The 1,153,433-nt window shown below is 45.3% G+C and overlaps 1 protein-coding gene across 30 annotated transcripts; it reads left to right on the top strand.

Annotated features, from left to right (window-relative positions):
- Positions 1-522,010: 522,010 nt before the first annotated feature.
- Positions 522,011-1,114,011, top strand: GPHN (gephyrin). 30 transcript variants are annotated; one of them, XM_073637408.1, is made up of 30 exons: positions 522,011-522,202; positions 711,184-711,262; positions 754,335-754,392; positions 759,730-759,822; positions 804,661-804,755; positions 848,105-848,171; positions 854,732-855,004; positions 874,847-874,942; positions 891,315-891,404; positions 905,738-905,836; positions 915,213-915,347; positions 1,001,731-1,001,787; positions 1,022,132-1,022,203; positions 1,036,999-1,037,040; positions 1,056,510-1,056,542; positions 1,074,723-1,074,785; positions 1,077,555-1,077,597; positions 1,078,801-1,078,938; positions 1,080,503-1,080,595; positions 1,080,771-1,080,826; positions 1,085,348-1,085,467; positions 1,086,553-1,086,611; positions 1,086,790-1,086,943; positions 1,087,727-1,087,848; positions 1,090,014-1,090,101; positions 1,090,387-1,090,460; positions 1,101,015-1,101,079; positions 1,111,146-1,111,249; positions 1,111,893-1,111,989; positions 1,112,924-1,114,011. In XM_073637408.1, the coding sequence occupies exons 1-30, from the start codon at positions 522,037-522,039 to the stop codon at positions 1,113,055-1,113,057; spliced, it is 2,865 nt and encodes a 954-aa protein (XP_073493509.1). In that variant the 5' UTR covers positions 522,011-522,036; the 3' UTR covers positions 1,113,058-1,114,011. The 30 variants fall into 30 exon arrangements, with proteins under 30 accessions (XP_073493509.1, XP_073493508.1, XP_073493516.1 ...); XM_073637407.1 differs by having other exon boundaries at positions 1,101,015-1,101,088; XM_073637415.1 differs by lacking the exon at positions 905,738-905,836 and having other exon boundaries at positions 1,101,015-1,101,088.
- The last annotated feature ends 39,422 nt before the right edge of the window (positions 1,114,012-1,153,433 follow it).

The following is a 1,153,433-nucleotide window of genomic DNA, read 5'->3' as shown; positions in this document are numbered from 1 at the left end:
AATACAGGGGGTGTACTCACTTATACTGAGCGCTGTATATATAATGTACTGATAATACAGGGGTGTACTCACTTATACTGAGCACTGTATATAAAATGTACTGATAATACAGGGGGTGTACTCACTTATACTGAGCCCTGTATATATAATGTACTGATAATACAGGGGTGTACTCACTTATACTGAGCACTGTATATATAATGTACTGATAATACAGGGGTGTACTCACTTATACTGAGCACTGTATATATAATGTACTGATAATACAGGGGTGTACTCACTTATACTGAGCACTGTATATATAATGTACTGATAATACAGGGGTGTACTCACTTATACTGAGCACTGTATATATAATGTACTGATAATACAGGGGTGTACTCACTTATACTGAGCGCTGTATATATAACGTACTGAGAATACAGGGGTGTACTCACTTATACTGAGCACTGTATATATAATGTACTGATAATACAGGGGTGTACTCACTTATGATGAGCACTGTATATATAATGTACTGATAATACAGGGGTGTACTCACTTATACTGAGCACTGTATATATAATGTACTGATAATACAGGGGTGTACTCACTTATACTGAGCGCTGTATATATAACATACTGAGAATACAGGGGTGTACTCACTTATACTGAGCCCTGTAAATATAATGTACTGATAATACAGGGGTGTACTCACTTATACTGAGCCCTGTAAATATAATGTACTGATAATACAGGGGGGTGTACTCACTTATACTGAGCCCTGTATATATAATGTACTGATAATACAGGGGGTGTACTCACTTATACTGAGCACTGTATATATAATGTACTGATAATACAGGGGGTGTACTCACTTATACTGAGCCCTGTATATATAATGTACTGATAATACAGGGGGTGTACTCACTTATACTGAGCGCTGTATATATAATGTACTGATAATACAGGGGTGTACTCACTTATACTGAGCACTGTATATATAATGTACTGATAATACAGGGGTGTACTCACTTATACTGAGCACTGTATATATAATGTACTGATAATATAGGGGTGTACTCACTTATACTGAGCACTGTATATATAATGTACTGATAATACAGGGGTGTACTCACTTATACTGAGCGCTGTATATATAATGTACTGATAATACAGGGGTGTACTCACTTATACTGAGCGCTGTATATATAATGTACTGATAATACAGGGGTGTACTCACTTATACTGAGCGCTGTATATATAATGTACTGATAATACAGGGGTGTACTCACTTATACTGAGCGCTGTATATATAATGTACTGATAATACAGGGGTGTACTCACTTATACTGAGCGCTGTATATATAATGTACTGATAATACAGGGGTGTACTCACTTATACTGAGCGCTGTATATATAATGTACTGATAATACAGGGGTGTACTCACTTATACTGAGCACTGTATATATAATGTACTGATAATACAGGGGTGTACTCACTTATACTGAGCACTGTATATATAATGTACTGATAATACAGGGGTGTACTCACTTATACTGAGCCCTGTATATATAATGTACTGATAATACAGGGGTGTACTCACTCATGCTGAACGCTGTATATATAACGTACTGATAATACAGGGGTGTACTCACTTATACTGAGCGCTGTATATATAATGTACTGATAATACAGGGGGTGTACTCACTTATACTGAGCCCTGTATATATAATGTACTGATAATACAGGGGGGTGTACTCACTTATACTGAGCCCTGTATATATAATGTACTGATAATACAGGGGGTGTACTCACTTATACTGAGCACTGTATATATAATGTACTGATAATACAGGGGGTGTACTCACTTATACTGAGCCCTGTATATATAATGTACTGATAATACAGGGGGTGTACTCACTTATACTGAGCGCTGTATATATAATGTACTGATAATGCAGGGGTGTACTCACTTATACTGAGCTCTGTATATATAATGTACTGATAATACAGGGGTGTACTCACTTATACTGAGCCCTGTATATATAATGTACTGATAATACAGGGGTGTACTCACTTATACTGAGCGCTGTATATATAATGTACTGATAATACAGGGGTGTACTCACTTATACTGAGCACTGTATATATAATGTACTGATAATACAGGGGTTGTACTCACTTATACTGAGCCCTGTATATATAATGTACTGATAATACAGGGGTGTACTCACTTATACTGAGCACTGTATATATAATGTACTGAGAATACAGGGGTGTATTCACTTATACTGAGCGCTGTATATATAATGTACTGATAATACAGGGGGTGTACTCACTTATACTGAACGCTGTATATATAATGTACTGAGAATACAGGGGTGTACTCACACTGAACGCTGTATATATAATGTACTGATAATATAGGGGTGTAATCACTTACACTGAGCTCTGTATATATAATGTACTGATAATACAGGGGTGTACTCGCTTATACTGAGCCCTGTATATATAATGTACTGATAATACAGGAGTGTACTCACTTATACTGAGCGCTGTATATATAATGTACTGATAATACAGGGGTGTACTCACTTATACTGAGCCCTGTATATATAATGTACTGATAATACAGGAGTGTACTCACTTATACTGAGCGCTGTATATATAATGTACTGATAATACAGGGGTGTACTCACTTATACTGAGCTCTATATATATAATGTACTGATAATACAGGGGTGTACTCACTTATACTGAGCGCTGTATATATAATGTACTGATAATACAGGGGTGTACTCACTTATACTGAGCCCTGTATGTATAATGTACTGATAATACAGGGATGTACTCACTTATACTGAGCCCTATATATATAATGTACTGATAATACAGGGGTGTGCTCACTTAAACTGAACGCTGTATATATAATGTACTGATAATACAGGGGTGTACTCACTTATGCTGAACGCTGTATATATAATGTACTGAGAATAGAGGGGATGTACTCACTTACACTGAGTGCTGTTTGTATAATGTACTGAGAATACAGGGGGTGTACTCACTTACACTGAGTGCTGTTTGTATAATGTACTGAGAATACAGGGGGTGTACTCACTTACGCAGAGCGCTGTATATATAATGTACTGATAATACAGGAGGGTTCACTCACTTACGCCGAGCGCTGTATGTATAATGTACTGATAATACAGGGGGTGTACTCACTTATACTGAGCGCTGTATATATAATGTACTGATAATACAGGAAGTGTACTCACTTACGCAGAGCGCTGTATATATAATGTACTGATAATACAGGGGTGTACTCACTTATACTGAGCCCTGTATATATAATGTACTGATAATACAGGGGTGTACTCACTTATACTGAGCGCTGTATATATAATGTACTGATACTACAGGGGTGTACTCACTTATACTGAGCACTGTATATATAATGTACTGATAATACAGGGGTTGTACTCACTTATACTGAGCCCTGTATATATAATGTACTGATAATACAGGGGGTGTACTCACTTATACTGAGCACTGTATATATAATGTACTGATAATACAGGGGGTGTACTCACTTATACTGAGCCCTGTATATATAATGTACTGATAATACAGGGGGTGTACTCACTTATACTGAGCGCTGTATATATAATGTACTGATAATGCAGGGGTGTACTCACTTATACTGAGCTCTGTATATATAATGTACTGATAATACAGGGGTGTACTCACTTATACTGAGCCCTGTATATATAATGTACTGATAATACAGGGGTGTACTCACTTATACTGAGCGCTGTATATATAATGTACTGATAATACAGGGGTGTACTCACTTATACTGAGCACTGTATATATAATGTACTGATAATACAGGGGTTGTACTCACTTATACTGAGCCCTGTATATATAATGTACTGATAATACAGGGGTGTACTCACTTATACTGAGCACTGTATATATAATGTGCTGAGAATACAGGGGTGTACTCACTTATACTGAGCGCTGTATATATAATGTACTGATAATACAGGGGGTGTACTCACTTATACTGAGCACTGTATATATAATGTACTGATAATACAGGAGGTGTACTCACTTATACTGAGCGCTGTATATATAATGTACTGATAATACAGGGGATGTACTCACTTATACTGAGCCCTGTATATATAATGTACTGATAATACAGGGGTGTACTCACTTATACTGAGCCCTGTATATATAATGTACTGATAATACAGGGGATGTACTCACTTATACTGAGCCCTGTATATATAATGTACTGATAATACAGGGGTGTACTCACTTATATTGAACGCTGTATATATAATGTACTGAGAATACAGGGGATGTACTCACTTATACTGAGCCCTGTATATATAATGTACTGATAATACAGGGGTGTAGTCACTTATACAGAGCCCTGTATATATAATGTACTGATAATACAGGGGTGTACTCACTTATACTGAGCGCTGTATATATAATGTACTGATAATACAGGGGTGTACTCACTTATACTGAGCGCTGTATATATAATGTACTGATAATACAGGGGGTGTACTCACTTATACTGAGCCCTGTATATATAATGTACTTATAATACAACGGTGTACTCACTTACACTGAGCTCTGTATATATAATGTACTGATAATACAGGGGTGTACTCACTTATACTGAGCACTGTGTATATAATGAACTGATAATACAGGGGTGTACTCGCTTATACTGAGCCCTGTATATATAATGTACTGATAATACAGGAGTGTACTCACTTATACTGAGCGCTGTATATATAATGTACTGATAATACAGGGGTGTACTCACTTATACTGAGCCCTGTATATATAATGTACTGATAATACAGGAGTGTACTCACTTATACTGAGCGCTGTATATATAATGTACTGATAATACAGGGGTGTACTCACTTATACTGAGCTCTATATATATAATGTACTGATAATACAGGGGTGTACTCACTTATACTGAGCGCTGTATATATAATGTACTGATAATACAGGGGTGTACTCACTTATACTGAGCCCTGTATGTATAATGTACTGATAATACAGGGATGTACTCACTTATACTGAGCCCTATATATATAATGTACTGATAATACAGGGGTGTGCTCACTTAAACTGAACGCTGTATATATAATGTACTGATAATACAGGGGTGTACTCACTTATGCTGAACGCTGTATATATAATGTACTGAGAATAGAGGGGGTGTACGCACTTACACTGAGTGCTGTTTGTATAATGTACTGAGAATACAGGGGGTGTACTCACTTACACTGAGTGCTGTTTGTATAATGTATTGAGAATACAGGGGGTGTACTCACTTACGCAGAGCGCTGTATATATAATGTACTGATAATACAGGAGGGTTCACTCACTTACGCCGAGCGCTGTATGTATAATGTACTGATAATACAGGGGGTGTACTCACTTATACTGAGCCCTGTATATATACTGTACTGATAATACAGGGGGTGTACTCACTTATACTGAGCGCTGTATATATAATGTACTGATAATACAGGGGTGTACTCACTTATACTGAGCCCTGTATATATAATGTACTGATAATACAGGAGTGTACTCACTTACGCAGAGCCCTGTATATATAACGTACTGAGAATACAGGGGTGTACTCACTTATGCTGAGTGCTGTATGTATAACGTACTGAGAATACAGGGGGTGTACTCACTTATGCTGAGCGATGTATGTATAACGTACTGAGAATACAGGGGTGTACTCACTTATACTGAGCACTGTATATATAATGTACTGATAATACAGGGGTGTACTCACTTATACTGAGCCCTGTATATAGAATGTACTGATAATACAGGGGTGTACTCACTTACGCAGAGCCCTGTATATATAACGTACTGATAATACAGGGGGTGTACTCACTTACGCAGAGCGCTGTATATATAATGTACTGATAATACAGGGGTGTACTCACTTATACTGAGCACTGTATATATAATGTACTGATAATACAGTGGTGTACTCACTTATACTGAGACCTGTATATATAATGTACTGATAATACAGGGGTGTACTCACTTATACTGAGCCCTGTATATATAATGTACTGATAATACAGGGGTGTACTCACTTATACTGAGCACTGTATATATAATGTACAGATAATACAGGGGTGTACTCACTTATACTGAGCGCTGTATATATAATGTACTGATAATACAGGGGGTGTACTCACTTATACTGAGCGCTGTATATATAATGTACTGATAATACAGGGGTGTACTCACTTATACAGAGCGCTGTATATATAATGTACTGATAATACAGGGGTGTACTCACTTATACTGAGCCCTGTATATATAATGTACTGATAATACAGGGGTGTACTCACTTATACTGAGCGCTGTATATATAATGTACTGATAATACAGGGGTGTACTCACTTATACTGAGCCCTGTATATATAATGTACTGATAATACAGGGGGTGTACTCACTTACACTGAGCGCTGTATATATAATGTACTGATAATACAGGGGTGTACTCACTTATACTGAGCCCTGTATATATAATGTACTGATAATACAGGGGAGTACTCACTTATACTGAGCGCTGTATATATAATGTACTGATAATACAGGGGGGTGTACTCACTTATACTGAGCCCTGTATATATAATGTACTGATAATACAGGGGTGTACTCACTTATACTGAGCCTTGTATATATAATGTACTGATAATACAGGGGTGTACTCACTTACACTGAGCGCTGTATGTATAAAGTACTGAGAATACAGGGGGTGTACTCACTTATACTGAGCTCTGTATATATAATGTACTGATAATACAGGGGTGTACTCACTTATACTGAGCACTGTATATATAATGTACTGAAAATACAGGGGTGTACTCACTTATACTGAGCGCTATATATATAATGTACTGATAATACAGGGGGTGTACTCACTTATACTGAGCCCTGTATACATAATGTACTGATAATACAGGGGTGTACTCACTTATACTGAGCGCTGTATATATAATGTACTGATAATACAGGGATGTACTCACTTATACTGAGCACTGTATATATAATGTACTGATAATACAGGGGTGTACTCACTTATACTGAGCGCTGTATACATAATGTACTGATAATACAGGGGTGTACTCACTTATACTGAGCGCTGTATATATAATGTACTGATAATACAGGGATGTACTCACTTATACTGAGCACTGTATATATAATGTACTGATAATACAGGGGTGTACTCACTTATACTGAGCGCTGTATATATAATGTACTGATAATACAGGGGTGTACTCACTTATACTGAGCGCTGTATATATAATGTACTGATAATACAGGGATGTACTCACTTATACTGAGCACTGTATATATAATGTACTGATAATACAGGGGTGTACTCACCTATACTGAGCCCTGTATACATAATGTACTGATAATACAGGGGTGTACTCACTTATACTGAGCGCTGTATATATAATGTACTGATAATACAGGGATGTACTCACTTATACTGAGCACTGTATATATAATGTACTGATAATACAGGGGTGTACTCACTTATACTGAGCGCTGTATATATAATGTACTGATAATACAGGAGTGTACTCACTTATACTGAGCGCTATATATATAATGTACTGATAATACAGGGGGTGTACTCACTTATACTGAGCCCTGTATACATAATGTACTGATAATACAGGGATGTACTCACTTATACTGAGCACTGTATATATAATGTACTGATAATACAGGGGTGTACTCACTTATACTGAGCGCTGTATATATAATGTACTGATAATACAGGGATGTACTCACTTATACTGAGCACTGTATATATAATGTACTGATAATACAGGGGTGTACTCACTTATACTGAGCGCTGTATATATAATGTACTGATAATACAGGGGTGTACTCACTTATACTGAGCGCTGTATATAAAATGTACTGATAATACAGGGGTGTACTCACTTATACTGAGCGCTGTATATATAATGTACTGATAATACAGGAGTGTACTCACTTATACTGAGCGCTGTATATATAATGTACTGATAATACAGGGGTGTACTCACTTATACTGAGCACTGTATATAAAATGTACTGATAATACAGGGGTGTACTCACTTATACTGAGCGCTGTATATATAATGTACTGATAATACAGGGGTGTACTCACTTATACTGAGCGCTGTATATATAATGTACTGATAATACAGGGGTGTACTCACTTATACTGAGCACTGTATATATAATGTACTGATAATACAGGGGTGTATTCACTTATGCTGAGCACTGTATATATAATGTACTGATAATACAGGGGTGTACTCACTTATACTGAGCCCTGTATATATAATGTACTGATAATACAGGAGTGTACTCACTTATACTGAGCGCTGTATATATAATGTACTGATAATACAGGGGTGTACTCACTTATACTGAGCCCTGTATATATAATGTACTGATAATACAGGGGTGTATTCACTTATGCTGAGCCCTGTATATATAATGTACTGATAATACAGGGGTGTACTCACTTATACTGAGCCCTGTATATATAATGTACTGATAATACAGGGGTGTACTCACTTATACTGAGCCCTGTATATATAACGTACTGAAAATACAGGGGGGTGTACTCACTTATGCTGAGCGCTGTATATATAACGTACTGAGAATACAGGGGGGTGTACTCACTTATACATATATACAGCTCAGCGCTGTATATATAACGTACTGAGAATACAGGGGGGTGTACTCACCTACGCTGAGCGCTGTATGTATAACGTACTGAGAATACAGGGTGTACTCACTTATACTGAGCACTGTATATATAATGTACTGATAATACAGGGGTGTACTCACTTATACTGAGCGCTGTATATATAATGTACTGATAATACAGGGGTGTACTCACTTATACTGAGCACTGTATATATAATGTACTGATAATACAGGGGTGTACTCACTTATACTGAGCCCTGTATATATAATGTACTGATAATACAGGGGTGTACTCACTTATACTGAGCGCTGTATATATAATGTACTGATAATACAGGGGTGTACTCACTTATTCTGAGCCCTGTATATATAATGTACTGATAATACAGGGGTGTACTCACTTATACTGAGCACTGTATATATAATGTACTGATAATACAGGGGTGTACTCACTTACACTGAGCACTGTATATATAATGTACTGATAATACAGGAGTGTACTCACTTATACTGAGCCCTGTATGTATAATGCACTGATAATACAGGGGTGTACTCACTTATACTGAGCGCTGTATATATAATTTACTGATAATACAGGAGTGTACTCACTTATACTGAGCCCTGTATGTATAATGCACTGATAATACAGGGGTGTACTCACTTATACTGAGCACTGTATATATAATGTACTGATAATACAGGGGTGTACTCACTTATACTGAGCTCTGTATATATAATGTACTGATAATACAGGGGTGTACTCACTTATACTGAGCACTGTATATATAATGTACTGATAATACAGGGGTGTACTCACTTATACTGAGCTCTGTATATATAATGTACTGATAATACAGCGGTGTACTCACTTATACCGAGCACTGTATATATAATGTACTGATAATACAGGGGTGTACTCACTTACACTGAGCGCTGTATATATAATGTACTGATAATACAGCAGTGTACTCACTTATACTGAGCCCTGTATATATAATGTGCTGATAATACAGGGGTGTACTCACTTATACTGAGCGCTGTATATATAATGTACTGATAATACAGTGGTGTACTCACTTATGCTGAGCCCTGTATATATAATGTACTGATAATACAGGGGTGTACTCACTTATACTGAGCGCTGTATGTATAATGTACTGATAATACAGGGGTGTACTCACTTATACCGAACCCTGTATATATAATGTACTGATAATACAGGGGTGTACTCACTTATACTGAGCTCTGTATATATAATGTACTGATAATACAGGGGTGTACTCACTTATACTGAGCGCTGTATATATAATGTATTGATAATAGGGGGGTGTACTCACTTATACTGAGCCCTGTATATATACTGTACTGATAATACAGGGGTGTGTACTCACTTATACTGAGCCCTGTATATATAATGTACTGATAATACAGGAGGGTGTACTCACTTACTCCGATCGCTGTATGTATAATGTACTGAGAATACAGGGGGATGTACTCACTTACGCAGAGCACTGTATATATAATGTACTGAGAATACAGGGGGGTGTACTCACTTATACTGATTGCTGTATGTATAACGTACTGAGAATACAGGGGGTGTACTCACTTACGCAGAGCGCTGTATTTATAATGTACTGATAAGACAGGGGGGTGTACTCACTTACGCTGAGCCCTGTATATATAACGTACTGAGAATACAGGGGTGTACTCACTTATACTGAGCGCTGTATATATAATGTACTGATAATACAGGGATGTACTCACTTATACTGAGCCCTGTATATATAATGTACTGATAATACAGGGGTGTACTCACTTATACTGAGCACTGTATATATAATGTACTGATAATACAGGGGTGTACTCACTTATACTGAGCCCTGTATATATAATGTACGGATAATACAGGGGATGTACTCACTTATACTGAGCGCTGTATATATAATGTACTGATAATACAGGGGTGTACTCACTTATACTGAGCGCTGTATATATAATGTACTGATAATACAGGGGTGTACTCACTTATACTGAGCCCTGTATATATAATGTACTGAGAATACAGGGGGTGTACTCACTTATACTGAGCCCTGTATATATAATGTACTGATAATACAGGGGTGTACTTACTTATACTGAGCGCTGTATATATAATGTACTGAGAATACAGGGGATGTACTCACTTACGCAGAGCGCTGTATATATAATGTACTGATAATACAGGAGGGTGTACTCACTTACGCCGAGCGCTGTATGTATAATGTACTGATAATACAGGGGTGTACTCACTTACGCTGAGCGCTGTATATATAATTTACTGATAATACAGGAGGGTGTACTCACTTACACTGAGCACTGTATGTATAACGTACTGAGAATACAGGGGTGTACTCACTTACACTGAATGCTGTATATATAATGTACTGATAATACAGGGGTGTACTCACTTATACTGAGCACTGTATATATAATGTACTGATAATACAGGGGTGTACTCACTTATACTGAGTGCTGTATATATAATGTACTGATAATACAGGGGGTGTACTCACTTACACTGATTACTGTATATATAATGTACTGATAATACAGGGGGTGTACTCACTTATACTGAGCCCTGTATATATAGTGTACTCATAATACAGGGGTGTACTCACTTATACTGAGCTCTGTATATATAATGTACTGATAATACAGGGGTGTACTCACTTATACTGAGCCCTGTATATATAATGTACTGATAATACAGGGGGTGTACTCACTTATACTGAGCGCTGTATCTATAATGTACTGATAATACAGGGGGTGTACTCACTTATACTGAGCCCTGTATATATAATGTACTGAGAATACAGGGGGTGTACTCACTTATACTGAGCCCTGTATATATAATGTACTGATAATACAGGGGGTGTACTCACTTATACTGAGCACTGTATATATAATGTACTGATAATACAGGGGTTGTACTCACTTATACTGAGCCCTGTATATATAATGTACTGATAATACAGGGGGTGTACTCACTTATACTGAGCGCTGTATATATAATGTACTGATAATACAGGGGTGTACTCACTTATACTGAGCACTGTATATATAATGTACTGATAATACAGGGGGTGTACTCACTTATACTGAGCCCTGTGTATATAATGTACTGATAATACAGGGGTGTACTCACTTATACTGAGCACTGTATATATAATGTACTGATAATACAGAGGTGTACTCACTTATACTGAGCTCTGTATATATAATGTACTGATAATACAGGGGTGCACACACTTACATTGAGCGCTGTATATATAATGTACTGATAATACAGGGGTGTACTCACTTATACTGAGCGCTGTATATATAATGTACTGATAATACAGGGGTGTACTCACTTATACTGAGCCCTGTATGTATAATGTACTGATAATACAGGGGTGTACTCACTCATGCTGAACGCTGTATATATAACGTACTGAGAATACAGGGGGTGTACTCACTTATACTGAGCTCTGTATATATAATGTACTGATAATACAGGGGTGTACTCACTTATACTGAGCACTGTATATATAATGTACTGATAATACAGGGGGTGTACTCACTTATACTGAGCGCTGTATATATAATGTACTGATAATACAGGGGTGTACTCACTTATACTGAGCACTGTATATATAATGTACTGATAATACAGGGGGTGTACTCACTTATACTGAGCGCTGTATATATAATGTACTGATAATACAGGGGTGTACTCACTTATACTGAGCACTGTATATATAATGTACTGATAATACAGGGGGTGTACTCACTTATACTGAGCCCTGTATATATAATGTACTGATAATACAGGGGTGTACTCACTTATACTGAGCACTGTATATATAATGTACTGGTAATACAGGGGGTGTACTCACTTATACTGAGCGCTGTATATATAATGTACTGATAATACAGGGGTGTACTCACTTATACTGAGCACTGTATATATAATGTACTGATAATACAGGGGGTGTACTCACTTATACTGAGCCCTGTATATATAATGTACTGATAATACAGGGGTGTAGTCACTTATACTGAGCACTGTATATATAATGTACTGATAATACAGGAGTGTACTCACTTATACTGAGCGCTGTATATATAATGTGCTGATAATACAGGGGTGTACTCACTTATACTGAGCGCTGTATATATAATGTACTGATAATACAGGGGTGTACTCACTTATACTGAGCCCTGTATATATAATGTACTGATAATACAGGGGTGTACTCACTTATACTGAGCGCTGTATGTATAATGTACTGATAATACAGGGGTTTACTCACTTATACTGAGCCCTGTATATATAATGTACTGATAATACAGGGGTGTACTCACTTATACTGAGCCCTGTATATATAATGTACTGATAATACAGGGGTGTACTCACTTATACTGAGCGCTGTATGTATAATGTACTGATAATACAGGGGTGTAGTCACTTACACTGAGCGCTGTATATATAATATACTGATAATACAGGGGTGTACTCACTTATACCGAACCCTGTATATATAATGTACTGATAATACAGCGGTGTACTCACTTATACTGAGCGCTGTATATATAATGTACTGATAATACAGGGGTGTACTCACTTATACAGAGCGCTGTATATATAATGTACTGATAATACTGGGGGTGTACTCACTTATACTGAGCCCTGTATATATAATGTACTGATAAGACAGGGGTGTACTCACTTATACTGAGCCCTGTATATATAATGTACTGATAATACAGGAGGGTGTACTCACTTATACTGAGCGCTGTATATATAATGTGCTGATAATACAGGGGTGTACTCACTTATACTGAGCTCTGTATATATAATGTACTGATAATACAGGGGTGTACTCACTTATACTGAGCCCTGTATATATAATGTACTGATAATACAGGGGGTGTACTCACTTATACTGAGCGCTGTATCTATAATGTACTGATAATACAGGGGGTGTACTCACTTATACTGAGCCCTGTATATATAATGTACTGAGAATACAGGGGGTGTACTCACTTATACTGAGCCCTGTATATATAATGTACTGATAATACAGGGGGTGTACTCACTTATACTGAGCACTGTATATATAATGTACTGATAATACAGGGGTTGTACTCACTTATACTGGGCCCTGTATATATAATGTACTGATAATACAGGGGGTGTACTCACTTATACTGAGCGCTGTATATATAATGTACTGATAATACAGGGGTGTACTCACTTATACTGAGCACTGTATATATAATGTACTGATAATACAGGTGGTGTACTCACTTATACTGAGCCCTGTGTGTATAATGTACTGATAATACAGGGGTGTACTCACTTATACTGAGCACTGTATATATAATGTACTGATAATACAGAGGTGTACTCACTTATACTGAGCTCTGTATATATAATGTACTGATAATACAGGGGTGCACACACTTACATTGAGCGCTGTATATATAATGTACTGATAATACAGGGGTGTACTCACTTATACTGAGCGCTGTATATATAATGTACTGATAATACAGGGGTGTACTCACTTATACTGAGCCCTGTATGTATAATGTACTGATAATACAGGGGTGTACTCACTCATGCTGAACGCTGTATATATAACGTACTGAGAATACAGGGGGTGTACTCACTTATACTGAGCTCTGTATATATAATGTACTGATAATACAGGGGTGTACTCACTTATACTGAGCACTGTATATATAATGTACTGATAATACAGGGGGTGTACTCACTTATACTGAGCGCTGTATATATAATGTACTGATAATACAGGGGTGTACTCACTTATACTGAGCACTGTATATATAATGTACTGATAATACAGGGGGTGTACTCACTTATACTGAGCGCTGTATATATAATGTACTGATAATACAGGGGTGTACTCACTTATACTGAGCACTGTATATATAATGTACTGATAATACAGGGGGTGTACTCACTTATACTGAGCCCTGTATATATAATGTACTGATAATACAGGGGTGTACTCACTTATACTGAGCACTGTATATATAATGTACTGGTAATACAGGGGGTGTACTCACTTATACTGAGCGCTGTATATATAATGTACTGATAATACAGGGGTGTACTCACTTATACTGAGCACTGTATATATAATGTACTGATAATACAGGGGGTGTACTCACTTATACTGAGCCCTGTATATATAATGTACTGATAATACAGGGGTGTACTCACTTATACTGAGCACTGTATATATAATGTACTGATAATACAGGAGTGTACTCACTTATACTGAGCGCTGTAGATATAATGTGCTGATAATACAGGGGTGTACTCACTTATACTGAGCGCTGTATATATAATGTACTGATAATACAGGGGTGTACTCACTTATACTGAGCCCTGTATATATAATGTACTGATAATACAGGGGTGTACTCACTTATACTGAGCGCTGTATGTATAATGTACTGATAATACAGGGGTTTACTCACTTATACTGAGCCCTGTATATATAATGTACTGATAATACAGGGGTGTACTCACTTATACTGAGCCCTGTATATATAATGTACTGATAATACAGGGGTGTACTCACTTATACTGAGCGCTGTATGTATAATGTACTGATAATACAGGGGTGTAGTCACTTACACTGAGCGCTGTATATATAATATACTGATAATACAGGGGTGTACTCACTTATACCGAACCCTGTATATATAATGTACTGATAATACAGCGGTGTACTCACTTATACTGAGCGCTGTATATATAATGTACTGATAATACAGGGGTGTACTCACTTATACAGAGCGCTGTATATATAATGTACTGATAATACTGGGGGAGTACTCACTTATACTGAGCCCTGTATATATAATGTACTGATAATACAGGGGTGTACTCACTTATACTGAGCCCTGTATATATAATGTACTGATAATACAGGAGGGTGTACTCACTTATACTGAGCGCTGTATATATAATGTGCTGATAATACAGGGGTGTACTCACTTATACTGAGCGCTGTATATATAATGTACTGATAATACAGGGGTGTACTCACTTATACTGAGCGCTGTATATATAATGTACTGATAATACAGGGGTGTACTCACTTATACTGAGCGCTGTATATATAATGTACTGATAATACAGCAGTGTACTCACTTATACTGAGCCCTGTATATATAATGTGCTGATAATACAGGGGTGTACTCACTTATACTGAGCGCTGTATATATAATGTACTGATAATACAGTGGTGTACTCACTTATACTGAGCCCTGTATATATAATGTACTGATAATACAGGGGTGTACTCACTTATACTGAGCGCTGTATGTATAATGTACTGATAATACAGGGGTGTACTCACTTATACCGAACCCTGTATATATAATGTACTGATAATACAGGGGTGTACTCACTTATACTGAGCTCTGTATATATAATGTACTGATAATACAGGGGTGTACTCACTTATACTGAGCGCTGTATATATAATGTATTGATAATAGGGGGGTGTACTCACTTATACTGAGCCCTGTATATATACTGTACTGATAATACAGGGGTGTGTACTCACTTATACTGAGCCCTGTATATATAATGTACTGATAATACAGGAGGGTGTACTCACTTACTCCGATCGCTGTATGTATAATGTACTGAGAATACAGGGGGATGTACTCACTTACGCAGAGCACTGTATATATAATGTACTGAGAATACAGGGGGGTGTACTCACTTATACTGATTGCTGTATGTATAACGTACTGAGAATACAGGGGGTGTACTCACTTACGCAGAGCGCTGTATTTATAATGTACTGATAAGACAGGGGGGTGTACTCACTTACGCTGAGCCCTGTATATATAACGTACTGAGAATACAGGGGTGTACTCACTTATACTGAGCGCTGTATATATAATGTACTGATAATACAGGGATGTACTCACTTATACTGAGCCCTGTATATATAATGTACTGATAATACAGGGGTGTACTCACTTATACTGAGCACTGTATATATAATGTACTGATAATACAGGGGTGTACTCACTTATACTGAGCCCTGTATATATAATGTACGGATAATACAGGGGATGTACTCACTTATACTGAGCGCTGTATATATAATGTACTGATAATACAGGGGTGTACTCACTTATACTGAGCGCTGTATATATAATGTACTGATAATACAGGGGTGTACTCACTTATACTGAGCCCTGTATATATAATGTACTGAGAATACAGGGGGTGTACTCACTTATACTGAGCCCTGTATATATAATGTACTGATAATACAGGGGTGTACTTACTTATACTGAGCGCTGTATATATAATGTACTGAGAATACAGGGGATGTACTCACTTACGCAGAGCGCTGTATATATAATGTACTGATAATACAAGAGGGTGTACTCACTTACGCCGAGCACTGTATGTATAATGTACTGATAATACAGGGGTGTACTCACTTACGCTGAGCGCTGTATATATAATTTACTGATAATACAGGAGGGTGTACTCACTTACACTGAGCACTGTATGTATAACGTACTGAGAATACAGGGGTGTACTCACTTACACTGAATGCTGTATATATAATGTACTGATAATACAGGGGTGTACACACTTATACTGAGCACTGTATATATAATGTACTGATAATACAGGGGTGTACTCACTTATACTGAGTGCTGTATATATAATGTACTGATAATACAGGGGGTGTACTCACTTACACTGATTACTGTATATATAATGTACTGATAATACAGGGGGTGTACTCACTTATACTGAGCCCTGTATATATAGTGTACTCATAATACAGGGGTGTACTCACTTATACTGAGCTCTGTATATATAATGTACTGATAATACAGGGGTGTACTCACTTATACTGAGCCCTGTATATATAATGTACTGATAATACAGGGGGTGTACTCACTTATACTGAGCGCTGTATCTATAATGTACTGATAATACAGGGGGTGTACTCACTTATACTGAGCCCTGTATATATAATGTACTGAGAATACAGGGGGTGTACTCACTTATACTGAGCCCTGTATATATAATGTACTGATAATACAGGGGGTGTACTCACTTATACTGAGCACTGTATATATAATGTACTGATAATACAGGGGTTGTACTCACTTATACTGAGCCCTGTATATATATTGTACTGATAATACAGGGGGTGTACTCACTTATACTGAGCGCTGTATATATAATGTACTGATAATACAGGGGTGTACTCACTTATACTGAGCACTGTATATATAATGTACTGATAATACAGGGGGTGTACTCACTTATACTGAGCCCTGTGTATATAATGTACTGATAATACAGGGGTGTACTCACTTATACTGAGCACTGTATATATAATGTACTGATAATACAGAGGTGTACTCACTTATACTGAGCACTGTATATATAATGTACTGATAATACAGGGGTGTACTCACTTATACTGAGCCCTGTATATATAATGTACGGATAATACAGGGGATGTACTCACTTATACTGAGCGCTGTATATATAATGTACTGATAATACAGGGGTGTACTCACTTATACTGAGCGCTGTATATATAATGTACTGATAATACAGGGGTGTACTCACTTATACTGAGCCCTGTATATATAATGTACTGAGAATACAGGGGGTGTACTCACTTATACTGAGCCCTGTATATATAATGTACTGATAATACAGGGGTGTACTTACTTATACTGAGCGCTGTATATATAATGTACTGAGAATACAGGGGATGTACTCACTTACGCAGAGCGCTGTATATATAATGTACTGATAATACAAGAGGGTGTACTCACTTACGCCGAGCACTGTATGTATAATGTACTGATAATACAGGGGTGTACTCACTTACGCTGAGCGCTGTATATATAATTTACTGATAATACAGGAGGGTGTACTCACTTACACTGAGCACTGTATGTATAACGTACTGAGAATACAGGGGTGTACTCACTTACACTGAATGCTGTATATATAATGTACTGATAATACAGGGGTGTACTCACTTATACTGAGCACTGTATATATAATGTACTGATAATACAGGGGTGTACTCACTTATACTGAGCGCTGTATATATAATGTACTGATAATACAGGGGGTGTACTCACTTACACTGATTACTGTATATATAATGTACTGATAATACAGGGGGTGTACTCACTTATACTGAGCCCTGTATATATAGTGTACTCATAATACAGGGGTGTACTCACTTATACTGAGCTCTGTATATATAATGTACTGATAATACAGGGGTGTACTCACTTATACTGAGCCCTGTATATATAATGTACTGATAATACAGGGGGTGTACTCACTTATACTGAGCGCTGTATCTATAATGTACTGATAATACAGGGGGTGTACTCACTTATACTGAGCCCTGTATATATAATGTACTGAGAATACAGGGGGTGTACTCACTTATACTGAGCCCTGTATATATAATGTACTGATAATACAGGGGGTGTACTCACTTATACTGAGCACTGTATATATAATGTACTGATAATACAGGGGTTGTACTCACTTATACTGAGCCCTGTATATATAATGTACTGATAATACAGGGGGTGTACTCACTTATACTGAGCGCTGTATATATAATGTACTGATAATACAGGGGTGTACTCACTTATACTGAGCACTGTATATATAATGTACTGATAATACAGGGGGTGTACTCACTTATACTGAGCCCTGTGTATATAATGTACTGATAATACAGGGGTGTACTCACTTATACTGAGCACTGTATATATAATGTACTGATAATACAGAGGTGTACTCACTTATACTGAGCTCTGTATATATAATGTACTGATAATACAGGGGTGCACACACTTACATTGAGCGCTGTATATATAATGTACTGATAATACAGGGGTGTACTCACTTATACTGAGCGCTGTATATATAATGTACTGATAATACAGGGGTGTACTCACTTATACTGAGCCCTGTATGTATAATGTACTGATAATACAGGGGTGTACTCACTCATGCTGAACGCTGTATATATAACGTACTGAGAATACAGGGGGTGTACTCACTTATACTGAGCTCTGTATATATAATGTACTGATAATACAGGGGTGTACTCACTTATACTGAGCGCTGTATATATAATGTACTGATAATACAGGGGTGTACTCACTTATACTGAGCCCTGTATGTATAATGTACTGATAATACAGGGGTGTACTCACTCATGCTGAACGCTGTATATATAACGTACTGAGAATAGAGGGGGTGTACTCACTTATACTGAGCTCTGTATATATAATGTACTGATAATACAGGGGTGTACTCACTTATACTGAGCATAGTATATATAATGTACTGATAATACAGGGGTGTACTCACTTATACTGAGCACTGTATATATAATTTACTGATAATACGGGGTGTACTCACTTATACTGAGCGCTGTATATATAATGTACTGATAATACAGGGGGTGTACTCACTTATACTGAGCCCTGTATATATAATGTACTGATAATACAGGGGTGTACTCACTTATACTGAGCTCTGTATATATAATGTACTGATAATACAGGGGTGTACTCACTTATACTGAGCACTGTATATATAATGTACTGATAATACAGGGGTGTACTCACTTATACTGAGCGCTGTATATATAATGTACTGAAAATACAGGGGTGTACTCACTTATACTGAGCACTGTATATATAATGTACTGATAATACAGGGGGTGTACTCACTTATACTGAGCCCTGTATATATAATGTACTGATAATACAGGGGTGTACTCACTTATACTGAGCACTGTATATATAATGTACTGATAATACAGGGGTGTACTCACTTATACTGAGCACTGTATATATAATGTACTGATAATACAGGGGGGTGTACTCACTTATACTGAGCCCTGTATATATAATGTACTGATAATAAAGGGGGTGTACTCACTTATACTGAGCACTGTATATATAATGTACTGATAATACAGGGGGTGTACTCACTTATACTGAGCCCTGTATGTATAATGTACTGATAATACAGGGGGTGTACTCACTTATACTGAGCGCTGTATATATAATGTACTGATAATACAGGGGTGTACTCACTTATACTGAGCACTGTATATATAATGTACTGATAATACAGGGGTGTACTTACTTATACTGAGCACTGTATATATAATGTACTGATAATACAGGGGTGTACTCACTTATACTGAGCACTGTATATATAATGTACTGATAATACAGGGGTGTACTCACTTATACTGAGCACTGTATATATAATGTACTGATAATACAGGGGTGTACTCACTTATACTGAGCCCTGTATATATAATGTACTGATAATACAGGGGGGTGTACTCACTTATACTGAGCCCTGTATATATAATGTACTGATAATACAGGGGGTGTACTCACTTATACTGAGCCCTGTATATATAATGTACTGATAATACAGGGGGTGTACTCACTTATACTGAGCGCTGTATATATAATGTACTGATAATACAGGGTGTACTCACTTATACTGAGCACTGTATATATAATGTACTGATAATACAGGGGGTGTACTCACTTATACTGAGCCCTCTATATATAATGTACTGATAATACAGGGGTGTACTCACTTATACTGAGCACTGTATATATAATGTACTGATAATACAGGGGGTGTACTCACTTATACTGAGCGCTGTATATATAATGTACTGATAATACAGGGGTGTACTCACTTATACTGAGCACTGTATATAAAATGTACTGATAATACAGGGGGTGTACTCACTTATACTGAGCCCTGTATATATAATGTACTGATAATACAGGGGTGTACTCACTTATACTGAGCACTGTATATATAATGTACTGATAATACAGGGGTGTACTCACTTATAATGAGCACTGTATATATAATGTACTGATAATACAGGGGTGTACTCACTTATACTGAGCACTGTATATATAATGTACTGATAATACAGGGGTGTACTCACTTATACTGAGCACTGTATATATAATGTACTGATAATACAGGGGTGTACTCACTTATACTGAGCGCTGTATATATAACGTACTGAGAATACAGGGGTGTACTCACTTATACTGAGCACTGTATATATAATGTACTGATAATACAGGGGTGTACTCACTTATGATGAGCACTGTATATATAATGTACTGATAATACAGGGGTGTACTCACTTATACTGAGCACTGTATATATAATGTACTGATAATACAGGGGTGTACTCACTTATACTGAGCGCTGTATATATAACATACTGAGAATACAGGGGTGTACTCACTTATACTGAGCCCTGTAAATATAATGTACTGATAATACAGGGGGGTGTACTCACTTATACTGAGCCCTGTATATATAATGTACTGATAATACAGGGGGTGTACTCACTTATACTGAGCACTGTATATATAATGTACTGATAATACAGGGGGTGTACTCACTTATACTGAGCCCTGTATATATAATGTACTGATAATACAGGGGGTGTACTCACTTATACTGAGCGCTGTATATATAATGTACTGATAATACAGGGGTGTACTCACTTATACTGAGCACTGTATATATAATGTACTGATAATACAGGGGTGTACTCACTTATACTGAGCACTGTATATATAATGTACTGATAATACAGGGGTGTACTCACTTATACTGAGCACTGTATATATAATGTACTGATAATACAGGGGTGTACTCACTTATACTGAGCGCTGTATATATAATGTACTGATAATACAGGGGTGTACTCACTTATACTGAGCGCTGTATATATAATGTACTGATAATACAGGGGTGTACTCACTTATACTGAGCGCTGTATATATAATGTACTGATAATACAGGGGTGTACTCACTTATACTGAGCGCTGTATATATAATGTACTGATAATACAGGGGTGTACTCACTTATACTGAGCGCTGTATATATAATGTACTGATAATACAGGGGTGTACTCACTTATACTGAGCGCTGTATATATAATGTACTGATAATACAGGGGTGTACTCACTTATACTGAGCACTGTATATATAATGTACTGATAATACAGGGGTGTACTCACTTATACTGAGCACTGTATATATAATGTACTGATAATACAGGGGTGTACTCACTTATACTGAGCCCTGTATATATAATGTACTGATAATACAGGGGTGTACTCACTCATGCTGAACGCTGTATATATAACGTACTGATAATACAGGGGTGTACTCACTTATACTGAGCGCTGTATATATAATGTACTGATAATACAGGGGGTGTACTCACTTATACTGAGCCCTGTATATATAATGTACTGATAATACAGGGGGGTGTACTCACTTATACTGAGCCCTGTATATATAATGTACTGATAATACAGGGGGTGTACTCACTTATACTGAGCACTGTATATATAATGTACTGATAATACAAGGGGTGTACTCACTTATACTGAGCCCTGTATATATAATGTACTGATAATACAGGGGGTGTACTCACTTATACTGAGCGCTGTATATATAATGTACTGATAATGCAGGGGTGTACTCACTTATACTGAGCTCTGTATATATAATGTACTGATAATACAGGGGTGTACTCACTTATACTGAGCCCTGTATATATAATGTACTGATAATACAGGGGTGTACTCACTTATACTGAGCGCTGTATATATAATGTACTGATAGTACAGGGGTGTACTCACTTATACTGAGCACTGTATATATAATGTACTGATAATACAGGGGTTGTACTCACTTATACTGAGCCCTGTATATATAATGTACTGATAATACAGGGGTGTACTCACTTATACTGAGCACTGTATATATAATGTACTGAGAATACAGGGGTGTACTCACTTATACTGAGCGCTGTATATATAATGTACTGATAATACAGGGGGTGTACTCACTTATACTGAACGCTGTATATATAATGTACTGAGAATACAGGGGTGTACTCACACTGAACGCTGTATATATAATGTACTGATAATATAGGGGTGTACTCACTTATACTGAGCTCTGTATATATAATGTACTTATAATACAACGGTGTACTCACTTACACTGAGCTCTGTATATATAATGTACTGATAATACAGGGGTGTACTCGCTTATACTGAGCCCTGTATATATAATGTACTGATAATACAGGAGTGTACTCACTTATACTGAGCGCTGTATATATAATGTACTGATAATACAGGGGTGTACTCACTTATACTGAGCCCTGTATATATAATGTACTGATAATACAGGAGTGTACTCACTTATACTGAGCGCTGTATATATAATGTACTGATAATACAGGGGTGTACTCACTTATACTGAGCTCTATATATATAATGTACTGATAATACAGGGGTGTACTCACTTATACTGAGCGCTGTATATATAATGTACTGATAATACAGGGGTGTACTCACTTATACTGAGCCCTGTATGTATAATGTACTGATAATACAGGGATGTACTCACTTATACTGAGCCCTATATATATAATGTACTGATAATACAGGGGTGTGCTCACTTAAACTGAACGCTGTATATATAATGTACTGATAATACAGGGGTGTACTCACTTATGCTGAACGCTGTATATATAATGTACTGAGAATAGAGGGGATGTACTCACTTACACTGAGTGCTGTTTGTATAATGTACTGAGAATACAGGGGGTGTACTCACTTACACTGAGTGCTGTTTGTATAATGTACTGAGAATACAGGGGGTGTACTCACTTACGCAGAGCGCTGTATATATAATGTACTGATAATACAGGAGGGTTCACTCACTTACGCCGAGCGCTGTATGTATAATGTACTGATAATACAGGGGGTGTACTCACTTATACTGAGCGCTGTATATATAATGTACTGATAATACAGGAAGTGTACTCACTTACGCAGAGCGCTGTATATATAATGTACTGATAATACAGGGGTGTACTCACTTATACTGAGCCCTGTATATATAATGTACTGATAATACAGGGGTGTACTCACTTATAATGAGCGCTGTATATATAATGTACTGATAATACAGGGGTGTACTCACTTATACTGAGCACTGTATATATAATGTACTGATAATACAGGGGTTGTACTCACTTATACTGAGCCCTGTATATATAATGTACTGATAATACAGGGGGTGTACTCACTTATACTGAGCACTGTATATATAATGTACTGATAATACAGGGGGTGTACTCACTTATACTGAGCCCTGTATATATAATGTACTGATAATACAGGGGGTGTACTCACTTATACTGAGCGCTGTATATATAATGTACTGATAATGCAGGGGTGTACTCACTTATACTGAGCTCTGTATATATAATGTACTGGTAATACAGGGGTGTACTCACTTATACTGAGCCCTGTATATATAATGTACTGATAATACAGGGGTGTACTCACTTATACTGAGCGCTGTATATATAATGTACTGATAATACAGGGGTGTACTCACTTATACTGAGCACTGTATATATAATGTACTGATAATACAGGGGTTGTACTCACTTATACTGAGCCCTGTATATATAATGTACTGATAATACAGGGGTGTACTCACTTATACTGAGCACTGTATATATAATGTACTGAGAATACAGGGGTGTACTCACTTATACTGAGCGCTGTATATATAATGTACTGATAATACAGGGGGTGTACTCACTTATACTGAGCACTGTATATATAATGTACTGATAATACAGGAGGTGTACTCACTTATACTGAGCGCTGTATATATAATGTACTGATAATACAGGGGATGTACTCACTTATACTGAGCCCTGTATATATAATGTACTGATAATAGAGGGGTGTACTCACTTATACTGAGCCCTGTATATATAATGTACTGATAATACAGGGGATGTACTCACTTATACTGAGCCCTGTATATATAATGTACTGATAATACAGGGGTGTACTCACTTATACTGAACGCTGTATATATAATGTACTGAGAATACAGGGGATGTACTCACTTATACTGAGCCCTGTATATATAATGTACTGATAATACAGGGGTGTAGTCACTTATACTGAGCCCTGTATATATAATGTACTGATAATACAGGGGTGTACTCACTTATACTGAGCGCTGTATATATAATGTACTGATAATACAGGGGTGTACTCACTTATACTGAGCGCTGTATATATAATGTACTGATAATACAGGGGGTGTACTCACTTATACTGAGCCCTGTATATATAATGTACTTATAATACAACGGTGTACTCACTTACACTGAGCTCTGTATATATAATGTACTGATAATACAGGGGTGTACTCACTTATACTGAGCACTGTATATATAATGTACTGATAATACAGGGGTGTACTCGCTTATACTGAGCCCTGTATATATAATGTACTGATAATACAGGAGTGTACTCACTTATACTGAGCGCTGTATATATAATGTACTGATAATACAGGGGTGTACTCACTTATACTGAGCCCTGTATATATAATGTACTGATAATACAGGAGTGTACTCACTTATACTGAGCGCTGTATATATAATGTACTGATAATACAGGGGTGTACTCACTTATACTGAGCTCTATATATATAATGTACTGATAAAACAGGGGTGTACTCACTTATACTGAGCGCTGTATATATAATGTACTGATAATACAGGGGTGTACTCGCTTATACTGAGCCCTGTATGTATAATGTACTGATAATACAGGGATGTACTCACTTATACTGAGCCCTATATATATAATGTACTGATAATACAGGGGTGTGCTCACTTAAACTGAACGCTGTATATATAATGTACTGATAATACAGGGGTGTACTCACTTATGCTGAACGCTGTATATATAATGTACTGAGAATAGAGGGGGTGTACTCACTTACACTGAGTGCTGTTTGTATAATGTACTGAGAATACAGGGGGTGTACTCACTTACACTGAGTGCTGTTTGTATAATGTATTGAGAATACAGGGGGTGTACTCACTTACGCAGAGCGCTGTATATATAATGTACTGATAATACAGGAGGGTTCACTCACTTACGCCGAGCGCTGTATGTATAATGTACTGATAATACAGGGGGTGTACTCACTTATACTGAGCCCTGTATATATACTGTACTGATAATACAGGGGGTGTACTCACTTATACTGAGCGCTGTATATATAATGTACTGATAATACAGGGGTGTACTCACTTATACTGAGCCCTGTATATATAATGTACTGATAATACAGGGGTGTACTCACTTACGCAGAGCCCTGTATATATAACGTACTGAGAATACAGGGGTGTACTCACTTACACTGAGCGCTGTATGTATAACGTACTGAGAATACAGGGGGTGTACTCACTTATGCTGAGCGATGTATGTATAACGTACTGAGAATACAGGGGTGTACTCACTTATACTGAGCACTGTATATATAATGTACTGATAATACAGGGGTGTACTCACTTATACTGAGCCCTGTATATAGAATGTACTGATAATACAGGGGTGTACTCACTTACGCAGAGCCCTGTATATATAACGTACTGATAATACAGGGGGTGTACTCACTTACGCAGAGCGCTGTATATATAATGTACTGATAATACAGGGGTGTACTCACTTATACTGAGCACTGTATATATAATGTACTGATAATACAGGGGTGTACTCACTTATACTGAGACCTGTATATATAATGTACTGATAATACAGGGGTGTACTCACTTATACTGAGCCCTGTATATATAATGTACTGATAATACAGGGGTGTACTCACTTATACTGAGCGCTGTATATATAATGTACTGATAATACAGGGGGTGTACTCACTTATACTGAGCCCTGTATATATAATGTACTTATAATACAACGGTGTACTCACTTACACTGAGCTCTGTATATATAATGTACTGATAATACAGGGGTGTACTCACTTATACTGAGCACTGTATATATAATGTACTGATAATACAGGGGTGTACTCGCTTATACTGAGCCCTGTATATATAATGTACTGATAATACAGGAGTGTACTCACTTATACTGAGCGCTGTATATATAATGTACTGATAATACAGGGGTGTACTCACTTATACTGAGCCCTGTATATATAATGTACTGATAATACAGGAGTGTACTCACTTATACTGAGCGCTGTATATATAATGTACTGATAATACAGGGGTGTACTCACTTATACTGAGCTCTATATATATAATGTACTGATAAAACAGGGGTGTACTCACTTATACTGAGCGCTGTATATATAATGTACTGATAATACAGGGGTGTACTCGCTTATACTGAGCCCTGTATGTATAATGTACTGATAATACAGGGATGTACTCACTTATACTGAGCCCTATATATATAATGTACTGATAATACAGGGGTGTGCTCACTTAAACTGAACGCTGTATATATAATGTACTGATAATACAGGGGTGTACTCACTTATGCTGAACGCTGTATATATAATGTACTGAGAATAGAGGGGGTGTACTCACTTACACTGAGTGCTGTTTGTATAATGTACTGAGAATACAGGGGGTGTACTCACTTACACTGAGTGCTGTTTGTATAATGTATTGAGAATACAGGGGGTGTACTCACTTACGCAGAGCGCTGTATATATAATGTACTGATAATACAGGAGGGTTCACTCACTTACGCCGAGCGCTGTATGTATAATGTACTGATAATACAGGGGGTGTACTCACTTATACTGAGCCCTGTATATATACTGTACTGATAATACAGGGGGTGTACTCACTTATACTGAGCGCTGTATATATAATGTACTGATAATACAGGGGTGTACTCACTTATACTGAGCCCTGTATATATAATGTACTGATAATACAGGGGTGTACTCACTTACGCAGAGCCCTGTATATATAACGTACTGAGAATACAGGGGTGTACTCACTTACACTGAGCGCTGTATGTATAACGTACTGAGAATACAGGGGGTGTACTCACTTATGCTGAGCGATGTATGTATAACGTACTGAGAATACAGGGGTGTACTCACTTATACTGAGCACTGTATATATAATGTACTGATAATACAGGGGTGTACTCACTTATACTGAGCCCTGTATATAGAATGTACTGATAATACAGGGGTGTACTCACTTACGCAGAGCCCTGTATATATAACGTACTGATAATACAGGGGGTGTACTCACTTACGCAGAGCGCTGTATATATAATGTACTGATAATACAGGGGTGTACTCACTTATACTGAGCACTGTATATATAATGTACTGATAATACAGGGGTGTACTCACTTATACTGAGACCTGTATATATAATGTACTGATAATACAGGGGTGTACTCACTTATACTGAGCCCTGTATATATAATGTACTGATAATACAGGGGTGTACTCACTTATACTGAGCACTGTATATATAATGTACAGATAATACAGGGGTGTACTCACTTATACTGAGCGCTGTATATATAATGTACTGATAATACAGGGGGTGTACTCACTTATACTGAGCGCTGTATATATAATGTACTGATAATACAGGGGTGTACTCACTTATACAGAGCGCTGTATATATAATGTACTGATAATACAGGGGTGTACTCACTTATACTGAGCCCTGTATATATAATGTACTGATAATACAGGGGTGTACTCACTTATACTGAGCGCTGTATATATAATGTACTGATAATACAGGGGTGTACTCACTTATACTGAGCCCTGTATATATAATGTACTGATAATACAGGGGGTGTACTCACTTACACTGAGCGCTGTATATATAATGTACTGATAATACAGGGGTGTACTCACTTATACTGAGCACTGTATATATAATGTACTGAAAATACAGGGGTGTACTCACTTATACTGAGCGCTATATATATAATGTACTGATAATACAGGGGGTGTACTCACTTATACTGAGCCCTGTATACATAATGTACTGATAATACAGGGGTGTACTCACTTATACTGAGCGCTGTATATATAATGTACTGATAATACAGGGATGTACTCACTTATACTGAGCACTGTATATATAATGTACTGATAATACAGGGGTGTACTCACTTATACTGAGCCCTGTATATATAATGTACTGATAATACAGGGGAGTACTCACTTATACTGAGTGCTGTATATATAATGTACTGATAATACAGGGGGGTGTACTCACTTATACTGAGCCCTGTATATATAATGTACTGATAATACAGGGGTGTACTCACTTATACTGAGCCTTGTATATATAATGTACTGATAATACAGGGGTGTACTCACTTACACTGAGCGCTGTATGTATAAAGTACTGAGAATACAGGGGGTGTACTCACTTATACTGAGCTCTGTATATATAATGTACTGATAATACAGGGGTGTACTCACTTATACTGAGCACTGTATATATAATGTACTGAAAATACAGGGGTGTACTCACTTATACTGAGCGCTATATATATAATGTACTGATAATACAGGGGGTGTACTCACTTATACTGAGCCCTGTATACATAATGTACTGATAATACAGGGGTGTACTCACTTATACTGAGCGCTGTATATATAATGTACTGATAATACAGGGATGTACTCACTTATACTGAGCACTGTATATATAATGTACTGATAATACAGGGGTGTACTCACTTATACTGAGCGCTGTATACATAATGTACTGATAATACAGGGGTGTACTCACTTATACTGAGCGCTGTATATATAATGTACTGATAATACAGGGATGTACTCACTTATACTGAGCACTGTATATATAATGTACTGATAATACAGGGGTGTACTCACTTATACTGAGCGCTGTATATATAATGTACTGATAATACAGGGGTGTACTCACTTATACTGAGCGCTGTATATATAATGTACTGATAATACAGGGATGTACTCACTTATACTGAGCACTGTATATATAATGTACTGATAATACAGGGGTGTACTCACCTATACTGAGCCCTGTATACATAATGTACTGATAATACAGGGGTGTACTCACTTATACTGAGCGCTGTATATATAATGTACTGATAATACAGGGATGTACTCACTTATACTGAGCACTGTATATATAATGTACTGATAATACAGGGGTGTACTCACTTATACTGAGCGCTGTATATATAATGTACTGATAATACAGGAGTGTACTCACTTATACTGAGCGCTATATATATAATGTACTGATAATACAGGGGGTGTACTCACTTATACTGAGCCCTGTATACATAATGTACTGATAATACAGGGATGTACTCACTTATACTGAGCACTGTATATATAATGTACTGATAATACAGGGGTGTACTCACTTATACTGAGCGCTGTATATATAATGTACTGATAATACAGGGATGTACTCACTTATACTGAGCACTGTATATATAATGTACTGATAATACAGGGGTGTACTCACTTATACTGAGCGCTGTATATATAATGTACTGATAATACAGGGGTGTACTCACTTATACTGAGCACTGTATATAAAATGTACTGATAATACAGGGGTGTACTCACTTATACTGAGCGCTGTATATATAATGTACTGATAATACAGGAGTGTACTCACTTATACTGAGCGCTGTATATATAATGTACTGATAATACAGGGGTGTACTCACTTATACTGAGCACTGTATATAAAATGTACTGATAATACAGGGGTGTACTCACTTATACTGAGCGCTGTATATATAATGTACTGATAATACAGGGGTGTACTCACTTATACTGAGCGCTGTATATATAATGTACTGATAATACAGGGGTGTACTCACTTATACTGAGCACTGTATATATAATGTACTGATAATACAGGGGTGTATTCACTTATGCTGAGCACTGTATATATAATGTACTGATAATACAGGGGTGTACTCACTTATACTGAGCCCTGTATATATAATGTACTGATAATACAGGAGTGTACTCACTTATACTGAGCGCTGTAAATATAATGTACTGATAATACAGGGGTGTACTCACTTATACTGAGCCCTGTATATATAATGTACTGATAATACAGGGGTGTATTCACTTATGCTGAGCCCTGTATATATAATGTACTGATAATACAGGGGTGTACTCACTTATACTGAGCCCTGTATATATAATGTACTGATAATACAGGGATGTACTCACTTATACTGAGCCCTGTATATATAACGTACTGAAAATACAGGGGGGTGTACTCACTTATGCTGAGCGCTGTATATATAACGTACTGAGAATACAGGGGGGTGTACTCACTTATACATATATACATCTCAGCGCTGTATATATAACGTACTGAGAATACAGGGGGGTGTACTCACCTACGCTGAGCGCTGTATATATAATGTACTGATAATACAGGGGTGTACTCACTTATACTGAGCCCTGTATATATAATGTACTGATAATACAGGGGTGTACTCACTTATACTGAGCGCTGTATATATAATGTACTGATAATACAGGGGTGTACTCACTTATTCTGAGCCCTGTATATATAATGTACTGATAATACAGGGGTGTACTCACTTATACTGAGCACTGTATATATAATGTACTGATAATACAGGGGTGTACTCACACTGAGCACTGTATATATAATGTACTGATAATACAGGAGTGTACTCACTTATACTGAGCCCTGTATGTATAATGCACTGATAATACAGGGGTGTACTCACTTATACTGAGCGCTGTATATATAATTTACTGATAATACAGGAGTGTACTCACTTATACTGAGCCCTGTATGTATAATGCACTGATAATACAGGGGTGTACTCACTTATACTGAGCACTGTATATAAAATGTACTGATAATACAGGGGTGTACTCACTTATACTGAGCTCTGAATATATAATGTACTGATAATACAGGGGTGTACTCACTTATACTGAGCACTGTATATATAATGTACTGATAATACAGGCGTGTACTCACTTATACTGAGCTCTGTATATATAATGTACTGATAATACAGCGGTGTACTCACTTATACCGAGCACTGTATATATAATGTACTGATAATACAGGGGTGTACTCACTTACACTGAGCGCTGTATATATAATGTACTGATAATACAGGAGTGTACTCACTTATACTGAGCCCTGTATATATAATGTACTGATAATACAGGGGTGTACTCACTTATACTGAGCACTGTATATATAATGTACTGATAATACAGGGGTGTACTCACTTATACTGAGCACTGTATATATAATGTACTGATAATACAGGGGTGTACTCACTTATTCTGAGCCCTGTATATATAATGTACTGATAATACAGGGGTGTACTCACTTACACTGAGCACTGTATATATAATGTACTGATAATACAGGAGTGTACTCACTTATACTGAGCCCTGTATGTATAATGCACTGATAATACAGGGGTGTACTCACTTATACTGAGCGCTGTATATATAATTTACTGATAATACAGGAGTGTACTCACTTATACTGAGCCCTGTATGTATAATGCACTGATAATACAGGGGTGTACTCACTTATACTGAGCACTGTATATATAATGTACTGATAATACAGGGGTGTACTCACTTATACTGAGCTCTGAATATATAATGTACTGATAATACAGGGGTGTACTCACTTATACTGAGCACTGTATATATAATGTACTGATAATACAGGGGTGTACTCACTTATACTGAGCTCTGTATATATAATGTACTGATAATACAGCGGTGTACTCACTTATACCGAGCACTGTATATATAATGTACTGATAATACAGGGGTGTACTCACTTACACTGAGCGCTGTATATATAATGTACTGATAATACAGGAGTGTACTCACTTATACTGAGCCCTGTATATATAATGTACTGATAATACAGGGGTGTACTCACTTATACTGAGCACTGTATATATAATGTACTGATAATACAGGGGTGTACTCACTTATACTGAGCTCTGTATATATAATGTACTGATAATACAGCGGTGTACTCACTTATACTGAGCACTGTATATATAATGTACTGATAATACAGGGGTGTACTCACTTACACTGAGCGAAGTATATATAATGTGCTGATAATACAGGGGGTGTACTCTCTTATACTGAGCACTGTATATATAATGTACTGATAATACAGGGGTGTACTCACTTACACTGAGCGCTGTATATATAATGTACTGATAATACAGGGGTGTACTCACTTACACTGAGCGCTGTATATATCACGTACTGAGAATACAGGGGTGTACTCACTTATTCTGAGCCCTGTATGTATAATGTACTGATAATACAGGGGTGTACTGACTTACACTGAGCGCTGTATATTTAATGTACTGATAATACAGGGGTGTACTCACTTATACTGAGCGCTGTATGTATAACTTACTGAGAATACAGGGGTGTACTCACTTATACTGAGCGCTGTATATATACTGTACTGATAATTACAGGGGGTGTACTCACTTATGCTGAGCACTGTATATATAATGTACTGATAATACAGGGGGTGTACTCACTTACACTGAGCGCTGTATGTATAACGTACTGATAATACAGGGGTGTACTCACTTACACTGAGCGCTGTATGTATAACGTACTGATAATACAGGGGTGTACTCACTTATACTGAGCCCTGTATATATAATGTACTGATAATACAGGGGTGTACTCACTTATACTGAGCACTGTGTATATATAATGTACTGATAATACAGGGGTGTACTGACTTACACTGAGCGCTGTATATTTAATGTACTGATAATACAGGGGTGTACTCACTTATACTGAGCGCTGTATGCATAACGCACTGATAATACAGGGGTGTACTCACTTATGCTGAGCACTGTATATATAATGTACTGATAATACAGGGGTGTACTCACTTATACTGAGCGCTGTATATATAATGTACTGATAATACAGGGGTGTACTCACTTATACTGAGCACTGTATATATAATGTACTGATAATACAGGAGTGTACTCACTTATACTGAGCCCTGTATATATAATGTACTGATAATACAGTGGGTGTACTCACTTATGATGAGCGCTGTATATATGATGTAATGATAATACAGGGGTGTACTCACTTATACTGAGCGCTGTATATATAATGTACTGATAATACAGGGGTGTACTCACTTATACTGAGCCCTATATATATAATGTACTGATAATACAGGGGTGTACTCACTTATACTGAGCTCTGTGTATATAATGTACTGATAATACAGGGGTGTACTCACTTATACTGAGCGCTGTATATATAATGTGCTGATAATACAGGGGTGTACTCACTTATACTGAGCGCTGTATATATAATGTACTGATAATACAGGGGGGTACTCACTTACACTGAGCGCTGTATATATAATGTACTGATAATACAGGGGTGTACTCACTTATACTGAGCCCTGTATATATAATGTACTGATAATACAGGAGTGTACTCACTTATACTGAGCGCTGTATATATAATGTGCTGATAATACAGGGGTGTACTCACTTATACTGAGCCCTGTATATATAATGTACTGATAATACAAGGGTGTACTCACTTATACTAAGCGCTGTATATATAATGTACTGATAATACAGGGGTGTACTCACTTATACTGAGCGCTGTATATATAATGTACTGATAATACAGGGGTGTACTCACTTATGCTGAGCACTGTATATATAATGTACTGATAATACAGGGGTGTACTCACTTATACTGAGCCCTGTATATATAATGTACTGATAATACAGGGGTGTACTCACTTATACTGAGCGCTGTATATATAATGTACTGATAATACAGGGGTGTACTCACTTATACTGAGCGCTGTATATATAATGTACTGATAATACAGGGGTGTACTCACTTATGCTGAGCACTGTATATATAATGTACTGATAATACAGGGGTGTACTCACTTATACTGAGCCCTGTATATATAATGTACTGATAATACAGGGGTGTACTCACTTACACTGAGCGCTGTATATATAATGTACTGATAATAGAGGGGTGTACTCACTTATACTGAGCGCTGTATATATAATGTACTGATAATACAGGGGGTGTACTCACTTATACTGAGCACTGTATATATAATGTACTGATAATACAGGGGGTGTACTCACTTACACTGAGCGCTGTATGTATAATGTACTGATAATACAGGGGTGTACTCACTTATACTGAGCGCAGTATATATAATGTACTGATAAAACAGGGGGGTACTCACTTATACTGAGCCCTGTATATATAATGTACTGATAATACAGGGGTGTACTCACTTATACTGAGCGCTGTATATATAATATACTGATAATACAGGGGTGTACTCACTTATACTGAGCGCTGTATATATAATGTACTGATAATACAAGGGTGTACTCACTTATACTGAGCCCTGTATATATAATGTACTGATAATACAGGGGTGTACTCACTTATACTGAGCGCTGTATATATAATGTACTGATAATACAGGGGTGTACTCACTTATACTGAGGGCTGTATATATACTGTACTGATAATACAGGGGTGTACTCACTTATACTGAGCCCTGTATATATAATGTACTGAGAATACAGGGGTGTACTCACTTATACTGAGCGCTGTATATATAATATACTGATAATACAGGGGTGTACTCACTTATACTGAGCGCTGTATATATAATGTACTGATAATACAGGGGTGTACTCACTTATACTGAGCGCTGTATATATAATGTACTGATAATACAGGGGTGTACTCACTTATACTGAGCCGTGTATATATAAAGTACTGATAATACAGGGGTGTACTCACTGATACTGAGCGCTGTATATATAATGTACTGATAATACAGGGGTGTACTCACTTATACTGAGCACTGTATATATAATGTACTGATAATACAGGAGTGAACTCACTTATACTGACTGCTGTATATATAATGTACTGATAATACAGGGGTGTACTCACTTATACTGAGCTCTGTATATATAATGTACTGAGAATACAGGAGTGTACTCACTTATACTGAGCACTGTATATATAATGTACTGATAATACAGGGGGTGTACTCACTTATACTGAGCACTGTATATATAATGTACTGATAATACAGGGGTGTATTCACTTATACTGAGCGCTGTATATATAATGTACTGATAATACAGGGGTGTACTCACTTATACTGAGCGCAGTATATATAATGTACTGAGAATACAGGGGGTGTACTCACTTATATTGAGCGCTGTATATATAATGTACTGATAATACAGGGGTGTACTCACTTATACTGAGCCCTGTATATATAATGTACTGATAATACAGGGGTGTACTCACTTATACTGAGCGCTGTATATATAATATACTGATAATACAGGGGTGTACTCACTTATACTGAGCCCTGTATATATAATGTACTGATAATACAGGGGTGTACTCACTTATACTGAGCCCTGTATATATAATGTACTGATAATACAGGGGTGTACTCACTTATACTTAGCCCTGTATATATAATGTACTGATAATACAGGGGATGTACTCACTTATACTGAGCCCTGTATATATAATGTACTGATAATACAGGGGTGTACTCACTTATGCTGAGCGCTGTATATATAATGTACTGATAATACAGGGGTGTACTCACTTATACTGAGCGCTGTATATATAATATACTGATAATACAGGGGTGTACTCACTTATACTGAGCGCTGTATATATAATATACTGATAATACAGGGGTGTACTCACTTATACTGAGCCCTGTATATATAATGTACTGATAATACAGGGGTGTACTCACTTATACTGAGCCCTGTATATATAATGTACTGATAATACAGGGGATGTACTCACTTATACTGAGCCCTGTATATATAATGTACTGATAATACAGGGGTGTACTCACTTATGCTGAGCGCTGTATATATAATGTACTGATAATACAGGGGTGTACTCACTTATACTGAGCGCTGTATATATAATATACTGATAATACAGGGGTGTACTCACTTATACTGAGCGCTGTATATATAATATACTGATAATACAGGGGTGTACTCACTTATACTGAGCCCTGTATATGTAATGTACTGATAATACAGGGGGGTACTCACTTATACTGAGCCCTGTATATATAATGTACTGAGAATACAGGGGTGTACTCACTTATACTGAGCCCTGTATATATAATGTACTGATAATACAGGGGTGTACTCACTTATACCGAGCCCTGTATATATAATGTACTGATTATACAGGGGTGTACTCACTTATACTGAGCCCTGTATATATAATGTACTGATAATACAGGGGTGTACTCACTTATACTGAGCTCTGTATATATAATGTACTGATAATACAGGGGTGTACTCACTTATACTGAGCGCTGTATATATAATGTACTGATAATACAGGGGGGTGTACTCACTTATACTGAGCACTGTATATATAATGTACTGATAATACAGGGGTGTACTCACTTATACTGAGCCCTGTATATATAATGTACTGATAATACAGGGGGTGTACTCACTTACACTGAGCGCTGTATATATAATGTACTGATAATACAGGGGTGTACTCACTTATACTGAGCCCTGTATATATAATGTACTGATAATACAGGGCGTGTACTCACTTATACTGAGCCCTGTATATATGATGTACTTATAATACAGGGGTGTACTCACTTATACTGAGCCCTGTATATATAATGTACTGATAATACAGGAGGGTGTACTCACTTATACTGAGCCCTGTATATATAATGTACTGATAATACAGGGGTGTACTCACTTATACTGAGCTCTGTATATATAATGTACTGATAATACAGGGGGGTGTACTTGTAGCACCCTGAGGATTCGGCTGCTACAGGGGTATTACACCTCAAGCCAGTGGTGTGGTATTCCACTCCCGGGTAAGGATGGAGTGTGGAACTGAGCTTAGTAGGCTGCATGCACTACATACATCCCATTTCCGGGGGACAGAACAACGGTACTCCCACCAGTATATGTGCAGGTACGACAGCGTCTGTCCCTGGCTGGAGTGGGAGGGGGGTGGAACATCCCAGTAGTGTAGGGGCAGATAGGGGGAGCAGTCTGGGTAAAGCTAGGAGCTCATTGGGTGCTGGTCACCTGGGCTCACACATAGAGGGAGTATAAAAGGTGGGCACCATCTTAGATCAGGGTGAGTTCAGCCTGAGGAGAAGCAGAGCAGAGGAGCTCAGCCAGGAGGGCTGACAGGGAGCTGTGGCTCCGGCTGGGCCCAGCTCCAGGGCTGAGCCTGCAGTGAAGCAGAAGAGAGAGAGAGGAGTCAGAAGGACCCAGAGAGAACGAGTCAGAAAGAACCCCAAGATCCCAGAATAAGGACAGAAGGGTGAAGGGTTGGCGGACAAGGGTACCGGATCCCAAGCTGGCAGAGGCAGAAGTAAACCTTAGCCAGGAACCGGAGGTCGTGGTCAGGATCTGCCGCGACCCTCACCAAATCCACTAGAAAGGCACACCAAGTATAGGGTCAGGGAGCCCAGAGGAGGCTTGACCACCAAGAGACCCGAGGGAGCCGGCCAAAAGTGGATCCCTGGTGGGAACGGTCAGAGGAAGGGAGAGTCAGAAAGGAGCTCAGGACCACGCTCCGGAATTGCCTGGGGGTTGGCCAAGTCCAGGACCTGGTGGACGCAGCACGGCTCGGGTGGTCACTCAAAGCCAGAGTGACTAAAAGGACACCAGTAAGTAAAAACCCTGAACTGCATCTCCCGACTCTGAGTCTTCTTCTGCACCATCACAACCCCCATCATCCACACCTGCTGCCCTGAGGCCATACCCCTCCCGTTGGGGGTTATACCACCACGCTGCACATCCTTATACACCTGGCCTCAGTGGACTGCTCTGCAGCGGCGGCTTCAAAGCCGCACTCAACGGGTGGCGTAGTCGATCAAATTAACATCTACTGCCATAGACTGCCACTTAGTTTGACACCCTGGGCACGGACCGGGTCACCGCCACAAGGACTACTACCCCCATACAGATCCGGCTCCGGGTATCCCCTTGAACATGGCCCAGGGGGTGCGTCAACTTTGGCATAGTCGGCAGGATAACGTGCCCGCAACCACCGGGTACTGCGTGCCTGAAGAAAAGTTCATATTTACCGTAAAAAGAAGTCTCCCGCCGGTTCCGGAGGGTCCCCGCCATCGGACGCCATCTCGGATCGGTTCCCGCCATTTGCCCGCCATCTGCAGTCTTTTCCCGCCATCCACAGAGTTTCCCGCCACTGGGAAGCGGTTCCCGCCATCTGAGAAGATTTCCCGCCTTGGCAGAGCGGACGCCATTATGGGCGTGCCAGAGGGTGGCAAGAGGCCACCTCCCATCGTGGGCCAGGACCAAGAATGGCGCCAAAAGCGGAAACCGCCCCCACCAGCAGAGACTGTGATGCTTGAGATGTCCATCAGCGTGAGGGGTCTGCCCCTGGAACTGACAATCACCAAGTTGCCCCAGGACCGCCCTCAATGTGGGCGGAGAGAGAACAAACGAGAGAAGATGGGTGCAGCCTGGAGGAGTCTGGAGGAGTCGTACCCGGAGATGGAGGGGGAGGCAGGCAGCACCGACCCAGTGGTTAGGAGCCTGTTGCAAGCGACAACCCCAGAAGGCCTGGTGGAGATCCTGGCGCAGCTCCCCAGAGATCGGGAGCATGCACGGACCGCACTGGAGGGCTTGGCTCAGAGGATGGCCCGAGTGCAGCGAGACGTACTGGCCGCATGGAGCAGAGAGATGGCCCAGCAGGCTGGAGCCCGCCAGCGGAGCAAGCCACCCGAGACGAGGAGTCAGACCGCCTCTGAGGATGGCGCAGGAGGAATCAAGGCCGGAGACGACGCTGAGGAAGGAGCTAAAGAAACGGAGGCAGGTAAAGGGGACGTCACTACCTCGAGCCGAGAAGCCGTGAGCCTGCCCCAGCTCCCCGTCGCAGAGCCCGAAATTTCCCCTGCCGTGCCCGTCGTTGCACCGTCACCGCTCCCGACTAGGCCTCAAACAGAAGCCGCGGCCGCGCTCCTCGTGACGTCACGCGCCTCAAATCGGAGTGCGACCAAACAGGAGACGCCACCGGCCTGGTCGCAGGGCCGAGTACCCCCGGGCGCCGCAGTACCAACAGCGCCCTCTACCTCTGCTGTTCCACCGGCCTGGTCGCTGGGCCAAGTAACCCCGGGCGCCGCCGTCTTCACGGTGCCCTTCACCTTCAGGGTGCCCCAGGCCTGGTCGCAAGGCCTGGTGAACCCGGGCGCCGCTACCACCACCGCGCCCTCAACGTCCACAGCGCCACACCTGGGTGAAGACCTATTTGCCCAGCACACTTGCCCGGATGGGCAGCCCCCTGTGTGGCCACCGGAGTACCACCATCCCCGACTCCGGAAAGAAAGACCCCTGGATGAGCCCCTGATCCCGGCTCCGGCGCCCGCCAAGATCACCCCACTCTCGTTGGAGGAAGCGCAGTTTGCGTGGGACCCCACAGGAGAAGACCTCATCGGGTTCCCCCAAGAGACCCGGGCGGCCGCAGCTGAGCGTGCGGAGTGCTGCCGCCAGCAGCTAGAGGTCTTTGACAGAGAAAGGAGGGAGAGGCGGGTCCGTGAGCAGCGGCTACAAATCCGGAGTGCAGAGCAGAAAAGCCGGACCCGACGGAACCCCCGTGCAGCCCACGGTCCCCGTGCCACCGGGACTGTAATTAAATTCCAGTTGCAGCACGGTTGGGGCTTCATCAGAGACCATCACACCCCCGGCGACGTCTTCGTGACCAGAAGAGATGTCGAGTCCCACCTACCGGAGGGACACAGAGGTCGTGACCTTTACCTGGGTGATGAGATCACCTTTACCCGGCACCAGTGTGCCAAAGGACCCTATGCACTTCATGTACATCGCCTGACGGAAGAGGAGTTGCGGTGTGAGGAAGGTCAAGAGGACCCGGACGGGTCTGAAGCCTACCCTCAGGAAGGAGCAGGAGGGCATCGTCACCATTAAGAGGTGAACTGAAACTGTAAAATAGTTACCCGTAAGGGTATATGCCATGCTGCTTAATTAAAATGAGTTCCCCGTTGGGACAAGTGTGAACTGTTCCAGTGTGTCCCATCTCCCCACAGGCTGAGGACTGTGAACAGCCATTCCTGTTCCCCACTGGCCGAGGACTGAGAGCGGCCACCTCCCCTTGTATATAGTTGCGCTTTCTAAAGCGCCCCCTACCGGTTTTATAGGAAACTGTGTTTTTTTCAGAAGAGACTGTTGCACTTTACCCGGTCACAAGTTGCACCGTGGCCGGAGGAACAAGAATGTTTATAATGAAAAGTTTTATGCTGATGATATATATAATGTTTTATATGTTTATGATGTTTTTGAAAAAATTTGTATGTTTGTGGATGTTTTTATTCTTTTACAGCCCGAGGACGTGCTGTGATTTACCAGGGGGGAATGTAGCACCCTGAGGATTCGGCTGCTACAGGGGTATTACACCTCAAGCCAGAGGTGTGGTATTCCACTCCCGGGTAAGGATGGAGTGTGGAACTGAGCTAGTAGGCTGCATGCACTACATACATCCCATTTCCGGGGGACAGAACAACGGTACTCCCACCAGTATATGTGCAGGTACGACAGCGTCTGTCCCTGGCTGGAGTGGGAGGGGGGTGGAACATCCCAGTAGTGTAGGGGCAGATAGGGGGAGCAGTCTGGGTAAAGCTAGGAGCTCATTGGGTGCTGGTCACCTGGGCTCACACATAGAGGGAGTATAAAAGGTGGGCACCATCTTAGATCAGGGTGAGTTCAGCCTGAGGAGAAGCAGAGCAGAGGAGCTCAGCCAGGAGGGCTGACAGGGAGCTGTGGCTCCGGCTGGGCCCAGCTCCAGGGCTGAGCCTGCAGTGAAGCAGAAGAGAGAGAGAGGAGTCAGAAGGACCCAGAGAGAACGAGTCAGAAAGAACCCCAAGATCCCAGAATAAGGACAGAAGGGTGAAGGGTTGGCGGACAAGGGTACCGGATCCCAAGCTGGCAGAGGCAGAAGTAAACCTTAGCCAGGAACCGGAGGTCGTGGTCAGGATCTGCCGCGACCCTCACCAAATCCACTAGAAAGGCACACCAAGTATAGGGTCAGGGAGCCCAGATGAGGCTTGACCACCAAGAGACCCGAGGGAGCCGGCCAAAAGTGGATCCCTGGTGGGAACGGTCAGAGGAAGGGAGAGTCAGAAAGGAGCTCAGGACCACGCTCCGGAATTGCCTGGGGGTTGGCCGAGTCCAGGACCTGGTGGACGCAGCACGGCTCGGGTGGTCACTCAAGGCCAGAGTGACTAAAAGGACACCAGTAAGTAAAAACCCTGAACTGCATCTCCCGACTCTGAGTCTTCTTCTGCACCATCACAACCCCCATCATCCACACCTGCTGCCCTGAGGCCATACCCCTCCCGTTGGGGGTTATACCACCACGCTGCACATCCTTATACACCTGGCCTCAGTGGACTGCTCTGCAGCGGCAGCTTCAAAGCCGCACTCAACGGGTGGCGTAGTCGATCAAATTAACATCTACTGCCATAGACTGCCACTTAGTTTGACACCCTGGGCACGGACCGGGTCACCGCCACAAGGACTACTACCCCCATACAGATCCGGCTCCGGGTATCCCTTGAACATGGCCCAGGGGGTGCGTCATACTCACTTATACTGAGCTCTGTATATATAATGTACTGATAATACAGGGGGGTGTACTCACTTATACTGAGCCCTGTATATATAATGTACTGATAATACAGGGGTGTACTCACTTATACTGAGCCCTGTATATATAATGTACTGATAATACAGGGGATGTACTCACTTATACTGAGCACTGTATATATAATGTACTGATAATACAGGGGGGTGTACTCACTTATACTGAGCACTGTATATATAACGTACTGAGAATACAGGGGTGTACTCACTTATACTGAGCGCTGTATATATAATGTACTGATAATACAGGGGTGTACTCACTTATACTGAGAGCTGTATATATAATGTACTGATAATACAGGGGTGTATTCACTTATACTGAGCTCTGTATATATAATATACTGATAATACAGGGGTGTACTCACTTATACTTAGCTCTGTATATATAATGTACTGAGAATACAGGAGTGTACTCACTTATACTGAGCACTGTATATATAATGTACTGATAATACAGGGGGTGTACTCACTTATACTGAGCACTGTATATATAATGTACTGATAATACAGGGGTGTACTCACTTATACTGAGCCCTGTATATATAATGTACTGATAATACAGGGGTGTACTCACTTATACTGAGCGCTGTATATATAATGTACTGAGAATACAGGGGGTGTACTCACTTATATTGAGCGCTGTATATATAATGTACTGATAATACAGGGGTGTACTCACTTATACTGAGCCCTGTATATATAATGTACTGATAATACAGGGGTGTACTCACTTATACTGAGCGCTGTATATATAATATACTGATAATACAGGGGTGTACTCACTTATACTGAGCCCTGTATATATAATGTACTGATAATACAGGGGGGTGTACTCACTTATACTGAGCACTGTATATATAATGTACTGATAATACAGGGGTGTACTCACTTATACTGAGCTCTGTATATATAATGTACTGATAATACAGGGGTGTACTCACTTATACTGAGCTCTGTATATATAATATACTGATAATACAGGGGTGTACTCACTTATACTGAGCTCTGTATATATAATGTACTGAGAATACAGGGGTGTACTCACTTATACTGAGCACTGTATATATAATGTACTGATAATACAGGGGGTGTACTCACTTATACTGAGCACTGTATATATAATGTACTAATAATACAGGGGTGTACTCACTTATACTGAGCGCTGTATATATAATGTACTGATAATACAGGGGTGTACTCACTTATACTGAGCACTGTATATATAATGTACTGATAATACAGGGGTGTACTCACTTATACTGAGCCCTGTATATATAATGTACTGATAATACAGCGGTGTACTCACTTATACTGAGCGCTGTATATATAATGTACTGATAATACAGGGGTGTACTCACTTATACTGAGCCCTGTATATATAATGTACTGATAATACAGGGGTGTACTCACTTATACTGAGCGCTGTATATATAATGTACTGATAATACAGGGGGGTGTACTCACTTATACTGAGCACTGTATATATAATGTACTGATAATACAGGGGTGTACTCACACTGAGCTCTGTATATATAATGTACTGATAATACAGGGGTGTACTCACTTATACTGAGCGCTGTATGCATAACGTACTGAGAATACAAGGAGTGTACTCACTTATACTGAGCACTGTATATATAATGTACTGATAATACAGGGGGTGTACTCACTTATACTGAGCGCTGTATATATAATGTACTGATAATACAGGGGTGTACTCACTTATACTGAGCCCTGTATATATAATGTACTGATAATACAGCGGTGTACTCACTTATACTGAGCGCTGTATATATAATGTACTGATAATACAGGGGTGTACTCACTTATACTGAGCACTGTATATATAATGTACTGATAATACAGGGGTGTACTCACTTATACTGAGCGCTGTATATATAATGTACTGATAATACAGGGGTGTACTCACTTATACTGAGCCCTGTATATATAATGTACTGATAATACAGGGGTGTACTCACTTATACTGAGCTCTGTATATATAATGTACTGATAATACAGGGGGGTGTACTCACTTATACTGAGCTCTGTATATATAATGTACTGATAATACAGGGGGGTGTACTCACTTATACTGAGCACTGTATATATAATGTACTGATAATACAGGGGGGTATACTCACTTATACTGAGCACTGTATATATAATGTACTGATAATCCAGGGGTGTACTCACTTATACTGAGCGCTGTATATATAATGTACTGATAATACAGGGGTGTACTCACTTATACTGAGCACTGTATATATAATGTACTGATAATACAGGGGGTGTACTCACTTACACTGAGTCCTGTATATATAATGTACTGATAATACAGGGGTGTACTCACTTATACTGAGCACTGTATATATAATGTACTGATAATACAGGGGTGTACTCACTTATACTGAGCACTGTATATATAATGTACTGATAATACAGGGGTGTACTCACTTATACTGAGCCCTGTATATATAATGTACTGATAATACAGGGGTGTACTCACTTACACTGAGCCCTGTATATATAATGTACAGATAATACAGGGGTGTACTCACTTATACTGAGCGCTGTATATATAATGTACAGATGATACAGGGGTGTACTCACTTATACTGAGCCCTGTATATATAATGTACTGATAATACAGGGGTGTACTCACTTATGCTGAGCACTGTATATATAATGTACTGATAATACAGGGGTGTACTCACTTATACTGAGCCCTGTATATATAATGTACTGATAATACAGGGGTGTACTCACTTACACTGAGCCCTGTATATATAATGTACTGATAATACAGGGGTGTACTCACTTATACTGAGCCCTGTATATATAATGTACTGATAATACAGGGGTGTACTCACTTATACTGAGCACTGTATATATAATGTACTGATAATACAGGGGTGTACTCACTTATACTGAGCCCTGTATATATAATGTACTGATAATACAGGGGTGTACTCACTTATACTGAGCGCTGTATATATAATGTACTGATAATACAGGGGTGTACTCACTTATACTGAGCCCTGTATATATAATGTACTGATAATACAGGGGTGTACTCACTTACACTGAGCCCTGTATATATAATGTACTGATAATACAGGGGTGTACTCACTTATACTGAGCGCTGTATATATAATGTACTGATAATACAGGGGTGTACTCACTTATACTGAGCGCTGTATATATAATGTACAGATAATACAGGGGTGTACTCACTTATACTGAGCCCTGTATATATAATGTACTGATAATACAGGGGTGTACTCACTTATACTGAGCACTGTATATATAATGTACTGATAATACAGGGGTGTACTCACTTATACTGAGCCCTGTATATATAATGTACTGATAATACAGGGGTGTACTCACTTACACTGAGCCCTGTATATATAATGTACTGATAATACAGGGGTGTACTCACTTACACTGAGTGCTGTTTGTATGACGTACTGAGAATACAGGGGTGTACTCACTTACACTGAGCGCTGTATGTATAACGTACTGAGAATACAGGGGTGTACTCACTTACACTGAGTGCTGTTTGTATAATGTACTGAGAATACAGGGGGTATACTCACTTACACTGAGCCCTGTATATATAATGTACTGATAATACAGGGGTGTACTCACTTATACTGAGCCATGTATATATAATGTACTGATAATACAGGGGTGTACTCACTTATACTGAGCACTGTATATATAATGTACTGATAATACAGGGGTGTACTCACTTATACTGAGCGCTGTATATATAATGTACTGATAATACAGGGGTGTACTCACTTATACTGAGCCCTGTATATATAATGTACTGATAATACAGGGGTGTACTCACTTATACTGAGCGCTGTATATATAATGTACTGATAATACAGGGGTGTACTCACTTATACTGAGCCCTGTATATATAATGTACTGATAATGCAGGGGTGTACTCACTTACACTGAGCCCTGTATATATAATGCACTGATAATTCAGGGGTGTACTCACTTATACTGAGCGCTGTATATATAATGTACTGATAATACAGGGGTGTACTCACTTATACTGAGCGCTGTACATATAATGAACTGATAATACAGGGGTGTACTCACTTATACTGAGCCCTGTATATATAATGTACTGATAATACAGGGGTGTACTCACTTACACTGAGCGCTGTATATATCACGTACTGAGAATACAGGGGGGTGTACTCACTTACGCAGAGCGCTGTATGTATAACGTACTGATAATACAGGGGTGTACTCACTTATACTGAGCGCTGTATGTATAACGTACTGAGAATACAGGGGGTGTACTCACTTACACTGAGTGCTGTATGTATACCGTACTGAGAATACAGGGGGTGTACTCACTTACGCAGAGCGCTGTATGTATAACGTACTGATAATACAGGGGTGTACTCACTTATACTGAGCGCTGTATATATAATGTACTGATAATACAGGGGTGTACTCACTTACACTGAGCGCTGTATGTATAACGTACTGAGAATACAGGGGGTGTACTCACTTATGCTGAGCGCTGTATGTATAATGACGCGCCCCCTGGGCCATGTTCAAGGGATACCCGGAGCCGGATCTGGATAGGGGTAGTAGTCCTTGTGGCGGTGACCCGGTCCGTGCCCAGGGTGACAAACTAAGTGGCAGTCTATGGCAGTAGATGTTAATTTGATCGACTACGCCACCCGTTGAGTGCGGCTTTGAAGCCGCCGCTGCAGAGCAGTCCGCTGAGGCCGGTGGTATATGTGCAGCAGTGATGGTATAACCCCCAACGGGAGGGGTATGGCCTCAGGGCAGCAGGTGTGGATGATGGGTGTAGTTATGTTGTAGAAAGGAGAGTCAGAGACTTGAGGTGCAGTTTCAGGGTTTTTACTCACGGGTGTTCTCTCAGTCACTCTGGCCTTGAGTGACCACCCGAGCCGTGCTGCGTCCACCAGGTCCTGGACTCGGCCAACCCCCAGGCAGTCCGGAGCGTGGTCCTGAGCTTCCCTGTCTCTCTCTCTTCCTCCTGGCCGTTCCCACCAGGGATCCACCTTTGGCCGGCTCCCTCGGGTCTCTTGGTGGTCAAACCTCCTCTGGGTTCCCTGACCCTATGCTTGGTGTGCCTTTCTGGTGGATTTGGTGAGGGTCGTGGCAAATCTTGACCACGACCTCCGGTTTCTGGCTGAGGATTAGTGGCCTCCACCAGTTCGGGTTCCGGTACCCGTGTCCGCCAACCCTTCACCCTTTCTGGTCTGTTTCTGGGTTCTTGGGGTTCCCTCTGTCTTTCTCTCTGGGTCCTTCTTACTCCTCTCTCTCTCTCTCTGCAGGCCTTGCTCTGGAGCTGGGCCCAGCCGGAGCCACAGCTCCCTGTCAGCCCTCCTGGCTGAGCTCCTCTGCTCTGCTTCTCCTCAGGCTCTCTGACCCTGTTCCTCAGATGGTGCCCACCATATATACTCCCTCTATGTGTGAGCCCAGGTGACTAGCACCCAATGAGCTCCTAGCTTTACCCAGACTACTCCCCCTATCTGCCCCTACACTACTGGGATGTTCCACCCCCCCCCCACTCCAGCCAGGGACAGACGCTGTCGTACCTGCACATTTACTTAGTGGGAGTACCGTTGTTCTGTCCCCCGGAAATGGGATGTGTGTAGTGCATGCAGCCTACTAAGCTCAGTTCCACACTCCATCCTTACCCGGGAGTGGAATACCACACCTCTGGCTTGAGGTGTAATACCCCTGTAGCAGCCGAATCCTCAGGGTGCTACAATAACGTACTGAGAATACAGGGGGTGTACTCACTTATGCTGAGCGCTGTATGTATAACGTACTGAGAATACAGGGGGTGTACTCACTTATGCTGAGCGCTGTATGTATAACGTACTGAGAATACAAGGGGGTGTACTCTCTTACGATGAGCGCTGTATGTATAACGTACTGAGAATACAGGGGGTGTACTCACTTATGCTGAGCGCTGTATGTATAATGTACTGAGAATACAGGAGGGTGTACTCACTTACACTGAGCTCTGTATGTATAATGTACTGAGAATACAGGGGGGTGTAGTCACTTACGCTGAGCGCTGTATATATATATAATGTACTGAGAATACAGGGGGGTGTACTCACTTACGCTGAGCGCTGTATATATATAATGTACTGAGAATACTGGGGGGTGTACTCACTTACAATGAGCGCTGTATGCATAACGTACTGAGAATACAGGGGGTGTACTCACTTACTCTGAGCGCTGTATGTATAACGTACTGAGAATACAGGGGGGTGTACTCACTTATGCTGAGTGCTGTATGTATAATGTACTGAGAATACAGAGGGGTGTACTCACTTACGATGAGCGCTGTATGTATAACGCACTGAGAATGCAGGGGGTGTACTCACTTTCACTGAGCGCTGTATGTATAATGTACTGATAATACAGGGGGTGTACTCACTTTCACTGAGCGCTGTATATATCACGTACTGAGAATACAGGGGGGTGTACTCACTTACGCTGAGCGCTGTATGTATAACGCACTGAGAATACAGGGGGTGTACTCACTTACGCTGAGCGCTGTATGTATAATGTACTGAGAATACAGAGGGGTGTACTCACTTACGATGAGCGCTGTATGTATAACACACTGAGAATGCAGGGGGTGTACTCACTTTCACTGAGCGCTGTATGTATAATGTACTGATAATACAGGGGTGTACTCACTTTCACAGAGTGCTGTATATATCACGTACTGAGAATACAGGGGGGTGTACTCACGCTGAGCCCTGTGTGTATACCGTACTGAAAATACAGGGGGGTGTACTCACTTATGCTGAGCGCTGTATGTATAACATACTGAGGATACAGGGGGGTGTACTCACTTACGCTGAGCCCTGTGTGTATAATGTACTGAGAATACAGGGGGTGTACTCACTTATGCTGAGCCCTGTATGTATAATATACTGAGAATACAGCGGGTGTACTTACTTACACTGAGCGCTGTATATATCACGTACTGAGAATACAGGGGGGTGTACTCACTTATGCTGAGCGCTGTATATATCACGTACTGAGAATACTGGGGGTGTACTCACTTATACTGAGCCCTGTATATATAATGTACTGATAATACAGGGGTGTACTCACTTATACTGAGCCCTGTATATATAATGTACTGATAATACAGGGGGTGTACTCACTTACGCTGAGCACTGTATGTATAACGTACTGAGAATACAGGGGGTGTACTCACTTATACTGAGCACTGTATATATAATGTACTGATAATACAGGGGTGTACTCACTTACGCTGAGCCCTGTGTGTATAACGTACTGAGAATACAGGGGGTGTACTCACTTACGCTGAGCCCTGTGTGTATAACGTACTGATAATACAGGGGTGTACTCACTTACGCTGAGCCCTGTGTGTATAACGTACTGATAATACAGGGGGGTGTACTCACTTACGCTGAGCCCTGTGTGTATAACGTACTGAGAATACAGGGGGTGTACTCACTTACGCTGAGCCCTGTGTGTATAACGTACTGATAATACAGGGGGGTGTACTCACTTACGCTGAGCCCTGTGTGTATAACGTACTGAGAATACAGGGGATGTACTCACTTACGCAGAGCGCTGTATATATAATGTACTGATAATACAGCGGTGTACTCACTTATACTGAGCGCTGTATATATAATGTACTGATAATACAGCGGTGTACTCACTTATACTGAGCACTGTATATATAATGTACTGATAATACAGCGGTGTACTCACTTATACTGAGCGCTGTATATATAATGTACTGATAATACAGCGGTGTACTCACTTATACTGAGCACTGTATATATAATGTACTGATAATACAGCGGTGTACTCACTTATACTGAGCCCTGTATATATAATGTACTGATAATACAGGGGTGTACTCACTTATACTGAGCCCTGTATATATAATGTACTGATAATACAGGGGATGTACTCACTTATACTGAGCCCTGTATATATAATGTACTGATAATACAGGGGTGTACTCACTTATGCTGAGCGCTGTATATATAATGTACTGATAATACAGGGGTGTACTCACTTATACTGAGCGCTGTATATATAATATACTGATAATACAGGGGTGTACTCACTTATACTGAGCGCTGTATATATAATATACTGATAATACAGGGGTGTACTCACTTATACTGAGCCCTGTATATATAATGTACTGATAATACAGGGGGGTACTCACTTATACTGAGCCCTGTATATATAATGTACTGAGAATACAGGGGTGTACTCACTTATACTGAGCCCTGTATATATAATGTACTGATAATACAGGGGTGTACTCACTTATACCGAGCCCTGTATATATAATGTACTGATTATACAGGGGTGTACTCACTTATACTGAGCCCTGTATATATAATGTACTGATAATACAGGGGTGTACTCACTTATACTGAGCTCTGTATATATAATGTACTGATAATACAGGGGTGTACTCACTTATACTGAGCGCTGTATATATAATGTACTGATAATACAGGGGGGTGTACTCACTTATACTGAGCACTGTATATATAATGTACTGATAATACAGGGGTGTACTCACTTATACTGAGCCCTGTATATATAATGTACTGATAATACAGGGGGTGTACTCACTTACACTGAGCGCTGTATATATAATGTACTGATAATACAGGGGTGTACTCACTTATACTGAGCCCTGTATATATAATGTACTGATAATACAGGGCGTGTACTCACTTATACTGAGCCCTGTATATATGATGTACTTATAATACAGGGGTGTACTCACTTATACTGAGCCCTGTATATATAATGTACTGATAATACAGGAGGGTGTACTCACTTATACTGAGCCCTGTATATATAATGTACTGATAATACAGGGGTGTACTCACTTATACTGAGCTCTGTATATATAATGTACTGATAATACAGGGGGGTGTACTTGTAGCACCCTGAGGATTCGGCTGCTACAGGGGTATTACACCTCAAGCCAGAGGTGTGGTATTCCACTCCCGGGTAAGGATGGAGTGTGGAACTGAGCTTAGTAGGCTGCATGCACTACATACATCCCATTTCCGGGGGACAGAACAACGGTACTCCCACCAGTATATGTGCAGGTACGACAGCGTCTGTCCCTGGCTGGAGTGGGAGGGGGGTGGAACATCCCAGTAGTGTAGGGGCAGATAGGGGGAGCAGTCTGGGTAAAGCTAGGAGCTCATTGGGTGCTGGTCACCTGGGCTCACACATAGAGGGAGTATAAAAGGTGGGCACCATCTTAGATCAGGGTGAGTTCAGCCTGAGGAGAAGCAGAGCAGAGGAGCTCAGCCAGGAGGGCTGACAGGGAGCTGTGGCTCCGGCTGGGCCCAGCTCCAGGGCTGAGCCTGCAGTGAAGCAGAAGAGAGAGAGAGGAGTCAGAAGGACCCAGAGAGAACGAGTCAGAAAGAACCCCAAGATCCCAGAATAAGGACAGAAGGGTGAAGGGTTGGCGGACAAGGGTACCGGATCCCAAGCTGGCAGAGGCAGAAGTAAACCTTAGCCAGGAACCGGAGGTCGTGGTCAGGATCTGCCGCGACCCTCACCAAATCCACTAGAAAGGCACACCAAGTATAGGGTCAGGGAGCCCAGAGGAGGCTTGACCACCAAGAGACCCGAGGGAGCCGGCCAAAAGTGGATCCCTGGTGGGAACGGTCAGAGGAAGGGAGAGTCAGAAAGGAGCTCAGGACCACGCTCCGGAATTGCCTGGGGGTTGGCCAAGTCCAGGACCTGGTGGACGCAGCACGGCTCGGGTGGTCACTCAAAGCCAGAGTGACTAAAAGGACACCAGTAAGTAAAAACCCTGAACTGCATCTCCCGACTCTGAGTCTTCTTCTGCACCATCACAACCCCCATCATCCACACCTGCTGCCCTGAGGCCATACCCCTCCCGTTGGGGGTTATACCACCACGCTGCACATCCTTATACACCTGGCCTCAGTGGACTGCTCTGCAGCGGCGGCTTCAAAGCCGCACTCAACGGGTGGCGTAGTCGATCAAATTAACATCTACTGCCATAGACTGCCACTTAGTTTGACACCCTGGGCACGGACCGGGTCACCGCCACAAGGACTACTACCCCCATACAGATCCGGCTCCGGGTATCCCCTTGAACATGGCCCAGGGGGTGCGTCAACTTTGGCATAGTCGGCAGGATAACGTGCCCGCAACCACCGGGTACTGCGTGCCTGAAGAAAAGTTCATATTTACCGTAAAAAGAAGTCTCCCGCCGGTTCCGGAGGGTCCCCGCCATCGGACGCCATCTCGGATCGGTTCCCGCCATTTGCCCGCCATCTGCAGTCTTTTCCCGCCATCCACAGAGTTTCCCGCCACTGGGAAGCGGTTCCCGCCATCTGAGAAGATTTCCCGCCTTGGCAGAGCGGACGCCATTATGGGCGTGCCAGAGGGTGGCAAGAGGCCACCTCCCATCGTGGGCCAGGACCAAGAGGCGCCAAAAGCGGAAACCGCCCCCACCAGCAGAGACTGTGATGCTTGAGATGTCCATCAGCGTGAGGGGTCTGCCCCTGGAACTGACAATCACCAAGTTGCCCCAGGACCGCCCTCAATGTGGGCGGAGAGAGAACAAACGAGAGAAGATGGGTGCAGCCTGGAGGAGTCTGGAGGAGTCGTACCCGGAGATGGAGGGGGAGGCAGGCAGCACCGACCCAGTGGTTAGGAGCCTGTTGCAAGCGACAACCCCAGAAGGCCTGGTGGAGATCCTGGCGCAGCTCCCCAGAGATCGGGAGCATGCACGGACCGCACTGGAGGGCTTGGCTCAGAGGATGGCCCGAGTGCAGCGAGACGTACTGGCCGCATGGAGCAGAGAGATGGCCCAGCAGGCTGGAGCCCGCCAGCGGAGCAAGCCACCCGAGACGAGGAGTCAGACCGCCTCTGAGGATGGCGCAGGAGGAATCAAGGCCGGAGACGACGCCGAGGAAGGAGCTAAAGAAACGGAGGCAGGTAAAGGGGACGTCACTACCCCGAGCCGAGAAGCCGTGAGCCTGCCCCAGCTCCCCGTCGCAGAGCCCGAAATTTCCCCTGCCGTGCCCGTCGTTGCACCGTCACCGCTCCCGACTAGGCCTCAAACAGAAGCCGCGGCCGCGCTCCTCGTGACGTCACGCGCCTCAAATCGGAGTGCGACCAAACAGGAGACGCCACCGGCCTGGTCGCAGGGCCGAGTACCCCCGGGCGCCGCAGTACCAACAGCGCCCTCTACCTCTGCTGAGCCACCGGCCTGGTCGCTGGGCCAAGTAACCCCGGGCGCCGCCGTCTTCACGGTGCCCTTCACCTTCAGGGTGCCCCAGGCCTGGTCGCAAGGCCTGGTGAACCCGGGCGCCGCTACCACCACCGCGCCCTCAACGTCCACAGCGCCACACCTGGGTGAAGACCTATTTGCCCAGCACACTTGCCCGGATGGGCAGCCCCCTGTGTGGCCACCGGAGTACCACCATCCCCGACTCCGGAAAGAAAGACCCCTGGATGAGCCCCTGATCCCGGCTCCGGCGCCCGCCAAGATCACCCCACTCTCGTTGGAGGAAGCGCAGTTTGCGTGGGACCCCACAGGAGAAGACCTCATCGGGTTCCCCCAAGAGACCCGGGCGGCCGCAGCTGAGCGTGCGGAGTGCTGCCGCCAGCAGCTAGAGGTCTTTGACAGAGAAAGGAGGGAGAGGCGGGTCCGTGAGCAGCGGCTACAAATCCGGAGTGCAGAGCAGAAAAGCCGGACCCGACGGAACCCACGTGCAGCCCACGGTCCCCGTGCCACCGGGACTGTAATTAAATTCCAGTTGCAGCACGGTTGGGGCTTCATCAGAGACCATCACACCCCCGGCGACGTCTTCGTGACCAGAAGAGATGTCGAGTCCCACCTACCGGAGGGACACAGAGGTCGTGACCTTTACCTGGGTGATGAGATCACCTTTACCCGGCACCAGTGTGCCAAAGGACCCTATGCACTTCATGTACATCGCCTGACGGAAGAGGAGTTGCGGTGTGAGGAAGGTCAAGAGGACCCGGACGGGTCTGAAGCCTACCCTCAGGAAGGAGCAGGAGGGCATCGTCACCATTAAGAGGTGAACTGAAACTGTAAAATAGTTACCCGTAAGGGTATATGCCATGCTGCTTAATTAAAATGAGTTCCCCGTTGGGACAAGTGTGAACTGTTCCAGTGTGTCCCATCTCCCCACAGGCTGAGGACTGTGAACAGCCATTCCTGTTCCCCACTGGCCGAGGACTGAGAGCGGCCACCTCCCCTTGTATATAGTTGCGCTTTCTAAAGCGCCCCCTACCGGTTTTATAGGAAACTGTGTTTTTTTCAGAAGAGACTGTTGCACTTTACCCGGTCACAAGTTGCACTGTGGCCGGAGGAACAAGAATGTTTATAATGAAAAGTTTTATGCTGATGATATATATAATGTTTTATATGTTTATGATGTTTTTGAAAAAATTTGTATGTTTGTGGATGTTTTTATTCTTTTACAGCCCGAGGACGTGCTGTGATTTACCAGGGGGGAATGTAGCACCCTGAGGATTCGGCTGCTACAGGGGTATTACACCTCAAGCCAGAGGTGTGGTATTCCACTCCCGGGTAAGGATGGAGTGTGGAACTGAGCTAGTAGGCTGCATGCACTACATACATCCCATTTCCGGGGGACAGAACAACGGTACTCCCACCAGTATATGTGCAGGTACGACAGCGTCTGTCCCTGGCTGGAGTGGGAGGGGGGTGGAACATCCCAGTAGTGTAGGGGCAGATAGGGGGAGCAGTCTGGGTAAAGCTAGGAGCTCATTGGGTGCTGGTCACCTGGGCTCACACATAGAGGGAGTATAAAAGGTGGGCACCATCTTAGATCAGGGTGAGTTCAGCCTGAGGAGAAGCAGAGCAGAGGAGCTCAGCCAGGAGGGCTGACAGGGAGCTGTGGCTCCGGCTGGGCCCAGCTCCAGGGCTGAGCCTGCAGTGAAGCAGAAGAGAGAGAGAGGAGTCAGAAGGACCCAGAGAGAACGAGTCAGAAAGAACCCCAAGATCCCAGAATAAGGACAGAAGGGTGAAGGGTTGGCGGACAAGGGTACCGGATCCCAAGCTGGCAGAGGCAGAAGTAAACCTTAGCCAGGAACCGGAGGTCGTGGTCAGGATCTGCCGCGACCCTCACCAAATCCACTAGAAAGGCACACCAAGTATAGGGTCAGGGAGCCCAGATGAGGCTTGACCACCAAGAGACCCGAGGGAGCCGGCCAAAAGTGGATCCCTGGTGGGAACGGTCAGAGGAAGGGAGAGTCAGAAAGGAGCTCAGGACCACGCTCCGGAATTGCCTGGGGGTTGGCCGAGTCCAGGACCTGGTGGACGCAGCACGGCTCGGGTGGTCACTCAAGGCCAGAGTGACTAAAAGGACACCAGTAAGTAAAAACCCTGAACTGCATCTCCCGACTCTGAGTCTTCTTCTGCACCATCACAACCCCCATCATCCACACCTGCTGCCCTGAGGCCATACCCCTCCCGTTGGGGGTTATACCACCACGCTGCACATCCTTATACACCTGGCCTCAGTGGACTGCTCTGCAGCGGCGGCTTCAAAGCCGCACTCAACGGGTGGCGTAGTCGATCAAATTAACATCTACTGCCATAGACTGCCACTTAGTTTGACACCCTGGGCACGGACCGGGTCACCGCCACAAGGACTACTACCCCCATACAGATCCGGCTCCGGGTATCCCTTGAACATGGCCCAGGGGGTGCGTCATACTCACTTATACTGAGCTCTGTATATATAATGTACTGATAATACAGGGGGGTGTACTCACTTATACTGAGCCCTGTATATATAATGTACTGATAATACAGGGGTGTACTCACTTATACTGAGCCCTGTATATATAATGTACTGATAATACAGGGGATGTACTCACTTATACTGAGCACTGTATATATAATGTACTGATAATACAGGGGGGTGTACTCACTTATACTGAGCACTGTATATATAACGTACTGAGAATACAGGGGTGTACTCACTTATACTGAGCGCTGTATATATAATGTACTGATAATACAGGGGTGTACTCACTTATACTGAGAGCTGTATATATAATGTACTGATAATACAGGGGTGTATTCACTTATACTGAGCTCTGTATATATAATATACTGATAATACAGGGGTGTACTCACTTATACTTAGCTCTGTATATATAATGTACTGAGAATACAGGAGTGTACTCACTTATACTGAGCACTGTATATATAATGTACTGATAATACAGGGGGTGTACTCACTTATACTGAGCACTGTATATATAATGTACTGATAATACAGGGGTGTACTCACTTATACTGAGCCCTGTATATATAATGTACTGATAATACAGGGGTGTACTCACTTATACTGAGCGCTGTATATATAATGTACTGAGAATACAGGGGGTGTACTCACTTATATTGAGCGCTGTATATATAATGTACTGATAATACAGGGGTGTACTCACTTATACTGAGCCCTGTATATATAATGTACTGATAATACAGGGGTGTACTCACTTATACTGAGCGCTGTATATATAATATACTGATAATACAGGGGTGTACTCACTTATACTGAGCCCTGTATATATAATGTACTGATAATACAGGGGGGTGTACTCACTTATACTGAGCACTGTATATATAATGTACTGATAATACAGGGGTGTACTCACTTATACTGAGCTCTGTATATATAATGTACTGATAATACAGGGGTGTACTCACTTATACTGAGCTCTGTATATATAATATACTGATAATACAGGGGTGTACTCACTTATACTGAGCTCTGTATATATAATGTACTGAGAATACAGGGGTGTACTCACTTATACTGAGCACTGTATATATAATGTACTGATAATACAGGGGGTGTACTCACTTATACTGAGCACTGTATATATAATGTACTAATAATACAGGGGTGTACTCACTTATACTGAGCGCTGTATATATAATGTACTGATAATACAGGGGTGTACTCACTTATACTGAGCACTGTATATATAATGTACTGATAATACAGGGGTGTACTCACTTATACTGAGCCCTGTATATATAATGTACTGATAATACAGCGGTGTACTCACTTATACTGAGCGCTGTATATATAATGTACTGATAATACAGGGGTGTACTCACTTATACTGAGCCCTGTATATATAATGTACTGATAATACAGGGGTGTACTCACTTATACTGAGCGCTGTATATATAATGTACTGATAATACAGGGGGGTGTACTCACTTATACTGAGCACTGTATATATAATGTACTGATAATACAGGGGTGTACTCACTTACACTGAGCTCTGTATATATAATGTACTGATAATACAGGGGTGTACTCACTTATACTGAGCGCTGTATGCATAACGTACTGAGAATACAAGGAGTGTACTCACTTATACTGAGCACTGTATATATAATGTACTGATAATACAGGGGGTGTACTCACTTATACTGAGCGCTGTATATATAATGTACTGATAATACAGGGGTGTACTCACTTATACTGAGCCCTGTATATATAATGTACTGATAATACAGCGGTGTACTCACTTATACTGAGCGCTGTATATATAATGTACTGATAATACAGGGGTGTACTCACTTATACTGAGCACTGTATATATAATGTACTGATAATACAGGGGTGTACTCACTTATACTGAGCGCTGTATATATAATGTACTGATAATACAGGGGTGTACTCACTTATACTGAGCCCTGTATATATAATGTACTGATAATACAGGGGTGTACTCACTTATACTGAGCTCTGTATATATAATGTACTGATAATACAGGGGGGTGTACTCACTTATACTGAGCTCTGTATATATAATGTACTGATAATACAGGGGGGTGTACTCACTTATACTGAGCACTGTATATATAATGTACTGATAATACAGGGGGGTATACTCACTTATACTGAGCACTGTATATATAATGTACTGATAATCCAGGGGTGTACTCACTTATACTGAGCGCTGTATATATAATGTACTGATAATACAGGGGTGTACTCACTTATACTGAGCACTGTATATATAATGTACTGATAATACAGGGGGTGTACTCACTTACACTGAGTCCTGTATATATAATGTACTGATAATACAGGGGTGTACTCACTTATACTGAGCGCTGTATATATAATGTACTGATAATACAGGGGGTGTACTCACTTATACTGAGCGCTGTATATATAATGTACTGAGAATACAGGGGTGTACTCACTTATACTGAGCCCTGTATATATAATGTACTGATAATACAGGGGTGTACTCACTTATACTGAGCACTGTATATATAATGTACTGATAATACAGGGGTGTACTCACTTATACTGAGCCCTGTATATGTAATGTACTGATAATACAGGGGTGTACTCACTTATACTGAGCACTGTATATATAATGTACTGATAATACAGGGGTGTACTCACTTATACTGAGCCCTGTATATATAATGTACTGATAATACAGGGGTGTACTCACTTACACTGAGCCCTGTATATATAATGTACAGATAATACAGGGGTGTACTCACTTATACTGAGCCCTGTATATATAATGTACTGATAATACAGGGGTGTACTCACTTATGCTGAGCACTGTATATATAATGTACTGATAATACAGGGGTGTACTCACTTATACTGAGCCCTGTATATATAATGTACTGATAATACAGGGGTGTACTCACTTACACTGAGCCCTGTATATATAATGTACTGATAATACAGGGGTGTACTCACTTACACTGAGTGCTGTTTGTATGACGTACTGAGAATACAGGGGTGTACTCACTTACGCAGAGCGCTGTATGTATAACGTACTGAGAATACAGGGGTGTACTCACTTACACTGAGTGCTGTTTGTATAATGTACTGAGAATACAGGGGGTGTACTCACTTACACTGAGCCCTGTATATATAATGTACTGATAATACAGGGGTGTACTCACTTATACTGAGCCCTGTATATATAATGTACTGATAATACAGGGGTGTACTCACTTATACTGAGCACTGTATATATAATGTACTGATAATACAGGGGTGTACTCACTTATACTGAGCCCTGTATATATAATGTACTGATAATACAGGGGTGTACTCACTTACACTGAGCCCTGTATATATAATGTACTGATAATACAGGGGTGTACTCACTTATACTGAGCACTGTATATATAATGTACTGATAATACAGGGGTGTACTCACTTATACTGAGCCCTGTATATGTAATGTACTGATAATACAGGGGTGTACTCACTTATACTGAGCACTGTATATATAATGTACTGATAATACAGGGGTGTACTCACTTATACTGAGCCCTGTATATATAATGTACTGATAATACAGGGGTGTACTCACTTACACTGAGCCCTGTATATATAATGTACAGATAATACAGGGGTGTACTCACTTATACTGAGCCCTGTATATATAATGTACTGATAATACAGGGGTGTACTCACTTATGCTGAGCACTGTATATATAATGTACTGATAATACAGGGGTGTACTCACTTATACTGAGCCCTGTATATATAATGTACTGATAATACAGGGGTGTACTCACTTACACTGAGCCCTGTATATATAATGTACTGATAATACAGGGGTGTACTCACTTACACTGAGTGCTGTTTGTATGACGTACTGAGAATACAGGGGTGTACTCACTTACGCAGAGCGCTGTATGTATAACGTACTGAGAATACAGGGGTGTACTCACTTACACTGAGTGCTGTTTGTATAATGTACTGAGAATACAGGGGGTGTACTCACTTACACTGAGCCCTGTATATATAATGTACTGATAATACAGGGGTGTACTCACTTATACTGAGCCCTGTATATATAATGTACTGATAATACAGGGGTGTACTCACTTATACTGAGCACTGTATATATAATGTACTGATAATACAGGGGTGTACTCACTTATACTGAGCCCTGTATATATAATGTACTGATAATACAGGGGTGTACTCACTTATACTGAGCGCTGTATATATAATGTACTGATAATACAGGGGTGTACTCACTTATACTGAGCCCTGTATATATAATGTACTGATAATACAGGGGTGTACTCACTTACACTGAGCCCTGTATATATAATGTACTGATAATACAGGGGTGTACTCACTTATACTGAGCGCTGTATATATAATGTACTGATAATACAGGGGTGTACTCACTTATACTGAGCGCTGTATATATAATGTACAGATAATACAGGGGTGTACTCACTTATACTGAGCCCTGTATATATAATGTACTGATAATACAGGGGTGTACTCACTTATACTGAGCCCTGTATATATAATGTACTGATAATACAGGGGTGTACTCACTTACACTGAGCCCTGTATATATAATGTACTGATAATACAGGGGTGTACTCACTTACACTGAGTGCTGTTTGTATGACGTACTGAGAATACAGGGGTGTACTCACTTACACTGAGCGCTGTATGTATAACGTACTGATAATACAGGGGTGTACTCACTTATACTGAGCGCTGTATGTATAACGTACTGAGAATACAGGAGGTGTACTCACTTACACTGAGTGCTGTATGTATACCGTACTGAGAATACAGGGGGTGTACTCACTTACGCAGAGCGCTGTATGTATAACGTACTGATAATACAGGGGTGTACTCACTTATACTGAGCGCTGTATATATAATGTACTGATAATACAGGGGTGTACTCACTTACACTGAGCGCTGTATGTATAACGTACTGAGAATACAGGGGGTGTACTCACTTATGCTGAGCGCTGTATGTATAATGACGCGCCCCCTGGGCCATGTTCAAGGGATACCCGGAGCCGGATCTGGATAGGGGTAGTAGTCCTTGTGGCGGTGACCCGGTCCGTGCCCAGGGTGACAAACTAAGTGGCAGTCTATGGCAGTAGATGTTAATTTGATCGACTACGCCACCCGTTGAGTGCGGCTTTGAAGCCGCCGCTGCAGAGCAGTCCGCTGAGGCCGGTGGTATATGTGCAGCAGTGATGGTATAACCCCCAACGGGAGGGGTATGGCCTCAGGGCAGCAGGTGTGGATGATGGGTGTAGTTATGTTGTAGAAAGGAGAGTCAGAGACTTGAGGTGCAGTTTCAGGGTTTTTACTCACGGGTGTTCTCTCAGTCACTCTGGCCTTGAGTGACCACCCGAGCCGTGCTGCGTCCACCAGGTCCTGGACTCGGCCAACCCCCAGGCAGTCCGGAGCGTGGTCCTGAGCTTCCCTGTCTCTCTCTCTTCCTCCTGGCCGTTCCCACCAGGGATCCACCTTTGGCCGGCTCCCTCGGGTCTCTTGGTGGTCAAACCTCCTCTGGGTTCCCTGACCCTATGCTTGGTGTGCCTTTCTGGTGGATTTGGTGAGGGTCGTGGCAAATCTTGACCACGACCTCCGGTTTCTGGCTGAGGATTAGTGGCCTCCACCAGTTCGGGTTCCGGTACCCGTGTCCGCCAACCCTTCACCCTTTCTGGTCTGTTTCTGGGTTCTTGGGGTTCCCTCTGTCTTTCTCTCTGGGTCCTTCTTACTCCTCTCTCTCTCTCTCTGCAGGCCATGCTCTGGAGCTGGGCCCAGCCGGAGCCACAGCTCCCTGTCAGCCCTCCTGGCTGAGCTCCTCTGCTCTGCTTCTCCTCAGGCTCTCTGACCCTGCTCCTCAGATGGTGCCCACCATATATACTCCCTCTATGTGTGAGCCCAGGTGACTAGCACCCAATGAGCTCCTAGCTTTACCCAGACTACTCCCCCTATCTGCCCCTACACTACTGGGATGTTCCACCCCCCCCCCACTCCAGCCAGGGACAGACGCTGTCGTACCTGCACATTTACTTAGTGGGAGTACCGTTGTTCTGTCCCCCGGAAATGGGATGTGTGTAGTGCATGCAGCCTACTAAGCTCAGTTCCACACTCCATCCTTACCCGGGAGTGGAATACCACACCTCTGGCTTGAGGTGTAATACCCCTGTAGCAGCCGAATCCTCAGGGTGCTACAATAACGTACTGAGAATACAGGGGGTGTACTCACTTATGCTGAGCGCTGTATGTATAACGTACTGAGAATACAGGGGGTGTACTCACTTATGCTGAGCGCTGTATGTATAACGTACTGAGAATACAAGGGGGTGTACTCTCTTACGATGAGCGCTGTATGTATAACGTACTGAGAATACAGGGGGTGTACTCACTTATGCTGAGCGCTGTATGTATAATGTACTGAGAATACAGGGGGGTGTACTCACTTACACTGAGCTCTGTATGTATAATGTACTGAGAATACAGGGGGGTGTAGTCACTTACGCTGAGCGCTGTATATATATATAATGTACTGAGAATACAGGGGGGTGTACTCACTTACGCTGAGCGCTGTATATATATAATGTACTGAGAATACTGGGGGGTGTACTCACTTACAATGAGCGCTGTATGCATAACGTACTGAGAATACAGGGGGTGTACTCACTTACTCTGAGCGCTGTATGTATAACGTATGAGAATACAGGGGGGTGTACTCACTTATGCTGAGTGCTGTATGTATAATGTACTGAGAATACAGAGGGGTGTACTCACTTACGATGAGCGCTGTATGTATAACGCACTGAGAATGCAGGGGGTGTACTCACTTTCACTGAGCGCTGTATGTATAATGTACTGATAATACAGGGGGTGTACTCACTTTCACTGAGCGCTGTATATATCACGTACTGAGAATACAGGGGGGTGTACTCACTTACGCTGAGCGCTGTATGTATAACGCACTGAGAATACAGGGGGTGTACTCACTTACGCTGAGCGCTGTATGTATAATGTACTGAGAATACAGAGGGGTGTACTCACTTACGATGAGCGCTGTATGTATAACACACTGAGAATGCAGGGGGTGTACTCACTTTCACTGAGCGCTGTATGTATAATGTACTGATAATACAGGGGTTTACTCACTTTCACTGAGTGCTGTATATATCACGTACTGAGAATACAGGGGGGTGTACTCACTTACGCTGAGCCCTGTGTGTATACCGTACTGAAAATACAGGGGGGTGTACTCACTTATGCTGAGCGCTGTATGTATAACATACTGAGGATACAGGGGGGTGTACTCACTTACGCTGAGCCCTGTGTGTATAATGTACTGAGAATACAGGGGGTGTACTCACTTATGCTGAGCCCTGTATGTATAATATACTGAGAATACAGCGGGTGTACTTACTTACACTGAGCGCTGTATATATCACGTACTGAGAATACAGGGGGGTGTACTCACTTATGCTGAGCGCTGTATATATCACGTACTGAGAATACTGGGGGTGTACTCACTTATACTGAGCCCTGTATATATAATGTACTGATAATACAGGGGTGTACTCACTTATACTGAGCCCTGTATATATAATGTACTGATAATACAGGGGGTGTACTCACTTACGCTGAGCACTGTATGTATAACGTACTGAGAATACAGGGGGTGTACTCACTTATACTGAGCACTGTATATATAATGTACTGATAATACAGGGGTGTACTCACTTACGCTGAGCCCTGTGTGTATAACGTACTGAGAATACAGGGGGTGTACTCACTTACGCTGAGCCCTGTGTGTATAACGTACTGATAATACAGGGGTGTACTCACTTACGCTGAGCCCTGTGTGTATAACGTACTGATAATACAGGGGGGTGTACTCACTTACGCTGAGCCCTGTGTGTATAACGTACTGAGAATACAGGGGGTGTACTCACTTACGCTGAGCCCTGTGTGTATAACGTACTGATAATACAGGGGGGTGTACTCACTTACGCTGAGCCCTGTGTGTATAACGTACTGAGAATACAGGGGATGTACTCACTTATACTGAGCGCTGTATATATAATGTACTGATAATACAGGGGTGTACTCACTTATACTGAGCGCTGTATATATAATGTACTGATAATACAGCGGTGTACTCACTTATACTGAGCACTGTATATATAATGTACTGATAATACAGCGGTGTACTCACTTATACTGAGCGCTGTATATATAATGTACTGATAATACAGCGGTGTACTCACTTATACTGAGCACTGTATATATAATGTACTGATAATACAGCGGTGTACTCACTTATACTGAGCCCTGTATATATAATGTACTGATAATACAGGGGTGTACTCACTTATACTGAGCCCTGTATATATAATGTACTGATAATACAGCGGTGTACTCACTTATACTGAGCCCTGTATATATAATGCACTGATAATACAGGGGGGTGTACTCACTTATACTGAGCGCTGTATGTATAACGTACTGAGAATACAGGGGATGTACTCACTTACGCAGAGCGCTGTATATATAATGTACTGATAATACAGGGGTGTACTCACTTACGCAGAGCGCTGTATATATAATGTACTGATAATACAGGAGGGTGTACTCACTTACACTGAGTGCTGTATGTATAACGTACTGAGAATACAGGGGGTGTACTCACTTACACTGAGTGCTTTATGTATAACGTACTGAGAATACAGGGGGTGTACTCACTTACGCAGAGCGCTGTATGTATAACACACTGAGAATACAAGGAGTGTACTCACTTACACTGAGCGCTGTATATATAATATACTGATAATACAGGGGTGTACTCGCTTATGCTGAGCGCTGTATGTATACCGTACTGAGAATACAGGGGGGTGTACTCACTTACGATGAGCGCTGTATGTATAATGTACTGAGAATACAGGGGTGTGTACTCACTTACGCTGAGCCCTGTGTGTATAATGTACTGAGAATACAGGGGGTGTACTCACTTATGCTGAGCCCTGTGTGTATAACGTACTGAGAATACAGGGGGGTGTACTCACTTACGCTGAGCCCTGTGTGTATAACGTACTGAGAATACAGGGGGGTGTACTCACTTACGATGAGCGCTGTATGTATAATGTACTGAGAATACAGGGGTGTGTACTCACTTACACTGAGCTCTGTATGTATAACGTACTGAGAATACAGGGGGTGTACTCACTTATGCTGAGCGCTGTATGTATAACGTACTGAGAATACAGGGGATGTACTCACTTATACTGAGCGCTGTATATATAATGTACTGATAATACAGGGGTGTACTCACTTACGATGAGCGCTGTATGTATAACGTACTGAGAATACAGGGGGTGTACTCACTTTCACTGAGCGCTGTATATATCACGTACTGAGTATACAGGGGGGTGTACTCACTTACACTGAGCCCTGTGTGTATACCGTACTGAAAATAAAGGGGGGTGTACTCACTGACGCTGAGCACTGTATGTATAACGTACTGAGAATACAGGGGGGTGTACTCACTTACGCTGAGCCCTGTGTGTATAACGTACTGAGAATACAGGGGGTGTACTCACTTATACTGAGCCCTGTATATATAACGTACTGATAATACAGGGGTGTACTCACTTATACTGAGCCCTGTATATATAACGTACTGATAATACAGGGGTGTACTCACTTATGCTGAGCCCTGTATGTATAATATACTGAGAATACAGGGGGTGTACTCACTTACACTGAGCTCTGTATATATCACGTACTGAGAATACTGGGGGTGTACTCACTTACGCAGAGCGCTGTATGTATAACACACTGAGAATACAAGGAGTGTACTCACTTACACTGAGCGCTGTATGTATAACGTACTGAGAATACAGGGGGTGTACTCACTTATACTGAGCCCTGTATATATAATGTACTGATAATCCAGGGGTGTACTCACTTATACTGAGCCCTGTATATATAATGCACTGATAATACAGGGGTGTACTCACTTATACTGAGCGCTGTATATATAATGTACTGAGAATACAGGGGTGTGTACTCACTTACACTGAGCTCTGTATGTATAACGTACTGAGAATACAGGGGGTGTACTCACTTTCACTGAGCGCTGTATATATCACGTACTGAGAATACAGGGGGGTGTACTCACTTACGCTGAGCCCTGTGTGTATACCGTACTGAAAATACAGGGGGGGTGTACTCACTGACGCTGAGCACTGTATGTATAACGTAGTGAGAATACAGGGGGGTGTACTCACTTACGCTGAGCGCTGTATATATCACGTACTGATAATACAGGGGTGTACTCACTGACGCTGAGCACTGTATGTATAACGTACTGAGAATACAGGGGGTGTACTCACTTACGCAGAGCGCTGTATGTATAACACACTGAGAATACAAGGAGTGTACTCACTTACACTGAGCGCTGTCTATATAATGTACTGATAATACAGGGGTGTACTCACTTATACTGAGCACTGTATATATGATGTACTGATAATACAGGGGGTGTACTCACTTATACTGAGCCCTGTATATATAATGTACTGATAATACAGGGGTGTACTCACTTATACTGAGCGCTGTATATAAAATGTACTGATAATACAGGGGTGTACTCACTTATACTGAGCCCTGTATATAACGTTCTGATAATACAGGAGGGTGTACTCACTTATGCTGAGCGCTGTATGTATAACGTACTGATAATACAGGGGGTGTACTCACTTATACTGAGCCCTGTATATATAATGTACTGATAATACAGGGGTGTACTCACTTATACTGAGCGCTGTATATAAAATGTACTGATAATACAGCGGTGTACTCACTTATGCTGAGCGCTGTATGTATAACGTACTGATAATACAGGGGGGTGTACTCGCTTATGCTGAGCGCTGTATGTATAACGTACTGAGAATACAGGGGTGTACTCACTTACGATGAGCGCTGTATGTATAACGTACTGAGAATACAGGGGTGTGTACTCACTTACACTGAGCTCTGTATGTATAACGTACTGAGAATACAGGGGTCTACTCACTTATGCTGAGCGCTGTATGTATAACGTACTGAGAATACAGGGGTGTACTCACTTACGATGAGCGCTGTATGTATAACGTACTGAGAATACAGGGGGTGTACTCACTTTCACTGAGCGCTGTATATATCACGTACTGAGAATACAGGGGGGTGTACTCACTTACGCTGAGCCCTGTGTGTATAACGTACTGAGAATACAGGGGGTGTACTCACTTACACTGAGCGCTGTATATATCACGTACTGAGAATACAGGGGGGTGTACTCACTTACGCTGAGCGTTGTATATATCACGTACTGAGAATACTGGGGGTGTACTCACTTATACTGAGTGCTGTATGTATAACGTACTGAGAATACAGGGGTGTACTCACTTATACTGAGCTCTGTATATATAATGTACTGATAATACAGGGGGTGTACTCACTTATACTGAGCGCTGTATATATAATGTACTGATAATACAGGGGGGTGTACTCACTGACGCTGAGCCCTGTGTGTATAACATACTGAGTATACAGGGGGGTGTACTCACTTACGCTGAGCGCTGTGTGTATAACGTACTGAGAATACAGGGGGGTGTACTCACTTACGATGAGCGCTGTATGTATAACGTACTGAGAATACAGGGGTGTACTCACTTATACTGAGTGCTGTATGTATAACGTACTGAGAATACAGGGGTGTACTCACTTATACTGAGCCCTGTATATATAATGTACTGATAATACAGGGGTGTACTCACTTATACTGAGCCCTGTATATATAATGTACTGATAATACAGGGGTGTACTCACTTATACTGAGCTCTGTATATATAACGTACTGATAATACAGGGGTGTACTCACTTATGCTGAGCCCTGTGTTTATAACGTACTGAGAATACGGGGGGTGTACTCACTTATACTGAGTGCTGTATGTATAACGTACTGAGAATACAGGGGTGTACTCACTTATACTGAGCCCTGTATATATAATGTACTGATAATACAGGGGGTGTACTCACTTATACTGAGCGCTGTATATATAATGTACTGATAATACAGGGGGGTGTACTCACTTACGCTGAGCGCTGTGTGTATAACGTACTGAGAATACAGGGGGGTGTACTCACTTACGCAGAGCGCTGTATGTATAACGTACTGAGAATACAGGGGTGTACTCACTTACGATGAGCGCTGTATATATAATGTACTGATAATACAGGAGGGTGTACTCACTTACGCAGAGCGCTGTATGTATAACGTACTTTGAATACAGGGGGTGTACTCACTTACACTGAGTGCTGTATGTATAACATACTGAGAATACAGGGGGTGTACTCACTTACACTGAGTGCTGTATGTATAACGTACTGAGAATACAGGGGGTGTACTCACTTACACTGAGTGCTGTATGTATAACGTACTGAGAATACAGCGGTGTACTCATTTACACTGAGTGCTGTATGTATAACGTACTGAGAATACTGGGGGTGTACTCACTTATGCTGAGTGCTGTATGTATAATGTACTGAGAATACAGGGGGGTGTACTCACTTATACTGAGCCCTGCATATATAATGTACTGATAATATAGGGGTGTATTCACTTACACTGAGCCCTGTATATATAATGTACTGATAATACAGGGGTGTACTCACTTATACTGAGCCCTGTATATATAATGTACTGATAATATAGGGGTGTACTCACTTACACTGAGCCCTGTATATATAATGTACTGATAATACAGGGGGTGTACTCACTTACACTGAGCTCTGTATATATAATGTACTGATAATACAGGGGTGTACTCACTTACACTGAGCCCTGTATATATAATGTACTGATAATATAGGGGGTGTACTCACTTACACTGAGCTCTGTATATATAATGTACTGATAATACAGGGGTGTACTCACTTATACTGAGCCCTGTATATATAATGTACTGATAATACAGGGGTGTGCTCACTTATACTGAGCGCTGTATATATAATGTACTGATAATACAGGGGTGTACTCACTTATACTGAGCACAGTATATATAATGTGCTGATAATACAGGGGTGTACTCACTTATACTGAGTGCTGTATATATAATGTAAGGATAATACAGGGGTGTACTCACTTATACTGAGCACTGTATATATAATGTACTGATAATACAGGGGTGTACTCACTTACACTGAGCTCTGTATATATAATGTACTGATAATACAGGGGTGTACTCACTTATACTGAGCCCAGTATATATAATGTACTGATAATACAGGGGTGTACTCACTTATACTGAGCCCTGTATATATAATGCACTGATAATACAGGGGTGTACTCACTTATACTAAGCGCTATATATATAATATACTGATAATACAGGGGTGTACTCACTTATACTGAGCGCTGTATATATAATGTACTGATAATACAGGGGGTGTACTCACTTACACTGAGCCCTGTATATATAATGTACTGATAATATAGGGGTGTACTCACTTATACTGAGCACTGTATATATAATGTACTGATAATACAGGGGTGTACTCACTTATACTGAGCACTGTATATATAATGTACTGATAATACAGGGGTGTACTCACTTACACTGAGCTCTGTATATATAATGTACTGATAATACAGGGGTGTACTCACTTATACTGAGCGCTTTATATATAATGTACTGATAATACAGGGGGTGCACTCACTTATACTGAGAGCTGTATATATAATGTACTGATAATATAGGGGGTGCACTCACTTATACTGAGAGCTGTATATATAATGTACTGATAATACAGGGGTGTACTCACTTATACTGAGCCCTGTTTATATAATGTACTGATAATACAGGGGGTGCACTCACTTATACTGAGAGCTGTATATATAATGTACTGATAATATAGGGGGTGCACTCACTTATACTGAGAGCTGTATATATAATGTACTGATAATACAGGGGTGTACTCACTTACACTGAGCTCTGTATATATAATGTACTGATAATACAGGGGTGTACTCACTTATACTGAGAGCTGTATATATAATGTACTGATAATATAGGGGGTGTACTCACTTACACTGAGCTCTGTATATATAATGTACTGATAATACAGGGGTGTACTTGACGCGCCCCCTGGGCCAGTGCTGTTAGGGATACCCGGAGCCGGATCAGATGGGGGTTGTAGTCTCCGAGTGGCTGTGACCCGGTCCGTGCCCAGGGTGTCAAGCTCAGTGTGTGGCAGTCCTTACTGATGTTACTAAAGTTCTTTATGTCGACTACGCCACCCGTTGAATTGCGGTCACTACGGCCGCCGCTGCAGCAGGGTCCGCTGAGGCTGATGGTGTTTGTGCAGCTTAGGTGGTATAACCCCCAACGGGAAGGGTATAGCCTCAGGGGGTCAGGTGCAGAGGATGGTGGTTGTGGAAGTGCAGGGAAGATGGTAATGAGAGTCAGAGTCGGGTTGTGCAGTTCAGGGTTCTTTACTTACTGCTGTTCTTGTACTGGTCACTCCGGCCTTGAGTGACCACCCGAGCCGTGCTGCGTCCACCAGGTCCTGGACTCGGCCAACCCCCAAGTAGTTCTGGAGCGTGGTTCTGAGCTCCCTTTCTGTCCTGTCCTCGTCTCTGGCCTTCCCCACCAGGGATCCACCTATGTCCGGCTCCCTCGGGCCTCCTGTTGGCGAACCCTTGCCTCTGGGCTCCCTGACCCTATGCGTGGTCTGCCTTCCGGGTGGATTTGGTGGGTGGCCGTGGCAGATGCTGCCCACGGCTTCCGGTCTCTGGCTGAGGTATGCTGTAGCCCCCACCAGTTTGGGATCCGGTACCCTGTTGCCAACTCTTCACCCTGTGATTGTATTTGGGCTCTCAGAGTTCCTTCTTTCTCCCCCTCTGGGTCTTTCTTTCTCTCCTCTCTCACTCTGGGCCTGGGGCTGCTCTGCTCCTCTGCTTTCTTCCACTGCTCTGCAAAGACTTACTGACTGACTTCTCACAGACTGACTGACTGTGGCTGACTGACCCTGATCTTAGATGGTTCCCACCTTTTATACTCCCTCTATGTGTGAGCTCAGGTGACCAGCACCCAATGAGCTCCTAGCACTACCCAGACTGCTCCCCCTATCTGCCCCTACACTACTGGGATGGTCCACCCCCCTCCCACTCCAGCCAAGGACAGACTCGATCGTACCTGCACATTTCTAAGTGGGAGTACCGTTGGTCTGCCCTCCGGAAATGGGATGTGTGTAGTGCATGCAGCCTTCTGAGCTCAGCTCCACACTCCATCCTTACCCGGGAGTGGAATATCACACCTCTGGGTTGAGGTGCAATACCCCTGTAGCAGCCGAATCCTCAGGGTGCTACATTCCCCCCTGGTAAATCACAGCACGTCCTCGGGCTGTAAGATATAAACAACACCAAAACATACAATTTTTGCATAAACAACATAAACATATAAAACATATAAAACATCATATATATATATCAGCAATAAACTTTTCATATAAATAACATTCTCGTAGACTTTTCTTGCTTCTGGCTCCTCCGGTCACGGTGCATCTTGTGACCGGGTAAAGTGCGACAGTCTCTTTTGGAATAAAACAGTTTCCTATAAAACCGGTAGGGGGCGCTTTAGGAAGCGCAACTATATACAAGGGAATATGGCCGCTCTCAGTCCTCGGCCAGGTATTAGGAACTAGGGACACACAGGGTTAACAGTTCAGTTCTCTGGTCCCAACGGGGACTATATTAGCAGCAACGGTTCACTGTGCCCCGACGGGCAACTATATACAGTCTCTATACTACCGTACTCAACGACGGCGTCCTCCTGCTCTTTCTTTGTGATTGGTTCCAGGTTCTGGTTCAGACCCGTCCGGGTCCTCTTGCTCCTCCTCACACCGCAGCTCCTCCTCCGTCAGGCGATGCACATGGAGGGCGTAGGGTCCTTTGGCACACTTGTGCCGGGTGAAGGTGACCTCGTCCCCTACATACAGGTCACGACCTCTGTGTCCCTCCGGTAGGTGGGACTCAACGTCTCTTCTTGTCACGAAGACGTCGCCTGGGGTGCGGTGATCCCTGATGAAACCCCACCCATGCTGCAGATTAAATTTTATTACAGTCCCGATGGTACGGGGACCATGCGCTGCACGGGGGGTCTCTCCTGGTCCGGCTCTTCTGCTCCGCGCTCCTGACTTGGGCTTGCTGTTCCCGGACCCGCCTCTCTCTCCGCTCCCTCTCAAAGACCTCGAGCTGCTGGCGGCAGCACTCTGCACGCTCCGCTGCGGCTGCCCGAGTCTCCTGAGTGAACCCCATGAGGTCTTCTCCGGTGGGGTCCCACTCAAACTGGGTCTCTTCTAGCGGGGGCGAGATCCTCTTTATGGGCTTTGGAGCCGGGATCAGGGGTTCGTCTAGGGGTCTCTCTTTCCGGAATCGAGGATGGTGAAACTCCGGTGGCCATATGAAGGGCTGCCCATCCGGGCACGTATGTTGGGCGAACAGGTCTTCACCCAGGTGCGGCACTCTTGATGTTACGGGCGCTGTGGTGGTAGCGGCGCCCGGGTTGACCAGGCCTTGCGACCAGGCCTGGGGCACCTTGAAAGTAAAGGGCACCGTCAGAATGGCGGCGCCCTGTGTTACTTGGCCCTGCGACCAGGCCGGTGGCTCCGCGGAGGTAGGGGGCGCTGTTGGTATTGCGGCGCCCGGGGGTACTAGGCCTTGCGACCAGGCCGATGGTACTTCCTGCTTGGCCACGCTCGGGGTCGAGGCGTGTGACGTCACAGGGGTCGCGGCTTCCGTTTGAGGCCTAGTCTGCGGCGGTGACGTTGCAGCGACGGGCACGGCAGGGGGAATTTCGGGCTCTGCGACGGGGAGCTGGGGCAGGTACGCGGTTTCCCGGTTTGGGGTAGAGACGTCCCCTTTACCTGCCTCCTTTCGTTCGGCTCCCTTCTCGGCGCCGTCTCCGGCCTTCAGTCCTCCTGCGCCATCCTCAGAGGCGGTCTGTCTCCTCGTCTCGGGTGGCGTGCTCCGCTGACGGGTTCTTGTCTGCTGGGCCATCTCACGGCTCCATTCTGCTAACGTCTCTCGCTGCACCCGGGCCATCCTCCGTGCGAGGCCCTCCAGCGCAGTCTGTGCACACTCCCGATCTCGGGGGAGCTGTGCCAAGACCTCCACTAAGCCTAGTGGGGTCGTTGCTTCTAGCAGGCTCCTGACCAACGGGTCGGTGCTGCTCTGCTCTCCTCCCGCTGTCTCCAGCCGGCCTTCTGGAATGGCGACCGGCAACAGGCTCCTGACCACTGGGTCGGTGCTGCCTGGAGTGGCGGCCCGCATCAGGCTCCTGACCGCTGGGTCGGTGCTGCCTGGCTCTCCCTCCATCTCCGGGTAGGCTCTCTCTGGACTCTCTTCCAGACGTCTTGTCTCCGGGTGCGCTCTCTCCAGACTGCTCCAGGCGACACCCATCTTTGTTCTCTTGTTCTGTCTCCGCCCACATTGAGGGTGGTCCCGGGGCAACTTTGTGATTGTCAGTTCCAGGGGCAGTTCTCTTACGCTGATGGACACTTCCCGCATCACAGTCTCTGTTGGTGGGCGCGGTTTCCGCTTTTGGCGCCATTCTTCGACCTGGCCCACGATGGGAGGTGGCCTCTTGCCACCCTCTGGCACGCCCATAATGGCGTCCGCTCTTCCAAGGCGGGAAATCTTTGGAAATGGCGGGAATCGTCTCCCAGTGGCGGGAAACTCCATGGATGGCGGGAAAAAGCTGCAAATGGCGGACAACCGGCGGGAAACGACCTGCGATGGGGCCCGATGGCGGGGACCCTCCGGAACCGGCAGGAGACTTCTTTTTAAGGTAACGGTGTACTTTTCTTCAGGCACGCAGTACCCGGTTGTTGCGGGCACGTTATCCTGCCGACTACGCCAAAGTTGACGCGCCCCCTGGGCCAGTGCTGTTAGGGATACCCGGAGCCGGATCAGATGGGGGTTGTAGTCTCCGAGTGGCTGTGACCCGGTCCGTGCCCAGGGTGTCAAGCTCAGTGTGTGGCAGTCCTTACTGATGTTACTAAAGTTCTTTATGTCGACTACGCCACCCGTTGAATTGCGGTCACTACGGCCGCCGCTGCAGCAGGGTCCGCTGAGGCTGATGGTATTTGTGCAGCTTAGGTGGTATAACCCCCAACGGGAAGGGTATAGCCTCAGGGGGTCAGGTGCAGAGGATGGTGGTTGTGGAAGTGCAGGGAAGATGGTAATGAGAGTCAGAGTCGGGTTGTGCAGTTCAGGGTTCTTTACTTACTGCTGTTCTTGTACTGGTCACTCCGGCCTTGAGTGACCACCCGAGCCGTGCTGCGTCCACCAGGTCCTGGACTCGGCCAACCCCCAAGTAGTTCTGGAGCGTGGTTCTGAGCTCCCTTTCTGTCCTGTCCTCGTCTCTGGCCTTCCCCACCAGGGATCCACCTATGTCCGGCTCCCTCGGGCCTCCTGTTGGCGAACCCTTGCCTCTGGGCTCCCTGACCCTATGCGTGGTCTGCCTTCCGGGTGGATTTGGTGGGTGGCCGTGGCAGATGCTGCCCACGGCCTCCGGTCTCTGGCTGAGGTATGCTGTAGCCCCCACCAGTTTGGGATCCGGTACCCTGTTGCCAACTCTTCACCCTGTGATTGTATTTGGGCTCTCAGAGTTCCTTCTTTCTCCCCCTCTGGGTCTTTCTTTCTCTCCTCTCTCACTCTGGGCCTGGGGCTGCTCTGCTCCTCTGCTTTCTTCCACTGCTCTGCAAAGACTTACTGACTGACTTCTCACAGACTGACTGACTGTGGCTGACTGACCCTGATCTTAGATGGTTCCCACCTTTTATACTCCCTCTATGTGTGAGCTCAGGTGACCAGCACCCAATGAGCTCCTAGCACTACCCAGACTGCTCCCCCTATCTGCCCCTACACTACTGGGATGGTCCACCCCCCTCCCACTCCAGCCAAGGACAGACTCGATCGTACCTGCACATTTCTAAGTGGGAGTACCGTTGGTCTGCCCTCCGGAAATGGGATGTGTGTAGTGCATGCAGCCTTCTGAGCTCAGCTCCACACTCCATCCTTACCCGGGAGTGGAATATCACACCTCTGGGTTGAGGTGCAATACCCCTGTAGCAGCCGAATCCTCAGGGTGCTACATACTTACTTATACTGAGCCCTGTTTATATAATGTACTGATAATACAGGGGTGTACTCACTTATACTGAGCGCTGTATATATAATATACTGATAATACAGGGGTGTACTCACTTATACTGAGCGCTGTATATATAATGTACTGATAATACAGGGGGTGTACTCACTTACACTGAGCCCTGTATATATAATGTACTGATAATATAGGGGTGTACTCACTTATACTGAGCACTGTATATATAATGTACTGATAATACAGGGGTGTACTCACTTACACTGAGCCCTGTATATATAATGTACTGATAATATAGGGGTGTACTCACTTATACTGAGCACTGTATATATAATGTACTGATAATACAGGGGTGTACTCACTTATACTGAGCGCTGTATATATAATATGCTGATAATACAGGGGTGTACTCACTTATACTGAGCGCTGTATATATAATGTACTGATAATACAGGGGGTGTACTCACTTACACTGAGCCCTGTATATATAATGTACTGATAATATAGGGGTGTACTCACTTATACTGAGCGCTGTATATATAATGTACTGATAATACAGGGGGTGTACTCACTTACACTGAGCCCTGTATATATAATGTACTGTTAATATAGGGGTGTACTCACTTATACTGAGCGCTGTATATATAATGTACTGATAATACAGGGGTGTACTCACTTATACTGAGCACTGTATATATAATGTACTGATAATACAGGGTTGTACTCACACTGAGCTCTGTATATATAATGTACTGATAATACAGGGGTGTACTCACTTATACTGAGCACTGTATATATAATGTACTGATAATACAGGGATGTACTCACTTATACTGAGGCCTGTATATATAATGTACTGATAATACAGGGGTGTACTCACTTATACTGAGAGCTGTATATATAATGTACTGATAATATAGGGGGTGTACTCACTTACACTGAGCTCTGTATATATAATGTACTGATAATATAGGGGTGTACTCACTTAAACTGAGCACTGTATATATAATGTACTGATAATACAGGGGTGTACTCACTTACACTGAGCCCTGTATATATAATGTACTGATAATATAGGGGTGTACTCACTTATACTGAGCACTGTATATATAATGTACTGATAATACAGGGGTGTACTCACTTATACTGAGCGCTGTATATATAATATACTGATAATACAGGGGTGTACTCACTTATACTGAGCTCTGTATATATAATGTACTGATAATACAGGGGGTGTACTCACTTACACTGAGCCCTGTATATATAATGTACTGATAATATAGGGGTGTACTCACTTATACTGAGCGCTGTATATATAATGTACTGATAATACAGGGGGTGTACTCACTTACACTGAGCCCTGTATATATAATGTACTGATAATATAGGGGTGTACTCACTTATACTGAGCGCTGTATATATAATGTACTGAAAATACAGGGGTGTACTCACTTATACTGAGCACTGTATATATAATGTACTGATAATACAGGGTTGTACTCACACTGAGCTCTGTATATATAATGTACTGATAATACAGGGGTGTACTCACTTATACTGAGCACTGTATATATAATGTACTGATAATACAGGGATGTACTCACTTATACTGAGGCCTGTATATATAATGTACTGATAATACAGGGGTGTACTCACTTACACTGAGAGCTGTATATATAATGTACTGATAATATAGGGGGTGTACTCACTTACACTGAGCTCTGTATATATAATGTACTGATAATACAGGGGTGTACTCACTTATACTGAGCACTGTATATATAATGTACTGATAATACAGGGGTGTACTCACTTACACTGAGCTCTGTATATATAATGTACTGATAATACAGGGGTGTACTCACTTATACTGAGCTCTGTATATATAATGTACTGATAATACAGGGGTGTACTCACTTATACTGAGCACTGTATATATAATGTACTGATAATACAGGGGTGTACTCACTTATACTGAGCTCTGTATATATAATGTACTGATAATACAGGGGTGTACTCACTTATACTGAGCCCTGTATATATAATGTACTGATAATACAGGGGTGTACTCACTTATACTGAGCTCTGTATATATAATGTACTGATAATACAGGGGTGTACTCACTTATACTGAGCACTGTATATATAATGTACTGATAATACAGGGGTGTACTCACTTATACTGAGCGCTGTATATATAATGTACTGATAATACAGGGGGTGTACTCACTTACACTGAGCCCTGCATATATAATGTACTGATAATATAGGGGTGTACTCACTTATACTGAGCACTGTATATATAATGTACTGATAATACAGGGGTGTACTCACTTACACTGAGCCCTGTATATATAATGTACTGATAATATAGGGGTGTACTCACTTATACTGAGCACTGTATATATAATGTACTGATAATACAGGGGTGTACTCACTTATACTGAGCGCTGTATATATAATATACTGATAATACAGGGGTGTACTCACTTATACTGAGCGCTGTATATATAATGTACTGATAATACAGGGGGTGTACTCACTTACACTGAGCCCTGTATATATAATGTACTGATAATATAGGGGTGTACTCACTTATACTGAGCGCTGTATATATAATGTACTGATAATACAGGGGGTGTACTCACTTACACTGAGCCCTGTATATATAATGTACTGATAATATAGGGGTGTACTCACTTATACTGAGCGCTGTATATATAATGTACTGATAATACAGGGGTGTACTCACTTATACTGAGCACTGTATATATAATGTACTGATAATACAGGGTTGTACTCACACTGAGCTCTGTATATATAATGTACTGATAATACAGGGGTGTACTCACTTATACTGAGCACTGTATATATAATGTACTGATAATACAGGGATGTACTCACTTATACTGAGGCCTGTATATATAATGTACTGATAATACAGGGGTGTACTCACTTATACTGAGAGCTGTATATATAATGTACTGATAATATAGGGGGTGTACTCACTTACACTGAGCTCTGTATATATAATGTACTGATAATACAGGGGTGTACTCACTTATACTGAGCACTGTATACATAATGTACTGATAATACAGGGGTGTACTCACTTACACTGAGCTCTGTATATATAATGTACTGATAATACAGGGGTGTACTCACTTATACTGAGCTCTGTATATATAATGTACTGATAATACAGGGGTGTACTCACTTATACTGAGCACTGTATATATAATGTACTGATAATACAGGGGTGTACTCACTTACACTGAGCTCTGTATATATAATGTACTGATAATACAGGGGTGTACTCACTTATACTGAGCACTGTATATATAATGTACTGATAATACAGGGGTGTACTCACTTACACTGAGCTCTGTATATATAATGTACTGATAATACAGGGGTGTACTCACTTATACTGAGCCCTGTATATATAATGTACTGATAATACAGGGGTGTACTCACTTACACTGAGCTCTGTATATATAATGTACTGATAATACAGGGGTGTACTCACTTATACTGAGCACTGTATATATAATGTACTGATAATACAGGGGTGTACTCACTTATACTGAGCCCTGTATGTATAATGTACTGATAATACAGGGGTGTACTCACTTCTACTGAGCCCTGTATATATAATGTACTGATAATACAGGGGTGTACTCACTTATACTGAGCACTGTATATATAATGTACTGATAATACAGGGCTGTACTCACTTACACTGAGCTCTGTATATATAATGTACTGATAATACAGGGGGTGTACTCACTTATACTGAGCACTGTATATATAATGTACTGATAATACAGGGGTGTACTCACTTATACTGAGCCCTGTATGTATAATGTACTGATAATACAGGGGTGTACTCACTTATACTGAGCCCTGTATATATAATGTACTGATAATACAGGGGTGTACTCACTTATACTGAGCACTGTATATATAATGTACTGATAATATAGGGGTGTACTCACTGACACTGAGCTCTGTATATATAATGTACTGATAATACAGGGGTGTACTCACTTACACTGAGCTCTGTATATATAATGTACTGATAATACAGGGGTGTACTCACTTACACTGAGCACTGCATATATAATGTACTGATAATACAGGGGTGTACTCACTTACACTGAGCCCTGTGTGTATAACGTACTGAGAATACAGGGGTGTACTCACTTATACTGAGCGCTGTATATATAATGTACTGATAATACAGGGGTGTACTCACTTATACTGAGCGCTGTATATATAATGTACTGATAATACAGGGGTGTACTCACTTATACTGAGCACTGTATATATAATGTACTGATAATACAGGGGTGTATTCACTTATACTGAGCCCTGTATATATAATGTACTGATAATACAGGGGTGTACTCACTTATACTGAGCGCTGTATATATAATGTACTGATAATACAGGGATGTACTCACTTATACTGAGCGCTGTATATATAATGTACTGATAATACAGGGATGTACTCACTTATACTGAGCGCTGTATATATAATGTACTGATAATACAGGGGTGTACTCACTTATACTGAGCCCTGTATATATAATGTACTGATAATACAGGGGGGTGTTCTCACTTATACTGAGCCCTGTATATATAATGTACTGATAATACAGGGGTGTACTCACTTATACTGAGCGCTGTATATATAATGTACTGATAATACAGGGGGGTGTTCTCACTTATACTGAGCCCTGTATATATAATGTACTGATAATACAGGGGTGTACTCACTTATACTGAGCGCTGTATATATAATGTACTGATAATACAGGGGTGTACTCACTTATACTGAGCGCTGTATATATAATATACTGATAATACAGGGGTGTACTCACTTATACTGAGCGCTGTATATATAATGTAATGATAATACAGGGGGTGTACTCTTTTACACTGAGCCCTGTATATATAATGTACTGATAATATAGGGGTGTACTCACTTATACTGAGCGCTGTATATATAATGTACTGATAATACAGGGGGTGTACTCACTTACACTGAGCCCTGTATATATAATGTACTGATAATATAGGGGTGTACTCACTTATACTGAGCGCTGTATATATAATGTACTGATAATACAGGGGTGTATTCACTTATACTGAGCACTGTATATATAATGTACTGATAATACAGGGTTGTACTCACACTGAGCTCTGTATATATAATGTACTGATAATACAGGGGTGTGCTCACTTATACTGAGCACTGTATATATAATGTACTGATAATACAGGGATGTACTCACTTATACTGAGGCCTGTATATATAATGTACTGATAATACAGGGGTGTACTCACTTATACTGAGAGCTGTATATATAATGTACTGATAATATAGGGGGTGTACTCACTTACACTGAGCTCTGTATATATAATGTACTGATAATACAGGGGTGTACTCACTTATACTGAGCACTGTATATATAATGTACTGATAATACAGGGGTGTACTCACTTACACTGAGCTCTGTATATATAATGTACTGATAATACAGGGGAGTACTCACTTATACTGAGCTCTGTATATATAATGTACTGATAATACAGGGGTGTACTCACTTATACTGAGCACTGTATATATAATGTACTGATAATACAGGGGTGTACTCACTTACACTGAGCTCTGTATATATAATGTACTGATAATACAGGGGTGTACTCACTTATACTGAGAGCTGTATATATAATGTACTGATAATATAGGGGGTGTACTCACTTACACTGAGCTCTGTATATATAATGTACTGATAATACAGGGGTGTACTCACTTATACTGAGCCCTGTATATATAATGTACTGATAATACAGGGGTGTACTCACTTACACTGAGCTCTGTATATATAATGTACTGATAATACAGGGGTGTACTCACTTATACTGAGCACTGTATATATAATGTACTGATAATACAGGGGTGTACTCACTTATACTGAGCCCTGTATGTATAATGTACTGATAATACAGGGGTGTACTCACTTCTACTGAGCCCTGTATATATAATGTACTGATAATACAGGGGTGTACTCACTTATACTGAGCACTGTATATATAATGTACTGATAATACAGGGGTGTACTCACTTACACTGAGCTCTGTATATATAATGTACTGATAATACAGGGGGTGTACTCACTTATACTGAGCACTGTATATATAATGTACTGATAATACAGGGGTGTACTCACTTATACTGAGCCCTGTATGTATAATGTACTGATAATACAGGGGTGTACTCACTTATACTGAGCCCTGTATATATAATGTACTGATAATACAGGGGTGTACTCACTTATACTGAGCACTGTATATATAATGTACTGATAATACAGGGGTGTACTCACTTATACTGAGCTCTGTATATATAATGTACTGATAATACAGGGGTGTACTCACTTACACTGAGCTCTGTATATATAATGTACTGATAATACAGGGGTGTACTCACTTACACTGAGCACTGCATATATAATGTACTGATAATACAGGGGTGTACTCACTTACACTGAGCCCTGTGTGTATAACGTACTGAGAATACAGGGGTGTACTCACTTATACTGAGCGCTGTATATATAATGTACTGATAATACAGGGGTGTACTCACTTATACTGAGCGCTGTATATATAATGTACTGATAATACAGGGGTGTACTCACTTATACTGAGCACTGTATATATAATGTACTGATAATACAGGGGTGTATTCACTTATACTGAGCCCTGTATATATAATGTACTGATAATACAGGGGTGTACTCACTTATACTGAGCGCTGTATATATAATGTACTGATAATACAGGGATGTACTCACTTATACTGAGCGCTGTATATATAATGTACTGATAATACAGGGGTGTACTCACTTACACTGAGCTCTGTATATATAATGTACTGATAATACAGGGGTGTACTCACTTACACTGAGCACTGCATATATAATGTACTGATAATACAGGGGTGTACTCACTTACACTGAGCCCTGTGTGTATAACGTACTGAGAATACAGGGGTGTACTCACTTATACTGAGCGCTGTATATATAATGTACTGATAATACAGGGGTGTACTCACTTATACTGAGCGCTGTATATATAATGTACTGATAATACAGGGGTGTACTCACTTATACTGAGCCCTGTATATATAATGTACTGATAATACAGGGGGGTGTTCTCACTTATACTGAGCCCTGTATATATAATGTACTGATAATACAGGGGTGTACTCACTTATACTGAGCGCTGTATATATAATGTACTGATAATACAGGGGGGTGTTCTCACTTATACTGAGCCCTGTATATATAATGTACTGATAATACAGGGGTGTACTCACTTATACTGAGCGCTGTATATATAATGTACTGATAATACAGGGGTGTACTCACTTATACTGAGCCCTGTATATATAATGTACTGATAATACAGGGGTGTACTCACTTATACTGAGCGCTGTATATATAATGTACTGATAATACAGGGGTGTACTCACTTATACTGAGCCCTGTATATATAATGTACTGATAATACAGGGGTGTACTCACTTATACTGAGCGCTGTATATATAATGTACTGATAATACAGGGGTGTACTCACTTATACTGAGCGCTGTATATATAATGTACTGATAATACAGGGGTGTACTCACTTATACTGTGCTCTGTATATATAATGTACTGATAATACAGGGGTGTACTCACTTATACTGAGCGCTGTATATATAATGTACTGATAATACAGGGGTGTAATCACTTATACTGAGCGCTGTATATATAATGTACTGATAATACAGGGGTGTACTCACTTATACTGAGCACTGTATATATAATGTACTGATAATACAGGGGGTGTACTCACTTACACTGAGCCCTGTATATATAATGTACTGATAATATAGGGGTGTACTCACTTATACTGAGCGCTGTATATATAATGTACTGATAATACAGGGGTGTATTCACTTATACTGAGCACTGTATATATAATGTACTGATAATACAGGGTTGTACTCACACTGAGCTCTGTATATATAATGTACTGATAATACAGGGGTGTGCTCACTTATACTGAGCACTGTATATATAATGTACTGATAATACAGGGATGTACTCACTTATACTGAGGCCTGTATATATAATGTACTGATAATACAGGGGTGTACTCACTTATACTGAGAGCTGTATATATAATGTACTGATAATATAGGGGGTGTACTCACTTACACTGAGCTCTGTATATATAATGTACTGATAATACAGGGGTGTACTCACTTATACTGAGCACTGTATATATAATGTACTGATAATACAGGGGTGTACTCACTTACACTGAGCTCTGTATATATAATGTACTGATAATACAGGGGAGTACTCACTTATACTGAGCTCTGTATATATAATGTACTGATAATACAGGGGTGTACTCACTTATACTGAGCACTGTATATATAATGTACTGATAATACAGGGGTGTACTCACTTACACTGAGCTCTGTATATATAATGTACTGATAATACAGGGGTGTACTCACTTATACTGAGAGCTGTATATATAATGTACTGATAATATAGGGGGTGTACTCACTTACACTGAGCTCTGTATATATAATGTACTGATAATACAGGGGTGTACTCACTTATACTGAGCCCTGTATATATAATGTACTGATAATACAGGGGTGTACACACTTACACTGAGCTCTGTATATATAATGTACTGATAATACAGGGGTGTACTCACTTATACTGAGCACTGTATATATAATGTACTGATAATACAGGGGTGTACTCACTTATACTGAGCCCTGTATGTATAATGTACTGATAATACAGGGGTGTACTCACTTCTACTGAGCCCTGTATATATAATGTACTGATAATACAGGGGTGTACTCACTTATACTGAGCACTGTATATATAATGTACTGATAATACAGGGGTGTACTCACTTACACTGAGCTCTGTATATATAATGTACTGATAATACAGGGGGTGTACTCACTTATACTGAGCACTGTATATATAATGTACTGATAATACAGGGGTGTACTCACTTATACTGAGCCCTGTATGTATAATGTACTGTTAATACAGGGGTGTACTCACTTATACTGAGCCCTGTATATATAATGTACTGATAATACAGGGGTGTACTCACTTATACTGAGCACTGTATATATAATGTACTGATAATACAGGGGTGTACTCACTTATACTGAGCTCTGTATATATAATGTACTGATAATACAGGGGTGTACTCACTTACACTGAGCTCTGTATATATAATGTACTGATAATACAGGGGTGTACTCACTTACACTGAGCACTGCATATATAATGTACTGATAATACAGGGGTGTACTCACTTACACTGAGCCCTGTGTGTATAACGTACTGAGAATACAGGGGTGTACTCACTTATACTGAGCGCTGTATATATAATGTACTGATAATACAGGGGTGTACTCACTTATACTGAGCGCTGTATATATAATGTACTGATAATACAGGGGTGTACTCACTTATACTGAGCACTGTATATATAATGTACTGATAATACAGGGGTGTATTCACTTATACTGAGCCCTGTATATATAATGTACTGATAATACAGGGGTGTACTCACTTATACTGAGCGCTGTATATATAATGTACTGATAATACAGGGATGTACTCACTTATACTGAGCGCTGTATATATAATGTACTGATAATACAGGGATGTACTCACTTATACTGAGCGCTGTATATATAATGTACTGATAATACAGGGGTGTACTCACTTATACTGAGCCCTGTATATATAATGTACTGATAATACAGGGGGGTGTTCTCACTTATACTGAGCCCTGTATATATAATGTACTGATAATACAGGGGTGTACTCACTTATACTGAGCGCTGTATATATAATGTACTGATAATACAGGGGGGTGTTCTCACTTATACTGAGCCCTGTATATATAATGTACTGATAATACAGGGGTGTACTCACTTATACTGAGCGCTGTATATATAATGTACTGATAATACAGGGGTGTACTCACTTATACTGAGCCCTGTATATATAATGTACTGATAATACAGGGGTGTACTCACTTATACTGAGCGCTGTATATATAATGTACTGATAATACAGGGGTGTACTCACTTATACTGAGCCCTGTATATATAATGTACTGATAATACAGGGGTGTACTCACTTATACTGAGCGCTGTATATATAATGTACTGATAATACAGGGGTGTACTCACTTATACTGAGCGCTGTATATATAATGTACTGATAATACAGGGGTGTACTCACTTATACTGTGCTCTGTATATATAATGTACTGATAATACAGGGGTGTACTCACTTATACTGAGCGCTGTATATATAATGTACTGATAATACAGGGGTGTAATCACTTATACTGAGCGCTGTATATATAATGTACTGATAATACAGGGGTGTACTCACTTATACTGAGCACTGTATATATAATGTACTGATAATACAGGGGTGTACTCACTTATACTGAGCACTGTATATATAATGTATTGATAATACAGGGGGTGTACTCACTTATACTGAGCCCTGTATATATAATGTACTGATAATACAGGGGTGTACTCACTTATACTGAGCGCTGTATATATAATGTACTGATAATACAGGGATGTACTCACTTATACTGAGCGCTGTATATATAATGTACTGATAATACAGGGGTGTACTCACTTATACCGAGCCCTGTATATATAATGTACTGATAATACAGGGGTGTACTCACTTATACTGAGCCCTGTATATATAATGTACTGATAATACAGGGGTGTACTCACTTATACTGAGCGCTGTATATATAATGTACTGATAATACAGGGGTGTACTCACTTATACTGAGCGCTGTATATATAATGTACTGATAATACAGGGGTGTACTCACTTATACTGTGCTCTGTATATATAATGTACTGATAATACAGGGGTGTACTCACTTATACTGAGCGCTGTATATATAATGTACTGATAATACAGGGGTGTAATCACTTATACTGAGCGCTGTATATATAATGTACTGATAATACAGGGGTGTACTCACTTATACTGAGCACTGTATATATAATGTACTGATAATACAGGGGTGTACTCACTTATACTGAGCGCTGTATATATAATGTACTGATAATACAGGGGTGTACTCACTTATACTGAGCACTGTATATATAATGTACTGATAATACAGGGGTGTACTCACTTATACTGAGCCCTGTATATATAATGTACTGATAATACAGGGGTGTACTCACTTATACTGAGCGCTGTATATATAATGTACTGATAATACAGGGGTGTACTCACTTATACTGAGCGCTGTATATATAATGTACTGATAATACAGGGGTGTACTCACTTATACTGAGCCCTGTATATATAATGTACTGATAATACAGGGGTGTACTCACTTATACTGAGCGCTGTATATATAATGTACTGATAATACAGGGGTGTACTCACTTATACTGAGCACTGTATATATAATGTACTGATAATACAGGGGTGTACTCACTTATACTGAGCCCTGTATATATAATGTACTGATAATACAGGGGGTGTACTCACTTATACTGAGTGCTGTATGTATAACGTACTGAGAATACAGGGGGTGTACTCACTTTTGCTGACTGCTCTATGTATAATGTACTGATAATATGGGGGTGTACTCACTTTTGCTGACTGCTGTATGTATAATGTACTGATAATATGGGGGTGTACTCACTTTTGCTGACTGCTCTATGTATAATGTACTGATAATATGGGGGTGTACTCACTTTTGCTGACTGCTCTATGTATAATGTACTGATAATATGGGGGTGTACTCTTGAATTTGTCTCTCTCTTTCTCTCTGTCTTGTCCTGGACATATAGTCGTCATGGCACCACACTGAGCATGCTCAGTCTATAGAGGCTTCAGACATAAGGACACATCCCTGGTTATATTATAGATCATGTGAGCCCCTGGATGGAGCAGAATATCAGCATTAAAGAATGTAAAGCTAAAATACAGCATGGTTTCTGTAGCACGGTAGTAACAGAAAAAATTAAGGTTTTATAATGTGAACCCCTGCATGGAGCAGAATATCAGCACCAAAGAATTAAAAGCTCAAATATGGTGTAGTTTCTGTAGCACAGTAGTAGCAGCAAAAATTGAGATATTCTATTGTGAACTTATGGATGGAGCAGAAGAGCGGTATGTATAACATACTGAGAATACAGGGGGGTGTACTCACTTACGCTGAGTGCTGTAGATGTAACTTACTGAGAATACAGGGGGGTGTACTCACTTACGCTGAGTGCTGTAGATGTAACTTACTGAGAATACAGGGGGGTGTACTCACTTACGCTGAGTGCTGTAGATGTAACTTACTGAGAATACAGGGGGTGTACTCACTTATGCTGAACGCTGTATATATAATGTACTGAGAATACAGGAGGGTGTACTCACTTATTCTGAGCTCTGTGTGTATAACGTACTGAAAATACAGGGGGTGTACTCACTTACGCTGAGTGCTGTAGATGTAACTTACTGAGAATACAGGAGGGTGTACTCACGCTGAGTGCTGTAGATGTAACATACTGAGAATACAGGGGGGTGTACTCACTTACGCTGAGTGCTGTAAATGTAACTTACTGAGAATACAGGGGGTGTACTCACTTATGCTGAACGCTGTATATATAATGTACTGAGAATACAGGGGGGTGTACTCACTTACGCTGAGTGCTGTAGATGTAACTTACTAAGAATACAGGGGGGTGTACTCACTTACGCTGAGTGCTGTAGATGTAACTTACTGAGAATACAGGGGGTGTACTCACTTATGCTGAACGCTGTATATATAACGTACTGAGAATACAGGGGGGTGTACTCATGCTGAACGCTGTATATATAACGTACTGAGAATACAGGGGGGTGTACTCACTTATTCTGAGCTCTGTGTGTATAACGTACTGAGAATACAGGGGGGTGTACTCACTTACCCTGAGTGCTGTAGATGTAACTTACTGAGAATATAGGGGGGTGTACTTACTTACGCTGAGTGCTGTAGATGTAACTTACTGAGAATACAGGGGGGTGTACTCACTTACGCTGAGTGCTGTAGATGTAACTTACTGAGAATACAGGGGGTGTACTCATGCTGAACGCTGTATATATGACGTACTGAGAATACAGGGGGTGTACTCACTTATACTGAGCCCTGTATATAAAATATACTGATAATACAGGGGTGTACTCACTTACGCTGAGCGCTGTATGTATAACGTACTGAGAATACAGGGGGGTGTACTCACTTATTCTGAGCTCTGTGTGTATAACGTACTGAAAATACAGGGGGGTGTACTCACTTACGCTGAGTGCTGTAGATGTAACTTACTGAGAATACAGGGGGGTGTACTCACTTACGCTGAGTGCTGTAGATGTAACTTACTGAGAATACAGGGGGGTGTACTCACTTACGCTGAGTGCTGTAGATGTAACTTACTGAGAATACAGGGGGTGTACTCACTTACGCTGAGTGCTGTAGATGTAACTTACTGAGAATACAGGGGGTGTACTCACTTATGCTGAACGCTGTATATATAACGTACTGAGAATACAGGGGGTGTACTCACTTACGCTGAGTGCTGTAGATGTAACTTATTGAGAATACAGGGGGTGTACTCAGTTATTCTGAGCTCTGTGTGTATAACGTACTGAGAATACAGGGGGTTGTACTCACTTACGCTGAGCGCTGTAGATGTAACTTACTGAGAATACAGGGGGGTGTACTCACTTACGCTGAGTGCTGTAGATGTAACTTACTGAGAATACAGGGGGGTGTACTCACTTACGCTGAGTGATGTAGATGTAACTTACTGAGAATATAGGGGGTGTACTCACTTATGCTGAACGCTGTATATATAATGTACTGAGAATACAGGGGGGTACTCACTTATACTGAGCCCTGTATATATAATGTACTGATAATACAGGGGGTGTACTCACTTATACTGAGCGCTGTATATATAATGTACTGATAATACAGCGGTGTACTCACTTATACTGAGCGCTGTATATATAATGTACTGATAATACAGGGGTGTACTCACTTATACTGAGCGCTGTATATATAATGTACTGATAATACAGGGGTGTACTCACTCATGCTGAACGCTGTATATATAATGTACTGAGAATACAGGGGGTGTACTCACTTATACTGAGCGCTGTATGTATAATGTACTGAGAATACAGGGGTGTACTCACTTTTACTGAGCCCTGTATATATAATGTACTGATAATACAGGGGTGTACTCACTTATACTGAGCACTGTATATATAATGTACTGATAATACAGGGGTGTACTCACTTATACTGAGCCCTGTATATATAATGTACTGATAATACAGGGGTGTACTCACTTATACTGAGCGCTGTATATATAATGTACTGATAATACAGGGGTGTACTCACTTATACTGAGCGCTGTATATATAATGTACTGATAATACAGGGGTGTACTCACTTATACTGAGCCCTGTATATATAAGGTACTGATAATACAGGGGTGTACTCACTTATACTGAGCGCTGTATATATAATGTACTGATAATACAGGGGTGTACTCACTTATACTGAGCACTGTATATATAATGTACTGATAATACAGGGGTGTACTCACTTATACTGAGCCCTGTATATATAATGTACTGATAATACAGGGGGTGTACTCACTTATACTGAGTGCTGTATGTATAACGTACTGAGAATACAGGGGGTGTACTCACTTTTGCTGACTGCTCTATGTATAATGTACTGATAATGTGGGGGTGTACTCACTTTTGCTGACTGCTGTATGTATAATGTACTGATAATATGGGGGTGTACTCACTTTTGCTGACTGCTCTATGTATAATGTACTGATAATATGGGGGTGTACTCACTTTTGCTGACTGCTCTATGTATAATGTACTGATAATATGGGGGTGTACTCTTGAATTTGTCTCTCTCTTTCTCTCTGTCTTGTCCTGGACATATAGTCGTCATGGCACCACACTGAGCATGCTCAGTCTATAGAGGCTTCAGACATAAGGACACATCCCTGGTTATATTATAGATCATGTGAGCCCCTGGATGGAGCAGAATATCAGCATTAAAGAATGTAAAGCTAAAATACAGCATGGTTTCTGTAGCACGGTAGTAACAGAAAAAATTAAGGTTTTATAATGTGAACCCCTGCATGGAGCAGAATATCAGCACCAAAGAATTAAAAGCTCAAATATGGTGTAGTTTCTGTAGCACAGTAGTAGCAGCAAAAATTGAGATATTCTATTGTGAACTTATGGATGGAGCAGAAGAGCGGTATGTATAACATACTGAGAATACAGGGGGGTGTACTCACTTACGCTGAGTGCTGTAGATGTAACTTACTGAGAATACAGGGGGGTGTACTCACTTACGCTGAGTGCTGTAGATGTAACTTACTGAGAATACAGGGGGGTGTACTCACTTACGCTGAGTGCTGTAGATGTAACTTACTGAGAATACAGGGGGTGTACTCACTTATGCTGAACGCTGTATATATAATGTACTGAGAATACAGGAGGGTGTACTCACTTATTCTGAGCTCTGTGTGTATAACGTACTGAAAATACAGGGGGTGTACTCACTTACGCTGAGTGCTGTAGATGTAACTTACTGAGAATACAGGGGGGTGTACTCACGCTGAGTGCTGTAGATGTAACATACTGAGAATACAGGGGGGTGTACTCACTTACGCTGAGTGCTGTAAATGTAACTTACTGAGAATACAGGGGGTGTACTCACTTATGCTGAACGCTGTATATATAATGTACTGAGAATACAGGGGGGTGTACTCACTTACGCTGAGTGCTGTAGATGTAACTTACTGAGAATACAGGGGGTGTACTCACTTATGCTGAACGCTGTATATATAACGTACTGAGAATACAGGGGGGTGTACTCATGCTGAACGCTGTATATATAACGTACTGAGAATACAGGGGGGTGTACTCACTTATTCTGAGCTCTGTGTGTATAACGTACTGAGAATACAGGGGGGTGTACTCACTTACGCTGAGTGCTGTAGATGTAACTTACTGAGAATATAGGGGGGTGTACTTACTTACGCTGAGTGCTGTAGATGTAACTTACTGAGAATACAGGGGGGTGTACTCACTTACGCTGAGTGCTGTAGATGTAACTTACTGAGAATACAGGGGGTGTACTCATGCTGAACGCTGTATATATGACGTACTGAGAATACAGGGGGTGTACTCACTTATACTGAGCCCTGTATATAAAATATACTGATAATACAGGGGTGTACTCACTTACGCTGAGCGCTGTATGTATAACGTACTGAGAATACAGGGGGGTGTACTCACTTATTCTGAGCTCTGTGTGTATAACGTACTGAAAATACAGGGAGGTGTACTCACTTACGCTGAGTGCTGTAGATGTAACTTACTGAGAATACAGGGGGGTGTACTCACTTACGCTGAGTGCTGTAGATGTAACTTACTGAGAATACAGGGGGGTGTACTCACTTACGCTGAGTGCTGTAGATGTAACTTACTGAGAATACAGGGGGTGTACTCACTTACGCTGAGTGCTGTAGATGTAACTTACTGAGAATACAGGGGGTGTACTCACTTATGCTGAACGCTGTATATATAACGTACTGAGAATACAGGGGGTGTACTCACTTACGCTGAGTGCTGTAGATGTAACTTATTGAGAATACAGGGGGTGTACTCAGTTATTCTGAGCTCTGTGTGTATAACGTACTGAGAATACAGGGGGTTGTACTCACTTACGCTGAGCGCTGTAGATGTAACTTACTGAGAATACAGGGGGGTGTACTCACTTACGCTGAGTGCTGTAGATGTAACTTACTGAGAATACAGGGGGGTGTACTCACTTACGCTGAGTGATGTAGATGTAACTTACTGAGAATATAGGGGGTGTACTCACTTATGCTGAACGCTGTATATATAATGTACTGAGAATACAGGGGGGTACTCACTTATACTGAGCCCTGTATATATAATGTACTGATAATACAGGGGGTGTACTCACTCATGCTGAACGCTGTATATATAATGTACTGAGAATACAGGGGGTGTACTCACTTATACTGAGCGCTGTATGTATAATGTACTGAGAATACAGGGGTGTACTCACTTTTACTGAGCCCTGTATATATAATGTACTGATAATACAGGGGTGTACTCACTTATACTGAGCCCTGTATATATAATGTACTGATAATACAGGGGTGTACTCACTTATACTGAGCCCTGTATATATAATGTACTTGTAGCACCCTGAGGACTCGGCTGCTACAGGGGTATTGCACCTCGACCCAGAGGTGTGGTATTCCACTCCCGGGTAAGGATGGAGTGTGGAACTGAGCTTAGTAGGCTGCATGCACTACATACATCCCATTTCCGGGGGACAGAACAACGGTACTCCCACCAGTATATGTGCAGGTACGACAGCGTCTGTCCCTGGCTGGAGTGGGAGGGGGGTGGAACATCCCAGTAGTGTAGGGGCAGATAGGGGGAGTAGTCTGGGTAAAGCTAGGAGCCCATTGGGTGCTGGTCACCTGGGCTCACACATAGAGGGAGTATATAAGGTGGGCACCATCTTAGAATAGGGTCTTTGGTCAGAGAGCCTCAGGAGAAGCAGAGCAGAGGAGTTCAGCCAGGAGGGCTGACAGGGAGCTGTGGCTCCGGCTGGGCCCAGCTCCAGAGCCAAGCCTGCAGTGGAGAGAGGAGAGGAAGAAGGAAGGCCCAGAGACGCAGAAAAGAGGGAACCCTAAGATCCCAGAAGCAGACCAAAAAGGGTGAAGGGTTGGCAGAAAAGGGTACCGGATCCCAAGCTGGCAGAGGCAGAAGTAACCCTTAACCAGGAACCGGAGGTCGTGGTCAAGTTTTGCCACGACCCTCACCATATCCACCAGGAAGGCACACCACGAGTAGGGCCAGGGAAGCCAGAGAAGGTTCAACCACTAAGAGGCCCGAGGGAGCCGGACAAAGGTGGATCCCTGGTGGGGACGGCCAGGAGAAAGAGAGTGAGAGGGAAGCTCAGGACCACGCTCCAGAACTGCCTGGGGGTTAGCCGAGTCCCGCACCTGGTGGACGCAGCACGGCTTGGGTGGTCACTCAAGGCCAGAGTGACTAAAGCAACATCAGTGAGTAAAAACCCTGAAACTGCATCTCCTGACTCTGCCTCTCCTTCCTGCATCATCACAACCCCATCATCTACACCTGCTGCCCTGAGGCCATACCCCTCCCGTTGGGGGTTATACCACCACGCTGCACATCCTTATACACCTGGCCTCAGTGGACTGTTCTGCAGCGGCGGCTTCAAAGCCGCACTCAACGGGTGGCGTAGTCGATCAAATTAACATCTACTGCCATAGACTGCCACTTAGTTTGACACCCTGGGCACGGACCGGGTCACCGCCACAAGGACTGCTACCCCCATACAGATCCGGCTCCGGGTATCCCTTGAACATGGCCCAGGGGGCGCGTCAACTTTTGGCGTAGTCGGCAGGATAACGTGCCCGCAACCACCGGGTACTGCGTGCCTGAAGAAAAGTTCATATTTACCGTAAAAAGAAGTCTCCCGCCAATTCCGGAGGGTCCCCGCCATCGGACGCCATCTCGGATCGGTTCCCGCCGTTTGCCCGCCATCTGCAGTCTTTTCCCGCCATCCACAGAGTTTCCCGCCATTGGGAAGCGGTTCCCGCCATCTGAGAAGATTTCCTGCCTTGGCAGAGCGGACGCCATTATGGGCGTGCCAGAGGGTGGCAAGAGGCCACCTCCCATCGTGGGCCAGGACCAAGAATGGCGCCAAAAACGAAGACCGCCCCCACCAGCAGAGGCTGCAATGATTGAGATGTCCATCAGCCTGGGGGGTCTGCCCCTGGATCTGACAATCACCAAGTTGCCCCAGGACCGCCCTCAATGGGGGCGGAGAGAGAACAAAAGAGAGAAGATGGGAGCAGCTTGGAGGAGTCTAGAGAGAACACACCCGGAGATGGAGGGAGAGTCAGGCAGCACCGACCCTGTGGTCAGGAGCCTGTTGCAGGCCGCCACTCCAGAAGGCCTGCTGGAGATCCTGGCGCAGCTCCCCGGAGATCGGGAGCGTGCACAGACCGCGCTGGAGGGCCTCGCACGGAAGATGGCCCGGGTACAGCAGGAAGCGCTGGCGGAGTGGAGCAAGGAGATGGCCCAGCAGGCTGGAACCCGCCAGCGAAGCACGCCACCCACGACAAGGAGCATGTCCGCCTCTGAGGAAGGTGCAGGAGGGACGACGGCCGGAGACGACGCCGCGGAGGGAGTTGAAGAAAAGGGAGCAGGTAATGGGGACGACAACACCCCGTGCCCGATGGTCGCAAGCCTGCCCCAGCTCCCCGTCGCAGAGCCCGAGACCCCACTCACCACTCACGTTGCTGCATCGTCACCGCTCCGAGCTAGGCCTCAAGCGGCAGGAGCCGCGGCCACGCCCCCTGCTACGTCATGCGCCTCGACTCAGAGCGCAGCCCAGCAAGAAGCGCCCCTGGCCTGGTCGCAAGGCCAAGTACCCCCGGGCGCCGCCGTCTTCACAGCGCCCTCTACCTCCATCATGCCACCGGTCTGGTCGCAAGGCCTGGTAGACCCGGGCGCCGCAGCCTTTAAAGCGCCCTTTGTATTCAGACTACCTTCGGCCTGGACGCAAGGCCAGGAGCCCCTGGGCGCCGCAAACACCACAGCGCCCTCTGCCTCCACAGCACCCCGTCTGGGTGAAGACTGCTCCGCACAAAACACCACCCAGGACGGGCTGCTCTTCGTGTGGCCACCTGAATATATTCACCCTCGATTCCGGAGGGAACGGCCTCTGGATGAGCCTCTAATTCCGGCTCCTGCGCCCGCCAAACTCGATCCGCTTCCGTTGGAGGACGCCCAATTTGAGTGGGACCCTACCGGTGAGGACCTGATGGGATTCACCGAGGAGACCCGGGCAGCCGCAGCCCAGCGTATGGAGTGCTGCCGGCAACAATTGGAGGTTTTTGCTAAGGAGCGACGAGAGAGGCGGGTCCGCGAGGAGCGGCTCCAAGTCCAGAGCGCCGAGCAAAAGCGCCGGGCCCGCAGAAACCCCCGTACTGCCCACGGTCCCCGTGCCAGCGGGACTGTAATAAAATTCCAAATGGAGCACGGGTGGGGTTTTATACGGGACCACAGAACCCCCGGCGACGTCTTTGTCACCCGCAGAGACGTAGAAAGCCATCTGCCGGAGGGACACAGAGGTCGTGACCTTTACCTGGGAGATGAGGTCACCTTCACCCGGCACCAGTGTGCCAAAGGACCCTATGCCCTTCATGTACATCGCCTGACTGAGGAGGAGCTGCGGTGTGAGGAGGAACAAGAGGACCCGGACGGGTCTGAAGATTACCCTCAGGCAGGAGCAGGAGGACGTCGCCACTGATGTACAGTAGGAGCACTGTAAATAGTTACCCGTGAAGGTACAATAACTGTTGCCAGTAAGATATAGTCCCCGTTGGGACCAGTGAACTGTTCCAGTGTGTCCCATCTCCCCACAGGCTGAGGACTGTGAGCAGCCATCCCTTTTCCCCACTGGCCGAGGACTGAGAGCGGCCATATCCCTTGTAAATAGTTGCGCTTCTTAAAGCGCCCCCTACTGGTTTTATAGGAAACTGTTTTTTCTACCAGAGACTGTGGCACTTACCTGGTCACAATTTGCACAAGTGGCCAGAGGTCAAAAATGTTTTATATGAAAAGTTTTATTATGATGAAAGAGTTAATATTATTTTATGATGTGTCCGTAACATTTTAAAAGAGAAGGGATGATTGAAGGTTACTGTTTATATATTTTATATGTAGTGCACTTTAAAAAGCTTGTATGTTTTATGTTTTTGCTCTTTTACAGCCCGAGGACGTGCTGTGATTTACCAGGGGGGAATGTAGCACCCTGAGGACTCGGCTGCTACAGGGGTATTGCACCTCGACCCAGAGGTGTGGTATTCCACTCCCGGGTAAGGATGGAGTGTGGAACTGAGCTTAGTAGGCTGCATGCACTACATACATCCCATTTCCGGGGGACAGAACAACGGTACTCCCACCAGTATATGTGCAGGTACGACAGCGTCTGTCCCTGGCTGGAGTGGGAGGGGGGTGGAACATCCCAGTAGTGTAGGGGCAGATAGGGGGAGTAGTCTGGGTAAAGCTAGGAGCCCATTGGGTGCTGGTCACCTGGGCTCACACATAGAGGGAGTATATAAGGTGGGCACCATCTTAGAATAGGGTCTTTGGTCAGAGAGCCTGAGGAGAAGCAGAGCAGAGGAGTTCAGCCAGGAGGGCTGACAGGGAGCTGTGGCTCCGGCTGGGCCCAGCTCCAGAGCCAAGCCTGCAGTGGAGAGAGGAGAGGAAGAAGGAAGGCCCAGAGACGCAGAAAAGAGGGAACCCTAAGATCCCAGAAGCAGACCAAAAAGGGTGAAGGGTTGGCAGAAAAGGGTACCGGATCCCAAGCTGGCAGAGGCAGAAGTAACCCTTAACCAGGAACCGGAGGTCGTGGTCAAGTTTTGCCACGACCCTCACCATATCCACCAGGAAGGCACACCACGATTAGGGCCAGGGAAGCCAGAGAAGGTTCAACCACTAAGAGGCCCGAGGGAGCCGGACAAAGGTGGATCCCTGGTGGGGACGGCCAGGAGAAAGAGAGTGAGAGGGAAGCTCAGGACCACGCTCCGGAACTGCCTGGGGGTTAGCCGAGTCCCGCACCTGGTGGACGCAGCACGGCTCGGGTGGTCACTCAAGGCCAGAGTGACTAAAGCAACATCAGTGAGTAAAAACCCTGAAACTGCATCTCCTGACTCTGCCTCTCCTTCCTGCATCATCACAACCCCATCATCTACACCTGCTGCCCTGAGGCCATACCCCTCCCGTTGGGGGTTATACCACCACGCTGCACATCCTTATACACCTGGCCTCAGTGGACTGTTCTGCAGCGGCGGCTTCAAAGCCGCACTCAACGGGTGGCGTAGTCGATCAAATTAACATCTACTGCCATAGACTGCCACTTAGTTTGACACCCTGGGCACGAACCGGGTCACCGCCACAAGGACTGCTACCCCCATACAGATCCGGCTCCGGGTATCCCTTGAACATGGCCCAGGGGGCGCGTCATACTGATAATACAGGGGTGTACTCACTTACACTGAGCGCTGTATATATAATGTACTGAGAATACAGGGGGTGTACTCACTTATACTGAGCGCTGTACATATAATGTACTAATAATAATGGGGTGTACTCACTTACACTGAGCGCTGTATATATAATGTACTGAGAATACAGGAGTGTACTCACTTATACTGAGCGCTGTATATATAATGTACTGATAATACAGGGGTGTACTCACTTATACTGAGCCCTGTGTATATAATGTACTGATAATACAGGGGTGTACTCACTTATACTGAGCCCTGTATATATAATGTACTGATAATACTGGGGGTGTACTCACTTATACTGAGCCCTGTATATATAACGTACTGATAATACAGGGGTGTACTCACTTATACTGAGCCCTGTATATATAACGTACTGAGAATACAGGGGTGTACTCACTTACACTGAGCCCTGTATATATAATGTACTGATAATACAGGGGTGTACTCACTTATACTGAGCGCTGTATATATAATGTACTGATAATACAGGGGTGTACTCACTTATACTGAGCCCTGTATATATAATGTACTGATAATACAGGGGTGTACTCACTTATACTGAGCCCTGCATATATAATGTACTGATAATACAGGGGTGTACTCACTTATACTGAGCGCTGTATATATAATGTACTGATAATACAGGAGGATGTACTCACTTATACTGAGCGCTGTATGTATAACGTACTGAAAATACAGGGGGGTGTACTCACTTACGCTGAGTGCTGTAGATGTAACTTACTGAGAATACAGGGGGGTGTACTCACTTACGCTGAGTGCTGTAGATGTAACATACTGAGAATACAGGGGGGTGTACTCACTTACGCTGAGTGCTGTAGATGTAACTTACTGAGAATACAGGGGGTGTACTCACTTATGCTGAACGCTGTATATATAATGTACTGAGAATACAGGGGGGTACTCACTTATACTGAGCGCTGTATATATAATGTACTGATAATACAGGAGTGTACTCACTTATACTGAGCGCTGTATATATAATGTACTGATAATACAGGGGTGTACTCACTTATACTGAGCGTTGTATATATAATGTACTGATAATACAGGGGTGTACTCACTTATACTGAGCGCTGTATATATAATGTGCTGATAATACAGGGGTGTACTCACTTATACTGAGCCCTGTATATATAATGTACTGATAATACAGGGGGTGTACTCACTTATACTGAGCACTGTATGTATAATGTACTGATAATACAGGGGTGTACTCACTTATACTGAGCGCTGTATATATAATGTACTGATAATACAGGGGTGTACTCACTTATACTGAGCCCTGTATATATAATGTACTGATAATACAGGGGGTGTACTCACTTAAAATGAGCCCTGTATATATAATGTACTGAGAATACAGGGGGTGTACTCACTTACACTGAGCGCTGTATATATAATGTACTGATAATACAGGGGTGTACTTGACGCGCCCCTGGGCCTACTTGGTGTAGCGTTGCGCACGCGGGGACTACCCGGAGCCGGGCCTGTTGGCGGTAGTAGTCTCGTGGCGGTGACCCGGTCCGTGCCCAGGGAGTCAAACTGTGTGGCTGAGTATTAGCAGTAGATGTTGGACGACTACGCCACCCGTTGAATGCAGCTATGGAGCTGCCGCTGCAGGGCAGACCGCTGAGGCCGGTGGTACGATTGTGCAGCGTAGATGGTATAACCCCCAACGGGAGGGGTATGGCCTCAGGGCAGCCGACGTTGATGATGGGGGTAGCAGGAACCACTCAGAGACGATGCGGTGTAGTTCAGGGTCTTTACTGGTGATAAAGATAGACCCTCCCGGAGTACTGGCTAGCGATCGGGGCCTGGTCAGTCTTTGAGCAGATGGGATTTCCCCTGGCCAGGCGGAGTTGTAGGCCTCCCCAACTAATTGTACTCTTCTGGCTACCTTGCTAGAGGCGGGTAAAAGTAGCCCACGTCCCTGAGTGTACCGTGTGGTGCTCACCCGTATGGCCGGTGACTCGGGGCCTTCTAGTGGCTTCCGCTCCACGACGGCGGTGCTGGTCCCACGCGTGTGACCATCCCTTCGGGTTTCTTGGCCAGAGGACCTGAAATCCCCTGCCGGTCGGTTTCTGCTGCTGGGTAAGGATTAGTCCCCACAGCCTCGGACTCCGGGTCCGGTGGTAACTCTTCAATCAGGGCGAGCTCTACAGCTGCCAGCCCCTGACTCCTTTTAGCACGACTTCCCCAGAGCTCCTGATCTCTCTTTCCTATAGCTGCTTCTCCTCTTCTCAACTCTACTCTTTCTCTCACTAACCCTGCCTCAGCCCCAGTTTTATATAGGGGAAGTTCTTCCCCTCCCAGGACTGGGCAGGAGGTGTGGCATGCATAGGATTCCTGACCAAGAGACCTCCCACCTGCTCTCAGACGTAATATCTCTATTACTGTGGCAACCAGACCCCTGGGGTGTCACATTCCCCCCCTAGTGAAATTTAGTACTCCGGGACTAAACATATTTTTGTAACATAACAAATTACAAACAGAAACAACGTAATAAAGAAAAACATTAGGATGGTCACGGCGTGTCCGCAACCGGGTGCAGTTTTTCAAGAAAACAAGGGTGTCCATTTCACCAAAAACAGGGAGACGTAACCAGGTAGGGGTCTGTCCTGCCCCGAGTCCTTAACAGTCTTTAGTCCGTCCTGGGTTACGCTCCAACTATATGCACAAAGGATTCCCGGTAAATCCACCAAAGACTCCTACAAATAACTAGAAACACATAATTATACACAAGCAACAATAAACAGGTAAACATTAATAAAATAGCTTGAATATTTAGATCCTCCACCGTATGGGCAACTGGCCTCTAGTGACCCTAGTGGACCTACGGAGCTGGCTGACTGGTCCTGAGCTACAGGGTATAGGAGCTGTCAAGGGTAAACTGGGCAGCCGTCTACGGACTCTTTGGCTCACTAGGGGTATGGCAGGCTCACTATAAGCAGAGGGTTGATTCTCCTGGTCTGCTTGTGTGGGGTCTTCTGCCTCCTGGACCGGCTGTTCTTCCAGCTCTACCTGTGTCTCCGTAGGCACTTGGGATGCTGGTTGGAGGAACGTGAGGACGGGTACCACAACAGCACCATTGACTTGAGTCCAAGACCGAGGGAAGTCTCCGAGCACAGTACTAACCATATCTTCCCTTTCCTCTATGGGTCGAGGGTCTTCTTGTTCCTCTTCAGGGTTCCGTAGCTGTTCAGGACACTTCTTCAGGTGATCCCGGGATACAATGGCTGTGGTTTCCCCTCCGTCTTTACTGATTGTACAGATCTTTGGGTTGTCGTGGCTTGAGGGCAGTACGGTGTACGGGTCCTTCTCCCACTGGTCGTCCAACTTGTGGAGCCGTCTTTTCCTCTTCAAGACCTGCTCTCCGGGCACCAGGGGAACAGCAGGAGCATACTGGTTGTAAGTTTTCTCTTGTCTTTCCCTAGCTTGACAGAGACTTCGCTCCACGCTCTCCTGTACTTTCCGGTACTGCTGCTGCCTCTCTGTGTCCCAGTCTGCTTCTGGTGAAGTGTCCTCGGGTGTCAGGACTCCCATCTCCAGATCAACAGGAAGCTTACCAGGTCTTGCCCTCATTAGGTAAGCCGGGGTACAGTTGGTGGAACCTACAGGGATGTGGTTGTATAGGTCCACCAGGTCGGGCAGCTTTTCAGGCCACAGACTACGTTCTTCCAGGGGCAATGTTTTCAGAAGATCTATCACCACCTGGTTCATTTTCTCACAAAGTCCATTAGTTTGCGGGTGATAGGGTGTTGTTCTAATCTTCCGGCAGCCATACAGGGTGCAGAACTCCTGGAAGACTTCCGCTTCAAAGGCAGGCCCCTGGTCCGTCAGCACTTGCTCCGGGTATCCGTGCGGACGGCAGAAGTGCTGCTGGAAGGCTCTAGCTGCTGTTTGAGCCGTTAAGTCCTTGACGGGGACGACAACCAAGAACCGGGAGTAGTGATCCACGATGGTTAACGCGTAGACGTAGCCACTTCTGCTTGGGGTCAGTTTTACATGATCCAAGGCTACCAGTTCCAACGGCTGTCTGGTGATGATGGACTGCAGGGGAGTCTTCTGGCTGGCACGGTCCCTCCTTCTTAGGTTGCATGGGCCACAGTCTCTGCACCACCTCTCGATGGTTCCTCTCATGCCTACCCAATGGAACCGCCCGCGCAGCAGGAACTCCAGCTTCTTCCATCCGAAGTGCCCAGCTCCGTCGTGGTATGCCTCCATCACCATAGCTGCGTCTCTTCTTGGCACCACTACTTGCCAGATTAGTTCATGCGTCCGGGAGTTAACCATTCTGCGGCACAACTTCCCCTTGTAAAGGAACAGTCGACTCTTCTCAGCCCACAGTTGCTTGGCTTCCTCCGGAGCGTCTGGGTCAAGGCGTGCATCTGGCCGAATCAGCATCTCCTTTACCAGTCGGACGGCAGGGTCACTGTCTTGCGTCTCCGCCCAGTTGTAATGAGGTAATGGGTTGAACGTAGCGGATTGCTTACTCCTTACACGGTGGGAATACTGGATAGTCCCATGATGGTGGAACGCGGGGAGTTCAACTTCTTCCAGTTCCTCTGAATCTTCCCCTACGTCCGGTAGGTTCGGCATCCTGGACAGGGCGTCCGCGTTGGTATTGGAGCGTCCTGCCCGGTATTTGATTGTAAACTCATAGTTGGACAAGCGGGCCATCCATCTCTGCTCTAGGGCACCGAGTCTTGCAGTGTCCAGGTGTGTCAACGGGTTGTTATCCGTGTACACGGTGAACCGGGAAGCAGCGAGGTAGTGCTTAAAGCGTTCGGTGACTGCCCACACCACTGCCAGGAACTCTAGCTTAAATGAGCTGTAATTCTCAGGGTTTCTTTCGGTGGGTCGCAGTTTTCGGCTGGCGTAAGCAATTACCCGTTCCTTCCCCTGCTGGATCTGGGACAGTACGGCTCCTAGCCCGATGTTACTGGCGTCGGTGTAGAGGATAAAGGGCTGGCTATAATCAGGGTACGCCAGGATTTCATCCCCCGTGAGGGCCATCTTCAGCTGGCGGAAGGACTCTTCTTCCAGCTTCTCCCATCTGAAGGGTGGCTTCTGGTTCTTGGCCTTCCTGGACTGGCCTATCAGGAGGTCCTGCATAGGAGCTGCCTTTTTGGTGAAACCGGGAATGAACTTTCGGTAGTAGCCTACCAACCCGAGGAACTGCCTCACTTCCTTTACGCTGGAGGGGCTTGGCCATTCCTTAATTGCGGTGATCTTATCAGGGTCGAGAGCCACTCCGTCAGCACTCACCACGTGTCCCAGGTACTGCACCTTTGGCTTCAGGAGGTGACACTTGGAGGGTTTCACCTTTAGGCCGTAACTTGCCAGAGCTTCGAACACTTCCGCCAGGTGTTTCAGGTGGTCCTCGTAGGTCTTGGAATAGACGATGACATCGTCCAGGTATAACAGGACCGTCTCAAAGTTTCGGTGTCCCAGACAGCATTCCATCAATCGCTGGAAGGTTCCTGGTGCGTTGCAGAGTCCGAACGGCATGCAGGTAAACTCGCTAAGTCCCATCGGGGTGGTGAATGCGGTCTTCTCCCGGTCCGCCTCTGCTACAGGAACCTGCCAGTACCCGCTAGTGAGATCCAAGGTGGAGAAGAAGTTAGCAGATTTTAAAGCAGCCAAAGACTCCTCTATTCTTGGTAAGGGGTACGCATCTTTGTGTGTGATACGGTTAATTTTCCGGTAATCTACACACATTCTCATGGTGTTGTCTTTCTTTTTGACCAAGACTAGTGGAGCTGCCCAGGGGCTACAGCTATCCCTGATTACCCCAGCCTCCTTCATGTCTCTAAGCATCCCCTTGGCGTGTTGGTAGTGTGCAGGGGGTACGGGTCGATACCTCTCTTTTATGGGAGGATGGTCTCCCGTGGGGATGTGGTGTTCTACCCCCTTGACTCGCCCGAAGTCTAACGGGTGTTTACTAAACACTCTCTCGTACTCTCGAACCACCCGGTAGACTCCCTGTTTCTGGTGGGAGGGAGTGGAGTCAGTACCCAAATGTAGTTGCTGACACCAATCCTCCATTATTTTCGTAGAGCCGTTACCTTCCTCCGGGTGAGATGGAGGCAAGGGTTCCACAGACTGTATAGAATTTTGGTTGATAGTATATAATTTGGCTAGCGTAGTATACCGGGGCAGGTATACTTCCCTTTTCCCGATATTTAGTATACGAACGGGCACCCTCCCATGGCGTACATCAACTACCCCCCGTGCTGTCAAAATGGTGGGCCTACTGTCTGAGTAGACTGGTTCTACCATGGCCTGGTAATCTCTACCTCTCAGACCAATAGCTGCCCGGCACCAAATAATCATTTCACTTTTCGGGGGCATGGCAATAGGGAAAGGGTCACACATTCTTACGCTACCAATCTCACCACCGGAGAGTTCCACCTGTTGCCGTCGCATCAGTGCCCGGATCTCTTTCTGGAGCACTCGCTGCTGGCCGGAGCTGGCGTTCTTGGCAACCTGCTGTAAAATGAAAATCACCTCTGCAAGACAATTTTCAATCACATTAGTTCCTAGAGTTATCTTTGGGTGACTCTCGCGCTTGTCAATGTCTACAATGATCAGTCCCTGTGCTGCCAGTTCGACTCTACCGATTTTAATGGTCATTTCCTTAAATCCGATCTGTGGCACGGGCTGACCATTACTGGCGATGATACTCAAGTCGTCGTCTGGATAGCGGGTTATATCCGAGTCATTCCAGTACTGCTTGAAGAGCACGTACGGGATGGTGGTGACCTGTGACCCGGTGTCCAGTAGGGCACTCATAGGGATGCCATCCAGTACCACAGGCAAGACTGGACGTCCTCCCACATATTTGTCGCGCCAGTTCGATGGGCCTGGTGATCTTTTTCCTGGGGGTTGGCCCTCTACCCCAGGTTGTGCCAGTTTAAAGGACAGTACCTTGCCATATGTCCGGGTTGATTGCAGCGGCGGCAGATGGGTTGTCCGTCCTCGTTGTATCGGTCGCTGGGTCTTCCTCTGGCCGGTGGGGTCCTCCTTGGTCGACGCCACGGGATGTCCTCCGGTCCGGATGCCAGCTGGATCTTCCCTGGAGTGGAAACCTGTAAAGACTGCACAGTTCGGGTTAGCGCAGCAACGCTTTTAGCTAGCTCTTGGACCTGATGATGCAGGTCCGGAGCCGGGTCATTGTTCAAAGCCTGCGCATCAGCCCCCACAGGCCCTGCCGACAAGGGCGCCGCCTCCTGGTGGTAAGCGGTAGTAGGGCGCCTGTGGGTCACAACGCCACCCGGTGCCGGTTCTCGGAGAACCCGGATGGCTCTGTCCTTGAGCTGTGCAAAGTCCAGGTCAGGGTCCTGTAAGGCCATTGCCCGCAACTGGGATCGGTGGGCATTGCAATATAGTCCCTCTATAAATTGTTCAGTCAACAGCCTGTCCTCGTTTCCCACGCCGTCAGGGTCGGTCTGCTTAATGGCTCTCAGGGCCTCTTGTAGGTTTAGTGCATAGTCCCTTATACTCTCATGTGCTCGCTGCTTGCACCCATAGAATCTAAGCTTAATCTCGGCTGAGGTGCGGGTATCAAAGGTGTCCCTCAGCCGGGTTAGTATCCCTGCGACAGTCCTCCTCCCAGGTGGCCAGGACTTTACCTCCCTTTGGGCTGCCCCGGTTAGTTGGGCCACCAGGATGCTCACTTTTTGCTCTTCTGTGAGGGGGTACACCTGGAAGAGGCTATCCAGCTTTTCTTTAAAGTCATTCAGGGTATGTGACTCCCCTGAGTACTGGGGTAGCCAGGCTGCTCCCGGGATATAGGGCATGGTGAAAGGCATGACTGCAGCAGCGGTGGCGCTGGCGGAGGTTGAGGCAGTGAAGCTCTCCTTCGTATCCGACATCTTTCTCCCCCCCTAGTGGACCGTGGCCTACCTTGCGATGATCCTCTTCCGTAGGCCGCGGCTCCGCAGTGGATCGTCAGGGTTGAGGACCTTCCGTCGCGCTCCTGTGACGTCGGCGTCTGCTGGGCTCCTTCCAGGACCTTTCGCAACGTCCTGACGTGAGGCGGGGCTTCAGTTCTCGCGCGCTTTCAGAGTCCACGCCCCTCTTCTTCCCGCGCGGCGTCTTCAAGATGGCGTCCAACGGCGGGAAAACTCCACGGATGGCGGGAAGAAGGCAGAAGATGGCGCCGGATGGCGGGAAAACTTTGCGGATGGCGGGAAGAAGGTAGAAGATGGCGCCGGATGGCGGGAATCTTCACCACTGGTAAGTTTGAACAGACTTTTTCAGGCACGCAGTACCCGGTGGTTGCGGGCACGAAATCCTGCCGACTACGCCAAAAGATGACGCGCCCCTGGGCCTACTTGGTGTAGCGTTGCGCGCGCGGGGACTACCCGGAGCCGGGCCTGTTGGGGGTAGTAGTCTCGTGGCGGTGACCCGGTCCGTGCCCAGGGAGTCAAACTGTGTGGCTGAGTATTAGCAGTAGATGTTGGACGACTACGCCACCCGTTGAATGCAGCTATGGAGCTGCCGCTGCAGGGCAGACCGCTGAGGCCGGTGGTACGATTGTGCAGCGTAGATGGTATAACCCCCAACGGGAGGGGTATGGCCTCAGGGCAGCCGACGTGGATGATGGGGGTAGCAGGAACCACTCAGAGACGATGCGGTGTAGTTCAGGGTCTTTACTGGTGATAAAGATAGACCCTCCCGGAGTACTGGCTAGCGATCGGGGCCTCGTCAGTCTTTGAGCAGATGGGATTTCCCCTGGCCAGGCGGAGTTGTAGGCCTCCCCAACTAATTGTACTCTTCTGGCTACCTTGCTAGAGGCGGGTAAAAGTAGCCCACGTCCCTGAGTGTACCGTGTGGTGCTCACCCGTATGGCCGGTGACTCGGGGCCTTCTAGTGGCTTCCGCTCCACGACGGCGGCGCTGGTCCCACGCGTGTGACCATCCCTTCGGGTTTCTTGGCCAGAGGACCTGAAATCCCCTGCCGGTCGGTTTCTGCTGCTGGGTAAGGATTAGTCCCCACAGCCTCGGACTCCGGGTCCGGTGGTAACTCTTCAATCAGGGCGAGCTCTACAGCTGCCAGCCCCTGACTCCTTTTAGCACGACTTCCCCAGAGCTCCTGATCTCTCTTTCCTATAGCTGCTTCTCCTCTTCTCAACTCTACTCTTTCTCTCACTAACCCTGCCTCAGCCCCAGTTTTATATAAGGGAAGTTCTTCCCCTCCCAGGACTGGGCAGGAGGTGTGGCATGCATAGGATTCCTGACCAAGAGACCTCCCACCTGCTCTCAGACGTAATATCTCTATTACTGTGGCAACCAGACCCCTGGGGTGTCACATACTCACTTATACTGAGCGCTGTATATATAATGTACTGATAATACAGGGGTGTACTCACTTATACTGAGCCCTGTATATATAATGTACTGATAATACAGGGGTGTACTCACTTACACTGAGCGCTGTATATATAATGTACTGAGAATACAGGGGTGTACTCACTTATACTGAGCACTGTATATATAATGTACTGATAATACAGGGGGTGTACTCACTTACACTGAGCGCTGTATATATAATGTGCTGATAATACAGGGGTGTACTCACTTATACTGAGCCCTGTATATATAATGTACTGATAATACAGGGGTGTACTCACTCATGCTGAACGCTGTATATATAATGTACTGATAATACAGAGGTGTACTCACTTATACTGAGCCCTGTATATATAATGTACTGAGAATACAGGGGGTGTACTCACTTACACTGAGCGCTGTATATAAATTGTACTGAGAATACAGGGGGTGTACTCACTTATATTGAGCGCTGTATATATAATGTACTGATAATACAGGGGTGTACTCACTTATACTGAGCCCTGTATATATAATGTAGTGATAATACAGGGGTGTACTCACTTATACTGAGCCCTGTGTATATAATGTACTGATAATACAGGGGTGTACTCACTTATACTGAACCCTATATATATATTGTACTGATAATACAGGGGTGTACTCACTTATACTGAGCCCTGTATATATAACGTACTGATAATACAGGGGTGTACTCACTTATACTGAGCCCTGTATATATAACGTACTGAGAATACAGGGGTGTACTCACTTACACTGAGCCCTGTATATATAATGTACTGATAATACAGGGGTGTACTCACTTATACTGAGCGCTGTATATATAATGTACTGATAATACAGGGGTGTACTCACTTATACTGAGCGCTGTATATATAATGTACTGATAATACAGGGGTGTACTCACTTATACTGAGCCCTGTATATATAATGTACTGATAATACAGTAGGGTGTACTCACTTATACTGAGCGCTGTATGTATAACGTACTGAGAATACAGGGGGTGTGCTCACTTATACTGAGCACTGTATGTATAACGTACTGATAATACAGGAGGGTGTACTCACTTATACTGAGCCCTGTATATATAACGTACTGATAATACAGGGGTGTACTCACTTATACTGAGCCCTGTATATATAACGTACTGAGAATACAGGGGTGTACTCACTTACACTGAGCCCTGTATATATAATGTACTGATAATACAGGGGTGTACTCACTTATAATGAGCGCTGTATATATAATGTACTGATAATACAGTAGGGTGTACTCACTTATACTGAGCGCTGTATGTATAACGTACTGAGAATACAGGGGGTGTACTCACTTATACTGAGCACTGTATGTATAACGTACTGATAATACAGGAGGGTGTACTCACTTATACTGAGCCCTGTATATATAACGTACTGATAATACAGGGGTGTACTCACTTATACTGAGCCCTGTATATATAATGTACTGATAATACAGGGGTGTACTCACTTATACTGAGCACTGTATGTATAACGTACTGATAATACAGGAGGGTGTACTCACTTATACTGAGCCCTGTATATATAACGTACTGATAATACAGGGGTGTACTCACTTATACTGAGCCCTGTATATATAACGTACTGAGAATACAGGGGTGTACTCACTTACACTGAGCCCTGTATATATAATGTACTGATAATACAGGGGTGTACTCACTTATACTGAGCGCTGTATATATAATGTACTGATAATACAGGGGTGTACTCACTTATACTGAGCGCTGTATATATAATGTACTGATAATACAGGGGTGTACTCACTTATACTGAGCCCTGTATATATAATGTACTGATAATACAGGGGTGTACTCACTTATACTGAGCGCTGTATATATAATGTACTGATAATACAGTAGGGTGTACTCACTTATACTGAGCGCTGTATGTATAACGTACTGAGAATACAGGGGGTGTACTCACTTATACTGAGCACTGTATGTATAACGTACTGATAATACAGGAGGATGTACTCACTTATACTGAGCCCTGTATATATAATATACTGAGAATGCAGGGGGTGTACTCACTTATACTGAGCGCTGTGTATATAATGTACTGATAATGCAGGGGTGTACTCACTTATACTGAGCACTGTATATATAATGTACTGATAATACATGGGTGTACTCACTTATACTGAGCGCTATATATATAATGTACTGATAATACAGAGGTGAACTCACTTATACTGAGCGCTGTATATATAATGTACTGATAATACAGGGGTGTACTCACTTATACTGAGCCCTGTATATATAATGTACTGATAATACAGGGGTGTACTCACTTATACTGAGCGCTGTATATATAATGTACTGATAATACAGTAGGGTGTACTCACTTATACTGAGCGCTGTATGTATAACGTACTGAGAATACAGGGGGTGTACTCACTTATACTGAGCACTGTATGTATAACGTACTGATAATACAGGAAGGTGTACTCACTTATACTGAGCCCTGTATATATAACGTACTGATAATACAGTGGTGTACTCACTTATACTGAGCCCTGTATATATAACGTACTGAGAATACAGGGGTGTACTCACTTACACTGAGCCCTGTATATATAATGTACTGATAATACAGGGGTGTACTCACTTATACTGAGCGCTGTATATATAATGTACTGATAATACAGTAGGGTGTACTCACTTATACTGAGCGCTGTATGTATAACGTACTGAGAATACAGGGGGTGTACTCACTTATACTGAGCACTGTATGTATAACGTACTGATAATACAGGAGGGTGTACTCACTTATACTGAGCCCTGTATGTATAACGTACTGATAATACAGGGGTGTACTCACTTATACTGAGCCCTGTATATATAATGTACTGATAATACAGGGGTGTACTCACTTATACTGAGCACTGTATGTATAACGTACTGATAATACAGGAGTGTACTCACTTATACTGAGCCCTGTATATATAACGTACTGATAATACAGGGGTGTACTCACTTATACTGAGCCCTGTATATATAACGTACTGAGAATACAGGGGTGTACTCACTTACACTGAGCCCTGTATATATAATGTACTGATAATACAGGGGTGTACTCACTTATACTGAGCGCTGTATATATAATGTACTGATAATACAGGGGTGTACTCACTTATACTGAGCGCTGTATATATAATGTACTGATAATACAGGAGTGTACTCACTTATACTGAGCCCTGTATATATAACGTACTGATAATACAGGGGTGTACTCACTTATACTGAGCCCTGTATATATAACGAACTGAGAATACAGGGGTGTACTCACTTACACTGAGCCCTGTATATATAATGTACTGATAATACAGGGGTGTACTCACTTATACTGAGCGCTGTATATATAATGTACTGATAATACAGGGGTGTACTCACTTATACTGAGCGCTGTATATATAATGTACTGATAATACAGGGGTGTACTCACTTATACTGAGCCCTGTATATATAATGTACTGATAATACAGGGGTGTACTCACTTATACTGAGCGCTGTATATATAATGTACTGATAATACAGTAGGGTGTACTCACTTATACTGAGCGCTGTATGTATAACGTACTGAGAATACAGGGGGTGTACTCACTTATACTGAGCACTGTATGTATAACGTACTGATAATACAGGAGGGTGTACTCACTTATACTGAGCCCTGTATATATAATGTACTGAGAATGCAGGAGGTGTACTCACTTATACTGAGCGCTGTGTATATAATGTACTGATAATGCAGGGGTGTACTCACTTATACTGAGCCCTGTATATATAATGTACTGATAATACAGGGGTGTACTCACTTATACTGAGCACTGTATATATAATGTTCGGATAATACAGGGGTGCACTCACTTATACTGAGCGCTGTATATATAATGTACTGATAATACAGGGGTGTACTCACTTATACTGAGCCCTGTATATATAATGTACTGATAGTACAGGGGTGTACTCACTTATACTGAGCGCTGTATATATAATGTACTGATAATACAGGGGTGTACTCACTTACACTGAGCCCTGTATATATAATGTACTGATAATACAGGGGATGTACTCACTTATACTGAGCCCTGTATATATAATGTACTGATAATACAGGGATGTACTCAATTATACTGAGCTCTGTATATATAATGTACTGATAATACAGGGGGTGTACTCAATTATACTGAGCCCAGTATATATAATGCACTGATAATACAGGGGTGTACTCACTTATACTGAGCGCTGTATGTATAACGCACTGAGTATACAGGGGGTGTACTCACTTATACTGAGCGCTGTATATATAATGTACTGATAATACAGGGGTGTACTCACTTATACTGAGCACTGTATGTACAATGTACTGATAATACAGGGGTGTACTCACTTATACTGAGCGCTGTATATATAATGTACTGATAATACAGGGGTGTACTCACTTATACTGAGCACTGTATATATAATGTCCTGATAATACAGGGGTGTACTCACTTATACTGAGCACTGTATATATAATGTACTGATAATACAGGGGTGTACTCACTTATACTGAGCGCTGTATATATACTGTACTGATAATACAGGGGTGTACTCACTTATACTGAGCGCTGTATATATAATATCCTGATAATACAGGGGTGTACTCACTTATACTGAGCGCTGTATATATACTGTACTGATAATACAGGGGTGTACTCACTTATACTGAGCACTGTATATATAATGTCCTGATAATACAGGGGTGTACTCACTTATACTGAGCGCTGTATATATAATGTACTGATAATACAGGGGTGTACTCACTTATACTGAGCGCTGTATATATACTGTACTGATAATACAGGGGTGTACTCACTTATACTGAGCCCTGTATATATAATGTACTGATAATACAGGAGGTGTACTCACTTATACTGAGCCCTGTATATATAATGTACTGATAATACAGGGGTGTACTCACTTATACTGAGCCCTGTATATATAATGTACTGATAATACATGGGTGTACTCACTTATACTGAGCACTGTATATATAATGTACTGATAATACAGGGGTGTACTCACTTATACTGAGCGCTGTATATATAATGTACTGAAAATACAGGGGGGTGTACTCACTTATACTGAGCCCTGTATATATAATGTACTGATAATACAGGGGTGTACTCACTTATACTGAGCGCTGTATATATAATGTACTGATAATACAGGGGTGTACTCACTCATGCTGAACGCTGTATATGTAATGTACTGAGAATACAGGGGGTGTACTCACTTATACTGAGCGCTGTGTATATAATGTACTGATAATACAGGGGTGTACTCACTTACACTGAGCGCTGTATATATAATGTACTGAGAATACAATAGGTGTACTCACTTACACTGAGCGCTGTATATATAATGTACTGAGAATACAGGGGGTGTACTCACTTATATTGAGCGCTGTATATATAATGTACTGATAATACAGGGGTGTACTCACTTATACTGAGCGCTGTATATATAATGTACTGATAATACAGGGGTGTAGTCACTTATACTGAGCACTGTATATATAATGTACTGATAATACAGGGGTGTACTCACTTATACTGAGCTCTGTATATATAATGTAATGATAATACAGGGGTGTACTCACTTATACTGAGCGCTGTATATATAATGTACTGATAATACAGGGGTGTACTCACTTATACTGAGCGCTGTATATATAATGTACTGATAATACAGGAGGGTGTACTCACTTATACTGAGCGCTGTATGTCTAACGTACTGAAAATACAGGGGGGTGTACTCACTTACGCTGAGTGCTGTAGATGTAACTTACTGAGAATACAGGGGGTTGTACTCACTTACGCTGAGTGCTGTAGATGTAACATACTGAGAATACAGGGGGGTGTACTCACTTACGCTGAGTGCTGTAGATGTAACTTACTGAGAATACAGGGGGTGTACTCACTTATGCTGAACGCTGTATATATAATGTACTGAGAATACAGGGGGTGTACTCACTTATACTGAGCCCTGTATATATAATGTACTGATTTTAGAGGGGTGTACTCACTTATACTGAGCGCTGTATATATAATGTCCTGATAATACAGGGGTGTACTCACTTATACTGAGCACTGTATATATAATGTACTGATAATACAGGGGGGTGTACTCACTTATACTGAGCCCTGTATATATAATGTACTGATAATACAGGGGTGTACTCACTTATACTGAGCGCTGTATATATAATGTACTGATAATACAGGGGTGTACTCACTCATGTTGAACGCTGTATATATAATGTACTGAGAATACAGGGGGTGTACTCACTTATACTGAGCGCTGTGTATATAATGTACTGATAATACAGGGGTGTACTCACTTACACTGAGCGCTGTATATATAATGTACTGAGAATACAGGAGGTGTACTCACTTACACTGAGCGCTGTATATATAATGTACTGAGAATACAGGGGGTGTACTCACTTATATTGAGCGCTGTATATATAATGTACTGATAATACAGGGGTGTACTCACTTATACTGAGCCTTGTATATATAATGTAGTGATAATACAGGGGTGTACTCACTTATACTGAGCCCTGTGTATATAATGTACTGATAATACAGGGGTGTACTCACTTATACTGAGCCCTGTATATATAATGTACTGATAATACTGGGGGTGTACTCACTTATACTGAGCCCTGTATATATAACGTACTGATAGTACAGGGGTGTACTAACTTATACTGAGCCCTGTATATATAACGTACTGAGAATACAGGGGTGTACTCACTTACACTGAGCCCTGTATATATAATGTACTGATAATACAGGGGTGTACTCACTTATACTGAGCGCTGTATATATAATGTACTGATAATACAGGGATGTACTCACTTATACTGAGCCCTGTATATATAATGTACTGATAATACAGGGGTGTACTCACTTATACTGAGCCCCGTATATATAATGTGCTGATAATACAGGGGTGTACTCACTTATACTGAGCGCTGTATATATAATGTACTGATAATACAGGAGGGTGTACTCACTTATACTGAGCGCTGTATGTATAACGTACTGAGAATACAGGGGGTGTACTCACTTATACTGAGCACTGTATGTAAAACGTACTGATAATACAGGAGGGTGTACTCACTTATACTGAGCGCTGTATGTATAACGTACTGAGAATACAGGGGTGTACTCACTTATACTGAGCCCTGTATATATAATGTACTGAGAATGCAGGGGTGTACTCACTTATACTGAGCGCTGTGTATATAATTTACTGATAATACAGGGGTGTACTCACTTATACTGAGCACTGTATATATAATGTACTGATAATACAGGGGTGTACTCACTTATACTGAGCTCTGTATATATAATGTACTGATAATACAGGGGGTGTACTCACTTATACTGAGCCCTGTATATATAATGCACTGATAATACAGGGTTGTACTCACTTATACTGAGCGCTGTATGTATAACGCACTGAGTATACAGGGGGTGTACTCACTTATACTGAGCGCTGTATATATAATGTACTGATAATACAGGGGGGTGTACTCACTTATACTGAGCGCTGTATATATAATGTACTGATAATACAGGGGGTGTACTCACTTATACTGAGCGCTGTATATATAATGTACTGATAATACAGGGGTGTACTCACTTATACTGAGCGCTGTATATATAATGTACTGATAATACAGGGGGTGTACTCACTTATACTGAGCCCTGTATATATAATGTACTGATAATACAGGGGTGTACTCACTTATACTGAGCCCTGTATATATAATGTACTGATAATACATGGGTGTACTCACTTATACTGAGCGCTGTATATATAATGTACTGATAATACAGGGATGTACTCACTTACACTGAGCCCTGTATATATAATGTACTGATAATACAGGGGTGTACTCACCTATACTGAGCGCTGTATATATAATGTACTGATAATACAGGGGTGTACTCACTTATACTGAGCCCTGTATATATAATGTACTGATAATACAGGGGTGTACTCACTTATACTGAGCACTGTATATATAATGTACTGATAATACAGGGGTGTACTCACTTATACTGAGCCCTGTATATATAATGTACTGATAATACAGGGGTGTACTCACTTATACTGAGCGCTGTATATATAATGTACTGAGAATACAGGGGGTGTACTCACTTACACTGAGCGCTGTATATATAATGTACTGAGAATACAGGGGGTGTACTCACTTACACTGAGCGCTGTATATATATTGTACTGATAATACAGGGGTGTACTCACTTATACTGAGCCCTGTATATATAATGTACTGATAATACAGGGGTGTACTCACTCATGCTGAACGCTGTATATATAATGTACTGAGAATACAGGGGGTGTACTCACTTACACTGAGCGCTGTATATATAATGTACTGAGAATACAGGGGGTGTACTCACTTACACTGAGCGCTGTATATATAATGTACTGAGAATACAGGGGGTGTACTCACTTATATTGAGCGCTGTATATATAACGTGCTGAGAATACAGGGGTGTACTCACTTATACTGAGCCCTGTGTATATAATGTACTGATAATACAGGAGTGTACTCACTTATACTGAGCGCTGTATATATAATGTACTGATAATACAGGGGTGTACTCACTTATACTGAGCCGTGTGTATATAATGTACTGATAATACAGGGGTGTACTCAATTATACTGAGCCCTGTATATATAATGTACTGATAATACTGGGGGTGTACTCACTTATACTGAGCCCTGTATATATAATGTACTGATAATACAGGGGGGTGTACTCACTTATACTGAGCGCTGTATATATAATGTACTGATAATACAGGGGGTGTACTCACTTATACTGAGCCCTGTATATATAATGTACTGATAATACAGGGGTGTACTCACTTATACTGAGCCCTGTATATATAATGTACTGATAATACAGGGGTGTACTCACTTATACTGAGCGCTGTATATATAATGTACTGATAATACAGGGGTGTACTCACTTACACTGAGAAGTGTATATATAATGTACTGATAATACAGGGGTGTACTCACCTATACTGAGCGCTGTATATATAATGTACTGATAATACAGGGGTGTACTCACTTATACTGAGCCCTGTATATATAATGTACTGATAATACAGGGGTGTACTCACCTATACTGAGCGCTGTATATATAATGTACTGATAATACAGGGGTGTACTCACTTATACTGAGCCCTGTATATATAATGTACTGATAACACAGGGGTGTACTCACTTATACTGAGCCCTGTATATATAATGTACTGATAATACAGGGGTGTACTCACTTACACTGAGCTCTGTATATATAATGTACTGATAATACAGGGGTGTACTCACTTATACTGAGCCCTGTATATATAATGTACTGATAATACATGGGTGTACTCACTTATACTGAACGCTGTATATATAATGTACTGATAATACAGGGGGTGTACTCACTTATACTGAGCGCTGTATATATAATGTACTGAGAATACAGGGGGTGTACTCACTTACACTGAGCGCTGTATATATAATGTACTGAGAATACAGGGGGTGTACTCACTTATACTGAACGCTGTATATATAATGTACTGATAATACAGGGGGTGTACTCACTTATACTGAGCCCTGTATATATAATGTACTGATAATACAGGGGTGTACTCACTTATACTGAGCCCTGTATATATAATGTACTGATAATACATGGGTGTACTCACTTACACTGAGCCCTGTATATATAATGTACTGATAATACAGGGGTGTACTCACCTATACTGAGCGCTGTATATATAATGTACTGATAATACAGGGGTGTACTCACTTATACTGAGCCCTGTATATATAATGTACTGATAATACAGGGGGGTGTACTCACTTATACTGAGCCCTGTATATATAATGTACTGATAATACAGGGGTGTACTCACTTATACTGAGCCCTGTATATATAACGTACTGATAATACAGGGGGGTGTACTCACTTATACTGAGCGCTGTATATATAATGTACTGAAAATACAGGGGGTGTACTCACTTATACTGAGCCCTGTATATATAATGTACTGATAATACAGGGGTGTACTCACTTATACTGAGCCCTGTATATATAATGTACTGATAATACAGGGGTGTACTCACTTATACTGAGCGCTGTATATATAATGTACTGATAATACAGGGGTGTACTCACTTACACTGAGAAGTGTATATATAATGTACTGATAATACAGGGGTGTACTCACTTATACTGAGCCCTGTATATATAATGTACTGATAATACAGGGGTGTACTCACTGATACTGAGCCCTGTATATATAATGTACTGATAATACAGGGGTGTACTCACTTACACTGAGCCCTGTATATATAATGTACTGATAATACAGGGGTGTACTCACTTATACTGAGCCCTGTATATGTAATGTACTGATAATACATGGGTGTACTCACTTATACTGAACGCTGTATATATAATGTACTGATAATACAGGGGGTGTACTCACTCATGCTGAACGCTGTATATATAATGTACTGATAATACAGGGGGTGTACTCACTTACACTGAGCGCTGTATATATAATGTTCTGAGAATACAGGGGGTGTACTCACTTATACTGAACGCTGTATATATAATGTACTGATAATACAGGGGGTGTACTCACTTATACTGAGCCCTGTATATATAATGTACTGATAATACAGGGGTGTACTCACTTATACTGAGCCCTGTATATATAATGTACTGATAATACATGGGTGTACTCACTTACACTGAGCCCTGTATATATAATGTACTGATAATACAGGGGTGTACTCACCTATACTGAGCGCTGTATATATAATGTACTGATAATACAGGGGTGTACTCACTTATACTGAGCCCTGTATATATAATGTACTGATAATACAGGGGTGTACTCACTTATACTGAGCACTGTATATATAATGTACTGATAATACAGGGGTGTACTCACTTACACTGAGCGCTGTATATATAATGTACTGATAATACAGGGGTGTACTCACTTATACTGAGCCCTGTATATATAATGTACTGATAATACAGTGGTGTACTCACTTATACTGAGCGCTGTATATATAATGTACTGATAATACAGGGGTGTACTCACTTACACTGAGCGCTGTATATATAATGTACTGAGAATACAGGGGGTGTACTCACTTACACTGAGCGCTGTATATATATTGTACTGATAATACAGGGGTGTACTGACTTATACTGAGCCCTGTATATATAATGTACTGATAATACAGGGGTGTACTCACTCATGCTGAACGCTGTATATATAATGTACTGAGAATACAGGGGGTGTACTCACTTACACTGAGCGCTGTATATATAATGTATTGAGAATACAGGGGGTGTACTCACTTACACTGAGCGCTGTATATATAATGTACTGAGAATACAGGGGGTGTACTCACTTATATTGAGCGCTGTATATATAACGTGCTGAGAATACAGGGGTGTACTCACTTATACTGAGCCCTGTGTATATAATGTACTGATAATACAGGGGTGTACTCACTTATACTGAGCGCTGTATATATAATGTACTGATAATACAGGGGTGTACTCACTTATACTGAGCGCTGTATATATAATGTACTGATAATACAGGAGTGTACTCACTTATACTGAGCGCTGTATATATAATGTACTGATAATACAGGGGTGTACTCACTTATACTGAGCCGTGTGTATATAATGTACTGATAATACAGGGGTGTACTCAATTATACTGAGCCCTGTATATATAATGTACTGATAATACTGGGGGTGTACTCACTTATACTGAGCGCTGTATATATAACGTACTGATAATACAGGGGTGTACTCACTTATACTGAGCCCTGTATATATAACGAACTGAGAATACAGGGGTGTACTCACTTACACTGAGTCCTGTATATATAATGTACTGATAATACAGGGGTGTACTCACTTATACTGGGCGCTGTATATATAATGTACTGATAATACAGGGATGTACTCACTTATACTGAGCCCTGTATATATAATGTACTGATAATACAGGGGTGTACTCACTTATACTGAGCACTGTATATATAATGTACTGATAATACAGGGGTGTACTCACTTATACTGAGCCCTGTATATATAATGTTCTGATAATACAGGGGTGTACTCACTTATACTGAGCGCTGTATATATAATGTACTGATAATACAGGAGGGTGTACTCACTTATACTGAGCGCTGTATGTATAACGTACTGAGAATACAGGGGGTGTACTCACTTATACTGAGCACTGTATGTATAACGTACTGATAATACAGGAGGGTGTACTCACTTATACTGAGCACTGTATATATAATGTACTGATAATACAGGGGGTGTACTCACTTATACTGAGCCCTGTATATATAATGTACTGATAATACAGGGGTGTACTCACTTATACTGAGCCCTGTATTTATAATGTACTGAGAATGCAGGGGGTGTACTCACTTATACTGAGCGCTGTGTATATAATGTACTGATAATACAGGGGTGTACTCACTTATACTGAGCCCTGTATATATAATGTACTGAGAATGCAGGGGGTGTACTCACTTATACTGAGCGCTGTGTATATAATGTACTGATAATACAGGGGTGTACTCACTTATACTGAGCGCTGTATATATAATGTACTGATAATACAGGGGATGTACTCACTTATACTGAGCCCTGTATATATAATGTACTGATAATACAGGGGTGTACTCACTTATACTGAGCGCTGTATATATAATGTACTGATAATATAGGGGTGTACTCACTTATACTGAGCACTGTATATATAATGTACTGATAATACAGGGGTGTACTCACTTATGCTGAGTGCTGTATGTATAATGTACTGATAATACAGGGGTGTACTCACTTATACTGAGCGCTGTGTATATAATGTACTGATAATACAGGGGTGTACTCACTTATACTGAGCACTGTATATATAATGTACTGATAATACAGGGGTGTACTCACTTATACTGAGCGCTATATATATAATGTACTGATAATACAGGGGTGTACTCACTTATACTGAGCCCTGTATATATAATGTACTGATAATACAGGGGTGTACTCACTCATACTGAGCACTGTATATATAATGTACTGAGAATACAGGGGGTGTACTCACTTATACTGAGCGCTGTATATATAATGTACTGATAATACAGGGGTGTACTCACTTATTCTGAGCGCTATATGTATAATGTACTGATAATACAGGGGGTGTTCTCACTTATACTGAGCGCTGTATGTATAACGTACTGATAATATAGGGGGTGTACTCACTTACACTGAGCTCTGTATATATAATGTACTGATAATACAGGGATGTACTCACTTATACTGAGCGCTGTATATATAATGTACTGATAATACAGGGGTGTACTCACTTATACTGAGCACTGTATATATAATGTCCTGATAATACAGGGGTGTACTCACTTATACTGAGCCCTGTATATATAATGTACTGATAATACAGGGGTGTACTCACTTATACTGAGCACTGTATATATAATGTACTGATAATACAGGGGGGTGTACTCACTTATACTGAGCCCTGTATATATAATGTACTGATAATACAGGAGTGTACTCACTTATACTGAGCCCTGTATATATAATGTACTGATAATACAGGGGTGTACTCACTTATACTGAGCCCTGTATATATAATGTACTGATAATACAGGAGTGTACTCACTTATACTGAGCCCTGTATATATAATGTACTGATAATACAGGGGTGTACTCACTTATACTGAGCCCTGTATATATAATGTACTGATAATACAGGGATGTACTCACTTATACTGAGCGCTGTATATATAATGTACTGATAATACAGGGGGTGTACTCACTTATACTGAGCCCTGTATATATAATGTACTGATAATACAGGGGTGTACTCACTTATACTGAGCTCTGTATATATAATGTACTGATAATACAGGGGTGTACTCACTTATACTGAGCGCTGTATATATAATGTACTGATAATACAGGGGGTGTACTCACTTATACTGAGCCCTGTATATATAATGTACTGATAATACAGGGGTGTACTCACTTATACTGAGCTCTGTATATATAATGTACTGATAATACAGGGGTGTACTCACTTATACTGAGCCCTGTATATATAATGTACTGATAATACAGGGGTGTACTCACTTATACTGAGCCCTGTATATATAATGTACTGATAATACAGGGGTGTACTCACTTATACTGAGCACTGTATATATAATGTCCTGATAATACAGGGGTGTACTCACTTATACTGAGCCCTGTATATATAATGTACTGATAATACAGGGGTGTACTCACTTATACTGAGCACTGTATATATAATGTACTGATAATACAGGGGGGTGTACTCACTTATACTGAGCCCTGTATATATAATGTACTGATAATACAGGAGTGTAATCACTTATACTGAGCCCTGTATATATAATGTACTGATAATACAGGGGTGTACTCACTTATACTGAGCCCTGTATATATAATGTACTGATAATACAGGGGTGTACTCACTTATACTGAGCTCTGTATATATAATGTACTGATAATACAGGGGTGTACTCACTTATACTGAGCACTGTATATATAATGTCCTGATAATACAGGGGTGTACTCACTTATACTGAGCCCTGTATATATAATGTACTGATAATACAGGGGTGTACTCACTTATACTGAGCCCTGTATATATAATGTACTGATAATACAGGGGTGTACTCACTTATACTGAGCACTGTATATATAATGTACTGATAATACAGGGGAGTACTCACTTATACTGAGCCCTTAATATATAATGTACTGATAATACAGGTGGTGTACTCACTTATACTGAGCCCTGTATATATAATGTACTGATAATACAGGGGATGTACTCACTTATACTGAGCGCTGTATATATAATGTACTGATAATACAGGGGTGTACTCACTTATACTGAGCACTGTATATATAATGTCCTGATAATACAGGGGTGTACTCACTTATACTGAGCCCTGTATATATAATGTACTGATAATACAGGGGGGTGTACTCACTTATACTGAGCCCTGTATATATAATGTACTGATAATACAGGGGTGTACTCACTTACACTGAGCGCTGTATATATAATGTACTGATAATACAGGGGTGTACTCACTTATACTGAGCCCTGTATATATAATGTACTGATAATACAGGGGGTGTACTCACTTATACTGAGCCCTGTATATATAATGCACTGATAATACAGGGGGTGTACTCACTTATACTGAGCCCTGTATATATAATGCACTGATAATACAGGGGTGTACTTACTTATACTGAGCCCTGTATATATAATGCACTGATAATACAGGGGTGTACTCACTTATACTGAGCCCTGTATATATAACGTACTGATAATACAGGGGGTGTACTCACTTATACTGAGCCCTGTATATATAATGTACTGATAATACAGGGGGTGTTCTCACTTATATTGAGCCCTGTATATATAATGCACTGATAATACAGGGGTGTACTCACTTATACTGAGCGCTGTATATATAATGTACTGATAATACAGGGGTGTACTCACTTATACTGAGCGCTGTATATATAATGCACTGATAATACAGGGGTGTACTCACTTATACTGAGCCCTGTATATATAATGTACTGATAATACAGGGGGTGTACTCACTTATACTGAGCCCTGTATATATAATGTACTGATAATACAGGGGGTGTACTCACTTATACTGAGCCCTGTATATATAATGCACTGATAATACAGGGGTGTACTCACTTATACTGAGCCCTGTATATATAATGTACTGATAATACAGGGGGTGTTCTCACTTATATTGAGCCCTGTATATATAATGCACTGATAATACAGGGGTGTACTCACTTATACTGAGCGCTGTATATATAATGTACTGATAATACAGGGGTGTACTCACTTATACTGAGCGCTGTATATATAATGCACTGATAATACAGGGGTGTACTCACTTATACTGAGCCCTGTATATATAATGTACTGATAATACAGGGGGTGTACTCACTTATACTGAGCCCTGTATATATAATGCACTGATAATACAGGGGTGTACTCACTTATACTGAGCCCTGTATATATAATGCACTGATAACACAGGAGTGTACTCACTTATACTGAGCCCTGTATATATACTGTACTGATAATACAGGGGGTGTACTCACTTATACTGAGCCCTGTATATATAATGCACTGATAATACAGGGGTGTACTCACTTATACTGAGCCCTGTATATATAATGCACTGATAATACAGGGGTGTACTCACTTATACTGAGCCCTGTATATATACTGTACTGATAATACAGGGGTGTACTCACTTACACTGAGCGCTGTATATATAATGTACTGATAATACAGGGGTGTACTCACTTATACTGAGCTCTGTATATATAATGTACTGATAATACAGGGGGTGTACTCACTTATACTGAGCCCTGTATATATAATGCAATGATAATACAGGGGGTGTACTCACTTATACTGAGCCCTGTATATATAATGCACTGATAATACAGGGGTTGTACTCACTTATACTGAGCCCTGTATATATAATGCACTGATAATACAGGGGTGTACTCACTTATACTGAGCCCTGTATATATAACGTACTGATAATACAGGGGGTGTACTCACTTATACTGAGCCCTGTATATATAATGCACTGATAATACAGGGGTGTACTCACTTATACTGAACGCTGTATATATAATGTACTGATAATACAGGGGTGTACTCACTTATACTGAGCCCTGTATATATAATGCACTGATAATACAGGGGTGTACTCACTTATACTGAGCCCTGTATATATAATGCACTGATAATACAGGGGTGTACTCACTTATACTGAGCCCTGTATATATAATGTACTGATAATACAGGGGTGTACTCACTTATGCTGAGCCCTGTTTATATAATGCACTGATAATACAGGGGTGTACTCACTTATACTGAGCGCTGTATATATAATGTACTGATTATACAGGGGTGTACTCACTTACACTGAGCGCTGTATATATAATGTACTGATAATACAGGGGTGTACTCACTTATACTGAGCCCTGTATATATAATGTACTGATAATACAGGGGGTGTACTCACTTATACTGAGCCCTGTATATATAATGCACTGATAATACAGGGGGTGTACTCACTTATACTGAGCCCTGTATATATAATGCACTGATAATACAGGGGTGTACTCACTTATACTGAGCCCTGTATATATAATGCACTGATAATACAGGGGTGTACTCACTTATACTGAGCCCTGTATATATAACGTACTGATAATACAGGGGGTGTACTCACTTATACTGAGCCCTGTATATATAATGTACTGATAATACAGGGGGTGTTCTCACTTATATTGAGCCCTGTATATATAATGCACTGATAATACAGGGGTGTACTCACTTATACTGAGCGCTGTATATATAATGTACTGATAATACAGGGGTGTACTCACTTATACTGAGCGCTGTATATATAATGCACTGATAATACAGGGGTGTACTCACTTATACTGAGCCCTGTATATATAATGCACTGATAATACAGGGGTGTACTCACTTATACTGAGCCCTGTATATATACTGTACTGATAATACAGGGGTGTACTCACTTACACTGAGCGCTGTATATATAATGTACTGATAATACAGGGGTATACTCACTTATACTGAGCCCTGTATATATAATGTACTGATAATACAGGGGGTGTACTCACTTATACTGAGCCCTGTATATATAATGCAATGATAATACAGGGGGTGTACTCACTTATACTGAGCCCTGTATATATAATGCACTGATAATACAGGGGTGTACTCACTTATACTGAGCCCTGTATATATAATGCACTGATAATACAGGGGTGTACTCACTTATACTGAGCCCTGTATATATAACGTACTGATAATACAGGGGGTGTACTCACTTATACTGAGCCCTGTATATATAATGCACTGATAATACAGGGGTGTACTCACTTATACTGAGCGCTGTATATATAATGTACTGATAATACAGGGGTGTACTCACTTATACTGAGCCCTGTATATATAATGCACTGATAATACAAGGGTGTACTCACTTATACTGAGCCCTGTATATATAATGCACTGATAATACAGGGGTGTACTCACTTATACTGAGCCCTGTATATATAATGTACTGATAATACAGGGGTGTACTCACTTATACTGAGCCCTGTATATATAATGCACTGATAATACAGGGGTGTACTCACTTATACTGAGCGCTGTATATATAATGTACTGATTATACAGGGGTGTACTCACTTACACTGAGCCCTGTATATATAATGTACTGATAATACAGGGGTGAACTCACTTACACTGAGCCCTGTATATATAATGCACTGATAATACAGGGGTGTACTCACTTATACTGAGCCCTGTATATATAATGCACTGATAATACAGGGGTGTACTCACTTATACTGAGCCCTGTATAAATAATGTACTGATAATACAGGGGTGTACTCACTTATACTGAGCGCTGTATATATAATGTACTGATAATACAGGGGTGTACTCACTTATACTGAGCCCTGTATATATAATGTACTGATAATACAGGGGGTGTTCTCACTTATATTGAGCCCTGTATATATAATGCACTGATAATACAGGGGTGTACTCACTTATACTGAGCGCTGTATATATAATGTACTGATAATACAGGGGTGTACTCACTTATACTGAGCGCTGTATATATAATGCACTGATAATACAGGGGTGTACTCACTTATACTGAGCCCTGTATATATAATGCACTGATAATACAGGGGGTGTACTCACTTATACTGAGCCCTGTATATATAATGTACTGATAATACAGGGGGTGTACTCACTTATACTGAGCCCTGTATATATAATGCACTGATAATACAGGGGTGTACTCACTTATACTGAGCCCTGTATATATAATGCACTGATAATACAGGAGTGTACTCACTTATACTGAGCCCTGTATATATACTGTACTGATAATACAGGGGGTGTACTCACTTATACTGAGCCCTGTATATATAATGCACTGATAATACAGGGGTGTACTCACTTATACTGAGCCCTGTATATATAATGCACTGATAATACAGGGGTGTACTCACTTATACTGAGCCCTGTATATATACTGTACTGATAATACAGGGGTGTACTCACTTACACTGAGCGCTGTATATATAATGTACTGATAATACAGGGGTGTACTCACTTATACTGAGCCCTGTATATATAATGTACTGATAATACAGGGGGTGTACTCACTTATACTGAGCCCTGTATATATAATGCAATGATAATACAGGGGGTGTACTCACTTATACTGAGCCCTGTATATATAATGCACTGATAATACAGGGGTGTACTCACTTATACTGAGCCCTGTATATATAATGCACTGATAATACAGGGGTGTACTCACTTATACTGAGCCCTGTATATATAACGTACTGATAATACAGGGGGTGTACTCACTTATACTGAGCCCTGTATATATAATGCACTGATAATACAGGGGTGTACTCACTTATACTGAGCGCTGTATATATAATGTACTGATAATACAGGGGTGTACTCACTTATACTGAGCCCTGTATATATAATGCACTGATAATACAGGGGTGTACTCACTTATACTGAGCCCTGTATATATAATGCACTGATAATACAGGGGTGTACTCACTTATACTGAGCCCTGTATATATAATGTACTGATAATACAGGGGTGTACTCACTTATACTGAGCCCTGTATATATAATGCACTGATAATACAGGGGTGTACTCACTTATACTGAGCGCTGTATATATAATGTACTGATTATACAGGGGTGTACTCACTTACACTGAGCCCTGTATATATAATGTACTGATAATACAGGGGTGTACTCACTTACACTGAGCCCTGTATATATAATGCACTGATAATACAGGGGAGTACTCACTTATACTGAGCCCTGTATATATAATGCACTGATAATACAGGGGTGTACTCACTTATACTGAGCCCTGTATATATAATGTACTGATAATACAGGGGTGTACTCACTTATACTGAGCGCTGTATATATAATGTACTGATAATACAGGGGTGTACTCACTTATACTGAGCCCTGTATATATAATGTACTGATAATACAGGAGTGTACTCACTTATACTGAGCCCTGTATATATAATGTACTGATAATACAGGGATGTACTCACTTATACTGAGCTCTGTATATATAATGTACTGATAATACAGGGGGTGTACTCAATTATACAGAGCCCAGTATATATAATGCACTGATAATACAGGGGTGTACTCACTTATACTGAGCGCTGTATGTATAACGCACTGAGTATACAGGGGGTGTACTCACTTATACTGAGCGCTGTATATATAATGTACTGATAATACAGGGGTGTACTCACTTATACTGAGCACTGTATGTACAATGTACTGATAATACAGGGGTGTACTCACTTATACTGAGCGCTGTATATATAATGTACTGATAATACAGGGGTGTACTCACTTATACTGAGCACTGTATATATAATGTCCTGATAATACAGGGGTGTAGTCACTTATACTGAGCCCTGTATATATAATGTACTGATAATACAGGGGTGTACTCACTTATACTGAGCACTGTATATATAATGTACTGATAATACAGGGGTGTACTCACTTATACTGAGCGCTGTATATATACTGTACTGATAATACAGGGGTGTACTCACTTATACTGAGCGCTGTATATATAATGTCCTGATAATACAGGGGTGTACTCACTTATACTGAGCGCTGTATATATACTGTACTGATAATACAGGGGTGTACTCACTTATACTGAGCACTGTATATATAATGTCCTGATAATACAGGGGTGTACTCACTGATACTGAGCGCTGTATATATAATGTACTGATAATACAGGGGTGTACTCACTTATACTGAGCGCTGTATATATACTTTACTGATAATACAGGGGTGTACTCACTTATACTGAGCCCTGTATATATAATGTGCTGATAATACAGGAGGTGTACTCACTTATACTGAGCCCTGTATATATAATGTACTGATAATACAGGGGTGTACTCACTTATACTGAGCCCTGTATATATAATGTACTGATAATACATGGGTGTACTCACTTATACTGAGCACTGTATATATAATGTACTGATAATACAGGGGTGTAGTCACTTATACTGAGCACTGTATATATAATGTACTGATAATACAGGGGTGTACTCACTTATACTGAGCTCTGTATATATAATGTAATGATAATACAGGGGTGTACTCACTTATACTGAGCGCTGTATATATAATGTACTGATAATACAGGGGTGTACTCACTTATACTGAGCACTGTATATATAATGTACTGATAATACAGGGGTGTAGTCACTTATACTGAGCACTGTATATATAATGTACTGATAATACAGGGGTGTACTCACTTATGCTGAATGCTGTATATATAATGTACTGAGAATACAGGGGGTGTACTCACTTATACTGAGCCCTGTATATATAATGTACTGATTTTACAGGGGTGTACTCACTTATACTGAGCGCTGTATATATAATGTCCTGATAATACAGGAGTGTACTCACTTATACTGAGCACTGTATATATAATGTACTGATAATACAGGGGTGTACTCACTTATACTGAGCCCTGTATATATAATGTACTGATAATACAGGGATGTACTCACTTATACTGGGCACTGTATATATAATGTACTGATAATATAGGGGTGTACTCACTTATACTGAGCCCTGTATATATAATGTACTGATAATACAGGGGTGTACTCACTTATACTGAGCCCTGTATATATAATGTACTGATAATACTGGGGGTGTACTCACTTATACTGAGCCCTGTATATATAACGTACTGATAATACAGGGGTGTACTAACTTATACTGAGCCCTGTATATATAACGTACTGAGAATACAGGGGTGTACTCACTTACACTGAGCACTGTATATATAATGTACTGATAATACAGGGGTGTACTCACTTATACTGAGCGCTGTATATATAATGTACTGATAATACAGGGATGTACTCACTTATACTGAGCGCGGTATATATAATGTACTGATAATACAGGGGTGTACTCACTTATACTGAGCCCTGTATTTATAATGTACTGATAATACAGGGGTGTACTCACTTATACTGAGCCCTGTATATATAATGTACTGATAATACAGGGGTGTACTCACTTATACTGAGCCCTGTATATATAATGTGCTGATAATACAGGGGTGTACTCACTTATACTGAGCGCTGTATATATAATGTACTGATAATACAGGAGGGTGTACTCACTTATACTGAGCGCTGTATGTATAACGTACTGAGAATACAGGGGGTGTACTCACTTATACTGAGCACTGTATGTATAACGTACTGATAATACAGGGGTGTACTCACTTATACTGAGCACTGTATGTATAACGTACTGAGAATACAGGGGTGTACTCACTTATACTGAGCCCTGTATATATAATGTACTGAGGATGCAGGGGGTGTACTCACTTATACTGAGCGCTGTGTATATAATGTACTGATATTACAGGGGTGTACTCACTTATACTGAGCACTGTATATATAATGTACTGATAATACAGGGGTGTACTCACTTATACTGAGCTCTGTATATATAATGTACTGATAATACAGGGGGTGTACTCAATTATACTGAACCCTGTATATATAATGCACTGATAATAGAGGGGTGTACTCACTTAGACTGAGCGCTGTATGTATAACGCACTGAGTATACAGGGGGTGTACTCACTTATACTGAGCGCTGTATATATAATGTGCTGATAATACAGAGGGGTGTACTCACTTATACTGAGCGCTGTATATATAATGTACTGATAATACAGGGGGTGTACTCACTTATACTGAGCGCTGTATATATAATGTACTGATAATACAGGGGTGTACTCACTTATACTGAGCGCTGTATATATAATGTACTGATAATACAGGGGGTGTACTCACTTATACTGAGCCCTGTATATATAATGTACTGATAATACAGGGGTGTACTCACTTATACTGAGCCCTGTATATATAATGTACTGATAATACAGGGGTGTACTCACTTATACTGAGCGCTGTATATATAATGTACTGATAATACAGGGGTGTACTCACTTACACTGAGAAGTGTATATATAATGTACTGATAATACAGGGGTGTACTCACTTATACTGAGCCCTGTATATATAATGTACTGATAATACAGGGGTGTACTCACTTATACTGAGCGCTGTATATATAATGTACTGATAATACAGGAGGGTGTGCTCACTTATACTGAGCCCTGTATATATAATGTACTGATAATACATGGGTGTACTCACTTATACTGAACGCTGTATATATAATGTACTGATAATACAGGGGTGTACTCACTCATGCTGAACGCTGTATATATAATGTACTGATAATACAGGGGGTGTACTCACTTATACTGAGCGCTGTATATATAATGTACTGAGAATACAGGGGGTGTACTCACTTACACTGAGCGCTGTATATATAATGTACTGAGAATACAGGGGGTGTACTCACTTATACTGAACGCTGTATATATAATGTACTGATAATACAGGGGGTGTACTCACTTATACTGAGCGCTGTTTATATAATGTACTGATAATACAGGGATGTACTCACTTATACTGAGCGCTGTTTATATAATGTACTGATAATACAGGGGTGTACTCACTTATACTGAGCGCTGTATATATAATGTACTGATAATACAGGGGTGTACTCACTTATACTGAGCCCTGTATATATAATGTACTGATAATACAGGGGTGTACTCACTTATACTGAGCCCTGTATATATAATGTACTGATAATACAGGGGTGTACTCACTCATGCTGAACGCTGTATATATAATGTACTGAGAATACAGGGGGTGTACTCACTTACACTGAGCGCTGTATATATAATGTACTGATAATACAGGGGGTGTACTCAATTACACTGAGCGCTGTATATATAACGTGCTGAGAATACAGGGGTGTACTCACTTATACTGAGCCCTGTGTATATAATGTACTGATAATACAGGAGTGTACTCACTTATACTGAGCGCTGTATATATAATGTACTGATAATACAGGGGTGTACTCACTTATACTGAGCCGTGTGTATATAATGTACTGATAATACAGGGGTGTACTCAATTATACTGAGCCCTGTATATATAATGTACTGATAATACTGGGGGTGTACTCACTTATACTGAGCCCTGTATATATAACGTACTGATAATACAGGGGTGTACTCACTTATACTGAGCCCTGTATATATAACGAACTGAGAATACAGGGGTGTACTCACTTACACTGAGTCCTGTATATATAATGTACTGATAATACAGGGGTGTACTCACTTATACTGAGCGCTGTATATATAATGTACTGATAATACAGGGATGTACTCACTTATACTGAGCCCTGTATATATAATGTACTGATAATACAGGGGTGTACTCACTTATACTGAGCGCTGTATATATAATGTACTGATAATACAGGGGTGTACTCACTTATACTGAGCCCTGTATATATAATGTTCTGATAATACAGGGGTGTACTCACTTATACTGAGCGCTGTATATATAATGTACTGATAATACAGGAGGGTGTACTCACTTATACTGAGCGCTGTATGTATAACGTACTGAGAATACAGGGGGTGTACTCACTTATACTGAGCACTGTATGTATAACGTACTGATAATACAGGAGGGTGTACTCACTTATACTGAGCGCTGTATGTATAACGTACTGAGAATAAAGGGGGTGTACTCACTTATACTGAGCACTGTATGTATAACGTACTGATAATACAGGAGGGTGTACTCACTTAAACTGAGCACTGTATATATAATGTACTGATAATATAGGGGTGTACTCACTTATACTGAGCACTGTATATATAATGTTCTGATAATACAGGGGTGTACTCACTTATACTGAGCGCTGTATATATAATGTACTGATAATACAGGAGGGTGTACTCACTTATACTGAGCGCTGTATGTATAACGTACTGAGAATACAGGGGGTGTACTCACTTATACTGAGCACTGTATGTATAACGTACTGATAATACAGGAGGGTGTACTCACTTATACTGAGCGCTGTATGTATAACGTACTGAGAATAAAGGGGGTGTACTCACTTATACTGAGCACTGTATGTATAACGTACTGATAATACAGGAGGGTGTACTCACTTATACTGAGCACTGTATATATAATGTACTGATAATACAGGGGGTGTACTCACTTATACTGAGCCCTGTATATATAATGTACTGATAATACAGGGGTGTACTCACTTATACTGAGCCCTGTATATATAATGTACTGATAATACAGAGGTGTACTCACTTATACTGAGCCCTGTATATATAATGTACTGAGAAGGCAGGGGGTGTACTCACTTATACTGAGCGCTGTGTATATCATGTACTGATAATACAGGGGTGTACTCACTTATACTGAGCGCTGTATATATAATGTACTGATAATACAGGGGATGTACTCACTTATACTGAGCCCTGTATATATAATGTACTGATAATACAGGGGTGTACTCACTTATACTGAGCGCTGTATATATAATGTACTGATAATATAGGGGTGTACTCACTTATACTGAGCACTGTATATATAATGTACTGATAATACAGGGGTGTACTCACTTATGCTGAGTGCTGTATGTATAATGTACTGATAATACAGGGGTGTACTCACTTATACTGAGCGCTGTGTATATAATGTACTGATAATACAGGGGTGTACTCACTTATACTGAGCACTGTATATATTATGTACTGATAATACAGGGGTGTACTCACTTATACTGAGCGCTATATATATAATGTACTGATAATACAGGGGTGTACTCACTTATACTGAGCCCTGTATATATAATGTACTGATAATACAGGGGTGTACTCACTTATACTGAGCGCTGTATATATAATGTACTGATAATACAGGGGTGTACTCACTTATACTGAGCGCTGTATATATAATGTACTGATAATACAGGGGTGTACTCACTTATACTGAGCCCTGTATATATAATGTACTGATAATACAGGGGTGTACTCACTTACACTGAGCCCTGTATATATAATGTACTGATAATACAGGGGTGTACTCACTTATACTGAGCTTTGTATATATAATGTAATGATAATACAGGGGTGTACTCACTTATACTGAGCGCTGTATATATAATGTACTGATAATACAGGGGTGTACTCACTTATACTGAGCTCTGTATATATAATGTAATGATAATACAGGGGTGTACTCACTTATACTGGGCCCTGTATTTATAATGTACTGATAATACAGGGGTGTACTCACTTATACTGAGCCCTGTATATATAATGTACTGATAATACAGGGGATGTACTCACTTACACTGAGCGCTGTATATATAATGTACTGATAATACAGGGGTGTACTCACTTATACTGAGCTCTGTATATATAATGTAATGATAATACAGGGGTGTACTCACTTATACTGAGCCCTGTATATATAATGTACTGAGAATACAGGGGGTGTACTCACTTACACTGAGCGCTGTATATATAATGTACTGATAATACAGGGGTGTACTCACTTATACTGAGCTCTGTATATATAATGTAATGATAATACAGGGGTGTACTCACTTATACTGAGCTCTGTATATATAATGTACTGATAATACAGGGGTGTACTCACTTATACTGAGCCCTGTATATATAATGTACTGAGAATACAGGGGGTGTACTCACTTACACTGAGCGCTGTATATATAATGTACTGATAATACAGGGGTGTACTCACTTATACTGAGCGCTGTATATATAATGTACTGATAATACAGGGGGTGTACTCACTTATACTGAGCCCTGTATATATAATGTACTGATAATACAGGGGTGTACTCACTTATACTGAGCTCTGTATATATAATGTAATGATAATACAGGGGTGTACTCACTTATACTGAGCGCTGTATATATAATGTACTGATAATACAGGGGTGTACTCACTTATACTGAGCGCTGTATGTATAATGTACTGATAATACAGGGGTGTACTCACTTATACTGAGCCCTGTATATATAATGTACTGATAATACAGGGGGGTGTACTCACTTATACTGAGCCCTGCATATATAATGTACTGAGAATACAGGGGTGTACTCACTTATACTGAGCGCTGTATATATAATATACTGATAATACAGGGGTGTACTCACTTATACTGAGCCATGTGTATATAAAGTACTGATAATACAGGGGGGTGTACTCACTTATACTGAGCGCTGTATATATAATGTACTGATAATACAGGGGTGTACTCACTTACGCAGAGCGCTGTATGTATAATGTACTGATAATACAGGGGGGTGTACTCACTTATACTGAGCGCTGTATATATAATATACTGATAATACAGGGGTGTACTCACTTATACTGAGCCATGTATATATAAAGTACTGATAATACAGGGGGATGTACTCACTTATACTGAGCTCTGTATATATAATGTATTGAGAATACAGGGGGTGTTCTCACTTATACTGAGCACTGTATATATAATGTACTGATAATACAGTGGTGTACTCACTTATACTGAGCCCTGTATATATAATGTACTGAGAATACAGGGGTGTACTCACTTATACTGAGCGCTGTATATATACTATACTGATAATACAGGGGTGTAGTCACTTATACTAAGCCCTGTATATATAATGTACTGATAATACAGGGGGGTGTACTCACTTATACTGAGCGCTGTACATATAATGTACTGATAATACAGTGGTGTACTCACTTACGCAGAGCGCTGTATATATAATGTACTGATAATACAGGGGATGTACTCACTTATACTGAGCCCTGTATATATAATGTATTGAGAATACAGGGGTGTACTCACTTATACTGAGCGCTGTATATATAATATACTGATAATACAGGGGTGTACTCACTTATACTGAGCCCTGTATATATAATGTACTGATAATACAGGGGGGTGTACTCACTTATACTGAGCGCTGTATGTATAATGTACTGATAATACAGGAGTGTACTCACTTATACTGAGCGCTGTATATATAATGTACTGATAATACAGGGGTGTACTCACTTATTCTGAGCGCTATATATATAATGTACTGATAATACAGGGGGTGTTCTCACTTATACTGAGCGCTGTATGTATAACGTACTGATAATATAGGGGGTGTACTCACTTACACTGAGCTCTGTATATATAATGTACTGATAATATAGGGATGTACTCACTTATACTGAGCGCTGTATATATAATGTACTGATAATACAGGGGTGTACTCACTTATACTGAGCACTGTATATATAATGTCCTGATAATACAGGGGTGTACTCACTTATACTGAGCCCTGTATATATAATGTACTGAAAATACAGGGGTGTACTCACTTATACTGAGCACTGTATATATAATGTACTGATAATACAGGGGGGTGTACTCACTTATACTGAGCCCTGTATATATAATTTACTGATAATACAGGAGTGTACTCACTTATACTCAGCCCTGTATATATAATGTACTGATAATACAGGGGTGTACTCACTTATACTGAGCCCTGTATATATAATGTACTGATAATACAGGGATGTACTCACTTATACTGAGCCCTGTATATATAATGTACTGATAATACAGGGGGTGTACTCACTTATACTGAGCCCTGTATATATAATGTACTGATAATACAGGGGTGTACTCACTTATACTGAGCTCTGTATATATCATGTACTGATAATACAGGGGTGTACACACTTATACTGAGCGCTGTATATATAATGTACTGATAATACAGGGGTGTACTCACTTATACTGAGCCCTGTATATATAATGTACTGATAATACAGGGGTGTACTTACTTATACTGAGCTCTGTATATATAATGTACTGATAATACAGGGGTGTACTCACTTATACTGAGCCCTGTATATATAATGTACTGATAATACAGGGATGTATTCACTTATACTGAGCGCTGTATATATAATGTACTGATAATACAGGGGGTGTACTCACTTATACTGAGCCCTGTATATATAATGTACTGATAATACAGGGGTGTACTCACTTATACTGAGCTCTGTATATATAATGTACTGATAATACAGGGGTGTACTCACTTATACTGAGCCCTGTATATATAATGTACTGATAATACAGGGGTGTACTCACTTATACTGAGCACTGTATATATAATGTACTGATAATACAGGGGTGTACTCACTTATACTGAGCCCTGTATATATAATGTACTGATAATACAGGGGTGTACTCACTTATACTGAGCTCTGTATATATAATGTACTGATAATACAGGGGTGTACTCACTTATACTGAGCCCTGTATATATAATGTACTGATAATACAGGGGTGTACTCACTTATACTGAGCCCTGTATATATAATGTACTGATAATACAGGGGTGTACTCACTTATACTGAGCACTGTATATATAATGTCCTGATAATACAGGGGTGTACTCACTTATACTGAGCCCTGTATATATAATGTACTGATAATACAGGGGTGTACTCACTTATACTGAGCACTGTATATATAATGTACTGATAATACAGGGGGGTGTACTCACTTATACTGAGCCCTGTATATATAATGTACTGATAATACAGGAGTGTACTCACTTATACTGAGCCCTGTATATATAATGTACTCATAATACAGGGGTGTACTCACTTATACTGAGCCCTGTATATATAATGTACTGATAATACAGGGATGTACTCACTTATACTGAGCTCTGTATATATAATGTACTGATAATACAGGGGTGTACTCACTTATACTGAGCGCTGTATATATAATGTACTGATAATACAGGGGGTGCACTCACTTATACTGAGCCCTGTATATATAATGTACTGATAATACAGGGGTGTACTCACTTATACTGAGCGCTGTATATATAATGTACTGATAATACAGGGGTGTACTCACTTATACTGAGCTCTGTATATATAATGTACTGATAATACAGGGGTGTACTCTCTTATACTGAGCACTGTATATATAATGTCCTGATAATACAGGGGTGTACTCACTTATACTGAGCGCTGTATATATAATGTACTGATAATACAGGGGTGTACTCACTTATACTGAGCTCTGTATATATAATGTACTGATAATACAGGGGTGTACTCTCTTATACTGAGCACTGTATATATAATGTCCTGATAATACAGGGGTGTACTCACTTATACTGAGCGATATATATATAATGTACTGATAATACAGGGGTGTACTCACTTATACTGAGCACTGTATATATAATGTCCTGATAATACAGGGGTGTACTCACTTATACTGAGCCCTGTATATATAATGTACTGATAATACAGGGGTGTACTCACTTATACTGAGCACTGTATATATAATGTACTGATAATACAGGGGGTGTACTCACTTATACTGAGCCCTGTATATATAATGTACTGATAATACAGGAGTGTACTCACTTATACTGAGCCCTGTATATATAATGTACTCATAATACAGGGGTGTACTCACTTATACTGAGCCCTGTATATATAATGTACTGATAATACAGGGATGTACTCACTTATACTGAGCTCTGTATATATAATGTACTGATAATACAGGGGTGTACTCACTTATACTGAGCGCTGTATATATAATGTACTGATAATACAGGGGGTGTACTCACTTATACTGAGCCCTGTATATATAATGTACTGATAATACAGGGGTGTACTCACTTATACTGAGCCCTGTATATATAATGTACTGATAATACAGGGGTGTACTCACTTATACTGATCACTGTATATATAATGTACTGATAATACAGGGGGGTGTACTCACTTATACTGAGCCCTGTATATATAATGTACTGATAATACAGGGGTGTACTCACTTATACTGAGCCCTGTATATATAATGTACTGATAATACAGGGATGTACTCACTTATACTGAGCTCTGTATATATAATGTACTGATAATACAGGGGTGTACTCACTTATACTGAGCGCTGTATATATAATGTACTGATAATACAGGGGGTGTACTCACTTATTCTGAGCCCTGTATATATAATGTACTGATAATACAGGGGTGTACTCACTTATACTGAGCTCTGTATATATAATGTACTGATAATACAGGGGTGTACTCACTTATACTGAGCCCTGTATATATAATGTACTGATAATACAGGGGTGTACTCACTTATACTGAGCGCTGTATATATAATGTACTGATAATACAGGGGTGTACTCACTTATACTGAGCTCTGTATATATAATGTACTGATAATACAGGGGTGTACTCTCTTATACTGAGCACTGTATATATAATGTACTGATAATACAGGGGTGTACTCACTTATACTGAGCGCTGTATATATAATGCACTGATAATACAGGGGTGTACTCACTTATACTGAGCCCTGTATATATAATGTACTGATAATACAGGGGTGTACTCACTTATACTGAGCGCTGTATATATAATGTACTGATAATACAGGGGTGTACTCTCTTATACTGAGCGCTGTATATATAATGTACTGATAATACAGGGGTGTACTCACTTATACTAAGCCCTGCATATATAATGTACTGATAATACAGGGGGTGTACTCACTTATACTGAGCCCTGTGTATATAATGTACTGATAATACAGGGGTGTACTCACTTATACTGAGCCCTGTATATATAATGCACTGATAATACAGGGGTGTACTCACTTATACTGAGCCCTGTATATATAATGCACTGATAATACAGGGGTGTACTCACTTATACTGAGCCCTGTATATATAATGTACTGATAATACAGGGGGTGTACTCACTTATACTGAGCCCTGTATATATAATGTACTGATAATACAGGGGGTGTACTCACTTATACTGAGCCCTGTATATATAATGCACTGATAATACAGGGGTGTACTCACTTATACTGAGCCCTGTATATATAATGCACTGATAATACAGGGGTGTACTCACTTATACTGAGCCCTGTATATATACTGTACTGATAATACAGGGGGTGTACTCACTTATACTGAGCCCTGTATATATAATGCACTGATAATACAGGGGTGTACTCACTTATACTGAGCCCTGTGTATATAATGCACTGATAATACAGGGGTGTACTCACTTATACTGAGCCCTGTATATATACTGTACTGATAATACAGGGGTGTACTCACTTATACTGAGCGCTGTATATATAATGTACTGATAATACAGGGGTGTACTCACTTACACTAAGCGCTGTATGTATAATGTACTGATAATACAGGGGTGTACTCACTTATACTGAGCCCTGTATATATAATGTACTGATAATACAGGGGGTGTACTCACTTATACTGAGCCCTGTATATATAATGCACTGATAATACAGGGGGTGTACTCACTTATACTGAGCCCTGTATATATAATGCACTGATAATACAGGGGTGTACTCACTTATACTGAGCACTGTATATATAATGCACTGATAATACAGGGGTTTACTCACTTATACTGAGCCCTGTATATATAACGTACTGATAATACAGGGGGTGTACTCACTTATACTGAGCCCTGTATATATAATGTACTGATAATACAGGGGTGTACTCACTTATACTGAGCTCTGTATATATAATGTAATGATAATACAGGGGTGTACTCACTTATACTGAGCGCTGTATATATAATGTACTGATAATACAGGGGTGTACTCACTTATACTGAGCGCTGTATGTATAATGTACTGATAATACAGGGGTGTACTCACTTATACTGAGCCCTGTATATATAATGTACTGATAATACAGGGGGGTGTACTCACTTATACTGAGCCCTGCATATATAATGTACTGAGAATACAGGGGTGTACTCACTTATACTGAGCGCTGTATATATAATATACTGATAATACAGGGGTGTACTCACTTATACTGAGCCATGTATATATAAAGTACTGATAATACAGGGGGGTGTACTCACTTATACTGAGCGCTGTATATATAATGTACTGATAATACAGGGGTGTACTCACTTACGCAGAGCGCTGTATGTATAATGTACTTATAATACAGGGGATGTACTCACTTATACTGAGCCCTGTATATATAATGTACTGAGAATACAGGGGTGTACTCACTTATACTGAGCTCTGTATATATAATGTACTGAGAATACAGGGGGTGTTCTCACTTATACTGAGCACTGTATATATAATGTACTGATAATACAGGGGTGTACTCACTTATACTGAGCCCTGTATATATAATGTACTGAGAATACAGGGGTGTACTCACTTATACTGAGCGCTGTATATATAATATACTGATAATACAGGGGTGTAGTCACTTATACTGAGCCCTGTATATATAATGTACTGATAATACAGGGGGGTGTACTCACTTATACTGAGCGCTGTATATATAATGTACTGATAATACAGGGGTGTACTCACTTACGCAGAGCGCTGTATATATAATGTACTGATAATACAGGGGTGTACTCACTTATACTGAGCCCTGTATATATAATGTACTGAGAATACAGGGGTGTACTCACTTATACTGAGCGCTGTATATATAATATACTGATAATACAGGGGTGTACTCACTTATACTGAGCCCTGTATATATAATGTACTGATAATACAGGGGGGTGTACTCACTTATACTGAGCGCTGTATGTATAATGTACTGATAATACAGGAGTGTACTCACTTATACTGAGCGCTGTATATATAATGTACTGATAATACAGGGGTGTACTCACTTATTCTGAGCGCTATATATATAATGTACTGATAATACAGGGGGTGTTCTCACTTATACTGAGCGCTGTATGTATAACGTACTGATAATATAGGGGGTGTACTCACTTACACTGAGCTCTGTATATATAATGTACTGATAATATAGGGATGTACTCACTTATACTGAGCGCTGTATATATAATGTACTGATAATACAGGGGTGTACTCACTTATACTGAGCACTGTATATATAATGTCCTGATAATACAGGGGTGTACTCACTTATACTGAGCCCTGTATATATAATGTACTGAAAATACAGGGGTGTACTCACTTATACTGAGCACTGTATATATAATGTACTGATAATACAGGGGGGTGTACTCACTTATACTGAGCCCTGTATATATAATTTACTGATAATACAGGAGTGTACTCACTTATACTCAGCCCTGTATATATAATGTACTGATAATACAGGGGTGTACTCACTTATACTGAGCCCTGTATATATAATGTACTGATAATACAGGGATGTACTCACTTATACTGAGCCCTGTATATATAATGTACTGATAATACAGGGGGTGTACTCACTTATACTGAGCCCTGTATATATAATGTACTGATAATACAGGGGTGTACTCACTTATACTGAGCTCTGTATATATAATGTACTGATAATACAGGGGTGTACTCACTTATACTGAGCGCTGTATATATAATGTACTGATAATACAGGGGGTGTACTCACTTATACTGAGCCCTGTATATATAATGTACTGATAATACAGGGGTGTACTTACTTATACTGAGCTCTGTATATATAATGTACTGATAATACAGGGGTGTACTCACTTATACTGAGCCCTGTATATATAATGTACTGATAATACAGGGATGTACTCACTCATACTGAGCGCTGTATATATAATGTACTGATAATACAGGGGGTGTACTCACTTATACTGAGCTCTGTATATATAATGTACTGATAATACAGGGGTGTACTCACTTATACTGAGCACTGTATATATAATGTACTGATAATACAGGGGGTGTACTCACTTATACTGAGCCCTGTATATATAATGTACTGATAATACAGGGGTGTACTCACTTATACTGAGCTCTGTATATATAATGTACTGATAATACAGGGGTGTACTCACTTATCCTGAGCCCTGTATATATAATGTACTGATAATACAGGGGTGTACTCACTTATACTGAGCACTGTATATATAATGTACTGATAATACAGGGGTGTACTCACTTATACTGAGCCCTGTATATATAATGTACTGATAATACAGGGGTGTACTCACTTATACTGAGCTCTGTATATATAATGTACTGATAATACAGGGGTGTACTCACTTATACTGAGCCCTGTATATATAATGTACTGATAATACAGGGGTGTACTCACTTATACTGAGCCCTGTATATATAATGTACTGATAATACAGGGGTGTACTCACTTATACTGAGCACTGTATATATAATGTCCTGATAATACTTGGGTGTACTCACTTATACTGAGCCCTGTATATATAATGTACTGATAATACAGGGGTGTACTCACTTATACTGAGCACTGTATATATAATGTACTCATAATACAGGGGGGTGTACTCACTTATACTGAGCCCTGTATATATAATGTACTGATAATACAGGAGTGTACTCACTTATACTGAGCCCTGTATATATAATGTACTCATAATACAGGGGTGTACTCACTTATACTGAGCCCTGTATATATAATGTACTGATAATACAGGGATGTACTCACTTATACTGAGCTCTGTATATATAATGTACTGATAATACAGGGGTGTACTCACTTATACTGAGCGCTGTATATATAATGTACTGATAATACAGGGGGTGCACTCACTTATACTGAGCCCTGTATATATAATGTACTGATAATACAGGGGTGTACTCACTTATACTGAGCTCTCTATATATAATGTACTGATAATACAGGGGTGTACTCACTTATACTGAGCCCTGTATATATAATGTACTGATAATACAGGGGTGTACTCACTTATACTGAGCGCTGTATATATAATGTACTGATAATACAGGGGTGTACTCACTTATACTGAGCTCTGTATATATAATGTACTGATAATACAGGGGTGTACTCTCTTATACTGAGCACTGTATATATAATGTCCTGATAATACAGGGGTGTACTCACTTATACTGAGCGCTGTATATATAATGTACTGATAATACAGGGGTGTACTCACTTGTACTGAGCTCTGTATATATAATGTACTGATAATACAGGGGTGTACTCTCTTATACTGAGCACTGTATATATAATGTCCTGATAATACAGGGGTGTACTCAATTATACTGAGCGATGTATATATAATGTACTGATAATACAGGGGTGTACTCACTTATACTGAGCACTGTATACATAATGTCCTGATAATACAGGGGTGTACTCACTTATACTGAGCCCTGTATATATAATGTACTGATAATACAGGGGTGTACTCACTTATACTGAGCACTGTATATATAATGTACTGATAATACAGGGGGGTGTACTCACTTATACTGAGCCCTGTATATATAATGTACTGATAATACAGGAGTGTACTCACTTATACTGAGCCCTGTATATATAATGTACTCATAATACAGGGGTGTACTCACTTATACTGAGCCCTGTATATATAATGTACTGATAATACAGGGATGTACTCACTTATACTGAGCTCTGTATATATAATGTACTGATAATACAGGGGTGTACTCACTTATACTGAGCGCTGTATATATAATGTACTGATAATACAGGGGGTGTACTCACTTATACTGAGCCCTGTATATATAATGTACTGATAATACAGGGGTGTACTCACTTATACTGAGCCCTGTATATATAATGTACTGATAATACAGGGGTGTACTCACTTATACTGAGCACTGTATATATAATGTACTGATAATACAGGGGTGTACTCACTTACACTGAGCTCTGTATATATAATGTACTGATAATACAGGGATGTACTCACTTATACTGAGCCCTGTATATATAATGTACTGATAATACAGGGGTGTACTCACTTATACTGAGCCCTGTATATATAATGTACTGATAATACAGGGGTGTACTCACTTATACTGAGCCCTGTATATATAATGTACTGATAATACAGGGGGGTGTACTCACTTATACTGAGCCCTGTATATATAATGTACTGATAATACAGGAGTGTACTCACTTATACTGAGCTCTGTATATATAATGTACTGATAATACAGGGGTGTACTCTCTTATACTGAGCACTGTATATATAATGTCCTGATAATACAGGGGTGTACTCACTTATACTGAGCGCTGTATATATAATGTACTGATAATACAGGGGTGTACTCACTTATACTGAGCCCTGTATATATAATGTACTGATAATACAGGGGTGTACTCACTTATACTGAGCGCTGTATATATAATGTACTGATAATACAGGGGTGTACTCTCTTATTCTGAGCGCTGTATATATAATGTACTGATAATACAGGGGTGTACTCACTTATACTAAGCCCTGCATATATAATGTACTGATAATACAGGGGGTGTACTCACTTATACTGAGCCCTGTGTATATAATGTACTGATAATACAGGGGTGTACTCACTTATACTGAGCCCTGTATATATAATGCACTGATAATACAGGGGTGTACTCACTTATACTGAGCCCTGTATATATAATGCACTGATAATACAGGGGTGTACTCACTTATACTGAGCCCTGTATATATAATGTACTGATAATACAGGGGGTGTACTCACTTATACTGAGCCCTGTATATATAATGTACTGATAATACAGGGGGTGTACTCACTTATACTGAGCCCTGTATATATAATGCACTGATAATACAGGGGTGTACTCACTTATACTGAGCCCTGTATATATAATGCACTGATAATACAGGGGTGTACTCACTTATACTGAGCCCTGTATATATACTGTACTGATAATACAGGGGGTGTACTCACTTATACTGAGCCCTGTATATATAATGCACTGATAATACAGGGGTGTACTCACTTATACTGAGCCCTGTATATATAATGCACTGATAATACAGGGGTGTACTCACTTATACTGAGCCCTGTATATATACTGTACTGATAATACAGGGGTGTACTCACTTATACTGAGCGCTGTATATATAATGTACTGATAATACAGGGGTGTACTCACTTACACTGAGCGCTGTATGTATAATGTACTGATAATACAGGGGTGTACTCACTTATACTGAGCCCTGTATATATAATGTACTGATAATACAGGGGGTGTACTCACTTATACTGAGCCCTGTATATATAATGCACTGATAATACAGGGGGTGTACTCACTTATACTGAGCCCTGTATATATAATGCACTGATAATTCAGGGGTGTACTCACTTATACTGAGCACAGTATATATAATGCACTGATAATACAGGGGTGTACTCACCTATACTGAGCCCTGTATATATAACGTACTGATAATACAGGGGGTGTACTCACTTATACTGAGCCCTGTATATATAATGTACTGATAATACAGGGGGTGTTCTCACTTATACTGAGCCCTGTATATATAATGCACTGATAATACAGGGGTGTACTCACTTATACTGAGCGCTGTATATATAATGTACTGATAATACAGGGGTGTACTCACTTATACTGAGCCCTGTATATATAATGCACTGATAATACAGGGGTGTACTCACTTATACTGAGCCCTGTATATATAATGTACTGATAATACAGGGGGTGTACTCACTTATACTGAGCCCTGTATATATAATGTACTGATAATACAGGGGGTGTACTCACTTATACTGAGCCCTGTATATATAATGCACTGATAATACAGGGGTGTACTCACTTATACTGAGCCCTGTATATATAATGCACTGATAATACAGGGGTGTACTCACTTATACTGAGCCCTGTATATATACTGTACTGATAATACAGGGGGTGTACTCACTTATACTGAGCCCTGTATATATAATGTACTGATAATACAGGGGTGTACTCACTTACACTGAGCGCTGTATATATCATGTACTGATAATACAGGGGTGTACTCACTTATACTGAGCGCTGTATATATAATGTACTGATAATACAGGGGTCTACTCACTTATACTGAACCCTGTATATATAATGTACTGATAATAAAGGGATGTACTCACTTATACTGAGCGCTGTATATATAATGTACTGATAATACAGGGGGTGTACTCACTTATACTGAGCCCTGTATATATAATGTACTGATAATACAGGGGTGTACTCACTTATACTGAGCTCTGTATATATAATGTACTGATAATACAGGGGTGTACTCACTTATACTGAGCGCTGTATATATAATGTACTGATAATACAGGGGGTGTACTCACTTATACTGAGCCCTGTATATATAATGTACTGATAATACAGGGGTGTACTCACTTATACTGAGCTCTGTATATATAATGTACTGATAATACAGGGGTGTACTGACTTATACTGAGCGCTGTATATATAATGTACTGATAATACAGGGGGTGTACTCACTTATACTGAGCCCTGTATATATAATGTACTGATAATACAGGGGTGTACTCACTTATACTGAGCGCTGTATATATAATGTACTGATAATACAGGTCTGTACTCCCTTATACTGAGCTCTGTATATATAATGTACTGATAATACAGGGGTGTACTCTCTTATACTGAGCACTGTATATATAATGTACTGATAATACAGGGGTGTACTCACTTATACTGAGCGCTGTATATATAATGTACTGATAATACAGGGGTGTACTCACTTATACTGAGCCCTGTATATATAATGTACTGATAATACAGGGGTGTACTCACTTATACTGAGCTCTGTATATATAATGTACTGATAATACAGGGGTGTACTCTCTTATACTGAGCGCTGTATATATAATGCACTGATAATACAGGGGTGTACTCACTTATACTGAGCCCTGTATATATAATGCACTGATAATACAGGGGTGTACTCACTTATACTGAGCCCTGTATATATACTGTACTAATAATACAGGGGGTGTACTCACTTATACTGAGCCCTGTATATATAATGCACTGATAATACAGGGGTGTACTCACTTATACTGAGCCCTGTATATATAATGCACTGATAATACAGGGGTGTACTCACTTATACTGAGCCCTGTATATATATTGTACTGATAATACAGGGGTGTACTCACTTACACTGAGCGCTGTATATATAATGTACTGATAATACAGGGGTGTACTCACTTATACTGAGCCCTGTATATATAATGTACTGATATTACAGGGGGTGTACTCACTTATGCTGAGCCCTGTATATATAATGCACTGATAATACAGGGGGTGTACTCACTTATACTGAGCCCTGTATATATAATGCACTGATAATACAGGGGTGTATTCACTGATACTGAGCCCTGTATATATAACGTACTGATAATACAGGGGTGTACTCACTTATACTGAGCCCTGTATATATAATGCACTGATAATACAGGGGTGTACTCACTTATACTGAGCCCTGTATATATAATGTACTGATAATACAGGGGGTGTACTCACTTATACTGAGCCCTGTATATATAATGCACTGATAATACAGGGGTGTACTCACTTATACTGAGCCCTGTATATATAATGCACTGATAATACAGGGGTGTACTCACTTATACTGAGCCCTGTATATATAACGTACTGATAATACAGGGGGTGTACTCACTTATACTGAGCCCTGTATATATAATGTACTGATAATACAGGGGGTGTTCTCACTTATACTGAGCCCTGTATATATAATGCACTGATAATACAAGGGTGTACTCACTTATACTGAGCGCTGTATATATAATGTACTGATGATACAGGGGTGTACTCACTTATACTGAGCCCTGTATATATAATGCACTGATAATACAGGGGTGTACTCACTTATACTGAGCCCTGTATATATAATGTACTGATAATACAGGGGGTGTACTCACTTATACTGAGCCCTGTATATATAATGTACTGATAATACAGGGGGTGTACTCACTTATACTGAGCCCTGTATATATAATGCACTGATAATACAGGGGTGTACTCACTTATACTGAGCCCTGTATATATAATGCACTGATAATACAGGGGTGTACTCACTTATACTGAGCCCTGTATATATACTGTACTGATAATACAGGGGGTGTACTCACTTATACTGAGCCCTGTATATATAATGTACTGATAATACAGGGGTGTACTCACTTATACTGAGCCCTGTATATATAATGTACTGATAATACAGGGGTGTACTCACTTATACTGAGCACTGTATATATAATGTCCTGATAATACAGGGGTGTACTCACTTATACTGAGCCCTGTATATATAATGTACTGATAATACAGGGGTGTACTCACTTATACTGAGCTCTGTATATATAATGTACTGATAATACAGGGGGTGTACTCACTTATACTGAGCCCTGTATATATAATGTACTGATAATACAGGGGTGTACTCACTTATACTGAGCTCTGTATATATAATGTACTGATAATACAGGGGTGTACTCACTTATACTGAGCGCTGTATAAATAATGTACTGATAATACAGGGGGTGTACTCACTTATACTGAGCCCTGTATATATAATGTACTGATAATACAGGGGTGTACTCACTTATACTGAGCTCTGTATATATAATGTACTGATAATACAGGGGTGTACTCACTTATACTGAGCGCTGTATATATAATGTACTGATAATACAGGGGGTGTACTCACTTATACTGAGCCCTGTATATATAATGTACTGATAATACAGGGGTGTACTCACTTATACTGAGCGCTGTATATATAATGTACTGATAATACAGGGGTGTACTCACTTATACTGAGCTCTGTATATATAATGTACTGATAATACAGGGGTGTACTCTCTTATACTGAGCACTGTATATATAATGTCCTGATAATACAGGGGTGTACTCACTTATACTGAGCGCTGCATATATAATGTACTGATAATACAGGGGTGTACTCACTTATACTGAGCCCTGTATATATAATGTACTGATAATACAGGGGTGTACTCACTTATACTGAGCGCTGTATATATAATGTACTGATAATACAGGGGTGTACTCTCTTATACTGAGCGCTGTATATATAATGTACTGATAATACAGGGGTGTACTCACTTATACTAAGCCCTGCATATATAATGTACTGATAATACAGGGGGTGTACTCACTTACACTGAGCGCTGTATATATAATGTACTGATAATACAGGGGTGTACTCACTTATACTGAGCCCTGTATATATAATGTACTGATAATACAGGGGGTGTACTCACTTATACTGAGCCCTGTATATATAATGCACTGATAATACAGGGGGTGTACTCACTTATACTGAGCCCTGTATATATAATGCACTGATAATACAGGGGTGTACTCACTTATACTGAGCCCTGTATATATAATGCACTGATAATACAGGGGTGTACTCACTTATACTGAGCCCTGTATATATAACATACTGATAATACAGGGGGTGTACTCACTTATACTGAGCCCTGTATATATAATGTACTGATAATACAGGGGGTGTTCTCACTTATACTGAGCCCTGTATATATAATGCACTGATAATACAGGGGTGTACTCACTTATACTGAGCGCTGTATATATAATGTACTGATAATACAGGGGTGTACTCACTTATACTGAGCCCTGTATATATAATGCACTGATAATACAGGGGTGTACTCACTTATACTGAGCCCTGTATATATAATGTACTGATAATACAGGCGGTGTACTCACTTATATTCAGCCCTGTATATATAATGTACTGATAATACAGGGGGTGTACTCACTTATACTGAGCCCTGTATATATAATGCACTGATAATACAGGGGTGTACTCACTTATACTGAGCCCTGTATATATAATGCACTGATAATACAGGGGTGTACTCACTTATACTGAGCCCTGTATATATACTGTACTGATAATACAGGGGGTGTACTCACTTATACTGAGCCCTGTATATATAATGCACTGATAATACAGGGGTGTACTCACTTACACTGAGCGCTGTATATATAAAGTACTGATAATACAGGGGTGTACTCACTTATACTGAGCGCTGTACATATAATGTACTGATAATACAGGGGTGTACTCACTTATACTGAGCCCTGTATATATAATGTACTGATAATACAGGGATGTACTCACTTATACTGAGCGCTGTATATATAATGTACTGATAATACAGGGGGTGTACTCACTTATACTGAGCCCTATATATATAATGTACTGATAATACAGGGGTGTACTCACTTATACTGAGCTCTGTATATATAATGTACTGATAATACAGGGGTGTACTCACTTATACTGAGCGCTGTATATATAATGTACTGATAATACAAGGGGTGTACTCACTTATACTGAGCCCTGTATATATAATGTACTGATAATACAGGGGTGTACTCACTTATACTGAGCTCTGTATATATAATGTACTGATAATACAGGGGTGTACTCACTTATACTGAGCGCTGTATATATAATGTACTGTTAATACAGGGGGTGTACTCACTTATACTGAGCCCTGTATATATAATGTACTGATAATACAGGGGTTGTACTCACTTATACTGAGCCCTGTATATATAATGTACTGATAATACAGGGGTGTACTCACTTATACTGAGCGCTGTATATATAATGTACTGATAATACAGGGGTGTACTCACTTATACTGAGCTCTGTATATATAATGTACTGATAATAAAGGGGTGTACTCTCTTATACTGAGCGCTGTATATATAATGTCCTGATAATACAGGGGTGTACTCACTTATACTGAGCGCTGTATATATAATGTACTGATAATACAGGGGTGTACTCACTTATACTGAGCCCTGTATATATAATGTACTGATAATACAGGGGTGTACTCACATATACTGAGCGCTGTATATATAATGTACTGATAATACAGGGGTGTACTCTCTTATACTGAGCGCTGTATATATAATGTACTGATAATACAGGGGTGTACTCACTTATACTAAGCCCTGCATATATAATGTACTGATAATACAGGGGGTGTACTCACTTATACTGAGCTCTGTATATATAATGTACTAATAATACAGGGGTGTACTCACTTATACTGAGCCCTGTATATATAATGCACTGATAATACAGGGGTGTACTCACTTATACTGAGCCCTGTATATATAATGCACTGATAATACAGGGGTGTACTCACTTATACTGAGCCCTGTATATATAATGTACTGATAATACAGGGGGTGTACTCACTTATACTGAGCCCTGTATATATAATGTACTGATAATACAGGGGGTGTACTCACTTATACTGAGCCCTGTATATATAATGCACTGATAATACAGGGGTGTACTCACTTATACTGAGCCCTGTATATATAATGCACTGATAATACAGGGGTGTACTCACTTATACTGAGCCCTGTATATATACTGTACTGATAATACAGGGGGTGTACTCACTTATACTGAGCCCTGTATATATAATGCACTGATAATACAGGGGTGTACTCACTTATACTGAGCCCTGTATATATAATGCACTGATAATACAGGGGTGTACTCACTTATACTGAGCCCTGTATATATACTGTACTGATAATACAGGGGTGTACTCACTTATACTGAGCGCTGTATATATAATGTACTGATATTACAGGGGTGTACTCACTTACACTGAGCGCTGTATATCTAATGTACTGATAATACATTGGTGTACTCACTTATACTGAGCCCTGTATATATAATGTACTGATAATACAGGGGGTGTACTCACTTATACTGAGCCCTGTATATATAATGCAGTGATAATACAGGGGGTGTACTCACTTATACTGAGCCCTGTATATATAATGCACTGATAATACAGGGGTGTACTCACTTATACTGAGCCCTGTATATATAATGCACTGATAATACAGGGGTGTACTCACTTATACTGAGCCCTGTATATATAACGTACTGATAATACAGGGGGTGTTCTCACTTATACTGAGCCCTGTTTATATAATGCACTGATAATACAGGGGTGTACTCACTTATACTGAGCGCTGTATATATAATGTACTGATAATACAGGGGTGTACTCACTTATACTGAGCCCTGTATATATAATGCACTGATAATACAGGGGTGTACTCACTTATACTGAGCCCTGTATATATAATGTACTGATAATACAGGGGTTTACTCACTTATACTGAGCCCTGTATATATAATGTACTGATAATACAGGGGGTGTACTCACTTATACTGAGCCCTGTATATATAATGCACTGATAATACAGGGGTGTACTCACTTATACTGAGCCCTGTATATATAATGCACTGATAATACAGGGGTGTACTCACTTATACTGAGCCCTGTATATATACTGTACTGATAATACAGGGGGTGTACTCACTTATACTGAGCCCTGTATATATAATGCACTGATAATACAGGGGTGTACTCACTTATACTGAGCCCTGTATATATAATGCACTGATAATACAGGGGTGTACTCACTTATACTGAGCCCTGTATATATACTGTACTGATAATACAGGGGGTGTACTCACTTATACTGAGCCCTGTATATATAATGTACTGATAATACAGGGGTGTACTCACTTATACTGAGCCCTATATATATAATGTACTGATAATACAGGGGTGTACTCACTTACACTGAGCGCTGTATATACAATGTACTGATAATACAAGGGTGTACTCACTTATACTGAGCCCTGTATATATAATGTACTGATAATACAGGGGGTGTACTCACTTATACTGAGCCCTGTATATATAATGTACTGATAATACAAGGGTGTACTCACTTATACTGAGCCCTGCATATATAATGCACTGATAATACAGGGGGTGTTCTCACTTATACTGAGCCCTGTATATATAATGCACTGATAATACAGGGGTGTACTCACTTATACTGAGCCCTGTATATATAATGCACTGATAATACAGGGGGTGTACTCACTTATACTGAGCCCTGTATATATAATGCACTGATAATACAGGGGTGTACTCACTTATACTGAGCGCTGTATATATAATGTACTGATAATACAGGGGTGTACTCACTTATACTGAGGCCTGTATATATAATGCACTGATAATACAGGGGTGTACTCACTTATACTGAGCCCTGTATATATAATGCACTGATAATACAGGGGTGTACTCACTTATACTGAGCCCTGTATATATAATGTACTGATAATACAGGGGTGTACTCACTTATACTGAGCCCTGTATATATAATGCACTGATAATACAGGGGTGTACTCACTTATACTGAGCGCTGTATATATAATGTACTGATAATACAGGGGTGTACTCACTTACACTGAGCCCTGTATATATAATGTACTGATAATACAGGGGTGTACTCACTTACACTGAGCCCTGTATATATAATGCACTGATAATACAGGTGTGTACTCACTTATACTGAGCCCTGTATAAATAATGCACTGATAATACAGGGGTGTACTCACTTATACTGAGCCCTGTATATATAATGTACTGATAATACAGGGGTGTACTCACTTATACTGAGCGCTGTATATATAATGTACTGATAATACAGGGGTGTACTCACTTATACTGAGCCCTGTATATATAATGTACTGATAATACAGGAGTGTACTCACTTATACTGAGCCCTGTATATATAATGTACTGATAATACAGAAGTGTACTCACTTATACTGAGCGCTGTATATATAATGTACTGATAATAGAGGGGTGTACTCACTTATACTGAGCGCTGTATATATAATGTACTGATAATACAGCGGTGTACTCACTTATACTGAGCGCTGTATATATAATGTACTGATAATACAGGGGTGTACTCACTTATACTGAGCCCTGTATATATAATGTACTGATAATACAGGAGTGTACTCACTTATACTGATCGCTGTATATATAATGTACTGATAATACAGGGGTGTACTCACTTATACTGAGCCCTGTATATATAATGTACTGATAATACAGGAGTGTACTCACTTATACTGAGCGCTGTATATATAATGTACTGATAATAGAGGGGTGTACTCACTTATACTGAGCGCTGTATATATAATGTACTGATAATACAGCGGTGTACTCACTTATACTGATCGCTGTATATATAATGTACTGATAATACAGGGGTGTACTCACTTATACTGAGCCCTGTATATATAATGTACTGATAATACAGGGGTGTACTCACTTATACTGAGCGCTGTATATATAATGTACTGATAATACAGGGGTGTACTCACTTATACTGAGCCCTGTATATATAATGTACTGATAATACAGGGGTGTACTCACTTATACTGAGCGCTGTATATATAATGTACTGATAATACAGGGGTGTACTCACTTATACTGAGCACTGTATATATAATGTACTGATAATACAGGAGTGTACTCACTTATACTGAGCCCTGTATATATAATGTACTGATAATTCAGGAGTGTACTCACTTATACTGAGCGCTGTATATATAATGAACTGATAATAAAGGGGTGTACTCACTTATACTGAGCGCTGTATATATAATGTGCTGATAATACAGCGGTGTACTCACTTATACTGAGCCCTGTATATATAATGTACTGATAATACAGGGGTGTACTCACTTATACTGAGCCCTGTATATATAATATACTGATAATACAGTGGTGTACTCACTTATACTGAGCGCTGTATATATAATGTACTGATAATAGAGGGGTGTACTCACTTATACTGAGTGCTGTATATATAATGTACTGATAATACAGGGGTGTACTCACTTATACTGAGCCCTGTATATATAATGTACTGATAATACAGGGGTGTACTCACTTATACTGAGCCCTGTATATATAATATACTGATAATACAGCGGTGTACTCACTTATACTGAGCGCTGTATATATAATGTACTGATAATACAGCTGTGTACTCACTTATACTGAGCGCTGTATATATAATGTACTGATAATACAGGGGTGTACTCACTTTTACTGAGCCCTGTATATATAATATACTGATAATACAGCGGTGTACTCACTTATACTGAGCGCTGTATATATAATGTACTGATAATACAGGGGTGTACTCACTTATACTGAGCGCTGTATATATAATGTACTGATAATACAGGGGTGTACTCACTTATACTGAGCCCTGTATATATAATGTACTGATAATACAGGGGTGTACTCACTTATACTGAGCTCTGTATATATAATGTACTGATAATACAGGGGTGTACTCACTTATACTGAGCGCTGTATATATAATGTACTGATAATACAGGGGTGTACTCACTTATACTGAGCGCTGTATATATAATGTACTGATAATACAGGGGTGTACTCACTTATACTGAGCCCTGTATATATAATGTACTGATAATACAGGGGTGTACTCACTTATACTGAGCTCTGTATATATAATGTACTGATAATACAGGGGTGTACTCACTTATACTGAGCGCTGTATATATAATGTACTGATAATACAGGGGTGTACTCCCTTATACTGAGCCCTGTATATATAATGCACTGATAATACAGGGGTGTACTCACTTATACTGAGCCCTGTATATATAATGCACTGATAATACAGGGGTGTACTCACTTATACTGAGCACTGTATATATAATGTACTGATAATACAGGGGTGTACTCACTTATACTGAGCGCTGTATATATAATGTACTGATAATACAGGGGTGTACTCACTTATACTGAGCCCTGTATAGATAATGTACTGATAATACAGGGGTGTACTCACTTACACTGAGCGCTGTATATATAATGTACTGATAATACAGGGGGTGTACTCACTTATACTGAGCCCTGTATATATAATGCACTGATAATACAGGGGTGTACTCACTTATACTGAGCTATGTATATATAATGCACTGATAATACAGGGGTGTACTCACTTATACTGAGCCCTGTATATATACTGTACTGATAATACAGGGGTGTACTCACTTATACTGAGCGCTGTATATATAATGTACTGATAATACAGGGGTGTACTCACTTACACTGAGCGCTGTATATATAATGTACTGATAATACAGGGGTGTACTCACTTATACTGAGCCCTGTATATATAATGTACTGATAATACAGGGGGTGTACTCACTTATACTAAGCCCTGTATATATAATGCACTGATAATACAGGGGGTGTACTCACTTATACTGAGCCCTGTATATATAATGCACTGATAATACAGGGGTGTACTCACTTATACTGAGCCCTGTATATATAATGCACTGATAATACAGGGGTGTACTCACTTATACTGAGCCCTGTATATATAACGTACTGATAATACAGGGGGTGTACTCACTTATACTGAGCCCTGTATATATAATGTACTGATAATACAGGGGGTGTTCTCACTTATACTGAGCCCTGTATATATAATGCACTGATAATACAGGGGTGTACTCACTTATACTGAGCGCTGTATATATAATGTACTGATAATACAGGGGTGTACTCACTTATACTGAGCCCTGTATATATAATGCACTGATAATACAGGGGTGTACTCACTTATACTGAGCCCTGTATATATAATGTACTGATAATACAGGGGGTGTACTCACTTATACTGAGCCCTGTACATATAATGTACTGATAATACAGGGGGTGTACTCACTTATACTGAGCCCTGTATATATAATGCACTGATAATACAGGGGTGTACTCACTTATACTAAGCCCTGTATATATAATGCACTGATAATACAGGGGTGTACTCACTTATACTGAGCCCTGTATATATACTGTACTGATAATACAGGGGGTGTACTCACTTATACTGAGCCCTCTATATATAATGCACTGATAATACAGGGGTGTACTCACTTATACTGAGCCCTGTATATATAATGCACTGATAATACAGGGGTGTACTCACTTATACTGAGCCCTGTATATATACTGTACTGATAATACAGGGGTGTACTCACTTACACTGAGCGCTGTATATATAATGTACTGATAATACAGTGGTGTACTCACTTATACTGAGCCCTGTATATATAATGTACTGATAATACAGGGGGTGTACTCACTTATACTGAGCCCTGTATATATAATGCACTGATAATACAGGGGGTGTACTCACTTATACTGAGCCCTGTATATATAATGCACTGATAATACAGGGGTGTACTCACTTATACTGAGCCCTGTATATATAATGCACTGATAATACAGGGGTGTACTCACTTATACTGAGCGCTGTATATATAATGTACTGATAATACAGGAGTGTACTCACTTATACTGAGCCCTCTATATATAATGCACTGATAATACAGGGGTGTACTCACTTATACTGAGCCCTGTATATATAATACACTGATAATACAGGGGTGTACTCACTTATACTGAGCCCTGTATATATAATGTACTGATAATACAGGGGTGTACTCACTTATACTGAGCCCTGTATATATAATGTACTGATAATACAGGGGTGTACTCACTTATACTGAGCTCTGTATATATAATGCACTGATAATACAGGGGTGTACTCACTTATACTGAGCTCTGTATATATAATGCACTGATAATACAGGGGTGTACTCACTTATACTGAGCGCTGTATATATAATGTACTGATAATACAGGGGTGTACTCACTTACACTGAGCCCTGTATATATAATGTACTGATAATAGAGGGGTGTACTCACTTATACTGAGCGCTGTATATATAATGTACTGATAATACAGGAGGGTGTACTCACTTATACTGAGCGCTGTATATATAATGTACTGATAATACAGGGGTGTACTCACTTATACTGATCGCTGTATATATAATGTACTGATAATACAGGGGTGTACTCACTTATACTGAGCCCTGTATATATAATGTACTGATAATACAGGAGTGTACTCACTTAAACTGAGCGCTGTATATATAATGTACTGATAATAGAGGGGTGTACTCACTTACACTGAGCGCTGTATAAATAATGTACTGATAATACAGCGGTGTACTCACTTATACTGATCGCTGTATATATAATGTACTGATAATACAGGGGTGTACTCACTTATACTGAGCCCTGTATATATAATGTACTGATAATACAGGGGTGTACTCACTTATACTGAGCGCTGTATATATAATGTACTGATAATACAGGGGTGTACTCACTTATACTGAGCCCTGTATATATAATGTACTGATAATACAGGGGTGTACTCACTTATACTGAGCGCTGTATATATAATGTACTGATAATACAGGGGTGTACTCACTTATACTGAGCCCTGTATATATAATGTACTGATAATACAGGAGTGTACTCACTTATACTGAGCCCTGTATATATAATGTACTGATAATACAGGGGTGTACTCACTTATACTGAGCCCTGTATATATAATGTACTGATAATACAGGAGTGTACTCACTTATACTGAGCGCTGTATATATAATGTACTGATAATACAGGGGTGTAGTCACTTATACTGAGCCCTGTATATATAATGTACTGATAATACAGGGGTGTACTCACTTATACTGAGCCCTGTATATATAATATACTGATAATACAGGGGTGTACTCACTTATACTGAGCGCTGTATATATAATGTACTGATAATAGAGGGGTGTACTCACTTATACTGAGTGCTGTATATATAATGTACTGATAATACAGGGGTTTACTCACTTATACTGAGCCCTGTATATATAATGTACTGATAATACAGGGGTGTACTCACTTATACTGAGCCCTGTATATATAATATACTGATAATACAGGGGTGTACTCACTTATACTGAGCGCTGTATATATAATGTACTGATAATACAGGGGTGTACTCACTTATACTGAGCGCTGTATATATAATGTACTGATAATACAGGGGTGTACTCACTTATACTGAGCCCTGTATATATAATGTACTGATAATACAGGGGTGTACTCACTTATACTGAGCCCTGTATATATAATGTACTGATAATACAGGGGTGTACTCACTTATACTGAGCTCTGTATATATAATGTACTGATAATACAGGGGTGTACTCACTTATACTGAGCGCTGTATATATAATGTACTGATAATACAGGGGTGTACTCACTTATACTGAGCGCTGTATATATAATGTACTGATAATACAGGGGTGTACTCACTTATACTGAGCCCTGTATATATAATGTACTGATAATACAGGGGTGTACTCACTTATACTGAGCCCTGTATATATAATGTACTGATAATACAGGGGTGTACTCACTTATACTGAGCCCTGTATATATAATGTACTGATAATACAGGGGTGTACTCACTTATACTGAGCCCTGTATATATAATGTACTGATAATACAGGGGTGTACTCACTTATACTGAGCCCTGTATATATAATGCACTGATAATACAGGGGGGTGTACTCACTTATACTGAGCCCTGTATATATAATGCACTGATAATACAGGGGTGTACTCACTTATACTGAGCCCTGTATATATAATGCACTGATAATACAGGGGTGTACTCACTTATACTGAGCACTGTATATATAATGTACTGATAATACAGAGGTGTACTCACTTATACTGAGCGCTGTATATATAATGTACTGATAATACAGGGGTGTACTCACTTATACTGAGCACTGTATATATAATGTACTGATAATACAGGGGTGTACTCACTTATACAGAGCGCTGTATATATAATGTACTGATAATACAGCGGTGTACTCACTTATACTGAGCGCTGCATATATAATGTACTGATAATACAGGGGTGTACTCACTTATACTGAGCCCTGTATATATAATGTACTGATAATACAGGGGTGTACTCACTTATACTGAGCGCTGTATATATAATGTACTGATAATACAGGGGTGTACTCACTTATACTGAGCCCTGTATATATAATGTACTGATAATACAGGGGTGTACTCACTTATACTGAGCCCTGTATATATAATGCACTGATAATACAGGGGGGTGTACTCACTTATACTGAGCCCTGTATATATAATGCACTGATAATACAGGGGTGTACTCACTTATACTGAGCCCTGTATATATAATGCACTGATAATACAGGGGTGTACTCACTTATACTGAGCACTGTATATATAATGTACTGATAATACAGGGGTGTACTCACTTATACTGAGTGCTGTATATATAATGTACTGATAATACAGGGGTGTACTCACTTATACTGAGCACTGTATATATAATGTACTGATAATACAGGGGGTGTACTCACTTATACTGAGCCCTGTATATATAATGTACTGATAATACAGGGGGGTGTACTCACTTATACTGAGCCCTGTATACATAATGCACTGATAATACAGGGGTGTACTCACTTATACTGAGCCCTGTATATATAATGCACTAATAATACAGGGGTGTACTCACTTATAGTGAGCCCTGTATATATAATGCACTGATAATACAGGGGTGTACTCACTTATACTGAGCCCTGTATACATAATGCACTGATAATACAGGGGTGTACTCACTTATACTGAGCCCTGTATATATAATGCACTGATAATAAAGGGGGGTGTACTCACTTATACTGAGCCCTGTATATATAATGTACTGATAATACAGGGGTGTACTCACTTATACTGAGCGCTGTATATATAATGTACTGATAATACAGGGGTGTACTCACTTATACTGAGTGCTGTATATATAATGTACTGATAATACAGGGTTGTACTCACTTATACTGAGCGCTGTATATATAATGTATTGATAATTCAGGGGTGTACTCACTTATACTAAGCCCTGTATATATAATGTACTGATAATACAGGGGTGTACTCACTTATACTAAGCCCTGTATATATAATGCACTGATAATACAGGGGTGTACTCACTTATACTAAGCCCTGTATATATAATGCACTGATAATACAGCGGTGTACTCACTTATACTAAGCCCTGTATATATAATGTACTGATAATACAGGGGTGTACTCACTTATACTAAGCCCTGTATATATAATGCACTGATAATACAGCGGTGTACTCACTTATACTAAGCCCTGTATATATAATGCACTGATAATACAGGGGTGTACTCACTTATACTAAGCCCTGTATATATAATGCACTGATAATACAGGGGTGTACTCACTTATACTAAGCCCTGTATATATAATGCACTGATAATACAGGGGGGTGTACTCACTTATACTGAGCCCTGTATATATAATGTACTGATAATACAGCGGTGTACTCACTTATACTGAGCCCTGTATATATAATGCACTGATAATACAGGGGTGTACTCACTTATACTGAGCCCTGTATATATAATGTACTGATAATAGAGGGGGTGTACTCACTTATACTAAGCCCTGTATATATAATGTACTGATAATACAGGGGTGTACTCACTTATACTAACCCTGTATATATAATGCACTGATAATACAGGGGGGTGTACTCACTTATACTGAGCCCTGTATATATAATGCACTGATAATACAGGGGTGTACTCACTTATACTGAGCACTGTATATATAATGTACTGATAATACAGGGGGTGTACTCACTTATACTGAGCCCTGTATATATAATGCACTGATAATACAGGGGTGTACTCAGTTATACTGAGCCCTGTATATATAATGTACTGATAATACAGGGGTGTACTCACTTATACTGAGCCCTGTATATATAATGCACTGATAATACAGGGGTGTACTCACTTATACTGAGCGCTGTATATATAATGTACTGAGAATACAGGGGTGTACTCACTTATACTGAGCACTGTATATATAATGTACTGATAATACAGGGGTGTACTCACTTATACTGAACACTGTATATATAATGTACTGATAATACAGTGGTGTACTCACTTATACTGAGCGCTGTACATATAATGTACTGAGAATACAGGGGGTGTACTCACTTATACTGAGCCGTGTATATATAATGTACTGATAATATAGGGGTGTACTCACTTATACTGAGCCCTGTATATATAATGCACTGATAATACAGGGGTGTACTCACTTATACTGAGCCCTGTATATATAATGTACTGATAATACAGGGGTGTAGTCACTTATACTGAGCCCTGTATATATAATGTACTGATAATACAGTGGTGTACTCACTTATACTGAGCACTGTATATATAATGTACTGATAATACAGGGGTGTACTCACTTATACTGAGCTCTGTATATATAATGTACTGATAATATAGGGGTGTACTCACTTATACTGAGCACTGTATATATAATGTACTGATAATACAGGGGTGTACTCACTTATACTGAGCGCTGTATATATAATGTACTGATAATACAGTGGTGTACTCACTTATACTGAGCACTGTATATATAAAGTACTGATAATACAGTGGTGTACTCACTTATACTGAGCCCTGTATATATAATGCACTGATAATACAGGGGTGTACTCACTTATACTGAGCGCTGTATATATAATGTACTGAGAATATAGGGGTGTACTCACTTATACTGAGCCCTGTATATATAATGTACTGATAATACAGTGGTGTACTCACTTATACTGAGCCCTGTATATATAATACACTGATAATACAGGGGTGTACTCACTTATACTGAGCTCTGTATATATAATGTACTGATAATATAGGGGTGTACTCACTTATACTGAGCACTGTATATATAATGTACTGATAATACAGGGGTGTACTCACTTATACTGAGCACTGTATATATAATGTACTGATAATATAGGGGTGTACTCACTTATACTGAGCACTGTATATATAATGTACTGATAATACAGGGGGTGTACTCACTTATACTGAGCCCTGTATATATAATGCACTGATAATACAGGGGGTGTACTCACTTATACTGAGCCCTGTATATATAATGCACTGATAATACAGGGGTGTACTCACTTATACTGAGCCCTGTATATATAATGCACTGATAATACAGGGGTGTACTCACTTATACTGAGCCCTGTATATATAACGTACTGATAATACAGGGGGTGTACTCACTTATACTGAGCCCTGTATATATAAGGTACTGATAATACAGGGGGTGTTCTCACTTACACTGAGCCCTGTATATATAATGCACTGATAATACAGGGGTGTACTCACTTATACTGAGCGCTGTATATATAATGTACTGATAATACAGGGGTGTACTCACTTATACTGAGCCCTGTATATATAATGCACTGATAATACAGGGGTGTACTCACTTAAACTGAGCCCTGTATATATAATGTACTGATAATACAGGGGGTGTACTCACTTATACTGAGCCCTGTATATATAATGTACTGATAATACAGGGGGTGTACTCACTTATACTGAGCCCTGTATATATAATGCACTGATAATACAGGGGTGTACTCACTTATACTGAGCCCTGTATATATAATGCACTGATAATACAGGGGTGTACTCACTTATACTGAGCCCTGTATATATACTGTACTGATAATACAGGGGGTGTACTCACTTATACTGAGCCCTCTATATATAATGCACTGATAATACAGGGGTGTACTCACTTATACTGAGCCCTCTATATATAATGCACTGATAATACAGGGGTGTACTCACTTATACTGAGCCCTGTATATATAATGCACTGATAATACAGGGGTGTACTCACTTATACTGAGCCCTGTATATATAATGCACTGATAATACAGGGGGTGTACTCACTTATACTGAGCCCTGTATATATAATGCACTGATAATACAGGGGTTTACGCACTTATACTGAGACCTGTATATATAATGCACTGATAATACAGGGGTGTACTCACTTATACTGAGCCCTGTATATATAATATACTGATAATACAGCGGTGTACTCACTTATACTGAGCGCTGTATATATAATGTACTGATAATACAGGGGTGTACTCACTTATACTGAGCGCTGTATATATAATGTACTGATAATACAGGGGTGTACTCACTTATACTGAGCGCTGTATATATAATGTACTGATAATACAGGGGTGTACTCACTTATACTGAGCGCTGTATATATAATGTACTGATAATACAGGGGTGTACTCACTTATACTGAGCCCTGTATATATAATGTACTGATAATACAGGGGTGTACTCACTTATACTGATCGCTGTATATATAATGTACTGATAATACAGGGGTGTACTCACTTATACTGAGCCCTGTATATATAATGTACTGATAATACAGGAGTGTACTCACTTAAACTGAGCGCTGTATATATAATGTACTGATAATAGAGGGGTGTACTCACTTACACTGAGCGCTGTATAAATAATGTACTGATAATACAGCGGTGTACTCACTTATACTGATCGCTGTATATATAATGTACTGATAATACAGGGGTGTACTCACTTATACTGAGCCCTGTATATATAATGTACTGATAATACAGGGGTGTACTCACTTATACTGAGCGCTGTATATATAATGTACTGATAATACAGGGGTGTACTCACTTATACTGAGCCCTGTATATATAATGTACTGATAATACAGGGGTGTACTCACTTATACTGAGCGCTGTATATATAATGTACTGATAATACAGGGGTGTACTCACTTATACTGAGCCCTGTATATATAATGTACTGATAATACAGGAGTGTACTCACTTATACTGAGCCCTGTATATATAATGTACTGATAATACAGGGGTGTACTCACTTATACTGAGCCCTGTATATATAATGTACTGATAATACAGGAGTGTACTCACTTATACTGAGCGCTGTATATATAATGTACTGATAATACAGGGGTGTAGTCACTTATACTGAGCCCTGTATATATAATGTACTGATAATACAGGGGTGTACTCACTTATACTGAGCCCTGTATATATAATATACTGATAATACAGGGGTGTACTCACTTATACTGAGCGCTGTATATATAATGTACTGATAATAGAGGGGTGTACTCACTTATACTGAGTGCTGTATATATAATGTACTGATAATACAGGGGTTTACTCACTTATACTGAGCCCTGTATATATAATGTACTGATAATACAGGGGTGTACTCACTTATACTGAGCCCTGTATATATAATATACTGATAATACAGGGGTGTACTCACTTATACTGAGCGCTGTATATATAATGTACTGATAATACAGGGGTGTACTCACTTATACTGAGCGCTGTATATATAATGTACTGATAATACAGGGGTGTACTCACTTATACTGAGCCCTGTATATATAATGTACTGATAATACAGGGGTGTACTCACTTATACTGAGCCCTGTATATATAATGTACTGATAATACAGGGGTGTACTCACTTATACTGAGCTCTGTATATATAATGTACTGATAATACAGGGGTGTACTCACTTATACTGAGCGCTGTATATATAATGTACTGATAATACAGGGGTGTACTCACTTATACTGAGCGCTGTATATATAATGTACTGATAATACAGGGGTGTACTCACTTATACTGAGCCCTGTATATATAATGTACTGATAATACAGGGGTGTACTCACTTATACTGAGCCCTGTATATATAATGTACTGATAATACAGGGGTGTACTCACTTATACTGAGCCCTGTATATATAATGTACTGATAATACAGGGGTGTACTCACTTATACTGAGCCCTGTATATATAATGTACTGATAATACAGGGGTGTACTCACTTATACTGAGCCCTGTATATATAATGCACTGATAATACAGGGGGGTGTACTCACTTATACTGAGCCCTGTATATATAATGCACTGATAATACAGGGGTGTACTCACTTATACTGAGCCCTGTATATATAATGCACTGATAATACAGGGGTGTACTCACTTATACTGAGCACTGTATATATAATGTACTGATAATACAGAGGTGTACTCACTTATACTGAGCGCTGTATATATAATGTACTGATAATACAGGGGTGTACTCACTTATACTGAGCACTGTATATATAATGTACTGATAATACAGGGGTGTACTCACTTATACAGAGCGCTGTATATATAATGTACTGATAATACAGCGGTGTACTCACTTATACTGAGCGCTGCATATATAATGTACTGATAATACAGGGGTGTACTCACTTATACTGAGCCCTGTATATATAATGTACTGATAATACAGGGGTGTACTCACTTATACTGAGCGCTGTATATATAATGTACTGATAATACAGGGGTGTACTCACTTATACTGAGCCCTGTATATATAATGTACTGATAATACAGGGGTGTACTCACTTATACTGAGCCCTGTATATATAATGCACTGATAATACAGGGGGGTGTACTCACTTATACTGAGCCCTGTATATATAATGCACTGATAATACAGGGGTGTACTCACTTATACTGAGCCCTGTATATATAATGCACTGATAATACAGGGGTGTACTCACTTATACTGAGCACTGTATATATAATGTACTGATAATACAGGGGTGTACTCACTTATACTGAGTGCTGTATATATAATGTACTGATAATACAGGGGTGTACTCACTTATACTGAGCACTGTATATATAATGTACTGATAATACAGGGGGTGTACTCACTTATACTGAGCCCTGTATATATAATGTACTGATAATACAGGGGGGTGTACTCACTTATACTGAGCCCTGTATACATAATGCACTGATAATACAGGGGTGTACTCACTTATACTGAGCCCTGTATATATAATGCACTAATAATACAGGGGTGTACTCACTTATAGTGAGCCCTGTATATATAATGCACTGATAATACAGGGGTGTACTCACTTATACTGAGCCCTGTATACATAATGCACTGATAATACAGGGGTGTACTCACTTATACTGAGCCCTGTATATATAATGCACTGATAATAAAGGGGGGTGTACTCACTTATACTGAGCCCTGTATATATAATGTACTGATAATACAGGGGTGTACTCACTTATACTGAGCGCTGTATATATAATGTACTGATAATACAGGGGTGTACTCACTTATACTGAGTGCTGTATATATAATGTACTGATAATACAGGGTTGTACTCACTTATACTGAGCGCTGTATATATAATGTATTGATAATTCAGGGGTGTACTCACTTATACTAAGCCCTGTATATATAATGTACTGATAATACAGGGGTGTACTCACTTATACTAAGCCCTGTATATATAATGCACTGATAATACAGGGGTGTACTCACTTATACTAAGCCCTGTATATATAATGCACTGATAATACAGCGGTGTACTCACTTATACTAAGCCCTGTATATATAATGTACTGATAATACAGGGGTGTACTCACTTATACTAAGCCCTGTATATATAATGCACTGATAATACAGCGGTGTACTCACTTATACTAAGCCCTGTATATATAATGCACTGATAATACAGGGGTGTACTCACTTATACTAAGCCCTGTATATATAATGCACTGATAATACAGGGGTGTACTCACTTATACTAAGCCCTGTATATATAATGCACTGATAATACAGGGGGGTGTACTCACTTATACTGAGCCCTGTATATATAATGTACTGATAATACAGCGGTGTACTCACTTATACTGAGCCCTGTATATATAATGCACTGATAATACAGGGGTGTACTCACTTATACTGAGCCCTGTATATATAATGTACTGATAATAGAGGGGGTGTACTCACTTATACTAAGCCCTGTATATATAATGTACTGATAATACAGGGGTGTACTCACTTATACTAACCCTGTATATATAATGCACTGATAATACAGGGGGGTGTACTCACTTATACTGAGCCCTGTATATATAATGCACTGATAATACAGGGGTGTACTCACTTATACTGAGCACTGTATATATAATGTACTGATAATACAGGGGGTGTACTCACTTATACTGAGCCCTGTATATATAATGCACTGATAATACAGGGGTGTACTCAGTTATACTGAGCCCTGTATATATAATGTACTGATAATACAGGGGTGTACTCACTTATACTGAGCCCTGTATATATAATGCACTGATAATACAGGGGTGTACTCACTTATACTGAGCGCTGTATATATAATGTACTGAGAATACAGGGGTGTACTCACTTATACTGAGCACTGTATATATAATGTACTGATAATACAGGGGTGTACTCACTTATACTGAACACTGTATATATAATGTACTGATAATACAGTGGTGTACTCACTTATACTGAGCGCTGTACATATAATGTACTGAGAATACAGGGGGTGTACTCACTTATACTGAGCCGTGTATATATAATGTACTGATAATATAGGGGTGTACTCACTTATACTGAGCCCTGTATATATAATGCACTGATAATACAGGGGTGTACTCACTTATACTGAGCCCTGTATATATAATGTACTGATAATACAGGGGTGTAGTCACTTATACTGAGCCCTGTATATATAATGTACTGATAATACAGTGGTGTACTCACTTATACTGAGCACTGTATATATAATGTACTGATAATACAGGGGTGTACTCACTTATACTGAGCTCTGTATATATAATGTACTGATAATATAGGGGTGTACTCACTTATACTGAGCACTGTATATATAATGTACTGATAATACAGGGGTGTACTCACTTATACTGAGCGCTGTATATATAATGTACTGATAATACAGTGGTGTACTCACTTATACTGAGCACTGTATATATAAAGTACTGATAATACAGTGGTGTACTCACTTATACTGAGCCCTGTATATATAATGCACTGATAATACAGGGGTGTACTCACTTATACTGAGCGCTGTATATATAATGTACTGAGAATATAGGGGTGTACTCACTTATACTGAGCCCTGTATATATAATGTACTGATAATACAGTGGTGTACTCACTTATACTGAGCCCTGTATATATAATACACTGATAATACAGGGGTGTACTCACTTATACTGAGCTCTGTATATATAATGTACTGATAATATAGGGGTGTACTCACTTATACTGAGCACTGTATATATAATGTACTGATAATACAGGGGTGTACTCACTTATACTGAGCACTGTATATATAATGTACTGATAATATAGGGGTGTACTCACTTATACTGAGCACTGTATATATAATGTACTGATAATACAGGGGGTGTACTCACTTATACTGAGCCCTGTATATATAATGCACTGATAATACAGGGGGTGTACTCACTTATACTGAGCCCTGTATATATAATGCACTGATAATACAGGGGTGTACTCACTTATACTGAGCCCTGTATATATAATGCACTGATAATACAGGGGTGTACTCACTTATACTGAGCCCTGTATATATAACGTACTGATAATACAGGGGGTGTACTCACTTATACTGAGCCCTGTATATATAAGGTACTGATAATACAGGGGGTGTTCTCACTTACACTGAGCCCTGTATATATAATGCACTGATAATACAGGGGTGTACTCACTTATACTGAGCGCTGTATATATAATGTACTGATAATACAGGGGTGTACTCACTTATACTGAGCCCTGTATATATAATGCACTGATAATACAGGGGTGTACTCACTTAAACTGAGCCCTGTATATATAATGTACTGATAATACAGGGGGTGTACTCACTTATACTGAGCCCTGTATATATAATGTACTGATAATACAGGGGGTGTACTCACTTATACTGAGCCCTGTATATATAATGCACTGATAATACAGGGGTGTACTCACTTATACTGAGCCCTGTATATATAATGCACTGATAATACAGGGGTGTACTCACTTATACTGAGCCCTGTATATATACTGTACTGATAATACAGGGGGTGTACTCACTTATACTGAGCCCTCTATATATAATGCACTGATAATACAGGGGTGTACTCACTTATACTGAGCCCTCTATATATAATGCACTGATAATACAGGGGTGTACTCACTTATACTGAGCCCTGTATATATAATGCACTGATAATACAGGGGTGTACTCACTTATACTGAGCCCTGTATATATAATGCACTGATAATACAGGGGGTGTACTCACTTATACTGAGCCCTGTATATATAATGCACTGATAATACAGGGGTTTACGCACTTATACTGAGACCTGTATATATAATGCACTGATAATACAGGGGTGTACTCACTTATACTGAGCCCTGTATATATAATATACTGATAATACAGCGGTGTACTCACTTATACTGAGCGCTGTATATATAATGTACTGATAATACAGGGGTGTACTCACTTATACTGAGCGCTGTATATATAATGTACTGATAATACAGGGGTGTACTCACTTATACTGAGCGCTGTATATATAATGTACTGATAATACAGGGGTGTACTCACTTATACTGAGCGCTGTATATATAATGTACTGATAATACAGGGGTGTACTCACTTATACTGAGCCCTGTATATATAATGTACTGATAATACAGGGGTGTACTCACTTATACTGAGCCCTGTATATATAATGTACTGATAATACAGGGGTGTACTCACTTATACTGAGCTCTGTATATATAATGTACTGATAATACAGGGGTGTACTCACTTATACTGAGCGCTGTATATATAATGTACTGATAATACAGGGGTGTACTCACTTATACTGAGCGCTGTATATATAATGTACTGATAATACAGGGGTGTACTCACTTATACTGAGCCCTGTATATATAATGTACTGATAATACAGGGGTGTACTCACTTATACTGAGCCCTGTATATATAATGTACTGATAATACAGGGGTGTACTCACTTATACTGAGCCCTGTATATATAATGTACTGATAATACAGGGGTGTACTCACTTATACTGAGCCCTGTATATATAATGTACTGATAATACAGGGGTGTACTCACTTATACTGAGCTCTGTATATATAATGTACTGATAATACAGGGGTGTACTCACTTATACTGAGCGCTGTATATATAATGTACTGATAATACAGGGGTGTACTCACTTATACTTAGCCCTGTATATATAATGTACTGATAATACAGGGGTGTACTCAATAATACTGAGCTCTGTATATATAATGTACTGATAATACAGGGGTGTACTCACTTATACTGAGCGCTGTATATATAATGTACTGATAATACAGGGGTGTACTCACTTATACTGAGCGCTGTATATATAATGTACTGATAATACAGGGGTGTACTCACTTATACTGAGCCCTGTATATATAATGTACTGATAATACAGGGGTGTACTCACTTATACTGAGCCCTGTATATATAATGCACTGATAATACAGGGGGGTGTACTCACTTATACTGAGCCCTGTATATATAATGCACTGATAATACAGGGGTGTACTCACTTATACTGAGCCCTGTATATATAATGCACTGATAATACAGGGGTGTACTCACTTATACTGAGCACTGTATATATAATGTACTGATAATACAGGGGTGTACTCACTTATACTGAGCGCTGTATATATAATGTACTGATAATACAGGCGTGTACTCACTTATACTGAGCACTGTATATATAATGTACTGATAATACAGGGGTGTACTCACTTATACAGAGCGCTGTATTTATAATGTACTGATAATACAGCGGTGTACTCACTTATACTGAGCGCTGTATATATAATGTACTGATAATACAGGGGTGTACTCACTTATACTGAGCCCTGTATATATAATGTACTGATAATACAGGGGTGTACTCACTTATACTGAGCGCTGTATATATAATGTACTGATAATACAGGGGTGTACTCACTTATACTGAGCCCTGTATATATAATGTACTGATAATACAGGGGTGTACTCACTTATACTGAGCGCTGTATATATAATGTACTGATAATACAGGGGTGTACTCACTTATACTGAGCCCTGTATATATAATGTACTGATAATACAGGGGTGTACTCACTTATACTGAGCGCTGTATATATAATGTACTGATAATACAGGGGTGTACTCACTTATACTGAGCCCTGTATATATAATGCACTGATAATACAGGGGTGTACTCACTTAAACTGAGCCCTGTATATATAATGTACTGATAATACAGGGGGTGTACTCACTTATACTGAGCCCTGTATATATAATGTACTGATAATACAGGGGGTGTACTCACTTATACTGAGCCCTGTATATATAATGCACTGATAATACAGGGGTGTACTCACTTATACTGAGCCCTGTATATATAATGCACTGATAATACAGGGGTGTACTCACTTATACTGAGCCCTGTATATATACTGTACTGATAATACAGGGGGTGTACTCACTTATACTGAGCCCTCTATATATAATGCACTGATAATACAGGGGTGTACTCACTTATACTGAGCCCTCTATATATAATGCACTGATAATACAGGGGTGTACTCACTTATACTGAGCCCTGTATATATAATGCACTGATAATACAGGGGTGTACTCACTTATACTGAGCCCTGTATATATAATGCACTGATAATACAGGGGGTGTACTCACTTATACTGAGCCCTGTATATATAATGCACTGATAATACAGGGGTTTACGCACTTATACTGAGCCCTGTATATATAATGCACTGATAATACAGGGGTGTACTCACTTATACTGAGCCCTGTATATATAATATACTGATAATACAGCGGTGTACTCACTTATACTGAGCGCTGTATATATAATGTACTGATAATACAGGGGTGTACTCACTTATACTGAGCGCTGTATATATAATGTACTGATAATACAGGGGTGTACTCACTTATACTGAGCGCTGTATATATAATGTACTGATAATACAGGGGTGTACTCACTTATACTGAGCGCTGTATATATAATGTACTGATAATACAGGGGTGTACTCACTTATACTGAGCCCTGTATATATAATGTACTGATAATACAGGGGTGTACTCACTTATACTGAGCCCTGTATATATAATGTACTGATAATACAGGGGTGTACTCACTTATACTGAGCTCTGTATATATAATGTACTGATAATACAGGGGTGTACTCACTTATACTGAGCGCTGTATATATAATGTACTGATAATACAGGGGTGTACTCACTTATACTGAGCGCTGTATATATAATGTACTGATAATACAGGGGTGTACTCACTTATACTGAGCCCTGTATATATAATGTACTGATAATACAGGGGTGTACTCACTTATACTGAGCCCTGTATATATAATGTACTGATAATACAGGGGTGTACTCACTTATACTGAGCCCTGTATATATAATGTACTGATAATACAGGGGTGTACTCACTTATACTGAGCCCTGTATATATAATGTACTGATAATACAGGGGTGTACTCACTTATACTGAGCTCTGTATATATAATGTACTGATAATACAGGGGTGTACTCACTTATACTGAGCGCTGTATATATAATGTACTGATAATACAGGGGTGTACTCACTTATACTTAGCCCTGTATATATAATGTACTGATAATACAGGGGTGTACTCAATAATACTGAGCTCTGTATATATAATGTACTGATAATACAGGGGTGTACTCACTTATACTGAGCGCTGTATATATAATGTACTGATAATACAGGGGTGTACTCACTTATACTGAGCGCTGTATATATAATGTACTGATAATACAGGGGTGTACTCACTTATACTGAGCCCTGTATATATAATGTACTGATAATACAGGGGTGTACTCACTTATACTGAGCCCTGTATATATAATGCACTGATAATACAGGGGGGTGTACTCACTTATACTGAGCCCTGTATATATAATGCACTGATAATACAGGGGTGTACTCACTTATACTGAGCCCTGTATATATAATGCACTGATAATACAGGGGTGTACTCACTTATACTGAGCACTGTATATATAATGTACTGATAATACAGGGGTGTACTCACTTATACTGAGCGCTGTATATATAATGTACTGATAATACAGGCGTGTACTCACTTATACTGAGCACTGTATATATAATGTACTGATAATACAGGGGTGTACTCACTTATACAGAGCGCTGTATTTATAATGTACTGATAATACAGCGGTGTACTCACTTATACTGAGCGCTGTATATATAATGTACTGATAATACAGGGGTGTACTCACTTATACTGAGCCCTGTATATATAATGTACTGATAATACAGGGGTGTACTCACTTATACTGAGCGCTGTATATATAATGTACTGATAATACAGGGGTGTACTCACTTATACTGAGCCCTGTATATATAATGTACTGATAATACAGGGGTGTACTCACTTATACTGAGCGCTGTATATATAATGTACTGATAATACAGGGGTGTACTCACTTATACTGAGCCCTGTATATATAATGTACTGATAATACAGGGGTGTACTCACTTATACTGAGCGCTGTATATATAATGTACTGATAATACAGGGGTGTACTCACTTATACTGAGCCCTGTATATATAATGTACTGATAATACAGGGGTGTACTCACTTATACTGAGCCCTGTATATATAATGCACTGATAATACAGGGGTGTACTCACTTATACTGAGCGCTGTATATATAATGTACTTATAATACAGGGGTGTACTCACTTATACTGAGCCCTGTATATATAATGTACTGATAATACAGGGGTGTACTCACTTATACTGAGCGCTGTATATATAATGTACTGATAATACAGGGGTGTACTCACTTATACTGAGCCCTGTATATATAATGTACTGATAATACAGGGGTGTACTCACTTATACTGAGCGCTGTATATATAATGTACTGATAATACAGGGGTGTACTCACTTATACTGAGCCCTGTATATATAATGTACTGATAATACAGGGGTGTACTCACTTATACTGAGCCCTGTATATATAATGCACTGATAATACAGGGGTGTACTCACTTATACTGAGCACTGTATATATAATGTACTGATAATACAGGGGTGTACTCACTTATACTGAGCGCTGTATATATAATGTACTGATAATACAGGGGTGTACTCACTTATACTGAGCACTGTATATATAATGTACTGATAATACAGGGGGTGTACTCACTTATACTGAGCCCTGTATATATAATGTACTGATAATACAGGGGGGTGTACTCACTTATACTGAGCCCTGTATATATAATGCACTGATAATACAGGGGTGTACTCACTTATACTGAGCCCTGTATATATAATGCACTGATAATACAGGGGTGTACTCACTTATAGTGAGCCCTGTATATATAATGCACTGATAATACAGGGGTGTACTCACTTATACTGAGCCCTGTATATATAATGCACTGATAATACAGGGGTGTACTCACTTATACTGAGCCCTGTATATATAATGTACTGATAATACAGGGTTGTACTCACTTATACTGAGCGCTGTATATATAATGTACTGATAATACAGGGGTGTACTCACTTATACTAAGCCCTGTATATATAATGTACTGATAATACAGGGGTGTACTCACTTATACTAAGCCCTGTATATATAATGCACTGATAATACAGGGGTGTACTCACTTATACTAAGCCCTGTATATATAATGCACTGATAATACAGCGGTGTACTCACTTATACTAAGCCCTGTATATATAATGTACTGATAATACAGGGGTGTACTCACTTATACTAAGCCCTGTATATATAATGTACTGATAATACAGGGGTGTACTCACTTATACTAAGCCCTGTATATATAATGCACTGATAATACAGCGGTGTACTCACTTATACTAAGCCCTGTATATATAATGTACTGATAATACAGGGGTGTACTCACTTATACTAAGCCCTGTATATATAATGCACTGATAATACAGCGGTGTACTCACTTATACTAAGCCCTGTATATATAATGCACTGATAATACAGGGGTGTACTCACTTATACTAAGCCCTGTATATATAATGCACTGATAATACAGGGGTGTACTCACTTATACTAAGCCCTGTATATATAATGCACTGATAATACAGGGGGGTGTACTCACTTATACTGAGCCCTGTTTATATAATGTACTGATAATACAGCGGTGTACTCACTTATACTGAGCCCTGTATATATAATGCACTGATAATACAGCGGTGTACTCACTTATACTGAGCCTTGTATATATAATGTACTGATAATAGAGGGGGTGTACTCACTTATACTAAGCCCTGTATATATAATGTACTGATAATACAGGGGTGTACTCACTTATACTAAGCCCTGTATATATAATGCACTGATAATACAGGGGTGTACTCACTTATACTGAGCGCTGTATATATAATGCACTGATAATACAGGGGGGTGTACTCACTTATACTGAGCCCTGTATATATAATGCACTGATAATACAGGGGTGTACTCACTTATACTGAGCACTGTATATATAATGTACTGATAATACAGGGGGTGTACTCACTTATACTGAGCCCTGTATATATAATGTACTGATAATAGAGGGGGTGTACTCACTTATACTAAGCCCTGTATATATAATGTACTGATAATACAGGGGTGTACTCACTTATACTAAGCCCTGTATATATAATGCACTGATAATACAGGGGTGTACTCACTTATACTGAGCGCTGTATATATAATGCACTGATAATACAGGGGGGTGTACTCACTTATACTGAGCCCTGTATATATAATGCACTGATAATACAGGGGTGTACTCACTTATACTGAGCACTGTATATATAATGTACTGATAATACAGGGGGTGTACTCACTTATACTGAGCCCTGTATATATAATGCACTGATAATACAGGGGTGTACTCAGTTATACTGAGCCCTGTATATATAATGTACTGATAATACAGGGGTGTACTCACTTATACTGAGCCCTGTATATATAATGCACTGATAATACAGGGGTGTACTCACTTATACTGAGCGCTGTATATATAATGTACTGAGAATACAGGGGTGTACTCACTTATACTGAGCACTGTATATATAATGTACTGATAATACAGGGGTGTACTCACTTATACTGAGCACTGTATATATAATGTACTGATAATACAGTGGTGTACTCACTTATACTGAGCGCTGTATATATAATGTACTGAGAATACAGGGGGTGTACTCACTTATACTGAGCCCTGTATATATACTGTACTGATAATACAGGGGTGTACTCACTTATACTGAGCCCTGTATATATAATGCACTGATAATACAGGGGTGTACTCACTTACGCTGAGCGCTGTATATATAATGTACAGATAATACAGGAGTGTACTCACTTACACTGAGCGCTGTATATATAATGTACTGATAATACAGGGGTGTACTCACTTATACTGAGCCCTGTATATATAATGTACTGATAATACAGGAGTGTACTCACTTACACTGAGCGCTGTATATATAATGTACTGATAATACAGGGGTGTACTCACTTATACTGAGCCCTGTATATATAATGTACTGATAATACAGGGGGTGTACTCACTTATACTGAGCCCTGTATATATAATGCACTGATAATACAGGGGGTGTACTCACTTATACTGAGCCCTGTATATATAATGCACTTATAATACAGGGGTGTACTCACTTATACTGAGCCCTGTATATATAATGCACTGATAATACAGGGGTGTACTCACTTATACTGAGCCCTGTATATATAACGTACTGATAATACAGGGGGTGTACTCACTTATACTGAGCCCTGTATATACAATGCACTGATAATACAGGGGTGTACTCACTTATACTGAGCGCTGTATATATAATGTACTGATAATACAGGGGTGTACTCACTTATACTGAGCCCTGTATATATAATGCACTGATAATACAGGGGTGTACTCACTTATACTGAGCCCTGTATATATAATGCACTGATAATACAGGGGTGTACTCACTTATACTGAGCCCTGTATATATAATGTACTGAGAATACAAGGAGTGTACTCACTTATACTGAGCGCTGTATATATAATGTACTGATAATACAGGGGGGTGTACTCACTTATACTGAGCGCTGTATATATAATGTACTGATAATACAGGGGGGTGTACTCACTTACGCTGAGCCCTGTGTGTATAACGTACTGAAAATACAGGGGGTGTACTCACTTACGCTGAGCCCTGTGTGTGTAATGTACTGAAAATACAGGGGGGTGTACTCACTTATACTGAGCCCTGTATATATAATGTACTGATAATACAGGGGTGTACTCACTTATACTGAGCGCTGTATATATAATGTACTGATAATACAGGGGTGTACTCACTTATACTGAGCCCTGTATATATAATGTACTGCTAATACAGGGGTGTACTCACTTATACTGAGCGCTGTATATATAATGTACTGATAATACAGGGGTGTACTCACTTATACTGAGCGCTGTATATATAATGTACTGATAATACAGGGGTGTACTCACTTATACTGAGCCCTGTATATTTAATGTACTGATAATACAGGGGTGTACTCACTTATACTGAGCGCTGTATATATAATGTACTGATAATAGAGGGAGTGTACTCACTTATACTGAGCACTGTATATATAATGTACTGATAATACAGGGGTGTACTCACTTATACTGAGCGCTGTATATATAATGTACTGATAATACAGGGGTGTACTCACTTATACTGAGCACTGTATATATAATGTACTGATAATACAGGGGTGTACTCACTTATACTGAGCACTGTATAAATAATGTACTGATAATACAGGGGTGTACTCACTTATACTGAGCACTGTATATATAATGTACTGATAATACAGGGGTGTACTCACTTATACTGAGCACTGTATATATAATGTACTGATAATATAGGGGTGTACTCACTTATACTGAGCACTGTATATATAATGTACTGATAATACAGGGGGTGTACTCACTTATACTGAGCCCTGTATATATAATGCACTGATAATACAGGGGGTGTACTCACTTATACTGAGCCCTGTATATATAATGCACTGATAATACAGGGGTGTACTCACTTATACTGAGCCCTGTATATATAATGCACTGATAATACAGGGGTGTACTCACTTATACTGAGCCCTGTATATATAACGTACTGATAATACAGGGGGTGTACTCACTTATACTGAGCCCTGTATATATAATGTACTGATAATACAGGGGGTGTTCTCACTTATACTGAGCCCTGTATATATAATGCACTGAAAATACAGGGGTGTACTCACTTATACTGAGCGCTGTATATATAATGTACTGATAATACAGGGGTGTACTCACTTATACTGAGCCCTGTATATATAATGCACTGATAATACAGGGGTGTACTCACTTATACTGAGCCCTGTATATATAATGTACTGATAATACAGGGGGTGTACTCACTTATACTGAGCCCTGTATATATAATGCACTGATAATACAGGGGTGTACTCACTTATACTGAGCCCTGTATATATAATGCACTGATAATACAGGGGTGTACTCACTTATACTGAGCCCTGTATATATACTGTACTGATAATACAGGGGGTGTACTCACTTATACTGAGCCCTCTATATATAATGCACTGATAATACAGGGGTGTACTCACTTATACTGAGCCCTGTATATATAATGCACTGATAATACAGTGGTGTACTCACTTATACTGAGCCCTGTATATATACTGTACTGATAATACAGGGGTGTACTCACTTATACTGAGCCCTGTATATATAATGCACTGATAATACAGGGGTGTACTCACTTACGCTGAGCGCTGTATATATAATGTACAGATAATACAGGAGTGTACTCACTTACACTGAGCGCTGTATATATAATGTACTGATAATACAGGGGTGTACTCACTTATACTGAGCGCTGTATATATAATGTACTGATAATACAGGAGTGTACTCACTTACACTGAGCGCTGTATATATAATGTATGATAATACAGGGGTGTACTCACTTATACTGAGCCCTGTATATATAATGTACTGATAATACAGGGGGTGTACTCACTTATACTGAGCCCTGTATATATAATGCACTGATAATACAGGGGGTGTACTCACTTATACTGAGCCCTGTATATATAATGCACTTATAATACAGGGGTGTACTCACTTATACTGAGCCCTGTATATATAATGCACTGATAATGCAGGGGTGTACTCACTTATACTGAGCCCTGTATATATAACGTACTGATAATACAGGGGGTGTACTCACTTATACTGAGCCCTGTATATACAATGCACTGATAATACAGGGGTGTACTCACTTATACTGAGCGCTGTATATATAATGTACTGATAATACAGGGGTGTACTCACTTATACTGAGCCCTGTATATATAATGCACTGATAATACAGGGGTGTACTCACTTATACTGAGCCCTGTATATATAATGCACTGATAATACAGGGGTGTACTCACTTATACTGAGCCCTGTATATATAATGTACTGAGAATACAAGGAGTGTACTCACTTATACTGAGCGCTGTATATATAATGTACTGATAATACAGGGGGGTGTACTCACTTATACTGAGCGCTGTATATATAATGTACTGATAATACAGGGGGGTGTACTCACTTACGCTGAGCCCTGTGTGTATAACGTACTGAAAATACAGGGGGTGTACTCACTTACGCTGAGCCCTGTGTGTATAATGTACTGAAAATACAGGGGGGTGTACTCACTTATACTGAGCCCTGTATATATAATGTACTGATAATACAGGGGTGTACTCTCTTATACTGAGCGCTGTATATATAATGTACTGATAATACAGGGGTGTACTCACTTATACTGAGCCCTGTATATATAATGTACTGATAATACAGGGGTGTACTCACTTATACTGAGCGCTGTATATATAATGTACTGATAATACAGGGGTGTACTCACTTATACTGAGCGCTGTATATATAATGTACTGATAATACAGGGGTGTACTCACTTATACTGAGCCCTGTATATTTAATGTACTGATAATACAGGGGTGTACTCACTTATACTGAGCGCTGTATATATAATGTACTGATAATAGAGGGAGTGTACTCACTTATACTGAGCACTGTATATATAATGTACTGATAATACAGGGGTGTACTCACTTATACTGAGCGCTGTATATATAATGTACTGATAATACAGGGGTGTACTCACTTATACTGAGCACTGTATATATAATGTACTGATAATACAGGGGTGTACTCACTTATACTGAGCACTGTATAAATAATGTACTGATAATACAGGGGTGTACTCACTTATACTGAGCACTGTATATATAATGTACTGATAATACAGGGGTGTACTCACTTATACTGAGCACTGTATATATAATGTACTGATAATACAGGGGTGTACTCACTTATACTGAGCACTGTATAAATAATGTACTGATAATACAGGGGTGTACTCACTTATACTGAGCACTGTATATATAATGTACTGATAATACAGGGGTGTACTCACTTATACTGAGCACTGTATATATAATGTACTGATAATACAGGGGTGTACTCACTTATACTGAGCTCTGTATATATAATGTACTGATAATACAGCGGTGTACTCACTTATACTGAGCCCTGTATATATAATGTACTGATAATACAGGGGGTGTACTCACTTATACTGAGCCCTGTATATATAATGTACTGATAATACAGGGGGTGTACTCACTTATACTGAGCCCTGTATATATAATGCACTGATAATACAGGGGTGTACTCACTTATACTGAGCGCTGTATATATAATGTACAGATAATACAGGGGTCTACTCACTTATACTGAGCGCTGTATATATACTGTACTGATAATACAGGGGTGTACTCACTTATAGAGAGCGCTGTATATATAATGTACTGATAATACAGGGGTGTACTCACTTATACTAAGCCCTGTATATATAATGTACTGATAATACAGGGGTCTACTCACTTATACTGAGCGCTGTATATATACTGTACTGATAATACAGGGGTGTACTCACTTATACAGAGCGCTGTATATATAATGTACTGATAATACAGGGGTGTACTCACTTATACTAAGCCCTGTATATATAATGTACTGATAATACAGCGGTGTACTCACTTATACTGAGCCCTGTATATATAATGTACTGATAATACAGGGGTGTACTCACTTATACTGAGTCCTGTATATATAATGTACTGATAATACAGGGGTGTACTCAATGACGCTGAGCACTGTATGTATAACGTACTGATAATACAGGGGGGTGTACTCACTTATACTGAGCCCTGTATATATAATGTACTGATAATACAGGGGTGTACTCACTTATACAGAGCGCTGTATATATAATGTACTGATAATACAGGGGTGTACTCACTTATACAGAGCGCTGTATATATAATGTACTGATAATACAGGGGGTGTACTCACTTATACTGAGCCCTGTATATATAATGTACTGATAATACAGGGGTGTACTCACTTATACTGAGCCCTGTATATATAATGCACTGATAATACAGGGGTGTACTCACTTATACTGAGCCCTGTATATATAATGCACTGATAATACAGGGGTGTACTCACTTATACTGAGCGCTGTATATATAATGTACTGATAATACAGGGGTGTACTCACTTATACTGAGCCCTGTATATATAATGTACTGATAATACAGGGGGTGTACTCACTTATACTGAGCCCTGTATATATAATGTACTGATAATACAGGGGGTGTACTCACTTATACTGAGCCCTGTATATATAATGCACTGATAATACAGGGGTGTACTCACTTATACTGAGCGCTGTATATATAATGTACAGATAATACAGGGGTCTACTCACTTATACTGAGAACTGTATATATACTGTACTGATAATACAGGGGTGTACTCACTTATACAGAGCGCTGTATATATAATGTACTGATAATACAGGGGTGTACTCACTTATACTAAGCCCTGTATATATAATGTACTGATAATATAGGGGTCTACTCACTTATACTGAGCGCTGTATATATACTGTACTGATAATACAGGGGTGTACTCACTTATACAGAGCGCTGTATATATAATGTACTGATAATACAGGGGTGTACTCACTTATACTAAGCCCTGTATATATAATGTACTGATAATACAGCGGTGTACTCACTTATACTGAGCCCTGTATATATAATGTACTGATAATACAGGGGTGTACTCACTTATACTGAGTCCTGTATATATAATGTACTGATAATACAGGGGTGTACTCAATGACGCTGAGCACTGTAAGTATAACGTACTGATAATACAGGGGGGTGTACTCACTTACGCTGAGCACTGTGTGTATAACGTACTGATAATACAGGGGGGTGTACTCACTTACGCTGAGCCCTGTGTGTATAACGTGCTGAGAATACAGGGAGGTGTACTCACTTTTGCTGACTGCTCTATGTATAATGTACTGATAATACAGGGGTGTACTCACTTATACTGAGCGCTGTATATATAATGTATTGATAATACAGGAGGGTGTACTCACTTATACTGAGCGCTGTATATATAATGTACTGATAATACAGGGGTGTACTCACTGACGCTGAGCGCTGTATATATAATGTACTGATAATACAGGGGTGTACTCACTTATACTGAGCGCTGTATATATAATGTACTGATAATACAGGGGTGTACTCACTTATGCTGAGCGCTGTATATATAATGTACTGATAATACAGGGGTGTACTCACTTATACTGAGCACTGTGTATATAATGTACTGATAATAAAGGGGTGTACTAACTTATACTGAGCGCTGTATATATAATATACTGATAATACAGGGGTGTACTCACTTATACTGAGCACTGCATATATAATGTACTGATAATACAGGGGTGTACTCACTTATACTGAGCCCTGTATATATAATGTACTGAAAATACAGGGGTGTACTCACCTATACAGAGCGCTGTATATATAATGTACTGATAATACAGGGGTGTACTCACTTATACAGAGCGCTGTATATATAATGTACTGATAATACAGGGGTGTACTCACTTAAACTGAGCCCTGTATATATAATGTACTGATAATACAGGGGTGTACTCACTTATACAGAGCGCTGTATATATAATGTACTGATAATACAGGGGTGTACTCACTTATACTAAGCCCTGTATATATAATGTACTGATAATACAGCGGTGTACTCACTTATACTGAGCCCTGTATATATAATGTACTGATAATACAGGGGTGTACTCACTTATACTGAGTCCTGTATATATAATGTACTGATAATACAGGGGTGTACTCAATGACGCTGAGCACTGTATGTATAACGTACTGATAATACAGGGGGGTGTACTCACTTACGCTGAGCACTGTGTGTATAACGTACTGAAAATACAGGGGGGTGTACTCACTTACGCTGAGCCCTGTGTGTATAACGTGCTGAGAATACAGGGAGGTGTACTCACTTTTGCTGACTGCTCTATGTATAATGTACTGATAATACAGGGGTGTACTCACTTATACTGAGCGCTGTATATATAATGTATTGATAATACAGGAGGGTGTACTCACTTATACTGAGCGCTGTATATATAATGTACTGATTATACAGGGGTGTACTCACTGACGCTGAGCGCTGTATATATAATGTACTGGTAATACAGGGGTGTACTCACTTATACTGAGCGCTGTATATTTAATGTACTGATAATACAGGTGTGTACTCACTTATACTGAGCGCTATATATATAAAGTACTGATAATACAGGGGTGTACTCACTTATACTTAGCCCTGTATATATAATGTACTGATAATACAGCGGTGTACTCACTTATACTGAGCGCTGTATATTTAATGTACTGATAATACAGGTGTGTACTCACTTATACTGAGCGCTATATATATAAAGTACTGATAATACAGGGGTGTACTCACTTATACTTAGCCCTGTATATATAATGTACTGATAATACAGGGGTGTACTCACTTATACTGAGTCCTGTATATATAATGTACTGATAATACAGGGGGGTGTACTCACTTATACTGAGCCCTGTATATATAATGTACTGATAATACAGGGATGTACTCACTTATACTGAGCCCTGTATATATAATGTACTGATAATACAGGGGTGTACTCACTTATACTGAGCCCTGTATATATAATGTACTGATAATACAGGAGGGTGTACACACTTATACTGAGCGCTTTTTATATAATGTACTGATAATACAGGTGTGTACTCACTTATACTGAGCCCTGTATATATAATGTACTGATAATACAGGGGGGTGTACTCACTTATACTGAGCCCTGTATATATAATGTACTGATAATACAGGGGTGTACTCACTTATACTGAGCCCTGTATATATAATGTACTGATAATACAGGAGGGTGTACTCACTTATACTGAGCACTGTATATATAATGTACTGATAATACAGGGGTGTACTCACTTATACTGAGCGCTGTATATATAATGTACTGATACTACAGGGGTGTACTCACTTATACTGAGCCCTGTATATATAATGTACTGATAATACAGGGGTGTACTCACTTATACTGAGCCCTGTATATATAATATACTGATAATACAGGGATGTACTCACTTATACTGAGCCCTGTATATATAATGTACTGATAATAGAGGTATGTACTCACTTATACTGAGCCCTGTATATATAATGTACTGATAATACAGGGGTGTACTCACTTATACTGAGCCCTGTATATATAATGTACTGATAATACAGGGGTGTACTCACTTATACTGAGCCCTGTATATATAATGTACTGATAATACAGGGGTGTACTCACTTATACTGAGCCCTGTATATATAATGTACTGATAATACGGGGGTGTACTCACTTATACTGAGCCCTGTATATATAATGTACTGATAATACAGGGGTGTACTCACTGACGCTGAGCCCTATATATATAATGTACTGATAATACAGGGGTGTACTCACTTATACTGAGCCCTGTATATATAATGTACTGATAATACAGGGGTGTACTCACTGACGCTGAGCCCTATATATATAATATACTGATAATACAGGGGTGTACTCACTTATACTGAGCGCTGTATATATAATGTACTGATAATACAGGGGTGTACTCACTTATACTGAGCCCTGTATATATAATGCACTGATAATACAGCGGTGTACTCACTGACGCTGAGCACTGTATATATAATGTACTGATAATACAGGGGTGTACTCACTTATACTGAGCGCTGTATATATAATGTACTGATAATACAGGGGTGTACTCACTGACGCTGAGCGCTGTATATATAATGTACTGATAATACAGGGGTGTACTCACTTGTACTGAGCGCTGTATATATAATGTACTGATAATACAGGGGTGTACTCACTTATACTGAGTCCTGTATATATAATGTACTGATAATACAGGGGTGTACTCACTGACGCTGAGCACTGTATGTATAACGTACTGATAATACAGTTGGGTGTACTCACTTACGCTGAGCACTGTGTGTATAACGTACTGGGAATACAGGGGGGTGTACTCACTTTTGCTGACTGCTCTATGTATAATGTACTGATAATATGGGGGTGTACTCACTTATACTGAGCGCTGTATATATAATGTACTGATAATACAGGGGTGTACTCACTTATACTGAGCACTGCATATATAATGTACTGATAATACAGGGGTGTACTCACTTATACTGAGCGCTGTATATATAATGTACTGATAATACAGTGGTGTACTCACTTATACTGAGCGCTGTATATATAATGTACTGATAATGCAGGGGTGTACTCACTTATACTGAGCGCTGTATATATAATGTACTGATAATACAGGGGTGTACTCACTTATGCTGAGCGCTGTATATATAATGTACTGATAATACAGGGGTGTACTCACTTATACTGAGCACTGTGTATATAATGTACTGATAATAAAGGGGTGTACTCACTTATACTGAGCGATGTATATATAATATACTGACAATACAGGGGTGTACTCACTTATACTGAGCACTGCATATATAATGTACTGATAATACAGGGGTGTACTCACTTATACTGAGCCCTGTATATATAATGTACTGATAATACAGGGGTGTACTCACTTATACAGAGCGCTGTATATATAATGTACTGATAATACAGGGGTGTACTCACTTATACAGAGCGCTGTATATATAATGTACTGATAATACAGGGGTGTACTCACTTAAACTGAGCCCTGTATATATAATGTACAGATAATACAGGGGTCTACTCACTTATACTGAGCGCTGTATATATACTGTACTGATAATACAGGGGTGTACTCACTTATACAGAGCGCTGTATATATAATGTACTGATAATACAGGGGTGTACTCACTTATACTAAGCCCTGTATATATTATGTACTGATAATACAGGGGTGTACTCACTTATACTGAGCACTGTATATATAATGTACTGATAATACAGGGGTGTACTCACTTATACTGAGCACTGTATATATAATGTACTGATAATACAGGGGTGTACTCACTTATACTGAGCCCTGTATATATAATGTACTGATAATACAGGGGTGTAGTCACTTATACTGAGCGCTGTATATATAATGTACTGATAATACTGGGGTGTACTCACTTATACTGAGCCCTGTATATATAATGCACTGATAATACAGGGGTGTACTCACTTATACTGAGCGCTGTATATATAATGTACTGATAATACAGGGGTGTGCTCACTTATACTGAGCACTGTATATATAATGTACTGATAATACAGGGGTGTACTCACTTATCCTGAGCCCTGTATATATAATGTACTGATAATACAGGGGTGTACTCACTTATACTGAGCACTGTATATATAATGTACTGATAATACAGGGGTGTGCTCACTTATACTGAGCGTTGTATATATACTGTACTGATAATACAGGGGTGTAGTCACTTATACTGAGCCCTGTATATATAATGTACTGATAATACAGGGGTGTACTCACTTATACTGAGCGCTGTATATATAATGTACTGATAATACAGGGGTGTACTCACTTATACTGAGCGCTGTATATATAATGTACTGATAATACAGCGGTGTACTCACTTTTACTGAGCGCTGTATATATAATGTACTGATAATACAGGGGTGTACTCACTTATACTGAGCACTGTATATATAATGTACTGATAATACATGGGTGTACTCACTTATACTGAGCACTGTATATATAATGTCCTGATAATACAGGGGTGTACTCACTTATACTGAGCGCTGTACATATAATGTACTGATAATACAGGGGTGTACTCACTTATACTGAGCACTGTATATATAATGTCCTGATAATACAGGGGTGTACTCACTTATACTGAGCCCTGTATATATAATGTACTGATAATACAGGGGTGTACTCACTTATACTGAGCACTGTATATATAATGTACTGATAATACAGGGGTGTACTCACTTATACTGAGCGCTGTATATATAATGTACTGATAATACAGGGGTGTACTCACTTATACTGAGCTCTGTATATATAATGTACTGATAATACAGGGGTGTACTCACTTATACTGAGCACTGTATATATAATGTACTGATAATACAGGGGTGTACTCACTTATACTGAGCGCTGTATATATAATGCACTGATAATACAGGGGTGTACTCACTTATACTGAGCACTGTATATATAATGTCCTGATAATACAGGGGTGTACTCACTTATACTGAGCCCTGTATATATAATGTACTGATAATGCAGGGGTGTACTCACTTATACTGAGCGCTGTATATATAATGTACTGATAATACAGGGGGTGTACTCACTTATACTGAGCCCTGTATATATAATGTACTGATAATACAGAGGTGTACTCACTTATACTGAGCGCTGTATATATAATGTACTGATAATACAGGGGTGTACTCACTTATCCTGAGCGCTGTATATATTGTACTGATAATACAGGGGTGTACTCACTTATACTGAGCCCTGTATATATAATGTACTGATAATAGAGGGGTGTGCTCACTTATACTGAGCCCTGTATATATAATGTACTGATAATACAGGGGTGTACTCACTTATACTGAGCGCTGTATATATAATATACTGATAATACAGGGGTATACTCACTTATACTGAGCACTGCATATATAATGTACTGATAATACAGGGGTGTACTCACTTATACTGAGCCCTGTATATATAATGTACTGATAATACAGGGGTGTACTCACTTATACAGAGCGCTGTATATATAATGTACTGATAATACAGGGGTGTACTCACTTATACAGAGCGCTGTATATATAATGTACTGATAATACAGGGGGTGTACTCACTTATACTGAGCCCTGTATATATAATGTACTGATAATACAGGGGTGTACTCACTTATACTGAGCCCTGTATATATAATGCACTGATAATACAGGGGTGTACTCACTTATACTGAGCCCTGTATATATAATGCACTGATAATACAGGGGTGTACTCACTTATACTGAGCGCTGTATATATAATGTACTGATAATACAGGGGTGTACTCACTTATACTGAGCCCTGTATATATAATGTACTGATAATACAGGGGGTGTACTCACTTATACTGAGCCCTGTATATATAATGTACTGATAATACAGGGGGTGTACTCACTTATACTGAGCCCTGTATATATAATGCACTGATAATACAGGGGTGTACTCACTTATACTGAGCGCTGTATATATAATGTACAGATAATACAGGGGTCTACTCACTTATACTGAGCGCTGTATATATACTGTACTGATAATACAGGGGTGTACTCACTTATACAGAGCGCTGTATATATAATGTACTGATAATACAGGGTTGTACTCACTTATACTAAGCCCTGTATATATAATGTACTGATAATACAGGGGTCTACTCACTTATTCTGAGCGCTGTATATATACTGTACTGATAATACAGGGGTGTACTCACTTATACAGAGCGCTGTATATATAATGTACTGATAATACAGGGGTGTACTCACTTATACTAAGCCCTGTATATATAATGTACTGATAATACAGCGGTGTACTCACTTATACTGAGCCCTGTATATATAATGTACTGATAATACAGGGGTGTACTCACTTATACTGAGTCCTGTATATATAATGTACTGATAATACAGGGGTGTACTCAATGACGCTGAGCACTGTATGTATAACGTACTGATAATACAGGGGGGTGTACTCACTTATACTGAGCCCTGTATATATAATGTACTGATAATACAGGGGTGTACTCACTTATACTGAGCTCTGTATATATAATGTACTGATAATACAGGGGTGTACTCACTTATACTGAGCACTGTATATATAATGTACTGATAATACAGGGGTGTACTCACTTATACTGAGCGCTGTATATATAATGCACTGATAATACAGGGGTGTACTCACTTATACTGAGCACTGTATATATAATGTCCTGATAATACAGGGGTGTACTCACTTATACTGAGCCCTGTATATATAATGTACTGATAATGCAGGGGTGTACTCACTTATACTGAGCGCTGTATATATAATGTACTGATAATACAGGGGGTGTACTCACTTATACTGAGCCCTGTATATATAATGTACTGATAATACAGAGGTGTACTCACTTATACTGAGCGCTGTATATATAATGTACTGATAATACAGGGGTGTACTCACTTATCCTGAGCGCTGTATATATTGTACTGATAATACAGGGGTGTACTCACTTATACTGAGCACTGTATATATAATGTACTGATAATACAGGGGTGTACTCACTTATACTGAGCACTGTATATATAATGTACTGATAATACAGGGGTGTACTCACTTATACAGAGCGCTGTATATATAATGTACTGATAATACAGGGGTGTACTCACTTATACTGAGCACTGTATATATAATGTACTGATAATACAGGGGTGTACTCACTTATACTGAGCACTGTATATATAATGTACTGATAATACAGGGGTGTACTCACTTATACTGAGCCCTGTATATATAATGTCCTGAGAATACAGGGGTGTACTCACTTATACAGAGCGCTGTATATATAATGTACTGATAATACAGGGGTGTACTCACTTATACTGAGCCCTGTATATATAATGTACTGATAATAGAGGGGTGTGCTCACTTATACTGAGCCCTGTATATATAATGTACTGATAATACAGGGGTGTACTCACTTATACTGAGCGCTGTATATATAATATACTGATAATACAGGGGTATACTCACTTATACTGAGCACTGCATATATAATGTACTGATAATACAGGGGTGTACTCACTTATACTGAGCCCTGTATATATAATGTACTGATAATACAGGGGTGTACTCACTTATACAGAGCGCTGTATATATAATGTACTGATAATACAGGGGTGTACTCACTTATACAGAGCGCTGTATATATAATGTACTGATAATACAGGGGGTGTACTCACTTATACTGAGCCCTGTATATATAATGTACTGATAATACAGGGGTGTACTCACTTATACTGAGCCCTGTATATATAATGCACTGATAATACAGGGGGTGTACTCACTTATACTGAGCCCTGTATATATAATGCACTGATAATACAGGGGTGTACTCACTTATACTGAGCCCTGTATATATAATGCACTGATAATACAGGGGTGTACTCACTTATACTGAGCCCTGTATATATAACGTACTGATAATACAGGGGGTGTACTCACTTATACTGAGCCCTGTATATATAAGGTACTGATAATACAGGGGGTGTTCTCACTTACACTGAGCCCTGTATATATAATGCACTGATAATACAGGGGTGTACTCACTTATACTGAGCGCTGTATATATAATGTACTGATAATACAGGGGTGTACTCACTTATACTGAGCCCTGTATATATAATGCACTGATAATACAGGGGTGTACTCACTTAAACTGAGCCCTGTATATATAATGTACTGATAATACAGGGGGTGTACTCACTTATACTGAGCCCTGTATATATAATGTACTGATAATACAGGGGGTGTACTCACTTATACTGAGCCCTGTATATATAATGCACTGATAATACAGGGGTGTACTCACTTATACTGAGCCCTGTATATATAATGCACTGATAATACAGGGGTGTACTCACTTATACTGAGCCCTGTATATATACTGTACTGATAATACAGGGGGTGTACTCACTTATACTGAGCCCTCTATATATAATGCACTGATAATACAGGGGTGTACTCACTTATACTGAGCCCTCTATATATAATGCACTGATAATACAGGGGTGTACTCACTTATACTGAGCCCTGTATATATAATGCACTGATAATACAGGGGTGTACTCACTTATACTGAGCCCTGTATATATAATGCACTGATAATACAGGGGGTGTACTCACTTATACTGAGCCCTGTATATATAATGCACTGATAATACAGGGGTTTACGCACTTATACTGAGACCTGTATATATAATGCACTGATAATACAGGGGTTTACTCACTTATACTGAGCCCTGTATATATAATATACTGATAATACAGCGGTGTACTCACTTATACTGAGCGCTGTATATATAATGTACTGATAATACAGGGGTGTACTCACTTATACTGAGCGCTGTATATATAATGTACTGATAATACAGGGGTGTACTCACTTATACTGAGCGCTGTATATATAATGTACTGATAATACAGGGGTGTACTCACTTATACTGAGCGCTGTATATATAATGTACTGATAATACAGGGGTGTACTCACTTATACTGAGCCCTGTATATATAATGTACTGATAATACAGGGGTGTACTCACTTATACTGAGCCCTGTATATATAATGTACTGATAATACAGGGGTGTACTCACTTATACTGAGCTCTGTATATATAATGTACTGATAATACAGGGGTGTACTCACTTATACTGAGCGCTGTATATATAATGTACTGATAATACAGGGGTGTACTCACTTATACTGAGCGCTGTATATATAATGTACTGATAATACAGGGGTGTACTCACTTATACTGAGCCCTGTATATATAATGTACTGATAATACAGGGGTGTACTCACTTATACTGAGCCCTGTATATATAATGTACTGATAATACAGGGGTGTACTCACTTATACTGAGCCCTGTATATATAATGTACTGATAATACAGGGGTGTACTCACTTATACTGAGCCCTGTATATATAATGTACTGATAATACAGGGGTGTACTCACTTATACTGAGCTCTGTATATATAATGTACTGATAATACAGGGGTGTACTCACTTATACTGAGCGCTGTATATATAATGTACTGATAATACAGGGGTGTACTCACTTATACTTAGCCCTGTATATATAATGTACTGATAATACAGGGGTGTACTCAATAATACTGAGCTCTGTATATATAATGTACTGATAATACAGGGGTGTACTCACTTATACTGAGCGCTGTATATATAATGTACTGATAATACAGGGGTGTACTCACTTATACTGAGCGCTGTATATATAATGTACTGATAATACAGGGGTGTACTCACTTATACTGAGCCCTGTATATATAATGTACTGATAATACAGGGGTGTACTCACTTATACTGAGCCCTGTATATATAATGCACTGATAATACAGGGGGGTGTACTCACTTATACTGAGCCCTGTATATATAATGCACTGATAATACAGGGGTGTACTCACTTATACTGAGCCCTGTATATATAATGCACTGATAATACAGGGGTGTACTCACTTATACTGAGCACTGTATATATAATGTACTGATAATACAGGGGTGTACTCACTTATACTGAGCGCTGTATATATAATGTACTGATAATACAGGCGTGTACTCACTTATACTGAGCACTGTATATATAATGTACTGATAATACAGGGGTGTACTCACTTATACAGAGCGCTGTATTTATAATGTACTGATAATACAGCGGTGTACTCACTTATACTGAGCGCTGTATATATAATGTACTGATAATACAGGGGTGTACTCACTTATACTGAGCCCTGTATATATAATGTACTGATAATACAGGGGTGTACTCACTTATACTGAGCGCTGTATATATAATGTACTGATAATACAGGGGTGTACTCACTTATACTGAGCCCTGTATATATAATGTACTGATAATACAGGGGTGTACTCACTTATACTGAGCGCTGTATATATAATGTACTGATAATACAGGGGTGTACTCACTTATACTGAGCCCTGTATATATAATGTACTGATAATACAGGGGTGTACTCACTTATACTGAGCGCTGTATATATAATGTACTGATAATACAGGGGTGTACTCACTTATACTGAGCCCTGTATATATAATGCACTGATAATACAGGGGTGTACTCACTTAAACTGAGCCCTGTATATATAATGTACTGATAATACAGGGGGTGTACTCACTTATACTGAGCCCTGTATATATAATGTACTGATAATACAGGGGGTGTACTCACTTATACTGAGCCCTGTATATATAATGCACTGATAATACAGGGGTGTACTCACTTATACTGAGCCCTGTATATATAATGCACTGATAATACAGGGGTGTACTCACTTATACTGAGCCCTGTATATATACTGTACTGATAATACAGGGGGTGTACTCACTTATACTGAGCCCTCTATATATAATGCACTGATAATACAGGGGTGTACTCACTTATACTGAGCCCTCTATATATAATGCACTGATAATACAGGGGTGTACTCACTTATACTGAGCCCTGTATATATAATGCACTGATAATACAGGGGTGTACTCACTTATACTGAGCCCTGTATATATAATGCACTGATAATACAGGGGGTGTACTCACTTATACTGAGCCCTGTATATATAATGCACTGATAATACAGGGGTTTACGCACTTATACTGAGCCCTGTATATATAATGCACTGATAATACAGGGGTGTACTCACTTATACTGAGCCCTGTATATATAATATACTGATAATACAGCGGTGTACTCACTTATACTGAGCGCTGTATATATAATGTACTGATAATACAGGGGTGTACTCACTTATACTGAGCGCTGTATATATAATGTACTGATAATACAGGGGTGTACTCACTTATACTGAGCGCTGTATATATAATGTACTGATAATACAGGGGTGTACTCACTTATACTGAGCGCTGTATATATAATGTACTGATAATACAGGGGTGTACTCACTTATACTGAGCCCTGTATATATAATGTACTGATAATACAGGGGTGTACTCACTTATACTGAGCCCTGTATATATAATGTACTGATAATACAGGGGTGTACTCACTTATACTGAGCTCTGTATATATAATGTACTGATAATACAGGGGTGTACTCACTTATACTGAGCGCTGTATATATAATGTACTGATAATACAGGGGTGTACTCACTTATACTGAGCGCTGTATATATAATGTACTGATAATACAGGGGTGTACTCACTTATACTGAGCCCTGTATATATAATGTACTGATAATACAGGGGTGTACTCACTTATACTGAGCCCTGTATATATAATGTACTGATAATACAGGGGTGTACTCACTTATACTGAGCCCTGTATATATAATGTACTGATAATACAGGGGTGTACTCACTTATACTGAGCCCTGTATATATAATGTACTGATAATACAGGGGTGTACTCACTTATACTGAGCTCTGTATATATAATGTACTGATAATACAGGGGTGTACTCACTTATACTGAGCGCTGTATATATAATGTACTGATAATACAGGGGTGTACTCACTTATACTTAGCCCTGTATATATAATGTACTGATAATACAGGGGTGTACTCAATAATACTGAGCTCTGTATATATAATGTACTGATAATACAGGGGTGTACTCACTTATACTGAGCGCTGTATATATAATGTACTGATAATACAGGGGTGTACTCACTTATACTGAGCGCTGTATATATAATGTACTGATAATACAGGGGTGTACTCACTTATACTGAGCCCTGTATATATAATGTACTGATAATACAGGGGTGTACTCACTTATACTGAGCCCTGTATATATAATGCACTGATAATACAGGGGGGTGTACTCACTTATACTGAGCCCTGTATATATAATGCACTGATAATACAGGGGTGTACTCACTTATACTGAGCCCTGTATATATAATGCACTGATAATACAGGGGTGTACTCACTTATACTGAGCACTGTATATATAATGTACTGATAATACAGGGGTGTACTCACTTATACTGAGCGCTGTATATATAATGTACTGATAATACAGGCGTGTACTCACTTATACTGAGCACTGTATATATAATGTACTGATAATACAGGGGTGTACTCACTTATACAGAGCGCTGTATTTATAATGTACTGATAATACAGCGGTGTACTCACTTATACTGAGCGCTGTATATATAATGTACTGATAATACAGGGGTGTACTCACTTATACTGAGCCCTGTATATATAATGTACTGATAATACAGGGGTGTACTCACTTATACTGAGCGCTGTATATATAATGTACTGATAATACAGGGGTGTACTCACTTATACTGAGCCCTGTATATATAATGTACTGATAATACAGGGGTGTACTCACTTATACTGAGCGCTGTATATATAATGTACTGATAATACAGGGGTGTACTCACTTATACTGAGCCCTGTATATATAATGTACTGATAATACAGGGGTGTACTCACTTATACTGAGCGCTGTATATATAATGTACTGATAATACAGGGGTGTACTCACTTATACTGAGCCCTGTATATATAATGTACTGATAATACAGGGGTGTACTCACTTATACTGAGCCCTGTATATATAATGCACTGATAATACAGGGGTGTACTCACTTATACTGAGCGCTGTATATATAATGTACTGATAATACAGGGGTGTACTCACTTATACTGAGCCCTGTATATATAATGTACTGATAATACAGGGGTGTACTCACTTATACTGAGCGCTGTATATATAATGTACTGATAATACAGGGGTGTACTCACTTATACTGAGCCCTGTATATATAATGTACTGATAATACAGGGGTGTACTCACTTATACTGAGCGCTGTATATATAATGTACTGATAATACAGGGGTGTACTCACTTATACTGAGCCCTGTATATATAATGTACTGATAATACAGGGGTGTACTCACTTATACTGAGCCCTGTATATATAATGCACTGATAATACAGGGGTGTACTCACTTATACTGAGCACTGTATATATAATGTACTGATAATACAGGGGTGTACTCACTTATACTGAGCGCTGTATATATAATGTACTGATAATACAGGGGTGTACTCACTTATACTGAGCACTGTATATATAATGTACTGATAATACAGGGGGTGTACTCACTTATACTGAGCCCTGTATATATAATGTACTGATAATACAGGGGGGTGTACTCACTTATACTGAGCCCTGTATATATAATGCACTGATAATACAGGGGTGTACTCACTTATACTGAGCCCTGTATATATAATGCACTGATAATACAGGGGTGTACTCACTTATAGTGAGCCCTGTATATATAATGCACTGATAATACAGGGGTGTACTCACTTATACTGAGCCCTGTATATATAATGCACTGATAATACAGGGGTGTACTCACTTATACTGAGCCCTGTATATATAATGTACTGATAATACAGGGTTGTACTCACTTATACTGAGCGCTGTATATATAATGTACTGATAATACAGGGGTGTACTCACTTATACTAAGCCCTGTATATATAATGTACTGATAATACAGGGGTGTACTCACTTATACTAAGCCCTGTATATATAATGCACTGATAATACAGGGGTGTACTCACTTATACTAAGCCCTGTATATATAATGCACTGATAATACAGCGGTGTACTCACTTATACTAAGCCCTGTATATATAATGTACTGATAATACAGGGGTGTACTCACTTATACTAAGCCCTGTATATATAATGCACTGATAATACAGCGGTGTACTCACTTATACTAAGCCCTGTATATATAATGCACTGATAATACAGGGGTGTACTCACTTATACTAAGCCCTGTATATATAATGCACTGATAATACAGGGGTGTACTCACTTATACTAAGCCCTGTATATATAATGCACTGATAATACAGGGGGGTGTACTCACTTATACTGAGCCCTGTTTATATAATGTACTGATAATACAGCGGTGTACTCACTTATACTGAGCCCTGTATATATAATGCACTGATAATACAGCGGTGTACTCACTTATACTGAGCCTTGTATATATAATGTACTGATAATAGAGGGGGTGTACTCACTTATACTAAGCCCTGTATATATAATGTACTGATAATACAGGGGTGTACTCACTTATACTAAGCCCTGTATATATAATGCACTGATAATACAGGGGTGTACTCACTTATACTGAGCGCTGTATATATAATGCACTGATAATACAGGGGGGTGTACTCACTTATACTGAGCCCTGTATATATAATGCACTGATAATACAGGGGTGTACTCACTTATACTGAGCACTGTATATATAATGTACTGATAATACAGGGGGTGTACTCACTTATACTGAGCCCTGTATATATAATGTACTGATAATAGAGGGGGTGTACTCACTTATACTAAGCCCTGTATATATAATGTACTGATAATACAGGGGTGTACTCACTTATACTAAGCCCTGTATATATAATGCACTGATAATACAGGGGTGTACTCACTTATACTGAGCGCTGTATATATAATGCACTGATAATACAGGGGGGTGTACTCACTTATACTGAGCCCTGTATATATAATGCACTGATAATACAGGGGTGTACTCACTTATACTGAGCACTGTATATATAATGTACTGATAATACAGGGGGTGTACTCACTTATACTGAGCCCTGTATATATAATGCACTGATAATACAGGGGTGTACTCAGTTATACTGAGCCCTGTATATATAATGTACTGATAATACAGGGGTGTACTCACTTATACTGAGCCCTGTATATATAATGCACTGATAATACAGGGGTGTACTCACTTATACTGAGCGCTGTATATATAATGTACTGAGAATACAGGGGTGTACTCACTTATACTGAGCACTGTATATATAATGTACTGATAATACAGGGGTGTACTCACTTATACTGAGCACTGTATATATAATGTACTGATAATACAGTGGTGTACTCACTTATACTGAGCGCTGTATATATAATGTACTGAGAATACAGGGGGTGTACTCACTTATACTGAGCCCTGTATATATACTGTACTGATAATACAGGGGTGTACTCACTTATACTGAGCCCTGTATATATAATGCACTGATAATACAGGGGTGTACTCACTTACGCTGAGCGCTGTATATATAATGTACAGATAATACAGGAGTGTACTCACTTACACTGAGCGCTGTATATATAATGTACTGATAATACAGGGGTGTACTCACTTATACTGAGCCCTGTATATATAATGTACTGATAATACAGGAGTGTACTCACTTACACTGAGCGCTGTATATATAATGTACTGATAATACAGGGGTGTACTCACTTATACTGAGCCCTGTATATATAATGTACTGATAATACAGGGGGTGTACTCACTTATACTGAGCCCTGTATATATAATGCACTGATAATACAGGGGGTGTACTCACTTATACTGAGCCCTGTATATATAATGCACTTATAATACAGGGGTGTACTCACTTATACTGAGCCCTGTATATATAATGCACTGATAATACAGGGGTGTACTCACTTATACTGAGCCCTGTATATATAACGTACTGATAATACAGGGGGTGTACTCACTTATACTGAGCCCTGTATATACAATGCACTGATAATACAGGGGTGTACTCACTTATACTGAGCGCTGTATATATAATGTACTGATAATACAGGGGTGTACTCACTTATACTGAGCCCTGTATATATAATGCACTGATAATACAGGGGTGTACTCACTTATACTGAGCCCTGTATATATAATGCACTGATAATACAGGGGTGTACTCACTTATACTGAGCCCTGTATATATAATGTACTGAGAATACAAGGAGTGTACTCACTTATACTGAGCGCTGTATATATAATGTACTGATAATACAGGGGGGTGTACTCACTTATACTGAGCGCTGTATATATAATGTACTGATAATACAGGGGGGTGTACTCACTTACGCTGAGCCCTGTGTGTATAACGTACTGAAAATACAGGGGGTGTACTCACTTACGCTGAGCCCTGTGTGTGTAATGTACTGAAAATACAGGGGGGTGTACTCACTTATACTGAGCCCTGTATATATAATGTACTGATAATACAGGGGTGTACTCACTTATACTGAGCGCTGTATATATAATGTACTGATAATACAGGGGTGTACTCACTTATACTGAGCCCTGTATATATAATGTACTGCTAATACAGGGGTGTACTCACTTATACTGAGCGCTGTATATATAATGTACTGATAATACAGGGGTGTACTCACTTATACTGAGCGCTGTATATATAATGTACTGATAATACAGGGGTGTACTCACTTATACTGAGCCCTGTATATTTAATGTACTGATAATACAGGGGTGTACTCACTTATACTGAGCGCTGTATATATAATGTACTGATAATAGAGGGAGTGTACTCACTTATACTGAGCACTGTATATATAATGTACTGATAATACAGGGGTGTACTCACTTATACTGAGCGCTGTATATATAATGTACTGATAATACAGGGGTGTACTCACTTATACTGAGCACTGTATATATAATGTACTGATAATACAGGGGTGTACTCACTTATACTGAGCACTGTATAAATAATGTACTGATAATACAGGGGTGTACTCACTTATACTGAGCACTGTATATATAATTTACTGATAATACAGGGGTGTACTCACTTATACTGAGCACTGTATATATAATGTACTGATAATATAGGGGTGTACTCACTTATACTGAGCACTGTATATATAATGTACTGATAATACAGGGGGTGTACTCACTTATACTGAGCCCTGTATATATAATGCACTGATAATACAGGGGGTGTACTCACTTATACTGAGCCCTGTATATATAATGCACTGATAATACAGGGGTGTACTCACTTATACTGAGCCCTGTATATATAATGCACTGATAATACAGGGGTGTACTCACTTATACTGAGCCCTGTATATATAACGTACTGATAATACAGGGGGTGTACTCACTTATACTGAGCCCTGTATATATAATGTACTGATAATACAGGGGGTGTTCTCACTTATACTGAGCCCTGTATATATAATGCACTGAAAATACAGGGGTGTACTCACTTATACTGAGCGCTGTATATATAATGTACTGATAATACAGGGGTGTACTCACTTATACTGAGCCCTGTATATATAATGCACTGATAATACAGGGGTGTACTCACTTATACTGAGCCCTGTATATATAATGTACTGATAATACAGGGGGTGTACTCACTTATACTGAGCCCTGTATATATAATGCACTGATAATACAGGGGTGTACTCACTTATACTGAGCCCTGTATATATAATGCACTGATAATACAGGGGTGTACTCACTTATACTGAGCCCTGTATATATACTGTACTGATAATACAGGGGGTGTACTCACTTATACTGAGCCCTCTATATATAATGCACTGATAATACAGGGGTGTACTCACTTATACTGAGCCCTGTATATATAATGCACTGATAATACAGTGGTGTACTCACTTATACTGAGCCCTGTATATATACTGTACTGATAATACAGGGGTGTACTCACTTATACTGAGCCCTGTATATATAATGCACTGATAATACAGGGGTGTACTCACTTACGCTGAGCGCTGTATATATAATGTACAGATAATACAGGAGTGTACTCACTTACACTGAGCGCTGTATATATAATGTACTGATAATACAGGGGTGTACTCACTTATACTGAGCGCTGTATATATAATGTACTGATAATACAGGAGTGTACTCACTTACACTGAGCGCTGTATATATAATGTATGATAATACAGGGGTGTACTCACTTATACTGAGCCCTGTATATATAATGTACTGATAATACAGGGGGTGTACTCACTTATACTGAGCCCTGTATATATAATGCACTGATAATACAGGGGGTGTACTCACTTATACTGAGCCCTGTATATATAATGCACTTATAATACAGGGGTGTACTCACTTATACTGAGCCCTGTATATATAATGCACTGATAATGCAGGGGTGTACTCACTTATACTGAGCCCTGTATATATAACGTACTGATAATACAGGGGGTGTACTCACTTATACTGAGCCCTGTATATACAATGCACTGATAATACAGGGGTGTACTCACTTATACTGAGCGCTGTATATATAATGTACTGATAATACAGGGGTGTACTCACTTATACTGAGCCCTGTATATATAATGCACTGATAATACAGGGGTGTACTCACTTATACTGAGCCCTGTATATATAATGCACTGATAATACAGGGGTGTACTCACTTATACTGAGCCCTGTATATATAATGTACTGAGAATACAAGGAGTGTACTCACTTATACTGAGCGCTGTATATATAATGTACTGATAATACAGGGGGGTGTACTCACTTATACTGAGCGCTGTATATATAATGTACTGATAATACAGGGGGGTGTACTCACTTACGCTGAGCCCTGTGTGTATAACGTACTGAAAATACAGGGGGTGTACTCACTTACGCTGAGCCCTGTGTGTATAATGTACTGAAAATACAGGGGGGTGTACTCACTTATACTGAGCCCTGTATATATAATGTACTGATAATACAGGGGTGTACTCTCTTATACTGAGCGCTGTATATATAATGTACTGATAATACAGGGGTGTACTCACTTATACTGAGCCCTGTATATATAATGTACTGATAATACAGGGGTGTACTCACTTATACTGAGCGCTGTATATATAATGTACTGATAATACAGGGGTGTACTCACTTATACTGAGCGCTGTATATATAATGTACTGATAATACAGGGGTGTACTCACTTATACTGAGCCCTGTATATTTAATGTACTGATAATACAGGGGTGTACTCACTTATACTGAGCGCTGTATATATAATGTACTGATAATAGAGGGAGTGTACTCACTTATACTGAGCACTGTATATATAATGTACTGATAATACAGGGGTGTACTCACTTATACTGAGCGCTGTATATATAATGTACTGATAATACAGGGGTGTACTCACTTATACTGAGCACTGTATATATAATGTACTGATAATACAGGGGTGTACTCACTTATACTGAGCACTGTATAAATAATGTACTGATAATACAGGGGTGTACTCACTTATACTGAGCACTGTATATATAATGTACTGATAATACAGGGGTGTACTCACTTATACTGAGCACTGTATATATAATGTACTGATAATACAGGGGTGTACTCACTTATACTGAGCACTGTATAAATAATGTACTGATAATACAGGGGTGTACTCACTTATACTGAGCACTGTATATATAATGTACTGATAATACAGGGGTGTACTCACTTATACTGAGCACTGTATATATAATGTACTGATAATACAGGGGTGTACTCACTTATACTGAGCTCTGTATATATAATGTACTGATAATACAGCGGTGTACTCACTTATACTGAGCCCTGTATATATAATGTACTGATAATACAGGGGGTGTACTCACTTATACTGAGCCCTGTATATATAATGTACTGATAATACAGGGGGTGTACTCACTTATACTGAGCCCTGTATATATAATGCACTGATAATACAGGGGTGTACTCACTTATACTGAGCGCTGTATATATAATGTACAGATAATACAGGGGTCTACTCACTTATACTGAGCGCTGTATATATACTGTACTGATAATACAGGGGTGTACTCACTTATAGAGAGCGCTGTATATATAATGTACTGATAATACAGGGGTGTACTCACTTATACTAAGCCCTGTATATATAATGTACTGATAATACAGGGGTCTACTCACTTATACTGAGCGCTGTATATATACTGTACTGATAATACAGGGGTGTACTCACTTATACAGAGCGCTGTATATATAATGTACTGATAATACAGGGGTGTACTCACTTATACTAAGCCCTGTATATATAATGTACTGATAATACAGCGGTGTACTCACTTATACTGAGCCCTGTATATATAATGTACTGATAATACAGGGGTGTACTCACTTATACTGAGTCCTGTATATATAATGTACTGATAATACAGGGGTGTACTCAATGACGCTGAGCACTGTATGTATAACGTACTGATAATACAGGGGGGTGTACTCACTTATACTGAGCCCTGTATATATAATGTACTGATAATACAGGGGTGTACTCACTTATACAGAGCGCTGTATATATAATGTACTGATAATACAGGGGTGTACTCACTTATACAGAGCGCTGTATATATAATGTACTGATAATACAGGGGGTGTACTCACTTATACTGAGCCCTGTATATATAATGTACTGATAATACAGGGGTGTACTCACTTATACTGAGCCCTGTATATATAATGCACTGATAATACAGGGGTGTACTCACTTATACTGAGCCCTGTATATATAATGCACTGATAATACAGGGGTGTACTCACTTATACTGAGCGCTGTATATATAATGTACTGATAATACAGGGGTGTACTCACTTATACTGAGCCCTGTATATATAATGTACTGATAATACAGGGGGTGTACTCACTTATACTGAGCCCTGTATATATAATGTACTGATAATACAGGGGGTGTACTCACTTATACTGAGCCCTGTATATATAATGCACTGATAATACAGGGGTGTACTCACTTATACTGAGCGCTGTATATATAATGTACAGATAATACAGGGGTCTACTCACTTATACTGAGAACTGTATATATACTGTACTGATAATACAGGGGTGTACTCACTTATACAGAGCGCTGTATATATAATGTACTGATAATACAGGGGTGTACTCACTTATACTAAGCCCTGTATATATAATGTACTGATAATATAGGGGTCTACTCACTTATACTGAGCGCTGTATATATACTGTACTGATAATACAGGGGTGTACTCACTTATACAGAGCGCTGTATATATAATGTACTGATAATACAGGGGTGTACTCACTTATACTAAGCCCTGTATATATAATGTACTGATAATACAGCGGTGTACTCACTTATACTGAGCCCTGTATATATAATGTACTGATAATACAGGGGTGTACTCACTTATACTGAGTCCTGTATATATAATGTACTGATAATACAGGGGTGTACTCAATGACGCTGAGCACTGTAAGTATAACGTACTGATAATACAGGGGGGTGTACTCACTTACGCTGAGCACTGTGTGTATAACGTACTGATAATACAGGGGGGTGTACTCACTTACGCTGAGCCCTGTGTGTATAACGTGCTGAGAATACAGGGAGGTGTACTCACTTTTGCTGACTGCTCTATGTATAATGTACTGATAATACAGGGGTGTACTCACTTATACTGAGCGCTGTATATATAATGTATTGATAATACAGGAGGGTGTACTCACTTATACTGAGCGCTGTATATATAATGTACTGATAATACAGGGGTGTACTCACTTATACTGAGCGCTGTATATATAATGTACTGATAATACAGGGGTGTACTCACTGACGCTGAGCGCTGTATATATAATGTACTGATAATACAGGGGTGTACTCACTTATACTGAGCGCTGTATATATAATGTACTGATAATACAGGGGTGTACTCACTTATGCTGAGCGCTGTATATATAATGTACTGATAATACAGGGGTGTACTCACTTATACTGAGCACTGTGTATATAATGTACTGATAATAAAGGGGTGTACTAACTTATACTGAGCGCTGTATATATAATATACTGATAATACAGGGGTGTACTCACTTATACTGAGCACTGCATATATAATGTACTGATAATACAGGGGTGTACTCACTTATACTGAGCCCTGTATATATAATGTACTGAAAATACAGGGGTGTACTCACCTATACAGAGCGCTGTATATATAATGTACTGATAATACAGGGGTGTACTCACTTATACAGAGCGCTGTATATATAATGTACTGATAATACAGGGGTGTACTCACTTAAACTGAGCCCTGTATATATAATGTACTGATAATACAGGGGTGTACTCACTTATACAGAGCGCTGTATATATAATGTACTGATAATACAGGGGTGTACTCACTTATACTAAGCCCTGTATATATAATGTACTGATAATACAGCGGTGTACTCACTTATACTGAGCCCTGTATATATAATGTACTGATAATACAGGGGTGTACTCACTTATACTGAGTCCTGTATATATAATGTACTGATAATACAGGGGTGTACTCAATGACGCTGAGCACTGTATGTATAACGTACTGATAATACAGGGGGGTGTACTCACTTACGCTGAGCACTGTGTGTATAACGTACTGAAAATACAGGGGGGTGTACTCACTTACGCTGAGCCCTGTGTGTATAACGTGCTGAGAATACAGGGAGGTGTACTCACTTTTGCTGACTGCTCTATGTATAATGTACTGATAATACAGGGGTGTACTCACTTATACTGAGCGCTGTATATATAATGTATTGATAATACAGGAGGGTGTACTCACTTATACTGAGCGCTGTATATATAATGTACTGATTATACAGGGGTGTACTCACTGACGCTGAGCGCTGTATATATAATGTACTGGTAATACAGGGGTGTACTCACTTATACTGAGCGCTGTATATTTAATGTACTGATAATACAGGTGTGTACTCACTTATACTGAGCGCTATATATATAAAGTACTGATAATACAGGGGTGTACTCACTTATACTTAGCCCTGTATATATAATGTACTGATAATACAGCGGTGTACTCACTTATACTGAGCGCTGTATATTTAATGTACTGATAATACAGGTGTGTACTCACTTTTACTGAGCGCTATATATATAAAGTACTGATAATACAGGGGTGTACTCACTTATACTTAGCCCTGTATATATAATGTACTGATAATACAGGGGTGTACTCACTTATACTGAGTCCTGTATATATAATGTACTGATAATACAGGGGGGTGTACTCACTTATACTGAGCCCTGTATATATAATGTACTGATAATACAGGGATGTACTCACTTATACTGAGCCCTGTATATATAATGTACTGATAATACAGGGGTGTACTCACTTATACTGAGCCCTGTATATATAATGTACTGATAATACAGGAGGGTGTACACACTTATACTGAGCGCTTTTTATATAATGTACTGATAATACAGGTGTGTACTCACTTATACTGAGCCCTGTATATATAATGTACTGATAATACAGGGGGGTGTACTCACTTATACTGAGCCCTGTATATATAATGTACTGATAATACAGGGGTGTACTCACTTATACTGAGCCCTGTATATATAATGTACTGATAATACAGGAGGGTGTACTCACTTATACTGAGCACTGTATATATAATGTACTGATAATACAGGGGTGTACTCACTTATACTGAGCGCTGTATATATAATGTACTGATACTACAGGGGTGTACTCACTTATACTGAGCCCTGTATATATAATGTACTGATAATACAGGGGTGTACTCACTTATACTGAGCCCTGTATATATAATATACTGATAATACAGGGATGTACTCACTTATACTGAGCCCTGTATATATAATGTACTGATAATAGAGGTATGTACTCACTTATACTGAGCCCTGTATATATAATGTACTGATAATACAGGGGTGTACTCACTTATACTGAGCCCTGTATATATAATGTACTGATAATACAGGGGTGTACTCACTTATACTGAGCCCTGTATATATAATGTACTGATAATACAGGGGTGTACTCACTTATACTGAGCCCTGTATATATAATGTACTGATAATACGGGGGTGTACTCACTTATACTGAGCCCTGTATATATAATGTACTGATAATACAGGGGTGTACTCACTGACGCTGAGCCCTATATATATAATGTACTGATAATACAGGGGTGTACTCACTTATACTGAGCCCTGTATATATAATGTACTGATAATACAGGGGTGTACTCACTGACGCTGAGCCCTATATATATAATATACTGATAATACAGGGGTGTACTCACTTATACTGAGCGCTGTATATATAATGTACTGATAATACAGGGGTGTACTCACTTATACTGAGCCCTGTATATATAATGCACTGATAATACAGCGGTGTACTCACTGACGCTGAGCACTGTATATATAATGTACTGATAATACAGGGGTGTACTCACTTATACTGAGCGCTGTATATATAATGTACTGATAATACAGGGGTGTACTCACTGACGCTGAGCGCTGTATATATAATGTACTGATAATACAGGGGTGTACTCACTTGTACTGAGCGCTGTATATATAATGTACTGATAATACAGGGGTGTACTCACTTATACTGAGTCCTGTATATATAATGTACTGATAATACAGGGGTGTACTCACTGACGCTGAGCACTGTATGTATAACGTACTGATAATACAGTTGGGTGTACTCACTTACGCTGAGCACTGTGTGTATAACGTACTGGGAATACAGGGGGGTGTACTCACTTTTGCTGACTGCTCTATGTATAATGTACTGATAATATGGGGGTGTACTCACTTATACTGAGCGCTGTATATATAATGTACTGATAATACAGGGGTGTACTCACTTATACTGAGCACTGCATATATAATGTACTGATAATACAGGGGTGTACTCACTTATACTGAGCGCTGTATATATAATGTACTGATAATACAGTGGTGTACTCACTTATACTGAGCGCTGTATATATAATGTACTGATAATGCAGGGGTGTACTCACTTATACTGAGCGCTGTATATATAATGTACTGATAATACAGGGGTGTACTCACTTATGCTGAGCGCTGTATATATAATGTACTGATAATACAGGGGTGTACTCACTTATACTGAGCACTGTGTATATAATGTACTGATAATAAAGGGGTGTACTCACTTATACTGAGCGATGTATATATAATATACTGACAATACAGGGGTGTACTCACTTATACTGAGCACTGCATATATAATGTACTGATAATACAGGGGTGTACTCACTTATACTGAGCCCTGTATATATAATGTACTGATAATACAGGGGTGTACTCACTTATACAGAGCGCTGTATATATAATGTACTGATAATACAGGGGTGTACTCACTTATACAGAGCGCTGTATATATAATGTACTGATAATACAGGGGTGTACTCACTTAAACTGAGCCCTGTATATATAATGTACAGATAATACAGGGGTCTACTCACTTATACTGAGCGCTGTATATATACTGTACTGATAATACAGGGGTGTACTCACTTATACAGAGCGCTGTATATATAATGTACTGATAATACAGGGGTGTACTCACTTATACTAAGCCCTGTATATATTATGTACTGATAATACAGGGGTGTACTCACTTATACTGAGCACTGTATATATAATGTACTGATAATACAGGGGTGTACTCACTTATACTGAGCACTGTATATATAATGTACTGATAATACAGGGGTGTACTCACTTATACTGAGCCCTGTATATATAATGTACTGATAATACAGGGGTGTAGTCACTTATACTGAGCGCTGTATATATAATGTACTGATAATACTGGGGTGTACTCACTTATACTGAGCCCTGTATATATAATGCACTGATAATACAGGGGTGTACTCACTTATACTGAGCGCTGTATATATAATGTACTGATAATACAGGGGTGTGCTCACTTATACTGAGCACTGTATATATAATGTACTGATAATACAGGGGTGTACTCACTTATCCTGAGCCCTGTATATATAATGTACTGATAATACAGGGGTGTACTCACTTATACTGAGCACTGTATATATAATGTACTGATAATACAGGGGTGTGCTCACTTATACTGAGCGTTGTATATATACTGTACTGATAATACAGGGGTGTAGTCACTTATACTGAGCCCTGTATATATAATGTACTGATAATACAGGGGTGTACTCACTTATACTGAGCGCTGTATATATAATGTACTGATAATACAGGGGTGTACTCACTTATACTGAGCGCTGTATATATAATGTACTGATAATACAGCGGTGTACTCACTTTTACTGAGCGCTGTATATATAATGTACTGATAATACAGGGGTGTACTCACTTATACTGAGCACTGTATATATAATGTACTGATAATACATGGGTGTACTCACTTATACTGAGCACTGTATATATAATGTCCTGATAATACAGGGGTGTACTCACTTATACTGAGCGCTGTACATATAATGTACTGATAATACAGGGGTGTACTCACTTATACTGAGCACTGTATATATAATGTCCTGATAATACAGGGGTGTACTCACTTATACTGAGCCCTGTATATATAATGTACTGATAATACAGGGGTGTACTCACTTATACTGAGCACTGTATATATAATGTACTGATAATACAGGGGTGTACTCACTTATACTGAGCGCTGTATATATAATGTACTGATAATACAGGGGTGTACTCACTTATACTGAGCTCTGTATATATAATGTACTGATAATACAGGGGTGTACTCACTTATACTGAGCACTGTATATATAATGTACTGATAATACAGGGGTGTACTCACTTATACTGAGCGCTGTATATATAATGCACTGATAATACAGGGGTGTACTCACTTATACTGAGCACTGTATATATAATGTCCTGATAATACAGGGGTGTACTCACTTATACTGAGCCCTGTATATATAATGTACTGATAATGCAGGGGTGTACTCACTTATACTGAGCGCTGTATATATAATGTACTGATAATACAGGGGGTGTACTCACTTATACTGAGCCCTGTATATATAATGTACTGATAATACAGAGGTGTACTCACTTATACTGAGCGCTGTATATATAATGTACTGATAATACAGGGGTGTACTCACTTATCCTGAGCGCTGTATATATTGTACTGATAATACAGGGGTGTACTCACTTATACTGAGCCCTGTATATATAATGTACTGATAATAGAGGGGTGTGCTCACTTATACTGAGCCCTGTATATATAATGTACTGATAATACAGGGGTGTACTCACTTATACTGAGCGCTGTATATATAATATACTGATAATACAGGGGTATACTCACTTATACTGAGCACTGCATATATAATGTACTGATAATACAGGGGTGTACTCACTTATACTGAGCCCTGTATATATAATGTACTGATAATACAGGGGTGTACTCACTTATACAGAGCGCTGTATATATAATGTACTGATAATACAGGGGTGTACTCACTTATACAGAGCGCTGTATATATAATGTACTGATAATACAGGGGGTGTACTCACTTATACTGAGCCCTGTATATATAATGTACTGATAATACAGGGGTGTACTCACTTATACTGAGCCCTGTATATATAATGCACTGATAATACAGGGGTGTACTCACTTATACTGAGCCCTGTATATATAATGCACTGATAATACAGGGGTGTACTCACTTATACTGAGCGCTGTATATATAATGTACTGATAATACAGGGGTGTACTCACTTATACTGAGCCCTGTATATATAATGTACTGATAATACAGGGGGTGTACTCACTTATACTGAGCCCTGTATATATAATGTACTGATAATACAGGGGGTGTACTCACTTATACTGAGCCCTGTATATATAATGCACTGATAATACAGGGGTGTACTCACTTATACTGAGCGCTGTATATATAATGTACAGATAATACAGGGGTCTACTCACTTATACTGAGCGCTGTATATATACTGTACTGATAATACAGGGGTGTACTCACTTATACAGAGCGCTGTATATATAATGTACTGATAATACAGGGTTGTACTCACTTATACTAAGCCCTGTATATATAATGTACTGATAATACAGGGGTCTACTCACTTATTCTGAGCGCTGTATATATACTGTACTGATAATACAGGGGTGTACTCACTTATACAGAGCGCTGTATATATAATGTACTGATAATACAGGGGTGTACTCACTTATACTAAGCCCTGTATATATAATGTACTGATAATACAGCGGTGTACTCACTTATACTGAGCCCTGTATATATAATGTACTGATAATACAGGGGTGTACTCACTTATACTGAGTCCTGTATATATAATGTACTGATAATACAGGGGTGTACTCAATGACGCTGAGCACTGTATGTATAACGTACTGATAATACAGGGGGGTGTACTCACTTATACTGAGCCCTGTATATATAATGTACTGATAATACAGGGGTGTACTCACTTATACTGAGCTCTGTATATATAATGTACTGATAATACAGGGGTGTACTCACTTATACTGAGCACTGTATATATAATGTACTGATAATACAGGGGTGTACTCACTTATACTGAGCGCTGTATATATAATGCACTGATAATACAGGGGTGTACTCACTTATACTGAGCACTGTATATATAATGTCCTGATAATACAGGGGTGTACTCACTTATACTGAGCCCTGTATATATAATGTACTGATAATGCAGGGGTGTACTCACTTATACTGAGCGCTGTATATATAATGTACTGATAATACAGGGGGTGTACTCACTTATACTGAGCCCTGTATATATAATGTACTGATAATACAGAGGTGTACTCACTTATACTGAGCGCTGTATATATAATGTACTGATAATACAGGGGTGTACTCACTTATCCTGAGCGCTGTATATATTGTACTGATAATACAGGGGTGTACTCACTTATACTGAGCACTGTATATATAATGTACTGATAATACAGGGGTGTACTCACTTATACTGAGCACTGTATATATAATGTACTGATAATACAGGGGTGTACTCACTTATACAGAGCGCTGTATATATAATGTACTGATAATACAGGGGTGTACTCACTTATACTGAGCACTGTATATATAATGTACTGATAATACAGGGGTGTACTCACTTATACTGAGCACTGTATATATAATGTACTGATAATACAGGGGTGTACTCACTTATACTGAGCCCTGTATATATAATGTCCTGAGAATACAGGGGTGTACTCACTTATACAGAGCGCTGTATATATAATGTACTGATAATACAGGGGTGTACTCACTTATACTGAGCCCTGTATATATAATGTACTGATAATAGAGGGGTGTGCTCACTTATACTGAGCCCTGTATATATAATGTACTGATAATACAGGGGTGTACTCACTTATACTGAGCGCTGTATATATAATATACTGATAATACAGGGGTATACTCACTTATACTGAGCACTGCATATATAATGTACTGATAATACAGGGGTGTACTCACTTATACTGAGCCCTGTATATATAATGTACTGATAATACAGGGGTGTACTCACTTATACAGAGCGCTGTATATATAATGTACTGATAATACAGGGGTGTACTCACTTATACAGAGCGCTGTATATATAATGTACTGATAATACAGGGGGTGTACTCACTTATACTGAGCCCTGTATATATAATGTACTGATAATACAGGGGTGTACTCACTTATACTGAGCCCTGTATATATAATGCACTGATAATACAGGGGTGTACTCACTTATACTGAGCCCTGTATATATAATGCACTGATAATACAGGGGTGTACTCACTTATACTGAGCGCTGTATATATAATGTACTGATAATACAGGGGTGTACTCACTTATACTGAGCCCTGTATATATAATGTACTGATAATACAGGGGGTGTACTCACTTATACTGAGCCCTGTATATATAATGTACTGATAATACAGGGGTGTACTCACTTATACTGAGCCCTGTATATATAATGCACTGATAATACAGGGGTGTACTCACTTATACTGAGCGCTGTATATATAATGTACAGATAATACAGGGGTCTACTCACTTATATTGAGCGCTGTATATATACTGTACTGATAATACAGGGGTGTACTCACTTATACAGAGCGCTGTATATATAATGTACTGATAATACAGGGTTGTACTCACTTATACTAAGCCCTGTATATATAATGTACTGATAATACAGGGGTCTACTCACTTATTCTGAGCGCTGTATATATACTGTACTGATAATACAGGGGTGTACTCACTTATACAGAGCGCTGTATATATAATGTACTGATAATACAGGGGTGTACTCACTTATACTAAGCCCTGTATATATAATGTACTGATAATACAGCGGTGTACTCACTTATACTGAGCCCTGTATATATAATGTACTGATAATACAGGGGTGTACTCACTTATACTGAGTCCTGTATATATAATGTACTGATAATACAGGGGTGTACTCAATGACGCTGAGCACTGTATGTATAACGTACTGATAATACAGGGGGGTGTACTCACTTATACTGAGCCCTGTATATATAATGTACTGATAATACAGGGGTGTACTCACTTATACAGAGCGCTGTATATATAATGTACTGATAATACAGGGGTGTACTCACTTATACAGAGCGCTGTATATATAATGTACTGATAATACAGGGGGTGTACTCACTTATACTGAGCCCTGTATATATAATGTACTGATAATACAGGGGTGTACTCACTTATACTGAGCCCTGTATATATAATGCACTGATAATACAGGGGTGTACTCACTTATACTGAGCCCTGTATATATAATGCACTGATAATACAGGGGTGTACTCACTTATACTGAGCGCTGTATATATAATGTACTGATAATACAGGGGTGTACTCACTTATACTGAGCCCTGTATATATAATGTACTGATAATACAGGGGGTGTACTCACTTATACTGAGCCCTGTATATATAATGTACTGATAATACAGGGGGTGTACTCACTTATACTGAGCCCTGTATATATAATGCACTGATAATACAGGGGTGTACTCACTTATACTGAGCGCTGTATATATACTGTACTGATAATACAGGGGTGTACTCACTTATACAGAGCGCTGTATATATAATGTACTGATAATACAGGGGTGTACTCACTTATACTAAGCCCTGTATATATAATGTACTGATAATACAGGGGTCTACTCACTTATACTGAGCGCTGTATATATACTGTACTGATAATACAGGGGTGTACTCACTTATACAGAGCGCTGTATATATAATGTACTGATAATACAGGGGTGTACTCACTTATACTAAGCCCTGTATATATAATGTACTGATAATACAGGGGTCTACTCACTTATACTGAGCGCTGTATATATACTGTACTGATAATACAGGGGTGTACTCACTTATACAGAGCGCTGTATATATAATGTACTGATAATACAGGGGTGTACTCACTTATACTAAGCCCTGTATATATAATGTACTGATAATACAGCGGTGTACTCACTTATACTGAGCCCTGTATATATAATGTACTGATAATACAGGGGTGTACTCACTTATACTGAGTCCTGTATATATAATGTACTGATAATACAGGGGTGTACTCAATGACGCTGAGCACTGTATGTATAACGTACTGATAATACAGGGGGGTGTACTCACTTACGCTGAGCACTGTGTGTATAACGTACTGATAATACAGGGGGGTGTACTCACTTACGCTGAGCCCTGTGTGTATAACGTGCTGAGAATACAGGGAGGTGTACTCACTTTTGCTGACTGCTCTATGTATAATGTACTGATAATACAGGGGTGTACTCACTTATACTGAGCGCTGTATATATAATGTATTGATAATACAGGAGGGTGTACTCACTTATACTGAGCGCTGTATATATAATGTACTGATAATACAGGGGTGTACTCACTGACGCTGAGCGCTGTATATATAATGTACTGATAATACAGGGGTGTACTCACTTATACTGAGCGCTGTATATATAATGTACTGAAAATACAGGGGTGTACTCACTTATGCTGAGCGCTGTATATATAATGTACTGATAATACAGGGGTGTACTCACTTATACTGAGCACTGTGTATATAATGTACTGATAATAAAGGGGTGTACTCACTTATACTGAGCGCTGTATATATAATATACTGATAATACAGGGGTGTACTCACTTATACTGAGCACTGCATATATAATGTACTGATAATACAGGGGTGTACTCACTTATACTGAGCCCTGTATTTATAATGTACTGATAATACAGGGGTGTACTCACTTATACAGAGCGCTGTATATATAATGTACTGATAATACAGGGGTGTACTCACTTATACAGAGCGCTGCATATATAATGTACTGATAATACAGGGGTGTACTCACTTAAACTGAGCCCTGTATATATAATGTACAGATAATACAGGGGTCTACTCACTTATACTGAGCGCTGTATATATACTGTACTGATAATACAGGGGTGTACTCACTTATACAGAGCGCTGTATATATAATGTACTGATAATACAGGGGTGTACTCACTTATACTAAGCCCTGTATATATAATGTACTGATAATACAGCGGTGTACTCACTTATACTGAGCCCTGTATATATAATGTACTGATAATACAGGGGTGTACTCACTTATACTGAGCGCTGTATATATAATGTACTGATAATACAGGGGTGTACTCACTTATGCTGAGCGCTGTATATATAATGTACTGATAATACAGGGGTGTACTCACTTATACTGAGCACTGTGTATATAATGTACTGATAATAAAGGGGTGTACTCACTTATACTGAGCGCTGTATATATAATATACTGATAATACAGGGGTGTACTCACTTATACTGAGCACTGCATATATAATGTACTGATAATACAGGGGTGTACTCACTTATACTGAGCCCTGTATATATAATGTACTGATAATACAGGGGTGTACTCACTTATACAGAGCGCTGTATATATAATGTACTGATAATACAGGGGTGTACTCACTTATACAGAGCGCTGCATATATAATGTACTGATAATACAGGGGTGTACTCACTTAAACTGAGCCCTGTATATATAATGTACAGATAATACAGGGGTCTACTCACTTATACTGAGCGCTGTATGTATACTGTACTGATAATACAGGGGTGTACTCACTTATACAGAGCGCTGTATATATAATGTACTGATAATACAGGGGTGTACTCACTTATACTAAGCCCTGTATATATAATGTACTGATAATACAGCGGTGTACTCACTTATACTGAGCCCTGTATATATAATGTACTGATAATACAGGGGTGTACTCACTTATACTGAGTCCTGTATATATAATGTACTGATAATACAGGGGTGTACTCAATGACGCTGAGCACTGTATGTATAACGTACTGATAATACAGGGGGGTGTACTCACTTACGCTGAGCACTGTGTGTATAACGTACTGATAATACAGGGGGGTGTACTCACTTACGCTGAGCCCTGTGTGTATAACGTGCTGAGAATACAGGGAGGTGTACTCACTTTTGCTGACTGCTCTATGTATAATGTACTGATAATACAGGGGTGTACTCACTTATACTGAGCGCTGTATATATAATGTATTGATAATACAGGAGGGTGTACTCACTTATACTGAGCGCTGTATATATAATGTACTGATTATACAGGGGTGTACTCACTGACGCTGAGCGCTGTATATCTAATGTACTGATAATACAGGGGTGTACTCACTTATACTGAGTCCTGTATATATAATGTACTGATAATACAGGGGGGTGTACTCACTTATACTGAGCCCTGTATATATAATGTACTGATAATACAGGGATGTACTCACTTATACTGAGCCCTGTATATATAATGTACTGATAATACAGGGGTGTACTCACTTATACTGAGCCCTGTATATATAATGTACTGATAATACAGGAGGGTGTTCTCACTTATACTGAGCGCTTTTTATATAATGTACTGATAATACAGGTGTGTACTCACTTATACTGAGCCCTGTATATATAATGTACTGATAATACAGGGGGGTGTACTCACTTATACTGAGCCCTGTATATATAATGTACTGATAATACAGGGGTGTACTCACTTATACTGAGCCCTGTATATATAATGTACTGATAATACAGGAGGGTGTACTCACTTATACTGAGCGCTGTATATATAATGTACTGATAATACAGGGGTGTACTCACTTATACTGAGCACTGTATATATAATGTACTGATAATACAGGGGTGTACTCACTTATACTGAGCACTGTATATATAATGTACTGATACTACAGGGGTGTACTCACTTATACTGAGCCCTGTATATATAATGTACTGATAATACAGGGGTGTACTCACTTATACTGAGCCCTGTATATATAATATACTGATAATACAGGGATGTACTCACTTATACTGAGCCCTGTATATATAATGTACTGATAATAGAGGTATGTACTCACTTATACTGAGCCCTGTATATATAATGTACTGATAATACAGGGGTGTACTCACTTATACTGAGCCCTGTATATATAATGTACTGATAATACAGGGGTGCACTCACTTATACTGAGCCCTGTATATATAATGTACTGATAATACAGGGGTGTACTCACTTATACTGAGCCCTGTATATATAATGTACTGATAATACAGGGGTGTACTCACTGACGCTGAGCCCTATATATATAATGTACTGATAATACAGGGGTGTACTCACTTATACTGAGCCCTGTATATATAATGTACTGATAATACAGGGGTGTACTCACTGACGCTGAGCCCTATATATATAATGTACTGATAATACAGAGGTGTACTCACTTATACTGAGCCCTGTATATATAATGCACTGATAATACAGCGGTGTACTCACTGACGCTGAGCACTGTATATATAATGTACTGATAATACAGGGGTGTACTCACTTATACTGAGCGCTGTATATATAATGTACTGATAATACAGGGGTGTACTCACTGACGCTGAGCGCTGTATATATAATGTACTGATAATACAGGGGTGTACTCACTTGTACTGAGCGCTGTATATATAATGTACTGATAATACAGGGGTGTACTCACTTATACTGAATCCTGTATATATAATGTACTGATAATACAGGGGTGTACTCACTGACGCTGAGCACTGTATATATAATGTACTGATAATACAGTTGGGTGTACTCACTTACGCTGAGCGCTGTATATATAATGTACTGATAATACAGGGGTGTACTCACTTGTACTGAGCGCTGTATATATAATGTACTGATAATACAGGGGTGTACTCACTTGTACTGAGCGCTGTATATATAATGTACTGATAATACAGGGGTGTACTCACTGACGCTGAGCGCTGTATATATAATGTACTGATAATACAGGGGTGTACTCACTTGTACTGAGCGCTGTATATATAATGTACTGATAATACAGGGGTGTACTCACTTATACTGAGTCCTGTATATATAATGTACTGATAATACAGGGGTGTACTCACTGACGCTGAGCACTGTATATATAACGTACTGATAATACAGTTGGGTGTACTCACTTACGCTGAGCACTGTGTGTATAACGTACTGAGAATACAGGGGGGTGTACTCACTTTTGCTGACTGCTCTATGTATAATGTACTGATAATATGGGGGTGTACTCACTTATACTGAGCGCTGTATATATAATGTACTGATAATACAGGGGTGTACTCACTTATGCTGAGCGCTGTATATATAATGTACTGATAATACAGGGGTGTACTCACTTATACTGAGCACTGTGTATATAATGTACTGATAATAAAGGGGTGTACTCACTTATACTGAGCGATGTATATATAATATACTGATAATACAGGGGTGTACTCACTTAAACTGAGCCCTGTATATATAATGTACAGATAATACAGGGGTCTACTCACTTATACTGAGCGCTGTATATATACTGTACTGATAATACAGGGGTGTACTCACTTATACAGAGCGCTGTATATATAATGTACTGATAATACAGGGGTGTACTCACTTATACTAAGCCCTGTATATATAATGTACTGATAATACAGCGGTGTACTCACTTATACTGAGCCCTGTATATATAATGTACTGATAATACAGGGGTGTACTCACTTATACTGAGTCCTGTATATATAATGTACTGATAATACAGGGGTGTACTCAATGACGCTGAGCACTGTATGTATAACGTACTGATAATACAGGGGGGTGTACTCACTTACGCTGAGCACTGTGTGTATAACGTACTGATAATACAGGGGGGTGTACTCACTTACGCTGAGCCCTGTGTGTATAACGTGCTGAGAATACAGGGAGGTGTACTCACTTTTGCTGACTGCTCTATGTATAATGTACTGATAATACAGGGGTGTACTCACTTATACTGAGCGCTGTATATATAATGTATTGATAATACAGGAGGGTGTACTCACTTATACTGAGCGCTGTATATATAATGTACTGATTATACAGGGGTGTACTCACTGACGCTGAGCGCTGTATATATAATGTACTGATAATACAGGGGTGTACTCACTTATACTGAGTCCTGTATATATAATGTACTGATAATACAGGGGGGTGTACTCACTTATACTGAGCCCTGTATATATAATGTACTGATAATGCAGGGATGTACTCACTTATACTGAGCCCTGTATATATAATGTACTGATAATACAGGGGTGTACTCACTTATACTGAGCCCTGTATATATAATGTACTGATAATACAGGAGGGTGTTCTCACTTATACTGAGCGCTTTTTATATAATGTACTGATAATACAGGTGTGTACTCACTTATACTGAGCCCTGTATATATAATGTACTGATAATACAGGGGGGTGTACTCACTTATACTGAGCCCTGTATATATAATGTACTGATAATACAGGGGTGTACTCACTTATACTGAGCCCTGTATATATAATGTACTGATAATACAGGAGGGTGTACTCACTTATACTGAGCGCTGTATATATAATGTACTGATAATACAGGGGTGTACTCACTTATACTGAGCACTGTATATATAATGTACTGATAATACAGGGGTGTACTCACTTATACTGAGCACTGTATATATAATGTACTGATACTACAGGGGTGTACTCACTTATACTGAGCCCTGTATATATAATGTACTGATAATACAGGGGTGTACTCACTTATACTGAGCCCTGTATATATAATATACTGATAATACAGGGATGTACTCACTTATACTGAGCCCTGTATATATAATGTACTGATAATAGAGGTATGTACTCACTTATACTGAGCCCTGTATATATAATGTACTGATAATACAGGGGTGTACTCACTTATACTGAGCCCTGTATATATAATGTACTGATAATACAGGGGTGCACTCACTTATACTGAGCCCTGTATATATAATGTACTGATAATACAGGGGTGTACTCACTTATACTGAGCCCTGTATATATAATGTACTGATAATACAGGGGTGTACTCACTGACGCTGAGCCCTATATATATAATGTACTGATAATACAGGGGTGTACTCACTTATACTGAGCCCTGTATATATAATGTACTGATAATACAGGGGTGTACTCACTGACGCTGAGCCCTATATATATAATGTACTGATAATACAGAGGTGTACTCACTTATACTGAGCCCTGTATATATAATGCACTGATAATACAGCGGTGTACTCACTGACGCTGAGCACTGTATATATAATGTACTGATAATACAGGGGTGTACTCACTTGTACTGAGCGCTGTATATATAATGTACTGATAATACAGGGGTGTACTCACTTATACTGAATCCTGTATATATAATGTACTGATAATACAGGGGTGTACTCACTTATACTGAGCGCTGTATATATAATGTACTGATAATACAGGGGTGTACTCACTGACGCTGAGCGCTGTATATATAATGTACTGATAATACAGGGGTGTACTCACTTGTACTGAGCGCTGTATATATAATGTACTGATAATACAGGGGTGTACTCACTTATACTGAATCCTGTATATATAATGTACTGATAATACAGGGGTGTACTCACTGACGCTGAGCACTGTATATATAATGTACTGATAATACAGTTGGGTGTACTCACTTACGCTGAGCGCTGTATATATAATGTACTGATAATACAGGGGTGTACTCACTTGTACTGAGCGCTGTATATATAATGTACTGATAATACAGGGGTGTACTCACTTGTACTGAGCGCTGTATATATAATGTACTGATAATACAGGGGTGTACTCACTGACGCTGAGCGCTGTATATATAATGTACTGATAATACAGGGGTGTACTCACTTGTACTGAGCGCTGTATATATAATGTACTGATAATACAGGGGTGTACTCACTTATACTGAGTCCTGTATATATAATGTACTGATAATACAGGGGTGTACTCACTGACGCTGAGCACTGTATATATAACGTACTGATAATACAGTTGGGTGTACTCACTTACGCTGAGCACTGTGTGTATAACGTACTGAGAATACAGGGGGGTGTACTCACTTTTGCTGACTGCTCTATGTATAATGTACTGATAATATGGGGGTGTACTCACTTATACTGAGCGCTGTATATATAATGTACTGATAATACAGGGGTGTACTCACTTATGCTGAGCGCTGTATATATAATGTACTGATAATACAGGGGTGTACTCACTTATACTGAGCACTGTGTATATAATGTACTGATAATAAAGGGGTGTACTCACTTATACTGAGCGATGTATATATAATATACTGATAATACAGGGGTGTACTCACTTATACTGAGCACTGCATATATAATGTACTGATAATACAGGGGTGTACTCACTTATACTGAGCCCTGTATATATAATGTACTGATAATACAGGGGTGTACTCACTTATACAGAGCGCTGTATATATAATGTACTGATAATACAGGGGTGTACTCACTTATACAGAGCGCTGTATATATAATGTACTGATAATACAGGGGTGTACTCACTTAAACTGAGCCCTGTATATATAATGTACAGATAATACAGGGGTCTACTCACTTATACTGAGCGCTGTATATATACTGTACTGATAATACAGGGGTGTACTCACTTATACAGAGCGCTGTATATATAATGTACTGATAATACAGGGGTGTACTCACTTATACTAAGCCCTGTATATATAATGTACTGATAATACAGGGGTGTACTCACTTATACTGAGCACTGTATATATAATGTACTGATAATACAGGGGTGTACTCACTTATACTGAGCACTGTATATATAATGTACTGATAATACAGGGGTGTGCTCACTTATACTGAGCCCTGTATATATAATGTACTGATAATACAGGGGTGTAGTCACTTATACTGAGCCCTGTATATATAATGTACTGATAATACAGGGGTGTACTCACTTATACTGAGCGCTGTATATATAATGTACTAATAATACTGGGGTGTACTCACTTATACTGAGCCCTGTATATATAATGCACTGATAATACAGGGGTGTACTCACTTATACTGAGCACTGTATATATAATGTACTGATAATACAGGGGTGTGCTCACTTATACTGAGCGTTGTATATATACTGTACTGATAATACAGGGGTGTAGTCACTTATACTGAGCCCTGTATATATAATGTACTGATAATACAGGGGTGTACTCACTTATACTGAGCGCTGTATATATAATGTACTGATAATACAGGGGTGTACTCACTTATACTGAGCGCTGTATATATAATGTACTGATAATACAGCGGTGTACTCACTTTTACTGAGCGCTGTATATATAATGTACTGATAATACAGGGGTGTACTCACTTATACTGAGCACTGTATATATAATGTACTGATAATACAGGGGTGTACTCACTTATACTGAGCACTGTATATATAATGTCCTGAAAATACAGGGGTGTACTCACTTATACTGAGCGCTGTATATATAATGTACTGATAATACAGGGGTGTACTCACTTATACTGAGCACTGTATATATAATGTCCTGATAATACAGGGGTGTACTCACTTATACTGAGCCCTGTATATATAATGTACTGATAATACAGGGGTGTACTCACTTATACTGAGCACTGTATATATAATGTACTGATAATACAGGGGTGTACTCACTTATACTGAGCGCTGTATATATAATGTACTGATAATACAGGGGTGTACTCACTTATACTGAGCTTTGTATATATAATGTACTGATAATACAGGGGGTGTACTCACTTATACTGAGCACTGTATGTATAATGTCCTGATAATACAGGGGTGTACTCACTTATACTGAGCCCTGTATATATAATGTACTGATAATACAGGGGTGTACTCACTTATACTGAGCGCTGTATATATAATGTACTGATAATACAGGGGTGTACTCACTTATACTGAGCACTGTATATATAATGTCCTGATAATACAGGGGTGTACTCACTTATACTGAGCCCTGTATATATAATGTACTGATAATACAGGGGTGTACTCACTTATACTGAGCGCTGTATATATAATGTACTGATAATACAGGGGTGTACTCACTTATACTGAGCGCTGTATATATAATGTACTGATAATACAGGGGTGTACTCACTTATACTGAGCGCTGTATATATAATGTTCTGATAATACAGCGGTGTACTCACTTATACTGAGCCCTGTATATATAATGTACTGATAATACAGGGGTGTACTCACTTATACTGAGCCCTGTATATATAATGTACTGATAATGCAGGGGTGTACTCACTTATACTGAGCGCTGTATATATAATGTACTGATAATACAGGGGGTGTACTCACTTATACTGAGCCCTGTATATATAATGTACTGATAATACAGAGGTGTACTCACTTATACTGAGCGCTGTATATATAATGTACTGATAATACAGGGGTGTACTCACTTATGCTGAGCGCTGTATATATTGTACTGCTAATACAGGGGTGTACTCACTTATACTGAGCAATGTATATATAATGTACTGATAATACAGGGGTGTACTCACTTATACTGAGCACTGTATATATAATGTACTGATAATACAGGGGTGTACTCACTTATACAGAGCGCTGTATATATAATGTACTGATAATACAGGGGTGTACTCACTTATACTCAGCACTGTATATATAATGTACTGATAATACAGGGGTGTACTCACATATACTGAGCACTGTATATATAATGTACTGATAATACAGGGGTGTACTCACTTATACAGAGCGCTGTATATATAATGTACTGATAATACAGGGGTGTACTCACTTATACTGAGCCCTGTATATATAATGTACTGATAATAGAGGGGTGTGCTTACTTATACTGAGCCCTGTATATATAATGTACTGATAATACAGGGGTGTTCTCACTTATACTGAGCCCTGTATATATAATGTACTGATAATACAGGAGTGTACTCACTTATACTGAGCCCTGTATATATAATGTACTGATAATACAGGGGTGTACTCACTTATACTGAGCACTGTATATATAATGTACTGATAATACAGGGGTGTACTCACTTATACAGAGCGCTGTATATATAATGTACTGATAATACAGGGGTGTACTCACTTATACTGAGTCCTGTATATATAATGTACTGATAATACAGGGGTGTACTCAATGACGCTGAGCACTGTATGTATAACGTACTGATAATACAGGGGGGTGTACTCACTTACGCTGAGCACTGTATATATAATGTACTGATAATACAGGGGTGTACTCACTTATACAGAGCGCTGTATATATAATGTACTGATAATACAGAGGTGTACTCACTTATACTGAGCCCTGTATATATAATGTACTGATAATAGAGGGGTGTGCTCACTTATACTGAGCGCTGTATATATAATGTACTGATAATACAGGGGTGTACTCACTTATACTGAGCGCTGTATATATAATGTACTGATAATACAGGGGTGTTCTCACTTATACTGAGCCCTGTATATATAATGTACTGATAATACAGGGGTGTACTCACTTATACTGAGCACTGTATATATAATGTACTGATAATACAGGGGTGTACTCACTTATACTGAGCGCTGTATATATAATGTACTGATAATACAGGAGTGTACTCACTTATACTGAGCCCTGTATATATAATGTACTGATAATACAGGGGTGTACTCACTTATACTGAGCACTGTATATATAATGTACTGATAATACAGGGGTGTACTCACTTATACAGAGCGCTGTATATATAATGTACTGATAATACAGGGGTGTACTCACTTATACTGAGTCCTGTATATATAATGTACTGATAATACAGGGGTGTACTCAATGACGCTGAGCACTGTATGTATAACGTACTGATAATACAGGGGGGTGTACTCACTTACGCTGAGCACTGTATATATAATGTACTGATAATACAGGGGTGCACTCACTTATACAGAGCGCTGTATATATAATGTACTGATAATACAGAGGTGTACTCACTTATACTGAGCCCTGTATATATAATGTACTGATAATAGAGGGGTGTGCTCACTTATACTGAGCGCTGTATATATAATGTACTGATAATACAGGGGTGTACTCACTTATACTGAGCGCTGTATATATAATGTACTGATAATACAGGGGTGTTCTCACTTATACTGAGCCCTGTATATATAATGTACTGATAATACAGGAGTGTACTCACTTATACTGAGCCCTGTATATATAATGTACTGATAATACAGGGGTGTACTCACTTATACTGAGCACTGTATATATAATGTACTGATAATACAGGGGTGTACTCACTTATACAGAGCCCTGTATATATAATGTACTGATAATACCGGGGTGTACTCACTTATACTGAGTCCTGTATATATAATGTACTGATAATACAGGGGTGTACTCAATGACGCTGAGCACTGTATGTATAACGTACTGATAATACAGGGGGGTGTACTCACTTACGCTGAGCACTGTGTGTATAACGTACTGATAATACAGGGGGGTGTACTCACTTACGCTGAGCCCTGTGTGTATAACGTGCTGATAATACAGGGGGGTGTACTCACTTTTGCTGACTGCTCTATGTATAATGTACTGATAATACAGGGGTGTACTCACTTATACTGAGCGCTGTATATATAATGTATTGATAATACAGGGGTGTACTCACTTATACTGAGCGCTGTATATATAATGTACTGATAATACAGGGGTGTACTCACTGACGCTGAGCGCTGTATATATAATGTACTGATAATACAGGGGTGTACTCACTTATACTGAGCGCTGTATATATAATGTACTGATAATACAGGGGTGTACTCACTTATGCTGAGCGCTGTATATATAATGTACTGATAATACAGGGGTGTACTCACTTATACTGAGCACTGTGTATATAATGTACTGATAATAAAGGGGTGTACTCACTTATACTGAGCGCTGTATATATAATGTACTGATAATACAGGGGTGTACTCACTGACGCTGAGCGCTGTATATATAATGTACTGATAATACAGGGGTGTACTCACTTATACTGAGCGCTGCATATATAATGTACTGATAATACAGGGGTGTACTCACTTATACTGAGCCCTGTATATATAATGTACTGATAATACAGGGGTGTACTCACTTATACAGAGCGCTGTATATATAATGTACTGATAATACAGGGGTGTACTCACTTATACAGAGCGCTGTATATATAATGTACTGATAATACAGGGGGTGTACTCACTTATACTGAGCCCTGTATATATAATGTACTGATAATACAGGGGTGTACTCACTTATACTGAGCCCTGTATATATAATGCACTGATAATACAGGGGTGTACTCACTTATACTGAGCCCTGTATATATAATGCACTGATAATACAGGGGTGTACTCACTTATACTGAGCGCTGTATATATAATGTACTGATAATACAGGGGTGTACTCACTTATACTGAGCCCTGTATATATAATGTACTGATAATACAGGGGGTGTACTCACTTATACTGAGCCCTGTATATATAATGCACTGATAATACAGGGGTGTACTCACTTATACTGAGCGCTGTATATATAATGTACAGATAATACAGGGGTCTACTCACTTATACTGAGCGCTGTATATATAATGTACTGATAATGCAGGGGTGTACTCACTTATACAGAGCGCTGTATATATAATGTACTGATAATACAGGGGTGTACTCACTTATACTAAGCCCTGTATATATAATGTACTGATAATACAGGGGTGTACTCACTTATACAGAGCGCTGTATATATAATGTACTGATAATACAGGGGTGTACTCACTTATACTAAGCCCTGTATATATAATGTACTGATAATACAGCGGTGTACTCACTTATACTGAGCCCTGTATATATAATGTACTGATAATACAGGGGTGTACTCACTTATACTGAGCTCTGTATATATAATGTACTGATAATACAGGGGTGTACTCACTTATACTGAGCGCTGTATATATAATGTACTGATAATACAGCGGTGTACTCACTTATACTGAGCCCTGTATATATAATGTACTGATAATACAGGGGTGTACTCACTTATACTGAGCGCTGTATATATACTGTACTGATAATACAGGGGTGTACTCACTTATACAGAGCGCTGTATATATAATGTACTGATAATACAGGGGTGTACTCACTTATACTAAGCCCTGTATATATAATGTACTGATAATACAGCGGTGTACTCACTTATACTGAGCCCTGTATATATAATGTACTGATAATACAGGGGTGTACTCACTTATACTGAGCGCTGTATATATACTGTACTGATAATACAGGGGTGTACTCACTTATGCAGAGCGCTGTATATATAATGTACTGATAATACAGGGGTGTACTCACTTATACTAAGCCCTGTATATATAATGTACTGATAATACAGCGGTGTACTCACTTATACTGAGCACTGTATATATAATGTACTGATAATACAGGGGTGTACTCACTTATACTGAGCCCTGTATATATAATGTACTGATAATACAGGGGTGTACTCACTTATACTGAGCCCTGTATATATAATGTACTGATAATACAGGGGTGTACTCACTTATACAGAGCGCTGTATATATAATGTACTAATAATACAGGGGTGTACTCACTTATACTAAGCCCTGTATATATAATGTACTGATAATACAGCGGTGTACTCACTTATACTGAGCCCTGTATATATAATGTACTGATAATACAGGGGTGTACTCACTTATACTGAGCCCTGTATATATAATGTACTGATAATACAGGGGTGTACTCACTTATACTGAGTCCTGTTTATATAATGTACTGATAATACAGGGGTGTACTCAATGACGCTGAGCACTGTATGTATAACGTACTGATAATACAGGGGGGTGTACTCACTTATACTGAGCCCTGTATATATAATGTACTGATAATACAGGGGTGTACTCACTTATACAGAGCGCTGTATATATAATGTACTGATAATACAGGGGTGTACTCACTTATACAGAGCGCTGTATATATAATGTACTGATAATACAGGGGGTGTACTCACTTATACTGAGCCCTGTATATATAATGTACTGATAATACAGGGGTGTACTCACTTATACTGAGCCCTGTATATATAATGCACTGATAATACAGGGGTGTACTCACTTATACTGAGCCCTGTATATATAATGCACTGATAATACAGGGGTGTACTCACTTATACTGAGCGCTGTATATATAATGTACTGATAATACAGGGGTGTACTCACTTATACTGAGCCCTGTATATATAATGTACTGATAATACAGGGGGTGTACTCACTTATACTGAGCCCTGTATATATAATGTACTGATAATACAGGGGGTGTACTCACTTATACTGAGCCCTGTATATATAATGCACTGATAATACAGGGGTGTACTCACTTATACTGAGCGCTGTATATATAATGTACACATAATACAGGGGTCTACTCACTTATACTGAGCGCTGTATATATACTGTACTGATAATACAGGGGTGTACTCACTTATACAGAGCGCTGTATATATAATGTACTGATAATACAGGGGTGTACTCACTTATACTAAGCCCTGTATATATAATGTACTGATAATACAGGGGTCTACTCACTTATACTGAGCGCTGTATATATACTGTACTGATAATACAGGGGTGTACTCACTTATACAGAGCGCTGTATATATAATGTACTGATAATACAGGGGTGTACTCACTTATACTAAGCCCTGTATATATAATGTACTGATAATACAGCGGTGTACTCACTTATACTGAGCCCTGTATATATAATGTACTGATAATACAGGGGTGTACTCACTTATACTGAGTCCTGTATATATAATGTACTGATAATACAGGGGTGTACTCAATGACGCTGAGCACTGTATGTATAACGTACTGATAATACAGGGGGGTGTACTCACTTACGCTGAGCCCTGTGTGTATAACGTGCTGAGAATACAGGGAGGTGTACTCACTTTTGCGGACTGCTCTATGTATAATGTACTGATAATACAGGGGTGTACTCACTTATACTGAGCGCTGTATATATAATGTATTGATAATACAGGAGGGTGTACTCACTTATACTGAGCGCTGTATGTATAACGTACTGATAATACAGGGGGGTGTACTCACTTACGCTGAGCACTGTATATATAATGTACTGATAATACAGGGGTGTACTCACTTATACAAAGCGCTGTATATATAATGTACTGATAATACAGAGGTGTACTCACTTATACTGAGCCCTGTATATATAATGCACTGATAATACAGGGGTGTACTCACTTATACTGAGCCCTGTATATATAATGCACTGATAATACAGGGGTGTACTCACTTATACTGAGCGCTGTACATATAATGTACTGATAATACAGGGGTGTACTCACTTATACTGAGCCCTGTATATATAATGTACTGATAATACAGGGGGTGTACTCACTTATACTGAGCCCTGTATATATAATGTACTGATAATACAGGGGGTGTACTCACTTATACTGAGCCCTGTATATATAATGCACTGATAATACAGGGGTGTACTCACTTATACTGAGCGCTGTATATATAATGTACAGATAATACAGGGGTCTACTCACTTATACTGAGCGCTGTATATATACTGTACTGATAATACAGGGGTGTACTCACTTATACAGAGCGCTGTATATATAATGTACTGATAATACAGGGGTGTACTCACTTATACTAAGCCCTGTATATATAATGTACTGATAATACAGGGGTGTACTCACTTATACAGAGCGCTGTATATATAATGTACTGATAATACAGGGGTGTACTCACTTATACTAAGCCCTGTATATATAATGTACTGATAATACAGCGGTGTACTCACTTATACTGAGCCCTGTATATATAATGTACTGATAATACAGGGGTGTACTCACTTATACTGAGCCCTGTATATATAATGTACTGATAATACAGCGGTGTACTCACTTATACTGAGCCCTGTATATATAATGTACTGATAATACAGGGGTATACTCACTTATACTGAGCGCTGTATATATACTGTACTGATAATACAGGGGTGTACTCACTTATACAGAGCGCTGTATATATAATGTACTGATAATACAGGGGTGTACTCACTTATACTAAGCCCTGTATATATAATGTACTGATAATACAGCGGTGTACTCACTTATACTGAGCCCTGTATATATAATGTACTGATAATACAGGGGTGTACTCACTTATACTGAGCGCTGTATATATACTGTACTGATAATACAGGGGTGTACTCACTTATACAGAGCGCTGTATATATAATGTACTGATAATACAGGGGTGTACTCACTTATACTAAGCCCTGTATATATAATGTACTGATAATACAGCGGTGTACTCACTTATACTGAGCACTGTATATATAATGTACTGATAATACAGGGGTGTACTCACTTATACTGAGCCCTGTATATATAATGTACTGATAATACAGGGGTGTACTCACTTATACTGAGCCCTGTATATATAATGTACTGATAATACAGGGGTGTACTCACTTATACAGAGCGCTGTATATATAATGTACTGATAATACAGGGGTGTACTCACTTATACTAAGCCCTGTATATATAATGTACTGATAATACAGCGGTGTACTCACTTATACTGAGCCCTGTATATATAATGTACTGATAATACAGGGGTGTACTCACTTATACTGAGCCCTGTATATATAATGTACTGATAATACAGGGGTGTACTCACTTATACTGAGTCCTGTATATATAATGTACTGATAATACAGGGGTGTACTCAATGACGCTGAGCACTGTATGTATAACGTACTGATAATACAGGGGGGTGTACTCACTTATACTGAGCCCTGTATATATAATGTACTGATAATACAGGGGTGTACTCACTTATACAGAGCGCTGTATATATAATGTACTGATAATACAGGGGTGTACTCACTTATACAGAGCGCTGTATATATAATGTACTGATAATACAGGGGGTGTACTCACTTATACTGAGCCCTGTATATATAATGTACTGATAATACAGGGGTGTACTCACTTATACTGAGCCCTGTATATATAATGCACTGATAATACAGGGGTGTACTCACTTATACTGAGCCCTGTATATATAATGCACTGATAATACAGGGGTGTACTCACTTATACTGAGCGCTGTATATATAATGTACTGATAATACAGGGGTGTACTCACTTATACTGAGCCCTGTATATATAATGTACTGATAATACAGGGGGTGTACTCACTTATACTGAGCCCTGTATATATAATGTACTGATAATACAGGGGGTGTACTCACTTATACTGAGCCCTGTATATATAATGCACTGATAATACAGGGGTGTACTCACTTATACTGAGCGCTGTATATATAATGTACAGATAATACAGGGGTCTACTCACTTATACTGAGCGCTGTATATATACTGTACTGATAATACAGGGGTGTACTCACTTATACAGAGCGCTGTATATATAATGTACTGATAATACAGGGGTGTACTCACTTATACTAAGCCCTGTATATATAATGTACTGATAATTCAGGGGTCTACTCACTTATACTGAGCGCTGTATATATACTGTACTGATAATACAGGGGTGTACTCACTTATACAGAGCGCTGTATATATAATGTACTGATAATACAGGGGTGTACTCACTTATACTAAGCCCTGTATATATAATGTACTGATAATACAGCGGTGTACTCACTTATACTGAGCCCTGTATATATAATGTACTGATAATACAGGGGTGTACTCACTTATACTGAGTCCTGTATATATAATGTACTGATAATACAGGGGTGTACTCAATGACGCTGAGCACTGTATGTATAACGTACTGATAATACAGGGGGGTGTACTCACTTACGCTGAGCACTGTGTGTATAACGTACTGATAATACAGGGGGGTGTACTCACTTACGCTGAGCCCTGTGTGTATAACGTGCTGATAATACAGGGGGGTGTACTCACTTTTGCTGACTGCTCTATGTATAATGTACTGATAATACAGGGGTGTACTCACTTATACTGAGCGCTGTATATATAATGTATTGATAATACAGGGGTGTACTCACTTATACTGAGCGCTGTATATATAATGTACTGATAATACAGGGGTGTACTCACTAACGCTGAGCGCTGTATATATAATGTACTGATAATACAGGGGTGTACTCACTTATACTGAGCGCTGTATATATAATGTACTGATAATACAGGGGTGTACTCACTTATGCTGAGCGCTGTATATATAATGTACTGATAATACAGGGGTGTACTCACTTATACTGAGCACTGTGTATATAATGTACTGATAATAAAGGGGTGTACTCACTTATACTGAGCGCTGTATATATAATGTACTGATAATACAGGGGTGTACTCACTGACGCTGAGCGCTGTATATATAATGTACTGATAATACAGGGGTGTACTCACTTATACTGAGCGCTGCATATATAATGTACTGATAATACAGGGGTGTACTCACTTATACTGAGCCCTGTATATATAATGTACTGATAATACAGGGGTGTACTCACTTATACAGAGCGCTGTATATATAATGTACTGATAATACAGGGGTGTACTCACTTATACAGAGCGCTGTTTATATAATGTACTGATAATACAGGGGGTGTACTCACTTATACTGAGCCCTGTATATATAATGTACTGATAATACAGGGGTGTACTCACTTATACTGAGCCCTGTATATATAATGCACTGATAATACAGGGGTGTACTCACTTATACTGAGCCCTGTATATATAATGCACTGATAATACAGGGGTGTACTCACTTATACTGAGCGCTGTATATATAATGTACTGATAATACAGGGGTGTACTCACTTATACTGAGCCCTGTATATATAATGTACTGATAATACAGGGGGTGTACTCACTTATACTGAGCCCTGTATATATAATGTACTGATAATACAGGGGGTGTACTCACTTATACTGAGTCCTGTATACATAATGCACTGATAATACAGGGGTGTACTCACTTATACTGAGCGCTGTATATATAATGTACAGATAATACAGGGGTCTACTCACTTATACTGAGCGCTGTATATATACTGTACTGATAATACAGGGGTGTACTCACTTATACAGAGCGCTGTATATATAATGTACTGATAATACAGGGGTGTACTCACTTATACTAAGCCCTGTATATATAATGTACTGATAATACAGGGGTGTACTCACTTATACAGAGCGCTGTATATATAATGTACTGATAATACAGGGGTGTACTCACTTATACTAAGCCCTGTATATATAATGTACTGATAATACAGCGGTGTACTCACTTATCCTGAGCCCTGTATATATAATGTACTGATAATACAGGGGTGTACTCACTTATACTGAGCCCTGTATATATAATGTACTGATAATACAGGGGTGTACTCACTTATACTGAGCCCTGTATATATAATGTACTGATAATACAGCGGTGTACTCACTTATACTGAGCCCTGTATATATAATGTACTGATAATACAGGGGTGTAATCACTTATACTGAGCGCTGTATATATACTGTACTGATAATACAGGGGTGTACTCACTTATACAGAGCGCTGTATATATAATGTACTGATAATACAGGGGTGTACTCACTTATACTAAGCCCTGTATATATAATGTACTGATAATACAGCGGTGTACTCACTTATACTGAGCCCTGTATATATAATGTACTGATAATACAGGGGTGTACTCACTTATACTGAGCGCTGTATATATACTGTACTGTTAATACAGGGGTGTACTCACTTATACAGAGCGCTGTATATATAATGTACTGATAATACAGGGGTGTACTCACTTATACTAAGCCCTGTATATATAATGTACTGATAATACAGCGGTGTACTCACTTATACTGAGCACTGTATATATAATGTACTGATAATACAGGGGTGTACTCACTTATACTGAGCCCTGTATATATAATGTACTGATAATACAGGGGTGTACTCACTTATACTGAGCCCTGTATATATAATGTACTGATAATACAGGGGTGTACTCACTTATACAGAGCGCTGTATATATAATGTACTGATAATACAGGGGTGTACTCACTTATACTAATCTCTGTATATATAATGTACTGATAATACAGCGGTGTACTCACTTATACTGAGCCCTGTATATATAATGTACTGATAATACAGGGGTGTACTCACTTATACTGAGCCCTGTATATATAATGTACTGATAATACAGGGGTGTACTCACTTATACTGAGTCCTGTATATATAATGTACTGATAATACAGGGGTGTACTCAATGACGCTGAGCACTGTATGTATAACGTACTGATAATACAGGGGGGTGTACTCACTTATACTGAGCCCTGTATATATAATGTACTGATAATACAGGGGTGTACTCACTTATACAGAGCGCTGTATATATAATGTACTGATAATACAGGGGTGTACTCACTTATACAGAGCGCTGTATATATAATGTACTGATAATACAGGGGGTGTACTCACTTATACTGAGCCCTGTATATATAATGTACTGATAATACAGGGGTGTACTCACTTATACTGAGCCCTGTATATATAATGCACTGATAATACAGGGGTGTACTCACTTATACTGAGCCCTGTATATATAATGCACTGATAATACAGGGGTGTACTCACTTATACTGAGCGCTGTATATATAATGTACTGATAATACAGGGGTGTACTCACTTATACTGAGCCCTGTATATATAATGTACTGATAATACAGGGGGTGTACTCACTTATACTGAGCCCTGTATATATAATGTACTGATAATACAGGGGGTGTACTCACTTATACTGAGCCCTGTATATATAATGCACTGATAATACAGGGGTGTACTCACTTATACTGAGCGCTGTATATATAATGTACAGATAATACAGGGGTCTACTCACTTATACTGAGCGCTGTATATATACTGTACTGATAATACAGGGGTGTACTCACTTATACAGAGCGCTGTATATATAATGTACTGATAATACAGGGGTGTACTCACTTATACTAAGCCCTGTATATATAATGTACTGATAATTCAGGGGTCTACTCACTTATACTGAGCGCTGTATATATACTGTACTGATAATACAGGGGTGTACTCACTTATACAGAGCGCTGTATATATAATGTACTGATAATACAGGGGTGTACTCACTTATACTAAGCCCTGTATATATAATGTACTGATAATACAGCGGTGTACTCACTTATACTGAGCCCTGTATATATAATGTACTGATAATACAGGGGTGTACTCACTTATACTGAGTCCTGTATATATAATGTACTGATAATACAGGGGTGTACTCAATGACGCTGAGCACTGTATGTATAACGTACTGATAATACAGGGGGGTGTACTCACTTACGCTGAGCACTGTGTGTATAACGTACTGATAATACAGGGGGGTGTACTCACTTACGCTGAACCCTGTGTGTATAACGTGCTGAGAATACAGGGAGGTGTACTCACTTTTGCGGACTGCTCTATGTATAATGTACTGATAATACAGGGGTGTACTCACTTATACTGAGCGCTGTATATATAATGTATTGATAATACAGGAGGGTGTACTCACTTATACTGAGCGCTGTATATATAATGTACTGATAATACAGGGGTGTACTCACTGACGCTGAGCGCTGTATATATAATGTACTGATAATACAGGGGTGTACTCACTTATACTGAGCGCTGTATATATAATGTACTGATAATACAGGGGTGTACTCACTTATGCTGAGCGCTGTATATATAATGTACTGATAATACAGGGGTGTACTCACTTATACTGAGCACTGTGTATATAATGTACTGATAATAAAGGGGTGTACTCACTTATACTGAGCGCTGTATATATAATATACTGATAATACAGGGGTGTACTCACTTATACTGAGCACTGCATATATAATGTACTGATAATACAGGGGTGTACTCACTTATACTGAGCCCTGTATATATAATGTACTGATAATACAGGGGTGTACTCACTTATACAGAGCGCTGTATATATAATGTACTGATAATACAGGGGTGTACTTACTTATACAGAGCGCTGTATATATAATGTACTGATAATACAGGGGTGTGCTCACTTAAACTGAGCCCTGTATATATAATGTACAGATAATACAGGGGTCTACTCACTTATACTGAGCGCTGTATATATACTGTACTGATAATACAGGGGTGTACTCACTTATACAGAGCGCTGTATATATAATGTACTGATAATACAGGGGTGTACTCACTTATACTAAGCCCTGTATATATAATGTACTGATAATACAGCGGTGTACTCACTTATACTGAGCCCTGTATATATAATGTACTGATAATACAGGGGTGTACTCACTTATACTGAGTCCTGTATATATAATGTACTGATAATACAGCGGTGTACTCAATGACGCTGAGCACTGTATGTATAACGTACTGATAATACAGGGGGGTGTACTCACTTACGCTGAGCACTGTGTGTATAACGTACTGATAATACAGGGGGGTGTACTCACTTACGCTGAGCCCTGTGTGTATAACGTGCTGAGAATACAGGGAGGTGTACTCACTTTTGCTGACTGCTCTATGTATAATGTACTGATAATACAGGGGTGTACTCACTTATACTGAGCGCTGTATATATAATGTATTGATAATACAGGAGGGTGTACTCACTTATACTGAGCGCTGTATATATAATGTACTGATTATACAGGGGTGTACTCACTGACGCTGAGCGCTGTATATATAATGTACTGGTAATACAGGGGTGTACTCACTTATACTGAGCGCTGTATATTTAATGTACTGATAATACAGGTGTGTACTCACTTATACTGAGCGCTATATATATAAAGTACTGATAATACAGGGGTGTACTCACTTATACTTAGCCCTGTATATATAATGTACTGATAATACAGGGGTGTACTCACTTATACTGAGTCCTGTATATATAATGTACTGATAATACAGGGGGGTGTACTCACTTATACTGAGCCCTGTATATATAATGTACTGATAATACAGGGATGTACTCACTTATACTGAGCCCTGTATATATAATGTACTGATAATACAGAGGTGTACTCACTTATACTGAGCCCTGTATATATAATGTACTGATAATACAGGAGGGTGTACTCACTTATACTGAGCGCTTTATATATAATGTACTGATAATACAGGTGTGTACTCACTTATACTGAGCCCTGTATATATAATGTACTGATAATAGAGGGGGGTGTACTCACTTATACTGAGCCCTGTATATATAATGTACTGATAATACAGGGGTGTACTCACTTATACTGAGCCCTGTATATATAATGTACTGATAATACAGGAGGGTGTACTCACTTATACTGAGCGCTGTATATATAATGTACTGATAATACAGGGGTGTACTCACTTATACTGAGCACTGTATATATAATGTACTGATAATACAGGGGTGTACTCACTTATACTGAGCGCTGTATATATAATGTACTGATACTACAGGGGTGTACTCACTTATACTGAGCCCTGTATATATAATGTACTGATAATACAGGGGTGTACTCACTTATACTGAGCCCTGTATATATAATATACTGATAATACAGGGATGTACTCACTTATACTGAGCCCTGTATATATAATGTACTGATAATAGAGGTATTTACTCACTTATACTGAGCCCTGTATATATAATGTACTGATAATACAGGGGTGTACTCACTTATACTGAGCCCTGTATATATAATGTACTGATAATACAGGGGTGTACTCACTTATACTGAGCCCTGTATATATAATGTACTGATAATACAGGGGTGTACTCACTTATACTGAGCCCTGTATATACAATGTACTGATAATACGGGGGTGTACTCACTTATACTGAGCCCTGTATATATAATGTACTGATAATACAGGGGTGTACTCACTTACGCTGAGCCCTATATATATAATGTACTGATAATACAGGGGTGTACTCACTTATACTGAGCCCTGTATATATAATGTACTGATAATACAGGGGTGTACTCACTGACGCTGAGCCCTATATATATAATGTACTGATAATACAGGGGTGTACTCACTTATACTGAGCCCTGTATATATAATGCACTGATAATACAGCGGTGTACTCACTGACGCTGAGCACTGTATATATAATGTACTGATAATACAGGAGTGTACTCACTTATACTGAGCGCTGTATATATAATGTACTGATAATACAGGGGTGTACTCACTGACGCTGAGCGCTGTATATATAATGTACTGATAATACAGGGGTGTACTCACTTGTACTGAGCGCTGTATTTATAATGTACTGATAATACAGGGGTGTACTCACTTATACTGAGTCCTGTATATATAATGTACTGATAATACAGGGGTGTACTCACTGTCGCTGAGCACTGTATGTATAACGTACAGATAATACAGTTGGGTGTACTCACTTACGCTGAGCACTGTGTGTATAACGTACTGAGAATACAGGGGGGTGTACTCACTTTTGCTGACTGCTCTATGTATAATGTACTGATAATATGGGGGTGTACTCACTTATACTGAGCGCTGTATATATAATGTACTGATAATACAGGGGTGTACTCACTTATACTGAGCACTGTATATATAATGTACTGATAATACAGGGGTGTACTCACTTATACTGAGCGCTGTATATATAATGTACTGATAATACAGGAGGGTGTACTCACTTATACTGAGCGCTGTATATATAATGTACTGGTAATACAGGGGTGTACTCACTTATACTGAGCGCTGTATATTTAATGTACTGATAATACAGGGGTGTACTCACTTATACTGAGCACTGTATATATAATGTACTGATAATACAGGGGTGTACTCACTTATACTGAGCGCTGTATATATAATGTACTGATAATACAGGGATGTACTCACTTATACTGAGCGCTGTATATATAATGTACTGATAATACAGGGGGTGTACTCACTTATACTGAGCCCTGTATATATAATGTACTGATAATACAGGGGTGTACTCACTTATACTGAGCTCTGTATATATAATGTACTGATAATACAGGGGTGTACTAACTTATACTGAGCGCTGTATATATAATGTACTGATAATACAGGGGGTGTACTCACTTATACTGAGCCCTGTATATATAATGTACTGATAATACAGGGGTGTACTCACTTATACTGAGCTCTGTATATATAATGTACTGATAATACAGGGGTGTACTCACTTATACTGAGCGCTGTATATATAATGTACTGATAATACAGGGGTGTACTCACTTATACTGAGCTATGTATATATAATGTACTGATAATACAGGGGTGTAATCTCTTATACTGAGCACTGTATATATAATGTACTGATAATACAGGGGTGTACTCACTTATACTGAGCGCTGTATATATAATGTACTGATAATACAGGGGTGTACTCACTTATACTGAGCCCTGTATATATAATGTACTGATAATACAGGGGTGTACTCACTTATACTGAGCGCTGTATATATAATGTACTGATAATACAGGGGTGTACTCTCTTATACTGAGCGCTGTATATATAATGTACTGATAATACAGGGGTGTACTCACTTATACTGAGCCCTGCATATATAATGTACTGATAATACAGGGGGTGTACTCACTTATACTGAACCCTGTGTATATAATGTACTGATAATACAGGGGGTGCACTCACTTATACTGAGCCCTGTATATATAATGTACTGATAATACAGGGGGTGTACTCACTTATACTGAGCCCTGTATATATAATGTACTGATAATACAGGGGTGTACTCACTTATACTGAGCTCTGTATATATAATGTACTGATAATACAGGGGGTGTACTCACTTATACTGAGCCCTGTATATATAATGTACTGATAATACAGGGGTGTACTCACTTATACTGAGCTCTGTATATATAATGTACTGATAATACAGGGGTGTACTCACTTATACTGAGCGCTGTATATATAATGTACTGATAATACAGGGGGTGTACTCACTTATACTGAGCCCTGTATATATAATGTACTGATAATACAGGGGGTGTACTCACTTATACTGAGCCCTGTATATATAATGCACTGATAATACAGGGGTGTACTCACTTATACTGAGCGCTGTATATATAATGTACAGATAATACAGGGGTCTACTCACTTATACTGAGCGCTGTATATATACTGTACTGATAATACAGGGGTGTACTCACTTATACAGAGCGCTGTATATATAATGTACTGATAATACAGGGGTGTACTCACTTATACTAAGCCCTGTATATATAATGTACTGATAATTCAGGGGTCTACTCACTTATACTGAGCGCTGTATATATACTGTACTGATAATACAGGGGTGTACTCACTTATACAGAGCGCTGTATATATAATGTACTGATAATACAGGGGTGTACTCACTTATACTAAGCCCTGTATATATAATGTACTGATAATACAGCGGTGTACTCACTTATACTGAGCCCTGTATATATAATGTACTGATAATACAGGGGTGTACTCACTTATACTGAGTCCTGTATATATAATGTACTGATAATACAGGGGTGTACTCAATGACGCTGAGCACTGTATGTATAACGTACTGATAATACAGGGGGGTGTACTCACTTACGCTGAGCACTGTGTGTATAACGTACTGATAATACAGGGGGGTGTACTCACTTACGCTGAACCCTGTGTGTATAACGTGCTGAGAATACAGGGAGGTGTACTCACTTTTGCGGACTGCTCTATGTATAATGTACTGATAATACAGGGGTGTACTCACTTATACTGAGCGCTGTATATATAATGTATTGATAATACAGGAGGGTGTACTCACTTATACTGAGCGCTGTATATATAATGTACTGATAATACAGGGGTGTACTCACTGACGCTGAGCGCTGTATATATAATGTACTGATAATACAGGGGTGTACTCACTTATACTGAGCGCTGTATATATAATGTACTGATAATACAGGGGTGTACTCACTTATGCTGAGCGCTGTATATATAATGTACTGATAATACAGGGGTGTACTCACTTATACTGAGCACTGTGTATATAATGTACTGATAATAAAGGGGTGTACTCACTTATACTGAGCGCTGTATATATAATATACTGATAATACAGGGGTGTACTCACTTATACTGAGCACTGCATATATAATGTACTGATAATACAGGGGTGTACTCACTTATACTGAGCCCTGTATATATAATGTACTGATAATACAGGGGTGTACTCACTTATACAGAGCGCTGTATATATAATGTACTGATAATACAGGGGTGTACTTACTTATACAGAGCGCTGTATATATAATGTACTGATAATACAGGGGTGTACTCACTTAAACTGAGCCCTGTATATATAATGTACAGATAATACAGGGGTCTACTCACTTATACTGAGCGCTGTATATATACAGTACTGATAATACAGGGGTGTACTCACTTATACAGAGCGCTGTATATATAATGTACTGATAATACAGGGGTGTACTCACTTATACTAAGCCCTGTATATATAATGTACTGATAATACAGCGGTGTACTCACTTATACTGAGCCCTGTATATATAATGTACTGATAATACAGGGGTGTACTCACTTATACTGAGTCCTGTATATATAATGTACTGATAATACAGGGGTGTACTCAATGACGCTGAGCACTGTATGTATAACGTACTGATAATACAGGGGGGTGTACTCACTTACGCTGAGCACTGTGTGTATAACGTACTGATAATACAGGGGGGTGTACTCACTTACGCTGAGCCCTGTGTGTATAACGTGCTGAGAATACAGGGAGGTGTACTCACTTTTGCTGACTGCTCTATGTATAATGTACTGATAATACAGGGGTGTACTCACTTATACTGAGCGCTGTATATATAATGTATTGATAATACAGGAGGGTGTACTCACTTATACTGAGCGCTGTATATATAATGTACTGATTATACAGGGGTGTACTCACTGACGCTGAGCGCTGTATATATAATGTACTGGTAATACAGGGGTGTACTCACTTATACTGAGCGCTGTATATTTAATGTACTGATAATACAGGTGTGTACTCACTTATACTGAGCGCTATATATATAAAGTACTGATAATACAGGGGTGTACTCACTTATACTTAGCCCTGTATATATAATGTACTGATAATACAGGGGTGTACTCACTTATACTGAGTCCTGTATATATAATGTACTGATAATACAGGGGGGTGTACTCACTTATACTGAGCCCTGTATATATAATGTACTGATAATACAGGGATGTACTCACTTATACTGAGCCCTGTATATATAATGTACTGATAATACAGAGGTGTACTCACTTATACTGAGCCCTGTATATATAATGTACTGATAATACAGGAGGGTGTACTCACTTATACTGAGCGCTTTATATATAATGTACTGATAATACAGGTGTGTACTCACTTATACTGAGCCCTGTATATATAATGTACTGATAATAGAGGGGGGTGTACTCACTTATACTGAGCCCTGTATATATAATGTACTGATAATACAGGGGTGTACTCACTTATACTGAGCCCTGTATATATAATGTACTGATAATACAGGAGGGTGTACTCACTTATACTGAGCGCTGTATATATAATGTACTGATAATACAGGGGTGTACTCACTTATACTGAGCACTGTATATATAATGTACTGATAATACAGGGGTGTACTCACTTATACTGAGCGCTGTATATATAATGTACTGATACTACAGGGGTGTACTCACTTATACTGAGCCCTGTATATATAATGTACTGATAATACAGGGGTGTACTCACTTATACTGAGCCCTGTATATATAATATACTGATAATACAGGGATGTACTCACTTATACTGAGCCCTGTATATATAATGTACTGATAATAGAGGTATGTACTCACTTATACTGAGCCCTGTATATATAATGTACTGATAATACAGGGGTGTACTCACTTATACTGAGCCCTGTATATATAATGTACTGATAATACAGGGGTGTACTCACTTATACTGAGCCCTGTATATATAATGTACTGATAATACAGGGGTGTACTCACTTATACTGAGCCCTGTATATACAATGTACTGATAATACGGGGGTGTACTCACTTATACTGAGCCCTGTATATATAATGTACTGATAATACAGGGGTGTACTCACTTACGCTGAGCCCTATATATATAATGTACTGATAATACAGGGGTGTACTCACTTATACTGAGCCCTGTATATATAATGTATTGATAATACAGGGGTGTACTCACTGACGCTGAGCCCTATATATATAATGTACTGATAATACAGGGGTGTACTCACTTATACTGAGCCCTGTATATATAATGCACTGATAATACAGCGGTGTACTCACTGACGCTGAGCACTGTATATATAATGTACTGATAATACAGGGGTGTACTCACTTATACTGAGCGCTGTATATATAATGTACTGATAATACAGGGGTGTACTCACTGACGCTGAGCGCTGTATATATAATGTACTGATAATACAGGGGTGTACTCACTTGTACTGAGCGCTGTATTTATAATGTACTGATAATACAGGGGTGTACTCACTTATACTGAGTCCTGTATATATAATGTACTGATAATACAGGGGTGTACTCACTGTCGCTGAGCACTGTATGTATAACGTACAGATAATACAGTTGGGTGTACTCACTTACGCTGAGCACTGTGTGTATAACGTACTGAGAATACAGGGGGGTGTACTCACTTTTGCTGACTGCTCTATGTATAATGTACTGATAATATGGGGGTGTACTCACTTATACTGAGCGCTGTATATATAATGTACTGATAATACAGGGGTGTACTCACTTATACTGAGCACTGTATATATAATGTACTGATAATACAGGGGTGTACTCACTTATACTGAGCGCTGTATATATAATGTACTGATAATACAGGAGGGTGTACTCACTTATACTGAGCGCTGTATATATAATGTACTGGTAATACAGGGGTGTACTCACTTATACTGAGCGCTGTATATTTAATGTACTGATAATACAGGGGTGTACTCACTTATACTGAGCACTGTATATATAATGTACTGATCATACAGGGGTGTACTCACTTATACTGAGCGCTGTATATATAATGTACTGATAATACAGGAGGGTGTACTCACTTATACTGAGCGCTGTATATATAATGTACTGGTAATACAGGGGTGTACTCACTTATACTGAGCGCTGTATATTTAATGTACTGATAATACAGGGGTGTACTCACTTATACTGAGCACTGTATATATAATGTACTGATAATACAGGGGTGTACTCACTTATACTGAGCGCTGTATATATAATGTACTGATAATACAGGGATGTACTCACTTATACTGAGCGCTGTATATATAATGTACTGATAATACAGGGGGTGTACTCACTTATACTGAGCCCTGTATATATAATGTACTGATAATACAGGGGTGTACTCACTTATACTGAGCTCTGTATATATAATGTACTGATAATACAGGGGTGTACTAACTTATACTGAGCGCTGTATATATAATGTACTGATAATACAGGGGGTGTACTCACTTATACTGAGCCCTGTATATATAATGTACTGATAATACAGGGGTGTACTCACTTATACTGAGCTCTGTATATATAATGTACTGATAATACAGGGGTGTACTCACTTATACTGAGCGCTGTATATATAATGTACTGATAATACAGGGGTGTACTCACTTATACTGAGCTATGTATATATAATGTACTGATAATACAGGGGTGTAATCTCTTATACTGAGCACTGTATATATAATGTACTGATAATACAGGGGTGTACTCACTTATACTGAGCGCTGTATATATAATGTACTGATAATACAGGGGTGTACTCACTTATACTGAGCCCTGTATATATAATGTACTGATAATACAGGGGTGTACTCACTTATACTGAGCGCTGTATATATAATGTACTGATAATACAGGGGTGTACTCTCTTATACTGAGCGCTGTATATATAATGTACTGATAATACAGGGGTGTACTCACTTATACTGAGCCCTGCATATATAATGTACTGATAATACAGGGGGTGTACTCACTTATACTGAACCCTGTGTATATAATGTACTGATAATACAGGGGGTGCACTCACTTATACTGAGCCCTGTATATATAATGTACTGATAATACAGGGGGTGTACTCACTTATACTGAGCCCTGTATATATAATGTACTGATAATACAGGGGTGTACTCACTTATACTGAGCTCTGTATATATAATGTACTGATAATACAGGGGGTGTACTCACTTATACTGAGCCCTGTATATATAATGTACTGATAATACAGGGGTGTACTCACTTATACTGAGCTCTGTATATATAATGTACTGATAATACAGGGGTGTACTCACTTATACTGAGCGCTGTATATATAATGTACTGATAATACAGGGGGTGTACTCACTTATACTGAGCCCTGTATATATAATGTACTGATAATACAGGGGTGTACTCACTTATACTGAGCTCTGTATATATAATGTACTGATAATACAGGGGTGTACTCACTTATACTGAGCGCTGTATATATAATGTACTGATAATACAGGGGGTGTACTCACTTATACTGAGCCCTGTATATATAATGTACTGATAATACAGGGGTGTACTCACTTATACTGAGCGCTGTATATATAATGTACTGATAATACAGGGGTGTACTCACTTATACTGAGCTCTGTATATATAATGTACTGATAATACAGGGGTGTACTCTCTTATACTGAGCACTGTATATGTAATGTCCTGATAATACAGGGGTGTACTCACTTATACTGAGCGCTGTATATATAATGTACTGATAATACAGGGGTGTACTCACTTATACTGAGCCCTGTATATATAATGTACTGATAATACAGGGGTGTACTCACTTATACTGAGCGCTGTATATATAATGTACTGATAATACAGGGGTGTACTCTCTTATACTGAGCGCTGTATATATAATGTACTGATAATACAGGGGTGTACTCACTTATACTAAGCCCTGCATATATAATGTACTGATAATACAGGGGGTGTACTCACTTATACTGAGCCCTGTATATATAATGTACTGATAATACAGGGGGTGTACTCACTTATACTGAGCCCTGTATATATAATGTACTGATAATACAGGGGGTGTACTCACTTATACTGAGCCCTGTATATATAATGCACTGATAATACAGGGGTGTACTCACTTATACTGAGCCCTGTATATATAATGCACTGATAATACAGGGGTGTACTCACTTATACTGAGCCCTGTATATATACTGTACTGATAATACAGGGGGTGTACTCACTTATACTGAGCCCTGTATATATAATGCACTGATAATACAGGGGTGTACTCACTTATACTGAGCCCTGTATATATAATGCACTGATAATACAGGGGTGTACTCACTTATACTGAGCCCTGTATATATACTGTACTGATAATACAGGGGTGTACTCACTTATACTGAGCGCTGTATATATAATGTACTGATACTACAGGGGTGTACTCACTTACACTGAGCGCTGTATATATAATGTACTGATAATACAGGGGTGTACTCACTTATACTGAGCCCTGTATATATAATGTACTGATAATACAGGGGGTGTACTCACTTATACTGAGCCCTGTATATATAATGCACTGATAATACAGGGGGTGTACTCACTTATACTGAGCCCTGTATATATAATGCACTGATAATACAGGGGTGTACTCACTTATACTGAGCCCTGTATATATAATGCACTGATAATACAGGGGTGTACTCACTTATACTGAGCCCTGTATATATAACGTACTGATAATACAGGGGGTGTACTCACTTATACTGAGCCCTGTATATATAATGTACTGATAATACAGGGGGTGTTCTCACTTATACTGAGCCCTGTATATATAATGCACTGATAATACAGGGGTGTACTCACTTATACTGAGCGCTGTATATATAATGTACTGATAATACAGGGGTGTACTCACTTATACTGATCCCTGTATATATAATGCACTGATAATACAGGGGTGTACTCACTTACACTGAGCGCTGTATATATAAAGTACTGATAATACAGGGGTGTACTCACTTATACTGAGCGCTGTACATATAATGTACTGATAATACAGGGGTGTACTCACTTATACTGAGCCCTGTATATATAATGTACTGATAATACAGGGATGTACTCACTTATACTGAGCGCTGTATATATAATGTACTGATAATACAGGGGGTGTACTCACTTATACTGAGCCCTGTATATATAATGTACTGATAATACAGGGGTGTACTCACTTATACTGAGCTCTGTATATATAATGTACTGATAATACAGGGGTGTACTCACTTATACTGAGCGCTGTATATATAATGTACTGATAATACAGAGGGTGTACTCACTTATACTGAGCCCTGCATATATAATGTACTGATAATACAGGGGTGTACTCACTTATACTGAGCTCTGTATATATAATGTACTGATAATACAGGGGTGTACTCACTTATACTGAGCGCTGTATATATAATGTACTGATAATACAGGGGGTGTACTCACTTATACTGAGCCCTTTATATATAATGTACTGATAATACAGGGGTGTACTCACTTATACTGAGCTCTGTATATATAATGTACTGATAATACAGGGGTGTACTCACTTATACTGAGCGCTGTATATATAATGTACTGATAATACAGGGGGTGTACTCACTTATACTGAGCCCTGTATATATAATGTACTGATAATACAGGGGTGTACTCACTTATACTGAGCGCTGTATATATAATGTACTGATAATACAGGGGTGTACTCACTTATACTGAGCTCTGTATATATAATGTACTGATAATACAGGGGTGTACTCTCTTATACTGAGCACTGTATATGTAATGTCCTGATAATACAGGGGTGTACTCACTTATACTGAGCGCTGTATATATAATGTACTGATAATACAGGGGTGTACTCACTTATACTGAGCCCTGTATATATAATGTACTGATAATACAGGGGTGTACTCACTTATACTGAGCGCTGTATATATAATGTACTGATAATACAGGGGTGTACTCTCTTATACTGAGCGCTGTATATATAATGTACTGATAATACAGGGGTGTACTCACTTATACTAAGCCCTGCATATATAATGTACTGATAATACAGGGGGTGTACTCACTTATACTGAGCCCTGTATATATAATGTACTGATAATACAGGGGGTGTACTCACTTATACTGAGCCCTGTATATATAATGTACTGATAATACAGGGGGTGTACTCACTTATACTGAGCCCTGTATATATAATGCACTGATAATACAGGGGTGTACTCACTTATACTGAGCCCTGTATATATAATGCACTGATAATACAGGGGTGTACTCACTTATACTGAGCCCTGTATATATACTGTACTGATAATACAGGGGGTGTACTCACTTATACTGAGCCCTGTATATATAATGCACTGATAATACAGGGGTGTACTCACTTATACTGAGCCCTGTATATATAATGCACTGATAATACAGGGGTGTACTCACTTATACTGAGCCCTGTATATATACTGTACTGATAATACAGGGGTGTACTCACTTATACTGAGCGCTGTATATATAATGTACTGATACTACAGGGGTGTACTCACTTACACTGAGCGCTGTATATATAATGTACTGATAATACAGGGGTGTACTCACTTATACTGAGCCCTGTATATATAATGTACTGATAATACAGGGGGTGTACTCACTTATACTGAGCCCTGTATATATAATGCACTGATAATACAGGGGGTGTACTCACTTATACTGAGCCCTGTATATATAATGCACTGATAATACAGGGGTGTACTCACTTATACTGAGCCCTGTATATATAATGCACTGATAATACAGGAGTGTACTCACTTATACTGAGCCCTGTATATATAACGTACTGATAATACAGGGGGTGTACTCACTTATACTGAGCCCTGTATATATAATGTACTGATAATACAGGGGGTGTTCTCACTTATACTGAGCCCTGTATATATAATGCACTGATAATACAGGGGTGTACTCACTTATACTGAGCGCTGTATATATAATGTACTGATAATACAGGGGTGTACTCACTTATACTGATCCCTGTATATATAATGCACTGATAATACAGGGGTGTACTCACTTACACTGAGCGCTGTATATATAAAGTACTGATAATACAGGGGTGTACTCACTTATACTGAGCGCTGTACATATAATGTACTGATAATACAGGGGTGTACTCACTTATACTGAGCCCTGTATATATAATGTACTGATAATACAGGGATGTACTCACTTATACTGAGCGCTGTATATATAATGTACTGATAATACAGGGGGTGTACTCACTTATACTGAGCCCTGTATATATAATGTACTGATAATACAGGGGTGTACTCACTTATACTGAGCTCTGTATATATAATGTACTGATAATACAGGGGTGTACTCACTTATACTGAGCGCTGTATATATAATGTACTGATAATACAGAGGGTGTACTCACTTATACTGAGCCCTGCATATATAATGTACTGATAATACAGGGGTGTACTCACTTATACTGAGCTCTGTATATATAATGTACTGATAATACAGGGGTGTACTCACTTATACTGAGCGCTGTATATATAATGTACTGATAATACAGGGGGTGTACTCACTTATACTGAGCCCTTTATATATAATGTACTGATAATACAGGGGTGTACTCACTTATACTGAGCGCTGTATATATAATGTACTGATAATACAGGGGATGTACTCACTTATACTGAGCCCTGTATATATAATGTACTGATAATACAGGGGTGTACTCACTTATACTGAGCGCTGTATATATAATGTACTGATAATACAGGGGTTGTACTCACTTATACTGAGCCCTGTATATATAATGTACTGATAATACAGGGGTGTACTCACTTATACTGAGCGCTGTATATATAATGTACTGATAATACAGGGGTGTACTCACTTATACTGAGCTCTGTATATATAATGTACTGATAATAAAGGGGTGTACTCTCTTATACTGAGCGCTGTATATATAATGTCCTGATAATACAGGGGTGTACTCACTTATACTGAGCGTTGTATATATAATGTACTGATAATACAGGGGTGTACTCACTTATACTGAGCCCTGTATATATAATGTACTGATAATACAGGGGTGTACTCACTTATACTGTGCGCTGTATATATAATGTACTGATAATACAGGGGTGTACTCTCTTATACTGAGCGCTGTATATATAATGTACTGATAATACAGGGGTGTACTCACTTATACTAAGCCCTGCATATATAATGTACTGATAATACAGGGGGTGTACTCACTTATACTGAGCCCTGTATATATAATGTACTAATAATACAGGGGTGTACTCACTTATACTGAGCCCTGTATATATAATGCACTGATAATACAGGGGTGTACTCACTTATACTGAGCCCTGTATATATAATGCACTGATAATACAGGGGTGTACTCACTTATACTGAGCCCTGTATATATAATGTACTGATAATACAGGGGGTGTACTCACTTATACTGAGCCCTGTATATATAATGTACTGATAATACAGGGGGTGTACTCACTTATACTGAGCCCTGTATATATAATGCACTGATAATACAGGGGTGTACTCACTTATACTGAGCCCTGTATATATAATGCACTGATAATACAGGGGTGTACTCACTTATACTGAGCCCTGTATATATACTGTACTGATAATACAGGGGGTGTACTCACTTATACTGAGCCCTGTATATATAATGCACTGATAATACAGGGGTGTACTCACTTATACTGAGCCCTGTATATATAATGCACTGATAATACAGGGGTGTACTCACTTATACTGAGCCCTGTATATATACTGTACTGATAATACAGGGGTGTACTCACTTATACTGAGCGCTGTATATATAATGTACTGATATTACAGGGGTGTACTCACTTATACTGAGCCCTGTATATATAATGCAGTGATAATACAGGGGGTGTACTCACTTATACTGAGCCCTGTATATATAATGCACTGATAATACAGGGGTGTACTCACTTATACTGAGCCCTGTATATATAATGCACTGATAATACAGGGGTGTACTCACTTATACTGAGCCCTGTATATATAACGTACTGATAATACAGGGGGTGTTCTCACTTATACTGAGCCCTGTATATATAATGCACTGATAATACAGGGGTGTACTCACTTATACTGAGCGCTGTATATATAATGTACTGATAATACAGGGGTGTACTCACTTATACTGAGGCCTGTATATATAATGCACTGATAATACAGGGGTGTACTCACTTATACTGAGCCCTGTATATATAATGCACTGATAATACAGGGGGTGTACTCACTTATACTGAGCCCTGTATATATAATGCACTGATAATACAGGGGTGTACTCACTTATACTGAGCGCTGTATATATAATGTACTGATAATACAGGGGTGTACTCACTTATACTGAGGCCTGTATATATAATGCACTGATAATACAGGGGGTGTACTCACTTATACTGAGCCCTGTATATATAATGCACTGATAATACAATGGTGTACTCACTTATACTGAGCGCTGTATATATAATGTACTGATAATACAGGGGTGTACTCACTTATACTGAGGCCTGTATATATAATGCACTGATAATACAGGGGTGTACTCACTTATACTGAGCCCTGTATATATAATGCACTGATAATACAGGGGTGTACTCACTTATACTGAGCCCTGTATATATAATGTACTGATAATACAGGGGTGTACTCACTTATACTGAGCCCTGTATATATAATGCACTGATAATACAGGGGTGTACTCACTTATACTGAGCGCTGTATATATAATGTACTGATAATACAGGGGTGTACTCACTTACACTGAGCCCTGTATATATAATGTACTGATAATACAGGGGTGTACTCACTTACACTGAGCCCTGTATATATAATGCACTGATAATACAGGGGTGTACTCACTTATACTGAGCCCTGTATAAATAATGCACTGATAATACAGGGGTGTACTCACTTATACTGAGCCCTGTATATATAATGTACTGATAATACAGGGGTGTACTCACTTATACTGAGCGCTGTATATATAATGTACTGATAATACAGGGGTGTACTCACTTATACTGAGCCCTGTATATATAATGTACTGATAATACAGCAGTGTACTCACTTATACTGAGCCCTGTATATATAATGTACTGATAATACAGAAGTGTACTCACTTATACTGAGCGCTGTATATATAATGTACTGATAATAGAGGGCTGTACTCACTTATACTGAGCGCTGTATATATAATGTACTGATAATACAGGGGTGTACTCACTTATACTGAGCCCTGTATATATAAGGTACTGATAATACAGGGGTGTACTCACTTATACTGAGCGCTGTATATATAATGTACTGATAATACAGGGGTGTACTCACTTATACTGAGCGCTGTATATATAATGTACTGATAATAGAGGGCTGTACTCACTTATACTGAGCGCTGTATATATAATGTACTGATAATACAGGGGTGTACTCACTTATACTGAGCCCTGTATATATAAGGTACTGATAATACAGGGGTGTACTCACTTATACTGAGCGCTGTATATATAATGTACTGATAATACAGGGGTGTACTCACTTATACTGAGCGCTGTATATATAATGTACTGATAATACAGGGGTGTACTCTCTTATACTGAGCGCTGTATATATAATGTACTGATAATACAGGGGTGTACTCACTTATACTAAGCCCTGCATATATAATGTACTGATAATACAGGGGGTGTACTCACTTATACTGAACCCTGTATATATAATGTACTAATAATACAGGGGTGTACTCACTTATACTGAGCCCTGTATATATAATGCACTGATAATACAGGGGTGTACTCACTTATACTGAGCCCTGTATATATAATGCACTGATAATACAGGGGTGTACTCACTTATACTGAGCCCTGTATATATAATGTACTGATAATACAGAAGTGTACTCACTTATACTGAGCCCTGTATATATAATGTACTGATAATACAGAAGTGTACTCACTTATACTGAGCGCTGTATATATAATGTACTGATAATACAGGGGTGTACTCACTTATACTGAGCCCTGTATATATAATGTACTGATAATACAGGAGTGTACTCACTTATACTGAGCCCTGTATATATAATGTACTGATAATACAGAAGTGTACTCACTTATACTGAGCGCTGTATATATAATGTACTGATAATAGAGGGGTGTACTCACTTATACTGAGCGCTGTATATATAATGTACTGATAATACAGCGGTGTACTCACTTATACTGATCGCTGTATATATAATGTACTGATAATATAGGGGTGTACTCACTTATACTGAGCCCTGTATATATAATGTACTGATAATACAGAAGTGTACTCACTTATACTGAGCGCTGTATATATAATGTACTGATAATAGAGGGGTGTACTCACTTATACTGAGCGCTGTATATATAATGTACTGATAATACAGCGGTGTACTCACTTATACTGATCGCTGTATATATAATGTACTGATAATATAGGGGTGTACTCACTTATACTGAGCCCTGTATATATAATGTACTGATAATACAGGAGTGTACTCACTTATACTGAGCGCTGTATATATAATGTACTGATAATAGAGGGGTGTACTCACTTATACTGAGCGCTGTATATATAATGTACTGATAATACAGCGGTGTACTCACTTATACTGAGCGCTGTATATATAATGTACTGATAATACAGGGGTGTACTCACTTATACTGAGCGCTGTATATATAATGTACTGATAATACAGTGGTGTACTCACTTATACTGAGCCCTGTATATATAATGTACTGATAATACAGGGGTGTACTCACTTATACTGAGCGCTGTATATATAATGTACTGATAATACAGGGGTGTACTCACTTATACTGAGCACTGTATATATAATGTACTGATAATACAGGAGTGTACTCACTTATACTGAGCCCTGTATATATAATGTACTGATAATACAGGAGTGTACTCACTTATACTGAGCGCTGTATATATAATGAACTGATAATAAAGGGGTGTACTCACTTATACTGAGCGCTGTATATATAATGTACTGATAATACAGCGGTGTACTCACCTATACTGAGCCCTGTATATATAATGTACTGATAATACAGGGGTGTACTCACTTATACTGAGCCCTGTATATATAATATACTGATAATACAGCGGTGTACTCACTTATACTGAGCGCTGTATATATAATGTACTGATAATAGAGAGGTGTACTCACTTATACTGAGTGCTGTATATATAATGTACTGATAATACAGGGGTGTACTCACTTATACTGAGCCCTGTATATATAATGTACTGATAATACAGGGGTGTACTCACTTATACTGAGCCCTGTATATATAATATACTGATAATACAGCGGTGTACTCACTTATACTGAGCGCTGTATATATAATGTACTGATAATACAGGGGTGTACTCACTTATACTGAGTGCTGTATATATAATGTACTGATAATACAGGGGTGTACTCACTTTTACTGAGCCCTGTATATATAATATACTGATAATACAGCGGTGTACTCACTTATACTGAGCGCTGTATATATAATGTACTGATAATACAGGGGTGTACTCACTTATACTGAGCGCTGTATATATAATGTACTGATAATACAGGGGTGTACTCACTTATACTGAGCCCTGTATATATAATGTACTGATAATACAGGGGTGTACTCACTTATACTTAGCTCTGTATATATAATGTACTGATAATACAGGGGTGTACTCACTTATACTGAGCGCTGTATATATAATGTACTGATAATACAGGGGTGTACTCACTTATACTGAGCGCTGTATATATAATGTACTGATAATACAGGGGTGTACTCACTTATACTGAGCCCTGTATATATAATGTACTGATAATACAGGGGTGTACTCACTTATACTGAGCTCTGTATATATAACGTACTGATAATACAGGGGTGTACTCACTTATACTGAGCGCTGTATATATAACGTACTGATAATACAGGGGTGTACTCACTTATACTGAGCTCTGTATATATAATGTACTGATAATACAGGGGTGTACTCACTTATACTGAGCTCTGTATATATAATGTACTGATAATACAGGGGTTTACTCACTTATACTGAGCGCTGTATATATAATGTACTGATAATACAGGGGTGTACTCACTTATACTGAGCCCTGTATATATAATGCACTGATAATACAGGGGTGTACTCACTTATACTGAGCCCTGTATATATAATGCACTGATAATACAGGGGTGTACTCACTTATACTGAGCACTGTATATATAATGTACAGATAATACAGGGGTGTACTCACTTATACTGAGCGCTGTATATATAATGTACTGATAATACAGGGGTGTACTCACTTATACTGAGCCCTGTATAGATAATGTACTGATAATACAGGGGTGTACTCACTTACACTGAGCGCTGTATATATAATGTACTGATAATACAGGGGGTGTACTCACTTATACTGAGCCCTGTATATATAATGCACTGATAATACAGGGGTGTACTCACTTATACTGAGCTCTGTATATAAAATGCACTGATAATACAGGGGTGTACTCACTTAAACTGAGCCCTGTATATATACTGTACTGATAATACAGGGGTGTACTCACTTATACTGAGCGCTGTATATATAATGTACTGATAATACAGGGGTGTACTCACTTACGCTGAGCGCTGTATATATAATGTACTGATAATACAGGGGTGTACTCACTTATACTGAGCCCTGTATATATAATGTACTGATAATACAGGGGGTGTACTCACTTATACTAAGCCCTGTATATATAATGCACTGATAATACAGGGGGTGTACTCACTTATACTGAGCCCTGTATATATAATGCACTGATAATACAGGGGTGTACTCACTTATACTGAGCCCTGTATATATAATGCACTGATAATACAGGGGTGTACTCACTTATACTGAGCCCTGTATATATAACGTACTGATAATACAGGGGGTGTACTCACTTACACTGAGCCCTGTATATATAATGTACTGATAATACAGGGGGTGTTCTCACTTATACTGAGCCCTGTATATATAATGCACTGATAATACAGGGGTGTACTCACTTATACTGAGCGCTGTATATATAATGTACTGATAATACAGGGGTGTACTCACTTATACTGAGCCCTGTATATATAATGCACTGATAATACAGGGGTGTACTCACTTATACTGAGCCCTGTATATATAATGTACTGATAATACAGGGGGTGTACTCACTTATACTGAGCCCTGTATATATAATGTACTGATAATACAGGGGGTGTACTCACTTATACTGAGCCCTGTATATATAATGCACTGATAATACAGGGGTGTACTCACTTATACTAAGCCCTGTATATATAATGCACTGATAATACAGGGGTGTACTCACTTATACTGAGCCCTGTATATATACTGTACTGATAATACAGGGGGTGTACTCACTTATACTGAGCCCTCTATATATAATGCACTGATAATACAGGGGTGTACTCACTTATACTGAGCCCTGTATATATAATGCACTGATAATACAGGGGTGTACTCACTTATACTGAGCCCTGTATATATACTGTACTGATAATACAGGGGTGTACTCACTTACACTGAGCGCTGTATATATAATGTACTGATAATACAGTGGTGTACTCACTTACACTGAGCCCTGTATATATAATGCACTGATAATACAGGGGGTGTACTCACTTATACTGAGCCCTGTATATATAATGCACTGATAATACAGGGGTGTACTCACTTATACTGAGCCCTGTATATATAATGCACTGATAATACAGGGGTGTACTCACTTATAATGAGCGCTGTATATATAATGTACTGATAATACAGGAGTGTACTCACTTATACTGAGCCCTGTATATATAATGCACTGATAATACAGGGGTGTACTCACTTATACTGAGCCCTGTATATATAATGTACTGATAATACAGGGGTGTACTCACTTATAATGAGCCCTGTATATATAATGTACTGATAATACAGGGGTGTACTCACTTATACTGAGCTCTGTATATATAATGCACTGATAATACAGGGGTGTACTCACTTATACTGAGCGCTGTATATATAATGTACTGATAATACAGGGGTGTACTCACTTACACTGAGCCCTGTATATATAATGTACTGATAATAGAGGGGTGTACTCACTTATTCTGATCGCTGTATATATAATGTACTGATAATACAGGGGTGTACTCACTTATACTGAGCCCTGTATATATAATGTACTGATAATACAGGAGTGTACTCACTTATACTGAGCGCTGTATATATAATGTACTGATAATACAGGAGGGTGTACTCACTTATACTGAGCGCTGTATATATAATGTACTGATAATACAGGGGTGTACTCACTTATTCTGATCGCTGTATATATAATGTACTGATAATACAGGGGTGTACTCACTTATACTGAGCCCTGTATATATAATGTACTGATAATACAGGAGTGTACTCACTTATACTGAGCGCTGTATATATAATGTACTGATAATAGAGGGGTGTACTCACTTACACTGAGCGCTGTATAAATAATGTACTGATAATACAGCGGTGTACTCACTTATACTGATCGCTGTATATATAATGTACTGATAATACAGGGGTGTACTCACTTATACTGAGCCCTGTATATATAATGTACTGATAATACAGGGGTGTACTCACTTATACTGAGCGCTGTATATATAATGTACTGATAATACAGGGGTGTACTCACTTATACTGAGCCCTGTATATATAATGTACTGATAATACAGGGGTGTACTCACTTATACTGAGCGCTGTATATATAATGTACTGATAATACAGGGGTGTACTCACTTATACTGAGCCCTGTATATATAATGTACTGATAATACAGGAGTGTACTCACTTATACTGAGCCCTGTATATATAATGTACTGATAATACAGGGGTGTACTCACTTATACTGAGCCCTGTATATATAATGTACTGATAATACAGGAGTGTACTCACTTATACTGAGCGCTGTATATATAATGTACTGATAATACAGGGGTGTAGTCACTTATACTGAGCCCTGTATATATAATGTACTGATAATACAGGGGTGTACTCACTTATACTGAGCCCTGTATATATAATATACTGATAATACAGGGGTGTACTCACTTATACTGAGCGCTGTATATATAATGTACTGATAATAGAGGGGTGTACTCACTTATACTGAGTGCTGTATATATAATGTACTGATAATACAGGGGTGTACTCACTTATACTGAGCCCTGTATATATAATGTACTGATAATACAGGGGTGTACTCACTTATACTGAGCCCTGTATATATAATATACTGATAATACAGGGGTGTACTCACTTATACTGAGCGCTGTATATATAATGTACTGATAATACAGGGGTGTACTCACTTATACTGAGCCCTGTATATATAATGTACTGATAATACAGGGGTGTACTCACTTATACTGAGCCCTGTATATATAATGTACTGATAATACAGGGGTGTACTCACTTATACTGAGCCCTGTATATATAATGTACTGATAATACAGGGGTGTACTCACTTATACTGAGCCCTGTATATATAATGTACTGATAATACAGGGGTGTACTCACTTATACTGAGCCCTGTATATATAATGTACTGATAATACAGGGGTGTACTCACTTATACTGAGCCCTGTATATATAATGTACTGATAATACAGGGGTGTACTCACTTATACTGAGCTCTGTATATATAATGTACTGATAATACAGGGGTGTACTCACTTATACTGAGCGCTGTATATATAATGTACTGATAATACAGGGGTGTACTCACTTATACTGAGCCCTGTATATATATAATGCACTGATAATACAGGGGTGTATTCACTTATACTGAGCTCTGTATATATAATGTACTGATAATACAGGGGTGTACTCACTTATACTGAGCGCTGTATATATAATGTACTGATAATACAGGGGTGTACTCACTTATACTGAGCTCTGTATATATAATGTACTGATAATACAGGGGTGTACTCACTTATACTGAGCGCTGTATATATAATGTACTGATAATACAGGGGTGTACTCACTTATACTGAGCCCTGTATATATAATGTACTGATAATACAGGGGTGTACTCACTTATACTGAGCTCTGTATATATAATGTACTGATAATACAGGGGTGTACTCACTTATACTGAGCGCTGTATATATAATGTACTGATAATACAGGGGTGTACTCACTTATACTGAGCCCTGTATATATAATGTACTGATAATACAGGGGTGTACTCACTTATACTGAGCCCTGTATATATAATGCACTGATAATACAGGGGGGTGTACTCACTTATACTGAGCCCTGTATATATAATGCACTGATAATACAGGGGTGTACTCACTTATACTGAGCCCTGTATATATAATGCACTGATAATACAGGGGTGTACTCACTTATACTGAGCACTGTATATATAATGTACTGATAATACAGAGGTGTACTCACTTATACTGAGCGCTGTATATATAATGTACTGATAATTCAGGGGTGTACTCACTTATACTGAGCACTGTATATATAATGTACTGATAATACAGGAGTGTACTCACTTATACTGAGCCCTGTATATATAATGCACTGATAATACAGGGGTGTACTCACTTATACTGAGCCCTGTATATATAATACACTGATAATACAGGGGTGTACTCACTTATACTGAGCCCTGTATATATAATGTACTGATAATACAGGGGTGTACTCACTTATACTGAGCCCTGTATATATAATGTACTGATAATACAGGGGTGTACTCACTTATACTGAGCTCTGTATATATAATGCACTGATAATACAGGGGTGTACTCACTTATACTGAGCGCTGTATATATAATGTACTGATAATACAGGGGTGTACTCACTTACACTGAGCCCTGTATATATAATGTACTGATAATAGAGGGGTGTACTCACTTATACTGAGCGCTGTATATATAATGTACTGATAATACAGTAGGGTGTACTCACTTATACTGAGCGCTGTATATATAATGTACTGATAATACAGGGGTGTACTCACTTATTCTGATCGCTGTATATATAATGTACTGATAATACAGGGGTGTACTCACTTATACTGAGCCCTGTATATATAATGTACTGATAATACAGGAGTGTACTCACTTATACTGAGCGCTGTATATATAATGTACTGATAATAGAGGGGTGTACTCACTTACACTGAGCGCTGTATAAATAATGTACTGATAATACAGCGGTGTACTCACTTATACTGATCGCTGTATATATAATGTACTGATAATACAGGGGTGTACTCACTTATACTGAGCCCTGTATATATAATGTACTGATAATACAGGGGTGTACTCACTTATACTGAGCGCTGTATATATAATGTACTGATAATACAGGGGTGTACTCACTTATACTGAGCCCTGTATATATAATGTACTGATAATACAGGGGTGTACTCACTTATACTGAGCGCTGTATATATAATGTACTGATAATACAGGGGTGTACTCACTTATACTGAGCCCTGTATATATAATGTACTGATAATACAGGAGTGTACTCACTTATACTGAGCCCTGTATATATAATGTACTGATAATACAGGGGTGTACTCACTTATACTGAGCCCTGTATATATAATGTACTGATAATACAGGAGTGTACTCACTTATACTGAGCGCTGTATATATAATGTACTGATAATACAGGGGTGTAGTCACTTATACTGAGCCCTGTATATATAATGTACTGATAATACAGGGGTGTACTCACTTATACTGAGCCCTGTATATATAATATACTGATAATACAGGGGTGTACTCACTTATACTGAGCGCTGTATATATAATGTACTGATAATAGAGGGGTGTACTCACTTATACTGAGTGCTGTATATATAATGTACTGATAATACAGGGGTGTACTCACTTATACTGAGCCCTGTATATATAATGTACTGATAATACAGGGGTGTACTCACTTATACTGAGCCCTGTATATATAATATACTGATAATACAGGGGTGTACTCACTTATACTGAGCGCTGTATATATAATGTACTGATAATACAGGGGTGTACTCACTTATACTGAGCGCTGTATATATAATGTACTGATAATACAGGGGTGTACTCACTTATACTGAGCCCTGTATATATAATGTACTGATAATACAGGGGTGTACTCACTTATACTGAGCCCTGTATATATAATGTACTGATAATACAGGGGTGTACTCACTTATACTGAGCTCTGTATATATAATGTACTGATAATACATTGGTGTACTCACTTATACTGAGCGCTGTATATATAATGTACTGATAATACAGGGGTGTACTCACTTATACTGAGCGCTGTATATATAATGTACTGATAATACAGGGGTGTACTCACTTATACTGAGCCCTGTATATATAATGTACTGATAATACAGGGGTGTACTCACTTATACTGAGCCCTGTATATATAATGTACTGATAATACAGGGGTGTACTCACTTATACTGAGCCCTGTATATATAATGTACTGATAATACAGGGGTGTACTCACTTATACTGAGCCCTGTATATATAATGTACTGATAATACAGGGGTGTACTCACTTATACTGAGCTCTGTATATATAATGTACTGATAATACAGGGGTGTACTCACTTATACTGAGCGCTGTATATATAATGTACTGATAATACAGGGGTGTACTCACTTATACTGAGCCCTGTATATATAATGCACTGATAATACAGGGGTGTATTCACTTATACTGAGCTCTGTATATATAATGTACTGATAATACAGGGGTGTACTCACTTATACTGAGCGCTGTATATATAATGTACTGATAATACAGGGGTGTACTCACTTATACTGAGCTCTGTATATATAATGTACTGATAATACAGGGGTGTACTCACTTATACTGAGCGCTGTATATATAATGTACTGATAATACAGGGGTGTACTCACTTATACTGAGCCCTGTATATATAATGTACTGATAATACAGGGGTGTACTCACTTATACTGAGCTCTGTATATATAATGTACTGATAATACAGGGGTGTACTCACTTATACTGAGCGCTGTATATATAATGTACTGATAATACAGGGGTGTACTCACTTATACTGAGCCCTGTATATATAATGTACTGATAATACAGGGGTGTACTCACTTATACTGAGCCCTGTATATATAATGCACTGATAATACAGGGGGGTGTACTCACTTATACTGAGCCCTGTATATATAATGCACTGATAATACAGGGGTGTACTCACTTATACTGAGCCCTGTATATATAATGCACTGATAATACAGGGGTGTACTCACTTATACTGAGCACTGTATATATAATGTACTGATAATACAGAGGTGTACTCACTTATACTGAGCGCTGTATATATAATGTACTGATAATACAGGGGTGTACTCACTTATTGTGAGCACTGTATATATAATGTACTGATAATACAGGGGTGTACTCACTTATACAGAGCGCTGTATATATAATGTACTGATAATACAGCGGTGTACTCACTTATACTGAGCGCTGCATATATAATGTACTGATAATACAGGGGTGTACTCACTTATACTGAGCCCTGTATATATAATGTACTGATAATACAGGGGTGTACTCACTTATACTGAGCGCTGTATGTATAATGTACTGATAATACAGGGGTGTACTCACTTATACTGAGCCCTGTATATATAATGTACTGATAATACAGGGGTGTACTCACTTATACTGAGCCCTGTATATATAATGCACTGATAATACAGGGGGGTGTACTCACTTATACTGAGCCCTGTATATATAATGCACTGATAATACAGGGGTGTACTCACTTATACTGAGCCCTGTATATATAATGCACTGATAATACAGGGGTGTACTCACTTATACTGAGCACTGTATATATAATGTACTGATAATACAGGGGTGTACTCACTTATACTGAGTGCTGTATATATAATGTACTGATAATACAGGGGTGTACTCACTTATACTGAGCACTGTATATATAATGTACTGATAATACAGGGGGTGTACTCACTTATACTGAGCCCTGTATATATAATGTACTGATAATACAGGGGGGTGTACTCACTTATACTGAGCCCTGTATATATAATGCACTGATAATACAGGGGTGTACTCACTTATACTGAGCCCTGTATATATAATGCACTAATAATACAGGGGTGTACTCACTTATAGTGAGCCCTGTATATATAATGCACTGATAATACAGGGGTGTACTCACTTATACTGAGCCCTGTATATATAATGCACTGATAATACAGGGGTGTACTCACTTATACTGAGCCCTGTATATATAATGCACTGATAATACAGGGGGGTGTACTCACTTATACTGAGCGCTGTATATATAATGTACTGATAATACAGGGGTGTACTCACTTATACTGAGCGCTGTATATATAATGTACTGATAATACAGGGGTGTACTCACTTATACTGAGTGCTGTATATATAATGTACTGATAATACAGGGTTGTACTCACTTATACTGAGCGCTGTATATATAATGTATTGATAATTCAGGGGTGTACTCACTTATACTAAGCCCTGTATATATAATGTACTGATAATACAGGGGTGTACTCACTTATACTAAGCCCTGTATATATAATGCACTGATAATACAGGGGTGTACTCACTTATACTAAGCCCTGTATATATAATGCACTGATAATACAGCGGTGTACTCACTTATACTAAGCCCTGTATATATAATGTACTGATAATACAGGGGTGTACTCACTTATACTAAGCCCTGTATATATAATGCACTGATAATACAGCGGTGTACTCACTTATACTAAGCCCTGTATATATAATGCACTGATAATACAGGGGTGTACTCACTTATACTAAGCCCTGTATATATAATGCACTGATAATACAGGGGTGTACTCACTTATACTAAGCCCTGTATATATAATGCACTGATAATACAGGGGGGTGTACTCACTTATACTGAGCCCTGTATATATAATGTACTGATAATACAGCGGTGTACTCACTTATACTGAGCCCTGTATATATAATGCACTGATAATACAGGGGTGTACTCACTTATACTGAGCCCTGTATATATAATGTACTGATAATAGAGGGGGTGTACTCACTTATACTAAGCCCTGTATATATAATGTACTGATAATACAGGGGTGTACTCACTTATACTAAGCCCTGTATATATAATGCACTGATAATACAGGGGGGTGTACTCACTTATACTGAGCCCTGTATATATAATGCACTGATAATACAGGGGTGTACTCACTTATACTGAGCACTGTATATATAATGTACTGATAATACAGGGGGTGTACTCACTTATACTGAGCCCTGTATATATAATGCACTGATAATACAGGGGTGTACTCAGTTATACTGAGCCCTGTATATATAATGTACTGATAATACAGGGGTGTACTCACTTATACTGAGCCCTGTATATATAATGCACTGATAATACAGGGGTGTACTCACTTATACTGAGCGCTGTATATATAATGTACTGAGAATACAGGGGTGTACTCACTTATACTGAGCACTGTATATATAATGTACTGATAATACAGGGGTGTACTCACTTATACTGAACACTGTATATATAATGTACTGATAATACCGTGGTGTACTCACTTATACTGAGCGCTGTACATATAATGTACTGAGAATACAGGGGGTGTACTCACTTATACTGAGCCGTGTATATATAATGTACTGATAATATAGGGGTGTACTCACTTATACTGAGCCCTGTATATATAATGCACTGATAATACAGGGGTGTACTCACTTATACTGAGCCCTGTATATATAATGTACTGATAATACAGGGGTGTAGTCACTTATACTGAGCCCTGTATATATAATGTACTGATAATACAGTGGTGTACTCACTTATACTGAGCACTGTATATATAATGTACTGATAATACAGGGGTGTACTCACTTATACTGAGCTCTGTATATATAATGTACTGATAATATAGGGGTGTACTCACTTATACTGAGCACTGTATATATAATGTACTGATAATACAGGGGTGTACTCACTTATACTGAGCGCTGTATATATAATGTACTGATAATACAGTGGTGTACTCACTTATACTGAGCACTGTATATATAATGTACTGATAATACAGTGGTGTACTCACTTATACTGAGCCCTGTATATATAATGCACTGATAATACAGGGGTGTACTCACTTATACTGAGCGCTGTATATATAATGTACTGAGAATATAGGGGTGTACTCACTTATACTGAGCCCTGTATATATAATGTACTGATAATACAGTGGTGTACTCACTTATACTGAGCCCTGTATATATAATACACTGATAATACAGGGGTGTACTCACTTATACTGAGCTCTGTATATATAATGTACTGATAATATAGGGGTGTACTCACTTATACTGAGCACTGTATATATAATGTACTGATAATACAGGGGTGTACTCACTTATACTGAGCACTGTATATATAATGTACTGATAATATAGGGGTGTACTCACTTATACTGAGCACTGTATATATCATGTACTGATAATACAGGGGGTGTACTCACTTATACTGAGCCCTGTATATATAATGCACTGATAATACAGGGGGTGTACTCACTTATACTGAGCCCTGTATATATAATGCACTGATAATACAGGGGTGTACTCACTTATACTGAGCCCTGTATATATAATGCACTGATAATACAGGGGTGTACTCACTTATACTGAGCCCTGTATATATAACGTACTGATAATACAGGGGGTGTACTCACTTATACTGAGCCCTGTATATATAATGTACTGATAATACAGGGGGTGTTCTCACTTACACTGAGCCCTGTATATATAATGCACTGATAATACAGGGGTGTACTCACTTATACTGAGCGCTGTATATATAATGTACTGATAATACAGGGGTGTACTCACTTATACTGAGCCCTGTATATATAATGCACTGATAATACAGGGGTGTACTCACTTAAACTGAGCCCTGTATATATAATGTACTGATAATACAGGGGGTGTACTCACTTATACTGAGCCCTGTATATATAATGTACTGATAATACAGGGGGTGTACTCACTTATACTGAGCCCTGTATATATAATGCACTGATAATACAGGGGTGTACTCACTTATACTGAGCCCTGTATATATAATGCACTGATAATACAGGGGTGTACTCACTTATACTGAGCCCTGTATATATACTGTACTAATAATACAGGGGGTGTACTCACTTATACTGAGCTCTCTATATATAATGCACTGATAATACAGGGGTGTACTCACTTATACTGAGCCCTCTATATATAATGCACTGATAATACAGGGGTGTACTCACTTATACTGAGCCCTGTATATATAATGCACTGATAATACAGGGGTGTACTCACTTATACTGAGCCCTGTATATATAATGCACTGATAATACAGGGGGTGTACTCACTTATACTGAGCCCTGTATATATAATGCACTGATAATACAGGGGTTTACGCACTTATACTGAGCCCTGTATATATAATGCACTGATAATACAGGGGTGTACTCACTTATACTGAGCCCTGTATATATAATATACTGATAATACAGCGGTGTACTCACTTATACTGAGCGCTGTATATATAATGTACTGATAATACAGGGGTGTACTCACTTATACTGAGCGCTGTATATATAATGTACTGATAATACAGGGGTGTACTCACTTATACTGAGCGCTGTATATATAATGTACTGATAATACAGGGGTGTACTCACTTATACTGAGCGCTGTATATATAATGTACTGATAATACAGGGGTGTACTCACTTATACTGAGCCCTGTATATATAATGTACTGATAATACAGGGGTGTACTCACTTATACTGAGCCCTGTATATATAATGTACTGATAATACAGGGGTGTACTCACTTATACTGAGCTCTGTATATATAATGTACTGATAATACAGGGGTGTACTCACTTATACTGAGCGCTGTATATATAATGTACTGATAATACAGGGGTGTACTCACTTATACTGAGCGCTGTATATATAATGTACTGATAATACAGGGGTGTACTCACTTATACTGAGCCCTGTATATATAATGTACTGATAATACAGGGGTGTACTCACTTATACTGAGCCCTGTATATATAATGTACTGATAATACAGGGGTGTACTCACTTATACTGAGCCCTGTATATATAATGTACTGATAATACAGGGGTGTACTCACTTATACTGAGCCCTGTATATATAATGTACTGATAATACAGGGGTGTACTCACTTATACTGAGCTCTGTATATATAATGTACTGATAATACAGGGGTGTACTCACTTATACTGAGCGCTGTATATATAATGTACTGATAATACAGGGGTGTACTCACTTATACTTAGCCCTGTATATATAATGTACTGATAATACAGGGGTGTACTCAATAATACTGAGCTCTGTATATATAATGTACTGATAATACAGGGGTGTACTCACTTATACTGAGCGCTGTATATATAATGTACTGATAATACAGGGGTGTACTCACTTATACTGAGCGCTGTATATATAATGTACTGATAATACAGGGGTGTACTCACTTATACTGAGCCCTGTATATATAATGTACTGATAATACAGGGGTGTACTCACTTATACTGAGCCCTGTATATATAATGCACTGATAATACAGGGGGGTGTACTCACTTATACTGAGCCCTGTATATATAATGCACTGATAATACAGGGGTGTACTCACTTATACTGAGCCCTGTATATATAATGCACTGATAATACAGGGGTGTACTCACTTATACTGAGCACTGTATATATAATGTACTGATAATACAGGGGTGTACTCACTTATACTGAGCGCTGTATATATAATGTACTGATAATACAGGGGTGTACTCACTTATACTGAGCACTGTATATATAATGTACTGATAATACAGGGGTGTACTCACTTATACAGAGCGCTGTATTTATAATGTACTGATAATACAGCGGTGTACTCACTTATACTGAGCGCTGTATATATAATGTACTGATAATACAGGGGTGTACTCACTTATACTGAGCCCTGTATATTTAATGTACTGATAATACAGGGGTGTACTCACTTATACTGAGCGCTGTATATATAATGTACTGATAATACAGGGGTGTACTCACTTATACTGAGCCCTGTATATATAATGTACTGATAATACAGGGGTGTACTCACTTATACTGAGCGCTGTATATATAATGTACTGATAATACAGGGGTGTACTCACTTATACTGAGCTCTGTATATATAATGTACTGATAATACAGGGGTGTACTCACTTATACTGAGCGCTGTATATATAATGTACTGATAATACAGGGGTGTACTCACTTATACTGAGCGCTGTATATATAATGTACTGATAATACAGGGGTGTACTCACTTATACTGAGCCCTGTATATATAATGTACTGATAATACAGGGGTGTACTCACTTATACTGAGCCCTGTATATATAATGCACTGATAATACAGGGGGGTGTACTCACTTATACTGAGCCCTGTATATATAATGCACTGATAATACAGGGGTGTACTCACTTATACTGAGCCCTGTATATATAATGCACTGATAATACAGGGGTGTACTCACTTATACTGAGCACTGTATATATAATGTACTGATAATACAGGGGTGTACTCACTTATACTGAGCGCTGTATATATAATGTACTGATAATACAGGGGTGTACTCACTTAAACTGAGCACTGTATATATAATGTACTGATAATACAGGGGTGTACTCACTTATACAGAGCGCTGTATTTATAATGTACTGATAATACAGCGGTGTACTCACTTATACTGAGCGCTGTATATATAATGTACTGATAATACAGGGGTGTACTCACTTATACTGAGCCCTGTATATATAATGTACTGATAATACAGGGGTGTACTCACTTATACTGAGCGCTGTATATATAATGTACTGATAATACAGGGGTGTACTCACTTATACTGAGCCCTGTATATATAATGTACTGATAATACAGGGGTGTACTCACTTATACTGAGCGCTGTATATATAATGTACTGATAATACAGGGGTGTACTCACTTATACTGAGCCCTGTATATATAATGTACTGATAATACAGGGGTGTACTCACTTATACTGAGCGCTGTATATATAATGTACTGATAATACAGGGGTGTACTCACTTATACTGAGCCCTGTATATATAATGTACTGATAATACAGGGGTGTACTCACTTATACTGAGCCCTGTATATATAATGCACTGATAATACAGGGGTGTACTCACTTATACTGAGCGCTGTATATATAATGTACTGATAATACAGGGGTGTACTCACTTATACTGAGCACTGTATATATAATGTACTGATAATACAGGGGGTGTACTCACTTATACTGAGCCCTGTATATATAATGTACTGATAATACAGGGGGGTGTACTCACTTATACTGAGCCCTGTATATATAATGTACTGATAATACAGGGGTGTACTCACTTATACTGAGCTCTGTATATATAATGTACTGATAATACAGGGGTGTACTCACTTATACTGAGCGCTGTATATATAATGTACTGATAATACAGGGGTGTACTCACTTATACTTAGCCCTGTATATATAATGTACTGATAATACAGGGGTGTACTCAATAATACTGAGCTCTGTATATATAATGTACTGATAATACAGGGGTGTACTCACTTATACTGAGCGCTGTATATATAATGTACTGATAATACAGGGGTGTACTCACTTATACTGAGCGCTGTATATATAATGTACTGATAATACAGGGGTGTACTCACTTATACTGAGCCCTGTATATATAATGTACTGATAATACAGGGGTGTACTCACTTATACTGAGCCCTGTATATATAATGCACTGATAATACAGGGGGGTGTACTCACTTATACTGAGCCCTGTATATATAATGCACTGATAATACAGGGGTGTACTCACTTATACTGAGCCCTGTATATATAATGCACTGATAATACAGGGGTGTACTCACTTATACTGAGCACTGTATATATAATGTACTGATAATACAGGGGTGTACTCACTTATACTGAGCGCTGTATATATAATGTACTGATAATACAGGGGTGTACTCACTTATACTGAGCACTGTATATATAATGTACTGATAATACAGGGGTGTACTCACTTATACAGAGCGCTGTATTTATAATGTACTGATAATACAGCGGTGTACTCACTTATACTGAGCGCTGTATATATAATGTACTGATAATACAGGGGTGTACTCACTTATACTGAGCCCTGTATATATAATGTACTGATAATACAGGGGTGTACTCACTTATACTGAGCGCTGTATATATAATGTACTGATAATACAGGGGTGTACTCACTTATACTGAGCCCTGTATATATAATGTAGTGATAATACAGGGGTGTACTCACTTATACTGAGCGCTGTATATATAATGTACTGATAATACAGGGGTGTACTCACTTATACTGAGCCCTGTATATATAATGTACTGATAATACAGGGGTGTACTCACTTATACTGAGCGCTGTATATATAATGTACTGATAATACAGGGGTGTACTCACTTATACTGAGCCCTGTATATATAATGTACTGATAATACAGGGGTGTACTCACTTATACTGAGCCCTGTATATATAATGCACTGATAATACAGGGGTGTACTCACTTATACTGAGCACTGTATATATAATGTACTGATAATACAGGGGTGTACTCACTTATACTGAGCGCTGTATATATAATGTACTGATAATACAGGGGTGTACTCACTTATACTGAGCACTGTATATATAATGTACTGATAATACAGGGGGTGTACTCACTTATACTGAGCCCTGTATATATAATGTACTGATAATACAGGGGGGTGTACTCACTTATACTGAGCCCTGTATATATAATGCACTGATAATACAGGGGTGTACTCACTTATACTGAGCCCTGTATATATAATGCACTGATAATACAGGGGTGTACTCACTTATAGTGAGCCCTGTATATATAATGCACTGATAATACAGGGGTGTACTCACTTATACTGAGCCCTGTATATATAATGCACTGATAATACAGGGGTGTACTCACTTATACTGAGCCCTGTATATATAATGTACTGATAATACAGGGTTGTACTCACTTATACTGAGCGCTGTATATATAATGTACTGATAATACAGGGGTGTACTCACTTATACTAAGCCCTGTATATATAATGTACTGATAATACAGGGGTGTACTCACTTATACTAAGCCCTGTATATATAATGCACTGATAATACAGGGGTGTACTCACTTATACTAAGCCCTGTATATATAATGCACTGATAATACAGCGGTGTACTCACTTATACTAAGCCCTGTATATATAATGTACTGATAATACAGGGGTGTACTCACTTATACTAAGCCCTGTATATATAATGCACTGATAATACAGCGGTGTACTCACTTATACTAAGCCCTGTATATATAATGCACTGATAATACAGGGGTGTACTCACTTATACTAAGCCCTGTATATATAATGCACTGATAATACAGGGGTGTACTCACTTATACTAAGCCCTGTATATATAATGCACTGATAATACAGGGGGGTGTACTCACTTATACTGAGCCCTGTTTATATAATGTACTGATAATACAGCGGTGTACTCACTTATACTGATCCCTGTATATATAATGCACTGATAATACAGGGGTGTACTCACTTATACTGAGCCCTGTATATATAATGTACTGATAATAGAGGGGGTGTACTCACTTATACTAAGCCCTGTATATATAATGTACTGATAATACAGGGGTGTACTCACTTATACTAAGCCCTGTATATATAATGCACTGATAATACAGGGGTGTACTCACTTATACTGAGCGCTGTATATATAATGCACTGATAATACGGGGGGGTGTACTCACTTATACTGAGCCCTGTATATATAATGCACTGATAATACAGGGGTGTACTCACTTATACTGAGCACTGTATATATAATGTACTGATAATACAGGGGGTGTACTCACTTATACTGAGCCCTGTATATATAATGCACTGATAATACAGGGGTGTACTCAGTTATACTGAGCCCTGTATATATAATGTACTGATAATACAGGGGTGTACTCACTTATACTGAGCCCTGTATATATAATGCACTGATAATACAGGGGTGTACTCACTTATACTGAGCGCTGTATATATAATGTACTGAGAATACAGGGGTGTACTCACTTATACTGAGCACTGTATATATAATGTACTGATAATACAGGGGTGTACTCACTTATACTGAGCACTGTATATATAATGTACTGATAATACAGTGGTGTACTCACTTATACTGAGCGCTGTATATATAATGTACTGAGAATACAGGGGGTGTACTCACTTATACTGAGCCCTGTATATATAATGTACTGATAATACAGCGGTGTACTCACTTATACTGAGCCCTGTATATATAATGTACTGATAATACAGGGAAGTACTCACTTATACTGAGCGCTGTATATATAATGTACTGAGAATACAGGGGGTGTACTCACTTATACTGAGCGCTGTATATATAATGTACTGATAATACAGGGGTGTACTCACTTATACTGAGCCCTGTATATATAATGCACTGATAATACAGGGGTGTACTCACTTATACTGAGCCCTGTATATATAATGTACTGATAATACAGGGGTGTAGTCACTTATACTGAGCCCTGTATATATAATGTACTGATAATACAGTGGTGTACTCACTTATACTGAGCACTGTATATATAATGTACTGATAATACAGGGGTGTACTCACTTATACTGAGCTCTGTATATATAATGTACTGATAATATAGGGGTGTACTCACTTATACTGAGCACTGTATATATAATGTACTGATAATACAGGGGTGTACTCACTTATACTGAGCGCTGTATATATAATGTACTGATAATACAGTGGTGTACTCACTTATACTGAGCCCTGTATATATAATGCACTGATAATACAGGGGTGTACTCACTTATACTGAGCGCTGTATATATAATGTACTGAGAATATAGGGGTGTACTCACTTATACTGAGCACTGTATATATAATGTACTGATAATACAGGGGTGTACTCACTTATACTAAGCCCTGTATATATAATGTACTGATAATACAGGGGTGTACTCACTTATACTGAGCACTGTATATATAATGTACTGATAATACAGTGGTGTACTCACTTATACTGAGCCCTGTATATATAATGCACTGATAATACAGGGGTGTACTCACTTATACTGAGCGCTGTATATATAATGTACTGAGAATATAGGGGTGTACTCACTTATACTGAGCACTGTATATATAATGTACTGATAATACAGGGGTGTACTCACTTATACTAAGCCCTGTATATATAATGTACTGATAATACAGGGGTGTACTCACTTATACTAAGCCCTGTATATATAATGCACTGATAATACAGGGGTGTACTCACTTATACTAAGCCCTGTATATATAATGCACTGATAATACAGGGGTGTACTCACTTATACTAAGCCCTGTATATATAATGCACTGATAATACAGGGGGGTGTACTCACTTATACTGAGCCCTGTTTATATAATGTACTGATAATACAGCGGTGTACTCACTTATACTGAGCCCTGTATATATAATGCACTGATAATACAGGGGTGTACTCACTTATACTGAGCCCTGTTAATATAATGTACTGATAATAGAGGGGGTGTACTCACTTATACTAAGCCCTGTATATATAATGTACTGATAACACAGGGGTGTACTCACTTATACTAAGCCCTGTATATATAATGCACTGATAATACAGGGGTGTACTCACTTATACTGAGCGCTGTATATATAATGCACTGATAATACAGGGGGGTGTACTCACTTATACTGAGCCCTGTATATATAATGCACTGATAATACAGGGGTGTACTCACTTATACTGAGCACTGTATATATAATGTACTGATAATACAGGGGGTGTACTCACTTATACTGAGCCCTGTATATATAATGCACTGATAATACAGGGGTGTACTCAGTTATACTGAGCCCTGTATATATAATGTACTGATAATGCAGGGGTGTACTCACTTATACTGAGCCCTGTATATATAATGCACTGATAATACAGGGGTGTACTCACTTATACTGAGCGCTGTATATATAATGTACTGAGAATACAGGGGTGTACTCACTTATACTGAGCACTGTATATATAATGTACTGATAATACAGGGGTGTACTCACTTATACTGAGCACTGTATATATAATGTACTGATAATACAGTGGTGTACTCACTTATACTGAGCACTGTATATATAATGTACTGATAATACAGTGGTGTACTCACTTATACTGAGCCCTGTATATATAATGCACTGATAATACAGGGGTGTACTCACTTATACTGAGCGCTGTATATATAATGTACTGAGAATATAGGGGTGTACTCACTTATACTGAGCACTGTATATATAATGTACTGATAATACAGTGGTGTACTCACTTATACTGAGCCCTGTATATATAATGCACTGATAATACAGGGGTGTACTCACTTATACTGAGCTCTGTATATATTATGTACTGATAATATAGGGGTGTACTCACTTATACTGAGCACTGTATATATAATGTACTGATAATACAGGGGTGTACTCACTTATACTGAGCACTGTATATATAATGTACTGATAATATAGGGGTGTACTCACTTATACTGAGCACTGTATATATAATGTACTGATAATACAGGGGGTGTACTCACTTATACTGAGCCCTGTATATATAATGCACTGATAATACAGGGGGTGTACTCACTTATACTGAGCCCTGTATATATAATGCACTGATAATACAGGGGTGTACTCACTTATACTGAGCCCTGTATATATAATGCACTGATAATACAGGGGTGTACTCACTTATACTGAGCCCTGTATATATAACGTACTGATAATACAGGGGGTGTACTCACTTATACTGAGCCCTGTATATATAATGTACTGATAATACAGGGGGTGTTCTCACTTATACTGAGCCCTGTATATATAATGCACTGAAAATACAGGGGTGTACTCACTTATACTGAGCGCTGTATATATAATGTACTGATAATACAGGGGTGTACTCACTTATACTGAGCCCTGTATATATAATGCACTGATAATACAGGGGTGTACTCACTTATACTGAGCCCTGTATATATAATGTACTGATAATACAGGGGGTGTACTCACTTATACTGAGCCCTGTATATATAATGCACTGATAATACAGGGGTGTACTCACTTATACTGAGCCCTGTATATATAATGCACTGATAATACAGGGGTGTACTCACTTATACTGAGCCCTGTATATATACTGTACTGATAATACAGGGGGTGTACTCACTTATACTGAGCCCTCTATATATAATGCACTGATAATACAGGGGTGTACTCACTTATACTGAGCCCTGTATATATAATGCACTGATAATACAGGGGAGTACTCACTTATACTGAGCCCTGTATATATACTGTACTGATAATACAGGGGTGTACTCACTTATACTGAGCCCTGTATATATAATGCACTGATAATACAGGGGTGTACTCACTTACGCTGAGCGCTGTATATATAATGTACAGATAATACAGGAGTGTACTCACTTACACTGAGCGCTGTATATATAATGTACTGATAATACAGGGGTGTACTCACTTATACTGAGCCCTGTATATATAATGTACTGATAATACAGGAGTGTACTCACTTACACTGAGCGCTGTATATATAATGTACTGATAATACAGGGGTGTACTCACTTATACTGAGCCCTGTATATATAATGTACTGATAATACAGGGAGTGTACTCACTTATACTGAGCCCTGTATATATAATGCACTGATAATACAGGGGGTGTACTCACTTATACTGAGCCCTGTATATATAATGCACTTATAATACAGGGGTGTACTCACTTATACTGAGCCCTGTATATATAATGCACTGATAATACAGGGGTGTACTCACTTATACTGAGCCCTGTATATATAACGTACTGATAATACAGGGGGTGTACTCACTTATACTGAGCCCTGTATATACAATGCACTGATAATACAGGGGTGTACTCACTTATACTGAGCGCTGTATATATAATGTACTGATAATACAGGGGTGTACTCATTTATACTGAGCCCTGTATATATAATGCACTGATAATACAGGGGTGTACTCACTTATACTGAGCCCTGTATATATAATGCACTGATAATACAGGGGTGTACTCACTTATACTGAGCCCTGTATATATAATGTACTGAGAATACAAGGAGTGTACTCACTTATACTGAGCGCTGTATATATAATGTACTGATAATACAGGGGGGTGTACTCACTTATACTGAGCGCTGTATATATAATGTACTGATAATACAGGGGGGTGTACTCACTTACGCTGAGCCCTGTGTGTATAACGTACTGAAAATACAGGGGGTGTACTCACTTACGCTGAGCCCTGTGTGTATAATGTACTGAAAATACAGGGGGGTGTACTCACTTATACTGAGCCCTGTATATATAATGTACTGATAATACAGGGGTGTACTCACTTATACTGAGCGCTGTATATATAATGTACTGATAATACAGGGGTGTACTCACTTATACTGAGCCCTGTATATATAATGTACTGATAATACAGGGGTGTACTCACTTATACTGAGCGCTGTATATATAATGTACTGATAATACAGGGGTGTACTCACTTATACTGAGCGCTGTATATATAATGTACTGATAATACAGGGGTGTACTCACTTATACTGAGCCCTGTATATTTAATGTACTGATAATACAGGGGTGTATTCACTTATACTGAGCGCTGTATATATAATGTACTGATAATAGAGGGAGTGTACTCACTTATACTGAGCACTGTATATATAATGTACTGATAATACAGGGGTGTACTCACTTATACTGAGCGCTGTATATATAATGTACTGATAATACAGGGGTGTACTCACTTATACTGAGCACTGTATATATAATGTACTGATAATACAGGGGTGTACTCACTTATACTGAGCACTGTATAAATAATGTACTGATAATACAGGGGTGTACTCACTTATACTGAGCACTGTATATATAATGTACTGATAATACAGGGGTGTACTCACTTATACTGAGCACTGTATATATAATGTACTGATAATACAGGGGTGTACTCACTTATACTGAGCACTGTATAAATAATGTACTGATAATACAGGGGTGTACTCACTTATACTGAGCACTGTATATATAATGTACTGATAATACAGGGGTGTACTCACTTATACTGAGCACTGTATATATAATGTACTGATAATACAGGGGTGTACTCACTTATACTGAGCTCTGTATATATAATGTACTGATAATACAGCGGTGTACTCACTTATACTGAGCGTTGTATATATAATGTACTGATAATACAGGGGTGTACTAACTTATACTGAGCGCTGTATATATAATTTACTGATAATACAGGGGTGTACTCACTTATACTGAGCCCTGTATATATAATGTACTGATAATACAGGGGTGTACTCACTTATACTGAGCGTTGTATATATAATGTACTGATAATACAGCGGTGTACTCACTTATACTGAGCGTTGTATATATAATGTACTGATAATACAGGGGTGTACTCACTTATACTGAGCACTGTATATATAATGTACTGATAATACAGGGGTGTAGTCACTTATACTGAGCGCTGTATATATAATGTACTGATAATACAGGGGTGTACTCACTTATACTGAGCGCTGTATATATAATGTACTGATAATACAGCAGTGTACTCACTTATACTGAGCGCTGTATATATAATGTACTGATAATACAGGGGTGTACTCACTTATACTGAGCCCTGTATATATAATGTACTGATAATACAGGGGTGTACTCACTTATACTGAGCACTGTATATATAATGTACTGATAATACAGGGGTGTACTCACTTATACTGAGCGCTGTATATATAATGTGCTGATAATACAGGGGTGTACTCACTTATACTGAGCACTGTATATATAATGTGCTGATAATACAGGGGTGTACTCACTTATACTGAGCCCTGTATATATAATGTGCTGATAATACAGGGGTGTACTCACTTATACTGAGCTCTGTATATATAATGTACTGATAATACAGGGGATGTACTCACTTATACTGAGCACTGTATATATAATGTACTGATAATACAGGGGTGTACTCACTTATACTGAGCACTGTATATATAATGTACTGATAATACAGGGGTGTACTCACTTATACTGAGCACTGTATATTTAATGTACTGATAATACAGGGGTGAACTCACTTATACTGAGCACTGTATATATAATGTACTGATAATACAGGGGTGTACTCACTTATACAGAGCGCTGTATATATAATGTACTGGTAATACAGGGGTGTACTCACTTATACTGAGCCCTGTATATATAATGTACTGATAATATAGGGGTGTGCTCACTTATACTGAGCCCTGTATATATAATGTACTGATAATACAGGGGTGTACTCACTTATACTGAGCGCTGTATATATAATGTTCTGATAATAGAGGGGGTGTACTCACTTATAATGACCGCTGTATATATAATGTACTGATAATACAGGGGTGTTCTCACTTATACTGAGCCCTGTATATATAATGTTCTGATAATAGAGGGGGTGTACTCACTTATAATCACCGCTGTATATATAATGTACTGATAATACAGGGATGTACTCACTTATACTGAGCGCTGTATATATAATGTACTGATAATACAGGGGTGTACTCACTTATACTGAGCCCTGTATATATAATGTACTGATAATACAGGGGTGTACTCACTTATACTGAGCGCTGTATATATAATGTACTGATAATACAGGGGTGTACTCACTTATACGGAGCGCTGTATATATAATGTACTGATAATACAGGGGTGTACTCACTTATACTGAGCACTGTATATATACTGTACTGATAATACAGGGGTGTACTCACTTATACTGAGCCCTGTATATATAATGTACTGATAATACAGGGGTGTAATCACTTATACTGAGCCCTGTATATTTAATGTACTGATAATACAGGGGTGTACTCACTTATACTGAGCGCTGTATATATAATGTACTGATAATACAGGGGTGTACTCACTTATGCTGAGTGCTGTATATATAATGTACTGATAATAAAGGGGTGTACTCACTTATACTGAGCGCTGTATATATAATATACTGATAATACAGGGGTGTACTCACTTATACTGAGCACTGCATATATAATGTACTGATAATACAGGGGTGTACTCACTTATACAGAGCGCTGTATATATAATGTACTGATAATACAGGGGTGTACTCACTTAAACTGAGCCCTGTATATATAATGTACAGATAATAAAGGGGTCTACTCACTTATACTGAGCGCTGTATATATACTGTACTGATAATACAGGGGTGTACTCACTTATACAGAGCGCTGTATATATAATGTACTGATAATACAGGGGTGTAATCACTTATACAGAGCGCTGTATATATACTGTACTGATAATACAGGGGTGTACTCACTTATACTGAGCCCTGTATATATAATGTACTGATAATACAGCGGTGTACTCACTTATACTGAGCCCTGTATATATAATGTACTGATAATACAGGGGTGTACTCACTTATACTGAGCACTGTATATATAATGTACTGATAATACAGGGGTGTACTCACTTATACTGAGCACTGTATATATAATGTACTGATAATACAGGGGTGTGCTCACTTATACTGAGCGTTGTATATATACTGTACTGATAATACAGGGGTGTACTCACTTATACTGAGCACTGTATATATAATGTACTGATAATACAGGGGTGTACTCACTTATACTGAGCCCTGTATATATAATGTACCGATAATACAGGGGTGTAGTCACTTATACTGAGCTCTGTATATATAATGTCCTGATAATACAGGGGTGTACTCACTTATACTGAGCGTTGTATATATACTGTACTGATAATACAGGGGTGTAGTCACTTATACTGAGCCCTGTATATATAATGTACTGATAATACAGGGGTGTACTCACTTATACTGAGCGCTGTATATATAATGTAGTGATAATACAGGGTGTACTCACTTATACTGAGCGCTGTATATATAATGTACTGATAATACAGCGGTGTACTCACTTTTACTGAGCGCTGTATATATAATGTACTGATAATATAGGGGTGTGCTCACTTATACTGAGCCCTGTATATATAATGTACTGATAATACAGGGGTGTACTCACTTATACTGAGCGCTGTATATATAATGTTCTGATAATAGAGGGGGTGTACTCACTTATAATGACCGCTGTATATATAATGTACTGATAATACAGGGGTGTTCTCACTTATACTGAGCCCTGTATATATAATGTTCTGATAATAGAGGGGGTGTACTCACTTATAATCACCGCTGTATATATAATGTACTGATAATACAGGGATGTACTCACTTATACTGAGCGCTGTATATATAATGTACTGATAATACAGGGGTGTACTCACTTATACTGAGCCCTGTATATATAATGTACTGATAATACAGGGGTGTACTCACTTATACTGAGCGCTGTATATATAATGTACTGATAATACAGGGGTGTACTCACTTATACTGAGCGCTGTATATATAATGTACTGATAATACAGCGGTGTACTCACTTTTACTGAGCGCTGTATATATAATGTACTGATAATACAGCGGTGTACTCACTTATACTGAGCACTGTATATATAATGTACTGATAATACAGGGGTGTACTCACTTATACTGAGCGCTGTATATATAATGCACTGATAATACAGGGGTGTACTCACTTATACTGAGCACTGTATATATAATGTCCTGATAATACAGGGGTGTACTCACTTATACTGAGCCCTGTATATATAATGTACTGATAATACAGGGGTGTAATTACTTATACTGAGCACTGTATATATAATGTACTGATAATAGAGGGGTGTACTCACTTATACTGAGCACTGTATATATAATGTACTGATAATACAGGGGTGTACTCACTTATACTGAGCGCTGTATATATAATGTACTGATAATACAGTGGTGTACTCACTTATACTGAGCACTGTATATATAATGTCCTGATAATACAGGGGTGTACTCACTTATACTGAGCGCTGTATATATAATGTACTGATAATACAGGGGTGTACTCACTTATACTGAGCCCTGTATATATAATGTACTGATAATACAGGGGTGTACTCACTTATACTGAGCGCTGTATATATAATGTACTGATAATACAGTGGTGTACTCACTTATACTGAGCGCTGTATATATAATGTACTGATAATACAGGGGTGTACTCACTTATACTGAGCGCTGTATATATAATGTACTGATAATACAGGGGTGTACTCACTTATACTAAGCCCTGTATATATAATGTACTGATAATACAGCGTTGTACTCACTTATACTGAGCGCTGTATATATAGTGTACTGATAATACAGGGGTGTACTCACTTATACTGAGCACTGTGTATATAATGTACTGATAATAAAGGGGTGTACTCACTTATACTGAGCGATGTATATATAATATACTGATAATACAGGGGTGTACTCACTTATACTGAGCACTGCATATATAATGTACTGATAATACAGGGGTGTACTCACTTATACTGAGCGCTGTATATATAATGTACTGATAATACAGTGGTGTACTCACTTATACTGAGCCCTGTATATATAATGTACTGATAATGCAGGGGTGTACTCACTTATACTGAGCGCTGTATATATAATGTACTGATAATACAGGGGTGTACTCACTTATGCTGAGCGCTGTATATATAATGTACTGATAATACAGGGGTGTACTCACTTATACTGAGCACTGTGTATATAATGTACTGATAATAAAGGGGTGTACTCACTTATACTGAGCGATGTATATATAATATACTGATAATACAGGGGTGTACTCACTTATACTGAGCACTGCATATATAATGTACTGATAATACAGGGGTGTACTCACTTATACTGAGCACTGTATATATAATGTACTGATAATACAGGGGTGTACTCACTTATACTGAGCCCTGTATATATAATGTACCGATAATACAGGGGTGTAGTCACTTATACTGAGCTCTGTATATATAATGTCCTGATAATACAGGGGTGTACTCACTTATACTGAGCGTTGTATATATACTGTACTGATAATACAGGGGTGTAGTCACTTATACTGAGCCCTGTATATATAATGTACTGATAATACAGGGGTGTACTCACTTATACTGAGCGCTGTATATATAATGTAGTGATAATACAGGGTGTACTCACTTATACTGAGCGCTGTATATATAATGTACTGATAATACAGCGGTGTACTCACTTTTACTGAGCGCTGTATATATAATGTACTGATAATACAGCGGTGTACTCACTTATACTGAGCACTGTATATATAATGTACTGATAATACAGGGGTGTACTCACTTATACTGAGCGCTGTATATATAATGTACTGATAATACAGTGGTGTACTCACTTATACTGAGCACTGTATATATAATGTCCTGATAATACAGGGGTGTACTCACTTATACTGAGCGCTGTATATATAATGTACTGATAATACAGGGGTGTACTCACTTATACTGAGCCCTGTATATATAATGTACTGATAATACAGGGGTGTACTCACTTATACTGAGCGCTGTATATATAATGTACTGATAATACAGTGGTGTACTCACTTATACTGAGCGCTGTATATATAATGTACTGATAATACAGGGGTGTACTCACTTATACTGAGCGCTGTATATATAATGTACTGATAATACAGGGGTGTACTCACTTATACTAAGCCCTGTATATATAATGTACTGATAATACAGCGTTGTACTCACTTATACTGAGCGCTGTATATATAATGTACTGATAATACAGGGGTGTACTCACTTATACTGAGCACTGTGTATATAATGTACTGATAATAAAGGGGTGTACTCACTTATACTGAGCGATGTATATATAATATACTGATAATACAGGGGTGTACTCACTTATACTGAGCACTGCATATATAATGTACTGATAATACAGGGGTGTACTCACTTATACTGAGCGCTGTATATATAATGTACTGATAATACAGTGGTGTACTCACTTATACTGAGCCCTGTATATATAATGTACTGATAATGCAGGGGTGTACTCACTTATACTGAGCGCTGTATATATAATGTACTGATAATACAGGGGTGTACTCACTTATGCTGAGCGCTGTATATATAATGTACTGATAATACAGGGGTGTACTCACTTATACTGAGCACTGTGTATATAATGTACTGATAATAAAGGGGTGTACTCACTTATACTGAGCGATGTATATATAATATACTGATAATACAGGGGTGTACTCACTTATACTGAGCACTGCATATATAATGTACTGATAATACAGGGGTGTACTCACTTATACTGAGCCCTGTATATATAATGTACTGATAATACAGGGGTGTACTCACTTAAACTGAGCCCTGTATATATAATGTACAGATAATACAGGGGTCTACTCACTTATACTGAGCGCTGTATATATACTGTACTGATAATACAGGGGTGTACTCACTTATACAGAGCGCTGTATATATAATGTACTGATAATACAGGGGTGTACTCACTTATACTAAGCCCTGTATATATAATGTACTGATAATACAGGGGTGTACTCACTTATACTGAGCACTGTATATATAATGTACTGATAATACAGGGGTGTACTCACTTATACTGAGCACTGTATATATAATGCACTGATAATAGAGGGGTGTACTCACTTATACTGAGCCCTGTATATATAATGTACTGATAATACAGGGGTGTAGTCACTTATACTGAGCGCTGTATATATAATGTACTGATAATTCTGGGGTGTACTCACTTATACTGAGCCCTGTATATATAATGCACTGATAATACAGGGGTGTACTCACTTATACTGAGCGCTGAATATATAATGTACTGATAATACAGGGGTGTGCTCACTTATACTGAGCACTGTATATATAATGTACTGATAATACAGGGGTGTACTCACTTATCCTGAGCCCTGTATATATAATGTACTGATAATACAGGGGTGTACTCACTTATACTGAGCACTGTATATATAATGTACTGATAATACAGGGGTGTGCTCACTTATACTGAGCGTTGTATATATACTGTACTGATAATACAGGGGTGTAGTCACTTATACTGAGCCCTGTATATATAATGTACTGATAATACAGGGGTGTACTCACTTATACTGAGCGCTGTATATATAATGTACTGATAATACAGGGGTGTACTCACTTATACTGAGCGCTGTATATATAATGTACTGATAATACAGCGGTGTACTCACTTTTACTGAGCGCTGTATATATAATGTACTGATAATACAGGGGTGTACTCACTTATACTGAGCACTGTATATATAATGTACTGATAATACAGGGGTGTACTCACTTATACTGAGCACTGTATATATAATGTCCTGATAATACAGGGGTGTACTCACTTATACTGAGCGCTGTATATATAATGTACTGATAATACAGGGGTGTACTCACTTATACTGAGCACTGTATATATAATGTCCTGATAATACAGGGGTGTACTCACTTATACTGAGCCCTGTATATATAATGTACTGATAATACAGGGGTGTACTCACTTATACTGAGCACTGTATATATAATGTACTGATAATACAGGGGTGTACTCACTTATACTGAGCGCTGTATATATAATGTACTGATAATACAGGGGTGTACTCACTTATACTGAGCTCTGTATATATAATGTACTGATAATACAGGGGTGTACTCACTTATACTGAGCACTGTATATATAATGTACTGATAATACAGGGGTGTACTCACTTATACTGAGCGCTGTATATATAATGCACTGATAATACAGGGGTGTACTCACTTATACTGAGCACTGTATATATAATGTCCTGATAATACAGGGGTGTACTCACTTATACTGAGCCCTGTATATATAATGTACTGATAATACAGGGGTGTAATTACTTATACTGAGCGCTGTATATATAATGTACTGATAATACAGGGGTGTACTCACTTATACTGAGCGCTGTATATATAATGTACTGATAATACAGGGGTGTACTCACTTATACTGAGCGCTGTATATATAATGTACTGATAATACAGGGGTGTACTCACTTATACTAAGCCCTGTATATATAATGTACTGATAATACAGCGGTGTACTCACTTATACTGAGCGCTGTATATATAATGTACTGATAATACAGGGGTGTACTCACTTATACTGAGCGCTGTATATATAATGTACTGATAATACAGCGGTGTACTCACTTATACTGAGCCCTGTATATATAATGTACTGATAATACAGGGGTGTACTCACTTATACTGAGCCCTGTATATATAATGTACTGATAATGCAGGGGTGTACTCACTTATACTGAGCGCTGTATATATAATGTACTGATAATACAGGGGGTGTACTCACTTATACTGAGCCCTGTATATATAATGTACTGATAATACAGAGGTGTACTCACTTATACTGAGCGCTGTATATATAATGTACTGATAATACAGGGGTGTACTCACTTATGCTGAGCGCTGTATATATTGTACTGATAATACAGGGTTGTACTCACTTATACTGAGCACTGTATATATAATGTACTGATAATACAGGGGTGTACTCACTTATACTGAGCACTGTATATATAATGTACTGATAATACAGGGGTGTACTCACTTATACAGAGCGCTGTATATATAATGTACTGATAATACAGGGGTGTACTCACTTATACTGAGCACTGTATATATAATGTACTGATAATACAGGGGTGTACTCACTTATACTGAGCACTGTATATATAATGTACTGATAATACAGGGGTGTACTCACTTATACTGAGCACTGTATATATAATGTACTGATAATACAGGGGTGTACTCACTTATACAGAGCGCTGTATATATAATGTACTGATAATACAGGGGTGTACTCACTTATACTGAGCACTGTATATATAATGTACTGATAATACAGGGGTGTACTCACTTATACTGAGCACTGTATATATAATGTACTGATAATACAGGGGTGTACTCACTTATACAGAGCGCTGTATATATAATGTACTGATAATACAGGGGTGTACTCACTTATACTGAGTCCTGTATATATAATGTACTGATAATACAGGGGTGTACTCAATGACGCTGAGCACTGTATGTATAACGTACTGATAATACAGGGGGGTGTACTCACTTACGCTGAGCACTGTATATATAATGTACTGATAATACAGGGGTGTACTCACTTATACTGAGCCCTGTATATATAATGTGCTGATAATACAGGGGTGTACTCACTTATACAGAGCGCTATATATATAATGTACTGATAATACAGAGGTGTACTCACTTATACTGAGCCCTGTATATATAATGTACTGATAATAGAGGGGTGTGCTCACTTATACTGAGCGCTGTATATATAATGTACTGATAATACAGGGGTATACTCACTTATACTGAGCGCTGTATATATAATGTACTGATAATACAGTGGTGTACTCACTTATACAGAGCGCTGTATATATAATGTACTGATAATACAGAGGTGTACTCACTTATACTGAGCCCTGTATATATAATGTACTGATAATAGAGGGGTGTGCTCACTTATACTGAGCGCTGTATATATAATGTACTGATAATACAGGGGTATACTCACTTATACTGAGCGCTGTATATATAATGTACTGATAATACAGGGGTGTTCTCACTTATACTGAGCCCTGTATATATAATGTACTGATAATACAGGAGTGTACTCACTTATACTGAGCCCTGTATATATAATGTACTGATAATACAGGGGTGTACTCACTTATACTGAGCACTGTATATATAATGTACTGATAATACAGGGGTGTACTCACTTATACAGAGCGCTGTATATATAATGTACTGATAATACAGGGGTCTACTCACTTATACTGAGTCCTGTATATATAATTTACTGATAATACAGGGGTGTACTCAATGACGCTGAGCACTGTGTGTATAACGTACTGATAATACAGGGGGGTGTACTCACTTACGCTGAGCACTGTGTGTATAACGTACTGATAATACAGGGGGGTGTACTCACTTACGCTGAGCCCTGTGTGTATAACGTGCTGATAATACAGGGGGGTGTACTCACTTTTGCTGACTGCTCTATGTATAATGTACTGATAATACAGGGGTGTACTCACTTATACTGAGCGCTGTATATATAATGTATTGATAATACAGGGGTGTACTCACTTATACTGAGCGCTGTATATATAATGTACTGATAATACAGGGGTGTACTCACTGACGCTGAGCGCTGTATATATAATGTACTGATAATACAGGGGTGTACTCACTTATACTGAGCGCTGTATATATAATGTACTGATAATACAGGGGTGTACTCACTTATGCTGAGCGCTGTATATATAATGTACTGATAATACAGGGGTGTACTCACTTATACTGAGCACTGTGTATATAATGTACTGATAATAAAGGGGTGTACTCACTTATACTGAGCGCTGTATATATAATATACTGATAATACAGGGGTATACTCACTTATACTGAGCACTGCATATATAATGTACTGATAATACAGGGGTGTACTCACTTATACTGAGCCCTGTATATATAATGTACTGATAATACAGGGGTGTACTCACTTATACAGAGCGCTGTATATATAATGTACTGATAATACAGGGGTGTACTCACTTATACAGAGCGCTGTATATATAATGTACTGATAATACAGGGGGTGTACTCACTTATACTGAGCCCTGTATATATAATGTACTGATAATACAGGGGTGTACTCACTTATACTGAGCCCTGTATATATAATGCACTGATAATACAGGGGTGTACTCACTTATACTGAGCCCTGTATATATAATGCACTGATAATACAGGGGTGTACTCACTTATACTGAGCGCTGTATATATAATGTACTGATAATACAGGCGTGTACTCACTTATACTGAGCCCTGTATATATAATGTACTGATAATACAGGGGGTGTACTCACTTATACTGAGCCCTGTATATATAATGTACTGATAATACAGGGGGTGTACTCACTTATACTGAGCCCTGTATATATAATGCACTGATAATACAGGGGTGTACTCACTTATACTGAGCGCTGTATATATAATGTACAGATAATACAGGGGTCTACTCACTTATACTGAGCGCTGTATATATACTGTACTGATAATACAGGGGTGTACTCACTTATACAGAGCGCTGTATATATAATGTACTGATAATACAGGGGTGTACTCACTTATACTAAGCCCTGTATATATAATGTACTGATAATACAGGGGTGTACTCACTTATACTGAGCCCTGTATATATAATGTACTGATAATGCAGGGGTGTACTCACTTATACTGAGCGCTGTATATATAATGTACTGATAATACAGGGGGTGTACTCACTTATACTGAGCCCTGTATATATAATGTACTGATAATACAGAGGTGTACTCACTTATACTGAGCGCTGTATATATAATGTACTGATAATACAGGGGTGTACTCACTTATGCTGAGCGCTGTATATATTGTACTGATAATACAGGGTTGTACTCACTTATACTGAGCACTGTATATATAATGTACTGATAATACAGGGGTGTACTCACTTATACTGAGCACTGTATATATAATGTACTGATAATACAGGGGTGTACTCACTTATACAGAGCGCTGTATATATAATGTACTGATAATACAGGGGTGTACTCACTTATACTGAGCACTGTATATATAATGTACTGATAATACAGGGGTGTACTCACTTATACTGAGCACTGTATATATAATGTACTGATAATACAGGGGTGTACTCACTTATACTGAGCACTGTATATATAATGTACTGATAATACAGGGGTGTACTCACTTATACAGAGCGCTGTATATATAATGTACTGATAATACAGGGGTGTACTCACTTATACTGAGCACTGTATATATAATGTACTGATAATACAGGGGTGTACTCACTTATACTGAGCACTGTATATATAATGTACTGATAATACAGGGGTGTACTCACTTATACAGAGCGCTGTATATATAATGTACTGATAATACAGGGGTGTACTCACTTATACTGAGTCCTGTATATATAATGTACTGATAATACAGGGGTGTACTCAATGACGCTGAGCACTGTATGTATAACGTACTGATAATACAGGGGGGTGTACTCACTTACGCTGAGCACTGTATATATAATGTACTGATAATACAGGGGTGTACTCACTTATACTGAGCCCTGTATATATAATGTGCTGATAATACAGGGGTGTACTCACTTATACAGAGCGCTATATATATAATGTACTGATAATACAGAGGTGTACTCACTTATACTGAGCCCTGTATATATAATGTACTGATAATAGAGGGGTGTGCTCACTTATACTGAGCGCTGTATATATAATGTACTGATAATACAGGGGTATACTCACTTATACTGAGCGCTGTATATATAATGTACTGATAATACAGTGGTGTACTCACTTATACAGAGCGCTGTATATATAATGTACTGATAATACAGAGGTGTACTCACTTATACTGAGCCCTGTATATATAATGTACTGATAATAGAGGGGTGTGCTCACTTATACTGAGCGCTGTATATATAATGTACTGATAATACAGGGGTATACTCACTTATACTGAGCGCTGTATATATAATGTACTGATAATACAGGGGTGTTCTCACTTATACTGAGCCCTGTATATATAATGTACTGATAATACAGGAGTGTACTCACTTATACTGAGCCCTGTATATATAATGTACTGATAATACAGGGGTGTACTCACTTATACTGAGCACTGTATATATAATGTACTGATAATACAGGGGTGTACTCACTTATACAGAGCGCTGTATATATAATGTACTGATAATACAGGGGTCTACTCACTTATACTGAGTCCTGTATATATAATTTACTGATAATACAGGGGTGTACTCAATGACGCTGAGCACTGTGTGTATAACGTACTGATAATACAGGGGGGTGTACTCACTTACGCTGAGCACTGTGTGTATAACGTACTGATAATACAGGGGGGTGTACTCACTTACGCTGAGCCCTGTGTGTATAACGTGCTGATAATACAGGGGGGTGTACTCACTTTTGCTGACTGCTCTATGTATAATGTACTGATAATACAGGGGTGTACTCACTTATACTGAGCGCTGTATATATAATGTATTGATAATACAGGGGTGTACTCACTTATACTGAGCGCTGTATATATAATGTACTGATAATACAGGGGTGTACTCACTGACGCTGAGCGCTGTATATATAATGTACTGATAATACAGGGGTGTACTCACTTATACTGAGCGCTGTATATATAATGTACTGATAATACAGGGGTGTACTCACTTATGCTGAGCGCTGTATATATAATGTACTGATAATACAGGGGTGTACTCACTTATACTGAGCACTGTGTATATAATGTACTGATAATAAAGGGGTGTACTCACTTATACTGAGCGCTGTATATATAATATACTGATAATACAGGGGTATACTCACTTATACTGAGCACTGCATATATAATGTACTGATAATACAGGGGTGTACTCACTTATACTGAGCCCTGTATATATAATGTACTGATAATACAGGGGTGTACTCACTTATACAGAGCGCTGTATATATAATGTACTGATAATACAGGGGTGTACTCACTTATACAGAGCGCTGTATATATAATGTACTGATAATACAGGGGGTGTACTCACTTATACTGAGCCCTGTATATATAATGTACTGATAATACAGGGGTGTACTCACTTATACTGAGCCCTGTATATATAATGCACTGATAATACAGGGGTGTACTCACTTATACTGAGCCCTGTATATATAATGCACTGATAATACAGGGGTGTACTCACTTATACTGAGCGCTGTATATATAATGTACTGATAATACAGGCGTGTACTCACTTATACTGAGCCCTGTATATATAATGTACTGATAATACAGGGGGTGTACTCACTTATACTGAGCCCTGTATATATAATGTACTGATAATACAGGGGGTGTACTCACTTATACTGAGCCCTGTATATATAATGCACTGATAATACAGGGGTGTACTCACTTATACTGAGCGCTGTATATATAATGTACAGATAATACAGGGGTCTACTCACTTATACTGAGCGCTGTATATATACTGTACTGATAATACAGGGGTGTACTCACTTATACAGAGCGCTGTATATATAATGTACTGATAATACAGGGGTGTACTCACCTATACTAAGCCCTGTATATATAATGTACTGATAATACAGGGGTCTACTCACTTATACTGAGCGCTGTATATATACTGTACTGATAATACAGGGGTGTACTCACTTATACAGAGCGCTGTATATATAATGTACTGATAATACAGGGGTGTACTCACTTATACTAAGCCCTGTATATATAATGTACTGATAATACAGCGGTGTACTCACTTATACTGAGCCCTGTATATATAATGTACTGATAATACAGGGGTGTACTCACTTATACTGAGTCCTGTATATATAATGTACTGATAATACAGGGGTGTACTCAATGACGCTGAGCACTGTATGTATAACGTACTGATAATACAGGGGGGTGTACTCACTTATACTGAGCCCTGTATATATAATGTACTGATAATACAGGGGTGTACTCACTTATACAGAGCGCTGTATATATAATGTACTGATAATACAGGGGTGTACTCACTTATACAGAGCGCTGTATATATAATGTACTGATAATACAGGGGGTGTACTCACTTATACTGAGCCCTGTATATATAATGTACTGATAATACAGGGGTGTACTCACTTATACTGAGCCCTGTATATATAATGCACTGATAATACAGGGGTGTACTAACTTATACTGAGCCCTGTATATATAATGCACTGATAATACAGGGGTGTACTCACTTATACTGAGCGCTGTATATATAATGTACTGATAATACAGGGGTGTACTCACTTATACTGAGCCCTGTATATATAATGTACTGATAATACAGGGGGTGTACTCACTTATACTGAGCCCTGTATATATAATGTACTGATAATACAGGGGGTGTACTCACTTATACTGAGCCCTGTATATATAATGCACTGATAATACAGGGGTGTACTCACTTATACTGAGCGCTGTATATATAATGTACAGATAATACAGGGGTCTACTCACTTATACTGAGCGCTGTATATATACTGTACTGATAATACAGGGGTGTACTCACTTATACAGAGCGCTGTATATATAATGTACTGATAATACAGGGGTGTACTCACTTATACTAAGCCCTGTATATATAATGTACTGATAATACAGCGGTGTACTCACTTATACTGAGCCCTGTATATATAATGTACTGATAATACAGGGGTGTACTCACTTATACTGAGTCCTGTATATATAATGTACTGATAATACAGGGGTGTACTCAATGACGCTGAGCACTGTATGTATAACGTACTGATAATACAGGGGGGTGTACTCACTTACGCTGAGCACTGTGTGTATAACGTACTGATAATACAGGGGGGTGTACTCACTTACGCTGAGCCCTGTGTGTATAACGTGCTGAGAATACAGGGAGGTGTACTCACTTTTGCTGACTGCTCTATGTATAATGTACTGATAATACAGGGGTGTACTCACTTATACTGAGCGCTGTATATATAATGTATTGATAATACAGGAGGGTGTACTCACTTATACTGAGCGCTGTATATATAATGTACTGATAATACAGGGGTGTACTCACTGACGCTGAGCGCTGTATATATAATGTACTGATAATACAGGGGTGTACTCACTTATACTGAGCGCTGTATATATAATGTACTGATAATACAGGGGTGTACTCACTTATGCTGAGCGCTGTATATATAATGTACTGATAATACAGGGGTGTACTCACTTATACTGAGCACTGTGTATATAATGTACTGATAATAAAGGGGTGTACTCACTTATACTGAGCGCTGTATATATAATATACTGATAATACAGGGGTGTACTCACTTATACTGAGCACTGCATATATAATGTACTGATAATACAGGGGTGTACTCACTTATACTGAGCCCTGTATATATAATGTACTGATAATACAGGGGTGTACTCACTTATACAGAGCGCTGTATATATAATGTACTGATAATACAGGGGTGTACTCACTTATACAGAGCGCTGTATATATAATGTACTGATAATACAGGGGTGTACTCACTTAAACTGAGCCCTGTATATATAATGTACTGATAATACAGGGGTGTACTCACTTATACAGAGCGCTGTATATATAATGTACTGATAATACAGGGGTGTACTCACTTATACTAAGCCCTGTATATATAATGTACTGATAATACAGCGGTGTACTCACTTATACTGAGCCCTGTATATATAATGTACTGATAATACAGGGGTGTACTCACTTATACTGAGTCCTGTATATATAATGTACTGATAATACAGGGGTGTACTCAATGACGCTAAGCACTGTATGTATAACGTACTGATAATACAGGGGGGTGTACTCACTTACGCTGAGCACTGTGTGTATAACGTACTGATAATACAGGGGGGTGTACTCACTTACGCTGAGCCCTGTGTGTATAACGTGCTGAGAATACAGGGAGGTGTACTCACTTTTGCTGACTGCTCTATGTATAATGTACTGATAATACAGGGGTGTACTCACTTATACTGAGCGCTGTATATATAATGTATTGATAATACAGGAGGGTGTACTCACTTATACTGAGCGCTGTATATATAATGTACTGATTATACAGGGGTGTACTCACTGACGCTGAGCGCTGTATATATAATGTACTGGTAATACAGGGGTGTACTCACTTATACTGAGCGCTGTATATTTAATGTACTGATAATACAGGTGTGTACTCACTTATACTGAGCGCTATATATATAAAGTACTGATAATACAGGGGTGTACTCACTTATACTTAGCCCTGTATATATAATGTACTGATAATACAGGGGTGTACTCACTTATACTGAGTCCTGTATATATAATGTACTGATAATACAGGGGGGTGTACTCACTTATACTGAGCCCTGTATATATAATGTACTGATAATACAGGGATGTACTCACTTATACTGAGCCCTGTATATATAATGTACTGATAATACAGGGGTGTACTCACTTATACTGAGCCCTGTATATATAATGTACTGATAATACAGGAGGGTGTACTCACTTATACTGAGCGCTTTTTATATAATGTACTGATAATACAGGTGTGTACTCACTTATACTGAGCCCTGTATATATAATGTACTGATAATACAGGGGGGTGTACTCACTTATACTGAGCCCTGTATATATAATGTACTGATAATACAGGGGTGTACTCACTTATACTGAGCCCTGTATATATAATGTACTGATAATACAGGAGGGTGTACTCACTTATACTGAGCGCTGTATATATAATGTACTGATAATACAGGGGTGTACTCACTTATACTGAGCACTGTATATATAATGTACTGATAATACAGGGGTGTACTCACTTATACTGAGCGCTGTATATATAATGTACTGATACTACAGGGGTGTACTCACTTATACTGAGCCCTGTATATATAATGTACTGATAATACAGGGGTGTACTCACTTATACTGAGCCCTGTATATATAATATACTGATAATACAGGGATGTACTCACTTATACTGAGCCCTGTATATATAATGTACTGATAATAGAGGTATGTACTCACTTATACTGAGCCCTGTATATATAATGTACTGATAATACAGGGGTGTACTCACTTATACTGAGCCCTGTATAAATAATGTACTGATAATACAGGGGTGTACTCACTTATACTGAGCCCTGTATATATAATGTACTGATAATACAGGGGTGTACTCACTTATACTGAGCCCTGTATATATAATGTACTGATAATACGGGGGTGTACTCACTTATACTGAGCCCTGTATATATAATGTACTGATAATACAGGGGTGTACTCACTGACGCTGAGCCCTATATATATAATGTACTGATAATACAGGGGTGTACTCACTTATACTGAGCCCTGTATATATAATGTACTGATAATACAGGGGTGTACTCACTGACGCTGAGCCCTATATATATAATGTACTGATAATACAGGGGTGTACTCACTTATACTGAGCCCTGTATATATAATGCACTGATAATACAGCGGTGTACTCACTGACGCTGAGCACTGTATATATAATGTACTGATAATACAGGGGTGTACTCACTTATACTGAGCGCTGTATATATAATGTACTGATAATACAGGGGTGTACTCACTGACGCTGAGCGCTGTATATATAATGTACTGATAATACAGGGGTTTACTCACTTGTACTGAGCGCTGTATATATAATGTACTGATAATACAGGGGTGTACTCACTTATACTGAGTCCTGTATATATAATGTACTGATAATACAGGGGTGTACTCACTTATACTGAGCACTGTGTATATAATGTACTGAGAATACAGGGGGGTGTACTCACTTACGCTGAGCACTGTGTGTATAACGTACTGAGAATACAGGGGGGTGTACTCACTTTTGCTGACTGCTCTATGTATAATGTACTGATAATATGGGGGTGTACTCACTTATACTGAGCGCTGTATATATAATGTACTGATAATACAGGGGTGTACTCACTTATACTGAGCACTGCATATATAATGTACTGATAATACAGGGGTGTACTCACTTATACTGAGCGCTGTATATATAATGTACTGATAATACAGTGGTGTACTCACTTATACAGAGCGCTGTATATATAATGTACTGATAATGCAGGGGTGTACTCACTTATACTGAGCGCTGTATATATAATGTACTGATAATACAGGGGTGTACTCACTTATGCTGAGCGCTGTATATATAATGTACTGATAATAAAGGGGTGTACTCACTTATACTGAGCGATGTATATATAATATACTGATAATACAGGGGTGTACTCACTTATACTGAGCGCTGTATATATAATGTACTGATAATACAGGGGTGTACTCACTTATGCTGAGCGCTGTATATATAATGTACTGATAATACAGGGGTGTACTCACTTATACTGAGCACTGTGTATATAATGTACTGATAATAAAGGGGTGTACTCACTTATACTGAGCGATGTATATATAATATACTGATAATACAGGGGTGTACTCACTTATACTGAGCACTGCATATATAATGTACTGATAATACAGGGGTGTACTCACTTATACTGAGCCCTGTATATATAATGTACTGATAATACAAGGGTGTACTCACTTATACAGAGCGCTGTATATATAATGTACTGATAATACAGGGGTGTACTCACTTATACAGAGCGCTGTATATATAATGTACTGATAATACAGGGGTGTACTCACTTAAACTGAGCCCTGTATATATAATGTACAGATAATACAGGGGTCTACTCACTTATACTGAGCGCTGTATATATACTGTACTGATAATACAGGGGTGTACTCACTTATACAGAGCGCTGTATATATAATGTACTGATAATACAGGGGTGTACTCACTTATACTAAGCCCTGTATATATAATGTACTGATAATACAGGGGTGTACTCACTTATACTGAGCACTGTATATATAATGTACTGATAATACAGGGGTGTACTCACTTATACTGAGCACTGTATATATAATGTACTGATAATACAGGGGTGTACTCACTTATACTGAGCCCTGTATATATAATGTACTGATAATACAGGGGTGTAGTCACTTATACTGAGCGCTGTATATATAATGTACTGATAATACTGGGGTGTACTCACTTATACTGAGCCCTGTATATATAATGCACTGATAATACAGGGGTGTACTCACTTATACTGAGCGCTGTATATATAATGTACTGATAATACAGGGGTGTGCTCACTTATACTGAGCACTGTATATATAATGTACTGATAATACAGGGGTGTACTCACTTATCCTGAGCCCTGTATATATAATGTACTGATAATACAGGGGTGTACTCACTTATACTGAGCACTGTATATATAATGTACTGATAATACAGGGGTGTGCTCACTTATACTGAGCGTTGTATATATACTGTACTGATAATACAGGGGTGTAGTCACTTATACTGAGCCCTGTATATATAATGTACTGATAATACAGGGGTGTACTCACTTATACTGAGCGCTGTATATATAATGTACTGATAATACAGGGGTGTACTCACTTATACTGAGCGCTGTATATATAATGTACTGATAATACAGCGGTGTACTCACTTTTACTGAGCGCTGTATATATAATGTACTGATAATACAGGGGTGTACTCACTTATACTGAGCACTGTATATATAATGTACTGATAATACAGGGGTGTACTCACTTATACTGAGCACTGTATATATAATGTCCTGATAATACAGGGGTGTACTCACTTATACTGAGCGCTGTATATATAATGTACTGATAATACAGGGGTGTACTCACTTATACTGAGCACTGTATATATAATGTCCTGATAATACAGGGGTGTACTCACTTATACTGAGCCCTGTATATATAATGTACTGATAATACAGGGGTGTACTCACTTATACTGAGCACTGTGTATATAATGTACTGATAATACAGGGGTGTACTCACTTATACTGAGCGCTGTATATATAATGTACTGATAATACAGGGGTGTACTCACTTATACTGAGCTCTGTATATATAATGTACTGATAATACAGGGGTGTACTCACTTATACTGAGCACTGTATATATAATGTACTGATAATACAGGGGTGTACTCACTTATACTGAGCGCTGTATATATAATGCACTGATAATACAGGGGTGTACTCACTTATACTGAGCACTGTATATATAATGTCCTGATAATACAGGGGTGTACTCACTTATACTGAGCCCTGTATATATAATGTACTGATAATGCAGGGGTGTACTCACTTATACTGAGCCCTGTATATATAATGCACTGATAATACAGGGGGGTGTACTCACTTATACTGAGCGCTGTATATATAATGTACTGATAATACAGGGGTGTACTCACTTATACTGAGCCCTGTATATATAATGTACTGATAATACAGGGGGTGTACTCACTTATACTGAGCCCTGTATATATAATGTACTGATAATACAGGGGGTGTACTCACTTATACTGAGCCCTGTATATATAATGCACTGATAATACAGGGGTGTACTCACTTATACTGAGCGCTGTATATATAATGTACAGATAATACAGGGGTCTACTCACTTATACTGAGCGCTGTATATATACTGTACTGATAATACAGGGGTGTACTCACTTATACAGAGCGCTGTATATATAATGTACTGATAATACAGGGGTGTACTCACTTATACTAAGCCCTGTATATATAATGTACTGATAATACAGGGGTCTACTCACTTATACTGAGCGCTGTATATATACTGTACTGATAATACAGGGGTGTACTCACTTATACAGAGCGCTGTATATATAATGTACTGATAATACAGGGGTGTACTCACTTATACTAAGCCCTGTATATATAATGTACTGATAATACAGCGGTGTACTCACTAATACTGAGCCCTGTATATATAATGTACTGATAATACAGGGGTGTACTCACTTATACTGAGTCCTGTATATATAATGTACTGATAATACAGGGGTGTACTCAATGACGCTGAGCACTGTATGTATAACGTACTGATAATACAGGGGGGTGTACTCACTTATACTGAGCCCTGTATGTATAATGTACTGATAATACAGGGGTGTACTCACTTATACAGAGCGCTGTATATATAATGTACTGATAATACAGGGGTGTACTCACTTATACAGAGCGCTGTATATATAATGTACTGATAATACAGGGGGTGTACTCACTTATACTGAGCCCTGTATATATAATGTACTGATAATACAGGGGTGTACTCACTTATACTGAGCCCTGTATATATAATGCACTGATAATACAGGGGTGTACTCACTTATACTGAGCCCTGTATATATAATGCACTGATAATACAGGGGTGTACTCACTTATACTGAGCGCTGTATATATAATGTACTGATAATACAGGGGTGTACTCACTTATACTGAGCCCTGTATATATAATGTACTGATAATACAGGGGGTGTACTCACTTATACTGAGCCCTGTATATATAATGTACTGATAATACAGGGGGTGTACTCACTTATACTGAGCCCTGTATATATAATGCACTGATAATACAGGGGTGTACTCACTTATACTGAGCGCTGTATATATAATGTACAGATAATACAGGGGTCTACTCACTTATACTGAGCGCTGTATATATACTGTACTGATAATACAGGGGTGTACTCACTTATACAGAGCGCTGTATATATAATGTACTGATAATACAGGGGTGTACTCACTTATACTAAGCCCTGTATATATAATGTACTGATAATACAGGGGTCTACTCACTTATACTGAGCGCTGTATATATACTGTACTGATAATACAGGGGTGTACTCACTTATACAGAGCGCTGTATATATAATGTACTGATAATACAGGGGTGTACTCACTTATACTAAGCCCTGTATATATAATGTACTGATAATACAGCGGTGTACTCACTTATACTGAGCCCTGTATATATAATGTACTGATAATACAGGGGTGTACTCACTTATACTGAGTCCTGTATATATAATGTACTGATAATACAGGGGTGTACTCAATGACGCTGAGCACTGTATGTATAACGTACTGATAATACAGGGGGGTGTACTCACTTACGCTGAGCACTGTGTGTATAACGTACTGATAATACAGGGGGGTGTACTCACTTACGCTGAGCCCTGTGTGTATAACGTGCTGAGAATACAGGGAGGTGTACTCACTTTTGCTGACTGCTCTATGTATAATGTACTGATAATACAGGGGTGTACTCACTTATACTGAGCGCTGTATATATAATGTATTGATAATACAGGGGTGTACTCACTGACGCTGAGCGCAGTATATATAATGTACTGATAATACAAGGGTGTACTCACTTATACTGAGCGCTGTATATATAATGTACTGATAATACAGGGGTGTACTCACTTATGCTGAGCGCTGTATATATAATGTACTGATAATACAGGGGTGTACTCACTTATACTGAGCACTGTGTATATAATGTACTGATAATAAAGGGGTGTACTCACTTATACTGAGCGCTGTATATATAATATACTGATAATACAGGGGTGTACTCACTTATACTGAGCACTGCATATATAATGTACTGATAATACAGGGGTGTACTCACTTATACTGAGCCCTGTATATATAATGTACTGATAATACAGGGGTGTACTCACTTATACAGAGCGCTGTATATATAATGTACTGATAATACAGGGGTGTACTCACTTATACAGAGCGCTGTATATATAATGTACTGATAATACAGGGGTGTACTCACTTATACTGAGCCCTGTATATATAATGTACTGATAATACAGGGGTGTACTCACTTATACAGAGCGCTGTATATATAATGTACTGATAATACAGGGGTGTACTCACTTATACTGAGCCCTGTATATATAATGTACTGATAATACAGGGGTGTACTCACTTATACAGAGCGCTGTATATATAATGTACTGATAATACAGGGGTGTACTCACTTATACAGAGCGCTGTATATATAATGTACTGATAATACAGGGGTGTACTCACTTATACTGAGCGCTGTATATATAATGTACTGATAATACAGCGGTGTACTCACTTAAACTGAGCCCTGTATATATAATGTACAGATAATACAGGGGTCTACTCACTTATACTGAGCGCTGTATATATACTGTACTGATAATACAGGGGTGTACTCACTTATACAGAGCGCTGTATATATAATGTACTGATAATACAGGGGTGTACTCACTTATACTAAGCCCTGTATATATAATGTACTGATAATACAGCGGTGTACTCACTTATACTGAGCCCTGTACATATAATGTACTGATAATACAGGGGTGTACTCACTTATACTGAGTCCTGTATATATAATGTACTGATAATACAGGGGTGTACTCAATGACGCTGAGCACTGTATGTATAACGTACTGATAATACAGGGGGGTGTACTCACTTACGCTGAGCACTGTGTGTATAACGTACTGATAATACAGGGGGGTGTACTCACTTACGCTGAGCCCTGTGTGTATAACGTGCTGATAATACAGGGGGGTGTACTCACTTTTGCTGACTGCTCTATGTATAATGTACTGATAATACAGGGGTGTACTCACTTATACTGAGCGCTGTATATATAATGTATTGATAATACAGGAGGGTGTACTCACTTATACTGAGCGCTGTATATATAATGTACTGATTATACAGGGGTGTACTCACTGACGCTGAGCGCTGTATATATAATGTACTGATAATACAGGGGTGTACTCACTTATACTGAGTCCTGTATATATAATGTACTGATAATACAGGGGGGTGTACTCACTTATACTGAGCCCTGTATATATAATGTACTGATAATACAGGGATGTACTCACTTATACTGAGCCCTGTATATATAATGTACTGATAATACAGGGGTGTACTCACTTATACTGAGCCCTGTATATATAATGTACTGATAATACAGGAGGGTGTACTCACTTATACTGAGCGCTTTTTATATAATGTACTGATAATACAGGTGTGTACTCACTTATACTGAGCCCTGTATATATAATGTACTGATAATACAGGGGGGTGTACTCACTTATACTGAGCCCTGTATATATAATGTACTGATAATACAGGGGTGTACTCACTTATACTGAGCCCTGTATATATAATGTACTGATAATACAGGAGGGTGTACTCACTTATACTGAGCGCTGTGTATATAATGTACTGATAATACAGGGGTGTACTCACTTATACTGAGCACTGTATATATAATGTACTGATAATACAGGGGTGTACTCACTTATACTGAGCGCTGTATATATAATGTACTGATACTACAGGGGTGTACTCACTTATACTGAGCCCTGTATATATAATGTACTGATAATACAGGGGTGTACTCACTTATACTGAGCCCTGTATATATAATATACTGATAATACAGGGATGTACTCACTTATACTGAGCCCTGTATATATAATGTACTGATAATAGAGGTATGTACTCACTTATACTGAGCCCTGTATATATAATGTACTGATAATACAGGGGTGTACTCACTTATACTGAGCCCTGTATATATAATGTACTGATAATACAGGGGTGTACTCACTTATACTGAGCCCTGTATATATAATGTACTGATAATACAGGGGTGTACTCACTTATACTGAGCCCTGTATATATAATGTACTGATAATACAGGGGTGTACTCACTGACGCTGAGCCCTATATATATAATGTACTGATAATACAGGGGTGTACTCACTTATACTGAGCCCTGTATATATAATGTACTGATAATACAGGGGTGTACTCACTGACGATGAGCCCTATATATATAATGTACTGATAATACAGGGGTGTACTCACTTATACTGAGCCCTGTATATATAATGCACTGATAATACAGCGGTGTACTCACTGACGCTGAGCACTGTATATATAATGTACTGATAATACAGGGGTGTACTCACTTATACTGAGCGCTGTATATATAATGTACTGATAATACAGGGGTGTACTCACTGACGCTGAGCGCTGTATATATAATGTACTGATAATACAGGGGTGTACTCACTTGTACTGAGCGCTGTATATATAATGTACTGATAATACAGGGGTGTACTCACTTATACTGAGTCCTGTATATATAATGTACTGATAATACAGGGGTGTACTCACTGACGCTGAGCACTGTATGTATAACGTACTGATAATACAGTTGGGTGTACTCACTTACGCTGAGCACTGTGTGTATAACGTACTGAGAATACAGGGGGGTGTACTCACTTTTGCTGACTGCTCTATGTATAATGTACTGATAATACAGGGGTGTACTCACTTATGCTGAGCGCTATATATATAATGTACTGATAATACAGGGGTGTACTCACTTATACTGAGCACTGTGTATATAATGTACTGATAATAAAGGGGTGTACTCACTTATACTGAGCGATGTATATATAATATACTGATAATACAGGGGTGTACTCACTTATACTGAGCACTGCATATATAATGTACTGATAATACAGGGGTGTACTCACTTATACTGAGCCCTGTATATATAATGTACTGATAATACAGGGGTGTACTCACTTATACAGAGCGCTGTATATATAATGTACTGATAATACAGGGGTGTACTCACTTATACAGAGCGCTGTATATATAATGTACTGATAATACAGGGGTGTACTCACTTAAACTGAGCCCTGTATATATAATGTACAGATAATACAGGGGTCTACTCACTTATACTGAGCGCTGTATATATACTGTACTGATAATACAGGGGTGTACTCACTTATACAGAGCGCTGTATATATAATGTACTGATAATACAGGGGTGTACTCACTTATACTAAGCCCTGTATATATAATGTACTGATAATACAGGGGTGTACTCACTTATACTGAGCACTGTATATATAATGTACTGATAATACAGGGGTGTACTCACTTATACTGAGCACTGTATATATAATGTACTGATAATACAGGGGTGTGCTCACTTATACTGAGCCCTGTATATATAATGTACTGATAATACAGGGGTGTAGTCACTTATACTGAGCGCTGTATATATAATGTACTGATAATACTGGGGTGTACTCACTTATACTGAGCCCTGTATATATAATGCACTGATAATACAGGGGTGTACTCACTTATACTGAGCGCTGTATATATAATGTACTGATAATACAGGGGTGTGCTCACTTATACTGAGCACTGTATATATAATGTACTGATAATACAGGGGTGTACTCACTTATCCTGAGCCCTGTATATATAATGTACTGATAATACAGGGGTGTACTCACTTATACTGAGCACTGTATATATAATGTACTGATAATACAGGGGTGTGCTCACTTATACTGAGCGTTGTATATATACTGTACTGATAATACAGGGGTGTAGTCACTTATACTGAGCCCTGTATATATAATGTACTGATAATACAGGGGTGTACTCACTTATACTGAGCGCTGTATATATAATGTACTGATAATACAGGGGTGTACTCACTTATACTGAGCGCTGTATATATAATGTACTGATAATACAGCGGTGTACTCACTTTTACTGAGCGCTGTATATATAATGTACTGATAATACAGGGGTGTACTCACTTATACTGAGCACTGTATATATAATGTACTGATAATACAGGGGTGTACTCACTTATACTGAGCACTGTATATATAATGTCCTGATAATACAGGGGTGTACTCACTTATACTGAGCGCTGTATATATAATGTACTGATAATACAGGGGTGTACTCACTTATACTGAGCACTGTATATATAATGTCCTGATAATACAGGGGTGTACTCACTTATACTGAGCCCTGTATATATAATGTACTGATAATACAGGGGTGTACTCACTTATACTGAGCACTGTATATATAATGTACTGATAATACAGGGGTGTACTCACTTATACTGAGCGCTGTATATATAATGTACTGATAATACAGGGGTGTACTCACTTATACTGAGCTCTGTATATATAATGTACTGATAATACAGGGGGTGTACTCACTTATACTGAGCACTGTATGTATAATGTCCTGATAATACAGGGGTGTACTCACTTATACTGAGCCCTGTATATATAATGTACTGATAATACAGGGGTGTACTCACTTATACTGAGCGCTGTATATATAATGTACTGATAATACAGGGGTGTACTCACTTATACTGAGCACTGTATATATAATGTCCTGATAATACAGGGGTGTACTCACTTATACTGAGCCCTGTATATATAATGTACTGATAATACAGGGGTGTACTCACTTATACTGAGCGCTGTATATATAATGTACTGATAATACAGGGGTGTACTCACTTATACTGAGCGCTGTATATATAATGTACTGATAATACAGGGGTGGACTCACTTATACTAAGCCCTGTATATATAATGTACTGATAATACAGCGGTGTACTCACTTATACTGAGCGCTGTATATATAATATACTGATAATACAGGGGTGTACTCACTTATACTGAGCGCTGTATATATAATGTACTGATAATACAGCGGTGTACTCACTTATACTGAGCCCTGTATATATAATGTACTGATAATACAGGGGTGTACTCACTTATACTGAGCCCTGTATATATAATGTACTGATAATGCAGGGGTGTACTCACTTATACTGAGCGCTGTATATATAATGTACTGATAATACAGGGGGTGTACTCACTTATACTGAGCCCTGTATATATAATGTACTGATAATACAGAGGTGTACTCACTTATACTGAGCGCTGTATATATAATGTACTGATAATACAGGGGTGTACTCACTTATGCTGAGCGCTGTATATATTGTACTGATAATACAGGGGTGTACTCACTTATACTGAGCACTGTATATATAATGTACTGATAATACAGGGGTGTACTCACTTATACTGAGCACTGTATATATAATGTACTGATAATACAGGGGTGTACTCACTTATACAGAGTGCTGTATATATAATGTACTGATAATACAGGGGTGTACTCACTGATACTGAGCACTGTATATATAATGTACTGATAATACAGGGGTGTACTCACTTATACTGAGCCCTGTATATATAATGTACTGATAATACAGGGGTGTACTCACTTATACTGAGCACTGTATATATAATGTACTGATAATACAGGGGTGTACTCACTTATACAGAGCGCTGTATATATAATGTACTGATAATACAGGGGTGTACTCACTTATACTGAGCCCTGTATATATAATGTACTGATAATAGAGGGGTGTGCTCACTTATACTGAGCCCTGTATATATAATGTACTGATAATACAGGGGTGTTCTCACTTATACTGAGCCCTGTATATATAATGTACTGATAATACAGGAGTGTACTCACTTATACTGAGCCCTGTATATATAATGTACTGATAATACAGGGGTGTACTCACTTATACTGAGCACTGTATATATAATGTACTGATAATACAGGGGTGTACTCACTTATACAGAGCGCTGTATATATAATGTACTGATAATACAGGGGTGTACTCACTTATACTGAGTCCTGTATATATAATGTACTGATAATACAGGGGTGTACTCAATGACGCTGAGCACTGTATGTATAACGTACTGATAATACAGGGGGGTGTACTCACTTACGCTGAGCACTGTATATATAATGTACTGATAATACAGGGGTGTACTCACTTATACAGAGCGCTGTATATATAATGTACTGATAATACAGAGGTGTACTCACTTATACTGAGCCCTGTATATATAATGTACTGATAATAGAGGGGTGTGCTCACTTATACTGAGCGCTGTATATATAATGTACTGATAATACAGGGGTGTACTCACTTATACTGAGCGCTGTATATATAATGTACTGATAATACAGGGGTGTTCTCACTTATACTGAGCCCTGTATATATAATGTACTGATAATACAGGAGTGTACTCACTTATACTGAGCCCTGTATATATAATGTACTGATAATACAGGGGTGTACTCACTTATACTGAGCACTGTATATATAATGTACTGATAATACAGGGGTGTACTCACTTATACAGAGCGCTGTATATATAATGTACTGATAATACAGGGGTGTACTCACTTATACTGAGTCCTGTATATATAATGTACTGATAATACAGGGGTGTACTCAATGACGCTGAGCACTGTATGTATAACGTACTGATAATACAGGGGGGTGTACTCACTTACGCTGAGCACTGTGTGTATAACGTACTGATAATACAGGGGGGTGTACTCACTTACGCTGAGCCCTGTGTGTATAACGTGCTGATAATACAGGGGGGTGTACTCACTTTTGCTGACTGCTCTATGTATAATGTACTGATAATACAGGGGTGTACTCACTTATACTGAGCGCTGTATATATAATGTATTGATAATACAGGGGTGTACTCACTTATACTGAGCGCTGTATATATAATGTACTGATAATACAGGGGTGTACTCACTGACGCTGAGCGCTGTATATATAATGTACTGATAATACAGGGGTGTACTCACTTATACTGAGCGCTGTATATATAATGTACTGATAATACAGAGGTGTACTCACTTATGCTGAGCGCTGTATATATAATGTACTGATAATACAGGGGTGTACTCACTTATACTGAGCACTGTGTATATAATGTACTGATAATAAAGGGGTGTACTCACTTATACTGAGCGCTGTATATATAATATACTGATAATACAGGGGTATACTCACTTATACTGAGCACTGCATATATAATGTACTGATAATACAGGGGTGTACTCACTTATACTGAGCCCTGTATATATAATGTACTGATAATACAGGGGTGTACTCACTTATACAGAGCGCTGTATATATAATGTACTGATAATACAGGGGTGTACTCACTTATACAGAGCGCTGTATATATAATGTACTCATAATACAGGGGGTGTACTCACTTATACTGAGCCCTGTATATATAATGTACTGATAATACAGGGGTGTACTCACTTATACTGAGCCCTGTATATATAATGCACTGATAATACAGGGGTGTACTCACTTATACTGAGCCCTGTATATATAATGCACTGATAATACAGGGGTGTACTCACTTATACTGAGCGCTGTATATATAATGTACTGATAATACAGGGGTGTACTCACTTATACTGAGCCCTGTATATATAATGTACTGATAATACAGGGGGTGTACTCACTTATACTGAGCCCTGTATATATAATGTACTGATAATACAGGGGGTGTACTCACTTATACTGAGCCCTGTATATATAATGCACTGATAATACAGGGGTGTACTCACTTATACTGAGCGCTGTATATATAATGTATAGATAATACAGGGGTCTACTCACTTATACTGAGCGCTGTATATATACTGTACTGATAATACAGGGGTGTACTCACTTATACAGAGCGCTGTATATATAATGTACTGATAATACAGGGGTGTACTCACTTATACTAAGCCCTGTATATATAATGTACTGATAATACAGGGGTGTACTCACTTATACAGAGCGCTGTATATATAATGTACTGATAATACAGGGGTGTACTCACTTATACTAAGCCCTGTATATATAATGTACTGATAATACAGCGGTGTACTCACTTATACTGAGCCCTGTATATATAATGTACTGATAATACAGGGGTGTACTCACTTATACTGAGCCCTGTATATATAATGTACTGATAATACAGCGGTGTACTCACTTATACTGAGCCCTGTATATATAATGTACTGATAATACAGGGGTGTAATCACTTATACTGAGCGCTGTATATATACTGTACTGATAATACAGGGGTGTACTCACTTATACAGAGCGCTGTATATATAATGTACTGATAATACAGGGGTGTACTCACTTATACTAAGCCCTGTATATATAATGTACTGATAATACAGCGGTGTACTCACTTATACTGAGCCCTGTATATATAATGTACTGATAATACAGGGGTGTACTCACTTATACTGAGCGCTGTATATATACTGTACTGATAATACAGGGGTGTACTCACTTATACAGAGCGCTGTATATATAATGTACTGATAATACAGGGGTGTACTCACTTATACTAAGCCCTGTATATATAATGTACTGATAATACAGCGGTGTACTCACTTATACTGAGCCCTGTATATATAATGTACTGATAATACAGGGGTGTACTCACTTATACTGAGCCCTGTATATATAATGTACTGATAATACAGGGGTGTACTCACTTATACAGAGCGCTGTATATATAATGTACTGATAATACAGGGGTGTACTCACTTACACTGAGCGCTGTATATATAATGTACTGATAATACAGGGGTGTACTCACTTATACTAAGCCCTGTATATATAATGTACTGATAATACAGCGGTGTACTCACTTATACTGAGCCCTGTATATATAATGTACTGATAATACAGGGGTGTACTCACTTATACTGAGCCCTGTATATATAATGTACTGATAATACAGGGGTGTACTCACTTATACTAAGCCCTGTATATATAATGTACTGATAATACAGCGGTGTACTCACTTATACTGAGCCCTGTATATATAATGTACTGATAATACAGGGGTGTACTCACTTATACTAAGCCCTGTATATATAATGTACTGATAATACAGCGGTGTACTCACTTATACTGAGCCCTGTATATATAATGTACTGATAATACAGGGGTGTACTCACTTATACTGAGCCCTGTATATATAATGTACTGATAATACAGGGGTGTACTCACTTATACAGAGCGCTGTATATATAATGTACTGATAATACAGGGGTGTACTCACTTACACTGAGCGCTGTATATATAATGTACTGATAATACAGGGGTGTACTCACTTATACTAAGCCCTGTATATATAATGTACTGATAATACAGCGGTGTACTCACTTATACTGAGCCCTGTATATATAATGTACTGATAATACAGGGGTGTACTCACTTATACTGAGCCCTGTATATATAATGTACTGATAATACAGGGGTGTACTCACTTATACAGAGCGCTGTATATATAATGTACTGATAATACAGGGGTGTACTCACTTACACTGAGCGCTGTATATATAATGTACTGATAATACAGGGGTGTACTCACTTATACAGAGCGCTGTATATATAATGTACTGATAATACAGGGGTGTACTCACTTATACAGAGCGCTGTATATATAATGTACTGATAATACAGGGGTGTACTCACTTATACTGAGCGCTGTATATATAATGTACTGATAATACAGGGGTGTACTCACTTACACTGAGCGCTGTATATATAATGTTCTGATTATACAGGGGTGTACTCACTTATACTAAGCCCTGTATATATAATGTACTGATAATACAGCGGTGTACTCACTTATACTGAGCCCTGTATATATAATGTACTGATAATACAGGGGTGTACTCACTTATACTGAGCCCTGTATATATAATGTACTGATAATACAGGGGTGTACTCACTTATACTGAGTCCTGTATATATAATGTACTGATAATACAGGGGTGTACTCAATGACGCTGAGCACTGTATGTATAACGTACTGATAATACAGGGGGGTGTACTCACTTATACTGAGCCCTGTATATATAATGTACTGATAATACAGGGGTGTACTCACTTATACAGAGCGCTGTATATATAATGTACTGATAATACAGGGGTGTACTCACTTATACAGAGCGCTGTATATATAATGTACTGATAATACAGGGGGTGTACTCACTTATACTGAGCCCTGTATATATAATGTACTGATAATACAGGGGTGTACTCACTTATACTGAGCCCTGTATATATAATGCACTGATAATACAGGGGTGTACTCACTTATACTGAGCCCTGTATATATAATGCACTGATAATACAGGGGTGTACTCACTTATACTGAGCGCTGTATATATAATGTACTGATAATACAGGGGTGTACTCACTTATACTGAGCCCTGTATATATAATGTACTGATAATACAGGGGGTGTACTCACTTATACTGAGCCCTGTATATATAATGTACTGATAATACAGGGGGTGTACTCACTTATACTGAGCCCTGTATATATAATGCACTGATAATACAGGGGTGTACTCACTTATACTGAGCGCTGTATATATAATGTACAGATAATACAGGGGTCTACTCACTTATACTGAGCGCTGTATATATAATGTACTGATAATACAGTGGTGTACTCACTTATACAGAGCGCTGTATATATAATGTACTGATAATACAGGGGTGTACTCACTTATACTAAGCCCTGTATATATAATGTACTGATAATACAGGGGTCTACTCACTTATACTGAGCGCTGTATATATACTGTACTGATAATACAGGGGTGTACTCACTTATACAGAGCGCTGTATATATAATGTACTGATAATACAGGGGTGTACTCACTTATACTAAGCCCTGTATATATAATGTACTGATAATACAGCGGTGTACTCACTTATACTGAGCCCTGTATATATAATGTACTGATAATACAGGGGTGTACTCACTTATACTGAGCGCTGTATATATACTGTACTGATAATACAGGGGTGTACTCACTTATACAGAGCGCTGTATATATAATGTACTGATAATACAGGGGTGTACTCACTTATACTAAGCCCTGTATATATAATGTACTGATAATACAGCGGTGTACTCACTTATACTGAGCCCTGTATATATAATGTACTGATAATACAGGGGTGTACTCACTTATACTGAGCCCTGTATATATAATGTACTGATAATACAGGGGTGTACTCACTTATACAGAGCGCTGTATATATAATGTACTGATAATACAGGGGTGTACTCACTTACACTGAGCGCTGTATATATAATGTACTGATAATACAGGGGTGTACTCACTTATACTAAGCCCTGTATATATAATGTACTGATAATACAGCGGTGTACTCACTTATACTGAGCCCTGTATATATAATGTACTGATAATACAGGGGTGTACTCACTTATACTGAGTCCTGTATATATAATGTACTGATAATACAGGGGTGTACTCACTTATACTAAGCCCTGTATATATAATGTACTGATAATACAGCGGTGTACTCACTTATACTGAGCCCTGTATATATAATGTACTGATAATACAGGGGTGTACTCACTTATACTAAGCCCTGTATATATAATGTACTGATAATACAGCGGTGTACTCACTTATACTGAGCCCTGTATATATAATGTACTGATAATACAGGGGTGTACTCACTTATACTGAGCCCTGTATATATAATGTACTGATAATACAGGGGTGTACTCACTTATACAGAGCGCTGTATATATAATGTACTGATAATACAGGGGTGTACTCACTTACACTGAGCGCTGTATATATAATGTACTGATAATACAGGGGTGTACTCACTTATACTAAGCCCTGTATATATAATGTACTGATAATACAGCGGTGTACTCACTTATACTGAGCCCTGTATATATAATGTACTGATAATACAGGGGTGTACTCACTTATACTGAGCCCTGTATATATAATGTACTGATAATACAGGGGTGTACTCACTTATACAGAGCGCTGTATATATAATGTACTGATAATACAGGGGTGTACTCACTTACACTGAGCGCTGTATATATAATGTACTGATAATACAGGGGTGTACTCACTTATACAGAGCGCTGTATATATAATGTACTGATAATACAGGGGTGTACTCACTTATACAGAGCGCTGTATATATAATGTACTGATAATACAGGGGTGTACTCACTTATACTGAGCGCTGTATATATAATGTACTGATAATACAGGGGTGTACTCACTTACACTGAGCGCTGTATATATAATGTTCTGATTATACAGGGGTGTACTCACTTATACTAAGCCCTGTATATATAATGTACTGATAATACAGCGGTGTACTCACTTATACTGAGCCCTGTATATATAATGTACTGATAATACAGGGGTGTACTCACTTATACTGAGCCCTGTATATATAATGTACTGATAATACAGGGGTGTACTCACTTATACTGAGTCCTGTATATATAATGTACTGATAATACAGGGGTGTACTCAATGACGCTGAGCACTGTATGTATAACGTACTGATAATACAGGGGGGTGTACTCACTTATACTGAGCCCTGTATATATAATGTACTGATAATACAGGGGTGTACTCACTTATACAGAGCGCTGTATATATAATGTACTGATAATACAGGGGTGTACTCACTTATACAGAGCGCTGTATATATAATGTACTGATAATACAGGGGGTGTACTCACTTATACTGAGCACTGTATGTATAATGTCCTGATAATACAGGGGTGTACTCACTTATACTGAGCCCTGTATATATAATGTACTGATAATACAGGGGTGTACTCACTTATACTGAGCGCTGTATATATAATGTACTGATAATACAGGGGTGTACTCACTTATACTGAGCACTGTATATATAATGTCCTGATAATACAGGGGTGTACTCACTTATACTGAGCCCTGTATATATAATGTACTGATAATACAGGGGTGTACTCACTTATACTGAGCGCTGTATATATAATGTACTGATAATACAGGGGTGTACTCACTTATACTGAGCGCTGTATATATAATGTACTGATAATACAGGGGTGGACTCACTTATACTAAGCCCTGTATATATAATGTACTGATAATACAGCGGTGTACTCACTTATACTGAGCGCTGTATATATAATATACTGATAATACAGGGGTGTACTCACTTATACTGAGCGCTGTATATATAATGTACTGATAATACAGCGGTGTACTCACTTATACTGAGCCCTGTATATATAATGTACTGATAATACAGGGGTGTACTCACTTATACTGAGCCCTGTATATATAATGTACTGATAATGCAGGGGTGTACTCACTTATACTGAGCGCTGTATATATAATGTACTGATAATACAGGGGGTGTACTCACTTATACTGAGCCCTGTATATATAATGTACTGATAATACAGAGGTGTACTCACTTATACTGAGCGCTGTATATATAATGTACTGATAATACAGGGGTGTACTCACTTATGCTGAGCGCTGTATATATTGTACTGATAATACAGGGGTGTACTCACTTATACTGAGCACTGTATATATAATGTACTGATAATACAGGGGTGTACTCACTTATACTGAGCACTGTATATATAATGTACTGATAATACAGGGGTGTACTCACTTATACAGAGTGCTGTATATATAATGTACTGATAATACAGGGGTGTACTCACTGATACTGAGCACTGTATATATAATGTACTGATAATACAGGGGTGTACTCACTTATACTGAGCCCTGTATATATAATGTACTGATAATACAGGGGTGTACTCACTTATACTGAGCACTGTATATATAATGTACTGATAATACAGGGGTGTACTCACTTATACAGAGCGCTGTATATATAATGTACTGATAATACAGGGGTGTACTCACTTATACTGAGCCCTGTATATATAATGTACTGATAATAGAGGGGTGTGCTCACTTATACTGAGCCCTGTATATATAATGTACTGATAATACAGGGGTGTTCTCACTTATACTGAGCCCTGTATATATAATGTACTGATAATACAGGAGTGTACTCACTTATACTGAGCCCTGTATATATAATGTACTGATAATACAGGGGTGTACTCACTTATACTGAGCACTGTATATATAATGTACTGATAATACAGGGGTGTACTCACTTATACAGAGCGCTGTATATATAATGTACTGATAATACAGGGGTGTACTCACTTATACTGAGTCCTGTATATATAATGTACTGATAATACAGGGGTGTACTCAATGACGCTGAGCACTGTATGTATAACGTACTGATAATACAGGGGGGTGTACTCACTTACGCTGAGCACTGTATATATAATGTACTGATAATACAGGGGTGTACTCACTTATACAGAGCGCTGTATATATAATGTACTGATAATACAGAGGTGTACTCACTTATACTGAGCCCTGTATATATAATGTACTGATAATAGAGGGGTGTGCTCACTTATACTGAGCGCTGTATATATAATGTACTGATAATACAGGGGTGTACTCACTTATACTGAGCGCTGTATATATAATGTACTGATAATACAGGGGTGTTCTCACTTATACTGAGCCCTGTATATATAATGTACTGATAATACAGGAGTGTACTCACTTATACTGAGCCCTGTATATATAATGTACTGATAATACAGGGGTGTACTCACTTATACTGAGCACTGTATATATAATGTACTGATAATACAGGGGTGTACTCACTTATACAGAGCGCTGTATATATAATGTACTGATAATACAGGGGTGTACTCACTTATACTGAGTCCTGTATATATAATGTACTGATAATACAGGGGTGTACTCAATGACGCTGAGCACTGTATGTATAACGTACTGATAATACAGGGGGGTGTACTCACTTACGCTGAGCACTGTGTGTATAACGTACTGATAATACAGGGGGGTGTACTCACTTACGCTGAGCCCTGTGTGTATAACGTGCTGATAATACAGGGGGGTGTACTCACTTTTGCTGACTGCTCTATGTATAATGTACTGATAATACAGGGGTGTACTCACTTATACTGAGCGCTGTATATATAATGTATTGATAATACAGGGGTGTACTCACTTATACTGAGCGCTGTATATATAATGTACTGATAATACAGGGGTGTACTCACTGACGCTGAGCGCTGTATATATAATGTACTGATAATACAGGGGTGTACTCACTTATACTGAGCGCTGTATATATAATGTACTGATAATACAGAGGTGTACTCACTTATGCTGAGCGCTGTATATATAATGTACTGATAATACAGGGGTGTACTCACTTATACTGAGCACTGTGTATATAATGTACTGATAATAAAGGGGTGTACTCACTTATACTGAGCGCTGTATATATAATATACTGATAATACAGGGGTATACTCACTTATACTGAGCACTGCATATATAATGTACTGATAATACAGGGGTGTACTCACTTATACTGAGCCCTGTATATATAATGTACTGATAATACAGGGGTGTACTCACTTATACAGAGCGCTGTATATATAATGTACTGATAATACAGGGGTGTACTCACTTATACAGAGCGCTGTATATATAATGTACTCATAATACAGGGGGTGTACTCACTTATACTGAGCCCTGTATATATAATGTACTGATAATACAGGGGTGTACTCACTTATACTGAGCCCTGTATATATAATGCACTGATAATACAGGGGTGTACTCACTTATACTGAGCCCTGTATATATAATGCACTGAAAATACAGGGGTGTACTCACTTATACTGAGCGCTGTATATATAATGTACTGATAATACAGGGGTGTACTCACTTATACTGAGCCCTGTATATATAATGTACTGATAATACAGGGGGTGTACTCACTTATACTGAGCCCTGTATATATAATGTACTGATAATACAGGGGGTGTACTCACTTATACTGAGCCCTGTATATATAATGCACTGATAATACAGGGGTGTACTCACTTATACTGAGCGCTGTATATATAATGTATAGATAATACAGGGGTCTACTCACTTATACTGAGCGCTGTATATATACTGTACTGATAATACAGGGGTGTACTCACTTATACAGAGCGCTGTATATATAATGTACTGATAATACAGGGGTGTACTCACTTATACTAAGCCCTGTATATATAATGTACTGATAATACAGGGGTGTACTCACTTATACAGAGCGCTGTATATATAATGTACTGATAATACAGGGGTGTACTCACTTATACTAAGCCCTGTATATATAATGTACTGATAATACAGCGGTGTACTCACTTATACTGAGCCCTGTATATATAATGTACTGATAATACAGGGGTGTACTCACTTATACTGAGCCCTGTATATATAATGTACTGATAATACAGCGGTGTACTCACTTATACTGAGCCCTGTATATATAATGTACTGATAATACAGGGGTGTAATCACTTATACTGAGCGCTGTATATATACTGTACTGATAATACAGGGGTGTACTCACTTATACAGAGCGCTGTATATATAATGTACTGATAATACAGGGGTGTACTCACTTATACTAAGCCCTGTATATATAATGTACTGATAATACAGCGGTGTACTCACTTATACTGAGCCCTGTATATATAATGTACTGATAATACAGGGGTGTACTCACTTATACTGAGCGCTGTATATATACTGTACTGATAATACAGGGGTGTACTCACTTATACAGAGCGCTGTATATATAATGTACTGATAATACAGGGGTGTACTCACTTATACTAAGCCCTGTATATATAATGTACTGATAATACAGCGGTGTACTCACTTATACTGAGCCCTGTATATATAATGTACTGATAATACAGGGGTGTACTCACTTATACTGAGCCCTGTATATATAATGTACTGATAATACAGGGGTGTACTCACTTATACAGAGCGCTGTATATATAATGTACTGATAATACAGGGGTGTACTCACTTACACTGAGCGCTGTATATATAATGTACTGATAATACAGGGGTGTACTCACTTATACTAAGCCCTGTATATATAATGTACTGATAATACAGCGGTGTACTCACTTATACTGAGCCCTGTATATATAATGTACTGATAATACAGGGGTGTACTCACTTATACTGAGCCCTGTATATATAATGTACTGATAATACAGGGGTGTACTCACTTATACTAAGCCCTGTATATATAATGTACTGATAATACAGCGGTGTACTCACTTATACTGAGCCCTGTATATATAATGTACTGATAATACAGGGGTGTACTCACTTATACTAAGCCCTGTATATATAATGTACTGATAATACAGCGGTGTACTCACTTATACTGAGCCCTGTATATATAATGTACTGATAATACAGGGGTGTACTCACTTATACTGAGCCCTGTATATATAATGTACTGATAATACAGGGGTGTACTCACTTATACAGAGCGCTGTATATATAATGTACTGATAATACAGGGGTGTACTCACTTACACTGAGCGCTGTATATATAATGTACTGATAATACAGGGGTGTACTCACTTATACTAAGCCCTGTATATATAATGTACTGATAATACAGCGGTGTACTCACTTATACTGAGCCCTGTATATATAATGTACTGATAATACAGGGGTGTACTCACTTATACTGAGCCCTGTATATATAATGTACTGATAATACAGGGGTGTACTCACTTATACAGAGCGCTGTATATATAATGTACTGATAATACAGGGGTGTACTCACTTACACTGAGCGCTGTATATATAATGTACTGATAATACAGGGGTGTACTCACTTATACAGAGCGCTGTATATATAATGTACTGATAATACAGGGGTGTACTCACTTATACAGAGCGCTGTATATATAATGTACTGATAATACAGGGGTGTACTCACTTATACTGAGCGCTGTATATATAATGTACTGATAATACAGGGGTGTACTCACTTACACTGAGCGCTGTATATATAATGTTCTGATTATACAGGGGTGTACTCACTTATACTAAGCCCTGTATATATAATGTACTGATAATACAGCGGTGTACTCACTTATACTGAGCCCTGTATATATAATGTACTGATAATACAGAGGTGTACTCACTTATACTGAGCCCTGTATATATAATGTACTGATAATACAAGGGTGTACTCACTTATACTGAGTCCTGTATATATAATGTACTGATAATACAGGGGTGTACTCAATGACGCTGAGCACTGTATGTATAACGTACTGATAATACAGGGGGGTGTACTCACTTATACTGAGCCCTGTATATATAATGTACTGATAATACAGGGGTGTACTCACTTATACAGAGCGCTGTATATATAATGTACTGATAATACAGGGGTGTACTCACTTATACAGAGCGCTGTATATATAATGTACTGATAATACAGGGGGTGTACTCACTTATACTGAGCCCTGTATATATAATGTACTGATAATACAGGGGTGTACTCACTTATACTGAGCCCTGTATATATAATGCACTGATAATACAGGGGTGTACTCACTTATACTGAGCCCTGTATATATAATGCACTGATAATACAGGGGTGTACTCACTTATACTGAGCGCTGTATATATAATGTACTGATAATACAGGGGTGTACTCACTTATACTGAGCCCTGTATATATAATGTACTGATAATACAGGGGGTGTACTCACTTATACTGAGCCCTGTATATATAATGTACTGATAATACAGGGGGTGTACTCACTTATACTGAGCCCTGTATATATAATGCACTGATAATACAGGGGTGTACTCACTTATACTGAGCGCTGTATATATAATGTACAGATAATACAGGGGTCTACTCACTTATACTGAGCGCTGTATATATAATGTACTGATAATACAGTGGTGTACTCACTTATACAGAGCGCTGTATATATAATGTACTGATAATACAGGGGTGTACTCACTTATACTAAGCCCTGTATATATAATGTACTGATAATACAGGGGTCTACTCACTTATACTGAGCGCTGTATATATACTGTACTGATAATACAGGGGTGTACTCACTTATACAGAGCGCTGTATATATAATGTACTGATAATACAGGGGTGTACTCACTTATACTAAGCCCTGTATATATAATGTACTGATAATACAGCGGTGTACTCACTTATACTGAGCCCTGTATATATAATGTACTGATAATACAGGGGTGTACTCACTTATACTGAGCGCTGTATATATACTGTACTGATAATACAGGGGTGTACTCACTTATACAGAGCGCTGTATATATAATGTACTGATAATACAGGGGTGTACTCACTTATACTAAGCCCTGTATATATAATGTACTGATAATACAGCGGTGTACTCACTTATACTGAGCCCTGTATATATAATGTACTGATAATACAGGGGTGTACTCACTTATACTGAGCCCTGTATATATAATGTACTGATAATACAGGGGTGTACTCACTTATACAGAGCGCTGTATATATAATGTACTGATAATACAGGGGTGTACTCACTTACACTGAGCGCTGTATATATAATGTACTGATAATACAGGGGTGTACTCACTTATACTAAGCCCTGTATATATAATGTACTGATAATACAGCGGTGTACTCACTTATACTGAGCCCTGTATATATAATGTACTGATAATACAGGGGTGTACTCACTTATACTGAGCCCTGTATATATAATGTACTGATAATACAGGGGTGTACTCACTTATACTAAGCCCTGTATATATAATGTACTGATAATACAGCGGTGTACTCACTTATACTGAGCCCTGTATATATAATGTACTGATAATACAGGGGTGTACTCACTTATACTAAGCCCTGTATATATAATGTACTGATAATACAGCGGTGTACTCACTTATACTGAGCCCTGTATATATAATGTACTGATAATACAGGGGTGTACTCACTTATACTGAGCCCTGTATATATAATGTACTGATAATACAGGGGTGTACTCACTTATACAGAGCGCTGTATATATAATGTACTGATAATACAGGGGTGTACTCACTTACACTGAGCGCTGTATATATAATGTACTGATAATACAGGGGTGTACTCACTTATACTAAGCCCTGTATATATAATGTACTGATAATACAGCGGTGTACTCACTTATACTGAGCCCTGTATATATAATGTACTGATAATACAGGGGTGTACTCACTTATACTGAGCCCTGTATATATAATGTACTGATAATACAGGGGTGTACTCACTTATACAGAGCGCTGTATATATAATGTACTGATAATACAGGGGTGTACTCACTTACACTGAGCGCTGTATATATAATGTACTGATAATACAGGGGTGTACTCACTTATACAGAGCGCTGTATATATAATGTACTGATAATACAGGGGTGTACTCACTTATACAGAGCGCTGTATATATAATGTACTGATAATACAGGGGTGTACTCACTTATACTGAGCGCTGTATATATAATGTACTGATAATACAGGGGTGTACTCACTTACACTGAGCGCTGTATATATAATGTTCTGATTATACAGGGGTGTACTCACTTATACTAAGCCCTGTATATATAATGTACTGATAATACAGCGGTGTACTCACTTATACTGAGCCCTGTATATATAATGTACTGATAATACAGGGGTGTACTCACTTATACTGAGCCCTGTATATATAATGTACTGATAATACAGGGGTGTACTCACTTATACTGAGTCCTGTATATATAATGTACTGATAATACAGGGGTGTACTCAATGACGCTGAGCACTGTATGTATAACGTACTGATAATACAGGGGGGTGTACTCACTTATACTGAGCCCTGTATATATAATGTACTGATAATACAGGGGTGTACTCACTTATACAGAGCGCTGTATATATAATGTACTGATAATACAGGGGTGTACTCACTTATACAGAGCGCTGTATATATAATGTACTGATAATACAGGGGGTGTACTCACTTATACTGAGCCCTGTATATATAATGTACTGATAATACAGGGGTGTACTCACTTATACTGAGCCCTGTATATATAATGCACTGATAATACAGGGGTGTACTCACTTATACTGAGCCCTGTATATATAATGCACTGATAATACAGGGGTGTACTCACTTATACTGAGCGCTGTATATATAATGTACTGATAATACAGGGGTGTACTCACTTATACTGAGCCCTGTATATATAATGTACTGATAATACAGGGGGTGTACTCACTTATACTGAGCCCTGTATATATAATGTACTGATAATACAGGGGGTGTACTCACTTATACTGAGCCCTGTATATATAATGCACTGATAATACAGGGGTGTACTCACTTATACTGAGCGCTGTATATATAATGTACAGATAATACAGGGGTCTACTCACTTATACTGAGCGCTGTATATATAATGTACTGATAATACAGTGGTGTACTCACTTATACAGAGCGCTGTATATATAATGTACTGATAATACAGGGGTGTACTCACTTATACTAAGCCCTGTATATATAATGTACTGATAATACAGGGGTCTACTCACTTATACTGAGCGCTGTATATATACTGTACTGATAATACAGGGGTGTACTCACTTATACAGAGCGCTGTATATATAATGTACTGATAATACAGGGGTGTACTCACTTATACTAAGCCCTGTATATATAATGTACTGATAATACAGCGGTGTACTCACTTATACTGAGCCCTGTATATATAATGTACTGATAATACAGGGGTGTACTCACTTATACTGAGTCCTGTATATATAATGTACTGATAATACAGGGGTGTACTCAATGACGCTGAGCACTGTATGTATAACGTACTGATAATACAGGGGGGTGTACTCACTTAAGCTGAGCACTGTGTGTATAACGTACTGATAATACAGGGGGGTGTACTCACTTACGCTGAGCCCTGTGTGTATAACGTGCTGAGAATACAGGGAGGTGTACTCACTTTTGCGGACTGCTCTATGTATAATGTACTGATAATACAGGGGTGTACTCACTTATACTGAGCGCTGTATATATAATGTATTGATAATACAGGAGGGTGTACTCACTTATACTGAGCGCTGTATATATAATGTACTGATAATACAGGGGTGTACTCACTGACGCTGAGCGCTGTATATATAATGTACTGATAATACAGGGGTGTACTCACTTATACTGAGCGCTGTATATATAATGTACTGATAATACAGGGGTGTACTCACTTATGCTGAGCGCTGTATATATAATGTACTGATAATACAGGGGTGTACTCACTTATACTGAGCACTGTGTATATAATGTACTGATAATAAAGGGGTGTACTCACTTATACTGAGCGCTGTATATATAATATACTGATAATACAGGGGTGTACTCACTTATACTGAGCACTGCATATATAATGTACTGATAATACAGGGGTGTACTCACTTATACTGAGCCCTGTATATATAATGTACTGATAATACAGGGGTGTACTCACTTATACAGAGCGCTGTATATATAATGTACTGATAATACAGGGGTGTACTCACTTATACAGAGCGCTGTATATATAATGTACTGATAATACAGGGGTGTACTCACTTAAACTGAGCCCTGTATATATAATGTACAGATAATACAGGGGTCTACTCACTTATACTGAGCGCTGTATATATACTGTACTGATAATACAGGGGTGTACTCACTTATACAGAGCGCTGTATATATAATGTACTGATAATACAGGGGTGTACTCACTTATACTAAGCCCTGTATATATAATGTACTGATAATACAGCGGTGTACTCACTTATACTGAGCCCTGTATATATAATGTACTGATAATACAGGGGTGTACTCACTTATACTGAGTCCTGTATATATAATGTACTGATAATACAGGGGTGTACTCAATGACGCTGAGCACTGTATGTATAACGTACTGATAATACAGGGGGGTGTACTCACTTACGCTGAGCACTGTGTGTATAACGTACTGATAATACAGGGGGGTGTACTCACTTACGCTGAGCCCTGTGTGTATAACGTGCTGAGAATACAGGGAGGTGTACTCACTTTTGCTGACTGCTCTATGTATAATGTACTGATAATACAGGGGTGTACTCACTTATACTGAGCGCTGTATATATAATGTATTGATAATACAGGAGGGTGTACTCACTTATACTGAGCGCTGTATATATAATGTACTGATTATACAGGGGTGTACTCACTGACGCTGAGCGCTGTATATATAATGTACTGGTAATACAGGGGTGTACTCACTTATACTGAGCGCTGTATATTTAATGTACTGATAATACAGGTGTGTACTCACTTATACTGAGCGCTATATATATAAAGTACTGATAATACAGGGGTGTACTCACTTATACTTAGCCCTGTATATATAATGTACTGATAATACAGGGGTGTACTCACTTATACTGAGTCCTGTATATATAATGTACTGATAATACAGGGGGGTGTACTCACTTATACTGAGCCCTGTATATATAATGTACTGATAATACAGGGATGTACTCACTTATACTGAGCCCTGTATATATAATGTACTGATAATACAGGGGTGTACTCACTTATACTGAGCCCTGTATATATAATGTACTGATAATACAGGAGGGTGTACTCACTTATACTGAGCGCTTTATATATAATGTACTGATAATACAGGTGTGTACTCACTTATACTGAGCCCTGTATATATAATGTACTGATAATACAGGGGGGTGTACTCACTTATACTGAGCCCTGTATATATAATGTACTGATAATACAGGGGTGTACTCACTTATACTGAGCCCTGTATATATAATGTACTGATAATACAGGAGGGTGTACTCACTTATACTGAGCGCTGTATATATAATGTACTGATAATACAGGGGTGTACTCACTTATACTGAGCACTGTATATATAATGTACTGATAATACAGGGGTGTACTCACTTATACTGAGCACTGTATATATAATGTACTGATACTACAGGGGTGTACTCACTTATACTGAGCCCTGTATATATAATGTACTGATAATACAGGGGTGTACTCACTTATACTGAGCCCTGTATATATAATATACTGATAATACAGGGATGTACTCACTTATACTGAGCCCTGTATATATAATGTACTGATAATAGAGGTATGTACTCACTTATACTGAGCCCTGTATATATAATGTACTGATAATACAGGGGTGTACTCACTTTTACTGAGCCCTGTATATATAATGTACTGATAATACAGGGGTGTACTCACTTATACTGAGCCCTGTATATATAATGTACTGATAATACAGGGGTGTACTCACTTATACTGAGCCCTGTATATATAATGTACTGATAATACGGGGGTGTACTCACTTATACTGAGCCCTGTATATATAATGTACTGATAATACAGGGGTGTACTCACTGACGCTGAGCCCTATATATATAATGTACTGATAATACAGGGGTGTACTCACTTATACTGAGCCCTGTATATATAATGTACTGATAATACAGGGGTGTACTCACTGACGCTGAGCCCTATATATATAATGTACTGATAATACAGGGGTGTACTCACTTATACTGAGCCCTGTATATATAATGCACTGATAATACAGCGGTGTACTCACTGACGCTGAGCGCTGTATATATAATGTACTGATAATACAGGGGTGTACTCACTGACGCTGAGCGCTGTATATATAATGTACTGATAATACAGGGGTGTACTCACTTGTACTGAGCGCTGTATATATAATGTACTGATAATACAGGGGTGTACTCACTTATACTGAGTCCTGTATATATAATGTACTGATAATACAGGGGTGTACTCACTGTCGCTGAGCACTGTATGTATAACGTACTGATAATACAGTTGGGTGTACTCACTTACGCTGAGCACTGTGTGTATAACGTACTGAGAATACAGGGGGGTGTACTCACTTTTGCTGACTGCTCTATGTATAATGTACTGATAATATGGGGGTCTACTCACTTATACTGAGCGCTGTATATATAATGTACTGATAATACAGGGGTGTACTCACTTATACTGAGCACTGTATATATAATGTACTGATAATACAGGGGTGTACTCACTTATACTGAGCGCTGTATATATAATGTACTGATAATACAGGAGGGTGTACTCACTTATACTGAGCGCTGTATATATAATGTACTGGTAATACAGGGGTGTACTCACTTATACTGAGCGCTGTATATTTAATGTACTGATAATACAGGGGTGTACTCACTTATACTGAGCACTGTATATATAATGTACTGATCATACAGGGGTGTACTCACTTATACTGAGCGCTGTATATATAATGTACTGATAATACAGGAGGGTGTACTCACTTATACTGAGCGCTGTATATATAATGTACTGGTAATACAGGGGTGTACTCACTTATACTGAGCGCTGTATATTTAATGTACTGATAATACAGGGGTGTACTCACTTATACTGAGCACTGTATATATAATGTACTGATAATACAGGGGTGTACTCACTTATACTGAGCGCTGTATATATAATGTACTGATAATACAGGAGGGTGTACTCACTTATACTGAGCGCTGTATATATAATGTACTGGTAATACAGGGGTGTACTCACTTATGCTGAGTGCTGTATATATAATGTACTGATAATACAGGGGTGTACTCACTTATACTGAGCACTGTATATATAATGTACTGATAATACAGGGGTGTACTCACTTATACTGAGCGCTGTATATATAATGTACTGATAATACAGGAGGGTGTACTCACTTATACTGAGCGCTGTATATATAATGTACTGGTAATACAGGGGTGTACTCACTTATACTGAGCGCTGTATATTTAATGTACTGATAATACAGGGGTGTACTCACTTAAGCTGAGCACTGTGTGTATAACGTACTGATAATACAGGGGGGTGTACTCACTTACGCTGAGCCCTGTGTGTATAACGTGCTGAGAATACAGGGAGGTGTACTCACTTTTGCGGACTGCTCTATGTATAATGTACTGATAATACAGGGGTGTACTCACTTATACTGAGCGCTGTATATATAATGTATTGATAATACAGGAGGGTGTACTCACTTATACTGAGCGCTGTATATATAATGTACTGATAATACAGGGGTGTACTCACTGACGCTGAGCGCTGTATATATAATGTACTGATAATACAGGGGTGTACTCACTTATACTGAGCGCTGTATATATAATGTACTGATAATACAGGGGTGTACTCACTTATGCTGAGCGCTGTATATATAATGTACTGATAATACAGGGGTGTACTCACTTATACTGAGCACTGTGTATATAATGTACTGATAATAAAGGGGTGTACTCACTTATACTGAGCGCTGTATATATAATATACTGATAATACAGGGGTGTACTCACTTATACTGAGCACTGCATATATAATGTACTGATAATACAGGGGTGTACTCACTTATACTGAGCCCTGTATATATAATGTACTGATAATACAGGGGTGTACTCACTTATACAGAGCGCTGTATATATAATGTACTGATAATACAGGGGTGTACTCACTTATACAGAGCGCTGTATATATAATGTACTGATAATACAGGGGTGTACTCACTTAAACTGAGCCCTGTATATATAATGTACAGATAATACAGGGGTCTACTCACTTATACTGAGCGCTGTATATATACTGTACTGATAATACAGGGGTGTACTCACTTATACAGAGCGCTGTATATATAATGTACTGATAATACAGGGTTGTACTCACTTATACTAAGCCCTGTATATATAATGTACTGATAATACAGCGGTGTACTCACTTATACTGAGCCCTGTATATATAATGTACTGATAATACAGGGGTGTACTCACTTATACTGAGTCCTGTATATATAATGTACTGATAATACAGGGGTGTACTCAATGACGCTGAGCACTGTATGTATAACGTACTGATAATACAGGGGGGTGTACTCACTTACGCTGAGCACTGTGTGTATAACGTACTGATAATACAGGGGGGTGTACTCACTTACGCTGAGCCCTGTGTGTATAACGTGCTGAGAATACAGGGAGGTGTACTCACTTTTGCTGACTGCTCTATGTATAATGTACTGATAATACAGGGGTGTACTCACTTATACTGAGCGCTGTATATATAATGTATTGATAATACAGGAGGGTGTACTCACTTATACTGAGCGCTGTATATATAATGTACTGATTATACAGGGGTGTACTCACTGACGCTGAGCGCTGTATATATAATGTACTGGTAATACAGGGGTGTACTCACTTATACTGAGCGCTGTATATTTAATGTACTGATAATACAGGTGTGTACTCACTTATACTGAGCGCTATATATATAAAGTACTGATAATACAGGGGTGTACTCACTTATACTTAGCCCTGTATATATAATGTACTGATAATACAGGGGTGTACTCACTTATACTGAGTCCTGTATATATAATGTACTGATAATACAGGGGGGTGTACTCACTTATACTGAGCCCTGTATATATAATGTACTGATAATACAGGGATGTACTCACTTATACTGAGCCCTGTATATATAATGTACTGATAATACAGGGGTGTACTCACTTATACTGAGCCCTGTATATATAATGTACTGATAATACAGGAGGGTGTACTCACTTATACTGAGCGCTTTATATATAATGTACTGATAATACAGGTGTGTACTCACTTATACTGAGCCCTGTATATATAATGTACTGATAATACAGGGGGGTGTACTCACTTATACTGAGCCCTGTATATATAATGTACTGATAATACAGGGGTGTACTCACTTATACTGAGCCCTGTATATATAATGTACTGATAATACAGGAGGGTGTACTCACTTATACTGAGCGCTGTATATATAATGTACTGATAATACAGGGGTGTACTCACTTATACTGAGCACTGTATATATAATGTACTGATAATACAGGGGTGTACTCACTTATACTGAGCACTGTATATATAATGTACTGATACTACAGGGGTGTACTCACTTATACTGAGCCCTGTATATATAATGTACTGATAATACAGGGGTGTACTCACTTATACTGAGCCCTGTATATATAATATACTGATAATACAGGGATGTACTCACTTATACTGAGCCCTGTATATATAATGTACTGATAATAGAGGTATGTACTCACTTATACTGAGCCCTGTATATATAATGTACTGATAATACAGGGGTGTACTCACTTTTACTGAGCCCTGTATATATAATGTACTGATAATACAGGGGTGTACTCACTTATACTGAGCCCTGTATATATAATGTACTGATAATACAGGGGTGTACTCACTTATACTGAGCCCTGTATATATAATGTACTGATAATACGGGGGTGTACTCACTTATACTGAGCCCTGTATATATAATGTACTGATAATACAGGGGTGTACTCACTGACGCTGAGCCCTATATATATAATGTACTGATAATACAGGGGTGTACTCACTTATACTGAGCCCTGTATATATAATGTACTGATAATACAGGGGTGTACTCACTGACGCTGAGCCCTATATATATAATGTACTGATAATACAGGGGTGTACTCACTTATACTGAGCCCTGTATATATAATGCACTGATAATACAGCGGTGTACTCACTGACGCTGAGCGCTGTATATATAATGTACTGATAATACAGGGGTGTACTCACTGACGCTGAGCGCTGTATATATAATGTACTGATAATACAGGGGTGTACTCACTTGTACTGAGCGCTGTATATATAATGTACTGATAATACAAGGGTGTACTCACTTATACTGAGTCCTGTATATATAATGTACTGATAATACAGGGGTGTACTCACTGTCGCTGAGCACTGTATGTATAACGTACTGATAATACAGTTGGGTGTACTCACTTACGCTGAGCACTGTGTGTATAACGTACTGAGAATACAGGGGGGTGTACTCACTTTTGCTGACTGCTCTATGTATAATGTACTGATAATATGGGGGTGTACTCACTTATACTGAGCGCTGTATATATAATGTACTGATAATACAGGGGTGTACTCACTTATACTGAGCACTGTATATATAATGTACTGATAATACAGGGGTGTACTCACTTATACTGAGCGCTGTATATATAATGTACTGATAATACAGGAGGGTGTACTCACTTATACTGAGCGCTGTATATATAATGTACTGGTAATACAGGGGTGTACTCACTTATACTGAGCGCTGTATATTTAATGTACTGATAATACAGGGGTGTACTCACTTATACTGAGCACTGTATATATAATGTACTGATCATACAGGGGTGTACTCACTTATACTGAGCGCTGTATATATAATGTACTGATAATACAGGAGGGTGTACTCACTTATACTGAGCGCTGTATATATAATGTACTGGTAATACAGGGGTGTACTCACTTATACTGAGCGCTGTATATTTAATGTACTGATAATACAGGGGTGTACTCACTTATACTGAGCACTGTATATATAATGTACTGATAATACAGGGGTGTACTCACTTATACTGAGCGCTGTATATATAATGTACTGATAATACAGGAGGGTGTACTCACTTATACTGAGCGCTGTATATATAATGTACTGGTAATACAGGGGTGTACTCACTTATGCTGAGTGCTGTATATATAATGTACTGATAATACAGGGGTGTACTCACTTATACTGAGCACTGTATATATAATGTACTGATAATACAGGGGTGTACTCACTTATACTGAGCGCTGTATATATAATGTACTGATAATACAGGAGGGTGTACTCACTTATACTGAGCGCTGTATATATAATGTACTGGTAATACAGGGGTGTACTCACTTATACTGAGCGCTGTATATTTAATGTACTGATAATACAGGGGTGTACTCACTTATACTGAGCGCTATATATATAATGTACTGATAATACAGGGGTGTACTCACTTATACTGAGCCCTGTATATATAATGTACTGATAATACAGGGGTGTACTCACTGATACTGAGCGCTGTATATATAATGTACTGATAATACAGGGATGTACTCACTTATACTGAGCCCTGTATATATAATGTACTGATAATACAGGGGTGTACTCACTTATACTGAGCCCTGTATATATAATGTACTGATAATACAGGAGGGTGTACTCACTTATACTGAGCGCTATATATATAATGTACTGATAATACAGGGGTGTACTCACTTATACTGAGCCATGTATATATAATGTACTGATAACACAGGGGTGTACTCACTTATACTGAGCGCTGTATATATAATGTACTGATAATACAGGGGTGTACTCACTTATACTGAGTCCTGTATATATAATGTACTGATAATACAGGGGTGTACTCACTTATACTGAGCCCTGTATATATAATGTACTGATAATACAGGGGTGTACTCACTTATACTGAGCGCTGTATATATAATGTACTGATAATACAGGGGTGTACTCACTGACGCTGAGCACTGTATGTATAACGTACTGATAATACAGGGGGGTGTACTCACTTACGCTGAGCCCTGTGTGTATAACGTGCTGAGAATACAGGGAGGTGTACTCACTTTTGCTGACTGCTCTATGTATAATGTACTGATAATATGGGGGTGTACTCACTTATACTGAGCGCTGTATATATAATGTACTGATAATACAGGGGTGTACTCACTTATACTGAGCACTGTATATATAATGTACTGATAATACAGGGGTGTACTCACTTATACTGAGCGCTGTATATATAATGTACTGATAATACAGGAGGGTGTACTCACTTATACTGAGCGCTGTATATATAATGTACTGGTAATACAGGGGTGTACTCACTTATACTGAGCGCTGTATATTTAATGTACTGATAATACAGGGGTGTACTCACTTATACTGAGCACTGTATATATAATGTACTGATCATACAGGGGTGTACTCACTTATACTGAGCGCTGTATATATAATGTACTGATAATACAGGAGGGTGTACTCACTTATACTGAGCGCTGTATATATAATGTACTGGTAATACAGGGGTGTACTCACTTATACTGAGCGCTGTATATTTAATGTACTGATAATACAGGGGTGTACTCACTTATACTGAGCACTGTATATATAATGTACTGATAATACAGGGGTGTACTCACTTATACTGAGCCCTGTATATATAATGTACTGATAATACAGGGGTGTACTCACTTATACTGAGCGCTGTATATATAATGTACTGATAATACAGGAGGGTGTACTCACTTATACTGAGCGCTGTATATATAATGTACTGGTAATACAGGGGTGTACTCACTTATGCTGAGTGCTGTATATATAATGTACTGATAATACAGGGGTGTACTCACTTATACTGAGCACTGTATATATAATGTACTGATAATACAGGGGTGTACTCACTTATACTGAGCGCTGTATATATAATGTACTGATAATACAGGAGGGTGTACTCACTTATACTGAGCGCTGTATATATAATGTACTGGTAATACAGGGGTGTACTCACTTATACTGAGCGCTGTATATTTAATGTACTGATAATACAGGGGTGTACTCACTTATACTGAGCGCTATATATATAATGTACTGATAATACAGGGGTGTACTCACTTATACTGAGCCCTGTATATATAATGTACTGATAATACAGGGGTGTACTCACTGATACTGAGCGCTGTATATATAATGTACTGATAATACAGGGATGTACTCACTTATACTGAGCCCTGTATATATAATGTACTGATAATACAGGGGTGTACTCACTTATACTGAGCCCTGTATATATAATGTACTGATAATACAGGAGGGTGTACTCACTTATACTGAGCGCTATATATATAATGTACTGATAATACAGGGGTGTACTCACTTATACTGAGCCATGTATATATAATGTACTGATAACACAGGGGTGTACTCACTTATACTGAGCGCTGTATATATAATGTACTGATAATACAGGGGTGTACTCACTTATACTGAGTCCTGTATATATAATGTACTGATAATACAGGGGTGTACTCACTTATACTGAGCCCTGTATATATAATATACTGATAATACAGGGGTGTACTCACTTATACTGAGCGCTGTATATATAATGTACTGATAATACAGGGGTGTACTCACTGACGCTGAGCACTGTATGTATAACGTACTGATAATACAGGGGGGTGTACTCACTTACGCTGAGCCCTGTGTGTATAACGTGCTGAGAATACAGGGAGGTGTACTCACTTTTGCTGACTGCTCTATGTATAATGTACTGATAATACAGGGGTGTACTCACTTATACTGAGCGCTGTATATATAATGTATTGATAATACAGGAGGGTGTACTCACTTATACTGAGCGCTGTATATATAATGTACTGATTATACAGGGGTGTACTCACTGACGCTGAGCGCTGTATATATAATGTACTGATAATACAGGGATGTACTCACTTATACTGAGCCATGTATATATAATGTACTGATAACACAGGGGTGTACTCACTTATACTGAGCGCTGTATATATAATGTACTGATAATACAGGGGTGTACTCACTTATACTGAGTCCTGTATATATAATGTACTGATAATACAGGGGTGTACTCACTTATACTGAGCCCTGTATATATAATGTACTGGTAATACAGGGGTGTACTCACTTATACTGAGCGCTGTATATTTAATGTACTGATAATACAGGGGTGTACTCACTTATACTGAGCGCTATATATATAATGTACTGAGAATATAGGGGTGTACTCACTTATACTGAGCGCTGTATATATAATGTACTGAGAATATAGGGGTGTACTCACTTATACTGAGCGCTGTATATATAATGTACTGATAATACAGGGGTGTTCTCACTTATACTGAGCACTGTATATATAATGTACTGAGAATATAGGGGTGTACTTACTTATACTGAGCGCTGTATATATAATGTACTGATAATACAGTGGTGTACTCACTTATACTGAGCGCTGTATATATAATGTACTGAGAATATAGGGGTGTACTCACTTATACTGAGCCCTGTATATATAATGTACTGATAATACAGCGGTGTACTCACTTATACTGAGCACTGCATATATAATGTACTGATAATACAGGGGTGTACTCACTTATACTGAGCGCTGTATATATAATGTACTGATAATACAGGGGTGTACTCACTTATACTGAGCCCTGTATATATAATGTACTGATAATACAGGGGTGTACTCACTTATACTGAGCGCTGTATCTATAATGTACTGATAATACAGGGGTGTACTCACTTATACTGAGCGCTGTATATATAATGTACTGATAATACAGGGGTGTACTCACTTATACTGAGCCCTGTATATATAATGTACTGATAATACAGGGGTGTACTCACTTATACTGAGCCCTGTATATATAATGTACTGATAATACAGGGGTGTACTCACTTATACTGAGCCCTGTAAATATAATGTACTGATAATACAGGGGTGTACTCACTTTTACTGAGTCCTGTATATATAATGTACTGATAATACAGGGGGGTGTACTCACTTATACTGAGCCCTGTATATATAATGTACTGATAATACAGGGATGTACTCACTTATACTGAGCCCTGTATATATAATGTACTGATAATACAGGGGTGTACTCACTTATACTGAGCCCTGCATATATAATGTACTGATAATACAGGAGGGTGTACTCACTTATACTGAGCGCTATATATATATAATGTACTGATAATGCAGGGGTGTACTCACTTATACTGAGCCCTGTATATATAATGCACTGATAATACAGGGGTGTACTCACTTATACTGAGCGCTGTATATATAATGCACTGATAATACAGGAGGGTGTACTCACTTATACTGAGCGCTGTATATATAATGTACTGGTAATACAGGGGTGTACTCACTTATACTGAGCGCTGTATATTTAATGTACTGATAATACAGGTGTGTACTCACTTATACTGAGCGCTATATATATAATGTACTGATAATACAGGAGGGTGTACTCACTTATACTGAGCACTGTATATATAATGTACTGATAATACAGGAGGGTGTACTCACTTATACTGAGCGCTGTATATATAATGTACTGATAATACAGGGGTGTACTCACTTATACTGAGCCCTGTATATATAATGTACTGATAAGACAGGAGGGTGTACTCACTTATACTGAGCGCTGTATATATAATGTACTGATAATACAGGGGTGTACTCACTTATACTGAGCATTGTATATATAATGTACTGATAATACAGGGGTGTACTCACTTATACTGAGCGCTGTATATATAATGTACTGATAATACAGGGGTGTACTCACTTATACTGAGCCCTGTATATATAATGTACTGATAATACAGGGATGTACTCACTTATACTGAGCCCTGTATATATAATGTACTGATAATACAGGGGTGTACTCACTTATACTGAGCCCTGTATATATAATGTACTGATAATACAGGGGTGTACTCACTGACGCTGAGCGCTGTATATATAATGTACTGATAATACAGGGGTGTACTCACTTATACTGAGCCCTGTATGTATAATGTACTGATAATACAGGGGTGTACTCACTTATACTGAGCGCTGTATATATAATGTACTGATAATACAGGGGTGTACTCACTTATACTGAGCCCTGTATATATAATGTACTGATAATACAGGAGGGTGTACTCACTAATACTGAGCGCTATATATATAATGTACTGATAATACAGGGGTGTACTCACTTATACTGAGCCCTGTATATATAATGTACTGATAATACAGGGGTATACTCACTTATACTGAGTCCTGTATATATAATGTACTGATAATACAGGGGGGTGTACTCACTTATACTGAGCCCTGTATATATAATGTACTGATAATACAGGGGTGTACTCACTTATACTGAGCCCTGTATATATAATGTACTGAGAATACAGGAGGGTGTACTCACTTATACTGAGCGCTGTATATATAATGTACTGATAATACAGGGGTGTACTCACTTATACTGAGCACTGTAAATATAATGTACTGATACTACAGGGGTGTACTCACTTATACTGAGCCCTGTATATATAATGTACTGAGAATACAGGAGGGTGTACTCACTTATACTGAGTGCTGTATATATAATGTACTGATAATACAGGGGTGTACTCACTTATACTGAGCACTGTATATATAATGTACTGATAATACAGGGGTGTACTCACTTACACTGAGCGCTGTATATATAATGTACTGATAATACAGGGGTGTACTCACTTATACTGAGCACTGTATATATAATGTACTGATAATACAGGGGTGTAATCACTTATACTGAGCGCTGTATATATAATGTACTGATAATACAGGGGTGTACTCACTTATACTGAGCCCTGTATATATAATATACTGATAATATAGGGGTGTACTCACTTATACTGAGCGCTGTATATATAATGTACTGATAATACAGGGGTGTACTCACTTATATTGAGCGCTGTATATATAATGTACTGATAATACAGGGGTGTACTCACTGACGCTGAGCGCTGTATATATAATGTACTGATAATACAGGGGTGTACTCACTTATACTGAGCCCTGTATATATAATGTACTGATAATACAGGGATGTACTCACTTATACTGAGCCCTGTATATATAATGTACTGATAATATAGGGGTGTACTCACTTATACTGAGCCCTGTATATATAATGTACTGATAATACAGGGGTGTACTCACTTATACTGAGCGCTGTATATATAATGTACTGATAATACAGGGGTGTACTCACTTATACTGAGCGCTGTATATATAATGTACTGATAATACAGGGATGTACTCACTTATACTGAGCCCTGTATGTATAATGTACTGATAATACAGGGGTGTACTCACTTATACTGAGCGCTGTATATATAATGTACTGATAATACAGGGATGTACTCACTTATACTGAGCCCTGTATATATAATGTACTGATAATACAGGGGTGTACTCACTTATACTGAGCACTGTATATATAATGTACTGATAATACAGGGGTGTACTCACTTATACTGAGCGCTGTATATATAATGTACTGATAATACAGGGGTGTACTCACTTATACTGAGCGCTGTATATATAATGTACTGATAATACAGGGATGTACTCACTTATACTGAGCCCTGTATATATAATGTACTGATAATACAGGGGTGTACTCACTTATACTGAGCACTGTATATATAATGTACTGATAATACAGGGGTGTACTCACTTATACTGAGCTCTGTATATATAATGTACTGATAATACAGGGGTGTACTCACTTATACTGAGCACTGTATATATAATGTACTGATAATACAGGGGTGTACTCACTTATACTGAGCACTGTATATATAATGTACTGATAATACAGGGGTGTACTCACTTATACTGAGCCCTGTATGTATAATGTACTGATAATACAGGGGTGTACTCACTTATACTGAGCGCTGTATATATAATGTACTGATAATACAGGGGTGTACTCACTTATACTGAGCCCTGTATATATAATGTACTGATAATACAGGGATGTACTCACTTATACTGAGCCCTGTATATATAATGTACTGATAATACAGGGGTGTACTCACTTATACTGAGCACTGTATATATAATATACTGGTAATACAGGGGTGTACTCACTTATACTGAGCGCTGTATATATAATGTACTGATAATACAGGGGTGTACTCACTTATACTGAGCGCTGTATATATAATGTACTGATAATACAGGGATGTACTCACTTATACTGAGCCCTGTATATATAATGTACTGATAATACAGGGGTGTACTCACTTATACTGAGCACTGTATATATAATGTACTGATAATACAGGGGTGTACTCACTTATACTGAGCACTGTATATAAAATGTACTGATAATACAGGGGTGTACTCACTTATACTGAGCACTGTATATATAATGTACTGATAATACAGGGGTGTACTCACTTATACTGAGCACTGTATATATAATGTACTGATAATACAGTGGTGTACTCACTTATACTGAGCGCTGTATATATAATGTACTGATAATACAGGGGTGTACTCACTTATACTGAGCGCTGTATATATAATGTACTGATAATACAGGGATGTACTCACTTATACTGAGCCCTGTATATATAATGTACTGATAATACAGGGGTGTACTCACTTATACTGAGCACTGTATATATAATGTACTGATAATACAGGGGTGTACTCACTTACACTGAGCTCTGTATATATAATGTACTGATAATACAGGGGTGTACTCACTTATACTGAGCCCTGTATATATAATGTACTGATAATACAGGGGTGTACTCACTTATACTGAGCTCTGTATATATAATGTACTGATAATACAGGGGTGTACTCACTTTTGCTGACTGCTCTATGTATGATGTACTGATAATACAGGGGTGTACTCACTTATACTGAGCGCTGTATGTATAATGTACTGATAATACAGGGGTGTACTCACTTATACTGAGCCCTGTATATATAATGTACTGATAATACAGGGGTGTACTCACTTATACTGAGCGCTGTATATATAATGTACTGATAATACAGGGGTGTAATCACTTATACTGAGCGCTGTATATATAATGTACTGATAATACAGGGGTTGTACTCACTTATACTGAGCCCTGTATATATAATGTACTGATAATACAGGGGTGTACTCACTTTTGCTGACTGCTCTATGTATGATGTACTGATAATACAGGGGTGTACTCACTTATACTGAGCGCTGTATGTATAATGTACTGATAATACAGGGATGTACTCACTTATACTGAGCGCTGTATATATAATGTACTGATAATACAGGGGTGTACTCACTTATACTGAGCGCTGTATATATAATGTACTGATGATACAGGGGTGTACTCACTTATACTGAGCCCTGTATATATAATGTACTGATAATACAGGGGTGTACTCACTTATACTGAGCGCTGTATATATAATGTACTGATAATACAGGGGTGTACTCACTTATACTGAGCCCTGTATATATAATGTACTGATAATACAGGGGTGTACTCACTTATACTGAGCGCTGTATATATAATGTACTGATAATACAGGAGGGTGTACTCACTTATACTGAGCGCTGTATATATAATGTACTGATAATACAGGGGTGTACTCACTTATACTGAGCGCTGTATATATAATGTACTGATAATATGGGGGTGTACTCACTTTTGCTGACTGCTCTATGTATAATGTACTGATAATATGGGGGTGTACTCACTTTTGCTGACTGCTCTATGTATAATGTACTGATAATATGGGGGTGTACTCACTTTTGCTGACTGCTCTATGTATAATGTACTGATAATATGGGGGTGTACTCACTTATACTGAGCCCTGTATATATAATGTACTGATAATACAGGGGTGTACTCACTTATACTGAGCTCTGTATGTATAATGTACTGATAATACAGGGGTGTACTCACTGACGCTGAGCGCTGTATATATAATGTACTGATAATACAGGGGTGTACTCACTTATACTGTGCCCTGTATGTATAATGTACTGATAATACAGGGGTGTACTCACTTATACTGAGCCCTGTATATATAATGCACTGATAATACAGGAGGGTGTACTCACTTATACTGAGCGCTATATATATAATGTACTGATAATACAGGGGTGTACTCACTTATACTGAGCCCTGTATATATAATGTACTGATAATACAGGGGTGTACTCACTTATACTGAGCCCTGTATGTATAATGTACTGATAATACAGGGGTGTACTCACTTATACTGAGCCCTGTATATATAATGCACTGATAATACAGGAGGGTGTACTCACTTATACTGAGCGCTATATATATAATGTACTGATAATACAGGGGTGTACTCACTTATACTGAGCCCTGTATATATAATGTACTGATAATACAGGGGTGTACTCACTGACGCTGAGCGCTGTATATATAATGTACTGATAATACAGGGGTGTACTCACTTATACTGAGCCCTGTATATATAATGTACTGATAATATAGGGGTGTACTCACTTATACTGAGCCCTGTATATATAATGTACTGATAATACAGGGGTGTACTCACTGACGCTGAGCGCTGTATATATAATGTACTGATAATACAGGGGTGTACTCACTTATACTGAGCCCTGTATATATAATGTACTGATAATACAGGGATGTACTCACTTATACTGAGCCCTGTATATATAATGTACTGATAATATAGGGGTGTACTCACTTATACTGAGCCCTGTATATATAATGTACTGATAATACAGGGGTGTACTCAATGACGCTGAGCGCTGTATATATAATGTACTGATAATATAGGGGTGTACTCACTTATACTGAGCCCTGTATATATAATGTACTGATAATACAGGGGTGTACTCACTTATACTGAGCGCTGTATATATAATGTACTGATAATACAGGGGTGTACTCACTTATACTGAGCGCTGTATATATAATGTACTGATAATACAGGGGTGTACTCACTTATACTGAGCCCTGTATATATAATGTACTGATAATACAGGGGTGTACTCACTTATACTGAGCCCTGTATATATAATGTACTGATAATACAGGGGTGTACTCACTTATACTGAGCGCTGTATATATAATGTACTGATAATACAGGGATGTACTCACTTATACTGAGCCCTGTATATATAATGTACTGATAATACAGGGGTGTACTCACTTATACTGAGCCCTGTATATATAATGTACTGATAATACAGGGGTGTACTCACTTATACTGAGCCCTGTATATATAATGTACTGATAATACAGGGGTGTACTCACTTATACTGAGCGCTGTATATATAATGTACTGATAATACAGGGATGTACTCACTTATACTGAGCCCTGTATATATAATGTACTGATAATACAGGGGTGTACTCACTTATACTGAGCCCTGTATATATAATGTACTGATAATACAGGGGTGTACTCACTTATACTGAGCTCTGTATATATAATGTACTGATAATACAGGGGTGTACTCACTTTTGCTGACTGTTCTATGTATGATGTACTGATAATACAGGGGTGTACTCACTTATACTGAGCCCTGTATATATAATGTACTGATAATACAGGGGTGTACTCACTTATACTGAGCCCTGTATATATAATGTACTGATAATACAGGGGTGTACTCACTTATACTGAGCGCTGTATATATAATGTACTGATAATACAGGGGTGTAATCACTTATACTGAGCGCTGTATATATAATGTACTGATAATACAGGGGTTGTACTCACTTATACTGAGCCCTGTATATATAATGTACTGATAATACAGGGGTGTACTCACTTTTGCTGACTGCTCTATGTATGATGTACTGATAATACAGGGGTGTACTCACTTATACTGAGCGCTGTATGTATAATGTACTGATAATACAGGGATGTACTCACTTATACTGAGCGCTGTATATATAATGTACTGATAATACAGGGGTGTACTCACTTATACTGAGCGCTGTATATATAATGTACTGATAATACAGGGGTGTACTCACTTATACTGAGCGCTGTATATATAATGTACTGATGATACAGGGGTGTACTCACTTATACTGAGCCCTGTATATATAATGTACTGATAATACAGGGGTGTACTCACTTATACTGAGCGCTGTATATATAATGTACTGATAATACAGGGGTGTACTCACTTATACTGAGCACTGTATATATAATGTGCTGATAATACAGGGGTGTACTCACTTATACTGAGCGCTGTATATATAATGTACTGATGATACAGGGGTGTACTCACTTATACTGAGCCCTGTATATATAATGTACTGATAATACAGGGGTGTACTCACTTATACTGAGCCCTGTATATATAATGTACTGATAATACAGGGGTGTACTCACTTATGCTGAGCCCTGTATATATAATGTACTGATAATACAGGGGTGTACTCACTTACACTGAGCACTGTATATATAATGTACTGATAATACAGGGGTGTACTCACTTATACTGAGCGCTGTATATATAATGTACTGATAATACAGGGGTGTACTCACTTATACTGAGCCCTGTATATATAATGTACTGATAATACAGGGGTGTACTCACTTATACTGAGCGCTGTATATATAATGTACTGATAATACAGGGGTGTACTCACTTATACTGAGCGCTGTATATATAATGTACTGATAATACAGGAGGGTGTACTCACTTATACTGAGCGCTGTATATATAATGTACTGATAATACAGGGGTGTACTCACTTATACTGACCGCTGTATATATAATGTACTGATAATATGGGGGTGTACTCACTTTTGCTGACTGCTCTATGTATAATGTACTGATAATATGGGGGTGTACTCACTTTTGCTGACTGCTCTATGTATAATGTACTGATAATATGGGGGTGTACTCACTTTTGCTGACTGCTCTATGTATAATGTACTGATAATATGGGGGTGTACTCACTTATACTGAGCCCTGTATATATAATGTACTGATAATACAGGGGTGTACTCACTTATACTGAGCTCTGTATATATAATGTACTGATAATACAGGGGTGTACTCACTTTTGCTGACTGCTCTATGTATGATGTACTGATAATACAGGGGTGTACTCACTTATACTGAGCGCTGTATGTATAATGTACTGATAATACAGGGATGTACTCACTTATACTGAGCCCTGTATATATAATGTACTGATAATACAGGGGTGTACTCACTTATACTGAGCGCTGTATATATAATGTACTGATAATACAGGGGTGTAATCACTTATACTGAGCGCTGTATATATAATGTACTGATAATACAGGGGGTGTACTCACTTATACTGAGCCCTGTATATATAATGTACTGATAATACAGGGGTGTACTCACTTTTGCTGACTGCTCTATGTATGATGTACTGATAATACAGGGGTGTAGTCACTTATACTGAGCGCTGTATGTATAATGTACTGATAATACAGGGGTGTACTCACTTATACTGAGCGCTGTATATATAATGTACTGATAATACAGGGGTGTACTCACTTATACTGAGCGCTGTATATATAATGTACTGATGATACAGGGGTGTACTCACTTATACTGAGCCCTGTATATATAATGTACTGATAATACAGGGGTGTACTCACTTATACTGAGCGCTGTATATATAATGTACTGATAATACAGGGGTGTACTCACTTATACTGAGCCCTGTATATATAATGTACTGATAATACAGGGGTGTACTCACTTATACTGAGCACTGTATATATAATGTGCTGATAATACAGGGGTGTACTCACTTATACTGAGCGCTGTATATATAATGTACTGATGATACAGGGGTGTACTCACTTATACTGAGCCCTGTATATATAATGTACTGATAATACAGGGGTGTACTCACTTATACTGAGCCCTGTATATATAATGTACTGATAATACAGGGGTGTACTCACTTATGCTGAGCCCTGTATATATAATGTACTGATAATACAGGGGTGTACTCACTTACACTGAGCACTGTATATATAATGTACTGATAATACAGGGGTGTACTCACTTATACTGAGCGCTGTATATATAATGTACTGATAATACAGGGGTGTACTCACTTATACTGAGCCCTGTATATATAATGTACTGATAATACAGGGGTGTACTCACTTATACTGAGCGCTGTATATATAATGTACTGATAATACAGGAGGGTGTACTCACTTATACTGAGCGCTGTATATATAATGTACTGATAATACAGGGGTGTACTCACTTATACTGAGCACTGTATATATAATGTACTGATAATACAGGGGTGTACTCACTTATACTGAGCACTGTATATATAATGTACTGATAATACAGGAGGGTGTACTCACTTATACTGAGCTCTGTATATATAATGTACTGATAATACAGGGGTGTACTCACTTATACTGAGCCCTGTATATATAATGTACTGATAATACAGGAGTGTACTCACTTATACTGAGCACTGTATATATAATGTACTGATAATACAGGGGTGTACTCACTTATACTGAGCCCTGTATATATAATGTACTGATAATACAGGGGTGTACTCACTTATACTGAGCCCTGTATATATAATGTACTGATAATACACTGTTGTACTCACTTATACTGAGCACTGTATATATAATGTACTGATAATACAGGGGGTGTACTCACTTATACTGAGCGCTGTATATATAATGTACTGATAATACAGGGGTGTACTCACTTATACTGAGCGCTGTATATATAATGTACTGATAATATGGGGGTGTACTCACTTTTGCTGACTGCTCTATGTATAATGTACTGATAATATGGGGGTGTACTCACTTTTGCTGACTGCTCTATGTATAATGTACTGATAATATGGGGGTGTACTCACTTTTGCTGACTGCTCTATGTATAATGTACTGATAATATGGGGGTGTACTCACTTTTGCTGACTGCTCTATGTATAATGTACTGATAATATGGGGGTGTACTCACTTTTGCTGACTGCTCTATGTATAATGTACTGATAATATGGGGGTGTACTCTTGAATTTGTCTCTCTCTTTCTCTCTGTCTTGTCCTGGACATATAGTCATCATGGCACCACACTGAGCATGCTCAGTCTATAGAGGCTTCAGACATAAGGACACATCCCTGGTTATATTATAGATCATGTGAGCCCCTGGATGGAGCAGAATATCAGCATTAAAGAAATGTAAAGCTAAAATACAGCATGGTTTCTGTAGCACGGTAGTAACAGAAAAAATTAAGTCTAATAACGCTTTACTGGCCACTTTAGCATCTGCTAGGCCCCGTCTCATCTGTACCTCTGGCCCTTGTGGGGGTCACCAGATTTTCCCGCTAAGCCACAAGTCTCTTTCTGACATAGTCTATGAAAGCACGTTGAGCCTCCCACGCACCAACTGGCCCCCTCCCAACCTTTTGTCCTAATCCCAGCTGACCCCGGTACTGTAGGTTATAGATGGAAGTGACAGCCCTGCTCACTCGCATTGTCTCTCTGCAATCGCAGGCGTGCCTCTCCTGGCACACATTCCTCCCGAGTCTTCTCGGCTTGAACGTAGGCGAAAGTCTACATGGCATTGGGGCGGAAAGGACTGGGCCTCGTCTCCTGATAGGTGACGTCTGGTCTCTGAGGCTTGACCGGTGTAGGGTGCAGGTCCTGATCTTGACTGGCGTAGTCTGAACTCTGAGTCTCACCAGACATCGTCTGGACCTTGTCTGCAAGCAGCCAGCACCCTGCTGGCACACACTTCTTGCTGCAGCATCTTCTCCGGTGCACATTCGCACCTTTCGCTCCCTGGGTGCCAAAAGCCACTTGCGATCTCGCTCACAGGGCTTTTATATCCAGGAAATCCTCTGGGTCACCTGATCAGGTCCAACACACAAAGTCGCCCCCCCTGCAAATCTCCTAGCACCATTTGGTTCCTGCTAACACACTTCTTTGTTTTACTTTCACTTTCAGTTTGTTGTAGCAGTGGGTGGTGTTAGCTGCAGTACCTTATTTTCTCTTGTCCATCTCTCTACATCTGGGTGCGAGAAACCTTTACTGACTATTTCATGAGTCCAGAAGGTGCCGTATACTGGCAATTCTCCCGTGTTGGTGAAGTGCAGCCTGACCAGCTGAGAAGAACAGAACACAATTGAAAAAAAGAAGATAACGAAGGAATGCTTTTTTTTTAAAGAGTTTGCTGTAAATATGTTTTGTCAAGTTAATAAACCCTTAATAACTGAATGTTTGTTTCCTTTCTAAAAAAAAAATATTTCTTTTAATTCTGTCAGTCTCCTGCAGTTTGTGAACTGTCAGCGCCTCATGTTTGCTGGTCAATCTAGAAGTCATAATTCAATGTAAGTCTGTGACAGCCAGAACAAGACTAGAACCGAACTATCATACACTTACATTGTGACCGTTATCACTTATTCCGCTCAGTCAGAAGTAGTGGTCACAATCAGAAGATGGTGCAGGAACAAATTAAGATGGTGGCTGTTAAGTAGGTCAGGGTACTTAGATTTGCAGCACCACCCCAGCACTGTTAAAATAACAATATCTGGAGCTGTGCCAAAAAGTAACTCTTTTATTGAACACTAGATGGCTTGTATGTACCCTTTCTTTAATGTTGATTAGTGATGAGCGAGCCATAGCTACTCTGGCTGTCATTTCTCCCAGGAAATTCCTCTAATGCAGCTTGTTCCATAAGCAATGACAGCCTGTCCAACATCAGCTCACACTTCTCGGTGGTGCTTCAACACACAAAGATCTTTCTTTGCGCCTTGAATTTCATGACTACAGAGTGGAACAATGGCCTGATCTGCAATGCGTTTTGAGAAATAACATGCATAAGCAAAGCCACGGTTTAGGCCACTCAAGGTCATCATTAACCGAAACTCTCACAGCTTTACCACAGACTGAAAGAGGGGTATCAAGACTTCAAAGACAGCCAAGACTTCTCTGTCCTCACCAAGAGGATGACTGTCCATGTTCTCCTCTTCCTCATTATTACCCAATCCGTGTTGAGATGAGATGAGGCTGGGTGTGTAGTATCACCCTGTATAGTTCCTTACTCCGCCTGCAATGCCTCCTCATAAACTGAGAGCACCGAGCATTTCAGTAGACAGAGAAGCGGGATGGTGACGCTAATTATGGCGTCATTGCCGCTCACCATCTTGGTGGAGTCCTCAAAGTTATGGAGGACGGCACAGATGTCAGACATCCATGCCCACTCATCAGCTCTTATGTGTGGAGGCTGACCTGAATTCCGAAGGGCGTGTTGAAGCTGGCACTCAACAATTGCCCTCTGCTGCTCACAAATCCTTCCCAACATCTGCAATGTTGATTTCAAACGTGTGGAGACATCGCACAACAGTCGGTGAACTGGAAGTTGCAAATGCTGCTAAAGCACTGCCAGGGTGGTGGAAGCTGTAGCTGACGCCAATGCCCTTTGGAAGAGACGTAGAGGGCCTCATGAAAAAATGTTCCCATTATTAGGATGGGTCTCCCATAGTGTTGGCCTATGCAGTGAATGCAAGGGCTGCCAAAAATTGGGAGGCACTCCAATTCCCCTTGGAAGAGACTTAGAGGGCCTCATAAAAAAATGTTCACTTTAGAAAGGAGCGGGTCTCCTATACTTGTAATGCCCATGCACTAAGTGTATGGGCCGAGAAACATTTACCCCTGGGGGGTATACATGAACATACTGTATAAAAAAAATGTTACGGGCATCATAAACACCCTTTAAAAAAATTATGTGGGTGTTGCATCACGGACCATGGTCACCCTGGTGTTATGGTGGTGGAGGATGAGGAGAAGGAGAAGGAGGAGGACAAGAGCAAATAGCCAAAATCAGGAAGCGTATACCCATTATGTGGGTGTGAAAAGGTGTATGGGACTACACCTCCCAAAAAAGACACTGGATTTGAGTTTATGTTACACTGCTATCATTCGGTGGTGTTGAGAAGTCTGACCTAATCCAGCCCTTGTTCATTTTTATAAGAGTCAACCTGTCAGCATTTTCAGTTGACAGGCGGATGAGCATATCAGTTATAATTCCAGCTAGCGGCAGGGCAGGCCAGGACCTCCAAGGCATAGAGAGCCAGTTCATTCCACGTATTCACCTTGGATACCCAATAATTATAAGGCACAGAGGAATCACAGAGGACATTGGTACGGTCGGAAAGGTACTCCCTCAGCATCTTCCCAAAACTTCGCACTCCTTGTTAGAGTACCCTGCGCCTCAGGGCTTGTGCGATGAGAGGGGCTGAAAAAATTCTCCCAGAACTTTGACAGAGTTCCCCTGCCTCTCCTGTATTGGAGTTGTGTCTCTCTCACCTGTAGTCCTTGGTTGTTCAATGAACTATGACCTCTGCCGCCAGCGTTTTCAGATGGGAATTTTTTTAATAGTTCCACAACAAGGGCCTTCTGGTACTGCCCCATTTTTGTAGACCTGTCCGCCTCAGGAATAAGAGATATAAAGTTCTCCTTGTAGCGTGGGTCTAGAAGTGTCACCAACCAGTAATGACTGTCACCCAAAATTTTGACAACGCGAGGGTCATGGGAAAGGCAGCGTATCATAAACTCAGCCATGCGTGCCAGACTGCTAACAGGCAAGACTTCTGTGTCCTCACCAAGAGGACAAAGAAAATATTGGCACTTCCACTACAAGAAATAGGTGTGAACAGGTGCTTACTAGTGATGAGAGAGCATGCTCGCCACTGCTCGGTACTCACCCGAGCATCTCAGTACTCGAGAGGCTCGGAGCTCGCTGAGTACTTTCGAGATGCTCGGGCGGGAGCTCGGGTCCCCGTCCTGCATGTTTGGCGCTCTTTAGAGCACCAATCATGCAGGGATTGTCTGCCCCACACTGTAATGTCACAGCCATGGTGGTTGTGGCATTACAGTGATTGCCCAAATCGATGGGAACAGTGCTCACAGTGAGACATGAAAAGCCGGCAATTCAGCAGCGGCATACACCAGTACCCGACAATTTAGAACAGAAAGAATAGAGCATCACACATAGATTAGATAGATAGAAACATGTCAGTCACATATATAATAAGTACAGTGACAGTGTTGGTTACTGTACTTGTCATTCAATGTTAAAGGATCTATAAAAAAAAAAATTGGCGTAGGGTTCCCCGTAATTTTAGTCTCTAGCGGCGGTTAAGCAGGCGGCTGGGGCAGATGTTTGAAGCCTGGGAAGGGGGTAATACCCACGGAGCTTCCCAGGCTACTAATATCATCCTCCAGCTGAATACCTAGCCTTTACCAGCTATTAAAATGGGGGACCCCCCAAAAAAATGACGGTCCCCCCTATTTTAATAGCTAGCAAAGCCTAGGCAGACAGCTGGGGGCTGATATTAATAGCCCAGGAAGGGTGCCATGAATATTGGCCCCCTCCCAGGCTAGAAACAGCAGCCGCCAGCTGCCCCAGAAATGGCGCATCCACAGGATGCGCCAATTCTGGCACTTAGCCTCGCTCCTGTGCATGCGGTGAGCGTGAGAGAATTCTCCTGCGCTCACTGCAAGCTCAGGAGAATTTTCCCACGCTGTCAGTGACGTGCATGAGGTGAGCTGAGTTCATTGGACATGGACTCTGCTCATCTGGATGCCGTCACAGCCTGACACTGAGGAGCGGAAGCATGCCTGCGCTTCTCAGTGTCTGCGACATGGCAAGCTGGATGGCTGCTTTCGGCTGCAATCCAGCCTGTCATGTGAATGTAGCAGAGCTGGAGCCGTCCTAGGAACCATGGAAAGGTAAGGATGAGGTTGCTTTATTATTTTAATTTTATTGCAGGAGATCATTGGCTTCAGCTGGAATGGGCGTGATGGTAAGTATGGTTTAATTTAGAACATTAAAGAATTGTGTGTTTATTTCAATTAAAGGACTTTATTCCGGGTGTTTGTGTTTTTTTTAACTTTGACTATGGGGTTAGTAATGGGGGTGTATTATAGACGCCTCTCCATTACTAACCTGGGCTTGATGTCAGCTGGCATTATAAGCTGACATCAACCCCAGCCCTTATTACCCCACTACCACCCTACAGGGCAGTGGGAAGAGTGAGGCTAAGTGCCAGAATTGGCGCATCCTATGGATGACGGCTGGTGTTTCTAGCCTGGGAGGGGGCCAATATTCATGGCACCCTTCCTGGGCTATTAATATCAGCCCCCAGCTGTCTGCCTAGCCTTTGCTAGCTATTAAAATAGGGGGAACCCCAAGTCATTCATTTTTTTGGGGGGTCCCCCATTTTAATAGCTAGTAAAGGCTAGGTATTCAGCTGGGGGCTGATATCAGTAGCCTGGGATGCTCCGTGGGTATTACCCCACTATCACTGTACTTATTATATATGTGACAGACATGTTTCTATCTATCTAATCTATGTGTGATGCTCCATTCTTTCTGTTCTAAATTGTCGGGTACCGGTGAATGCCGCTGATGAATTGCCGGCCGGCTTTTTTAAAGAGACAGGTGCATGAAAATCGGAGGGCACTAGTGTGTTCCAATTGCCCTGCTATTTTTTCATGCACCCTTCTATATACCCTGCCTGCCTGTCTGCCTATATATTCTGCCTGCCTGATGTTTAATTGAGCACCATTCCCATCGATTTGGGCAATTTTTGACCATCTGCAGACCACCGGGGGGGACCACCAGAAAAATGCTCGAGTTACCCATAGACTTACATTGGGCTCGTTGCTCGGGTCGAGCACCCGAGTATTCCAATGTGCTCGACCCGAGCTTCGAGCACCCGAGCATTTTAGTGCTCGCTCATCACTAGTGCTTACTAAGAGGAGCTACCTCCATGTACAATAAACAAACAAAGTAGCACTCTGTAACGCTGAGTATGTACTGTAAATATGAAGTATGAAATATGAATAGCATTACTGCTGTAGAAAATAGAAATAAATGAGAAATTTTAGCGCATGTATCCATCTGCTTGTGTGTGGGAAATTAAGATCCTGATGCAATTAAAACCACCTGCGGCATGGGGGTGGAGTTCATTGTACATGGAGGTAGCTCCTCTTAGTAAGCACCTGTTCACACCTATTTCTTGTAGTGGAAGTGCCGTCATTTTCTTTGTTACTAGATTTCAGCTTTGACTGAGCACTCCACCCCCATGCCGCAGGTGATTTTAATTGCATCAGGATCTTACTTTCCCACACACAAGCAGACGGATGTCCCTTAGAGAGGTATTTACATTTTTAGGTCCTGACATCGAGAAACGCCTTATCGCGGCTGTCAGGTACACATGAAATGGCCAATTTATGCACTAAGATTTCTCATTTATTTCTATATTCTACAGCAGTAATACTATTCATATTTCATACTTCATATTTACATACTCAGCATTACAGAGTGCTACTTTGTTTACTCACCAAGAGGACAACTGACCATACTCTCCTCCTCCTCCTCTCTGTCCTCAGGCCATCCACGCTGAACAAACGGTATGATAGTTATGCAGGTAGCACTGTCTATAGCGCATGAAACTAGCTCTTGTTCTTCCTCCTCCTTTTCCTCATTGTCACCTAATCCACGATGAGATGAGATTGGGCTGTGTGTAATCACCCTGTATGGTTCCTTGCTCCATCTCATCGTGCTCCGCCTGCAGTGCATCTTCTTTGATTGTGAGCAGAGAGCATTTCAGAAGACAGAGAAGTGGGATGGAGAAGCTAATTATGGTGTCATCGCCGCTCACCATCTTGGTGGAGTCCTCAAAGTTTTGGAGGATGGTACATATGTCTGACATCCATGTCCACTCCCGAGGTCTTATGTGTGGAGTCTGAACTGAATACCGACAGCCTGGTTGATGCTGGTAGTTAACAACTGCCCTCTTCTGCTCACAAATCCTTCCCAACATCTGCAATGTAGAGTTCCAACATATGGGGACATCACACACCAGTCTGTGAGCTGGAAGCTGCAAACGCTGCTGAAACACGGCAAGGGCGGCGGAAGCTGTAGGTGACTTTCTAAAATGGGCACACAGGCAGCGTACTTTAACAAGCAGATGCGGCAACTCCGGGTAGGATTTGAGAAATCGCTGAACCACGAGGTTAAGCACATGGGCCAGACATGGTACGTGTGTGAACTCGCCTCGCCTCAGAGCCGCCACCAGGTTACGGCCATTGTCACACACGACCATGCCTGGCTGTAAGTTCAGCGTTGTGGGCCACAGATCTGCCTGCTCTTTCAGAGCTGTCTACAACTCTTCAGCATTGTGCAGTTTGTCACCTAAGCATATTAGCTTCAACACAGCCTGTTGCTGCTTGGCCGAGGCAGAGGAGCTGCAGTGCTTCCAGCTTGTGACTGATGTGGTCATTTCAGAGATGGAGGCTGAGGAGGATGAGGTGCAGGAGCTGTAGACTGTGGGGGCAACCCTGATTGACCTAGGGCCTGCGATCCTTGGCATCGGGAGGACGTGTTCCGTCCCAAGGTCCAACTGGGTCCTGGCTTCCACTATGTTAACCCAGTGTCCCATCAGCGAGATGTACCCACAAGCACTTGTCCTCATGTCTGTGGTTAGGTGGACTTTCCCGGTAACTGCGTTAAGTGCATGGCTAATGTTTTGACACGTGCTTGTGTAATGCAAGGAAGGCACACCGGGAGAAATAGTGGCGGCTGGGGACCAAGTTCTGAGGAATAGCCGCCATCAAGTTGCGGAATGCTTCCGTCTCCACGAGCCTAAAAGGCAACATTTCTAGCACAAGCAGTAGTGAAATGTGGGAATTTAGTAGTGTGGCCTGTGGGGCGTTGGCTGCGTATTTGGGCTTGCGTTCCAATGACTGAGGTATGGACAACTGAACGCTGCACTGGGACAAGGACGTGGACATGCTTCCTGATGATGCTACTTGAGAGTGTGCAATGACAGGTGCAGGACAGGAGGCATCTTTGCATGCACCATGGACAGGGGATTGGCTTGCATGCACAACATCGGAAGAAGCAGTGGTGCCACCCGCAGACACTGTTCGGCCCACAAAGTCCGGTCCTTTGCTGTCATGTGCCTGATCATGCTGGTGGTGGTCAGGCTGGTCGTTTTGCCACTCCTGCTGATGCTGGCCTGGCAGGTGGTACAAATGGCCTATTTGGGGCTATCAGCAAAGTCTTTAAAAAACAACCAGAATCGGGAAGACCTAATGTGTCACCCCAGGCCTGGATGCCACAAATATTAAAGGCTGTGTCTGAGAGCAGGAAGGAGGTTCCCTGGTCAGGGACCATTAGCATGCAGCACCTCCTGTCCCAGGCCAGTAGGGGGAGCAGGCTGTCCCTATAAAAGCTGGAACTGGGGTAGGGTTAGAGAGACCAGAACCCACTTCTGAAGTGTCCAGAAGGGTTCTCAGAGAAGAGGGACAGGTCAGCAGCAGCTGAGGAGTCCGTGAGGCAGAGGAGAGACTGCGAGTCAGGGACAGAGGCGACGAGAGCCGGTCCTGGCTGAGAGAAGCCCAAAACCGGACATTGGGGTCCGAGGCTGTCAGGGTTGCAAGCCCAGCAGCAGAGAACCAACCCGCAAGGGATTTCAGGTCCCTTGGCCTAAGAAGCCTGGAGGCTCCGCCACACAGAGGGACCAGTACAGCAAGGAGAAGCAAAAGGTACCGAAGGGCCCGAGTCGCAAGCCATACAGGCGAAGTACATGGCCAGCTCAGGGACGTGGGCTATTACACCACGAAAAGGGGGATAGTCAGCAAGAGCATAGAGAGAGAACGGTAGGCCTACACACTCACCCTGACCAGTGGGGCTTGCCCGAATGCTCTCAGATACCCAGGCCCATTCCTAACCGGTACTCCTGTTGGGTCAGTAATAACATCTGCAATAAAGACCCTGGACTGTTTGAAGCGGACTCTGAACTCTTACTATTGCGGTCTGCACTATCACCTCCAGCATTCACCTACACTGCCCTGAGGCAACACTCTTCCCGTGGGGAGTTATCCTACCCCTGTGCTGCTCACCAACACCAGCCTCAGCGGTCTGCCTTGCAGCAGCGGTCATCCCTGACCGCAATCCACGGGTGGCGTAGTCGGACATTCCAAAACACTGATAAATAGACTGCCACAGCATTTGGTCTGACCACCCTGAGCCACGGGATCGGGTTGCCACTACTACCCCCAGCATCGCACAGAAGCCCGGTTCCGGGTGCCCCACGGCCTAGGGGGCGAGTCACTAACAGTTGTACTGGCAACTTCCTTTGTGTTGGTGTTACGGGGAACAGTTGCCTGCCTTCTTTCTGCGACCATCACACTGCTTCTTCCTGCCTGTTGGGGTGCTCTGCCTCCCTCCCCCTGTGTGCTGCTGTCCTCACTCTGCATGTCCTCCTGCCAGGTTGAGTCAATTACTATATCATCCACCACCTCATCTTCCACTTCTACACTCTGGTCCTCCTCCTGACTTTCTGGCAATTGTGTCTCATAATTGTCCACCTCTTGGGACACTTTCCCACCATCGCCTTTGTGTGACCATGGCTGATAAAATATTTGGGCATCGCTACACGCAATCTCTTCTTGCCCCGCTTCAAGTGGTCCGGGCGAGAGGCCGGAATATATAAATGGAAAAGTGAACAGCTCTTCGGAGTGTCCAAGTGTGGGATCAGTTGTCTCTGTGCACTCGTTATGGTGGGAGGAAGGAGGTTCAGGGTGAGGAATATGCGGTCCAGACTCACAGCTACTGAGACTTGACCGTGTGGTAGACAAGGTGGTGGTGGTGGTGGCTAAGTGACTGGAAACCTTATCTACTATCCAACCAACAACCTTTTCACACTGTTCTGTGTTCATTAGTGGTTTTCTGCGGTCCCCTATTAATTAGGACAGGAAAGTCGAGTGATAAGATTTGGGTGTTTGTTGTGGCACAATTTCAGCTTGCCCACGGCCTTGGCTTCTGCATGCACCATCACGTCCTGTTCCCCGTCCCTTGCCTCGTGCCTTGCCCATTTTAAATGGAGAACAATATCTTCCATGCTCACTACAAATGACTGAATTTGGAGAGAACATATACGTGATCCATGTGACGGACAAACCACAGTTTTAAATACCTGGCCTGTAGGTAACTATTTTGAACAGAAAACTGGTGTCAATTGCTTCACTGGCACGCTGAAACTAATTTTTAATGGAGGCCAGAAATGGCAGTATTCTTTGAAAATGTATATGTGATCCGTGTGACGGAGAAAACACAGTTTTAAATACCTGGCCTGCAGGTAACTGTTTTGAACAGCAAACTGGTGTCAATTGCTTCACTGACACACTGAAACAAATTTTTAATGGAGGCCAGAAATGGCAGTATTTTCTGAAAACATATATGTGATCCGTGTGACGGACAAAACACAGTTTAAAATACCTGGCCTGTAGGTAACTATTTTGAACAGCAAACTGGTGTCAATTGCTTCACTGACACACTGAAACAAATTTTTAATGGAGGCCAGAAATGGCAGTATTTTCAGCACAATTTTATGTGATCTGTGTAACGGACAAACCACAGTTTTAAATAGCTGGATTTTTAGTGCTGTAATATGGAAAGGACCTGTCTGTATTTTGCAGTGCAGTGCCAACAAGCAAATGGCGCAGAAAAACGGTGATCTACTTTTTGAGCAAATAATGAGGATTAAGATCCAAAAAAAAATTGTTCCTGGCCCCCTGAGACCTGGGCCTATTTCTAGATATATCTAACAGCAACAGTAGACAAAACTGGAATTCTTGTGCTATATGCACTGCAGTCTGCTATGTACCCTGCCTGCCTGCCTATATACACTGCCTGCCTGATATCTCTGCAGATGGATTTGTCCTCAGAAGGACTGTTTGTTGAGATGGTTATGTGCCTCTAATATAGTTTGGTACACCTACACTAACTAGAAACAAGCAAATCTATCTCTAGCTCAACAGCACCTCTCCCTACACTGTCTAATTCCGGAGTGACTGTGACAACCATGGCGGCGCCAGGTCTGATATAGCCCTGATGACGCTGTGCGGCCAGCCAAATACTTTAATGCCACAACCAACATGGCTGCAGCATTACAGTGAGTGGCAGGCAATCCCAGCATGTTCATTGGCTCTGTAAAGAGCGCCAAACTTGCAGGGAGGAGACCCGAGCTCCCGCCGAGCAACCCCGGAAATACAGTAGCAAGCATGCTCACTCATCACTAATGTGTACCCCTGTATGGAGAACAATATCAGCACTAAAGAATTAAAAGATGAAATATAGCCTGCTTTATATACCATGGTACTAAGAAAACCGATTTTGATTATATCTTGTGTACCCCTGTGACAACAATATCTGCACCAAAGAATTAATTTCACTAGAGTAGAACTAGTATAATGGCGACTGACAACTCTTCCACTACAGCCAACCCAGGAGATGGAGACCTAACCAAGAGTGTTCACGTTTCAAAAAAATAGGGCCTGACACCACTATTTCTGTGGCCAAGTAATTGGAGATGATGGAGTTCAATCACTTAGCTTTGTCATGTGTAGGTGGAAGCAATCTTTTACATGACCACAACTATGGGACCGATGGCTGGCTGGATTGCTGAGAAAGGACAGAATATGGTGAACCGGATAAACTGCTGGACCATGAGTGAGGTGCAGGCAGAGATGTTACCGTGCATTGAGAAACATGTGGTGTCCTCAGTGAAACAAACACAGCAGGGATGTCTGCTTCCATTACAGCTGACGGGCTCCCACTCAGCCTGATTGGAGTGGGTAAAGAACCGGAGGTTCTGCGGTCAGAGAACTGCACGGCAATACTTGGCACAGTAACAGAGGAGGTCAAAGAAGCCACAGTGATTGATGGGGCAGCTGATGGTTGTTGAGGTCCACTGGTCTGAAAAAAGGCCCAGTCTAGCCAACTCTTGCCATCCCTGTGAGCTGCAGACCCGCGACCGCTGCTGGCCACAGCCACTGTTGTGGCTAAGGATGCAGTGCTAATTGCAGTTGCATTACTCCGTGTGTGTGTGTGCGCTGTAGGACGCAACGTAACCTCATCTTCCTCCTCCTCAGATGAGCAACTCATCTGCGTGCATTTGGGTTCACACCAAGTGGGACACACAACCTCAACATCATCCAATGTGCTATCCCATTCTTCGCCCTGACAGTCACCCTCCTCCTCTTCTTGCCCTGACAGTACAGTACAATCCGTGTGACCCTCAGGTACCTAAGTCTCTTCAGGATCACCTCCCCCAACTGGGGGTTAATGTATGGGGACGAGGATCAGGATGCTGCTCGACTCAATTTTTTTCCCTGTATGGAGAACAATATTTTCCCCAAAGAATTTTAATCTCAGATGTAGTTTGCTTTCTATATCAATTTTGAGTTTATCATGTCTGTGTACCCCTGTGTGGAGAACAATATCTGCACCAAAGAATTAAAAGATGAAATATAGCCTGTTTTATATTCCATGGTAGAAAGAAAACCAATTTCTATTTTACCATGTGTACCCCTGTGAAAACAATATCTACACCAAAGAATTAATTTCAATAGAGTATAACTATTATAATGGGGACGGACAACTATTCCACTACAGCCAACCCAATAGATGGAGACTCAATCAGGAGTGTTCACATTTCCCTAAATTAGGGCCTAACACCACCAAAGTGGCATCAATTTCACCAGAGTAGAAGTAGTTTAATGTGGACCGACACCTCTTCCACTACAGCCAACCCAGCAGATGGAGACACAATCAGGACTGTTCACATTTAAAAAAATTAGTGCCTAAGACCACCATTTCTGTGGCCAATAGATGGTAGATGGCGGAGTTCAATCTCCTTATATCCTCCTACATATGACAAAGTTATTTTATTACATTACCAAAACTGCGGGACCGAGGGCTGGCTGCAGTGCTGCGAGAGGGCGTAGTACGGTGAATCGGACAAACTGCTGGACTGTGAGTGAGGTGCAGGCGAAGAAGTTACGGTGGATTGAGAAACATGTGGTGTGTGTAGCGCTGGCGTCCCTGCCCTCTGCTAGGCAGGGACGCTGCTCCCCTCACCGCTCTGCTCCGTGCCCGGCGTCCTCTTCCCGCTCTGCTGTCAGCGCGCGCTCCGTCCCGGCGTCCTCCTCCTGCTCTGCTGTCAGCGCGCGCTCCTTCCCGGCGTCCTCCTCCCGCTCTGCTCTCAGCGCGCGCTCCTTCCCGGCCCCTGTGCTTAGGGCGCGCACGCGCGCGCTCCCCTCCTCTTAAAGGGACCGCGCGCGCCGTCCTAAGGAGTCCCCGGCCAATGGCCGGAGGACTTCATCATATATAAGGCACCTCCTCCAAGATGGAGGTGCCCGAGCAATGTTGTTTGCACCTGTGTCTCACCTGTGCTTCAGCCCTCAGGTCCCGTTGCCAGTTACCTGCCAGTTACCTGCCAGTTTCCTGCCAGTTTCCTGCTAGTTACCTGCCTGATTCCTGCCTGAATACTTGTTACCTGTCTGCCAGTCTGAGGTCCGACGGTCTGCCTTACTACTCCTGTCAGTCTGTCTAAAGGACCAGCCTGCCCGCTCACCTGGGAGCGCATATCAGCTACCTGCCTGCTTGCCTGAGGTCCGACGGTCTGCCTTACTACTCCGGTCAGTCTGTCTATGGACCAGCTTGCCCGCTCACCTGGGAGCGCTTCTCCGTTATCTGCCTGCTTGCCAGCCCGGAGGCTCCGTTGTCACGTGCTGTGACCACCAGCTATCTCAGAGACTCTTGCCCGCTCACCTGGGAGCGCATCTCCGTTACCTGCCTACTTGCCAGCCCGGAGGTCCCGTTGTCACGTGCGGTGACCACCAGCTATTCCAGAGACTCTTGCCCGCTCACCTGGGAGCGCTTCTCCGTTACCTACCTGCCTGCCAGCCCGGAGGTTCCGCCGTCACGTGCCGTGACCACCTGCTATTCCAGAGACTCTCGCTTGCTCACCTGGGAGCACACATCTACCATCTGCCTGCTAGCCTACCCGGAGGCTCTGCCATCACAGGTCGTACCTACCCCTTACCCAGAGACTGCCCTGATCACTTGCCGTAACTCCCTGTCCGTTCACCCAGAGACTGCCACCCGCTCCCTTACAAGGGCCGCCCCCTTGTATAATAGCTCAGAGGTTCCGCCTCCCGGACCCGTTACAGTTTGCTCGGGCCATGGAACCCGGTGGCACCCAAGCTCCCTCGCTCTCGGACCTCTGTCTTGAACTGTCCCGTCAGAAGTCCCAACAGGAGGCCATCCTGGGTCATCTGCGGAATGTTAATACTCGCCTGAACACCCTGTCTGATCCACCAACAACCTCCGCCAGTGCCATATCTTGCAATCCGGCAGCTCCGCTGCCCACTAATACTATGGTATCCTACCCCGGACCCCGGCTTTCTGCACCTCCTCGCTTCGGAGGCGACCCCGTCCAGGCTCGGGGCTTCATAAATCAGTGCACCCTGCACTTTGAACTTTTGTCCCATCAGTTTAATTCCGACCGGGCCAAAATTGCCTTTATCATGTCCCATCTCACCGGGGAGGCCCTGGCCTGGCTAAATCCTCTATGGGAGAGAGGAGACCCCCTGGTGTCCAACTTGCCTGCTTTTCTCTCGGCTTTCCGGAAAGTCTTCGACGAACCCGGACGGAAGACCTCATCCGCATCCTCTCTGCTACGCCTCCGTCAGGAGGGTCTCACCGTGGGCCAATATGCCATACGGTTCCGCACCCTTGCCTCGGAGCTGGCCTGGGATAACGACGCTCTGGTATCCGTCTTCTGGGAGGGTCTGTCCGGTCGTATTAAAGATGAACTTGCTGGTCGGGACATTCCTACCTCTCTCGATGATCTAATAACCCTTGCCACCCGGATTGACCTACGGTTCCAGGAGCGTGCCAAAGAGGTCACCCGTGAGAGAAGGATTCCACGTTTAGCTCCTACTTTCCAGAAACCCGTCATTCCCTCCATCTCTCCCCAGGTACACTCTCCTGAGCCTATGCAGGTCGACCAGACCAAGATGGTCAAAACCCGTCAGGACTCACGCCGTGCCGAGGGGAGCTGCTTCTACTGTGGCAGTAAGGAGCACCGGATCCGTGCCTGCCCGGAGAGGTCGGAAAACGCCTGTGTCTAGGTTCGCTCAGAGAGGTCCACCTAGACAAGAATAAATCCTCTCCATCCCTGCTGTTGTCAGTTTCGATCATCTACGGGGAGAACCGTTATTTCGAACTAGCCCAACTTGACTCTGGAGCAGCCGGGAACCTTATTTCACAGTCCCTGGTTGAGAAATACCGCATCCCTACCAAACCTCTGGCTGTACCCTTGTCTGTCGCTGCCGTGGATGGGGGCCTCTTACCTCGCCCCATTCAACTCATCACCGAATCCATTACTCTGCAGGTGGGAATGCTGCATTCTGAAAGTATCTCCTTTCATGTTCTGCCTGGACTCTCTCACGCCCTCTTGCTAGGTCTGCCCTGGCTCCAGAGACATGCACCCGTGCTAGACTGGCAAACCGGAGAGGTCCTTCGCTGGGGACAAGACTGTCATAAAACCTGCCTGGTTCCCGTCCATCCCGTCCGTCCCTCTCCTACCCCAGCTAATCTACCTGGACTTCCGATTCCTTATTGGTCTTATGCAGATGTCTTTAATAAAAAGGAGGCAGAGACATTACCACCACATAGACCATACGACTGTCCCATCGATCTGCTACCCGGTACTACTCCTCCCCGTGGGCGTATCTATCCTTTATCCGCTGCTGAGACCCGGTCAATGTCCGAATATATTGAGGAGAATCTGGCCAGAGGATTCATCCGGAAATCTACCTCCCCGGCGGGAGCAGGCTTCTTTTTCGTCAAAAAGAAGGACGGCTCTCTCCGTCCCTGTATAGACTATAGAGGCCTAAACCTGATCACGGTGAAGAATAAGTACCCCCTTCCGCTCATTCCAGAATTATTTGATCGCCTGAGGGGGGCTAGGATCTTCACCAAACTGGACCTTCGTGGGGCGTACAACCTGGTTCGTATTCGTCAGGGGGATGAATGGAAGACGGCATTCAACACCCGGGACGGCCACTATGAATACCTGGTAATGCCCTTTGGTCTCTGTAACGCTCCTGCCGTCTTTCAAGAGTTGGTCAATGACATCTTCCGGGACCTTCTCTACTCCTGCGTAGTGGTGTACCTGGACGACATCTTGGTCTTCTCTCCGGATCTCCAGACTCACCGGAGGGACGTTCGTCAGGTCCTGCTCAGGCTAAGGCAGAACCATCTCTACGCTAAATTTGAGAAGTGCCTCTTTGAGCAGACCTCGCTTCCGTTTCTGGGCTACATTATCTCTCAGACCGGCCTACAAATGGATCCTGAGAAACTGTCTGCCATCGAGAAATGGCCCCGACCGGAGGGGTTGAAGGCCATTCAGCGATTCCTGGGCTTCGCCAACTACTACCGCCTCTTCATACCACACTTCTCTTCCCGGACGGCCCCAATTTCTGCGCTCACCCGTAAAGGTACTAATCCCAAAGAGTGGCCACCCGAAGCAGAGGAGGCCTTTCTTTCCCTTAAACAGGCCTCTTCCGCCCCGGTGCTGCATCGCCCAGATGGCAACAAACAGTTCTTCCTGGAAGTTGACGCCTCCTCCTCTGGAGCCGGAGCGGTACTTACTCAAAAATCATCTTCCGGGAGGATGGTAACTTGTGGCTTCTTCTCTAAACTCTTCTCCTCCTCTGAGCGCAACTATTCCATAGGAGACCGAGAGTTATTGGCCATCAAACTGGCATTGGAGGAGTGGCGTTACCTGCTCGAGGGGGCTCTTCACCCGGTAATAATTTACACTGACCACAAGAACTTGGCTTACCTCCAGCATGCCCAGAGACTTAACCCGCGCCAAGCCCGGTGGTCCTTGTTTTTTGCTCGTTTTGATTTTGTCCTTCATTTTCGCCCGGCTGACAAAAACGTCAAGGCGGACGCCTTGTCTCGGTCCTTTCTGGTGTCTGATCTCGAGGAGGATCCGAAACATATCATCGATCCCGCCAGAGTAATGCAGGTGGCTCCCGTGAGTCTAAATCGTCTTCCTCCTGGTAAGACGTTCGTACCAGTACCTGATCGGGAGAAGATCCTACACTGGGGTCATTCGTCTAAACTAGCTGGCCACGCCGGTCAGAAAAAGACCCTCCAGCTTATTACCCGGCACTACTGGTGGCCTAACCTGCACAAGGATGTAATAGACTTTGTTTCTGCCTGTGTGTCCTGCGCCCGCAACAAAGTTCCGAGACACCTGCCGGCCGGCCGCCTCCTACCTCTGCCAGTACCTGCTGCCCCCTGGCAGCATATAGCGATGGACTTCATTACTGATCTACCCGTCTCTGCCGGTTGTACGGTCATTTGGGTGGTCGCTGACCGCTTCTCCAAGATGGCTCACTTCATTCCACTGCCAGGTCTTCCGTCTGCACCCGAGCTGGCTAAAGACTTTATCCACCACATCTTCCGTCTTCATGGCCTGCCCCGTCACATCGTGTCGGATCGTGGGGTACAGTTCACTTCCCGTTTCTGGAGAGCCACTTGTAAATTGCTGGACGTCACCCTGGACTTCTCCTCCGCTTACCACCCACAGTCTAATGGTCAAGTGGAGCGGATCAATCAGAACCTGACCAGTTACCTTCGGCACTTCGTTAATGCCCACCATTCTGACTGGGTGGATCTCCTGCCATGGGCCGAATTCTCGTACAACAATCACGAGAGCGAGTCTTCCTCCAAATCCCCGTTTTTTATAGTCTACGGTCAGCATCCTCGGATCCCGTTTCCCGTCTCCACCTCGGCGGACAATCCGGCTGCGGAATCTCTTGTTAACAAATTTTCCTCCATATGGGAGAGTACCCGGTCCGCACTCCTTCTGTCATCCGAGCGTATGAAAAGACACGCTGACAAAAAACGTCTGGACCCTCCTCAATTCCGCCCTGGGGATAAAGTCTGGCTCTCGTCCAAATATGTCCGGCTCAAGATCCCTTCCTATAAGTTAGGGCCTCGGTTCATCGGCCCACTGGAGGTCATCAGTCAGATCAACCCGGTGGCCTATAAATTGAAACTCCCGGCCAACTTACGGATCCCTAACTCCTTCCATGTGTCTCTCCTCAAACCTGTAGTGCTTAACTCTTTTTCCAAGTCTACAGGTACGCCTCCTGCTCCGGTTTCTGCTGAGGACGAGTTTGAGGTAGAGAACATTCTTGCCACCAAAAGGGTAAGAGGAAAGACCTTTTTTCTGGTAGATTGGAAGGGGTTTGGTCCTGAGGAGAGAACGTGGGAGCCCCGGGAGAACATCCATGCCCCTCTCATCCTAGCTAAATTTCTGTCTGGCCTAAAAAAGAGGGGGCCTAAAGGGGGGGGTACTGTAGCGCTGGCGTCCCTGCCCTCTGCTAGGCAGGGACGCTGCTCCCCTCACCGCTCTGCTCCGTGCCCGGCGTCCTCTTCCCGCTCTGCTGTCAGCGCGCGCTCCGTCCCGGCGTCCTCCTCCTGCTCTGCTGTCAGCGCGCGCTCCTTCCCGGCGTCCTCCTCCCGCTCTGCTCTCAGCGCGCGCTCCTTCCCGGCCCCTGTGCTTAGGGCGCGCGCGCGCGCGCTCCCCTCCTCTTAAAGGGACCGCGCGCGCCGTCCTAAGGAGTCCCCGGCCAATGGCCGGAGGACTTCATCATATATAAGGCACCTCCTCCAAGATGGAGGTGCCCGAGCAATGTTGTTTGCACCTGTGTCTCACCTGTGCTTCAGCCCTCAGGTCCCGTTGCCAGTTACCTGCCAGTTACCTGCCAGTTTCCTGCCAGTTTCCTGCTAGTTACCTGCCTGATTCCTGCCTGAATACTTGTTACCTGTCTGCCAGTCTGAGGTCCGACGGTCTGCCTTACTACTCCTGTCAGTCTGTCTAAAGGACCAGCCTGCCCGCTCACCTGGGAGCGCATATCAGCTACCTGCCTGCTTGCCTGAGGTCCGACGGTCTGCCTTACTACTCCGGTCAGTCTGTCTATGGACCAGCTTGCCCGCTCACCTGGGAGCGCTTCTCCGTTATCTGCCTGCTTGCCAGCCCGGAGGCTCCGTTGTCACGTGCTGTGACCACCAGCTATCTCAGAGACTCTTGCCCGCTCACCTGGGAGCACATCTCCGTTACCTGCCTACTTGCCAGCCCGGAGGTCCCGTTGTCACGTGCGGTGACCACCAGCTATTCCAGAGACTCTTGCCCGCTCACCTGGGAGCGCTTCTCCGTTACCTACCTGCCTGCCAGCCCGGAGGTTCCGCCGTCACGTGCCGTGACCACCTGCTATTCCAGAGACTCTCGCTTGCTCACCTGGGAGCACACATCTACCATCTGCCTGCTAGCCTACCCGGAGGCTCTGCCATCACAGGTCGTACCTACCCCTTACCCAGAGACTGCCCTGATCACTTGCCGTAACTCCCTGTCCGTTCACCCAGAGACTGCCACCCGCTCCCTTACAAGGGCCGCCCCCTTGTATAATAGCTCAGAGGTTCCGCCTCCCGGACCCGTTACAGTGTGCTGAGTGAAACAAACACAGCAGGAATGTCCGCTTCCGTTAGAGCTGATGGGCTCTCACTCAGTCTGACTGGAGTAGGTATACAACCGGAGGTTCTGCGGTCGGAGACCTGTGTGACAAAACTTGGCACGATAACAGAGGAGGAGGAAGCAGCAGATGCGTTTAATGGGGCGGCTGATGGTTGTTTATTGAAAACCAATTTTGAGTTAATCACGTTTGTGTGGAGAACAATATCTGCACCAAAAATTAATTTCACTAGAGTATAACTATTATAATGGAGACCAAAACCTCTTCCACTACAGCCAACCCTGCAAATGGAGACCCAACTAGGAGTGTTCACATTAAAAAAATTAGGGCCTAACACCACCGAAGTGGCATAAATTTCAGTAGATTAGAAATAGTATAATGGGGACAGACACCTCTTCCACTACAGACAACCCAGTAGATGGAGACAAAATCAGGATTCTCAACATTTACAAAAATTAGTGGCAGACACCAGCAAAGTGGCATCAATTTCACTACAGTAGAAATAGTAGAATTAGGAACGACACCTCTTCCACTACAGCTAACCCAGCAGATGGAGACTCAATCGGGAGTGCACCATCCTCTCCAGTCCTTCACATGTCAGACTTGTAGTCTGTTGTGCTGGTGCACAAGCTGATCTAAAGAATGTGTGAAATTGCTTCTGCCACTGTCCACAACTCTTCAGCATTGTGCGGTTTGTCACCTAAGCATATTAGCTTCAGCACAGCCTGTTGCTGCTTGGCCGAGGCAGTGCTGCAGTGCTTCCAACTGATGTGGTCAATCCTCGGCGTTGGGAGGACATGTTCCGTCCCAAGGTCTGACTGGGTCCTGGCTTCCACTATATTAAACCAGTGTGCCGTCAGCGAGATATACCGTCCCTGCCCACAAGCACTTGTCCATGTGTCCGTGGTTAGGTGGACTTTCCCAGTAACTGCAATGTTGAGGGCACAGCTAATGTTGTGGGACACGTGCTCGTGTAATGCAGGGACGGAACACCGGGAGAAATAGTGCCGGCTGGGGACCGAGTACCGAGGGAAGGCCGCCGCCATCAGGTTGTGGAAAGTTTCTGTCTCCACAAGCCTAAAAGGCAAGCAGTTGCGAAATGTGTGCATTTTGAAGTGTGGCCTGTGCGACGTTGGCTGCGTATTTGCACTTGCGTTCCAAGGACTGGGATAGGGACAACTGAACGCTGCGCTGGGAAAAGGACGTGGACGTGACTGCTGATGGTGCTAGTTGAGAGTGTGCAACGACATGTGCAGGACGGGAGGCATCTTGGCATGCACCATGGACAGGGGATTAGCATGCACACACAACAGCGGAAGAAGCAGTGGTGTCACCCTCAGACACTGTTTCTGGACCCTACGGTTCAGCCCACTTAGTCAGGTGCTTTGTTGCCATATGCCTGATCATGCTGGTGGTGGTCAGGCTGCTAGTTTTTCTACCTCTGCTGATGCTGGCCTGGCAGGTGGTGCAAATGACCTTTTTGGGGTTATCTGCACAGTCTTTAAAAAACAACTCGGAAAGACCTAACATTTGTACTGACTGTCGCAGAGTGCATCTTCTTATAGTCACCACTGTACTTACGAGAGCTTCAATCAGCAAGATATCTTGAGTAAACAGTATTTACTTCATACTGGTTAAACATGAGATGCAATTCAGTGTCACACAGTCCGTGTGCTGCTTACATAACACATTCAGGAAAGAAAGAAAATACAGGAAGTAAAAACAACCAACAATTGAGAGCTTTTCTCCCCTCATTACAGCAAGCATATAACTTTATACACTATCGCCATCTGCTGTCTGGTTAGTATAAAGTCCTCCTTTCACTTATAATAAGTCCTAATCTGTTGCATATGCCAACGCCCTTTCTCAACAGTAAGGACTTATTCAATCAAACCCAACTTTTTTATTAGTCTCTGGTGTTTATCAGCATTCAACGCCTTCGTGAAGATGTCTGCTGTCATTTCTTCAGTAGGACAATACTACAACTTCAAGACTCCTTGTTCCTGATGATCTCTCAAGAAATGATATTTCACATCAATATGCTTGGTTCTTGGATTGACTCTTTCCATCTGAGCAAGAACAAGACATCCTTGATTGTCCTCTTTCAGTTTTGTTGGTTCCTGTAGCACCCCGAGGACTCGGCTGCTACAGGGGTATTGCACCTCAAACCAGAGGTGTGGTATTCCACTCCCGGGTAAGGATGGAGTGTGGGACTGAGCTCAGATAGCTGCATGCACTACACTCACCCCATTTCCGGGGGACAGAACAACGGTACTCCCACCAAATAGTTGTGCAGGTACGACAGCGTCTGTCCCTGGCTGGAGTGGGGGGGGGGAGGAACATCCCAGTAGTGTAGGGGCAGATAGGGGAGGGGCTCTGGGCATAGAGGTAGGAGCCCATTGGGTGCTAGTCACCTGGGCTCACACATAGAGGGAGTATATATGGTGGGCACCATCTAGAGACAGGGTCAGTGAGTTCTGAGGGAGAGTTCAGCCAGGAGGGCTGACAGGGAGCTGTGGCTCCGTCTGGGCCCAGCTCCAGGGCCAGGCCTGTAGTGGAGAGAAGGAGGAAGAGAGGCCCAGAGACACAAGACAAGAGGGAACCCTGAGATCCCAGAAGTAAACCAGAAGGGTGAAGGGTTGGCAGAAAAGGGTACCGGAGCCCAAACTGGCAGAGGCAAAATATCCTTAGCCAGTAACCGGAGGTCGTGGTCAAGCTTTGGCACGACCCTCACCACATCCACCAGGAAGGCATACCACGAATAGGGTCAGGAAAGCCAGGAAAGGTTTTGGCACCAAGAGGCCCGAGGGAGCCGGACAAAGGTGGGTCCCTGGTGGGGACGGCCAGTAGGAAGAAAGAGAGAGGGGAGCTCAGGACCACGCTCTGGAACTGCCCGGGAGTTGACCGAGTCCCGCACCTGGTGGACGCAGCACGGCCCGGGTGGTCACCCTTGGCCGAAGTGACCGGAGCAACACCTGTGAGTAAAAACCCTGAAACTACATCACACGTCTCTGAGCTTCCTTGCCGCACCATCACTACCACTATCATCCTCATCTGCTGCCCTGAGGCCATACCCCTCCCGTTGGGGGTTATACCATCTACGCTGCATAACCATATCACCGGCCTCAGCGGTCTGCCCTGCAGCGGCGGCCTCATAGCCGCAATCAACGGGTGGCGTAGTCGAACATTTCTAACATCTACTGCTAAACGCTGCCACTCAGTTTGACTCCCTGGGCACGGATCGGGTCACCGCCACGAGACTACTACCCCCATCTGATCCGGATCCGGGTAAGCTTCCCCGTGCGCGCGATGCCGCGCGACGCAGCAGGCCCAGGGGCGCGTCATTCCAACTGTGGTTGTCCTAATTCTGTCAACAATTGTCTTAACCACAGTACTTCTTGCTGCGGCAACATATTCTGCTTCTGTTGAAGACAGTGTCACAATTGACTGTTTCTTACTTGTCCAACTTATTGGTTCACCTGAGAGAAAAAAAATATGTCCACTGGTAGATCTTCTGTCAGTTGGATCTCCAGCCCAATCTGCATCAACATATCCTGTTAAAATGCAATTATCACTTGTGGGTAATTTCAGCTTAACATTGCTAGTTCCTTTCAAATAACGCATTACTCTCTTCACGGCATTCCAATCAGCTTTATTTGGTTTTGATACCTTTCTACTCAGGATTCCTACTGCTGCTGCGATGTCTGGTCTTGTAACGGTCGCTAGATACAGTAGTTTTCCTATTGCTGTTCTGTATTCTTCATTATTTGGTAGCATATTTTTTTCACTGTTCATCTCTTTGAGATAATTAGTTTCCATTGGAGACTTTACTGTTTTTGCATCCTTTAATCCAAATTTTTCTGTTATGTCTTGAATCGTGATTTTGATTCAGTAGGAAACTTCCGTCTTCTTCTCTTTCTACCTGTATTCCAAGGTACTGTTTTACATTTCCCAAGTCTTTGATTTCGAAATGTTGCTTCAGGATTTTTAGAATGTTTTCTTTATCCCTTTCTTGTTTAAAACAAATCAAAATGTCGTTTACATATATGAGTACATAAATCCATCTATTAATCAGCCTTTTTGTGTACAAGCATGGATCAGCTTTGCTTCTTTGAAATTTTTGATTTGTAAGTACTTCCGTGATTTTGTCATTCCACGCTTTAGCTGCTTGCTTTAAACCATATATGCTTTTCTGTAGTTTGCAAACTTTGTTTGGATTTCTTTCATCTTTGAATCCTGGAGGTTGTTCCATGTAAATGTCTTCTGTTAAATCTCCATTCAAAAAAGCTGTCTTTACATCCAGATGTCTCAGTTCCATCTGTTTCATTGCTGCAACTGTAAGTAAAGTTCTTATTGTAGTGTGTTTGACAACTGGAGCAAATGTCTCATCATAGTCTTCTCCATATTTTTGAGAATACCCTTTAGCTACGAGTCTTGCTCGGTATCTTTCAGCTGTGCCATCTGTTTGGTATTTTACTTTAAAAATCCATTTACATCCTATGGCTTTTCTTCCTTCTGGTAAATCTGTTAGTGTCCATGTATTTGAATCATGCATGGATTTAATTTCTGTTTCTGTTGCTTCTGTCCATTTATTAGCTTCTACTTCAGGAAGTTTAGATATGTCTTCCCAAGAGGTAGGCTCATAGATTTTTCTTATGCTTGTCTTGTATGAGAGACGTTTTGGTGGTTTTCCTTTGTTCTCTCTCATTGAACGTCTTGGTTCTGTGTCTGTTTGTAGCTGTGATTGTTCACTTTCAGTATTTTGTTCTTCATTAATTTCTACTTCTTTCTCATCAGATATTTCTTCAGTTATGTCACTAATGTTTTTCTCATTTTTTGTTTCAACTGAAATCATAATGTCTTCATTTAAATCTTCAATGAATGTCACACTGTTACTCATCGTAACTCTGTCTGTTTTGGGATCTAGGATTCTATATCCTTTGCAATTTTCACTATATCCAATGAATATTCCTTCCATGGATCTGTTTTGAAGCTTGGAACGTTTATCTGTTGGAATGAATATAAAAACTTAACATCCAAAAACTTTTAAATGATTGACACTTGGTTTCATACCTTGCCACAGTTCATATGGAGTTTTCGTCAGTTTTCTGGAAAAAAGTCGGTTCTGTAGATATGTAGCTGTCATTGCTGCCTCACCCCAATATTTCTCTGGTAGCTTGGAATCCGTCAGCATACATCTTATCACTTCTGTTAGAGTTTTGTTTTCCTTTCTGCTACTCCATTTTGTTCAGGTGTGTATGGAACAGTTTTCTGGTGTTCTATTCCATTTTGTCTTAAGTATTCTTCTATTCTGTGACATGTAAATTCACCTCCATTATTACTTCTGATGACAATTGGCTTCCTTTGAAATTTGTTACTTGATCTTGTTACATAGTCTACAAGTTTATCAAAAAAATCACTTTTGTTCTTAATTAAGTATGTGACTGTGTATCTTGAGTAGTCATCTATAAAAGTCAACATGTATCTATTGCCTCCTGATGTAGTCACTTTCATGGGTCCATATACGTCAGTATGCACCAAATCAAGTGGTCTTTCGCTTTTCATCTCACGTTCTTTTGGAATAGATATCCTTGTGGCTTTGGATTTTATACAACATTCACATCTTATGGTAATTGAGCAATCTGATATCTTTAAATCTTTTGTCAATTCTTTTCTCTGTAGTTCCCTTATACTGTCAGGGTGTCTATGCCCTAGACATCTATGCCACATGTGAATACAGTTTTTGTGATCATGTGTACATACCTTCATCTGTTCCTTTGGTGTGTCAAAATTATATAATTGTTCATCTGCCTTGACTTTGGTGATCACCTTGCTTCCTGCAATAATTGCACACTCATTGTCTTTGAATTTTACTGTAAGTCCTTTTGTTGTTAAACGTTTCACAGATAATAATACGCCTTCCAATTTTGGAACATACAACACATCCTGTACAAGTATCTTTGAATCTTGTCCGAACTTGTTTGAACAATTTAGCATACCTTGTCCGATACCTTCTGCGGTTATTTTGCTTCCATCTGTAAGATAAATGGCTTCTTTCTTATCTAAATCAAGATAAGTAAAGAAAACCTTGTCAGTTGTCATATGACTCGTTGCTCCTGAATCAATAAACCAACCAAGTGATGATTTCTTGTCTGTCACTTTAAATGTGCCATTCCAATTATTCTCACATGAATCGGAAATTGTGTTTTTTAACTTCTGTGTATGCTTTTTATGTTGTAATTTTTGTTGTTCTGCTTTCCGTATGGTACAGTCTTTCTTTAAATGACCTTTTTTCTTACATCTGAAGCATTCTCTTGTCTCTTTGTTATAGGGTTTTTTAAATTCTGTAGCTTTAAGAGCGTTTTCACTGTCCTTTTCAGTAGAAGAATCATTTCTTTGTTCTTTTCTTCTCTGATATTCATCTATTAATCTTGTTTTCACAAAATCTAATGTAATGTCAGTTTCTGGTCTTGTCTCAAGGGCATTTATCAAGGCTGTATACCAATCTGGTAAACTGCACAATAATATAGCTGCTACATGACTATCTTTAATGTCTTCACCAATAGATCTTAGCTGTGATATTGTAACGGGTCTGGGAGGCGGAACCTCTGAGCTACTATACAAGGGGGCGGTCCTTGTAAGGGAGCGGGTGGCGACCAGGCAGGCAGTCACAGCAGGTGACCGGGACAGTCTCTGGAAGAAAGGGCAGGAGGTCACGGCAAGTGACCGGGGCAGTCTCTGGATGAACGGGCAGATGGTCACGGCAAGTGACCGGGGCAGTCTCTGGATGAACGGGCAGATGGTCACGGCAAGTGACCGGGGCAGTCTCTGGATGAACGGGCAGATGGTCACGGCAAGTGACCGGGGCAGTCTCTGGGTAAAGGGTTGGTACGACCTGTGGCGGCTGATGGTAGACGTGAGCTCCCAGGTGAGCAGGCGAGATGGTCACAGCATGTGACGGCGGAGCCTCCAGGAAGACCAACAGACAGGCGGCAGATAAGCGCTCCCAGGTGAGCGGGCAGAAGTCTCTGGACAGGCGGGTGGTCACAGCATGTGACGGCAGAGCCTCCAGGTAGGCTAGTGGACAGGCAGCAGATGAGCTCCCAGGTGAGCGGGCAGGAGTCACTGGACAGGCAGGTGGTCACAGCACGTGACGGCGGAGCCTCCAGGTAGGCTAGCAGGCAGGTAGCAGATGTGCGCTCCCAGGTGAGCGGGCAAGCTGGTCCATAGACAGACTGACAGGAGTTGGAAGGCAGACCGTCGGACCTCAGGCAAGCAAGCAGGTAGCTGATGTGTGCTCCCAGGTGAGCGGGCAAGCTGGTCCTTAGACAGACTGACAGGAGTTGTAAGGCAGACCGTCGGACCTCAGGCTAGCAGGCAGGTAGCAGAATATCAGGCAGGAATAAGACAGCGAGCTGGCAGGAATCTGGCAGGTAACTGGCAACGGGACCTGAGGGCTGAAGCAGAGTAGAGAACAGTGCAACAACATTGCTCGGGCACCTCCATTTTGGAGGAGGTGCCTTATATATGGTGAAGTCCTCCGGCCATTGGCCGGGGACTCCTTAGGACGGCGCGCGCGGCCCCTTTAAGAGGGAGGGAGAGCGCGCGCGCCCTAAGCACAGTGGCCAGGAAGGAGCGCGCGCTGCCAGCAGAGCGGGAGGAGGACGCCGGGCACGGAGCAGAGAGGTGAGGGGAACAGCGTCCCGGCCTAGCAGAGGGCAGGGACGCCGGCGCTACAGATATCACTTTCATCATTGAGAATATGTGCTTCTGCATAGTTACATAGTTTATAAGGCCGAAAAAAGACAAGCGTCCATCGAGTTCAGCCTATTTCTTGTGCACTGCAGCTATTCCGCAGCGTTGATCCAGGGGAAGGCAAAAAAAAAACATGCGGTATAGGCCAATTTACATCATTGAGGAAAAATTCACTTCCCGACTCCAATCTGGCAGTCAGATTAAATCCCTGGATTAATTAACTATCACTAAGCATAAGATGTAATTTTATTGTTCTCAAGAAAGGCGTCCAGGCCTCTCTTGAACTCATTAAGTGAGTTAGACATCACCACTTCCTCTCCCAGAGAGTTCCAGAGTCTCACGGCTCTGACCGTAAAGAATCCCCTTCTATGCTGGTGCAGGAACCTCCTTTCCTCCAGACGCATAGTGTGCCCCCTCGTCTTTGTCACCATCCTTGGTATAAACAGGTCATGGCAGAGATCTCTGTACTGCCCCCTGATGTATTTATACATGTTTATGAGGTCTCCCCTAAGCCTTCTCTTTTCCAACGTAAATAGGCCTAATTTTGACAACCTCTCTGGGTATTCTAGTCCCTCCATTCCCTTTATTACCTTAGTCGCCCTCCTTTGTACCCTCTCTAGCTCCAATATGTCTTTCCTGAGCACCGGAGCCCAGAACTGTGCACAATATTCTAAGTGCGGCCTTACCAGCGCTTTATACAGAGGAAGAACAATGTTCTCATCATATGCCCCTATTCCTCTTCTGATGCATGCCATGACTCTATTTGCCTTCGCAGCTGCTGCCTGACACTGGGCACTCCAATTTAATTTGCTATTAATCAAGACGCCCAGGTCCTTCTCCATGTCAGATTTCCCCAACGGTTTCCCATTTAATATGTATGGGTGACTGCTGTTTTTCTTTCCCATGTGCATGACCTTACATTTATCGGCATTGAACCCCATTTGCCATTTTTTGGCCCAACTCCCCAATTTATCTAAATCCTCCTGTAGCTGTGCCCTATCCTCATCTGTATTAACTACTTTACAAAGTTTAGTATCATCTGCAAATATTGCTATTTTACTATGCAACCCTTCCACTAGATCATTAATAAATATATTAAATAATATAGGGCCCAAGACAGACCTTTGAGGCACCCCACTAGTAACCCTGACACACCCTGAGCTTACTCCATTGATAACCACCCACTGCTTTCTATCACTCAGCCAGCTATTTACCCACTTGCACACATTATCCCCCAGACCAAGCATTCTTATTTTATATACCAACCTTTTGTGTGGCACGGTATCAAACGCTTTGGAGAAGTCAAGGTATACAACATCCACTGACTCTCCCCGGACCATTTGCACTCAATCTCATACTGTAAAGCTTTCTTAATAAAAATAACTTGTCATTCAAACTAGGTCTTTCATACAGTTTTCTTAATTCTTCCCACATTCCTTTAGCTGTTTCTTCATTTCTTATATGCATTAATTGAGCATCATCCACTAATAATCTAATGGTGGCTCTCGCTTGTCTATTCTTCTTATCCCATGTCTGATTATCTTGATTTGGTCTTTCTGTAACAATTACTTCCCATAAATCATCCTTAGATAACAACATCTCTACTTTGAATTTCCATAACTGCTAATTTTCACTATTCAGTTTAGCTACTGAGAATTTCAGTTCTGTGTTACTCATCATCTTTATATAGTCTTACTTGTTTAGAGAGTTGTACTGAAGATATTCTCCTGTTTTTTCTTCTTGATAGTTCCTGTATGTCCTGCCTGTGCTGAATTCTCTGTAATTATATCCAGCTCCTGGGATCATGAATTCCTCTGTCACTCTGTATCTGGATTTATTTCCTTCTGTTTACAGAGCTTATCTGTGTGCTCCGTTATCTGGGGTTATAAACCAGGATCCTCTTGTAGTGCGGGCCTGTAGTGTCTGGGCTTTAGTGTCTGGGTTCCGACCTGGGCCCATAACCTGTCGCAGAGTGCATCTTCTTATAGTCACCACTGTACTTACGAGAGCTTCAATCAGCAAGATATCTTGAGTAAACAGTATTTACTTCATACTGGTTAAACATGAGATACAATTCAGTGTCACACAGTCAGTGTGCTGCTTACATAACTCATTCAGGAAACAAAGAAAACACAGGAAGTAAAAACAACCAACAATTGAGAGCTTTTCTCCCCTCATTACAGCAAGCATATAACTTTATACACTATCGCCATCTGCTGTCTGGTTAGTATAAAGTTCTCCTTTCACTTATAATAAGTCCTAATCTGTTGCATATGCCAACACTGAAAACTTCCGTCGTGTTGGTGTTACGAGGAACGCTTTCCTGTCTTGTGTCTGCGGCCACCACTCTGCTTCTTCCTGCCTGTTGTGGTGCTAGGCGTCCCTCCCCCTGTGTGCTGCTGTCCTCGCTCTGTATGTTCCCATGCCAGGTTGGGCCAGTTACTATATCATTCACCACCTCGTCGCATACTTCAGCAACCTGATCCTCCTCCTGACTTCCTGGCAATTGTGTCTCATCATCATCATCCACCTCTTGCGACAGTATTTGCACTTTTCCACCATTGCATTCGTGTGACCTTGGCTGTTACAATATTTGGGCATCGCTACACGCGTTCTCTTCTTGACTCGCTTGAAGCTGGCTTGGCAAGAGGCCCAAATCTACAAATGGAAAAGTGAACAGCTCTTCTGAGTGTCCATGTTTGGGATCAGTTGTCTCCGGGCACTCGGCATGGTAGGAGGAAAGAGGATCAGGGTGAGGAATATGCGCCCAGACTCAAGGCTACTGAGACTAGACCGTGTGGAAGACCGGAGGGTGGCAAAATGACTGGAAGCATTATCTGCTATCCAACCAACAACCTTTTGACACTGCTCTGGGTTTAATAGTTGTGTACCACGGTCCCCTAGTAATTGGGACAGGAAGGTCAAGCGACAGGATGTGGGTGTCAATTTTAGCTTGCCCACAGCCATGTCCTTGGCCTCAGGCTCTGCATGCACCATCACGCCCACTTCCCCGTCCCTTGCCACGCACCTTGCCCATTTTGAATGGAGGAAATATTTTCCACGTTCCCGAGAAATTGCAGATTTTTGAACGCAGTTATAGGTGCTATGTCTTACAGAGAACCACAGTTTTAAATAGCAGGCCTTTAATTTACTAATATTATTCTACAGAAACCTAGTGTAAATAGCTTGACCAACACAGTGCAACAAAATAGAAGGCAAAAATGGCTGATTTTGAAACACTGTTATAGGTGATATGTCTGACAGAGAGCCACAGTTTTAAATAGCATGCCTGTAATTTACTAATATTATTCTACACAGAGACCTAGTGTGAATAGCTTGACCGAAACACTGCAACAAAATGATAATGGAAGAAATGAATGATTTTGGAACAATGTTATACGTGATATGTCTGACAGAGAACCACGGTTTTAAATAGCAGGTCTGTAATTTACTGATATTATTCTACACAGAGACCTCGTGTGAATAGCTTGACCGACACACTGCAACAAAATGAAAATGGAAGAAATGACTGATTTAGGTACACTGTTATAGGTGCTATGACTGACAGAGAAACACGGGTTTAAATAGCAAGCCTGTAATTTACTAATATTATTCTACAGAAACCTAGTGTGAATAGCTTGACCAACACAGTGCAACGAAAAAGAAGGCAGAAATGGCTAATTTTGAAACACTGTTATAGGTGATATGTCAGACAGAGAACCATGGTTTTAAATAGCAGGCCTGTAATTTAATATTATTATTCCACAGAGAGACCTAGTGTGAATAGCTTGACTGACACACTGCGACAAAATCATAATGGAAGAAATGGCTGATTTTGGAACACTGTTATAGGTGATATGTCTGACAGAGAACCACGGTTTTAAAAAGCAGGCCTGTAATTTACTAATATTATTCTACACAGAGATCTAGTGTGAATAGCTTGACCGACACACTGCAACGAAATGAAAATGGAAGAAATGGCTGATTTTGGAACACTTCTATAGGTGATATGTCTGATAGAGAACCACGGGTTTAAATAGCAGGCCTGTAAGTTACTAATATTGTTCTACAGAAACCTAGTGTGAATAGCTTGGCCAACACACTGCAGCGAAAAACAAAGCAAAAATAGCTGATTTTGGAACACTGCTATAGGTGATATCTCTGACACGGTTTTAAATAGCATGCCTGTTATTTACTAATATTACTCTACACAGAGACCTAGTGTGAATAGCTTGACCGACACACTGCAATGAAATGGAAATGGAAGAAATGGCTGATTTTGGATGACTGTTATAGGTAATATTTGTGAAAGAGAACTAAGGGTTTAAATAGCAAGCCTGTAATTTACTAATATTATTCTATAGAAACCAAGTGTGAATAGCTTAACCAACACAGTGCAAGGAAAAAGAAGGCAGAAATGGCTAATTTTGAAACACTGTTATAGGTGATATGTCTGATAGACAACCACGGTTTTAAATAGCATGCCTGTAATTTACTATTATTATTCTACACAGAGACTTAGTGTGAATGGATTAACCGACACACTGCGACAAAATCATAATGGAAGAAATGGCTGATTTTGGAACACTGTTGTAGGTGATATGTCTGACAGAGAACCACGGTTTTAAATAGCAGACCTGTAATTTACTAATATTATTCTACACAGTGACCTAGGAGGAATAGCTTGACCGAGACACTGCAACTAAATGATAGTGGAAGAAATGGCTGATTTTGGAACACTGTTATAGGTTATATGTCTCACAGAGAACCACGGTTTTAAATAGCAGGCCTGCAATTTACTAATATTATTCTACACAGAGATCTAGTGTAAATAGCTTGATCGACACACTGCAACAAAATGATAATGAAAGGAATGGCTGATTTTGGGACACTGTTATAGGTGATATGTCTGACAGAGAACCACGGTTTTAAAAAGCAAGCCTGTAATTTACTAATATTATTCTACACAGAGATCTAGTGTGAATAGCTTGACTGACACAACGCAAAGAAATGAAAATGGAAGAAATGGCTGATTTTGGAACACTGTTATAGGTGATATGTCTGACAGAGAACCATGGGTTTAAATAGCGAGCATGTAATTTACTAATATTGTTCTACAGAAACCTAGTGTGAAAAGCTTGACCAACACACTGCAGCGAAAAACAAGGAAAAAATAGCTGATTTTGGAACACTGTTATAGGTGATATGTCTGACAGACAACCACGGTTTTAAATAGCAGGCCTGTAATTTACTAATATTATTCTACACAGAGACCTCGTGTGAATAGCTTGACCGACAAACTGCAACAAAATGAAAATGGAATAAATGGCTGATTTTGGAACACTGTTATAGGTGATATGTCTGACAGATGACCACGGTTTTAAATAGCAGGCCTTTAATTTACTAATATTATTCTACACAGAGTCCTAGTGTGAATAGCTTGACTGACACACTGCAAAAAATGACAATGGAAGAAATGGCTGATTTTGGAACACTGTTATGAGTGATATTTGTGACAGAGAACCACAGTTTTAAATAGCAGGCCTATAATTTACTAATATTATTCTACACAGAGACCTAGTGTGAATAGCTTGACCCACACACTGTGACAAAATGATAATGGAAGAAATGGCTGATTTTGGAACACTGTTATAGGTGATATGTCTGACAGAGAACCACGGGATTAAATAGCAGGCCTGTAATTTACAAATATTATTCTGCAGAAACCTAGTGTGAATAGCTTGACCAGCACACTGCAATGAAATAGAATTCAAAAATGGCTGATTTTGGAACACAGTTATAGGTGATATGTCTGAAAGACAACCACGGTTTTAAATAGCATACCTGTAATTTACTAATGTTATTCTACACAGAGACCTAGTGTGAATAGCTTGACCGATACACTGCTATAAAATGAAAATGGATGAAATGGCTGATTTAGGTACACTGTTATAGGTGATATGTCTGACAGAGAACCAAGGGTTTAAATAGCATGCCTGTAATTAACTAATATTATTCTACAGAAACCTATTGTGAATAGCTTTACCAACACAGTGCAACAAAAAAGAAGGAATAAATTGCTAATTTTGAAACACTGTTATAGGTGATATGTATGATAGACAACCACGGTTTTAAATAGCATGCCTGTAATTTACTAATATTATTCCACACAGAGACCTAGTGTGAATAGCTTGACCGACACACTGCAACGAAATGAAAATGGAAGAAATGGCTGATTTTGGAACACTTTTATAGGTGATATGTCTGACAGAGAACCACGGGTTTAAATAGCAGGCCTGTAATTTACTAATATTGTTCTAGAGAAACCTAGTGTGAATAGCTCGACCAACACACTGCAGCGAAAAACAAGGCAAAAATAGCTGATTTTGGAACACTGTCATAGGTGATATGTCTGACAGAGAACCACGGTTTTTAATGACAGGCCTGTAATTTACTAATATTATTCTACACAGAGACCTAGTTTGAATAGCTTCACTGACATACTGCAACAAAATGATAATGGAAGAAATATCTGATTTTGGGACACTGTTATAGGTGGTCTGTCTGATAGAGAACCACGGTTTTAAATAGGATGCCTGTAATTTACTAATATTATTTAACACAGAGATATAGTGTGAATAGCTTGACCGACAAACTGCAACAAAATGAAAATGGAAGAAATGGCTGATTTTGGAACACAGTTATAGGTGATATGTCTGACAGAGAACCACGGTTTTAAATAGCAGACCTGTAATTCACTAATATTATTTTACACAGAGATGTAGTGTGAATAGCTTGACTGACAAACTGCAACAAAATGAAAATGGAAGAAATGGCTGATTTTGGAAGACTGTTATACGTGATATGTCTGACACAGAACAACGGTTTTAAGTAGGAGGCCTGTAATTTACTAATATTATTCTACACAGAGACCTAGTGTGAATAGCTTGACCGACACACTGAAACAAAATGAAAATGGAAGAAATGGCTGATTTTGTAACACTGGAACACTGTTATAGGTGATATGTCTGACAGAGAACCACGGTTTTAACTACCAGGCCTGTAATTTACTAATATTATTCTACACAGAGACCTAGTATGAATAGCTTGACCGACAAACTGCAACAAAATGAAAAGGGAAGAAATGGCTGATTTTAGAATACTGTTATAGGTGATATGTCTGACAGAGAACCACAGTTTTAAATGGCAGGCCTGTAATTTACTAATATTATTCTACACAGAGACCTAGTGTGAATAGCTTGACAGACACACTGCAGCGAAATGAAAATGGAAGAAATGGCTGATTTTGGAACACTGTTATAGGTGATATGTCTGACAGATGACCACGGTTTTAAATAGCAGGCCTTTAATTTACTAATATTATTCTACACAGAGTTCTAGTGTGAATAGCTTCACTGACACACTGCAACAAAATGATAATGGAAGAAATGGCTGATTTTGGAACACTGTTATGAGTGGTATTTGTGACAGAGAACCATGGTTTTAAATAGCAGGCCTATAATTTACTAATATTATTCTACACAGAGACCTAGTGTGAATAGCTTGACCCACACACTGTGACAAAATGATAATGGAAGAAATGGCTGATTTTGGAACACTGTTATAGGTGATATGTCTGACAGAGAACCACGGGATTAAGTAGCAGGCCTGTAATTTACTAATATTATTCTACAGAAACCTAGTGTGAATAGTTTGACCAACACACTGCAATGAAATAGAAGACAAAAATGACTGATTTTGGAACACAGTTATAGGTGATATGTCTGATAGACAACCACGGTTTTAAATAGCATGCCTGTAATTTACTAATATTATTCTACACAGAGACCTAGTGTGAATAGCTTGACCGACACACTGCAATGAAATGAAAATAGAAGAAATGGCTGATTTTGAAACACTGTTATAGGTGATATGTCTGATAGACAACCACGGTTTTAAATAGCATGCCTGTAATTTAATAATATTATTCTATACAGAGACCTAGTGTGAATAGATTGACCGACACACTGCAACAAAATGAAAATGGAAGAAATGGCTTATTGTGGAACACTTTTATAGATGATATGTCTGACAGAGAACCACGGTTTTAAATAGCAGGCCTGTAATTTACTAATATTCTTCTAGAGAAACCTAGTGTGAATAGCTTGACCAACACACTGCAGCGAAAAACAAGGCAAAAATAGCTGATTTTGGAACACTGTTATAGGTGATATGTCTGACAGACAACCACGGTTTTAAATAGCAGGCCTTTAATTTACTAATATTATTCTACACAGAGACCTAGTGTGAATAGCTTGACTGACACATTGCAATAAAATGAAAATGGAAGAAATGGCTGACTTTGGAACATTGTTATAGGTGATATGTCTCACAGAGAACCACGGTTTTAAACAGCAGGCCTATAATTTACTAACATTATTCTACACAGAGACTTAGTGTGAATAGCTTGACCAACACACACTGCAACAAAATGATAATGGAAGAAATGGCTGATTTTGGAACACTGTTATAGGTGATTTGTCTGATAGAGAACCACGGTTTTAAATAGCAGACCTGTAATTCACTAATATTATTCTACACAGAGACCTACTGTGAAAAGCTTGACCGACACACTGCAACGAAATGAAATTTAAAGAAGTAGCTGATGTTGGAACACTGTTGTAGGTGATATGTCTGACAGAGAGCCACAGGATTCAATAGCAGGCCTGTAATTTACTATTATTATTCTACAGAAACCTAGTGTGAATAGCTTGGCCAACACACTAAAATGAAATAAAAGGCAGAAATGGCTGATTTTGGAACACAGTTATAGGTGATATGTCTGACAGACAACCACGGATTTAAATAGCATGCCTGTAATTTACTAATGTTATTCTACACAGAGACCTAGTGTGAATACCTTGACTGACACACTGCAACAAAATGATAATGGAAGAAATAGCTGATTTTGGGACACTGTTATAGGTGATCTGTGTGACAGAGAACCACGGTTTTAAATAGGATGCCTGTAATTTACTAATATTATTTAACACAGAGATATAGTGTGAATAGCTTTACCGACAAACTGCAACAAAATGAAAATGGAAGAAATGGTTGATTTTGGAACACAGTTATAGGTGATATTTCTGATAGAGAACCACAGTTTTAAATAGCAGGCCTGTAATTTACTAATATTATTCTACACAGAGACCTAGTGTGAATAGCTTGACAGACACACTGCAACCAAAAGAAAATGAAAAACATTGCTGATTTAGAACACAGTTATAGATGATATGTCTGACAGAGAACCACGGTTTTAAATAGCAGATCTCTAATTCACTAACATTATTTTACACAGAGATGTAGTGTGAATAGCTTGACTGACAAACTGCAACAAAATGAAAATGGAAGAAATGGCTGATTTTTGAAGACTGTTATAGGTGATATGTCTGACACAGAACAGCGGTTTTAAGTAGGAGGCCTGTAATTTACTAATATTAATCTACACAGAGACCTAGTGTGAATAGCTTGACCGACACACTGAAACAAAATGAAAATGGAAGAAATGGCTGATTTTGTAACACTGGAACACTGTTATAGGTGATATGTCTGACAGAGAACCACGGTTTTAACTACCAGGCCTGTAATTTACTAATATTATTCTACAAAGAGACCTAGTGTGAATAGCTTGACCGACAAACTGCAACAAAATGAAAAGGGAAGAAATGGCTGATTTTGGAATACTGTTATAGGTGATATGTCTGACAGAGAACCGCAGTTTTAAATGACAGGCCTGTAATTTACTAATATTATTCTACACAGAGACCAAGTGTGAATAGCTTGACCGACACACTGCAACGAAATGAAAATGGAAGAAATGGCTGATTTTGGAACACTTCTATAGGTGATATGTCTGATAAAGAACCACGGGTTTAAATAGCAGGCCTGTAAGTTACTAATATTGTTCTACAGAAACCTAGTGTGAATAGCTTGGCCAACACACTGCAGCGAAAATAGCTGATTTTGGAACACTGCTATAGGTGATATGTCTGACAGACAACCACGGTTTTAAATAGCATGCCTGTAATTTCTAATATTATTTTACACAGAGACCTAGTGTGAATAGCTTGACCGACACACTGCAACAAAATGATAATGGAAGAAATGAATGATTTTGGAACACTGTTATAGGTGATATGTCTGACAGAGAACCATGGTTTTAAATAGCAGGTCTGTAATTTACTGATATTATTCTACACAGAGACCTCGTGTGAATAGCTGGACCGACAAACTGCAACAAAATGAAAATGGAAGAAATGACTGATTTAGGTACACTGTTATAGGTGCTATGACTGACAGAGAAACACGGGTTTAAATAGCAAGCCTGTAATTTACTAATATTATTCTACAGAAACCTAGTGTGAATAGCTTGACCAACACAGTGCAACGAAAAAGAAGTCAGAAATGGCTAATTTTGAATCACTGTTATAGGTGATATGTCAGACAGATAACCATGGTTTTAAATAGCAGGCCTGTAATTTAATATTATTATTCCACAGAGAGACCTAGTGTGAATAGCTTGACCGACACACTGCGACAAAATCATAATGGAAGAAATGGCTGATTTTGGAACACTGTTGTAGGTGATATGCCTGACAGAGAACCGGTTTTAAAAAGCAGGCCTGTAATTTACTAATATTATTCTACACCGAGACTCAGTGTGAATAGCTTGACCGACACACTGCAACGAAATGAAAATGGAAGAAATGGCTGATTTTGGAACACTTCTATAGGTGATATGTCTGATAGAGAACCACGGGTTTAAATAGCAGGCCTGTAAGTTACTAATATTGTTCTACAGAAATCTAGTGTGAATAGCTTGGCCAACACACTGCAGCGAAAAACAAAGCAAAAATAGCTGATTTTGGAACACTGCTATAGGTGATATGTCTGACAGACAACCACGGTTTTAAATAGCATGCCTGTAATTTCTAATATTATTCTACACAGAGACCTAGTGTGAATAGCTTGACTGACACACTGCAACAAAATGATAATGGAAGAAATGAATGATTTTGGAACACTGTTATAGGTGATATGTCTGACAGAGAACCACGGTTTTAAATAGCAGGTCTGTAATTTACTGATATTATTCTACACAGAGACCTCGTGTGAATAGCTTGACCGACAAACTGCAACAAAATGAAAATGGAAGAAATGACTGATTTAGGTACACTGTTATAGGTGCTATGACTGACAGAGCAACACGGGTTTAAATAGCAAGCCTGTAATTTACTAATATTATTCTACAGAAACCTAGTGTGAATAGCTTGACCAACACAGTGCAACGAAAAAGAAGGCAGAAATGGCTAATTTTGAAACACTGTTATAGGTGATATGTCTGATAGACAACCACGGTTTTAAACAGCAGGCCTGTAATTTAATATTATTATTCCACAGAGAGACCTAGTGTGAATAGCTTGACTGACACACTGCAACAAAATCATAATGGAAGAAATGGCTGATTTTGGAACACTGTTGTAGGTGATATGTCTGACAGAGAACCACGGTTTTAAAAAGCAGGCCTGTAATTTACTAATATTATTCTACACAAAGACTTAGTGTGAATAGCTTGACCGACACACTGCAACGAAATGAAAATGGAAGAAATGGCTGATTTTGGAACACTTCTATAGGTGATATGTCTGATAGAGAACCACGGGTTTAAATAGCAGGCCTGTAAGTTACTAATACTGTTCTACAGAAACCTAGTGTGAATAGCTTGGCCAACACACTGCAGCGAAAAACAAAACAAAAATAGCTGATTTTGGAACACTGCTATAGGTGATATGTCTGACAGGCAACCACGGTTTTAAATAGCATGCCTGTAATTTAATAATAATATTCTACACAGAGACCTAGTGTGAATAGCTTGACCGACACACTGCAACAAAATGAAAATGGAATAAATGGCTGATTTTAGAACACTGTTATAGGTGATATGTCTGACAGAGAACCACGGTTTTAAATAGCAGGTCTGTAATTTACTGATATTATTCTACACAGAGACCTCGTGTGAATAGCTTGACCGACAAACTGCAACAAAATGAAAATGGAAGAAATGGCTGATTTTGGAACACTGTTATAGGTGATATGTCTGACAGACGACCACGGTTTTAAATAGCAGGCCTTTAATTTACTAATATTATTCTACACAGAGTCCTAGTGTGAATAGCTTCACTGACACACTGCAACAAAATGATAATGGAAGAAATGGCTGATTTTGGAACACTGTTATGAGTGATATTTCTGACAGAGAACCACGGTTTTAAATAGCAGGCCTATAATTTACTAATATTATTCTACACAGAGACCTAGTGTGAATAGCTTGACCCACACACTGTGACAAAATGATAATGGAAGAAATGGCTGATTTTGGAACACTGTCATAGGTGATATGTCTGACAGAGAACCACGGGATTTAATAGCAGGCCTGTAATTTACTAATATTATTCTACAGAAACCTAGTGTGAATAGCTTGACCAACTGTCACTGTCTCCACACTTTCCTTGTCTGCTAGGTTACTATTGTGTGGAGGCTGTCAGTCTGTTTTGGGTTTGCTGGGTTGTTTCTGCAATCATCTGTGTTCACTTCCCTTGATTAGTCTTCTACTTAAGCATGCTAGCTCCTTCACCCAGTGTGAATTGTACACTTGGTATTACCTGTGTAGGACTGATCTCTCTGTGCTCTGTGCCTGAACCAGCCTGACTATTTTCCCTTACCTGGATTTTGACCATTTGCTTGTTATCTGACTACTCTTTTGTCTGCTCCGTGTACTGCCTTGTCTTTCTGGTTTTCCTGACCTCGGCTTGTGTAGTGGATTACGTCTCTGACTTCTCCTTGTTGTACTGCGCCATCTTCCTGGACTTGACTTTGTATCGTTTGACCTCCCTCTATTTATCCAGTAAGTAGCACTTACATAATATTTCTTTCAGTAATATTAGTCTTTTCTCTCCTCTTCTGAGACTGTTATTTCTGTAGTGACTCGCGTCACATTACAATTGACCGTTCACTTTTTTTTTTTTTTCCCTTTTTCCCACCTATGGATCCGTTACGTACTTCGTGTGATCAGGTGGCGAATCTGACTCAGTTAGTTCAGGATCTGGCCTTGGAACAACACAAACTGGCGTCCTCACAGGCTCAGTTACAAGACCAGATTTCTGGTACGTTTACAGTCCCTCAGAATCTTTCCTCTCCGACCACTGTCATGACTTCTGAACCATCTGACGTATCTTTGAGCCCCCCTGAACCGGCTATAGCACTCCCTGACAAATTTTCGGGGGAGAAAGATCAGTTCAGAACTTTCAAAGAAAGTTGTAAATTATTGTTTACCTTGCGTCCTCGGTCATCAGGGAATGAGTCACAGCGGGTGGTAATTATAATGTCACTTCTGCGTGGGGGTCCCCAGACTTGGGCATTTTCTCTACCCCCTTTTTCTCCTGAACGTCCTTCTGTGGATGCTTTCTTTGATGCTTTAGGACATATCTATGACGAACTTGACAGGGTCAAGGTGGCAGAGACAAGGATCATGAACCTGACACAGGGTAATCATACAGCAGAAGACTACTGTTCTGAATTTCGTCAGTGGTCTACTGATGTTCTCTGGAATGACGCGGCTCTCAGGTGCCAATTCCTCAGGGGTCTTTCGGAGCCTCTAAAGGACGCTCTGGCTCTGCATGCTCCACCTGGTTGTTTGGGGGAGGCCATGACTCAGGCTATCCGCATGGATCGGAGGATGTGGGAGAGACGCAAGGTTCAACACGAGGTTCCATTTTGTCCACCGGGCCCGGGTCGTTTACCAGATGTAGAACCTATGGAGGTTGGAGCTGCCAGCTCAAGGGTTAAGGAGAGGAGACGCTGCCTGGAACTTGGACTTTGTCTGTATTGTGGCCAATCTGGACATCTCTTAAAGGATTGCCCAGCACGACCTGCAACGAATAAGCCGTCGGGAAACGCCTAGGTCTGGGTGATTGTCGAGGAGGTCACCCAAACTTACAGGTACCCTTTTACTCCTCTGATAAAGTGTTGTTGAATGCTGAACTTCTGTTTCAAAAACAGTGTCTATCAACATTTGCCTTTATTGACTGTGGAGCAGCGGCTAATTTCATTGATTCGGGACTTGTTCAGAAATTAGGATTAGGGACAGTTAAGTTAGAAGACCCTATTCAAATTGTGGCTATTGATAGAACACCGTTGCTAAAAAATCTGGTTCAGTTAGTTACGGTGGAGTTCACACTCAAGGTGGGGTCACTGCATACAGAATTAATCTCCTGTTATGTCCTGGACAATTTACCTGCTGGGATTGTGTTGGGTCTTCCTTGGCTGCGCATACATAATCCGATCATTGACTGGTATCAGAAAGATATTGTCAAATGGGACCCTCATTGTATTGAAAAATGTCTTAAATCTGTGCATGCTTGCTCCGTTAGTCTGGAGGGTCTTCCGGAATACCTGAAGGACTTCGGAGATGTTTTTTCGGAAGTAGAGTCTGAGATCTTACCTCCTCACCGTCCCTATGACTGTGCTATTAATCTCATTCCTAATGCCAAATTACCCAAAGCTCACTTGTATAACTTGTCTGGCCCTGAGCGGGCATCCATGAAAGCTTATATTAACGAAAGTTTACGGAAAGGTCATATTCGTCCTTCCTCATCGCCGGTTGCAGCTGGATTCTTTTTTGTTAAAAAAAAAAATGGAGGTCTCCGTCCCTGCCTCGATTTCCGAGAATTAAACAAGATAACTGTTAAAAATACTTATCCGCTTCCACTTATCCCCGATCTATATAATCAACTTTCGGGGGCCAAATGGTTTTCCAAACTGGATCTTAGAGGGGCATATAACCTGATACGTATTTGAGAGGGTGATGAGTGGAAGACAGCGTTTTTAACTTCTGAAGGTCTTTTTGAAAGTCTCGTCATGCCTTTTGGGCTAACAAATGCACCCGCAGTCTTTCAGAATTTTATGAATGATATTCTCTCTGATTATATTGGGAGATTCATTGTGGATTATTTAGATGATATTCTAATTTTTTCACCTGATCTGGATATTCATTATAAACATGTCCGTTTGGTTCTGCAAAGGTTAAGAGATAATTGTTTGTTTGCCAAGATTGAAAAATGTACCTTTTCTGTTCAAGAAATATCATTCTTGGGCTTCATTGTGTCAGCCTCCGGGTTTAAGATGGATCCTGGGAACGTTCAGGCCATCATTGATTGGGTTCAACCCAGCGACCTTAAGGCTCTGCAGCGCTTTTTAGGGTTCGCAAATTATTACAGAAAATTTATTAAAGGTTTTTCTCAGATCGTCAAGCCTCTTACGGACCTCACTCGCAAAGGGGCGGAGCTAAAGGTTTGGTCGTCAGAAGCAGTCGGCGCTTTTGAAAACTTGAAGAAATGTTTTATGTCTGCTCCTGCACTTGTTCAACCAGATCTCCAGAGGCCGTTCATTGTGGAGGTGGATGCTTCTGAGGTTGGGGTGGGGGCTGTATTGTCTCAAGGTCCTAAAACTTTAACTAATCTGCGACCATGTGCCTTTTTCTCTAAGAAATTTTCTCCTGCTGAAAGAAACTATGATGTGGGTAATCGAGAGTTACTTGCTGTCAAATTGGCTTTTGAAGAATGGAGGCATTTTTTGGAGGGAGCCATTCATCTGGTCACCGTGGTGACAGATCACAAGAATCTAGCGTATATCGAATCTGCTAAGCGGTTGACACCTAGACAGGCCAGATGGTCTTTATTTTTTTCAAGATTTAATTTTTCTATTACGTTCAGGCCTGGGTCTAAGAACGTGAGGGCGGATGCCCTGTCTCGTAGCCTTGATTCTGTGTCCCCTCCGGAGCCTCCTTCCTCCATTCTTCCTCAGGGTATAGTTGTGGCAATGGTTTCCTCTGAGCTGGAAGCAGAAATTCGTACTGCTCAGTCCTTGGCTCCTTCCAATATTCCTGAATGCAAGTTGTTTGTCCCTGTGTATCTCAGATTACGCCTTTTGCAAGAATTCCATGATTCTGTGTTGAGTGGTCATCCTGGAGTTACTGCCACCCAGAAGGCAGTTGCAAGACTCTTTTGGTGGTCTGCTATGCGTAGGGACATTAAAGATTTTGTGTCTGCTTGTGAAACTTGTGCACGCGCTAAAGTGCAATATTGCCGGCCGGCTGGGGAATTGGCTCCTTTGCCCATTCCAGAAAGACCATGGACTCATTTTTCCATGGATTTCATTTCCGATTTACTTCTGTCTGGGGGGGATGACGGCTATTTGGGTGGTAGTCGATCGATTCAGCAAACAGGCTCACTTCGTTCCATTATCCGGGTTACCCAATTCAGAGACGCTCTCCAAACTGTTTATTACTCATGTGGTACGATTGCATGGGATTCCTCTTAATATTGTATCTGATATGGGAGTACAATTCGTCTCTAGATTTTGGAGGGCTTTCTGCAGAAGGTTGGGGATTGATTTGTCCTTTTCCTCTGCTTATCATCCTGAAACTAACGGTCAGACCGAAAGGACAAATCAGTCTTTGGAACAAATTTTAAGATGTTTTGTCGCTGATCAGCAGGAGAATTGGTCATCCTTTCTTCCTCTGGCTGAGTTTGCCTTTAACGGTCGGGTTAATCAGTCCACAGGAACCTCTCCGTTTTTCTGTAATTATGGGTTTCATCCTCATTTTGGTGAGTTCTCCATGATAAGTTCTGGGTGTCCTGGGGTAGATTTAACCATTCAAGAGTTGGGGGATGTCTGGAGGGAGGTTAAAAAGAATATTCGGGTGGCTCAGCATCGGCAGAAACAAAAGGCCGATAGGAAACGCTCGTCAGGTGCCGCCTTCAAGGTGGGGGATAAGGTATGGCTATCCTCTAAGAATATTAGATTGAAGATACCCTCGCTGAAGTTGGGTCCTAGATTCATTGGTCCATATGAGATTCTGGAGGTGGTCAATCCGGTTTCCTTCCGATTACGACTCCCTCAGTCTTTCCGTATTCCTAATGTGTTCCACAAGTCTTTGTTGAAGGAATTTATTCCCCCTGTTCTGTCTCCCTCGCCCCCGCCTCCTCCGGTGTCTATTGAGGGAAGCTTAGAATATGAGGTACAAAAGATCATTGATTCCCGTATGGTCCGGAATTCCCTTCAATATCTTGTACATTGGAAGGGGTATGGACCTGAGGAACGGTCAAGGGTTCCGGCTCATTCTGTGAGGGCTGATCGGTTGGTCCGGGCCTTTCATCGGCGGTTTCATGGGAGACCTGGGGGTCCGGTGGCCCCCCCTTGAAGAGAGGGTACTGTCACTGTCTCCACACTTTCCTTGTCTGCTAGGTTACTATTGTGTGGAGGCTGTCAGTCTGTTTTGGGTTTGCTGGGTTGTTTCTGCAATCATCTGTGTTCACTTCCCTTGATTAGTCTTCTACTTAAGCATGCTAGCTCCTTCACCCAGTGTCAATTGTACACTTGGTATTACCTGTGTAGGACTGATCTCTCTGTGCTCTGTGCCTGACTATTTTCCCTTACCTGGATTTTGACCATTTGCTTGTTATCTGACTACTCTTTTGTCTGCTCCCTTTGTACTGCGCCATCTTCCTGGACTTGACTTTGGATTGTTTGACCTCCCTATTTTTATCTAGTAAGTAGCTCTAATATTATATTTCTTTCAGTAATATTAGTCTTTTTTCTCTCCTTTTCTGAGACTGTTATTTCTGTAGTGACTCGCGTCACACCAACACACTGCAATGAAATAGAAGACAAAAATGGCTGATTTTGGAACACAGTTATAGGTGATAAGTCTGAAAGACAACCACGGTTTTAAATAGCATGCCTGTAATTTACTAATGTTATTCTACACAGAGACCTAGTGTGAATAGCTTGACCGACACACTGCTATAAAATGAAAATGGATGAAATGGCTGATTTAGGTACACTGTTATAGGTGATATGTCTGACAGAGAACCAAGGGTTTAAATAGCATGCCTGTAATTAACTAATATTATTCTACAGAAACCTATTGTGAATAGCTTTACCAACACAGTGCAACGAAAAAGAAGGAAGAAATTGCTAATTTTGAAACACTGTTATAGGTGATATGTATGATAGACAACCACGGTTTTAAATAGCAGGCCTGTAATTTACTAATATTATTCTACACAGAGACCTAGTGTGAATAGATTGACCGACACACTGCAATGAAATGAAAATTAAAGAAGTGGCTAATTTTGGAACACTGTTATAAGTGATATGTCTGGCAGAGAACTACGAGATTAAATAGCAGGCCTGTAATTTACTATTATTATTCTACAGAAACCTAGTGGGAATAGCTTGACCAACACACTGCATTGAAATAGACAGCAGAAATGGCTGATTTTATAACACAGTTATAGGTGATATGTCTGACAGAGAACCATGGTTTTAAATAGCAGGCCTGTAATTTGCTAATGTTATTCTACACAGAGACCTAGTGTGAATAGCTTGACCGACACACTGCAACAAAATGATAGTGGAAGAAATGGTTGAATTAGGTACACTGTTATAGGTGATATGTCTGACAGAGAACCACGGTTTTAAGTAGCAGGCCTATGATTTACTAATATTATTCTTCAAAGAGACCTAGTGTGAATAGCTTGACCGACACACTGCAATGAAATGAAAATAGAAGAAATGGCTGATTTTGAAACACTGTTATAGGTGATATGTCTGATAGACAACCACGGTTTTAAATGGCATGCCTGTAATTTACTAATATTATTCTACACAGAGACCTAGACCTAGACCTAGACACAGATTGACCGACACACTGCAACGAAATGAAAATGGAAGAAATAGCTGATTGTGGAACACTTTTATAGGTGATATGTCTGACAGAGAACCACGGTTTTAAACAGCAGGCCTGTAATTTACTAATATTATTCTATACAGAGACTTAGTGTGAATAGCTTGACCAACACACACTGCGACAAAATGATAATGGAAGAAATGGCTGATTTTGGAACACTGTTATAGGTGATATGTCTGACACCGAACAACGGTTTTAAGTAGGAGGCCTGTAATTTACTAATATTATTCTACACAGAGACCTAGTGTGAATAGATTGACCAACACACTGCAATGAAATGTAAATGAAAGAAATGGCTGCTTTTGGAACACTGTTATAGGTGATATGTCTGACAGAGAACCACAGGTTTAATTAGCAGGCCTGTAGTTTACTAATATTATTTTACACAAAGACCTAGTGTGAATAGCTTGACCAACACACAGCATCAAAATGAAAATGGAAGAAATGGCTGATTTTGGAACACTGTTATAGGTGATATGTCTGACAGAGAACCATGGTTTTAAATAGCAGGCCTTTTTTTTACTGATATTATTCTACACAGAGGTCTAGTGTGAATAGCTTGACCGACACACTGCATCAAAATGAATTCGGAAGAAATGGCTGATATTGGAACACTGTTATAGGTAGTGTTGAGCGAATTTGTTTGAAGAATGTTTGAAAGTTTCAAATTCGGCACGAATATGGCACTAATAAAAATGTAGAGTCCCTATGGGTGGAGATAAGGGGAGGGGTGAAAAATAATAAATTACTGATAGGGGTTTGTTATGAGTCTCCAAAAATAATTGAAGCAGTGGAGAATATCCTCATAAAGCAAATAGATGAAGCAGCGACTCAAGGAGAAGTCATTATTATGGGGGACTTTAACTACCCTGAAATACATTGGGGAACAGAAACTTGTAGTTCAAGCAAAGGTAATAGGTTTTTGACAACTATGAGAGATAATTACCTTTCACAACTGGTTCAGGACCCAACAAGAAGGGGGGCACTGCTAGACCTAATATTAACCAACAGGCCAGACCGCACATCAAATATACGAGTTGGGGGTCACTTTGTTAATAGTGATCACAAAATAATACGTTTTCATGTATCCTTTAATAAGATGTGTAGTAGAGGGGTTACAAGGACACTAAACTTCAGGAAGGCAAATTTCCAACGGTTGAGAGATGATCTTAGTGCAATAAACTGGGACGATATCCTGACACATAAAACTACACAAAGAAAATCGGAGACATTTATTAGCATCCTGAATAGGATCTGTGCACAATATATACCCTATGGGAATAAACATGCTAGAAATAGAAGGAAACCACTATGGCTAAATAGGGCTGTAAGGGGCGCAATAAGTGACAAAAGAAAGCATTTAGAGAACTAAAGCAAGTAGGTATTGATGAGGCATTAAATAAATACAGAAAATTAAATAAATTCTGTAAAAACCAAATCAAGGCAGCAAAGATTGAAACAGAGAGACTCATTGCCAGAGAAAGTTAAAAATAATCCCAAAATATTCTTTAACTACATAAATAGTAAGAAACTAAAAAATGATAGTGTTGGCCCCCTTAAAAATAGTCTGGGTGAAATGGTGGATGAGGAAAAAGCCAATATGCTAAATTATTTTCTTTAACAGTATTTACACAAGAAAATCGCATGACAGAAAACATGATCAGTGATAACAAAAATTCTCCATTAAATGTCACTTGCTTAACCCAGCAGGAAGTACGGCGGCGTCTAAAAATCAGTGAAGTTGAGAAAACCCGCAAGTACTGCAGGAATTAAGTAACGTCATAGATAGACCATTATTTTTAATCTTTAAAGATTCCATAATAACAGGGTCTGTACCATAGGACTGGCGTATAGCAAATGTGGTACCAATATTCAAAAAGGGGACAAAAACCGAACTTGGAAATTATAGGCCAGTAAGCTTAACCTCTACTGTGGGTAAAATCCTGGAGGGTTTCCTAAGAGATGCTATACTAGAGTATCTGAAGAAGAATAACCTCATGACCCAATATCAACATGGGTTTACGAAGGACCGTTCTTGCCAAACTAATCTGATCAGCTTTTATGAAGAGGTAAGTTCTGGACTGGACCAAGGAAATGCAGTGGATGTTGTGTATATGGACTTTTCAAAAGCTTTTGATACGGTTCCACACAAAAGGTTGATACATAAAATGAGAACAATGGGGATAGGGGAAAATATATGTATGTGGGTTAAGAATTGGCTCAGTGATAAGAAACAAAGTGTGGTTATTAATGGAACACACTCAGACTGGGTCTCAGTTAACAGTGGGGTACCACAGGGGTCAGTATTGGGCCTGCTTCTTTATAACATATTTATTAATGACCTTGTAGGGGGCATACAGAGTAGTATTTCAATATTTGCAGATGACACTAAACTCTGCAGGGTAATCAATACAGAGGAGGACAATTTTATATTACAGGAGGATCTATGTAACCTAGAAGCTTGGGCTGATAAAAGGCAAATGAGCTTTAATGGGGATAAATGTAAGGTAATGCACTTGGGCAGAGGAAATAAAATGTATAATTATATGCTTAATTGTAAAACACTGGGCAAAACTGTAACTGAAAAAGACCTGGGTGTATTGGTGGACGACAAGCTCACGTTTAGTGGCCAGTGTCAGGCAGCTGCTGCAAAGGCAAATAAAATAATGGGATGCATTAAAAGAGGCATAGATGCTCATGAGGAGAAGATAATTTTACCTCTATACAAGTCACTAGTGCGACCACACTTAGAATACTGTGTACAGTTCTGGTCTCCAGTGTATAAGAAAGACATAGCTGAACTAGAGCAGGTGCAGAGAAGAGCGACCAAGGTTATTAGAGGACTGGGGGGTCTGCAATACCAAGACAGGTTATTAGAGGACTGGGGGGTCTGCAATACCAAGACAGGTTATTACACTTGGGGTTATTTACTGTGGAAAAACGAAGGCTTAGGGGTGATCTTATTACTATGTACAAGTATATGAGGGGACAGTACAAAGACCTTTCTACTGATCTTTTTACTCTGAGGCCAGAGACGGGGACAAGGGGGCATCTTCTACGTCTGGAGGAAAGAAGGTTTAATCATAATCACAGACGGGGATTCTTTACTATAAGAGCAGTGAGACTATGGAGCTCTCTGCCGCATGATGTTGTAATGAGTGATTCACTACTAACATTTAAGAAGGGCCTGGATGCCTTTCTGGTAAAGTATAATATTACAGGTTATAAATACTAGATTCCTTGATAGGGCGTTGATCCAGGGAACTAGTCTGATTGTCGTATGGAGTCGGGAAGGAATTTTTTTTCCCCAGTGTGGAGCTTAGTGTTTGCCACATGGTTTTTATTTGCCTTCCTCTGGATCAACATGTTAGGCTACGGGTTGAACTAGATGGACTTAGTCTTCCTTCAACCTTAAAAACTATTTTACTATGTTACTGCAACCCCTGGCAAAAATTATGGAATCACCGGGCTCGGAGGATGTTCATTCAGTTGTTTAATGTTGTTGGAAAAAAAAAGCAGATCACAGACATGGCACAAAACTAAAGTCATTTCAAATGGCAACTTTAGGGCTTTAAGAAACACTAAAAGAAATCAAGATTAAAAATGTGGTACTCAGTAAGGGTAATTTTTTTCAGACCAAGCAGAGGGAAAAAATTATGGAATCACTCAATTCTGAGGAAAAAATTATGGAATCACCCTGTAAATTTTCATTTCCAAAACTAACACCTGCATTAAATTAGATCTGCTCGTTAGTCTGCATCTAAAAAGGAGTGATCACACCTTGAAGAGCTGTTGCACCAAGTGAACTGACATGAATCATGGCTCCAACACGAGAGATGTCAATTGAAACAAGTGTATGTCACATTCGGATTCTTGATTGCAAAGGCGAGCAAATTTTCTTAAAATCTGAAAAGTTCGTCGAATTTGCAGGGTGACGCGAATACAGGGCAACCACGGCGCATTGAACAGTTTTGTTAGCATAGTGCAAGTGTATGATGAGTGGAGACACGTGCCAGGTGAGTGTGGGGGCTGTGGAGAGCTTAGAACAGGTCAGATCAGCGGCGCACTTTTTTTTTTCCTGTGGGCGGTAACTTAAACTGAGGAAAGCGCGGCCAGTCAAACAGAACGCAGGAAGCATCTACATTGTCCAGACATAAGGGCTTCTGCAATTGGCTGCAGAAATCACATGTCCTCTCAATATAAAAAGCGGCCATGTTCCCTCAGCGCTATTATATCCATGTCACTGCTGGAGATAGACGCAGCTCAGTGTTCTCCTGTGTAATGACAGATATTCGCTAGATAGATGGGCGCTTGTGTGGTGGTCAGATAGTGTAGATAATTCCTGGCCTGTATACCTCTGCAACCTCTAGTACAGCATATTTTTGATGTTCTTGTGCAAGTACTGAGATTGTGACAGAAACAGAGGGCCCGTGCCATACAATAGTGCTGTGCACCGCTGGTATAGAGCTCCATGTCTCAGTATACCTTGAATCTTTTTTTGCACTTGCTAATGTGATCAAGCGCAGTGCACCTTTTCATTTAGTGGGGTTGAAATTGTGCTCTGCACAGTCTGCAGAGCTTCTTATTGCAGAGCACAAAATCTGTTGTTTTTTTTTCTTGTTGCTATTGTGATATTGAAAGCTGTGTGCACTAAAGTTTTTTTTAGTGTCAGATACAATTTCAGTGGAGTTGAACTTCAGGTGGTTTCAGAGTAAAAAAATATATTTTTTCTCTTGCTGCGCCCAGTCCAAAAAATATTTGTTCCTGTGCCAAAAGTCATACAGTGCTATGAGCCAGCTACTATGTCAGTGGCGGTCAAATTCAGCTTGTGCGCACAGTCAAACCTATATATATTTTTGGTTGGCAGGCAGAGTCCACCAAAGGTTTTTTACTGTGGCAATGTTGATCCAGTTTGCTAAAAGGCAGATCCTATTTTAGTGGCGTTGAACTTGTCCTGGTTTCACAGTAAAATAAGAATAACTTCTCTTACTACGCCCAGTCCAAAAAATATTTTTTTCCTGTGCCAAATGTCATACAGTGCTATAAGCCAGCTACTCTCAGTGGCGGCCAAAGTCAGCTGGACGCAGAGCTTATGCAGAGTAACCTGCAGAGTAACCCAAAAATATTTTTTGCTCTGAGTAAAGTGATACAGCTGGCTAGATCTGAGTTTGGAATATTTTGGAGCATATATTCTATGTCATACTGGCCTCATCCACATTAAAAAAAAAATGTCTTCTGTTCCTAAAGTAATACAGCAGGCAGCATCTCAGTTTGAATTTGTTTGGAGAATATCTCGTAGGTTTTATCGGCCTCATGCACACTGACAAATTTATTTTGTCTGTTAGTAACGTTATACGGCAGGCCATATCTTACCTTGTCATTTAGTGTCGCTGAAATTCAGGTGTGTTCTGAGCTATTGCACAGGAAAAAAACATATTTTTCTTTAGTTAATAGTGTGCTCCTACCACTGTATCTGACCAACATGAGTGGGGAAAAGAGAGGACGTGGTGGAAGAGGGAATAGACTTGGTGCTCAAGGTGTACGTGGGGTACGTGGTAATGTTAGTGAAAGCACTAGTGAACCAACACAAACAGGTCCTATCCAAAGACAACTGACAACTTATGTTAGTGGACGGCCTACCGCACTCCCTTACTTTGGCAGCCGCACAGCGATACGCCTTGTTGATAAGGCCCAGAAAGAGCAGGTGCTCCAGTGGATGACAAGCCCTGCTTCCAGTGTCCTCTCTGTAGAACTCATCACCCATTCTACACCATGGGCTTCACAAGTGTACTCCAAACAGTCACATAGTCAAGGGGAGGAAAGCATCTGCACCGATGCCCAACATTTTTTTAGCTTGGATTCGGGGCAGAACGAAGTAGGGTCCGAGCAGGTTACTGACTCTCGTCACCAGACGTTAACCGCAGGGGAAAGAGGTAATCCCGATGAGACTCAGATACCTGAGGCTCATGCGGACTGTACTGTGCAAGCACAAGGAGCACTGCATCTTTAGCCACAATTGTGACTGTGGCCAGCAGTGGTCACGGGTCTGCAGCTCGCAGGTGCAGCAAGGGTTGTCTAGCATGGGCCTTTTTTGTGACTGCAAAGGATGACCAAACTCACGTTATCTGCAAACTTTACGATAAAAAACTCAGTAGACGGAAAAACTGCAATAATTTGACTACTACATGCATGAAGGTTCACGTGCTCAAACAACATTCTTTGCGCTGGGAATCTTACCGCGCTGAAATGCAGACCAGCGCAACTTAACAACCATCAGCTGCTTCTTCCTCCTCCTCTGTTACCATGCCAAGTCTTGTTACACAGGTCTCCCATCGCAGAAACTCTGGTTCTTTACCCGCTCCAGTCAGGCTGAGTGACAGTCCGTCAGCTGTAACTGAAGTGGACATGCCTGCTGTGTTTGTTTCACCGAGCACACCGCATGTTTCTCAATCCACCGTAACATCTGCACCTCACTCACACTCCACCAGTTTTTCCGGTTCACCGTGCTCTGCCCTCTCTCAGCACTGCAGCCAGCCCTCGGTCCCGCAGTTGTGGTCACGTAAAATATTGTTTCATCCTACGCATGACAAAGCTAAGCGGTTGAACTCCACCATCTCCAATCTGTTGGCCACGGAAATGCTGCCTTTCCGCCTGGTAGACACAGACGGTTTCCGAAAACCGATGGCTGTCGCAGTCCCCCAGTACCAGTTGCCCAGTCGCCATTACTTCTCTAAGAAAGCTGTGCCTGCGCTACACCAGCATGTTGCCGACAACATCACCCGTTCCTTGTCTAAATCTATGTGTGCCAGGGTGCATTTCACCACAGACACCTGGACGAGTAAGCATGGCCAAGGATGTTACATCTCGCTGACTGGGCACTGGGTGACTCTGGTGGATGTGGGGGCAGGCGGGGAAGGGGCTGCTCCACAAATCTTGGAATCCCCAAGGCTTGCAGAACAAACCTCTGTATTTCCCACTTCCTCCGTCAGCTGTAAGTGAAGCAGACATGCCTGCTGTTTGTTTTTCTGAGCACATCACACGTTTCTCAATCCACCGTAACATCTCCGCCTGCACCTCACTCACGGTCTATCGGTTTGTCCGTTTCACCATACTCCACCCTCTCTCAGCACTGCAGCCCTCAATCCCGCTGTTGTGGTCACGTAAAAGATTGTTTCATCCTACACATGACAAAGCTAAGAGGTTGAACTCCACCATCTCCAACCTGTTGGCCACAGAAATGGTGGTCTTAGACCCTATTTTTTTAAATTTAAACACTTCCGATTAAGTCTGCATCTCCTGGGTTGGCTGTAGTGGGACAGGTTTGGGTCTGCGTTAAACTACTTGTAGTCTGATGACATTGATGCCACTTTGCTGGTGTTAGGCCCTCATTTCGGGCAATGTGAACACTCCTGGTTAGGTCTCCATCTCCTGGGTTGGCTGTACTGGAAGAGGTGTGGGTCTTATTTACACTCTTTCTACTGTAGTGAAATTGATTAGACATTGCTACTGTCTACCACTAATTTTTTTAAATGTGGGGAATCCTGATTGGGTCTCCATCTATTGGGTTGGCTGTAGTGGAACCTTCCTGTTCTGCAGTCTAAGTTGTGTAAGGTTGTGTACCAGTCCTTGCTGCACTCCTGATACAGACTCTGCCTGCTGCACTCTGATACAGACTCTGCCTGCTGCACTCTGATACAGACTCTGCCTGCTGCACTCCTGATACAGACTCTGCCTGCTGCACTCCTGATACAGACTCTACCTGCTGCACTCCTGATACATACTCTGCCTGCTGCACTCCTGGTACAGACTCTGCCTGCTGCACTCCTAATACTGACTCTGCCTGCTACACTCCTGATGCAGACTCTGTCTGCTGCACTCCTGATACAGACTCTGCCTGCTGCACTACTTATACAGACTCTGCCTGCTGCACTCCTGATACAGACTCTGCCTGCTGCACTCCTGATACAGACTCTGCCTGCTGCACTCCTGATACAGACTCTGCCTGCTGCACTCCTGATACATACTCTGCCTGCTGCACTCCTGGTACAGACTCTGCCTGCTGCACTCTGATACAGACTCTGCCTGCTGCACTCCTGATACAGACTCTGCCTGCTGCACTCCTGATACAGACTCTGCCTGCTGCACTCCTGATACAGACTCTGCCTGCTGCACTCCTGATACAGACTCTGCCTGCTGCACTCCTGATACAGACTCTGCCTGCTGCACTCCTGATACAGACTCTGCCTGCTGCACTCCTGATATAGACTCTGCCTGCTGCACTCTGATACAGACTCTGCCTGCTGCACTCCTGATACAGACTCTGCCTGCTGCACTCCTGATACAGACTCTGCCTGCTGCACTCCTGATACAGACTCTGCCTGCTGCACTCCTGATACAGACTCTGCCTGCTGCACTACTGATACAGACTCTGCCTGCTGCACTCCTGATACAGACTCTGCCTGCTGCACTCCTGATACAGACTCTGCCTGCTGCACTCCTGATACAGACTCTGCCTGCTGCACTCTGATACAGACTATGCCTGCTGCACTCCTGATACAGACTCTGCCTGCTGCACTCCTGATACAGACTCTGCCTGCTGCACTCCTGATACAGACTCTGCCTGCTGCACTCCTGATACAGACTCTGCCTGCTGCACTCTGATACAGACTCTGCCTGCTGCACTCTGATACAGACTATGCCTGCTGCACTCCTGATACAGACTCTGCCTGCTGCACTCCTGATACAGACTCTGCCTGCTGCACTCCTGATACAGACTCTGCCTGCTGCACTCCTGATACAGACTCTGCCTGCTGCACTCTGATACAGATTCTGCCTACTGCATTCCTGATACAGACTCTGCCTGCTGCACTCCTGATACAGACTCTGCCTGCTGCACTCCTGATACAGACTCTGCCTGCTGCACTCCTGATACAGACTCTGCCTGCTGCACTCCTGATACAGACTCTGCCTGCTGCACTCCTGATACAGACTCTGCCTGCTGCACTCCTGATACAGACTCTGCCTGCTGTACTCCTGATACATACTCTGCCTGTTGCACTCTGGTACAGACTCTGCCTGCTGCACTCTGATACAGACTCTGCCTGCTGCACTCCTGATACAGACTCTGCCTGCTGCACTCCTGATACAGACTCTGCCTGCTGCACTCCTGATACAGACTCTGCCTGCTGCACTCCTGATACAGACTCTGCCTGCTGCACTCCTGATACAGACTCTGCCTGCTGCACTCCTGATATAGACTCTGCCTGCTGCACTCTGATACAGACTCTGCCTGCTGCACTCTGATACAGACTCTGCCTGCTGCACTCCTGATACAGACTCTGCCTGCTGCACTCCTGATACAGACTCTGCCTGCTGCACTCCTGGTATAGACTCTGCCTGCTGCACTCCTGGTATAGACTCTGCCTGCTGCACTCCTGATACAGACTCTGCCTGCTGCACTCCTGATACAGACTCTGCCTGCTGCACTCCTGATACAGACTCTGCCTGCTGCACTCCTGATACAGACTCTGCCTGCTGCACTCCTGATACAGACTCTCCCTGCTGCACTCCTGATACAGACTCTGCCTGCTGCACTCTGATACAGACTCTGCCTGCTGCACTCCTGATACAGACTCTGCCTGCTGCACTCCTGATACAGACTCTGCCTGCTGCACTCCTGATACAGACTCTGCCTGCTGCACTGTGATACAGACTCTGCCTGCTGCACTGTGATACAGACTCTGAATGCTGCACTCCTGATATAGACTCTGCCTGCTGCACTCCTGATACAGACTCTGCCTGCTGCACTCTGATACAGACTCTGCCTGCTGCACTCTGATACAGACTCTGCCTGCTGCACTGTGATACAGACTCTGCCTGCTGCACTCCTGATATAGACTCTGCCTGCTGCACTCCTGATACAGACTCTGCCTGCTGCACTCCTGATACAGACTCTGCCTGCTGCACTCCTGATACAGACTCTGCCTGCTGCACTCCTGATACAGACTCTGCCTGCTGCACTCCTGATACAGACTCTGCCTGCTGCACTCCTGATATAGACTCTGCCTGCTGCACTCTGATACAGACTCTGCCTGCTGCACTCCTGATACAGACTCTGCCTGCTGCACTCCTGATACAGACTCTGCCTGCTGCACTCCTGATACAGACTCTGCCTGCTGCACTCCTGATACAGACTCTGCCTGCTGCACTACTGATACAGACTCTGCCTGCTGCACTCCTGATACAGACTCTGCCTGCTGCACTCCTGATACAGACTCTGCCTGCTGCACTCCTGATACAGACTCTGCCTGCTGCACTCTGATACAGACTATGCCTGCTGCACTCCTGATACAGACTCTGCCTGCTGCACTCCTGATACAGACTCTGCCTGCTGCACTCCTGATACAGACTCTGCCTGCTGCACTCCTGATACAGACTCTGCCTGCTGCACTCTGATACAGACTCTGCCTGCTGCACTCTGATACAGACTATGCCTGCTGCACTCCTGATACAGACTCTGCCTGCTGCACTCCTGATACAGACTCTGCCTGCTGCACTCCTGATACAGACTCTGCCTGCTGCACTCCTGATACAGACTCTGCCTGCTGCACTCTGATACAGATTCTGCCTACTGCATTCCTGATACAGACTCTGCCTGCTGCACTCCTGATACAGACTCTGCCTGCTGCACTCCTGATACAGACTCTGCCTGCTGCACTCCTGATACAGACTCTGCCTGCTGCACTCCTGATACAGACTCTGCCTGCTGCACTCCTGATACAGACTCTGCCTGCTGTACTCCTGATACATACTCTGCCTGTTGCACTCTGGTACAGACTCTGCCTGCTGCACTCTGATACAGACTCTGCCTGCTGCACTCCTGATACAGACTCTGCCTGCTGCACTCCTGATACAGACTCTGCCTGCTGCACTCCTGATACAGACTCTGCCTGCTGCACTCCTGATACAGACTCTGCCTGCTGCACTCCTGATACAGACTCTGCCTGCTGCACTCCTGATATAGACTCTGCCTGCTGCACTCTGATACAGACTCTGCCTGCTGCACTCTGATACAGACTCTGCCTGCTGCACTCCTGATACAGACTCTGCCTGCTGCACTCCTGATACAGACTCTGCCTGCTGCACTCCTGGTATAGACTCTGCCTGCTGCACTCCTGGTATAGACTCTGCCTGCTGCACTCCTGATGCAGACTCTGCCTGCTGCACTCCTGATACAGACTCTGCCTGCTGCACTCCTGATACAGACTCTGCCTGCTGCACTCCTGATACAGACTCTGCCTGCTGCACTCCTGATACAGACTCTGCCTGCTGCACTCCTGATACAGACTCTCCCTGCTGCACTCCTGATACAGACTCTGCCTGCTGCACTCTGATACAGACTCTGCCTGCTGCACTCCTGATACAGACTCTGCCTGCTGCACTCCTGATACAGACTCTGCCTGCTGCACTCCTGATACAGACTCTGCCTGCTGCACTGTGATACAGACTCTGCCTGCTGCACTGTGATACAGACTCTGCCTGCTGCACTCCTGATATAGACTCTGCCTGCTGCACTCCTGATACAGACTCTGCCTGCTGCACTCTGATACAGACTCTGCCTGCTGCACTCTGATACAGACTCTGCCTGCTGCACTGTGATACAGACTCTGCCTGCTGCACTCCTGATATAGACTCTGCCTGCTGCACTCCTGATACAGACTCTGCCTGCTGCACTCCTGATACAGACTCTGCCTGCTGCACTCCTGATACAGACTCTGCCTGCTGCACTCCTGATACAGACTCTGCCTGCTGCACTCCTGATACAGACTCTGCCTGCAGCACTCCTGATACAGACTCTGCCTGCTGCACTCCTGATACAGACTCTGCCTGCTGCACTCCTGATACAGACTCTGCCTGCTGCACTCCTGATACAGACTCTGCCTGCTGCACTCCTGATACAGACTCTGCCTGCTGCACTGTGATACAGGCTCTGCCTGCTGAACTCTGATACAGACTCTGCCTGCTGCACTCCTGATACAGACTCTGCCTGCTGCACTCCTGATACAGACTCTGCCTGCTGCACTCCTGATACAGACTCTGCCTGCTGCACTCCTGATACAGACTCTGCCTGCTCCACTCCTGATACAGACTCTGCCTGCTGCACTCCTGATACAGACTCTGCCTGCAGCACTCCTGATACAGACTCTGCCTGCTGCACTCCTGATACAGACTCTGCCTGCTGCACTCCTGATACAGACTCTGCCTGCTGCACTCCTGATACAGACTCTGCCTGCTGCACTCCTGATACAGACTCTGCATGCTGCACTCCTGATACAGACTCTGCCTGCTGCACTCCTGATACAGACTCTGCCTGCTGCACTCCTGATACAGACTCTACCTGCTGCACTCCTGATACAGACTCTGCCTGCTGCACTCCTGATACAGACTCTGTCTGCTGCACTCCTGATACAGACTCTGCCTGCTACACTCCTGATACAGACTCTGCCTGCTGCACTCCTGATACAGACTCTGCCTGCTGCACTCCTGATACAGACTCTACCTGCTGCACTCTGATACAGACTCTGCCTGCTGCACTCCTGATACAGACTCTGCCTGCTGCACTCCTGATACAGACTCTGCCTGCTGCACTCTGATACAGACTCTACCTGCTGCACTCCTGATACAGACTCTGTCTGCTGCACTCCTGATACAGACTCTGCCTGCTGCACTCCTGATACAGACTCTGCCTGCTGCACTCCTGATACAGACTCTGCCTGCTGCACTCCTGATACAGACTCTGCCTGCTACACTCCTGATACAGACTCTGCCTGCTGCACTCCTGATACAGACTCTACCTGCTGCACTCCTGATACAGATTCTGCCTGCTGCACTCCTGATACAGATTCTGCCTGCTGCACTCCTGATACAGACTCTGCCTGCTGCACTCCTGATACAGACTCTACCTGCTGCACTCCTGATACAGACTCTGCCTGCTGCACTCCTGATACAGACTCTACCTGCTGCACTCCTGATACAGACTCTGCCTGCTGCACTCCTGATACAGACTCTGCCTGCTGCACTCCTGATACAGACTCTGCCTGCTGCACTCCTGATACAGATTCTGCCTACTCCTGATACAGACTCTGCCTGCTGCACTCCTGATCAGAGGCTCTAGTGAACAGTCCGGTGCTCGCTTAGTCATGCCCCTCCAGGCTCTCCGGGGTCCGTGTCACAGTGGTTCCACAAACCACGTCCGTGACATTGCGCCCTCGCAGGCAGGGTCCTCTCTCTCTTGTACCAGTCGGTGACCCCTTTTGACATGTAAAGCGCAACTGAATAAATGTCGCTGTCACAGTAATAATAATTATAGTACTTGTCCTCTGGGTCAATTGATGGCACTTCCCTGGTGTCTACACCTAATTTGATGTGTTTTGGCAGCTTTTGGTCCCATTTCTAGGTGTTGTCTATGCATTTTTTTGGTCCCACCATTGACTCCTATGGGATTTGGAAATGTTCGACAAACATTCGGCGAATATCAATTTTTTCGGCGAACTTTACCGAACCGGCCATTGAAATGTTCGCTCATGCCTAGTTATAGGTGATATGTCTGACAGCTGACAAAAAGAAACCCTTTAAAATAAAAGATAATCTTTAATAATCACAAATATCAATATGACACATACAACATGAATAAAGTGCACATAAAAAAGCGGCTTAGTACAGATAGGTATACAGATATCGGCCCTGTGTGGCCCCCCACACACCAGAGGCGGTAAAAATTGCGTGTTGGTATGGGATTAGTCAAAAACCCACCTTACAAGCACCAAGTTACTTATTATTAGAAACAGCAGGAAAACGTAGTTAGAGGGTACATGTTCATATCCGATATTAATGGATTAAGCAGATCCAGCCCCCCATACTACATTCAACAAATAATTGACACATGAATAGCAAGGGTACAACCCACAAGGTAAGTTAAAGAGATGCCAACACTTTTTTCCTATATATGCAGCACTACTGTGGTATTTAATCCCGACCAATGTCCTTAGAATGATACACCCACAGGTATTTCTTTGGAGTAGCGGACAGATAGTCCTGCCACACCTCCCGTCACATAATAGTGACATAACATGCAGATGTGTCACCCCAGGTCTGGATGCCACAAACTTGTAAGGCTGTGTCTGAGAGCAGGAGGGAGGTTCTCTGGTCATGGACCATTTGCATGCAGCACCTCCTGTCCCAGGCCAGTAGGGGGAGCAGGCTGCCCCTATAAAAACTGGTACTGAGGGCAGGGTTAGAGAGACCAGGACCCACTTCTGAAGTATCCAGAAGGGTTCCCAGAAGAGAGGGACAGGTCAGCCGCAGCTGAGGAGTCCAGGAGGCAAAGGAGGAACAGAAAGCCAGGGACAGAGGCGACGAGAGCCGGTTCTGGCAGAGAGAGACTACACAACCGGACACTGGGGTCCTAGGCTGTCAGGGTTGCAAGCCCGGCAGCAGATAACCAACCCGCAAGGGATTTCAGGTCCCTTTGGCCAAGAAGCCTGGAGGTTCCGCCACACAGAGGGACCGGTACAGCACGGAGAAGCTACAGGTACCTAAGGACCGAGTCGCAAGCCATACAGGTGTAGTACACGGCAAGCTCAGGGACGTGGGCTATCATACCACTAAAGGGGGAGATAGTCAGCAAGGGCAGAGAGAGGACGGTAGGCCTACCTACTCACCCTGACCAGCGGAGCTCACCTGAATGCCCTCAGACACCCAGGTCCATTCCTACCCTGTACTCCTGTTGGGTCTATGATAAGATCAGTAAAAGACCCTGGACTGCATTATTGGACTCTGTGTGGTTACTGCTGCACCTGCACCATCACCCCCAGCATCCTATCACACTGCCCTGAGACTACACTCCTCCCGTGGGGAGTTATCCTATCCCTGTGCTGCACACCAACACCAGCCTCAGCGGTCTGCCTTGCAGCGGCGGTCCTCCCTGACCGCAATCCACGGGTGGCGTAGTCGGACATTACCTAAAACACATCATAGACTACCACTGGTCTGACCACCCTGAGCCACGGGACCGGGTCGCCACTACTACTCCCAGCATTGCCCTGAAGTCCGGTCTCGAGTGCCCCACGGCCCAGGGGGCGAGTCACAGAGAAAAAACAATAGAAGTTATCTTACAAAGATGCTAGGGTGCCCCAAATGCTCCTCGACGCGTTTCCCCGTTGATATTTGGTTCATCAGGAGAAGATCCAGTCATCCTGCAGAGTGCTACCCAGTTTTTCTTTTTTAATAAATTTGCAAAATTTCTACATTTCTGATTTTTTTTCAGTCAAGATGGGGTGCAGAGTGGACTTTAATGAGAAAAAAAGTGAACTTTTTAGAATTTACCAAATGGCTGCAATGAAACAAAGAGTGAAAAATTTAAAGGGGTCTGAATACTTTCCGTACCCACTGTATATATGGTGTGGAATACCTATGCTAACAGGACGTTCAATGGACCCTCTTGCACTATATGCACTACAGTCTGCCACATACACTGCCTGCCTGCATAACTCCTGCTATCACCTTCATCACTGAAAATATTCACCTGGATTAGTCCTATTAGTTCAGATGGATATACAGTTATATGAAAAAGTTTGGGCACCCCTATTAATCTTAAGCTTAATGTTTTCTTAAAATTCGTGTTTTTGCACCAGCTATTTCAGTTTGATCTATGTAATAATTGTTGGACACAGTAATGTTTCTGCCTTGAAATGAGGTTTATTGTACTAACAGAAAATGTGCAATCTGAATTCAAACAAAATTTGACAGGTGCATAAGTATGGGCACCTCACCAGAAAAGTGACATTAATATTTAGTAGATCCTCCTTTTGCAAAAATAACAGCCTCTAGTCGCTTCCTGTAGCTTTTAATGAGTTCCTGGATCCTGGATGAAGGTATTTTTGACCATTCCTCTTTACAAAACAATTCCAGTTCAGTTAAGTTTGATGGTCGCCGAGCATGGACAGCCCTCTTCAAATGATCCCACAGATGTTCAATGATATTCAGGTCTGGGGACTGGGATGGCCATTCCAGAACATTGTAATTGTTCCTCTGCATGAATGCCTGAGTAGATTTGGAGCGGTGTTTTGGATCATTGTCTTGCTGAAAGATCCATCCCCTGCGTAACTTCAACTTTATCACTGATTCTTGAACATTATTGTCAATAATCTGCTGATACTGAGTGGAATCCATGCGTCCCTCAACTTTAACAAGATTCCCAGTGCCGGCATTGGCCACACAGCCCCAAAGCATGATGGAACCTCCACTAAATTTTACTGTGGGTAGCAAGTGTTTTTCTTGGAATGCTGTGTTTTTTTGCCGCCATGCATAACGGATTTTTGTATGACCAAACAACTCAATCTTGGTTTCATCAGTCCACAGGACGTTCTTCCAAAAAAAAATTGGCTTCTCCAAATGTGCTTTTGCATACCTCAGCCGACTCTGTTTGTGGCGTGCTTGCAGAAACGGCTTCTTTCACATCACTCTCCCATACAGCTTCTCCTTGTGCAAAGTGTGTTGTATAGTTGACCGATGCACAGTGACACCATCTGCAGCAAGTTGATGCTGCAGCTCTCTGGAGGTGGTCTGAGGATTGTCCTTGACTGATCTCACCATTCTTCTTCTCTGCCTTTCTGATGTTTTTCTTGGCCTGCCACTTCTGGCCTTAACAAGAACTGTCCCTGTGTTATTCCATTTCCTTACTATGTTCCTCACAGTGGAAACTGACAGGTTAAATCTCTGAGACAGCTTTTTGTATCCTTCCCCTGAACAACTATGTTGAATAATCTTTGTTTTCAGATCATTTGACAGTTGTTTTGAGGAGCCCATGATGCCACTCTTCAGAGGAGATTCAAACAGGAGAATAACTTGCAAGTGGCCACTTTAAGTAGCTTTTCTCATGATTGCATACACCTGGCTATGAAGTTCAAAGCTCAATGAGGTTACAAAACCAAAAAAAGTGCTTTAGTAAGTCAATAAAAAGTATGTAGGAGTATTTAAAACAAGAAAATGATAAGGGTGCCCATACTTATGCACCTGTCAAATTTTGTTTGAATGCAAATTGCACATTTTCTGTTAGTACAATAAACCTCATTTCAAGGCAGAAACATTACTGTGTCCAACAGTTATTGCATATATCAAACTGAAAGAGCTGCTGCAAAAACACCAATTTTAAGAAAACATTAAGCTTAAGATTAATAGGGGTGCCCAAACTTTTTCATATAACTGTATATGTTGTGGAATATCTATACTAACTATAAACAAGCAAATCTCTCCCTAGCTCAGCAGCAGCTCTCCCTACACTGTCTGATTCCAGAGTGACTGTGACGAGCATAGCGGCGCTGTGCGGCCAGCCAGTCAATGTAATTCCACAACAAACATGCTAGGGCATTACAGTGCGTGGCAGGCAATCCCTGGTTGTTCATTGGCTCTCGAAAGAGTGCCAAACATGCAGGGAGGGGACCCGAGTTCCCGCCCGAGCAACCTGGAAATACTCGCCAAGCGCCGAGTTTGTCGAACACCGTGATGCTTGGGCGAGTACCAAGCAGTGGCGATCAGGTTCGCTCATCACCATTCATAATGCAAATCTTGAAGGTTGTGATGATGATAGAGGTCACCATCTCCTTAGCTTGCTGCTGGTACTTCTCTGTGTGAATGAGCTTGTCTCCAACCAGCCTGGAATATTTCTACTGAATTATGGCACGCCATGGTATTAGCAGTGCACCCAGTACCAGAAGCATAGCCATCCACAATTTCCTTCTCAGGAATTTTATTTGGTAGTCTGAGTGGCTGCCCAAATATTAGTTTCTCATAAAGGAGCTGAAGACACTGAGTGGCAGTAGGTGAAAATTTCTCCAGCATGACCTGTTTTTTTTAGATATCAGAGGGAAAAAAGAATTTGCTTTTGCCAAGATGCCAGATTGCATCTTTTAAAGCCTTATAGATTGCTGGAACCAGTCCGCAGTAAAAAAAAATGCAGCCATAGAGTGTCCAGGAACCTTCACACAGACTTTTCTTAGCCAGAGCTGCTTCTCGGTGAGAGTTGTATTTCACCACAGCCATATTCTTTAGGTCGGATGGAAGGACTGGCATAGAGGGAAACCGTATCTACTCCGGCTGTCATTTCTCTGCCACCAGGTTCCAGCGATTGTCACACACGACCATGTCTGGCTGTATGTTCAGCGCTGAGAGCCACAGATCTGCCTGCTCTGTTACAGCTTTCAACAACTCTGCAACAGTGTGCGGTTTGTCACCTAAGCATAAACATAATATCTTCAGCACAGCCTGTTGCCGCTTGGCCGAGGCAGTGCTGCAGTGCTTCCAGCTTGCGACTGATATGGTCATATCAGAGATGGAGGACAAAGAAGAATAGGAGGTGCAGGAGCGGTAGAATGTTATTACATTGAGGTTACATTGACGAGTCTGGTTTTTATACTAAAGATTCTGCTGTGTTTTTATATTTTTTTTTATTTATTTTTTTACATCTCTTCAAATGTGTATTGGAGTACGTCCTAATTTTTGCCAGCCCTTGAAATTGCTGCATATATGCAATAACAGTATAGGAGACCCACTCTTTAATAATGGGAAGGACAATTCAAATATATTCTATATTCTAGAATATTACCTGTCTTATTTGAAATTTGTTTACGGGTGAGGTATCGCAGTATGGATAGCGTATTTAATATTGACACGTTCCCAAATATTTCAGGATCATTACTGCAGTAATATGGGATCACTAGTGATGGGCGAGCACTAAAATGCTCGGGTGCTCGAAGCTCGGGTGGAACACATTGAAATACTCGGGTGCTCGACCCGAGCAACGAGCCCAATGTAAGTCTATGGGAAACTCGAGCATTTTTCAGGCGGCTCCCCCCTGCGGTCTGCAGAGGGCCTAAAAATTGCCCAAATCGATGGGAACAGTGCTCAAATGACATGGGAACAGCATGGGGAAGACCCCTGGAAGCATTTCTGTCTCCCAAGTCACTGCTGTCAACAACATTGTCAGAGTATTACGCCACTTTTACGGACTCACAATAAAACATACAAAAACGAAACCAAAATGGATTTTCCTGGGTAATATGTCAAGGAACTTCCTTTCCAGGGTAATGACTTGTGCATAAAGCAAAATAACCAAAAACCAAAATACTCCTCCACACCTTGGGCTATGTTCACACTTAGCGTTTTTGATGCGTTTTTGCACTTTTGAATTGCTTTCAACCGTGACAAATGCAGTCATCAGGAAATGTCATTTTAACATTTTACAACCTTATCTGGCCATGTGGTGTGTAAGATATCATCAGACACATCGTGTTTCATTTATGAAGGAGGGACTCTGAAAGTCACAAAGCCTATTTTTATAGGGCCATCAGGCGGCCTTTACTATTCTTAGAGAGCTATCAGCCGGCTATGTTTTATTATTCCCATTACTAAAGAGTGGGTCTCCTATACTGTTATTGCGCATGCAGTGAGTGGCAGGGCTGCCCAAAATTTGGACGCACCCCAATACCCCTTTGAAAAGACTTAGAGGAGGGCCTCCTGTAAACAATGTTCCCATTATTAGGAAGTGGGTCTCCCATTGTGTTTGCCTATGCAGTGAATGCAAGGGCTGCCAAAAATTGGGAGGCACTCCAATGCCCCTTGGAAGAGACATGGAGGAGGGCCTCATAAAAAATGTTCCCATTAGAAAGGAGCGAGTCTCCTATACTTGTAATGCCCATGCACTAAATGTATGGGCTAACAAACATTTACCCCTGGGGGGTATAAATGAACATACTGTCTAAAAAAATTTTTTACGGGCATCATAAACACTCTTTAAAAAAATTATTTGGGTGTTGCATCGTGGATCACGGTCACCCTGGTGATATAGCGGTGGAGGATGAGGAGGAGGAGAAGGAGCAGAAGGAGGAGGACAAGAGCAAATAGCCAAAATCAGGAAGCGTATACCCATGTAACATAGTAACATAGTTTTTAAGGTTGAAGGAAGACTAAGTCCATCTAGTTCAACCCATAGCCTAACTTGTTGATCCAGAGGAAGGCAAAAAAAACCATGTGGCAAACACTAAGCTCCACATTGGGGAAAAAAATTCCTTCCCGACTCCATACGACAATCAGACTAGTTCCCTGGATCAACACCTTATCAAGGAATCTAGTATTTATAACCTGTAATATTATACTTTTCAAGAAAGGCATCCAGGCCCTTCTTAAATTTTAACAGTGAATCACTCATTACAACATCATGCGGCAGAGAGTCCCATAGTCTCACTGCTCTTACAGTAAAGAATCCACGTCTGTGATTATGATTAAACCTTCTTTGTCCTCCAGACGTAGAAGATGCCCCCTTGTCCCCGTCTCAGGCCTCAGAGTAAAAAGATCAGTAGAAAGGACTTTGTACTGTCCCCTCATACTTGTACATAGTAATAAGATCACCCCTAAGCCTTCTTTTTTCCACAGTAAATAACCTCAAGTGTAATAACCTGTCTTGGTATTGCAGACCCCCCAGTCCTCTAATAACCTGTCTTGGTATTGCAGACCCCCCAGTCCTCTAATAATCTGTCTTGGTATTGCAGACCCCCCAGTCCTCTAATAACCTGTCTTGGTATTGCAGACCCCCCAGTCCTCTAATAACCTGTCTTGGTATTGCAGACCCCCCAGTCCTCTAATAACCTTGGTCGCTCTTCTCTGCACCCGCTATAGTTCAGCTATGTCTTTCTTATACACCGGAGACCAGAACTGTACACAGTATTCTAAGTGTGGTCGCACTAATGACTTGTATAGAGGTAAAACTAGAAAAAAACTAACAGGAGAGTTCTAACATGTATAGAGGTAAAATTATCTTCTCCTCATGAGCATCTATGCCTCTTTTAATGCATCCCATTATTTTATTTGCCTTTGCAGCAGCTGCCTGACACTGGCCAAAAAACGTGAGCTTGTCGTCCACCAATACACCCAGGTCTTTTTCAGTTACAGTTTTGCCCAGTGTTTTACAATTAAGCATATAATTATACATTTTATTTCCTCTGTCCAAGTGCATTACCTTACATTTATCCTCATTAAAGCTCATTTGCCATTTATCAGCCCAAGCTTCTAGTTTACGTAGATCCTCCTGTAATATAAAATTGTCCTCCTCTGTATTGATTACCCTGCAGAGTTTAGTGTTATCTGCAAATATTGAAATGCTACTCTGTATGCCCCCTACAACGTCATTAATAAATATGTTAAAAAGAAGGGGGCCCAATACTGACCCCTGTGGTACCCCACTGTTAACTGAGACCCAGTCTGAGTGTTTTCCATTAATAACCACCCTTTGTTTCATATCACTGAGCCAGTTCTTAACCCACATACATATATTTTCCCCTATCCCCATTGTTCTCATTTTATGTATCAACCTTTTGTGTGGAACGGTATCAAAAGCTTTTGAAAAGTCCATATACACAACATCCACTGCATTTCCTTCGTCCAGTCCAGAACTTGCCTCCTCATAAAAGCTGATCAGATTCGTTTGACAGGAACGGTCCCTCGTAAACCCATGTTGATATTGGGTCATGAGGTTATTCTTCTTCAGATACTCTAGTATAGCATCTCTTAGGAAACCCTCCAGGATTTTACCCACAGTAGAGGTTAAGCTTACCGGCCTATAATTTCCAAGTTCAGTTTTGTCCCCTTTTTGAATATTGGCACCACGTTTGCTATACGCCAATCCTGTGGTACAGACCCTGTTATTATGGAATCTTTAAAGATTAAAAATAATGGTCTATCTATGACATTACTTAATACCTGCAGTACTCGCGGGTGTATCCCATACGGGCCCGGGGATTTGTTAACTTTAGTGATTTTTAGACGCCGCCGTACTTCCTGCTGGGTTAAGCAAGTGACATTTAATGGAGAATTTTTGTTATCACTGATCATGTTTTCTGTCATGTGATTTTCTTGTGTAAATACGGTTGAAAAAAAATCATTTAGCATATTGGCTTTTTCCTCATCCTCATCCACCATTTCACCCAGACTATTTTTAAGGGGGCCAACATTATCATTTTTTAGTTTTTTACTATTTATGTAGTTAAAGAATATTTTGGGGTTATTTTTACTTTCTCTGGCAATGATTCTCTCTGCCTCAATCTTTGCTGCCTTGATTTGTTTTTTACAGAATTTATTTAATTTTCTATATTTATTTAATGCCTCATCACTACCTACTTGCTTTAGTTCTCTAAATTCTTTCTTTTTGTCACTTATTGCGCCCCTTACAGCTCTATTTAGCCATAGTGGTTTCCTCCTATTTCTAGCATGTTTATTCCCAAGGGTATATATTGTGCACAGGTCCTATTCAGGATGTTAATAAATGTCTCCCATTTATGTCTCAGGATATCGTCCCAGTTTATTGCACTAAGATCATCTCTTAACCGTTGGAAATTTGCCTTCCTGAAGTTTAGTGTCCTTGTAACCCCTCTACTACACATCTTATTAAAGGTTACATGAAAACGTATTATTTTATTTGATATGCGGTCTGGCCTATTGGTTAATATTAGGTCTAGCAGTGCCCCCCTTCTTGTTGGGTCCTGAACCAGTTGTGAAAGGTAATTGTCTCTCATAGTTGTCAAAAACCCATTTCCTTTGCTTGAACTACATGTTTCTGTCCCCCAATGTATTTCAGGGTAGTTGAAGTCCCCCATAATAATGACTTCTCCTTGAGTCGCTGATTCATCTATTTGCTTTACGAGGATATTCTCCGCTACTTCCACTATTTTTGGAGACTTATGACAAACCCCTATCAGTAATTTATTATTTTTTCCCCCTCCCCTTATCTCCACCCACAGGGACTCTACATTTTCATTAGATTCACATATATCCTCCCGCAAGACAGGTTTTAAGGATGATTTTACATATAAACACACACCCCCCCCTCGCTTGTTTATACGGTCATTTCTGAACAGACTATAGCCCTGTAAATGAACTGCCCAGTCATGGCTCTCGTCCAGCCATGTCTCAGATATCCCCACCATGTCATAATTATTTTCAAACAAAATTAATTCTAATTCCTCCATTTTGTTGGTGAGGCTTCTGGCATTAGTGTACATGCATTTTATGTATCTCTCTGTACCTCTGTTCCTTCTTACTTTATTGACTGTTCTAACCCCACCCCCAATTTCTTTATTTGTGCCCAGGTCACTATCTGCACTATCTTCCCCACCTATAAAATGAATACCCTCCCCCCCAATCCCTAGTTTAAACACTCCTCCAACCTTCTAGCCATTTTCTCCCCCAGCACAGCTGCATCCTCCCCATTAAGGTGCAGCCGGTCCCCGGTCCAGTATCTGGGCTTCCAAACGCACAATGTGCACACATCTCGCACAGCAGTAAGCAACCTCGACCGGCTGTTCAAGGAATACATACATGTGGCAAGATGTACACTGGATAGCATTGTCAATAATGGAGCTCATTTCCTAATGGGGATTGCAATATACAGAATGTTAAGTAGAAAGAAAAGTAAAGAATTAATGAAATACAGTCAGCAATTCAGTCCAAAGTCTTCCCTTCCAAACTCCCTGAATACAAAGTCACTGAAAAACAAGTCACACACTTACTTTCGTTCACACTTACGCTCCAGACACATGCAGCTCGTTCACACTCGCAAACTAAGAGATTTAAAGAGTTTTTTTTTTTTTTTCCCTTTTCCAGCAATGAACCCTTCACCTCAATGCACTTCCAAAGGGTGGGTGTGGGTGTGAAGAGGTCAATGAGAATACATCTCCCAAAGAAAGACACTGAATTTGAGTTCATGTTACGCTGCTATCATTCGGTGGTGTTGAGAAGTCTGGCCCAATTCAGCCCTTGTTCATTTTTATAAGAGTCAGCCTATAAGCATTTTCAGTTGACAGGCGGATGCGCTTATCAGTTATAATTTCACCAGTGGCACTAAAAACCCGCTCTGATAAAACGCTGGCGACAGGGCAGGCCAGGACCTCCAAGGCATAGAGAGACAGTTCATTCCATGTATCCAGCTTGGATACCCAATAATTATAAGGCACAGAGGACGTTGGTATGGTCGGCAAGGTACTCCCTCAGCGTCTTCCCAAACTTTGCACTCCTTGTGAGAGTGCCCCGCGCCTCAGGGCCTGTGCGATGGGAAGAGCTGAGAAAATTCTCACAGAACTTTGACAGTGTTCCCCTGCCTCTGCTGGATTGAAGTTGTATCTCTCGTCTGTACTCCTTGGTTGTCCAACGAACTGTGACCTCTGCCACCTGCGTTTTCAGATGGGATTTTTTTAATAGTTCCGCAATAAGGGCCTTCTGGTAGCCCCGTTTTTGTAGACCTGTCCGCCTCAGGAATAAGAGATATAAAGTTCTCCTTGTAGCGTGGGTCTAAAAGTGTCACCAACCAGTAATGACTGTCACCCAAAATTTTGAGAATGCGAGGGTCATGGGAAAGGCAGCGTAACATAAACTCAGCCATACGTGCCAGACTGCTAACAGGCAAGACTTCCGTGTCCTCACCAAGAGGATTACTGACCATGCTCTACTCCTCCTCTCCGTCCTCTGGCCATCTACGCTGAACAGAGTATGATAGTTGTGCAGGTAGTACCGTCTATAGCGCATGAAACTAGCTCCTGTTCTTCCTCCTCCTCTTCCTCTTCCTCATTGTTACCCAATCCACGTTGGGATGAGATGAGGCTGGGCTGTGTGTAATCACCCTGTATGGTTCCTTGCTCCATTTCATCATGCTGCGCCTGCAATGCATCCTCTTTGATTGTGAGCAGAGAGCGTTTCAGAAGACAGAAGCGGGATGGTGATGCTAATTATGGCTTCATCGCCGCTCACCATCTTGGTGGAGTCCTCAAAGTTTTGGAGCATGGTACATATGTCTGACATCCATGTCCACTCCTGAGGTCTTATGTGTGGAGTCTGAACTGAATACCGAAGGCCTTGTTGATGCTGGTAGTCAACAACTGCCCTCTTCTGCTCACAAATCCTTCCCAACATCTGCAGTGTAGAGTTCTAACGTGTGGGGACATCACACACCAGTCTGTGAGCCGGAAGCTGCAAACGCTGCTGAAACATGGCAAGGGCGGTGGAAGCTGTAGGTGACTTGGGCACACAGGCGGCATACTTTAACAAGCAGATCTGGCAGCTCCGGGTAGGATTTGAGAAACCGCTTGTTACGCACACGCCCGGACTGACTGGCGCGAGCGTGGTTAGTGATCCCACTGGACCATGAACCGAGGAGTGCCTGGAGGGGAGTGACTAAGTATCAACTCGGTCTGACCAAGGTCACACGGCGGCTCAGTCGACTCAGTGAACCAGGGAGGAACCGAGCAGAGGGACCAGGTGCTACTCCAGGTCAGACCCTGGTCACAGCTGTTGACCCACACCGGGGAATGCAGGAACAGGCAGGTTAGGCTGGCATACAGACAGGTGGGTACTGGCAGGCACTGCTGGTATGCAGACAGGTGGGTATTGGCAGGCACGGCTGGTATGCAGACAGGTGGGTACTGGCAGGCACGGCTGGTGTGCAGACAGGTGGGTACTGGCAGGTAGGAACGCAGGCAGGACTGGGACCAGTACAGACTGGGATACAGGAACAGAGCCGCAGGTGCGGTAGACAAGCAGAGCAGAGCAAAACCCGCAGGTGCGGTAGACAAGCAGAGCAGAGCAAAACCCGCAGGTGCGGTAGACAAGCAGAGCAGAGCAAAACCCGCAGGTGCGGTAGACAAGCAGGGCAGAGAAAAACCCGCAGGTGCGGTAGACTATCAGAGCAGAGCAAAACCCGCAGGTGCGGTAGACAAGCAGAGTAGAGCAAAACCCGCAGGTGCGGTAGACAAGCAGAGCAGAGCAAAACCCGCAGGTGCGGTAGACAAGCAGGGCAGAGAAAAACCCGCAGGTGCGGTAGACTATCAGAGCAGAGCAAAACCCGCAGGTGCGGTAGACAAGCAGAGCAGAGCAAAACCCGCAGGTGCGGTAGACAAGCAGAGCAAAACCCGCAGGTGCGGTAGACAAGCAGAGCAGAGCAAAACCCGCAGGTGCAGTAGACAAGCAGAGCAGAGCAAAACCCGCAGGTGCAATAGACAAGCAGACCAGAGCAAAACCCGCAGGTGCGATAGACAAGCAGAGCAGAGCAAAACCCGCAGGCGCAGTAGACAAGCAGAGCAGAGCAAAACCCGCAGGTGCGGTAGACTAGCAGATCAGAGAAAAACCCGCAGGTGCGGTAAACAAGCAGAGCAGAGCAAATACACACAAGGTACTTACAATGAAGTAGCGAGTGGACACTAAACTCACAAACAGAAGTACAGAGACAACGAGTTGGAGTTAGGTGCAGGTTCAGACACTGCAGGAAAAGGGAAGATACGGACAGAGAGACAAACAAGTAATGGGCTAGGACACTGTTCAGACAGGAGCTGAACCAGGAACAAGATACAGGAACGAGCCTGGGAACTGAGCCCCCAGGGTGGCAGAAATAGACTAGAAGTCACCGATACAGGTAACGGGCCTGGGTATACAGCCCCCAGGGTGGCGGAACAGACTAGAAGTCACAGATACCGGTAACAGGCCTGGGTATACAGCCCCCAGGGTGGCAGAAACAGACAAGATACAGGACAGGACCTCGCAACTCAGTTGCACAGAACACACTGAAAGAAAGTGATGCTCAGGCACCTCCTACTAGGTGGAGGGATTTTAAGTATCCAGTGACTCACAGCAATAGGCTGGGGACGCATTAGGACTGTGCACACAGTAACTATAAGAAACAGGCAGTAACCGCGCCGCCGCCCTAAGCAATCAGACAAGAGACATGCACACAGCAGGTACTGGAGCAAAGTGTGCAGCCTAGACTGATAGGTAAGATGGCGGTCTTGCATGGTGGAAGGTGGTAAGCCATGCCAGCACTGCGCCAGGGATGTTACACCGCTGAACCACGAGTTTAAGCAGCTGGGCCAGGCATGGTACGTGTGTGAGCTCACCTTGCCTCAGAGCCGCCACCAGGTTCTGACCATTGTCACACACGACCATGCCTGGCTGTAGGTTCAGCGGTGTGAGCCACAGATCTGCCTGCTCTTTCAGAGCAGTCCACAACTCTTCAGCATTGTGCGGTTTCTCACCTAAGCATATTAGCTTCAGCACAGCCTGTTGCCGCTTGGCCGAGGCAGTGCTGCAGTGCTTCCAGCTTGTGACTGATGTGGTCATTTCGGAGATGGAGGCTGAAGAGAAGGAGGAGGCTGAGGAGGATGAGGTGCAGAAGCTGTAGACTGTGAGGGCAACCCTGATTGACCTAGGGCCCGCAATCCTTGGCGTTGGGAGGATGTGTACCGTCCCAAGGTTCGACTGGGTTCCGGGTTCCACTATGTTAACCCAGTGTGCCGTCAGCGAGATACACCGTCCTTGCCCACAAGCACTTGTCCACGTGTCCGTGGTTAGGTGGACTTTCCCGGTAACTGCCTTGTTGAGGGCACGGCTAATGTTTTGGGACACGTGCTTGTATAGTGCGGGGACGGCACACTGGGAGAAATAGTGGCGGCTGGGGACCGAGTACCGAGGGACGGCCGCCGCCATCAGGTTGCGGAATGCTTCTATCTCCACGAGCCTAAAAGGCAACATTTTGAGCGCAAGCAGTCGTGAAATGTGGGAATTTAGTAGTGTGGCTTTTGGGGAATTGGCAGCGTATTTGCGCTTGCGTTCCAAGGACTGGGGTATGAACAACTGAACGCTGCACTGGGACAAGGACGTGGACCTGCTTCCTGATGCTGCTACTTGAGAGTGTGCCACGACAGGTCCAGAGCAGGAGATATCTTTGCATGCACTATGGACAAGAGATTGCCTAGCATGCACAACAGCAGAAGAAGCAATGGTGCCACCCGCAGACACTGTTGCAGGACCTCGGGGTTCAGCCCACAAAGTCAATTGCTTTGCTGCCATGTGCCTGATCATGCTGGTGGTGGTCAGGATGCTAGTTTTGCCACCCCTGCTGATGCTGGCCTGGCAGGTGGTGCAAATGGCCTTTTTGGGGTGATCATGCTGGTGTTGGTCAGGCTGCTAGTTTTGCCACCCCTGCTGATGCTGGCCTGGCAGGTGGTGCAAATGGCCTTTTTGGGGTTATCGGCAGAGTCTATAATAAACAACCAGACTCGGGAAGACCTAACAGTTGTACTGGAAACTTCCTTTGTGTTGGTGTTACGGGGAACTGTTGCCTGCCTTCTGTCTGCAGCCACCACACTGCTTCTTCCTGCCTGTTGGGGTGCTCTGCCTCCCTCCCCCTGTGTGCTGCTGTCCTCGCTCTGCATGTTCTCCTGCCAGGTTGGGTCAGTTACTATATCATCCACCACCTCGTCTTCCACTTCCGCACTCTGGTCTTCCTCCTGACTTTCTGGTAATTGTGTCTCATCATCGTCCACCTCTTGTGACACTTTCCCACCGTCACCTTCATGTGACCGTGGCTGCTCAAATATTTGGGCATCGCTACATGCGATCTCCTCTTGCCCCGCTTCAAGTGGACTGGGCGAGAGGCCCGAATCTATAAATGGAAAAGTGAACAGCTCTTCTGAGTGTCCAAGTGTGGGATCAGTTGCCTCCGGGCACTCGGCATGGTGGGAGGAAGGAGGATCAGGGTGAGGAATATGCAGTCCAGAATCACAGCTACTGAGACTTGACCGTGTGGAAGACACGGTGGTGGTGGTGGCAAAGTGACTGGAAGCATTATCCACTATCCAACCAACAACCTTTTGACACTGCTCTGGTTTCAATAGTGGTGTGCCCAGCCAGAGCCCTGACCTAAACCCAATTGAGCATCTCTTGAGAGACCTGAAAATGGCAGTCCACCAACGTTCACCATCCAACCTGACGGAACTAGAGAGGATCTGCAAGGAAGAATGGCAGAGGATCCCCAAATCCAGGTGTGAAAAACTTGTTGCATCATTCCCAAGAAGACTCATGGCTGTACTAGCTCAAAAGGGTGCTTCTACTCAATAGTGAGCAAAGGATCTGAATATTTATGACCATGTGATATTTCAGTTTTTCTTTTTTAATAAATTTGCAAGAATTTCTACATTTCTGTTTTTTTTCAGTCAAGATGGGGTGCAGAGAGTACTTTAATGAGAAAAAAAGGAACTTTTTAGAAATTACCAAATGGCTGCAATTAAACAAAGAGTGAAAAATTTAAAGGGGTCTGAATACTTTCCATACCCACTGTATATGGCCCTATTGGGGGTCACCAGTTCTTCCAGCTAGGCCGCAAGTCTCTTCCAGATATAGTTAATCAGGTCCCGTTTAGCATCCCCCACACCAACCGGCCCCCTACCAACCTGAAATCCTAGTCCCAATTATCCCCGGTACCGTAGGTGAAATTTGGAAGTGACGGCCCTGCTCATTCGCACTGTTCCTCTGCTACTGCTGGCGCACCTCTCCTGTCGCAGTCTTCTCTCAGTTCTTCTCGGCTTGACCTTCGACGGTAGTCTCTAAGGCTTGGGGCAAGGGGGTCCAGACCTCGGCTCTTGTCAGGCTACATTACATCCTGGGAACTTAATCAGTGCAGAGCGTGGGTCCTCGCTCAGGCTAACATGCAGAAAACTCAGGGCACTTCTGGTAGGGGTCTTCCTGACCTTATCAAGCTGCGCCTGGCACTTAGGTGACACATGCCTCTGGCTGAGGCCTGTCACGCTGGGCTCTGCGGCCCTTCTAGAGCACATCTGCTCTGCTCTGCAGCTTGGAGCCAAATCTGCCTGTGGGCCACCAGATCAGGTACGGCATCTGAATTTACTCCCCCCTTCAAATCTTCTAGCACAACTTGGTTATGCTTAACTTTGCCTGGCCAGCAGTTGGCAGTCTTTCCTCTCCAATGGCACATCCAGTTCTCCTAATGTTTTTCTGCATTTTACTACACCAGAATACCCCACCTTTCACAAACTATTTGTGATTGTGGTGCATGTTTGCAATAAGGAACACTATTTTGCTTCATGGGGTCCCTATTTGCATCAGCGGGTCATTAGGATCAGTGATTTACTACGGCATTTAAGGTGTATAACTAGAGATGAGCAGATCTTTTAAAATTCAAATTTGGAGAAATTTCCCATAAAATTTGATTAGCTGCGAATAAATTTCCCCTGATTTCAATACTGGAAAGCTTGTAATTGCTTGTGAAATATACATGGGGAGAGGAGAGACAGGGATCCTTGTGGACCATAAGAGCTTACACTTTACATGCAAGAAAGAGAAGACCCCACTGACCATAAGTGCTAACACTCTACAAGAGAGAAGACCTCGTTGGCCATGAAAGTTTACACTCTACAGGAGAGAGAGAGAAGACCCCACTTACCATAAGAGCTTACACTTTACAGGGGAGAGATAGAGAGAAGAGTCCACTGACCATAAGAGCTTACACTCTACAGGAGAGAGAAGACCTTGCTGACCATAAGAGCTTACAGTCTACAGGAGAGAGAGAAGACCTTGCTGACCATAAGAGCTTACACTCTACAGGAGAGAGAAGACACCGCTGACCATAAGCGCTTACACTCTACAGGAGAAAGAGGGAGGAGCCCACTGACCATAAGAGCTTATACTCTACAGGAGAGAGAAAGGACCATGCTGACCATAAGAGCTTACACTCTACAGGAAAGAGAGAGGACCCAGCTGAACATAAAAGCTTACACTCTACAGGAGAGAGAGGACACCACTGACCATAAGAGCTTACACTCTACAGGAGAAAGAGAGAAAACCCCACTAACCATAAGAGCTTATGACGCGCCCCTGGGCCTGTGTCGCGCTGCGTTGCGCACGCGGGAGCTTACCCGGAGACGGATCTGTTGAGGGTTGTAGTCTCGTGGCGGTGACCCGGTCCGTGCCCAGGGAGTCAAACTGAGCGGCGATGTATCAGCGGTAGATGTTGGACGACTACGCCACCCGTTGAGTACAGCTAAGGAGCTGCTGCTGCAGGGCAGACCGCTGAGGCCGGTGGTAGGATTGTGCAGCGTGATAGTATAACCCCCAACGGGAGGGGTATGGCCTCAGGGCAGCCGACGTGGATGATGGGGGTAGCAGGAAACACTCGGAGACGGTACGGTGTAGTTCAGGGTCTTTACTGGTGACAAAGATAGACCCTCCCGGAGTACTGGCTAGCGATTGGGGCCTGGTCAGTCCTTGAGCAGATGGGATCTCCCCTGGCCAGGCGGAGTTGTAGGCCTCCCAAACTAACTGTACTCTTCTGGCTACCTTGCTAGAGGCGGGTATAAGTAGCCCACGTCCCTGAGTGTACCGTGTGGTGCTCACCCGTATGGCCGGTGACTCGGGGCCTTCTAGTAGCTTCCGCTCCACGACGGCGGTGCTGGTCCCATGCGTGTGACCGTGCCTTCAGGTTTCTTGGCCAGAGGACCTGGAATCCCCTGCCTGACGGATTCTGCTGCTGGGTAGGAGTTAGTCCCCATAGCCTCGGACTCCGGGTCCGGTAAGAAATCTTCTCAGTCAGGGCGAGCTCTGCAGCTGCCAGCCCCTGACTCCTTGTAACACTGCTCCCACAGAGCTCCTGATGTTCTGTTCCTATGCTGCTTCTCTTCTCTGTCTCTACTTCTTCTCTACTCACTAACCCTGCCTCAGCCCTAGGTTTATATAGGGGAAGTTCTTCCCCTCCCAGGACTGGGCAGGAGGTGTGGCATGCATAGGATTCCTGACCAAGAGACCTCCCACCTGCTCTCAGACGTAATATCTCTATCACTGTGGCAACCAGACCCCTGGGGTGTCACATTCCCCCCTAGTGAAATTTAGTACTCCGGGACTAAACATATTTTTAGAAAAAACATAACAAGGTATAAACAATAATAATACAATAAGAAAAACACATAAAGATGGTTACGGCGTGTCCGCAACCGGGTGCAGTTTTGAAGAAAACAAAGGTGTCCATTTCACCAAAACAGGGAGACGTAACCAGGTAGGGGTCTGTCCTGCCCCGAGTCCTTATCAGTCTTTTAGTCCATCCTGGGTTACGCTCCAACTAATTGTACAAGGATTCCCAGTAAATCCACCAAGGACTCCTAAAAATAACTAGAAACACATAATTATTTACAAGCAACAAGAAAAACAGATAACCATAAATAAAACAACTTATACACTTCAAATCCTCCATCGTGCGGGTAACTGGCCTCTAGTGGCCCTAGTGGACCTACGGAGCTGACTGTCTAGCCCCGAACTACAGGGTGTAGGAACTGTCAAGGGTAAACTGGGCAGCTGTCCACGGGCCCTTTGGCTCACTAGGGATATGGCAGGTTCACTATAAGCAGAGGGTTGATCCTCCTGGTCTGCTGGTGTGGGGTCTTCTGCCTCCTGGACCGGCTGTTCTTCCAGCTCTAGCTGTTGCTCCGTAGGTGCTTGGGATGCTGGTTGGAGGAAGGTGAGTACGGGTACCACAACTGCGCCATTGACTTGAGTCCAAGACCGAGGGAAGTCTCCGAGCACAGTACTAACCATATCTTCCCTTTCCTCTACAGGTCGAGGGTCTTCTTGTTCCTCTTCAGGGTTCCGTAGCTGTTCGGGACACTTCTTCAGGTGATCCCGGGATACAATGGTTGTGGTTTCCCCTCCGTCTTTACTGATGGTACAGACCTTCGGGTTCTCGTGGCTTGAGGGCAGTACGGTGTACGGGTCCTTCTCCCACTGGTCGTCCAACTTGTGGAGCCGTCTTTTCCTCTTCAAGACCTGCTCTCCGGGCACCAGGGGAACAGCGGGAGCATACTGGTTGTAAGTTTTCTCTTGTCTCTCCCTAGCCTGACAGAGACTTCGCTCCACGCTCTCCTGTACTTTCCGGTACTGCTGCTGCCTCTCTGTGTCCCAGTCTGCTTCTGGTGAAGTGTCCTCGGGTGTCAGGACTCCCATTTCCAGGTCAACAGGTAACTTACCAGGTCTCGCCCTCATTAGGTAAGCCGGGGTACAGTTGGTGGAACCTACCGGGATGTGGTTGTATAGGTCCACCAGATCGGGCAGCTTCTCAGGCCACAGACTGCGTTCTTCCAGGGGCAACGTTTTCAGAAGATCCATTACCACCTGGTTCATTTTCTCACAAAGTCCATTAGTTTGCGGATGATAGGGTGTCGTCCTTATCTTCCGGCAGCCATACAGATTGCAGAATTCCTGGAAGACCTCCGCTTCAAAGGCAGGTCCCTGGTCCGTCAGCACTTGGTCCGGGTACCCGTGTGGACGGCAGAAGTGCTGCTGGAAGGCTCTAGCTGCTGTTTGAGCCGTTAAGTCCTTGACGGGGACGACAACCAAGAACCGGGAGTAATGATCCACGATGGTTAACGCGTAGACGTAGCCACTTCTGCTTGGGGTCAGTTTTACATGATCCAAGGCTACCAGTTCCAACGGCTGCCGGGTGACGATGGACTGCAGGGGAGTCTTCTGGCTGGCACGGTCCTTCCTTCTTAGGTTGCACGGGCCACAGTCTCTGCACCACCTCTCGATGGTTCCCCTCATGCCTACCCAGTGGAACCGCCCGCGCAGCAGGAACTCCAACTTCTTCCATCCGAAGTGTCCAGCCCCGTCGTGGTATGCCTCCATCACCATGGCTGCGTCTCTTCGTGGCACCACTACTTGCCAGATTAGTTCATGCGTCCGGGAGTTAACCATTCTGCGGCACAACTTCCCCTTGTAAAGGAACAGTCGACTCTTCTCAGCCCACAGTTGTTTGGCTTCCTCCGGAGCGTCTGGGTCAAGGCGAGCCTCTGGCCGAGTCAGCATCTCCTTCACCAGTCGGACGGCAGGGTCACTGTCTTGCGTTTCCTCCCAGTTGTAGTGAGGCAAGGGGTTAAACGTAGCGGCTTGCTTACTCTTTACCCGATGGGAATACTGGATAGTCCCATGACGGTGGAACGCGGGGAGTTCGACTTCTTCCAGTCCCTCTGGATCTTCTCCTACGTCCGGTAGGTTTGGCATCCTGGACAGGGCGTCCGCGTTGGTATTGGAGCGTCCTGCCCGGTATTTGATTGTGAACTCGTAGTTGGACAGACGGGCCATCCATCTCTGCTCTAGGGCACCGAGTCTTGCCGTGTCCAGGTGTGTCAACGGGTTGTTATCCGTGTACACGACGAACCGGGAAGAAGCGAGGTAGTGCTTAAAGCGTTCGGTGACTGCCCACACCACTGCCAGGAACTCTAGCTTAAATGAGCTGTAATTCTCAGGGTTTCTTTCGGTGGGTCGCAGTTTTCGGCTGGCGTAAGCGATTACTCGCTCTTTCCCCTGCTGGATCTGGGACAGCACGGCTCCTAGCCCGATGTTACTTGCGTCGGTGTAGAGGATAAAGGGCTGGCTGTAATCCGGGTACGCCAGGATTTCATCCCCCGTGAGGGCCATCTTCAGCTGGCGGAAGGACTCTTCTTCCAACTTCTCCCATCTGAAGGGCGGCTTCTGGTTCTTGGCCTTCCGGGACTGGCCTATCAGGAGGTCCTGCATAGGAGCTGCCTTTTTGGTGAAACCGGGGATGAACCTGCGGTAGTAGCCTACCAACCCGAGGAACTGCCGCACTTCCTTTACACTGGAGGGACTTGGCCATTCCTTAATTGCGGTGATCTTATCAGGGTCGGGAGCCACTCCGTCAGCGCTCACCACGTGTCCCAGGTACTGCACCTTTGGTTTCAGGAGGTGACACTTGGAGGGTTTCACCTTTAGGCCGTAGCTTGCCAGAGCTTCGAACACTTCCGCCAGGTGTTTCAGGTGGTCCTCATAAGTCTTCGAATATACGATGACATCATCCAGGTACAACAGGACCGTCTCGAAGTTTCTGTGGCCCAGACAGCACTCCATTAATCGTTGGAAGGTTCCTGGTGCGTTGCAGAGTCCGAACGGCATACAGGTAAACTCGCTAAGTCCCATCGGGGTGGTGAATGCGGTCTTCTCCCGGTCCGCCTCTGCTACAGGAACCTGCCAGTACCCACTAGTGAGATCCAAGGTAGAGAAGAAGTTAGCAGATCTTAAAGCAGCCAAAGACTCCTCTATCCTTGGTAAGGGGTACGCATCCTTGTGTGTGATACGGTTGATTTTCCGGTAATCTACACACATCCTCATGGTGTTGTCTTTCTTTTTGACTAAGACTAGTGGAGCTGCCCAGGGGCTACAGCTATCCCTGATCACCCCAGCCTCCTTCATGTCTCTAAGCATCCCCTTGGCGTGTTGGTAGTGTGCAGGGGGTACGGGTCGATACCTCTCTTTTATGGGAGGATGGTCTCCCGTGGGGATGTGGTGTTCTACCCCCTTGACTCGCCCGAAGTCTAACGGGTGTTTACTAAACACTCTCTCGTACTCTTGAACCACCCGATAGACTCCCTGTTTCTGGTGTGAGGGAGTGGAGTCAGTACCCAAATGTAGTTGCTGACACCAGTCCTCCATTGTTTTCTTAGAGCCGTTACCTTCCTCCGGGTGAGATGGAGGCAAGGGTTCCACAGATTGTATAGCATTTTGGTTAATGGTATATAATTTGGCTAGCGTGGCATACCGGGGCAGGTACACTTCACTCTTCCCGATATTGATTATGCGAACGGGCACCCTCCCATGGCGTACATTAACCACCCCCCGTGCTGTCAAGATGGTGGGCCTACTGTCTGAGTAAACTGGTTCTACCATTGCCTGGTAATCTCTACCTCTCAGACCAATAGCTGCCCGGCACCAAATCATCATTTCACTTTTTGGGGGCATGGCAATAGGGAAAGGGTCACACATTCTCACGCTACCAATCTCACCGCCGGAGAGTTCCACCTGTTGCCGTCGCATCAGTGCCCGGATCTCTTTTTGGAGCACTCGCTGCTCGCCGGAGCTGGCGTTCTTGGCAACCTGCTGTAAAAGGAAAATCACCTCTGCAAGACAATTTTCAATTACATTAGTTCCTAGAGTTATCTTTGGGTGACTCTCGTGTTTGTCAATGTCTACAATGATCAGTCCCTGTGCTGCCAGTTCGACTCTACCGATTTTAATGGTCACCTCTTTAAATCCAATCAGTGGCACGGGCTGACCATTGCTGGCGATGATACTCAAGTCGTCGTCAGGGTAGCGGGTGATATCCGAGTCATTCCAGTACTGCTTGTAGAGCACGTACGGGATGGTGGTGACCTGTGACCCGGTGTCCAGTAGGGCACTCATAGGAATGCCATCCAGTACCACGGGTAAGACTGGACGTCCTCCCACATATTTGTCGCGCCAGTTCGATGGGCCTGGTGATCTTTTTCCTGGGGGTTGGCCCTCTACCCCAGGTTGTGCCAGTTTAAAGGACAGTACCTTGCCATATGTCCGGGTTGATTGCAGCGGCGGCAGATGGGTCGTCCGTCCTCGTTGTATCGGTCGCTGGGTCTCCCTCTGGCCGGTGGGGTCCTCCTTGGTCGACGCCACGGGATGTCCTCCGGTCCGGATGCCAGCTGGATCTTCCCTGGAGTGGAAACCTGTAAAGACTGCACAGTTCGGGTTAGCGCAGCAACGCTTTTAGCTAGCTCTTGGACCTGATGGTGCAGGTCTGGAGCCGGGTCATTGTTCAAAGCCTGCGCATCAGCTCCCACAGGCCCTGCCGACAAGGGTGCCGCCTCCTGGTGGTAAGTGGTAGTGGGGCGTCTGTGGGTCACAACGCCACCTGGTGCCGGTTCTCGGAGCACCCGGATGGCTCTGTCCTTGAACTGTGCAAATCCCAGATGAGGGTCCTGTAAGGCCATTGCCCGCAACTGGGTTCGGTGGGCATTGCAATATAAACCCTCTATAAATTGTTCAGTCAACAGCCTGTCCTCGTCTCCCACGCCGTCAGGGTCGGTCTGCTTAATGGCTCTCAGGGCCTCTTGTAGGTTCAGGGCATAGTCCCTTATACTCTCGTATGCTCGCTGCTTGCACCCGTAGAATCTAAGCTTGATCTCGGCTGAGGTGCGGGTATCAAAGGTGTCCCTCAGCCGGGTTAGTATCCCTGGGACAGTCCTCCCCCCAGGTGGCCAGGACTTTACCTCCCTTCGGGCTGCCCCAGTTAATTGGGCCACCAGGATGCTCACTTTTTGCTCTTCTGTGAGGGGGTACACCTGGAAGAGGCTATCCAGCTTTTCTCTAAAGTCATGCAGGGTATGTGACTCCCCTGAGTACTGGGGTAGCCAGGCCGCTCCCGGGATATAGGGCATGGTGAAAGGCATGACTGCAGCAGCGGTGGCGCTGGCGGGGGTTGAGGCAGTGAAGCTCTCCTCCGTATCCGACATCCTCCTCCCCCCTAGTGGACCGTGGCCTACCTTGCGATGATCCTCTTCCGTAGGCCGCGGCTCCGCAGTAGATCGTCAGGGTTGAGGACCTTCCGTCGCGCTCCTGTGACGTCGGCGTCTGCTGGGCTCCTTCCAGGACCTTACGCGACGTCCGGACGTGAGGCGGGGCTTCAGTTCTCGCGCGCTTTCGGAGTCCACGCCCCTCTTCTTCCAGCGCGACGTCTTCAAGATGGCGTCCAACGGCGGGAAAACTCCACGGAAGGCGGGAAGAAGGCTGAAAATGGCGCCGGATGGCGGGAATCTTCACCACAGGTAAGTTTGAACAGTCTTTTTCAGGCACGCAGTACCCGGTGGTTGCGGGCACGAAATCCTGACGACTACGCCAAAAGTTGACGCGCCCCTGGGCCTGTGTTGCGCTGCATTGCGCACGCGGGAGCTTACCCGGAGCCGGATCTGTTGAGGGTTGTAGTCTCGTGGCGGTGACCCGGTCCGTGCCCAGGGAGTCAAACTGAGCGGCGATGTATCAGCGGTAGATGTTGGACGACTACGCCACCCGTTGAGTACAGCTAAGGAGCTGCTGCTGCAGGGCAGACCGCTGAGGCCGGTGGTAGGATTGTGCAGCGTGATAGTATAACCCCCAACGGGAGGGGTATGGCCTTACGGCAGCCGACGTGGATGATGGGGGTAGCAGGAACCACTCGGAGACGGTACGGTGTAGTTCAGGGTCTTTACTGGTGACAAAGATAGACCCTCCCGGAGTACTGGCTAGCGATTGGGGCCTGGTCAGTCCTTGAGCAGATGGGATCTCCCCTGGCCAGGCGGAGTTGTAGGCCTCCCAAACTAACTGTACTCTTCTGGCTACCTTGCTAGAGGCGGGTATAAGTAGCCCACGTCCCTGAGTGTACCGTGTGGTGCTCACCCGTATGGCCGGTGACTCGGGGCCTTCTAGTAGCTTCCGCTCCACAACTGCGGTGCTGGTCCCATGCGTGTGACCGTGCCTTCAGGTTTCTTGGCCAGAGGACCTGGAATCCCCTGCCTGACGGATTCTGCTGCTGGGTAGGAGTTAGTCCCCACAGCCTCGGACTCCGGGTCCGGTAAGAAATCTTCTCAGTCAGGGCGAGCTCTGCAGCTGCCAGCCCCTGACTCCTTGTAACACTGCTCCCACAGAGCTCCTGATGTTCTGTTCCTATGCTGCTTCTCTTCTCTGTCTCTACTTCTTCTCTACTCACTAACCCTGCCTCAGCCCTAGGTTTATATAGGGGAAGTTCTTCCCCTCCCAGGACTGGGCAGGAGGTGTGGCATGCATAGGATTCCTGACCAAGAGACCTCCCACCTGCTCTCAGATGTAATATCTCTATCACTGTGGCAACCAGACCCCTGGGGTGTCACACTTACACTCTACAGGAGAGAGAGAGAAGACCCGACCATAAGAGCTTATACTCTACAAGAGAGAGAGAAAGGACCTCTCTGGCCATAAGTGCTTACAGTCTACAGGAGAACGAGAAGACCCCACTGACAATAAGAGCTTACACTCTACAAGAGAAAGAGAGAAGACCCCACAGACCATAAGAGCTTACACTCTACAGGAGAGAAAGAGGACCCAGCTGAACATAAGAGGTTACACTCTACAGGAGAGAGAGGACACCGCTGGCCATAAGAGCTTACACTCTACAGGCAAGAGAAGTGACTCTGGAGATGGAAAATGACTCTGCAGTACAAACTGTGCTCGGCTGTTAACTGCTGATTTCCAATGGCCCATGTCCTGACCACCACTTTTTTTTTTTGCAAACCATGAACGGAATCTCAAAATGCTTGCACGAAACTGTGAATTTCAGTAAAATCAACGCGAGCTCAATCCTCTGCGGATCCATCCACTCGTCTCTAGGTGTAACATCAGTGATCGGAGCTATTTCCATACTCTACCGTCAGCAACGGGTGCTGGCTGTACAACACAGCTGACACCTACTGTGATTATGTAAAGTGGATATCGGCAAGAGATTTAGGACTCCCTAATGAATAGTTCCAAAGGGAAATTCTGAAAAAGAACATCTCATTCACAGATTTATGGTAATTTTTTTATACTTTGCTTAGATTGCTGTCATTGATGTTGTGTTAGTGTTTCTTCTCGTTTTCTTCTTTTCTCTTCTTCATCACAGATCACAAACAAACACTCAATAAAATTAACATAATCATTGTTTCAGATTTGCTTGTAAACATAGTGGCATGACAGGCAATTTTTAATAAGCATCCAAAATACCTTTTGACTTAAATTGATAGGAATCAGTGTAACTTCCTGTCTGTTCCAATTTTGCATGCAAAGAGAATATAATAGCTCAGATGTGGAACTAATTCTTTATTTGCCTTTCCCGTGGCTCTATAATCATGCTTGCATTTACATTTGCAGCAGCATATGTATAGAAATGTGACCATGAACGCCAAAGGCATGTTTAAGAATGGGTCTACGGTGCACAGCGAGATTAATAGGATAGAATCTCTGCATACTAATGTTGATTAATTCTAAATTAAAGGAAAATCATTTAAGGAGGAAATTAAATCCATGCCTGGATGACATGAGAAAGAACATATTCCTCCAACATTACTGCGCTAAAAATTTTCACAAATAATATATTTAAAAAAAAAAGGAATTGTTCTCATCTGTTTTATTATTTTTTCTCCAAAAGCGAGCAAGTTGTTTTCTATTGCTCAAGGTGACTTACAATCTTCCAAAAGTTTAATATATGAAATAAGAAAAAAAAAGTTATGGTTAGAGAGGAGTGAAATCGGAATTAGAAAAAAAATCCAAATTCGACAAAATGTCGATATTCTTATGACTCGCTTCCGCTTGGATTCAGCAAAGTAGTGGGAATTCTGTGGGAGTGGTTGAGATCTGAATAGTCGGAAAGGATCCAAAATGTAAGGGAAAGTCAATAGAGAGTTTTTTTAAGGTTTTTTTTTAATTTGTATAAAGTTGTTATGGGCACAAATAAAGAAATTGGGGGTGGGGTTAGAACAGTCAATATAGTAAGAAGGAATAGAGGTACAGAGAGTTACATAAAATGCATGTACACTAATGCCAGAAGCCTCACCAACAAAATGGAGGAGTTAGAATTAATTTTGTTGGAAAATAATTATGACATGGTGGGGATATCTGAGATGTGGCTGGACGAGAGCCATGACTGGGCAGTTAATTTACAGGGCTATAGTCTGTTCAGAAATGACCGTACAAACAAGTGAGGGGGGGGGGGGTTTATATGTGAAATCATCCTTAAAACCCATCTTGCGGGAGAATATATGTGAATCTAATGAAAATGTAGAGTCCCTGTGGGTGGAGATAAGGGGAGGGGGAAAAAAATAATAAATTACTGATAGGAGTTTGTTATAAGTCTCCAAAAATAATGGAAGTAGCGGAGAATATCCTCGTAAAGCAAATAGATGAAGCAGCGACTCAAGGGGAAGTCATTATTATGGGGGACTTCAACTACCCTGAAATACATTGGGGGACAGAAACATGTAGTTCAAGCAAAGGAAATAGATTACTGACAACTATGAGAGACAATTACCTTTCACAACTGGTTCAGGACCCAACAAGAAGGGGGGCACTGCTAGACCTAATATTAACCAACAGGCGAGACTGCATATCAAATATACGAGATGGGGGTCACTTGGGTAATAGTGATCCCAAAATAATACGTTTTCATGTAACCTTTAATAAGATGTGAAGTAGAGGGGTTACAAGGACACTAAACTTCAGGAAGGCAAATTTCCAACAGTTGAGAGATGATCTTAGTGCAATAAACTGGGACGATATCCTGAGACATAAAACTACACAAAGCAAATGGGAGACATTTATTAACATCCTGAATAGAACCTGTGCACAATATATACCCTATGGGAATAAACATGCTAGAAATAGGAGGAAACCACTATGGCTAAATAGAGCTGTAAGGGGCGCAATAAGTGACAAAAAGAAAGCATTTAGAGAACTAAAGCAAGTAGGTAGTGATGAGGCATTAAATAAATACAGAAAATTAAATAAATTCTGTAAAAACCAAATCAAGGCAGCAAAGATTGAGACAGAGAGACTCATTGCCAGAGAAAGTAAAAATAATCCCAAAATATTCTTTAACTACATAAATAGTAAAAAACTAAAAACTGATAGTGTTGGCCCCCTTAAAAATAGTCTGGGTGAAATGGTGGATGAGGAAAAAAAAGGCAATATGCTAAATGATTTTTTTCAACAGTATTTACACAAGAAAATTACATGACAGAAAACACGATCAGTGATGACAAAAATTCTCCAGTAAATGTCACTTGCTTAACCCAGCAGGAAGTACGGCGGCGTCTAAAAATCACTAAAGGTGACAAATCCCCGGGCCCGGATGGGATACACCCGCGAGTACTGCAGGAATTAAGTAACGTCATAGATAGAACATTATTTTTAATCCTTAAAGATTCCATAATAACAGGGTCTGTACCACAGGATTGGCGTATAGCAAATGTGGTGCCAATATTCATAAAGGGGACAAAAACCGAACTTGGAAATTATAGGCCGGTAAGCTTAACCTCTACTGTGGGTAAAATCCTGGAGGGTTTCCTAAGAGATACTATACTAGAGTATCTGAAGAAGAAGAACCTCATGACCCAATATCACATGGGTTTACAAGGGACCGTTCCTGTCAAACTAATCTGATCAGCTTTTATAAGGAGGCAAATTCCGGACTGGACCAAGGAAATGCAGTGGATGTTGTGTATATGGACTTTTCAAAACCTTTTGATACGGTTCCACACAAAAGGTTGATACATAAAATGAGAACAATGGGGATAGGGGAAAATATATGTAAGTGATACGAAACAAAGGGTGGTTATTAATGGAAAACACTCAGACTGGGTCACAGTTAACAGTGGGGTACTACAGGGGTCAGTATTGGGCCCCCTTCTTTTTAACATATTTATTAATGACCTTGTAGGGGGCATACAGAGTAATATTTCAATATTTGCAGATGAAACTAAACACTGCAGGGTAATCAATACAGAGGAGGACAATTTTATATTACAGGAGGATCTATGTAAACTAGAAGCTTGGGCTGATAAATGGCAAATGAGCTTTAATGGGGATATATGTAAGGTAATGCACTTGGGCAGAGGAAATAAAATGTATAATTATATGCTTAATTGTAAAACACTGGGCAAAACTGTAACTGAAAAAGACCTGGGTGTATTGGTGGACGACAAGCTCACGTTTAGTGGCTAGTGTCAGACAGCTGCTGCAAAGGCAAATAAAATAATGGGATGCATTAAAAGAGGCATATATGCTCATGAGGAGAAGATAATTTTACCTCTATACATGTTAGAACTCTCCTGTTAGTTTTTTTCTAGTTTGCTGGTCACATGACCTTTTTTGCCTATTTAATCCGGCTCCGCCCTCCTGGCCTTGCTGGACTTCATTGTAATTTCTACTCTTGAGCTAGCTTGGTGCTCTGTTACCTTTCTCAGTCAGTTTTGCTAGGTCTTCGGACCTCTATGTTCTATGTTGTTTGTCTTATTTCTGCTACAATTTCTGCTAGGAGGTGTCCATCTTTCTCCCAGTCCCTAGTTCTTGTAGGGATCCCTGCCTCACATCTATAGGTCTTCGTTCAGACTAGACGAGGACTTTAGCGGGTCTGATCGCAGGATCAGGTTCCCCGTTACATCGTAGGGATCCAGCTTAGTTCTATTGTAGGGACAGATCTCCTGTCTTTCCTTAGTGCTTGTAGCACATCATAACAGTAAGTCCAGCCCAAAAATTTTTTCTAAGGAAAGACCTCCAGTTTCCATCATGAGTCTCGGTTGGCAGGTCATCCAGGAATTTCTGAGACCAAGAGACTTGTGGGTCGCAGTTTTTGGTGGCCTGGGTGGCAGAAGGAAGTCATTAAGTGGGTGCGTCAATGTACTGTGTGTGCTAGATCCAAGTCTTCGCATGCTCCTGCTGCGGGGTTGCTTTGCCCTTTGGAGGTTCCTAGTGCACCTTGGCCTTGGACACATCTGGCTATGAACTTTATTACTGACCTTCCCCCCTCTGAAGGTTTCACGGTCATCTGGGTGGTCGTGGACCGTTTTAGCAAGATGTGTCACTTGGTTCCCTTCATCAAACTGCCTTGCGCTAAGACACTCGCTAAGGCCTTTGTTAAGGAAATTGTCAGACTACACGGCATTCCTACTGACATTGTTTCTGATAGGGGACCTCAGTTCGTGGCTTGTTTTTGGCATGCCTTTTGTGACAGGTTGGGAGTTCATTTGTCGTTTTCATCCGGATATCATCCTGAGTCTAATGGCCAGACAGAAAGAAAGAACCAGGATGTTGAGCAGTTCTTGCGTTGCTTTGTGGCAGACAATCAAGAGGGGTGGTCTGAGTTTCTGCCACTTGCTGAATTTGCTCTTAACAACCATACATCCTCTTCTGCTGGGTGTTCGCCTTTTTTTTGTTGTTCTGGGAGACATCCGTCTTTTGGGTCATTCTCCAAATTGGTATCGGCTGTGCCTGAGGAGGAGAGTTTTTCCGGTGATTTGGAGAGAGTTTGGACGGATGTGCATGGTAATCTTCAGGAGGCTAACAAAAAATCTAAGAGGTACTTTGATAGGAAACGGCAAGAGGTTTCGTTTGCTATTGGTGACATGGTTTGGTTGTCCTCTAAGAATCTGCGATTGAGGATTCTTTCTAAAAAATTGGGTCCCAAGTTTGTAGGGCCCTTTAAGGTGCTTCAGATAGTTAACCAATCTGCTGTTAGGTTGGAGGTTCCTACCTCCTGGAAGATTAATCCGGTGTTTCATCTTTCTCTGTTGAAAAGAGCTGATGTGTCGGATGGTGACGCCTCTGCCACTATTCCTCCGGTGGTGGAGGACCGGGAATATGAAATTTCCCGCATCCTAAATTCTAGACGGTATAGAGGGAATTTGCAGTATCTCGTCGCTTGGAAGGGTTTCGGACCCGAGGATAACTCATGGGTGAGGGCGGATGATGTTTCTGCTTCCAGACTTGTCAGAGCGTTTCACAGGAGGTTTCCTGATAAGCCCGGGCCTAGGGGATCCGGAGGATCCTCTTAGAAGAGGGGGTACTGTTAGAACTCTCCTGTTAGGTTTTTTCTAGTTTGCTGGTCACATGACCTTTTTTGCCTATTTAATCCGGCTCCGCCCTCCTGGCCTTGCTGGACTTCATTGTAATTTCTACTCTTGAGCTAGCTTGGTGCTCTGTTACCTTTCTCAGTCAGTTTTGCTAGGTCTTCGGACCTCTATGTTCTATGTTGTTTGTTTGTCTTATTTCTGCTACAATTTCTGCTAGGAGGTGTCCATCTTTCTCCCAGTCCCTAGTTCTTGTAGGGATCCCTTCCTCACATCTATAGGTCTTCGTTCAGACTAGCCGAGGACTTTAGCGGGTCTGATCGCAGGATCAGGTTCCCCGTTACATCGTAGGGATCCAGCTTAGTTCTATTGTAGGGACAGATCTCCTGTCTTTCCTTAGTGCTTGTAGCACATCATAACAATACAAGTCATTAGTGCGACCACACTTAGAATACTGTGTACAGTTCTGGTCTCCGGTGTATAAGAAAGACATAGCTGAACTAGAGAGGGTGCAGAGAAGAGCGACCAAGGTTATTTAGAGGACTGGGGGGTCTGCAATACCAAGACAGGTTATTAGAGGACTGGGGGGTCAGCAATACCAAGACAGGTTATTAGAGGACTGGGGGGGTCTGCAATACCAATACAGGTTATTAGAGGACTGGGGGGTCTGCAATACCAAGACAGGTTATTATTACACTTGAGGTTATTTAGTTTGGAAAAACGAAGGCTTAGGGGTGATCTTATTACTATGTACAAGTATATGAGGGGACAGTACAAAGACCTTTCTACTGATCTTTTTACTCTGAGGTCTGAGACGGGGACAAGGGGGCATCTTCTACGTCTGGAGGAAAGAAGGTTTAATCATAATCACAGACGCGGATTCTTTACTGTAAGAGCAGTGAGACTATGGAGCTCTCTGCCGCATGATGTTGTAATGAGTGATTCACTACTAACATTTAAGAAGCGCCTGGATGCTTTTCTAGAAAAGTATAATATTACAGGTTATATATACTAGATTCCTTGATAGGGCGTTGATCCAGGGAACGAGTCTGATTGTCGTATGGAGTCGGGAAGGAATTTTTTCCCCCAATGTGGAGCTTAGTGTTTGCCACATGGGTTTTTTTGCCTTCCACTGGATCAACATGTTAGGCTATGGGGTGAACTAGGTGGACTTAGTCTTTCTTCAACCTTAAAAACTGTTACTATGTAATACCAAGAGAGCCCGTAGATACCAAGGGAAAAGACAGATGCGTAAGTCAGGTCACAGTCCAGGGTCAATATCAACAGAGAGCAGAACAAAGCCAAAGGGCCAGACAAGGAGGCAGTCAGAAAACGGTCCAAAGGGTCAGGCAGTAGAAGATCAGAACAGAGAACAACAGAATGAGGAAACCACTCACCAGGAAGCACAAACTACGTCTGGCAGGGAACAGGAGCAGTCACCTCAGTTAAATAGCTTGGGCAATCTCCAGAACACTGAACACCTGGAGACTGCCATGCAAATAATCCCAGTCAAAGATTGGACAGCCGAGCTGTCAATCAAAGCACCGAGAGTCAGACTTGCCACTCACAGGATTAAACAGCCAAGCAGTCCATCAAATCACAGCAAGAACCAGTTCAATAGCGGAGCATAGCAATCCCACACAGAATCGTGACAGCAGGGTCCTCTTCCCTCCGTACCCGTCTATCACTATTAATTAATTTACTGTAAGTGATATCTGTATTTTGTATGTAACCCCTTCTTATGTACAGCACCATGGAATCAATGGCACTATATAAATAAATAATAATAATAAATGGGTGGGGTGGAGGACAGTGAATGATGAATTGAGGGTGGGGGGCAGTGAATGATGAATTGAGGGTGGGGGGCAGTGAATGATGAATTGAGTATGGGGGCAGTGAATGATGAATTGAGGGTGGGGGGCAGTGAATGATGAATTGAGGGTGGGGGGCAGTGAATGATGAATTGAGTGTGGGGGGCAGTGAAAGATGAATTGAGGGTGGGGGACAGTGAATGATGAATTGAGGGTGGGAGGCAGTGAATGATGAATTGAGGGTGGGGGCAGTGAATGATGAATTGAGTATGGGGGCAGTGAATGATGAATTGAGGGTGGGGGCAGTGAATGATGAATTGAGGGTGGGGGGCAGTGAATGATGAATTGAGTGTGGGGGGCAGTGAAAGATGAATTGAGGGTGGGGGACAGTGAATGATGAATTGAGGGTGGGAGGCAGTGAATGATGAATTGAGGGTGGGGGGCAGTGAAAGATGAATTGAGGGTGGGGGACAGTGAATGATGAATTGAGGGTGGGGGGCAGTGAATGATGAATTGAGGGTGGGGGGCAGTGAATGATGAATTGAGGGTGGGGGGCAGTGAAAGATGAATTGAGGGTGGGGGACAGTGAATGATGAATTGAGGGTGGGGGGCAGTGAATGATGAATTGAGGGTGGGGGGCAGTGAAAGATGAATTGAGGGTGGGGGGCAGTGAATGATGAATTGAGGGTGGGGGGCAGTGAATGATGAATTGAGGGTGGGGGGCAGTGAATGATGAATTGAGGGTGGGGGACAGTGAATGATGAATTGAGGGTGGGGGGCAGTGAAAGATGAATTGAGGGTGGGGGACAGTGAATGATGAATTGAGGGTGGGGGGCAGTGAATGATGAATTGAGGGTGGGGGGCAGTGAAAGATGAATTGAGGGTGGGGGGCAGTGAATGATGAATTGAGGGTGGGGGGCAGTGAATGATGAATTGAGGGTGGGGGGCAGTGAAAGATGAATTGAGGGTGGGGGACAGTGAATGATGAATTGAGGGTGGGGGGCAGTGAATGATGAATTGAGGGTGGGGGCAGTGAAAGATGAATTGAGTGTGGGGGACAGTGAAAGATGAATTGAGGGTGGGGAACAGTGAATGATGAATTGAGGGTGGGGGGCAGTGAATGATGAATTGAGGGTGGGGGCAGTGAATGATGAATTGAGGGTGGGGGGCAGTGAATGATGAATTGAGGGTGGGGGGCAGTGAAAGATGAATTGAGTGTGGGGACGGGGGACAGTGAAAGATGAATTGAGTGTGGGGGACAGTGAATGATGAATTGAGGGTGGGGGACAGTGAATGATGAATTGAGGGTGGGGGGCAGTGAATGATGAATTGAGGGTGGGGGGCAGTGAAAGATGAATTGAGTGTGGGGACGGGGGACAGTGAAAGATGAATTGAGTGTGGGGGACAGTGAATGATGAATTGAGGGTGGGGGGCAGTGAAAGATGAATTGAGTGTGGGGGACAGTGAATGATGAATTGAGGGTGGGGGACAGTGAATGATGAATTGAGGGTGGGGGGCAGTGAATGATGAATTGAGGGTGGGGGGCAGTGAAAGATGAATTGAGGGTGGGGGGCAGTGAATGATGAATTGAGGGTGTGGGGCAGTGAATGATGAATTGAGGGTGGGGGGCAGTGAATGATGAATTGAGGGTGGGGGGCAGTGAATGATGAATTGAGGGTGGGGGCAGTGAAAGATGAATTGAGGGTGGGGGACAGTGAATGATGAATTGAGGGTGGGGGGCAGTGAATGATGAATTGAGGGTGGGGGGCAGTGAAAGATGAATTGAGGGTGGGGGGCAGTGAATGATGAATTGAGGGTGGGGGGCAGTGAATGATGAATTGAGGGTGGGGGGCAGTGAAAGATGAATTGAGGGTGGGGGACAGTGAATGATGAATTGAGGGTGGGGGGCAGTGAATGATGAATTGAGGGTGGGGGGCAGTGAAAGATGAATTGAGTGTGGGGGACAGTGAAAGATGAATTGAGGGTGGGGGACAGTGAATGATGAATTGAGGGTGGGGGGCAGTGAATGATGAATTGAGGGTGGGGGCAGTGAATGATGAATTGAGGGTGGGGGGCAGTGAATGATGAATTGAGGGTGGGGGGCAGTGAAAGATGAATTGAGTGTGGGGACGGGGGACAGTGAAAGATGAATTGAGTGTGGGGGACAGTGAATGATGAATTGAGGGTGGGGGACAGTGAATGATGAATTGAGGGTGGGGGGCAGTGAATGATGAATTGAGGGTGGGGGGCAGTGAAAGATGAATTGAGTGTGGGGACGGGGGACAGTGAAAGATGAATTGAGTGTGGGGGACAGTGAATGATGAATTGAGGGTGGGGGGCAGTGAAAGATGAATTGAGTGTGGGGGACAGTGAATGATGAATTGAGGGTGGGGGACAGTGAAAAATGAATTGAGGGTGGGGGACAAGAAATGATGAATTGAGGGTGGGGACGGGGGACAGTGAAAGATGAATTGAGGGTGGAGGGCAGTGAATGATGAATTGAGGGTGGGGGACGGGGGACAGTGAAAGATGAATTGAGGGTGGAGGATGGGGGACAGTGAATGATGAATTGAGGGTGGGGGACGAGGGTGTTAGAACCTTGCTGTTAGGTTTTTTTTTCCTTTGCTGGTCACATGACCTTGTTGGCCTATTTAATCCTGGTCCACCCTTCTGGCTTTGCTGGACTTCATTGTATATCTACTGTCTAGCTAGCCTGTGCTCAGTATCTAACTCTGTTAGTTTGCTTGGTCTACGGACCTCTAGGTTCTATCTATTTTGTTTGTTCGTCTGTCTGCTACTATTTCTGTTAGGAGGTGTCCCATATTCCTCCCAGTCCTTAGTACTTGTAGGGATTCCCTCCCCACATCTATAGGTCTCCGTACAGACTAGATTAGGACTTTAGCAGGTCTGATCGCAGGATCAGGTTCCCTGTTACATCGTAGGGATTAAGCTGAGTCCTATAGTAGGGACAGATCTCCTCTCTTTCCTTAGCTTTGGTAGCAGAACATAACAGAGGGACTGTGAATAATGAATTGAGGGTGAGGGACAGTGAATGATGAATTGAGGGTGGGGGATGAGGGACAGTGAATAATGAATTGAGGGTGGGGGACGAGGGAAAATTAATAATGAATTGAGGGTGGGGGACAGTGAATGAAGAATTGAGGGTGGGGGATGGGAACAGTGAGTGATGAAATGAGGGTGGAGGGCAATGAAAGATGAATTGAGGGTGGAGGGCAGTGAAAGATGAATTGAGGGTGGGTGATGGGGGACAGTGAATGATGAATTAAGGGTGGAGGACAGGGGACAGTGAATGATGAATTGAGGGTGGGGGACCGGGGACAATAAGTGATGAATTGAGGATGGCGGATAGGAGACAGTGAATGATGAATTGAGGGTGGGGGATGAGGGACAGTGAATTATGAATTGAGGGTGGGTGATGAAGGATAGTGAATGATGAATTTAGGGTGGGGGACGAGGGACAGTGAATGATGAATTGAGTGTAAGGGACAAGAAATGATGAATTGAGGGTGGAGGACAAGGGACAGTGAACGATGAATTGAGGGTGGGGACGAGGAACAGTGAATGATGAATTGAGGGTGGGGGGCAGTGAATGATGAATTGAGGGTGGGGGGCAGTGAATGATGAATTGAGTGTGGGGGATGGAGGACGGTGACTAATGGGTAGCACGGTGGCTCAGTGGTTAGCACTGCAGCCTTGCAGTGCTTGGGTCATGGGTTCAAATCCCACCAAGGACAACATCTGCAAAGAGTTTGTATGTTCTCCCCATGTTTGCGTGGATTTCCTTCGGGTTCTCCAGTTTCCGCCCACACTCCAAAGACATATATAGGGGATAGGGGATGTAGATTGTGAAACCCCAGTGGCGACAGTGCTCATATTGTCTGTAAATTGCCTGAATTGTAAAGCGCTGAGGAATATGTTGGCTCTATAAAAATAAAAAGATTGTTATTATTACTTATTAATAATGAATTGAGTGTAGGGGACAGTGAATAATGAATTGAAGGTGGGGGACGGGGGACAGTAAATGATGAATTGAGGGTGGAGGATGAGGGACAGTGAATAATGAAATGAGGGTGGGGGGTGAGGGACAGTGTATGATGAATAGAGGGTGGGGGACGAGGGACAGTGAATAATGAAGTGAGGGTGGGGACAGTGAATGATAAATTGAGGGTGGCGGACAGTGAATTATGATTTGAGGGTTGGGATGAGGGACAGTGAATGATGAATTGAGGATGGGGGACAAGGAACAGTGAATGATGAATTGAGTGTAAGGGACAAGAAATGATGAATTGAGGGTGGAGGACAAGGGACAGTGAACGATGAATTGAGGGTGGGGACGAGGAACAGTGAATGATGAATTGAGGGTGGGGGGCAGTGAATGATGAATTGAGGGTGGGGGGCAGTGAATGATGAATTGAGTGTGGGGGATGAAGGACGGTGAATAATGGGTAGCACGGTGGCTCAGTGGTTAGCACTGCAGCCTTGCAGTGCTTGGGTCATGGGTTCAAATCCCACCAAGGACAACATCTGCAAAGAGTTTGTATGTTCTCCCCATGTTTGTGTGGCGCCCCTGGGGGTTCGGTCGCCAAAGAGGTACTGCACCTCACCCAGGGGTGTGGTGTCTCCTTCTCTCAGGTAAGGAGGGAGTGCTGCCCGGAACCCCAACACCCGCATTCAACACTACACTGCTCCAGGCCGGCTGGAAGGGCAAGATGCAATGTGTTTCCATGCTGAGCCCTGTCCCTGGCTGGAGTGGGGGGAACCAAAGGTAGGGGGAACCAGTAGTGGGTGTGTGTGGAGGATGTAGAGTAGGGGAGCACCATTGTAGGAGATATATAAAGGGAAGCCATCTTAGGGTGGAAGGTTAGTAAGTCAGTTAGTCAGTCAGTTAGTCAGTCAGGGAGCAGAGTCTCTTCAGGAGCTGTGCTCCTCAAGTGGGGCCTAGTGATAGAGGCCCAGGAGGGGAGCAGAGGAGGAAGGCTCCGTTCTATAGAAGGGATCCCAGGGGGTACGGCGAGTGCAGGAAGGCACCCGTACGCCCCGAATCTGCCAGGTGTCAAAGGTCTCGGCTGGAAAAACCGGAGGCTTCTGCACTTCCATGGTGCAGTCGCCACAGTCTCATCCTAGTCACCGTGAGGGTCAAGCAAGTCCGGGAACTCCAGGTTGCCCAGAAGGACTTCAGAGCACCCAATTGGGACTGTGTGTGGGAAGCGCAGGGCAGGAGGGAGAAGACCCAGCGTGGGAAGTCGGTCTAGTTAGGAACATAAAGAAAGCGGGGTTCCGTCAAGCGCTCCTGACATATCTGAGGAAGAGCTGAACCCCTGGTCTGTAGACGCAGTGCGACGCGGAGGCGGACACCCGTACAGTGTACCTGAGGACCTTGTACAAGAACTGTGAGTAACACCTGTGGGGAGCAGAAACACCTCAGCTGCCATCCCAACACCCCCGGAGGTCTGAAGCAGCGCTGGTAATCATTACCAGGTACCACAGGTGGCGTCACAAACTATTTACTTTATTTTTATCTCTATCCAAGTCCCAATCCCCCTTTTCAAGAGTGACCCCAGTGTACGGGCCCGGGAGCCGACCACCGCGACATCCCCAAAACCAGGCAAAGGCCCAGGTACCGAGTCATCCCCATCCCCTGGGCGCGTCATTTGCATGGGTGTCCTTCGAGTTCTCCAGTTTCCGCCCATATTTCAAAGGCATATATAGGGGATAGGGGATATAGATTGCGACAGTGCTCATATTGTCTGTAAATTGCCAGAATTGTAAAGCGCTGAGGAATATGTTGGCTCCATATAAATAAAAAGATTGTTATTATTATTTATTAATAATGAATTGAGTGTAGGGGACAGTGAATGATGAATTGAGGGTGGGGGATGGGGGACAGTAAATGATGAATTGAGGGTGGAGGACGAGGGACTGTGAAGGATGAATTGAGTGTAGGGGACGAGGGACAATGAATGATGAATTGAGGGTGGAGGACGAGGGACTGTGAATGATGAATTGAGGGTGGTGGATGGTGGACAGTGAAAGATGAATTGCGGGTGGAGGATGAGGGACATTGAATGATGAATTGAGGGTGGGGGACAGTGAATGATGATTTGAGGGTGGGGACATTGAGTGATGAGATAAGGGTGGGGGATGAGGAACAATGAATAATGAATTGAGGGTGGGGGACGGGGGACAGTGAATGATAAATTGAGGGTGGGGGACGAGGGACAGTGAATTAGGAATTGAGGATAAGGGATGAGGGACAGTGAATGATGGATTGAGGGTGGGGGATGGGGGACAGTGAATGATGGATTGAGGGTGGGGGATGGGGGACAGTGAGTGATGAATTGAGGGTGGGGGATGATGGACAGTGAATAATGAATTGAGGGTGGGGACATTGAGTGATGAGATAAGGGTGGGGGACGAGGAACAATGAAGTATGAATTTAGAGTGGGGGACGGGGGACAGTGAATGATGATTTGGGGGTGGGGAACGAGGGACAGTGAATGATGAATTGAGAGTGGGGGCGAGTGACAATGAATGATGAATTGAGAGTGGAGGACAAAGGACAGTGAATGATGAATTGAGGGTGGGGGATGAGGGACAGTGAATGGTGAATTGAGGATGGTGGATGGGGGACAGTGAATGATGAGTTTAGGGTGGGGGATGGGGACAGTGAATGATGATTTGAGGGTAGGGTATGGAACACAGCAAATGATGAATTGAGGGTGGGGGACAGTAAATGATGAATTGAGGGTGGGGGACCTGGGACAGTGAGTGATGAATTGAGAGTGGGGGGTGAGTGACAATGAATGATGAATTGAGAGTGGGGGACGGGGGACAATGAATTATGAATTGAGGGTGGGGGACGAGGGACAGTGAATGTTGAATTGAGGGTAAGAGACGAGGGACAGTGAATGATGAATTGAGGGTGGGGGATGGGGACAGTTAGTGATGAAGTGAGGATGGGGGATGAGGGATAATGAATTATTAATTGAGGGTGGGGGTGAAGGACAGTGAATGATGAATTGATGTTGGGGGACAGTGAATGATGAATTGAGGGTGTGGGAAGAGGGATAGTGAATGATGAATTGAAGTTTGGGGCTGAGGGACAGTGAATGATGAATTGAGGGTGGGGGACGAGGGACTGTGAAGGATGAATTGAGTGTAGGGGACAAGGGACAGTGAAGGATGAATTGAGTGTAGGGGACGAGGGACAGTGAAGGATGAATTGAGTGTAGGGGACGAGGGACAGTGAAGGATGAATTGAGTGTGGGGGACGAGGGACTGTGAATGACGAATTGAGGGTAGGGGACGATGGACAGTAAATGGTGAATTGAGGGTGGTGGATGGTGGACAGTGAAAGATGAATTGCGGGTGGGGGATGAGGGACATTGAATGATGAATGGAGGGTGGGGGACAGGGGACAGTGAATGATGAATTGAGGGTGGGGGTGGGAACATTGAGTGATGAGATAAAGGTGGGGTCGAGGAACAATGAATAATGAATTGAGGGTGGGGGACAGGGGACAGTGAATGATGAATTGAGGGTGGGGGACGAGGGACAGTGAATGATGAATTGAGGATAAGGGATGAGGGACAGTGAGTGATGAATTGAGGGTGGGGGATGATGGACAGTGAATAATGAATTGAGGGTGGGGATATTGAGTGATGAGATAAGGGTGGGGGACGAGGAGCAATGAAGTATGAATTGAGGGTGGGGGACGGGGACAGTGAATGATGAATTGGGGGTGGGGGACGAGGGACAGTGAATGATGAATTGAGGATAAGGGACGAGGGACAGTGATTGATGGATTGAGGGTGTGGGACGGGGGACAGTGAGTGATGAATTGAGAGTGGGGGGCGAGTGACAATGAATGATGAATTGAGAGTGGGGGACGGGGGACAATGAATTATGAATTGAGGGTGGAGGACAAACGACAGTGAATGATGAATTGAGGGTGGGGCATGAGGGACAGTGAATGGTGAATTGAGGATGGTGGATGGGGGACAGTGAATGATGATTTGAGGGTAGGGGATGGAACACAGCAAATGATGAGTTGAGGGTGGGGGACGAGGGACAGTGAATGATGAATTGAAGTGTGAGGACAGTAAATGATGAATTGAGGGTGGGGGACGGGGGACAGTGAGTGATGAATTGAGAGTGGGGGGTGAGTGACAATGAATGATGAATTGAGAGTGGGGGACGGGGGACAATGAATTATGAATTGAGGGTAGGGGACGAGGGACAGTGAATGTTGAATTGAGGGTGGGGGTTGAGGAACAGTAAATGATGAATTGAGGGCGGAGGATGGGGGACAGTGAATGATGAATGGAGGGTGGGGGACGAGGGACAGTGAATGATAAATTCAGGTTGGGGGATAAGGGACTGTGAATGATGAATTGAGGGTGGTGGATGGGTTACAGTGAATGATGGATTAAGGGTGGGGGGTTGGGGACAGTGAATGATGAATTGAGGTTGGGGGACAGTAAATGATGAATTGAGGGTAAGGGACGAGGGACAATGAATGATGAATTGAGAGTGGGGGACGAGGGACAGTGAATGATGAATTGAGGGTGGGGGTTGAGAGGCAGTAAATAATGAATTAAGGGTGAAAGGCAGGGAATGATGAATTGAGGGTGGGGGACGAGGGACAGTGAATGATGAATTGAGGGTGGTGGATGGACAGTGAAAGATGAATTGCGGGTGGGGTATGAGGGACATTGAATGATGAATTGAGGGTGGGGACATTGAGTGATGAGATAAGGGTGGGGGACGAGGAACAATGAATAATGAATTGAGGTGGGGCAGGGGGACAGTGAATGATGAATTGAGGGTGGGGGATGAGGGACAGTGAATGGTGAATTGAGGATGGTGGATGGGGGACAGTGAATGATGAGTTTAGGGTGGGGGATGGGGACAGTGAATGATGATTTGAGGGTAGCGGACGATGGACAGTGAATGATGAATTGAGGGTGGTGGATGGTGGACAGTGAATGATGATTTGAGGGTAGGGGATGGAACACAGCAAATGATGAATTGAGGGTGGGGGACGAGGGACAGTGAATGATGAATTGAGGTGTGAGGACAGTAAATGATGAATTGAGGGTGGGGGACGGGGGACAGTGAGTGATGAATTGAGAGTGGGGGGTGAGTGACAATGAATGATGAATTGAGAGTGGGGGACGGGGGACAATGAATGATGAATTGAGGGTGGGGGACGAGGGACAGTGAATGCTGAATTGAGGGTGGGGGTTGAGGAACAGTGAATGATGAATGGAGGGTGGAGGATGGGGGACAGTGAATGATGAATGGAGGGTGGGGGACGAGGGACAGTGAATGATAAATTCAGGGTGGGGGATAAGGGACAGTGAATGATGAATTGAGGGTGGTGGATGGGTTACAGTGAATGATGGATTAAGGGCGGGGGTTTGGGGACAGTGAACGATGAATTGAGGTTGGGGGACAGTAAATGATGAATTGAGGGTGGGGGTTGAGGGGCAGTGAATACTGAATTAAGGGTGAAAGGCAGGGAATGATGAATTGAGGGTGGGGGACGAGGGACAGTGAATTATTAATTGAGGGTGGGGGATGAGGGACAGCGAATGATAAATTGAGGTTGGGGGATGGGGGACAATGAATGATGAATTGAAGGTGGGGGACAGTGAATGATGAATTGAGGGTGGGGGTTGAGGGGCAGTGAATGATGAATTGAGGGTGGGGGACGAGGGACAGTGAATTATTAATTGAGGGTGGGGGACGAGGGACAGCGAATGATAAATTGAGGTTAGGGGATGGGGGACAATGAATGATGAATTGAGGGAGGGGGACAGTGAATGATGAATTGAGGGCGGGGGATGAGGGACAGTGAATGATGAATTGAGGGTAAGAAACAATGAATAATGAATTGAGGGTGGGTGATGAGGGACAGTGAATGATGAATTGAGGGTGGGGGACTAGGGTAAATGAATAATGAAATTGAGGGTGGGGACAGTGAATGATGAATTGAGGGTGGGGGACTAGGGTAAATGAATAATGAAATTGAGGGTGGGGACAGTGAATGATGAATTGAGGGTGGGGACAGTGAATAATGAATTGAGGGTGGGGACAATGAATGATTAATTGAGGGTGGGAGATGTGGGACAATGAATGATGAATTGATGGTGGGGATGAGGGACAGGGAATGATGAATTGAGGGTGGGGGACAGTGAATGATGATTTGAGGGCGGGGAATGAGGGACAGTGAATGATGAATTGAGGATGGAGGAGAGCGATTGATCAATTGAGGGTGGAGGGCAGTGAATGGTGAATTGAGGGTGGGGCACGAGGGACAGTGACGGATGATTTGAGGATGGGTGACGGGGGACAGTGATTTATGAAGTGAAAGTGGGGCTTGGGCAGAGTAAGTAACCATGAATTGAGGGTGGGCTACAGCAAATGATAATGAATTAAAGGTGGGGGAGACCAAATGATAATGTATTGAGGGTGAGATACAGTAGATGATAATTAATTGAGGGGGAGAGCAAATGATGAAGAGTTGAGGGTGGGGACAACAAAGGATGATAAATTGAGGGTGAAGAACAGTAAATGATGAATTGAGTGTGAGGAAGAGCAAATGATGATGAATTGAGGGCGGGAGTGGAAGAGAGAGGACATGACGTAATGAATTGGGGTGGATGGGGGCATGTAAATATAATGAATCAGGGGATCGGGAGGCACAGAGTGGAGGATGTTGAGGGTGCAGGAGTATGACTGGTAATGAATTGAGGGAAAGAGTACAGGTTCTAATTAATTTATATGTTTATTTGGTGAGGTAAGTGGCTTTTTATAGTTAGTGGGGGCGCAGTGATGGATTACAATTTATATTTGGAATGGTAGTTGCATAATAACTCGCTACTGCTCAGTTCTCGCCCGAGCATCTCACTGCTCGAGATGCTCGGCGCTCGCTGAGTATTTCCGGGGTTCCTCGGCGGGAGCTCGGGTCCCCTCCTTGCATGTTTGGTGCTCTTTAGAGCGCCAATGAACATGCAGGGATTGTCTGCCACACACTGTAATGCCACAGCCATGTTGGTTGTGGCATTACAGTGATTAGCTGGCCGCACAGCATCATCAGGTCTATATCAGACCTGGCACCGCCATGCTCTTCACAGTCTACTCCGGAATCAGGAAGTGTATGGAGAGCTGCTGCTGAGCTAGGGAGATTTGCTTCTTCATAGTGTAGGTATACCACAACATATTCTACACATATCCATCTCAAATAAGAGTCCTTCTAAGGACTAATCCAGCAGCATAGATATCAGTGCTAGGCAGGCAGGCAGTGTATGTGGCAAACTGCAGTGCATATAGCAAGAGGGTCCATTCCAGTTCTGTCCGCTGCTGGTGCTTTTACGGATATTTCTAGAAATAGCCCCAGGTATCAGGTGTCAGGAATAATTTTCTTTTAGATCTTAATCCTGATAATTTGCTTAAAAAGCAATCCAGAGAACACCGTTTTTCTGCTCCATTTGCTTGTTGGCACTGCAGAATACAGCCAGGTCCTTTCCATATTACAGCGCTAAAAATCCATCTATTTAAAACTGTGGTTTGTCCGTCACACGAATCACATGTAATTGCGCTGAAAATTCTGCCATTTCTGACCTCCAGTGAAATTTTGTTGCAGTGTGTCAGTGAAGTTATTGACACGAGTTCGCTGTTAAAAATAGTTACCTACAGGCCAGCTATTTAAAACTGTGGTTGGTCCGTCACATGGATCACATATAATTGCGCTGAAAATTCTGCTGTGGCACCCCAGGGGTCTGGTTACCACAGTAATAGAAATATTACGTCTGAGAGAAAGTGGGAGGTTTCCTGGTCAGGAGCCCTTAAACATGCAACACCTCCTGTCCCAGACCAGATAGGGGAGGAACCTGCCCTATATATACTGGATCTGGGGCGGGGTTAGGAGAGTCAGAGCCTGGAGTGAGTTCCAGACACAGGGAAAGTAACAGCTAGGAGCTCTGTAGGAGCAGGAGCTGAAGACCAGGGGCTGGAGCTAAGCAGAGCTCGCCCTGGCAGAAGAATCTAAGAACCGGACACAGGAGTCCGAGGCTGCAAGGATCTTTAAGTCCAGCAGCAGAAACCTCTGGCCATAGAAGCCCGGAGGCTCAGTCACAAGCAAGGGACCAGCACCGCCATCGAGGAGCGGAGGCTATCAGAAGGCCCCAAGTCACCAGCCATACGGGTGAGCACTACACGGTACACTCAGGGACGTGGCTACTTCCACTCGCTTACAGCAAGGTAGCCAGGAAGAGTGCAGACAGACGGGGAGGCCTACAACTCCACCTGGTCAGGGGAACTCCTATTTGCTCACAGACTGACCAGGCCTCTTATGCTAGCCAGTACTCCCAGGAGGGGCTGCCTTATTATCATCAGTAAAGACCCTGAACTGCACTGCAAAGACTCTGAGTCGTTCCTGCTGCGCTCGTGCACCATCACTCCCATCATCCACACTCACTGCCCTGAGGCTATACTCCTCAAGTGGGGAGTCATCCCATTCTCTGCTGAGCATACAACACCAGCCTCAGCGGTCTGCCTCGCAGCGGCGGTACACCCTGACCGCAGTCCACGGGTGGCGTAGTCGGACAATTAACCTAAAACCTATAAAAAACTGCCACTGGTTTGACCACCCTGAGCCACGGGACCGGGTCGCCGCCATGGAGACTACAACCCCCAGAGACCCGGCTCCGGGTATCCCACACACGTGCACACACGGCCCAGGGGGCGCGTCACTGCCATTTCTGGCCTCCATTGAAATTTTGTTGCAGTGTGTAAGTGAAGTTATTGACACGAGGTCGCTGTTAAAAAGAGTTACCTACAGGCCATCTATTTAAAACTGTGGTTTGCCCGTCACACGAATCACATGTAATTGCGCTGAAAATTCTGCCATTTCTGGCCTCCAGTGAAATTTTGTGGCAGTGTGTCAGTGAAGTTATTGACACGAGGTCGCTGTTAAAAATAGTTACCTACAGGCCAGCTATTTAAAACTGTGGTTTGTCCGTCACATGAATCACACATAATTGCTCTGAAAATTCTGCCATTTCTGGCCTCCATTGAAATTTTGTTGCAGTGTGTCAGCAAAGTTATTGACACAAGGTCGCTGTTAAAAAATAGTAACCTACAGACCAGCTATTTAAAACTGTGGTTTTCCGTCACACGTATCACATCTCACTGTGGTTCAAATACAGCCATTTGTACTGAGCGTGGAAAATATTGTCCTCCATTTAAAATGGGCAAGGCGACGAGGATGAGGCCGAGGCCGTGGGCTAGCAGAGATTGTGCCACAACAAACACCCGCATCTTCTCGCTCAACCTTCCTGTCCCAATTAATAGGGGAACGCAGAACACCACTAATGAACACAGAGCAGTCTGAAAAGGTCACCTACAGGGAGAGAGGACACCGGGAAGATCACGCAATATCTGTCTGTACTGTCCATGGGTTCTCTTATACCTAAGGGGAGATCTGGCCACACGCCCCCTGTGGTGACATCATGTGGGCCGGTCTCCAGCCTGTACATTTTTATTAAAAAAGCTAACTTTTGTGATAACTCATCGCTCGTTGATCGCAGAAGCGTGCAAATGATGCCATTTTTTCCCTTATGATTTTATCTTCAGTTACAGACCACACATTGCATAGCTGCAGTCTGCTATTCTGGTGTTTTTGCGCTACAGCTCTCTGATTTGGCTTGCAACAATGAAAAACTATGCATGCATTCCTCGGATATTTCTGTCATTAGAAATATAGGTCCCATTATTGTCAGACGCATGGAACTTACAATATTTTATATTTTGTTTCGTAGTCGGATTGTCTGGGGATTTCTTTGTTAAGCTCGTGAAAGCAACGTTCCCAGTTACAAGCAAATTAGTGCAATCCTGCCAGTAAATCCCCCCCCTGCATGTGCCAGGGACAAGAGGCTCGCATCTTAACGAAGTTATAACACTTCTTGTCTGGCATTTGTTTGTGTAAGGCCTCCCTTATGAGTGTGTTAATTGGGGCTTTTGTGCTGAGCAGAAGGGGAAGAATGGTCAATATCTGGGTCAGGGAAAAATGGAAGAACATTTTCAATATTCCTCAATACTTCCCTGACATCTCCCCCTCTTTGAGGTGGTGTAATGGGTGATTTACCAATCACCCCTTTAAGCCCACCTCCTGGCTCACCCTTCCTGCTAATCCGACAAGCTGGGGATCCAGCTTTCCGATCACCCTGACAGGTTCGGGATACATTTTCCCCACACCTCTAACATGCTATGGGTACCTTCCTCCCATACTTCTGACAAACAGGGGGACACACTTTCCTGTTACCTTTCTTGGCTATGGGGCCTATCTTTTTACCTGTCATCATTTTTACCTTGGGAGCTACGCCCGGCCATGTCACAGTCCATCGTGACACTGGTCGGCGGCACGGGACCACTTTCCCTATGATCCCTGTGCTTCCCCCCATCCTTCCTCATCACCTCTGGAGCCGTGCTAGTCATGGGGCAGCTACCAGTGACCATGCCACTATCTGACGTGACACTGGTCACCTGCACAGGATGACCTGCTTCCTGGTTAGAGATGAGCGGTGTTCGACTCGAACTGTTCGCCAATCTCAAATTCGAGCTGTTTTGGGCGGTGTTCGAGCCATTCGGCGAACACGAACGATTTGAAAAAAATTCGGCTGTTCGAGGTTATGTTCGATAACTGTTCGTGCACCAAAATCATAACTGGATTTTTTCTCAGTAATGATGAAAATTAATGTTAATACGCAGTTTGAGTGTACAGCGGGGTGGGGGGAGGGGCAGGGGATGGATCTCTGCAGGAATAATGAAGATCTCCATTTTTTTTCTCTTTCCTGCATTTACAGTGGGGAGGTGCAATCTGTCAGCCTATCAGCAGCGCACACACAGAGTGAAGTGCTTTTTTTCACACAAGCAAGGGCATGTGTCATTGGCAGTGTATGTCACATGTCCTTGCCCTATAAGACCCAGCCATTTTCCCCGTCGCCATCATTTTCTCACTGCTGCAGCTGAGTGTTAGACTTGTTCTATTAGTCCATCTATACTAACCTCCACCAGGTTGCAAATTAAAAATAATTTTTATCTGCATCTAGCTCTGAAAAAATATTTGGGCTTGTAGCAGTGTGTGGGACTCATTGTATTAGGCCATCTATACCAAGCTCCACCAGCTTTGAAATTAATAATAATTTTTAGCTGCATCTAGCCCGGAAAATATTTTTTCTTCCCAATAGTGATAGCAATAGAAATATGGCGCGTGCGCCTGGCTAACAAAAATATGCGCTTCATAACAAAAATCACCAGCCTAGCGCACTGCATTAACAAGATGGCATCATCGCCTCTCCCAGTGCTAGGCCTACTACGCCGGCTAGCATTCCTGTGCCTAAAACACAATGCATGGGTCCGCGCTAGCCACGATGCTGAGGGGTCTAAAGCTGCTGCTAACGCTTTATCACAATTCAATTGGCAGATTTTCACAGAGCTCCTCCCCAACGCCCACCCATCGGGCAACAGTTGCCCACCCTCCCTATGGGATCTAGTGGCGAATAGTTGATGCCATTAATCAGAGCGTCAGTTGCCCCGTCGACGTGGCAAGCATACTGTAAGGCATGGGAACAGTGGACACGACTAGTAGCAGGCAGACGGGTTGACCAATGTGAACAAGCCAGATCACAAGTCACCATAGAATTTCTCCACAAGCTAATGATGAGGGGCATATCAGGGGCGTCAGCGCAGCGGTGTCTGACCGGAGTAGCATTTCACTTCCAACTACTGAATTGGGGAGATGTGACAAAGAGATTCATCATCAGACAATCCATAAAAGGGTGGAAAAGGGGTCAGCCAAGTCAGGAGTGTAGACGTCCCGTCCCGTGTCACTAAAACTGATTTCTCACATCATATCCCTAACACAATTAACATGACACTCACAATTTGAAGCAACACTACTGTCTACTGCATTTGCGATCGCCTTCTTCGGGGCGCTATGCATAAGCGAATTAGTCCCTCAATCCAAAATTACCACCAGTGGAGGCTTATTACACCAGGATGTAGTCATAGCCAATAATGCAATACGTCTACGCATACGCCAATCGAAAACGGTTCCAGCGGGCAGGGCACTTGGGTACTTCTACAACCCACAAACGGTACACTGAGTCGGGTAACAATAGTAAAAACATATCTAACCATCAGATCACAAAGTAATTTCTTCCTATCACACATTGATGGAATGCCATTATCAAGATACCAGTTCCAAGCTATATTTAATAAATGCATAACATCGGCAGGGAACCACCCCAAAGAGTACGGGACACACTCATTCCGCATAGGTGCGGCCACGGAAGCAGCAAGAGCAGGACTGTCAGAAACGGAAGTTCAGAGGATAGGGAGATGGCGATCCACGTGTTTGGCGAGATATATAAGACCGGACTTGTTATCCTAACGTGGTTTGTTTCTTTTACAGGTGACGCTAAGCCAACAGTGTGGGTGATAGGCCACTCGTATATATATTGGGCAGAAAAAAGGGCGAAAGTCCGCCCAGGCGGGAGGAAATTAGAGTTTCATAACACATATTTCAACTGGAGAGGTATTAGAGGCCTGCAATGGCCACAGGTACTAATGGAGGTAATCAAGGTAGGGAGAGAGGCAAGAGGTCCGGTCATCTTAGTTATACAGGCCGGGGGAAACGACCTAGGTCATCACAAGAGCGCATAACTAATGGCAATAATGAAACTAGACACTGAGCGCTTCAGAGAATTTTTCACAAAACTAACTATAGTATGGTCAGAGATTGTGCCGATAGCGGTATGGCAAGGTGCGCGAGACATCACGGCCATCGAACGGACAAGGCAGGTAATAAATATTCGGATGGCAAAATTTAGAAGAGACAGAGGCGGTGTAGTGATATGACACCGACAACTGGAAGGAGATAAAGCAGGCCTCATACGGCCCGACGGTGTTCACTTAATGAATATTGGACTGGACATATTCTTGTCAGGACTCCAGGACGGAGTGGAAGAAGCGTTAAGAGTGATGGATGGGGGTCAGAGTCCTGCATAGAGTACGCAGGATCCTCCGTGGCCTGGAAATAGAAAGGACATGTTGGAGAGTTACACTTGTTGGCCAACTTGCCGGTGTGGAGACCCAGGGCATGCTGCAACAAGCTGAATTATTTTAGAAATAAAATGCTTTTCTAATGGAATGAGTATAAAGAGTTAATAAAGCTGTGACCGATCCTCACCCATCCAGTTGAAAGAGTTACATTATTGTATTGTCAAGGAAAGGGGGGCGGTAGGGGGGCTGAGCGTCTGGGTTTGGTTGAGGGTCCCCACAGTCTGCCTAGGCTAGATGCATTTAAAAATTCTTATTAGATACACAGGCGGTGCAGTTTGCTTCGCAGCTGGGCTACTACGCCCAAAGTATTGCCTAGGCTAGATGCAGTTAAAAATTCTACGCTGACTAGCAGACACTGAAGCTTTGGAGCAGACCTCTGAGTAAACAGCTCTTCAGACTCAACCATCTGTGTTACCCCAAGCCATAGTGTATGTAGTTTCTTACAGTTAAAAGGGGGGGGGGCGACCCAACCCACCTGGAATTGACGATGCCAACGTCAAGTAAAACACAGCAAGGGGACTCCAAAAAGAGTCTCCATTTTTTCCAAAAATTGTGGCACAGACACCGCTTAAGTGGCATCAATTGCCCCAGAGTTGCTTAAAACGGTTGGTGAGGTGATTTTACCAAATCCTCGAGCTTTTAGTCTCCCCAGGATGACACAGGGGTAGAAAAGTCCTTGCGGATCCATGATTTGTTCATCTTTATGAACGTGAGTCTGTCTACATTCTCAGTGGACAGCCGCGTGCGCTTATCTGTCAGCACATCACCAGCAGCGCTGAACACACGTTCAGAGAGAACGCTAGCTGCGGAGCATGACAAGATCTCCAAGGCGTGAGTGGCGAGCTCAGGACAATTTTCCAGATTGGAATCCTAAAATGAGCAAGGATCCAGTGACACAGTCATGGCTTTGATGTTCACTTGGAGATACTCCTGTACCATCCTCTCTAGGCGTTGATGTGGCACCCCAGGGGTCTGGTTACCACAGTAATAGAGATATTATGTCTGAGAGCAAGTGGGAGGTTTCTCTGGTCAGGAGCACTAAGCATGCAACACGGCCCACCCAGACCTGGGAGGGGAGGAATCTGCCCTTATAAACTGGGTCTGGGGCGGGATTAGGTGAGACAGAGCCTGCAGAACAAGCAGAGCAGTCAGAGCCTGGAGTGAAGTCCCAGACAGAGACAGAGTCAGGTCTGGAGGACAGCAGACACAGGGAAAGTGACAACAGGAGCTCTGTAGGAGCAGGAGCGAGTGCCAGAGGCTGGAAGCTAGGAAGCTCGCCTTGGCTGAAGACACTAAACCCGGACACGGAGTCCGAGGCTGTGGGGACCTCCAGGTCCAGCAGCAGAATCCAACCGGCAGGGGATTCCATGTCCTCTGGCCTTAGAAGCCCGGAGGCACGGTCACAAGCAAGGGACCAGCACCGCCATCGTGAAGCGGAGGCTAACGGAAGGCCCCAAGTCACCGGCCATACGGGTGAGCACCACACGGTATACTCAGGGACGTGGGCTACTTCTACCCGCATATAGCAAGGTAGCCAGGAAAGAGTGCAGATAGTCGGGGAGGCCTACAACTCCACCTGGCCAGGGGAGATCCTGCTTGCTCACAGACTGACCAGGCCCCTACTGCTATCCAGTACTCCCGGGAGGGTCTGCTTTATACCATCAGTAAAGACCCTGAATTGCACCACACGTCTCTGTGTTTCATCGCCGCACCAGCACCATTACTCCTGGGACGCTCACACCATCACTCTCGTCATCCACACTAGCTGCCCTGAGGCAATACTTCTCCCATGGGGAGTTATCCCATACTCAGCTGAGCAAACAACATCAGCCTCAGCGGTCGGCAGCGCAGCGGCGGTCCCCACTGACCGCAATCCACGGGTGGCGTAGTCGGACATTGTTATTACTTAAGACTGCCACTGGTTTGACCGCCCTGGGCACGGACCGGGTCGCCGCCACACGGAGACTACAACCCCCAGCATTTTACAGAAGGCCCGGCTCCGGGTATCCCCCTGCACAGCACAGGCCCAGGGGGCGCGTCATTGACCATGTGTCAGACTTCTTGTCTCCTGTGGCTTTGCAAAGGATGGGCTAAAAAAGTGGTGAAACGATTCCACAAAATTGATGTTACCAGCAGATACTGTGGTTCTGTTACGGTTTGAGTGATGAAGACTCGACAGTCCCACGGTTGGCAAGTTAGAACTGTGATATTCACTACGTGCACCACTGGTGTTTTGTGGAAAAGCACATGTAAGGGTATGTGCACACGATGCAGAAATGAAGCAGAAAATTTCTGCATCATTTCTGCATCTCCCTGGCAGAAAAAACGCATGCAGATTGTGCATGCGTTTTTCCTGCGGAATACATGCGGATTCACATGCGTTTCCGCATGTGGATTGACAAGCGCATTCCAGGCGATTTTAGCATCACTTGGAAAGTGCTTGCCAACTAGGTCACACTATATAAATCCATGCAGCCGACATGGATTTATATAGTGTGACCCGAGAGAGTGTATATACTTACCTCCGATGGCCCGCGCTGTCCTGCTCAATCCATTCTCCCTCGCTGGCAACTTTGAATTGAAAGACCTGCCGACGTCAGCGTCACGAGACCCGTTACATGACTCTGACGTCAGCGCAGGTCCTACAACTCACTGCAAGTGCCGGGAACCAAGCAGGAGCGCTGCACGGGCCGACAGATGGTAAGTATACATTTATTTTTTATTTTATTCTTTTTTTACAGCTTTTTTAATGGTACCTGGGTGTGGATGAGACTCTCCTCTCCTCCACACCCGGGTACCATCCGCACATTAGAACGCGCCAATTACGCAAGTACAGATGCAGTCTTGCGGAATTGGCGCGTTCTAATGCAAGTCAATGGCGGCGAAAACGCCACGTTTCCGCAAAATTAATTGACATGCTGCGGATTTTTGAGCGCAGCGTTTACGCTGCGGAAAAATCCGCATCATGGGCACAGCACATGCGGATTTCAATTGGGGAACATTGCTGCCCTTCTACCATGCATTTTTAATGCGTTTCCGCGGCGTTTACGCAACTGCAAAAACGCCGCGAAAACGCATTAAATGCGCATCGTGTCAACTCAGCCTAAGATTCTGCAACAGCCTCTGCTGATACTCCTGCATGCGTGAATCCCTTTCTATGGCAGGAATTATTTAGGCAAATTTACTTTTGTAAAGGGGATCTAAGAGTGTGGCAATCCAATAGTCGGGATTACTTTGAATTCTGACAATCCGGGGATCATGTTGCAGGTAGTGCAGCAAGAAGGCACTCACGTGTCTTGCGCATCCAGGAGCACCAAGTCCCTGTTGTGTTGGTGGCGAGGTAACAATCATGCTTCCTTCCTCTGCCCTCTCCCCCCAACCTCACACAACAGAAATGTGATCAAGGTCTCTGTAACGGGTCCGGGAGGCGGAACCTCTGAGCTACTATACAAGGGGGCGGCCCTTGTAAGGGAGCGGGTGGCAGTCTCTGGGTGAACGGACAGGGAGTTACGGCAAGTGATCAGGGCAGTCTCTGGGTAAGGGGTAGGTACGACCTGTGATGGCAGAGCCTCCGGGTAGGCTAGCAGGCAGATGGTAGATGTGTGCTCCCAGGTGAGCAAGCGAGAGTCTCTGGAATAGCAGGTGGTCACGGCACGTGACGGCGGAACCTCCGGGCTGGCAGGCAGGTAGGTAACAGAGAAGCGCTCCCAGGTGAGCGGGCAAGAGTCTCTGGAATAGCTGGTGGTCACCGCACGTGACAACGGGACCTCCGGGCTGGCAAGCAGGCAGGTAACGGAGATGCGCTCCCAGGTGAGCGGGCAAGAGTCTCTGAGATAGCTGGTGGTCACAGCACGTGACAACGGAGCCTCCGGGCTGGCAAGCAGGCAGGTAGCGGAGAAGCGCTCCCAGGTGAGCGGGCAAGCTGGTCCATAGACAGACTGACCGGAGTTGTAAGGCAGACCGTCGGACCTCAGGCAAGCAGGCAGGTAGCTGATGTGCGCTCCCAGGTGAGCGGACAAGTTGGTCCTTAGACAGACTGACCGGAGTTGTAAGGCAGACCGTCGGACCTCAGGCAGGCAGGCAGGTAACAAGTATTCAGGCAGGAATCAGGCAGGTAACTAGCAGGAAACTGGCAGGAAACTGGCAGGTAACTGGCAGGTAACTGGCAACGGGACCTGAGGGCTGAAGCACAGGTGAGACACAGGTGCAAACAACATTGCTCGGGCACCTCCATTTTGGAGGAGGTGCCTTATATATGATGAAGTCCTCCGGCCATTGGCCGGGGACTCCTTAGGACGGCGCGCGCGGCCCCTTTAAGAGGAGGGGAGCGCGCGCGCGCGCGCCCTAAGCACAGGGGCCGGGAAGGAGCGCGCGCTGAGAGCAGAGCGGGAGGAGGACGCCGGGAAGGAGCGCGCGCTGACAGCAGAGCGGGGAGAGAACGCCGGGCACGGAGCAGAGCGGTGAGGGGAGCAGCGTACCTGCCTAGCAGAGGGCAGGGACGCCAGCGCTACAGTACCCCCCCCTTTAGGCCCCCCCTTTTTTAGGCCAGACAGAAATTTAGCTAGGATGAGAGGGGCATGGATGTTCTCCCGGGGCTCCCACGTTCTCTCCTCAGGACCAAACCCCTTCCAATCTACCAGAAAAAAGGTCTTTCCTCTTACCCTTTTGGTGGCAAGAATGTTCTCTACCTCAAACTCGTCCTCAGCAGAAACCGGAGCAGGAGGCGTACCTGTAGACTTGGAAAAAGAGTTAAGCACCACAGGTTTGAGGAGAGACACATGGAAGGAGTTAGGGATCCGTAAGTTGGCCGGGAGTTTCAATTTATAGGCCACCGGGTTGATCTGACTGATGACCTCCAGTGGGCCGATGAACCGAGGCCCTAACTTATAGGAAGGGATCTTGAGCCGGACATATTTGGACGAGAGCCAGACTTTATCCCCAGGGCGGAATTGAGGAGGGTCCAGACGTTTTTTGTCAGCGTGTCTTTTCATACGCTCGGATGACAGAAGGAGTGCGGACCGGGTACTCTCCCATATGGAGGAAAATTTGTTAACAAGAGATTCCGCAGCCGGATTGTCCGCCGAGGTGGAGACGGGAAACGGGATCCGAGGATGCTGACCGTAGACTACAAAAAACGGGGATTTGGAGGAAGACTCGCTCTCGTGATTGTTGTACGAGAATTCGGCCCATGGCAGGAGATCCACCCAGTCAGAATGGTGGGCATTAACGAAGTGCCGAAGGTAACTGGTCAGGTTCTGATTGATCCGCTCCACTTGACCATTAGACTGTGGGTGGTAAGCGGAGGAGAAGTCCAGGGTGACGTCCAGCAATTTACAAGTGGCTCTCCAGAAACGGGAAGTGAACTGTACCCCACGATCCGACACGATGTGACGGGGCAGGCCATGAAGACGGAAGATGTGGCGGATAAAGTCTTTAGCCAGCTCGGGTGCAGACGGAAGACCTGGCAGTGGAATGAAGTGAGCCATCTTGGAGAAGCGGTCAGCGACCACCCAAATGACCGTACAACCGGCAGAGACGGGTAGATCAGTAATGAAGTCCATCGCTATATGCTGCCAGGGGGCAGCAGGTACTGGCAGAGGTAGGAGGCGGCCGGCCGGCAGGTGTCTCGGAACTTTGTTGCGGGCGCAGGACACACAGGCAGAAACAAAGTCTATTACATCCTTGTGCAGGTTAGGCCACCAGTAGTGCCGGGTAATAAGCTGGAGGGTCTTTTTCTGACCGGCGTGGCCAGCTAGTTTAGACGAATGACCCCAGTGTAGGATCTTCTCCCGATCAGGTACTGGTACGAACGTCTTACCAGGAGGAAGACGATTTAGACTCACGGGAGCCACCTGCATTACTCTGGCGGGATCGATGATATGTTTCGGATCCTCCTCGAGATCAGACACCAGAAAGGACCGAGACAAGGCGTCCGCCTTGACGTTTTTGTCAGCCGGGCGAAAATGAAGGACAAAATCAAAACGAGCAAAAAACAAGGACCACCGGGCTTGGCGCGGGTTAAGTCTCTGGGCATGCTGGAGGTAAGCCAAGTTCTTGTGGTCAGTGTAAATTATTACCGGGTGAAGAGCCCCCTCGAGCAGGTAACGCCACTCCTCCAATGCCAGTTTGATGGCCAATAACTCTCGGTCTCCTATGGAATAGTTGCGCTCAGAGGAGGAGAAGAGTTTAGAGAAGAAGCCACAAGTTACCATCCTCCCGGAAGATGATTTTTGAGTAAGTACCGCTCCGGCTCCAGAGGAGGAGGCGTCAACTTCCAGGAAGAACTGTTTGTTGCCATCTGGGCGATGCAGCACCGGGGCGGAAGAGAAGGCCTGTTTAAGGGAAAGAAAGGCCTCCTCTGCTTCGGGTGGCCACTCTTTGGGATTAGTACCTTTACGGGTGAGCGCAGAAATTGGGGCCGTCCGGGAAGAGAAGTGTGGTATGAAGAGGCGGTAGTAGTTGGCGAAGCCCAGGAATCGCTGAATGGCCTTCAACCCCTCCGGTCGGGGCCATTTCTCGATGGCAGACAGTTTCTCAGGATCCATTTGTAGGCCGGTCTGAGAGATAATGTAGCCCAGAAACGGAAGCGAGGTCTGCTCAAAGAGGCACTTCTCAAATTTAGCGTAGAGATGGTTCTGCCTTAGCCTGAGCAGGACCTGACGAACGTCCCTCCGGTGAGTCTGGAGATCCGGAGAGAAGACCAAGATGTCGTCCAGGTACACCACTACGCAGGAGTAGAGAAGGTCCCGGAAGATGTCATTGACCAACTCTTGAAAGACGGCAGGAGCGTTACAGAGACCAAAGGGCATTACCAGGTATTCATAGTGGCCGTCCCAGGTGTTGAATGCCGTCTTCCATTCATCCCCCTGACGAATACGAACCAGGTTGTACGCCCCACGAAGGTCCAGTTTGGTGAAGATCCTAGCCCCCCTCAGGCGATCAAATAATTCTGGAATGAGCGGAAGGGGGTACTTATTCTTCACCGTGATCAGGTTTAGGCCTCTATAGTCTATACAGGGACGGAGAGAGCCGTCCTTCTTTTTGACGAAAAAGAAGCCTGCTCCCGCCGGGGAGGTAGATTTCCGGATGAATCCTCTGGCCAGATTCTCCTCAATATATTCGGACATTGACCGGGTCTCAGCAGCGGATAAAGGATAGATACGCCCACGGGGAGGAGTAGTACCGGGTAGCAGATCGATGGGACAGTCGTATGGTCTATGTGGTGGTAATGTCTCTGCCTCCTTTTTTTTAAAGACATCTGCATAAGACCAATAAGGAATCGGAAGTCCAGGTAGATTAGCTGGGGTAGGAGAGGGACGGACGGGATGGACGGGAACCAGGCAGGTTTTATGACAGTCTTGTCCCCAGCGAAGGACCTCTCCGGTTTGCCAGTCTAGCACGGGTGCATGTCTCTGGAGCCAGGGCAGACCTAGCAAGAGGGCGTGAGAGAGTCCAGGCAGAACATGAAAGGAGATACTTTCAGAATGCAGCATTCCCACCTGCAGGGTAATGGATTCGGTGATGAGTTGAATGGGGCGAGGTAAGAGGCCCCCATCCACGGCAGCGACAGACAAGGGTACAGCCAGAGGTTTGGTGGGGATGCGGTATTTCTCAACCAGGGACTGTGAAATAAGGTTCCCGGCTGCTCCAGAGTCAAGTTGGGCTAGTTCGAAATAACGGTTCTCCCCGTAGATGATCGAAACTGACAACAGCAGGGATGGAGAGGATTTATTCTTGTCTAGGTGGACCTCTCTGAGCGAACCTAGACACAGGCGTCTCCCGACCTCTCCGGGCAGGCACGGATCCGGTGCTCCTTACTGCCACAGTAGAAGCAGCTCCCCTCGGCACGGCGTGAGTCCTGACGGGTTTTGACCATCTTGGTCTGGTCGACCTGCATAGGCTCAGGAGAGTGTACCTGGGGAGAGATGGAGGGAATGACGGGTTTCTGGAAAGTAGGAGCTAAACGTGGAATCCTTCTCTCACGGGTGACCTCTTTGGCACGCTCCTGGAACCGTAGGTCAATCCGGGTGGCAAGGGTTATTAGATCATCGAGAGAGGTAGGAATGTCCCGACCAGCAAGTTCATCTTTAATACGACCGGACAGACCCTCCCAGAAGACGGATACCAGAGCGTCGTTATCCCAGGCCAGCTCCGAGGCAAGGGTGCGGAACCGTATGGCATATTGGCCCACGGTGAGACCCTCCTGACGGAGGCGTAGCAGAGAGGATGCGGAAGAGGTCTTCCGACCGGGTTCGTCGAAGACTTTCCGGAAAGCCGAGAGAAAAGCAGGCAAGTTGGACACCAGGGGGTCTCCTCTCTCCCATAGAGGATTTAGCCAGGCCAGGGCCTCCCCGGTGAGATGGGACATGATAAAGGCAATTTTGGCCCGGTCGGAATTAAACTGATGGGACAAAAGTTCAAAGTGCAGGGTGCACTGATTTATGAAGCCCCGAGCCTGGACGGGGTCGCCTCCGAAGCGAGGAGGTGCAGAGAGCCGGGGTCCGGGGTAGGATACCATAGTATTAGTGGGCAGCGGAGCTGCCGGATTGCAAGATATGGCACTGGCGGAGGTTGTTGGTGGATCAGACAGAGTGTTCAGGCGAGTATTAACATTCCGCAGGTGACCCAGGATGGCCTCCTGTTGGGACCTCTGACGGGACAGTTCAAGACAGAGGTCCGAGAGCGAGGGAGCTTGGGTGCCACCGGGTTCCATGGCCCGAGCAAACTGTAACGGGTCCGGGAGGCGGAACCTCTGAGCTACTATACAAGGGGGCGGCCCTTGTAAGGGAGCGGGTGGCAGTCTCTGGGTGAACGGACAGGGAGTTACGGCAAGTGATCAGGGCAGTCTCTGGGTAAGGGGTAGGTACGACCTGTGATGGCAGAGCCTCCGGGTAGGCTAGCAGGCAGATGGTAGATGTGTGCTCCCAGGTGAGCAAGCGAGAGTCTCTGGAATAGCAGGTGGTCACGGCACGTGACGGCGGAACCTCCGGGCTGGCAGGCAGGTAGGTAACGGAGAAGCGCTCCCAGGTGAGCGGGCAAGAGTCTCTGGAATAGCTGGTGGTCACCGCACGTGACAACGGGACCTCCGGGCTGGCAAGCAGGCAGGTAACGGAGATGCGCTCCCAGGTGAGCGGGCAAGAGTCTCTGAGATAGCTGGTGGTCACAGCACGTGACAACGGAGCCTCCGGGCTGGCAAGCAGGCAGGTAGCGGAGAAGCGCTCCCAGGTGAGCGGGCAAGCTGGTCCATAGACAGACTGACCGGAGTTGTAAGGCAGACCGTCGGACCTCAGGCAAGCAGGCAGGTAGCTGATGTGCGCTCCCAGGTGAGCGGACAAGTTGGTCCTTAGACAGACTGACCGGAGTTGTAAGGCAGACCGTCGGACCTCAGGCAGGCAGGCAGGTAACAAGTATTCAGGCAGGAATCAGGCAGGTAACTAGCAGGAAACTGGCAGGTAACTGGCAGGTAACTGGCAACGGGACCTGAGGGCTGAAGCACAGGTGAGACACAGGTGCAAACAACATTGCTCGGGCACCTCCATTTTGGAGGAGGTGCCTTATATATGATGAAGTCCTCCGGCCATTGGCCGGGGACTCCTTAGGACGGCGCGCGCGGCCCCTTTAAGAGGAGGGGAGCGCGCGCGCGCGCGCCCTAAGCACAGGGGCCGGGAAGGAGCGCGTGCTGAGAGCAGAGCGGGAGGAGGACGCCGGGAAGGAGCGCGCGCTGACAGCAGAGCGGGGAGAGAACGCCGGGCACGGAGCAGAGCGGTGAGGGGAGCAGCGTCCCTGCCTAGCAGAGGGCAGGGACGCCAGCGCTACAGTCTCCCTCATCTGATGAGTCTTACATGCCCATCGCTAGTTCGTCCTCCACTTCTTCCTCGGCTCCTGCACCTTCCTCACTAGTTTGGCTGCTACCATGCGCCCTGGTTAATCCCTCTCCCCCACCCTCCCATGCCTGCCGCCTTGGTGCTGCCGACTGTCTGGATCTTGGAGATGTTAGCCCTTCCGCATACGACTCCTCCTCTACTTCCTCCACCTCCTCTTGTCCCACCACCTGACTCTGAATTCTGTTTAACGTGTGCTCCAGCATGTAAATCACCGGAATAGACATGGTGATAATGGCATCGTCAGCACTAAACATCTTCGTCGCCATTTCAAAACTGTGCAGAAGGGTGTGTGGTGCCCCTGAGGGTTCAGTCGCCACAGAGGTACTGCATCTCACCCAGAGGTGTGGTATCTCACCCTCAGGTAAGGAAGGAGTATGGCTCGGGACCCTAACACCTGCATCCAACATATACCCGCAGTGGGGGTAGGGCGAGATTGCTCCTAAGGGAGAGCACAGTCCCAGGTCCCTAGCTGGCGGGAGGGTCCTATGTAGTGGGTGTGGGTGGAGAAAGCAGTTTAGGGGAGCACATGACAGGGAGAGTATAAATAGGAAGCCATCTTAGAAAGAGCAAGCCAGTCAGAAGAGGAGAAGTGACAGGAGCAGAGGCTCTGCATGAGCTCTGCCCCGGAGGCAGGCCTAGCCTGGGAGGCCCAGGACTGAAGGAGAGAAGAGAGGAGTGGGAGCAGGAAGGCTCCAGGAACCGAAGGGACCCTAGGGGTACGGGCCGTGCAGAAGGCCACCCGTACGCCCGCTGCTACCAGGAGGTAGAGGGGTCGGGCCAGATAATGGGAACCGGTCCCTCAACTAGCGGAGAAACAGCAAGGCTCAACTAGAAACCGGAGGCTGCAGCATTTCATGTACTGCAGGCCAAAGTCCACACCAGTCTCACTAAGAAGGTAGCCACATAGGACCCAGGGGACGGAACACACGTCGCCCGCCAAGGCCCGAGGATACCGGATAGAAGTGTCACTGGGTGTGAGGTGCAGGGAGAAGGCCAGAGAAAGGACACACAGAAGGGGGTCCTGCTAAGTACTCCGGAGCTATCTGGGGGTGGACTGAGCCCCTCACTGAGTACGCACAGCACGACGGGGGAGATTGCTCTGGTACCTGTAATCTGGACTGCAACAACTGTGAGTAAAGATCTTGGGACTGCATCACACAGACTCTGTGTTCATTACTGACTCCCTGCACTACAACCACCATCATCCACCCACACTGCCCTGAAGCTACACTCTTCCTGTGGGGAGTAATAATACCATTGCTGCAAAACCACCAGCTTCAGAGGACTGTTCTGCAGCGGCGGCCCCTTTGGCCGCACTCCACAGGTGGCGTAGTTGGAAATTATAAAACCCATATATACAAATTACCCTTGGATTGACCACCCTGGGTCACGGACCGGGTCACCGCCACAGTGACTACAACCCCCAGCGTCTACCGGCCCGGCTTCGGGTACCCCACAGCCCAGGGGGCGCGTCAACTTTATAGGTCCCTGATCTGAGACCACTCCTGCAGCGTGATTTGCCCCACCTCTGGATCTCATTGGCCCAGGCTATACGTCAGAACGTATTGCACCAGTGCTTGTCGGTGCTGCCACAGTCGCTGCAACATGTGCAGAGTTGAATTCCACCGTGTCGGCACATCGCATTTCAGCTGGTGAACTTGCAGGCCCAACGTCATTGAGCTGCGGGAATGCGAACGGCGGAAGTGAGCACACAGCGACCGTGCCCTCTGCAGAAGGCCATCTAGTCCGGGATAGTGGGCTAAAAATTGCTGGACAACCAGGTTCAACACGTGAGCCATACAAGGCACGTGTGTGACATTGCCCCGGCGAAGGGCCGCACCCAGGTTTGCAGCATTGTCGCACACGGCCTTCCCTGGTTGCAGGTCCAGTGGAGACAACCATTCATGAAACTGGGTCTCCAGAGCTGACCACAACTTCTCAGCTGTGTGACTCACATTTCCCAGACATTTCAAAGTAAACACCGCCTGATGCCGTTGAGCCCTACTGCCAGCATAGTAAGGAGGTGTGCAGGATTCCTTCTGCGCAGTTAGAAAGCGGGTGGCATTACCAGACAGGCTTTGGGTGCAGGTGGAGGACCGAGAGGAGGTTGAGGAGGCAGAAGCAGTGGAGGAACTTCTAGATAAAGAGGACTGACGCACAACTCGTGGGGACGGCAAGACTTGGACAGCAGCCCCTTGTCCTGCTGTCACCATAGTTACCCAGTGCCCAGTCAGCGACATGTAACGCCCCTGTCCATGCCTACTCGCCCAAGTGTCTGTGGTGAAATGCACCCTGTCACACACTTCTTTGAGAGTTTCTCAAAGAAGCGGTGATGTTGTGTGCGACATGCTGGTGGAGCGCAGGCACACCTTTCTTTGAGAAGTAGTGCCGACTGGGCATCTGGTACTGGGGCACTGCGACGGACATAAGGTCTCGAAAATCCTCTGTGTCCACCAGGCGGAAAGGCAGCATTTCTGTAGCCAAGAGCTTGCAGATGGTGAAATTCAACCTCTTAGCTTTCTCATGGCTAGGAGGAAATGGTCTTTTACTTGTCCACATCTGAGGGACCAAGGGCTGGCTGTTGTGCTTAGACGGGGTTGAGTAGGGTGTCCCCGGCAAACTTGACGGTCTGTGAGGAAGATGCAGGCGGAAAGGTTAGGTTGCCTTGATCCAAAGGTGGTGCTCTCGATGTCGGAGAGCGCTCAACACCAGCTGGTGTTTCCACTTCCAAATGAAATGATGACCTGCCAATCACACTGGCTGTTGCGGGTAAAGAGGTGGCAGGTCTGCGTCCAAAAACATGTGTGACTGCTGTCCCCCCAGTCACAGAGGATTAAGAGGCCGTGGATGCACAAGATGGGGCAGACGGTGGTTGGCCCGGCCCGCTAGGCCGCATTGTAGCACAGTGAGCTTCCCACTGCAACTTATGCTTCATATCCACGTGACGGTTCATGCATGAAGTACTCAAACTATGGATTTTTTGGCCTCTACTTAGCTTTTGGTGACAAATATTACAGATAACCCGAGTTGGGTCATCCTTATCGATCTGAAAAAATGCCCAGGCTATGCAAGGCTTAGAGCCCATGTGACCTGAAGAGCCACTACGACTTGTGGTCAGAGGCAGAGTTGTGGTTGAGGATGCAGTTGTTGACGTGCTTCCAGTACTCCGTCTCTGTCCAGGAAGGCACCACCTAACCTCGTCGTCAATAGCATCTGTGACGCCCAGCTGCGCTTGGTATCACAGATCCTAGAAGAGTGCATTGATGGAATCCTCCACAAGAGGCCCCCATAAACATTCACACATCTCCACCTTCCACCTCAGACCAGCAGAGGGAGCCCGTTAGGGATATAAATAGGGAAGGTGGAGCTAGGCAGTTCAGTTCCTCTGAAGAGTTCCTACAGTAGAGAAGCCTAAGAGAGGTCAGTCTGCAGTGGAGCTCAGTCTAGTCTAGAGAACTCAGTTAATAGTCCAGCAGTGGAGCACGAGGCTCCTGTTAGCTAGATTCAGGGAGCCCAGTTAGAGCTTAAGGTGTGCCGGTGCCATAAGATTGGTGAAGAGCGGCAAGCTGCCGTTAGTGTGTATAGCCTAGTGAGGGCCCGAGTAGGCCAAAGACGAGTGGAGAGTTAGTACATAGGTGGCAGTGGAGCTTAACCAGCTCATCCCGAAGCATTTACCGGACACCGGATCCGAGCTTACCGGGATCTCTATGACTCAGTAAGGCATAACCTTAATCCCTGGAGAACTACAAGTCTCAGGATCGCTAAGGTGCTGATATGTAACAGAGCCAGGAGACGCTTAGGCCCCGCATACTGGGAGCGTGAACTCCAAGACAAGGCCCTACCACAAGGTCAGCCAGCGCAGGACAGAGACAAAGTTAGGCCCAGCTCCAGGCAGGTCAGAAACTTACTACGCAGAGGCAAGAAACAGGAGGCCCTACACCCGCTCATTGGGGAGGATCCTGATATGCACCCTTCACCCTACAGTGCTCCGGGATGCGCCTGAATTTCCACCAGTAAAAGGTACTGAAGTGACTACCGTGTCCGTTCCCTTTCTTGCTCTGACCCAGCTGGGTCTCGCCTGTCCTGCATTCCCCCAGCATATGCTTTTCTGAGGCCTAGCTCCACCTGTGGGGAGCTATACCATCGAGCTGCCTTATCACCGGCCTCAGTGGACTGCTGCAGCGCTGGTGCTTCTCACCAGATACCACAGTGGCATCATGAACTCTTATAAAATTAACAATTATCCACCCTTTTAAAGAGTGACTCCAGGGTACGGGCCCGGGAGCCGACCACCGCGACATCCCCAAGGCCAGGCAAAGGCCCGGGTACCGAGTCATCCCCATCCCCTGGGCTAGTCACATCCTCCTCCACCTCCTCTGCTGACCTCATCGACTGGCTAACTGTGGGTTGACAGTAAGTGGGATCTCCAACCTCGTCATCATCACCCTGTGTGTTCTCACACCCGTCGTCCTCAGAGCCAACCTCTTCCTGCCCTGACCGAAAAGTCAAGTTGTCGCTCCAATCAGGTATTTGAGCCTCATCATCGTCTTCATCATTGTCTCCACCAACAGGAGTTACAGTTTGGGAACGAGGGTCTACATTATGCTCAGAACCTTCTTCATCTGGTCCTGGATCCGACTCATAAAGATTCTGGGCATCAGTGCAGATCATTTCCTCGTCTGGATTAACAGAAGCTCTGGAGCAGACCTCCGTTTTCCAGGCTATAGTATGAGTAAACAGCTGTTCAGACTCAACCATCTGTGTTACCCCATACTCAGACGGGCAGCTGGAGACTTGGGAGCTGTGAGGAAGCAAGTGCGATTGGGGTGACACCTCTGAGGACTGGAGTATTTGTGATGTTGAAGTTGAGGTGGAGGAGAGCCCACTTGAAGGAGCACTTGATATCCGTTGAAGCACCTGCTGTTTTTGTGCCTCATCTGGAATTTGTAGCGATGGGCGTGTCCGTAAGAAAAGATCACATTGTCCACAAAAAGAAGTAGACATCTTAGTTTGGCTGGAAGATGGTCTTTCTTCTGCAGATGTTACTCCCCCCCACTGCGGGGGGGCTCGACCCACCAGCGGACAGGCACCAGTATTGGAAGAGGGGGGCTGGCCGTCAGGGTCCACCGCGGCTCTGGCACAAACCCGGCGACACGGAGGTCGCACGGGCAGGAATGGACTGGTCGTGTCGGCTTCGCACTCCAGCGTAGTCCCTCTGCCCGCTCGCGCCCGTAACCTCAAAGGGATGCGCAAGCGGCTTTTCTTCCCAGGGCTGTTCCCCGCCCAGCAGGAGCGTGGGGGAGCTCAGGTCGGCCTTCCACTGTACTCCCTTACCTCCCTCGCCCTCTTTCCTTCTTCCGTTCTCCATCTAACCCCTCGACTCTGTGGTGTCCGCTCTCCCTCCAGCTCTCTCCTTCTCACAGGTGGACTACCGCGTGTATTCACACTGTGGCGAATCTTTTGGGCCCAGGCATAAGAAGTTGTCGAGGTAATGGATAATATGTGCCCCCTTAGAAACGTCCATTACAACCCATTCGAGGAAGCAACTAAACGCCTCATATAGTGAGCAGGATCTGGACCACACCATGGGCAAACAGCGATCTATATAGTATGCTCCTTCCCAGAAGCAGCCCAATAGGTGGACACTATTCGGAGGCACAGGTAGTAACCGGAACGCCGCATCAATGTCTGTTTTGGCCATTAGGGTGACCCTTCCCAACTTCTTGATCCGCCTGATTGCCTTGTCAAAGGATGTACAGTATATACTACTGTACTTGGTTCTGCGTCGATGTTGTCATTTACTGACCTGCCCCTTGGATATGACAAATGGTGGATTAGTCCGAATGTATTGGGTTCCGTTTTTGGCACAACTCACAACGGGGATACCACTACGTCTTGTAAGGAAAGTGTTCTGAATGGAACCGCCATTCTACCTAAAGATATTTCTTTTTTTAATTTTCTTGTCACGACGTCTGGTTGTTGGTAGGCTGATTTTAGATTTTTACTTCAGCCTTTCTTGATTTTAGAAGGGCATGACATGCCTATATCTGTGTCTCCCCCTCCTTTTACTCCTCCACCTCTTTTCTTTTCGCATGACTATATGTACTTGTCACTTTTCCATGTGTTAGTTGTGTCTCCTGAGCAGTTTGTCAGCTTTTGGACACCTTTGAAGTGTTTTCTATGTGTTTTCTATGTGTTTCTATGTGTTTTTGTTTGCCTGCCATTGGTTTTAACGGTGTTCGAAGGTGTTCGACGAACAGTTCGACGAACAGTTCGGCGAACATACGGGTGTTTGACGAACCGAACCGAACTCGAACACTACGGGGGTGGCTCAACACTATTCCTGGTGTCCGTGCCTCCTCCCCTTGCCCATGGCACTTATGCAAGCTTCCTTTAGGGGATCCTCAGCAGCATCACCCCGCGGGATAAGGTGGCTGAGTTCCCCTTTACCACAACACACACTTTTATTATACATCACTTTGACATTTTTGACAGCGGCATTATATGACATATCAGATCTGGGAGGGTTGTAATGAACGTATGGGGCAACCAACCGTCCCAGATCAGTCCCCAATAGCACATTAGTGGGGAGATTCTCTGACACCCCCACTTCCCTTAACCTCCTCCCCGCATCCCATTCAAGGAAAACTTGGGCCATCGGTATGGGATGGCGAACACCCCCAAACCCGGTGACAGTCAGGGTCTTCCCAGGAATGAGTTCCCCTGGTAACACAAACTCAGGGCAGATGAGGGTACGTTCTGTGCCAGTGTTCTTAAGACAGTGATGGTGTTGCCCACGGTAACGGGTTGTAAGTTCTCCCGGGCCCAGCCAACCGCCCCACCCACAAAAAGAATGGCGGCAGTAGGCCCTGAGGCTTCAGGTGTGGGGTCCATCTTCTGCCTCTCCGGGCAGACAAGGCTGACGTTACCCGTTTGGTCATAAATATAACATTTACGGAAGTCAAATGCAGGTCAAGTCAAGTGCTGAAAGATGAGACAGAACCCGCTGAGGGCCAGCTGGCTGGAACACTGGGGATAGTTGTAGACTTACCCCCTTTTCAGCTGGCGGCGGCTGACCTCCGCACCTCTAGTGTGCGATTGGCCTCATAGTTATTCGTGATCTGGGCTGCTTTGGCAGCTTCCTTTGGCTCCCGGTCCAGCATGAACTGTTGTACTTCCACTGGGCAAAGATGAAGAAACTAGTCCTTCGCCATCACATCCTTCAGGTCCTCAAAGGTGGTGATGGACAGTCCTCAGATCCACTGCTCAAAATTGGTTCTGAGCCAGTCTACCACGTCACTGTAGGTGTCATGCGGTCCACGTTGGAGGGCTCTGAACTTTTTCCGGTAAACCTCCAGAGTCGGCTGGTGCTTTTTTATCAGGGCCTGCTTGACGGCCTCGTAGTCTCCATCCTGTACTCTTGGGAGAGAAGCAAACATCTCCAAGGCTTTTCCTCTAAGCTCTGGAGTTAAGTACCTTGCCCACTGGTCCGTGGGCAGCTGATAATGCCTGCAGGCCTTTTCAAAGCCTCGCAGAAATGTGTCCAAGTCCCCATCCTTTTCCATCACAGGGAAATGCTCAGGATGGGGTTTAAAACTGTTGGTGCTGCTGGACTCACAGGTCTGTGTGGTGGAGGTCTGCAGCTGGATCCGGGCTAACTCCAGCTGGTGCCATTGCTCATCTTGCCACTTTTGCTCAGCAGCCTCTCAGTCAGCTTGTCGCTCAGCAGCCTTTTGGTCAGCTTGTCGCTGAGCAGCCTCTCGGTCAGCTTTGGCTTGTCGCTCTGCTTGCTCCTGGAATTTCAGCTGCAGTCGCCCATAACGATCGTCTGCGGCGAGCTGCTCCAAGACCATCTGCAGGTGAGGGTCCACACTACCCTGGCTGTGGGTATGGCTGGCATTCACAGGTGGGACCCCTGAAGCAGCACCATCCAGGCCTTGACTGGCCGTCCCATCATTAAGGCTCTGTTGTCGGACAGGCTCTGCAGCACCTAGCAACAGTTCAGCAATCATTTGGGCCTTATTTTTGGCCATGGGGTCAATCTGTCTCAGCTCACAGAGGGCAGTGAGAGTGGCCTTTGACTGCTGTTGATACCAGGGTTCTCCACGTGTAGCCATCATAGCCAAATAAAAGATAGGACAGAAAAACAAGACAAGGGAGGGGATGCAACTGCTATACGTATAGTAATGTCTCAGATAAGAAATATTAAAACACTGAGCCTGATTTCCTAAAACTCTGCACAGAATTCTCACAAGAACTGTGCAAGTTTTCAGTGACAGGAATGATTGCTCAATCCAGCCACTGATGTTCTGTAATATCCCACCGCTTTGCCACCAATTTGTCAGAGATCACCTACAGGGAGAGATGACCCTGGGGAGATCAGGCGATATCTCGCTGTTGCCGTCACGCTGTCAGTATTTCGTCCGGAATCACGATCCAGACTACTCGCTACATGGATATCGGCAAGCGACCAGTGAGAGTATGGTGTCACACTTCTGGGTTCCAAAGCATGGAATTCGTGTTTACGCCCTCCGTACCGTCACTGTCAGCTTCACAATAGCCCGATTATTATTATCTTCTGCTACCACTGGCTGAGTTTGAAATATAATACAGGCCTGGACGCCTGCGTTTTGGTAGCGTATATGGCTTTGGGGAAGGGAAAGATTACAGGACAAAAGAAACAGAACTATTACATTTTATATTTGATCCAAAAGGGAGGCAGTGTTTAAGAAAAAATATATACAAGGATGTTACAAAGGAGACATTAAAAATACATAAGCAGTTACATAAAATAAACCGGATAAAAAGGTGAAACTTACACTATAAAGTTTGCTGAGACGACTCAGTATAGGTGGAGGAGGGGCTCCCCAGTTGATTACGCTGTTATCGAACAGGACCCGTTGCTTATAATTCTTATTCCCCCCTTGGCAATGAGGGAGTCTGTACTGTCCATGGGTTCTCTTATACCTAAGGTGAGATCTGGCCACACGCCCCCTTTGGTGACATCATGTGGGCCGGTCTCCAGCATGTATATTTTTATTAAAAAAATCTAACTTCTGCGATAAATCATCGCTGAAGCGTGCAAACGACACTATTTTTTCACTTATGATTTTATTTTCAGTTACAGACCACACATTGCATAGCTGCAGTCTGCTATTCTGGTGTTTTTGCACTACAGCTCTCTGATTTTGCTTACAACAATGAAAAACTATGTATGCATTCCTCTGATGTTTTTGTCACTGGAAATATGGGTCCCATTATTGTCAGACGCATGGAACTTACAATATTTCATATTTCGTTTCGTAGTCGGATTGTCTGGGGATTTCTTTGTTAAGCTCAGGAAAGCAACTTTCCCAGTTACAAGCAAATTAGTGCAATCCTGCCAGTAAATACCCCCCTGCATGTGACAGGGACTAGAGGCTCGCATCTTAATGAAGTTATAACACTTCTTGGCTGGCATTTGTTTGTGTAAGGTCTCCCTCATGACTGTGTTAATTGGGGCTTTTGTGCTGAGCAGAAGGGGAAGAATGGTCAATATCTGGGTCAGAGAAATATGGAAGAACATTTTCAATATTCCTCAATACTTCCCTGACAGGTTGGATAGCAGATAATGCTTCTAGTCACTTAGCCACCACCACCACCACCCAGTCTTCCACACGGTCAAGTCTCAGTAGCCGTGAGTCTGGACCGCATATTCCTCACCCAGATCCTCCTTCCTCCCACCATGCCGAGTGCCAGGAGACAACTGATCCCACACTTGGACACTCAAAAGAGCTGTTCACTTTTCCATTTATAGATTCAGGCTTCTCGCCCGGTCCACTTGAAGGAAGAGAAGGTCGCATGTAGCGATGCCCAAATATTTGAGCACCCACGGTCACACGAAGGCGACGGTGGGAAACTGACACAAGAGGTAGACGATGTTGAGACACAATTGCCAGAAAGTCAGGAGGAGGACCAGGGTGCGGAAGTGGAAGACGAGGTGGTGGATGATATAGTAACTGACCCAACCTGGCAGGGGGACATACAGAGCAAGGACAGCAGCACACCTGGGAAGGGAGGTGTAGCACCCCAACAGACAGGATAAAGCAGTGTGGTGGCTGCAGACAGAAGGCGGGCAACCGTTCCCTGTAACATCAACACGACGGAAGTTGCCAGTACAACTGTTAGATTTTCCCGAGTCTGGTTGTTTTTTAAAGACTCTGCCGATAACCCCAAAAAGGACATTTGTACCACCTGCAAGGCCAGCATCAGCAGAGGTAGCAAAACGACCAGCCTGACCACCACCAGCATGATCAGGCACATGGCAGCAAAGCACCCGACTAAGTGGGCCGAACCACAGGGTCCAGGAACAGTGTCTGCTGGTGGCACCACTGCTTCTTCCGCTGTTATGCATGCAAGCCAATCCTCTGTCCATAGTGCATGCGAAGATGCCTCCTGCCCTGCACCTGTCATTGCACACTCTCGAATAGCACGTCCACATCCTTGTCCCAGCTCAGTGTTAAGTTGTCCCTTTGCCAGTCCTTGGAACACAAGCGCAAATGCGCAGCCAATGCCCCACAGGCCTCACTACTAAATTCACACATTTCGCGACTGCTTGCGCTTGAAATGTTGCCTTTTAGGCTCGTGTAGATGGAAGCTTTACGCAACCTGATGGTGGCGGCCGTCACTCGGTACTAGGTCCCCAGCCAACACTATTTCTCCCGGTGTGCCATCCCTGCATTACACGAGCACGTGTCCCACAATATTAGCCATGCCCTCAACAACGCAGTTACTGGGAAAGTCCACCTAACCACGGACACGTGGACAAGTGCTTGTGGCCAGGGACGGTACATCTTGCTGACCGCACAAGCCGGGACCCAGTCGGACGTTGGGACAGAACACTGGTTGCCCCCACAACGCATTCTACAGCTCCTGCACCTCCTCCTCCTCCTCTTCAGCATCCAACTCCGAAATGACATCAGTCACAAGCTGAAAGCACTGCAGCACTGCCTCGGCCCAGCGGCAACAGGCTGTGCTGAAGCTAATATGCTTAGGTGACAAACCATACAACGCTGAAGAGTTGTGGACAGCTCTGAAAGAGCAGGCAGATCTGTGGCTGACACCGCTGAACCTACAGCCAGGCATGGTCATGTGTGACAATGGCCGGAACCTGGTGGCGGCTCTGAGGCGAGGTGAGCTCACACACGTACCATGCCTGGCCCAGGTGCTTAACCTCATGGTTCAGCGGTTTCTCAAAACTTACCCGAAGCTGCCGGATCTCCTTGTCAAAATACGCTGCCTGTGTGCCCATTTTAGAAAGTCACCTACAGTTTCCGTCACCCTTGCCATGTTTCAGCAGCGTTTGCAGCTTCTGGCTCACTGACTGGTGTGTGATGTCCCCACCCATTGGAACTTTACATTGCAGATGTTGGGAAGGATTTGTGAGCAGAAGAGGGCAGTTGTTGACTACCAGCATCAACAAGGCCGTCGGTATTCAGTTCAGACTCCACACATAAGACCTCAGGAGTGGACATGGATGTCAGACATATGTACCATCCTACAAAACTTTGAGGACTCCACCAAGATGGTGAGCGGCAATGATGCCATAATTAGCGTCACCATCCCGCTTCTCTGTCTTCTGAAACGCTCTCTGCTCACAATCAAAGAGGATGCATTGCAGGCGGGCACAATGAGAAGGAGCAAGGAACCATACAGGGTGATTTCACACAGCCCAGCCTCATCTCATGCCAACATGGATTGGGTGACAATGAGGAAGAGGAGGAGGAGCTAGTTTCATGCGCTATAGACGGTACTACCTGCACAACTGTCATACCGTCTGAGGACAGGAAGGAGGAGGAGAGCATGGTCAGTCGTCCTCTTGGTGAGGACACAGAAGTCTTCCCTGTTAGCAGTGTGGCACACATGGGTGAGTTTATGTTACGCTGCCTTTCCTGTGACACTCGCGTTCTTCAAATTTTGGGTGACAGTCATTACTGGTTGGTGACACTTCTAGACCCACGCTACAAGAAGAACTTTCTATCTCTTATTCCTGAGGTGGACAGGTCTACTAAAATGGGGCAGTACCAGAAGGCCCTTGTTGCGAAATTATTAATAAAGTTCCCTTCTGAAAACGCTGGCGGCAGAGGTCACAGTTTATTGGACAACCAAGGAGTACAGGCGAGAGAGACACAACTCAAATCCAGCAGAGGCAGGGGAACACTGTCAAAGTTCTAGGACAGTTTTCTCAGACCCTCCCATCTTAAAGGCCCTGAGGCACGGGGTACTCTCACCAGGAGTGCAAAGTTTGGGAAAATGGTGAGGGAGTACCTTGCCGACCATACCAAAATCCTCCGTGATTTCTCTGTGCCTTATAATTACTGGGCATCCAAGCTGGACACGTGGAATGAACTGGCTCTCTATGCCTTGGAGGTCCTGGCCTGCCCTGCCGCTAGAGTTTTATCAGACCGGGTTTTTAGTGCCGCTGGTGGAATTATAATTGAATAATAATAATAATAATTGAAAATGCTGACAGGTTGACTCTTATAAAAATTAACAAGGGCTGGATTGGGCCAGACTTCTCAACACCACCAAATGATATCAGAGTAACATAAACTCAAATCCAGTTTCTTTTTGGGAGGTATATTCCCATGCACCTCTTCACACCTACACATGGGTATACGCTTCCTGATTTTGTCTATTTGCTCTTGTCCTCCTCCTTCTCCTCATCCTCCATCACCATATCATTCACCACCATATCTACCATATCACCTCCTCTACGTGTCTTGCAAGGGGCATTGGAGTTCCTCCAAATTTTTGGCAGCTTTTGCATTCACTGCATAGGCAAATACTATGGGAGACCCACTTCCTAATAATGGGAGCATTGTTTTTAGGAGGCTCTCCGACCTCTACATCTCTTCCAAGGGCCAGTGGAGGGCCTCCAAATTTTTGGCAGCCGTTGCTTCATTGTATAGGCAAACACTATGGGAGACCCACTTCCTAATTATGGGAACAATGTTTTTAGGAGGCTCTGCAACCTCTACGTCTCTTGCAAGTGGCATTGGAGTACCTCCAAATTTTTGGCAGCCTTTGCAGTCACTGCATACGCAATAACAGTATAGGAGACACACTCGTTAATAATGGCAAAGCATAGCTGGCTGATGGCTCACTAACAATAGCGAGGGCCGACTGCTGGCCCTATAAAAATAGTTTTTGTGACTTTCAGAGTCCCTCCTTCATAAATGAAACAGGATGTGTCTGATGATGTGTCACACACCACATGGCCAGATAAGGTTGTAAAATGTTAAAATTACATTTACCAGTGAATGCATTTGTCTTGGTTGAAAGCAATGCAAAAAGTGCAAAAACGCATCAAAAACATAGCCCAAGGTGTGGAGGAACATTTTTGGTTTTGGTTATTTATTTTGCCTTATATACAAGTCATTACCCTGGAAAGGATGTTCCTTAACATATTTCCCAGGAAAATCCATTTTGGTTTTGTTTTTGTATGCTTTATTGTGAGTCCGTAAAAGTGGCGTAATACCTCTGACAATGTTGCTGACAGCAGTGACCTGGGAGTCAGAAATGCTTCCAGGGGTCTTCCCCATGCTGTTCCCATGTCATTTGAGCACTGTTCCCATCGATTTGGTCAATTTTTAGACCCTCTGCAGACCGCCGGGGGGAGCAGCCTGAAAAATGCTTGAGTTTCCCATAGACTTATATTGGGCTCGTTGCTCGGGTCGAGCACCCGAGTATTCCAATTTGCTCGACCCAAGCATCGAGTACCCGAGCATTTTAGTGCTCGCCGAAAGGGTTAACCGAATATACTCGTTTATCACTAGTGACAATTTCTCTGTAAATTAAATTTTTTTTTTCAGGTAGAAATTCTGATTGAATAGTAGTGGCAGGATGGATGTGTTCGAGCATGTCATACTTCAGACTGATTACATGAAGAGTCTCATTTTTTTTTCTCTGGGGAACAAACACTGTGAAATCATTTAAGGATGTCTCCTGAGTGGAGGAGTGAGTGAGTCATAACTACAGTCAAAATCTGCCTTCTTTAGTATACCCTCAAAGGAAAAACAGAAACTAATTCTACTGTAAACTCTAGTAATAAACCTGAAAAAAAAATTAAATAAGGGAAATAGTGACCAATATCACCAATAATGATAATTGCCCAGCCTAAAAAAGTGTGGTCAACTATGGAAATTTTGAACCAATGTGGAGAGAGCAAAAGCTCCTGAGCCCTCTCCACATGTGGTCAAACACGTGTGGGACGTGCGTATGCATGACTGTCGTTCCATTCACTCCCTCTGGGGCTAAAAAGAGAATGAATGGAGCTGCGGTGAAGCCTGTGCGCTGCCACTGGGGTCGATTGTAAATTAATCATCCCCATTTTGCATCCCAGCAGTCGGGCTCCCACCAATCAATAAATTGGATGGATGGTGACAAATTCTCTTTAAAGCCTAAACTGTAAGAAGGCAAAAGAATTACCTCCTATGAATTCAATGAAGTCCAGTGGAAGGGCTTACATCACTATTTCCAGAAATGCAATCAAATGAAGAATTAATGGATGATTTTAAAAGAAAGAGAATGCATTGTATATTAAAGAAGCGTATCGAATTTCATTGGTCCTGCAAGGGGAGACTCAAAAGAGCCATTCTATAATAGTAATAGAATGGCTCTTTTGAGTCTCCCCTTGCAGGACCAATGAAATTCGATACACATGATAGTGGTCGCACATCATGACTTCAGGCTTTCAGTCCATTTGAGGACAATCATGAGCCAGTTAAAACTTTTTTTTTATTGGGGGGCATAGATATAGAGGGTGTATGGCAGGGGCATCATTTTAGTTGGTGCCGTTGCACCTGTGCACTGGAGCCAAGAGGGGCCTAAAGGACTATTTAATCTATATGTGAAGACCAATTCTATTAAAGACCCATGCTAATTGGGGGCTCTATAAGAGATTTTGCACAAACTTAAAGCTACGCCACCGGTGTAGAGGTAGTAATCACAATTAGAGTTGGGCAGGACTCCAGTCCATTGGCCAGGTCAATAGTTTCTTTCCGCTGGATGGAAGGCTTGTGAATCTCTAACTTCTAAGATCCTAGCCCGGCTTTTGATTAGCTGGGCTGGTGTGACATCATCTGTGCATCACAACATAATGATAATGTTGCGCCAGCCGCAATGAATCACGAGCCTCCCATCCGGCAGCCAGAAATTATTGCTCGGTCCGATGGACTGGAGTCCTGCCCAACTCTAATTGTGATTGCTACCTCTACAGACGTAGGTTTAAGTGGTGTGTGGATCTCAATGCAAAATGTCTAATAGGGACCCCAACTATCATGGATCTTTTGAGACTACTGACCTGGCCAATGGACCAGAGGCCTGCATCTTGATCCACCAAATTCTAGTCACAACCCATCCCAGGGTCTCAGGGGTCCGAAAAGCATCTCTCAGAGATAAGAAGCCAATAGGCTATAAATAGCATATGATATGATCTTATTACAAATTATTGCATTAGGGCCCAAGAGCTTCAGATTAGGCCTCTACCTTCTGCCATGGTCACTTTTGTAAATATCCATATTAAACAACAGTTCTGAATTCTCCAGCACAGTCCAGAATTTTTGGAAAAAGCAAAATCATGACAAAAAGGGGCAGGGGTTATATAACCATTTCCAAAAGTAGGTCAGATTGTGGCATTTCTGAGCATCATTGAGGCCACTCTCTGACGGGATTCAGTCCAATATCAGAGTGGACTTCCAGAAAAAAAAAACAAGTAGACGGCTAGTAAATTGGTGGAAATTCTGATGGTCACAGTAAATGCATTTCTTGATAATTTGACCTTCAAATTCAGGGTTTGGCATGATGTGAGCATTGGAAGATTATCTAGCTTTCATCACCTGATTCCCTTTCAGAGTAAATTTCAGAGTCAACCTTTTCAATTTTTTCAAAAAGCAACTTATGAAGTATCTATCCAAAATTTGAAATAAAAATGACAGTGAACGTCAGAGAAGTCAAGAACATTGGATTGAGATTCATGATGGTATCTGGAAATATGGCACTTGCTGTCCATGGTCATCATACACTCATTTGCCTAGAGGTACTTGTCAATGGTGTAATAAGAATAACAATTTTGCAATTTTCTGAAATGTTAAAGTTTTGTAGAAATGTTTGTATTTTGAATGATACCATTCACTTTACCATATGTTACGGGTCCGGATGGTGGAAGCACTCTGCCTTGGTTCAAGGAGGGACCAGAGGGGCGTAACTAAGTGCCTACCTGGACCGACCCTGGCTACATGGTGGCTTAGTCAACTCCGTGAACCAAGGAGGGAACGGGAAGGTGACCAGGTGCCACTCTGGGACCGTGTGAGAGCAGGCGACTCCCACGGGGCTGACAGCTGAAGTGGACTGGCACGACAGATGGGCAGACAGATGTGCACGGCTGGTAGGCAGGCGGATGGAGCTGACTGACGGACAGGCTTGACTGACAGGCTGATTGGCAGGCACGGCTAATAGACAGGCTGGCGGGCACGGCAGATAGGCAGGCTAGCAGGCACAACAGACAGGCAGGCTGGCGGGCACGGCTGACAGACAAGATGGCGGGCATGGCTGACAGACAGGCTGGCGGGCACGACTGATAGACAGGCTGGCAGGCACAGTTGATAGACAGGCTGGCGGACAGCACTGGGACCTGAGGGCTGGAGAGAGTGTTAGCACACAAACTTCAACATTGCACAGGCACCTCCATTTTGGAGGAGGTGCCTTATATAGGGGCAGTCCTCCGGCCATTGGCCGGGGACTCCTTAGGACGGTGCGCTGCCCCTTTAAGAGGGAGGGAGCGAGCGCGCGTGGGCCCTAAGTACAGTGCCCAGGGATCTGCGCTCAGCGTGCGCACCCCGGGTGGATGCAGCGAGGGAGCCGGAGGATGCCGGACCAGGGCCACGGCAGTGAGGGGATCGGCATCTCTGCCGGGCAGGAGGCAGAGACACCAATGCTACAGTACCCCCCCCCCCCTCTTTACGCCCCCTCTTGTTTAAGTAGAAGAAGAAGTGCATGAATGTTCTCCCTGGGCTCCCAAGACCTCTCCTCAGGACCAAACCCCTTCCAATCCACAAGAAAGAAAGTCATTCCTCTTACCCTCTTGATGGCCAAAATGTTCTCTACCTCAAAGACGTCCTCAATGGAGACTGGAGCTGGAGTGGTACCTGGATTGTCAGAGAAAGGATTAAGGACAACAGGCTTGAGGAGAGACACATGAAAGGAATTGGGGATCTGCAAGGAGGCAGGGAGTTTCAGCTTGTACGCCACTGGATTTATTTGGTTCAGAATCTCGAAAGGACCGATGAACCGTGGGCCCAACTTGTATGATGGTATTTTGAGACGGACATATATGGAGGAAAGCCAGACCATGGCTCCCGGACGAAATTGAGGTGGATCCAGACGTCCCTTATCAGCATGCTTCTTCATCCACTCCAAGGACTGTAGCAGCGCAGTTTTAGTGGCCTCCCAAATCACTGAAAAGTCTCTGACGACAGACTCCGCAGCCGGATTGTCCACCAAAGTAGAAACAGGAAACGGAATATTGGGATGCTGACTGTACACCACAAAGAACGGAGACTTGGCTGAGGACTCACTCACATGGTTGTTGTAAGAAAACTCTGCCCAAGGCAGAAGTTCTACCCAATCGCCATGATGAGCGTTGACAAAGTGCCAAAGGAAACTAGTGAGGACCTGATTGATACGTTCCACCTGGCCATTGGACTGAGGATGATAGGCCGAAGAGAAATCCAATGCGACATCCAGCAGCTTGCACGTGGTTCTCCAAAAGCGTGAAGTAAACTGAACTCCTCTATCCGAGACAATATGAAGAGGTAGACCATGGAGACATAAGATGTGATGGATGAAGTCTTTAGCCAGCACAGGCACAGAGGGAAGACCTGGCAGGGGAATGAAGTGAGCCATCTCGGAGAAGCGGTCAGCGATCACCCATATGACAGTACAGCCGACCGATACAGGAAGATCCGTGATGAAATCCATAGCAATGTGTTGCCAGGGAGCGGAAGGCACGGGTAGAGGAAGAAGTCGACCAGTCGGAAGTTGCCTATATGTCTTATTACTGTCACAGGAAGAGCAAGCGGACACAAAATCCGCAACATCCTTGCGCAGAGTCGGCCACCAATAATGTCGGGAAATTAACAGAAGCGTCTTCCTTTGACCAGCATGTCCAGCCAGTTTGGAGAATGACCCCAGAGTAAGACCCTCCTGGTATCCGGAGCCGCCACAAAGGCAAGCCAGGTAGGTTAGCTGGAGAGGACGGAGGTCGAGCAGGACGGATAAGAACTAAGCAGGTCTTATGACACTCCTGTCCCCAGCGGAGCACCTCATCCGAGCTCCAATTTAAGACTGGCTCGTGTCTCTGTAGCCAAGGCAGTCCTAGCAGCAAAGGATGAGAGAGATCAGACAGCACGTAGAAGGAGAATTTCTCCGAGTGTAGCATGATGGACTCAGACAGAAGCTTCCCATCCACAGAGGAGACTGCTAACGGATCTGAAAGACGTTGAGTAGGGATTCGAAACCGTTCCACAAAGGCCGGTTGGATGAGATTCCCAGCGGCACCGGAATCCAGATAAGCAGTCTCGAAGAAGTGTATCTTCCTGCAGGTTATCGATACTGACAAAGTCAGGGATGGAGAGGAAGAATTTTTGCCCAGAACGACCTCTCCAAGCGATCCTAGGCACTGGAGTTTCCCGGTCTCTCTGGACAAGAGCGGATTAGGTGTTCGGAACTGCCACAGTAGAAACATCTGCCCTCAGCGCGGCGGGTCTCCTCGCTAGACTTGCCCATCTTAACCTGGTCTACCTGCATAGCTTCAGGAGTAGATGCCGAGATAGAGGCCTGAAGGGAGACTGGCCTTTGGAAGGTTGGTGCAAGGCGTGGAGATTTCTTCTCGTGGATCACCTTCTTAGAACGCTCCTGGAACCGGATGTCGATCCGTGTGGCCAAAGACACCAGGTCGTCCAGGGAAGAGGGTATGTCACGACCGGATAGTTCCTCCTTAATCCATCTGGAAAGGCCGTCCCAAAAGGTAGACACCAGAGCCTCGTTATTCCAGGCTAGTTTAGATGCGAGGGTCCGAAACCGCACCGCGTACTGGCCCACAATGAGACTCCCTTGACGTAGACGAAGAAGAGAGGAGGCAGTCGAGGATGTGCAGCCGGGTTCATCAAAAACCTTGCGGAAGGCCGCAAGAAAAGCCTAAAGATTCAACACCAGGGGATCCCCTCTCCCCCATAGTGGGTTGAGCCACGCCAACGCCTCTCCAGTGAGATGAGACATGATAAATGCCACTTTAGCCCAGTCAGAAGCCAATTGATGGGCTAAGAGCTCGAAGTGCAGCGTGCACTGGTTGAGGAAGCCCCGTCATAGAGCGGGATCACCGCCAAAACGTGGTGGAGCAGATAGCCGGGGTCCTAAGCCGGGTGTCACAACGCTACTGGGTTGAGATGCCGCCGAAGCGGATGCCGCTTGGTTAGAGTCGGACACAGTCGGGGTGGACAGCGCGTCCAAGAGGAAGTTGACAGTCCACAGATAGGACAGGATTGTATCCTGTTGAGATCTCTGGCGGGAGACCTCTTGGTACAGGTCTGAGAGCGAAGGAGCCTAGAAGCCACCAGATTCCATGGCCTGTGCAAATTGTTACGGGTCCGGATGGTGGAACCACTGTGCCTTGGTGCAAGGAGGGACCAGAGTGGCGTAACTAAGTGCCTACCCGGACCAACCCTGGCAACACAGCGGCTTAGTCAACTCCGTGAACCAAGGAGGGACCGGGAAGGTGAACCAGGTGCCACTTTGGGATCGACCTCGTGTGAGGGCAGGCGACTCCCACGGGACTGATAGCCGAAGCGGACTTTCACGACAGATGGGCAGACAGATGTGCACGGCTGGTAGGCAGGTGGACGGAGCTGACTGATGGACAGGCTGAACTGGCAGGCTGATTGGCAGGCACGGCTAGTAGACAGGCTAGCGGGCACAGCAGATAGGCAGGCTGGCGGGCACGGCTGACAGGCTGGCGAACAGCACTGGGATCTGAGGGCTGGAGAGAGTGTTAGTACACAAACTTCAACACTGCACAGGCACCTCCATTTTGGAGGAGGTGCCTTATATAGGGGCAGTCCTCCGGCCTTTGGCTGGGGACTCTTTATGATGGCGTGCGCGGCCCCTTTAAGAGGGAGAGCACCCTAAATATAGTTCCCAGGGATCTGCTTGCGGCATGCACACCCCGGGCAGATGCAGCAAGGAGCCGGAGGATGCCAAACCGGGACCGCGGCGGTGAGGGGATCGGCGTCTCTGCTGACCAGGAGGCAGAGACGCCGACGTTGCACCATAATTGTCAAAAAACTGAAATTCGTCCATCTTTTTATGGATTTTGTTTCTATGGGGTTGGCTGTATGGGAAAAACTACCGGGCAATGTAATTCTCCAGGTCAGGATGATCGTGGCGATACCAAACTTATAAGGTTGTCTTTTTTTTACTATTTTAGGCTAAGCTTACTCAACCCACTGAATTTATCAAATTGAGCATGTGACTGGCTCCGTGTGACCATTCACATAGTGGACGGGTGCAGAAACTGACTGCTATTTACATGCACTCGTCTGGTCTGTAAATCAGATAGGACTAGGGAATCTTACTATTCTTTCTCATGGACCTGAGGTCTGTATGAATAATCCCATGCGCACTACCACATAGACTATTATTGGGTCTTTTTGCTGTTTGTGTACCGCGTGTAAACATACTCATAGTGAATGAAAAACAATTCAGAACTTTAAAAAAAATACATTTGGGTGCTGTAAGGCGTCGGTGTTCACACTGTGCAGTAACTGAGGTAGTGACCCAAGCAAGTCCAACATAAACAGCTACCCTCAATCCTGCTGAGCTTTCCTGCTGTGCTCCTAGCAAGTTCCAAGATAGAACAACACTGCTCCTTAATGCAGGGTTTTTAAATGACCTGTGGCAAGAGCCACTGGAAAACCCGGGTTGGAGGGAGGAGGCCGCCCCACTGCCTTCCTGTAGCCTCCTCCAAGAAATGAAGGCCCTGCCGGGTTTTACTTAATCAGCCTTAGCCAAATAGCCTGACCAGGTCAATGCTCACCTTCATTCCTGCATTGCAGCCGCAGGTGTGTAGGTGACTGCAATGCACTCCGATGGATTTAATAGGTCTCTGTACACATTCTGGGGGATATATACCGTCCCTCGTATACGATCCCAGTTACTGCCTCACAGTGCTTACGGGATTATAAGGTACAGCAGCCAAAAGACATGCCCTAGAGGATCCTGTGAGACACATCCTAGGGAACTCTGTGAGACACTCCCTAGAGAATCCTGTGAGTGTCACGGGTGTGTCATGGTTGACTGACAATCATACGGTGTCCGGCTGTAGAACGTCTCTGCGATTGGCCTTACAAGCATCTCCATGATCCATGACTGTGTGGTGGTATTATTTAGTTATTCCTTGGCGGTGGTATTGTGGCACCCCAGGGGTCTGGTTACCACAGTAATAGAGATATTATGTCTGAGAGCAAGTGGGAGATTTCTCTGGTCAGGAGCCCTAAGCATGCAACACGGCCCACCCAGACCTGGGAGGGGAGGAATCTGCCCTTATAAACTGGGTCTGGGGCGGGATCAGTCAGTCAGAGCCTGGAGTGAAGTTCCAGACACAGGGAAAGGAAGAACTAGGAGCTCTGTAGGAGGAGGAGTGAGTGCCAGAGGCTGGAAGCTAGATAGCTCGCCTTGGCTGAAGACACTAACCCGGACACGGAGTCCGAGGCTGTGGGGACATCCAGGTCCAGCAGCAGAATCCAACCGGCAGGTGATTCCATGTCCTCTGGCCTTAGAAACCCGAAGGCACGGTCACAAGCAAGGGACCAGCACCGCCATCGTGAAGCGGAGGCTGACGGAAGGCCCCAAGTCACCGGCCATACGGGTGAGCACCACACGGTATACTCAGGGACGTGGGCTACTTCTACCCGCATAGAGCAAGGTAGCCAGGAAAGAGTGCAGATAGTCGGGGAGGCCTACAACTCCACCTGGCCAGGGGAGATCCTGCTTGCTCACAGACTGACCAGGCCCCTACTGCTAACCAGTACTCCCGGGAGGGTCTGCTTTATACCATCAGTAAAGACCCTGAACTGCACCACACATCTCTGTGATTCCTTGCCGCACCAGCACCATTACTACTGGGACGCTCACACCATCACTCCCATCATCCACATTAGCTGCCCTGAGGCAATACTTCTCCCGTGGGGAGTTATCCCATACTCGGCTGCGCAAACAACATCAGCCTCAGCGGTCTGCAGCGCAGCGGCGGTCCCCACTGACCGCAATCCACGGGTGGCGTAGTCGGACAATTACAATACCAATAGACTGCCACTGGTTTGACCGCCCTGGGCACAGACCGAGTCACCGCCACGGAGGACTACAACCCCCAGCGATCCGGCTCCGGGTATCCCCCTGCACAGCACAGGCCCAGGGGGCGCGTCAACTTTGGCGTAGTCGGTAGGATTTCGTGCCCGCAACCACAGGGTACTGCGTGCCTGAAAAAGACTTTTATACTTACCTGTGGCGAAGTTTCCCGCCGTCCGGAGTCATTTCCCGCCATCGGACGCCATCTTGGACCATTTCCCGCCGTCTTCTGCCATCTTCCCGCCATCCGCAGCTGCTTCCCGCCTTCGGACGCCATCTTCGGGACGCCGCGCGGGAAGAAGAGGGGCGTGGACGCCGAAAGCGCGCGAGATCCGAAGCTCCGCCCCACGCACTGACGCTGCGCAAGGTCCTGGAAGGGAGGAAGAGCGACGCTGACGTCATCGGAGCGCGACGCCAGGTCCTTAACCCCGACGATCGACTGCGGAGCCGCGGCCTATGGAAGAAGAGCATCGCAAGGTAGGCCACGGTCCACTAGGGGGGAAGGAGGATGTCGGACACCGAGGGGAGCTCCACCGCCACAGCCACCGCCAGTGCAACCGCTGCAGCAGTCATGCCATTCACCATGCCCTATATCCCGGGGGCAACCTGGCTACCCCAGTACTCAGGGGAGTCACATACCCTAAGTGACTTTAGGGAAAGACTTGATAGCCTCTTCCAGGTATACCCCCTCACAGAAGAGCAAAAAGTGAGCATCCTGGTGGCCCAATTAATCGGGGCAGCCCAAAGGGAGGTAAAGTCCTGGCCACCTGGGAGGAAGAGGACTGTCAGAGAGATACTAGCCCGGCTGAAAGACACATTTGATACCCGCACCTCAGCCGAGATAAAACTAAGATTTTACGGGTGCAAACAATGGGCACATGAAAGTATAAGGGACTATGCTCTAAACTTACAAGAGGCCCTGAGAGCCATTAAGCAGGCAGACCCTGACAGCGTGGGAAATGAAGACAAGCTGTTGACCGAACAATTTATTGCGGGTCTACTGTGCAATGCCCACCGAACCCAGTTGCGGGCAATGGCCTTACAGGACCCTGACCTGGACTTTGCACAGTTCAAGGACAGAGCCATCCGGGTGCTCCGAGAACCGGCACCAGGTGGCATTGTGACCCACAGGCGCCCTGCTATCACTTACCACCAGGAGATGGCGCCCTTGTCTGCAGGGCCTGTTGGAGCTGATGCGCAGGCTTTGAACAATGACCCGGCAACAGACCTGCACCACCAGGTCCAAGAGCTGACTAAGAGTGTTGCCGCGCTAACCAGAACTGTGCAGTCTTTACAGGTCTCTTCTCCAGAAAAGATCCAGCTGGCATCCGGACCGGAGGACGTCCCGTGGCGCCGACTGAGGAGGACCCCACCGGCCAGAGGAAGACCCAGCGACAGATACAACGAGGACGGACGACCCATCTGCCGCCGCTGCAATCAACCCGGACATATGGCAAGGTACTGTCATTTAAACGGGCACAACCTGGGGTAGAGGGCCAACCCCCAGGCATAAGATCATCAGGCCCATCAAACTGGCGTGACAAATACGTAGGGGGACGTCCGGTCTTGCCTGTGGTACTGGATGGCATTCCTATGAGTGCCCTACTAGACACCGGGTCACAGGTCACCACCATCCCGTACGTGCTCTTCAAGCAGTACTGGAATGACTCGGACATAACCCGCTACCCAGATGACGACCTGAGCATTATCGCCAGCAATGGTCAGCCAGTGCCACAGATAGGATTTAAGGAAATGACCATCAAGGTCGGTAAAGTTGAACTGCCGGCACAAGGACTTATCATTGTGGACATTGACCGTCGCGAGAGTCACCCAAAAATCACCCTAGGTACTAACGTAATTGAAAACTGTCTTGCAGAGGTGATTCTTATTTTGCAGCAGGTTGCCAAGAACGCCAGTTCCAGCCAGCAGCGTGTGCTCCAAAAAGAGATCCGGGCACTGATGAAGCGGCAACAGGTGGAACTATCTGGTGGTGAGATAGGTAGCGTGAGAATGTGTGACCCGTTCCCTATTGCCATGCCCCCAAAAAGTGAGATGATGATTTGGTGCCGGGCAGCTATTGATCTAAGAGGTAGAGACTACCAAGCAATGGTAGAACCCGTCTACTCAGACAGTAGGCCCACCATTTTGACAGCACGGGGGGTGGTCGATGTACGCCATGGGAGGGTGCCCGTCCGCATCATCAATATCGGGGAGAGAGAAGTATACCTGCCCCGGTATGCCACGCTAGCCAGATTGTTCACCATAAACCAGAATTCTGTACAGGCCGTGGAACCCTTGCCTCCATCTCAACCAGAGGAAGGTAACGGCTCTAAGAAACCAATGGAGGACTGGTGTCAGCAACTGCATTTGGGTACTGACTCCACTCCCTCACACCAAAAACAGGGAGTCTATCGGGTGGTTCAAGAGTACGAGAGAGTGTTTAGTAAACACCCGCTGGACTTCGGGCGAGTAAAGGGGGTAGAACATCACATCCCCACGGGAGACCATCCTCCCATAAAGGAGAGATACCGACCCGTACCCCCTGAACACTATCAACACGCCAAGGGGATGCTAAAAGACATGAAGGAGGCTGGGGTAATTAGGGACAGCTGTAGCCCCTGGGCAGCTCCACTAGTCTTAGTGAAAAAGAAAGACAACACCATGAGAATGTGTGTAGACTACAGGAAGGTCAACCGTATCACACACAAAGATGCGTACCCGTTACCAAGGATAGAAGAGTCCTTAGCTGCATTAAAATCTGCTAACTTCTTCTCTACTTTGGATCTCACTAGCGGGTACTGGCAGGTTCCTGTAGCAGAGGCGGACCGAGAGAAGACCGCATTCCCCACCCCGATGGGACTCAGCGAATTTAACTGTATGCCGTTCGGGCTCTGCAATGCACCAGGAACCTTCCAACGGTTGATGGAATGCTGTCTGGGACACCGGAGCTTCGAGACGGTCCTATTATACCTGGACGATGTCATCGTCTATTCCAAGACCTATGAGGACCATCTGGAACACCTGGCAGAAGTGTTTGAAGCCCTGGCAAACTATGGCCTAAAGGTAAAACCCTCAAAGTGTCATCTACTGAAGCCAAAGGTACAGTATCTGGGACACGTGGTGAGTGCTGACGGAGTAGCCCCCGACCCTGACAAGATCACCGTGATTAAGGACTGGCCAAGACCATCCAGCATAAAGGAAGTGCGGCAGTTCCTGGGGTTGGTAGGCTAGTACCGAAGATTCATTCCCGGTTTTACCAAGAAGGCAGCTCCTATGCAGGACCTCCTGATAGGCCAGTCCAGGAAGGCCAAAAACCAGAAGCCACCCTTCAAATGGGAAAAGCTGGAAGAGGAGTCCTTCCGCCAGCTGAAGATGGCCATCACAGGGGATGAAATCCTGGCGTACCCTGATTACAGCCAGCCCTTTATCCTCTACACGGACGCAAGCAACATCGGGCTAGGAGCCGTACTGTCCCAGATCCAGCAGGGGAGAGAACGGGTAATTGCTTACGCCAGCCGAAAACTGCGACCCACAGAAAGAAACCCTGAGAATTACAGCTCGTTCAAGCTAGAGTTCCTAGCAGTGGTGTGGGCAGTAACCGAACGTTTCAAGCATTACCTTGCCTCTTCCAGGTTCACCGTGTACACGGACAACAACCCGTTGACACACCTGGACACTGCAAGACTGGGTGCCCTGGAGCAGAGATGGATGGCCCGCCTGTCCAATTTTGAGTTCACAATCAAATACCGGGCAAGACGCTCTAATACCAACGCGGACGCCCTGTCCAGGATGCCAAACCTACCGGACGAAGGGGAGGATCCAGAAGAATTGGAAGAGATCAAACTCCCTGCGTTTCACCGTCATGGGATTACCCAGTATTCCCACCGTGTGAGGGGCCAGCGATCCGCTACGTTCAACCCCTTACCCCACTACAACTGGGCGGAGACGCAAGACAGTGACCCCGCAGTCCGTCTGGTGAAGGAGATGCTGACCCAGGCTGACGCCCGCCTGGACCCAGACGCTCCGGAAGAGACCAAGCAACTGTGGAAGGAGAAGAGCAGACTGTTTCTCTACAAGGAGAAGTTGTGCCGCAGAATGGTCAATTCCCGGACACATGAACTGATCTGGCAGGTGGTGGTACCGAGACGGGATGCAGCTATGGTGCTGGAGGCCTACCACAATGGGGCAGGGCACTTCGGATGGAAGAAGCTGGAGTTCCTGCTGCGTGAACGGTTCTACTGGATAGGCATGAGAGGAGCCATTGAGAGGTGGTGTAGAGACTGTGGCCCGTGCAACCTAAGAAGAAGGGACCGTGCCAGCCAGAGGACTCCCCTGCAGCCCATCATCACCAGGCAGCCGCTGGAACTGGTCGCTCTGGACTATGTTAAACTGGCTCCAAGCAGAAGCGGGTATGTCTACGCCCTAACCATCGTGGATCATTACTCCCGGTTCCTGGTGGTGGTCCCTGTCAAAGACCTGACGGCTCAAACAGCAGCTAGAGCCTTCCAGCTGCACTTCTGCCGCCCACACGGGTACCCGGACCAAGTGCTGACGGACCAAGGGCCAGCCTTCGAAGCGGAGGTCTTCCAGGAGTTCTGCAACCTGTATGGCTGCAAGAAGATAAGAACAACGCCCTATCACCCCCAAACCAATGGACTCTGCGAGAAGATGAACCAGGTGGTGATAGATCTGCTAAAAACATTGCCCCTGGAAGAACGCAGTCTGTGGCCTGAGAAACTGCCCGATCTGGTGGACCTGTATAACCACATCCCGGTAGGTTCCACCAACTGTACCCCAGCTTACCTAATGCGAGCAAGACCTGGTAAGCTGCCTGTTGACCTGGATATGGGAGTCCTGATACCCGAGGACACCTCGCCAGAGACAGACTGGGATACAGAACGGCAGCAGCAGTACCGGAAAGTACAGGAGAGCGTCGAGCGAAGTCTCTGTCAATCAAGAGAAAGGCAGGAGAGGACTTATAACCAACATGCTCCCGCTGTTCCCCTGGTACCTGGAGAGCAGGTCTTGAAAAGAAAAAGGCGGCTCCATAAGTTGGACGACCAGTGGGAAAAGGACCCGTACACCGTACTGCCCTCAAGCCACAATAATCCAAAGGTGTACGTCATCAGCAAGGATGGAGGAGAGACCACAGCCACTGTCTCTAGAGACCACCTGAAAAAGTGCCCCGAGAAGTTGCAAAGCACGGATGAAGATCAGGAAGACCCTCAACCCGTAGAGGAAAAGGAGGAAATGATCACCACCGTACTCGGAGACTTTCCCCGGTCCTGGACACAAGTAAACAACGCTATCGTGGTGCCCGTCCTCACCTTTCTCCAGCCAGCCCCTCAAGTGCCTACAGAAGACCAGGTAGAGCTGGAAGAGCAGCCGGCCCAGGAGGCAGAAGAGTCCACACCAGCAGCACAGGAGGATCAACCCTCTGCTAGTAGTGAGCCTGCCGTGCCCCTAGTGAGCCAAAGAGTACGCAGACAGCTGCCCAGCTTACCCATAACACCTTCTACACCCTGTAGTGCAGGACCAGTTAGTGAGCTCCGTAGGTCCACTAGAGTCACTAGAGGTCAAATGCCCGCTCGCTGGAGAATCTAAACTAATGCACTGTGAATTTATCTGTTTAAATGTTTATGGTTTATGTTTGTTGCCTGTTATTAATTATGTTTCTCCAGTTACCCTGCAGATTTTTATGGACTAACAGGTTATGGACACTGGATAACCGGAACATTCTTGTAGATAGTTGCACCTTGGTGCCTCTTGTGAAGACGGCCGCGGAAGAGAAAACCTGTCTGGCGTGGCCTACTTGCGGCCCAAAGTAGCTAGCTCCAGCCTTGCAGCCACGCCCAAGGACAACGCAAGGGGTTTGCTTTGGACAGGTCCCCTACTTCGCTTAAAGCTTCACCTTGGGTGATATGGACACCTGGTTGCGGACACGCCGTGACCTTTAAAGAACTAAAGCTTCTTGTAAATATGTTATTGTGTTATTGTTATACCCTGTATTTATGTTTCTTTAAAAAATGTGTTTAGTCCCGGAGTACTAAAATTTACTAGGGGGGAATGTGGCACCCCAGGGGTCTGGTTACCACAGTAATAGAGATATTATGTCTGAGAGCAAGTGGGAGGTTTCTCTGGTCAGGAGCCCTAAGCATGCAACACGGCCCACCCAGACCTGGGAGGGGAGGAATCTGCCCTTATAAACTGGGTCTGGGGCGGGATCAGTCAGTCAGAGCCTGGAGTGAAGTTCCAGACACAGGGAAAGGAAGAACTAGGAGCTCTGTAGGAGGAGGAGTGAGTGCCAGAGGCTGGAAGCTAGATAGCTCGCCTTGGCTGAAGACACTAACCCGGACACGGAGTCCGAGGCTGTGGGGACATCCAGGTCCAGCAGCAGAATCCAACCGGCAGGGGATTCCATGTCCTCTGGCCTTAGAAACCCGAAGGCACTGTCACAAGCAAGGGACCAGCACCACCATCGTGAAGCGAAGGCTGACGGAAGGCCCCAAGTCACCGGCCATACGGGTGAGCACCACACGGTATACTCAGGGACGTGGGCTACTTCTACCCGCATAGAGCAAGGTAGCCAGGAAAGAGTGCAGATAGTCGGGGAGGACTACAACTCCACCTGGCCAGGGGAGATCCTGCTTGCTCACAGACTGACCAGGCCCCTACTGCTAACCAGTGCTCCCGGGAGGGTCAGCTTTATACCATCAGTAAAGACCCTGAACTGCACCACACGTCTCTGTGATTCCTTGCCGCACCAGCACCATTACTACTGGGACGCTCACACCATCACTCCCATCATCCACATTAGCTGCCCTGAGGCAATACTTCTCCCGTGGGGAGTTATCCCATACTCGGCTGCGCAAACAACATCAGCCTCAGCGGTCTGCAGCGCAGCGGCGGTCCCCACTGACCGCAATCCATAAGTGGCGTAGTCGGACAATTACAATACCGATAGACTGCCACTGGTTTGACCGCCCTGAGCACGGACCGGGTCACCGCCACGGAGGACTACAACCTCCAGCGATCCGGCTCCGGGTATCCCCGTGCACAGCACAGGCCCAGGGGGCGCGTCAGTATTATATGATGACAATGAGGTGGTATTATTCACCCATTCCTTGGCGGTAGTATTATTTGGCGGTTGTGTGATGGTATTATTCAGTCATTTCTTGGCGGTGGTATTATATGATGACTGTGCGGTGGTATTATTCAGTCATTTCTTGGCGGTGGTATTATATGATGGGTGTGTGGTGGTATTATTCAGTAATTTCTTGGCGGAGGTATTATATGATGGCTGTGTGGTGGCAATATTCAGTCATTTCTTGGCGGTGGTATTATATGATGACCGTGTGGTTGCATTATTCAGTCATTTCTTGGCAGTGGTATTATATGATGATAGTGTGGTTGTATCATTCAGTCATTTCTTAGCGGTGGTACTATATGAGGATTGTGTGGTGGTATTATTCAGTCATTTCTTGGCGGTGGTATTATATGAGGATTGTGTGGTGGTATTATTCAGTCATTCCTTGGCGGTATTATTACATGAGGATTGTGTGGTGGCATTATGCAGTCATTCCTTGGCAGTGGTATTATATGATGACTGTGTGGTGGTATTATTCAGTCATTCCTTGGCGGTGGTATTATATGATGACTGTGTGGTGGTATTATTCAGTCATTCCTTGGCAGTGGTATTGTATGATGACTGTGTGGGGGTTTATTTAGTCATTCCTTGGCAGTGGTATTATATGATGACAATGTGGTGGTATTATTCACCCATTCCTTGGTGGTGGTATTATATGACGGTTGTGTGGTGGTATTATTCAGTCATTCCTTAGCGGTGGTATTATATGAGGATTGTGTGGTGGCATTATGCAGTCATTCCTTGGCAGTGGTATTATATGATGACTGTGTGGTGGTATTATTCACCCATTCCTTGGCGGTGGTATTATATGATGACTGTGTGATGGTATTATTCAGTCATTCCTTGGCGGTGGTATTATATGATGGCTGTGTGGTGGTATTATTGAGTCATTCCTTGGTGTTGGTATTATATGAGGATTGTGTGGTGGTATTATTCAGTCATTTCTTTGCGATGGTTTCATATCATGGCTGTGTGGTGGTATTATTCAGTCATTCCTTGGCGGTGGTATTATATGAAGATTTTGTGCTGGTAAGATTCAGTCATTTATTGGCGGTGGTATCACATGATGGCTGTGTGGTGGTATTATTCAGTCATTCCTTGGCGGTGGTATTGTATGAGGATTGTGTGGTGGTATAACTCAGTCATTCCTTGGCGGTAGTATTATATGAGAATTGTGTGGTGGTATTATTCAGTCATTTCCTGGCTGTGGTATTATATGATGACTGTGTGGTGGTATTATTCAGTCATTCCTTGGCAGTGATATTATATGAGGATTGTGTGGTAGTAATATTCAGTCATTTCTTGGCAGTGGTATTATATGATGGCTGTGTGTTGGTATTATTCAGTCATTCCTTGGCAGTGGTATTATATGATGACAGTGTGGTGGTATTATTCACCCATTCCTTGGCGGTGGTATTATATGATGACTGTGTGGTGGTATTATTCAGTTATTTCTTGGCAGTGGTATTATATGAGGATTGTGTGGTGGTATTATTCAGTCATTTCTTGGCGGTGGTATTATATGATGACTGTGTGGTGGTATTATTCATTCATTCTTTGGCCGTGGTATTATATGATGACAGTGTGGTGGTAATATTCAGTCATTCCTTGGCGGTGGTATTATATAAGGATTGTGTGGTGGTATTATTCAGTCATTCCCTGGCGGTGGTATTATATGAGGACAGTGTGGTTGTATTATTCAGTCATTTCTTGGCGGTGGTATTATATGATGACTGTGTGGTCGCATTATTCAGTCATTCCTTGGTGGTGGTATTATATGAGGATTGTGTGGATGTATTATTCAATCATTCTTTGGCGGTGGTATTATATGAGGATTGTGTGAAGGTAACATTCAGTCATTCTTTGGCAGTGGTATTATATGATGACAGTGTGGTGGTATTATATGAGTATTGTATGGTGGTATTATTCAGTCATTTCTTGGCGGTGGTATTATATGACTGTGTGGTGGTAATATTTAGTCATTCCTTGGCGGTGGTATTATATGAGGATTAAGTGGTGGTAATATTCAGTCATTCCTTGGCGGCGGTATTATATGATGATTGTGTGGTGGTAATATTCAGTCATTGCTTGGCGATGGCATTATATGAAAATTGTGTAGTAGTATTATTCAGTCATTCCTTGATATTAAGAAAATATTAACCATTTTTCCCAAACCCCTCTTTACCCCTCCCTTATCCTTATCTATATATATTTGTCTCAAGATAGGAGCTGACAATCTAAAGAGCGATCTCTCTGCAAATTATCACCTACAGCAGATGTGACTTGTAAAGCTATAACCTAATTAAAATGCGAGGGTCTTTCTCCCTGGCAGAGGCAGGGGAGAATTAAACACAGACCTGCGAAATAGACACCTCCTGCAGATGGGCAGAGATTGAAGCAAAGAGGAAATAGCTTGTTTAGGCTTCAAACACACTTGCAAATAACCAAAGCGATTCCCAGCCACAAGTTCCCAGGACGTCCGGCACCGATACAAAATATCTAATAGCTCAAATAATAATAATGGGACCCACATTTTTAGTAACAGGGTCAGCTAAGGAACAATATGAATATTTTCCTGTCGCTGTAAGCCCCTCCAAAAGTAACAAAATAGCAGATCGCAACTACACCATGTGTGGTCTCTAAATGTTGGTAAAATCAAAATAGAAAATATGGTATCACCTGATTTTGCCTACAGCCCTGGAAAACTACCTATACATTCCTGGGCTGATTTTGTCACTAAACATATTGGTCCCGTTACTGTCGGATGTATTGAACTCATAATATTTCATAGTTCATATTGGATCGTGGAGACGATTCAATATAGGTGGAGGAGGGGCTCCCCAGTTGGATTATGCTGTTATTGAACAGGACCCCTTGCTTATAATTCTTATTGTCCCCTGGTAATGAGTGCTCCTGTCTTCTCCATGGATTCTCTTATACCTAAGGGGAGATCTGGCCACACGCCCCTGGTGGTGACATCATGTGGGCTGGTCTCCAGTCTGTACATTTTTATTAAAAAAGATAACTTCTGCAATAATTCATCGCTCGTTGATCGCAGAAGCTTGCAAGCTACGCCATTTTTTCCCTTATGATTTTATCTTTATTTAGAGACCACACATCACATAGCTGCAGTCTGCTATTCTGGTGTTTTTGCGCTACAGCTCCCTGATTTTGCCTACAGCCCTGGAAAACTACCTATACATTCCTGGGCTGATTTGGTCACTAAACATATTGGTCCCGTTACTGTCGGATGTACGGAACTCATAATATTTCATAGTTCATATCGGAGTCAGCGCGTCTGCAAATTTCCCTTTGAGACTCGGGAAGCAGCCTCACGGTTACACGCAAATTAGTGCAAGCCAGCGTTTTAATTACCTCCTGCGTCTTTCAGAGTCAAGATGCTTGCTTCCTAACAAAGTTATAACACTCCTTGGCTGGCATTGTTTGCATAAGCTATTTCTCAGGCGTGTGTTAATTGGGGCTTTTGTGCTGAGGAAAATGGGACAGCTCGGTGCTGACAAGTGGTGATAATTTGCAGTAAGACACTGTATAATTGTCATCTCTGGACAAACACTACAGGAGAGGGCATGGGAGAAGGGGCTAATATTCTGTTAATATGTCCCTGACATTAATATGTTCCTGACATCTCCCCCTCTTTGAGGTGGCATAAGGGGTGATTTACAGATCGCCCCTTTAAGCCCACCTCCTGGCCCACCCTTCCTGCGCATCTGACACGCCGCAGATTCACTTGCCCACCAACCTGAGGGTCCAGCTTTCTGATCACCCTGACCGGTTTGGGATACATTTTCTCCACACGACTGATAGGCTATGGGCACCTTCTTCCTATACTCCTGACAGACAGGGGGACGCACTTTCCTGTTACCTCGCCTGGTTGTGGGGCCTACCTTTTTACCGGTCATCATCTTTACCTTGGGAGCTGTGCACTCTAGGGGGGAGCTATGACTGGCCATGTCACAGTCCGTCGTGACACTGGTCGTCGGCACGGGAACACTTTCCCTATGATCCCCGTGTTCCTCCCCATCCTTCCACATCACCTGTGGAGCCATGCTAGTCATGGGGCAGCTACCATTAACCATGCCACTGTCTGGCATGACATTGGTCACCTGCACGGGACGACCTGCTTCCTGGTGTCCATGCCTGCTCCCCTTGCCTCTAGCACTTATGCTGGCTCGCTTTAGGGGATCTTCAGCAGCATCACCCCGCGAGGTGAGGCGGCTGAGTTCCCCTTTACTACAACACACACTTTTATTAGACATCACCTTGACATTTTTGACAGCGGCATTACATGACATATCAGATCTGGGAGGGTTGTCAGGGATGTATCGGGCAACCAACCGTCCCAGATTAGTTCCCAATAGCACATTAGTGGGGAGATTCTCCGACACCCCCTCTTCCCTTAGCCCCCTCCCCGCACCCCAGTCCAGGAAAACTCGGGCCATTGGTATGGGACGGTGAACACCCCCAAACCCGGTGACAGTCAGGGTCTTCCCAGGAATGAGTTGCTCTGGTAACACTAACTCAGGGCGGATGAGGGTGCGTTCTGCGCCAGTGTCCATAAGGCCGTCAGTGGCAGTGTTTCCCACGGTAACGGGTTGTAAGTTCTCCCGGTCCCGGCCAACCGCAAAAAGAATGGCGGCCGTAGGCCCTGGGGCCTCAGGTGTGGGGTTCATCTTCTGCCTCTCCGGGCAGAGCAAGCTGATGTGACCCGTTTGGTCACAAGTAAAGCACTTACGGGAGTCAGATGCAGTCCAGACACCGGAAGATGGGGCAGGACCCGCTGAGGGCCGGCTGGCTGGAAAACTGGGGGTGGCTGTCTGCTTACCCCCTTTCCAGCAGCTGGTGGCTGACTTCTGCACCTCTGGTCTGCGGTTGGCCTCATAGGTTTCCACGATCTGGGCCGCTTTGGCAGCTTCCTTTGGCTCCCGGTCCAGCACAAACTTGTCTCACCTCCACAGGGCACAGATGAAGAAACTAGTCCTTCACCATCAGATCCTTCAGGTCCTCAAAGGTGGTAACGGACAGTCCTTGGACCTACTGTTCAAAGTTGGTTCTGAGCCCATCCACCAAATCACTGCAGCTGTCATGTGGTCCACGTTGGAGGGCTCTGAACTTTTTCCGGTAAACCTCCGGAGTCAGCTGGAACTTTTTTTTATCAGGGCCTGCTTGACGGCCTCGTAGTCTCCATCTTGTTCCCGAGGGAGAGAAGCAAACACCTACAGGGCTTTTCCTCTGAGCCCGGGAGTTAAGTACCTTGCCCACTGGTCCGTGGGCAGCTAGTACTGTCTGCAGGCCTTTTCAAAGCCTCGCAGAAATGTGTTCAAGTCCCCATCCTTTTCCATCTCAGGCAAATGTTCAGGACGGGGTTTAAAGCATTTGGCACTGTTGGACTCACGGGTCTGCAGGGTGGATGGCTCCTTCTGAATCCGGGCAAGCTCCAGCTGGTGCCGCTGCTCATCTTGCCATTTTCGCTTAGCAGCCTCTCGGTCAGCTTTGGCCTGTTGCTCTGCTCTCTCAGCCTGGGCCTGTCGCTCAGTCCAGTCAGCTTGGGCCCGTTGCTCTGCTCGCTCCTGGAATTTCATGATCAGCTGCAGTCGCCCTTCACGATCGTCTGCGGCGAGCTGCTTCAAGGCCATCTGCAGGTGGGGGTCCACACTACCCTGGCTGCGGGTATGGCTGGCAGTCACAGGTGGGACCACTGCAGCAGCGCCATCTGGGCTTTGGCTGGTCGTCCCATCATCAGGGTTCTGCTGTCGGACAAGCTCTGCAGCACCTTGCAACAGTTCAGCAATCATTTGGGCCTTGTTTTTGGCTGTGGGGTCAATCTGTCTCAGCTCACAGAGAGCAGTGAGAGTGACCTTCAAATGCTGTTGATACCAGGACTCTCCACGTGTAGCCATTGTTGCCAAATAAAAGATAGGACAGAAAAACAAGAGAAGGGAAGGGGATGCAACTGCTACACATACAGTAATGTCCCAGATAAAAAAATGTTAAAACACTGAGTCTGATTTCTTAAAACTCTGCACAGAATTCTCACAAGAACCATGCAAGTTTTCAGTGACAGGAATGATTGCTCAATCCGGCCACTGATGTTCTGTAATATCCCACTGCTTGTCAGCAATTTGTCGGGTATTCCACAGTGACGACACCGGGGAGACCACGCAATATCTCACCGCTGCCGTCACTCTGTCAGGTTTTCGTCAGGATTCCGAGTACTCACTACGAGGGTATTGACAAGCGATCAGTGAGCGTATGGCGTCACACCTCCAGATTCCATCGCATGGAATATGTGTATACGCCCCCCATTAGGTCCTTGTCAGCTTCACAATACCCCAATTATCAATATTATTCGCTGCCACCACCGTCCAGTTTGAAATATAATACAGGTCTGGGCGGACGCCTGAGTTCTGGTAGCGTATATGGCTTTGGGGGAGAGAATGATTAGAGAGCAAAAGAAACAGAACTATTAAATTTTACATTTAATCCAAAAGGAGGCAGTGTTTAAGAAAGATATACAAGATTTTACAAAGGAGACATACAATACATAAGCAGTTACACAAAATAATAAGGATTAAAGAAGAGACTTACTATAAGATCGCTGAGACGATTCAATATAGGTGGAGGAGGGGCTCCCCGATTTGATTTGAACATTATCGAACATGACCTGTTGCTTATAGTATCTATACCCCCCTGGCAATGAGTATGGATCAATCTTCAGTTGGCTCTTTTATGCTTAATAGGAGATCTGCCCACACACCCCTGTGGTGACATCATGTGGGCTCGGGCTCCACCCTTCATGTTTTTATTAAAATAGCTAACTTTCGAGATAACTTATCCCTGGCTGCTCGCAGAAGCCCAAAAGTGATACCATATTTTCTGTTGTGATTTTACCTTCACTTAGAGACCTCGCATGGCGTACCTGCGATCCGTTATTCTGGTGCTTTTGCACTACAGCTCCACTGAGGGGTTTACAGCGACTGGAAAATATCCCTATCATTCCTTAGCTGACCCTGTCACTAAAAATATGGGTCCCATCATTATCGGATGTATGAAACTTTAGTTATTCCATATTTCGTTTCAGCTCCGAAGGGCCTGGAGTCTGCAGCTGGGGAATTGTCTTAATTATTTGTGAGTGCCTTTGAACTTAAAGAGCTACATCCTCCTCTCTGTGTCAGAGGAAAACACAATCACATGCTAAACGGGGTCATTAGCACCTCTCTCGTTCCAGCATTTGTCTACCTAGACACTTTTCCTGTGTGCTGAAACTTGCATACAGGCAACTGCATGGAGTGTTAATTTGCATAGGAGACACTTTAGATTGTCATCTCTGGACAATTACTATAGGGGTGAGAGGGGCTTCAGGGGAAGAAAGAAAGAATATTTTCAATATTTCTCTGACACAATATTTCTCTAACAAGAATCTGCTGAGGTTAGAGTAGTATTCATTGCGGGAGTATATATTTTTTATATGCAACTGGTCCTGTTCGCTGAACGGTCAAATCATAGGAGAGCTCCCATCCAGCTATATTGAGTCGTCACTGCGAACGTATAGTAAGTCTTCTTTAATCCTGTTTTATTTGTGTAACTGCATATGTATTGTAATTGTCCCCTGTGTAAAATATTTGTATATTTTTCATAACACTGCCTCCCTTTTGGATTAAATATAAGATCTAATAGTCCTGTTTCTTTTGCTCTGTAATCGTTCCTTCCCCTGAAGCCATATACGCTACCAAAACGCAGGCGTCCAACCAGGCCTGTATTATATTTCAAATCTGGACGGTGGTGGCAGCGAATAATAATAATTGGGATATCGTGAAGCTGACAGTTAACGTAAGGGGGGCGTATACACATACTCTATGCGTTGGAATTCGGAGGTGTGATGCCATACGCTCACTGGTCGCTTGCCGATACCTAAGTAGTGAGTAGTCTAGATTGTGTGCTCGCGAATCCCTGATGAAATCCTGACTGAGTGACGGCAACGGCAAGATATTGCGTGATCTCTCCGGTGTCGTCTCTGTGGAACCTGACAAATTGGTGGCAGCGGTGGGATATTACAGAACATCAGTGACTGGATTGAGTAACCATTCATGTCACTGGAAACTTGCACGGTTCTTGCGAGAATTCTATGAAAAGTTTTAAGAAATTAGACTGTGTTTTAATTTTTTTTTTATCTGGGACATTACTGAACGTGTAGCAGTTGCATCCCCTTCCCTTCTCTTGTTTTTCTGTCCTATCTTTTATTTGGAAATAATGGCTACACGTGGAGAGCCCTGGTATACCCAGCAGTCAGAGGACACCATCACTGCTATCTGTGAGCTGAGACAGATTGACTCCACGGGCAATAACAAGGCCCAAATGATTGCTGAACTGTTGCAATGTGCCGCAGAGCCAGTCTGACAGCAGAGCCCTAATGATGGAGCGGCCACCCAAGGCCCGGATGGCGCTGCTGCAGGGGTTCAAGCTGTGATTGCCAGCCAGACCCTCAGCTAGGGTAGTGTGGACCCCCACCTGCAGATGGCCTATGAGCAGCTCGCCGCAGACGATCGTGAAGGGCGACTGCAGTTGATCCTGAAATTCCAGGAGGCTGAGATAGAGCCGAGCGCCAGGCCCAATCTGAGAGAGATGAGCAACAGGCCCAAGCTGACCGACAGCACCAGCTGGAGCTAGCCCAGATTCAGAAGGAGCCACCCTCCACACAGACCCGTAAGTGCAACAGTGCCAACTGCTTTAAAACCCGTCCTGAGCATTTCCCTATAATGGAAAAGGACGAAGACTTGGACATGCTTCTGCGAGGGTTTGAAAAAGCCTGCAGACAGTATCAGCTGCCTGAAGCGCAGTGGGCCAGGTATTTAACTCCAGGGCTCAGAGGAAAAGCTCTGGAAGTGTTTGCTTCTCTCCCTCGAGAACAAGATGGAGACTATGAGGCCGTCAAGCAGGCCCTGATAAAAAGTACCAGTTGACTCCGGAGGTTTACCGGAAAAAGTTCAGAGCCCTCCAATGTGGACCACATTATAGCTACAGTGATGTGGTGAATGGGCTCAGAACCAACTTTGAGCAGTGGGTCTGAGGACTGTCCGTCACCACCTTTGAGGACCTGAAGGATCTGATGGTGAAGGACTAGTTTCTTCGTATTTGCCCAGCGGAAGTGCGACAGTTTGTGCTGGACCGGGATCCAAAGGAAGCTGCCAAAGCAGCCCAGATCGCAGATGCCTATGAGGCCAACCACACACCAGAGGTGCAGAAGTCGGCCGCCGCCCACTGGAAAGGGGGTAAGCCGACAACCACCCCCAGTGTTCCAGCCAGCCGGCCCTCAGTGGGTTCTGCCCCATCTTCCAGCACCTGGCCTGCATTTGACTCCCGTGTTATATTTGTGACCAAACGGGTTGTGTCAGCCTTGTCTGCCCGGAGAGGCAGAAGATGAACACTACACCTGAGGCCCCAGGGCCTACTGCAGCCATTCTTTTTGTGGGTGGGGCGGTTGACCGGGCTCATGAGAACTTACAACCGATTACTGTGGGCAACACCATTACTGTTGGCCTTAAGGACACTGGCCCAGAATGTAACCTCATCCGCCCTGAGTTCGTGTTACCAGAGGAACTCATTCCTGGGAAGACCCTGACTGTCACCGGGTTTGGGGATGTTCGCCATCCCATACCGATGGCCCGAGTTTTCCTGGACTGGGGTGCGGGGAGGGGGTTAAGGGAAGTGGGGGTGTCGGAGAATCTCCCCACTAATGTGCTATTGGGGACTGATCTGGGACGGTTGGTTGCCCGATATATTCCTGACAACCCTCCCAGATATGATATGTCATATAATGCCACTGTCAATAATGTCAATGTGATGTATAATAAAAGTGTGTGTTGTGGTAAAGGGAACTCAGCCACCTCACCCCGCGGGGTGATGCTGCTGAGAATCCCCTAAAGCGAGCCAGTATAAGTGCTATGGGCAAGGGGAGCAGGCACGGACACCAGGAAGCATGTCGTCCCGTGCAGGTGACCAGTGTCATGCCAGAAAGTGACCTGGTCAGTGATAGCTGCCCCATGACTAGCACGACTCCAGAGGTGATGAGAAGGGATGGGGAGAAATACAGGGATCAGAGGGAAAGTGGTCCTGTGCCGCCAACTGGTGTCATGACGGACTGTGACGTGACCGGTCGTAGCTCCCCCATAGCGAGCACGGCTCCCAGGGTAACAATGACAGGTGGAGAGGTAGGCCCCACAACCAGGCAAGGTAAAAAGGTGTGTCCCCCTTCTGTCAGGAGTAAGAGAAGAAGATACCCATAGCCTGTCCGAGGTGTGGGGAACATGTATCCCAAACCGGTCAGGGTTATCGGAAAGCTGGATCCACAGTTGGTCAGAGTAGTGGGCGAGTTGGGTCCACGGCTTCTCGGATCAGCAGAAAGGGTGGGTCAGGAGGTGGGCTTAAGGGGCGATCTGTAAATCAGTCTCTACGCCACCTCAAAGAGGGGGAGATGTCATGGAGATATTAAGAAAATATTAACCATTTCTCCCAAACCCCTCTTCACCCCTCCCTTATCTACCATTTTTCTCAAGACAGGAGCTGACAATCTAAAGAGCGATCTCTCTGCAAATTATCACCTACAGCAAAAGTGACTTGTAAAGCTATAACCTAATTAAAATGCAAGAGTCTTTCTCCCTGGCAGAGGCAGGGTAGAATTAAACACAGACCTGCGAAATAGACACCTCCAGCAGATGGGCAGAGATTGAAGGAAAGAGGAAATAGCTCGTTTAGGCTTCAAACACACTCGCAAATAACCAGAACAATTCCCAGCCACAAGTTCCCAGAACGTCCGGCACCGATACGAAATATGGAATAGCTCAAGTTCCATAATTCTGATAATAATGGGACCCACATTTTTAGTGACAGGGTCAGCTAAGGAACAATATGGATATTTTCCAGTCGCTGTAAGCCCCTCTGGGGGGCTGTGGCGTAAAAGTAACAAAATAGCAGATCGCAACTACGCCACGTGTGGTCTCTAAATTAAGGTAAAATCATAATAGAAAATATGGTATCACTTTTGGGCTTCTGGGATCAACCAGCGATAAGTTATCCCCAAAAACAGATATTTTAATAAAAATGTGCAAGCTAGAGCCCAGACCCTGTGATGTCAGCACAGGTGGTGTGTGGGCAGGTCTCTGCCTTCAGCATAAAAGAATCTGCTGAGGTTAGAGTAGTATTCATTGTGCTGACAGTCAAATCATAGGAGAGCTCCCCTCGTCACTGCGAACGAATAGTAAGTCTTCTTTAATCCACTTTTATTTGTGTAACTGCATATTGTAATTGTCCCCTTTGTAAAATCTTTGTATATTTTTCATAACACTGCCTCCTTTTTGGATTCAATATAACATTTAATAGTTGTTTCTTTTGCTCTGTTATCGTTCCCTCCCCCGAAGTCATATACGCTACCAGAATGCAGGCGTCCAACCTGGCCTGTATTATATTTCAAATCTGGATGATGGTGGTAGCGAATAATAAAAATTGGGCTATCGTGAAGCTGGCAGTAACCATACGGGATGTGTACACATATTTCATGCGTTGGAATCCGGAGGTGTGACGCCATACGCTTTCTGTTCACTTGCCGATAGCTGCGCAGGGAGAAGCCTGAATCGTGTGCTTGCGAATCCCTGATGAAATCCTGACAGAGAGATGGGAACGGTGAGATATTGTGATCTCCCGGGTGTCGTTGCTATGAAACCCTGACTGGTGGTATTATATGAAGATTGTGTGGTAGTATTATTCAGTCATTTATTGGCGGTGGTATTATATGATGACTGTGAGGTGGTATTATTCAGTCACCACTTATATTATGACTCCAATAATACACATGCATGATTCAGAGAGTAATCTAATGCGTCCCTTTGAAATTTGCGTTTTTTTTATTTGCATGACATTATTTTCAAGTTTAGTGACAGATTTCTGAATTTTAACAAGGGATTCATTTAGTTCCTTCTGAAACCCATTCTCAATCAAATCAGATTTTTTAATTTCAATGTCCTTCTGGATGACCTGGAGTTGTATGTTCTCAAATTTTTCAATTAATTTCATGAGATTCAAAGAGCAAATATTCAAAATGCTGTTCCAGTCATTGATGAAATCCACATTGTAAACTTTAGCTGGTATCTTTTTAAGTCTCAGACCCATCGGTATCATATCTTTATTTATATATTTTTGTAAAGTTATTGAATCCCACCATAACTTCGATTCTTCCAGCATCAGTTTCTCCAGGTTTTTAACCGCATCAAAGAAGTCAGAGCTTGTTGGAGTACTTTCATCATCATCAAAAACACTGGCTGCTTTTTCTTCCCGTGTTTTAAACATAATGGACTTTTTTAATTGTGGACCGGCGAGTCAAGGCTAAGAATCAAACAAATTCACATATAGTAAAAGGAAAGCCAGCTCACCCAGTACTTATAATCCAGCTTGCACAGAACCAGGTGGATCCACACCAGAATATGCTAAAAAAACAAAAGGGATTGTTGTTCCAGGGTCTGGTAAAATAATTCTTTCTTTATTTTTCGCCCATTAAAAACTTGCAAAAATTACAATGGTTGCATAGAGCCTACAGAGTCCTAGCTCTGTCTTTGATCACCCAGCCATCTCCTGGTGAGATGAGCAGCTGCTAATTTAGCCACAAGCAGCTCCCACAATGCCCCTCACCTGATGGTTTAGTGTGCCCTATATATTTAGAAGCTCCTTAAGGGGTGCACGAGTGCTGGATTGTGCACGCGTCCTCTTGTGCAAAGTGGCTTCGGAGATAAGTGGCAGTTATTTCAGAGGCAGTTATTCAGGGCAGGAGTCAGGTAACCAACACTTTGACCACTTATTCTCTTTTAACCATCTTTCTTTTAGCTCTCACTTTTTCCTCTATAGTCCTCCACTTTCTAGTAACCCCTCAAATCCCTACACCTGGTAAGAAACTCTTCATCTCTCCCTCCATCCTCCCCATTCATCTCACCTCCTCCTCCGAATTATTCCTCAACATTCAATCCTGGATCTCCAAACACAGACAGCCACCTCATGCTCTCTCTTGCTCCCACCTGATCACACTTTCTCTGCTCCTCCTCACTGCTGGAGATATCTCTCCAAATCCTGGTCCTCCTCACCATATCCCCACAGTTATTTCTACCTCCTATCCACGTCCTTCCACAAACTGTCACAACCCTTCTAACCTCATACCCATCCAACTAATCCCCACTTCCTCAGTTGCACTAACAGGAGCTCTATGGAACGCTCGCTCCGTCTGCAACAAACTTTCCTACACCCACGACCTTTTCTTTACTAACAAACTTTCCTTCCTCGCCATCACCGAAACCTGGCTCACCTCCTCTGACATAGCCTCCCCAGCTAAACTTTCATATGGCGGATTCCACCTTTCCCACACCCCTCGCTCCAACAGCAAACATGGCGGAGGCGTAGGTTTTCTCCTGTCAGATACCGGCGCTTTCACCCAAATATCACTGCCACCCTCCGTTACACTCCCCTCTTTTGAGGTGCACTGTGTGCGCATCTATTCCCCCTCTGACCTCCAACTGGCCGTCATTTACCGACCCCCAGGGCTAGCCACCACTTTCTTAGACCACTTCGCCACCTGGCTGCTTCACTTCCTTTCCGCTGACATCCCCACTATCATAATGTGCGACTTCAACATCCCCATTGACACTTCCCACTCGTCTGTCTCTAAGTTCCTATCCCTCACTTCCTCGCTCAGCCTGGCTCAATGGTCTTCTGCAGCTACTCATAAAGATGGCCACACACTGGACCTCATCTTCACCCGCCTCTGTTCCCTATCTAACCTCTCTAACTCACCTCTCCCTCTCTCTGACCATAACCTCCTCACATTCTCTACCCTCTCCTCTCCAGGTGCACAATCCCCACTCCACAAACTTACACACGCTCGCAGAAACCTCAAACACCTTGACCTACACTCACTCTCTGAATCCCTCCTCCCTCTTACAGACATAAATTCCTTACACAATGCAGATGTTGCTGCCGCTTCATATAACACCACCATAGCTGCAGCTCTCGGTTCGATCGCCCCTCTCACACATACCAAATCTCGCACAATCAACAGGCAACCCTGGCACACCAAACTTACTAAAGAACTGTGACGGGCCTCCAGGGTTGCAGAGCGGAGATGGAAAAGATCTCACTCCATCGAGCACTTCATCACATTCAAACAATCCCTCACTATTTTCAAGTCCGCACTCACTACAGCAAAACAAACCTACTTCTCATCTCTCATATCCTCCCTGTCTCACAACCCTAAACAGCTATTTAACACTTTCAATTCTCTCCTTAGTCCCCCAGCACCTCCTCCCTCTTCTCTCATCTCAGCCGAAGACTTTGCCTCATTCTTCAAGCAGAATATTGACACCATCAGACAAAGCTTTTGCCTAAAGTCCGCACAATCCCTCCTCATATCTACTCAACCTTCCTCCTCCAAACCCCACTTTTCCATCATTACAGAAGGTCAAGTCTCCTCTTTACTCTCCAAATCACACCTCACCACCTGTGAACTTGACCCAATCCCATCCCACCTCATCCCTAACCTTACCACAGTCTTCATCCTAACCCTAACCCACCTCTTCAACCTGTCACTAACAACCGGTGTCTTCCCCTCATGTTTCAAACATGCCACAATCACACCCATCCTCAAAAAGCCCTCCCTTGACCCATCCTGTCTGACTAGTTACCGTCCCTTTGCCTCAAAACTACTAGAACAGCATGTCCACCTTGAACTGTCCTCCCACCTCTCCTCCTGTTCCCTCTTCGACCGCCTACAATCTGGCTTCCGACCGCATCACTCGACTGAAACTGCCCTGACCAAAGTCACCAACGACCTACTAACTGCCAAATCCAAGCGACACTACTCCATCCTCCTCCTTCTGGACCTGTCATCTGCCTTCGACACAGTCGACCATTCCCTCTTACTACAGATTCTCTCATCTCTTGGCATCACGGACTTGGCCCTATCTTGGATCTCCTCATACTTAACAGACAGGACATTCAGCGTCTCCCACTCACGCACCACCTCCTCATCTCGCCCCCTATCTGTCGGTGTCCCCCAAGGTTCAGTTCTAGGACCTCTGCTCTTCTCCATCTATACCTTTGGCCTGGGACAGCTCATTGTCTCACGGCTTTCAGTATCACCTCTATGCTGATGACACACAGATCTACCTCTCTGGACCCGATATCACCTCCTTACTAACCAAAATCCCACAATGTCTGTCCGCCATCTCATCCTTCTTCTCCGCCAGATTTCTAAAACTCAACATGGATAAAAAAAGATTATGTAAATGTTTTTGCTATGTATATCCCTATCACATGTAAAGAGCCATGGAATAAATGGCGCTATAATAATAAATAATAATAATAATAGACAGGGTAGGGGAGCAAGACGCGTTTATTATTCAGTCATTCCTTGGCGGTGGTATTATATGATGACTGTGTGGTTGTATTATTCAGTCATTCCTTGGCGGTGGTATTATATGATGACTGTGTGATGGTATTATTCAGTCATTCCTTGGCGGTAGTATCATATGATTACTGTGTGGTGGTATTATTCAGTCATTTCTTGGCGGTAGTATTATATGATGACTGTGTGGTGGTAATATTCAGTCATTTCTTGGCAGTAGTATTACATGATGACTGTGTGGTGGTATTATTCAGTCATTTCTTGGCAGTACTATTACATGATGACTGTGTGGTGGTATTGTGTGGAGGATTGTGTGATAGTAATATTCAGTAATTCCTTGGCGGTGGTATTATATGATGACAGTGTGGTGGCATTATTCAGTCATTACTTGGCAGTGGTATTATATGAGGGTTGTGTGGTGGTAATATTCAGTCATTCCTTGGCAGTGGTATTATATGATGGCTGTGTGGTAGTATTATTCAGTCATTCCTTGGCGGTGGTGTTATATGAGCATGGTGTGGTGGTATTATTCAGTCATTCCTTGGCAGTAATATTATATGATGACTGTGTGGTGGTATTATTCAGTAATTCCTTGGTGGTGGTATTATAAGAGGACTGTGTGTTGGTATTATTCAGTCATTCCTTGGCGGTAGTATTGTATGAGAATTGTATGGTCGTTTTATTCATTCATTTCTTGGCGGTGGTATTATATGACTGTGTGGTGGTATTATTCAGTCATTCCTTGGCGGTGGTGTTACATGATGACTGTGTGGTTATATTATTCAGTCATTTCTTGGCGATAGTATTATATGATGACTGTGTGGTGGTAATATTCAGTTATACCTTGGCGGTGGTATTATATGATGACTGTGTGGTGGTAATATTCAGTCATTCCTTGGCGGTGATATTACATGATGGCTGTGTGGTGGTATTATTCAGTCATTCCTTGGCGGAGGTATTATATGATGACTGTGTGGTGATATTATTCAGTCATTCCTTGGCGGTGGTATTACAGTATATGATGACTGTGTGGTGGTATTATTCAGTCATTCCTGGTGGTGGTATTATATGATAACTGTGTGGTATTATTCAGTCATTCATTGGCAGTGGTGTTATATGATGACTGTGTGGTATTATTCAGTCATTCCTTGGCGGTGGTATTATATGATGACTGTGTGGTGGTATTATTCAGTCATTCCTTGGCGGTGGTATTATATGATGGCTGTGTGGTGGTATTATTCAGTCATTCCTTGGAGGTAGTATTACATGAGGATTGTATGGTGGTATTATTCAGTCATTCCTTGGCAGTGGTATTTGTCAGGAAAATGTTCTTCCATATTTGCCTGACATAGATGTTCACCTTCCTCCCTTACTCTCCTCACCACTTGTCAGCACCGAGCTGTCTCATTTTCCTCAGCACAAAAGCCCCAATTAACACACGCCTGAGAAATAGCTTATGCAAACAATGCCAGCCAAGGAGTGTTATAACTTCGTTAGGAAGCAAGCATCTTGTCTCTGTAAGACGCAGGAGGTAATTAAAAAGCTGGCTTGTACTAATTTGTGTGTAACCGTGAGGCTGCTTCCCAAGCCTCAAAGGGAAGTTTTCAGATGCGCTGACTCCGATATGAACTATGAAATATTGTGAATTCCATACGTCCGACAGTAACGGGACCAATATGTTTAGTGACCAAATCAGCCCAGGAATGTATAGGTAGATTTCCAGGGCTGTAAGCAAAATCAGGGAGCTGTAGCGCAAAAACACCAGAATAGCAGACTGCAGCTATGTGATGTGTGGTCTCTAAATAAAGATAAAATCATAAGGGAAAAAATGGCGTAGTTTGCAAGCTTCTGCGATCAACGAGCAATGAGCTATTGAAGAAGTTAACGTTTTTACTAAAAATGTACAGGCTGGAGACCGGCCCACATGATGTCACCACCAGGGGCGTGTGGACAGATCTACCCTTAGGTATAAGAGAATCCATGGAGAAGACCGGAGCACTCATTGCCAGGGGGGAATAAGAATTATAAGCAACAGGTCCTGTTCAATAACAGCATAACCCAACTGGGGATCCTGTCCTCCATCTATATTGAATCGTCTCCGCGATCGTATAGTGTAAGTTATCTTCTTTCATCCTGTTTATTTTATGTAACTGCCTATGTGTTTTATTGTCTCCTTTGTAACATCCTTGTATATATTTTTCCTAAACACTGCCTCCCTTTTGGATTAAATAAAAAATGTAATAGTCCTGTTTCTTTTGTTCTGTAATTGTTCCCTTCCCGGAAGCCATACACGCTACCAAAACGCAGGCGTCCGGCCAGGCCAGTATTATATTTCAAACTCGGCCGATGGTGGCAGAGAATATTAATAATAATTGGGCTATCGTGAATCTGACAGTGACCGTACGGAGGGCGTTAAACACGGATTCCACACGCTCACTGGTCGCATGCCGATATCCACGTAGTGAGTAGTCTGGATCGCATGCTCGCAACTACAGACGAAATACGGACAGCGTGACGGCAAAGGAGAGATATTGCATGATCTCCCCGGTGTCGTCTTGCCTGGGTGTTGGAATTCATGACAAATTCAGGAAAATATTCTTCCATATTTGCCTGACAGTATTATATAACGGTTGTGTGGTGGTAATATTCAGTCATTTCATGGCGGTGGTATTATATGATGGCAGTGAGGTAGTATTAGTCAGTCATTCCTTGGCGGTGGTATGATATGAGGATTGTGTAGTGGTATTATTCAGTCATTCCTTGGCGGTAGTATTATATGATGACTATGTGGTAGTAATATTCAGTAATTCCTTGGCGGTGGTATTATATGAGGATTGTGTGGTGGTATTATTCAGTCGTTCCTTGGCAATGACACTATATGATGACTGTGTGGTGGTAATATACAGTTATTCCTTGGCGGTGGTATAATATGATGACTGTGTGGTGGTAATATTCAGTCATTTCTTGGCGGTGGCATTACATGATGGCTGTGTGGTGGTATTATTCAGTCATTCCTTGGCAGTAGAATTATATGATGACTGTATGGTGGTATTATTCAGTCATTCCTTGGCGGTAGTATTATATGATGACTGTGTGGTGGTATTATTCAGTCATTCCTTGGCGGTGGTATTATATGAAGACTGTGTGGTGGTATTATTCAGTCATTCCTTGGCGGTGGTATTATATGATGACTGTGTGGTGGTATTATTCAGTCATTTCTTGGTGATGGTATTATATGAGGATTGTGCGGTGGTATTATTCAGTGATTCCTTGGCGGTGGTAATATATGATGACAGTGTGGTGGTATTATTCAGTGATTCCTTGGCGGTGGTAATATATGATGACTGTGTGGTGGTATTATTTAGTCATTCCTTGGCGGTGGTATTATAAGAGGACTGTATGGTGGTATTATTCAGTCATTCCTTGGCGGTAGTATTATATGAGAATTGTGTAGTCGTTTTATTCATTCATTTTTGGCGGTAGTATTATATGGCTATGACTGTGTGGTGGTATTATTCAGTCATTCCTTGGCGGTGGTATTACATGATGACTGTGTGGTGATATTATTCAGTCATTTCTTGGCGGTGGTATTATATGATGACTGTGTGGTGGTAATATTCAGTTATTCCATGGCGGTGGCATTATATGATGACTGTGTGGTGGTAATATTCAGTCATTCCTTGGCGGTGGTATTACATGATGGCTGTGTGGTGATATTATTCAGTCATTCCTTGGCGGTGGTATTATATGATGACTGTGTGGTGGTATTATTCAGTCATTCCTTGGCGGTGGTATTATATGAAGACTGTGTGGTGGTATTATTCAGTCATTCCTTGGCGGTGGTATTATATGATGACTGTGTGGTGGTATTATTCAGTCATTCCTTGGCGGCAGTATTATATGATGACTCTGTGGTTGTATTATTCAGTCATTCCTTGGCGGTAGTATTATATGATGACTGTGTGGTGGTATTATTCAGTCATTCCTCGGCGGTAGTATTATATGATGACAGTGTGGTGGTATTATTCAGTCATTCCTTGGCAGTGGTATTATATGAGGGTTGTGTGGTGGTAATATTCAGTCATTCCTTGGCGGTGGTATTATATGATGACTGTGTGGTATTATTCAGTCATGTCCTGGCGGTGGTATTATATGATGACTGTGTGGTGGTATTATTCAGTCATTCCTTGGCGGTGGTATTATATGATGACTGTGTGCTATTATTCAGTCATTACTTGGCGGTGGTATTATATGATGACTGTGTGGTATTATTCAGTCATTTCTTGGCGGTGGTATTATATGATGACTGCGTGATGGTATTATTCAGTCATTCCTTGGCGGTGGTATTATATGTTGACTGTGTGGTGGTATTAGTCAGTCATTCCTTGGCGGTAGTATTATATGATGACTGTGTTGTGGTATTAGTCAGTCATTCCTTGGCGGTAGTACTATATTATGACTGTGTGGTAGTAATAACCAGTCATTCCTTGGCGGTGGTAATAAATGATGACAGTGTGGTGGTATTATTCAGTCATTCCTTGACGGTGGTATTATATGAGGGTTGTGTGGTGGTAATATTCAGTCATTTCTTGGCGGTGGTATTATATGATGACTGTGTGGTGGTATTATTCAGTCATTCCTTGGCGATGGTATTGTATGAGGATTGTGTGGTGGTATTATTCAGTCATTCCTTGGCGGTGGTATTATTAGAGGACTGTGTGGTAGTATTATTCAGTCTTTCCTTGGCGGTAGTATTATATGAGAATTGTGTGGTCGTTTTCTTCATTCATTCCTTGGCGGTGGTATTATATGATGACTGTGTGGTGGTATTAGTCAGTCATTCCTTGGCGGTGGTATTATATGATGACAGTGTGGTAACATTCAGTCATTTCTTGGCTGTGGTATTATATGATTACTGTATGGGGGTATTATTCAGTCATTCCATGGTGGTATTATATGATGAGTGCGTGGTGATATTATTTAGTCATTCCTTGACGGTGGTATTATATGATGACTGTGTGGTGGTATTAGTCAGTCATTCCTTGGTGGAGATATGATATGATGACTGTGTGGTGGTATTATTTAGTCATTCCTTGGCGATGGTATTGTATGAGGATTCTGTGGTGGTATTATTCAGTCATTCCTTGGCGGGGGTATTATATGATGAATGTGTGGGGGTATTATCCAGTCAATCCTTGGCGGTGGTATTATGATCACTGTGTGGTGGTACTATTCAGTCATTCCTTGGCGGTGGTATTATATGATGACTGTGTGGTGGCATTATTAAGTCATTCCTTGGCCGTGGTATTATATGATGGCTGTGTGGTAGTACTATTCAGCCATTCCTTGACGGTGGTATTATATGATGACTATGTGGTAGTAATATTCAGTCATTCCTTGGCGGTGGTATTATATGAGAAGTTTGTGGTCATTTTATTCATTCATTTCTTGGCGGTGGTATTATATGACTGTGTGTTGGAAATATTCAGATATTACTTGGCGGTGGTATTATATGATGACTGTGTGGTGGTAATATTCAGTCATTCCTTGGCGGTGGTATTACATGATGACTGTGTGGTAGTGTTATTCAGTCATTCCTTGGCAGTGGTATTATATGAGGATTGTGTGGTGGTATTATTTAGTCATTCCTTGGCGGTGGTGTTATGATGACTGTGTGGTGGTATTATTCAGTCATTCCTCGGCGGTGGTATTATATGATGACTGTGTGGTATTATTCATTAATTTCTTGGCGATGGTATTATATGATGACTGTGTGGTATTATTCAGTCATTCCTTGGCTGTGGTATTATATGATTATTGTGTGGTGGTATTATTCAGTCATTCTTTGGCAGAGGTATTATATGATGACTGTGTGGTGGTATTATTCAGTCATTCCTTGGCGGTGGTATTAAATGATGACGGTGTAGTGGTATTAGTCAATCATTCCTTGGCGGTAGTATTACATGATGACTGTGTCGTAGTAATAGCCAGTCATTCTTTGGCAGTGGTGTTATATGATGACTGTGTCATCATAGTCATTCCTTGTCGGTGATATTATGATTACTGTGTGGTGGTATTATTCAGTCATTCCTTCGCGGAGGAATTATATGATGACTGTGTGGTGGTATTATTCAGTCATTCCTTCGCGGAGGTATTATATGATGACTGTGTGGTGGTATTATTCAGTCATTCCTTGGCGGTGGTATTATCTGATAACTGTGTGGTGGTATTATTCAGTCATTCATTGGCGGTGATATTATGATTATTGTGTGGTGGTATTATTCAGTCATTCCTTGGCGGAGATATGATATGATGACTGTGTGGTGGTATTATTCAGTCATTCCTTGGCGGTGGAATTATATGATGACTGTGTGGTGGTATTATTCAGTCATTCATTGGCGGTGGTATTATCTGATAACTGTGTGGTGGTATTATTCAGTCATTCATTGGCGGTGGTATTATATGATGACTGTGTGGTGGTATTATTCAGTCATTCCTTGGCGGTGGTATTATCTGATAACTGTGTGGTGGTATTATTCAGTCATTCATTGGCGGTGATATTATGATTACTGTGTGGTGGTATTATTCAGTCATTCCTTGGCGGTAGTATTATATGATGACTGTGTGGTGGTTTTATTCAATCATTCCTTGGTGGTAATATTATATGATGACTGTGTGGTAGTAATAGCAAGTCATTTCATGGCGGTGGTATTATATTATGGCTGTGTGGTGGTATTATTCAGTCATTCCTTGGCGGTGGTATTATATGAGAATTGTGTGGTGGTATTATTCAGTCATTTTTTAGTGCTGGTATTACATGATGGCTGTGTGGGGGTATTATTCAGTCAGGCCTTGGCGGTGGTATGATATGATTACTGTGTTGTGGTATTATTCAGTCATTCTTTGGCGCTGGTATTACATGATGATTGTCTGGTGGCATTATTCAGTCATTCCTTGGCGGTGGCATGATATGATTACTGTGTGGTAGTATTATTCAGTAATTCCTTGGCGGTGGTATTATATGATGACTGTGTGGTGGTGTTATTTAGTCATTCCTTGGCGGTGGTATTATATGAGGATTGTATGGTGGTATTATTCAGTCATTCCATGGTGGTAGTATTATATGATGACTGTGTGGTGGTATTATTTAGTCATTCCTTGGCGGTGGTATTATATGAGAATAGTATGGTGGTATTATTCAGTCATTCCGTAGCGGTAGTATTATATGATGACTGTGTGGTGGTATTATTCAGTCATTCCTTTGCGGTGGTATTATATGATGATTGTGTGGTGGTATTATTCAGTCATTCCTTGGCGGTGGTATTATATGATGATTGTGTGGTGGTATTATTCAGTCATTCCTTGGCGGTTGTATTATATGATTACTGTGTGGTGGTATTATTCAGTCATTCCTTGGAGGTGGTATTATATGATGACTGTGTGGTGGTATTATTCAGTCATTCCTTGGCGGTAGTATTATATGATGACTGTGTGGTGGTATTATTCAGTCAATCCTTGGCGGTGGTATTATAAGAGGACTATGTGGTGGTATTATTCAGTCATTCCTTGGCGGTGGTATTATATGATGACTGTGTGGTAGTAATAGCCAGTCATTCATTGGCGGTGGTATTATATGATGGCTGTATGGTGGTATTATTCAGTCATTCCTTGGTGGTGGTATTAAATGAGGATTGTATGATGATATTATTCAGTCATTCCGTAGCGGTAGTATTATATGATGACTGTGTGGTGGTATTATTCAGTCATTTCTTGGCGGTGGTATTATATGATGACTGTGTGGTGGTATTATTCAGTCATTCCTTGGCAGTGGTGTTATATGATGATTGTGTGGTGGTATTATTCAGTCATTCCTTGGCGGTTGTATTATATGATTACTGTGTGGTGGTATTATTCAGTCATTCCTTGGAGGTGGTATTATATGATGACTGTGTGGTGGTATTATTCAGTCAATCCTTGGCAGTGATATTATATGATGACAGTGTTGTGGTATTATTCAGTCATTCCTTGGCGGTGGTATTATATGATGACTGTGTGGTAGTAATAGCCAGTCATTCATTGGCGGTGGTATTATATGATGGCTGTATGGTGGTATTATTCAGTCATTCCCTGGCGGTGGTATTATATGATGACTGTGTGGTATTATTCAGTCATTCCTTGGCGGTGGTATTATATGATGACTGTGTGGTAGTAATAGCCAGTCATTCCTTGGCGGTGGTATTATATGATGGCTGTATGGTGGTATTATTCAGTCATTCCTTGGTGGTGGTATTAAATGAGGACTGTGAGGTGGTGTTATTCAGTCATTCCTTGACGGTAGTATTATATGAGGATTGTGTGGTGGCATTATGCAGTCATTCCTTGGCGGTGGTATTATATGATGACTGTGTGGTGGTATTATTCAGTCATTCCTTGGCGGTGGTATTATATGATGACAGTGTGGTGGTAATATTTAGATGTATATGCACAGATCAATGTAAAGTGTTTTTTTTTCTATTCAGTTGTTTTTTAGCTCAGCCTTATGTGTATGTGCAGAGAAATTCTGGGTTTTATATATGCATATAAATAGATGTAATATAAAACAATAAACATGAAGGAAAAATGATTGAAGTGATGTGTATTTAAAATGTATTTCATTCTGCACAGTAAACTGGACTAAGACAGACCTTAAAGGGTTATTCTCCATTTTTCTTGTTGGATAGTGCTTAGGAATACAAGCAATTTACTTCTTACTGACATTTGCAGCATCCATGAGATATGAACCATTTTCTATCGTTCATAGTGTGTTGCTTATGAGACCGCCCATATTTCTAGCACCTAAGTTTGAACGTATATTTTCATCTATCAGCGGCGGACGGTTTCCAAGGCAACGAGTTGTTTATATTACCTTCCCAATGTAGCCCCCCCGGGGCAATTAAGGATTTTTGCAAATACTGCGCTATCACTGGCGGCTCACAGGTATCACATGATCCCGCGCTGAGGTCACGATAAGTGAAGTGTGACTCTGCGCTGGGGACCCCGCGGTGGCTGCTGGGTTACAAAAATCCTTAGGAGCCCCAGGGGGACACATTGAGGGGCCCCAGGGGGACACATTGAGGGGCCCCAGGGGGACACATTGAGAGGTAATGTAAAGTACTGGACAACCCGTCTAATAGCTCAAGAAAGGATGACAATTTTAACAAGCAATACATTGCAAAATTGCTTGTATTTACCAGACAAATATCAATTTAAGAAGATAGAAATAAGCCTTTGAGGTTACAATAGCTTTATTAGTACTGACAGAGACACGCAACAGTCCCTGACAGCAGAATTCCTCCACTGCCGCTCGATAGTGTCGGCTGTGCGCTGCTCTCGCCTGGCTGCTCCCTCCTCCCCTCTGCCTGTCTCCGGAGTGGATGTGCTCGGCGCTCGGCTCGCTCGCCTGCCTCCCCGCTCTCCCAGCCCAGGCTTCTCTGCTCACTGGAACGGCCGGTGACAGCGGCTCCGGCGGAAGGAAGATGGCGGCCGAGGGCATGATCCTTACTAATCACGACCACCAAATACGCGTCGGGGTGCTGACAGGTAAATGACGCAGCGGTGCCGGTTGTGCAGTGTTTATGTGTCCTGCGCCGAACACCCATTGACATGACAGCGGCAGCCATGGGGGCTCCTGCAGCCGGCAACCTAAAATGGCACCTGGCTGATGGGAGAGAGCGATCCGTGCAGTATGTGCGTACCGCAGTGCCGTGTCAGCGCCGCACGGTGCATCCGCGGGGATCGTACCTGCTGCACACACCGGCAGCTCCGAGGGGGGACAGCCCGAGCCATGACAGCCGTGACCGACCGGTGCAGCGGGGACAGCCCGAGCCATGACAGCCGGGACCGACCGGTGCAGCGGGGACAGCCCGAGCCATGACAGCCGGGACCGACCGGTGCAGCGGGGACAGCCCGAGCCATGAGAGCCGGGACCGACCGGTGCAGCGGGGACAGCCCGAGCCATGAGAGCCGGGACCGACCGGTGCAGCGGGGACAGCCCGAGCCATGACAGCCGGGACCGACCGGTGCAGCGGGGACAGCCCGAGCCATGACAGCCGGGACCGACCGGTGCAGCGGGGACAGCCCGAGCCATGAGAGCCGGGACCGACCGGTGCAGCGGGGACAGCCCGAGCCATGACAGCCGGGACCGACCGGTGCAGCGGGGACAGCCCGAGCCATGAGAGCCGGGACCGACAGGTGCAGCGGGGACAGCCCGAGCCATGACAGCCGGGACCGACCGGTGCAGCGGGGACAGCCCGAGCCATGACAGCCGGGACCGACCGGTGCAGCGGGGACAGCCCGAGCCATGACAGCCGGGACCGACCGGTGCAGCGGGGACAGCCCGAGCCATGACAGCCGGGACCGACCGGTGCAGCGGGGACAGCCCGAGCCATGACAGCCGGGACCGACCGGTGCAGCGGGGACAGCCCGAGCCATGAGAGCCGGGACCGACCGCTGCAGCGGGGACAGCCCGAGCCATGAGAGCCGGGACCGACCGGTGCAGCGGGGACAGCCCGAGCCATGACAGCCGGGACCGACCGGTGCAGCGGGGACAGCCCGAGCCATGACAGCCGGGACCGACCGGTGCAGCGGGGACAGCCCGAGCCATGACAGCCGGGACCGACCGGTGCAGCGGGGACAGCCCGAGCCATGAGAGCCGGGACCGACCGGTGCAGCGGGGACAGCCCGAGCCATGAGAGCCGGGACCGACCGGTGCAGCGGGGACAGCTCCGAGGGGTGACAGCTCGGTGCAGCCTCAGCCATGCGCGGTATAGCCGGAGATCAATTCTGTATACAGCCCGTGTGTGTCACATCTGCCAATATGGCTGATCCCAGCGGCAGATCTAGTATTGCTGTATCTGCAGATCCCGCTGTATCCAGCCTGTGCACACGTCACTACCCTGCCGTAGAGCTGCTCTCTGCAGACCCCATCTGTCCCCGTCTATACAGCTACCATGTGTGTTATATCCAGTATTGTGCTGCTGTCATATGGCTGCTCCCTGCTCCATCACCCATCTACTGTATATATACTATCTGTATACAGCCTGCGCGCATCTATATACAGCCTGCGCGCATCTATATACAGCCTGCGCGCATCTATATACAGCCTGCGCTCATCTATATACAGCCTGCGCTCATCTATATACAGCCTGCGCGCATCTATATACAGCCTGCGCGCATCTATATACAGCCTGCGCGCATCTATATACAGCCTGCGCGCATCTATATACAACCTGCGCGCATCTATATACAGCCTGCGCGCATCTATATACAGCCTGCGCGCATCTATATACAGCCTGCGCGCATCTATATACAGCCTGCGCGCATCTATATACAGCCTGCGCGCATCTATATACAGCCTGCGCGCATCTATATACAGCCTGCGCGCATCTATATACAGCCTGCGCGCATCTATATACAGCCTGCGCGCATCTATATACAGCCTGCGCGCATCTATATACAGCCTGCGCGCATCTATATACAGCCTGCGCACAGGTCACGTCTATATACAGCCTGCGCACAGGTCACGTCTATATACAGCCTGCGCACAGGTCACATCTATATACAGCCTGCGCACATCTATATACAGCCTGCGCGCATCTATATACAGCCTGCGCGCATCTATATACAGCCTGCGCACAGGTCACATCTATATACAGCCTGCGCACAGGTCACATCTATATACAGCCTGCGCACATCTATATACAGCCTGCGCGCATCTATATACAGCCTGCGCACATCTATATACAGCCTGCGCACAGGTCACCTCTATATACAGCCTGCGCACAGGTCACCTCTATATACAGCCTGCGCACAGGTCACCTCTATATACAGCCTGCGCACAGGTCACCTCTATATACAGCCTGCGCACAGGTCACCTCTATATACAGCCTGCGCACAGGTCACCTCTATATACAGCCTGCGCACAGGTCACGTCTATATACAGCCTGCGCACAGGTCACGTCTATATACAGCCTACGCACAGGTCACGTCTATATACAGCCTGCGCACAGGTCACCTCTATATACAGCCTGCGCACAGGTCACCTCTATATACAGCCTGCGCACAGGTCACCTCTATATACAGCCTGCGCACAGGTCACATCTATATACAGCCTGCGCGCATCTATATACAGCCTGCGCACAGGTCACATCTATATACAGCCTACGCACAGGTCACGTCTATATACAGCCTACGCACAGGTCACATCTATATACAGCCTGCGCACAGGTCACATCTATATACAGCCTGCGCGCATCTATATACAGCCTGCGCGCATCTATATACAGCCTGCGCGCATCTATATACAGCCTGCGCGCATCTATATACAGCCTGCGCGCATCTATATACAGCCTGCGCACAGGTCACATCTATATACAGCCTGCGCGCATCTATATACAGCCTGCGCGCATCTATATACAGCCTGCGCGCATCTATATACAGCCTGCGCGCATCTATATACAGCCTGCGCGCATCTATATACAGCCTGCGCACAGGTCACATCTATATACAGCCTGCGCACAGGTCACATCTATATACAGCCTGCGCGCATCTATATACAGCCTGCACACAGGTCACATCTATATACAGCCTGCGCGCATCTATATACAGCCTGCGCGCATCTATATACAGCCTGCGCGCATCTATATACAGCCTGCGCGCATCTATATACAGCCTGCGCGCATCTATATACAGCCTGCGCGCATCTATATACAGCCTGCGCGCATCTATATACAGCCTGCGCGCATCTATATACAGCCTGCGCACAGGTCACCTCTATATACAGTCTGCGCACAGGTCACCTCTATATACAGTCTGCGCACAGGTCACCTCTATATACAGCCTGCGCACAGGTCACCTCTATATACAGCCTGCGCACAGGTCACCTCTATATACAGCCTGCGCACAGGTCACCTCTATATACAGCCTGCGCACAGGTCACCTCTATATACAGCCTGCGCACAGGTCACCTCTATATACAGCCTGCGCACAGGTGACATCTATATACAGCCTGCGCACAGCTCACCTCTATATACAGCCCGCGCACAGGTCACCTCTATATACAGCCCGCGCACAGGTCACATCTATATACAGCCCGCGCACAGGTCACATCTATATACAGCCTGCGCACAGCTCACCTCTATATACAGCCCGCGCACAGGTCACCTCTATATACAGCCCGCGCACAGGTCACCTCTATATACAGCCCGCGCACAGGTCACCTCTATATACAGCCTGCGCACAGGGCACCTCTATATACAGCCTGCGCACAGGTCACCTCTATATACAGCCTGCGCACAGGTCACCTCTATATACGGCCTGCGCACAGGTCACCTCTATATACGGCCTGCGCACAGGTCACATCTATATACAGCCTGCGCACAGGTCACCTCTATATACAGCCTGCGCACAGGTCACCTCTATATACAGCCTGCGCACATCTATATATAGCCTGCGCACATCTATATACAGCCTGCGCACAGGTCACCTCTATATACAGCCTGCGCGCATCTATATACAGCCTGCGCGCATCTATATACAGCCTGCGCGCATCTATATACAGCCTGCGCGCATCTATATACAGCCTGCGCGCATCTATATACAGCCTGCGCTCATCTATATACAGCCTGCGCACATCTATATACAGCCTGCGCACATCTATATACAGCCTGCGCACATCTATATACAGCCTGCGCTCATCTATATACAGCCTGCGCTCATCTATATACAGCCTGCGCTCATCTATATACAGCCTGTGCTCATCTATATACAGCCTGCGCACAGGTCACATCTATATACAGCCTGCGCGCATCTATATACAGCCTGCGCGCATCTATATACAGCCTGCGCGCATCTATATACAGCCTGCGCGCATCTATATACAGCCTGCGCGCATCTATATACAGCCTGCGCACAGGTCACATCTATATACAGCCTGCGCACAGGTCACATCTATATACAGCCTGCGCACAGGTCACATCTATATACAGCCTGTGCTCATCTATATACAGCCTGCGCACAGGTCACATCTATATACAGCCTGCGCACAGGTCACATCTATATACAGCCTGTGCTCATCTATATACAGCCTGCGCACAGGTCACCTCTATATACAGCCTGCGCACAGGTCACCTCTATATACAGCCTGCGCACAGGTCACATCTGTATACAGCCTGTGCACAGGTCACATCTATATACAGCCTGCGCACAGGTCACATCTATATACAGCCTGCGCGCATCTATATACAGCCTGCGCGCATCTATATACAGCCTGCGCACAGGTCACATCTATATACAGCCTGCGCACAGGTCACATCTATATACAGCCTGTGATCATCTATATACTGCCTGCGCACAGGTCACATCTATATACAGCCTGCGCACAGGTCACATCTATATACAGCCTGCGCACAGGTCACATCTATACACAGCCTGTGCTCATCTATATACAGCCTGTGCTCATCTATATACAGCCTGTGCTCATCTATATACAGCCTGCGCACATCTATATACAGCCTGCGCGCATCTATATACAGCCTGCGCACAGGTCACCTCTATATACAGCCTGCGCACAGGTCACATCTATATACAGCCTGCACTCATCTATATACAGCCTGCGCACATCTATATACAGCCTGCGCGCATCTATATACAGCCTGCGCACAGGTCACCTCTATATACAGCCTGCGCACAGGTCACATCTATATACAGCCTGCACTCATCTATATACAGCCTGCGCACATCTATATACAGCCTGCGCACATCTATATACAGCCTGCGCACATCTATATACAGCCTGCGCACATCTATATACAGCCTGCGCACATCTATATACAGCCTGCGCACATCTATATACAGCCTGCGCACATCTATATACAGCCTGCGCACAGGTCACATCTATATACAGCCCGCGCACAGGTCACCTCTATATACAGCCCGCGCACAGGTCACCTCTATATACAGCCTGCGCACAGGTCACATCTGTATACAGCCTGCGCACAGGTCACCTCTATATACAGCCTGCGCACAGGTCACCTCTATATACAGCCTGCGCACAGGTCACGTCTATATACAGCCTGCGCACAGGTCACGTCTATATACAGCCTGCGCACAGGTCACCTCTATATACAGCCTGCGCACAGGTCACCTCTATATACAGACCGCGCACAGGTCACCTCTATATACAGACCGCGCACAGGTCACCTCTATATACAGACCGCGCACAGGTCACCTCTATATACAGCCCGCGCACAGGTCACCTCTATATACAGCCCGCGCACAGGTCACCTCTATATACAGCCCGCGCACAGGTCACCTCTATATACAGCCCGCGCACAGGTCACCTCTATATACAGCCCGCGCACAGGTCACCTCTATATACAGCCCGCGCACAGGTCACCTCTATATACAGCCCGCGCACAGGTCACCTCTATATACAGCCCGCGCACAGGTCACCTCTATATACAGCCCGCGCACAGGTCACCTCTATATACAGCCCGCGCACAGGTCACCTCTATATACAGCCCGCGCACAGGTCACCTCTCTATACAGCCCGCGCACAGGTCACCTCTCTATACAGCCCGCGCACAGGTCACCTCTCTATACAGCCCGCGCACAGGTCACCTCTATATACAGCCTGCGCACAGGTCACCTCTATATACAGCCTGCGCACAGGTCACCTCTATATACAGCCTGCGCACAGGTCACCTCTATATACAGCCTGCGCGCATCTATATACAGCCTGCGCGCATCTATATACAGCCTGCGCGCATCTATATACAGCCTGCGCGCATCTATATACAGCCTGCGCGCATCTATATACAGCCTGCGCGCATCTATATACAGCCTGCGCGCATCTATATACAGCCTGCGCGCATCTATATACAGCCTGCGCGCATCTATATACAGCCTGCGCGCATCTATATACAGCCTGCGCGCATCTATATACAGCCTGCGCGCATCTATATACAGCCTGCGCGCATCTATATACAGCCTGCGCGCATCTATATACAGCCTGCGCGCATCTATATACAGCCTGCGCACAGGTCACATCTATATACAGCCTGCGCGCATCTATATACAGCCTGCTCGCATCTATATACAGCCTGCGCGCATCTATATACAGCCTGCGCGCATCTATATACAGCCTGCGCGCATCTATATACAGCCTGCGCGCATCTATATACAGCCTGCGCGCATCTATATACAGCCTGCGCGCATCTATATACAGCCTGCGCGCATCTATATACAGCCTGCGCGCATCTATATACAGCCTGCGCGCATCTATATACAGCCTGCGCGCATCTATATACAGCCTGCGCGCATCTATATACAGCCTGCGCGCATCTATATACAGCCTGCGCACAGGTCACATCTATATACAGCCTGCGCACAGGTCGCATCTATATACAGCCTGCGCGCATCTATATACAGCCTGCGCGCATCTATATACAGCCTGCGCGCATCTATATACAGCCTGCGCGCATCTATATACAGCCTGCGCGCATCTATATACAGCCTGCGCGCATCTATATACAGCCTGCGCGCATCTATATACAGCCTGCGCGCATCTATATACAGCCTGCGCGCATCTACATACAGCCTGCGCGCATCTATATACAGCCTGCGCTCATCTATATACAGCCTGCGCACAGGTCACATCTGTATACAGCCTGCGCACAGGTCACATCTATATGCAGCCTGCGCGCATCTATATGCAGCCTGCGCGCATCTATATACAGCCTGCGCGCATCTATATACAGCCTGCGCACATCTATATACAGCCTGCGCACAGGTCACATCTGTATACAGCCTGCGCACAGGTCACATCTATATACAGCCTGCGCGCATCTATATACAGCCTGCGCGCATCTATATACAGCCTGCGCGCATCTATATACAGCCTGCGCGCATCTATATACAGCCTGCGCGCATCTATATACAGCCTGCGCACATCTATATACAGCCTGCGCACATCTATATACAGCCTGCGCACAGGTCACCTCTGTATACAGCCTGCGCACAGGTCACCTCTGTATACAGCCTGCGCACAGGTCACCTCTGTATACAGCCTGCGCACAGGTCACCTCTATATGCAGCCTGCGCACAGGTCACCTCTATATGCAGCCTGCACACAGGTCACCTCTATATACAGCCTGCGCACAGGTCACATCTATATGCAGCCTGCGCACAGGTCACCTCTATATACAGCCTGCGCACAGGTCACCTCTATATACAGCCTGCGCACAGGTCACCTCTATATACAGCCTGCGCACAGGTCACCTCTATATACAACCTGCGCACAGGTCACCTCTATATACAGCCTGCGCACAGGTCACCTCTATATACAGCCTGCGCGCATCTATATACAGCCTGCGCACAGGTCACATCTATATACAGCCTGCGCGCATCTATATACAGCCTGCGCACATCTATATACAGCCTGCGCACAGGTCACCTCTATATACAGCCTGCGCACAGGTCACCTCTATATACAGCCTGCGCACAGGTCACCTCTATATACAGCCTGCGCACAGGTCACCTCTATATACAGCCTGCGCACAGGTCACCTCTATATACAGCCTGCGCACAGGTCACGTCTATATGCAGCCTGCGCACAGGTCACCTCTATATACAGCCTGCGCACAGGTCACCTCTATATACAGCCTGCGCACAGGTCACGTCTATATGCAGCCTGCGCACAGGTCACATCTATATACAGCCTGCGCACAGGTCACCTCTATATACAGCCTGCGCACAGGTCACCTCTATATACAGCCTGCGCACAGGTCACGTCTATATACAGCCTGCGCACAGGTCACGTCTATATGCAGCCTGCGCACAGGTCACCTCTATATACAGCCTGCGCACAGGTCACCTCTATATACAGCCTGCGCACAGGTCACCTCTGTATACAGCCTGCGCACAGGTCACGTCTATATACAGCCTGCGCACAGGTCACATCTATATACAGCCTGCGCACATCTATATACAGCCTGCGCTCATCTATATACAGCCTGTGCTCATCTATATACAGCCTGTGCTCATCTATATACAGCCTGTGCTCATCTATATACAGCCTGTGCTCATCTATATACAGCCTGTGCTCATCTATATACAGCCTGCGCACAGGTCACATCTATATACAGCCTGCACTCATCTATATACAGCCTGCGCGCATCTATATACAGCCTGCGCGCATCTATATACAGCCTGCGCGCATCTATATACAGCCTGCGCACATCTATATACAGCCTGCGCACATCTATATACAGCCTGCGCACATCTATATACAGCCTGCGCACAGGTCACCTCTATATACAGCCCGCGCACAGGTCACCTCTATATACAGCCCGCGCACAGGTCACCTCTATATACAGCCCGCGCACAGGTCACCTCTATATACAGCCCGCGCACAGGTCACCTCTATATACAGCCCGCGCACAGGTCACCTCTATATACAGCCCGCGCACAGGTCACCTCTATATACAGCCCGCGCACAGGTCACCTCTATATACAGCCCGCGCACAGGTCACCTCTATATACAGCCCGCGCACAGGTCACCTCTATATACAGCCCGCGCACAGGTCACCTCTATATACAGCCCGCGCACAGGTCACCTCTATATACAGCCTGCGCGCATCTATATACAGCCTGCGCGCATCTATATACAGCCTGCGCGCATCTATATACAGCCTGCGCGCATCTATATACAGCCTGCGCGCATCTATATACAGCCTGCGCACAGGTCACATCTATATACAGCCTGCTCGCATCTATATACAGCCTGCTCGCATCTATATACAGCCTGCTCGCATCTATATACAGCCTGCTCGCATCTATATACAGCCTGCGCGCATCTATATACAGCCTGCGCGCATCTATATACAGCCTGCGCGCATCTATATACAGCCTGCGCACAGGTCGCATCTATATACAGCCTGCGCACAGGTCGCATCTATATACAGCCTGCGCACAGGTCGCATCTATATACAGCCTGCGCGCATCTATATACAGCCTGCGCGCATCTATATACAGCCTGCGCGCATCTATATACAGCCTGCGCGCATCTATATACAGCCTGCGCGCATCTATATACAGCCTGCGCGCATCTATATACAGCCTGCGCGCATCTATATACAGCCTGCGCACAGGTCACATCTATATACAGCCTGCGCACAGGTCACATCTATATACAGCCTGCGCACAGGTCACATCTATATACAGCCTGCGCGCATCTATATACAGCCTGCGCGCATCTATATACAGCCTGCGCGCATCTATATACAGCCTGCGCGCATCTATATACAGCCTGCGCACAGGTCACATCTATATACAGCCTGCGCACAGGTCACATCTATATACAGCCTGCGCACAGGTCACCTCTATATACAGCCTGCGCACAGGTCACCTCTATATACAGCCTGCGCACAGGTCACCTCTATATACAGCCTGCGCACAGGTCACCTCTATATACAGCCTGCGCACAGGTCACCTCTATATACAGCCTGCGCGCATCTATATACAGCCTGCGCACAGGTCACATCTATATACAGCCTGCGCGCATCTATATACAGCCTGCGCGCATCTATATACAGCCTGCGCGCATCTATATACAGCCTGCGCGCATCTATATACAGCCTGCGCGCATCTATATACAGCCTGCGCGCATCTATATACAGCCTGCGCACAGGTCACATCTATATACAGCCTGCGCGCATCTATATACAGCCTGCGCGCATCTATATACAGCCTGCTCGCATCTATATACAGCCTGCGCGCATCTATATACAGCCTGCGCGCATCTATATACAGCCTGCGCGCATCTATATACAGCCTGCGCACAGGTCACATCTATATACAGCCTGCGCACAGGTCGCATCTATATACAGCCTGCGCGCATCTATATACAGCCTGCGCGCATCTATATACAGCCTGCGCGCATCTATATACAGCCTGCGCGCATCTATATACAGCCTGCGCGCATCTATATACAGCCTGCGCGCATCTATATACAGCCTGCGCGCATCTATATACAGCCTGCGCGCATCTATATACAGCCTGCGCGCATCTATATACAGCCTGCGCGCATCTATATACAGCCTGCGCGCATCTATATACAGCCTGCGCGCATCTATATACAGCCTGCGCGCATCTATATACAGCCTGCGCACAGGTCACATCTATATACAGCCTGCGCACAGGTCACATCTATATACAGCCTGCGCACAGGTCACCTCTATATACAGCCTGCGCGCAGGTCACCTCTATATACAGCCTGCGCGCAGGTCACATCTATATACAGCCTGCGCGCATCTATATACAGCCTGCGCGCATCTATATACAGCCTGCGCATCTATATACAGCCTGCGCGCATCTATATACAGCCTGCGCGCATCTATATACAGCCTGCGCGCATCTATATACAGCCTGCGCGCTTCTATATACAGCCTGCGCGCATCTATATACAGCCTGCGCGCATCTATATACAGCCTGCGCGCATCTATATACAGCCTGCGCACAGGTCACATCTATATGCAGCCTGCGCACAGGTCACATCTATATACAGCCTGCGCACAGGTCACATCTATATACAGCCTGCGCACAGGTCACATCTATATACAGCCTGCGCACAGGTCACATCTATATACAGCCTGCGCACAGGTCACTTCTATATACAGCCTGCGCACAGGTCACCTCTATATACATCCTGCGCACAGGTCACCTCTATATACAGCCTGCGCACAGGTCACCTCTATATACAGCCTGCGCACAGGTCACCTCTATATACAGCCTGCGCATAGGTCACCTCTATATACAGCCTGCGCACAGCTCACCTCTATATACAGCCTGCGCACAGCTCACGTCTATATACAGCCTGCGCACAGCTCACGTCTATATACAGCCTGCGCACAGCTCACGTCTATATACAGCCTGCGCACAGCTCACGTCTATATACAGCCTGCGCACAGCTCACGTCTATATACAGCCTGCGCACAGCTCACGTCTATATACAGCCTGCGCACAGCTCACGTCAATATACAGCCTGCGCACAGCTCACGTCTATATACAGCCTGCGCACAGCTCACGTCTATATACAGCCTGCGCACAGCTCACGTCTATATACAGCCTGCGCACAGCTCACGTCTATATACAGCCTGCGCACAGCTCACGTCTATATACAGCCTGCGCACAGGTCACCTCTATATACAGCCTGCGCACAGCTCACGTCTATATACAGCCTGCGCACAGGTCACCTCTATATACAGCCTGCGCACAGCTCACGTCTATATACAGCCTGCGCACAGCTCACATCTATATACAGCCTGCGCACAGCTCACGTCTATATACAGCTTGCGCACAGGTCACGTCTATATACAGCTTGCGCACAGCTCACGTCTATATACAGCCTGCGCACAGCTCACGTCTATATACAGCCTGCGCACAGGTCACCTCTATATACAGCCTGCGCACAGCTCACGTCTATATACAGCCTGCGCGCATCTATATACAGCCTGCGCGCATCTATATACAGCCTGCGCGCATCTATATACAGCCTGCGCGCATCTATATACAGCCTGCGCGCATCTATATACAGCCTGCGCGCATCTATATACAGCCTGCGCGCATCTATATACAGCCTGCGCGCATCTATATACAGCCTGCGCGCATCTATATACAGCCTGCGCGCATCTATATACAGCCTGCGCGCATCTATATACAGCCTGCGCACAGGTCACATCTATATACAGCCTGCGCGCATCTATATACAGCCTGCGCGCATCTATATACAGCCTGCTCGCATCTATATACAGCCTGCGCGCATCTATATACAGCCTGCGCGCATCTATATACAGCCTGCGCGCATCTATATACAGCCTGCGCGCATCTATATACAGCCTGCGCGCATCTATATACAGCCTGCGCGCATCTATATACAGCCTGCGCGCATCTATATACAGCCTGCGCGCATCTATATACAGCCTGCGCGCATCTATATACAGCCTGCGCGCATCTATATACAGCCTGCGCACAGGTCACATCTATATACAGCCTGCGCACAGGTCGCATCTATATACAGCCTGCGCGCATCTATATACAGCCTGCGCGCATCTATATACAGCCTGCGCGCATCTATATACAGCCTGCGCGCATCTATATACAGCCTGCGCGCATCTATATACAGCCTGCGCGCATCTATATACAGCCTGCGCGCATCTATATACAGCCTGCGCGCATCTATATACAGCCTGCGCGCATCTATATACAGCCTGCGCGCATCTACATACAGCCTGCGCGCATCTATATACAGCCTGCGCTCATCTATATACAGCCTGCGCGCATCTATATACAGCCTGCGCACAGGTCACATCTGTATACAGCCTGCGCACAGGTCACATCTATATGCAGCCTGCGCGCATCTATATGCAGCCTGCGCGCATCTATATACAGCCTGCGCGCATCTATATACAGCCTGCGCACATCTATATACAGCCTGCGCACAGGTCACATCTGTATACAGCCTGCGCACAGGTCACATCTATATACAGCCTGCGCGCATCTATATACAGCCTGCGCGCATCTATATACAGCCTGCGCGCATCTATATACAGCCTGCGCGCATCTATATACAGCCTGCGCGCATCTATATACAGCCTGCGCACATCTATATACAGCCTGCGCACATCTATATACAGCCTGCGCACAGGTCACCTCTGTATACAGCCTGCGCACAGGTCACCTCTGTATACAGCCTGCGCACAGGTCACCTCTGTATACAGCCTGCGCACAGGTCACCTCTATATGCAGCCTGCACACAGGTCACCTCTATATACAGCCTGCGCACAGGTCACATCTATATGCAGCCTGCGCACAGGTCACCTCTATATACAGCCTGCGCACAGGTCACCTCTATATACAGCCTGCGCACAGGTCACCTCTATATACAGCCTGCGCACAGGTCACCTCTATATACAGCCTGCGCACAGGTCACCTCTATATACAGCCTGCGCACAGGTCACCTCTATATACAGCCTGCGCACAGGTCACCTCTATATACAGCCTGCGCGCATCTATATACAGCCTGCGCACAGGTCACATCTATATACAGCCTGCGCGCATCTATATACAGCCTGCGCACATCTATATACAGCCTGCGCACAGGTCACCTCTATATACAGCCTGCGCACAGGTCACCTCTATATACAGCCTGCGCACAGGTCACCTCTATATACAGCCTGCGCACAGGTCACCTCTATATACAGCCTGCGCACAGGTCACCTCTATATACAGCCTGCGCACAGGTCACGTCTATATGCAGCCTGCGCACAGGTCACCTCTATATACAGCCTGCGCACAGGTCACCTCTATATACAGCCTGCGCACAGGTCACGTCTATATGCAGCCTGCGCACAGGTCACATCTATATACAGCCTGCGCACAGGTCACCTCTATATACAGCCTGCGCACAGGTCACCTCTATATACAGCCTGCGCACAGGTCACGTCTATATACAGCCTGCGCACAGGTCACGTCTATATGCAGCCTGCGCACAGGTCACCTCTATATACAGCCTGCGCACAGGTCACCTCTGTATACAGCCTGCGCACAGGTCACGTCTATATACAGCCTGCGCACAGGTCACATCTATATACAGCCTGCGCACATCTATATACAGCCTGCGCTCATCTATATACAGCCTGTGCTCATCTATATACAGCCTGTGCTCATCTATATACAGCCTGTGCTCATCTATATACAGCCTGTGCTCATCTATATACAGCCTGCGCACAGGTCACATCTATATACAGCCTGCACTCATCTATATACAGCCTGCGCGCATCTATATACAGCCTGCGCGCATCTATATACAGCCTGCGCGCATCTATATACAGCCTGCGCACATCTATATACAGCCTGCGCACATCTATATACAGCCTGCGCACATCTATATACAGCCTGCGCACAGGTCACCTCTATATACAGCCCGCGCACAGGTCACCTCTATATACAGCCCGCGCACAGGTCACCTCTATATACAGCCCGCGCACAGGTCACCTCTATATACAGCCCGCGCACAGGTCACCTCTATATACAGCCCGCGCACAGGTCACCTCTATATACAGCCCGCGCACAGGTCACCTCTATATACAGCCCGCGCACAGGTCACCTCTATATACAGCCCGCGCACAGGTCACCTCTATATACAGCCCGCGCACAGGTCACCTCTATATACAGCCCGCGCACAGGTCACCTCTATATACAGCCCGCGCACAGGTCACCTCTATATACAGCCTGCGCGCATCTATATACAGCCTGCGCGCATCTATATACAGCCTGCGCGCATCTATATACAGCCTGCGCGCATCTATATACAGCCTGCGCGCATCTATATACAGCCTGCGCACAGGTCACATCTATATACAGCCTGCTCGCATCTATATACAGCCTGCTCGCATCTATATACAGCCTGCTCGCATCTATATACAGCCTGCTCGCATCTATATACAGCCTGCGCGCATCTATATACAGCCTGCGCGCATCTATATACAGCCTGCGCGCATCTATATACAGCCTGCGCACAGGTCGCATCTATATACAGCCTGCGCACAGGTCGCATCTATATACAGCCTGCGCACAGGTCGCATCTATATACAGCCTGCGCACAGGTCGCATCTATATACAGCCTGCGCGCATCTATATACAGCCTGCGCGCATCTATATACAGCCTGCGCGCATCTATATACAGCCTGCGCGCATCTATATACAGCCTGCGCGCATCTATATACAGCCTGCGCGCATCTATATACAGCCTGCGCGCATCTATATACAGCCTGCGCACAGGTCACATCTATATACAGCCTGCGCACAGGTCACATCTATATACAGCCTGCGCACAGGTCACATCTATATACAGCCTGCGCGCATCTATATACAGCCTGCGCGCATCTATATACAGCCTGCGCGCATCTATATACAGCCTGCGCACAGGTCACATCTATATACAGCCTGCGCACAGGTCACATCTATATACAGCCTGCGCACAGGTCACATCTATATACAGCCTGCGCACAGGTCACCTCTATATACAGCCTGCGCACAGGTCACCTCTATATACAGCCTGCGCACAGGTCACCTCTATATACAGCCTGCGCACAGGTCACCTCTATATACAGCCTGCGCACAGGTCACCTCTATATACAGCCTGCGCGCATCTATATACAGCCTGCGCACAGGTCACATCTATATACAGCCTGCGCGCATCTATATACAGCCTGCGCGCATCTATATACAGCCTGCGCGCATCTATATACAGCCTGCGCGCATCTATATACAGCCTGCGCGCATCTATATACAGCCTGCGCGCATCTATATACAGCCTACGCGCATCTATATACAGCCTGCGCACAGGTCACATCTATATACAGCCTGCGCGCATCTATATACAGCCTGCTCGCATCTATATACAGCCTGCGCGCATCTATATACAGCCTGCGCGCATCTATATACAGCCTGCGCGCATCTATATACAGCCTGCGCACAGGTCACATCTATATACAGCCTGCGCACAGGTCACATCTATATACAGCCTGCGCGCATCTATATACAGCCTGCGCGCATCTATATACAGCCTGCGCGCATCTATATACAGCCTGCGCGCATCTATATACAGCCTGCGCGCATCTATATACAGCCTGCGCGCATCTATATACAGCCTGCGCGCATCTATATACAGCCTGCGCGCATCTATATACAGCCTGCGCGCATCTATATACAGCCTGCGCGCATCTATATACAGCCTGCGCGCATCTATATACAGCCTGCGCACAGGTCACATCTATATACAGCCTGCGCACAGGTCACATCTATATACAGCCTGCGCACAGGTCACCTCTATATACAGCCTGCGCGCAGGTCACCTCTATATACAGCCTGCGCGCAGGTCACATCTATATACAGCCTGCGCGCATCTATATACAGCCTGCGCGCATCTATATACAGCCTGCGCATCTATATACAGCCTGCGCGCATCTATATACAGCCTGCGCGCATCTATATACAGCCTGCGCGCATCTATATACAGCCTGCGCGCTTCTATATACAGCCTGCGCGCATCTATATACAGCCTGCGCGCATCTATATACAGCCTGCGCGCATCTATATACAGCCTGCGCACAGGTCACATCTATATGCAGCCTGCGCACAGGTCACATCTATATACAGCCTGCGCACAGGTCACATCTATATACAGCCTGCGCACAGGTCACATCTATATACAGCCTGCGCACAGGTCACATCTATATACAGCCTGCGCACAGGTCACTTCTATATACAGCCTGCGCACAGGTCACCTCTATATACATCCTGCGCACAGGTCACCTCTATATACAGCCTGCGCACAGGTCACCTCTATATACAGCCTGCGCACAGGTCACCTCTATATACAGCCTGCGCATAGGTCACCTCTATATACAGCCTGCGCACAGCTCACCTCTATATACAGCCTGCGCACAGCTCACGTCTATATACAGCCTGCGCACAGCTCACGTCTATATACAGCCTGCGCACAGCTCACGTCTATATACAGCCTGCGCACAGCTCACGTCTATATACAGCCTGCGCACAGCTCACGTCTATATACAGCCTGCGCACAGCTCACGTCTATATACAGCCTGCGCACAGCTCACGTCTATATACAGCCTGCGCACAGCTCACGTCAATATACAGCCTGCGCACAGCTCACGTCTATATACAGCCTGCGCACAGCTCACGTCTATATACAGCCTGCGCACAGCTCACGTCTATATACAGCCTGCGCACAGCTCACGTCTATATACAGCCTGCGCACAGCTCACGTCTATATACAGCCTGCGCACAGGTCACCTCTATATACAGCCTGCGCACAGCTCACGTCTATATACAGCCTGCGCACAGGTCACCTCTATATACAGCCTGCGCACAGCTCACGTCTATATACAGCCTGCGCACAGCTCACATCTATATACAGCCTGCGCACAGCTCACGTCTATATACAGCTTGCGCACAGGTCACGTCTATATACAGCCTGCGCACAGGTCACGTCTATATACAGCCTGCGCACAGCTCACGTCTATATACAGCCTGCGCACAGGTCACCTCTATATACAGCCTGCGCACAGCTCACATCTATATACAGCCTGCGCACAGGTCACATCTATATACAGCCTGCGCACAGGTCACGTCTATATACAGCCTGCGCACAGGCCACGTCTATATACAGCCTGCGCACAGGTCACCTCTATATACAGCCTGCGCACAGGTCACCTCTATATACAGCCTGCGCACAGGTCACCTCTATATACAGCCTGCGCACAGGTCACCTCTATATACAGCCTGCGCACAGGTCACATCTATATACAGCCTGCGCACAGCTCACCTCTATATACAGCCTGCGCACAGGTCACCTCAATATACAGCCTGCGCACAGGTCACCTCTATATACAGCCTGCGCACAGGTCACATCTATATACAGCCTGCGCACAGCTCACCTCTATATACAGCCTGCGCACAGGTCACCTCTATATACAGCCTGCGCACATCTATATACAGCCTGCGCACAGGTCACATCTATATACAGCCTGCGCACAGGTCACCTCTATATACAGCCTGCGCACAGGACACGTCTATATACAGCCTGCGCACAGGTCACCTCTATATACAGCCTGCGCACAGGTCACCTCTATATACAGCCTGCGCACAGGTCACCTCTATATACAGCCTGCGCACAGGTCACCTCTATATACAGCCTGCGCACAGGTCACATCTATATACAGCCTGCGCACAGGTCACGTCTATATACAGCCTGCGCACAGGTCACCTCTATATACAGCCTACGTACAGGTCACATCTATATACAGCCTGCGCACAGGTCACATCTATATACAGTCTGCGCACAGGTCACCTCTATATACAGCCTGCGCACAGGTCACCTCTATATACAGTCTGCGCACATCTATATACAGCCTGCGCACAGGTCACCTCTATATACAGTCTGCGCACAGGTCACCTCTATATACAGCCTGCGCACAGGTCACCTCTATATACAGCCTGCGCACAGCTCACCTCTATATACAGCCTGCGCACAGGTCACCTCTATATACAGCCTGCGCACAGGTCACCTCTATATACAGCCTGCGCACAGGTCACCTCTATATACAGCCTGCGCACAGCTCACCTCTATATACAGCCTGCGCACAGGTCACATCTATATACAGCCTGCGCACATCTATATACAGCCTGCGCACAGGTCACATCTATATACAGTCTGCGCACATCTATATACAGCCTGCGCACAGGTCACATCTATATACAGTCTGCGCACATCTATATACAGCCTGCGCACAGGTCACATCTATATACAGTCTGCGCACATCTATATACAGCCTGCGCACAGGTCACATCTATATACAGCCTGCGCACAGGTCACCTCTATATACAGCCTGCGCACAGGTCACCTCTATATACAGCCTGTGCACATCTATATACAGCCTGCGCACAGGTCACCTCTATATACAGCCTGCGCACATCTATATACAGCCTGCGCACAGGTCACATCTATATACAGCCTGCGCACAGGTCACCTCTATATACAGCCTGCGCACAGGTCACATCTATATACAGCCTGCGCACAGGTCACATCTATATACAGCCTGCGCGCATCTATATACAGCCTGCGCGCATCTATATACAGCCTGCGCGCATCTATATACAGCCTGCGCGCATCTATATACAGCCTGCGTACAGGTCACATCTATATACAGCCTGCGCGCATCTATATACAGCCTGCGTACAGGTCACATCTATATACAGCCTGCGCGCATCTATATACAGCCTGCGCGCATCTATATACAGCCTGCGTACAGGTCACATCTATATACAGCCTGCGCGCATCTATATACAGCCTGCGTACAGGTCACATCTATATACAGCCTGCGCGCATCTATATACAGCCTGCGCGCATCTATATACAGCCTGCGCGCATCTATATACAGCCTGCGCGCATCTATATACAGCCTGCGCGCATCTATATACAGCCTGCGCGCATCTATATACAGCCTGCGCACAGGTCGCATCTATATACAGCCTGCGCACAGGTCGCATCTATATACAGCCTGCGCACAGGTCGCATCTATATACAGCCTGCGCACAGGTCACATCTATATACAGCCTGCGCACAGGTCACATCTATATACAGCCTGCGCACAGGTCACATCTATATACAGCCTGCGCGCATCTATATACAGCCTGCGCGCATCTATATACAGCCTGCGCGCATCTATATACAGCCTGCGCGCATCTATATACAGCCTGCGCGCATCTATATACAGCCTGCGCACAGGTCACCTCTATATACAGCCTGCGCACAGGTCACCTCTATATACAGCCTGCGCACAGGTCACCTCTATATACAGCCTGCGCACAGGTCACCTCTATATACAGCCTGCGCACAGGTCACCTCTATATACAGCCTGCGCACAGGTCACCTCTATATACAGCCTGCGCACAGGTCACATCTGTATACAGCCTGCGCACAGGTCACATCTGTATACAGCCTGCGCACACGTCACATCTATATACAGCCTGCGCACAGGTCACGTCTATATACAGCCTGCGCACAGGTCACCTCTATATACAGCCTGCGCACAGGTCACCTCTATATACAGCCTGCGCACAGGTCACCTCTATATACAGCCTGCGCACAGGTCACCTCTGTATACAGCCTGCGCACACGTCACATCTATATACAGCTTGCGCACTGGTCACCTCTATATACAGCCTGCGCACTGGTCACCTCTATATACAGCCTGCGCACAGGTCACGTCTATATACAGCCTGCGCACAGGTCACATCTATATACAGCCTGCGCACAGGTCACCTCTATATACAGCCTGCGCACAGGTCACGTCTATATACAGCCTGCGCACAGGTCACCTCTATATACAGCCTGCGCACAGGTCACATCTATATACAGCCTGCGCGCATCTATATACAGCCTGCGCGCATCTATATACAGCCTGCGCGCATCTATATACAGCCTGCGCGCATCTATATACAGCCTGCGCGCATCTATATACAACCTGCGCGCATCTATATACAGCCTGCGCGCATCTATATACAGCCTGCGCGCATCTATATACAGCCTGCGCGCATCTATATACAGCCTGCGCGCATCTATATACAGCCTGGGCGCATCTATACACAGCCTGGGCGCATCTATACACAGCCTGGGCGCATCTATACACAGCCTGCGCGCATCTATATACAGCCTGCGCGCATCTATATACAGCCTGCGCACAGGTCGCATCTATATACAGCCTGCGCACAGGTCACATCTATATACAGCCTGCGCACAGGTCACCTCTATATACAGCCTGCGCACATCTATGTACAGCCTGCGCACAGGTCACCTCTATATACAGCCTGCGCACAGCTCACCTCTATATACAGCCTGCGCACAGGTCACCTCTATATACAGCCTGCGCACAGGTCACCTCTATATACAGCCTGCGCACAGGTCACCTCTATATACAGCCTGCGCACAGGTCACCTCTATATACAGCCTGCGCACAGGTCACGTCTATATACAGCCTGCGCACAGGTCACCTCTATATACAGCCTGCGCACAGGTCACCTCTATATACAGCCTGCGCACAGGTCACATCTGTATACAGCCTGCGCACACGTCACATCTATATACAGCCTGCGCACTGGTCACCTCTATATACAGCCTGCGGACAGGTCACCTCTATATACAGCCTGCGCACAGGTCACGTCTATATACAGCCTGCGCACAGGTCACCTCTATATGCAGCCTGCGCACAGGTCACATCTATATACAGCCTGCGCACATGTCACATCTATATACAGCCTGCGCGCATCTATATACAGCCTGCGCGCATCTATATACAGCCTGCGCGCATCTATATACAGCCTGCGCGCATCTATATACAGCCTGCGCGCATCTATATACAGCCTGCGCGCATCTATATACAGCCTGGGCGCATCTATACACAGCCTGGGCGCATCTATACACAGCCTGGGCGCATCTATACACAGCCTGGGCGCATCTATACACAGCCTGGGCGCATCTATATACAGCCTGCGCGCATCTATATACAGCCTGCGCGCATCTATATACAGCCTGCGCGCATCTATATACAGCCTGCGCACAGGTCGCATCTATATACAGCCTGCGCACAGGTCACCTCTATATACAGCCTGCTTACAGGTCACCTCTATATACAGCCTGCGCACAGGTCACATCTATATACAGCCTGCGCACAGGTCACATCTATATACAGCCTGCGCACAGGTCACATCTATATACAGCCTGCGCACAGGTCACCTCTATATACAGCCTGCGCACAGGTCACCTCTATATACAGCCTGCGCACAGGTCACGTCTATATACAGCCTGCGCACAGGTCACCTGTATATACAGCCTGCGCACAGGTCACCTGTATATACAGCCTGCGCACAGGTCACCTCTATATACAGCCTGCGCACAGGTCACATCTATATACAGCCTGCGCACAGGTCACATCTATATACAGCCTGCGCACAGGTCACATCTATATACAGCCTGCGCACAGGTCACATCTATATACAGCCTGCGCACAGGTCACATCTATATACAGCCTGCGCACAGGTCACATCTATATACAGCCTGCGCACAGGTCACATCTAGATACAGCCCGCGCACAGGTCACCTCTATATACAGCCCGCGCACAGGTCACCTCTATATACAGCCTGCGCACAGGTCACATCTATATACAGCCTGCGCACAGGTCACATCTATATACAGCCTGCGCACAGGTCACATCTATATACAGCCTGCGCACAGGTCACATCTATATACAGCCTGCGCACAGGTCACATCTATATACAGCCTGCGCACAGGTCACCTCTATATACAGCCTGCGCACAGGTCACATCTATATACAGCCTGCGCACAGGTCACATCTATATACAGCCTGCGCGCATCTATATACAGCCTGCGCGCATCTATATACAGCCTGCGCGCATCTATATACAGCCTGCGCGCATCTATATACAGCCTGCGTGCATCTATATACAGCCTGCGCGCATCTATATACAGCCTGCGCACAGGTCACATCTATATACAGCCTGCGCACAGGTCACCTCTATATACAGCCTGCGCACAGGTCACCTCTATATACAGCCTGCGCACAGGTCACCTCTATATACAGCCTGCGCACATCTATATACAGCCTGCGCACAGGTCACCTCTATATACAGCCTGCGCACAGGTCACCTCTATATACAGCCTGCGCACAGGTCACCTCTATATACAGCCTGCGCACAGGTCACCTCTATCTACAGCCTGCGCACAGGTCACCTCTGTATACAGCCTGCGCACAGGTCACCTCTATATACAGCCTGCGGACAGGTCACCTCTATATACAGCCTGCGGACAGGTCACCTCTATATACAGCCTGCGGACAGGTCACCTCTATATACAGCCTGCGGACAGGTCACCTCTATATACAGCCTGCGCACAGGTCACGTCTATATACAGCCTGCGCACAGGTCGCTTCTATATACAGCCTGCGCACAGTTCGCATCTATATACAGCCTGCGCACAGGTCACCTCTATATACAGCCTGCGCACAGTTCGCATCTATATACAGCCTGCGCGCATCTATATACAGCCTGCGCGCATCTATATACAGCCTGCGCGCATCTATATACAGCCTGCGCGCATCTATATACAGCCTGCGCACAGGGCACATCTATATACAGCCTGCGCACAGGTCACCTCTATATACAGCCTGCGCACAGGTCACCTCTATATACAGCCTGCGCACAGGTCACGTCTATATACAGCCTGCGCACAGGTCACCTCTATATACAGCCTGCGCGCATCTATATACAGCCTGCGCGCATCTATATACAGCCTTCGCGCATCTATATACAGCCTGCGCGCATCTATATACAGCCTGCGCGCATCTATATACAGCCTGCGCACAGGTCACAAATATATACAGCCTGCGCACAGGTCACCTCTATATACAGCCTGCGCACAGGGCACCTCTATATACAGCCTGCGCACAGGGCACATCTATATACAGCCTGCGCACAGGTCACATCTATATACAGCCTGCGCACAGGGCACATCTATATACAGCCTGCGCACAGGGCACCTCTATATACAGCCTGCGCACAGGTCACATCTATATACAGCCTGCGCACAGGTCACATCTATATACAGCCTGCGCACAGGTCACATCTATATACAGCCTGCGCACAGGGCACGTCTATATACAGTCTGCGCACAGGTCACGTCTATATACAGCCTGCGCACAGGTCACCTCTATATACAGCCTGCGCACAGGGCACCTCTATATACAGCCTGCGCACAGGTCACATCTATATACAGCCTGCGCACAGGTCACATCTATATACAGCCTGCGCACAGGTCACCTCTATATACAGCCTGCGCACAGGTCACGTCTATATACAGTCTGCGCACAGGTCACGTCTATATACAGCCTGCGCACAGGTCACCTCTATATACAGCCTGCGCACAGGTCACATCTATATACAGCCTGCGCACAGGTCACATCTATATACAGCCTGCGCACAGGTCACATCTATATACAGCCTGCGCACAGGGCACGTCTATATACAGCCTGTGCTCATCTATATACAGCCTGCGCACAGGTCACATCTATATACAGCCTGCGCACAGGGCACCTCTATATACAGCCTGCGCACAGGTCACGTCTATATACAGTCTGCGCACAGGTCACAAATATATACAGCCTGCGCACAGGGCACCTCTATATACAGCCTGCGCACAGGGCACCTCTATATACAGCCTGCGCACAGGTCACATCTATATACAGCCTGCGCACAGGGCAGCTCTATATACAGCCTGCGCACAGGGCACATCTATATACAGCCTGCGCACAGGTCACCTCTATATACAGCCTGCGCACAGGTCACCTCTATATACAGCCTGCGCACAGGTCACCTCTATATACAGCCTGCGCACAGGTCACCTCTATATACAGCCTGCGCACAGGTCACCTCTATATACAGCCTGCGCGCATCTATATACAGCCTGCGCGCATCTATATACAGCCTGCGCGCATCTATATACAGCCTGCGCGCATCTATATACAGCCTGCGCGCATCTATATACAGCCTGCGCGCATCTATATACAGCCTGCGCGCATCTATATACAGCCTGCGCGCATCTATATACAGCCTGCGTACACGTCACCTCTATATACAGCCTGCGCGCATCTATATACAGCCTGCGCGCATCTATATACAGCCTGCGCGCATCTATATACAGCCTGCGCGCATCTATATACAGCCTGCGTACAGGTCGCATCTATATACAGCCTGCGCGCATCTATATACAGCCTGCGCGCATCTATATACAGCCTGCGCGCATCTATATACAGCCTGCGTGCATCTATATACAGCCTGCGTACACGTCACCTCTATATACAGCCTGCGCACAGGTCACCTCTATATACAGCCTGCGCACAGGTCACCTCTATATACAGCCTGCGCACAGGTCACCTCTATATACAGCCTGCGCACAGGTCACCTCTATATACAGCCTGCGCACAGGTCACCTCTATATACAGCCTGCGCACAGGTCACCTCTATATACAGCCTGCGCACAGGTCACCTCTGTATACAGCCTGCGCACAGGTCACAAATATATACAGCCTGCGCACAGGTCACATCTATATACAGCCTGCGCACAGGTCACCTCTATATACAGCCTGCGCACAGGTCACATCTGTATACAGCCTGCGCACAGGGCACCTCTATATACAGCCTGCGCACAGGTCACCTCTATATACAGCCCGCGCACGGGTCAACTCTATATACAGCCCGCGCACGGGTCACCTCTATATACAGCCCGCGCACGGGTCACCTCTATATACAGCCTGCGCACGGGTCACCTCTATATACAGGCTGCGCACAGGTCACATCTATATACAGCCCGCGCACGGGTCAACTCTATATACAGCCCGCGCACGGGTCACCTCTATATACAGCCCGCGCACAGGTCACATCTCTATACAGCCTGCGCACAGGTCACATCTATATACAGCCTGCGCACAGGTCACATCTATATACAGCCTGCGCACAGGTCACATCTATATACAGCCTGCGCACAGGTCACCTCTATATACAGCCTGCGCACAGGTCACATCTCTATACAGCCTGCGCACAGGTCACATCTATATACAGCCTGCGCACAGGTCACATCTATATACAGCCTGCGCACAGGTCACCTCTATATACAGCCTGCGCACAGGTCACCTCTATATACAGCCCGCGCACAGGTCACCTCTATATACAGCCTGCGCACAGGTCACATCTATATACAGCCTGCGCACAGGTCACATCTATATACAGCCTGCGCACAGGTCACCTCTATATACAGCCTGCGCACAGGTCACATCTATATACAGCCTGCGCACAGGTCACATCTCTATACAGCCTGCGCACAGGTCACCTCTATATACAGCCTGCGCACAGGTCACCTGTATATACAGCCTGCGCACAGGTCACCTCTATATACAGCCTGCGCACAGGTCACCTCTATATACAGCCTGCGCACAGGTCACCTCTATATACAGCCTGCGCACAGGTCACCTCTATATACAGCCTGCGCACAGGTCACCTCTATATACAGCCTGCGCACAGGTCACCTCTATATACAGCCTGCGCACAGGTCACCTCTATATACAGCCTGCGCACAGGTCACCTCTATATACAGCCTGCGCACAGGTCACCTCTATATACAGCCTGCGCACAGGTCACCTCTATATACAGCCTGCGCACAGGTCACCTCTATATACAGCCTGCGCACAGGTCACCTCTATATACAGCCTGCGCACAGGTCACATCTCTATACAGCCTGCGCACAGGTCACCTCTCTATACAGCCCGCGCACAGGTCACCTCTATATACAGCCCGCGCACAGGTCACCTCTATATACAGCCCGCGCACAGGTCACCTCTATATACAGCCCGCGCACGGGTCACCTCTATATACAGCCCGCGCACGGGTCACCTCTATATACAGCCCGCGCACGGGTCAACTCTATATACAGCCCGCGCACGGGTCACCTCTATATACAGCCCGCGCACGGGTCACCTCTATATACAGCCCGCGCACGGGTCACATCTCTATACAGCCCGCGCACAGGTCACCTCTATATACAGCCTGCGCACAACTGTATACAGCCTGCGCACAGGTCACATCTATATACAGCCTGCGCACTGGTCACCTCTATATACAGCCTGTGCACATCTATATACAGCCTGCGCACTGGTCACCTCTATATACAGCCTGTGCACATCTATATACAGCCTGCGCACAGGTCACCTCTATATACAGCCTGATCACATCTATATCCGGCCTGCGCACAGCTCACATCTATATACAGCCTGCGCACAGCTCACCTCTATATACAGCCTGCGCACAGCTCACATCTATATACTGCCTGCGCACAGCTCACCTCTATATACAGCCTGCGCACAGGTCACCTCTATATACAGCCTGCGCACAGGTCACCTCTATATACAGCCTGCGCACAGGTCACATCTATATACAGCCTGCGCACAGGTCACCTCTATATACAGCCTGCGCACAGGTCACCTCTATATACAGCCTGCGCACAGGTCACCTCTATATACAGCCTGCGCACAGGTCACCTCTATATACAGCCTGCGCACAGGTCACCTCTATATACAGCCTGCGCACAGGTCACCTCTATATACAGCCTGCGCACAGGTCACCTCTATATACAGCCTGCGCACAGCTCACATCTATATACAGCCTGCGCACAGGGCACCTCTATATACAGCCTGCGCACAGCTCACATCTATATACAGCCTGCGCACAGCTCACCTCTATATACAGCCTGCGCACAGGTCACATCTGTATACAGCCTGCGCACAGGTCACATCTATATACAGCCTGCGCACAGGTCACCTCTATATACAGCCTGCGCACAGCTCACCTCTATATACAGCCTGCGCACAGGTCACATCTCTATACAGCCTGCGCACAGGTCACCTCTATATACAGCCTGCGCACAGGTCACCTCTATATACAGCCTGCGCACAGGTCACATCTATATACAGCCTGCGCACAGGTCACGTCTATATACAGCCTGCGCACAGGTCACGTCTATATACAGCCTGCGCACAGGTCACGTCTATATACAGCCTGCGCACAGGTCACGTCTATATACAGCCTGTGCACAGGTCACCTCTATATACAGCCTGCGCACAGGTCACATCTCTATACAGCCTGCGCACAGGTCACATCTCTATACAGCCTGCGCACAGGTCACCTCTATATACAGCCTGCGCACAGGTCACCTCTATATACAGCCTGCGCACAGGTCACCTCTATATACAGCCTGCGCACAGGTCACGTCTATATACAGCCTGCGCACAGGTCACCTCTATATACAGCCTGCGCACAGGTCACCTCTATATACAGCCTGCGCACAGGTCACATCTCTATACAGCCTGCGCACAGGTCACCTCTATATACAGCCCGCGCACAGGTCACCTCTATATACAGCCCGCGCACAGGTCACCTCTATATACAGCCCGCGCACAGGTCACCTCTATATACAGCCCGCGCACAGGTCACCTCTATATACAGCCCGCGAACGGGTCAACTCTATATACAGCCCGCGCACGGGTCACCTCTATATACAGCCCGCGCACGGGTCACCTCTATATACAGCCCGCGCACGGGTCACCTCTATATACAGCCTGCGCACGGGTCACATCTATATACAGCCCGCGCACGGGTCAACTCTATATACAGCCCGCGCACGGGTCAACTCTATATACAGCCTGCGCACAGGTCACCTCTATATACAGCCCGCGCACGGGTCACCTCTATATACAGCCCGCGCACAGGTCACATCTCTATACAGCCTGCGCACAGGTCACATCTATATACAGCCTGCGCACATCTATATACAGCCTGCGCACGGGTCACATCTATATACAGCCCGCGCACGGGTCAACTCTATATACAGCCCGCGCACGGGTCACCTCTATATACAGCCTGCGCACAGGTCACATCTCTATACAGCCTGCGCACAGGTCACCTCTATATACAGCCTGCGCACAGGTCACCTGTATATACAGCCTGCGCACAGGTCACCTCTATATACAGCCTGCGCACAGGTCACCTGTATATACAGCCTGCGCACAGGTCACCTCTATATACAGCCTGCGCACAGGTCACCTCTATATACAGCCTGCGCACAGGTCACCTCTATATACAGCCTGCGCACAGGTCACCTCTATATACAGCCTGCGCACAGGTCACCTCTATATACAGCCTGCGCACAGGTCACCTCTATATACAGCCTGCGCACAGGTCACATCTCTATACAGCCTGCGCACAGGTCACATCTCTATACAGCCTGCGCACAGGTCACCTCTATATACAGCCTGCGCACAGGTCACCTCTATATACAGCCCGCGCACAGGTCACCTCTATATACAGCCCGCGCACAGGTCACCTCTATATACAGCCCGCGCACAGGTCACCTCTATATACAGCCCGCGCACAGGTCAACTCTATATACAGCCCGCGCACGGGTCACCTCTATATACAGCCCGCGCACGGGTCACCTCTATATACAGCCCGCGCACGGGTCACATCTCTATACAGCCCGCGCACGGGTCACCTCTATATACAGCCTGCGCACAACTGTATACAGCCTGCGCACAGGTCACATCTATATACAGCCTGCGCACTGGTCACCTCTATATACAGCCTGTGCACATCTATATACAGCCTGCGCACAGGTCACCTCTATATACAGCCTGCGCACAGGTCACATCTATATACAGCCTGCGCACAGGTCACCTCTATATACAGCCTGTGCACATCTATATACAGCCTGCGCACAGGTCACCTCTATATACAGCCTGATCACATCTATATCCGGCCTGCGCACAGCTCACATCTATATACAGCCTGCGCACAGGGCACCTCTATATACGGCCTGCGCACAGGTCACCTCTATATACGGCCTGCGCACAGGTCACCTCTATATACGGCCTGCGCACAGGTCACCTCTGTATACGGCCTGCGCACAGGTCACCTCTATATACAGCCTGCGCGCATCTATATACGGCCTACGCACAGGTCACATCTATATACGGCCTGCGCACAGGGCACAAATATATACTGCCTGCGCACAGCTCACATCTATATACAGCCTGCGCACAGGTCACCTCTATATACAGCCTGCGCACAGCTCACATCTATATACAGCCTGCGCACAGCTCACATCTATATACAGCCTGCGCACAGGTCACATCTATATACAGCCTGCGCACAGCTCACATCTATATACTGCCTGCGCACAGCTCACATCTATATACTGCCTGCGCACAGCTCACATCTATATACAGCCTGCGCACAGCTCACCTCTATATACGGCCTGCGCACAGGTCACCTCTATATACGGCCTGCGCACAGGTCACCTCTATATACAGCCTGCGCGCATCTATATACGGCCTACGCACAGGTCACATCTATATACAGCCTGCGCACAGGTCACCTCTATATACAGCCTGCGCACAGGTCACCTCTATATACAGCCTGCGCACAGGTCACCTCTATATACAGCCTGCGCACAGGTCACCTCTATATACAGCCTGCGCGCATCTATATACGGCCTACGCACAGGTCACATCTATATACAGCCTGCGCACAGGTCACCTCTATATACAGCCTGCGCACAGGTCACCTCTATATACAGCCTGCGCACAGGTCACCTCTATATACAGCCTGCGCACAGCTCACATCTATATACTGCCTGCGCACAGCTCACATCTATATACTGCCTGCGCACAGCTCACATCTATATACTGCCTGCGCACAGGTCACATCTATATACTGCCTGCGCACAGCTCACATCTATATACGGCCTGCGCACAGGTCACATCTATATACAGCCTGCGCACAGGTCACCTCTATATACAGCCTGCGCACAGCTCATATCTATATACGGCCTGCGCACAGGTCACCTCTATATACAGCCTGCGCACAGGTCACGTCTATATACAGCCTGCGCACAGGTCACGTCTATATACAGCCTGCGCACAGGTCACGTCTATATACAGCCTGCGCACAGGTCACTTCTATATACAGCTTGCGCACAGGTCACCTCTATATACAGCCTGCGCACATCTATATACAGCCTGCGCACAGGTCACCTCTATATACAGCCTGCGCACAGGTCACATCTCTATACAGCCCGCGCACAGGTCACCTCTATATACAGCCCGCGCACAGGTCACCTCTATATACAGCCTGCGCACAGGTCACATCTATATACAGCCTGCGCACAGGTCACCTCTATATACAGCCTGCGCACAGGTCACCTCTATATACAGCCTGCGCACAGGTCACATCTATATACAGCCTGCGCACAGCTCATATCTATATACGGCCTGCGCACAGGTCACCTCTATATACAGCCTGCGCACAGGTCACCTCTATATACAGCCTGCGCACAGGTCACCTCTATATACAGCCTGCGCACAGGTCACCTCTATATACAGCCTGCGCACAGGTCACCTCTATATACAGCCTGCGCACAGGTCACATCTATATACAGCCTGCGCACAGCTCACATCTATATACTGCCTGCGCACAGGGCACATCTATATACAGCCTGCGCACAGGTCACATCTATATACAGCCTGCGCACAGGTCACCTCTATATACAGCCCGCGCACAGGTCACCTCTATATACAGCCTGCGCGCATCTATATACAGCCTGCGCACAGCTCACATCTATATACGGCCTGCGCACAGGTCACATCTATATACGGCCTGCGCACAGGTCACCTCTATATACAGCCTGCGCGCATCTATATACAGCCTGCGCACAGGTCACCTCTATATACAGCCTGCGCACAGGTCACCTCTATATACAGCCTACGCACAGGTCACCTCTATATACAGCCTGCGCACAGGTCACCTCTATATACAGCCTGCGCACAGGTCACCTCTATATACAGCCTGCGCACAGGTCACCTCTATATACAGCCTGCGCACAGGTCACCTCTATATACAGCCTGCGCACAGGTCACCTCTATATACAGCCTGCGCACAGGTCACCTCTATATACAGCCTGCGCACATCTATATACAGCCTGCGCACAGGTCATCTCTATATACAGCCTGCGCACAGGTCATCTCTATATACAGCCTGCGCACAGGTCATCTCTATATACAGCCTGCGCACAGGTCACCTCTATATACAGCCTGCGCACAGGTCACCTCTATATACAGCCTGCGCACAGGTCACCTCTATATACAGCCTGCGCACAGGTCATCTCTATATACAGCCTGCGCACAGGTCACCTCTATATACAGCCTGCGCACAGGTCACCTCTATATACATCCTGCGCACAGGTCACCTCTATATACAGCCTGCGCACAGGTCACCTCTATATACAGCCTGCGCACAGGTCACCTCTATATACAGCCTGCGCACAGGTCACCTCTATATACAGCCTGCGCACAGGTCACATCTATATACAGCCTGCGCACAGGTCACATCTATATACAGCCTGCGCACAGGTCACATCTATATACAGCCTGCGCACAGGTCACCTCTATATACAGCCTGCGCACAGGTCACATCTATATACAGACTGCGCACAGGTCGCATCTATATACAGCCTGCGCGCATCTATATACAGCCTGCACACAGGTCACATCTATATACAGCCTGCGCACAGGTCACATCTATATACAGCCTGCGCACAGGTCACATCTATATACAGACTGCGCACAGGTCGCATCTATATACAGCCTGCGCGCATCTATATACAGCCTGCACACAGGTCACATCTATATACAGCCTGCGCACAGGTCACATCTATATACAGCCTGCGCACAGGTCACATCTATATACAGCCTGCGCACAGGTCACATCTATATACAGCCTGCGCACAGGTCACATCTATATACAGCCTGCGTACAGGTCACATCTCTATACAGCCTGCGCACAGCTCACATCTATATACAGCCTGCGTACAGGTCACATCTCTATACAGCCTGCGTACAGGTCACATCTATATACAGCCTGCGTACAGGTCACATCTCTATACAGCCTGCGCACAGCTCACATCTATATACAGCCTGCGTACAGGTCACATCTCTATACAGCCTGCGCACAGGTCACCTATATATACAGCCTGCGCACAGGTCACCTCTATATACAGCCTGCGCACAGGTCACCTCTATATACAGCCTGCGCACAGGTCACCTCTATATACAGCCTGCGCACAGGTCACCTCTATATACAGCCTGCGCACAGGTCACCTCTATATACAGCCCGCGCACAGGTCACCTCTATATACAGCCTGCGCACAGGTCACCTCTATATACAGCCTGCGCACAGGTCACCTCTATATACAGCCTGCGCACAGGTCACCTCTATATACAGCCTGCGCACAGGTCACCTCTATATACAGCCTGCGCACATATATATACAGCCTGCGCACAGGTCATCTCTATATACAGCCTGCGCACAGGTCACCTCTATATACAGCCTGCGCACAGGTCATCTCTATATACAGCCTGCGCACAGGTCATCTCTGTATACAGCCTGCGCACAGGTCACCTCTATATACAGCCTGCGCACAGGTCACATCTTTATACAGCCTGCGCACAGGTCACCTCTATATACAGCCTGCGCACAGGTCACCTCTATATACAGCCTGCGCACAGGTCACATCTATATACAGCCTGCGCACAGGTCACATCTCTATACAGCCTGCGCACAGCTCACCTCTATATACAGCCTGCGCACAGGTCACCTCTATATACAGCCTGCGCACAGGTCACATCTATATACAGCCTGCGCACAGGTCACATCTATATACAGCCTGCGCACAGGTCACATCTCTATACAGCCTGCGTACAGGTCACATCTCTATACAGCCTGCGCACAGGTCACCTCTCTATACAGCCTGCGCACAGGTCACCTCTCTATACAGCCTGCGCACAGGTCACCTCTCTATACAGCCTGCGCACAGGTCACCTCTCTATACAGCCTGCGCACAGGTCACATCTCTATACAGCCCGCGCACAGGTCACATCTAAATACAGCCCGCGCACAGGTCACCTCTATATACAGCCCGCGCACAGGTCACCTCTGTATACAGCCCGCGCACAGGTCACCTCTGTATACAGCCCGCGCACAGGTCACCTCTGTATACAGCCCGCGCACAGGTCACATCTCTATACAGCCCGCGCACAGGTCACATCTGTATACAGCCCGCGCAAAGGTCACATCTGTATACAGCCCGCGCACAGGTCACATCTGTATACAGCTCGCGCACAGGTCACATCTGTATACAGCTCGCGCACAGGTCACATCTGTATACAGCCCGCGCACAGGTCACATCTGTATACAGCCTGCGCACATCTATATACAGCCTGCGCACAGGTCACCTCTATATACAGCCTGCGCACAGGTCACCTCTATATACAGCCTGCGCACAGGTCACCTCTATATACAGCCTGCGCACAGGTCACCTCTATATACAGCCTGCGCACAGGTCACCTCTATATACAGCCTGCGCACAGGTCACGTCTATATACAGCCTGCGCACAGGTCACGTCTATATACAGCCTGCGCACAGGTCACGTCTATATACAGCCTGCGCACAGGTCACCTCTATATACAGCCTGCGCACAGGTCACCTCTATATACAGCCTGCGCACAGGTCACCTCTATATACAGCCTGCGCACAGGTCACCTCTATATACAGCCTGCGCACAGGTCACCTCTATATACAGCCTGCGCACAGGTCACGTCTATATACAGCCTGCGCACAGGTCACGTCTATATACAGCCTGCGCACAGGTCACGTCTATATACAGCCTGCGCACAGGTCACGTCTATATACAGCCTGCGCACAGGTCACCTCTATATACAGCCTGTGCACATCTATATACAGCCTGCGCACAGGTCACATCTATATACAGCCTGTGCTCATCTATATACAGCCTGCGCACAGGTCACATCTATATACAGCCTGCGCACAGGTCACATTTATATACAGCCTGCGCACAGGTCACCTCTATATACAGCCTGCGCACAGGTCACCTCTATATACAGCCTGCGCACAGGTCACATCTATATACAGCCTGCGCACAGGTCACATCTATATACAGCCTGCGCACAGGTCACATCTATATACAGCCTGCGCACAGGTCACCTCTATATACAGCCTGCGCACAGGTCACCTCTATATACAGCCTGCGCACAGGTCACCTCTTTATACAGCCTGCGCACAGGTCACCTCTATATACAGCCTGCGCTCAGGTCACCTCTATATACAGCCTGCGCACAGGTCACCTCTATATACAGCCTGCGCACAGGTCACGTCTATATACAGCCTGCGCACAGGTCACCTCTATATACAGCCTGCGCACAGGTCACCTCTATATACAGCCTGCGCACAGGTCACCTCTATATACAGCCTACGTACAGGTCACCTCTATATACAGCCTGCGCACAGGTCACATCTGTATACAGCCTGTGCACAGGTCACATCTGTATACAGCCTGTGCACAGGTCACATCTGTATACAGCCTGCGCACAGGTCACCTCTATATACAGCCTGCGCACAGGTCACCTCTATATACAGCCTGCGCTCAGGTCACCTCTATATACAGCCTGCTCACAGGTCACCTCTATATACAGCCTGCGCACAGGTCACCTCTATATACAGCCTGCGCACAGGTCACCTCTATATACAGCCTGCGCACAGGTCACCTCTATATACAGCCTGCGCACAGGTCACCTCTATATACAGCCTGCGCACAGGTCACCTCTATATACAGCCTACGTACAGGTCACATCTATATACAGCCTACGTACAGGTCACATCTATATACAGCCTGCGCACAGGTCACGTCTATATACAGCCTGCGCACAGGTCACCTCTATATACAGCCTACGTACAGGTCACATCTATATGCAGCCTGCGCACAGGTCACATCTGTATACAGCCTGCGCACAGGTCACCTCTATATACAGCCTGCGCACAGGTCACCTCTATATACAGCCTGCGCACAGGTCACCTCTATATACAGCCTGCGCACAGGTCACCTCTATATACAGCCTGCGCACAGGTCACGTCTATATACAGCCTGCGCACAGGTCACCTCTATATACAGCCTGCGCACAGGTCACCTCTATATACAGCCTGCGCACAGGTCACCTCTATATACAGCCTGCGCACAGGTCACCTCTATATACAGCCTGCGCACAGCTCACGTCTATATACAGCCTGCGCACAGCTCACGTCTATATACAGCCTGCGCACAGGTCACGTCTATATACAGCCTGCGCACAGGTCACGTCTATATACAGCCTGCGCACAGGTCACGTCTATATACAGCCTGCGCACAGGTCACGTCTATATACAGCCTGCGCACAGGTCACGTCTATATACAGCCTGCGCACAGGTCACGTCTATATACAGCCTGCGCACAGGTCACGTCTATATACAGCCTGCGCACAGGTCACCTCTATATACAGCCTGCGCACAGGTCACGTCTATATACAGCCTGCGCACAGGTCACGTCTATATACAGCCTGCGCACAGGTCACCTCTATATACAGCCTGCGCACAGGTCACCTCTATATACAGCCTGCGCACAGGTCACCTCTATATACAGCCTGCGCACAGGTCACCTCTATATACAGCCTGTGCACATCTATATACAGCCTGTGCTCATCTATATACAGCCTGCGGACAGGTCACGTCTATATACAGCCTGCGCACAGGTCACCTCTATATACAGCCTGCGCACAGGTCACCTCTATATACAGCCTGCGCACAGGTCACCTCTATATACAGCCTGCGCACAGGTCACCTCTATATACAGCCTGCGCACAGGTCACCTCTATATACAGCCTGCGCACAGGTCACCTCTATATACAGCCTGCGCACAGGTCACCTCTATATACAGCCTGCGCACAGGTCACCTCTATATACAGCCTGCGCACAGGTCACCTCTATATACAGCCTGCGCACAGGTCACCTCTATATACAGCCTGCGCACAGGTCACCTCTATATACAGCCTGCGCACAGGTCACCTCTATATACGGCCTGCGCACATCTATATACAGCCTGCGCACATCTATATACAGCCTGCGCACAGGTCACCTCTATATACAGCCTGCGCACAGGTCACCTCTATATACAGCCTGCGCACAGGTCACATCTGTATACAGCCTGCGCACAGGTCACATCTGTATACAGCCTGCGCACATCTATATGCAGCCTGCGCACAGGTCACCTCTATATACAGCCTGCGCACACAGGTCACCTCTATATACAGCCTGCGCACACAGGTCACATCTATATACAGCCTGCGCACACAGGTCACATCTATATACAGCCTGCGCACATCTATATACAGCCTGCGCACAGGTGACCTCTATATACACCCTGCTCACAGGTGACCTCTATATACAGCCTGCGCACAGGTGACCTCTATATACAGCCTGCGCACAGGTGACCTCTATATACAGCCTGCGCACAGGTGACCTCTATATACAGCCTGCGCACAGGTCACCTCTATATACAGCCTGCGCACAGGTCACCTCTATATACAGCCTGCGCACAGGTCACCTCTATATACAGCCTGCGCACAGGTCACCTCTATATACAGCCTGCGCACAGGTGACATCTATATACAGCCTGCGCACAGGTGACATCTATATACAGCCTGCGCACAGGTCACATCTATATACAGCCTGCGCACAGGTCACCTCATATACAGCCTGCGCACAGGTGACATCTATATACAGCCTGCGCACAGGTGACATCTATATACAGCCTGCGCACAGGTGACATCTATATACAGCCTGCGCACAGGTCACATCTATATACAGCCTGCGCACAGGTCACATCTATATACAGCCTGCGCACATCTATATACAGCCTGCGCACATCTATATACAGCCTGCGCACATCTATATACAGCCTGCGTACAGGTCACCTCTATATACAGCCTCCGCACAGGTCACCTCTATATACAGCCTGCGCACAGGTCACCTCTATATACAGCCTGCGCACAGGTGACCTCTATATACAGCCTGCGCACAGGTGACCTCTATATACAGCCTGCGCACAGGTGACCTCTATATACAGCCTGCGCACAGGTGACATCTATATACAGCCTGCGCACAGGTGACATCTATATACAGCCTGCGCACAGGTCACCTCTATATACAGCCTGCGCACAGGTGACCTCTATATACAGCCTGCGCACAGGTGACCTCTATATACAGCCTGCGCACAGGTGACCTCTATATACAGCCTGCGCACAGGTGACCTCTATATACAGCCTGCGCACAGGTGACCTCTATATACAGCCTGCGCACAGGTGACCTCTATATACAGCCTGCGCACAGGTGACCTCTATATACAGCCTGCGCACAGGTGACCTCTATATACAGCCTGCGCACAGGTGACCTCTATATACAGCCTGCGCACAGGTGACATCTATATACAGCCTGCGCACAGGTGACATCTATAGACAGCCTGCGCACAGGTGACATCTATAGACAGCCTGCGCACAGGTCACCTCTATATACACCCTGCGCACAGGTCACCTCTATATACACCCTGCGCACAGGTCACCTCTATATACAGCCTGCGCACACAGGTCACCTCTATATACAGCCTGCGCACAGGTCACCTCTATATACAGCCTGCGCACAGGTCACCTCTATATACAGCCTGCGCACAGGTGACATCTATATACAGCCTGCGCACAGGTCACATCTATATACAGCCTGCGCACAGGTCACCTCTATATACAGCCTGCGCACACAGGTCCCCTCTATATACAGCCTGCGCACAGCTCACATCTATATACAGCCTGCGCACAGGTCACATCTGTATACAGCCTGCGCACAGGTCACCTCTGTATACAGCCTGCGCACAGGTCACATCTATATACAGCCTGCGCACAGGTCACATCTATATACAGCCTGCGCACAGGTCACCTCTATATACAGCCTGCGCACAGGTCACATCTATATACAGCCCGCGCACAGGTCACATCTATATGCAGCCCGCGCACAGGTCACATCTATATGCAGCCCGCGCACAGGTCACATCTATATACAGCCTGCGCACAGGTCACGTCTATATACAGCCTGCGCACAGGTCACGTCTATATACAGCCTGCGCACAGGTCACGTCTATATACAGCCTGCGCACAGGTCACGTCTATATACAGCCTGCGCACAGGTCACGTCTATATACAGCCTGCGCACAGGTCACGTCTATATACAGCCTGCGCACAGCTCACCTCTATATACAGCCTGCGCACAGGTCACCTCTATATACAGCCTGCGCACAGGTCACCTCTATATACAGCCTGCGCACTGGTCACCTCTATATACAGCCTGCGCACAGGTCACCTCTATATACAGCCTGCGCACAGGTCACCTCTATATACAGCCTGCGCACAGGTCACCTCTATATACAGCCTGCGCACAGGTCACATCTATATACAGCCTGCGCACAGGTCACATCTATATACAGCCTGCGCACAGGTCACATCTATATACAGCCTGCGCACAGGTCACCTCTATATACAGCCTGCGCACAGGTCACCTCTATATACAGCCTGCACACATCTATATACAGCCTGCGCACAGGTGACATCTATATACAGCCCGCGCACAGGTCACCTCTGTATACAGCCTGCGCACAGGTCACATCTGTATACAGCCTGCGCACAGGTCACATCTGTATACAGCCTGCGCACAGGTCGCCTCTATATACAGCCTGCGCACAGGTCGCCTCTATATACAGCCTGCGCACAGGTCGCCTCTATATACAGCCTGCGCACAGGTCACCTCTATATACAGCCTGCGCACAGGTCACGTCTATATACAGCCTGCGCACAGGTCACGTCTATATACAGCCTGCGCACAGGTCACGTCTATATACAGCCTGCGCACAGGTCACCTCTATATACAGCCTGCGCACAGGTCACCTCTATATACAGCCTGCGCACAGGTCACCTCTATATACAGCCTGCGCACAGGTCACCTCTATATACAGCCTGCGCACAGGTCACCTCTATATACAGCCTGCGCACCGGTCACGTCTATATACAGTCTGCGCACAGGTCACCTCTATATACAGCCTGCGCACATCTATATACAGCCTGCGCACAGGTCACATCTATATACGGCCTGCGCACAGGTCACCTCTATATACAGCCTGCGCACAGGTCACCTCTATATACAGCCTGCGCACAGATCACCTCTATATACAGCCTGCGCACAGGTCACCTCTATATACAGCCTGCGCACAGGTCACCTCTATATACAGTCTGCGCACAGGTCACATCTATATATAGCCTGCGCACATCTATATACAGCCTCCGCACAGGTCACGTCTATATACAGCCTGCGCACATATATATATACAGCCTGCGCACAGGTCACCTCTATATACAGCCTGCGCACAGGTCACCTCTATATACAGCCTGCGCACAGGTCACCTCTATATACAGCCTGCGCACAGGTCACATCTATATACAGCCTGCGCACAGGTCACCTCTATATACAGCCTGCGCACAGGTCACATCTCTATACAGCCTGTGCACAGGTCATCTCTATATACAGCCTGCGCACAGGTCACCTCTATATACAGCCTGCGCACAGGTCACCTCTATATACAGCCTGCGCACAGCTCACGTCTATATACAGCCTGCGCACAGCTCACGTCTATATACAGCCTGCGCACAGCTCACGTCTATATACAGCCTGCGCACAGCTCACGTCTATATACAGCCTGCGCACAGCTCACGTCTATATACAGCCTGCGCACAGGTCACGTCTATATACAGCCTGCGCACAGGTCACGTCTATATACAGCCTGCGCACAGGTCACCTCTATATACAGCCTGCGCACAGGTCACCTCTATATACAGCCTGCGCACAGGTCACCTCTATATACAGCCTGCGCACAGGTCACCTCTATATACAGCCTGCGCACAGCTCACGTCTATATACAGCCTGCGCACAGGTCACCTCTATATACAGCCTGCGCACAGCTCACCTCTATATACAGCCTGCGCACAGGTCACCTCTATATACAGCCTGCGCACAGGTCACCTCTATATACAGCCTGCGCACAGGTCACCTCTATATACAGCCTGCGCACAGGTCACATCTATATACAGCCTGCGCACAGGTCACATCTATATACAGCCTGCGCACAGGTGACATCTATATACAGCCTGCGCACAGCTCACCTCTATATACAGCCCGCGCACAGGTCACGTCTATATACAGCCTGCGCACAGGTCACCTCTATATACAGCCTGCGCACAGGTCACCTCTATATACAGCCTGCGCACAGGTCACGTCTATATACAGCCTGCGCACAGGTCACGTCTGTATACAGCCTGCGCACAGGTCACCTCTATATACAGCCTGCGCACAGGTCACCTCTATATACAGCCTGCGCACAGGTCACCTCTATATACAGCCTGCGCACAGGTCACCTCTATATACAGCCTGCGCACAGGTCACCTCTATATACAGCCTGCGCACAGGTCACCTCTATATACAGCCTGCGCACAGGTCACCTCTATATACAGCCTGCGCACAGGTGACATCTATATACAGCCTGCGCACAGGTCACCTCTGTATACAGCCTGCGCACAGGTCACCTCTGTATACAGCCTGCGCACAGGTCACCTCTGTATACAGCCTGCGCACAGGTCACATCTATATACAGCCTGCGCACAGGTCACCTCTATATACAGCCTGCGCACAGGTCACATCTATATACAGCCTGCACACATCTATATACAGCCTGCGCACAGGTGACATCTATATACAGCCTGCGCACAGGTCACGTCTATATACAGCCTGCGCACAGGTCACGTCTATATACAGCCTGCGCACAGGTCACGTCTATATACAGCCTGCGCACAGGTCACGTCTATATACAGCCTGCGCACAGGTCACGTCTATATACAGCCTGCGCACAGGTCACGTCTATATACAGCCTGCGCACAGGTCACGTCTATATACAGCCTGCGCACAGGTGACATCTATATACAGCCTGCGCACAGGTCACGTCTATATACAGCCTGCGCACAGGTCACGTCTATATACAGCCTGCGCACAGGTGACATCTATATACAGCCTGCGCACAGGTCACATCTATATACAGCCTGCGCACAGGTCACGTCTATATACAGCCTGCGCACAGGTCACGTCTATATACAGCCTGCGCACAGGTCACGTCTATATACAGCCTGCGCACAGGTCACGTCTATATACAGCCTGCGCACAGGTCACGTCTATATACAGCCTGCGCACAGGTCACGTCTATATACAGCCTGCGCACAGGTCACCTCTATATACAGCCTGCGCACAGGTCACCTCTATATACAGCCTGCGCACAGGTCACCTCTATATACAGCCTGCGCACATCTATATACGGCCTGCGCACAGGTCACCTCTATATACAGCCTGCGCACAGGTCACCTCTATATACAGCCTGCTCACAGGTCACCTCTATATACAGCCTGCGCACAGGTCACCTCTATATACAGCCTGCGCACAGGTCACCTCTATATACAGCCTGCGCACAGGTCACCTCTATATACAGCCTGCGCACAGGTCACCTCTATATACAGCCTGCTCACAGGTCACCTCTATATACAGCCTGCGCACAGGTCACGTCTATATGCAGCCTGCGCACAGGTCACCTCTATATACAGCCTGCGGACAGGTCACATCGATATACAGTCTGCGCACAGGTCACCTCTATATACAGCCTGCGCACAGGTCACCTCTATATACAGCCTGCGCACAGGTCACATCTCTATATACAGCCCGCGCACAGGTCACCTCTATATACAGCCCGCGCACAGGTCACCTCTATATACAGCCTGCTCACAGGTCACGTCTATATACAGCCTGCGCACAGGTCACGTCTATATACAGCCTGCGCACAGGTCACGTCTATATACAGCCTGCGCACAGGTCACCTCTATATACAGCCTGCGCACATCTATATACAGCCTGCGCACAGGTCACATCTATATACAGCCTGTGCTCATCTATATACAGCCTGCGCACAGTCACATCTATATACAGCCTGTGCTCATCTATATACAGCCTGCGCACAGGTCACGTCTATATACAGCCTGCGCACAGGTCACGTCTATATACAGCCTGCGCACAGGTCACGTCTATATACAGCCTGCGCACAGGTCACGTCTATATACAGCCTGCGCACAGGTCACATCTATATACAGCCTGTGCACAGGTCACCTCTATATACAGCCTGCGCACAGGTCACCTCTATATACAGCCTGCGCACAGGTCACATCTATATACAGCCTGTGCTCATCTATATACAGCCTGCGCACAGGTCACATCTGTATACAGCCTGTGCACAGGTCACATCTATATACAGCCTGCGCACAGGTCACATCTATATACAGCCTGCGCACATCTATATACAGCCTGCGCACAGGTCACCTCTATATACAGCCTGCGCACAGGTCACCTCTATATACAGCCTGCGCACATCTATATACAGCCTGCGCACAGGTCACCTCTATATACAGCCTGCGCACAGGTCACCTCTATATACAGCCTGCGCACAGGTCACCTCTATATACAGCCTGCGCACAGGTCACCTCTATATACAGCCTGCGCACAGGTCACCTCTATATACAGCCTGCGCACAGGTCACCTCTATATACAGCCTGCGCACAGGTCACCTCTATATACTGCCTGCGCACAGGTCACCTCTATATACAGCCTGCGCACAGGTCACCTCTATATACAGCCTGCGCACAGGTCACCTCTATATACAGCCTGCGCACAGGTCACCTCTATATACAGCCTGCGCACAGGTCACCTCTATATACAGCCTGCGCACAGGTCACCTCTATATACAGCCTGCGCACAGGTCACCTCTATATACAGCCTGCGCACAGGTCACCTCTATATACAGCCTGCGCACAGGTCACCTCTATATACAGCCTGCGCACAGGTCACCTCTATATACAGCCTGCGCACAGGGCACCTCTATATACAGCCTGCGCGCAGCTCACCTCTATATACTGCCTGCGCACAGCTCACCTCTATATACTGCCTGCGCACAGCTCACCTCTATATACTGCCTGCGCACAGCTCACCTCTATATACTGCCTGCGCACAGCTCACCTCTATATACTGCCTGCGCACAGCTCACCTCTATATACTGCCTGCGCACAGGTCACCTCTATATACAGCCTGCGCACAGGTCACATCTATATACAGCCTGCGCACAGGTCACATCTATATACAGCCTGCGCACAGGTCACATCTATATACAGCCTGCGCACAGGTCACATCTATATACAGCCTGCGCACAGGTCACATCTATATACAGCCTGCGCACAGCTCACCTCTATATACAGCCTGCGCACAGCTCACATCTATATACAGCCTGCGCACAGGTCACATTTATATACAGCCTGCGCACAGGTCACCTCTATATACAGCCTGCGCACAGGTCACCTCTATATACAGCCTGCGCACAGGTCACCTCTATATACAGCCTGCGCACAGGTCACCTCTATATACAGCCTGCGCACAGGTCACATCTATATACAGCCTGCACACATCTATATACAGCCTGCGCACATCTATATACAGCCTGCGCACAGGTCACCTCTATATACAGCCTGCGCACAGCTCACATCTATATACAGCCTGCGCACAGGTCACCTCTATATACAGCTTGCGCACAGGTCACCTTTATATACAGCCTGCGCACAGGTCACCTTTATATACAGCCTGCGCACAGGTCACCTTTATATACAGCCTGCGCACAGGTCACCTCTATATACAGCCTGCGCACAGGTCACCTCTATATACAGCCTGCGCACAGGTCACCTCTATATACAGCCTGCGCACAGGTCACATCTATATACAGCCTGCGCACAGGTGACATCTATATACAGCCTGCGCACAGGTCACCTCTGAATACAGCCTGCGCACAGGTCACCTCTATATACAGCCTGCGCACAGGTCACATCTATATGCAGCCTGCGCACAGGTCACCTCTATATACAGCCTGCGCACAGGTCACCTCTATATACAGCCTGCGCACAGGTCACCTCTATATACAGCCTGCGCACAGGTCACCTCTATATACAGCCTGCGCACAGGTCACCTCTATATACAGCCTGCGCACAGGTCACCTCTGTATACAGCCTGCGCACAGGTCACGTCTATATACAGCCTGCGCACAGGTCACGTCTATATACAGCCTGCGCACAGGTCACGTCTGTATACAGCCTGCGCACAGGTCACGTCTATATACAGCCTGCGCACAGGTCACGTCTATATACAGCCTGCGCACAGGTCACGTCTATATACAGCCTGCGCACAGGTCACGTCTATATACAGCCTGCGCACAGGTCACATCTGTATACAGCCTGCGCACAGGTCACCTCTATATACAGCCTGCGCACAGGTCACCTCTATATACAGCCTGCGCACAGGTCACCTCTATATACAGCCTGCGCACAGGTCACCTCTATATACAGCCTGCGCACAGGTCACCTCTATATACAGCCTGCGCACAGGTCACCTCTATATACAGCCTGCGCACAGGTCACCTCTATATACAGCCTGCGCACAGGTCACCTCTATATACAGCCTGCGCACAGGTCACGTCTATATACAGCCTGCGCACAGGTCACTTCTATATACAGCCTGCGCACAGGTCACCTCTATATACAGCCTGCGCACAGGTCACCTCTATATACAGCCTGCGCACAGGTCACCTCTATATACAGCCTGCGCACAGGTCACCTCTATATACAGCCTGCGCACAGCTCACATCTATATACAGCCTGCGCAAATCTATATACAGCCTGCGCACATCTATATACAGCCTGCGCAAATCTATATACAGCCTGCGCACAGCTCACCTCTATATACAGCCTGCGCACAGGTCACCTCTATATACAGCCTGCGCACAGGTGACATCTATATACAGCCTGCGCACAGGTCACATCTATATACAGCCTGCGCACAGGTCACCTCTATATACAGCCTGCGCACAGGTCACCTCTATATACAGCCTGCGCACAGGTCACCTCTATATACAGCCTGCGCACAGGTGACATCTATATACAGCCTGCGCACAGGTCACCTCTATATACAGCCTGCGCACAGGTCACATCTATATACAGCCTGCGCACAGGTGACATCTATATACAGCCTGCGCACACAGGTCACATCTATATACAGCCTGCGCACAGGTGACATCTATATACAGCCTGCGCACAGGTGACATCTATATACAGCCTGCGCACAGGTCACATCTATATACAGCCTACGCGCATCTATATACAGCCTGCGCGCATCTATATACAGCCTGCGCGCATCTATATACAGCCTGCGCACATCTATATACAGCCTGCGCACAGGTGACCTCTATATACAGCCTGCTCACAGGTGACCTCTATATACAGCCTGCTCACAGGTGACCTCTATATACAGCCTGTGCACAGGTGACCTCTATATACAGCCTGTGCACAGGTGACGTCTATATACAGCCTGCGCACAGGTGACCTCTATATACAGCCTGCGCACATGTGACCTCTATATACAGCCTGCGCACAGGTGACCTCTATATACAGCCTGCGCACAGGTGACCTCTATATACAGCCTGCGCACAGGTGACCTCTATATACAGCCTGCGCACAGGTGACCTCTATATACAGCCTGCGCACAGGTGACCTCTATATACAGCCTGCGCACAGGTGACCTCTATATACAGCCTGCGCACAGGTGACCTCTATATACAGCCTGCGCACAGGTGACCTCTATATACAGCCTGCGCACAGGTGACCTCTATATACAGCCTGCGCACAGGTGACATCTATATACAGCCTGCGCACAGGTCACATCTATATACAGCCTGCGCACAGGTCACCTCTTTATACAGCCTGCGCACAGGTCACCTCTTTATACAGCCTGCGCACAGGTGACATCTATATACAGCCTGCGCACAGGTCACATCTATATACAGCCTGCGCACAGGTGACATCTATATACAGCCTGCGCACAGGTGACATCTATATACAGCCTGCGCACAGGTGACATCTATATACAGCCTGCGCACAGGTGACATCTATATACAGCCTGCGCACAGGTGACATCTATATACAGCCTGCGCACAGGTGACATCTATATACAGCCTGCGCACAGGTCACATCTATATACAGCCTGCGCACAGGTCACATATATATACAGCCTGCGCACATCTATATACAGCCTGCGCACAGGTCACCTCTATATACAGCCTGCGCACAGGTCACCTCTATATACAGCCTGCGCACAGGTCACCTCTATATACAGCCTGCGCACAGGTCACATCTTTTTATAGCTGATGAGGTTGCGGATGGTCTCCTGTGGGATCTCCTCCCAGACCAAGACTAAAGCATCCGCCAACTCCTGGACAGTCTGTGGTGCAATGGAGCGAGACATGATGTCCCAGATGTGCTCAATCGGATTCAGGTCTGGGGAACGGGCGGCCAGTCCATAGCTTCAATGCCTTCATCTTGCAGGAACTGCTGACACACTCCAGCCACATGAGGTCTGGCATTGTCCTGCATTAGGAGGAACCCAGGGCCAACCGCACCAGCATATGGTCTCACAAGGGGTCTGAGGATCTCATCTCGGAACCTAATGGCAGTCAGGCTACCTCTGGGGAGCACATGGAGGGCTGTGCAGCCCTCCAAAGAAATGCCACCCCACACCATTACTGACCCACTGCCAAACCGGTCATGCTGAAGGATGTTGCAGGCAGCAGATCACTCTCCACGGCATCTCCAGACTCTGTCACGTCTGTCACATGTGCTCAGTGTGAACCTACTTTCATCTGTGAAGAGCACAGGGCGCTAGTGGCCACTTTGCCAATCCTGGTGTTCTGTGGCAAATGCCAAGCGTCCTGCACGGTGTTGGCTGTGAGCACAACCCCCATCTGTGGACGTTGGGCCCTCATACCACCCTCATGGAGTCAGTTTCTAACAGTTTGTGCAGACTCATGCACATTTGTGGCCGGCTGGAGGTCATTTTGCAGGGCTCTGGCTGTGCTCCTCCTGTTCCTCCTTGCACAAAGGCGGAGGTAGCGGCCCTGCTGCTGGGTTGTTGCCCTCCTACGGCCCTCTCCACATCTCCTGGTGTACCGTCCTGTCTCCTGGTAGCGCCTCCAGCCTCTGGACACTACGCTGACAGACACAGCAAACCTTCTTGCCACAGCTCGTATTGATGTGCCATCCTGGATGAGCTGCACTACCTGAGCAACTTCTGTGGGTTGTAGAGTCCATTTCATGCTACCACGAGTGTGAAAGCACAACAACATTCAAAAGTGACCAAAACATCAGCCAGAAAGCATTGGTACTGAGATGTGGTCTGTGGTCCCCACCTGCAGAACCACTCCTTTATTGAGGGGGTCTTGATAATTGCCAATAATTTCCATCTATCGTCTATTCCATTTGCACAACAGCATGTGAGATTGATTGTCAATCAGTGCTGCTTCCTAAACGGACAGTTTGATTTCAGAGAAGTTTCATTTACTTGGCGTTATATTCTGTTGGTTAAGTGTTCCCTTTATATTTTTGAGCGGTGTATAATATTCTATCTACAGATCCACATAAAGCTGAGCCTTTGTATATAAGCAATGTATACAGGTTATTGCACTGGTAAATTACATTATGTCTGCAGATGCTCGTATACAGCCAATTAAAACTGCATAATACACCAGTGCTCTATATCTGCAAGTCTATCAATAGACCCACATGTATCACTATACAGTCATGGCCAAAAGTATTGAGAATGAGACAAATAGTAATTTTTCCAAAGTTTGCTGCTTCATTTTTTGTAATGACAATTTGCATATACTCCTGATTGTCAAAGAGTGATCAGCTTAACAGCAATTACTGTACTTGCAAAGTCAATATTTGCCCCGAAAATGAACTTTAACCCCCAAAACACATTTCAACATCATTGCAGTCCTGCCTTAAAAGGAGCAGCTAACATCGTTTTAGTGATTGATCCATTAACACAGGTGTGGGTGTTGATGAGGACAGGGCTGGCGATCAATCAGTCATGATTAAGTAAGAATGACATCACTGGACACTTTGAAAGGAGGCTGGTTCTTGGTATCATTGTTTCTCTTCAGTTAACCATGGTTATCTGTAAAGAAACACGTGCAGCCATCATTGCACTGCACAAAAATGGCCTAACAGGGAAGAGTATCGCAGCTACAAAGATTGCACCTCAGTCAACAATCTATCGCATCATCAAGAACTTCAAGGAGAGAGCTTCCATTGTTGTCAAAAAGGCTCCAGGGCACCCAAGAAAGACCAGCAAGCTCCAGGACCGTATCTTAAAACTGTTTCAGCTGCGGGATCGGACTACCAGCAGTGCCGAGCTTGCTCAGGAATGGCAGCAGGCTGGTGTGAGTGCTTCTGCACGCACTGTGAGGCGGAGACTCTTTGAGCAAGGGCTGGTTTCAAGGAGGGCAGCAAAGAAGCCTCTTCTCTCCAGAAAAAACATCAGGGACCGACTGATATTCTGCAAAAGGTACAGGGAGTGGACTGCTGAGGACTGGGGCAAAGTCATTTTTTCTGATGAATCCCCTTTTCGATTGTTTGGGACATCTGGAAAACAGCTTATTCGGAGAAGAAGAGGTGAGCGCTACCACCAGTCTTGTCTCATGCCAACTGTAAAGTATCCTGAAACCATTCATGTGTGGGGTTGCTTCTCAGCCAAGGGAATCGGCTCACTCACAGTCTTGCCTAAAAACACAGCCATGAATAAAGAATGGTACCAGAATGTCCTCCAAGAGCAACTTCTCCCAACCGTCCAAGAGCAGTTTGGCGCCCAACAATGCCTTTTCCAGCATGATGGAGCACCTTGCCATAAAGCAAAGGTGATAACTAAATGGCTCATGGAACAAAACATAGAGATTTTGGGTCCATGGCCTGGAAACTCCCCAGATCTTAATCCCATTGAGAACTTGTGGTCAATCATCAAGAGACGGGTGGACAAACAAAAACCAACAAATTCTGGCAAAATGCAAGCATTGATTATGCAAGAATGGACTGCTATCAGTCAGGATTTGGTCCAAAAGTTGATTGAGAGCATGCCAGGGAGAATTACAGAGGTCTTGAAGAAGAAGGGGCAACACTGCAAATATTGACTTGCTGCATTAACTCATTCTAACCGTCAATATAACCTATTGGTACTCATAATATGATTGCAATTATATTTCTGTATGTGATATAAACATAAGACAAACACTAATAAAAACCAGAGGCCAGCAGATCATGTGAAAATATAATTTTGGTGTCATTCTCAAAACTTTTGGCCATGACTGTACAGTCCATGTCTCATTACATAAATGTAACCCATATACGTCATTGAACTTTTAGATTACACTACATCTGCACCCCCAGTCCATATCGTATAGCCCATTTATATGCAGCTGCATGTCTATACTGCACTATATCTCCCCCTCATGTAATATATATCTATGGATATTCCCTCTCATGCTGACATATGTAAAGTTCCCATGAGTCTTTATTCCCTGTAAAATCAGATTTTTTTTCTTCTCCTTTATAATTTTCTAGATTCCCCTGCACCCAGCACTAATAATTCTGCATGCTGGGTTTAGGTATCAGCCATATGTGATTTGATCCACACATAGCGGGAAGGGCAGAAATTGGGGAAATCCACCCATGGAGACTAGATAAGGATTGCAGGCATCTGCAAAAAAAATCCTCCTGATGTGCATCTCTCAATGCTGCAAGCACAAGGCGGCCCTGCAGCGGGGACGGCTGCAAAGCTCCCTGTCTGGGAAGAAGGTTATGGAGGCTTCTTTCCCCCGCCGTGTGTACGTGGCGCTATCGCTACGAATGTCCCTTTAAGCTGCTGCCTCCCTTCCCCCTCAGCTGTTTCCCTCCCCCCCCCCTCACTGCCTCCCCCCTGGGCAGCCTCCCTTCCCCTCTTCACTGCCTCCCTTCTCCTCGTCACTGCCTCCCTTGTCTGCCTCCCTTCCCCCCTCCTCGCTGCCTCCCTTCCCTCCTCACTGCCTCCCTTCCCTCCTCACTGCCTCCCTTCCCTCCTCACTGCCTCCCTTCCCTCCTCACTGCCTCCCTTCCCCCCTCACTGCCTCCCTTCCCCCCTCCTCTCTGCCTCCCTTCCCTTCTCTCTGCCTCCCTTCCCCCCTTCTCTCTGCCTCCCTTCCCCCCTTCTCTCTGCCTCCCTTCCCCCCTTCTCTCTGCCTCCCTTCCCCCCTTCTCTCTGCCTCCCTTCCCCTCTCTCTGCCTCCCTTCCCCTCTCTCTGCCTCCCTTCCCCTCTCTGCCTCCCTTCCCCTCTCTGCCTCCCTTCCCCTCTCCTCTCTGCCTCCCTTCCCCTCTCCTCTCTGCCTCCCTTCCCCTCTCCTCGCTGCCTCCCTTCCCCTCTCGCTGCCTCCCCCCTCCCTCCTCGCTGCCTCCCCCCTTCTCGCTGCCTCCCTTCCCCCCTCCTCGCTGCCTCCCTTACCCCCTCACTGCCTCCCTTCCCCCCTCCTCGCTGCCTCCCTTCCCCTCTCTCTGCCTCCCTTCCCCTCTCTCTGCCTCCCTTCCCCTCTCTCTGCCTCCCTTCCCCCCTCCTCTCTGCCTCCCTTCCCCCCTCCTCGCTGCCTCCCTTCCCCTCTCGCTGCCTCCCCCCTCCCTCCTCGCTGCCTCCCCCCTTCTCGCTGCCTCCCTTCCCCCCTCCTCGCTGCCTCCCTTACCCCCTCACTGCCTCCCTTCCCCCCTCCTCGCTGCCTCCCTTCCCCTCTCTCTGCCTCCCTTCCCCTCTCTCTGCCTCCCTTCCCCTCTCTCTGCCTCCCTTCCCCTCTCTCTGCCTCCCTTCCCCCCTCCTCTCTGCCTCCCTTCCCCCCTCCTCTCTGCCTCCCTTCCCCCCTCCTCGCTGCCTCCCTTCCCCCCTCCTCGCTGCCTCCCTTCCCCCCTCCTCGCTGCCTCCCTTCCCCCCTCCTCGCTGCCTCCCTTCCCCCCTCCTCGCTGCCTCCCTTCCCCTCCTCGCTGCCTCCCTTCCCCCCTCCTCGCTGCCTCCCTTCCCCCCCTCGTCGCTGCCTCCCTTCCCCCCCTCGTCGCTGCCTCCCTTCCCCCCCTCGTCGCTGCCTCCCTTTCCCCCCCTTCCCCTGCCTCCCTCCCCCCCCTCGCAGCCTCCCTCCCCCCTTCCGCTGCCTCCCTTTCCCCCCTCGCTGCCTGCCTCTCCCCCCTTCCGCTGCCTCCCTCTCCCCCCTTCCGCTGCCTCGCTCCCCCCCTTCCGCTGGCTCGCTCCCCCCCTTCCGCTGCCCCCTCCCCCCCTCCCGCTGCCTACTCTCCGCTGCCCCCCTCCCCCCTTCCGCTGCCTTCTTCCCCCCCTCGCTGCCTCCCTCCCCCCTTCCGCTGCCTCCCTTCCTCCCTCTAGCTGCCTCCCTTCCCCTCTCTCTACCTCCCTTCCCCCCTCCTCGCTGCCTCCCTTCCCCCCTCCTCGCTGCCTCCCTTCCCCTCTCGCTGCCTCCCTTCCCCTCTCGCTGCCTCCCTTCCCCTCTCTCTGCCTCCCTTCCCCTCTAGCTGCCTCCCTTCCCCCTTCCTCGTTGCCTCCCTTCTTCCCTCCTCGCTGCCTCCCTTCCCCTCTCTCTGCCTCCCTTCCCCCCTCCTCACTGCCTCCCTTCCCCCCTCTCGCTGCCTCCCTTCCCCCCTCTCGCTGCCTCCCTTCCCCCCTCCTCGCTGCTTCCCTTCCCCCCCTCTAGCTGCCTCCCTTCCCCTCTCTCTGCCTCCCTTCCCCCCTCCTCGCTGCCTCCCTTCCCCTCTCGCTGCCTCCCCCCTCCCTTCCCCCCTCCTCGCTGCCTCCCTTCCCCCCTCCTCGCTGCCTCCCTTCCCCCCTCCTCGCTGCCTCCCTTCCCCCCTCTCGCTGCCTCCCTTCCCCCCTCGCTGCCTCCCTTCCCCCCTCGCTGCCTCCCTTCCCCTCTCTCTGCCTCCCTTCCCCCCCTCGCTGCCTCCCTTCCCCCCTCCTCGCTGCCTCCCTTCCCCCTCCTCGCTGCCTCCCTTCCCCCTCCTCGCTGCCTCCTTTCCCCCCTCCTCGCTGCCTCCTTTCCCCCCTCCTCGCTGCCTCCCTTTCCCCCCTCTTCCCTGCCTCCCTTTCCCCCCTCTTCCCTGCCTCCCTTTCCCCCCTCTTCCCTGCCTCCCTTTCCCCCCTCTTCCCTGCCTCTCTTTCCCCCCTCTTCCCTGCCTCCCTTTCCCCCCTCTTCCCTGCCTCCCTCCCTCCCCCCCCGCTGCCTCCCTCCCCCCCCCGCTGCCTCCCTCCCCCCCGCTGCCTCCCTTCCCCTCTAGCTGCCTCCCTTCCCCCTTCCTCGTTGCCTCCCTTCTTCCCTCCTTGCTGCCTCCCTTCCCCTCTCTCTGCCTCCCTTCCCCCCTCCTCACTGCCTCCCTTCCCCCCTCTCGCTGCCTCCCTTCCCCCCTCCTCGCTGCCTCCCTTCCCCCCTCCTCACTGCTTCCCTTCCCCCCCTCTAGCTGCCTCCCTTCCCCTCTCTCTGCCTCCCTTCCCCCCTCCTCGCTGCCTCCCTTCCCCTCTCGCTGCCTCCCCCCTCCCTTCCCCCCTCCTCCCTTCCCCCCTCCTCGCTGCCTCCCTTCCCCCCTCTCGCTGCCTCCCTTCCCCCCTCGCTGCCTCCCTTCCCCCCTCGCTGCCTCCCTTCCCCCCTCGCTGCCTCCCTTCCCCCCCCCTCGCTGCCTCCCTTCCCCCCTCCTCGCTGCCTCCCTTCCCCCTCCTCGCAGCCTCCCTTCCCCCTCCTCGCTGCCTCCTTTCCTCCCTCCTCGCTGCCTCCCTTTCCCCCCTCTTCCCTGCCTCCCTTTCCCCCCTCTTCCCTGCCTCCCTTTCCCCCCTCTTCCCTGCCTCCCTTTCCCCCCTCTTCCCTGCCTCCCTCCCCCCCTCCTCGCTGCCTCCCTCCCCCCCGCTGCCTCCCTTCCCCCCTCCTCGCTGCCTCCCTTTCCCCCCTCCTCGCTGCCTCCCTTTCCCCCCTCCTCGCTGCCTCCCTTTCCCCCCTCCTCGCTGCCTCCCTTCCCCCTCCTCGCTGCCTCCCTTCCCTCTCCTCGCTGCCTCCCTTCCCCCTCCTCGCTGCCTCCCTTCCCCCTCCTCGCTGCCTCCTTTCCCCCCTCCTCGCTGCCTCCTTTCCCCCCTCCTCGCTGCCTCCCTTCCCCCCTCCTCGCTGCCTCCCTTCCCCCCTCCTCGCTGCCTCCTTTCCCCCCTCCTGGCTGCCTCCTTTCCCCCCTCCTCGCTGCCTCCTTTCCCCCCTCCTGGCTGCCTCCTTTCCCCCCTCCTCGCTGCCTCCTTTCCCCCCTCCTCGCTGCCTCCTTTCCCCCCTCCTCGCTGCCTCCTTTCCCCCCTCCTCGCTGCCTCCCTTCCCCCTCCTCGCTGCCTCCTTTCCCCCCTCCTCGCTGCCTCCTTTCCCCCCTCCTCGCTGCCTCCTTTCCCCCCTCCTCGCTGCCTCCTTTCCCCCCTCCTCGCTGCCTCCTTTCCCCCCTCCTCGCTGCCTCCCTTCCCCCCTCCTCGCTGCCTCCCTTCCCCCCTCCTCGCTGCCTCCCTTCCCCCCTCCTCGCTGCCTCCTTTCCCCCCTCCTCGCTGCCTCCCTTCCCCCCTCCTCGCTGCCTCCCTTCCCCCCTCCTCGCTGCCTCCCTTCCCCCCTCCTCGCTGCCTCCCTTCCCCCCTCCTCGCTGCCTCCTTTCCCCCCTCCTCGCTGCCTCCTTTCCTCCCTTTCCCCCTCCTCGCTGCCTCCTTTCCCCCCTCCTCGCTGCCTCCTTTCCCCCCTCCTCGCTGCCTCCTTTCCCCCCTCCTCGCTGCCTCCTTTCCCCCCTCCTCACTGCCTCCTTTCCCCCCTCCTCACTGCCTCCTTTCCTCCCTGCCTCCCTTTCCCCCCTCCTCGCTGCCTCCCTTCCCCCCTCCTCTCTGCCTCCTTTCCCCCTTCCTCGCTGCCTCCTTTCCCCCTTCCTCGCTGCCTCCTTTCCCCCTTCCTCGCTGCCTCCTTTCCCCCTTCCTCGCTGCCTCCTTTCCCCCTTCCTCGCTGCCTCCTTTCCCCCCTCCTCGCTGCCTCCCTTCCCCTCTCCTCGCTGCCTCCTTTCCTCCATGCCTCCCTTTCCCCCCTCCTCGCTGCCTCCCTTCCCCCCTCCTCGCTGCCTCCCTTCCCCCCTCCTCGCTGCCTCCTTTCCCCCCTCCTGGCTGCCTCCTTTCCCCCCTCCTGGCTGCCTCCTTTCCCCCCTCCTGGCTGCCTCCTTTCCCCCCTCCTGGCTGCCTCCTTTCCCCCCTCCTGGCTGCCTCCTTTCCCCCCTCCTCGCTGCCTCCCTTCCCCCCTCCTGGCTGCCTCCCTTCCCCCCTCCTGGCTGCCTCCCTTCCCCCCTCCTGGCTGCCTCCTTTCCCCCCTCCTGGCTGCCTCCTTTCCCCCCTCCTCGCTGCCTCCTTTCCCCCCTCCTCGCTGCCTCCTTTCCCCCCTCCTGGCTGCCTCCTTTCCCCCCTCCTGGCTGCCTCCTTTCCCCCCTCCTGGCTGCCTCCTTTCCCCCCTCCTGGCTGCCTCCTTTCCCCCCTCCTGGCTGCCTCCCTTCCCCCCTCCTCGCTGCCTCCCTTCCCCCCTCCTCGCTGCCTCCCTTCCCCCCTCCTCGCTGCCTCCTTTCCTCCCTCCTCGCTGCCTCCCTTCCCCCCTCCTCGCTCCCTCCCTTTCCCCCCTCCTCGCTGCCTCCTTTCCCCCCTCCTGGCTGCCTCCTTTCCCCCCTCCTCGCTGCCTCCTTTCCTTCCTCCTCACTGCCTCCCTTCCCCCCTCCTCGCTGCCTCCCTTCCCCCCTCCTCGCTGCCTCCTTTCCTCCCTCCTCGCTGCCTCCCTTCCCCCCTCCTCGCTGCCTCCCTTCCCCCCTCTAGCTGCCTCCCTTCCCCCCTCTAGCTGCCTCCCTTCCCCCCTCCTCGCTGCCTCCTTTCCTCCCTCCTTGCTGCCTCCCTTCCCCCCTCTAGCTGCCTCCCTTCCCCCCTCTAGCTGCCTCCCTTCCCCCCTCCTGGCTGCCTCCTTTCCCCCCTCCTGGCTGCCTCCTTTCCTCCCTCCTCGCTGCCTCCCTTCCCCCCTCCTCGCTGCCTCCCTTCCCCCCTCCTCACTGCCTCCTTTCCTCCCTCCTTGCTGCCTCCCTTCCCCCCTCCTTGCTGCCTCCCTTCCCCCCTCTAGCTGCCTCCCTTCCCCCCTCCTCGCTGCCTCCCTTCCCCCCTCCTCGCTGCCTCCTTTCCTCCCTCCTTGCTGCCTCCCTTCCCCCCTCTAGCTGCCTCCCTTCCCCCCTCTAGCTGCCTCCCTTCCCCCCTCTAGCTGCCTCCCTTCCCCCCTCCTGGCTGCCTCCCTTCCCCCCTCCTGGCTGCCTCCTTTCCTCCCTCCTCGCTGCCTCCCTTCCCCCCTCCTCGCTGCCTCCCTTCCCCCCTCCTCGCTGCCTCCTTTCCTCCCTCCTTGCTGCCTCCCTTCCCCCCTCCTTGCTGCCTCCCTTCCCCCCTCTAGCTGCCTCCCTTCCCCCCTCTAGCTGCCTCCCTTCCCCCCTCCTGGCTGCCTCCTTTCCCCCTTCCTGGCTGCCTCCTTTCCTCCCTCCTCGCTGCCTCCCTTCCCCCCTCCTCGCTGCCTCCTTTCCTCCCTCCTTGCTGCCTCCCTTCCCCCCTCTAGCTGCCTCCCTTCCCCCCTCTAGCTGCCTCCCTTCCCCCCTCTAGCTGCCTCCCTTCCCCCCTCCTGGCTGCCTCCCTTCCCCCCTCCTGGCTGCCTCCTTTCCTCCCTCCTCGCTGCCTCCCTTCCCCCCTCCTCGCTGCCTCCCTTCCCCCCTCCTCGCTGCCTCCTTTCCTCCCTCCTTGCTGCCTCCCTTCCCCCCTCCTTGCTGCCTCCCTTCCCCCCTCTAGCTGCCTCCCTTCCCCCCTCTAGCTGCCTCCCTTCCCCCCTCCTGGCTGCCTCCTTTCCCCCTTCCTGGCTGCCTCCTTTCCTCCCTCCTCGCTGCCTCCCTTCCCCCCTCCTCGCTGCCTCCTTTCCTCCCTCCTTGCTGCCTCCCTTCCTCCCTCCTTGCTGCCTCCCTTCCCCCCTCGCTGCCTCCCTTCCCCCCTCGCTGCCTCTGCAGCTCATTTCTCACGTGCACTGTAGTTCTGTCACCTGGGAGGCATCGGTGACGTAGAAAGGAGCGTTCCGGTTAAATTATACAGGACAGAAAACCCTGCAATGCAAGGGGGTTCCCATCCTCACATAGCAGGGGCTGGGGACAGCAAGCGGGCAGCGAGAGGTTAACGACCGCCATCAATCCCTGCGCTTTGAAATGCAGATTTTTTTTTACGAGTCCAATGCAGATATTGACGGCTGCCCCGGATCCCCGCACAGTGTCCAATGCAGATATTGACGGCTGCCCCGGATCCCCGCACAGTGCGGCGGCGGCGGGGAGGGATCAGTGCCGGCGGAGGGATCTGAGCCGTGTGACGTGTGGAGGCCGGGATAGTCTGGGAATCCCCGGCCCCCTCCTCCCGCTGACAGGGAGCTGTTCACACACACAGTGCTGATCCTCCACCGCCCGACCATCCTCCTCCTCCATGGGGAATGACACCCCAGGACGTGCTGTCATCACATCACATCACTGTGGGGTGTTACTACAGAGGTGACAAGTGGGAGCAGATCACTGTGAGGTGTTACTACGGAGGTGACCGAGTGGGGGCAGATCACTGTGGGGTGTTACTACGGAGGTGACAAGTGGGAGCAGATCACTGTGGGGTGTTACTACAGAGGTGACGAGTGGGAGCAGATCACTGTGAGGTGTTACTACAGAGGTGACCATGTGGGGGCAGATCACTGTGAGGTGTTACTACGGAGGTGACCGAGTGGGGGCAGATCACTGTGGGGTGTTACTACGGAGGTGACCGAGTGGGGGCAGATCACTGTGGGGTGTTACTACGGAGGTGACCGAGTGGGGGCAGATCACTGTGGGGTGTTACTACGGAGGTGACCGAGTGGGGGCAGATCACTGTGGGGTGTTACTACGGAGGTGACTGAGTGGGGGCAGATCACTGTGAGGTGTTACTACGGAGGTGACTGAGTGGGGGCAGATCACTGTGGGGTGTTACTACAGAGGTGACCATGTGGGGGCAGATCACTGTGGGGTGTTACTACAGAGGTGACGAGTGGGAGCAGATCACTGTGGGGTGTTACTACAGAGGTGACCATGTGGGGGCAGATCACTGTGGGGTGTTACTACGGAGGTGACCGAGTGGGGGCAGATCACTGTGAGGTGTTACTACAGAGGTGACGAGTGGGAGCAGATCACTGTGGGGTGTTACTACGGAGGTGACAAGTGGGGGCAGATCACTGTGGGGTGTTACTACGGAGGTGACCGAGTGGGGGCAGATCACTGTGGGGTGTTACTACGGAGGTGACAAGTGGGAGCAGATCACTGTGGGGTGTTACTACGGAGGTGACCATGTGGGGGCAGATCACTGTGAGCTGTTACTACGGAGGTGACCGAGTGGGGGCAGATCACTGTGGGGTGTTACTACAGAGGTGACGAGTGGGGGCAGATCACTGGGGTGTTACTACAGAGGTGACGAGTGGGGGCAGATCACTGTGGGGTGTTACTACAGAGTTGACGAGTGGGAGCAGATCACTGTGGGGTGTTACTACAGAGGTGACGAGTGGGGGCAGATCACTGTGAGGTGTTACTACGGAGGTGACCGAGTGGGGGCAGATCACTGTGGGGTGTTACTACGGAGGTGACCGAGTGGGGGCAGATCACTGTGGGGTGTTACTACAGAGGTGACGAGTGGGGGCAGATCACTGTGGGGTGTTACTACGGAGGTGACCGAGTGGGGGCAGATCACTGTGGGGTGTTACTACAGAGGTGACGAGTGTGGGCAGATCACTGTGGGGTGTTACTACGGAGGTGACCGAGTGGGGGCAGATCACTGTGGGGTGTTACTACGGAGGTGACCGAGTGGGGGCAGATCACTGTGGGGTGTTACTACAGAGGTGACGAGTGGGGGCAGATCACTGTGGGGTGTTACTACAGAGGTGACGAGTGGGAGCAGATCACTGTGAGGTGTTACTACGGAAGTGACCGAGTGGGGGCAGATCACTGTGGGGTGTTACTACAGAGGTGACGAGTGGGGGCAGATCACTGTGAGGTGTTAGTACAGAGGTGACGAGTGGGGGCAGATCACTGTGGGGTGTTACTACGGAGGTGACCGAGTGGGGGCAGATCACTGGGGTGTTACTACAGAGGTGACGAGTGGGAGCAGATCACTGTGGGGTGTTACTACAGAGGTGACGAGTGGGGGCAGATCACTGTGGGGTGTTACTACAGAGGTGACGAGTGGGAGCAGATCACTGTGGGGTGTTACTACAGAGGTGACGAGTGGGGGCAGATCACTGTGGGGTGTTACTACAGAGGTGACGAGTGGGGGCAGATCACTGTGGGGTGTTACTACAGAGGTAACGAGTGGGGGCAGATCACTGTGGGGTGTTACTACAGAGGTAACGAGTGGGAGCAGATCACTGTGGGGTGTTACTACAGAGGTGACGAGTGGGGGCAGATCACTGTGGGGTGTTACTACAGAGGTGACGAGTGGGGGCAGATCACTGTGGGGTGTTACTACAGAGGTGACGAGTGGGAGCAGATCACTGTGGGGTGTTACTACAGAGGTGACGAGTGGGGGCAGATCACTGTGGGGTGTTACTACAGAGGTGACGAGTGGGAGCAGATCACTGTGGGGTGTTACTACAGAGGTGACGAGTGGGGGCAGATCACTGTGGGGTGTTACTACGGAGGTGATCGAGTGGGGGCAGATCACTGTGGGGTGTTACTACGGAGGTGATCGAGTGGGGGCAGATCACTGTGGGGTGTTACTACAGAGGTGACCGAGTGGGGGCAGATCACTGTGGGGTGTTACTACGGAGGTGATTGAGTGGGGGCAGATCACTGTGGGGTGTTACTACGGAGGTGACGAGTGGGGGCAGATCACTGTGGGGTGTTACTACGGAGGTGACCGAGTGGGGGCAGATCACTCTGCGGTGTTAATACAGAGGTGACCATGTGGGGTCAGATCACTGTGGGGTGTTACTACTGAGGTGACCGAGTGGGGGCAGATCACTCTGCGGTGTTAATACAGAGGTGACCATGTGGGGACAGATCAATGTGGGGTGTTACTACGGAGGTGACCGAGTGGGGGCAGATCACTGTGGGGTGTTACTACAGAGGTGACCATGTGGGGGCAGATCACTGTGGGGTGTTACTACGGAGGTGACCATGTGGGGGCAGATCAATGTGGGGTGTTACTACGGAGGTGACCGAGTGGGGGCAGATCACTGTGGGGTGTTACTACAGAGGTGACCGAGCGGGGGCAGATCACTGTGGGGTGTTACTACTGAGGTGACCGAGCGGGTGCAGATCACTGTGGGGTGTTACTACAGACGTGACGAGTGGGGGTAGATCACTGTGAGGTGTTACTAAAGAGGTGACCGAGTGGGGGCAGATCACTGTGGGGTGTTACTACAGACGTGACGAGTGGGGGTAGATCACTGTGGGGTGTTACTACAGAGGTGACCGAGTAGATCACTGTGGGATCTTACTACGTAGGTGACCGAGTGGGGGCAGATCACTGTGGGGTGTTACTACGGAGGTGACCATGTGGGGACAGATCACTGTGGGGTGTTACAACAGAGGTGATCATGTGGGGGCAGATCACTGTGGGGTGTTACTATGGAGGTGACCGAGTGGTAGCAGATCACTGTGGGGTGTTACTACAGAGGTGACCGAGTAGATCACTGTGGGGTGTTACTACGGAGGTGACCGAGTGGGGGAAGATCACTGTGGGGTGTTACTACAGAGGTGACCGAGTGGTGGCAGATCACTGTGTGGTGTTACTGCAGAGGTGACCAAGTATATCACTGTGGGGTGTTACTACTGAGGTGACCGAGCGGGTGCAGATCACTGTGGGGTGTTACTACAGACGTGACGAGTGGGGGTAGATCACTGTGGGGTGTTACTACAGAGGTGACCGAGTAGATCACTGTGGGATCTTACTACGTAGGTGACCGAGTGGGGGCAGATCACTGTGGGGTGTTACTACAGAGGTGACCATGTGGGGACAGATCACTGTGGGGTGTTACAACAGAGGTGATCATGTGGGGGCAGATCACTGTGGGGTGTTACTATGGAGGTGACCGAGTGGTAGCAGATCACTGTGGGGTGTTACTACAGAGGTGACCGAGTAGATCACTGTGGGGTGTTACTACGGAGGTGACCGAGTGGGGGAAGATCACTGTGGGGTGTTACTACAGAGGTGACCATGTGGGGGCAGATCACTGTGAGGTGTTACTACGGAGGTGACCATGTGGGGGCAGATCACTGTGGGGTGTTACTACAGAGGTGACGAGTGGGGGCAGATCACTGTGGGGTGTTACTACAGAGGTGACCGAGTGGGGGCAGATCACTGTGGGGTGTTACTACGGAGGTGATCGAGTGGGGGCAGATCACTGCGGGGTGTTACTACGGAGGTGATCGAGTGGGGGCAGATCACTGCGGGGTGTTACTACAGAGGTGACCGAGTAGATCACTGTGGGGTGTTACTACGGAGGTGACCGAGTGGGGGCAGATCACTGCGGGGTGTTACTACAGAGGTGACCGAGTGGGGACAGATCACTGTGGGGTGTTACTACAGAGGTGACAGAGTGGGGGCAGATCACTGTGGGGTGTTACTACGGAGGTGACCATGTGGGGGCAGATCACTGTGGGGTGTTACTACAGAGGTGACGAGTGGGGGCAGATCACTGTGGGGTGTTACTACAGAGGTAACGAGTGGGGGCAGATCACTGTGGGGTGTTACTACAGAGGTGACCATGTGGGGACAGATCACTGTGGGGTGTTACTACGGAGGTGACCGAGTGGGGGCAGAACACTGTGGGGTGTTACTACGGAGGTGACCATGTGGGGGCAGATCACTGTGGGGTGTTACTACGGAGGTGACCATGTGGGGGCAGATCACTGTGGGGTGTTACTACGGAGGTGACCGAGTGGGGGCAGATCACTGTGCGGTGTTAATACAGAGGTGACCATGTGGGGACAGATCAATGTGGGGTGTTACTACGGAGGTGACCATGTGGGGGCAGATCACTGTGGGGTGTTACTACGGAGGTGACCGAGTGGGGGCAGATCACTGTGGGGTGTTACTACAGAGGTGACCATGTGGGGGCAGATCACTGTGGGGTGTTACTACAGAGGTGACCATGTGGGGGCAGATCACTGTGAGGTGTTACTACAGAGGTGACCATGTGGGGGCAGATCACTGTGGGGTGTTACTACGGGGTTGACAGAGTAGGGGCAGATCACTGTGGGGTGTTACTACAGAGGTGACCGAGCGGGGGCAGATCACTGTGGGGTGTTACTACAGAGGTGACCGAGCGGGGGCAGATCACTGTGGGGTGTTACTACAGAGGTGACCGAGTGGGGGCAGATCACTGTGGGTTGTTACTACAGAGGCGACGAGTGGGGGCAGATCACTGTGGGGTGTTACTACAGAGGTGACCATGTGGGGGCAGATCATTCTGGGGTGTTACAACGGAGGTGACCATGTGGGGGCAGATCAATGTGGGGTGTTACTACGGAGGTGACCGAGCGGGTGCAGATCACTGTGGGGTGTTACTACAGAGGTGACGAGTGGGGGCAGATCACTGTGGGGTGTTACTACAGAGGTGACCATGTGGGAGCAGATCATTGTGGGGTGTTACTACGGAGGTGACCATGTGGGGGCAGATCATTCTGGGGTGTTACAACGGAGGTGACCATGTGGGGGCAGATCAATGTGGGGTGTTACTACGGAGGTGACCGAGTGGGGGCAGATCACTGTGGGGTGTTACTACAGAGGTGACCATGTGGGGGCAGATCACTGTGGGGTGTTACTACAGAGGTGACCATGTGGGGGCAGATCACTGTGGGGTGTTACTACGGGGTTGACAGAGTAGGGGCAGATCACTGTGGGGTGTTACTACAGAGGTGACCGAGCGGGGGCAGATCACTGTGGGGTGTTACTACAGAGGTGACCGAGTGGGGGCAGATCACTGTGGGTTGTTACTACAGAGGCGACGAGTGGGGGCAGATCACTGTGGGGTGTTACTACAGAGGTGACCATGTGGGGGCAGATCAATGTGGGGTGTTACTACAGAGGTGACCTTGTGGGGGCAGAACACTGTGGGTTGTTACTACAGAGGTGACCTTGTGGGGGCAGATCACTGTGGGGTGTTACTACGGAGGTGACCGAGTGGGGGCAGATCACTGTGCGGTGTTAATACAGAGGTGACCATGTGGGGACTGATCAATGTGGGGTGTTACTACGGAGGTGACCGAGTGGGGGCAGATCACTGTGGGATGTTACTACAGAGGTGACCATGTGGGGGCAGATCACTGTGGTGTGTTACTACAGAGGTGACCATGTGGGGGCAGATCACTGTGGGGTGTTACTACGGAGGTAACCATGTGGGGGCAGATCAATGTGGGGTGTTACTACGGAGGTGACCGAGTGGGGGCAGATCACTGTGGGGTGTTACTACAGAGGTGACCGAGCGGTGGCAGATCACTGTGGGGTGTTACTACAGAGGTGACCGAGCGGGTGCAGATCACTGTGGGGTGTTACTACAGACGTGACGAGTGGGGGTAGATCACTGTGAGGTGTTACTACAGAGGTGACCGAGTGGGGGCAGATCTCTGTGGTGTGTTACTACAGAGGTGACTAGTGGGGGCAGATCACTGTGGGGTGTTACTACAGAGGTGACCGAGTAGATCACTGTGGGATCTTACTACGTAGGTGACAGAGTGGGGGCAGATCACTGTGGGGTGTTACTACATAGGTGACCGAGTGGGGGCAGTTCACTGTGGGGTGTTACTACGGAGGTGACCATGTGGGGACAGATCACTGTGGGGTGTTACAACAGAGGTGACCATGTGGGGGCAGATCACTGTGGGGTGTTACTATGGAGGTGACCGAGTGGTGGCAGATCACTGTGGGGTGTTACTACAGAGGTGACCGAGTAGATCACTGTGGGGTGTTACTACAGAGGTGACCGAGTGGTGGCAGATCACTGTGTGGTGTTACTACAGAGGTGACCGAGTGGGGGCAGATCACTGTGGGGTGTTACTACGGAGGTGACCATGTGGGGGCAGATCACTGTGGGGTGTTACTATGGAGGTGACCGAGTGGTGGCAGATCACTGTGGGGTGTTACTACAGAGGTGACCGAGTAGGTCACTGTGGGGTGTTACTACGGAGGTGACCGAGTGGGGGCAGATCACTGTGGGGTGTTACTACGGAGGTGACCATGTGGGGGCAGATCACTGTGGGGTGTTACTACAGAGGTGACGAGTGGGGGCAGATCACTGTGGGGTGTTACTACAGAGGTGACCGAGTGGGGGCAGATCACTGTGGGGTGTTACTACGGAGGTGATCGAGTGGGGGCAGATCACTGCGGGGTGTTACTACAGAGGTGACCGAGTAGATCACTGTGGGGTGTTACTACGGAGGCGACCGAGTGGGGGCAGATCACTGCGGGGTGTTACTACAGAGGTGACCGAGTGGGGGCAGATGTCTGTGGGGTGTTACAACAGAGGTGACCGAGTGGGTGCAGATCACTGTGGGGTGTTACTACGGAGGTGACCATGTGGGGACAGATCACTGTGGGGTGTTACAACAGAGGTGACCATGTGGGGGCAGATCACTGTGGGGTGTTACTATGGAGGTGACCGAGTGGTGGCAGATCACTGTGGGGTGTTACTACAGAGGTGACCGAGTAGATCACTGTGGGGTGTTACTACGGAGGTGACCGAGTGGGGGCAGATCACTGTGGGGTGTTACTACGGAGGTGACCATGTGGGGGCAGATCACTGTGGGGTGTTACTACAGAGGTGACGAGTGGGGGCAGATCACTGTGGGGTGTTACTACAGAGGTGACCGAGTGGGGGCAGATCACTGTGTGGTGTTACTGCAGAGGTGACCAAGTATATCACTGTGGGGTGTTACTACTGAGGTGACCGAGCGGGTGCAGATCACTGTGGGGTGTTACTACAGACGTGACGAGTGGGGGTAGATCACTGTGGGGTGTTACTACAGAGGTGACCGAGTAGATCACTGTGGGATCTTACTACGTAGGTGACCGAGTGGGGGCACATCACTGTGGGGTGTTACTACAGAGGTGACCATGTGGGGACAGATCACTGTGGGGTGTTACAACAGAGGTGATCATGTGGGGGCAGATCACTGTGGGGTGTTACTATGGAGGTGACCGAGTGGTAGCAGATCACTGTGGGGTGTTACTACAGAGGTGACCGAGTAGATCACTGTGGGGTGTTACTACGGAGGTGACCGAGTGGGGGAAGATCACTGTGGGGTGTTACTACAGAGGTGACCGAGTGGTGGCAGATCACTGTGTGGTGTTACTGCAGAGGTGACCAAGTATATCACTGTGGGGTGTTACTACGGAGGTGACCGAGTGGGGGCAGATCACTGTGGGGTGTTACTACAGAGGTGACCATGTGGGGGCAGATCACTGTGAGGTGTTACTACGGAGGTGACCATGTGGGGGCAGATCACTGTGGGGTGTTACTACAGAGGTGACGAGTGGGGGCAGATCACTGTGGGGTGTTACTACAGAGGTGACCGAGTGGGGGCAGATCACTGTGGGGTGTTACTACGGAGGTGATCGAGTGGGGGCAGATCACTGCGGGGTGTTACTACGGAGGTGATCGAGTGGGGGCAGATCACTGCGGGGTGTTACTACAGAGGTGACCGAGTAGATCACTGTGGGGTGTTACTACGGAGGTGACCGAGTGGGGGCAGATCACTGCGGGGTGTTACTACAGAGGTGACCGAGTGGGGACAGATCACTGTGGGGTGTTACTACAGAGGTGACAGAGTGGGGGCAGATCACTGTGGGGTGTTACTACGGAGGTGACCATGTGGGGGCAGATCACTGTGGGGTGTTACTACAGAGGTGACGAGTGGGGGCAGATCACTGTGGGGTGTTACTACAGAGGTAACGAGTGGGGGCAGATCACTGTGGGGTGTTACTACAGAGGTGACCATGTGGGGACAGATCACTGTGGGGTGTTACTACGGAGGTGACCGAGTGGGGGCAGAACACTGTGGGGTGTTACTACGGAGGTGACCATGTGGGGGCAGATCACTGTGGGGTGTTACTACGGAGGTGACCATGTGGGGGCAGATCACTGTGGGGTGTTACTACGGAGGTGACCGAGTGGGGGCAGATCACTGTGCGGTGTTAATACAGAGGTGACCATGTGGGGACAGATCAATGTGGGGTGTTACTACGGAGGTGACCGAGTGGGGGCAGATCACTGTGGGGTGTTACTACGGAGGTGACCGAGTGGGGGCAGATCACTGTGGGGTGTTACTACAGAGGTGACCATGTGGGGGCAGATCACTGTGGGGTGTTACTACAGAGGTGACCATGTGGGGGCAGATCACTGTGAGGTGTTACTACAGAGGTGACCATGTGGGGGCAGATCACTGTGGGGTGTTACTACGGGGTTGACAGAGTAGGGGCAGATCACTGTGGGGTGTTACTACAGAGGTGACCGAGCGGGGGCAGATCACTGTGGGGTGTTACTACAGAGGTGACCGAGCGGGGGCAGATCACTGTGGGGTGTTACTACAGAGGTGACCGAGTGGGGGCAGATCACTGTGGGTTGTTACTACAGAGGCGACGAGTGGGGGCAGATCACTGTGGGGTGTTACTACAGAGGTGACCATGTGGGGGCAGATCATTCTGGGGTGTTACAACGGAGGTGACCATGTGGGGGCAGATCAATGTGGGGTGTTACTACGGAGGTGACCGAGCGGGTGCAGATCACTGTGGGGTGTTACTACAGAGGTGACGAGTGGGGGCAGATCACTGTGGGGTGTTACTACAGAGGTGACCATGTGGGAGCAGATCATTGTGGGGTGTTACTACGGAGGTGACCATGTGGGGGCAGATCATTCTGGGGTGTTACAATGGAGGTGACCATGTGGGGGCAGATCAATGTGGGGTGTTACTACGGAGGTGACCGAGTGGGGGCAGATCACTGTGGGGTGTTACTACAGAGGTGACCATGTGGGGGCAGATCACTGTGGGGTGTTACTACAGAGGTGACCATGTGGGGGCAGATCACTGTGGGGTGTTACTACGGGGTTGACAGAGTAGGGGCAGATCACTGTGGGGTGTTACTACAGAGGTGACCGAGCGGGGGCAGATCACTGTGGGGTGTTACTACAGAGGTGACCTTGTGGGGGCAGAACACTGCGGGTTGTTACTACAGAGGTGACCTTGTGGGGGCAGATCACTGTGGGGTGTTACTACGGAGGTGACCGAGTGGGGGCAGATCACTGTGCGGTGTTAATACAGAGGTGACCATGTGGGGACTGATCAATGTGGGGTGTTACTACGGAGGTGACCGAGTGGGGGCAGATCACTGTGGGATATTACTACAGAGGTGACCATGTGGGGGCAGATCACTGTGGTGTGTTACTACAGAGGTGACCATGTGGGGGCAGATCACTGTGGGGTGTTACTACGGAGGTAACCATGTGGGGGCAGATCAATGTGGGGTGTTACTACGGAGGTGACCGAGTGGGGGCAGATCACTGTGGGGTGTTACTACAGAGGTGACCGAGCGGTGGCAGATCACTGTGGGGTGTTACTACAGAGGTGACCGAGCGGGTGCAGATCACTGTGGGGTGTTACTACAGACGTGACGAGTGGGGGTAGATCACTGTGAGGTGTTACTACAGAGGTGACCGAGTGGGGGCAGATCTCTGTGGTGTGTTACTACAGAGGTGACTAGTGGGGGCAGATCACTGTGGGGTGTTACTACAGAGGTGACCGAGTAGATCACTGTGGGATCTTACTACGTAGGTGACAGAGTGGGGGCAGATCACTGTGGGGTGTTACTACATAGGTGACCGAGTGGGGGCAGTTCACTGTGGGGTGTTACTACGGAGGTGACCATGTGGGGACAGATCACTGTGGGGTGTTACAACAGAGGTGACCATGTGGGGGCAGATCACTGTGGGGTGTTACTATGGAGGTGACCGAGTGGTGGCAGATCACTGTGGGGTGTTACTACAGAGGTGACCGAGTAGATCACTGTGGGGTGTTACTACAGAGGTGACCGAGTGGTGGCAGATCACTGTGTGGTGTTACTACAGAGGTGACCGAGTGGGGGCAGATCACTGTGGGGTGTTACTACGGAGGTGACCATGTGGGGGCAGATCACTGTGGGGTGTTACTATGGAGGTGACCGAGTGGTGGCAGATCACTGTGGGGTGTTACTACAGAGGTGACCGAGTAGGTCACTGTGGGGTGTTACTACGGAGGTGACCGAGTGGGGGCAGATCACTGTGGGGTGTTACTACGGAGGTGACCATGTGGGGGCAGATCACTGTGGGGTGTTACTACAGAGGTGACGAGTGGGGGCAGATCACTGTGGGGTGTTACTACAGAGGTGACCGAGTGGGGGCAGATCACTGTGGGGTGTTACTACGGAGGTGATCGAGTGGGGGCAGATCACTGCGGGGTGTTACTACAGAGGTGACCGAGTAGATCACTGTGGGGTGTTACTACGGAGGCGACCGAGTGGGGGCAGATCACTGCGGGGTGTTACTACAGAGGTGACCGAGTGGGGGCAGATGTCTGTGGGGTGTTACAACAGAGGTGACCGAGTGGGTGCAGATCACTGTGGGGTGTTACTACGGAGGTGACCATGTGGGGACAGATCACTGTGGGGTGTTACAACAGAGGTGACCATGTGGGGGCAGATCACTGTGGGGTGTTACTATGGAGGTGACCGAGTGGTGGCAGATCACTGTGGGGTGTTACTACAGAGGTGACCGAGTAGATCACTGTGGGGTGTTACTACGGAGGTGACCATGTGGGGGCAGATCACTGTGGGGTGTTACTACAGAGGTGATGAGTGGGGGCAGATCACTGTGGGGTGTTACTACAGAGGTGACCGAGTGGGGGCAGATCACTGTGGGGTGTTACTACGGAGGTGATCGAGTGGGGGCAGATCACTGCGGGGTGTTACTACAGAGGTGACCGAGTAGATCACTGTGGGGTGTTACTACGGAGGCGACCGAGTGGGGGCAGATCACTGCGGGGTTTTACTACAGAGGTGACCGAGTGGGGGCAGATGTCTGTGGGGTGTTACAGCAGAGGTGACCGAGTGGGGACAGATCACTGTGGGGTGTTACTACAGAGGTGACGAGTGGGGGCAGATCACTGTGGGGTGTTACTACAGAGGTGTCCACGAAACACACTCTATAAACACACAACTATACACTCCACACACTATATATACATTGACACCTATATATATATAATGTGTGTATCTCTCTCTCTCTCTCTCTCTCTCTATCTCTATATATATATATATATATATATATATATATATATATATATATGTATATATATATATATACAGTACAGACCAAAAGTTTGGACACACCTTCTCATTTAAAGATTTTTCTGTATTTTCATGACTATGAAAATTGTACATTCACACTGAAGGCATCAAAACTATGAATTAACACATGTGGAATTATATACTTAACAAAAAAGTGTGAAACAACTGAAAATATGTCTTATATTCTAGGTTCTTCAGAGTAGCCACCTTTTGCTTTGATGACTGCTTTGCACACTCTTGGCATTCTCTTGATGAGCTTCAGGAGGTAGTCACCGGAAAGGCCTTGCTTGAACTGTAACTCAGGACCTTAGTGCTCTCCATACCTTGCCAGTCTTCATCCATACACCGATTGGCACTTATTGTCTGTAATGGACTACTAATCACGCTTTGTAGGGTGACCGCTAGAATAGCTGACCAGGTGCCCTTGCAATGTCTCCACCATTTTCATGTATGATAATTTGGCTTTATAATGGTAGAGGGCAACCACCTTCTACATTATTGAGTTCTTGACTTTTGCACTTCATTTTAGATATTTAAAGGGGTTTTCCTTGACAGGCGAGAAATTTCTGATTGCATGGAGTCCCATCAGGCTGCCCCTAGCATAATTATATCTGTCAGGGTTCCACAGGGACGACACCAGGGAGATCGCACAATATCTCACCGCTGCCGTCAATCTCTCAGGATTTCGTCAGGGATTCTCTAGCACACTATCCCGACTACTCACTACGTAGGCATCGGCAAGCGACCAGTGAGCGTATAGCGTCATACTTCCGGATTCCAATGCATGGAATATGTGTATGCATGTGAATATGTGTATACGCCCCGTACGGTCACTGTCGGCTTCACGATAGCCCAATTATTATTATTCGCTGCCACCACTGGCCGAGTTTGAAATATAATACAGACCCCGACGGATGCCCGCGTTACTGGTAGCGTATATGACTTGAGGAGAGGGAGCGATTACAGGGCAAAAGAAACAAGACTATTACATTTTAAATTTAATCCAAAATGGAGGCAGTGTTATGAAAAATATACAAGATTTTACAAAAGGGGGCATTACAATACAGAATATACAGTTACACAAAATAAACAGGATTAAAGAAGGCTTACGTACTAAACAGATCACAGATGATTCCGTTTAGCTGGAAGTGGAGGGCCCACTTACTGATTTGACTGTTATCGAACAGGATCCATTGCTTATAGTCTTTATGCCCCCTTGGCAATGAATATGAATCAATCTTCAGTTGGATCTTTTATGCTGAAGGGGGGACCTGGCCACACGCCTCTTGTGCTAACATCATGTGGGCTGGGCTCCACCCTTCATGTTTTTATTAAAAATTCTAACTTCTTTGATAACTCCTCACTGGTTGATTGCAGAAGCCCGAAAGTGATACCATATTTTTTATTATGAATTTACCTTTCCATAGAGACTACACATGACATAGTTGCGATCCGTTATTCTAGTACTTTTGCGCCACAGTCCCGTGGAGGGGCTTACAGCTACAGGAAAATAAGCACTTTGTTCCCTATCTGACCCTGTCACTAAAAATATGGGTCCCATTATTATCAGAATTATGGAACTTGAGATATTCCATGTTTCGTATCGGTACCGACCAGACTGGGGCTTCGGTAAAATTCCCTTTGACGTCCTAGGAACCAAGCCTCAACAGCTAGATGTAAATTGTCGCGGTTCTGTGTCAAATTATCACCTGCCTCTGCCAGGGGGAAATACACTCGCATTCTGATTGGGTTGGTAGCACCTTCTGTGCCAGCATTTGTTTACAAGTCACTTCTGCTGTAGGTGATAATTTGCAGAGAGATCGCTCTTTAGATTGTCAGCTCTTCTCTGGTGACAAATGGTAGATAGGAGGGGTGAGAGGGGCTTCATGGGGAGAAAGAATTGGTAATATTTTTCTTAATCTCTCCATGACAATATCCATAACCAGGGCTGTGGAGTTGGAGTCAGAGTCTGTGTCCATTTTGGTGGAGTCGGAATCGGAGTCGGTATTAAATGGACCAACATTTCATGCGCTGGACAGAGTTGGCACCCAACAGTTGGTCATAGTAGGTAACATTTTTCCAGTCCAAATTTATATTTATTGTAATGGTGGGTAATAGCAATTCAAGTCCTGCTGCTACTTGACCCCTGGCTTGGAACTTTGCTTGTACTCCTCTTGGGACTCCAATAGTGTTGATGTACACATGAGTCGAAAGAAGTAGGAATGCTGGTGTCACGCTTGTCTGTATTCAGAGTCACAATCTGGAGTGGTATCAGGAATTTAACAATAGCACTTGTACCCTCCCATCCCGCTGGCAGTTCTGGATAAAAATCACCATTTCCACCCCTACACCAGGAATGAGTCTTTTGGAAGTATTAGGTTATGGGGTCTCCGTCTTATTCAAAATAGGTTGATCCCTGATGTTCTTAAAATAAGTGTCCTAATCGGTCAGTGTCCCCCGGGATATTTATACCCATCACATATAGTCCTGCGTCTGTAACAGAGGGGTTCTCTATCGTCAAGTATAGGGGAAGACAGTTGTCAGACTTACAAGTTGGACAGAACCCTACTGTACAACATTTGGACCGGTATTCTCGTAGCAGAGTCATTCTATTAAGGAGGCTTCTAGCTTTGCTGTCTGTCTTTTCTCGGGCTACGGAAAGGTTGAAGGCCCAGTCCTTCCCAAGTGTTCCACCCCACCATTCTCCAGGACTCACAATCAGATGTAAGGCAGTAGACCATGTTACACAGGTCAAATTTGTAACGGATTACAGAGTCTGAGGTATTAAGCCAGAAAGTGGTAACTGGCTCCCCATTCTTTCTTTCTTGGGACACAGTTCACAATGAACCCCCATTTATCAAGGTAAAAGGATAAGGCAGAGGGTGTGCGTCCACATCACTCAGTGGCTTTCTTGGGTCAGCTGTCTTCTTGCAGTGTGAGGTGTGGATCTAGTTGGGCTTTCTCTCGAGCTTTACTGCCTTTTCAGTTGTCAGCAGGACTTGGAAGGGCCCATCAAATTGAGGCTCAAGAGCTCTTCTGATGTGTCTTTTGACCGCCACCCTGTCTCCTGTCTGCAGGGGGTGGCTCCGTTCCACACAATCTGGATCTGGAAGGGAAGAGTAAACTCGAGAGTATACTCTGTTAGACAACCGTTTTGTTGCAATAATATAAGAAGACAGCCTATAATGTTGCATCTGGAACGGCTGTGGAAAATACAACCCTAGCCCAGGGGCTGACCCAAACAACACTTCATATGGGCTGAAGCCTGTCTTTTTGTGGGGAGTATACCTGATTGAGAAGAGTGCAAGGGGCAAGCATTCTGTCCATGGTCTGCCCGTTTCAGCCATGTCTTACTTGATTTTCAGTTTTAGGGTCCCATTCATTCTCTCAACTCTACTGCTACTTTGTAGATGTTACATAGCATAAAATGCTTGTTTTACTCCCAGGGTGGACATTATTTCCTGCATTACTTCTCCGGTAAAGTGGGTGCGTCTGTCATTCTCTATGGTCTCTGGCACTCCATAGCTGCAGACGACTTCTGAGATTAGTCTCTTCGCTGTAGCCTTGGCTTTACACACGGGGTACTCTTCTGTCCATCCTGAGAAGAGGTCAACACACGCAAGTACATACTCGTAGGTTTACATCTTGGGTAGTTGAATGTAGTCCTTTTAAAGACGCTGGAATGTGTACAGGGGCCATAGTGTCTGTCTCATAGGCGTCTTGGTGATGCGTCTCACGTTGTTGAGTGCACAGGTCAGACAGGCTTGAACGTGTTTGGCTGCAATGACACTGAACCCAGGAGCATACCAATGGCGGTGGAGCAGGTCTGTCATGGCAGATTGATTGGTGGATATTGCCGTGGGTGGCTTGAGCCATCGTGGGATACTGAACTCGACGAAGGCAAACTTTGTCCCCTACTTGTCACGGTCCTCCTGTTGACTGTTATAGCTTCTGGAGAAGGTCGTAGATCATAGGTGGATCTGCAATGGAATCCACCTGTGCAGCTGCCACCCCGGTAGGGTTGTTTCTTGGCTAGTAAACTGCAGATTTTGCAGTCTGGTCAGCCAGGTGGTTGCCTTTAGCTGTAGTTGAGTCGTCCTTTGCATTGCCTTTGACTTTCACTATGGCAACTTTCTTGGTTAAAAGTAGGGCCTTCATCAGTCGTTGGCCAGATTTATCATTCTTGATAGAGTTGCCTGCTGCGAGGAAAGATCGAGCTCTTCATATAGGTCCATGGTTGTGAAAGCATAGCGGCCGTCTGTATAAATGGTGGCAGTTTGGTCTTTAGCTTGTCTGCCGGCTTCTTCTAGGGCACGAAGGGAACCAGCAGGATATCCAGTGTAGAACTGGCCATCCGCGCCATACTGCGATCCATTCACAAAGAGCTCACGGTCTGGGTTATCTAGTGGGACATCGGTAACATGACTGAAACTCCCCGTGGGACATTAGTTGTATACAGTCATGTTCCTCTTGTGTCTCAACTAGCAGGTCAACCATGTTATCACTACCACCACCTCCCCCTCCAGAGGCAACAAGGTTGCTGGATTCAGAGTAGTGCAATGGTGAATGCTGATGTTATCACAATGGTGAATGCTGATGGCACATTAAATTCTGAGATGTCGAGCAGTACTTGAGAAAGAATGGCAGTAATATCATGAGATACTTAATCAGTGAGGGAGAAAGTTAGAAAAATTCCAGCAGACTCATCCAGGAGCTGCAGAGCATTTATGGCTTAGTGAGACCCTGACTCCCCCCACTGGAGAAGGGTGAGGAAGGGGGGTTATCCTACTCTCCTCTCTCTTGTAGACTCAGGCTGCTTTCCCACTATGTGCTTTTTCAAGCGTTTTTGCCGCACAATTTCCGCAGCGAAAATGCTTAAAAAACGCTTGGTAATACATGCCCCATGGTCCCCAATGATAATTCGCATGTGCTGTGCACATGCTGCGGAAATTTCCGCTGCGGATTATCATTGCGGAAAATTGCGCAGCGTGTCCATTAATTTTGCGGACACGCAGCATAATTGCCGCCATTGACTTGCATTGAATCGCATAATATCAGCATGAGCACATGTGCATTTGCGGATAGTAAGCGATTCAATGTGCGGATGGTACCCGGGTCTGGAGAAGGAGACTCTCCTCCAGACCCGGGTACTATAGTACCTGTTAAAAAAATAATTTAAAATAAAAAATAAAGATTATACTCACTTTCTGATGGCCCGCGGTGTTTTCTCCGCTGCATCTGGTCTGTTGTACAGCTCGCGATGGTCTAAAAGGACCTTTCATGACGTAATTTAGTCATGTGATGTCACGCGACCGCTGACGTCGGTGGTCGCGTGACCTGTCACATGACTAAATGATGTCATGAAAGGTCCTTTCACACCACTGCGAGCCGTACAACAGACCGGACGCAGCGGAGAAAACACCGGGGGCCGTCGGAAGGTAAGTATAATCTTTATTTTTTACCATTTTTATTCTTTTTTTTAACTATTAACTTGGTCACACTATATAAATCCATGACGGTTGTGACGCGCCCCCTGGGACATATTCCTTTTTGAGGGGAATACCCGGCACCGGATCAGATGGGGGGTTGTAGTCTCCGAGCGGCTGTGACCCGGTCCCGTGCCCAGGGCGTCAAGCTCAGTGTTATGTGGCAGTCTTTACTGATGTTGTTAAAGTTCGTTGTGTCGACTACGCCACCCGTTGTGATGCGGTCACTGTGGCCGCCGCTGCAGCAGGGTCCGCTGAGGCTGATGGTGGATGCGCAGCTTGGTGGGATAACCCCCAACGGGAGGGGTATAGCCTCAGAGGGGACAGGCGCAGAGGATGGGGGTTGTGGTGGTGCGGTGCAGCCGGTAATGATGACAGACTCGGGTTGTGCAGTTAAGGGTCTTTACTTACTGCAGATGTTCCTGGTCACTCTAGCTCCAAGTGACCTCCCGAGCCGTGCTGCGTCCACCAGGTCCTGGATCCGGCCAACCCCCAAACAAGTCCGGAGCGTGGCCCTGAGCTCTCCCTCTGTCCTTTCTTCAGCCGTCCCCACCAGTGATTCACCTAAGTCCAGCTCCCTCGGGCCTTCTGTTGGGCAACCTTTGGCCTTAGGTTCCCTGACCCTTCCTGTGGTGTGCCTTCAGGGTGAATGTAGTGGGTGACCGTGACAGACACTGCCCACGGTCTCCGGTCTCTGGCTGGGGAATGTCTTTGCCCCCACCAGCTTGGGTTCCGGTACCCTCTTGCTGACTCCTCACCCGGTGTTCTTATTTGGGTTCTTGGGTCCCTTCTTTGTCCCCCTCTGGGTCTTTCTTCACTCCACTCTCTCTCTCTCCAGGGCTGCTGTTTCCTGCTCTCTGCATCTGACTTGTCCTCTGCAGCTGACTGACCCTGATTCTAAGTTGGTGCCCTCCTTATATATCCCTCTATGTGTGAGCTCAGGTGACCAGCACCCAATGAGCTCCTATCACTACCCAGACTGCTCCCCCTATCTGCCCCTACACTACATGGGATGTTCCTCCCCCCTCCCACTCCAGCCAGGAACAGGCTCGGTCGCACCTGCACATTTCTAAGTGGGAGTGCCGTCGGCCTGCTCCTCTGGAATGGGATGTATGTAGTGCATGCAGTCTATCTGAGCTCAGTTCCACACTCCTTCCTTACCCGGGAGTGGAATATCACACCTCTGGGTTGAGGTGCAATACCCCTGTAGCAGCCGAATCCTCAGGGTGCTACAGTTGCATGGATTTATATAGTGTGACCAAGTTGTCAAGCACTTTTCCAAGTGATGCTAAAAGTGCTTGATAACCAGCATGCAGAAATGCTGCAAAAACGCTTGACAAACGCGTCTACCTGGCGGGAAAAACGCATGTAAAATCCTCATGTAAAATCCGCATGTGTTTTTCCTGCCAGGGAGATGCGGAAAAAATCTGCAGCATTTCTGCATCGTGGGCACTTAGCCTAAGACTGCAATTACTGTGTCCAGGCTTTTCATAATTATAACTTAAGATACATAAGAGGGGCACTGGACCGTTTTGTTTTTTTTTGCCTTGTTATTCAGGGCTGGGGACATGGTCCGGTACTCCAGACGGGACACTATTAGTGGCTCTTTAATCATGGGCTTTAAACCTTCAACAAAGGCACAGGAGAGTAAACAGGTGTGGACTTCGGACATGTTCTCCTATCCTAAGTCCTGCCATCTTTGCCAGAGCCGGGTATAATATTTTCTACTGATCCTGTTGAACATCATAAAGGGTGACTGACTGGGAAGCTAACCTGTCCAGCCCCCACTGACTGAGTTTTCTCACATACTTCTTCCCCGAGTCTAGTGAACTATCATCAGCTGGTGGTGCTCCTATTACCCCCGCCACAAGGGAGTAAAGAGTATCCTGTGCCTTTGCTGACAGCAGGTCCTCTAAATCCAGCCAACAATAGGATAAAGCCTTTTTAATTTTCTCTACCTTCTCTAACAAATGGCATGGGAAACATTTCAGGGTCTGGCATTCTACTCATCATGGCCAGCATTTCACTCGAATTCCGGAGATGCCAAACTCCTTCCTGGGGCTCTACAGTATCGGGTCCCCTAGACTGGGGTGTGAGGTCTGGTGGTAGCAATCTGGGCGAGCGCTGTGGGCGAGTAGCAGGGGGGGGTTGAGGTGAGCCGCCCACCTTGATTGAGCAATTCTCCTAGTAAGTCTTGGATAGCAGCAAATGACTGACGTATAACTGCTGCATCCATTTGCCCCCACATAGCCCCCCTATTTACAGTATGAGCCCCCACATAGCCCCTCTATATATAGTATGAGCACCCACATAGCATCCCTATATATAGTATGAGCACCCACATAGCATCACTATATACAGTATGAACACTCACATAGCCTCATTATATACTGTATGAGCCTCCACATAGCCCCTTTATTTACAGTATACAGTATGAGCACCCACATAGCCTCCCTATATACAGGCACACACATAAAAATAAATACATTTGAAAAAACCACATACCTCACTTCCATTTTCTTGGTGCACTGCTCCGGTCTCTATGTACGGTGATGCTCCGCACAGGAGATGTGATGTAGTGACATCATTACGTCGGCCCTGTCCTCAACCATTGTATTCAGCGCTATCTGCATTATCAGGATGCAGATAGCGGTGAAATCAGGGCGAGGGAGGGCGGCCGCATAGTGCGGCCCGCAGCCCAGTGTTTTCTTATTGTTGTTTTCTATCAGTTTTTCATTAGGGCAATGTGAACAGTCATACTGATTTTTTATTTTTTTTTGAATGGGAATTGATTGGCATTTTAATGGGCAGCAATACTAGAGCTAAAGTTATTGCAGGATCTTATGGGGAGTCTAGGAGGGCAATTCTAATACTGAGAGGAGTTGGCTACTAAGTCTACAAATCTGAAGTTCTTGACAGTTGTGCAGTATCACAAGAATAAAAGGGACTTGTGATCTTGATGACCTTTGCTCACAATAGCTTGTAAGTATCAGATCAGTGGGGGGTCCGACACTGTTAACTGTTTTCAAGTCTGGAGCCACACGGGCTCCGTTTACTGCCTTTTTGGCCATTTCTGAGAGCTTCGGCTCTGCTCTCATTCCGTCCTGAGGATAAGGAAATGATGCCATAAGGCTGGACAACCCCTTTAACATTAAAGTTTCTATAGCTAATATTTTCCAACACAAACATGACACTACTGTATCACTAAAATCAATAGTCCACAGAGATGTCCTTCTCCTTCGGGTAATCGGACTATTTTGGCAATATACTAACTGACCTTTGTGTTATGTTAGTGCCACAGAAGTTACAATAACGCCTGTACTGACGCTGATTCCTCTGCAGACTAATTTACCCTTTCGGTAAAGTCACAAGCTTATTACTACAGATGAGACTCAGGCCGCTTCTTTCCTCAAGCAGTGCTCTGAGATGGCTCCCAGGGGGCGGATTAATGTTCCTGTAGGGGGAAGATTCTGCCGCCCCCTGAGAGGCGTCACTCACCCTCAGGCAGTGTCCATTTGCAGGGAACATAGTGATGCTGTAGCTGTCACCATATTCATCAGCTGCTGCAGCATTACAATGTTCTGCGTGGGACGGCAGGGATATCACACCCGCCGCTGCGTGCTGCTACCCACGTGGCTCCATAGTCCATCTCTCCAATACGAGTAGGGGCAGACACTCTGTAAGGTTTGGAGCGTGGGGAAGGGGGGAAGTCATCCCTTGGTGGACTACTCAGCATATATATAATATATATATATATATATATATATATATACCGTACAGACCAAAAGTTTGGACACACCTTCTCATTTAAAGATTTTTCTGTATTTTCATGACTATGAAAATTGTACATTCACACTGAAGGCATCAAAACTATGAATTAACACATGTGGAATTATATACTTAACAAAAAAGTGTGAAACAACTGAAAATATGTCTTATATTCTAGGTTCTTCAAAGTAGCCACCTTTTGCTTTGATGACGGCTTTGCACACTCTTGGCATTCTCTTGATGAGCTTCAAGAGGTAGTCACCGGAAATGGTTTTCACTTCACAGGTGTGCCCTGTCAGGTTTAATAAGTGGGATTTCTTGCCTTATAAATGGGGTTGGGACCATCAGTTGTGTTGTGCAGAAGTCTGGTGGATACACAGCTGATAGTCCTACTGAATAGACTGTTAGAATTTGTATTATGGCAAGAAAAAAGCAGCTAAGTAAGGAAAAACGACTGGCCATCATTACTTTAAGAAATGAAGGTCAGTCAATTGGGAAAACTTTAAAAGTGTCCCCAAGTGCAGTTGCAAAAACCATCAAGCGCTACAAAGAAACTGGCTCACATGAGGACCGCCCCAGGAAAGGAAGACCAAGAGTCACCTCTGCTTCTGAGGATAAGTTTATCTGACTCACCAGCCTCAGAAATCGCAGGTTAACAGCAGCTCAGATTAGAGACCAGGTCAATGCCACACAGAGTTCTAGCAGCAGACACATCTCTACAACAACTGTTAAGAGGAGACTTTGTGCAGCAGGCCTTCATGGTAAAATAGCTGCTAGGAAACCACTGCTAAGGACAGGCAACAAGCAGAAGAGACTTGTTTTGGCTAAAGAACACAAGGAATGGACATTAGACCAGTGGAAATCTGTGCTTTGGTCTTATGAGTGCAAATTTGACATCTTTGGTTCCAACCACTGTGTCTTTGTGCGACGCAGAAAAGGTGAACGGATGGACTCTACATGCCTGGTTCCCACCGTGAAGCATGGAGGAGGAGGAGGTGTGATGGTGTGGGGGGGCTTTGCTGGTGACACTGTTGGGGATTTATTCAAATTTGAAGGCATACTGAACCAGCATGGCTACCACAGCATCTTGCAGCGGCATGCTATTTCATCCGGTTGCGTTTAGTTGGACCATCATTTATTTTTCATAAGGACAATGACCCCAAACACACCTCCAGACTGTGTAAGGGCTATTTGACCAAGAAGGAGAGTGATGGGGTGCTACGCCAGATGACCTGGCCTCCACAGTCACCAGACCTGAACCCAATCGAGATGGTTTGGGGTGAGCTGGACCGCAGAGTGAAGGCAAAAGGGCCAACAAGTGCTAAGCATCTCTGGGAACTCCTTCAAGATTGTTGGAAGACCACTTCCGGTGACTACCTCTTGAAGCTCATCAAGAGAATGGCAAGAGTGTGCAAAGCAGTCATCAAACCAAAAGGTGGCTACTTTGAAGAACCTAAAATATAAGACACATTTTCAGTGCTTTCACACTTTTTTGGTAAGTATATAATTCCACATGTGGTAATTCATAGTTTTGATGCCTTCAGTGTGAATGTACAATTTTCAAAGTCATGAAAATACAGAAAAAATGTTAAATGAGGTGTGTCCAAACTTTTGGTCTGTACTGTATGTATTTATATATGTGAAATCAAACTTTCCACTTAGGAAGCAACACTGATAGACAATCAATTTCACATGCTGCTGTGTAAATGGAATAGACAATAGATGGAAATTATTGGCAATTATCAAGACCCCCTCAATAAAGGAGTGGTTCTGCAGGTCGGGACCACAGACCACATCTCAGTACCAATGCTTTCTGGCTGATGTTTTGGTCACTTTTGAATGTTGTTGTGCTTTCAGACTCGTGGTAGCATGAGATGGACTCTACAGCCCACAGAAGTTGCTCAGGTAGTGCAGCTCATCCAGGATGGCACATCAATGTGACCTGTGGCAAGAAGGTTTGCTGTGTCTGTCAGCGTAGTGTCCAGAGGCTGGAGGCGCTACCAGGAGACGGGCCTGTACACCAGGAGACGTGGAGGGGGCCATAGGTGGGCAACAACCCAGAAGCAGGACCGCTACCTCCGCCTTTGTGCAAGGAGGAACAGGAGGAGCACAGCCAGAGCCCTGCAAAATGACCTCCAGCAGGCCACAAATGTGCAGGTGTCTGCACCAGCGGTTAGAAACCGACTCCATGAGCATGCCCAGGCGTTGTAGGGAGGTCATACAGGCACGTGGATGCCACACACAATACTCAGCATAATCAGGAGCATGCCCAGGCGTTGTAGGGAGGTCATACAGGCACGTGGAGGCCACACACAATACTCAGCCTCATCAGGAGCATGCCCAGGCGTTGTAGGGAGGTCATACAGGCACGGGGAGGCCACACACAATACTCAGCCTCATCAGGAGCATGCCCAGGCGTTGTAGGGAGGTCATACAGGCACGTGGAGGCCACACACAATAGTCAGCCTCATCAGGAGCATGCCCAGGCGTTGTAGGGAGGTCATACAGGCACGTGGAGGCCACACACAATACTCAGCCTCATCAGGAGCATGCTCAGGCGTTGTAGGGAGGTCATACAGGCATGTGGAGGCCACACACAATACTCAGCCTCATCAGGAGCATGCCCAGGCGTTGTAGGGAGGTCATACAGGCACGTGGAGGCCACACACAATACTCAGCCTCATCAGGAGCATGCCCAGGCGTTGTAGGGAGGTCATACAGGCACGTGGAGGCCACACACAATACTCAGCCTCATCAGGAGCATGCCCAGGCGTTGTAGGGAGGTCATACAGGCACGTGGAGGCCAGACACAATACTGAGCCTCATCAGGAGCATGCCCAGGCGTTGTAGGGAGGTCATACAGGCACGTGGAGGCCAGACACACAATACTCAGCCTCATCAGGAGCATGCACAGGCATTGTAGGGAGGTCATACAGGCATGTGGAGGCCACACACAATACTCAGCCTCATCAGGAGCATGCCCAGGCGTTGTAGGGAGGTCATACAGGCACGTGGAGGCCACACACAATACTCAGCATCATCAGGAGCATGCCCAGGCGTTGTAGGGAGGTCATACAGGCACGTGGAGGCCACACACAATACTCAGCCTCATCAGGAGCATGCCCAGGCGTTGTAGGGAGGTCATACAGGCACGTGGATGCCACACACAATACTCAGCATAATCAGGAGCATGCCCATGCGTTGTAGGGAGGTCATACAGGCACGTGGAGGCCACACACAATACTCAGCCTCATCAGGAGCATGCCCAGGCGTTGTAGGGAGGTCATACAGGCACGTGGAGGCCACACACAATACTCAGCCTCATCAGGAGCATGCCCAGGCGTTGTAGGGAGGTCATACAGGCACGTGGAGGCCACACACAATACTCAGCCTCATCAGGAGCATGCTCAGGCGTTGTAGGGAGGTCATACAGGCACGTGGAGGCCACACACAATACTCAGCCTCATCAGGAGCATGCCCAGGCGTTGTAGGGAGGTCATACAGGCACGTGGAGGCCACACACTATACTCAGCCTCATCAGGAGCATGCCCAGGCGTTGTAGGGAGGTCATACAGGCACGTGGAGGCCACACACAATACTCAGCCTCATCAGGAGCATGCCCAGGCGTTGTAGGGAGGTCATACAGGCACGTGGAGGCCACACACTATACTCAGCCTCATCAGGAGCATGCCCAGGCGTTGTAGGGAGGTCATACAGGCACGTGGGGGCCACACACAATACTCAGCCTCATCAGGAGCATGCCCAGGCGTTGTAGGGAGGTCATACAGGCACGTGGATGCCACACAATACTCAGCATAATCAGGAGCATGCACAGGCGTTGTAGGGAGGTCATACAGGCACGTGGAGGTCACACACAATACTCAGCCTCATCAGGAGCATGCCCAGGCGTTGTAGGGAGGTCATACAGGCACGTGGAGGCCACACACAATACTCAGCCTCATCAGGAGCATGCCCAGGCGTTGTAGGGAGGTCATACAGGCACGTGGAGGTCACACACAATACTCAGCCTCATCAGGAGCATGCCCAGGCGTTGTAGGGAGGTCATACAGGCACGTGGAGGCCACACACAATACTCAGCCTCATCAGGAGCATGCCCAGGCGTTGTAGGGAGGTCATACAGGCACGTGGAGGCCACACACAATACTCAGCCTCATCAGGAGCATGCCCAGGCTTTGTAGGGAGGTCATACAGGCACGTGGAAGCCACACACAATACTCAGCCTCATCAGGAGCATGCCCAGGCGTTGTAGGGAGGTCATACAGGCACGTGGAGGCCACACACAATACTCAGCCTCATCAGGAGCATGCCCAGGCTTTGTAGGGAGTTCATACAGGCACGTGGAGGCCACACACAATACTCGGCCTCATCACGAGCATGCCCAGGCGTTGTAGGGAGGTCATACAGGCACGTGGAGGCCACACACAATACTCGGCCTCATCACGAGCATGCCCAGGCGTTGTAGGGAGGTCATACAGGCACGTGGAGGCCACACACAATACTCAGCCTCATCAGGAGCATGCCCAGGCGTTGTAGGGAGGTCATACAGGCACGTGGAGGCCACACACAATACTTAGCCTCATCAGGAGCATGCCCAGGCGTTGTAGGGAGGTCATACAGGCAGGTGGAGGCCACACACAATACTGAGCCTCATCAGGAGCATGCCCAGGCGTTGTAGGGAGGTCATACAGGCACGTGGAGGCCACACACAATACTGAGCCTCATCAGGAGCATGCCCAGGCGTTGTAGGGAGGTCATACAGGCACGTGGAGGCCACACACAATACTCAGCCTCATCAGGAGCATGCCCAGGCGTTGTAGGGAGGTCATACAGGCACGTGGAGGCCACACACAATACTCAGCCTCATCAGGAGCATGCTCAGGCGTTGTAGGGAGGTCATACAGGCATGTGGAGGCCACACACAATACTCAGCCTCATCAGGAGCATGCCCAGGCGTTGTAGGGAGGTCATACAGGCACGTGGACGCCACACACACAATACTCAGCCTCATCAGGAGCATGCCCAGGCATTGTAGGGAGGTCATACAGGCATGTGGAGGCCACACACAATACTCAGCCTCATCAGGAGCATGCCCAGGCGTTGTAGGGAGGTCATACAGGCACGTGGATGCCACACACAATACTCAGCCTTATCAGGAGCGTGCCCAGGCATTGTAGGGAGGTCATACAGGCACGTGGGGGCCATACACAATACTCAGCCTCATCAGGAGCATGCTCAGGCGTTGTAGGGAGGTCATACAGGCACGTGGAGGCCACACACAATACTCAGCCTCATCAGGAGCATGCCCAGGCGTTGTACGGAGGTCATACAGGCATGTGGAGGCCACACACAATACTCAGCCTCATCAGCAGCATGCCCAGATGTTGTAGGGAGGTCATACAGGCACGTGGAGGCCACACACAATACTCAGCCTCATCAGGAGCATGCCCAGGCGTTGTACGGAGGTCATACAGGCACGTGGAGGCCACACACAATATTCAGCCTCATCAGGAGCATGCCCAGATGTTGTAGGGAGGTCATACAGGCACGTGGAGGCCACACACAATACTCAGCCTCATCAGGAGCATGCCCAGGCATTGTAGGGAGGTCATACAGGCACGTGGAGGCCACACACAATACTCAGCCTCATCAGGAGCATGCCCAGGCGTTGTAGGGAGGTCATACAGGCACGTGGAGGCCACACACACAATACTCAGCCTCATCAGGAGCATGCCCAGGCGTTGCAGGGAGGTCATACAGGCACGTGGAGGCCACACACAATACTCAGCATTATCAGGAGCATGCCCAGGCGTTGTAGGGAGGTCATACAGGCACGTGGAGGCCACACACAATACTCAGCCTCATCAGGAGCATGCCCAGGCGTTGTAGGGAGGTCATACAGGCACGTGGAGGCCACACACAATACTCAGCCTCATCAGGAGCATGCCCAGGCGTTGTAGGGAGGTGATACAATCACGTGGAGGCCACACACAATACTCAGCCTCATCAGGAGCATGCCCAGGCGTTGTAGGGAGGTCATACAGGCATGTGGAGGCCACACACAATACTCAGCCTCATCAGGAGCATGCCCAGGCGTTGTAGGGAGGTCATACAGGCACGTGGAGGCCACACACAATACTCAGCCTCATCAGGAGCATGCCCAGGCGTTGTAGGGAGGTCATACAGGCACGTGGAGGCCACACACAATACTCAGCCTCATCAGGAGCATGTCCAGGCGTTGTAGGGAGGTCATACAGGCACGAGGAGGCCACACACAATACTCAGCCTCATCAGGAGCGTGCCCAGGCATTGTAGGGAGGTCATACAGGCACGTGGAGGCCACACACAATAGTCAGCCTCATCAGGAGCATGCCCAGGCGTTGTAGGGAGGTCATACAGGCACGTGGAGGCCACACACAATACTCAGCCTCATCAGGAGCATGCCCAGGCGTTGTAGGGAGGTGATACAATCACGTGGAGGCCACACACAATACTCATCCTCATCAGGAGCATGTCCAGGCGTTGTAGGGAGGTCATACTGGCATGTGGAGGCCACACACAAGACTCAGCCTCATCATGAGCATGCCCAGGCGTTGTAGGGAGGTCATACAGGCACGTGGAGGCCACACACAATACTTAGCCTGATCAGGAGCATGCCCAGGCGTTGTAGGGAGGTCATACAGGCACGTGGAGGCCACACACAATAGTCAGCCTCATCAGGAGCATGCCCAGGCGTTGTAGGGAGGTCATACAGGCACGTGGAGGCCACACACAATACTCAGCCTCTTCAGGAGCATGCCCAGGCGTTGTAGGGAGGTCATACAGGCACGTGGAGGCCGCCCACAATACTCAGCCTCATCAGGAGCATGCCCAGGCGTTGTAGGGAGGTCATACAGGCACGTGGAGGCCAGACACAATACTCATCCTCATCAGGAGCATGCCCAGGCGTTGTAGGGTGGTCATCCAGGCACGGGGAGGCCACACACAATACTCAGCCTCATCAGGAGCATGCCCAGACGTTGTAGGGAGGTCATACAGGCACGTGGAGGCCACACACAATACTCAGCCTCATCAGGAGCATGGCCAGGCTTTGTAGGGAGGTCATACAAGCACGTGGAGGCCACACACAATACTCAGCCTCATCAGGAGCATGCCCAGGCGTTGTAGGGAGGTCATACAGGCACGTGGAGGCCACACACAATACTCAGCCTTATCAGGAGCATGCCCAGGCTTTGTAGGGAGGTCATACAGGCACGTGGAGGCCACACACAATACTCAGCCTCATCAGGAGCATGCCCAGGCGTTGTAGGGAGGTCATACAGGCACGTGGAGGCCACACACAATACTGAACCTCATCAGGAGCATGCCCAGGCGTTGTAGGGAGGTCATACAGGCACGTGGAGGCCACACACAATACTCAGCCTCATCAGGAGCATGCCCAGGCGTTGTAGGGCGGTCATACAGGCACGTGGAGGCCACACACAATACTCAGCCTCATCAGGAGCATGCCCAGGCGTTGTAGGGAGGTCATACAGGCACGTGGAGGCAACACACAATACTCAGCCTCATCAGGAGCATGCCCAGGCATTGTAGGGAGGTCATACAGGCACGTGGAGGCCACACACAATACTCAGCCTCATCAGGAGCATGCCCAGGCATTGTAGGGAGGTCATACAGGCACGTGGAGGCCGCACACAATACTCAGCCTCATCAGGAGCATGCCCAGGCGTTGTAGGGAGGTCATACAGGCACGTGGAGGCCACACACAATACTCAGCCTTATCAGGAGCATGCCCAGGCTTTGTAGGGAGGTCATACAGGCACGTGGAGGCCACACACAATACTCAGCCTCATCAGGAGCATGCCCAGGCGTTGTAGGGAGGTCATACAGGCACGTGGAGGCCACACACAATACTGAACCTCATCAGGAGCATGCCCAGGCGTTGTAGGGAGGTCATACAGGCACGTGGAGGCCACACACAATACTCAGCCTCATCAGGAGCATGCCCAGGCGTTGTAGGGCGGTCATACAGGCACGTGGAGGCCACACACAATACTCAGCCTCATCAGGAGCATGCCCAGGCGTTGTAGGGAGGTCATACAGGCACGTGGAGGCAACACACAATACTCAGCCTCATCAGGAGCATGCCCAGGCATTGTAGGGAGGTCATACAGGCACGTGGAGGCCACACACAATACTCAGCCTCATCAGGAGCATGCCCAGGCATTGTAGGGAGGTCATACAGGCACGTGGAGGCCGCACACAATACTCAGCCTCATCAGGAGCATGCCCAGGCGTTGTTGGGCGGTCATACAGGCACGGGGAGGCCACACACAATACTCAGCCTCATCAGGAGCATGCCCGGGCGTTGTAGAGAGGTCATACAGGCACGTGGAGGCCACACACAATAGTCAGCCTCATCAGGAGCATGCCCAGGCGTTGTAGGGAGGTCATACAGGCACGTGGAGGCCACACACAATACTCAGCCTCATCAGGAGCATGCCCAGGCATTGTAGGGAGGTCATACAGGCACGTGGAGGCCACACACAATACTCAGCCTCATCAGGAGCATGCCCAGGCGTTGTAGGGAGGTCATACAGGCACGTGGAGGCCACACACTATACTCAGCCTCATCAGGAGCATGCCCAGGCGTTGTAGGGAGGTCATACAGGCACGTGGAGGCCACACACAATACTCAGCCTCATCAGGAGCATGCCCAGACGTTGTAGGGAGGTCATACAGGCACGTGGAGGCCACACACAATACTCAGCCTCATCAGGAGCATGCCCAGGCGTTGTAGGGAGGTCATACAGGCACGTGGATGCCACACACAATACTCAGCCTCATCAGGAGCATGCCCAGGCGTTGTAGGGAGATCATACAGGCACGTGGAGGCCACACACAATACTCAGCCTCATCAGGAGCATGCCCAGGCGTTGTAGGGAGATCATACAGGCACGTGGAGGCCACACACAATACTCAGCCTCATCAGGAGCATGCCCAGGCGTTGTAGGGAGGTCATACAGGCACGTGGAGGCCACACACAATACTCAGCCTCATCAGGAGCATGCCCAGGCGTTGTAGGGAGGTCATACAGGCACGTGGAGGCCACACACAATACTCAGCCTCATCAGGAGCACGCCCAGGCGTTGTAGGGAGGTCATACAGGCACGTGGAGGCCACATACAATAATCAGCCTCATCAGGAGCATGCCCAGGCGTTGTAGGGAGGTCATACAGGTACGTGGAGGTCACACACAATACTCAGCCTCATCAGGAGCATGCCCAGGCGTTGTAGGGAGGTCATACAGGCACGTGGAGGCCACACACAATACTCAGCCTCATCAGGAGCATGCCCAGGCGTTGTAGGGAGGTCATACAGGCACGTGGAGGCCACACACAATACTGAGCCTCATCAGGAGCATGCCCAGTCGTTGTAGGGGGGTCATACAGGCACGTGGAGGCCACACACAATACTCAGCCTCATCAGGAGCATGCCCAGGCATTGTAGGGAGGTCATACAGGCACGTGGAGGCCACACACAATACTCAGCCTCATCAGGAGCATGCCCAGGCGTTGTAGGGAGGTCATACAGGCACGTGGAGGCCACACACAATACTCAGCCTCATCAGGAGCATGCCCAGGCGTTGTAGGGAGGACATACAGGCACGTGGAGGCCGCACACAATACTCAGCCTCATCAGGAGCATGCCCAGGCGTTGTAGGGAGGTCATACAGGCACGTGGAGGCCACACACAATACTCAGCCTCATCAGGAGCATGCCCAGGTGTTGTAGGGAGGTCATACAGGCACGTGGAGGCCACACACAATACTGAGCCTCATCAGGAGCATGCCCAGGCATTGTAGGGAGGTCATACAGGCACGTGGAGGCCACACACAATACTCAGCCTCATCAGGAGCATGCCCAGGCGTTGTAGGGAGGACATACAGGCACGTGGAGGCCGCACACAATACTCAGCCTCATCAGGAGCATGCCCAGGCGTTGTAGGGAGGTCATACAGGCACGTGGAGGCCACACACTATACTCAGCCTCATCAGGAGCATGCCCAGGCGTTGTAGGGAGGTCATACAGGCACGTGGAGGCCACACACAATACTCAGCCTCATCAGTAGCATGCCCAGGCGTTGTAGGGAGGTCATACAGGCACGTGGAGGCCACACACAATATTCAGCCTCATCAGGAGCATGCCCAGGCGTTGTAGGGAGGTCATACAGGCACGTGGAGGCCACACACAATACTCAGCCTCATCAGGAGCATGCCCAGGTGTTGTAGGGAGGTCATACAGGCACGTGGAGGCCACACACAATACTCAGCCTCATCAGGAGCATGCCCAGGCGTTGTAGGGAGGTCATACAGGCACGTGGAGGCCACACACAATACTCAGCCTCATCAGTAGCATGCCCAGGCGTTGTAGGGAGGTCATACAGGCACGTGGAGGCCACACACAATACTCAGCCTCATCAGGAGCATGCCCAGGCATTGTAGGGAGGTCATACAGGCACGTGGAGGCCACACACAATACTCAGCCTCATCAGGAGCATGCTCAGGCGTTGCAGGGAGGTCATACAGGCACGTGGAGGCCACACACTATACTCAGCCTCATCAGGAGCATGCCCAGGCATTGTAGGGAGGTCATACAGGCTCGTGGAGGCCACACACAATACTCAGCCTCATCAGGAGCATGCCCAGGTGTTGTAGGGAGGTCATACAGGCACGTGGAGGCCACACACAATACTCAGCCTCATCAGGAGCATGCCCAGGCGTTGTAGGGAGGTCATACAGGCACGTGGAGGCCACACACAATACTCAGCCTCATCAGGAGCATGCCCAGGCGTTGTAGGGAGGTCATACAGGCACGTGGAGGCCACACACAATACTCAGCCTCATCAGGAGCATGCCCAGGCGTTGTAGGGAGGTCATACAGGCACGTGGAGGCCACACACAATACTCAGCCTCATCAGGAGCATGCCCAGGCATTGTAGGGAGGTCATACAGGCACGTGGAGGCCACACACAATACTCAGCCTCATCAGTAGCATGCCCAGGCGTTGTAGGGAGGTCATACAGGCACGTGGAGGCAACACACAATACTCAGCCTCATCAGGAGCATGCCCAGGCATTGTAGGGAGGTCATACAGGCACGTGGAGGCCACACACAATACTCAGCCTCATCAGGAGCATGCCCAGGCATTGTAGGGAGGTCATACAGGCACGTGGAGGCCGCACACAATACTCAGCCTCATCAGGAGCATGCCCAGGCGTTGTAGGGAGGTCATACAGGCACGTGGAGGCCACACACAATACTCAGCCTTATCAGGAGCATGCCCAGGCTTTGTAGGGAGGTCATACAGGCACGTGGAGGCCACACACAATACTCAGCCTCATCAGGAGCATGCCCAGGCGTTGTAGGGAGGTCATACAGGCACGTGGAGGCCACACACAATACTGAACCTCATCAGGAGCATGCCCAGGCGTTGTAGGGAGGTCATACAGGCACGTGGAGGCCACACACAATACTCAGCCTCATCAGGAGCATGCCCAGGCGTTGTAGGGCGGTCATACAGGCACGTGGAGGCCACACACAATACTCAGCCTCATCAGGAGCATGCCCAGGCGTTGTAGGGAGGTCATACAGGCACGTGGAGGCAACACACAATACTCAGCCTCATCAGGAGCATGCCCAGGCATTGTAGGGAGGTCATACAGGCACGTGGAGGCCACACACAATACTCAGCCTCATCAGGAGCATGCCCAGGCATTGTAGGGAGGTCATACAGGCACGTGGAGGCCGCACACAATACTCAGCCTCATCAGGAGCATGCCCAGGCGTTGTTGGGCGGTCATACAGGCACGGGGAGGCCACACACAATACTCAGCCTCATCAGGAGCATGCCCGGGCGTTGTAGAGAGGTCATACAGGCACGTGGAGGCCACACACAATAGTCAGCCTCATCAGGAGCATGCCCAGGCGTTGTAGGGAGGTCATACAGGCACGTGGAGGCCACACACAATACTCAGCCTCATCAGGAGCATGCCCAGGCATTGTAGGGAGGTCATACAGGCACGTGGAGGCCACACACAATACTCAGCCTCATCAGGAGCATGCCCAGGCGTTGTAGGGAGGTCATACAGGCACGTGGAGGCCACACACTATACTCAGCCTCATCAGGAGCATGCCCAGGCGTTGTAGGGAGGTCATACAGGCACGTGGAGGCCACACACAATACTCAGCCTCATCAGGAGCATGCCCAGACGTTGTAGGGAGGTCATACAGGCACGTGGAGGCCACACACAATACTCAGCCTCATCAGGAGCATGCCCAGGCGTTGTAGGGAGGTCATACAGGCACGTGGATGCCACACACAATACTCAGCCTCATCAGGAGCATGCCCAGGCGTTGTAGGGAGATCATACAGGCACGTGGAGGCCACACACAATACTCAGCCTCATCAGGAGCATGCCCAGGCGTTGTAGGGAGATCATACAGGCACGTGGAGGCCACACACAATACTCAGCCTCATCAGGAGCATGCCCAGGCGTTGTAGGGAGGTCATACAGGCACGTGGAGGCCACACACAATACTCAGCCTCATCAGGAGCATGCCCAGGCGTTGTAGGGAGGTCATACAGGCACGTGGAGGCCACACACAATACTCAGCCTCATCAGGAGCACGCCCAGGCGTTGTAGGGAGGTCATACAGGCACGTGGAGGCCACATACAATAATCAGCCTCATCAGGAGCATGCCCAGGCGTTGTAGGGAGGTCATACAGGTACGTGGAGGTCACACACAATACTCAGCCTCATCAGGAGCATGCCCAGGCGTTGTAGGGAGGTCATACAGGCACGTGGAGGCCACACACAATACTCAGCCTCATCAGGAGCATGCCCAGGCGTTGTAGGGAGGTCATACAGGCACGTGGAGGCCACACACAATACTGAGCCTCATCAGGAGCATGCCCAGTCGTTGTAGGGGGGTCATACAGGCACGTGGAGGCCACACACAATACTCAGCCTCATCAGGAGCATGCCCAGGCATTGTAGGGAGGTCATACAGGCACGTGGAGGCCACACACAATACTCAGCCTCATCAGGAGCATGCCCAGGCGTTGTAGGGAGGTCATACAGGCACGTGGAGGCCACACACAATACTCAGCCTCATCAGGAGCATGCCCAGGCGTTGTAGGGAGGACATACAGGCACGTGGAGGCCGCACACAATACTCAGCCTCATCAGGAGCATGCCCAGGCGTTGTAGGGAGGTCATACAGGCACGTGGAGGCCACACACAATACTCAGCCTCATCAGGAGCATGCCCAGGTGTTGTAGGGAGGTCATACAGGCACGTGGAGGCCACACACAATACTGAGCCTCATCAGGAGCATGCCCAGGCATTGTAGGGAGGTCATACAGGCACGTGGAGGCCACACACAATACTCAGCCTCATCAGGAGCATGCCCAGGCGTTGTAGGGAGGACATACAGGCACGTGGAGGCCGCACACAATACTCAGCCTCATCAGGAGCATGCCCAGGCGTTGTAGGGAGGTCATACAGGCACGTGGAGGCCACACACTATACTCAGCCTCATCAGGAGCATGCCCAGGCGTTGTAGGGAGGTCATACAGGCACGTGGAGGCCACACACAATACTCAGCCTCATCAGTAGCATGCCCAGGCGTTGTAGGGAGGTCATACAGGCACGTGGAGGCCACACACAATATTCAGCCTCATCAGGAGCATGCCCAGGCGTTGTAGGGAGGTCATACAGGCACGTGGAGGCCACACACAATACTCAGCCTCATCAGGAGCATGCCCAGGTGTTGTAGGGAGGTCATACAGGCACGTGGAGGCCACACACAATACTCAGCCTCATCAGGAGCATGCCCAGGCGTTGTAGGGAGGTCATACAGGCACGTGGAGGCCACACACAATACTCAGCCTCATCAGTAGCATGCCCAGGCGTTGTAGGGAGGTCATACAGGCACGTGGAGGCCACACACAATACTCAGCCTCATCAGGAGCATGCCCAGGCATTGTAGGGAGGTCATACAGGCACGTGGAGGCCACACACAATACTCAGCCTCATCAGGAGCATGCTCAGGCGTTGCAGGGAGGTCATACAGGCACGTGGAGGCCACACACTATACTCAGCCTCATCAGGAGCATGCCCAGGCATTGTAGGGAGGTCATACAGGCTCGTGGAGGCCACACACAATACTCAGCCTCATCAGGAGCATGCCCAGGTGTTGTAGGGAGGTCATACAGGCACGTGGAGGCCACACACAATACTCAGCCTCATCAGGAGCATGCCCAGGCGTTGTAGGGAGGTCATACAGGCACGTGGAGGCCACACACAATACTCAGCCTCATCAGGAGCATGCCCAGGCGTTGTAGGGAGGTCATACAGGCACGTGGAGGCCACACACAATACTCAGCCTCATCAGGAGCATGCCCAGGCGTTGTAGGGAGGTCATACAGGCACGTGGAGGCCACACACAATACTCAGCCTCATCAGGAGCATGCCCAGGCGTTGTAGGGAGGTCATACAGGCACGTGGAGGCCACACACAATACTCAGCCTCATCAGTAGCATGCCCAGGCGTTGTAGGGAGGTCATACAGGCACGTGGAGGCCACACACAATATTCAGCCTCATCAGGAGCATGCCCAGGCGTTGTAGGGAGGTCATACAGGCACGTGGAGGCCACACACAATACTCAGCCTCATCAGGAGCATGCCCAGGTGTTGTAGGGAGGTCATACAGGCACGTGGAGGCCACACACAATACTCAGCCTCATCAGGAGCATGCCCAGGCGTTGTAGGGAGGTCATACAGGCACGTGGAGGCCACACACAATACTGAACCTCATCAGGAGCATGCTCAGGCGTTGTAGGGAGGTCATACAGGCACGTGGAGGCCACACACAATACTCAGCCTCATCAGGAGCATGCCCAGGCGTTGTAGGGAGGTCATACAGGCACGTGGAGGCCACACACAATACTCAGCCTCATCAGGAGCATGCCCAGGCGTTGTAGGGAGGACATACAGGCACGTGGAGGCCACACACACAATACTCAGCCTCATCAGGAGCATGCCCAGGCGTTGTAGGGAGGTCATACAGGCTCGTGGAGGCCACACACAATACTCAGCCTCATCAGGAGCATGCCCAGGTGTTGTAGGGAGGTCATACAGGCACGTGGAGGCCACACACAATACTCAGCCTCATCAGGAGCATGCCCAGGTGTTGTAGGGAGGTCATACAGGCACGTGGAGGCCACACACAATACTCAGCCTCATCAGGAGCATGCCCAGGCGTTGTAGGGAGGTCATACAGGCACGTGGAGGCCACACACAATACTCAGCCTCATCAGGAGCATGCCCAGGTGTTGTAGGGAGGTCATACAGGCACGTGGAGGCCACACACAATACTCAGCCTCATCAGGAGCATGCCCAGGCATTGTAGGGAGGTCATACAGGCACGAGGAGGCCACACACAATACTCAGCCTCATCAGGAGCATGCCCAGGCGTTGTAGGGAGGTCATACAGGCACGTGGAGGCCACACACAATACTCAGCCTCATCAGGAGCATGCCCAGGCGTTGTAGGGAGGTCATACAGGCACGTGGAGGCCACACACAATACTCAGCCTCATCAGGAGCATGCCCAGGTGTTGTAGGGAGGTCATACAGGCACGTGGAGGCCACACACAATACTCAGCCTCATCAGGAGCATGCCCAGGCATTGTAGGGAGGTCATACAGGCACGTGGAGGCCACACACAATACTCAGCCTCATCAGGAGCATGCCCAGGTGTTGTAGGGAGGTCATACAGGCACGTGGAGGCCACACACAATACTCAGCCTCATCAGGAGCATGCCCAGGCGTTGTAGGGAGGTCATACAGGCATGTGGAGGCCACACACAATACTGAGCCTCATCAGGAGCATGCCCAGGCATTGTAGGGAGGTCATACAGGCACGTGGAGGCCACACACAATACTCAGCCTCATCAGGAGCATGCCCAGGTGTTATATTGGTTTTGTTGAATGGCTTCGTGTCATCGTCTGAATTTTCTCTTATTCATCGTTGGATTATTTTATCAAATTGAACTTGTTTTTCTGATTCTTAAACTACAGCGAGATAGTGATGTCATACGGTAACGCAGCATTTAACTTTAGAAACCTGTGGGTTGAGGTACAGTACTCTATTAGTACATGAGGTACATACAACCGTTTCATCAGTCTTATATTGTACGGTGCTATCAATCTTATCCATCAATGAATAGCATTGACATTTAGCTGGAACACGCTCTAATCAGGAAGTTTGAGCGACTTTTACAAGCTTCCGTCCCCCCCCTGATTATATTCTCCTTTATTGTTGGAAAGACTCTTTTTGGATTCCGATTACTTTTCTAGACTGGCCGTTTGATTTTTATAGCATTATTTCTGCTTATCGTTCGGTCACCATTCAAGAACAACATTTCTTAGCCAGAGGAAAGCAGCTACAGAAAAAAAGGCTCACGTTTTTGAAGGACCAGACACACCAAGGGATCAAGGGATTATATATTTCAATGGAAATTGTCATTTCTCCTGTGGTTTGGCTGCAGGGAAATTGGAGTTTTCTAGGTAAATCTTGCTATTGGGATCTGTCCAGCTATGCTGTAAAGTTTTGGCACATTTTTTTTTTGAGACTTTGATATTACATATTAGAACCAACTACCACCAATCAGCTGAATTAAGGGGCCAGAAGGGTCGATCCCCTTTATTATTTGCTAGGCACAGCTCCATACATTTTGAAGGACCTGTGCCAGCTATTGCAGCTCTCTGCAATTCGGGAGTACTGACAGGACTATCACACATAGACCTCTCCGTCTAGCTGAGCAGGTGGGAAAAAGCTGCCGAGGATATACCACTTAACTAATTACTCCATGCCCTTCATCAGTTTTGTGGCTTCTGTTTGCACCTTTTCTAACTTCATGGCATCCTTTCTATGAACTAGTGCCCAGAATGGAGCTACATGTCCCAGGCCAGGTAACCTGATTGTCCCAACCTGGATTCTTTAAATTGTATCTGAGAGTTCAGCAATGGTCAGTGGAGCAGTTCTGTATTTTTCCAGCCAGGGCTGCGGTCCCTTAGGTTGTCATCCTGTAGTGTCTCTCAGAGCAAATGCAGAGACCCCCTTTTTATAGTTCACATTAGTCCTTCCAAGCAATCAATAACAGGTCAAGGGTCAGGGATCATGAAATTAATTTACAATGCTCGAATATCCACAGCTCTTCCCCCCCTCAATGTTGTCTGGCAGACGCCCTACAATGCTATTTAACTTATCTAGCAAACATTCATTGTTCAGCGTCCCTGTATTGCAAAACTGGCTGACGATACCTTGTAAGAGCTGATATAAGATGTAAATAGCAGCCATTCATCAATTACCAATATCACCTGAAGTGATCAGCATTCAGGTTTATACTAACAAAAGTCTGTGTTGAGCAACCAAAGAAGAACACAAGCTCACAAGTCAACATAACAATAAAGGTGTATGGTTCCTGGCAATGAAATGTATGTCTGGCATAATTAAGAAGAAAAGCTGTGTCATCACATTTCTCCGCCTTCTTAATTAGCCCCGGAGACTGCTGGATCCTGTGGTGGGTCGCTGTTGACGGGGCTGCCAGACGGACGTGATAGGCTTCCGATCATCCTTCTCCACTTGTTGGGTCCGTTCATCGGCATTTCCATGATCTTTGCCCTTTTTATGGGAGACTGAAAAATTATAGGACTGTAGGGCCAGACTCCATCTGAGTAAATGTCCATTGTCCCCACCAGTCCGATTTAGCCAACTTAAAGGATTGTGGTCGGTTATGACTGTGAATTCCTTGCCATAGAGGTATGGCTGCAATTTTTTTTTTTTTTAGAGTCCAGACTATGGCCAATCATTCTTTTTCTATTGTGGCGTATGCCCTCTCCCGGGCCAACAGCTTTCGGGAGACAAAGGCTATCGGGTGTTTCTGACCATCATCTCCCACTTGACTGAGTACTGCTCCCAATACGGTATCTGATGCACCTGTTTGGACAATGAACCCATGACGGAAGTCAGCATCAGTCAGTACTGGGCTCTGGGCTAGCTGGATTTTCAACTGGAGGAATGCGGACTCACATTCTGGGGTCTAGATGAGTGTGGGCATATCTTTTGGTGGTAAGGTCAGTGAGGTGTTTTGCTACTGTGCTGTAATTGGGGATAAACTTTTGATAATAGTTTGCGGTCCCTAGGAATGCGCTGAACTGTTTTTGGCTGGCTGGGTATAGTACCTTTGCCATCCCCCATCTGGCACTTGTCTGGTCGGATGGTAAGCTGGGCTTTGGCTATCCTCTGCAGCACCTGGGACACATGATGAATATGCTCTTCCCAGGTGTCGCTGAAGATAGCGATGTTATCCAATTAGCCCTTGACATCCCTCTAGTAACTGGTCCATCATCTTTTGGTAGGTAGCCGGGGCATTCTTCATCCCAAATGGCATGTTGATAAATTCATACAGGCCAAAAGGGGTGCTGAATCCAGACTTCTCTTCAGCCTCTTTTGTTAGTGGGATCTGCCAGTATCCATTGCTCAGATCAGTGGTAGATATGAATTGAGATCCTCCTAATCTGTCTAGTAGTTCATCCACCCGAGGCATAGGGTAGGCATCTGTAATGGTGACCTTGTTAAGTAGCCTATAGTCCACACAGAAGCGAGTATTCTTGTCTTTCTTGGGCACCAACACTACACTGGATGCCCATGGGCTATGGGATGAAACTATGACCCTCAAATTCAACATGTTATCCACCTTGGCCTTCATCATTGCCCACGCTGGAGGTGTCACCTGGGAGGCGAGTTGTCTGTGAGGAGTGGCTACCCCTGTATTGACATGATGCTGGACCAGAGGTGTTCGACCAGGCCGACTTGTGAACAGGGAGCCATATGTTCTAAGCAGTTTTATTAACTGCTGCCTCTGTGATGGACCAAGCCGCTCTCCCATTGGCACATCTGTTATCCCCATTACCATTTTGGATTCCACTAATAAGTCAGGGATCTGGTCCATATCTGGGTCATCTAAGGGGGAACAGCAAACTGCTAAATTGGTAGCTTCCCTTTCCTCATAAGCTTATAGCCTGTTGGCATGACAGGTCCGTTCACGTACAACTGCTCGATCCAGGGCCATGGTGTAGTCAGTCTCCACGCATTTCATGGTGATGGTGAACAGACCAGCCCACATGGCTTGCAGCTTTTTTTTTTTTTTACTGGTGCTAGTACAAGAACCTTCCGTTCACAGGTAAATTCTTGGAGTCTGGCAGCACGATTGTAATACCGTTGTTGCCTTTACTGAGCTACTTCTAAATTCCTATGTGATAGGGTCATGAGGTACTTCATTTTTTCCCTAAACTTTTGGACATACTCCACAATGGGAACCTGTTCTGTGGGGAAAGTGCCCTCCCTACTCTCTCAAACGTACTCCAACGACCCTAGCACTTTTCGGCCATACTGCAGTTCAAAAGGAGAGAACCCGGTAGAATCCTGTGGCACCTCCTGGTAGGCAAACAGGAGCTGCTGCAGGTTTTTCTCCCAGTCTCCCCCTTCGGACTCCACATAATGACTAATGAGCTGTTTGAGCATTCCATTGAAACGCTCACACAACCCGTTAGTTTAGGGGTGGTATGAGGTGTGGTACGCATAGGACGGACCCCATGTTTCCCCCAGAGGGTCGGAATCAGCTCTCTTTGGAACTGGGTCCCCTTTTCGGTCAATACTTCCTGCAGAAACCCTACTCGACTAAAAATGTCCAGTAGAGCTTGAGCCATGTGCTTCGCATCTATGGATGACAGGACAATGGCCTCTGGATAGCGGGTGGCAAAGTCGACCAGGGTCAGGATAAACCTCTTTCTGCTGTGTCTGGATGCAGCTAAGGGGCCCACTAAATCAGTTGCAACCCTCTAGAACTGCTCCCCCATGGATTGGAGCGGGCATGACAGGGTGCTCCCCCCATCCATTGACAAACTGGACAAGAGGATCGGTATTTCCGCACCTCTTGAGCAACCCTTGGCCAAAAGAAACTACACAGCAGACAGGCCCGGGTCTTTTGGACACCCATGTGCCCAGCTGAAGGAAGTCATGGGCCAAGCGCAGGAGTTGGGGTTGGTACTGCTGGGATACCATGAGTTGATGTACAGGACCAGGGACTCTTTGGGCAGGATACAGGCTTTTCCCAATATAACAGTCCATTTTCCCATCTATACTCCTCCCCCTGATTTCTTTCTCCAGGTTGAGCAGCTGCACTGCGGGCTAGCTCTAGGATGGGGTCCGTGAGTTGGGCTTCCAGAAGTCCTTGCGATCTGTCTCCCCCCCCAGTCAATGGCCACAGTATGGTCAGGGGTACTCACCGCCGCCGGCTCAGAGGTGGATGTTGGAAGCTTGGAGTGTGGGTTATCCTCGGGAGTGGTGGCAAAAGGATCCACATCAGAATGTTGCTTGGCTGTGGGTGATGACTGTGAAAAATTGGCTGGACAGTCCTTGTCCTAGGTAGTTCCCCAAAATAACAGGTGTGGGAAGGCAGTCCATGAGTCCCACCTCAACCTCTCCCTGGTCGGTACCCCAGTCCAACTTGCACAGGTGCTAGAGGAATGTCTGAGCGCTGACCTACAACCAGGGAGATGGTCACTTGGCGGCCTGGTAAATAGTGTTCTGGTGGGAAAATATCTGGGCTGACCAGGGTGATGTAAGACCCAGTGTCCCGAAGTCCCTGGGCCTGGATGTCACCAACCTTAATGGGCTGGATGTGGCGATGGAGGTTGGCTGGTGTAGGGTGGCCAACCCGTCGTAAAGTATGGATGGGATATATCACTTCCTCCGCTGCTGGTGTATCCCAGGGGTAGCGTCCCTCAGACCCGGTTAGCTTATTTTGGCAGATGTTAACCGGCTGGGCTGGCAGACGGGCTCCAGGCATGGACACTCTTTGACAAATTGTCCAAGGTGCCTGCATGCATAACAGTGTCTTGGGTTGGGAAAATCACGGGTACTGTTGGCAACCCTTTGTCCTGGTGGGTTTTCTGCTGGGTAGTGGTATAGTCCAGCTTGAGTGACTGGTGGCCGGTCTAATCTTTGGTTGAGGGGGTCTTCTGGGATCGGTAGGCATATGGGGTCTCTAGCGAGGTTGGTTGGATGTAAACTCATCGGGCTGCTTGCTCTGGGGTGTCGGGCTTCCGGTCGGCTACCCACTCTTGTATTTCTGGGGCCATTTTCTCCATAAGTTGCTCGAGCACGATTAAGTCCCGTAGGGCAGCAGCAGAGTGGGCAGCCCTACCATCGAGCCAGCAGTATCGTCGGAATTGACTGCCAAATTCTACATGGGAGACCCCCTTGCGAGACAATGTCTGTAGCTTGGTGCAATATCTCTCAGGGTTGATGGTACAAAGGGCCAGCAAGGTGTCCTTAATAGTTCTATAGTCTAGGCAATCCTGAGGCCCAAGAGACCGGGCAGCATCCCGTGCCCAGCCAGTCAAACTAGTCCACAGGTATTTAGCCCAATCAGCTGTGGGCACCTGGTGCATCAGAGTCTCAAAACCTTGCAGATGTTCATCGACTTCAGTGTTGGACTCATTACTCATTAAACACAGGCACATCTCTGTAGCGGAGATGAGTTTCTTGGTAGGGGGGCCTTCTTGGGGGTAGGGTCCTGCGCTGGCGGTAGGGCTACTGGAACTCCCAAAACTGATTCCATAATACAAGCCCTTTCCCCACTTGAGGCTCCAGGTCCCAGTGCAACCAACAACTCCTGGATTCGGGCAGCTGGGGACTGGGTTGAATCCAGACCGCCACTGGGTCATTGCTCTGGAAATTCCTCTGGGTCCATCTCAGAGTTGTTTATGTCATCCTCCATAATGTCCTGGGCATCCCAATAGACCAATTCCTTGATCAAATCCAACTGAGTGTCGGTGGCCTGGAATTCAATCTGTCAAAGCTGGCACAGCTAGTTGCCTTTTCTTTTTGCAGCTATACATCCACTCCGGGCCTCTTCCCAAGGCAGAGCTGGTGGGGTTGGACATACAGTGGGGAAAAAAAGTATTTAGTCAGCCACCAACTGTGCAAGTTCTCCCACTTAAAAAGATGAGAGAGGCTTCTAATTGACATCATAGGTCGACCTCAACTTTGAGAGACAAAATGAGAAAACAAATCCTGAAAATCACATTGCCTGATTTGGCAAGAAATTTTTTTCAAATTTTGGTGGAAAATTAAGTATTTGGTCAATTACAAACAAGAAAGATTTCTGGCTCTCACAGACCTGTAACAACTTCTTTAAGAGACTCCTCCGTCCTCCACTCATTACCTGTAGTACTGGCACTTGTTTGAACTTGTTATTAGTATAAAAGACACCTGTCCGCAACCTCAAACAGTCATCCTCCAAACTCCATTATGGTGAAGACCAAAGAGCTGTCGAAGGACACCAGAAACAAAATTGTAGCCCTGCACCAGGCTGGGAAGGCTGAATCTGCAATAGGCAAGCAGCTTGGTGTGAAGAAATCAACTGTGGGAGCCTCGATCTGGGGCTCCACACAAGATCTCACCCCGTGGGGTCAAAATGATCTCAAGGACGGTGAGCAAAAATCCCAGAACCACACGGGGGGACCTAGTGAATGACCTGCAGAGACCTGAGACCAACGTTACACAGGCTACCATCAGTAACACACTACGCCGCCAGGGACTCAGATCCTGCAGTGCCAGATGTGTCCCCCTGCTTAAGCCATTTCATGTCCGAGCCCGTCTGAAGTTTGCTAGAAAGCATTTGGATGATCCAAAAGAGTATTGGGAGAATGTTATGTGGTCAGATGAAACCAAAGTAGAACTGTTTGGTAGAAACACACTCTGCGTGTTTGGAGGAGAAAGCATGCTGAGTTGCATCCAAAGAACACCATACCTACTGTGAAGCATGAGGGTGACAACATCATGCTTTGAGGCTATTTCTTTGCCAAGGGACCAAGACGACAGACCCGTGTACATGAAAGAATGAATGGGGCCATGTACCGTGAGATTTTGAGTGCAAACCTCCTTCCATCAGCAAGGGCATTGAAGATAAAACGTCGCTGGGTCTTTCAGCATGACAATGATCCCAAGCACACCACCGGGGCAACGAAGGAGTGGCTTCGTAAGAAGCATTTCAAGGTCCTGGAGTGGCCTAGCCAGTCTCCAGATCCAGAAAACCTTTGGAGGGAGTTGAAAGTCTGTGTTGCCCAGCGACCGCCCCAAAACATCACTGCTCTAGAGGAGATCTGCATGGAGGAATGGGCCAACGTACCAGCAACAGTGTGTGCCAACCTTGTGAAGACTTACAGAAAACGCTTAACCTCTGTCATTGCCAACAAAGGATATATAACAAAGTATTGAGATGAACTTTTGTAATTGACCAAATACTTATTTTCCACCAAAATTTGAAAACAATTTTGTCTCTCATAGTTGAGGTCGACCTATGATGTCACTTACAGGCCGACCTCATCTTTGTAAGTGGGAGAACTTGCACAATTGGTGGCTGACTAAATACTTTCTTTCCCCACTGTAGTGTTGTCCGAAACCTGCTGTGTATGCCTCACCTATGGTCTACTGGGTCTGTCTATATGCCTCCCTGGTTGTGGAATACTTGTCCGGTGTCTGCGAACACTAGTCCCCTGCAGTTCCCCCATATCCGCCGAGCTGAGTAGTATCCTACCGCTGCCACCAATATGTGAAGACCCGGGGACTTCCGTGGGCGTAATACTACTCAGACAACACAGAGTGAGGGTAAAACAGTGTGGCAACATTTTACTGAACCACCAACTGGACAATAAACATACTGAACAGTCCCAGCAAATACCCAAGGTGCAAAATTACACAGTCTCACCCTTTTGCTGGCCTGATGGGTTTAGGACAGTGAGATACGTGGCCAGGTGACCTGATTGTCCCAACCTGGATTCTTTAAATCGTCTTAGAGTTCAGCAATGGTCAATGGAGCACTTCTGTATTTTTCCAGTGGTCCCTTATGCTGTTATCCTGTAGTGTCTCTCAGAACAGATGCAGAGACCCTCTTTTTATAGTTCACTTTAGTCCTTTCAAGCCATCATTCACAGGTCAAGGGTCAGGGATCATGAAATTAATTTACAATGCTCGAATATCCACAGCTCTTCCCCCCTCAATGTTGTCTGGCAGACGCCCTACAATGGTATTTAACTTATCTAGCAAACATTCATTGTTCAGAGACCCTGTATTGCAAAACTGGCTGACGATACCTTGTAAGAGCTGATATAAGATGTAAATAGCAGCCATTCATCAATTACCAATATCACCTGAAGTGATCAGCATTCAGGTTTATACTAACAAAAGTCTGTGTTGAGCAACCAAAGAAGAACACAAGCTCACAAGTCAACATAACAATAAAGATGTATGGTTCCTGACCATGAAATGTATGTCTGGCATAATTAAGAAGAAAAGCTGTGTCGTTACAACGGCAATATCCTGTTGACTTTAAAAGTAGCTTATTAACATTGCATGCTAAAATTTAGTCTGTGATCTTCAAGTACACCCAGATCCTTCTCTACAAATAACTCTCAGTTGTACTTCTAGAATATATGGTGCCCACATAATTGCGCCCATGTGCATAACGTTACATTTATCCACATTGAGCCAGTTTTCGATCCAAACTTTATTTTCCAATCCTATAGACCATAAGTTACCCATTAGGCTTCTATGTGGGACAATGGCAAATGCCTTTGCTCAGTCCAAAAACACTATATCCACAGCTATATTCCTCTGTTCAGGCTGCTACTCACCTCTTCATAAAAAACTTTCAGGTTACTTGATAACTTCTGTCTTTAGTAAAACTGTGCTATCACTTAGCTCCTCAAACAATTTTCCAAAAATGAATGTTAAATTTTTTGGTCTATAAATACCTGGGAAATTTATTATGGCATAAAAAAAGTTATAAAGCAGTGTGTCGCACAGTAAGAGTCATTAGGGTGGTGCTGGAGTGGGGAAGAAACACATTCTCTTGGCTCTTATCATTCTCATTCATGTATGCTTGGCATCCCATGCTGCAGAGCTAGCATTAATTTCATCAATGAAAGTAGGGTGCCATGTTTATTTCATTTGTGTATATTGGAGCAACACAAAAAAATGAAAAAAAAAAAGGCAAATTGGACATAATTTCACACTAAACCCCAAAAAATGGGCCGGACAAAAACTGTTTGGCACCTTTCCAAAAATGTGGGTTAACAACTTTTGTTTCAAGCATGTGATGCACATTCAAACTCACTTGTGGTAAGGAACAGGTGTGGACAATATGAAAATCATACCTGAAACCAGATAATAAGGGGAGAAGTTGAAGCAATCTTTGCATTATGTGTCTGTGTGTGCCACAGTAAGCATAGAGAACAGAAAGAGGAGAAGAGAATGGCCTGAGAACTTGAGAACCAAAATTTTTAAAAATATCAACAATGTCAAGGTTTTCAAGTCCATCTCCAGAGATCTTGATGTTGCTTTGTCCATGGTGTGCAACATAATCAAGAAGTTTACAGCTCGTGGCACTGTAGCTAATCTCCATGGACGTGGACGGCAGAGAAAAATTAATGAAAGGTTGCAACGCAAGATATTTTGGATGGTGGATAAGCAGCCCCAATCAAGTTACAAAGAATTTAAAGCTGTCCTGCAGGCTCGGGGTGCATCAGTGTCAGCGTAAAGTATCCATCGACATTTCTATTAAATGGAACGCTATGCAGGAGACTCAGGAGGACCCCACTGCTGACACACAGACATAAAAAAGATAGACTGCAGTTTGCCAAAAATGTACATGAGTAAGCCAAAATTCTTCTGGGAAAGCATCTTGTGGACAGATGAGACAAGATAAAGTTTTTTGGTAAAGCACATTACTGTTTACCGAAAAAAAAATGAAGCCTTCAAATAAAAGAACATAGTACCTGCAGTCAAATATGGTGGAGGTTCAAAGATATTTTGGGGTTGTTTTGCTGTCTCTGGCACTGGGTACCTCGACTGTGTGCGAGGCATAATGAAATCTGAAAATTACCAAAGGATTTTGGGTCACAATGTAGAGGCCAGTTTCAGAAAGCTGGGTTTGCGGCCTAGGTCTTGGGTCTACCAGCAGGACAATGACCACAAACATAGTTCATGAAATGGATGGAAACGAAGCGCTGGAGACTTCTGAAGTGGCCAGCAATGGGTCCTGATCTAAATCCCATTGAACACCTGTAGAGATATGTTAAAATTGCTGTTGGGAAAAGGCACCTGTGCTACTCAGACAACACAGGGTGAGGGTAAATTAGTATGGCAATACTTTATTGAACCACAAAGCAAACAATTAACAGATAGAGCAGTCCCAGCTAATACCCAATATGGTACAACATTACACTGTCCTCACCCTTTAGATGACCCGCCTGGAATAGAACAGCTGCAATTTTGGGACTTCCAGGGCCAACTACCTCAACCAGTGCCCCCCCCCCCCCTGCTTCTGGCGGGCCCTCACAGAGAGAAGGTAGCGGCAAGCTTTGGAAGCTAGCAGTCTATCGAGGTACAAGGCCAGGAGACCCAAGGGTCCCACCCTGGCCTCTCCGAGCGTTTCCATGGGGCTAGATGATCGGCTGGTCCAAATCTACCTTCTCCAAATGTCTCCATGGCTTCCAGGTGACCGGAGGGTCCTACTTGGAAACCCCAAACAACATATCCATGGGGCCAGGTGACTTCATCGTACCAACCTGGTCTCCCCAAATGTATCCATGGGTTCTCTGATCTTCAATGGAGCAGATCTGTATCTTTCCAGTCAGGGCCATATACCCTTAGGCCGGAATCATGTTGAATCCAAATCTGTGTCTCTTTAGTTAAAGCCATGCTTCCAGACTGAAGGTGTAACGAGAATCTGATCTTTGATTCTCCTTGTAAAGTCTCTTTTCAATCTCGGTTTCAAATCTCTTTTCAGCAGGATAGAAAAAGCTTCTTTAATGTTTACATATGTAGGTAAGGCCATTAGTCGCAGGTCAGAGATAAAAGTGCAGGGCTTACTCAGGTCTCATTGTTTGAGATAATCAATTTACATATGTGGTATAGCAAGCGCTCTTGTAAATAAACATCATTGTTTCAGAATCAAAGAGAAGACAACATTCAGGGTTCTACAAATACTGTTCTGTCCTTCTTGACCAGCCACAGAAATACACATACATTCACAAGTCAACATAAATGCAATAGTGTATTTCTCTTGGCTTAACAAATCTAATTGTCTGGCTGATTAAGATTATAAGCTGTATTGTCACAGCACCCTTCAAATATGAGAGACCTGGAGCAGATTACAAAAGAAGAGTGCTCCAAAATTCCAGTTGAGAGGTGTAAGAAGCTTGTTGATGGTTATAAGAAGTCACTAATTGCAGTTATTTATTCCAAAGGGTGTGCAACCAAATCTTAAGTTGAGGGTGACAACAATTTTGTTCTGCACATTTTTGGGGTTTGTGTGAAATTATGTCCAATTTGGCTTTTCTCTCTGCCTTTTTTTGTGTTGTTCTAAAGCATACAAAGGAGATAAACATGTATATAACAAAACATGTGGAATTGCAATTTCTGGGAGAAATACTTCATTTTCTGGAAAAGTTTCAAGGGTGCCAACCCTTGCGACTGTCATCGCCACATAATATAGTACGTTCTGAGACATTGTGCGGAGTCCAAATAGTATAACACGAAATCTGAAGAGTCACATCTGTCTACACAATAGGACACAGAAATAATGCAATAGATGAGACAGGTGACGTAAAGCAGAGCTATTACTATGGGAGAGATAGAAACAGTTCTGGCTGTAAATATTTTAGCAGTTCATAGATAAGGAGTGTGAAAGTTTTATTGTCCTGTGGCTGAGGTCTGGTCCAGGGCTGTGATGACCCCGCAGTTCTGAGGACCACACTCCTTAGTTGATGTAGAATGACAAATAAGCTGAAACTTATTATACATACTTTGCAATAATACAGTTGTGTGCAATACCTGCCACTCTCGTATTCTACCCGACAGATATCTGTATATGTTATGTCACCGGCTCGCTCACCTCCCGATGTGGAAGTTAGCTGAGCCTGATTAATCCTGGAACTTGTAGTGTACTTGAGATGAAGCCTGGTAGCTGAATGGCGTCCCCCGGACTCTGTGTGCGGAATTGAATGGACTATAGGTGGCTTTACACATTAGAAGGAATTTGATCAAATTTGACAATTGTGGAGGGTTTGCCGACCATTTATTGCGCACAAGGACAGCTCAACTTTCTTGCAATGGCAGTTGTCAGGAGGAAAGAAGGATCGGGCATGTTGGCTTTTAATATGCCTTATCTTTTGTTTTTGAGGTAGTATTCACCTTGGGGGGTTTGAGAGAAATAGCTTTTGTACAAAGAGTTGTTGTTGGACTGATAGGAATACGATCACCGTAAGGCCGTGTTCACACGTTCAGTATCTGGTCAGTATTTTACATCAGTATTGGTAAGCCAAAACCAGGAGAGGAACACTCAGAGGAGAAGTATAATAGAAACTCGTCACCACTTCTGTATTTCTCATATTTTACAAATATGGATGTAAAAACTGACCAAATACTGAACGTGTGAACGTGGCCTAAGTGTCATGCTATAAGTTGCAGTTTGTACATTTTTGGGTTAATATAGGTTGTCACCTATTTGCAGGCTAACTCTGATTGCACTGATCGGTAGATCGAGGATCTTAGTCCTCCATTATAGAATGTTGCAGCAGGTCGGGCCCCCTACTGCTACCCCATTTATTAGGCTGCCGGAAAATGCGAGAGTAGCTTGGCAGCTGCATAGGGGATTATTGCAGCACAGGTCGCACAGGCGCACTACCACTCCGCTCTTAAGAGGACAGAGGTTCCCATTCTACCAATCAGTCCGGGTCCCAGACGTTGGACACCCACCGATCAACAACTCATCATCTATCCTGCGGCTAAGTGGTGACTTCTTTTAACTGGACATGCCCTTTAAAGAGTAGCTTTTTTCTTTAGTTTGTTGTGTAAGTCAGTTGTATATGTGGCCATATTCAAGTTTCTATTGTAGCAGAAGCCTTCAAGCAGAAGCCTGTATTTCTCCTTTCTCATCCGAGAAGTTCATTAAATGATTCGAAAAAAATCACTTCCCTCCCCCCCCAAAAAAAATACTAAAACAATCCATCTTGAGTAAAGCTTTAAACAATTAAAGAGCAGCGGTGATGAAGCTACAGTTTATTACTCTGTGACTGTGCGATTGCATGCTGCGAGAGGGGAGTAGGAGCAAAACTGGCGACATTTATTGGCACTCACTACTAAGCAGAACTATAATAACTCACAAGGATTTGCCAATTAATAACTAGCTTAGAGGACCTGTTACTTGCTGAAAAAACTGAATTAAATCCCTTTTAAAAATCCCTGAGCTCCTCTGATTCTGACGCACTTTTCTGTTTTGCGCTGCGTCACTCTATTGCTGAGATATTCACATTTGTTTCATCTGGAGCGTAGTATGTGACATCTCTGCTTGCAGTCCATCTGGACGTTTCTTCATAGTCTTCTTTGGGTATATTTGCTTTCACTCCTCCCTCCAGATGCTTCACAGCTTGGCAGCTCGTCTAGGAGTCTCAGACGCTGCTAAACTGTGATTGGCAGCGTCTGGCAGAGGTGAAAACACATGATTCCAGAGAAGATCTGAGGAAATGCCCAGTTGGATGGCAAAGCTGAGATTTCACATAGTGCGCTCCAGAAGAAACAAATGTTCATATTTCTGTAATGGAGCGACGTAGCGCAAAATGGAAAAAAATGGCAGAATCAGTGGATCTCAGGGATTTGTACAAGTTATTTAGATTTTTTTATAGAAAGTAAGAGGTCCTCTTTAAATATGTATTTTTAAATGGCTGAGGAAGGAAAAAAGGTAAAAAAAAAATACCGAACACAGAGTTTCTTGCTGCCCAATACAGATCTGTATCTTCCTCGAGAGAAATTAGTATAATTATGTAACAATAAGTAACCTTTTGAAATTAATTTTTGGGAACATAATCTGAAGGATGTAACATTGTTTATACTTTTGAAACATTGACTACTGCAACAAAAAAGGCTTTTATTACAGTGTTAACATAATTTCTGGCTTTTAAAAAAAGTTGAATTGGCCTTCAAGATTTAGAAAAAAAAGTCTGCTTTTTTTCCCTGAAAGAGCGCCACTTTCTTTCATAGGCTGTGTTTGGTACTGCAGTTTAGCGCCATTAATTTCAGTAGAAATGTGTCTAAATCCCAGAGAACAGCCTATGAAGAACCAATTCTAGGTAAAAGGAGACTCTTTTTTTTTATTTTGATCACCTCTAGCAATGGAATTTGTCGGCTTTTGCCCCAGAATGAACCTTGTATTAGATTTGTAAGACTAATTAGGTTAGGGATTCTCTTCTTCTTGCTTACAAATAAAGTCATGAATTGAGCCGGGTTTATATAATCCCAAGAAATGGCGACGCCGGAGTATTCATCAAAGTCCTTGAAAATATCCCTGGACTGACCTTCAATATTTCACAAAGAGATAAAATGATCTTTTCAGTGATTTGTTTCTATGGAATTGTGAAAGTGTAATCTGTCTCGCCGGTAAAAGAAATTATTCCATCCCATAACTGATAAAAAAAAAATGTTTTATGAATCGTTGCCAAGGTATACAATTTCTTCAATGTGTTTCCGAGCAAAGAGACAGAATGATTCCATATTTTCATTCATTCATTTTCTTTGTTTAGACTCTTTAACTTGACTGACAGCTTGCTGCCTGCTTTACCTGCGTGGCGGCCTGTGAGCTGTCAATCAAAGCTAAAGAGGCTGGTGCTAGGTGGGGAAACCACTTTAGGAGGCAGAGGCTCAGAAAGTGCTGTGACATTCCCAGAGCCTTATTTGCATATGTGTTAAAATTTAGATTTCTTGCAAATGCAGCAACAGGTAAAAGATATAAAGGTGCTGCACGCTTATTTGCATATGTATTAAAATTCTTGATTTAATTGACAATTTAAAAAAGCCCAAAATTCTAATTTCTCGGGAATGCGGCAACTGATAAAGTATATAAAGGAGTTGAAAATATAAAATTGTTGAAAATATACAGCTGTTACACGCCCAGAGAACCTAATGCCTCATTTGAATCTGCATTAAAACTTTGATTTCTCAGGAATGCAGCAACAGATGGAAGATATAAAGGGGTTGGTAGGTTTAGCTTTCTAAGACCTGCAGGCTATATATGCAGATGGAGATTCCTTATAAAGGAAGTCTTACACTCTTCTTCTCTTCTACATAGCTCCTGATCATTAAAATTAACCGTTTCACGACCTTGGGGTTTTCCATTTTTGTTTTTTGCTCCCCTTCTTCTCCGAGCCATAACTTTTTTTTTTTTTTTCTTTCCGTCAATATGGCCATGTGAGGGCTTTCTTTTTTTGCGGGACGAGTTGTACTTTTGAATGACACCATTGATTTTGCCATATAGTGTACTAGAAAATTTAAAAAAATGTAAAGTCTGGTAAAATTGCAAAAAAAGTGCAATTCCACAATTGTTTATTTTTTATTTTTTACCACTTTCACTATATGGTAAAACTGACCGGCCGTCATTTCTGGCGTTTTGATTTTTTTTTCTTGTTACACCGTTTACCGACCGGATTATTTCTTTTACTATTTTGATAGATCGGGTGATTCTGAATGTGTATATGGGATTTTATTTTTATTATTATTGTTTTATTTATTATTTATTTATTTTATTTATTTATTGTATTATTGTTTTATTTTGAACTTTTATAAATTTTTAAATATTTTTAAAACTATTTTTTCTACTTTTTTTCTACATTTTTTTCTACTTTTCAGTGACTTCAATAGTCTCCATGGGAGAATAGAAGCTGCGGTCATTCGATCGCCTGTGTTTCATATAGTGGGGCATCAGCCCTGCTATGTGTAACAAAAATGCTCATGTGTTATGAGCACCGACTGCTGGGCGGCACTTATAGCAGGACTCTCATGCGCCGATGGGTGGAGCTTTGTGGATTGACAGCAGCATTTAACATGTTAACAGCTGCGGGTGGATTGCGATTCCGCCTGTGGCTGTTTGAGGCTGATGTCAGCTGGACAGATCAGCTGTCATGTGCTTGAAAACAGATGGGCTCGGCGCCGGAGCCTGCATGGAGTGCAGGGACACAACTTATGACGTACCTATACGTCAAAGGTCATGAAGGAGTTAAATGTGAAAATTATTTCAGCAGTAACGCATTCATCCCCTCAAATTACAATTTTATTCAAGTAAGATTAAAACCAAGAAACAAAAGCACCCCTATAACGTAAATGACCATAAAAAAGGCAGATACAATGTTTGTGTAATCGGACAATGGCGTGGTGCGTGATGTAAATAGAAAGGCTGCTGTATAATATACTAATATGCTATTCTAGAGTTTCCACATCTGAAAGTCCTGTTTATTTTGCAGGTGTTTTGTGGAAACTGTGAACTAAACGAACCTTTAGAGATTGTCCCTTTCTGTAGGTCACACCAGGGTTAGATTGAATCCCACCCCTGAGGTCTGGTCGGCCATAGAACGCCCCGATGCTTTCATCTTCTGATAAATCCCATCTGCTTGATGATCACATGTTCCTATAATTCTTACTGGACCTTTGGTGCCATCTCTGGGTTTACGTTGTATCAATGTTTGCCGGATCTAGGACATCTGTAGGATATCCTCTGTGTGTGTGTTTCTCAGGTCCAGCGTCCGGACCTCCCCAATGTCAGCACAGTTCCGCCTAATAATACTGCGCCTCCGAAGCCTACGTAGTGTGTTCTGCTGAGGTTACAGGGTATGTCGGGACGGCGTGTCGGGACGGTCCTGGACACCAGTAGGACTTTGTAGTGAGCAGTCATCTGCTGCACATATCAGGTTTTTAAGGTGGATCCAATGTGATTTATTGGGATAGTGTTGGTTCACAGGTGCTTCTAATCCCCAGATAGTGACACACAGGTGCTTCTTATCTCCAGATAGTGACACACAGGAGCTTCTTATCTCCAGATAGTGACACACAGGAGCTTCTAATCCCCAGATAGTGACACACAGGAGCTTCTTATCTCCAGATAGTGACACACAGGTGCTTCTTATCTCCAGATAGTGACACACAGGAGCTTCTTATCCCCAGATAGTGACACACAGGTGCTTCTAATCCCCAGATAGTGACACACAGGAGCTTCTAATCCCCAGATAGTGACACACAGGTGCTTCTTATCCCCAGATAGTGACACACAGGAGCTTCTAATCCCCAGATAGTGACACACAGGTGCTTCTTATCCCCAGATAGTGACACACAGGTGCTTCTAATCCCCAGATAGTGACACACAGGTGCTTCTTATCCCCAGATAGTGACACACAGGAGCTTCTTATCTCCAGATAGTGACACACAGGAGCTTCTTATCTCCAGATAGTGACACACAGGAGCTTCTTATCCCCAGATAGTGACACACAGGAGCTTCTTATCCCCAGATAGTGACACACAGGTGCTTCTAATCCCCAGATAGTGACACACAGGAGCTTCTAATCCCCAGATAGTGACACACAGGAGCTTCTTATCTCCAGATAGTGACACACAGGAGCTTCTTATCCCCAGATAGTGACACACAGGAGCTTCTTATCCCCAGATAGTGACACACGGGAGCTTCTTATCTCCAGATAGTGACACACGGGTGCTTCTTATCTCCAGATAGTGACACACAGGAGCTTCTTATCTCCAGATAGTGACACACAGGAGCTTCTTATCTCCAGATAGTGACACACAGGAGCTTCTTATCTCCAGATAGTGACACACAGGAGCTTCTTATCTCCAGATAGTGACACACAGGAGCTTCTTATCTCCAGATAGTGACACACAGGAGCTTCTTATCTCCAGATAGTGACACACAGGAGCTTCTTATCTCCAGATAGTGACACACAGGTGCTTCTTATCTCCAGATAGTGACACACAGGTGCTTCTTATCTCCAGATAGTGACACACAGGAGCTTCTTATCCCCAGATAGTGACACACGGGAGCTTCTTATCTCCAGATAGTGACACACGGGAGCTTCTTATCCCCAGATAGTGACACACAGGAGCTTCTTATCCACAGATAGTGACACACAGTAGCTTCTTATCTCCAGATAGTGACACACAGGAGCTTCTTATCCCCAGATAGTGACACACAGGAGCTTCTTATCCCCAGATAGTGACACACAGGAGCTTCTTATCTCCAGATAGTGACACACAGGAGCTTCTTATCTCCAGATAGTGACACACAGGAGCTTCTTATCCCCAGATAGTGACACACAGGAGCTTCTTATCTCCAGATAGTGACACACAGGAGCTTCTTATCTCCAGATAGTGACACACAGGAGCTTCTTATCCCCAGATAGTGACACACAGGAGCTTCTTATCCCCAGATAGTGACACACAGGAGCTTCTTATCTCCAGATAGTGACACACAGGAGCTTCTTATCCCCAGATAGTGACACACAGGTGCTTCTTATCTCCAGATAGTGACACACAGGAGCTTCTTATCTCCAGATAGTGACACACAGGAGCTTCTTATCCCCAGATAGTGACACACAGGAGCTTCTTATCTCCAGATAGTGACACACAGGTGCTTCTTATCTCCAGATAGTGACACACAGGTGCTTCTTATCTCCAGATAGTGACGCACAGGTGCTTCTTATCTCCAGATAGTGACACACAGGAGCTTCTTATCTCCAGATAGTGACACACAGGAGCTTCTTATCTCCAGATAGTGACACACAGGAGCTTCTTATCTCCAGATAGTGACACACAGGAGCTTCTTATCTCCAGATAGTGACACACAGGAGCTTCTTATCCCCAGATAGTGACACACAGGAGCTTCTTATCTCCAGATAGTGACACACAGGAGCTTCTTATCTCCAGATAGTGACACACAGGAGCTTCTTATCCCCAGATAGTGACACACAGGAGCTTCTTATCCCCAGATAGTGACACACGGGAGCTTCTTATCTCCAGATAGTGACACACGGGAGCTTCTTATCCCCAGATAGTGACACACAGGAGCTTCTTATCTCCAGATAGTGACACACAGGAGCTTCTTATCTCCAGATAGTGACACACAGGAGCTTCTTATCCCCAGATAGTGACACACAGGAGCTTCTTATCTCCAGATAGTGACACACAGGAGCTTCTTATCCCCAGATAGTGACACACAGGAGCTTCTTATCTCCAGATAGTGACACACAGGAGCTTCTTATCTCCAGATAGTGACACACAGGAGCTTCTTATCCACAGATAGTGACACACAGGAGCTTCTTATCTCCAGATAGTGACACACAGGAGCTTCTTATCTCCAGATAGTGACACACAGGTGCTTCTTATCTCCAGATAGTGACACACAGGTGCTTCTTATCTCCAGATAGTGACACACAGGTGCTTCTTATCTCCAGATAGTGACACACAGGAGCTTCTTATCTCCAGATAGTGACACACAGGAGCTTCTTATCTCCAGATAGTGACACACAGGAGCTTCTTATCTCCAGATAGTGACACACAGGAGCTTCTTATCTCCAGATAGTGACACACAGGAGCTTCTTATCCCCAGATAGTGACACACAGGAGCTTCTTATCCCCAGATAGTGACACACGGGAGCTTCTTATCTCCAGATAGTGACACACGGGAGCTTCTTATCCCCAGATAGTGACACACGGGAGCTTCTTATCTCCAGATAGTGACACACAGGAGCTTCTTATCCCCAGATAGTGACACACAGGAGCTTCTTATCTCCAGATAGTGACACACAGGAGCTTCTTATCTCCAGATAGTGACACACAGGAGCTTCTTATCCCCAGATAGTGACACACAGGTGCTTCTTATCTCCAGATAGTGACACACAGGAGCTTCTTATCTCCAGATAGTGACACACAGGAGCTTCTTATCTCCAGATAGTGACACACAGGAGCTTCTTATCCCCAGATAGTGACACACAGGAGCTTCTTATCTCCAGATAGTGACACACAGGAGCTTCTTATCTCCAGATAGTGACACACAGGAGCTTCTTATCTCCAGATAGTGACACACAGGTGCTTCTTATCTCCAGATAGTGACACACAGGTGCTTCTTATCTCCAGATAGTGACACACAGGAGCTTCTTATCTCCAGATAGTGACACACAGGAGCTTCTTATCTCCAGATAGTGACACACAGGAGCTTCTTATCTCCAGATAGTGACACACAGGAGCTTCTTATCTCCAGATAGTGACACACAGGAGCTTCTTATCCACAGATAGTGACACACAGGAGCTTCTTATCTCCAGATAGTGACACACAGGTGCTTCTTATCTCCAGATAGTGACACACAGGAGCTTCTTATCTCCAGATAGTGACACACAGGAGCTTCTTATCCACAGATAGTGACACACAGTAGCTTCTTATCTCCAGATAGTGACACACAGGAGCTTCTTATCTCCAGATAGTGACACACAGGAGCTTCTTATCTCCAGATAGTGACACACAGGAGCTTCTTATCTCCAGATAGTGACACACAGGTGCTTCTTATCTCCAGATAGTGACACACAGGAGCTTCTTATCCCCAGATAGTGACACACAGGAGCTTCTTATCTCCAGATAGTGACACACAGGTGCTTCTTATCTCCAGATAGTGACACACAGGTGCTTCTTATCTCCAGATAGTGACACACAGGAGCTTCTTATCCCCAGCGATAGTGAGACAGAGATGCTGAGCTGACCCATCACTGCCATCATCTGTACTTCATATGAGTACTTTTCGATATCAATGTAGGTGAAGTCAGGAAAATAGACTGGAGGGAGGCCGGAGTCTGGAAGTCACTGAGATGCATTATTTACAGAAATGAAGACAAATCTCTTAATAAAGTTATTTGCAAAGTTTGATAGCTTTCCATGCTGGACAATATTATTAAAAAAACACGTAAGTTTAGTTACTCTTTAAGCTGTCACATATCGTTTATTCAGTTCCATCAACATATTATATTAATGCTATTTAACAATGTTTTAATTCTCCCAATCTCATCCCATTTTATTGCTTGCGTCTTTCACATCAAACCACAAGTGTCTAATTAGCTTAAAATATATGAACACATTTAAGCGAACCACTTATGACTTCAATAAACAGAGTTTAAGTCCGTTAATTACTTCTAACAAGGCATTTGATAGTGCAGTACGTTTGATGCTTTGGCGTAATGCACATTATTAAGTGGGTTGGAGTTTCATTGCCTGCAAGAATAGAACAACTCCAAAGAGTTGTCTGACAACTTTGTTCTGAATTATTTCTATTAACTCTTACATTTAATGTTGCGAGTTTGAAGGGGAACTCCATTCAAATATGAAAACTCTGTTATGCCTACCTGTATATCTATTGAGACAGTATGGGTTCTTCTGTAAAGGACAGATCGATATTCATGCTATAGTTACTTTTATAGTTACTTCATTTTTTGATTGCTTGCTTCTAAAATCATGTTATCATTACTCCTTGCATAGCATACATTCTTTTATTCTTTTCTCCTGCTTCACATGCAATTTTCTCACAAGAAACCTTTTCTCTCAGGAGCATTCTATGAAATAACCTGCTCCTGTTATCTAACTAGTCTGAGCCGGGATGTACGACCTTGTAACTTTCCATCATGTGCTGAGCTAATGATAATATGACCATATGTGTGTTTCCGTAATAATTGTACTAACATTGGTTTAAGCCTGTAGTATGGCTGTAGGTGATTGGCTATTGATATACTCAAAACAATATAAAATGCTAAGTAAAATAAACGGAATTAGAGATTCTCCGAATCCTCCCATACAGAGCTTTTTCTCTGTCTGGTTCCCTGATTGCAATCAACCTTATAACATAATAATTTGACACTCACTTGGTCAACCGTGAAGGGTCATTGCTACCCTCCCTCAACACTTGGCTTGTACCTCCTAGCAAATGTTTACTTTGGGTCAGATACCACCCCATTGCACATTTTGCACAGTTGTGATTGAACTAGGCTCAGGGGTTTTGTTTGTAGTTTCGCAGATGGACCACTGACACCAGGTGGAATAATCTGTCCCTTTTAAAGCCATTTCTGTCAGGGTCTGTTAGAAAGGCTAAAGGACGCTCTGGCCCTATATGAAACTCCTGAGTCATTGGAGGCCGCTATGGCTTTTGCCGTTCAGATTGACAGACGCCTCAGGGATGGACCTGTAGTGACCCCTTTCCCCAACTCTTTAAGGGTAAAAGCTCTCCCGAGCGTTATAAAGAACCCATGAAGCTGGGGTGGGCCTTTCTTCGGTCTGACTCTTCTGCAGCTCACCCTAAGATGTGGGTTTGTTTTTTTTATGGTCAAAGAGGTCACATTATTGGGGTCAGTCCTTCTGCACATAAACTGAAAAAAATGGTGGAAAACTTATGACCCCAGGTTGTGTGGAGGATTACAAGCTGGGTGTATTTATCTCTCCTGTTCGTACATCTCAGTTTATCTTACCTGCAAAGGTTGTTGTAGGTGCGAAAACTGAGAACATTTCTATCCTTTTGGATAGTGGGGTGAGGGCAAATATGATGGATGCTCGGTTTGCTCAGACTCATGGTCTCGCTCACATTCTTGCGAGACCCTTTCCCATATTTGCTGTAGACTCTGCGCCTCTTGTTAAGGGTCGTTTCATGCAGATGGTGCATAGTCTGAATCTGCGGATAGGTGCCCTTCACACGGAACTCATTTTGTGCTATGTTCTTAAAGGCCTCCCCACTCCTATTGTACTAGGCCTTCCTTGGTTGTTTATGCATAACCCCGTGTTAGATTGGCAATCCAGAGGGATAGTATGGTGGAGTGATTTCTGTAATAACAGCTGCATGAATACCTGTCTCTCTACTGTCTCCCCCAAAATCCTATCCTCTTTTCTGTCTGGTTTTGAGGATGTATTTTCAGAAAAGGGATATCAGGAACTGCCTCTCTATCGCACCTATGATTGACCCGTTATCTTGCTCCCTGGAGCAAAACTACCTAAAACCAGGTCATACAATCCTTCCGGGCCCTGAAAGGCAGGCTATGAAAGATTATATTTCCGAAAGTCTTGCTGTAGGACATACCAGACCCTCCTCTTCTCCCGTGGCAGCAGAGCTCTTTTTTTGTCAAAAAAGATGGGAGTATGCATCATTGTTTAGACTTTTGGAAGTTAAATCCGATTACCATCCAAGACCCTTATCCCTTTCTGCTCATTCCTGATTTGTTTAATCAGACTGTTGGTGCAGTTTGATTCTGCAAGTTGGACCTTAGGGGGGCCTATAATCTGATTAGAATCAGAGCTGGGGGTGAGTGGAAAATGGCCTTTAACACTCCTGAGGGGCATTATGAAAATCTCCTCATGCCATTTGGTCTGACTAATGCTCCTGCCGTTTTCCAACAATTAGTTAATGATATCTTTCGCCACTTGGTGGGCAAATTTGTGGTGGTATATCTCGATGATATCTTGATTTACCTCCCCGATTTTAGGTCTCATCAGGTACATGTAAGGCAGGTATTACAGATTTTACATGATAAGAAACTGTATGCTATGCTGGAAAATTGTATGTTCGTTGTACAGGAGGTGTTGTTTTTAGGATACCTGGTGTCGTCTTCGAGGTTCCGGATGGACCCGGAGAAAGTCCACGCAGTGTTGGAATGGGATCCTCCGGAAAATCTGAAAGCCCTACCAATGCTTTCTTGGGTTTGCCAGATATTAACGTATGTTTATCCAGAATTTATTGTCAATTGTCAAACCACTCACGTACATGACCAAAACGGGGACTGATTTTTCCAGTTGGTCTGACCTTGCCAGCCAGGCATTTGTTTCTCTAAAGAAAAATGTTTTGCCTCGGCTCCTGTATTCATTCAGCCTGATATTTTACAACCATTTATTGTTGAGGTTGACGCGTCTGAGGTGGGGGTTGTGCCGTTTTATCTCAGGGATCGTCTCCTATCAAGTGGCGCCCAGGTGCGGTTTTCTCAAACTGTTTCTTAAACTGTCTCCAGCTGAAAGAAACTATAAAATTGGTAATAGGGAACTTTGCGTCTTAAAATCTTAGGAGAACATCATCACTTGGTTCATTCAGGTCACCCTGGTAGCAAAGCAACTTTGGACCTCCTCGCTCGTCGTTTTTGGTGGCCTAGGTTGCATCAGTACTTTGCTGATTTTGTATCTATCTGCAATATTTGTTCGCACTCTCAGACCCCGCATACTCGTCTGTCCGGCTTTCTCCTACTATTGGTTATTCCTGATAGACCATGGATGCATTTGTCTATGGATTTTATTACTGACCTTCCTTCATCCGCTGGAAAGACAGTGATTTTGGTAGTGGTGGACAGGTTTAGTAAGATGGCACACTTCATTGCGATACCGGCTCTCCCAAATGCCACAACATTGGCTCAGGTATTTATCATTGAGATCGTGAAGCTACACGAGGTTCCCTCCGATGTGGTCTCAGATCGGGGGACCCAGGTTGTATCTAAATTCTAGAGGGCTTTTTGTTCTCACCTAGGGGTGCATCTATCTTTTTTCCTCGGCTTTCCATCCGCAATCTAATGGTCAGACTGAACGTATAAATCAGAGCCTAGAGACATACCTTAGGTGTTTTGTTTCTGAAAACCAGGTAGATTGGTCATGTTACTTTTGGCAGAATTTGCGCTAAATAATCGTCGCCATGAGTCCATGGGTAAATCACCATTTTTTGGTGCATATGGTTTTCACCCTCATTTCTGTGTTTTCAGTAGGAATGAGTCTTCAGGGTTCCTGGGGAGGAACAATTTTCTTTGTCGCTCTCTTCTTTATGGCAAAGGGTACAGAATAACTTGAAGGTTATGGGAGACAGATAGAACTGTGTGGCTGATAAAAAGCCTATGTCAGGTCCAGACTTTTGTGGTTGTCTGTCAAAAACATCAAGTGGAAAGTTCATTCCTGGAAACTGGGTCCCAGGTTCATTGGTCCGCATAAGGTGGTCGCTGTCATTAATCCTGTCGCTTTTCGCCTTGAGTTACCACAAGCACTTAAGATTCACAATGTCTTTCAGAGATCATGGCTTAAAAAGTATGTTGCATCGTCTGATCCATCACCCTTGCCGCCACCTCCCGTCATGGAGGACCGTAATTCAGAATTTAAGGTGGCTAGAATTGTTGATTCTCATTTTGTGCGTCTTTCCCTCCAGTACCTGGTGCATTGGAAAGGTTAAGGTCCGGAGGAAAGAATGTGGGTACAGACATCTGAAGTTAATGCTGGTTGGTTGGTTGGTTCTTTTTATGTAGCTCATCCGGATAAACCTGGTCCTAAGTGTCCGGAGGCCTCTTGTAGAAGGGAGGACACTGTGACGAGAGTGTCACACCTTGCTGGGTCCTGTGGTGCACTTGGAATCAGAAGACTAGCTGATCACAGGAATCTCTTTGGAATCTACGCGCCCATTCACATGAGTGGTGCAGGTTTGTTGTTTCTTTTGGTGCAGAAGGGGTGAAGAGTTCTTTAAGTCTTCTGAGTTTCCATTTGTCTTTGGGCTCAGCTGCTGATTAGTGGTAACACCCCCCCTTCACTATTTAAGGTCACTTATGGCTTCCTCCCATACAAGCAATACTATTGTCTGTCCGGTGCCTTGCTTATTTAAAGTAGCTGTTGAGTTTCTGGAGAAGCTGTGGAGTTATTGGAAACAGAGGCGTATCTAGGAAGGGGCAGCCTTGTATGGTTGAGGGGAGATTTATTATATGGCTGGGGGGGGGATTTATTGTATGGCTGGGGGGGAGATTTATTGTATGGCTGGGGGGAGATTTATTGTATGGCTGGAGGGAGATTTATTGTATGGCTGGGGGGAGATTTATTGTATGGCTGGGGGGAGATTTATTGTATGGCTGGAGGGAAGTTTATTGTATGGTTGAGGGGAGATTTATTGTATGGTTGAGGGGAGATTTATTGTATGGTTGGGGGGAGGTTTATTGTATGGCTGGGGGGAGATTTATTGTATGGCTGGGGGGACATTTATTGTATGGTTGAGGGGAGATTTATTGTATGGCTGGAGGGAAGTTTATTGTATGGCTGGGGGGAGATTTATTGTATGGCTGGGGGGAGATTTATTGTATGGCTGGGGGGAGATTTATTGTATGGCTGGAGGGAAGTTTATTGTATGGCTGGGGGGACATTTATTGTATGGTTGAGGGGAGATTTATTGTATGGTTGAGGGGAGATTTATTGTATGGCTGGGGGGAGATTTATTGTATGGCTGGGGGGAGATTTATTGTATGGCTGGGGGGAGATTTATTGTATGGCTGGGGGGACATTTATTGTATGGTTGAGGGGAGATTTATTGTATGGCTGGAGGGAAGTTTATTGTATGGCTGGGGGGAGATTTATTGTATGGCTGGGGGGAGATTTATTGTATGGCTGGGGGGAGATTTATTGTATGGCTGGAGGGAAGTTTATTGTATGGCTGGGGGGACATTTATTGTATGGTTGGGGGGAGGTTTATTGTATGGCTGGGGGGAGATTTATTGTATGGCTGGGGGGACATTTATTGTATGGCTGGGGGGAGGTTTATTGTATGGTTGAGGGGAGGTTTATTGTATGGTTGGGGGGAGGTTTATTGTATGGCTGGGGGGAGATTTATTGTATGGCTGGAGGGGAGGTTTATTGTATGGCTGGAGGGGACATTTATTGTATGGTTGAGGGGAGGTTTATTGTATGGCTGGGGGGAGATTTATTGTATGGCTGGGGGGAGATTTATTGTATGGCTGGGGGGACATTTATTGTATGGTTGAGGGGAGATTTATTGTATGGCTGGAGGGGAGGTTTATTGTATGGCTGGAGGGGACATTTATTGTATGGCTGGAGGGTGATTTATGATATGGTTGGGTGGAGATTTATTGTATGGCTGGGGGGAGGTTTATTGTATGGCTGGGGGGTAGATTTATTGTATGGCTGGGGGGAGATTTATTGTATGGCTGGGGGGTAGATTTATTGTATGGTTGGGGGGAGATTTATTGTATGGCTGGGGGGAGATTTATTGTATGGCTGGGGGGAGGTTTATTGTATGGCTGGGGGGAGATTTATTGTATGGCTGGAGGGGAGATTTACTCTATGGTTGGGGGGAGATTTATTGTATGGCTGGAGGGGAGATTTACTCTATGGTTGGGGGGAGATTTATTGTATGGCTGGAGGGGAGATTGATTGTATGGCTGGGGGGTAGATTTATTGTATGGCTGGAGGGGAGATTTACTCTATGGTTGGGGGGAGATTTATTGTATGGCTGGAGGGGAGATTTATTGTATGGCTGGGGGGTAGATTTATTGTATGGCTGGGGGGTAGATTTATTGTATGGCTGGAGGGGAGATTTACTCTATGGTTGGGGGGAGATTTATTGTATGGCTGGAGGGGAGATTTATTGTATGGCTGGGGGGTAGATTTATTGTATGGCTGGAGGGGAGATTTACTCTATGGTTGGGGGGAGATTTATTGTATGGCTGGGGGGTAGATTTATTGTATGGCTGGAGGGGAGATTTACTCTATGGTTGGGGGGAGATTTATTGTATGGCTGGAGGGGAGATTTACTCTATGGTTGGGGGGAGATTTATTGTATGGCTGGAGGGGAGATTGATTGTATGGCCGGGTGGAGATTGGTTGGGTGGAGAGTGGTTGTTCTCGCCTAGGGGTGCATCTATCTTTTTTCCTCGGCTTTCCATCTGCAATCGAATGGTCAGACTGAATGTATAAATCAGAGCCTAGAGACATACCTTAGGTGTTTTGTTTCTGAAAACCAAGAAGATTGGTCATGTTACTTACTTTTGGCAGAATTAGTCTAATCTGATTTGACTGTATGAGAGGCCTCTGACTGGGGCCTAAGGGGTAACGACATGTCAGGCATTTCACTCTCCACCAGGAGAGACGTTACCTCTTAAAAAACACAACTGATTAATCTGGCCCGAAGTTTATATTTTATTTACTCTCTATCTTTAAAACATAAAGAGATAATTGCATTTAAAACGTTACTAAATATTTTAATTAATCAAAGATTTACTGGCTTCTACAGATCGAATAGACTTCTGCTTCAGGTCAGTTACAGAATAATACATTTATTTTGCTGTCTGAGACAAGATAAGTGTCTTTCACACTGACCATAGCAAGAGGAGAAAGGCAGCTGATATGAAGTACCCTGTAGAGACGAGCGAACCCGAACCTAAAAGTGACGCTAAACGCCGAACATAGACTTCTCCCGGAGGGAGAGGGGAAGACAAAGATAGGGTACAGTTCTGGAATTGAACTTTTGACTAAAGTTTGGGTCAAGTACCAGAACCCGAACTTCCATGGGTCCCCTCATTTCTAGTAAGATTTTTGAGGCTAGACCAATCTGAATGCAATGACTAAGGACATCCGTCAGAAACCCGTCTGCGGGTATTAATAGTTTGTGGATTTTAATTGGCTTAAAGAAGAATTTTTTATTGGACCCCTTGCTGGATTTCTTTTGTTTCTTCACGGTAGAACCTTCCAATACTACAGGATTGTCCGAGCAACGGGGATCCATTTATCCATGGTTGAGCTGATTTTCTGTGGACCCTGATGGGTCTCACAATGCTTTCACGTTAGGTCAATCTAAAGTTTCAAACTTTATCACACTATTACGAATGATTTACTCATCAACTGTTTGCAATTGTGTTATTTACTTTTTGAAGCACAAAGATTAGTAGTGTGAACAGACTCCAAGTGGCATGAGGAGATGGCAGCCCGTACCTGCCTTGACAGTCGTTTCTGCCTGGTGCCATGTCTTTGCAGGGTGACCTGTTTTGCTCCACATGGTTTAGTACATGTGACACCTATCTTTCACCTCCTGGAGTCCCCAGTGCAAGGGCTTCCACCATTTTCAGTGCTAACTTTGCAGAACGCGGCATCTTCATTTGGCCGGCAAATGATGTTCCATAATTAATAGCTCCTTCTGGAAGTGTGCGCTCGCCGCTTCTGCGGATATGGTGTGTTGTATTAAGTGTGTTGGATGAAATTAAGAAAAAAAAAATTTTGCAAAATTTTTGCCATGACTCAACGACGAAGCAGATCAACCAGTAGCTTCAATAAATGGTAACATTTTTGTGGCTATTTTGTTTTTCACACTTTGACCACGTTTGAGTCGATTTCTTCTTGAATTTTTTTTTTCTTTAGATTTTTTTTTACAACATTTGGGATATAAAAAAAAAAGCCTCCTGTGAAACTGAGTGTTTGAAAATGCTATTTTTTTGTTTGTTTTTGCTTAAGGGAAACCTGTCAGTAGGATCAACCCTCCTAACCCTTCTATATGGGCATGCAGGTTATAGAAAGGTGAATCAAATGATTACTTAGCATCTGCCATCCGATGTTTTATTCCAGAGGAATTCAACTTTTTCTTAATATGTAAATGAGCTGTTAAGATCTATGGGCCGGACATAGATCTCCCCAAGAATCTGCCTCCGGAGCTTATTTTAAATAAAATGGGGTGTTACCAGTGTGAGACATGTAATGACTGACAGTCTGCTCTCCTGATCTACATGTCTCACAGTGATAATGCCCCCTGTCATTTATAATAAGCTCTGGAGGCAGATTCTCAGGGATCTATGTCCCTCCCATAGATCTTACCAGTGCATTTACATCTTTATAAAAACATGGATTTCTGTGGAATAAAACCTCGGATCACAGATATTGCGGCATCATTTTCTTCAGCTTTCTGTAACCTGTTTGCCCATACAGACGTCTTAGGAGGGTTGATCCTACAGGCAGATGCCCTGTACAGTGGATGTTCTCTGGTCTTCCTGGGGGCAGGGTGGGCCTGCTTGATTGACATGTCAGACCGGCTGCGTATTATAGTGTAGCCAGCCTGAACTGTGCGCTTTCCCACACTGCAGCGTCAGACGGGCCAGGTGGCTCGCAAATCTCTTTCCTTCTGGTTATTATTATTTTATTTTATGAGTGGAAACACAGTGAGAACATATCTACTCGATAGATTTTGCTCTGATCAGATTGAAATGTGATTCCAAAATACTACCGTGAAAAATTACTTCTTGTATAACACTTTTTGGCGCATATAAAGTAAGCCTGATTTTTTTTTTAAATTAAGCGGTCACTCTATATCATACATGTCAAACTCTGGCCCGCAGGGCATATATGGGGCCATTATACTGTATGGAGCACTATGTGGGGCCATTATACTGTATGGAGGGCTATGTGGGGCCATTATACTGTATGGAGGACTATGTGGGGCCCATTATACTGTATGGAGGACTATATGGGGCCATTATACTGTATGGAGGACTATGTGGAGCTATTATACTGTATGGAGGACTATGTGGAGCCATTATACTGTATGGAGAACTATGTGGGGCCCATTATACTGTATGGAGGACTATGTGGGGCCATTATACTGTATGGAGGACTATGTGGGGCCATTATACTGTATGGAGGGCTTTGTGGGGCCATTATACTGTATGGAGAACTATGTGGGGCCCATTATACTGTACGGAGGACTATGTGGGGCCATTATACTGTATGGAGGACTATGTGGGGCCATTATACTGTATGGAGGACTATGTGGGGCCATTATACTGTATGGAGGGCTATGTGGGGCCATTATACTGTATGGAGAACTATGTGGGGCCCATTATACTGTACGGAGGACTATGTGGGGCCATTATACTGTATGGATGGATATGTGGGGCCATTATACTGTATGGAGGGCTATGTGGGGCCATTATACTGTATGGATGGATATGTGGGGGCCATTATACTGTATGGAGGACTATGTGGAGCCATTATACTGTATGGAGGGCTATGTGGGGCCATTATACTGTATGGAGGGCTATGTGGAGCCATTATTCTGTATGGAGGGCTATGTGCGGCCATTATACTGTATGGAGGGCTATGTGGGGCCATTATACTGTATAGATGGATATGTGGAGCCATTATACCGTATGGAGGGCTATGTGGAGCCATTATTCTGTATGGAGGGCTATGTGGGGCCATTATACTGTATGGAGGGCTATGTGGGGCCATTATACTGTATGGAGGGCTATGTGGGGCCATTATACTGTATGGATGGATATGTGGGGGCCATTATACTGTATGGAGGACTATGTGGAGCCATTATACTGTATGGAGGGCTATGTGGGCCCATTATACTGTATGGAGGACTATGTGGACCCATTATAATGTATAGAGGACTATGTAGTGCCCATTATACTGTATGGAGGACTATGTGGGGCCATTATACTGTATGGAGGACTATGTGGAGCCATTATAATGTATGGAGGACTATGTAGTGCCCATTATACTGTATGGAGGACTATGTGGGGCCATTATACTGTATGGAGGACTATGGGGCACCCATTATTCTGGATGGAGGACTATGTGGAGCCCATTATTCTGCATGGAGGACTATGTGGGGCCATTCTGTATGGAGGACTATGTGGGGCCATTATTCTGTATGAAGCACTATGTGGGGCCCATAATACTGTATGGAGGACTATGTGGAGCACATTATACTGTATGGAGGACTATGTGGACCCATTATAATGTATGGAGGACTATGTAGTGCCCATTATACTGTATGGAGGACTATGTGGGGCCATTATACTGTATGGAGGACTATGTGGAGCCATTATAATGTATGCAGGACTATGTAGTGCCCATTATACTGTATGGAGGACTATGTGGGGTCATTATACTGTATGGAGGACTATGTGGGGCCCATTATACTATATGGAGGACTATGTGGGCCCATTATACTGTATGGAGGACTATGTGGGGTCATTATACTATGTGGGGCCCATTATACTGTATGGAGGACTATGTGGGGTCATTATACTGTATGGAGGACTATGTGGGGCCCATTATACTGTATGGAGGACTATGTGGGGCCATTATACTGTATGGAGGTCTATGAGGGGTCATTATACTGTATGGAGGACTATGTGGGGCCATTATACTGTATGGAGGACTATGTGGGGCCATTATTCTGTATGGAAGACTATGTGGGGACATTATACTGTATGGAGGACTATGTGGGGCCATAATACTGTATGGAGGACTATGTGGGGCCATTATGCTGTATGGAGGACTATGTGGGGCCATTATACTGTATGGAGGACTATGTGGGGCCATTATACTGTATGGAGGACTATGTGGGGCCATGATACTGTATGGAGGACTATATGGGGCCATTATACTGTATGGAGGACTATGTGGGGCCCATTATTCTGGATGGAGGACTATGTGGAGCCCATTATTCTGCATGGAGGACTATGTGGGGCCATTATTCTGTATGGAGGACTACGTGGGGCCCATAATACTGTATGGAGGACTATGTGGTGCCCATTATACTGTATGGAGGACTATGTGGGGCCATTATTCTGTATGGAGGACTATGTGGGGCCCATTATACTGTATGGATGACTATGTGGGGCCATTATACTGTATAGAGGACTATGTGAGGGTCATAATACTGTATGGAGGACTATGTGGTGCCCATTATACTTTATGGAGGACTATGTGGGGCCATTATACTGTATGGAGGGCTACATGGGGGCCATTATACTGAATGGAGGGCTATGTGGGGCCCATCATACTGCATGGAGGACTATGTGGGACCATTACACTGTATGGAGGACTATGTGGGGGCCATTATACTGTATGGAGGACTATGTGGGGGCTATTATACTGTATGGAGGACTATGTGGACCCATTATAATGTATGGAGGACTATGTAGTGCCCATTATACTGTATGGAGGACTATGTGGGGCCATTATACTGTATGGAGGACTATATGGAGCCATTATAATGTATGGAGGACTATGTAGTGCCCATTATACTGTATGGAGGACTATGTGGGGCCATTATTCTGTATGGAGGACTATGTGGGGCCCATTATACTGTATGGAGGACTATGTGGGGCCATTATACTGTATAGAGGACTATGTGGGGGTCATAATACTGTATGGAGGACTATGTGGGGCCATTATACTGTATGGAGGGCTATGTGGGGCCCATCATACTGCATGGAGGACTATGTAGGACCATTACACTGTATGGAGGACTATGTGGGGCCATTATACTGTATGAAGGACTATGTGGGGGCCATTATACTGTATGGAGGACTATGTGGGGCCCATTATACTGTATGGAGGACTATGTGGGGCCCATTATACTGTATGGAGGACTATGTGGGACCATTATACTGTATGGAGAACTATGTGGGATCATTATACTGTATGGAGGAATATGTGGGGCCATTATACTGTATGGAGGGATATGTGGGGCCCATTATATTGTATGGAGGACTATGTGGGGTCCATTATACTATATGGAGGACTATGTGGGCCCATTATACTGTATGGAGGACTATGTGGGGTCATTATACTATGTGGGGCCCATTAGACTGTATGGAGGACTATGTGGGGTCATTATACTGTATGGAGGACAATGTGGGGCCCATTATACTGTATGGAGGACTAAGTGGGGCCATTATACTGTATGAAGGACTCCATGGGCTCATTATTCTGTATGGAGGACTATGTGGAGCCTATTATTCTGGATGGAGGACTATATGGAGCCCATTATTCTGGATGGAGGACTATGTAGAGCCCATTATTCTGGATGGAGGACTATGTGGGGCCATTACACCGTATGGAGGGCTATGTGGGGCCCATCACATCGTATGGAGGAATTTGTGGTGCTCATTATACTGTATGGAGGACTATGTGAGGCCCATCATACCGTATGGCGGACTATGTGGTGCTCATTACACTGTATGGAGGACTATGTGAGCCTGTTATACTGTATGGAGAAGTATGTGGGGCCATTATACTGTATGGAGAACAATGTGGGGCCCATTATTCTGTATGGAGAACTATGTGGAGCCATTATACTGTATGGAGGACTATGTGGGGCCATTATACTGTATGTAGGACTATGTGGGGCCATTATACTGTATGGAGGACTATGTGGGGCCATTATACTGTATGGAGTACTCTATGGGCTCATTATTCTGTATGGAGGACTATGTGGAGCCCATTATTCTGGATGGAGGACTATGTGGAGCCCATTATTCTGGATGGAGGGCTATGTGGAGCCCAATATTCTGTATGGAGGACTATGTGGGGGCTAGTATTCTGTATGGAGGACTATGTGGGGCCCATAATACTGTATGGAGGACTATGTGTGGCCCATTATACTGTATGGAGGACTATGTGGGGCCCATTATACTGTATAGAGGAGTATGTGGGGCCCATTATACCTTATAGAGGGCTATGTGGGGCCCAGTGTACTGTATCTAGGACTATGTGGGGTCCAATGTACTGTATCTAGGACTATGTGGGGCTCATTATACTGTATGGAGGACAATGTGGGGCCATTATACTGTATGGACGACTATGTGGGGACCATCATACTGTATGGAGGACTATTTGGGGCCATTATACTGTATGGAGGACTATGTGGGGCCCATTATACTGTATGGAGGACTATGTGGGGCCCATTATACTGTATGGAGGACTATGTGGGGCCCATTATACTGTATGGAGGACTATGTGGGGCCCATTATACTGTATGGGGGACTGTGGGGCCATTATACTGTATGGAGGACTATGTGGGGCCATTATACTGTATGGAGGACTATGTGGGGCCATTATACTGTATGGAGGACTATGTGGGGCCATTATACTGTATGGAGGACTATGTGGGGCCATTATACTGTATGGAGGACTATGTGGGGCCATTATACTTTATGGAGGACTATGTGGGGCCATTATACTGTATGGAGGACTATGTGGGGCCCATTATTCTGTACGGAAGACTATGTGGGGCCCATTATACTGTATGGAGGACTATGTGGGGGCCATTATACTGTATGGAGGACTATGTGGGGGCCATTATACTGTATGGAGGACTATGTGGGGGCCATTATACTGTATGGAGGGCTATGTGGGGACCATTATACTGTATGGAGCGCTATGTGGGGCCATTACACTGTATAGAGGACTATGTGGGGCCCATCATACCGTATGGAGGACTATGTGGTGCTCATTACAATATGGAGGACTATATGGGGTTTATTACACTGTATGGAGGACTATATGGGGTTTATTACACTGTATGGATCACTATGGGGGGGCCATCATACTGTATGGAGGACTATGTGAGGCCTATCATACTGTATGGAGGACTACCTGGGGCCATTATGCTGTATGGATGACTCTTTGGGGCCCATTATTCAGTATGGATGACTATGTGGGGCCATTATACTGTATGGAGGACTATGTGGGGCCCATTATTCTGTATGGAGGACTATGTGGGGGCCATTATACTGTATGGAGGACTATGTGGCACCATTATACTGTATGGAGGACTATGTGGGACCATTACACTGTATGGAGGGCTATGTGGGGCCATTAGACTGTATGGAGGACTATGTGGTGCCATTATACTGTATGGAGGAGTATGTGGCGCCTATTATACTGTATGGAGGACTATGTGGGGCCCATTATACTGTATTGAGGACTATGTGCAGCCCATTATTCTGTATGGAGGACTATGTGGGGCTCATTCTACTATATGTAGGACTATGTGTGGCTCATTAAACTGTATGGAAGACTATGTGGGCCCATTATACTATATGGAGGACTATGTGGGGCCATTATACTGTATGGAGGAGTATGTGGCGCCTATTATACTGTATGGAGGACTATGTGGTGCCTATTATACTGTATGGAGGACTATGTGGGGCCCATTATACTGTATGGAGGACTATGTGGGGCCCATTATACTGTATGGAGGACTATGTGGGGCCCATTATACTGTATGGAGGACTATGTGGGGCCCATTATACTGTTTGTAGGGCTATGTGGGGCCATTATACTGTATAGAGGACTATGTGGGGCCATTACACTGTATGGAGGGCTATGTGGGACCATTACTCTGTATGGAGGACTATGTGGGGCCATTATACTGTATGGACGACTATGTGGGGCCATTACACTGTCTGGAGGACTATGTGGGACCATTATTCTGTATGGAGGACTATGTGGGGCCATTATACTGTATGGAGGACTATGTGGGGCTCATTACACTGTATGGAGGACTATGTGGGGTTTATTACACTGTATGGAGCACTATGGGGGGCCATCATACTGTTTGAAGGACTATGTGAGGCCCATCATACCGTATGGAGGATTATGTGGTGCTCATTACACTTTATGGAGGACTATGTGGGCCATTATACTGTATGGAGGGCTATGTGGGGCCATTATGCTGTATGTATGACTCTTTGGGGCCCATTATTCTGGATGGAGGACTATGTGGCTATTATACTGTATGGAGGACTCCATGGGCTCATTATTCTGTATGGAGGACTATGTGGGGCCATTATACTGTATGGAGGACTATGTGGGGCCATTATTCTGGATGGAGGACTATGTGGGGGTTAGTATTCTGTAAGGAGGACTATGTGGGGCCCGTTATACTGTATGGAGGACTATGTGGGGGCCATTATACTGTATGGAGGACTATGTGGGGCCCATTATACTGTATGGAGGGCTATGTGGGGCCATTATACTGTATGGAGGGCTATGTGGGGCCCATTATACTGTATGGAGGACTATGTGGGGCCATTATACTGTATGGAGGACTATGTGGAGCCATTATACTGTATGGAGGACTATGTGCGGCCATTATACTGTATGGAGGACTATGTGTGGCCATTATACTGTATGGAGGACTATGTGGGGCCCATTATACTGTATGGAGGACTATGTGGGGCCCATTATACTGTATGGAGGACTATGTGGGGCCATTATACTGTATGGAGGGCTATGTGGGGCCATTATACTGTATGGTGGACTATGTGGGCCTATTATACTGTATGGAGGGCTATGTGGGGCCCATTATACTGTATGGAGGACTATGTGGGGCCCATTATACTGTATGGAGGACTATGTGGGGCCATTATACTGTATGGAGGACTTTGTGGGGCCATTATACTGTATGGAAGGCTATGTGGGGCCATTATACTATATGGAGGACTATGTGAGGCCATTATACTGTATGGAGGGCTATGTGGGGCCATTATACTGTATGGAGGACTATGTGGGCCCATTATACTGTATGGAGGACTATGTGGGGCCATTATACTGTATGGAGGACTATGTGGGGCCATTATACTGTATGGAGGACTTTGTGGGACCCTATAATACTGTATACTGTGGACTTTGTTTTTCATTTTGGCCCTCTGTATCTGCGTTTGTCATCCCTGCTCTTTATGTTCTTACTGGTGTATCAGCCATATACAATAGTAGGAGCCAGATCGATAATGCAGCTAGAAATCGATTTGTGTTAAACGGTCCAGCGGACTGATGAGTAATCTGTGGCTTTCAGACGGGAACCCAGCGGACCGCCTCTTACCTGACTGCATTCACGGCTCCTCTTTTGATTAGCCGGTCTGACCCCATATCATCGTTGTGCCACGATGTGACGTCTCGCCAGGCCGACTAATGAATAGACGAGCCAAGGGGGCCAGAAGGTAGGAGACTATTCTCAGGACCACCATCCAACATTCACAGATTAATGGGTTGGGCCCTGCGAATCGGTTCGCACCAACTGTATTATTTACTATTGTTGTCTATGGAAGTGCTTCTTGCCTGGCTACCAAAAATATCAAAGTGGCTTCTAAGGCATTGAGCCATTTGTCCTGTCCAACACACAGGGCTGTAGAAATTGTATTCAGATGTCTTTCTTTCCCGCTGTAGCTCTTATTTCTATAATCACGATGACAACTATATTACCGTACATCCTTATTATTCAATGTTGCGATGTAGGCCATTGAAATCATTTCTTCTTGGCTGCCCGAGCAAACTAATGTGCAAGAAAATGAGCCTTGGCCTGGCAGAAAGGATCTGGACCACTGCCGAGCCTGTCTGCCTCATTGATTTTCTGCTCGACTGTCAGGCGCTGAGAATTGAATCCTGCTCGCTATCCGGAGGGCTGGCAGTCCTTTCACTACTAGTCACTGATGCACAAAACCACCTTGCTGCTTCATTATTATTTCTGTCTATTCAGAGTATCATTTTTACTTTGTTACTGGGAACTTAGCATGTTCTATTATGTGTCATCGCCAGAAATCAGACTCTCTCGGAGACGTTGTAAATCACCTCGTTGCTTTCTGCTCTTCACGGTGTCATTCGATTATTTTTGTTTCTTGATTTGTCGTTTTTCTGTTGTGTTGATTCATAACCTTCGACTCCTTCATGTTACTCTTCTCATTTAATCTTTTCCCGGAGTCATATTACAATTTGTGGCCTCTTTTTCTTTTTGCCTCTTTTTGTTACTTTCAAACCCAGAAGACACTGTAATTTTTCATCGGTCGCTGCTTTCCAGTTTCCCTTATTGTTGACAGCGCTGCAGCCAGTCACTTTCAACGGAGTTGAGAGCATCTGAGCTTGTTGATTGGCTGCAGCGCTGTCAATGTGATGCTGCAGACAATAACAGACAACGGGAGTGGCAGCATAGACTCGCCATTGGTACTGGTTATTTTTTGTTTTAACTAATGCCAAGAAGCAGAGATTTTCTGAAACCAGAAAGCCCCTGTAAATTGGACGGACCTGCGACTTTTTCTACCTTCTCTGCTGACTTTCACAGACCCTAAGAAGCCATGAACGAACTGGTCTGGTCATCCAGGATATAGTTGTCTAGAGTGTTCATGCCTAGGGAGGCTTCCAGTGGAGAAAAGGGATGCAAATTAGCTTCTTCCTAAAGAAAAAAAACCCCGAATCACTCTCTAAGTCAATTTGCCTTTTGATATAATACTAAAAGGCCTGACAGCTGTTTCGGGGTTTTTGCCTCTCAGCAGGGCAGAGTAGGACAGCACTAGATAGAAGCCCTTGGAATAAGCGAATTGGCTTATCGGGATATGGGCTCACGCCATTACCCATGACTTGGTGCTTCATAGCACTTTTCTGACACTGGATAGATATTCCTTGGAAATGATACTAAGTTTAGATTTTTAGGTTGTTATTACATAATTATGGTACATTTCTTATGGTAGTCACATTCCAATAACTTCCATTACATGTAAGATTAAAGTGGACCTCACATATCAAAACTACCTTTAAAGTTGATAGCGTTAACACATGAAACCCATTATTTACTCTCAGGTAGTTAATATTAACAAGGAATATTCTGATGAGACAAGCCTTTTAATGCTTATGGAAAGCCTAGCTGCTGAACAAGTAATAAAAAATCTAACTGGTTCCTGCTGTGGGTACAGTGTGGTTATATTTCTCTCTATACGCTATTAAATCAGCCAGGAAATGATATGTAAGCTGAATTGTGATCCTTTACATTATTACTATATGACAGGAGCTGTGTAGTCATCATCAGTAACTGTGATAGCACCCACGCGGTGAACTTTAGCGGTACAGTCTGTGCAATTTCATCATACAGGTAGTTCTAGTGACTGAGATGATGAACATAAAGCCAAGTAATTCCCATGTGGTCACCATGAGATAACATGACCCAACAGAAGAGGAATACACCCAGAATAGAAAGGAACAACTAAATAAGGTAATACTGGAAGAATTGTATATATTGGGAATGAATTATAACCAAAATAAAAGAAAATGCTGGACTTTTAAGACACCGATCCACTAAGACTGGCATTTTATACGGCAGTCTTAATGAGGGGCATGCAGGAATAAGATGTGCTGAACTTTAATTTAATTTGGCACATTTTATCAGTGGTGTTTCTTACGCCAGAAACAAAGTCACCTCTTGATGAATGTGATAGGTGAGTGTAGGCACACCCTGTCCCACCCATTTTGGTGGAGCTGCCCACAATTGTCATGTAACTATTTCTTTAGTTTCCAAACCCATGTTCAGACAATCGTTTTTTTGGGGGGAAAGTAACTGGCCAACATCTGCAAGGAGTTTGTATGTTCTCTGTGTTTGCTGGGTTTCCTTCGGGTTCTTCGGTTTCCTCCCACACTCCAAAGACATACTGATAGGGAAATTAGATTGTGAGCCCTAATGGGGACAGTGTCCATGATGTCTGTAAAGTGCTGTGGAATTAATGGCGCTATATAAGTGCATAAATAAAATGTACCAAATGTCTGAAGCTTAAGTGCTTACCTTAATTCCTGGTCATGTCTTGAAGAGAAGATGCAGATCTCGGCTCTTTCTTTCAGTCCTTCTTAGTGTTGCATGTCTCCTGGCACAACAATCCAAAGTTTAGAAAAAGTTCAGGACTTTCTTGTTTCGGTTTACTTCTCGGACACTTTTGATGCACAGGTTCAATCTTCTCTTCTTCATCCAGACTTTCCTTCTCACTTCTGGCTCATATGATTTTTTGGGCAAGTAGGGAAATGACCTTTGTGTTGTTCTTGGCCCCGTTCCACTATATTTTGTGCACCGAGGTTAAGTGTTTCACCTCCGATTCTATACTTCTACTTTCTTAAATGTCCTGGCCCTACTTGTCGTCTTTAATTCTTCACTCATCTTGGATGAGTGCATATTTCAAGCCTTGATAATAGGGAAATGTCAGTAGCATTTACACCAAAGTGACACTTGCACATGTAATGGAAGTTCTTCCGAACCCTAGATGCCTTTTTTCTATTTTTACATTCACATTCATGCCCCCTTTCCCATTTCATTATCGTCACCCTCGTGAAATGCTCTTGCATGAAGGTAAAGATCTTCTTTTCTTCTTTATTTGCAAGGCACTCCATATTTCTGCCTCACATGCACACTTCTATGTACTTGATGAAAGGGAACAAGCCGTGAGAGGAATTTAAGCAGGTCTTAAATCCAGTATTTCTTCAGTAAAGTTGGAGAGAAGATATTGGCTTTGTACGTCGTTCACAAGGTCATAAATATCTGCATTTTTGTTATGCAGTATGATTTTTGATTTGTGAAGACGTATGTTTAGAAATATCTGGGCTGATCTTGGATTAGAGCGGCTTATTTCCGGCATGGATACAGCTCGTCGCTGGAAGAATTTCCATATACTCCAAACCAGGCACCTTTCGAACTACTGGAATGAATGATACTCTGACACTGCTAATATTTGGAATTTACCGAGGATTTGTAGCTTTTCGTTATTCATCTATCTATCTTCTTGGTGGCAATCATAAAAGGCAAAAACTTCGGAATTCCAGGAGCCTTCTCCAATTCAGCTATACTTGGTGGTAGCACTTTTATTTTTTTTTTAATTCTTGGGTATCTTATCTTTAAAACCTATCCAAAACCCAGGTTTAGTAACCCTTTCACCCTTCACTTTACCATCTTTTTTTTTTTTTTTATTAATCATAAGTAGAAAAAAATTCCCAAATCCAAATTTCTTCTCCGATTGAACTATCATCTTGGTGGTAGCACTTTTTTTTTTATTCATTTGGTATCTTGTCTTTAAAACATATCCAAAACCCAGGTTTAGTAACCCTTTCACCCTTCACTTTACCATCTTTTTTTTTTTTTATTAATCATAAGTAGAAAAAAATTCCCAAATCCAAATTTCTTCTCCGATTGAACTATCATCTTGGTGGTAGCACTTTTTTTTTATTAATTTGGTATCTTGTCTTTAAAACATATCCAAAATCCAGGTTTAGTAACCCTTTCACCCTTCACTTTACCTTTACCATCTTTTTTTTTTTTTTTATTAATCATAAGTAGAAAAAAATTCCCAAATCCAAATTTCTTCTCCGATTGAACTATCATCTTGGTGGTAGCACTTTTTTTTTTATTCATTTGGTATCTTGTCTTTAAAACATATCCAAAACCCAGGTTTAGTAACCCTTTCACCCTTCACTTTACCATCTTTTTTTTTTTTTATTAATCATAAGTAGAAAAAAATTCCCAAATCCAAATTTCTTCTCCGATTGAACTATCATCTTGGTGGTAGCACTTTTTTTTTATTAATTTGGTATCTTGTCTTTAAAACATATCCAAAATCCAGGTTTAGTAACCCTTTCACCCTTCACTTTACCTTTACCATCTTTTTTTTTTTTTTATTAATCATAAGTAGAAAAAAATTCCCAAATCCAAACTTCTTCTCCGATTGAACTATCATCTTGGTCGTAGCACTTTTTTTTTATTCCTTAGGTATCTTGTCTCTAAAACATATCCAAAACTCAGGTTTAGTAACCCTTTCATTCCATGTAAAGGAAAAATAATCTTTTTTTGTTTTAATCATAAAAAGGGAAAAAAAATTCCAAAACCCAGACTACTCCTCCATTTCAGCTATTGTCTTGGTGTTAGCAGTTTTATTTTTTTTATTCCTTGGGTATCTTGTCTTTAAAACATATCCAAAACTCCGATTTAGTGACTTTTCACTACTTATTTTTTTTCTTAATCACAAAAAGGAAAAAACACTTCCAAAATCCAGGCACCAACTTGATGGTATCTCTTTTCTTCTGTATTTTTATTTTTTTTTATTTCTTGGGTTTCTTATCTTCAAAACATATCCAAGCCTCGGTTTTTGTGGTCCATTCATTCTTTACGATTCTTTTTTTTTTCCAACCATAGAAAGTAAAAAGAAAACAAACAAAAAAAAGCTGACACCTTTTACGATTCCCAAGAAAGGAAATAAGGATTGTCAATCCCTACAAAATGTGTCTTTGTTCACATACAAATGATAAATCTTAAAGGTGAAATACAAGTTTTCCCATTTTATTCGTCTCGCTTTAGTGAAAGAGAAATAAAAAAAATTCACAAAAATTGCACCATGAGGCCGTAAGAAAAGGTGAACATCTTTTGCAAGCCTTTAAAAACTGTTGCCCTACTTTGGATTCTCAGGTCTTGGATAACAATATCGTCAATTATTTCTTGTTTTTGTGTGGCCTGAGCTGTGGATTTGTACACCGTTTTGGGTGTACTGTGAGTCAGTGGAACTGTTGCTACGTATTTACTTTCGGAAGAATTTTGCAAAGTGGCCATTTAGGAGTTGGGTGCTCTGCCCAAAAGTCTGGGTGGATGTACGCTAAACCATCCAATTTAATAATCAATCACGTCCCTTGAGAATGTTCTTGAAACCCTAAGACTTTTGTGCTTATATGGAGGTTTATTTTATTATCATGTTAACACAACTGTCGACACTTTCGAGTATGTGGCTAGTACCACTTTGACTTTTCAGAATGTGCTCAATTGTACTCTGTTATTGGCCAGGACCTTTAATCGCTGGTATATTAATCATTGTCCATTGGTATCCAATGAACTTAATGAGACAAAACATTGCTGCAATAAAAGCCTAAGAAAAGGAGTCTGTAAAGACCCCATGCACATTAGGCTAGCATCCACCGAGCCCAAGAAGAAGGATCAGACTTACCCGGTTTCCTTTTGTTTTCTGTATGATGATGTTCCTCCATGGATGAGAAGCCCCCGCACATTGTGAGTGATCCACAATGAGTGGCAGCTGCTCTTTGAATCCATGAGTGATCCGGCTAGGGGATTCGCAAGAGATAGTTGTTGGCCAAGTGATTCTTCTGCCGACTTGCTGTGTATGTGGGCTTTTGGCACGAATTTCTAGAAAGTTAAAGCAATCTTTTTTTCTGATTCAATGTTCTATAGGTGTAGGGGTGGACATACCATTGGTCTAGCCTGTGCTAGATGAGCCCTTTAATGAGCCCTTTCCACAACGCGTTTCGATAGTAAACTATCTTCCTCAGGTGGTACCTCAGGTGGTAGCCCTTCTAGCTTGACAATACTGTGTCCTTCTGCCTTGGTCATTATGGATCAGCTGTAGTCTACAAGGGTTATTTCTCCTGTGGCCACATTACCAGGGCCCTTTGAAATCAATAGAACAGCCATGTATGCCATTCTGAAGTGGATTTTCAAAACTAGTCTACAAGGCTCATCAGGTCTTAAAGGGAACTTATCAGACAATTCATGCTGCCCAAACCGCCACCAAGTATATTATTTTATTTGAAGTTTTAGAGAAATTCTAGTTAGAAGATCCAGCCACGGAGTCAAGAGAGTAATCCAGCACTGCACCCAACTGGCTCTTCCAAGCACCACTGTAAGTGATTGACAGGTCTCTACCTCAGGTATACATAGGGAGAGATCTATCAATCGCCTAGTGCGGAGCTGGGGTAAGATGGCTGGACTAGTCTCATGCCTTGCTATGGTACCCAGCTGAATCTTACTATAAGGCCACGTTCACACCTTGAGTATTTGGTCAGTTTTTACATCCGTATTTGTAAGCCTAAACCAGGAGTGGGTGATAAATACAGAAGTGGTGACGTCTATTATACTTCTCCTCTGATTGTTCCTCTCCTGGTTTTGACTTACAAATACTGATGTAAAATACTGATCAGATACTGAACGTGTGAACATGGCCTACATTGAATAATTCCATCCAGGTATATTATTTTCTGTATCACCCCTGCAATATATAGTAAGATCTATCCCAAATATAAGAAGATGCTTTCTTCTCTGGGTTAAAGAGGGAGTCTTAAGCAATATACTACCACCACCTCCTCTTTAAAGAGGACAGAAGTGACACATTTATACTCTTATTCACACTACTCTTTCTTTTAGTGCTGTTTTTTTTTTTAACCTTTTCCAAGGGAGAGTTACCTACAGGGTAATAATGCAGAGGAGTCTAAAGACCCCCCGCCCCCGAGGATCCTGTGAGACACCCCTGAGGTTCCTTGACGATTAATAGTGTCGCACTTTGCACTTTTCATTAATTTTTTGTTTGGAAATTTTGTTTCCATTTAACGATCACATTATTTTATCTTGTAACTATAAAATATAGACCTTATTTGTCCTGTTTTTAATTTTTCTACTCTATTTCACAGTTTAATTAACTTTTTTTTAATTTTTTTAAAGGCAGCGATGATTTGCACGATTTCATTAACTTGTTTAAACTAATCAAAATATATCTCAATGGAAAGATAACGCAGCTTTCCATTTAATCTTGATTAATGCCGGCAACCCATAGACTCATCCCAAGAACAGACATTTTTGCCGAAATAGTCTTATGTTTGAAATAATTTGAGTTGAAATTGCTGAAGTCAATGAGATCAGAGGAACACAAAATGGTTCATTAAAATAACACTTTGGGGCAAAACGTCACTATTGTACTAGTGTTCCACTTTATCAGCAGAAAGATATGAAACGTAACTTTTTTTTTTTTTAATCAAAATCACTTTAATCTCGTTGCCCTGATAGTTCAAAGAAGATGAGTAATTACAGCTCGTTTTGTGTATATTACAGATTTGACTATATGAGCATGTTTTTCTGAACTTGATGGCCACTGTTGGAAAAGACTCGGGAGGAGATTTGTGTAAGCTGGCGTAAAAAAAAAGTGTAGACGCCTCTGTGACGATACAGCTTATACTCTTAATAAACCAGACGATTAGATTAGTTAAGCCAAGAGAAATACACTATTGTTTTCATGTTGACTTGTAAATGTGTGTTTTTCTGTGGCTGGTCAAGAAGGACATAGGATTATTTGTATAACCCTGATTGTTGTCTTCTCTTGGGTCTGTGAACAATGAATGTTTGCTAAATATGTTGATTAAGCTTTGTGTGGACCCTGTGGCTTATTGACTCACAAGACAGGAGGACACACTAAGCAAATTCATGAAATGCTCAAACAGTGAGACGCGATGCTGCCCTTTCCCCCAAACCTGTGGATATATACTTAAAAAGGACATGTGCTTCTGTAGCAGGGGAGACTTGGAACAGAAATTAGAAAGAGACTTTACAGGGAGAGTCTAGGTTCAGACCCTCTGAGACCATCAGCTTGGAAGTATGGCTTTAACCAAAGAGACACAAATTTGGATTCTACATGATTCTAGTCTAAGAGTATATAGCCCTGACTGGAAAGATATGGATCTGCTACATTGACCATTAGAGAGCCCAGGGATACATTTGGGGAGACCAGGTTGGGACGATGACGTCACCTGGCCCCATGGATATGTTGTTTGGGGTTTCCAGGTGGGACCCTCCGGTCGCCTGGAACCCATTGAGACATTCAGAGAAACCAGATTGGGACCAGAAGGTCATCTGGCCCCATGGAAACTCTTGGAGAGGCCAGGGTGGTACCCTCGGGTCTCCTGGCCTTGTACCTCGATGAACTGCTAGCTTCCTAAGCTTGCCACTACCTTCTCTCTGTGGGGGCCTGCCTGAAGCGGGGGGCCACTGGTTGAGGTAGTTGGCCCTGGAAGTAAAGCAGCTGGTCTATCCCAGGCGGGCGGAGCGGAAGGGTGAGACTGTGTAATGTTGTACTATCTTGGGTATTTGCTGGATTGTTTTTTTTATTGTCTGCTTTGTGGTTCAATAAAGTATTGCCACGCTTTTTTACCCTTACCCTGTGTTGTCTGAGTAGTGTTATGCCCACGGAGAACCCCTGGTCTTCACAGCCTCAATTGAACTTTTAAGATGAATACTTAGATCGATTGATAGATAATTAGAATTATCACACCTCCTTGCTAACCCACCTCCTTGCTAACCCACCTCCTTGCTAACCCACCTCCTTGCTAACTCACCTCCTTGCTAACTCACCTCCTTGCTAACTCACCTCCTTGCTAACTCACCTCCTTGCTAACTCACCTCCTTGCTAACTCACCTCCTTGCTAACTCACCTCCTTGCTAACCCACCTCCTTGCTAACCCACCTCCTTGCTAACCCACCTCCTTGCTAACCCACCTCCTTGCTAACCCACCTCCTTGCTAACCCACCTCCTTGCTAACCCACCTCCTTGCTAACCCACCTCCTTGCTAACCCACCTCCTTGCTAACCCACCTCCTTGCTAACCCACCTCCTTGCTAACCCACCTCCTTGCTAACCCACCTCCTTGCTAACCCACCTCCTTGCTAACCCACCTCCTTGCTAACCCACCTCCTTGCTAACCCACCTCCTTGCTAACCCACCTCCTTGCTAACCCACCTCCTTGCTAACCCACCTCCTTGCTAACCCACCTCCCACCTATCCTCCTGGCTATCCATCCTCCTGGCTATCCATCCTCCTGGCTATCCATCCTCCTGGCTATCCATCCTCCTGGCTATCCATCCTCCTGGCTATCCATCCTCCTGGCTATCCATCCTCCTGGCTATCCATCCTCCTGGCTATCTTTCCTTCTTGCTATCCCTCCTCCTTGCAATCCCTCTTCCTTGCAATCCCTCCTCCTTGCAATCCCTCCTCCTTGCAATCCCTCCTCCTGCCTTTCCCTCCTTCTGCCTTTCCCTCCTCCTGCCTTTCCCTCCTCCTTGCCATCCCACCTCCTTCCTTTCCCTCCCCCTGGCTTATCCCACCTCCTTTCTTATCCCAGGTCATGCCCATCAGTCCATCCTGTTGCTGTATATATTGAGGTTGACCTAATGTCTCCCCACAACCCTGTAGATTGTAAGGGTAGGGCCATGAGGTCAGGTTCCCTCCTTCCCTATACCAGTCTGTCAGTTCATTTACTTTATCTTATGTATGTAATATGTTTGTAATCATTTTCACATGTACAGGACTCTGATATTAATGGTGAAAAACAATAATCTAGAATCTCCAGCATCAGATAGCTGTGTATTATACCACTATACTATTGTACTTTGTGGGTCCATTTAGTAAGTGCAGCTGCACCCACTTAGGTGTTTTACAGAATGCTATACTTTCCGTAATTTATGGAGGTCTGTCACCGTGACATATGCTCTTGAAACGCAACATGCGCTAAGAGTATACAATCATTCACTGTATCAGGAGGAGAGCTGCATTTTGCAGGTGTAGGCAAAACTACAGCTGGTCTAAATGTAGCTACCATGTAAAGCTTTTAATGAAGACGTGGTATCCGAACCACTAAACTATAATGCGACTAATGATGGTAATAGAAGATTTTTTTTGCCAAAGAGTTGCTGTCCAACTTTCCTCTTGGATTCACAGCCCATAATGACTCCATGTGCGCTGCCCAAAGAGTTTAATGAGGCTTTCACAGACCTCAACAGGTATGCAGTCATGGCCAAAAGCTTTGAGTCTCACGCAAATTCTGGTTTTCACAAAGTTTGTGGTTTCAGAATTTTTATATCTTTTAGTTGGATGTTTCTACAGTTACTGGAGTATATTTATACAATTTTCATAAAGTTTTACATTTTTATTAATAAATCTGTCAAGTTGATGCAAAGACTCAATATTTGGAGTCCTGACCCTTTTTTTTTTCCAGACTTCTGCCCTTCACCTTGGCAGCTGGAGATCAGTTTCTGGGCCAAATCCTCACTGATGACCCATTCTTGTCCATTCAGTGCTTGGAGTATATCACAAGTTCTGCATTTTTGTTTGTCCACCCACTTTTTGAGGATTGACCTCAGCGAGATCTGTGGAGTTCCCTGGTCATGATCCCAAAATGTCAATATTTTGTTCACCAGGCCACTTAGTTATCAGTTTTGCCTTGTGACATGGTCTCCATCATGCTGGAAAAAGCATTGTTCATCACCAAATTGCTCTTGGAGGATATGAAGATCCCATTCTTTATTCATGGTAGTGTTCTTGTGGGTGATCGCCGTCCATGGCTGAGAAGCCCCTTCATAGATGTGAAGCCTCCACACATTGTGAGCCCCTTCATAGATGAGAAACCTCCACACATTGTGAGTGACTCCCTCCATGGATGAGAAGCCCCCGCACATTGTGAGTGAGCCCCTTCATAGATGAGAAGCCTCTACACATTGTGAGTGAGCCCCTTCATAGATGAGAAACCTCCATACATTGTGAGTGATCCCCTCCATGGATGAGAAGCCCCCGCACATTGTGAGTGAGCCCCTTCATAGATGTGAAGCCTCCACACATTGTGAGTGAGCCCCTTCATAGATGTGAAGCCTCCACACATTGTGAGTCCCTTCATAGATGAGAAACCTCCATACATTGTGAGTGATCCCCTCCATGGATGAGAAGCCTCCACACCTTGTGAATGATTCCCCACAATAGATGAGACGACCCCACACATTGTGAGTGAGCCCCTCCATAGATGAGAAGCCTCCACACCTTGTGAATGATTCCCCACAATAGAGGAGAAACCTCCACACATTGTGAGTGAGTCCTCTCCATGGATGAGAAGCCTCCACACATTGTGAGTGAGCCCCGCCATAGATGAGAAGCCTCCACACATTGTGAGTGAGTCCCTCAATGGATGAGAAGCCCCCACACATTGTGAGTGAGCCCTCTCCATGGATGAGAAGCCTCCACACATTGTGAGTAAGCCCCGCCATAGATGAGAAGCCTCCACACATTGTGAGTGAGCCCCTCAATGGATGAGAAGCCCCCACACATTGTGAGTGAGCCTTCTCCATGGATGAGAAACCTCCACACATTGTGAGTGAGCCCCTCCATAGATGAGAAGCCTCCACACCTTGTGAATGATTCCCCACAATAGATGAGAAGCCTCCACACATTGTGAATGAGCCCCTCCATGGATGAGAAGCCTCCGCACCTTGTGAGTGATCCCCCTCCATGGATGAGAAGCCCCCACACATGAATGGTCACAGGAGGTTTTACTGTTGGCATGACCCAGGACTCATTGTAGCATGAAGATTTTCTTCTCCGGACATTCTTCCTGGTGTCCCAAACATTCTGAAGGGGGCTTAATCAGAAAAAATAACTTTACCCTGCTCCTCTGCAGTCCAATCCTTATTTTCTGCAGAATGTTAGTCTGTAGGAAGTACAGGGATTGCAGAGGAACATTTATGGCGTTTCCACAGGATGTGCCATAAATGTTGAGGAGGTCAGACCCTCATATATCTTGAAAACGGGGCCTAGCTGTGGGCTAATTGGTTGGATTGTCCCATTTTTGCAAACAGAACTGGAGTAGCTTCTTTAAGAATAGACAGGCATTTGTAGCTTTCTATTGGTTTCTACAAGAACTTACACACAGGTTATAAAATGGGGAAAAAAGTGCAATGTGCATGTAGTCTTAGAAATTGGAACTCTTAGAAGTGGCCCTGATTCATGAAATTCTTCACATCAGATCTATGGAGTAAAGAGCTTTGAAAATCATTGCGCAACGCGAGGCGTGTTCAATATATTTGCGACTGTTGGCTTTTTTTTTACCAACAAAGTGGTCTGCGTTCTGGCGGGGCGAGGCGACCACCGCTCATCAAATTCACGACAAGCGGCAGCGTTTCTTATGGGAGTCATGTGCGTCTTGTGACCTGTGACCAAAAAAACCTAAACACCCTTAGAAGCATTTGCGAGTCTGCGTCTGTTACGATAGGTCCCAAGTCTCCTCTGGAGTTGAGGATCAGCGAGTGGGAATTGTGATCTCACTACTGCAGGGAGATCCTCAATCCTGGGCTTTCTCTTTGCCACAGGGTTCAGTTTGTCTCCAGTCTGTGGAGGGTTTTTCAGGGCTCTAGCCCTCATCTATGATGACCCTGACCGAATCTCCTTGGCTGAGTCCAGGCTGCGTCGCCTTCAGCAGGGGTATCGGTCCGTAGAGATGTATAGCTCTGAATTCTGTAGATGGGCAACTGATACAAAATGGAATGACCCGGCGCTCAGAAGCCAATTTTGTCAGGGCCTTACTGAAAAGGATGAAAGATGTCTTGGCAGTATATAAAACCCCTCAGTCCTTGGAGGCTGCCATGTCTTTAGCCAACGTGTTGATAGAAGCCTTCGGGATAGGTGCTTGAGACCACCTTCTCCGAAGTCCCCTTTTTAGGGTAATGCCCCTTTGCCGGGGGAGCAGTCTGGGGGTGAGCCAGTACTGGGGGAGGTGGAAGAACCCATGCAGTTAGGGGGTGCCTCTGTATCGAAAATTTCCCCTGAGATCCGCAAAAAAAGGGCATGTGGTTTTTTTTGTTGAAAAAAAGGGACGTTTTTATTGGGGCCTGTCACTCGATTCCTAAGCAAAAGGAAACCCGATTAACCCTTGGTAGTCTGTTGTTTGATAATCAAGCAGTGCGTTTATCATCAACCTGCAGTCCTTGGTTTGTCCTCACAGCTGAGGTGGTGCTAGAGAGCAAGACTGCTAAAATTTGTGTGTTTGTTGACAGTGGAGCTGAAGTCAGCATGGTGGATGCTGAGTTTGTGAGAACTCATGGTCTTGCTTGCTGTACTTTAGCTAAGCCCATTCCCATCTTCGCCATTGACTCAGTGCCACTTGCACAGAAAGCTCTAATCAAATTGTACATAATGTAAGACTGAGGGTGGGATCAGTTCATTGTGAGATAATCCCTTGCTATGCCCTGGATGGTCTTCCCACCCCAATTGTATTGGGTCTACCCTGGTTGGTGAAAACATGATCCGTTGGTGAATTGGGAAGCCGGGGAGATTATTGAATGGGGAGATTACTGCCATGAGAACTGTTCAAACATTTCCCTTTCTACTGTCTCTATAGAGACCTTACCTGTGTTTTTGTCTAGTTTTGAGGACGTTTTTTCTGAGAGGGTATGTCAGGATTTGCGTCCTCATCGTGCTTATGACTGTCCTACCTACCTGACCCACGGAGCTAAACTACCGAAGTCCAGACTGTATAATCTATCTGGCCCTGAGAGACAAGCCATGAAGGATTTCATTGCGGAAAGTCTGGAGAAGGGACATATCAGACCCTCATCTTCGCCCGTGGCGGCAGGATTCTTCTTTGTGAAGAAAGATGGCGGTCTACGTCCCTGTTTAGATTTCCGGGAATTAAATCAAATTACCATCCGTGATCCATACCCTCTTCCTCTGATTCCTGATTTGTTCAGTCAGGTTGTTGGAGCTAAGGTATTCTCCAAGTTGGATTTAAGGGGGGCTTACAATCTGGTTAGAATCAGAGAAGGGGACGAATGGAAAACAGCGTTCAATACCCCTGAAGGGCATTTCGAGGGTTATGCGTTTCAGTTTGACCAATGCATCTGCGGTGTTCCAGCATTTCATTAATGATATCTTCCATCATTTGGTGGGGAGGTTTGTGGTGGTCTATCTGGATGACATTTTGGTTTACTCACCTGATTTGGAGACACATTGGGGGCTTGTTAAACAGGTGCTCCAGATATTAAGGGATAACAAATATATGCCAAACTAGAAAAGTGTGTTTTTGCTGTACAGGAGGTGCAGTTTTTGGGGTATCTGTTGTCATCTTCGGGTTTTCGGATGGATCCGGAGAAGATCCGTGCTGTCCTTGATTGGGACTGTCCCGAGAACCTGAAGGCTCTACAGCGTTTTCTGGGTTTTATCCGAAATTATTCGGTAATTGTGAAACCCCTCACTGACATGACAAGGAAGGAGTCTAAACTTTCTAAATGGTCGGATGCCACCTTGCTGGCTTTTTCCTCCCTAAAGAGTTGTTTTGCCACGGCACCTATACTCAGTCAACCAGATGTTTCCCAGTCCTTTATTGTGGAAGTTGATGCGTCGGAGGTGGGGGTTGGGGCTGTGTTGTCTCAGGGTCCGTCCCCTGGTAAATGGCGTCCATGCACCTTCTTTTCTAATAAATTATCTTCGGCTGAGAGATATTATGACGTGGGTAATAGGGAACTTTTGGCGATCAAATTGGTGTTCGAGGAATGGCGACATTGGTTGGAGAGGGCTGTCCATCCTATTACTGTTATCACAGACCATAAGAACCTTTCATATCTTCAATCGGCTTAATGTCTCAACCCTAGGCAAACCAGATGGTCCCTGTTTTTTACTAGGTTCAATTTTGTTGTCACTTTCCGTCCAGGGGTCAAAAACGTCAAGACTGATGCTTTGTCCCGGAGCTTCCCTGATGGTGGTGACCATGAGACCCCTGCCCCGATTTTGTAGAAGGGGTAGTCATATCGGCATTGTACCCTGAACTGGAGGGTGAAGTGTTGGAGGCTCACGGGGACGCCCCTGCCTCCTGCCCTTCAGCAAGGTTATTTGTACCACCTAAACTGCGCCGCAAAGTAATTAGGGAACATCACAACTCTGTGCTTTCTGGTCATCCAGGTGGTAAGGCAACTGCGGACCCCCTTTCTCGTCGTTTTTGGTGGCCGGGATTTCATATGGATGTGGTTGAACACGTGTCCGCTTGTAGTATTTGTGCGTGTTCTAAAGTATTGAATACTTGCCTCTGACTCCTCAATTTCCATGAACCCAACTCCACGACTCCCTCATACACGGCTCATGTTTAAGTGATAAATTTACTGTAGCACAGATTCATCTCAGCTAAAAGTCCAGACCCTTAGATCAGGAATAGGACAGACATTTATAAGACATTTCATAACTTTCCCAAATTCTTATGAAGAAACTATTCCCCACAAACTGCATTGAACTACTGTGCCCAATTTATGATATATTTTAGGAGATGGAGTCGGTCCATTTTATACCAACTCCGACTCCACCAAAATGGACACCGACACCACGACTCCGACTCCACAGCCCTGCATATTCGTCCGCCTGGTACTCTTCTTCTGCTACCTATCCCTAGTAGACCATGGAAACACTTGTCCATGGATTTTATTACTGACCTACTGGTATCTGCAGGCAAGACTGTGGTTTTGGAGGTTGTAGATAGGTTCAGTAAAATGGTTCACTTTGTCACATTACCGACACTTCCCAATGCCAAGACTCTTGCTCAGGTGTTCATAAATGAGATTGTGAAGCTTCACGGGGTTCCCTCCGATGTGGTGTCAGATCGGTGGACCCAGTTTGTTTCCAAGTTATGGAAAGCATTCTGTTCTCGACTGGGGGTGCAGCTGTCCTTTTCCTCTGCCTTCCTCCCTCATTCGAATGAACAGACCGGCGTGTCAATCACAATTTGAAGACCTACCTCAGGTGTTTTTGTCTCTGAAAACGAGGAGTATTGGGCATCTTGCGTACCGCTGGCAGAATTTGCTATTATTAATCATCGCGAACAATCTACCGGCAGGTCACTGTTCTTTGGTGCATACGGTTTCCATCCACAGTTTGGTACCTTTAGTGGGGGAGACGCTTCGGGAGTTCCTGAGGAGGAACGTTTTGCTTCCTCGCTCTCCTGTGTGTGGTGGTGGTTCTGAGTAATTTGAAGATCATGGGAGCCAGGTACAAACGTATGGCTGACAGGAAACGCTCGCCAGGTCCGGACCTGAGTGTGAATGACTTTGTGCGGTTGTCTACCAGGAATATCAAGTTGAAGATTCCTTCCTGGAAGCTGGAACCTAGATTTATTGGTCCCTATAAAATAACCGCCGTCATTAACCCAGCAGCGTTTCGCCTTGAGCTACCTCAGGCCCTTAAGATCCACAATGTCTTTCACAGGTGTCTGCTCAAGAAATATGTAGAACCTCTTAAGTCCTCTCCCTGCCCCTGTCCCCAATCATGGTTGATGGTAATTTGGAGTTTCAGATTTCGAGGATTGTAGATTCTCGTCTCTAGCATCGTTTCCTACAGTACTTAGTGCACTGGAAGGGCTATGGTCCAGAGGAAAGAATGTGGGTTTCAGCATCAGAGGTGAATGCCCCCAGGTTGGTTCGTGCATTCCACACCTCTTATCCTGAGAAACCTGGTGTTGAGTGTCCGGAGGCCAGTCGTAGAAGGGTGGGTACTGTCATGGATGTGTCTGGTGGAATAGACAGTCGCTCTGGATCTGGCTGTAGAAGGTCACTGCGCTTGGCATTGCAGACACCTTCTTAATCCTTCTTCCTTTAAAACCCAGCAGCGACCTCCCTCCTGCTGCTGATTGATTCACCCTTGCATGGGAGTTAAAAGCTGTTTCCTCCAGGCAATTGCTGGTGATACTTCTTTGTTCCTTTGTGCATGCTTGGAGCACTAGCTGTTGGTTGGCTTCTTCTCTGGTGCCCTTGGAGGACAGTTGGCATTACTCCTCTGTTGTCTGCTCAAGCTAAGTTAATCCCCTTTGTTTGTCTACCTTGTTGTCTTTAGTTTGTAGTGGGGCCTGACCAGTGCTCACCCCTCCCCCTTCCTATCTAGGGCTAAGCTCTAGGAATATACAGGGTTTAGGGTCCTGCTCGGAGATTGGTGTGGAACCAATATAGGGATGGTAGGGTAGGCAGGGTGTTATTAGATCTGCCTAGGGGTCTCCACTCCCCCTTTCCCTAGCGTTTGGGCTTCCTCCCCCTCTTCCCTTCGTGTTGAACTTAGTTTTTCCCACACCTTGCGTGACAGTTGTATGTTGCACCATTTCCATCATTCTTCCCGGGAAAGAAAAATTCTAGCCAAAACCTTAAAAATGCCCTAAGCCTTTGTCCCTCCTCCACTAGGGTGTTTTCCTTACATCCACCAAACCCAGATTCACCCAGGTACATAATTTTCCACTCCAGAGAACACCTTTTCATTACTCCAAAGCCTAATGATGGCTCATACGACACCATTGCAGCCTCCGCTCGGCATTGCGCATGGTGATCTTAGGCTTGTGTGCAGGTGCTTGACTATGGCAACCCATATTATTATCAAGAGCAGCAGACGTTCAGCTGGTAATTGCCACATGTGTAGTCTGAAATCTAAGTTCTTCCCATGGATCTTATAGAGACATGACACTTTCAAAGGGGGGTTCCCACTGATTTTTGACTTTTTCACAGGATGGGTTCAAAATGATTTGTGAGAGACCCTTCACTGGGCTTCTCCACTCATGGCTAGGGGGTGTGTAAGCCCTGCTGCCCAATGTAGTGGCCGTGAGAACATCGCTCCATACAAGCCTATTTTTTTTTGGTTTATGATGGATTTAAACATGGAACTTCCCTTTTAATGTGTCATTTTTTTTACCAGGTGCAAAAGCCGCCGGTCTCCTGAATCTGGCCTTTCTCTTTTGTTCCTGCGCCACTCCGTTCCTGAGAATATGGCCTGTTGTTAGCCAAGTGGGCCTCAACTGTTTTCTATGGGGGTCTTTTTGACAATCACGCCCTTTTGGCTAACAAGACAAGATGTGTACCCAAGAAAGAAAGGACCATATCTCTGGAACAGAGGGGCTCAAGAACAATAGAAAAATGACGCCGGATTCAGGAGAATGGAGGTTTTTACACCAGTTAAGAAGATACATATTTCTGTCTGATCCTCTTTATGGTCTTATTTCCCTTTTCCAGCAGTAGTATATATATATATTTCTTTTGTATTGAGAAAATGTATATGTCTATGATTTGCTTTAAATGTAATTAAACCTCTCATTGGCGTTTTTCTAGTTTCCTCCATCTACAGATGTCATTTTCACAGTCTGCAGGGTTGATTTTGCCTGTCACTATCGTGCACCTGTCACCTAATTTCTAATTGAATAATTAACTTGTTTTTTTTTCCCATTTATAAAATTGAATCATTTCCTCCTGGTTTGACAAGTGAATGAAAAAAAAAACCCCTAAGACCCCGTCCAGCGCAAAAGAGGAGGATAAATCACTCTGAGAAGTTTGCTGAATGCCTCCCTCTTCATCATCAGCGCAGCGCCATATTTTATCCGCAGCTCCGTATTTTATCCGCAGCGCCATATTTTATCCGCAGCGCCGTATTTTATCCGCAGCGCCGTATTTTATCCGCAGCGCCATATTTTATCCGCAGCGCCGTATTTTATCCGCAGCGCCAGAACATGAGTGTTTGAGCCACTGCCCAGTGTAGTAAAATATATTGTCCACACAACAATAATACTGTTTTCTTGTAGATTAAACCTCTGAGAAAAGGCTTTCAGCAAAACGGCTGCAATGAAGCTGAGCTGGTCCCTTCCGGGAGCCAGAACTGCTGCTCTATGGCTTATTCTATTTCTTGTCTCTAATCACTAATTACATTTTATGTTTGCGCCTAGTCACAACAGATGTGCAATATATATAGATTTAGGGGTTTATGCAATTAGAAGACCTTTGTGTGCCGTCTGACTACCACATCTCTACTTATTAATTATTAGACTTTGTCTTAAAGCAGCAACATAGTCCGTAGTGCAGCTCATTCTTATCAAAGGTGATTCTTTACTGTAAGAGCAGTGACACTGGAAGTCTCTGCAGGAGGATGTTCTGTACTTTACATTGGGAAGGAATTTGTATTCCTCTTAGAGCTGGAAAACATTTAAAAAAATTCACGCATAGTTGCAAGTATATAGCCACTATTTCTAGAGCATTGAAAGCATCACCATCTTCTTAGAAAGTGATTCTCTACTGTAAGGGCAGTGGCACTCTGGAACTCTCTGCAGGAGGATGTTGTGTGCGTTACATTGGGAACTAATGTGTATTCCTCTAAGAGCTGGAAATGAAAAGAAAGAATTCACATAGTTGCAACGAAGCATCATAATTAGAAGGTGATTCTTTACTCTAAAAGCAGTGAAATTTTGGAAAGCTCTGCATGTAGATGTTGTGTATTTTACATCGGGAATACATGTGTATGTTTTTAAAAGCTGGAAAACGTTTTAAAAAATCCACAGATAGTTGCAAGTATCCATGCACTATGTCTAGATCAGTGGTCCCCAACCTTTTTTGCACCAGGGACCGGCTTGAAGCAAGATCATTTTTCCATGGCCCAGCAAGGAGGGGGTGGGGTGGGCGGGGCTTTGGTCATATGGGGGCGGGGTAATGGAGGGATTTGGAGTTTAGTGCATACTTATCATATAGTGTAGACCAGGTCCCCGCCAGGAGCTATGCCAGGAGCCCCACATAATGTGCTGTGCCAGGAGCCGCATCACTGAGGCCCCAACACGCCCTGCAGCAGGACAGGGCAGCTGTCCTGACAGCTGCTGTTCAGCTGCATTTACTTCATCCCAGGGGCGGACACAGACTGTAGTGGGCCCCTGTGCAAGAAATTTTTTGGGGCCCCCCCCGCCCTTCATAAGGCAACAAAGTTATGTAAACATAACCCCCCCATGTGCATCTCTCACCCCCCCATGTGCAGCTCACCCCCCGTGCATCTCTCATCCACCCCCCGTGCATCTCTCATCCACCCCCCGTGCATCTCTCATCCACCCCCCGTGCATCTCTCATCCACCCCCCGTGCATCTCTCATCCACCCCCCGTGCATCTCTCATCCACCCCCCGTGCATCTCTCATCCACCCCCCGTGCATCTCTCATCCCCTCCATGCATCTCTCACCCCCCCGTGCATCTCTCATCCACCCCCCGTGCATCTCTCATCCACCCCCCGTGCATCTCTCATCCACCCCCCGTGCATCTCTCATCCACCCCCCGTGCATCTCTCATCCACCCCCCGTGCATCTCTCATCCACCCCCCGTGCATCTCTCATCCACCCCCCGTGCATCTCTCATCCCCTCCATGCATCTCTCACCCCCCCGTGCATCTCTCATCCCCCCGTGCATCTCTCATCCCCCCGTGCATCTCTCATCCCCCCCGTGCATCTCTCATCCCCCCCGTGCATCTCTCACCCCCCCCGTGCATCTCTCATCCCCCCCGTGCATCTCTCACCCCCCCCGTGCATCTCTCATCCCCCCGTGCATCTCTCATCCCCCCCGTGCATCTCTCATCCCCCCCGTGCATCTCTCATCCCCCCGTGCATCTCTCATCCCCCCCGTGCATCTCTCATCCCCCCGTGCATCTCTCATCCCCCCCGTGCATCTCTCATCCCCCCCGTGCATCTCTCCCCTCCCCCCCGTGCATCTCTCCCCTCCCCCCCGTGCATCTCTCCCCTCCCCCCCGTGCATCTCTCATCCCCCCCGTGCATCTCTCATCCCCCCCCGTTCATCTCTCATCCCCCCCCCGTGCATCTCTCATCCCCCTCCGTGCATCTCTCATCCCCCTCCGTGCATCTCTCATCCACCCCCCGTGCATCTCTCATCCACCCCCCGTGCATCTCTCATCCACCCCCCGTGCATCTCTCATCCACCCCCCGTGCATCTCTCATCCCCCCCCCGTGCATCTCTCATCCCCCTCCGTGCATCTCTCATCCACCCCCCGTGCATCTCTCATCCACCCCCCGTGCATCTCTCATCCACCCCCCGTGCATCTCTCATCCACCCCCCGTGCATCTCTCATCCACCCCCCGTGCATCTCTCATCCCCCCCGTGCATCTCTCACCCCCCCCGTGCATCTCTCATCTCTCCCCTCCCCCCCATGTGCATCTCTCATCTCTCCCCTGCCCCCCATGTGCATCTCTCATATCTCCCCTCCCCCCTATGTGCATCTCTCCCCTGCCCCCCATGTGCATCTCTCATATCTCCCCTCCCCCCTATGTGCATCTCTCCCCTGCCCCCCATGTGCATCTCTCATCTCTCCCCTCCCCCATGTGCATCTCTCATCTCTCCCCTCCCCCCATGTGCATCTCTCATCTCTCCCCCCCATGTGCATCTCTCATCTCTCCTCTCCCCCCCATGTGCATCTCTCATCTCTCCTCTCCCCCCCATGTGCATCTCTCATCTCTCCCCTCCCCATGTGCATCTCTCATCTCTCCCCTCCCCCCCATGTGCATCTCTCATCTCTCCCCCCCCATGTGCATCTCTCATCTCATCTCTCCCCTCCCCCATGTGCATCTCTCATCTCTCCCCTCCCCCCATGTGCATCTCCCATTCCCCCCACTCCTAGTTAATTGTATTTAAAAAAAAATAAAACTTGTTATACTTACCCCCATGCGATCCCTGCAGAATCCTGGCGCTCGTCCAAATCGCTGACACCAGGTTCTCCTGCCTTCCGGTCATGTGACGGCGCCGTCACATGACCGGAAGTCAGAGGAATTATGAGATGTCCTGGACCCGGCGCTTTGCATGGGGCCGGGGGCCCCATGAGGAGAGAGACGTGACGCGCCCCCTGGGCCAGTGTTGTTTGGGGAATACCCGGAGCCGGATCAGATGGGGGTTGTAGTCTCCGAGTGGCGGTGACCCGGTCCGTGCCCAGGGTGTCAAGCTCAGTGTGTGGCAGTCCTACAGATGTTACTGGATGTTCTTTAGTGTCGACTACGCCACCTGTTGATTTGCGGTCACTACGGCCGCCGCTGCAGCAGGGTCCGCTGAGGCTGGTGGTGTGTGTGCAGCTCAGGTAGTATAACCCCCAACGGGAGGGGTATAGCCTCAGGGGGTCAGGTGTAGAGGATGGTGGTTGTGGAGGTGCAGTGAGGATGGTAATGAGACTCAGAGTCGGGCTGTGCAGTTCAGGGTCTTTACTTACTGCTGTTATGCTGGTCACTCCGGCCTTGAGTGACCGCCCGAGCCGTGCTGCGTCCACCAGGTCCTGGACTCGGCCAACTCCCAAGTAATTCTGGAGCGTGATCCTGAGCTCCCTTTCTGACGTTCCTTCTCTCTGGCCTTCCCCACCAGGGATCCACCTAAGTCCGGCTCCCTCGGGCCTCTTGTTGGTAAAACCCTTGTCTCTGGGTTCCCTGACCCTATTCTTGGTTTGCGTTCCGGGTGGATTTAGTGGGTGGTCGTGGCAGATCCTGCCCATGACCTCCGGTCTCTGGCTAAGGATTAGTGCCCTCCACCAGCTTGGGATCCGGTACCCTTGTGCCAACTCTTCACCCTCTGATCTAATCTTGGGTTCTTGGAGTTCTCTCTTCTCCCCCTCTGGGTCCTTCTTTCTCCTCTCTCTCTTTGGGCCTTGGAGCTGCTCTTCTCCTCTGCTCTCTTCCTCTGACTCTACTCTGACAAAAGACTGACAGACTGACCCTGATCTAAGATGGTTCCCACCTTATATACTCCCTCTATGTGTGAGCTCAGGTGACCAGCACCCAATGAGCTCCTAGCATTACCCAGACTGCTCCCCCTATCTGCCCCTACACTACTGGGATGTTCCACCCCCCTCCCACTCCAGCCAGGGACAGACACTGTCGTACCTGCACATTTCTCTAGTGGGAGTACCATTGATCTGTCCCCCGGAAATGGGATGTATGTAGTGCATGCAGCCTACTGAGCTCAGTTCCACACTCCATCCTTACCCGGGAGTGGTATACCACACCTCTGGGTTGAGGTGTAATACCCCTGTAGCAGCCGAATCCTCAGGGTGCTACATTCCCCCCTGGTAAATCACAGCACGTCCTCGGGCTGTTAAAGATAAAAACATCCAAAACATACAATTATTTTTCATAAACATCAACATATAAACATATAAAACATCACATATATTATCAGCAGCAATAAACTCTTCATATAAAAACTTTTCATTATAAACATTCTTGTTCCTCCGGCCACGGTGCAACTTGTGACCGGGTAAAGTGCGACAGTCTCTTAAAGAAAATGGTTTCCTATAAAACCAGTAGGGGGCGCTTTAAGAAGCGCAACTATGTACAAGGGGAGGTATGGCCGCTCTCAGTCCTCGGCCAGGTATTAGAAACTAGGGACACACGGGCATCAGTTCACACTTTGTCCCAACGGGGAACATATTTTAAATAAGTAACAGTTCTTGGTACCCCGACGGGCAACTTTATACAGTCTCTCTCTACCGTACTTCAACGACGGCGTCCTCCTGCTCTTTCTTGTTGGTTGGTTTCAGTTTCAGACCCGTCCAGGTCCTCTTGCTCCTCCTCACACCGCAGCTCCTCCTCCGTCAGGCGATGCACATGGAGGGCGTAGGGTCCTTTGGCACACCTGTGCCGGGTGAAGGTGACCTCGTCCCCTACGTACAGGTCACGACCTCTGTGTCCCTCCGGCAGATGGCTTTCTACGTCTCTGCGGGTCACAAAGACGTCGCCGGGGGTATGATGGTCTCTAATGAAGCCCCACCCATGCTGCATGTTGAATTTTATCACAGTCCCGGTGGAAGGGGGACCATGAGCTGCACGGGGATTCCTCCTGGTCCGGCTCTTCTGCTCCGCGCTTCTTATCTGCATCTGCTGTTCCCGGACCCGCCTCTCTCTCCGCTCCCTCTCGAAGACTTCGAGCTGCTGCCGGCAGCACTCTGCACGTTCCGCTGCGGCCGCCCGAGTCTCCTGAGTGAACCCCATGAGGTCTCCTCCGGTGGGGTCCCACTCAAACTGTGCCTCCTCTAGCGGGGGCTGGGTCCTCCTGACGGGCTTCGGAACCGGAATCAGGGGTTCATCTAGGGGTCTTTCTTTCCGGAATCGGGGATGGTGAAACTCCGATGGCCATATGAAGGGCTGCCCATCCGGGCACGTATGCTGGGCGAAAAGGTCCTCACCCAGGTGCGGTACTTTAGGTGTTATGGGCGCTGTGGTGGTAGCGGCGCCCGGGTTGACCAGGCCTTGCGACCAGGCTTGGGGCACGCTAAAGGAAAAGGGCACCGTAAGAACGGCGGCGCCCGTGGTTACTCGGCCCTGCGACCAGGCTGGTAGCTCCGCGGAGGTAGGGGGCGCTGTTGGAATGGCGGCGCCCGGGGGTACTAGGCCTTGCGACCAGGCTGATGGTATTTCCTGCTTTGCCGCGCTCAGGGTCGAAGCGCGTGACGTCACAGGGGTCGCGGCCGCGGTTTCCGGTTGAGGCCTAGTCTGCGGCGGTGACGATGCAGCGACGGGCACGGCAGGGGGAATTTCGGGCTCTGCGACGGGGAGCTGGGGCAGGTACACGGTTTCCCGGCTCGGGGTAGAGACGTCCCCTTTACCTGCCTCCATTCGTTCAGCTCCCTTCTCGGCGCCGTCTCCGGCCTTGAGTCCTCCTGCACCATCCTCAGAGGCGGTCTGTCTCCTCGTCTCGGGTGGCGTGCTCCGCTGACGGGTTCCGGTCTGCTGGGCCATCTCTCGGCTCCACTCCGCCAACGTCTCTCGCTGTACCCGGGCCATCCTCCGTGCGAGGCTCTCCAGCGCAGTCTGTGCACACTCCCGGTCTCGGGGGAGCTGTGCCAGGATCTCCACTAAGCCTAGTGGGGTTGTGGCTTGTATCAGACTCCTGACCACTGGGTCGGTGCTGCCTGACTCTCCCTCCATCTCCGGGTAGGCTCTCTCTGGACTCCTCTCCAGACTTCTTGTCTCCGGGTGCGCTCTCTCCAGACTGCTCCAGGCGACACCCATCTTTGCTCTCTTGTTCTGTCTCCGCCCACATTGAGGGTGGTCCCGGGGCAACTTTGTGATTGTCTGTTCCAGGGGCAGTTCTCTTACGCTGATGGACACTTCCAGCATCACAGTCTCTGTTGGTGGGCGCGGTTTCCGCTTTTGGCGCCATTCTTCGACCTGGCCCACGATGGGAGGTGGCCTTTTGCCACCCTCTGGCACGCCCATAATGGCGTCCGCTCTTCCAAGGCGGGAAATCTTTGGAAATGGCGGGAATCGTCTCCCAGTGGCGGGAAACTCCATGGATGGCGGGAAAAAGCTGCAAATGGCGGACAACCGGCGGGAAACGACCTGTGATGGGGTCCGTTGGCGGGGACCCTCCGGAACCGGCGGGAGACTTCTTTTTAAGGTAACGGTGAACTTTTCTTCAGGCACGCAGTACCCGGTTGTTGCGGGCACGTAATCCTGCCGACTACGCCAAAGTTGACGCGCCCCCTGGGCCAGTGTTGTTTGGGGAATACCCGGAGCCGGATCAGATGGGGGTTGTAGTCTCCGAGTGGCGGTGACCCGGTCCGTGCCCAGGGTGTCAAGCTCAGTGTGTGGCAGTCCTACAGATGTTACTGGATGTTCTTTAGTGTCGACTACGCCACCCGTTGATTTGCGGTCACTACGGCCGCCGCTGCAGCAGGGTCCGCTGAGGCTGGTGGTGTGTGTGCAACTCAGGTAGTATAACCCCCAACGGGAGGGGTATAGCCTCAGGGGGTCAGGTGTAGAGGATGGTGGTTGTGGAGGTGCAGTGAGGATGGTAATGAGACTCAGAGTCGGGCTGTGCAGTTCAGGGTCTTTACTTACTGCTGTTATGCTGGTCACTCCGGCCTTGAGTGACCGCCCGAGCCGTGCTGCGTCCACCAGGTCCTGGACTCGGCCAACTCCCAAGTAATTCTGGAGCGTGATCCTGAGCTCCCTTTCTGACGTTCCTTCTCTCTGGCCTTCCCCACCAGGGATCCACCTAAGTCCGGCTCCCTCGGGCCTCTTGTTGGTAAAACCCTTGTCTCTGGGTTCCCTGACCCTATTCTTGGTTTGCCTTCCGGGTGGATTTAGTGGGTGGTCGTGGCAGATCCTGCCCACGACCTCCGGTCTCTGGCTAAGGATTAGTGCCCTCCACCAGCTTGGGATCCGGTACCCTTGTGCCAACTCTTCACCCTCTGATCTAATCTTGGGTTCTTGGAGTTCTCTCTTCTCCCCCTCTGGGTCCTTCTTTCTCCTCTCTCTCTTTGGGCCTTGGAGCTGCTCTTCTCCTCTGCTCTCTTCCTCTGACTCTACTCTGACAAAAGACTGACAGACTGACCCTGATCTAAGATGGTTCCCACCTTATATACTCCCTCTATGTGTGAGCTCAGGTGACCAGCACCCAATGAGCTCCTAGCATTACCCAGACTGCTCCCCCTATCTGCCCCTACACTACTGGGATGTTCCACCCCCCTCCCACTCCAGCCAGGGACAGACACTGTCGTACCTGCACATTTCTCTAGTGGGAGTACCATTGATCTGTCCCCCGGAAATGGGATGTATGTAGTGCATGCAGCCTACTGAGCTCAGTTCCACACTCCATCCTTACCCGGGAGTGGAATACCACACCTCTGGGTTGAGGTGTAATACCCCTGTAGCAGCCGAATCCTCAGGGTGCTACAGACGCACAAGAGGGGGGCTCCGAGGGGGCTCCTACCGGCCGGGCCCCATACTGGAGTCGGGGCAGTCATGCCCTGATGGCGGCCCTGCTGGAGGCTGGAGGGGTCCCCTCTCCCTCGGGGCCCCCGTTCAATGAACCGGCTGCACGGGCGGTAGTTCCGCCCCTGCTTCATCCTGCTTCAGGACCTGTGGTGACATCACAGTTATGTACCTTGATGTCATCACAGGTCCTCTACAAGTCTACCCTGCGGGAGTCTAGAACAGCGGGCAGCATCCACCCCACACAGTGTGCTCTGAGCCACAGCAGACCAGAGCACACTGTCAATGTTTAGTGATTGTCTGTGGCGGTGCCGCGGACCGGCTGAAAAACCCCAACGGCCCGGTCCTAGTCCGCGGACCGGCGGTTGGGGACCTCTGGTCTAGATCAAGGAAGCATCATATTAGGAGATGATTCTTTATTGTAAGAGCAGTGACAAGCTGGAACTCTCTGCAGGAGGATATTGTGTATTTTATATAGAGTGTATTTTATATAGAGAAAGAATTTGTATTCCCTTTAGAACGGGAAAACTGTTAAAAAAAAATAAATAAATAAATCTTAAAATAGTTGCAAGTATACATCCACTATTTCTAGAGCATTGAAGGCATCATCATTATCATCTTGAAAGCTGATTCTTTACTGTAAAAGCAGTGAAAATGTGAAACTCTCTGCAGAAGGTTGTTGTGTAATTTCCATTGAGAAGTATTTTGTTTTCCTCTAAGAGCTGGAAAAGTAAAAAAAAAATCCACAGTTAGTTGCAAGGAGGCATCATATTAGGTGATTCTTCACTGTAAGAGCAGTGACACGCTGGTACTCTCTGCAGGAGGATGTTGTGTATTTTACATCAGAGAGGAATATGTTTTTCCCTAAGAAAACTGTCAAAAAAAAAACCATGTAAGAAAGTATACACATTGTCTCACAAGGTGTGGGAAAGATAAAGGGAAGAGGGAAAGGGGGGAGTGGAGACCTCCTAGGCTGATCTGATATCACCCTGTCTCCCCTACCGTCCCTATATTGGTTCTTCACCAATCGCCGCACAGGAACCTATCCCTGTATTTCCCTAGCGCTTGGCCCTGGATAAGGAAGGGGGGAGTGAGCAATATTCGATCCCCACTAACAACTAAAGACAACAAGGTAGAGAGACACGGGGGAAAGATAACTTGGCTTGAGCCGACTTCAGAGAGATAACACACACGGCCTCTTACCACCATAGAGGTGGTGAACTGAGTGCACTCGCTCCAAGCTTTCACAAGAAAACATGTGAATATCACCGGCACCACCCTGTAGAAAAGTGAAACTATTTAAACACCCAGGCATGGGTGTCAATTAGAGCAGGAGGGAGGTAGATACTGGGTCCTAGAGTGAAACAGGTGTCTATTCTGCCACCGATGTACATGGGTGAGATGTCTCTGAAGGATGTGAACCCCGATCTCTGTATAAGCAATGGCAGATAGCGTTACTCACTAACCTGTACTTCTATTTTTATGAACTGCACGTGGTAATCCAGAGGGATGATGCGGTGATGACTTCAACTGGTTTTAGTTACAGTACCTTGATGAGGCGAGCTGAGGGACGGTGAAGGGATGAAGATGAGGTAGGAGGAGTTGCAGACAGGAAAGTATTATGGGTAAAAACTTGACCACATATTATAACAACGGCCAGTAAATGGCAGCAAAGTACAGCAAATACAATAGATGATACAATATATCCTTAGGAAAATGTTCCTGTAATGGCTGAAAGTCTTCACAAACAATTAGCTAACAGCACAGTGTCTGTAATGCCCAAGAAGAGATCCTCTGCAACCAACTGCAGGGCGACTGTCACATCTGACACCCGTGACACTCATACTGTGTGCTGAGCATTATCATCGTCTTATGGAGAGATTCTTTACTGTAAGAGCAGTGGCACTGAAATAAGTATTTATCTCAAACTAGAAAACGGTCAGATTTGCTCATGGGATTGTTGGGTCTTTGTCTGGATTGACACTATTGGGTAATACTTTGAATTAGACGGGCTTTTACGTTTTTATTTTAAATGTATTATTTTAATATCAAAAAGATTTTTCCCTGTAGTTGTCTGTTTTTGCAGAACAAACAGTCTTGATTTTGCCAATTGTTCCATACCCTCCATAAGTGCCAGGCAAGTTGAGGAAGGTGATGGGCGTAAGATACGGCTTTTTATTCTGGGAACCACCCTGTAACACTATTTGTTGGCGACCCTGCACAGTTTCCTTTACCCCTCCATGCAGGGACGCCAGCATACTCACCGCCACGGCTGCGCGGCCAATAGCTGGGAGGCATCTTGTGTATAAAGCACTTTCCCCTATAGGTAGGTGCCAAGCAACACAGTGAATCATTAGTGAGTAAAGTGGTCTCCTAGTGCGTTGTGAGGTCCCCTGGTCCTTGTGCGGCCAGTTCTGAACCTGAAGCCCCTGGTCCTTGTGCGGCCAGTTCTGAACCTGAAGCCCCTGGTCCTTGTGCGGTCAGTTCTGAACTTGAAGCTCCTGGTCCTTGTGTGGCTAGTCCTGAACCCGAAGCCCCTGGTCTTTGTGTGGCCAGTCCTGAACCCAAAGCTCCTGGTCCTTGTACGCCCAGTCCTGAACCCAAAGCTCCTGGTCCTTGTGCACCCAGTCCTGAACCCGAAGCCCCTAGTCCTTGTGTGGCCAGTCCTGAACCCGAAGCCCCTGGTCCTTGTGTGGCTAGTCCTGAACCCAAAGCTCCTGGTCCTTGTGCGCCCAGTCCTGAACCCAAAGCTCCTGGTCCTTGTGCGCCCAGTCCTGAACCCGAAGCCCCTAGTCCTTGTGTGGCCAGTCCTGAACCCGAAGCCCCTGGTCCTTGTGTGGCCAGTCCTGAACCCAAAGCCCCTGGTCCTTGTGTGGTCAGTACTGAACCCGAAGCCCCTGGTCCTTGTGTGGCCAGTCCTGAACCCAAAGCTCCTGGTCCTTGTGCGCCCAGTCCTGAACCCGAAGCCCCTGGTCCTTGTGTGGCCAGTCCTGAACCCGAAGCCCCTGGTCCTTGTGTGGCCAGTCCTGAACCCGAAGGCCCTGGTCCTTGTGTGGCCAGTCCTGAACCCAAAGCCCCTGGTCCTTGTGTGGCCAGTACTGAACCCGAAGCCCCTGGTCCTTGTGTGGCCAGTCCTGAACCGCATCCTCCGGTCTGTGTGCGGCCAGTCCCTGAATCAGTACCCGAGACCTGTGTGTCTGAATTTGTGCTTATCCGAGTACCTAGTCTATCCAGACTGCTACATTTAGTCTCTTTATCAGCCCTGTTTGAGACTCTGTGTCAGTAACCGTTCTGCAGAGGATCCTGAACCTAGTAGTCTGAATGGAGCCCAAGTCTTTCCATGTCTGCTTATCTGACCCTTGGGGTCAGCAGCTGCAGTACCGGGGACTGCCTGGAGTGGCACCTGGTAGCCATTAGCTGCGCCCCTCCTAGGTAAGTGCGGCCCCTTGGCACAGTGGCTCCACAAACCACGTGCGCCACCTGTGTGGTAGTAGGTAGATTACACACCGTTGTATATCGAGGTTTTATTTCTGATCCTAGAGATACACACAGAACGTAGTTAGCCAGAAACTGCGAGCGCCATGAAATGTGGCTGCTATGGCAACTGTAGCCCGGCCTCACGAGCCCTCGAGAACTCTGAAAGGTAGTGATGGACCGCGGCTATTATAGCAGGTTACTATGGAAAGGATCTGTGTACCAGGGAGCGTAATAGAGGCAAACAATACCGAGCTAATGAAACATGTACGGTGGCCTAAAGGGATCAACTATAAGGATAAACTCAGCGCATAGCTTTGTAGGGGCTATAGACCCCTTTAGTGCCTCATACCTGCCTCCATTCTGCAGAAACTGAAGTGTAATCCCTCTGAGTGTACCTGGTCTTTCAGGAGCGCTTGCGGCAGGACGTGTCGGCATCTAGCCCCACCAAACTATCTAGAATCTACCAACTGCCACCTCCTAGGCCAGTAATGGGAACATGTGCGTTCCACAGAGCAGATGGCACGTTCCACAGAGCAGATGGCACGTTCCACAGAGACTGCGTTCCACAGAGGCTGCGCTCCACAAAGGCAGCGTTCCACAGAGACTGCGTTCCACAGAGGCTGCGCTCCACAAAGGCAGCGTTCCACAGAGGGAGCGTTCCACAGAGGGAGCGTTCCGCAGAGGGAGCATTCCACAGAGACTGTGTTCCACAGAGGCTGCGCTCCACAAAGGCAGCGTTCCACAGAGGGAGCGTTCCGCAGAGGGAGCGTTCCACAGAGACTGTGTTCCACAGAGGCTGCGCTCCACAAAGGCAGCGTTCCACAGAGGCAGCGTTCCACAGAGGCAGCGTTCCGCAGAGGCAGCGTTCCACAAAGCAGATGGCACGTTCCACAGAGGCAGCGTTCCTCAGAGGCAGCGTTCCACAGAGACTGCGTTCCACAAAGCAGATGGCACGTTCCACAGAGGCAGTGCTCTGCAGAGGTAACGTTCCACAGAGGGAGCGTTCCACAGAGGGAGCGTTCCACAGAGGGAGCGTTCTGCAGAGGGAGCGTTCCACAGAGACTGTGTTCCACAGAGGCTGCGCTCCACAAAGGCAGCGTTCCACAGAGGGAGCGTTCCACAGAGGCCGCGTTCCACAGAGACTGAGTTCCACAAAGCAGATGGCACGTTCCACAGAGGCAGTGCTCTGCAGAGGTAACGTTCCACAGAGGCAGTGCTCCACAGAGGCAGTGCTCTGCAGAGGTAACGTTCCACAGAGGTTGCGCTCCACAAAGGCAGCTTTCCTCAGAGGCAGCGTTCCACAGAGGCAGCGTTCCACAGAGGGAGCGTTCTACAGAGGGAGCGTTCCACAGAGGCAGCGTTCCACAGAGGCAGCGTTCCACAGAGGCAGCGTTCCACAGAGGCAGCGTTCCACAGAGGCAGCGTTCTACAGAGGCAGTGCTCTGCAGAGGTAACGTTCCACAGAGGCAGCGCTCCACAGAGGCAGCGCTCCACAGAGGCAGCGCTCCACAGAGGCAGCGCTCCACAGAGGCAGCGCTCCGCAGAGGCAGTGCTCTGCAGAGGGAGCGTTCCACAGAGGCAGCGCTCCACAGAGGCAGCGCTCCACAGAGGCAGTGCTCTGCAGAGGGAGCGTTCCACAGAGGCAGCGTTCCACAGAGGGAGCGTTCCACAGAGGGAGCGTTCCACAGAGGGAGCGTTCCACAGAGGGAGCGTTCTACAGAGGGAGCGTTCTACAGAGGGAGCGTTCTACAGAGGGAGCGTTCTACAGAGGCAGTGCAGAGGTAACGTTCCACAGAGGGAGCGTTCCACAGAGGGAGCGTTCTACAGAGGGAGCGTTCTACAGAGGGAGCGTTCTACAGAGGGAGCGTTCTACAGAGGGAGCGTTCCACAGAGGCAGCGTTCCACAGAGGGAGCGTTCCACAGAGGCAGCGCTCCACAGAGGGAGCGTTCTACAGAGGGAGCGTTCCACAGAGGCAGCGTTCCACAGAGGGAGCGTTCTACAGAGTCAGCGCTCCACAGAGTCAGCGCTCCACAGAGGCAGCGTTCTACAGAGGGAGCGTTCTACAGAGGGAGCGTTCTACAGAGGGAGCGTTCCACAGAGGGAGCGTTCCACAGAGGGAGCGTTCCACAGAGGGAGCGTTCCACAGAGGGAGCGTTCTACAGAGGCAGTGCTCTGCAGAGGTAACGTTCCACAGAGGCAGCGCTCCACAGAGGCAGCTTTCCTCAGAGGGAACGTTGCGCAGAGGGAGCGTTCCACAGAGGCAGTGCAGAGGTAACGTTCCACAGAGGGAGCGTTCCACAGAGGGAGCGTTCCACAGAGGGAGCGTTCCACAGAGGGAGCGTTCTACAGAGGGAGCGTTCTACAGAGGGAGCGTTCTACAGAGGGAGCGTTCTACAGAGGGAGCGTTCTACAGAGGGAGCGTTCTACAGAGGGAGCGTTCTACAGAGGGAGCGTTCCACAGAGGGAGCGTTCCACAGAGGCAGCGTTCCACAGAGGGAGCGTTCTACAGAGGCAGTGCTCCACAGAGGCAGCGTTCCACAGAGGGAGCGTTCCACAGAGGCAGCGTTCTACAGAGGGAGCGTTCTACAGAGGGAGCGTTCTACAGAGGGAGCGTTCTACAGAGGGAGCGTTCTACAGAGGGAGCGTTCTACAGAGGGAGCGTTCTACAGAGGGAGCGTTCTACAGAGGGAGCGTTCTACAGAGGGAGCGTTCCACAGAGGCAGCGTTCCACAGAGGGAGCGTTCTACAGAGGCAGTGCTCTGCAGAGGTAACGTTCCACAGAGGCAGCTTTCCTCAGAGGGAGCGTTGCACAGAGGGAGCGTTCCGCAGAGGCAGCGCTCCACAGAGGCGGAGCTCCGCAGAGGCAGCATTCCACAGAGGCAGTGCTCTGCAGAGGTAACGTTCCACAGAGGCAGCGCTCCACAAAGGCAGCTTTCTTCAGAGGCAGCGTTCCACAGAGGCAGCGCTCCGCAGAGGGAGCGCTCCGCAGAGGGAGCGTTCCGCAGAGGGAGCGTTCCGCAGAGGCAGCGTTTCGCAGAGGCAGCGTTCCGCAGAGGGAGCGCTCCGCAGAGGGAGCATTCCACAGAGGCAGCGTTCCACAGAGCAGAGGGAGCGTTCCACAGAGGGAGCGTTCTACAGAGGGAGCGTTCTACAGAGGGAGCGTTCCACAGAGGCAGCGCTCCACAGAGGGAGCGTTCTACAGAGGGAGCGTTCCACAGAGGCAGCGTTCCACAGAGGGAGCGTTCTACAGAGTCAGCGCTCCACAGAGGCAGCGTTCCACAGAGGGAGCGTTCCACAGAGGGAGCGTTCTACAGAGGGAGCGTTCCACAGAGGGAGCGTTCCACAGAGGGAGCGTTCCACAGAGGGAGCGTTCCACAGAGGGAGCGTTCCACAGAGGGAGCGTTCCACAGAGGGAGCGTTCTACAGAGGCAGTGCTCTGCAGAGGTAACGTTCCACAGAGGCAGCGCTCCACAGAGGCAGCTTTCCTCAGAGGGAACGTTGCGCAGAGGGAGCGTTCCACAGAGGCAGTGCAGAGGTAACGTTCCACAGAGGGAGCGTTCCACAGAGGGAGCGTTCCACAGAGGGAGCGTTCTACAGAGGGAGCGTTCTACAGAGGGAGCGTTCCACAGAGGCAGCGTTCCACAGAGGCAGCGTTCCACAGAGGCAGCGTTCCACAGAGGCAGCGTTCCACAGAGGCAGCGTTCTACAGAGGGAGCGTTCTACAGAGGGAGCGTTCTACAGAGGGAGCGTTCTACAGAGGGAGCGTTCTACAGAGGGAGCGTTCTACAGAGGGAGCGTTCTACAGAGGGAGCGTTCCACAGAGGGAGCGTTCCACAGAGGGAGCGTTCCACAGAGGCAGCGTTCTACAGAGGCAGTGCTCTGCAGAGGTAACGTTCCACAGAGGCAGCTTTCCTCAGAGGGAGCGTTGCACAGAGGGAGCGTTCCGCAGAGGCAGCGCTCCACAGAGGCGGAGCTCCGCAGAGGCAGCATTCCACAGAGGCAGTGCTCTGCAGAGGTAACGTTCCACAGAGGCAGCGCTCCACAAAGGCAGCTTTCTTCAGAGGCAGCGTTCCGCAGAGGCAGCGCTCCGCAGAGGGAGCGCTCCGCAGAGGGAGCGCTCCGCAGAGGCAGCGTTCCGCAGAGGCAGCGTTTCGCAGAGGCAGCGTTCCGCAGAGGGAGCATTCCACAGAGGCAGCGTTCCACAGAGCAGAGGCAGCGTTCCGCAGAGGGAGCGTTCCACTGAGGCAGCTTTCCTCAGAGGGAGCGTTGCGCAGAGGGAGCGTTGCGCAGAGGGAGCGTTGCGCAGAGGCAGCACTCCACAGAGGCGGCGCTCCGCAGAGGCGGCGCTCCGCAGAGGCAGCATTCCACAGAGGCAGTGCTCTGCAGAGGTAACGTTCCACAGAGGCAGCGCTCCACAAAGGCAGCTTTCTTCAGAGGCAGCGTTCCGCAGAGGGAGCGTTCCGCAGAGGGAGCGTTCCGCAGAGGGAGCGCTCCGCAGAGGGAGCGCTCCGCAGAGGGAGCATTCCACAGAGGCAGCGTTCTGCAGAGGCAGCGTTCTGCAGAGGCAGCGCTCCGCAGAGGGAGCGTTCCACAGAGGGAGCATTCCACAGAGGCAGCGTTCCACAGAGGAGAGGCAGCGTTCCGCAGAGGGAGCGTTCCACTGAGGCAGCGTTCCACTGAGGCAGCGTTCCGTAGAGGGAGCGTTCCACTGAGGCAGCGTTCCACTGAGGCAGCGCTCCGCAGAGGGAACGTTCCGCAGAGGGAGTGTTCCACTGAGGCAGCGTTCCACTGAGGCAGCGCTCCGCAGAGGGAACGTTCCGCAGAGGCAGCGTTGCACAGAGGCAGCGTTCCGCAGAGGCAGCGTTCCGCAGAGGGGAAGTTCCGCAGAGGCAGCGTTGCACAGAGGCAGCGTTGCACAGAGGCAGCGTTCCGCAGAGGGAACGTTCCACAGAGCAACCGTCAGGGATCAGAAGCCTCGCCTCACCAAAGCTTAGGGAGAGCTGGTCATGTTCCCAGCATCCACCTGGTCCCCCAGCCAAACTACACACCCAGTTTAGAGCAGCTCTTCTCCCAGTGGAGGAGACCCAGGGGACTGCAGTGGGGAGAGGAACCTGATGGTCACTTCCCCTCTAAACCGATCCTGATGGAGCCTATAAGGGAGTGGCTCCATGAAAAGTCCTTGAGAGAAGGACCGTGGAAAAGGCAAAACTTATCAGACCTTCAACTGGGAAATTCTCCATTTTAGCCAAAAGGCCCGGAATAAGAGTGTGGAAACTGAAATGTAGTCCAACACCCAATGGGCTTGGCACCCAGGGTCACCACTCATGGGCCACTAAGCACCTTGGGCTTTTAAACTTACCCTACCTAATGGCTTTGATCCTGTAGGTTGGGGATCATCTGACCGGATATGAGCGCCCCCTCCCGGCATATGTCCCAAAGCTTCCACCCATTGTGCATTGTATCCCTCTACTAAGGCATCACAAGCCTGGCCACCGCTTCAACAGATACTACTCTTGATCTTCACTAAAAGGCCAAGAAGCAATGTGAATTGCGCTTGTCAGGAAAGAAGAGGTGGCCACGCGTTTTCAGCTTTCTATTTATTTGTTCACTAGCCAAAAATGGAAGAAATGCGCCAGAAATGACCTCTGCGGGATTTCCACAAAGACTGGAACATATAGAAGTTTCTGCCAGAGGAGACAAGATTTTTTAAAGGAAATCTGTGAACGGGTTTTTGTTATGTAATTTGAGTGCACCATGATGTAGAGGCAGAGACCCTGATTCCAGCAATGTGTCACTTACTGCGCTGTGTGTTGCTGTTTCAATACAATCAATGTTTTCTTAGCAGGAGGTTATCACTGGTGGACTAGGTGTACTGTGCCTCCTAGTCCAACCACCACTGATCTGTCAATTTGCAGTGTACACAGAAGCTGACGATCACTGATGTTGACAAGTCTGAGTTCTGCAGAGGAAACTGGGATTAGATCAAAACGACAGCATGAAGCCAAGTAAGTGACTCATGGCTGGAATCAGGGTCTCAGCCTCTACATTATGCTCCTCTCAGGTGTCAAAAAACTGGTAACAGATTCCCTTTACGACACTGCCATCTCCAGAAGTATGGCGTCTGTTAGACTCTCTTCGTCTGATACAAATCCCTTTTTTTCTATACGCTCTGTATAGCGCTAGTAAAAATAAAAAAAACTGCTATATCTGCGTCTTGGAACTTTAAGGAGAACAGTAACCAATGCAGGAGCTTAGTACATGAATCAAATAAGGTGGAAATAGAAGAAAAGCCCCCCAGTGCAGCGAGCGGCTTGGTCTACGCCGGAGCGGTGAGTGGACGGCTCTGCAGTATAGCGGCACTGTCTTGAGTAGGCGGCACGGCACAAAGAAATAACTCAACACATCATTAGAGTTGCTAAGATACAAAGATTTTCATTTTCCACTTTTATTTATTTTTTTTTCTGATATTTTTGGAATCCGTTTGTTCTGGGATAGGGGTTCATGCCACTTGTTTATCTATGGCGGGATGAATGGGCCTTTTCATGGCGCCGCGTTTGGCAAGAACAAAGGGAAGCGCCTATGAAATGCATTTTATTGTTTGTGTGTCAATGGGTGTTAAATATGCCACAGAAGGGGAATGTGACATTGCGTCAGGAAAGTTAGAGATTGGTGGGGAAAAGGTCCTATTCATTTTTTACAAAGGCTCAAGGTGATCTTCTTGGCTGGTTTTGCATTACACATTATTAAATTGTGTAATAAAAAATCACTCTGATGCTTTAAGGCCTTGTTCACACTGAGCATTAGGGTTTTTTTTTTTCCTCAAGATTGAAATAAAACCTGAGTTTCAAGCAGAAACGGCTTCTGGAAACTCTTGAGTTTTTCTTGAAGCTGTATGTCCACCTTTTTATTTCAGGCAGATTCTGCCCAAAAAAAAAGCACTGCAAAAACTCGGCAAAACGTCTACGTATATACATAGCCGTATAGTACCCTAAAAAAGAGGTTTTGGAAGAGTATCCGCTCAGGAAAAAGAAAAACAATGTTTAGTTTTCTTTACCATGACACAGCTGTGCAGATCTCATCTCCAGAGACACCGAACACTGAATGAGTCCAAAGACTCCACATTTACCTTCTGGACCCACACCCTGGGGTGGAGATATGGTGAACAGCATCCCATCCACTCTTCAGCTGCTCACCAAAAAATCCAGCCCTTAACATGGCTAATTAACCTCTCATAGCACATAACATGCTGAAGCATACATCTGGGTTCATATCACTGAGGCTCACATCCTCAGTGACCCATATCTCCCCCCCCCCCCCCCCAGTATTTTACCAGTGACCTCACAATAGACACAAATAGCGTAAACAGCTCCCAACAGAGTATCACAAAATCTTTTTTTTTTTTTTTTTTTCCTCTATCTCGCGCCACTAATCTCAAGATGTGTTGAGCCAACAGGAAAGTTAATAAAGTCCACAACTGTATATATATTCATGTACTTGGCTGGAGTGTTATTGACCATGGTGAGAATTAGATGGGGCACACAGGTACCAATTTACAAATCATCTGACATGTCATTGACATTCTCAGCGGTGGGACGTTGTATGCCTCATGATCGCTAGTTTAAGGTTTACATACTCCTAATATGCGACCATATGAATCGGCCATTTGAGTGGCAGCAGTTTTTTGCACAACGGAGTGTCCGGAAGTGCCACCCCACAGGGAAGAATGGTGGAGGCTCTACAAAGGTTAAATGGTTGTCCAGTATCTGCAGGATAGCTGAAAATATCTTGATTGGTGGGGAACTGTGCCGACCGGCAGAAAGGGGCACTGTTATCATTGAGTGGAGCGGCAGTGCGCATGCTCAACTACCGCTCTATTCATTCCCTATTTGGCTGCTCAGCGCAGCGCTTGATTTTTTGGCAGTCCCATGGAGAATGAGTGGAATGGCATTTGTATATTCAACCTTCCACTCCATTTTGTAAAAGGTATACAAATTCCCCATTCTGTCGAATTGTGCGTTCAGACCCCCGCCAATCAGCAAGTTATCACCTACAGTCAAGGCCGAAAGTGCTGGCACCCTTGAAATTGTTCCAGAAAATGAAGTATTTCTCCCAGAACATTGTTCCAATTCCACATGTTTTGTTATACACAGGTTTATTTTCTTTGTGTGTATTGGAAATACACAAAAAAACTGAGAAAAAAGGCAAACTGGACATAATATCACACAAAATCCCAAAAATGGACTGGACAAAATTGTTGGCAAACTTGACTTAATATTTTTGGTTGCACACCCTTTGGAATAAATAACTGCAATCAATTCGCTTCCTATAACCATCAACAAGCTTCTTACACCTCTCACCTGGAATTTTGGTCACTCTTCTTTTACAAATTCCTCCAGGTCTCTCATGTGAAGGCATCTTCTCCCAACAGCAATTTTAAGATCTCTCCACAGGGGATCAATGGGATTTAGATCCGGACTCATTGCTGCCTCTTCAGAACCCTCCAGCGCTTTGTTTCCATCCATTTCTGGGGGCTTCTTGAAGTATGTTTGCGGTCATTGTCCTGATGGAAGACCCATGACCTAGGATGTAAACCCAGCTTTATGACACTGGGCCACCCAAAATCCATTGAGAATCTTCCGACTTCATGATGCCTTGCACACAGTCAAGGCACGCAGAGGCAGCAAAACAACCCAAAAATATCTTCAAACATCCACCATGTTTGACTGTAGGTACTGTGTTCTTTTCTTTTTAGGCCTCATTCCGTTTTTGGTAAACAGTAGAATGTGCTTTACTAAAAAGCTCTATCTTGGTCTCATCTGTCCACAAGACACTTTCCCAGTAGGATTTGGCTTACTCGCGTACACTTTAGCTAACTGCGGTCTAGCTTTTTATGTCTCTGGGTCCTCCTGGGTCTCCTGCCATAGCGTTTCATTTCACTCAAATGTCGACGGATAGTTCACGCTGACACTGATTCTCCCTGAGCCTGCAGGACAGCTTGAATTTCTTTGCAACTTGATTGTTGCTGCTTATCCACCATCCGGACTTTCCTGTGTTGCAACCTTTCATCAGTTTTTCTCTGCCGTCCACGTCCAGGGAGATTACCCACAGTGCCATGGGTTGTAAACATCTTGATTATGTTGTTCTCTGTGGACAAAGGAACATCAAGATGTCTGGAGATGAACTTTTAACCTTGAGATTGTTTATATTGTTCAACAATTTTATTGTCCTCAGACAGTTCTCTTCTCCTCTTTCTGTTCTCCATGCTTGGTGTGGCACACACACAAATAATAATAATCTTTATTTTTATATAGCGCCATCATATTTCACGGCGCTTTACATACTTTATCATGGATGTTCCCATTGGGGCTCACAATCTAGATTCCCTATCAGTATGTCTTTGGAGTGTGGGAGGAAACCGGAGAACCCGGAGGAAACCCACGCAAACACGAGGAGAACATACAAACAACTTGCAGATGTCGTCCTTGGTGGGATTTGAACCCAGGACCTCAGCGCTGCAACGCTGCAGTGCTTACCACTGAGCCACCATGTACATATACACAAATACAAAGATTGAGTCACCTTCTCCCCTTTCTATCTGGTTGCAGGTGTGATTTTCATATTGCCCACACCTGTTACTTGCCACAGGTAAGTTTGAACAAGCATCATATGCTTGAAATAAAGTTTTTAACCTTCAATTTTGGAAAGTACCAACAATTTTGGCTGGCCCATTTTTTAAGTATTATATGGAATTATGGCCAATTTGCCTTTTTCTCTCTTTTTTTGTGGTGTTGTAAAACACACAAAGGAAATAAACCTGCGTATAACAAAGCATATGTAATTGCAATAATTTTCTGGGAGAAATACTTCATTTTCTGTAACAATTTCAATGGGGATCATAGCTGGAGATGACTGGGCCAGAAGAACTCCTAAGATTTGAGATGGTGAACGATCAACCTTAACCCTAAATAGAGTTTTCAGATTTTGCACCACGTCCTTCGTATCCAGAGGGCCTGAATTTTGTGATCTTTTACGTGGGTTGATATTGGTGGATGATGTATTTCTTTTTCTAGTTTTTTTTTAGTTAGTAAGTAAATAATGTAATATATGAATCACTCATGGCTACGTAGTATAGCAGTTCACTGGTATAACATTACTTTGGATGATTAAAATAGTTCTCAAACTTTAAATGCTAGATCATTAATTGTTTCAGCTAATTATCTTCTAGGATTACTTGTATAACGTGGGTGTTTGTTTGATTAATATGGCTTATCCCAGTATCAGTTTATTAAGGATGTCCTACAATAGACCAACAGACGTAGTAATGTTGGGCCGAAAAGAAAGAATCCTGCATTGAGGTGGGGGGTGTGACCCGACGACCCTGGAGGTTCCAACTATAAAGTTCTAGAATTCTATGAAAGAGTCGCTTCCTTTGTGCCCAGGTTTAGTCTCCAAGCCAAAAGCCATGCAACATATATAGAGGGCTAGAGGAGGAAAACGACAGCACACCTCCTGTAGGTGGGTCTCCTTTTAGCAAACTTTTTATGTCTGTGGACTTTGTATGGATCTTATGCTAGAAAGTAAAATAGAAAATATATATATAAAAAATGTTTTCCATATGTATTGCAATATGTGTGTATATCTATATACGAGATATATATGTGCATGCGTAAATATATCTATATATATGTCTGTGTTTGAATATCTTTATATATATATATCTATCTATATAAATGTATGTATGTATGTGTGTGTATATGTATATACTGTATATATCTATAATATAACCGGAGATACGTGTCTCTGTCTGAAGCCTTTATAGACTGCGCATGCGCGACGCGCAGTCCGGCTCCAGACAGAAGAACGCATCCAGCAGTTACAGGTAAGAGGAGTGTATGGCGCCGGAGATCGCAGTATGCGTAGACACTGAACGCATACCGCGATCTCCAGCGCCATACTTACATACTTACCTGACCGGGAGCAGCGTTGCTGCGGCGCCTCTCTTCTCACCGGAGACTGGGGCAGGAGTGAGGTGTCGGAATCGGCGCATGCGCATAGCGCTATCCGGCGCCATTTTACTGAAGACACATTTGCAGTGTGTCTTCAGCAAAGTGGCGCCAGACAGCGCGATATGGGCACGCATGTACTCCGGTGCCACACTCCTCCCCCGCCTCCGGCAGAATAGGACACCGCAGTACTGGAGCACAGGGAAGAAAGGAAAGCGTATGTGTTTATTTTTTTTTGTATGCGTGCAGCATAAAAGGGATGAGGGGTGCCATACATACCAGGATTGGGGGATGAGGGGGCCACACATACCAGGATTGGGGATGAGGGGTGCCATACATACCAGGATTGGGGGATGAGGGGGCCACACATACCAGGATTGGGGATGAGGGGTGCCATGCATACCAGGATTGGGGATGAGGGGTGCTATACATACCAGGATTGGGGATGAGGGGTGCTATACATACCAGGATTGGGGATGAGGGGTGCTATACATACCAGGATTGGGGATGAGGGGTGCTATACATACCAGGATTGGGGATGAGGGGTGCTATACATACCAGGATTTGGGATGAGGGGTGCTATACATACCAGGATTGGGTGTGAGGGGTGCCACGCATACCAGGATTGGGGATGAGGGAGCCACGCATACCAGGATTGGGGATGAGGGAGCCACGCATACCAGGATTGGGGGTGATGGGTGCCACGCATACCAGGATTCGGGGTGAGGGGTGCCACGCATACCAGGATTGGGGGTGAGGGGTGCCATGCATACCAGGATTGGGGGTGAGGGGTGCCATGCATACCAGGATTGGGGGTGAGGGGGGTGCCATGCATACCAGGATTGGGGGTGAGGGGTGCCATGCATACCAGGATTGGGGGTGAGGGGTGCCATGCATACCAGGATTGGGGGTGAGCGGTGCCATGCATACCAGGATTGGGGGTGAGGGGTGCCATGCATACCAGGATTGGGGATGAGGGGTGCCATGCATACCAGGATTGGGGGTGAGGGGTGCCATGCATACCAGGATTGGGGGTGAGGGGTGCCATGCATACCAGGATAGGGATGAGGGGTGCCATGCATACCAGGATTGGGGGTGAGGGGTGCCATGCATACCAGGATAGGGATGAGGGGTGCCATGCATACCAGGATTGGGGATGAGGGGTGCCATGCATACCAGGATTGGGGGTGAGGGGTGCCATGCATACCAGGATTGGGGATGAGGGAGCCACGCATACAAGGATTGGGGGTGAGGGGTGCCATGCATACCAGGATTGGGGGTGAGGGGTGCCATGCATACCAGGATTGGGGGTGAGGGGTGCCATGCATACCAGGATTGGGGGTGAGGGGTGCCATGCATACCAGGATTGGGGGTGAGGGGTGCCATGCATACCAGGATTGGGGATGAGGGGTGCCATGCATACCAGGATTGGGGGTGAGGGGTGCCATGCATACCAGGATTGGGGGTGAGGGGTGCCATGCATACCAGGATAGGGATGAGGGGTGCCATGCATACCAGGATTGGGGGTGAGGGGTGCCATGCATACCAGGATAGGGATGAGGGGTGCCATGCATACCAGGATTGGGGATGAGGGGTGCCATGCATACCAGGATTGGGGGTGAGGGGTGCCATGCATACCAGGATTGGGGATGAGGGAGCCACGCATACAAGGATTGGGGGTGAGGGGTGCCATGCATACCAGGATTGGGGGTGAGGGGTGCCATGCATACCAGGATTGGGGGTGAGGGGTGCCATGCATACCAGGATTGGGGGTGAGGGGTGCCATGCATACCAGGATTGGGGGTGAGGGGTGCCATGCATACCAGGATAGGGATGAGGGCAGCACAAATAGAAAAAAGCAACAGATACACTTTGATGTCAGAAAAAAGCCCCAAGACTCAGTAAACTGCCAGTCAATCTGGGAGATGCAGCAAAAAATGGTAGAATTAAAATATAACTTTAAATATAATCATTAAAAACTAGTAGACATATAGACTGACACAGACGAACGTATATTGCAACAGCCCTCGCCCAGTAGGGTAAAATGCTGCTATTAATCATACAGTTCAAGAGCAAGAATCATTTCTCAGTTCACTTTAACCAAACTACAAAATGCTCCTGTTAAGAGATGATATTGTGTATAGAAAAAGGAAAAAGTGAAGAAAAAGGGACAGTCTCTCCAGTCCTGCAGCACGGGTTTTTCTCATCCAGAGATGCCAGAGAAAGGCATTGCCTTTCTTTATACCATGATGGAGGGACACCATACCCTATATTACTGAGATCATATATGCTATTCCCCTGATGAATCACCCGATGTTGAGGAAACGCGTCGGGAGGCACGTATTAGGGTTATTTTAGTGCTGACTAGTGATTGAGGGTCAGCTGTGGACTGCCCTTGTAAGGGTGGGAGTCTTGGGGTCCTAGAAGCAGCCTGTTTAATTAGGGCCTAATAGGGTCATCCATTCATGACCATCCAGGCAGGTCTGGCGTCTCTGCATGAGACCGTAAAAGAATGGTAAAAAAATCTATACTTACCCTCCGATGGCCCCCGCAGTCTTGTTTCCCTCCGTCCTGGCTGCCAGCAGTGGTACACTGAAGGACCTGCCGACATCAGCGTTGCGTGACCTGTCACATGACTATGACGTCAGCGCAGGTCCTTCAGTCCATTGCGATTTGCCAGCATGAAAGGACGAGTGCAGCGGGGGCCGCCAGAAGGTAAGTATAATATTTATTTTTTATTTTATTCTTTTTTTCACAGTTTTCTATGGTACCCGGGTCCGGAGGAGAATCTCCCGTCCTCCACACCCGGGTACCATCCGTACATTGAAACACATGGATTCCGCATGAGCTTATCTAGTGAAGCGGAATGCATGCGATCTAATGCAAGTCAATGGCGGCGAAAACGCAGCACTTCCGCAAAATAATTGGTAGTGCTGCGTTTTTTTCCGCAATGATAATCCGCAGCGGAAATTTCCGCAGCATGTGCACAGCAGATGCGTATTGTCATTGGGGGCCATGGGGCACGTACTACCAAGCTTTTTTTAAGCATTTCTGCAGCGTTTTTGCTGCTGCGGAAACGCTTAAAAAACTCATCATGGGCACACAGCCTATCAGTATTTCTTTGTAGTGTGGAAGGAAACCGGAGAACCCGGAGGAAACCCAGCAAACACAGAGAGAACATACAAACTTCTTGCAGATGTTGTTCTTGGTGGGATTGAACCCAGGACCCCAGCGCTGCAAGGCATATGTATGTATGTGTGTGTGTGTGTATATACCGTGCCTTGTGAAAGTATTTGCCCCCCCCTTGAACTTTTCTACCTTTTGCCACATTTCTGGCTTCAAACATAAAGATATAAAATTCTAATTTTTTTGGGAAGAATCAACAACAAATGGGACACAATCGTGAAATTTATTGGATATTTTAAACTTTTTTAACAAATTAAAAACTGAAAAGTGGGGCGTGCAATATTATTCGGCCCCTTTACTTTCAGTGCAGAAGTTCAGTGCGGATCTCTGAATGATCCAATGTTCTCCTAGATGACTGGTAATGATACATAGAATCCACCTGTGTGTGATCAAGTCTCGTATAAATGCACCTGCTCTGTGATCGTCTCAGGGTTCTGTTTCCATTGCAGAGAACATCATGCAGACCAAGGAACACACCAGACAGGTCCGAGATACTGTTGTGGAGAAGCTTAAAGTCGGATTTGGATACAAAAAGATTTCCCAAGTTTTAAACATGTCAAGGAGCACTGTGCAAGCGATCATATTGAAATGGAAGGAGTATCAGACCACTGCAAATCTACCAAGACCCGGCCGTCCCTCTAAACTTTCATCTCAAACAAGGAGAAGACTGATCAGAGATGCAGCCCAAAGGCCTATGATCACTCTGGATGAACTGCAGAGATCTACAGCTGAGGTGGGAGAGTCTGTCCATAGGACAACAATCAGTCGTACATTGCACAAATCTGGCCCTTATGGAAGAGTGGCAAGTAGAAAGCCATTTCTCAAAGATATCCATAAAAAGTCTCATTTGAAGTTTGTCACAAGCCACCTGGGAGACACACCAAACATGTGGAATAAGGTGCTCTGGTCAGATGAAACCAAAATCAAACTTTTTGGCCACAATGCAAAACGATATGTTTGGCTTAAAAGCAACACAGCTCATCACCCTCAAAACACCATCCCCACTGTGAAACATAGTGGTGGCAGCATCATGGTTTGGGCCTGCTTTTCTTCAGCAGGGACAGGGAAGATGGTTAAAATTGATGGGAAGATCAACAGAGCTAAATACAGGACCATTCTGGAAGAAAACCTGTTGGAGTCTGCAAAAGACCTGAGACTGGGACGGAGATTTATCTTCCAACAAGACAATGATCCCAAACATAAAGCAAAATCTATAATGGAATGGTTAAAAAATAAACGTATCCAGGTGTTAGAATGGCCAAGTCAAAGTCCAGACCTGAATCCAATCGAGAATCTGTGGAAAGAGCTGAAAACTGCTGTTCACAAACGCCCTCCATCCAACCTCAATGAGCTCGAGCTGTTGTGCAAGGAAGAATGGGCAAGAATTTCAGCCTCTCGATGTGCAAAACTGATATAGACATACCCCAAGCAACTTGCAGCTGTAATCGCAGCAAAAGGTGGCGCTACAAAGTATTAACCCACTTTTCAGTTTTTAATTTTTTAAAAAAGTTTAAAATATCCAATAAATTTTGTTCCACTAAGCGATTGTGTCCCACTTGTTGTTGATTCTTCCCAAAAAAATTAGAATTTTATATCTTTATGTTTGAAGTCAGAAATGTGGCAAAAGGTAGAAAAGTTCAAGGGGGCCAAATACTTTCACAAGGCATGGTATGTATATATATATATATATATATATATATATATATATATATATATATATAATATATGTATGTCTGTGTGTGTATGTATGTGTGTGTGTGTATATATATATATATATATATATATATATATACACACATATATACACTGCTGATTTTGCAAGTTTTCCCACCTACAAGGAATGGAGAGATCTGTAATTTTTATCGTAGGTCACTTCACCTGTGAGAGACAAAATCTAAAAATAAAATCCAGAAAATCACATTGTAGGATTTTTACATAATTAATTTGCATTTTATTGCATGAAATAAGTATTTGATACAATAGAAAAGCAGAACTTCCCGTAATATTTGGTACAGAAACCCTTGTTTGCATTTGCAGAGGTCAGATACACACGGTTTCCTGTAGTTCTTGACCAGGTTTGTACACACTGCTGCAGGGATTTTGGCCCCCTCCTCCATACAGATCTTCTCCAAATATTTTAGATTTCTGGGCTGTCGCTGGGCAGCATTGAGTTTCAGCTCCCTTTTAAAGATTTTCTGTTGGGTTCAGGTCTGGAGACTGGCTAGGCCACTCCAGGAACTTGAAATGCTTCTAACTGAGACACTCCTTTGTTGCCCTGACTGTGTGTTTCGTGTCATTGTCGCGATACATGACCCCATCCATCCTCCATTCAATACGGTGCAGGCGTCCTGTCCTCTTTGCAGAAAAGCACGACCAAAGTATGATGTTTCCCCCACCATGCTTCACAGTTGGGACGGTGTTCTCGTGGTTGTACTCATCCTTCTTCCTACAAACACGGTGAGTGGAGTTGATACCAAAAAGCCCTATTTTGGTGTCATGTGACCACATAATCTTCTTCCATGGTTCCTCTGGATCTTCCAGATGGTCATTGGCGAACTTCAAAATGGGCCTGGACATGTGCTCACATTAGCAGGGGGACCTTGCATGCCCTGCAGGAATTTAATCCATGACGGCGTAGTGTGTTACTAATGGTAATGTTTGAGACTGTGGTCACAGCTCTCTTCAGGCCATTAACCAAGTCCTCCCATGTAGTTCTGGGCTGATTCCTGACCTTTCTCAGACACCTCCCATGAGGCGAGATCATGCATGGAGTCCCAGACCGAGGAAGATTAACAGTCATCTTGTAACAATTCCATTTTCTAATAACTGTGCCAACAGTTGTTGCCCTCTCATCAAGCTGCTGAGTTGCATCCAAGGAACACCATACCAACTGTGAAGCATGGGGGTGGAAACATCATGCTTTGGGGTTGTTTCTCTGCCAAGGGACCAGGAAAATTGAACCGTGTACATGAAAGAATGAATGAATGGAGCCATGTATCGTGGGATTTTGAGTGCAAACCTCCTTCCATCAGCAAGGGCATTGAAGATGAAACGTGGCTTGGTCTTTCAGCATGACAATGATCCCAAGCACACCGCCAGAACAACGAAGGAGTGGCTTCGTAAGAAGCATTTCAAGGTCCTGGAGTGGCCTAGCCAGTCTCCAGATCGAAACCCTATAGAAAACCTTTGGAGGGAGTTGAAAGTTCGTGTTGCTCAGCGACAGCCCCAAAACATCACTGTTCTAGAGGAGATCTGCATGGAGGAATGGGCCAACATATCAGCAACAGTGTGTGCCAACCTTGTGAAGACTTACAGAAAACGTTTGACCTCTGTCATTGCCAACAAAGGATCTATAACAAAGTATTGAGATGAACTTTTGTAATTGACCAAATACTTATTTTCCACCAAAATTTGAAAACAATTTCTTTCCAAATGTTTTCTCATTTTGTCTCTCATAGTTGAGGTCGACCTATGATGTCAATTACAGGCCGACCTCATCTTTTTAAGTGGGAGAACTTGCACAGTTGGTGGCTGACTAAATACTTTTTTTCCCCACTGTAACAGGGTCGCTGGTGATGTGAGGTTAGATATGTATTACGAAGGTTGCTATCTTACGTGATGTGAAACCCAGAAGTTTCTCTCCAGCATGTTATGCGCTGAGGGCTTAATCAACCAAAACAGGATTGGGTTTTTTGTGAGTAGTGTAAAAGATGGGCGTGACAGCCATTCACCATATCTCAACCTCAGAGGTGTTGTCAGGCAGTTAAATGTCCGACCACTGAGTTTTTTTCTTCTGTCTGTGTGTGTTTCGAGGCAAGGAAGTCTCCAGACTGGAGCTCCAGTGGGAGATGAAGTTTATTGTATCCTGATCGGGCGGATTCCCGCAGGCATACGGACTGATCTATAAGTTATCTTATGTTTTCCTGTTCTGCTAGAAAGGCCATGTTTATTTTGTTGTATCCTGCATTGGTTTATGCCATGTTTAAATAAACCAGCAGAAGAAACGCTCCTCTGTCTACCTCTGAGAGCAGCCAAGTGAGCCAATCTACCACATCTGGTGTTTCAAATGCGGGCAACGTTCCAGGAACACGTTTAGCTGCTTAAGAGAACGTTCTATGACCTGGATAAAGCCTGCAAGCCAACAAGAGACGTCCGGCAGCATGAAGGACATTATCAAACATCTGGTCCAGACGCAGCAGGAGACGGACAAGCTACTGTTACAGTAGTATCAGCGGCAGCACATGCAGCTTCTAGCAAATGCCATCCAAGGCAAGTCGACCGCCCCATCCCCTGGTCTGGCTGCTGACTCAAACGTCTGGAAGGCGGTAAGACGGGCCATGCAGAAGATGACCCCCGGGGATGATGTGGAAACTTTTCTCCCAGTTTTCGAAAGGGTGGCTGATCGGGAGAAACTTCCACCAGAGCAGTTTGTGTAGGTCCTGGCACCATATTTGACAGGTGAACCCCAAAAGGCGTATTATGACTTAGCACTGCAGGATGCCAAGGAGTATGCCAAATTAAAGATAAAAATCTTGGTATGCCTGGGAGTAACTATTTCAGTCAGAGCCCAACGAGTCCACCACTGGGTATATGCCAGCGACAAACTCCCTCACTTGCAGATGTTTGACTTGCAGAAATGGTTGCAGTCAGAGTCTTCCACTCCTGCCCAAATGGTCGAGCGTGTGGTGATGGACAGATTCATCCACTCCCTTCCCAGGTCAGTGCAGACTTGGGTTGCCCAGGACGATCCTCGGAACGCAGACCACCTGGTTGACCTAGTGGAGAGGTACCAGGTTGTCGAGAAATCCCTAGGGAAGCAGGATATTGTCACTTCCCCTTACCGGAATACCCAAAGGGAGGCGGACTCACCATGTAGGGGGTCTAGAGACACAAACGGTGGGCGTACCTGTCCCCTTGAGGACCCGCCAAAAGCGATTGTTAAGGACATGGTCTTTTGGCGATGTCACAATCCTGGACACGTAGCCGCCTGGTGTGATATGTCCCCTGAACCAATGGACTATCAACCCGGTGAGGGGCCGCAGGCGTGTGCCGTGTCCTGCTACACTTCACCACTAGTTGATTCCTGCCAAGTTTGAGGGCATTCACTGTATGACCGGAGATGCCAAGGACTACCCTGCGGCCAGAGTGACCATGGGAACAGACTTCGGTACCAAGTCCCATGAGGTCGGGTAGTCAAGGACTTGATACATCCCTTATCGGGGCGAGATTTTTCCTTGTTTTGGGACTTGTGGCAAAAAAGGGCCATACCGAGTGCCTCGGCACAATTTCAAGGATGCCAACACTTTCGGCCATGACTGTATATAGTTTTTTTATTTTCCTGTATCTGTTGCAATATTTTTTTTTTCTACCTATTTCTATATCTTTTTTTTTTTATTTTTGTATTTTCCTATATTTATTTTTAAAAAAATTATTTTGGTCTCTTCCATGAAATTGCTGCTTGTTAGAAGGAAACCCACCTACAGTAGGTCTGCGGATTTTATTTATTTTTTCCTCCTCTTCGTCTTTAAGTCGAGTTCTCATTTTCATTTAATTTGGCTTTGCTTCAATTATAAATCCTGCTGATTACATGCATTTTTACCTCTTCTAATTATAGCACAGCAAAGCAATACTTGTTTAGGTGGCATTACGGGGTTTTTGTTTTTTGCCTATATCTAGACAGCAACGGAAATTTCCGTTAGTCAGCTTGATTAATTGCCAGGATAGTGTGGCACGGCTCGGGGTTTTATTTTTATATGGAGCTATAGTTAATCTAGGTTTAGGGATTTAGTTATGTGTCATAATTCAGCTGTAACTGTATGACGAGATCTTTTTTCACATACTGGAAACTTTTAGGTCTGAAATAGAAGGGAACTGTAAATTATAATAATATTATGCATCCTGATAATCCTGTTTAATGGCTTATTAAACGGTCAGTCCTAAAATAGCAAATTATCCCCTATCTATACTTGCTAATATCAGGACATTTTACTGTTTGGACAACCAGCCATCCAACCAATGGGACTTTGGGGAGATCCTTCTTTAATGTAGTAAATGTGCGGATTTCTGGCCTCTGCTTCATGCATTGTCTATGGAACTGCTGGAGGAAGCGGACTACAGCAGTCAGCCATTTCTAGCAGTCCCATAGACAATCCGTGGAGCAGAGGTGCACATATCCAACCTCTGCACCATATGTCGTCTGTGGAGCTGCCAGAGAAAGCCGAGTGCAGCAGTCAGCCATTTCTAGCAGTCCCATAGACAATCCGTGGAGCGGAGGTGCACATATGCAACCTCTGCACCATGTGTCATCTGTGGAGCTGCCAGAGAAAGCCGAGTGCAGCAGTCAGCCATTTCTACCAATCCCATAGACAATCCCTGGAGCCGAGGTGCACAAATGCAACCTTTGCACCATATGTCGTCTGTGGAGCTGCCAGAGAAAGCCCAGTGCAGCAGTCAGCCATTTCTAGCAGTCCCATAGACAATCAGTGGAGCAGAGGTGCACAAATGCAACCTCTGCACCATATGTCATCTGTGGAGCTGCCAGAGAAAGCCGAGTGCAGCAGTCAGCCATTTCTAGCAGTCCCATAGACAATCTGTGGAGCAGAGGTGCACATATGCAACCTCTGCACCATATGTCGTCTGTGGAGCTGCCAGAGAAAGCCGAGTGCAGCAGTCAGCCATTTCTAGCACTCCCATAGACAATCAATGGAACGGCAAATGAGCATGTGCACCAATGCTTTTTTGGGATCACCAGGATAGGGCATAACTTGCTCTTTTGGGAATAGCCCTTTAAATGTGTGTTTTTGTCACTTTAGTCTAACTTTACATCATCTATGGGTTGGCTTACATTGCGCTAAACTTAAACCACATCCCTTTCCAATAAAGCCATACCCATTCCACCAAGTCACACCATAAGCCATATGCATCACAAAAAAACGTAAAAAAATTAAACCTAAAACTAGATGCCACAATTTGTGCCAAAATCTGGTATATTTGCTGCCAAAATCAGGATCCACTCACAAATAAATCTTCCTTATTGTTTTTATTAGGTCAATCTATGCAGTGCCTTGTTTTTGCCATTGCAGAGCCCTGTTCTTGGTATTTCTGGTTGCTTATTTAGTGTTTTTTTCACTCTTGTTGTGTTCTATATGGACCACCTATTAGTTTACTTTGCACCAGAATTTTGATGTTTGTTGACACATCGTAAACTGCACACCTTTCCAGTAAAACCATACCCTTTCCCCCAAGTCAAACCCCTTGCCATTTACATCACAAACAACACATAAAAGTGCCTAAAACACTTAAAATAGGTCTAACAGTACAGGTGGCAGTATGTTAAAAAATGTTCCAAAATTTGGCAAATTTACTGCGAATAGCGCACTCACAATGGTGAATCTGCCTTAGACCTGGTTTCACATATCTGTCTTCCACAGTCCGAGCACAGACTTGCCACCGGTCTCTTGATCCCGAACTCATTAGCCTCATAGGTATATATGAGACTTTTGAGTTCAGCTAAAGAGACCTTGGGCCAGTCTGTACATTGAGGTCCATGCGCAGATGTGTGAAACCAGGCCTTAATGCCTTTATTAGGTAAAGCCAAGGGGTAAACGTTTTAAGGACCAAGTAACTAGAAGCACATGGATGGTCTCCACCATCATCTATCAGGTTAGAGTACACATTAGTTATCAATCCACGAGAATGTGCACCAGGGACAAAATAACTGGCACAATATGTGTGTCAATTCAATTTGTGTGCTGTTGGTGAGCACCATGGATTAGACGTGGTCCAAAGTGAGCCGGTCAGTTTGCACACGTTATGCAGATGAGACCTGACTGATTTCGATTGTGCCGAATGACACATGGTCAATGACAGATGAGACCTGACTGGTTTCGATTGTGCCGAATGACACATGGTCAATGACAGATGAGACCTGACTGGTTTCGATTGTGCCGAATGACGCATGGTCAATGACAGATGAGACCTGACTGGTTTCGATTGTGCCGAACGACGCATGGTCAATGACAGATGAGACCTGACTGGTTTCGATTGTGCCGAACGACGCATGGTCAATGACAGATGAGACCTGACTGGTTTCGATTGTGCCGAATGACGCATGGTCAATGACAGATGAGACCTGACTGGTTTCGATTGTGCCGAATGACACATGGTCAATGACAGATGAGACCTGACTGGTTTTGATTGTGCCGAACGACACATGGTCAATGACAGATGAGACCTGACTGGTTTCGATTGTGCCGAATGACACATGGTCAATGACACTAACCCCCTAATTGATCTGTTGCCCAGGCTCACTGACTGGCAAGTCAGCCTGCCTATCTGTTGGCTAGAGACTGGCTCCTTGAGGGACTAGATCTACCAAGAAGACCACAGTGATGATGAGAACATCACATGAGCAAGGCATGATTAGTATCATATACTTATGCCCCTACAAAGCAGATGAACAGGAGGTGTCAATATGGGACTACCACTTTTTAAAGATGAAATCCTGGTCTTCTATCCATCCTAAAGAAAAATAATTTCCAAGTAGTAATGTCTCTTCTGCGGAAGCTTTAATAGTCCATATAGTACCGACGCACAGTGATTATCTCAAGAGCTCGAAACAGGCAGGAAAAACTTGGTTACGTCGGGGAAGGAGATCACTTGTACCTCAATTTTGATTAGATGTTCAGTTTTCTTGGAGTATACGAAACATCTTCCAGAATTGAAACGTACCGGTCCCAAGTGTACCGGAAAATATCCCGCATTTAATGTCAGTAGAAAATATATTGCAGCATGAGAAAATTCAGTATGCCAACTTGGAAGGTTGTTTCCCTGCAGAAATTAAGACCTTAACCTTTCTGGAAAGGAAAAAAAAAAATCAATATCATCAAGTAGACATTTGGATGCCAAGAACAAGAGAAAATCCAGTTGTTTTAGATATGTGTCTGGAGCGCAAGAACAAACGCATACCCCCTTAATTGAGAGGTAGATTTGTTTTTAAGGGCACTTCCACTGGTGGGTTAAATGTAATAAAGTCCCCGCTGTTTATGTCAGAGCAGAGACTAATGAATCATCCTCGCCGTTCTTTTCACAATAATACCTTTAACCAATGGGGAAATTTCGTTCTTTACGTGACTCTTGATGCCACAAGAAGCGTTTTCTACCTTTAATATCCAAGCTTTGTTATGGGCAGGATTGAATATCCTACTCTTATAGTATGGCCACTCTATGGGGCTGCCGGAAAAGGCCGAGCGCACCACTCGGCAGCCCATAGAACATGAATGTAGCGGTGGTCCAACGAGCCACTTTGCCGGTCCAATCTATTGAGGATAAAAGTAACCCATCATGCCGATCGGAGCGGGTCCCGGCTGTCAGACCCGCGCTGATCAATAAGTGATCACCCATACTCTAGATAAATCTAGATAAAGGGATAACTTGTTTTCACTGGACAACTCCTTTAATCACTCTCTTGTGATCCATGGTGATCAACTGTATTTTGAAAGAAATCGTGCCAAAAAAAGGTTCAAATCTTTTTTTTGCAGCCACATTTTGGCAAAAATAAAGCCTTAACGGGTTTTCTAACACTTTTTCAAAAAAAGCGGTCAGAGAGAAGGATATAAATGATAAATGAAGGGATTGTAAAATACATAAATAAAGAAGTGTTAATTACTCCTCCGAATTGCCACCACTTTGGTGGTTTCATCCAGGACTGGAAGTGATTTACCTCCTGGCCATACATGCACCTGAGGCCACTGATGGGCTGAAGGATCAGAAGTCATGAAATCCCATACAGTCACTGTCCTCAGTGGTCTAGTGATATGATCTAGAGTTATACTGCAGGATGGGGCTCTGTATAGAGGCCTGAGAGGAGTGATGTACTGCAGCATGGGGCTCTATATGGAGGCCCGAGATGAGTGATGTACTGCAGGAAGGGGCTCTATATGGAGGCCCGAGAGGAGTGATGTACTGCAGGATGGGACTCTGTATAGAGGCCTGAGAGGAGTGATGTACTGCAGGATGGGGCTCTATATAGAGGAGTGTTGCACTGCAGGATGGGGCTCTGTATAGAGGCCTGAGAGGAGTGATGTACTACGGGATGGGGTTCTGTATACAGGCCTGAGAGGAGTGATGCGCTGCAGGATGGGGCGCTATATAGAGGCCTGAGAGGAGTGATGTACTGCATGATGGGGCTCTATATGGAGGCCTGAGAGGAGTGATGTACTGCAGGATGGGGCTCTATATGGAGGCCTGAGAGGAGTGATGTACTGCAGGATGGGACTCTGTATAGAGGCCTGAGAGGAGTGATGTACTGCAGGATGGGGTTCTATATAGAGTGAAAAAAGAGGAAAGTAGATTCAGCTCACCTGATTACTGTAGGCTTTGGAAGGAAGCACGGCTACGTGTGGCTCTATATAGAGGCCTGAGAGGAGTGTTGCGCTGCAGGATGGGGCACTGTATAGAGGTCTGAGAGGAGTGATGCACTGCTAGATGGGGCGCTGTATAGAGAGGCCTACGAGGAGTGATGTACTGCAGGATGGAGCACTGTATAGAGGTCTGAGAGGATTGATGTACTGCATGATTGGGCTCTATATGGAGGCCTGAGAGGAGTGATGCACTGCAGGATGGGGCTCTGTATAGAGGCCTGAGAGGAGTGATGCACTGCAAGATGGGGCGCTGTATAGAGAGGCCTGAGAGGAGTGATGTACTGCAGGATGGGGCACTGTATAGAAGTCTGAGAGGAGTGATGTACTGCATGATGGGGTTCTATATGGAGGCCTGAGAGGAGTGATGCACTGCAGGATGGGGCTCTGTATAGAGGCCTGAGAGGAGTGATGCACTGCAAGATGGGGCACTGAATAGAGGCCTGAGAGATGTGATGCGCTGCAGGATGGGGCTCTGTATAGAGGCCTGAGAGGAGTGATGCTCTGCAAGATGGGATGCTGTATAGAGGCCTGAGAGGAGTGATGCACTGGAAGATGAGATGCTGTATAGAGGCCTGAGAGGAGTGATGCGCTGCAGGATGGGGCTCTGTATAGAGGCCTGAGAGGAGTGATGCGCTGCAGGATGGGGCCTGAGAGGAGTGATGTACTGCAGGATAGGGCTGTATTCAAGGGCTTAGATTAATTGAGCTGTGTTTGTTGATTGTTGTTGAGAGATCAGTGATGTGAAGCTGCAAATGCTAAATTATCTCCTGCCATATTTATCAACAGAACAGCATTTGCAGTTTTGCTAAACTGATCAGCCAGCCACAAGCAACAAACTCAACTCAGCGCTGCTATTGTGGAACGTTGCAGGACAGTTGAGCTCTGCTAGAGCCAGCTAATGATGTAAAACCACACGGGAAGCTTCAACTGGGTCCTTCTCCAGTATCACACAATCAACAGAGCGAGAGATAAGGGAACAGTCCCAAGACCTTTATTAAATGCAAATCGAAAGGTTCATAAACAATCCACCACACAGAGGATGAAATAGTCCAGGAACACAGATGCAGTCCAGATACTTCTCCATATAGACTCCTCCAGCAGTATTTCCAGGGCAATCCATGTTGCTCCAAGTCTCGCTGGCCTCCACATTAGCGTCCCACAAAGGATCTTTCTTCGTGGTCTCCCTGTTCTCCCCAGGCCCCCTCCTTGTAGCCAGGGTTAGGCAGACTGGTTGGATGGTTTTCAAGTCCCCCAGACCTGGGCACGGTTCCTCAGGGATCAAGGCACTACAGGGGGTGATTTGAGGAGCAGAGGGGTCATGAATGTACAGTCAGGAAATGTCAGCAGGGGTTCATCAAGAGGTATGGACACATTCAGGCTGCAGATGGTAACTGGGCTAATTCAATTATCAGACCACTTATAAGCTAATTAAGACTCTAGACAATACGGAGAATACACAGAATAATACAGAGCAACAAGACAACATTCCTAAAATCAGTAAAAATAGGAACATAGGCTGAATGATACCCCACTCACCATATCACACCATCACAGAAGCCATACTGATATAGACTGCAGAAGATACAATCAGGCAGGGGCCTATACAGGAGCAGAGCGTGAATAACATTAATTCTACACTTGCTTGATGATAATGCAGACTGGTGGACTTAGTCAGGAGCGAGGGAGGGGTCTGCAGCACCGAAGAGAAACAAGTTCTGCTGGGGATTGTAGTTTTAGCAAATAACAATACGACCGGCCATTTTCCTATGTGAAGAAACATTATGTTGGGCTTAACCTGTATATTAAAAATATGCATTTACTGTGCCTAATAAAAGATAATACGCAGCAGCACCGTCGGTGACAGCGGTTTCATCAAATGTAATTACATTCTAATTTTTCTGTCAATTTTATTTATTTTTTTCATTTTAACTAATGTCCTGAAATATAAGATACAAGTGTATTGATCACTTCTTCTATTTTTATTGGCAGTGAGTGACAGTTGCTTCAGGAACCTTGCAGAAGATCGCAGCGGCATAAACCTTAAGGATTTAGTCCAAGATCCTTCCTTGTAAGTACCAAGTGCTGAAGCTTCCCTGCTACCTTTTCCACTTTTGCATTTTATTTTATTGATAATTACTTAACAGACCCATCAGAGATCCTGTAAGGATTTGTTAGAATTTATAATATGACAGATATGTTATGAGACAAAGGAGGCACCAAAACACAAAGACTGAGGAAGCAGCTCCTTATGGCGAAACCTCAGATTTCTGAAAATTGGTAAACTTCAGTTTTCCAAACTGAATAACCCCAAGTTTCGTCTCTGTTCTAGTCCAGCTATATCCTTTTTATACACTGTAACCCCAAATTGTACTCTGTATTCTAAGTGGCCGCACTAGTGACTGTCTTAATGCATCCCATGATTGTATTTGCCTTGGCAGCAGCTGCCTGGCACTGGTCACTAAAGTTGAGTTTGCTGTCCAATCAGTTTTTCCCAGTGTTTTACCTTTTAGTACATGACCTAACATTTATCAACATTAAACTTAACTTTGCTATTTTTTCGTCCCGAGCCTTCAGCTGCCTCAAATCCCTCTGTAATCTTCTATTATCCTCCTCGGTGTTGATTACCTTACAGAGCTTAGTATCATCTGCAAATATTTGTGATCAAATTGCAGCTGGAATTTTAAGCAGATTAGAAAGAAAAACAAACTTCTCCCGATTGGCTGTTGTGCGCCATTTTGCTTTTGCACCAGTGTCGATTCATTATCCCTTTCTGAAGCATCTACAGGGAAAAGTGGACAATTAACGGGGTGGAATGCCAAAGTTTCCCTCGTCAAGGGAGCGGAAGGCGGCTCAGAACCTCAAGCCTAGGAATCCGATCAGAAAACAACGGAGGTTAACCTCTTTTCTGACTCATGAGATTTTAGCAAAATGGTGACCTTCACACAAAATCAAAAACCCCAGAAAAATCAGTTTCTTGCAAATCTGATTTTTGTTTTTAATTTAAAGCTAATTTGATTTACTTACAAACAATTGGTGATAATTTGACGATTTCTGGGTGTCCCACCGAGATCAGACTTGTAAAGTGCCATGTTTGAATGGAGCTGCTAGCCTCATTCACTCTCTACAGGGCTAGCAGAGAGAGACAAATGCTCTACTTGGCTTTCTGTAGCTGCCACAGAGACAATAAATATTCAGACAAGGCACTTCACAGCCTTTTTCCCCCAGCAATCGGTAAATTATCATCTATCCTGAGGATAGAATTGATAAAGTTGAAATAACTCTTAAGAGCTCTGGGCACATTGGAAAAACTGAAGTGTCTAAAGATTTAAAAGATCCCATCTTTAAATGATACACAAGGCAGAGATGATACTAAATTGTATATACTATTGTGGTAGATCAGCTCACTTTGTTGCACAGAGAGGTAGACACAGGAACACTGTCTCTTTAAGTCTTCTGCTGGGTTTATTAAGAGTGGTAATGTTAGCAAAAACAAACACGCCCTTCCCGGGCCTAACAGGAAAAACAAAACATAACGTATGGCACAGTCCTTGTTGCAGCCCGCTTCAGGAGCAAACAACCCGAGGTTTAGCTTTCCTTCACATGGCAGAACAGCTCCAGAGCTTTCACCTCCAGGCCCTCCCCACACCAAATGCTCTAAAAGGCTGGGGATTTATCCTCTGACCTCCTCCCCCTCTACAAGTGTTTAATCATCCTAGCACTAAAGATGGCTGATTAACCCCTTATTCCTTTGTGTGCTGAAACCTTTTACCTATGTTTAATGACTAGAGCTAACAAGCTCAGTGCTACATATCTTCCCTCCAGTACTTTGCCAGCGACGTTTTGTTTCAACTGAACCTTTCTCAAGCTATGAATTCACTGCTTGAGAAAGGTTCAGTTGAACCGAAACGTCACCACACCACATGGGCTAAATAAAGTCCACTATGTTTTGGTAACTATTCGAGTGCTGCTTGCTTCTTCTATTATTTATATATATATATATATACAGTTGAAGCCAGAAGTTTCCATACGCTATATAAAAAGACACATCTGTGTGTTTTTCTCAATATCTGACATAAAATCAGAATAAACCTTTCCCGTTTTGGGTCAATTAGGATTACCATAATGTTTAACATAGTAACATAGTAAAGTAGGTTGAATACAGACCTCGGTCCATCCAGTTCAACCTTTCTCCCCGGATTGGTCTCCCTACACTCACTTACTGGGACATGGCCTCACAATGTATTATTACCATTTTTATTATTGCTGCACTATTACAATTACAAATGAACCAGTGTATAATATTTTGATTAGTTTTATCTTTTGTATTACTCTTGTGATTCTAATAATGGTATTACTAAAATCCCTGTGTCTAAATCTATTGATCCAGAATAAGGCAAAAACCCCAGGACACATTCAGCCAATTTGCATCACGGGGAAAAATTCCTTCTTGACCACGAGAAAATGCGATCTGTCCTAGAACCCCGCATCAGCCCTAATTATGTCACTAGTTATGTAATTACTATTACCGTATTAAATGTACTACTATAGGTGTAATATTTTGTCTAATTTAACTGTAGCCCACAATGTTATGTGTATCTGGGAAATCGTCCAGCCCTTGTATAAAGCTGTTATAGTGTCGGCCATCACTACCTCTTGTGGTCGACATTCCACAGTCCCACTGCTCTGACTGTAAAGAATCCTTTCCTGTTTAGCTGCCGGAATCGCCTTTCTTCCACCCGTAATGAGCCCCCTGGTCCTTAGTACAGTCATGTGCTAGTCCTTTGTACTGACCACACATATATACATGTAAATGAGATCCCCTCTGAGGCGTCTTTTTTTTCTTCGCTAAACAAGCTCAACTTTTCCACCTCTCATCATATGAGCGGCCTCCATCCCTTGTAATAATCTAGTTGTCGCCTTTGAACTGACTGTAACTTCTGAATATCCTTTTTAAAATGCGGAGCCCAAAACTGGATCCCATATTCCAGATGTGGCCTCACCAGTGATTTATAAAGGGGTAACAGTACATTGGGATCGCTGGATTTTATTTCTCTTTTTATATATCCTAAAATCTTGTTGCTTTTGCGGCTGCTGCCTGACATTGAGTACTGCTGCTCAGCTTACTTGTAACCACAATCCCCCGTCTTTCTCCTGTTCTGTAGTCCCGAGTATACTCCCATCTAATGTATATACAGCAATAGGATTACTCCGTCCTCGGTGCATTACTCTACATTTATCTACATTAAACCTCATCTGCCGAGTGTTCTCTGTGATATAACTCTGCAGCTCATCTCTTATGATGCCCTCAAAAACTTTGCACTCTACTGATGTCGGACTTACCAGACGGTAGTTAGCTGGATCCACCTTTTGACCTTTCTTAAATATCGGTACCACATGGGCTATCCTCCAATCCTGTGTCACTACCCCTGTTACCAGAGAGTCTAAGAATATGAGATACAGCGGTTTATCAATTACTGAGCTCAATTCCCTCAGTATCTGTGGATGAATGGCATCTGGGCCGAGGGATTTGTCAATGTTTAATTTGCTCAGATGCAGGCGTACTTCTTTTTGTGTTAAACGAGTTATATTAGGTGGTGAACTTTGATTTTGCCCTGTTGAAAGATCCCTGGAACAGACTGTTTGTTGGTGAACATGGATGAAAAGTGCCTGTTTAATATCTCAGCCTTTTCTTTGTCCTCTATAATTATCTTGTTATTATCGTCTTTTAAGGGGCCGATACCATCTGATTTTCTCTTTTTGGCCTTGATGTATGTATAAAAAATTTTGGGATTTATTTTAATGTTGCTTGCGATTTGTTTCTCTGTAGATAATTTTTCTAGCTTGATTTCTTTTTTACATTTCTTATTTAGGTCTTTATACTCCTGAAATGCTATTTCTGTATTCCCGACCTTCAAGATTTTGAATGCCCTTTGTTTTTGTCTTATTAAGCTTTGTACTGTTTTATTTATCCATAATGGTTTCTTTTTATTCCTGAACATTGTATTACCAGAGGGTATAAATTTTCTACTTCTGGTTTCAAGTGTGTGTGTGTGTGTGTATGTATATATGTAATATGTGTATTTGATGCACTGCTGATTTTGCAAGTTTTCCCACCTACAAAGAATGGAGAGGTCTGTAATTTTTATCATAGGTGCACTTCTACTGTGAGAGACAGAATCTAAAAATAAAAAAAACAGAAAATCACATTGTATGATTTTTATATAATTAAATTGCATTTTATTGCATGACATAAGTATTTGATCACCGACCAACCAGCAAGAATGCTGGCTCTCACAGACCTGTTAGATTTTCTTTAAGAAGCCTCCTACTCTGCACTCATTACCTGTATTAATTGCACCTGTTTGAACTCGTTACCTGTATAAAAGACACCTCTCCGCACACTCAATCAATCACACTCCAACCTCTCCACCATTGCCAAGACCAAAGAGCGGTCTAAGGACACCAGGGACAAAATTGTAGATTTGCACAAGGCTGGGATGGGCTACAGGACAATAGGCAAGCAGCTTGGTGAGAAGGCAGCAACTGTTGGCACAGTTATTAGAAAATGGAAGAATCACAAGATGACTGTCATTCTTCCTCGGGTCTGGGGCTCTATACAAGATCTCTCCTCATGGGGTAAGGTTGATTATGAGAAAGGTCAGGAATCAGCCCAGAACTACATGGGAGGACCTGGTCAATGACCTGAAGAGAGCTGGGAACACAGTCTCAAACATTATCATTGGTAACATACTACGCCGTCATAGATTAAATTCCTGCAGGGCACGCAATGTCTCCCTGCTCACGCCAGCACATGTCCAGCCCATTTGAAGTTCGCCAATGACTATCTGGATGATCCAGAGGAATCATGTGAGACGGTCATGTGAGACCAAAATAGAACTTTTGTGGTATCAACTCCACTCGCCGTGTTTGGAGGAAGAAGGATGAGTACAACCCCAAGGTCGCAACCATGAAGCATGGTGGGGGAAACATCATACTTTGGGGGCGCTTTTCTGCAAAGGAGACAGGATGACTGCACCGTATTGTAGAGAGATATGGGGTCATGTATCGCGAGATTTTAGCCAACAACCTTCTTCCCTCAGAAAGAACATTGAAGATGGGTCGTGGCTGGATCTTCCAGCGTGACAATGAGCCAAAACACACTGGCAGGGCAACTAAGGAGTGGCTCTGTGAGAAGCATTTCAAGGTCCTGGAGTGGCCTACCCAGTCTACAGACCTGAACCCAATGGAAAATGTTTGGATGAAGCTAAAACTCAGTGTTGCCCAGCGACAGCCCCGAAACCTGAAAGATCTGGAGAAGATCTGTATGGAGGAGGGGGCCAAAATCCCTGCTACAGTGTTTGCAAACTTGATCATGAACTACAGGAAACCTCCAACCTTAGTAATTGCAAACAAAAGTTTCTGTGCCAAATATTAAGTTCTGATTTTCTATTGTATCAAATAATTATTTCATGCAATAAAATGCAAATTAATTATGTAAAAATACGGGATTTTCTGGATTTTTTTTTTAAGATTCTGTCTCTCACAGTTGTCTGTCTCTCACCTACGATAAAAATTACAGACCTCTCCATTCTTTATAGGTGGGAGGGAAAACTTGCAAAATCTGCAGTGTAGCAAATAATTATTTTCTCACAGTGTGTATGTGTATATATGCAGTATCTCACAAAAGTGAGTACACCCATCACATTTTTGTAAATATTTTATAATATCTTTTCATGGGACAACACTGAGGATATGATACTTGAATACAATGTAATGTAGTCAGTGTACGGCTTGTATAACTGTAAATTTGGTGTGCCCCCTAAATAACTCAACACACAGCTATTATTGTCTAATCCACTGGCAACAAAAGTGAGTACACCCCTAAGTGAAAATGGGCAAATTGTGTCCACAGTGTCCATATTTTGTGTGGCCACCATTCTTTTCAAGCACTGCCTTAACTCTCTTGGGCATGGAGTTCACTAGAGCGTCGCCGGTGGCCACTGGAATCCTCTCCCACTCCTCCATGACAACATCACGGAGTTGGTGGATGTTAGAGACCTTGCGCTCCTCCACCTTCTGTTTGAGGATGCTCAATAGGGTTTAGGCTTCACCATTCCAGCTCCTTTACCCTCAGTTTCTTTAGCAAGGCAGTGGTATTCTTGGAGGTGTTTTTGGGGTTGTTATCATGTTGGAATACTGCCCTGTGGCAGTTTCCGAAGGGAGGGCATCATGCTCTTCTTCAGTATGTCACAGTATATGTTGGCATTCATGGTTTCCTCAATGACCTATAGCTCCCCACAGCCGGCAGCACTCAAACAGCACCAAACCATGACACTCCCACCACCATGCTTGACTGTAGGCAAGGCACATTTGTCTTTTGTACTTTTCACCTTGTTGCCACCACACACGCTTGACACCATCTGAACCAAATAAGTTTATCTTGGTCTCATCAGACCACAGGACATGGTTCCAGTAAGCCATATCCTTAGTCTGCTTGTCTTCAGCAAACTGTTTGCGGCCTTATTTTTGCATCATCTTTAGAAGAGGCTTCCTTCTGGGACCACAGCAATGCAGACCAATTTGATGTATGTGGCGTCTGGTCTGAGCACGGACAGGCTGACCCCCTATCCCTGTAACCTCTGCAGCAATGCTGGCAGCACTTGTATGTCTATTTTGAAAAGACGACCTCTGGATATGATGCTGAGCACGTGCACTCAACGTCTTTGGTCGTCCATGGCAAGGTCAGTTCTGAGTGGAACCTGTCTTGTTAAATCACTGTATGGTCTTGGCCACCGTGCTGCAGCTCAGTTTCAGGGTGTTGGCAATCTTCTTATAGCCTAGGCCAGTGATGGCGAACCTTTTAGAGATTAAGCACCCAAACTGCAATCCAGAACCCACTTCTTTATCGCAAAGTGCCAACACGGCAATTTAACCTGAATCCTGAGGTTTTAGTTTAGAACAACAAAAACATTAGCGTGTTATAGAGTCTATAGTAGAGAGCTTGTAAGCGCTGCCCTCCAAGCCCAAAATACTCGCCACTGATTTTCCTTTCTTGAGAATGGAAAAGGATTTTTAATCAAAAGTAAAATTGCAAAGTGGTTTGTTGTTACAGCCTCTTTGTAATTGTAACCCTTTATCATGATGAGAATGACCCTTAAAGTCAGGGATGTCACACTGAATTACACAGAGGGACAAAGTTAAAAGCTCGGACAAAGTCGCGGCCCACCTTGATATTTGTTAAAAAAATGTCTACAATTGAGGAAGTTTTTCCTTCTCAAATAAAACGATTAACTTTTGGAATTATAGTGGAATAATATGTTATGTAAGAGCAGTAAAAGCGTATGGCCCAATGGCCTAATTTAAATATGTAATAAAAGATAAAAAAAACTTTAACAAAACAGATAAAGTATGATGCCAACAAAAGTGCCCCCAAACACAGTGTGATGCCCCACAGTGAATTCCTCCACATACACAGTATGATGACCCAACTGGACCCCTCTCCCTCAATCTCCCCAACAAAGACTGAAAACCCCATTACAGTATGATTCTCCATTTGTAATCCCCACATAGTCCTCCATACAGTATAATGGCCCCACATAGTCCACCATACAGTATAATGGCCACAAAAAGTCCTCCATACAGTATAATGGCCCCACATAGTGTTCCATACAGTCTAATGGCCACAAAAAGTCCTCCATACAGTATAATGGCCCCACATAGTCCTCCATACATTATAATGGCCCCACATAGTCCTCCTTACAGTATAATGGCCCCACACAGTCCTCCATACAGTATAATGGCTACAAAATGTCATCCATACAGTGTAATAGGCCCACATAGTTCTCCATACAGTATAATGAGCCCCACATAGTCCTCCATACAGTATAATGGCCCCACATAGTCCTCCATACAGTATAATGGCCACACATAGTCCTCCATACAGCATAATGGCCCCACATAGTCCTCCATACAGAATAATGGCCCCACATAGCCGTCCATACAGTATAATGGGCCCACATAGCGCTCCATACAGTATAATGGGCCCACATAGCGCTCCATACAGTATAATGGGCCCACATAGTCCTCCATACAGTGTCATGGGCCCGACATAGTGCTCTATGCAGTATAATGGCCCCACATAGTCCTCCATACAGTATAATGGCCCCACACAGCCCTCCATACAGTATAATGGCCAAAAAATGTCATCCATACAGTATAATGGCCCCACACAGCCCTCCATTCACTATAATGGCCACAAAATGTCATCCATACAGTGTAATAGGCCCACATAGTCCTCCTTACAGTATAATGGGCCCCACATAGTCCTTCATACAGTGTAATGGCCCCACATAATCCTCCATATAGTGTAATGGGCCCCACATAGTCCTCCATATAGTGTAATGGGCCCCACATAGTCCTCCATACAGTGTAATGAGCCCGACATAGTCCTCCATACAGTGTAATGAGCCCGACATAGTCCTCCATGCAGTATAATGGCCACACATAGTCCTCCATACAGTATAATGGCCCCACATAGTCCTCCATACAGTATAATGGCCCCACATAGTCCTCCATACAGTATAATGGCCCCACATAGTCCTCCATACAGTATAATGGCCCCACATAGTCCTCCATACAGTATAATGGCTCCACATAGTCCTCCATACAGTATAATGGCCACAAAAAGTCCTCCATACAGTATAATGGCCCCACATAGTGCTCCATACAGTATAATGGCCACAAAAAGTCCTCCATACAGTATAATGGCCCCACATAGTCCTCCATACAGTATAATGGGCCCCACATTGTCCTCCATACAGTGTAATGGCCCCACATAGTCCTCCATACAGTGTAATGGCCACAAAAAGTCCTCCATACAGTATAATGGCCCCACATAGTCCTCCATACAGTATAATGGCTCCACATAGTCCTCCATACAGTATAATGGCCACAAAATGTCCTCCATACAGTTTAATGGCCCCACATAGTGTTACATACAGTCTAATGGCCACAAAAAGTCCTCCATACAGTATAATGACCCCACATAGTCCTCCATACAGAATAATGGTCCCACACAGCCCTCCATACAGTATAATGGCCACAAAATGTCATCCATACAGTGTAATAGGCCCACATAGTTCTCCATACAGTATAATGAGCCCCACATAGTGCTCCATACAAAATAATGGCCCCACATAGTCCTCCATACAGTGTGATGGGCCCGACATAGTGCTCTATGCAGTATAATGGCCTCACATAGTCCTCCATACAGTATAATGGCCCCACACAGCCCTCCATACAGTATAATGGCTACAAAATGTCATCCATACAGTATAATGGCCCCACACAGCCCTCCATACACTATAATGGCCACAAAATGTCATCCATACAGTGTAATAGGCCCACATAGTTCTCCATACAGTATAATCGGCCCCACATAGTCCTTCATACAGTGTAATGGCTCCACATAGTCCTTCATACAGTGTAATGGCCCCACATAATCCTCCATATATTGTAATGGGCCCCACATAGTCCTCCATATAGTGTAATGGGCCCCACATAGTCCTCCATATAGTGTAATGGGCCACACATAGTCCTCCATACAGTGTAATGAGCCCGACATAGTCCTCCATACAGTATAATGGCCCCACATAGTCCTCCATACAGTATAATGGCTCCACATAGTCCTCCATACAGTATAATGGCCACAAAACGTCCTCCATACAGTATAATGGCCCCACATAGTGATCCATACAGTATAATGGCCACAAAAAGTCCTCCATACAGTATAATGGCCCCACATAGTCCTCCATACCGTATAATGGGCCCCACATTGTCCTCCATACAGTGTAATGGCCCCACATAGTCCTCCATACAGTATAATGGCCACAAAAAGTCCTCCATACAGTATAATGGCCCCACATAGTCCTCCATACAGTATAATGGCTCCACATAGTCCTCCATACAGTATAATGGCCACAAAAAGTCCTCCATACAGTATAATGGTTCCACATAGTGTTCCATACAGTCTAATGGCCACAAAAATTCCTCCATACAGTATAATGGCCCCACATAGTCCTCCATACAGTATAATGGGCCCCACATAGTCCTCCATACAGTGTAATGGCCACAATAAGTCCTCCATACAGTGTAATGGCCCCACATAGTCCACCATACAGTGTAATGGCCCCCCATAGTCCTCCATGGAGTATAATGGCCCCCCATAGTCCTCCATGGAGTATAATGGCCCCACATAGCCCTCCATACATTATAATGGCCCCACATAGTCCTTCTTACAGTATAATGGCCCCACACAGTCCTCCATACAGTATAATGGCCACAAAATGTCATCCATACAGTGTAATAGGCCCACATAGTTCTCCATACAGTACAATGAGCCCCACATAGTCTTCCATACAGTATAATGGCCCCACATAGTCCACCATACAGTATAATGGCCACAAAAAGTCCTCCATACAGTATAATGGCCCCACATAGTGTTCCATACAGTCTAATGGCCACAAAAAGTCCTCCATACAGTATAATGGCCCCACATAGTCCTCCATACATTATAATGGCCCCACATAGTCCTCCTTACAGTATAATGGCCCCACACAGTCCTCCATACAGTATAATGGCTACAAAATGTCATCCATACAGTGTAATAGGCCCACATAGTTCTCCATACAGTATAATGAGCCCCACATAGTCCTCCATACAGTATAATGGCCCCACATAGTCCTCCATACAGTATAATGGCCACACATAGTCCTCCATACAGCATAATGGCCCCACATAGTCCTCCATACAGAATAATGGCCCCACATAGCCGTCCATACAGTATAATGGGCCCACATAGCGCTCCATACAGTATAATGGGCCCACATAGCGCTCCATACAGTATAATGGGCCCACATAGTCCTCCATACAGTGTCATGGGCCCGACATAGTGCTCTATGCAGTATAATGGCCCCACATAGTCCTCCATACAGTATAATGGCCCCACACAGCCCTCCATACAGTATAATGGCCAAAAAATGTCATCCATACAGTATAATGGCCCCACACAGCCCTCCATTCACTATAATGGCCACAAAATGTCATCCATACAGTGTAATAGGCCCACATAGTCCTCCTTACAGTATAATGGGCCCCACATAGTCCTTCATACAGTGTAATGGCCCCACATAATCCTCCATATAGTGTAATGGGCCCCACATAGTCCTCCATATAGTGTAATGGGCCCCACATAGTCCTCCATACAGTGTAATGAGCCCGACATAGTCCTCCATACAGTGTAATGAGCCCGACATAGTCCTCCATGCAGTATAATGGCCACACATAGTCCTCCATACAGTATAATGGCCCCACATAGTCCTCCATACAGTATAATGGCCCCACATAGTCCTCCATACAGTATAATGGCCCCACATAGTCCTCCATACAGTATAATGGCCCCACATAGTCCTCCATACAGTATAATGGCTCCACATAGTCCTCCATACAGTATAATGGCCACAAAAAGTCCTCCATACAGTATAATGGCCCCACATAGTGCTCCATACAGTATAATGGCCACAAAAAGTCCTCCATACAGTATAATGGCCCCACATAGTCCTCCATACAGTATAATGGGCCCCACATTGTCCTCCATACAGTGTAATGGCCCCACATAGTCCTCCATACAGTGTAATGGCCACAAAAAGTCCTCCATACAGTATAATGGCCCCACATAGTCCTCCATACAGTATAATGGCTCCACATAGTCCTCCATACAGTATAATGGCCACAAAATGTCCTCCATACAGTTTAATGGCCCCACATAGTGTTACATACAGTCTAATGGCCACAAAAAGTCCTCCATACAGTATAATGACCCCACATAGTCCTCCATACAGTATAATGGTCCCACACAGCCCTCCATACAGTATAATGGCCACAAAATGTCATCCATACAGTGTAATAGGCCCACATAGTTCTCCATACAGTATAATGAGCCCCACATAGTGCTCCATACAAAATAATGGCCCCACATAGTCCTCCATACAGTGTGATGGGCCCGACATAGTGCTCTATGCAGTATAATGGCCTCACATAGTCCTCCATACAGTATAATGGCCCCACACAGCCCTCCATACAGTATAATGGCTACAAAATGTCATCCATACAGTATAATGGCCCCACACAGCCCTCCATACACTATAATGGCCACAAAATGTCATCCATACAGTGTAATAGGCCCACATAGTTCTCCATACAGTATAATCGGCCCCACATAGTCCTTCATACAGTGTAATGGCTCCACATAGTCCTTCATACAGTGTAATGGCCCCACATAATCCTCCATATATTGTAATGGGCCCCACATAGTCCTCCATATAGTGTAATGGGCCCCACATAGTCCTCCATATAGTGTAATGGGCCACACATAGTCCTCCATACAGTGTAATGAGCCCGACATAGTCCTCCATACAGTATAATGGCCCCACATAGTCCTCCATACAGTATAATGGCTCCACATAGTCCTCCATACAGTATAATGGCCACAAAACGTCCTCCATACAGTATAATGGCCCCACATAGTGATCCATACAGTATAATGGCCACAAAAAGTCCTCCATACAGTATAATGGCCCCACATAGTCCTCCATACCGTATAATGGGCCCCACATTGTCCTCCATACAGTGTAATGGCCCCACATAGTCCTCCATACAGTATAATGGCCACAAAAAGTCCTCCATACAGTATAATGGCCCCACATAGTCCTCCATACAGTATAATGGCTCCACATAGTCCTCCATACAGTATAATGGCCACAAAAAGTCCTCCATACAGTATAATGGTTCCACATAGTGTTCCATACAGTCTAATGGCCACAAAAATTCCTCCATACAGTATAATGGCCCCACATAGTCCTCCATACAGTATAATGGGCCCCACATAGTCCTCCATACAGTGTAATGGCCACAATAAGTCCTCCATACAGTGTAATGGCCCCACATAGTCCACCATACAGTGTAATGGCCCCCCATAGTCCTCCATGGAGTATAATGGCCCCCCATAGTCCTCCATGGAGTATAATGGCCCCACATAGCCCTCCATACATTATAATGGCCCCACATAGTCCTTCTTACAGTATAATGGCCCCACACAGTCCTCCATACAGTATAATGGCCACAAAATGTCATCCATACAGTGTAATAGGCCCACATAGTTCTCCATACAGTACAATGAGCCCCACATAGTCTTCCATACAGTATAATGGCCCCACATAGTCCTCCATACAGTATAATGGCCCCACATAGTCCTCCATACAGTATAATGGCCACACATAGTCCTCCATACAGCATAATGGCCCCACATAGTCCTCCATACAGAATAATGGCCCCACATAGTCCTCCATACAGTGTCATGGGCCCGACATAGTGCTCTATGCAGTATAATGGCCCCACATAGTCCTCCATACAGTATAATGGCCCCACACAGCCCTCCATACAGTATAATGGCCACAAAATGTCATCCATACAGTATAATGGCCCCACACAGCCCTCCATTCACTATAATGGCCACAAAATGTCATCCATACAGTGTAATAGGCCCACATAGTCCTCCATACAGTATAATGGGCTCCACATAGTCCTTCATACAGTGTAATGGCCCCACATAATCCTCCAAATAGTGTAATGGGCCCCACATAGTCCTCCATATAGTGTAATGGGCCCCACATAGTCCTCCATACAGTGTAATGAGCCCGACATAGTCCTCCATACAGTGTAATGAGCCCGACATAGTCCTCCATGCAGTATAATGGCCCCACATAGTCCTCCATACAGTATAATGGCCCCACATAGTCTTCCATACAGTGTAATGGCCCCACATAGTCCTCCATACAGTATAATGGCCCCACATAGTCCTCCATACAGTATAATGGCCCCACATAGTCCTCCATACAGTATAATGGCCCCACATAGTCCTCCATACAGTATAATGGCTCCACATAGTCCTCCATACTGTATAATGGCCACAAAAAGTCCTCCATACAGTATAATGGCCCCACATAGTGCTCCATACAGTATAATGGCCACAAAAAGTCCTCCATACAGTATAATGGCCCCACATAGTCCTCCATACAGTATAATGGGCCCCACATTGTCCTCCATACAGTGTAATGGCCCCACATAGTCCTCCATACAGTATAATGGCCACAAAATGTCCTCCATACAGTATAATGGCCCCACATAGTCCTCCATACAGTATAATGGCTGCACATAGTCCTCCATACAGTATAATGGCCACAAAAAGTCCTCCATACAGTATAATGGCCCCACATAGTGTTACATACAGTCTAATGGCCACAAAAAGTCCTCCATACAGTATAATGGCTCCACATAGTCCTCCATACAGTATAATGGGCCCCACATAGTCCTCCATACAGTGTAATGGCCCCACATAGTCCTCCATACAGTATAATGGCCACAAAAAGTCCTCCATACAGTATAATGGCCCCACATAGTCCTCCATACAGTATAATGGTCCCACACAGCCCTCCATACAGTATAATGGCCACAAAATGTCATCCATACAGTGTAATAGGCCCACATAGTTCTCCATACAGTATAATGAGCCCCACATAGTGCTCCATACAGAATAATGGCCCCACATAGTCCTCCATACAGTGTGATGGGCCCGACATAGTGCTCTATGCAGTATAATGGCCTCACATAGTCCTCCATACAGTATAATGGCCCCACACAGCCCTCCATACAGTATAATGGCTACAAAATGTCATCCATACAGTATAATGGCCCCACACAGCCCTCCATACACTATAATGGCCACAAAATGTCATCCATACAGTGTAATAGGCCCACATAGTTCTCCATACAGTATAATGGGCCCCACATAGTCCTTCATACAGTGTAATGGCTCCACATAGTCCTTCATACAGTGTAATGGCCCCACATAATCCTCCATATAGTGTAATAGGCCCCACATAGTCCTCCATCTAGTGTAATGGGCCCCACATAGTCCTCCATACAGTGTAATGAGCCCGACATAGTCCTCCATACAGTGTAATGAGCCCGACATAGTCCTCCATGCAGTATAATGGCCCCACATAGTCCTCCATACAGTATAATGGCCCCACATAGTCCTCCATACAGTATAATGGCCCCACATAGTCCTCCATACAGTATAATGGCCCCACATAGTCCTCCATACAGTATAATGGGCCCCACATAGTCCCTCATACAGTGTAATGGGCCCCACATAGTCCTCCATGCAGTATAATGGGTCCACATAGTCCTACATACAGTATAATGGCCACAAAAAGTCATCCATACAGTGTAATGGCCCCACATAGTCCTGCATACAGTATAATGGCCCCACACAGCCCTCCATACAGTATAATGCTCACAAAATGTCATCCATACAGTATAATGGCCACACACAGCCCTCCATACAGTATAGTGGCCACAAAATGTCATCCATACAGTGTAATAGGCCTACATAGTCCTCCATACAGAATAATGGCCCCACATACTCCTCCATAAAGTATAATGGGCCCCACATAGTCCTCCATACAGAATAATGGCCCCACATAGTCCTCCATAAAGTATAATGGGCACCACATAGTCCTCCATACAGTATAATGGCCCCACATAGTCCTCCATACAGTATAATGGGCCCCACATAGTCCCCCATACAGTGTAATGGGCCCCACATAGTCCTCCATGCAGTATAATGGGTCCACATAGTCCTACATACAGTATAATGGCCACAAAAAGTCATCCATACAGTGTAATGGCCCCACATAGTCCTGCATACAGTATAATGGCCCCACACAGCCCTCCATACAGTATAATGCTCACAAAATGTCATCCATACAGTATTATGGCCACACACAGCCCTCCATACAGTATAGTGGCCACAAAATGTCATCCATACAGTGTAATAGGCCTACATAGTCCTGCATACAGAATAATGGCCCCACATAGTCCTCCATAAAGTATAATGGGCCCCACATAGTCCTCCATACAGAATAATGGCCCCACATAGTCCTCCATAAAGTATAATGGGCCCCACATAGTCCTCCATACAGTGTAATGAGCCCGACATAGTCCTCCATGCAGTATAATGGCCCCACATAGTCCTCCATACAGTATAATGGCCCCACATAGTCCTCCATACAGTATAATGGCCCCACATAGTCCTCCATACAGTATAATGGCCCCACATAGTCCTCCATACAGTATAATGGCCCCACATAGTCCTCCATACAGTATAATGGCCCCACATAGTCCTCCATACAGTATAATGGCCCCACATAGTCCTCCATACAGTATAATGGCCACAAAAAGTCCTCCATACAGTATAATGGCCCCACATAGTGCTCCATACAGTATAATGGCCACAAAAAGTCCTCCATACAGTATAATGGCCCCACATTGTCCTCCATACAGTGTAATGGCCCCACATAGTCCTCCATACAGTATAATGGCCACAAAAAGTCCTCCATACAGTATAATGGCCCCACATAGTCCTCCATACAGTATAATGGCTCCACATAGTCCTCCATACAGTATAATGGCCACAAAAAGTCCTCCATACAGTATAATGGCCCCACATAGTGTTACATACAGTCTAATGGCCACAAAAAGTCCTCCATACAGTATAATGACCCCACATAGTTCTCCATACAGTATAATGGGCCCCACATAGTCCTCCATACAGTGTAATGGCCCCACATAGTCCTCCATACAGTATAATGGCCACAAAAAGTCCTCCATACAGTATAATGGCCACAAAAAGTCCTCCATACAGTATAATGGCCCCACATAGTCCTCCATACAGTATAATGGTCCCACACAGCCCTCCATACAGTATAATGGCCACAAAATGTCATCAATACAGTGTAATAGGCCCACATAGTTCTCCATACAGTATAATGAGCCCCACATAGTGCTCCATACAGAATAATGGCCCCACATAGTCCTCCATACAGTGTGATGGGCCCGACATAGTGCTCTATGCAGTATAATGGCCTCACATAGTCCTCCATACAGTATAATGGCCCCACACAGCCCTCCATACAGTATAATGGCTACAAAATGTCATCCATACAGTATAATGCCCCCACACAGCCCTCCATACACTATAATGGCCACAAAATGTCATCCATACAGTGTAATAGGCCCACATAGTTCTCCATACAGTATAATGGGCCCCACATAGTCCTTCATACAGTGTAATGGCTCCACATAGTCCTTCATACAGTGTAATGGCCCCACATAATCCTCCATATAGTGTAATAGGCCCCACATAGTCCTCCATCTAGTGTAATGGGCCCCACATAGTCCTCCATACAGTGTAATGAGCCCGACATAGTCCTCCATACAGTGTAATGAGCCCGACATAGTCCTCCATGCAGTATAATGGCCCCACATAGTCCTCCATACAGTATAATGGCCCCACATAGTCCTCCATACAGTATAATGGCCCCACATAGTCCTCCATACAGTATAGTGACCCCACATAGTCCTCCATACAGTATAATGGGCCCCACATAGCCCCCATACAGTGTAATGGGCCCCACATAGTCCTCCATGCAGTATAATGGGTCCACATAGTCCTACATACAGTATAATGGCCACAAAAAGTCATCCATACAGTGTAATGGCCCCACATAGTCCTGCATACAGTTTAATGGCCCCACACAGCCCTCCATACAGTATAATGCTCACAAAATGTCATCCATACAGTATAATGGCCACACACAGCCCTCCATACAGTATAGTGGCCACAAAATGTCATCCATACAGTGTAATAGGCCTACATAGTCCTCCATACAGAATAATGGCCCCATATAGTCCTCCATAAAGTATAATGGGCCCCACATAGTCCTCCATACAGAATAATGGCCCCACATAGTCCTCCATAAAGTATAATGGGCCCCACATAGTTCTCCATACAGAATAATGGCCCCACATAGTCCTCCATACAGTATAATGGCCCCACATAGTCCTGCATACAGAATAATGGCCCCACATAGTCCTCCATACAGTATAATGGCCCCACATAGTCCTCCATACAGTATAATGGCCCCACATAGTCCTCCATAAAGTATAATGGGCCCCACATAGTTCTCCATACAGTATAATGGCCCCACATAGTCCTCCATACAGTATAATGGCTCCACATAGTCCTCCATACAGTATAATGGCCCCACATAGTCCTCCATACAGTATAATGGCCCCACATAGTCCTCCATAAAGTATAATGGGCCCCACATAGTCCTCCATACAGTATAATGGGCCACACGATGCTCCATACTGATAATGGCCCCACATAGTCCTCCTTACAGTATAATGGCCCCCACATAGTCCTCCATACAGTATAATGGCCCCACATCGTCCTCCATACGGTATAATGGTCCCACATAGTTCTCCATACGGTATAATGGTCCCACATAGTTCTCCATACGGTATAATGGCCCCACATAGTCCTCCATACAGTATAATGGCCCCACATAGTCCTCCATACAGTATAATGGCCCCACATAGCCCTCCATACAGTATAATGGCCCCACATAGTCCTCCATACTGTATAATGGCCCCACATATTCCTCCATACAGTATAATGGCCCCACATAGTCCTCCATACAGTATAATGGCCCCACATAGCCCTCCATACAGTATAATGGCCACACATAGTCCTTCATACTGTGTAATGGCCACACATAGTCCTCCATACAGTATAATGGCCCCACATAGTACTCCATACAGTATAATGGGCCCCACATAGTCCTCCATACAGTATAATGGGCCCCACATGATGCTCCATACTGATAATGGCCCCACATAGCCCTCCATACAGTATAATGGCCCCACATAGCCCTCCATACAGTATAATGGCCACATAGTCCTCCATACAGTATAATGGGCCCCACATAGTCCTCCATACAGTATAATGGGCCCCACATGATGCTCCATACTGATAATGGCCCCACATAGCCCTCCATACAGTATAATGGCCCCACATAGCCCTCCATACAGTATAATGGCCACACATAGTCCTCCATACAGTATAATGGGCCCCACATAGTCCTCCATACAGTATAATGGGCCCCACATGATGCTCCATACTGATAATGGCCCCACATAGTCCTCCATACAGTATAATGGGCCCCACATGATGCTCCATACTGATAATGGCCCCACATAGTCCTCCATACAGTATAATGGGCCCCACATGATGCTCCATTCTGATAATGGCCCCACATAGTCCTCCATACAGTATAATGGGCCCCACATGATGCTCCATACTGATAATGGCCCCACATAGTCCTCCATACAGTATAATGGGCCCCACATGATGCTCCATACTGATAATGGCCCCACATAGTCCTCCATACAGTATAATGGGCCCCACATGATGCTCCATACTGATAATGGCCCCACATAGTCCTCCATACAGTATAATGGGCCCCACATGATGCTCCATACTGATAATGGCCCCACATAGTCCTCCATACAGTATAATGGGCCCCACATGATGCTCCATACTGATAATGGCCCCACATAGTCCTCCATACAGTATAATGGGCCCCACATGATGCTCCATACAGTATAATGGGCCCCACATGATGCTCCATACTGATAATGGCCCTACATTGAAAAAAAATTTAACTACTCACCTCCGCTCGTTCTGCCGCCACCACTCTCCTCTGCACGCACGCCCTCCCATCAGACCGCGTGCCTCTTCTCAGCCTGTGTGCCATCCTCTCACCCTCCTCAGCACACACAAAGGCTGATGAGAGGGCACGTGGTCTGATGAGAGGGCACGTGGTCTGATGAGAGGGCACGCGGTCTGATGGGAAGGCATGCTTTCTGATGGGAGGGCACACGAGGAGAGGAGAGTGGCCGCGGCGCTAGTGCTGAGGGGGATGGTGTGCGGGCTCAGGAGAGTGGTAGCGGCAGTGCTAAGGAGATGGCGCGTGTGCCCACTGGGAGGGCAATGTGTGCCCCCTCTGGCACGTGTGCCCCCTCTGGGCCTATGTTCGCCTCACTGGCCTAGGCCATCTTTATGTGAGCAACAATACATTTTTTCAGATCCTCAGAGAGTTCTTTGCTATGAGGAGCCATGTTCAACTTAGAGTGACCAGAATGAGAGCGTGTGAGAGCGATAACACCAGATTTAACCCACCTGCTCCCCATTCACACCTGAGACCTTGTAACACTAATGAGTCACATGACACCGGGGAGGGAAAATGGCTAATTGGGCACAATTTGGCGATTTTCACTTATTGGTGTATTCACTTTTGTTGACAGCGGTTTAGACATTAACCCCTTCCCGACATACGCCGTAGATATACTGCTCTGCGGGAGCTGCGTCTCCGCAAAAAGCAGTATATATACAGCGCAGTGATCGCGCGGGCTCACGCTGAGCGCCACCTCGATCACATGCGGGTGTCAGATCTATGAAAGAGCTGACACCCTGCAGCAACGCCCAGGATCGCTGCTAGCACAGATTGTGGGCTTTTAACCCCTGTGATGCCGCTGTCAATAGTGACAGTGACATCGCAGGCGATGCGATCGCGTTGTGTTGATGGTCTCCATGGTGACCCCCAGTCCCAAAATGGCCGCGGGGTCCTTCAGGTCCTGCAGGAAGGTGGCCCCTCAGTGCCTGCTCAGAGAGCAGGAGCTGTGACTCCTCCTTCCTGACTGTCAGACGCTGCTAGGATGCTCTGTAGTGCAGAAGCAATGCAGAGTATTGGATCAGCGATCAGGACAGGGAAAGTTGATGTCCCTTAGTGGGACAATGTAAAAGAAAGTAAAAAAAAAGTTAATAAAAATTATAAAAACAATTTCTGAATTGATGGTTTTTGTTCATTCTGCCTCCCAAAAATAGAAAGCAATCAAAAGGTGTAATTTCCCCCAAAAAGGTACAAATAAAAACATGAACTTGTCCCGCAAAAAACAAGCCATCAAATGACTGTTGGCAGAAATATGGAAAACTTATAGCTATTAAAATATAAATTATAGCTATTAAAATACTAGTTTTTACAATAAAAATAGTCATTTAGTGTGTGACAGCTTGCAATCATAAAATCCCGATATGAATCTGGTATCGCTGTAATTGCACCGACCCGAAGAACAAAGTCGTCTAATCACTTAGACTGCACGAGGAACTGCATAAAAAATATATAAAACGAATTTTTCACCTGCTGTTCATTTGTTCATTTTGCCTCCCAAAGATCGCGGTTTGGCTCGGCTCACATTTATCCTGCGCTCTGCGCTGAGAACTTACACCAGAGTTTCCATGTAAATCTCTGAAATACGTGAGTCTGACGGAAACCCCTGACGGAAGATTCCCTGTAATCAGGCAGATGGAGGCACTGTGAACGCTGTCTGACCTGTGATCTGGCATTGTCCGTCTTTTATGCACTTATGAAAAATACACCGCTGAACAGAGGCCAGACGGAGTACAGAGTAACTCTACTGCCTCATTATAGTGAATGCATCCCTCAGGGGTCAATCTGAATCACGTCACTTGGAGATTTAGATGGAAATCCCGATATAAGTGCTCAGCGTAGAGCGCAGGATAAATGTGATCCAAAATGTTTTGTAAAATGTTGCCAATAAAAGCTTCAACTCCATTCACAAAAAAAAGCAAGTCCCCACTCGGGTCCGCCATCTATTAACGGAAATATAGGGGGCTTCCACGTTACTGGTAGCACAAAGGCTCTGAAAAAACTAAATGGCTCCTCACCCTCCAAAAGAAATCCAGCGAATTCTGCGCTCCCAAATCCAAATGCGCCCCTCCCTTCTGAGCCCCACAGTGTACCTAAACCGCAGTTTGCGTCCACATGTTTGACATTTCTGTAGTGACGAGAATTTACAGGTCCATGTCTCCAGAAGCACGAGCTGGGCATAATGTACTGGTCACTACAGTGTACTGGTCACTACAACGGCAGTTTGCAATCTTCCCTCAGTAACATCTGCTGCTTATTTCTGGAAAACACCCATGGAGTAAAAATCGTCACTACACCTGTAGATAAATTCACAAAGGGGCATAATTTCCAAATTGGGGTCACAATAGGGGCTCTGTATATGGAGTCCTCAAACTATTCTAGGAAAATCTGCTCTGCAGGAGGCAAAAAGCGCTGCGTCCCTCCCGAGTCTCGCCGTATGGTTAAGCACTACTGCACACTAGACCTCCAGCAGCTTGGATTGTGGCCTCTCCACTCTTCCTCCAGACTCTGGGACCTTGATTTCCAAATTAAATGCAAAATTTACTTTCATCTGAAAACAACACCTTGGACCACTGAGAACAGTCCAGGTCTTCTTCTCCTTGGTCCAGGTAAGACGCCTCTGGCGTTGTCTATTGGTCATGAGTGGCTTGACACAAGGAATGTCACACTTGTAGCCCATGTCCTGGATACGTCTGTGTGTGGTGGCTCTTGAAGCAGTGACTCCGGCAGCAATCCACTCCTTGTGAATCTCCCCCAAATTTTTGAATGGCCTTTTCTTAACAATCCTTTCCAGGCTGCGGTTATCCCGGTTGCTTGTGCACCTTTTTCTACCACACTTTTTCCTTTCACTCAACTTTCCATTAATAAGCTTGGATACAGCACTCTGTGAACAGCCAGCTTCTTTATCAATGACCTTTTGTGGCTTGCCCTCCTTGTGGAGTGTGTCAATGACTGCCTTCTGGACATCTGTCAAGTCAGCAGAATTCCCCATGATTATGGAGCCTACTGAAACAGACTAAGGGACCTTTTTAAACTTGTAGGAAGCCTTTGCAGGTGCTTTTTGTTGATTATTCTAATTTACTGAGATAATGACTTTTGTGCTTTCATTGGCTGTAAGCCATAATCATCAACATTAATACAAATAAACACTTGAAATAGAGCACTCTGTCTGTAATGACTCCATCTAATATATCCCTCTGTGTGTAATGACTCTATATAATAGATCCCTCTGTCTGTAATGACTCTATATAATATATCCCTCTGTGTGTAATGACTCTATATAATCACTCTGTGTGTAATGACTCTATATAATAGATCCCTCTGTGTGTAATGACTCTATATAATAGATTCCTCTGTGTGTAATGGCTCTATATAATAGATCCCTCTGTGTGTAATGACTCTATATAATAGATCCCTCTGTGTGTAATGACTCTATATAATAGATCCCTCTGCGTGTAATGACTATATAATAGATCCCTCTGTGTGTAATGACTCTATATAATCACTCTGTGTGTAATGACTCTATATAATAGATCCCTCTGTGTGTAATGGCTCTATATAATAGATCCCTCTGTGTGTAATGACTCTATATAATAGATCCTTCTGTGTGTAATGACTCTATATAATAGATCCCTCTGTGTGTAATGACTCTATATAATAGATCCCTCTGTGTGTAATGACTCTATATAATAGATCGCTCTGTGTGTAATGACTCTATATAATAGATCCCTCTGTGTGTAATGACTCTATATAATAGATCCCTCTGTGTGTAATGACTCTATATAATAGATCCCTCTGTGTGTAATGACTCTATATAATAGATCCCTCTGTGTGTAATGACTCTATATAATAGATCCCTCTGTGTGTAATGACTCTATATAATAGATCGCTCTGTGTGTAATGACTCTATATAATAGATCCCTCTGTGTGTAATGACTCTATATAATAGATCCCTCTGTGTGTAATGACTCTATATAATAGATCGCTCTGTGTGTAATGACTCTATATAATAGATCCCTCTGTGTGTAATGATTCTATATAATAGATCCCTCTGTGTGTAATGACTCTATATAATAGATCCCTCTGTGTGTAATGACTCTATATAATAGATCCCTGTGTGTAATGACTCTATATAATAGATCGCTCTGTGTGTAATGACTCTATATAATAGATCGCTCTGTGTGTAATGACTCTATATAATAGATCCCTCTGTGTGTAATGACTCTATATAATAGATCCCTCTGTGTGTAATGACTCTATATAATAGATCCCTCTGTGTGTAATGACTCTATATAATAGATCCCTCTGTGTGTAATGACTCTATATAATAGATCGCTCTGTGTGTAATGACTCTATATAATAGATCCCTCTGTGTGTAATGACTCTATATAATAGATCCCTCTGTGTGTAATGACTCTATATAATAGATCCCTCTGTGTGTAATGACTCTATATAATAGATCGCTCTGTGTGTAATGACTCTATATAATAGATCCCTCTGTGTGTAATGACTCTATATAATAGATCCCTCTGTATGTAATGATTCTATATAATAGATCGCTCTGTGTGCAATGACTCTATATAATAGATCCCTCTGTGTGCAATGACTCTATATAATAGATCCCTCTGTGTGTAATGACTCTATATAATAGATCCCTCTGTGTGTAATGACTCTATATAATAGATTCCTCTGTGTGTAATGACTCTATATAATAGATCCCTCTGCGTGTAATGGCTCTATATAATAGATCCCTCTGCGTGTAATGACTCTATATAATAGATCCCTCTGCGTGTAATGACTCTATATAATAGATCCCTCTGTGTGTAATGACTCCATATAATAGATCCCTCTATGTGTAATGACTCTATATAATAGATCCCTCTGCGTGTAATGACTCTATATAATAGATCCCTCTGCGTGTAATGACTCTATATAATAGATCCCTCTGTGTGTAATGACTCTATATAATAGATCCCTCTGTGTGTAATGACTATATATAATCACTCTGTGTGTAATGACTCTATATAATAGATCCCTCTGTGTGTAATGACTCTATATAATAGATCCCTCTGTGTGTAATGACTCTATATAATAGATCCCTCTGTGTGTAATGACTCTATATAATAGATCCCTCTGTGTGTAATGACTCTATAGAATAGACCCCTCTGTGTGTAATGACTCTATATAATAGATCCCTCTGCGTGTAATGACTCTATATAATAGATCCTTCTGTGTGTAATGACTCTATATAATAGATCCCTCTATGTGTAATGACTCTATATAATAGATCCCTCTGCGTGTAATGACTCTATATAATAGATCCCTCTGCGTGTAATGACTCTATATAATAGATCCCTCTGCGTGTAATGACTCTATATAATAGATCCCTCTGCGTGTAATGACTCTATATAATAGATCCTTCTGTGTGTAATGACTCTATATAATAGATCCCTCTGTGTGTAATGACTCTATATAATAGATCCCTCTGTGTGTAATGACTATATAATAGATCCCTCTGTATGTAATGACTCTATATAATCACTCTGTGTGTAATGACTCTATATAATAGATCCCTCTGTGTGTAATGGCTCTATATAATAGATCCCTCTGTGTGTAATGACTCTATATAATAGATCCTTCTGTGTGTAATGACTCTATATAATAGATCGCTCTGCGCGTAATGACTCTATATAATAGATCGCTCTGTGTGTAATGACTCTATATAATAGATGCCTCTGCGTGTAATGACTCTATATAATAGATCCCTCTGTGTGTAATGACTCTATATAATAGATCCCTCTGTGTGTAATGACTCTATATAATAGATCCCTCTGTGTGTAATGACTCTATATAATAGATCCCTCTGTGTGTAATGACTCTATATAATAGATCGCTCTGTGTGTAATGACTCTATATAATAGATCCCTCTGTGTGTAATGATTCTATATAATAGATCCCTCTGTGTGTAATGACTCTATATAATAGATCCCTCTGTGTGTAATGACTCTATATAATAGATCCCTGTGTGTAATGACTCTATATAATAGATCGCTCTGTGTGTAATGACTCTATATAATAGATCCCTCTGTGTGTAATGACTCTATATAATAGATCCCTCTGTGTGTAATGACTCTATATAAAAGATCCCTCTGTGTGTAATGACTCTATATAATAGATCCCTCTGTGTGTAATGACTCTATATAATAGATCGCTCTGTGTGTAATGACTCTATATAATAGATCCCTCTGTGTGTAATGACTCTATATAATAGATCCCTCTGTGTGTAATGACTCTATATAATAGATCCCTCTGTGTGTAATGACTCTATATAATAGATCCCTCTGTGTGTAATGACTCTATAGAATAGACCCCTCTGTGTGTAATGACTCTATATAATAGATCCCTCTGCGTGTAATGGCTCTATATAATAGATCCCTTTGTGTGTAATGACTCTATATAATAGATCCCTCTGTGTGTAATGACTCTATATAATAGATCCCTCTGTCTGTAATGACTCTATATAATAGATCCCTCTGTGTGTAATGACTCTATATAATAGATCCCTCTGCGTGTAATGGCTCTATATAATAGATCCCTCTGTGTGTAATGACTCTATATAATAGATCCTTCTGTGTGTAATGACTCTATATAATAGATCCCTCTATGTGTAATGACTCTATATAATAGATCCCTCTGTGTGTAATGACTCTTTATAATAGATCCCTCTGTGTGTAATGACTCTATATAATAGATCCCTCTGTGTGTAATGACTCTATATAATAGATCCCTCTGCGTGTAATGACTCTATATAATAGATCCCTCTGCGTGTAATGACTCTATATAATAGATCCTTCTGTGTGTAATGACTCTATATAATAGATCCCTCTGTGTGTAATGACTCTATATAATAGATCCCTCTGTGTGTAATGACTCTATATAATAGATCCCTCTGTGTGTAATGACTCTATATAATAGATCCCTCTGTGTGTAATGACTATATAATAGATCCCTCTGTATGTAATGACTCTATATAATAGATCCCTCTGTGTGTAATGACTCTATATAATAGATCCTTCTGTGTGTAATGACTCTATATAATAGATCGCTCTGTGTGTAATGACTCTATATAATAGATGCCTCTGCGTGTAATGACTCTATATAATAGATGCCTCTGCGTGTAATGACTCTATATAATAGATCGCTCTGTGTGTAATGACTCTATATAATAGATCGCTCTGTGTGTAAGGACTCTATATAATAGATCCCTCTGTGTGTAATGACTCTATATAATAGATCCCTCTGTGTGTAATGACTCTATATAATAGATCGCTCTGTGTGTAATGACTCTATATAATAGATCCCTCTGTGTGTAATGATTCTATATAATAGATCCCTCTGTGTGTAATGACTCTATATAATAGATCCCTCTGTGTGTAATGACTCTATATAATAGATCCCTGTGTGTAATGACTCTATATAATAGATCGCTCTGTGTGTAATGACTCTATATAATAGATCCCTCTGTGTGTAATGACTCTATATAATAGATCCCTCTGTGTGTAATGACTCTATATAATAGATCCCTCTGTGTGTAATGACTCTATATAATAGATCCCTCTGTGTGTAATGACTCTATATAATAGATCGCTCTGTGTGTAATGACTCTATATCATAGATCGCTCTGTGTGTAATGACTCTATATAATAGATCCCTCTGTGTGTAATGACTCTATATAATAGATCCCTCTGTGTGTAATGACTCTATATAATAGATCCCTCTGCGTGTAATGACTCTATATAATAGATGCCTCTGCGTGTAATGACTCTATATAATAGATGCCTCTGCGTGTAATGACTCTATATAATAGATCGCTCTGTGTGTAATGACTCTATATAATAGATCCCTCTGTGTGTAATGACTCTATATAATAGATCCCTCTGTGTGTAATGACTCTATATAATAGATCGCTCTGTGTGTAATGACTCTATATAATAGATCCCTCTGTGTGTAATGATTCTATATAATAGATCCCTCTGTGTGTAATGACTCTATATAATAGATCCCTCTGTGTGTAATGACTCTATATAATAGATCCCTGTGTGTAATGACTCTATATAATAGATCCCTCATTGTGTAATGACTCTATATAATAGATCCCTCTGTGTGTAATGACTCTATAGAATAGATCCCTCTGTGTGTAATGACTCTATAGAATAGACCCCTCTGTGTGTAATGGCTCTATATAATAGATCCCTCTGCGTGTAATGGCTCTATATAATAGATCCCTTTGTGTGTAATGACTCTATATAATAGATCCCTCTATGTGTAATGACTCTATATAATAGATCCCTCTGTGTGTAATGACTCTTTATAATAGATCCCTCTGTGTGTAATGACTCTATATAATAGATCCCTCTGTGTGTAATGACTCTATATAATAGATCCCTCTGCGTGTAATGACTCTATATAATAGATCCCTCTGCGTGTAATGACTCTATATAATAGATCCTTCTGTGTGTAATGACTCTATATAATAGATCCCTCTGTGTGTAATGACTATATAATAGATTCCTCTGTGTGTAATGGCTCTATATAATAGATCCCTCTGTGTGTAATGACTCTATATAATAGATCCCTCTGTGTGTAATGACTCTATATAATAGATCCCTCTGTGTGTAATGACTATATAATAGATCCCTCTGTATGTAATGACTCTATATAATCACTCTGTGTGTAATGACTCTATATAATAGATCCCTCTGTGTGTAATGGCTCTATATAATAGATCCCTCTGTGTGTAATGACTTTATATAATAGATCCTTCTGTGTGTAATGACTCTATATAATAGATCGCTCTGCGTGTAATGACTCTATATAATAGATCCCTCTGTGTGTAATGACTCTATATAATAGATCCCTCTGTGTGTAATGACTATATAATAGATCCTTCTGTGTGTAATGACTCTATATAATAGATCGCTCTGTGTGTAATGACTCTATATAATAGATGCCTCTGCGTGTAATGACTCTATATAATAGATCCCTCTGTGTGTAATGACTCTATATAATAGATCGCTCTGTGTGTAATGACTCTATATAATAGATCGCTCTGTGTGTAATGACTCTATATAATAGATCCCTCTGTGTGTAATGACTCTATATAATAGATGCCTCTGCGTGTAATGACTCTATATAATACATTGCTCTGTGTGTAATGACTCTATATAATAGATCCCTCTGTGTGTAATGACTCTATATAATAGATCCCTCTGTGTGTAATGACTCTATATAATAGATCGCTCTGTGTGTAATGACTCTATATAATAGATCGCTCTGTGTGTAATGACTCTATATAATAGATCCCTCTGTGTGTAATGACTCTATATAATAGATCCCTCTGTGTGTAATGACTCTATATAATAGATCGCTCTGTGTGTAATGACTCTATATAATAGATCACTCTGCGTGTAATGACTCTATATAATAGATCCCTCTGTGTGTAATGACTCTATATAATAGATCGCTCTGTGTGTAATGACTCTATATAATAGATCCCTCTGTGTGTAATGACTCTATATAATAGATCCCTCTGTGTGTAATGACTCTATATAATAGATCCCTCTGTGTGTAATGACTCTATATAATAGATCCCTCTGTGTGTAATGACTCTATAATAGATCCCTCTGTGTGTAATGACTCTATAATAGATCCCTCTGTGTGTAATGACTCTATAATAGATCACTCTGTGTGTAATGACTCTATATAATAGATCCCTCTGTGTGTAATGACTCTATATAATAGATCACTCTGTGTGTAATGACTCTATATAATAGATCCCTCTGTGTGTAATGACTCTATATAATAGATCCCTCTGTGTGTAATGACTCTATATAATAGATCCCTCTGTGTGTAATGACTCTATATAATATAGGAGCTTCACTTTTTGTCTTGAAGAACTGAAATAAATTAACTTTTTTTTTATCATATTCTAATTTAGTGAGAAGCACCTGTATCTCTCTGATTTAAGGGCATAAAAAATAAAAGTTTGAAAATTGCTAAATTTTCGATTTTTTTTTCACAAATAAATATAAATCATATCAAATAAATTTTACCACTATCATGAAGTACAATATGTCACAAAAAAACTGTCTCAGGATCAGGGGGATCCGTTGAAGCGTTCCAGAGTTATTAGCTCTTAAAGTGACAGCGGTCAGAATGAAAAAAATTGGCCCGGTCAGAAGTTAAAAACCGGCTTTGGGTGAAGGGGTTAATGACTGTGTGTTGAGTTATTAAGGGGGCACACCAAATTTACACTGTTATACAAGCTGTACACTGACTATACTTTACATTGTATCAAAGTATCATATCTTCAGTGTTGTCCCATGAAAAGATGATATAAAATATTGACAAAAATGTCAGGGGTGTACTCAATTCTGAGATACTGTGTGTATTCATATACACACGTGGTCAAAATTGTTGGTACCCCTCGTTTAATGAAAGAAAAACCCACAATGGTCACACAAACAAATGAAAGTTAGACATTGCTTTTCTGCTTCCACAGAATTTTAAAAAAAATTAAGCTCATGAAATCGGCCTGGACAGAAATGATGGTTCTTCTTCTTCTTAACTTAATATTTTGTTGAACAACCTTTTGAGGCAATCACTGCAATCAAACGATTCCTGTAACTGTCAATGAGACTTCTGCACCTCTCCACAGGTATTTTGGCCCAGTCCTCATGAGCAAACTGCTCCAGTTGTCTCGTGGTTGAAGGTTGCCTTTTCCAGACGGCATGTTTCAGCTCTTTCCAAAGATGCTCATAGAAGGGCTTTTTTATGATTTTTTATCAGCAATGGTGTTCACCTTGGTCGTCTCCCATGAAGTCCACTTTGGATCAAACAACGACTGATGGTGCGATCTGACACTGATGTTCCTTGAGCTTGAAGTTCACCTTTAATCTCTTTAGACGTTATCCTGGGCTCTTTTGTTACCATTCGTATTATCCGTCTCTTTGATTTGTCATCAATTTTCCTCCTGCGGCCACGTCCAGGGAGGTTGGCTACAGTCCCATGAATCATACATTTTTGAATAATATGTGCAACTGTAGTCACAGGAACATCAAGCTGCTTGGAGATGGTCTTATAACCTTTACCTTTAACATGCTTGTCTATAATTTTCTTTCTAATCTCCTGAGACAACTCTTTCCTTTGCCTCCTTCTAAGTAGCTGCCTAGCACTCTGAGAATGACAATGGTGGAGGCCCACAAAGCAGAAGAAGGCTATGAGAAGGTAGAAAAGCGTTTTCAAGTTGCCCTTTCCACAGTTCAAAATGTTATTAAGAAATGGAAGTTAGCAGGATCAGGGGAGGTCAAGATAAGGTCTGGAAGAATGTCAGTGAGAGCTGCTCATAGGATTGCTAGAGAGGCAAATCAGAAGCCCCGCTTGACTGCAAAAGATCTTTTAGCAAACTCTGGAGTTGTGGTACATTGTTCTACTGCTCAGAGACACCTTCACAAATATGGCCTTCAAGGAAGAGTCATCAGATGAAAACCTCTCCTGTGTCCTCACCATAAAATTCAGCATCAGAAGTATGCAAAAGAACATCTAAACAAGCCTGTTGCATTTTGGAAACAAGTTCTGTGGACCGATAAGGTTAAAATAGAACTCTTTGGCCACAATGATCAAAGGTATATGTGGAGAAAATGGGCACAGAATTTCAAGAAAAAAACATCTTGCAAACCATTAAGCATGGGGGTGGATCCAGTGCAGACCACTGCAGCTGCATCGGGGCCCACAGGTGGAGGGGGGCCCACGCAGGCAGGGGCGTACTGCTCAGAGCAGTAAACCAAGCAGCCACTATGGGTCCCTCTGTCAAGGGGCTTAATGCTGCTTGAGCCTGTCCATTCCCACCTGTAATCATTTCTGATGCTCAAGGCAGAGTGCGGGCATTGAAAAAGGAGGCATGTCATGCAGGAGAGCGGCCGCTGGCCAATGAACGCTTCCTCATCAGAGTAATGAGAGCGCTCACTGGCTGCTGTGTCTGTCTTACTGCATGGCGTGCATTCATCAGGGAGCCTGGCTGCACAGTACACGGGACAATAGTGGAGGAAGACCAGAAGGACTTACAGTGGGTCTTCTACTTCCTGCACTGTTGCCTTTCCTTCAGCATCTCCTCAAAGAGTAGAGGGTGGGGGAGGAGAGTTCACAGCACCGAACAGCCCGCAGGGACAGAAAGCTGAAATCAGTTCTGTATGCTGTGTCCCACCCTCCACAGTGGGTTCTGCAGCCCTTTCCAGAAGATCTATAACCTATGTGGCGGACCTCCTCTGCGGCTGAGCACCTGATATCAAAAAAGGTTAGTATAAGAGTGTGTATGTTTGTATGTACGTGTGTGTGTGTATGTATATATATGTGTGTGTCTATGTATGTGGTATGTATGTGTGTATGTGGTAAATACAGTACAGACCAAAAGTTTGGACACACCTTCTCATTTAAAGATTTTTCTGTATTTTCATGACTATGAAAATTGTACATTCACACTGAAGGCATCAAAACTATGAATTACCACATGTGGAATTATATACTTAACAAAAAAGTGTGAAACAACTGAAAATATGTCTTATATTCTAGGTTCTTCAAAGTAGCCACCTTTTGCTTTGATGACTGCTTTGCACACTCTTGGCATTCTCTTGATGAGCTTCTAGAGGTAGTCACCGGAAATGGTTTTCACTTCACAGGTGTGCCCTGTCAGGTTTAATAAGTGGGATTTCTTGCCTTATAAATGGGGTTGGGACCATCAGTTGTGTTGTGCAGAAGTCTGGTGGATACACAGCTGATAGTCCTACTGAATAGACTGTTAGAATTTGTATTATGGCAAGAAAAAAGCAGCTAAGTAAAGAAAAACGAGTGGCCATCATTACTTTAAGAAATGAAGGTCAGTCAGTCCGAAAATTGGGCAAACTTTGAAAGCGTCCCCAAGTGCAGTTGCAAAAACCATCAAGCGCTACAAAGTAACTGGCTCACATGAGGACCGCCCCAGGAAAGGAAGACCAAGAGTCACCTCTGCTTCTGAGGATAAGTTTATCCGAGTCACCAGCCTCAGAAATCGCAGGTTAACAGCAGCTCAGATTAGAGACCAGGTCAATGCCACACAGAGTTCTAGCAGCAGACACATCTCTACAACAACTGTTAAGAGGAGACTTTGTGCAGCAGGCCTTCATGGTAAAATAGCGGCTAGGAAACCACTGCTAAGGACAAGCAACAAGCCGAAGAGACTTGTTTGGGCTAAAGAACACAAGGAATGGACATTAGACCAGTGGAAATCTGTGCTTTGGTCTGATGAGTCCAAATTTGAGATCTTTGGTTCCAACCACCGTGTCTTTGTGCGACGCAGAAAAGGTGAACGGATGGACTCTACATGCCTGGTTCCCACCGTGAAGCATGGAGGAGGAGGTGTGGGGGTGCTTTGCTGGTGACACTGTTGGGGATTTATTCAAAATTGAAGGCATACTGAACCTGCATGGCTACCACAGCATCTTTGTGCGGCATGCTATTCCATCCAGTTTGCGTTTAGTTGGACCATCATTTATTTTTCAACAGGACAATGACCCCAAACACACCTCCAGGCTGTGTAAGGGCTATTTGACCAAGAAGGAGAGTGATGGGGTGCTACGCCAGATGACCAGGCCTCCACAGTCACCAGACCTGAACCCAATCGAGATGGTTTGGGGTGAGCTGGACCGCAGAGTGAAGGCAAAAGGGCCAACAAGTGCTAAGCATCTCTGGGAACTCCTTCAAGATTGTTGGAAGACCATTTCTGGTGACTACCTCTTGAAGCTCATCAAGAGAATGCCAAGAGTGTGCAAAGCAGTCATCAAAGCAAAAGGTGGCTACTTTGAAGAACCTAGAATATAAGATATTTTCAGTTGTTTCACACTTTTTTGTTAAGTATATAATTCCACATGTGGTAATTCATAGTTTTGATGCCTTCAGTGTGAATGTACAATTTTCATAGTCATGAAAATGCAGAAAAATCTTTAAATGAGAAGGTGTGTCCAAACTTTTGGTGTGTGTGTATGTATGAGAACATATTTGTTTTCGGTTGCATGTATGATGATGCATTTGTAAAGAATAGGTGAATTAACCTGGCTCTGTAAGGGTACGTGCCCGCTATCCGGAGTAGCAGCGTTTTGGATGCAGCTCACCTGCGCTGCGTCCAAATCGCTGCGTTGTACAGTACAAGCCCAGTGGGTGGTAATTCTAGAAATCCCATGCCCACTGTGCTTCTCTTTAACGCTGTGTAAACTCACCCGCGGTGCAGGCTTATGAGCTGCAGCATGCCAATTTCTGTAGTGGAGACGCTAGTCTCTGCTGTGGATTTTGACCAGTTGAATGTCTTTACATGTGGCGGAACCGCATGTACTGACAAACAAGTGCGGCAATTAGAACGCAGCATTTTGGACGCAGTGAAAATACGCTGTGCCCGATATGCTGCTGTTCCTGATCGTGGGGCGTAGCTTTAAGGGTTATTCACCAAATAATCACGTTATCCCCAATCCATCGGATCGGGATAACTTGCTGATCACTGAGGATCTGGCTGCTGGGCCCCCCGGAGATTCTGAGAACAGGGCTCTGCACTCCTATCCTGAATGGAGCAGAGTTGTGCATACTTGGCCTCTGCTGTATTCATTATCTATAAAGCTGTCCGCTATTTCCATCAGTTCTATAGGCAATGAATAGAGCAGAAGTTGATAATGCGCCCCTCCAATCTGTTCATAGCTGAGCTGCAGAGTCCTGTTCTCAGGATTACTGGGGTCCTAGTGGTCAGTCCCCAACAATCAGTAACTTATTCCTTATCGGGATATGGCCTCTGTTCAGCGTATTCACCATGATGCATATGTTGAACAGTTGCCTCCTATGGATGCCAAACCGTGGTTTCAACATTCAGAACTTTTGCTATGCGGCCCTGTGATTTCAATGTACGCCCCTGCTTGCAGGGTGGTAATTATGAGGACAATCTGTCCTGTTGCTCGACGCTCGAAGGGTCCTGTCGCTAGATTGCCCTCATCATAAGCGGCATGCCGGACAGGAAGGGGGGCCCAGACACATTTCTTGCACAGGGGCCCCAAGCTGTCAATGTCCGCTGATGGGTGTTTCAATCATGCTTTGGGGAAGTGTAACAGCCAATGGCACGGGGAACATTTCACGGGTAGAGGGAAGAATGGATTTTATGAAATCTCAACAAATTCTTGATGCAAACATAACACCATCTGTAAAAAGGCTGAAGTTGAAAAGAGGATGGCTTGTACAAATGGATAATGATCCTAAACACGTCATAATAGACAACCTGAAAAGGCGCTAGCTGAAGGATTTACAGTGTCCCTCACAGTCCCCTGATCTGAACATCATTGAAAATCCGTGGCTAGACCTCAAAATAGCAGAGCATGCAAGATAACCCTGAAATCTCACAGAACTGGAAGAATTCTCCAAGGAAGAATGGAAGAAAATCCCTCAAACAAGAATCGAAAGACTCTGGTCTGGCTACAAAAAGCGTTTACAAGCTTTCAAAACGGGGTGCTACTAGGCAGTAGCCATGCAGGGGGCACAAATTTTAGCATTAGCCCATTTTCCTTTTTGGAATTTTTAAAATATAAAAGATAAAAATATATATATATATTTTTGGGGGGCTAAAATGCCAAGCAAATATGTAATCTTTAACTTTAAGCCTTTTAGAGATCATTTCATCTTCAACTTGCTTAACTGCTCACAATTACAGTAATTTTGACCAGGGGTGCCCTAACTTTTTATACATACAGTAAGAAACCAGTAGGTAAGGACCTGGATAGTGGGTATGTGTTACTGAGATGGTTTTTATTTTGATAGAATTTTGGGTCTGGGATTTAGGAGCGACCAAAAGAGCCGGGGTGGGAAAGTTTGCCGCATACTGTAGTCTGGGTCGTAATACCAAGTTGGTGAGACCATTTGATTTACTTTGTCTTATTCAGAGAAAGAACTGTCTTATTATTCACTTGTGCTGAAGAAAGTCTATTTTCATTTATGGAGCTGTAAAGTTTATGAAGGACAATAAATTTTTAATCTGTTTTGATGTAAAAACCCTGTGCCTTTGTGTATCCAAATGGCAACTAGAGAGACAAAACCTCTACAATATATACACCTGAAGAAGCGCATTCAGAGGCGAAACTCTTAGTTCCATCTATTTGAATGAGATGTAAGATACCATTAGCGTCTGTCTTAAAACATCGACAAGGCACGCCTCAAAAGCTGGTCTACAGATTGTACTTGCCTTTCTTCAGAAAAGTGCGCCCCCCTCCATCCTTTTAAACAACACGAACCGAACGAAGCACCACTGGGAACGATTATTGGATCACGTGCAATCGAGTTATAACTGTTAACCTTAAAATAAGGGAATCTAACGATATATAGTAAAGAAGCAGATGGTTCTTGGGCTGGTAATCCTCTCAAATCTGTGAGATATTTCATTCATTTCTAAGTAAACTTGGCTTATCTGGCTCTTCAATTGAGTTTAGGGAAATTGCAGCTTACCATAAAGCGCTTAGCGGGCGCAGCTAGATGACTGTTTTAGGAAATTTCGGAGGATGCTCTTTTCATTCTCCGTTTCTAAACAGAGTTTGAGATTTCGTAAACTCTGTAAATGATTAGTATTATATTAGGCTTAAATGGGATTAGGAAAATAAGGGAGAAACAATGCCACTCCGATCTATGGGGTGGAATTGCACTTCAGTCCTATTCACTTAGGGGGGGCAATTTATGGGGGGCAATAGATTTTTTTACAATTGTAAAGTGCTGTGGAATTCATGTCACTTTATAAGCGATGGGGGGTGTACTCTCGGCCGTTTGTAGGGCAGAGCTGTGAAGGGTCTGTTATGCCCGCACCACTTGCCCTGTGTCATGGAGAACTGTTTGGAGGTCAGGAGCTTGATAATGATCATAAGGGAGCGTTGTCACTCAGCTGGATGAGTACAACCCCAAGAACACCGTCCCAACCGTGAAGCATGGTGGGGGAAACATCATTCTTTGGGTGTGCTTTCCTATGGCTTCCTTACCAACCATCTTGCACTTCGTCTCTGTGGGGCTTGAACTCGATCCTTATCACCGGCTGTTCATTTCTTTAGTAAACTATTAAAGGGATGAGAGACAGATGCTAGAACAGGTGTGATGTGCAGTGTGGTGAGAGGATTCCTCCTCTCTAGTGTTAGACATGAATATAGACTGACAGCCATGCGGCCTAGTGACCATCGAGGAGCCTTAGTGAAATATTACTCAAGTATATCCAAGTGGCAGTCTATATCTCGCTTCCTTTCATGCTATGACCTCCGTAATTATCTCATAAAGCCCCACAAACACTATAGCTGGCAGCCATCTCACCCGACCACGCCACTTATCTCGCCTAACCACTCCATAAAAGAGTTTTTGAACATGGGTTTTCTAAACCAAACAGACCCTTAAACTTCCTACCCTAGTCCTTAACCTGTCTATAATGGAGCCCCGGGTCACATATAATTTGACGGTTATCCCCGTTTTCTTTTGTTATGCTATGTTTTATGCTGCTTTTTTAAGTATCAAAGTCAGAAATGGCTTTAGATCTTTTTTTTTTTTTGTTATAAAGACGGTTTTTATGCAGAGCAGCAGAAAGGTAGATCAGATAGAAAAGTCTACGTATAACGCCTGAAGTTGAGAATTAAGAAGGTTTCAGGCAGGAAAATCCAGTGAACTGTCTCAATTTCCAGCCATTGAGTTCTTCAAAAGACGATCCTGGCGACCCCCACGGTGCTCGCTGCGGTATAAAGAGCTCAAAGCTTTTTTATCTAACCTTTCAGAAGTACATCTTTTAAGTTTATCATTTCGGTATGTCTGCCTGAAATGGTTTTCGGCTTCATCTAATTTTAGGTGTTTAATTTCAGAAATTCTCATTCCGACCATAACGGCTAAGACGCTTTGTCTTCCCGTCTTAAAATAAGACTTGATTTTCTCCGATTTTTTTTTTTTGCATTGTTTGTCCATATCTTTTTGTCAGGGCTAGTTTAATAGAAACAGGTCCCCGTTATACCCATGCACTCCGATCCCAAATTTGACAAGTGGCAATTTCTGTCCATCCCATCTCCATCCTGGCATATACAGTGGGGAAAATAAGTATTCGATACACTGTCGATTTTGCAAGTGATTTTGCAGTGATTCTGCACTCATTACCTGTATTAACTGCACCTGTTTAAACTCATTACCTGTATAAAAGACACCTGTCCACACACTCAATCAATCACAGTCCAACCTCTCCACCATGGTCAAGACCAAAGATCTGTCTAAGGACACCAGGGACAAAGTTGTAGACCTGCACAAGGCTGGGATGGGCTACAGGACAATAAGCAAGCAGCTTGGTGAGAAGGCAACAACTGTTGGCACAAGTATTAGAAAATGGAAGAAACACAAGATGACTGTCAATCTTCCTCGGTCTGGGGCTCCATGCAAGATCTCGCCTCATGCGGTAAGGATGATTCTGAGAAAGGTCAGGAATCAGCCCAGAACTACTCAGGAGGACCTGGTCAATGACCGGAAGAGAGCTGGGACCACGGTCTCAAGCATTACCATTAGTAACACACTATGCTGTCATGGATTACAATCCTGCACGGCACACAAGGCCCCCCTGCTCACGCCAGCACATGTCCGGGCCTGTTTGAAGTTCGCCAATGACCATCTAGATGATCCAAAGGAGGCATGGTAGAAGGTCATGTGGTCAGATGAGACCAAAATAGAACTTTTTGGTATCAACTCCTCTCGCTGTGTTTGGAGGAAGAAGGAGGATGAGTACAACCCCAAGAATACCGTCCCAACCGTGAAGCATGGTGGGGGAAACATCATTCTTTGGGGGTGCTTTTCTGTAAAAGGGACAGGACAACTGCACCGTACTGAAGGAAGGATTGATGGGGTCATGTATCGTGAGATTTTGGCCAACAGCCTCCTTCCCTCAGTAAGAGCATTGAAGATGGGTCGTGGCTGGGTATTCCAGCATGACAATGACCCAAAACACACAGCCAGGGCAACTAAGGAGTGGCTCTGTAAGAAGCATTTCAAAGTCCTGGAGTGGCCTAGCCACTCTCCAGACCTGAACCCAATAGAAAATATTTGGAGGGAGCTGAAACTCAATGTTGCCCAGCGACAGCCCCGAAACCTGAAAGATTTAAAGAAGATCTGTATGGAGGAGGGGGCCAAAATCCCTGTTGTACTGTGTGCAAACCTGGTCAGAAACTACATGAAACATCTGATCTTTGCATCAAATACTTATTCCTTGCAATAAAATGCTAATTAATTATGTAAAAATCATAGAGTGTGATTTTCAGAATTTGTTTTAAGATTCTTTCTCTCACAGTTGTCTGTCTGTCACCCATGATAAAAATTGCAGACCTCTCCATTCTTTGGCAGTGTACCAAATACTTTTTTTCTCCACTGTATGTCCCTCATCCTGGACCCCATCTTGGTATATGTATCCCCCATCTTGGTATATGTTCTCTGTTCTGCCGCTGTTCTTTAATGTAATGAAAAAAAACATTCTCACCAGGGGTGTACATGGGGTTCCATTGCAGAAGTATAATGCACCCCCCGTAGTCCTCCATATAGTATAATGCATCACATAGTTCTCCATTTAATATTCTGCACAGCCCATAGACCATGTAGCCAACATCCATGTAGTATAATGAACAGCCCATAGTCTTTCATTAAGTATAACACACTCTATAGTCATCCATAAAGTATAATGCACCCCATAGTCATCCATAAAGTATAATGCACCCCACTGCCATCCATAAAGTATAATGCACCACCATAGTTATCCATTAAGTATAATGCCCTCCTCTTAGTCATCCATATAGTATAATGCACAGCCCATAGTCATTCACAAAGTATAATGCACCCCATAGTCATCCATATAGTATAATCCACTGCATAGTCATCCATAAAGTATAATGCATCCCCATAGTCATCCATAAATGTTATTGCACCCCATAGTCATCCATAAAGTATAATACACTGCCATAGTCATCCATAAAGTATAGTACACCGCCATAGTCATCCATAAAGTATAGTAAACCGTCAGTCATTCATAAAGTATAATGAACCGCCATAGTCATCCATGAAGTATAATGCAACCCCCCATAGACATCAATAAATGTTATCGCATTCCATAGTCATCCATAAGGTATAATACACCCCCATAGTCATCCATAAAGTATAATGCACCTCATAGTCATCCATAAAATATAATGCACCCCTTAGTCATCTATAAAGTATAATGCACCCCCATAGTCATCTATAAAGTATAATGCACCCCCATAGTCATCTATAAAGTATAATGCACCCCCATAGTCATCTATAAAGTATAATGCACCCCTTAATCATCTATAAAGTATAATGCACCTCATAGTCATCCATAAAGTATAATGCACCTCATAGTCATCCATAAAGTATAATGCACCTCATAGTCATCCATAAAATATAATGCACCCCTTAGTCATCTATAAAGTATAATGCACCTCATAGTCATCCATAAAGTATAATGCACCTCATAGTCATCCATAAAGTATAATGCACCCCTTAGTCATCTATAAAGTATAATGCACCCCTTAGTCATCTATAAAGTATAATGCACCCCTTAGTCATCTATAAAGTATAATGCACCTCATAGTCATCCATAAAGTATAATGCACCTCATAGTCATCCATAAAGTATAATGCACCTCATAGTCATCCATAAGGTATAATACACCCCCATAGTCATCCATAAAATATAATGCACCCCTTAGTCATCTATAAAGTATAATGCACCACATAGTCATCCATAAAGTATAATGCACCTCATAGTCATCCATAAAGTATAATGCACCTCATAGTCATCCATAAAGTATAATGCACATCATAGTCGTCCATAAAGTATAATGCACCTCATAGTCATCCATAAAGTATAATGCACCTCATAGTCATCTATAAAGTATAATGCACCCCCATAGTCATCTATAAAGTATAATGCACCCCCATAGTCATCTATAAAGTATAATGCACCCCCATAGTCATCTATAAAGTATAATGCACCCACCATAGTCATCTATAAAGTATAATGCACCCCCCATAGTCATCTATAAAGTATAATGCACCTCATAGTCATCTATAAAGTATAATGCACCCCCATAGTCATCTATAAAGTATAATGCACCCCCATAGTCATCTATAAAGTATAATGCACCTCATAGTCATCTATAAAGTATAATGCACCCCCATAGTCATCTATAAAGTATAATGCACCCACATAGTCATCTATAAAGTATAATGCACCCCCATAGTCATCTATAAAGTATAATGCACCTCATAGTCATCTATAAAGTATAATGCACCCCCATAGTCATCTATAAAGTATAATGCACCCCCATAGTCATCTATAAAGTATAATGCATCCACCATAGTCATCTATAAAGTATAATGCATCCACCATAGTCATCTATAAAGTATAATGCACCCACCATAGTCATCTATAAAGTATAATGCATCCACCATAGTCATCTATAAAGTATAATGCACCCACCATAGTCATCTATAAAGTATAATGCATCCACCATAGTCATCTATAAAGTATAATGCACCCACCATAGTCATCTATAAAGTATAATGCATCCACCATAGTCATCTATAAAGTATAATGCATCCACCATAGTCATCTATAAAGTATAATGCATCCACCATAGTCATCTATAAAGTATAATGCACCCACCATAGTCATCTATAAAGTATAATGCACCCCCATAGTCATCTATAAAGTATAATGCACCCCCATAGTCATCTATAAAGTATAATGCACCCATCATAGTCATCTATAAAGTATAATGCACCCACCATAGTCATCTATAAAGTATAATGCACCCCCATAGTCATCTATAAAGTATAATGCACCCCCATAGTCATCTATAAAGTATAATGCACCCCCATAGTCATCTATAAAGTATAATGCACCCATCATAGTCATCCATGTACTACTAAGGCCACTGATTTAAAAATAAATACCTCCCCTTTTTTGTCCAGCACACGGCGTCCTCTTGTGAAGCCGGCAGGTGATTTCGGCGTGCAGTGGGAGCGTATGACGTCACTGCCGTGTGCTTCGTCACGTGCACGCCGGCAGCTTGTATTGTCACGCATGGACCTTATGAGTCTGTGCGCTACAATACACTTCAACTGGATGGACATCCAGGGATGCAGCGGCCATCGCGGTCTTTATGCCGCTGCTCATCTCTAATTAAAAAGCAAAAGCAGTGAATGGAAATATAAGTTGGTGTGCGTGCAGCCTGTAGGCACATGTTCACACTGGCCACTAAACAGACAAAACCGAAAACAATAACAAAATAATCAAATATCCTGCCGAAAATAAACAGCAATGGAAGGTCTGAGGCTCCGACTAATGGGCACCCAGCGATGGAGAGCTATATAAACCCAGCACAAAGAAAAGGGAGACCATACCTACTGATGGTAAGAAGCACATCGGCAGCCCGTCCTTAGAAGGTGGTCCCAGAACTCCCATCCGGCAGCTACGGGATACTGATCCGGTCTCTGGTATCGATTTGCTAAACCTGGAAACTTATGAAACTTTGCAGACCACTTTATTAGGGAATTTGTCTTTATCCTTGTAAAAAAAAAATGCATCTAAGTGGCGTCCAGAGCCCCGCTTACCCCAGTCTATGTCCCTCTGATAGAAACTTATTTGGAGTATTTTATTCCCGCTGCTTCCCTGAGTATTCAGTTATTTGTTGTAAAAATCCGGCATACGGTTCCAGAGATATGGGCCTTTTTTTATTTAGTGCTCATTTTTACGTTCATAACCAAAGGGGCGGTGCTCACAGGGTATTAATGCAACTTAAAGACCCTCCCCTGAGGAATCCTGTGAGCCACGAAATCAGAATAAATAAAATTAGAGCATAATATGTCCACTTGTGACCCAGGAGGCACTGGACACCTAGTCCGGTGTGATAATCTCCTGCTGATAAAAAGTGACACAGCACTGGAATCAGGGTCTCTGCCCCTATGTCATGCTGCTCTCTGATTACATAGCAAAACGGATTCATTTTAAAGTAGGAACTTTACCTACAGTTTTTGAAATGTGTTTTTTCCTAAAAAAAAAAAAAAAATGCTGAGGTTATGGTTGGACTTGGGAAGATTTATCAACGTGTTGCAGCTTTAATTTTTGAAGAAATATTCTTTCTTGTCTGAACACGCCCTGATAAAGGCTTTTTATTCTTTCTGTATTTTGTGCAATTATGTAATAGATATTTTGCCCTGTTATTATACCTGTGAATGTGATAAAGATTTCTCTTTCCCATTGTAGATTGGGTGGGACAATATCAGCGTATAAGATTGTGCCAGATGAAATAGAAGATATTAAGGTATTGGTGTTTTTTTTTTTTATATATTCTGCTTTAATTTGTGCCCTGCTATGATATTTGGACTATTCTGTAAAGGTTACAAGCGAGCAATCATACACTTCTAGGGTCAAATCCCCTCCGCCCCCGAGGAGCCATGGCAGATTTCAGCAAAATATATCATACAAATAGAAAAATGTCCATGGAAAGCAGTGCAGGCAAAGAAGTACAAGCCCTGTGTGGCATGTTACCTGCTGTTACCAGCCCTATTCCCGCGTAGTCAGAATAGTATTTCTGTTAATGACCACAAATCAGCAGAACAGAACCCACAGCTCCCCAGTAGTCACAGCATTCCTTCCCACCCCCTTTATTACTCAGTGTGTGTCCTCTCCAGTGCGGTCATGAGCTATAACCTGAATGGCTCCAGACGTCTCCCATTACCTCTTTGACCGCTTTCCTTGTATCTTGCACTCCGCTATCTTCCTCTACAGTTATCACTGGCTCCTTCTTTTCTTATGGCTGCCTCTGTGACTTGTCCTTTCACCTCTCATCCCTGCTTTCCAGTTGTCTCTTCTCTCTTATCCTCCCAATGGCTCAGTGAATTCATTTACCCCCTTCTCTTTTTTCCTAACCCTGCACGAGTTCGATCCCTGCCCAACACTTCTCCAATCTAGTCCTCTTCTTTTTTTTTTTTTTTTTTTCCTATTTTCACCTCATTTCTCTGCTGATTTTAGTTGTTTCTTTCCTTTCGCCCTCTTGCCTTTCTTTTCTTTTTTCCTTATATTATATATTTTTTTCTATGTCCTTTGCAATCCTATTATTAGTCCACTTCTTAATGTCCTCTCCTCCCCCTCGCTCTATCCCTCGCTCTATCCCTCGCTCTATCCCTCGCTCTATCCCTCGCTCTATCCCTCGCTCTATCCCTCCCTCTATCCCTCCCTCTATCCCTCCCTCTATCCCTTCCTCTATCCCTTCCTCTATGCCTCCCACTATCCCTCCCTCTATCCCTCCCTCTATCCCTCTATGCCTCCCTCTATCCCTCCCTCTATGCCTCCCTCTGTCCCTCCCTCTGTCCCTCCCTCTATCCCTCCCGCTATCCCTCCCTCTATCCCTCCCTCTATCCCTCCCTCTATCCCTCCCTCTATCCCTCCCTCCCTCCGTCCCTCCGTCCGTCCCTCCCTCCCTCCGTCCCTCCCTCCGTCCCTCCCTCCGTCCCTCCCTCCATCCGTCCCTCCCTCCCTCCGTCCCTCCCTCCGTCCCTCCCTCCGTCCCTCCCTCCGTCCGTCCCTCCCTCCGTCCCTCCCTCTGTCCCTCCCTCTATGCCTCCTTCTTTTTCACATTTTCTTGTGGGTGTTTTCTTCAGGCTCAGTCACACCTCCAGCTTATGTAAGCCCGCTTCTTTTGATCACTTAGGCTGCTTGCCCACTATGCTTTTTTCAAGCATTTTTGATGCGTAATTTCCGCAGCGTAAAACGCTTGGTAATCCGTGCCCCATGATCCCCAATGATAATCCGCATGTTCTGTGCACATGCTGCGGAAAAATGTGCAGCATGTCCATTATTTGTGCGTTTCCGCATGCAGATTTGAGGTCACAATGCATTTGAAAACGCAAGTCAAATCCGCATGTATAAACGCTGCAAAAACGCTGCAAAAATGCGTGTAAAATCCGCAAGCGTTTTTACTGCCAAGGACATGCAGAAACTCTGCGGAAGTTTTCTGCATCGTGCACACATAGCCTCACTATGCAATTGTTTACTTCACTTGATAAAGACGTTAGTCCAGCGTTCAGACACATAGTGGAAATAAAGACCTTCTTGACCCTGAGGATTCTTTATTACAGCAGCACAGCCGGGTATCATGTTATCATCCAAATTGGTCATAATAACAAACTGCGGACATTATCAGAGTGATCTCTTGGACCCGTCTTGACAAGTGTACTTACGTAGACTTTCCATGTCACAATGGATTTATATTCCTGATATTAAAATGATCATTTCATGAGTCCAGCTAAAGGGAGGGGGGAGATGAGTGCAAGTGCATTACAGCCACAGCTTGTACTGAGCAGTGTGAGGTTTCAGCAGCAGCAGGAAGGAGGGACATTGATGAGCCGTCAATCAGGCTAGATTGGCGGAAATACAGCCTGAAAGAAGGAGAGGCACAGAGGAGCTGTCAGTCAGGCTAGGTGGGTGGAGATTCAGCAGCAGATGGGGAGGAGGGGCACAGAGGAGCTGTCAGTCAGGCTAGGTGGGTGGAGATTCAGCAGCAGATGGGGAGGAGGGGCACTGAGGAGCTGTCAGTCAGGCTAGGTGGGTGGAGATTCAGCAGCAGATGGGGAGGAGGGGCACAGAGGAGCTGTCAGTCAGGCTAGGTGGGTGGAGATTCAGCAGCAGATGGGGAGGAGGGGCACAGAGGAGCTGTCAGTCAGGCTAGGTGGGTGGAGATTCAGCAGCAGATGGGGAGGAGGGGCACTGAGGAGCTGTCAGTCATTCTAGGTGGGTGGAGATTCAGCAGCAGATGGGGAGGAGGGGCACTGAGGAGCTGTCAGTCATTCTAGGTGGGTGGAGATTCAGCAGCAGATGGGGAGGAGGGGCACTGAGGAGCTGTCAGTCAGGCTAGGTGGGTGGAGATTCAGCAGCAGATGGGGAGGAGGGACACTGAGGAGCTGTCAGGCTAGATGGGTGGAGATTCAGCAGCAGATGGGGAGGAGGGACACTGAGGAGCTGTCAGTCAGGCTAGGTGGGTGGAGATTCAGCAGCAGATGGGGAGGAGGGGCACTGAGGAGCTGTCAGTCAGGCTAGGTGGGTGGAGATTCAGCAGCAGATGGGGAGGAGGGGCACTGAGGAGCTGTCAGTCATTCTAGGTGGGTGGAGATTCAGCAGCAGATGGGGAGGAGGGGCACTGAGGAGCTGTCAGTCATTCTAGGTGGGTGGAGATTCAGCAGCAGATGGGGAGGAGGGGCACTGAGGAGCTGTCAGTCATTCTAGGTGGGTGGAGATTCAGCAGCAGATGGGGAGGAGGGGCACTGAGGAGCTGTCAGTCATTCTAGGTGGGTGGAGATTCAGCAGCAGATGGGGAGGAGGGGCACTGAGGAGCTGTCAGTCATTCTAGGTGGGTGGAGATTCAGCAGCAGATGGGGAGGAGGGACACTGAGGAGCTGTCAGTCATTCTAGGTGGGTGGAGATTCAGCAGCAGATGGGGAGGAGGGGCACTGAGGAGCTGTCAGTCATTCTAGGTGGGTGGAGATTCAGCAGCAGATGGGGAGGAGGGGCACTGAGGAGCTGTCAGTCAGGCTAGGTGGGTGGAGATTCAGCAGCAGATGGGGAGGAGGGGCACAGAGGAGCTGTCAGTCAGGCTAGGTGGGTGGAGATTCAGCAGCAGATGGGGAGGAGGGGCACTGAGGAGCTGTCAGTCAGGCTAGGTGGGTGGAGATTCAGCAGCAGATGGGGAGGAGGGGCACTGAGGAGCTGTCAGTCATTCTAGGTGGGTGGAGATTCAGCAGCAGATGGGGAGGAGGGGCACTGAGGAGCTGTCAGTCAGGCTAGGTGGGTGGAGATTCAGCAGCAGATGGGAAGGAGGGGCACTGAGGAGCAGTCAGTCAGGCTAGGTGGGTGGAGATTCAGCAGCAGATGGGGAGGAGGGACACTGAGGAGCTGTCAGTCAGTCTAGGTGGGTGGAGATTCAACAGCAGATGGGAAGGAGGGACACTGAGGAGCTGTCAGTCAGTCTAGGTGGGTGGAGAATCAGCAGCTGATGGGGAGGAGGGGCACTGAGGAGCTGTCAGGCTAGGTGGGTGGAGATTCAGCAGCAGATGGGGAGGAGGGCCACTGAGGAGCTGTCAGTCAGTCTAGGTGGGTGGAGATTCAGCAGCAGATGGGGAGGAGGGGCACTGAGGAGCTGTCAGTCAGGCTAGGTGGGTGGAGATTCAGCAGCAGATGGGAAGGAGGGGCACTGAGGAGCTGTCAGTCATTCTAGGTGGGTGGAGATTCAGCAGCAGATGGGAAGGAGGGGCACTGAGGAGCAGTCAGTCAGGCTAGGTGGGTGGAGATTCAGCAGCAGATGGGGAGGAGGGACACTGAGGAGCTGTCAGTCAGTCTAGGTGGGTGGAGATTCAACAGCAGATGGGAAGGAGGGACACTGAGGAGCTGTCAGTCAGTCTAGGTGGGTGGAGAATCAGCAGCTGATGGGGAGGAGGGGCACTGAGGAGCTGTCAGTCAGGCTAGGTGGATGGAGATTCAGCAGCAGATGGGGAGGAGCGGCACTGAGGAGCTGTCAGGCTAGGTGGGTGGAGATTCAGCAGCAGATGGGGAGGAGGGCCACTGAGGAGCTGTCAGTCAGTCTAGGTGGGTGGAGATTGAACAGCAGATGGGGAGGAGGGCCACTGAGGAGCTGTCAGTCAGTCTAGGTGGGTGGAGATTTAGCAGCAGATGGGGAGGAGGGACACTGGTGAGCTGTCAGTCAGTCTAGGTGGGTGGAGAATCAGCAGCAGATGGGGAGGAGGGGCACTGAGGAGCTGTCAGTCAGGCTAGGTGGGTGGAGATTCAGCAGCAGATGGGGAGGAGGGCCACTGAGGAGCTGTCAGTCATTCTAGGTGGGTGGAGATTCAGCAGCAGATGGGAAGGAGGGGCACTGAGGAGCTGTCAGTCAGGCTAGGTGGGTGGAGATTCAGCAGCAGATGGGGAGGAGGGACACTGAGGAGCTGTCAGTCAGTCTAGGTGGGTGGAGATTCAACAGCAGATGGGAAGGAGGGGCACTGAGGAGCTGTCAGTCAGTCTAGGTGGGTGGAGATTCAGCAGCAGATAGTGAGGAGGGCCACTGAGGAGCAGTCAGTCAGGCTAGGTGGGTGGAGATTCAGCAGCAGATGGGAAGGAGGGGCACTGGTGAGCTGTCAGTCAGTCTAGGTGGGTGGAGAATCAGCAGCAGATGGGGAGGAGGGGCACTGAGGAGCTGTCAATCAGGCTAGATGGGTGGAGATTCAGCAGCAGATGGGGAGGAGGGGCACTGGTGAGCTGTCAGTCAGTCTAGGTGGGTGGAGATTGAGTTCAGACTTTATAAAACATCCATTCTGACATGGATCATCATGGTAAATACATCAGCCTTTTCAGGCTAAGACAGATCAACTTTGTCTGACAGATGTTACGTGCTATTTGATAAAATGATTTCCAGCGTGGCCACGAATAACCAATTGGTTATAGTCCATTACTTACAGGACTCATTTACTGTGCCATTAATATTTTCGATTAGTAATTTTTCACAAATTCCTTTTTTGCAGATGCTTTATTACATCACCTTCTTTCACTCAAAATGACATAAAAATCTCCATAAAATACCCTTTGTTCCTGACCTCAATGTCTTTATTTCCAGGAGTCATTAATAGACTGGTGCGATGAGAAAGAACTTAACTTGATTCTAACGACCGGAGGAACCGGCTTTGCTCCACGAGATGTTACACCCGAGGTGAGGGTTTTTTTTTTTTTGGATATGTGGGTTTTTCTATGATCAACAGTTGATTGTATGAATTATGTTTGGACATCCCTTCTTTATTGAAAAAACTTGGGAGAAGGGGTGAGTTTTTGATAGGATGTTAGAAGGGTTAAAAGTTTAGCAGCAATTGTGCATGTAACTTCTCGGTGTTGAATGAGCAGTTTTACTTTTAACTGCTAAAACAACATTTTTCAGCGGCACCCTGCTTCTTCTCAGTGCTGCAGGACCCTCCCTCTGCTCTCCTGTGTTCTTCCGGATAGACCTCAAAATTGACTATTTTTATATATCTATTCATGAGTTGACCATTGATAGTTTTGAATGTTCTGACTGTAGCCCACTATTTAACCATTATTCTATAAAACTATTGACAAACTCCACATTTCATTGGTGGTTCATCAGGATCTTCAGAGCTTGATCATGCTCTCTCCTGCATGCATAGTACAGCTGAGCTACAGCCTGGCTGTAGTGCATATAGGATGTCGGGTGGATTTTTTATTAGACAGGGTCATTAGGTTCATCTGTTTTCAAGAATTAGACCTGGCTGTTAGGTGCATCTGAGCATGCTCAACAGAGCATTAAAACTACTAGGACGGATCTGGTAGCAGCAGAGGTTAATGAGAACCCTTGGGGGCATAAGTAGGAGGGGTGAAAGCTGCAAATTAATGCAGTTTTAAAAGTAAATTGTATTTCCGCACATGCTTAATACTGTATGTACAGAAAACTAACAAAACACTATTTTGCGAATAACCCTGTCAACTTTTCAGGTGTTTCACAGCAAATTAAGTGGGTTAGCCCAACATCAATAATGGTTGAAATTGGAATTTATTTATAAAAACAAATTAAAACTGCACTTAGATAAGACATATAAATGTATCGTATCAAAATGTAAGACCTCTGCAAACAGTAATGGAACTTAAAAGACTATAACTCTGATCTCATCTTGTTGGAATGGTGCCAGCCCCCCGATGCAGGCTTTGTCTCGAAACACACGTCGGGGTTGGTGGAGATGGTGCGTGGTATGTGTTGTTGGCATTAGCTGTTTAGCCTTGATCAGAGCTTTTTTTTATTTGCTGAGGGAATTTCCACAAAAGTCTAGGTTACCGACCACCGCTGGTAAGCACTTATCTCCTCTGATGCTGTTGCTGCATCGGAGACTGCTCAATTCGGAACAGCAGCAGAATCATTTCACTTATCCAAATTGTCAGTCTTCAGGAACTACTGAAGAGGAACGCCATTTTTTAAACTATGCCCCTCAAGGCATTAACCTAGCCATTTTTATGTTTTCCAGAAACTAATGCATGGCGATCAGTGCAAAGTGAAAACGTAGTTTTTCCATAGGTGTCCCATTTCAGTGCCCAATATGTTGTGTGGCCAGCTTGTGCCACTGGAGAACACTGTTCCTGGGCCCAGCAATGCCATGTATGTGGATGAAATTTGCAGCTTGAACACATTGCCAAGCTCAGAACTGAAGGATCACCATTTGGTTTTCAGGTGCCATGTTACTTTTCCAGAGCCTCTGAGGTAGCAGTATGGCGAAACCTCTGAGAAGTGATCCCATTTGGAAACTATACCCTGTCAGGGTGTTCATTTAGGTGTGTAACAAAAAGTAGTACTTTTGTTGTTACTCCAATTTATAATATCAGAGCATATGTAGGGTGTTGGTCTCATTAGGATCTGAGTACATTTGAAAACCACAAAAATTGCATCCAAAAATACAAATCGGTAGGGGTGTACTCTATAATAGTGAGACACAGGACCTCTATGCTTAAATTTGACCACCTTTTATAAAAGGTATATGTTTTTTTTTTTTTTTTTTACATGTTGCCTAGGAGACCGACTACTGCTGCTGTCCAGCTTTTAAGTTCTGTCCAGGATTAGGAGGTATCGGCGCTCTCCAGCAATCCTGGGCTGCTTTAAAATGGTGCTTACGAGCTCAATAAAAAAAAGGTTGTAAGCACTGTGTGTTCTGCTCTCTAGCCGCAGTGGTCGGTCTCCAAGGCAACACATTGTAAAGAAAAGAAAACTGTTAATATCTCAGAAACGGCTGGAAATTTTAATACGCAATAAATTGCAAAAGTGCACGTTTTTACAAGCACTATCCAGCAATACCCATTTCTGAAAAAAGAAAATTAACCCCTTTAATGCATTTCAGTCTGCAATGAGACATGCGTGTCTCCGTCCTCGCCACTTACTTATCTCGTGCTATTTCCAGATTGTCAGTGGATGTGAGACTTCAGTGTGGGCTGACAGATTGCAGCGGAGTTTGGCTTTTTACAGAAGACACATATGGCCGTGCCGCATGATGCTTTGTAGTAAAGGCTATCATGCCATATGACTGTTTAATTAGTGTTGTCCCTGTTTAGCATCACAAGCTCAATGTAGCATCTCGTGTACCTCGCCGCGTGCGGCAACCTGGTGCGCCCGAGTACCTCGCCACCGTGTGCGGCAACCTGGTGCGCCCGAGTACCTCGCCACTGTGTGCGGCAACCTGGTGCGCCCAAGTACCTCGCCACCGTGTGCGGCAACCTGGTGCGCCCGAGTACCTCGCCACTGTGTGCGGCAACCTGGTGCGCCCAAGTACCTCGCCACCGTGTGCGGCAACCTGGTGCGCCCGAGTACCTCGCCACCGTGTGCGGCAACCTGGTGCGCCCGAGTACCTCGCCACTGTGTGCGGCAACCTGGTGCGCCCAAGTACCTCGCCACCGTGTGCGGCAACCTGGTGCGCCCGAGTACCTCGCCACCGTGTGCGGCAACCTGGTGCGCCCGAGTACCTCGCCACCGTGTGCGGCAACCTGGTGCGCCCGAGTACCTCGCCACTGTGTGCGGCAACCTGGTGCGCCCAAGTACCTCGCCACCGTGTGCGGCAACCTGGTGCGCCCGAGTACCTCGCCACCGTGTGCGGCAACCTGGTGCGCCCGAGTACCTCGCCACCGTGTGCGGCAACCTGGTGCGCCCGAGACGGGAAGCCACGTCTCCCTAAATGTCACTCACTGATGGTTTCCCGCAGCGTGAAATGCATCCAAATAAATGTGACGATCCCAACCCGGATCCCATCATCATTCAAAAGGATAGAAAGAATTACAGATAACGGCGACTCCTCGGATTTGCAGCTTAGGAAGATGCCAGGAAAGCCAGATTGTTACCAATGAAAGATGGTTTAACCGTTTGGCTACAAGAGTGCGGGTTTATTCTGCGCTTTATTACAATCATTATTCGTGACCACAGCTCCATTCACTTCTATGGGTCAGGGGGAGCGTTAGTGCCTGTGTGACCACAGCTCCATTCACTTCTATGGGTCAGGGGGAGCGTTAGTGCCTGTGTGACCACAGCTTCATTCACTTCTATGGGTCAGTGGGAGCGTTAGTGCCTGTGTGACCACAGCTTCATTCACTTCTATGGGTCAGTGGGAGCGTTAGTGCCTGTGTGACCACAGCTTCATTCACTTCTATGGGTCAGTGGGAAAGTTAGTGCCTGTCTGACCACAGCTTCATTCACTTCTATGGGTCAGTGGGAGCGTTAGTGCCTGTGTGACCACAGCTTCATTCACTTCTATGTGTCAGTGGGAGCGTTAGTGCCTGTGTGACCACAGCTTCATTCACTTCTATGTGTCAGTGGGAGCGTTAGTGCCTGTGTGACCACAGCTTCATTCACTTCTATGTGTCAGTGGGAGCGTTAGTGCCTGTGTGACCACAGCTTCATTCACTTCTATGGGTCAGTGGGAGCGTTAGTGCCTGTGTGACCACAGCTTCATTCACTTCTATGGGTCAGTGGGAGCGTTAGTGCCTGTGTGACCACAGCTTCATTCACTTCTATGGGTCAGTGGGAGCGTTAGTGCCTGTTTGACCACAGCTTCATTCACTTCTATGGGTCAGTGGGAGCGTTAGTGCCTGTCTAACCACAGCTTCATTCACTTCTATGGGTCAGTGGGAGCGTTAGTGCCTGTGTGACCACAGCTTCATTCACTTCTATGGGTCAGTGGGAGCGTTAGTGCCTGTGTGACCACAGCTTCATTCACTTCTATGGGTCAGTGGGAGCGTTAGTGCCTGTGTGACCACAGCTTCATTCACTTCTATGGGTCAGTGGGAGCGTTAGTGCCTGTGTGACCACTGCTTCATTCACTTCTATGTGTCAGTGGGAGCGTTAGTGGCTGTGTGACCACAGCTTCATTCACTTCTATGGGTCAGTGGGAGCGTTAGTGCCTGTGTGACCACAGCTTCATTCACTTCTATGGGTCAGTGGGAGCGTTAGTGCCTGTGTGACCACAGCTTCATTCACTTCTATGGGTCAGTGGGAGCGTTAGTGCCTGTTTGACCACAGCTTCATTCACTTCTATGGGTCAGTGGGAGCGTTAGTGCCTGTCTAACCACAGCTTCATTCACTTCTATGGGTCAGTGGGAGCGTTAGTGCCTGTCTGACCACAGCTTCATTCACTTCTATGGGTCAGTGGGAGCGTTAGTGCCTGTGTGACCACAGCTTCATTCACTTCTATGGGTCAGTGGGAGCGTTAGTGCCTGTCTGACCACAGCTTCATTCACTTCTATGGGTCAGTGGGAGCGTTAGTGCCTGTGTGACCACAGCTTCATTCACTTCTATGGGTCAGTGGGAGCGTTAGTGCCTGTGTGACCACAGCTTCATTCACTTCTATGGGTCAGTGGGAGCGTTAGTGCCTGTGTGACCACAGCTTCATTCACTTCTATGGGTCAGTGGGAGCGTTAGTGCCTGTGTGACCACAGCTCCATTCACTTCTATGGGTCAGTGGGAGCTTTAGTGCCTGTGTGACCACAGCTTCATTCACTTCTATGTGTCAGTGGGAGCGTTAGTGCCTGTGTGACCACAGCTTTATTCACTTCTATGGGTCAGTGGGAGCGTTAGTGCCTGTGTGACCACAGCTCCATTCACTTCTATGGGTCAGTGGGAACGTTAGTGCCTGTGTGACCACAGCTTTATTCACTTCTATGTGTCAGTGGGAGCGTTAGTGCCTGTGTGACCACAGCTTCATTCACTTCTATGGGTCAGTGGGAGCGTTAGTGCCTGTGTGACCACAGCTCCATTCACTTCTATGGGTCAGTGGGAACGTTAGTGCCTGTGTGACCACAGCTTCATTCACTTCTATGTGTCAGTGGGAGCGTTAGTGCCTGTGTGACCACAGCTTCATTCACTTCTATGTGTCAGTGGGAGCGTTAGTGCCTGTGTGACCACAGCTTCATTCACTTCTATGGGTCAGTGGGAGCGTTAGTGCCTGTGTGACCACAGCTTCATTCACTTCTATGGGTCAGTGGGAGCGTTAGTGCCTGTGTGACCACAGCTCCATTCACTTCTATGGGTCAGTGGGAGCTTTAGTGCCTGTGTGACCACAGCTTCATTCACTTCTATGTGTCAGTGGGAGCGTTAGTGCCTGTGTGACCACAGCTTCATTCACTTCTATGGGTCAGTGGGAGCGTTAGTGCCTGTGTGACCACAGCTCCATTCACTTCTATGGGTCAGTGGGAACGTTAGTGCCTGTGTGACCACAGCTTTATTCACTTCTATGTGTCAGTGGGAGCGTTAGTGCCTGTGTGACCACTGCTTCATTCACTTCTATGGGTCAGTGGGAGCGTTAGTGCCTGTGTGACCACAGCTCCATTCACTTCTATGGGTCAGTGGGAGCGTTAGTGCCTGTGTGACCACAGCTTTATTCACTTCTATGGGTCAGTGGGAGCGTTAGTGCCTATGTGACCACAGCTTCATTCACGTCTATGGGTCAGTGGGAGCGTTAGTGCCTGTGTGACCACAGCTTCATTCACTTCTATGGGTCAGTGGGAGCGTTAGTGCCTGTGTGACCACAGCTCCATTCACTTCTATGGGTCAGTGGGAACGTTAGTGCCTGTGTGACCACAGCTTTATTCACTTCTATGTGTCAGTGGGAGCGTTAGTGCCTGTGTGACCACAGCTTCATTCACTTCTATGTGTCAGTGGGAGCGTTAGTGCCTGTGTGACCACAGCTTCATTCACTTCTATGGGTCAGTGGGAGCGTTAGTGCCTGTCTGACCACAGCTTCATTCACTTCTATGGGTCAGTGGGAGCAATAGTGCCTGTGTGACCACAGCTTCATTCACTTCTATGTGTCAGTGGGAGCGTTAGTGCCTGTGTGACCACAGCTCCATTCACTTCTATGGGTCAGTGGGAGCGTTAGTGCCTGTGTGACCACAGCTTCATTCACTTCTATGGGTCAGTGGGAGCGTTAGTGCCTGTGTGACCACAGCTTCATTCACTTCTATGGGTCAGTGGGAGCGTTAGTGCCTGTCTGACCACAGCTTCATTCACTTCTATGGGTCAGTGGGAGCGTTAGTGCCTGTCTGACCACAGCTTCATTCACTTCTATGGGTCAGTGGGAGCGTTAGTGCCTGTGTGACCACAGCTTCATTCACTTATATGGGTCAGTGGAAGCGTTAGTGCCTGTGTGACCACAGCTTCATTCACTTCTATGGGTCAGTGGGAGCGTTAGTGCCTGTGTGACCACAGCTCCATTCACTTCTATGGGTCAGTGGGAGCGTTAGTGCCTGTGTGACCACAGCTTCATTCATTTCTATGGATCATTGAGAGCGAATGCCACATCTCCATTCACTTCTGTGGGAGGTTTAATGCAAAAAACAATGTGAAAGAAGCCTTAAAGGGACGGTCCAGACATAAAAAGACATGTCTGCTTTCTGTCAAAAATCATCATTTGTCCACAGGTGTGATATTTCATCACAACCCCATTCCCTACACCGAAGCATAGCTGCAATACCAGACACAACCCAGGTGTGGCGCTGTTTCTTACAGAAAGTATCTGGTCTCCTAGTACACTGCTCAAAAAAATACAGGGAGCCCTGAAATCCCCCCTCCTGGATGTGAATGGATGAAATCTTCTCATTGAATTCTTTGTTCTGTAGAAAGCTGAATGTGCTGACAACAAAATCACCCAAAAATCATCAATGGAAATCACATTTATTAACCAATGGAGGCCTGGATCTGGAGTCACCCCCAAAATTAAAGTGGAAAAACACAATAGAGGCTGATCCAACTGTGATGTAATGTCCTTAAAACAAGTCAAAATGAGGCTCAGTATTGTGTGTGGCCTCCACGTGCCTGTATGACCTCCCTACAATGCCTGGGCATGCTCCTGATGAGGCTGAGTATTGTGTGTGGCCTCCACGTGCCTGTATGACCTCCCTACAACGCCTGGGCATGCTCCTGATGAGGCTCAGTATTGTGTGTGGCCTCCACGTGCCTGTATGACCTACCTACAACGCCTGGGCATGCTCCTGATGAGGCTGAGTATTGTGTGTGGCCTCCACGTGCCTGTATGATCTCCCTACAACGCCTGGGCATGCTCCTGATGAGGCTGAGTATTGTGTGTGGCCTCCACGTGCCTGTATGACCTCCCTACAACGCCTGGGCATGCTCCTGATGAGGCTGAGTATTGTGTGTGGCCTCCACGTGCCTGTATGATCTCCCTACAACGCCTGGGCACGCTCCTGATGAGGCTGAGTATTGTGTGTGGCCTCCACGTGCCTGTATGACCTCCCTACAATGCCTGGGCATGCTCCTGATGAGGCAGAGTATTGTGTGTGGCCTCCACGTGCCTGTATGACCTCCCTACAACGCCTGGGCATGCTCCTGATGAGGCTGAGTATTGTGTGTGGCCTCCACGTGCCTGTATGACCTCCCTACAACGCCTGGGCATGCTCCTGATGAGGCTGAGTATTGTGTGTGGCCTCCACGTGCCTGTATGACCTCCCTACAACGCCTGGGCATGCTCCTGATGAGGCTGAGTATTGTGTGTGGCCTCCACGTGCCTGTATGACCTCCCTACAACATCTGGGCATGCTCCTGATGAGGCTGAGTATTGTGTGTGGCCTCCACGTGCCTGTATGACCTCCCTACAACGCCTGGGCATGCTCCTGATGAGGCTGAGTATTGTGTGTGTGGCCTCCACGTGCCTGTATGACCTCCCTACAACGCCTGGACATGCTCCTGATGAGGCTCAGTATTGTGTGTGGCCTCCACGTGCCTGTATGACCTCCCTACAACGCCTGGGCATGCTCCTGATGAGGCTGAGTATTGTGTGTGGCCTCCACGTGCCTGTATGACCTCCCTACAACGCCTGGGCATGCTCCTGATGAGGCTGAGTATTGTGTGTGGCCTCCACGTGCCTGTATGACCTCCCTACAACGCCTGGGCATGCTCCTGATGAGGCTGAGTATTGTGTGTGGCCTCCACGTGCCTGTATGACCTCCCTACAACGCCTGGGCATGCTCCTGATGAGGCTGAGTATTGTGTGTGGCCTCCACGTGCCTGTATGACCTCTCTACAACGCCTGGGCATGCTCCTGATGAGGCTGAGTATTGTGTGTGGCCTCCACGTGCCTGTATGACCTCCCTACAACGCCTGGGCATGCTCCTGATGAGGCTGAGTATTGTGTGTGGCCTCCACGTGCCTGTATGACCTCCCTACAACGCCTGGGCGAGCTCCTGATGAGGCTCAGTATTGTGTGGCCTCCACGTGCCTGTATGACCTCCCTACAACACCTGGGCATGCTCCTGATGAGGCTCAGTATTGTGTGTGGCCTCCACGTGCCTGTATGACCTCCCTACAACGCCTGGGCATGCTCCTGATGAGGCTGAGTATTGTGTGTGGCCTCCACGTGCCTGTATGACCTCCCTACAACGCCTGGGCATGCTCCTGATGAGGCTGAGTATAGTGTGTGGCCTCCACGTGCCTGTATGACCTCCCTGCAACGCCTGGGCATGCTCCTGATGAGGCTGAGTATTGTGTTTGGCCTCCACGTGCCTGTATGACCTCCCTACAACACCTGGGCATGCTCCTGATGAGGCTCAGTATTGTGTGTGGCCTCCACGTGCCTGTATGACCTCCCTACAACGCCTGGGCATGCTCCTGATGAGGCTGAGTATTGTGTGTGGCCTCCACGTGCCTGTATGACCTCCCTACAACGCCTGGGCATGCTCCTGATGAGGCTGAGTATTGTGTGTGGCCTCCACGTGCCTGTATGACCTCCCTACAACACCTGGGCGTGCTCCTGATGAGGCTGAGTATTGTGTGTGGCCTCCACGTGCCTGTATGACCTCCCTACAACGCCTGGGCATGCTCCTGATGAGGCTGAGTATTGTGTGTGGCCTCCACGTGCCTGTATGACCTCCCTACAACGCCTGGGCATGCTCCTGATGAGGCTGAGTATTGTGTGTGGCCTCCACGTGCCTGTATGACCTCCCTACAACGCCTGGGCATGCTCCTGATGAGGCTGAGTATTGTGTGTGGCCTCCATGTGCCTGTATGACCTCCCTACAACGCCTGGGCATGCTCCTGATGAGGCTGAGTATTGTGTGTGGCCTCCACATGCCTGTATGACCTTCCTACAATGCCTGGGCATGCTCCTGATGAGGCTGAGTATTGTGTGTGGCCTCCACGTGCCTGTATGACCTCCCTACAACGCCTGGGCATGCTCCTGATGAGGCTGAGTATTGTTTGTGGCCTCCACGTGCCTGTATGACCTCCCTACAACGCCTGGGCATGCTCCTGATGAGGCTGAGTATTGTGTGTGGCCTCCACGTGCCTGTATGACCTCCCTACAACGCCTGGGCATGCTCCTGATGAGGCTGAGTATTGTGTGTGGCCTCCCCGTGCCTGTATGACCTCCCTACAACGCCTGGGCATGCTCCTGATGAGGCTGAGTATTGTATGTGGCCTCCACGTGCCTGTATGACCTCCCTACAATGCCTGTGTTTCACCCTGAGGATTCGGCTGCTACAGGGGTATTACACCTCAAGCCAGAGGTGTGGTATTCCACTCCCGGGTAAGGATGGAGTGTGGAACTGAGCTCAGTAGGCTGCATGCACTACATACATCCCATTTCCGGGGGACAGAACTACGGTACTCCCACCAAGTATATGTGCAGGTACGACAGCGTCTGTCCCTGGCTGGAGTGGGAGGGGGGTGGAACATCCCAGTAGTGTAGGGGCAGATAGGGGGAGTAGTCTGGGTAAAGCTAGGAGCTCATTGGGTGCTAGTCACCTGGGCTCACACATAGAGGGAGTATATATGGTGGGCACCATCTTAGGACAGGGTCTTTTTAGCCTGAGGAGCAGAGCAGAGGAGCTCAGCCAGGAGGGCTGACCGGGAGCTGTGGCTCCGGCTGGGCCCAGCTCCAGAGCTAAGCCTGCAGAGGGAGAGAGGAGAAAAGAAGGACCCAGAGAGAAAGACAAGAAGGGAACCCCAAGACCCCAGAATAAAGACAAAAGGGTGAAGGGTTGGCGGACAAGGGTACCGGATCCCAAGCTGGCAGAGGCCAAAACAAACCTTAGCCAGGAGCCGGAGGTCGTGGGCAGGATCTGCCACGACCCTCACCAAATCCACCAGAATGGCACACCGAGCATAGGGTCAGGGAAGCCAGGGAAGGTTCAACCAACAAGAGACCCGAGGGAGCCGGACAAAGGTGGATCCCTGGTGGGAACGGCCAGAGACAGAGAGAGAAAAGGGAGCTCAGGACCACGCTCCGGAACTGCCTGGGGGTTAGCCGAGTCCAGGACCTGGTGGACGCAGCACGGCTCGGGTGGTCACTCAAGGCCAGAGTGACTGAGAGAACACCCGTGAGTAAAAACCCTGAAACTGCATCTCCTGACTCTGACTCTTCTTACTGCACCGTCACAACCCCCATCATCTTCACCTGCTGCCCTGAGGCCATACCCCTCCCGTTGGGGGTTATACCATCATCGCTGCACCCATACCACCGGCCTCAGCGGACTGTCCTGCAGCGGCGGCTGCAAAGCCGCACTCAACGGGTGGCGTAGTCGACACATCAAGTTAACATCTACTGCCATAGACTGCCACTTAGTTTGACACCCTGGGCACGGACCGGGTCACCGCCACAAGGACTACTACCCCTACCCAGATCCGGCTCCGGGTTTCCCCTGAACATGGCCCAGGGGGCGCGTCAACATTTATCGTAGTCGGCAGGATCACGTGCCCGTAACCACCGGGTACTGCGTGCCTGAAAAAGAGACTTTTAAAACTTACCATCTGTGAAGTTTTCCCGCCATCCGGCGCCATCTTCAGCCTTCTTCCCGCCATCGGTGAAGATTCCCGCCATCCACGGAGTTTCCCGCCACTGGGAGACGATTCCCGCCATTTCAGAAGATTTCCCGCCCTGGCAGAGCGGACGCCATTATGGGCGTGCCAGAGGGTGGCAAGAGGCCACCTCCCATCGTGGGCCAGGACCAAGAATGGCGCCAAAAACGAAGACCGCCCCCACCAGCAGAGACTGCAATGATTGAGATGTCCATCAGCGTGGGGGGTCTGCCCCTGGAACTGACAATCACCAAGTTGCCCCAGGACCGCCCTCAATGGGGGCGGAGACAGAACAAAAGAGAGAAGATGGGAGCAGCTTGGAGGAGTCTGGAGGAGCCGTACCCGGAGATGGAGGGAGAGGCAGGCAGCACCGACCCTGTGGTCAGGAGCCTGATGCAAGCCACCACCCCACAAGACCTGGTGGAGATCCTGGCACAGCTCCCCCGAGACCGGGAGCGTGCACAGACCGCGCTGGAGGGCCTCGCACGGAGGATGGCCCAGGTGCAGCGAGAAACGCTGACGGAATGGAGCAGGGAGATGGCCCAGCAGGCTGGAACCCGCCAGCGGAGCACACCACCCGCAACGAGGAGCACGCCTGCCCCTGAAGAGGATGCAGAAGGGACGGAGGCCGGAGACGACGCCGCAGAGGGAGCTGAAGAGACGGAGGCAAGTAAAGGGGACGTCACTACCCCAAGCCCAGCCACCGTAAGCCTACCCCCGCTCCCCGTCGCAGAGCCCAAAGTCCCACTGATCGTGCCCGTTGCCGCACCGCTACCGCTCCAGACTAGGCCCCAAGCAGGAGCCGCGACCACGCCCCCTGTGACGTCACGCGCCTCAACCCTGAGCGCGGCCAAGCAGGAGACGCCACCGGCCTGGTCGCAAGGCCGAGTGCCCCCGGGCGCCGCCGTCTTCACGGTGCCCTTTACCTTCAGGGTACCCCAAGCCTGGTCGCAAGGCCTAGTGATCCCGGGCGCCGCTGCCACCACCGCGCCCTCAACTTCCACTGTGCCGCACCTGGGTGAAGACTTGCTTGCCCAACACACTTGCCCGGATGGGCAGCCCTTTGCGTGGCCACCGGAGTACCACCATCCCCGACTCCGGAAAGAAAGACCCCTGGATGAGCCCCTAATCCCGGTTCCGGCGCCCGTCAAGATGACCCCGCTCTCGTTAGAGGAGGCGCAGTTTGAGTGGGACCCCGCAGGAGGAGACCTCATCGGGTTCACTCAAGAGACCCGGGCGGCTGCAACTGAGCGTGCGGAGTGCTGCCGCCAGCAGTTGGAAGCCTTTGAGCGAGAACGGAGAGAGAGACGGGTCCGCGAGGAGCTGCTGCAAGTAAAGAGTGCAGAACAAAAGAGCCGGACCCGAAGGAACCCCCGTGCAGCCCACGGTCCCCGTGCCACCGGGACTGTAATCAAATTCCAACTGCAGCACGGTTGGGGCTTCATCAGAGATCATCACACCCCCGGCGACGTCTTCGTGACCAGAAGAGATGTCGAGTCCCACCTACCGGAGGGACACAGAGGTCGTGACCTTTACCTGGGTGATGAGGTCACCTTCACCCGGCACCAATGTGCCAAAGGACCCTATGCCCTTCATGTACACCGACTGACAGAGAAAGAGCTGAGGTGTCAGGAGGAGCAAGAGGACCCGGACGGGTCTGAAGGGTACACGGAGGAAGGAGCTGGAGGACATCGCCACTGATGTACAGTAGGAGCACTGTAAATAGTTACCCGTGAAGGTACAATAACTGTTACCATTATAGTCCCCGTTGGGACCAGTGAACTGTTCCAGTGTGTCCCATCTCCCCACAGGCTGAGGACTGTGAGCAGCCATCCCCTTTTCCCCACTGGCCGAGGACTGAGAGCGGCCACCTCCCCTTGTAAATAGTTGCGCTTCCTAAAGCGCCCCCCTACCGGTTTTATAGGAAACTGTTTTTTTCTACCAGAGACTGTGGCACTTACCTGGTCACAATTTGCACGAGTGGCCAGAGGTCAAGAATGTTTATAATGAAAAGTTTTATATGAAGAGTATTATGCTGCTGATATATATATGGTGTTTTATATGTTTATGATGTTTTGAAAAAAAAAAAATTGTATGTTTTTGGATATTTTATTCTTTTACAGCCCGAGGACGTGCTGTGGTTTACCAGGGGGGAATGTAGCACCCTGAGGATTCGGCTGCTACAGGGGTATTGCACCTCACTCCAGAGGTGTGGTATTCCACTCCCGGGTAAGGATGGAGTGTGGAACTGAGCTCAGTAGGCTGCATGCACTACATACATCCCATTTCCGGGGGACAGAACTACGGTACTCCCACCAAGTATATGTGCAGGTACGACAGCGTCTGTCCCTGGCTGGAGTGGGAGGGGGGTGGAACATCCCAGTAGTGTAGGGGCAGATAGGGGGAGTAGTCTGGGTAAAGCTAGGAGCTCATTGGGTGCTAGTCACCTGGGCTCACACATAGAGGGAGTATATATGGTGGGCACCATCTTAGGACAGGGTCTTTTTAGCCTGAGGAGCAGAGCAGAGGAGCTCAGTCAGGAGGGCTGACCGGGAGCTGTGGCTCCGGCTGGGCCCAGCTCCAGAGCTAAGCCTGCAGAGGGAGAGAGGAGAAAAGAAGGACCCAGAGAGAAAGACAAGAAGGGAACCCCAAGACCCCAGAATAAAGACAAAAGGGTGAAGGGTTGGCGGACAAGGGTACCGGATCCCAAGCTGGCAGAGGCCAAAACAAACCTTAGCCAGGAACCGGAGGTCGTGGGCAGGATCTGCCACGACCCTCACCAAATCCACCAGAATGGCACACCGAGCATAGGGTCAGGGAAGCCAGGGAAGGTTCAACCAACAAGAGACCCGAGGGAGCCGGACAAAGGTGGATCCCTGGTGGGAACGGCCAGAGACAGAGAGAGAAAAGGGAGCTCAGGACCACGCTCCGGAACTGCCTGGGGGTTAGCCGAGTCCAGGACCTGGTGGACGCAGCACGGCTCGGGTGGTCACTCAAGGCCAGAGTGACTGAGAGAACACCCGTGAGTAAAAACCCTGAAACTGCATCTCCTGACTCTGACTCTTCTTACTGCACCGTCACAACCCCCATCATCTTCACCTGCTGCCCTGAGGCCATACCCCTCCCGTTGGGGGTTATACCATCATCGCTGCACCCATACCACCGGCCTCAGCGGACTGTCCTGCAGCGGCGGCTGCAAAGCCGCACTCAACGGGTGGCGTAGTCGACACATCAAGTTAACATCTACTGCCATAGACTGCCACTTAGTTTGACACCCTGGGCACGGACCGGGTCACCGCCACAAGGACTACTACCCCTACCCAGATCCGGCTCCGGGTTTCCCCTGAACATGGCCCAGGGGGCGCGTCACCTGGGCATGCTCCTGATGAGGCTGAGTATTGTGTGTGGCCTCCACGTGCCTCTATGACCTCCCTACAATGCCTGGGCATGCTCCTGATGAGGCTGAGTAATGTGTGTGGCCTCCACGTGCCTGTATGACCTCCCTACAACGCCTGGGCATGCTCCTGATGAGGCTCAGTATTGTGTGTGGCCTCCACGTGCCTGTATGACCTTCCTACAATGCCTGGGCATGCTCCTGATGAGGCCGAGTATTGTGTGTGGCCTCCACGTGCCTGTATGACCTCCCTACAATGCCTGGGCATGCTCCTGATGAGGCTGAGTATTGTGTGTGGCCTCCACGTGCCTGTATGACCTACCTACAATGCCTGGGCATCCTCCTGATGAGGCTGAGTATTGTGTGTGGCCTCCACGTGCCTGTGTGACCTCCCTACAACGCCTGGGCATGCTCCTGATGAGGCTGAGTATTGTGTGTGGCCTCCACGTGCCTGTATGACCTCCCTACAATGCCTGGGCATGCTCCTGATGAGGCTGAGTATTGTGTGTGGCCTCCACGTGCCTGTATGACCTCCCTACAATGTCTGGGCATGCTCCTGATGAGGCTGAGTATTGTGTGTGGCCTCCACGTGCCTGTATGACCTCCCTACAATGCCTGGGCATGCTCCTGATGAGGCTGAGTATTGTGTGTGGCCTCCACGTGCCTGTATGACCTCCCTACAACGCCGGGGCATGCTCCTGATGAGGCTGAGTATTGTGTGTGGCCTCCACGTGCCTGTATGACCTCCCTACAATGCCTGGGCATGCTCCTGATGAGGCTGAATATTGTGTGTGGCCTCCACGTGCCTGTATGACCTCCCTACAATGCCTGGACATGCTCCTGATGAGGCTGAGTAATGTGTGTGGCCTCCACGTGCCTGTATGACCTCCCTACAACGCCTGGGCATGCTCCTGATGAGGCTGAGTATTGTGTGTGGCCTCCACGTGCCTGTATGACCTCCCTACAACGCCTGGGCATGCTCCTGATGAGGCTCAGTATTGTGTGTGGCCTCCACGTGCCTGTATGACCTCCCTACAACGCCTGGGCATGCTCCTGATGAGGCTGAGTATTGTGTGTGGCCTCCACGTGCCTGTATGACCTCCCTACAACACCTGGGCATGCTCCTGATGAGGCTGAGTATTGTGTGTGGCCTCCACGTGCCTGTATGACCTCCCTACAACGCCTGGGCATGCTCCTGATGAGGCTGAGTATTGTGTGTGGCCTCCACGTGCCTGTATGACCTCCCTACAACGCCTGGGCATGCTCCTGATGAGGCAGAGTATTGTGTGTGGCCTCCACGTGCCTGTATGACCTCCCTACAACGCCTGGGCATGCTCCTGATGAGGCTGAGTATTGTGTGTGGCCTCCACGTGCCTGTATGACCTCCCTACAACGCCTGGGCATGCTCCTGATGAGGCTGAGTATTGTGTGTGGCCTCCACGTGCCGGTATGACCTTCCTACAACGCCTGGGCATGCTCCTGATGAGGCTGAGTATTGTGTGTGGCCTCCACGTGTCTGTATTACCCCCCTACAACGCCTGGGCATGCTCCTGATGAGGTTGAGTATTGTGTGTGGCCTCCACGTGCCTGTATGACCTCCCTACAACGCCTGGGCATGCTCCTGATGAGGCTGAGTATTGTGTGTGGCCCTCCACGTGCCTGTATGACCTCCCTACAACGCCTGGGCATGCTCCTGATGAGGCTGAGTATTGTGTGTGGCCTCCACGTGCCTGTATGACCTCCCTACAACGCCTGGGCATGCTCCTGATGAGGCTGAGTATTGTGTGTGGCCCTCCACGTGCCTGTATGACCTCCCTACAACGCCTGGGCATGCTCCTGATGAGGCTGAGTATTGTGTGTGGCCTCCACGTGCCTGTATGACCTCCCTACAACGCCTGGGCATGCTCCTGATGAGGCTGAGTATTGTGTGTGGCCTCCACGTGCCTGTATGACCTCCCTACAACGCCTGGGCATGCTCCTGATGAGGCTGAGTATTGTGTGTGGCCTCCACGTGCCTGTATGACCTCCCTACAACGCCTGGGCATGCTTCTGATGAGGCTGAGTATATTGTGTGTGGCCTCCACGTGCCTGTATGACCTCCCTACAACGCCTGGGCATGCTCCTGATGAGGCTGAGTATTGTGTGTGGCCTCCACGTGCCTGTATGACCTCCCTACAACGCCTGGGCATGCTCCTGATGAGGCTGAGTATTGTGTGTGGCCTCCACGTGCCTGTATGACCTCCCTACAACGCCTGGGCATGCTTCTGATGAGGCTGAGTATATTGTGTGGCCTCAACGTGCCTGTATGATCTCCCTACAACGCCTGGGCATGCTCCTGATGAGGCTGAGTATTGTGTGTGGCCTCCACGTGCCTGTATGACCTCCCTACAACGCCTGGGCATGCTTCTGATGAGGCTGAGTATATTGTGTGGCCTCAACGTGCCTGTATGATCTCCCTACAACGCCTGGGCATGCTCCTGATGAGGCTGAGTATTGTGTGTGGCCTCCACGTGCCTGTATGACCTCCCTACAACGCATGGGCATGCTCCTGATGAGGCTGAGTATTGTGTGTGGCCTCCACGTGCCTGTATGATCTCCCTACAACGCCTGGGCATGCTCCTGATGAGGCTGAGTATTGCGTGTGGCCTCCACGTGCCTGTATGACCTCCCTGCAACGCCTGGGCATGCTCCTGATGAGGCTGAGTATTGTGTGTGGCTTCCACGTGCCTGTATGACCTCCCTACAACGCCTGGGCATGCTCCTGATGAGGCTGAGTATTGTGTGTGCCCTCCACGTGCCTGTATGACCTCCCTACAACGCCTGGGCATGCTCCTGATGAGGCTGAGTATTGTGTGTGCCCTCCACGTGCCTGTATGACCTCCCTACAACGCCTGGGCATGCTCCTGATGAGGCTGAGTATTGTGTGTGGCCTCCACGTGCCTGTATGACCTCCCTACAACGCCTGGGCATGCTCCTGATGAGGCTGAGTATTGTGTGTGGCCTCCACGTGCCTGTATGATCTCCCTACATCGCCTGGGCATGCTCCTGATGAGGCTGAGTATTGTGTGTGACCTCCACGTACCTGTATGACCTCCCTACAACACCTGGGCATGCTCCTGATGAGGCTGAGTATTGTGTGTGGCCTCCACATGCCTGTATGGCCTTTCTACAACGCCTGGGCATGCTCCTGATGAGGCTGAGTATTGTTTGTGGCCTCCACGTGCCTGTATGACCTCCCTACAACGCCTGGGCATGCTCCTGATGAGGCTGAGTATTGTTTGTGGCCTCCACGTGCCTGTATGACCTCCCTACAACGCCTGGGCATGCTCCTGATGAGGCTGAGTATTGTGTGTGGCCTCCCCGTGCCTGTATGACCTCCCTACAACGCCTGGGCATGCTCCTGATGAGGCTGAGTATTGTGTGTGGCCTCCACGTGCCTGTATGACCTCCCTACAACGCCTGGGCATGCTCCTGATGAGGCTGAGTATTGTGTGTGGCCTCTACGTGCCTGTATGACCTCCCTACAACGCCTGGGCATGCTCCTGATGAGGCTGAGTACTGTGTGTGGCCTCCACGTGCCTGTATGACCTCCCTACAACGCCTGGGCATGCTCCTGATGAGGCTGAGTATTGTGTGTGGCCTCCACGTGCCTGTATGACCTCCCTACAACGCCTGGGCATGCTCCTGATGAGGCTGAGTATTGTGTGTGGCCTCCACGTGCCTGTATGACCTCCCTACAACGCCTGGGCATGCTCCTGATGAGGCTGAGTATTGTGTGTGGCCTCCACTTGCCTGTATGACCTCCCTACAACGCCTGGGCATGCTCCTGATGAGGCTGAGTATTGTGTGTGGCCTCCACATGCCTCTATTGACGCGCCCCTGGGCCTGCTGTGTCGTGCGGCATCGCGCGCACGGGGGCTTACCCGGAGCCGGATCAGATGGGGGTAGTAGTCTCGTGGCGGTGACCCGGTCCGTGCCCAGGGAGTCAAACTAAGCAGCAGAGTTTAGCAGAAGATGGTACGGTGTTCGACTACGCCACCCGTTGAATGCGGCTATGAAGCCGCCGCTGCAGGACAGTCCACTGAGGCCGGTGGTACGGATGTGCAGCGTGGATGGTATAACCCCCAACGGGAGGGGTATGGCCTCAGGGCAGCAGATGTGGATGATAGTGGTAGTGATGGTGCAGCAAGGAAGCTCAGAGACGTGTGGTGCAGTTTCAAGGCTTTTACTCACAGGTGTTGCTCCGGTCACTTCGGCCAAGAGTGACCACCCGAGCCGTGCTGCGTCCACCAGGTGCGGGACTCGGCCAACTCCCAGGCAGTTCCAGAGCGTGGTCCTGAGCTCCCCTCTCTTCCTTCCTACTGGCCGTCCTCACCAGGGACCCACCTATGTCCGGCTTCCTCGGGCCTTATGGGGCAAAACCTCTCTCCGGTTTTCCTGACCCTATGTGGCGTGCCTTCCTGGTGGATGTGGCGAGGGGTCATGCCAAAGCTTGACCACGACCTCCGGTTCCTGGCTAAGGATGATTTGCCTCCACCAGCTTGGGATCCGGTACCCTTCTCTGCCAACCCTTCACCCGTTTTAGTTCACTCGTGGGATCTCAGGGTTCCTTCTGCTTGCGTCTCTGGGCCTTTCCTAGTGTTCCTCTTCTCCCTTCCCTCTCTTTGCTTCAGGCCTGGCTCTGGAGCTGGCCCCAGACGGAGCCACAGCTCCCCCTCAGCCCTCTCTGGCTGAGCTCCTCTCTCCACTCCTCCAGGCTGAACAGACCCTGTCTTAAGATGGTGCCCACCTTATATACTCCCTCTGACACCCGAGCCCAGGTCACAATGCAACCATGGGCTCCTCCTATGCCCAGAGTCCCTCCCCTGACTGCTCCTACACTACTGGGATGTTCCTCCCCCCCTCCCACTCCAGCCAGGGACAGACGCTGTCGTACCTGCACATCTATCTGGTGGGAGTACCGTTGTTCTGTCCCCCGGAAATGGGATGAGTGTAGTGCATGCAACTAGCTGAGCTCAGTCCCACCCTCCATCCTTACCCGGGAGTGGAATACCACACCTCTGGATCGAGGTGCAATACCCCTGTAGCAGCCGAGCCCTCGGGGTGCTACATTCCCCCCTGGTAAATCACAGCACGTCCTCGGGCTGTAAAAGAATAAAACAAAACATACAAAATTTTTTTTTTTTTAAAGTGCACTTACATATAAAATATATCAACTTTTTTTTTTTTTTTAGCATAATATAAAACCTTTTCATATAAAACATTCTTGACTAATACGTCCGTGATCCCTGGCCACTGTGCAACTTGTGACCAGGTAAAGTGCAACAGTCACTAGAGAAAAACAGTTCTTTATAAAACCAGAAGGGGGCGCTTTAGGAAGCGCAACTATTTACAGGGTATGGCCGCTCTCAGTCCTCGGCCAGTGGGGATAGGGGAATGGCTGCTCACAGTCCTCAGCCTGGTAATGGATAGGGGCACACAGGAAACAGTTCTTTAACAGTCCCACACTAGTCCCAACGGGGACCTCACTCCATTTAGCAACATGTCAAATACCCATACGGGTAACTTATCTACAGTACTTTGCTTATGCTACTCCCCTTTAGTAGCGATGTCCTCTCCTTGTCTCCTCCTGAGGGTAGTCTTCAGACCCGTCCGGGTCCTCTTGATCTTCCTCATACTGCAACTCCTCCTCCGTCAACCGGTGCACGTGAAGGGCGTATGGTCCTTTGGCACACTGGTGCCGGGTGAAGGTGACCTCATCACCCGGGTAGAGGTCACGTCCTCGGTGTCCCTCCGGCAGGTGGCTCTCAACATCCCTGCGGGTAACAAAGACATCGCCGGGGGTTCTGTGATCCCGGATAAAGCCCCAGCCGTGCTCCATTTGAAACTTTATTACAGTCCCGGTGGCGCGGGGACCGTGGGCCGCACGGCGGCTTCGTCGGGTCCAGCTTTTCTGCTCCGCGCTTTGGACCTGCAGCCGCTCCTCGCGGACCCGCCTCTCTCGCCGTTCCCTCCGAAAGACTTCCAGTTGTTGTCGGCAACACTCCTCACGTTGGGCTGCAGCCGCCCGGGTCTCTTGGGTGAACCCCATGAGGTCTTCGCCGGTGGGGTCCCATACAAATTGGGCCTCCTCCAGCGGGAGCGGAACAATTTTGGCGGGTGCCGGAGCCGGGATCAGAGGCTCACACAGAGGCCATTCCTTTCGGAGTCTGGGGTTGACGTACTCCGGTGGCCAAACGAAAGGCAGCCCGTCCGGGCTAGTATGCTGCGCAAACAAATCTTCGCCCAGGGGCAGCACTGTGGAGGTTGAGGGCGCGGTGGGGGCAGCGGCGCCCGGATTCACCAGGCCTTGCGACCAGGCCGGTGGCACTCTGAAGGTGAAGGGTACTGTGGAGACGGCGGCGCCCTGGGGTACTCGGCCCTGCGACCGGGCCGGGGGCACTTCCTCTTTTGCCGCGCTCAGGGTCAAGGGGCGTGGCGTAATAGAGGGTGCGACCGCGGCTCCTGCCGCTTGAGGCCTAGTTGGAAGCAGCGGCGGTGCGGCAACGGGTGCGGTGAGTGGAACTTCGGGCTCTGCGACGGGGAGCTGGGGCAGGCTTACGGCTACGGGGCTCGGGGTGATGACGTCCCCATTACCTGCTTCCATCTCTGCGGCTCCCTCCACGGCGTCGTCTCCGGCCTCCGTTCCTCCTGCACCATCCTCAGGGGCAGACATGCTCCACGATGCGGGTGGCGTCCTCTGCTGGCGGGTTCCAGCCTGCTGGACCATCTCCCTTGTCCACTCGGCCAGTGCTTCCTGCTGTACCTGGGCCATCTTCCGGGCCAGGGCTTCCAGCGCGGTCTGTGCACGCTCCCGATCTCTGGGGAGCTGTGCCAGGATCTCCACCAGGCCTTCTGGGGTGGCAGCCTGCAACAGGTTCCGGACCACAGGGTCGGTGCTGATTGACTCTTCCTCCATCTCCGGGTGCGATCTGTCCAGACTCCTCCAGGCCGCACCCATCTTCTCTGTTTTGTTCTGTATCCGTCCCCATTGAGGGTGGTCCCGTGGCAACTTAGTGATTGTCAGTTCCAGGGGCAGCCCTCTCACGCTGATGGACATTTCTATCATTGCAGTCTCTGCTGGTGTGGGCGGTTTCCGCTTTTGGCGCCATTCCTGAACCTGGCCCACGATGGGAGGTGGCCTCTTGCCACCCTCTGGCACGCCCACAATGGAGTCCGCTCTGCCAGGGCGGGAAATCGTCTCAGATGGCGGGAATCGTCTCCTTATGGTGGGAAACTCCGTGGATGGCGGGAAAAGGCTGCAGATGGCGGGCAAACGGCGGGAAACGACCCGAGATGGCGTCCGATGGCGGGAACCCTCTGGAATTGGCGGGAGACTCCTTTTTACGGTAAATGTGAACTTTTCTTCAGGCACGCAGTACCCGTCGGTTGCGGGCACGTAATCCTGCCGACTACGCCAAAGTTGACGCGCCCCTGGGCCTGCTGTGTCGTGCGGCATCGCGCGCACGGGGGCTTACCCGGAGCCGGATCAGATGGGGGTAGTAGTCTCGTGGCGGTGACCCGATCCGTGCCCAGGGAGTCAAACTGAGCGGCAGAGTTTAGCAGAAGATGGCACGGTGTTCGACTACGCCACCCGTTGAATGCGGCTATGAAGCCGCCGCTGCAGGACAGTCCACTGAGGCCGGTGGTACGGATGTGCAGCGTGGATGGTATAACCCCCAACGGGAGGAGTATGGCCTCAGGGCAGCAGATGTGGATGATAGTGGTAGTGATGGTGCAGCAAGGAAGCTCAGAGACGTGTGGTGCAGTTTCAAGGCTTTTACTCACAGGTGTTGCTCCGGTCACTTCGGCCAAGAGTGACCATCCGAGCCGTGCTGCGTCCACCAGGTGCGGGACTCGGCCAACTCCCAGGCAGTTCCAGAGCGTGGTCCTGAGCTCCCCTCTCTTCCTTCCTACTGGCCGTCCTCACCAGGGACCCACCTATGTCCGGCTTCCTCGGGCCTTATGGGGCAAAACCTCTCTCCGGTTTTCCTGACCCTATGTGGCGTGCCTTCCTGGTGGATGTGGCGAGGGGTCGTGCCAAAGCTTGACCACGACCTCCGGTTCCTGGCTAAGGATGATTTGCCTCCACCAGCTTGGGATCCGGTACCCTTCTCTGCCAACCCTTCACCCGTTTTAGTTCACTCGTGGGATCTCAGGGTTCCTTCTGCTTGCGTCTCTGGGCCTTTCCTAGTGTTCCTCTTCTCCCTTCCCTCTCTTTGCTTCAGGCCTGGCTCTGGAGCTGGGCCCAGACGGAGCCACAGCTCCCCCTCAGCCCTCTCTGGCTGAGCTCCTCTCTCCACTCCTCCAGGCTGAACAGACCCTGTCTTAAGATGGTGCCCACCTTATATACTCCCTCTGACACCCGAGCCCAGGTCACAATGCAACCATGGGCTCCTCCTATGCCCAGAGTCCCTCCCCTGACTGCTCCTACACTACTGGGATGTTCCTCCCCCCCTCCCACTCCAGCCAGGGACAGACGCTGTCGTACCTGCACATCTATCTGGTGGGAGTACCGTTGTTCTGTCCCCCGGAAATGGGATGAGTGTAGTGCATGCAACTAGCTGAGCTCAGTCCCACCCTCCATCCTTACCCGGGAGTGGAATACCACACCTCTGGATCGAGGTGCAATACCCCTGTAGCAGCCGAGCCCTCGGGGTGCTACACTATGACCTCCCGACAATGCCTGGGCATGCTCCTGATGAGGCTGAGTATTGTGTGTGGCCTCCACGTGCCTGTATGACCTCCCTACAACGCCTGGGCATGCTCCTGATGAGGCTGAGTATTGTGTGTGGCCTCCACGTGCCTGTATGACCTCCCTACAATGCCTGGGCATGCTCCTGATGAGGCTGAGTATTGTGTGTGGCCACCACGTGCCTCTATGACCTCCCTACAATGCCTGGGCATGCTCCTGATGAGGCCGAGTAATGTGTGTGGCCTCCACGTGCCTGTATGACCTCCCTACAACGCCTGGGCATGCTCCTGATGAGGCTCAGTATTGTGTGTGGCCTCCACGTGCTGTATGACCTCCCTACAATGCCTGGGCATGATCCTGATGAGGCCGAGTATTGTGTGTGGCCTCCACGTGCCTGTATGACCTCCCTACAATGCCTGGGCATGCTCCTGATGAGGCTCAGTATTGTGTGTGGCCTCCACGTGCCTGTATGACCTACCTACAATGCCTGGGCATGCTCCTGATGAGGCTGAGTATTGTGTGTGGCCTCCACGTGCCTGTGTGACCTCCCTACAACGCCTGGGCATGCTCCTGATGAGGCTTAGTATTGTGTGTGGCCTCCACGTGCCTGTATGACCTACCTACAATGCCTGGGCATGCTCCTGATGAGGCTGAGTATTGTGTGTGGCCTCCACGTGCCTGTATGACCTCCCTACAATGCCTGGGCATGCTCCTGATGAGGCTGAGTATTGTTTGTGGCCTCCACGTGCCTGTATGACCTCCCTACAACGCCTGGGCATGCTCCTGATGAGGCTGAGTATTGTGTGTGGCCTCCACGTGCCTGTATGACCTCCCTACAACGCCGGGGCATGCTCCTGATGAGGCTGAGTATTGTGTGTGGCCTCCACGTGCCTGTATGACCTCCCTACAACGCCTGGGCATGCTCCTGATGAGGCTGAGTATTGTGTGTGGCCTCCACGTGCCTGTATGACCTCCCTACAACGCCTGGGCATGCTCCTGATGAGGCTGATTATTGTGTGTGGCCTCCACGTGCCTGTATGACCTCCCTACAACGCCTGGGCATGCTCCTGATGAGGCTGAGTATTGTGTGTGCCCTCCACGTGCCTGTATCACCTCCCTACAACGCCTGGGCATGCTCCTGATGAGGCTGAGTATTGTGTGTGGCCTCCACGTGCCTGTATGACCTCCCTACAACGCATGGGCATGCTCCTGATGAGGCTGAGTATTGTGTGTGGCCTCCACGTGCCTGTATGACCTCCCTACAACGCCTGGGCATGCTCCTGATGAGGCTGAGTATTGTGTGTGGCCTCCTCGTGCCTGTATGACCTCCCTACAACGCCTGGGCATGCTCCTGATGAGGCTGAGTATTGTGTGTGGCCTCCTCGTGCCTGTATGACCTCCCTACAACGCCTGGGCATGCTCCTGATGAGGCTGAGTATTGTGTGTGACCTCCACGTGCCTGTATTACCTCCCTACAACGCCTGGGCATGCTCCTGATGAGGCTGAGTATTGTGTGTGGCCTCCACGTGCCTGTATGACCTCCCTACAACGCCTGGGCATGCTCCTGATGAGGCTGAGTATTGTGTGTGGCCTCCTCGTGCCTGTATGACCTCCCTACAACGCCTGGGCATGCTCCTGATGAGGCTCAGTATTGTGTGTGGCCTCCACGTGCCTGTATGACCTCCCTACAACGCCTGGGCATGCTCCTGATGAGGCTGAGTATTGTGTGTGGCCTCCACGTGCCTGTATGACCTCCCTACAATGCCTGGGCGTGCTCCTGATGAGGCTGAGTATTGTGTGTGGCCTCCACGTGCCTGTATGACCTCCCTACAACGCCTGGGCATGCTCCTGATGAGGCTGAGTATTCTGTGTGGCCTCCACGTGCCTGTATGACCTCCCTACAACGCCTGGGCATGCTCCTGATGAGGCTGAGTATTGTGTGTGGCCTCCACGTGCCGGTATGACCTCCCTACAACGCCTGGGCGTGCTCCTGATGAGGCTGAGTATTGTGTGTGGCCTCCACGTGCCGGTATGACCTCCCTACAACGCCTGGGCATGCTCCTGATGAGGCTGAGTATTGTGTGTGGCCTCCACGTGCCGGTATGACCTCCCTACAACGCCTGGGCGTGCTCCTGATGAGGCTGAGTATTGTGTGTGGCCTCCACGTGCCTGTTTAACCTCTCTACAACGCCTGGGCGTGCTCCTGATGAGGCTGAGTATTGTGTGTGGCCTCCACGTGCCTGTATGACCTCCCTACAACGCCTGGGCATGCTCCTGATGAGGCTGAGTATTGTGTGTGGCCTCCACGTGCCTGTATGACCTCCCTACAACGCCTGGGCATGCTGCTGATGAGGCTGAGTATTGTGTGTGGCCTCCACGTGCCTGTATGACCCCCCTACAACGCCTGGGCATGCTCCTGATGAGGCTGAGTATTGTGTGTGGCCTCCACGTGCCTGTATGACCTCCCTACAACGCCTGGGCATGCTCCTGATGAGGCTGAGTATTGTGTGTGGCCTCCACGTGCCTGTATGACCTCCCTACAACGCCTGGGCATGCTCTTGATGAGGCTGAGTTTTGCGTGTGGCCTCCACGTGCCTGTATGACCTCCCTACAACGCCTGGGCATGCTCCTGATGAGGCTGAGTATTGCGTGTGGCCTCCACGTGCCTGTATGACCTCCCTACAACGCCTGGGCATGCTCCTGATGAGGCTGAGTATTGTGTGTGGCCTCCACGTGCCTGTATGACCTCCCTACAACGCCTGGGCATGCTCCTGATGAGGCTGAGTATTGTGTGTGGCCTCCACGTGCCTGTATGACCTCCCTACAACGCCTGGGCATGCTCCTGATGAGTCTCAGTATTGTGTGTGGCCTCCACGTGCCTGTATGACCTCCCTACAACGCCTGGGCATGCTCCTGATGAGGCTGAGTATTGTGTGTGGCCTCCACGTGCCTGTATGACCTCCCTACAACGCCTGGGCATGCTCCTGATGAGGCTGAGTATTGCGTGTGGCCTCCACGTGCCTGTATGACCTCCCTACAACGCCTGGGCATGCTCCTGATGAGGCTGAGTATTGCGTGCGGCCTCCACGTGCCTGTATGACCTCCCTACAACGCCTGGGCATGCTCCTGATGAGGCTGAGTATTGCGTGTGGCCTCCACGTGCCTGTATGACCTCCCTACAACGCCTGGGCATGCTCCTGATGAGGCTGAGTATTGCGTGTGGCCTCCACGTGCCTGTATGACCTCCCTACAACACCTGCGCATGCTCCTGATGAGGCTGAGTATTGTGTGTGGCCTCCACGTGCCTGTATGACCTCCCTACAACGCCTGGGCATGCTACTGATGAGGCTGAGTATTGTGTGTGGCCTCCACGTGCCTGTATGACCTCCCTACAACGCCTGGGCATGCTCCTGATGAGGCTGAGTATTGCGTGTGGCCTCCACGTGCCTGTATGACCTCCCTACAACGCCTGGGCATGCTCCTGATGAGCCTGAGTATTGCGTGTGGCCTCCACGTGCCTGTATGACCTCCCTACAACGCCTGGGCATGCTCCTGATGAGGCTCAGTATTGCGTGTGGCCTCCACGTGCCTGTATGACCTCCCTACAACGCCTGGGCATGCTCCTGAAGAGGCTGAGTATTGTGTGTGGCCTCCACGTGCCTGTATGACCTCCCTACAACACATGCGCATGCTCCTGATGAGGCTGAGTATTGTGTGTGGCCTCCACGTGCCTGTATGACCTCCCTACAACGCCTGGGCATTCTACTGATGAGGCTGAGTATTGTGTGTGGCCTCCACGTGCCTGTATGACCTCCCTACAATGCCTGGGCATGCTCCTGATGAGGCTGAGTATTGTGTGTGGCCTCCACGTGCCTGTATGACCTCCCTACAACGCCTGGGCATGCTCCTGATGAGGCTGAGTATTGTGTGTGGCCTCCACGTGCCTGTATGACCTCCCTACAACGCCTGGGCATGCTCCTGATGAGGCTGAGTATTGTGTGTGGCCTCCACGTGCCTGTATGACCTCCCTACAACGCCTGGGCATGCTCCTGATGAGGCTGAGTATTGTGTGTGGCCTCCACGTGCCTGTATGACCTCCCTACAACGCCTGGGCATGCTCCTGATGAGGTTGAGTATTGTGTGTGGCCTCCACGTGCCTGTATGACCTCCCTACAACGCCTGGGCATGCTCCTGATGAGGCTGAGTATTGTGTGTGGCCTCCACGTGCCTGTATGACCTCCCTACAACGCCTGGGCATGCTCCTGATGAGGCTGAGTATTGTGTGTGGCCTCCACGTGCCTGTATGACCTCCCTACAACGCCTGGGCATGCTCCTGATGAGGCTGAGTATTGTGTGTGGCCTCCACGTGCCTGTATGACCTCCCTACAACGCCTGGGCATGCTCCTGATGAGGTTGAGTATTGTGTGTGGCCTCCACGTGCCTGTATGACCTCCCTACAACGCCTGGGCATGCTCCTGATGAGGCTGAGTATTGTGTGTGGCCTCCACGTGCCTGTATGACCTCCCTACAACGCCTGGGCATGCTTCTGATGAGGCTGAGTATATTGTGTGGCCTCAACGTGCCTGTATGACCTCCCTACAACGCCTGGGCATGCTGCTGGGTTGTTGCCCTCCTACGGCCCCCTCCACGTCTCCTGGTGTACTGGCCTGTCTCCTAGTAGCGCCTCCAGCATCTGGACACTACGCTGACAGACACAGCAAACCTTCTTGCCACAGCTCGCATTGATGTGCCATCCTGAATGAGCTGCACTACCTGAGCAACTTCTGTGGGTTGTAGAGTCCGTCTCATGCTACCGTGAGTGTGAAAGCACAACCAACATTCAAAAGTGACCAAAACATCATCCAGAAAGCATTGGTACTGAGATGTGGTCTGTGGTCCCCACCTGCAGTACCACTCCTTTATTGAGGGTGTCTTGATAATTGCCAATAATTTCCATCTATTGTCTATTCCATTTGCACAACAGCATGTGAGATTGATTGTCAATCAGTGCTGCTTCCTAATTGGACAGTTTGATTTCACAGAAGTTAGATTTACTTGGAGTTATATTCTGTTGGTTAAGTGTTCCCTTTATGTTTTTGAGCAGTATAGTTACAACAGAAGATAGTGTTTCATCTTTTCATTGTATGACTGTAAAAGCAAAGTATTATTTCTTACCTGGTAAGGTGGATCCTCGAAGCCCCGAGTCTGGATGAGCGGACAGGTGGCGCTGATGCAGCATGACGCAGGGTGGGCTGTACAGGACATGCTCTGGTGATGTAATGGGACAGGAGCAGTGCCTCAGCCAGATTACTTGGCCCGGAGCATGACATATCAGATGCGCTTCAGGTTGCAATGGCAACCTGTAGCCCTGAAGTCTGAATTTGGGGTCACTAGTGTAATTTGTGAACAAATGTTTTTGTCCACATGCACAGAATATTCTGGATGTACAATATTCAATAAAAAAGTGAATAATCATGTGACGTGATGTAGCTGACCACACAGTGGTCAGTCTTAATGACTACATATGTGGTTTTCTATGGAACCTTAAAGGGGTGGTCCACTTTTGACCATCCCTTTTTGCCAGAAGAGTCTTAGGAATGTAAGCTGATCCTCGGTCATCCTGATGATAGAAAGCCCAGCGATCAGCTGTATCCTGTGGGGTAACCTGACATCAAGTTGCTCAATTTACTTACAGCGCCATCACAGGGGAAATGAAGTATTACATAGTTCCAACTGAAATCCAAGATCTATCTAATGTTCTTGAAGGACCTTTGTAGTTCCAACTAAATATCCTAGAGATCCTAAATATCAGACTCTAGTCTAATAACTTTTCCTTTAAAGGGGTTTTCCGTTTTCAGGAACGTGGTCCCTAAATACTCTAAAATAACAAACCAAGCAGGTATCTACCCTACCCTGGTCCGGCACCGGCTCACCGCCGCTGCAGTGGTGACGTCACATCGACAGTGCACATCACCACACTCAGTGGTTGACTACAGCTGAGATGTACTGCAGCCAAAAAGCTGAGACCCCAGCAGCAGGGAGCCGGTGCTGGACCTGGGGAGGGTGTGTATCCCCTCTGCTTGTTGTTTTAGGTATTTTAGAGAAAGTAGAAAACCCCCTTAAGTATTATCTCCGGTATTCAAACCCAATACATTGACATAAATGTGTACAAATACAAACTACATCTGTTCCATATTGTGAGCGTTACCAGTGTGCACAAACTGTAGCCTGGGAGTACATGAAGAACTAGCTATGGATTGCCAGGACCTGCCCAACAGCTATGTATTGCCAGGACCTGCCCAACAGCTATGGATTGCCAGGACCTGCCCAACAGCTGTGGATTGCCAGGACCTGCCCAACAGCTGTGGATTGCCAGGACCTGCCCAACAGCTGTGGATTGCCAGGACCTGCCCAACAGCTATGGATTGCCAGGACCTGCCCAACAGCTGTGGATTGCCAGGACCTGCCCAACAGCTGTGGATTGCCAGGACCTGCCCAACAGCTGTGGATTGCCAGGACCTTCCCAACAGCTGTGGATTGCCAGGACCTTCCCAACAGCTGTGGATTGCCAAGACCTGCCCAACAGCTGTGGATTGCCAGGACCTGCCCAACAGCTGTGGATTGCCAGGACCTGCCCAACACCTGTGGATTGCCAAGACCTGCCCAACAGCTGTGGATTGCCAGGACCTGCCCAACAGCTGTGGATTGCCAGGACCTGCCCAACAGCTGTGGATTGCCAGGACCTGCCCAACAGCTGTGGATTGCCAGGACCTGCCCAACAGCTGTGGATTGCCAGGACCTGCCCAACAGCTGTGGATTGCCAGGACCTGCCCAACAGCTGTGGATTGCCAGGACCTGCCCAACAGCTGTGGATTGCCAGGACCTGCCCAACAGCTGTGGATTGCCAGGACCTGCCCAACAGCTGTGGATTGCCAGGACCTGCCCAACAGCTGTGGATTGCCAGGACCTGCCCAACAGCTGTGGATTGCCAGGACCTGCCCAACAGCTGTGGATTGCCAGGACCTGCCCAACAGCTGTGGATTGCCAGGACCTGCCCAACAGCTGTGGATTGCCAGGACCTGCCCAACAGCTGTGGATTGCCAGGACCTGCCCAACAGCTGTGGATTGCCAGTTTGTTTTCTTTTCATTACAGGTGACGATGGATTCAGAGGAATGGGTGTAATGGTAAGTAGGTTTAATTTAGAAGTAATAAAGGAGTCTGTGTGGTTATTTCAAATAAATTATTTTATTCACGGTGTGGGTGTTTTTTTTCACTATTTAACTTTCACTGTGGGGTTAGTAATGGGGGCGCCTCTACATTACTAACCTGGGCTTGATGTCAGCTGGCATTATAAGCTGACATCAACCCCAGCCCTATTACCCCACTGCCACCGCTACAGGGCAGTGGGAAGAGCGAGGCTAAGTGCCAGAATCGGTGCATCCTATGGATGTACCATTTCTGGGGCGGCTGTCGGCTGGTGTTTCTAGCCTGGGAGGGGGCCAATATTCATGGCACCCTTCCTAGGCTATTAATATCAGCCACCAGCTGTCTGCCTAGCCTTTGCTAGCTATTAAAATAGGGGGGACCCCACGTCATTTTTTTGGGGGGGTCCCCCATTTTAATAGCTAGTAAAGGCTAAGTATACAGCTGGGGTCTGATATTAGTAGCCTGGGAAGCTCCGTGGGTATTACCCCCTTCCCAGGCTTCAAACATCTGCCCCAGCCGTCTGCTTAACCTCCGCTAGAGACTAAAATTACGGGGGATCCCACATCATTTTTTTTTTTTTAAATCTTTAATTCAACAATAAACGTTTTTTCTCACACATGGGTATGAGCCCTAAGTGTAACATGTATCCTTATGATAAAGTCAATGAGTTTTTTCAAAAATTGCCAAAATGCCCACCACTACTGTGCATCCTTAGATTCTTGGCTATGGTGATTTTTTTATTGCCCCCTTTCCACTCGAGGAAGAAAATGCCATTTTTCCCCAGTGTTTACTGGTAGGAAGTGCTGTGAATAATGACCAAGTGGATGAGCGATTTCAACCTTGCCAATGTTCCTGCTCCCCCACCACAGACCTCGTATATATCTCATTGATGATTATTTTATTTGGGATGTGTGGAGGACCCTCGTCCTGACTCTGATTTATAGTTAATGGAGGTCTACTCCGGTTTTGAAGAATTTCTGGAATTTTCATTATTGACATTTTTTAAAGTGTCATTTTGCTCGAGGACAAAGTATTGATCAGAATCTATAATTATTCTCTCCACCATTACTGCTCACATTGTGCTTCAGCTCAGACTCCGTTATCCCAAATTTTATACCAAAATATGTCAGAATCAGCATTTTATTCCCTACCTGTTCTCCGTCCAGTCGGTAATGAATCTTTGTGAAAACGTCGTCATATCTACGAGCATATAGACTATTTTAACTCTCTTCTTTGCTATAGAACGAGCTCAGTGGCCATATACCATCTCTGTATAGAACGAGCTCGGTAGCCATATACCATCTCTGTATAGAACGAGCTCGGTAGCCATATACCATCTCTGTATGGAACGAGCTCGGTAGCCATATACCATCTCTGTATAGAACGAGCTCGGTAGCCATATACCATCTCTGTATGGAACGAGCTCGGTAGCCATATACCATCTCTGTATAGAGCTCGGTAGCCATATACCATCTCTGTATGGAACGAGCTCGGTAGCCATATACCATCTCTGTATGGAACGAGCTCGGTAGCCATATACCATCTCTGTATAGAGCTCGGTAGCCATATACCATCTCTGTATGGAACGAGCTCGGTAGCCATATACCATCTCTGTATGGAACGAGCTCGGTGGCCATATACCATCTCTGTATGGAACGAGCTCGGTAGCCATATACCATCTCTGTATGGAACGAGCTCGGTAGCCATATACCATCTCTGTATGGAACGAGCTCGGTAGCCATATACCATCTCTGTATGGAACGAGCTCGGTAGCCATATACCATCTCTGTATGGAACGAGCTCGGTGGCCATATACCATCTCTGTATGGAACGAGCTCGGTAGCCATATACCATCTCTGTATGGAATGAGCTCGGTAGCCATATACCATCTCTGTATGGAACGAGCTCGGTAGCCATATACCATCTCTGTATAGAACGAGCTCGGTAGCCATATACCATCTCTGTATGGAACGAGCTCGGTAGCCATATACCATCTCTGTATAGAGCTCGGTAGCCATATACCATCTCTGTATGGAACGAGCTCGGTAGCCATATACCATCTCTGTATGGAACGAGCTCGGTGGCCATATACCATCTCTGTATGGAACGAGCTCGGTAGCCATATACCATCTCTGTATGGAACGAGCTCGGTAGCCATATACCATCTCTGTATGGAGCGAGCTCGGTAGCCATATACCATCTCTGTATAGAGCTCGGTAGCCATATACCATCTCTGTATAGAACGAGCTCGGTAGCCATATACCATCTCTGTATGGAACGAGCTCGGTAGCCATATACCATCTCTGTATGGAACGAGCTCGGTAGCCATATACCATCTCTGTATGGAACGAGCTCGGTAGCCATATACCATCTCTGTATAGAGCTCGGTAGCCATATACCATCTCTGTATAGAACGAGCTCGGTAGCCATATACCATCTCTGTATGGAACGAGCTCGGTAGCCATATACCATCTCTGTATGGAACGAGCTCGGTGGCCATATACCATCTCTGTATGGAACGAGCTCGGTAGCCATATACCATCTCTGTATGGAACGAGCTTGGTAGCCATATACCATCTCTGTATGGAGCGAACTCGGTAGCCATATACCATCTCTGTATGGAACGAGCTCGGTAGCCATATACCATCTTTGTATGGAACGAGCTCGGTAGCCATATACCATCTCTGTATGGAGCGAACTCGGTAGCCATATACCATCTCTGTATGGAACGAGCTCGGTAGCCATATACCATCTCTGTATGGAACGAGCTCGGTGGCCATATACCATCTCTGTATGGAGCGAACTCGGTAGCCATATACCATCTCTGTATGGAACGAGCTCGGTAGCCATATACCATCTCTGTATGGAACGAGCTCGGTAGCCATATACCATCTCTGTATGGAGCGAACTCGGTAGCCATATACCATCTCTGTATAGAACGAGCTCGGTAGCCATATACCATCTCTGTATGGAACGAGCTGGGTAGCCATATACCATCTCTGTATGGAACGAGCTCGGTAGCCATATACCATCTCTGTATAGAACGAGCTCGGTAGCCATATACCATCTCTGTATGGAACGAGCTCGGTAGCCATATACCATCTCTGTATGGAACGAGCTCTTTAGCCATATACCATCTCTGTATGGAACGAGCTCGGTAGCCATATACCATCTCTGTATAGAACGAGCTCGGTAGCCATATACCATCTCTGTATAGAACGAGCTGGGTAGCCATATACCATCTCTGTATGGAACGAGCTGGGTAGCCATATACCATCTCTGTATGGAACGATCTCGGTAGCCATATACCATCTCTGTATAGAGCTCGGTAGCCATATACCATCTCTGTATGGAGCGAACTCGGTAGCCATATACCATCTCTGTATGGAGCGAGCTCGGTAGCCATATACCATCTCTGTATGGAACGAGCTCGGTAGCCATATACCATCTCTGTATAGAGCTCGGTAGCCATATACCATCTCTGTATAGAACAAGCTCGGTAACCATATACCATCTCTGTATAGAACGAGCTCGGTAGCCATATACCATCTCTGTATGGAACGAGCTCGGTGGCCATATACCATCTCTGTATAGAACGAGCTCGGTAGCCATATACCATCTCTGTATAGAACGAGCTCGGTAGCCATATACCATCTCTGTATGGAGCGAGCTCGGTAGCCATATACCATCTCTGTATGGAGCGAGCTCGGTAGCCATATACCATCTCTGTATAGAACGAGCTCGGTAGCCATATACCATCTCTGCATAGAACGAGCTCGGTAGCCATATACCATCTCTGTATAGAACGAGCTCGGTAGCCATATACCATCTCTGTATAGAACGAGCTCGGTAGCCATATACCATCTCTGTATGGAGCGAGCTCGGTAGCCATATACCATCTCTGTATGGAGCGAGCTCGGTAGCCATATACCATCTCTGTATAGAGCTCGGTAGCCATATACCATCTCTGTATAGAACGAGCTCGGTAGCCATATACCATCTCTGTATAGAATGAGCTCGGTAGCCATATACCATCTCTGTATAGAACGAGCTCGGTAGCCATATACCATCTCTGTATGGAGCGAGCTCGGTAGCCATATACCATCTCTGTATGGAATGACCTCGGTAGCCATATACCATCTCTATAGAACAAGCTCAGTAGCCATATACCATCTCTATAGAACAAGCTCAGTAGCCATATACCATCTCTATAGAACAAGCTCGGTAGCCATATACCATCTCTGTATGGAACGAGCTCGGTAGCCATATACCATCTCTGTATGGAACGAGCTCGGTAGCCATATACCATCTCTGTATGGAACGAGCTTGGTAGCCATATACCATCTCTGTATAGAATGAGCTCGGTAGCCATATACCATCTCTGTATAGAACGAGCTCGGTAGCCATATACCATCTCTGTATGGAACGAGCTCGGTAGCCATATACCATCTCTGTATGGAACGAGCTTGGTAGCCATATACCATCTCTGTATAGAATGAGCTCGGTAGCCATATACCATCTCTCTATAGAACGAGCTCGGTGGCCATATACCATCTCTGTATGGAGCGAGCTCGGTAGCTATATACCATCTCTGTATAGAACGAGCTCGGTAGCCATATACCATCTCTATAGAACAAGCTCAGTAGCCATATACCATCTCTATAGAACAAGCTCAGTAGCCATATACCATCTCTGTATGGAACGAGCTCGGTAGCCATATACCATCTCTGTATGGAGCGAGCTCGGTAGCCATATACCATCTCTGTATAGAACGAGCTCGGTAGCCATATACCATCTCTGCATAGAACGAGCTCGGTAGCCATATACCATCTCTGTATAGAACGAGCTCGGTAGCCATATACCATCTCTATAGAACAAGCTCAGTAGCCATATACCATCTCTATAGAACAAGCTCGGTAGCCATATACCATCTCTGTATGGAACGAGCTCGGTGGCCATATACCATCTCTGTATGGAACGAGCTCGGTAGCCATATACCATCTCTGTATAGAACGAGCTCGGTAGCCATATACCATCTCTATAGAACGAGCTCGGTAGCCATATACCATCTCTATAGAACAAGCTCGGTAGCCATATACCATCTCTATAGAACAAGTTCGGTAGCCATATACCATCTCTGTATGGAACGAGCTCGGTGGCCATATACCATCTCTGTATGGAACGAGCTCGGTAGCCATATACCATCTCTGTATGGAACGAGCTCGGTAGCCATATACCATCTCTGTATAGAGCTCGGTAGCCATATACCATCTCTGTATGGAGCGAGCTCGGTAGCCATATACCATCTCTGTATAGAACGAGCTCGGTAGCCATATACCATCTCTGTATGGAACGAGCTCGGTGGCCATATACCATCTCTGTATAGAACGAGCTCGGTAGCCATATACCATCTCTGTATAGAATGAGCTCGGTAGCCATATACCATCTCTGTATAGAACGAGCTCAGTAGCCATATACCATCTCTGTATAGAACGAGCTCGGTAGCCATATACCATCTCTGTATGGAGCTCGGTAGCCATATACCATCTCTGTATGGAGCGAGCTCGGTAGCCATATACCATCTCTGTATAGAACGAGCTCGGTAGCCATATACCATCTCTGTATAGAACGAGCTCGGTAGCCATATACCATCTCTGTATGGAAAGAGCTCAGTAGCCATATACCATCTCTGTATAGAACGAGCTCGGTAGCCATATACCATCTCTGTATGGAGCAAGCTCGGTAGCCATATACCATCTCTGTATGGAACGAGCTCGGTAGCCATATACCATCTCTGTATAGAACGAGCTCGGTAGCCATATACCATCTCTGTATGGAACGAGCTTGGTAGCCATATACCATCTCTGTATAGAATGAGCTCGGTAGCCATATACCATCTCTGTATAGAACGAGCTCGGTAGCCATATACCATCTCTGTATGGAACGAGCTCGGTAGCCACATACCATCTCTATAGAACAAGCTCAGTAGCCATATACCATCTCTATAGAACAAGCTCAGTAGCCATATACCATCTCTGTATGGAGCGAGCTCGGTAGCCATATACCATCTCTGTATAGAACGAGCTCGGTAGCCATATACCATCTCTGTATAGAACGAGCTCGGTAGCCATATACCATCTCTGTATGGAGCGAGCTCGGTAGCCATATACCATCTCTGTATGGAGCGAGCTCGGTAGCCATATACCATCTCTGTATGGAGCGAGCTCGGTAGCCATATACCATCTCTGTATAGAACGAGCTCGGTAGCCATATACCATCTCTGCATAGAACGAGCTCGGTAGCCATATACCATCTCTGTATAGAACGAGCTCGGTAGCCATATACCATCTCTATAGAACGAGCTCGGTAGCCATATACCATCTCTATAGAACAAGCTCGGTAGCCATATACCATCTCTATAGAACAAGCTCGGTAGCCATATACCATCTCTGTATGGAACGAGCTCGGTGGCCATATACCATCTCTGTATGGAACGAGCTCGGTAGCCATATACCATCTCTGTATAGATCGAGCTCGGTAGCCATATACCATCTCTGTATAGAACGAGCTCGGTAGCCATATACCATCTCTATAGAACGAGCTCGGTAGCCATATACCATCTCTATAGAACAAGCTCGGTAGCCATATACCATCTCTATAGAACAAGCTCGGTAGCCATATACCATCTCTGTATGGAACGAGCTCGGTGGCCATATACCATCTCTGTATGGAACGAGCTCGGTGGCCATATACCATCTCTGTATAGAACGAGCTCGGTAGCCATATACCATCTCTGTATAGAATGAGCTCGGTAGCCATATACCATCTCTGTATAGAATGAGCTTGGTAGCCATATACCATCTCTGTATGGAGCGAGCTCGGTAGCCATATACCATCTCTGTATGGAGCAAGCTCGGTAGCCATATACCATCTCTGTATAGAACGAGCTCGGTAGCCATATACCATCTCTGTATGGAACGAGCTCGGTGGCCATATACCATCTCTGTATAGAACGAGCTCGGTAGCCATATACCATCTCTGTATAGAATGAGCTCGGTAGCCATATACCATCTCTGTATAGAACGAGCTCAGTAGCCATATACCATCTCTGTATAGAACGAGCTCGGTAGCCATATACCATCTCTGTATGGAAAGAGCTCAGTAGCCATATACCATCTCTGTATAGAACGAGCTCGGTAGCCATATACCATCTCTGTATGGAGCAAGCTCGGTAGCCATATACCATCTCTGTATGGAACGAGCTCGGTAGCCATATACCATCTCTGTATAGAACGAGCTCGGTAGCCATATACCATCTCTGTATGGAGCAAGCTCGGTAGCCATATACCATCTCTGTATGGAACGAGCTCGGTAGCCATATACCATCTCTGTATAGAATGAGCTCGGTAGCCATATACCATCTCTGTATAGAACGAGCTCGGTAGCCATATACCATCTTTGTATGGAACGAGCTCGGTAGCCATATACCATCTCTGTATGGAACGAGCTCGGTAGCCATATACCATCTCTGTATAGAGCTCGGTAGCCATATACCATCTCTGTATGGAAAGAGCTCAGTAGCCATATACCATCTCTGTATAGAGCTCGGTAGCCATATACCATCTCTGTATGGAAAGAGCTCAGTAGCCATATACCATCTCTGTATAGAACGAGCTCGGTAGCCATATACCATCTCTGTATGGAACGAGCTCGGTAGCCATATACCATCTCTGTATGGAACGAGCTCGGTAGCCATATACCATCTCTGTATGGAACGAGCTCGGTAGCCATATACCATCTCTGTATGGAACGAGCTCGGTGGCCATATACCATCTCTGTATGGAACGAGCTCGGTAGCCATATACCATCTCTGTATAGAACGAGCTCGGTAGCCATATACCATCTCTGTATGGAGCGAGCTCGATAGCCATATACCATCTCTGTATGGAATGAGCTCGGTAGCCATATACCATCTCTGTATGGAACGAGCTCGGTAGCCATATACCATCTCTGTATGGAGCGAGCTCGGTAGCCATATACCATCTCTGTATGGAGCGAGCTCGGTAGCCATATACCATCTCTGTATGGAGCGAGCTCGGTAGCCATATACCATCTCTGTATGGAACGAGTTCGGTAGCCATATACCATCTCTGTATGGAACGAGCTCGGTAGCCATATACCATCTCTGTATGGAACGAGCTCGGTAGCCATTTACCATCTCTGTATGGAACGAGCTCGGTAGCCATTTACCATCTCTGTATAGAACGAGCTCGGTAGCCATATACCATCTCTGTATGGAACGAGCTCGGTAGCCATATACCATCTCTGTATGGAACGAGCTCGGTAGCCATATACCATCTCTGTATGGAGCGAGCTCGGTAGCCATATACCATCTCTGTATGGAGCGAGCTCGGTAGCCATATACCATCTCTGTATGGAACGAGCTCGGTAGCCATATACCATCTCTGTATGGAACGAGCTCGGTAGCCAATCGAAGCTAGCTCACATCACATGCACCGCTTACCCGGCCTCCACGTGGCAGCCGTCCTCACTTCTAGGACAGCCTCTTCTCGTTCCGCATGTTTGGCCCCATTAAATTAAAAACCCCTATACTCACCTCCATTGCCATTCCAGGGGTGTCGGCACTCCAGGGGCTCTCGTAAGATGTGACAACCCTTTTAAGATGGCACAGTAAACTCTCCTGTTAACCACATTGCCAAATGCACAGCTGAATAGGAAAGGGTTCTTTACAGTTAGAGCAGTAATGGCGTGTACTACAACAGCATTAATAGAAGGGCTGGATGGTTTTCTCACAGGCTTTTTAGGTTATAAATAATCTAGCGATCGAGAATGTGTAAGTGGTGGAGAAAGGTTGAACTTGAAGGATCTATATATCATGAAAATCCCGCACCAGTTGTCAACCGCTGCATCCCATTTTTGTTAAAAAAAAAAAAAAAAGTGCATATCTTGTCTCTGCTTCTGCTATCCTACTCGTTAAACTGCATACAGGCTTTGCACAAAGCCACACTTTCAGGCGAACAACTGGGAGGTAAGAGAAAGGCAGTTCCTACACCTATAGTGCTAGCAGAATGCTGTTGAAGAGGAACCACCCGTTTACCAGGAGTGGATTGCAAGTTACAGAGGACAGTTCCTAGACATGTTAGACTGATATGCATCAAAAAACTGTTTTCGAGGGAATCAAAACCATACTTTTTTACAGGGTTTGTGCGAAACGACTGTATTCCTTAAAGGGAATCTGTCAGAAGGCTTTTGGTATTTAATGTAAGAACAGCACAATATAGGGCAAGAGATCCTGATCTCAGTGATGTGTTACTTATTAGGCTGTGTGCTGTAGTTTCAATATAATCAGTGTTTTATCAGCAGGAGATGATCACTGCAGGACTAGGTGTCTCATGCACAGCAGTCCAGATAATCTGTGTGACCCAGCACTGAATAGCAGCAAGCAAAGACCTGCTGACAGGTTCCCTTGAAGGCTTTGCCTCCCTTCACTGTGGAGAGTAGCCCTTGGATCTGTCGGAGCACTAGGTTGCCCTTTCTTTATTCCATTGGATCCTTATTTCCCCATTGTGACCTCAGTATACTGTATACAGTAATGGAGGATGCACCGGAAAATAAAAGAGCTCATCACATTTTACTCTTCTGCCTTAAAACCGTTTTCTTTTTTCGGATGCCGAGCTGCAGGATGTGAGCGCTGTTTTCCTTTGATCTGTCTCGGATGCGGAGCTAACGCTCTTTACTGGCGGTATATTTAATTCCTCTCCATTGGCGGTATTTTTTCGTCTGCTGTTCCTCATTTGTACTGTCATTAATCCATCTTTAAAGGTGCTGACGATCATAGAGCGATGAATATTGTTATGTCAGAGGAAATGTGACGGCCTGTGAACTGCCCGAGAGCTGCGGCCTGGAAATAGTCTGCGATAGTCACTTTTACTGTACGTTTATTCTTTTTTTTACTCTTGATTACAAAGTCCTAGACCTTACTTATGCTGCTGAGAACAAGATTTATTTTACTGGCAGGTGTCTCAGCATTACCTGGAAAGAAATCCCCCAAATGCCTAACTGACTTTTATGAGAGAATGCAGCGGGCGTGCCCTGTGATGTGCAGCGGGCGTGCCCTGTGATGTGCAGCGGGCGTGCCCTGTGATGTGCAGCGGGCGTGCCCTGTGATGTGCAGCGGGCGTGCTCTGTGATGTGCAGCGGGCGTGCCCTGTGATGTGCAGCGGGCGTGCCCTGTGATGTGCAGCGGGCGTGCCCTGTGATGTGCAGCGGGCGTGCCCTGTGATGTGCAGTGGGCGTGCCCTGTGATGTGCAGCGGACGTGCCCTGTGATGTGCAGCGGGCGTGCCCTGTGATGTGCAGCGGGCGTGCCCTGTGATGTGCAGCGGGCGTGCCCTGTGATGTGCAGCGGGCGTGCCCTGTGATGTGCAGCGGGCGTGCCCTGTGATGTGCAGCGGGCGTGCTCTGTGATGTGCAGCGGGCGTGCCCTGTGATGTGCAGCGGGCGTGCCCTGTGATGTGCAGTGGGCGTGCCCTGTGATGTGCAGCGGGCGTGCCCTGTGATGTGCAGCGGGCGTGCCCTGTGATGTGCAGCGGGCGTGCCCTGTGATGTGCAGCGGGCGTGCCCTGTGATGTGCAGCGGGCGTGCTCTGTGATGTGCAGCGGGCGTGCCCTGTGATGTGCAGCGGGCGTGCCCTGTGATGTGCAGCGGGCGTGCCCTGTGATGTGCAGCGGGCGTGCCCTGTGATGTGCAGCGGGCGTGCCCTGTGATGTGCAGCGGGCGTGCCCTGTGATGTGCAGCGGGCGTGCCCTGTGATGTGCAGCGGGCGTGCCCTGTGATGTGCAGCGGGCGTGCCCTGTGATGTGCAGCGGGCGTGCCCTGTGATGTGCAGCGGGCGTGCCCTGTGATGTGCAGCGGGCGTGCCCTGTGATGTGCAGCGGACGTGCCCTGTGATGTGCAGCGGGCGTGCCCTGTGATGTGCAGCGGGCGTGCCCTGTGATGTGCAGCGGGCGTGCCCTGTGATGTGCAGCGGGCGTGCCCTGTGATGTGCAGCGGGCGTGCCCTGTGATGTGCAGCGGGCGTGCCCTGTGATGTGCAGCGGGCGTGCCCTGTGATGTGCAGCGGGCGTGCCCTGTGATGTGCAGCGGGCGTCCTCTGTGATGTGCAGCGGTCGTGCCCTGTGATGTGCAGCGGTCGTGCCCTGTGATGTGCAGCGGGCGTGCCCTGTGATGTGCAGCGGGCGTGCCCTGTGATGTGCAGCGGGCGTGCCCTGTGATGTGCAGCGGGCGTGCTCTGTGATGTGCAGCGGGCGTGCCCTGTGATGTGCAGCGGGCGTGCCCTGTGATGTGCAGCGGGCGTGCCCTGTGATGTGCAGCGGGCGTGCCCTGTGATGTGCAGCGGGCGTGCCCTGTGTTGTGCAGCGGGCGTGCCCTGTGATGTGCAGCGGGCGTGCTCTGTGATGTGCAGCGGGCGTGCTCTGTGATGTGCAGCGGGCGTGCCCTGTGATGTGCAGCGGGCGTGCCCTGTGATGTGCAGCGGGCGTGCCCTGTGATGTGCAGCGGGCGTGCCCTGTGATGTGCAGCGGGCGTGCCCTGTGATGTGCAGCGGGCGTGCCCTGTGATGTGCAGCGGGCGTGCTCTGTGATGTGCAGCGGGCGTGCCCCGTGATGTGCAGCGGGCGTGCCCCGTGATGTGCAGCGGGCGTGCCCCGTGATGTGCAGCGGGCGTGCCCCGTGATGTGCAGCGGGCGTGCCCCGTGATGTGCAGCGGGCGTGCCCCGTGATGTGCAGCGGGCGTGCCCCGTGATGTGCAGCGGGCGTGCCCCGTGATGTGCAGCGGGCGCGCCCCGTGATGTGCAGCGGGCGCGCCCCGTGATGTGCAGCGGGCGCGCCCCGTGATGTGCAGCGGGCGCGCCCCGTGATGTGCAGCGGGCGCGCCCCGTGATGTGCAGCGGGCGCGCCCCGTGATGTGCAGCGGGCGCGCCCCGTGATGTGCAGCGGGCGCGCCCCGTGATGTGCAGCGGGCGCGCCCCGTGATGTGCAGCGGGCGCGCCCTGTGATGTGCAGCGGGCGCGCCCTGTGATGTGCAGCGGGCGCGCCCTGTGATGTGCAGCGGGCGCGCCCTGTGATGTGCAGCGGGCGCGCCCCGTGATGTGCAGCGGGCGCGCCCCGTGATGTGCAGCGGGCGCGCCCCGTGATGTGCAGCGGGCGCGCCCCGTGATGTGCAGCGGGCGCGCCCCGTGATGTGCAGCGGGCGCGCCCCGTGATGTGCAGCGGGCGCGCCCCGTGATGTGCAGCGGGCGTGCCCCGTGATGTGCAGCGGGCGTGCCCTGTGATGTGCAAAAAATAAGCCCTCACCCGGCCCCAGATCCTGAAAAATGGAGACGCTGCGGGTCTCGGAAAATAACGCCATTTTTTTGTTTAACAAACTATGGATTTTTTTTTCACCACTTAAATAAAAAACAACCTATACATTTTCGGTATCTACGAACTCGTAATGACCAGAAAACTAATAATGGCAGGTCAGTTTTAGCATATAGTGAACATGGTGAAAAAAAACAAAACAAAAAAACAACTGTGGAATTTCACTTTTTTTGCAATTTCACCGCATTTGGAATTTTTTCCCGTTTACCTGTACACAATATGGTAAAACCAATGGTGTCGTTCAAAAGTACAACTTGTCCCGCAAAAAATAAGCCCTCACAAGGCCATATTGACCGACAAAAAATGTATGGCTCTGGGAAGAAGGGGAGCAAAAAACGAAAACGCAAAAACGGAAAATGGCCCAGGGATGAAGGGGTTCATTAGTGGTCCAAAGTAATATAACAATAAACCATTGTTTTTCAACCTCCATGTTGCAATTTCAAAGAACAAACATTATAAACAGCATGTGCAGCAATAAAGGCCCCCCTAATTAATACTTGGTTGTCCCACTAATTAATACTTGGTTGCCCACCCTTTGGCATTGCTGACAGCCTACACACGTTTCTTGTAGCCATCTATAAGCTTCTTGCACTTCTCAGCTGGAGTTTTCTCCCATCTTCCTTTGCAGTTTGTTCAAGCTCTTGAATGTTTGCAGGTTTTTTTTCCCCAATGTCAGATTTCAGCTCACCCCAAAGATTTTCAATGGGATTGAGGTCAGGATTCATTGCTGGCCATTTTAAAACAGTCCATTTTTCTTTTTCAACCATTGGATGTGTGACCCTATGATCTTCGACTCAAACCAAGTTTTCTTACACTGGTTGGACATTTCGCTCTAAAATCTTTTGATAATTCTCTGATTCCATGATTCTTGTGGTACATTCAAGGCCTCCAGTATCAGACACAGCAAAGCATCTCCACAGCATTATGGATCCTCCACCATGCTTAACTGTTTGTAAGGTGTTCTTTTCCTTATAAACTTCATTGCGCCATCTGTAAACAAACTATTGCTTTGCATTGCCGAAAAACTATATTTTTGTTTCATCTGTCCACAGAACATTTTCCCATAAGGATTGTGGTTTGTCAAGGTACTCTTTGGCAAAGATCAGTCATTCCTTTTTATGTCTTTTCTTCAGCGATGGTTTCTTCCTTGGCCTTCGCCCATAAAGTTCTGCTTGGTTTAGTGTGCGGCGTATGGTACTTATAGAAACCATGACCCCAGACTGTTCCTGGTTGGCCGTCAGGTCTTTGGATGTTTGATGTGGTGTTTTTTCCACCCTTTTCACCAACCTTCGAAGACATCTCTGTTCAATTTTCCTCTTTTTCCCATTTTCAGGGAGGTTCCTTGCTTGGCAAACTTCTTAATAATATTGCGCACTGTTCAAACTGTGATACCAAGGTCTTTGGAGATGGCCTTATACTGTTCGGAAGTCTTGTGTTTGCTAATAATAGTAGTTGTGATGTTCTCAGACAGCTCCTTTGTCTTCACCATTGTGACAAAGGAACAGGGCCTACCATGTGGCTTTTTAAAACACTGAAATCATCATTCATTGGCTAATTCATGTCCCATGGGCACCGACAATTAACGGGAGAATCTCTTTTGTGATTTATCACAGGCGAGTCAATTTTTTAACACGAGTCTGTATACAAAAAACTTTCACTTGATTAATTTTTTTTCATGAGATCTTCCACATTATGTACTTCATGGTGGCTAATAACAATGAGCAGGACTGTATACTAGGAAATCCCTTTTTAGCTGAATGCCTAGTTTGTGGATATATAGTGTAGGGCGGCAGTCCTTGCCGTATACTAGAAGATGTACGACACTATGCCACATAAGTAATTGTATATATGATGCGTAGAACTGGTACTTTACGTAGCATTCAATTCTTCTAGTGAACTTGGCCATAAACTAATGCAAATTGTTTCCATCTATAGGCCACAAAAGAAGTAATAGAGCGGGAAGCTCCGGGGATGGCCTTGGCAATGCTAATGGGATCCCTCAATGTTACACCCCTCGGGATGCTCTCTAGGTAAGAATTTACTCTTATAACAGATGGTATTTTTATTGCTAGAATGGCAAAAACAATCCGTGAATAAAACTGTACCGCATACTTTATTAAATAGATCTCTTAGACCTGATGAAACTGGTGTATTTACTTAGAAAATCCATGCCAGAATGCTGGAAGGTGATAGGAGGAGGCTTGCAAGGCCTCTGGTCATACATACACATTAGATGAATGTCTGCCAGACCAGTTTTTCATATGATGGTGTTCAGATGTTAGGTAAAAGAAGGCCACCTTGTAGGATAATGGCTTGGCCGAGGATGCATGTGTCCTTTAAAGGGAATCTACCTGTAGGATCAACCCTTCTAAGCCCTCCATATGGCCATATAGGTCATAGAACGTTGAATAAAATGTTAACTTGGTATCATCAATCTGATATTTTATTCCAGAGAAATCCAAGCTTTTCTTAACATGTAAATGAGCCGTTAAGATCTATGGGCGAGACATAGATCTCCCTGAGAATCTGCCTCCAGGGCTTATTTTATATTAAATGGGTCATTATCACTGTGAGACATGTAGATCAGGAGAGCAGACTGTCAGTCATTACATGTCTCACACTGGTAACGCCCCCTGTCATTTAAAATAATTTCTGGAGACAGATTCTCAGGGTAATCTATGTCCGGCCCATAGATCTCAACAGGTCTGACCTCTTGATAATTTTCTACGGATGTATTCATGTTATGGCTCTTAAAAAAAATAATAATTTGCGACCAATTAATGGAGTTCTCCAGGAATAGAAAAAAAAATCTAAAGAAAAAATGTCACTATAAATAAATTCCTAAATATCTTTAATCAGCAAATCACGTTTATTTTGTCTTAGGAGGTAATCACTATACTATATTAAAATGACCGATGTCTTGTTACATTGACAAAAACTTGTCCTAGAATGTTGTTTGAACAGGTTCCTGCGAGCATGTGCAGTAGGAAGCTTGTCTGCTGTGACCTCAAGATAACTTGTATCACATACTATCTAACTATCTTAAAGTCACAGCAGCCACTCCGCATTCAGAAACACAGCATTGACAGCAGTGTGAGCAGCCTCTTCTTACCTTAGGACCCCTGGTATCTCCAGTATTCGATCAGATAAACAGGATGTATAGCAGTGTGAGCAGCCTCTTCTTACCTAAGCACTCCTGATATCTCCAGTATTCGATCAGATAGACATGATGTACAGCAGTGTGAGCAGCATCTTCTTACCTTAGGACCCCTTGTATCTCCAGTATTAGATCAGATAAACAGGGTGGTCAGCAGTGTGAGCAGCCTCTTCTTACCTTAGGACCCCTGGTATCTCCAGTATTCGATCAGATAAACAAGATGTATAGCAGTGTGAGCAGACTCTTCTTACCTAAGCACTCCTGATTTCTCCAGTATTCGATCAAATAGACAGGATGTACAGCAGTGTGAGCAGCATCTTCTTATCTAAGCACTCCTGATATCTCCAGTATTCGATCAAATAGACAGGATGTACAGCAGTGTGAGCAGCATCTTCTTACCTTAGGACCCCTGGTATCTCCAGTATTAGATAAGATAAACAGGGTGGTCAGCAGTGTGAGCAGCCTCTTCTTTTTTTGGCGCTCCAGGTATCTCCAGTATTAGATCAGATAGACAGGGTGGACTGCAGTGTGAGAAGCCTCTTCTTACTTCAGCACCCCTGGTATCTCCAATATATGATCAGATTGACAGGGTAGACAGCAGTGTGAGTAGCCTCTTGTTACCTTCTTACCTCACCAACCTTGGTATCTACAATATTAGATCATATAGACTCCAAAGACATACTGATAGGGAATTTAGATTGTGAGCCCCAATGGGGACAGTGCCCATAATGTCTGTAAAGCGATGTGGAATTAATGGTGCTATATAAGTGAGTAAAATAAATAAATAAAAAATAAATAGGGTGGACAGCAGTGTGAGCAGCCTCTCCTTACCTCACCACCTCTGGTATCTCCAGTGTTAGATCAGATAGACAAGGTGGGCAGTGTGGATAGATGTTTGAGTTGCTTCTTCTTACCTCAGCAACCCTGTTATCTCCAATATTTGATCAGATAGAGAGGGTGGACAGCAGGGTCAGCAGCCTGTTTTTTACATCAGCACCCTTGTATCTCCAGTATTAAATCAGATAGACAGGATGTACAGCAGTGTGAGCAGCCTTTTCTTACCTCTGCACTCCTGATATCTCCAGTATTAGATAAATAGGATGTAAAATAGGATGTACAGCAGTGTGAGCAGCCTCTTCTTACCCAAGCACTCCTGGTATATCCTGTATTAGATCATATAGATAGTGTGGACTTCAGTGTGAGCAGCCTCTTCTTACCTCAGCATTCCTTATATCTCCAGTATTAGATCAGATAGACATGGTGGACAGCAGTGTGAGCAGCCTCTTCTTACCCAAGCACTCCTGGTATCTCCTGTATTAGATCATGTAGATAGTGTGGGCAGCAGTGTAAGCTGCCTCTCCTTACCTCACCACCTCTGGCATCTCCAGTGTTAGATCAGATAGACAAGGTAGACAGTGTGGATAGATGTTTGAGTTGCTTCTTCTTACCTCAGCAACCCTGTTATCTCCAATATTTGATCAGATAGACAGGGTGGACAGCAGTGTCAGCAGTCTGTTTTTACCTCAGCACCCTTGTATCTCCAGTATTAGATCAGATAGGCAGGGTAGACCGTGTGGAGCGCAGTGTGAGCAGCCTTTTCTTACCTCAGCATTCCTGGTATCTCCAGTATTAAATCAGATAGACAGAATGTACAACAGTCTGAGCAGCCTCTTCTTACCTCTGCACTCCTGATATCTCCAGTATTAGATAGATAGGATGTACAGCAGTGTGAGCAGCCTCTTCTTACCTCTGCACTCCTGGTATCTCCTGTATTAGATCATATAGATAGTGTGGACTTCAGTATGAGCAGCCTCTTCTTACCTCAGCACTCCTTATATCTCCAGTATTAGATCAGATAGACATGGTGGACAGCAGTGTGAGCAGCCTCTTCTTACCTTAGCACTCCTGGTATCTCCTGTATTAGATAGATAGGATGTACAGCAGTGTGAGCAGCCTCTTCTTACCTTTGCACTCCTGATATCTCCAGTATTAGATAGATAGGATGTACAGCAGTGTGAGCAGCCTCTTCTTACCTCTGTACTCCTGGTATCTCCAGTATTAGATAGATAGGATGTACAGCAGTGTGAGCAGCCTCTTCTTACCTCTGCACTCCTGGTATCGCCTGTATTAGATCATATAGATAGTGTGGACTTCAGTGTGAGCAGCCTCTTCTTACCTCAGCACTCCTTATATCTCCAGTATTAGATCAGATAGACATGGTGGACAGCAGTGTGAGCAGCCTCTTCTTACCTCTGCACTCCTGATATCTCCAGTATTACATAGATAGGATGTACAGCAGTGTGAGCAGCCTCTTCTTACCTCTGCACTCCTGATATCTCCAGTATTACATAGATAGGATGTACAGCAGTGTGAGCAGCCTCTTCTTACCTCTGCACTCCTGATATCTCCAGTATTACATAGATAGGATGTACAGCAGTGTGAGCAGCCTCTTCTTACCTCTGCACTCCTGATATCTCCAGTATTACATAGATAGGATGTACAGCAGTGTGAGCAGCCTCTTCTTACCTCTGCACTCCTGGTATCTCCTGTATTAGATCATATAGATAGTGTGGACAGCAGTGTGAGCAGCCTCTTCTTACCTCAGTACTCCTTATATCTCCAATTCCACAACATCCAATAGGATCACATTTTCCTACACATGGGACAGGCGTCTTACTGCACATGCTCACAGGCATCAGTCCTTTTAGCATACTAGGCAGGCTTTTGATATTAATGTGCTCTAGTGATTATGTCCCTAGACACAACAAGTGTGATTTGCTAATCAAAGGTATTTAGGAATCGATTTACAATGGGATTTTTTCCTATTTCTGGAAAACCCCTGTAAAGGGACCATGGAGCTCTTTGTAGCGCTGCCCCTTTGATCTCTGAACCTTTGTGGGTTCACCTGTGCCTTCCAATCTAACAATGCTGGTCTTATGCCACCGCTCTTTTGCTGTAAATGTGTTTTGGAGGTCGCAGGGACAGATCCGTGCCAGTACAATTACCAGGCTGTGCATCCACCTTGGATCTAGCATTGTTGTCCTTAGGAGACATTTGGTTTTTCGGTTAACAATCTAGATCTGCCTTTAGAAGTTTCCAAATGGCCTTCTTAGAAGAGTGTGTGTACCGGACTTGTGAAATTCTGGCCGGTAGTATTGTTTCTTCCTTAATGTTAATTTATGACAAATGTCCGTCATTCCTGATCAATATCTGCCATCACCTCTCCCAAGAATCACGCAGTGATTGACAGCGGGGACTGATTATTGGGAATGTCGTCGATGGATTTCCGGTAGACACTCATCACGCTTCAGTCTTGGGTTGGCATTCACGCCAATCGTTTTGGTATGTTTTGTTAATTTATACATCACTGATCAACAATTAGGGATGATGTATTACTAGAAGATACATTCGCTTTGTGAACGTGAGGGTCTTAGCTTTGGGGTCCCTGCTAATGCGGAGAATGAGGGGGCCACAGTTCTGGGGGAGCTCTAGAGGGAAGTGCACTTGTTTGGCTTTGTGCTTGCTCCTCACACACAGGGGTATCACTTTAAGGGGATTAGAGGTAGCACTTGGGACCTGGTTCCCTGCAGGGACCCCTCTGCTATATAAAAACACAAAAAATCTTCAAGTGCTGGAGAAGGCCCCAGAATTGGGGTCCATGAGCTTCAAATGACACCAATGTGCCCCATACCATCTTGACAGCCTAATAAAATTCCTCTTACCGTTTTGGTGTCTGCAGCTCCCATGCGTGGCTATATGTCGTCATGATTACAGACTACAAGGTACCCTTGTGCGCACTTCCTTCCTCCAGACCAAGTCTATGTTAAAAAGTTATTCTAATGTTATTTTTTTCAGGCAAAATTGCAAAAAACAACAAGTAACTTTGCAAAATATTTGTCTTTAAAAATCCCCTCTTTGGATTTTTAGGGCGTTTTCGTTTTAATGTTTACTGTTCGTTACTTAGGTTACCGGCCATAGCTGCAGTTTGGAAGCGGTGGCCAAATTCGCGCAGTGTTTACAAGCTCCTTTCAATAGAGCTTTTAAGTGCTGCTCTGAAGTTTGGCCAGGGTAGCTTGATTGCACCGATTGCTCCCGATCGCAGCCCCTGCGGCCAGCTTCTGTGCCCCTCTGCTCCTCCAAAGGTCCACACTAGATTAGTTATGCAAAGTGCACTGTTGGGGCAAGCGGCGTCATAATGGCAACTCAAATTACCTCCTTTGATATTGAAAAAAACATTCAGTATTGCTGTGTCCATAAAAAAAATGCAAAGAGCGTAAAAACAGAAAAAATCGAAATGCCAAAATAGCCACAACTCCCCCCTTCCCCCTCCAAATAAAATGCAGTGAAAAGCGATCAAAACATTGTATGGTGTCAATAAAAATAACAGCTTAATCCCAAAAACCGAGCCCTCCTACAGCTTCATTGACGGGAAAAATCAAAAAATTAAGGGTCTCAGAAAATGGTGACACAAAACAATTTATTTTTTTTTGTTTGCAATTTTTTTTTATTTTTTATCACTTCATCAAAAAATAAATATACAAGTTTGGTATTTCCATAATCGTACACACCTGAGTAATCATAATTCTAGGTCTATTTTACCAGATAATGAAAACTGTAAAAATATATGACAATGGCAGTTTTTTTTTTTCATTTTACTTCTCTTTCTAAACCCTCTAGGAGGACCTGTAACTTGCTCAAAAAATAGTTTATTAAATATCTTCTGAAAATCCCTGAGCTCCTCTGATTCTGCCGCTCTTTTCTGTTTTGCACTATGTCGCTCCATTGCGGAGATATTCACATTTGTTTCTTCTGAAGCGCAGTATGTGAAATCTCTGCTTTTATTTCAGCTGGGTGTTTTTTTCAGAGTCTTCTCTGGGGTGGGCTCTTTCAGTCCTTCCTCCCAAACGCTGCCAATCTGAGACTGTTAGATCAGCTGCTGAGCTGTGATAGGCACATGAAAGCGCACACCCCAGAGAAGACTCTGAAGAAACACCCAGCAGAGATGTCACATACTGCGCTTCCGTAGAAACAAATGTGAATATCTCTGCAATGGAGCGACACACCGAAAAATGGATCCTTTTCCAGATCTTACTTTTTATTTCTGAACCTTAAAAAAAATAGACGTTCGCGTTAATGCCGCTGGTCTGTAAAATATGACTCTGTTTCAACAAATGCGTTTCCCCATAATGTGCTTTTTCTTTAAAACGCGTCACAGGCTGTAGATATTCATACAAATACGTGGTTGTTATTCCCTTTTTTTATCATAATGTTACAGAGATGTGAAGTTTGGGTATTTACGGTTGTAGCAGATCCATAAAGCATCCTGCCGCACAATAATATTGTAATAAAGGCTTGTTATGTAGTCAGCTGTTTTGGCTTTCCCAGTTTACAAGGTGCTGTTTTATAATTCTGCGTGTCAGCAGTTCCTTCTGGTCGTCCCTTAGAAGAAACAGCAGGGATTGCAGGTAATCTGCAGAGCGCGCGAGATGAGAAGCCGGCTCTGTAAGGAAGGGAGCCGAATATTCCTTTCTAGCGTCGCTACGAACGTGACGCTGCAATATTGTCACTTAAAATAGCGAAGCAGAGCAAGATTAATGGCGTCCCCCGCGTGTGAGGAGGCGGCAGAGCCCATGATCGGTGGAGGGAAATTAAGAACGTAATAACAATCCATTAAATAATACAATTTCATTCGGAGAATTCGCATTCTTAATGTTTAGATTTAGAAGCCATGAATTAAACCTCGTAGGTGTCGGTATTATAGACCTATAGGTATTCTATGTGCTGCCCTACGGGGGCCTCCGTGATGCTTCATGGGATGCTGCTTGTTGTAATGTCTTTTCACCCAGATAGATGCATATAAAATCAAAGGCTCTCCAAGTTCTCACATAACTATATAGCGATCTGTCCTACTACTGCTATAGGCCCTTCGGAGAGACAGGGTCTAGCCATAGTTGCTTCCATCCTTTTTTGTGGTGGTGGTGGTGATTATCAGACACTTCTCTCCTGGGTGGTAGCAGAATAGTGAGTCAGTTTTGATCATAGTTATGAGTTGTTGATCTGTCTTATATGTATATAGCTGTCATCATGTATTTATCTATCTAATTACTTTTATGGGTTCCTTGGAGAGACAGGGTCTAGCCATAGTTGCTTCCATCCTTTTTTGTGGTGGTGGTGGTGATTATCAGACACTTCTCTCCTGGGTGGTAGCAGAATAGTGAGTCAATTTTGATCATAGTTATGAGTTGTTGATCTGTCTTATATGTATATAGCTGTGATCATTTATTTATCTATCTAATTACTTTTATGGGTTCCTTGGAGAGACAAGGTCTAGCCATAGTTGCTTCCATCCTTTTTTGTAGTGGTGGTGGTGGTGGTGATTATCATCAGACACTTCTCTCCTGGGTGGTACCAGAATAGTGAGTCAATTTTGATCATAGTTATGAGTTGTTGATCTGTCTTATATGTATATAGCTGTCATCATTTATTTATCTATCTAATTACTTTCATGGGTTCCTTGGAGAGACAGGGCCTAGCCATAGTTGCTTCCATCCTTTTTTGTGGTGGTGGTGGTGATTATCAGACACTTCTCTCCTCGGTGGTACCAGAATAGTGAGTCAATTTTGATCATAGTTATGAGTTCTTGATCTGTCTTATATGTATATAGCTGTCATCATTTATTTATCTATCTAATTACTGTTATGGGTTCCTTGGAGAGACAGGGCCTAGCCATAGTTACTTCTGACCTGTTTTGTGGTGGTGCTGATGATTATCATCAGACCCTTCTCTCCTGGATGGTACCATAATAGGGAATCCATTTGATCATAGTTAAGAGATATCTATCTATCTATTCATCCATCCATCTTATAGGTATATAGCTATCATCATTTAGCTCTCTATCTTACCACTGCTACGAGGCCATTGGAGAGACTGGACCTAGTCATAGTTGCTTCCATCCTGTTTTATGGTGGTGGTGATTATCAGACACTTCTCTCCTGGGTGGTCCCATAATGGAAAGTCCATTTTCTCTATCTATCTATGTCGGGAGTAATAATCCCTGCACCCGGTATTGAACAATTCTGCTTCAAGTGAAATTTATTCCAATATAATGTCAGGAATGACAAAGTAAAAGCTGACGTTTCGGCCACTGTGTGGCCTTAATCACAGTGTCCCTAGAATAAATGATAACAATCCAATTAAATACAAAAATTCATACATTATTTACAAGAAAATATACATATTCTGTGAACTCTTGTCAAATGATCATTTGCGTAGAGGCAGATCTAAAATAATCTATGTTCATCAGGTCAACTAACCCTCAGTAATCAGAGAGCAGTTCAAAGGTAGGAAGAAACTATATGTAGATTGTTATATAAAAGATCTAGTTAAAAGTAGGTGATAGAACCTGTTGGGTCTTGTACCACAGTAGTTATAAGGATCCCCCCTGGCGATGTGCGGTATGTAATGTGGAGCGGCGCTCCATAATAAAGGACCTGCCGGTCATGTGACCAGAAGTGGCGTCAGACGCCGACGCTTGCGCGGACATCTGCAGTGCTCTGTCACTAATACGGCATTGCTCCTATGTGCGGGGCGGCCATGGAGATGCTGTGACGCTTCTCACTGCGCATGCGCGCTCCATGCTATGTATCAGGCAAGAGACTGCGGGGATATAATTACCTGCCATGGAGATCACAGACCCCAGGAGATGAGCGCTGGAGTATAATACAGGGGAAGAGGGGGAAGAGGGGGGAAAAGGGGCAAGAGGGGAAAAAGGGGCAAGAGGGGAAAAAGGGGCAAGAGGGGAAAAAGGGGCAAGAGGGGAAAGAGGAGGAAAAGGAGGAAGAGGGGGAAAAAGGGGGGAAGAGGGGAAAATGGTGGAAGAGGGGAAAAAGGATGGATTAAAAAGAACCTATGAAAATGTATACCCTATAAGGGTAGATATACGGAATAAAGGGCACCTCCACCTCCACTATGGCTGAGAATGTACTTTATCATTGGTGAAAAATATATAACCCTATAAGGGCAAATATATGGAACAAAGGGCACATCCACCCATGAAGATGTATAACGCTGTAAGAGTAGAAATATGGAATAAAGGGCACCTCTACCTACACTATGGCTGAGGGTGTACATTGCCGGTATATGTAAAAGATCACAATAAAATACAATATTATCAATCATTATGGATTAAATTTTACATTTCCATCTCCATATAGTTCAACCATGTATCATATTCATATAGACAAGATAAATCACGCTCAGACACAGGGAGAAGTCCAGACCAAAGTAATCAGAAAATTGTATAAAATCGCCCCTCCCCCTATTTATACGACTGTACTTTATAATGTTCGCGGGGATAGTACCAGGAACCTCGTATATTAGAATCATGGAATCTGAGAAAATAATAAATGATGTTGGCCACACAATCTCCCTATTCAAGCCTTTAGGGTACAAAGTATCCAAAGTGTAAATCCAGAAAGTTTCAGGTTGCTTTAAAAGCTTGATATGATTGCCCCCCTACGAGGTCTAGGGACCCTCTCTACTACTTGAAATCTCTATTGTGCCACATTATGTTTTGCTTCTTTAAAGTGATGCGGAAGTGGCAGCCAAGTCTTTTCACCCCTAATTGTGGACTTATAGCTCGAAACCCTATCTCTTATTGATTGTGTGGTTTCCCCTGTATATAATAGGCCACAGAGGCATTTAATGAGATAAATCACAAAATTGGTCTCACACGTATAGAAGTCTCGAATGGGATATGGTTTGCCGGTGCGTGGATGAATTCATTGCCCTTCATTACATTTGAACAGCTCGCGCAGCCCAGGCCCGGGAAGGCTCCTGTCCTACGTTGTCCTGTAAGTGTCCGGGTAGATAGATCAGCCTAGATCAGCCCTCACCAACTGATCTTTGATATTTCTTGGTCGTCTTGTACACGAGTGGTGGATATTTTAATATTCGGGTAAGCCTTAGTTAGTAAAGGCCAATGTTTATGAATAACATTATGTATTTCCGGTATGGTTGGGTGAAAACAATGAACAAAAGGTAGTCTCTCTAGACGTGTTGGCCTGTCCATAGGTGTTTCTGTATGAGGCTAATTTGGACCAGAAGTTTAAAGAATTCTGTGGGGAATTACTAAACTTAGTCCTAAGGGAGAATTATATTCTCTTTGAGGACGAGTTTTTTGTATGGACCTGTGGCACAGCCATGGGCTCAAATGTAGCCCCAGCATACGCAAATCTCTACATGGATCGTTTTGAGAAAGACTTTGTCTATTCCAATTCTTTATTTCAAAAACATGCCATTACATGGTATTGGTACATTGACGACATTTTCTGTATTTGGCTAGGGGATGAGATGAGTCTATTAGGCTTTTTAACACTATTAACACAGTCAGACCTGAACTCACGTTTACATTAAATCATGACACCAAGGAAGTTACATTCCTGGATACTAAAGTACAAAAAGACGTATATGGCCAATTAACGACTAACATTTACAATAAACCAACAGACTGCAATGGTTTACTCTTGTATGGCAGTTGTCATCTGAAGGCTACCAAAAATAACCTTCCACGTTCACAATTTAAGAGAGTGACACGTATTGTATCCAACACTACGGTTAGGGACATCAGACTTAGAGAAATGTCCAGTAAATTTCAAGCTAGGGATTATCTGGAGAAATTACTTAGAGATGAACTATCTAGAGTAACAACAAATACAGAAACACCTATGGACAGGCCAACACGTCTAGAGAGACTACCTTTTGTTCATTGTTTTCACCCAACCATACCGGAAATACATAATGTTATTCATAAACATTGGCCTTTACTAACTAAGGCTTACCCGAATATTAAAATATCCACCACTCGTGTACAAGACGACCAAGAAATATCAAAGATCAGTTGGTGAGGGCTGATCTAGGCTGATCTATCTACCCGGACACTTACAGGACAACGTAGGACAGGAGCCTTCCCGGGCCTGGGCTGCGCGAGCTGTTCAAATGTAATGAAGGGCAATGAATTCATCCACGCACCGGCAAACCATATCCCATTCGAGACTTCTATACGTGTGAGACCAATTTTGTGATTTATCTCATTAAATGCCTCTGCGGCCTATTATATACAGGGGAAACCACACAATCAATAAGAGATAGGGTTTCGAGCCATAAGTCCACAATTAGGGGTGAAAAGACTTGGTTGCCACTTCCGCATCACTTTAAAGAAGCAAAACATAATGTGGCACAATAGAGATTTCAATTAGTAGAGAGGGTCCCTAGACCTCGTAGGGGGGCAATCATATCAAGCTTTTAAAGCAACCTGAAACTTTCTGGATTTACACTTTGGATACTTTGTACCCTAAAGGCTTGAATAGGGAGATTGTGTGGCTAACATCATTTATTATTTTCTCAGATTCCATGATTCTAATATACGAGGTTCCTGGTACTATCCCCGCGAACATTATAAAGTACAGTCGTATAAATAGGGGGAGGGGCGATTTTATACAATTTTCTGATTACTTTGGTCTGGACTTCTCCCTGTGTCTGAGCGTGATTTATCTTGTCTATATGAATATGATACATGGTTGAACTATATGGAGATGGAAATGTAAAATTTAATCCATAATGATTGATAATATTGTATTTTATTGTGATCTTTTACATATACCGGCAATGTACACCCTCAGCCATAGTGTAGGTAGAGGTGCCCTTTATTCCATATTTCTACTCTTATAGCGTTATACATTATTCACCAATGAAAGTGTACTCTCTCAGCCATACTAGAGGTGGAGGTGCCCTTTATTCCATATATCTACCCTTGTAGGGTTATACATTTTCATAAGTGGTGATGCTTTCTAATCCATATATCTACCCTTATGACACTATATATTTTTCACCAATGAAAATGTACATTCTCAGCCATTTTGTAGGTGGAGGTGCCCTTGATTTTCATATTCTACCCTTACAGTATAGCGTTATACATCTTCATGGGTGGATGTGCCCTTTGTTCCATATATTTTCCCTTATAGGGTTATATATTTTCACCAATGACTGATGAACATATACAGTACAGACCAAAAGTTTGGACACACCTTCTCATTTAAAGATTTTTCTGTATTTTCATGACTATGAAAATTGTACATTCACACTGAAGGCATCAAAACTATGAATTACCACATGTGGAATTATATACTTAACAAAAAAGTGTGAAAAAACTGAAAATATGTCTTATATTCTAGGTTCTTCAAAGTAGCCACCTTTTGCTTTGATGACTGCTTTGCACACTCTTGGCATTCTCTTGATGAGCTTCAAGAGGTAGTCACCGGAAATGGTTTTCACTTCACAGGTGTGCCCTGTCAGGTTTAATAAGTGGGATTTCTTGCCTTATAAATGGGATTGGGACCATCAGTTGTGTTGTGCAGAAGTCTGGTGGATACACAGCTGATAGTCCTACTGAATAGACTGTTAGACTTTGTATTATGGCAAGAAAAAAGCAGCTAAGTAAAGAAAAACGAGTGGCCATCATTACTTTAAGAAATGAAGGTCAGTCAATTGAGAAAACTTTGAAAGTGTCCCCAAGTGCAGTTGCAAAAACCATCAAGCACTACAAAGAAACTGGCTCACATGACGACCACCCCAGGAAAAGAAGACCAAGAGTCACCTCTGCTTCTGAGGATAAGTTTATCCGAGTCACCAGCCTCAGAAATCGCAGGTTAACAGCAGCTCAGATTAGAGACCAGGTCAATGCCACACAGAGTTCTAGCAGCAGACACATCTCTACAACAACTGTTAAGAGGAGACTTTGTGCAGCAGGCCTTCATGGTAAAATAGCTGCTAGGAAGCCACTGCTAAGGACAGGCAACAAGCAGAAGAGACTTGTTTGGGCTAAAGAACACAAGGAATGGACATTAGACCAGTGGAAATCTGTGCTTTGGTCTGATGAGTCCAAATTTGAGATCTTTGGTTACAACCACCGTGTCTTTGTGCGACGCAGAAAAGGTGAACGGATGGACTCTACATGCCTGATTCCCACCGTGAAGCATGGAGGAGGAGGTATGATGGTGTGGGGGGGCTTTGCTGGTGACACTGTTGGGGATTTATTCATAATTGAAGGCATACTGACCCAGCATGGCTACCACAGCATCTTGCAGCGGCATGCTATTCCATCCGGTTTGTGTTTAGTTGGACCATCATTTATTTTTCAACAGGACAATGACCCCAAACACACCTCCAGGCTGTGTAAGGGCTATTTGACCAAGAAGGAGAGTGATGGGGTGCTACGCCAGATGACCTGGCCTCCACAGTCACCAGACCTGAACCCAATCGAGATGGTTTGGGGTGAGCTGGACCGCAGAGTGAAGGCAAAAGGGCCAACAAGTGCTAAGCATCTCTGGGAACTCCTTCAAGATGGTTGGAAGACCATTTCCGGTGACTACCTCTTGAAGCTCATCAAGAGAATGCCAAGAGTGTGCAAAGCAGTCATCAAAGCAAAAGGTGGCTACTTTGAAGAACCTAGAATATAAGACATATTTTCAGTTGTTTCACACTTTTTTGTTAAGTATATAATTCCACATGTGGTAATTCATAGTTTTGATGCCTTCAGTGTGAATGTACAATTTTCATAGTCATGAAAATACAGAAAAATCTTTAAATGAGAAGGTGTGTCCAAACTTTTGGTCTGTACTGTATATATACCATCTCAAGATATAGAAGAAGATTATATCCCCGCAGTCTCTTGCCTGATATATAGCATGGAGCGCGCATGCGCAGTGAGAAGCGTCACAGCATCTCCATGGCCGCCCCGCACATAGGAGCAATGCCGTATTAGTGACAGAGCACCGCAGATGTCTGCGCAAGCGTCGGCGTCTGACGCCACTTCCAGTCACATGACCGGCAGGTCCTTTATTATGGAGCGCCGCTCCACATGACATACCGCACACCGCCAGGGCACGGACCGCACCGGCTGCAGACACAGTAATAAGCCGTCTACATTCATGGAGATCTGAGGAAAGTTCACCTCATTACCATTCTGATGTACTTTGTAATCGGATTTCTTCTCCTTTATCAGCAGATCTAGGCTCTTTTTTGATACTTTGACAATACGCTTTATAGTAAAGTAGCGACCAGCACCTGGGAATCTTTTGCCTTTTACTAAATACTACCCTAAGGTAAAATAGGTTGTTCATGTAAGCACAGGCATTGCTGGTGATGGCACATATACAGATAATAAGATATATCCATATACCACATAGTGCAGACTGGTGATGAGGAGCGGCCGGTGTCCATATACCACATAGTGCAGACTGGTGATGAGGAGCGGCCTGTGTCCATATACCACATACTGCAGACTGGTGATGAGGAGCGGCCGGTGTCCATATACCACATAGTGCAGACTGGTGATGAGGAGCGGCCGGTGTCCATATACCACATAGTGCAGACTGGTGATGAGGAGCGGCCGGTGTCCATATACCACATAGTGCAGACTGGTGATGAGGAGCGGCCGGTGTCCATATACCACATAGTGCAGACTGGTGATGAGGAGCGGCCGGTGTCCATATACCACATAGTGCAGACTGGTGATGAGGAGCGGCCGGTGTCCATATACCACATAGTGCAGACTGGAGATGAGGAGCGGCCGGTGTCCATATACCACATAGTGCAGACTGGTGATGAGGAGCGGCCGGTGTCCATATACCACATAGCGCAGACTGGTGATGAGGAGCGGCCGGTGTCCATATACCACATAGTGCAGACTGGTGATGAGGAGCGGCCGGTGTCCATATACCACATAGTGCAGACTGGTGATGAGGAGCGGCCGGTGTCCATATACCACATAGTGCAGACTGGTGATGAGGAGCGGCCGGTGTCCATATACCACATAGTGCAGACTGGTGATGAGGAGCGGCCGGTGTCCATATACCACATAGTGCAGACTGGTGATGAGGAGCGGCCGGTGTCCATATACCACATAGTGCAGACTGGTGATGAGGAGCGGCCTGTGTCCATATACCACATAGTGCAGACTGGAGATGAGGAGCGGCCGGTGTCCATATACCACATAGTGCAGACTGGTGATGAGGAGCGGCCGGTGTCCATATACCACATAGTGCAGACTGGTGATGAGGAGCGGCCGGTGTCCATATACCACATAGTGCAGACTGGTGATGAGGAGCGGCCGGTGTCCATATACCACATAGTGCAGACTGGTGATGAGGAGCGGCCGGTGTCCATATACCACATAGTGCAGACTGGTGATGAGGAGCGGCCGGTGTCCATATACCACATAGTGCAGACTGGTGATGAGGAGCGGCCGGTGTCCATATACCACATACTGCAGACTGGTGATGAGGAGCGGCCGGTGTCCATATACCACATACTGCAGACTGGTGATGAGGAGCGGCCGGTGTCCATATACCACATAGTGCAGACTGGTGATGAGGAGCGGCCGGTGTCCATATACCACATAGTGCAGACTGGTGATGAGGAGCGGCCGGTGTCCATATACCACATAGTGCAGACTGGTGATGAGGAGCGGCCGGTGTCCATATACCACATAGTGCAGACTGGTGATGAGGAGCGGCCGGTGTCCATATACCACATAGTGCAGACTGGTGATGAGGAGCGGCCGGTGTCCATATACCACATAGTGCATACTGGTGATGAGGAGCGGCCGGTGTCCATATACCACATAGTGCAGACTGGTGATGAGGAGCGGCCGGTGTCCATATACCACATAGTGCAGACTGGTGATGAGGAGCGGCCGGTGTCCATATACCACATAGTGCAGACTGGTGATGAGGAGCGGCCGGTGTCCATATACCACATAGTGCAGACTGGTGATGAGGAGCGGCCGGTGTCCATATACCACATAGTGCATACTGGTGATGAGGAGCGGCCGGTGTCCATATACCACATAGTGCAGACTGGTGATGAGGAGCGGCCGGTGTCCATATACCACATAGTGCAGACTGGTGATGAGGAGCGGCCGGTGTCCATATACCACATAGTGCAGACTGGCGATGAGGAGCGGCCGGTGTCCATATACCACATAGTGCAGACTGGAGATGAGGAGCGGCCTGTGTCCATATACCACATAGTGCAGACTGGAGATGAGGAGCGGCCGGTGTCCATATACCACATAGCACAGACTGGTGATGAGGAGCGGCCGGTGTCCATATACCATATAGCGCAGACTGGTGATGAGGAGCGGCCGGTGTCCATATACCACATAGCGCAGACTGGTGATGAGGAGCGGCCGGTGTCCATATACCACATAGTGCAGACTGGTGATGAGGAGCGGCCGGTGTCCATATACCACATAGTGCATACTGGTGATGAGGAGCGGCCGGTGTCCATATACCACATAGTGCATACTGGTGATGAGGAGCGGCCGGTGTCCATATAGCACATAGTGCAGACTGGTGATGAGGAGCGGCCGGTGTCCATATACCACATAGTGCAGACTGGTGATGAGGAGCGGCCGGTGTCCATATACCACATAGTGCAGACTGGTGATGAGGAGCGGCCGGTGTCCATATACCACATAGTGCAGACTGGTGATGAGGAGCGGCCGGTGTCCATATACCACATAGTGCAGACTGGTGATGAGGAGCGGCCGCTGTCCATATACCACATAGTGCAGACTGGTGATGAGGAGCGGCCGGTGTCCATATATCACATAGTGCAGACTGGCGATGAGGAGCGGCCGGTGTCCATATACCACATAGTGCAGACTGGCGATGAGGAGCGGCCGGTGTCCATATACCACATAGTGCATACTGGCGATGAGGAGCGGCCGGTGTCCATATACCACATAGTGCAGACTGGCGATGAGGAGCGGCCGGTGTCCATATACCACATAGTGCAGACTGGTGATGAGGAGCGGCCGGTGTCCATATACCACATAGTGCAGACTGGTGATGAGGAGCGGCCGGTGTCCATATACCACATAGTGCAGACTGGTGATGAGGAGCGGCCGGTGTCCATATACCACATAGTGCAGACTGGTGATGAGGAGCGGCCGGTGTCCATATATCACATAGTGCAGACTGGTGATGAGGAGCGGCCGGTGTCCATATACCACATAGTGCAGACTGGTGATGAGGAGCGGCCGGTGTCCATATACCACATAGTGCAGACTGGTGATGAGGAGCGGCCTGTGTCCATATACCACATAGTGCAGACTGGTGATGAGGAGCGGCCGGTGTCCATATACCACATAGTGCATACTGGTGATGAGGAGCGGCCGGTGTCCATATACCACATAGTGCATACTGGTGATGAGGAGCGGCCGGTGTCCATATACCACATAGTGCATACTGGTGATGAGGAGCGGCCGGTGTCCATATACCACATAGTGCAGACTGGTGATGAGGAGCGGCCGGTGTCCTTATACCACATAGTGCATACTGGTGATGAGGAGCGGCCGGTGTCCATATACCACATAGTGCAGACTGGTGATGAGGAGCGGCCGGTGTCCATATACCACATAGTGCAGACTGGAGATGAGGAGCGGCCGGTGTCCATATACCACATAGTGCAGACTGGTGATGAGGAGCGGCCGGTGTCCATATCCCACATAGTGCAGACTGGTGATGAGGAGCGGCCGGTGTCCATATCCCACATAGTGCAGACTGGTGATGAGGAGGGGCCGGTGTCCATATACCACATAGTGCAGACTGGTGATGAGGAGCGGCCGGTGTCCATATACCACATAGTGCAGACTGGTGATGAGGAGCGGCCTGTGTCCATATACCACATAGTGCAGACTGGTGATGAGGAGCGGCCGGTGTCCATATCCCACATAGTGCAGACTGGTGATGAGGAGCGGCCGGTGTCCATATACCACATAGTGCAGACTGGAGATGAGGAGCGGCCGGTGTCCATATACCACATAGTGCAGACTGGTGATGAGGAGCGGCCTGTGTCCATATACCACATAGTGCATACTGGTGATGAGGAGCGGCCGGTGTCCATATACCACATAGTGCAGACTGGTGATGAGGAGCGGCCGGTGTCCATATACCACATAGTGCAGACTGGTGATGAGGAGCGGCCGGTGTCCATATACCACATAGTGCAGACTGGTGATGAGGAGCGGCCGGTGTCCATATACCACATAGCGCAGACTGGTGATGAGGAGCGGCCGGTGTCCATATACCACATAGTGCATACTGGTGATGAGGAGCGGCCGGTGTCCATATACCACATAGTGCAGACTGGTGATGAGGAGCGGCCTGTGTCCATATACCACATAGTGCATACTGGTGATGAGGAGCGGCCGGTGTCCATATACCACATAGTGCAGACTGGTGATGAGGAGCGGCCGGTGTCCATATACCACATAGTGCAGACTGGAGATGAGGAGCGGCCGGTGTCCATATACCACATAGTGCAGACTGGTGATGAGGAGCGGCCGGTGTCCATATACCACATAGTGCAGACTGGTGATGAGGAGGGGCCGGTGTCCATATACCACATAGTGCAGACTGGTGATGAGGAGGGGCCGGTGTCCATATACCACATAGTGCAGACTGGTGATGAGGAGCGGCCGGTGTCCATATACCACATAGTGCAGACTGGTGATGAGGAGCGGCCCGTATCCATATACCACATAGTGCAGACTGGTGATGAGGAGGGGCCGGTGTCCATATACCACATAGTGCAGACTGGTGATGAGGAGCGGCCGGTGTCCATATACCACATAGTGCAGACTGGTGATGAGGAGCGGCCGGTGTCCATATACCACATAGTGCAGACTGGTGATGAGGAGCGGCCGGTGTCCATATACCACATAGTGCAGACTGGTGATGAGGAGCGGCCGGTGTCCATATACCACATAGTGCAGACTGGTGATGAGGAGCTGCCGGTGTCCATATACCACATAGTGCAGACTGGTGATGAGGAGCTGCCGGTGTCCATATACCACATAGTGCAGACTGGTGATGAGGAGCGGCCGGTGTCCATATACCACATAGTGCAGACTGGTGATGAGGAGCGGCCGGTGTCCATATCTCACATAGTGCAGACTGGTGATGAGGAGCGGCCGGTGTCCATATACCACATAGTGCAGACTGGTGATGAGGAGCGGCCGGTGTCCATATACCACATAGTGCAGACTGGTGATGAGGAGCGGCCGGTGTCCATATACCACATAGTGCAGACTGGCGATGAGGAGCGGCCGGTGTCCATATACCACATAGTGCAGACTGGCGATGAGGAGCGGCCGGTGTCCATATACCACATAGTGCATACTGGCGATGAGGAGCGGCCGGTGTCCATATACCACATAGTGCATACTGGTGATGAGGAGCGGCCGGTGTCCATATACCACATAGTGCATACTGGTGATGAGGAGCGGCCGGTGTCCATATACCACATAGTGCAGACTGGTGATGAGGAGCGGCCGGTGTCCATATAGCACATAGTGCAGACTGGTGATGAGGAGCGGCCGGTGTCCATATACCACATAGTGCAGACTGGTGATGAGGAGCGGCCGGTGTCCATATACCACATAGTGCAGACTGGTGATGAGGAGCGGCCGGTGTCCATATACCACATAGCGCAGACTGGAGATGAGGAGCGGCCGGTGTCCATATACCACATAGCGCAGACTGGAGATGAGGAGCGGCCGGTGTCCATATACCACATAGTGCAGACTGGTGATGAGGAGCGGCCGGTGTCCATATACCACATAGGGCAGACTGGTGATGAGGAGCGGCCGGTGTCCATATACCACATAGTGCAGACTGGTGATGAGGAGCGGCCGGTGTCCATATACCACATAGTGCAGACTGGCGATGAGGAGCGGCCGGTGTCCATATACCACATAGTGCAGACTGGTGATGAGGAGCGGCCGGTGTCCATATATCACATAGCGCAGACTGGTGATGAGGAGCGGCCGGTGTCCATATACCACATAGCGCAGACTGGTGATGAGGAGCGGCCGGTGTCCATATACCACATAGCGCAGACTGGTGATGAGGAGCGGCCGGTGTCCATATACCACATAGTGCAGACTGGAGATGAGGAGCGGCCTGTGTCCATATACCACATAGCGCAGACTGGTGATGAGGAGCGGCCGGTGTCCATATACCACATAGCGCAGACTGGTGATGAGGAGCGGCCGGTGTCCATATACCACATAGTGCAGACTGGTGATGAGGAGCGGCCTGTGTCCATATACCACATAGTGCAGACTGGTGATGAGGAGCGGCCGCTGTCCATATCCCACATAGTGCATACTGGTGATGAGGAGCGGCCGCTGTCCATATCCCACATAGTGCATACTGGAGATGAGGAGCGGCCGGTGTCCATATACCACATAGTGCAGACTGGTGATGAGGAGCGGCCGCTGTCCATATCCCACATAGTGCATACTGGTGATGAGGAGCGGCCGGTGTCCATATACCACATAGTGCAGACTGGTGATGAGGAGCGGCCGGTGTCCATATACCACATAGTGCAGACTGGTGATGAGGAGCGGCCGGTGTCCATATACCACATAGTGCAGACTGGAGATGAGGAGCGGCCGGTGTCCATATACCACATAGTGCAGACTGGTGATGAGGAGCGGCCTGTGTCCATATACCACATAGTGCAGACTGGTGATGAGGAGCGGCCGGTGTCCATATACCACATAGTGCAGACTGGTGATGAGGAGCGGCCGGTGTCCATATACCACATAGTGCAGACTGGTGATGATTAGCGGCCGCTGTCCATATCCCACATAGTGCATACTGGTGATGAGGAGCGGCCGGTGTCCATATACCACATAGTGCAGACTGGTGATGAGGAGCGGCCTGTGTCCATATACCACATAGTGCATACTGGCGATGAGGAGCGGCCGGTGTCCATATACCACATAGTGCAGACTGGTGATGAGGAGCTGCCGGTGTCCATATACCACATAGCGCAGACTGGCGATGAGGAGCGGCCGGTGTCCATATACCACATAGCGCAGACTGGCGATGAGGAGCGGCCGGTGTCCATATACCACATAGCGCAGACTGGTGATGAGGAGCGGCCGGTGTCCATATACCACATAGCGCATACTGGTGATGAGGAGCGGCCGGTGTCCATATACCACATAGTGCAGACTGGTGATGAGGAGCGGCCGGTGTCCATATACCACATAGTGCATACTGGTGATGAGGAGCGGCCGGTGTCCATATACCACATAGTGCAGACTGGTGATGAGGAGGAGCCGGTGTCCATATACCACATAGTGCATACTGGTGATGAGGAGCGGCCGGTGTCCATATACCACATAGTGCATACTGGTGATGAGGAGCGGCCGGTGTCCATATACCACATAGTGCAGACTGGTGATGAGGAGCGGCCTGTGTCCATATACCACATAGTGCAGACTGGTGATGAGGAGCGGCCGGTGTCCATATACCACATAGTGCAGACTGGAGATGAGGAGCGGCCGGTGTCCATATACCACATAGTGCAGACTGGAGATGAGGAGCGGCCGGTGTCCATATACCACATAGTGCAGACTGGTGATGAGGAGAGGCCGGTGTCCATATACCACATAGTGCAGACTGGTGATGAGGAGCGGCCGGTGTCCATATACCACATAGTGCAGACTGGTGATGAGGAGCGGCCGGTGTCCATATACCACATAGTGCAGACTGGTGATGAGGAGAGGCCGGTGTCCATATACCACATAGTGCAGACTGGAGATGAGGAGCTGCCGGTGTCCATATACCACATAGTGCAGACTGGTGATGAGGAGCGGCCGGTGTCCATATACCACATAGTGCAGACTGGTGATGAGGAGAGGCCGGTGTCCATATACCACATAGTGCATACTGGTGATGAGGAGCGGCCGGTGTCCATATACCACATAGTGCAGACTGGTGATGAGGAGCGGCCGGTGTCCATATACCACATAGCGCAGACTGGTGATGAGGAGCGGCCGGTGTCCATATACCACATAGTGCAGACTGGTGATGAGGAGCGGCCGGTGTCCATATACCACATAGTGCAGACTGGTGATGAGGAGCGGCCGCTGTCCATATACCACATAGTGCAGACTGGTGATGAGGAGCGGCCGGTGTCCATATACCACATAGTGCAGACTGGAGATGAGGAGCGGCCGGTGTCCATATACCACATAGTGCAGACTGGTGATGAGGAGCGGCCGGTGTCCATATACCACATAGTGCAGACTGGCGATGAGGAGCGGCCGGTGTCCATATACCACATAGTGCAGACTGGCGATGAGGAGCGGCCGGTGTCCATATACCACATAGTGCAGACTGGTGATGAGGAGCGGCCGGTGTCCATATCCCACATAGTGCAGACTGGCGATGAGGAGCGGCCGGTGTCCATATACCACATAGTGCAGACTGGCGATGAGGAGCGGCCGGTGTCCATATACCACATAGTGCAGACTGGCGATGAGGAGCGGCCGGTGTCCATATACCACATAGTGCAGACTGGTGATGAGGAGCGGCCATTATATGCAGAATTCATTTGGATCAGGGGTATGACTTAATCTTTCTATACAAATTGTACATTAGGTCAGGGGGACCCGAGTACTTATATTGTCACAATTGAACATGAACCCACTCTGCCACAAGGAACCATAATCTACACTATCACCTACTTTTAACTAGATCTTTTATATAACAATCTACATATAGTTTCTTCCTACCTTTGAACTGCTCTCTGGTGCAGGCCATGGTAGCACGTTTAGGCCGCGGTAGCGCGTTTAGGCCACGGTCGCGCGTTTAGGTCACGGTAGCGCGTTTAGGTCACGGTAGCGCGTTTAGGCCACGGTAGCGCGTTTAGGCCGCGGTAGCGCGTTTAGGCCACGGTAGCGCGTTTAGGCCACGGTAGCACGTTTAGGCCACGGTAGCGCGTTTAGGCCGCGGTAGCGCGTTTAGGCCATGGTGGCGCTTTTAGGCCACGGTAGCACCTTTAGGCCATGGTGGCGCGTTTAGGCCGCGGTAGCGCGTTTAGGCCATGGTGGCGCGTTTAGGCCGCGGTAGCGCGTTTAGGCCATGGTGGCGCGTTTAGGCCACGGTAGCGCGTTTAGGCCATGGTGGCGCGTTTAGGCCGCGGTAGCGCGTTTAGGCCATGGTGGCGCGTTTAGGCCGCGGTAGCGCGTTTAGGCCATGGTGGCGCGTTTAGGCCACGGTAGCGCGTTTAGGCCGCGGTAGCGCGTTTAGGCCATGGTGGCGCGTTTAGGCCGCGGTAGCGCGTTTAGGCCATGGTGGCGCGTTTAGGCCACTGTAGCGCGTTTAGGCCACGGTAGCACGTTTAGGTCATGCAGGCCGCTCACAAAACCTAGAGCAGCAACAGCCTGATGCTGTTCTGTTGAAAAACGGCTCCTTGGGCAATATCACCTTACCTGGTGAAAGCCTCTTCATGTCGTTGCCTACGTGGTCTTCAGACCAGTCTCCGGCTATCACTTCATTCAAGAGAAAAGCAGGAGCCATCGCTGAAGAGCATACACCTCCATTGCTGTCTTGTTCTGCGCCATGACAGCCTTTGAGAGTGTGAGATCAGTGGTGCACCTGTCGCTGGATGTCTCACTCGTAGCCCAGTGTCGTGCAAACTCCTTCTGATAGTTCGTGGAGACACTTTTTGGTGCCTTATGCTTGGTATGTGACGTCAGATTTCACTTCCACTACAGAATGGATCACTACACACTATTCTTCTAATCTAACAAGACCACATGGGCAATACCATGAGGAGGCCTTCCCGAGTGAACGTCACACTGGCCTTAGTCCCAGGATTATGGTGTGGGTTGGCATGATGTACGGTAGTTTTCATTCCAGCTCAGCGTTTCTTGATTTGTTGTAATAACTAGTAGTGCTCTAATTTCTCTAAAGTGTCCCTGGAACCATTATTCAACATGACAGTGCCAGGCCGCATGTTTCTCATGCTACTGCGAGCAATCTTCATGGCCTAAACTTGCTACTGCAGCTTATAGCATCTCCAGACTTGCATCCCATCAAGCACACCTGGGACACCACTGACTGACAATTGCCAATGGAACTGCCAACAGCGGATCTTGATGATTTGCCCAAGTGCATTCAGCCTGGCGAAACATTCCTCAACTCTAATAACCACATTGATAGTACTTGGCATGCACCTGATTAACTATAACCAGTTAACCCAAGTAGATTGACCCTCAATTAAAGGTGTTCTGTACAAACAAGTTATCACCTATCCATAGGACTTCTTGATCAGTGGGTGGCCGAACTCTGGAACCTGCACCAATCAGCAGAATAATACACTTTTATCATCATCATTAGAATGGAGAACCACTTTGCATTCTTGACTGTCGCTCCATTCATTCATTATTGGGATTTTTCCGGCAGCCCCATCGGGTATCGACCTACTGCTTCATTTTGTAACAGAGTTAAAGGTAATGAAATAACAGAGTTGATCAAGCATAATAAAATAGTAATGGCCAGACCATTTCTCTATTCAGCTGCTCTGACTGGATCCGTGCGTGGCCTCTGCGGAAACTCCATACTATCTACGCCCAACTTGGTAAGCTGACCAATTTTTTATAGAGATAAAAGGAACCCGTTCTGCTGATTGAAGTAAGTCCCAGTGGTCGAACCCCCACCAATCTGCAAGTTATCAGCTGTCCATTGGATTGGTGATAACTTGTTTTCACCGGACAACCCCTTTAAATTATTGGGGTAGATCCGCTCACTCGGCTGCACACGGATGCAGACACGGAACACTGTCTCTTTAAATTTCTTGTTGGTTTATTAAACAGCATAAACCAATATACAGGTCATAAAAATAAACACGGCCCTTCTGGCATAATATCAAAACAAAATAAAATGTCCAGCATAGTCCTTGTACCTGCCGGGGTCCGGCCACTCAGGGTTCGCAAAACACACGGTTCAGATTAGCACAAAATAACACAAGCTCCTCTCTCTGGAGCTGGCCTCCAGATACTGAACAACACCTGAGTGAAAAGGCTGGCTATTTCCAGCCCAGACCACACCCTGGGGTACAGATATGGTGAATGACCTCCCACCCGCACTAAAGTCATTCACAAAAAAACAGCCTTTTTAAAATGGTGGTTTAATCCTCTCAGCACATAACATGCTGGAGAAGACTTCCCAGTTTCACATCACTGAAGCTAACAGCCTCAGTGAAACATATGTTACTTCCATCACTCAGTGACTTTGTCACATATCCCACCCCTCCTTTCCAAAGCCGGGGGTTTTGGCACCTTCATTTGCTAAACAGGGAAGTCTGGACAGGGCATCTGCATTACCATGTAGTTTCCTGGGCCTGTGCTCCACATGGAAACTAAAGTCCTGGAGTACTAGAAACCACCTAGTCACTCGGCATTATACCCCATCCTTTCCCTCATCCATCTAAGGGGTGCATGGTCTTGACACTAACCTAAACTTCTAACCTAAAACTTAATAGCGCAGGATGTCAACTGCCCACTTGACGGCCAAGCACTCTTTTTCTACGATGGCATTGTTTTTCTCACAGGCAGAGAGTTTTCTGCTTAGATACAGGATGGGATATTCCTCCCCGTTCACTTCTTGGGACAAAACGGCTTATAACCCAACCTCTGACGCGTCCGTCTGGACCACAAACTCCTTATTGAAGTCAGGAACAATCAAGAACGGCTGCTTACACAGGGAGAGCTCCAATTCCTGGAATGCTTCAGCAGACCATTTGGCCATCGCCGTCTTTGTCCCTTTAAGCAGTTCAGTCAGGAGTGCGGCTCTCATGGCGAAATTCTGGATAAATCGGCATTAGTGTCCGACAATTCCTAGAAATGGCCGAACCTTTTTCTTGGAGGCCAGTTGCGGCCACTTTTGGATTGCTTCCACCTTCTTCACTTGCGGCTTTATTTCGCCCCTTCTGACGATGTAGCCCAAGTATTTTGCCTCTTCTTTTCCCATAGCGCACTTCTTCGGGTTTATGGTGAAGCCGGCCTTCCTCAGCGCATCCAGTACCGCCTGGACCTTCTGTAGGTGACTTCCCCAATCTGGGCTGAAGATCACGATGTCGTCCAGGTAAGCAGCAGCGTACTACTTGTGCGAGGCTAAGATCTGGCACATGGCCCTCTGGAAGGTAACTGGGGCACCCTGCAGACAGAACGACATTCTGGTGTACTGAAAACACCCTTCGGGTGTAGAGAAAGCAGTCTTCTCCTTGGCACTTGGAGACAGGAGGATTTACCAATTCCCTTTTGTTAGGTCCAGGGTGGTGATGTAGCTGGCTGGCCCTACCTAGCCTTTCAATAAGTTCATCAGCCCGTAGCATATGCGTCGATTTTAGACACTTCATTTAGCTTTCTGTAGTCGTTACAGAAGCGCCACTCTCCGTCCGACTTCAGCACAAGAACTATGGGGCTGGACCAGCTGCTCTTTGACTCTTCGATGATGCCCAGGTTCAACATTCTCCGCACCTCCTTGGAGATCACCTAACGGCGGGCTTCGGGGATTCGATATGGCCTCTGGTTCACTCGTACAAGCAGTTCCTTCAAGATCTCATGCTCCACGACCTGCTTACACCCTGGCAACTTCAAAAACAGGTCTCGGTTTCGCTGAAGCAGTTCTCGGCACTGTTGCTCTTGGGCCGGTGACAGTGACTCTGGCACTGTGACATGCTTGACCCTGGCTTCAGGATTGGACCCCAGACAGGTAACTTCTACCAGTTCTCTGTCTTGCCATGGTTTAAGCAGTGTTACGGGGCCAGGTGGTGGAACCTCTGTGCCGAGGTGCAAGGAGGGACCCAGAGGGGCGTGACTAAGTATCCACCCGAACCGACCCTGGTCGTACGGCAGCTAACGACACCGTAACCAGGGAGGATCCGGGCTGAGGGACCAGGTGCTACTCTGGGGACGACCTTGTAAGAGAGCAGGTGGCTCCCACGTGTCAGATGGCTGGGACTGACCGGTATGGCGGATGGACTCGGCAAGCAGGCGGAAGTCTCTGGTAGCTGGCAGGTGGACACAGTTCGAGAAAGCAGGGCAGGTAGCAGTCTATAGGTTTTACCAGGAAGATGGTCACAACAAGTGACGGCAGGGTCTCCAGGCAGGCTGGCAGGAAACAGGCGGGTGCTCCCAGGTGAGCGGGCAGACAGACGAGGCGGGTAACTGGCAGGTAACTGGTGGGCGCTCCCAGGTGAGCGGGCTGACGGATACAGCTGGTAACAGGCGGGTGCTCCCAGGTGAGCGGGCAGACAGACGAGGCAGGTAACAGGCAGGTAACTGGTGGACGCTCCCAGGTGAGCGGTCTGACAGACGAGGCAGGTAACAGTCAGGTAACTGATGGACGCTCCCAGGTGAGCGGTCAAACAGACAAGGCAAGTAGCAGGTTGGCAGGCAGGATGAGAAGTCAGGCTAGCAGTGGAACCTGAGGGCTGAAGCACAGATGAGACACAGTGCAAACAACTTTGCTCGGGCACCTCCATTTTGGAGGAGGTGCCTTATATATGGGAGGTCCTCCGGCAATTGGCCGGGGACTCCTTAGGACGGCGCGCGCGGTCCCTTTAAGAGAGGGGGAGCGCGCGCGCCCTAAGCACACAGCCGGGGAAGGAGCGCGTGCCGGAAGCAGCGGGGAGAGAAGCGCTAGAGGACACCGCGCCAGGAGCGGGGAGGTTAGAGGGACGGCGTCTCTGCCTAGCAAGGGGCAGAGACGCCGATGCTACAGTACCCCCCCCTTTAGGCCCCCTCTTTTTTAGGCCAGAAAGGAATTTTTCAAGGAGAAGCCGGGCGTTGATGTTCTCCCTGGGTTCCCAAGTTCTCTCCTCAGGACCAAACCCCTTCCAATCTACCAGAAAAAAGGTCTTTCCTCTTACCCTCTTGGTGGCCAGAATACTCTCTACCTCAAAGACTTCTTCAGCGGAAACCAGAGCAGGGGGAGTACCTGGATTGTTGGAAAAAGAGTTAAAGACAACTGGTTTGAGGAGAGAAACGTGGAAGGAGTTGGGAATCCGTAAGGTGGCCGGGAGTTTTAATTTGTAGGCCACTGGATTAATTTGCCTGAGGATTTCGAAAGGGCCGATGAAGCGAGGACCTAACTTGTAGGAGGGTATTGTAACGGGTCCGGGAGGCGGAACCTCTGAGCTACTATACAAGGGGGCGGCCCTTGTAAGGGAGCTGGTGGCAGTCTCTGGGTGAACGGACAGGGAGTTACGGCAAGTGATCAGGGCAGTCTCTGGGTAAGGGGTAGGTACGACCTGTGATGGCAGAGCCTCCGGGTAGGCTAGCAGGCAGATGGTAGATGTGTGCTCCCAGGTGAGCAAGCGAGAGTCTCTGGAATAGCAGGTGGTCACGGCACGTGACGGCGGAACCTCCGGGCTGGCAGGCAGGTAGGTAACGGAGAAGCGCTCCCAGGTGAGCGGGCAAGAGTCTCTGGAATAGCTGGTGGTCACCGCACGTGACAACGGGACCTCCGGGCTGGCAAGCAGGCAGGTAACGGAGATGCGCTCCCAGGTGAGCGGGCAAGAGTCACTGAGATAGCTGGTGGTCACAGCACGTGACAACGGAGCCTCCGGGCTGGCAAGCAGGCAGGTAGCGGAGAAGCGCTCCCAGGTGAGCGGGCAAGCTGGTCCATAGACAGACTGACCGGAGTTGTAAGGCAGACCGTCGGACCTCAGGCAAGCAGGCAGGTAGCTGATGTGCGCTCCCAGGTGAGCGGACAAGTTGGTCCTTAGACAGACTGACCGGAGTTGTAAGGCAGACCGTCGGACCTCAGGCAGGCAGGCAGGTAACAAGTATTCAGGCAGGAATCAGGCAGGTAACTAGCAGGAAACTGGCAGGAAACTGGCAGGTAACTGGCAGGTAACTGGCAACGGGACCTGAGGGCTGAAGCACAGGTGAGACACAGGTGCAAACAACATTGCTCGGGCACCTCCATTTTGGAGGAGGTGCCTTATATATGATGAAGTCCTCCGGCCATTGGCCGGGGACTCTTTAGGGCGGCGTGCGCGGCCCCTTTAAGAGGAGGGAAGCGCGCGCGCGCCCTAAGCACAGGGGCCGGGAAGGAGCGCGCGCTGAGAGCAGAGCAGGAGGAGGACGCCGGGACGGAGCGCGCGCTGACAGCAGAGCAGGAGGAGGACGCCGGGACGGAGCGCGCGCTGACAGCAGAGCGGGGAGAGGACGCCGGGACGGAGCGCGCGCTGACAGCAGAGCGGTGAGGGGAGCAGCGTCCCTGCCTAGCAGAGGGCAGGGACGCCAGCGCTACAGTACCCCCCCCTTTAGGCCCCCCCTTTTTTAGGCCCCCCCTTTTTTAGGCCAGACAGAAATTTAGCTAGGATGAGAGGGGCATGGATATTCTCCCGGAGCTCCCACGTTCTCTCCTCAGGACCAAACCCCCTCCAATCTACCAAGAAAAAGGTCTTTCCTCTTACCCTTTTGGTGGCAAGAATGTTCTCTACCTCAAACTCGTCCTCAGCAGAAACCGGAGCAAGAGGCGTACCTGTAGACTTAGAAAAAGAGTTAAGTACCACAGGTTTGAGGAGAGATACATGGAAGGAGTTAGGGATCCGTAAGTTGGCCGGGAGTTTCAATTTATAGGCCACCGGGTTGATCTGACTGATAACCTCCAGTGGGCCGATGAACCGAGGCCCCAACTTATAGGAAGGGATCTTGAGCCGGACATATTTGGACGAGAGCCAGACTTTATCCCCAGGACGGAATTGAGGAGGATCCAGACGTCCTTTGTCAGCGTGCCTTTTCATACGCTCGGATGACAGAAGGAGTGCGGACCGGGTACTCTCCCATATGGAGGAAGACTCGCTCTCGTGATTGTTGTACGAGAATTCGGCCCATGGCAGGAGATCCACCCAGTCAGAATGGTGGGCATTAACGAAGTGCCGGAGGTAACTGGTCAGGTTCTGATTGATCCGCTCCACTTGACCATTAGACTGTGGGTGGTAAGCGGAGGAGAAGTCCAGAGTGACGTCTAGCAATTTACAAGTGGCTCTCCAGAAACGAGAAGTGAACTGTACTCCTCGATCCGACACGATGTGACGGGGCAGGCCATGAAGACGGAAGATGTGGCGGATAAAGATTCTAGCCAGCTCGGGTGCAGACGGAAGACCTGGCAGGGGAATGAAGTGAGCCATCTTGGAAAAGCGGTCAGCGACCACCCAAATGACTGTACAACCGGCAGAGACGGGCAGATCAGTTACGAAGTCCATCGCTATATGCTGCCAGGGGGCAGCAGGTGCTGGCAGAGGAAGAAGGCGGCCGGCCGACAGGTGTCTCGGAACCTTGTTGCGGGCGCAGGACACACAGGCAGAAACAAAGTCCATAACATCCTTGTGCAGGTTAGGCCACCAGTAGTGCCGGGTAATAAGCTGGAGGGTCTTTTTCTGACCGGCGTGGCCAGCTAGTTTAGACGAATGACCCCAGTGTAGGATCCTCTCCCGATCAGGTACCGATACGAACGTCTTACCAGGAGGGAGACAATTTAGACTCACGGGGGCCACCTGCATTACTCTGGCGGGATCGATGGGGCAGTCACATGGTCTATGAGGTGGTACTGTCTCTGCCTCCTCCATATCAAAGACATCAGCACAAGACCAATAAGGAATCGGAAGTCCAGGTAGATTAGCTGGGATAGGAGAGGGACGGACGGAATGGACGGGAACCAGACAGGTTTTATGACAGTCTTGTCCCCAGCGAAGGACCTCTCCGGTTTGCCAGTCAAGCACGGGTGCATGTCTCTGGAGCCAAGGCAGACCTAGCAAGAGGGCGTGAGAGAGTCCAGGCAGAACGTGAAGGGAGATACTCTCTGAATGCAGCATACCCACTTGCAGAGTAATGGATTCGGTGATGAATTGGATGGGGCGAGATAAGAGGCCCCCATCCACGGCAACAACAGACAAGGGTACAGCCAGAGGTTTGGTGGGGATGCGGTATTTCTCCACCAAGGACAGTGAAATAAGATTTCCGGCTGCTCCAGAGTCAAGTTGGGCTAGTTCGGAATAACGATTCTCCCCGCAGATGATTGAGACAGACAGCAGCAGGGATGGAGAGGATTTATTTTTGTCTAGATCAAGTCCTCTGAGCGAACCTAGACACAGGCGTTCTCCCGACCTCTCCGGGCAGGCACGGATCCGATGCTCCTTACTGCCACAGTAGAAGCAGCTCCCCTCGGCACGGCGAAAGTCCTGACGGGATTTGACCATCTTGGTCTGGTCGACCTGCATAGGCTCAGGAGAGTGTACCTGGGGAGAAACGGAAGGAGTGACGGGTTTCAGAAAAGTAGGAACCAGACGTGGAAGCCCCTTTTCACGGGTGACCTCTTTGGCACGTTCCTGGAACCGTAGGTCAATCCGGGTGGCAAGAGTTATTAGGTCATCGAGAGTGGTAGGAATGTCCCGACCAGCAAGTTCATCTTTAATACGGCCGGACAGACCCTCCCAGAAGACGGATACCAGAGCTTCGTTATCCCAGGCCAGCTCCGAGGCAAGGGTACGGAACCGTATGGCATATTGACCCACGGTGAGGCTTCCCTGACGGAGGCGTAGCAGAGATGATGCGGATGAGGTCCTCCGTCCGGGTTCGTCGAAGGCTTTCCGGAAAGCCGTGAGAAAGGCAGGCAAGTCGGACACCAGGGGGTCTCCTCTCTCCCATAGAGGATTTAGCCAGGCCAGAGCCTCCCCGGTGAGATGGGACATGATGAATGCAATTTTGGCTCGGTCGGAGTTAAACTGGTGGGACAATAGTTCAAAATGCAGGGTGCACTGATTTATGAAGCCCCGAGCCAGGACGGAGTCGCCTCCGAAGCGAGGAGGTGCAGAGAGCCGGGGTCCGGAAAAGGATACCATGGTACTGGCCGTAGTTGCAGGTGGTGTTGTCAGAGTATCCAGGCGAGTATTGACATTCCGCAGGTGACCCAGGATGGACTCCTGTTGGGACCTTTGACGGGACAGTTCATGACAGAGGTCCGAGAGCGAGGGAGCTTGGGTGCCACCGGGTTCCATGGCCCGAGCAAACTGTAACGGGTCCGGGAGGCGGAACCTCTGAGCTACTATACAAGGGGGCGGCCCTTGTAAGGGAGCGGGTGGCAGTCTCTGGGTGAACGGACAGGGAGTTACGGCAAGTGATCAGGGCAGTCTCTGGGTAAGGGGTAGGTACGACCTGTGATGGCAGAGCCTCCGGGTAGGCTAGCAGGCAGATGGTAGATGTGTGCTCCCAGGTGAGCAAGCGAGAGTCTCTGGAATAGCAGGTGGTCACAGCACGTGACGGCGGAACCTCCGGGCTGGCAGGCAGGTAGGTAACGGAGAAGCGCTCCCAGGTGAGCGGGCAAGAGTCTCTGGAATAGCTGGTGGTCACCGCACGTGACAACGGGACCTCCGGGCTGGCAAGCAGGCAGGTAACGGAGATGCGCTCCCAGGTGAGCGGGCAAGAGTCACTGAGATAGCTGGTGGTCACAGCACGTGACAACGGAGCCTCCGGGCTGGCAAGCAGGCAGGTAGCGGAGAAGCGCTCCCAGGTGAGCGGGCAAGCTGGTCCATAGACAGACTGACCGGAGTTGTAAGGCAGACCGTCGGACCTCAGGCAAGCAGGCAGGTAGCTGATGTGCGCTCCCAGGTGAGCGGACAAGTTGGTCCTTAGACAGACTGACCGGAGTTGTAAGGCAGACCGTCGGACCTCAGGCAGGCAGGCAGGTAACAAGTATTCAGGCAGGAATCAGGCAGGTAACTAGCAGGAAACTGGCAGGAAACTGGCAGGTAACTGGCAGGTAACTGGCAACGGGACCTGAGGGCTGAAGCACAGGTGAGACACAGGTGCAAACAACATTGCTCGGGCACCTCCATTTTGGAGGAGGTGCCTTATATATGATGAAGTCCTCCGGCCATTGGCCGGGGACTCTTTAGGGCGGCGTGCGCGGCCCCTTTAAGAGGAGGGAAGCGCGCGCGCGCGCGCCCTAAGCACAGGGGCCGGGAAGGAGCGCGCGCTGAGAGCAGAGCAGGAGGAGGACGCCGGGACGGAGCGCGCGCTGACAGCAGAGCAGGAGGAGGACGCCGGGACGGAGCGCGCGCTGACAGCAGAGCGGGGAGAGGACGCCGGGACGGAGCGCGCGCTGACAGCAGAGCGGTGAGGGGAGCAGCGTCCCTGCCTAGCAGAGGGCAGGGACGCCAGCGCTACAGGTATATTGAGCCGTACATGTTTGGAGGAGAGCCAAACCTTGTCTCCCGGACGGAATTGAGGCGGATCCAGATGTCTCTTATCAGCATATCTCTTCATCCGCTCGGAGGACAGAAGAAGTGCGGACCTAGTGCTCTCCCAAATAGTAGAAAACTCGGTGACAAGAGACTGCGCGGCAGGGTTGTCCACAGAGGCGGAGACGGGAAACGGAATCCGGGGGTGCTGGCCATAGACAATAAAGAACGGGGACTTGGAAGAGGATTCGCTCTCGTGGTTATTATAAGAGAATTCGGCCCAAGGAAGGAAGTCCACCCAATCAGAATGTTGGGCATTAACAAAGTGCCGGAGATAGCTGGTAAGGATCTGATTGATCCGCTCCACTTGACCATTGGACTGAGGGTGGTAAGCGGAGGAGAAATCCAGGGTGACGTCCAGCAGTTTACATGTGGCTCTCCAGAAGCGTGAGGTGAACTGAACCCCTCGATCCGACACGATGTGGAGGGGTAGGCCATGGAGACGGAAGATTTGGCGGATAAAGTCCTTAGCCAGCTCAGGTGCAGACGGGAGACCAGGCTGGGGAATGAAGTGGGCCATTTTAGAAAAGCGGTCCGCGACCACCCAAATGACAGTACACCCGGCAGAAACAGGGAGATCGATAATGAAGTCCATAGCGATGTGTTGCCACGGGGCAACAGGTATTGGAAGCGGCAGGAGATGACCAGCTGGTAAGTGTCTGGGAACTTTGTTGCGGCCACAAGATGAACAGGCAGAGACGAAGTCTACCACATCCTTACGCATGGTAGACCAGCAGTAATGCCGGGAAATGAGTAGGAAGGTCTTCTTTTGGCCGGCATGGCCAACTAGTTTAGAAGAATGACCCCAGCGGAGAACCTTCTCACGGTCAGTAGCCGCCACGAATGTCTTGCCAGGTGGTAGACGAGTCAAATCCAAGGGGGCCACATTCATCACCTTGGAGGGGTCGATAATGTGCATAGGCTCCTCCTCTTGGTCGGAGGACAGGAAGGATCGGGACAAGGCATCAGCTTTGACATTCTTGTCCGCCGGGCGGAAATGAAGGATGAAATCGAAGCGGGCAAAAAACAAAGACCACCGGGCCTGACGTGGATTAAGTATCTGGGCATTTTGGAGATATGCCAGGTTTTTGTGATCCGTGTAGATGATCACCGGGTATAGAGCTCCTTCAAGCAGATAGCGCCACTCTTCCAGCGCCAATTTGACTGCCAGCAGTTCTCGGTCTCCTATGGAGTAATTGCGCTCAGAGGAGGAGAAGATTTTGGAGAAAAAGCCGCAGGTTACCATTCTCCCGGATGAAGACTTTTGGGTGAGCACCGCTCCGGCTCCGGAAGAGGAAGCATCAACCTCCAGGTAGAACTGTTTGTTGCAGTCCGGACGGTGCAGCACAGGGGCAGAGGAGAAGGCTTGCTTCAGGGACAGGAAGGCCTCCTCAGCTTCGGGTGGCCATACCTTGGGATTCTCTCCCTTACGGGTGAGCGGAGATATGTGAGCAGTCCGAGACGAGAAGTGAGGAATGAAGAGGCGATAGTAATTAGCGAAGCCCTGGAATCGCTGTATCGCCTTCAAGCCCTCCGGACGGGGCCACTTTAGGACAGCAGAGAGCTTCTCGGGATCCATTCGCAAGCCTGTCTGGGAGATAACATAGCCTAGAAATGGAAGAGAGGTCTGCTCAAAAAGGCACTTCTCGTATTTAGCATAGAGGTGGTTCTGCCTGAGCCTAAGCAGGACCTGACGAACATCCCTCCGGTGTGTGGGAAGATCCGGAGAGAAGACCAAGATGTCTTCCAGGTATACCACCACGCAGGAGTAAAGAAGGTCACGGAAGATGTCGTTGACCAGTTCTTGGAAGACGGCGGGAGCATTGCAGAGGCCGAAGGGCATCACACGGTACTCATAGTGTCCGTCCCGGGTATTAAATGCCGTTTTCCACTCGTCTCCTTGACGGATACGGACCAGGTTATACGCTCCACATAGATCCAGCTTGGAAAAGATCCTGGCGCCTTTAAGGCGATCAAATAACTCAGAGATGAGCGGAAGGGGGTATTTATTTTTAACCGTGATCTGATTGAGTCCTCTATAGTCAATACAGGGGCGTAGCGAGCCATCCTTTTTCTTGACAAAGAAGAATCCGGCTCCAGCCAGGGAAGTAGACTTCTGGATGAATCCCCTGGCCAGATTCTCCTCTATGTACTCAGACATGGCCGCAGACAACGGATAAATACGCCCACGGGGTGGTGTGGCGCCAGGTACCAGGTCGATCGGGCAATCATATGGCCTATGAGGTGGCAATGTCTCTGCTTCCTTTTTACCGAAGACGTCAGCATAGGGCCAGTAAGGAGCCGGAAGACCGGGTAAATTAGCTGGGGTAGGTGGAGGACGAACCGGACGAATTGGAACCAGGCAGGTTTTATGGCAGAGCGGCCCCCACCGGAGTACTTCACCGGAATGCCAGTTCAACACGGGTTCATGTGTCTGGAGCCAAGGTGGACCTAGCAATAGGGAGTGGGGGAGTTCGGGCAACACATGGAAGGAGATTACCTCAGAGTGCAGCATTCCCACCTGCAGGGTTATGGGTTCCGTGACGAGCAGGATGGTCACCGGAAGGAGTCTTCCATCCACGGAGGCGACTGACAAAGTTTCAGCCAGAGACTTGGTGGGAATACGGTATTTCTCAGCCAGGGATTGGGAGATGAGGTTTCCAGCGGATCCAGAATCCAGGTGGGCGAGTTCAAAGTGACGGTTCTCTCCCCAGGAGATAGATACAGACAAAGTCAGGGTTGGAGAGGACTTACTTTTGTCTAGGGTGACCTCTCCGAGCGGTCCTAGACACTGGAGTTTCCCGGCCTCTCCGGGCAGGAACGGATCAAGTGCTCCTTACTGCCACAATAGAAACTGCTCCCCTCGGCTCGGCGTGAGTCTTGGCGAGATTCGACCATCTTGGTCTGGTCGATCTGCATGGGCTCGGGTGAGTGCGCCCGGGGAGTGACAGAAGAGGAGACAGGTCTCTGGAAAGTAGGAGCTAGCCGGGGAAACCTTCTCTCACGGGTGGTCTCTTTGGTGCGTTCTTGAAACCGGATGTCAATCCGGGTAACCAGCGACACCAGGTCATCCAGGGTGGTAGGAATGTCCCGACCGGCGAGCTCATCTTTAATCCGACCGGAAAAACCCTCCCAGAAGACGGACACCAGGGCCTCGTTATCCCAGGCAAGCTCAGAAGCGAGGGTGCGGAACCGTATGGCATATTGGCCCACGGTGAGACTCCCTTGGCGGAGACGTAGCAGAGAGGAGGCAGATGAGGTCTTTTGTCCCGGTTCATCCAAGACCCTCCGGAAAGCAGTGAGGAAAGACGACAGATCGGACACCAGGGGGTCCCCTCTCTCCCACAGGGGGTTAAGTCATGCCAGTGCCTCTCCAGTGAGATGGGACATGATGAATGCCACTTTGGCCCGGTCGGAGATAAACTGGTGAGCCAAGAGTTCAAAGTGCAGGGTGCACTGGTTTATAAAGCCCCGAGCTTGAGCGGCGTCGCCTCCAAAACGAGGAGGTGCAGAAAGCCGGAGTCCGGGCAGGATGCCATGGTATTGGTGGGCAGCGGCGCTGCCGGGGTGCGAGTCGTGCGACTTGCGGTGGTTGCAGGTGGAGCAGTCAGTGTGTCCAGGCGGGAGTTGACATTCCGCAGGTGGTTCAGGATGGACTCCTGCTGGGATCTCTGACGGGAGACTTCCTGGTATAGGTCAGAGAGCGAGGGAGCTTGGGTGCCACCGGGTTCCATGGCCCGAGCAAACTGTTACGGGGCCGGGTGGTGGAACCTCTGTGCCGAGGTGCAAGGAGGGACCCAGAGGGGCGTGACTAAGTATCCACCTGAACCGACCCTGGTCGTACGGCAGCTAACGACACCGTGACCAGGGGGGATCCGGGCTGAGGGACCAGGTGCTACTCTGGGGACGACCTTGTAAGAAAGCAGGTGGCTCCCACGGGTCAGATGGCTGGGACTGACCGGTATGGCGGATGGACTCGGCAAGCAGGCGGAAGTCTCTGGTAGCTGGCAGGTGGACACAGTTCGAGAAAGCAGGGCAGGTAGCAGTCTATAGGTTTTACCAGGAAGATGGTCACAACAAGTGACGGCAGGGTCTCCAGGCAGGCTGGCAGGAAACAGGCGGGTGCTCCCAGGTGAGCGGTCAGACAGACGCGGCAGGTAACAGGCTGGTAACTGGTGGATGCTCCCAGGTGAGCGGTCAAACAGACAAGGCAAGTAGCAGGCTGGCAGGCAGGACGAGAAGTCAGGCTAGCAGCGGAACCTGAGGGCTGAAGCACAGGTGAGACACAGTGCAAACAACTTTGCTCGGGCACCTCCATTTTGGAGGAGGTGCCTTATATATGGGAGGTCCTCCGGCAATTGGCCGGGGACTCCTTAGGACGGCGCGCGCGGTCCCTTTAAGAGAGGGGGAGCGCGCACGCCCTAAGCACACAGTCGGGGAAGGAGCGCGTGCCGGAAGCAGAGGGGAGAGAAGCGCTAGAGGACACCGCGCCAGGAGCGGGGAGGTTAGAGGGACGGCGTCTCTGCCTAGCAAGGGGCAGAGACACCGATGCTACAAGCAGGTTGATGTGGTATATCTGGTATGGCTTTCTTCTTCCTGGCTGGTGGATTTTATAGTTGATGTCACTCAACTTCTCGACCACCTCATACAGCCCTTGCCACTTGGCCAGAAATTTACTTTTGACCGTGGGCACTGACCCCAATACCCGGTCTCCAGGACTGAATTGACTCAGATTTGTGGCCCGGTTGTAGACCCTTGCCTGGGCTTCTTGGCTTGAAGCAGGCTCTCCCTCACAATCGACATTACCTTAGCAATCCGATCCTGCATCTGGATCACATACTCGATGATGCTCCGGTGGAGTGTAACATCTGCTTCCCAGGCCTCCTTCGCTATATCCAGAAGTCCCCGAGGGTACGGTCCGTATAGCAGCTCAAACGGTGGGAATCCCGTAGAGCTCCGGGGACCTTCCCTGATGGAGAACAGCAGCTACAGCAGTAGGCAATCCCAGTCTCGTCCAACCTTCTCCACAACCTTCTTCAGCATAGACTTCAACGTCTTGTTGAGTCTCTCCACCAGGCCATCTGTCTGTGGATGGTTACCGACTTCCGGAGCTGTGTAATCTGGAGATCTTTACACAACTACCTCATTACCTTGGACATAAAAGGAGTTCCCTGGTCACTCAAGATCTCCTTTGGCAGGCCCATCCAGGAGAAAATATGCACTAGCTCTCCGGCTATACTGTTGGCGGAGGAGTTTCTCAGTGGTACCACCTCCGGATACCGAGTGGCATAGTCCAGCACTACCAGGTTGTATTGGTGTCTGCTGGCAGACTTAACCAAGGGCCCGACAAGGACCATGGCAATTCATTCAAATTGCACCTCTATAATAGGCAATAGCACTAGAGGGCTTCGGAAGTGGGACACTGGAGCAGTTAGCTGACAGGTGGAGCAGGACCGTCAGTAATTAACCATCTGTCTGTGACATCCAGGCCAGTCGTAACCTCTGCAGGACCCGCTCTTGGGTTTTCTCTACTCCCAGATGCCCACCCAAGATATGAGAATGGGCCAAGTCTTACACCCTATGCCTATAGGGACCTGGCACCACCAACTGCTCTACCACTTCACCGCTTGGTTTAGTGACCCGATAAAGCAGTTCCTCATTTAGTGTGAAATATTGGAACCTGATGTCAGCCCCCGGCTCTTGAGCAACCCCATTTATTACAAATACATTATCAAATGCATTTTTCAATGTGACAATCTGCATCCGAGTAGTACCAAAATTCCCCCAAGAAACACCCAATTCAGGAATCTCTGCCTGATTAGTCACCGTCTCGTCCTCGTCACCAGCAAGGACACACAGGAGGAACTAATCCTCATCCGACTTCGATGTGGATTCATCATGGCTGACCCCGCTCCTGTTTGAGTCACTTGGCACCCCTCCCTTCTGACATAAGTCCCAGAACAAGCTAAAGTCCTTCCCTATTATCACTGTGTGTAGCAGGTCTTTAACCACTCCAACCTCATGGGACTCAGCGTCGCAGTTTATTTTTAGAGTCCCTCTGGCAACAGGGTAGTCTTTGGCGTTCCCGTGAATACAGCAGACCCCCACGTTTTTCCCAGGGATCAACTGGTGGGGGAGTGTGGATCTTATCAGAGTCACCAAACTCCCCGAGTCCAAGAGTTCTGTCACCAGTATCCCATTTATGGTTACGAGATATACCTGCGGTCCCTCACCGGGCTGACAGTCCACACTATAGGATGGATAGGCATAATATGAACAGCGCCCCCACATGCTTCAGTCCATCTGTTTGGAGGACATAGGACAACGGGAGGCAATGTGTCAAGGACCCTGACATCTCCAGCAGGTCAAGTCTTCACAAGCGGCTTTTGGCAACCCCTCAACGACCGCTTGGGACCTCGAACTTCCCCCAGTTGTGGCTCTACTACCCCTCTTTTGAGATTCGGGCTCCTTGTGGGTAACCTAGTACGGGTATGCAACAACGCCCGGCCTCATTAAGGACCTCTCGACCACCTGGTACCTTTCTACTAGGCCTACTAAGTCCTCTGCAATTCAGGGGCCCCCCTGGGCATCCCAGGTCTACACCGGCCTAGGAAGGGAGTGGATAAATCTGTCTATAACAACTCTCTCGAACATCTGGGTGGGAGTGGAGGACTCCGGCTGCAACCATTTTTGTACAAGATGCAGTATGTCGAACTTCTGGGAGCGAGGGGGTTTCTCACCACAATATGCCCAGTGGTGAACTCTTTGAGCTCTGACTGATATAGTCACTCCTGCTCATGCCTAAATTTCAGTTTTTAATTTGGCATAATCCTGTGCATCCTGTAATGCCAGGTCATTTTGGGGCTCGCCAGTTAGATAGGGGACCAACACCTCCGCCCACTGCTCTGGTGGCAGCTTCTCTCATTCTGCTACCCATTCAAAACAGTCAAAAATGCCTCCACATCATCCCTCAGGGTCATCTTTTGCATGGCTCGTCTTACCGCTTTCCGGACGTACTTGTCCTCACCTGGACTTGGTAGAGGGGGTGCTGGTCTCTCACGAACTGCCTCTGTGAGCAACTTAATCTGCTGCTGCTGTTGTCGATACTGGTCTTGTTGCTGTTGCTGATGCTGTAGGTGCTGCTGCTGTTGCTGTTGTTGGATCTGTTGCATCAGCTGCTTGTCTCCTGATGTGCCAGCTGTTGCTGCTGTTGAGCTTTTACAAGGTGCTTAATCAGGTCCTCCATACTGTCTTGACTCTGCTTCCTGGCTCTATGCCGCCTTCACCCAGGACATGCAGTTCCTCTTGTAGCAGTCACATGTGTTCGCTGGGAACACTGCCCACATTATCCACCACCTGTGGTAGATCCGCTTACTCGGCTGCACACAGAGGTAGACATGGAACACTGTCTCTTTAAATTTCTTGTTGGTTTATTAAACAGCATAAAATATTCATAAATATTCATAAAAATAAATACAGCCCTTCTGGCATAATATCAAAACAAAAGAAAATGTCCAGCATAGTCCTTGTACCTGCCGGGGTCCGGCCACTCGGGATTAGCAAAAACACATAGTTCAGATTAGCACAAAATAACACAAGCTCCTCTCTCTGGAGCTGGCCTCCAGATACTGAACAACACCTGAGTAAAAAGGCTGGCTATCTATAGCCCAGACCACACTCTGGGATGGAGATATGTTGAATGACCTCCCACCCGCACTATGGACATTTAAAAAAAAACAGCCCTTTTAAAATGGCGGTTTAACCCTCTCAGCACATAACATGCTGGGGAAGACTTCCAGGTTTCACATCACTGAAGCGAACAGCCTCAGTGAAACATATCTCCTGTCCATCACTCTGTCAGTGACTTTGTCACACTATGGATATATCATGTGCAGGATCACAACTTCTTACGTTTTTCTTAGGTTTTAGATTCAGTCTTTGAAACTTGGCCAGTAGACAATGTGCAGCTTACACGCCTCAGACGAGAGATGATGAAAGGAGATCCAGGCTGACAACAACTTGCGTTTTATGCCTCCACTACAGAAACAGCGTTGGTTTCTGACATCTCTCTCTTTTGACAGCAGCCTCCATGCAATTGATTGATTGCTAATAATTAGTGCAAAGGATGGAGGTCTCGGCCAGAAAGACCTGAATCTAGGTGATAGAGACATTACACAAATGGGAAGTTTTCCGTACTAATTTTTTTAACACATGCAGAACCATAATTTGTAAATTTATCAGAACTTAGAATAAGAAGCCAAACCAGAAACTTCATTTGCAGACACGTGTTTTGGGTTATTATTACCCCTCCTTAGTGCAAAGCAGGAGATCTGATATGGCTTCCTATCCCAAGTCATACGGCTAGGCTCCTTTAAAGGGTCGAAATTGACTTTAAGTGTTGACATTTCCAATAGGTGGCACCAGAGAATAAATCCTCTTCCTTCTGAAGAGGCTATTTGCATATTTAAATTCCCAGAGGAACATTGCTTGACCTTTAAATCTCCTTATGCCATTTTGACACTCCACTAGGAGAAACATGCCCTCTTAGACTACCAGTAACAGGACTCTCACCTAGCCAAATCAAATCTCCTGTTTTGCACTGAGGAGGGGCAAACATCCTGAAACACGTGTCTCCAAATGTCTTTTTCTTGTTTGGCTTCTTCATCTAAGTTATGTGGCAAGGCTCATTACATGGTCGAAATTGACTGTTAGGATTGCTACATCCAATAGCTGGCGCTAGAGTTCAAGTCCTCTTCCTCTCTAAAGAAGCTATTTGCATATTTTTTATTATTTTTTATTTTTAGAGCACCACTTTTCTGTAAATTCCCAGATGAGCATTGCGTGGCCTATAAGTCTCCTTACGCAGGCTTGCCACTAAAATGTTCCCCCTTAGAACCGTATGTAGGTATCATTGACCTGATGACGCTGGTGTACCTACTTTCAAAATATTGAAATAAGCACTTTGAGAGTCCAGCTACAGAGTGAGAGAGATCACTTGTCATGGCTCGGTTTGGGGATTCAATCCAGTGACCTGTTGCTACGTGGTCAGTTCCTCTGTCTGTTGAGCTATTGCCTTTTCTGCCCTGTTCAAATGCTGATGGTTTCTATTGTCTTTGTTTTCCTTTCTTGGTTTGCTCCTCTCCAGGTGTTTCTCATTTTATATGTTCACCCTTCACTGCACTTCCTTGCTGGCTATACCTCTTGGTGGATTTGTATTTAGGAGTTGCAGCTCTTCAGCTAAGGGGTTTACCTTGTTTTGTAAACACCAGTTGTATTCTGAGTGAGTCTGTTTGCTTTCCTTCCCATCACCTTTTCGTTTTACCACTGTTAGGTTTCTAGGAGGTTACTTGTTCCTTTTATTTTGGTTCTCCTTACTTTTCCCTCACTACCTAATATTAACGTGTTTTAGTTTCTCACCCTGGGTTTTCGTATTTTTCTTCACACTTTACTCTTCCCTTGTTTGCAGTTTGTTGTGGCCTCCCTACTTGGCTCCTCAGGAAGCACAAGAAACCCCTCGAAGGTCTTTTAGGCAGTTAGGTGGTGTTTTTAATTGTGCGGTTAGGGCCTTTCTAGTCTGTACAGGGATCATTTGGGTGTAGGTGTGGTGCCTCCTTGTGATTGAACTTCAGTTTTTCCTTTACCTGTGAGTGAGTGTGTACATGTTCATAACACCATGATACCAAGTGCATTCAGCCTCCAACAAACCCAGCCTGAGAGACAACTGCAACTTGTACTGAGCAGTGTGAGATCTCAGCAGGGAGGAGGGACACTGAGTCGCATCAATAAAGATTGAGTTTAAGATTTTTTGAAAGGATAATACAGATATTCTATTTTCAAGGTTAGTACACCAGCCTCATCTGGTTTAAGAGTGCTATGTAATAATTTATGTATTTTGTATTGCTAAATCTGATGACAGATTCAGTTTAAAGAGGAATATGCAGTGTCTTCTACCCATGCTGTCTTTTTTTGGTTAGGCAAGATTGTGTTGCTTTTCATTATTATAATTTTACATTATGTAATTGTATTTTTTTCTCTCATTAGACCGGTCTGTGGAATTAGAGGCAAGACTCTTATCATCAATTTACCTGGGAGCAAGAAAGGTTCACAGGTGAGCCAAACTCCATTCCCCCCCCCCCCCCCCCATCATCTTAAAGATGCTTCAGTGATCGTCCCTGCAGTTTAAAGGGAGTTTTCTAGTTTTGGAAAACTTCTGTCTACCGGCTGTAGTTTGTTTTTTTGTTAAAAAAAAAGGCAAACAACTGAGCTTTACTCACCCTCCCGGGTCCGGCGACGAGTCTCCGCTGCCACTTGCAGAGTCTTATAGCTTGCATCGATGGCATCATGTAGACAGCGCTGCAGCCAATCAGTGAGCTCATCTGCTCTGCTCGTGTTGACGGCACGAAGCTGCTCAGAACCGCTGAGCTCACTGGTTGGCTGCCGAATCATTGTCGATGTGAGAAATTCATCAAAATTGGCTTTTTTTTTTATCCGCAAATATTCTTGATCTTAAAGGGGATATTATTTATTACTTAAATGCATATATTTGAGGCTAAAAATATTTTTTTTTGCTCTGTTTGACTTTTATTGGCTCTCCTTTTCAATGTCGCTGTGGCCATAAATCAGAAAAAGACTGATCTACAATCTCTCCTGTGAGCTGTCAGAGTGAGCTCACTGACGGTTCCCAGTTGACTCATTCTGCAGCCATCAATAGACAGCGTGACACTGAGGCTATAGAAGGCTAGCAAGATAACACAATTGCAAAACTCTTTTTAGCCCCAAATGCATGCATATAAGCAAAAGAAAATGTCCCAAAAATTTTTTTTAATGAGTTTGGCATATTTCTTGGTTGGCCATGCTCAAGAGTGAGTAAATCTATAATTTGTGCCTTTTTTTGCTACGTACGGTAACTACATTTCATCTACCGGGCTTTGATGGGCCAAAAAGTTGGCATAAAACAACAAAAGTTGGAGCCCTGTGAATGGAGGCGCCATGGTGGGCATCATGCTGCATCAATCACGTCCTGGCGGGCTTACAAAACAGAGGAGGAGTCGGAGATGCTGGCAGGTGGGAGGAGGCCGGAGGCCATGGACTACCGACATAAATGCTGGACCGGGATCCTGCAAATCTTTTTTGCCCAATACTTTACTTTTTTTTAAAAAAAAAAAAAAGGATGAAGTTGCTGAACATTTTGGCAAATTTATTTTATCTTTATTTTTTTTTTACATTTTTTTCTTTTTTATGCCTTTAATGGCTCAAGGGCCAAACTTTAAAGCTAATACTTGGCTTCATTAATATAAAAATATCTAAAATATCTAATATAGTAGAAATGATGAAGCGGGAGAGCAATAGATGGCTCCATCGTGCGAGAGGCCGTTTATTAAAAAAAAGGGAACAAAAAGACTATATACAAGGAAAAAATTACTTTACCCACAACCAATTGTGTTTTTCCCTTTCATTCCTTACCTATTTCCCCCACAGCTTACATATCTGAAATGAAAGCTGTGACGTTAATGGCTTCATTGTTTCCTGTGGGCTAAAATATAAATGAGGACTTGATAGCCAATAAATCATTTCTCCGTAACTCCAATGTCTAATTTTGCCTGTAGTGAAAGTCCCGCTAATTATGGTTTTTCAAAGCATTTCTTGTGACTTTAAAAAAAAAAAAGCCGTACGAGTCTCTTTTTTTTTTTTATGCAAACAATCCTTCTCGTGGTGTGATATGGTAGCGTTTCACTTTTCTTAATTAATTTCCATTGTACATTACAGTGCCCAGGGTTAAACATTACCTTTCAAAGTATAGAGCTAGAATAATTGCAAATTGGCTACTGAAGGCGGTGAGATATGTAAAATATCACTTTGTTCATCTGGGGATGTGAGCAGAATTTATGTTCCTTGCAGTAGAACCAGGAATCAATAGTGATCCTTCAATCTCAAGTCTCTCGGCAGCCATGCTTGGATTAAGAGGGGTTAAAAGAAGGGATTGTTTCACAAAGATGACCAGATTGTAACATCAATGGACTGATCAAAAGAAGGTTTCCGTATTTGGGACAATAGGTTCTTCCACCAAGATAAATACTTTGAAAATCTATGGATGGTCGTTGTGGGTCGAGACTGTAACAGCAATGGACAGAGCAGAAGGGGGGTTGCCATATTTAGGACAATGGTTTGTTTCGCAAAGATAACCCTATTGAAAATCTATGGATCTAGATTATAATAGCCATGGACAGATCAAAAGAAGGTTTCCGTATTTGGGACAATGGGTTCTTCCACCAATACTTTGAAAATCTATAGATGATCATTGTGGGTCGAGACTGTAACAGCAATGGACAGAGCAGAAGGGGAGTTGCCATATTTAGGACAAGGGTTTTTTTCGCAAAGATAACCCTATTGAAAATCTATGGATCTAGATTATAATAGCCATGGACAGATCAAAAGAAGGTTTCCGTATTTAGGACAAGGGATTGTTTCACGAAGATAAATACTTTGAAAATCTGTGGATGATCGTTGTGGGTCGAGACTGTAACAGCAATGGACAGAGCAGAAGGGGGGTTGCCATATTTAGGACAAGGGTTTGTTTCGCAAAGATAACCCTATTGAAAATCTTTGGATCTAGATTATAATAGCCATGGACAGATCAAAAGAAGGTTTCCGTATTTAGGACAAGGGATTGTTTCACGAAGATAAATACTTTGAAAATCTGTGGATGATCGTTGTGGGTCGAGACTGTAACAGCAATGGACAGAGCAGAAGGGGGGTTGCCATATTTAGGACAAGGGTTTGTTTCGCAAAGATAACCCTATTGAAAATCTTTGGATCTAGATTATAATAGTCATGGACAGATCAAAAGAAGGTTTCCGTATTTAGGACAAGGGATTGTTTCACTAAGATAAATACTTTGAAAATCTGTGGATGATCGTTGTGGGTCGAGACTGTAACAGCAATGGACAGAGCAGAAGGGGGGTTGCCATATATAGGACAAGGGTTTGGTTCGCAACGATAACCCTATTGAAAATCTATGGATCTAGATTATAATAGCCATGGACAGATCAAAAGAAGGTTTCCATATTTAGGACAAGGTATGGTTTCACGAAGATAAAACAATCTGTGGATGATCGTTGTGGGTCTAGATTCTCGATGATTAGTGGCTGCTGTCCTTAGATGTGCCTGGTCTTCCATGAATTAAATTACCATCATTAATTGAAGTAGAAAACGCTGTGTAGGAGGCTTGAAACTAGGTGAGGAACAGACAAACTTTTCTACAAAGGTGAGGTTGTGGAAGACAGTTTCATGTGACTGGTCAATCACCATAGTAAGACTGAGGCCAGTAACAAGACACAAGGTAATTATACTGCATCAGCAAAGATTTCAAAGCCAAATGGGGTGTCAAGATGTGCTGTTTAAGCTTCTTTGAAGAAATATTATGAAATAGGTAACGTTGGTTACTCTAGACACAGTGGTCAACCAAAGTCTGGCCAGAAGTGGTCTTCAAGGAAAAATTGCTGTCAAAATGTCACACCTTCAACAAGGCCAAGCAACTCTCTTGGGTGCAGAAAAATAACCGTGGGTGTTCTGGACTTATTTGGTTGTATTAGAAGGCACCTTGTTCCCGAAGGGCTTGAAGGAGGGACAAAAATGAGTGTCTGCAGGCAACAATGAAGCATGGTGGGAGGTCCTTGTAAGTTTGGGACAGCATTTCAGCAAATGGAAATTTGGTCCAGAATAATGGTGTCCTCCATGCTGAGAAATACAGGCAAATACGTCATCATGCAATGTCATTAAGGATTATCTTCTGCATAAAGAACAGCAAGTAGTCCTGGAAGTGATGATATGGACCCCACAGAGCTCTGATCTCAACATCATTGAGTCTGTCTGGGATCACATGAAGAGCCAGAAGGAGCTACAGAAGCAACATCCGCTGAATATCTGGGGTTAGTTCTCCAAGATGTTTGGAACAACCTCCCTGCAAAGTTCCTTCAAAAACTTTGTGCAAGTGTAGCTAGGAGAATTGATGGTCACTCCAAATATTGATCTGATTTAGATTTTTCTTATGTTCATTCTCTTAATGAGAATTAATTGGTAAAAATATACTTTTAATACTAATATTTTTTAAAACAAGAATCCGCATATACAGTGAATGTAAAACTTAACTTTTACTATCAAAAAGATGAAAAACTGGCAATCCTCAATATAACAAATTGACAATACACATAACTAAGACATAAATCACATGAAGCTGAAAAGACTGAAAATATTGCCCGTGTCCCTGTGTGGGGTCAGAAGCTGACAGTGGTCAGAGGAAAAGGCAATGGCAGCAGCAAAATCAGACACTGTAATGGGTGACAAGCAAGCTCCTGTTCTGTCGGCTAGTATCGGGCAAACCTCTGATCTCGGCTTTAGATATTGTGGTTAATAGTGACCAGAGCATATAACTGGAGTACAAAGTGAGGGGTCTACCTCAGTAGGCCTATCAGTGCCTTCATAATGGGATACCAATAGCAATGGCCTCCAGGTCTGCCATGTACAGAAGGGAAAATAAGTATTTGATACACTGACGATTTTGTTCTTGACCAGGTTTGCACACACTGTAGCAGGGATTTTGGCCCCCTTCTCCATACAGATCTTCTCCAGATCTTTCAGGTTTCGGGGCTGTCGCTGGACAACATTCAGTTGCAGTTCCCTCCAAAGATTTTCTATTAGGCCACGGCACCACTATCAGTATTTGGTCAGTGTTTTTTCTCAGGAGTGGGAGACAAGACCAGGAGTGGATGATAAATGCAGAATTGGTGCACTTCTTTCTATTATACCTTTCCTCTGCTTGTTCCTCACCTGGCTTAGTCTCCCACACCTGAGAAAAAATACTGACCAAATACTGATAGTGGTGTCATGGCCTTAGTCTAAGGTCTGGAGACTAGCTAGGCCACTCCAGGACGTTGAAATGCTTCTTTTGAAGCCACTCTTTATTTGCCGTGGCTGTGTGTTTCAGGTCATTGTCATGCTAGAAGACCTAGCCATGACCCATCTTCATTGCTCTTAACTGAGGGAAGGAGGTTGTTGGGCAAAATCTCACGATACATGACCCAATCCATCCTCCCTTCAATAAGGTGAAGTCGTCCTGTGCCGTTTGCAGAAAATCACCCCCAAAGTATGATATTTCCCCCACCATGCTTTGTAGGTGGGAAAACTTGCAAAATCGGCAGTGTATCAAATACTTATTTTCCCCACTGTATCAGCCGTGCTGGAAGGGCTTAATAATACAGTATTACAGTATAATTATAGAAGTGTTCACAGAATCACCTGCTGAAAAAAAAATCGAGAAAGTGTACAGAATGGAGCTGTTTCACTAATCGGTCTCAATAATGAATAACAAAAGAGTAAAAAATGAAATAAAAATGGCAAAAGCATCAATATTTATATATACATATACAGTGAAAGAAATAAGTATTTGATCCCTTGCTGTTTTTGTAAGTTTGCCCACTGACAAAGACATGAACAGTCTATAATTTTAAGGGAAGGTTAATTTTAACATTGAGAGATAGAATATCCCCAAAAAAATCAAGAAAATCACATTGTATCAATTAGATAAATTTATTTGTATTTTGCAGTGAGAAATAAGTATTTGATCCCCTACAAACCATTATGAGTTCTGGCTCCTACAGACCAGTTAGACGCTCCTAATCCACTCATTACCTGCATTAAAGACGGCTGTCTTACATAGTCACCTGTTTAAAAGACTCCTGTCCACAGACTCAATTAATCAGTCAGACTCTAACCCCTACAACATGGGCAAGACCAAAGAGCTTTCTAAGGCTGTCAGGGACAAGATCATAGACCTGCACAAAGCTGGAATGGGCTACAAAACCATAAGTAAGACGCTGGGTGAGGAGACGACAACTGTTGGTGCAATAGCAAGAAAATGGAAGAAACACAAAATGACTGTTAATCGACATCGATCTGGGGCACCATGCAAAATCTCACCTCGTGGGGTATCCTTGATCATGAGGAAGGTGAGAGATCAGCCTAAAACTACACGGGGGAAACTTGTTAATGATCTCAAAGCAGCTGAGACCACAATCACCAAGAAAACCATTGGTAACACATTACGCCTTAAAGGTTTAAAATCCTGCAGTGCCCGCAAGGTTCCCCTGCTCAAGAAGGCACATGTGCAGGCCCGTCTGAAGTTTACCAATGAACACCTGGATGATTCTGTGAGTTAATGGGAGAAGGTGCTGTGGTCAGATGAGACAAAAAATTAGCTATTTGGCATTAACTCAACTCGCCGTGTTTGGAGGAAGAGAATTGCTGCCTATGACCCAAAAGAACACCGTCCCCACTGTCGAGCATAATTTATACAATGTGATTTTCTTGATTTTTTTTTGGATATTCTATCTCTCAATGTTAAAATTAACCTACCCTTCAAATTATAGACTGTTCATGTCTTTATCAGTGGGGAAACTTACAAAAACAGCAAGGGATCAAATACTTATTTCCTTCACTGTATTTATATATAATATAAAAGAGTTGGGGTTTGGTGTCCTCATAAAGTCACCGGCTCCGTGTAGTCTAAGCCATCAGAATTCGATCACTCATGTAAGTGGTGGGCTTTAGTAGATGTGTACTTGGTCTTGTGCCGTAGCGTGTAACTTTCTTTCTGGCTGTGTGTTTTTCCAGGAATGCTTTCAGTTTATACTGCCAGCCCTACCTCACGCTATAGACCTATTGAGGGACGCCATTGTAAAAGTAAAAGAAGTTCACGATGAGCTGGAAGATTTGCCCTCTCCGCCACCTCCACTGTCTCCTCCACCAACGACAAGTCCTCACAAACAGACAGAAGACAAAGGAGTTCAATGTGAGGAAGAAGAGGAAGAGAAGAAAGATAGTGGTGTTGCATCGACAGAAGATAGTTCATCTTCACACATAACACCAGCAACAATTGCAGCAAAGGTGAGTTCACACGCAGAAGACTTTTCTCTTTTACAACTTGTTTTTATCTCAGAATTATACAGAACATGTCTCTTGATTTGTCTTCGTCCACCCGCTGCTGACCCACTGATTCTGATACAGGTTTTCTTTTTCTTCTCTGCTCCACCGTTCCAGAGTTAATAATGGTGCAAATTTTTCCTTCAGCCAACTGGGGGTGTAACGCAGAACTACTCCGTGTTTTTATTGGCCAGCACCAGTGGATACCCACAGAGAAGTTCTGTGGTATACGCCCAGTTGGCTGAAGGGAAAGTTTGCACTATTATTATGGGGGAAGGTAACTTTGGAAAAGAGGGGCTCAGAAGTAAAAGAAAAACAGTTTCAAAATCAGTGGCTTTATAAAATAAAGGTCCTCTCTAAAGTATGATGTGCCATATAAGCTGGTTTGCTGAGGGTCTTGTTGCTATAACATTATTTTCCGTTCTTTGAATGTTTTTTTTTTTTTTTTGGCTAACCTATTTATTTGGACTTCCCTGTCCAGAGGAGAATATTTTTGTCTTAGATTGGTGTAAAAAAAGGAAAAAAAAACACCCTCACAGTGTGAAAATGAAGTAGCTGCAGTCTTTTTCTTCTATCTATTTAATATTTTACCGAGATCTAACTCCATATCAGTATCTGTCTCGTCAGCCCTTAGATATCGTGTTGGCAACCAGGTGGAAACACAAGAGACTGTCATTTTGGCCAGTTCCTGTTTGTTTATACCTGGTTGAGAGCATTGTATAAATCTTTTTTGATTTTTTTTAATTCGATCATTTTTGCTACTGATTTTATGATCTGAAGATGCCCATCCGCAATTGACTCATGATCGGATCTCTTGGCTGCATGGGACTTGTCTTCTCCAATGGTTTGGTCAGTGTGGCCAGGGCTTCATGTGAACAAGTGGACTACAGCAGAGAGAAAATGGACGAATAGAGAAGGTCATCTATAGAATTCACTAATGGCGCTGTTGCCACGCTAGTGCTCAACAAAATTTTTTACTAGTGGCTTCCTGGGAAGGTGACATTTTGGTCTGCAAACTTTTCTTAACTTAAGATATTCTTTGGCTTGAAAGAGGATACATTGACGTCTCTTGACCTTAGCTAGCCTTAGACCTGCTCTTTTTTATGTCTGATACCAGCACTTCCATTTTCCTTGCCCTTGAACCCATAAACCTATTAACAAGACCTATTAAACCTATTAACTATTGCATGCGACAAGCGCCACCCTTGCCTATAACCTATGTCTGGTACTGTAGCCCCATTGACTTTATTAATTGTGGATCTTTTTTGATAAAGCAGGAAAGTTACTGTAGGTACACTTCCAGGTTGTGCATTTCCTATAGGGGATTTCTAAAATAGGGGGGGGGGGGTCTTCCCTTCAGAATCTTCAGCTCTTGGGCAGAATGGAGAAAGGTTAGAAAGAGCATCTCTTGCACTGTGGGACCTTAATTGTCCTGCATTACGAAGACAACTTCCTCACCTTGATGTGAATGGATACCGTGTAATGCTTCATTCTTCCTGTGGGGGCACTGTAGGGAAATTGAGCACTTACTGCAAGATTTAAGAAGAAATCACAGCTGATTGCTGAATGTCGCAGTAAGTGGCACTTAGGAGCATGTTGTCAAAAAAACATTCTAACAAGTAGGGATTATCCAGTGAGGAGAGCACCTTTCCGTGGTTGGCATGAACCAATATTGGTCTCACAATTTAGAACATTAAATGGGTTGTCCACTACCAGACAACCCCAGCTCCATTAAAATAAAACCAGTGTATGCTGACCTCCTGCATCATGGTTGTCCTGATGAAGAGGCTGTATGCTTCGAAACGCGTCGACTAATAAACCACTTACTACTGTATTGGCATCTTTCATGGCAGCGCAGAATTAACCCTTTTGCTTCTTCTTTTTATGCATTCAACCTCCTGCAGTGACGTACTACCAACTTGTGTCGGGACTTGTGTCGGGACTTGTGTCGGGACTAGTGTCGGGACTAGTGTCGGGACTAGTGTCGGGACTAGTGTCGGGACTAGTGTCGGGACTAGTGTCGGGGCTAGTGTCGGGGCTAGTGTCGGGACTAGTGTCACGTGCCGTCTGCAGCCAATGAGTGGCCACTCTTTGGTTGCAGCTTATCAATATTCCATCAGATTGGACCTTTGCACTGACAAGGTAGTGCAGGCTGCCGCCACATGAAACCATTCAATTTACCATATAATGTACTGGAAAAAAAAGAGAGAAAAAATCCACTTTGAAGAACTGTTAAAAAAAAAAAAACAACACAATTCTGCCGGTTCTTACAAGGGTGCGTTGCTCACATGACACTTAGTGGGCGTGTCTTTAGGCAGCTCGGCATAATTATGCAAGCCACACCCCTTTGTAAGGGCAAGCACAAAATAAAAGGCCCTTTTCTCTGGAACCATATGGCACATTTAATAAAAGTGGGCGGTCCTATCCATGATTGACAGATTTCTGTATGCATAGTTACACAGGGAAGACTGTCAGTTACTGACTAGGACCGCCCACTGGACTCCTGCATGAAAGCACCATGGATTTTGAAGAATAAAATAGTCATTTCCCACCAAAAGATATCTCAATCTGATCAGCTCCTCCTGTTCTATAACATCAATTTTCACCGTGACACGTTCCCTTTAAAACGAGAATAATTGGACTTATTTTGCCTTTCCCATAGAGCCATATTGTTAAGATTTCAATCTTTCCGCTCTCTGGACTGGCATGATAAGAGGAGTATTAACACCTCCGATATCTTCTGCACCGGGGTGGGTATAATCTGAGTGACTATAATCCCGCTCTAATCCGTCAGCTATATAATGGACGGCCTAGCTGGGCCGGGACATAGTGGATTTCTCAATAGCTCAGTAGGAGCCATTGCCGATTGTGTTCACTAGATCGTCACATTGAATAGTCTGGTGAGGACAGGATCCGTTTCCTCCAGATCCACACAACGCTATGTAGGTCAACAATATGCAAATGTTCATACATTTGATGAACGCTGCACTGATGAGAAGTAATGGAGCTGAATTTAGAATTATCTCTGAAGTTAAACCTGGTTACCATCTCACAAACGGACTGAAACGCGCCGGTCAAGCGCTTCTTCTTATTTTTAAGCTTGCATTAAAGGGGCATTCTAAAATTCAACGATGTCTGATTAGATGTACAGTACAGACCAAAAGTTTGGACACACCTTCTCATTTAAAGATTTTTCTGTATTTTCATGACTATGAAAATTGTACATTCACACTGAAGGCATCAAAACTATGAATTAACACATGTAGAATTATATACTTAACAAAAAAGTGTGAAACAACTGAAAATATGTCTTATATTCTAGGTTCTTCAAAGTAGCCACCTTTTGCTTTGATGACTGCTTTGCACACTCTTGGCATTCTCTTGATGAGCTTCAAGAGGTAGTCACCGGAAATGGTCTTCCAACAATCTTGAAGGAGTTCCCAGAGATGCTTAGCACTTGTTGGCCCTTTTGCCTTCACTCTGCGGTCCAGCTCACCCCAAACCATCTCAATTGGGTTCAGATCTGGTGACTGTGGAGACCAGGTCATCTGGCGTAGCCCCCCATCACTCTCCTTCTTGGTCAAATAGCCCTTACACAGCCTGGAGGTGTTTGGGGTCATTGTCCTGTTGAAAAATAAATGATGGTCCAACTAAACGCAAACCGGATGGAATAGCATGCCGCTGCAAGATGCTGTGGTAACCATGCTGGTTCAGTATGCCTTCAATTATGAATAAATCCCCAACAGTGTCACCAGCAAAGCCCCCCCACACCATCACACCTCCTCCTCCATGCTTCACGGTGAGAACCAGGCATGTAGAGTCTATCCATTCACCTTTTCTGCGTCGCACAAAGACACGGTGGTTGGAACCAAAGATCTCAAATTTGGACTCATCAGACCAAAGCACAGATTTCCACTGGTCTAATGTCCATTCCTTGTGTTCTTTAGCCCAAACAAGTCTCTTCTGCTTGTTGCCTGTCCTTAGCAGTGGTTTCCTAGCAGCTATTTTACCATGAAGGCCTGCTGCACAAAGTCTCCTCTTAACAGTTGTTGAAGAGATGTGTCTGCTGCTAGAACTCTGTGTGTCATTGACCTGGTCTCTAACCTGAGCTGCTGCTAACCTGCGATTTCTGAGGCTGGTGACTCGGATAAACTTATCCTCAGAAGCAGAGGTGACTCTTGGTCTTCCTTTCCTGGGGCGGTCCTCATGTGAGCCAGTTTCTTTGTAGCGCTTGATGGTTTTTGCAACTGCACTTGGGGACACTTTCAAAGTTTTCCCAATTTTTCGCACTGACTGACCTTCATTTCTTAAAGTAATGATGGCCACTTGTTTTTCTTTACTTAGCTGCTTTTTTCTTGCCATAATACAAATTCTAACAGTTTATTCAGTAGGACTATCAGCTGTGTATCCACCTGATTTCTGCACAACACAACTGATGGTCCCAACCCCATTTATAAGGCAAGAAATCCCACTTATTAAACCTGACAGGGCATACCTGTGAAGTGAAGACCATTTCCGGTGACTACCTCTTGAAGCTCATCAAGAGAATGCCAAGAGTGTGCAAAGCAGTCATCAAAGCAAAAGGTGGCTACTTTGAAGAACCTAGAATATAAGACATATTTTCAGAGAGAAGGTGAGTCCAAACTTTTGGTCTGTACTGTAGATCCTAACCCCGGGACTTTGATTTATCTCACAAATAGCAGTCCTTGCTGGATATTCAGATAAAATATCACCTTTCTATTGAATCTCCACCTTTTCTCGGAGACGGGACCCTAAACTGGGTTGGATGGAGGTCAGGGACCCTCATTCTGGAGACATTCTGCATCTATCAGACTTGTGTGGGGTATCATGTGGACAGGGTCGGACTGGGACTTAAATTCAGCCCAGGCATTTGCAAGCCCACAGGCCCACTTGCTATGTAGTGAATGTGATATATGTTCGGTGATTTTTGTGGATCACTCGAGATTTTTATCACATTTACAGAAACAAACTGCTGTTAACTCCATGTGAAATTTAAAGGGAACCTGTCAGGTCAGATAACTATTTACCTGCAGATAGGGGGTTAATCTGCAGGTTAATGGCATTATGAAGGTGCCTGGCCGCTGTGCTGAATGTGCGCCACCTGAGACAAAATCACATTTTTATTTCTCCCATGAGCCACCAGCTTCAGTCATGCAGTCTCCGCGCACAGCAGTGAGAGCAGCAGCTGTAAGCCCCGACACTTTGACTGACAGCCAGCTGTAGACTGATGCACAGCTGGCCATTAGACAAGGAAACAATGCAGCGAGCAGGGACCACAAAGGAGACTTCACTATCGGGACAGGGCTCGTCTCTGCTCTCCCCGTTCACTACAGTGCACACTAACAGTGCCCTCTCATTCCGGCTCGTCACTTCTCATTACAGCCGGCGAGGTTGTGCACTGTCACAGTGCACGGAGTAGAATATTGCACAGTGACAATCGAGGTCCTGCTGAGCGTGCATCAGACTTGACAGCTGACACATCCTCAGTAGATCAGGGACTAGCCCAGCCTTTGAAATGGCTGCCACTAATGATGCCATTGGTGGACACATACGGGAAAGGGCCCTTGTGCAAAAACAGTATATAGGCCCTTTGCCGTCCAATAGCTCCTCATAATGCACAATTCCATCTGTTTTAGATGTGGAAATGGGCCCCCTGACCTCTTGGACCCCTGTGCGCCGACACAGGTGACTTGTTTGATTATCCCAGCATGCAATGGGGATTTTCAAATGGACAACCCTTTCTCAAACACTGTTATTTTTATTCCTCTGATTAAAAAAATAACACTTATACTCCCCTCTGGTGCCGACGCCGTTCCAGGCGATCCCTGCAGCCATTCAGCTGCTTCTTCACCCTCCTTTCTTTGGACGTAACTGACATCCGAAGGAGGTGAGAAAGCAGACGCAGCTCTCACTTTTTCTGCATGTCGGGATTTGTCCAAAAGCGAGGAGCGTTTTCATTTTAGACCGGACAACCCCTTTAAGCTGACTGGGTGCACTGGTATCGTGCCCTCCTTCCTCCTTCATGTACTGAATGTGGATAGGAAGAAGCGGAGGTCAAGTCACCAATGGAGCTAATCCCCGTGCAGTGCAGGAACCTAAATAGAAAAAGTGGAGCACCAGGGGAAGGTTTGCATGCCCGTCCCAGGAGTGAAGGAGAGGCTGACACCAGCCCATCTGGCATTTGCCAGAATTGTCAGATGGCCAGTCCGGCCCTGTATATGGATTAGGATGCTACTTTAAAGAGATTTTTTGAATATTTTTGAAACAATTATTGAACCTTTAAAAATGTACTTTGGAATGGCTGATATCCCCCAAACTCCCCTGTTTGTAGGTTTTTGTGTATTTTCTACATTGCACCTTCATTAAGTAATGGGACAGAATCAATGTTGGAATAACAATAGATGTTGTATTCTGGTTTCGGAAAACTCTTCTTCCCTGGCTGCATTTTATAGGTTTATAGCTGTGTCTTTGCCACTGCTGTGGACGTATGTTATTGCTTTCAGTGGTGATGTCACATTGACAACACTGCAGCCAATCAGTGACCTCAACAGTTTTGAGCGGCTTGTGTGGTCAACTCTGGTTAAACCACTGAACTCAGTGATTGACTGCAGCTTAGTCAACATGACATAAGTGCTACGGAAACCTGTCTCTAGGTGGTGTATAATATGGCCGGCCAATTTCTAGCTGATTGAAAACATGGGCGTTTGTCTCTAGATGGTGCATAACATGGCCTCCTGTCTCTAGATGGTGCATAACATGGCCTCCTGTCTCTAGATGGTGCATAACATGGCCTCCTGTCTCTAGATGGTGCATAACATGGCCTCCTGTCTCTAGATGGTGCATAACATGGCCTCCTGTCTCTAGGTGGTGTATAACATGGCCTCCTGTCTCTAGATGGTGCATGGCCTCCTGTCTCTAGATGGTGCATAACATGGCCTCCTGTCTCTTGGTGATGTATAACATGGCCTCCTGTCTCTTGGTGGTGTATAACATGGCCGCCTGTCTCTAAGTGATGTATAACATGGCCGCCTGTCTCTGGGTGGTCTATAACATGGCCTCCTGTCTTTAGGTGATGTATAACATGGCCACCTGTCTCTAGGTGATGTATAACATGGCTGCCTTTCTCTAGGTGGTGTACAACATGGCCGATTTTCTCTAGGTGCTGTATAACATGGCTGTCTGTCTCTAGATGATGTATATATCATGGCCACCTGTCTCTTGGTGATGTTTAGTGTGGCCGCCTGTCTCGGTGATCCATTACGTGGCAGCCTGTCTCCTTATGGTGTATAACATGGTCGCCTGTCTCTAGGTGATGTATAACATGGCCGCCTGTCTCTTGGTGATGTATAACATGGCCACCCTGTCTCTAGGTGGTGTATATATCATGGCCTCCTGTCTCTAGGTGATGTATAACATGGCCGCCTGTCTCTAGATGATGTATAACATTGCCCCCTGTCTCTAGGTGATGTATAACGTGGCCGCCTGTCTCTTGGTGATGTATAACATTGCACCCTGTCTCTAGGTGATGTATAACGTGGCCGCCTGTCTCTAGGTGATTTATAACATGGCCGCCTGTTTCTTGGTGGTGTATAACATGGCCACCTGTCTCTTGGTGATGTATAACATGGCCATCTGTCTCTAGGTGATGTATAACATGGCCGCCTGTCTCTAGGTGATGTATAACATGGCTGCCTGTCTCTAGGTGATGGATATATCATGGCCCCCTTTCTCTTGGTGATATATAACATGGCCGCCTGTCTCGGTGATCCATTACTTGGCCGCCTGTCTCTTGGTGATGTATATCATGGCCGCCTGTCACTAGGTGATGTATATCATGACCGCCTGTCTCTAGGTAATGTATAACGTGGCCGCCTGTCTCTTGGTGATGTATAACATGGCTGCCTGTCTCTTGGTGATGTATATATCATGGCCGCCTGTCTCTAGGTGAAGTTTATAACATGGCCCCCTTTCTCTTGGAAATGTAGAACTTGGCCACCTGTCTCGGTGATCCATTACTTGGCCGTCTGTCTCTTGGTGATGTATATCGTGGCCGCCTGTCTCGTTGATCCATTACATGGCCGTCTGTCTATAGGTGCTTTATATCATGGCCACCTGTCTCTAGGTGATGTTTATAACATGCCCCCCTTTCTCTTGGTGGTATATATCATGGCTCCCTGTCTCTAGCTGATGTATAACATGGCCGCCTGTATCTAGGTGATGTATAACATGGTCGCTTGTCTCTAGGTGATGTATAAAATGGCTGCCTATCTCTAGGTGGTGTATGATGTGGCCGCCTGTCTCTAGGTGATGTATAACGTGGCTGCCTGTCTCTAGGTGATGTATAACATGGCCACCTGTCTCTTGTTGATTTATAACTTGGCCGCCTGTGTTGGTGATCCATTACTTGGCTGCCTGTCTCTAGGTGATGTATATCATGGCCGCCTGTCTCTAGGTGATGTATATCATGGCCGCCTGTCTCTAGGTGATGTATAACGTGGCCGCCTGTCTCTAGGTGATGTATAACATGGCTGCCTTTCTCTAGGTGATGTATAACGTGGCTGCCTATCTCTAGGTAGTGTATAACATGGCCGCCTGTCTCTAGGTGATGTATAACATGGCTGCCTTTCTCAAGGTGATGTATAACATGGCCGCCTGTCTCTAGGTGATGTATAACGTGGCTGCCTGTCTCTAGGTAATGTATAACATGGCCGCCTGTCTCTTGTTGCTGTATAACTTGGCCGCCTGTGTCCCTGATCCATTACTTGGCCGCCTGTCTCTAGGTGATGTATAACATGGCTTCCTGTCTCTAGGTGATGTTTAAACATGGCCCCCTTTATCTTGGTGATGTATAACATGGCCGCCTGTCTCGGTGATCCATTACGTGGCCGTCTGTCTCTTGGTGATGTATTTATCATGGCCTCCTGTCTCTTGGTGATGTATAACATGGCTGCCAGTCTAAAGGTGATGTATAACATGGCGGTCTGTCTCTAGGTGATGTATAACATGGATGCGTGTCTCTAGGTTGTGTATAACGTGGCTGCCTGTCTCTTGGTGATGTATAACATGGCCGCCGGTCTCTTGGTGATGTATAACATGGCCGCCGGTCTCTTGGTGATGTATAACATGGCCGCCTGTCTCTAGGTGTTGTATAACATGGCCGCCTGTCTCTAGGTGATGTATAACATGGCCGCCTGTCTCTTGGTGATGTATAACATGGCCGCCTGTCTCTAGGTGATGTATAACATGGCCGCCTGTCTCTAGGTGATCCATTGCATGGCCGCCTGTCTCTTGGTGACGTATAACATGGCCGCCTGTCTCTAGATGATGTATAACATGACCACCTGTCTCTAGGTGGTGTATAACATGGCCCCTTGTCTCTTGGTGGTGTATAACATGGCTGCCTGTCTCTTGGTGATGTATAACATGGCCGCCTGTCTCTTGGTGACGTATAACATGGCCGCCTGTCTCTAGATGATGTATAACATGACCACCTGTCTCTAGGTGGTGTATAACATGGCCCCTTGTCTCTTGGTGGTGTATAACATGGCTGCCTGTCTCTTGGTGATGTATAACATGGCCGCCTGTCTCTTGGTGATGTATAACATGGCCGCCGGTCTCTTGGTGATGTATAACATGGCCGCCTGTCTCTAGGTGTTGTATAACATGGCCGCCTGTCTCTAGGTGATGTATAACATGGCCGCCTGTCTCTTGGTGATGTATAACATGGCCGCCTGTCTCTAGGTGATGTATAACATGGCCGCCTGTCTCTAGGTGATCCATTGCATGGCCACCTGTCTCTTGGTGACGTATAACATGGCCGCCTGTCTCTAGATGATGTATAACATGACCACCTGTCTCTAGGTGGTGTATAACATGGCCCCTTGTCTCTTGGTGGTGTATAACATGGCTGCCTGTCTCTTGGTGATGTATAACATGGCCGCCTGTCTCTTGGTGACGTATAACATGGCCACCTGTCTCTAGGTGATGTATAACGTGGCCACCTGTCTCTAGGTGGTGTATAACATGGCCGCCTGTCTCTAGATGGTGCATAACGTGGCCGCCTGTCTCCAGGTGATGTATAACATGGCCCCTTGTCTCTTGGTGATGTATAACATGGCCGCCTGTCTCTAGATGGTGCATAACGTGGCCGCCTGTCTCTAGGTGATGTATAATGTAACCGCCTGTCTCTAGGTGGTGTATAACATGGCCGCCTGTCTCTAGGTGATGTATAACATGGCCCCTTGTCTCTTGGTGACGTATAACATGGCCGCCTGTCTCTAGCTGATGTATAACATGGCCGCCTGTCTCTTGGTGACGTATAACGTGGACACCTGTCTCTAGGTGATGTATAACGTGGCCACCTGTCTCTAGGTGGTGTATAACATGGCCCCTTGTCTCTTGGTGATGTATAACATGGCCGCCTGTCTCTAGATGGTGCATAACGTGGTCGCCTGTCTCTAGGTGATGCATAACATGGCCACCTGTCTCTAGGTGATGTATAACGTAACCGCCTGTCTCTAGGTGGTGTATAACATGGCCGCCTGTCTCTAGGTGGTGTATATATCATGGCCACTTGTCTCTTGGTGATGTATAACATGGCCGCCTGTCTCTAGGTGATGTATAACATGGCCCCTGTCTCTTGGTGACGTATAACATGGCCGCCTGTCTCTAGATGATGTATAGCATGGCCACCTTTCTCTAGGTGATGTATAACGTGGCCACCTGTCTCTAGGTGGTGTATAACATGGCCCCTTGTCTCTTGGTGATGTATAACATGGCCGCCTGTCTCTAGGTGACGTATAACATGGCCGCCTGTCTCTTGGTGACGTATAACATGGCCGCCTGTCTCTTGGTGACGTATAACATGGCCGCCTGTCTCTTGGTGATGTATAACATGGTCGCCTGTCTCTTGGTGACGTATAACATGGCCGCCTGTCTCTAGATGACGTATAACATGGCCGCCTGTCTCTTGGTGACGTATAACATGGCCGCCTGTCTCTTGGTGATGTATAACATGGTCGCCTGTCTCTTGGTGACGTATAACATGGCCTCCTGTCTCTAGATGGTGCATAACATGGCCTCCTGTCTCTAGATGGTGCATAACATGGCCTCCTGTCTCTAGATGGTGCATAACATGGCCTCCTGTCTCTAGATGGTGCATAACATGGCCTCCTGTCTCTAGGTGGTGTATAACATGGCCTCCTGTCTCTAGATGGTGCATGGCCTCCTGTCTCTAGATGGTGCATAACATGGCCTCCTGTCTCTTGGTGATGTATAACATGGCCTCCTGTCTCTTGGTGGTGTATAACATGGCCGCCTGTCTCTAAGTGATGTATAACATGGCCGCCTGTCTCTGGGTGGTGTATAACATGGCCTCCTGTCTGTAGGTGATGTATAACATGGCCACCTGTCTCTAGGTGATGTATAACATGGCTGCCTTTCTCTAGGTGGTGTACAACATGGCCGATTTTCTCTAGGTGCTGTATAACATGGCTGTCTGTCTCTAGATGATGTATATATCATGGCCACCTGTCTCTTGGTGATGTTTAGTGTGGCCGCCTGTCTCGGTGATCCATTACGTGGCAGCCTGTCTCCTTATGGTGTATAACATGGTCGCCTGTCTCTAGGTGATGTATAACATGGCCGCCTGTCTCTTGGTGATGTATAACATGGCCACCCTGTCTCTAGGTGGTGTATATATCATGGCCTCCTGTCTCTAGGTGATGTATAACATGGCCGCCTGTCTCTAGATGATGTATAACATTGCCCCCTGTCTCTAGGTGATGTATAACGTGGCCGCCTGTCTCTTGGTGATGTATAACATTGCACCCTGTCTCTAGGTGATGTATAACGTGGCCGCCTGTCTCTAGGTGATTTATAACATGGCCGCCTGTTTCTTGGTGGTGTATAACATGGCCACCTGTCTCTTGGTGATGTATAACATGGCCATCTGTCTCTAGGTGATGTATAACATGGCCGCCTGTCTCTAGGTGATGTATAACATGGCTGCCTGTCTCTAGGTGATGGATATATCATGGCCCCCTTTCTCTTGGTGATATATAACATGGCCGCCTGTCTCGGTGATCCATTACTTGGCCGCCTGTCTCTTGGTGATGTATATCATGGCCGCCTGTCACTAGGTGATGTATATCATGACCGCCTGTCTCTAGGTAATGTATAACGTGGCCGCCTGTCTCTTGGTGATGTATAACATGGCTGCCTGTCTCTTGGTGATGTATATATCATGGCCGCCTGTCTCTAGGTGAAGTTTATAACATGGCCCCCTTTCTCTTGGAAATGTAGAACTTGGCCACCTGTCTCGGTGATCCATTACTTGGCCGTCTGTCTCTTGGTGATGTATATCGTGGCCGCCTGTCTCGTTGATCCATTACATGGCCGTCTGTCTATAGGTGCTTTATATCATGGCCACCTGTCTCTAGGTGATGTTTATAACATGCCCCCCTTTCTCTTGGTGGTATATATCATGGCTCCCTGTCTCTAGCTGATGTATAACATGGCCGCCTGTATCTAGGTGATGTATAACATGGTCGCTTGTCTCTAGGTGATGTATAAAATGGCTGCCTATCTCTAGGTGGTGTATGATGTGGCCGCCTGTCTCTAGGTGATGTATAACGTGGCTGCCTGTCTCTAGGTGATGTATAACATGGCCACCTGTCTCTTGTTGATTTATAACTTGGCCGCCTGTGTTGGTGATCCATTACTTGGCTGCCTGTCTCTAGGTGATGTATATCATGGCCGCCTGTCTCTAGGTGATGTATATCATGGCCGCCTGTCTCTAGGTGATGTATAACGTGGCCGCCTGTCTCTAGGTGATGTATAACATGGCTGCCTTTCTCTAGGTGATGTATAACGTGGCTGCCTATCTCTAGGTAGTGTATAACATGGCCGCCTGTCTCTAGGTGATGTATAACATGGCTGCCTTTCTCAAGGTGATGTATAACATGGCCGCCTGTCTCTAGGTGATGTATAACGTGGCTGCCTGTCTCTAGGTAATGTATAACATGGCCGCCTGTCTCTTGTTGCTGTATAACTTGGCCGCCTGTGTCCCTGATCCATTACTTGGCCGCCTGTCTCTAGGTGATGTATAACATGGCTTCCTGTCTCTAGGTGATGTTTAAACATGGCCCCCTTTATCTTGGTGATGTATAACATGGCCGCCTGTCTCGCTGATCCATTACGTGGCCGTCTGTCTCTTGGTGATGTATTTATCATGGCCTCCTGTCTCTTGGTGATGTATAACATGGCCGCCAGTCTAAAGGTGATGTATAACATGGCGGTCTGTCTCTAGGTGATGTATAACATGGATGCGTGTCTCTAGGTTGTGTATAACGTGGCTGCCTGTCTCTTGGTGATGTATAACATGGCCGCCGGTCTCTTGGTGATGTATAACATGGCCGCCGGTCTCTTGGTGATGTATAACATGGCCGCCTGTCTCTAGGTGTTGTATAACATGGCCGCCTGTCTCTAGGTGATGTATAACATGGCCGCCTGTCTCTTGGTGATGTATAACATGGCCGCCTGTCTCTTGGTGATGTATAACATGGCCGCCTGTCTCTAGGTGATGTATAACATGGCCGCCTGTCTCTAGGTGATCCATTGCATGGCCGCCTGTCTCTTGGTGACGTATAACATGGCCGCCTGTCTCTAGATGATGTATAACATGACCACCTGTCTCTAGGTGGTGTATAACATGGCCCCTTGTCTCTTGGTGGTGTATAACATGGCTGCCTGTCTCTTGGTGACGTATAACATGGCCGCCTGTCTCTTGGTGACGTATAACATGGCCACCTGTCTCTAGGTGATGTATAACATGGCCCCTTGTCTCTTGGTGATGTATAACATGGCCGCCTGTCTCTAGATGGTGCATAACGTGGCCGCCTGTCTCTAGGTGATGTATAACATGGCCTCCTGTCTGTAGATGGTGAATAACGTGGCCGCCTGTCTCTAGGTGATGCATAACATGGCCACCTGTCTCTAGGTGATGTATAATGTAACCGCCTGTCTCTAGGTGGTGTATAACATGGCCGCCTGTCTCTAGGTGATGTATAACATGGCCCCTTGTCTCTTGGTGACGTATAACATGGCCGCCTGTCTCTAGCTGATGTATAACATGGCCGCCTGTCTCTTGGTGACGTATAACATGGCCGCCTGTCTCTTGGTGACGTATAACGTGGACACCTGTCTCTAGGTGATGTATAACGTGGCCACCTGTCTCTAGGTGGTGTATAACATGGCCCCTTGTCTCTTGGTGATGTATAACATGGCCGCCTGTCTCTAGATGGTGCATAACGTGGTCGCCTGTCTCTAGGTGATGCATAACATGGCCACCTGTCTCTAGGTGATGTATAACGTAACCGCCTGTCTCTAGGTGGTGTATAACATGGCCGCCTGTCTCTAGGTGGTGTATATATCATGGCCACTTGTCTCTTGGTGATGTATAACATGGCCGCCTGTCTCTAGGTGATGTATAACATGGCCCCTGTCTCTTGGTGACGTATAACATGGCCGCCTGTCTCTAGATGATGTATAGCATGGCCACCTTTCTCTAGGTGATGTATAACGTGGCCACCTGTCTCTAGGTGGTGTATAACATGGCCCCTTGTCTCTTGGTGATGTATAACATGGCCGCCTGTCTCTAGGTGACGTATAACATGGCCGCCTGTCTCTTGGTGACGTATAACATGGCCGCCTGTCTCTTGGTGACGTATAACATGGCCGCCTGTCTCTTGGTGATGTATAACATGGTCGCCTGTCTCTTGGTGACGTATAACATGGCCGCCTGTCTCTAGATGACGTATAACATGGCCACCTGTCTCTAGGTGATGTATAACTTGGCCACCTGTCTCTAGGTGGTGTATAACATGGCCGCCTGTCTCTAGATGGTGCATAACGTGGCCGCCTGTCTCTAGGTGATGTATAACATGGCCTCCTGTCTCTAGATGATGTATAACATGGCCGCCTGTCTCTTGATGATGTATAGCATGGCCGCCTGTCTCTAGGTGATATATAACGGGGCCACCTGTCTCTAGGTGGTGTATAACATGGCCCCTCGTCTGTTGGTGTTGTATAACATGGCCGCCTGTCTCTAGGTGATATATAACGGGGCCACCTGTCTCTAGGTGGTGTATAACATGGCCCCTCGTCTCTTGGTGATGTATAACATGGCCGCCGGTCTCTTGGTGATGTATAACATGGCCGCCTGTCTCTAGGTGACGTATAACATGGCCGTCTGTCTCTAGGTGATGTATAATATGGCCCCCTGTCTCTTTGTGATGTATAACATGGCCGCCTGTCTCTAGATGATGTATAACATGGCCGCCTGTCTCTTGGTGATGTATAACATGGCCCCTTGTCTCTTGGTGATGTATAAAATGGCCCCCTGTCTCTTGGTGATGTATAACATGGCCGCCTGTGTCGGTGATCCATTACGTGGTCCCCTGTCTCTTGGTGATGTATAACATGGCCGCCTGTCTCTAGATGATGTATAACATGGCCGCCTGTCTCTAGATGATGTATAACATGGCCGCCTGTCTCTAGGGGATGTATAACGTGGCCGCCTATCGCTTGGTGACGTATAACATGGCCGCCTGTCTCGGTGATCCATTACGTGGCTGCCTGTCTCTTGGTGACGTATAACATGGCCGCCTGTCTCGGTAATCCATTACGTGTCTGCCTGTCTCTTGGTGACGTATAACATGGCCGCCTGTCTCAGTGATCCATTACGTGGCTGCCTGTCTCTTGGTGACGTATAACATGGCCGCCTGTCTCGGTGATCCATTACGTGGCTGCCTGTCTCTTGGTGACGTATAACATGGCCGCCTGTCTCGGTGATCCATTACGTGGCTGCCTGTCTCTTGGTGACGTATAACATGGCCACCTGTCTCTACGTGGTGTATAACATGGCCGCCTATCGCATGGTGATGTATAACATGGCCGCCTGTCTCGGTGATCCATTACGTGGCTGCCTGTCTCTTGGTGACGTATAACATGGCCGCCTGTCTAGGTGATCCATTACGTGGCTGCCTGTCTCTTGGTGATGTATAACATGGCCGCCTGTCTCGGTGATCCATTACGTGGCCCCCTGTCTCTTGGTGATGTATAACATGGCCGCCTGTCTCTAGATGATGTATAACATGGCCGCCTGTCTCTAGATGATGTATAACATGGCCGCCTGTCTCTACGTGGTGTATAACATGGCCGCCTATCGCTTGGTGATGTATAACATGGCCGCCTGTCTCGGTGATCCATTACGTGGCTGCCTGTCTCTTGGTGACGTATAACATGGCCGCCTGTCTCGGTGATCCATTACGTGGCTGCCTGTCTCTTGGTGACGTATAACATGGCCGCCTGTCTCGGTGATCCATTACGTGGCTGCCTGTCTCTTGGTGACGTATAACATGGCCGCCTGTCTCGGTGATCCAATACGTGGCTGCCTGTCTCTTGGTGACGTATAACATGGCCGCCTGTCTCGGTGATCCATTACGTGGCTGCCTGTCTCTTGGTGACGTATAACATGGCCGCCTGTCTCGGTGATCCATTACGTGGCTTATGTCTGTCCCCCAGCGCAGCCCACATTTTCATGTCTGGATGTTGAGGCTCCTTGGCTCTGTGCATGTGTTGGACAGGTGGGAGAGCTGAGGAGCTTGGCCAGGAGAAGTCTTGTGCCGTTCTCCTTATCTTGTTGGCCGGTCACAGACGTGAGGATGGAAGTTGTGAATGAAATCATGGAAAACTCTTACAGGTAAGATGAGGAGGAAACCCTAAGAAAAAATGCAGGAAACTGCAAGGAAGACTGCAGACAGATCAGTGATCAGTGTGACCACCAGGTGGCACTGCCGAGCTCCTCCAGCGGATTTTTTGCTGTGAATCCTTGTAGCAGCACAGGGTTTCTCAGCATTTTTCTGCTCATGTGTCCAATTGATTAGTAAAAAAAAATTACTCAGTTTGAAACAATTTTGTTTCTGAGAATTGTACGGCACAGAATTAGACTCCTATATGGTGATATCCTCACGTAACCAACCGCAATATGACAGCAAATGTCCTACATTGTGTAGATGGACCCTTATTATAAGGGATGTAACAATATCGACAGGTATTTTTGATTCCTGTCATAAATGTATGGCAACATTCAGAAATATTGCTTCCTCTCTAAAATTAACAAATGGAGACCAGGGGAGACCCTATACAAATCAGCGTGGCCCTGCGCAGCTCTGCAGAGGATGCCAATACCTATCTACCTCATCTGCCTCTCTAACAGCAATGAATGGATCTGAGCTGTTAACCACTTAATTAACTGCTGCTGTTAACCACTTAATTGCCGCTGTTAACCACTTAATTGCCGCTGTTAACCACTTAATTGCCGCTGTTAACCACTTAATTGCCGCTGTTAACCACTTAATTGCCACTGTTAATCTATGATAGCAGCATTTACAGCGCGCGGTCCAAAGGAGCTCGCCGTTTTCATCGTCTACCTCGTGACTGATCGTGAGGTGCCGACCAGTTGCATTGGCAGTCGATGATTTTCCTCCGTGCCTGTGATAACTGTGCTCCATTGAAGCCTGGGGTTGAAGTTCATAACACACCATGATTTTTTTCTTGCTATGTATAATACAACTCTGTAAATAGTGTAAGCCTAAGAGGATTAAAACATTTTTTAAAAAAAAGTTTGAAAAAATATAAAATTTAAATCATCCACTTTTTCCCCACAACCTGTGACAAAATTGTACATTACAAGTCGTTATCCATTATTTTGCTGACAATTCCTGTTTGGTACAGATCACTTTTCATTAATCATCTCTTTATCATCAGGATTAGAATGAAAAGTGACTCATCCATATACAGTGGATAACACAGGTTCCATCATTCACAATAGGTGATGGTCACAGCTCACCTCCTCCACCTCCCTGCACAATGACCTGTGTATATGTCTAAAAACTCATAGAAGCAAATTATTAATTACAAGTCTATTCTATTGTTTCCTACACTTGATTTAGCTGCTCTAAAACCTTACATAGCAAAAATGTAATGCCCAGAATTGTGACATTTAAAGAAGACGTCATCAATATGTGTTTAGTTTTTAACTTGCTGTAAAAGCCGCTGTTCTCCTGAATCCGGTGTTGTTTTTCCTTTGTTTCTGTGCCTCTCCATCCCTGAGATATGAAGCACTCTTTCCTGCATAGAAATCTACTCTAACAACTGGGCGTGGTGCTCCGGAAGACTCCTCCCACTAGACAGCACTTGATTTACATGTAGGAAAGAAGAGGCCATATCTCAAGAACGAAAAGGCGCAGGAACAAAAGAAAACCTATGCCAGATTCAGGAGAACAGCGGCATTTAAACCAGGTAAAAAAATTACATATTTATGCTAAGTGACAGATCCCCTTTAAGTCCCCATCCTGGGACAGCCCTTTAATGTTCCTAAACTGCAAGAACATCTCTGAATGCTGTACTGTTAACAGAGAAGTGAAGTTGTTCACATGCATAAAATAGAATTTAAAAAATCTGCCATCAGAAAATAAAAGCTGATTATAGAAAAACATCAATATCTGGTAAAAAATGGACTAGTAAAATAAATCTGGGTTATACATTCCCTTTAAGACTATGTGCACACGGAGCTCTTTGAGACTCTCAAAAACTAAACTTTTTCAAGCTTTAACTGGTTCATGCATTTTCAAAACCTCTTCTGAACAAAAAACTCTCAAAAACTTCTCACAGGAACAGCAAAGTGGATTTTCCATAGAAATTTGTTAGAATTTTCCAACAGTTTTGAAGCAGTTTTTTGAGGAGGATTTTGGAGAGGATCCACTCCTCCAAATATTCTGTCTCAACATATTTATAAGGCTATGTGCACACAGCATCTTTTTTTTCTGAGTTTGAACAGAAACTTCATGTTTTTGAGGCCGTTTGAAATTTGGAGAGTTTTCACTACATTTCAACTCCAAAAACTCACTGTATAAATAGCTCAAGGGTTCACACTGAGGTTTTGGAGCAGAAATTCCATGTTTTTTGAGTTTTGATTTTTTGAGAAGGATTTTGAAGTGTCTCTGCTCCAAAAACTCCACAAAAAGACTCAGTTTGAACACACTTTTATGCTTTTTACACATGGAGTTTTATAATGCTTTCAAAGCATTGCATGCGAATAGCCAAAGTGTTTATACACACTGAGTCTTTTTGCTGAGTTTTCAGAGCAGAAATCCCCAAGTTTTTGAGATTTGGACAATTCCTGGTCATTTTCCACTCTAATAACTCATTGAAAACCTCTGTATGCCCATAGCCTAAGGGTTTGTGCACACTGAGTCTTTTTGCAAAGTTTTCGGATCAGAAGTTCCTAATTCTTGTAGAGTTTCTGCCCCAAAAACTCCTACAAATCTTTGTGCACTTAGCGAGTTTCTGCCCCGAAAACTCCTACAAATCTCTTTGTGCACTTACCGAGTTTCTGCCCCGAAAATTCAGCAAAGAGACTCTGTGTGAACATGGCCTCAGACGTGCTTAGGTTGGGTTCTGTTCTCATATTTCTGGTTTTGTGCAGCGCCAGATTTGGTATGGCTAACCTTAACTGCGCTTGACCAACTCCATGACTTTATTGGGGTGTGTCTGGCAAGGTATCCGAGAAAATAGCGCTGCTCTGGTTTTTCTTACTTTTTTGATGACTAGCCTTAGAATATGGAGTTTTGGATAGCTTTTTGCCTCTGATGTAGTTTTCTGCATGTGTTGCTCTGTCCTTTCTGTGATCACGTACCATATTCATTGTGTGTTGTTCATCAGACTCATCCATCTATCAGACCCTTCCGCCATTCTAAAGTTCACAAGATCCCAGAACACAGTTGTTCCCACCACTCTTCCATCAATGCATCAGAAATGGTAAGAATCTATCTCTACATGTACCCTTTGTGTTGTTAAAGGGGTATTCCGGGCCCAGTGCAAAAGCCCCAACAAGGCCCCTAACCGTTACGGGTGTTTATTAGCCTTAGGCTTCTTTTGGGACTTTCGGGACCCTCTAGTCTCCCCTGCACCTACTAAAGTTGTGTATTCACATATTCTTCATGTGGATATGCCAAAAATGTTTAATAGATACAGGTCCCATCAATCTTGAGCATGGGGCCCTGACGCGCCCTGACGCGCGCCCCACAGTAGGTAAAGAGGTGGTCAGAATTCCCCTACAAATAAAGTAGAGTTCCTACCACCTGTCCACTGACAGTGGCTCCTCAGGGCCGCATTTTCGGGATTTTTGGGTCCTGCATCTGCTATAAATGTATGAAATAGGAATACCCCTTTAAGCTGTATTATATTATATAGCATTTTATGTAGAATGGTGCACATACTGATAAACACTCTTCACGCCTGTCACTCTCAGTGATGAACCTTAGATGTAAAGCTGGATTTACATGACTCTTATGTTCCCTGTTGAGAGTACAGCCTTAGGGGGGTTGTTTGGGATCACTTGAAAAGGACGGAGCTGCAGCACCAGACACAAGTTCTAGAAAACAGTGACGCTGTGTCTTGGGAGGAAAAAAGCCAACATATTATGTAATAATAATAATAATCTTAAATTATATAGTGCCAACGTGTCCTACTCACCTGTCGTGTGCCATCATAGATATGTGGGGATTGGGACCACGAGCTAGAGAATAGTGTAGAAAAGAGGGGTTGTATGTAGATAAAAGAACAGATTAAAGCATGCAATAGACTTTCCTTCATAAAATGTGTATCTAGGGCATGCTTCCAACTCTGATTTCCTAGGTAGCACATTCCAGAAAGCTGGTGTAGCACAAGAGAAGGCTTAAGGCAAAATTGGGCGTTTTGGATTGTGGAAGATGTAGAGGCCCCCATACATATTAGAGTAACATCGGCTGATATTGGAGGGATGTGTATGGGGGCTTCCCGACTGTTCCACAGATAGATGATCTCTGGACAGAAGGTTTTCTGACGTGTCCAATTTTGAACTGCAGATCCTTTTATTTCTGAGGCGTAAGCCCCTGTATGAAATTGTTGGGAGGGATAGTCGAACCACCACAGCTAGTGTATAGGGGGGACCTTAGTCTTAGATAATTGGTAGAATGGAGAGAGCATGGGTTATGTGGTTGATACCGATGAGTGAATAAATATAGGGAGGAGGATCTCTGTTGATTCTATAGTGGATGAGCAACCGGGGTGGCGGAGGCACAAGTGTAACTGCTGGACAGTAATATGAGCCTGGCTGCTGCGTTACTGATAGATTGGAGAGGGAAGAGTTTCGCCAGAAAAAAACTGATTAGTAATGAGTTACAATCATCATAACGAGAATGAATGGAAGCAACAATAACAGTTTTTGCTTTTCCCAAAATAGCAAAAGGGGTGATTGTGAAATGCTTTGATAATGCAGGTGACAGGAGTGTGGGAGTGATTGGATATAGCAAGTGATTTTTTTTTTCTAATCCTGGACTGTTCTTTGAAAGTAAATACCATTCTCTTGTCGTGGGTGGACTTTCCTCTGCGTCAAACTGAAACCTGGTTTATTTTTACGATCTTCAGTTTCTCATTATCTGACTCAAGAAACTTAACCAGGCAAATAATGTAGTGTCAGAATAGTAGTCCTGACAGTGTCTTGAACTTTTCATGTCTTAGGCTATGTGCCCACGATCCGGACGTAGCAGCGCTTTGGATACAACATATTTTTGCTGCGTCCAAAAAACTGCGTTCTTTTGAACGCAGGTAAATCCGCGTGTGTTCACTGAACCATGCGGATTTATCACATTCATTACATTCCAGTGGTCAAATTTCTGTTTAACCAGAAAGACGTGCCGCATGTCCGTGTCCGCTGGTGATCCGCAGCCTCAGATATCTAGAAATCCCATCCACAATGCTGTAACATCTGGCCGCTGTGGGTTTGATACTGTATAAACACGTAGTGTCAAACCCGCAGCATTTCCTGATCGTGTGCATATACCCTTATGTATAACAACATTTAAAGGAGTTATTCCCGTCTTGTAAGATAGAGCTTGTAAATACAAGCAATTTACTACTTATTAACATTTTCATACGTTCTTGAGATATTTACACTTTTCTTTTGTTTATAGCTTGTTGCCTTGGAGACCGACCACAGTTGGTGGCTTAACATGCACATTGCTTAAAAGCTATTTTTTTTATTGCACTTGTAAGTGCTGATTTTAACCTGGCCAGGTTTTACTGGAGCACGATATTACCTTCTAATCCTGGCTAGATTTAATGCAGTGCTTACAAGTTAGACAGCAGTGGTGGTCGTTCTCCTAGGCAGCATTCTATAAACAAAAGAAAAGTGTTAATAGTGTTAGTTTTAACAGCTCTCATGCTCTTTTCACAATCCTAAACTGCACAGATCCATTCACTTCCACCATACACCACAAGAGACTCTCTCATTAATCACTTAACCATTTCTCAATCTCTCTATCCTACTTCTACTAGTCGCAGGAGACATCTCTCCCAACCCCAGCCCTTGTAATAGTAAGTCGAACCCCTCCCCTACTACACTCAGGAACCCTGCGAATCCCATTAATATTCCCTGAATGCCTTCTGCCTCTTTTAACTGTGCACTCTGGAATTCACGATCAGCTTGTAATAAACTCTCATGCATCCATGAATTTTTCCTTTCAAATTCCCTTAACCTCGTGGCTCTTATTGAAACCTGGATCCAGCAGTCAGACACCACCTCCACTGTTGCTCTTTCGTATGGTGACTGTGGAGACACGAAGGTTTCCCGTGGGCATAATACTACTCAGACAACACAGGGTGATGGTAAAACAGTATGGCAATAATTTATTGATCCACCAAGCAGACAATAAAATATAGAAGAGTCCCAGAAAATACATAAGATGGTGCAAATGACAGAGTCTCACCCTTCCGCTGTCCAGCCGGGTTTTGAGCAGCTGTGATTTCGAGGCTTCCAAGGCCAACTATCCCGACCAGTGACACCCCGCTTTGGGCGGACACCCACAGAGAGGAGATAGCGGCAAGCTTACTAAGCTGACAGCCCATGGAGATACTTGGCCAGGTAACCTCATTGTCCCTACCTGGAGTTCTTCAAAACGTCTCTGAGAGTTCAGCAATGGTCAATGGAGCAGATTTGTATTCCTCCAGCTGGGGCTGTGGTCCCCTAAGCTGACATTCTGTAGAGTCACCCAGAACAGAGGCAGAGATATCCCTTTATGTAGTTCACAACTGTTCTTTCAAGCCATCATCCACACGTCAAGCGTCAGGGATGATGATTTTTTACTTACATTGCCCAAGTATCCACAGCTCATCACCCAATGTTGACTTGCAAACATTGAAGGATCAACTATAACCACCCAAACAGTGCAAGTCAACAAGCTGCATGGGCTGGTATAATGTGTAATCAACATATTAGCAAACTGCATTGTTCAATGACCCAGTCTTGCAAATATAACAGTACAATAAACTGTAGGAGCTGATATAAGAGGTAAGTCAGTTATCACTTATACAGTCATATGAAAAAGTTTGGGCACCCCTATTAATCTTAAGCTTAATGTTTTATAAAAATTGGTGTTTTTGCAACAGCTATTTCAGTTTGATATATGTAATAACTGTTGGACACAGTAATGTTTCTGCCTTGAAATGAGGTTTATTGTGCTAACAGAAAATGTGCAATCTGCATTCAAACAAAATTTGACCGGTGCATAAGTATGGGCACCCTTATCATTTTCTTGTTTTAAATACTCCTGCCTACTTTTTACTGACTTACTAAAGCACTTTTTTTGGTTTTGTAACCTCATTGAGCTTTGAACTTTATAGCCAGGTGTATGCAATCATGAGAAAAGCTACTTAAAGTGGCCACTTGCAAGTTGTTCTCCTGTTTGAATCTCCTCTGAAGAGTGGCATCATGGGCTCCTCAAAACAACTGTCAAATGATCTGAAAACAAAGATTATTCAACATAGTTGTTCAGGGGAAGGATACAAAAAGCTGTCTCAGAGATTTAACCTGTCAGTTTCCACTGTGATGAACATAGTAAGGAAATGGAAGAACATAGGGACAGTTCTTGTTAAGGCCAGAAGTGTCAGGACAAGAAAAACATCAGAAAGGCAGAGAAGAAGAATGGTGAGATCAGTCAAGGACAATCCTCAGACCACCTCCAGAGAGCTGCAGCATCAACTTGCTGCAGATGGTGTCACTGTGCATCGGTCAACTATACAACGCACTTTGCACAAGGAGAAGCTGTATGGGAGAGTGATGCGAAAGAAGCCGTTTCTGCAAGTACGCACAAACAGAGTCGGCTGAGGTATGCAAAAGCACATTTGAAGAAGCCTATTTCTTTTTGGAAGAAGGTCCTGTGGACTGATGAAACCAAGATTAAGTTGTTTGGTCATACAAAAAGGCGTTGTGCATGGTGGCAAAAAAACACAGCATTCCAAGAAAAACACTTGCTACCCACAGTAAAATTTGGTGGAGGTTCCATCATGCTTTGGGGCTGTGTGGTCAATGCCGGCACTGGGAATCTTGTTAAAGTTGAGGGACGCATGGATTCCACTCAGTATCAGCAGATTCTTGGCAATAGTGTTCAAGAATCAGTGATAAAGTTGAAGTTACGCAGGGGATGGATCTTTCAGCAAGACAATGATCCAAAACACCGCTCCAAATCTACTCAGGCATTCATGCAGAGGAACAATTACAATGTTCTGGAATGGCCATCCCAGTCCCCAGACCTGAATATCATTGAACATCTGTGGGATCATTTGAAGAGGCTGTCCATGCTCGGCGACCATCAAACTTAACTGAACTGGAATTGTTTTGTAAAGAGGAATGGTCAAAAATACCTTCATCCAGGATCCAGGAACTCATTAAAAGCTACAGGAAGCGACTAGAGGCTGTTATTTTTGCAAAAGGAGGATCTACTAAATATTAATGTCACTTTTCTGGTGAGGTGCCCATACTTATGCACCTGTCAAATTTTGTTTGAATGCAGATTGCACATTTTCTGTTAGTACAATAAACCTCATTTCAAGGCAGAAACATTACTGTGTACAACAGTTATTACATATATCAAACTGAAATAGCTGTTGCAAAAACACCAATTTTTATAAAACATTAAGCTTAAGATTAATAGGGGTGCCCAAACTTTTGCATATGACTGTAATAAGTCAGTTATCACTTTACAAATACAAAGTCAACCTACAAGAAGAATTATGTCTCTGAGCCTACTAAATTTATGTCTGGCATAATGAATAGTGATGAGCGAGCACTAAAATGCTCGGGTGCACGTTGCTCGAGGGCTCAATAATGCTCGAGGGCTCAATGTAAACTCGAGCATTTTTCCGACGGCACCTCCCCCTCCCCCCCCGGTGGTCTGCAAAGGGCCTAAAAATTTACCAAAGCGATGGGAAGAGTGCTCAAATGATATGGGAACTGCATGGGGAAGACCCCTGGAAGCATTTCTGACTCCCAGGTCACTGCTGTGAACAATGTTATCAAAATATTACGCCACTTTTACAGGCTCAAAATAAAACATACAAAAACTGAGCCAAAATGGATTTTCCTGGGAAATATGTTAAGGAACATCCTTTCCAGGGTAATGACTTGTATATAAGGCAAAATAAATAACCGAAAACAAAAATGCTCCTCCACACCTTGGGATATGTTCACACGTAGCGTTTTTGATGCGTTTTTGCACTTTCATATTGTTTTCAACAGTGAAAAATACATTCACGAGGAAATGTAATTTTAACATTTTACAATCTTATCTGCCCATGTGCTGTGTGACACATGCATACAGTGCTGAAAAGACATGGGGACAGCATGGGGAAGACCTCTGGAAGCATCTCTGACTCCCAGGTCACTGCCTAAAAGTGTGCCCATCATAAGTGATCCTATATTACTGCGTTAATAATACAGACTTTTTTGTCAACAGGACAAATACTAAACTCCATTTAAAATGAGCAAGGCGCGTGGCAAGGGACGGGGAAGTGGACGTGATGGTTCATGCAGAGGCCGAGGCTGTGGGCAAGATGAAACTGTGCCTGCTGAGAGAGCACAACAAGCACCCACATCATGTCGACCTAGCTTCCTGTCCCACTTTCTAGGGGGCCGCGGAATACCACTCTTGAAGCCAGACCACTGTGAAAAGGTTTTGGTTGGATAGCAGATAAATAAATAGATAATGCTTCCAGTCAGTTTGCCACCACCACCCTGTCTTCCACACGGTCCAGTTTTAGTAGCCGTGAGTCTGGACCACATTATTATTATTATTAATTATTATAGCGCCTTACATGTGAAAAAGGAGTATACATAGCAAAAACAATTACAATAATCTTGAACAAAAATGTAACGGCGACTGGTACAGGAGGACAGAGGACCCTGCCCCCGAGGGCTCACAGTCTACAAGGAATGGGTGAGGATACAGTAGGTGAGGGTAGAGCTGGTTGTGCAGCGGTATGGTGGAGTGGTGGTTACTGCAGGTTGTAGGCTTGTCGGAAATGGTAGGTCTTCAGGTTCCTTTTGAAGGTTTCCACGGTAGGTGAGAGCCTGATATGTTGGGGTAGAGAGTTCCAGAGTAGTGGAGATGCACAGGAGAAATCTTATATGCGATTGTGGAAAGAGGAGGTAAGAGGGGAGTAGAGAAGGAGATCTTGTGAGGATCTGAGGTTGCGTGCAGGCAAGTACCAGAGACTAGATCACAGATTTGTAGAGGAGACAGGTTGTAGATGGCTTTGCATGCCAAGGTTAGGGTTTTGAACTGGAGTCTCTGGGCAATGGGGAGCCAGTGAAGGGATTGATAGAGAGGAAAGGCCGGGGAATAGCGGGGGGACAGGTGGATTAGTCGGGCAGCAGAGTTTAGGGGATGGATTGGAGGGGTGCGAGAGTGGTAGAAGGGAGGCCACAAAGCAGGAGGTTGCAGTAGTCAAGGCGGGAGATGATGAGGGCATGCACAATTGTTTTTGCAGATTCTTGTTTGAGGATAGTGCGGATCCAGGAGATTTTTTTTACTTGGCATCGGCAAATTCCTCACCCTGATCCTCCTTCCTCCCACCATGCCGAGTGCCCGGAGACAACTGATCCCACACTTGGATACTCCGAAGAGCTGCTTTGTTCATCTTTCCATTTATAGATTCTGGCTTCTCGCTCGATCCGCTTCAACCAAGGGGCTACAGGAAATCGCATGTATCAATGCCCAAATATTTCAGCAGCCATGGTCACACGAAGGTGGCGGTGGGAAAGTGCAATTACTGTCGCAAGAGGTAGATGATGATGAGACACAATTGACAGAAAGTCAGGAGGAGGACCAGGGTGCGGAAGTGTAAGATGAGGTGGTGGACGATGAAGCCACTGACCCAACCTGGTAAGGTGACATGCATAGTGAGGACAGCAGCACAGAGGGGGAGGGAGGCGTAGCACCACAACAGGCAAGAAGTGGGGTGGTCACAGACACAAGGCGGGCAGCTCTTCCCCAAAACACCAATACCAGGAAAGTTGCCAGTTCAACTGCTAGGTCCTCCTGAAAAAAAAGGCCATTTGCAACATCTGCCATACCAGTATCAGCAGGGGCAGCAAAACTAGCAGCCTGACCACCACCAGCATGATCAGGCACATGACAGCAAAGCACCCGACTAGTTGGGCCGAACGCCAGGGTCCAGAAACGGTGTCTGCAGGTGACACTACTGCCACTTCACCTGTTGTACGTTCACGCAAAGCCTCCGTCCATGATGCAGGCAAAGATGCCTCCCAGCCTGCACCTGTCATTGCACACTTACAACCATCACCGTCAGCAAGCACGTCCTTGTACCAGCTCAGCGTTCAGTTGTCCTTACACAGCCACCCATCTACAAGCCACAATACTAAACTGCCACATTTCTCAACTGCTTGCACTAGAAATTTTGCCTTTTAGGCTCGTGCAGGCGGAAGCTTTCCGCAACCTCATGGCGGCGGCTGTCCCTCGGTACTCGGTCCCCAGCCGCCACTATTTCTCCCGGTGTGCCGTCCCCGCCTTATACAAGCACGGGTCCAAGAACATTACCCGTACCCTCACCAGCGCAGTTACTGGGAAGGACCACCTAACCACGGACACGTGGTTATTATTGTGGAAGACGGGACCCAGTCGAACCTTGGGATGGAACACGTCCTCATGATCCAGAGGATTGCGGGCCCTTGGTCAATCAGGGTTGCCCCCACATTCTACAGCTGGTGCACCTCCTCCTCTTTGGCTTCCATCTCCGAAATGACCACATCAATCGCAAGCTGGAAGAACTGCATCACTGCCTTGGTCAAGCGGCAACAGGCTCTGCTGAAGCTAATCTGCTTATGTGACAAACTGCACACCACTGCAGAGTTGTTCAAAGCTGTAACAGAACAGGCAGATCTGTGTCTCTCACCGCTGAACCTACAACCAGGCATGGTCGTATGTTGCAATGGCCGGAACATGGTGGCGGCTCTGAGGCTTGGCAACCTCACATGTGTACGTTGCCTGGCCCATGTGCTCAACTTAGTGGTTCAGCGGCTTCTCAAAACCTACCCAGATCTGCCTGAGCTGCTTGTGAAAGTACGCCGCGTGTGCACATTTCAGAAAGTCAGCTACAGCTTCCACCGCCCTGGCAGTGCTTCAGCAGTGTTTGCAGCTTCCAGCTCACTGACTGGGGTGCGATGTGAGAACGCTTTGGAAATCAACATTGCAGATGTTTGGAATGATTTTGAGCAGCAGAGAGCAGTTGTTGAGTACCAGCTTCAACACGCCTGTCAGAATTCAGGTGAGCCTCCGCACATAAGAGCTGATGAGAGGGCATGGTTGTCTGACATATGTGCCGTCTTTCAAAACTTTGAGGACTCCACCAAGATGGTGAGCGGCGATGACGCCATAGTTAGCGTCACCATCATACTTCTCTGTCTACTGAAACGCTCACTGCTCAAAATAAAAGAGTAGGCATTGCAGGCAGAGCAAGGAACTATACAGGGTGATGCTACACAGCCCAGCCTCATCTCATCTCAATGGGGATTTGGTGATAATGAGGAGGAGGAGGAACAGTAGCTGGTTTCCTGCGCTAGAGAAGGTACTGCCCGCACCACATTCATACCGTCTGTTCAGCGTGGATGGCCTTAGGAGAGTGAGAACGAGGAGAGAACGGTGTTCTTGAGGCCTATAGAGTGGAGCATAGTGAGGAGGAGATGGTGATCCACAGTGTCAAATGCGTCAGAGAGATCCAGATCGTTTTTGTTTGTTTTATTGTCAGTCCGTAAAAGTGGCGTAATACCCTGACAACATTGTTCACAGATATGCTATTGGTCAGCGACCAAGTGTGAATAGGTTTAAAAATTCAGGATTATTAGCGCAGTAATATCTGATCCCGTCTGATGACCACAGTTTTTGGCAGTGGCTTATTAGCATGGTATTAGTTAGCGACCAAGTGTGAATAGGTTGAACAACACACAACTGGCAGACTTTAAATGGAGTATAATATCTGGCACAATCCCAAAAATGTCACAATGATTAGCACAGTAATATCTGATCACGTCTGATGACCACGGTTTTAGGCAGTGGCCTTGTAGTATGGTATTGGTCAGCAACCAAGTGTGAATAAGTGAGCAACACACAACTGGCAGACTTTAAATGGAGTGTAATATTTGTCACAATCCCAAAAATGTCACGATTATTACCGCAGTAATATCAGATCACTTCTGATGATGGACAAATTTCTCTGCTTCCACAATATAGCAAAATGCTCTTTTGAACCAGTCACGAAAGAAGAAGTGACCAGGCTCCTTGCATCTTCTTGCCCTTCTACCTGTACCAGTGACCCTATTCCCTCACATCTCCTCCAGTCCATTTCCCCCCGCTGTCACCACTCGCCTAAATAAAATATTCAACCTCACTCAATGATCTGGTATCTTTTCCTCCTCATGTAAACACTCCAGCAGACATCTGTTATTTTAAAGACCATCCCTCGACCAGAACTGTGCTGCTAACTAGAGACCTGTGTCTTATCTTCCTTTCATCTCTAAATTCCTGACATCACGCCTGCATGGTTGTAAAACACCAGTGCTTGTTTTTCTGCTGTCTCTAACATCATGTCGTCCCTCTATCTGAAACTGAACCTGTCAAAAACTGAACTCCTTTTGTTTCCTCCCTCCACTAACCTACCTGTGCCCAATACTGCCATTTTCGTGTATGGCTCCACCATTACTCCCCAGCAACATGGTCGATGTTTTGGGGTCTTACTTCATTTAGATCTTTCCTTCACATCCAGTCACTTGCTGTCTCTTGTCACCTATACCTCAAAAACATCCCTAGAATTTGACCTTTTCTTACCTTTGAGTTTGCAAAATCTCTTACTGTTGCTCTGATTCATTCTTGTCTGGACTACTGCAACGCTCTACTAAACGATCTCCCTCTTACTAAACTCTCCTCTCTCCAATCCATCCTGAATGCAGCAGCCAGGATCATATTAATGGCCAGTCTCTACACGGATGCCTCCACCCTGTGCCAGTCATTGCACTTGTTACCCATCCGCTACAGAGTTAAATATAAACTAATCACTCTCACCCACAAAGTGTTCCATTCTCCCTCTTCTTAGTCTGTCACCCTACCCATGCCCTCCGTTCAACTAATGACCTAGGACTAACAGCCTCATTTATCTGAACCTCTCTCTCCCATCTCCAAGATTTCTCGCGTGCTGCGCCCTTTCTTTGAAACGCACTACACAAGACAGTTTGATTAATCCCCAATACCCACAGTTTTAAGCTTGCCCAAAAAATGCATTAGACTGGCCTATTGCCTCACCACACTTATATAACTATCCCTGTTTTGCCCATACAAAATTTTCTTTAAAATCAGGACTTTCGTATCATCTGCTCACACACCCTATATGCACTTATTAGCCTTCTGTGTCCGTACACATACTGGTTGGTGACCGCTTCATGCAGCATTACGTGAACACCCTATTTATCAGGGCTGTGGAGTCGGTAAGCCAAACCACTGACTCCAACTCTGACTCCTCGATTTCCCTGACTTCTGACTCCGCGACTCCACAGCACGGCCTCACTACTGAGCGTGTCCATAAAGTACTGCACTGGTCACTACTGAGCGTGTCCATAAAGTGCTGCACTGGTCACTACTGAGCGTGTACATAAAGTGGAGCACTGGTCACTACTGAGCATGTACATAAAGTGCAGCACTGGTCACTACTGAGCATGTACATAAAGTGCAGCACTGGTCACTACTGAGCATGTACATAAAGTGCAGCACTGGTCACTACTGAGCATGTACATAAAGTGCAGCACTGGTCACTACTGAGCATGTACATAAAGTGCAGCACTGGTCACTACTGAGCGTGTACATAAAGTGCAGCACTGGTCACTACTGAGCGTGTACATAAAGTGCAGCACTGGTCACTACTGAGCGTGTCCATAAAGTACTGCACTGGTCACTACTGAGCGTGTCCATAAAGTGCTGCACTGGTCACTACTGAGCGTGTACATAAAGTGGAGCACTGGTCACTACTGAGCATGTACATAAAGTGCAGCACTGGTCACTACTGAGCATGTACATAAAGTGCAGCACTGGTCACTACTGAGCATGTACATAAAGTGCAGCACTGGTCACTACTGAGCGTGTACATAAAGTGCAGCACTGGTCACTACTGAGCGTGTACATAAAGTGGAGCACTGGTCACTACTGAGCATGTACATAAAGTGCAGCACTGGTCACTACTGAGCGTGTACATAAAGTGCAGCACTGGTCACTACTGAGCGTGTACATAAAGTGCAGCACTGGTCACTACTGAGCGTGTACATAAAGTGCAGCACTGGTCACTACTGAGCGTGTACATAAAGTGCAGCACTGGTCACTACTGAGCGTGTACATAAAGTGCAGCACTGGTCACTACTGAGCGTGTACATAAAGGGCAGCACTGGTCACTACTGAGCGTGTCCATAAAGTGCAGCACTGGTCACTACTGAGCGTGTCCATAAAGTGCAGCACTGGTCACTACTGAGCGTGTCCATAAAGTGCAGCACTGGTCACTACTGAGCGTGTACATAAAGTGCAGCACTGGTCACTACTGAGCGTGTACATAAAGTGCAGTACTGGTCACTACTGAGCGTGTACATAAAGTGCAGTACTGGTCACTACTGAGCGTGTACATAAAGTGCAGTACTGGTCACTACTGAGCGTGTACATAAAGTGCAGCACTGGTCACTGCTGAGCGTGTACATAAAGTGCAGCCCCGGTCACTGCTGAGCGTGTACATAAAGTGCAGCACTGGTCACTACTGAGCGTGTACATAAAGTGCAGCACTGGTCACTACTGAGCGTGTACATAAAGTGCAGCACTGGTCACTACTGAGTGTGTACATAAAGTGCAGCACTGGTCACTACTGAGCGTGTACATAAAGTGCAGCACTGGTCACTACTGAGCGTGTACATAAAGTGCAGCACTGGTCACTACTGAGCGTGTACATAAAGTGCAGCACTGGTCACTACTGAGCTTGTACATAAAGTGCAGCACTGGTCACTACTGAGCGTGTACATAAAGTGCAGCACTGGTCACTACTGAGCGTGTACATAAAGTGCAGCACTGGTCACTACTGAGCGTGTACATAAAGTGCAGCACTGGTCACTACTGAGCGTGTACATAAAGGGCAGCACTGGTCACTACTGAGCGTGTCCATAAAGTGCAGCACTGGTCACTACTGAGCGTGTCCATAAAGTGCAGCACTGGTCACTACTGAGCGTGTACATAAAGTGCAGCACTGGTCACTACTGAGCTTGTACATAAAGTGCAGCACTGGTCACTACTGAGCGTGTACATAAAGTGCAGCACTGGTCACTACTGAGCGTGTACATAAAGTGCAGCACTGGTCACTACTGAGCGTGTACATAAAGCGCAGCACTGGTCACTACTGAGCATGTACAGTACAGACCAAAAGTTTGGACACACCTCATTTAAAGATTTTTCTGTATTTTCATGACTATGAAAATTGTACATTCACACTGAAGGCATCAAAACTATGAATGAACACATGTGGAATTATATACTTAACAAAAAAGTGTGAAACAACTGAAAATATGTCTTATATTCTAGGTTCTTCAAAGTAGCCACCTTTTGCTTTGATGACAGCTTTGCACACTCTTGGCATTCTCCTGATGAGCTTCAAGAGGTAGTCACCGGAAATGGTCTTCACTTCACAGGTGTGCCCTGTCAGGTTTAATAAGTGGGATTTCTTGCCTTATAAATGGGGTTGGGACCATCAGTTGTGTTGTGCAGAAGTCTGGTGGATACACAACTGATAGTCCTACTGAATAGACTGTTAGAATTTGTATTATGGCAAGAAAAAAGCAGCTAAGTAAAGAAAAACGAGTGGCCATCATTACTTTAAGAAATGAAGGTCAGTCAGTGCGAAAAATTGGGAAACTTTGAAAGTGTCCCCAAGTGCAGTTGCAAAAACCATCAAGCGCTACAAAGAAACTGGCTCACATGAGGACCGCCCCAGGAAAGGAAGACCAAGAGTCACCTCTGCTTCTGAGGATAAGTTTATCCGAGTCACCAGCCTCAGAAATCGCAGGTTAACAGCAGCTCAGATTAGAGACCAGGTCAATGCCACACAGAGTTCTAGCAGCAGACACATCTCTACAACAACTGTTAAGAGGAGACTTTGTGCAGCAGGCCTTCATGGTAAAATAGCTGCTAGGAAACCACTGCTAAGGACAGGCAACAAGCAGAAGAGACTTGTTTGGGCTAATGAACACAAGGAATGGACATTAGACCAGTGGAAATCTGTGCTTTGGTCTGATGAGTCCAAATTTGAGATCTTTGGTTCCAACCACCGTGTCTTTGTGCGACGCAGAAAAGGTGAACGGATGGACTCTACATGCCTGGTTCCCACCGTGAAGCATGGAGGAGGAGGTGTGATGGTGTGGGGGGACTTTGCTGGTGACACTGTTGGCGATTTATTCAAAATTGAAGGCATACTGAACCAGCATGGCGACCACAGCATCTTGCAGCGGCATGCCATTCCATCCGGTTTGCGTTTAGTTGGACCATCATTTATTTTTCAACAGGACATTGACCCCAAACACACCTCCAGGCTGTGTAAGGGCTATTTGACCAAGTAGGAGAGTGATGGGGTGCTACGACAGATGACCTGGCCTCCACAGTCACCAGACCTGAACCCAATCGAGATGGTTTGGGGTGAGCTGGACCGCAGAGTGAAGGCAAAGGGGCAACAAGTGCTAAGCATCTCTGGGAACTCCTTCAAGATGGTTGGAAGACCATTTCCGGTGACTACCTCTTGAAGCTCATCAAGAGAATGCCAAGAGTGTGCAAAGCAGTCTTCAAAGCAAAAGGTGGCTACTTTGCAGAACCTAGAATATAAGACATATTTTCAGTTGTTTCACACTTTTTTGTTAAGTATATAATTCCACATGTGGTAATTCATAGTTTTGATGCCTTCAGTGTGAATGTACAATTTTCATAGTCATGAAAATACAGAAAAACCTTTAAATGAGAAGGTGTGTCCAAACTTTTGGTCTGTACTGTGTATAAAGTGCAGCTCAGATTCATCTCAACTAAAAGCTTAGATCCTTAGATTAGGAACAGAACAGACATTTATAGGACATTTCATAACTTTCCCAAATTCTTCTGAAAACATGTACAGCACCTCGTGCATTGTACCACTGTATCCAATTTATTATATATTTTAGGAGTCGGAGATGGTCCATTTTATACCAACTCCGACTTCACAGCCTTTCAATTTATTATCTTGATGGCTGACCGTACAACACACGCAATTGTTACCATCCATCTTTCGTGTCCCCCCTATTCCCCCATAGATTGCAGCTTGTGAGCAGGGCCCTCTCTCCTCCTGGTATCTGTTCATTTATGTGATAATTGTTATTCTGTAATGTCTTTTATTGTCTGTACAATTCCCCTCTAAAATGTAACGTGCTGTGGAGTATGTTGGCGCTATAGAAATAAAATTATTATTATTAATATCTTAAGAATGGCTGCAAATTTTAATAAGTATCAAATTAAAATAGTGCTCATTTTTACAAGCTCTATCCAACAATCTCAAACTATGAAGCTGGGAACAACCCTTTAATCATACTAAATATATCAATGCATAAGTACAATGCACTCAAACAGTCACCCCACCTACTGTTCTGCCCCATACATGTATACAGTACTGACTATAGGGGCTGAATACTACTATAATACCGATGACCTTTCTATGGGATAGGTCTCCACTATCAAATCTGTGTGCTCCCCCACCGATCAGCTGTCCTCACTTCCAGCAGCAGACTAGAAACAGTGTACGGAGCCGGCATAGCTCTGAACAAGGTGTAGTAGCTGCTGCTGGATACTGCAGATCCTTTTCTACTCTTTAGTACAGGAGCTGATCTGCAGTACCTGGAGCAGCCACTACACAGTGCATGACGCTGAAGGCGAGCGTGCAGCGTCAAGGCTATGTCATCAGTATGATAGGATAGCACACCACTCTCCTACATCCCGGCTTCCTGCATGCTATGGGCGGTGCACTCCTGATTAGCTGACCGTTCAGACCAGTCGTATGATGGCTCCTCTCAGAGCTGCCCGCTCAGCGCGCAGGAACCCAAGGCAATAGTTCTCGCAGACAGAAGAATACTTTCCTACAAAATCTCACAGGTTTTTCCGGTTCCGGTTCTGCAGTTTTTCCGGTTCCGGTTCTGCAAGTTTTTCCGGTTCCGGTTCTGCAAGTTTTTCCGGTTCCGGTTCTGCAGGTTTTTCCTGTTCCGGTTCTGCAGGTTTTTCCGGTTCCGATTCTGCAGGTTTTTCCGGTTCCGGTTCTGCAGGTTTTTCCGGTTCCGGTTCTGCATGTTTTTCCGGTTCCGGTTCTGCAGGTTTTTCCGGTTCCGGTTGTGCAGGTTTTTCCGGTTCCGGTTGTGCAGGTTTTTCCGGTTCCGGTTCTGCAGGTTTTTCCGGTTCCTGTTCTGCAGGTTTTTCCGGTTCCGGTTCTGCAGGTATTTCCGGTTCCGGTTCTGCAGGTTTTCCTATTTATGTGTAGCCCCTCATGTATGCATGTCTTTATACACAGTGAAAATGTACTTGATGTCCTATGAAAAAATGCAAAACAAACTTAGCTCTACTACTTGTTACCTCTGCATAGACCGGACGCTGCTTCATCCTACCATTTATATGCCGTGCATTCACATACACATTTCATCCTTGGCGTTTGAGATTCTCATATATTTCTGTGTTTTTTTGATCATGTTGCAACCCTCAGTTCATTGTGTGTTATTCATTAGACCAACCCAAGCATTGCTCATCAGGATAAGGGTCACCGGATCCTAGAACACAGCTGTTCCCATCATGCATCCATCAGTGCCGCAGCCATGGTAAGACTCGCTCATCATCCCGCTTCCTTGTACGCAATGCTTCCTGGGAGAATTATGCAGATTGTCTCTCTTCTAGAAGTAAGAAACATGTCTCTAGTGCCACCTATAGGAAATTCACAAAGCGCATTTTTATAGGGACCTGGTCAGTTTTGAAGTGACTTTGGGGGTCCTATATGTTGGAAACCCACAAAAGTGATACCATTTTAAAAACAACACCCCTCAACATATTGAAAATTGCTTTCAGGTAGTTTATTAACCCTTCAGGTGCTTTTCAGGAATTAATGCAAAGTGACATGACTGTAATGAAAACTTTTTTTTTTACCACCTAAATGTTTCTAACTTCTGTACAGGACGCTATAGCTGGAAGACTTTAAGGCCATTATTTGGCTATGAGCTGCCACTGCAAATATCAGGACCATACGATCAAGATCTCAGGGTGCCAATGAGGTTAAAGAGGGAGCCCCCACACTCTGTTAACCATGTAGATGCTATAGTCACTATTGACAGCAGTATTTAAGGGGTTAAACGACCATGGTCTGTCCCAAAACTGATTGTGGCTGATGCAGCAAGTTGTCAGCTATAGTGTACAGCTGATGCAGCAAGTTGTCAGCTATAGTGTACAGCTGATGCAGCAAGTTGTCAGCTATAGTGTACAGCTGATGCAGCAAGTTGTCAGCTATAGTGTATAGCTGATGCAGCAAGTTGTCAGCTATAGAGTACTGCTGATGCAGCAAGTTGTCAGGTATAGTGTACAGCTGATGCAGCAAGTTGTCAGCTATAGTGTACTGCTGATGCAGCAAGTTGTCAGCTATAGTGTACAGCTGATGCAGCAAGTTGTCAGCTATAGTGTACAGCTGATGCAGCAAGTTGTCAGCTATAGTGTACAGCTGATGCAGCAAGTTGTCAGGTATAGTGTACAGCTGATGCAGCAAGTTGTCAGCTATAGTGTACAGCTGATGCAGCAAGTTGTCAGCTATAGTGTACAGCTGATGCAGCAAGTTGTCAGCTATAGTGTACTGCTGATGCAGCAAGTTGTCAGGTATAGTGTACTGCTGATGCAGCAAGTTGTCAGCTATAGTGTACAGCTGATGCAGCAAGTTGTCAGCTATAGTGTACTGCTGATGCAGCAAGTTGTCAGCTATAGTGTACAGCTGATGCAGCAAGTTGTCAGCTATAGTGTACAGCTGATGCAGCAAGTTGTCAGCTATAGTGTACAGCTGATGCAGCAAGTTGTCAGGTATAGTGTACTGCTGATGCAGCAAGTTGTCAGGTATAGTGTACTGCTGATGCTGCAAGTTGTCAGCTATAATGTACTGCTGATGCTGCAAGTTGTCAGCTATAGTGTACAGCTGATGCAGCAAGTTGTCAGGTATAGTGTACAGCTGATGCAGCAAGTTGTCAGCTATAGTCTACAGCTGATGCAGCAAGTTGTGAGGTATAGTGTACAGCTGATGCAGCAAGTTGTCAGCTATAGTGTACAGCTGATGCAGCAAGTTGTCAGCTATAGTGTACTGCTGATGCTGCAAGTTGTCAGCTATAGTGTACTGCTGATGCTGCAAGTTGTCAGCTATAGTGTACAGCTGATGCAGCAAGTTGTCAGGTATAGTGTACAGCTGATGCAGCAAGTTGTCAGCTATAGTGTACAGCTGATGCAGCAAGTTGTCAGCTATAGTGTACAGCTGATGCAGCAAGTTGTCAGCTATAGTGTACTGCTGATGCAGCAAGTTGTCAGCTATAGTGTACAGCTGATGCGGCCAGTTGTCAGGTATAGCGTACAGCTGATGCAGCAAGTTGTCAGCTATAGCGTACAGCTGATGCAGCAAGTTGTCAGCTATAGCGTACAGCTGATGCAGCAAGTTGTCAGGTATAGTGTACAGCTGATGCAGCAAGTTGTCAGGTATAGTGTACAGCTGATGCAGCAAGTTGTCAGGTATAGTGTACAGCTGATGCAGCAAGTTGTCAGCTATAGTGTACAGCTGATGCAGCAAGTTGTCAGCTATAGCGTACAGCTGATGCAGCAAGTTGTCAGCTATAGCGTACAGCTGATGCAGCAAGTTGTCAGGTATAGTGTACAGCTGATGCAGCAAGTTGTCAGGTATAGTGTACAGCTGATGCAGCAAGTTGTCAGGTATAGTGTACAGCTGATGCAGCAAGTTGTCAGCTATAGTGTACAGCTGATGCAGCAAGTTGTCAGCTATAGTGTACTGCTGATGCAGCAAGTTGTCAGCTATAGTGCACAGCTGATGCAGCAAGTTGTCAGCTATAGTATACTGCTGATGCAGCAAGTTGTCAGCTATAGCGTACAGCTGATGCAGCAAGTTGTCAGGTATAGCGTACAGCTGATGCAGCAAGTTGTCAGCTATAGTGTACAGCTGATGCAGCAAGTTGTCAGCTATAGTGTACTGCTGATGCAGCAAGTTGTCAGCTATAGTGTACAGCTGATGCAGCAAGTTGTCAGCTATAGTGTAAAGCTGATGCAGCAAGTTGTCAGTTATAGTGTACAGCTGATGCAGCAAGTTGTCAGCTATAGTGTACAGCTGATGCAGCAAGTTGTCAGGTATAGCGTACAGCTGATGCGGCCAGTTGTCAGGCATAGCGTACAGCTGATGCAGCAAGTTGTCAGCTATAGCGTACAGCTGATGCAGCAAGTTGTCAGCTATAGCGTACAGCTGATGCAGCAAGTTGTCAGCTATAGTGTACAGCTGATGCAGCAAGTTGTCAGCTATAGTGTACTGCTGATTCAGCAAGTTGTCAGCTATAGTGCGCAGCTGATGCAGCAAGTTGTCAGCTATAGTGTGCAGCTGATGCAGCAAGTTGTCAGCTATAGTGTACAGCTGATGCAGCAAGTTGTCAGCTATAGTGTACAGCTGATGCAGCAAGTTGTCAGTTATAGTGTACAGCTGATGCAGCAAGTTGTCAGCTATAGTGTGCAGCTGATGCAGCAAGTTGTCAGCTATAGTGTATAGCTGATGCAGCAAGTTGTCAGCTATAGTGTACAGCTGATGCAGCAAGTTGTCAGTTATAGTGTACAGCTGATGCAGAAAGTTGTCAGCTATAGTGTACAGCTGATGCAGCAAGTTGTCAGCTATAGTGCACAGGTGATGCAGCAAGTTGTCAGCTATAGTGTACAGCTGATGCAGCAAGTTGTCAGCTATAGTGTACTGCTGATGCAGCAAGTTGTCAGCTATAGTGTGCAGCTGATGCAGCAAGTTGTCAGTTATAGTGTACAGCTGATGCAGCAAGTTGTCAGTTATAGTGTACAGCTGATTCTGCAAGTTGTCAGCTATAGTGTACAGCTGATGCAGCAAGTTGTCAGCTATAGTGTACAGCTGATGCAGCAAGTTGTCAGCTATAGTGTACAGCTGATGCAGCAAGTTGTCAGCTATAGTGTACAGCTGATGCAGCAAGTTGTCAGCTATAGTGTACTGCTGATGCAGCAAGTTGTCAGCTATAGTGTACAGCTGATGCAGAAAGTTGTCAGCTATAGTGTACAGCTGATGCAGCAAGTTGTCAGCTATAGTGCACAGGTGATGCAGCAAGTTGTCAGCTATAGTGTACAGCTGATGCAGCAAGTTGTCAGCTATAGTGTACTGCTGATGCAGCAAGTTGTCAGCTATAGTGTGCAGCTGATGCAGCAAGTTGTCAGTTATAGTGTACAGCTGATGCAGCAAGTTGTCAGTTATAGTGTACAGCTGATTCTGCAAGTTGTCAGCTATAGTGTACAGCTGATGCAGCAAGTTGTCAGCTATAGTGTACAGCTGATGCAGCAAGTTGTCAGTTATAGTGTACAGCTGATTCTGCAAGTTGTCAGCTATAGTGTACAGCTGATGCAGCAAGTTGTCAGCTATAGTGTACAGCTGATGCAGCAAGTTGTCAGCTATAGTGCACAGCTGATGCAGCAAGTTGTCAGCTATAGTGTACAGCTGATGCAGCAAGTTGTCAGCTATAGTGTACAGCTGATGCAGCAAGTTGTCAGCTATAGCGTACAGCTGGTGCAGCAAGTTGTCAGGTATAGTGTACAGCTGATGCAGCAAGATGTCAGCTATAGCGTACAGCTGATGCAGCAAGTTGTCAGCTATAGTGTACTGCTGATGCAGCAAGTTGTCAGCTATAGTGTACAGCTGATGCAGCAAGTTGTCAGCTCTAGTGTACAGCTGATGCAGCAAGTTGTCAGCTCTAGTGTACAGCTGATGCAGCAAGTTGTCAGCTATAGTGTACTGCTGATGCAGCAAGTTGTCAGCTATAGTGTACAGCTGATGCAGCAAGTTGTCAGGTATAGTGTACAGCTGATGCAGCAAGTTGTCAGCTGTTGCCCGCTAGCACAGTATAATGCCCATGAAGTGCCCCGTGACAGTATTATGCTGTCGCAGTGCTGCCTAACACAGAATGATGCCCCCAGCAGTGCCCCCTAACACAGTATGATACCCCAGCAGTGCCCCCTAACGCAGTATGATTCCCCCAGCAGTGCCCCCTAATACAGTATGATGCCCCCAGCAGTGCCCCCTAATACAGTATGATGCTCCCAACAGTGCCCCCTAACGACGTAAGATGCCCCCAGCAGTGCTCACTAACGCAGTATGATTCCCCCAGCAGTGCCCCCCTAATACAGTATGATGCCCCCAGCAGTGCCCCCTAACACGGTATGATGCCCCCGGCAGTGCCCCCTAACATGGTATGATGCCCCCGGCAGTGCCCTCTAGCACAGTATGATGCCCTTGCAGTGCCCCCTAATGCAGTATGATGCCTCCAGCAGTGCCCCCTAACGAGGTAAGGTGCCCCCTAACACAGTATGATGCCCCCAGCAGTGCCCCCTAACACAGTATGATGTCCACAGCAGTGCCCCTAACACAGTATGATGCCCACAGCAGTGCCCCCTAACACAGAATGATGCCCCCAGCAGTGCCCCCTAACACAGTAGGATGCCCTCAGCAGTGCCCCCTAACGCAGTATGATGTGACGCGCCCCCTGGGCCAGTGCTGTTTAGGGATTACCCGGAGCCGGATCAGATGGGGGTTGTAGTCTCCGAGTGGCGGTGACCCGGTCCGTGCCCAGGGTGTCAAACTCAGTGTGTGGCAGTCTTTACAGATGTTGTTAAAGGTCCTTAGTGTCGACTACGCCACCCGTTGATTTGCGGTCAAAAGGCCGCCGCTGCAGCAGGGTCCGCTGAGGCTGGTGGTATGTGTGCAGCTGTGATAGTATAACCCCCAACGGGAGGGGTATAGCCTCAGGGGGGGTCAGATGTAGAGGATGGTGGTTGTGCAGGTGCAGGATGATTAGGCAAGAAGACTCAGAGTCGGGCTGTGCAGTTCAGGGGTTTTTACTTACGGGTGTTCTTATGGTCACTCTGGCCTGGAGCGACCACCCGAGCCGTGCTGCGTCCACCAGGTCCTGGACTCGGCCAACCCCCAAGCAATTCTGGAGCGTGGTCCTGAGCTCCTGTCTGACTTTCCCTCTCTTCTGGCCGTTCTCACCAGGGATCCACTTATGGCCGGCTCCCTCGGGTCTCTTGGTGGGTACACCTCTTCTGGGTTCCCTGACCCTATACTTGGTCTGCCTTTCTAGTGGATTTGGTGAGGGTCGTGGCAGATCCTGCCCACGACCTCCGGTCTCTGGCTAAGGTGAGCTTTAGCTTCTGCCAGCTTGGGTTCCGGTACCCTGGGTGCCAACCCTTCACCCTGCTGTTTGTATTCTGGGGTCTTGGGGTTCCTTCTTCTTCTCTCTGGGTCCTTCTGACTCCTCTCTCTCTCTCTCAGACTTGGCCTTGGAGCTGGGTCCAGCCGGAACCGCAACTCCCTGTCAGCCCTTCTGGCTGAGCTTCTCTGCTCTGCTCCTCCGGTTAAACTCTGACAGACTGACCCTGATCTAAGATGGTGCCCACCTTATATACTCCCTCTATGTGTGAGCTCAGGTGACCAGCACCCAATGAGCTCCTAGCCTTACCCAGACTGCTCCCCCTATCTGCCCCTACACTACTGGGATGTTCCACCCCCCTCCCACTCCAGCCAGGGACAGACACTATCGTACCTGCACATAAACTGGTGGGAGTACCGTCGATCTGTCCCCCGGAAATGGGATGTATGTAGTGTATGCAGCCTACTAGCTCAGTTCCACACTCCATCCTTACCCGGGAGTGGAATACCACACCTCTGGCTTGAGGTGTAATACCCCTGTAGCAGCCGAGTCCTCAGGGTGCTACATTCCCCCCTGGTAAATCACAGCACGTCCTCGGGCTGTAAAAGAATAAACATCCATAAACATACAGTTTTTTTCATAAAACATAAACATATAAAACAATATATATATTATCAGCATAAACTTTTTCATATAAACATTTTTGTTCCTCCGGCCACGGTGCAACTTGTGACCGGGTAAAGTGCAACAGTCTCTTCTGGAAAGAAAAACACAGCTTTCCTATAAAACCGGTAGGGGGCGCCTTTAGAAAGCGCAACTATATACAAGGGGATATGGCCGCTCTCAGTCCTCAGCCTGTGGGGAAAAAGGGATGGCTGCTCACAGTCCTCAGCCTGTTAAGGGATATGGGACACACTAGAACAGTTCAATTTGCTGGTCCCAACGGGGACTATATTTTAACTAGCAGCAGTAACAGTTCTGGTACCCTGACGGGTAACTATGTACAGTCTCTTTACCGTACTTTAATGACGGCGTACTCCTGCTCCTCCTTCAGACCCGTCCGAGTCCTCTTGCTCCTCTCACACCGTAGCTCCTCCTCCGTCAGCCGGTGTACATGGAGGGCGTAGGGTCCTTTGGCACACTTGTGCCGGGTGAACGTGACCTCGTCCCCTACATATAGGTCACGACCTCTGTGTCCCTCCGGCAGATGGGACTCCACGTCTCTTCTGGTCACAAAGACGTCGCCGGGGGTGTGGTGATCCCTGATGAAACCCCAACCGTGCTGCAGTTGGAATTTAATTACAGTCCCGGCGGCACGGGGACCGTGGGCTGCACGGGGGTTCCTCCTGGTCCGGCTCTTCTGCCCTGCACTCTGTTCCTGCAGCCGCTGCTCTCGGACCCGCCTCTCTCTTCGCTCCCGGTCAAAGACCTCTAACTGCTGCCGGCAGCACTCCGCACACTCAGCTGCGGCTGCCCGAGTCTCTTGGGTGAATCCCATGAGGTCTCCTCCGGTGGGGTCCCACGCAAACTGCGCTTCCTCCAACGAGAGTGGGGTGATCTTAACGGGCTTCGGAACCGGAATCAGGGGCTCATCTAGGGGTCTTGCTTTTTGGAGTCGGGGATGGTGGAACTCCGGTGGCCACACAAAGGGCTGCCCATCCGGGCAAGTGTGCTGGGCAAACAAGTCTTCACCCAGGTGCGGCACTCTAGATGTTGAGGGCGCGGTGGTGGTAGCGGCGCCCGGGTTCGCCAGGCCTTGCTACCAGGCCTGGGGTACCCTGAAGGTAAAGGGCACCGTGAAGACGGCGGCGCCCGGGGTAACTTGGCCCAGCGACCAGGCCGGTGGCTCAGTCGAGGTAGAGGGCGCTGTTGGTACTAGACCTTGCGACCAGGCCGGTGGTGTTTCCTGCTTTGCCGCGCTCAGGGTTGAGGCGCGTGACGTCACAGGGGTCGTGGCCGCGGCTTCTGCTTGAGGTCTTGTCTGGAGCGGTGACGATGCAGCGACGGGCACGGCAGGGGGAATTTCGGGCTCTGCGACGGGGAACTGGGGCAGGCACGCGGTTTCTCGGCTTGGGGTAGTGACGTCCCCTTTACCTGCCTCCATCTGTCCAGCTCCCTTCTCGGCGCCGTCTCCGGCCTTCACTCCTCCTGCACCATCCTCAGAGGCGGTCTGTCTCCTCATCTCGGGTGGCGTGCTTCACTGGCGGGTTCTTGCCTGCAGGGCCATCTCTCGGCTCCACTCCGTCAGCGTCTCTCGCTGCACCTGGGCCATCCTCCATGCGAGGCGCTCCAGCGCGGTCTGCGCACACTCCCGGTCTCGGGGGAGCTGTGCCAGGATCTCCACTAAGCCTAGTGGGGTTGTTGCTTGCAGCAGGCTCCTGACCTCAGGGTCGGTGCTGCCTGACTCTCCTTCCATCTCCGGGTACGGCTCCTCCGGAGTCCTCTCCAGACTTCTTGTCTCCGGGTGCGCTCTCTCCAGACTCCTCCAGGCTGCACCCATCTTCGCTCTCTTGTTCTGTCTCCGCCCACATTGAAGGTGGTCCCGGGGCAACTTTGTGATTGTCAGTTCCAGGGGCAGTTCTCTCACGCTGATGGACATCTCTAGCATCACAGTCTCCGTTGGTGGGGGCGGTTTCCGCTTTTGGCGCCATTCCTTGACCTGGCCCACGATGGGAGGTGACCTCTTGCCACCCTCTGGCACGCCCATAATGGCGTCTGCTCTTCCAAGGCGGGAAATCTTCTGGAAATGGCGGGAATCGTCTCCCAGTGGCGGGAAACTCCGTGGATGGCGGGAAAAAGCTGCAGATGGCGGGCAACCGGCGGGAAACGATCCGTGATGGCGTCCCATGGCGGGGACCCTCTGGAACCGGCGGGAGACTTCTTCTTGAGGTAAATTTGAACTTTTCTTCAGGCACGCAGTACCCGGTGGTTGCGGGCACGTTATCCTGCCGACTACGCCAAAAGTTGACGCGCCCCCTGGGCCAGTGCTGTTTAGGGATTACCCGGAGCCGGATCAGATGGGGGTTGTAGTCTCCGAGTGGCGGTGACCCGGTCCGTGCCCAGGGTGTCAAACTCAGTGTGTGGCAGTCTTTACAGATGTTGTTAAAGGTCCTTAGTGTCGACTACGCCACCCGTTGATTTGCGGTCAAAAGGCCGCCGCTGCAGCAGGGTCCGCTGAGGCTGGTGGTATGTGTGCAGCTGTGATAGTATAACCCCCAACGGGAGGGGTATAGCCTCAGGGGGGGTCAGATGTAGAGGATGGTGGTTGTGCAGGTGCAGGATGATTAGGCAAGAAGACTCAGAGTCGGGCTGTGCAGTTCAGGGGTTTTTACTTACGGGTGTTCTTATGGTCACTCTGGCCTGGAGCGACCACCCGAGCCGTGCTGCGTCCACCAGGTCCTGGACTCGGCCAACCCCCAAGCAATTCTGGAGCGTGGTCCTGAGCTCCTGTCTGACTTTCCCTCTCTTCTGGCCGTTCTCACCAGGGATCCACTTATGGCCGGCTCCCTCGGGTCTCTTGGTGGGTACACCTCTTCTGGGTTCCCTGACCCTATACTTGGTCTGCCTTTCTAGTGGATTTGGTGAGGGTCGTGGCAGATCCTGCCCACGACCTCCGGTCTCTGGCTAAGGTGAACTTTAGCCTCTGCCAGCTTGGGTTCCGGTACCCTGGGTGCCAACCCTTCACCCTGCTGTTTGTATTCTGGGGTCTTGGGGTTCCTTCTTCTTCTCTCTGGGTCCTTCTGACTCCTCTCTCTCTCTCTCAGACTTGGCCTTGGAGCTGGGCCCAGCCGGAACCACAACTCCCTGTCAGCCCTTCTGGCTGAGCTTCTCTGCTCTGCTCCTCCGGTTAAACTCTGACAGACTGACCCTGATCTAAGATGGTGCCCACCTTATATACTCCCTCTATGTGTGAGCTCAGGTGACCAGCACCCAATGAGCTCCTAGCCTTACCCAGACTGCTCCCCCTATCTGCCCCTACACTACTGGGATGTTCCACCCCCCTCCCACTCCAGCCAGGGACAGACACTATCGTACCTGCACATAAACTGGTGGGAGTACCGTCGATCTGTCCCCCGGAAATGGGATGTATGTAGTGTATGCAGCCTACTAGCTCAGTTCCACACTCCATCCTTACCCGGGAGTGGAATACCACACCTCTGGCTTGAGGTGTAATACCCCTGTAGCAGCCGAGTCCTCAGGGTGCTACAGATGCCCCCCAGCAGTGCCCCCTAATGCAGTAGGATGCCCTCAGCAGTGCCCCCTAATGCAGTATGATGCCCACAGCAGTGCCCCTAACGCAGTATGATGCCCACAGCAGTGCTCCTAACGCAGTATGATGCCCACAGCAGTGCCCCCTAACACAGTATGATGCCCCCAGCAGTGCCCCCTAACACAATATGATGCCCTCACAGTACCCCCTAACACAGTATGATGCCCACAGCAGTGCCCCCTAACACAGTATGATGCCCTCACAGTGCCCCCTAACACAGTATCATGCCCACAGCAGTGCCCCCTAACACAGTATGATGCCCTCACAGTGCCCCTAACGCAGTATGATGCCCACAGCAGTGCCCCCTATCAGTGTGATGCCCTCACAGTGCCCCCTAATACAGTATGATGCCCACAGCAGTGCCCCCTAACGCAGTATGATGCCCACAGCAGTGCCCCCTAATACAGTATGATGCCCACAGCAGTGCCCCCTAACACAGTATGATTCCCTCACAGTGCCCCCTAACACAGTATGATTCCCCCAGCAGTGCCCCGTAACACAGTATGATGCCCCCAGCAGTGCCCGCTAACACAGTATGATGCCCCAGCAGTGCCCCCTAACACAGTATGATGCCCCAGCAGTGCCCCCTAACGCAGTATGATTCCCCCAGCAGTGCCCCCTAATACAGTATGATGCCCCCAGCAGTGCCCCCTAATACAGTATGATGCTCCCAACAGTGCCCCCTAACGACGTAAGATGCCCCCAGCAGTGCTCACTAACGCAGTATGATTCCCCCAGCAGTGCCCCCTAACAGTATGATGCTCCCAACAGTGCCCCCTAACGACGTAAGATGCCCCCAGCAGTGCTCACTAACGCAGTATGATTCCCCCAGCAGTGCCCCCTAACACGGTATGATGCCCCCGGCAGTGCCCCCTAACACGGTATGATGCCCCCGGCAGTGCCCTCTAGCACAGTATGATGCCCTTGCAGTGCCCCCTAATGCAGTATGATGCCTCCAGCAGTGCCCCCTAACGAGGTAAGGTGCCCCCTAACACAGTATGATGCCCCCAGCAGTGCCCCGTAACACAGTATGATGTCCACAGCAGTGCCCCTAACACAGTATGATGCCCACAGCAGTGCCCCCTAACACAGAATGATGCCCCCAGCAGTGCCCCCTAACACAGTAGGATGCCCTCAGCAGTGCCCCCTAACGCAGTATGATGCCCCCCAGCAGTGCCCCCTAATGCAGTAGGATGCCCTCAGCAGTGCCCCCTAATGCAGTATGATGCCCACAGCAGTGCCCCTAACGCAGTATGATGCCCACAGCAGTGCTCCTAACGCAGTATGATGCCCACAGCAGTGCCCCCTAACACAGTATGATGCCCCCAGCAGTGCCCCCTAACACAATATGATGCCCTCACAGTGCCCCCTAACACAGTATGATGCCCACAGCAGTGCCCCCTAACACAGTATGATGCCCTCACAGTGCCCCCTAACACAGTATCATGCCCACAGCAGTGCCCCCTAACACAGTATGATGCCCTCACAGTGCCCCTAACGCAGTATGATGCCCACAGCAGTGCCCCCTATCACAGTGTGATGCCCTCACAGTGCCCCCTAATACAGTATGATGCCCACAGCAGTGCCCCCTAACGCAGTATGATGCCCTCACAGTGCCCCCTAATACAGTAAGATGCCCCCAGCAGTGCCCGCTAACACAGTATGATGCCCCAGCAGTGCCCCCTAACACAGTATGATGCCCCAGCAGTGCCCACTAACGCAGTATGATTCCCCCAGCAGTGTACCCTAATACAGTATGATGCCCCCAGCAGTGCCCCGTAACACAGTATGATGCCCCTAGCAGTGCCCGCTAACACAGTATGATGCCCCAGCAGTGCCCGCTAACACAGTATGATGCCCCAGCAGTGCCCCCTAACACAGTATGATGCCCCAGCAGTGCCCCCTAACACAGTATGATGTCCCAGCAGTGTACCCTAATACAGTATGATGCCCCCAGAAGTGCCCCCTAATACAGTATGATGCCCCCAGCAGTGCCCCCTAATACAGTATGATGCCCCCAGCAGTGCCCCCTAACACAGTATGATGCTCCCAACAGTGCCCCCTAACGACGTAAGATGCCCCCAGCAGTGCCCGCTAACACAGTATGATGCCCCCAGCAGTGCTCACTAACGCAGTATGATTCCCCCAGCAGTGCCCCCTAATACAGTATGATGCCCCCAGCAGTGCCCCCCTAACGAGGTAAGATGCCCCCAGCAGTGCCCCCCTATCGAGGTAAGATGCCCCCAGCAGTGCCCCCTAACACGGTATGATGCCCCCGGCAGTGCCCCCTAACATGGTATGATGCCCCCGGCAGTGCCCCCTAACACAGTATGATACTCCAGCATTGCCCCCTATAACACGTATGGTGCCCCCTAACACAGTACGATACCCCAGCAGTGCCCCCTAACACAGTATGATACCCCAGCAGTGCCCCCCTCCACAGTATGATGCCCCCAGCAGTGCCCCCTATAACGCAGTATGATGCCTCACAATGCCTTCCAGTCCACCCTCCACAGTATGATGCCCCCAGCAGTGCCCCCTAACACGGTACGATACCCCAGCAGTGCCCCCTATAATGCAGTATGATGGCACCACAGATATTATGATGGTCTTCTAGTCCACCCTCCACAGTACGATACCCCAGCAGTGCCCCCTATAATGCAGTATGATGGCACCACAGATATTATGATGGTCTTCTAGTCCACCCTCCACAGTATGATGCCCCCAGCAGTGCCCCCTAACACAGTACGATACCCCAGCAGTGCCCCCTATAATGCAGTATGATGGCACCACAGATATTATGATGGTCTTCTAGTCCACCCTCCACAGTACGATACCCCAGCAGTGCCCCCTATAATGCAGTATGATGGCACCACAGATATTATGATGGTCTTCTAGTCCACCCTCCACAGTATGATGCCCCCAGCAGTGCCCCCTAACACAGTACGATACCCCAGCAGTGCCCCCTATAATGCAGTATGATGGCACCACAGATATTATGATGGTCTTCTAGTCCACCCTCCACAGTACGATACCCCAGCAGTGCCCCCTATAATGCAGTATGATGGCACCACAGATATTATGATGGTCTTCTAGTCCACCCTCCACAGTACGATACCCCAGCAGTGCCCCCTATAATGCAGTATGATGGCACCACAGATATTATGATGGTCTTCTAGTCCACCCTCCACAGTATGATGCCCCCAGCAGTGCCCCCTAACACAGTACGATACCCCAGCAGTGCCCCCTATAATGCAGTATGATGGCACCACAGATATTATGATGGTCTTCCAGTCCACCCTCCACAGTACGATACCCCAGCAGTGCCCCCTATAATGCAGTATGATGGCACCACAGATATTATGATGGTCTTCCAGTCCACCCTCCACAGTACGATACCCCAGCAGTGCCCCCTATAATGCAGTATGATGGCACCACAGATATTATGATGGTCTTCCAGTCCACCCTCCACAGTATGATTCCCACGCAGAAGAATTGTATGAGAAAATAAAAAGTAAAATAAAAAAAATCTGAAAGCCGTAAGCGTCCTGTCCCCCCAATGTGCAGCTGTGGTGTAAGCTGAGTGCAGACTCCCTGCTCCGCCTGTGTAATCCACCATATCTGCGGCCCCCCACTTCATGGGCTCCATGGGGGCTGTGTGGTATGCCGCCATTGTCTGTGTCACGGAATTAGACTGAACTGCAGAAATCCATCAATATAAAGTCCAAACAAACCCTAAGGGTGAAATCTTCACAAAAATATGAATTAATATTAAAAAAAAAATTACTTTTATCATAAATATTTTGACATTGCTCTTTATACCTCTTCTGACCAGAATAGGAGTTGATGCCTCATAGTGGTTACAAAAGACGATGGACGGTATTGTGTATGTATTATAAAACGGTCCATATTCTTAAAGGGGTTGTCGACCTATGGGGGTCATTTTTTGTTTCTTAAATGCATATATTTCGGCACCCAAAAAAATGATGTCATTCGGTTTCATTAAAAAATGTTGCACTGTTTTCCTTCTATAGTTTCTGTGTTGCAGAATGAGTTAACTGAGAATCAGTCAGTGAGCTCATGGTCCGATGGTCCTCTTTTTCTGAGCTCCTCTCAGCTGATTTATGACCACAGACCACATCAAGTTTCATTGTGGGGAGAATCAAAAGAGCCTATAAAAGCCAAAATTGTTCATGATACCTAATTAGCTTTAAATACATGCATTTAAGTGGAAAAATAAGTTCTCAGAAGTGGACGACCTCTGGTTAAAAGTAGTTACTCTATAAACTGACTACGACCTATTACTTTTCCCTGGTCCCTAAGTCACCCACAGTCTCATCACATCCTTCTGTGTTGGACCATGTGCATGATGTGTGTTTTCTTCTGCTCGGTGCTCGCTCACATGCGGAGTTCATTGTATGTTGTCTGTTAGATTCATCCACCCTGCACCAACCTTGCTGAAATCATGGCAAAAGGTTATTCTCCCGTCCCGGGCGGCACCCCTCCATCTACAGCCAATGCTGAGGACCTGGTAAGAGCAACACAGGGTCCCTGTAAGGACCCTAAATCTAACCGCTACTAACTGGCAGATTGAATATTAGTCTCTATATATGTATGTTCGTATAGACTGATGTATCAGCACTGGCTTTATAGATACGGTATATACACATAGTATCAGCAGTATCCTCTGTGTTCACTAACTCCTGCTCACCTTTAAAGAGTCTTATGGTCTTTACTAAGAGAGTGCAGCCCAAATGACCCGCCCCCGAGGATCCTGGGAGAAAAAGCAGCATTAAGTAAAAGGCATATATGGTGCAAAAACGGAATTCTCAACGGAGCAATAGGAATAAAATAACAGCAAAATTCTATGACTGTCAGATCTTTTTCTGACACGATGATAACAAACTGATTTTATTTATTTTTAAAGGGATAAAGAAAGATGAAATTTAAACATAAATATATCTATATACACTGCTCAAAACGATACAGGGAGCCCTGAAATCCCCCCTCCTGGATCTGAATGGATGAAATCTTCTCATTGAATACTTTGTTCTGTAGAAAGCTGAATGTGCTGACAACAAAATCACACAAAAATCATCAATGGAAATCACATTTATTAACCAATGGAGGCCTGTAGTGGGTTTTTCCACTTTAATTTTGGGGGTGACTCCAGATCCAGGCCTCCATTGGTTAATAAATGTGATTTCCATTGATGATTTTTGTGTGATTTTGTTGTCAGCACATTCAGCTTTCTACAGAACAAAGTATTCAATGAGAAGATTTCATCCATTCAGATCCAGGAGGGGGGATTTCAGGGGTCCCTTTAGTTTTTTGAGCAGTGTATATAGATATATATACACTGTATATACATTTCTTCCACCAATTGTAGGAATCCGTGCTCTCAGGTAGGTAATGTTCACACAGGCAGAGGGATTTTAGTAATACCATTATTACAATCACAAGACTAATACAAAAGATAAAACTAATTAAAAAATGATAAACGGGTTCATTTGTAATTGTAATAGTGCAGCAATAATAAAAATGGTAATAATACATTGTGAGGCCTGGTCACAGTAAGTTAGTGTAGGGAGGAAGGCTGAACTGGATGGACCGAGGTCTTTATTCAACCTACGTTACTATGTTACTATGTATGTGTATGTATATATGTGTGTATAACAAATATATATAGTGTGTGTGTGTATATATATTTTTTATTATTTAGTCTCCTTAAGAGACTTGAACCTGCGATTGCTTATTCTATATAAGCAGTCCGCGACTTACGAACAAAAAGGACCCAAACTAATTCTTAACTAACTGCTCAACTGTGCAGCTACCCTGCTACTCGCTGCCCACCATCCAGTCCTCCCCTTTCCTTTGTCGTGTGCCCCATCTCTATCCACTTTCAAGGGCTTTTCATATGTAGTCCTCCTATCTAGTTCCCTCCATTTGCCTCCCGCTACCTCCTGCACCTCAGCTATCCGTTCCTTTGGCTTCCAAGATGGCGACCTCAATGACATATGGAGTGCAGTGGTAAATCTAAACCACAATTCCCCTTCCTTTCCTATCCCACTTGCACAGGGAAGGCACGAATCAAACTTACCTCTGCTCCCCATGCCATCGCGGTGGACAACTTGGAAACAGGAGGAGTGGAACACTGATCGGAGTGGAGAAGGTTACTGAAGGTAGACGCCAGGCAAACGGAGGGAAATAGAAGGGCACCAGTTTTAGTCCCAAGGTGGAGGATTGCTGTTATTTGGGTAGAATATATTGTTTCTAACAACTTTCCAATAAATCCAGAACGTACAGAAGTGTAAAATCCTGCAGGACGTCTCTCCCAATTAGGTAATCTAAAACTCAGACGAGATGCGAGGATAACCCTCATTTCTGTGACATCCTAGATTGTCTGACCTGCTTTACCAGCTTTTGACAGCTGCAGCATTTCACATTTCTTCAGCTTCTATTGCATTTACAATCTCCATACGGACAAAGACAACATCCTGCAGGGTAAGCCTTCTGACGGCCTCCACGTTGGTGAGGACATCCTTCTTCCTGCACGTTCCTGCAGTTAGACACTTTTACAGCATCTTCACTTGGCAGAAAGCTTCCTTAAAGATTCACTGAGTACAAAGTCCCCTTCAGGTTGATCTAGTTTTTCAATCTGCTGGGTGTAATGTCTGACACCAGGACGCTTCTATGCCAGCTATAATCTCTGAATATTTGCATAAACCCTGTTCCAGTTCCCCTGCTTCTTGGATTATCACGGAGAAGAGACGTGTTTGTGCACTGTCATGTCATACTGTGCTGCATGCCCCCGGTGTCCTACTGGGTTGGGTTGGACCGCCATCTCCGATAGGGCAGCTCTTATTAACAGTCTTTAGATTATTCGAAACTTGATAGGATATGTCAATTTGTAACATCCCTGGCGGCGTGCCGGCATGGCTTCCCATTCCCGACCATGCAAGGCCGCCAACCTACTCACCAGTCCAGGCTGCGCACTGTGTTCCTCTGCTTGCTGTGTGCATGTGTCTCCTCTGCAAGCTTAGGGCAGCGACGCTAGCAATTCCTGATTCTTAAAGGAACAGTGCGTGCATCCCTGATGTGTCCCCAACTTATTGCTGTGAGGCACTGGGTACTTAAGGCACCTCCGCCCATTGGAGGTGCCTGAGCAACACTATCTTTCAGTGTGTTCTGTGCAACTGTGAGTTGCCAGGTCCTGTCCTGTATGTAGCCTGTTTCCGCCACCCTAGGGGCTGAGTACCCAGGCCTGTACCTGTGTCCCGTTCCCTTGTCACTTCCTCTCTGAACTGTGTCCTTGCCCGTTACCCGTTTGCTTCTATGTCCGACATTTCCCTTCGCCTCCTGTGTCCGTTCCAGTACCTGTCTCCTATCCTGCAGTGTGAACCAGAACCTATCTCCTACCTGTCGCCTCTGTACTTCAGTTTGTGAGTGTGTCCACTCGCTACTTCATTGTAAGTACCTTGTGTGTATCTGGCTCTGTTTGTCCCGTCTCCCTGTATCTATCCTAGTTGTACTTGCTATTGTCCTGTGCTTTCCTTACCCTGTCTGTTCATTGTGAACGGAGCCCTGTCTTCTGACCGTTCTTGTGGTATTCCTTCCGGTCGGCACTGGTGTTTCCGCTCCACTCCTGTCTGCACCTGCATTTCCGCTCCGGTATCCCAGTCTGTATTGGGCCCTATCCAGCCTGTCTGTATGCCCGCCAGTACCTGCCTGTCTGTATGACAGCCGTGCCTGCCAGTACCTGCCTGTCTGTAGATCAGCCGTGCCCGCCAGTACCTACCTACCTGTCTGTATATCAGCCGTGCCCGCCAGTACCTGCCTGCCTGTCTGTATATCAGCCGTGCCCACCAGTACCTGCCTGCCTGTATACCAGCCTTGCCCACCAGTACCCTCCTGTCTGTATATCAGCCGTTCCCACCAGTACCTGCCTGCCTGTCTGTATACCAGCCGTGCCCACCAGTACCTGCCTGCCTGTCTGTATATCAGCCGTGCCCGCCAGTACCTGCCTGCCTGTCTGTATATCAGCCGTGCCCACCAGTACCTGCCTGCCTGTATACCAGCCTTGCCCACCAGTACCCTCCTGTCTGTATATCAGCCGTTCCCACCAGTACCTGCCTGCCTGTCTGTATACCAGCCGTGCCCACCAGTACCTGCCTGCCTGTCTGTATATCAGCCGTGCCCGCCAGTACCTGCCTGCCTATCACCCATGCCCGCCAGTACCTGCCTGCCTGTCTGTATACCAGCTGTGCCCACCAGTACCTGCCTGCCTGTGTGTATACCAGCCGTGCCCACCAGTGCCTGCCTGTCTACCAGCCGTGCCCACCAGTACATGCCTGCCTGTATACCAGCCGTGCCCACCAGTACCTGCCTGCCTGTCTGTATACCAGCCATGCTCACCAGTGCCTGCCTGTCTGTATACCAGCCGTGCCCACCAGTACCTGCCTGTCTGTATACCAGCCATTCCCGCCAGTACCTGCTTACCTGCATACCCGCTGGTCCTACCGCACCTGCCAGTGCTTATCTACATACCAGCCGAACCTGCCAGTACCTGCATACCTCAGTTTGGGTCAGCAGCCGTGTGACTGAGGTCTGCCCTGGAGTAGCACCTGATCCACGTCCCTCCTCGGATCATGGAGTCGTTAAGCCGTCGTACATCCGATGTCGGATCTGGCGAGGCCCCTAGTCACGGCCCTCCAGGCACTCCGTGTCCCAGTGGGACCACAATCCACGCTCACGCCAGACGGTCTCATACTGTTTCTCCTGTGGATGGATGGAAGCACATGCTCAATAGATTCCCCTCTGTCTCCTCTTTCCTTCATGCTGCATGGTTGTCACAAAGTGAAGAGGCCGATACCTTAAGAACATTTACACTTTAACAAGCTGCCGATCCTCCAACTAAAGAGTAAAATGCAGCAAAAGATCTATGTTCTCAGTAGCACATCGTCCTGTGTAAGCTGGATCTGTGCTGCCGAGAACAATGGAAGTTCATTGCGCATGGGCTATCTATCCCTGAACGTTCAGGGCGTATGTGACGCATGGTGTGCCTATGTACAGTGGGGAAAATAAGTATTTGATACACTGCTGATTTTGCAGTTTTCCCACCTACAAAGAATGGAGAGATCTGTAATTTTTATCATAGGTCACTTCACCTGTGAGACAGAATATAAAAATACAATCCAGAAAGTCATTGTATGATGTCTACATAATTAATTTGCATTTTATTGCATGAAATAAGTATTTGATTCAATAGAAAAACAGACCTTAATATTTGGTACTGAAACCTTTGTTACAATTACTGAGGTCAGACATTTCCTGTAGTTCTTGACCAAGTTTGCACACACTGCAGCAGGGATTTTGGCCCACTCCTCCATACAGATCTTCTCCAGATCTTTCAGGTTTCGGGGCTGTCACTGGGCAACATTGAGTTTCAGCCCCCTCCAAAGATTTTCTATTGGGTTTAGGTCTGGAGACTGGGTAGACCACTCCAGGACCTTGAAATGCTTCCTACAGAGTCACTCTTTAGTTGTCCTGGCTGTGTGTTTCGGGTCATTGTCATGCTGGAAGACCCAGCCACAACCCATCTTCAATGATTTTACTTAGGAAAGCAAGTTGTTGGCCAAAATCTCACGATACATGACCCCCATACATTTTCCCTTCAGTACGGTGCAGTTGTCCTGTCCCTTTGCAGAAAAGCACCCCCAAAGTATGATGTTTCCCCCACCATGCTTCATGGTTGAGATGGTGTTATTGGGATTGTACTCCTCCTCCTTCGTCCTCCAAACACAGCGAATGGAGTTGATAGCAAAAAGTTCTATTTTGGTCTCATGTGACCACATAATCTTCTCCCATGCCTCTTCTGGATCATCCAGATGGTCAGTGGTGAACTTCAAGCGGGCCTGGACTTGTGCTGGCGTAAGCAGAGGACCTTGCGTGACCTGCAAGATTTTAATCTATCACGGCGTAGTGTGTTACTAATGGTAATGTTTGAGACTGTGGCCCCAGCTCTCTTCAAGTCATTGAACAGGTCCTCTCATGTTGTTCTGGGCTCATTCTTGGCCTTTCTTAGAATGATCCTTACCCCACGAGGTGAGATCTTGCATGGAGCCCTAGACCGAGGAAGATTGACAGTCATCTTGTGTTTCATTTTCTAATAATTGTGCCAACAGTTGTTGCCTCCTCACCAAGCTGCTTGCCTATTGTCCTGTAGCCCATCCCAGCCTTGTGCAGGTCTACAATTTTGTCCCAGGTGTCCTTAGACAGCTCTTTGGTCTTGGCCATGGTGGAGAGGTTGGAGTGTGATTGATTGAATGTGTGGCCAGGTGTCGTTTATACAGGTAACGAGTTCAAACAGGTGCAATTAATCCCTTTTCCACCTTGGACGTATAAGTATGTTCAACATGTTATCCCCGTAACCCATGCGGCCTCCGGCGCTGAGCCCGCATGGTTTTGGGCACATGACAGCTGTTCTGATCAGCTGTCATGTGTCCCTAAAAGCTGCGGTCGCAATCGTGATCCACCCACGGCTGTTAGGTAGTTAAATGCTGCTATCAATCTCTGACAGCGGCATTTAACATGGCTGTGGCAGAAGAACGTTGCTAGTCCTGTCCATCGGTGCCCGTGTCACATGACCGCAGTTCGCCAATGGGTTGGCAGAAGACTCCTGCGGTTGTCATTACCGGGATGCTATGAGCGCCGCCCAGCGGAGCCCTGGAGTGCTGGAGCCCTGGAGTGCTGGAGCCCTGGAGCCCTGGAGCCCTGGAGTGCTGGAGCCCTGGACCCCTGGAGCCCTGGTGTGCTGGAGCCCTGGAGCCCTGGTGTGCTGGAGCCCTGGTGTGCTGGAGCCCTGGTGCGCTGGAGCACTGGAGCGCTGCTGTGTGTTGCACAAGCGATCTAATGATCGTAGCTTGTAGTCTCCAATGGAGACTATTCAAGAAAGTGAAAAGTTTAAAACAAATGTTTTTAAAAATTATTTAAAAATTTAAAAAATATAAAAGTTCAAATCACCCCCCTATCGCCCCATTCAAAATAAAACAATAAAAAAAAAATCAAATATACACATATTCAGAATCAACCGATCTATCAATATGAAAAAATAATTTGATCGGTAAACGATGTAACGAGAAAATAAATCAAAACCCCAAAATTGTGGGTTTTTTTTTTGGTCGACGCAACATTGCAATAAAATGTAATAACGGGTAATCAAAAGATCGAATCTACCCCAAAATTGTATCAATAAAAACATTAGCTCGGCGCTCAAAAAAAAAAGCCCTCACCCGGCCCCAGATCCCGAAAAATGGAGACGCTCCAGGTCTTGGAAAATGGCGCCATTTTTTTGTTGCAAACTTTTGATTTTTTTTCACCGCTTAAATAAAAAAGAACCTATACATGTTTGGTGTCTACGAACTCGTAATGGCCTGAGGAATCCTAGTGACAGGTCAGTTTTAGCATTTAGTGAACTTTAAAAAAATGACAATAATAAAAAACAATTGTGGAATTGCATGTTTTTTGCAATTTGACCATACTTTGAATTTTTTTTCCCGTTTTCCAGTACACGATAAGGTAAAACCAATGGTGTCGTTCAAAAGTACAACTCGTTCCTCAAAAAACAAGCCCTCACATGGCCATATTGATGAAAAATAAAACCGTTTTGGCTCTGGGAAGACAAAAAAAACGAAAGCGCAAAAAGGGAAAAACCCAAGGTTGTTAAAGGGTTAATACAGGTAACGAGTGCAGAATAGTAGGCTTCTTAAAGAAAAACTAACAAGTCTATGAGAGGCAGAATTCTTGCTGGTTGGTCGGTGATCAAAAACTTATTTCGTGCAATAAAATGCAATTTAATTACATAAAAATTCTACAATGTGATTTTCTGGATTTTATTCTTAGATTCTGTCTCTCACAGGTGAAGTGACCTACGATAAAAATTACAGACCTCTCCATTCTTTGGAGGTGGGAAAACGTATTTTCCCCACTGTAAATAGGATGTTAAACGACTGCCAATTAATCTTTACTGATTGTTGGTCAATTAATGCCCCAAATACGCATTCCTAAATAATAATGAAAGGACAAGTAGAGCTATAACGGAGATGTAAAAAATCAAGGATGAGGAGGAGAAAAAGAAATCTAAGGTAGATATTCAATACACAGGTAGATGTGGCGGAGAAGAGACCAAAGCTGCAAAGAAACGAGAAAAGAGACTGAAGGGTGAAGATTAGCGCCATTACTCCCATTTTTTTGTTTATTTCTATTTCGTTGGATTATTCCTTTAAGTGTCTCTGTTTCTAATTCCGTCAGAATTCAGCTTCCCTCCCCTGCATCTCCCCTCCCCTGCATCTCCCCTCCCGTGCTGCTCCCCTCTTCTGTTGCTCCCCTCTTCTGTTGCTCCCCTCTTCTGTTGCTCCCTTCTTCTGTTGCTCCCCTCCCCTGTTGCTCCCCTCCCCTGCATCTCCCCTCCCGTGCCTCTCCCCTCCCGTGCCTCTCCCCTCCCCTGCCGCTCCCCTCTTCTGTTGCTCCCCTCTTCTGTTGCTCCCCTCTTCTGTTGCTCCCCTCCCCTGCATCTCAAAACCCGTGCCGCTCCCCTCTTCTGTTGCACCCCTCTTCTGTTGCACCCCTCTTCTGTTGCTCCCCTCTTCTGTTGCACCCCTCTTCTGTTGCTCCCCTCTTCTGTTGCTCCCCTCTTCTGTTGCTCCCCTCTTCTGTTGCTCCCCTCTTCTGTTGCTCCCCTCTTCTGTTGCACCCCTCTTCTGTTGCTCCCCTCTTCTGTTGCACCCCTCTTCTGTTGCTCCCCTCTTCTGTTGCTCCCCTCTTCTGTTGCTCCCCTCTTCTGTTGCTCCCCTCCCCTGTTGCTCCCCTCTTCTGTTGCTCCCCTCTTCTGTTGCTCCCCTCTTCTGTTGCTCCCCTCTTCTGTTGCTCCCCTCTTCTGTTGCTCCCCTCTTCTGTTGCTCCCCTCTTCTGTTGCTCCCCTCTTCTGTTGCTCCCCTCTTCTGTTGCTCCCCTCCCCTGCTGCTCCTGTCCCCTGTTGCGCCCCTTCCCTGCTGCGCCCCTCCCCTGCTCCTCCCCTCCCGCGCTAGCAGTGAGGAGCTCACAAGCCTCCAGCATCCAGAAAGCCGAAAGGCAGTGGAGTGGTGCAGTTTTGCAGATAGGAACTTGAAATAACACCTCTAACATCTATTATTTCTGCAGGATAGGGGATAGATGCTTCAATCGTTGTGGTCTGACAATATTTGGCTGTTATCATCGGTGCTATAGATTTTGAATTAAGTGGCAGTACACATGCTTAACCTTATTTAAAACTAGAAGCCCCTCCTACCTTCAATCCCGGGGGATAAAGGTCCCCCTGTTCTTGTCCTAACCGTCAGATGCCCACAAATCACCTATCCTTTTCCAATTCACATCGTTTGTAACTCTCCAAGGCTCTATTTTTTTTTTTGAGTCGTAGTTTTTTTTTTTTAATCAGCATTCTGCCAGCACTATAGGTGCCAGAACTTCCATTCCGCCTGTCACTGTCAAATGGCTTAGCTGCCCAAATTGAAGACTCACCTCTCTGTTATGTTTTGTATGTCATTCACCAGACACCACAGCAGGAGCAAGCAAACAAAGCCCCATGCTTGCTTTCTGTAAGGCGTCTGTGCTGCTAGGGACAGAATACACGTAAAATCCAACAAAATGGAATCTGCCAGTAGGATCTATCCTGCTAAGAGTAATCCAGATTTTTCTTAATCTGTAAATGAGCTGATAAGATCTATGGGTTGAGCATAATCTCCCTGTGAATCTGACAGATTCCTGTGAGACATGTAGATCAGGAGAGCTGACTGTCAGTCATTACATGTCTCACACTGCTAATGCCATGTCATCACCATAGATGCTGTAATTCTTTGCCTTTCCTACTTCAGATTCCAGATTCCATCATCTCTCGTGGGGTGCAGGTACTACCGCGAGACACTGCATCACTCAGTACCACCCCCTCTGAATCACCGCGGGCGCAGGCGACGTCAAGGCTTTCCACTGCTTCCTGTCCAACGCCAAAAGTAAGTAGATGTCATTGTATCATTGTACATACCATCCGCAAGTCTAGGCTCAAAGAAGAGTCACTGAAGAAGTGAGTATGATATGTCTTCATTTCTTATTACTTGTCTGCATGATACTTTGTATAGTGATTATATAAATATATAGTAACTTTATAAATTGCCAAGCAAGCACTAAGGTCATCTGACATCTTATGACATGCTCACAATTGAAAATTATCTGAAAAGTTCAGTGCTTAGAGCAAAGGGATTAAACACCCTTGTAATAAAATGTAGCACCATCCGCGGAGATTAACTTTTGGCAGTATAATATGCTCAATTGTATTAGTATATCTATATGTAACTACCGCTACCAGGACCTGAAATCCACAATCTGTGACACATGTACAGCGGTCTATAGACAGCACTCCATATGGCAACCATCATCAAACATGTTTTATTAAATTGTTGCTGTAGAATCTGTGCAACTACTTCTTATATGTGGCTGTTGTGTTGCTCTAACATTGTTTCTGGTATAGTCTGGTAGCATGGGTAAGATTGGTACCTCTGGTATTGTGCTCATAAAGATGAGCCTTCCAAATGGTTAGTAGTGGAGATCATGTGTAATATGTATTGCGTTGTGGAGGGGGAGAGAGAGAAGCTCACACACCTGCGGCATCTGTATAGGGAAGATGAGAACGCAGTTCCTAAAGAAGTCAAAACTAGTGAAGGAATGACAATGTGCTAGTTTATAAAGAAAACTATTAAAGGTATCACCCTCCTGGATCCACACTCGACATAGCCATGTATTATTGAAAGGAGAATGCCCACTAGAGCTAAGCTTGAAGCTAGACTGTTGGAAAATTTACAATAGTGATTGCAGCTTGAAATTTAATGCAGTTTGCATTGTAAACCTTCTATCCTTGTATTATTGAAAGGAGGATGCCCACTAGACCTAAGCTTAAGTCCAGGTTGCTGGAAAATTTATTATAATGATTGCAGCTTGAAATTGAGTGCATTTGTTTTAAACCTTCACAAGTAGATGTAAAATGTTCTGTCCTTGTATTATTGAAAGGAGGATGCCCACTAGAGCCAAGATTAAAGGGGTTGTCTGGTTCAAACTGATAAGTCTGCAGTTGCTTTGTTTGACTACCAACTTATGAAGCCCCCCAGCACACGCACTGTGCGCTGCGGGGATTTGCCGGCTTCAGACTCGGGAATGGAGGGTATGTATGAGTTATACAGTGGCCAGCAGGCACGGCCTCACTCTCCATGCACTTGTATGAAGACGGTCGCGTCACTACACGAGGCCCACTGACCGGGGTATGTATAACTCATACATACTCTCCGTTCCCAAGTCTGAAACCAGCAAATCCCCGCAGTGTGTGTGCTGCGGGGGAGTCATAACTCTGCAGTCACACAGTCGATTTGGACCAGACAACCCCTTTAAGTCCAGGTTGCAGGAAAATTAAAAACCATGATTTCAGCTTGACAAATGGTGCAATTGTTATTAAACCTTCACAAGTAGATGTAAAATGTTCTATCCTTGTATTATTGAAAGGGGGATGCCCACTGGAGCCAAGCTTAAGTCCAGGTTACTGGAAAATTGACAATAGTAATTGCAGCTTGAAGTTTACTCCATTTTTTTCTAATAAACAAATCTTAGTTTTTGAGGTTTGGTACGTTTTAGAGAAGATCTTGGTCATTGGAGTCGGCTTCTGTAAGATTTTCCGAATCATATGTAGTTTCAAAATAGATGATGGGTGTATTTCTCGATTCTCACCATGCTGTTCATGTGTAAATTAGCTCTCCTTCAGTAGAAAGAGAGATGGCTCTCCAGTACCATCCATTGGAGGTAGCTCCCATATCCAAGCTATCTTTTTTTCCTAATTTGCATAGTTTCCTCCCATGAATCATTGCCTGGCCTATCAGTCTCCCTAGGCCAGCTGGTCATCTCCACAATCAGAAACACTCTCTATAGAGGGTGACACACAGTCTTGGTTCATGTGAATGTTTTCTTTTGCTTCTAAACTTATTATTTCTAGAAGACCTTTGTACATGGAAAACTTCATTGATTCTCATGGTGTGATAAACGTTTTAGAAGAACTTTATTTTTTGTCACATTGCATAATCTGTTCACCTATGGATGTAATCTTGATTAGTTTCCATTATCTAACCCCTAAAAGGAAAAAAAAACGACACTATTTGTCTCTGTTACCATTCGTAGAAAGTTTTAATGCCAACCACTAGGCCAAAATTAGTGTTGGGTCATAGTCATTCTTCACAAATACCCATAATGTCCACTTACATTTGGTGACCAATGAAGTCAACTTTGATAGAATTTTCATATTGTGGCAGGGGGAAGCCCAAAGGCATTGTAGCTTTTGGGGTTGACTCAAAATTGTAATGGGCCCAGGCCCAGTAGAAGAATAAATCCTATACTTGCCACCTAAACTGGAGCCACTCCTTCTCAACTCTCTACGGTGTTCCCTGCCGGTCTCGGAGCATCCACATTCATACGCTACCACTGACTGATGGCTGCAGGCTTCTCGGTTTGACCGAGTGGAAAAACTGGCTCGAACGGAGAATGAAGCAGCCACATGTGATGCCCTTTTTGGATCCTGATGCTCCATGACCGGCAGAAGACACAGTAGTGAGTGCAGAGTAAATACTGGATTTTTTCCTTACCCAACCCCATGATGACAACTTTTAAGGTAGAAGAAAACCTCTTCAATATTCAAAACCAGCATGAAATATTTTGGAATTTATCAGGTCTCACTTGTGTGCGCCAAGAATTCTGTACACTAAGGTTTGCTTGTTTGCGCTTTTGGACAAAACTCCTATCAGTATTTAGCCCAAATGTGTCTTGACGAATCTCTTAAAATCCAAAGTAGTTGGGCAGGTGGTTCTTCCCAAATCCTTGGTGGTAAACAACCTTTAGAACCATATTCTTAGCATGCTTTGATAATATTGTCTCTATGGTTCACCTCCTTATTTGAAAATATAGCATGGTCAGCAATACCCCTGGAGCACAGGTACAATCTATTCACAAATATATATGGCACTTGGGAAATATAGGCCAGTAACGGTGGTGCCGAGTCCAAAATATTTTCACATAATCCAAAATACCACATACGAGAACAAAATAAGACGACTTACCAACATCATTTATTATCTTTCTGATGAACGATAAGCCAAAACCATGTGTCAACAATGTAGCAGCAGGTTTAGTCTCAAGTGGTGGCTGTTTCACATCTTTTTGACGCTTCATCTAGGGTCTTTTTGGCACTTTTTTTTTCATCATTATCTCTGTACACTATTTGTGCAAACTTGGGAATAGTACTATATATTTTTCCTGTGAGTCAGCATTTAATGTGCCTCTTTTTGTATAATGTGCTAATTAAGTGTTGAAATAAGTCATAAAAGATAAAAAGAAATAAAATGTTGGTGAGCAAGATCCTTCGGATTCTTGAATCTCAGTCCTTCTAGACTGATTGGCAGTATGTTCAGTGTCCCTCCTACTGTTGAATAACTTCTGCTTCACCAAATTGAGAATGTCCTCAATATCCCTTCTCTCTGCCAGTTCCTCCCCTCACCTATCTGATTGACAGCTCCTCCCTGCTGCTGGCTGCGGAGATCTCACACTGCTCAGTACAAGCTGCAGATGGCAACGAGAGCAAGTGGCACAGATTGAACACACTTGGACTCATGAGTTCTCACACTCCTTACCTGTGAATTCACCCAAGCAACTTTTGGCAGACAGTAAACCAAGGAGAAATACTGTATATTTCAGCTCTGAAGCTTTCAGAATTGTGAACGCAGCTTTGGAGTATAATATAGGCTGTAACTATGACCTTTTATATAGTCTAACCCTCTTTTAAAAAGTTAAAACTTTTTATGCTCAGTGACCCAAATTAAAATTTTGACATTGCAAGAACCTATTAAATTATCAGTACTAAACCTAAGTCCACAAGGCCACTCAAATTCTTTTTTTTCACAGACCAGAAATAAAAACCTGTCGAAATATATCATGATCTGGAATGAAAAAAAATGGAAGGAAGAAATGCAAAACATAAAAAAAATAGGGAAAAGGGCAGGAGAAATTAAAATCTGAATATGCTACAAATATAACTGACTTATAATTCTTAGAAAATGAAGGGCATTTAATGAAGATCCTGCCTTACGTGTATGTGCTGCCAACCAGAACTGATCACATTTCTTGCCTTCTAGCCAACTGAAGCCTGGTTTTGGGTCAGACATTTCACCCCCGGGAAGTTTTCGTCTCATTTTTTTTTGTTGCTTTCACAATAAACAAATCGTTCTTCACTGATGAGCGAGATGCTATGTGAATGGCGACGTATTCACCCACACAAAATTTGTCACTAGCGATTATGAATGTAGAGGAGATACATTCCTTACCCTATGGAAGATAGAGAATACATTATACAGCTATTTCTATAGGCACATAGAGTGGATTTAATTCTTTACTTGAAATACTTTTTTGAGTCGCTGGTATATACATTTTAATATTATTATTTATATACACATACATACATACATACATACAGTGGGGAAAATAAGTATTTGATACACTGCCGATTTTGCAAGTTTTCCCATTTACACAGAATGGAGCGGTCTGTAATTTTTATCGTAGGTACACTCACATTGTATGATTTTTACATAATTAAATTGTATTTTATTGAATTAAAAAAGTATTTGATCAGCGACCAACCAATAAGAATTCTGGCTCTCACCGACCTGTTAGCTTTTCTTTAAGAAGCCTCCTATTCTGCACTCATTATTTGTATTAATTGCACCTGTTTGAACTCGTTACCTGTATAAAAGACACCTGTCCACACACTCCAACCTCTCCACCATGGTGAAGTCTCTAACATTACCATTAGTAACACACTATGCCGTCATGGATTAAAATCCTGCAGGGCACGCAAGGTCCCCCAGCTCACGCCAGCACATGTCCAGTCCTGGCCAGTTTGAAGTTTGCCAATGACTATCAAGATGATCCAGAGGAGTCATGGGAGAAGGTCATACGGTCAGATGAGACCAAAGTAGAACTTTTTGGTATCAACTCCACTCGCCATGTTTGGAGGAAAAAGAAGGATGTGTACAACCCCAAGAACACTGCCCCAACCCTGAAGCATGATGGAGGAAACAGCATACTTTGGGGGTGCTTTTCTGCAAATCAGATAGGACGACTGCACCTTATTGAAGGGAGGATGGATGGGGTCATGTATCGTGAGATTTTGGCCAACAACCTCCTTCCCAACTAAGGAGCGGCTCCGTAAGAAGCATTTTAAGGTTCTGGAGTGGCCTAGCCAGTCTACAGACCTGAACCCAATAAAAAAATCTTTGAAGCTGAAATTCAATGTTGCCCAGCGACAGCCCTGAAACCTGAAAGATCTGGAGAAGATCTGTATGGAGGAGGGGGCCAAAGTCCCTGCTGGTGTGTGCAAACCTGGTCAAGAACTACAGGAAACATCTGACCTTTGTAATTGCAAACAAAGGTTTCTGGACTAGTACCTACGAAAAAATGACAGACCTCTCCATTCTTTGTAGCTGGGAAAAATTGCAAAATCGACAGTGTATCAAATACTTCTTTTCTCCATATTTTCATATTTTATTTCCCTTATATATACACTATTCATAAAAAGTTAGGTACCGTGTATTTGGCTTTCGGAGGAAATTTATGGAAAACATAAAAAGTTTGGAGTTAATGTCTGCTGAGGTATGACATCTCACTCTTCTTGAAGGGTGGCCCTCAGGTCATTGAAGTTCTGGGGTACAGAGTTATGAGCCTCTACACAGCGACTCAGCTGATCGCATAGGATTTCTATGGGATTCAGTTATGGAGAAAGTTCAGGCCACTTCATTTGAGGTTCCCCAGCCTCCAGCAGCCGTTCACTAATGATGCAACCTGGATGAGCTGGAGCATTGTCCTACATGAAGATGAAATTAGGTCTAGGTTGTTCGTGCAGAGGCCCAATGACTGGACTAATGATGTTATTCAACTAGTAGGTAGGGGCTTCTCATTGTACCATTCACAAAGTGCTGGGCAGTTCTGTATTGACTATCGACATCTGTCCACACTTCAACATCACCACCACCACCAAAGGCTCGTCTGGGGACAACAGTGGCTGATGCATAGCACTCTCCCTGATGTCTCCAACATCGTTGGCTGCCATCATTTCTGCTCATCGCGAATCGATTTTCATCAGTGAACCGCATTGATGCCAACTGGTCCCTTGTCCAGCATAGAGGACGCCTGTACCTGGTGGTGTGGTCCGGTACCCTTGCAGTCCGTCTAGCACTCAGACCACCCTGATGTAAATGGTTTTGAATGGTCTGACGTGACACTTGGGTGCTTCTCTCCTTACTTAAATGTTCCTAGAGTTGTGTGGCATTCATCATCCGGTTCTGAAGGGCATTGTTCACAAAGAAGCTGTCATCAGTGTGGGATGTGGCAGAGGACATCCACTTCTCTACCTTTTGGCCACAGCCCCACTATCAGTATTCGGTCAGTATTTTTTCTCAGGAGTGGGAGCCAAAACCAGGAGTGAGTGATAAACGCAGAATTGGTGACTTGTTTTTATTATACCTTTCCTCTGATTGTTCCTCACCTGGTTTTAGCTCCGGGTCCTGAGAAAAATTACTGACCAAGTACTGATAGTGGGGCCATGGCCTTTCTATGACTCTTCCAGTCTCTGTATCTCTGTTGCACCCTGCTGATGACTCTGTGTCAAGTTGTTGCATCAAGTTGTGCAAAAACTACTGAGACATTGAACAATTGGACGTGTGCATATAAAGATTTAGAGATGGCCACATTACTTTCACCTGAAAAGATTAGAGTGCCTTTTAAGGTCATCCTGAAATTTCAATTTTTGTGAGTAGTGTTATATATATGGCGTATAGGGCCGGGTGAGCAGAGGGGCCCCCTCTTCTTCTTCTGCTCACTGGGCCCCAGCGAATTGAACTTGCATCCTCGGATGCACATTCAATTGAAATCTATCACGGCAATAGTTAACAGCCGCCAACCAATCACAGGCCGGCAGCTGACGTCAGTGCGCACGTCGCCGGTGTGTGATGTCACTGCCGGCCTGTGATTGGCCGGCCTCCTCAGTTCGATATGGGAGAGACGCCACTGGATCAGCGGCCAGGTAAGGAGAAACTTTTTTATTTTCACTTTTGTGTAACGCTGCACTATGGGGGCCGAATGGGAGATGACGCGGGGGCAGAGTGGGAGATGACGAGAGGGCAGAGTGGGAGATGACGCGGGGGCAGAGTGGGAGATGACGAGAGGGCAGAGTGGGAGATGACGCGGGGGCAGAGTGGGAGATGACACGGGGGGCAGAGTGGGAGATGACACGGGGGGCAGAGTGGGAGATGACACGGGGGCAGAGTGGGAGATGACGCGGGGGCAGAGTGGGAGATGACGCGGGGGCAGAGTGGGAGATGACGCGGGGGCAGAGTGGGAGATGACGCGGGGGCAGAGTGGGGGATGACGCGGGGGCAGAGTGGGGGATGACGCGGGGGCAGAGTGGGGGATGACGCGGGGGCAGAATGGGGGATGACGCGGGGGCAGAGTGGGAGATGACACGAGGGTAGAGTGGGAGATGACACGAGGGTAGAGTGGGAGATGACACGAGGGCAGAGTGGGAGATGACACGGGGGCAAAGTGGGAGATGACACGGGGGCAGAGTGGGGGATGACACGGGGGCAGAGTGGGAGATGACACGGGGGCAGAGTGGGAGATGACACGGGGGCAGAGTGGGAGTTGACACGGGGGCAGAGTGGGAGATGACACGAGGGGAGAATGGGAGATGACACGGGGGCAGAGTGGGAGATGACACGAGGGGAGAATGGGAGATGACACGGGGGCAGAGTGGGGGATGACACGGGGGCAGAATGGGAGGTGACCTGGGGGCAGAATGGGAGATGACCTGGGGGCAGAATGGGAGGTGACCTGGGGCAAAATGAGAGATGACATGGCAGAATGGAGGAGACATTGGGGGCATAATGGAGGACATATGGGGCCAGGAATGAGACACATGGGGGACGTTATTACAGAAAGGTGCCGAGATGATATAGGGGCAGAATGAAGACAGATGGGGGCAGGATGAAGAGATATGGGGCCAGGAATGAGACACATGGGGGACGTTATTACAGAAAGGTACCAGGATGTGGGACATTATTACTGTAGGGGCTAATTAACATAGTAACATAGTTTTTAAGGGCTTATTAACATAGTAACATAGTTTTTAACGTTGAAGGAAGCCTAAGTCCATCTAGTTAAACCCATAGCCTAACAAGTTGATCCAGAGGAAGGCAAAAATTAAGGGATATTATTACTGCTGTGATGTATTTTATTTTTGAGAATACTGTTTTCAGTGTGTGGGGGGGGGTCCTGTTACTGGGCAGGGCGGCACTATGTGTCTTTTTTTCCATTTGGTGCAGTGTAGAAGTTGGGGAAAGATTAAGAAATGTGCTCTGGAAGCTGCTTTAGATAACTGTGTTATTTTCTGCAGAGACGAGTCCTTGCTGGAAGAAATGATGGCGGTCTGTGCTGGATGAAGAGGAAAAGCGAAGATGAAGGACTTCAATTAGAGATGTCGCCAGTGAGTTATCTGTACACTGACACTATACACTGTATACCATGTACAGAGCTCCTGTGTATAATGGCACTCATGTGCTTATTGTGTTTTTTTTTTATTATGATCAGTATTGTAGTTTTCAGTCACTATGTCGTGGTAATATCTGATCTGGTCACGATGTGGTGGTATTTGTCCCTGTATGTGGTACTATTCGGTCACAATGTGGTGGTAATATGTGGTCCGGCCATGGTGTAATGATATTTGTCCCTTGTATGTGGTATTATTGGTCATTTTTTAAAAATGTATGTGACAGATTCCCTTAAAGAAAAATAAAAAATATATACCTAAAAAAAAATATTGAATGTTTCAAGAAATGTTTAATGGTTAGAGTAGAGTAGGGCCCTACTAAAAGAGTATCCTTGTCGTGGTGGCGGCTTAAACCATCTTTTGGCCAAAACAAAATCTGCTGGCTATGTATGTGATGTGGTGTTCACTGGGAACTGTTAATGTGTGATTGGTGAGGACGTGGTGCAGAAGTTGAGTTTTTCCAAGAGTGTGGGGTGGGACTGTAGAAGGCCTAAGTAGAAGATACTACCTGTTTCCACCAAGCTTAGTCACACCCTTCATACATTTTTTTGTTCTCGTAGTAGTTTCATGAGATCTATCATATCCTGTGAGATTTTACAGGATGATCCATCGAGGCATGAACTCCACAAGACTTCTGAAGAAGTCAAGTCGCCAAGATATTCCCTAAAAATTCCTGTAAATTTGAGTTGGTCTTTATGGATTAGACATGTTTTTCTAGCACATCTTAGAGATGATCGATCAGATTGATATCTGACTAATTAAGAGTCAACATCTTGCATTCTTTGTAATAATTTTTTTTAATGTTTTTTAGTCTAAACAAGGTCAGAAAGTCATGTGCAACTGGGTCAGATTGCATTTGAAAAAAAAAGGTTCTCTGTACCAGTGAAATTTGTAATTACGTTTTGATCCATTGGAAGCAGTAAATATGTCATATTTGCATAAATATACGCTACAAACATCTTGCTTTGAACTAATTCCCGAAGCTGAAAAATGTCTTGCCAAAGATGGTTTTGCTGTCCTCTGGCAATCCAGTGACTTGGCGCAGACTGTTGAAGGAACCAGCCCTTGAAAAGTTTTTCAATCCTTTCATCGTGTCCTGGAAACCTCGCAACTCCAACAATCTCAGCTCCTCCATTCCAAAACATTTACGCCTTTTAAACTTTGACTACTTCACCTGATGCTACAAAAGGATCTGAATGTTGCACATGCTTCTTATTCCCATCGATGGCCCGCTGACCATCATTATCGGCTGGCTCGCCATGTAATGTCTAACTTTACAGTTCTTCATAATTGTAACGACTTTCAAGTTTTTCTTTTTCCTGTTGTTCCCAGTTTCCATGGTCTTATCTGCCTCATGACTCATTATTGCGTTAACTAGCTTCTTCCCGGGGCTACGTGCTGTTTTGCGAAATGGACTGTGTAATTTGTCCAGTCTCCACAACAGATGATCCCATTTACTCATCCCTGTCACTTTTCTGGTGTATATCTTCAGCCTCTTTCCTTCATCTCTACTTTCTCTGTACTACAGAGGTTTATATCTCCATTTTTTTAACGATTTGCTGTAATCGTAGAAATATGCCTATGGATGGGAAAGTAGTGGACATACCGATCTAAACTCAAATGAAACATGCGTGAGATTTCACATGCTATATAAACAACGTAGGGGAAACCCAAAGATGTCACCCAGTAGGGAAAAATGGTACTATTGGTGCACTAGTTATGTGTTAACATGCCCCAATGTATTCCCAGGCTCAGTTTCATAAATAATTTTGAAACCGTTTTTTTGTTGCCTTGGCCCATCGTGTTGAAGCCAACTAGTTATGAGCATTTTTATGATATACACGTCCAGGTATTTTAAGTTACATTAAACATTGTAACAGATTCCCTTTAAGTGAGCAGCCCTGCCCCTGAAAAGGACACCATCTGACTAAGCATTAAAGGAATAACCTGGGTAAAACTGTGTTATTGTCTGTGGTATGTAGCACAAGACATGGATTCAGAGTGTGTGTACGCCACTGCTCTCTCCCCCCTCTCACAGCATGAGTTACACACTCTTCTAAAAATATTGTTGCAGCACTCCCCTCCATCCCATTCTTTATTCCGCTATATTGTATTTACTGTATTAATTAAAGAGGACCTGTCATTTTCCATGAATATATATATATATATTTTATCTGGTGTAAAAGCCGTTGTTCTCCTGAGTCCGGCATTGCCTTTCTTTTGTTCCTGCGCCTCTCCATTTTTGAGATACTTTCCCCTCTTCCTAGATGTTTTTAGTCTTCATTTCCAACTTGGCATAATCATCAAGAAGACCCCCAGAGAAGAGTTGAGGGCCACACCCACTTGTCTGTAAAGACTGGATTTGTATGCAGGGAAGAGGGTCCTATATCTCAGGAAAAGAGAGGCACAGGGACTAAAGAAAGACAACGCCAGGTTCAGGAGAAGAGCGGCATTTGCAACAGGTTAAAAAATGACCGGTCTCATTAAAGGTAACCTGTCACTATGAAAATAGTACTATGCAGGGACCATGTTATAGAGCAGGGTAGCTTTATTGTATAATTTTGTGATAATATATTCAGTATAACCTGTGTATTAATCATTTAACCCACTTCTTTGGCGTTTTTGGTGCAGTGGGTGGTACTACTGATAAAACCGCCCACTGGACCAAAAATCCCAGAAAGTGCAGAGGTTTGAATGATTAACAGTTATACTGAACCTTTTCTCATTGATTATATATGGTGGCTTACAAAAGTATTCACCCCTTTGGCTTTTTACCTAATTTGTTACATTACAACATACGTTTAAATATATTTTGTAACCTGATTTGTGTGATGCATCAGCACTAAATACTCCAGGTTGGTAAGTGAAGTGAGAAAAATATAGGCATAGATTAAATTTATGGGATCAAATAACTAAAAATTGGCATGTGCATATGTAGTCAACCCTTTTACAATTATGCCCCTAAAAATGTTTGGTGCAAGCAATGCTCTTCATAATTCACATGCTTAGTGAAAGGAAGTCCACCTGTGTGCAATCTAAGTGTCACATGTCTGTCAGTAAATACACTTTACCTTTTCTGAAAGGCCACAGAGGCTGCAACACCATTGAGCAGGAGGCACCACTAAACAAACAACACCATGAGGACCAAGGAGCTCTCCAAACAACACCATGAAGACCAAGGAGCTCTCCAAACAACGCCATGAAGACCAAGGAGCTCTCCAAACAACACCATGAAGACCACGGAGATCTCCAAATAACACCATGAAGACCACGGAGATCTCCAAATAACACCATGAAGACCAAGGAGCTCTCCAAACAACACCATGAAAACTAAGGAGATCTCCAAACAACGCCATGAAGACCAAGGAGATCTCCAAACAACACCATGAAGACCAAGGAGATCTCCAAACAACACCATGAAGACCAAGGAGATCTCCAAACAACACCATGAAGACCAAGGAGATCTCCAAACAACACCATGAAGACCAAGGAGCTCTCCAAACAACACCATGAAGACCAAGGAGATCGCCAAACAACACCATGAAGACCAAGGAGATCGCCAAACAACACCATGAAGACCAAGGAGATCGCCAAACAACACCATGAAGACCAAGGAGATCGCCAAACAACACCATGAAGACCAAGGAGATCGCCAAACAACACCATGAAGACCAAGGAGATCGCCAAACAACACCATGAAGACCAAGGAGATCGCCAAACAACACCATGAAGACCAAGGAGATCGCCAAACAACACCATGAAGACCAAGGAGCTCTCCAAACAACACCATGAAGACCAAGGAGATCGCCAAACAACACCATGAAGACCAAGGAGATCGCCAAACAACACCATGAAGACCAAGGAGATCGCCAAACAACACCATGAAGACCAAGGAGATCGCCAAACAACACCATGAAGACCAAGGAGATATCCAAACAACACCATGAAGACCAAGGATCCAAGGAGATCTCCAAGCAACACCATGAAGACCAAAGAGATCTCCAAACAACACCATGAAGACCAAGGAGCTCTCCAAACAACACCATGAAGACCAAGGAGATCTCCAAACAACACCATGAAGACCAAGGAGATATCCAAACAACACCATGAAGACCAAGGATCCATGGAGATCTTCAAACAAGACCATGAAGACCAAGGAGGTCTCCAAACAACACCATGAAGACCAAGGAGATCTCCAAACAAAACCATGAAGACCAAGGAGATCTCCAAACAACACCATGAAGACCAAGGAGATCTCCAAGCAACACCATGAAGACCAAGGAGATCTCCAAACAACACCATGAAGACCAAGGAGATCTCCAAACAACACCATGAAGACCAAGGAGATCTCCAAACAACACCATGAGGACCAAGGAGCTCTCCAAACAACACCATGAAGACCAAGGAGATATCCAAACAACACCATGAAGACCAAGGATCCATGGAGATCTCCAAACAAGACCATGAAGACCAAGGAAATCTCCAAACAACACCATGAAGACCAAAGAGATCTCCAAACAAAACCATGAAGACCAAGGAGATCTCCAAACAACACCATGAAGACCAAGGAGATCTCCAAACAACACCATGAAGACCAAGGAGATCTCCAAACAACACCATGAAGACCAAGGAGATCTCCAAACAAGTCAGGGACAAAGTTGTTGAGAAGTACAAGTCAGGGTTCGGTTATAAAAAAATATTCCAATCTCTGATAATTCCCCGGAGCACCATCAAATCCATTATCATCAAATGGATAGAACAAGAGAGGGCCACCCACCCAAAAGTGCCAAGGGGCTGAATACTTTCGCAAGCCACTGTATCAATCTACCTATCTCCTCCTGCTCTATAACATAGTGCCCACAAAGCAGACTGCGATCTTATGGTGACAGGTTCCCTTTAAGGTGTTTTCTGAATATTCACAAAGAGCCTCCTCTCCGACAAGGGGACAGTCCTCTTTGCAGACCCCCAGATCCCCATAAATCCGTGGGGTGGGAATGGCGGTTTATATGTGGAGTGGTTACATGTCTAGCAGAATGTCCTGCTGTGTTCCACGTGGCCGTGCCATGATGGCCGTTACTCTACTCTCAGATTTACTAGAACGCAGCATGTGGAAATTGTAGCTCAATATATTGGATTTTATTTCCTACGGGCGTACACTTTACCTGAGCACCAAATTTGTTAGAGGAAAATGCCGTCACTACTGCTCTGCTGCAGCTCTCTAGAAGGTTTGAATCTGTAATAATTACACAGAAAAAAAATATTTTACTAATTATTTATGTTATAATATGAATGTAAAAAGTATCCATCCCCTCTCTCTCATACTCGCCCTCCCGGGGTCCAGCGCCAGTTCTCCGCTGCTGCTCTAGTCTCAGTAATTTGGCTGGATCGGTGACATCACATCAACAGCTCATATCACCGCTGCAGCCAATCACTGTGATCAGTGACTCATGCCATCTACATCAGCAGAGCTTCTGAGATCAGTGATTGGCTGCAGCAGTGAAGTGACATCCCCTTTGCAGCCAGAAGCTGTGGAGTGGAGAAGTGATGGAAAGGCAGCACTGGACCCCGGGAAAGTGTGTACCTGTTTTGTTCTTCTGGACCCCAAAAGCTTTTATGTAAAATAACACAGCAAGTACTCTCCAGCGTTGCTCTAGTCTCAGTGTGATGGCTGCAACGATGATGTCATGTCAACAGCTCTCATCACCACTAAAGCCAATCACTGAGCTCAGCAACTCATCCCGTCTACATTAGCAGAGCCGCTGAGATCAGTGATTGGCTGTAGCATTGATGTCATGTCAACAGCTCTCATCACCGCTAAAGCCAGTCACTGAGTTCAGCAACTCATCCCGTCTACATTAGCAGAGCTGCTGAGATCAGTGATTGGCTGTAGCGGTGATGTCATGTCAACAGCTCTCATCACCGCTAAAGCCAATCACTGAGTTCAGCAACTCATCCCGTCTACATTAGCAGAGCCGCTGATATCAGTGATTGTCTGTAGTGGTGATGTCATGTCAACAGCTCTCATCACTGCAAAAGCCAATCACTGAGCTCAGCAACTCATCCCGTCTACATTAGCAGTGCCGCTGAGATTAGTGATTGGCTGTAGCATTGATGTCATGTCAACAGCTCTCATCACCACTAAAGCCAGTCACTGAGTTCAGCAACTCATCCCGTCTACATTAGCAGAGCCGCTGATATCAGTGATTGTCTGTAGCGGTGATGTCATGTCAACAGCTCTCATCACCGCTAAAGCCAATCACTGAGCTCAGCAACTCATCCCGTCTACATTAGCAGAGCCGCTGAGATCAGTGATTGGCTGTAGCATTGATGTCATGTCAACAGCTCTCATCACCGCTAAAGCCAGTCACTGAGTTCAGCAACTCATCCCGTCTACATTAGCAGAGCCGCTGAGATCAGTCATTGGCTGTAGCGGTGATGTCATGTCAACAGCTCTCATCACCGCTAAAGCCAATCACTGAGCTCAGCAACTCATCCCGTCTACATTAGCAGGGCCGCTGAGATCAGTGATTGGCTGTAGCGGTGATGTCATGTCAACAGCTCTCATCACCGCTAAAGCCAATCACTGAGCTCAGCAACTCATCCCATCTACATTAGCAGAGCCGCTGATATCAGTGATTGGCTGTAGCGGTGATGTCATGTCAACAGGTCTCATCACCGCTAAAGCCAATCACTGAGCTCAGCAACTCATCCGTCTACATTAGCAGAGCCGCTGATATCAGTGATTGGCTCTAGCGGTGATGTCATGTCAACAGCTCTCATCACCGCTAAAGCCAATCACTGAGCTCAGCAACTCATCCTGTCTACATTAGCAGAGCCGCTGAGATCAGTGATTGGCTGTAGCGGTGATGTCATGTCAACAGCTCTCATCACCGCTAAAGCCAGTCACTGAGTTCAGCAACTCATCCCGTCTACATTAGCAGAGCCGCTGATATCAGTGATTGTCTGTAGCGGGGATGTCATGTCAACAGCTCTCATCACCGCTAAAGCCAATCACTGAGCTCAGCAACTCATCCCATCTACATTAGCAGAGCCGCTGATATCAGTGATTGTCTGTAGCGGGGATGTCATGTCAACAGCTCTCATCACCGCTAAAGCCAATCACTGAGCTCAGCAACTCATCCCATCTACATTAGCAGAGCCGCTGATATCAGTGATTGGCTGTAGCGGTGATGTCATGTCAACAGCTCTCATCACCGCTAAAGCCAATCACTGAGCTCAGCAACTTATCCCGTCTACATTAGCAGAGCCGCTGAGATCAGTGATTGGCTGTAGCGGTGATGTCATGTCAACAGCTCTCATCACCGCTAAAGCCAATCACTGAGTTCAGCAACTCATCCCGTCTACATTAGCAGGGCCGCTGATATCAGTGATTGGCTCTAGCGGTGATGTCATGTCAACAGCTCTCATCACCGCTAAAGCCAATCACTGAGCTCAGCAACTCATCCCGTCTACATTAGCAGAGCCGCTGATATCAGTGATGTCATGTCAACAGCTCTCATCACCGCTAAAGCCAATCACTGAGCTCAGCAACTCATCCCGTCTACATTAGCAGAGCCGCTGATATCAGTGATTGGCTGTAGCGGTGATGTCATGTCAACAGCTCTAATCACCGCTAAAGCCAATCACTGAGCTCAGCAACTCATCCCGTCTACATTAGCAGAGCCGCTGAGATCAGTGATTGGCTGTAGCGGTGATGTGAGCTGTCGACATGGCGTAATCACTGCAGGCAAAACAGTGAGATTTGAGCAGTGGGGAAGAGCCAATGCTGGACCCCAGGAGGTCTGACTACCTTTTATGTTATGGTACATATATATGAAAGCTTTTGTGGTATACTTAAAGTGGAAAAACCCCTTTAAGTTGATCTGTCACTAAATGTCACAATGCAAACGGCATTATCACTTTTCCCTTGTGACATGGTCTCCATCATGCTGGAATAAGCATTGTTCACCACCAATTTGCTTCTGGATCGCTGGGTGAAGTTGATCTTGGAGAATGTTTAGGTCCCATTGTTTATTCCTGGCATTGTTAGGCAAAATTGTGAGTGAGCCCATTCCCTTGAATGAAAAGCCCCACACAGGGAATGGTCTCAGGATGGTTTACTGTTGCCAAACATTCTTCCATATGTCCCAATCAGTCTGAAGGGGCTTTATAAGAGAAAATAACTTTACCCCGGTCCTTTGTAGTCCAATGCCCATTGTCAGCCTATTCTTGATGTTCTTCTTGGATAAAAGTTGCTTCTTTACTTCCCTTCTTGACACCTACCTCTACCTCACTGTTTGTGCAGATGCACTGACACTTGTCTGCTGCCATTCCTGAAGCTCTGCATCAGTGTTGAATCGATCCCGTAGCTCAATCCTCTTTAGTAGATGGCCCTAGAACTTGCTTGACTTTCTTGGGTGCCTTCTTTACAGCAAATTAACCTCTCTCTTTGAGGTTCTTTATAATGCCATGAATGGTTAATATAGGGTCAATTTTACAAGCAGCAATGTCCTTGCCTGTAAAGCTGTTCTGATGCAAAGTAATGATGACTGCATGTGTTTCCTTAGAGGTAATCATGGTTAACAGAAGTATTTCTAGCGCAAGCCCCTTTTTTAAAGGTGAGTTCTCCTTCAATGGAAGTCTTCAGACAGAAGCTGGACAGACATCTTTCTGAGTTGGTTGAGTGAATCCTGCATTTTACCCGGAGGTCCCGTCCAACTCTAACACGCTATGATTCTATGATAAACCAACCAGTCTGCTCTTATAATTCAATCCACATGACCGAGCGATATCAGTTTCCTTGTCCTTGATGACACTTTCTCCTGGAAGACCATTGAAATTATGTAAGCATGTGATTTGTGGTAGGGCTGAAAAACATTGGAAATGGGGTTTTTGTGATCAAGTTAATTTTCATGACAAGTAATGACTTTGCAATTTTTTTCAACTCTGCTCTGTCTTCATAACAATGTAGAGTTAATGCAAATTGCCTGTATACAAACTGATTCAGCAAACTTTCTGAAAACCAAAATTTGTGTCAGTCTGTGGCTATGTGTCACGCCAGGTGTTAGTGCAACACAGAGGGAAAATGGAGAGGGAGCCCAGACACTAGGGAAAGGGGTAAGTGGAGACTTCTTAGTCTGGTCTAGCGTCACCCTGTCTCAACTAACGTCCTTATATTGCCTCTTCAGCAATTGCCGCACGTGTGCCTCGCCCTACTTTCCCTGGCGTAAGGCTATGGCTAGGGATGGAAGGAGATGAGCCCTAGTCAGCCTCCACTAAACACTAAAGACAACAAGGGAAGACAAAACAGGGGAAAATTGCTTAGCTTTTAGAAGACTCTAAATATGCACACGGCCTCAAGCTCCACAGAGGACGAAGTACTGCTCCTACTAAGCCACACAAGTAGAAATGAGTATAGTTGGTGACTCCCTCTCAGACACACCAGGTATACCTACACCCAGGCCAGAGAGCTAAGTAGCAACAGGGAGGAGCTACTCGGTCCTAAAGACCGCCTCTTATCTAAGAAGCTGTCTGCAATGCCAAACCTAGAGATCTCCTGCAACCAATTGCAGGGCGACTCTCTGTTACCTCTGACACACCCGTGACGCTATGTCTGACAAAGCTGTAGAAAACAGGAAATGTCAAGTTGTCAGCTGATATGACAATTTGAATATTTTAAGATTTTATTTTATATAGTCTGTCATAAATGGAGTTATGAGTTATACAGATCAAAGCCTGGGGGCACTGGATCACTGCCTGCACCCTCAGCTGTTAACAGGTAATTGAAGCAGGTTATCTGATGGAGAGCAGACATGGAGTGTATATACAGAGTAATTAACAAGTAGCTGACAGTTGTTGGAATAGCAGACTTTGACTATGTACATCCATCAAAGAGGTGCTAATCAGTGCCCCTAAGGCAGACTGCACGGCTCCATATCATAGACCACTCATGGCAATGGAAGTACCATATTTTCCATGCAATATGTATAAAATCTGAGTTTGACACAATTTATGGATAGGTCTATAATCGGGAAACATATTCGCATCTGTGGGTAAAATCGTAAAAGTTTTGTTAGCTGTCAACCCACTGGAGGCAATATCCCCCTTAACTATTGATATATTATATTCATGTGTGGTATGTATGCAATGCTTGAAGGATGTTCAGTAAGATGACGGCCATATTGTTTCTCTAGCAGGTTTCTGGGGGGAAAATATGACTGAGAAAAGAAATATGGCCTAAAACTTGATTAGAATCTAATCTAATCAGCCGGACCCCTGTTACCTCAGCTGAGGGAGGAGTGAGAGGTCTGGTAGACCCCTTTATAAGATCTCATCTACCGCATATCAGTATCAGAACCCAGGACAAGCATTGAGCATTGCAGATCTGTACATGTTTCATACAGCTTTCTCCTTCCCCAGAAGCGCTCATGGATCCAATTTGTAAGACGTATCTGTATTTTACCCTTTTCTTTATACTATTTGCGTCTTTTTGTTATTACACCTTTTGTTACCTTTTTTAAGCACTGTATTTCTTTTTCTATGTCAAAATAAAAAATGTAATACATTTGTCCCTCGTTGCTCTAATGGACCCACGATCTCGAGGAGAGAAAATAGAGTACAAGAAGAGTACCTATCAGGTGCTCAGGAAAGCTGGGTGGCATGTGAGCTAGTGTGTGACTCAGTGCAGCTGGGTGGCATGTGAGCTAGTGTGTGACTCAGTGCAGACGTCTCACTGGCCTATCAAAATGACAGCAAAAAGGGGGAATGTGGTGCTCGCGGTGAGTATGGGAGCCGGAGTGCCCGGTGCAGTGGCATCCAAGGCACGAGCGCTGCTCTTGTCACAGTCTGTAATACACATATATATATAATATATATACCGCACCATTTAACAATTACTCACTAATGGGTGCCAGGCTTCCAAACAGTGTGTCCAACCTGTAGCATATCAAAAATGCGTAGATCAGACGGCAGCACTCCGAATAACAAAGAAAGTCTTTAAAAAAAAATTGACTTTATTGAGCCCAAATGGCGACGTTTCGGTTCATAGAACCTTTTTCAAGCTTATACAGTGCATTGTGAAAGTATTTGGCCCCCTTGAACTTTTCTACCTTTTGCCACATTTCTGGCACTTGAAACAGAACCCTGAGACTATCACAGAGCAGGTGCATTTATATGGAGACTTGATCACGCACAGGTGGATTCTAGTTATCATTACCAGTCATTTAGCACAACATTGGATCCTTCAGAGATCCTCACTAACCTTCTGCACTGAGAGTAAAGGGGCCGAATAATATTGCACGACCCACTTTTCAGTTTTTAATTTGTTAAAAAAGTTTAAAATATCCAATAAATTTCACGATTGTGTCCCACTTGTTGTTGATTCTTCCCCAAAAAATTAGAATTTTATATCTTTATGTTTGAAGCCAGAAATGTGGCAAAAGGTAGAAAAGTTCAAGGGGGCCAAATACTTTCACAAGGCACGGTATATAGTCCAATAAAGTCAATTTTTTTCTAAGAATCTCTTTATTTGGAGTGCTGCCTTGGATCTACTCTTTTTTAATATATATATATACTGCTCAAAAAATAAAGGGAACACCACAGAATATAACTCCAAGTAAATCAAACTTCTGTGAAATCAAACTGTCCACTTAGGAAGCAGCACTGATTGACAATCAATTTCACATGCTGTTGTGCAAATGGAATAGACAATAGATGGAAATTATTGGCAATTATCAAGACACCCTCAATAAAGGAGTGGTTCTGCAGGTGGGGACAACAGACCACATCTCAGTACCAATGCTTTCTGGCTGATGTTTTGGTCACTTTTGAATGTTGGTTGTGCTTTCACACTTGTGGTAGCATGAGACGGACTCTACAACCCACAGAAGTTGCTCAGGTAGTGCAGCTCATCCAGGATGGCACATCAATGTGAGCTGTGGCAAGAAGGTTTGCTGTGTCTGTCAGCGTAGTGTCCAGAGGCTGGAGGTGCTACCAGGAGACAGGCCAGTACACCAGAAGACGTGGAGGGGGCCGTAGGAGGGCAACAACCCAGCAACAGCACCGCTACCTCCACCTTTGTGCAAGGAGGAACAAGAGGAGCACTGACAGAGTCCTGCAAAATGACCTCCAGCAGGCCACAAATGTGAATGTGTCTGCACAAACGGTTAGAAACCGACTCCATGAGGGTGGTATGAGGGCCCGACGTCCACAGATGGGGGTTGTGCTCACAGCCCAACACCTTGCAGGACGCTTGGCATTTGCCACAGAACACCAGGATTGGCAAAGTCACCACTGGAGCCCTGTGCTCTTCACAGATGAAAGCAGGTTCACACTGAGCACATGTGACAGACGTGACAGAGTCTGAAGACACCGTGGAGAGCGATCTGCTGCCTGCAACATCCTTCAGCATGACCTGTTTGGCAGTGGGTCAGTAATGGTGTGGGGTGGCATTTCTTTGGAGGGCTGCACAGAACCTGCTTTCATCTGTGAAGAGCACAGGGCGCCAGTGGCGACTTTGCCAGTCCTGGTGTTCTGTGTCATTTCTTTGGAGGACCGCACAGCCCTCCATGTGCTCGCCAGAGGTAGCCTGACAGCCATTGAGTACCGAGATGAGATCCTCAGACCCCTTGTGAGACCATATGCTGGTGCGGTTGGCTCTGGGTTCCACCTAATGCAGGACAATGCCAGACCTCATGTGGCTGGAGGGTGTCAGCAGTTCCTCCAAGATGAAGACATTGAAGTTATGGACTGGCTGCCCGTTCCCCAGACCTGAATCTGATTGAGCACATCTGGGACATCATGTCTCGCTCCATCTACCAACGTCACGTTGCACCACAGACTGTCCAGGAGTTGGCGGATGCTTTAGTCCAGGTCTGGGAGGAGATCCCACAGGAGACCATCCGCAACCTCATCAGGAGCATGCCCAGGCGTTGTAGGGAGGTCATACAGGCACGTGGAGGCCTCACACAATACTCAGCCTCATCAGGAGCATGCCCAGGCGTTGTAGGGAGGTCATACAGGCACGTGGAGGCCACACACAATACTCAACCTCATCAGGAGCATGCCCAGGCGTTGTAGGGAGGTCATACAGGCACGTGGAGGCCACACACAATACTCAGCCTCATCAGGAGCATGCCCAGGCATTGTAGGGAGGTCATACAGGCACGTGGAGGCCACACACAATACTGAGCCTCATCAGGAGCATGCCCAGGCGTTGTAGGGAGGTCATACTGGCACATGGAGGCCACACACAATACTCAGCCTCATCAGGAGCATGCCCAGGCGTTGTAGGGAGGTCATACAGGCACGTGGAGGCCACACACAATACTCAGCCTCATCAGGAGCATGCCCAGGCATTGTAGGGAGGTCATACAGGCACGTGGAGGCCACACACAATACTCAGCCTCATCAGGAGCATGCCCAGGCGTTGTAGGGAGGTCATACAGGCACGTGGAGGCCACACACAATACTCAGCCTCATCAGGAGCATGCCCCGGCGTTGTAGGGAGGTCATACAGGCACGTGGAGGCCACACACAATACTCAGCCTCATCAGGAGCATGCCCCGGCGTTGTAGGGAGGTCATACAGGCACGTGGAGGCCACACACAATACTCAGCCTCATCAGGAGCATGCCCAGGCGGTGTAGGGAGGTCATACAGGCACGTGGAGGCCACACACAATACTCGGCCTCATCAGGAGCATGCCCAGGCGGTGTAGGGAGGTCATACAGGTACGTGGAGGCCACACACAATACTCAGCCTCATCAGGAGCACGCCCAGGTGTTGTAGGGAGGTCATACAGGCACGTGGAGGCCACACACAATACTCAGCCTCATCAGGAGCATGCCCAGGCATTGCAGGGAGGTCATACAGGCACGTGGAGGCCACACACAATACTCAGCCTCATCAGGAGCATGCCCAGGCATTGTAGGGAGGTCATACAGGCACGTGGAGGCCACACACAATACTGAGCTTCATCAGGAGCATGCCCAGGCGTTGTAGGGAGGTCTTACTGGCACATGGAGGCCACACACAATACTCAGCCTCATCAGGAGCATGCCCAGGCGTTGTTGGGAGGTCATACAGGCACGTGGAGGCCACACACAATACTCAGCCTAATCAGGAGCATGCCCCGGCATTGTAGGGAGGTCATACAGGCACGTGGAGGCCACACACAATACTCAGCCTCATCAGAAGCATGCCCAGGCGTTGTAGGGAGGTCATACAGGCACGTGGAGGCCACACATAAAACTGAGCCTCATCAGGAGCATGCCCAGGCATTGTAGGGAGGTCATACAGGCACGTGGAGGCCACACACAATACTCAGCCTCATCAGGAGCATGCCCAGGCGTTGTAGGGAGGTCATACAGACACGTGGAGGCCACACACAATACTCAGCCTCATCAGGAGCATGCCCAGGCGTTGTAGGGAGGTCATACAGGTATGTGGAGGCCACACACAATACTCAGCCTCATCAGGAGCATGCCCAGGCATTGTAGGGAGGTCATACAGGTACGGGGAGGCCACACACAATACTCAGTCTCATCAGGAGCATGCCCAGGCGTTGTAGGGAGGTCATACAGGCACGTGGAGGCCACACACAATACTCAGCCTCATCAGGAGCATGCCCAGGCGGTGTAGGGAGGTCATACAGGCACGTGGAGGCCACACACAATACTCAGCCTCATCAGGAGCATGCCCAGGCGTTGTAGGGAGGTCATGCAGGCACGTGGAGGCCACACACAATATTCAGCCTCATCAGGAGCATGCCCAGGCGTTGTAGGGAGGTCATACAGGCACGTGGAGGCCACACACAATACTCAGCCTCATCAGGAGCATGCCCAGGCTTTGTAGGGAGGTCATACAGGCACGTGGAGGCCACACACAATACTCAGCCTCATCAGGAGCATGTCCAGGCGTTGTAGGGAGGTCATACAGGCACGTGGAGGCCACACACAATACTCAGCCTCATCAGGAGCATGCCCAGGCATTGTAGGGAGGTCATACAGGCAGGTGGAGGCCACACACAATACTGAGCCTCATCAGGAGCATGCCCAGGCGTTGTAGGGAGGTCATACAGGCATGTGGAGGCCACACACAATACTCAGCCTCATCAGGAGCATGCCCAGGCGTTGTAGGGGGGTCATACAGGCACGTGGAGGCCACACACAATGCTCAGCCTCATCAGGAGCATGCCCAGGCATTGTAGGGAGGTCATACAGGCACGTGGAGGCCACACACAATACTGAGCCTCATCAGGAGCATGTCCAGGTGTTGTAGGGAGGTCATACAGGCACGTGGAGGTCACACACAATACTCAGCCTCATCAGGAGCATGTGACGCGCCCCCTGGGCCAGTGCTGTAGGGGATACCCGGATCTGGGTAGGGGTAGTAGTCCTTGTGGCGGTGACCCGGTCCGTGCCCAGGGTGTCAAACTAAGTGGCAGTCTATGGCAGTAGATGTTAACTTGATTGTCGACTACGCCACCCGTTGAGTGCGGCTTTGAAGCCGCCGCTGCAGAGCAGTCCACTGAGGCCGGTGGTATATGTGCAGCAGTGATGGTATAACCCCCAACGGGAGGGGTATGGCCTCAGGGCAGCAGGTGTAGGTGATGGGGGTTGTGATGATGCGGAAAGAAGATTCAGAGTCAGGAGATGCAGTTCAGGGTTTTTACTTACTGGTGTTCTTTTGGTCACTCTGGCCTTGAGTGACCACCCGAGCCGTGCTGCGTCCACCAGGTCCTGGACTCGGCTAACCCCCAGGCAGTTCTGAAGCGTGGTCCTGAGCTCCTTTCTGACTCTCCCTTCCTCTGGCCGTTCCCACCAGGGATCCACTTTTGGCCGGCTCCCTCGGGTCTCTTGGTGGTCAAGCCTCCTCTGGGCTCCCTGACCCTATACTCGGTGTGCCTTTTTAGTGGATTTGGTGAGGGTCATGGCAGATCCTGACCACGACCTCCGGTTCCTGGCTAAGGTTCGTTTTGGGCCTCCGCCAGCTTGGGATCCGGTACCCTTGTCCGCCAACCCTTCACCCTTCTGTCCTTATTCTGGGATCTTGGGGTTCCTTCTTGTTTCCTCTCTGGATCCTTCTCACTCCTCTCTCTCTCTCTCTGCAGGCTCTGCTCTGGAGCTGGGCCCAGCCGGAGCCACAGCTCCCTGTCAGCCCTCCTGGCTGAGCTCCTCTGCTCTGCTCCTCAGGCTAAACTCTCTCCCTGTTCTAAGATGGTGCCCACCTTATATACTCCCTCTATGTGTGAGCTCAGGTGACCAGCACCCAATGAGCTCCTATCTTTACCCAGACTACTCCCCCTATCTGCCCCTACACTACTGGGATGTTCCACCCCCCTCCCACTCCAGCCAGGGACAGACGCTGTCGTACCTGCACATATACTGGTGGGAGTACCGTTGATCTGTCCCCCGGAAATGGGATGTATGTAGTGCATGCAGCCTACTGAGCTCAGTTCCACACTCCATCCTTACCCGGGAGTGGAATACCACACCTCTGGCTTGAGGTGTAATACCCCTGTAGCAGCCGAGTCCTCAGGGTGCTACATTCCCCCCTGGTAAATCACAGCACGTCCTCGGGCTGTAAAAGAATAAAAACATCCACAAACATACAATTTTTTTCAAAAACATCATAAACATATAAAACATTATATATATCATCAGCATAAAACTTTTCATAGTAAACATTCTTGTTCCTCCGGCCACGGTGCAACTTGTGACCGGGTAAAGTGCAACAGTCTCTTCAAGAAAAACAGTTTCCTATAAAACCGGTAGGGGGCGCTTTAGAAAGCGCAACTATATACAAGGAGAGGTATGGCCGCTCTCAGTCCTCGGCCAGCGGGAAAAAGGGAAGGAATGACCGCTCTCAGTCCTCGGTCAGTGGGAAGAAGGGACACACTGGAACAGTTCACTGGTCCCAACGGGGACTATATTTTAACTAGCAGCAGTACTTATAACAGTTCTCATACCGTACTCTAATAACGGCGTCCTCCTGATGCTTCCTCCCTGTATTCTTCAGACCCGTCCGGGTCCTCTTGAGTGAACCCGATGAGGTCTCCTCCTGCGGGGTCCCACTCAAACTGCGCCTCCTCTAACGAGAGCGGGGTCATCTTGACGGGCGCCGGAGCCGGGATTAGGAGCTCATCCAGGGGTCTTTCTTTCCGGAGTCGGGGATGGTAGTACTCCGGTGGCCACGCAAAGGGCTGCCCATCCGGGCAAGTGTGCTGGGCAAACAAGTCTTCACCCAGGTGCGGCACAGTGGAAGTTGAGGGCGCGGTGGTGGCAGCGACGCCCGGGATCACTAGGCCTTGCGATCAGGCTTGGGGTACCCTGAAGGTAAAGGGCACCGTGAAGACGGCGGCGCCCGGGGGCACTCGGCCTTGCGACCAGGCCGGTGGCGTCTCCTGCTTGGCCGCGCTCAGGGTTGAGGCGCGTGACGTCACAGGGGGCGTGGTCGCGGCTCCTGCTTGGGGCCTAGTCTGGAGCGGTAGCGGTGCGGCAACGGGCACGATCAGTGGGACTTCGGGCTCTGCGACCGGGAGCGGGGGTAGGCTTACGGTGGCTGGGCTCGGGGTAGTAACGTCCCCTTTACTTGCCTCCGTCTCTTCAGCTCCCTCTGCGGCGTCGTCTCCGGCCTCCGTCCCTTCTGCATCCTCTTCAGGGGCAGGCGTGCTCCTCGTTGCGGGTGGTGTGCTCCGCTGGCGGGTTCCAGCCTGCTGGGCCATCTCCCTGCTCCACTCCATCAGCGTTTCTCGCTGCACCTGGGCCATCCTCCGTGCGAGGCCCTCCAGCGCGGTCTGTGCACGCTCCCGGTCTCGGGGGAGCTGTGCCAGGATCTCCACCAGGTCTTGTGGGGTGGTTGCTTGCATCAGGCTCCTGACCACAGGGTCGGTGCTGCCTGCCTCTCCCTCCATCTCCGGGTACGGCTCCTCTAGACTCCTCCAGGCTGCACCCATCTTCTCTGTTTTGTTCTGTATACGCCCATACTGAGGGCGGTCCTGGGGCAACTTGGTGATTGTCAGTTCCAGGGGCAGACCCCCCACGCTGATGGACATCTCAATCATTGCACTCTCTGCTGGTGGGGGCGGTCTTCGTTTTTGGCGCCACTCTTGGTCCTGGCCCACGATGGGAGGTCGTCTCTTACCACCCTCTGGCACGCCCATAATGGCGTCCGCTCTGCCAGGGCGGGAAACTGTCCAAGATGGCGGGAATCGCCTCCCAGTGGCGGGAAACTCTGTGGATGGCGGGAAAAAGCTGCAGATGGCGGGCAACCGGCGGGAACCGATCCGAGATGGCGTCCGATGGCGGGGACCCTCCGGAACCGGCGGGAGACTTCTTTTTGAGGTAAATGTGAACTTTTCTTCAGGCACGCAGTACCCGGTGGTTGCGGGCACGTTATCCTGCCGACTACGCCAAAAGTTGACGCGCCCCCTGGGCCAGTGCTGTAGGGGATACCCGGAGCCGGATCTGGGTAGGGGTAGTAGTCCTTGTGGCGGTGACCAGGTCCGTGCCCAGGGTGTCAAACTAAGTGGCAGTCTATGGCAGTAGATGTTAACTTGATTGTCGACTACGCCACCCGTTGAGTGCGGCTTTGAAGCCGCCGCTGCAGAGCAGTCCACTGAGGCCAGTGGTATATGTGCAGCAGTGATGGTATAACCCCCAACGGGAGGGGTATGGCCTCAGGGCAGCAGGTGTAGGTGATGGGGGTTGTGATGATGCGGAAAGAAGATGCAGAGTCAGGAGATGCAGTTCAGGGTTTTTACTTACTGGTGTTCTTTTGGTCACTCTGGCCTTGAGTGACCACCCGAGCCGTGCTGCGTCCACCAGGTCCTGGACTCGGCTAACCCCCAGGCAGTTCTGAAGCGTGGTCCTGAGCTCCTTTCTGACTCTCCCTTCCTCTGGCCGTTCCCACCAGGGATCCACTTTTGGCCGGCTCCCTCGGGTCTCTTGGTGGTCAAGCCTCCTCTGGGCTCCCTGACCCTATACTCGGTGTGCCTTTTTAGTGGATTTGGTGAGGGTCGTGGCAGATCCTGACCACGACCTCCGGTTCCTGGCTAAGGTTCGTTTTGGGCCTCCGCCAGCTTGGGATCCGGTACCCTTGTCCGCCAACCCTTCACCCTTCTGTCCTTATTCTGGGATCTTGGGGTTCCTTCTTGTTTCCTCTCTGGATCCTTCTCACTCCTCTCTCTCTCTCTCTGCAGGCTCTGCTCTGGAGCTGGGCCCAGCCGTAGCCACAGCTCCCTGTCAGCCCTCCTGGCTGAGCTCCTCTGCTCTGCTCCTCAGGCTAAACTCTCTCCCTGTTCTAAGATGGTGCCCACCTTATATACTCCCTCTATGTGTGAGCTCAGGTGACCAGCACCCAATGAGCTCCTATCTTTACCCAGACTACTCCCCCTATCTGCCCCTACACTACTGGGATGTTCCACCCCCCCTCCCACTCCAGCCAGGGACAGACGCTGTCGTACCTGCACATATACTGGTGGGAGTACCGTTGATCTGTCCCCCGGAAATGGGATGTATGTAGTGCATGCAGCCTACTGAGCTCAGTTCCACACTCCATCCTTACCCGGGAGTGGAATACCACACCTCTGGCTTGAGGTGTAATACCCCTGTAGCAGCCGAGTCCTCAGGGTGCTACACATGCCCAGGCGTTGTAGGGGGGTCATACAGGCACGTGGAGGCCACACACAATACTCAGCCTCATCAGGAGCATGCCCAGGCATTGTAGGGAGATCATACAGGCACGTGGAGGCCACACACAATACTCAGCCTCATCAGGAGCATGCCCAGGCATTGTAGGGAGGTCATACAGGCATGTGGAGGCCACACACAATACTCAGCCTCATCAGGAGCATGCCCAGGCGTTGTAGGGAGGTCATACAGGCATGTGGAGGCCACACACAATACTCAGCCTCATCAGGAGCATGCCCAGGCGTTGTAGGGAGGTCATACAGCCACGTGGAGGCCACACACAATACTCAGCCTCATCAGGAGCATGCCCAGGCATTGTAGGGAGGCCATACAGGCACGTGGAGGCCACACACAATACTCAGCCTCATCAGGAGCATGCCCAGGCGTTGTAGGGAGGTCATACAGGCACGTGGAGGCCACACACAATACTCAGCCTCATCAGGAGCATGCCCAGGCGTTGTAGGGAGGTCATACAGGCACGTGGCGGCCACACACAATACTCAGCCTCATCAGGAGCATGCCCAGGCGTTGTAGGGAGGTTATACAGGCACGTGGAGGCCACACACAATACTCAGCCGCATCAGGAGCATGCCCAGGCGTTGTAGGGAGGTCATACAGGCACGTGGAGGCCACACACAATACTCAGCCTCATCAGGAGCATGCCCAGGCGTTGTAGGGAGGTCATACAGGCACGTGGAGGCCACACACTATACTCAGCCTCATCAGGAGCATGCCCAGGCGTTGTAGGGAGGTCATACAGGCACGTGGAGGCCACACACAATACTCAGCCTCATCAGGAGCATGCCCAGGCGTTGTAGGGGGGTCATACAGGCACGTGGAGGCCACACACAATACTCAGCCTCATCAGGAGCATGCCCAGGCGTTGTAGGGAGGTCATACAGGCACGTGGAGGCCACACACAATACTCAGCCTCATCAGGAGCATGCCCAGGCGTTGTAGGGAGGTCATACAGGCACGTGGAGGCCACACACTATACTCAGCCTCATCAGGAGCATGCCCAGGCGTTGTAGGGTGGTCATACAGGCACGTGGAGGCCACACACAATACTCAGCCTCATCAGGAGCATGCCCAGGCGTTGTAGGGAGGTCATACAGGCACGTGGAGGCCACACACAATACTCAGCCTCATCAGGAGCATGCCCAGGCGTTGTAGGGAGGTCACACAGGCACGTGGAGGCCACACACAATACTCAGCCTCATCAGGAGCATGCCCAGGCGTTGTAGGGAGGTCATACAGGCACGGGGAGGCCACACACAATACTCAGCCTCATCAGGAGCATGCCCAGGCATTGTAGGGAGGTCATACAGGCACGTGGAGGCCACACACAATACTCAGCCTCATCAGGAGCATGCCCAGGCGTTGTAGGGAGGTCATACAGGCACGTGGAGGCCACACACAATACTCAGCCTCATCAGGAGCATGCCCAGGTGTTGTAGGGAGGTCATACAGGCATGTGGAGGCCACACACAATACTCAGCCTCATCAGGAGCATGCCCAGGCGTTGTAGGGAGGTCATACAGGCACGTGGAGGCCACATACAATACTCAGCCTCATCAGGAGCATGCCCAGGCGTTGTAGGGAGGTCATACAGGCACGTGGAGGCCACACACAATACTCAGCCTCATCAGGAGCATGCCCAGGCGTTGTAGAGAGGTCATACAGGCACGTGGAGGCCACACACAATACTCAGCCTCATCAGGAGCATGCCCAGGCGTTGTAGGGAGGTCATACAGGCACGTGGAGGCCACACACAATACTCAGCCTCATCAGGAGCATGCCCAGGCGTTGTAGAGAGGTCATACAGGCACGTGGAGGCCACACACAATACTCAGCCTCATCAGGAGCATGCCCAGGCGTTGTAGGGAGGTCATACAGGCACGTGGAGGCCACACACAATACTCAGCCTCATCAGGAGCATGCCCAGGCGTTGTAGGGAGGTCATACAGGCACGTGGAGGCCACACACAATACTCAGCCTCATTGTGACTTGTTTTAAGGACATTACATCACAGTTGGATCGGCCTGTAGTGGGTTTTTCCACTTTAATTTTGGGGGTGACTCCAGATCCAGGCCTCCATTGGATAATAAATGTGATTTCCATTGATGATTTTTGTGTGATTTTGTTGTCAGCACATTCAGCTTTCTACAGAACAAAGTATTCAATGAGAAGATTTCATCCATTCACATCTAGGAGGGGGGATTTCAGGGCTCCCTGTATTTTTTTGAGCAGTATGTATGTATGTATGTACAGATCAAAAGTTTGGACACACCTTCTCATTTAAAGATTTTTCTGTATTTTCATGACTATGAAAATTGTACATTCACACTGAAGGCATCAAAACTATGAATTAACACATGTGGAATTATATACTTAACAAAAAGTGTGAAACAACTGAAAATATGTCTTATATTCTAGGTTCTTCAAAGTAGCCACCTTTTGCTTTGATGACTGCTTTGCACACTCTTGGCATTCTCTTGATGAGCTTCAGGAGGTAGTCACCGGAAATGGTCTTCCAACAATCTTGAAGGAGTTCCCAGAGATGCTTAGCACTTGTTGGCCCGTTTGCCTTCACTCTGCGGTCCAGCTCACCCCAAACCATCTCGATTGGGTTCAGGTCTGGTGACTGTGGAGGCCAGGTCATCTGGCGTAGCACCCCATCACTCTCCTTCTTGGTCAAATAGCCCTTACACAGCCTGGAGGTGTTTGGGGTCATTGTCCTGTTGAAAAATAAATGATGGTCCAACTAAACGCAAACCGGATGGAATAGCATGCCGCTCCAAGATGCTGTGGTAGCCATGCTGGTTCAGTATGCCTTCAATTTTGAATAAATCCCCAACAGTGTCACCAGCAAAGCCCCCCCACACCATCACACCTCCTCCTCCATGCTTCACGGTGGGAACCAGGCTTGTAGAGTCCATCCGTTCACCTTTTCTGCGTCGCACAAAGACACGGTGGTTGGAACCAAAGATCTCAAATTTGGACTCATCAGACCAAAGCACAGATTTCCACTGGTCTAATGTCCATTCCTTGTGTTCTTTAGCCCAAACAAGTCTCTTCTGCTTGTTGCTTGTCCTTAGCAGTGGTTTCCTAGCAGTTATTTTACCATGAAGGCCTGCTGCACAAAGTCTCCTCTTAACAGTTGTTGAAGAGATGTGTCTGCTGCTAGAACTCTGTGTGGCATTGACCTGGTCTCTAATCTGAGCTGCTGTTAACCTGCGATTTCTGAGGCTGGTGACTCGGATAAACTTATCCTCAGAAGCAGAGGTGACTCTTGGTCTTCCTTTCCTGGGGCGGTCCTCATGTGAGCCAGTTTCTTTGTAGTGCTTGATGGTTTTTGCAACTGCACTTGGGGACACTTTCAAAGTTTGCCCCATTTTTCAGACTGACTGACCTTCATTTCTTAAAGTAATGATGGCCACTCGTTTTTCTTTACTTAGCTGCTTTTTTCTTGCCATAATACAAATTCTAACAGTCTATTCAGTAGGACTATCAGCTGTGTATCCACCAGACTACTGCACAACACAACTGATGGTCCCAACCCCATTTATAAGGCAAGAAATTCCACTTATTAAACCTGACAGGGCACACCTGTGAAGCGAAAACCATTTCCGGTGACTACCTCTTGAAGCTCATCAAGAGAATGCCAAGAGTGTGCAAAGCTGTCATCAAAGCAAAAGGTGGCTACTTTGAAGAACCTAGAATATAAGACATATTTTCAGTTGTTTCACACTCTTTTGTTAAGTATATAATTCCACATGTGGTAATTCATAGTTTTGATGCCTTCAGTGTGAATGTACAATTTTCAAAGTCATGAAAATACAGAAAAATCTTTAAATGAGAAGGTGTGTCCAAACTTTTGGTCTGTACTGTACATATAATATATATTATAGTTACATTCCAAAATATAAAAATATATATAAAATATAGACCTGTTCTAAATAATATACAGTTACGTGATACATATACCCTTTTTAAAACAGGAGACTAAATCGTGAACCATAAAGGAAAGCTTCCAGTAGTCGCAGCCTGATGTTCTGCGCTATGATATCGGCTCCTTTAATCTTTTCTTTGACGTCTTTTTCGGCAATTTTTGTTGCTTATGGGGCTGACAATTTGTGTATTAGAGAATCCTGTCATATTTCTAGCCGATATATCGCTTTTTTTTATTCACAGCATTAATAATGCATTGGCGTATATTAGATGAATTCTTAAGATTCCCTCCCTAAGTTTAACAAGTTCTTTGATTAAGAAATCATCTCGGACTTTCTAAGTAATTTTGCATTAAGTAATGAGCTGTGTATCATCCGCTCTGCCGTCGTGCGCAGACTTCATCGTATATTATACCCACCCGGGCACTTATATGGTAACCATTTCTCTGCCGCGGTATATACATTTATTACCATATAATGCACTAAAAAACAGACTTTTACGGATCGGATTCTACCAAATATCCTTTTTTTATGCATTATTTTTTTTTTTTAACAGAGGGGGTATAGTTATACACAGATTGATATATAAAAGCCATTCAGAAAAATTGGCTCCCAGTCTGTCTGCCTATCAATTTAAAGAGCAACTTGTAATACTGCATTTGCCCTTTAGTGGCCACTGCAGGGGAAATGTGTTCTGTGATACGATCACTGATCACAATGGTTACCGCCCAAATACTTTGTTCCTGATTACTTATTTCATGACATACCAGACATTTTTAGGGTGATGAATACTCTTCAAAGATTTCTCGCTCTGTCCAGACCGGCTGAAGGTCTCCTGACCCGAACACAACAGCCGGTATCTACCAGGTTTGCCTCGGGATCCGCTCTTTAGCCCGGACGTAGGACGTTTTTTTAATCCTATGTTGAGAAGGCGAGTACATACTCATGGACAACATTGATAACTTACGAGACCGTTGAGTTTGGGCCGGCGCTCATACCGCATGAATGCCAAACGTGTGAAATCGGCCTAGATCTTTGTCTCTGCATGGCTCCGAATACCAGATATGGCCACCTTATATGTCACTAAAGAGCAAAACTAGCTCTTAACACGTTCTCTTTTTTCTCGCTTAGGTTGTTCCAAAATATCTCCCACTGGACTCAAACATTAGTTTATATCAATACAAGCCAAATCCGTTTGGGTCCAGGCACAATTAATAGGTAAATGGCATTGGAGGGGGCTTTGGCTATACACTGTGTATGGGGGATGGTGTCTTGGCTATACACTGTGTATGGGGGATGGTGTCTTGGCTATATACACTATGTATAGGGGATGGTGACTTGGCTATATACACTGTGTATGGGGGATGGTGTCTTGGCTATATACACTATGTATGGGGGATGGTGTCTTCGCTATATACACTGTGTATGGGGGATGGTGTCTTGGCTATATACACTGTGTATGGGGGATGGTGTCTTGGCTATATACACTGTGTATGGGGGATGGTGACTTGGCTATATACACTATGTATGGGGGATGGTGTCTTGGCTATATACACTATGTATGGGGGATGGTGACTTGGCTATATACACTATGTATGGGGGATGGTGACTTGGCTATATACACTATGTATGGGGGATGGTGACTTGGCTATATACACTATGTATGGGGGATGGTGACTTGGCTATATACACTGTGTATGGGGGATGGTGACTTGGCTATATACACTATGTATGGGGGATGGTGTCTTGGCTATATACACTATGTATGGGGGATGGTGTCTTGGCTATATACACTGTGTATGGGGGATGGTGACTTGGCTATATACACTATGTATGGGGGATGGTGTCTTGGCTATATACACTATGTATGGGGGATGGTGACTTGGCTATATACACTATGTATGGGGGATGGTGACTTGGCTATATACACTATGTATGGGGGATGGTGACTTGGCTATATACACTATGTATGGGGGATGGTGTCTTGGCTATATACACTATGTATGGGGGATGGTGACTTGGCTATATACACTATGTATAGGGGATGGTGTCTTGGCTATATACACTGTGTATGGGGGATGATGACTTGGCTATATACACTGTGTATGGGGGATGGTGACTTGGCTATATACACTGTGTATGGGGGATGGTGACTTGGCTATATACACTGTGTATGGGGGATGGTGTCTTGGCTATATACACTATGTATGGGGGATGGTGTCTTGGCTATATACACTACGTATGGGGGATGGTGACTTGGCTATATACACTATGTATGGGGGATGGTGACTTGGCTATATACACTGTGTATGGGGGATGGTGACTTGGCTATATACACTGTGTATGGAGGATGGTGACTTGGCTATATACACTATGTATGGAGGATGGTGACTTGGCTATATACACTGTGTATGGGGGATGGTGTCTTGGTTATATACACTATGTATGGGGGATGGTGTCTTGGCTATATACACTGTGTATGGAGGATGGTGACTTGGCTATATACACTGTGTATGGAGGATGGTGACTTGGCTATATACACTATGTATGGGGGATGGTGACTTGGCTATATACACTATGTATGGGGGATGGTGACTTGGCTATATACACTATGTATAGGGGATGGTGTCTTGGCTATATACACTATGTATGGGGGATGGTGTCTTGGCTATATACACTGTGTATGGAGGATGGTGACTTGGCTATATACACTGTGTATGGAGGATGGTGACTTGGCTATATACACTATGTATGGGGGATGGTGACTTGGCTATATACACTATGTATGGGGGATGGTGACTTGGCTATATACACTATGTATAGGGGATGGTGTCTTGGCTATATACACTATGTATGGGGGATGGTGACTTGGCTATATACACTATGTATGGGGGATGGTGACTTGGCTATATACACTATGTATGGGGGATGGTGTCTTGGCTATATACACTGTGTATGGGGGATGGTGACTTGGCTATATACACTGTGTATGGGGGATGGTGTCTTGGCTATATACACTGTGTATGGGGGATGGTGACTTGGCTATATACACTATGTATGGGGGATGGTGTCTTGGCTATATACACTGTGTATGGGGGATGGTGACTTGGCTATACACTATGTATGGGGGATGGTGTCTTGGCTATATACACTGTGTATGGGGGATGGTGTCTTGGCTATATACACTATGTATGGGGGATGGTGTCTTGGCTATATACACTATGTATGGGGGATGGTGTCTTGGCTATATACACTATGTATGGGGGATGGTGACTTGGCTATATACACTACGTATGGGGGATGGTGACTTGGCTATATACGCTACGTATGGGGGATGGTGACTTGGCTATATACACTGTGTATGGGGGATGGTGTCTTGGCTATATACACTATGTATGGGGGATGGTGTCTTGGCTATATACACTGTGTATGGGGGATGGTGACTTGGCTATATACACTATGTATGGGGGATGGTGTCTTGGCTATATACACTATGTATGGGGGATGGTGTCTTGGCTATATACACTATGTATGGGGGATGGTGTCTTGGCTATATACACTGTGTATGGGGGATGGTGTCTTGGCTATATACACTATGTATGGGGGATGGTGTCTTGGCTATATACACTGTGTATGGAGGATGGTGACTTGGCTATATACACTGTGTATGGAGGATGGTGACTTGGCTATATACACTATGTATGGGGGATGGTGACTTGGCTATATACACTATGTATGGGGGATGGTGTCTTGGCTATATACACTATGTATGGGGGATGGTGACTTGGCTATATACACTATGTATGGGGGATGGTGACTTGGCTATATACACTATGTATAGGGGATGGTGTCTTGGCTATATACACTATGTATGGGGGATGGTGACTTGGCTATATACACTATGTATGGGGGATGGTGACTTGGCTATATACACTATGTATGGGGGATGGTGTCTTGGCTATATACACTGTGTATGGGGGATGGTGACTTGGCTATATACACTGTGTATGGGGGATGGTGACTTGGCTATATACACTATGTATAGGGGATGGTGACTTGGCTATATACACTGTGTATGGGGGATGGTGACTTGGCTATATACACTGTGTATGGGGGATGGTGACTTGGCTATATACACTGTGTATGGGGGATGGTGACTTGGCTATACACTGTGTATGGGGGATGGTGACTTGGCTATATACACTATGTATGGGGGATGGTGTCTTGGCTATATACACTGTGTATGGGGGATGGTGTCTTGGCTATATACACTGTGTATGGGGGATGGTGTCTTGGCTATATACACTGTGTATGGGGGATGGTGACTTGGCTATACACTATGTATGGGGGATGGTGTCTTGGCTATATACACTATGTATGGGGGATGGTGTCTTGGCTATATACACTATGTATGGGGGATGGTGACTTGGCTATATACACTATGTATGGGGGATGGTGTCTTGGCTATATACACTGTGTATGGGGGATGGTGTCTTGGCTATATACACTATGTATGGGGGATGGTGTCTTGGCTATATACACTATGTATGGGGGATGGTGTCTTGGCTATATACACTGTGTATGGGGGATGGTGACTTGGCTATATACACTATGTATGGGGGATGGTGTCTTGGCTATATACACTGTGTATGGGGGATGGTGACTTGGCTATACACTATGTATGGGGGATGGTGTCTTGGCTATATACACTGTGTATGGGGGATGGTGTCTTGGCTATATACACTATGTATGGGGGATGGTGTCTTGGCTATATACACTATGTATGGGGGATGGTGACTTGGCTATATACACTACGTATGGGGGATGGTGACTTGGCTATATACGCTACGTATGGGGGATGGTGACTTGGCTATATACGCTACGTATGGGGGATGGTGTCTTGGCTATATACGCTACGTATGGGGGATGGTGACTTGGCTATATACACTGTGTATGGGGGATGGTGACTTGGCTATATACACTGTGTATGGGGGATGGTGACTTGGCTATATACACTATGTATGGGGGATGGTGACTTGGCTATATACACTGTGTATGGGGGATGGTGACTTGGCTATATACGCTATGTATGGGGGATGGTGACTTGGCTATATACACTGTGTATGGGGGATGGTGACTTGGCTATATACACTATGTATAGGGGATGGTGACTTGGCTATATACACTATGTATGGGGGATGGTGACTTGGCTATATACACTGTGTATGGAGGATGGTGACTTGGCTATATACACTGTGTATGGGGGATGGTGACTTGGCTATATGTGGTGAGTGTAGGGTAGCTGTATCCTCTATAAATGATTTTACGGGAGCAGCTTTATTGTGAGTGCATATGTCCTGTGTGCAATGTTTGGGGAGGAGGACACTTTATAGGTCACCGACACCATATGTGCTGGTCAGGAGCCTTTCTGTGAATGCTGTGTATGGCGTCAGAGCTGCATTATGGGTAGATGATTTTGTGGAATAAAGGTCTCATTCTGACGTAGTTTTTTTTTACATCTGTGTTACTTCCATGTTTTTGACAGATAGACGATAAAAGGTACAAATTCTATGGGGCAGTCCACATATCTGTGTAATTTTATGCATATAGTGTAGTAGCGGGGAAGGAGGTAGCTCCCCTTTGCCACTAAAAAGGTTAAAAAGATTGTTCGGGACAGATCTTTCTGGGCTGCATTTAGGTCCAGTTAAGGGGTTAGCTGTGATAATCCAGCACATTAGAGTAAAGGGGAACTCAGTGCTAGGGTTGAGCATCGAATGTGAATAAGGTTTTGTTTCTGGTATGTTTCCTTGTGGGCTGTAGTATTGGTAACCAGCCACAAGATGCCACTGTCCCGGATGCAGATGACGTGTTAGGTCTGCCAGCAGTATTGCAGACATTTCGGACAGTGAAGGGGGTTAATTGTGTGTGATGACAGCCCATAGAGGGTGGGCACTGTAGGAAAATCTCTGGTTTGGTTCCAGAAGCAGGAAGTGAGAAGTCAAATTTCTTGGAACAGTAGGGCAGCCTGAGTATAGTGGCTGCTAGGGAAGACGTGAGCCCCATACCCCAGACAGTAGGATCATCAGAGTGAAAATTACCTACACAAGAGTCACCTTATCTGGCTGGAGAAACTCAACAGAGTCATTGAGGACTCAGAAGCACATTCTGTCTGCAGGCTGCAGAAGAAGCTAGGACTCAAGTAGGACATGGGGAGAACTAGGATCCGGATATACTGTCATTGGTGAGGCAAATTCTCTAGGGCTAGAGAATAAAGTAACAGAGATGCTTCACTTAAAGAGGGAACCAGGGCTGAAGATGTTTCAAGTACCTGTGGGAAAGATGACAACCATTGGGCTTTATCTGTTATATCTGCCTGTAAATATTGGACATATTCCTCTTCCCCAAGTAAAGTCCCTGTTGTGATTATGAACCTCGAGTCCTCTGAATTTATTGCCTCCCAGGTTCCAGAAGAGAAATGCCTGGAGACAGCGGCGATCGGATGGTCTGAAGTAAGTGGAAAGCACCACATACACCGCAGTACATCAAAGAGAGGACACACCTTGTCTATAGGGTGCCAGAGCGAGCAGGGGCCACAGCTCACCCACGACTACCTCGCTGGGGCACCTTACAATAGTAACAAACATTGATAAAATTCTGATCCATCCCTTTGATGAAAATCCATTTTTTCTCCAATGTGCCAGAAAACTACAGAGGTTTGAATGAGGTCTGAGTATTTGTTCAAATGTAGCAGAGTTTTTAGAGAATCTCCATAGAAAATCAGAGCTTGTAGCTCTGGGAGCCGCGCCTGTAGCTCTGGGAGCCGCGCCTGTAACTCTGCGAGCCGCGCCTGTAGCTCTGGGAGCCGCGCCTGCAGCTCTAGGAGCCGCGCCTGTAGCTCTAGGAGCCGCGCTTGAACCTCTGGGAGCCGCGCTTGTAGCTCTGGGAGCCGCATGCGCTCTGAGGAGTCCCTCACCACATACTGCAGTGATGGTTTAGTTACAGGACCGCTGCCTGCACTGTCACTTGCTGGGAGTTGTAGTCCCTCACCACATACTGCAGTGATGGTTTAGTTACAGGACCGCTGCCTGCACTGTCACTTGCTGGGAGTTGTAGTCCCTCACCACATACTGCAGTGATGGTTTAGTTACAGGACCGCTGCCTGCACTGTCACTTGCTGGGAGTTGTAGTCCCTCACCACATACTGCAGTGATGGTTTAGTTACAGGACCGCTGCCTGCACTGTCACTTGCTGGGAGTTGTAGTCCCTCACCACATACTGCAGTGATGGTTTAGTTACAGGACCTGGGCCTGCACTGTCACTTGCTGGGAGTTGTAGTCCCTCACCACATACTGCAGTGATGGTTTAGTTACAGGACCGCTGCCTACACTGTCACTTGCTGGGAGTTGTAGTCCCTCACCACATACTGCAGTGATGGTTTAGTTACAGGACCTGGGCCTGCACTGTCACTTGCTGGGAGTTGTAGTCCCTCACCACATACTGCAGTGATGGTTTAGTTACAGGACCTGGGCCTGCACTGTCACTTGCTGGGAGTTGTAGTCCCTCACCACATACTGCAGTGATGGTTTAGTTACAGGACCTGGGCCTGCACTGTCACTTGCTGGGAGTTGTAGTCCCTCACCACATACTGCAGTGATGGTTTAGTTACAGGACCGCTGCCTGCACTGTCACTTGCTGGGAGTTGTAGTCCCTCACCACATACTGCAGTGATGGTTTAGTTACAGGACCTGGGCCTGCACTGTCACTTGCTGGGAGTTGTAGTCCCTCACCACATACTGCAGTGATGGTTTAGTTACAGGACCGCTGCCTACACTGTCACTTGCTGGGAGTTGTAGTCCCTCACCACATACTGCAGTGATGGTTTAGTTACAGGACCTGGGCCTGCACTGTCACTTGCTGGGAGTTGTAGTCCCTCACCACATACTGCAGTGATGGTTTAGTTACAGGACCTGGGCCTGCACTGTCACTTGCTGGGAGTTGTAGTCCCTCACCACATACTGCAGTGATGGTTTAGTTACAGGACCTGGGCCTGCACTGTCACTTGCTGGGAGTTGTAGTCCCTCACCACATACTGCAGTGATGGTTTAGTTACAGGACCGCTGCCTGCACTGTCACTTGCTGGGAGTTGTAGTCCCTCACCACATACTGCAGTGATGGTTTAGTTACAGGACCTGGGCCTGCACTGTCACTTGCTGGGAGTTGTAGTCCCTCACCACATACTGCAGTGATGGTTTAGTTACAGGACCGCTGCCTACACTGTCACTTGCTGGGAGTTGTAGTCCCTCACCACATACTGCAGTGATGGTTTAGTTACAGGACCTGGGCCTGCACTGTCACTTGCTGGGAGTTGTAGTCCCTCACCACATACTGCAGTGATGGTTTAGTTACAGGACCTGGGCCTGCACTGTCACTTGCTGGGAGTTGTAGTCCCTCACCACATACTGCAGTGATGGTTTAGTTACAGGACCTGGGCCTGCACTGTCACTTGCTGGGAGTTGTAGTCCCTCACCACATACTGCAGTGATGGTTTAGTTACAGGACCTGGGCCTGCACTGTCACTTGCTGGGAGTTGTAGTCCCTCACCACGTACTGCAGTGATGGTTTAGTTACAGGCCTGCTGCCTGCACTGTCACTTGCTGGGAGTTGTAGTCCCTCACCACATACTGCAGTGATGGTTTAGTTACAGGACCGCTGCCTGCACTGTCACTTGCTGGGAGTTGTAGTCCCTCAACACATACTGCAGTGATGGTTTAGTTACATGATCGGTGCCTGCACTGTCACTTGCTGGGAGTTGTAGTCCCTCACCACATACTGCAGTGATGGTTTAGTTACAGGACCTGGGCCTGCACTGTAACTTGCTGGGAGTTGTAGTCCCTCACCACATACTGCAGTGATGGTTTAGTTACAGGACCTGGGCCTGCACTGTCACTTGCTGGGAGTTGTAGTCCCTCACCACATACTGCAGTGATGGTTTAGTTACAGGACCGCTGCCTGCACTGTCACTTGCTGGGAGTTGTAGTCCCTCACCACATACTGCAGTGATGGTTTAGTTACAGGACCGCTGCCTACACTGTCACTTGCTGGGAGTTGTAGTTCCTCACCACATACTGCAGTGATGGTTTAGTTACAGGAGCTGGGCCTGCACTGTCACTTGCTGGGAGTTGTAGTCCCTCACCACATACTGCAGTGATGGTTTAGTTACAGGACCTGGGCCTGCACTGTCACTTGCTGGGAGTTGTAGTCCCTCACCACATACTGCAGTGATGGTTTAGTTACAGGCCTGCTGCCTGCACTGTCACTTGCTGGGAGTTGTAGTCCCTCACCACATACTGCAGTGATGGTTTAGTTACAGGACCTGGGCCTGCACTGTCACTTGCTGGGAGTTGTAGTCCCTTACCACATACTGCAGTGATGGTTTAGTTACAGGACCGCTGCCTGCACTGTCACTTGCTGGGAGTTGTAGTCCCTCACCACATACTGCAGTGATGGTTTAGTTACAGGACCGCTGCCTGCACTGTCACTTGCTGGGAGTTGTAGTCCCTCACCACATACTGCAGTGATGGTTTAGTTACAGGAGCTGGGCCTACACTGTCACTTGCTGGGAGTTGTAGTCCCTCACCATATACTGCAGTGATGGTTTAGTTACAGGACCTGGGCCTGCACTGTCACTTGCTGGGAGTTGTAGTCCCTCACCACATACTGCAGTGATGGTTGTTACAGGACCTGGGCCTGCACTGTCACTTGCTGGGAGTTATAGTCCCTCACCACATACTGCAGTGATGGTTTAGTTACAGGACCGCTGCCTGCACTGTCACTTGCTGGGAGTTGTAGTCCCTCACCACATACTGCAGTGATGGTTTAGTTACAGGACCGCTGCCTACACTGTCACTTGCTGGGAGTTGTAGTCCCTCACCACATACTGCAGTGATGGTTTAGTTACAGGACCTGGGCCTGCACTGTCACTTTGCTGGGAGTTGTAGTCCCTCACCACATACTGCAGTGATGGTTTAGTTACAGGAGCTGGGCCTGCACTGTCACTTGCTGGGAGTTGTAGTTCCTCACCACATACTGCAGTGATGGTTTAGTTACAGGACCGCTGCCTGCACTGTCACTTGCTGGGAGTTGTAGTCCCTCACCACATACTGCAGTGATGGTTTAGTTACAGGACCTGGGCCTGCACTGTCACTTGCTGGGAGTTGTAGTCCCTCACCACATACTGCAGTGATGGTTTAGTTACAGGACCTGGACCTGCACTGTCACTTGCTGGGAGTTGTAGTCCCTCACCACATACTGCAGTGATGGTTTAGTTACAGGACCTGGGCCTGCACTGTCACTTGCTGGGAGTTGTAGTCCCTCACCACATACTGCAGTGATGGTTTAGTTACAGGACCGCTGCCTACACTGTCACTTGCTGGGAGTTGTAGTTCCTCACCACATACTGCAGTGATGGTTTAGTTACAGGAGCTGGGCCTGCACTGTCACTTGCTGGGAGTTGTAGTCCCTCACCACATACTGCAGTGATGGTTTAGTTACAGGACCTAGGCCTGCACTGTCACTTGCTGGGAGTTGTAGTCCCTCACCACATACTGCAGTGATGGTTTAGTTACAGGACCTGGGCCTGCACTGTCACTTGCTGGGAGTTGTAGTCCCTCACCACATACTGCAGTGATGGTTTAGTTACAGGACCTGGACCTGCACTGTCACTTGCTGGGAGTTGTAGTCCCTCACCACATACTGCAGTGATGGTTTAGTTACAGGACCGCTGCCTGCACTGTCACTTGCTGGGAGTTGTAGTCCCTCACCACATACTGCAGTGATGGTTTAGTTACAGGACCGCTGCCTACACTGTCACTTGCTGGGAGTTGTAGTCCCTCACCACATACTGCAGTGATGGTTTAGTTACAGGAGCTGGGCCTACACTGTCACTTGCTGGGAGTTGTAGTCCCTCACCATATACTGCAGTGATGGTTTAGTTACAGGACCTGGGCCTGCACTGTCACTTGCTGGGAGTTGTAGTCCCTCACCACATACTGCAGTGATGGTTTAGTTACAGGACCTGGGCCTGCACTGTCCCTTGCTGGGAGTTGTAGTCCCTCACCACATACTGCAGTGATGGTTTAGTTACAGGACCTGGGCCTGCACTGTCACTTGCTGGGAGTTGTAGTCCCTCACCACATACTGCAGTGATGGTTTAGTTACAGGAGCTGGGCCTACACTGTCACTTGCTGGGAGTTGTAGTCCCTCACCATATACTGCAGTGATGGTTTAGTTACAGGACCTGGGCATGCACTGTCACTTGCTGGGAGTTGTAGTCCCTCACCACATACTGCAGTGATGGTTTAGTTACAGGACCTGGGCCTGCACTGTCACTTGCTGGGAGTTATAGTCCCTCACCACATACTGCAGTGATGGTTTAGTTACAGGACCGCTGCCTGCACTGTCACTTGCTGGGAGTTGTAGTCCCTCACCACATACTGCAGTGATGGTTTAGTTACAGGACCGCTGCCTACACTGTCACTTGCTGGGAGTTGTAGTCCCTCATCACATACTGCAGTGATGGTTTAGTTACAGGACCTGGGCCTGCACTGTCACTTTGCTGGGAGTTGTAGTCCCTCACCACATACTGCAGTGATGGTTTAGTTACAGGAGCTGGGCCTGCACTGTCACTTGCTGGGAGTTGTAGTTCCTCACCACATACTGCAGTGATGGTTTAGTTACAGGACCGCTGCCTGCACTGTCACTTGCTGGGAGTTGTAGTCCCTCACCACATACTGCAGTGATGGTTTAGTTACAGGACCTGGGCCTACACTGTCACTTGCTGGGAGTTGTAGTCCCTCACCACATACTGCAGTGATGGTTTAGTTACAGGACCTGGGCCTGCACTGTCACTTGCTGGGAGTTGTAGTCCCTCACCACATACTGCAGTGATGGTTTAGTTACAGGACCTGGACCTGCACTGTCACTTGCTGGGAGTTGTAGTCCCTCACCACATACTGCAGTGATGGTTTAGTTACAGGACCTGGGCCTGCACTGTCACTTGCTGGGAGTTGTATTCCCTCACCACGTACTGCAGTGATGGTTTAGTTACAGGCCCGCTGCCTGCACTGTCACTTGCTGGGAGTTGTAGTCCCTCACCACATACTGCAGTGATGGTTTAGTTACAGGACCGCTGCCTGCACTGTCACTTGCTGGGAGTTGTAGTCCCTCAACACATACTGCAGTGATGGTTTAGTTACAGGACCGCTGCCTACACTGTCACTTGCTGGGAGTTGTAGTCCCTCACCACGTACTGCAGTGATGGTTTAGTTACAGGCCCACTGCCTGCACTGTCACTTGCTGGGAGTTGTAGTCCCTCACCACATACTGCAGTGATGGTTTAGTTACAGGCCCACTGCCTGCACTGTCACTTGCTGGGAGTTGTAGTCCCTCACCACATACTGCAGTGATGGTTTAGTTACAGGACCTGGGCCTGCACTGTCACTTGCTGGGAGTTGTAGTCCCTCACCACATACTGCAGTGATGGTTTAGTTACAGGACCGCTGCCTGCACTGTCACTTGCTGGGAGTTGTAGTCCCTCACCACATACTGCAGTGATGGTTTAGTTACAGGACCGCTGCCTGCACTGTCACTTGCTGGGAGTTGTAGTCCCTCACCACATACTGCAGTGATGGTTTAGTTACATGATCGGTGCCTGCACTGTCACTTGGTGGGAGTTGTAGTCCCTCACCACATACTGCAGTGATGGTTTAGTTACAGGACTGCTGCCTGCACTGTCACTTGCTGGGAGTTGTAGTCCCTCACCACGTACTGCAGTGATGGTTTATTTACAGGACCTGGGCCTGCACTGTCACTTGCTGGGAGTTGTATTCCCTCACCACGTACTGCAGTGATGGTTTAGTTACAGGCCCGCTGCCTGCACTGTCACTTGCTGGGAGTTGTAGTCCCTCACCACATACTGCAGTGATGGTTTATTTACAGGACCTGGTCCTGCACTGTCACTTGCTGGGAGTTGTAGTCCCTCACCACATACTGCAGTGATGGTTTAGTTACAGGAGCTGGGATTGCACTGTCACTTGCTGGGAGTTGTAGTCCCTCACCACATACTGCAGTGATGGTTTAGTTTCAGGACCTGGGCCTGCACTGTCACTTGCTGGGAGTTGTAGTCCCTCACCACATACTGCAGTGATGGTTTAGTTACAGGACCTGGGCCTGCACTGTCACTTGTTGGGAGTTGTAGTCCCTCACCACATACTGCAGTGATTGTTTAGTTACAGGACCGCTGCCTGCACTGTCACTTGCTGGGAGTTGTAGTCCCTCACCACATACTGCAGTGATGGTTTAGTTACAGGAGATGGGCCTGCACTGTCACTTGCAGGGAGTTGTAGTCCCTCACCACATACTGCAGTGATGGTTTAGTTACAGGACCGCTGCCTGCACTGTCACTTGCTGGGAGTTGTAGTCCCTCACCACATACTGCAGTGATGGTTTAGTTACAGGAGCTGGGCCTGCACTGTCACTTGCTGGGAGTTGTAGTTCCTCACCACATACTGCAGTGATGGTTTAGTTACAGGACCTGGGCCTGCACTGTCACTTGCTGGGAGTTGTAGTCCCTCACCACATACTGCAGTGATGGTTTAGTTACAGGACCGCTGCCTGCACTGTCACTTGCTGGGAGTTGTAGTCCCTCACCACATACTGCAGTGATGGTTTAGTTACAGGACCGCTGCCTACACTGTCACTTGCTGGGAGTTGTAGTCCCTCACCACATACTGCAGTGATGGTTTAGTTACAGGAGCTGGGCCTACACTGTCACTTGCTGGGAGTTGTAGTCCCTCACCACATACTGCAGTGATGGTTTAGTTACAGGACCTGGGCCTGCACTGTCACTTGCTGGGAGTTGTAGTCCCTCACCACATACTGCAGTGATGGTTTAGTTACAGGACCTGGGCCTGCACTGTCACTTGCTGGGAGTTATAGTCCCTCACCACATACTGCAGTGATGGTTTAGTTACAGGACCGCTGCCTGCACTGTCACTTGCTGGGAGTTGTAGTCCCTCACCACATACTGCAGTGATGGTTTAGTTACAGGACCTGGGCCTGCACTGTCACTTTGCTGGGAGTTGTAGTCCCTCACCACATACTGCAGTGATGGTTTAGTTACAGGAGCTGGGCCTGCACTGTCACTTGCTGGGAGTTGTAGTTCCTCACCACATACTGCAGTGATGGTTTAGTTACAGGACCGCTGCCTGCACTGTCACTTGCTGGGAGTTGTAGTCCCTCACCACATACTGCAGTGATGGTTTAGTTACAGGACCTGGGCCTGCACTGTCACTTGCTGGGAGTTGTAGTCCCTCACCACATACTGCAGTGATGGTTTAGTTACAGGACCTGGGCCTGCACTGTCACTTGCTGGGAGTTGTAGTCCCTCACCACATACTGCAGTGATGGTTTAGTTAAAGGACCTGGGCCTGCACTGTCACTTGCTGGGAGTTGTAGTCCCTCACCACATACTGCAGTGATGGTTTAGTTACAGGACCTGGGCCTGCACTGTCACTTGCTGGGAGTTGTAGTCCCTCACCACGTACTGCAGTGATGGTTTAGTTACAGGCCTGCTGCCTGCACTGTCACTTGCTGGGAGTTGTAGTCCCTCACCACATACTGCAGTGATGGTTTAGTTACAGGACCGCTGCCTACACTGTCACTTGCTGGGAGTTGTAGTCCCTCACCACATACTGCAGTGATGGTTTAGTTACATGATCGGTGCCTGCACTGTCACTTGGTGGGAGTTGTAGTCCCTCACCACATACTGCAGTGATGGTTTAGTTACAGGCTCGCTGCCTGCACTGTCACTTGCTGGGAGTTGTAGTCCCTCACCACATACTGCAGTGATGGTTTAGTTACAGGACCTGGGCCTGCACTGTCACTTGCTGGGAGTTATAGTCCCTCACCACATACTGCAGTGATGGTTTAGTTACATGATCGGTGCCTGCACTGTCACTTGCTGGGAGTTGTAGTCCCTCACCACATACTGCAGTGATGGTTTAGTTACAGGACCTGGGCCTGCACTGTCACTTGCTGGGAGTTGTAGTCCCTCACCACATACTGCAGTGATGGTTTAGTTACAGGACCTGGGCCTGCACTGTCACTTGCTGGGAGTTGTAGTCCCTCACCACATACTGCAGTGATGGTTTAGTTACAGGACCGCTGCCTGCACTGTCACTTGCTGGGAGTTGTAGTCCCTCACCACATACTGCAGTGATGGTTTAGTTACAGGAGCTGGGCCTACACTGTCACTTGCTGGGAGTTGTAGTCCCTCACCATATACTGCAGTGATGGTTTAGTTACAGGACCTGGGCCTGCACTGTCACTTGCTGGGAGTTGTAGTCCCTCACCACATACTGCAGTGATGGTTTAGTTACAGGACCTGGGCCTGCACTGTCACTTGCTGGGTGTTATAGTCCCTCACCACATACTGCAGTGATGGTTTAGTTACAGGACCGCTGCCTGCACTGTCACTTGCTGGGAGTTGTAGTCCCTCACCACATACTGCAGTGATGGTTTAGTTACAGGACCGCTGCCTACACTGTCACTTGCTGGGAGTTGTAGTCCCTCACCACATACTGCAGTGATGGTTTAGTTACAGGACCTGGGCCTGCACTGTCACTTTGCTGGGAGTTGTAGTCCCTCACCACATACTGCAGTGATGGTTTAGTTACAGGAGCTGGGCCTGCACTGTCACTTGCTGGGAGTTGTAGTTCCTCACCACATACTGCAGTGATGGTTTATTTACAGGACCGCTGCCTGCACTGTCACTTGCTGGGAGTTGTAGTCCCTCACCACATACTGCAGTGATGGTTTAGTTACAGGACCTGGGCCTGCACTGTCACTTGCTGGGAGTTGTAGTCCCTCACCACATACTGCAGTGATGGTTTAGTTACAGGACCTGGGCCTGCACTGTCACTTGCTGGGAGTTGTAGTCCCTCACCACATACTGCAGTGATGGTTTAGTTACAGGACCTGGACCTGCACTGTCACTTGCTGGGAGTTGTAGTCCCTCACCACATACTGCAGTGATGGTTTAGTTACAGGACCTGGGCCTGCACTGTCACTTGCTGGGAGTTGTAGTCCCTCACCACGTACTGCTGTGATGGTTTAGTTACAGGCCTGCTGCCTGCACTGTCACTTGCTGGGAGTTGTAGTCCCTCACCACATACTGCAGTGATGGTTTAGTTACAGGACCGCTGCCTGCACTGTCACTTGCTGGGAGTTCTAGTCCCTCAACACATACTGCAGTGATGGTTTAGTTACAGGACCGCTGCCTACACTGTCACTTGCTGGGAGTTGTAGTCCCTCACCACGTACTGCAGTGATGGTTTAGTTACAGGACCTGGGCCTGCACTGTCACTTGCTGGGAGTTGTAGTCCCTCACCACATACTGCAGTGATGGTTTAGTTACAGGACTGCTGCCTGCACTGTCACTTGCTGGGAGTTGTAGTCCCTCAACACATACTGCAGTGATGGTTTAGTTACAGGACCGCTGCCTACACTGTCGCTTGCTGGGAGTTGTAGTCCCTCACCACGTACTGCAGTGATGGTTTAGTTACAGGACCTGGGCCTGCACTGTCACTTGCTGGGAGTTGTAGTCCCTCACCACATACTGCAGTGATGGTTTAGTTACAGGACCTGGGCCTGCACTGTCACTTGCTGGGAGTTGTAGTCCCTCACCACATACTGCAGTGATGGTTTAGTTACAGGACCTGGGCCTGCACTGTCACTTGCTGGGAGTTGTAGTCCCTCACCACATACTGCAGTGATGGTTTAGTTACATGATCGGTGCCTGCACTGTCACTTGGTGGGAGTTGTAGTCCCTCACCACATACTGCAGTGATGGTTTAGTTACAGGACCGCTGCCTGCACTGTCACTTGCTGGGAGTTATAGTCCCTCACCACATACTGCAGTGATGGTTTAGTTACATGATCGGTGCCTGCACTGTCACTTGCTGGGAGTTGTAGTCCCTCACCACATACTGCAGTGATGGTTTAGTTACAGGACCTGGGCCTGCACTGTCACTTGCTGGGAGTTGTAGTCCCTCACCACATACTGCAGTGATGGTTTAGTTACAGGACCGCTGCCTGCACTGTCACTTGCTGGGAGTTGTAGTCCCTCACCACATACTGCAGTGATGGTTTAGTTACAGGAGCTGGGCCTACACTGTCACTTGCTGGGAGTTGTAGTCCCTCACCATATACAGCAGTGATGGTTTAGTTACAGGACCTGGGCCTGCACTGTCACTTGCTGGGAGTTGTAGTCCCTCACCACATACTGCAGTGATGGTTTAGTTACAGGACCTGGGCCTGCACTGTCACTTGCTGGGAGTTATAGTCCCTCACCACATACTGCAGTGATGGTTTAGTTACAGGACCGCTGCCTGCACTGTCACTTGCTGGGAGTTGTAGTCCCTCACCACATACTGCAGTGATGGTTTAGTTACAGGACCGCTGCCTACACTGTCACTTGCTAGGAGTTGTAGTCCCTCACCACATACTGCAGTGATGGTTTAGTTACAGGACCTGGGCCTGCACTGTCACTTTGCTGGGAGTTGTAGTCCCTCACCACATACTGCAGTGATGGTTTAGTTACAGGAGCTGGGCCTGCACTGTCACTTGCTGGGAGTTGTAGTTCCTCACCACATACTGCAGTGATGGTTTAGTTACAGGACCGCTGCCTGCACTGTCACTTGCTGGGAGTTGTAGTCCCTCACCACATACTGCAGTGATGGTTTAGTTACAGGACCTGGGCCTGCACTGTCACTTGCTGGGAGTTGTAGTCCCTCACCACATACTGCAGTGATGGTTTAGTTACAGGACCTGGACCTGCACTGTCACTTGCTGGGAGTTGTAGTCCCTCACCACGTACTGCAGTGATGGTTTAGTTACAGGACCTGGGCCTGCACTGTCACTTGCTGGGAGTTGTAGTCCCTCACCACATACTGCAGTGATGGTTTAGTTACAGGCCCACTGCCTGCACTGTCACTTGCTGGGAGTTGTAGTCCCTCACCACATACTGCAGTGATGGTTTAGTTACAGGACCTGGGCCTGCACTGTCGCTTGCTGGGAGTTGTAGTCCCTCACCACATACTGCAGTGATGGTTTAGTTACAGGACCTGGGCCTGCACTGTCACTTGCTGGGAGTTATAGTCCCTCACCACATACTGCAGTGATGGTTTAGTTACATGATCGGTGCCTGCACTGTCACTTGCTGGGAGTTGTAGTCCCTCACCACATACTGCAGTGATGGTTTAGTTACAGGACCTGGGCCTGCACTGTCACTTGCTGGGAGTTGTAGTCCCTCACCACATACTGCAGTGATGGTTTAGTTACAGGACCTGGGCCTGCACTGTCACTTGCTGGGAGTTGTAGTCCCTCACCACATACTGCAGTGATGGTTTAGTTACAGGACTGCTGCCTGCACTGTCACTTGCTGGGAGTTGTAGTCCCTCACCACGTACTGCAGTGATGGTTTATTTACAGGACCTGGGCCTGCACTTTCACTTGCTGGGAGTTGTAGTCCCTCACCACGTACTGCAGTGATGGTTTAGTTACAGGCCTGCTGCCTGCACTGTCACTTGCTGGGAGTTGTAGTCCCTCACCACATACTGCAGTGATGGTTTATTTACAGGACCTGGTCCTGCACTGTCACTTGCTGGGAGTTGTAGTCCCTCACCACATACTGCAGTGATGGTTTAGTTACAGGAGCTGGGATTGCACTGTCACTTGCTGGGAGTTGTAGTCCCTCACCACATACTGCAGTTATGGTTTAGTTACAGGATCTGGGCCTGCACTGTCACTTGCTGGGAGTTGTAGTCCCTCACCACATACTGCAGTGATGGTTTAGTTACAGGACCTGGGCCTGCACTGTCACTTGTTGGGAGTTGTAGTCCCTCACCACATACTGCAGTGATTGTTTAGTTACAGGACCGCTGCCTGCACTGTCACTTGCTGGGAGTTGTAGTCCCTCACCACATACTGCAGTGATGGTTTAGTTACAGGAGATGGGCCTGCACTGTCACTTGCTGGGAGTTATAGTCCCTCACCACATACGCAGTGATGGTTTAGTTACAGGACCGCTGCCTGCACTGTCACTTGCTGGGAGTTGTAGTCCCTCACCACATACTGCAGTGATGGTTTAGTTACAGGACCTGGACCTGCACTGTCACTTGTTGGGAGTTGTAGTCCCTCACCACATACTGCAGTGATGGTTTAGTTACATGATCGGTGCCTGCACTGTCACTTGCTGGGAGTTGTAGTCCCTCACCACATACTGCAGTGATGGTTTAGTTACATGATCGGTGCCTGCACTGTCACTTGCTGGGAGTTGTAGTCCCTCACCACATACTGCAGTGATGGTTTAGTTACAGGACCTGGGCCTGCACTGTCACTTGCTGGGAGTTGTAGTCCCTCACCACATACTGCAGTGATGGTTTAGTTACAGGACCTGGGCCTGCACTGTCATTTGCTTGGAGTTGTAGTCCCTCACCACATACTGCAGTGATGGTTTAGTTACAGGAGCTGGGCCTGCACTGTCACTTGCTGGGAGTTGTAGTCCCTCACCACATACTGCAGTGATGGTTTAGTTACAGGAGCTGGGCCTGCACTGTCACTTGCTGGGAGTTGTAGTCCCTCACCACATACTGCAGTAATGGTTTAGTTACAGGACCTGGGCCTGCACTGTCACTTGCTGGGAGTTGTAGTCCCTCACCACATACTGCAGTGATGGTTTAGTTACAGGACCTGGGCCTGCTCTGTCACTTGCTGGGAGTTGTAGTCCCTCACCACATACTGCAGTGATGGTTTAGTTACAGGACCGCTGCCTGCACTGTCACTTGCTGGGAGTTGTAGTCCCTCACCACGTACTGCAGTGATGGTTTAGTTACAGGAGCTGGGCCTGCACTGTCACTTGCTGGGAGTTGTAGTCCCTCACCACATACTGCAGTGATGGTTTAGTTACAGGACCTGGGCCTGCACTGTCACTTGCTGGGAGTTGTAGTCCCTCACCACATACTGCAGTGATGGTTTAGTTAGAGGACCTGGGCCTGCACTGTCACTTGCTGGGAGTTGTAGTCACTCACCACATACTGCAGTGATGGTTTAGTTACAGGACCTGGGCCTGCACTGTCACTTGCTGGGAGTTGTAGTCCCTCACCACATACTGCAGTGATGGTTTAGTTACAGGACTGCTGCCTGCACTGTCACTTGCTGGGAGTTGTAGTCCCTCACCACGTACTGCAGTGATGGTTTATTTACAGGACCTGGGCCTGCACTGTCACTTGCTGGGAGTTATAGTCCCTCACCACATACTGCAGTGATGGTTTAGTTACAGGACCGCTGCCTGCACTGTCACTTGCTGGGAGTTGTATTCCCTCACCACGTACTGCAGTGATGGTTTAGTTACAGGCCTGCTGCCTGCACTGTCACTTGCTGGGAGTTGTAGTCCCTCACCACATACTGCAGTGATGGTTTAGTTACAGGACCGCTGCCTGCACTGTCACTTGCTGGGAGTTGTAGTCCCTCACCACATACTGCAGTGATGGTTTAGTTACAGGACCGCTGCCTGCACTGTCACTTGCTGGGAGTTGTAGTCCCTCACCACATACTGCAGTGATGGTTTAGTTACAGGCCTGCTGCCTGCACTGTCACTTGCTGGGAGTTGTAGTCCCTCACCACATACTGCAGTGATGGTTTATTTACAGGACCTGGTCCTGCACTGTCACTTGCTGGGAGTTGTAGTCCCTCACCACATACTACAGTGATGGTTTAGTTACAGGAGCTGGGATTGCACTGTCACTTGCTGGGAGTTGTAGTCCCTCACCACATACTGCAGTGATGGTTTAGTTACAGGACCGCTGCCTACACTGTCACTTGCTGGGAGTTGTAGTCCCTCACCACGTACTGCAGTGATGGTTTAGTTACAGGACCTGGGCCTGCACTGTCACTTGCTGGGAGTTGTAGTCCCTCACCACATACTGCAGTGATGGTTTAGTTACAGGCCCACTGCCTGCACTGTCACTTGCTGGGAGTTGTAGTCCCTCACCACATACTGCAGTGATGGTTTAGTTACAGGACGTGGGCCTGCACTGTCACTTGCTGGGAGTTGTAGTCCCTCACCACATACTGCAGTGATGGTTTAGTTACAGGACCTGGGCCTGCACTGTCACTTGCTGGGAGTTATAGTCCCTCACCACATACTGCAGTGATGGTTTAGTTACATGATCGGTGCCTGCACTGTCACTTGCTGGGAGTTGTAGTCCCTCACCACATACTGCAGTGATGGTTTAGTTACAGGACCTGGGCCTGCACTGTCACTTGCTGGGAGTTGTAGTCCCTCACCACATACTGCAGTGATGGTTTAGTTACAGGACCTGGGCCTGCACTGTCACTTGCTGGGAGTTGTAGTCCCTCACCACATACTGCAGTGATGGTTTAGTTACAGGACTGCTGCCTGCACTGTCACTTGCTGGGAGTTGTAGTCCCTCACCACGTACTGCAGTGATGGTTTATTTACAGGACCTGGGCCTGCACTGTCACTTGCTGGGAGTTGTAGTCCCTCACCACGTACTGCAGTGATGGTTTAGTTACAGGCCTGCTGCCTGCACTGTCACTTGCTGGGAGTTGTAGTCCCTCACCACATACTGCAGTGATGGTTTATTTACAGGACCTGGTCCTGCACTGTCACTTGCTGGGAGTTGTAGTCCCTCACCACATACTGCAGTGATGGTTTAGTTACAGGAGCTGGGATTGCACTGTCACTTGCTGGGAGTTGTAGTCCCTCACCACATACTGCAGTGATGGTTTAGTTACAGGAGCTGGGCCTGCACTGTCACTTGCTGGGAGTTGTAGTCCCTCACCACATACTGCAGTGATGGTTTAGTTACAGGACCTGGGCCTGCACTGTCACTTGTTGGGAGTTGTAGTCCCTCACCACATACTGCAGTGATTGTTTAGTTACAGGACCGCTGCCTGCACTGTCACTTGCTGGGAGTTGTAGTCCCTCACCACATACTGCAGTGATGGTTTAGTTACAGGAGATGGGCGTGCACTGTCACTTGCTGGGAGTTATAGTCCCTCACCACATACGCAGTGATGGTTTAGTTACAGGACCGCTGCCTGCACTGTCACTTGCTGGGAGTTGTAGTCCCTCACCACATACTGCAGTGATGGTTTAGTTACAGGACCTGGACCTGCACTGTCACTTGTTGGGAGTTGTAGTCCCTCACCACATACTGCAGTGATGGTTTAGTTACATGATCAGTGCCTGCACTGTCACTTGCTGGGAGTTGTAGTCCCTCACCACATACTGCAGTGATGGTTTAGTTACAGGACCTGAACCTGCACTGTCACTTGTTGGGAGTTGTAGTCCCTCACCACATACTGCAGTGATGGTTTAGTTACAGGACCTGAACCTGCACTGTCACTTGCTGGGGTTGTAGTCCCTCACCACATACTGCAGTGATGGTTTAGTTACAGGACCTGAACCTGCACTGTCACTTGTTGGGAGTTGTAGTCCCTCACCACATACTGCAGTGATGGTTTAGTTACAGGACCTGAACCTGCACTGTCACTTGTTGGGAGTTGTAGTCCCTCACCACATACTGCAGTGATGGTTTAGTTACATGATCGGTGCCTGCACTGTCACTTGCTGGGAGTTGTAGTCCCTCACCACATACTGCAGTGATGGTTTAGTTACATGATCGGTGCCTGCACTGTCACTTGCTGGGAGTTGTAGTCCCTCACCACATACTGCAGTGATGGTTTAGTTACATGATCGGTGCCTGCACTGTCACTTGCTGGGAGTTGTAGTCCCTCACCACATACTGCAGTGATGGTTTAGTTACATGATCGGTGCCTGCACTGTCACTTGCTGGGAGTTGTAGTCCCTCACCACATACTGCAGTGATGGTTTAGTTACATGATCGGTGCCTGCACTGTCACTTGCTGGGAGTTGTAGTCCCTCACCACATACTGCAGTGATGGTTTAGTTACATGATCGGTGCCTGCACTGTCACTTGCTGGGAGTTGTAGTCCCTCACCACATACTGCAGTGATGGTTTAGTTACAGGACCTGGGCCTGCACTGTCACTTGCTGGGAGTTGTAGTCCCTCACCACATACTGCAGTGATGGTTTAGTTACAGGACCTGGGCCTGCACTGTCATTTGCTTGGAGTTGTAGTCCCTCACCACATACTGCAGTGATGGTTTAGTTACAGGAGCTGGGCCTGCACTGTCACTTGCTGGGAGTTGTAGTCCCTCACCACATACTGCAGTGATGGTTTAGTTACAGGAGCTGGGCCTGCACTGTCACTTGCTGGGAGTTGTAGTCCCTCACCACATACTGCAGTAATGGTTTAGTTACAGGACCTGGGCCTGCACTGTCACTTGCTGGGAGTTGTAGTCCCTCACCACATACTGCAGTGATGGTTTAGTTACAGGACCTGGGCCGCTCTGTCACTTGCTGGGAGTTGTAGTCCCTCACCACATACTGCAGTGATGGTTTAGTTACAGGACCGCTGCCTGCACTGTCACTTGCTGGGAGTTGTAGTCCCTCACCACATACTGCAGTGATGGTTTAGTTACAGGACCGCTGCCTGCACTGTCACTTGCTGGGAGTTGTAGTCCCTCACCACGTACTGCAGTGATGGTTTAGTTACAGGAGCTGGGCCTGCACTGTCACTTGCTGGGAGTTGTAGTCCCTCACCACATACTGCAGTGATGGTTTAGTTACAGGACCTGGGCCTGCACTGTCACTTGCTGGGAGTTGTAGTCCCTCACCACATACTGCAGTGATGGTTTAGTTACAGGACCTGGGCCTGCACTGTCACTTGCTGGGAGTTGTAGTCACTCACCACATACTGCAGTGATGGTTTAGTTACAGGACCTGGGCCTGCACTGTCACTTGCTGGGAGTTGTAGTCCCTCACCACATACTGCAGTGATGGTTTAGTTACAGGACCGCTGCCTGCACTGTCACTTGCTGGGAGTTGTAGTCCCTCACCACATACTGCAGTGATGGTTTAGTTACAGGACTGCTGCCTGCACTGTCACTTGCTGGGAGTTGTAGTCCCTCACCACGTACTGCAGTGATGGTTTATTTACAGGACCTAGGCCTGCACTGTCACTTGCTGGGAGTTATAGTCCCTCACCACATACTGCAGTGATGGTTTAGTTACAGGACCGCTGCCTGCACTGTCACTTGCTGGGAGTTGTATTCCCTCACCACGTACTGCAGTGATGGTTTAGTTACAGGCCTGCTGCCTGCACTGTCACTTGCTGGGAGTTGTAGTCCCTCACCACATACTGCAGTGATGGTTTATTTACAGGACCTGGTCCTGCACTGTCACTTGCTGGGAGTTGTAGTCCCTCACCACATACTGCAGTGATGGTTTAGTTACAGGAGCTGGGATTGCACTGTCACTTGCTGGGAGTTGTAGTCCCTCACCACATACTGCAGTGATGGTTTAGTTACAGGACCTGGGCCTGCACTGTCACTTGCTGGGAGTTGTAGTCCCTCACCACATACTGCAGTGATGGTTTAGTTACAGGACCGCTGCCTGCACTGTCACTTGTTGGGAGTTGTAGTCCCTCACCACATACTGCAGTGATTGTTTAGTTACAGGACCGCTGCCTGCACTGTCACTTGCTGGGAGTTGTAGTCCCTCACCACATACTGCAGTGATGGTTTAGTTACAGGAGATGGGCCTGCACTGTCACTTGCTGGGAGTTGTAGTCCCTCACCACATACTGCAGTGATGGTTTATTTACAGGACCTGGTCCTGCACTGTCACTTGCTGGGAGTTGTAGTCCCTCACCACATACTGCAGTGATGGTTTAGTTACAGGACCGCTGCCTGCACTGTCACTTGCTGGGAGTTGTAGTCCCTCACCACATACTGCAGTGATGGTTTAGTTACAGGACCGCTGCCTACACTGTCACTTGCTGGGAGTTGTAGTCCCTCACCACATACTGCAGTGATGGTTTATTTACAGGACCGCTGCCTGCACTGTCACTTGCTGGGAGTTGTAGTCCCTCACCACATACTGCAGTGATGGTTTAGTTACAGGACCGCTGCCTACACTGTCACTTGCTGGGAGTTGTAGTCCCTCAGCACATACTGCAGTGATGGTTTAGTTACAGGAGCTGGGCCTGCACTGTCACTTGCTGGGAGTTGTAGTTCCTCACCATATACTGCAGTGATGGTTTAGTTACAGGACCTGGGCCTGCACTGTCACTTTGCTGGGAGTTGTAGTCCCTCACCACATACTGCAGTGATGGTTTAGTTACAGGACCTGGGCCTGCACTGTCACTTTGCTGGGAGTTGTAGTCCCTCACCACATACTGCAGTGATGGTTTAGTTACAGGAGCTGGGCCTGCACTGTCACTTGCTGGGAGTTGTAGTTCCTCACCACATACTGCAGTGATGGTTTAGTTACAGGACCGCTGCCTGCACTGTCACTTGCTGGGAGTTGTAGTCCCTCACCACATACTGCAGTGATGGTTTAGTTACAGGACCTGGGCCTGTACTGTCACTTGCTGGGAGTTGTAGTCCCTCACCACATACTGCAGTGCTGGTTTAGTTACAGGACCTGGGCCTGCACTGTCACTTGCTGGGAGTTGTAGTCCCTCACCACATACTGCAGTGATGGTTTAGTTACAGGACCTGGGCCTGCACTGTCACTTGCTGGGAGTTGTAGTCCCTCACCACGTACTGCAGTGATGGTTTAGTTACAGGACCTGGGCCTGCACTGTCACTTGCTGGGAGTTGTAGTCCCTCACCACGTACTGCAGTGATGGTTTAGTTACAGGCCTGCTGCCTGCACTGTCACTTGCTGGGAGTTGTAGTCCCTCACCACATACTGCAGTGATGGTTTAGTTACAGGACCGCTGCCTGCACTGTCACTTGCTGGGAGTTGTAGTCCCTCAACACATACTGCAGTGATGGTTTAGTTACATGATCGGTGCCTGCACTGTCACTTGCTGGGAGTTGTAGTCCCTCACCACATACTGCAGTGATGGTTTAGTTACAGGACCTGGGCCTGCACTGTCACTTGCTGGGAGTTGTAGTCCCTCACCACATACTGCAGTGATGGTTTAGTTACAGGAGCTGGGCCTGCACTGTCACTTGCTGGGAGTTGTAGTCCCTCACCACATACTGCAGTGATGGTTTAGTTACAGGACCTGGGCCTGCACTGTCACTTGCTGGGAGTTGTAGTCCCTCACCACATACTGCAGTGATGGTTTAGTTACAGGACCGCTGCCTGCACTGTCACTTGCTGGGAGTTGTAGTCCCTCACCACATACTGCAGTGATGGTTTAGTTACAGGACCGCTGCCTACACTGTCACTTGCTGGGAGTTGTAGTTCCTCACCACATACTGCAGTGATGGTTTAGTTACAGGAGCTGGGCCTGCACTGTCACTTGCTGGGAGTTGTAGTCCCTCACCACATACTGCAGTGATGGTTTAGTTACAGGACCTGGGCCTGCACTGTCACTTGCTGGGAGTTGTAGTCCCTCACCACATACTGCAGTGATGGTTTAGTTACAGGACCTGGGCCTGCACTGTCACTTGCTGGGAGTTGTAGTCCCTCACCACATACTGCAGTGATGGTTTAGTTACAGGACCTGGGCCTGCACTGTCACTTGCTGGGAGTTGTAGTCCCTCACCACATACTGCAGTGATGGTTTAGTTACAGGACCGCTGCCTGCACTGTCACTTGCTGGGAGTTGTAGTCCCTCACCACATACTGCAGTGATGGTTTAGTTACAGGACCGCTGCCTACACTGTCACTTGCTGGGAGTTGTAGTCCCTCACCACATACTGCAGTGATGGTTTAGTTACAGGAGCTGGGCCTACACGGTCACTTGCTGGGAGTTGTAGTCCCTCACCATATATTGCAGTGATGGTTTAGTTACAGGACCTGGGCCTGCACTGTCACTTGCTGGGAGTTGTAGTCCCTCACCACATACTGCAGTGATGGTTTAGTTACAGGACCTGGGCCTGCACTGTCACTTGCTGGGAGTTGTAGTTCCTCACCACATACTGCAGTGATGGTTTAGTTACAGGACCGCTGCCTGCACTGTCACTTGCTGGGAGTTGTAGTCCCTCACCACATACTGCAGTGATGGTTTAGTTACAGGACCTGGGCCTGCACTGTCACTTGCTGGGAGTTGTAGTCCCTCACCACATACTGCAGTGATGGTTTAGTTACAGGACCGCTGCCTGCACTGTCACTTGCTGGGAGTTGTAGTCCCTCACCACATACTGCAGTGATGGTTTAGTTACATAATCGGTGCCTGCACTGTCACTTGCTGGGAGTTGTAGTCCCTCACCACATACTGCAGTGATGGTTTAGTTACAGGCTCGCTGCCTGCACTGTCACTTGCTGGGAGTTGTAGTCCCTCACCACATACTGCAGTGATGGTTTAGTTACATGATCGGTGCCTGCACTGTCACTTGCTGGGAGTTGTAGTCCCTCACCACATACTGCAGTGATGGTTTAGTTACAGGACCTGGGCCTGCACTGTCACTTGCTGGGAGTTGTAGTCCCTCACCACATACTGCAGTGATGGTTTAGTTACAGGACCTGGGCCTGCACTGTCACTTGCTGGGAGTTGTAGTCCCTCACCACATACTGCAGTGATGCTTTAGTTACAGGACTGCTGCCTGCACTGTCACTTGCTGGGAGTTGTAGTCCCTCACCACGTACTGCAGTGATGGTTTATTTACAGGACCTGGGCCTGCACTGTCACTTGCTGGGAGTTGTAGTCCCTCACCACGTACTGCAGTGATGGTTTAGTTACAGGCCTGCTGCCTGCACTGTCACTTGCTGGGAGTTGTAGTCCCTCACCACATACTGCAGTGATGGTTTATTTACAGGACCTGGTCCTGCACTGTCACTTGCTGGGAGTTGTAGTCCCTCACCACATACTGCAGTGATGGTTTAGTTACAGGAGCTGCGATTGCACTGTCACTTGCTGGGAGTTGTAGTCCCTCACCACATACTGCAGTGATGGTTTAGTTACAGGATCTGGGCCTGCACTGTCACTTGCTGGGAGTTGTAGTCCCTCACCACATACTGCAGTGATGGTTTAGTTACAGGACCTGGGCCTGCACTGTCACTTGTTGGGAGTTGTAGTCCCTCACCACATACTGCAGTGATGGTTTAGTTACAGGACCGCTGCCTGCACTGTCACTTGCTGGGAGTTGTAGTCCCTCACCACATACTGCAGTGATGGTTTAGTTACAGGACCGCTGCCTGCACTGTCACTTGCTGGGAGTTGTAGTCCCTCACCACATACTGCAGTGATGGTTTAGTTACAGGACCTGGACCTGCACTGTCACTTGTTGGGAGTTGTAGTCCCTCACCACATACTGCAGTGATGGTTTAGTTACATGATCGGTGCCTGCACTGTCACTTGCTGGGAGTTGTAGTCCCTCACCACATACTGCAGTGATGGTTTAGTTACATGATCGGTGCCTGCACTGTCACTTGCTGGGAGTTGTAGTCCCTCACCACATACTGCAGTGATGGTTTAGTTACAGGACCTGGGCCTGCACTGTCACTTGCTGGGAGTTGTAGTCCCTCACCACATACTGCAGTGATGGTTTAGTTACAGGACCTGGGCCTGCACTGTCATTTGCTTGGAGTTGTAGTCCCTCACCACATACTGCAGTGATGGTTTAGTTACAGGAGCTGGGCCTGCACTGTCACTTGCTGGGAGTTGTAGTCCCTCACCACATACTGCAGTGATGGTTTAGTTACAGGAGCTGGGCCTGCACTGTCACTTGCTGGGAGTTGTAGTCCCTCACCACATACTGCAGTGATGGTTTAGTTACAGGACCTGGGCCTGCTCTGTCACTTGCTGGGAGTTGTAGTCCCTCACCACATACTGCAGTGATGGTTTAGTTACAGGACCGCTGCCTGCACTGTCACTTGCTGGGAGTTGTAGTCCCTCACCACATACTGCAGTGATGGTTTAGTTACAGGACCGCTGCCTGCACTGTCACTTGCTGGGAGTTGTAGTCCCTCACCACGTACTGCAGTGATGGTTTAGTTACAGGAGCTGGGCCTGCACTGTCACTTGCTGGGAGTTGTAGTCCCTCACCACATACTGCAGTGATGGTTTAGTTACAGGACCTGGGCCTGCACTGTCACTTGCTGGGAGTTGTAGTCCCTCACTACATACTGCAGTGATGGTTTAGTTACAGGACCTGGGCCTGCACTGTCACTTGCTGGGAGTTGTAGTCACTCACCACATACTGCAGTGATGGTTTAGTTACAGGACCTGGGCCTGCACTGTCACTTGCTGGGAGTTGTAGTCCCTCACCACATACTGCAGTGATGGTTTAGTTACAGGACCGCTGCCTGCACTGTCACTTGCTGGGAGTTGTAGTCCCTCACCACATACTGCAGTGATGGTTTAGTTACAAGACCGCTGCCTGCACTGTCACTTGCTGGGAGTTGTAGTCCCTCACCACATACTGCAGTGATGGTTTAGTTACAGGAGCTGGGCCTGCACTGTCACCTGTTGGGAGTTGTAGTCCCTCACCACATACTGCAGTGATGGTTTAGTTACAGGAGCTGGGCCTGCACTGTCACTTGCTGGGAGTTGTAGTCCCTCACCACATACTGCAGTGTTGGTTTAGTTACATGATCGGTGCCTGCACTGTCACTTGCTGGGAGTTGTAGTCCCTCACCACATACTGCAGTGATGGTTTAGTTACATGATCGGTGCCTGCACTGTCACTTGCTGGGAGTTGTAGTCCCTCACCACATACTGCAGTGATGGTTTAGTTACAGGACCTGGGCCTGCACTGTCACTTGCTGGGAGTTGTAGTCCCTCACCACATACTGCAGTGATGGTTTAGTTACAGGAGCTGGGCCTGCACTGTCACTTGCTGGGAGTTGTAGTCCCTCACCACATACTGCAGTGATGGTTTAGTTACAGGAGCTGGGCCTGCACTGTCACTTGCTGGGAGTTGTAGTCCCTCACCACATACTGCAGTGATGGTTTAGTTACAGGACCTGGGCCTGCACTGTCACTTGCTGGGAGTTGTAGTCCCTCACCACATACTGCAGTGATGGTTTAGTTACAGGACCTGGGCCTGCTCTGTCACTTGCTGGGAGTTGTAGTCCCTCACCACATACTGCAGTGATGGTTTAGTTACAGGACCGCTGCCTGCACTGTCACTTGCTGGGAGTTGTAGTCCCTCACCACATACTGCAGTGATGGTTTAGTTACAGGACCGCTGCCTGCACTGTCACTTGCTGGGAGTTGTAGTCGCTCACCACGTACTGCAGTGATGGTTTAGTTACAGGACCTGGGCCTGCACTGTCACTTGCTGGGAGTTGTAGTCCCTCACCACATACTGCAGTGATGGTTTAGTTACAGGACCTGGGCCTGCACTGTCACTTGCTGGGAGTTGTAGTCCCTCACCACATACTGCAGTGATGGTTTAGTTACAGGACCTGGGCCTGCTCTGTCACTTGCTGGGAGTTGTAGTCCCTCACCACATACTGCAGTGATGGTTTAGTTACAGGACCGCTGCCTGCACTGTCACTTGCTGGGAGTTGTAGTCCCTCACCACATACTGCAGTGATGGTTTAGTTACAGGACCGCTGCCTGCACTGTCACTTGCTGGGAGTTATAGTCCCTCACCACGTACTGCAGTGATGGTTTAGTTACAGGACCGCTGCCTGCACTGTCACTTGCTGGGAGTTGTAGTCCCTCACCACATACTGCAGTGATGGTTTAGTTACAGGACCTGGGCCTGCACTGTCACTTGCTGGGAGTTGTAGTCCCTCACCACATACTGCAGTGATGGTTTATTTACAGGACCTGGGCCTGCACTGTCACTTGTTGGGAGTTGTAGTCCCTCACCACATACTGCAGTGATGGTTTAGTTACAGGACCGCTGCCTGCACTGTCACTTGCTGGGAGTTGTAGTCCCTCACCACATACTGCAGTGATGGTTTATTTACAGGACCTGGGCCTGCACTGTCACTTGTTGGGAGTTGTAGTCCCTCACCACATACTGCAGTGATGGTTTAGTTACAGGACCTGGGCCTGCACTGTCACTTGCAGGGAGTTGTAGTCCCTCACCACATACTGCAGTGATGGTTTATTTACAGGACCTGGGCCTGCACTGTCACTCGCTGGGAGTTGTAGTCCCTCACCACATACTGCAGTGATGGTTTAGTTACAGGACCGCTGCCTGCACTGTCACTTGCTGGGAGTTGTAGTCCCTCACCACATACTGCAGTGATGGTTTAGTTACAGGACCGCTGCCTGCACTGTCACTTTGCTGGGAGTTGTAGTCCCTCACCACATACTGCAGTGATGGTTTATTTACAGGACCTGGTCCTGCACTGTCACTTGCTGGGAGTTGTAGTCCCTCACCACATACTGCAGTGATGGTTTAGTTACAGGACCTGGGCCTGCACTGTCACTTGCTGGGAGTTGTAGTCCCTCACCACATACTGCAGTGATGGTTTAGTTACAGGACCGCTGCCTGCACTGTCACTTGCTGGGAGTTGTAGTCCCTCACCACATACTGCAGTGATGGTTTAGTTACAGGACCGCTGCCTGCACTGTCACTTTGCTGGGAGTTGTAGTCCCTCACCACATACTGCAGTGATGGTTTAGTTACAGGAGCTGGGCCTGCACTGTCACTTGCTGGGAGTTGTAGTCCCTCACCACGTACTGCAGTGATGGTTTATTTACAGGACCTGTGCCTGCACTGTCACTTGCTGGGAGTTGTAGTCCCTCACCACATACTGCAGTGATGGTTTAGTTACAGGACCTGGGCCTGCTCTGTCACTTGCTGGGAGTTGTAGTCCCTCACCACATACTGCAGTGATGGTTTAGTTACAGGACCGCTGCCTGCACTGTCACTTGCTGGGAGTTGTAGTCCCTCACCACATACTGCAGTGATGGTTTAGTTACAGGACCTGGGCCTGCACTGTCACTTGCTGGGAGTTGTAGTCCCTCACCACATACTGCAGTGATGGTTTAGTTACAGGCCCGCTGCCTGCACTGTCACTTGCTGGGAGTTGTAGTCCCTCACCACGTACTGCAGTGATGGTTTAGTTACAGGAGCTGGGCCTGCACTGTCACTTGCTGGGAGTTGTAGTCCCTCACCACATACTGCAGTGATGGTTTAGTTACAGGACCGCTGCCTGCACTGTCACTTGCTGGGAGTTGTAGTCCCTCACCACATACTGCAGTGATGGTTTAGTTACAGGACCGCTGCCTGCACTGTCACTTGCTGGGAGTTGTAGTCCCTCACCACATACTGCAGTGATGGTTTAGTTACAGGAGCTGGGCCTGCACTGTCACTTGCTTGGAGTTGTAGTCCCTCACCACATACTGCAGTGATGGTTTAGTTACAGGAGCTGGGTCTGCGCTGTCACTTGCTGGGAGTTGTAGTCCCTCACCACATACTGCAGTGATGGTTTAGTTACAGGCCCGCTGCCTGCACGGTCACTTGCTGGGAGTTGTAGTCCCTCACCACATACTGCAGTGATGGTTTAGTTACAGGACCTGGGCCTGCACTGTCACTTGCTGGGAGTTGTAGTCCCTCACCACATACTGCAGTGATGGTTTAGTTACAGGACCGCTGCCTGCACTGTCACTTGCTGGGAGTTGTAGTCCCTCACCACATACTGCAGTGATGGTTTAGTTACAGGCCTGCTGCCTGCACTGTCACTTGCTGGGAGTTGTAGTCCCTCACCTCATACTGCAGTGATGGTTTAGTTACAGGAGCTGGGCCTGCACTGTCACTTGCTGGGAGTTGTAGTCCCTCACCACATACTGCAGTGATGGTTTAGTTACAGGAGCTGGGCCTGCACTGTCACTTGCTGGGAGTTGTAGTCCCTCACCACATACTGCAGTGATGGTTTATTTACAGGACCTGGGCCTGCACTGTCACTTGCTGGGAGTTGTAGTCCCTCACCACATACTGCAGTGATGGTTTAATTACAGGACCTGGGCCTGCACTGTCACTTGCTGGGAGTTGTAGTCCCTCACCACATACTGCAGTGTTGGTTTAGTTACAGGACCTGGGCCTGCACTGTCACTTGCTGGGAGTTGTAGTCCCTCACCACATACTGCAGTGTTGGTTTAGTTACAGGAGTTGGGCCTGCACTGTCACTTGCTGGGAGTTGTAGTCCCTCACCACATACTGCAGTGTTGGTTTATTTACAGGACCTGGGCCTGCACTGTCACTTGCTGGGAGTTGTAGTCCCTCACCACATACTGCAGTGTTGGTTTAGTTACAGGACCTGGGCCTGCACTGTCACTTGCTGGGAGTTGTAGTCCCTCACCACATACTGCAGTGTTGGTTTAGTTACAGGACCTGGGCCTGCACTGTCACTTGCTGGGAGTTGTAGTCCCTCACCACATACTGCAGTGTTGGTTTAGTTACAGGACCTGAGCCTGCACTGTCACTTGCTGGGAGTTGTAGTCCCTCACCAAATACTGCAGTGTTGGTTTATTTACAGGACCTGGGCCTGCACTGTCACTTGCTGGGAGTTGTAGTCCCTCACCACATACTGCAGTGTTGGTTTAGTTACAGGACCTGGGCCTGCACTGTCACTTGCTGGGAGTTGTAGTCCCTCACCACATACTGCAGTGTTGGTTTAGTTACAGGACCTGAGCCTGCACTGTCACTTGCTGGGAGTTGTAGTCCCTCACCACATACTGCAGTGATGGTTTAGTTACAGGACCTGGGCCTGCACTGTCACTTGCTGGGAGTTGTAGTCCCTCACCACATACTGCAGTGATGGTTTATTTACAGGACCTGGGCCTGCACTGTCACTTGCTGGGAGTTGTAGTCCCTCACCACATACTGCAGTGATGGTTTAATTACAGGACCTGGGCCTGCACTGTCACTTGCTGGGAGTTGTAGTCCCTCACCACATACTGCAGTGTTGGTTTAGTTACAGGACCTGGGCCTGCACTGTCACTTGCTGGGAGTTGTAGTCCCTCACCACATACTGCAGTGTTGGTTTAGTTACAGGAGTTGGGCCTGCACTGTCACTTGCTGGGAGTTGTAGTCCCTCACCACATACTGCAGTGTTGGTTTATTTACAGGACCTGGGCCTGCACTGTCACTTGCTGGGAGTTGTAGTCCCTCACCACATACTGCAGTGTTGGTTTAGTTACAGGACCTGGGCCTGCACTGTCACTTGCTGGGAGTTGTAGTCCCTCACCACATACTGCAGTGTTGGTTTAGTTACAGGACCTGGGCCTGCACTGTCACTTGCTGGGAGTTGTAGTCCCTCACCACATACTGCAGTGTTGGTTTAGTTACAGGACCTGAGCCTGCACTGTCACTTGCTGGGAGTTGTAGTCCCTCACCAAATACTGCAGTGTTGGTTTATTTACAGGACCTGGGCCTGCACTGTCACTTGCTGGGAGTTGTAGTCCCTCACCACATACTGCAGTGTTGGTTTAGTTACAGGACCTGGGCCTGCACTGTCACTTGCTGGGAGTTGTAGTCCCTCACCACATACTGCAGTGTTGGTTTAGTTACAGGACCTGAGCCTGCACTGTCACTTGCTGGGAGTTGTAGTCCCTCACCACATACTGCAGTCTTGGTTTAGTTACAGGACCTGGGCCTGCACTGTCACTTGCTGTCAGTCTTGGCACCTTGATATAATAAAGATACGGTGAATGCACGTGCAATGGTTATGGATTCACTATTTTTTTCTCATCCTCTTGTTTCTCCCTAAAAAACAATGTAAGAAGAGTAAATCTTTCCATTCCATGAGCCACAGATGTGGTGTAGCACAGTATGACATGAAGGTGATGGTGCTCAGCATCACCGGCAGGAGGAGGAGGATGGTGATAACAGCTGCACTCCTGCTGGAAGTGCCGAGATCGGAGGAGAGTCTGATCCAGGCCGACCGTCTTGTAGACGAGGTCTCCGGCCTCAGGACCATCACTGCCACTGACGTCACTATACAGGTAGCAGGACACCAAATAAAAGGCCCTGATCGGTCCCATGAAAAAGCATTTATAACATTATTTACTCCACAAAACTGGTGGAAATACAACAGAAATGTCAGCCGGTCCCTGACTATAGGACTTGTCCTGTGGTGGCGCACGCAAGCTGAAAAATGTGCCAAAATCATTAGGAGGCACCGGCTGGTTTGCATACTGTAATGTATGTTGTAGATGTGCACGAGGCCGCAGTATGAAGCGGTTACATGTCTGTGTAGAGTAGCCGTAGGGAGGGTCCTCAATGCCCCCTGTGGGTCCTAGGCCGACCCTGCACGGTGTGCTCATCACACGGCCGGCCAGGAGAGCAGCGCTGCTCCAAAGGGAAACAATGGCGGATCTTCTGAACGCAGGAAGGAATGATTCTTCCCCTCTTCAATCCTTGCAGGAAAGCCGATAGGAGCTGTTGTGCAGCCCCCTTTACTACATCCCACTGGTCATTTCTTGGGAAAATGCTTGAGCTGCCCCCCCCGGATCACTGTCAATAGCTGAGCCGTGATTGGAAGGAGGTTTTTTTTTCTCTTTCTTCCCCCCTCTCTGGCTTTTTCCATTTAAGCCTTGCATCAGGGGGTTTTTTTTTAGCCCTCCGAGTTGCTGAAACCATGAAAATGCTGTTGCCCTGAAGCGGTTGGCTTTAAAATAAAGCAAAACAGACGTCGTGTAAAATAACATGAAGAAGAAAAAACGGGACAAACAGCCTTGCAGAGAATGCCAGGTAAGTCAGCTCTTTGCCTTCCCCATCCTCCGGTCTCCAGCAATCCATAGGTTATGTATGGAGGTTTGTGCTCAGCTGTTCTTTCTGCAGCGATTCTGCTGTGTTGCCTGTTTTCCCCGTGTGCCGGTCTGGGCTCTTCATGAAGATGCATTTCTCCGGTGATTTGGTTAATGAGATCCCGGATTGCAGTGACCTGATTACTGCGGTGCCACCTCTCTCTCCTTGCTCTTTACGGCACACTCTCCCCTTGTTGTGCACAATGGATCACACAGTCCTTTTTTTACAATCTGTCCTTCCCGGGGGGGGGGGACATGGCTAAACCTTCGCAGCTCTCGGCTCGTCATCTGATTCTGCACTGCCTTCCTCGAAAAAAAAATATATATATCAACCCGAGCAATCTGTGCCGGCAAAGGGATGAGGCTGTGATGCCGAGCAGCGGCATCAATGGCGAGAAGCTTCTTTGTGTCTTTGTTGATAAATCCTTCCATTGAACGTTTGTGATGTGAATGAGTTGCATGATTGTCACGACGCGCTTTGTTTTCTCCGCGGACAGTCGTTATCACGTGACCTCTGGAGTATTTCATCTACAGTATTGATAGAAATCGTGAAGCCGGGCGCAGAAGTTAGACGCTTAGGCTTAAAACTTAACTTTTTTTTTCTTTACCTGTTTTATATCTATCCGTATTATCCATTCATGCCCAGCGAAAGCAAGCATATATCATATGCCCAATGAATGTGTTCACTTGATTATCAGTGGGGGTCTGTGAATCCCACCAATCGAGGAGTTTTTTTTCAACTTGAAGCGGCAGGTTGGACGCCCGAGCCACCGTGAGCTCCGCACTCGTCACCTCCGTAACGAATGAACGGAGCGGCGGTCCGGCCTGCACACGCTAATGGGGGATTAAAGTGTCCCGTTCTACCGGTCCCTACAAATGTGGATGGGTAACACTTGCGTTCACCAGACAATCCTTTTAGCCGATTTGCATGGGAGACCAGCCACCCTCTCTACTATGATGGCTTTACCATTTTCTTGAGAATATGTGTTAGCTTATCATTTACAGATGTCTTTCCTACCTTCCTCCGTGGAACAAGATGACCAGCTTTAAAAAAAAAATTGCTTTACTCGGTCAGGCTTTATTTATGCTGTATTTGTCTATGTGAGACTATGAAGAATTAGTATTTGGCCTTCATAACACATTTTTGGCTCATTAGGGGTCTACAAGCATACCCCTACTTATTGGTCCAACAGAGGAACTTTCCTTTAGCTTGAAGCCACTCTCGATGTGGATTACCACCAGCCCCGAAAACTTTTTTGTTAGGTCTTTTGTTCATATTTTGAATAAAGTAAAACCCCCAGGCTTCTATATAACCTACACTCCTAGTTTATTTTCCCTCCAATTTAAATGAGGTGGTCTATGTGAATTTTATTCCTGCCCAAAAGGGAAGCTGAGAAGGAACGTCGGGCAAGGACAAAAACCACCAAGCCAACAAGTCCTTGTTCCAACAGTTGCACTCCATGTTTCTCGGTCAGGTCCTAATACCTATACCCAATGGATATATATGTTTATATGATAATATGCATTAAAGCCCTAAGAAATGCTCCAGGTTTCCAGAATGTGCCCCATTGTGCGGACATGTAAAGCATCAGGGGAATACCGGCTGTGCCTAATGTATCTTGAGTGAACAAATCGTGACTTCTGTCCAGGGGCCATCTAGATATATGGTACTGTTAAATGCATTTGCTTCTAGCATCCATTATCTGGTCGTTTGCGCACAAAGTAAGGTGTATTATTTGCCATTAATAAATGGAGGGCTAAATGTACTTTCCTTTGTTGGACTTGGTACACTCAGGACATGAAATGTTGGCTGGCTTTATAGTCTTAGATGTTATCCATCCCTCAATAAGTCATCTTGATGACATGGCGGCTTATATTTCACGGCTTCCATTAGTTGTCACTAGCGAGAGGGCTTTCTTCCTTTTAGGAAAGAGTGAATTTGCATATTTTTTCTTATGGAGCTTTACCATAACCAAACGGTCTCCTCAATGAGAGCCCGATGAGACTGGTTAATAACAAATAGGTAGGGGTCTGACCACGGGGCAGTGCCCATGCTCGACCACCGCTCCATTTATTCCCTATAGGGCTATAGAAAATGAATGGAGCGCCAGTCGAACATATGGATATGTGCCCCATTCTGGCAATCGGTGGGGTTTCCAGCGATCAAACCCGCCCCCACTGATTTGTAAGTTATTACTTAGGTGATAACTTCTTTCACCGGACCACTCCACTGTCTTCATGTAAATAATAGTTGAATTATCTAGACTATGGAGCTCCTTTTTCTTATCTGTCGGACGACAAATAAAAATTATTTGCAACGGTCTCTTATAGGGGTTGTCCCATCTCCATCGGCCACCTACAACTAATCACAGTCCAGCTTCTCTAGCCATCGTCAGTCTGCGGTGATGGCAGTGAAACCTGGTGGGCCGCTGCTCATTTTAGCCATGCGGTACTACACTGCACCATGGTACTGTCCAAGCAAGACCTGTCTTTTTGGGTAGCTCATAGAAGTAGTCGCCCATCTTTATGATTTCAATATTTTAATGGGGTATATGGACATAGGTTATTCCTTCCTCCTTTAAAAACCATACATGGAAAGCAGTATAGGTCAGACACAACGTCATATGACCATGACTGCCCCTTGGCTAGAAGATCAAGCAACAGCCCAATCCTCCTCCCCGAAAGCCTCGTAGAACGGTTCAGCCACAGGTAGGACACATAATGTATCGCTGCTTTCAGAAACTGCTTCCTCCTTGTTCCAAAAGCTGAGAAATGTCAGAGCAGAATAGGTGTCCATCTTGTAGGCTCGGAGATTTGCTACTTCTGGTTGACATTATCAGTGATTTATGATTGAGGGTATTCTACGCGCTCCCACCAACAACTGGTGACACAATTTCTGAAGCTATGAAGTCCATGTTGATTATGTTCTCCACGACCCTTAATATTTGTGAACCTTTTGGGTATTTGACAAGGACGTAACTGGACAGTTTCTTTGTTCCGGGGCTATAGAGAATGCATATAATATTAACTAGTCGTTAGCTGAGTTGTTTGGTGGAGGAACTTCCCTCTACAATGTAGCTCGTGTATGGAAAAATCTGATCTTTCCAATGTGACACTGATGTAGAGGCGAATAGATTGGCAGAATATTTGGGATAATTATTAAATTTCGCCAACTCTTCCCTCCCCTGCAACAGCTGACACTCAAACTCTGACTGTGGAGAATTACTTACGTGGTCATAAACAAAGAAAGATCAGACCTTTCCTCATGGGTTTTTAGGTTCTTTCTATTATTTTGCTGATTGTTTTATATCTTTTTTTTTTAAAGTATATGGTTAAACTATACTTAAAGTGGATCTCACCCTTTATCAGCAACTTTGGATTTTTAAGCCCAAAATGTTGAGCCGTAAAACTGTTGTAACGTAGACAAAAATAAAAAAGTGTTTCTGGGTTCTTCATTAGTGGACATAAGAACCATGGGTTAATTTGCTGCCACCTGTAGACTGACACTAAGAATACATCTTGGGGGTAAAAAGCTGTCTCCTCCCCACCAGGCTACATCTGTCCAGACAATACTCAGCTAATTAGTTTAACTTGGTGTCATTCGGAGGCAGACGTGGGTCTTGAGTAGCAGACCTATCTTAGTGTCATTCGGAGGCAGACGTGGCTCTTGAGTAGCAGACCTGTCTTAGTGTCATTCGGAGGCAGACGTGGCTCTTGAGTAGCAGACCTGTCTTAGTGTCATTCGGAGGCAGACGTGGGTCTTGAGTAGCAGACCTGTCTTGGTGTCATTCGGAGGCAGACGTGGCTCTTGAGTAGCAGACCTGTCTTAGTGTCATTCGGAGGCAGACGTGGGTCTTGAGTAGCAGACCTCTCTTAGTGTCATTCGGAGGCAGACGTGGGTCTTGAGTAGCAGACCTGTCTTAGCCTCGACTCTTAGCCTTGTACTCTTCTGTCTACATCATTGTGGCTAGCAAAACTGTAAAAAAAAAAAAATAAAATAAAAATAAAAAAAAAAGGCAGTAGTTGCCCGCAATCACATAAATTCGCCGAACGTTACCGATTTTACCAAATTTACCAAATTTTGCTCACTTTCCGATCACAAATCCGAATGTGCCACATTAGTGTTGAACTTAACTTCTGAGATCGGATTTCGAACACATTCGCTCATCACTACTCCTATCTCTGGTTGGAATGGTCGGATTCTGAATTTTTTGGCGTTTTTCTGCTCTTTTCACCATGCCGAACAAGATTTCAAGAGGGTGAGCTGAGATGTGAGAAATAACCGGCTCCCAATAGCTGAAATCACTGAATCTCATATCTGTGGGTGGAATGGTCGGATTCTGGAACTCTTACCGTTGCATCTAGGATTGCAAACAAGGGTGCTACAAGCTGCAGTTGCTCAGGTAGTAACCTGTCCTGAATAATGGCTATTTTCTCTTCTACAGTACTAGTAATCATTTTCTCACCCCAAGGACAACTTTATTAAGTCCCATAGTGAATGCGAAATAAAACCTTTTGGTTCTCACCGTAAAATCTTTCTCGTAGTCTCCATTGGAGTTTTGATCCTCCTACTGCTTCTGCTCCAACTGAATAGCTGAGTGTCCGCTGGCTATGTGGAGTCTGTTGGTTTGTTTTTTTTTTGTTTTTTAAATGTATTCTTAGTGTCAGCCTCCAGGGGGCAGCATATTAACTTATGGTTCCTGTGTCCCGCAATGAAGGCCAAGAGAATTTATGGTGAGTACCAAAAATTGTTATTTTCCCCTTGTTAATTTGCCCATAGTGGGCTAATTTAAACAATCCTATCCTCACTTCCCCAACCGGCGTCCCATCGCCATAATCACTACTTTGTCCCTTGCTTGACTTGGGACATCAAACTCCAGATGGGGCGTCACATGACTGCTTCATCCAATTAATGGCCACTGATCGGCTGCAGCCTTTACAGTCCATCCAAGCTGGCTTTTTCTACTAAGCCTTCTCCAGTTGTTAATGCCCCGAGACCATCAGGGAACACTGGCGTGAGTGCAGAGAAATGACTCTGATCCTGGAGGTGAGTATAATATTTTTTTAATACTTCACACTGGGCCCAATGATATATATTTTCAATGGCGAACATTTACACTTAACAAAATGTCATTATAAATAAATTCCTCAATACATGTAATTAACAAATCACAATTGTTTTTTTTCTAGAGAGGTAATCACTATAGAATTAAAATGTCCGTCACCTTTTTACACTGACAGAAATCTGTTGTAGAATGTCAGGACAGATACCTGTGAGCATGTGCAGTAGGACAGATGCCTGTGAGCATGTGCAGTAGGACAGATGCCTGTGAGCATTTGCAGTAGGACAGATGCCTGTGAGCATGTGCAGTAGGACAGATGCCTGTGAGCACGTGCAGTAGGACAGATGCCTGTGAGCACGTGCAGTAGGACAGATGCCTGTGATCACGTGCAGTAGGACAGATGCCTGTGAGCACGTGCAGTAGGACAGATGCCTGTGAGCACGTGCAGTAGGACAGATGCCTGTGATCACGTGCAGTAGGACAGATGCCTGTGATCACGTGCAGTAGGACAGATGCCTGTGATCACGTGCAGTAGGACAGATGCCTGTGATCACGTGCAGTAGGACAGATGCCTGTGATCACGTGCAGTAGGACAGATGCCTGTGATCACGTGCAGTAGGACAGATGCCTGTGAGCATGTGCAGTAGGACAGATGCCTGTGAGCATGTGCAGTAGGACAGATGCCTGTGATCATGTGCTGTAGGACAGATGCCTGTGAGCATGTGTAGTAGGACAGATGCCTGTGAGCATGTGTACTAAGACAGATGCCTGTGAGCATGTGTACTAAGACAGATGCCTGTGAGCATGTGTACTAAGACAGATGCCTGTGAGCATGTGTAGTAGGACAGATGCCTGTGAGCATGTGTACTAAGACAGATGCCTGTGAGCATGTGTACTAAGACAGATGCCTGTGAGCATGTGTACTAAGACAGATGCCTGTGAGCATGTGTACTAAGACAGATGCCTGTGAGCATGTGCAGTAGAACAGATGCCTGTGAGCATGTGCAGTAGGACAGATGCCTGTGAGCATGTGCAGTAGGACAGATGCCTGTGATCATGTGCAGTAGGACAGATGCCTGTGATCATGTGCAGTAGGACAGAAGCCTGTGATCATGTGCAGTAGGACAGATGCCTGTGAGCATGTGTACTAAGACAGATGCCTGTGAGCATGTGTACTAAGACAGATGCCTGTGAGCATGTGCACTAAGACAGATGCCTGTGAGCATGTGCAGTAGGACAGATGCCTGTGAGCATGTGCACTAAGACAGATGCCTGTGAGCATGTGCAGTAGGACAGATGCCTGTGAGCATGTGCAGTAGGACAGATGCCTGTGAGCATGTGCAGTAGGACAGATGCCTGTGAGCATGTGCAGTAGGACAGATGCCTGTGAGCATGTGCAGTAGGACAGATGCCTGTGAGCATGTGCAGTAGGACAGATGCCTGTGAGCATGTGCAGTAGGACAGATGCCTGTGAGCATGTGCAGTAGGACAGATGCCTGTGAGCATGTGCAGTAGGACAGATGCCTGTGAGCACGTGCAGTAGGACAGATGCCTGTGAGCACGTGCAGTAGGACAGATGCCTGTGAGCACGTGCAGTAGGACAGATGCCTGTGAGCACGTGCAGTAGGACAGATGCCTGTGAGCACGTGCAGTAGGACAGATGCCTGTGAGCATGTGCAGTAGGACAGATGCCTGTGAGCATGTGCAGTAGGACAGATGCCTGTGAGCATGTGCTGTAGGACAGATGCCTGTGATCATGTGCAGTAGGACAGATGCCTGTGAGCATGTGTACTAAGACAGATGCCTGTGAGCATGTGTACTAAGACAGATGCCTGTGAGCATGTGCAGTAGAACAGATGCCTGTGAGCATGTGCAGTAGGACAGATGCCTGTGAGCATGTGCAGTAGGACAGAAGCCTGTGATCATGTGCAGTAGGACAGAAGCCTGTGATCATGTGCAGTAGGACAGAAGCCTGTGAGCATGTGTACTAAGACAGATGCCTGTGAGCATGTGTACTAAGACAGATGCCTGTGAGCATGTGTACTAAGACAGATGCCTGTGAGCATGTGTACTAAGACAGATGCCTGTGAGCATGTGCACTAAGACAGATGCCTGTGAGCATGTGCAGTTGGACAGATGCCTGTGAGCATGTGCAGTAAGACAGATGCCTGTGATCATGTGCAGTAGGACAGATGCCTGTGATCATGTGCAGTAGGACAGAAGCCTGTGAGCATGTGTACTAAGACAGATGCCTGTGAGCATGTGTACTAAGACAGATGCCTGTGAGCATGTGTACTAAGACAGATGCCTGTGAGCATGTGTACTAAGACAGATGCCTGTGAGCATGTGCAGTAGAACAGATGCCTGTGAGCATGTGCAGTAGGACAGATGCCTGTGAGCATGTGCAGTAGGACAGAAGCCTGTGATCATGTGCAGTAGGACAGAAGCCTGTGATCATGTGCAGTAGGACAGAAGCCTGTGAGCATGTGTACTAAGACAGATGCCTGTGAGCATGTGTACTAAGACAGATGCCTGTGAGCATGTGCACTAAGACAGATGCCTGTGAGCATGTGCAGTTGGACAGATGCCTGTGAGCATGTGCAGTTGGACAGATGCCTGTGAGCATGTGCAGTAGGACAGATGCCTGTGAGCATGTGCAGTAGGACAGATGCCTGTGAGCATGTGCAGTAGGACAGATGCCTGTGAGCATGTGCAGTAGGACAGATGCCTGTGAGCATGTGCAGTAGGACAGATGCCTGTGAGCACGTGCAGTAGGACAGATGCCTGTGAGCACGTGCAGTAGGACAGATGCCTGTGAGCACGTGCAGTAGGACAGATGCCTGTGAGCACGTGCAGTAGGACAGATGCCTGTGAGCACGTGCAGTAGGACAGATGCCTGTGAGCACGTGCAGTAGGACAGATGCCTGTGAGCACGTGCAGTAGGACAGATGCCTGTGAGCACGTGCAGTAGGACAGATGCCTGTGAGCACGTGCAGTAGGACAGATGCCTGTGAGCACGTGCAGTAGGACAGATGCCTGTGAGCACGTGCAGTAGGACAGATGCCTGTGAGCACGTGCAGTAGGACAGATGCCTGTGAGCACGTGCAGTAGGACAGATGCCTGTGAGCACGTGCAGTAGGACAGATGCCTGTGAGCACGTGCAGTAGGACAGATGCCTGTGAGCACGTGCAGTAGGACAGATGCCTGTGAGCACGTGCAGTAGGACAGATGCCTGTGAGCACGTGCAGTAGGACAGATGCCTGTGAGCACGTGCAGTAGGACAGATGCCTGTGAGCACGTGCAGTAGGACAGATGCCTGTGAGCACGTGCAGTAGGACAGATGCCTGTGAGCACGTGCAGTAGGACAGATGCCTGTGAGCACGTGCAGTAGAACAGATGCCTGTGAGCACGTGCAGTAGGACAGATGCCTGTGAGCACGTGCAGTAGGACAGATGCCTGTGATCACGTGCAGTAGGACAGATGCCTGTGATCATGTGCAGTAGGACAGATGCCTGTGATCATGTGCAGTAGGACAGAAGCCTGTGATCATGTGCAGTAGGACAGAAGCCTGTGATCATGTGCAGTAGGACAGATGCCTGTGAGCATGTGCAGTAGGACAGATGCCTGTGAGCATGTGTACTAAGACAGATGCCTGTGAGCATGTGCACTAAGACAGATGCCTGTGAGCATGTGCACTAAGACAGATGCCTGTGAGCATGTGCACTAAGACAGATGCCTGTGAGCATGTGCACTAAGACAGATGCCTGTGAGCATGTGCACTAAGACAGATGCCTGTGAGCATGTGCACTAGGACAGATGCCTGTGAGCATGTGCACTAGGACAGATGCCTGTGAGCATGTGCAGTAGGACAGATGCCTGTGAGCATGTGCAGTAGGACAGATGCCTGTGAGCATGTGCAGTAGGACAGATGCCTGTGAGCATGTGCAGTAGGACAGATGCCTGGGAGCATGTGCAGTAGGACAGATGCCTGGGAGCATGTGCAGTAGGACAGATGCCTGGGAGCATGTGCAGTAGGACAGATGCGTGGGAGCATGTGCAGTAGGACAGATGCATGTGTAGTAGGACAGATGCCTGTGAGCATGTGCAGTAGGACAGGAGCCTGTGAGCATGTGCAGTAGGACAGGAGCCTGTGAGCATGTGCAGTAGGACAGGAGCCTGTGAGCATGTGCAGTAGGACCGATGCTTGTAAGCATGTGCAGTAGGACCGATGCTTTAGACAAACTCTAATTTGAATAATTAAAATTCATGATATGTGATTATATTTATGCCTAAAATGTGTAAAAAAAAAATAAAAAATAAGAAAAAAAATCCCCATTTTTTTAATAGTTGTTTTCCTTTAAGGTTGAATTTGTGGTCTGGCATTAAAACTCTCTAAATGGTTGCTACATTACATTTTCTGTTACTAAACTTATACCGTGTGCTGTCCAGCATCTTATTGAACGTCTGGCTGTGAATAGTTTCTATTATAGTTAAGCTCCAACCATACCATGAAACTCTGCCTTGGCTGGTGATTTGCTCACTCCACCCATGAGGAATTGCTCTTTGGTTCTTGCAGGTATATCAGCAGTCACAGCCTCAGGAAGGTGATCTTCTGCAGCTGAATGTTCTTCCATGCCTCCTGTGATGGCTGCATCAAGCATAGCAAAGTTTTTGTAGCAAAAATATTTTTTTAACAAATTATAAAGTTTAATTAGGGCAGGAAATGTGTACAAATGTATCAAATCTAATCTGTGGTGAATCACGTAGGCATGTGCTACGCAGGCAGAGATTCGTTCCTCGCGGTCATGTTCAGACCAGGGCATTCTGTTAAGATGTAGGTCCATTCATGCATGTAAATGGCGTATTTTATACCGTTCAGATACAGCAAATTAGAAAATTGTGCTTTTAATACATATTGTGCTAAAAAAAAAAACATATAAAGACCGAACATTACAGTCTGTAGAAAAGCGTGGTATTCCGGAGAGAAAGGAAATCCGGTCCATGGTCCAGGTCAGTAGTCTGTGGTTGTGGACAGGAGGTGCATGAATTTCTTCACTCTCCTGGATCCCGGGCTCGGCCTATGACTTGCCAAGCTGGTGAGACATCATCTGTGCGACACCATGGACCAGGTGCACGCAAAGCTATTACTTGATCAATAGTGTCCTATACTGAAACACTCCATTAATCTCCAGTTTGTGGGACTTGTGCCCCCTTGTTGTGAATGGAATCAACAGTCATGCATGCCAAGGGTGCACCTTGCGCCTGAGCTTGGTTTGATCCCTCACTTTGTTCTGACAGTCTCCCTTTAAAAATAGGAAAACTGCCTAGTCCCCCTACACAGGGCACCGGCCCACTTCTTGAACCCTAGTTAACAACTAAGCGCAAATCCTAGTTTTACTGAGGTTCTTCCTTAGCACTTCGCGCCACTGGGCTCCTTCGAGATGCTTCTGCCAGTCCACTTAGGGCAGACCACTTAGGGCCGACCACTTAGGGCAGACCACTTAGGGCAGACCACCTGTCTTTCTCCAGTTGGTCCACAGTTTACATCCTTACTGCCAGGCACAAAACAGCATTTTCCTGCCGTGAGATCTGCCTTTGGAGGTGGACAAAGATGGATGTGGTCCAGGTCCTTTTTTTATTTTCAGGTAAATATACAAATCCCCCCCCAAAAAATGGATTTCTTCAAGTGAATTTATAATTTGCAAATCCTAAGATATAATTATGAAGATGTTGGTTGTAAGATGTCACATTTCTAAGCTAAACTACTATTTAACTCAAATTGGATCATTTTTTTTTCACTCCTCAATGAAATTGGCCTTATCTTTATTTTTTTGCAATATTTTTCAAAATTATGTAAGATTGTATTTGTAGTAAACGCACATTACGCTCCTTCTAGTTTTGTTTCCAATTTGCAAACTGTTTGTCCAATGTTCTGGCCTGGAGAATGTGTGGAGGTCCAGAGGCTTACGATCTATATGGTACTGTGCTTTTGTTTGTATTTTTGAGTTTCTTTGCTTTTTTTTCACAAAATGTGTATTTTGAGGTTTGGAATTTTTTAATTATATCTATCAGGGGTGTCCAAAACCCAACTCAGCAGAGAAGTATACATCTATGAGGCTATTGAGTTTGTGTCAGGAGACCCACGCTTGGTCCAGACATTGCACTCCCTACACAGAACATGTCTTTGTGAAACTTGCCTAACACTGTAACGTGAATTTATGACTCCTCGAGACTGAAGATCTACTGTTTTGCTTCACATCAGTGGTTTGGAGATCTGTTGCAGATCCTGCTAAAAATGTCAGCTATTTATTTTGTGTAGAAGGCCGGTCACCATGACAAAACGCCAAAATATTATTTTTCATTCAATGAGGTTAATAGAGCATTGTTCTACATCTGTGACAAGGACATGATTTCTCCACTAGTATCTTAGGTAGACAGAGGAACTGCACCACTGGTGTCTCAGGTAGACAGAGGAACTGCACCACTGGTGTCTCAGGTAGACATAGGAACTGCACCACTGGTGTCTCAGGTAGACAGAGGAACTGTACCACTGATGTCTCAGGTAGACAGAGGAACTGCACCATCGGTGTCTCAGGTAGACAGAGGAACTGCACCACTGGTGTCTTAGGTAGACATAGGAACTGCACCACTGGTGTCTCAGGTAAACATAGGAACTGCACCACTGGTGTGTCACGGGTTTGTCAGAAGTGACAGATAGTCGGACTTCAGTTGGTTGGAGGAGATCTCTACGTTTGGCATTACTGACATCTTATTAGAGGCTGCCTCTAGGACCCAGCGTCTACCTTCCTCTGGCTAATTAACTCCCTGACCTGGGTGTATAAATGCCTGCTGTGTATCAGAGGGAGATGACTGTGATATTCATTGCTCCTTGTGAAGCTTTAGCAAGAGCAGTACTTTGTCCTCTCTGGAGCTTGAGAACATGTGTGCATTTGTCTGGAGTCGTCTAAAGCTAAGCTATTTCCTCCTGTTTGTTTACCCTTGTTGTCTATAGTGTTTAGTGGTGATCGACTAGTGCTCATCTCCTCCCTTCCCTAGCCATAGCCATACGCCAGGGAAAGTCTGGGCTCCCTTTCCCTCTTCCCTTTGTGTTGCACCAAGTCTTTCCCACACCTTCCTGACATTGTGTCTCAGGTAGACAGAGGAACTGCTCACATTGGAATTAAAGGAGTTGTCTGTGATCAAGAAAAGTGACTAGTGTGAGGGAATCCCCACTGCTGTCTACTGCCTGGTTATAGTGTGTGATATGACTGCGGGGGTCTGTGATTGGCTGCAGGGGTCATATTTCCAAGGCTGTCAAATATAAATAGACTCTTGGGATTCAGGACGTCTTAAAGCTGATTTGTCGCCAGATTTTGCATACAGTGGGTACGGAAAGTATTCAGACCCCTTTAAATGTTTCACTCTTTGTTTTATTGCAGCCATTTGGTAAATTCTAAAAAGTTCATTTTTTTTCTCATTAAAGTCCACCCTGCACCCCATTGTGACTGAAAAAAAACAGAAATGTAAAAATGTTTGCAAATTTATTAAAAAAGAATAACTGAAATATCACATGGTCATAAGTATTCAGACCCTTTGCTCAGTATTGAGTAGAAGCCCCCTTTTGAGCTAGTACAGCCATGAGTCGTCTTGGGAATGATGCAACAAGTTTTTCACACCTGGATTTGGGGATCCTCTGCCATTCTTCCTTGCAGATCCTCTCCAGTTTCGTCAGGTTGGATGGTGAACGTTGGTGGACAGCCATTTTCAGGTCTCTCCAGAGATGATCAATTGGGTTTAGATCATGGCTCTGTTTGGGCCAGTCAAGAATGGTCACAGAGTTGTTCTGAAGCCAGTCCTTTGTTATTTTAGCTGTGTGCTTAGGGTCATTGTCTTGTTGGAAGGTGAACCTTCGGCCAAGTCTGAGGTCCAGAGCACTCTGGAAGAGGTTTTCATCCAGGATATCTCTGTACTTGGCCGCATTCATGTTTTCTTCAATTGCAACCAGTCGTCCTGTCCCTGCAGCTGAAAAACCACCCCCATAGCATGATGCTGCCACCACCATGTTTCACTGTTGGGATTGTATTAGGCAGGTGATGAGCAGTGCCTGGTTTTCTCCACACATACCGCTTAGAATTATCACCAAAAAGTTCTATCTTCATCTCATCAGACCAGAGAATCTTATTTCTCATAGTCTGGGAGTCCTTCATGTGTTTTTGAGCAAACTCTATGCGGGCTTTCATATGTCTTGCACTGAGTAGAGGCTTCCGTCTGGCCACTCTGCCATAAAGGCCCGACTGGTGGAGGACTGCAGTGATACTTGACTTTGTGGAACTTTCTCCCATCTCCCTACTGCATCTCTGGAGCTCAGCCACAGTGATCTTGGGGTTCTTCTTTACCTCTCTCACCAAGGCTCTTCTCCCACGATTGCTCAGTTTGGCTGGATGGCCAGGTCTAGGAAGACTTCTGGTGGTCCCAAACTTCTTCCATTTAAGGATTATGGAGGCCACTGTGCTCTTAGGAACCTTGAGTAATGCAGAAATTCTCTTGTAACCTTGGTCAGATCTGTGCCTTGCCACAATTCTGTCTCTGAGCTCCTTGGGCAGTTCCTTTGAGCTCATGTTTCTCATTTGGTCTGACATGCACTGTGAGCTGTGAGGTCTTATATAGACAGGTGTGTGCCTTTCCAAATCAAGTCCTATCAGTTTAATTAAACACAGCTGGACTCCAATGAAGGAGTAGAACCATCTCAAGGAGGATCACAAGGAAATGGACAGCATGTGACTTAAATATCAGTGTCTGAGCAAAGGGTCTGAATACTTATGACCATGTGATATTTCAGTTTTTCTTTTTTAATAAATTTGCATAAAATTCTACATTTCTGTGTTTTTCAGTCAAGATGGGGTGCAGAGTGGACTTTAATGAGAAAAAAATGAACTTTTTAAAATTTACCAAATGGCTGCAGTGAAAAATGTAAAGGGGTCTGAATACTTTCCGTACCCACTGTATATTATTAAATATATCTTTCTAGACCTTAAGACGCTGATGTCCACTGATGAGCAGAGGGGTAACCATGTTCTGAGCTTCTGACTTTCAGGCTCCATGTCTCTCCGTCCACCACTGCTTCTAACGTGACACTACCATCGTGTTATAGACTCTCATCTTGGCTATCTCATATGTGAATGTGGGGGTGTTTGTATATATGGCTGTGGCGGATATATAGACAGGAGAAAGAATAACCCGGGTGCAGTGTGTGACGTGTAGATCATTCGTGTCGCTCATAAGTTACCGTCACTATACCGTGCGTCACATGGTGACATAGGACCCTATAAACTCAGTCTCTGTGTTATATTGTTGCTATTTTCTCCAATGTTTTATTCTTCTCTTTTCTACTATATTTTGTGCTCTGGCTCCCGATATAAATGTTAATGCTCACGCTGTTTGTCATAAATAAATCATCCTCATCCCTTTGAGTTGGTAGCAAGATGGATGAGTTCTCTCTAAAACAGGGGCTAGAAAATCGGATTGTGCTGATTAGAGATGAGCAGATTGATTCGAATGGAACTGAATTAGCCTCGATGCTTTCAAACATTTGGATTCTCCGGAATACAATTGTTTTTCCGATTGGCTCCCCTAGCGTGCCGGCAGAAGGTAAAAAAAACCCTGCTCAGCTGTCCCGTCGTCCAGTCCTCTGCCCCTTTCTTTTCGCCTACCCTCGTCATCCACTGCCACCTGCTGAGAGCTTCTGGCACCAAGTAAGCCGCTGTCTTCACTGCGGGCTGTGCCGCGGTAGCACACACCCTGGCGTCACAACGTGTGTCCCTCAAGGTGCTGGCGAGGCCTCGTGAGAACGGCATCAGAGACCCTGGTAACGCCAGAAGCTCCAGCATAAAGTTACTTCATCTCTAATACAAATTCCAAAAACAAAACCTTTTAAAGGAACCCGTTGACATGTTTCTACCCATGGGAGTAAGGGTATAGCTGTGGAAGTACTAATCAACCATTTTTTGTGTCGCAATCCAATGTGCCAGTCATGAAAACTCCAAGAGTATAAGACATATGCCTATTAGGAGTGCACTGGGGGCATGCTTCTTCCACGTGCATTGGCCCATCCCCCTTGCACTTCCATTCTGATTTGCATTTGGTTTCTATACTGCATTCTCCATGACTGTTAGAGCTTGTAAGAGCTGCTCTGGAGCGTGGCAGATTGTTGGGTCCGGACAGCTTCAGTGTTACTGCGCTCCTCTAATGATGCAGAGAGTTGGGGCCAGGGGCTGAGCCTTTCCGAACTGTCAGTCATCAGGAGCACACCCCCCACAAGCAAACAGGAAGCTGAGAGGCGGGGAGCGCTGCGCTCCTGAGTGTACGATCCTGACGCAACCTCTTCAAAATGAGCATTACTTACCTATTCATCCCCTGCCTCTGATCTGCTGGTCCCTGATGATGTCACATCCATCATTCACATGACTGCTGCAGCCAATCACTGGTCTCAACTCGCTGCAAGACCGCCAGTGAATACCGGTGTAACAGGCCAGATTAACCCCCCACCCAGAATATACCCGGGGTCAAAGTGGCCTAGGCCAGTTTATACCCCTCTGGGCCAGAATATACCCCGGGTATAAATTGGCCTAGGCCAGATTATATCCCTCCGGGACAGAATATACCCCAGCTGCTGTAGAAAAGATTTTTCAGGCTTTTGAGAACCATTGAGTGATATACTCAATAACGGGGCCCCAGGCAGCGCACAAGGGGGGAAGGGGGAGACAGCGCGCAAGGGGGGGAGAGACAGCGCGCAAGGGGGGGGAGAGACAGCGCGCAAGGGGGGGGGGGAGAGACAGCGCGCAAGGGGGGGGGGGAGAGACAGCGCGCAAGGGGGGGGGGGACAGCGCGCTAGGGGGAAGGGGGAGACAGCGCGCTAGGGGGAAGGGGGAGACAGCGCGCTAGGGGGGGGGAGACAGCGCGCAGGGGGGGGGGGAGAGACAGCGCGCAAGGGGGGGGGGGGACAGCGCGCTAGGGGGAAGGGGGAGACAGCGCGCTAGGGGGGGAGAGACAGCGCGCAAGGGGGGGGGGAGAGACAGCGCGCAAGGGGGGGGGGACAGCGCGCTAGGGGGGGGGGGGGGACAGCGCGCTAGGGGGAAGGGGGAGACAGCGCGCTAGGGGGAAGGGGGAGACAGCGCGCTAGGGGGGGGGAGACAGCGCGCAAGGGGGGGGGGAGACAGCGCGCAAGGGGGGGGGGGGAGACTGTGCACAAGGGGGGGAGAAACAGCACGCAGGGCCCCTATGTGCTGTCTCTGCCCCCCTGTGCGCCGTCTGGGACCCCCTGTTTGATGTCTGGGGCCCCGTTCTTGAGCATATCACTCAATCCTGTGCGATGTGTGATGTCTGGGGTCCCATTCTTAAGTATATTAAAGATCAGATTTTTCACGTTTATGAGCACCATTGAGTGATATACTCAAGAACGGGGTCCCAGACATCGCACAGGGACCCCAGACATCGACAAGATTGAGTGATATGCTCAAGAACGGGGCCCCAGACATCACACAGGGGGTCCCAGATGGCGCACAGGGGGGCAAAGAAAGCTCACAGGGGCCCTGCGCGCTGTCTCTTCCCCCCATTGCGTGCGGTCTATGCCCCCCTGTGCGCCGTCTGGGACCTCCTGTGCGATGTCTGGGGTCCCTGTGTGCTGCCTGGGGCCCCGTTATTGAGTATATCACTCAATGGTTCTCAAAAGCCTGAAAAATCTGATCTACAGCAGCTGGGGTATATTCTGTCAAGGAGGGGTATAATCTGGCCTAGGCCACTATAACCCCGGGTATATTCTGGGCGGGGGTATAATCTGGCCTAGGCCACTATAACCCCGGGTATATTCTGGGCGGGGGGGTATAATCTGGCCTAGGCCACTATAACCCCGGGTATATTCTGGGTGGGGGGTAATCTGGCCTGTTACCCCGGTGCAGCGGTGAGGATTGAATAGGTGAGTGAGTAGATCTAAACACTCTTGGGCAATCAGTCCTGCACCTATCCACACCTGTCTGACTGCCACTGTGGCCACCTGGGCCGGCGGTGGCCGTGCAGCCAAAGAGCTGACAGGTTGCCCGGGCTGCCTATATAATGGTAAGTAGGAGGAAAAAAGGGTAAATAATAAAGTACATGACACATATTAATAATTTGTATTGTAACTACCATCATAGAAAATACAAGCATGCACTAAAATTACACATACAATAAAGGTGAACAAGGTTAACAAAAAATGTTAAGGGGGAAAAAATTACTATATGTTTTGTTTGCGTATTTTTGGGACTAAGAAAAATCAACCCCAAGAAGATTCATGAGGTGCTGTGTCGCTCCATACACCAGAAATCTCACTCCAGTGTCTGACTGGAGTCAGGCGTCTGGCATAGCGCACTTGTCAGACACTGCTGATTCATGTAGAGGTGAATCAGGAGCAATCTGACACCAGCATGCCCCCTCATCAAGACCAGCGAGTGCAATGCCAGTCTTGATGATTGATTTAGGAAAGAAGAATATGTGCACACCCAATCTAGAGATGAAATCTAATAAACGGCTGAGGAAAACAACCGCATGAGGTAGAGGCTTATGTATTAATACGCTGATGTCTCCGGAATGCAGCAACAGATAGAAGATATAAAGGTGTCCATGCATGTATATTTCAGCTATCTGCTTGGCTATATATACAGATTAACTCTGGGGAGGGGGGGTTGATCTTAATGACTATTTTCCTGTTTCTAGTTTTTGGCTTCAGAAGTGACATCTGAATGCTGCACTGATCCCTTAGGACTATCGCTGCTGCTTGTGCTGCAGTAGTTGCAGATTGTAGGTGAAGACAGTGCGAGACCCGGATCATGTCCGTAGTAGACTGGATGGACAATTTGCATGAATTAGCGATGATTTTGGGTAGGGTTACATATTGGGCATCTAGACTGCTGCCATCTAGTGGATACTTTGGTACTTGCTTGCAATCTTCTAGTTGCTGTCTGCATGCCTTACCAGCTTGGACTCTTCTTTTTCTAGCACAGTGCGGTCTGATCATTCCCACTATCTGGCCCAGCTGTGTCTTTGCATGTTCTTTAATATAATTACCTACATTTTTTTAAGATCGCCTTCTTCTGTATTTTTTTTTTTATTTATTTTTCATTCATTCACTTTATAGCAAATTAGACGGCCGGATGAAAGCAAAGTCATTACTAATAGAGTTGGATCCTTCAAAGTAAATATGTTTTGCAACCTGTTTTTGATCATTATGGCTTTTTTTTCTACATTAATTTTTTTATTTATATGTATCCCATGTACTCATCGTGACTTTTTACATTTTAGTTTGACTTTTTTTTTAGTTCTTTTTTTGTGTGTGCCAATGGGTGAAAATTGCCAACACCATTATAATCTTAAAGCATGTTTCTGCTATTTAATCTTAGAGCAGCATGGCGTAGGGGCAGAGAGCCTGATTCCAGGGATGTGTCACTCATTAGGCTGTGTGTTTGTAGTCAATACAATCAGTGTTTTATCAGCAGGAGATGATCACTGCAGGACTAGGTGTCATGTGCAACCCAGTCAGGCTAATCGGTGTAACCCCGCCCCCACCACTGATTGGCAACTTGCTTCCAATCATGAGAGTGGGCGGAGTTATACACACCTACGGCAGAGAAGACAACGATTCTAGCAAACCTGCACCAAGCAGCCCAGTAAGTGACACATCACTGGAATCAGGGTCTCTGCACCTACATCAGGCCACTCTCAGATAACATAAAAAAATAACTGTTGACAGATTCCCTTTAATATATAGCAATAAAATGAAACATTTTCTTCAGGGGTTAATGTCAAAAGAAAATGTAGAAATACAAATGCTACACTAAAAACGCAATAATAATTTTTTTCAAATAATTTATGCTGTTACATTGAAAGTAGATTTAACTTGGATTTTTTTAAACTGCCTATTATTATTATTATTATTATTATTATTTTTTGTAACATGATTTCCTTATCATTAATATTTTTAAGGATGCACCTAAACTTTATTTTACTCCAGCATTTAAACTACCGGTAATTGTATTTTAAATTTAGAATTTGAATTTGAAATATTTAATTTAAAATCCCAAAAGGCCGCGACCCCTGTAATGAGAATCCCGCAGCATCATTATAACTATTGGGGCCTTTGCTTACATTATGAGAAGTGACAAACCAGGTAGCACATTTAGTAGGCGAAAAATGAGACGAAATCCAGCTCCACCAATCGGGACATAGAAAGTCAGCGGTACAGCTTACAAAGCACGCATCAACGCGTTTCAGGTGTCTGCTCACCCTTAATCATGGCCGAGGGAGCCCAGACACCTGAAACGCGTTGATACGTACTTTGTAAGCTGTACCGCTGACTTTCTATGTCCCGGAAGCATTTTTGTTAATACAACGTTCACTGTTCGTGGAGCTGGATTTCGTCTAATTTTTTGCATTTTCTTACGCCTTGACGCAACGTTTCCGTGCTCCAAACACCTCCAAGATGCAAAGCACGGTGAGCTGGACTATATTTCCCTGAGCCCTTCCTGGTATGTATGTCCCCCTTTCTTGTGTATATGCCCACCATTCTCGTATGCATGCACACCATCCTGGTATGTTACCCATGCTAGTATACATCTCCCCTTTTCTGGTATATATGTCCACCATTTTGGTGTTTATGCCCCCCATTCTGGTATATATGTCCCCCATCCTGGTATATATATGTACACCATCCTCTTATACTATATGTTCCCCATCCTGGTATATATGTTCCTTATCCTGATGTATATGTCCCCTATCCTGGGCCCATTCTGGTATATATGTCCCTCATCTTGGGTCCATATGTCCCTCATCTTGGGTCCATGCTGCTGTATATGTCCATCATCCTGGAACCATTCTGGTGTATATGTCCATCATCCTGGAACCATCCTGGTATATATATCCCTCTTCCTGGGTCCATGCTGGTGTATATGTCCCTCATCCTGGGTCCATGCTGGTGTATATGTCCCTCATCCTGGGTCCATGCTGGTGTATATGTCCACCATCATGGGCCCATCCTGGTGTATATGTCCCCTATCCTGGGCTCATCCTGGTGTATATGTCCATCATCCTTGGCCCAGCCTGGTATGTATTTCCCCCTTCCTGGTAAATATGTCCCCCATCCTTGGCCCATCCTGGTATATATGTCCACCATCCTAAGCCCATCCTGGTATATATGTCCACCATCCGAAGCCCGTTCTGGTATATATGTCCCTCATCCTGGGTCCATGCTGCTGTATATGTCCATCATCCTGGAACCATTCTGGTGTATATGTCCATCATCCTGGAACCATCCTGGTATATATGTCCCTCATCCTGGGTCCATGCTGGTGTATATGTCCCTCATCCTGGGTCCATGCTGGTGTATATCTCCACCATCATGGGCCCATCCTGGTGTATATGTCCCCCATCCAGGGCCCATCCTGTTGTGTATGTCCCCTATCTTGGGCTCATCCTGGTGTATATGTCCATCATCCTTGGCCCATCCTGGTATGTATGTCCCCCATCCTGGTATATATGTACCCCATCCTGGTGTATATGTCCCCCATCCTTGGCCCATCCTGGTATATATGTCCACCATCCTAAGCCCATCCTGGTTTATATGTCCACCATCCTAAGCCCGTTCTGTTATATATGTCCCCCATCCTGGGCCCATTCTGTTATATATGTCCCCCATCCTGGGCCCATTCTGGTATATATGTCCCCCATCCTGGGCCCATTCTGTTGTATATGTCCACCATTATAAGCCCTTTCTAGTGTATATGTCCCCTATCCTGGAACCATCCTGGTATATATGTTCCCCTTCCTGGGCCCATCCTGGTGGATGGGCCCAGGAAGGGGAATGGAACCATTTTGGTGTATATGTCCACCATCCTGGAACCATTTTGGTGTATATGTCCACCATCCTGGAACCATTCTGGTGTATATGTCCACAATCCTGGAACCATCCTGGTGCATATGTCCCCCATCCTTGGCCCTTCCTGGTGTAAATGTCCCCCATCCTTGGCCCATCCTGGTGTATATGTCCCCCATCCTTGGCCCATCCTGGTGTATATGTCTCCCTTCCTGGTGTACATGTCCCCCATCCTTGGCCCTTCCTGGTGTATATGTCCCCCCCATCCTGGTGTATATGTCCTTCATCCTGGAACCATTCTGGTGTATATGTCCCCCATCCTGGGCCCATCCTGGTGTATATGTCCTTCATCCTGGAACCATTCTGGTGTATATGTCCCCCATCCTGGGCCCATCCTGGTGTATATGTCCCCCATCCTGGTGTATATGTCCACAATCCTGGGCCCCATCCTGATATAGGTATATAAGTCCCCCATCCTAGATCCATCCTGATATATATGTCTCCCTTTCTGCTGATGTTCTTTATAAATATAATAAGCGATTCTGCTCCTCTCCCACGCTGTGTGGCGTCCTCTTCTGAAGCTGGCAGCTGACTTCATGGTGTAAGCGTCGGGCAGTCATCACTGCCATGCCCAGCCAGTGACTTGCGTGCCAACATTAGTTGCTGGCCTCTGATTGGCTGGCAGTTTGTATTGCTGTGCCAGTACCTGCGGCAATGCATGTCAGCTGAATGTGCGCCCTCCCCTGGTCGCTGTCGCACCCTCTGCCACCGCGATCGTTATGCCCCTGCTCAAAGGGGTCTTCTGGTTTTGAAAAATCCTTGTTGCTTGGGTGCAGTTTGTTTTTTAAACCTCTCGCCCTCCCCGGGCACAGCGCCTAGTCTCCGCCACTGTTCCTGGTATCTATTATTGTCTGCAGCACTAACAGCACTACAGCCAATCAGTTTATTGTCTCTGCCCGCATTAAAGAGCCACTGAGCTCAGTGTTTGGCTGCAGTGCTGTCAAAGTGACGACAGCACTGCAAACAATAACAGGCACCGGAAGCAGCGGCGGAGAGTCAGCTTTAGCCCAGGGGAGGGTGAGTATAGCACCATTTTTGGTTATTATTATTTATTTTTTTAAAACAATGTGCAGGCGTGGGACAGGTTTCCTAAAATCAGAAAACCCCTTTTTTACTAGATTGAAAGCTGAAACACGCCTTCGATGGTACATTTATCTCATCAACAATAATGACCTTCATGGCATGAAAAACATTAGCAAAGCTTCTCAAGCCTTAGCCTGAGAAATGACGTCGCTCTTGTGATCCTCTGATCGGATCATACAGTCATTGACTGTTGGCCAGGTAGTCATTGATCACCTCAATACAAGGTGTCTACAGTGAAACCTCTGCAAATGACCACCTGTCTGAGAAGACCATCCACTTATCTAGACCAGATTTTGTGGGACAGATTTTTAAGTATAATTTTATATATTGCATACTCTTTAAGACCTGTAGAAGACACTTTTTTTAGTACAGTTTGTGTTGGTTTTCTCAAAAAGGATTCACTGTTTACAGAGTCGGACTGGTCTGGCGGGACATCGAGGAAATCCCCGGTGGCCCTGATGAGAGAGTGAGAGAATTGGTCGCGCAGCCAAAGCAAATGTAGCGTCGCGCGCACATACCGTTCAGCGGTGACAGCAGGCCGGCTGCAGTGATGCTCATACTCAGATGATCTGGACAGGAGGACGGAAGTTAATGATCTTTGTGGGCGGTGACACGCACCGCGCTCTGCTTTCTCGCTGCCTGTAACGCTGGCTGACAGTGGTGTCAGGTGACACGCTGACGCCACCCTCTTCTCTCCTGCTCTCTTGGCCTTGTAACACCGGCTCCTGGGCCCGGTATGTGGGGACACCGGCACCGGTGCACCGCCCTCTTCTCTCCTGCTCTCTTGGCCTTGTAACACCGGCTCCTGGGCCTGGTATGTGGGGACTCCGGCACCGGCGGACCGCCCTCTTCTCTCCTGCTCTCTTGGCCTTGTAACACCGGCTCCCAGCTTGGTATGTGGGGACACTGGCACCGGCACACCGCCCTCTTCTCTCCTGCTCTCTTGGCCTTGTAACACCGGCTCCCAGCTGGGTATGTGGGGACACCAGCACCGGCGGACCGCCCTCTTCTCTCCTGCTCTTTTGGCCTTGTAATACCGGCTCCCAGCCGGGTATGTGGGGACACCGGCATCAGTGCACCGCCCTCTTCTCTCCTGCTCTTTCGGCCTTGCAACACCGGCTCCTGGGCCCGGTATGTGGGGACACCGGCACCGGTGCACCGCCCTCTTCTCTCCTGCTCTCTTGGCCTTGTAACACCGGCTCCTGGGCCTGGTATGTGGGGACTCCGGCGGACCGCCCTCTTCTCTCCTGCTCTCTTGGCCTTGTAACACCGGCTCCTAGCTTGGTATGTGGGGACACCGGCACCGGCGGACCGCCCTCTTCTCTCCTGCTCTCTTGGCCTTGTAACACCGGCTCCCAGCTGGGTATGTGGGGACACCGGCACCGGCGGACCGCCCTCTTCTCTCCTGCTCTTTTGGCCTTGTAATACCGGCTCCGAGCCGGGTATGTGGGGACACCGGCATCGGTGCACCGCCCTCTTCTCTCCTGCTCTTTCGGCCTTGTAACACCGGCTCCCAGCTGGGTATGTGGGGACACCGTCACCGGCGGACCCCCCTCTTCTCTCCTGCTCTTTTGGCCTTGTAACACTGGCTCCTGGGCCCGGTATGTGGGGACACCGGCGCACCACCCTCTTCTCTCCTGCTCTCTTGGCCTTGTAACACCGGCTCCCAGCCGGGTATGTGGGGACACCAGCACCGGCACACTGCCCTTTTCTCTCCTTCTCTCTTGGCCTTGTAACACCGGCTCCCAGCCGGGTATGTGGGGACACCGGCACCGGCGCACTGCCCTCTTCTCTCCTGCTCTCTTGGCCTTGTAACACCGACTCCTGGGCCCGGTATGTGGTGACCCGCACTCTGCTCTCTCACCGTCACCCTGGAAACAAGGCTGCAGGCCTACAGCTCTCCCTGCTTCAATCTCAAGTGCCATAGCCAATAACGTTTTTCTGGGCGAGTGTCCCCAGCATTGGCCAACAATAATCTCATTTATACATTATGCATTGCACTCAAGGCCGCCTATATGAAATGCACAGTCTATATGTGATACAGGAGGCCAAGAGTGTGGTATACATCATATATGAGGCGTAGAGTGCGGGCCTACATGATGTATACAACACACTTTGCCTGCTATATAAAGTATATACTATAGGAGGCTGAGATTGCGGTATACGTTATATATGGGGCCGCCGTCTATATGATCTATAGATCACACTCTCTACCTCCTGTATGAAATATAGATCACACTCTTGGCCTCTTATACGACATATACAGTCTATTAGGGCTCTTTCACACCTCAGTGTCTCCGGTACGTGTGGTGACAGTTTCCACACGTAGACACATTCAAATGAATGGGTCTTGTCACATGTCAGTGTATTTCCATGGACCGTGTGTCCATGGGCAAAACACGTTGATATGTCTGTGACATGTCTGTATTTTTATACACTGCATGGGCCGAAAAACGTCCCGCACACGTGCACACTGATGACACACTGATTACATCTGTGTGACACTTACAAGCGCCTGGGAATCAACGGTACAGTTCATGCTGTTCCCAGGCGCCGGGAATCACTCATCATTGTCCCCTGCCGGTGCAGCGGTCAGTGCTAGCAAGGGACAATGAAGGGACAATGTTGAGAGTAGTATTCACTTCTTAATGTCTCGCCGGTACGTTTGATCAGATGCTGCACACATTTGCCACACAGACACGGATATCTCCGGTACTGTTTTTTCCAGTACCGGAAATATCTGGACGCGTGAAAGAGCCCTATGTCATATAGGAGACAGATAGTGTGGTATACGTTACCTATGGGGCCTATATGACGTATAGATCGCACTCTCTACCTCCTATATGAAATATAGATCACACTCTTGGCCTCTTATATGACATATACCGTGTATATGTCATATATGAGGCTGAGAGTGCGTGTCTATATGATGTATACAACACACTCAGCCTCCTATATAAAGAATATATTATAGGAGACCTAAAGTGTGGTCTATACGTCATATAGGAGGCCGAGATAGCGGTATATATCATGTGTGGGGCCTATATGACGTATAGATCGCACTTTCTGCCTCATATATGACAAACAGACCGCCCTCTTGGCCTCCTATATGACGTATACAACGCATTCGGCCTCGTATATAAAGTATATATTATAGGAGGCTGAGAGTGCTGTACACGTCCTATAAGCTCGCTCTCTGTCTCCTGTATGATGCATAAACCACAGTCTCGTTGTTCCCTGTGTAATGTACTGTACACAGCCTAATAAAGTGTATAGTGTGGTGCTGTGTTTATATAGTATATTATGTAGAGTTGTGTATATAATAAGAATAATTTTTATTTTTATAACGCCATCATATGCCGCAGCACTTTACATTACAGAAGGGAATTGTACAGAGAATAAAGACATTACAGAATAAACATAACTCAGATACCAAGAGGAGAGAGGGTCCCGCTGCTCGCAAGCTACAATCTATGGGGAAATAGAGGGGACATGAAAGGTGGATGGTAACATGCGCTTATATGGTACCATACTCCATTATATACTAAATCGGGTGTGCCCATAACGCGGCACGAAGCGGCCACCAGCCGGCATGTGTACAGTACAGACACAGAGGCTAGTAAGTGCATGGAGGGGGTGTACACAGATGCTCCACGGGTCTATATATGCTACCATATACAGTATATAGGATGCTGCTGTGTATATAGTGTGGAATCCACTCTATATACACTGCCATATCTATACATGATATAGTATATACACTGCTCCATTGACCGTGCTCTATACATGCCAGGTGCTGGCTGTAGAATACAGCAGGCACCCAACTGCAAAGATCAGGGCTGGCGATGCCACCGTGCCCGGTTACTTAAACCCTCAGATGCCACGTTCAGTAAGCGACTCAGCTTGGCGCCCCGGCAGTGAAGCCGTTTCTGCCTGGCACGTTCCCGTGGTAAGCTGGAACAGGTACCTGTGTATAATTTAAGGAAAAGATGCTGTCATGATTGTAATGATTTTTTACCATGTGTTGCATCCTGCCTATGAATAGAGGTTTCATGCTTGCTCCCCCCGCCGAGGTCCTCCGCGCCTCCGGCATGTCAGTGTTCTGGATCTCGCTGTGCTGATATCGGCCACCACAATGGCCACATGCTCCACTGCACTCAATGACCGGCTTCACATCTCACCACTGAAGCCAGTTATTGGCTCCTTCCCCGGCTGTGGTAGATGGAAGCACTGTGTGGACTGTTCCATGGACATGGAGAAGGTGGTGTAGAGGACCGTAGCGGTGCATTGAGGGCACACGGGCATGAAACGGACCCTTCATGGATAAAAAACGTGCACATTTGGTTTGACAAACGTCAAACAGACACGGAAGTGTGAACAGTACCCAAGTACGACTCCTCTGTTTAGAGAGGCATGCTGATGGCAGCGTTTTCGCCGCCATTGACTTGCATTGAATCGCATAATATCCGCATGACTACATGTGCACATGCGGATATTAAGCGTTTCAATGTGCGGATGGTACCCGGGTCTGGAGAAGAGGAGACTCTCCTCCGGACCCGGGTACCGTAGTACCTGTAAAGAAAGAATTTAAAATAAAAAATAAACATTACACTCACCTTCTGATGGCCCCCGGTCTCCTGTACAGTGCGTCCTGTCTCCCCGGTGGCTCGCGATGGTGTAAAAGGACCTTCCATGATGTCATTTAGTCATGTGACAGGTCACGCGACCGCTGACATCGGCGGTCGCATGACCTGTCACATGACTAAATGACGTCATGGACACAAGCAGCAGGTTTCCCACAGTGGACTCGCTCATGTGAAACTGCCCTAAAAGGTGTTATCCAGGGATTTTGTCAAAGGGAATCTGTCACCTATTTTATGGTGTCCTAACTAAGGGTAACAAACTCGGCTTCAGCACATAATGAGGAGCCCTGAGTATTCACGAGTTCCCGACTTTCTCCGACCCCGCTGCTAATTCAGTTTAAAAAACAAACACACTTGTAAATCAGGGTCGGGTGTAGAGAAAGCCAGGACTCGTCATTCTGCTGACAGATTCCCCTTAAAGTGTGTTATTTCTGTGTGAAGAACCTTCTTGGCAATGCTCTAAGGCTAACACGGTTGCTAAGGAGAGTCTGTCTTCAGTATTTTACTGAGCTCTGAAAGTGCCTGTGTGTACGCAGTCAGATAGTCAGTGACCGGACACAGGTCATCTACATGAACATGGACTGCGCTAGTGACAAGAGGCAACTCCAAGCCTTTGCTTGTTACACACTGAAGACTCAGGGCTTTGCTAAAAAGACTCATTAGATCCTGCTTTCTAGTACAAAGAAACCTATTTTCCTAATGAACTATATTACAAATGTTTAACATCCCTATCCTTACATTATATAAAAAATCTGTGGCTGAAGAGGGTGACGACTGCAACCAGTGATTGGCTGAGGTGGGCGACGGCTGCAGCCAGTGATTGTCTGAGGTGGGTGACGGCTGCAGCCAGTGATTGTCTGAGGTGGGTGACGGCTGCAGCCAGTGACTGGCTCAGGTGGGTGACGGCTGCAGCCAGTGACTGGCTCAGGTGGGTGACGGCTGCAGCCAGTGACTGGCTCAGGTGGGTGACGGCTGCAGCCAGTGACTGGCTCAGGTGGGTGACGGCTGCAGCCAGTGACTGGCTCAGGTGGGTGACGGCTGCAGCACACGTTTTAGTGGGAGAGGCCGAAAAATGAACGAGTAATAAAGCAGTTTATGGTAGCTGTAGTGTGGGCCCCTAGAGTCAATTCCCCTGGTGGGCTCCAGGCACCCCAGTCCGACCCTGACTGTGTATCGATTTGTCATAAGTTAAAGTTGAGAATAATCTGCTCCTTGATTCTCATGGATATCCTGGTTTTATCTCTATATCATAACATTGTTCAAAATTGAACTATCAATGCTCAGTGGTTTGGCATTTTCAACTTATTCATTCTTGACCTCATTGAGTTCAAGACCAACTTTATTAGGCTGGTTTCCCAAGGTCTGACTATTGACCAAGATGACGGGCAATGGGTCTCCAGACTCAAAAGCTGTTGAGTTTGTGTTAGCAGACCTGTGACCGGCCTGAATATTACAGACCGTGCTCAGACTGTAAATGGAGGATGTGTGAAACTGGCTTTAGAGTAACTTAGTGTTGGCTCGCACCTGGACTGTTGAGCGCTAGCGAGGATCGTGGACCCACTGTGCCGGACTTACCCCGGAGAGCCGTAACTAAGCACCTTCCTTGGTGTTCGCTGGAGCCTCTAGTGGTGAGGCCAGGCTTGTTCGGCAGGTAGCTGCTTGGCAGTAGCAGCTGATCCCCAAAGGGACAGGAACAGCAGTGATACTGGCTGGCACGGCAAGTGCAGGCAGATGCAGTAGGTATACTGGCTGACACGGCTGATATACAGGCAGGTACTGGCAGACACGGCTGATATACAGGCAGACAAGTGCTGGTGTGCACGGCTGGTATACAGGCAGACAAGTGCTGGCGTGCACGGTTGATATACAGGCAGACAAGTGCTGGCGTGCACGGCTGATATGCAGGCAGACAAGTGCTGGCAGGCACGGCTGATATACAGGCAGACAAGTGCTGGCGGGAACGGCTGATATACAGGCAGACAAGTACTGGCGTGCACGACTGATATACAGGCAGACAAGTGCTGGCGTGCACGACTGATATACAGGCAGACAAGTACTGGCAGGCACGGCTGATATACAGGCAGACAAGTACTGGCGTGCACGGCTGATATACAGGCAGACAAGTACTGGCGTGCACGACTGATATACAGGCAGACAAGTGCTGGCGTGCACGACTGATATACAGGCAGACAAGTACTGGCAGGCACGGCTGATATACAGGCAGACAAGTACTGGCGTGCACGGCTGATATACAGGCAGACAAGTACTGGCGTGCACGACTGATATACAGGCAGACAAGTGCTGGCGTGCACGGCTGATATATACAGGCAGACAAGTGCTGGCGTGCACGGCTGATATATACAGGCAGACAAGTGCTGGCGTGCACGGCTGATATATACAGGCAGACAAGTGCTGGCAGGAACGGCTGATATATAGGCAGACAAGTGCTGGCGGGAACGGTTGATATACAGGCAGACAAGTACTGGCGTGCACGACTGATATACAGGCAGACAAGTGCTGGCGTGCACGGCTGATATACAGGCAGACAAGTGCTGGCGTGCATGGCTGATATACAGGCAGACAAGTGCTGGCGTGCACGGCTGATATACAGGCAGACAAGTGCTGGCGGGAACGGCTGATATACAGGCAGACAAGTGCTGGCATGCACGCCTGATATACAGGCAGACAAGTGCTGGCGTGCACGCCTGATATACAGGCAGACAAGTGCTGGCGTGCCCGGCTGATATACAGGCAGACAAGTGCTGGCGTGCACGGTTGATATACAGGCAGACAAGTGCTGGCGTGCACGGTTGATATACAGGCAGACAAGTGCTGGCGTGCACGGCTGATATATACAGGCAGACAAGTGCTGGCGTGCACGGCTGATATATACAGGCAGACAAGTGCTGGCAGGAACGGCTGATATACAGGCAGACAAGTGCTGGCGTGCACGGCTGATATACAGGCAGACAAGTGCTGGCGTGCACGGCTGATATACAGGCAGACAAGTGCTGGCGTGCACGGCTGATATATACAGGCAGACAAGTGCTGGCGTGCACGGCTGATATATACAGGCAGACAAGTGCTGGCGTGCACGGCTGATATATACAGGCAGACAAGTGCTGGCGGGAACGGCTGGTATACGGGCAGACAAGTGCTGGCGGGAACGGCTGATATACAGGCAGACAAGTGCTGGCGTGCACGGCTGATATACGGGCAGACAATTGCTGGCGTGCACGGCTGATATACGGGCAGAAAAATGCTGGCGTGCACGGCTGATATACAGGCTGACAAGTGCTGGCGTGCACGACTGATATACAGGCAGACAAGTGCTGGCGTGCACGGCTGATATACAGGCAGACAAGTGCTGGCGTGCACGGCTGATATACAGGCAGACAAGTGCTGGCGTGCACGGCTGATATACAGGCAGACAAGTGCTGGCGGGAACGGCTGATACACAGGCAGGGGTATGACCCTGTTCAGACTGGACAGACAGAAACCGCTTCAGGAAGAACTGGAACTCTGGCAGGGAAAGTACTGGACCGCAAGTGCGAACAGGTATAGAACCGCAGGAGGGACAGGACTCTGTTCACATGGAAAAGACAGGGTCAGGTTAGCATAGATAAGTACACACAGGACAGACAGGACCAAGTTCATGCAAGACCAATACAAGGAAAGGTACACACAGGGTACTTACAATGAAGTAGCAAGTGTACACACTGATCACTAATGTTGCACCACGACAACAGACTAGTGATAGGTACTGATTCACACTCAGCTGGTTTAGGAAAGGGAGCCTCTACAGGAGGTTTAAGGTTGGGGCTAATTCAGACAACAGGTTGGAGGAAGAAACTGAATGACACACAGCTGGTGTGGAAACAGATGCTGATTTCGACATAGAAGGATACAAAGACAGGTTCAGATACTGGTAATACATACAGGGAAGGATACAGACTAGATACAAACAGGAATGAAGTCAGGTCCTAATTCAGACTAGATCAGACACGGGTACAGGTTCAGGGCTGGGCATAAAGACCCAGAGAAACAGGAACGGGCAACCAGTGGACCTGACAACCGACTTAGCAACGTACAGGCAAGCTAGACATTAAATGCATGATGTTGAACACGCGCCTCCCAATGGGGGAGGGTGCCTTAAGTTACCAGATACCTCCCAGGTATTGACTGGGGACATCTAAGGAGTTCGCACGCTACCCCTTTAAGAAACAGGAAGTGTATGAGCGCGCACCCTAGGCAAGATGCCTGCAACAGGAATGCAGCCGGGATGGTGAGTACGCCGGTGTCCCTGCCAGGAGGAGACCACATGCAGAGACACTGGCATTACACTTTGCATTTAGGGAAATAATTTTGTGTGATTCTTATTTAGCTGTGTAATTTTAGTTTTAGTGTTTAAGGCTAAGTGCCCACGATGCAGAAATGCTGCAGATTTTTTCCGCATCTCCCTGGCAGGAAAAATGCATGCGGATTGTACATGCGTTTTTCCCGCCAGGTAGAAGCGTTTGTCAAGCGTTTTTGCATGCATTTCTGCATGCGGGTTATCTATCGCTTTTCCAAGCGATTTTAGCATCACTTGACCAAGTTGTCAAGCACTTTTCCACACTATATAAGTACATGCAACCGGCATGGATTTATATAGTATGTCCAAGTTAATAGTTAAAAAAAAAACATTATACTCACCTTCCGATGGCCCCCGGTCTTTTCTCATGTGCGTCTGGTCTCTTGTACGGCTTGTGGTGGCATTTTACATGCGTTTTTCCTGCCAGGTAGAAGCGTATGTCCCGCGTTTTTCACATGCGATTTCGCATGCGGGTTGTCAAGCGCTTTTCCAAGCAATTTTAGCATCACTTGGAAAGTGCTTGACAACTTGGTCACTATATAAATCCATGTATCCGGCATGGATTTATATAGTGTGACCAAGTAATAGTTAAAAAGAATGGTAAAAAATAAACATCATGCTCCCCTTCTGATGGCCCCCGGTCTCCTTGTCCGGTGTATTGGGCGGCTCGCGGTGGTCTAAAAGGACCTTCCATGACGTCATTTAGTCATGTGACAGGTCATGCGACCGCCGACGTCAGCGGCCGCGTGACCAGTCATATGACTAAATGACGTCATGGAAGGTCCTTTTACACCATCGCGAGCCACCGGGGAGTCAGGACGTACTGTACAGGAGACCGGGGGCCATCAGAAGGTGAGTATAATGTATATTTTTTATTTTAAATTCTTTTTTTTACTGGTACTATGGTACCCGGGTCCGGAGGAGAGTCTCCTCTTCTCCAGACCCGGGTACCATCCGCACATTGAATCGCTTAATATCCGCATGTGCACATGTAGTCATGCGGATATTATGCGATTCAATGCAAGTCAATGGCGGCAATTACGTTGCGTGTCCGCAAGATTAATGGACGGATTTTTCCGCAATGATAATCTGCAGCGGATTATCATTGGGGGACCATGGGGCACGTATTACCAAGTGTTTTTTTTTAAGCGTTTTTGCTTCAGAAATTCCACTGCAAAAATGCTTGAAAAATGCATAGTGGGTACACAGACTAAACATATTTCATTTATTTATTTCTTTTATTTGCTTGTATAGCGCCATTAATTCCACGTACCTGTCAGTGTGTCTGTGGAGTGTGGATGGAAGCCGGAGAACCCAGAGGAAACCCACACAAACACTGGGAGAACATAACTATTCCTTGCAGATATTGTCCTTTGTAAGATTTTAACCCAGGACCCCAGCGCTGCAAAGCAACAGTGCTACCCACTGAGCCACCGTGCTGTATGTGGCAAAGTTGAGGAAGTTGACTTGGATAGGCTATAACCTTATACATAGACAAGTTGCATTCACCTGTTTATGAACCCAAAACAGAGCTACCCTGGCTCTCCAGTTTGGTTTATACACGTGGAGGTAGTGCCGACCTGGCAACTCCCTCCTGTGATGTTGAAAGGTTATTCCCAGAATCGCACAGTAAATACATACTTATTGTTAACACACAGACTAAGCCCAAGATAAAGTTTCTTTCTTGGAACTTTGTTCTTCTTTCATGTCTATCTGCTCCTCCATCCAGCTTCACGGAGCAGAATGAGCAGTCCTATTATCTGCTACGGCAACATTTCCCAGTAGCAACTTGCTTTTCGTCAGTGCTGCAGACGTCCCGGTCTCCGCTGTGTGCTCCTGACTAGCCCCACCGCTGCGTTACCATCAAGCTTACCTAAGAAGTCACCCTATGCTTCTGTGCACCCTCTAATGCTGTACTGTCCCCTACCTGACTGATATTTACCTTCTGTCACCTACATCATTATAGCTGCAGAAAGGTTTTACAGACTGGTGAGTAATGTGAAAGTGCAAATGCTGCTCTAATAATACATGAGCAGAAGATAATCCTCTACAATATGCATCAATGCTGCACCATTTGCAGTTGCAGATCACAGATCGGTCAGAAGCAGGCAACAAACAGAACTCAACTAATCTCTGCGCATGTATGCCAAGCCCCATCCTACAACATATCTCTCCTCTCAGCTCCCAATATAGAGCCTAACCTGCAGTATATCTCTCGTTTCTGTCCTCTCTATATACAGCCCATCCTCCAGTTTATCTCTCCATTGTGTTCCCTCTATATACAGCCCACCCTGCAGTAAATATTTCCTTTCAGTCCCTATATATACCCCTATCTTGCAGTATATCTCTCCTCTCAGCCCCTCTATATACAGCACCATACTGAATTACATCGATTATCTTAGTTACCGGCTGGTATGAGCTATGGCACTGTAATGAAGGAGACACACAATAAAACCTCCAGTATAGACTCGGCCCAGCTCGCTGGCAGGATGGCGGCTGAGAGAGACCCCTGACCTGCAGGACAACTGTAGGATAAATAGAGCCTTTAAAGCCGTGATCCCCAACTACTAGCTGGTCTTCAGTGATCCCAAGAAAGACAAAGAGGTCAACATTTTTCATGGAGTGGCCATGGGGAGAATGCCAAGTGTTACCCACTGCCTATTGTCGTCCATGAAATGTCTTAATCGTACCTTTTCGAGCTAAGGGTTTTACTCCTTTAACTGAGACCCCGTTAACAATCCTTGACTTGGAGCAGACTATTTTACACTATTTTACAGTAGCATCGTGGCATCTTCTGTTATTTTTGGTTTTGGCAAGAAACCATCCATTGAATAGACTCAGCAGGAAGTTCCTCCAAAAGTGCCATTAGGAGACCTTCTTTTTCTCATTAGTACAGTAAAATGCATTGATTTCATTGCCATTTATAGACTTCTTATTGTTTGAAAAGGAAACTTCTCATTTAAATTATGGATTTCATAAAAAAAATCATGTCCAACACTCTTTACCCCGAGCCTCTTTTTAACACACAGCCTATTTATTAAGACAAAATCTAGAGCGGATCTTATCAAAAATAGCACCAATATACATAGAAATTAAAGATTGGTCTTGTGTGGACCGGGGGGATGGCATTCTTAAAGCAATGGTCGTTTGGAGAGGTATCGCTGTGTTTGTGACATATAGTACATACTGGTCATATTTCTTCTAGTATGCTCAATCAGCTTCTCTCTTTAAAAAGTTGTCCTCTTCAGACCAGGTGATACAAAGGAAGTGAATGAATACATTATATGGTATAATTAATGTATGGAATGACGGGGAAGGTTATTTTATTCATTTTTTTTTCTTTAAACTTTGTAATAGGGACATGTATGTGCCTAATACCTAAATAAAGAGGTTTCCTGCAAATTAAAGAAGCACTCTCATCAAAGTTTTACCCTCTCAATATATTACAGTCTTCATATTATATAGCACTGTGTACTTACAACTGCTCATTTTACCTTTCTACCCAGATAATTCTGCTCTTTTCTCTGCTGTATGTAGAAACAGGAAGTTTCTTGTCCCTACAAAAATCATCTCCCTCTTCAACTCCTGACACAGCTGCTCCCTCCTCCCCCTGGCCAGGGACTTTTGCAGTGACTTATTAGTCATGCAGGGAAAATTGACCTCCTGTTTTCCCTTTACCCATGACAGCACACCTGAGAGAGGATCCACCCACCAAGGACAGGAAACCTTCTGAAATAAAAGGGCGGTACCTCTCCCCCGCTTCAGTTGGCTTTCTGTCCTTGATGGGAATCCTTGCTGAAGGAAACGGCGAAAGATGTGAACTTACCCAGGCCTGTCCCGAGTTGTGGTTCTGTAGCGCCGGCCTTCAGATACTGGATGCGCCGTTCACAGGTTCCCCGGGGACCTGCTGCACGTGTGGGCGGTGGAGAGGTCCCGGGCTTCTGCAGACCGCCACTCCGTCCTCTCCTTGCCACACACATGACCGCTGCGGAGCAATGGGCTCAGCGGTAGCGTGCCTCTGACGTCACGGTGTCGGGCACACTGGGTAGGGCGTGCCTCAGTGACGACGGGGTGGCACCTGGAAAAAAGATGGCGGTGCCATGTGGAGACGCTGGCAGTGGCTGCTGGGGGCAGGGGGGCGAGGAATAAGCCAGAAGGAGACCGCAGGGGATTCAGAGGTGGCTGACCCCACCTCCCGATATAAAGGAGTACTATGGGGTCAGAGCACTGCTCAACAGTTCTGGTCACCATGTCAGACAGTAGTTAAAGATATATAACTACTAGAATCTACGGTAGATTTTTTAGGAAGACCGCTAAGTCAGAAACCTCCAGTCAATGCCATCTTGGAGTTCCTGCAGAAGGGGTTAAAGTTAGGACTAACTACCAGCACAATTAAGGTCCAGGTATCAGCCTTGGGGGCATTATATAACAGCAACCTTGCTGCTAATAAATGGATTGCAAAGTAAATTAAATCCTGTGGTAGGTCCGGGCCAGTCACAATTTCCAGGGTTCCCCCATGGGACCTGAATCTGGTGCTTGAGGCTTTAACCAAGGAACCATTTGAGCCAGTTCAGAAGTTGTCAGCAAAATACCTTACTTTCAAAACAATTGTTTTGGTAGCTTTAACGTCAGCTCATAGAGTAAGCGATTTACAGGCCCTGTCCATAAATCCTCCATATACACAAATATTTGAGGATAGAGTAGTATTAAGACCTGATCCAAGATATCGCCCAAAGGTAGGGCTCAAATTTCATAGGAGTCAAGAAATTGTTGTGCCCTCTTTTTGTGACAACCCAAAGATCCCAGGGGAACAAAAGTTTCATAACCTTGATGATAGAAGGGCTCTTTTGCAATATATTCATGTAACTAGCCAGTTGAGATGAGTACAATCCTTATTCGTAGCTTTCCAGGGGAATAGGAATGGTTACGGGGTAACAAATGGGACTATAGCCAGATGGATTAGGGAGGCCATTTGCTTAGCCTATACTGCCAGTGGCACTCCGATCCCTGATGGCATCAAGGCTCACTCCACCAGAGCCATGGCTTCCTCCTGGGCAGAGAAGGCAGAGGTATTGATAGATCAAATCTGTAAGGCCGCTACCTGGTCTTCACCATCTACCTTCTTTAAACACTATCGGTTGGATGTATCCTACTTGACGGACTTAACCTTTAGTAGAAGGGTGCTGCAAGCGGTGGTCCCTCGCTAAGGTGTTTCATTTTTCGCCAAAAGTCTCTCAGGTGTGCTGTCATGGGTGAAGGGAAAACACCAAGGTTACTTACCGGTAGCCGGTTTTTCCAGAACCCATGACAGCACCCATATATTCCCCCCTTTTCTCACCCTATAGGTGTGCACTATAGTTGGGTGTTGTGTGATGTGGTGTTGGGTTTTATGTATAACTCTTTCTACCGAGGTCCTCTCAATGCTCTGTAACCAACTGAAGTGGGGGAGAGGTACCGCCCTTTTATTTCAGAAGGTTTCCTGTCCTTGGTGGGCTGATCCTCTCTCAGTTGTGCTGTCATGGTTTCTGGAAAAACCGGTTACCAGTAAGTAACCTTGTTTCTACATAGAGCTTAGAAGGATTCAGGTCATCAGTTTTTAATCACGTGATGTCTTAGACCAAATGGAAAAGAGAAGAATTAGCTGGGTAGAAATCAAAATGAGCAATTGTAAGTGCACAGAGCTGAATAATATGATCTCTTTTGGTTTGTTGGACTTGTACAGAACTGATGACTAGAGATGAGCAAATTAATTTGCAAGACCTTAGTCAGTATTTCATGCCTGTGAAATTCCTCCGACTTGTTGGCATCCCCAGCTCTTCTTTTGATTTGCCAGCCTGGTTCAAAATCGTGTGTGCGTCACACTGCAACAATGACATCGCACCAGGCTGGCAAATCAAAAGAGAAGCAGGCATGAGGTGGTAGCACTATGGGACCACCATAGTTTTTTTTAATTTTTTGAAGTTCTGTTTTTTTTGTGTGTGTTGCACTGCCATTCAGTAGAGATGAGTGGATCAATTAGCGGCACTCCAGTCCTGGTCATTGTTAACTGGTGGTTATATGGAAGGCCCACAAATCTTACTTTTCTGGCGTCCCTACAGTGGCTTTTGATTAGCCAGGACTGGAGCGACACTACACACAGATGACGTTGCGCCAGCCCTGACAACATGCCATACCAGAAGGTAAGAGATTCGCGAGCATCATGTTTACTCTATCTACCCTCCAGGTTCCACTGATCTGCACCAGAGTCCCCCGAATCGATCCGCTAATCTCTACCAATCAGTTATCGAAAAAAGGCACCTAGTGTTGTCTAAATGATCTCACTTGTTGTACCTCATAGTACAGTACCTGGACCAAGGGTCTGAACCCTTGGAAAAAACAGGATTCTGATGGAGCCCTTCATTTTAATTAAACCGACAGTCAGTTACTTTGGACACTGGCCTCCATCATGGCAGTACTTGTCACAAAAACATGGCAGACTATCGGGTTTTTCTGGTATTCCGACAGAAAGACTTGAACTCTAAAGAGGCAAACAACATATTTAATCTCCCAGAGAAGAATTGCATGGCCTCTCAGTCTCCTTACACTAGCATGTCAGGCATGTTAATCTCTACCAGGAGAGACATTACCGCTTAGACTACCATCAGAGTCCTCCGATACAGTCAAATCCGATCTCTTGCTTTACACTGAGGAGGGGAACACTTCGAAACACAGTGTCTGCAAATATAGATTCTGGTTTGGCTTTTATCGTAAGTTATGAGACAAGGCTCATTGCTACTTCCAATAAGTGGCATTAGAGTTCATTTTTGTATTTTATTTCCCAAAGGGGTGGATTTCGTGGCCTATAAGTCTCCTTATACCAGCATGTCACTCTCCCCCAGGAGAGACGTTATCCCTTACACCAAAGGTGTTTTTTAAAACAATAATTTTTTAATTTTGCCGTCCCATTACCAAACCATAATTTTCTTTATCTAGCTAAAAAAAATAATCTTATTGAAATGAAATAATTTTGAATGTGTTAAATATATTTTTTATCTTTTTAACAATAAATAAAAAATGTAAAAAAAAGTTTGGTGCATCTCTGATTTTTTCGGGAGTCGAGTATAACTATTTCTAAGCTCAAGGGTGGTAAAAACAACGCGGTTGAGACTCGGTAAGACCAAGACGAAAATGTATTTCATGTCAGTTCGTTATTCAACCTCGAAATAAGACGTCACAGATGTTTTATAAAAATGATCCATAAATCTTAATCGGCTTCTTTGTGAGATGGAGTTGGCAATCGCAGGTCTAAAAAATGTGAACCATTAAAAGTCCCAATTGCTTTTGATACCAACCACAAGTTTTATCGTAAGTGCCATCGTGCATGCTACATGTGTTTGTTTTTTTTTGCTTTGTCTTTTGAAGTTCAAAAGCGATATCATTGCTTGCTGAATGGTAGCAGTGTATGTTATAAGCTGAATCAAAAGTTTTTATTCATTCTTTTTTTTAAGAAACAGGATGCTTTTTCAATTGATTTTCTGATGTCCACATATAGCTTCATCGAAAACTGGAGAATCTCAGAGATCACCTGCAAGGCAATGACAAAGGATACTCTCTCCGAGTAAATGTACGATTTAACTCGGCAAATTTTATTTATTTCTATATTATTATTTTTTTTTATTCATTTTGTTGTTTCTTTGTTTTTCTTGCACCTGTATTCTTCTTTCATGATGGCTGGTAACGCCAACAATCGAAATATTCACCACCCTCGTAAAGCATTTCCCCCATTTAATTTGTTCATGTGTATCATTTTAATTACGCAGGGGTTTCATTTGAATACGCAGAGAACCGTATTTTGCAAAAATATGGACTTACCGATTATTTGGATGTTCTGTCTTCTTTTTTTTTTGCATGGAAAAGTACTGTTGAGTGTACTGCGTTTTACAATTGTCTTTCCGTTCTAGAATACACCATATATGTGAAGATAACCGAAGTCCTAGGGCCACATGCAGCTGGTGATTGCAGCCTAGGAGCTTGCAATCTATTAACTGCCATTGCACCCGCACCGTGGCCAACGCACTAGGCGGGACTAACATTACTTGTGACCTGAACAACCTAAAAATTCCTAATATAATCATTTCTTCTCCCACTAAATCAGAAAGATCAACTCATTAATCTTGGTATCATGTGGAAAGGATATCCACCATAATAGTAACCCCCAAATTATCAACCTAAACAAGGATAAGGAGACGTATTATGAGTATCAACAAGTTCCTTTATTAAACACAATAATGGCATAATTTTATATTTTGTTAAAAAACATCTATTGAGCTCACAGGTTACCCAGCTGACGCCTCCTGATAACTTTGTGACCCTACTGATAGCAGTAAAGCACAATTCCCCCCCCCCCCCCCATGCACCATACTCCCAGTGATCTGGTAAGTGGTCCTCCACTCTAGAGTAGCCAACATGACTTTCGGTGTAAAAAGTTAAGGCCCTTGTACACATTAGACTAACATCGGACGAAGTTAACGGGTTGGGTTGACAGTCTGTATATCGGCAGAGCGACAACTTCTATGGATGTAGGAGTCAGGCGAGATAGCTGCTGGACAAACGATCCTTCAAACCATCATTCGGTCTACAGCCAACTAAAGTAGATGGGGGATTTTAGGGTAAGTCCACACCAACCAGAATCGGCCACGGATTCACGATGTAATTCATGCCCGTTGTATTGAAAAGGGATGAAATCTGCAATAATTTGAATATCTGCAACACACCCCAATATTGGCTCCTAAAATGTGGAAAACCCTCATCCAATTGCCGTGTGCTATAATCCGCTATGGTTTTTACGTGTGCACATCCGCATGTACAGGAGGCCTCCGAACGTCTTGCCATCTGGCGTCCATGGTGCAACATTTGATTTGTCAGGGTTGCCGCAACGTCTTCTATGCGACATGACACAGATGACATCGCAACACCCTTGGCTAATTAAAAGCCATTCCGGAAGGTAAGAGATTTGTGGTCCACCCGTCTAGCCACCAGGTACCACTGACCTGGACACTGGATCGGAGTCCTGCGAACCGATCCTCTCATCTCTAGCTCTTATCCTTAGAATCCCCATTGACCATGTTGATATATCATATCTATTGAGATAGAGATGGGTGGCTGCTAAAATTAATGGGCCCATTCATCATTTGATTTTTTTTTCTCTTTGAGTCACTTTTTACTTCTTTTGTTTCTTATTCGTTGAAGTTTCTTCCAAATGGTGCACGTGGCTCATGAATTATTTTTTTACAAAATCAAAAATGTGATTTATTTTTTAGCGCAAAGAATCACACTTTTCGCTAAAATGTTGCAAAATTTCAGTAAAAAAATTCTAGGCCTACGTAGTCACTCCAAGGGGTAAGGAGACTAGTGGAAATTTGAGCAAAAATTTTGCAACTTTTTTTGTAAAAATCGTTACCACTGATAAATAAGCTAAAAACATCTGGTGACCCCAAAATCCTTCCCACAATGAATGGTAAACCTAAAAAAAAAAGCCAAATGCATATAAAATAGATTTTAAAAAGGCGCTGATGTAAAAATGGGCAAAAAAAACATTAAAAACTAGCCAAAAAAAACCGCAAGTGCAATAATAAATCAGGCCATTTCTGTACCTTGTCTCATGAGCTTTCCTAAGTTTTTTTCTGTTGTGAAGGATAGATCTGATTTATCTGATAGATTTCGACCGCTGTGAGTATGATTTAGGCGGAGGAGAGTGTAGGGATTTTACTCACTTGGGTGCGATGGGAGGCAAGCAAGAGGCATGTTCCTTTAAATCTTCATGTTGGTTTATTAGCTCATAAACCCGGCAAAAGTAAAGAAATACAAATAGCCTTAGTTCAGGCAAAACAAAGTAAAATGTCCATTGAGCAAGTCTCTGCTTAAGCCACTCCTGTGGGTACACAGGCTGCGTAGCGTTCAGCTTATTGGCTCAGTCCAGCGAAACACACACAGGAGGCCTTCTCTCTCCAAACTCGCAGACCATGTGCCAAACAACAGCCTCCATTTTATAGGCTGTTATTCACACCCAGAGGTGAGGTATGGGGGTAGCTGGACCCGCCCATCTCTCCAAGCTACCCATAACCCGGTCCAAGGTTCACCAATTAGTACTCTTAGTGCTTATGTGCACTAGATAAACACTCCGGGTTACATAGCAGAGGACAACTGTCTCTGTGACACATAACTCCTATCGACTATGCGACCATTAGCTACCTGACATACCTCCCTCCTCTGCCTAAAGCCATGGGGCTTGGCACCTTCGACTACTAAACATGGGATTTTTGAGAGGGCATTGGCATTACCATGTAGCTTGCCTGCTCTGTGCTCTACATGGAAGTTGATATCTTGTAGGGCTAAGAACCAGCGGGTGACAATAGCATTATTCCAATTTCTTTCCCTCATCCATCTGAGTGAGGCATTGTCTGACACCAATTTAAACTTTCGTCCCAATAGATAGTACCGTAGCATGTCCACAGCCCACTTTATGGCCAAGCATTCCTGATCTACGACAACATAATTATTTTCACACGAAGACCGCTTCCTACTCCGAGAACAGGGTGCTCCTCCCCGTGTATGTCCTGGGAAAGGACTGCTCCCAAACCGACATCTGATGCATCTGTCTGGAGTATAAACTCTTTCTTGAAGTTGGGGCAACCTGGACCGGTTGCTTACACAGAGCCCCTTTCATTTTTTGAAAAGCCGTCTCTGCCTCTTCAGACCATTTGGCCATTGCCAATTTCGTCCCCTTAAGGAAGTCAGTTAGGGGTGCGGCCATCATGGCGAAGTTTGAGATGAACCTCCTGTAGTATCCCATGATTCCTAGAAAGGCTCTAACTTGCTTCTTCAAAAGTGGTCTTGGCCAGGTTTGGATTGCCTCCACTTTACTGATTTGAGGTTTTATCTAATCTCTACCCACTACGTATCCCAGGTATTTGGCTTCTTATTTCCCCATGGCACATTTTTTGGGGTTTATTGAAAACCCTGCCTTTTTCTTAGGTTATCAAACACTTCCTGGACCTTTTCCAAATGACTTCCCCAGTCTGGGCTGAAGATTACAATATCGTCCAGGTATGCTGCGGTCTATTCCTTATGGGGTGCAAGGATTCGGTCCATGGCCCTCTGGAATGTGGCCGAGGCCCCCTTCAGTCCAAACGGCACCCAGACATATTGGAAGCATCCATTCGGCGTAGAAAACGCAGTCTTCTCCTTGGCTTCTGGTGACATGGGGATCTGCCAATATCCCTTTGTTAAATCCAAGGTGGTTATGTACCTTGCTGGTCCAAGTCTCTCGATCAGCTCATCTACACGAGGCATTGCATATGCATCGAATTTGGAGACCTCATTCAACTTCCGACCTCATTGCAGAATCTCCATTCGCCATCAGGTTTTGGGACCAGGACAATCGGGCTCGACCAACCGCTCTTGGATTCCTCAAAGACCCCGAGTTTCAACATGCGCTCCACCTCCTTGGAGATGAATTCTCGTCGGGCCTCCGGAAATTTGATAGGGCTTCAAGTTTATGCGCACATGTGGCTCCGTCAGAACTTTGTCGACCTTTGTGCATCCCAGCAATTCCGAGAACAGGTCCCTGTTGTTCTGGAGCAACTCCCGGCACTGCTGCTTTTGGGCCTTCGACAGCGTCTCCTCTATGGGTGACGCCTTCAACCTCATCTTCTGGCTTGCCCAGCAAGCATGGAGTTTCAGCCGGCTCTCTGTCTTGCCATGGCTTGATGAGGTTAACGTGGTAGATCTGATATGGTTAACATCTTCCTGGTTGATGAATCTTCTAGTTCACATCACTAAGCTTCTCCACCACCTCATACAGCCCTTGCCATTTGGCCAAGAATTTAATCTCCACAGTAGGAATTAGCACTGCCTCACTCTGGCTGACCAGTTGTAGACCCTGGCCTGAGCTTCTTGTGACTGAAGGAGATGTACTTTTACGATGGCATCACCTTCGCAATCCTCTGCTGCATGAGTGCAACATGCTCAGTGACGCTTCTGTGGGGTTTGACTTCGGCTTCCCCTTTGCTATATCAAGGAGACCCCGCGGATGTCAACCATATAGGAGTTCGAATGGCGAGAACCCCGTAGAGGCCTGTGGAACCTCATGGATGGAGAACAACAGATACGGTAGGAGACAGTCCCAGTCTCTACCGTCCTTTTCTATGGCCTTCCTCAGCATACTCTTCAGCGTTTTATTAAACCTTTCCACAACGCCATCTGTCTGAGGATGGTACACTGAAGTCCTCAGTTGGGAGATTTGCAGGACCTTGCATAACTCCCTCATCACCTTACTCATAAAAGGTGTTCCCTGGTCGGTCAGGATCTCCTTTGGTAAACCTGTCTGGGAAAAAAAGTGGACCAATTAACGAGTTATATTGTTTGCGGAGGAGTTTCTCAGGGGAATTGCTTCAGGCTAGCGTGTGGCATAGTCCAGGATGACCAGTATGTATTGATGCCCACGAGCAGATTTAACCAGGGGACTGACAAAGTCCATAGCAATTCTCTCAAACGGCACTTCAATAATGTGCAATGGCACGCATTGACTTCGAGAGTGAGAGGTGGGGGCGGCTAACTGACATGTAGGGCAGGACCTGAAATACTTTAATATTTCCCGGTGACACCCGGGCCAATAGAATCGTGTCTCTGCATGATCCGTTCCTGCGTTTTTTCTACTCCCAGATGTCCCCCCAAGATATGTGAATGGGCCATGTCCAACACCTTCTGTCTATAGGGACCCGGCACCATTAGTTAGTTCCACAAGCTCCTCCTTCCCTTTTGTGACCCGGTACAACAACTCCCCACTCATCATAAAATGGGAAAATCTTGTGCAACCCCATTTATGACCGTGAGATTATTAAAGGCTTCATTCAGAGTTAGGTCCCTATGTTGGGCAGACCCAAAATTCTCGCTGGTCACTCAGACTCAGGGGACACTACCTCCTTATTCTCTACAAGGACGCAAAAGGGAAACCCGTCTGACTCTGGGTGTGGTGATACCTCATTAGGGTTAACTGGTTTCTTATCCGAGCCAGCAAACCCAGAACCCTTCCCCCACAGATCTCAAAACAAGCAAAAGTCCGGCCTATAATAATAGGGTGAATGAAGCCGACCTCGTGGGACTCAGTACCGTGGGCCATTTCACTGTCCACTCTGGCCATGGGGTAGTCCTTAGCATCACCATGAATATGCCAACCTTTTTCCCCGGGATCAATTGGAGAGGAAGGGTGGCCCTCAGAAGGGTCATCAGACTCCTGGAGTTTAGCAGTGCTGTTATGTGCCGCCCGTTCACCCTCACATTGCTGGGTGGACAGTTCATACTGCAGGCCGGATACGCATAATATGAATAGCGGTGTCCTATGCTGAAGTCCATCTGCTTGCGGATCAGGGGACGACGGGCAGTTATATGGTCTGGGCCGTGGCACCTCCAGCAAATGACATCACCCGTTAGGACCTTGGCCATTACCTCTCCTGCCCCTTTGGATCTTGGACTCCCCACCACCTTTTGGGCCTCCACCCCCTGTTGGGACCCCCCAGTATGGAGTGGGCTGCCTTCCCAAGGAACCCTCAACCCCCTGGTGTCTCTCGACCAGTCCGACCAGTTCATTGGCATTCCGGGGATCACCCTGGGCAACCCAAGTCTGTATTAGCCTCGGCAGGGAGTGCACAAACCGGTCCATCACCACTCCCTCTACCTTCTGTGCAAGTGTAGAGGACTCCGGCTGCAGGCACTTCTGGACCAGGTGCAAAAGGTCAACCATTTGGATGCGAGGGGGTTTGTCTCAGTGATACGCCCAGCGGTAGACCCGCTATGCCCTGACAAACATAGTAACTAGAATCTCGGTCTGTAGCTTGCCATACTCCTTAGCATCCTGCAAAGCTAAGTCATAGTACACTTTCTGGGTCTTCATCGTCAGGTATGGCATCAGCACCTCTGCCTACTGCTCTGGCGGAAGTTTCTCCCTCTCAGCGACCCTTTCAAACATAGTCAGGAAGGTCTTTGCGTCATTCCCCGGGGTCATTTTCTGCAAAAGCCCGTCTTACCGCCTTCCGGACATGAATCATCAGCCGGACTTGAGGTTGGGGCGCTAGTCTTGCCCTGGGTGGCGGTTGCCAGAAGCTGCGTCTGCTGCCGCTGCTCCTGATGGTGCTGCTTGATCAGTTGTAACAACAGCCTGTTGTTCTCCTGCTAGTGCTGCTGCGACTGGACCAGGTGTTTCAGCAGGTCCTCCATTTTGTCCGGCGTCACTTGCTGACTTGTGACAGACTTCACCCAGGACATGCAGTCCTTCCTGTAGCGGTCACACGTATCAGCTGGGAACGCTGCCCGCATTCTCCACCAACTGTAGGGATTTTACTCACTTGGGTGCGATGGGAGATAAACAGGAGGCATGTTCCTTTAAATCTTCATGATAGTTTATTATCTCTTAAACCCGGCAAAAAGTAAAGAAATACAAACAGCCTTCAGTTCAGGCAAAACAAAGTAAAATGTCCATTAAGCAAATCTCTGCTTAAGCCAGTCTTGTGGGCACCCAGGCTGTGTAGCATTCAGCTCATTGGCTCAGTCCGGCGAAACAACACACACAGGAGGCCTTCTCCCTCCAAACACGCAGACCATGTGCCAAACAACGGCCTCCATTTTATAGGCTGTTAATCACACCCAGTGGTGAGGTATGGGGGTAGCTGGACCCGCCCATCTCTCCAAGCTACCTATTACCCAGTCCCAGGTGTACCAGTTAGTCCTCTTAGTGCTTATGTGCACTAGAGAAACACTCCGGGTTACATCACAGAGGACAGCCATCTCTGTGACACATACCTCCCATCGACTATGCGAACATTAGCCACCTTATAAGGGCTTTAAAATGTTTGTTTTACGCAAAACATAAAATGGGTGTCACATTGATGTTTGATAATTGTAAATTTATAGGCGTTAAAAAAATGTTTTATCAAAGTTTAGGAAAAAAATAAAATTTTAGCTTAAGGCCGATCACATAGAGGTCCAATAGTATAAATGGGGCAGCTTTGGAGATCCCCATCTGTCATCTACCCGCTTCATCATGGCTTTGCAAGAAATTGTATTGAACATACACTAAATGCAACTACTAGTGACTAACCTTAGGCCGGCCATACACTTTAGATGGTTGTTGGCCGAACGATACTTTGGCCGATCATTTGGCTGACAGCCATATCAGTTGACTCTCCAATACAAAGGAGATCTTGTTTGGCCGAGTGCTTCTGTGCTCTTTGAGAAAGCTGCTGAATGACACATCGGCCGATTTCTTATCTCAGGGAGAAAAATTCAATAGTCAGTCCAAAATCTGTCATACGCAATATGTATCTTTCTTGACCATCAGTCGGCCGGCGCCTCCATACACGTCTAACCATTGGCCGAACCCATCGATATCGGCGGGTTCAGCTAACATTTACCTAATGCTTATAGGGGTTGAGGGGAATGGGGCATCAAAACACTGATAAGGAGGAGGTATGAGATACATGGTAGAGGGTTGTTGGCTGTGGCCCCCATACACATTAGAATGTTGTCCTCACCCACCAATATTGACAGGTTTGGCCAACATTTTTTGTTAGGGGACACTGTCCAATTGATTGTCTGAGAGATCTTGATCAGGCATGTCAAAATTCATACTGCCGATGAGTCACCCAACAGAGATGTGTATCATAGAGAACACAGGAGCTCTCGGCCGAACGAGGGCTTCTGTTAATGACTGAGATGGCTGTCAACCAAACGATCGGCCAACAGTCTTTTAATGTGTCTGAGGCCCTTAAAACCATTTGTTCTAAAGTGACCTCAAAAGCAGTTTTGCAAGTAGAATCAAAGAGTTTATCCCTACAATAGGCCAAGAACATGAAGTAGACTTGATGAAGACACCTCAAGCTGGTTGTCAATTGGAAAGTTTTTAGTCTAGTGCATTTGAACTGAAACATAAATTTTGTACAGGTTTTCATGTTTGTATATTCGGATAATGAAATTACTTATTAATGATGAAGCCAAAACTATATTCTGGGATAACATTTAGAATTTCAGACTTGTTCAGCCTCTTTTACACAGACAAATAATTTGCTCGTAACGAGGGCCAATTGGCAATCTAGAAAGTCGATTAGTGCTCGTGTACTTTTATATCAATGTTGTTATTGTGAGTTTTTTCATATGGATGATCCATTGGGTGATCATAAATTTTCACCCCATTTGTGTTCCATAAAGAGGTATTTCCATCCAGTTAGTTATGTCATATTGCTAAGATAAGCCATCACTTCATGATCACTGGGGTACGACCTCATTGTCCCCCAGTGTTTCAGCACTGCATCTCCATCACCATTTTTCTCTGCTCAACGAACACCACCCTTATGCAGAGGATGTCAAGAGAATGCAGCATTGTTCCCCTCTTCTTTGTCGTTATTGATGGGGGTCCCAGATGTCAGACCTCTAGTGATCATTGAGAAATCTAATATCCTAGCCATTTGCCATCACTTATTAAGGGTATGTGCACACAAAGTTTTTTGACGAGTCTTTTGGAGCTGTTCCACTCAAAAAACGCAAAAAAGAAGTCTCTATTCCTTCCTATTGTTCAGTCTGTTGAGCGTTTTTCTTTTGCTCAAGATTTGGTAGGAGAAAAAGTGCTTGTCACTTCTTTGAAGCATCTACTGATGGAAAATGCTCCAAACTAGGCACTGTCCAATCAAAAGGTTGCAAGAAACGATTCTCGAAAAGAAAAAAAAAAACCTCTGCAAAAATTCAAGGAAAACTCTTCAAAACTGCTACTGGGAAAAAGCCCTCAAAATAACTCTCCAAAGAACGAGAGTTTTCTGAAGCAGTGTTTACTAAAAAAAAACTTGCTTTTTGACCAATATAGTGTGCATATACGCTCAGATGAGAAGACCCTTTTAGAGCAAGTATGGAATCGCCATCACTAGTGATAACTCTAGAAGTCTTTTCAGCTTAGAGTTGCTTTTTTGGCCTCCATGATTTCCGACTACATTGTAGAGTACTCTGTAGAGATGGGCTAATCGATTTGCGGGACTTTGGTCCAACTACTTGGCCCCTTACCTTTTGAGATCACCAACCTGTCACGCCACAATTATTACGTCGAGACAGACCGGCTAATCAAGCTTCGGGAATCACAGAAGGTAAGAGATTCACAGAGGTCCCGTCCAACGGACAGAGACTACTAACCTGACCAAAGGACCAGAGTCCTGCAAATCGATCCTCCAATCTCTAGTATTGAACCATTCCTTTTGATCAACACTGACTGATGATATTGTGAGCTATATAAACTTTTGTATTGTTTTTTAAGCTCACTTTGTGTTATTATGTTAAATGTTATGTGTAAAATGAAATTGGGGGTTGGCATAGACTGATTTCACCAAATCAATCTGTTGCCCAAAATTGTGCCTAACTCTGAAATACTTGTTTGGCTGCTATTTAGGAAAACTTTTTTTTATCTACAGTAAGTAAACTTTAAAAAAAAATATAAAAGTAACTTAAGCGTTAGAAGCAAAAAAATTCTTCTTTTTGCTCACATATAACCCAAGGTGTCCAAAAGGGAGTATACCCACTTTGGGGCTACCATCCAAATCCAAATACACTTGTAGAGAGGTTAGCCTCTTATAAGCGAGGGTTTGCCCAAATTGATAATTTGCCATAACTAGTGAAGATTAAGGGTGACCCTTAGCAGGTGCTCTTTTACAGAATTTCATCCCCTGCTCTTTTTGTTCTACTTGACACCATAAAAGTCAGGCCGTAGCTCTTATAGAAAACACAAGGACCCTCAGCTTTGTATGGGGAAGCCTGGAGAGATAGCTGTTGGTCAAACAATCGAATGTGTACAGTGCCTATAGTCTCCATGAAGTAGCAATAGAGATCTGAGAGCAATAGAGCAAATCTCTATCTTATCTGCTTGTCTTACTTTGTCTCCGCATCCAGCGCTACAACAGACATGTCATTATGTCAATGTAGTGACAGTGAGATGACTCTGTTCATCATGCCCTAGGTTACACACCAAAGCTGAAGTAAGCTGCAAAAAAATCAATTGTCAGCCAATGGTGTCCACTCCAGTGGCTGGAACATTTTTGTAATTTTTTTTTATATGGCGAGTCACAAAAAAAATCAGCTTCCTTAAAATACTAATTTTTGGGGATTGGAGAATTGACCACGGCTGCTTCTGGTATTGAAACTCAACTCCAACACTCATGAGGTTCACCTACAATACCAAACACAGCCGATGGAGGTGAAGTGTGGTAAATGTTCTAGAAAAAAGTAGGACATATGTTTGTGAACCTTGGCACCGCGATTATTAGATATATCGTAATGATTGTACCTAAAAAAAAAAAAAATAATTAGTAGATTGAGCTCCCTCAATTGATCCCGATAATGAGATGACTCTGTTCATTGTGTCTCAGTCTACACACCAAAGCTGCAAAAAGCAAGTATGTCACACTGCGTTGGGAGATTTTTTTTATTTGCATAGTCACAAAAAAAGTAACGACTTGTTTAATAGGAAATGGTCTTTTGAGTTTGGCGACTGCGGTAGGATGAATGGATAGCCAAATGGGGCATCTCCAGGACGGGTTAGAAAGAAGCTAGATCTTCACAAAGTAAAAATTAAGAGGATTTTACAGTCATTAATTATGTAAATTTATTGAAATAAGTGTTAGGAAAAAAGTAAATGTGTCTACTATAGAGATAATTTCCTATTAGTAACTTCTCGCAATCAGCTAAACGATGTCCTTGTAGGAGCTCCTGTCACCGACGCGTGCTTGAATCCATGGCTTTTTTTCACTGATCTAAAATTTCGGCTCCAATGTTTTAATATTTTTTGACCTTCTTAGAAATACTTTTTATGATTATAGTTCTTGTAAACCATTAATGGCTTCATAGGAGAGAGGAATTTTTAACTATATGGTGCAAACGCTCAAACATTTAATTACCCAACTAAAAATTAGTCAAATGTAATTAAAATATTTTTTTTAAAGGGAGACTGTCAGCAGATTTTTGCTATGTAATTTGAGAGCAGCATGATGTTGGGGCAGAGACCCTGATCGCAGCGATGTGTCAATTACTGGGCTGCTTGGTGCAGTTTTTATAGAATCCCCATTGTTTTCTGCTGTACATGTAGCAGTGCTCTGAATGCTGAGCTGTGTATAGACCTGCCTCCTGTGTGCATTGTCAGCAAGCTTCCAATCAGTGATGGGACGGGGTTACTCTTATTAGCAGGAGTGCCTGGCACAGGACACCAAGTCCTGCAGTGATCATCTCCTGCTGACAGAGCACAAAGCCTAATAAGTAACACATCCCTGGAATCAGGGTCTCTTCCCCTATATCATGCTGCTCTCAGATTACATAGCAAAAACCTGCTGACAGATTCCCTTTACAAATATATAAAAAATTGCAAGACCTAAAAATTGAATCACTTCCCTTTTCCCCATCCAGAAATAAGAAATTAAATTAAAAAACAAAGGCTGAAACCCCTTCAGCACACGATGTCTTGTTCAGGCAGAATACACTGCAGAAGCTGCCTCAAAAAATCATTAGAGAATGCTCAGTGCAATAAACACATACATCCTTATAAAAGCAACTTGCTGTGCACATGTTCAGGCTTTAGAGCTTTATTTTAAGCACTTCAGGTTTCTATAAATGCCAAGCGGTCAATAGAAGTAACCGGTCCTTTCTTCTGATGTATTCTGCTTGGCCAAGCGTTCAATATACGTAACCGGTCCATTCTTATGGTGTATTCTGCTTGGCCCAGTGGTCAATAGAAGTAACCTCTCCATTCTTATGGTGTATTCTGCTTGGCCAAGCGGTCAATAGAAATAACCGATCCATTGTTATGATGTATCCTGCTTGTTGGCCAAGTGGTCAGTAGAAGTAACCGGTCCATTCTTATGGTGTATTCTGCTTGGCCAAGCGGTCAATAGAAGTAACCGGTCCATTCTTATGGTGTATTGTGCTTGGCCAAGCGGTCAATATAAGTAACCGGTCCATTCTTCTGATGTATTGTGCTTGGCCCAGTGGTCAATAGAAGTAACCTCTCCATTCTTATGGTGTATTCTGCTTGGCCAAGCAGTCAATAGAAATAACCGGTCCATTCTTATGGTGTATTCTGCTTGGCGAAGCGGTCAATAGAAGTAACCAGTCCATTCTTATGGTGTATTCTGCTTGGCCAAGCGGTCAATAGAAGTAACCGGTCCATTCTTCTGATGTATTGTGCTTGGCCAAGCGGTCAATAGAAGTAACCAGTCCATTCTTCTGATGTATTGAGCTTGGCCAAGCAGTCCATAGAAGTAACCGGACCATTCTTATGGTGTATTCTGCTTGGCCAAGCATTCAATAGAAGTAACCGGTCCATTCTTATGGTGTATTGTGCTTGGCCAAGCGGTCAATATAAGTAACCGGTCCATTCTTCTGATATATTGTGCTTGGCCAAGCGGTCAATAGAAGTAACCAGTCCATTCTTCTGATGTATTGAGCTTGGCCAAGCAGTCCATAGAAGTAACCGGACCATTCTTATGGTGTATTCTGCTTGGCCAAGCGGTCAATAGAAGTAACCGGTCCATTCTTATGGTGTATTGTGCTTGGCCAAGCGGTCAATATAAGTAACCGGTCCATTCTTCTGATGTATTGTGCTTGGCCCAGTGGTCAATAGAAGTAACCTCTCCATTCTTATGGTGTATTCTGCTTGGCCAAGCAGTCAATAGAAATAACCGGCCATTCTTATGGTGTATTCTGCTTGGCGAAGCGGTCAATAGAAGTAACCAGTCCATTCTTATGGTGTATTCTGCTTGGCCAAGCGGTCAATAGAAGTAACCGGTCCATTCTTCTGATGTATTGTGCTTGGCCAAGCGGTCAATAGAAGTAACCAGTCCATTCTTCTGATGTATTGAGCTTGGCCAAGCAGTCCATAGAAGTAACCAGACCATTCTTATGGTGTATTCTGCTTGGCCAAGCATTCAATAGAAGTAACCGGTCCATTCTTATGGTGTTTAATGCTTGGCCAAGCGGTCAATAGAAGTAACCGGTCCATTGTTATGATGTATCCTGCTTGTTGGCCAAGTGGTCAATAGAAGTAACCGGTCCATTCTTATGGTGTTTAATGCTTGGCCAACCGGTCAATAGAAGTAACCGGTCCATTCTTATGATGTATTTTGCTTGGCCAAGCGGTCAATAGAAGTAACCGGTCCATTGTTATGATGTATCCTGCTCGGCCAAGCAGTCGATAGAAGTAACCGGTCCATTCTTGTGGTGTATTCTGCTTGGCCAAGTGGTCAATTGAAGTAACCGGTCCATTGTTATGATGTATCCTGTTTGTTGGCCAAGCGGTCAATAGAAGTAACCGGTCCATTCTTATGATTTCTGCTTGGAAGACTCTTTGTACTTTATAGTATAAGTCAAGGGAAAGTTCAAAAGACATACAGCTTAAGAAACCTTTAGTGGTTTCTTTGTTATTCAATGGATCAGAAAAACTACAGTTAAAAATAAGACACAAAAAACATGAGAAAACCCCCCATAAAAACGCCAGCAGGAAAAACACACAGGAAATGACCGAAAAAAGCGACACAAAAGATGCTTTCAGGAAAAGTCCCACTACCAAAAAGCTCCTCCAGAAACATCATATGCAGATAAACTTGGCACAGTCTTTTTTGCTTAGTTTTTAGAGCATAAACTGAACAGAAACTCCCAAGTTTTTGAGGAGTTTTGTGTTTTTAGGAGGACTAGGAAAGTTTCCACTCCAGAAACTACTAAAAAAAAAACTTTATTATTTTTTGCTACAACTTTGCCCTACAAGAGGCATGCCGAAGGATGGCGAAAGCTGTAGCTGATGGAGAGCACTGTTACATGTATGGTTTATTATTTCACCAATTATGTTCATAGTATGTAAAAAAAAAAAAATAGAAAAGCAGGTACAATTTTTAATCATTGTATAGTTTATTTGTACGTAACTATATGTTTATAATCCTGTTTATTGTTCACTTTGTATGTAAATTGTCATTTAATAATTGTTTTCCGAAGCTGTCACCAAGTGAAAATCAGTATTTAATGTGTAAGCTTGGTCCATGTTGCGCATGCATATATTTACCCCTCCCGAAAATACATTATCCTTCCTTTTTTGGTTTTAATAAAGTTTCCTATGGCAAAAAAAAAGAGCCTCTGGCAATTACCGGCTCCCATAGGATTCTTTCTGTGCATCAATAACGAGCAACAATTTGTCTTAATTGAAGATCTAAAGTCCTTTTGTCTGTGATTCTAAATGAAGCCCCTGCTATTGTTTCTTTTCTGCTGGATCCACATTTACAGAATTCTGAAACTTTTCTGTTTGACGCCATTCCTTATTTAACCGTGTTTTCTTTTCCCCCACTGCACAACCAGGCTCGGCTTCCTTCCTGCTCATCCACCTATAGTGTTTCGGAGGTATACTTGCATGTATTTTTTCTTTTTCTTTCCACATAGTTCACACGCTCACCCTCACCTCCACCCTGTGTTTCTTTTTTTTGTTTCTTTTTTTTTGTTGTTTTTGTTTTTTTTGCCTTGAAACGGTGCACAAGTTGGGGAAAAAAACTTGATTGTATCGGAAAAAAGTCTTGATATTTGCATGCAAACCTCGCTCTTGTGTTTGACATTGTTTGATTTTCACTGTGGCTGTTTGTAAGAATGACAATGTAGATCATATCTGAAACCAAAAAATTGCCAAAATTCCCAAAAATAAGCTTGTGTCCTCGCTTAGATCCATTATTCGACTGTTTAAGCTGTTTTCTAGTGTTTAAAAGGAACGCGTCATCAGAAAATAATCTTTTTTTTTTTTTTTATTTTGGCAATTTTTTTTTCACAATTTTTATCAAAATTAAAAAAAAAATAGAAATCTTCGGTTCTCACATTGGTCACTGGGGCTTTTTAAGACTCGAATTTCCTGTTGTTTCAGGAAATGCACATGTACATTAACAGCAATGAATATACACCAACCCTATCTGTTGTATTGAAACATCTAATCAGCGTGTGCAAAAGGTCATTGTTAAGGGAATTTGGCAAAAAGCCGCAAAATTTTAGCGCAGCTTCATATTGCCCCAAAACTTTACAAATTTTTGAAAGATTTTTAAACCAGAATTACAGTATTTAGTAAAAGCTTTGCATTGACCCCAGTGCGTCTAAAAAAGAAAAAAAAATCACAGTGACCAGTGTGAAAATTGCAAGATTACTTTTTTTTTTTAATAAACATATGGAATGAAAAAAATTGCAAAAATAAAAAAAAATACTTAAAATACCAAAACATGATTTAAACAATAGGTCATTTTCTAAAAACACATTCCTTTTAAAGAGGTTGAATGATCGCTGGGGGGTCCCACTTCTGGGGTGGACGACAGGCTTGACTACCGTTCTTTCCACTTTAATTGGCCTGATGGAATGGCTATTACCTTCAGTCCTTTACCTTTAGAAGTAGCAAATTTGGAACCACTTTCTATGAATTGTTGGGGTCCTAATAGGTGGACCTGTTGGCTATAAAATAATTGTATTTCGTGTAAAAATCCTTTAAAGTGGGTGTTCTAGTAATATTCATTAATGACTTATCATTTTGTGATCATTCTCTCGGGTCATTCACTACTTGGCAAAAATTAAGGGTCTCACTTGCCTGCTGGAGAGCTGCAACACCCTCAAAATTTTTTCACATGGGATGTCACGTCATTACTTGCAGTCACAAATCTGAAGAAGTAAGATCAGTGGCGTAGGAACTGTGTCAAATCATTGAGGTCATATATTTTAGGTCTTGTTCACAACTTTGTCAGGGGCTCGAAGACTCTTCTTTATCCAGTTAAATGATGAACAAGATCACTAAAGTCCAACAGATCCCAACACAGTCAATAGGGACCGTTGGATGCCGTTAGTGCCTGTTTTGTGCCAAATTCAATTCCGTGCATGAATTTTATTTTTCTGTTCCTTTACCAGAATAAAAAAATGGAATTCCTTATGAAGATACAAAGCCTGATCTGTAGATCAAATTAATTCCTAAGAATTCGGATTTGACTGCTGTTAGCCTTAAAGGGCTTGTCCGGTCAAAAGTGATAAATCTGCAGTCACTCTGTGTGACTGCAGACTTATCATTTTTGACCGGACAACCCCTTTAACCCGTTAGTGACCACCAATACATCTTTTTTACTGACCTGCGACAAAAGAAAATAGCATCCCCAAAACTGAGCAGGTCCCTATAAAAAATCAATTTTGTCAATTTCCTTGAAAAAATGAGAAATTACTGCTACATTTTTAAACCTTCTAAAATGCTAACAATAAAACAACATTTTACAAATGGTGCTGATGTAAAGCAGACATCAGGGAAATGTTATTAATGTTTTTGTTAGTATGACTATCTGGATTAAAGAGAAAATCATTCAAAGTTTGCAAATTGCAAATTTTTTTACATGTTTGTTAAATTTCTGATATTTTTATAGATAAAAGCAAAACATTGACCTAAATTTACCATTATTATAAAGTATAATTGGTCCCGAAAAAAACAATCTCTAAATCCATATATGTTATGTTGAAGCGTTCCAGAGTTATTACTACATAAAGTGACACATGTCAGTTTAAAAAAAAATTGGTCCAGTCACTAATATACTTCTCCGTCAATGTCAAATTTAATTGGATCCATGAAACTGAGATATGAAGAGTGTGAAGAATGGCACCGGGGAGACCCCGCAGAATCCCACCGCTGCCACCACTTGTGAAGAATGGCACTGGAGAGACCCCGCAGAATCCCACCGCTGCCACAACTTGTGAAGGACCACACCTCGCCACCCGCCTGATGTCACGATTATATCAAACGGAACATGTGATACGGATCTGCCCTTTGCACCAACGTGAGGTTCCGCACCACCTCGGGGACGCTTAAGGTCAGATTGGAACAGTTATACACAGACACCCACTGTCCGCACTGGTATAGGAAGGGACCGGGAGTGAGAAGAGGTGACCCACTCAGTCACTGACGTGGCACCACACTCGCTCACACCCCTCACAAGCTTGTCAGCCTGGTAGAGCTGCCAATAGCTTCTATTAGATATGACAGGATTTATATCGGGCCATAAACGAGTCTCAGGAGTGTGAGGATTCGTGGATCGAGTTAAAAGAGCAGCCCAAGGTTAAATTATATATTTAATTGCCTTAAGAGCACACTAGACAATACACTCTATACATAAGGATTACACATACACAATGGTCAGATATGCAAACATAATAGTAGTGGTACAAAAGATATAAGCACTTATTAAGAGTCAGTTACCAGTCAGATGGAAGGCTTGGCTTGCGGGGGAGGGGCTGCCACATGGGAGGCCTGTGGGTCCCTCTCTCTTTTCTGTGACTTCCCTCACACGATGTGTCATTGTGACCTCCCCAGAGAAAAAATATCTGGGCTAGGGCTGCAGGAGCTTTTAACCTCTCTGGGTCACTCCCCTTACTGCCCACTGGCTGGGCCTAAATCTCCACCCCTATCATCCCTCAGCTAAAAACTGCAAGAAAACTAAAATCGGTTATACTTCTTTAATGGACGGTCCTAAGAAGCCTGTTCCGGTGTCATTGTATCCAGCCGGGCCCCTGCTACGTGTGGAGACTAAACATAGTGGCCCTAGGGTTTTCCAAGGGGCTGTGCCGGGTATCTCCCCATCCCCACACGCTAGATGGGGCTGGAAGCCAGGGTGATATTCCCCATTCTCTTGGGATCTCGAAAATCTAGGTTATGAATAACTAGGACATACGGTATTCCCATAACTCGGTATTAAATTATAATTGTCTGACACAAAGTGAAGGTCACATGGCTTGGATCTCCAGGGAGTCTTCCTGTAGCAGCTCCTTGGCTGGGAGCTGCTGGGAGATATTTGTCACTCACTGTCACTCTGCCCCCTCCCTTCTTCTTAGCTGCAGAAGTGACCGGTTACAGCTGTACACTGTAGACCTTTATAATCCCCTACCAAACAGGACACAATGATTGACATGTGATTATCTCTTCAATATTCTTCACACCTCCCCCCTTTAGAGGGCGCTAGGGGGCAGCACCACCCAGTGTTCCCCATCGCACCCGTCCGCAACTTCCCCTTGTCGGGATAAGCTGTCCGCATTGCCATGGTTGCGGCCCTTTTTGTGGCAAATGGCGAAGTGATACTGCTGGAGCACAAGGCTCCAGCGTAGCATCCTCCCATTCATTCTAGATATGGTGTGTAACCAGCTGAGGGGGTTGTGGTCTGTTTCCACGGTGAATTGGCACATGTACAAGTATAACTGCAGACGCTGCAGGGCCCACGCAATTGCCAGACATCCGTTCTCCATTGTGCAGTAGGCCACCTCCCGCGGCATTGGGTATGCATCGGTGACCGTGACAGCGTTGAGCCCCCTATAGTCCACGCAAAACCGGGTTGTCCAGTCCTTCTTTGGGGCAAGGATCACAGGCGAGGCCCAAGCGCTGCTGAATGGTTGGATGACCCCTAGCTTCAGCATCTCATCGATCTCCTGGCGCATGTGCTGCTGTACCTCCAGGGAGACCCGGTATACTGAACGCCGGATTGGGGGGTGATTCCCGGTGTCCACGTGATGGACAGCCGACTATGTCCTTCTGAGCTTGTTGCTGAACAAATCCCGGAAGGGGTTTAGGGCTGCCCACAGCTGGGACCGTTGGTCCGACAACAGCTGGTGGCAAACCTCTACGTCCTCGATGATCCTGCCGTCTTCCTCGGGCGTGGTCCAGGGTGACCAGGTATGTTACGGCATTAAGCTGCTGGTGCACGAGGTATGGGCCTTCCCAGGCCGTCTGAAGCTTGTCCTGGGGTACGGCGACCAGTACCCATACCTTTTGACCCACCTGGTAGGTCCTCTCACCAGCATTTTGGTCATACCATCACTTCTGGTCGGCCTGGGCTCTCATCATATTATCGTGCACCAGCTGCGCCAAGGCCTTTATTTTGTCACGAAAGCGCATGACATGTTCGATGACTAACACTCCAGGTGTGGCTAAGTCCCTTTTCCAGACCTCTTTCACCAGAGCCAGAGGACCCCGCGCATGCCCGGCCGTACAGGTGCTCGAAGGGAGAGAACCCCGTTGAGGCCTGTGGAACTTCTCGGTAGGCAAATAGCAGGTGTGGGAGGTACCGCTCCCAGTTGCACCCGTGGGATTCGACCAACATCTTAAGCATCTGTTTCAGGGTGCCATTGAACAGTTCGCACAGACCGTTGGTCTATGGGTGGGCATTTCCTGGGGAAAACCCACTCGGGAGAAAATCTCTAGTAAGGCGGTGGCCAGCTTGTCGGTCCAAATGGACGACAAGGCTACCGCTTCTGGGTACCGGGTGGCATAGTCTACTACCGCCAGTATGAAGCGATTCCCGGAGCTGCTAGGAGTGGCCATCGGGCCAACCAAATCCACAGCCACCCTCCTGAAAGGCTCTTCAATGATGGGCAGAGTTACCAGTGGGGCTTTGTAGCACCACCCTGCTTTCCCCATCCTCTGACAGGTGTCACACGACAGACAGTAGGCAGTCACCTCGGCCCCCATCCTGGCCAGTAGAAATGCTGGCCTAGACTGGCCTTGGCCTTAGCGATCCCCCACTCACACACAAAACAGTGGACTGTTTCTGGGATGGGCCTTTCTGGCACTGGGGACACGTGGCTTTGAAGTGGCCCGGCTGTCTGCAAATGTGACACAGTCGGGGTTTCCCTACCGGTGTGGAGAGGAAAGCATGGGTAAGTGCCCCCTTGGGATTGGGAGCAGGGACAGCAGGCACCACGTTCGTCTTAATCCCTCTCCTGCCTCTGGAGTCCTGTTGTAGTATTCGTCGTCAAGTGTCGCTGTTACAGAGACCCCTTTGGCTTCCGGTCACGAAAGTACTGTTGGAAGTCCTCCAGGCCGTTCCACAGAAACTGCTCAATCGCAATGAGCTCCTTCAGCTGATATATGGTGGTGAGCTCCAGTTCCGTGGTCCCATTGATCAACAGCTCTCAGTAGGGCCCGCATGTGATCGACCAAGCTGTCTTCAGGACCCCGCTGTATACTCCGCAGCTTCTTCCGGTACGTCTCAGGGGTCAGGTTGTACTGCCGGACCAGAACCTGCTTGATGTCCTCATAGCTCAGGGTGATTTCACTGGGCAGGTACCCAAAGATTTCCAGAGCCTTACCCCTAAGGCGAGGGGTTAACAACTGGACCCACTGGTCCTCAGGCAGATGGTACTGATGGCAGGTTTTTTCAAATGCCAGCAAGAATGTGTCCAAGTCCCCTCCTTTGTCCAGCAGGGGGAAGTCCTCCACCCCTAGCTACGGGACTCGGACCTGACTTCAGCCGGAGCTGGAGCCGAAACATATTTTCCTGGTGCTCGTGCTCCCACTGATGATCTACTGCGGCTATTTCCTCGCGACGTGCTGCTGCCTCGCGATGTTCTGCTGCCTCGCGATGTTCTGCTGCCTCGTGACGTTCTGCTGCCTCGTGACATTCTGCTGCTGCCTCGTGACATTCTGCTGCTGCCTCGCGACGTTCCACTGCAGCTGTGAGGGTCTCATAGGTGGCCTGGTCTCCTGCCCTGACACTGGCCAGGGCAGCTTGCACAAGGTCCTTCCAGCCCACCTGGCTGGGGGAATGGTTAGGTGGTGGGTCACTCACTGCAGGACCAACCGCCAGCGACTCTCTCCCTGGGGAGCCTGAGCGGGACTCCCCTTCTCCTGGAGTGACATCGTCTTCCACTTTCGCCCCACCATCCGGAGCATTGGCCATCTCCTTGGTTCTACCCCTGGTGCCACTGGCCATCCTTGCACTCTATGGTCACTGACACCGAACTGCAACCTGATGCACTCACACACCTTACAGTATTTGCACTTGGACTGACTAGTGCTGAGCTGATGATAAGACCCCAGCAGCAAAAGCTACTACTGGCACTCTTTAGTATCTGTGAGTATGTGTTCCACTCTCACAAACTCTTATCTTGATCCCACCACTGCCACCACTTGTGAAGAATGGCACTGAAGAGACCCCGCAGAATCCCACCGCTGCCACCACTTGTGAGGGATCCACACCTCGCCACCCGCCTGAGGTCACAAGTATGTCAGACGGAATGCGTGATATTGATCTGCCCTTTGCACCAACGTGACGTTCTGCACCTCCTCAGGGACGCGTAAGGTCAGATTGGTGCAGTTCTACACAGACACGCCCTGTTCGCACGGGTACAGGAAGGCATCGGGAGTGAGAAGAGGTGGCCCACTCAGTCACTGACGTTGCACAACACTCACTCATACCCCTCACAAGCTGAGAGGCCCCTTCCACTGACTCCAGTGAAACAGAACCTTGTCAGCCTGGTAGAACTGCCACCAGTTTCTATTAGATATAATGGGATTTATATCAGGCCAGAAACCAGCCCTGGTAGCGTGTTAGTTGGACCGAACAACAGACTTGAGGATTCGTGGATCGAGATAAAAGAGCAGCCCAAGGTTAAGTTATATAGTTAATTGCCTTAAGGGCACACTAGACAATACACTATATACATACACAATGGTCAGAGATGCAAACACGATAGTAGTGGTACAAAAGATATAAGCAGTTATTAAGAGTCAGTCACCAGTCAGATGGAAGGCCTAGCTTGCGGGGGAGGGGCTGCCACATGGGAGGCTTGTGGGTCCCTCTCTCTTTTCTGTGACTTCCCTCACACAATGTGTCGTTGCGACCTCCCCAGAGAAAAAAAAATCACTGGGCTACTGTTGCAGGAGCTTTTAACCCCTCTGGGTCACTCCCCTTACTGCCCACTGGCTGTACCTAAATCTCCACCCCTGGCCTCCCTCAACTAAACACTGCAAAAAACTAAAATGGTTTATACTTCCTTAATGGACGGTCGTAGCGAGCCAGTTCTGGTGTCATCGGATCTAGCCGGGCCCTTGCTACTCGTGGAGACCAAACACAGTGGCCCTAATAATTTCCGAGGGGCTGTGCCAGGTATCTCCCCATCCCTATGCGCTAGACAGGGCTGGAAGCCAGGGTGACATTCCCCATTCTCTTGGGATCTCGAAAATCTAGGTTATGAATAACTAGTACATACGGTAGTCCCATAACTCGGTATTGAATTATAATTGTCTGACACAAAGGGAAGGCCACATGGCTTGGATCTCCAGGGGGTCTTCCTGTAGGAGCTCCTTGGCTGGGAACTGCTGTGAGATATTTGTCACTCTGCCCTCTCCCTTCTTCTTAGCTGCAGAAATGTTACATTTGTACACTGTAGACCTTTATAATCCCCTGCCAAACAGGACACAATGATTGACATGGGATTATTTCTCCAATATTCTTCACAAAGAGCTTTTTGGGGAGTTAAAGCAATTTAGTTATCTTCCACTTGTAACTCTTTTTTTCTCCAAGTTAAGACCTTCATACACGTTAGATGAAAGTTGACTTGTTGACCAGCCCAACTATCTGATTAATATGAGGTCCTCTCGATTATCCCACGACAGATGATGTCGGTGTAGAGCAGAATCGGGCAGTTAAAATTTCAACTGCCAAAACTTTTTGTTTTCAGGGTGGCATAAGCCACATCTTTGTGTGTGGCCAACTTAACAAAGTTTAGGAGCCAAGAAATCAAGTCAAGAAATATAATTTTGGTAGGTGTATCGAATAACACTTAGGTTTTAACTTCCACCTAACATTTCATCAGTATCTCAACTTCCTGAATCCCATGAAGTATAGAAGTTAGGGAAGAGGTATGATCTAAAGTCATTGGCCTTTATAAAGTAGTATTTTATATGGCCTTAAACTCTGAGTAGAACAGTGATATGAAGCTACAGTGACTCTTCTTGTTTCTACAGTGGGGAAAAAAGTATTTAGTCAGCCATCAATTGTGCAAGTTCTCCTACTTAAAAAGATGAGAGAGGCCTGTAATTGACATCATAGGTCGACCTCAACTATGAGAGACAAAATGAGAAAACAAATCCTGAAAATCACATTGTCTGATTTGGAAAGAATTTTTTTTCAAATTTTGGTGGAAAATAAGTATTTGGTCAATTACAAACAAGCAAGATTTCTGGATATCACAGACCTGTAACTTCTTCTTTAAGAGGCTCCTCTCTCCTCCACTCTTTACCTGTAGCACTGGCACCTGTTTGAACTTGTTATCAGTATAAAAGACACCTGTCCACAACCTCAAACAGTCACACTCCAAGCTCCACTATGGTGAAGACTAAAGAGCTGTCAAAGGACACCAGAAACAAAATTGTAGCCCTGCACCAGGCTGGGAAGACTGAATCTGCAGTAGGCTAGCAGCTTGGTGTGAAGAAATCAATTGTGGGAGCAATAATTAAAAAATGGAAGACATACAAGACCACTGATAATCTCCCTCAATCTGGGGCTCCACACAATATCTCACCCTGTGCGGTCAAAATGATCTCAAGAACGGTGAGCAAAATCCCAGAACTACACGGAGGGACCTAGTGAATGCAGAGAGCTGGGACCAATGTTACACAGGCTACCATCAGTAACACACTACGCTGCCAGAAACTCAGATTCTGCAGTCCCAGGCGTGTCTCCCTGCTTAAGCCTTTACATGTCCGGGCCCTTCTGAAGTTTGCTTAAGAGCATATGAATGATCCAGAAGAGTATTTGGAGAATGTCATATGGTCAGATGAAACCAAAGTAGAACTGTTTGGTAGAAACACAACTCGTCATGTTTGAAGGAGAAAGAATCCTGAGTTGCATCCAAAAAACACCATACCTACTGTGAAGCATGGGGGTGGCAACATCATGCTTTAGGGCTGTTTCCTTTCTCTGCCAAGGGACCAGGACAACTGATCTGTGTACATGAAAGAATGAATGGGGCCATGTATCGTGAGATTTTGAGTGCAAACCTCCTATTATCAGCAAGGGCATTGAAGATGAAACGTGGCTGGGTTCTTTCAGCATAACAATGATCCCAAGCACACCGCCGGGGCAAAGAAGGAGTGGCTTCGTAAGAAGCATTTCAAGGTCCTCAAGTGGCCTAGCCAGTCTCCAGATCTAAACCCTATAGAAAACCTTTGGAGGGAGATAAAAGTCTGTGCTGTCCAGCGACCGCCCCAAAACATCACTGTTCTAGAGGAGATCTGCATGGAGGAATGGGCCAACATACCAGCAACAGTGTGTGCCAACCTTGTGAAGACTTACAGAAAACACTTGACCTCTGTTATTGCCAACAAAGGAAATATAACAAAGTATTGAGATGAACTTTTGTAATTGACCAAATACTTATTTTCCTCTAAAATTTGAAAAAAATTCTTTCCAAATCAGACAATGTGATTTTCAGGATTTGTTTTCTCATTTTGTCTCTCATAGTTGAGGTCGACCTATGATGTCAATTACAGGCCGACCTCATCTTTTTAAGTGGGAAAACTTGCACAATTGGTGGCTCACTAAATACTAATTTTCCCCACTGTATGAATATAGGTTGCAAAAAGTCTCTCCTTTTTTACCATATCTTATATGGTAATTCCGTCCAGTAGAGCCGATCTCTAAACTGTGTCTACATGGACAGTGTCCAATATACGTTTATTTGTACATAGAATATCTTAGCCTGGGAAAAAAGCTGGTAGATCGCTGCGGGGTCATTGTGAGAGCGGTTTTCAATACTGGTTGTCCAATCCGTATTAATGCTGTTTTACAATTTTTGAGTTGTTTTTTATATTTTAAGAACTCGCACTCGAGATAGGTGTCATTTTGCCCCATAAACTGCACCATCACAGTGATTTATGGTATTGCAGCTCATTTTTGGTCACATGGTTAGAGCAAATCTGCAGTACTAAAGGCAATCCAAAGTATAAACCCTTATTCTAATGTTAACAAATCCCTTTAGGCCCATAGCTGTCCCTTATAGTGATGCCATTGCCCGGTAGGCACCATCAGCAGAATACAGGCACCATTGCTCTGTAGGCACCATCAGCAGAATACAAGCACCATTGCCCTGTGGGCACTATCAGCAGAATGCAAGCACTATTGTCCTGTAGGCACTCTCAGCAGAATACAGGCACCATTACCTTGTAGACACAGTCAGCAGAATACAAGCACCATTGCCCTGTAGGCACCATCAGCAGAATACAAGCACCATTGCCCTGTGGGCACTATCAGCAGAATACAAGCACTATTGTCCTGTAGGCACTATCAGCAGAATACAGGCACAATTACCTTGTAGACACAGTCAGCAGAATATAAGCACCATTGCCCTGTAGGCACCATCAGCAGAATACAAGCACCATTACCTTGTAGACACAGTCAACAGAATACAAGCACTATTGCTCTGTAGGCACCATCAGCAGAATGCAAGCACCATTGCTCTGTAGGCACCATCAGCAGAATACAAGCACCATTGCCCCGTGGGCACTATCAGCAGAATACAAGCACTATTGTCCTGTAGGCACTATCAGCAGAATACAGGCACCATTACCTTGTAGACACAGTCAGCAGAATACAAGCACCATTGCCCTGTAGGCACCATCAGCAGAATGCAAGCACCATTGCCCTGTAGGCACCATCAGCAGAATACAAGCACCATTGCCCTGTAGGCAGTATCAGCAGAATACTTGCACTATTGCCCTTTAGGCATTATCTGCTGTATACAAGCACCATTGCCATGTAGGCACTATGAGCAGTATACATGCACCATTGCCCTGTAAGCATTATCAGCAGTATACAAGCACTATTGCCCTGTAGACACTATCAGCAGAATACAGGCAACATTGGCCCATAGGCACTATTAGCAGAATTCCAGCACCATTTCCCTGTAGGCACTATCAGCAGTATTCAGACACCATTGTCCTATAGGCACTATCAGCAATATACAAGCACCATTGGCCTGTAGGCAATATCCGCAGTATACAATCAGCATTGTCCTGTAGGCACTGTCAGCAGAATACAAGCTCCATTGCCCTGTAGGCACTATGAGCAGTATACATGCACCATTGCCCTGTAAGCATTATCAGCAGAATACAAGCACCATTGCCCTGCAGGCACTATCAGAAGTTTACAAGCTCCATTGCCCTGTAAGCAAAATACAGACACCATTGTACTGTATGCACTGTCTTCAGTATACAAGCTCCATTGTCTTGTAGGTACTGTTAGCAGAATGCAGACACCATTGTATTGTAGGCACTATCCGCAGTATAGAAGCACCATTGCCCTGTAGGCACTATCAGCAGAATACAGGCACCTATGTGATACAGGTACCAGTGTGCTTATACGCACTGTCAGCAGTATACAAGCACCATTGCCCTGTAGGCACTATCAGCAGTATACAAGCACAATTGCCCTGTAGGCACTGTCAGGAGAATACAAGCACCATTGCCCTGTAGGCACTATCAGCAATATACAAGCACGATTGTCCTGTAGACACTATCAGCAGTTTACAAGCAACATTGTCCTGTAGGCACTATCAGCAGAATACAGGCACCAGTGCCCTATAGGCACTGTCAGCAGTATACAAGCACCTTTGCCCTGAAGGCACAGTCAGCATAATACAAGCATGATTGTCCTGAAGGCACTGTCAGCAGAATACAGGCACCTTTTCCCTGAAGGCACTGTCAGCAGTTTACCAGCACCATTGCCCTGAATGCACAGTCAGCAGTATACAAGCACCTTTGCCCTGAAGGCACTGTCAGCATAATACAAGCACCATTGTCCTGAAGGCACAGTCAGCAGTATACCAGCACCATTGCCCTGAAGGCACTGTCAGCAGAATACAGGCACCTTTGCCCTGAAGGCACTGTCAGCAGAATACAAGCACCTTTGCCCTGAAGGCACTGTCAGCATAATACAAGCATGATTGTCCTGAAGGCACTGTCAGCAGAATACAAGCTCAGTTGTCCTGAAGACACTATCAGCAGTATACAAGCACCTTTGCCCTGAAGGCACTGTCAGCAGAATACAAGCACCTTTTCCCTGAAGGCACTGTCGGCAGAATACAAGCACCTTTTCCCTGAAGGCACTGTCAGCGGAATACAAGCACCTTTTCCCTGAAGGCACTGTCAGCGGAATACAAGCACCTTTTCCCTGAAGGCACTGTCAACAGAATACAAGCACCTTTTCCCTGAAGGCACTGTCAGCAGAATACAAGCACCTTTTCCCTGAAGGCACTGTCAGCAGAATACAAGCACCTTTTCCCTGAAGGCACTGTCAGCAGAATACAAGCACCTTTGCCCTGAAGGCACTGTCAGCAGAATACAAGCACCTTTGCCCTGAAGGCACTGTCAGCAGAATTCAAGCACCTTTGCCCTGAAGGCACTGTCAGCAGAATACAAGCACCTTTGCCCTGAAGGCACTGTCAGCAGAATACAAGCACCTTTTCCCTGAAGGCACTGTCAGCAGAATACAAGCACCTTTTCCCTGAAGGCACTGTCAGCAGAATACAAGCACCTTTTCCCTGAAGGCACTGTCAGCAGAATACAAGCACCTTTTCCCTGAAGGCACTGTCAGCAGAATACAAGCACCTTTTCCCTGAAGGCACTGTCAGCAGAATACAAGCACCTTTTCCCTGAAGGCACTGTCAGCAGAATACAAGCACCTTTGCCCTGAAGGCACTGTCAGCAGAATACAAGCACCTTTGCCCTGAAGGCACTGTCAGCAGAATACAAGCACCTTTGCCCTGAAGGCACTGTCAGCAGAATTCAAGCACCTTTGCCCTCAAGGCACTGTCAGCAGAATACAAGCACCTTTGCCCTGAAGGCACTGTCAGCAGAATACAAGCACCTTTGCCCTGAAGGCACTGTCAGCAGAATACAAGCACCTTTTCCCTGAAGGCACTGTCAGCAGAATACAAGCACCTTTTCCCTGAAGGCACTGTCAGCAGAATACAAGCACCTTTTCCCTGAAGGCACTGTCAGAATACAAGCACCTTTGCCCTGAAGGCACTGTCAGCAGAATACAAGCACCTTTGCCCTGAAGGCACTGTCAGCAGAATACAAGCACCTTTTCCCTGAAGGCACTGTCAGCAGAATACAAGCACCTTTGCCCTGAAGGCACTGTCAGCAGAATACAAGCACCTTTGCCCTGAAGGCACTGTCAGCAGAATACAAGCACCTTTGCCCTGAAGGCACTGTCAGCAGAATACAAGCACCTTTTCCCTGAAGGCACTGTCAGCAGAATACAAGCATGATTGTCCTGAAGGCACTGTCAGCAGAATACAAGCATGATTGTCCTGAAGGCACTGTCAGCAGAATACAAGCATGATTGTCCTGAAGGCACTGTCAGCAGAATACAAGCATGATTGTCCTGAATGCACTGTCAGTAGAATACAAGCATGATTGTCCTGAAGGCACTGTCAGCAGAATACAAGCACCTTTGCCCTGAAGGCACTGTCAGCAGAATACAAGCACCTTTGCCCTGAAGGCACTGTCAGCAGAATACAAGCACCTTTGCCCTGAAGGCACTGTGAATTCTTTGTCAAGCTTGTCTAGTCTGTCAACATGCAGACTGCCATCTGCTGACTTATTTTGTGGCTGTTACCTGGCCCATTGATTTCCTATTTTTATGTTTAATATAGCAGTGCCCCTTCCTGTATAGGAATTGATTTTGATCATGTACAGTGGGGGGAATAACTATTTGATCCCTTGCTGTTTTTGTAAGTTTGCCCACTGAAAGACATGAACAGTCTATAATTTAAGGGTAGGTTAATTTTAACATTGAGAAATAGAATGTCAAAAAAAAAAATCAATAAAATCACATTGAATAAATTAGATACATTTTTTTGCATTTTGCAGTGAGAAATAAGTATTTGATCCCTCTGGCAAACAACACGTAATACTTGGTGGCAAAAGCCTTGTTGGCAAGCACAGCAGTCAGACATTTTTTGTAGTAGATTTTGAGGTTTGCGCACATCTCAGGAGGAGTTTTGGTCCACTCCTCTTTGCAGATCATCTCTAAATCATTAAGATTTTGAAGCTGTCACTTGGCAACTCGGAGCTTCAACTCCCTCCATAAGTTTTCTATGGGATTAAGGTATGGAGACTGGCTAGGCCACTCCATGGCCTTACTGTGCTTCTTTTTGAGCCACTGCTTTGTTGCCTTGGCTGTTTGTTTTGGGTCATTGTCTTGCTGGAAGACCCATCCACTGCCCATCTTCAATGCTCTTACTGAGGGAAGGAGGTTGTTGGCCAAAATCTCGCGATATATGACCCCATCCATCTTCCCTTCAGTACGGTGCAGTCGTCATGTCCCCTTTGCAGAAAAACACCCCCAAAGTATAATGTTTCCCCCACCATGCTTCACGGTTGGGACGATGTTCTTAGGGTTGTACTCCTCCTTCTTCCTCCAAACACGGCGAGTTGAGTTAATGCCAAATAGCTCAATTTTTGTCTCACCTGACCACAGCACTTTCTCCCAATAACTCACAGAATCATCCAGGTGTTCATTGGCAAACTTCAGACGGGCCTGCACATGTGCCTTCTTGAGCAGGGGAACCTTGCGGGCACTGCAGGATTTTAAACCTTTAAGGCGTAATGTGTTACCAATGGTTTTCTTGGTGACTGTGGTCCCAGCTGCTTTGAGATCATTAACAAGTTCCCCCCCGTGTAGTTTTAGGCTGATCTCTCACCTTCCTCATGATCAAGGATACCCCACGAGGTGAGATTTTGCATGGTGCCCCAGATCGATGTCTATTGACAGTCATTTTGTATTTCTTCCATTTTCTCACTATTGCACCAACAGTTGTCTCCTTCTCACCCAGCGTCTTACTTATGGTTTTGTAGTCCATTCCAGCTTTGTGCAGCTCTGTGATCTTGTTCCTGACATCCTTACAAAGCTCTTTGGTCTTGCCCATGTTGTAGAGGTTAGAGTCTGACTGATTGAGTCTGTGGACAGGAGTCTTTTATACAGGTGACTATGTAAGACAGCCGTCTTTAATGCAGGTAACGAGTTGATTAGGAGTGTCTACCTGGTCTGTAGCAGCCATAACTCATAATGGTTTGTAGGGGATCAAATACTTATTTCTCACTGCAAAATTCAAAAAAAATATCTAATTTATACAATGTGTAATATTTTCGGGACATGTTAGGTACTTAGACTTCCTGCTTGTGACCCTCTGAAGTGAATGTGTCCTTCTAACACAATACTTTAAATATACAGTAGAGTGGCTAATAGGACAAATGCTAAATTTGACCTTTGCTCTTGAAATATGAGTTAGCTCACCCACCCCCCACCTCTTCCCGTCATTCTTATCGTTCTCAGACAGCTTCCTCTGAAGGCTCTTGTTAGGGATAAGTGTATTTTTCCATAGGGCTATTGGGTAAATGTCACAATATTTCATGTTTGTTGTCTTATTAACCCATTTGGACTGTCAGGATTCCGGGATTATTCACAATTCACTCTCTTCTGCGTGTATCATCTCGTGATTAACGCGGTGTAATTATACTGTCACTGCCAGCAAATGATGTGAGATTGAGTTATCTGGCCCCGAAACCTGATCCTCTTCCACCGAACAAGGTATAGTTTTTTTTTGGCCATTGGTTTTTCTGGCTCCAACGCTTCATAAATATTTGGTCTGTACAGCGGATTTCTCTACACCTGGACAGAGTTGACCTGAAGTTTTTTGGATCCCAATCCAAACTCTGTACCAGGACTCTTCCAATTGTGACTGTACATTGAAATATTTTAAGTGGTGCGAAAATTATTTTGTCTGGTACTTGTCACAAATCATCTCGTCATACAGAATGTGATATAGGAATTTTGGCTCAATTTTGCGCAACTCCTGTCCAGTGTCAAGGACAGTGCTACCTTGAGACTAGACGGTAGGCCCTCGAATCTCTTACCTTACAATGTCCCAACGCAGCTTTTGATTAGCCAAGGCTGGCGCGGCATCATCGTTGTATCACACAGATGACGTTGCACCAGAAACGCCGTAAATTTGTGGGCCTGCCTGCTAGGCGCCAGGTGATACTGACCTGGACTGTGTAATGGAGTCCAGCTAATCGATCCACTCATCTCTACTCACTACTCTTCTCAGAATTCCTTTAGTTCAAATACATTGAAGGATTTTCTAGCTTGAAATACCCATCTAAGGACCTGCCAACGGCATTTCAATAATGGACAGTCAAGTCAAGACTTTTCTTAGGTCACTCCAAAAATGAGTCGTCCGTGTAATGCCCTAACCACCGTGGCCACCTAGTTGTAGAGCCAGTCTTTGTAGCTGCTCTCTGCTCTGGGGTTTGTCTCAAATGTGGAATTATACCTCTATTACATTCATATATTCTTGTAGACATCCATTTAACATTTTCTTTCTTTTGGGACATTCAGAGGTTCTCATTGAGATATCTTCAGTTGCCGTAGTTTTCACCATAGATGGCATTTAAGTTCTTTGACAGAAAGACCATCACTTGAGCACCCTTGCTTATATGATCGTGGGATGCCGATGGGTTTGCTCGTTGCACTTGGGAATCTGATGAAAGCCTCCAGGTTTACTGTCCTTGTGTACCTATTAGGACCTGCCAAAGGTTTGCAGTGTGGTATTTGAGTGATCCTCAGGGATTGTCCATCGCGGGTGAAAGCTTTGGCAAGTGTTGAAGCTTGCCAAATTCTAACGCTCTGAAATGCAAGATTTCACCGGGGTTGGTCAACCCCTCACAAGATCTAGTCCTCTATCATAAAGTGTACAACCCCTTTATTGCAGGTTACGTCCAGTCTGTTTCTAATGATGGAACCATGTCCGATCATCGGTCCATGAAGTCAAACCACCATTTGTCTCAAACACAAGAGCAAGTCCACCTCTGACTCATATGAGGCAAAATTAAGGCTTAATAGTGGCCAAGCCCCAAGTCCTAGAACTCTTGTACCTTTTAGATTTTGGTATAGTTACTATGTGTTGTATTCATCGTCTGTATGTCATTTGTCCTCATGTTCTAGAAGATACTTTTCTTATCAGAGGAACATTCTACCTATATTAATAATCTTCTGACCTATCCCGAAGGACAAGATGAATGGTACTGTGATGTGTTTTACGGACTGAAGAATTCTGTCCATGGACATCTTGACAGAAGTGAAGGGATGTTAGTGCTCGAGGAGCCACTTGGTGTATAGACCTTAGTAGTGTTACCATTATTCACATTATGTTGTCTTGTTACAGGCTAAGCCCCATCACCTTAGGTGAAGAAAGATTGATAGATTTCACCTTAGCTAGAGGAGGTGGCCATTTTCATATGATATTAGCATAGAGCTCCTCTTCGGGGTGTGTTTATGTAATAAGGTCGAATTTATCATTTTACACCAGTAATAATTCACTTGATTCTCCAGTCCTCTTCTTGACTTCTGTTATCATGGTAAAACTTACAAGTCATGTTGTTGTTACAAGGAGTATCTACCTAAAACTGGATAAATTGATACCATTAGTATAGAAATCTGCCCTATCATTACTGAGAAATCCGGCATTAAAGTAATATGGAATTTAGACGCAAGTGCATTGGGGTGTGACAAAGCACTTTAAGCTGTTATTCCCCACCTGCCCCTTCCGTTGACTGACAAGTCGACGGATCGCGGCAAATTATCTGTGACCGGATGCAGATGAAAGATGCTGAATTGACCTGTCAGCCAAACGCAGGAGCCAAGCCCTGGTTAGGGAATAAGGAGTGAGGGATGAAGAGCTGCCAGTGCTTTGTCACGCCCAATGCACTTGTGCCTCATTTGCATGTAACTTTCTATACCAAAGGTATCGATTTACTCATTGTGAGGGCACTTAAACAGACACTCCTTTTGTTTTTTGTAGAAATTCTGCCTAACAAGACTGACAAGTGGCAAATATGTGATCACTTAGACCCCTACTGATTACCTGAATAGGATTCCCAAGCCATGTCCCTCCTCGTTATATGACTACAGTGAGGCGGGTGACTGGAGCGGCAATTCCATATGCGGACTGCAAAGTGTATGGGACTGATGGAGACAGCCGAATACAGAACTCATCAGCCTGATGGACTTGGGATAGGAAGGCACATCGCAGTCCTGACCCTCACCCCATCCCACCTCGATTATGTAGCTCAAGAGAAATTAGGACCCTGGACCCCTGTTCTGGGGATCAGTCCAGACACAGCAGTTTCTGATTTATCACTTAGTCTGTGGACTAGAACTAGAATGTCATAATGAGAGGTCTTCTTTTTCCTCCTGCCACCTCTAACTTGGTCTACAGAAGATAATCTAGCCTTTGTCCACCTCTATGCAGGTGGTGGCTCTGGTACTTTCCCCATGAGTACTTGTCCTGATCTAGGAAGTCATGACATGACATTTGTGGTTACATAATTCATTGCAGACTGTAAGGCGCACAGAAAAACGCCCAAGAGAGGCAACAAGCTGTCCCCGTTGCAGCAGCAGCATGCCTGTTACAAGCAGCCCGCTGCAGATAGGGCCAGTGACAATTAGCATTAGCCTTACATCAGGAAGGCTAGAAGAGGAGATCATAAGGAATATTCTTTTTTACTTAATATTTTCTTTAAGGTTTTCTACAATGATAGAATCGATAAAATAGAGCTCCAGTTCGTTGATGGGTATTGCTCTCCATCTGTTAATGAGTCTTTAGAGTAAGTTAAACTATCAGTAGTTGTAAAAAGCAGGTAAGTATAAAAAAAAATCAGCTCTAGTAGACAGGCATCTTATTTTATGTTACATTTCCTGGTCATATCATTCCTTCCCGGGCTTATTTCATCCATGCCATTAACCCAGCGAACGTGATTGTGCCTCTGTGTTTTTTGAATAGAAGTCACTAAGTACTTGTTTCTGGCGGCCATAAATGATGTGAAGTTCGGTGATGCTTATTGCTTCCCATGCCGGGGTAATGAGCGTGTGTTTGTGCAGACAACAGAATGTGATCATATCTCACCTGACAATTAATATCTTTTCGATTTGAAGAATCCAGTTGATAAAAAAAACAATCGCACATTTTTTTTCCAGGACATTTGGATTGCTGCCCCCTCCTTTTCTCAGGTTGTATTTTTGACTTTCCGTTTTCATAGACTCCATGGTTTGCTTTGCTTCAACGCTCTTCCATATTGATTGTTGTAGTGTGTATATCGTGTCATTGGTCTGGGGAACTTTGTGCTCTTCTGTTATTCTCCTGTGATGATTTTGTATATATCTTTTTTTTTTCCATTTCTTACACCACTTCTTCATTGGCTTTACGTTGAGAAAATGTACCAATGTGATCCCATCACTTCATCAGCCATTAGAGGTAATCTGTCAGCAAGTTTTTGTTATGTAACCTGAGCGCAGCATATGATGTAGGGGCTGAGACCCTGGTTTCAATGATATGTCACTTATTAGGCTGTTTCATTAAAATCAGTGTTTTATCAGGAGATTATCATTACGGGACTAGGTGTCTCTTGCCCTCTAGTCCTCCTGCTCTGTGTAACCACGCCCCCACCACTGATTGGTAGCTTTCTGCCAATCAGTGGTGTGGGCAGGGTTATACAGGGCTCAACATGCACAGCACTGCAACAGTGTCTGCCCTATTTCATGCAGCTCTCTGATTACGTAGCAAAACCTGCTCACATATTCCCTTTAATGTAGAAAAAATTCCAGAGCTTTTGTGAGATTGGCCGCGTGACGCTGTTATTACACACTTGACTTTTTTTTTTTACTTTTATGTAGATTTTGTGAAATATAAATGCTTTGTGTTATATCTGTGATACAGTATGTATATTTTAGGTACGTGTCATGGACAAGATTCTTGTGTCCTTCCTTTCGGAGCTGAAGTTTGGTTCATCCCCTTTTCTCTCTCGCTCCATGCACATTATCATCCCCTTTTCTCTCTCGCTCCATGCACATTATCATCCCCTTTTCTCTCTCGCTCCATGCACATTATCATCCCCTTTTCTCTCTCGCTCCATGCACATTATCATCCCCTTTTCTCTCTCTCTCCATGCACATTATCATCCCCTTTTCTCTCTCTCTCCATGCACATTATCATCCCCTTTTCTCTCTCGCTCCATGCACATTATCATCCCCTTTTCTCTCTCTCTCCATGCACATTATCATCCCCTTTTCTCTCTCGCTCCATGCACATTATCATCCCCTTTTCTCTCTCTCTCCATGCACATTATCATCCCCTTTTCTCTCTCGCTCCATGCACATTATCATCCCCTTTTCTCTCTCTCTCCATGCACATTATCATCCCCTTTTCTCTCTCGCTCCATGCACATTATCATCCCCTTTTCTCTCTCTCTCCATGCACATTATCATCCCCTTTTCTCTCTCTCTCCATGCACATTATCATCCCCTTTTCTCTCTCTCTCCATGCACATTATCATCCCCTTTTCTCTCTCGCTCCATGCACATTATCATCCCCTTTTCTCTCTCTCGCTCCATGCACATTATCATCCCCTTTTCTCTCTCGCTCCATGCACATTATCATGCCCTTTTCTCTCTCGCTCCATGCACATTATCATCCCCTTTTCTCTCTCGCTCCATGCACATTATCATCCCCTTTTCTCTCTCGCTCCATGCACATTATCATCCCCTTTTCTCTCTCGCTCCATGCACATTATCATGCCCTTTTCTCTCTCGCTCCATGCACATTATCATGCCCTTTTCTCTCTCGCTCCATGCACATTATCATCCCCTTTTCTCTCTCGCTCCATGCACATTATCATCCCCTTTTCTCTCTTTCTCCATGCACATTATCATGCCCTTTTCTCTCTCGCTCCATGCACATTATCAACCCCTTTTCTCTCTCGCTCCATGCACATTATCATGCCCTTTTCTCTCTCGCTCCATGCACATTATCATCCCCTTTTCTCTCTCGCTCCATGCACATTATCATCCCCTTTTCTCTCTCTCCATGCACATTATCATCCCCTTTTCTCTCTCGCTCCATGCACATTATCATGCCCTTTTCTCTCTCGCTCCATGCACATTATCATCCCCTTTTCTCTCTCGCTCCATGCACATTATCATCCCCTTTTCTCTCTCGCTCCATGCACATTATCATGCCCTTTTCTCTCTCGCTCCATGCACATTATCAACCCCTTTTCTCTCTCGCTCCATGCACATTATCATGCCCTTTTCTCTCTCGCTCCATGCACATTATCATCCCCTTTTCTCTCTCGCTCCATGCACATTATCATCCCCTTTTCTCTCTCTCCATGCACATTATCATCCCCTTTTCTCTCTCGCTCCATGCACATTATCATGCCCTTTTCTCTCTCGCTCCATGCACATTATCATCCCCTTTTCTCTCTCGCTCCATGCACATTATCAGCCCCTTTTCTCTCTTGCTCCATGCACATTATCATCCCCTTTTCTCTCTCGCTCCATGCACATTATCATCCCCTTTTCTCTCTTGCTCCATGCACATTATCATGCCCTTTTCTCTCTCGCTCCATGCACATTATCATGTCCTTTTCTCTCTCGCTCCATGCACATTATCATCCCCTTTTCGCTCTCGCTCCATGCACATTATCATCCCCTTTTCTCTCTCTCCATGCACATTATCATCCCCTTTTCTCTCTCGCTCCATGCACATTATCATCCCCTTTTCTCTCTCGCTCCATGCACATTATCATCCCCTTTTCTCTCTCGCTCCATGCACATTATCAACCCCTTTTCTCTCTCGCTCCATGCACATTATCATCCCCTTTTCTCTCTTGCTCCATGCACATTATCATGCCCTTTTCTCTCTCGCTCCATGCACATTATCATGTCCTTTTCTCTCTCGCTCCATGCACATTATCATCCCCTTTTCGCTCTCGCTCCATGCACATTATCATCCCCTTTTCTCTCTCTCCATGCACATTATCATCCCCTTTTCTCTCTCGCTCCATGCACATTATCATCCCCTTTTCTCTCTCGCTCCATGCACATTATCATCCCCTTTTCTCTCTCGCTCCATGCACATTATCAACCCCTTTTCTCTCTCGCTCCATGCACATTATCATCCCCTTTTCTCTCTTGCTCCATGCACATTATCATGCCCTTTTCTCTCTCGCTCCATGCACATTATCATGTCCTTTTCTCTCTCGCTCCATGCACATTATCATCCCCTTTTCGCTCTCGCTCCATGCACATTATCATCCCCTTTTCTCTCTCTCCATGCACATTATCATCCCCTTTTCTCTCTCGCTCCATGCACATTATCATCCCCTTTTCTCTCTCGCTCCATGCACATTATCATCCCCTTTTCTCTCTCGCTCCATGCACATTATCAACCCCTTTTCTCTCTCGCTCCATGCACATTATCATGCCCTTTTTGTACCCTTCCATGATATCTTTCTACTGTATGTGTCCTGTAGAATAGTGTCTGTGCGTGTGTGTACTACCTGTATCTTCATCTTTAACTGCATGTGACTTTTGTGCTGTATAACTTGACACATGCACACTTGTTGGGATCCTTTTTTGTTTACTTTTTGCTTTTTTGGACTTCTCCGTTCATAGAATATAAGGCTGTGTCCTATATATTTAATATAAAATATGCTTAAATGAAGCATTTATTGCTTCGTATGCAGCAGATGTCCAGATATGTTTTTGATTGTACCATATTGTATAATAATTATTACATCCGAGCGCAGTCATTCCCAACCTTTTAACCATGGAGAAACCCCTGGCAAAATTCTCATGATTAACGACTACAACCATCTCAAGCCAAACTTACGGTAAATAAAAGTGGCATTTCTTGTGTCTTTTTCTTTAGGGGAACCCTTAAAAGGTGTTTCTACCAATGACTTAACATGGGGGAAACAGGGCTGTTGTCTTAGGCACCAAATACTGACCCGTCCTCCTTATTTTTGGAGGGCTTCTATAACATGAAGTTCGATGCCACAGAGCGCAGCAGTCGAGATGACTCTGTCAATTTCTGCTGCACTCCGCATAGACAGTGACTGCGGTAAAACTGCGGTCAGTATGGTGACGTGAGTTTTGTCAACTTGGTCACTGCGTGTGTAAAGTCCTTACCGATGACAAACTCATCTCGACTGCTGCGCTCTGCACCAAAGGAGATTATAAAGGCTACATCGTACTCCCCCACAGCTTTCCGCCTCTTATCTCACTTCTAGCTTTGTCAGAGGAGAAACTAGAGCAGTCCTAAATTAAAAAAAAGTATCCCTTGCAAAAAACCCCCCCCAAAAAACAGAAAACACAAAGTATAACTTACTTTTTCTAATTAGGGTTAGTGTTAGGATGCGGGTTAGAGCTAGGATTAGGGATAGTGCTAGCATTATTAGCGTTAAGGCTAAGGGAATAAAAGCACAAAACAGTAAAAAAAAACCTAACAATGTATATCATTATTTTTAAAATGTTTTGTCTAACGGTCCACAGGTTAGGGGGCGCAGAATACTGATGATCAGCTGGCTGCAGTTCATCAATATTCTGGGAGCGTGGATGCCCGCTCTGATGAAATAGTCAAGGTTGCTCCCGTCCAGCGGCCGCTGATTGGCAGCAGCAGACCTGTGATGCAACAATGTCAAATGAACTGCCGGGAATAGCGGCATCCTTTCATGCAAAAATTAGGTTAGGTATTTAATTTATGTATTTAAGCACTAATTTATATGGCCACTTTATTTTCTACAAGCTTTGCATAAATCAGTAATGCAAGTGAATATAGCAAACTTTGTAATATACCTTTTGAGAGAAATCTTCTTTCGCCACTTATGAGCCACTTCTTCCCCTTCCCCTTGCTTTCTAAACTCACCATTCACTCCATCAAGACAGACTGCCAGCTTATTGAGGCGTCAGCATATTGAAGTTTTTGGAGAGAGTAATTGGAAGAAGTGAGGAGCAGACAGCGCAGTGAGAGAACGAGCAGGCACAGGCAGATCGTGCTGCAGCATTCAGCAAATGCATTTCACGTCATTGCTGAATTCACAGCCACACAGCTTAGTACTGCTACTTAATGGCTTGCATGCTATTGCTTCTCTCTGTGTGCTACAAAGAAAAAGAGCAGAATCCATCTTTTTCTGTGCGTGCGCTGCACATGGGAGACATCATAGCAGTTGGGGTCCACCCACTAGATCAGATACACCTGAAAATTACATATTCATCACCGATATATCGGGGGGTTGAGGGGAGCATATAAAGTAGAACAATACCAGATGATCAAAGCCTTAGAAAACTGGAATTTGAAAGATTGCAATATACTGTATATAGTCATATACTGGAATGTTCTATTTTTTTTTTTATTATTGTTAGTTTTGATGAAAATGTTTTTATTCACTGTAAATTTTTCTTTTTTTTTTTTTCTCTGTCACGGTCACCAAAATTATATAGACTAGTCATCAGAAAAGTTCACCTGAACTTTCTGAATGTTGGACCTATTTATTTTTTCAGTGCATTTCGGTTTAAGACTGGGTTGTTTTATAAGTGATGTAGAGATATGTAACCATTGGACACATCCATACCCAGATCAAAAAATGAAAAAAATGCACTAGGACCAGCACTGGATGAGCAGAAGCGATCATACAAATCTATGGGATAAGTTCCGGCATCTGTTTCCTTCACTATTACAATGGAGGGGAAAAACAGATTTTTAGGAAATGAGACCTAAGAGTTAAAAACAGTTTGACGAGTACAATAATTTCATCTTTTACGGCGGGAGATTTATGTCTTATGTAATAGTTTTGTTTTGATTGCTGATAAAAAAAAAAAAAAAAAAGACCTAAAATAGTAGCAACCTTTCTTTCTTACTTTGTATTTTGCTCAGTCTCACGATGGATCACTACAAATACTATGTTGTAGAACACAGGTTGGGTACGGTATGTCCCAGGACGGATAGGGTGAATAATAATTTTATATAGTTCTTATGTAGTGCTTAATGTGTACCATGACCTTCTGAAGGGTCTCCTATCTGTAGAACATGGGGTCTGTAGAATTTCAACATGAGTCCATCAGTTGCGCAATCTCACAGAGGAAATCGGCCTGGAAAAAGGCACCATAACTATATGTTAGCATTTCTTAGTGATAGCTAGGCTTGAAAGCTAAGCAGTAAAGTTTATTGATGGTTGGAGGACCGAAACCGGGAAGATAGAAGTTTCTTCAAAAGGAGCAATTGTACTGTATCGATGGAAAGATATCTGTATAAAATAGGCTCCCGAAGAGCCTTTTTCGATGACTTGATAGTCTTCCTTTGACCACTTTTGCTTCATAATTTGTCTGTTGGACTGTGGACCTCATCAAAAACCTTCTAAAGTTATCTAACAAAAAAAAATAACCCAATGACAAACAGTCAACCAGTGTAAAATTTCCAAAACTTGGAAACCAATGTCAAAAAAACAGCAAAAAAAAAAAAGGAGGTGAGGGTGAATGCAAATAGGTGCATGCCTCTTTATCTAGGAATGCTGCATTCCGTATGTGAGCTCACCTGCATGTGTCTTGTTTCTATCAACATACCGGGGTTATAAAAAGTCTACATCCTTCAAATTGCAGATTTTTGTGTCATAATTTTTGAGACCGAGATAAATGTCTCCTTATTAAGGTCCGCCGGGGACTGGCTTCTCCAAGATATACCGTACACTTTTTTTTCTGTCTTTTTTTTTGATTGTAGCATCGGTAGGATCTCGGTCCCTATAGAGCCACATTGTCTCTCTATTCATTTTTTTTTTTGCCCAGTTTAAAAATTCGGTAATGCTTTTCTCACCCCATAGATGAGAATTATATGAGAAAGTATGTTACAAGGGTGTTATTCCTCTGCTTTTCCATTGAACTCAATGATCATGTGTGTTCGTCAGGTGCCCTCTGCGCCCGACCTTAGCAGACCATGTCACCTCTGCAACTGACCCGCTACTAGAGTTTTATTTTTTCAATTTCTTATTTCTTGAGAATTTTCTGCCTGTTTTCGTTAAATGTTTTGTTGCCTATTATGGCACACCAGAGTTAGAAAATGTCCAGCATGCTAATACTAGTCATTGGTCCCAACTCTGCCACTTTCCGAAGCACTAAAATGTAGGGATCATACAACCTCTTTTCCAAAGTGGATTTCTTTGGGTGGTCCCTGCGCAGACCTTGTGTGTTCTGATTTTCTCATAAAATTTTGGTAAGTATCCATAATTTATCTTCATTTAATGCCTTCCACCACAAAGATCTGCATTTCCTTAGAGGGTTTAGAGGCTCTTTATAACTCCTGTATGTCTCCCTATATATACAGCCTCGTATATATATATATTTATATGTACTATGTATTGAGTGTGATTTTTATTGTTTTTGTTTTCTTTGACTTGCTATATTTGTGGCCTGAATCCAGATAATAGCCTTTTTCTTCTAACTCTTGCATACTACAAGTAGTATCCTCATAGGGCACGTCTTTGACTGTCTGATGGTACGCCTCAATCCTATACACCTCTTTCAACAGATACTTTCTGTTGAATGAGTGGACATGGTAACCCTACGGCTTCAGAAATGGTTGGGGAAAGTCAACTAACTTGGTTGTGATATATATCTTGTAGCGTTGCTAAAATAAGTCCAAATGTAAGAATTCTATATATATTATATCGTAAATAAGCCACATAGGGAGGGCTTGATGTTGCTTTACGCCTGCCTCCCATAGTGTTTAGTCCTTCATGTACCCATACCATGCCTGTACACGTCATGTGTCTATTGTACCCAAAGTGATTTTTACAGAAACTGTATAAATTTGATAAGAAGCAACTGTTGATATAGCTGTGAAACACAGAGTTTGCTACACATATCACAGTATGTATGTTTTGTTCCAGGTTGTGATATGTAAGCTTATAATTACACCCACAAAGTGCCAACATTGGTTCATCTGAAGAAGTGATTAAGATTGGAAGATGACAGTTTGTGGGTCCAATTACCCCACGCGTGACACATTTCTTCACATTGGTCGTCACATTGATTTCAAATTGATATTTTATCCAGTATTAGAGTATTCTAGATTTCTCAAGGGCAAAGAGTTTGCCATCTACAGTTTTAGTCCCACATACATATATGTAGGTCACCTATACTTGGGAAGTACATACAGATGTGGCAAGCACCAAATGAACATTTATTGCACGCCATGGCGCAGGACCTGGTCCATTGGCCACGTCAGAAATCTGTGGTAGCCGGACAGGAGCCTTAACAACTGCCTCCTACCTATGTCATGCATGGCCCCTTTCTTGATTAGCTGGCCTGGGGTAACATCATCGTAGTGGTGAGACGCACAAAGAAGAGTCGTGGAGGTAAGAGGTGGCTCTCAGTTACTGACGAGGCCAACAGACCTAGTCCTGAGAATCGACTCTACATAGCATACTACGCTATTCGAATAGCACTGCTGCCGGAATACCTAGTTGTATCTCTTCCTACATTTGTAGGGAATTTTATACTAAATCAGTTTGTCCAAAATAATTGAAAAACTCACAATATGCCTGTCCTCCTCCAGGTTTTGCTGTGGGTCTCTAGTCAATGAATATTCCCAAAGCAACATATTGCCAAAAATATCCGAAACAGAAAACATTGTTGAAATTCCCCATAAAGAAGAAATTTTTCACAACACTCACTAGTACAACAAATTAAGAATTCTTCATTATTTTATGTGCAGTTATAGAACCTGGAGACACTCGGCCTACGACCGGTTCTCAACATGCTTCCTCTACTGAGGTAGTGATCAACTTGGCAAAGTGGAAGACTCATAGCTCAAACTCTCCCCGCATTATTTTGCCACTGTGGACAGAAAGACCTGCTATTTATTTTTCCCCTCTATGACTTTTAATGACTCCATAATCCATTCTCCAGCCAAGTCTCTTCTAACAGTGCAGATCTTTTGTTGAAGGCTGTTCTGTACAAGTTCTCCCCACTTGATAGTGAATGGGACCCAAAAAAAACTAGTTACCCAATGGCAAGAATCAGGATGGGGGGGCAACATATTCACTTATCTTCTCTACACATTGGACCTTGTTTACCAAAGCTCAACGGGTATAACAAAAAAAAAAATTGCTTATAGCCATGGCCAATATTTCAATATTTATGAACGGTGAAGAACTTCTTGTTCTGTCGGTTAGGAAATAATTGATCAAAAATTCTCTTATCAAGAACAATTTAAGATATGTCCCGATCTATATCTAGCAGTCAAGAGCTGATGAAATTGTAATTTCAATATTCCCTTACTTTTTGGATGCTAACATCCTTGGAAATTGATATTTTTTGGTGTATAGCCATGGCCAGTATTTCAATATTTATGAACGGTGAAGAACTTCTTGTTCTGTAGGTAGGAAATAATTGATCAAAAATTCTCTTATCAAGAACAATTCAAGATATGTCTCGATCTATATCTAGCAGTCAAGAGCTGATGAAATTGTAATTTCAATATCTCCATAGTTTTTGGATGCTAACATCCTTGGAAATTGATATTTTTGGTGTATAAGCACTGGGTTCACAAAGCTATATCATGCTTATATAACTCTATCCTAAACAGCAGAAGGTAGGTCATGAAGTGAACATGAATCCAACATGTTTTATTCAAATCTCTGTCAGTCTCCCATCCACAAAAACCATACTAACGTATGGTCCTGCAATGTGGTGCTCTGGAAACTAATTTTTCACTCACCTTTCTTCCTGATTATCATGACATTGATATAGTTATGACAAGAAGAACATTGTCATGATACTGAGGGGGAAAAAGCAAGAAGGTCCTTAGGAAAGTTTCACATGTCCGATATTCATGTTCTAAGTACAGACCACAATTTCCGTATCTGCCTGCCTCCAGACCCAAACTCAAGAGTCTCATGGACATAGATGAGATTGTTGAATTCGGATCAGGAAACCCATTTCCAGTTCAAATTTAGACCATGAATCCTGGACATGTGAAACAAGTTTAAGGTGGGTTCCCAGGTACTGAGCCAGATGTTGGAAAAAAAACAGGGATTCTTTGGATCCTTGGTATGGTCCAAATATTTCAATGTTAAAGGGAATCTGTTTGTAAGATCAACCCGCCTAAGCCTTCTACAGTGGGTACGGAAAGTATTCAGACCCCTTTAAATTTTTCACTCTTTGTTTCATTGCAGCCAGTTGATAAATTCAAAAAAGTTCATTTTTTTTCCTCATTAAAGTCCACTCTGCACCCCATCTTGACTGAAAAACAACAGAAATGTAGAAATTTTCGCAAATTTATTAAAAAGAAAAACTGAAATATCACATGGTCATAAGTATTCAGACCCTTTGCTCAGTATGGAGTAGAATCACCCTTTTGAGCTAGTACAGCCATGAGTCTTCTTGGGAATGATGCAACAAGTTTTTCACACCTGGATTTGGGGTTCCTCTGCCATTCTTCCTTGCAGATCCTCTCCAGTTCTGTCATGTTGGATGGTGAACGTTGGTGGACAGCCATTTTCAGGTCTCTCCAGAGATGCTCAGTTGGGTTTAGGTCAGGGCTCTGGCTGGGCCAGTCAAGAATGGTTACAGAGTTATTCTTCTGAAGCCAGTCCTTTGTTATTTTAGCTGTGTGCTTAGGGTCATTGTCTTGTTGGAAGGTGAACCTTCGGCAAAGTCTGAGGTCCAAAGCACTCTTGAAGAGGTTTTCATCCAGGATATCTCTGTACTTTGCTGCATTCATGTTTCCTTCCATTGCAACCAGTCGTCCTGTCCCTGCAGCTGAAAAACACCCCCATAGCATGATGCTGCCACCACCATGTTTCACTGTTGGGATTGTATTGGGCAGGTGATGAGCAGTGCCTGGTTTTCTCTACACATACTGCGTAGAATTATCACCAAAAAGTTCTATCTTTGTCTCATCAGACCAGAGAATCTTATTTCTCATAGTCTGGGAGTCCTTCATGTGTTTTTGAGCAAACTCTATGCGGGCTTTCATATGTCTTGCACTGAGGAGAGGCTTCCGTCCTTTCCTTTGAGCTCATGATTCTCATTTGGTCTGACATGCACTGTGAGCTGTGAGGTCTTATATAGACAGGTGTGCGCCTTTCCAAATCAAGTCCTATCAGTTTAATTAAACACAGCTGGACTCCAATGAAGGAGTAGAACCATCTCAAGGAGGATCACAAGGAAATGGACAGCATGTGACTTAAATATGAGTGTCTGAGCACAGGGTCTGAATACTTATGACCATGTGATATTTCAGTTTTTCTTTTTTAATAAATTTGCCAAAAAATCTACATTTCTTTTTTTTTCAGTCAGGATGGGGTGCAGAGTGGACTTTAATGAGAAAAAAAAGTGAACTTTTTAGAATTTACCAAATGGCTGCAATGAAACAAAGAGTGAATAATTTAAAGGGGTCTGAATACTTTCCGTACCCACTGTATGTTGGCATGCAGATCATAGGAAATTGAATAAAATGATACGCTCATAGCTGCAATCCGATGTCTTATTCCAGAGAAACCCACACTTTTCTTAATCCTTTTACGACATGTGCCGTACGTGTACATGGCGTGTCTCCCGCTTTGGCGTGGGCTCTAGCGATAAGCCCGCACCTTTCCGGGGACATGACAGTTGATCTGATCAGCTGCCATGTGACCCTAACAGCTGCGGGTGGAATCACGATCCACCCGCGGCTGTTAACATGTTAAATGTCTCTGTCCATCTCTGACAGCGGCATTTAACGTGGCCGCGGTGGAAGGACATCACTAGTCCCGCCCATCGGCGCCTGTGTCACATGACCGCAGGTCGCCGATGGGTTGGCATGACATCTCGGGGTCTGCAGGAGACCCCTATTGTTGTTATTTCCAGTATGCCGCCCAGCGATAGGCGCTCATGGCAAGTGAGCATTTTTGCTACACACAGGTGATCAGATAATGGAGACTATTGAAGTCAGTGAAAAGTAAAAAAAAAAAAAAGTTTTTAAAAATATAAAAAATTTAAAAAAAAACAATAAAAAAAATACACATATTTGGTTTTGCCGCGTTCAGAATCGCCCTGTCTATCAATATATAAAATATAATATATAAATATATAATATTTGTAATGTACAAATATAATCTAAAAAGAATTAATCCAATTGGTAAACGGCATAATGAGAAAAAAAGTCAAAACACCAGAATTAAATTTTTTTTTGGTCGCCACAACATTTCAATAAAATGCAATAAGTGGCAACCGAAAGATCGTATCTACCCTAAAATGGTATCAATAAAAATGTCAGCTCGGCCCACAAAAATTAAGTCCCAACCTGGCTCCAGATCTCGAAAAATGGAGATGCTGCGGGTCCTGGAAAATGGTGACTTTTTAAAAAAATTTTTTTACAAACTTTGGATTTTTTTTTCACCACTTAAATAAAAAAGAACCTATAAATCTTTGGTATCTACAAACTCGTAATGACCTGGAGAATCATAATGGCAGGTCAGTTTTACCATATAGTGAATGTCGTAAAAAAAAAAAAAAAATTTACTGCACTTGGAATTTTTTTCCAGTGCACGATATGGTAAAGCCAATGGTGTCGTTCAAAAGTGCAACTTGTCCCGCATAAAACAAGAACTTACACGGCCATATTGACCGAAAAAATAAAAAAGTTATGGCTCTGGGAAGAGGAAGAGTAAAAAATTAAAGTGCAAAAAACGGAAAAGGGGGTAATATGTAAATGAACTGTTAAGATCTATGGGCCAGGATCTCCCTCGGGATCCACAGCTTATTTTAAATGAAAGGTGTAGTTACCAGTGTGAGACAAGTAATGACTGACAGTCTGCTCTCCTGATCCATATGTCTCCCACTGGTAGCGCCCCCTTTCATTTAAAAAAAAATCTCTGGAGGCGGATTCTCAGCAAATCTGTGTCCCTCCCATAGATCTTAACAGCTCATTTACATATTAGGTAAAACATGGATTTCTCTGGAATAAGACATCGGATTGCAGATATCAAGGTATCATTTTATTCAGTTTTCTATGACCTACATGCCCATATAGACAGCTTAGGAGGGTTGATCCTACTGAACGATTCCCTTAAAACTAATCAACTTAGTAATCATTCTTCCTTCTTAGTTTTGGGCTTTATTTTTGGATGTTGTGATCTTTTTCTTTCATGACTTTGGCATTTAGAGATTTTCCCCTTAGATTTCTGATTCGGTAGAATGACCTTGATTATTTTTGAAAGTTCTGATTTATTTTTTTATGCACTTACAACTTTTCTAAAGCCGAGGCAATTTGAGTGTTGCAATTCATGTAAAATATGTATTATCCTTGACTGGAATATGATGGGATATTTTGCCTTTTTTAAGCTTTTTTTTCCCTTCTCAGAGATTGTGATTTTGACATTTATAAAGAATGCATTATAAAAATGTTTCGCGTTGGCTTTTTATGATGGGAGTAAAGGAGAATGAACGGTTCTTAGTTGCTCCCATCATGAAGCTGGCCGTTGATTTACTGTTCATGTTACCACTGCTGCAGGTAAGTGGATCATTTCCCTGATGGATTTCTAACCTTTATTTCCTTCCTCACTGTTGGCATGAGCTTTTAATCATTTCATGTTTTGTTTTGTTTTTTCCCCATAATTTTCGTGATTTTCTTTCTATATTTTAATGATGTCCAGCAATTTTTGATGAGTAGGCTAACTTTTGGTTAATAAAAGTTAAGCTTTGGCCAATAGCATTATTTTTATTATTTATAATTATTATAGCACCATTTATTCCATGGCGCTTTACACGTGAAAGGGATATACATACCATAAACAATAACAGTAAATTTTGACTGGTACAGGAGGAGCGAGGACCCTGCCCGTGAGGGCTCTCAATCTACAGGGGATAGGGGAGGATACAGTAGGTGAGGGTAGAGCTGGTCTTGCAGCGTTATGGTGGAGCGGTGGTTACTGCAGGTTGTAGGCTTGTCGGAAGAGGTGGGTCTTCAGCTTCCTTTTTAAGGTTTCTACAGTAGGCGAGAGTCTGATATGTTGGGGTAGATAGTTTCAGAGTAGGGGGGATGCACAGGAGAAATCTTGTATGCGATTGTGGGAAGAGGAGAAAGAGATCTTGTGAGGATCGGAGGTTGCGTGAAGGTAAGTACCCGGAGACTAGGTCACAGATGTGTGCAGGAGACAGGTTGTGGATGGCTTTGAACTGGTTAGGGTTTTGAATTGGAGCCTCGGGGCAATGAGGAGCAAGTGAAGGGATTGACAGAGAGGAGAGGATACAAATAAATCATTTTTGGCAGAAAGCAGGAACTCCCTGACTGACACCTACTCATTTTAAAATATCACTTCACGAAGATCTGCTTTTTCATAATCTTAGCTGATGTATTGGTCCAAGCCAAGCAGTTTCATCATAGTATTATTGGTGCAGTCCATTCACGAGCATTACGGGAGATTAGAACATACTGAGGCCAACCTTTCAATCTTCTGAAACCTGAGATCCCTTGATGATGGAGACTTCTATATCCTAAGTTTTACACTGGACACCGACCTTGCATATAAAACTTTTGTGTAGACCAAAAGGGCTACCAAAGAATGAACATAAACAACTTTTAACCAAAAACCCCAATTATTATTATTTCGTTGACCCTAGCTGATCTTCCTTGGGCCGGATTCACATCACGTTGTGCGTAGAAACCACAATTTCCAGACCGGCCTCTGGTCTTTTTACCCAAACTCAAGAGTCTCATAGACCTATTTCAAGGGTGCACAATTTTTTCTGGTCCCAGGGCCTCATTGACATACTGAGCCTCAATAAAATGTGAAGGGGTATTACCTGCTGAGACATTTATGGCATATCAAAAGTACCTGCCTGATAAATAAGTCTTACCCCTAGAAGAAGAATGTGGGTCCCCTTCTTCCCCAGTTTGCACTCCAGAAAGGAGGAGGCCATAGTTGTTTGCGACTCTCCCGATCGTTAACTCATCATTAACTACAATTGAGAGAGCTGCATACTATACATAGAACGCCTTTATGTCTTACACACTTTAATTGTGTCCACCAGGGGTCAATAAACCCATTTCTCGTAAAATTTATGGGGGGCACTGAGATGACTGTGTACCACTTCTCTTTTCATTGGTATGGAAACTATTGTACATATAAGCATCCACACACACAGACATGTTTGTATCCAGATGGTTGGGGCCACGCAGGCATGGCCACAGGTTGTACATTCTTTGCCTATATGAAGCTTTGGGTCTGGAGGCTCATGGCTTGGACCCCGAATGTCAGACCTATAAATGACATTACTCATGCCTAATAATTTTTATTTTTTTTAGTTGTCCCTTCAATACAACCCCTGCCCATATGCTTTATTAGGGCATATTTTGTATTCGGGTCCTCTCACTATTGATAGATAGCCAAATATACATCAGAATTTATGGTATCTAATTCATAATTCTCCCATTCATCGACTGGCCACAGCTTCCACTGAGTCCTTTATAGATGCGCTGTCATGGCATTGGGTTCTTAACTGATGGACTAAATGTTTTTTGCCCGGGTTAGGGTCACCCTTATTCAAAAAAATGAACACCTGCAAAGCGTAGTGCCAGATCCTTTATAGAGAAACCAAGGCTCTAAAGTGAATGTTCAATATCGCAAATGTTGGTTTCTTACTTTCTAGTGTGAAAAGTGAGGGGCCATACTACAAGCTTAAACAGGTTTGTACCAAATTTGGATGTTATACCGTATCCACGGGATAGGGAATAACTTCCCGTTTTTTGGGTGTCTGACTACTGGGATTCCCCACCAATCCTGAAAAATGGGCCCGTGTGAATTTCACAGTGGTCGATCATGCGCACATCATCTCCATCATTCAGCTGGTCTTCGGTCTTTGACCCTCCCATTAAGAATGAATGGATCGCTATTGTGCATGGTTAATCATCCTCCATTCTCATGGGCCCGGTTTTTGGGATCTGTGGCGGACCCAGCACTTGGACCCCCCGGTTATCACAAAGTTATCCTTTATCCATTAAATAGTGGATAACGTCCAAACTTTATACATCTCCATTAACCTATACATACATACTCTAGTAGGTTGCCTGAACGCTCATTCAGTTGTCTGCTATATCTCTTGACTCCCCCATACATATGCGCGCTCAATTAAGCTGAGCATGCAAGTGTTCTGTATGGGGAGAGGGGAGAAAGCCATTGGCAGAGAACTCAGCTTATTTCCTAAGAGAATCAATTGTGCATTGAAATTGTATAGATGTCTCCCATATACAAAAGATAGTAGTCCGGTCTTGCCGAAATCGGCAGGTTTGGATGTTAATTTGATTTTTGCTTTATGTGTAGTGAGATCTTCTTCAAACGTTTTACTTGACATCATCTCCAACTGGAGCAAAGAAGTCTTCCCTTCCTTAAGTCAGAACATTAAGGTCAAGGAGAAAATGCTTCCCTGATAAACAAATTATTTGATTTGTTCCATTGCATGAATTTACAAACCCTCTTCGAGGAGCTGTTTAATCCTCTGACCATAACTAAATGGACCTTCAAGCATCAAGATCCGTAACACAAGATCCTTATTTCAAGTGACAGCTCAAAATGGCCTCCCTTAATTTTCTCAAAATTACTGCACGTCATAAATTATATTAATTAGAACTGGAAACTATTGAATGTATTAACTAAAAAGTGCACGGAAATAATTGTGAAAAAAAACCACAACTGCTTACTTTTGGTAGTTTTTCTCCAGTCTTAAGAACCATGATTGGCTGATTAGTACCAAGGTGCCATAATTTACCAAGTTAATCAATGATTGTCTATGCAATCTTTTACGTACTGTGGTCACAGTTATTGCCCTTCGGGGCTGAGATTTCTTTTGGTTTTCCTTTATTGGCCTTGGCTGAAAGATGGTGTTCCTTTTTTGGGCAGCCAACTCTTGGTGAAGCACAAGCATCTGAAAAAACTGGACAACCACTCTAAAGATGGATCATGTAAAAACACAGTGATAGCATTCATGATAATGTTTCTTAAACATAGTGCTATCGAGCCGGAAATGATTTTGTATTTTGATAATATTAGTCTTTTTGTAGTGTAATCCAAAAATGTATTGACCTGATGTGTGACATGAATTTGTTGATGCTAAATGACTAGAGATGGGAGGATCGATTTGCCAGACTCCAGTCCAGAGTTCAGGTCACTGGTCCCTGGTGGCTTCGCGAAACTCAAGTCCAACAAAGGCTCACAAATCTCACTTTCAGGTGTCCCCGGCACAACATTTGATTCGTCAGGGCTGGCGCGAGGTGACGCACAAGTTATGTTGAACCTGCCCTGGCTAGTTAAAAGCTATGCCACCATGCACACCGGAAGGAAAGTGATTCACTGGTCTCCTTTCTTGCCACCAGATACCACTGACCTGGATGTTGGAACGGAGTCCCGTGAATCGATCCGCTCATCTCTACAAATGATCCAACTGGTAACGAGTCAGTATTCCTTTAAAGAGGTTGTTTGAAACTGTGAAACCGGAAGAATACTGCTTTTTTATTCTCTTAGAAAAGCACCACTTTTGCCGATGGGCAGGAACTGTTAGTGCAGCTCCGCTCTACCAAATGCTGCAGTGCCACCTACTGCCCATGGGAAAGAGTGGTGCCCTTTCTGTTGTTGAAAAATCAGACTCTATTTCCTAACTCTGGATAATCCTTTTAAGTATCAGAGTCTCTATAATGGTCCATAACTACTTTTGTCAATATGGTTTCGATGAATTCTAATAGAAATGCTTACATGACACAATTTTTTATAATTTCCCAAAATATATGAATTTTGTCTGTTTACATTTCTTTTTGTATACTTCTACAAGAAATTGCTTAATGATAGAACATTTGCTTTACTATCCATTGAAATCTGTTTCTTTTTATGGCATTTTATTTTGTTTGCTTGAAAACAAAAGAAGGGACATGATAACGAAGTTGGGATGCGATTACTATTACAAAGGGTGTACAAACAAACTGTTCATGTCTGATTCTGAGTGCGAAACTTTGTCTTACACAAAATTTGTATAGACCAACTGCATTATTTTATTTTCGCTGTTTTTTTTTTTATTCTTTTTTGTTTCTTCTGTACTTTTGACAAACTTCATGCTCCATAAACCTCACCATTTGTAATGACCATATGGCCGGGTCAAGAATTTTCATTCTATTCCAGCTCATGTCAAAATGGCGAACTCCATCAAGAAATTTGTTTGGAGAGCAACAAAAAAAATAATTAAACAGGATTGTGAAATAGCTAAACTGTGACCCAACGTGTCTACGACTTGTGAAATAGCTAAACTGTGACCCAACGTGTCTACGACTTAACTCAATCTCAAGTGTCTCTGCTCATTTTCAATCTTTTGTTTTTGTCCATGCAATAGCTCCACTATAAATTGGAAGGGCTTAAAGATGAACTCAGGAGGAGTAGAGGCTGCGAAACAAGAGTAACTATTACTGATCAAAGGAGCTGCTTCCATTCGCAAAAAAGATGCTTTGCGCTATGAGTTTGAGCTCCTTATTATATTTCGTGAAGATTCCTGACTTTCATTTTACTTCCTTAGCGCTGTCTTTCCACTAACATTTTTCTCTTATTAGCTTTTCTCTTGTGTCCTTTTGGATATGTTTTTTCCACACTAGTTCTTTACTAGTCTACTCGTTTATTTTTAGGATTCTTTTGTGTTGTTCTAGTTTCATCTTCTAAACTTGTTTATTTGAAGCTCTTCTACTCATATTCTGTGCTCCATGTGTACCTGTCCAACCATAATGTCCATAGTTTGTAGGAGATGTTATTTTTGTAGGTTCAGTCTTCTCATGACTCCGCTCCACCATTTATACAATTTCATTTCCTTCATCTGTCTTGATTTTCGGTTCAGGCTTTGTTTCTTAAATTCAAAACTTCAAAAAAGTTATTTAATCAATGAAGAAGATGACCTATTTATTCATGGTAGAAGCCAATTATTGGATAACTCTCCTCCGATAAGAAATATTTTCTTTTTAAGAGTGCTATCAATGTATTTAACATTTAGAAGATGTGGACTACAACTTCTAGCTATGAGTTGGAATACGCACTTGTGTCCTACTCAAGAACTAGTGTCTCCATTAAACTACGGTTGTCCTATTGTTTTATCATGTTGACCATTGGAGTTGTGACTTTTCTCCCGGTTGTTGGTGGCAGAACTCTTTCTAAAAAAAAAAATGTTTTCATGATCTCAAAGACTCTTTATAACATTGGCGCTAGATGTTGTAGCCAACGCTCAGACATTTTCTGGTTGTGTATTAGTCACTCAAATTTTGAAAATTCTGATTTCTAGGCACTTAAAATTTAAAGAACAAATCCGAACCAAATCATGAGACATTCTGTCCGAGAAATGTATGTGTTTTGTTTTTTTCCAACATTGTTTTTCCAGGAAGGGCAATCATACACCACCATTAGCTGCAACATTTCTGTCATATTTTGTCCCATTACAGCAAGTAGGCTGTGTTGCTTGGTAGATTTCAACCTGTTGTGTGGATGTACTTATTTTCGGTTTATGGGCTGGCTTCTGTATAGTTAAATATGAAAAGAAAATATTTTATTATTTAGATCTACCCAAATTTTTAACGGTTGACTCATGAAGTCATAATGTCTACCCAAATTACTAACATGGTTTATCCATGAAGTCATAAGGTCTACCCAAATCTCTAACATGGTTGACTCATGAAGTCATAAGGTCTACCCAAATTACTAACATGGTTTATCCATGAAGTCATAAGGTCTACCAAAATTACTAACATGATTTATCCATGAAGTCATAAGGTCTACCCAAATCTCTAACATGGTTGACTCATGAAGTCATAAGGTCTACCCAAATTTCTAACATGGTTGACTCATGAAGTCATAAGGTCTACCCAGATTACTAACATGTTGACTCATGAAGTCATAAGGTCTACCAAGATTACTAACATGGTTGACTCATGAAGTCATAAGGTCTACCCAGATTACTAACATGGTTTATCCATGAAGTTATAAGGTCTACCCAGATTACTAACATGGTTTATCCATGAAGTTATAAGGTCTACCCAAATTTCTAACATGATTGATTCATGAAGTCATAAGGTCTACCCATATTTCTAACAAGGTTGACTCATGAAATCATAAGGTCTACCCAGATTACTAACATGGTTTATCCATGAAGTTATAAGGTCTACCCAAATTTCTAACATGGTTGATTCATGAAGTCATAAGGTCTACCCAGATTACTAACATGGTTGACCCATGGAGTTGTAAGGACTACCCAAATTTTTAACATGGTTAATCCATGAAGTTATAATGTCTACCCAACCCAATTTTCCAGAAAAAATAAATTATCAAGATCTCGCAGCTTGGGAAGGTTGCGCAGAACCACCTGCTGTAATCTTTTGGAGCAAACAGCTCTTTGCTGCCCCCTATCGTTCAGACAATTACACAATTGGCCGACGATCAACAGAGGAGGCCGCATGCTGTCACCACTAGCAGACCAGCTAATCGAAAACTGACAGTGAGTGTACAATATATACACCTCCGATTCCAACACATGGAATGTATGTATATACCTCCAATATGGTCACTGCGAATTCCACGATAACCCAAGAAAGATTATTAGCTGCCTCCACCAGTCGTTTTTTATACACAGGCTGACGGGAGGCCTGATTTCTGGTAAATTCTGGAATAAATACAAGTAAATACATTTTCTAACATGGCTGATCATAAAGTCTACCAGAATTTCTAACATGGTTTGACACATGAAGTCATAAGGTCTACCCAACTTTCTTACATGATTGACCCATTCAGTTAATGTACCTTCCACCAATATTACAGATAATTCAGTTTTCCGGTATCTTATTCTGAAATGAAGCTCATGGCTTGTCTGTACCAAAAGTCCTACTTTTTTACTCTGACTTCTTGTAAAACTTTTAAAGACTGAAAAACTATTAAAACTCTATGTTTCCTTAGACTGATAACAGAAACAATATATTAATTTATTAGACTATTGTTCATTTTGGATCTGGGCCATAGTTCTAATCGGTGAAGAATATTTTTTAGGAGCCGGCCCATGAATTGCCTTCCATGCTAGAAGATTTGCAGCGCATTGTTGAACAATGTGTTACAAGTCACTATGGCATTAAAGGTCGATTACACGTGTCGTTTTTTTTACTTACTCTTGTTACTGATGTGCTCTTTGCTTTCTTTACAGGTCCAATCCCGATGTAGTAGCAAGGAAAACATCCTAAGAGCCAGTAAGTAATTGCTTAATATGAATTTTATGAATGTTGTTCAAAAATTATTTATGAATGATGTATATCTTAGGTTAAAAATGAGTCCCATAAACAGCTTAACCTGTGATATATGTTATCATTGTTATCACCGCGCTTCTGATCGGTGGGACCCCCACCAGTCATAAGAACTTCCTAAGAAGTTCAGAAGTCCCATGAATGGAGTGGTTATGAACATGTTGGGTTGGACCAGATGACCCAGGAGGTCCCCTCCAACTCTACCATTCTATGATTCTATGTGCACCCACTTGTCTGATCATTGTTTGACACCAGCGGTAACTCATGCTCTCTACTTTTTCATTCACATAGGACAGTTGGATGCCAGGTCCTTATGATTGCTTGTTTGATAGGTGGATTGCTTGTACTATATACTGCAGAGCTTGCATTATTGCACTACGTTTTGAATTTATTAATCTCCTATGGGCTAGGCTCCATAGGGGGTATAAAGATGGCAGGGACCGGGGTCTAACTCTTTGGCACCCCACAATCGCGTTGTGGAAAGGGAAGATAGTTGCCTGAATGGACGTTCCATCAGGTTTGCATCGCTTAAATACCGCTGTCGTAGATTGAAAGTTTCACTTACAGGTTGTCCACTACTCAGGTCAACCCATTCGTATCTACTATATTCCCCCCTTGAAAAATAAAAACTTCTCAAACTCACTTCCCATTCTGATGCTGGATGTCCCGAGGCTCACATGACATTATTATGCCACGTGAGCCCTGCAGCCAATTAGCGTTCACAAATGAACTGCAGTTCGGTCCCGGTTGTCGCCGTCTTTGTACTCCTATGAAGCCTAGCTCGTGGCTTGGCTTCAAAAGAAATTGTCCAAAGGTTCGTCCAAAGAAAGTAAGGGCACAGCATTCTCACTATTGCTCTGTACACAATGCGGACCCAAAATGGGCTCTGACAATGCAGTAGGAGAGATTTGTATTGGAGCTCTCCCAAAATACCTATCATCAGTGCAAGCTCTGTGCATACACTGATCCAGCCAGGGATTATGGTATATTTCAGCTCTGAGGTGAAGATAATTGTGAATGCTGGACTATGATACAGGCTGTAAGTTAGGACCGTTAAAAAAGATGAAAAGCAATCTCCTGTTCTGGATGTAACACAATGATTATTACCAAGTCCTCTTTAATGTCATCCTCAATGTGTTTGGCTCTTAGGTCACAGCGCCGTTGATATCACTAAGGTAGCAAGAAGACACCGCATGTCTCCGTTTCCTCTAACATCCATGGATAAAGCCTTCATTACGGTCCTGGAGATGACTCCAGTTCTAGGGACTGAAATAATAAATTACAGAGGTACTGTTTTTCTCTTTACCATTTTTTGCCACAGTGGGTAACATTGACCAAGACGTCGCATCGCGGGTGTGACGTAATACATAAAAATCCAAATACTTAAAGTCCACTAAGGCAGAGATCTCAATAAGGTGTTATAAGTAATGAAATGAGATGGTTAATGACTGTGGGTCATGCTGCGTAGATGTCTCGTACGATTTTGTTTCTTGCATTTTTCACCCATACTGAAACCCACTCAATGGCTCGGAAAACTTATTGTACACGTATCAAAGTTTTATTGGCCTTATGTCATTCATTGGGTATTTCTCTGTGATATGTCGTAACTGTCTAATTGGTGAAGTACACGACTCGAGAACCCTCTCTCCTTGTGTAGAGTGACATGCCAGTGTAAGGAGACTTATATGCCATCTAGTGCTCCTCCGGGAAATTAACTATTCAAATTGCCTCTTCAGAGAGGAAGAGGACTTGAACTCTAGTGCCACCTGTTGAAATTAGCAATCCTAAAAGTCTATATTGACCCTTTAACGAGCCTTTAACGAGCCTTGCCCCATGATTTGGATAAAAGCCAAACCAGAATCTCTATTCGCAGACACGTGTTTTGGGGCATTGCCCCTCCTGAGTGCAAAGCAAGAGATCTAATTTGGCTGTATCTCTTGCTGTGCACTGAGGAGTCCTTTTGCTTTAGGCTCACTTGAATCCTGTTGGAAGTTAATGGCCTCCAATAGGGTTTTTAGCACCTGATCGCATAACATCATTACAACAATATGGAGGATACAAAAGGGAAAGATACACACACAAAACTAAGAGGTCATAAATATGAATCTAGTGAGACTGCTGCTGATGGGCACCTCTGGCGGTGGTCTGTTTTCTGTGGACACAAGGTTCGGGTTTGTTGAAATCCAATATGCCCAATCATTCTTTACCCTGACATCTTCTGGTCGCCCAGTTGGGTTTGTGCAAAATTTCTCACAGCAATGTATCACGCTTATAATGGTAGCTTATCTTTCGAGAGTACAAAAGATGGGTATATGTTAAAATCCAACTTGTCCAATCATTCTTTACCTCGACACTCGTTGGTGTCGACCAAAATTCATCGAATGTGTTTGACCACACATTCTTAGCCACCATGTATTACATTTCATTTGTGAGTAAAATCCAACATGCCCTATCATTCTTTACTCTGACATCTACTCGTCGGCCAGTTGGGTTCTGCTGAAATTCATCTAATGTGTATGGCTACCAGCCAAACCTCCAACTCCACGACTCCGACTCTACAGCCCTGATGGCTACACATCATCATATTTCAGGGTAATCAATTTGCATAATAGGTGATGAGCAATACTATAAATAAATGACTACCTGTAGCTACCCCTTTTATGGTAGCACCTGATTGTCACGAAGTTTAGGAGCCAACGATCAGCAGAACTGTTTGGATATTTTTTTTAGTCTGAATTCACCCTTAGTGTGTGCCCATAATATAGCATGCATGTTTTTGGTCCCTTTAATAGACTAATTGTCCATCCCTAGATACAAATATCTTTGGCTCTTCTTGTGTTCCCTCCTGTAGATGGAATGGGCCGTGTTCTTGCCCAGGAAGTTTACGCAAAAGACAATTTACCACCATTCCCTGCATCAGTGAAGGATGGGTATGCAGTAAGAGGTAAGGCTCATGTTAGCAAAGTCAACATTGTCATCTACAGCGATGAATCTTATTACATATTGATGAAGAGTTATATAAGGCAGAACATCAAACACCTTCGCGCTATCTTTTTGATCTTTGTTGTCTAGTCCTTTCTTTTCCTAGGTGTTTTATTTATCTGAACATTTTTTTACAGCTGCGGATGGCCCTGGAGACCGTTTCATCATTGGCGAGTCTCAAGCTGGTGAACAGGTGAGATCGCTCAATTGCATATTCATGTGTCTGTTTCCTTTGTTATATGCTGGCCTGGTTTTACAAAACTCCATGAAAGATAGAAATCTAATGAGAGCATTGCAGACACCTTCTGAAAAGCTTGAAAAATGTACCGGGAAAATAGTTTGGACGGGGAAGAAGAGTGTGCTGAGCACCTCCCTCTGGTTATCCCTGCCCAGATTGGCTTGATTGACAGATCTCAACCTTCACACATTAATGTCATCTATGACTTACAAGTAGAACTAGATGACTAAGGATTGTTTGCCTGTAAATGGGATACAGTTGTGCTCAAAAGTTTATAGACCCCAGCAGAATTTTTCCTTTCTTGACCTTGTTTCAGAGAATATGGATAACAAAAAACCTTTTTCTCCACTCATGGTTATTGGTTGGGTGAAGCCATTTATTGTCAAACTACTGTGTTTTCTCTTTTTAAATCTTAATGACAACCAAAAACATCCAAATGACCCTGATCAAAAGTTCACATACCCTGGTGATTTTGGCCTGATAACATGCACAGAATTTGACACAAATGGGTTTGAATGGCTACTAAAGGTATCATCCTCGCCTGTGACCTGTTTTCTTGTAATTAGTGTGTGTGCATAAAAGCTGAGTGAGTTTCTGGGATCCAGACAAACTCTTGCATCTTTCATCCAGCCACTGATGTTTCTGGATTGTGAGTCATGGGGAAAGCAAAAGAATTGTCAACGGATCTACGGGAAAAGGTAGTTGAACTGTATAACACAGGAAAGGGATACAAAAAAGATATCCAAGGAATTGATAATGCCAGTCAGCACGTTCAAACTGTGATTAACAAATGGAAAATCAGGGGCTCTGTTAAAACCGAACCACGGTCAGGTAGGCTAACAAAAATTTCGGCCACAACTGCCAGGAAAATTGTTCAGGATGCAAAGAAAAACCCACAAATAACATCAGCTGAAATTCAGGACTCTCTGAAAACTAGCGGTGTGGCTGTGTCAAGATGCACAATCTGGCCTCCACTTGAAGAAAAATGAGCTGCATGGTCAAGTCGCCAGAAAAAAGCCATTAGTGCACAAATGCCATAAAATATCTCGCCTACAATACACCAAACAGCACAGAGACAAGCCTCAAAACTTCTGGAACAAGGTAATTTGGAGTGATGAGACCAAAATTGAACTTTTTGGCCACAACCATAAATGTTACATTTGGAAAGAGGTCAACAAGGCCTATGATGGAAGGAACACCATACCTACAGTAAAGCACGGAGGTGGATCGCTGATGTTTTGGGGATGTGTGAGCTACAAAGGCACAGGAAACTTGGTTAAAAATTGAAGGAAAGATGAATGCAGCACGTTATCAGAAAATACTGGAGGAAAATTTGCACTCATCAGCCTGGAAGCTGCGCATGGGATGTACTTGGATGTTCCAACATGACAACGATCCAAAACACAAGGCCAAGTCGACCTGTCATTGGCTACAGCAGAACAAAGTGAAGGTTCTGGAGTGGCCATCTCAGTCTCCTGACCTCAATATCATTGAGCCACTCTGGGGAGGTCTCAAGCGCGCAGTTCATGCTAGACAGCCCAGGAATTTACAGGAACTGGAGGCTTTTTGCCAAGAAGAATGGGCAGCTTTACCATCTGAGAAATTAAAGAACCTCATCCACAACTACCACAAAAGACTTCAAGTTGTCATTGATGTTAGAGGGGGCAATACACGGTATTAAGAACTGGGGTATGTGAACTTTTGATCAGGGTCATTTGGATGTTTTTGGTTGTCATTAAGATTTAAAAAGAGAAAGCACAGTAGTTTGACAATAAATGGCTTCACCCAACCAATAACTATGAGTGGAGAAAAAGTTTTTTTGTTATCATTCATATTCTCTGAAAAAAGGCCAAGAAAGGAAAAATTCTACCCGGGTATGTAAACTTTTGATCACAACTGTAACTCCCCAAGTATAACAGCTTTATTATTTATTTTGCTTTCTTAGGCCCCCTCCACATGTCCATGTTTCCGGTCTGTGTGGTGTCATTTTTCACACATACTGGAGACACGTACACGAACACCCATTATAATCTATGGGGCTGCGCACGTTTCTGTGTTTTAAGACAGACCATGTGTCCGTGTGACCCACACGGATGACTTAGTGTGACATTTGTGTGCCGTCCGTGTGACACATACTGGAATAGAAATGCCAAATGTTTAGTTGTTAGAGATGTGCAAAGATCGAGAGAGATAGGTAGCTAGAAAGATATCCATGAGAGATATATTACTGCCTTGCCTGTGTAGTTTACTGTGCTTGTATTAAAGGGGTAATCCCATCTCCAAGTTCCTATCCCAATATGTAGTAGGTGTAATAATAATATTAGCAAATATCTCCAATTAGAAATGTAGTGTAGTTTTTCTGATTCGCTATGTTTCCTTCCTCATGTGTAGGACCTTAGGTATCCGTGGTTACGACCACGAGCAACTAGCTAACTGTCACTCCATCAGTGGTCGTAACCATGGATACCTAAGGTCCTACACATGAGGAAAGTGACATAGCGAATCAGAAAAACTATAGTACATTTCTAATTGGAAGTATTTGCTAATATTATTATTACACCTGCTGCATATTGGGATAGGAACTTGGAGATGAGAATACCCCTTTAAGCTAATAAATAAAAAAAACGACGTGGGTTTCTTGGTTTTTGGGCCTTTCCCAGCCTAAAAATACCAGCCTGCAGCCGCCCCAGAAGTGGCGCATCACATTAAATGGGCCCATTCTAACACTTTGCCTTCACTCTTCCCCATTGTCCTAGTGCGGTGGCAATCGAGGTAACGGTAGTTGGGGTTGATGTCACCTGTGAACTATCAAAAATCACAGCTGCCATCAAGCCCTGGGGTTAGCAATAAAGAGGTGTCTATCAGATATCGTTCACCAGTTTATTAGAAGAAAATGTTCTCATGCAGGTCCGATGTAGTCCAGTGTTCCCTGAATCCGGCGACTGTGAATAGCAGTAATGTTACCGGTGTTCACAGTCACCGGGTACTGACGTCTCCGAGTCATGCTGCCTTCTGTGAGACCCGGCAACTCTGATGACGTCAGCGCTGTTCAGAGCAGGCAGGTCGAGCGCAGCGCGAGCTGCCGACTCTTATGAGCGGTGACATCAGTGAGCGCCGATTTTATTTTAATTACCAAATGAATATTTCTGATTTTATAGACTGAAGCTGGATACCTTTCCCTTTGCATGTCTGATAGACACCTCTCCTTTACTAACACCAGGGCTTGATGCCAGCTGTGATTTTTAACAATTCACAGCTGACCTCAGACATGTGATGCGCCACTTCTGGGGCGGTTGCGGGCTGGTATTTTTAGGGCCCAATAAACAGGGACCTTCCCAGCCTGATAATATAAGCCCTCAGCTGTCTGTTTTACCTTGGCTGGTTATGAAAAATGGAGGGGACCCCACATCATTTTTTTTCATCTATTTATTAGCTTACACACGCTAAGCACCAATTATATATCTCACAGATATCTCTCTATCTACCCTATATTTATCTATCTACCCCATATCTATCTCTATCTTTGCACATCTTTATCACCTAAATATCTGTAATTTCTATTCTGTTTTATTCCGGTACCTGTCACATGGGTGACGCACACGGACACAAATAACACGGTACTGATTTTTCCAGTACCGGAAACATAAGGACGTGTGAAGGGGGCCTTCGATAGCGCCAGTCATTTCCACAGCGCTGTACAAACCTCATCACTGGGATTTTTCTTTTTAGTTTGGAGTCACATAACAGAAAATTACTTGTATGCCCATGCGATATCTTTTTACATAATATAATAGTATACCTTAATCCAGCACCATTTTCCAAATTGCTATCCATATATATCCCTGTATATTTAGTTATTTTACCTAAATACACTCTGTGAGAGAAGCACTAACTCCAGTTTCTTGGATTGAGTCGATGGAGAAATACACCGGCTTGTGATCTCCAACATTCTTTAAAGAGTTCTGTAGTGTCCTTATATTTATACTCTTCATGAATACAGGTGTCCCGTACATAAATGTAGGTGTTTCTTACATAATAGCGAATAGCTGGGAAGTCAAGGTGCATGAATTAATGAAGAATAATCATAAGGAGGCTTTGTTAGGCGTTAAACTTGTTTTCCAAATTAACTTCTAACTTGTAGAAAGCCTTTAATTATTTAGGAATTGATGTTAAAGAGGGTTTCCAACTTTATGTATAACAAAAACTTCTGCAATTTTCTTATGTATTCTGTTACTTCCCCCCATATTTCCAACATCTCTTCTTGCAGAGAGTGAATGGCATTTCCTATTTATATTCAGAGATTAAAAACAAATTCAGTCCTAATATTTCTTCTCGTTTATGCCAATTCTATCATCGTTAGTTGCCTAGAATGGATGCAATTGTAGGAAATGCTCATCGCTTTAAGTCATTTTGCGTCAGGTTTAGAATATGATTGTTCAGATAGGGTGTTCTTAATTTTTTCAATTTTTTTTTTAGCCAACTCAGACGGTGATGCCCGGGCAAGTGATGAGGGTAACAACTGGAGCGCCAATTCCTTGTGGTGCAGATGCAGTGGTACAAGTGGAAGACACTGAGCTGATCAGAGAATCAGATGACGTAAGTAGTCTGCCCACATTTGTGGTTTTACATAGCTGCACGTTACACTCATGTGATGGAGCTGCCTACTAACTAGAAGAAGCACTGCAGATGCCACAGACCGTAGGAGGGTCTGCTACCTTTAGGCCTAAGCAACGTGTGCTGCGAAAGTAATTTTTAGACAAATCTCATGATCAAAAACTAGAGTTGGTGCAAATTGATTTGCAGGACCTGATCCATCGGTAACCTCCGTAATCTGTGGCCGCTGAACACTGACCAGGAGCTCTGAGAACTGCCTCCTACCTTACTTGTTTTTATTGGACCGGCATGGTGCAATGTCACGCTACAACGATGAGTTGCACCAGGGCGGCTAATCAAAAGAAGAGCCAAGGAAGCCTTCGGGAAGGAGACTTGTTTTCAGGGTTGCCATGCAGAGGCCACACATTATGGGCTGATGAAACAGGTCTTGCAAATCGATTTACACAAACTCTGCCTAAAACCATTGACTTTGACTGCTTGTCCCGCGACTGCCACGTCGCAGAAAAGTCACAATCACAGACGACTTGCTTTGAAGTCTGTGGCAAGTGAGTCACGTACCACAGCCATCTCACTGGCCACGTATTTGGGACACTCGCTGCAGTTTACAATTTGACAGCAAAAGGAAATCATTAAATGTGGTGTGACAATGTGTAGCCCTAGCCTTAACCACAGAAGATAGAACCTGCAGTGAGTGTATCTCTGGGAGTGCATTGCTCGACAGCAAATACTGCTGGAAAAATGAGGACTCACTAAAAATTGTATTCAATTGATACATGGTGGACAGATGTGCACAGTGTACAAAGCCAGAACTAAGCTGAGTAGTTCTGCAGCTTAACTCCCATTGAAATGAATGTAATCTGAGCTGCAGTACCGGAGAAAACCACTACACAGAGTATGGAGCAGTGCTGTTCCAGCTGTATTGGCAGCGACGCCAGGTATCAGTTAATTGGTGGAGATGCTGGATCTGACATTGATGACTTTGGTCCCCTTTAGGTAACATGTTACATCTTTGCAGCTTTTTCCTGGTTCTTACATACTTTTCTTATAATCCCATTATTTTTTTTCAGGGCACAGAAGAACTGGAAGTCCGTATATTAGTGCAGGCCCGCCCAGGCCAAGATATTAGGTGAAAAAAATGACCAGTCCACTCTCCAGACATGTCCTTCTTAGTAAATGCTTGTTTCCTCCATAAAATAACAATTCTGATTCTTAGAACATTTTGTATTGTACCCCCGATATTCCTCATGACTAAATTGTTCCAGTTCCTAAATGTGCATAATGTGTGCAAGCATTTCTGTTTCTAGGCCTATTGGGCATGACATCAAAAGAGGAGAGTGTGTACTGGCCAAGGGCACACATATGGGACCCTCAGAAATTGGTCTGCTGGCAACGGTTGGAGTTACAGAAGTTGAGGTCCACAAGTTCCCAGTAGTTGCCGTTATGTCAACAGGAAATGAGGTTGGTATGATAACACAAGTACTTACATCTATGTATGTAGATATTAAAAATCTCCTCGAGAACAGAGGGATTTTTAAATCTATAGTTTACTCATTGCCCAAGTTACCGACCCGGCCACCTCTTCAGATGATGAAAGTTGGCCAGTTTTCTAGGCAAAGAGCGCCACCTTGCAAGCTGTGTGCTAGACAGCTTGCAAACGGTACTCTAAAGCTGGCCGGATCTCTGGAATCTACCTGATCTACCCATGCTGTGGATGGAAAGCTGTCTCTGATAGCAGCTCCAAGAGCGCGCAGTTGAGACGAGCGATGTAGTCATTATGCTCGCCCAAACTGTTAGTCATTAGGAGCACACCGCACTTTTTCAATTTGCTGTTTATTAAAATTTTCTGCGTTCCTCAGCTACTTACACTTTTATTTGTTTACATCTTGTTGCCTTGGAGACTGACCACCTCTGCTAGACAGCACTGCACTCAAGCGATCCTGGCCAGCTTCAAAACCGTGATTACAAGCTCATAGGAAAGAGCTTGTAAGCACTGTGGATGTTCTTATCTCTAGCAGTGGTGGTTGTTCTCCAAGGCAACAAGCTTGCCTTGGAGACAGAAAAGTGTTAACATTTCAAAAATGGTTGAAAATTTTAATAAGCAGTAAATTCCAAAATTGCTTGTATTTAACAGCACTGTCCGACAATATCCATTTATAAAGATAAGAGATAACCCTTCAATGGATGCAAGATTGATCTGGATGGTGACTTGAGATTTTCCATGCATTTGTGTTTCTTCTGCAGCTCTTAAATCCTGAAGACGATCTTTTGCCAGGGAAAATTCGTGACAGCAATCGCTCTACCCTTTTAGCTACAATTCAGGAACACGGCTATCCTACCATCAACTTGGGTATAGTGGGAGACAAGTAAGTGCGTTACATAATTTCCCATGTAAAGCCAGAGTTGGGCAGATCGATTCGTGGTGGTCCAGTCCATCGGCCAGGTCCGTAGTCTCTGACCACTGGACAGAGTCTCACGCATCTCTCACCTTCCGGTATTCCCAGAACGGCTTTTGATTAGCCGGGCTAGCGCAACATCAAAGGCCGCGCTAGAGATCGCCGAAAGTAAAAGATTCATGAGCCTCCCATCCAGTGGCCAGAGACTCCTGATGGACTAGAGTCATAGAATGTTAGAGGTGGACGGGACCTCCAAGGTCATCGTGTCCAACCCGTAAAAGATTCACGAGCCTCCCATCCAGTGGCCAGAGACTCCTGATGGACTAGAGTCATAGAATGTTAGAGGTGGACGGGACCTCCAAGGTCATCGTGTCCAACCCGTAAAAGATTCACGAGCCTCCCATCCAGTGGCCAGAGACTCCTGATGGACTAGAGTCATAGAATCATAGAATGTTAGAGGTGGACAGAACCTCCATGGTCCTCGTGTCCAACCCCTGCTCAATGCAGGATTCACTGAACTTTTATCGTTCCTCATAGAGGGATTTAGGATGGAAAAATGTTGTTCTGTTGAAAACCTAATAAAAACCTCCTTAATATTAAAACTATGAGATGCGGTGGGATATATCTGGCAGCAGGTGAACAATCCATTCTCGAAGATGATAGGAAAAATGGAGAAATGTAAAGATCTGGGCGATTTTCGCAGTGGCTAAATTTTGTTGACTAGACGATTTGATCTTAAGGGTTGTTCCCACTATGAATTTGTTACTACCTACAGAAAGTGGTCCAAGGAAGGATAAGCGGTGAATAGGATACAGGGACATTTGTGCGCAAGGCTCCTTGATTCGTATGTGGGAGCAAAGGCTAGCCCAATTGGTCCAAAGCTAGAAGTTGCTGAAAAAGTTCCTTTTTGGCTATGATAGAAATGTGTTGGAGCTTTTCAGCTTTGTGTAGCTTCAGACCGCTCAACGTGTTCACCACTGAGGGGGTCTATTATAGATATGTGAGCATCAGAACTTGGCCATGGAGTGATTTTTAGTTCCTATCATGTGAATGTCCAGCAAGAGATGGCCCCAAAGGCATGACGGCTGAGGCTGAGAAAAGTTCTGGGCAATGTTTTGTTGGGAAACATCGGATGGTGGCATTCATGCGGATGTTATTTCGACATGTACCAGCTACCTAAACATTATTGCAGCCCTTCACAGCAGCTATATTCCCCAATGGCAGTAGCCTCTCCAGTAGAGTAATGCCATAGTCTCACTCCAACAACTGTTTAGGAATGGATGAACATGACAAAAAGTTCATGGTGTTGGGTTGTCCACCAAGTTTCCTTAGATCTAAGCTCAAGCAAGTGTCTCCAGGAGGAACTGGAAAGAGAAGTCAAATTTATGGACCTCACAACTGAAACGACTAGAATGATCTGCTGCTGACGTCTCGGTGCCAGATTCGACAGGGCATGATTAAAGGTCCTTTGGAGTCCATGTCTCAATGGATCAGAGCTGAAGAACGATATATGGATCTTTCATTTGAGTTCTATAATAGGCCCCATTTAATTGTATCCAAAGTCCCATGGGGAGAACCATCAGAAAATGTAATTTTCAATACCAGATTTATGGTGATAATCCTTGAGTGTTAACCCTTCCTTAAAGGGGTTGTTTGGTGAAAACATGGTGGGGATGGGTGATAACTTGGTAATCGTGGGGGACCGACTGCTGGGATCGAAGCTCCATTTATTACATAAGGGGCTGCCAAATGCTGTGCTTGTCTTTTTTCCGGAAGCCCCATATGGAATGAATAGCGCGGCTGTTGGTCGTCCAACCTGCTGCTCTGTTTTGTAACTGGGAGAAAAATTGCTGGTTGGTGCGGATTCCCGTGGTTAGACCCTCACTGATCAGTAAGTTATCATCTGTCCACAGGATTGGTGATAACTTGTCACCGGACAACCCCTTTAAGAGCTATGTCCTCTCTAAGCTCTTACCTCCACTATTGGCCACAAAGTTGTATTTTATGTTGTACTTTATGCAATCAGTAGCATTCAGTTTATAGTCACAATTACTTTCCTGATGGTTGAATGGGATTTATTAGACATCTGGAATAGAGGAAAGGTCATTGACATATCATGTTTTGTGTGCCTACAGCCCAGATGACTTATTAAATGCCTTAAATGAAGGTATCAGCCGTGCTGATGTTATTATCACTTCAGGAGGTGTATCCATGGGAGAGAAGGTAAGAGTGCATATGATGTGAAACTTCCATAAAGTCATAAAAAGACTGTTCAAACCAAGCACAGACGCATGGTGCAACCTTGTCATGACTGGTCAGTTCACTGCTTCTTCCCATCTTCTTCTTTTCCATTTATCTTCACCTTCCTCTTTGATTGACAGCTCTGGCTTTAAGGGAAGTATAGGACCCCCCCCCCATGTCCCATTGTCCATGGTAGTTCCAATGTGGGGGAGGGGGAGTTATTGGCGATTGAAATATGGTAGTGATTTTGACCTTTTTGTCCAACAGGATTATCTTAAGCAGGTGCTGGATATTGATCTCCATGCACAAATCCACTTTGGTCGAGTATTTATGAAGCCAGGGTAAGTATATGGAAAACTGTGTACATATGAAAGTATTCTAAATTTTGTATGTATTTATTTTTATTGAAATTATTTACATTCATTATTATATTTCTTTTTATTTTATATGCATTTTTTTTTTAAATTTTTATATTTATTTTCTTTTCATTTTTATATTGTGGTAGATCGGCTCACTTGGTTGCACATAGAGGTAGACACAGGAACACTGTCTCTTTAAATCTTCTGTGGGTTAGTAAAGTAACTGCAAAACCACGGCAATGTTAGCAAAAACAAACATGGCTTTCCCGACCTAACGGGAAAAAGAAAACATAATGTATGGCACAGTCTTTGTTGCTACAGGTAACCGCTCACTTCAGGAACAAATAACACAAGGTTTAGCTTTCCTTCACATGACAATACAGCTCCAGAGCTTGTGTCTCCAGACCCACCCCACACCAAATGCTCTAAAAGGCTTGAAATTTATCCTCTGTGTTTAGCACTAAACACGGCTGATTAACTCCCTCGTGTGCTGGAACCTTTTTCCTATGTTTAATTACTGAAACTAACAATCTCAGTGCTACATATCTCCCCTCCAGTACTTTGCCAGTGACATTTTCACATATACCCCCCCCCCTCCCCCTCTGCCCGTAGTTTTTGGCACCTTCAGTCACCAAACATGGAAGTCTAAACTGGGCATCTGCGTTACTGTGCCGCTTCCCGGGGCCTGTGTACCACATGAAAGCTGAAGACCTGTAGCCGTGAGTTTCAACTCTTGGAACGCTATCTCTGCTTCAGGAGGCCCTTTGGCCATTGACGTCTTCATGCCCTTAAGAAGGTCGGTCAGGGGTGCGGCTATCATGGCGAAATTCAGGATACACCGCTGAAAGTGTCTCACCATTCCAAGAAATACCCAAAACTGTTCCTTGAAGATCGGCTTCTGCCAATTTTGCACTGCCTCCACCTTATTCATTTGCAGCTTTACTTTACTTCTTCCAACTATGTAGCCCAGGTATTTTCCCTTCTTTTTCCCGATGGCACACTTCTTTGGTTTTATGGTAACCCCCCTTTAGTTCAGCGCATCAAGCACGGCCTGGACCTTCCGCAGATGACTTCCTCAATCCGGGCTGAATATCACAATCCCGTCAAGGTAAACTACAGGTACTTTTTGTGAGGGGCTAAGATTCGGTCTATGGCTCTCCGGAAGGTAGCTCTTTGCAGGCCAAGTTGGCTTCTGGTATACTGGAAGCAACCGTCAGGTGTAAAAGAGGTCGTCTTCTTCTTGTCACTTTAAGAGAGGAAGATTTGCCAGAAACCTTTCGTTAGGTGTATCTGGCTGACCCTAGCTTCAATATGAGTTAATCGCTGCGGGGTATCGGATACACGTCAAATTTAGCCCCTCAATTGGAAAACACCTTGAGGTGGGCTTCGGGGATTCTATACGGCTTTTGGTTCACCTGTACATGTGGTTCCGTCATGATTCCATGTTCACCAACCTGTGTACATCTTGGCAACTCCGAAAACAGGTCCTGCTTCCGCTGACGCAGTGCTCGGCACTGTTGTTTCTGGGCCGGTGACAGTGTCTCTGCCACTTAGTATCACCTTTTGGTCTGTCCAGCCCACGTGGAGTTTCAACTTTTTCTCTGTTACCCTGCCTTGACGGATAGCAACACAAGAGGATTTTGGAAGGGAGATGTGATAGCGGTTAACTGGCAGGTGGGACAGGACTTGCAGTATTTGAGGATTTCACTGTGACATCTGGGCCAATAGTACCTCCGTATGATCTGGTGTTGAGTTTTATCCACTACCAGATGGCCATCCAAGACATGTGAATGGGCCCTGTCCAATGTAACGGGTCTGGGAGGCGGAACCTCTGAGCTACTATACAAGGGGGCGGTCCTTGTAAGGGAGCGGGTGGCGACCAGGCAGGCAGTCACAGCAGGTGACCGGGACAGTCTCTGGAAGAAGGGGCAGGAGGTCACGGCAAGTGACCGGGGCAGTCTCTGGATGAACGGGCAGATGGTCACGGCAAGTGACCGGGGCAGTCTCTGGATGAACGGGCAGATGGTCACGGCAAGTGACCGGGGCAGTCTCTGGATGAACGGGCAGATGGTCACGGCAAGTGACCGGGGCAGTCTCTGGGTAAAGGGTTGGTACGACCTGTGGCGGCTGATGGTAGACGTGAGCTCCCAGGTGAGCAGGCGAGAGTCTCTGGATAAACGGGTGGTCACAGCATGTGACGGGGGAGCCTCTAGGAAGACCAACAGACAGGCGGCAGATGAGCGCTCTCAGGTGAGCGGGCAGAAGTCTCTGGACAGGCGGGTGGTCACAGCACGTGACGGCAGAGCCTCCAGGTAGGCTAGCGGACAGGCAGCAGATGAGCGCTCCCAGGTGAGCGGGCGAGAGTCTCTGGATAAGCAGGTGGTCACAACACGTGACGGCGGAGCCTCCAGGTAGGCTAGCAGGGAGGTAGCAGATGTGCGCTCCCAGGTGAACGAGCAAGCTGGTCCTTAGACAGACTGACAGGAGTTGTAAGGCAGACCGTCGGACCTCAGGCTAGCAGGCAGGTAGCAGAATATCAGGCAGGAATAAGACAGCGAGCTGGCAGGAATCTGGCAGGTATCTGGCAGGTAACTGGCAATGGGACCTGAGGGCTGAAGCAGAGTAGAGAACAGTGCAACAACATTGCTCGGGCACCTCCATTTTGGAGGAGGTGCCTTATATATGGTGAAGTCCTCCGGCCATTGGCCGGGGACTCCTTAGGACGGCGCGCGCGGCCCCTTTAAGAGGGAGGGAGAGCGCGCGCGCGCGCCCTAAGCACAGTGGCCGGGAAGGAGCGCGCGCTGCCAGCAGAGCGGGAGGAGGACGCCGGGCACGGAGCAGAGAGGTGAGGGGAACAGCGTCCCTGCCTAGCAGAGGGCAGGGACGCCGGCGCTACAGTACCCCCCCCTTTAGGCCCCCCCTTTTTTAGGCCAGACAGAAATTTAGCTAGGATAAGAGGGGCATGAATGTTCTCCCGGGGCTCCCACGTTCTCTCCTCAGGACCAAACCCCTTCCAATCTACTAGAAAAAAGGTCTTTCCTCTTACCCTTTTGGTGGCAAGAATGTTCTCTACCTCAAACTCGTCCTCAGCAGAAACCGGAGCAGGAGGCGTACCTGTAGACTTGGAAAAAGAGTTAAGTACCACAGGTTTGAGGAGAGATACATGGAAGGAGTTAGGGATCCGTAAGTTGGCCGGGAGTTTCAATTTATAGGCCACCGGGTTGATCTGACTGATGACCTCCAGAGGACCGATGAACCGAGGCCCTAACTTGTAATAAGGTATCTTGAGTCGGACATATTTAGATGAGAGCCAGACTTTATCTCCAGGACGAAATTGTGGAGGATCCAGGCGTTTTTTGTCAGCGTGTCTTTTCATCCGTTCGGACGACTGAAGGAGTGCGGATCGGGTACTCTCCCAAATGGAGGAAAATTTGCTAACGAGAGATTCCGCAGCCGGGTTGTCCACAGAGGTGGAGACAGGAAAAGGAATCCGAGGATGCTGACCGAAGACTACAAAAAACGGGGATTTGGAGGAGGATTCGCTCTCGTGATTGTTATAAGAGAACTCGGCCCATGGTAGGAGATCCACCCAGTCTGAATGATGGGCATTAACGAAGTGCCGGAGGTAACTGGTCAGGTTCTGATTGATCCGCTCCACTTGACCATTGGACTGCGGGTGGTAAGCGGAAGAGAAGTCCAGGGTGACGTCTAGCAGTTTACAAGTGGCTCTCCAGAAGCGTGAGGTGAACTGTACCCCACGATCCGACACGATGTGGAGGGGCAGGCCATGAAGACGAAAGATGTGACGAATAAAGTCTTTAGCTAGCTCGGGTGCAGACGGGAGGCCTGGCAGGGGAACGAAATGAGCCATCTTGGAGAAGCGGTCAGCGACCACCCAAATGACCGTACAACCGGCAGAGACTGGGAGGTCAGTTATAAAGTCCATTGCTATATGCTGCCAGGGGGCAGCAGGTACAGAAAGCGGAAGGAGGCGACCGGCTGGCAGATGTCTCGGAACCTTGTTGCGGGCGCAGGACACACAGGCAGAAACAAAGTCTATTACGTCCTTGTGCAGGGTAGGCCACCAGTAGTGCCGGGTAATAAGCTGGAGGGTCTTTTTCTGACCGGCGTGGCCAGCCAGTTTAGACGAGTGACCCCAGTCAAGGATCTTCTCCCGATCAGGTACTGATACGAACGTCTTTCCGGGAGGGAGACGATTTAGACTCACGGGAGCCACCTGCATTACTCTGGCGGGATCGATGATGTGTTTCGGATCTTCCTCGAGATCAGACACCAGAAAGGATCGAGACAAGGCGTCCGCCTTGACGTTTTTGTCAGCCGGGCGAAAATGAAGAACAAAATCAAAGCGAGCAAAAAACAAGGACCACCGGGCTTGGCGCGGGTTAAGTCTCTGGGCATGCTGGAGGTAAGCCAAGTTCTTGTGGTCAGTGTAAATTATTACCGGGTGAAGAGCCCCCTCGAGCAGGTAACGCCACTCCTCCAATGCCAGTTTGATGGCCAATAACTCTCGGTCTCCTATGGAATAATTGCGCTCTGAGGAGGAGAAGAGTTTAGAGAAGAAGCCGCAAGTTACCATCCTCCCGGAAGATGATTTTTGAGTAAGTACCGCTCCGGCTCCAGAGGAGGAGGCGTCAACTTCCAGGAAGAACTGCTTGTTGCCGTCCGGGCGATGCAGCACCGGGGCGGAAGAGAAGGCCTGTTTTAAGGAAAGAAAGGCCTCCTCTGCTTCGGGCGGCCACTCTTTGGGATTAGTACCCTTACGGGTGAGCGCGGAAATTGGGGCAGTCCGGGAAGAGAAGTGTGGTATGAAGAGGCGGTAGTAGTTGGCGAAGCCCAGGAACCGCTGAATGGCCTTCAACCCCTCCGGTCGAGGCCATTTCTCGATGGCAGACAGTTTCTCTGGATCCATTCGTAGGCTGGTCTGAGAAATAATGTAGCCCAAAAACGGAAGCGAGGTCTGCTCAAAGAGGCACTTCTCGTATTTAGCGAAGAGGTGATTCTGCCTGAGCCTGAGCAGGACCTGACGAACGTCCCTCCGGTGCGTCTGGAGATCCGGAGAGAAGACCAAGATGTCGTCCAGGTACACCACTACGCAGGAGTAGTGAAGGTCCCGGAAGATGTCATTGACCAACTCTTGAAAGACGGCAGGAGCGTTACAGAGACCAAAGGGCATTACCAGATATTCATAGTGGCCGTCCCTGGTGTTGAATGCCGTCTTCCATTCATCCCCCTGACGGATACGAACCAGGTTGTACGCCCCACGGAGGTCCAGTTTGGTGAAGATTCTAGCCCCCCTCAGACGATCAAATAACTCCGGAATGAGCGGAAGGGGGTACTTATTCTTCACCGTGATCTGGTTAAGGCCTCTATAGTCTATACAGGGACGGAGAGAGCCGTCCTTCTTTTTGACGAAAAAGAAGCCTGCCCCCGCCGGGGAGGTAGATTTCCAGATGAATCCCCTGGCCAGATTCTCCTCAATATATTCGGACATCGACCGGGTCTCAGCAGCGGATAATGGATAAATACGCCCACGGGGAGGAGTAGTACCGGGTAACAGGTCGATAGGGCAGTCGTATGGTCTATGAGGGGGTAGTGTCTCTGCCTCCTTTTTATTAAAGACATCAGCATAAGACCAATAAGGAATCGGAAGTCCAGGTAGATTAGCTGGGGTAGGAGAAGGACGGACGGGATGGACGGGAACCAGACAGGTCTTATGGCAGTCCTGTCCCCAGCGAAGGACTTCTCCGGTCCTCCAGTCAAGCACGGGTGCATGTCTCTGGAGCCAAGGTAGACCTAGCAAGAGGGCGTGAGAGAGTCCAGGCAGAACATGAAAGGAGATACTCTCAGAATGCAGCATTCCCACCTGCAGAGTAATGGATTCGGTGATGAGTTGGATGGGGCGTGGTAAGAGACCCCCATCCACGGCAGCAACAGACAAGGGTACAGCCAGAGGTTTGGTGGGGATGCGGTATTTCTCTACTAGGGACTGTGAAATAAGATTCCCGGCTGCTCCAGAGTCAAGTTGGGCTAGTTCGAAATAACGGTTCTCCCCGCAGACGATTGAGACTGACACAAGCAGAGATGGAGAGGATTTATTCTTGTCTAGGTCGACCTCTCTGAGCGAACCTAGACACAGGCGTTCCCCGACATCTCCGGGCAGGCACGGATCCAGTGCTCCTTACTGCCACAGTAGAAGCAGCTCCCCTTAGCACGGCGTAAGTCCTGACGGGTTTTGACCATCTTGGTCTGGTCGACCTGCATAGGCTCAGGAGAGTGTACCTGGGGAGAGACTGAGGGAGTGACGGGTTTCTGAAAAGTAGGGGCTAGACGTGGAAACCTCCTCTCACGGGTGACCTCTTTGGCACGCTCCTGGAACCGTAGGTCAATCCGGGTGGCAAGAGTTATTAGGTCATCGAGAGTGGTAGGAATGTCCCGACCGGCAAGTTCGTCTTTAATACTGCCGGACAGACCCTCCCAGAAGACGGATACCAGAGCGTCGTTATCCCAGGCCAGCTCCGAGGCAAGGGTACGGAACCGTATGGCATATTGGCCCACGGTGAGACTTCCCTGACGGAGGCATAGCAGTGATGATGCGGATGAGGTCTTCCGTCCGGGTTCATCGAAGACTTTCCGGAAAGCCGTGAGAAAGGCAGGCAAGTCGGACACCAGGGGGTCTCCTCTCTCCCATAGAGGATTTAGCCAGGCCAGGGCCTCCCCGGTGAGATGGGACATGATGAAGGCAATTTTGGCCCGGTCGGAGTTAAACTGGTGGGACAGGAGTTCAAAGTGCAGGGTGCACTGATTTATGAAGCCCCGAGCCTGGGCGGAGTCGCCTCCGAAGCGAGGAGGTGCAGAAAGCCGGGGTCCGGGGTAGGATACCATGGTATTAGTGGGCAGCGGAGCTGCCGGATTGCGAGTCATGGCACTGGCGGAGGTTGCTGGCGGAGCAGTCAGAGTGTCCAGGCGAGAATTGACATTCCGCAGGTGACCCAGGATGGACTCCTGTTGGGACCTCTGACGGGACAATTCATGACACAGGTCCGAGAGTGAGGGAGCTTGGGTGCCACCGGGTTCCATGGCCCGAGCAAACTGTAACGGGTCTGGGAGGCGGAACCTCTGAGCTACTATACAAGGGGGCGGTCCTTGTAAGGGAGCGGGTGGCGACCAGGCAGGCAGTCACAGCAGGTGACCGGGACAGTCTCTGGAAGAAGGGGCAGGAGGTCACGGCAAGTGACCGGGGCAGTCTCTGGATGAACGGGCAGATGGTCACGGCAAGTGACCGGGGCAGTCTCTGGATGAACGGGCAGATGGTCACGGCAAGTGACCGGGGCAGTCTCTGGATGAACGGGCAAGCTGGTCCTTAGACAGACTGACAGGAGTTGTAAGGCAGACCGTCGGACCTCAGGCTAGCAGGCAGGTAGCAGAATATCAGGCAGGAATAAGACAGCGAGCTGGCAGGAATCTGGCAGGTATCTGGCAGGTAACTGGCAACGGGACCTGAGGGCTGAAGCAGAGTAGAGAACAGTGCAACAACATTGCTCGGGCACCTCCATTTTGGAGGAGGTGCCTTATATATGGTGAAGTCCTCCGGCCATTGGCCGGGGACTCCTTAGGACGGCGCGCGCGGCCCCTTTAAGAGGGAGGGAGAGCGCGCGCGCGCCCTAAGCACAGTGGCCGGGAAGGAGCGCGCGCTGCCAGCAGAACGGGAGGAGGACGCCGGGCACGGAGCAGAGAGGTGAGGGGAACAGTGTCCCTGCCTAGCAGAGGGCAGGGACGCCGGCGCTACATCCAACACCCTTTGTCTATAGGGTCCTGGTACCAATAATTGCTCCAATATCTCCTCCCTTACCTTATTAACCCAGTACATTAAGTCCCCACTCAGCATGAAATAGGGAAACCTGGTGTCAGCCCCTGACTCCTGTGTTATGCCTTTTACAACGGTTACCTTATTGAATGCCTCTTTTAGAGTTAGGTCCCTATGTCGGGTGAACCCAAAATTTTCTGTGGTCACTCCCATCTCAGGAATGTCTGCCTCAGGGGATACTATCTTCTCCACTTCACCCACTACACAGAAGGGAAACTCATCAGACTCTGGGGTTGGTGGGACTTCTTTAGGGGCAACCCATTTTTTACCCAAGCAATTGAGCGTCCGCCCCCCCCCAGAAGTCCTAAAACAACACAAAGTCCCGACCTATAATAATTGGGTGCAACAAATCCTGGACCCTGCCAACCTCATGGGACTCAGTACCTAGGACCATCTCAATTACCACTCTGACCACTGAATTGCTTAAGCATCCCCGTGAATGCTGCCGACGCCCACCTTCTTCCCAGGGATCAATTGGAGAGGGAGTTTGTCCCTCGCAAGGGTCACCAAACTTCCTGAGTCTAGTAGTCCAGTCATTTGCAGGCCATTCACTTTTACTGGACAAGCTTGGGGCGCCTTTCTGGGTGGACAGTCCACACTGCAAGCTGGATATGCGTAGAATGAACACCGGCATCCCATGCTACAGTCCATTTGCTCAGTTGTCAGGGGACAATGGGCCGCTATTTGACCTGGGCTAGGAGATCTCCAGCAAATTACATCCCCCATTGAGGGCCTTGGCATGACCTATGCCGCCCCCTTGGACTTTGGACACCCCACCCCCATTTTAACCTTTGTCACCCAGTATGGAATGGGTTGCCTCCCCACAGACCCGTCGACTCTGATACCTTTCGACCATTCTGACCAAGTCATCGGCGTTTTGGGGATCTCCCTGGGCAACTCAAGTTTGCATCGGGCTCGGAAGGAAGTGCATGAACCGGTCAATTACAACTCGCTCCAACATCTACGCTGGTGTAGAGGACTCTGGCTGTAACCACTTTTGGACGAGGTATAGTAGATCAAACATTTGGGAGCAGGGGAAAGTTGTCACGGTGATATGCCCAGCGATGGACCCTTTGTGCCCTGACAGATATTGTCACCCCCAAGCGCGACAAAATTTCTGTTTTCAATTTTTCAAATTCTTTGGCGTCCTGTAAAGCCAAATCATAGTAGGTCTTTTGTGGCTCCCCCGGGAGCTCTGGCGGGAGTTTCTATCGGCAACCCTTTCAAAAACTTTTAAAAAGGCCTTTATGTCATCACCCGGTGTCATCTTCTCCAAGGCTCTCCTCACCGCCTTCCGGACAGAGAAATTATCAGCTGACATTGGGGTCGGAGCTGCCACTGTGCCATGAATCGCCTCTTTGAGCACATCAGTCTGCTGCTGCTGCTGTTGGTGGCTCTGTTGCCTGTGCTGTTGCTGCTGCTGCTGCTGCAGCTGTTGGTGTTGCTGCAGCAGCTGTTGTATAGCTACTTACTTGTCTCCTATTGTGCCAGCTGGAGCTGCTGCTGCTCCCTATCCTGCTGTTCTTGGTGCTTCTGCAGTTGTTGTAGGTGCTGTTGGTGCTGGCTTTGGACCAGGTGCTTGATCAGCTCCTCCATTTTGTCTGATCACTGTTCCAGTCTTACAGCCGCTTTCACTCAGGACATGCTCTCTGTCCACAGCCGTCACACTTGCTTCCTTCCGATCTTGCCCACATTTCTAGCGCCAACTGTGGTAGACTGGCTCACTGGGTTGCACATAGAGGTAGACACAGGAACACTGTCTCTTTAAATCTTCTGTGGTTTATTAAGAGCACTGCATACACAACGGCAATATTAGCAACAACAAATACGGCCTCCCCTTCCTAACAGGAAAAACAAATCATAACGTATGGCACAGTCCTTGTTGCTACAGGTAACCACCCTTAACTTGACAAAATAGCTCCAGAGCTTTCACCTCCAGGCCCTCCCCACACCAAATGCTCTAAAAGGCTGGGGATTTATCCTCTGACCTCCTCCCTCTCTACAGGTGTTTAATGTGTTTAATCACCATAGCACTAAGCATGGCTGATTAACCCCTCATTCCTTTGTGTGCTGGAACCTTTTCCCTATGTTTAATTACTGGAGCTAACAATCTCAGTGCTACATATCTTCCCTCCAGTACTTTACCAGTGACTTTGTCAAAATATTTGTTTTCACTTTTATATTCTTCAATTTATTTTTAAGTTGTTTTTTTTTCCATTTTTATATTAAAGGGGTTTTTATACCTTTGGGAACATTTTTTTCAATTCTTAAATACATGTGCTTGGGGATCAAAAACATTTTTTGCAGTTTAATTGCATTAAAAATGTTGCACTTGTTTGTCTCCTGCACATTCAACTATGGTCTGTGGTCATAAATCAGCTGACAGGAACACAGAACAAGACAGATAAGCGTTATAAACGCCCTGTCAGATTGTCATAGTGAGCTCCCTTACAGATTCTCAGTTAGCTCATTCTGCAGTCATCCTTAGCTACAGAGGGCAAACGGTGACACATATTCATTGATTCCCAACTGCAAAAATTATTTTTAGCCCCAAATGCCTGTGTTTAAGTAAAAAAAAAAAGTCACCATGGGTGGACAAACTAGTGACCATGACAGTGCGAAGCAATAACCCCACATGCTTTGTCTTCCAGCCTGCCTACCACTTTCGCCACTTTGGATATTGATGGGGTTAGAAAAATCATATTTGCACTCCCAGGTAAGCAACGTAAGTGGCAATATTTTACATTTTGCAGCCAGAAGATATTTTGGTAGACCCATGTGTTCCTTGATTAGAGAAATTATTTTAATCAGTACCCGGTAGAATCACGACTTGTTTCTGTGTCAGCGAAGGAGTCATTGAATTGCAATATTTAGGCCATGTTACTGTTTCTCCTGTGATGGTCGTAGGTTTATTGAGCCCGGAGCAAGAAATTATCTCTCAATTGCTCACTTAAGATTGGATTTTTTAGCACCTGTTCAGACTGAAAAATCAGTAGTTTTCCGCTTTTAGAGAAAATATTTTGTCAAATTAAAGGGGTTGTCTCATAAGTGTGCCGCCTATCCACCGGATTGATAAGTGTATGATTTCTGAGAGTCTGGCAACTGATCTGAAAGAACAGAGGGGACCAAAGTTTGTTGTGTGAATGATGTGGTAGTGAGCATGAGCAGCCTTTGTTTGTATGTTGTGAGCATGAGCAGCCTTTGTTTGTATGTTGTGAGCATGAGCAGCCTTTGTTTGTATGTTGTGAGCATGAGCAGCCTTTGTTTGTATGTTGTGAGCATGAGCAGCCTTTGTTTGTATGTTGTGACCATGAGCAGCCTTTGTTTGTATGTTGTGAGCATGAGCAGCCTTTGTTTGTATGTTGTGAGCATGAGCAGCCTTTGTTTGTATGTTGTGAGCATGAGCAGCCTTTGTTTGTATGTTGTGAGCATGAGCAGCCTTTGTTTGTATGTTGTGAGCATGAGCAGCCTTTGTTTGCATGTTGTGAGCATGAGCAGCCTTTGTTTGTATGTTGTGAGCATGAGCAGCCTTTGTTTGTATGTTGTGAGCATGAGCAGCCTTTGTTTGTATGTTGTGAGCATGAGCAGCCTTTGTTTGTATGTTGTGAGTGACGGCCCCTGGGCCTGTGTCGCGCTGCGTTGCGCACGCAGGAGCTTACCCGGAGCCGGATCTCTTGAGGGTTGTAGTCTCGCGGCGGTGATCCGGTCCGTGCCCAGGGAGTCAGACTAAGTGGCGCTGTATCAGCGGTAGATGTTGGACGACTACGCCACCCGTTGAGTTCAGCTAAGGAGCTGCTGCTGCAGGGCAGACCGCTGAGGCCGGTGGTAGGATTGTGCAGCGTGATAGCATAACCCCCAACGGGAGGGGTATGGCCGTGGACGATGGGGGTAGCAGGAACCACTCGGAGACGGTACGGTGTAGTTCAGGGTCTTTACTGGTGACAAAGATAGACCCTCCCGGAGTACTGGCTAGCGATTGGGGCCTGGTCAGTCCTTGAGCAGATGGGATCTCCCCTGGCCAGGCGGAGTTGTAGGCCTCCCAAACTGACTGTACTCTTCTGGCTACCTTGCTAGAGGCGGGTATAAGTAGCCCACGTCCCTGAGTGTACCGTGTGGTGCTCACCCGTATGGCCGGTGACTCGGGGCCTTCTAGTAGCTTCCGCTCCACGACGGCGGTGCTGGTCCCACACGTGTGACCGTGCCTTCGGGTTTCTGGGCCAGAGGACCTGCAATCCCCTGCCGGTCGGTTTCTGCTGCTGGGTAAGATTAGTCCCCACAGCCTCGGACGCCGGGTCCGGTGATAACTTCTCAGTCAGGGCGAGCTCTGCAGCTGCCAGCCCCTGACTCCTTGTAACACTGCTCCCACAGAGCTCCTGTTGTTCTTTTCCCATAACTGCTTCTCTTCTCTGTCTCTACTTCTGGCATGGCCCAGGAGCTGGGCCCAGCCGGAGCCACAGCTCCCTGTCAGCCCTCCTGGCTGAACTCTCCCTTTGAACTCTCTAACCCTGCCTCAGCCCCAGGTTTATATAGGGGAAGTCCTTCCCCTCCCAGGACTGGGCAGGAGGTGTGGCATGCATAGGATTCCTGACCAAGAGACCTCCCACCTGCTCTCAGACATAACATTGCATTACTGTGGAAACCAGACCCCTGGGGTGCCACATGAGCATGAGCAGCCTTTGTTTGTATGTTGTGAGCATGAGCAGCCTTTGTTTGTATGTTGTGAGCATGAGCAGCCTTTGTTTGCATGTTGTGAGCATGAGCAGCCTTTGTTTGTATGTTGTGAGCATGAGCAGCCTTTGTTTGTATGTTGTGAGCATGAGCAGCCTTTGTTTGTATGTTGTGAGCATGAGCAGCCTTTGTTTGTATGTTGTGAGCATGAGCAGCCTTTGTTTGTATGTTGTGAGCATGAGCAGCCTTTGTTTGTATGTTGTGAGCATGAGCAGCCTTTGTTTGTATGTTGTGAGCATGAGCAGCCTTTGTTTGTATGTTGTGTGAATGGAGCTGTAGTGAGCACGTGCAGCCTCTCCTACAGTTATTGCACATGCTCACTGCCGCTCCATTTACACTAGAGATTTTGGAACTACCATTGTGACCCCCAGGTCCCAGGTGTTGGATCCCCAAACAATCATACATTTATAACCTATCCTATAGATAAGTGGTTGTAAAAAAATATATATAATATATATCTATATATATAGATATATAAATACAGTTATATGAAAAAGTTTGGGCACCCCTATTAATCTTAAGCGTATTGTTTTATAAAAATTGGTGTTTTTGCAACAGCTATTTCAGTTTGATATATGTAATAACTGTTGGACACAGTAATGTTTCTGCCTTGAAATGAGGTTTATTGTACTAACAGAAAATGTGCAATCTGCATTCAAACAAAATTTGACAGGTGCATAAGTATGGGCACCTCACCAGAAAAGTGACATTAATATTTAGTAGATCCTCCTTTTGCCTCTAGTCGCTTCCTGTAGCTTTTAATGAGTTCCTGGATCCTGGATGAAGGTATTTTTGACCATTCCTCTTTACAAAACAATTCCAGGTCAGTTAAGTTTGATGGTCGCCGAGCATGGACAGCCCTCTTCACATGATCCCACAGATGTTCAATGATATTCAGGTCTGGGGACTGGGATGGCCATTCCAGAACATTGTAATTGTTCCTCTGCATGAATGCCTGAGTAGATTTGGAGCGGTGTTTTGGATCATTGTCTTGCTGAAAGATCCATCCCCTGCGTAACTTCAACTTTATCACTGATTCTTGAACATTATTGTCAAGAATCTGCTGATACTGAGTGGAATCCATGCGTCCCTCAACTTTAACAAGATTCCCCGTGCCAGCATTGGCCACACAGCCCCAAAGCATGATGGAACCTCCACCAAATTTTATTGTGGGTAGCAAGTGTTTATCTTGGAATGCTGTGTTTTTTTGCCGCCATGCATAACGCCTTTTTGTATGGCCAAACAACTCAATCTTGGTTTCATCAGTCCACAGGACCTTCTTCCAAAAAGAAATTGGCTTCTCCAAATGTGCTTTTGCATACCTCAGCCGACTCTGTTTGTGGCGTGCTTGCAGAAACGGCTTCTTTCGCATCACTCTCCCATACAGCTTCTCCTTGTGCAAAGTGCGTTGTATAGTTGACCGATGCACAGTGACACCATCTGCAGCAAGTTGATGCTGCAGCTCTCTGGAGGTGGTCTGAGGATTGTCCTTCACTGATCTCACCATTCATCTTCTCTGCCTTTCTGATGTTTTTCTTGGCCTGCCACTTCTGGCCTTAACAAGAACTGTCCCTGTGTTCTTCCATTTCCTTACTATGTTCCTCACTGTGGAAACTGACAGGTTAAATCTCTGAGACAGCTTTTTGTATCCTTCCCCTGAACAACTATGTTGAATAATCTTTGTTTTCAGATCATTTGACAGTTGTTTTGAGGAGCCCATGATGCCACTCTTCAGAGGAGATTCAAACAGGAGAACAACTTGCAAGTGGCCACTTTAAGTAGCTTTTCTCATGATTGCATACACCTGGCTATGAAGTTCAAAGCTCAATGAGGTTACAAAACCAAAAAAAGGGCTTTAGTAAGTCAGTAAAAAGTAGGTAGGAGTATTTAAAACAAGAAAATGATAGGGGTGCCCATACTTATGCACCTGTCAAATTTTGTTTGAATGCAGATTGCACATTTTCTGTTAGTACAATAAACCTCATTTCAAGGCAGAAACATTACTGTGTCCAACAGTTATTACATATATCAAACTGAAATAGCTGCTGCAAAAACACCAATTTTAAGAAAACATTAAGCTTAAGATTAATAGGGGTGCCCAAACTTTTTCATATAACTGTATATATATACATATATATATACACTGCTCAAAAAAATAAAGGGAACACTCAAATAGCACATCCTAGAATTGAATGAATGAAATCTTCTCATTGAATACTTTGTTCTGTAGAAAGCTGAATGTGCCGACAACAAAATCACCCAAAAATCATCAATGGAAATCACATTTATTAACCAATGGAGGCCTGGATTTGGAGTCACCCCCAAAATTAAAGTGGAAAAACACACTACAGGCCGATCCAACTGTGATGTAATGTCCTTAAAACAAGTCAAAATGAAGCTCAGTATTGTGTGTGGCCTCCACGTGCCTGTATGACTTCCCTACAACGCCTGGGCATGCTCCTGATGAGGCTGAGTATTGTGTGTGGCCTCCATGTGCCTGTATGACCTCCCTACAACGCCTGGGCATGCTCCTGATGAGGCTGAGTATTGTGTGTGGCCTCCACGTGCCTGTATGACCTACCTACAATGCCTGGGCATCCTCCTGATGAGGCTGAGTATTGTGTGTGGCCTCCACGTGCCTGTGTGACCTCCCTACAATGCCTGGGCATGCTCCTGATGAGGCTCAGTATTGTGTGTGGCCTCCACGTGCCTGTATGGCCTTCCTACAATGCCTGGGCATGCTCCTGATGAGGCTGAGTATTGTGTGTGGCCTCCACGTGCCTGTATGACCTCCCTACAAAGCCTGGGCATGCTCCTGATGAGGCTGAGTATTGTGTGTGGCCTCCACGTGCTTGTATGATCTCCCTACAACGCCTGGGCATGCTCCTGATGAGGTTGCGGATGGTCTCCTGTGGGATCTCCTCCCAAACCTGGACTAAAGCATCCGCCAACTCCTAGACAGTCTGTGGTGCAACGTGACGTTGGTGGATGGAGCGAGACATGATGTCCCAGATGTGCCCAATCGGATTCAGGTCTGGGGAACCGGCTGGCCTGTCCATAGCTTCAGTGCCTTCATCTTGCAGGAACTGCTGACACACTCCAGCCACATGAGGTCTGGCATTGTCCTGCATTAGGAGGAACCCAGGGCCAACCGCACCAGCATATGGTCTCACAAGGAGTCTGAGGATCTCATCTCGGTACCTACTGGCAGTCAGGCTACCTCTGGCGAGCACATGGAGGGCTGTGCGGCCCTCCAAAGAAATGCCACCCCACACCATTACTGACCCACTGCCAAACCGGTCATGCTGAAGGCTGTTGCAGGCAGCAGATCGCTCTCCTCGGTGTCTCCAGACTCTGTCACGTCTGTCACATGTGCTCAGTGTGAACCTGCTTTCATCTGTGAAGAGCACAGGGCGCCAGTGGCCACTTTGCTAATCCTGGTGTTCTGTGGCAAATGCCAAGCGTCATGCACGGTGTTGGGCTGTGAACACAACCCCCATCTGTGGACGTCGGGCCCTCATACCACCCTCATGGAGTCGGTTTCTAACCGTTTGTGCAGACTCATGCACATTTGTGGCCCGCTGGAGGTCATTTTGTAGGGCTCCGGCAGTGCTCCTCCTGTTCCTCCCTTGCACAAAGGCGGAGGTAGCTGTCCTGCTGCTGGGTTGTTGCCGTCCTACGGCCCCCTCCACGTCTCCTGGTGTACTGGCCTGTCTCCTGGTAGCGCCTCCAGCCTCTGAACACTACGCTGACAGACACAGCAAACCTTCTTGCCACAGCTCGTATTGATGTGCCATCCTGGATGAGCTGCACTACCTGAGCAACTTCTGTGGGTTGTAGAATCCGTCTCATTCTACCACGAGTGTGAAAGCACAACCATCATTCAAAAGTGACCAAAACATCAGCCAGAAAGCATTGGTACTGAGATGTGGTCTGTGGTCTCCACCTGCTGAACCACTCCTTTATTAAGGGTGTCTTGATAATTGCCAATAATTTCCATCTATTGTCTATTTCTTTTGCACAACAGCATGTGAAATTGATTGTCAATCAGTGTTGCTTCCTAAGTGTTGCTTCACAGAAGTTTGATTTATTTACAGTTATATTCTGTTGTTTAGGTGTTCCCTTTTTGCAAATTTATTAAAAAAAGAAAAACTGAAATATCCCATGGTCATAAGTATTCAGACCCGTTGCTCAGACACTCATATTTAAGGCACATGCTGTCCATTTCCTTGTGATCCTCCTTGAGATGGTTCTACTTCTTCATTGGAGTCCAGCTGTGTTTAATTAAACTGATAGGACTTGATTTGGAAAGGCGCACACCTGTCTATATAAGACCTCACAGCTCACAGTGCATGTCAGACCAAATGAGAATCATGAGCTCAAAGGAACTGCCCAAAGAGCTCAGAGACAGAATTGTGGCAAGGCACGGACCTGACCAAGGTTACAAAAGAATTTCTGCATTACTCAAGGTTCCTAAGAGCACAGTGGCCTCCATAATCCTTAAATGGAAGAAGTTTGGGACCACCAGAAGTCTTCCTAGACCTGGCCGTCCAGTAGGGAGATCGGAGAAAGTTCCACAAAGTCAACTATCACTGCAGCCCTACAGCAGTCGGGCCTTTATGGCAGAGTGGCCCGACGGAAGAGTCTCCTCAGTGGAAGACATTTGAAAGCCCGCATAGAGTTTGCTCAAAAACACATGAAGGACTCCCAGACTATGAGAAATAAGATTCTCTGGTCTGATGAGACGAAGATAAAACTTTTTGGTGATAATTCTAAGCGGTATGTGTGGAGAAAACCAGGCACTGCTCATCACCTGCCCAATACAATCCCAACAGTGAAACATGGTGGTGGCAGCATCATGCTATGGGGTTGTTTTTCAGCTGCAGGGACGGGATGACTGGTTGCAATTGAAGGAAACATGAATGCGGCCAAGTACTGAGATATCCTGGATGAAAACCTCTTCCAGAGTGCTCTGGACCTCAGACTTGGCCGGAGGTTCACCTCCCAACAAGACAATGACCCTAAGCACACAGCTAAAATAACAAAGGAGTGGCTTCAGAACAACTCTGTGACCATTCTTGACTGGCCCAGCCAGAGCCCTGACCTAAACCCAACTGAGCATCTCTGGAGAGACCTGAAAATGGCTGTCCACCAACGTTCACCATCCAACCTGATGGAACTGGAGAGGATCTGCAAGGAAGAATGGCAGAGGATCCCCAAATCCAGGTGTGAAAAACTTGTTGCATCATTCTCAAGAAGACTCATGGCTGTACTAGCTGTACTGCAAATGTGTCTTCAGTAAAATGGCGCTGGATAGCGCTATGCGCATGCGCTGATCCGACTCCTCACTCCTGCCCCGGTCTCCGGCGAAGAGAGGCGCCGCTGCAACGCTCCTCCCGGTCAGGTAAGTATGTACGTATGGCGCCGGAGATCGCGGTATGCGTTCAGTGTCTACGCATACTGCGATCTCCGGCGCCATACACTCCTCTTACCTGTAACGGCTGGATGCCTGCTTCTGTCTGGATGTGATGTTTGTATTTTTCTTACATAAATATATGTACCATATGTATATACTGTATATTTGGTACTGCAGCTTGTGTAATTGTTCAAACATATAAAAATATTTATCACACGATGTGAACCTCAACATGAAAAAAAAGCAACACCAGAATTGCTGTTTTCAGGGCACTGCACTCCCTCTACCCCCTCTAAAAAAAAAAATGCAAAATGGTGTTTTTATCCCTAAATAGTATCAATAAAAGCTATAACTCAACATGCAGTAAAAAAACAAGTCCTCACACCCCTAAATTAAATGGGAAAAATTGTCTAAAGACAATATTGCAATTCTTTTTTTTTCAAAATTTTTGATTTTCTTTTTTAAACATTGTGTCACTGTAATCGCACTGACTTGAAGAATCGTGTCACCAGATCATTTTTATTGCACAATGAATATTGTAAAAATAGAATCCCCAAAAGAGTGGCGGAATTGCCTCTTTTTTTCCCACACCATTTCACTGCACTTGGAATTTTTTCCATGTTTTTCAATGATGAAATTCCAAACTGTGACAACTGAAAAATAAAAAAAAAAAGCTATTCATTTTCTAAGAAGGGGAATCACCAATGCAAACGTAGATGCAAAAATTGGTTGTGGAGGCGAGGGCTTAAAATGAATGGTGTCATTCAAAACCACAGCTCGTCCGGCAAAAACAAACAAACAGGTCCTCGAGGGTATGGCGATGGAAAAGTACAAAAAAAAAAAATGGCTCTTGAAATAAGAGAAGGTAAAAATAAGAATGGAAAAAGGAAAAAAGAATCACCCGAGGTTAATTTGTGACAAAGGGATAAAGACAAATTAGTAGAGTTTAATATTACACCCGGCTCAGGTTACTGCTTGGTGGGATGAGTGTTGAGCAATGTGAAGACTGGCATATTATCATGGTTCTTGGAAATAGTCTTAGAAAGATGAATCCACCTGACGGAGTGTTTTCTCCTGATGATAGTCTTTATTGAAGGTTTTAATTAAATTGCATCCATAAGAGAATCAATACGCGGGTGCACCGCCATCACTAATTAACACGCTGACAACACATTAGGATCGTCCAAGGACCTATGCTGCTTGTGGCAAAGTCTGACGGTACTATTAACCTTATCTACAAGTACCAGATTCATTAGACCATGGCCACGGTGTAATGTAGCTGCTCACATTCCCGCAGGACAATCCTGAAGCGGGCTATAAGTTATGCTCATCCGGCACACTTACTTTGTCCTACTGCATTTTTTAGGTAGCCAACCTTGGTTGAATAAATCTCCCCCTACTTTGTGTGGGATCTCTGAATCCATATTGGTTGGTGTTGGATCTATGCTACGTTGTGTGGGACGACTCAAAAATATCCAGTGTTAGGCATAGCCGGTACTAGGTACATTGTTGATGTCTACGTAAGAGAACCGCGTCCCGATCTGCCCGGATTACATGCTGGGGAGCAACTTATCTGTTTTCTTTCCACTAGAGTTGGTGTCAATTGATTCTCAACACCCAGTTCAGCAGCCAGGTCATTAATCTGAGGCCCTTTGAACCGACTTGTCTCTTCCGTCTCTTCTTCTGATTAGCCGGCCTGGCGTAACATCACGATGATGTTGCACCAGGCCAGAGATGGTGGCAGGTAGAAGGTCCTTCTCAGGTCTCCCGTCCATCCGGGGGCTATAGATTACTGACCTGGCCACTGGGTCACGTTGAATCAATAGTACTTTATCACTAGTAGCCTATAGGGTGCAGTATATGCTGATGTCTATCGTGGCACACCCATAGGGCTTTACGTCATGCTGAAAAACAGGGATGGAATAGCTTGAAAGACTACATTGTTAAATACCGTATCCAGTGAAAATATACATCCTCCATGGTGATGTATGCCACTGTTTTTGTTTTCCAATTAAAAGAGAGTCTGTCGCCACAAAATGACTGTTCAAACCAGGCACAGGCACTCGGTTCATCCTTGGCATGGTCAAGCAGTTCAGGGCACCTTTCCATCTTTTGTTTTCCCTCTATCTGCCCCCATTCTCCCTTAATTGACAGGAGACAGAAAAGGGTGGGTACAGATGGGAAATCAAGTAGATGGGAAGGTGCACTGAACTACTTGGCCAGGAGTTCAGTGCACCGAGTGCCTGTGCTTGGTTTGTACAGTCATTTTGTGCTGACAGGTGCCCTTTAACATTTACATCAGAACTATTCTTTTTGTATACATGACACAGAGTCCATAAACGTGATACAGACTTGTAGCATTTCATTGGATGGTTATAGGCATTCCAGGCAGTGAACTATTCCAGGGAAGGCATTGGTTTTGCTTGCCTCACTATGGTCTTGTAGGGGTCAACATGAGAAAGACCTTATTGATTAAAACATCCCCTGCATCTACAAGGTTAAAGGAAAAATCTATTTATACGTCCTGCAAAATCAGAGATGGTTTATGGATTTAATGCCGGAAAGTGTTACACGTGATTTATCCTTTTTACTACCCGTCAAGTCCTGATTAATGCTATTTACTTTCCATTCATTCTAGGCAACCCTGTGTCAGCAGTAGTTACCTGTAATCTTTTTGTCGTACCAGCACTGAGAAAGATGCAGGGAATCCTGGATCCAAGACCTACAATCATCAAAGCCAGGGTATTTACATTAAGTTTAGGGAAAAAAAAGAAAACAGAAATGTGTACAACCAGCAGAATTATGAATGCAGCTCTGGATTATAATACAGGCTGTAACTTGGAATCAGTACAAGTAATGCGGTTTGATTGCAAAGATACGTAAAGCGGTTGTCCTCCTTAGCAAAAAGGACTGTATTTAGTCCTACAAGTCTCCTAGGGTGTAGTTGTTCTCAGATGGACACAATGAAACCAAGACTTGTTGAGGGATGTGACTAGGCCGGGTGTACACAGGGAGTGTCTTATACTTATTCCACAGTTCCGTGTTCTGCTATTTCCAATCATGTAAGAAACACCTAAATGTATTCACTGTACGCCTATATTCATGAAGGGTATAAATAAATGAACACGCTGGAACTCTTTGGAGACTTTTGGAAATCACAAATTGTGAATTTCTCTGTTCTAACCGGCCATCGACTGAATCCCACAAACTTCTAAGTTGGAGTAATAGTTTCTCTGTGCAACTTTAATCAAGTTTGTGTGGATTCTAAAGTGATTTCCAAAATCACAACCATTTTCTTATTCAAATATGTTGTGTTCAAATGTAGATTGACCCTTAAAACAGTGAAGATGGCTGAGATTGGAATGCTTTCTTTTCTATCTTACAGTTATCTTGTGATGTAAAGTTGGATCCTCGCCCAGAGTACCATCGCTGCATACTTACATGGCATCACCAAGAGCCACTGCCTTGGGCACAAAGTACAGGTCAGTAAGAATTGAATGTTAAGGTCGAACTTGATTGGCATCATCGCATTAAAATAACAACCAATTTGGCTTAAAAGGTCACAAAAATCATATAAATAACCCCAAAAAGTTACATCCATTAAACTAATTTATTCCAAAAATTCATGATCCTGAAGAATCAAAGTATCCTTGACCGGAATCACTTGCAAAATAAACTCAAGGGGTGGAATTTAAAATTTAGCCAGATCGATGGAGACTTGGTCTTGGTTACAAAAACATGACCATTGTCCAGTTGTACTTTCTCTAACCCATCAACCACATGGAGAACCTCTACACTGGGACAATTTGTAGGAGCCATGTTAATCTTTTTGAAGTTTAGCTCGTTTTTTTTTTCTTTTGCTTTTACATTATTTTTCTATTGATCTATAAAAAAAAGCTGCCACATATTAGTAAACTTCTTCTTGTAGACCTAGACGAGCGCCATCTCCATCAATGCCATAGACAGCAGAGTTGGCCAAATGTCTACTGAAATGGGGACTTGTTTAGAATCAGTTGTGATCCCAGTGGTCGAACTCCCAACGATCTATGGATAATTTATATTTTGCTATGGTGGGTAACTAGAGATAAGCCAATCAGTTAGCAGGTACCTGGTCTAACGAGCACATTAGTAGCACATGGCCACCCAGTTGTAGCCCTGCCAGAATCCAAGGCACCTCTACAGATTTAGAAACCTGGTATGATGTCATCATTGTGTAGTGATGCCCTCATGATGTTGTGGTGACCCTACTAATTGTTAGAGGCATTTGGGATGTTGGCAGGTAGGAGGAGGTTTACAGGTCAGGCACTTCTAAGGTGGCTGCTGGACCAGGGTCTAGCATTAACGCAAGCTGATCCAGACACAATGGTCATCTTCTTTTTCAACGCTTGTACTCACATATATGTCTTCTGTGCGCAGGTAATCAGATGAGCAGTCGCCTGATGAGTATGCGCAGTGCCAATGGACTGTTGATGCTACCTCCAAAGACAGAGCAGTATGTGGAACTTCACAAGGGAGAGGTGGTGGACGTCATGGTCATCGGAAGGCTATGATGACAAACGCAAGAGAAGAAGCATCGATGCATGTCCACATATCATTGACTGTATCCTGTAATATGCAACGGCACAGCTAGTTTTTATGATTTGGGATAAAAGTTGATCAGTGTAGTCAACATCTTGAACTAAAATTTCAAAAAAACAAACAACAACAACAACAACTTGACTCTCGAGGAGAAAAAAAAAAAAACCTGAAAAAAAAAATCTTTTTTTTTTTCCAAAAAAAAAAACACTCTTATAAAAACTCTTATAAAAAACCTTATTCTGATTATATCAAGGCAAAACTTTTCCTTCATTGCAATTGCTTTGTGTGTTAAAATGCTAGGTCTAATAGCGGTAGCTTTTAGTAGACAGCAGTAGATGCCTGCAAAAGTTGTGTTTCTCTCATCCTTAAAGTACAAATACTTAAGCTCTTAATCAAGGCTGTCTGCTTACTTTATACTAGCTTAGATGACACTGCTGTTTCCCTTATCAGTATGCTTCATAACCGCTTCACAAGAGAGCTCTGCTTGTTCTTTATCTTGTATTAACGTGTTGATGTGCACAGTGCCAAAAGCCAAGTGGTTGCGTCTGGATCAAGACTCCCCATCTTCTTAACAAGGAGGAGAGACGTCCTGGCAATCACTCCGCTCAGTACTATTGGGCAGTAACTGAATTACCTTTTCTTTAAACGGAAAAAAAAAAAAAAAAAAAAAAATTGCTTCCTTAAGTGCTGACAGCCTTTTTAACCAATACATTTAAAAAAAAAATGTACAGAAAAAAAAAAAATCAAAAACTGATCTTGTACAGATTACAGTGTACCAGCATTCACATGGAAAACAAAAAGAAGCAAAGAAAATATCGAAGAACTCTGTACCATAACATTTTCTGTAATGATATTGAGACAAGATTAATTAAATCCTTGACAATTATTTAAAATAATAATAATAATAATAAAATCTGTTCTTCTTTTGTCTTATGTTTTGTGAATTAAAGAAAAAAAATTAAATTGTGAGTAAAAAGAAGTAAAAACAAAAACTTGCTTTATAGGTAGAACCAACGCTGGAATGTGGTTTTTTTTTTTTTTAACTTTACTTTTTATTTCCTTTATTTTTTTTTCTGCCAAACATCTTGGAGATCTAACCACAGATCTTGTGTGGATGTGCGTTTGTGCAAGTACTTTGTGGAGAACTCATTGAGATTTCTCACAGCGCTGAAGTCTATTCATTTTGTTGATGTAGGCTGTATAAAAAAAAAGATACAGTACTGTGCAAAAGGTTTAGGTATGGGTGAAAAAAAATGCTGCAAAGTAAGTGTTTATTTTTTTATCATTTAACAAAATGCAAAGGGAATGAACAAAAGCAAAATATGTCACATCAATATTTGGAGTGACCATCACTACTTCTTGGTACTTGCTCGCAGTTTTTGAAGGGACTCAGCAGGGAGGTTGTGCCAAACATCTTGGAGAACTGACTCCATATCTTCTGTGGATGAGGATTGTACAGATCTTTCTGTCTCTTCATCCCACAGACTGGATGATGTGTGATCATGGTTCTGTGGGGCCGGATCATCACTTCCAGGATTCCTTGTTCTTCTTTACACAGAAGATGGTCCTTAATTACATTGGCTGGATGTTTGGGGTCGTTGTCCTGCTGCAGAATAAATTTGGAGCCAATCAGACGTGTCCCTGGTGGTACTGTGTGATGGATGAGTGTCTGCCTGTATTTCTCAGCATTGAGGACACTAAGAAATGGGCAGTGTTGAGGACCGTGGACCCAGCTGTCATCCAAGGAAACTTAGTGCAGCAGATGAAAGTCACATCATTCAGATGTCCAGCAGTGCTGTCAGCATGTCAGCTCAGAACGGGCAGAAACCAGTGGTACCCAGCAACACTATCTACTGGTCTGAAAAGTCTGGCCAAAAGTGAATTTTTTAAGGAATTGTGGCCAAACACCATAGCTTCCACATGGAAAAACACGTATATTACTTACTGATCATGTGTTTTTTTGGGAACCCATGACTGCACCAAAGAGAGAGGGGATCCGCCCTTCAAGGACAGGAAACATTCAAGGGCGGCGCCTCTCAGTTGGTTTACAGAGCATAAGAGGACCTCCAAAGTTAGTGTACACATATGTATAACCTTTTTTAACTTCCACCAATAAGTACAGCCTAAGAAGGGGGACACATCAACTAAATATGAAGTAAAATGTAAAGTTTATTTCTCAAATGCAATAAAACCAGGTGAGGGGAATAGGGTAGGGTGTCCAACAAAAGGAGAACATATGAAGGTCCAGACTAATGATATAAATAATACACAGCTCTTTTTTTACAATTGCCCAGGAGCACAGGTACAATCCAAAAAGTGCCAATAGTATAAACAGCATATAATAAAGTGCAGAGTGCTATATAATATGATCACAATGATACACTACTAAAATGAATAGAGCCCTATCCTTCCTCCAGGACTTCGTGGATGCTAAATATTGTAGAAGGCATCTCCTAACATCTAAGGTATGAAATTTTTCCTCTTTACGACTTTTAGAGTCATTACAGAAGGATGGTAAAGCTATCTCCTGTGACCTATGAAATTTGGATACAACCTTTGGTAAAAAAAAAAGTCGGGTCGGGTTTCAATATTACTCCATCTCCAATACCAGAGTAAAGCGGGGATCTGTATACCACTCACACCCTAAGGGCTGATGAGAAGGCTATATTGTTTTTAGGGTGACTATTTTTATGGACCCTGAACTTAGAGGCTCAAAGGGACATTATGTTAATAAAAGGAAAGCCAGCTCACCCAGTACTTATAATCCAGTATGCACGGAACCAGGTGGATCCACACCAGAATATGCTAAAAAAAAAAGGGATAGTTGTTCCAGGGTCTGGTAAAATAATTCTTTCTTTATTTTTCGTCCATTAAAAACTTGCAAAAATTACAAAGGTTAGACAGGGTAGGGGAGCAAGACGCTCACTTGCGGTGATAAAGAACGCAAGTGAGCGTTCGAAACGCGTCTTGCTCCCCTATCCTGTCTATGCAAACTTTGTAATTTTTGCAAGTTTTTAATGGACGAAAAATAAAGAAAGAATTATTTTACCAGACCCTGGAACAACAATCCCTTTTTTTTTTTGAACATTCTGTTAATGCATTTAAAACTAATTTTAAATCCCAAGCAGGAGTTCTTGTTCGTGTTAACAAATCTAGACATCCACTTGTTTCCTGCAAGTTTACCGTTGTATAATGCTCCTAGGGCCAAAACTTGAACCTTCAGGGTACTAACTGAAAGACCTCACTCTAGCCCTTTCTGGCTGAACTCTAGGATTGCTTTTAGAGGCACTTTTTCCCCCAAAGTAGACCCTTTGGATGTCAGGAACTTCTTGCAGGTTCTACCATGTATTCTTGTACTGATTGGCTTTCTATCTACTACAGTAGGGTAGAGACCAGATTAGAAGAGAACCCTTTGCCCTCTAATAATGACCTCTCAAGTTCCAGGCTATTTAGTGCAGCCCAGTCACTTGAGGATGGTGTATGGGCCATTGAGAAAGAAGATCCGGAATCTCCGGAAGAATCCACAGATTTGCGACTGACATGTTCTTCAGCCAAATGAATCAAGGTCTCTTGGGCCAGAAGGGGGCTATGACAACCACCCTTGCTCCGTTGTCCCTGATCTTCCTTAACACTTCTGGAATCAGACATATCGGAGGAAAGGCGTACACAGGGCTGAAATCCCATTTGATTTGAAAGGTGTCTACTACTTGAGGGTTTTCCCTTGGGTTCAAGGAGCAAAACTTCTTTAGTTTGCTGTTTAGACGGTCGCAAAAAGGTCGATATCGGGAAAACCCCACATGGCTACAATCTGATTGAACACCAAATTTTTTAGGGACCACTCTCCCTGTTGTAGTTGTTTATGGCTCAGGAATTCTGCCTTGATGTTATCTCTTTCTTTGATATGTAGAGCAGACAATGACCGGACGTTCGCATCTGCAAGAATAAATATTCGTTTTGAAATTCGCATTAGGATTTTGGAGCGAGTATCCTCCGATGGTTTATGTACCCAACCATGACTTGGTTGTCTGAGAGTATTCTCATGTGGTGGCCTCGTAGGACGGGCAGTAGACTGTTAAGTGCATTTTCCACTGCAAGAAGTTCCAACATGTTTGAGGAGCCCTTTCTTTCTTCCTCTGACCATGTCCCCTGGATTAGATGGTTGTCCAGATGAGCAACCCTAGTGATGTGAGAACCCAATGCACACCACACCCTGACTCTATCCTGAACCACCAATGTAGCGAGTATATTATTTTTTGAGGAAGCATTAGACTGCCTTCTAGATAACCCTGTAAGGATATCTCGCTTTCTAGGCTGTTCCATCTTAACTCTCTCCTGTGGATCTGGACCCAGTGCACTGCCGGGATACAGAAGGTGAGGGAGCCTAGTAGGGGCATTGCTTTTCTGAGGGTCATTACCTGTTTTTGTATTGCTATAGAGATCAGACTGACTATCTTTTCTGATCTGGTAGACGACATTCCTGTCGGTCGGAGTCCAACATGAGACCCAGAAGATCTGTGTCTTTTGTGGGTCCAACCTTGATTTTTCTAGATTTAAACACTATCCTAAGCTTTTGAAGATTCTTCATATTTCCTCCACTTGACTCTGACAATGATCGTATGAGTTTCCTACCATTAAGAAATCATCTAGGTAGGGAATAATCAGTCTGGTTTTTTTCTCTGGGGTGGGCCGTAACTTCTGCTATTAGCTTCGTAAACACATGGGGTGCTACTGCTAGGCCAAAGGGAAAGGGCATTGTATTGAAAGTGGATCCTGGTTCCTTCTATTGTTACAGCCACCCTGAGAATCTTCTGAAATCCTGTATGTATTGGCACTAGAGATGAGCGTTGTTCTACTCGAACTGTTCGCCAATCTCAAATTCGAGCTGTTTTGGGCGGTGTTCGAGCCGGACGGCGAACACGAACAATTTGAGAAAAATTCGGCTGTTCGAGGTTATGTTCGATAACTGTTCGTGCACCAAAATCATAACTGGATTTTTTCTCAGTAATGATGAAAATTAATGTTAATACGCAGTTTGAGTGTACAGCGGGGCGGGGGGAGGGGCAGGGGATGGATCTCTGCAGGAACAATGAAGATCTCCATTTTTTTTTCTCTTTCCCGCATTTACAGTGGGGAGGTGCAATCTGTCAGCCTATCAGCAGCGCACACACGGAGCGAAGTGCTTTTTTTCACACAAGCAAGGGCATGTGTCATTGGCAGTGTATGTCACATGTCCTTGCCCTATAAGACCAAGCCATTTTCCCCGTCGCCACCATTTTCTCACTGCTGCAGCTGCGTGTTAGACGGCACCGCTGTTGCTGTGTGCGCTATACCTTGTTAATTTCAAGCCAATTTTCGCACAAATATACAGATAGCTTGGGAGTGGGGAATAGTTGTGATTGCAGTCCTTTTAAGGACTAGGTTACAGCATTTCCTACGACTTTTATCAGGGAGGTCTGTGCTCTTAAATAGATAGGTTGTGGGAGTAAAGACTAATTGTAATTGGAGTCCTTTTCAGGACTAGGTTACATCAGTTCCTATCAGTTTTTGCCAGGCAGGTCTGTGCCAGTGCTGTGCAAGTTTTTTTCACAGCATTTGGCTGAATCTAGCAAAGCTAATCCTTTTTGGCCTATTGCAGAGTGTGTTAGTCAGTGGAGTAGCCTATCTGTGTTGCAAGATATACCACCTGTGTATAGAATACCAATTTTTTTACTGCACCTAGTGAAGTAAAATCTTTTGGGCATAGCATCATTCTATTAGTCCATCTATACTGACCTCCATCAGGTTGCAAACTGAATATAATTTTTTTCTGCATCTAGCTCTGAAAAAATATTTGGGCTTCTAGCAGTGTGTGGGACTTGGTCTATTAGTCCTTCTATACTGACCTCCATCAGGTTGCAAATTAAAAATAATTTTTTTCTTCATTTAGCTCTGAAAAAATATTTGGGCTTCTAGCTGTGTGTGGGACTATTTGTATTAGTCCATCTATACTGACCTCCATCAGGTTGCAAACTGAATATATTTTTTTCTGCATCTACCTCTGAAAAAATATTTGGCCTTCTAGCAGTGTGTGGGACTTGTTCTATTAGTCCATCTATACTGACCTCCATCAGGTTGCAAACTGAATATATTTTTTTCTGCATCTAGCTCTGAAAAAATATTGGGCTTCTAGCTGTGTGTGGGACTATTTGTATTAGTCCATCTATACTGACCTCCATCAGGTTGCAAATTCAAAATATTTTTTTTCTGCATCTAACCCAGCCAATAGTTTTGGCCTAATACCACAGTTTGGCCACTCAGCTCTGCTCGGTTACCATCCATTGTTTTTTTGTGCAAACAACTCCAGAGTTGTGAATTAGTTAACCACCAAAATGAGTGGAAAAAGGCCTGCTGCTGGTGGAAAGGGGAATAGGCGTGTTGGGAAGGGGAAAAAAGGTTGTGTCCGTGGGGTAGGTGTTAAAGCAACAGTAACATCTGCAGAAGAAAGACCATCTTCCAGCCAAACTAAAATGTCTACTTCTTTTAGCGGACAATGTGATAAGATCCCTTTCTTACGGCCACGCCAATCGCTACAAATTCCAGATGAGGCACAAAAACAGCAGGTGCTTCAACGGATATCAAGTGCTCCTTTAAGTGGGCTCTCCTCCACATCAACTTCAACATCACAAATACTCCAGTCCTCAAAGGTGTCACCCAAATCGCACTTGCTTCCTCACAGCTCCCAAATCTCCAGCTGCCCGTCTGAGTATGAGGTAGAACAGATGGTTGAGTCTGCAGAGCTGTTTACTCATACTATAGCCTGGGAATCAGAGGTCGACTCCAGCGCTTCTGTGAATCCAGATGAGGAAATGATCTGCACTGATGCCCAGAATCTTTATGAGTCGGATCCAGGACCAGACGCAGAAGGTTCTGACCATAATGTAGACCCTCATTCCCAAACTGTAACTCCTGTTGGTGGAGACAATGAGGAAGACGATGATAAGACTCAAATACCTGATTGGAGCGACAACTTTAGTTTTTTGTCAGGGCAGGAACAGGTTGGCTCTGAGGACGACGGGTGTGATAACACACAGGGTGATGATGATGAGGTTGGAGATCCCACTTACTGTCAACCCACAGTCAGCCAAGAGATGAGGTCAGCAGAGGAGGTGGAGGAAGATGCTAGTGACGACGAGGTCAGGTTGCGCCTTCCTGGACAGAGACGTAGTACTGGAAGCACGTCAACAACTGCATCCTCAAACACAACTCTGCCTCTCACCACAAGTCGTGGTGGCTCTTCAGGTCGCATGGGTGCTAAGCCTTGCATAGCCTGGGCATTTTTTCAGATCGATAAAGATGACCCAACTCGTGTTATCTGTAACATTTGTCAGCAAAAGCTAAGTAGAGGCCAAAAAATACATAGTTTGAGTACTTCATGCATGAACCGGCACATGGACATGAAGCATAAGTTGCAGTGGGAAGCTCAGTGTGCTACAATGCGGCCTAGCCGGCCGGGCCAACCACCGTCTGCCATATCTTGTGCATCCGCGGCCTCTTCATCCTCTGTGACTGGGGGGACAGCAGTCACACCTGTTTTGGGGCGCAGACCTGCCACCTCTTTACCCGCAACAGCCAGCGTGATTGGCAGGTCATCATTTTCTTTGGAGGTGGTAACACCAGCTGGTCTTGAGCGCTGTCCGACATCGATAGCACCACCTTTGGATCAAGGCAACCTAACATGTCCGCCTGCATCTTCCTCACAGACCGGCAGTTTGCCGGGGACACCCTTATCAACCCCGTCTAAGCACAATAGCCAGCCCTCGGTCCCTCAGATGTGGACAAGTAAAAGACCATTTCCTCCTAGCCATGAGAAAGCTAAGAGGTTGAATTTCACCATCTGCAAGCTCTTGGCTACAGAAATGCTGCCTTTCCGCCTGGTGGACACAGAGGATTTTCGAGACCTTATGTCCGTCGCAGTGCCCCAGTACCAGATGCCCAGTCGGCACTACTTCTCAAAGAAAGGTGTGCCTGCGCTCCACCAGCATGTCGCACACAACATCACCGCTTCTTTGAGAAACTCTGTGTGTGACAGGGTGCATTTCACCACAGACACTTGGACGAGTAGGCATGGACAGGGGCGTTACATGTCGCTGACTGGGCACTGGGTAACTATGGTGACAGCAGGACAAGGGGCTGCTGTCCAAGTCTTGCCGTCCCCACGAGTTGTGCGTCAATCCTCTTTATGTCATTTTTCCTCCACTGCTTCTGCCTCCTCAACCTCCTCTCGGTCTTCCACCTGCACCCAAAGCCTGTCTGGTCATGCCACAAGCTTTCTAACTGTGCAGAAGGGATCCTGCACACCTCCTTACTATGCTGGCAGTAGGGCTCAACGTCATCAGGCGGTTTTTACATTGAAATGTCTGGGAAATGTGAGTCACACAGCTGAGGAGTTGTGGTCAGCTCTGGAGAACCAATTTCATGAATGGTTGTCTCCACTGGACCTGAAACCAGGGAAGGCCGTGTGCGACAATGCTGCAAACCTGGGTGCGGCCCTTCGCCGGGGCAATGTCACACACGTGCCTTGTATGGCTCACGTGTTGAACCTGGTTGTCCAGCAATTTTTAGCCCACTATCGCAGACTAGATGGCCTTCTGCAGAGGGCACGGTCGCTGTGTGCTCACTTCCGCCGTTCGCATCCCGCAGCTCAGCGACTTACATCTCTACAGAAGTCGTTGGGCCTGCCACTTCACCGGCTAAAATGCGATGTGCCTACCCGGTGGAATTCAACTCTGCACATGTTGCAGCGACTGTGGCAGCACCGACAAGCCCTGGTGCAATACGTTCTGACGTATAGCCTGGGCCAACGAGATTCAGAGGTGGGGCAAATCACGCTGGAGGAGTGGTCTCAGATCAGGGACCTATGCACCCTTCTGCACAGTTTTGAAATGGCGACGAAGATGTTTAGTGCTGACGATGCCATTATCAGCATGACTATTCCGGTGATTTACATGCTGGAGCACATGTTAAACAGAATTCGGAGTCAGGTGGTGGCACAAGAGGAGGTGGAGGAAGTAGAGGAGGAGGAGTTGTATGCGGAAGGGCTAACATCTGCAAGGTCCAGACGGTCGGCAGCACCAAGGCGGCAGGCATGTGAGGGTGGGGAGATGATTTTACCAGGGCGCATGGTAGCAGCCAAACTAGTGAGGAAGGTGCAGGAGCCCAGGAAGAAGTGGAGGACGAACTGATGGAAGACTCATCAGATGAGGGAGACCTTGATCACATTTCTGTTGTGCGAGGTTGGGGGGAGAGGACAGAGGAAGGAAGCATGATTGCTACCTCGCCACCAACACAACAGGGACTTGGTGCTCCTGGATGCGCAACACACATGAGTGCCTTCTTGCTGCACTACCTGCAACATGACCCTCGAATTGTGAGAATTAGAAATAATCCTGACTACTGGGTTGCCACACTGTTAGATCCCCGGTACAAAAGTAAATTTGCAGAAATTATTCCTGCCATAGAAAGGGATGCACGCATGCAGGAGTATCAGCAGAGACTGTTGCAGAATCTTACATGTGCTTTTCCACAAAATACCAGTGGTGCACGTAGTGAATCTCACAGTTCCAACTTGCCAACCGTGGGACCGTCAAGTGTTCAGCACTCAAACCGTAACAGAACCACAGTATCTGCTGGTAACATCAATTTTGCGGAATCATTTCACCACTTTTTTAGCCCATCCTTTGCAAGGCCACAGGAGACAAGAAGTCTGACACATAGTCAACGCCTAGAGACGATGGTACAGGAGTATCTCCAAGTAAACATTGAAGCCACGACTGTGTCACTGGACCCTTGCTCTTTTTGGGCTTCCAATCTGGATAAATGGCCGGAGCTAGCCACTTACGCCTTGGAGATCTTGTCATGCCCCGCAGCCAGCGTTCTGTCTGAACGTGTGTTCAGCGCTGCTGGTGGTGTGCTGACAGATAAGCGCACGCGGCTCTCCACTGATAATGTAGACAGACTCACGTTCATAAAGATGAACAAATCATGGATCCGAAACGACTTTTCTACCCCTGTGTCATCCTGGGGAGAGTAAAAGCTTGATGATTGGTTAAAATCACCCTACCAACCGTTTTAAGCTTTCAAATTACTAATCATGTTTATCTGTATCTTGACTGGAAAATAATTTGGGCTTTGTAGCAGTGTGCAGCACTGATCCTATTAGGCCATCTATAATAAGCTCCACCAGATTTAAAATTAAAAATAATTTTTAGCTGCATCTAGCCCGGAAAATAATTTTGGGGCTCCGAGATGCGCAAGACACATAAGTGCCTTCTTGCTGCACTACCTGCAGCATGACCCTCATATTGTCAGAATTCGAAGTAATCATGACTACTGGGTTGCCACACTCTTAGATCCCCCAAACTTTTCGATCAACCTTTTCATTTTAATAAAGACCAAAAAAATGGTCATTTTTGAAATTATAAGCATTAGCAGGTTGTTAGAAACTGAAATCAAACAGTTTTCAACTCAAAACTTTATTCTAGGTGATGTTACATTTTCACATAGGACCCCTTGTTCGAAAGGAGCTTCTGAACTCTCTCGTCCATTGAATTTGTCAGGTTTTGGATGGTTTCTGCTTCAATTATTTTGCATGAGGACAGAATACCCTCCCAGAGCTGTTGCTTAGATGTGAACTGCCTCCCGCCATCATAGACACTCCTTTTAATGATGCTCCAAAGGTTCTGAATGGGGTAGAGGTCAGGGGAGCATGGGGGTCACACCATAAGTTTGTCCCCTTTTATGCCCATATCAGCCAGAGATGCAGATGTTTTATGTGCAGCATGAGATGGTGCATTATCATGCAGAAAAATGATCTTGCTGTGAAATACACGGTTCTTCTTCTTGAACCATGGCAGGAAGTGCTGTTTGAGAAAATCCACATACATTATGGAGTTCATCTTTAGCGCCTTCAGGGATCCTAAAGGGGCCGACAATCTCTCTCCCCATCATTCCAGCCCAAAACATTACTCCACCTCCTCCTTGTTGGCGCTGTAGCCGTGTTTGCGTGGGGTGTCCATCAACCAGCCATCCTCCACTCCATCCATCTGGACCATCGAGCGCTGCACGGCACTCATCCGTGAACAAAACAGTTTTGAAATCAGTCTTCATGTAATGTTTGGCCCACTGGAGCCGTTTCTGCTTGTGTGAAGTGGATAGAGGAGGTCGACAGGATGGCATATGCACAGCTGCAAACCTCTGAAGGACCCTGCATCTTGTTGTTCGGGGGACGTTGGAGGCACAAGCAGCTTCAAAAACTTGTCTGCTGCTATGACCAGGCTTTTTTGCCGCTGCTGTTTCAACCTGACGTAATTGCCTGTAGGAAAGAGTCCTCAATTTGCCCTTATCAGCACGCACACGTGTGTACTGTGAATCAGCTACATACTTCTTGATTGCCAAGACACTTCATCCTGATCATCGCACAATGTTGATTGTAGTCATGCCTTGACCTAAACACTCCACAATTTGTTGCTTCTCAGCAGCCGACACATCCTTTTTCTTTCCCATTTTGGCAGAAAATGTAGGCTGCTTAATAATGTGAGACAGCCTTCTTAAGTAGTCTTGCCTTTCATTGGACACACCTGCCAAACTAATTAGCACAGGTGTCTGCAATTGCTTACAGTGATATAAAGAGCCCTGACACACATCACCATCAATGAGTTTAACTGACAAACAAACAAATTCTTCCCTTATCACTCCTAAACACTTTTTGCATAATAATTTGGAACGCAGTGTACATGTGCTTTTCCACAAAACACCAGTGGTTCACGTAGTGAATCTTACAGTTCTAACTTGCCAACCGTGGTCTGTATGGAGTTGTTCAATAAAGGGCCCAAAATTAAGATAACATAGATGGGAGAGGTCTCTATGAATAGGAATTCCTAAGTATTTGATACCCTGTGAGGGCCAGGCAAAGGGAAAGTTGGACTGGATGGAATCCTGTATGGATTTAGGGAGGGAGACATCGAGGGCCTCAGACTTCGCTGCATTGATTTTAAAATTTTACCATGTAACAAAGTGATCTATTTCAGCCATAACAGCATGGATGGATATATGTGATTGAGTGATATATACTAGGACATCATCAGCAAATAGAGAGCACTTGTACTCGGTGCCTCCCACCTCAATCCACCTAATATTGGGGTTATGGCGAATTGATGAGAGCAGGTGCTCCGTCACTAGGATGTATAAGAGAGGGGACAGAGGACATCCCTGCCTTGTCCCATTGGTGATTGTGAAAGGTGATGAAAATGTTCTGACGCACCCCCTGGGCCTTGGGACACCCGGAGCCGGACACTTTTTGGTGGATGCTGGTGGTTGTAGTCTTCGTGGCGGCGATCCGGTTCCGTGGCTCAGGGCGGTCAAATCAGTGGCGGAACTATTTATGTGGTTTTGATGTTTAAATGTCCGACTACGCCACCCGTGGATTGCGGTCAGAGTGAACCGCCGCTCCAGGGCAGACCGCTAAGGCTGGTGTTGTGGGTGCAGCAGAGCGTAGCATAACTCCCCACGGGAGGAGTATAGCCTCAGGGCAGTGTATGCGGAGGATGGGGGTGATGGTGCAGGGCAGCAGCAGTAACGACACGGAGTCAGTGATGCAGTTCAGGGCCTTTACTCACAGTTCTTATTATCCAGACCACGTCTGCAGGTAACGGCTGCCCACGTCGTACTGTGCTCACCAGGTGAGGGGCTCAGACAACTCCCAGATAACTTTGGAGCGCTTCACAGGACCCCCTTTGTGTGTCCTTTGTCTGGCCTTTCTTACCAACACTTCTGTCCGGCTGCCTCGGGCCTCCTCTTGGTAAACTTGGCGCCAGTTTCCCTGACCCTATGTGGTGCCTTCCTAGCGGGTGGAGCAAGGGGCTGCGCCACATAAAATGTCAGAGCCTCCGGTTTCTAGCTGAGGGTCGTTTCCTGCCTCCACTAGTTCGGGGACCGGTCTCCCCCTTTGGCCTGACCCCTCCACGCAGGTGGATTCGGGCGTGCGGTGGCGACTCGCCCGTCCGCACCCCTGGGATCCCTTCATTCCTCGTTCCTGGAGCCTTCTCCGCTCCTCTTCCTTCCTTCTCCCTCTTGCAGGCCTGGGCCTCTGTTACTAGGCCCGCCTCCGGAGCAGAGCTCATGCAGAGCCCCTGCTCCCTGCCACTTCTGCTCAGACTTCTCTGCACTGAACTAAGATGGTGCCCACCTTTTATACTCCCTTCTCAATGCACCCAGGAACTGCTTCCTCCCTGCTCCTGCACTGCAGGGTTCCCCTTCCTCAGTGTTCCCTCCCCCCACTCCAGCCAGGGACAGGGACTGTCGTGCCCATCTCAGGGGCATATTGGTCGCCCTGCCCCACGGCAATGTGGTGTAATGCATGCAGGTGTCGGGTCCTGATCCACACTCCATCCTTATCTGAGAGTGAGATATCACACCTCTGGGTGAGGTGCAATACGTCTGTAGCAACCGAGCCCTCGGTGCTACAGTTCCATTTATCTTCAGCCTAGGTGACGTATTGTGATACAGGGCCGTGATTTTGGCTATAAAAGGGTCCCCTAGACCCCTACCCCAAGCTTTTTAAGAGAATCATATATGGCGTGCCAGGAGACTCTATGGAATGCTTTCTCAGCATCCAACGAGAGTATCTACTTACAAATTTTTAACTGCATCTAGCCCAGGAAATACTTTGTGCCTAGTAGCAGTGTCTGCTAGTCAGCGGATTATCCCGGCTGTTAAGCAAGCTACACCACCTGTAGTTTGGACACTTAATTTTTTCAAAGGAAATGCTTCGGGACCACGGGATACTTAGTGAAGAGCATCAGGAGGCACCCCAAGGCATAGGGGCTGGGACTGGCACTAGGATGCCTTGCGGTGGACAGCCGAGCTCGATCCTTATAAAAGCTTTTTAACTGCAGCAGCTTTAGTGGACGCTACTGGAGCTGGAATTACGCGGCTGCTGGCATGAGACTTGCCCTCCAATAGATCCTTGTAAATGGATTTAAAGTGTATTCATTCAAATTAGAGGGACAATTTAAATTAAAAAGATTAGAGCTTCCTCCACCACAGGGGGGCTCTCTCGACCCACCAGCGGACAGGCACCAGTATTGGGAGAGGGGGGCTGGCCGTCAGGGTTCACCGCGGCTCTGGCACAAACCCGGCGACACGGAGGTGGCACGGGCAGGAGCGGACTGGCCGTCTCGGCTTCTCACTTTTTGGATTTTAGAAGGGCATGACATGCCTATATCTGTGTCTCCCCCTCCTTTTACTCCTCCACCTCTTTTCTTTTCGCATGACTATATGTACTTGTCACTTTTCCATGTGTTAGTTGTGTCTTCTGAGCAGTTTGTCAGCTTTTGGACACCTTTGAAGGTGTTTTCTATGTGTTTCTATGTGTTTTTGTTTGCCTGCCATTGGTTTTAACGGTGTTCGAAGATGTTCGACGAACAGTTCGACGAACAGTTCGGCGAACACACGGGTGTTCGACGAACCGAACCGAACTCGAACACTACGGGGGTGGCTCAACACTAATTGGCACATGCTAATATGCATCCTTTAGATCTAGGACGGCCATATAACATCCAGAAAAGAGCAGCTTTACTGCTGACTTTAGCTTTACTGCTGACTTTATCAACGCCATCTTGAACGTGGGAATTTTTAAGAACTTGTTCAAGTTTTTTAGGTTGATTATCATCCTGTAAGAGCCGTCTGTTTTTTTTTAATAGAAAAAGGGGGGGGGGGGGTAAAACTCTTTCCCCTTTTCCTCCAATGGACCTTCTAGCAAGACATTCTTTCCTAAAAGGTTTAACACTTCTGTCTCTATGGCCTGTTGTTCTGGCAGAGACGCGCGTGGGGCAGTCATGACAGATCTCTCTGGCGGATGTTTTTAAATCTCAAGCCTCAACCCTGATTTTACTAGATTGAGGATACAGATGCTGGAGGAATTTTTTTCCCAGGTTCAAAGGAAGAGAGCGAACCTTCCCCCCACCTAAGAAACAAAGTCATTTGGAGGGTTTTCGCTCTCCTGGAAGGGACCGCCGAAAACCCTTTACTTTTTCTGCGGCGATCATCCCACTTATTTTGCTCTCTGAATGTCTTCCTCCGGTTGAATTTCTTCCTCCAAAAAGGACTGTTTGAAGGATGAAAAAGGGAGATCTTGGGAACCCTTTCTTCTTATCCCTCGCTTTCTCGAGGATGTCATCCAGGGCTGTACTGAATAAGTAATCTCCTTTACACGGGAGAGAGCACTTCAACCAGATAGCTCTCCGGCCTGCGCTGCTGACCTCACTGCCAATATTGCTGAGTCTGCCGAGGCATCTGACAGGAGGGCCACCCCCCCTTTCATTACTGGGAGTGTGGCCAAGATGGAGTCAAGATGGTTTTTCCCATTCTATATTTGAGTTCTTGCACTTTCTCATTACTGGGGAAGGTTTTATGTTTCCTCTGATCCAGAGTCCCAAACATTATATCCTGTACTGATTTTTAGTTTTGTGGTCAACTAACCCCAGTGTGGACCTCACTGCTTTTACTAGGTTGTCCACTTCTTCCAGGGGAAAGCAATGACCGGTCACTGAGTCACTTTCAGATACAGACGAACTAGAAGACTTATCCAGAACCCCCTCGTCTGACTCTGTAGCTGAAAACGTGGGAGATCTTTTGGTTTTGTTTCTGTGTGATGTTTCCCTTGAATGGGATAGGGATCTCAAAGAATTCTCCACATCTGTCTAATGAGGGATCTCAAACTGGAGGCAAAATTTGGGGTCTATTCAAGACTGGCATAACCTATTAGGCCATACTCTGGCTAACCTCTGACCACAGAGAGCACAGGCTCTGAGTTTAGATTTTCCTGAACATTTTTTGGGGGGCTTCTAGCCACGGAGGGGAGAGAAAGAAAACGAAACCCCCATTATTAGGCTAAACTTTCACATAAACCACTCAGAGGATATAAAGGGTTCCAGAACAGGAGTATTTTATTTTAAAGCATTGAAAGATTAATTTAATACATAACTTTTAATTGTTTAATTAAAAACAGTAACTTATACCTGACTCTGGACTAGTCCTCATATCAAACAGAAAAATTTATATTACTAGGTCCACAACCTCCAAAATCAATAGGACCTATAGGTACTGCTTGTGAAGTGTATAAACTTTTATCATCAACAATATATAGCAGACAATCCTGCCTATAAATGAAATTGCCTTCACAATTGGTGAACCGTGCAAAAAAAGTGTCAATCTCACCCATTTGGTCCATAGAGGGTTATCATGCAGGCCAGACTTCACTGGAAAATCTGAGGCAGGTACAAAGGTCTAACCTCCCGGTCGTGCCCTCTGCAGTTGCTCCCGCCCTGACAAGGGCAGTACCCAAGTATGGCCCTCAAATATTGTGTCCCATAAGAAATCCCTCCCGACGCGTTTCTTTTTCTGGGTTTAGAGATGTCATCAGGGGAGTGTACTTGTAATGGGGGAATTTCAGACAAAAAAGCCACTTAAGTCCAGACCTCTCTCCATATTCATGGAGCAGAAAAAGTGTCTAGGTGCTTTAAAGTGCTTAGCGTCAGAGAGTAAAGTAAATCAAAAGCATCCCATAGTGGTGAGTAGACAGGAGACACAGAGTGCTATCCTCTCCTTTCAAAAGAAAATGGGGAGATGCCCACTCCTTTGTTTTATTTGTTTAAATAGTCAATTTTTCATTCCTTTTGGTGGAGTCCTACCTCATTTCTGGGGTGGGTTATAGGGTTGTCAATCAACCGTTTACATCATTCCCATAGCAACTCTTAAACATTTCTTATTTCCATGTCTATCTTTCATATTCATGGTGTATGTTACATATCCATCAATATGCCCTTATTAATTCCCAGACTCGATAATTATAACCAAATGTTTGCGATCTCAGTGTGATAAATCACCCATTTGGTATACCCCGTTTTTATATTATTCACTAGGCCTTGGTGTTATCTGCCTCTGAGGGCAAAGTTCACCCTATAATGATCTTATTTTCATATATTTTCCAGGGGCTCAATGCATGCCCTACGCCTCTCAAACATCACAATTGCCAGCGCTACCTAACCCATGCTTTGAACTACGGCACCTCTGGGGGTGGAGCGCCTGCCTCCCTGGCATGTTTGCTTGCACCTTCCACTTTGGGCCTTATACGTTTCACGTCCGGGGGCGGGAAAGACATGCCCGTCACTCATATCGGTCTGAACCTTGGGCTTTCGTGACTTCACATCCAGGGTCACTCCTGCACCACCATCACCACCCACTTTGGGCCTTATCTGCGTCACACCCGAGGGCGGGAAAGACATGCCCGTCACTCATATCGGTCTCAACCTTGGGCCTTCGTGACTTCACATCCAGGGTCACTCCTGCACCACCATCATCACCCACTTTGGGCCTTATCTGAGTCACACCCGAGGGCGGGAAAGACATGCCCGTCACTCATATCGGTCTCAACCTTGGGCCTTCGTGACGTCCCATCTGGAGTCACTCCTGCACCACCCACTTTGGGCATTATCCGCAGCACATCCGGGGGCGGGAAAGACATGCCCGTCACTCATATCGGTCTGAACCTTGGGCCTTCGTGACTTCACATCCAGGGTCACTCCTGCACCACCATCACCACCCACTTTGGGCCTTATCTGTGTCACACCCGAGGGCGGGAAAGACATGCCCGTCACTCATATCGGTCTCAACCTTGGGCCTTCGTGACTTCACATCCAGGGTCACTCCTGCACCACCATCACCATCCACTTTGGGCCTTATCTGCGTCACACCCGAGGGCGGGAAAGACATGCCCGTCACTCATATCGGTCTCAACCTTGGGCCTTCGTGACGTCCCATCTGGAGTCACTCCTGCACCACCCACTTTGGGCCTTATCCGCAGCACATCCGGGGGCGGGAAAGACATGCCTGTCACTCATTGGTCTCAACCTTGGACCTTCTTGACGTCACATCCGGGGTTACTCTTTCTGGCCCATCCGGGATATCAGAGTTAACCTTTTGGCCCATTTTGAGTCATCACAATGTCATTGCGGGGGGGCAGTACTTATATTTATATTTCCACCCAGACAGTACACGTCATGCTGTATCCGCGCCCACATGCCGACATTTCTGTGACGTAGTGCTTCACCATAGAACGGGCTCGCCCAATGCCTGCAAAACGGTGCTTTTTACAAAGGACATATATTTACATCTCTCGAATAGAGATCCCTTCATACCAAAGCTTATTTCAGGGGAATCTTACAATGTAAGTGTGACGCGCCCCCTGGGCCATGGGGGGTACCCGGAGCCGGGCCTTGTGGATGCTGGGGGTTGTAGTCACCGTGGCGGTGACCCGGTTCGTGACTCAGGGCGGTCAAACCAGGGTAGTCTATGTGTCTCTGTTATATATAGTCCGACTACGCCACCTGTGGGATGCGGTTATTGGGAAACGCCGCTGCGGAGCAGTCCACTGAAGCTGATGGTGTGTGCAGCAAGGTGATGTGACTCCCCGCAGGAAGAGTGGAGCTTCAGGGCAGCGTGTATGGATGATGATGATGGTGGTGATAGTGCCGGGATCAGTAATGATAACACGGAGTCGTTGCAGTGCAGTCCTAGGGTCTTTACTGGTGGCAATTATATAGGCCCCAATGGGAGTACTTGCTTGGGATGAGGGCCTGGTCAGTCTGGGAGCAATCCTAGAATCCTCCTGGCCAGGTGGAGTTGTAGGCCTGCCTTTCTGACTGTACTCTTTGGCTATCCCGCTTATAGTCGTGTGGTAGCCCACGTCCCTGAGCGTAACGTGCTGTGCTCACCCGTATGGCTGGCGACTTGGACCTTGTGTATTCCTCGCTCCTCTGTGGCGGTACGGGTCCTTTCATGTGGCTGAGCCTCCGGGCTTCTGTTGGGCCAGGAGACCTACAATCTCCTGCCGTGCGGTTTCTGCCGCTGGATATACAATCCCCACAGCCTCAGAATCCGGTGTCCGGTTCTCTGTATATGCTCCGGCTAGGACGAGCTCTGCCAGCTCCAGCTTGCTCCTTCGTGTCCTACTTGACTCCTCACACTAGACTCTGACTCTGGACTCACTTAACCCCGCCTCCAGACCCAGTTATAAAGGGCAGGATCTGGCCTGGGGCAGGAGGTGTTGCGTGCAGTGTGTTCCCTGACCAGGAAAACCCCGGTCAGACATGGTATCACTACCACTGTGACAACCAGACCCTCTGGGGTGCCACATTCCCCCCTAGTAAATTTCAGTACTCCTGGACTGAGCATATTTTGCAAAAAATACAACAGGTAACAATACATTAACATATTTACAACCATTAGAGTCTTTAGAGGTCACAGTATCATCCGCAACCAGGTGTCCATTTCACTGAAACAAGGTGCAATCTGAGGGACCCGTCCCAAACCCTCAACGTAGGCCCTGGGGTGGCTACAGGGCATTGATGATCCGGTGTTGGACCACGTCTTCAGCCACCTCCACGGGTTTTTGTTCAGTGGTCTGCTGAAAAGGGGCACTTTAGAGGTGCAACTATTTACAAGGTAAGTTTTTGGTTACTCATCGTCCATAACCTGAAAGTATTTGAAACCTGTCGGATAACTGGGAAAACATGGTTAACACACACATAAAACAATTCAACATTACAGTTATAGTTACATTTAGATTTTCCAATGAGCAGGAATTTGACCTCTGGTGCTTCTGGTAGACCTGCATAACACACTGTCTAACTGCCTTCTACCTTGGTCCCCTGTATTTAACCCTGGTGTGGTGGGCTCAATGTGAACTGCGTTACAGGTACTTTGAGGTGACACTGGTAGGTTGGGCAACTTCCTACGTGTTCTTTGGCTTACAGTGGGTACGGCAGGTTCGCTACTAGCAGAGGGTAGATTTTCCTGGTCTGCTGATGAGGAATCTTCTGCCTCTGGGGCCAATGGTTCTTCCAACTCTACTGGGACTTCTGCAGCTTCCTGCGGGGCTGGTTGGAGAAATGTAAGGACTGGTACAACAATGGCGTTATTCACTTGTGTCCATGACCAGGGAATTACTCCAAGTACCGTGCTGACCATTTCTTCCACTTCCTCTGCGGGTTGAGGGATATCTTGGCCTTCTTCAGCATGCTGTAGCTGCTCGGGACATTTCTTCAGGTGGTCTCTGGAAACTGTTGCTGTCGTTTCTCCTCCATCCTTATTTATGAGGTACACCTTGGTGTTATCATGACTTGATGGTAGAATGGTGTATGGCTCTTTTTCCCACTGGTCATCCAATTTATGGAGCCGCCTTTTTCTCTTTAGGACTTGCTCTCCAGGTGACAGGGGAATAGCAGGTGCATGTTGAGTGTAAGTCTTCTCTTGCCTTTCTCTTGCTTGGGACAGACTTCTTTCAACACTTTCCTGTACCTTGCGGTATTGCTGCTGCCATTCAGTATCCCAATCTGCATCTGGTGAGGCGTCCTCTGGCGTCAGAACTCCCATATCCAGGTCGATGGGCAGCTTACCAGGTCTTGCTCTCATCAGGTAAGCAGGTGTGCAGTTGGTGGAATTCACTGGGATATGATTGTAGAGGTCCACCAGGTCTGGCAACTTTTCTAGCCACAGACTGCGTTCCTCCAGGGGCAATGTCTTCAGTAGGTACCTGGTACATCTTTTCACACATCCCGTTGGTCTGGGGGTGATAAGGTGTTGTCCGGATCTTCTTGCAGCCATACCGGTTGCAGAATTCATGGAATACCTCCGCTTCGAAGGCCGGACCTTGGTCAGTCAGCACACGTTGTGGGTAACCATGCGAGCTGCAGAAGTGCTGTTGAAAAGCCCTGGCTGCTGTCTGAGCCATCTGGTCCTTTACTGGCACTACTACCAGGAACCAGGAGTAGTGGTCTACGATGGTGAGGGTGTAGACATAGCCTGACCTGCTTGGGCCTAGCTTCACATGGTCCAAGGCTACCAGTTCCAGTGGCTGTTTGGTTATGATGGGCTGCAGGGGAGCCCTCTGGCTGTCACGGTCTTTTCTTCTCAGGCTGCGTGGTCCACATTCTCGACACCACCTCTCGACTGCTTTCCTCATGCCAGCCCAATAGAACCGTTCACGTAGCAGGACTTCCAGCTTCTTCTATACGAAGTGTCCTGCTCCATTGTGGTACTCTTCCAAGACCATTGACGCATCCCGCCTCGGGACTACCACCTGTCAGACCAACTCATGTGTCCGGGAGTTGATGGCTCTTCGACACAGCTTCCCTTCATAGATGAACAGCTTGCCTTTTTCTTTCCACAGCTGCTTGGTCTCCTCAGGAGCATCTGGATCAGGGTGTGCGTCAGCTCGGGTCAGCAACTCTCTGACTAGGCGGACAGCCGGGTCACTGTCTTGTGTTTATGCCCATCCATGGTGGGGCAATGGATTAAATGTGGCCTCCCTGTTGGCTGAGCACCTGTTCTTCACACAATGGGAGCACTGCTTTATTCCATGGCGGTGGAAAGCGGGGATCTCTATCTCTTCCAGCTCCTCTGGGTCTTCTCCCCCGTCTGGCAAGTTAGGCATTCTGGACAGCGCATCTGCGTTTGCATTCTTGTGCCCAGCCCGGTACTTGATGGTGAATTCGTAATTAGACAGTCGGGCCATCCATCTTTGTTCCAGGGCACCAAGTTTTGCAGTGTCCAGGTGTGTCAGCGGGTTATTATCCGTGAAGACGGTGAATTTGGAGGAGGCGAGATAATGCTTGAAGCGCTCTGTCACGGCCCAGACTATGACGAGGAACTCCAACTTGAAGGAGCTGTAGTTTTCTGGGTTCTTTTCTGTGGGCCGGAGCTTCCTGCTGGCGTAGGCTATCATCCTTTCTCTGCCTTGTTGGATCTGGGACAGCACCGCTCCCAGTCCCACATTGCTCGCGTCCGTGTGAAGGATGAAGGGCTGTCCATAATCAGGGTAGGCCAGGACCTCGTCTCCTGTGAGAGCCATCTTCAGCCTGGTGAAGGACTCATCTTCCAGCTTGTCCCATTTGAATGATGGTTTCTGGTTCATGGCCTTTCTGGACTGGTCTATCAGGAGATCCTGCATAGGTGCCGCCATCTTGATGAAGCCTGGTATAAACCTTCGGTAGTAGCCTACCAACCCGAGGAACTGCTGCACTTCTTTAATGGTGGAAGGTCTCGGCCAGTCCTTGATTACGGTGATCTTGTCGGGGTCTGGTGCTACACCGTCAGCGCTTACCACATGTCCTAAGTACTGTACTTTGGGCTTCAGCAGGTGGCACTTTGATGGCTTCACCTTCAGGCCAAAGCCAGCCATGGCTTCAAACACTTCCGCCAGGTGCTTCAGATGATCCTCATATGTCTTGGAGTATACTATGACGTCATCCTGGTGCAGGAGGACTGTCTCGAAATTCTTATGTCCTAGACAGCACTCCATCAACCGCTGGAAGGTTCCTGGGGCGTTGCAGAGCCCGAATGGCATGCAGTTGAACTCGCTGAGGCCCATCGGGGTGGTGAATGCGGTCTTTTCCTTATCCGCCTCTGCTACAGGAACCTGCCAATACCCACTAGTAAGATCCATAGTAGAGAAATAATTAGCAGATTTTAATGCAGCTAGTGACTCCTCTATCCTGGGTAATGGGTATGCATCTTTATGAGTTATGCGGTTGATTTGCCTGTAGTCTACACACATTCTCATTGTGCCATCCTTTTTCTTTACAAGAACTAATGGAGCTGCCCAGGGGCTACAACTGTCTCTTATTACCCCAGCCTCCTTCATCTCTCGTAACATCCCTTTGGCATTTTGGTAGTGTGCTGGCGGTACAGGCCGGTACCTTTCTTTAATGGGTGGATGGTCTCCCGTGGGGATATGGTGTTAAACCCCCTTTACCTGCCCGAAGTTGAGCGGGTGTTTACTGAAGACCCTTTCATACTCCTGGACCACCCGGTATACTCCTTGTTTTTGATGTGGAGGGGTGGAGTCAGTGCCCACATGCAGCTTCTGACACCAGTCCTCCATCTGTCCCTTGGAGCCATTATCCTCCGCCTGTTTGGATGGAGGCAAGGGTTCCACTGTCTTTATAGAATTTTGATTGACGGTGAATAGCTTGGCTAGGGTGGCATACCGGGGCAAATGGACTTCTTTTTCCCCAATGTTCAGGATGCGGACTGGCACTCTCCCATGGCGGACATCAACCACCCCCCTGGCTGTCAAAATGGTGGGCCTACTGTCAGAGTAGACGGGCTCTACCAGGGCCTGGTAATCTCTACCCCTTAGACCGATGGCTGCCCGGCACCATATCAGCATTTCACTTCTTGGGGGCATGGCAATAGGGAATGGGTCACTCATCCTAACACTGCCAATCTCACCACCAGACAGTTCTACCTGTTGTCTTTTCATCAGGGCTCTGATCTCCCTTTGTAGAACCCGCTGCTGGCTGGAACTGGCGGTCTCCGCAACCTGCTGTAATAAGACAATTATTTCCGCAAGACAATTTTCAATGACATTAGTGCCTAAAGTTATCATAGGATGACTTTCTCGGCGATCAATGTCGACAATAATCAGTCCTTGTGCTGGCAGTTCGACTTTCCCAACTTTTATGGTCACTTCTTTGAACCCCACCTGAGGCACGGGTTGACCATTGCTGGCATAAATGCTCAAATGTTCATCTGGACGGCGGGTGATGTCAGAGTCAGTCCAGTACCGTTTGAATAGAATGTAGGGGATGGTGGTCACCTGGGATCCAGTGTCCAGCAACGCGCTCATTGGAAAGCCGTCCAGCACGACAGGTAGGACCGGTCGTCCTCCCACATATTTGTCTCGCCAGCTTGATGGGCCTGGTGGTCTTATGCCTGGGGGTTGGCCCTCTGCCCCAGGTTTTGCTCGTTTAAATGACAGTACCTTGCATAATGTCCTGGCTGGTTGCAGCGGCGGCAGATGGGTTGTCCGTCCTGGTCGTAGCGGTCACTGTTCCTCCCTCGGGATGGTGGAATCCTCTTCTTTTGGCGCCACGGGACGTCCTCCGGACTGGAAGCCAGCAGGATCTTTCCTTTGGGAGACACCTGCAAGAACTGCACAGTTTTGGTTAGTGGTGCTACACTTTTAGTCAGCTCTTGGACCTGATGGTGCAGGTCTGTTGACGGGGTACTGTCCAGAGTTTGTGCATCAGCTCCTACAGGCTCCGGGGAAAAGGGTGCCACCTCCTGGTCGTAGGTGATAGCTGGGCGGCGGTGAGCTGTAGCGCCACCTGGTGCTGGTTCTCGTAGCACCCGGATGGCCCTGTCCTTAAATTGAGCAAAGTCCAAATCAGGGTTTTGCAGGGCCATTATGCACAGCTGGGTTCGGTGGGCGCTGGACAGTAAACCCTCAATAAATTGCTCAGTTAACAGTCTGTTTTCATCACGCACACTGTCACGTTCTACCTGTTTGATGGCCCTCAGCGCCTCCTGCAGGTTTAAAGCATAGTCCCGTACACTGTCCTGTGCCCGTTGTTTGCACCCATAAAACTTCATCTTTATCTCTGCTGTAGTACGGGTGTCAAAAGTGTCCTTTAGGCGGGCCAGTATCTTTTTTACAGTCCCTTTCTCCCTGGTTGACCAGGACTTTACCTCTCTCTGGGCTGCACCAGTCAACTGGCCTATGAGGATGCTCACTTTCTGCTCCTCGGACAGGGGATATACTTTAAATAAACAGCTTAGTCTCTCCTTGAAGTCACTCAGGGTGTGCGACTCTCCTGAGTACTGGGGCAACCACGCTGCCCCGGTATATAAGGCATGGTGAATGGCATTACGGCGGCAGCGGCCGCGCCGGTGGTTGAAGTTCCCTCCATATCGGGTGTCTTCCTCCCCCCTAGTGAACCGTGGCCTACCTTCCTTCTCTTTCCTTCCGTAGGCCGCAGTTCCGCAGGCGAGGGTCTCCGTCGAGGACCTGGCGTTGCGTCAGTGCGTGGAGCGGGGCTTTGGACTTCGCGCGTTTTCAGCAATCACGCCCCTCTTGGTGACCCGAAAATGGCGGACAATGGCGGAAAAACGGCAGCAGATGCCGGGAAATCTTCACCACGGTATGCGACACAGTCTGTGAAGGAGCGCAGTACCAGGTGGCCGCGGGCACGAAATCCTGCCGGCTACGCCAAAGTTGATGCGCACCCTGGGCCGTGGGGGGTACCCGGAGCCGGGCCTTGTGGATGCTGGGGGTTGTAGTCACCGTGGCAGTGACCCCGTCCGTGACTCAGGGCGGTCAAACCAGGGTAGTCTATGTGTCTCAGTTATACATAGTCCGACTACGCCACCTGTGGGATGCGGTTATTGGGAACCGCCGCTACAAAGCAGTCCACTGAAGCTGATGGTGTGTGCAGCAAGGTGATGTGACTCCCCGCAGGAAGAGTGGAGCTTCAGGGCAGCGTGTATGGATGAGGGTGGTGATAGTGCCGGGATCAGTAATGATAGCACGGAAAATCACATTGATTTGGAAAGAATTTTTTTTCAAATTTTGGTGGAAAATAAGTATTTGGTCAATTACAAACCAGCAAGATTTCTGGCTCTCGCAGACCTGTAACTTCTTCTTTAAGAGGCTCCTCTGTCCTCCACTCATTACCTGTAGTACTGGCACCTGTTTGAACTTATTATTATGGCTTATAATGATAATAATAAGCAATGTTGCGTTTGGGGAGTCCCTGATGTGCCTAAACAGTGGAAACCGCTCACAACTGACCCCATTTTGGAAACTAGACCCCTCAGGGGACTTATCTAGATGTGTGGTGAGCACTTTGAACCCCCAGGCACTTCACAGAGGTTTATAACATTCAGCCGTAAAAATAAAATGTTCACATTTTTCCCACAAAAATGTTTTTCAACCCCCAATTTTGCATTTTCATAACGATAACAGGAGAAATTGCACCATGCAATTTGTTGGTCAGTTTTTCCTAAATAATCCGATACCCCATATGTGGGGAAAATACACTGTTTGGGCACATGGCAGGGTTCAGAAGGGAAGGAGCACTGTGTGACTTTTTGTACACATAATTGGCTGGAATTGAGAGTGGACGCCATGTCGCGTTTGGAGAGCCCCTGTGTGCCTAAACAGTGGAGACCCCCCACAAGTGACCCCATTTTGGAAACTACACCCCTCAAGGATTTTATCAAGGGGTATAGTGAACATTTTGAACCCAAAGGTATGACGCAGAATTTGATAACATTAGGTCATCATATTGAATAAGTTGTCATTAGTCATGAGCACAAGTGCACGCTACTTGAGTTCGCATCGGGTACGCACCATGTATCACAGATGCTAGAGTCCCCACTCCGCATGTTTCACGGTTGTTAGACACCCAAAAAAAACATGCGAGGATTGCTCGTACATGGCAGGCAATCCCCGCGTGGTTTTTTGGTTGTATAACAGCCACGAAACACATGGGGCGGAGACTCGAGCATGTCACTCGACCACCCGCAATACTCCGTGCATACCTGAGCACCCGATGCAAACTCAAGTAGCGAACACTTGCGCTCAACACTAGTCACCATATCGTCATCATTTTTTTCTTCTTTACTTTTGGAAAAATCCCAACCACAACACAACCCTAACCCCAACCCTAATACAACCCTAACCTGAACACAGCCCTAACCCTAGCACAACCCTAATACAACCCTAACCTGAACACAGCCCTAACCCTAGCACAACCCTAACGCTAGCGTCTATTTTTTACGCCATTCCTCGTGCGGTATAAGTGATTAGATGACTTTATTCTTCGGGTCGGTGCAATTACAGCGATACCAGATTTATATTGGGTTTTTATGTTTGGCAGCTGTCACACACTAAAAAAAAACTTTTTTTTTCTTGCAAAGACTAGTTTTTGCATCGCCATAATTTGAGAGCTATACTTTTTCCATATTTCGGCCGACAGAGTCATGTGATGGCTTGTTTTTTGCGGGATGAGTTGAAGTTGTTATTGGTACCATTTTCAGGCACGTGACATTTTTTGATCTCTTTCTATTCCGATTTTTGGGAGGCAGAATAAACAAAAACCAACAATTCAGGAATTGTTTTTTTTTTTTGTTTTTTTTTTATGCCGTTCTGCATGTGGTGAAATTGATAAGGCAGCTTTATTCTTCGGGTCAGTATATTTACAGCGGTACCACATTTATATAGTTTTTTTATGTTTTGTCGCCTTTACACAATAAAAACTATTTTATAGAAAAAAAATTTTTTGCGTCGCTTTATTCTGAGAGCTAAAACTTTTTTATTTTTCGGATGATGGAGCTGTATGGCGGCTTGTTTTCTGCGGGACAAGATGACGTTTTCAGCGGTAACATTTTTATTTACATTTGTCTTTTTGATCGCATTTTATTCCATTTTTTGTTTGGCGGTATGATGATAAAGCATCGTTTTTTGCTTCGTTTTTTTTTTTTTTACTGTATTCACTTAAGGGATTAACTAGTGGGACAGTTTTATAGGTCAAGTCATTACAGACGCGGCGATACCAAATATGTGTACTTTTATTGTTTTTTTTTCATAATATTTATGGGTACAGTATATTTATTTATTTATTTATTTTTCACTTTCTGACACTTTTTTGCACTTTTAAGACTTTGTCCCACTATGGGACTTTCATTTTTTGCAGGCTGATCGGTTGCACAGCATAAAAAAAGCAGCAGCATCCCCTATGCTGTGCAGGCTGTCAGACGCTGCACACACAAGTTAGATAGATTGTGACTGAGCATAATCTACCTAACATCCTGATGTCTGGTGACCCGGATGTCATATTGACAACGATCCGGACCCAGCACACACAGCGCAGGACCCCGGATACAAGGTAAGAGGGGCGCTCTCACCGCTGCTTGCCCCGGAAATGCTGTGATCGACTTCGATCGCACCATTTCGAGGGTTAATGTGCCGGAATTGGTGCGGCACTGCTCCTGGTACATAGTACCGGGTATCAGCTGTCAAAATCAGCTGACACCCGGTGGCAATCACGGCAGCACAGCCTCTGTGCGGGCGCGATCGCCAGAGCGTAATAACCCGTACCTGGTCATTAAGGCTCAGGGTGCAGGTACGTATTATTACGCCTGACGTCTGAAAGGGGTTAATATCCTCCCCCTACTACTTTATTTAATACAGTCTATACCGAGCAATGCGATTACCTTGCTGTTACCTCCATGCTCCTGGTTAACGTGTTATGCCAATGGTGTCTCCCTTCTGTTTGAGACATCACCCAAATCCTCGCCGACTCTCCTCCTCAGTTCCCTCACCGTTTTCCCCACATACTCCTTGGCACAGAAGCAGGTCACCTTGAACACTACAACTTTACTTCTACAGTTAATAAAGTTTTTGATCCCAAATTGTTCTCCTGTCACATTGTTCGAAAAGTGCTTTTCAGTCGTCGTGTTTGGGCATGCCACACATCCACTGCATCTGCAGCACCCCGAGTTCTCACAGGTAACCATGCCCTATTCTCTATCGGCATTACAAAGTGGCTCCATACTAATCTATCAGCAATTGACCGATCCTTTCAGAATGTAATTTGGGGTTTTGGTCCAGTAGCATCCTTTAGGTCTTTATCCAAAGTCAGAATATCCCAAAACTTCTCGATTATTTGCTGCCCTATTGTCAAATGTTGCCACCATTCTAATGCTATCAGGCTCCTCAGCTTTTATGACCCGGGGTGCAAGCAAAGCATCCCTATTCTGCTTCAATGCAAACTGGTATGCTTTCCTTAAAAACCAGTCTGGGTAGCCCCTATTTAGGAACCTCACCCTTAAACCTCTAGCTTGTTTAACAAACTCCAGTAGGTACCTGCAGAATGTAAGCCCGCAGGGGCAGGGTCCTCTTCCCTCTGTACCAGTCTATCATTGTTAGTTTGTTTACTGTAAGTGATATCTGTTTCTGGTATGTAACCCCTTCTCATGTACAGCACCATGGAATCAATGGCGCTATATAAATAAAAAATAATAATAAAGTAACGGAACAGGGGGCAGAATGTCATCCGAAATCTCTCCTTTGGAGACCGTGGAATCTTCAATTCTGCTGTAGCTGTACCAACTTTACCTGGAGTCCTTGGTCCTGCGTACTCCATTCGAGCGGCCGCCGCTCCTGTCCAGATGTGGCTACTCTTTCTCCTGTGGGCTGTTTCTTCTGTGGACGCCTTTGACGCCCCGACTGGATGCTGTGGCTGGTGCTTCGGCTCCAAGTGCTGCTGCTGCTGCAGCATTGAATGCGCCTGTTGCTTCTGCTGTGGAGATGGCAGCTGTGTCTTCATAAAGAGTCACATGCACCCCTGCCTAGCCAGCGATAAACCATTAAATAAATTTGAATTCAGGGAATTTAATGGCCAGCGCACTCCTGCAGCTTCCAGTACCTGCCCCGGCATGCGGCATCAGGACGCCACTTCCGGTCCGCGCCCTATGACTGCAACTTCGGGATGCGTGGCTGCTGGCCACCATGCAGTGATGACACAGCAGATCCCCGCCATGTCCGACGGACGAGATCCCTTTGGGCCCACCCCCGGCGCTTCCAGCTCTCCCGGCGCCTGCCCCAGCAGAGACGGTGCTCTGTCCTAAATCGACCAGCCCAGGTCTGGGAACCTTTTTGTTCTTTCCTCTTCTGCTGCAGTGCAAGAAGGTTCCCCCGACAAGGACCGGAAACTACTGATGTAGAGAGAGGCGTGCCACCCTTTTTATCTTGAAGGTTTCCTTTCTTTGATGGGTGGATCCCCTCTCTCGTTGGTGCTGTTATGGGTGACAGAAAAAAGGCCAAGTAACTCATCTATGCATGAAAACATAGGAAATGGGCTGCAGAAAAATGGCAGCAGGTACTCTGGACTAATGAGTCAAAATGTGAAAGATTTGGCTGTAACAGAAGGCAGTGTGTTGCTGAAGGGCCGCAGAGCAGCAAAATAATGAGGGCCCCGGTCTTCGCCATCAAACATCAAGTAAAGAAGGTAGAGGAAACCTCCATTCCTGTGTCATCTGGTCATTATCTGCACCCTCAGTCCTGCACCCCAACATCCACAATCCTCTACATAAACCGTACTGGTAGCCCTGGGGCCCCGCTCTACCAGTGGGGAGCAAATCCATCCCAGCTGCGTCACCAACGGCCACAGCGGTCTCTTTCAGCAGCGGCGGCCACTTATAGCCGCATACCACTGGTGGCGTCACAAAACTTTTCCCCTAAATAAACTGTCCTTTTTATTGACCGCCTAGGGCCCCGGACCGGGTCACGCCCCCGTGACAATCCCAAGGAACCGACCCGGTGGCGAGTACCCCATGGTCCTAGGGGGCGTGTCACTATCATCAGTGTAAAGTATAATAAGGAGTCCTGAAAGTGATGATATGTCCTCCACAGAGCCCTGATCTCACATCCAGTCTGTCTGGAATCACATGAGAAGAAGGATCTACAGGAGACGCATACTGATCTGGGCTCAGTTCTCCAAGATGTTTGGCACAACCTTCAGTCAAGTTCTTTCAAAAACTGTGCACAAGTACCGAGAAGAAATGATGCTTTCATGCTGTTTTGAATGGTGAAGTGATTTAGATTGCTGTTTTGAAAATTCTCTTAGCATTTTGTTAATGGATTACAAAAAAAAACAACTTACCAAGACTTCCATATTTTTGAGCATTCTCACTTTGCAGCATTTTTTGCACACCTGCCTAAGGGTATATGCCCACAATGCTCAATTGATGCGGATTTTTCCTGAGCGTTTCTGCCTCCACATGGCAGAAATAACTCATGCGGATTTTACATGCGTTTTTTCTGTCAGGGAGAAGTGTTTTTTAAGCATTTTCGCTTGCGTTTTTTCAAGCGATTTTGAGCATCACTTGGAAAAGTGCTTGACAAGTTGGTCACACAATATAAATCCATGTAAAGTGTTGATTTCTTCAGTTTTCATCAGTTTTTCTCCTAAATATCCCTCCACCTCCCCATAAAAACACATTAGTCGGCGCACCTGAGGACAGGTTATTGGTTTCATTTTTTTAATGTCAGTACTTGTAGAGGTCTTGAGCCTGATGCTGTGTACATGGGGGCCATCATACGGGCTGTATGATCATTATACTGTGTGGGAGTCATCATCATCAGGGTATTATACTGTGTTGAGGGTCACTGTGGCGATATCATACTGTGATGGGGCACTGGCAGCATCTAAATGGACGGGGGTAATACTCTACTAGGGGGCAATATGGGTGCTTCATAATTTGCATGTGTGAGAATTCATTGTAGGTATACTATACTGTTTGTGAGGGACATCATACTCTATGGGGGCCATGAAAGGGGGTATTGTAGTGGGTGAGAACACTGAGGGGCTTCATCAGCGGCATAATTACTGTGTACATAATACATGTCCTCTTCCCTGTTTTTAAAGATTGAGCCGTATGAGTCAGCCGAATATTTTGTGGGGCTGTGGTGCGCAAATAGGACTTTCGTTAAGGGGCCAGGTTATAAATGTTAATTTACCTCGCTAATAGGGTAGATATTAATGGAACATAATGTACTCTGGTGGGGTGCCACAGGGTTATATATGGAACACTGCCAGCAAAATACCTTTCTCCAGAATGAGGATTTCCTGATCCCAGTACTGTCTGATGTGTCAGCTTTTGGTTGGACAGGGGTTGGGGGACCACTATTCTGGAGGTCTAGGTCCCATCAAGAGGGATGCATCTGACTCGCCCCCTGGGCCGTGGGGTACCCGGAACCAGGCTTCTGTACGATGCTGGGGGTAGTAGTGGCAACCCGACTCCGTGGCTCAGGGTGGTCAGACCAAATGCTGTGGCAGTCTATTTGTAGAGTTATGAATGTCCGACTACGCCACCCGTGGATTGGGGTCAGAGATAACCGCCGCTGCAGGGCAGACCGCTGAGGCTGATGTTGGTGTGCAGCACAGGGGTAGGATAACTCCCCACAGGAAGAGTGTAGCCTCAGGGCAGTGTAGGTGGATGCTGGGGGTGATAGTGCAGGCCGCAATAGTAAGAGTTCAGAGTCCGCTTCAAACAGTCCAGGGTCTTTATTGTAGGTATTATTAATGACCCAACAGTTGTACCGGTTAGGAATGGGCCTGGGTGTCGGAGAGCATTCGGGCGAGCCCCACTGGTCAGGGTGAGTGTGTAGGCCTACCGTTCTCTCTATGCTCTTTCTGACTATCCCCCTTTTCGTGGTGTAATAGCCCACGTCCCTGAGCTGGCCGTGCACTTCTCGCCTGTATGGCTTGCGACTCGGGCCTTGGGTACCTTTTGCTTTCTCCTCTCTGTACTGGTCCCTCTGTGTGGCGGAGCCTCCATGATTCTTAGGCCAAGGGACCTGAAATCCCTCGCTGGTTGGTTCTCTGCTGCTGGGCTTACAACCCTGACAGCCTCGGACCCCAATGTCCGGTTAGACTGGTTCTCTGCCAGGACCGGCTCTCGTCGCCTCTGTCCCTGGCTTGCAGTTGCTCCTCTGCCTCACTGACTCCTCAGCTGCTGCTGACCTGTCCCTTCCTCTAAGAAAGCCTTCTGGTCACTTCAGAAGTGGGTTCTGGTCTCCCTAACCCTGCCCCAGTTCCAGCTTTTATAGGGCAGCCAGCTCCCCCTACTGGCCTGGGACAGGAGGTGCTGCATGCAAATGGTCCCTAACCAGGGAACCTCCCTCCTGCTCTCAGACACAGCCTTTATTATTTGTGGCATCCAGGCCTAGGGTGACACACATCAAAGAGGCCTAGATGCTCATGTTTTGCTGGGTACAATTTGAGACAGTTGTTAATGAGAAGGACATGGTTAAACTGGAATAAGTGTAGAGAAGGGCAACATTTATACTTTAGGGAATATTGCATTACCAAGAAATATCAAACTTGGACTATTCAGCTTGGAAATAATTGGCTTGGTGATCTAATTATCGGGTACAAATACGGTATATGAAGACCGTAGAGAGATCTGTCTACTAATATTTAGAGGAGGTTTTCACCATCATCATAGACAATGATTCTTTATTGTAAGAGCAGTGAGACTATTGAAATCTCTTAGGCTAGTTATGGTTGTGATATTTTCTTTACCACAGAAGCAAAGTGATCATCTCAGCATGGAAGGAGCCACCTGAAGACTTCTTGGTAGGGTCACAAGTGACTATACCAATACTGACTTCTGATTGTTTGCCGGCACCGCACTGTCTAGCAGTTATGATTTCTCACTTTTTTGATGTGTTACTTTCCCAAATAGTATAAGTCAGAGGTGGACAATTAATTTTCCAGAGGGGGCCACATGAGGGTCTCTGTCTGTTGTGGAGCGTCAAACTAATAGGCTAAAATGTAGTCTGTTATTAATACTAACATATTATTGTGGCGCCCCTGAGGGTTCAGTCGCCACAGGGGTACTGCACCTCAGAACAAGGTGTGGTTTCTCCTCTCCCAGGTAAGGATGGAGTACCACTCAGGACCCCAACCACACACTCAACACTACACCACTCCAGTTCTGAAGGGGGCCTAAAAGCACCATAGTGCTGCCCCGGTCCTGAATGGAGGAGTTGGGGGGAACCAAAGTTAGGGGGAACCATGTAGTGAGTGAGGGTGGAGGAAGCACTTTACCTAAGCACTTAATAGAATAATATATAACTGGAGGCCATTTTAATAACCGGGTGTTTGGTCATGGGTCCTTGGTGCGGCAGGTCAGCACAAGGCTGCAGCCGGCTGAGGGTCCACGGTTCCCGGTCTCAGGCCTCGAGACGGGGGATTCGGGCAGAGTTATACGTGGCTCTGTCCCTGGTCGGAATCCAACCAAGAAGGCCAGGAGGGGAGCAGAGGAGATAGGCTCCACAGGCGAAAGGATCTCAGGGGGTGCGGACGGAGCGGAGTCGCCACCTGCATGCCTTATTGACGTGCCCAGGGGATGAGGACGACTCGGCGCCCAGGCCTTGTTGTTGCCTGACCTTGGGGGATGTCGCGGTGGTCGGCTCCCGGGCCCGTACCCTGGGGTCACTCTTAAAAAGGGGGGTAAGGTTATTTGGGATAGGGAAATGTTTGTGACGCCACCCGTGGTGTCTGGTGAGGATCACCAGCGCTGCTGCAGTCCTCTGAGGCCGGTGGTCAGGCAGCTTAGTTGGTGCGGCTCCCCACAGGTGGAGCGGGGCCTCAGGGCAGCGTAAGGAGGAGAGATGCAGGACAGAGAGGACCCCGCCGGGTCAGGAGAAGAACAGGCACACTCACAACAGTTCACTTCAGTACCTTTACTGGTGGTGTTTTTAGGCACGATCCAGGGCACTGTAGGGTGAAGGGTGCATTTCAGGACTCTCCCCAGTGAGCGGGTGTGGGGCCTCCTGTTTCTTGCCTTTTCCTGGTAAGTTTATGACCTGCCTGGAGCTAGGCCTAACTTGGTCTCTGTCTGGCACCTGCTGACCTGGTGGTAGGGCCTTCTGTTGGAGATCACACTCCCTGGTCTCTTGGGCCTCCGTGATTCCTGACCCTGGGATAACGGTCAGCTTCTGGTATTCCTGGGACATGTAGTTCACCAGGGGTTCCGGTTGTTTCTGCTGGTCCTAGAGATCCTTGCAGACAGGGACCCGGTGTCCGGTATATGGTCTTGGGGTGAGCTGGCTAAGCTCCTCTGCCCCCTATGTAGCTCGCTTACTCCACTTGCCGTCGGCCACGCTCGGGGCCCTCACTAGGCTTCACACTGGCAGTAGGCCTTGCTACTCTTCACCGCTCTTATGGCGTCGGCACGCCTTAGGCTCGCTAACTTGAGCTTCACTCTAGGCTTTCTCACTAGAGGAACTGAACTGAGAACTCTGTCCCTCTCTGGCTCTGAGCAGGAACTCTGTTCTCTAGACTGAGCTTGACTCTGAATTCAAACCTGTACTTGCTGAACTCTCCAGAGGAACTGCCTGCCTAACTCCACCCTCCGTATATATAACCCTATCCGGGCTCCCTCTGGTGGTCTGAGGTGGTAGGGTGAAGGTGTATGAATGCTATGAGGGCCTCTTGTGGAGAAATCCATCCATGCACCCCTCTAGGATCTGTGGCACCAATGCGCAGCAGGGCGCCACATTATTCTGGCCCTGCCAGAGAGACCCTGAAGCAAGAGGGGGTACCGGTCCCCGATTATCTGACTTTGCACTTCACGTCTCTGTCGGAAAAGTCCGGAGGCTTATGTGGATCCCAGGGGGATACGGACGGAGGGGAGTCGCCACCTGTATGCCCTAATCTGAGTTTATCCAGAGGGACCCGGCCTTACGCCACCTTCTCACCAACAGTCACCGATAAGGGCACCCAGTCGGTCCGGGAACTACACGTTACCCACAAGGGACATTGCAATACCCGTACGGGGACACAAGGCGGGAGAAGTTCAACTAGAGAGGAACACACTAGAGCGGGGGTCCTGACAAGTGCTCCTGAACTACCTGGAGTGTGCTGAACCCCACCCTGGCGGCCGCAGCTCGCCGTGTGACAGCAGAGAGAAGGTCTGAGCTGAGAAAACACTACAGTGAGTAAAAGCCTTGGATGACTTCAACTACTGCCTCTGTCTGTTCTTTCCTCCGCGGCTCTGCACCCGCCAACGCTCGAATTCTTCACTCCTCTCTACGCTGCCCTGAGGCCTGCTCCACCTGTGGGGAGCTGAACCATCCATAGCTGCCCTGACACCTGCCTCGAAGGACTGTTGCAGCGCTGGTGACCTTCACCAGACACCACAGGTGGTGTCACGAACATTCCCTTTTCCCATACACCTTTTTCCCCCTTTTCCCTTGCTTTTAAGAGTGACCCCAGGGTACGGGCCCGGGAGCCGGCCACCGCGACATCCCCCGAAACCAACAACAAGGCCCGGGCGCCGAGTCGCCTCCCCCATTCATCCCCTGGGCGTGTCATTATTATTTTATTTCTTAATATTGAGCAGAATTAAGTATGTTGACTTACAACACAGTATGATGACCTTACATATCAACCCCCCAAAAGTGACTGACAAAGAAACAAATGTGCCTCTCGTTCTCTCGATTGATGCACTACTGTGGTCTTTGCCGTGTGTAGGCTGAGGCTCCACACAGCATGTGCAATCTAGTGACTTCTGTAGCGCTGACGTCTCTGCCTCCTGCCCGGCATAGTCGCTGACCCCCTCGCCACAGCGGCCCCTGACATTTTAGGACGGCGCGCGCAGCCCCTTTAAGAAGCAGGGAGCACGGGCGTGCGCGTGGCCTAAAAAAGTTTCTCTGCTTCCACAAAACAGTGATGTGAATAAAATAAAAAAGAATCTAGCTGTACAAGCAGACTATCGACTATAGAGGTCTAAATCAAATCACTATCAAAAACAAGTGCCCTCTTCCGCTCATCTTCGAGTTGTTTGACCACCTCACGGGCGCTAAGGTCTTTACTAAGCTCGATCTCCGTGGCACATACAATCTGATCCAGATTCGTCAGGGTGACGAGTGGAAGACAGCATTCAATTCAACACCCGGGATGGAAACTACGAGTACCGTGTGATGCCCTTCGGACTCTGCAACGTACCAGCAGTCTTCCAAGAACTGGTGAATGATATCTTCCGAGATCTTCTGTACTTGTGCGTGGTAGTGTATGTGGATGACATCCTGGTGTTCTCTTCTGATCTGCCCTCGCATCGAAGAGACGTTCGACAGGTATTGCGGTATTGCAGAGGCTCAGGAAGAATCGTCTGTATGCCAAATTCGAGAAATGCATCTTTGAACAGACTTCTTTTCCCTTCCTGGGATACATAATCTCGGAGACCTGGCTTAAGATGGATTCCAAAAAGGTGTCTGCCATTCTAAAGTGGCCGCGATCTGAGGGGTTGAAGGCTATTCAGTGGTTTCTGGGGTTCGCTAATTATTACCGCCTGTTCATTCCTCATTTTTCCTCCCGGAGAGCTCCCATCTCTGCTCTGACCCGCAAAGGGGTTAACCCCAAGGAATGGACTCCCAAGGCTGAAAATGCCTTTGCATCCTTGAAACAAACCTTATCCTCTGCCCCAGTGCTTCATCATCCTGACTGTAACAAGCAGTTCTTCCTGGAGGTTGACGCCTCTTCCTCTAGGGCTGGAGCAGTGCTCACCCAGAAGTCCTCGTCCGGGCGAATGGTAACCTGTGGCTTCCTTTCCAAGTTTGTCTCTCCTTCAGAGTGCAATTACTCCACTGGAGATTGAGAACTGCTTGCTATTAAACTAGCATTGGAGGAATGGAGGTTCTTGATAGAGGGGGCTTTGCACCCAGTGGTCATCTATACGGATCACAAGAATCTCTCCTACTTGCAATCCGCTCAACGACTCAATCCTCGTCAGGCCAGATGGTCCTCATTTTTTGCTCGCTTCAACTTCACTCTCCATTTCTGTCCAGCAGACAAGAATATTAAGGCAGACACACTCTCCCGCTCACTCCTGTCTACCGATCAAAAGGAGGAGCCTCTGCACATCATTGATCCCGCCAGAATAATGACTGTTGTCCCGTTTGACCTGTCTCATCTTCCCCCTGGTAAGACCTTTGTGGCAGATCCGGATAGGAGGAGGTTTTTACTCTGGGGTCATTCGTCCAAACTGGCTGGACAAGCTGGTCAGAGGAAGACACTCCTGCTAATTTCCCAACATTATTGGTGGCCAACTGCGCAAGGACCTAGCGGATTTTGTCTCTGCTTGCTCTTCCTGTGCCCGTAACAAGATGCCTAGACAACTTCCGACTGGTCGACTTCTTCCTCTTCCCGTGCCTTCTGCTCCGTGGCAACATATCGTGATGGATTTCATCACGGATCTTCCTGTATCGGCCGGTTGTACTGTTATTTGGGTGGTCGCTGACCGCTTCTCCAAGATGGCTCACTTCATTCCCTTGCCAAGTCTTCCTTCTGTGCCAGTGCTAGCCAACGACTTCATCCTTCACATCTTCCATCTCCATGGCTTACCTCTCCATATTATCTCTGATAGAGGAGTTCAGTTTACTTCACGCTTCTGGAGAGCCACATGTAAGTTGCTGAATGTCGCTTTGGACTGCTCTTCGGCTTATCATCCTGAGTCCAATGGTCAGGTTGAGCATATCATTCAGATCCTCACCAGTTGCCTTCAGCATTTCGTCAACGCTCACCATAGTGACTGGGTGGAGCTCCTACCTTGGGCTGAATTTTCCTACAATAACCATGTGAGTGAATCCTCAGCCAAATCTCCATTCTTTGTGGTGTACGGTCAGCATCCCAATATTCCATTTCTTGTTTCTACTTCTGTTGACAATCCTGCTGTGGAGTCTCTCGTCAGAGACTTTTCGGTGATTTGGGAGGACACAAAAACGGCACTGCTACAATCCTCTGAGCGGATGAAGAAACATGCTGATAAGAGATGTATGGTCCCACCTCTATTCCGTCAGTGAGACAAGCTATGGCTTTCCTCCAAGTATGACCGTCTCAAGATACCTTCTTACAAGTTGGGTCCGCGGTTCATCGGTCAGTTCGAGATTCTGATCCAAATTAATCCAGTGGCGTACAAGTTGAAACTCCCTGCCTCGTTACGGATCCCAAATTCCTTACATGTGTCTCTCCTCAAGCCTGTTGTCCTCAATCCTTTCTCTGACCATCTGTGTCAGTCAGTCAGCGCTGAGGACGTTTTTGAGGTAGAGAACATTCTGGCTACTAAGAGGGTAAGAGGAAAAACTTTTTTTCTTGTGGATTGGAAGGGGTTTGGTCCTGAGGAGATGTTATGGGAGCCCAGGGAGAACATTGATGCTGCTCTTCTTCTGGAAAAATTTCTTGCGGGCTTGAAGAAGTGGGGCGTAAAGGGGGGGTACTGTAGCGCTGGCGTCTCTGCCTCCTGCCCGGCAGAGACGCCGATCCCCTTACCGCCGCGGCCCCGGCCCGCTGTCCTCCGCTCCTCCTACTGGCTCTCCTTCACTGCTTGCCTGGGGTGTGCGTGTTGAACCCAGATCCCCGGGCACTGTGCTTAGGGCATGCGCGTGCTCCCAGCTTCTTAAAGGGGTGTAAAAGGGGGGTACTGTAGCGCCGGTGTCTCTGCCTCCTGCCCGGCAGAGATGCCGACCCCCTTACCGCCGCGGCCCCGGCCCGCCGTCCTCCGCTCCTACTCCTGGCTCTCCTTCCCTGCTCGCCCAGGGTGCATGCACCGCGCGCAGATCCCCAGTCGCTGTGCTTAGGGCGCGTGCGTGCTCCCTTATTCTTAAAGTGGCCGCGCGCCATCCTAAAATGTCCCCTTCCAATGGCCGGAGGACATCTGCTTTTTAAGACACCTCCATTTTGGAGGTGCAATGTTGTGGTTTGTTTGTATTAAACTGCCTCTCCGGCCCTCGGGTCCCCGTGCTGCCCACCAGCCTGTCTATCAGCTGTGCCCGCCAGCCTGTCTATATGCCATGTCCGCCAGCCTGACTACGAGCCGTGCCTGCCTAACTACCAGTCATTACCGCCTGTCTGTCTTCCAGCGCTGCCAGTCCACCCGCAGTGCCTGTCAGCTTTGGCTGTCAGTTCCGTGGGCGTCGCCTGCTCTCGCACGAGGTCGGTCCCAGAGTGGCACCTGGTCCACCTTCCCGGTCCCTCCTTGGTTCATGGAGTCTACGAAGCCGCCGTGTAGACACGGTCCGTCCGGGTTGGCACTTAGCTGCACCCCTCTGTTCCCTCCTTGTACCACGGCACAGTGGTTCCACCATCTGGACCCGTAACAACTTCGTTGCTCTTTCTGCACTAAGATTCCATCACGCAGGCAGTATGGTGGAACAGGGAGCCAACAGCTTCTTCCTCCATCATTATATTCAAGAGTATCTGCATCCTCAGGTAAAATCAAGAAGTCGGACAAGGGAATGGCAGTGCCGTTAAGCACCGAATTCCCCTATACACCGGTCACACGTCACTGTTTCCAGCCATTTGACTGTCCAGGTCTGCAGGTCGGACAGGAACAACCAAAGGGTCGAACGTGGCCCACAGGCCGGATTTTTCCTAGGTCTTGGTATAAGTCATTATTTTCTCTTACTGATTTGGACCGGTAAAAGGAAAGGATGCTGTACATTATTTCAACCAGACCACTGGATTGTAGCCAGTACCTTTATACTGCGCCTTGCTGGGGGGACGGAATGGTTCTGAAATATGGTTATCTTCTGGTACTGTCTGATCCACAAAATTGCATAACGTACAAATCTTGATATCTCAATTTATGTTGACTTTTAACAATGAATGTGCTTGATAAAGGACCTTTACACCAACTGATTGATATTGCAGGTTCCTATTATTCTGTATTGCCTCCCGAAGGCAGAATCCGATCGGATATCAATCTGTCCAGGTATGCAGTAGAAGCGATTGTGTATCCCCATCACCTGCTTTGGTGCAAATGAAAGTGACAATAAGAGCACCGAAGAGGAACAGGACAACCCCCAAAAAGGGATTGCTTTTGCAGTTGATGGCTACGGACAATTCTTCTACTTATCATTCTTGCTTGATTCTTCTCTAGTTTTGTATTTTGCTAGTGT

This window comes from Phyllobates terribilis, unplaced genomic scaffold (genome assembly GCF_046119375.1).
Source record: "Phyllobates terribilis strain yellow unplaced genomic scaffold, ASM4611937v1 Scaffold_6__1_contigs__length_29720123, whole genome shotgun sequence".
NCBI lineage: Eukaryota > Metazoa > Chordata > Amphibia > Anura > Dendrobatidae > Phyllobates > Phyllobates terribilis.
The sequence above is the reverse complement of the archived record's forward strand: the minus strand, read 5'-3'. Positions and strand labels throughout refer to the sequence as shown.

Coding starts and splice junctions, on each gene's coding strand:
- GPHN (XM_073637407.1), top strand. CDS start 522,037: ATGTGCTCGGCGCTCGGCTCGCTCGCCTGCCTCCCCGCTCTCCCAGCC. Junction 848,172..854,731: donor GGAGCAAGAAAGGTTCACAG/GTGAGCCAAACT, acceptor GTGTTTTTCCAG/GAATGCTTTCAGTTTATACT. Junction 1,022,204..1,036,998: donor GATACTCTCTCCGAGTAAAT/GTACGATTTAAC, acceptor CTGCACAACCAG/GCTCGGCTTCCTTCCTGCTC.